The 1,070,219-nt window shown below is 46.5% G+C and overlaps 4 protein-coding genes, 1 long non-coding RNA gene and 1 pseudogene across 9 annotated transcripts; 2 read left to right on the top strand and 4 right to left on the bottom strand.

The window, feature by feature from the left end:
- Nucleotides 1-113,620: 113,620 nt before the first annotated feature.
- LOC147109109 (cation channel sperm-associated auxiliary subunit beta-like) lies at nucleotides 113,621-670,171 on the bottom strand. The gene is made up of 26 exons (XM_086002719.1): nucleotides 670,079-670,171; nucleotides 664,903-664,991; nucleotides 609,574-609,723; nucleotides 599,007-599,067; nucleotides 548,545-548,640; nucleotides 532,242-532,400; nucleotides 531,281-531,373; nucleotides 516,656-516,774; nucleotides 486,959-486,991; nucleotides 479,109-479,175; nucleotides 462,098-462,150; nucleotides 451,297-451,434; nucleotides 445,871-446,026; nucleotides 425,386-425,530; nucleotides 423,817-423,968; nucleotides 403,789-403,940; nucleotides 303,630-303,814; nucleotides 226,550-226,870; nucleotides 200,251-200,375; nucleotides 189,961-190,161; nucleotides 178,599-178,709; nucleotides 163,699-163,809; nucleotides 154,366-154,507; nucleotides 133,739-133,833; nucleotides 121,838-121,912; nucleotides 113,621-113,833 (listed from the first exon to the last, which is right to left on the bottom strand). The coding sequence occupies exons 1-26, from the start codon at nucleotides 670,155-670,157 to the stop codon at nucleotides 113,636-113,638; spliced, it is 3,306 nt and encodes a 1,101-aa protein (XP_085858845.1). The 5' UTR covers nucleotides 670,158-670,171; the 3' UTR covers nucleotides 113,621-113,635.
- On the bottom strand, nucleotides 325,964-326,561 carry LOC147109110 (large ribosomal subunit protein bL28m pseudogene; annotated as a pseudogene).
- A 22,871-nt stretch (nucleotides 670,172-693,042) lies between the features above and the next one.
- On the top strand, nucleotides 693,043-765,737 carry rps6kl1 (ribosomal protein S6 kinase-like 1). Of its 5 annotated transcripts, none has more exons than XM_086002721.1 (12): nucleotides 693,043-696,085; nucleotides 732,930-733,047; nucleotides 738,827-739,197; nucleotides 741,127-741,251; nucleotides 742,487-742,579; nucleotides 744,079-744,126; nucleotides 745,864-745,996; nucleotides 749,692-751,224; nucleotides 751,358-751,447; nucleotides 759,536-759,618; nucleotides 761,248-761,343; nucleotides 763,173-765,737. In XM_086002721.1, the coding sequence occupies exons 3-12, from the start codon at nucleotides 738,915-738,917 to the stop codon at nucleotides 763,287-763,289; spliced, it is 2,601 nt and encodes an 866-aa protein (XP_085858847.1). In that variant the 5' UTR covers nucleotides 693,043-696,085; nucleotides 732,930-733,047; nucleotides 738,827-738,914; the 3' UTR covers nucleotides 763,290-765,737. The 5 variants fall into 5 exon arrangements, with proteins under 5 accessions (XP_085858847.1, XP_085858850.1, XP_085858849.1 ...); XM_086002722.1 differs by lacking the exon at nucleotides 693,043-696,085 and adding an exon at nucleotides 724,525-725,345 and having other exon boundaries at nucleotides 738,856-739,197; XM_086002720.1 differs by lacking the exon at nucleotides 693,043-696,085 and adding an exon at nucleotides 724,525-725,345.
- A 39,681-nt stretch (nucleotides 765,738-805,418) lies between these two features.
- dlst (dihydrolipoamide S-succinyltransferase) lies at nucleotides 805,419-860,259 on the bottom strand. The gene is made up of 15 exons (XM_086002718.1): nucleotides 860,139-860,259; nucleotides 843,539-843,572; nucleotides 842,102-842,150; nucleotides 841,433-841,494; nucleotides 840,283-840,354; nucleotides 838,324-838,379; nucleotides 835,023-835,134; nucleotides 834,778-834,927; nucleotides 834,063-834,151; nucleotides 832,551-832,648; nucleotides 817,663-817,793; nucleotides 812,283-812,356; nucleotides 810,297-810,380; nucleotides 809,535-809,702; nucleotides 805,419-808,236 (listed from the first exon to the last, which is right to left on the bottom strand). The coding sequence occupies exons 1-15, from the start codon at nucleotides 860,211-860,213 to the stop codon at nucleotides 808,102-808,104; spliced, it is 1,389 nt and encodes a 462-aa protein (XP_085858844.1). The 5' UTR covers nucleotides 860,214-860,259; the 3' UTR covers nucleotides 805,419-808,101.
- A 522-nt stretch (nucleotides 860,260-860,781) lies between these two features.
- On the top strand, nucleotides 860,782-927,270 carry LOC147109106 (prospero homeobox protein 1-like). Its single transcript, XM_086004176.1, has 5 exons — nucleotides 860,782-860,887; nucleotides 874,686-876,524; nucleotides 884,238-884,352; nucleotides 916,808-917,002; nucleotides 925,706-927,270. The coding sequence occupies exons 2-5, from the start codon at nucleotides 874,747-874,749 to the stop codon at nucleotides 925,889-925,891; spliced, it is 2,274 nt and encodes a 757-aa protein (XP_085860302.1). The 5' UTR covers nucleotides 860,782-860,887; nucleotides 874,686-874,746; the 3' UTR covers nucleotides 925,892-927,270.
- Nucleotides 927,271-1,019,783: 92,513 nt separating this feature from the next.
- LOC147109105 (uncharacterized) lies at nucleotides 1,019,784-1,042,577 on the bottom strand. Its single transcript, XR_015080174.1, has 2 exons — nucleotides 1,041,093-1,042,577; nucleotides 1,019,784-1,020,891 (listed from the first exon to the last, which is right to left on the bottom strand). It is a non-coding gene; the product is annotated as an uncharacterized LOC147109105 (long non-coding RNA).
- Nucleotides 1,042,578-1,070,219: the final 27,642 nt, after the last annotated feature.

Genomic DNA, 1,070,219 nt, shown 5'->3' with positions numbered 1-1,070,219 from the left:
CAGTTCTGGGTTTTTATATTTCATAGTCCTACAATAGTCTGTGTCTATCTCTCCATAATTATTTAAAAAAGAAAGAAAGACTTGCATTTATATAGCGCCTTTCAAAACCACCAGACTTCTCAAAGCGCTTTACAGCCAATGAAGTACTTTTGAAGTGGAGTCACTGTTGTAATGTGGGAAACATGGCAGCCAATTTGAGCACAGCAAGGTCCCACAAACAGTAATGTGCTAATGACCAGATAATCTGATTTTGTTATGTTTGTTGAGGGATAAATAATGATCAGGACACTGAGGATAACTCCCCTGCACTTCTTCAAAATAGTGTTATGGGATCTTTTAAGTCCACCTGAGAGATCAGACGGGGCCTCAGTTTAACGTCTCATCCAAAAGACGGCATCTCCGACAGTGCAGCACTCCCTCAGTACTGCACTGGGAGTGTCAGCCTAGCTTTATGTGCTTGAGTCCCTGGAGTGGAACCTGAACCCACAACCTTCTGACTCAGTGGCGAGTGTGCTACCAACTAAGCCACTGCTGACACAACAATTATTATTTTCTTCACATCTAATCCTCCACATAATTGATGGTCTCAGTTCTGGAGTTGAGAAATATTTTAGGGACTCTGCCCTTTTATTAAGATCTTTCAGTAATGCACATGTCCTGCGGTGATTTCCTGCTAAGTGTATTTATAATTTTGCTATACCAGGCAGATGTGTCCCACATTCCTTTATATACACTGGATATTAAAAGTCTAGTGGTGCTTGTCCAACTGTCATTCTAATCCATAGGAACAGGAGTTGGCCATTCAGCCCCTCATGTTCCACCATTCGATTAGATCACGACTGATCAATGTAAAAAGTAGTGGAGGGCGTGGGGAGGCGATCTTCAGCTTCCTTGAATTGACTCATTCCCTTGATGAGCATAAGAATTCACCAAAAAATAGTAAAGCAACATTTCCTCTGATGGGGAAACACTATACTGCACCAAGCCCCAACTGTGATTGGAGGCAGGTTTCACTTCTCCTGGGGCTGCAGTCTTGCGTCATTTCTGGTACGTGTGCCGCTGAATTTGCAAAGAACTAATTAAACTTGGAATGACAAGAGTGTAGGCTCTGTGTAACCTGGGATCTCAGATTACACTCAGCTCTGGTGAGCGACCTTCTGGAATCCTCCTGCTTTACGCAACAGGGACCCATCCCTGTGCCGAGCTAAAAGGAATGAAACTCAATCCACAGCACTTTATTGCACAGTGCATTAAAACAGATCTAATTAAACTGTGTGATGAAATGTACTTGGCTTGCGAGTCAATCGGCTCTGCCAGATGTCCGCGATACACAGGTGTATCCCATGATTTCAAGAGCGTTGATGTTATGGGCCTGGAAATTTCCCAGTTAAGTCAAAAGTTTATTGAACTCTTAATCAAGATCCTGCACTTAAAATAAAACAGGATATGTTTAGGGTAAACATCACGATGCCAGGTTGCACACATTTGCCACGAAGGTAAAAATGAAAGTAAAATCATGTGTGGGGCGTGTGACAGTTACATTTTCTTTCTCTCAGTTTTCTTCCATTTTCCCTGAAAGTGCCAACGCGCTGTGATCTTGGTCTACAGGTACAAGTCCAATACCTCAGTCACATGGCCAATCTTCTAGTGTGAGTTTAGACAGTGAGGGGTGGGCTTTCCTCCTTGCTCCAATGGCAGGGCCACCCACTGCCCGGCCGAGACCTGTGTCCCTGACCCCGGCTGATTTCCTGTGGTCAGGGTAATTGTCATAATTTGGGTGGGCATCCGGCCAGGTTATGTCACCACCAGATTGCCCACCTCAAGGGAGGGAACTGATTATGGCTCCTTGATGCAGCATATTCGATAAAAACATTTTTTTAATTAAATTTTTTTAACTTCCAACCAATTTGACAAGGCAAAATGCCCTTTAAAGAAGAAAGACTTGCATTTATATCGCGCCTTTGACATAATGTCCCAAAGCGCTTCGCAACCAACTACTTTTGCAGTGTAGTCACAGTTGTAATGTAGGAAACACAGCAATTTGTCCACAATAAGGTCCACCACAAACAGCAATTAAATAAATGGCCAGATCATCTGTTTTAGTAATGTTAGCTGATGGATAAATATTGGCCAGGACATCTTCAAATAGTGTCAAGTGATCTCTTATATCTACCTGAGAGGGCAGACTGAATCTTGGTTTAACATCTTATCTGAAAGATAGTATCCTTGGCAGTACTGTACTGTACGGAAGTGTCAACCTGGATTATGTGATCAAGTCTTTGGAGTGGGGCTGTGAACCCACAATCTTCTGACTCAAAGGGAGAGCGCTACCAACTGAGCCACAGCTGACACCTTTAAAATGAAACCCCCTTATCTCCACCCTCCTCCATGTGGCCCATAATAACATTTGATGCCAGGAACACATTACTTGTTAAGGTGCAAATGATGGGAAATTTATTATCTCATTTTATATAATACGCTTGACCATTTTTGAGCAGAGGTATAAGACGTCCGACATCACTTCTACCTGAAAATTCTGCAAGTGGTATCGGGTGGCAGGGAACTGGTGGACCATTAGTAATGATGAATCATTGGGACTTTGGCATGTGCTTTGGTGATGACATTCCTCTGATCACAAACCACCTGCCCATTAGCACGACGCATTTCTTTTGGAGTCTTATGAGTGTGTTGGAAGGTTCAGTTGACTAAACCCAAGGCATCAGAGTGAGGATCAGTGGCAAGTAATACCACTTTTGTTCTTTTGTTCTCTGTTGTTGCTGCAGAGCCTTTGGAAAGGTCATAGAGTGAAGTGGCCCTCTTGAGCAAGGTTGCAGTAACTTGAGAAATTATATGGTTGATTGAGCGGTTGCTAAGATGTGAAAGGTGCCAGTGACATAATGAGGAATGCTGCAGACTCCCTTCACCAACAGCATTTAATTAGTCTGAGCCTCCTGAGACTCTTTACTGAATATATCAAAATGTCCAATACCTGTGCCTGTGAAGACAGTCAATAAATCTGTTAACAGTAACACCTGAGGGAAACGTTTCTTGTCACACTGTTCCCAGTGTCACTCATTGCATTCTGTCATTGTGGAGATGGCAAAGCCACTGATAAGGAGCTGCCACAGCACATGGCCCATTTCAGGGGGGGGAGTGAACAATGACTTTAACAACACCTGTCTGTGTAAAAACACTGATGCCATTTTCATAAGTAACTGGGAGTTCTCCTGAGACAACAAGGGGCTGGTTATAGGGGATCGTAACACAGTCTGGCCTAGAAATTCATTAAGGCGCTGCCAGCTTTGCGCCCAGTTAACGCCTAAAGAGTGATTTTGCGCTAAAAATGAGTTTGCGCAGATATTCAGCGCAGCGGTATTGGCGGCGGTAGCCGTTAGCGCTGCGCCGGCACCGATGATGTCATCGGTGTGCGCAGTGCCCCGGTACCGCCCCGAAACCAGCCTGATCCCCATATTTAGTTGCGGCCGCCTCCTCCGAAGCGGCCGCAAACAGTGACCAGAGAACGGGGCCGTGCTGAATCCTTAGTGGGGCGCTTTAAAGGGGCAGGTGCGGCCGGCCGCTTTTTCGGCGGCCGCCTGCCCGCACCTCCTTCCCCGGCCTCCTCCACCCCCCCCCCCCCCGCGGCATTGCCGGCTGGTTTGCGGGAGCCCGGCACTTCTCCGTTGTGCCGGGCTCTTTTGCCGGCACTCGCGATCGGGGCTCCGGCTGTTGCAGGCACCTCCCCCTTAAGAGAAGGAGGAGGCCTGCAGTACCGCAGCCTGCCGCTCCGCAGCGGCTGGCGCAGCGGCGCCAAGAGCGCTGATATTCAGTGTCAGCGCCCCAAGCGGAGGCGGGCACACCCTGGTATAGCGCCCGGTTCCGAATTGGGGCGCTAACAATGAATATCTGACGATCGCTATAGGCTTCCCGCCCAGCGCTAACTTCTGGGCGCTAGCCAGCTGGCGGGGCCATAGTGAATTTCTAGGCCTCTATCTCTCTCTCTCCTTTTAGATGCTCCTTAAAACTGTTTGACCAAGCTTTTGGTCACCCATCCGAATATCTCCTTATGTGGTTCAGTGTCAAATTTTGTTTGATAACGCTCATATGAAGCGCCTTAGGATGTTTTGCTATGTTAAAGGTGCTATATAAAAGCAAGTTGTTGTTGTAAGGCCATTGAGGCAGCTGTCCAGAATGATTTATGCTGAGTAGGGGAAGGGGGTAAATCTGATCCCAAAGAAGACGTTAGTCAACTGGCAGATGTAAGCACAGTAGGGTGTAATTTCCAGGGAAGGTGGAGCTGGTGGTCGGGGAGGTCCTGATCTCCCATCGTAACTTCGGCAGGAGATTGACAAACATCCCAGAGAAACGGTATGAACAGCCATTCCCACCGTTTCTTGAGGTTTCCGCTGATCTCCCGCCGGAGAGTGCAAGAAACACCCCCCACGGAGAGGAGTGCCGAGCGGCTGGGGTTGTCCGCTTTTGTGTTTATTGGTCCGCGATTTTCCCGTCCAGTAAAAATGAACGGACAGAAAATTATCCGCGGCAAAATCCTGTCCAATATAGTCAGATAGTTAAACAGGAGCCGGGTATCAACGCAGGCAAACAGCGAGGGCTAAAGAAGGAGGCAAAGTTACATAAACATGTGTGCACAGGAATATTAGCAGCATCAGAAATCAGATGCCTGAACTTGAGTAAGTTCAGAGTGACAACAGGGAGTCAAACTGTACTGGAATATCAAAAACATGGCTGACTGCAGAAGATGGTAACAAATTCTATTGTTGATACCAAACTAGGAAAAGGTAGCTGAATCAGAGAAGGCTGCTTTTTAACATTTGTTTTTGGAATGTGGGCAGGGCTGGCAAGGCTACATATGTTACCCATTCCAATTTGCCTTGAGTATGTGGTGCTGGGCCTTCCCCTTAAACCACTGCAATCCTTGCAGTGATAATGCTCCCACAACGGTGTTAGGTAGGGAATTCCAGGATATATATTTTTTTATTCGTTCCTGAGATGTGGGTGTCATTGGCAGGGCCAGCATTTATTGCCCACTCCTAATTGCCCTTGAGACGGTGGTGGTGAGACACCTTCTTGAGCCACTGCAGTCCTTGTGGTGGAGGTACTCGCATAGTGCTGTTATTGATATTGACCCCAACGACAATGAAGGAACGGCTGAATATATCTAAGTTAGGATGGTGTATGGCTTGGAGGGGAACTTGGAGCTCAGGAGCTATAAGTTGAGTTAGGCAAGAGACATAAGTGGGTAAAACAGCGGCTGTGTAAAGCATTGCACACAGGAAGAAAAATGGTTGCTATACATACACCAAGGATGGTGTTAAAATAGCTAAGACTGAAGTTGAAAGAGATCTAGAGGTTCTAGTAGACTTGGCACTTAATGGGCTCGATTTTCCAAGCCCCGAGGAGGTGGGCATGGAGGCGGGACAGCACGTAAAATCGGAGAAATTGGGGGCGGGTGGCAGTGACTTCTTCCCTAATTGGCTTGCTGAGCCCGCCGGGCGGGCTTAACAAACTCAATCAGGGGAAAATCCCTCTGAATGGTCAGGCGAGGATGGAGGCGGGACATTGACACGACAAGCAGCAGTCCCGCCTCCATTGACAAAATCCAGCCCAATATGTCCAATCATTTCAGAACATCAATCTGTAAAGCAGACAGAATGCTCAGCTGTAAAACACCGAGGTACAAGTTGAAGGAAGTCATGCTTAAACTAGTACGATAGCAAAATACTGCAGATGTTGGAAATCCGAAATAACAACAGAAAATGCTGGAAAAACTCAGCAAGTCAGGCAACATCCGTGGAGAGAAATTTGAGTTGACGTTTCGGGTTTGACCCTTCTTCAAAACTGGAGAGAAAAGGAACTAAATCGAAGGCAGGGCTGCGATCGGACAAAAGAATTAAAGAACCAAAAGAAGTAAAAGAGATTAGAAGCTAGACGAGATGGTAATAGGCTGTGATTAGGTGTAAAGTGTACTGGCAGGGCAAAAGATAGCTGCCAGGTGTGAGAGAGAAACAAAAGGAAAGGGGGGGGGGGGGAAAGGAAAGGAGTGGAAAAATATAAGTGAAAATGAAATAGGGGCCGAGGTTATGATCTGAAATTGTTGAACTCGATATTGAGACCGGAAGGCTGCAGACTGCCTAATTGGAAGATGAGGTGCTGTTCCTCGAGTTTACGTTGAGCTTCCGTGGAACAGTACAAGAGGCCAAGGACGGTGAGGTCCGATACAGTGCTCTGGTATTGGGGCGTAAATTCATTAGCGTCTGAAATCAGGCATGATTTGAGCAGTGTGCAGCCAAGGTGCGCTAGAACGAGAGGCCCGAGGGACCTTCCTAAATTTGTCTTCGGGCCTCATTATCATGATTGCGTCGTGCTACGATGACCTGACTCAACTCGCTGGTCCGGAAGAGGCCAAGGTAAGTACCTAAATTTATCGTTTTCTGCGGATTCCTCGTGGACCAAGAAGAGCAGGAGTGTACCTCTGAGCCCGGCAAGGAGCCCTTGGGCTTCCCCTGCCATGACCTTGCCTTTCCCTCACACTGGAAACTATTTGGAGACTTACCTCCCCCCTCCACTAGCATTAACCTTATGCAAGACACCGCCCCAGGGGTCCCTGGTGACGTCGGCTAATCTGCCCAATTTCCCGCTCCCGCTCGCTGCACTGTTCAATTGAGGCCCCGGTGTTAAAATGGCGTGGAGCTAAGCTAAAGTCTCCCGGGGGAGTTTCCCTCCTGCCCCGCACCCCACCCCCACCCCCTGATCGACCCTGATATTTTTGCAAACTGTATACTTTTCAGTATTTACTACGCTATAGGAGAGCTTTAGTTCGACATCCTTGTTATGCAATAGAATGATCAATTATGAAAAAAGTCCATGCTTATCTGTGTTTATATAGTAGAAATCATTAAACTCATGAAGATAAAGATTTGATTGTAAATTGTTATGGATGTAATAAAAGTTCACATTTGCAGGTGACACTTTATAATGTGCTATCACAAAGTCATTTAATATTGTTCATCTTCTCAATGCTGCTGAAGGAGCTGGAAGGAAACCAAAGCAAAGCCAGTAATGCTTAATAGGGAGTTAGAGAAGAAGGAATAGTAGGCAAGAATCTTGAAAGGCTGCATATCATTATGGTCATCCTTTGCTCCTAAGTAAGCAGCTCCTTCCCAAATTTTCCAATCTTAATGAATTCTGCAGGGTGGGAAGGATCCTTCAGAGTTACTGGAAGCGACACGGAGAGTAGCCGCGGGCTTGTTCAAGGGGGATTCAAGCCCAGGACGATGGCAGGAGTGTAGGAAGGCCGAGGAGCAGCGATGGGTTGGGGTATGGATTGAGGGGGCAAAGAACCTGAGATGGGAGAATCGAAAGGTGACAAGGAGGGCCCGAAGAGGGCCGAGAGGAAAAAAATAGAGCTGGAAGTATGGACTCAGGGCAGCAGCATGTGAATGGCCACAGAGGGAATTTGGGTCATATCGGTATGGCAGAGAGAAGGTGAGACACGTCGTGATTGTAAATAGAAGGCAGGGTGGCAACGATTTAAAACAGTCCAAAGTTAAAGTTGTTGTGTATGTAATATGTGTGCTACTTTGAACCTATGGACAGGACTGCACTACTTGTTGGGCGTAGTGATACGCAGTACCACTCCTGGCCATAGGGGTATAAATAGTACTGTGGGTACTGATTCCCCTCAGTTCCCGCCTGTGGGCATGAAGTAAAGACCTATGTGCAGTCCCTACCTCCAACCAGTAAAGGCCTGTTTGAGTTATACGTTTAAGTCTTTGTGTTAATTGTTCAATACAATACACATACTTAACACTGGCGACGAGTCAGGCTCTTACCCTGCGGCAGTTATTCCAGGCGGCTTCGTCCAAAGACAGGACGTTGAAGAGAGGTTTCAATCCTCAACACCCCACTCAAAACTGAAGGGCAGCAGAAATCCTGACAGCTTCCAGCTACTGGAAGTGACAGGCATTAGGACCCTGAAGCCTCCATCAGCTTGTGAACCGGAGTAAAGACAGGACTGGCGAAGAGAGAGAGGTAGGGCGATAGCGATCGGCAGATAAGGGCCGGGCCGCTTTGAAGTGAGGGGCGCAGCCGGGCCAGCGATCGGGACCAAAGATAAGAGCCGCACTCGGACTGAAAGGCGCGGCGGCTGCAGAAGCTCAAGGTGCGAGAGTCGCGGTGCACAGCGCGGGCTATCGATCGCGGCGAAGATAAGGGCCGCACTCGAGGGCTGAAGGGAGACGGCGTCGGGGGACGGGTGAAGACCGCCAAGCGCGGGAAAACCGCCATTTTGTGGGCGGAGGACGACGGCAAGAGCGGGAAGCCGCCATCTTTGATAACAAGATACACAAAAGCGACTGCTCGAGGAGAATGAGCTGACGCTTGAGAAGGCGGTCACTATGGCAGCAGCACACGAAGCCGCAGCGAGAGGCACGGCAGTAATGCAGCTACGGTCACCGGAGCTCAGTGCACACAAATTGGGTGTGAGTTCTGGCAAATGTTATCGTTGTGGAAAGACAACGCATGATCAGAACCAGTGTTGGTTTAAAAACCAAGAATGTAGAACTTGTGGTAGGCTTGGACATATAGCTAGAGTATGCAGGTCAGGGAAGAAGACCAGCAACAAGAAGTCACCGCAAGGAAAATACGCAAAGGTACACAAGGTGACCGAACAGGAGTCCGATTCAGACGCTAGCAGTAATGAACTGGCTAGCTTAAGCTGTAATGAACTGGCTAGCTTAAGAGTACTCAACGCTGGTAAGGGTGCAGACCTCCAGACAATTTGGGTCACTCTTCAGATAGAAGGAGTCCAAGTAAAACTGGAATTGGACACTGGATCGGCATTGACGGTCATAAATAAGAAAGATTACGGAAAGTTATTCCAACATATTCCCCTACAGGATACGGGGATTATATTGAAAACATACACGGGGCAAAGAGTGTACCCCATCGGGAAAATAGAGGTTGCAGTGGCCCACAAGGGCGAAGACAGTCAAATAATGGACTTATATGTGATATCTGAAGGAGGTCCTCCACTACTAGGACGGGAGTGGATTAGGAAAATGAATATGGACTGGCATTTCCTACAAACAATAACGAGTGAGAACTCGGTGAAGATAGTCGGCCCAGACTCTGGAACGGATGATGGTAAGCCCAACTCAGGTGCAAAAGACAAAGTTTCAGCACAGAATTCCACTGAGCAACAACAACACAGTTTAACTGTGGATTCTGAGTCTGGCAAGTCTACTGATGTGCCCATTTCTGAGGGACACCGGGCTCGAACTCAACTCCATTTCAAACTACAACAGCAATTAGAACAAATGCTTCGCCGTTTTGAGCAAGAGTTGAATGCAACGAAAGAGTTCTTTGATATAGAGTTGGAGAATCTGGAAAGACAACAGAAGCAGCTGATGGAGAAAATGGAGCAGGAGCACACAAAACGTCTGATGTCAGAGGAGTTAACGGTCAGCCAACTCCTGCATATGCTGAAGGACAGGACTCTGAAATGGGAAAAACTTGAACATGAACTTCAATATTCAAACGAAAGGGGTTCGGAGCTCTCAAAGGTTATTGGAAGAGCTGAGGTGGCAACACAGACTGAGATGACTGCAACAGAGCAGCCCTTGGATGCCAAAAGTACGCTGACTCACGTCAACGTAGAACAACAGACCGCTGAAACAGCTGCTCCGGTAGAGGGATTGCATAGTCCGATCAATCAATCTCCAAAGGAAGTTGAAGTATTAAAATCACAAATGAGGTCACTAGTAAACGACTTGCTGAAAGCCCAGAAAAAGCTGGATGCAGAGGTACACATGAAGAAGTCTCTTCAGGAAAGATGTCTGGATTTGGAACAAGAGCTGGCTAACGTCCAGCTAGGTATGGAGGAAATAGACGACCCTCTCACTGGTCTAGCTCAGGACGACACCGAATATTACGATGTCCTGTCCTGCCCAGCTTGTAACTTCGACTCCCAAAGTGCAGAAATCATGGAGGAGCACCAAAAGTCTACGGAACATCGGGAGAAGCTGGCTCTACGACGGAAACAGGAGGAAGAGAAGGAGGAACTGCGCATGCAGCTGGCAGCTGTGGCAGCTGACAATGGAGCCCAGAGAGTCTCCAAGAAGCAGAAAAGGAAAAGTAAAAACAGAAGATGACCCATCTGAACCATTATCACCTCTACCAGATCACACACGTGGTCCCTCCGAACGGAGCCAATTCAGTTCGGAAGTTCAAACTGTTAAATCCATGGAAGGACTATTGAATGAGTCACTCTAGCAACGTGAACCGACTACACCACAGAGATTGAATCTGTGAACTGTTTTCCGCAGAGACTGAATCTGTGATCTGTTTTTGACATGAAGTTATCTATGTATTTATGTTATTCTGTTATGTAAACCTGAAGTTATATATGTATATATGTTATTACGTTATGTTAAATGGGGAGATGACTGTAAAGCTAGGAAGGGAGGAATGTTGTGTATGTAATATGTGTGCTACTTTGAACCTATGGACAGGACTGCACTACTTGTTGGGCGTAGTGATACGCAGTACCACTCCTGGCCATAGGGGTATAAATAGTACTGTGGGTACTGATTCCCCTCAGTTCCCGCCTGTGGGCATGAAGTAAAGACCTATGTGCAGTCCCTACCTCCAACCAGTAAAGGCCTGTTTGAGTTATACGTTTAAGTCTTTGTGTTAATTGTTCAATACAATACACATACTTAACAAAAGTCAGTGGCCCTGGGGTTAAACCATTGAAATGTAGTGTGTTACAATATTACTTTAAAATGGATGAACTTTGTGCGTTTGGCCCATGCCATACAGCATTACTAAGATACATTAATCATTGAAAATGTTTCAAATTAGTTAAAATTGTAATTCAGGCATAATTGCTCTTTGGAGGGACCCTGGATAACATCAGGCACAAGTCTGTGTGCAAATCAATAATTGAGAGGAATGTGTTTAATATGTTTTTTTTCAGGTGTGTCTGTATCAGAGACTAAAGAGTTCATGCCTTTTCTTTCATGTTAATTCAACACGGCTGTAAAAGATGGGATGGACTAACTTCTTGGATGGTTTCTTTATTTAACAAATTAAATTCTCATTAACTGTTCAGGAGTTGATTCTGGAAGAGCAGGATTACCCTGTCACAGGAGGTGAACCTCGACCTTTGACCTCTTCAATCAAATCTTGTCTTGAGTTAGAACTGCAGCAGTTTTGTTGAAATTTGTTGTCCATGTCTATTGTCTTTCTCTGATGTCTTGCCTTTAGCTGGGAGGGAGAAAATAGTCTGAGCTCCATTTGGCCCACTCCAGGGACATGTTGCTCCGTCTTCACTGAAAGGAGGTGTGCTTTGTGAAGCGTCACGGATATTCCTATAGACCCCCCCCCCCCACCCCCCCAACCAGGAAGACGCTGATACCACATGATGCTCAATCTAATCAATTGATAAAAGAACAAGCAAAGATCATCCATAGTGAAACAGCTGAGTTTGGTATGCCAGTTATACCGCACATTTAACACTTGTAGCAGACAGCGGTGAACCCAGAATGGCTAACTCAAACTCACAGGAAATGCATGGAGAGTTCAGTATAGGTTGGGAAGCAAACTGGGACTATGTTGTCTGTGTGGCTCAGTGCTCCACTGTGCAGTGCCTTTATCCACAAGGCCATTGGAGGGAGCTTGAATTCCAATACTGGCTTTTTTTGTCATGAGAAATGTTACTGGCAATTGCAGTGCAGTGCACATCTCTGAGTTTGATGCACATGGCTCTGCCTCTCTCTTTTTTGATCAGCCATGATCTCATTGAATGGCGGAGCAGGCTCAAGGGGCCGAATGGCCTACTCCTGCCCCTATCTTCTATGTTTCTATGTTTCTCAACCGCTGGTCCCTAACCAAGCCATATTACAGCAATCCATTCACCACTTGCTGCAATATAAGTGTAGCGTGGATTTCAGCCAAGGCTGGGATTTGAACTGTAAAGCGCTACCATTAGGAACTGCTACCTATCCTCTCCATCTATTTGTCTACATTGCCATGAAAGATGCATGTTTTGTTTGGAGGTGAGTTAGGGCAGCGATTCTCAGACTGGTGTGCAGACCCCTGGGGGTCGGGGGTCCATGGAGATGTTCCGGGGTCCGTGAAACACTGACCAATTATTTGTTGGAGAAGATCTCTGAAAAATTGCAGACCGCAAAAATGAACCAGTGAGGATCGGGGAGGAGGTGTGTAGCACCAGCTTTCTGGCCATTTTTATGAATCATATTTTATATCCAAAACCCCAAGAAAGAACTGTACTGTTGGGCAAGCTTGTGGGAGTGGTTTAGGGAATAGGATTGCAAGCCAGGCCAACCTGACTAAGGTGCATTCATACGCAAACGGCCATCTCACACTGACAGGCTGGGTGACAGGGAACCCAGGCCGACTGACGTCATCACCATCTAACATGATTACTGGGAACAATACCCCGAGAGGTAACTCAGACACTATGCCCTCACATCAATAAAGCACAGTCCCAACCAAAACTGGTGGAAGGCAGGAGATGGCCAGGCCATTGTCTTCCAGGAGGTGAGCCAGTTAAGCAAGTTCGGTTTGAGATTGAAACCCATTACCTGCTAATGGGGGCCATCAACTCAGGAAACGACAGACATCCAGTAATCAGCACTCATTTTCTCTCCAGGTGCCAGACCTGGGAGCGGAGAAACGGAAAATAATTTTTCACAAAGATTTCACAGGTCATGAGCCACTCCAGGCCACGGGGGGGTCCAGACAGATCACCTGAGTCAATACATCGATCAGCATTGGCGGGAGGAAAAGAGGATGGGTTTTGGGTATATCGGGAGCCATTCGGGGGCTGCTTTCTCTCTCCTTCTCGGTATCAATCTACAGCGAGTCTCCCGAGTGAGGCTCGGCTCGGCTCGGCTCGACTCGACAGAACACCGCCAGAAGCTGAGCGCTGCTCTTCATCCCTCATCAACGGAAATCGACTCAAACTGGAACTTGGATACTGCATCGGCAGTACGGAACCAGGAGTGAGACGTACAGGAAGAAGCTGCAAGCAGGACAATGGGCAATCGGGGTGAGCATATTGCCTGCGCCTACACATCCACAAGACCACTTAGCTGTGTGAAGGGGTGATTGTAAGTCCCAACCAAACCTTAGAGGGGCTTAGTGCTGGGGTCCTGTGTTAGTTTATTTCACGGGGGAGGGTACTTTTATTAGACCGTGGTAATTTAGCACGGTATGGCTTGTTGGATAAGCCAGGGTTGTATTGTTTTGCACTGTTACAAGTGTTATTGTTAATTCTATTACACAGGACACAAATAACCTCTCAGACATGTCGGGGAACATAGCGTCTAATGAGAGGGAGGAACTGAATGAAATCAGTATTTGTAGGGAAATGGTGTTAGGGAAATTGACGGGATTGAAGGCCGATAAATCCCCAGGGCCTGATGATCTACATCCTAGGGTACTTAAGGAAGTGGCCCTAGAAATAGTAGATGCATTGGTTGGTCATCTTCCAAAATTCTATAGACTCTGGAACAGTTCCCATGGATTGGAGGGTAGCTAATGTAACCCCACTATTCAAAAAAGGTGGTAGAGAGAAAACAGGGAATTATAGACCGGTAAGTCTGACATCGGTAGTGGGGAAAATGTTAGAGTCCATTATAAAAGATGTAATAGCAGAGCACTTGGAGTGACACGATCGGACAAAGTCAACATGGATTTACTAAAGGTAAATCATGCTTGACTAATCTACTGGAATTTTTTGAGGATGTAACTGGTAGAATAGATAAGGGAGAACCAGTGGATGTGGTGTATTTGGACTTTCAGAAGGCTTTCAATGAGGTCCCGCATAAGAGATTGCGTGTAAAGTTAAGGCACATGGGATTGGGGGCAAGGTACTGATTTGGATAGAGAGCTGGTTGGCAGGCAGGAAGCAAAGAGTTGGAATAAACGGGTCTTTTTCCGAGTGGCAGGCAGTGACTAGTGGGGTACCGCAGGGATCTGTCCTAGGACCCCAGCTATTCACAATATATATTAATGATCTAGATGAGGGAACTAGATGTAATATTTCCAAGTTTGCAGACAACACAAAGCTGGGTGGGCGTGTGTGCTGTGAGGAGGATGCCGAGAAACTCCAATATGATTTGGACAGGTTGGGTGATTGGGCAGATGCATGGCAGATGCAGTATAATGTGGATAAATGCGAGGTTATCCACTTTGGTGGCAAAAACAGGAAGGCAGATTATTATCTGAATGGCAATAGATTGGGAGAAGGAGAAGTGCAACGAGACCCGGGTGTCCTTGTGCACCAGTCACTGAAGGTAAGCATGCAGGTGCAGCAGGCGGTTGAGAAGGCAAATGGTATGTTGGCCTTCATAGCAAGAGAGTTTGAGTACAGGAGCAAGGATGTCTTGCTGCAGTTGTACAGGGCCTTGGTGAAACCACACCTTGAGTATTGTGTGCAGTTTTGGTCGCCTTATCTGAGGAAGGATGTTCTTGCCATGGAGGGAGTACAGCGAAGATTCACCAGACTGATACCTGGGATGGCAGGAATGACGTATGAGGAGAGATTGGGTCGATTGGGCTTATACTCACTGGAGTTTAGAAGAATGAGAGGGGATCTCATTGAAACTTATAAAATTCTAACAGGACTAAACAGACTAGATGCAGGAAGGATGTTCCCGATGGCCGGGGAGTCCAGAACCAGGGGTCACAGTCTAAGGATAAGGGGTAAGCCATTTAGGACAGAGATGAGGAGGAATTTCTTCACCCAGAGAGTGGTGAACCTGTGGAATTCTCTACCACAGAAGGCAGCTGAGGCCAATTCATTAAATATATGCAAGAAGGAGTTGGATATATTTCATAAGGCTAAAGGTACCAAGGGATATGGGGAGAAAGCAGGGACAGGGTACTGAATTTGGATGATCAGCCATGATCTCATTAAATGGCAGAGCAGGCTCGAGGGGCCGAATGGCCTACTCCTGCTCCTATCTTCTATGTTTCTATGTTTAATATGGTTACGCTCAAACGGGTGTCCGAGTCTGATCTGTTCCATATAATCCCTATTGTCCAGAACTTGTAGTAATATGTGTGTTTTTGGTGCGCCCGAGAAAACCACTTACAGGCGAGACCAGAGTGTTCATGTTTGGGTTCCTTCCAAAGACCTCATTGGTGTCTGTGGGAGGAGAGCGGAGGTTGGCTGGCTGGTAACGCAGTGAAGGGCGACTGAAAGATAGAAACGTTTCGTCAGGAGTCAGTCAGCTTTAAAGTTCAACCAAGGGCGAGTCGCCATCGTTCACCACGAGTCTCCTGCTGGCTTCGTGCGGTTTGCTGGAAGGTTTTTATTTGTTGCGTGAACATTTCCAGAACCAGTTGCGTGGGATAATCATGGGCTGGTAATGCCGGCAAGTTGAAACCGCCGCTGGGCCGAATCGAGCCCATTACCGCAGCAGCACTGATTTATGTGCCGGGAAGTTTTGGAACAGTTGCGCGGTGGAGGGTGTAATGATCATGTCATTCTAGAATGGTACACTAGGTGGAGCTGTATATTTAGTGGTGGGCTACCCACAAGGCAGTAGTCAAGATGGATGCCTGTACACTAGTCCACATGGCTGAATAAATGACTAGCTCAAGCTAGCTGTTCATAATGAAAACGTCTCTTTATTTATGAACATGACATGGTACCAGGATTGGTAATATCTGCTGAATATTGTGAAACGCGACATGGAGAATTTAAAGCCACCGGAGGGTTTGAAACTCATGGGGAATGTCGACTGCAATTGGCGGACTTTCAAACAACAATTCGAACTCTACATTGCTGCCATCGGGTTCGATACGATGCCAGATGCAAGGAAAATAGCGTTACTGCTCACGGTTGCAGGCCCGCAGGCGATAGAGGTATTTAATACATTTGTATTTGATCAAGAGGAGGGCAGAGAAAAAATAGACGATGTGCTAAAGAAGTTTGATACACATTGTTCTCCCAAAAAGAACGAGACCTATGAGAGGTACGCGTTCCGTTCATGGACACAGCAGCAAAATGAGACTTTTGATAGCTTTGTGACCGATCTGTAGCTGAAAGCACAGACATGTAATTTCTCTGAACTGAAACCATCCATGATTCATGACCAGATTTTGTTTGGTATTCATGATAAAAAGGTCAGGGAACATTTGTTGAGAGAAACCGAACTAATATTGGAGGATGCTATGAAAATATGCCATGCCAGTGAGCTAGCTCAGAAGCATGCGAAGACTTTCAGTGAAATTATTAATAATACGACTGTAATGAGTGACTGTGTTGCTGTCGGTGCTGTGTCCAACAAGGGGAAGAAACGTGGGCAGAACAGAAATGCAAAGCAATCGGAGGATGGAACTTTTAATTGTAAACGCTGTGGTTACCAGCACCAGTCAAGACAATGCCCAGTGTTTGGAAAAATGTGCACAAAATGTAATGGAAAGAATCACTTTTTGCCAAACAATGCTTTTCAAAAGTAAAAACAAAGAAAGGGCAACAAGTCAATGTGATAGAGGACACTGATTTAAGTGAGACATTTTTTGTAGGAATGGTGTCATATGACATTACCGAAAAGGATACAGAAAATGTGCAGCCCTCAGGAATGGACAATGCTGAACATAAAGTTAATGCAGTAAAAGAGGACAAATGGATAATGTCACTGCAGGTAAATGGAGCATTAGCTACATTGAAACTAGACACTGGGGCAAAAGCAAACTTAATCAGTATGAGTGACATTAAAAATATGAAAGAAAAGCCCAAAATACAGAAAGTCAGTACCACTGAAGAACTATAATGGACAGAAAATAGATAGCTTAGGTGTATGCACACTTAAAGTGACAGTCAAAGACAAAGTGCATCATCTCATGTTTTCTGTTGTGGCTGAAGGTCTTGATTCACTACTAGGTGACAAAGCTTGTGTGGACTTAGAACTGGTCAAGAGAGTCTACCGTATAAACTGTGCCATAAGCAGACCAGATGACTCGGTGAATTCTGTAGTGAGTAATTTCCAGGATGTGTTCAAAGGATTTGGAGTTCTACCATTCACTTACAAGATCCAGCTAAAGGAGGATGCTCAGCCAATGGTACATGCTCCACGGAGAGTTTCAGCACCCCTGCATGACCGGCTCAAGAAAGAACTGGACAGAATGACCACACTAGGAGTCATCAGGAAAGTCGAAGAGCCAACAGACTGGGTTAACTCCATGGTATGTGTAAAGAAAAAGAACAATGATCTAAGAGTATGCATGGATCCAAAGGACTTAAATGCAAACATAAAACGTGAACGCTACCAGATTCCCAAGCGAGAAGAAATCACCAGTGAAATGTCAGGTGCCAGATACTTCACAAAGCTCGATGCCTCACAAGGATTTTGGCAACTAAAACTGGATGAAGAGAGCACCAAATACTGTACCTTCAACACACCATTTGGCAGGTATTGGTTTCCTCAGAATGCCTTTCGGGATAATATCTGCATCTGAAATCTTTCATAGAGTGATGGAACACATAATTGAAGGTCTGGAAGGAGTTCGGGTCTATGTTGATGACATCATCATCTGGGGCTTCACACTGAAAGAACACAATGAGAGACTGACTAAAGTGCTACAGAGCATACGTCAGTATGGACTGAAGCTCAACAAAGCCAAGTGTCAGTTTGGCATCCAGGAAGTCACTTTCCTAGGAGATAATCTATCTGGTAAAGGAATAGAGCCAGATATGGAAAAAGTAAACGCCATACTCAAAATGCCCCGACCCACTGACAAAAAAGGAGTGTTACGCATCATGGAGATGATAAACTTCATTGGAAAGTTCATTCCTAACTTGTCAGCCAAGACAGCCTGTCTGCGAGACCTGCTACATAAAACAAATGAGTTTGCATGGACAGAAAGACATGACCAAGAGTGGATGAACCTCAAAACAGTGCTGACAACCACACCTGTACTCACCTTCTTTGACCCAACAAAGAGAATCAAAGTGTCAACGGATGCATCAAAAGATAGCCTAGGCGCGGTCTTGCTACAAGCAGAGGGTGAAGATTGGGAGCCTGTTGCCTATGCCTCCAGGTCTATGACAGATTCTGAGTGTTGATACACCCAGATTGAAAAGGAATGTCTAGACTTGGTAGTTGGACTAGAAAAGTTCCATGGCTACATATATGGACTTCCCACTTTCACAGTTGAGACAGACCAATGCCAACTGGTTGCCATCATTAAAAAAAATCTGAATGAGATGCCTCCAAGGATTCAACGACTCATGATGAAGCTGCAAAGATATGACTTTGAACTGATCTACACACCAGGCAAACACAGTGTTAGCAGATGCACTATCCCGAGCACCCACAATGAGTCATGTGAGCTCTACTGAGGAAGACGTGGATGTTCATGTGAGTATGGTCACTGCTGCGCTGCCCGTGTCAGACACAAAATCAAAGCAAATAGCAGAAGAAACAGTAAAAGAGTGTTACAAACAGTAATAGAGAACATTCATCATGGTTGGCCAAAACTTTCCTGTCCAAAGTATAATCACATAAGGTCAGAGTTGCGTGTCGCAAGTGGACTATTACTAAAACAGAACAGAATAGTCATTCCACAGGCTTTACGTTGAGACATGCTCGAAAGGATTCATGAGGGACACCTCGGAATTGAAAAATGCAAAAGGAGAGCAAGAGACACTGTTTATTGGCCAGGCATAAATAAGGACATTGAGAACATGATAGGCATATGTGAGACATGTCAGAAACACCAAAACAAACAAGCAAAGGAACCAATGATAGTAGCTGACTTACCAACAGCATCATGGCAAAAGGTTGGTATGCACCTCTTTCATTTAAATGGTAAAGACTATCTAATAGTGATTGACTACTATTCTAACTATCCTGAGATGGCACTGCTCTCAAGCACATCAGCAAGCAGTGTCATAATGCATGTTAAATCCATCTTCGCCAGACATGGAATTCCCAGGATTGCCGTTAGCGACAATGGCCCGTGCTTCAACTGTAAGGAGTGGCAACAATTTGCAGCACATTATGACTTTCAACACATCACATCCAGTCCTCTGTATGCTCAGTCGAATAGTAAGGCAGAGAAAGGTGTTCAAGTTCTCAAACAGCTACTGAAGAAAGCAACTGAAAGCAAGTCTGATCCTTATCTCGCCCTGCTGAGCTACCGAGCCTCCCCTTTAGACCGTGGTTCTTCACCTGCTGAACTCCTAATGGGTCGCAAGTTGTGCACCACGCTACCCTGCTGTGCAAAGGAAAAGCAGAGTAAGGAACTGAGACAGAGACTTCAACTGTTAAAGCTGAAACAGAAATCACACTATGACAAGTCATCTAAAACTATGAAACCATTGACAAGGGATGATGTTGTCAGGATTGAGGATCCAAATGCATGGAACAGGAAAGCTACAGTTCTTGAGGAAGTAGGACCAAGGTCATACGCTGTTAGAACTGAGGAAGGACAGATTCTCAGGAGGAACCGCCGTTCCCTCCTGAAAACACAAGAAACTATCCAAGAGCAAATCGATGACAATGCCGCAACTGAATCTTGTCACTCACCACCAGAACAATCTAACACAAACACACATACAGGCTCTCATGCAAACACATCAGACTTACCTGTGCTGAGAAGATCCACACGTGAAGTAAAAAAGCTTGATAAACTTAATCTTTGAGTACAAAGAAAAAACTATAATAAAAGAATGAAAAGCTTAGAGTTCATAAAGTAAAGCTTTGAAAATGTGTTGACTGTTGTGAAGATGTTTATGTTGTTATGATTGATTGATATTGATTTTGTTTAACCTCTAAGGAAGGGGGATGTAATGATCAGTAATATGTCATTCTAGAATGGTACACTAGGTGGAGCTGTATGTTTAGTGGTGGGCTACCCACAAGGCAGTAGTCAAGATGGATGCCTGTACACTAGTCCGCATGGCTGAATAAATGACTAGCTCAAGCTAGCTGTTCATAATGAAAACGTCTATTTATTTATGAACATAACAGAGGGAGCAGGGGCTGTTGGAGACCCGAGCCCGTTAGTTTGCCCGGCCATTGTTTTTTTGGCGGGGAGGGGAGAGGAGAGTTCGGTTTGCGTGTCATTGGCTGGAGAATGCAGGGTGCGGACTGGCTGAGAGCTGGAAAGGTAAGGTATTGTTCCTGACTCACTGGGAACGCCCTGTCTGTGAAAAGAAGTTTGTTTGATGTGGATGTCGGAGGGCGGGGGTGAAGCAGACGATCCCAATCTCTCCAGTAGCTGTATGTTATGGGAGGGATTTTTTCTCTCGAGTTCTTTTTCATTTCACTTCTTTAGCTCTTTAGCTTTGAATTAAAATAGAGGCTCTTGCCAATTTCAAATTATATTTTTGAAAAAAGGTTTGTAATTAAAATTCGTAGATGAGCAGCAGTTTTTAGGACGGCGCTTAAATTAATGTAGCAAGTAGAAAAGTGAACAGCAGGCGCAGCTTTAAATAAATTGTCAAACATCACAACAAGGATAGACAGACTGCAGTGAGAAGCAGGCACACCCATCTCAGAGATCTGTAAGCAAATACCTGTTTTCCTAAAAGCATTATTAAAACACTCTTTACATGCAGTACTTTCATATTATGAGTATTATAGAGGTGGGGGTGGGTCTGTGATTACTAATCCATTGGTAAAGGGGTCCTTCAAACAAAAAGTTTGAGAGCCATTGAACTAGGTAGGCCATTTAGAAGTCCATCGGTAACTTTTCCCACACTGATTTCTCCGTGCCCAGACTTGGTCCAACATTTGTTGTCTAAGTTTAGAATACACTTCCTGAGAGAGAGGAAACAGAAGGGCACATTCAGCAGCCCTGTGCTCCTAGTGTGTAGCCTCGCAAGACAGGAGTACAGGTCAGAGATGGGACTACAACTCTGTCACGGTGATTTCCTAACATGCAGGTCCATTTTATGCGACTGGAATCACTGAATAAAAGAGATGAGATAACGCACTCATGGCCACCTGTGCCTTTCAGAAATGGTTTTGATTCTCTGTGTTTTGCACCAACAATGATTTTTCTATTCAGTGACTAAACGTTGGTGGACATAAAGACCATTATTACAATTTAAAATAGACATTCTTCCTAAAGCATGGTTTGAATGTGTTCACCAGTCTGACAGTCGAACTGGAGGATGTGTACAGCAGCGTGAGAATGATGTAAGCTGGAATATTTAATTTTAAAAGAAATATTAGCTGGGGAGGAATACATTTATAATACACTGGCATATTTTCATTTTCCACAACATATACTTTGACAGGAACTGGGTTTGACAAGTCTGTTAGCATCTCACTATAAGGCTGTGTGTGGCATAAAATCCCACATTTCATAACTCTCATTTAAAATGTACACTATCTTATTTTTTCCCACATTACAACAATGACTACACTCCACAAGTACTTCATTGGCTGTAAAGTGCTTTGAGATGCCTGGTGGTAGTGAAAGGCGCTATAGAAATGCGAGTTTTTCTTTCTTACTCCTCTAATCTCCTTACTGCCCCATTCCTGCTGTTTTACATACAGAGCTTGAATTACCGTAATCACCAAATACTTGTAAGGACGTAGAGCAGAAATACTAATTCCCATAGTATGTAATGCTCAATGGAAACCCAGAAACAGAACAGAAACCATGGACCTCAATAAACCCATAATGCAATCATATCCAAGATTGACAGAATGTTCTTCCAATCACACAGTAATGCAATGATTGACATCACCAGGGGAAAGTATTTTTAACCAGGGATTTTAATTCTGATTGGAATGCCAAGGTGACCTGGAGGAAGGTTCCTTCTGTTTGCTGTTTGTAGTATACTGCAGTCTTTCAGATGAGATGTTAAACCGAGGCCCTGTCAGCCCTCTCGGGTGGATGTAAGAGATCCCAGGGTACTATTGGAAGAAGAGCAGGGGAGTTCTCCCTGATGTCCTGGCCAACCAACATCATTCAAAAAAACACATGCTCTGGTCATTATCACATTGCTGTTTGTGGGACCTTGCTGTGCGCAAATTAGCTGCTGCATTTCCTACATTACAACAGCGACTACACTTCAAGGGTACTTCATTGGCTGTAAAGCAATTTGGGATGTCCGGAGGTAGTGAAAGGTGCTATATAAATGCAAGTCTTTCTTTTAAAAAATGTATAGTTGCTCTTTATAATCAGGATTATGATTTTGCTACAGATAAGGAGCAGAGGAAATCTCCCAACCCCCAACTATTTCATCCATGAGAAAGAATGTTTCACTCCAGAGATGCCTGGGTGTTATTGGTGGCAGCTGTCCGCCTGTTGAAAGTACCATCGGCAACTCTCATCATTTTACAATAAGGTCCAACGTGTTTCATGTGTACCAGCTGTTGAAAATTTCTATTGAACTCGTTCTTTTACTCTCTCTGTGAATTAATTCCACCCTGCTGTGGTTTCCAGGATGTCATCGACCAAAGCAAACAGCAGCTCAGGCCTTTTCTTCCACTTTATAATGAACAGGATCACGCATTGTTTAGTCCCGTCGAAGTTATGTGACTCTTTGCACTGTGCACTAGCTTTTTAAGTTGTAATTATCCTTCAAACCATTGTTTACCAAGAGATTCGAATGGAAACTTTGGAATCTTTGGAGCAGGTTCTGACCATTAAGGCTATAGCAGCTCATTAACAACAAAAAATAATAATTAAAAGTCAAAATCTCGCTGACCGTAAAACTGATCAAGTCAAAATTTATACTTTCCATGATGACTATTTACTGAAAGTACAGCTTTTACACAGTTAAAGAAAAGAAAGACTTGCATTTCTATAGCGCCTTTCACGACCTCGGGACGCTCCAATGCGCTTTACAAATAATAAAGTACTTTTTGAAGTGTAGTCACTGTTGTAATGTAGGAAACGCGGCAGCCAATTTGCGCACAGCAAGCTCCCACAAACAGCAATGTGATAATGACCAGATCATCTGTTTTAGTGATGTTGATTGAGGGATAAATATTGGCCAGGACACCGGGGATAACTCCCCTGCTCTTCTTCAAAATAGTGCCAAGGGATATTTTACGTCCACCTGAGAGAGCAGACGGGGCCTCGGTTTAACGTCTCATCCGAAAGACGGCACCTCCGACAGCGCAGCACTCCCTCAGCACTGCACTGGAGTGTCAGCCTAGATTTTTGTGCTCAAGTTTCCGGAGTGGGACTTGAGTTATAGGAATCACATTACTAAAACCAGGACGAGAAGCAGAGGATCCACCTACTAGTTTATCTCTGTTAAGGAAAAAACCATTAACTTTGTCCCTTTACCAATCCAGGACATGGTGAAGCTGAGAGGGAGTGGTCAGTGGTGATGGAGAGCAAATTAGGCGCAGATGCAAGTGGGTTTGAAGATGAGGTGGGGGGTCATTGAAATGGGCATGGATTGGCAGGGCGGAGTTAAGTGGACATGGAACAGCTGGGAGCGATGGGACTGAAAGAGAGGCAGGCTGGGATAATGTGGGGTGGGGAGGCCTTGGATCAAAGATGGAATTACTGGCAGGTAGGGGAGCAATAAAGGGGTGAGGGGCTCTCAGAGATAGGGTTGTGAAGGAGGAATCTCTGAGATGTGATGGTGTGGGGACACTGAGGAGAGATCTCTCAGCCAAAAGGTGAAATGGGGATCTTTGAAAACACCTTTATATTAATAGATAATCTCATCCAGTTTCAGGAAACCATCAACTGGGGAACGTTCAGCCTGAGGAACTACATTGCGCTCCACTTTATATGGAGTCCCACAAATAGTTTGACCTACCTGCCCATGTTCACATTACTAAAGCTGACTCCCTTGGTCCGACAGCAGAATTGTGGCCCACAGCTTCATGGATCTACGATGCCTTCATGTCACATTACTGGATTTTGTTTGACCAATTTTCCACAGAAAGGAGTTGGAAAAAGTTACTTTTACTGCTGTGTTTTCAAAAACCAGGGAATTCTAACAATGTTATTAGAGGCAGCTAAGCAAAAGGTGGTTAACATGTTAATCAGAAGTTGATTCTCCCAGACACTGAACAACAAGCTATTTGTTAGTTTGTCTGGGCATTTCTTTTGTCTGATTATGTGCCCATGAAGCGCCTTGGCACATTTTACTACATTATAGGTGCTGTATAAATGAGATGGTGAATGCTCTTCCTGAGTTGTGTGGCCTTAGTGTCCCTACCTTCAAACAGAGGCTATTAGAGCAGCAGCAAGGGAGCATGTTGTGAGGATTCTTGCCTCTGGGCACACTACACTGGGGAGTGACCATCATAGTGGAAGAGTGTCTGACAGCAGGATTTGCACTGCTATTATCTACAGGGGGTAGCTGGTTAGTACTTGTACCAGCGGCCGTTGGCCTAGAAATTCGTCTCGGGCGGTGGTGCAAAAAGCGGGCGGTATCGGATTGGCTGTCCACTAGGCGCGGTGTCTGATATTCAGTTCCATTGGAGTTACCATTGAATAATGGTATAACGGGCGGCCGGTCCGATACCGCCCCTGTTGGGCCACCGCCTGAGACGAATTTCCTGGCCGTTGTGTTTTATCATGTGCCCTTGGCGAGGCTGAACCTTCTCACGCACTGCTCCTTCACATTGCCCGGGTGGCTGTCTCTGTTGCGATAGACCTGCTGGCTGTGGGTCGTGCTCTTTGTGCCCGAGGTCTGCCCTCACCCTGTGACACACTGTAATGTGCCTGCTGATGGCCACTACACCCCTGCTCTGAGGCCAAAAATTCATCTATACCATTGAGTATTTTATTTTCCACTTTTGTGGTGACATGTGCAAATTGTCTGCCATTAACTTCACTAACTCCAGGTTTAACCTGGAATAAGATATTAATTTCTAAATGTTGACATTTTCAGCAGCTGTTGAATGCAGCATGAGTTCATTATCAATAAACATTTTTAAATAAGTCCTTAACAAACAAACGTTGGGAGCTTTTTTCACTTACGGCCAATTTTTTTGTTGTTGCTCCTATTTGGAGAGATTTCAGTCTTCAGAACAGCGCTGAGCTCAGTGAATAGTCCGTTAGAGACTTTTGCCTACAATACACCTCCTTTTATTCACACCAGGCTGATTATGCGATCGGGTACACTGGTGAGACAGAGATGCACGGCTGGAATTTTTAGCGTGGAGTTGGGTCGGGTGCATGCGGACCATGTAGCAGGTCGGGAACACGATGTTCTGCTCAGCGTGTTCTTCAGGGCGACTTTAAGTTAATGGCCCCACTTAAGGCAGTCATACACATTCCCCGGCCCAATTAAATGGAGCGGGTTTGATGACGTCATCGATGAATCGTTTCCAGTGCGGTATTTAAAGCAGCCTGGCACTCAGCTCATTTGAAGGTTGCTAGAGGAATGTAGAAGCTGAAATACAAAGGTCTGAGCACTGTTCTAAACTATCAATGATGGATACTCAAAGGAAGAGGGCTGCACCACGATTTTCTGATGCATCCCTGCATGTTCTGGTGGAGGCAGTGAGAGCACGCATGGAGATCCTGTTCCCTGCAGATAGACGCAAGAGACCTCCCAAAGACACTAAAAGGGCCTGGTTGGAGATAGCAGAGGAGGTCAGCAGCAGGGATGTGGTCAAGAGGACCTGAATCCAGTGCAGGAAACGATTCAATGATCTCGAGGTCAGGAAAGGTGAGTGCAAAGCCACACTCACCTTCATCCTGATGTGCCTGTCACCACATCCCCATCACTCTGCCTTCACAAGCCTGCTCCTTTGCATCACTGGACGCACGCACGCGCCAAGCAACACCACCCGCACGCCACCCCCCTACAGCAGCTCTGCAACTCCCAATATCTCCAGGGACCCCCTCCTTTGCTGGTGTTAGTTGGGTGAACACTGCCTCTCCTGTGTTTTCTCGGCTCTTTTCTCCTGCAAGGAGGGAAAGAAGAGAAGGTTGAGTGAGAGTGATGGAATGAGTGTAAGGAATGGATGGCTTACATCTGTAGAGGGTGACTAAGATAGAGTGAGGTGCCAATGCCAAATGGCCTCCTTCTGTGGTGTTAGTTCTTTGTTTAATCTTGGCGGGCTAGTTTAAACTAATGGCAGCAATAAATATTAACTGGTTTTGGATGGCCGGTAATTGCGTCTACCGGCCCGATAATTGACTTGCATTGTCCTAAAAGTTCCTTGCTGGGCCTTGTCCGGCCTCGATGGCTCGGTTAATCTGTTTCCGATAACGTATGCAGACTGTTTGATGGCCTTAACTATAGGCCTAAACTGAATTTGGGTTTTGTCTCCAATTCGGTCTAATGCATAATTCAGAGTCCTGTCTGGTTCCAAAATACAAAGTCTCTCTTCACAGCCTGCAGCCATAGTTTCGATTTCTCCCAAGCGGTCTGCGTTGCAGAATCCATTTTGGAATCCCACAGGCTTTCTGCCACGAGGCACGGATGCCATCTTGGGTACCCTTTTTAATTTAAAATATCCATGCAGGGTCCCGTTTATTAATAACAGCCTTCAGGGAAATGCAGAAATTTTGCGAGAGGGGGACATCCCAGCAACCTGGTGACAGAATCACATCTCATACAACCACGTGGCATACAAGTCAATCATATGGTGACTGATCTCAGCAGCCAATGAAATTCCATCATGTGCATAATGGTAACGTTACCCATTCTTATTATAATACTTCTAATTCATCTCTTTACTCTCCCATAGGTCCATCAAGTAGCCCCCCCCCCCGACTGTCCAGCCAGAGAAGGAAGATGACTCCTCAGAGGAACCTCCAGCCTCTGAGGGTACACCGTCATCAGATCCAAGCTCACCCAGCACCAGCGCAGAAACGCACACCTCGGTGGGTCCTGTGCGCCATAGTGTTGAGTTGTCATCTGGTGTCTCTCACTTCACAAGTGAGCAAGAGGAGATGTTGACAGTGACTTCCTAAAGAAAAGAGTGTTAAGAACCAGGACTGTGAACTTTGTTGACTGGCACCCACACTACTCTGTGACCAACCAAGAGGAGTGACACTTGTAGGCAGGCGAGAGGGCCATATTTTTCAAGAACCCCACCAAATTTCAGCTACTGAACTTTCGTTCACAAGCTTTCGTTCACAACTGCCACGTCATTTCAATCCAGCCAATGCCTGAATGTAATCTTTGATCTCTTTCATCAAAAGCCAAATACAGTCGTTGAAATTTGCAAGTAAAATAATGTGACCAAATGAAGAATCGCCTAGATAGTGGCTGTTTTCCAAAGCAACCGTTGCCACAGGAAGGTACACAAATGCAGGGAGGGAACCAAACAAGAACAAAAACAGCTCGTGGGTTAGCCTGGGTCTGAGTCGTAGAATTGGGGCAATTTGAAAATGAGGGGAAGAAAAGTAACATGTAGACCTCCCTGATCTATATGACTCAGTACTGCATTATTTGGTGTATTTAGCCAATGATCCATTGAGGAACCTTTTGAAATTTTCCAAAGTCTTCCCCATGTTAGGTAAACAGTTCAAACCCACTTTAGCTATCAATAAGATTACTTACATGAAGTCAGCAGTATATTAGCTCTTATAATCTAACTGATTAGTATTAATTATTTGCCTACATATATCTACTTGTCAATTGCCTAAAGTATTGCCATCGTGTTTGTCGCTAAATGATGCACAATTGCTACTTAATTCTGGAATTTAATGGCAACTAGATACCCAAAATTCTGGCTTTGTTAGCTTTAATGAAAAGTAAGTTGGAGCCGAATACGAAGCCTCATTGCCGGAGCATCAGGACAATGGGATATTGACTCTCTGAGGACAGAGCCCTCCAGCTCTTGGGCCGGAGACTATAGACAAACTGAGGATGGCTGAGGTTGGAGCTTTCCCACCGACTCGAGGCTAGTATCATCCCTTTTACTCATTATTCTTGCTCCCCTTTACTCACTCATTCCTTCGACTGACACACAGGCATGCACCGCATTACAACAGCATAACACACAGTATCTTACCGTGTAATCTCAGTTTCAAGAGGTGTCTTGCTACCAGCATTCCAACACACATTCATCTTCTGATTGTGCCTTGGCCACAGAATGGTGCTCTGTGCATCCAAGGCAAGAAACAGTCTGATATTACGGCCGGAATTCTCCCGATGCCAAGCGTACGGGTTTGGGGGCGGGTCGGCAGTAAAAATCCCAGAAATTGCGAGTGCGTCGGGAACCTGCCGTCATCCTGCCGCCTCGCGCATTTAACTCAGGCAGCTTTGAAGGCGTGTCATGGACCCGATCGGCAGAGGAGGGTGACCTCATTGAAGCCATTAATTGCTTGTTGAGAGACCCTTAAGAGGGTTTTTAACGCCAGCTTTTGATTTTTACTGCAGGAGCACGGGATTCACGCAGCTCGGTGTAAGGGGTGGTGTGTGGGTGTTGTTTGTCAGCTTCACCTCTGACTCCTTTGAGCGGTTCGAATCGCTCTCACTCCCTTTTGTTCTAGACTTTGGACTTATTTGGGGGTCGTAATAAACTTGCAACAGACACCTGGGTTAGTCAAAAAGAATTCAGATCTTTAATTTGAGACAGGAAAATATACAATACAATAAAACTTACACTTTAAAAGGGTGGGGAACACACGGAATAAGCGAGGGAGAATTACAATGTACAAAATCCCTTTCCCTCCCAACCCCACTACACTAGCTAGGCTGGAATCCAGAGGACCAGGAAATGCTCACCAAAACGACTTTCTTGACAGTTGTAGAGGTTTGCGATTTTGGGGTTCTCTTTAGTTGTGGCAGTTGGGGCCTGCCATACCTCGGACGTGGTAGAAGACTGCACCTGCGTTGGGTCTTCAGTTGGGTTTGGTCCGCTGATGCGGTTAGTCGCGCTGTTGGATCTATCGGGTAAGTACCAAATTTTCTTTGGTTAGGGCTAGTTTTAGAGTCTTTTGTGCCCAAATCTTACCCAGGGGTAAGTCAGACTAGCCTGTAGAGTGGAAACAAGTCTTTGGTTCGTGAGTTTTTCAGCGGTTGGTTCCTTGTTGGTCGCGGTGGCCCAATATTACCTGGTTGGTGGTAATATTGGCGGGTGTTGGCTTCTGTAGGCCTTTGGTTGCCACGATCTCTGTTTCTTCTTTCTTCCTTCGAGTCCCCGATGATGATGTTTCTCTTAAGCTGGTTGGCTGAACTTCAACTTGGACTGGCTGTCCGTTTGAACTGTCTCACTGTCTCCGCTGTCTGTACTGTGTTCTTGTCCATACTGTACTGAAAAGGCAGGACTCAATTATACTAATTTGGGGCTTGGCTTATCTGACCGCCAATCTCGGTTTCCTTTGTTAAATTTGGCGGGCTCGTTATTTTTAATGTCATTTAAAACTTTAACGAGCTTCGGGGATGGCCCATCCAAACTGAACAAATTTAGGGGATGGTTAATCTGGACTTAATCAGCCTTTAACTGGTTTCGGATTGCCTTGATACCAGTTTTAAAATGCAAAATGTTTGTCAATCTTTTTAATTGACTTTGGACTGTGGTTTGTTTATGGTGACCTGTAGGGCTAATGTTCTTTCTTTTGTATGGCTGGGGACATGTCCTGTTTACTCGATACCTGGCTCTGCGGCTTCTTGGTGGGAAAACAGGTTTAATTGTCCTTATGTAAAACTGGGGCGGCCCTGGACATTCCTTAGACAGTCCAATATCCAAACCTCGGGGGCCCACCCCGCCTCCCCATTGTTCCAGCTTTTTGCAAGCCTGAACATGTCTTTTAAACCAACCAAACTTCCTGGGAATTTTATTTTAAATCCCTTTTGCCCAATAACTCTTTAAAACAGTCCAAAAAGGTCTTCCTTAAATTAACTCTTTGAAATCTTCTGTTTGGCCCAATCACACTTTTACCCCTTTTCCAGATTCCTTCTGTGATGTTCCCAAAATCATTTAAAAATGACTTTCCTTGTGTTCTGGGGTTGTGCAGAAATTTTCGAACCTTACACGGATACCTCACCTGTGAAGGGGAGGCGGAAGCTCAGTGGCCACTGGCGAGTTCATTGATTGATAGCTGGGAAAAGCACATAAATACTGCAACATTACACCTCATTACTTCCTCATGGGAAGGCTCTAGCTCACTCCATTTTGTCCACAGATTTCAATGTCAGCAGTTTGCAGGTCATTTTTGAAACCTCGGAAGCCGCTCTCACCACATTGCTACTCACTGTCACAACATTGAGGGATTGGCCCTCTGATCTCCACTTTACCTGCCATCTACTACATCAGCATGGGTGCCGCTTATACTGTCTCACCTTGGTCCTCAGAATCAGAGCAAGATCAGCCCCACCACCAGCAGCAGCAGTAAACGCAACAGCAGCAACCACAACAGCAGCCTTCTCCTCAACGACCTGATGCTCCACAGGAGAAGGGGGGGGCACCACAGGGCTGCAGTGCGCCGGAGGTGATACCCCTAACACAGGGTATATAGGCAGAGGATGAGCTTCCTCAACATGACTGAGCAGCAGTGCTTCAGGAGGTTCAGGCTATTGTGTCAGGTCATCACAGATATTTGTAGATTGCTGGAGCAAGACCTGCTGCCCAGAGGTCCTGGTGGACACTCCTTACCAGTGGCTGTCAAAGTCACCACCGCCCTCAACTTCTTCACCTCAGGCTCCTTCCAGGGATCTGCAGCAGACATTTGCAGGATCTTGCAGTCGGCTGCCCACTGATGCATCACCAGGTGACCAATGCCATGTTTCACAAATCAGCCAATTATATCAACTTTGCCACTGATGAAGCCAGTGTTACTGAGCGGGCGCTCGGCTTTGCAGCTCGTGCTGACTTCTCATGGGTGCAGGGCGTTATTGACTGCGCACATGTGGCCATGAAGGCACCCCATCATAACCCAGGTGTGTTTGTGGACCGCAAAAGCTTCCACTCCCTCAATGTGCAGCTCGTCTGCAACCATAAAAAGATGATTATGCATGTGTGCGCCAGATTCCCTGGCAGCTGTCATGACTCTTTTGTGCTGTGCCAGTCCACCCTCCCTCAGCTCTTTGCACCCCATTATAATGAGAGCCACATGTCTACCAGATGTGTTATAGAGCAAGCAATAGGCCTGCTGAAGATGAGCTTCAAAAGCCTCGACAGAACTGGAGGAGGCCTTCAGTATGCACCAGTCAGGGTCTCCAGAATCGTTGTCATTTGCTGCGCCCTGCACAACATATCGCAGCAGCGAGGATTGGGGCTGCATGAGGAGCAAGGCACAGAGAGCACAGCCTCTTCAGAGGAGGAGGAGGGGGAGCAGATGGAAGGTGAGGAGGAGCAGGTGGAGGAACCTGAGGTGGAGATGGCTCCAGCAGCGGCACATATTGCTGCCCGGGAGGTCCCGGATGACCTCATCATGGTCAGATTTACTTAACTTGCTCCAATGCAGCCACATGGCTGCCACATGCTGTACTAAGTTCCCCCTGCCCAACAACACCCAGCATCCCTAGAATGACCAAGCCATTCCTCTCACCCAAACCCCCAGTGCTTGAGGTTAAGTAATGTCTCACCATTCACTTCAAGTGATAAAGCCACTTCCAAGGTAGCAGGTAAAAATGGGCAAGACCCAAAAGTGGTGCAAAGAAATACATTTATATTTTTTTATTTGTTTATGGGATGTGGACGTTGCTAGCAAGGCCAGCATTTATTGCCCATCCCTAGTTACCCTTGAGAAGGTGGTGGTGAGCTGCCTTCTTGAACCGCTGCAATCCATGTGGTGAAAGTACTCCCACAGTGCTGTTAGGGAGGGCGTTCCAGCATTTTGACCCAGCGACGATGAAGGATCGGTGATATACTTCTAAGTCAGGATGGTGTGTGACTTGGAGGGGAACTTGGAGGTGCTGGTGTTCGTGTTCCCATGCGCCTGCTGCCCTTGTCCTTCTAGGTGGAAGAGGCTGCGGCTTTGGGAGGTGCTGCCGATGAAGCCTTGGCGAGTTGCTGCAGTGCATCTTGTAGATGGTACACACTACATCCACAGTACGCTGGTGGTGGAGGGAGTGAATGTTTAAGGCGGTGGACAGGGTGCCAATCAAGCGGGCTACTTTATCCTGGATGGTGTCAAGCTTCTTGAGTGTTGTTGGAGCTGCACTCATCCAGGCAAGTGGAGAGTATTCCATCACACTCCTTACTTGTGCCTTGTAGATGGTGGAAAGACTTTGGGGAGTCAGGAGGTGAGACACTCGCCGCAGAATACCTAGCCTCTGACCTGCTCTAGTTGCCACAGTATTTATGTGGCTGGTCCAGTTAAGTTTCTGGTCAATGGTGACCCCCAGGATGTTGATGGTGGGGGATTCGGCAATGCTAATACCGTTGAATGTCATGGGGATGTTAGACTCTTGCTTGCTGGAGATAGTCATTGCCTGGCAGTTCTGTGGTGCAAATGTTACCTGCCACTTATCAGCCCAAGCCTGAATGTCCTCCAGGTCTTGTTGTATGCGGGCATGGACTGTTTCATTATCTGTGGAGTCGAATGGCGCTGAACACTGTGCAGTCATCAGTGAACATTCCATTTCTGACCTTATGTTGGAGGGAAGGTCATTGATGAAGCAGCTGAAGATGGTTGGGCCTAGGACACTGCCCTGAGGAACTCCTGCAGCGATGTGCTGGGGCTGTGATGATTGACCTTCAACCACCATAACCATCTTCCTTTGTGCTAGGTATGACTCCAGCTAGTGAAGCATTTTCCCCCCCGATTTCCATTGACTTCAGTTTTACTAGGGCTCCTTGATGCCACATTCGGTCAAATGCTGCCTTGATGTCAAGGGCAGTCACTCTCACCTCACCTCTGGAATTCAGCTCCTTTGTCCATGTTTGGACCAAGGCTGGAATGAGGTCAGGAGCTGAGTGGTCTTGGCGGAACCCAAACTGGGCATCAGTGAGCAGGTTATTGGTAAGTGCCGCTTGATAACACTGTTGATGACACCTTCCTTCACTTTGCTGATGATTGAGAATAGACTGATGGGGCAGTAATTGGCCCGGTTGGATTTGTTCTGCTTTTTGTGGACAGGACATACCTGGGCAGTTTTCCACATTGTCGGATAGATGCCAGTGTTGTAGCTGTACTGGAACAACTTGGCTAGAGGCGCAGCTAGTTCTGGAGCACAAGTCTTCAGCATGATAGCCGGGATGTTGTCGGGGCCCATAGACTTTGCTGTATCCAGTGCGCTCAGCTGCTTCTTGATAGCACATGGAATGAATCGAATTGGCTGAAGACTGGCTTCTGTGATGGTGGGGACCTCAGGATTATGGATCATCCACTCAGCACTTCTGGCTGAAGATGGTTGCAAATGCTTCAGTCTTATCCTTTGCACTCACGTGCTGGGCTCCACCATCATTGAGGATGGGGATATTGATGGAGCCTCCTCCTCCCGTTAGTTGTTTAATGGTCCACCACCATTCACGACTGGATGTAGCAGGGAGATTACCTGAGTTAGAAAGATTACCTGTAATCATCTGGCAGTGTTCTGTGACTATATATGCTGTGTCTATATGCATCTCTTCATTTCACCTGATGAAGGAGCAGCACTCCGAAAGCTTGTGATTTCAAATAAACCTGGTGTTGTGTGACTTCCTACATTTGTCCACCTCAGTCCAACACCGGCATCTCCACCTCATGCCTCTTTTCTTTAGGAAACTGATTAAGAACATAGGAAGAGGAGGAGGACATTCAGCCTGTTCCGCCAATCAATTAGATCATGGCTGATCTGTACCTTAACTCGATAAACCCACCTCGGTTCCATATCCCTTAATATCCTTGCCCAGCAAAAACCTATCAATCTCAATTTTTAAATTTTCAATTGATCTAGCATCAACAGCTTTTTGGGGAAAGAGAGTTCCATATTTCCACTACCGTTTGCGTGAAGAAGTGCTTCCTGACTTTACCCCTAACGGCCTAGCTGTAATTTTAAGCTAATGCCACCTTGTTCATGACTTCCCCACCAGAGGAAATAGTTTCTCTCTATCTACCCTATTATTTCCTTTAATCATCTTAAACACCGCAATTAGATCATCCCTTAATCATCTGTACTCAAGGGAATGCAAGCCTAGTCAATGCAACCTGTCCTCATAATTTAATCCTTTTAGCCACAGTATCGTTCTGGAGAATCTGCACCGCAGCCCCTCCAAGGCCAATATATCCTTCCTGACGAATGTTACCCAGAACTGAGCACAGTATTCCAGATGCAGTCCAACCAGAGATTTATATAACCTCCACCCCTTTGTATTCCAACCACCTTGAGATAAACACTAACATTTCACTAGCCTTTGTGATTATATTTTGTACATCTCTGCTACCTTTTAGTGATTTCTGTGCATGGACCCCTAAATCTCTCTGTTCCCCCACAGTTCCTAACTTCTCATCATTTAGAAAATACTCTGATCTACCTTTCTTAGGTACAAAGACCTCACAGTGAACTCCATCCCTCAGAGTTTTGCCCACTCATTTGATCTATCAATGTCCCTTTGCAGCTTTCTGCTCTCATCTACACTATTTACTGTGACACATAACTTAGTGTTGTCAGCAAACTTGGATATATGGCTCTCTATTCCTTCATCTACATCATTGATAAATATAGTGAAAAGCTATTACAGATCTATGGGGGACACCACTAGTCACATCCCATCAATTGTGTCCTACTCTCTGTGTCCTACCACCCATCCAATTCCTAACCCATGTGAATAGGTTGCCTCAAATTCCATGCACTTTCATTTTTGATAATAATTTCTTGTGTGGAACCTTATCGAATACCTTCTGGAAGTCCATATAAATAACATTCATAGACACTCCCTTATTTACCATAATAACAACAGAAAATGCTGGAAAAACTCAGCAGGCCAGGCAACATCCGTGGAGAGAAAATAGAGTCAACGTTTCGGGTCAAACCCTTTGTCAAGGCTGGAAAGGCACAGGAAATGAAATAGATTGAAAGGCCAGGCTGGGAGAGAACATAAGAGAAATGAAGAGACATTAAGAGGTATTCAAAACGAGACAAGATGGTGATAGGACAAGTGGGTACAAAAGACGGCTCTAGATTAGGTGTGAAATGTGATGGCAGAATGGGAGACAGCTGCCATGTGGGAGAGAAAAAAAAGGGGGGGGGGAGAGAAAGGGCCAAAACAAAGGTGTGGATAAAAAGTAAGTAAAAATGTTGTTAAGTCTGTGTGTTATAATGAGAATTATTACACAGACCACAAGAGTAACTTTTAACAGGTCTTTACTAGTCGAAGGTCAGGGCGGAACTGCCCAATAAATCATTACACAGCACTTATATACCGGTGTGGTCACCACCGGTATTACAGTATACAGCAGCCAAGATAAAGTAGTGCAACCCTTAAAATAGTTCTCTTAAAGGTGGAACGGTTACATACACTACAATCCTCCCTTTTTAGCTTAACCGTATACATTCCCCATTAAACATAACATCATAACATATATACACAACTTCATGTAAAAACAGTTCACAGATTCAGTCTCTCTGGAGGCTTCCTGACTCGGTCCGGATAACGCCTCGGTGGTGTAGTAGTTTTCGGTGGTGTAGTAGGTTCTTTTGGCAAGGTCGATTCGGCTTGAATGCCAGTGTCGAGTTCATCTGGTTCCAGTATCACCGGATCGGAGGTAGATACTATGGGTATCTCTGCTTCATCATTAGGCGTATAGAGTTGTGGTGTAGGTTGTCCCTTTTCGGATGACTCTCTGATCTGGTCAACATGGCGCCTTATTATGCTTTCACCAATGTCCACGGTATACATCAGCGGTCCTAGTCGTGTGCAAATAGTTCCAGGCTGCCATTTCTCGGTGCGGTAGTCCCGGGCCAAAACTTGTTGACCTATCTGGAAGGTTCTAGTTGGCCTTTCATTCATGCCTTGAAATTGCCGGTTCTCTACGTCCCTTCTGATGTTTGGCTTGATCAAATCCAGCCGGCATCTTAGTCTTCTATTGAAAAACATCATGGCGGGAGTTTGGTTTGTAACCGCATGTGTTGCATTCCTGTACGCCAACAAGAAGTTATCTACCTTATGTTGTAGATTTATGTCTTCATTACCCATGGCCTTTATGGCCTTCTTGAAGGTCTGGACAAACCTTTCAGCTAATCCATTGGTGGCGGGATGGTATGGGGCGGACGTGTAGTGCTTAACCCCATTGTTTATTAAGAACTTCCTGAATTCTTCGGACATGAATTGCGGTCCATTATCCGAACAGATCTGTTCCGGCAGCCCATTCCTGGCAAATATGGTCCTTAATACTGTGATGGTTTTTTCCGTGGTGTTGGAGGACATCTTTATTACCTCCGGCCACTTGGAGTGTGCATCCACCGCGATTAAGAACATTGAGTCCATAAATGGACCAGCAAAGTCGATATGTACCCTTTGCCATGGAGATGAGGGCCACTCCCATGGATGTAGAGGGGCTTGTGGTGGGGCGTTTTGGACCTTCTGGCATCCTAGACAGCTCTTGGTCATTTCTTCGATGTCTCCATCGATACCTGGCCACCACACAAACGCTCTGGCTAGGTTCTTCATTTTTACTCCACCCAGATGCCCCTCGTGAAGCTCCTTTAGCACTTTATGCTGGAGTTTGGGTGGAATCACCACTCTGGATCCACACATCAAGGTTCCTCGGCACACTGACAGCTGCTCTCTTCTTTGCGAGAATGCTGGCAACAGTGGTTCGCCATGTGCTGGCCATCCCTTCACCGTTAAATCGTAGACTCGTGAGAGAGTCGGGTCATTTCTCGTTTCCTTTTCAATGGTAGAATTTGTTACTGGTAGACATTCCACTATGGTTGAGTGGAACATCTCCACTGGGTCCACTGTAGGCGCCTCTTCTACCGTTGGCAACGGTAGGCGCGATAAACCGTCAGCATTCCCATGCTGTTTTGATCCTTTGTATTCTATGTCATATTGGTGTGCCCCTAGGAAAAGGGACCACCTCTGTAGCCTTTGCGCTGTCATAATGGAAACGCCCTTTTTAGGGTTGAATATGGATACCAACGGCTGGTGGTCTGTCAGCAGTGTAAACTTCTGGCCCTGCAGGTAATGATTAAACTTCTTTACTCCCCACACCAGGCTGAGAGCCTCCCTATCTATCTGAGCATAGTTGCGCTCAGCGGAGGTCAATGATCGGGATGCAAATGCGACTGGCCTTTCCGAGCCATTTGGCCACTTGTGTGAGAGTACTGCTCCAATACCATAAGGAAAAACATCACAAGCTAAACGAATAGGTAGTGTTGGGTTGAAGTGAGCCAACACTTCCTCTGAGGTGATCAATGCCTTGCTTTTGCGAAAGGCCTTCTTACAGTCCTCGCTCCACTTCCATGGTACTTCTTTCTGCAAAAGAGCATTCAGCGGGTGCAGCACTGTGGATAGATTTGGCAGAAACTTATGGCAATAGTTAATCAACCCTAGGAAGGACCTCAACTGGGATACATTTTCCGGAGCAGGAGCCTTCACAACAGCTTCGATCTTGTCAGGTGACTTGTGCAGTCCCTCCTGGTCAATGACATGACCACAGTACGAGATCCGTTTCTGAAAGAACTCACATTTCTGGCGATTAACTCGAAGGCCATATTCCTTCAACCTGGTGAGCACCAGTTTCAAATTTGCAAGGTGTTCCTCATCATCATCTCCTGTAATCAGGATATCGTCCAAGTAACATTGAGTGCTTGGAATTCCCTGTAATACCTGCTCCATGGCCCTCTGCCAAATTGCTGGAGCCGAAGCCACTCCAAAAACCAGTCTATTATATCGATACAAGCCTCTGTGCGTGTTGATTGTGAGATACTGGCGCGACTCTTCCTCAACTTCCATCTGTAAGTACGCTTGCGCCAGGTCTATCTTGGTGAAGCGTTTCCCGCCAGACAATGAAGCAAAGATAGCCTCAATCCGCGGAAGCGGATATTGCACCGTGTGAAGCACCGGATTAACCGTGATCTTGAAGTCTCCACAGATGCGGACCTTCCCCGGTTCCCCTGGTTTGTTACTCGATGAACGCTTCATGACGGGAACAATGGGCGTGGCCCACTCACTCCAGTCCACCTTAGACAGTACTCCTGAACGTTCTAGCCCTTCCAGCTCAGCTTCCACAGCAGGTCATATCGCATAAGGTACCGGTCTGGCTTTGAAAAATTTTGGGTTTGCATGTTCTGCAATCTTGATTTTTGCCTTAATTCCTCTGTGTTGCCAGTCCCTGTTGGAACACCTCTTTAGCCTCATCCAATATTCTGGACAATCGTTCAGGTTTGACATCTTTTTTCCCGGAATCTACCGTTATTGCGTTTAGGGAGTGCCAGTCCATATTTATTTTCCTGATCCACTCCCTTCCCAGAAGTGGTGGACCTCCCTCAGGTAGTAGATATAAGTCCATTCCTTGGTGTTCTTTGCCCTTGTGTACCACCTTGACTTTTATCTTTCCGATGGGGTATACTCTTTGCCCCGTGTATGTCTGCAATACTATCTTCGTATCCCGTAGGGGAATATGTTTGAATAACCTTTTGTAATCTTGCTTATTCATGACCGTCAACGCCGATCCGGTGTCCAATTCCATCTTCATTTGGACTCCTGCTATCTGCAGTGTGACCCAGATAGTTTGTCGGTCAGCTTCCTTACTCACATTGTGAATTCTCAGACTACCCAGTTCCTTGCTGTTGGAGTCTGAATCCGAATTCTGTTCATCCGAACTCTTCTCAGCCACCTTATGTACCTTTCTGCACTTTTCCTGCGGTGACTTTTTGTTGCTGGTCTTCTTTCCTGACCGGCATACTTTAGCTATGTGACCAAGCTTGCCACATTTTCTACATTCCTGGTTTTTAAACCAGCATTGGTTCTGATCGTGTGTTGTCTTCCCACAACGATAACATTTCGTTGTACCCGAAGCCATTTGATCTACGCTGAGTACCGCTGCCTTCAGCTGCATTTCCGCAGTGCCTCTCGCTGCGGCTTCGTGCGATGCTGCAATAGAGACAGCCTTATCAAATGTAAGATCATTCTCTTCAAGCAGCCGCTTTTGTGTTCCTTCTTTCGACAATCCACACACGAATTTGTCTCTCAGTGCCTCTGCCAGGCTTTCCCCAAACTGGCAGTATTTCGCTAGCTTACGCAGTTCAATTACATACTCCACGTTGCTTTCCTCTTTCAGTTGCGTTCTCGCATAAAATTTAAATCGTTCCGCTAACATCAGCGGTGTGAGGTTCAAATGATTTTTCAGGACAGCAACAATTTTAGCGAAAGTCTGATCCGTCGGTTTAGCTGGTGATAGAAGATGCTTCAATAGCCCGTATGTCTTCGCACCCATTGAGTTTAGTAAGGTTAGTGCTTTATCTTCATCTGATATTTTATTTGCCTTACAATATATCTCTATGCGTTCTACATACGTGGCCCAATCTTCAACATCGGGATCGAAATCGTTGATGTTAACACGCTTAGGCATCTTCGCAACCGTCTTGCGAAACAAAAAGAAATTTTTCTTTTATTTTTTTATTTTTTTTTCAAAATGGCGGTTTCCCGCGCTTGTCTTCTTCCCCCGCCTATGAAAATGGCGGCTTCCCGCGTTTGCCTTTCTCCCCCGCTGGCTGTAATGGCGATTGCCGTATTGCTGCGTTCGCCCTCCCCAGCGGTTTTCAAATCGTGCCTCCCAGCCCCTCTTGCAGTCCGGTCCTTTCCCCCGGCTGCGGCTGAGTTCCCCGCGTTTTTTTTTAAATTTTCTCCCGCGCCTTACGCTGACCCGGTCGCTGGGCCTCGCGGCCTCGGTAGCTGCCCGGCCTTTTTCCCCGGTCGCGGTCGAGCTCTCTCTCGACGCTGTTGCGTCTCCCAGCCCGCTTGCAGCCCGGTCTTTTACACCGGCTGCGTTTGCATTCACCGCGGCTCCCGTGCCTTACGCTGCCCCAGTCTCGGCGCCTCTGGCCCCGACTTCTGTCCGGCTCTCTTCCCCGGCCGTGGTCGAGTTCTCCGCCCTTATATCCTCCGTTTTTCCCTCCCCTACTTCATGCCAATGTGGCCGACTTGCTGTTCGTTGCTGATCGGCTTACCCACCACCGTGATAGAAGGGATGATCACTGCCTGTTGCTGCTGGAAGGCTTCGTGTCAGAATTTCTCCTTTGCTCTGCAGACCCGAGTCTTTTCTCAGCAGAATGATGAGGGCGGATGCCTCCTCTCAACGCCCGTTAAACTGCCTTGGATGTATCTCTGCCGCAGGGTAAGATCGTACTCGTCGCCACTGTTAAGTCTGTGTGTTATAATGAGAATTATTACACAGACCACAAGAGTAACTTTTAACAGGTCTTTACTAGTCGAAGGTCAGGGCGGAACTGCCCAATAAATCATTACACAGCACTTATATACCGGTGTGGTCACCACCGGTATTACAGTATACAGCAGCCAAGATAAAGTAGTGCAACCCTTAAAATAGTTCTCTTAAAGGTGGAACGGTTACATACACTACAAATGTAATGGGGGCCGAGGTTATGATCTGAAATTGTTGAACTCGATATTGAGTCCGGAAGGCTGTAAAGTACCTAATCGGAAGATGAGGTGCTGTTCCTCGAGTTTATGCTGAGCTGCCGTGGAACAATGCAAGAGCCCGAGTACAGTGAGGTCTGAGTGGGAATGGGGCGGTGAATTAAAATGACAGGCGACCGGAAGCTCGAGGTCATCCTTACGGACTGACGGAGGTGTTCCGCAAAGCGGTCACCCAATCTGCGTTTGGTCTCCCCAATGTAGAGGAAACCACATCGTGAGCAGCGAATACAGTATACCAGATTGCAAGAAGTCCAAGTAAATTGCTGTTTCACCTGGAAGGGGTGCTTGGGGCCCTGGACAGTGGGAAGGGGGGAGGTATAAGGGCAGGTGTTGCATCTCCTGTGCTTGCACGGGAAGGTGCCGGGTGAAGGGGAAGGGGTGCTGGGGGTGATAGAGGAGTGGACTAGGGTGTTTCTCTCCATGGATGTTGCCTGGCCTGCTGAGTTTTTCCAGCATTTTCTGTTGTTATTTCGGATTTCCAGCATCTGCAGTATTTTGCTATCCCCTTATCTACCACGTTAGTGATCTCCTAAAAGCAATTCAACTAGGTTAGTTAGACCTTTTTACAAATCCATGCTGGCTCTCCCTGATCAGTTCATGTTTGTCCAAGTGCTCAGTCACTCTGTCCCTAATAACAGATTCTGGTAACTCCCTCACAACAGACGTTAGACTAATAGGTTAGACAAGGGCAGCAGGCGCATGGGAACACCACAACCTCCAAGTTCCCCTCCAAGTCACACACCATCCTGACTTGGAAATATATCGCCGATCCTTCATCGTTGCTGGGTCAAAATCCTGGAACTCCCTACCTAACAGCACTGTGGGAGTACCTTCACCACACGGACTGCAGTAGTTCAAGAAGGCGGCTCACCACCACCTTCTCAAGGACAGCTAGGGATGGGCAATAAATGCTGGCCTTGTCAGCGATGCCCACATCCCATAAAACAAATAAAATAAAAGGTCAAAGATAAAATTTAGCAATGGAGGAACATGTACCTCTCTGATCGCTCTCCATCCAAAAGTTGTAAGAAGCACCTAACTGGTTCATGAGAATGGGTTTTAAAAATGTTTTAATATTGACTGGTGCACTTAAGGGCTTGTTTGTGATGTCCATGCTGGCATTGAAATCAACTGTCACTAGCAAACCCAGTTAACACCAGCAGGAAGAAGCTGTATTGCAGCAAAATACTTAGAAATGTAGTGATTGCTGAGTTTTACAAAACACTAATAGTTACTCATTGTATAGATTCGTTTCTGTCCTATGATTAGCGCTCATCTAAAGAGAGGTGGTATTTCAGACAAGCTAATTTATCAATATGATTTTCTAGGTCAATGAAATTTGAACAATATTACTTTAAAAGACAGCTAAGGGTGGTGGGGCAGAGTAATCATTGCAGTATTGGCCGCACAACCAGAAGGGGTTGCTTCCGACTCAGATTCGCCTGTCTTGGTTGTGATACATTCCCAGGTGGATCAGTAGGCTGAAGAGCATTGGATTCATGAAAACAGTGGCTGTCTTTCACCTCGAGGGTTAAACTCACAATAATGACAGGGTTCCTTTACTGACAGAGGAGCCCTGTGATAGTTTCCTCAAGGCACTGCTACCTTCTCAGTGCTCAAATATCCTTGACATTTGCTTAGCTGAGCTGTGATTTGCGAGTATAAATGTATCATTGTGTAAATATAAAATGACACATAATGCACTAACTATATAAAGATTGTTACACCCATGAATATCCCATCATGACCAGTAGTTGACTGCCTCTTATTTATAGCTATGCCAGTGATGAAATTCGAACTTTAGACTTTGCCTATTTTCTTACAACCAAAGTGCAAGGAGATATGTTGATTTTTTTGTGTGTGCTTGTCAAGATGAGGGATGTTACTGCTGGGACTGGATCGTTTTCCATTTTGGGTATCCATGTCGGTATGAAGCTTGCTCAGGTGAGGTGTGGCACAGTTAGATAATATTGGGCTGGAATTTCCTGCTTGGGGTAGAGCAGGATTTCCACAAGGGAACATTTGACCTGTTGCATACCCCTTAAATAGGGATGTTACCAAGGATGCATCAGTGGCGCCCGCCCGGTCCGGCTTTCTAAGGCGAGGCGGCACCTTGCCACTCTGCCTGCCATCCTGATGAGGCCTAGATGTCTTCGGCTCTTGCTGAAGCCACTCTGACTACAGAAGGTATTGATCCCTTCTGAGATTGATTACCTTACTCTAGTAAAGGTTTGGTGCCTTAAGAAGGCTCAAGGAAGTCTTACTGCAGTCAGTTCCACTGAGGCTTTTGAAGTGGGTAAAGGGAGGAATTTCCTAACATGCTGCCTTGAGATAGAGGTGGACAGAAGATACGCCTTTGCCCGCCCACCCCTCCCACACAACTGAAATTTAAAGGTCTAGTCTAAACAGGAAAGAATCCTGGCAGAGCTGAGTTCCAGCCTATGTTCCAGCCCCAGCCCCCAACCAAGCAGAAATGAGGCTTATAGCCTCTTTCAACCTAGGGATTTCAGGGCCTGAGGGTCAGCAGGCTATTTCATTGGTGGGAGGGGAGAGAAGGGAAGGTGGCATCACAGCTGAGCCAGCTTGCTTACATGTGAGCATTTTCTAGCGGGGGTCATTTGATAGTTAATAGAAATGGGAACTCTGACTTTTCTCTCCCTTGCCCGAGGACATAGAGCCCAATTGAAGTTTCCCCCCAGTTACTTCATCCTGGCTGAGATCAGCTGACATAGCACAGACTATGGGGCCTTCCAGGATATAGTTCAATTCAGTGCCATTTATATGTTGAGTCATTAGGGGGTGGGGGATGGGAGTTAGACATAAAAGGGAGAATTTTAACTAAGACCAGGATTCAGTGGGTGGGCCGAGGGGCAAGCGTAAGACCCCTGCGATTTTAACTCCCAGGCTTCATTTGCACGCTCAAAGTAGGCAGGAAGCGACAGCTGGCTGGTGGGCAGGGGCAGATGTTCGGATGGCTGGAGGCCAGTGGCCGGCACCAAAGGAAGGCTCCGAAGATGAGGGGGTTGACTTATGAGGAAAGGTTGAGTAGGTTGGGCCTCTACTCATTGGAATTCAGAAGAATGAGAGGCGATCTTATCGAAACATATAAGATTGTGAGGGGGCTTGATCGGGTGGATGTGGTGAGGATGTTTCCACTGATGGGTGAGACTAGAACTAGGGGGCATAATCTTAGAATAAGGGGCTGCCCTTTCAAAACTGAGATGAGGAGAAACTTCTTCACTCAGAGGGTAGTAAATCTATGTTATTTGCTACCTCAGAGAGTTGTGGAAGCTGCGACATTAAATAAATTTAAAACGGAGATAGACAGTTTCCTAGCTGATAAGGGAATAAGGGGTTACGGGGAGAGGGCAGGGAAGTGGACATGAGTCTAGGTTCGGATCAGCCATGATCCTATTGAATGGCGGAGCAGGCCCGAGGGGCCGTATGGCCTACTCCTACTCCTACTCCTTATGTTCTTATGTTCTTATGTTAAGGCTCGCTGGCACCAAGGTAAGTCGCGGGGAGACATTTCAGGAAGGTTTTGCAGGAGGGAAGGGGGAGGAGCCCAGGAAGGGAGAGGCCTAAACTTTCCTTGTGGGGCCTGAAGGAGTGCTCCAGCTCCCCATGACCCCACAAGGAAATTAATAAAACTAACCATAGATGGGCTGCTGTAGTTCCAGATCCTCCACCCGCTGCCTTCACCCGGTGGGAAAGCTGCAACAGCATTCCTGCTCAGGCCCGAGTTAAAATTGCAGTCGGTACCAGATGATGTAATAGGACCTCAGCAAGCATATTTAAAGAAGGACCACACTGATCAGGGGCGTGCCTTTGCCACCTGCCCATCAGTGTAAGTTAAAATTGAAGACAGGACGATCCAGGCAGGATATTGGCGGGTAAGTCAACCGAAGGATTTTAACTGACCACCCGTGGGTTCTGCAAGGCAAATCGGGTTAAAGTCACCTCTAAAATCTCTAAAGAGAAGTACTGGGTGAACTTCATATTACTGTTCATACCATTTGACATGAATCAGTCATTCATGAAAGAAAGACTTATGAAATAATACTGAGCAGCCTACGGGTGGCGCTGTCCAGGGAGAGTATAAATACTCGGGCACAGGCTCAGCTTGCGCAGGACATTCTTAACAGGAACTAATGAAGGACACAACTAGACCTCCATGTTGTAAAACAGTTGATTAAAGCTTTGTTTAACGCTTAGACCAAGTGCCTAGTAGTTTTCTTATGTCACCATTACTTTGATTTTTTTTGCCATTGAAATCAAACATGTGGCTCAGTGACCTGTGACCTGTGACATGTGACATGTTGTGCAACACTTAAATAAAGATGTTACCATGTGTGCGTTGGTTTGTTTTCACAGGGAGGGGACAGCACACAGCTTTGTATTGCAACGGTGAGATATGAAAGTTCACTTCTGACATCACCTGTCGTTCCTACTCAAGCCGGATCCACTGCAACTTTCAATGTCATTGAAAAGCAACTTTACACAAAGTTAGCACCTGTTTTACATCAGTAGCTTACTAGATATGTTTTTATTATGGTTACTTTGCTTTGTTGCATCAGCACCATTTTAAATTTTGTGCCAGCATTGTTTGCTGCCCGTGGCCTTGTGATGCCCTGGAATGTATCACTGCGAAAAAAAGATCAGCCGTCTTGTGATTGTCATCTGACACTGAAAAAAATGGGCAGTACGGTAAACACAGTGACGTGTAATAAACACACAAAATGCTGGAAACACTCAGCAGGTCAGGCAGCATCTGTGGAGAGAGAAACAGAGCTAGCGGGGGGAATTTTGCGGGAGGGTCAGCGGGCACGATTGGTGGTGGGTTGGGTGGGAAATTTTTTTTTTGACAGCTGGTCGGGACCCCGCTGTCAACCCGCCGCCATGCACCTTTCCCAAATGTCGGGTCTGCCAGCGCTAAGCAGACCCGACACGCTGTGGCGGAGGAGGCAATTGAAATCATTAGTGGCTTGTTTACAGCCACTTAACAATGTTTTTTTCCCCCAGCGTTTTGATTTTGACAGGCCACCCACCGGTTTCCCGCTGTGCCTAGACTGCATCTGTGAGTCTGAGGCGAAAGGTGACTTGCCATTCTTTCAGCTGCTGAGTTGATAGCTTCAAATGTCAAGGCAAAGCTTTCAGCTGAACCAGATATCTTCTCTTAGTCGCTAGCTTCTCTAAACTGCATTCCCACTACAGATTCAGAATGCTGCAAATCTTTACACAAGTCTCCATCCAGTCTGACCTCATTACCTCTCCCACCATTGACAGATCGCTTCTGTCATCTCTACTTCACCTGCCATCTATTCCATCAGCATGGGTGCCCTTGAAACTCTCTCACCTTAGTCCTCAGAATCCCACCATGATCAGCCCCAACACCAGCATCACCAGGCACACCAACAGCAATAACAACCACACCAACCTTCTCCGCAATCACCTGATGCTACAGAGGGCATTAGCACCCGACCACATTGCTGCCCGGGAGGCCAGGGATGGCCTCACCATGGTCAGATTTACTTCACTTGATGCTGTACACCCTGGTTGCCACATGATGCACTAGTTTGGCACCACCCCACACCAGCACCATAAAGCATCCCAACAATGCCCAAGCCATTCCTTTCACACTCACCAGCATTGCGAGGATTGGGTGGGGGTGGGGGGTACCATTATGTCTCACCATTCACTGCAACTCACTAAGCCACTTCCAAAGGTGCACACAAATCTGTTCAAGAATGCAAAGTGTTGAAAATAAAGGTTTCAATGTTTGACACCACATTAACAGAAACTTTACATGAACATTGCATAAAACACCCAAGGGCCTACCCTTGTGTGTTGTTAGTTGGTATGATTGCACTGGGATGAGGGTGAGTGTGATGGGTGGCTAGTGAAATGGGGAAGTGATAATGTAGATAGAGAGGGATGGGTGGAGGTGCAAGGTAAGTTGGTGTGAGTAAGAATGTGCAGGAGTAGGGGAGGGAAGGCAGAGAGATGGGGATGTGATGAGTGGCACAGCAGGATGAGGTTGAGTGTAGCTTTGCAGTAATGTTTCGTGATCTACTGAGATCATTGAAAGGTTTGTGCCACTGCAGCCTGGTCCTCCTGACGACATCCCTGCTTGTGTCCTCCCATGCAATGTGCAACCAGGCTGCGTTGGTCTCCTTGGGAGTTCTCTTCTGCCCATTGAGAGGGAAGAGAACCTCCCTGTGTGCTGTGACTCCCTCCATAAGCATATGAAAAAATGGGAGCAGAGGTTATGATCTGAAGTTGCTGAACACAATGTTGAGTTCGGAAGGCTGTAAAGTGCCTAATCGAAAGATGAGGTGCTGTTCCTCGAGCTTATGTTGAGCTTCATTGAAACAGTGTAGGAGGCCGAGGACGGCAATGTCAGAGTGGGAGTGGAGCATAGAATTAAAGTGACAGGCGACTGTAAGTTCGGGGTCACGCTTGCGGACGCAACAGAGGTGTTCGGAAAGCAGTCGTGTATATCACCCTCCTGCCCCCATGGCACAATGGGTAAATGTACTGTCATAGAGTCATAGAGTTTTACAGCACAGAAAGAGGCCCTTCGGCCCATCGTGTCTGCGCCGCCCATCCATCCCTGTCCAGTCTAATCCCATTTTCCAGCATTTGGTCCATAGCCTTGTATGCAATGGCATTTCAAGTGCTCATCCAAATGCTTCTTGAATGTTGTGAGGGTTCCTGCCTCCACCACCCTTTCAGGCATTGAGTTCCACATTCCAACCACCCTCTGGGTGAAAAATTCCTCCTCAAATCCCCTCTAAATCTCCTGCCCCTTACCCTGAATCTATGCCCCCTTGTTATTGACCCCCCCACTAAGGGGAAAAGTTCCTCTTTATCTACCCTATCTATGCCCCTCATTATTTTGTACACCTCAATCAGGTCCCCCCTCAGCCTTCTCTGCTCCAAGGAAAACAACTCCAGCCTGTCCAGCCTCTCTTCATAGCTGAGGCGCTCCATCCCAGGTAACATCCTGGTGAATCTTCTCTGCACCCTCTCCAAAGCAATCACATCCTTCCTATAGTGAGGCGACCAGAACTGCACACAGTACTCCAGCTGTGGCCTCACCAGCATTTTGTACAGCTCCATCATAACCTCCCTGCTCTTATATTCTATGCCTCGGCTAATGAAGGCAAGTATCCCATATGTCTTTTTAACCACCTTATCTACCTGCTCCGCTGCCTTCAGGGATCTATGTACATGTACACCAAGGTCCCTCTGACCCTCTGTACTTCCTAGGGTCCTACTACTCATTGTGTATTCCCTTGCCTTATTTGTCCATCCAAAATGCATCACCTCGCACTTTTCAGGGTTAAATTCCATTTGCCACTTCTCCGCCCATCTGACCAACCCGTTTATATCGTCCTGTAGCCGGAGGCTTTCCTCCTCGCAATTTACCACCCCACCAATTTTCGTGTCATCTGCGAACTTACTGATCATACCTTTTACATTTTCATCCAAATCATTTATGTAGATCACAAACAATAAGGGACCCAGCACCGATCCCTGAGGTACCCCACTGGACACAGGCTTCCAGTCACAAAAGCAACCTTCGACCATCACCCTCTACCTCCTGCCACTCAGCCAGTTTAGGATCCAACGCGCCAAGGCACCCTGGATCCCATGGGCTCTTACCTTCTTGACCAGTCTCCTATGCGGGACTTTGTCAAAAGCTTTACTGAAGTCCATGTAAACCACATCCACAGCATTTCCCTCATCCACCCCACTAGTCACCCCCTCGAAAAATTCGATCAGATTTGTTAGACATGATTTACCCTTGACAAAGCCATGCTGACTATCCCCGATTAATCCTTGCCTCTCCAAGTGGAGATTAATTTTGTCCCTCAGAATTTTTTCCAATAATTTCCCCACCACAGATGTTAGACTCACTGGCCTGTAATTCCCTGGTTTATCCCTGCTACCCTTCTTGAATAATGGTACTACGTTAGCTGTTCTCCAGTCCTCTGGTACATCCCCTGTGGCCAGAGAGGTTCTGAAAATTAGTGTCAGAGCCCCTGCAATCTCCTCCCTTGCCTCCCACAGCAGCCTGGGATACATCTCGTCCGGGCCTGGGGATTTATCCACTTTTTGGCCCGCTAAAACCGCTAGCACCTCCTCCCTCTCGATGCTAATATGTTCAAGTATGTCACAGTCCCCTTGCCCGATTTCTATGTCTGCATCGTCTTTCTCCATAGTGAACACAGATGCAAAAAATTCATTTAAAACCCTGCCTACATCCTCTGGCTCTACACACAGATTGCCACTTTGGTCCCTAATGGGCCCTACCCTTTCCCTGGTTATCCTCTTGCCCTTAATATACTTATAAAACATCTTAGGATTTTCCTTTATTTTGCTCGCCAGTGTTATTTCATGGCCCCTCCTCGCCCTCCTAATTTCTTTTTTAAGTATGCCCCTGCACTTTTTATACTCCTCTAGGGCTTCTTCTGTCTTTAGTCTTTTGTAACTGCCAAAAGCCCCCCTTTTATTTCTAATGCATTTTTGTATATCCCTTGTCATCCAAGGTTCCCTTTGCTTGTTGGTCCCACCCTTGACCTTTACAGGAACATGTTGGCGTTGTACTCTCTCTATTTCCCTTCTGAAAGTCTCCCACTGTTTTGATGTGGATTTTCCTATAAGCAGCTGCTCCCAGTCCACTTTGGCCAGATCCTGCCTTATCATATTAAAATCGGCCTTCCCCCAATTTAGAACCCTTATTTCCGGGCCGTCTTTGTCTTTTTCCATGACCACCTTAAATCTCACCGAATTATGGTCACTGTCGCCAAAATGCTCTCCTACTGACACTTCCACCACTTGCCCGGCTACATTCCCCAGAATTAGGTCCAGTACCGCCCCCTCTCTTGTAGGACTTTCTACATGTTGGCTCAAAAAGCTCTCCTGGATGCACTTTAAGAATTCTGCACCCTCTAAGCCTTTCACACTCTGACTGTCCCAATTTATATTGGGGAAGTTGAAATCCCCCACTATTATTACCCTATTATTTTCGCACTTTTCTGAGATTTGCCTACATATCTGTTCCTCTATCTCCCCCTGACTGTTTGGGGGCCTATAGTACACTCCCAGCAAAGTGCTTGCCCCCTTTTTGTTTTTAAGTTCTACCCATATGGCCTCATTAGAGGAACCCGCTAATATATCATCCCTCCTTACAGCAGTAATTGACTCCTTAATTAATATTGCAACACCCCCTCCCCTTTTACACCCCCCTCTGTCTCGCCTGAAGATTCTATACCCCGGAATATTGAGCTGCCAGTCCTGACCCTCCCTCAACCATGTCTCCGTGATAGCAACAACTGTCTATTGGTACTGAGCCCTACAGACAGCAAGGTGTCAGGTTTGACATCTGGTCTGCATCCAGTTATCTAATCTCGATTAGGGTAAGGGTTGTGGTAGTGGTGTTGTAGTTGGGGGTGTTACAGTTGGCATCAGTGATCTTGGGTTGGAGATGGGCAAAAGTCAACGAGAGTTCCTGTTCCTGATCACTAATAATTAAAAAGTTTATTTTCCTGAGGCAATGCACTGGTCAGCACCAGTACCTTGTTAACTCTGTTTCTCTCTCCATGGATGCTGCCTGGCCTGCTGAGTATTTCCAGCATTTTCTGTTGCAGTTTTTATGTTGGGTTTCTAGTTTAAAATTCACAGATTAATGACTACATTTAAATAGGCTGCAAAGAAAATTTATATGACTGCTGTTACCAATGCACTACCTGAGAAAAATAAATCCTTCAAAATGAAATATGCTGGGCCTTGCAAACAATATATGACAATAATGATAAGGATTCTGACTTGTAAATGACAAAGTTTGTTCTCTTCACTTTGACAGCTGCATTGAAATGATACATCTTGTGAGGGAGCTAACATAATATAATGGGATTATCAAAAATTCTCCTAGAAGTTTGAGTCTACAGTGTTCCTGTCCATGTTTTTGGTATGTTTGTAAAGTATTGAGTTTATATTACAACTTTAAAAAAAAATCATTCATGCGATGTGCCCATCCCTAGTTGCCCTTGAGAAGGTGGTGGTGAGCCACCTTTCTTGAACCCCTGCAGTCAGTGAGGTGAAGGTACTCCCACAGTGTCGCTGGGGAGGGAGTTCCAGGATTTTGACACAGCGTCGATGAAAGAACAGCGATACATTTCTAAGTCAGGATGTTGTGTGACTTGGAGGGGAACTTACAGGTGGTGGTGTTCCCATGCGCCTGCTGCTCTTGTCATTCTAGGTGGAAGACGTCGCAGGTTTGGGAAGTGCTGCCGAAGAAGCCTTGGCGAGTTGCTGCAGTGCATCTTGTAGATGGTACACACTGCAGCCATGGTGCGCCGATGGTGGAGGGAGTGAATGTTTAAGGTGGTGGATGGGGTGCCAATCAAGCGGGCTACTTTGCCCTGGATGGTGTCGAGCTTCTTGAGTATTGTTGGAGCTGCACTCATCCAGGCAAGTGGAGAGTATTCCATCACACTCCTTACTTGTGCCTTGTAGATGGTGGAAAGGCTTTGGGGAGTCAGGAGGTGAAACACTTACCGCAGAATACCCAGCCTTTAAACTGCTCTTGTTGCCACAGTATTTATGTGGCTTGTACAGTTAAGTTTCTAGTCAATGGCGACCCCCAGGATGTTGATGGTGGGGGATTCAGCGATGGTAATCCCATTGATGTCAAGGGGATGTGGCTTGACTCTCTCTTGTTGATGATGGTCATTGCCTGGCACTTGTGTGGCGCGAATGTTACTTGCCACTTATTTTCCCAAACTGAATGTCATTCAGGTCTTGCTTTATGCAAGCATGGACTACTTTATTATTTGAGGAGTTGTGAATGAAACTGAACACTCTGCAATCATCAGTGAACAACCCCATTTCTGACCTTATGATGGAGGGAAGGTCATTGATGAAACAGCTGAAGATGGTTGGGCCTAGGACAGTGCCCTGAGGAACTCCTGCAGTGAAGTCCTGGGGCTGAGATGATTGACCTTCAACAACCACGAACATTTTCCTTTGTGCTAGGTATGATTCCAGCCAGTGGAGAGTTTCCCCCCGATGCCCATTGACTTCAATTTTACTAGGGCTCCTTGATGTCACACTCGGCCAATGCTGCAGTGTGTACCATCTACAAAATGCACTGCATCAACTCGCCAAGTCTTCTTCAGCAGCATCTCCAAAACCCGTGACCTCTACCACCTAGAAGGACAAGGGCTGCAGGCGCATGGGAACACCATCACCTGCAAGTTTCCCTCCAAGTCACACACCATCCTGACTTGGAAATATATCGCCGATCCTTCATCGTCGCTGAGTCAAAATCCTGGAATTCCCTCCCAAACAGCACTGTGGGTGTACCTTCACCACACGGACTGCAGTGGTTCAAGTAGGTGGCTCACCACCATCTTCTCAAGGGTAATTAGGGATGGGCAATAAATCAGCAACACCCACATCCCATGAACTAATAAAACAATATATATAATGGCAGGGCCTGATTTGCTTTTGAACCCTCTGTTTCCCACGCACAGCTAGCCAGCTTCTCCATCGAGTAGGCCTGTGACACTAGGCTGCAGAGAGGAGGAAGGGAAGGATAGGGTGGGGGTCGGGGGTGGTTGGGGGCCGGAGGCAGAGAACATCAGCGGCTGGGGCGTGATCGGGGTGTGGGTGGGGGGGAGGGAGAGAACATCGGGTGCCTGGGGGGTGTTATGTTCATAAATAAATAGACGTTTTTATTATGAACAGCTAGCTTGTGCTAGTCATTTATTCAGCCATGTTGACTTGTATACAATAGCCATCTTGACTCCTCGACGAGTGCCTCATGTTAAACAAGACAACCCATATAGATGTAGCCCACTACTAAAACATACAGCTACCTCTAGTGTATCATTCTAGAATGACATGTTACTGCATATCATTACATCCCCCTTCCTTTGAGCTTAAACAAAATCAATATCAATCAACTTTCAAGAAAAACGATAAAGATGATATCAGTAACACTTTTGTTAGGGCTCTATAAACCTTCGAATGAATTTGTTTTTTTTTTAATCATCTTCACAACAGTCAACACATCTTCAAAGCTTTACTTTATGAACTCTAAGCTTTTCATTCTTTTATTATAGTTTTCTTTGTACTCAAAGATTAAGTCTATCAGGCTTTTTTACTTCACGTGTGGATCTTCCCAGCACAGGTAAGTCTGATGTGTTTGCATGAGAGCCTGTATGTGTGTTTGTGTTAGATTGTTCTGGTGGTGAGTGACAAGATTCAGTTGCAGCATTGTCATCGATTTGCTCTTGGATAGTTTCTTGTGTTTTCAGGAGGGAACGGTGGTTCCTCCTGAGAATCTGTCCTTCCTCAGTTCTAACAGTGTAGGAGCTTGGTCCTACTTCCTCAAGAACTGTAGCTTTCCTGTTCCATGCATTTGGATCCTCAATCCTGACAACATCATCCCTTGTCAATGGTTTCATAGTTTTAGATGACTTGTCATAGTGTGATTTCTGTTTCAGCTTTAACAGTTGAAGTCTCTGTCTCAGTTCCTTACTCTGCTTTTCTTTTGCACAGCAGGGTAGCGTGGTGCGCAACTTGCGACCCATTAGGAGTTCAGCAGGTGAAGAACCACAGTCTAAAGAGGAGGGTCGGTAGCTCAGCAGGGCGAGATAAGGATCAGACTTGCTTTCTGTTGCTTTCTTCAGTAGCTGTTTGAGAACTTGAACACCTTTCTCTGCTTTACCATTCGACTGAGCATACAGAGGACTGGATGTGATGTGCTGAAAGTCATAATGTGCTGCAAACTGTTGCCACTCCTTACAGTTGAAGCACAGACCATTGTCGCTAACGGCAATCCTGGGAATCCCATGTCTGGCGAAGATGGATTTAACATGCATTATGACACTGCTTGCTGATGTGCTTGAGAGCAGCGCCATCTCAGGATAGTTAGAATAGTAGTCAATCACTAAAAGATAGTCTTTACCATTCAAATGAAAAAGGTCCATACCAACCTTTTGCCATGGTGCTGTTGGTAAGTCAGCTACTATCATTGGTTCCTCTGCTTGTTTGTTTTGGTGTTTCTGACATGCTTCACATTTGCCTATCATGTTCTCAATGTCCTTATTTATGCCAGGCCAATAAACAGTGTCTCTTGCTCTCCTTTTGCATTTTTCAATTCCGAGGTGCCCCTCATGAATCCTTTTGAGCATGTCTTGACGTAGAGCCTGTGGAATGACTATTCTGTTCTGTCTTAGTAATAGTCCACTTGCGACACTCAACTCTGACCTGATGTGACAGTACTTTGGACAGGAACCTTTTGGCCAACCATGATGAATGTTCTCTATTACTGTTTGTAACACTGTGGCCTAGAAATTCAGTTGTGTTCGCCAGCCGTTAACGCCATAAGAGGGGTAGATTTCCAGCGCTAGGCACTTAGCGCCCGGGCGCAGGCCGATCTGCGCCTACGCCCAACTTCAGTTGACATTTAGCGCCGGCGCAAAGTGTTTGCGCCCGCTCAGCTGCGCGCGCAGCTTATGACGTCATTTCGTCGTGCAACGCTGTTTGTGCGCCCCAAACCGGAAATTCAGTGGCGCCCGCCCAATGTGGGCGTGGCGCTGTTAAGAACTGTGAACTGGAATGCAGCAGAGGCCCTGCGGGCCTCGGGCAGCGCTAATTAAAGGGCACTTACACTGAACTATAAAGGCCAGCCATTTTGCTGCAATGACTTCAGTGCTTTGGATTTCTGTACAGAGACCAAGGAACAGACCTTACTGATTTGGGACAACATAGGAGAGGCATTTTTGGCTTCTGGCCAGAGCTTGGAAATTTGACTCTTGTGATTTCACTGTTTGCAAGTTTATTATGGGGGCTGCATGGGGTTCCAACCCTCAGTTCCAGCATTATGTGCGAAGGGCTCGCAGACGCTGTGTGAGAGGGGCAGCCATGCCTAGACGCAGAGGGGCCATCAGGCGTCGGCAACGTAGGCCTTACCCACTCAGGACACCTGCTGCCGGTATTCCCTATCTCACCATGACTGCAGCGCATTGTGTTAAGAGGCTGCGCTTCAGAAGGGAGGTGGTTGCAGAGATCTGCCAGCTGCTTCACAGAGATCTGCGTCCACAGCTGATGTGCAGGACCTCTCTGTCGGTGGAAGTGAAGGTCACGGTGGCTCTGAACTTTTATGCAAGCGGCTCCTTCCAAGCCGCTGCTGGGGACATAGCGAACATCTCCCAGTTCGCCGTGCATCGCTGCATCCGGCAGGTCACCGATGCCCTTTTCGCAAGGAGACACCAATTCATCTCCTTCCCCATGACCCTAGAGAGGCAGGAGCAGCGTGCAGTCGGATTTGCCAGGATCGCCGACTTCCCCATGGTGCAGGGCGCCATTGACTGCACGCATGTGGCTATGCGGGCACCTATCGACAATGCCGAGGATTACCGCAACCGGAAGGGTTACCATTCCCTCAATGTACAGCTGGTGTGTGACCACAGGCAGCGCATCCTAGCTGTCAATGCCCGCTTTCCAGGAAGCAGCCACGATGCATTTATCCTGCGCCAGACTACTGTGGCTGACATGTTCGAGGCACAGCCTCCACCAAGGGGATGGCTTATTGGGGACAAGGGCTACCCTTTGTGTACATGGCTCATGACACCGCTCCGCGCGCCCAGGACCCCTGCGGAGGAGGCATACAACGAAAGCCATCAAGCCACAAGGAACATCATAGAGCAAACGATTGGCATCCTCAAGCAACGGTTCCGCTGCCTGGATCGTTCCGGCGGATCTCTACAGTATTCGCCGGATAGAGTCTCCCAGTTCGTCGTCGTTTGCTGCATGCTGCACAACCTGGCTATCCGCAGGACTCGGGGACTGCCACCTCACGTTGGACCACCACCTCAGGAGGACGAGCAGGAGGACCATGAGGAGGAGGAGGAGGAGGAGGAGTACCAGCCCAGGAGGGAGCCACAAGGTCCAAGGGCCGTCCGCCGGCGGCTTATTGAACGGCACTTCTAGGCCCCCTGTCAGGGAATGGCTTGTGGCAATGAACGCACCTGAATGCAGCCGCTCCGCAAGCTCTCAGCCGGTTAACGCAACAACCACTTGAAACATGACACCTGGACAAGCTGAATAAATAAAAAGCTTTATTTAACAAACTCAGGGCCCTTCCCACATGAAACAGACAAGACCCCCAAAAAACAGTCAAAAACATATCTCACTCCCACAACCTGGGGAGGAATAACAAAACTTGTCAATAACACTTGCCTTCATCCTCGGCCTTCCCAAAATAAGCCCCCCCCCCTCCAGAACACAACCACCCCCATATAAAAAAAACAGTTGGCAACACACTCTACTTGGTGTGCCGAGAGGGCGAGTCCTTGTGCAGGCTTCTTCGGCCCCTGCCCGACCTGTTGCTCCGCCTCAACCTGGGCCCTGTGGGTGTGGCAAGGCTGGGGGAAGGCTCCTGATGGGCACACTGCGTGACGGCAGATGCCCTTGGGGGTCGGCCTAGACGAGGTCCAGCCCTGGAGGGGCCGGCTGCTGACTGCTGCAGCTGTGGCTGGGCAGCATCAGTCTCTGCATCAGCTCGTCGCACCTTGGCTGGGGGAGTGGCAGTGGCGGCTGCAGCAATGGGGGCAAGCTGGCTGATGCCAGGCGCTCGCTGGTCGCCAGAGACACTGGCACTCGGCCGAGCTGGCACTGCAGCAAGCGCAGCAATCTGGTGGAGGCCAGACCGCTGTGCTGCAGCAGGGCGGCAGGTGCCCTGGCGATGTTTCCGTGACACCGCGAGTGTGGCAGAAGTGAGTGCCCGAACTGCCCTGGTCTGTGCCCGCATCAGATCAGCCAGTGTCTGCACGGCACCACTCATGAACTCGCGACTCGCGTCCTGTGCTGCCGCGAGTTGGTCGACACCCCTGGCCTGTGCTGCCGCGAGTTGGTCGACACCCCTGGCCTGTGAGTCCCCGAAAGCGGCCACACTATGAGCCAGGGACTCAATGGCCTGAGGCATCTGTCCCACAACCCCCATGAACTCGTTGTGGCGCCGCTCCGAGGCTGCGGACATTTCATCAAGGAGGCGCACCGCCTGGGCGAGGACCGTCTCCGGACTGGAGGGCGGACTCTCCCTCTGGGGAGAAGGCCGCCGAGCTGCCCGACCCTTCCCGCGTGCCTGGACGCCACTGGGCCCAGCAACTGCCCTCCCCTGCAACACTTCCCCCCTCTGGGGAGAAGGCAGCCGTGCTGCCCGACCCTTCCCACGTGCCTGGACGCCACTGGGCCCAGCAACTGCCCTCCCCTGCAACACTTCCCCCCTCTGGGGAGAAGGCAGCCGTGCTGCCCGACCCTTCCCGCGTGCCTGGACGCCACTGGGCCCAGAAGCTACACCCCCCTGCAACACTTCCCCCTGGCTCTCCTCCAGGCAAGACGTCTCCCCTCCATTGCCATCCCCTGGCACGGATGAGGGTTCCCCCGATGTGCCGCCTTCCTCTTGGTCCTCATCGTCCTCCTCTTCCGAGGGACTGGCACTCTCAGCTTCATGGACCTCCTCCTCACCAGCTGAAAGCAGGAAGGCACAAGAGTAGCTTTAGAGTGAGGACAGGGCGTCAGCGAGGGAGGCATGAGTGGTGGCATTATGCGCATTGGTCGGACAGTGGCAAAGGATGTAGATCTGAAGCGCAAGGGGAACGAGAGAGGTCCAAACGGTCATATCCTTACCATTGGGGCCCAGCACAGGGTCCGCATCACCAATAGCAACGGGGCCAACCACCCGGCCACGCATGAGTCGAGCCACGCGCTCCTCCAGCTCACTGAGCTCCTGGAACTGGGCACGGCCTCCCCCGGTGACATTCCGGCTCTTCATATTCTGGGCCAGCTTGGCCTGCAAGAGAAAGGACGGCCTCTAAGTACAGTGTGGTGCCCTGTTGTTGTGTGCACTGCCTCCCATGGTGGAATAGCTTGGCCAGTGTGGTGCCCTGTTGTTGTGTGCACTGCCTCCCATGGTCGAATAGCTTGGCCAGTGTGTAAAGTGCAGAAAGTGCTATTGATGATCATGCCAGTGCCATAGCTGCGGGAGGAGGGATGGCCATTAGGCCTTTGAGGTCCCTTTGCCCATAATGTGAGGTGCACATGCAAAGATGAGGAGGACACTGGAAAGGCTACTCATCTTGACCAACCGAGTGAGGTCGTTGTACTTCTTGCGGCATTGGTCACCAGTCCTGGGGACATCGCTGGTGGCTGACACCCTGTGGGCGATTTCCCTCCAGGCTCTCCTGAACTGCCTCCTGGGAGCCTTCTTGCCACTGTCCGGGCACAAGATCTCTCTTCTCTTTTCCAAACCCTTAAGCAGCACCCACAAAGCAGGCTCTGAGAAGCGCTGCGCTCATTCACGGGCCTTCTGCATGGCTTCAGCGCTATTTGGGTCCACCAGCAGTGTTGAGGCCTAGCTGCAGGGCTCCACTATCCAGGGCGTGGCAGCAGACAAAGTCGACCCTTCCCCCTTTAAGAGCTGGCCGGCGTCAGGGTGTCTGCTGTCAATCAAAACATGACCGCACCTGCGCTGCGCCCGGCCTCGGCGTTATCAGCCCGCACCGCCGGCTTAGCGCCTAAAGCTAGGAGTGCAACGCCAGTTTCAGCGCTCGCCCAAACTCCTTGGCCAAATCTACTGAATTTTGGCGAAGTGGCCTACACTTCCCGGCGGACGCTAACTTTAGCGACCGCCCGACTTTAGCGCCCCAAAAGTGGCGCGACTGAATTTCTAGGCCTGTATCTTTTACTGTTTCTTCTGCTATTTGCTTTGATTTTGTGTCTGACATGGGCAGCGCAGCAGTGACCATACTCACATGAACATCCACGTCTTCCTCAGTAGAGCTCACATGACTCATTGTGGGTGCTCGGGATAGTGCATCTGCTAACACTATGTGTCATATCTTTGCAGCTTCATTATGAGTCATTGAATCCTTGGAGACATCTCATTCAGGTTTTTTTTTATGATGGCAACCAGTGGGCAGTGGTCTGTCTCAAATGTGAAGGTGGGAAGTCCATATATGTAGCCATGGAACTTTTCTAGTCCAACTACCAAGCCTAGACATTCCTTTTCAATCTGGGCGTATCGACACTCAGAATCAGTCATAGACCTGGAGGCATAGGCAACAGGCTTCCAATCTTCACCCTCTGCTTGTAGCAAGACCGCGCCTAGGCCATCTTTTGATGCATCCGTTGACACTTTGATTCTCTTTGTTGGGTCAAAGAAGGTGAGTACAGGTGTGGTTGTCAGCACTGTTTTGAGGTTCATCCACTCTTGGTCATGTCTTTCTGTCCATGCGAACTCATTTGTTTTATGTAGCAGGTCTCGCGGACAGGCTGTCTTGGCTGACAGGTTAGGAATGAACTTTCCAATGAAGTTTATCATCCCCATGATGCGTAGCACTCCTTTTTTGTCAGTGGGTCAGGGCATGTTGAGTATGGCGTTTACTTTTTCCATATCTGGCTCTATTCCTTTACCAGATAGATTATCTCCTAGGAAAGTGACTTCCTGGACACCAAACTGACACTTGGCTTTGTTGAGCTTCAATCCATTCTGGCGTATGCTCTGTAGCACTTTAGTCAGTCTCTCATTGTGTTCTTTCAGTGTGGAGCCCCAGATGATGATGTCATCAACATAGACCCGAACTCCTTCCAGACCTTCAATTATGTGTTCCATCACTCTATGAAAGATTTCAGATGCAGATATTATCCCGAAAGGCATTCTGAGGAAACAATACCTGCCAAATGGTGTGTTGAAGGTACAGTATTTGGTGCTCTCTTCATCCAGTTTTAGTTGCCAAAATCCTTGTGAGGCATCGAGCTTTGTGAAGTATCTGGCACCTGACATTTCACTGGTGATTTCTTCTCGCTTGGGAATCTGGTAGTGTTCACGTTTTATGTTTGCATTTAAGTCCTTTGGATCCATGCATACTCTTAGATCATTGTTCTTTTTCTTTACACATACCATGGAGCTAACCCAGTCTGTTGGCTCTTCGACTTTCCTGATGACTCCTAGTGTGGTCATTCTGTCCAGTTCTTTCTTGAGCCGGTCACGCAGGGGTGCTGGAACTCTCCGTGGAGTATGTACCACTGGCTGAGCATCCTCCTTTAGCTGGATCTTGTAAGTGAATGGTAGAACTCCAAATCCTTTGGACACATCCTGGAAATTACTCACTACAGAATCCACTGAGTCATCTGGTCTGCTTATGGCACAGTTTATACGGTAGACTCTCTTGACCAGTTCTAAGTCCTCACAAGCTTTGTCACCTAGTAGTGAATCAAGTCCTTCAGCCACAACAGAAAACATGAGATGATGCACTTTGTCTTTGACTGTCACTTTAAGTCTGCATACAGCTAAGCTATCTATTTTCTGTCCACTATAGTTCTTTAGTAGTACTGACTTTTTCTGTATTTTGGGCTTTTCTTTCATATTTTTAATGTCACTCATACTGATTAAGTTTGCTTTTCCCCAGTGTCTAGTTTCAATGTAACTAATGCTCCATTTACCTGCAGTGGCATCATCCATTTTTCCTCTTTTACTGCATTAACTTTATGTTCAGCATTGTCCATTCCTGAGGGCTGCACATTTTCTGTATCCTTTTCTATATTGTCACATGACACCATTCCTACAAAAAATGTCTCACTTAAATCAGTGTCCTCTTTTACTGCATTAACTTTATGTTCTTTCTTTGTTTTTACTTTTGAAAAACATTGTTTGGCAAAGTGATTCTTTCCATTATATTTTGTGCACATTTTCCCAAACGCTGGGCATTGTCTTGACTGGTGCTGGTAACCACAGCGTTTACAATTGAAAGTTCCATCCTCCGATTGCTTTGCATTCCTGTTCTGCCCACGTTTCTTCCCCTTGCAGGACACAGCACCGACAGCTGCACTGTCACTCACTACAGTCGCACCATTATTAATTTCACTGAAAGTTTTTGCGTGCTGCTGAGCTAGCTCACTGGCATGGCATATTTTCACAGCATCCTCCAATGTTAGTTCGGTTTCTCTCAACAGACATTCCCTGACCTTTTTATCATGAATACCAAACACAATCTGGTCACGAATCATGGATGATTTCAGTTCAGAGAAATTGCATGTCTGTGCTTTCAGTTTCAGATCGGTCACAAAGCTATCAAAAGTCTCATTTTGCTGCTGTGTCTGTGAACGGAACACGTACCTCTCATAGGTCTCGTTCTTTTTGGGAGAACAATGTGTATCAAACTTCTTTAGCACGTCGTCCATTTTTTCTCTGTCCTCCACTTGATCAAATACAAATGTATTAAATACCTCTATCACCTGCGGGCCTGCAACCATGAGTAGCAATGCTATTTTCCTTGCATCTGGCTTCGTACCGAACCCGATGGCGGCAATGTAGAGTTCGAATTGTTGTTTGAAAGTCCACCAATTGCAGTCGACATTCCCCGTGAGTTTCAAACCCACCGGTGGCTTCAAATTCTCCATGTCGCATTTTGCAATATTCAGCAGATATTATCACTCCTGGTACCATGTTATGTTAATAAATAAATAGACTTTTTTTTATCATGAACAGCTAGCTTGTGCAAGTCATTTATTCAGCCATGTTGACTTGTATACAGTAGCCATCTTGACTCTCTCGACCAGTGCCTCGTGTTAAACCAGACAGCCCATATAGATGTAGCCCACTACTAAAACATACAGCTACCTCTAGTGTATCATTCTAGAGTGACATGTTACTGCATATCATTACAGGGGGTTGATCGGGCAGGGGAGGGAGGGTTGTCACTTCCATCCTGCTGCAGAAATCAAGTTTGCGCTAATGGGGCCTATTAAGCCCGCCCTGCGCGTTACCCGGCCCTATTAAATGATGCGGGTTTGATGACGTCATCGATGTTGTGTTTTCAGCTGGGATATTTAAAGGAGCCATGGCCACATTGCATTTGAAGGTTCATCTAGGAGTGTGCAGTCACAGCATTGGCGGGTTTGGTTTCTCCAAACACTTGGAGACATGAATGCACAGAGGCAGAGGGCTGCCCCCAGGTTCTCCGATGACTCCCTCAAAATGCTCATGGAGGGAGTCAGAGCACACAGGGAGTTCCTCTTCCCTTCGAATGGGCGGAAGCGACCTCCCCAGGAGACAAAAAGTGCCTGGCCCCAAATTGCAGAGGAAGTGAACAGGAGGACTTGGGTGCAGTGGCGGAAATGTTTCAATTATCTTATTAGATCAGGAAAGATGAGTACAAAGCCACACTCAACTTCATCCTGCTGTGATTCTCATCACATCTCCATCACTCTACCTTCCCAACCCTACTCCTGCACATCCTCACACCAACATACCTTGCCCGTTCACCCATCCCTCTCTATCTACACTATCTCACCCCCATCTGACTAACCACCCCTACATTCACCCTCATGCGATCATACCAACTAACAACCCGCAAGGAGGCCACATGGTATTGCCACCCCAATCCATCATAGTCTCCCTCTAAAGATGTAATTCCTTACACTCATTCCATCACTCTCACTCAACCATCTCTTCTTTCCCTCTTTGCAGGAAAAGAGAGCACACAATAAGAGGGAGAGGGAGAGAACTGGAGGTGGGCTTCCATCATTTGCTACCCTCACAACAGCAGAGGAGGCTGACTTAGAAGTATCAGGTGTGACCGAGCAGCTGGAGGTGGGAGACAGAGAGAGGGGACACCTCAGCAGCCTAGTGGCAGAATTACATATCATACTACATGGCATAAAGCCACTGAATGGTCATCCTGTGCATAATGGAATCTGCATAATTAGCAATCTTGTTGTACGAGGCCCCTTGGGTCGTAGCGATCATAATATGATCGAATTCTTCATTAAGATGGAGAATGAAGTAGTTGACTCAGAGACTAGGGTCCTCAATTTAAATAAAGGAAACTGCGATGGTCTGAGGCGCAAGTTGGGTAGGATTGATTGGGGAATGTCACTCAAAGGGTTGACGGTGGATAGGCAATGGCAAACATTCAAAGACCGCATGGATGAACTACAGAATTTGTTCATCCCAGTTTGGCATAAAAATAAAACAAAAAGGTGACTCAACCGTGGCTAACAAGGGAAATTAGGCATAGCATAAGATCCAAGGAGAGGACATATAAATTGGTCAGAAAAAGCAGTAAACCTGAGGATTGGGAGCAGTTTAGGATTCAACAAAGGAGGACAAAGGGATTAATTAAGAAGGGGAAAATAGAATATGAGAGTAAGCTTTCAGGGAACATAAAAACTGACTGTAAAAGCTTTTATAGATATGTGAAGAGAAAAAGATTGGTGAAGTCAAGCGTAGATCCCTTGCAGTCAGAATCAGGGGAATTTATAATGGGGAACAAAGAAATGGCAGACCAATTAAATACATATTTTGGTTCTGTCTTCAAAAAGGAGGACACAAATAACCTCCGAGAGATGTCGGGGAACATAGGGTCTGATGAAAGGGAGGAACTGAAAGAAATCAGTATTTGTAGGGAAATGGTGTTAGGGAAATTGATGGGATTGAAGGCCGATAAATCCCCAGGGCCTGATAATCAACATCCTAGGGTACTTAAAGAAGAAATAGTAGATGCATTGCTGATCATCTTCCAACATTCGATGGAATCTGGAACAGTACCCATGGATTGGAAGGTAGCTAATGTTACTCCACTATTCAAAAAAGGTGGTAGAGAGAAAACGGGGAATTACAGACCGGTAAGCCTGACATCGGTAGTGGGGAAAATGCTAGAGTCCATTACAAAAGATGTAACAGCAGCACACTTGGAAAACAGTGACAGGATCGGACAAAGTCAACATGGATTTACAAAAGGTAAATCGTGCTTGACTAATCTACTGGAATTTTTTGAGGATGTAACTGGTAAAATAGATAAGGGAGAACCAGTGTATGTGGTGTATTTGGACTTTCAGAAGGCTTTCGATAAGGTCCCGCATAAGAGATTAGCATGTAAAGTTAAGGCACATGGGATTAGGGGCAAGGTATTGACTTGGATAGAGAACTGGTTGGCAGACAGAAAGCAAAGAGTTGGAATAAATGGGTCTTTTTCCGAGTGGCAGGCATTGACTAGTGGGGTACCGCAGGGATCGGTCCTTGGACCCCAGCTATTCACAATATATATTAATGATCTAGACAAGGGAACTAGATGTAATATCTCCAAATTTGCAGACAACACAAAGCTGGGTGGGCGTGTGTGCTGTGAGGAGGATGCCGAGAAACTCCAGGATGATTTGGACAGGTTGGGTGATTAGGCAAAAACATGGCAGATGCAATATAACGTGGATAAATGTGAGGTTATCCACTTTGGTGGGAAAAACAGGAAGGCAGATTATTATCTGAATGGCAATAGATGGGGAGAAGGGGAAGTGCAACGAGACCTGGGTGTCCTCGTGTGCCAGTCACTGAAGGTAAGCATGCCAGTGCAGCAGGTGGTTAAGAAGGCAAACGGTATGTTGGCCTTCATAGTGAGAGGGTTTGAGTACAGGAACAAGGATGTCTTGCTGCAGTTGTACAGGGCCTTGGTGAGACCACATCTTGCGTATTGTGTGCCGTTTTGTTTGCCTTATCTGAGGAAGGATGTTCTTGCCATGGAAGGAGTTCAGCGAAGATTCACCAGGCTGATACCTGGGATGGCAGGAATGATGTATGAGGAGAGATTGGGTCGATTGTGCTTGTACTCGCTGGAGATTAGAAGAATGAAAGGGGATCTCATTGAAACTTATAAAATTCTGACAGGACTGGACAGACTAGATGCAGGAAAGATGTTCCCCATGGTCGGGGAGTCCAGAACCAGGGGTCACAGTCTAAGGATAAGGGGTAGGCCATTTAGGACAGAAATGAGGAGGAATTTCTTCACCCAGAGATTGGTGAATCTGTGGAATTCTCTACCACAGAAGGCAGTAGAGGCCAATACATTAAATATATTCAAGAAGGAGTTGGATATATTTCTTAAGTCTAAAGGGATCAAGGGGTATGGGGAGAAAGCAGGGACCGGGTACTGAATTTGGATGATCAGCCATGATCGCACTGAATGGCGGAGCAGGCTCGAGGGGCCGAATGGCCTACTCTTGCTCCTATCTTCTATGTTTCTATATTTCTATGTACACATTCTTCATATGGCATATCTAACTCATCTCTTTACTCTCCCACAGGTCCATCAAGAGCCCCTCCCCCCACTGTCGAGGAGGAAGAAGAAGACGACCCCTCAGAGTAGCCTCCAGCCTCTGAGGGCGCAGTGCCACCAGACATAAGCGCATCCAGCACCAGCGTGGAGACGCGAGATAGAGTAGTGTGGTCACCGGGTCTGTCACATGTCACAAGTGAGCAAGAGGAGATGGTAGAGACAGGGACAGCAGTGGAGACTCCTCGCCGGAGGGTGCAGGACGCTCCCAGCTCTGCTCAGCTGCATGCAGACGCGGAACCTTGGGGGCCATCCAGAAAGAGGGTGATCCTGGAGATGCAGCAAGAAATGCAAGTTTTGCGACCATGATGTCTGCAAATGTTCAGAGAATGCAGGAGTCCATCTCCAACATGAGCACCACTGTGTCGCAGGCGATGGCGACTGTAGGCTCTTCCATGGAAAGGATGGCCACCTGCATGGAGCAGCTAATGAGGCACTCACTGGAGCACATGGTCTGTATGGAGAATAGATGACTAGCTATGGAGCATAGATGGCAGAGGCTCATAGACCTCCTGTCCAGGAGGGATGTCAGCATAGACATGGGTCCTCATGGCCCCACTGATGTGCAGGAAGGCGCTCTCTAGCTCCTTCTTAACAGGGAAGTGCGGGTGGCTCATGAGAGGGATGATGGTGAGAGGGGACATAGATGTGTGGGTTCCTCTCAAATCGCTTACACTTCTCCCCCATTGCCACCCCCTCAGTCAGTGCCCCAGATGCCTCCTCGAACAGCGATGGCCAAGTCTGCCCGTGCACAGTCGCAGGAGGAACAGACTTTGGCAGGTCCTTCACTAGCTCCAAAACCCAGAGGACGTCCACCAAGATTGTCTAAGCAGTCGCAGCAGGGAAGTGAGCAGGCTGCCTCTACCTCTGCTGAAGCCACAGGGGTAGCACCTCGTAGAAGCACGCATAAGAGAAAGATGACACACAAGTAGATTCACAAGGGTAGCCACTTGGCTGTTTTATTCAATGTTAAAGTCAAGTTTTCGTTAATGTAATGTCAACCATAAAAATCTTTATTTTCACCAATTTACGGTCTTGGACAAATTTGTGTGCACCTTTGGAAATGTCTTAGTAAGTTGCAGTGAATGTTGAGACATAATGGTACATCCAGCAATGGTGGTCAGTGTGAACGGAATGGATTGGTCATTGTAGAGATCTTTTATGGTGTTGCTGTGTGGTGGTGCCAACCTGGCGCAGCATGTGGCAGCCACATGGGTGTACTGCGTAAAGTTAAGTAAATCTGGCCAAGATGAGGCCATCCCTGGCCTCCTGAGCAGCAAGGTGCTGGTGGGATCTGGGCCGCAGGTTCCTCCAGCTCCTGCTCCTGCTCATCCTCCAGCTGATGCGCCTCCTCCTTCTCCTTCTCCTCCTCCTCTGAAGAGGCTGTGTGCTCAGTGCCTTGCTCCTCATGCAACGCTAATCCTCGCTGCTGCGATATGTTGTGCAGGGTGCAGCAGACCACGACGATTTGGGAGACCCTGGCTGATGTGTACTGAAGGGCTCCTCCAAATCTGTCAAGGCATCTGAAGTGCATTTTCAGCATGCCTATTGTCTGCTCTATGACACATCTGGTGGAAATGTGGCATTCATTGTATCTGTCCTGGGCCTCAGTAATTGGTCTCCTCAAGGGTGTCATGAGCCACATCTTTAGTGGATAGCTCTTGTCTCCAAGCAGTCAGCCAGAAAGTCTGTTTGGAGGAGCGAAGAGCTGAGGGAGGGTGGACTGGCGAAGGACGAAAGAGTCACGGCAGCTGCCAGGGAATTTGGCAGACACATGCATGATGAACTCCCTATGGTTGCAGACTAGCTGCACATTGAGGGAGTGGAAGCCTTTGCGGTTGACAAATACTCATGGATTATGATGGGTTACCCTGATGGCCACATGTGTGCAGTCGATGACGCCCTGCACCCGTGGGAAGCCAGCCAGAGTGGAAAATCCGAGCGCCCACTCAGTAACACTGGCTTCATCAGTGGCAAAGTTGATATAATTGGCTGACTTGTCAAAGAGGGCATCGGTAACCTGTGTGATGCATCTGTGGGCAGCCGACTGCGAGATGCTGCAAATCTCTGCTGCAGATCCCTGGAAGGAGCCTGAGGCAAAGAAGTTGAGGGTGCTGATGACTTTGACAGCCACAGGTAAGGCCTGTCCACCCGCTCCTCTGGGCTGCAGGACTTGCTCCAGCAAGCTGCAAATGTCTGTGATGACCTGGCACGATAGCCTGAGCCTCCTTTGGCTCTGCTGCTCCATCATGTTGAGGAAGCTCATCCTCTGCCTGTATACCCTGTGTTGGGAGCATCGCCTCCAGCGAGGTGCAGTCCTGCGCTGATGCCCTCTGTCCTGTGCAGCATCAGGTGGTTGAGGAGAAGGTCGGCGCTGCTGTTGGTTTGCCTGGTGCTGTTGGTGTTGGGGCTCATTGTGGTCTGATTCTGAGGACCAAGGTGAGACAGTATAAATGGCACCCATGCTGATGGAAGAGATGGCAGGTCAAGTAGAGATGAGAGTAGCAATCTGTCAATGGAGTGATAGGTTGTACCAATGAGGTGAGACTGGATGGCGACTTTGCTGCCAACACTTGCAGCCTGTAGAAAGCTAAATGTGTGCTGGGAATGCAGTCAGCAACAGCTCCTGCCTGAGGAAAGTGATCAGCTGTGAGGTGGGAGCTTTTATAGTACATTTCACGCTGTCATCCAATCAGCTGGAGCAATGCCCACTCAACTCCCACCTCAGGCTGACAGACGTGGTTCCCGAGCTCTGTGGACCCTGTGGGCAGCCAGGGAAATTGAAAGGTAGGCTGAAAAAGGAGCTTAAGGGTCTGACAACAAAGTGGTAATGATTTGAATTAGGTCGCCCGCCTCTGCCAGTCGGGTTGCTGCCGCACCGGCAAACGTGTCTGAGGGAAAGGTGCGTGGGGGTGGGATGACGGCGGGTTCCCGACCCGCTGCACCTTATTTCAAATTTCCCACCCGACCCGCCTCCGATCGCGCCCGCTTGGACCTCAGAAAATTGCAGCCTATTTCTCCAATGCCCTCCTTATCAGTCTTCCATTGTCCACCCTTCATGAATTCCAATTTGTTCAAAATTCAGCTGCCCGTAATCTGGCCCAACTAAGTCATGTTAGCCCATCACTCACATTGGTTTCCTGTTTTACAATGGATTAAATTTAAATTCCTCATCCTCGTCTTCAAATTCCCCCATAGTCTTACCCCACAACCCCGCCTTCCGCGCCCCCACAAATCTCTGTAATTGCATGCGCCTGTACCCTTAAGATGCTCCGACACTGGCCTTTTAAGCATTTCTCCCTCCCCTCCCCACCACCATTCCTTTGTTTTAATAAAGTCAGAATTCTGTTCATAGGATGGTGTATTTTTCTGAATAGGTATGGCTCATTCCTTCACATCTCTACCCACATTAGCCTTCCCCCTCGCAACCCCACTTCTTTCGGTGTCCGCCCCTGGAAAAAACTCTCCCCCAAGTTCCTTACCACTGCACTTCCTAACTCCCAACTATCTAGTCTTTGGCCTACAATTCTTCATGACATTTCTGCAGCTACTGATTTGCTAAATCACACCCTCTCTACCACCTTTGATGCCCTTGCCCCCACTAAAACCATTACACACTGTCACCCTAGTTGCTACCCCTGGTATACCCTTCATCTCCACTCCCTTAAGTCCAAGGGATGCGGACTTGAACATCTTTGGTGGACAACTGGTCTAACCATCCATCACCCGATATAGCTCGACCATATAAAGCATTATCAGGTCCTGCTTTCCATCGCTAAAACTGCCCACTATTCTAAGATCATCCAGGAAGGCAAAGATAACACCAGGCTTCCATTCTCCACCACTAACCATCTTCTCAAACCATCCTCCCCTGCCTCCTCCTCCCTCACCTCCAACAATGAATGCGAGGAACTCATGGACATTTTTGTGAAAAAGATTGAGAACATCCGTTCAACTGCCTCTGCTACTTCTTCCCCTAGCCCACCGGGCCTTACTTCCTCTCCACTTCCCCCTTGCCCTAACTCTAAATTTTTCATATTTCTCTAGCTTCCCTCGTATCTCCCTTCTTGCCCTTTCAAAGACCTCCTGCTCTCTCGACCCTATTCCTACTAAATTGCTGACCACCCAACTTCTCTTCCTGGCTCCCCTGTTAGTGGATATTGTTAATAGTTCTCTCTCCTCAGGTACTGTCCCCCTCTCCTTTAAATCTACCGTCATCACCCCCTCCTCAAAAAACTAACCCTTGATCCCTCCATCCTTGCAAACTATTTCCCCATCTTCAACCTCCCTTTCCTCTCCAAAGGCCTTGAACGTGTTGTCGCTTCCCAAATCCGTGCCCATCTTTCCCAGAACTCCTTGTTTGAATCCTTCCAATCAGGTTTCCGCCCCTGCCACAGTACCGAAACGACTCTTACCAAGGTCACAAATTACATCCTAATTGACTGCGACAAAGGTAAATGTTCCCTTTAAGCTGCGGGGCCACGCAGCGCTCTGGAGCGTCCGCACAGCCGGCTCACCAGCTCTTAAATGGGAAAAACTGGGCATGTGTGCTATTTTCAATGGGCTGCCCCCCAAAAAATTAAAGGGAACATTGCTACTTGACTTGTCTGCAACTTTTGACATGGTTGACCACAAAACTGCTCCAACACCTCTCCACCATCGTCCAGCTGGATGGGGCTGCACTTGCCTGGTTCCATTCCTAGCTTACCAGCCATAGCAGGAGAATCACCGCTCTCGCACCGTCACCTCTGGTGTCCCCCAAGGATCTATCCTTGGCCTCCTCCTATTTCTCATCTACATGCCGCCCCTCGGTGACATTATCCGGCAACATAGTGTGAGTTTTCACATATGTACGCTGATGGTATCCAGCTCTACCTCTCCTCCACCTCTCTCGAAACCTCCACCGGTTCTGTACTGTCAGACTGCTTGTCCGGCATCCAGCACTGGATGAGTAAAAACTTCCTCCAGTTAAATATCGGGAAGACCGAAGCTGTTGTCTTTGGTTCATGTCACTAACTCCATTTCCTTGCCACCGATTTGATCCCTCTCCCTGGCAACTATCTGAGGCTGGCCAAGTCTGTTTGCAACCTTGGTGTCATATTTGATCACAAACTGACATTCCTACCTCATATCCATTCCATCACGAAGACTGCCCATTTCCACCTTCGCCCGTTTCTGCCCTTGCCTCAACTTAACTGCTGCCAGAACCCTCATCCATGTCTTTATTACCTCTAGATTTGACTATTCTAAAACACTCCTGGCCGACCTCCCTAGTTCTACCCTCTATAAACTTGAGGTCATCCAAAACTCTGCCGCCTGTGTCCAAACTTACACCAAGTCCCACTCACCCATCTCGCCTGTGCTCGCTGACCTACATTGGCTCCCAGTTAAGCAATGCCTCAATTTTAAAATGCTCATCCTTGTTTTCAAATCCCTCCATGACCGCGCTCCTCCTTATCACTGTAATCTTCTCCAGTCCTATAATCCCCTAGATCTCTGCCCTCCACTTATTCTAGCATTTTGAACATTCCTGATTTTAATTGCTCCACTATTGGTGGTTGTGTCTTCAGCTGCCTAGGTCCTAAGCTCTGGAGTTCCCTCCCTAAATCTCTCCACTTCAAGTTCCTCCTTTAAGACGCTCCTTAAAACCTACCTCTTTGACCAAGCTTTTGGTCATCTGGCCTAACATATCCTTATATGGCTTGGTGTCAAATAGTTTTGTTTGATAACACTCCTGTGAAGCACCTTGGGACGTTTTATTACGTTAAAGGCGCTATATAAATATATAAGTTGTTGTTGAAAAGAAATATCAGATTTTTACATGCTTGTGGTTTCTTACTGGATATTGCAATGATTGAGAGGATACAGAAGAGGGAAACCAGAATCAATGATGGAATGGAGGGATTGGATTATAAGAAGCGGTCATGTAGACTGGGTGCTCTCACTGGAGAAGAGAAGGTTTAGAGCTGATATGATTGCTGTTTTTAAAATTCTAAAGGGACTTGGTAGATCCTGACAAGCTGTTTCATCTTGCCCAAAACAGTTGAACAAGAGGACATGGCCCGTGGTTGAAGGGGGGTAAATTCAAAACTAATCTATGGAAACAATATTTCAGTGAGAGAGCTGTAAATCTATGGAGCAAGCTCCCTAGGGAGGTGGTGGAAGCAGATAGTATTGAGTCATTCAAATGCAAATTAGATTTCTTTCAGAAAATAATATTTTGGGATACAGTATATGAGTAATCTGAGAAACAAAACATGGTAAGTGTAGTATGTTTGAGAGAAACAGGTGACTTTCAACCTATAGTTCCCAAAGCTTTTCACCATTGGCAGGTTTTCCTCACCCCGTATCTGGGTCTGTTGTAGACCAAGTGATTGAGATTGACATGAGATTGACTGCCATGATTGGTCAAACTCCATTATTGCTGTAGCATGTGATTACCAGGATGGTAGATGACAAACTAAATGGAACTTGGCCTATTTTTGCCTAGCAATTCCTATGTTCCTATGCACTGTGTTAGCTTGGCTCAATGGTAGTCGTCATGCCTCTACATCTGAAGATTGAGTTCAAGCCCTACTCAAGGGATGAACGCATATCTAGGCCGACATTTCAGTGCAGTAGTGAGGGAGTGCTGCATTGCCAAAGGTGTCCGTTTTTGGATGGGATGTTAAACCATGGCACTGTCTGCCATTTCAGGTGGACGTAAAAGATCCCTATTTGAAGAATAGCAGTCTAGAGTCCTCCTCGTTTCCTGGCCAACATTTATCTCTTAATCAACACCCCCACAAATAGATTTACTGGTCATTGATCTCATTGATGTCTGAGAGAGCTTGCTGTGCACAAATTGTTTGCCGATTTACCTACAGAACAGTGACTACTCTGCAAAAGTAGTTCACTGGCAGCACATTGGGATATCTTGAGGAAGTGAAAGTCACTTCATAAATGCAAGTTTTCTTTATTTCAATTTAGAAATAAAGAAGTTGCATTTATACAGCGCCTTACAAATTCTCAGAATGTTCCAAAGCACTTCAAAACCAATTAATTACTGTAAGAGCCATAAAAGCTTAAGAAAATACTTTAAAATAGTGGCTAAATGGCATAATACAGTTAATTTACCTGAACGACTTATTGTATTAAGAAACCCCCTGTTTTCTTGCTCCAGTAGTATAGTCCGACACCCCCTTCATTCTTGCCACAATGGAACAGTCCCTAAGCCACACATGGGTGCAGCCATCTTACAGTTTTAAACTGCACGTGGTGAAAGAGGCAGAAGCTGAGAGGTTTGGAGCAGTACAGTTTTTGACCGTGTTCGTTTATACGTGTTTGCTTTGTAATTCCGTTTGTTAAGTGTTATAGTAAACAGTTTAAAAGACAAAGCTACGTTTGGGAACGTTTTATTTCGACACGCGTCTACTCGATGTTAAAAGCCCCACAGCCCAGTGGCCTGCCTGTTTGGAAACTAAGAAGCGCCACTACATTAGTCAAAAAATAGCTCCCTAAGAAGGAAGGGACGGAATCGTCGGCGAACGTATACATGAATGGTCACGGAGCCAGACGACAATTTAAGAAAGCGAAGGTACAGTGACTGTTACTTGCTTTGTTCATTCTGTTGAGAAGCTAAATAAGAGCTGCGGGTAAAATGGCCGAGGCCTTACGGAGCCAGGAGCTTCCCCCAGCCAGAAGGATTGCTGGCCAAAAGAGGGAAATAAAGCTCACCCCAAAGGCAAGGGAAGAGAAGTTACATAGAAGCATAGGTGCAAGGAAGGCTAAATTAGTTCAGATAACTGGAAAAATGAAGATAATTGATCGTCTCATGGAAGATAATGCTAATATTAAGAAAGCTGAAGACATGATGTATTACGATTTCTCCAAGCTGCATGAAGAATTTAATATACTCAATGAAGATGTATTAGCACTTCTGTCTGAAGAAGAGGGAAACACTGATCAGCACGACTGGTTTGATCCTAAATCAACCAGCATTAAGGACTATATCAAGGCCACGGAGCAGTGGATTTTAAAATTTCGTCAAGATGCTGATACAGCAGAGAAAGATAAGGTTGACGATGAAGTCGGACCAGACGATAGCATTTCAGAGACTTCCGCCAGACCGAGCAAAAATCGAAAAGAAGGTAGCTCTGTTTCTGGACGCAGGTCAGTCGCTTCTACCACAAGCTCGGCGCGACGCATGAGAGCGGAGGCTGAACGGGCGGCGTTGATGGCGCGCGCAGCATCTTTAGATGAGAAGCAAGCTCTTGAACGGGAAGAGGCCCAACTGCAGGTCCAAGAGGCCCAACTGCAGGCCCAACTGCAGGCCCAACTGCAGGCTCAACTGCAGGCCCAACAGGCCCAACGGGCCCAGGTGCAGGCAAAGAAAGAACGGCTGGAGATGAAAACAGCTATCGAGGTCTCAGATGCCAGGTTGAGTGCGTACGAAGATTATGAAGGCTCACGGGACGGCGGGAGCCACTGCCAGTCAACGTTGCCACATAGAGTTGGATCCAGGGCACCTTCAAGAGTTACAACAGAGCCCGAAAGCAATTCCCCGGCATTACAGCGTGGAAGAGTGGCCTCTCCACTAACAGGAGCACGTGATGCTACCCCAGACGTCAGACGGTCTAGACTAGACCCTGCTGATGACCACCAGAGGCCTGAAGACACAGGGAGAAGCCTATACCGAGTGATGCAACGTCAGAACGAAATTACAGAGATGCTTGTAAAACAACAGAATCTGTTTCGACTCCCTCAAAGAGACATACCAGTGTTCCAAGGCGACCCACTCAAGTATAAGCCCTTCATCAGATCCTTTGAACAAGCCATTGACTCCAAAACAGAGAGCAGCAGTGATAAGTTGTACTACCTGGGACAGTACACCAGTGGTAAACCACAAGACCTGGTCAGAAGCTGTGAACACATGAGACCGGACCGGGGATACATAGAAGCCAGGAAGTTGCTGCAGGAGCACTATGGTAACGAGCTGAAGATAGCCACTGCATATATCGAAAAGGCTACCAAGTGGCCACAGATCAGATCGGAAGACGGAGAGGCATTGAACGCATATGTTCTCTTCCTCATAGGATGTCGCAACACCATGGAGGATGTTGAATTCATGGAAGAGATGGACAATCCTACGACTATGAGAATCGTCATCTCTAAGCTTCCTTACAGGATGAGAGAACAATGGAGAAGAACAGCCTTTGAGATAATGGAGAGACGGAAAAGTAGAGCCAGGTTTGCAGACTTAGTGAATTTCATAGACAAACAGGCTAAAATTGCTAGGGACCCATTGTTTGGAAACATCCAGGATGTCAGCCCGACCACCGATGGAAGAGTGAAAGCCAAGCCTGCTGAATCAAAGACTCTCAGGAAAGGTGGTTCCAGGGGAAGCAGCTTTGCAACTATCGTCACTCAGGCCGAGGAAGAAAGGCCCCAGAACTCATCTCCCAAAAAGAGCAGCACAGTGACACCTGCTAATGCCTTTCAGAAGCCATGCTTATTCTGCCAGAAGAATCATACATTGGATTTCTGCAGCGACCTCAAAGCACAGCCACATAAGGACAGAATCGAATTCCTGAAGTACAACGGCCTATGTTTTGGATGTCTCTCTCAGGGGCACCTGAGTAGAAACTGTAAGCAAAGAACAACATGCAGAGAGTGCACTCGGAAACATCCCAGTCTGCTGCATATCCATAAAAAAGAACAAGTCTCTAAGAAGAGTGAAGAAAACAATACCGACGAGAAGGTTGTTTCAAGTGCTCTGGTGTCGCTAGAACCAGAGACTTGTGGACTCACTGGGGCCGGTGACAGTGACTGTATTCTTGCCATCGTACCAGTAAGGATCAAGTCTAAGAGGAGTGAGAAGGTTGTGGAGACTTACGCCTTCATGGATCCAGGTAGTTCAGCAACGTTCTGCACAGAATCACTCATGCGACAGCTGAACGTTAGAGGCAGAAGAACAGAAATCCTATTACGCACCATGGGTCATGAGAAGTCAATGCAAAGCTATATCCTGTCAGACCTAGAAGTGTGTGGACTTGAAGAGAAGGACTTCATAGACCTGCCTAATGTTTTCACACAGAGGGAGATTCCTGTTAGAATAGGGAACCTAGCCCTGCAGAAGGATGTGGATAGATGGCCCTACCTAGAAAAGGTGCGTCTCCCATACATTGAAGCAGAAATTGGCCTATTAATTGGAACCAATGCCTACAAAACTATGGAGCCATGGCAGGTGATAAACAGCAAGGATGACGGACCCTACGCCGTCAGGACAGCCCTTGGATGGGTAATCAATGGACCGGTAAGGAGAGATGATGGCCACAAGTCGAACAAGGAGGAACGACAAAACGTCACAGTTAATCGCATCTCTATCGCAAGCATTGAAGAGCTGTTGATACAGCAGTTCAACGCAGACTTCTCAGAACGCAGCTGTGAGGAAAAGACAGAGATGTCACAAGAAGACCATCAGTTCATGGGTTTGATGACAAGGTCTACACAGTTCATTGATGGCCACTATCACATTGGTTTGCCACTGAGAAGACAGACCGCGAAGATGCCGAACAATCGCTGCATAGCAGAGCAACGCGCCATCAGTCTAAAGAGAAAGCTGAACAAGAACCCCGACTTTCACGAAGACTACAAAGACTTCATGAGAAACATCATAGCGAAAGGCTATGCTGTAAAAGTGCCCGAAGAACAGTTGAACAGAGACGATGGAAGGGTCTGGTACATTCCTCATCACGGGGTGTATCACCCAAAGAAGAAAAAGATCCGTGTAGTGTTTGACTGCGCCGCCTCATTCAGAGGAACTTCATTGAATGACCAGCTGCTTCAAGGTCCTGATCTTACTAATACCCTCATTGGCGTCTTGACTAGGTTTAGACAAGAGCTCGTTGCCATGATGGCAGACATAGAATCAATGTTCTACCAAGTCAGAATCCCTGACGAAGATGCTGATCTTCTGCGTTTCCTTTGGTGGCCAGATGGCGACGTTAGTGAAGCGATGGTGGAATGTAGAATGGCCGTACACCTGTTTGGAGCCACATCATCTCCCAGCTGTGCAAGCTACGCTCTCAGAAAAACTGCAGAAGATGGCAAGGGCAAAGCACCATCCGAGGCTGTGGAGGCAATCTTCAGAAACTTTTATGTCGATGACTGTCTGAAGTCCGTGTCAACAGAAGACGATGCCATCGCACCGTCAAGAGACCTTAGAACTCTGTGTTCGAATGGAGGATTCCATCTGACTAAGTGGATAAGCAACAGCAGAGCAGTTCTAGCTTCTATCCCAGAAAAGGAAAGAGCCACTGAAGTCAAAGATCTGGACCTGAGCCACGATGTCCTTCCTATCGAGAGAGCTCTTGGTGTACAATGGTGCATCGAGTCAGACACGTTCAACTTCAGGATAATGGTGAACGAAAGACCATCCACAAGACGAGGGATTCTCTCCGTGGTCAGTTCCATCTACGACCCTCTCGGATTCCTGGCACCACTCATTCTGCCGGTGAAGCTGATGCTACGAGAGCTGTGTAGAGACAAGAGAGGATGGGATGAAGATATCCCAGAAGGTGAAGCTCAGAGATGGCACAGATGGCTGACAGATTTGCAACAACTTTCTAGCTTCAACGTCAGTAGATGCATCAAGCCCACGAGTTTTGGAGTTACAAAGACGGCTCAACTACATCATTTCTCGGACGCCAGTGAGGACGGCTATGGCACGGCTACCTACCTCTTGCTGACAAATCAACAGGGCCAGAAACATTGTGCCTTCCTCATGGGAAAATCCAGGGTGGCTCCGCTGAAGCAGGTCACCATCCCGAGACTGGAATTGACGGCAGCGGTTGTTGCAGTTAAAGTTGACCAGGTGATGCGTAAAGAGTTACAGCTCTCATTAGAAGAATCTGTCTTCTGGACGGATAGCACGACGGTGCTGAAGTATATAGAGAATGAGAAGATACGCTTCAAGACCTTCGTAGCAAACAAAATCTCATCCATTAGAGAAGCTACACAACCATCTCAATGGAGGTATGTAAACACCTCATTAAACCCAGCAGATCAAGCCTCACGGGGATTGAAGGCTGAAAACTTCATGAGGAGTGAAACTTGGATACAAGGCCCAAGTTATCTGCTGGAAACAGAGAGATCATGGCCAGAAAGACCAGATATGCCAAGTCAGATTACTGAAGACGACGTCGAAGTCAAGAGATCAGTCACAGTAAATTTCATAACTACGAAAGAGAACTTTGACACAGTGAACAAGCTTGTTAACCATTTCTCAGGATGGCACCAGTTGAGGAAAGCAGTTGCATGGTTTCTAAGGTTGAAAGAGTTGCTGCTACACCTGAGCGGTAAGAGAAAAGAGTACCGAGCCACTATCAGTCAGTCTGAAAGTAACCCTGATAAGCAGAGAATGCTTCTACAGCAGTATATGCATCAGCACAAGACCACATTGAGCAAGAATTCATTGACCGTGGAGGATTTGGCCAAGGCTGAGAAGGAGATAGTTTGCTTCAGTCAAAGACAAAGATACCCAAAAGAAACCGAAGCTCTACAGCAAAATACTCCAATCAAGAAAGGTAATCATATCTACAAGCTGGACCCTACACTGCAAGATGGAGCACTGAGGGTGGGAGGGAGACTAAACAAATCTGCTATGCCAGAGGAGGCCAAGCATCCTGCTATCCTTTCTAAGGACCTCCGGGTTGCTACTCTCATTCTTCAGCATATACACCAGAGTATTGGACACAGTGGGAGGAATCACGTGCTTGCGAAGCTAAGACAAAGATACTGGATTCCAGGAGCTAATTCCGTAATAAGAAAAATACTCTCTGAATGTATTGTTTGCAGACGGTTACACGCTAGAGCTGGGGAGCAGAAAATGGCAGACCTGCCTGAAGACCGTTTGTTACCAGACAAGCCCCCATTTACAAACGTAGGGGTGGACTATTTCGGGCCTTTCGAGGTAAAGCGAGGACGGAGCCTTGTCAAGAGATATGGTGTGCTTTTCACTTGTTTGACCATCAGAGCTGTTCATATTGAGGTGGCACACACGCTTGACACTGATTCCTGTATTAACGCCTTGCGGCGCTTTGTCTGTAGAAGAGGACAGGTGTCCATTATGCGTTCTGATAATGGCACTAATTTCGTCGGAGCGGAGAGAGAACTACGGGAAGCTATTGAAGGTTGGAATCAGCTTAAAATACAGGAAGCCATGATGCAAACAGGAATTAAGTGGATCTTCAATCCTCCGGCTGCATCCCACCACGGAGGTGTCTGGGAAAGACAGATACGCACCGTAAGAAAACTACTCAGTTCTGTACTGAAGCAGCAAGCGCTGGACGACGAGGGACTCCAAACCGTTCTGTGCGATGTCGAAGCCATCATTAATGACCGGCCGATAACTAAGACATCAGATGATCCCAATGACCTCGAAGCCCTGACTCCGAACCACCTGTTGTTGTTGAAAACACAGCCAGCCATGCCCCCGGGAGTCTTCAAAAAGGAAGATCTGTATGCCCGTCTGAAGTGGAGGCAAGTTCAGTATATGTCAGACCTCTTCTGGACCAGATGGACAAGAGAATACTTACCTCTGCTACAGGAGCGTCAAAAATGGTCCAAAATAAAGAGGAACTTCATCGTCGGAGACATTGTCTTAATTGTGGATGATTCAGCCCCTAGAAATTCTTGGTTGATGGGAAAAATAATTAAGACCATGCCAGACTCCAGAGGCGTCGTTCGTCGCGTCTGTTTGCAAACCAAGACCAGTACCCTGGAGAGACCGATCACAAAGCTCTGCCTGCTACAAGAAGCAGCGTGAAAAGCTCCTGAACGAAAGAAAAAAGTGGACACTTGTAATGTAAATATGTTGAACTCATTAGTTTATGACTCTTAATGTTTGAGTAATTGATATGCTTCATGTGCCTAGTCAATTAGGGGCCGGAATGTAAGAGCCATAAAAGCTTAAGAAAATACTTTAAAATAGTGGCTAAATGGCATAATACAGTTAATTTACCTGAACGACTTATTGTATTAAGAAACCCCCTGTTTTCTTGCTCCAGTAGTATAGTCCGACACCCCCTTCATTCTTGCCACAATGGAACAGTCCCTAAGCCACACATGGGTGCAGCCATCTTACAGTTTTAAACTGCACGTGGTGAAAGGGGCAGAAGCTGTGAGGTTTGGAGCAGTACAGTTTTTGACCGTGTTCGTTTATACGTGTTTGCTTTGTAATTCCGTTTGTTAAGTGTTATAGTAAACAGTTTAAAAGACAAAGCTACGTTTGGGAACGTTTTATTTCGACACGCGTCTACTCGATGTTAAAAGCCCCACAGCCCAGTGGCCTGCCTGTTTGGAAACTAAGAAGCGCCACTACAATTACTTTTATGCAGACACTGTTGTTTTATAGACCAACATGGCAGCCAACTTGCACAGCAAACCCTACAAACATTAAATGATAAATGACCAGTTGTCGTTTGTGCTGTTGGTTGAGCGTGGAATGTTGGTCAGGATGTGGGGAGACCGTCCTGCTGTTCTTTGGATACTACAGTACCATGAGACCTTTTAGGCCCACCTAAACAAGAAGACAGGACCTCGGTCTAACACCTCATCCAAAAGACAGCACCTCTGACAATACAGCATTCTCTCAGAACTAGCACTGAGCTGTACTGATACACAATTTATGTGAATGAAGTGTTGTCATAGTTCTCTATTTAAACAATGATACATCAATGTAAGCATGAGTGAGATTTATGATCCTTAGGAACAAGACTGATTCAAACACATTTGTAACAAGTGGAGCTATATTTATTTTTTAGAGTGAAATGTATCAAAATATGAAATTGCTAGAAAGACTTGCTAAACTTGTTGATACAGAATTATTCCGTTGCCAGCGCCTGTCTCTCAAATTCAAATGTGCAGATCGTGGCATCAATCGGCGTGCAACACCTGATTTGACGCATGACTTCGATTTTCAACATTGCCGCATGCCATAATGTCCTCTCCTAACCACACACAGAAGAACTTGCATGTATCAGTACTGCAGAGACGTTGGGCCCGATTTTGTGGCTTGTGTGGGAAATGGTCGGATTCCCCTGAATGTGGGGTTCTGACACACAAAAAAATGTGTCAGCCAGCTCCACGCAATTTTCCCTCAAGTGGCCAATTAATTCCCAGCATGTGGGCAGCCTTGCTAATTGTCCATTTCTAGTCAGAAAGCCCCACAGTATGATGTCATCATTCGTGGTGCTTTCAAGGTCCATAGCAAGCACTGCATCCTCTGAAGGCTTCCAAACGAACCATACAGGATGGCAGAGGAGCCTGCAGCAGCTGTGGCCAGTGCCAGACCCCGAGCTGCCTCCAAATTCGACGAGGCTTCACTGCAGGCATCATTGGATGGGGTTAGGGCCCACAGGGAGGTCTTCTTCCCTAGGTCAGGGAGGAAGAGGCCTCCCACTGAGACCAATGCTGCATGGATGCAGGTGTCAGCAGATGGCAACTCGCTGGGAGTCACCAGAAGAACCTTGGCATTACATCTCTAACTCCTTCCTTTACTCCCCCACAGTACCATCCAGAGCCCCCGTCCTCACTGTGGAGGAGGAAGAGGCTGTGCAGCCAGACTCCTCAGAGGAAGCTCCAACCTCTGAGGGCGCAGCATCAGCAGAAGTAAGCGCATCCAGCACCAGCGCAGACACTCACACCTCGGGGGGACCTTCGGGACATAGAGTAGTGTTGTCACCTGGTTTTTCCCAGCTCACAAGTGAGCCTCAGCAGATTCTGGAGACAGGGACAGAAGTGGAGAGTCCTCGTCGGAGGGCGCAGGACTCTGCCAGCTCAGCTCAGCTGCGCTGCATGTCAACCCTCTGCCTCTGGGTCCATCCGCAAGAGAAGAGGTGATGGATCTCCATGCACAGATGCAGGAGTCTCTGGCAGGTTTTGTCTCCAGGGTTGCTGCGAGTGTGGAGCGAATGGAGGACTCCATAGCGACCATGAGCAGAGCCTTTGTGGAGTCATTGGCGCATGAACGCATCACCATGGAAATGTTGGCAACCTCCATGGAGGAGATAACTCACCAGGGTACGGAAAACATGGTGAGTGCTCATAAGAGAATGACATCTCTTGAGGAGCGTTGGCCATCTATTGAACAGAGAAACCAGATCTTCATAGAAGTCCTTCTGAGTAGGACTGCCAGTGCAGAAACGGGTCCCCATGGCCCCCTAAAGTGCAGCAAGGTGCTCTCAAGCCACTTCCAAGTGCTGGCCCCTTCTGGCCTGTGCAGCTTCAGGTGAGTGAGCAGCAGTCCGGTGCTCCTGGTGCTCATCATGCTGTTCCTGGTTCTGCTGCTATCGCCTCTGCTGCTGGAGATCCTCTAATGGCAAGAAGGGAAGGAAAAAAAGGCGTCCCATGCTTCTCGTAGATGCCTCCGCTGAGGAAGCGCTGAGTGAGGGTGGCGAGAGGGGCTTCCCAGGAGATCACATTGGAGAAGTGTGTGAGGCTCCAACCTTCCACAGCTGTGCCTAAGCCTTGAAGAAGTAGCCCCAAGCCTGCAGCAACAAGGTCCTACAACATACAAGTGCTGTCCCTTTAAATCGCAGCTTCTCCGAATGACCTGCAGCTGACAGCAAGCAAGCCGGCAAGCTTCATGCCAGGTTTCATCAGCGGGGTTCCCCGCAGGCGTGTTTGATATGGGGAAAGCCCCAAAATCGCAACGGCCCCAGAAAAACAAAGTAATAATTGCTCATTAGTGTTTCGACGGCCAGTCTCGCCAGTGGCGGGCGGGACTGAAGCGGGTCGCGGAGAAACGGCAGTCCAAAGGTCGGACGGGGCGGGGAATCAGGCAGGCGGGGGTCGCGACCCGCTTTTTCGGTGATTTTCGGCCCCCGGCCGCCTGGAAAGCCGCCCGACGGCTGGCAGAAAATCGGGGCCGTTGTCAGTGTTTCTTAAAGGGACACACACATCTTTCAGGTAAGTTTCAAGATTTTAATGCAGTAGTGGCTTGGTGCAATACATTTTAAAAGCTCTTAAAGTGTGCAGGGAGTGCTGCTGGATGCTTGCAAGGTTTTGGATGGTAAAGGAAGGCCTCTGAGAAGACAGAAAATGCTGGAAATACTCAGCAAGTCAGGCAGCATCTGTGGAAAGAGAAGCAGAGTTCACGTTTCAGGTCGAGATGCTGCCTGACCTGCTGAGTATTTCCAGCATGTTCTGTTTTTATTTCAGATTTCCAGCATCCGCAGTATTTTGCCTCTGAGAAGACCACTTTCTCACAGTTCTGGGGGGCACATGGAAATGAAGCAGAGGCAGCAAAGGGGACAAGCTGCTCACAGAGGGAAGAGGACGATGCAGAAGAGGAGGAAGCGGATGGAAGGATGCAACCCAGACAGCCCCTTTCTGGCAGGGATATCCAGGATCGAATCATCTGCCTGCGGTACCAGTGACCACAACCCCAATTCCCCTTTCAACATTTTTCCCATGCCTTACCTTCCCTCTGTTATTGACCATCACACCGTCCTCTTGGCTACAATGCTGAAATAAAAGCCACCACAAAGCAAACTTTCCAATCCAATTTTATCCATAAAAAAGCCAATATGACATCAAGAAATCAACTAATCACCCTTGTGCAATCCCTTAGCGACTGTCTTGTGTGTGCCTTTGCCTATCCTACTGATGTCATGCAGTTCTACCCCAGTGGCTGCAGCATGGATGGTGGAAGGCTGCTGACTTTCAGTGGGACACTGGCCTTGCAGGATGACCTCGAGGAACTGGTGGTTGGGAGTTTCAAATTGAATGACGGTGTTTCTTCTTCTTCTTCACTCTCTTCTCCCTCTTCTTGGTCAACCACTGGCTAGGCAGGCTGCATTACTTGGGTATGTGAAATGAGGAAGGCACAAGGGTAGGGTTGTGGTGAGGGGAGGGCAGGAAAGCAAGAGCTGCAAGCTTACACCATGCGCAGCTTGTACATCAGAAGATATTGTGGGATATGGGGTATGTGGGATATGGGGTAAGTGGGATGTGAGAAAGAGGATAACATATGAGGATACCAGCATTTTGTATTCTTTCAGCCCGACGCCGGCTAAGGGCTCAGCCATGGCCCTGCCAAGAATTGCCAGCACCGTCTCCTCCAAGAGGGAGAGGTGAATCTAGGAATGTGACATGTGCCTCGTGTTTGGTAGAGATTGTTGGTAGGTGAGTGATAGGGGTGGGGGGGTGGTCGTGCATTGATCAGTGTGTGAAGCTAGTGGTGCAGTTGGTAGGAGATAGCTTTTGAAGATGCATTCACTGACCTTGACCACTGGTCTGAGGTCATGAAACATCTTTGAGCACTGGAGTCAGGCTCTGGGGGTGACAGTGCTGGGAGTGATGTCCTCGACGATCTGGTCCCACATCGTTCTTTCTGGAGGGCCTCCTGGTCCCTGTGGGTAGAGGACTTCTCTTCCACATTTGACCTCCTGCACAAAGCTGGAGTGCTGCGTGCGAAACCCTGGGTTCCCTTTCCCTGGCCTGTTGAGACCTTTGTGTTAGTGCTGAAGCACTTTTATCAATTTTTACGTGCAGAAGCCAGTTCAGCTTTAAGAGCTGAAGACTGTCTAGTTTGAAATGATTTTTAATTTTTATTTTCAGAAGGCAGTTGAGCACTAAGGGCTAGCGACTGCCTATTTTTGAATGCTTTTTATTTTATTTTTCAAAGATAGTTCCCCTTTAAGGGCTCAAGACTGCTTTTTAAAATGACAGCCTTGCTTTAAGAAAAGGCAGCCTCACTCCAGGGATGTTACGGACACTGTAGGACGTGCAGAATTACCCCTCGCCCCCAACCAACAGGTTATAGAGTTCGGACTTGAGACTTATGAGAAATTACACCAGACGCACGGGTTCTGCCTTTAAACTTTTATTGTTCCCAAAACAGATTCAAAACCCCAACCACTGTTCGAGCAGTACACCAATAAAGTTACAAGAAATCGTACATACAACCACCCGCAGATGATCAGTCCAGCGTTGATTGTATGTCCTGATAGGCGAGATGACTGGGATCTTTTTACGGGTGTGAGAAATACTCACCCCGCAGTGGCACCATCTATTTTCAGGCTTTATTGAATTTCTAGGCCTATGTTGTTACAGCTACTCGTAGTTTCAATGTTACAAAAGCTCTGACTGAAAATTCATACATTATCATCTTTCATCAAAGAATTACCTCAAAAACATTTGTGTTCCTTTTCCAATTTACCATAGATGCAATTATACCCGAGAGAATTGAGAATCGTTAAGAGTCATTGTAAAAACCATTTCCCCTATAATTAGGAGTTTTAACACAGAGTAACTAAAGGGAATATTAACTTTGAGACTTAAGAGGTCAGAAATTGTAGTTGAAGCAATTTAAGCCTGATTGCTATTGCTCCTTAGTGCCTTAAGACACTGATTTGACTGCTTTAAATTCATAAGGCTTTTACTGGCCATCTTTTTGTATGTAGTGTCAAGCTATGATGGTGGAAATGGCAGGTACAAAATGCAAAGACTATTCCCACCCTGGGGTGGATGATCAAGTACTCATTTTTAAAAAATCTGCAAGCTGCTAAACTATTTCTGGACACCTGCTATCCAGCCCAAGACTGCAGTTTTTAATTAGCAGCAGCCAAATTGCGAAAGAGAGCAGTGAGGGATGTGAACATCACAACTGCACATTCCTGAAACTGACCTCCAGTACAGAGAATAGATTCGAGAGCATGGAATAGGAAAAGCCAGTAAGCCTGTTCTTTCCATGGATTACGTACATTTCGTTAATATGATAGCACAAGGAAGAACGTTTAACTTACGATTTCTGGAAATGTATATATTGAAGAAAAAGAAAACTCAGGCACCATGTGTAAGGATATCAGCAAATAGTGATGATATTTGTCTGTGTTTGATTACTTATGCCTTACAGCATATTTGTCTGTGTTTTTGATTGCTCGTGCCTTAGCAGCAGAGGTCATGTGACCAGACAAGCAGGCTGGCAGTTTTACTTTCAATTTGATTCTAGCTGCATCACAGCATAGTGTGTTCTGTAAAAAGCTGTAGAAAGTCTTGAACAAGACTTTAGATTAAACAACATTCTCTTTCAGAAATGAGTCTTTATTGAACCCAAAAAGAAATCAAAACATGATGTCAGAAGTGGCTGAGAGAGAAAAAATCTGAAGTTAGCAACTTGATGGGACAGTGAAAGCAGTTGTGGCAAGTAAGCGAAATCAGCTCTCCACATATTAGCAAGCCAGAAGAGAACATCGTTGCTTACCATTAGAGAATAGCTAACGAAGTGAAAAAATGAAAGGTTTACTCCCACCGGCGACGCTTCAATTGACCGGTAATGTGGCTGAAAATTGGAGGAGATTCAAACAACGTGTAGGGTTGTATTTATCAGCAATCGGAGCTGACGATAAAAGTAATAAACAGAAATCGTCCGTGTTTTTACATGTAGTGGGTGATGCAGCGCTGGAGGTATATAATAATTTCATATTTGCCGTTGATGGAGACAAAATGAAGCTAGATAAAATAATGGAACAGTTTGAGGCCTACTGCATACCTAAACGCAACGTGACCTTTGAGAGGCACAAATTTTTCACGTGTACAGAAAATCGGCGAGACTATTGATCAGTATGTGACTGAACTGAGAAACCGGAGCAAATCGTGTGAATTTGGGGGACTCACAGACTCGCTGATAAAAGACAGACTGGTGTGTGGTATTCGAGATAATGGTCTAAGGGAAAGACTGCTAAGAGAGCAAGATCTAGACCTGGGAAAAGCCATAGCACTGTGTAGGGTTACAGAGACTATGAAGTTGCAGGCAAAGGAGCTGTTCAGTGACAGTAGCTGCAACGTGGATGCAGTGAGAAAGCACGGATACAAACCGTTTAACAAAGAGAGCGCCAATGTGAAAAAAGAGACGTGGCCAGCAAACGAAAATGAAAGGGACAATCGGAAGTCATGTAGTCGATGCGGTACACAGCATTCACCAAGAAAGTGTCCAGCATATGGTAAAACTTGCTATAGTTGCAACAAGAACAACCATTATGCCCGTTGCTGCAAGAACCAAGTGCAACAAAGCAAGGTCCATGCAGTAGATGCAAGCGACATAGAGGAATTCTATGTAGATGTGTCTGAAAACAAAAAAGAAAGAGACTGGATGTTGACACTAAAAGTGAATGACATACACATTCCATTTAAATTGGATACTGGAGCACAAGTTAATGTGATATCAGAGACCGATTTTAAGAGAATTAGACCCAGACCAAAGTTACATGGAATACAAGTGAAAGTGACCGGATACTCAGGTACTGATATACCAGTGAAAGGAAAATGCATTGTCAAAGTAACACACAAGGACAGAGAGCACACGCTAGCATTAATCGTGGTGCCAAAGGATGTGCAAGCCATACTAGGTTTAAAAGCCTGTGAGAGGCTGAACCTGGTAAAGAGAGTCCTCGTTGTGGAAAGTGAAAGAGAGACAGTCTATGATGAACTGAATGTTGCGTACACACCGGGTAAGCTGATGTATACAGCAGACACGTTGTCCAGAGCTGTTGACCCAGGAGAGCCCGCAAACACAGTGAAAAGACTGAAGTACAAGGCAAAAGACAGTGGAACTGACTTCGACCAGAGCATGCTTGTATACCGCACAACGCCGCTCGAGTGTGGTATGTCACCAGCCCAACTCCTGATGGGACGTCGGCTAAGGTCAAACCTACCCATCCCGGAGAAACTCCTGAAAACAAAAGAGGGGGAGAAAGTGAGGAAGTTCAAAGAACAACCAGATCACACAGCTGAGAACCAATCATCTGAGGCAACAACTCAGATTCAAGGACAATTAATCAGAAAATCCTCAAGACACGTGAAGCCTCCTGAGAGACTCATTGAGCAAATTTAAGGACTATTGTTAAAGAAGGAAGTAATGTTATATCATTCTTTCTTCAAGTTCTAGTGTATTGACATATTTCATGTGAACACACAAAGCAAGGGTAAAAAACCTTGATCATGATAATGATGATGTAAGTTCATTAAATGTTGTTAGTTAAAAGTAAAATACTTTTGTTTTAAGAAAGGGAGATGTAAGGATATCAGTAAATAGTGATGATATTTGTCTGTGTTTGATTACTTATGCCTTACAGCATATTTGTATGTGTTTTTGATTGCTTGTGCCTTAGCAGCAGAGGTCATGTGACCAGACAAGCAGGCTGGCAGTTTTACTTTCAGTTTGATTCTAGCTGCATCACAGCATAGTGTGTTCTGTAAAAAGCTGTAGAAAGTCTTGAACAAGACTTTAGATTAAACAACATTCTCTTTCAGAAATGAGTCTTTATTGAACCCAAAAAGAAATCAAAACACCATGGGACATAGCACTGTTTATGATATTAAAACAATACATTATACGGTTTGAGAAGAGTAAGTTACAGCTATACTAGAGCATTTGGCAGTGTATTCTATCATTTCTTCTTATGTTGTCACCTCCCAATTGATACCACCACTTGAAATTCTTTTAATTGGATCTCCCAATTTTTTTTATCTACTGTCACTTATGCTTGCTAGGTGTCGCACACTGGAGGCGAGGCTCCAAATGTATCTCACTTTGCTACCTAGTTAGGTTTGTGATTGATCTTTCATTAATGAATGTTACTAATAAATTTCCCAATTTCACTGGGGTGATATCACTTTTTAAGGTAATTTTCATGCAGATCTGTATATCATTGTCATCTCCTTATTAAACTGGAAGCGAGTGAAAACAGCACCCTCCATAGGGAATGCAATCAAAATCTCAGAAGCAGTCACTGCAAATCGCATTGGACTTATTTTAGTAGTTATTTAATGTCTCTGCGTTAAAAAGTAAGTCCGTTTAATTGTTTGTTTTTTGCACTGGCAAACAGAAGGTGGAAAAAACAAGAATTCACTAAATTGACGGCACACTAGTGCGCTACATGGCCTCTATAGGTTAAAGGGCCTAGATTTCCTTTGTACATAAGAACATAAGAAATAGGAGCAGGAGTAGGCCATACGACCCCTCGGGCCTGCTCCTCCATTCAATAGGATCATGGCTGATCCGAATCTAGACTCACGTCCACTTCCCTGCCCTCTCCCCGTAACCCCTAATTCCCTTATCTGCTAGGAAACTGTCTATCTCCATTTTAAATTTATTTAATGTTGCTGCTTCCACAGCTCTCTGGGGTAGCAAATTCCATGGATTTACTACCCTCTGAGTGAAGAAGTTTCTCCTCATCTCAGTTTTGAAAGGGCAGCCCCTTATTCTTAGATTATGCCCCCTAGTTCTAGTCTCACCCATCAGTGGAAACATCCTCACCGCATCCACCCGATCAAGCCCCCTCACAATCTTATATGTTTCGATAAGATCGCCTCTCATTCTTCTGAACTCCAATGAGTAGAGTCCCAACCTACTCAACCTTTCCTCATACGTCAACCCCCTCATCTCCGGAATCAACCGAGTGAACCTTCTCTGAACCGCCTCGAGAGCAAGTATATCTTTTCTTAAATATGGAAACCAAAACTGCACGCAGTATTCCAGGTGTGGCCTCACCAATACCCTGTATAACTGCAGCAAGACTTCCCTGTTTTTATACTCCATCTCCCTTGCAATAAAAGCCAAGATTCCATTGGCCTTCCTGATCACCTGCATACTAACTTTTTGTGTTTCATGCACAATAAGAAATTCCCACCACAGCAAGTATTCATGGTGGAATTAAGAAGATGATTTCTAGTTTGTTGAAAAACAATATGAACTCAATTTTTCAATAGTTATAGGCACCCACTGAGGAGCATAAAACGAGCACGGGTCCATGATATGTAGATATCCAGGCTGATAGGTGTTTAAGAAGCATCAAGGACAATAGGATGGGAATAAAGGCTATTGTGCAATGAAGAGGCTCCGATGAAATCATAGCTTGTGACAGCAAAGCACCATAGGTCTCTGAACATCAGTGCGACTCTGAAATTCGATAACAGTTTTTAACATAAAATAGATACAATATTTTACCTGCAATCTACTATAAGAAGAAAAACTAGTAATGGCTGCTCATCGTCCACTTTTATCCAGTAAAGCACTCCAAGATGTTCTTTTATATGGGCAGCTCTGTATCAATGTGATTTGTTGTAGTATATTTAAATAGAAACATTACAACGAGGCAGTATTTTCAACATGTGATTAATAGCTTGCATTTTGGAGATTTGAATCGAAGAATTTTAAAGTGGAGGCTGCACACCTTTTCTGTGCAAGGTTCCTATGGTTTTTGAATCTGCTTACGGTAATGAAAGTGAATCCACCAATCAGGATTAACCCTTGATTATTGCAGTTTTAACACCAGTTAACCCTGTAATTGCCACTTATGCCACTGTGCAGCGAGAAAAACTGAGAATGGCTGAGCAGAGTATGTGTAAAGTGGGCTTCAAGGTCCATTGCCCAGAGTGCTGCCTGATGGTGTACTGTTCTTTTTGGCAGAGGAAATCATCCTCTTAAGGGCAGGAAGGACCATTGTGATAGATGTGTTAATGCCAATATGTTCAAATTATGAAGAAAATATTTTAAGAATGAAATACTGGAATGTGCAGATGACCCAGTAGCACTACAATTCAGGATAGAATGAGTTACTTGACAGGGGCAGATCTACTTTGGTGTGCAGTTACATAGGTCATTGAGGGTGGCATTGCAAGTAGTTAAGGCCATAAGGCCCTAAGAAAGATAAACAGATCCTTGGTTTTGTATGTAGAGGCATAGAGTACAAGAGCAAGGAAGGAATGTTGAACTTGTACAAGACCTCAGTTAGCTGCACATGTAAGTAGAAAGCCTTTGGAATCCCATGCTTAGCCATCAACCTCCCACTGATACACCTTCAACAGTGGCAGTGGTTTTCAACATGGAGACCCAAAAAGCATTTCCAGAGTGACGCATATTGTTAAATCTGGATTTCTGTCATCTGGATTTAGGATTAAGAGAAGTAAACTGTAATTTTTGCAGTAGATTGATATACAGTATTATGTAAACATGTTTTGGTCTTGTCCCAAGTGATTGTAGACTCAAAAAGGAATAACAGTTAATTTTATGATTCCTTGCTGCTGGTGTGAACTCTTTCCCATCAGCAGCACATATCGGAAATTCGGATTGGAAAATTGTAAGCAGTGAGCACACAGGTGTCTGGTAGGTGAGGCTCACTGCTGGGAACGTATACTCGTAAATTTACCCCAGGATCTCAATTAGAAGAGAGATTCACCAAATTGAGCATACTTTCCTATCAATTTGGAAATATTGAGAGGCATGGATAATGTAGATATAAACATGATCGCAGAACATGATTACAAAATTATCAAGCTTCAAGCATGACTAGAGACTAGGAGAATTATTTCCTATAGCGTAGTAGATACTCAGATTTTCAGGAAAAGAAGTTAATACTTCTTATGTTCATTAGTAAATAGACATTCTTATTATGAACACAGCTAGCTTTTGCTAGACACTTTATTGAGCACATGTGGACTAGGTACAGTATCTGTCGAGGCATCCATCTTGACTGCTGTCTTGTGGGTAGCCTAGTGCCTCATGGGTAATGTAGTCTTAATATACATACAGCTGGGTAGTGTAGTCTTATATATACATACAGCTATATACAGCTCTACACAGCTCTACAGCTCCACCTAGTGTGCACTATAGAATGACATGTTATTGATCATTACATCCCCCTTTCTTTGAGGTTTAACAAAATCAATATCAATCCACTTTCAAGAAAACAATAAAGATAATATCAGTAACACTTTTGTTAGTGCTCTATAAACATAAACATTTTCAAAACAGTCAACACATTTTCAAAGCTTCACATTGTACTCAAAGATTAAGTCTATCAGGCTCTTGTACTTCACGTGTGGATCTTCTCAACACGGGTAAGTCTGATGTGTCTTCATGAGATTGTTCTGGCGGTGAATGACAAGATGCAGTTGCGGCATTGTCATCAATCTGCTGTTGAATAGTCTCTTGTGTTTTCAGGAGGGAACGGCGGTTCCTCCTGAGAATCTGTCCTTCCTCAGTTCTAACAGTGTATGACCTTGTTCCTACTTCCTCAAGAACTGTAGCTTTCCTGTTCCATGCATCTGGATCCTCAATCCTGACAACATCATCCCTTGTCAATGGTTTTAGAGTTTTGGATGACTTGTCATAGTATGATTTCTGTTTCAGCTTTAACAGTTGAAGTCTCTGTCTCAGTTCCTCACTTTGCTGTTCTTTTGCACAGTAGGGTAGAGTGGTGCGCAACTTGCGACCCATTAGTAGTTCAGCAGGTGAAGAACCACAGTCTAAAGGTGAGGCTCGGTAGCTCAGCAGGGCGAGATAAGGATCAGACTTGCTTTCTGTCGCTTTCTTCAGTAGCTGCTTGAGAACTTGAACGCCTTTCTCTGCCTTACCATTTGACTGAGCATACAAAGGACTGGATGTGATGTGCTGAAAGCCATAATGTGCTGCAAACTGTTGCCACTCCTTACAGTTGAAGCACGGACCATTGTCGCTAACGGCAATCCTGGGAATGCATGTCTGGCGAAGATGGATTTCACATGCATTATGACACTGCTTGCTGTGGTGCTTGAGAGCAGTGCCATCTCAGGATAGTTAGAATAGTAGTCAATCACTATTAGATAGTCTTTACCATTTAAATTAAAAAGGTCCATACCAACCTTTTGCCATGGTGCTGTTGGTATGTCAGCTACTATCATTGGTTCCTTTGCTTGTTTGTTTTGGTGTTTCTGACATGTCTCACATTTGCCTATCATGTTCTCAATGTCCTTATTTATGCCAGGCCAATAAACAGTGTCTCTTGCCCTCCTTTTGCATTTTGCAATTCCGAGGTGTCCCTCATGAATCCTTTTGAGCATGTCTTGATGTAGAGCCTGTGGAATGACTATTCTGTTCTGTTTTAGTAATAGTCCACTTGCGACACTCAATTCTGACCTTATGTGAAAATATTTTGGACAGGAACCTTTTGGCCAACCAAGATGAATGTTCTCTATTACTGTTTGTAATACTGTATCTTTTACTGTTTCTTCTGCTATTTGCTTTGATTTTGTGTCTGACACAGGCAGCGCAGCAGTGACCATACTCACATGAACATCCACGTCTTCTTCAGTAGAGCTCACATGACTCATTGTGGGTGCTCGGGATAGTGCATCTGCTAACACTATGTATTTGCCTGGTGTGTAGATCAGTTCAAAGTCATATCTTTGCAGCTTCATCGTGAGTCGTTGAATCCTTGGAGACATCTCATTCAGGTTTTTTTTTATGATGGCAACCAGAGGGCTGTGGTCTGTCTCAACTGTGAAGGTGGGAAGTCCATATATGTAGCCATGAAACTTTTCTAGTCCAACTACCAAGCCTAGACATTCCTTTTCAATCTGGGCGTATCGACACTCAGTATCAGTCATAGACCTGGAGGCATAGGCAACAGGCTTCCAATCTTCACCCTCTGCTTGTAGCAAGACCGCACCTAGGCCATCTGTTGATGCATCCGTTGACACTTTGATTCTTTTTGTTGGGTCAAAGAAGGTGAGTACAGGTGTGGTTGTCAGCACTGTTTTGAGGTTTATCCACTCTTGTTCATGTCTTTCTGTCCATGCGAACTCATTTGTTTTATGTAGCAGGTCTTGCAGACAGGCTGTCTTGGCTGACAAGTTAGGAATGAACTTTCCAATGAAGTTTATCATCCCCATGATGCGTAGCACTCCTTTTTTGTCAGTGGGTCGGGGCATTTTGAGTATGGCGTTTACTTTTTCCATATCTGGCTCTATTCCTTTACCAGATAGATTATCTCCTAGGAAAGTGACTTCCTGGAGGCCAAACTGACACTTGGCTTTGTTGAGCTTCAGTCCATTCCGGTGTATGCTCTGTAGCACTTTAGTCAGTCTCTCATTGTGTTCTTTCAGTGTGGAGCCCCAGATGATGATGTCATCAACATAGACCCGAACTCCTTCCAGACCTTCAATTATGTGTTCCATCGCTCTATGAAAGATTTCAGATGCAGATATTATCCCGAAAGGCATTCTGAGGAAACAATACCTGCCAAATGGTGTGTTGAAGGTACAGTATTTGGTGCTCTCTTCATCCAGTTTTAGTTGCCAAAATCCTTGTGAGGCATCGAGCTTTGTAAAGTATCTGGCACCTGACATTTCACTGGTGATTTCTTCTCGCTTGGGAATCTGGTAGTGTTCACGTTTTATGTTTGCATTTAAGTCCTTTGGATCCATGCATACTCTTAGATCATTGTTCTTTTTCTTTACACATACCATGGAGTTAACCCAGTCTGTTGGCTCTTTGACTTTCCTGATGACTCCCAGTGTGGTCATTCTGTCCAGTTCATTCTTGAGCTGGTCACGCAGAGGTGCTGGAACTCTTCGTGGAGCATGTACCACTGGCTCAGCATCCTCCTTTAGCTGGATCTTGTAAGTGAATGGTAGAACTCCAAATCCTTTGAACACATCCTGGAAATTATTCACTACAGAATCCACCGAGTCATCTGGTCTGCTTATGGCACAGTTTATACGGTAGACTCTCTTGACCAGTTCTAAGTCCTCACAAGCTTTGTCACCCAGTAGTGAATCAAATCTTTCAGCCACAACAGAAAACATGAGATGATGCATGATGTAAGAAAAAGGAGACTTACCATCAAGTAACTTTAAAGTAAGCTTTAAGTAACTTATAAACACACTATATACACAAGAGAGGTCTTTACCATGCCTCTGGTAGAAGCCTCTTACAATACTGAACAGACCAGTATTTATACCAGTCCAACAGGAAGTGACATATGACAGGAAGTGAGGTATGTACACAGTTCATAGTTCATAGTTCACAGGAAGTGATGACATAACTTCCCGGAAGTTATCATTTTTATCACATTCTTCCCTCCTGCAGGATTAGGAGGCTGTGGTCTACCTTTTGGTCCGCAGCCGCCGAACAAGGAAGAGTCGCACCCGTTTGGATTCCCGTCGTAGAGGGTCGCTGGTCCGCTTACATGCGGTTGGCCATTGGTCAGAGTCTGTGTGGCCTGGATTGCCCTGTGAAGGGTCGGGGAGGTCATGGCTTCGAGTACGAGCCCCAATAGGTTCAAAGTCGGACTGCCTCTGTTCAGAGGGAGGTGCAGAGCTGGTCTGTGGCGGATCAGTACTTTCATGCGCGGTACTGGGAGGGTCGCAACCTTGAGCACGGGGTTCTACCGGCACCAAGCGAGTTGGTGTCCGATCAGGATCCTGGAGAGGGGTACCCGATAGGTCCGAAGAGTTTCCTGGTGAAATGCCATCACCCGATGTCCCACTAGGTCCTGGTGGGCAGGGAGCCAGATCCCGTAATGATACGGTAGATTCTCGGCCGTCGGAATATCGTATGTTTGCATAGGTGGGGTTGGCATCGGTTAGTTCGACCTCGTCTACAAGAGGGTCATTTTTAGACGTCCGAACGTATCTTCGGAGTAATACAGGTCCAGGAGTAGTTAGCCATGACGGGAGTGATGTCCCATGAGATGAGCGACGCTGGAATCCAAAGAACCGCTCATGAGGTGTAGTATTTGTGGCTGTAGAAAGCAGGGACCGTATAGAGTGCAATGCATCCGGAAGCACTGTTTCCCATTGCTGGTCTGGTAGGCCCCGAGATCTTAAAGCGAGACGTACGGAATTCCAGATGATACCGTTATACCTCTCTACCTGCCCATTTCCGATGGGATGGTATGGTGTTGTTTTGCTTGTAGCAATTCCCCGTTCTGAGAGGTAGTCCTTGAGTTCCCTTGACATAAAGGATGGACCCCGATCTGAGTGAATATAAGCCGGCATGCCACAGAGAGAAAATACCTGCTCAAGGCAGCAGATTACTGTGGACGCCAGCATATTGGAGCAGGGGAAGGCAAACGGAAAACGTGAATATTCGTCGATCATGGTGAGCAAATATGTGTTCCGAGTTGAAGAGGGCACTGGGCCCTTAAAATCGATGCTAAGTCGTTGCATCGGTTGGGTTGCATGTATGAGTATACCATCTGAGGGGCGGAAGAACTGAGGTTTTAATTCCGCACAAAGCCGGCATTCTGAGCATATTTTCTTTACATCTCCAGTGGAAAAAGGGAGATTCCGTGATTGTACGAAATGTAGCATGCGCGTAACGCCAGGATGACACAAACCATTGTGGACATCCATGAGAGTGGAGGATGACATAGTGGAGCAGAATGCCCGTGTGAGGGTGTCCGGGGCCACATTCTCCTTGCCAGGCCGATAGAGAATGGTATAACCAAAAGAGGCCAGTTCCATCCTCCAAAGTTGTATTTTATTATTCTTAATTTTGGTTCGTTTTCGATTATCGAGCATGAAGGCAACTGATCGTTGGTCCGTGATCAATGTAAAGTGCTGGCGAGCTAGAAAATGGTTCCACTTCCGTACTGCCTCTATGATGGCTGTGGCTTCTTTCTCAACCGGAGGATAATGTAGCTCGGCACCTTGTAAGGTCCTGGACATAAATGCTACAGGACGACCTTCCTGATTCAGAGTAGCCGAGATCGCCACCTCCGAGGCACCACATTCAACCACGAAAGGGAGATTCTCATCAATGGAGTGAAGAGCCGCTTTCTCCAACTGTTTTTTGAGAAGGTTAAAGGCTGCAACAGCCGCTGTTCCCAGTGGAAATGATCTAGCATGCAGCAAGGGTTGGATTTTGTCCGAAAAATGAGGAATCCATTTAGCGTAGTATGCAAACAGACCGAGAGCCCGACGTAAAGAAGCCGGATTCTTAGGTGACGGGAGCTCTTGGAGCGGGCGAAGTCTTTCTGGGTCTGGCTTAATGATACCATTGCCTACGCAGTAGCCAAGGATGTTGATGGTCGGTTGCGACTCAACAGATTTGGATTCATTCAGGGTCAAATTACGGCGATGGAGGGCATCCCGAAATTTTTGGAGGTTGGAGTCGTGTTCCTGTTGATCGTGACCTGCAATGGTAATGTTATCAAGATAGGGAAAAGTGTCCCTTAGGTTTTCCTGCTTAACCAGGCCATCCATTGCCCGTTGAAAGACAGCCACTCCATTAGTAACCCCGAATGGGAGGCGACGAAATTGGTACAGCCGTCCATTAGCCTCAAAGGCTGTGTACTGCTTATCTGAGACCTTCAGGGGTAACTGATGATAGGCACTTTTTAAATCGTAAGTTGAGAACACTTTGTATTCGGCCAGTTTATTAACCATATCATCAATGCGTGGCAATGGGTAGGCGTCCAAGTCGGTATATTGATTGATGGTTTGCGAATAATCGATGCATAGTCGCTGTTTGTGAGGTTTTAGAGGGTTCTTGACAATGACGACTTGAGCCCGCCAGGGCGACGAACATGGTTCAATGATATCCTCTGCTAGAAGTCGAGAGATTTCAGCCGCAATAAAAGATTGGTCTTCCTGATTAAAGCGCCGCGATTTCGTTATTATCGGTTTGCATTGAGGCGGAATACTGGCAAATAATGAGGGTTCATCAAGTGAAGCTGCTGATAATGCACAAAATGGTAATTTAGACGGTATATTAGAAATAGTAAGTCCGGGTTTGGATCCGCCAAACTCAATGGTGAGTTTCTTATGCTGTTTTTGGAAGTCCAGCCCTAAGAGGAGATCACTACATAAGTCCTTGAGCACCGAAAGTCGGGTGGAGGGATACATACGACCATGAAGTGTCATATCAACAACACAAAAGCCGGAGATTCTGGTATTAAGTGATGACTGGGCCATCGCAATTGCCTGGTCCGATGGGAAGACATGTAGTTTCAATTTCGCAACAATCTGTTCCTTAATGAAACTATCAGTACTTCCTGAGTCAATTAAGGCATCTAAGGTATGCCCTTTAATTGAAATTTTTGTGGCTGCATGAGACAGGTTCTATGGGCAAGCAGCTGTAATTGGTGTCATTGCACAGAGAGTGGCTAAAACTCTCGGTGTGCTTCTTCGGGAGAGAGCTCGAGAGGAAGCTTGATAGGTCCTAGCTGGAGCATCTTGATAGGCCCTAATTGGGGCAGTTCGGTAGGCCTTAGCTGGATTGGCCCTCGTAGAGGCCCTTGATAGGCAAACTTTAGCAAAGTGTCCTTTTTTCCCGCAATAACTGCAGATTGCATTGCGAGCAGGGCAGGTTTTCCTAGGGTGAAAAGCATCTCCACAAAAGAAGCATTCCTTCCTAGATTGCCAAGAGGCTGCTAAAGTGGGGTCGTCCTCCTCTTCTTCATCAGAATTATCAGAATTAGATTCCCCCATGATAGGGTTCACCTGAGACCGCTTGAATTGTCTGGTTGCAGCTACAGCAGCAGATCGAGATCTGGGCAGCTGATAGAGGTCTGCATTTCTCTTTGCCAAATCCAGTGAACAAGCTAGGTCAAAAGCTTTTTGTAGCTCAAGTGTTTTACTTTCTAGTAGACGCTGGCGTATAAATGGAGAGGCAATCCCGCAGATGAAAGCATCACGAATCATTTCTTGGCGGTACAGCTCAGCTGAGGCTGCCTGAAAGTTACAATCTACGCTGAGCCTGCGAAGTTCTTGCAGGAATTCGTCAATTGATTCCCCTGGCCCTTGTCAGGCTGTGGCCAGTAGATGTCTAGCATAGACCTCATTTGGGGTCTTCGCATACAGTTTCTTAAGTGCCCGAATCACCTCTTCGTAATTATCCCAGTCATCAACATATTCGAACACTTTTGGGGTCACATAATTGACAAGTATCTTCAATTTAGCAGGAGCATCCGCTTTACATTCATCCAGAAAATTCTCAAAAGTACGATACCAATGCTTCCATACCCTGCCAGCTGCTGGTGTATTCGGGTCCAAGTCCAGACGAATAGGTCTAAGGATTTTCTCCATGATGGGTGGTTCCCTGGATCCTTAACTTCCGAGTTTGTCTGAAGGTCTAGTATTTGTCAGTGTAAATACTAAGTTACTTAAATTGATGTAAGAAAAAGGAGACTTACCATCAAGTAACTTTAAAGTAAGCTTTAAGTAACTTATAAACACACTATATACACAAGAGAGGTCTTTACCATGCCTCTGGTAGAAGCCTCTTACAATACTGAACAGACCAGTATTTATACCAGTCCAACAGGAAGTGACATATGACAGGAAGTGAGGTATGTACACAGTTCATAGTTCATAGTTCACAGGAAGTGATGACATAACTTCCCGGAAGTTATCATTTTTATCACAATGCACTTTGTCTTTGACTGTCACTTTAAGTCTGCATACACCTAAGCTATCTATTTTCTGTCCATTATAGTCCTTCAGTAGTACTGACTTTTTCTGTATTTTGGGCTTTTCTTTCATATTGTTAATGTCACTCATACTGATTAAGTTTGCCTTTGCCCCAGTGTCTAGTTTCAAGGTAACTAATGCTCCATTTACCTGCAGTGGGATCATCCATTTGTCCTCTTTTACTGCATTGACTTTATGTTCAGCATTGTCCATTTCTGAGGGCGGCACATTTTCTGTATCCTTTTTGATATTGTCACATGACACCATTCCTACAAAAAATGTCTCACTTAAATCAGTGTCCTCAATTACATTAACTCGTTGCCCTTTCTTAGTTTTTACTTTTGAAAAGCATTGTTTGGCAAAGTGATTCTTTCCATTACATTTTGTGCACATTTTTCCAAATGCTGGGCATTGTCTTAACTGGTGTTTGTGACCACAGCGTTTACAATTAAAAATTTCATCCTCCGATTGCTTTTCATTTCTGTTCTGCCCACGTTACAGCACTGACAGCAGCATTATCACTCATTACAATCGCATCATTATTGATTTCACTGAAAGCCTTTGCGTGCTTTTGAGCTAGCTTGCTGGCTTGGCATATTTTCACAGCATTTTCCAAATTTAGTTCGGTTTCTCTCAACAGACGTTCCCTGACTTTTTTATCATGAATACCAAACACAATCTGGTCACGAATCATGGATGCTTTGAGCTCAGAGAAATTACATGTCTGTGCTTTCAGTTTCAGATCAGTTATAAAGCTATCAAAAGTCTCATTTTGCTGCTGTGTCCGAGAACAGAAGATGTATCTTTCATAGGTCTCATTCTTTTTGGGAGAGCAATGTGCATCAAATTTTTTTACCACATCTTCTAATTTTTCTCTGTTCTCCTCTGGATTAAATACAAATGTATTAAATACCTCTATCGCCTGTGGGCCTGCAACCGTAAGCAGCAACGCTATCTTCCTTGCGTCTGGCTTCGTACCGAATCCGATGGCTGCAATGTAGAGTTCGAATTGTTGTTTAAGAGCCTGCCAATTGTAGTTGATATTTCCTGTGAGTTTCAAATGCTCTGGTGGCTTCAAATTCTCCATGTCGCTTTTCACAATTTTCAGCAGATCTTCACCATCCTGGTACCATCTTATGTTCATTAATAAATAGACATTCTTATTATGAACACAGCTAGCTTTTGCTAGACACTTTATTGAGCACATGTGGACTAGGTACAGTATCTGTAGAGGCATCCATCTTGACTGCTGCCTTGTGGGTAGCCTAGTGCCTCATGGGTAATGTAGTCTTAATATACATACAGCTGGGTAGTGTAGTCTTATATATACATACAGCTATATACAGCTCTACACAGCTCTACGGCGCCACCTAGTGTCCACTATAGAATGACATGTTATTGATCATTACAATACTGCGCCAATCAACTCCTTAAAAAAGAGATGGATATATATGTTTAAGAACAAGACTGAAGATTATAAGGATAAGTAAGTAGGCAAAGCAAGAGATAAAGAACTCTGTGCCAGTGGAAACTTTTCTCAGCTGGTTTTGAGATTGTGAGAGAGCTAAATATATTTGTCAATGTCATAAATTTAAAATTGTGCCAACAAATTAATTTAAAATGAAGTGACTGAATAGATGTCAGTCCAGGAAATCAGATTTGAATGTCCAATGTAATCACTCCAGTGGGTGCTGAGATTGTGCTAGTGCTTAGCAAACATAAAATCAAACCTATTATTAAACACACAAGCGTTCTAAATTGAGAGTGGATGGTTAATTAAGGCATAATGGGTTCCAAGGTCAAAACTGTGGTGTGAACCAGGTTGAAATTCTACAGAAAATATTTTCTCCAATTAGATTGTGATATAAAATAGTGAAGTTATGCTATTTATCAGGTTGTGTTATCATTATCGAGTGTTATTACATCCAGGACAAGAAAAGGCCCTCAGCCTCAAATGTGTCCCCCACCTCGCCTCCACAGCCCTCCCCACTATGATTCAGCTAATTTAATTCCCAAGGACCAACTGTCCCTTCCCCCACCTCCTCGAAGAAGCAAATAAACCAGAGACCTGTAGCCAATTTGGGAGTCCATTATCAAAAGTTCCTCATGGGCGATCAGGCAAGCTCTATGAGGCCTCAACACTTTAACTGGTTCAATATTAATCTGAGGTTCCTGTCATAGAATAAGTGAGGCAGGTCAAATATGATATCAAAACTGCAGGCAGCTTCAGATAATTGCAGGCTCCCTGGACCAGCTACTTAAACATAGAAGGTAGGAGCAGGAGTAGGTCATTCGGCCCCTCGAGCCCGCTCCAGCATTTAATGAGATCATGGCTGATCATCCAAACTCAGTACCCTGTCCCTGCTTTCTCTCCATATCCCTTGATCCCTTTACCCTCAAGAAATATATCCAACTCCTTCTTGAATATATTTAATGAATTGGCCTCAACTGCCCTGTGTGGCAGAGAATTCCACAGGTTCACCACTCTCTGGGTGAAGAAATTCCTCCTCATCTCAGTCCTAAATCACTTACCCCTTATCCTTAGACTGTGACCCCTGGTTCTGGACTCCCCTACCATCGGGAACATCCTTCCTGCATCTAGTCTGTCTAGTCCTGTTAGAATTTTATAAGTTTCAATGAGATCCCCTCATTCTTCTAAACTCTAGCGAATATAAGCCTAATCGACCCAATCTCTCTTCATACGTCATTCCTGCTAGCCCAGGTATCAGTCTGGTGAATCTTCGCTTCACTCTCTCCATGGCAAGAACATCCCTCCTCAGATAAGGCAACCAAAACTGCACACAATACTCAAGGTGTGGTCTCACCAAGGCCCTGCAGCAGGACATCCTTGCTCCTGCACTCAAATCCTCTCGCTATGAAGGCCAACATACCATTTGCCTTCTTAACCGCCTACTGCACCTGAATGCTTACCTTCAGCGACTTGTGCACAAGGACACCCAGGTCTCATTGCACTTCCCCATTTCCCAATCTATTGCCATTCAGATAATAATCTGTCTTCCTGTTTTTGCCGCCAAAGTGGATAACCTCGCATTTATCCACATTAAACTTAATTTGCCATGCATCTGCTCAATCAACCAACCTGTCCAAATCGTACTGGAGTTTCTCTGCATCCTCCTCACAGCACACAAGCCCACCCAGCTTTGTATCGTCTGCAAACTTGGAGATATTACATCTAGTTCCCTTGTCTAGATCATTTATATATATTGTGAATAGCTGGGATCCTAGCACGAATCCCTGCAGTACCCCACTAGTCACTAACTGCCACTCGGAAAAAGACCCATTTATCCCAACTCTTTGCTTCCTGTCTGCCAACCAGTTCTCTATCCAAGACAGTACCTTACCCCCAATCCCATGTGCTTTAACTTTACACGCTAATCTCTTATGCGGGACCTTAGCAAAAGCCTTCTGAAAGTCCAAATACACCACATCCACTGTTTCTCCCTTATCTATTCTATCAGTTACATCCTCAAAAAATTCCAGTAGATTAGTCAAGCATGATTTACCTTTTGTAAATCCATGTTGGCTTTGTCCGATCCTGTCACTGTTTTCCAAGTGCTCTGCTATTACATCTTTTATAATGGACTCTAGCATTTTCCCCACTACCGATGTCAGGCTTACCGGTCTATAATTCCCCGTTTTTTCTCTACCACCCTTTTTAAATAGTGGGGTTACATTAGCTATCCTCCAATCCATGGAAACTGTTCCAGAGTCTATAGAATTTTGGAAGATGACCAGCAATGCATCTACTATTTCTAGGGCCACTTTCTTAAGTACCCTAGGATGTAGATTATCAGGCCCTGGGGATTTATTGGCCTTCAATCCCGTCAATTTCCCGAACACCATTTCCCTACAAATACTGATTTCATTCAATTCCTCCCTCTGATTAGACCCTATGTTCCCCGACATCTCTGGGAGGTTACTTGTGTCCTCCTTTGTGAAGACAGAACCAAAGTATGTATTTAATTGGTCAGCCATTTCTTTGTTCCCCATTATAAATTCCCCTGATTCTGACTGCAAGCGACCTACGCTTGACTTCACCAATCTTTTTCTCATCACATATCTATAAAAGCTTTTACAGTCAGTTTTTATGTTCCCGGCAGGCTTACTCTCATAATCTATTTTCCTCCTCTTAATTAATCCCTTTGTCCTCCTTTGCTGAGTCATAAACTGCTCCCAATCCTCAGTTTGCTGCTTTTTCTGGCCAAATTATATGTCCTCTCCTTGGATATTATGCTATCCCTAATTTCCCTTGTTAGCCATGGTTGAGTCACCTTTTTTGTTTCATTTTTATGCCAAACAGGGATGAACAAATTCTGTAGTTCATCCATGCAATCTTTAAATGTTTGCCATTGCCTATCCACAGTCAACCCTTTAAGTAACGTTCCCTAATCCATCCTAGCCAACTCGCGCCTCATACCATCATAGTTTCCTTTATTTAAATTCAGGACCCTAATCTCTGAGTCAACTACTTCACTCTCCATTTTAATGAAGAATTCTATCATATTATGATCGCTCCTCCCCAAGGGGCCTCACACAACAAGATTGCTAATTAATCCTTTCTCATTACATAATACCCAGTCTAAGACGGCCTGATCTCTAGTTGGTTCCTTGGCATATTGGTCCAGGAAACCATTCCGTATACACTCTAGGAATTCCTCCTCCACAGTATTGTTAGTAATTTGGTTAGCCCAATCTATATTTAGATTAAAGTCACCCATGATAACTGCTGTGCCTTTATTGCACGCTTCTCTAATTTCCCATTTAATGCCATCCCCAACCTCAGCATTACTGTTTGGGGGCCTGTATACAACTTCCACTAACATTTTCTGCCCCTTGGTATTTCTCAGCTCTGCCCATACAGATTCCACATCCACATAAAGTTTTTGGTTTATTAAATCCCCTGCTGACTTAGTGGATAAATGCATTGCATGATGCGGTACTAAGCCATACATAGAAACAGAGAGAAACATAGAAAAATAGGAGCAGGAGTAGGCCATTCGGCCCTTCAAGCCTGCTCCGCCATTCAATATGATCATGGCTGATCCTCTATCTCAATACCATATTCCCGCTCTCTCCCCATACCCCTTGATGCCTTTTGTGTCTAGAAATCTATCTATCTCCTTCTTAAATATATTCAGTGGCTTGGTCTCCACAGCCTTCTGTGGTAGAGAATTCCACAGGTTCACCACCCTCTGAGTGAAGAAATTTCTCCTCATCTCAGTCCTAAATCACAGAATCACAGAAACCCCACAGTGCAGATAGAGGCCATTTTGGCCCATCGAGCCTGCACCGACACATATCCCACCCGATCCCCGTAACCCCTACACCAACACATATCCCACCCTATCCCCGTAACCCCATGTATTTAATCCCCCTAACACTAAGGGTCAATTTATCATAGCCAATCATCCTAACCCGCACATCTTTGGACTGTGGGAGGAAACCGGAGCACCCGGAGGAAACCCACGCAAACACGGGGAGAATGTGCAAACTCCACACAGACAGTCACCCGAGGCCGGATTCAAACCCGGGTCCCTGGCGCTGTGAGGCAACAGTGCTAACCACTATGCCACCGTCCTACCCCGTATCCTGAAACTGTGACCCCTCGTTCTAGACCCCCCAGCCAGGGGAAACATACTCCCTGCATCCAGTTGGTCTAGCCCTGTCACAGGCTTCAATGAGATCCCCTCTCATTCTTCTAAACTCCACTGAATACAGGCCTAGTCGACCCAATCTCTCCTCATACGACAGTCCTGCCATCCCAGGAATCAGTCTGGTGAACCTTTACTGCACTCCCTCTATGGCATATATATCCTTTCTTAGGTAAGGAGACCAAAACTGCACACAGTACTCCAGGTGTGGTCTCACCAAGTCCCTGTATAACTGTAGTAAGACATCCTTGCTCCTGTACTCAACACAGACCAGAAGGTTTCATATTTGATTCCCCGTCTATGCTGAGTTGGCTGATCTCAACTAGGGCAGAGCAGGGCATTCAGTGCCCCTGGGCTAGGAAGGGGAACAATCTCCAGGGTTCCTGACTCCAACTGTTATTGAGTCACCCCCAACTAGGAAGTGTACATGTGTGGATGTTAGGTAAGGATAGATTAGCCATGAAGCCCCCTCTCTCAAGTTCATTGTACTGTGAAGCTCGGCTTCCCAGCCCCTTGGTGCTGTTTTTGAGGCAATCTGGGGCAGACGGGGCTGACAAAGTGCTTGGGAACATGCCAACTTCCCTTTTTTGGACGGTGGCCTGGAGAGTCAAAAGCGCCTTCCCACATAAGTGGGCAAGAAAATGCAAATCAGACGAAATGAGTAAAACACACCCTCTGATATATTTTCTCCAGTTAAGCCGTGGCATCCAGCATACAAAGATCAGCAGAGGGGGCTTTAGAAGTTTTTTTGAAGAGGGGCCTGTGGAATTGCTCTCAGTGCATTCCATGTACAGGCCCCAGAAGCAGCAACAGAAATTTCCTGAAAACAGTTTTCAAATTTTTTAGGCAGCTTGGAGATGCCTTCTTCCTCCTGCTGTGGCAGACCTCCAAGGCTTATTACAGCAAGTTTCTGACCCCAGCATGTTGTGATTCCCTGGTAGAGACCAAGAAGCCCAGCTCCAGCATGCAAATTATCCCAGGGCCAGAAGATTGGCTGGAGTAAGGAGGGGCGACTCAGTAGTGGGTATAAGTTGCACTGTACCAATTAAGTCAATGGAAAGGAAAATTGGACGAGGGGTATAACGGGCGGCCGATCCTATATCACTTGCTTCACACAATCGCCTAAGTTAAAATTACCCCCAGTGCCTCCAAAGGAAGATGGGAGGAAATCATGGGGTTGTTTCACCTGCATTTATTGGTCCCTCACAAATTTGCCTTCCTTATTTCAATTATGCAATTCTTTTGGAATCAGCCCCCCGCCACCCCTCGAAAGCTATACCCATTTATAAGGTATGATGATGTCAAAGCCAACAAAAACCAAGAGTAATAAAGAAAAATATTGGTGGGAAAAAAAGCCAGCAAAGCCTATTAATACATAAAGCATAATACAGCCAGTATATAATATCGCAAAAAAAACACCTTTCCCTTTAAGAGGCCTACTCCAGTAGGTGAGCTCCACAAACAATCCAGTAAGCTCAGATTTTATGGGCAAGGCTTGCACTGTGTGTAGATCATCGTCATAATTTGTAAAATTTGGGCCACGTCATTTTATTTGTATCTATGGGGGAAAAATTGAGTCACACCCCTTTGGGGCACTAACTTCGCCAGGGCACTACTTTAAGCACCCCGAAAAAATTAGCGCCCCCGCGGCCGAAATTAAGTGGTAGCACCCCAAGAGGGAAGCGGGGCGTTACTTGAAGTGCCCCGCCTCCCTCTTCGGGCGCTGCGAAGGAATATTGCGGCATGTCGCACCGCAGTATTGCAGGCCTTCCTCCCCTTCTTAAAGGGGGGGGCCTTGCGCAGCATGACCCAGGGCCCAGCTGGGCCACCAGGATTGGAGTGCTGGCAAAAGAGAAGTGCCAGGCTCATGTAGTGCAGCCAGCACTCCGTGGGGTGGGGCGGTGCCTTTAAATAGTGCAAGTAGGCATCCTATGACCCCATCGGATATAGTGTCCGACGGTAAGTCAGGGGACGCTACCGAAGATTGCGGCCAGGGCGTGAACGGGGCGTTGCGCACGGCAATGATGTCATCACCGGCGGTGCAGCGCCGCGGGCTGCTAACGGTTACCGCCGCTGCTAACCTCCCGCTGAATTTCGCGGGAAGCGTTGGCGGCGCCACGCCCGGGCGCTAACGGAAGGCACAAAGCAACCGAATTTTTCCCCTATATGTTTTAATGAGGCCAACATGACAGAAGTGCAGCCTTATTTTTTGGCCTCAAATCCTTGGTTACAGAATTAGATGCCTTGTGAATCTGATATCTGATTTTGCAACCCGCAAATGCAGAGTGTGAGACACCACTGACGGCACACAACCTCACAAAATCGGTCCCAAGAAGTTTACCCAGGATTGAGATAAGAATAATTGGCTTATAATTTTCAAACATTCCTTTCTGAAAACAGAACAACAACAATAACAACTTGTATTTATATAGCACCTTTAACATAGTAAAACGTCTCAAAGCGCTTCACAGAAGTATTATAAGACAGAAAATTTGACACCGAGCTACATAAGGAGAAATTAGGTTAGATGACCAAAAGCTTGGTCAAAGAGGTAGGTTTTAAGAAGCATCTTAAAGGAGGAAAGAGAGGTAGAGAGGTTTAGCCTGGGAATTCCAGAGCTTAGGGCCGCGGCAACAGAAGGCACGGCCACCAATAGTTGAGCGACTATAATCAGGGATGCTCGAGGGCAGAATTAGAGCAGCACAGATATCTCGGGGGGTTGTGGGGCTAGGAAGAGATTACAGAGATAGGGAGGGGCGAGGCCATGGAGGGATTTGAAAACAAGGATGAGAATTTTGAAAACGAAGCGTTGTTTAACCGGGAGCCAATGTAGGTCAGCGAGCACAGGGGTGATGGGTGAACGAGACTTGGTGAGAGTTAGGACACAGGCAGCCGAGTTTTGTGTGACCTCAAGTTTACGTAGGGTAGAATGTGGGAGGCCAGTCAGGAGTGCATTGGAATAATCAGGTCCAGAGGTAACAAAGACATGGATGAGGGATTCAGCAGCGGATGAGCTGAGACAAGGGCGGAGATGGGTGATGTTACGGAGGTGGAAATAGGCGATCTTAGTTATGCTGTGGATATGTGGTCGAAAGCTCATTTCAGGGTCAAATATGACACTGTGGCGGATCGCCACCTAAACGGGCGCAATCCACTTTTCCGTCCGTGGACAATAAATCGGGCACCTTGCCTTTAAGAAGCATGCTGCCTTTAAGGCATGACAAAGGAGCGGGCGTCGCCCTCAGTGTGTACTCAAAAGCGTGGGTGTCGCCCTCAGTAGGTTTTTGGGTTTAGCAGAGAGAGAGGCTGGGGCAGCCATCTCTCAAGAGAATGTAATAAAAGCCATGTGTTCCTCAGATCGGTTCGGCCTCCATTCGTGTTCCGCGGCAGCCGCAACATTGGTGACCCCGACGCTCAGAACGTATTCCGAGCACTGCAATGGCGGACATGAATGCAGTTTCCGTGAAACTGCCGGAGTTTTGGGAAAACCAGCCCGAAGCCTGGTTCCTCCAAGCTGAGTCCCGATTCCGGCTGCGACACATCACCACAGATGGGACGAAGTATGACTACCTTGTCGCATCACTCGGTAGCTCCACAGTCACGAAGGTCTGGATAGCGCTGCAGAACTCACCAGAGGAGGGCAAGTATGCACATCTTAAGGCCGCGCTCCTTATAAAATTTACGACCTCGACATACCAGCGAAACTGCCGCCTCCTCGACCTTCCAGGCCTTGGTGACGCCTCACCGTCAGACCTCCTCTCCCACATGCTCTCACTCACCGACGAGAGCCCACCCGGGTCCCTCTTCCGCATGCTGTTCATCCGCCAGCTACCTCCCAGCATCCGCCCAGCGATCGTGGCGTCCGGCCTCACGGACCTAGAAGCCCTGGCCGACGAGGCCGACAAGCTGCTGTCCGCTCACTCCAGCCACGACGTCGCTCCGGGCCTGGCAGCCACAGCCTGGGCGCGCCCCTCACCGGCCACCACGCGGCCACAAGGCCCAGCCACGGGGCCCACGGGGCCTTCGCGCCCCACAAACCCGGGCTACTGTTACTACCACGCACGGTTCGGCGCCAGGGCACAACGGTGCACACCTCCCTGCTCCTTCAAGTCCGCCCCCGTACCAGCCCCCGCGATGGCCGTGGGCCACGCGGGCTCCCTGCTGTACGTCACGGATGACAAAACCGGCTGCCGGTTCCTGTGCGACACTGGAGCTCAGCACAGCATCGTCCCGGCCTCCGCCCTCGACAACCAAAAGGGCGAACGAGGACAGGCGCTGGCTGCCGCTAACGGCTCGGACATCCGGACGTACGGCACCCGCACAGTCACCCTCGACCTCGCTGGTCGCCGCTACCGATGGGAGTTCATCACTGCCAAGGTACTCTCCCCTCATCGGCGCAGACTTCCTGTGCGCCCACGGCCTACTGGTAGACATCCCTCAACACCGCCTCGTGGACATGAACACCATGTCCCCCATCCTGGGCGCCATGGCCCCCCGTCAACCCGCCGACATGGCGTCACAGTGCCACGCCCGGGCCACGGATGACTACTCGGCACTCCTGGCCGAATTCCCGGCCCTCACCAACCCGACCTTCTCCGCGGAGGTCGCCAAACACGGGGTGGAACACTTCATCCCCACCACAGGCCCCCCAGTGTACGCCCACGCCCGCAGGCTGGACCCGGCCAAACTGGAGATCGCGCGGACCGAGTTTGCCACTATGGAACAGCTCGGCATCATCCGCCGCTCCAACAGTCCCTGGGCCTCCCCACTCCACATCGCCTCCAAACCAGGCGGGGGTTGGCGCCCCTGCGGGGATTACCGCCGCCTCAACGATGCCACCACCCCTGATCGGTACCCCGTGCCGCACATTCAGGACTTCTCGGCTAGACTGGCCGGCCACTCAGTCTTTTCCAAAGTCGACCTGGTGCGCGGCTACCACCAAGTCCCCATCCACCCCGCGGACGTCCCCAAGACGCCCGTAATCACCCCCTTCGGGCTTTTCGAGTTCCTGCGGATGCCCTTCGGCCTCAAAAATGCGGCCCAGGCATTCCAACGGCTCATGGACTCGGTCCTTCGGGACCTCAAGTTCCTGTTCGTCTACCTGGACGACATCCTGGTAGCCAGTTCCTCCAAGCAGGAACACCTCGAACACCTTCGCATCCTGTTCGGGCGCCTCAGCGACCACGGGCTCATCCTCAGCCCAGCCAAGTGTCAGTTCGGCCTGGACAAGATTGACTTCCTCGGCCACCACATTACCCATGCTGGGGCCATTCCCCTGCCCACCAAGGTGCAGGCCGTCCAGCAATTTCCCCGCCCCACCACCATCAAAGGACTCCAGGAGTTCCTCGGGATGGTGAATTTCTACAACCGCTTCATCCCCAAAGCGGCGTCCCTCATGAGGCCCCTGTATGAAGCCCTCCGGGGCAGGAGCGGCAAGATGGCAGTCGAATGGACGGCAGACGTATCAGCCGCCTTCAACTCCACCAAGACCGCGCTCGCCGATGCCACCCTGCTCGCGCACCCACGGCCCAATGCCAGAGTAGCGCTCACCACGGACGCCTCTGACCACGCGGTCGGCGCCGTGTACGAGCAGTGGGTCGACGGCGCCTGGCAACCACTTGCCTTCTTCAGCCGCCAACTACGCCCCCCGGACGTCAAGTACAGCACCTTCGACCGCGAGCTCCTCGCGCTGTACCTGGCGGTCCACCATTTTCGGTTTTTGCTGGAGGGCCACCCCTTCACTGCGTTTGTCAACCACAAACCCCTGACATTCGCAATGGCAAAGACAACCGACCCCTGGTCCGCCAGGCAGCAGCGCCAGCTCGCGGCAGTGTCCGAGTTCACCACGGACATCCAACACGTCTCCGGCCGAGACAACGTGGTAGCCGACTGCCTCTCCCGCCCCGCCATCCATGCCGCACACCTGGCAGTCGACTACGCTCAACTCGCAGCAGACCAGCTCACGGACCCTGATCTGCTCTCCGCACCTACCAACCTACCAGGGCTACGCCTGGCCGACGTCATCTGCGGCCCGACCGCAGTCACGGTCAAGTGCGACATATCCCTATCTCAACCTCGGCCCGTCGTCCCAGCGTCCTGGCGCCGCCGGGTATTCGAGATTCTCCACAACCTCTCCCACCCCGGCACCCGCGCATCCCTCAAATTGGTAGCCAACCGCTTTGTCTGGCGCGGCCTTCGCAAGGATGTGCGTACTTGGGCCAACTCCTGCCTAGCCTGCCAACGGGCCAAGGTGCAGCAACACACGAAAGCACCCCTCGAGGAGTTCACCGTCCCTTCACGTAGATTCGACCACATCCACGTGGACATCGTCGGGCCCCTGCCGCCGTCGCAAGGCCACACGCACTTGCTGATGATCGTCGACCGCACAACGCGCTGGCCCGAGGCAATTCCACTGACCTCTACCACCACCGCCGACATCGCCAGAGCCTTCGTCAGCACCTGGGTCGCACGGTTCAGCGTCCCCTCCGACATGACGTCAGACAGAGGTCCGCAATTTACCTCTGAACTCTAGACCGCCATCGCACGCAATCTCGGGGTGACCGTTCACCGCACCACAGCGTACCACCCCCAAGCCAACGGACTGTGTGAGCGGTTCCACAGATCCTTGAAGGCATCTCTTCGAGCCAGCCTCCAGGACGGCGCCTGGACCGACCGACTCCCATGGGTCCTCCTCGGCCTGCGCTCCGCGGTTAAAGAAGACCTCCACGCATCGGCAGCAGAGCTCGTGTATGGCCAGCCGCTGCGCGTACCCGGCGAGTTCCTGCCCACCGCCACGACACCCTGGTCAGCCGACCAGCAACGCCACGACTTCGCCTCACCGGCGCTACAGTTCGCCCCGGTGCCCATTGCCCGGCACGGCGAATCCACCTCACACGTCCCGCTAAGCCTGCACCAGGCACGATTCGTTTTCATCCGGCACGATGCCCACCGCGGACCTCTTCAACCCCCGTATGACGGGCCCTACAAAGTGCTACAGGCTGGGGACAAATTTTTCGACCTACAAGTGGGCGACAGGACTGAAAAAGTGTCGGTTGACCGACTCAAGCCAGCACACTCGGAGCCCGGTGAGCAGGTCCCAGTAGCTCGTCCACCGCCATGCGGCCGACCTGCCCTCAAGCCAGTACACCCGGCTGCTCCACGCCCGGCCGTTCCACGTCCACCGGCGTCCTACAAGAGCCACTCCGGCCGGCCCATCAGACCGCCGCACCGTCTCGTCCACACCTCCTAAGCGGATTCTGGGGGGAGCTGTGTGGCGGATCGCCACCTAAATGGGCGCAATCCACTTTTCCGTCCGTGGACAATAAATCGGGCACCTTGCCTTTAAGAAGCATGCTGCATTTAAGGCATGACAAAGGAGCGGGCGTCGCCCTCAGTGTGTACTCAAAAGCGCGGGTGTCGCCCTCAGTAGGTTTTCAGGTTTAGCAGAGAGAGAGGCTGGGGCAGCCATCTCTCAAGAGAATGTAATAAAAGCCATGTGTTCCTCAGATCGGTTCGGCCTCCATTCGTGTTCCGCGGCAGCCGCAACAACACCAAGGTTGCGAACCGTGTGGTTCAGCCTCAGACAAATGTTATGGAGAGGGATGGAGTCAGTGGCTAGGGAAAGGAGTTTGTGGTGGGGACCGAAAACAATGGCTTCGGACTTCTCAATATTAAATTGGAGAAAATTTTTGCGCATCCAGAACTGGATGTCGGACAAGCAGTTTGACAATTTAGAGGCCATGGAGGGGTTGAGAGAAGTGGTAGTGAGGTAGAGCCCTGCAGCGGGTAGTCAAAACTGGCCAACTCATTACCGGCACCCGGCTACCGACCATAGAGCACATATACCAGAAACGCTGTCTACGGAGGTCACGGTCCATCATCAAAGACCCTACCCACCCCAGCAACAGTCTGTTCACCCTCCTGCCATCTGGGAGACGCTACAGATGCATTCGCACCGGTACGACCAGATTTAGGAACAGCTTCTTTCCCAGGGCTGTCATCCTACTGAACTCCACAAATAAACTCTAAAGCCTGCACATCTGCCAATGCACTTTATTATGGTTATGTTTATGTTAATATACTACAAGCCAAATGTATGTTGAATGTTTAAATGTCTTAATCCAAATGTACACTCTCGGGAGCCGCAAGCCTACATTTCGTTGTACTGCACTTGTGCACTAACAATGACAATAAAAGTTGATTTGATTTGATTTTGATTTGAGCTGGGTGTCGTCAGTGTACATGTGAAAACTGACACTGTGTTTTCAGATGATGTCGCCCAGGGGCAACATGTAGATGAGAAATAGGAGGGGGCCAAAGATAGATCCTTGGGGGACACCAGAGGTAATGATGCGGGAGCGGGAAGAGAAGCCATTGCAGGTGATTCTCTGGCTACGATTAGATAGATAAGAATGGAACCAGGCGCGTGCAGTCCCACCCAACTGGACGACAGCGGAGAGGTGTTGGAGGAGATGGAGTGGTCAACCATGTCAAAGGCTGCAGCCAAGTCAAGAAGGATGAGGAGGGATAGTTTACCTTTGTCACAGTCACAAAGGATGTCATTTGTGACTTTGATGAGAGCCGTTTCGATACTGAGGCAGTGGATTGGAGGGATTCAAACATGGAGTTGTGGAAAGATGGGCAATGGTTTGGGAGGTGACAACATGTTCAAGGAGTTTGGAGAGGAAAGGGAGGTTGGAGATGGGACGGTACTTTGCAAGGATGGCGGGGTCAAGTGTTGGTTTTTTGAGGAGAGGGGTGATGACGGCAGATTTGAGGGAGAGGGGGACAGTACCTGAGGAGAGAGAACCATTAACAATGTCAGCTAACATGGGAGCCAGAAAAGGAAATAAGATGGTCAGGGTTTGGTGGGAATACGGTCGAGGGAGAAGGAAGTGGGTCTCATAAGAAAGAAAGAAAGAAACATGAACAAGATGAACACGGAGAGGTCATGAGTGGAGATCAGAGAGAAACTGAAAAACGATGTGAGTTGAGGGCTAGGGCAGGGGGGAACCTTAGAGGAAGTTTGGCCCCGGTGGGCTAGGGGATGGAAGGGAAGTGGCAGAGGCAGCTGAACGGATGGTTTCAATCTTAGAGACAAAGAAGTCCATGAGCTCCTCACACTTGTTGTCGGAGGTGAGAGTGGAGGAGACAGGGGAGAGGGGTTTAAGAAGACGGTTAGCAGTGGAGAATAGAAGCCGGGTAACATTTGCTACCCTGCAATCCTTTGGCACAATTCCTGTTTCCAAAATTGTGGGTAGTGCCTCTGCTTTTTCCTCTGCAACCTCCTTAAGTATGCTGGATATATTCCCTTTATTTCTGGCCTTTAAAAAATATATAATGTTCTTTTGAATGTTTATTTCCAGTAGTGGCTTCTCCAGACTCACCTCAGGTACTCCTGTAGTCCCACTTTCATCTTCCTCTGTAAAAACTGATGTGGACTACTTATTAAGCATCTCTGCTATTCCCTCGCTCTCAAGTTGATGATGACTCCCTTTGTCTTTAAGTGGCACCATCCCTTCTTTGCCTATCCTTTTACTGCTTCTGTGTTTATAAAAGCCTGAAGATGACTGCCAGTCTTCTTTCATATTCTATCTCAGCCTTCTTAATCTCTCTTTCTGCTTCTTTTTGTATATATTTTCTATTTCTCATATAGCCCCTTTCTCTTGGTCATAATATATTTAACCTGTACTTTATCCATCTCCTATTTAAACATCTCCCATGGCTGGTCCATTGTTGATTTGCCATTGGTTTCAGGGCAACACATTTATCTTGGACTTGTCTTTTTCTTTATCTAAGACAATTTCCCAGATGTTTCATTATTGTAATTATTCTGAGTGATTCTGCATTGGGATCAATTTGTACCAAAGGATAGACACTGCTGAGCTGTGGATCCCTAACCGGAGGCTTTCTCTCTGGGCTTGACTTGAACCTGGTCTTGAAGATGAGGGTAGTGCTCGAACCCAGTGACACTGCTTGGATCTTCCAAATTTTCACATCAGCTAACTCAGTTAATTATGGATCAGTTAATACCAGAAAATAAAATGCAGAACCTCGCATAGTCTTTAATTTAGATTTATTTTCTTTTAAACGTCTCCCTCCCCGAAAATGGTTCTATTCTATTGAACTTCCAATGTGGGCTTCTGATAGTGAGTTTCTTACTGTAATGTTGCACAAAGAAATAAAACATACTGAGAGCCCCTAGAATGATGGCCGTTATCATACTGACTAAATAGTGGAATGGATATGCCATCGGCGGGTCATCAACATAAATCTGAAAGAAAAATGAGTAGTGAAAAATTAACACAGCATCATGTTAAATTACTATCAGTATTTAAGCAGGTTGCACTTAGTCAGGTTGAAATAACATCCACTTAAACTGTAAATACAAACAATCTAAACAGATAAAGGAGACAATTCATTTCTATTTTTTTAAAGTCAACAGATCTGATGAGTGTGCAATTTAATTCAACTGAGTCGCACTTCCAGTTGTGAAAATACATTCTGAAATGTTGACTGAAGTACGAGTGCATGATGCTAAACAAATCTGCCTCAAAATAATGATCTGTTTAAAGTTTAGTCGGTATTTTCTCGTGCATAAAGTGTTATTAATCTATATTATTTTTCCTTCATAGAACATATAAAAGTAAAATGGGTTTGGATAGAATTACTCACCTTTATATAAATATCAGCTGACAAATGTATATAAATACACCATAGAAAGCACTGCTGATTAATTTTACTGGAGGTTTTTTGATCTTGAAGTGCATCTATAATTGGAACTATCTGTTATATATTAAATTTGGTGGATGAGGTGCAAGTGTCATTGAAAACTCCTTGGACTGAATTTTAATGGGGAAGGCTGGTTGGGGGCAGGAGGTCCCCGAGGTGGTCAGTAAATCCGGGAGAATGGGTTACCAGCTGGCCCTACTGAATTTAAAGGCAGGGCCTGATTTGAATGGGAAGCCTCTGTTTCCCACCCGCAATCAGCCAGATTGAAAGGCTAGCTGGTTCTGGGCAGGTAGGCCTATGGCACTAGGCCGCACAGAGGAGGGAGGGAGGGATTGCGTGGGGGCCAGGGTTGGCTGGAGGAGTGGGGTGAGGGAGGGTTGGGTGGGTGTATTTGCGATCACGGGCCAGGACCAGCACGGGAGGGGGGGGCCAAAGAAGGATTGGGGGCCATGTGGTGGCTGAAGAAAGATTGAGGGGGGTTGCCCGAAGAAGGATCAGGGCCGGTGGATGACCGAAGAAGGATTGGGGGTGATGTGCCTCAATAATTCCGAGACTCGATGTTAGCGAAACAAAACAAGGCTTTTATTAACTTAGAAAGTAACACGTAAGAGAGAGAGGTATCTTCCTTCTGGAGACTGAGGCCAGACTGAGCTAGCTTACAAAAGGGGCCAGGTATGGGCGGAGCCCTACACACAGCACATTCCAGCACATTCCAATAAACAATACAATGAGGACTGGGGGAAGGGAAATGACACTGAAACCGACCACAGTCACAGGCAGTGATGAATGGAATATTTCATCACATTCACCCCTTCTATAGATTTAGTCTGTTCGGGGGTTTGATAGTCCTCTGCGACCGACGTGGTTGTTGTGGTGCCGGGGGTGTCGGCTGGGTATCCCCGGTAGTCTCCTGGGTCTCTGCCGGGGGTGCCGCCAGGGTTGTTGAAGGGGTAATTGGTGGGGGTGCCGTTGGTCGATGTTCTTCCGGGGGTGATAAAAGAGTAGTGGGTGGGTAAGAGTTGCTGTGATCGTTGTTGCTGCTATTGCCATGGTTGTTGTCGATGCCGGCTGGGGCGACGTCTTTTATGGACACGGTGTCCTCCCTTCCGTCGGCGTGCCGGACATATGCGTATTGGGGGTTGGCGTGGAGTAGGTGTACTGGCTCCACGAGAGGGTCCGTCTTGTGGCCCCTCACATGCCTTCGCACGAGTACCGGACCTGGGGTGGAGAGCCATGACGGCATGGATACGCCTGAGGTGGATTTCCAGGGAAAGACAAACATTCGTTCATGAGGCGTGGCATTAGTGGCCGTACACAATAGCGACCGTATCGAATGGAGCACATCCGAGAGGACTTCCTGCCAGCGGGAGATAGGGAGGCCCTTGGTCCTTAGAGCTAGAGTGACTGCTTTCCATACTGTCCCGTTCTCTCGCTCCACTTGGCCGTTACCCCGGGGGTTGTAGCTGGTGGTACGGCTCGTGGCGATCCCCTTGGACAGCATGTACTGGCGTAGCTCTTCACTCATGAAGGACGCCCCCCTATCCGTATGGATGTAGCTCGGCATACCGAACAGGCAGAACAGGCTGTTGAGGCATTTAATGACCGTGGCGCTGGTCATGTCTGGGCAGGGGAAGGCGAATGGGAACCGGGAGTATTCGTCCACAATGTTCAGGAAGTAAACATTGCGGTCGACGGACGGGAGGGGGCCCTTGAAATCTAAGCTGAGCCGCTCAAAGGGCCGTGTAGCTTTGATTAAGTGGGCTCTATCTGGGCGGTAGAACCGAGGCTTGCACTCAGCGCAAGTGCGGCAGTTCCTGGTCAGAGACCGAACTTCCTCAATCGAGTAGGGTAAGTTACGGGACTTTATGAAGTGGAACAGCCGCGTGACCCCTGGGTGGCAGAGGTCATTGTGGAGGGTCTGTAGCCGATCCCCGGTGGTGCTGGCACACATCCCTCGTGAGAGGGCGTCAGGGGATTCGTTAAGGGCCCCTGGCCGGTAAATGATGTCGTACTCGAAGGTGGAGAGCTCGATCCGCCACCTAAGAATCTTATCATTTTTAATCTTCCCCCTCTGTTTATTATTGAACATAAACTCTACCGACCGCTGGTCGGTAAGTAGGGTGAAGCGTTTGCCAGCTAGGTAGTGGCGCCAGTGGCGCACTGCCTCCACGATGGCTTGGGCCTCCTTTTCCACGGAGGAGTGTCTGATCTCGGGCCCTTGGAGGGTCCTCGAGAAGAAAGCTACGGGCCGCCCCACCTGGTTGAGGGTGGCCGCCAAGGCGAAGTCAGACGCATCACTTTCCACTTGAAATGGAGTGTTCTCGTCCACTGCCTGTAGCGTGGCCCGCTCAATATCCTGCTTAATGCTTTTGAAGGCGGCGTGGGCCTCAGCAGAGAGCGGAAAAGAGGATGCTTTCAAGAGGGGGCGGGCTTTGTCGGAGTAGTTGGGGACCCATTGGGAATAATAAGAAAATAATCCCAGGCACCTTTTCAGGGCTTTGGGAGTGTTGGGCAGGGGCAGCTCCCATAGGGGGCGCAATCGGTCGGGGTCTGGTCCGATTTCCCCATTCTCCACCACGCTGCCTAGTATGCAGAGGCGCGTGGTGTTGAAAACGCACTTGTACTCGTTGTAGGTGAGGTTGAGTTTTTGTGCGGTTTCCAGGAACCTCTCGAGGTTCGAGTCGTGATCCTGCTGATTGTGGCCGCAGATGGTGACGTTGTCGAGGTAGGGGAAGGTTGCCTGCAAGTGGTGGTCATCGACCATGCGGTCCATCTCCCTCTGAAAGACCGAGACCCCATTCGTCACCCCAAAGGGGACTCTGAGGAATTGGTAGAGGCGTCCGTTCACCTCGAAGGCGGTGTACGGGCGGTCCTCTGGTCTGATAGGGAGCTGGTGGTACGCTGACTTGAGGTCGATGGTGGAGAACACCCAGTATTGGGCGATTTGGTTCACCATTTCTGATATGCGGGGTAGCGGGTAGGCGTCTAGTTGGGTGTACCTGTTGATCGTTTGACTATAGTCGATCACCATCCGTTTCTTCTCGCTACCCCTTACCACTACCACTTGGGCGCGCCACGGGCTGTTGCTGCGTTCAATAATGCGCTCTTGCAGGAGCCTGTCTACCTCGGTCGCGATAAACCGCCTGTCCTCCCAGCTGTACCTCCTGCTTTTGGTCGCTATTGGCCGGCAGTTAGGGGTAAGGTTCGCGAATAGCGAAGGCGGCTTTACCTTCAGGGTAACCAGACCGCACACTGTGAGGGGCGGCTGGGACCCACCGTACTTGAGCGTGATGCTTTGGTGGTTGCACTGGAAATCCAGGCCCAAGATCACGCTCGCATATAGGTTCTTCATGATTAATACTTTAAAATTATCGTATACAGTTCCGTTAACGCCCAATTGTACCGTGCAGTAACCCAGAATGGTCGATGTCTGGGTTTTATCAGCCATAGAGATGGTACCCTGAGCAGGGACCACCTTTAGGGAGAGTTGTTGTGCCAGTTCAGGGTGGATAAAACTCTCCGTGCTTCCACTGTCAATTAAACATTTAACCCGGCACCCGTTTACCTCGATGTCCACCATTGATTTGGATAGCGGGTGCGGCCTGGTCTGGTCCACTGTGACCGATGCCACTGTAGGGCCCTGATCGATACAAGATGGCGTCCACGCTGTCTGCTCATAAGATGCCGGACCCCACGAGGTCGGGCAAGATGGCGTCCAAGATGGCCGCTCCCACGGCGCACACGCGGCGGTGGCGGGTTTTCCGGCGGTTGGTTTTCCGGCGGGGTTCCCTCTGCACACCTTCCCAAAGTGCCCCTTCTTACCGCACTTAAAGCAGGTGGTGCCTTTCGCCGGGCACAGGTTTCTGGTGTGTTTTGGCTGCCCGCAGAAGTAGCAGTTGGGTCCCTGACGCGTCGCGGCTGTCGTAGGGCTTCTGGGGGGAGAGCGGGGCCCCGCCGGTGTCGGGCTGCCGGGCGGGGAAGATGCCTTCCAAGATGGCGGCGCCCTCGGTGCACACATGGCGGCGTGGCCGGCGCGGGCTGAAGAGTAGGCATCCGAGTTTCTCTGGGCCACATCCAGGGATCGCGCGGTGTCCGCAGCCTGTTTCAGGTCCAACCCCGTTTTTTCCAGCAGTCTTTGCCGGATGTAAGTGGAGCTGAGGCCTGTGATAAAGGCATCGCGAACAAGCTCGTCAGTGTACACTGTGGCTTTTACATCTCGGCACTTGCAGTCTTTGCCAAGCATTTTCAGGGTGCTTAGGAACTCCTCCACCGATTCCCCAGGTCGCTGTGCGCGAGTAGCGAGCAGATGCCTAGCATACACCTCATTCGTAGGCTGCTGATAATGCGCCTTTAAGATGTCGCAGGCGGCCAGGTACGTATCGGCGTCTTGGATGAGGGGGTAAACCCGGTGGCTTACCCAATTCCGCAGAATTCCGAGTCTCATCCTCGCAGCGTCTGTAGCGTCTTTGACGGCTGCGGAATTGTCCAGGAAGAATTCCATACACTCAAACCAGTGTCCGAAGCGTGCTGATGCGTCCGGAGCATGTTGATCCAAATCCAAACGTTCGGGTTTCAGGAGTTGATCCATAGTGTTGAAAAATAAGTTAATAAAATTGATGTGCCTCAATAATTCCGAGACTCGATGTTAGCGAAACAAAACAAGGCTTTTATTAACTTAGAAAGTAACACGTAAGAGAGAGAGGTATCTTCCTTCTGGAGACTGAGGCCAGACTGAGCTAGCTTACAAAAGGGGCCAGGTATGGGCGGAGCCCTACACACAGCACATTCCAGCACATTCCAATAAACAATACAATGAGGACTGGGGGAAGGGAAATGACACTGAAACCGACCACAGTCACAGGCAGTGATGAATGGAATATTTCATCACAGGGGGCCGGGGGGGTGGCCGGAGGAGCACGGGGTGGGGTGGGGTGGGGAAGAGGGGGTGGGGGAGGTGGGGGCGTCCGAAGAGGATCGGAAGAGAATCGAAGAGAAGTAGGTGTTTAATCCTTTTTTGAATCCTTCTCATCCGGTGCACACTCCGGCTCTGATCACATCAGGTACACAACATGCCGAGTTTGGATCATGAGGTTTCAGTTTACCCAGTGTTAAAAAGCCTAGAACCGGTCGGAGTTGGGAACAGCACATTTCCCAGGAGACCGAGCGCTGACTGACAGGCCGGGAGTTGGAGAGTCAGGAACAGGACAGTCAGCTATGGGACTCCGCTCTGTTCAGCAACTCTTCTTTCCTCTCAATGAAACCAGTCAGAAGAGAAGCAGGGGGCAGCCGGAAATGGGTGGGGATCAGCAAGAGGATCGGGGCTGCGGGGCGGCTGGAGGAGCAGCACGGGCAGGGGTCTGAAGGGACCGGGGACCAGAGGAGCAGCACGGGGAGAGGGAGGTCTAGGGGTGGGGTCCAAGACCTGCGGTGGGGTGGGGAGGGGGGCATCAGAGGCCTGGGGGGCAATTAGTGGCCTGGAGAGGTTCGGAGGCCTCATGGGGGCATCTCCAATCGTGGGGGGTGGGCTAGGTAGGGACTCTGGTTCCAGGAGGTAAGCGCACTTACCTCCTGGATCCAGTAATCTTCACCTTGCATTAGCTGGCGGGTTTCACGAGGTGTGCAAAACCCGACCAGCTAAAGTTAAATACAAAATGCAGGTTAAAGAGACTTGCAGCCTCAATATAATATTTAAATAGATGACCCGCCTCCTGGCAGCAGATTCACTGCCCGCCCTCCCCGTCCAGCCTCCGTTAAAACTGGAAGTGGGCAGGTCGGAGGCAAGTTCAGGTCGGGATTCAGATTTTTAACACTTTAACTACCCCCACGACCACAACCCCCACCCCACTTTTTTTTAGGTTAAAATTAATTACTTGTTACTCGTTTAGGTTGTGCTTTTTGAGGTATTTTCAATGTTAAAGGTGACACACAATAGCTGCTATTTTAAAGTGAGAATATATTACCCGATGAGTGTGCAATTTAGTCATCAAATTCCCACAAATTAAACTAAATGCTTCCAAAAAAAACAATTTTCATGCCATTTTTCTCAGTGACTGACATTTCCAATAAGGGGCTATATAAAAAATTTTGAAATTGAAAATACATATTTCACAAGACTTATCCATTGAATTGTCATTTAATGCCTTCATTAAAGATTTTACACGAAGGCCTCAGCCTCTCCCAAAATCCTCGGTTTGGACTTGGTATTTTTGCCTAGAGCTGTCAATCTGTGAGCGTAATTTGACTTTTACAATCAAAGTATATGTATTGCCTAATTTCCCAAGATGCACTTGGGGCATCCAAGTCACCAGTCAGCTGTACTAATATAATATTTTTCAGTAGCTTCTAGTGCTTTCCACTTAATAGCTTTTTTTTCCAAATAATTTTGGGAAATGAGGGCAAATTACAAAAGGTTTGAGGTAAAATTTATGTTGTTTATTAAAAAGAAGCTGGGGGGTAATTTTGATTTGAGTGATCATGTAAAACGGGCGATATCGATTCAGCCGCCCATGATACATCTCTCCCGATGGAAATGAAAATCAGGAGAGATGTAGAACGGCCGGTTGAATTGACATAGTCATTTAACACTATCAACCAAAGTCAAAATGACCTTTAAGGGACTGCTACAGGCTGTAAACCTGAATGTGGAGCCAGGAAGAGCAGGCGTGCTTCTCCCGACCCCACATTAAAAGCACACGGCCCAATGCCGGCCATCGCTTCCCCCCCCCCCCCACCCCCCGAATGGTCACATATCCTAATATTGCCTTTGGCAGTCGGGCAAGAAATTAACTCGCCAGTGCGGTTTCCCACCAGAAACCATTTACAATCCAGGCCCAGCTCTTTTATGCTGCTAAAGCCAGATACCCCCCCTTCATGCTCCTAGCATATAGCCCAAGGTGGGACCCACATGCACCCTTTGGCAGGCCAGTTTGCCTTTTCTCACTGCATGCACCGGCCACCATTTTTGTTCCAATCTGTAATTATGCCAGGAACATGGAGGTTTCCAATGCTGGAAGTCCCCACTCCCAAACCCACTCCATCTGATCCATGTGGCCTTGTAAGGGATGGGTGGAGGCTCTGCCCCTTACAAGGATCCACGGGAACCCCCGTGCAAGGCCAAGGGCCTTGTATCAGGGTCCCGGTGTATATTCCAGCCTATCACCACATTCTGTAATTAGCTTTTTAAAAAACGAACTACACTGCTTATTAGGAATGGCTGACTTGTTCATGAACCGACAGCTGAGAAGTCAGTAATCTTGAAATGAAGTTGATGGCCATAAACAGGGAATAAGTATCAGTCATAGAATGTATACTGGTAAACACTCCCTATCAGTGATGCCACTGGAATGACTTAACAAGGAGAGAAACCCAACTGAAGGGCCTCCATACAGTAAAAAGTTACCATTCTTAAATTAACAACAGTCAAAATTCTCTTTAGTTTAATACTTCTATAATATAAATTCCACTTGGAATAGAAAGTCCTCCCCTCCCAATCTTCCTTTCCCTTTAACAAAGGATATTTAAAATATCTAAACAGAAGTTGTATTACCTGAAATTCCTCAATCAAGTTACAGAAGGAGACTCCAGGAATGACTGTAACTCTGAAATGGTACAGTTCAGAACCCTACATTGTAGAAAAAACAATTGTGTGGTAAAACATATTGGGCCTAATTTTGCGATAAGAATAACGGTGAGGCTATCAGCGCTCACTGTTATAATGGGGTAAATTGGACAGCAACTTCTGCCATCTGCACTTGCGCAGTTAAACGCAGAAATCCGGAAGTTGCTGTCAGAAATACTCCGCTTCTCCACAGGGTGTGCTGTGCATTAGGCACTGAAATTACTGCAATGGCGTGAACTTGAGGTACTTGCCCACTAGTTCCCCACTAAAGATGGTTGAAAAAGTTAGGGCTGGTGCATTCAAGAGTAAGTGAGTTTTTAATGGCGTGATAAATACTGCTGAGCAACCTCTCTGGCCCTGAAAAATAATTTTACAAGTGTGGAATCTCATTCCCTCAGGAGATAATTAGTGTTGTAGACGTAAAGAAAACTTAAAATTAAAATAATTTTTTAAAACATTTTTTATCTGTCTCTTTTATCTCTTTCCCTTAATCTCAACTGTTTTTCCCAATCATTATTTCGCTTTAAGAACATAAGAAATAAGAGCAGAAGTAGTCCATATAGCCCCTCGAGCCTGCTCCACCATGCAATTAGATCATGGCCGATCATCGACCTCAACTCCACAGGACAACGGAGGCCATCTGTGCATGATTCAAATCTAATTTGTATTTCATGCTTTATACTTACTGGTTTAGACTCTGCAGGAGTTAAATTGGATAACCCCCAATAACAGGCGCAGGGATCGCAATGTGTGATTAACCAACTTCGTGCTGCCTGCTCATTTCCATGATTTCTGCATGTAGCCAGTGCTCCCCGCGCTGTTCATTGGCTGCACGCATCAGCAGGGCGCCCAATATCGTGAGTGCCTAGTACTACTTAAAGCTAGCCTGCACCACTTGAAGGGGAGGTACATTGTGGTTGCTGGTGGTGCTGAGATCATTCTGAATATTGTGCTATGTAAGAATCAACATTTGTTGACCACGGGAGAGAGTGTGCATCAGGGTTTTTGGACACTGCACTGGAGGTTTTGGTGGAAGAGGTAGAAAGAAGGTGAGATGTCCTGTATCCTCATGGGGCCAGAGGCCCTCTAGACACATGCTCAGAAGACAGTGGCAAGAGAGAGTGGTGGTGATCAATGCCAGGAGTGTAGCCCAAGGACCTGGATGCAGTGCAGGGAGAAGTTTAATGATTTTTCAACGTCAGTAAGTGCATCTTCAAATGCCATATCCTACCAACTGCACCATTAGCCTCATCCACTGCTCATTTCACTACACTCCTATCACTCCCCTACCAACAATCTCTATCACTCAGGACTCATAGCTAACATTCATATACTTTACCTTACCCTCACACACTTAACGCTGTAGCAAGCCTTGCACCCACATCTCACAGCTTGCACACACTGGCAGCTATTCAACCATGACAGCCACATCACCCAAACATATTGCACAACACTCATTGACACATTTCCCTCTTTCTTGCAGGAGAAGGTGGAGCACAACAGGAGACAGCAGGAATTAACGGGAGGGGGAGAGGCCCGCCTGCATGTTCTAGCCCCCATGGAGGATACAGTGCTGGTCATTATGGGAAGGGCTATTGCTGAGGTCGTAGACACCAGCGAGGCTGAAGTGATTGTATACCTAATCCTCCTCTCATCCCATTTCTCCCTCACCCCTCAATCCCTTCTGACTTATAAGCTGCAGATGGTATAAGCATGCACTTCTTACTTTCTCCACTCCCCTCACCACAACCCAACCCTTGTCCCTTTTTCATTTCAGATACTCAAGAGCTGGAACCTGCCCAGGCAGTGGAGGAAGAGCAAGAAGAAAGCAAAGATGAAGGACACCATCACTCGATTTCACAGTTGCAGCCACCAGCTCGGATACTGACACTGCACGTAATTTACAGGAAAGGATAGAGGCGGGATAGGCACGTGATGAGACACCGGGCACAAGTGCGCTGCAGCCAGGGCTGAAGGAAAGGAAAGCGCAGGTGCGAGCTCGCCAGAGGGCAAGGTCACACACTAGTTCTGCTCCAAAGGACTCAGGTGAGGACTTCAATGGGCCAGGCTACAGAAGAAGGCTGATGGGTGTACACACCCAAATTCTTGGTGCACTGGGAAGCCTGCTGGAAAGCCTGTGTTCAATGTCAAGGAGCGTGGAAGAGTCCAGCACCAACTTGGCACAGGGATTTACGCAGAGCATGGAGCCCATCCTTTCCAACATGGAACGGATGGCCACTTCCATCAATACACCAGTGGAGCCAACCATGATGCAGTGTCTGACAGCTGATGTCTCAGCTTCCATTGCAGCACAAGCAGCATCTACTCAATGTCTGAGTGCTGCAGTGGAAGCTCAGACTGCTGTCATGCAATCTTGGCTTGCAGCCATGGAAGCTCAGATTGCTGCTGTCATGGCTCTGGACACCAGTGTGCAAAGGGGTTCCAGGGCATCACAGCACTCCAGCATTCTGTTCTCCAACAGAGTACTAGGATTGCTGAGGCGCCGCCCCGGGAAATTGGCAGTGGCTCCATGGAGTATGAACCTTCTGTCCTCTCTCAGGATGACAGCATTCCTGCTCCCACTCCTGTCACTCCGCCAATGTCCTTGCTGTTGGCTATCAGCCAGCCAGTCCAGACTGTTGCAGCCCAAGCCAAGATGGTGCAGTCTGCAGCCGGCCCTTCTAGATCCAGAGCTGCTCGAGGTCACCCTGCAAGGCCATCTACAGTCTTCACCACTAAAAGTCAGCAGGCTTCCACCTGTGGCCATTGGGGAAGCATCTCGTAGGAGCACTAGGACAGGTAAAGGCACACAGACGAGGCGCGAAGGGAAAGCACAAGGTTGATTCATTTATTTTTGTATGCACTAAAGCATGATTTCATTTATAAATTTGGATAGGAATGTAATTTTGTGTTGGCTTTTATTTTTACATTGTGGGGAAGAGAACAATGTGATGCTGAGTGAGGAAAGGTAAGGAGTATTGGACTGTTGGTGAATGGGGTTGAGGTTACTGGTATCGCTCATGAAATATTTGTTCATGTAGAGCCCAGGCAGAAAGGGGCTGTCTAGGTTGCAGCCTCTCTTCCTCTTCCTCCTCCTCTTCCTCTTCCTCCTCCTCTTCCACCTCCTCTTCCTCCGCCTCCTCCTCCTTCTGCTCCTGCTCCTCAGCTTCTCGCCTGATAGGTGTTGGCAAGAGTTGTTCCCTCGTGATGGAAAGGTTGTACAGCATGCAGCATGCTATGACAAATCTTGAGACCTGCTCAACTGAATACTGTAGGGCTCCTTCAGAGTGGTCCAGGCAGTGGAAGAATTGCTTGAGGACGCCAGTGGTCTGCTCTATAATATTACTTGTGGCATCATGGCTCTCATTGTAAGCCTGCTGTGCACGTATGCATGGGTTCCAGACCAGAATCATGAGCCATGTCATGAGTGGATAATCCTAGTTGCCCAGTAGCCACCCTTTGGTTTGCCGTGGTGGTTGAAATACAGCTGGCACAGACTACTGCCACACAATGAACGAATTGTGACTGCTGCCAGGACCTGCCTGATACACTGCCTGTGATCACATACCAGTTGCACCTTGAGGGTGTGGAATCCTTGTTGGTTCAGGTAAATGGCCAAGTTCATGAGGCGCACGCAAAGCAATGTGCGTGCAGTCAATGGCACCCTGAACCATGGGGAAGCCTGCAATCATTGCAAACTCTCTTGCTCGCTCCGCCTGCTTGTCTCTGGCAAGAGGGAATGAGATGCAGTTGTCTCTCTTTGCATGGCGAGCCTTAGTGACTTCCCTTATGCAGCAGTGCACTGCAAACTGAGAGATGTTGCTTATATCTCGAGCAGCAGCCTGGAAGGAACCAGATGTATAAAACTTCAGAGCCACGGTCACCTTCACAGTCACAGGCAATGCACTCCTTGCCCTGCTCTGAGATTGGAGTTGTGGCTGCAGCAGTTGGCAGATTTCAGTCACAACCTCTTTAATGAAGCACGGACATTGCAAGCATTGATTGTCATTGAAGTTCAAGTAAGATAATTGCTCCATAAACACCCTCTGCGGATATGGCCTCCTGCTGGGAGCCCTTCACCTCCTCATCCTCCTCCGTCTTCTAGCAGCTTACATAGGATTACATAGGATATACAGCACGGAAACAGGCCATTTGGCCCAACCAGTCCATGCCGGCATTTATGCTCTACTCGAGCCTCCCCCCGTCTTTCCTCATCTAACTCTATCAGCATAACCCTCTATTCCCTTCTCCCTCATATGCTTATCTAGCCTCCCCTTAAATGCATCTATACTATTCACTTCAACCACTCCCTTTGGTAGCGAGTTCCACATTCTCACCACTCTCTGGGTAAAGAAGTTCCTTCTGAATTCCCTTTTGGATTTCTTGGTGACTATCTTATATTGATGGCCTCTAGTTTTGCTCTTCCCCACAAGTGGAAACACTCTCTCTGTAGCCACACTATCAAAACCTTTCATAATTTTAAAGACCTCTATTAGGTCACCCCTCAGCCTTCTCTTTTCAAGAGAAAAGAGACCCAGCCTGTTCATCCTTTCCGGATAGGTTTACCCTCGCATTTCTGGTATCATCCTTGTAAATCTTTTTTGCACCCTCTCCAATGCCTCTATATCCTTTTTATAATATGTCCACCAGAATTGTACGAAGTACTCCAAGTGTGGTCTAACCAAGATTCGATACAGGTTTAGCATAACTTCACTACTTTTCAATTCAATCCCTCTAGAAATAAACCCTAGTGCTTGGTTTGCTTTTTTTAATGGCCTTGTTAACCTGTGTTGCTAATTTTAGTGATTTGTGTATTTTTACTCAGAGATCCCTTTGTTCTTCTATGCTACTTAGGTTCGTATTTTCCAAGTAATAAGTGACCTCCCTATTTTTCTTACCAAAATATAAAACCTCACATTTGTCTGTGTTGAATTTCATTTGCCAATTATATGCCCATTCTTCAAGTTCATTAATTATATTACATAGGATATACTGCATACAATGTTTTCTTATAATTTGTTGCAGTCCTCTTCAGTATTGAATATCCCCCCAATTTGGTGTCATCTGCAAATTTAGAAATTATGTTTTTGATTCCAAAGTCTAAATTGTTAATATGAATTGTGAACAACAGTGGTCCCAGCACTGATCCTTTTGGAACACCACTTCCCACCTTCGGCCACTCTGAATAGCTACCCTTTACCCCTACCCTCTGCTTTCTGTCTTGAAGCCAGCTAGTTATCCATTCTGCTACTTATCGATAGCAAAATACTGTGGATGTTGGAAATCCGAAATAACAACAGAAAATGCTGGAAAAACTCAGCAGGTCAGGCAACATCCGTGGACAGAAATTTGAGTTGACGTTTCGGGTCAAACCCTTCTTATCCCCTGACTCAGCATGCTCTGACCTTATTCACTAGTCTATTATGTGGTACCTTATCGCAGGCCTTTTGAAAATCTAGATAAATTGCATCTACTGCATTACCCTCATCTAATCGCTCTGTTACCTCTTCAAAAAATTCAATGAGGTTGGTCAAGCAAGACGTTCCCTTTTTAAATCCATGCTGACTATTCATTATTATATTTTTGGTTTCTAGATGTTCTTCTATGTTCTCTTTTAGTGGGGATTCCAATATTTTTCCTACCACCGATGTTAAGCTGACTGGTCTATAGTTTCCTGGACATATTCTATCTCCCTTCTTAAATATAAGTTTTATGTAAGCTATCCGCCAGTCTTCTGGCACTATACCTTGTTCTAGTGAATTATTAAATATGTGTAGTAATGCCTCTGCTATCTCTTCCCTAGATTCTTTTAAAATGCACGGTTGTAATCCATCCGGACCAGTAGTTTTATCCTCTTTGAGTTTGATTAGTTTATTTAATATTTCTCCTCTTTTTATTTTAAATGCAGTTATCTCATTTCTAATCTCATCATCCGATGTCATGTCCACTTGTTCTGTCTCCCTGATAAATACTGAAGCAAAGTAATTATTTAATATTTCTGCCATCTCTCTATTGCTGCCTGTAATATTAACCCCTCCATCCCTTCGTGGCCCTATTCCCGTCCCAACTTTCCTTTTTTATTTATGTACCTGTAAAATATTTTACTATTTTGTTTCATGTTCCTTCATAATTTAATTTCATAGTTCCTTTTTGCCTTTCTAATTTTTTTTTACTTCTCCCCAATCTCTTCATATTCACTCTTGTCATGCTCTCCTCTGCTATCCATGTACTTAGTGTATGCCTCTTTCCTTACCCTCAATTTGTCCCTTATGTCTTTATTCATCCATGATGTCTCATTAATGTTTAGCTTGTTCTTGTCCTGCTTTACATGGCCACTGCTTATTTTCCCAGTCATATTCCATGCCAAGAGGAAGCCCTACTAGGCCACCCATGTCCAGAAGTAACTGGTTTGTGTAAAAGTCTTTAAGTCACCAAAAAAGTACTTCGGCACCAGCCAGACCACTCCCTGTAGACTATTGAAACTTTTAACAAGTATGGAAAAACATCCAAGTCACGTAGAATTGCAACAACAGCCAGAAGAAATAATTCAGCAAATAACCTGTAAGTAGTTCATGATCCCTTTAAATAGCGCTGGTGGCGGGTCCTTCATGCCATTTAACATCGTGTTCAGCTGTGCAAGGTTAAGACAGGGCATAGGCTGGAAAGTGGAGCACCAAAATTGCAGCGCTGGCGTCAAATCAGCGTTACACGCTGATTGACATCATGATCCGCCTGGTCTGCTGACGGTCGTTGGGTGTATGCGCGCAAACCCCTTTACACATATGTTATCTGGCGCGCTTCCGGTTGGACGCCATTTTTGTAGTTTAAGAAGCCTTGTAGAGCCCAAAGAATTTCACCCCCTGCGTGTCTGTGAGGCTTCTTCAATCTGATTAGTTTAAGAGCCTCACTGTTTCTTGTCCTGCTCAGAGATGCCACTGATCACCTACAGAGGGTGCTGCGCTGGATCAGACACCCGATTAGAGCAAGTCTGCATTCTAAAGCCCGCAAAAACCTTGTGGGAAGCTGTTGACAAGGTGACCGGTGAGTGCTGTTCCTTCACTGGTGACTGCAAAATCCACGCCGATACAGACCAAATGTTGTATTATAAACACTACAATGAAAGGATAAGCATGTTCATAACATATTTCCAGTTTTCTACCACAGGACTAAAATCCTGAAGAACCTTGCTAGAATTCATCTCTGAATTTGAAAAGAAATACCCAATTAATCAGGGCTCCAGAACTCCTGAATACAAGGATAACTAATACCATCTCTCAAACTACACGCATGCAAAACAGCAGAAGTAACATGCTATAAACAGAATGAAGTGACCCCACAACCAACGGATCAGATCAAAGCTCTGCAGTCCTGCCACATCCAGTAGTGAATGGTGGTGGACAATTAAGCAACTAATGGGAGGAGGAGGAGCCATGAACATCCCCATCCTCGACGATGTACGTGAGTGCAAATGACAAGGCTGAAGCATTCGCAACCATCTTCAGCCAGAAGTGTTGAGTGGATGATCCATCTAAGCCACTTCCTGAGGTCACCACCATCACAGATGGCAATCTTCAGCAATTTGATTCATTCCACGTGATATCAAGAAACAGTTGAGCACACTGGATACAGCAAAGGCTATGGGCCCCGACAACATCCCGGCTGTAGTGCTGAAGACCTGTGCTCCAGAACCAGCTGCGCTTCTAGCCAAGCTGTTCCAGTACAGCTACAACATTGGCATCTATCCAACAAAGTGGAAAATTGCCCAGGTATGCCCTGGCCACAAAAAGCAGGACAAATCCAATCTGGCCAATTACTGGCCCATCAGTTTACTCTCAATCATCAATAAAGTGATGGAAGGTGTCGTCGACAGTGCAATCAAGTGGTACATATTCATCAATAGCCTGCTCACCGATGATCGCCAGGACCACTCGGTTTCAGACCTCATTAGAGCCTTGGTCCAAATATGGACAAAAGAACTGAATTCCAGAGGGGAGGTGAGAGTGACTGTCCTTGACATCAAGGCAGCATTTGACTGAGTATGGCAGCAAGAAACCCGAGTAAAATTGAGTCAATGGGGATCAGGGAAAAACATTCCCTCAGGTCATACCAAGTTACACAAGATTAGAGCCAATATATTAGCATGGATTGAGGATTAGTTAACGGACAGAAACAGAGAGTAGGAATAAATGGGTCATTTTCGGGTTGGTAGGGTGTAACTATTGAAGTGCAGCAAGGATCAGTGCTTCGGCTTCAGCTATTTACAATCTATATCAATGATTAGTTGAGGGGACTGAGTGTAATATATCCAAGTTTTCTGATGATACAAAGCTAGATGGGAAAGTAAGCTGTGAGGAGGACGCAAAGATGCTGCAAAGGGATATAGAGCAGTTAAGTGACTGGGCAAGAAGGTGGCAGATGGAGTATAATGTGGGGAAGTGTTAAATTATCCACTTTGGTAGGAAGAATGAAAAAACTTTTTAAAAGGTGAGAGACTAGTAAATGTTGGTATTCAGAGGGATTTAGGTGTCCTTGTACATGAATCACAGAAAGTTAACATGCAGGTACAGCAAACAATTAGGAAGGCAAATGGTATATTTGCCTTTATTGCAAGGGGGTCAGAGTGTAAGAGTAAAGAAGTCTTGCTGCAATTATATAGGGCTTTGGTGAGGCCACACCTGGAGCAATGTTCTCTTTAAGCTGCACAGCCACGCGGCGCTCTGAAGTTCCCGCGCAACTGGCTAACTGGCTTTTAAATAGGAATTACTGAATGGGCTACACAGCCCCTTAAAGGGGCCGCACACCTAAAAAAACAATTAAAGGGAAATTTGGTTGCTTTGCGCCTCCCGTTAGCGCCCCGAGCTAATGGGTGCAAAGCACCTAGCGCCCGGGTGCAGCATTGCTAATGCCTCCCATGAAATTCAGTGGGAGGGTAGCGGCAATGGTAGCTGGTAGCACCCCGCGGCAATGATAGCTGGTAGCGCCCCGTGGCGCTGCACCTCTGACAATTAAGTCATTGCCGTGCGCAGCACCCCGCTCGCGCCCCGGCCGCAAACGTGGCTCGCGCCCCCTGATCTACCGCCGGACGCTATGAAGGTGGCAGGGCAGGTTGAGAAAGTGCTTAAAAAAGCATATAGGATCCTGGGCTTCATAAATAGAGGCATAGAGTACAAAAGCATGAAGTTATGATGAACCTTTATAAAACACTGGTTCGGCTTCAACTGGGGTATTGTGTCCAATTCTGGGCTCTGCACTTTAGGAAGGATGTGAAGGCCTTAGAGAGGGTGCAGAAAAGACATACTAGACTGTTTCCAAGATTGAGGGATTTCAGTTACGTGGATAAACTGAAGAAGCTGGGGTTGTTCTTCTTAGAGCAGAGAAGGTTGAGAGGAGATTTGATAGAGTTGTTCAAAATCATGAGGGGTCTAGACAGAGTTATAGAGAGAAACTGTTCCCATTGGTGGAAGGGTCGAGAACCAGAGGGCAGAGATTTAAGGTGATTGACAGAAGAACCAAAGACGACATGAGGAAAAACTTTTTTACGCAGTGAGTCGTTATGATCTGAAATGCACTGCCTGAAAGGGTGGTGGAGGCAGATTCAATCATGGCTTTCAGAAGGGAATTGGATAAGTATCGGAAAGAAAACAAATTGCAGGGCGACGGGGAAAGGGCGGGGGAGTGGGACTAGCTGAAGTGCTCTTGCAGAGAGCCGGCATGGGCTCAACAGGCCGAATGGCCTCCTTCTGTGCTGTAACCATTCTATGATTCTATGATGCTATGATTTTAACATCCAGGCTTGGGCTGCCAAGTGGCAATTAACATTCGTGCCACACAAGTGCCAGGCAATTACCATCTCCAACCCCTCCTCTTGACATTCAATTACATTATCGTCGTTGATTCCCCCACCATCAACATCCTGGGGTTACCATTGACCAGAAACCTAATTGGACCAGCCACATAAATACTCTGGCTACAAGAGCAGGTCATGGGCTGGATATTCTGCGGTGAATGACTCACCTTCTGTTTCTCTAAAGCTTTTCCACCAACTACAAGGCACAAGTCAGGAGTGTGATGGAATACTCTCCACTTGCCTGAATGAATGCAGCTCCAACAACACTCAAGAAGCTCAACACCATCCAAGACAAAGCAACCCACTTGATTGGCACCCCATACACCACCTTAAACATTCACTCCCTCCACCACCGGTGCACCATGGCTGCAGTGTGTACCATCTACAAGACGCACTGGAGCAACTTGCCAAGGCTTCTTCGACAGCACCTCCCGAAACCAGCGACTTTTACCACCTAGAAGACAAGGGCAGCAGGCGTATGGGAACACCACCACCTCCAAGTTCCCCTCCAAGTCACACACCATCCTGACTTGGAAATATATCGCTGTTCCTTCATTGTAACTGGGTCAAAATCCTGGAACTCCCTCCCTAACAGCACTGTGGGAGCACCTTCACCACAGGTACTGTAGCGGTTCAAGAAGGCAGCTCACCACCGCCTTCTCGAGGGCAATTAGGGATGGCAATAAATGCTGCCCTTGCCAGCCACGCTGGTGATCACCATCTTGTAATAGTTTGTACCGTATAAAAAGATCAGGATGCCTGCTTGTCTTTTACATGAAATGCATGAACAGACATGTGTAGCTCTTTCCACCAAACACAGACATCTATCTGTAGGGGTAGGATCTCTATTTTATGGAAAATACTTACTAAATCATCAGGAATGTAGCAGAAACGTATTTTGCACCAAGGGTTGTGAGACTGGAATGCACGACTAGAGGTAGTGACTGAAGCAGAGACCATGTAAACATTATACATAGGTTAGACAGGTGGTTGAAGGAAAGGGTAATAAAGGGATATGGGAACAGTGGAAGCCCATGGTTAAGGCCACTGCTTGTGTGGAGGATAAAGAACAACACAATCTGGTTGGGCCGATCAGCCGTTGTAATTCCACATTGTAATTTCCATTTAATTTTATGTAGAATGTGAACGTGAATTGCATATTCTTTTATGTAGCATATCTAAATTATATAAAATGGAAATGCAAACAATTAATCATTGTCACTTTCTTAATGATCTGCTCAAACACACTTTTTTCAATGTGCAATAATACATTGAACATTGGCTTTGATACACATGCCAGCCTTTAGACGTTTGTCCTTTTGTTTTTTGCAATACTTACATTGAAAGAAGCATTTGAAGTGATACGAGGCTAGAAATTCTGGGCTAAAAACGGAAAATGCTAGAAATACTCAGCAGGCCAGGCAGCATCTGTGGAGAGAGAAACAGAGTTAACATTTCAGGTCGCTGACCCTTCGTCAGAACTAGGTTAGAAAAGGGTCATCAAACTAAACGTTAACTCTGTTTCTCTCTCCACAGATGCTGCCTGACCTGCTGAGTATTTCCAGAATTTTCTGTTTTTATTTCAGATTTCCAGCATCCGCAGTATTTTGCTTTTGTAGAAATTCTGGGCCCGAGGAAAGAATCATGTGGAATTGTGGTGGAAGGGGTCGGAATTTGAAGCAGAGCCTGGATCCGTCATGTTTCTATTCTTATTAACTTCTGACCTAGGGGCGTGGGTGCATCTTCTGCCTAACCCACTTACGACCCAGCAGTAGTTTGGGGGCATTCCTGGGATTGTCTGGAAATTCTACCCATTCTGGCACTTGCCATGCCAATTGAGAGCTAGCATGAGTTCCATTGTGGGCCAGAAATAGGTTTAAAGATAACAATTTCAGAGGTAATTGATCCAAGAGGATTTGAACTCTGAAATCCTTGTATGTAGGGTGTTTTGATAAAGGTTTACAAACAAAATGATTACTTACAAATAAGTTGATGGTTAGTCCATCTGGATTATGCATGGTTATTGAGTCTCCATAAAATTCTCTTAATTTGACAAAACTTGGATTAGTTTTAGTACCTAGGCAAAAAACAAATGTCATCACATAATCATCACAATCTGTTAGAGGTCACAATTTTTATCAGATGTAAAACAGATATTCAACTGCATATATTGTACTTTTTTAACTTAGCCATTTCAACCATTTTCTCAATTTTTATAAAACTGAAAAATAATCAATCAGGTTGCAGTAGCTCTCTTCAACTGCTTGTATTATTTTTCAGCTGCACAACTGTGCTAGTTCCTAGATTAGGCCCCTACAATTGGAACGGAACAGGCAATCTTATCCTCTCAATTTCACATTTGCCCTTTCTTGGGGCGGTGGCGGGGGGGCGGTGGTTGGGGGGTGGAGGGGAGCGTTGGGGGGGTGGAGGGGGTGGTGGCGGTAGGCGGTGGAGTTCATGGGGGGAAAAATTCGGTTGCTTAGTGCCTCCTGTTAGCGCCCTAAGAGGTCGCTAATGGGGCGCAACGCAACTAGGGCCGGGCAGGGCGATGTTTGCGCCACTCACAAGATTGACCAGAGTTTTTGCGGCGACGCTATACTCTACCGCCCCGATCTTCTGTGCCCGCAGATCATGACGTCAGTTGAGCGTGCAACGCCCCGGTGGCGCCCCGGACCAGATATTGAGTGGCGCCCCCCTCCTTTCCACCTGCCGCAAGCAATGACAGGGAGACTGGAACGTTTTCCAGTCAGTGAGGGGCTGGGGGGAGCTATTTAAAGGCGCCCTCTTCCTGCCTTTTTTTGTGGGAGACATTTTTGCACCACTCATTCTGACAGAGAGCAAGAGATTCTGTTGGAGAGTGAGAGACTTTTGCATAGAGTCAACGCTGTGTGAAGTAGTTTTGGCTACTGAGCATCACTTTGCAGGTTCTTTTGGATTTGACCTTCATTACTACAATTGTCAAGAGACGATGGGGGCTGCACTGATTTGGGGCGTTGTCCTGCGCCTGTAGAATCGGAGGCATCAGAGACGCAGAGAGAGAGTGGCAAACATGGCTAGAGGAAGGAGGGCCAACAGGCCTCTGCACACGAGACCCTACCCTCCCAGGGTATTCCGGGAACAATTCTCCTACATTCATTTGTCTGAGGAGCAGTGTTTGCACAGGCTGCGCTTCAGCAAGGAGGTGGTCACTGAGCTCTGCCACCTGCTGCAGCCAGATCTGCAGCCTCAACTGAGGACCAGGACATCTCTGTCGGTGGCAGTGAAGATCACAGTGACTCTGAATTTTTATGCCACCTGCTCTTTTCAAGCAGCTACTGGGGACATAGCCAATATCTCCCAGTTTGCGGTCCATTGCTGTATCCAGCAGGTCACAAATGCCCTCTCTAAAAGGAGATGCCAGTACATCTCTTTCCCGATGACCCGGGCCAAACAGTATGAACGCGCATTGGGCTTTGCGAGGATAGCGGGCTTCCCCATGGTGCAGGGTGCCATTGACTGCACGCATGTGGCATTGCGGGCACCGCAGGAGAATGCAGAGGTTTTCTGAAACCCACACCTTAAATGTCCAGTTGGTCTGTGACCACAGACAGCTGATACTCGCTGTCAGTGCCCGCTATCCTGGCAGCAGTCACGATGCTTTCATCCTGCGCTAGACTGGTGTGCCAGAGCTTTTCCAGGCAGCGCATCAGCCAAGTGGTTGGCTCCTCGGGGACAAGGGTTATCCACTCTGCACCTGGCTGATGACACCGCTGCATAACCCCAACACCCCTGCTGAGCTGCTGTACAATGAGAGCCATCTCACCACCAGGAACATCATTGAGCAGACGATCGGCGTGCTCAAGCAACGGTTCCGCTGTCTGGACCACTCAGGAGGAGCCCTGCAGTACTCGCCTGACTGAGTCTTCCTCTTCATAGTTGTTTGCTGCATTCTTCATAACCTTGCAATCCTCACGACCCAGCCAATGCCACCAGGGATTGGTGCACCACCGGAGGAGGAGGAGGAGGAGGAAGAGGAGGAGGATGATCAGTAGCAGCACCAAGAGGGGATGGAGGCCCACAATGTTGAAACTGCAAGGGCCATCCGTCAAAGACTGATAACAAGCCGCTTCTAGGCCCCTACTCAGGAAATGGCTTCTGGCATGGAGAACAACATGATGGAAAGCAACCCGCAACCCCGATAGCCGGCTAAGGCAGCAATGATTCCAAAGGCCAAACATGTACATTTTCAATACAACAACTTTTTTATTTTACAAACTCTGTGTGTCATTTATTCATGACAAACTGATAGAAACAAACACAAAAAATCAATAATTAACATAACTGGTTCTCACAACCTGGAGATAATGGCCAAAACACTAAACAAAAGTTATTACACGAACCTCAGCCTTTAATAAAAACATTCCCAACATTTCGTCATACGTCCTACGTTTTGCCCTTCGAGGGTGATCTCCTTCCCTTGCCCACTTGCCCCCTTCCAACCCAACTGGTCCTCCGTAACGGGGCTCCAGTGGCTGCAGCAAGGCTGGTGGAAGGCTGCTGAATGTCAGATCCTGAGACTACAGATGCCCTTGAAGGATGCCCTCGATCAGCTCTGGGCCTGGAGGGCCTGGCTGCAGACTGCAGCAACTCTGCATGGGCGGCAGCAGTCTGGGCTACAGGCAAGTGCAATGGGGAAATGACAGTGGTGGCAGCAGGAATGCTGTCATCTTGAGAGAGGACAGCACCTCCCTGCACGACCGACACACTAGCACTCCCACGGGGCAGCACCTCAGCATCCGGAACAATCTGCTGGAGCACAGATTGCTGGTCTGCTACGGCACCGTGAGAGCCCCGGGGCAATGTGTCCGAACCAGCGATGATGGCAGCACTCAGTGCTTGCGTGGCCTCAATCTGAGACTGCATGAGAGCAGTCTGAGATTGGATCACGGCAGACTGAATTGCAGTACTAAGCATTTGTGTGGCGTCCGCCTGTGCTGCAGCCTAGTGCTCCACACTCCTTGCCAGTGCATCAATGCTTTCGGGCACCCTTCCCACTACACCCATGAGCTGAGTGTACATGTCTGTAGTGTATGTACCTTTAAGGGGAGAACTACTTTTTACAGCTCCTGTATACTGTAGTACCGGCAGTGACCACACCTGTATATAACCCTGAGTAGGGATCTGTACTGTTAGTTTTAGAGTAACCCACATCCAGTAAACACCTGTTGATTGTTCCTCTGCAGTCTCTGTCTATTTATTGAAGGACACCATATATCAAGATTCACGGATTTAACAATGTCCACCGCCTGGGTGTTTATTTCAGCGATGAGCCACTCCTCCTCTGCGTCCAGTGCAGCAGAACTCTCTGGCCTACTCTCCCTTTGGGGAGAAGGCCTCTGAGCCCTACCCCCATCACGTTGCTGCAGCCCGCTAGGTCCCGGAGCTTCACCCTCATCAGACCCTTCCCCCCTGATCCCCTCCAGGGAAGACGTGGTCCCACTCGGGAGAGGGTGGCGCTGAGGCTCTGGCTTCCTCTTCCTCCTCGCCTGTGGCTTCGCTCCCATTGGCAGCTTGAGGGCCCGCCTCCTCAGCTGGTGAATCACCTTCTGAAAGCAGGGAGGTACAAGAGTGGCTTTAGCATGAGGACAGGGGAGCAATAAGGGAGGAAGGAGTAGAGCGATTTAGTAAGTTGGATTGAAAGTGTAAAAGGCTGGTGTTGTGAGGGACAAGTGGAATGAAGGAGGAGAGAAAGCTGATGACCTTACCGTTGCTGTCCCAAACGGGGTCGACCTCTCCAGGGGCGACGGGACCGATCACCTGGCTTGCCACAATCCTGTGGACGTGCGCCTCAAGTTCGCTGAGGGGTTACAGCTGAGGCGGCCCTCCACCCATCCGTTGCTGCTGTCTCCTGTTATGAGATAGCTTGGCCTAGAAATTCATCTTGGGCAGTGGCACAAAACAGGTGGCATCAGATCGACCACCCATTATATGCAGCACCTGATATTCACTTCTATTGACTGCATTATCAGGCATTGCGCTTAACGGGCGGGCAATCCGATACTGCCCATTTTGCGTCATTGCCTGAGACAAATTTCTAGGTCACTCACTTTTCCTGAACTAGTTAGGTCATTAAACCACTTCCTGCACTGCATCCAAGACTGGGGCACAATGCTCCTGCTGACAAACCTCCTCGGCCACCTCCAACCGTACCTTCTTGGAGACAGCTGCCCTTTTCTTCCTCCCATTGATGGGGAAAAGTATGTCCCTTCTGCTCCTGACTGAACCCAGCAATAAAGGGAAGCATTATTGAATCTGACGCTACCCTTGCTCTTTGTGAATCTATCCTAAACACCTCCTGGCTCCTCCAAATGCCATTTCTGCATTATCCCTTTAAATAATGGACTTCAGATCATGTCAAACGGGTGCGTATCACGGTCGCTGCGCAGCTTGGAGACATGAAACTTGGAAGGAAAAATTTAATGATTCAATCAAGTTGAAACCCAACCCGCTAACTTTACTTCTGGGTTTCGCGCACACAATCTCCCCAGCCACCCCCCACCTTTGGCTCAGAAACCGCCTTTACATTAATATCGGGGCCAGTGAGTATCCGCTTCCTATACTTTAAACCCTGTTCTCGTGAAGCGTAGGCTAGTGGAGGCTAGCGATCGGGGCTCTGTGAGGCTGAAGGTTTCCTTGAGAGGCCGGGCTGGCCCACAAGGATTGCTGAAAAAGGCACTTAGCTTGGGGAGCCGGCAGCTCCCACCTCCCTTTCACTGCCGAGTTTCCCGACCCCTGGGAAAGCTTTGCAGCAACAGTCAATTTTCAATTGGGCTCCCAATTGCATGGTGTGAGTCCGATTTAAATATGTTAATTAAGTGTTCTGCTTCTCCATGGCAGGACACTCAGACACCTCGATGTCCGCCGCTGTAAAAAATGTGCTGGGTGAGTGCATGCAGGGTTGGGGGCACGTTCCCCGTATCTAACTTTTTATCCCCCTTGACCCTCTTCCACCCATCGTGGGGGTGGGGGGGCGGGGGCTGGAATTAATATCGAGGCCACGATCTCTAATTCAGTCACTAACTCTGGTAGTGTATTCCACAGCCTCGTAACCCTCTGTGTAAACAAAGTTTCTCTGTCCTAAATCTCTTACATTTAATCCTATTGGGCCAGAAATTCCAGAACGGGGCTTGCAGCGCGTGCAAGCCCCGTATTTGCATTTACCCCGCTCTCCTGCCGATCAGCTCCAGGGACGCCTGCACTTCCAGAAACTGAAACAAGAATCCCGGGCAGCGTATGACGTCACGCCGCCCAGGAGTGCAGCCAGCGCGGACCCAGGAGCGTGCAGTGTAAGTGAGACACGCCCCTTGAGGTCTCAGTTTCACTGGACACGCCCCCAATGTTTCTGTCAAGCTGCTTTGCTTTTTTACATGCAAAGCAGCAGTTTAAATAGGTTTTTGGAAGTTTTTTCAACATTTTGGTAACTTTTATAAAAAATTTTAAATGTTTACATTATTTTGAGTAATCTGAAGTAGTTTTAAAGAGAATTAAAGCAATTTAAAGACTTTTAAAAGCCCTAAAAGAATTTTTTTAATTCCATTTATTTATTTAGCAATGTCGTCGTCATACGTGTCTTCACACTGTTCCCTTTGGGGAACTGTATGAAGTGGTGGAAGGATTTATGGCCGTGATTAACGCTCATTCCGTGACCGTAACCATCTTTGAACCAGCCATTAGGGCGGTTAGTCCTATGGCGGGAGGGTTTTACGGGCTCCCACAAGCTATACAAGGAGGGGGGGCCACCCACACCCACGGACGCAAATATCCCACTGGATGTCAACCCAGAATTTAGAGCTGGAGCTCCGACTCCACTTGCCGGGACTGTCTGGAGCGGGGTTCGAAACCCTACCCTGATCTGGCCCAGCGGCGGGGATCCTACCGCTATGACAAACGCCCAATCCGATTAGCAACGTGAAATGGCAGCATAGGGCTCCAGTCACGGGGAGGGAAAAGGCGCAGGAAACGTATGGGTGTCACCTTTTGTGCGGAGTGGGCCTTTTGCGTAGCAGTAAGCATCCCCTCCGCTGGGCCAGAAGGAGTAGGGTTTTGAACCCCACTCCAGACAGTCCCGGCAAGTGGAGTCGGAGCTCCAACTTTAAATTCTGGGTGGACATCCAGCGGGATACTTGCGTCCGTGGGTGTTGGTGGCCCCCCCCCCTCAGATGGGTTGTGGGAGCCCGTAAAACCCTCCCGCCACAGGACTAACCACCCTAATGGCTGGTTCAAAGATGGTTACGGTCACGGAATGAGCGTTAATCACGGCCATAAATCCTTCCACCACTTCATACAGTTCCCCAAAGGGAACAGTGTGAGGATACGTCCGATGATGACCTCTTGCGCAATGCACCTCCTTGGACCCTCAGTCGCAGATGCGAGGGGGCAAGTCGTGCAAGTGTTAAATTTTTTATTTTATTGACATGTAAAATGTTGGCCCAATAATTCCCTTCCAAATGCGCTAGTACGGTCGGGGTACTTACGCATCTGGCCGGATGAAATGCCGGTTTTCAGCATGCACAGTGCATGTGGGGAAAACCGGCATTTCCTGTCCTCTGAACGAAGGGGTTCAGAGGCAGAACGCGTGCGACTGCACATGCAGCGCGTGCGCAGTATAATTCGCCGCTTTCATTAATGCTTTCAGTGAGGTCCAGTCATTACAACTTACACATGAAAAAAGCATGGGTACAGTTGCTACAGAGGCTGCGGAGGAAGATATTTCTTATCGTGGAGCTTCTGAAAGTATGTATGTCTGTATATATTCCTTTGCGTGTTATGTATATATTCCTTTACTTATGTGTATGAATGTATTATTTAATTATGACTTTCAGAGAAAGTAACTTATTGGAAAATCATAATTAAAAACATACATTCATAGTAAAGGAATATAAAACATACATACATATACGTAAAGGAATATATGTGGACACACATACATAACTCATTCTCACATTCCATTCACACAGCCACAATTGCTCCTTCTACCTACCGTTCTGAAAACCCTTTAAAAAAAAAAAAAAAATTTTAACTTTAAAACTTACTTAAAATTTCTTAAAATAACTTCCCTCCCTTTCCCAAACAAAAATATTGCATTTCAAAAGCTCCACGATAAAATATATCTTCCTCCGCAGCCAATGAACCACTTTACACTTGCTTTTTTTCAGTGTAACTTCTAAGGACTTAACCTCACGGATTTCATGAATGAAATCCACGAAGTTCACTGCGCAAGCGCTGCCTGTGCAGTCGCACGCGCTCGAGGTCTGGAAATGCCGGCGTTCCCCGCATGCGCTGTTCATGCTGAACGCCGGCATTTCCAACGGCCAGAAGCGTGAGTAAGCCGACCGTACTCACGCTTCTGGCCTGGAATTTCTGGCCCATTATCTTTGTCCCCTAGTTCTAGAAACCCTCAATTTCTGGAAACAGACTGTTTCTATCTACTCTGTCCAATTCCTTCATAATTTTAAATACCTTTATCAAATCACCCATTAATTTCCGCAGTTCTAATGAAAACAGCCACAATTTTTCAAGTCTTCCTTCGTATTTGTATTTCCTCATACCAAGCAGCCTCCTAGTGAATATACAATGTATCCACTCTTACAAAAGCAAAATACTGCGGATGCTGGAAATCTGAAATAAAAACAGAAAATGCTGGAAATACTCAACAGGTCAGGCCTCATCTGTGGAGAGAGAAACAGAGTCATTGACCTGAAACGTTAACTCTGTTTCTCTCTCCAGCTGAGTATTTCCAGCATTTTCTGTTTTTATTATGTATCCACTCTTATTGCTTCAACATCCTACCTACAGAGTGGAACCCAAAACTACACATAGTGCTGCAACAGTGGTCTTACTAAAATTTTATGTAGCTTCACTATTATGTTATATCTTACCAATATCCCCTTGCAGCTTCCTTTGATCCTCAGAATTATTGAAAATGGACTAAAAATTTGGGTGTTTAACGATACTCACTACCGGCATAATATGGCGAACTAACAGTGGGCTTTTCTGAACTCTTCTGCCAGCTGGTGGTAGGTCCCGTGGCATTTGCCATTTTATAAGGGCCGGCAGCGCTGCCAGTAAAAGCGAACTTGGACCTTAGCGCTGAGTTCAGCACTGGGTCCTAAGCTCACCATGAAAACCCAGCGTTCAGCAGACTGACAGAGGCGCTGTCAGCACCTCTTAAAGGGACACACACATCTTTCAGGTAAGTTTGCATTTAAGCTTTTTGACATTTTTTTATTTTATTGAAGTAGTGGCTTGCTGCAATACATGTTAAAAGGTTTTTAAGTGTGCAGGGATTGCTGCTGGATGCTTGCAAGGCCTCGGATGTAAAGAAAGGCATCAGAGAAGACAGAAAATGCTACAAATACTCAGCAGATCAGGCAACATCCGTGGATAGCGAAACAGAGTTCACGGGCTCGATTTTAACTCAGGTGCGGGCTATTGTCGTGTTCTCCGAATTTCCCACACGAATCTAAATGGATGTGGGAGATGGATGCAATTTTAACTCAATTGGCCAATTGATTTCCAACGTGTGGGAAGCCTTTGCAAAGGGGTTTTTCATGACTGAAAGTCCCCTCCGATGACGTCATCATTGCTGCTACATTTAAGGTCCACAGCAAGCCTTGCTTCTTCTGCAGGCTTCCAAGCTTCCTCCATTTGGTGTCAGAGGGACCTGTAGGAAAGATGACAAGCGGGAGGGCAAGAGCAGCTCCTCGCTTTGACGAGGTGGCACTGCAGGCATTGGTGGATGGGGCTAGGGCCAACAGGGAGGTCTTGTTCCCTTCATCAGGGAGGAAGAGGCCTCCCACTCAGACCAAGGCTGTGTGGATGCAGGTGGCTGAGGAGGTCAACTCCTTGGGAGTTAACTGCAGAACCTGGATACAGTGCAGGAAAAGATTTCATGACCTTCAGCGCACTGGAAAAGTGAGTATGAATTTCCCATCACCCTCAAGCTGATCCCCATTGCCTTTCCTCACCAGCACTCAGCTTTAGCAATCTCTTCCTCCACATCCCACTTGACACTGACATCCATGCACCCTTACCCATTCCCTCTCTCTCTATGCTCACATTTACATAACTATTCCACCATGCAGTCCTCACACTCCCTATCACTCTGATGCTTTGAACACAACTGACAACATACAGGGAGGGCCCTTGGTCTTGCAACCTTTGTCTCCTTCTAAGTATCTATGCTATGCAATCTCTACACTCACTCCTTCATTCTCACTCAACCTCCACTTGTCTCCCTCATTGCAGGGAAAGAGAGCTCACAACAAGAGAGAGCGAGCCAGGACAGGAGGAGGACCACCCTCAATAGCCCACCTGACCCCCTGGGAGGAGGCCGTCCTGGAAATCATTGGCATTGAGGATGATTCACGCGTGGGGGACGGACAGACGGGTGCAACACAGCAAGCTGGTGACAGAAAAGTTTCCCATCTCTCTCTTTGACATTGCATGAGTCGCTGATAATGATTGTGAAGCTGTAACAGATGCACTTGTGAGCATCCGCAAAAAGCTATGTGCATGTAGCCTTTGCATCACATCTCTGACTCTTTCCTTTACTCCCCCACAGGACCATCACAAGCATCCGCACCTCCCTAAACCGGGAAGAAGAGGCTGAGCAGCCAGACTCCTCAGAGGAAGCTGCAACCTCTGAGGGCGCAGCGTCACCAGAATTCAGCGCACCCAGCACCAGCGCAGACACTCACACCTCGGTGGGACCTTCGGGACATAGAGTAGTGCTGTCACCTGGTGTATCACAGCTCACAAGTGAGTATCAGCAGATTGTGGAGACGGGGACAGCAGTGGAGAGTCCTAGTCGGAGGGCGCAGGACTCTGCCAGCTCGGCTCAGCAGCATGTCAACCCTTTGCCTCTGGGTCCATCCATAAGATCAGAGGTGATGGAACTCCAGGCACAGATGCAGAAGTCTCTGGCAGGTTTTGTCTCTAGGGTCGCTGCGAGTGTGGAGCGAATGGAGGAGTCCATAGCAAACATGAGCAGAGCCTTTGTGGAGTCATTGGCGCATGAACGCATCAACACGGAAAGGATGGCTACCTCCATGGAAACGATTGCTACCTCCATGGTAAGGCTGGCTACCATACAGGAGAGATGGCTACGGTAGAGGAGAGGAGAGCTACAGCCATGGAGGAGCTTAGTCGCCAGGGTATGGAAAACATGGTCATTGTTCAGAATAGAATGACATCTCTTGAGGAGCGATGGGCATCTATTGAACAGTGAAACCAGACCTTCATGGAAGTCCTTCTGAGTAGGACTGCCATTGCAGATACGGGTCCCCATGGCCCCCCTGATGTGCAGCAAGGTGCTCTCCAGCCACTTGCAGGCGTGGAGGGGGACCTGACCCATGAGAGGGAGGTTGGTGGCAGACCTCAAGGAAGTGGGGGTTCCTCTCCAAGTGCTCACACTTCCATGCCACTGCAGAGCCCTCGGTCAGAGCCCCACCGGAGTCCACACCCAAGTGAGATAGACGTCTCAACCCCTGCACAGTCGCAGGAGCAGCAGACTGTTGACGAGCCCTCACAGGCTCGCAACTCCAGAGGCCGCCCCCAAAGGTGTCAAGACAGGAGCAGCAGGAAAGTGAGCAAGGGGCCTCCACATCTGCTGCAGCCACAGGGGAACCACTACGTAGGAGCACGCGTAAGAGGAAGGTAAAGCACAAGTAGTCACAAGGGTAGTCACTTGGGTGAAATTTGATGTATTGTTAGAAAAAGCCATCAGATTAATAATGTTAATAAAAAATCTGATGGCTACTGCTGTAGTTGTGGCGTGTGTCATTTCGTGAATGGGACTTTCACATTGAGGGCTTAGGATTACTTACAATTGTCAGTATGCTGGTCAAATAGCTAGGAATCCGCAAGGTCTTGGCCATTGTTGATGCTCAGGTAAGAAGCTGCGAGGCAAAAGTGTTTGATTGACTAGGCTAAGCAAATCTGGCCAGGATGAGTGCGTTCCTTGCAACCCAGGCAGCAATGTTCTCGCGTAATGCTGCCGCTGGTTGATGGGCCTCTGCAGGATCTTCGTTTTCGCCCTCCTCCTCCTCCTCGTCCTCATCTGAGGAGGATATGGGAGGAACCACTTGGTCCTCAGGAATCTGCAAGCCACGACACTGTGCCATGTTGTGAAGTGCACAGCAAACCACGACGATTCTGGAGACCCTGGCTGCTGAGTACTGCAGAGCTCCACCTGATCTATCCAGGCATCTGAAGCGCATCTTCAGCAAACCGATGGTTTGTTCAATAATGGATCTGGTGGAAATGTGGCTGGAGTTGTAGCGCTCCTCAGCTTTGTTGGCTGGCCTCCTCAATGGCGTCATCAGCCATGTCCTCAGGGGATAGCCCTCGTCCCAAGTAGCCATCCGTTAAGTTGGTCTGGCGGACTGAATAGCGGAGGCACACTAGACTGGCGCAGTATGAAGGAGTCATGGCAACTGCCAGGGTACATGGCGCAAACATGCAAAATCTCCTTCTTGTGGTCACACACCAGCTGAACGTTGAGGGAGTGGAAGCCCTTGCGGTTGACAAAAATACTTGGATTGCGATGGGGTGCCCTAAGGCTTTCCAAGGGTGCAGGGTGTCGTTGACTGCACATGTGTGCAGTCAACGACACCCTGCACCCTTGGAAAGCCTGCCAGATGAGCTAATCCAACCGCTCGCGCCGTGACACTTGCTCGATCCTTGGTGAAATGGATGTGATTGTGTGCAAGGGCAAAGAGGGCATCGGTTACCTGTGTGATGCAAGTGTGTGCGGCCGCCTGGGAGATGCCGCTGATGTCTGCTGCTGATCCCTGGAATGAGCCTGAGGCAAAAAAGTTGAGTGCGGTGGTGACTTTGATGGCCACTGGTAATGCTTGTCCACCTGGTCCTCTGGGCAGCAGGTCTTGCTGTAGTATTGCGCAGATGCCAGTCACTACCTCTCGCGAAAGTCGGAGCCGCCTTTGGCACTGCTGCTCAGACATGTTGAGATAGGTGACCCTGCATCTGTAGACCCTGTTTGGGGGGTATCTCCTGCGCCGACGGGCTTCTAGACGCTGGCCTCTTCTGGCCTGTGCAGCCTCAGGTGGGTGAGCAGCAGCCTGGCGCTCCTGCTGCTGCTGCTGTTGCTGGTGCTGCTGTTGTTCCTGGTTCTGCTGTTGCCACGGCTGGTGCTCAAGCTCCTCTAATGCCCAGATGGGAAGGAAATAAATGGCTCCCATGCTTCTGGTATATGCCTGCATTGAGGAAGCGCTGAGTGAAGGTGGCGAGAAGGGTTTCCCAGTAGGCCACACTGGAGATGGGTGTGAGGCTCCAACCTTCCACAGGTGTGGTTAAGCCTTGTAAAAGTTGCCCCAGACCTGAGACCACTAAGTCCTGCCACCTGCAAATGATGGCTGATCAAATCTCCTCTTTAATGGTTGACCTGCAGTTGATAGTCAGCAATCCAATAGTGCTCCCGCCAGGTTTCACATTCGTGTTTCCCACCAGGCGTGTTTTACATGGGAAAAGGGTTAAAGTTGCAAGGGTCTGTTAAAATAGGATTATAGAGGCCATTTAGTGGTAATTAAGAGCCTTAAAGACCAGTCCCGCCTGTTGGATGCGGGACGGAGTTGGGACCATCAGACACGCCCGAGTTAAAATTGCTCGGAGTCGGGAACCAGGCCGGGGGTGGGGGGGGCGGGGTCCCGCCCACCGGTTTTTGTGATTTTAACCCCCGTACACCTCCAAGCCCGACTCCACAGCTCATGAAAATCGAGCCCCACGTCTCAGATCGAGATGCTGCCTGACCTGCTGAGTACTTGCTGCACTTTATGCTTTTATTTCAGATTTACAGCATCTGCTCACAGAGGGAAGAGGAAGCCACAGAAGAGGAAGATGCAGAAGAAGAGGAAGCCGAAGAGGAAGAAGCAGAAGGAAGGATGAAACCCAGACAGACCCTTTCTGGCTGGGATATCCGGGATCAACTGCCTGCAGTACTGGTGACCACAACCTCAATTCCCCTTTCAACATTTGTCCCACACCTTACCTTCCTTCCCTCTGTTACTGACCATCACAGCATCCTCTTGGCCACAATGCTGAAATAAAAGCCATCACAAAGCAAACTTTCCAATCCAACTTTATACATCTATCCATCCAATATAACATCAAGAAATCAACTCAACACCCATATACATTCCCTTAGTGATTGTCTTGTGAGTACCTTTGCCTATCCTACTGATGCTACCCCAGTGGCTGCAGCATGGTTGGTGGAAAGCTGTTGACTTTCAGTGGCGGACACTGCAAATGGCCTTGCTGGTCGATCTTGAGGAGCTGGAGGCTGGGAGTGTCAAATCACATGATGGTGTTTCTTTTTCTTCTTCTTCACTCTCCTCTCCCTCTTCTTGGTCACCCACTGGCTGGGCAGGCTGCATTTCTTGGGTGTATGAAATGAGAAAGGAACAAGGGTGGAGTTGTGGTGAGGGGAGGGCAGAAAAGCAAGAGGTGCATGCGGGAAGGAGGATAACAAATGAAGATACCAGCATCTTGTATCCTTTCAGCCCTGCCGCTGGCCAAGGGCTCAGCCATGCCTCTGCCAAGAATGACCAGCACCATCTCCTCCAAGAGGGTGAGGTGAAGCTACGAATGGGAGGTGTGCCTCGTGTTTGGTACAGATTGTTGGTAGGTGAGCGATTCAGGCAGGGAGTCATGCATTGAAAAGTGTGTGAGGCTTGTGGTGTAGTTGACAGGAGACGGCTTTTGATGATGCATTCACTGACCTTGAGCACTGGTCTGAGGTCATGAAGCTTCTTTGGGCACTAGAGCCAGGTGGTAGGGGCAACACTGCTGGCAGTGATGGCCTTGGTGATCTGGTCCCACATTGTTCTTTCTGAAGGGCCTCCTGGCCCCTCTCTTGCAGTGTTGGCCCCCTGCACACAGCTGCAGTGGTGCCTGTGAGACCCTGGGTGCCCTTGCCTGGCTTGCTGAGTCATTTGTTTTGGTGCTGAAGCACATTTCCCTTTTTTTTAGGTGCGGAAGGGAATTCAGCTTTAAGAGCTGAAGACTCCCATTTGGGAATTCTTTTTAATGTTATTTTTTTCAGAAGGCAGTTGAACTGTAAGGGCTGAAAACTGTCTATTTTTACATCATTTTTATTTTTATCATTTCAGGAAATGACAATGCATTGCCCTTTTAAGATCCCACAAAGCTTTGAGAAATCACAGCCTCACTTTCAGAGGCCGTTCAAAGCTGTAACATTGCTTGTTGATGCTGTTAAGTCTGTGTGTCCCAGTTATGCTTATTATAAATCACTGGACACAAACCACAAGAATAACTTTTAACAGGTCTTTACTATTCGGAGGTCAGGGCTGAACAGCCCAGCAAATCCCTACACAACACTTATATACCGGTGTGGTCACCACCGGCATTACAGTATACAGCAGCCAAGAGAAAGTAGTACATCTCTTAAGGTAGTTCTCTTAAGGTGGAACAGGTTACATACACCACAATCCTCCCTTTTTAGCTTGACAGTTATATCCCCATTTAACATAACATAATAACATATATATATACAACTTCATGCAAAACAGTTCAAAGATTCAGTCTCTGAGGAGGCCTCCTGATTCGAGTTGGATAACGCCTTTCAGGGGTCTCTGATTCTCGTTGCTGGGGTGACTCATCAAGTTGGTCTCTTATGGATTGGACATCATCATCAGGTACATTCACTTCTGAGGTAGATGCTTCAGGTTCACTAACTTCTTCCACGGTTGTCTCTGCCGTAACCATGGGTTCAACCCTTGTTCTTGATTCTACCAGTTGGTCAGCGTGACGCCGTATTACATTTTCACCAATATCTACCGTGTACATCAGGGGTCCTTGTCTGGCCCGAATTGTTCCAGATTGCCATTTCTCGTTTTTATAGTCCCGGGCTAACACTGGTTGTCCTATTTCGAAACTCCGAGTGGTCTTGTTATTTATATGCTGGAACTGTTTGTTTTCAACTTCCCTCCGCACATTTGGTTTTAACAAGTCCAACCTGGACCGCAACCTCCTGTTATAGAACATCATGGCAGGACTTTGGTTTGTCACTGCATGAGTGGCGTTTCGATATGCCAGTAGGAATTTGTCCACCTTGTGTTGTAGTGGAATCTGATCTTCGCTCATGGCCTTTATTGCTTTTTTGAACGTTTGTACAAATCTCTCGGCCAACCCGTTTGTAGCCGGATGATATGGGGCAGAGGTATAATGTTTCACCCCATTCTTCTTCATGAATTTCTGGAATTCTTCTGACACGAACTGCGGTCCGTTGTCTGAACATATTTGTTCTGGCAATCCATTTCTTGCAAATATCGTTCTTAGCACCGCGATCGTCTTTTCCGAGGTAGTGGTAGTCATCTTAATCACTTCTGGCCATTTAGAATGTGCGTCCACCGCAATTAAAAACATGGAGTCCATGAATGGACCCACAAAGTCAATATGTACACGTTGCCATGGGGTTGAAGGCCATTCCCATGGATGCAGCGGTGCAATCGGCAGTGCATTTTGCACTTTTTTGGCACCCTGAGCAGCTTTTCGTCAGATCCTCTATCTGTTGGTCGATACCCGGCCACCACACATAAGCCCTAGCAAGGCTTTTCATCTTGACTCCCCCCAGATGACCTTCATGCAGTTCCTTTAGAACTCTCTCTCTTAACTTAGGAGGAATAATCACCCTTGTTCCATACATCAATGTTCCTTGACAGACGGACAGCTGTTCTCGTCTTGCTGAGAATGCCGGTAACAGTGGATCACCATGTGCTGGCCATCCCTTCACTGTCACTTCGTAGACCCGGGACAGTGTCGGGTCGTTCCTGGTTTCTCTTTCAATACTTGCATTGGTGACTGGTAAACATTCGATGATGGTCGAGTGAAATAACTCAACAGGGTCAACCGTCGGTGCCTCCTCCTCTGTAGGTAGTGGCAGGCGCGACAGCCCATCAGCATTACCATGCTGCTTTGTACCTTTGAATTCGATCTGATATTGATGTGCCCCTAGGAAAAGGGACCATCTCTGGAGTCTCTGTGCTGTCATCACCGAAACACCCTTCTTAGGGTTAAAAATGGATACCAACGGCTGGTGGTCTGTCAGAAGCGTAAACTTTTGGCCCTGCAGGTAATGATTAAACTTCTTTACTCCCCACACAAGGCTGAGAGCCTCCCTATCTATCTGAGCATAGTTGCGCTCAGCGGAGGTCAATGATCTGGATGCGAACGCAACTGGCCTCTCCAGGCCATTTGGCAACTTGTGTGAGAGTACTGCCCCAATACCATATGGAGAAGCATCACAAGCCAAACGAATAGGCAGCGTTGGGTTGAAGTGAGCCAACACTTCCTCTGAGGTGATCAATGCCTTGCTTTTGCGAAAGGCCCTCTTACAGTCCTCGCTCCACTTCCATGGTACTCCCTTCTGCAAAAGAGCGTTCAGCGGGTGCAGCACCGTGGATAAATTTGGCAGAAACTTATGGTAATAGTTAATCAACCCTAGGAACGACCTCAACTGGGATACATTATCCGGAGCAGGAGCCTTCACAACAGCTTTGATCTTGTCAGGAGACTTATGAAGCCCCTCCTGGTCAATGACATGACCACAGTACGAGATCCGCTTCTGAAAGAACTCACATTTCTGGCGATTAACTCGAAGTCCATATTCTTTCAATCTGGTGAGCACCAGTTCCAAATTTGCAAGGTGTTCCTCGTCATCATCTCCTGTAATCAGAATATCGTCCAGGTAACATTGTGTGCCTGGAATTCCCTGTAATACCTGCTCCATGGCCCTCTGCCAAATTGCTGGAGCCGATGCCACTCCAAAAACCAGTCTATTATACCGGTACAAGCCTCTATGTGTGTTGATCGTGAGATACTGGCGTGACTTTTCCTCAACTTCCATCTGTAAGTACGCCTGTGCCAGGTCTATCTTGGTGAAGTGTTTCCCGCCAGACAACGAAGCGAAGATATCCTCAATCCGCGGAAGCGGACACTGCACCGTGTGAAGCACCAGATTAACAGTTGATCTTGAAATCTCCACAGATGCGAACCTTCCCCGGTTCCCCCGGCTTGTTGCTCGATGAACGCTTCATGACGGGAACAATGGTGGCATAGTGGTTAGCACTGTTGCCTCACAGCGCCAGGGACCCGGGTTCGAATCCGGCCTCGGGTGACTGTCTGTGTGGAGTTTGCACATTCTCCCCGTGTTTGCGTGGGTTTCCTCCGGGTGCTCCGGTTTCCTCCCACAGTCCAAAGATGTGCGGGTTAGGTTGATTGGCTATGATAAATTGACCCTTAGTGTTAGGGGGATTAAATACGTGGGGTTTCGGGGATAGGGTGGGATATGTGTTGGTGTAGGGGTTACGGGGATCGGGTGGGATATGTGTCGGTGCAGGCTCGATGGGCCGAAATGGCCTCTATCTGCACTGTGGGGTTTCTGTGATGATCTGTGAATGGGCGTGGCCCACTCACTCCAGTCTACCTTAGACAGTACTCCTGAACGTTCTAGCCCTTCCAGCTCAGCTTCCACAGCAGGTCGTATCGCATAAGGTACCGGTCTGGCTTTGAAAAATTTCGGGTTTGCATGTTCTTCAACCTTGATGTTTGCCGTAATTCCTCTCAGTGTTCCCAGTCCCTGTTGGAACACCTCTTTAGCATCGTCCAATATCCTGGACAATCGTTTAGGTTTGACATCTTTTTTACCAGAATCTACCGTTAGTGCTTTTAAGGAATGCCAGTCCATATTTATTTTCCTAATCCACTCCCGTCCCAGTAGTGGTGGACCTCCCTCAGGTAGCACATATTATTCCATTCCTCGGCTTTCTTTGCCCTTGTGGACCACCTTTACCTCTATCTTCCCGATGGGGGTATACTCTTTGCCCCGTGTATGTTTTCAATACAATCTCCGTATCCCGTAGGGGAATATGTGGGAATAACCTTTTGTAATCTTGCTTATTCATGACCGTCAATGCCGATCCAGTGTCCAATTCCATCTTCACTTGGACTCCTGCTGTCTGAAGTGTGACCCAGATTGTTTGGAGGTCTGCTTCATCACCAACATTGTGTACTCTTAGACTACCCAGTTCATTACTGCTGGAGTCTGAATTTGACTTCTGTTCGTTCGAACTGTTCTCTGTCACCTTGTGTACCTTTCTGTACTTTTCCTGCGGTGACTTTTTGTTGCTGGTCTTCTTTCCTGACCGGCATACTTTAGCTATGTGACCAAGCCTGCCACATTTTCTGCATTCCTGATTTTTGAACCAGCACTGGTTCTGATCGTGCGTTGTCTTTCCACAACGATAACATTTTACTGTACCCAAGACCATTTGATTGGTGCTGAGTTCCGGTGACCGTAGCTGCATTTCCGCAGTGCCTCTCGCTGCGGCTTCGTGCGATGCTGCAATAGTGACAGCTTTATCAAGCGTAAGATCATTCTCCTCAAGCAGTCGCTTTTGTGTTCCTTCTTTTAACAATCCACACACAAATTTATCTCTCAGCGCATCTGCTAGTCCTGTTCCAAACTGACAGTACTTTGATAGCTTACGCAGTTCAATTAAAAATTCAGCGTTGCTTTCGTCTTTCAGCTGCGTTCTTCTGTAAAATTTAAATCGTTCCGCTATCATCAGCGGCGTGGGGTTTAAATGATTTTTCAGGACAGTAACAATATTCGCGAAAGTCTGATCTGCCGGTTTATCTGGTGATAGAAGGTGCTTCAATAGCCCGTATGTCTTCGCACCCATTGAGCTTAATAAGGTTAGTGCTTTCTCATCATCTGGTACCTTATTTGCTTTACAATAAACTTCCATGCGTTCTACATACGTGGTCCAATCTTCGATATCGCTATCAAAGGTATTAATGTTCCCATGTTTAGGCATCCTTGCAAGTTTTTAAATTTTTCTTTTTCTCAAAATGGTGGCTTCCCGCGCTTGTCTTCTTCCCCCGCCTACTAAAATGGCAGCTTCCCGCGCTTGGCAGTCTTTCCCGCGCTCGTCTTCTTCCCCCGCCGACTACAATGGCGGATTCCCGCGTTTGCCTTCTTCCCCCGCTGGCTGCAATGGCGATTGCCGTGCTGCTGCCGTTCTCGCCTCCCCAGCGGTTCTCAATTCCCCGACGCTGCTTTTACTCCCCCGCGGTTCCCGTGGGCATTCACGCTTCCCCTGCTGTTGCGCCTCTCAGCCCCGCATGCAGCCCGGTCCTTTACACCGGCTGCATTTGAGTTCTCCGCGGCTCTCGTGCCTTAAGCTGCCCCAGTCGCTGCGCCTCTCGGCCTCGATTGCAGCCCGGCCCTTTTCACCGGCCGTGGTCGAGTTCTCCGTCCTTTTTCCTCCGTTTTCCCTCCCCCACTCCACAGTCAACGCGGCCGACTTTCTGCTCGTGTTGCTGATCGGCTTACCCACCACCGTGGTAGAAGGGATGATCACTGCCTGTCGCTGATGGAGGGCTTCGTGGTCAGAATTTTTCTTTTTAACCCGGGTTCTCGATGCCTCCCGTGCGATGGTGCTCAGCAGGATGATGAGGGTGGATGCCTCTTCTCGACGCCCGTTCTGAGGACGAAGCTGCCTTGGATGTAAAACTGCCGCAGGGTAAGATCGGACTTGTCGCCACTGTTAAGTCTGTGTGTCCCAGTTATGCTTATTATAAATCACTGGACACAGACCACAAGAATAACTTTAACAGGTCTTTACTATTCGGAGGTCAGGGCTGAACTGCCCAGCAAATCCCTACACAACACTTATATACCGGTGTGGTCACCACCGGTATTACAGTATACAGCAGCCAAGAGAAAGTAGTACATCTCTTAAGGTAGTTCTCGTAAGGTGGAACAGGTTACATACACCACAGATGCCACATTGGGGCCTGATGCCAGGACAAAAGTCACCAGGAGGGCACTACATGGTGAGTTTAGTGCTGGGCTAATAATCATTAGTCCCCAGTGCCAAATTTTCAGTCCTACTAGTGCCATGATTTTTGGCAGCCGTTATCCCACAGCCACGGTGGCACCGGCAGCTTTCGTATCACACTTGAGTTTTTAGCCCTATGTCTCATATTTTAGTATTGTTTGCAAATTTGGACACTACTCCCTCTGGCTCTATATCCAAACCGGTGATGCACACAGTGGGATCGATTTTAACTTGTCCCAACTGGTGCAAATAGGACAACAACACAGAAAAAAATGGTGGTGTAGTACTTACTGCCGTGTTTACACCTCCATTGCATTTTGACCTCAGTAAGGACCTGAACGGTCCAGGTGCCCAAGTGTATCACGGAGCAATAGTATTTAAATATTTACATAGAAGCAAATAGGTGATATTTAAAGGGACATTCACTAGAATTGTTTGCATTATTCAATGCAGCTGAAAGTAAGCATAAATTGTTCTAGAACCTGATTCTTTGAAGGAAAAAAGATTTTTGGTTGGATATCTTAGGGTTTTATGACTTAAACAGCAAGTGAGTCCTCTTCTGCAACCAGAGGCGTCATGAAGAAACATTTTTTACACAGCGAGTTGTTGAGATCTGAAATGCACAGCCTGAAATGAATTTTAGCAGAAATATATAAGAATTGCAGTTGATGTGCATGTATTTCACTTACTAGTCGCTCTCCAGTTAGTCCTGTTGTTAAGTTCAGAGATTATAACGAAGTAAGGAGAACTTAAAATCTCATCAACATGCTTTGGTTTCCTCAAGTAAAACGCGATGGCTAAATCATTGGCTGGATAGGAAACCCGGTAAACCTTTAGAAATAGATATGGTGACATCAGTTGCAATGGCAAATTAGCATTATTACAATTCATCACTGTATATGCTCTAGTGACAAACAATGTGGGTGCAATTGGGCAGAAAAATTAAAATTGAACCATACAAGATGACATAAGAACATAAGAAATAGGAGCAGGAGTAGGCCATATGGCCCCTCGAGCCTGCCCCGCCATTCAATAAGATCATGGCTGATCCTCGACCTCAACTCCACTTTCCAGCCTGATCTCCATATCCCTTGATTCCCTTCGAGTCCAAAAATCTATCAATCTCAGCCTTGAATATACTCAACGCCTGAGCATCCACAGCCCTCTGGGGTACAGAATTCCAAAGATTCACAACCCTCTGAGTGAAGAAATTTCTCCTCATCTCAGTCGTAAATGGCAGACCTCTTATCCTGAGACTATGATGTCCAGTTCTGGACTCTCCAGCCAGAGGAAACAGCCTCTCCGAATCTACCCTGTCCAGCCCTGTCAAAATCTTATGTTTCAATGAGATCACCTCTCATTCTTCTAAACTCCAGAGAGGGTATTCAGAAAAGAGGGAGGTGCAGTGGCAGTGCTGATTAAGGAAGACATTGTAGTGTTGGAAAGGGAGGATGTTCTTGAGGGGACAAGGACAGAATCCATTTGGTTAGAGTTGAGGAGAAAAAGGACATGATCATGCTATGGGGGTATTCTATAGGCCTCCAAATAGTGAGAGGGAGGTAGAGGAGCAAATCTGCAGGGAAATCGCAGAGATATGCAAGAGCTATAGTGTGGTGATATTGGGGGACTTTAATTATCCAAATATCGATTGTGATAATGCTAGCGTAAAAGGAAAGGACATAAGAACATAAGAACATAGGACGTAGGAGCAGGAGTCGGTCATTTATCCCCTCGAGCCTGCTCCGCCATTCAATAAGATCATGGCTGATCTGATCTTGGCCTCAACTCCACTTCCCTGCCCGCTCCCCATAACCCTTGACTCCCTTACCATTTGAAAATCTGTCTATCTCCACCTTAAATATATTCAATGACCCAGCCTTCACATCTCTCTGGGGAAGAGAATGCCAAAGATTCACGACCCTCTGAGAGAAGAAATTCCTCCTCATTTCCGTTTTAAATGGGTGCCCCCTTATTCTGAAATTATGTCCCCTAGTTCTAGATTCCCCCACGAGGGGAAACATCCTCTCTGCATCTATCCTGTCAAGCCCCTTCAGAATCTATATGTTTCAATAAGATTCCCTCTCATTCTTCTAAACTCCAATGAGTATAGGCCCAACCTGCTCAATCTTTCTTCATAAGACAACCCCTTCATCTCCGGAATCAACCTTGTGAACCTTCTCTGAACTGCCTCCAATGCAAGTATATCCTTCCTTAAATAAGAAGACCAAAACTGTACACAGTACTCCAGGTGTGGTCTCACCAATGCCCTGTACAGTTGTAACAGGACTTCCCTACTTTTATACTCCATTCCCTTTGCAATAAAGGCCAACATTCCATTTGCCTCCTAATTACTTGCTGTACCTGCATGCTAACTTTTTGTGATTCATGTACAAGGACCCCCAGATCCCTCTGTACCTCAGCATTTTGTAATCGCACCCCATTTAAATAATCATTTGTTTTTTTATTTTTCCTACCCAAGTGGATAACCTTGCATTTTCACACGTTATACTCCATCTGCCAGATTTTTGCCCACTCACTTAGCCTATCTATTTCCCTTTGGAGAGAGGGGGGGAAAGAATTTCTGAAATGTGTTCTGGAGAATTTCATCGACCAATATGTTCTTGGCCCAACTAGGAAGGAGGCATTGCTGAATCTGGTGCTGGGGAATGAGGTGGGCCAGGTCCACCAAGTGTCTGTGGGAGAACACTTGGGTACGAGTACGATTTAGATTAGCAATGGAGAGGAGCAAGGAACAATCTGGAGTGGAACTTCTAAACTGGAATAGGGCTAACTTCAATGGGATGCAAAAGGATCTAGCCAGGTTAAAATGGAACCAAAGACTGACAGGAAAAACTGTAATGGAACAATGGGTGATCTTGAAGGAGGAGATGTTCCAAGTACAGACTAGGTACATTCCAACAAGAAGTAAGGGTAAGGGAACCAAAGGTGATAGAGAAGATGATGAAACAAAAAAAGAGGGTGTATGATGCATGTCAGGTGAATTCTTCAAGGGAGAACCAGACCAAATACAATAAGTTGAGAGGGGATGTGAAGATGAAAGTAAGATTGGCAAAGAGAGAATATGAGAGTGGAATGGTGGTTAACATAAAAGGGAACCCAAAAATCTTCTACCAGCATGTAAACAGTAAGCGGGTAGTAAGAGGCGGGGTGGGCCTATTAGAGACAAAGAAGGTGATATATGCTTAGAGGCGCAGGGCAAGGCTAGAATACTCAATGAGTACTTTGTATTTGTGTTTACTAAGGAGGTGGATGCTGACAAAATATCAGTAGAAGTGGAAGGGGTGAAAATTAATAGACAGGATGTACTAGAAAGGCTGGATATGCTTAGACTGGACAAGTCGCCTGGTCCACATGACTTGCATCCCAGGTTGCTAAGGGAATTGGGGGAGGAGATAGCAGAAGGGTTTGCCATAATTTTCCAATCTTCCCTAGATGCTGGGGAGGTGCCTGAGGATTGGAAAGTGGCAAATGTGACACCGTTGTTCAAGAAAGGGTGTAAGGACAATCCTAGTAACTACAGGCCAGTCAGTGTAACATCAGTGGTGGGTAAAATTTTAGAAACAATAATCAAGGAAAAAATTAACAGGCACTTGGAAAGGTTTAAGCTAATTAAGGAGAGCCAACATGGATTTCTGAAAGGCAGATCGTGTTTGACTAATCTAATTGAATTTTTAAAAACATTCTTTCACTTGATGTGGGCGTCACCAGCAAGGCCAGCATTTAGTGCCCTTCCCTAACTGCCGTCGAGAAGGTGGTGATGAGCCGCCTTCTTGAATACAACTAAGTGGTTTGCTCGGCCAATTCAGAGGGGCAGCTAAGAGTCAACTACATTGCAGTGGAATTGGAGTCACATATAGGCCAGACCAGGTAAGGGCAGCAAATTTCCTTCCCTAAAGGACATTAGTGAACCAGATGGGTTTTTACAACAATCCAATAGTTTCATGGTCACCATTACTGATTCTAGCTTTTTATTTCAGATTTACTCCAGAATCTTTAGAGGAGTACAGAAAGTGCAGGGGTGCAATTATAAAGGATATTAGGAAAGCAAAGAGAGAGCATGAAAAATTCTTGTCAAGTAAAACCAAGGAAAACCCAAAGATGTTTTATAAATATATTAAGAGTAAGAGGATAACTAAAGAAAGAGTAGGGCCTATTAGAGATCATGAGGGTAATCTGTGTGTGGAGCTGGGAGACACTGGTAGGGTTCTTAATGAATACTTTGCATCTGTTTTCACAAAGGAGAGGGACGAAGCAGACATTGCTATCAGGGAGGAGGAGTGTGAAATATTAGATGAAATAAACATAGTGAGAGAGGAAGTATTAAGGGGTTTAGCAGCTTTAAAAGTGGATAAATCCCCAGGCCCGGATGAAATGTATCCCAGGCTGTTAAGCGAAGCAAAAAAGGAAATAGCAGAGGTCCTGACCATCATTTTTCAATCCTCTCTGGTGTGGTGCCGGAGGACCGAAGGACTGCTAATGTGGTACCATTGTTTAAAAAGGGAGAAAAGGATAGACTGAATAATTACAGGCCAGTCAGTGGTGGGAAAATTATTGGACAGAATTCTGAAGGACAGGATAAATCTTCATTTAGAAAGACATGGATTAATCAAGGATAGTCAGCACGGATTTGTTAAGGGAAGGTCATGTCTGACAAACTTGATTGAATTTTTTGAGGAGGTAACAAGAAGGGTAGATGAGGGTAGTGCATTTGATGTAGTGTATATGGACTTTAGCAAGGCTTTTGATAAGGTTCCACATGGCAGACTGGTCACAAAGTTAAAAGCCCATGGGATCCAGGGCAAAGTGTCAAGTTGGGTTCAAAAAATGGCTCGGAGACAGGAAGCAGAGGGTAATGGTTGATGGGTGTTTTTGTGACTGGAAGGCTGTTTCCAGTGGGGTTCCGCAGGGCTCAGTACTAGGTCCCTTGCTTTTTGTGGTATATATCAATGATCTAGACTTGAATATAGGGGGTATGATTAAGAAGTTTGCAGATGATACTAAAATCGGCTGTGTGGTTGATACTAAAGAAGGAAACTAGACTGCAGGAAGATATCAATAAATTGGTCAGGTGGGCAGAACAGTGACAAATGGAATTTAATCTGGAGAAGTGTGAGGTAATGCATTTGGGGAGGGCTAACAAGGAAAGGGAATACACATTAAATGGTAGGACACTGAGTAGTGTAGAGGAACAAAGGGACCTTGGAGTGCATGTCCACAGATCCCTGAAAATAGCAGGCCAGATAGATAAGGTGGGTAAGAAGGCATACGGAATGCTTGCCTTTATTAGCCGTGGCATAGAATACAAGAGCAGGGGGGTTATGCCTCAACTGTATAAAACACTAGTTAGGCCTCAGCTAGAGTACTGCGTGCAGTTCTGGTCACCACATTGCAGGAAAGATGTGATTGCACTAGAGAGGGTACAGAGGAGATTTACAAGGATGTTGCTGGGAGTAGAGAATCTTAGCTATGAGGAAAGGCTGGATAGGCTGGGTCTGTTTTCCTTGGAACAGAGGAGGCTGAGGGGAAACCTTATTGAGATGTATCAAATTATGAGGGTCATAGATAAAGTGGTTAGAAAGGATCTATTTCCCTTAGCAGAGGGGTCAAAATTCTGGGGGCACAGATTTAAAGTAATTGGTGGAAGGTTTAGAGAGGATATTTCTTCACCCAGAGGGTTGCAGGGGTCTGGAACTCTGCCTGAAAAGGTGGCAGAGGCAGGAACCCTAACCACATTTAAAAAAGTACTTGAGATGCTCTAACCTGCAGGATTACAGACCAAGAACTGGGATTAGGCTGGATAGTTCGTTGTTGGCCGGCGCAGATACGATGGGACAAAATGCCTCCTTCCGTGCTGTATGTACGATTTATAAATCTATGATTTATTTAATTGAATTTAAATTCCCCTGCTGCTATGGTGGGATTTGATTTCACATAGAGCATTAGTCCAGGTCCATCTGGATTACTAATGTAGTAACATAACCACTATGCTACCATTCCCATTTGGATGCAATAACAGAGAGGATTGATGAAGGGAATGCAATAGATGTTGTCTACATGGATTTTTGGGAGGTGTTTGACAAAGTACCACATAGAAGGCTGGTTAACAAAATTGATGCTTATGGAATAGGTGGGTCAGTGGCAGCTTGGATAAGGAAATGGCTTAAGGACAGAAAACAGCGAATTATAGTAAATGGCTGATTTTTAGACTGGAAGATTGTAGGCAGTGGTGTTCCCCAAGGGTCAGTGCAGGGGCCACTGCTTTTTTTGATATATATAAATGACCTGCTTATTGGAATACAGAGTAGAATTTCTAAATTGACACCAAACTTGGGGGTGTGGCAAACAGTGAGGATGATACCAATTGGCTGCAACAGGACATAGAAAAGCTAGCAGAATGGGCAGACAAGTGGCAGATGGAATTTAATACAGAGAAGTGTGAGGTGATGCATTTTGGCAGAAGGAACAGGGAGAGGCAATATACACTTAATAGCACAGTTTTAAAGAGTGTGCAGGGACAAAGGGACCTAGGAGTTAATGTGCATAGGTCCCTGAAGGTGGCAGGGACATATTGAGAGAGTGGTTAGCAAAGCATATGGGATCTTGGGCTTCATAAATAGAGGTATTGAGTACAAAAGTAGAGGAGTTATGCTGAACTTTTATAAACTGCTGGTTTGGCCACAACTGGAGTATTGTATCCAGTTATGGTCACCACACTTTAGGAAGGATTTGAAGGCGCTTGAGAGGGTGCAGAGGAGATTTACCAGAATGGTTCTGGGGATTGGGGGATCTTAGCTACAAGGAGAGGTTGGAGAAGTTGGATTTGTTTTCATTAGAGCAAAGGAGGTTGAGGGGTGATTTGATAGAGGTGTACAAGATTATGATGGGTTTGGATAGGGTAGACGGGGAATAGCTGTTCCCATTAGTTGATGGTACAAGGACTAGGGGACACAGATTTAAGGTTTTGGGAAAGTGATATGGGGGGATATGAGGAAAAACATTTTTACGCAGCAAGGGTAATGACCTGGAATTTGCTGTCGACGGAAGTGGTGGAAGCGGAGACACTCAATGTTTTCAAGGGGAGACTGGATAGGCACTTGAGGGAAATAAACTTGCAGGGCTACGGGGCTAGAGCGGGGGAATGGGACTGACTGGATTGCTGTACAGAGAACCGGTACAGACTCGATAAGCAGAATGGCCTCCTTTTGTGCCGTTATGACTCTATGACTCTATAGGCCCATTCTACTCAATCTCTTCTCATAGGACAACCCTCTCATCCCAGGAATCAGTCTAGTGAACCTTTGTTGCACCCCCTCTAAGGCAAGTATGGATGTAGACCAAAACTGTACACAGTACTCCAGGTGTGGTCTCATCCTAGCCCTGTACAATTGCAGCAAGACTTTGTCACTCTTGTACTTCAACCCCCTTGAAATGAGGCCAAAATACTATTTGTGTTCCTAATTGCTTGCTGTACCTGCATGTTAACTTTCTGTGTTTTGTGTACAAGGACACCTAAATCTCTCTGCACACCAACATTTAAATTTCTCACCATTTAAAAAATATTCTGTTTCGATTCTTTCTACCAAAGTGTATAATCTCACATTTCCCCACATTATACTCCATCTTCCACCTTCTTTCCCACTCACTTAACCTGTCTATGTTCCTTTGCAGACTCATTGGGGGAAAAATTGGGTGGTGCCCCTTTTGGGGCGCTAACCTTCCGGGACGCTAATTTTAGCAGCCCGAAAAAGTTAGTGCCCCTCCACCAGAAATTCAGTAGTAGTACTACAGGAAGCGCTCCACCTCCTTCTTGGGGTGCTACAACTGAATATCGTGGTGCTACGTGCAACAGCACCACGCGCGTCGACACGTAGCGCCACGTCATTGCAGGTCTCCTCCTGGGGGCGCTAACGAGAGGCGCAAATCAACCCAATTTTCCCCCTTTATGTCCTCCTCACAGCTTACTTTCCCACCTAGCTTTGCATCGTCAGCAAACGAGGATACATTACATTCAGTCCCTTCATTTAGATTATTAACGTAGATTGTAAATAGCTGATTCATGCGGTACTCCACTAGCAACAACCTGCCATCCCGAAAAATGACCCGTTTATTCCTACACTCTGTTTTCTGTCCTTTAACCTTCCTGTAGCCCCGCTAATATATTACCCCCAACCCCATGAGCCCTTATCTTTTGCAACAACCTTTCATGACTTTTGTATGCATGGGTCCCTAAAAGGAAAATAGGTTGTACAGTTTATGAAAGTGAGGGGATACTAAAAAAAATATTTTAAATATACCTTATTCAGAAAAAGTTTCCAAAATGGAAGTCATTTCTTCCAGATACAGCTTCTGGAATCTTTCAGTTTTGAGCATTTTTTTTAGGAATAATTGTGAGTGTAGTCCAATGCCTTTAATTGGAGGAACATTTTTCAAATTCAAAGAACTCTTTGCACTGAGTAGCAATCTCTTCCATCGTCATCATATACAAGGTGTCGTTTTGGGAACCCATATGGGCCCTGGCTATGCTTGCCTTTTCGTGGGCTACGTGGAACATTCTTTGTTCCAGTCCTACTCAGGTCCCCTCCCTCACCTCTTTTTCCGGTATATTGATGAGTGTATCATGCCGTTTTCTGCTCTCCCCCGAACTGGAAAATCTCATCAACTTTGCTTCAAATTTTCACCTCTCCATTGCCTTCACATGGTCCATCTCCGACTCTTCCCTTCCCTTCCTCGATTTCTCTATCTCCATTTCTGCGGATAGGCTGTCAACCTATATCTACTATATAAGCCCACTGACTCCCACAGCTACCTTGATTACACTTCCTCCCACCTCGCTTCCTGTAAGGACTCTATTCCACTCTCCCAGTTTCTCCGTTTCCATCACATCTGTTCTGACGATGCCACCTTCCACACCAGTGCTTCCGATACGTCTTCCTTTTTCCTCAAGTGAGAAATCCCCGCCACCATGGTTGACAGGGCCCTAGACCGTGTCTGTCCCATTTCCCGCACTTCTGCTCTCACCCCTTCTCCTCCAGGAACACCAGTTAGCCTGACATCAGTAGTAGTGAAATTGCTAGAATCTATTATTAGGGACATGGTAACAGGGCACTTAGAAAATCACGGATTTATGAAAGGGAAATCGTGTTTAAAAAATCTGTTAGAGTTTTTTGAGGTTGTAACTAGCAGGGTAGATAAGGGGGAACCAGAGGATGTAATGTATTTGGATATTCAAAAAGCATTTGATAAGATGCCACACATGAGATTATTATACAAAATTAGGGCTCATGGATTGGGGGTAATATATTAGCATGGATTCGCTGATTGCACAGTTTTCAGTTCCATTCGCAACTCCTCAGATAATGAAGTATTCCGTGCCCATGCGCAGCAAGACCTGGACAACATTCAGGCTTGGGCTGATAAGTGGCAAGTAACAGTCACGCCACAAAAGTGCCATGCAATGACAATCTTCAACAAGCGAGAGTCTAACCACCACCCCTTGACATTTAACGGCATTACCATCGTCGAATCCCCCACCATCAACATCCTGGGGGTCACCATTGACCAGAAACTTAACTGGACCAGCCACATAAATACTGTGGCTACAAGAGCGGGTCAGGGGCTAGGTATACTGCAGTGAGTGACTCACCTCCTGACTCTCCAAAGCCTTTCCACCGTCTACAAGGTACAATTCAGGAGCGTGATGGAATACTCTCCAATTGCCTGGATGAGTGCAGCTCCAACAACTCAAGAAGCTCAACCCCATCCAGGACAAAGCAGCCCACTTTATTGACACCTAATCCACCATCTTAAACATTCACTCCCTCCACCATCGGCACACCGTGGCTGCAGTGTGTACCATCTACAAGATGCACTGCAGCAACTCACCAAGGCTTCTTATTGATTTAGTGTGGATTATTCGAATCTAAACTGAAAGTGCTTTTGCTTTGTGCTATAGTGCAAAGCATAGTTGAAGTGATTCTGTTCTAGATGAGCAATTCTCTTACCTTCTCTTTGCAGTCTGAGTATTCAATGAATGAGGATAACTTCATTGCTGCAGTGCAGCCACATTCCTGCCTTGAACGTTTCCCAGCACATTGCTTGTACTGCCCAGTTCTCTGTAATTAAGATCAGGGCTAAATGTTACGTTTACTTTTAATTCAATCAGGATCATTAAAAAAGATACGTGCTCATTGCTGGGGAGTATAAATGATTAGCTACAGAAATATAAAGAACCCCAAATTAAACCAAAAACAGTGGCTGTTGTGATACTGGAAATGCATTTGTAATTTACAATTACAATATTTTATGAAATGTGGTAGATTTGCATATGCAATTCCAGTAAAAATTGATTTCCAAGGTCTGTGCTTAAAATGTGAACATTTATTTTTTCCTATCCAATTTTCTCCCCTTTTCGCTTGGAAAAAAAAGAATTAGGGGGGAAAACTTAGGTTGGTTTGCGCCTTTTGTTAGCGCCCGGGAGGGGGGGTGCAAATCCCCCAGCGCCCGGGCGTGGTGCCGCTAACGCCTCCCGCGGAATTCAGCGGGAGGTTAGCAGCAGCAGTAGCCGGTAGTGCCCTGTGGCGCTGCACAGCCAGCGATGACGTAATCGCAGTGCGCAGTGCCCCGCTTGCGCCTCAGATGCAAACTTCCCTTGCGCTCACTAACCTATCGCCGACATGTCCGACAGGATCAGGGGGCGTCTTTGCAGCGGTGGTGGTGCTACTTAAAGGGCAGGTGTTGGGCGGCCATTTAAATTTTGTCCTACTGTCAGCACCTGCCCCCTTTCATTTGTTCACGCGATCGCTCAGCCCGGTACTCCTTTTGAGTGCCGGGCTGTTTTCACGGCACCTCGCTCCCCTGTGGTCCAGCAGGGCCCCGGTGCGTGCTGTAAGAATAAGCCATTCGCTGTAAGAATTTGCTATAACTTGACCAAACTTAAAAAGTTGACCAAATTTAATATCCCAGCATGCTTCGGGAGGTTGAGGGGTTGGTTCCTGTGGGAACTTTGTATGAAAGCTGTTAATCAGATAAGGAAGCAACAGACCCAGGAACAAACGGTTGGGCATTACAAAGACAGGAACTTTTTCAGGCAAAAGGTGTAAACGGCTTTGGGGCCCACTGATAAGAAGAGGAAAACTGCCGACAATGGCAAAGACAATGGTTGAGTTAGTCACAAAGTATGAGCAGGCAATTTACCTCTCCGGGAGAGGTGGATACAGGTCATTATTGGTGGTGATGATCTGGTTTATGAGGCCGAACAATGGACACAAGGGTCCACATGTCGGCAGCGACTAATGAAAGCCATCTGGTTATTAGCCTATCAGAGGCAAGTTAAGAATGATGAGTGTACAACGATTAAGTTACGAAGGGAAATAGAGGATACGGCAGAAAAAGCCAGTGATAGAGAAGCAGTGGTGAACCGACTTCTGAAGGAATTAGAGGAAGACAGAGAAAGTAAGAAGAAGGAACTGGAGGAAGAAAGGGAAAGCAGAAAGAGGGAGGTAGAGGAATTAAGGGAGAGCAAGAGTAAGCTCGAGGAAAAATTTGAGAAGGAAAAGGAAAAGTGGGTTACTAAAGAACAATATCTAGCGAGCCAGTGTATCAATAATCAGAATCAATGTGACATGTTGTCAATGAGGGAAGCAGATCAGAGGCAGAGCGGAGCAGGCAGAAAGGGCCAAAGAGGACCTGAAATCCACATTTAGGATTGTTCAGAAACAGGCTTCTGAAGATGGGGTGCTCGAGGGCATCACACCAGGTGTAAAAGGAAGATTAAGGAGTTGGAGGATAAATTACGGGTCCAGAGGAGCCTTGTGTGTGCCATGATCCCTTCATCAGGAGAAGGGCTAGACGATGGAGAAAGGGATAGTGAAGGTGAGGAAGGTGAAGCAGAGTTAGAGCAGGGTTATGGCCCACCGGAGGGAGTTCGGACCCCACCTATGGTACCGATGTGCCAAAAACAGTACCAGTCGCCAGCCGAGGGCGCAGAGGCAGGAGCCCTGTGGTCGCTAGATCGGGAATTTGTGGTCCCATATAATAATGAGGAATTAAGGAAAATGTCCAGTGATATGAAAAAGTTGGAGCAGGGAGGGGACCCCCAAGGGCACTATTTAAACGTCTTACAGCACAGCGCTGGGCCCCTCCCCTTTAATAAAGGGGGGGAGGCCTGCAATGACACGGCGCTACTACATGTAACGCAGTGAAATTCAGTAGTAGCACCCCAAGTAGGAGGTGGATCGCTTTCCAGTAGCACCCCACCTCCTGCTTGGGGCGCTACTACTGAATTTACAGCGGAGAGGCGCTCACTTTTAGCGCCCCAGCGACGTTAGCACCCCAAAATGGGCGCTACCCAATTTTTCCACCTTGTATTTATATAGCGCCTTTCATGACTGCAGGATGTTCCAACGCGATTTACAGCCTACAATCTACTTTTTGAAGTGTAGTCACTGTTGTAACGTAGAAAACACAGCAGCAAAAATTGAGCACAGCCAAAATTGTCCGACAATTAATAATGTGATAATAATCGGACAATCCGTATTAATGATGTTGGTTGAGGGTTAAACATTGGCTAGGACAACAGGGCGAACTCCCCAGCTCGTCTTCAAATAGGGCCATGTGTAGGATTTCGCAAGAATATCAAAAATCTCTACAGCCCCGAAGATTATATTTTGATTAAAGATAACCTGGGTAGAATATACCTTTAAAAATCCAGGGCATCAAAATGGCCATCAGACCTCATGGCAGAAGACAAAAGACAGTCTCTCTTCAAAGCACGGGCTGACAAAAAGGACTTGAAAGGCAACCTGTGTGTCTGTGAAAAAGGAAAATCAAAGATGGCTGTCCAGCCTCGTGGCAAAAGACACAACACAGCCTGTGTGCATATGGAAAGGAAAATCAAAGATGGCTGACAAAGGATTTAGAAAAAAAAACAGCCTCTGAAGCAATGAGGTATTTAAACTGTCAATCAAAGGCAGTTTAGGGAGTTTTACCGCAGGACAATCGATGTTTGTTTACAGGAAGTCTACAATGCTGACACAAAGGCTTAACCACTTAAAGCTGTCAATCAATTGCGGTTGCACTGACCACAGGACAATGGATTTGTTTACACTAACATCCAAGGGCTGTTTACCCAGCAATTAAGGAAACAGTCATTTTTTTTCAAACTGAGACAGCTTTATTCAACCCAGTTTAAACGAATGGGTAATTCATCCAAACCCCATCACAGTCAATGGGGACAGTTTGGATCTCTTTTGTTTAGCCCAGATACATCCAGATTTGGGTGCGAAGATTTTGGCTCCAAATGGGGTATAAAGATAGCTTCTCAGGAAGCCATCTCTCTCTCTCTCTGCCGCCTCGCCTCCGTGCTCTGCCTGCAAGGAAGAACAACTCAACAGCCCGCCCAAAGGAGTGGAATACCAGCAGTTACTTTTAAACGCTGGGGTATCTCCATTTCAGGGTGGTGAAGAATCTAAGACCGCAAGGGCACGGAGCAGGCGTTCTCTTGCGAGCATAGATTTTCTGACCTATTACAAGGCAACTTAGATAGGTATTTAGGGGTGGGAATTAAGGGGAATTATTGTTAAATTGTGATTTTAGTCAATTTTCCCTTGTGTCCGTTCTCTCCTCCCCTATTAAGTAAGTGTTGTACTAAGCAAAAGTGCTGTAGTAAGCAAAGTGTACTGTATTAAAGGTGTGCTGCACTAGTTAAAAGTGCTGTATTTAAGTAAAAGAGTGTTGTACTAAGCCAAAGAATGCTGTAGTAGACTAAAGGTGCTGTATTTAAGTAAAAGTGTGCTGTACTAAGCCAAAGAATGCTGTAGTAGACTAAAGGTGCTGTATTTAAGTAAAAGTGTGCTGTACTAAGCCAAAGAGTGCTGTAGTAAGTAAAAAGTGTACTGTGTTAAGTATAAACGTTGAATTAAGCATAGGAGTGCTGTATTGATTATTTTCAATTTATTTCTTTTCATTTCAATAAATACTGGCCTGTTTTGCACCCAACCACGAGTCTCGTTTCTGTCTACATCACTGCTGAACAAGTCCGGCGGTCAGAACCAGGAAAGGGGAACGATTCGAAACTGCACTGGGCTCTGGAGCAGCTCAGAGACTTCTGACTGGCCAGAGGCAATAACCCCAAACCCCCCCTCAATTCCTACAAAATGGCGACTACGACAGGACCGTCGGCAACGGTATGCGATGTAGCAGACGGTGGTTTGGGTCTGGAGAGAGCAGCAGTTATTGGTTTTCTTTTTATCCCACTGATCTGTTTGTGGTTAGGTGCCCGCAGGCTTAGGGAATCTAGAGCAGAGAGTTGGGATAGGGAAAGGGAGGTTGAAGAATACCAGGCCAAGATGGAGTGCCTGGTGGTCCAGTTTAGTGAGGGCAAAAGCCACACAAGGCACGAGTCAGAGTACCTGAAGTGCCTAGTTACAGAGGCCAAGAGCAATGAGATGAGGGTGCAGGAGGAGAACGCTCGCCTCATACAAGAAATAAAAGAGCAGGAGGAAAAGGTTAGGGAGGTAAAGGCAGCATATAAGCTGGCCTGCGAGCAAGGGTTTGAGGAAGTAGATCATGGCCCCTGTAGGGAAGAGATAGAAAGCTTGAATATGGCTTTAAAGAGGGCAAAGGGGATGATATGTCTGATTAGCCCGAAATCAGGTCAGTCAGATTTTACCGGCAACCCAAATAAAACCGTCCCACAGGCAACACCCAGGAAAAGGCTGGTCAGGGAATCAGAGGTCCCACGACCACCACCCACGGCTCCGAGCTTTCAGGAGCTCTGGCAGCAAAGGGGGGTGGAGGATGAGGTGGTAGAGGAAGCACAGCAGGCCCCGCTAGATAGGCCGGGACCAGGACCAGTGTACCCCCTCCGACAATGGAGGTACGGTCCGCCCGTTGATGAAGATGACCCAGGGGCCATCCAGAATCAGTTTGTGGTGCCGTATGGCACCCACCAGCTCAGGGACATGGTTAGCCACGTCCCCAAGCTCACTAAAAAGGGAGATCCCTCTCTACACTTCAGGGAGATAGAGCAGGCAGCTTGTGTAAATGACTGCGATGACGCAGAGCAAGCAAAAATGCTGCTGTTTTCCCTGGCAGGTGATCTCCTCCAGGCCCTATCTGGCGAGTGCAAAAGGGGGCAGAGGGATTATGAGGGTCTGAAGAATGAGATATTGGAGGCCATGGGACTCAATGATGGTAGCCTGTTTGCCCGGGTAGAAAGAACAGTGCAGCTCCCAGGGGAGTCCCCGCAGGCATTCGCAGACAGGCTGTGGCCAGTCTACTGGAGCATGTGCCCGGGAGTGCCAGGGCGGGTAGCACTGGACCCAGTCCAATTGACTCACTGACTCCGTTGTCTCATGACAAACAGCCTACCCCAGATCCAAGCCCAGGTCGTGGCTTGGTTTGACCCCCAAAACCCCCAGACCACCGAAGAAGTGGTGATCCGCCGGCTCACAGTAGCCTTTAGAAACCTAAGGTGTATCAAGACGCCCCAGCCCAAGGGAAGGGTCCATGAGGTTAAACCTGGGAGCCAGAGTAAGAAAGAGTGGCACCAGGAGGGGAACCATCCCTCCCAGGCTAGGTTAAATTGCTATGGGGGCGGGAAAGATGGTCACTGGAGAAAAGACTGTAAGAATCCCTGGAAGGATAGCAAGGGAAAGGATCCCACAGCCCCAGCCCATAAGGCAGGGCCAGACATCCCTACCGCAGCGATTGAGTCACTTTTACAGTCCCTACGGTCTCTTCTGATTGGCCAGGGGAGAGTAGCAGCCACCACTGGTGCTTTGACCCCATCTGCCCCACCTCTCTCCCAGCAATGACTAGAGCCAGTGCAAACTGTTGACCTGTGTCCCCGCGAAAATGCTGAGGGGAGCAGGCCCTATGATAAGATGGGGGTGAAGATGGTGCAGGGGAGATATTCGGTGGACACTGGAGCCTCCAGCACAGTGGTCCACTCGGAAGACCTGACCAATTCCCCCCGGTCTAACCAGGTCCCATTTAACTTAATGGGACCCACAGGGAAACAGGCAGCTGGGAGTGAGCCTGAGGTTACAAATCCTCAGCCCACAGCGGGTACAAGCTCACAGGCTGCACAGGCAGGCGCTGCGGCTTGTGCTAGGGGAGGAGCCATTCATGACCAGTGTAAGTTGTTCAAGCAGGGGGACAGGGAAGGAAAGCTCTGGGACCCCTGTAGAGCAGGCCCGGTAGCTACAATCCAGGGCAAGGGAGGCACACAGGGGATAGCTTTGGCCCCGGACCAAAAGCAGGTCCAGGCCCAAGATTCCACATTTAAGGCCGCCCTGGTGAGAGAAAAGGATTTTGAACAGGATTACTGGCAAGCTGCCAGTTATATCAAACAATTCAGGTTGTTTGAGCCGGGGGCAGGGAAACAGGCAGCTGGGATTGTACCTGAGATTAGAAAGCCTCAGCCTGCAGTGCGTACACACACACAGACTGCACATGCAGGCGCAGTCGCGTGCGTGAGGGGAGAAGTTCCCCAGCACTTGGCCCGAGCGATTCCCCCTCTCTTGTGGGACTCCGGGGAGGAGCCTGAACCAGGTTTTAGACCTGAAGGGGAAGGCTCTCAGCCACCGGCAGCCGGTGGCAAGGGATTGCCTGTCCCCAGCCCAGGTTTGGGAAGGGAGGGGCCCGAAGGAGGGGGTCCCCAGCCAGCAAGGAGTGTGACCTGAGCTAAGGGTCTGCTCGCCGGGGTAGCCCCACCAGCGACACTCCCTAGGAGATCTCTTCGGGTACCCCAGCCCAAGAAAGTATGGACACCAGCTTTTCAATGGAATAGGGCAGTCTCCCGAGTCAGGGAAAGCCAAAAGGCAGAAGTCCCCAACCAGCAGCCATAAGCTGCAAGGGACTTGAAGTTGGAATCAGTCCAGCCACGCTGCAGAGAGCAGCCTGTGGCAGCCCAAACAGGGATTAGGCTGGCCACCCGGAGACGGGCAGCGCTTGTATATAGCTTTGTTCAAGTAATGTGTATAAAGCATTAAGGTAGAACGTGTTAAATTTTAAATTTTATATTGCAATTCGGTAGTGTTAATTATTAGAGCATAAGTTTTAAGTATGGTACCGTTCCAGAGTGTCTATGTGAGTCGAGGTCGCGGGACCTGATCACACTCCCCTGAGCCAGGGGACCTGGCTAGACGTTTTTTCTTTAAGTCTTTTTCAGAGTTCCAGAAGGTACAGAGAACCAGCATGTCTTTGGATGCTCAAGGAAGGAGCACTCCTAGCCCACGATGGGAGGGGTCTGCAGGAGGCAGATGCCCACAACATTTCAGCTGCTATTTGGAAATTCAATTAAGAATAAGAGTTTACAAAAACTTGTTAATTATTTTATATATCTTGTATTATGTACTGGTCTCAACTCCAAAGGAGATAATGTGTGAATTTAGTTCCTAACTGTAAGATTGTACTACTTGTTTGGAGTTAATTGGAACAAATTGCATATGCCTATGAATTGTGTTTGCAGATTGTGAAAATTTTAAATACATTTATGGCTGAAGAATAGGGCCATTTAATAAAGTGTCAGGCAATTGCATTTTAATTTAAAAAAAGGGGAAGCTCGTTTTCTTCCATTTATATTTTTAACAGACATGTTTTGGCTTGGTGGTAATCCCATTGAAGATGTCGTATCGTGTTAAAAAAAACTATGTCACAAGTGGTGCAGGGGCATTGGAACCCCTCCATGCTTGAATTATTGTGAATACAAGTGGTGCAGGGGCATTGGACCCCCTCCATGCTTGAATTATTGTGAATACAAGTGGTGCAGGGGCATTGGACCCCCTCTGTTTATTGATTATTTAACGAATCTTGTTTTCCTATTGATAGATGCCTACCGTGTACTGCGATTCTCTCTGGGTAGGGGAGATGGAGGTGTAGGGGGATCAAAGATAGATTTAGATAAGTATAAGGGAAGGTTGTTTGTGGGGGGTCAGAAATTATTGCTCACCTTTGGACAGGATACTACAAGCAAGTTTTAGTATCCGATGGGGGACTGTAGTTTTTCGCAAGAATTTCAAAAATCTCTACAGCCCCGAAGATTATATTTTGATTAAAGATAACCTGGGTAGAATATACCTTTAAAAATCCAGGGCATCAAAATGGCCATCAGACCTCGTGGCAGAAGACAAAAGACAGTCTCTCTTCAAAGCACGGGCTGACAAAAAGGACTTGAAAGGCAACCTGTGTGTCTGTGAAAAAGGAAAATCAAAGATGGCTGTCCGGCCTCGTGGCAAAAGACACAACACAGCCTGTGTGCATATGGAAAGGAAAATCAAAGATGGCTGACAAAGGATTTAGAAAAAAAAAACAGCCTCTGAAGCAATGAGGTATTTAAACTGTCAATCAAAGGCAGTTTAGGGAGTTTCACCGCAGGACAATCGATGTTTGTTTACAGGAAGTCTACAATATTGACACAAAGGCTTAACCACTTAAAGCTGTCAATCAATTGTGGTTGCACTGACCACAGGACAATGGCTTTGTTTACACTAACATCCAAGGGCTGTTTACCCAGCAATTAAGGAAACAGACATGTCTTTTTCAAACTGAGACAGCTTTATTCAACCCAGTTTAAACGAATGGGTAATTCATCCAAACCCCATCACAGTCAATGGGGACAGTTTGGATCCCTTTTGTTTAGCCCAGATACATCCGGATTTGGGCGCGAAGATTTCGGCTCCAAATGGGGTATAAAGATAGCTTCTCAGGAAGCCATCTCTCTCTCTGCCGCCTCGCCTCCGTGCTCTGCCTGAAAGGAAGAACAACTCGACAGCCCGCCCAAAGGAGTGGAATACCAGCAGTTACTTTTAAACACTGGGGTATCTCCATTTCAGGGTGGTGAAGAATCTAAGACCGCAAGGGCACGGAGCAGGCGTTCTCTGGTGAGCATAGATTTTCTGACCTATTACAAGGCAACTTAGATAGGTATTTAGGGGTGGGAATTAAGGGGAATTATTGTTAAATTGTGATTTTAGTCAATTTTCCCTCATTGTGTCCGTTCTCTCCTCCCCTATTAAGTAAGAATGTTGTACTAAGCAAAGGTGCTGTAGTAAGCAAAGTGTACTGTATTAAAGGTGTGCTGCACTCGTTAAAAGTGCTGTATTTATGTAAAAGAGTGTTGTACTAAGCCAAAGAGTGCTGTAGTAAGTAAAAAATGTACTGTGTTAAGTATAAGTGTTGTATTAAGCATAGGAGTGCTGTATTGATTATTTTCAATTTATTTCTTTTTATTTCAATAAATACTGGTCTGTTTTGCACCCAACCATGAGTCTCGTTTCTGTCTACATCGCTGCTGAGTAAGTCCGGCGGTCAGAACCAGGAAAGGGGAGCGATTCAAAACCGCACGGGGCTCTGGAGCAGCTCAGAGACTTCTGACTGGCCAGAGGCAATAACCCCAAACCCCCCCTCAATTCCTACAACATGGGATCTTTTATTTCCTCCTGAGAGGGCAGATGAGGCCTCGGTTTAACATCTTATCTGAAAGACAGCACCCTCTCAGTACTGCACTGTAGTGTCAGCCTAGATTTTGTGCTTAAGTCTCTGGAGTGGGACTTGAACCCACAACCTTCTGACTCAGAAGCAAGAGTGCTATCCACTGAGCCCCAGCTGACACCATGTTGAGGTACAGTTCTATGTGTACTGTTTCCCCTCCAGAATCTTGCCCAAATGATCATTCATGTATGAACCTAGACAGCAACATTTAGCTGGCTGTTCAACCATTGCCAAGCCCAATACTATCCTCGTGATGCCCAGGCACTTTCCAGTCATAGTCACTGAATAGCAATCAAATGTGAGTAAGGTTGCCAACTCTGGTTTGACGTATTCTTAGAGGTATGATCGTGTAATGCCTGATCATATGATGTCTGATCATGTCCATTCTCCAGTCTGCTGGCACCACCCCCGTATCCAAGGAGGATTGGAAGATTATGGCCAGTACCTTTGCAATTTCCACCTTTACTTCCCTCAGCATCCTAGGATGCACACCATCCAGTCCTGGTGACTTATCTACTTTAAGTACAGCCAGCCTTTCTAGTACCTCCTCTTTATCAATTTTTATCCCATCCAGTATCTCAACTACCTCCTCTTTCACTATGACTTTGGCAGCATCTTCTTCCTTGGTGAGGACAGATGCAAAGTACTCATTAGTACCTCAGCAATGCCCTCTGCCTCCATGCATAGGTCTCCATTTTGGTCCCTGATTGGCCCCGCCCCTCTTACAACACACTTACTATTTATATGCCTATAGAAGACTTTTGGATTTCCTTTTATGTTAACTGACAATCTATTCTCATACTCTGTCTTTGCCCCTCTTATTTCCTTTTTCACTTCCGCTCTGAACTTTCTATATTCAACCTGGTTCTCACTTGTATTCTCAACCTGACATGTATCACATGCCCCCTTTTCCTGCTTCGTCATCCAGGGAGTTCTGGCTTTGGTTGCCCTACTTTTCCCCCTCATGGGAATGTACCTCGACTGTACTCGAACCATCTCCTCTTTAAAGGCAGCCCATTGTTTGATTAGTTTTGCCTGCCAATCTTTGATTCCAATTTACCCAGGCCAGATCCATTGTCAACCCACTGAAATTGGCCTTCCTCCAATAAAGTATTTTTACTCTAGATTGCTCCCTGTCTTTTTCCATAGCTAATCTAAACCTTATGATACTGTGATCACTGTTCCCTAAATGTTCACCTACTGACACTTGACCCACCTCATTCTCCAGAACCAGATCCAGCAATGCCTCCTTCCTCATTGGGCCAGAAACGTACTGATCAAGAAAGTTCTCCTGAACACACTTCAGAAATTATTCCCCCTCTATGCCCTTTACACTATTACTATCCCAGTCTATATTAGGATAGTTGAAGGCCTCCATTATTACTACTGTATAGTTCTTCCACCTCTCTGCAATTTCCCTGCAAATTTGCTCCTCTACATCCTTCCCACTAGTTGGCAGCCTATAGAATACACCTAGTAGTGTAATGGCACCTCTATTGTTTTCTCAACTCTAACCAAATAGATTCTTGTCCTTGACCCCCTCCAGGACATCCTCTCTCTCCAGCACTGTAATATTCTCCTTAATCAATACTGCCACCACACCTCCTTTCTTTCCTTCCCTATCTTTCCTGAACATCTTATATTCAGGAATATTTAGTACCCAATCCTGCCCTTTTTCGAGCCAGATCTCTGTTATCGGCACAACATTATATTCCCATGTGTCTAGTTACGCCTGCAGCTCATCAACCTTATTTACCACACTTTGTGCATTCACACATGTGCACTGAAAACTATCTTAGACCTTCTTGTATTCTCACTTAGTCTGACCCCACCTAATACCGTACTATTTCTTACTCTAATGCTGTCTGTCTCTTCCAATCCTTTGTGCACCTTGTTTCTCCTTTCTAATGCTACATCCTGATGCTCATCCCCCTGCCAAATTAGTTTAAACCCTCCCCAACAGCACTAGAAACCCCCACCCGCAAGGACATTGGTCCCAGCTCTGTTGAGGTGCAACCTGTCCGGCTTGTACAGGTCCCACCTTCCCCAGAATTGGTCCCAATGTCCCAGGAATCTAAAGCCCTCCCTCCTGCACCATCTCTCCAGCCACGCATTCATCTGCTCTATCCTCCTATATCTACACTCACTAGCTCGTGGCACCGGGAGTAATCCGGAGATTACTGCCTTTGAGGGCCTGCTTTTTAATCTCTTTCCTAGCACCCTAAAATCTGCTTGCAGGACCTCATCCCTCTTTCTACCTATGTCGTTGATACTGATATGGACCACAACCTCTGGCTGTTCACCCTCCCTCCCCAGAAAGTTCTGCAGCCACTCAGTGACATCCTTGATCCTGGCACCAGGGAGGCAACATACCATCCTGGAATCACATCTGCTGCTGCAGAAACACCTGTCTGCTTCCCTAACTATCAAATCTCACATCACTATTGTTTTCCTGATCTTCCTCCTCCCCCCCCCCCCATACAGCTGAGCCACCCATGGTGCTGTGGATTTGGCTCTGGCTGTATTCCCCAGAGGAACCATCGCCCTCACCAGTACTGGTTAGAGAGTGAGATGCACTCAGGGGACTCCTGCACTACCTGCCTGGTCCTCCTTGTCTGTCTGACAGTCACCCATTCCCTCTCTGCCTGCACACTATTACGCTGCGGGGTGACCACCTTCTGAAACGTGCTATCCACATAACTCTCAGCATCACAGATGCACCACAGTGATGCCAGCTGCTGCTCAAGCTCCAAAACCTGGAGCTTGAGCTCCTCCAGCTGACGACACCTCCTACACATGTGGTCGTCCAGGACACAGGAAGCCTCCTGGAGTTCCTAAATGGCACAAGATGTGCATTCCACGGGACCGAGGTACCCTGCCATGCCCCTACTTAATAAACTATTAAGTAACTTAACAGAAATAAGCTTAAGACTTAAAAGAAAAACAATCATCAGCTACTCACCAATCAGCTCCTTCCCTTGTGCTGATGTTACTTCCCTCGCTCCCTGATGCTCGCGCTTCCTCCGGGTTCTGGGCTCTTGGGCCTACCTTTATCTGCCGTCGCTCCCTTTGCTTTCTCACAGGTCCGCTCTCGTGCCTATTAACTTGGAGACTTTGAGTTCTGTGGCTGCACTCCTCCTTTTCAGTTAGACGTCTCACCTGCCTTCCTCCTCTCCATCGAATTCCTGCGCTCACCAAATTCCTCCATTCTGCTTGCGACCCACTCCATTTGCGATGCACGCAGCTCTATCTCCAAGCTCTGTGCTCAAGCTCATCTTTCTTTCCCTCTCTTTAATTCTCTTTCTGTACCTGATTTGACATTGAATTCACCCATTCTAATGTATACTACCTTCTCAGTTCCTGCACTGTTAATTTCACAATGCTTCAATCTGATTGTTTAAGGAGATACGCAGTTGTTTGCCCTTGTTCACACAGACCCCAGATGCCCTGTAGAGGGTGCTGCACCATTTCCCTCTCACACTTCCAGCAACTGGCAGCGCAAAATATCGTCGACATTAAACAAGCAAGGGCAAATCTAACTAACAACGGATGCCATTCATTATAACAACAGAAAATGCTGGAAAAACTCAGCAGGTCAGGCAACATCCGTGGACAGAAATTTGAGTTGACGTTTCGGGTCGAACCCTTCTTCAAAACTGGAAAGAAAAGATAGATCGGAGGCAGGGCTGCGATCGGACAAAAGAATAAAAGAAACAAAAGAAGTAAAAAAGAGACAATAAAAGGTATTAGAAGCTAGATGAGATGGTAATAGGCTGAGATTAGGTGTAAAGTGTACTGGCAGGGCAAGAGATAGCTGCCAGGTGTGAGAGAGAAACAAAAGGAAAGGGGGGGGGGAAAGGAGTGGAAAAATTACAAGAAAAAATGAAATAGGGGCCGAGGTTATGATCTGAAATTGTTGTACTCGATATATTGAGTCCGGAAGGCTGCAGAGTGTCTAATCGGAAGATGAGGTGCTGTTCCTCGAGTTTACGTTGAGCTTCTGTGGAACAATACAAGAGGCCAAGGACGGTGAGGTCCGAGTGGGAATGGAGCGGTGAATTAAAATGACAGGCGACCGGAAGCTCGGGGCCACCCTTACGGACTGAACGGAGGTGTTCCGCAAAGCGGTCACCCAATCTGCGTTTGGTCTCCCCAATGTAGAGGAGACCACATCGTGAGCAGCGAATACAATATACTAGATTGCGAGAAGTACAAGTAAATCGCTGTTTCACCTGGAAGGGGTGTTTGGGGCCCTGGACAGTGGGAAGGGGGGAGGTATAGGGGCAGGTGTTACATCTCCTCCGCTTGCACGGGAAGGTGCCAGGCGAAGGGGAAGGGCTGTTTGGGGTGATAGAGGAGTGGACTAGGGTGTCTCGGAGGGAGCGGTCCCTGCGGAATGCTGAAAGGGGAGGGGAGGGGAAGATACGTTTGGTGGTGGGATCACTTTGGAGGTAGCGGAAATGCCGGAGGATGATCCGTTGAATGTGGAGGCTGGTGGGGTGAAAGGTGAGGACAAGGGGAACCCTATCGTGGTTCCGGGAGGGAGGGGCAGGGGTGAGGGCAGAAGTGCGGGAGATAGAACTGACACGGTCGAGGGCAGTGTCAATCACGGTAGAGGGGAATCCTCGGTTGCGGAAAAAGGAAGACATGTCTGAAGCACTGGTGTGCCTCGGTTGCCACAGGAAACTTTAGCCATCGTTTCTTCAGCATAGAAAGGGCGCCTTCTGCAGCTGTGCACTGGTTTCCTTTAAAATGGATCGAGCATATTCCAAAGCGCTGTACATTCTGGGTGTGCATATCCACCATTAAGCCCAAGAATTGCGGAATGGCTCCTATTAAAATCCGAGCCAAGTAGAATTGCATTTAGAGCAGGGAATCGTTAAATTGAATTAATTATTACTATGAGTTCCCTGGCTACAGTTACAGAGCCACGAAAAATGAAATGCACACGTGCAAACCACAAATGCAAAGTACTTCTCTCCTGGGGTAACAAATCAATCCTCCATTCCGAGAAACTCTCGGACAATCCAGGAGGTTGGCAACCCTAAGTATGAGACCCTTGGCTGATGTTTTACCCTCCATAGCCCAAGCAGTCTAAGGTCAACTGCAGTACTGCCACAATTGCTTCGCCTGAGGACAACCAACTCAGCACAGACCAAGCATCAAACCTGGGACCTTTGTGGAATATATTGGAGTAATTTTCAGTTCGGGCGTGGGCGGATAAAAATGGCAGTAGCTGAACGGCTGCTCACCCACCTGATTTTCCTTTCCATTGACTTCAATTGAATTCCATTGAATTCTACTACTGCCAGTGTTCTGCCTGCACCTAAACTGAAAATTACCGCTATGAATCAATACTACACTGTGATTTCTATTATAAAATAACATTTCTGAATAAAACACTTACTTTTGAGAGTTCATAAAAGTTTCGGAATTTTGGTTTACTTGGATCAGCATTATAGAAGTTATGTGTCACAGGAAGGTTTATTCCAAATTTGGATGGTGGTCTGTAATTCACCTATTGTAAACAATAAAAAGGATTTCTATTACTATATTGATAGTTCTATATTCTAGAAGTTGGAAATTAGTATATAGGATAAGTAAGGTATATCACAAGATTGCTTTGGATGAAGAAGGCCCTTTAGCACATATTCCTTCCAGAATATTTACCCTAACATCTTATTATAGCCTCCAGTTGTTTCTCAAATGTGTCGAATGAACTGGTCTCAACCACTCTCTCTGACAACCCAATCCAGCTGTTCATCACACTCTGTGTAAAGAAATAGTTCCCCACAGCTGTCCTAATTTTGTCTTCACAACCCTGAACCATACCGTCTAGTCCTGTTGCCTTGGCACATCTGAAAATATTGTTTCAGGTTTACTTTCTCTATCCTGTTCTCGGGACTACATTCGTTATGCCATAGCAAATGTCAGTGTTTCATTCCTAGTTAGACATTAAGCAAGAACAGAAGTGCACTGACACACTGATAGTCCCCTGAAGATCAAAGTCATCAATCAAAAGTTAACTTAGGTTGACTTAGGTCATGCACCAAGGCAATATTTACTAAAACCAAGATTACAACTGTTCCCACGTGCGTAATCTTCAATTATTTTTATTATCTCAATTACAGTGACAGGTGACTGGTGCCACATAAACATAGGTTTTTCATTTTTACTTTCCATTTAAAATATTGTAAATGACAGTCTGCTGGTGAGCCCCAGAAAAGGGGACTGTGTAAACAATTGTGAGTCGTCATTTGTCAGGACTTTACTGAATTTAGAGGGTAGTATAGAGGCGGGATCTGCATGTGGTGAGTCATCGGGCATGAGTGGGCTGCAGCCAGGCCAGGGGGAAAGGGTAGCTCGGGTGCCAGCTCCCCGGATGGCGAATTCAAGCACGGGTTTTGCTCCGCATGACTCAGATAACCTCGATGGTGCAACCTACAGAAGAAGGGTGATGGGCATGCACACAGAAATGCTTGTCAGAGAGCCTCTTGTCAGTGTCAAGGAACATAGAGCAGTCTAGCTCCAACATTGCACGGGGCTTTGCGCAGAGCTTGGAGCCCATGATTTCCAGGATGCAAATGATGGACAACTCCAGGAGAGACCTTGTGGACACACAGTTGATACTGAGTGTGATGGACGATCTTGCTGCTTCCATTGCAGCACAGGCAGAAGCGACCCAATGTCTCAGTGTTGCAGTGGAAGTGCAGAAAGCTCTCCTGCAGCCTCAGCTTGCTGCCATGTAAGATCAGACTGCTGTCACCATCGCTGGGTTTACGATTGTTGAAAGGGGCTTGCAGGGTGTCACAGCAGCACTGAAATCTGTCCTCCAACAGATTTCTAGGAATGCTGACGCACCACCCTGGGGGAGTGGCAGTGGGTCTGTGGAACAAGAACCTGCTGTACTCTCTCAGGATGACAGAATTCCTGCTCTCACCACTGCCACTCCGCTATTACCCTTGCTGCTGCCTATCAGCCAGCCAGCCTAGACTGCTGCTGCCCATGCTGAGGTGGTGCAGTCTACAGCTGGATCTTCTAGGTCCACAGCTGGTCAAGGTCATCCTGCAAGGCTATCTGTAGTCTCCCCCACTGAAAGCCAGCAGCACTGCATAGGAGCACTAGAGTAGGTCAAGGCACACGATAGACAGTCACTAAGGGGATGCACAAGGGTGAATAGTTGAGATTGTCAGTTTGATTGAATTTGGATAAATTTATGGATTTTGTTTGGAATGTGTGTTTTGTGCTGCCTCCCATTTCAGCTTCGTGCCCAGGAGGATGCTGTGACGTTCCGTAACAGAGGAATGGTATGATGGGGAAGGGTTACCTATGGGGATCTGAGGTTTCAGTCAGTCGAATTGGAGTCTGATGAGGCGTTCACGGACAGCCTGTCCGGAATGGGGATTTGCTGGCTGCCTTCTCCCTCCCTCCTCCTCCTCTTCCTGCTCCTCCTCCTGTTCCTAAGGTGTTCCCACAATCCCTGGTGGCAAGGGCTGCGCCTTCATGATGGTCAAGTTGTGGAGCAACAGACCACCATGAACTGGGACACCCACTGTGGCAAATACTGGAGGGCTCCTCCCACGCTGTCAAGGCAGCGGAACCATTGCCTGATCACCTCGATGGTCTGCTCAATGATGTTTCTGGTGGCAGCATGACTATTATTTATATGAGTGCTGGCCACGAGTGGTGGGATTGCAGAGGCGAGTCATCAGTCAGGTGCAGAGCGGATAGCCCTTGTCCCCGAGCAGCCAACCTTAGGTTTGACGTGATGGCTGGAAGATTGCTGGCACACCGGACTGGTGCAGGATGAAGGCATCATGACTGCTGCCAGAATAGCGGGCATTCACCATCATGATGCGCTGGGTGTGGTTGCACAATAACTGCACATTAAGTGAGTGATAGCTTTTAGCGGTTACGAACATCTCAGCATTGTTACACGGTGCCCACAAAGCCATATGTATGCAGTCGATGTCTAATATATAATTTACAACAAATATACATTCCTTTAAGGTACAAAAACCCCACAGGAATAGTGGTCCAACTGTGGCTAACAACAGAAGTTAAAGATAGTATTAGAGCAAAGGAAGAGGCTTATAATGCTGCCAAAAAGAATAGTAAGCCTGAGGATTGGGAGGATTTTAGAATTCAGCAAAGGAGGACCAAGAAATTGATAAAGAAAGGGAAAATAGAATATGAGAGTAAACTAACGAGAGACATAAAAACAGACTGTAAAAGCTTCTATGGTATGTAACATAAATCGTGCCATTTATGTAGAAAGGACTTATGAAATATACTGGGCGGCCTGCTGGTGGCGCTGTCCAGGGAGAGTATAAATACTCGGGCATGGGCCCAGCTTGCTCAGGGACATTTTGTAAACAGGAACTAGTGAAGGATAACTAGACTTCCATGTTGTGAAACAGTCGATTAAAGCCTTGTTTAATACTCTGACCAAGTGCCTAGTAGTTTTCTTATGTCAATTTAATTGACTGTTTGCTGCTCCATGCTCTGAGTGGTTTTGGGAACAGACGGCTACGACTCAAACAGTAGAAGGGAACCAGAGGTAGTAATCAATCCATCATGGAGAAACTACTCCGACCCGCCCGTCTTGACCTGGACCCGAATTCACCTACAACGGCTAAGGTATGGAAACACTGGTATCGTACCTTCAGCAACTTCCTCAGGGTGTGTGGTGAGAATGTTCCTGATAAGTTAGAGATACTTGCCAATTATGTATCCCCTCATGTGTTTGACTATATCGAAGACTGTGTAGACTATGGCTCTGCTATCCAAATACTACAGCAACAATATGTTAAGACCCCAAACAAAATTTTTGCTCGGCATCTACTGGCCACAACTCGACAACAACCCGGGGTATCACTTGACGAATTCCTTCAAAAGCTTCGCAGGCTCAGCAAGGATTGTAATCTCAAAGCTATCTCAGCTGAGCAGTACCAAGAGGAGTTAATTCGTGATTCCTTTATTAACGGAATTGCGTCTCCTTTCATATGCCAGTGTCTGTTGGAGAATAAAACCCTCAAGTTACAAGCTGCCTATGACCAGGCATGTTCTCTGGACTTAGCAAAAAGAAATGCAGGTGCCTATCTTTTACTGCGTGCACGGACTGCTGCTTTCACTTTTGGTGACTCCTCCAATGGGCCTCGGGCGGAAGCCCTCACTGATGACTACTCTATCCTAGCCAATGATGACCCTACCCTAGAAGCCCTCACTGATGACAACCCTGCCCTAGCGGCATCTTGGCAATCTGGAAGGAAGTGTTTCTTCTGTGGAGGTGCATTCCACTATAGGAAATTTTGTCCTGCTCGTAACGCAACCTGCAGTCATTGCAGTAAGAAAGGTCACTTTTCTAAGGTATGTCAGTCAAGAGCATCTGTTAGTAAGAAAGGTCACTTTTCGAAGGTATACCGGTCAAGAGCCCCTGTTAGTTTTGCAGCTGCTATCTATAAAACTGCTCCCCCCCCAAGAGCCACTACTAAGGTTACAACTGTCAAGGATAAAACTGCTCCTCCTCCCATCACAGCTGTTTCTCCCCAAAGCCTGTCCCATGCGGCCATGAAGGTTTCGGTAAATGGACACATTTTGAGTGCACTAATCGACTCATGCAGCTCTGACAGCTTCATCAGTGAGTAGGCTGTCAGTAAGTTAAAACTGCGTATTTACCCCTTGGACAGGGAAATTGCAATGGCTCTGACGACACTGACCACCAACTCTTCCGGCTTTTGTCTTGTCGACCTTATTCTCAATGGCTGCACTTATTCCTCCACCCGGCTCAGGGTGCTCAAAAACCTATGCAGTGATGTGCTCCTGGGACAGGATTTCCAGAAACAACACAAAAGACTCACTTTTGAGTTTGGAGGGTCAAAACCGGAGCTTACTACTGTATTTCCAAAGTACCATTTTGCGTGCTTTCAGCGGCTTCGCTCGACGAGCCCTCCTTGTTTGCCAATCTTTCCCCCCAATGTAAGCCCATAGTCACTAAATCACGACGTTTCAGCCAAAATGATCTATCCTTTATCGAGGCAGAGATCTCTCGCCTTCTAGCTGACTGTATCATTGAGCCATGTTCATCTTCCTGGCGGGCTCAAGTCGTCGTTGTTAAAAATCCTCTGAAGCAACACAAGAAACGTCTTTGCATCGATTACTTGCAAACTATTAATCAGTACACCGACCTGGATGCATACCCACTACCATGCATCGATGACATGGTCAATAACCTTGCCAACTACAAGGTATTTTCAACTTTTGACTTAAAGAGCGCATACCATCAAGTACCGTTAAAGAACTCTGACAAAAAGTATACGGTCTTTGATGCCAATGGTCGGCTTTACCAGTTTCGTTGCCTTCCATTTGGGGTCACCAATGGGGTGGCCATCTTCCAATGGGCAATGGATAGCTTAGTCAAACAGGAGAACTTAACAGACACTTTTCCATATCTGGATAATATCACCATTGCTGGTCATGACCAGAAGGAGCATGATGCCAACCTCCAAAAATTTCGTGACGTTCTCCGTCGTCGCAACTTAACCTTAAATGAGTCCAAATCTGTGAAATCAGTACCATCAGTCAACATCCTTGGCTACTGGGTGGGCAATGGTGACATCAAACCGGATCTGGAGCGACTTCATCCTCCTACGAATCTTGGCTCTCTTCGTCGGACCCTCGGCATGTTCGCCTATTATGCGAAGTGGATACCCCACTTTTCTGACGAGATCCAGCCCCTGCTCCACGCAAAGTCATTTCCGTTGAAGGCAACGGCTATTTCAGCTTTCGACCTCCTCAAGCAACAACTGGAAAAAGCCACGCTTCGTTCCATCGATGAAAATCTCCCTTTCGTGGTCGAGTGCGATGCATCGGATGTGGCAATCTCGGCTACCTTGAATCAAGGTGGTCGACCCGTTGCATTTCTGTCCAGAACTTTGCAGGGTAGCGAGCTCCATTATCCTCCTGTCAAGAAGGAGGCTACGACTATCATCAAAGCAGTACGTAAATGGAGTCATTTTCTCGCTCGTCGCTATTTCACGCTTATAACCGATCAGCGCTCCATGGCCTTTATGCTGGATAACCGGAAACGCACTAAGATCAAGAATGACAAAACACAGCTCTGCAGGATGGAATTAGCCCCCTTGGACTACACCATACATTATCGACCCGGCAAAGAGAATGTGGCCCCGGCTACCCTCACGCATGCATTCTGCTCTTCCATGTCAACTTCGACTCTTGCGGATCTTCATAGTGACTTATGCCATCCTGGCATTACCCATATGTTACACTTTGTGCGATCTAAAAATCTCCCATTTTCTACGGAAGACGTGAGAAAAACATGCTCCATGTCATAAATCGCAACTTCTACAAGAAGTAACTCAGGAAGTACTACTGAACGGCCAGCTGAGGGCGCTGTCCGAGGAGTATAAATACTCGGGCATGGGCCCAACTTGGCCAGAGACAATCTGGAAACAGGAAGCTAGTGACTACTAACTAGACCTCCATGTTTTGTTACAAGTCGATTAAAGCCTTGCTTTATGTACAACCAAGTGCGTAGTGAGTCTTTATTACGTCAATTTAATCAACTTGTTATCGTCTCCACCCCTTGGGTGATTCAGAACAACCAGCTGCAACTCGACCCGCAGAAAGGGACTTGTAGTGTATGTACCTTGAAGAAGGAACTATATTCTGCAGCCCCTGTATACTGCAGTACCAGTAGTGACCACCCCTGTATATAAGCCTGTGTAGTAACTTTGTATAGTAGTTCCAGTTTTGTCTCCATTCAGTAAACACCTGTTATAACCAACTTCTGCAGCCCGTGTCTCAATTACACACGGACATTACATTGGCAACGAACAGATCCGAACTTACCTACAGTTCTGCACCACCTCATGGGGATCCATCCCTGAAGCAAAGTTATTAGAGGTCGAAGCCAGAAGGAAGAAACCCAAAAAGAAAAAAAACCCCAAACAGAAGAAACGGGCGTCGACCGTGGGCAACCGCCCTCTGATTCATCGAATTCAAAGATTTGCAGGAGAGGCTGTCGAGAGCTGGGCTTGGTTATCCAGTCTATGGTGTTCCAGCTAATCGGGCTGGTGGCAGGTAGTACACTGATTCTTCCTGGGCCGCGGCGGGCTAGAGCTCGATCGGGTGGCTTTTCAACGGGGCCGAGCAGCGTTGTCGGGAAGAGGAGAGAGAGAGAGGGTGGAGCACACAGGGCGCGGCCGGTGCTATGAAGCCGGGCAGCGTACAGACCCGAGAAGAGGGAGGGAAGTGTCCCATAGGGTCTGCTCTGACGACGGGAACAGTAATTAAAATAAAAGAAAAAGCTCTGTGAAGCTGTCAAACACCAACATTCTCTGTAGTTTGATGAGTTCTTGTGTTCAGGACTCATCAAACCTTTCAACTTTGTCGATTTCAGATGGCTGTTGGATTGGAGCATCCAACAGCCAGTCTGTGAAATTGACAATGAGGATGCTGGGTCTCCCAATCCAGAGAGGATGAAGGCTGTAGGAAGAAAACAAGGTAAGTGAACATTTTTTTACACTTATCACTCACCTTACATACTTAGCACTCTACACTTGCACCCATCACTCACCTCTTCATCTTACTTCCAGGTGCCTCCGACCGTCGCAGACCTCCTTCACGTCACCTCCAACCCGGCGGGGTTCTCTGAGGTCGAGAAGCCTTCACCTGTGAAGGTAAAATGGCACTAATCCTTTTTTCTGCCTGTTAACTACCTGTTAACAGGCAGTTAAAAGTACTTAATGTCTTTCCTGCCTCCAGGAGACAGGACCCAAAGCAGCACTTCTTCCTGCCTCCTGGCAAAAGGGCACGGAGTCGGGATGGGAGTGGCTTTGCCATCCGGCCCCACTTTCTGCTAATTTCCCGGCAGTCCTGCCTCCATGCCCACCTCCTCGGGGCTTGGAAAATCCAGCCCCATGTGTCTGTCTTCATGGAAGAAGACGCAAAAAACTTCCCGTAAATAGTGGAGAACCAAAGGTCTAGCGAGAATGAGGAACTGAAAGAAATTAGTATTAGTGAAAAAGTAGTACTGGAGAAATTAATGGGACTGAAAGCCAACAAATCCCTCCAACATAAGGTCAGAAATGGGGATGTTTGCTGATTACTGCACAGTGTTCAGTGCCATGCACAACTCCTCAGATAATGAAGCAGTCCATGCCCACATGCAACAAGACCTGGATGACGTTCAGGCTTGGGCTGATAAGTGGCAGGTAACATTCGCGCCACAGAAGTGCCAGGCAATGACTATATCCAACAAGCGAGAGTCTAACCACCACCTCTTGACATTCAATGGCATTACCATTGCCGAATCCCCCACCATTAACATCCTGTGGGTCACCATTGACCAGAAAGTTAACTGGACCAGCCACATAAATACTGTAGCAACAAGAGCAGGTCAGAGGCTAGGTATTCTGTGGCGAGTGTCTCACCTCCTGACTCCCCAAAGCCTTTCTACCATCTACAAGGCACAAGTAAGGAGTGTGATGGAATATTCTCCACTTGCCTGGATGCGTGCAGCTCCAACAACACTCAAGAAGCTCGACATCATCCAGGACAAAGCAGCCCGCTTGATTGGCACCCCATCTACCACCTTAAACATTCACTCCCTCCACCACCGGCGTAACGTGGCTGCAGTGTGTACCATCTACAAGATGCACTGTAGCAACTCGCCAAGGCTTCTTCGGCAGCAACTCCCAAACCCGCGACCTCTCCCACCTAGAAGGACAAGGGCAGTCTGCGCATGGAAACACCACCACCTCCAAGTTCCCCTCCAAGTCACACACTATCCTGGCTTAGTATATCGCCGATCCTTCATCGTCGTTGGGTCAAAATCCTGGAACTCCCTCTCTAACAGCACTGTGGGAGTACCTTCACCACACGGACTGTAGTGGTTCAAGAAGGCGGCTCACCACCACCTTCTAAAGGGCAATTAGGGATGGGCAATAAATGCTGGCCTTGCCAGCAACGCCCACATCCCATAAATGAATAACAATAAAAATAAAAACCCTGGACCTGATGGCCTACATCCTAGGGTTTTGAAAGAGTTGGCTATAGAGATAGTGAATGCATTGGTTGTCATTTTCCAAAATTCCATAGATTCAAGGATGGTTCCTGTGGATTGGAAATTAGCAAATGTAACCCCACTATTTAAGAAAGGAGGGAAAGAGAAAACAGAGAACTACAGACCAGTTAGCCTGATATCAGTAGTAGGGAAAACGCTAGAATCTATTATTAAGGATGTGGTAACAGGGCACTTAGAAAATAATAATAGGATTGGGCAGATTCAACACAGATTTATGAAAGGGAAATCGTGTTTGACAAATCTGTTGGAGTTTTTTGAGGTTGTAACTAGCAGAATAGATAAGGGGGAATGAGTGGATGTGGTGTATTTGGATTTTCAGAAGGCATTCGATAAGGTGCTACACATGAGGTTATTAAACAAAATTAGGGCTCATGGTATTGGGGGTAATATACTAGCATGGATTGAGGATTGGTTAACGGACAGAAAACAGAGAGCAGGAATAAACGGTTCATTTTCAGGTTGGTAGATTGTAACTAGTGGGGTTGCGCAAGGATCAGTGCTTGGGCCTCAGCTACTCACAATCCACATCAATGATTTGGATGAGGGGACCAAATGTAATATATCCAAGTTTGCTGATGATACAAAGCTGGGTGAGAATGTAAGTTGTGACGAGGATGCAAGGACGCTTCAAGGGGATTTAGACAGGTTAAGTGAGTGGGCAAGAACATGGCAAACGGAATATAATGAGGAGAAATGTGAAGTTATCCACTTTGTTAGGAAAAATAGAAAAGCAGAGTATTTTTTAAATGGTGAGAGTTTGGGAAATGTTGGGGGTGGTCGGTGGGGAGGAAGGAGGAGGAGGATCCAACTCCAACTCCAACTCCAGCTCCAACTCAAGTTCCAGCTCCAGCTCCAGCTCCAGTTCCAGTTCCAGTGAACACAACCCCAATTTCCCATTCAAGAACTGTCCCACAACTTACCATCCCTCTGTTACTGACCATTACTGCATCCTCTTCACCACAATGCTAAAATAAAAGCCAGCACAAAAGAAACATTTCAATCCAACTTTATACATCAATCCATCCAATATTACATAACAAAGTCAACTAATCACCCTTGTGCATTCCCTTAGTGCCTGTCTTGCGTGTGCCTTTACTTGTCCAAGTGCTCCCCCAGTGGCTGCAGCATAGCTGGTGGAAGCTGCTGGCTTTCAGTGGGGGAGACTGCAGATGGACTTGCAAGATGACCTTGAGCAGCTCTGGGCCTAGAAGGTCCGGCTGTGGACTGCACCACCTTGGCATGGATGGCAGCAGTTTGGGCTGGCTGGCGGACCAGCAACAGCAAGGGCACTGGCGGAGTGGCAGTGGTGGGAGTACGAATGCTGTCATCCTGAGAGAGGACAGCAGATTATTGCTCCACGGAGCCACTGCCACTCTCCTGGGGTGGCGTCTCTGCATTCCTAGCCATTGGAGGACAGGTTGCTGGACTGCTGTGAAACCGTGCAAGCCCCTTTCCACACTCGTAAACCCAGCCATGGTGGCTGCAGTCTGATCTTGCATAGCAGCAAGCTGAGCCTGCATGTCAAAAAGTCTGAGCTTCCACTGCAACACTGAGACGTTGGGTCGCTTCCGCTTGTTCTGCAATGGAAGCTGCGACATTGCCCATCAGGGAAGTGTGTCAGTGAATGTGGTGCAGTGTGTTTGGGTAATGTGCCTGTCATGGTTGAATAGCTGGCATTGTGTGCAAAATGTGAGATGTGGGTCTGAGGCTTGCAGCAGTGGTAAGTGTCTGAGCTTGAGGTGAAGCTATGACTGTGAGGTTTGAGTTGTGGTTGCTGGAGATTGTTGGTAGGTGCTCATCAGCGTGTGAGGCTAGTGGTGCAGTTGGTGGGCTATGGCATTGGAAGATGCATTCACTCTCCTTGACCATTTGTATGAGATTATTAAACTTCTTCCGGCACTGGATCCATGTCCTGAGGGAAAGACAGGTGGCACTGACGGCTTCAGCGATCTTCTCCCACTGCCTTCGAACATTGTGCCTGGAAGACCACCTGCCCCCTCTATGAGTAGAGGACCTGTCTCCTCCTATAGACCCCCTGCACTAAGGCCTCCAGTGCAGCATCAGAGAACTGAGGTGCCCTTCCTCTACCCTGTTGAGACATTGCTAAGTTGCAGCTCGAGTCACACTGAGGTACTTCTCTCACAAAGCACCTCCCCTTTAAGAAGTGCAGACAGCCTTTCATCTGCAGCCCAACCTTTAAATAGAGAGCAGACTCCACAGGATATTGGGCCCCCTGTTGAGTGCTAAGCCAACTAACAGTGCGTTTAGTGCTGGGCTTAGTGCTGCAATCATGTTAATGAGCAGGCAGCATGAACTTTGTGTGTTGCCTGCACTACTTTCAACGGGTGCAGGCAGATCGCGCATCACGATCCCCGTGCCTGTTTTCGGGCCTTATCCAATTTAGCCCCCTACGCTACCGTCAGATACCTCCAGCATTAAGGGTAAAACCACATATTGGTTGTTCTAATGGGAAAAAAAGTCACTTGCAAGCAACTTGTCCTCATAGTACTTATTGTAAATAACAATGTATTTAGGATTCAGAGAACAATAGAGGTTCATATAACAGGAACTTTGACATGAAACATTTTTGTTGGACAATCCTGTTTTTCTATTGGAACATTTAATAGCTTAATACCTATCTAATTTTCTGCAGACTACTTACAGGCAAGTTCTTCAAAAGAACGGCTTCAGTCACTATATCTTTGGGATTGCCATGTAACCATTGTTCATCACTGATTTCTCTAGGCACTTTATAGAGGATCATTTTTCCAGCTGGACAGCTGCATTGCACAATAATGGCGATGCAAGTTATCGGACAAAGCAGTGATGCTTCAGGCATAGTCACCAACACTGTGGTGTATCCCTGAAATAGTGGGAAAAAATGTTAGCTTTCAGAAATTGCTGGACAAACCGACACCTGTAATTAGGCAGCTTTAGCTGAGTCTTCTGTGAGAGGTAATAAGCAAAGATCAGCCTTCTCGGAAGATGACTCAAATCAGGCTATTCTAAGACATCTGAGCCCGCCAGCTGCCTGATGGAAGTAATCAGAAGTCCGAACCATTTTTATGGTTGGATGTAAGTTGAATTCCATTAGTAAGCTGCTTATGCATTTGGCGCAGCTCTCCAATCAGGGAGGGCAGGAAATCCAGCAGCTCCTCCGCAGAGCCAAGCCGGGCCAGGTAAGTAAAAGAGAGGAGGGGATCTGGGAGCAGGGCTGCAGAAGGTCGGGAAATGGAGGGCTAGGGCGGTGAGTCCATTTTTGTGGGGCTAGAGGAAGTCCCACAAAAATTGTTTAAAGCCCTTCTTTAAAAAGGTTTTTTGGAGCAGCTTGCAACAGGCCCTTTAAGCATTGATGGTTAGGCCACTCTTCATCAAGCACCAATGGGTGGAGTGAGCCCAGTGCATGCTCTGCCCACAGGTACTTCAATATTGCATCAGGGTCCTATTGACATCATATAATCCTGATTTGCATGGGATAATGGGGCTTCCATTTGTTTCCAGCAGGTGCATGGGTTGCCTATATCAAGGCTACCACCAAAATTATGGTGGCTGGGACATCAGTAAGAATAGAGCAGTCAGTTGTGCTGCCCCATTTTTAACACACTATTGCCTTGTTCCTGCCCAAAAAGTAGGTATGATCCCTAGTAAATCTATTAATTTGTGGGAAGCCACCAGAAAAAATAGCTATGAAAGCTGCTGGAAGGTTGTGAAAACCCAATTGGTTCATCAATGTCCTTCAGGGTACTTGCCACGTTTACCTTGGTCTAACCTACATGTGACTCACGTCCCACACTACATGGTTGGTTCTTAATGCCCTTAGGGTAACTAGGGATGGGCAATAAATACTGTAGTTACTGTTCCACTCCCTAAGATTTTTCTGTACTGCCTACTTGATGGCTGAGTGCACTTGAGAGGGATAATGGTTTCCTGCAGTTTGGGTGGGAGCATTTGGTTGCTGCTGATGACTTTTGTCAGTTCTCTGGAGGTGTTGACCAGGAGGGAAAAGTTGGGTAGAGTACTCACTCCTGATCACTTTTCAGCAATCCCATGCACATGTGTGGGTGTCAGATACAAACAGAAACAGTGGTCTACTGCCGCCTCACCACCCCAACTGGGACCACTGTTGGCTGCTCCTTCCATTTGCCACATGCAAATGTTGGGATGGGGGTGGGGTGGGCCTGGGTTCCCGGTTCATTTTTCAGCTGTCCATCTCTATTCCTGTTGCTCCTTGGGACCACCAAGTAAACCATTGTGATAGGCTTGGGGTAGCGGCAGAAAAGGCCCCACATGTAGCAATTAAAAAAAAAAATTCTCAGGATGTGTGCATCATTGGCAAGGCCAGCATTTATTGCCCAGCCCTAGTTGCCCTGAGAAGGTGGTGGTGGGAATTCTTCTTGAACCGCTGCACTGTAGTAGGGTTTTTTGACACACTTCAGAGGGCAGCTAAGAGTCAGCCACAGGGTGTAGGACTGGAGTCATATATATGCCAGATTGGGTAAGGAAAGAAAGAAAAAAAAAGACTTGCATTTATATAGCACCTTTCACGACCTCAGAACGTCCCAAAACGCTTTACAGCCAATGAAGTACTTTTGAAGTGGAATCACTGTTGTAATGTAGGAAAGGTGGCAGCCAATTTGCGCACAGCAAGCTCCCACAAACAGCGATGTGATAATGACCAGATCATCTGTTTTAGTGATATTGATTGAGGGACAAATATTGGTCAGGACACTGGGGATAACTCCTCTGCTCTTCTTCCAAATAGTGCCATGGAATCTTTTACATCCACCTGAGAGAGCAGGCTTGGTTTAACGTCTCATCCGAAAGACTGCACCTCCAGCAGTGCAGCCGGACGGAAGCTTTTCTTCCCTAAAGGACATTAGTGAAGCAGTTGGGTAATTACGACAGTCCAACAGCTTGAACTTTACTGAAAGCAGTTTATTATTTCTACATTTTTTTTCAAACTGCCATGGTGGGATTTGAACTCACGTTGGTCTCTGCATTACTAATCCAATATAATAACCATTATACTACACTACCCCCTTGAAATGGAAGAAGAAGAAGGTCTACTAGAGGCCTCCTCTCCTTCCAATCACTTACCTATTGCAGGCCTTGGTGTCAGCCCAGGCCTTCAGTCACTGTGCTATTCCATTCTTAGGGGCCTTGTGGCCTTTTTAATGTCACTTCCACCTCTAGAGGTGCTGCAGCAGCAGTTCCGCTACAGCATCACCTGGATTTTCCATGGGACTGCATTTTTCCAGCGATCTTTAATTACTTTTGTTGACTGAAGCCCAAAGGGAAGAATTTTGTTGGAGTTCTTCTGCACTCTCACCATAACTTTGTCAGAAGATTGGTGGAAACCCTGGAAAAATGACGTAAACAGCCATTTAAGCTATTTCTCCAGGTTTTCTGCTGAAGTTGCGGTGACAGATTGAAAGCTCTCCTGTGGAAATTGATGTATGTCTTTAATTAGTTAATGTTGCCAACTTTCTCTCCGTTTATTTAATTAATCCAGTATGATTTGGACAGGTTGGGTGATTGGGCAGAAGCATGGCAGATGCAGTATAATGTGGATAAATGCGAGGTTATGCACTTTGGTGGCAAAAACAGGGAGGCAGATTCTTATCTGAACAGCAATAGATTGGGAGAAGGGGAAGTGCAACGAGACCTGGGTGTCCCTGTGCACCAGTCACTTGTAGGATTCGCAAAATTGGATTTCATATTAATAAGGGTTAAATGGCAGAAGAGGCCGTGATTTTAAAGACTGTTTTGAAAAGAAGCCCAGAAAAAGGGGCATACAAAATGGCCACCATACCATGTGATCAGCTCATTGGGACACTTTAAAATGGTTCCTGCGCAACCTCAGACAGCTATGTGGATTGAACCCTTAGTAAGTTCTGGAAGCTGTTTTATGAGAGAACGAAACCAGACCCACAGGCATGCATATGGATTAGATGCAGATCCACTCAAGATCGGCTAGGAGACAGGGGCCATCTAAATTGTAGTGATCAATAACATGTCATTCTGTGGTTGACACTAGGTGGAGCCGTAGAGCTGTATATAGCTGTATGTATATAATAAGACTACACTACCCAGCTGTATGTACATTGGGACTACATTGCCCATGAGGCACTAGGCTACCCACAAGGCAGCAGTCAAGATGGAAGCCTCTACAGATACTGTACCTATGTCCATGTGCTCAATAAAGTAACGAGCAAAAGCTAGCTGTGTTCATAATAAGAATGTCTATTTATTAATGAACATAAGATGGTACCAGGGTGGTGAAGATCTGTTGAAAATTGTGAAAGGCAACATGGAGAATTTGAAGCCACCAGAGCGTTTGAATCTCGAGGGAAATGTCGACTACAATTGGCGGATTTTTAAATAACAATTCGAACTCTACATTGTAGCCATCGGATTCGGTATGAAGCCAGACGCAAGGAAGATAGCGTTGCTGCTTACGGTTGCAGGCCCACAGGCGATAAAGGTATTTAATACATTTGTATTTAATCCAGAGGAGAAAAGAGAAAAATTAGAAGATGTGCTAAAAAAATTTGATGCACATTGCTCTCCCAAAAAGAATGAGACCTATGAAAGATACATCTTCTGTTCTCGGACACAGCAGCAAAATGAGACTTTTGATAGCTTTATAACAGATCTGAAACTGAAAGCACAGACATGTAATTTCTCTGAGCTCAAAGCATCCATGATTCGTGACCAGATTGTGTTTGGTATTCATGATAAAAAAAGTCAGGGAACGTCTGTTGAGAGAAACCGAACTAAATTTGGAAAATGTGGTGAAAATATGCCAAGCCAGCAAGCTAGCTCGAAAGCACGCGAAGACTTTCAGTGAAATCAATAATGATGCGATTGTAATGAGTGATAATGCCGCTGTCGGTGCTGTGTCCTACAAGGGGAAGAAACGTGGGCAGAACAGAAATGAAAAGCAATCGGAGGATGACATTTTTAATTGTAAACGCTGTGATTACAAACACTAGTTAAGACAATGCCCAGCGTTTGGAAAAATGTGCACAAAGTGTAATGGAAAGAATCACTTTGCCAAACGATGCTTTTCAAAAGTAAAAACTAAGAAAGGGCAACGAGTTAATGTAATTGAGGACACTGATTTAAGTGAGACATTTTTTGTACGAATGGTGTCATGTGACAATATCAAAAAGGATACAGAAAATGTGCAGCCCTCAGAAATGGACAATGCTGAACATAAAGTCAATGCAGTAAAAGAGGACAAATGGATGATCCCACTGCAGGTAAATGGAGCATTAGTTACCTTGAAACTAGACACTGGGGCAAAAGCAAACTTAATCAGTATGAGTGATATTAACAATATGAAAGAAAAGCCCAAAATACAGAAAAAGTCAGTACTACTGAAGGACTATAATGGACAGAAAATAGATAGCTTAGGTGTATGCAGACTTAAAGTGACAGTCAAAGACAAAGTGCATCATCTCATGTTTTCTGTTGTGGCTGAAAGACTTGATTTGATACTAGGTGACAAAGCTTGTGAAGACTTAGAACTGGTCAAGAGAGTCTACCATATAAACTGTGCCATAAGCAGACCAGATGACTCAGGTGATGAAGCAGAGAGCCCATCAAGGATGAAAAGGCCAAAAGGTATCCATCTCTTCAAAAAGCCTAGTTTCTCCAAGAAGAAAGAAAAAGACTTTAAGGTCAAAGAGAAGCCAAAGGAAGAAAAGCACAAAGAGGAAAAACACAAGGAGAAAAAGTCCAAAGATATAACTGCAGCAGATGTTGTTAAGCAGTGGAAAGAGAAAAAGAAAAAGAAGAAGCCTGCACCAGAGCAGGAAGCAGTTCCGGTGGATACTCCTTCTTCCCTCAGGCCAATCTTTGGTGTTCCATTAGCCGAGGCTGCTGAGAGGACTATGCTGTATGATGGGATCCAGCTGCCAGCAGTTTTTCGAGAGTGCATTGACTACATTGAGAGTTATGGCATGAAGAGTGAAGGAAACACAGAAACCCTCTCCAAGCAAAGATCGCAAGGAGACCTCGATCTATACAAGAGCAGATTGATGACAATGCCGCAACTGCATCTTGTCATTCACCACCAGAACAATCTCATGAAGACACATCAGACTTACCCGTGTTGAAAAGATCCACACGTGAAGTAAAAGAGCCTGATAGACTTAATCTTTGTGTACAATGTAAAGCTTTGAAAATGTGTTGACTGTTTTGAAAATGTTTATGTTTATAGAGCACTAACAAAAGTGTTACTGATATTATCTTTATTGTTTTCTTGAAAGTTGATTGATATTGATTTTGTTAAACCTCAAAGAAAGGAAGATGTAGTGATCAATAACATGTCATTCTGTGGTGGACACTAGGTGGAGCCGTAGAGCTGTATATAGCTGTATGTATATAATAAGACTACACTACCCAGCTGTATGTACATTGGGACTACATTGCCCATGAGGCACTAGGCTACCCACAAGGCAGCAGTCAAGATGGAAGCCTCTACAGATACTGTACCTAAGTCCACATGTGCTCAATAAAGTGTCTAGCAAAAGCTAGCTGTGTTCATAATAAGAATGTCTATTTATTAATGAACATAAGATAAATGTTGACCCAGACGAAAGAGGACAATATATGTTCATGAGGACAACACCAAGGGCTCGGTAACGAGAGCAGCAGGACATTCAAAATAATGAAAGCCATTTCCAACCAGAGATGGGCCTGTTACCAGCCGCTTCAAATGATTTTAAATATAACTGCCCCGCTGTGCTCAAAGCCCGCCAAAGTTAAAATAAAGACTAACCTGATTTTGGGCGGGAAGTGAGGCCTCTGGAAGAAAGGTATATCTGGAGAGACTTTTCGGCAGTTGATACGGCAGTGGGACACGACTTGACACGGCAGCGGGACAGGCAGGCCAGAGCGAGTTGGAAGGCAGACAGTTGCAAGCCTGCAGCTTGAACACAGACACGCCGGGTTGGAGAGCTGGAAACACGCAGCTTGAATCCGGACACCCAGAAGAAGGAGCAGTCAATCGCGGGCGTTCCGCCCCGGGGAAGCACACCGGGAGATCATCGACCATCCCCGGGCCGTTGCCAGAATGAGAGGCCATAGACCCAGCTTGGGAGAAGAAACAAAAAAATAAAGGTCCCAAGCGAAGAAACCTTCCAGCCACCACGGCTCGGTAGAAGAGAGGAAAGGAACCTGAAGAAGCGATGGGAGCCAGCCCAAGGCTGCTCTGACCAGGGCCGAGCCGACAATCCTCGACCTCGCCGACATCCAGGCCTGCCGGTGTCCAGCCGCCCCCGACCCCCACCTCAGGAGAGAGGTGTGGCGCAGCTCGCAGGGGCTCCACGATCCACGTGGGGACGAGACGCCTGAAAGGACCAAACACAGACTCGATTTCAAAACCTTGCACTTCCTAGTGGGATTGGTGAGCATGTTTCTGGCCTTTCACAATCAGGTCTAGATAGGTTTAATAAGGGGGTGGATTTAAGGGTACAATTAACATGAGTTGTTGTCCCTCGATGTTCCGTGTGTTTCCTTATTTCATGATGATCTTTGTAGAATATAAGATGCCTGTAGTTGCCTTAGTTAGTATAATGTCGTTATGATTTGTTTGTGTTTGTTTTTCCCTCCCATGTACCGTACTCTTATCTGTGTTGCATTTGATTTGATATATTTTTCCATTTGCAATAAAATTTAATTTTGTTTCATCAAACTTGGCCTACAAGAGTTTTCTCTACATTGTAGTTCCTGCGCCTAAGTCCAAAGTACAGAATCTAAGGGGCGAGTGGGTCGAACCACTCAAGGTTTACTGTGCAAGAGAGAGAGGCCTCTAGAGAGAGAAACCTCAGGGAAACCTCTCGAGGAGGAAAACCCCTTACACACTGAAGGTAAGCATGCAGGTGCAGCAGGCGGTTAAGAAGGCAAATGGTATGTTGGCCTTCGCAGCGAGAGGGTTCGAGTACAAGAACAAGGATGTCTTGCTGCAGTTGTACAGGGCCTTGTTGAGACCACACCTTGAGTATTGTGTGCAGTTTTGGTCGCCTTATCTGAGGAAGGATGTTCTTGCCATGGAGGGAGTGCAGTGAAGATTCACCAGACTGATACCTGGGATGGCTGGAATTACGTTTGAGGAGAGTTTGTGTCGATTGGGCTTATACTCACTGGAGTTTAGAAGAATGAGAGGGGATCTCATTGAAACTTATAAAATTCTAACAAGACTAGACAGACTAGATGCAGGAAGGATGTTCCCGATGGCCGGGGAGTCCAGAATCAGGGGTCACAGTCTAAGGATAAGGGGTAAGCCATTTAGGACAGAGATGAGGAGGAATTTCTTCACCCAGAGAGTGGTGAACCTATGGAATTCTCTACCACAGAAGGCAGTGGAGGCCAATTCATCAAATATATTCAAGAAGGAGTTAGATATATTTCTTAAGGCTAAAGGGATCAAGGGGTATGGGGAGAAAGCAGGGACAGGGTACTGAATTTGGATGATCAGCCATGATCTCATTGAATGGCGGAGCAGGCTTGAGGGGCCAAATGGCCTACTCCTGCTCCTATCTTCTATGTTTCTATGTTAATCAAAGACTGCATAAGTTGGAAAACTCAGTAACAGTGCTCTCCTGGTGCGTGGTGGAAGCACCCCCTCCCCCCACCCACCCCAACCAATAATTTTCTGTCCATTCATTTTAACAAGTAAAAGAATTACACTATAATGCTTGAAGGCAAAAATATAAAGAATTGACTGGTAACAGGGAAAGTCTTGGTTGGGGACCAGACACGTGGGAGCACATGAGGGCTGGGAGCTAATGGTTCGAAAGTGGCTAATGGCAAATAGGGTCCAATTCTCCTGGGTTCCCCCCACTCCCCAACAAGGGTGCTAGACCCTGCCCTCCCCAATACTGCTACATTCTAGCAAACCCCAATTCTCTAAAATTGCCTCCCGGACCCTGCTGAATCTCCCTTTTCAGGTTTCCTCCACCCTACTGCCTGCACCCGCCCCCCCCCATCCCCCAGACTCCTAGATCCCAGAATCTCCCTCTCACAAACCAATTAGACCATATTCTCAAAGCTCGCTGATGCTATAAATGCCAACAATGCACACAGATCTTGGGAACTCCCTCCCAAATCCCCCAAAGTGTCAGGTTTGCACGCTCAATGATCCTAGGGCCCGGGATCTGCCCCAGTGTGATGAAGGATAGAAAAAGACTAGTTGGTCATAATCGGTGTTTTAAAAAAAAAAGCCTGTCCCTACCCACCGATTTCCCTGCTCTGCCTTGCTAGGTCCTGGATAAGTATCCGCACTCAAAATGCACCCCACCTGTTCAGGCCTTGGAGCGCTCGAATTTGGAGGGCCAGGTTATTAACATGGCCAAGTTCTACCCCAGAGCACAGATGCAGCAAGGAAAAGCTAGATATAGGTTTGGCACACTTCTTTATGCTGGTCACTACCTCTGGCAGCCTCTTCTTCCAGAAAATTAGGGTGGAAACAGAAGCACAACAAACAGACCTGAGAGGAGAACAGAAGCCCACCAAGCCTGAAGAACTTGAAGAGTTCTTGAAGGACTGAAGAGGCTTCAAGAGAAAGGGCATACTTACCGCTGCAGCCTCCTTTGCCTTGCTGCCTGATTCCTTCAGACCCCATGCGCAAGCCCCAATATCAGCTGCTTTGGGTGCCCCTGCATCTGGGCACCTTTCTTGGGAAAGGACAGGAAGGTAAAGCAGAGGGTACCCCACTATATTATTTCCATGACAGCACTTGGCCTGCACCTAGGATAATCCCTGTGGGGAAGGCCCGGAAATCTGGGGAGCAAATAACGGGATGGAGACCCGACATCACAGAACTGAGCGCCTGTTAGGAAATCAGCCCTATTACTTAAGCCTTAACCTGAAGGGCATAGCCAGTGATCATTACCACCCTAAAAACTGGGTGGTAGCAAGATCAAAATAGTGTGATTCAGATTGTTGGGTGAATCTTGATCTAGACAGTTGGAGCTCCTGATAGAAACATGCGGGAGCCTCACAAATATATGTTAATATATGTTAAAGGCATGTTGGGCCGAATGACCTCCTTCTGTGCCCTATGAGCCTATGATTCTATGACTTCCACCCCTCCCTTTTAAGGTACTGCTCTTCAAAATCAGTCATTCTGCTGGATTTTCTGCCCACATATCAGCGAGCTGCCAATAGGGAGCACATTTTACACTGGCAGCTTGCCGAATTAATGTAACTGAAGTCGAGTCATTAAAATGGCACAGGCCCCATGCTGACCCCTTCAGGTGGGTGCAATGCATAACCCACCCACTGCCTGCGAGATATGCATTCAAACCAAAATCAGCCCTAGTGAGATTCTAGCATTCTATTGAAACTTGTGTCTGGACTAAGCAGTGATTAAAAATTTGGTTGTGGTTGAACTTCATTTACATAAGTTGAGAACAGATTGCCTGATTTCAACCTCTCACCACCCGCCAAGGGCCCCCACCCCGCCAAGAACGAAAGGACCACATAGGACAGTTTTATACACCAGTTATCATCCAGTTATAGCTCTGAAAGTAGCATTCCTGCCGAAAGCAATTGTTGCAAATCAGGATAAATAAATATGCTCTGACAACCACTTAGGTTGGTTTTCCATTTCAGCCCCAAATTTGCTAGTCTCTCAGCTCTGGCCCCTCCTGCTCTCCCAGCCCTGACTCGAATGAATGGTTGTACAGATAATGGGAAGGTGGATAATTGAGGCTGTACTGAAAATGATTTACAATTGCTATTTGTCAGTTTTGTCATCCCCAATTATCATGGTTTTAACATATTTAATTTACAGCAATACTGCATTATTGGAACAGCATCACCCAAACATACGCAAATTTCATCCAAATTGCAACATTTTTCTGTGTAAAGCTATTCAGTGAAGACAACATATTAAGACAAGCTCATATAAATGCAATTTCTTTCAAAAGAATATCCTTACCTTTTGGTTAAAATTGCTGGTAATAACTAGGTTTAAGAGATTGACGCCAGTATCATCCCAGCTATTTTCAGACTTTATATGTACCAGGACTGGATTTCCAATAGACACTTGAAAAATTTGTGAACCTGGTGCAGGAAACAAGATTCAAGAAGATCTGATATATTAATTTATCACCATCATGTTTTTGCTCAGATGGAGAAGAGGATGTCGGTGCTGGGAAATAGAACACTTCCCATTCAGGAACAAGCACTCCCAGGTCAAGATACAACACAACTCAATGGAGAGCTCCACTCTGCCTCCACAACGTGATACAACTCCAATCTCAGAACAGTGTGGCATTTTTTTCACTTCCTACATTAACCATCCTTAGGCAAGTCTGATCATTGGCATGATCGGCACTGCTACTTAGGAACTGGACTGTAGCTGCCAAAACTCATTCACATAAGACCCTTACAGACAAAAGGCAGAGTAAACTGTCATTTCATGTATCTGGCCTCAATTTGAATGCAGGTCCCATAGATGATAGACTAGTGTCCAACCAATTTTTTTTAACCAATTTCCATTTTATTAAAAATAAGCATTAGAAATTATTTTATTATTGGTAATTTCTGAGTTTTTTTATTTCTTGTCCTATAAGATGAATAAATCTAAAAGTCTGCTTGGTTTTGTGACTCATGAGGTCACAAAATCATATGATAGCACAGACATTTTCATTAACGATAATTGGGGTACATGATGAATAAATTCCAATTTACATGGGGCTATAAATTGGCTAGCCCCCGAAAACTGGCACGGGGATCGCTATGCGTGATTAAGCCGTGCGCATTGAGTGGAATTGTAGGTAGCACATCAACTTCATGCTGCCTGCTAATTATAATGATTTTTGCATGCAGCCAGCGCTCCCCGTGCTGTTCATTGGTTTCACACATCAACAGGGGTCCCAATATCGTTAGTAACTTGCATTTCTTAAAGCTAGTCTGCACTACTTAAAGCTAGCCTGCATCTCTTAAAGGGGAGGTGCATTGTGTCTACAGCAGGTGCTGCGAGTCATTCTCCAACTAAATCTGACCTTGGAAAGAGGGACAATGGCTGACCATGGGAGAGAGCAGGCCCCCTGATTTTCAGACACTGCACTGGAGGTCTTGGTGGAGGAGGTGGAAAGGAGGAGAGATGGCCTGTATCCTCGGGGGGGGGGGTAGAAGGCCCTCCAGACACATGCTGAGAAGGTAGTGGGAACAGATAGCTAGGAGTATAGCCCCAAGTACATGGATGCAGTGCTGGAAGAAGTTTAATGATCTCATACTAGTGGTCAAGGTCAGTGAATGCATCTTCAAATGAATATCCTACCAACTGCACGACTAGCTTCAGCCACTGCTCAATTCACCACACCCCCCATCACTCACCTACCAACAATCTCTATCAATCAGGACTCATACCTAATGTTCATATGCTTCACCTCACCCTCACACACTTAGCAATGTTGCAAGCCTCAAATTCACATTTCACAGCATGCACATACTGGCAGCTATTCAACCATGACAGCCACATCACCCAAACAGATTGTACGACAGTCACTGACACTCTTCCCTCTTTCTTGTAGGAGAAGGGGACGCACAACTGGAGGCAGCAGGAACTAACAGGAGGGGGAGAGGCGCGCCTACATGTTCTAACCCACATGGAGGAGATGGTGCTAGCTATTATGGGAAGGGCCATTGCTGAGGACATGGCCACCAGTGGGGCTGAAGCCATTGATGATGAGGGTATCCATATACCTAATCCTCATTCTCTCATTCCACTTCTCCCTCATCCCACTGCCTCTTCTGACTGAGGAGCTGGTGGAAGTGTAAGCATGCACTTCTTTCTTTCTCCTCTCCCCTCAACCGAAACCAACCCTACCCTTGTCCTTTTTTCCTTTCAGATACCCAAGAACTGCAACCTGCCCAGGCAGTGGAGGAAGAGCAAGAAGACAGTGAAGATGAAGATGCACCATCACTCGATTTCACAGTTGCAGCCACCAGCTCATGTATTGACACTGTGAGTAATTTAGAGGATAGGATAAAGGGGGGATCTGGATATATTTCTTAAGGCTAAAGGGATCAAGGGATATGGGGAGAAAGCAGGGACAGGGTACTGAATTTGGATGATCAGCCATGATCGCATTGAATGGCGGAGCAGGCTCGAGGGGCCGAATGGCCTACTCCTGCTCCTATCTTCTATGTTTCTATGTTTCTATGTGTTGAGACACCAGGCGCAAGTGTGCTGCAGAAAGGATAGTGCAAGTGCTGGCTCGCCAGAGAGAGGCCACACACTAGTTTTGCTGCAGATGACTCAGGTGACAACTTCGATGGGCCAGGCTACAGAAGAAGGCTGATGGGTGTACATAGCCAAATGCTTGGTGCACTGGGAAGCCTGTCAGAAAGCCTACATTCAATGTTGAGCATGGAGGAGTTCGGCACCAACTTGACACAGGGCTTTGCACAGAGCTTGGAACCCATCCTTTCCAACATGGAATAGGTGGCCACCTCCATCAGCGCACCTGTGGAGCCAACCATGATGCAGCGTCTGATGGCCGATGTCTCAGCTTCCATTGCAGCACAAGCAGTATCCACCCAACATCTGAGTACCACAGTCGAAGCTCAAACTGCTGTCATGGACGCTCAGGCTGCTGCCATCATGGCTCTGGATACCAGTGTGCAAAGGGGCTTCCAGGGCACAGCACTCCTGCTCCCTATGGCTACCTGCTGAGAGCCCTTCTCCCCTCCTCTTCCTCCCTCTTCTAGCAGCTTTTCCTACTCTGCGTGGCCTTTGCTTATTCTCCCAGTCATGCTCAATGCCATGAGGAAACCCTACTAGCAATGCTGTACGTAATTTGTTTTTGGGCCGCGCGGCCCCTTTAATGGACTACACAGCCTTTTCAATAGTCAACGCATGCGTGGTTTTATCCATTTAAAAGCTCGCTGGCTCACCGGCTGCATGGGACCCCTGGAGCGCTGCACAGCCACGCAATTTAAAGGAAACATTGCCTACTAGGCCACTGGTGGGGGGTCATGGAAGCAACTGGTTTGTGCACAAACCTTTGAGTCACCAAAAAAGCACTTCAGCACCAGCCACACCACTCCCTGTAGATTATGGTAAAGCACCCAAAACATGTAGAATTGCAGCAACAGCTGGAAGAAATAATCCAACAACTAACCTGTAAGTAGTTGATGATCCCTTTAAATAGCACTGGTGGGGGTTCATTCCTGCCGTTGTACACATGTTCAGCTGTGGGAGGTTAAGAGAGGGCACAGGCTGGAGCATGGAGCTCCAAAATGGCAGCGCTGGCATCAAATCAGCATTACACACTGTTTGATGTCATGATCTGCCTGTTCGGCATAGTTCCGGCGGATGTTAGGTGCGCGTGCTAACCCCTTTACCAATATGGGGTCCAGTGTGCCTTGCGTCAGAAGTGTGCGTGCGTGCCGCAGACACCATTTTGGAACCTTAAGGGGCCCCGTAGTGCCCAATAAACGGGTGCTACTGAGCCCAATTTCGATCCCATTGTGTCTCTCATTTAACATACACAGCACCATATATGCCAATCAATCTCCCATGGCATTGCAAATGGGGAGTCAAGAACAAGTGCAGCCTTCAGGTCAAGCAGGGTTAGAGGGCAGGAGATAAGTGGACCAGGAGTTAAGGAACAATCGTGACACTGGATGCCAGAAGAGACTAGACAGCAAACATACAACAGGGTGGGGGGTTGGCGGATAGAGTGGGGTTAGAAACCAGGGGGCAAGGGGGAAGGTACTGATGGTTACAAGTTGAAAGGGAAGTTAGAGCAAGGTTAGAGTCTGAGGTAGAGCATGAAGGTTATGCAGGATTAGAGGCTGAGGGAGAGGGAAAAGTTGCAGTTGGGTTAGAGGGGAGGGGGAAGGGTAAAGCATAGAAAGGAACCACAGGAGAGTTGGAGACCTGGGCAGGGGAGGAAATCGAAGGCTGCTAAAGGACACCAGAGGAAGTAACATCACTGCTTTATTTTGCTACTGCGTAGGTCTTTGACAGAAATCCACTTCTCCTGGGCAGAAGTTTATTTCTCCACTGCTTCTGGATCTTGTTGTGACCTCCTCATTGCCATCCTTTTCTACGGAGTCCATATTCTCTGCTGGGTCATCTCGATTCTCGTATCTGGTCTGCTGCTGTGCCATTAGTTTTCTGCTCCTCTGCTGGGATGTTGCTGAATTATCTTTGCTCTGCCGCTTTCTGCCTGTTTCCCATTGTTGCTGACTCCATTCAGCCCTCTACTAATATACTAGAACCGTTCATATGCACTACTAATCAGCGAGGCCATTACTCAGCTCCAATGGACCCTGGATCAATCTATGCTGACTCATGGTTGATTCTCCACACCTCCTTGGCTCTCCATTTTTCATGGGAATACTTGTAGCAATGTGCCACTGATACTCTGTCCATCAAACAGCTCCTGGATTCACTCGCCATCCACACCTGTCTCCGAATTTGGACATTAGTTCGTCTGTGCTCTAAGCTGACTCCACCCTATCTACAAGTCAACTTCATCCCACCACGGGACCTCTGGCTTTAACTCTGGACCTTCTCTTATTGTCTCCTCCCTTCTCCTCTGTTCAATCACACCCACACCTCCACCTTGTAAGCCTTGCTGTCCTATTCTCAGGCTTGTAGTTCATTTTGACCCGTGAATTACAAGGGAAATAATTAATGAATTACCCAAAAGCTCTTAAGTTAAATAAGGTTGTTTATTAAAGGAAAAGAAGAAGAGAGAAAAGAAAACAAAAAACGCTTATAGATTTAAATGACAATACAGTGCCCTTCTTAGTCTACCTGGCAATACAATATTAAGAGATATTCAAGGCAAAAGGAGATGGTAATGGGACAGGTGAACAAACAAAGGATGGCTCTAGATGAAGTGTTAATTGCGTTGAATATCTTTTAATGTCTCTTAACTTCTCCGGCCATCTATCCTATCACAGACCTTTCCTTTTGTTCTTTCATCCACTCCCCCATTTCCCAGCTCCTAAACTTGCTGAAAAATCTGTTCCATTTCCTGCTTTTTACCATTTCTGATGAAAGGTCATTGACCTGAAAAGTTAATTCTGTTTCTCTCTTCACAGATGCTGTCTGACCTGCTGAGTACCTCCAGCATTTTCTGTTTAAACTAAGAAGGAATTGTATTGCCAGGTAGACTAAGAAGGACATTGTATTGTCAGGTAGACTAAAAAGGACATTGTATTGCCAGGTAGACTAAAAAGGACATTGTATTGCCAGGTAGACTAAGAAGGACATTGTATTGCCAGGTAGACTAAGAAGGACATTGTATTGTCAGGTAGACTAAGAAGGACATTGTATTGTCAGGTAGACTAAGAAGGACATTGTATTGCCAGGTAGACTAAGGAGGACATTGTATTGCCAGGTAGACTAAGGAGGCCATTGTATTGCCAGGTAGACTAAGAAGGACATTGTATTGCCAGGTAGACTAAAAAGGACATTGTATTGCCAGGTAGACTGAGAAGGACATTGTATTGCCAGGTAGACTAAGAAGGACATTGTATTGTCAGGTAGACTAAGGAGGCCATTGTATTGTCAGGTAGACTAAGGAGGCCATTGTATATTGCCAGGTAGACTAAGAAGGACATTGTATTGTCAGGTAGACTAAGAAGGACATTGTATTGTCAGGTAGACTAAGAAGGACATTGTATTGTCAGGTAGACTAAGAAGGACATTGTACTGTCAGGTAGACTAAGGAGGACATTGTATTGTCAGGTAGACTAAGGAGGACATTGTATTGTCAGGTAGACTAAGGAGGCCATTGTATATTGCCAGGTAGACTAAGAAGGACATTGTATTGTCAGGTAGACTAAGAAGGACATTGTATTGTCAGGTAGACTAAGAAGGACATTGTATTGTCAGGTAGACTAAGAAGGACATTGTATTGTCAGGTAGACTAAGGAGGACATTGTATTGTCAGGTAGACTAAGAACGACATTGTATTGTCAGGTAGACTAAGGAGGACATTGTATTGTCAGGTAGACTAAGAAGGACATTGTATTGTCAGGTAGACTAAGGAGGCCATTGTATTGTCAGGTAGACTAAGGAGGCCATTGTATTGTCAGGTAGACTAAGGAGGCCATTGTATTGTCAGGTAGACTAAGGAGGCCATTGTATTGCCAGGTAGACTAAGGAGGCCATTGTATTGTCAGGTAGACTAAGGAGGCCATTGTATTGTCAGGTAGACTAAGAAGGACATTGTATTGTCAGGTAGACTAAGGAGGTCGTTGTATTGTCAGGTAGACTAAGAAGGACATTGTATTGTCAGGAAGACTAAGGAGGCCATTGTACTGTCAGGTAGACTAAGAAGGACATTGTATTGTCAGGTAGACTAAGGAGGCCATTGTATTGTCAGGTAGACTAAGAAGGACATTGTATTGTCAGGTAGGCTAAGGAGGACATTGTATTGTCAGGTAGACTAAGGAGGCCACTGTATTGCCAGGTAGACTAAGGAGGCCATTGTATTGTCAGGTAGACTAAGGAGGCCATTGTATTGTCAGGTAGACTAAGAAGGACATTGTATTGTCAGGTAGAGTAAGAAGGACATTGTATTGCCAGGTAGACTAAGAAGGACATTGTACTGTCAGGTAGACTAAGAAGGACATTGTATTGTCAGGTAGACTAAGGAGGCCATTGTATTGTCAGGTAGACTAAGGAGGCCATTGTATATTGCCAGGTAGACTAAGAAGGACATTGTATTGCCAGGTAGACTAAGAAGGACATTGTATTGTCAGGTAGACTAAGGAGGCCATTGTATTGTCAGGTTGACTAAGGAGGCCATTGTATTGTCAGGTAGACTAAGAAGGACATTGTATTGTCAGGTAGACTAAGGAGGACATTGTATTGTCAGGTAGACTAAGGAGGAGATTGTATTGCCACGTAGACTAAGGAGGCCATTGTATTGTCAGGTAGACTAAGGAGGACCTTGTATTGTCAGGTAGACTAAGAAGGACATTGTATTGTCAGGAAGACTAAGGAGGCCATTGTATATTGCCAGGTAGACTAAGAAGGACATTGTATTGCCAGGTAGACTAAGAAGGACATTGTATTGTCAGGTAGACTAAGGAGGCCATTGTATTGTCAGGTTGACTAAGGAGGCCATTGTATTGTCAGGTAGACTAAGAAGGACATTGTATTGTCAGGTAGACTAAGGAGGACATTGTATTGCCAGGTAGACTAAGAAGGACATTGTATTGTCAGGTAGACTAAGAAGGACATTGTATTGTCAGGTAGACTAAGGAGGCCATTGTATTGTCAGGTAGACTAAGGAGGACCTTGTATTGTCAGGTAGACTAAGAAGGACATTGTATTGTCAGGAAGACTAAGAAGGACATTGTATATTGCCAGGTAGACAAAGAAGGACATTGTATTGCCAGGTAGACTAAGAAGGACATTGTATTGTCAGGTAGACTAAGAAGGACATTGTATTGTCAGGTAGACTAAGAAGGACATTGTATTGTCAGGTGACTAAGAAGGACATTGTATTGTCAGGTAGATTAAGGAGGCCATTGTATTGTCAGGTAGACTAAGGAGGCCATTGTATATTGCCAGGTAGACTAAGAAGGACATTGTATTGCCAGGTAGACTAAGAAGGACATTGTATTGTCAGGTAGACTAAGAAGGACATTGTATTGTCAGGTAGACTAAGAAGGACATTGTATTGACTAAGAAGGACATTGTATTGTCAGGTAGACTAAGAAGGACATTGAATTGTCAGGTAGACTAAGAAGGACATTGTATTGTCAGGTAGACTAAGGAGGCCATTGTATTGCCAGGTAGACTAAGAAGGACATTGTATTGCCAGGTAGACTAAGGAGGCCATTGTATTGTCAGGTAGACTAAGAAGGACATTGTATTGTCAGGTAGACTAAGAAGGCCATTGTATTGCCAGGTAGACTAAGGAGGCCATTTCATTGCCAGGTAGACTAAGGAGGCCATTGTATTGTCAGGTAGACCAAGGAGGACATTGTATTGTCAGGTAGACTAAGAAGGACATTGTATTGTCAGGTAGACTAAGAAGGACATTGTATTGTCAGGTAGACTAAGAAGGACATTGTATTGTCAGGTAGACTAAGAAGGACATTGTATTGTCAGGTAGACTAAGGAGGCCATTGTATATTGCCAGGTAGACTAAGAAGGACATTGTATTGCCAGGTAGACTAAGGAGGCCATTGTATTGCCAGGTAGACTAAGGAGGCCATTGTATTGTCAGGTAGACTAAGGAGGCCATTGTATTGTCAGGTAGACTAAGAAGGACATTGTATTGTTAGGTAGACTAAGGAGGCCATTGTATATTGCCAGGTAGACTAAGAAGGACATTGTATTGTCAGGTAGACTAAGAAGGACATTGTATTGCCACGTAGACTAAGGAGGCCATTGTATTGCCAGGTAGACTAAGGAGGCCATTGTATTGCCAGGTAGACTAAGGAGGCCATTGTATTGTCAGGTAGACTAAGGAGGACATTGTATTGCCAGGTAGACTAAGAAGGACATTGTATTGTCAGGTAGACTAAGGAGGACATTGTATTTTCAGGTAGACTAAGGAGGCCATTGTATTGTCAGGTAGACTAAGGAGGCCATTGTATATTGCCAGGTAGACTAAGAAGGACATTGTATTGCCAGGTAGACTAAGGAGGCCATTGTATATTGCCAGGTAGACTAAGAAGGACATTGTATTGTCAGGTAGACTAAGAAGGACATTGAATTGCCAGGTAGACTAAGGAGGCCATTGTATTGTCAGGTAGACTAAGGAGGACATTGTATTGCCAGGTAGACTAAGGAGGCCATTGTATTGCCAGGTAGACTAAGGAGGACATTGTATTGTCAGGTAGACTAAGGAGGACATTGTATTGTCACGTAGACTAAGGAGGCCATTGTATTGTCAAGTAGACTAAGGAGGCCATTGTATATTGCCAGGCAGACTAAGAAGGACATTGTATTGTCAGGTAGACTAAGGAGGCCATTGTATTGTCAGGTAGAGTAAGGAGGCCATTGTATTGTCAGGTAGACTAAGGAGGCCATTGTATATTGCCAGGCAGACTAAGAAGGACATTGTATTGTCAGGTAGACTAAGAAGGACATTGTATTGTCAGGTAGACTAAGAAGGACATTGTATTGTCAGGTAGACTACGAAGGACATTGCATTGTCACGTAGACTAAGGAGGACATTGTATTGTCAGGTAGACTAAGAAGGACATTGTATTGCCAGGTAGACTAAGGAGGACATTGTATTGTCAGGTAGACTAAGAAGGACATTGTATTGTCAGGTAGACTAAGGAGGCCATTGTATATTGCCAGGTAGACTAAGAAGGACATTGTATTGTCAGGTAGACTAAGAAGGACATTGTATTGTCAGGTAGTCTAAGAAGGACATTGTATTGTCAGGTAGACTAAGAAGAACATTGTATTGTCAGGCAGACTAAGAAGGACATTGTATTGTCAGGTGGACTAAGAAGGACATTGTATTGTCAGGTAGACTAAGGAGGACCTTGTATTGTCAGGTAGACTAAGGAGGCCATTGTATATTGCCAGGTAGACTAAGAAGGACATTGTATTGTCAGGTAGACTAAGAAGGACATTGTATTGTCAGGTAGACTAAGAAGGACATTATATTGTCAGGTAGACTAAGAAGGACATTGTATTGTCAGGTAGACCAAGAAGGACATTGTACTGTCAGGTAGACTAAGAAGGACATTGTATTGTCAGGTAGACTAAGAAGGACATTGTATTGTCAGGTAGACTAAGAAGGACATTGTATTGTCAGGTAGACTAAGAAGGACATTGTATTGTCAGGTAGACTAAAAAGGACATTGTATTGTCAGGTAGACTAAGAAGGACATTGTATTGTCAGGTAGACTAAGGAGGCCATTGTATTGTCAGGTAGACTAAGGAGGACATTGTATTGTCAGGTAGACTAAGGAGGACATTGTATTGCCAGGTAGACTAAGAAGGACATTGTATTGTCAGGTAGACTAAGAAGGACATTGTATTGTCAGGTAGACTAAGGAGGCCATTGTATTGTCAGGTAGACTAAGGAGGACCTTGTATTGTCAGGTAGACTAAGAACGACATTGTATTGTCAGGTAGACTAAGGAGGACATTGTATTGTCAGGTAGACTAAGGAGGCCATTGTATATTGCCAGGTAGATTAAGAAGGACATTGTGTTGCCAGGTAGACTAAGAAGGACATTGTATTGTCAGGTAGACTAAGAAGGACATTGTATATTGCCAGGTAGACAAAGAAGGACATTGTATTGCCAGGTAGACTAAGAAGGACATTGTATTGTCAGGTAGACGAAGAAGGACATTGTATTGTCAGGTAGACTAAGAAGGACATTGTATTGTCAGGTGAATAAGAAGGACATTGTATTGTCAGGTGAATAAGAAGGACATTGTATTGTCAGGTAGACTAAGAAGGACATTGTATTGTCAGGTAGATTAAGGAGGCCATTGTATTGTCAGGTAGACTAAGGAGGCCATTGTATATTGCCAGGTAGACTAAGAAGGACATTGTATTGCCAGGTAGACTAAGGAGGCCATTGTATATTGCCAGGTAGACTAAGAAGGACATTGTATTGTCAGGTAGACTAAGAAGGACATTGTATTGCCACGGAGACTAAGGAGGACATTGTATTTTCAGGTAGACTAAGGAGGCCATTGTATTGTCAGGTAGACTAAGGAGGCCATTGTATATTGCCAGGTAGACTAAGAAGGACATTGTATTGCCAGGTAGACTAAGGAGGCCATTGTATATTGCCAGGTAGACGAAGAAGGACATTGTATTGTCAGGTAGATTAAGGAGGCCATTGTATTGTCAGGTAGACTAAGGAGGCCATTGTATATTGCCAGGTAGACTAAGAAGGACATTGTATTGTCAGGTAGACTAAGAAGGACATTGTATTGTCAGGTAGACTAAGAAGGACATTGTATTGTCAGGTAGACTAAGGAGGCCATTGTATATTGCCAGGTAGACTAAGAAGGACATTGTATTGCCAGGTAGACTAAGGAGGCCATTGTATTGCCAGGTAGACTAAGGAGGCCATTGTATTGTCAGGTAGATTAAGGAGGCCATTGTATTGTCAGGTAGACTAAGAAGGACATTGTATTGTCAGGTAGACTAAGGAGGCCATTGTATATTGCCAGGTAGACTAAGAAGGACATTGTATTGTCAGGTAGACTAAGAAGGACATTGTATTGCCACGTAGACTAAGGAGGCCATTGTATTGTCAGGTAGACTAAGGAGGACCTTGTATTGTCAGGTAGACTAAGAACGACATTGTATTGTCAGGTAGACTAAGGAGGACATTGTATTGTCAGGTAGACTAAGGAGGCCATTGTATATTGCCAGGTAGATTAACAAGGACATTGTGTTGCCAGGTAGACTAAGAAGGACATTGTATTGTCAGGTAGACTAAGAAGGACATTGTATATTGCCAGGTAGACAAAGAAGGACATTGTATTGCCAGGTAGACTAAGAAGGACATTGTATTGTCAGGTAGACGAAGAAGGACATTGTATTGTCAGGTAGACTAAGAAGGACATTGTATTGTCAGGTGAATAAGAAGGACATTGTATTGTCAGGTGAATAAGAAGGACATTGTATTGTCAGGTAGACTAAGAAGGACATTGTATTGTCAGGTAGATTAAGGAGGCCATTGTATTGTCAGGTAGACTAAGGAGGCCATTGTATATTGCCAGGTAGACTAAGAAGGACATTGTATTGCCAGGTAGACTAAGGAGGCCATTGTATATTGCCAGGTAGACTAAGAAGGACATTGTATTGTCAGGTAGACTAAGAAGGACATTGTATTGCCACGGAGACTAAGGAGGACATTGTATTTTCAGGTAGACTAAGGAGGCCATTGTATTGTCAGGTAGACTAAGGAGGCCATTGTATATTGCCAGGTAGACTAAGAAGGACATTGTATTGCCAGGTAGACTAAGGAGGCCATTGTATATTGCCAGGTAGACGAAGAAGGACATTGTATTGTCAGGTAGATTAAGGAGGCCATTGTATTGTCAGGTAGACTAAGGAGGCCATTGTATATTGCCAGGTAGACTAAGAAGGACATTGTATTGTCAGGTAGACTAAGAAGGACATTGTATTGTCAGGTAGACTAAGAAGGACATTGTATTGTCAGGTAGACTAAGGAGGCCATTGTATATTGCCAGGTAGACTAAGAAGGACATTGTATTGCCAGGTAGACTAAGGAGGCCATTGTATTGCCAGGTAGACTAAGGAGGCCATTGTATTGTCAGGTAGATTAAGGAGGCCATTGTATTGTCAGGTAGACTAAGAAGGACATTGTATTGTCAGGTAGACTAAGGAGGCCATTGTATATTGCCAGGTAGACTAAGAAGGACATTGTATTGTCAGGTAGACTAAGAAGGACATTGTATTGCCACGTAGACTAAGGAGGCCATTGTATTGCCAGGTAGACTAAAGAGGCCATTGTATTGCCAGGTAGACTAAGGAGGCCATTGTATTGTCAAGTAGACTAAGGAGGACATTGTATTGCCAGGTAGACTAAGAAGGACATTGTATTGTCAGGTAGACTAAGGAGGACATTGTATTTTCAGGTAGACTAAGGAGGCCATTGTATTGTCAGGTAGACTAAGGAGGCCATTGTATATTGCCAGGTAGACTAAGAAGGACATTGTATTGCCAGGTAGACTAAGGAGGCCATTGTATATTGCCAGGTAGACTAAGAAGGACATTGTATTGACAGGTAGACTAAGAAGGACATTGTATTGCCAGGTAGACTAAGGAGGCCATTGTATTGTCAGGTAGACTAAGGAGGACATTGTATTGCCAGGTAGACTAAGGAGGCCATTGTATTGCCAGGTAGACTAAGGAGGACATTGTATTGTCAGGTAGACTAATGAGGACATTGTATTGTCACGTAGACTAAGGATGCCATTGTATTGTCAGGTAGACTAAGGAGGCCATTGTATATTGCCAGGCAGACTAAGAAGGACATTGTATTGTCAGGTAGACTAAGGAGGCCATTGTATTGTCAGGTAGACTAAGGAGGCCATTGTATTGTCAGGTAGACTAAGGAGGCCATTGTATATTGCCAGGTAGACTAAGAAGGACATTGTATTGTCAGGTAGACTAAGAAGGACATTGTATTGTCAGGTAGACTAAGAAGGACATTGTATTGTCAGGTAGACTAAGAAGGACATTGTATTGTCAGGTAGACTAAGGAGGCCATTGTATATTGCCAGGTAGACTAAGAAGGACATTGTATTGTCAGGTAGACTAAGAAGGACATTGTATTGTCAGGTAGTCTAAGAAGGACATTGTATTGTCAGGTAGACTAAGAAGAACATTGTATTGTCAGGTAGACTAAGAAGGACATTGTATTGTCAGGGAGACTAAGAAGGACATTGTATTGTCAGGTAGACTAAGGAGGCCATTGTATATTGCCAGGTAGACTAAGAAAGACATTGTATTGTCAGGTAGACTAAGAAGGACATTGTATTGTCAGGTAGACTAAGAAGGACATTATATTGTCAGGTAGACTAAGAAGGACATTGTATTGTCAGGTAGACTAAGAAGGACATTGTACTGTCAGGTAGACTAAGAAGGACATTGTATTGTCAGGTAGACTAAGAAGGACATTGTATTGTCAGGTAGACTAAGAAGGACATTGTATTGTCAGGTAGACTAAGAAGGACATTGTATTGTCAGGTAGACTAAAAATGACATTGTATTGTCAGGTAGACTAAGAAGGACATTGTATTGTCAGGTAGACTAAGGAGGCCATTGTATTGTCAGGTAGACTAAGGAGGACATTGTATTGTCAGGAAGACTAAGGAGGACATTGTATTGCCAGGTAGACTAAGAAGGACATTGTATTGTCAGGTCGACTAAGAAGGACATTGTATTGTCAGGTAGACTAAGGAGGCCATTGTATTGTCAGGTAGACTAAGGAGGACCTTGTATTGTCAGGTAGACTAAGAACGACATTGTATTGTCAGGTAGACTAAGGAGGACATTGTATTGTCAGGTAGACTAAGGAGGCCATTGTATATTGCCAGGTAGACTAAGAAGGACATTGTGTTGCCAGGTAGACTAAGAAGGACATTGTATTGTCAGGTAGACTAAGAAGGACATTGTATATTGCCAGGTAGACAAAGAAGGACATTGTATTGCCAGGTAGACTAAGAAGGACATTGTATTGTTAGGTAGACTAAGAAGGACATTGTATTGTCAGGTAGACTAAGAAGGACATTGTATTGTCAGGTGACTAAGAAGGACATTGTATTGTCAGGTAGACTAAGAAGGACATTGTATTGTCAGATAGATTAAGGAGGCCATTGTATTGTCAGGTAGACTAAGGAGGCCATTGTATATTGCCAGGTAGACTAAGAAGGACATTGTATTGCCAGGTAGACTAAGAAGGACATTGTATTGTCAGGTAGACTAAGACGGACATTGTATTGTCAGGTAGACTAAGAAGGACATTGTATTGTCAGGTAGACTAAGAAGGACATTGTATTGTCAGGTAGACTAAGAAGGACATTGTATTGTCAGGTAGACTAAGAAGGACATTGTATTGTCAGGTAGACTAAGGAGGCCATTGTATTGCCAGGTAGACTAAGAAGGACATTGTATTGCCAGGTAGACTAAGGAGGCCATTGTATTGTCAGGTAGACTAAGAAGGACATTGTATTGTCAGGTAGACTAAGAAGGCCATTGTATTGCCAGGTAGACTAAGGAGGCCATTTTATTGCCAGGTAGACTAAGGAGGCCATTGTATTGCCTGGTAGACTAAGGAGGACATTGTATTGTCAGGTAGACTAAGGAGGACATTGTATTGTCAGGTAGACTAAGGAGGACATTGTATTGTCAGGTAGACTAAGAAGGTCATTGTATTGTCAGGTAGACTAAGAAGGACATTGTATTGTCAGGTAGACTAAGAAGGACATTGTATTGTCAGATAGACTAAGAAGGACATTGTATTGTCAGGTAGACTAAGGAGGCCATTGTATATTGCCAGGTAGACTAAGAAGGACATTGTATTGCCAGGTAGACTAAGGAGGCCATTGTATTGCCAGGTAGACTAAGGAGGCCATTGTATTGTCAGGTAGACTAAGGAGGCCATTGTATTGTCAGGTAGACTAAGAAGGACATTGTATTGTCAGGTAGACTAAGGAGGCCATTGTATATTGCCAGGTAGACTAAGAAGGACATTGTATTGCCAGGTAGACTAAGAAGGACATTGTATTGTCAGGTAGACTAAGAAGGACATTGTATTGCCACGTAGACTAAGGAGGCCATTGTATTGCCTGGTAGACTAAGGAGGCCATTGTATTGCCAGGTAGACTAAGGAGGCCATTGTATTGTCAGGTAGACTAAGGAGGACATTGTATTGCCAGGTAGACTAAGAAGGACATTGTATTGTCAGGTAGACTAAGGAGGACATTGTATTTTCAGGTAGACTAAGGAGGCCATTGTATTGTCAGGTAGACTAAGGAGGCCATTGTATATTGCCAGGTAGACTAAGAAGGACATTGTATTGCCAGGTAGACTAAGGAGGCCATTGTATATTGCCAGGTAGACTAAGAAGGACATTGTATTGTCAGGTAGACTAAGAAGGACATTGCATTGCCAGGTAGACTAAGGAGGCCATTGTATTGTCAGGTAGACTAAGGAGGACATTGTATTGCCAGGTAGACTAAGGAGGCCATTGTATTGCCAGGTAGACTAAGGAGGCCATTGTATTGTCAGGTAGACTAAGGAGGACATTGTATTGCCAGGTAGTCTAAGGAGGCCATTGTATTGCCAGGTAGACTAAGGAGGCCATTGTATTGTCAGGTAGACTAAGGAGGCCATTGTATATTGCCAGGCAGACTAAGAAGGACATTGTATTGTCAGGTAGACTAAGGAGGCCATTGTATTGTCAGGTAGACTAAGGAGGCCATTGTGTTGTCAGGTAGACTAAGGAGGCCATGGTATATTGCCAGGTAGACTAAGAAGGACATTGTATTGTCAGGTAGACTAAGAAGGACATTGTATTGTCAGGTAGACTAAGAAGGACATTGTATTGTCAGGTAGACTAAGAAGGACATTGTATTGTCAGGTAGACTAAGAAGGACATTGTATTGTCACGTAGACTAAGGAGGACATTGTATTGTCAGGTAGACTAAGAAGGACATTGTATTGCCAGGTAGACTAAGGAGGACATTGTATTGTCAGGTAGACTAAGAAGGACACTGTATTGTCAGGTAGACTAAGGAGGCCATTGTATATTGCCAGGTAGACTAAGAAGGACATTGTATTGTCAGGTAGACTAAGAAGGACATTGTATTGTCAGGTAGTCTAAGAAGGACATTGTATTGTCAGGTAGACTAAGAAGAACATTGTATTGTCAGGTAGACTAAGAAGGACATTGTATTGTCAGGTAGACTAAGAAGGGCATTGTATTGTCAGGTAGACTAAGGAGGACCTTGTATTGTCAGGTAGACTAAGGAGGCCATTGTATATTGCCAGGTAGACTAAGAAGGACATTGTATTGTCAGGTAGACTAAGAAGGACATTGTACTGTCAGGTCGACTAAGAAGGACATTATCTTGTCAGGTAAACTAAGAAGGACATTGTATTGTCAGGTAGACTAAGAAGGACATTGTACTGTCAGGTAGACTAAGAAGGACATTGTATTGTCAGGTAGACTAAGAAGGACATTGTATTGTCAGGTAGACTAAGAAGGACATTGTATTGTCAGGTAGACTAAGAAGGACATTGTATTGTCAGGTAGACTAAAAAGGACATTGTATTGTCAGGTAGACTAAGAAGGACATTGTATTGTCAGGTAGACTAAGGAGGCCATTGTATTGTCAGGTAGACTAAGGAGGAGATTGTATTGTCAGGTAGACTAAGGAGGACATTGTATTGTCAGGTGGACTAAGGAGGACATTGTATTGTCAGGTAGACTAAGGAGGCCATTGTATTGTCAGGTAGACTAAGGAGGCCATTGTATATTGCCAGGTAGACTAAGAAGGACATTGTATTGCCAGGTAGACTAAGGAGGCCATTGTATATTGCCAGGTAGACTAAGAAGGACATTGTATTGTCAGGTAGACTAAAAAGGACATTGTATTGTCAGGTAGACTAAGAAGGACATTGTATTGTCAGGTAGACTAAGGAGGCCATTGTATTGTCAGGTAGACTAAGAAGGACATTGTATTGCCAGGTCGACTAAGGAGGCCATTGTATATTGCCAGGTAGACGAAGAAGGACATTGTATTGTCAGGTAGACTAAAAAGGACATTGTATTGTCAGGTAGACTAAGAAGGACATTGTATTGTCAGGTAGACTAAGGAGGCCATTGTATTGTCAGGTAGACTAAGGAGGACATTGTATTGTCAGGTAGACTAAGGAGGCCATTGTATTGTCAGGTAGACTAAGGAGGCCATTGTATTGTCAGGTAGACTAAGAAGGACATTGTATTGTCAGGTAGACTAAGGAGGACATTGTATTGCCAGGTAGACTAAGAAGGACATTGTATTGTCAGGTAGACTAAGAAGGACATTGTATTGCCAGGTAGACTAAGGAGGCCATTGTATTGTCAGGTAGACTAAGAAGGACATTGTATTGTCAGGTAGACTAAGGAGGACATTGTATTGCCAGGTAGACTAAGGAGGCCATTGTATTGTCAGGTAGACTAAGAAGGACATTGTATTGTCAGGTAGACTAAGAAGGACATTGTATTGCCAGGTAGACTAAGGAGGCCATTGTATTGCCAGGTAAACTAAGGAGGCCATTGTATTGTCAGGTAGACTAAAAAGGACATTGTGTTGTCAGGTAGACTAAGAAGGACATTGTATTGTCTGGTAGACTAAGGAGGCCATTGTATTGTCAGGTAGACTAAGGAGGCCATTGTATTGTCAGGTAGACTAAGGAGGCCATTGTATTGCCAGGTAGACTAAGGAGGCCATTGTATTGTCAGGTAGACTAAGGAGGCCATTGTATTGTCAGGTAGACTAAGAAGGACATTGTATTGTCAGGTAGACTAAGGAGGCCATTGTATTGTCAGTTAGACTAAGGAGGACATTGTATTGTCAGGTAGACTAAGGAGGCCATTGTATTGTCAGGTAGACTAAGGAGGACATTGTATTGCCAGGTAGACTAAGAAGGACATTGTATTGCCAGGTAGACTAAGGAGGCCATTGCATTGTCAGGTAGACTAAGACGGGCATTGTATTGTCAGGTAGACTAAGAAGGACATTGTATTGCCACGTAGACTAAGAAGGACATTGTATTGTCAGGTAGACTAAGAAGGACATTGTATTGCCAGGTAGACTAAGGAGGCCATTGTATTGCCAGGTAGACTAAGGAGGCCATTGTATTGCCAGGTAAACTAAGGAGGCCATTGTATTGCCAGGTAGACTAAGAAGGACATTGTATTGTCAGGTAGACTAAGAAGGACATTGTATTGTCAGGTAGACTAAGAAGGACATTGTATTGTCAGGTAGACTAAGAAGGACATTGTATCGCCAGGTAGACTAAGAAGGGCATTATATTGTCATTTAAATCTATAAGCGTGTTTTGTTTCTTTTCTCTCTTTCCCTTTAATAAACGATCTTATTTAACTGAAGAGCTTTTGGGTGATTCATTAATTATTTCCCTTGTAATTCATGGGATTAAACAAACTACAAGCTTGAGAACAGGACAGCAAGTTTACAACCTTTGATGCCCTTATCCCTCGTAAAATCCGTACTCTCGTCCACTCTGATTGCTCCCTCGGTACAGCCCCTATCTTTGCTCCCAAAAGTCCAAGGGATGCAGACTGGAAGGTATATGGTGCACAACTGATTTAGCCATTCATCACCAGATCTGACTGACCACATGAAGCACTATACACCCTGCTCTCCCTCTGCCAAACTGCTCTTGGACTCTTGGATTATACTCCTGACTTGAGCCTTTCAGATGCTAGAGAGGCTTTGAGGGGTTACAGGGTGAGCCATTTACCCCCAGCCTCTGCCCTGCTCATGTAGCTGTGATGTTGATATGATGGTCCGGTTCAGCTTTTGGTCAATGATGGCACCAAGATACTGATGTGGGGACTCAGTGATGGTGGGGAGATAAATGGGTTTTCTCTTGTTTGAAATGGTCATTACCTGGCACTTATGTAATGCAAATGTTACCTGACACTCGACAGCCCAAGACTGGATGTTATCCAAATCTTGCTTTAGGCTGGCGTGGGTTGCTTCATTATCGGGGAAATTGTGACTGTAGTGGAACACTGTAGAATTGTCAATGAATAGCCCACTTCTGACTTATGGTACAGGAAAGGTAATTGATGAAACAGCTCAAGATGGTTGGGCTGAATATTCTTTCCTGAGAAACTCCTGCAGCGTTATCCTGTGGCTGTGATGATTGGCCTCTAACAACTACAACCATCTTCCTTTGTGTCAAGTACTACTCCAGCCAATGGAGGCTCCCATTGATCCCCACTGACCTGTGCTTTTCCAGTCGAATGCTGTGTTAATGTTAAGGGTGTTAAGTCTGTGAGTTGTTCAAGTAATTAATACTCAGACTTAATCAGTAACAATAAAACAGGTCTTTACTGGTTGGAGGTAGGGACTACACTGAATACAAGATTACTGCACAGTGCTTATATACCGGTGTGTTCACCCCCGGTATTACGTCTACAGCAGCCTGAGAAAGTAGTACATCTCTTAAGGTGGAACAGGCTTAAGCTCTCTTAAGGTGGAACAGGTTACATACACAACACTCCTCCCTTCTTAGCTTTATAGTCATCCCCCCCATTTAACATAACGTAATAACATATATACATATATAACTTCATGTTTAACGTAACATATCACAGATTCAGTCTCTGCGGAAAACAGTTCACAGATTCAATCTCTGTGGTGTAGTCGGTTCACGTTACTCATTCAATAGTCCTTTCATGGATTTAACAGCTTGAACTTCCGAACTGATTTGGCTCCGTTCGGAGGGACCACGTGTGTGATCTGGTAGAGGTGATAATGGTTCAGATGGGTCATCTTCTGTTTTTACTTTTCCTTTTCTGCTTCTTGGAGACTCTCTGGGCTCCATTGTCAGCTGCCACAGCTGCCAGCTGCATGCGCAATTCCTCCTTCTCTTCCTCCTTTTTTCGTAGTAGAGCCACCTTCTCCCGATGTTCCGTAGACTTTCGGTGCTCCTCCATGATTTCTGTATGGTGGGAGTCGAAGTTACAAGTTGGGCAGGACAGGACATAGTAATATTCGGAGTCGTCCGACAGGTCAGCGAGAGGGTCGTCTATTTCCTCCATACCCAGCTGGACGTTAGCCAGCTCTTGTTCCAAATCCAGACATCTTTCCTGAAGAGACTTCTTCATGTGTACCTCTGCATCCAGCTTTTTCTGGGCTTTCAGCAAGTCGTTTACTAGTGACCTCATTTGTGATTTTAATACTTCAACTTCCTTTGGAGATTGATTGATCGGACTATGCAATCCCTCTACCGGAGCAGCTGTTTCAGCGGTCTGTTGTTCTACATTGACGTGAGTCAGCGTACTTTTGGCATCCAATGGCTGCTCTGTTGCAGTCGTTTCAGTCTGTGTCGTCACATCAGCCATCTCAATGACTTTTGAGAGCTCCGAACCCTTTTCCTTTGAAGATCGCAGCTCGTGTTCAAGTTTTTCCCATTTCAGAGTCTTGTCCCTCAGCATATGAAGGAGTTGGCTGACCGTTAACTCTTCTGACACCAGATTATGGCACGCACCTTCAGAACCTGAATCAGCTTTGATTCGTTCGGCCTCCTCGCGCAGATGGTTGGTGTGCTCCTGCTCCATTTTCTCCATCAGTTGCTTCTGTTGCCTTTCCAGATTCTCCCACTCTGTAACAAAGAACTTTTTTATTTCATTCATCTCTTGCTCAAAACGGCGAATCATTTGTTCTAATTGCTGTTGTAGTTTGAAATGGAGTTGAGTTCGAGCCCAGTGTCCCTCAAAAATGTGCATATCAGTAGACTTGACAGACTCAGAATTCTCTGTTAAACTATGTTGTTGTTGCTCAGTGGAATTCTGTGCTGAAACTTTGTCTTTTGCACATGGGTTGGTCTTACCATCATCAGTTCTAGAGTCTGGGCTGATTATCTGCACCGAGTTCTCACTCTTTATGGCTTTTAGCGAATGCCAGTCCATATTTATGTTTCTAAACCACTCCCGGCCTAGTAGTGGTGGACCTCCCTCCGGTAGCACATATAAGTCCATTATTTGACTTCCTTCGCCCTTGTTGGCCACTGCAACCTTTATTGTCCCGATGGGGTACACTCTCTGCCCCGTGTAGGTTGTCAATATAATCTCCGTATCCTGTAGGGCAATATGTTGGAATAACCTTCTGTAATCTTTCTTATTCATGACCGACAATGCCGATCCAGTGTCCAATTCCATTTTTACTTGGACTCCTTCTATCTGAAGAGTAACCCAAATTGTCTGGAGGTCTGCACCCTTACCAACGTTGAGTACCCTTAAGCTAGCCAGTTCAATACTGCTTAAGCCAGCCAGTTCATTACTGCTAGCGTCTGAATCGGACTCCTGTTCGGCCACCTTGTGTACTTTTGCGTATTTTCCTTGCGGTGACTTCTTGTTGCTGGTCTTCTTCCCTGACCTGCATACTCTAGCTATATGTCCAAGCCTACCACAAGTTCTACATTCTTGGTTTTTAAACCAACACTGGTTCTGATCATGCGTTGTCTTTCCACAACGATAACATTTGCCAGAACTCACACCCAATTTGTGTGCACTGAGCTCCGGTGACCATAGCTGCATTACTGCCGTGCCTCTCGCTGCGGCTTCGTGTGCTGCTGCCATAGTGACCGCCTTCTCAAGCGTCAGCTCATTCTCCTCGAGCAGTCGCTTTTGTGTATCCTGTTTAAATAAACCACACACAAATTTGTCTCGTAGTGCATCTGTCAGTCCCGTTCCAAACTGGCAATATTTCGCTAATTTACGCAATTCCAGCAAATATTCAGCATTGCTTTCATGCTGTAGCTGCCTTCTGTCGTAAAATTTAAATCGTTCCGCTAGCATCAGCGGCGTGGGGTTTAGATGATCTTTCAGGACAGTAACAATCTCATCGAACGTCTTATCCGCCGGTTCATCTGGTGATAACAGGTGTTTCAATTGCCCGTATGTCTTCGCACCCATTAAATTTAATAATGTTAGTGCTTTATCAGCCTCACGAATTTTATTGGCCTTACAATAATTTTTAACTCGTTCAACATATATGGCCCAATCTTCGATGTCACTATCAAAGTTGCTAATATTCCCGTGTTTAGGCATTGTAGTACTTTATCAGATTTGCAATTTCTCAGATTTTTTTTTTACTGCTATCCAAGATGGCGGCTTCCCGCTCTTGCCGTCGTCCTCCACCCACAAAATGGCGGTTTTCCCGCGCTTGGCGGTCTTCACCCGTCCCCCGACGCCGTCTCCCTTCAGCCCCGAGTGCGGCCCTTATCTCCGCCGCGATCGATGGCCCGCGCTTTTCACCGCGGCTCTCGCGCCTTCAGTGTCTGCCGACGCTGCGCCTTTCAGCCCGAGTGCGGCCCTTATCAGGGATTGCGATCGATGGCCCTTCTACCTCCGACTTCCCCCAGCCCTGTCTTTGCAGCCAACGCTGCTCGGCTTACCCACCACCGAGGTTGAAAAAGAAGCTGCAGGATGTCTTCTGTCCTCCAGTTTTCAGTCGCTGATGGAGGCTTCAGGGTCCTAATGCCTGTCGCTTCCAGTGGGGTGGTGAGATTTGAAACCTCTCTTCAACGTCCTGTCTGTGGACGAAGCCGCCGTGGAATAACTGCCGCAGGGTAAGAACCTGACTCGTCGCCAGTGTTAAGTCTGTGAGTTGTTCAAGTAATTAATACTCAGACTTAATCAGTAACAATAAAACAGGTCTTTACTGGTTGGAGGTAGGGACTACACTGAATACAAGATTACTGCACAGTGCTTATATACCGGTGTGTTCACCCCCGGTATTACGTCTACAGCAGCCTGAGAAAGTAGTACATCTCTTAAGGTGGAACAGGCTTAAGCTCTCTTAAGGTGGAACAGGTTACATACACAACAAAGGGCAGCTACTCTTATCTCTTTTTTATAATAGTAATAGATCACTTTATATTAAGAAATAGAACACTTTATATTAATAATAGACAACTCTATATTAAGAAATTATATTAATAAAGAACACTTTAACCATAAAACCATTCTACCACACGGAAGGAGGCCATTCAGATCACTGGGGGGAGTTTTAACTCCTGGGCAGGAAGTCAGCCCAGCAAGTGTCCACCTCATTTGATTTTAATAGCCGGGAAACATTAACAAAGTGGTCAGGACGTCAGTGGGAATCAACTGCCCACTCCTGCTCCTCCTGGCTCCACAAAAGAAAGAAATAAACTTACCTGCAGGAGCCTCTTCTCCTGCTTATTCTCCTCCTGCTAGCTTCAGCCTGCTGGTAAGGCAACAGCCACTTCCCCACGCAAGCCAATGTTAAAATGGTTATTTTGTTAGCTGCTAACATCACTTGACATTTAACATTGAAAAAAATTATCACAGCGCCATCTACAGGCATAACAAATATTGATGGTAAAATGCGGACACTTTTATATTGGCCCAGAAATTCGGGTCTCCACGGGTGAGTACACACAGGGTACTCACCCGTAAGCCCAATGGAAGTGCCAGTTTCCTGCATGCACTGTGCATGCGCGGGAAACCGGCACTTCCGTTTCCCTGAAAGCAGGGGTTCAGAGGTCAAATGCGTGCGCGGGAGAGGCTGCGCGTGCGCATCGAACTTTATTTTTTTACAGGTTTTCCCGGGAGGGTAAGTCTCCAGAAGTTAGACAGGTAGCAGGGATAAACCAGGGAATTACAGGCCAGTGAGTCTAACATCTGTGGTGGGGAAATTATTGGAAAAAATTCTGAGGGACAAAATTAATCTCCACTTGGAGAGGCAAGGATTAATCGGGGATAGTCAGCATGGCTTTGTCAAGGGTAAATCATGTCTAACAAATCTGATCGAATTTTTCGAGGGGGTGACTAGTGGGGTGGATGAGGGAAATGCTGTGGATGTGGTGTACATGGACTTCAGTAAAGCTTTTGACAAAGTCCCGCATAGGAGACTGGTCAAGAAGGTAAGAGCCCATGGGATCCAGGGTGCCTTGGCGCGTTGGATCCTAAACTGGCTGACTGGCAGGAGGCAGAGGGTGATGGTCGAAGGTTGCTTTTGTGACTGGAAGCCTGTGTCCAGTGGGGTACCTCAGGGATCGGTGCTGGGTCCCTTATTGTTTGTGATCTACATAAATGATTTGGATGAAAATGTAAAAGGTATGATCAGTAAGTTCGCAGATGACACGAAAATTGGTGGGGTGGTAAATTGCGAGGAGGAAAGCCTCCGGCTACAGGACGATATAAACGGGTTGGTCAGATGGGCGGAAAAGTGGCAAATGGAATTTAACCCTGAAAAGTGCGAGGTGATGCATTTTGGACGGACAAATAAGGCAAGGGAATACACAATGAGTGGTAGGACCCTAGGAAGTACAGAGGGTCAGAGGGACCTTGGTGTACATGTACATAGATCCCTGAAGGCAGCGGAGCAGGTAGATAAGGTGGTTAAAAAGGCATATGGGATACTTGCCTTCATTAGCCGAGGCATAGAATATAAGAGCAGGGAGGTTATGATGGAGCTGTACAAAACGCTGGTGAGGCCACAGCTGGAGTACTGTGTGCAGTTCTGGTCGCCTCACTATAGGAAGGATGTGATTGCTTTGGAGAGGGTGCAGAGAAGATTCACCAGGATGTTACCTGGGATGGAGCGCCTCAGCTATGAAGAGAGGCTGGACAGGCTGGAGTTGTTTTCCTTGGAGCAGAGAAGGCTGAGGGGGGACCTGATTGAGGTGTACAAAATAATGAGGGGCATAGATAGGGTAGATAAAGAGGAACTTTTCCCCTTAGTAGGGGGGTCAATAACAAGGGGGCATAGATTCAGGGTAAGGGGCAGGAGATTTAGAGGGGATTTGAGGAGGAACTTTTTCACCCAGAGGGTGGTTGGAATGTGGAACTCAATGCCTGAAAGGGTGGTGGAGGCAGGAACCCTCACAACATTCAAGAAGCATTTGGATGAGCACTTGAAATGCCATTGCATACAAGGCTATGGACCAAATGCTGGAAAATGGGATTAGACTGGACAGGGATGGATGGGCGGCGCAGACACGATGGGCCGAAGGGCCTCTTTCTGTGCTGTAAAACTCTATGACTCTATGACTCTATGACTCTATGTAAAGAGCAGGCGTAAAACCTGCTTTTTACAAGGTAAGTGGTGAATTAATTAAAATTAAAACATTTTTTCCACAGGTTTATTATTTTTGAATACGTTAAAGAAAGGTAAATTTATTTTTAGCCTCGTTAGAAAATAAAATTATTTTTTTCAAAAATTTAAATTATTGTTTAAAATAGTTATTTCATGTAATTTATAGTTTATTTTAAAAATGTGATGGTTTTTTAAAAAATTTATTTGAAGATTTAGTGATGTTTTGGGGCCGTAGTATTTCTAAGTTTGACAGCACTTCCTGTCAGACTTATGAATGGAGCATTCCCTGCTCCGATTGGCTCCCCATGGCCCACGTGATCCCAGGGAACGTTTCGAACTAACTGTGCCCCTGGGATATGCAAGCACTGCGTGCCAGCAGCTGGTGCAGGCCCAGGATCGGAATCCCACGTTGGCCCACAGCTCAACGGCCGGCGCGCAAGGTAAGTGCAGGTCGGGGGCTTGCGCCCGCGGGAAGCCCCTGACCTGAATTTCTGGGCCATTAATGAATGTTCTTAGAGATAGGTTGCTATAGGAGTTTGCAAGGCAGTTTGAAATGGAATGCATACAGGAACCTATATACAGGTTTCAAACAAAAAATAGATAACTATTAATGAATCACAGAATATAGAATGCTATCAGCACAGAAGGAGGCCATTTGGCCCGTTGAGTCTGTGCCGGCTCTCTGCAAGAGCACTTCAGCTGGTCCCACTCCTCCGCCCTTTCCCCGTAGCCCTGCAAATTGTTTTCCTTCAGGTGCTTATTCAATTCCCTTTTGAAACCCATGCTTGAATCTGCCTCCACCACCCTTTTAGGCAGTGCATTCCAGATCATAACCACTTGCTGCATAAAATACAAAGCTGGGGTTCAGTCATTTTTCATTTCTAGTGCTTTAACAAATATGACAAATTCCATTAGAATTGCTGACCTGGTCTGAAGCTTGAGGCTTTGAAGGTAAAATTGACTGTATCATTAAGATCCAAAAGTATAAAAGGAGTCATATGCACATGGTTGGGATCCTCAGTCCAGGTGCTACAGAAAGCTTCACCAATATGCCACATGTCATTCTTGGAGCTAAAGTCATAAAGGAACCATTTCCCTTCTTCAATTATCGTATACTCATCAGCTAGCAATGGCATTGTAGCATGTGCTATGACAAGATTACTGCTATTTATTCTAATTATCAGAAAACTACCGTGTCCAGGAATAACCACCGTTTTCTCAAAATCATCAGCTTCAAAGCCATAATCTGTTGAAACAAATGGGTGGTTTGAATTATTAGTATATATCTCCCATACCATTACTCTCAGATCAATGCGTGAAGAGCTAAGAGCAAGCAGGAGTGTGGGGATGAAGGCAGGGCAGGAATGAGTAGCAGAATGAGAATTCCTGACATGCACTGCTACCACACAACACTCTGTGCCAGGAATGCTAATTCATAAAATCTATTCCAATGTTTATTTATATTATGTGCAGTAATATTAAATACTTATTCTTGGAATGAAGTCTTGCTCATGAGTGGGATAAAATACTTTATAGTATATGCAATGAAGTTCCAATTACTAATCTACAAATATTGGTTTATGTTTCATGTGCGCCGCTGCAAAACAAATGAAAATACAATGAGAGAGAGGAAGATTGTGTGCGTCAAGTTCAAAGGGATAGGGACAATTAAACAGAAGTATCATGATCTCAAAAGCAAAGTACTGCAGATGCTGGAAATTTGAATTAAAAACATAAGTGCTGGAAACACTCAGCAGGTCAGGCAGCATCTGTGGAGAGAGAAACAGAGTTAACATTTCAGGTTGATGATCTTTCATCAGAATTCTCAATTCATTTGCAGCCTTTGCCAAGGTTGAAGTGGCAGGGTATTAAGAAGTGACAAGCCAAGATAAAGGGAAAAAAACTCTTAGGTGCAGACATGACTGCAGACAAGTGAAAGTACAGCCCAGTACTTGGCCTCCTCTTTGATGTCTGCTAAGGTTGAATTAGTGCTGCAGAAGATGCTTGCAAGGATTGCCTTCTGTGCACTCCACAGCACCATTCCATGGGTTAGCACTGCAGCATGCCTGCAAGAGGGTGCAGCCAAATTTCAGGCCACAGTTAACCAATACTATCCCGGTAGCACAGCATCTACTCAAGCTGAGAAGGGAAACACATTTCCAGATATATTTGCCAAGGTCAGTAGAAATGGCTGGTGGCAACTTGCAGGTGAGGCCAAACAGGCAACATTAGCTCCTGATTATTTTGACATGCATTTTTTCAGGCAGTACCATGTAAAGCATGTTATTCGGAGGCTTCCCGCGGGTGCAAGCCCCCGACCTGCACTTACCCAGCGCGCCGGCTGTTGTGCTGTGGGACAACGTGGGATTCTGATCCTGGGCCTCCTCCAACTGCCGGCGCGCAGTGCTTGCGTATCCCAGGGGCGCAGTTAGTTTGAAGCGTTCCCTGGAATCACGTGGGCCATGGAGAGCCAATCGTAGCAGGGAATCTCTATTTATAGATTTGACAGGAAGACCTGTCAAATCTATGAAATAGAGATCGGCCCCAAAACTTCAAATACATTTTTAAAAAACATCACATTTTTTAAATAACTATAAATTACATAAAATAACTATTTTAAACAATAATTTAAATTTTTGAAAAAATTCATTACAGTTTTTAACGGGGCTAAAAAAAAACTTACCTTTCTTTAAAGTATTTAAAAATAATAAACCTGTGGAAAAAATGTTTTAATTTTACTTAATTCACCACTTACCTTGTTAAAAGCAGGCCTTGTGACTTACCCTCCCGGAGAAACCTGTAAAAAAAACGAAGTTCCAGGCGTACGCGCTGCCTCTCCTGTTCGACCTGTGAACCCCTTACTTCAAGGGAACGGAAGTTCCGGTTTCCATCGCATGCACAGTGCATGCACAAAACCGGCACTTTCGTTGGCCCTGCGCGTGAGTACACAGCACGTACTCACCCATGGGGACCCGAATTTCTGGCTCATTCTGTGATTGAGGTGCTTCTGAAAATCCTTCGGGCAAAATGTTTAGTCAGGCATTGATAATTTATAGTAATGTCACCGGGGATCTATTGGCAGAGTCTCCTTTAGCAAGAGGAGCCTCCACCAGCACAGACATCTGCCAAAATGATGCATGTTACTTTTCCAGGAACATAGGAACAGGAGTAAGCCATTCAGCTTGAGCCTGTTCCACCATTCAATTAGATCATAGCTGATCTGTTTCTTAACTCCATCTACCCGCATTGGGTCTGTGTCCCTTAATACCTTTGCCTAACATAAATTGATCAATCTCCATTTTGAAAATTTTAATTGGCCCCCAGCCTCAAAAGCTATTTGGAGTAGAGACTTCCAGATTTCCACTACTCTTTAAGTGAAGACGTGCTTCCTGACATCACGCCTGAAAGATTTAGCACTAATTTAAGGTTATGCCCCCTTATAAGAACATAATAACATAAGAAATAGGAGCAGGAATAGGCCATATGGCCCCTCATCCCAGGAATCAAACTAGTGAACCTTCGTTGCACTGCCTCCAAGGCAAGTATATCCTTCCTTAGATAAGGAGACCAAAATTATGCACAGTACTCCAGGTGTGGTCTTACCACGGCCATGTACAATTGTAGCAAGACTTCTTACTCTTATACTCCAACACCCTTGCAATAAAGGCCAACATGCCATTTGCCTTCTATAGAAACATAGAAGCTAGGAGCAGGAGTAGGCCATTTGGCCCATCGAGCCTGTTCCGCCATTTACTGAGATCATGGCTGATCATCCAAATTCAGTACCCTGTCCCTGCTTTCTCCCTATATCCCTTGATCCCTTTAGCCTTAAGAAATATATCTAACTCCTTCTTGAATATATTTAATGTTTTGGCCTCAACTGCCTTTTGTGGTAGAGAATTCCACAGGTTCACCACTCTCTGGGTGAAGAAATTCCTCCTCATCTCAGTCCTAAATGGCTTACCCCTTATCCTTAGACTGTGACCCCTGGTTCTGGACTCACCTGCCATCGGGAACATCCTTCCTGCATCTAGTCTGTCTAGTCCTGTTAGAATTTTATAAGTTTCAATGAGATCCCCTCTCATTCTTCTAAACTCTAACGAATATAAGCCTAATCGACCCAATCTCTCTTCATATGTCATCCCTGCCATCCCAGGCATCAGTCTGGTGAACCTTCGCTGCACTCCCTCCATGGCAAGAACATCCTTCCTCAGATAAGGCGACCAAAACTGCACACAATACTCAAGGTGTGGTCTCACCAAGGCCCTGTACAACTGCAGCAAGACATCCCTGCTCCTGTACTCAAATCCTCTCGCTATGAAGGCCAACATACCATTTGCCTTCTTAACCGCCTGCTGCACCTGCATGCTTACCTTCAGCGACTGGTGCACAAGGACACCCAGGTCTTGTTGCACCTCCCCTTTTCCCAATCTATTGGCGTTCAGATAATAATCTGTCTTCCTGTTTTTGCCACCAAAGTGGATAACCTCACATTTATCCGCATTTGAAAGTTTCTCGCCATTTAAAAAATATTCTGTTTTTCTATTCTTCCTACCAAGGTGATTAACTTCACATCTCCCTATATTATACTCCATCTGCCACCTTACTGCCCACTCACTTAGTCTATCTATAGCCCTTTGCAGACTCTTTGGGCTCGATTTTCCAAGCCCCGAGGAGGCGGGTTTGGAGGCGGGAGTGGTGGGAAAATTGCAGAATTGGGGGGCAGGAACCCATCCCGCCCCAACCCACCTCCGTGCCAATGTCCCAGGAGGTGGGTACCCAACCTGTGCTGGGAGCCGCCTCCCTGAGGCGGGAAGGGGATTAGTGCCAATTAACTGCCTGTTAACAGGTAGTTAACAGGCAGTTTTTTGCCTAATCCCTATTTTTAGCCCTGAAGTGTGGGCTTCCCGATGGCTCCGAAGCACGCCAAGTTAGCGAGGCGGGCCGTCGGTCTGCAGGGGTTGGAGGGGTCGAGATGTCCGTTGTGCAGGTGAGTTATGGGTGCATATGTGCAGAGGTAAGTGTGTGAGCTAAGTGTAAAGTGTTTTAATAAGTTTTACTTACCTTTACTTTTTCCTGCAGGCTTCCTTCCTTCAGTTCTCGGGAGTCCCTCAGCTCACTGGCACAGAAAGCAGAATGGCCGCTGAACTGTCAAAAGCTGCAGCCTCTGCTTTCTGGTCTGGAGAGCTCTCTAACTGAGTCTGAGTAGGACTCAAGTTAGAAGACAGATTGTCAGTGTTTGACAGCTTCACAGAGCTGTCAAACGTTGATTTTTCATCTGTCAAAAGCTCTTGACAGATGAAATGTCAATCGCTGATGTCACCAGTAACCAGGTGCTCCTTAACTGACCTGCTGAGCCCGCTGGGCGGGCTTAACAAGGTCAATCAAGGGAAAATAGCGTGGGTTGGCCACAAGTCGATGGAGGCAAGACTACAATCCAAAAAGTGGGAGTCCCGCCTCCAAAAGCTCCCCATTGACAAAATCGAGCCCTTTGTGTTCTCCTCACAGCTTACTGTCCCACCTAGCTTTGTATCATCAGCAAACTTGGATACATTACACTCGGTCCCTTCATCTAGGCCATTAAAATAGATTGTAAATAGCTGAGGTTCCAACACTGATCCTTGCGGCACCCCACTCATTACAGCCTGCCAACCTGAAAAAGGTCTATTTATCCCTACTCTCTGTTTTCTGTCCGTTAACCGATCCTCTATCTGTGCTACTATATTACCCCCAACCCCATGATCCCTAATCTTGTGTAATAACCTTTTATGTGGCACCTTATCGAATGCCTTTTAGAAATCCAAATATACTACATCCATTGGTTCCCCTTTATTTACCCTGCTAGTTACATCCTCAAAAAACTCTAATAAATTTTTGTCAAACACGATTTCCCTTTCATAAAACCATGTTGACTCTGCCTAATCATGTTATGATTTTCTAAGTGCCCTGTTACCACTTCCATAATAATGGATTCCAGCATTTTCACGACGACTGATGTCAGGCTAACTGACCTGTAGTTCCCTGTTTTCTCTCCCCCTCCTTTCTCGAATAGCGGTGTTACATTTGTGACCTTCCAATCCACTGGGACCGTTCTAGAATCTGTGGAATTTTGGAAGATCAAAACCAATGCATCCACTGTAAGAATTCGCAATAATTTACAGTTCTGAAGATTAAGAATCCCTGGGCATTGTGCTTTTAAATTTCCAGGGATAAAAATGTCTGTCACCACATGGCCGAAGACAAAGGACAATGCTTAGTTTACAAAGCAATTGAATGCTATTAGCATTTGTTTGTATATCGAGTGGATACATCTAAACTGCAGAAGAGACTTTTGTATCTTGAATGGGAACCGTTTAAGAACTGAATGGGTTTTAAATCACCTAGCATTCTGGACAATAGAGCAGTTGTATTTCCCTTTTGTTTCAGCCCAGGGAGCTCTGGAAGACACATTAACCCAGTCCAACCACTCTGAGTTAGCCAATCACAGCTTTCTCTTGTGTATTGGACCCTTTGGGCGGGAATTTTGCACACAGCCCTTGCAGGGCAGAATGGCAGGACCTCACCAGGTATATAAGATAGCTGCTGAGAAGCTATCACTCTCTTTTTACTTCGCTGGATCACAGGTGAGCAGGGTGTTCTGACTCCTCGGCAAGGCAACCTAGCAGGAGTTAGGAGGTAGTGATTTAAGGGAATTGCTAAGATTGTTTAAGTAACATTGTAGCCATTTTATCGCTCGTTTTCGCCATCTGCAACCCCCTGTTATATAGTTTTACTGTAATTACTGTGTTCGTGTGGTATAGTTTATTCTTTTGATTGTAGTTTATTTAGGTAATAAAACTTGATTTTTCTCTCATCCAAACCACTTGTCCGTTTTAATATCATTAATTATAAGTTCCTCCACTCAGAACTGAAGGAGGGGTAGCGATTCGAAACCGCTGTTTGTAAATTGGTTTAGAGTGCAGCAGCAAAAGGCTGCTGACCAGGTGAATTACCGTAAACCAGGTAAAAGGCTGGAATTGGTCAGAGCTCAGAGGCAAAGGCTGCTGGCCAGGTAAATTACCATAAACCAGTTAAAAGATGCCCCCCTTACAAATGGCGAGCTAGGTAGGAGTGGAGGCAGTTTTTGATTTAATAAGTGGTCTGGATCTGGAGAAAGCATCAGCTCTTGTTTCTCTCATTGTTTTCAGTATGTGAGTAGACCTGCGGATGTTAGCAGCAGCATGTAGGCTGACCTATCATGGTATAGGTGGCTGGGTTAAGAAGGGTGAGAAGAGGGTGCAGGAGGAGGTTGAAGAGGCCAAGAATCGGGAGTCCCAGCTTGAAAAATGCCAGGCGGAGGTAGAACGCCTCAGAGAGGTGTATGAGGCCAGAGCTAGTGGTATGAGGGTGCGGGAGAATGCACGCCTCACACTAGAGGTCACGAAATGCCAGGCATTTATAGAGCGCCTTGTGCAGGAAGTCACAGAGGCAAGGGACTGTGAGATGAGGCTACAGGAGGAAATCGCATACCTCACCCAAGAAGCTAGCGAGGGAAAAAGCCATGCACGGAACGAGATAGAATTCCTAAAGTACCAAATTATAGGAGTAAAGAGGAGCGAGATGAGACTGCGGGAAGAGAATGCCCGCCTCACCTCAGAAGTGACAGAGCAGGAGAAGAAGTTTAGGGAAGTAAAGGCAGCTTATAAGCTGGCCTGCACCCTAAGGTTTGAGGAAGCAGATCATGGCCCCTGTAGGGCAGAGATAGAAAGCCTTAACATGGCTTTAAATGCATCAAAGGGGATGATTTGTCTGATCAGCCCGAAGGCAGGTCAGCTGGACTTTACTGGCAGCCCAAGTAGAACCATCCCACAGGCAGCACCCAGAACGGTGCTGGATTGGGAATTAGAGACCCCAAGACCGCAGCCCACAGCTCCGAGTCTTGGGGAGCTCTGGCAGCGAGGAGGGGTGGACAATGGGGTGGTAGGAGAACACCAGCAGGTCCCGCTAGGCAGGCGGGGACCAGGACCAGTGTACCCCCTCCAACAACGGAGGTACGGTCCGCCCGTGAGGAGTGAGCCTGAGAATAGGAATCCTCAGCCCACAGCAAGTTCGAGTTCACAGGCGAGCACTGTGGCTTGTGTGGGGGGAGGAGCCATTCATGTTCAGAGTAAGCTGTTTAAGCCAGGGAACAGGGAAGGAAAGTTCTGGGACCCCTGTAGAGCAGGTCCAGAAGCAGAAATCCGGGACAAGGGAGGCACACAGGGGATAGTTTTGGCCCCAGAAGAAAGGCAGGTCCAAAATTCCCCATTTAAAGCCACCTGGGTGAGGGAACATGAGTTTGCTGTCCATGCAAGTTCAAGTTCACAGCCTACAAAGACAGGCAATGTGGCTTGCTTCCAGGGACAGGTTGTCCTGCCCACAAATTGGGACACTTCCCCACCCCAGTGGGACCTAAATTTTGGCAAAAGCTTAAATTCGAACCAAAGTTTAAATTTGAGCAAGTTAGGTGGCTCAGAAACAAAGAAACAACAGCCTGGGATTAGAAATCAGCAGGCTGCTGCCCATTCATTCACTGAAACTGCCCGCGCAGGTGCTGGTCTGGAGACAGGAATCCCCCAGTCTTCCGAACAGCAGATTCATGCAGGTGCAGTGGCCTGTTTAAAGGGACCAGCTTCTCAGCCAGCTTCTAGAGTGGTCCCCCCCATGATGTGGGACCCTGGGGGGGCAGGGATAGCAATCCCTCTTGCAGGAGACATAGGGAGGGAGTTGACACCAGGTTTTAAACATGGGGAGGAAAACTTCCAGCCACCAGCAGCGGGTGGTGAGAGTATACCTGCCCCCAGCACAGGAGTGGGCAGGGAAGAGCAGACAAACCCAGAGAGAGATTTGCACCAGCAGGCTGCCAGGTACATTATACAGTGCGGGATATTTGGACATGGGGGAGAAGGTTCCCAGCCAGCTGGGGCTGTGACCCAAGCTCAGGGTCCGCCAGCCAAAGTTTCCCCCATAGAGACACCCCTCAGAAGGTCTCAGTGGGTGCCCCAGCCTAAGAAAGCATGGTCACCCACTTCACAGTGGAGTAGGGCGGTCTCCCGAGCCAGGGAGAAGCCAGAGAACAGAGGACCCCACTCAACAGCCATAAGCTGCAAGGGACCAGAGACAGGAGGCAGTCCAGCTTGGCTGCAGCCAGCAGCAATCTGCGACAGTGCCAGAGATTAGCCTGGCCGTCCGGAGACAGGCGGCATTTGTATTATAGCTATGTGTGTGTATATAGCTTGCTTTAAGGTGTATTTTAAATTTTAGTTTCATATAACTAGTCTTAAGTTTAAGTTTATAGAGTTTAAGTTTACATGTGTGCCGAATGTTTGTATTTTGGTCCAAGGTCAAGGGACCCGACCATGTCTCCACCTAAGGCAGCAGGTCAGTGAGACCTGGCTGCATGTCCATTTAAGTTTTTGCAGGAGATTGGACAAAGAAGCTGCCCCATTCGCCCAGCCCGAGCTGGGCATCGAATGAAGATACAGATACAGAATGTTGGGGATCACCTCGCCACTGGACGAATCCAGGAGACCCCGCAGCGATCTTCGGGAAAAACCGGACAGGGTCCGGAGGAACTTGCCTACTCCTCCTACGGGGAGGAGATGGCCCCAGCTGGGTGGGGCACGGCCCCCAACCCAGCACCATCCTGACAGAAGTTCACTTGTGGGAGACCTCGCTGTTGAGGAGTCATGATGGGGAAGCGCAGGCGCCTTGTGATAGGGACGCGTTCCCCGGGGGTGGGTGGTGATGGCCCGGGAAGGATTGCATAGAGGAGGGGGAGACCCAAGAGTCACGTGAGTGTGTTCGGGGAAGGGAGGAACTCACCCGGGGCCCACGGTCTAGGTTAAAGGGTAAGTGTGGCTGGGGAGGATGAGTGGGTGGCCGGATCTGGGATCCAAATTTGTGTGGGGCCAGGGAGAGCCGCCACACAGGCACCCATCATTTTTCTGCAGCCAGTCGAGGGAAGACGGGAGGGGGAGGGACTGGGAGTCATGATCCCATACTCCCCGGTCTCGGTCTGTGCCAAAGTAATTTTATACATGAGGGGTACCCCGCCTCCACAAAAGGACAAGGGAACGGCTCGGGGCTGGCGGAGCAGGCTGGTCTGTAAATCCATTCTGCCTGTTTTAAAGTTTAAGACAATCAACAGGGGGGTGGAAGGTACTTTTACTGCCCGGGTGGGAGGAGCAATACCCACTCGAATTTCGCAACCCATCATCGGCACGTGATGGTCAGGGTTTTATTTAAGCATGTTGTTTCAAATGATTAATTTTTTTTGTATCTTGTGTTACAGCCCCAAATTGAGCAGAGGCGTAGGATCCTCTCCGTGCTTGGGATCATTTTGTGACAACTCCAAGTTGAGCAGAGGCGTAGGACCCTCTCCGTGCTTGGGATCATTTTGATTACGTTTTGTAATAAGTTATAATGTAAAAGGTGTTTGTAAATTTGGTTTACATTGTATAATTTTACAAGCGTGTAGGGGTATGAGACCCCTTATTGAAAACTGAAGTATCTGTAAGATGCCTACCGTACCATGGATTTTTTCTTGAATTTAAGGGGAATAGACGGGACGGGGATCAGTGGCAGATAGCTATTAGGTAAATACAGGGGATGGTTGTTTGTGAGGGGTCAGAAATTATTGCTCATTTCTTCATGAGGATACTACAAGCAAGCTGGAAGTATCCAAGGGCGGACTGTAATAATTCGCAATAATTTACAGTTCTGAAAATTAAGAATCCCTGGGCATTGTGCTTTTAAATTTCCAGGGATAAAAATGTCTGTCACCACATGACCGAAGACAAAGAACAATGCTTTGTTTACAAAGCAATTGAATGCTATTAGCATTTGTTTGTATATCAAGTGGATACATCTAAACTGCAGAAGAGACTTTTGTATCTTGAATGGGAACTGTTTAAGAACTGAATGGGTTTTAAATCACCTAGCATTCTGGACAATAGAGCAGTTGTATTTCCCTTTTGTTTCAGCCCAGGGAGCTCTGGAAGACACATTAACCCAGTCCAACCACTCTGAGTTAGCCAATCACAGCTTTCTCTTGTGTATTGGACCCTTTGGGCGGGAATTTTGCACACAGCCCTTGCAGGGCAGAATGGCAGGACCTCACCAGGTATATAAGATAGCTGCTGAGAAGCTATCACTCTCTTTTTACTTCGCTGGACCACAGGTGAGCAGGGTGTTCTGACTCCTCGGCAAGGCAACCTAGCAGGAGTTAGGAGGTGGTGATTTAAGGGAATTGCTAAGATTGTTTAAGTAACATTGTAGCCACTTTATCCCTCATTTTCGCCATCTGCAACCCCCTGTTATATAGTTTTACTGTAATTACTGTGTTCGTGTGGTATAGTTTATTCTTTTGATTGTAGTTTATTTAGGTAATAAAACTTGATTTTTCTCTCATCCAAACCACTTGTCCGTTTTAATATAATTAATTATAAGTTCCTCCACTCAGAACTGAAGGAGGGGTAGCGATTCGAAACCGCTGTTTGTAAATTGGTTTAGAGTGCAGCAGCAAAAGGCTGCTGACCAGGTGAATTACCGTAAACCAGGTAAAAGGTTGGAATTGGTCAGGGCTCAGAGGCAAAGGCTGCTGGCCAGTTAAATTACCATAAACCAGTTAAAAGATGCCCCCCTTACACACTATCTCTTCAGCCACCTCTTTTAAAACCCTAGGATGTAAACCGTCAGGTCCAGGGAATTTGTAGGATTTTAATCCCATTACTTTCTCTAGTACTTTTTCTGTACTTATATTAATTACGTTAAGTTCCTCACCCTCATTAGACCCTTGGTTCCCCACCATTTCTGGTATGCTTTTTGTATCTTCCACTGTGAAGACAGATACTAAATATTTGTTTAACGTTACTGCCATTTCCTTATTCCCCATAATAATTTCCCCTGTCTCAGCCTCTAAAGGACCAGCGTTTACTTTTGCTATTCTCTTCCTTTTTACATACTTGTAGAAGTTCTTACAATCTGCTTTTATATTTCTTGCTAGTTTTTTCTCATTCTATTTTTTCCCTTTTTATCAATTTTTGGTCATCCTTTGCTGGTTTCTGAAACTCCCCCAATCCTCAGGCTTACTACTATTCTTCACAACATTATAAGCTTCTTCTTTCAATCTAATGCTATCCTTAACTTATAGAGTCATGGGGCTGGATTTTGTGAATGGAGATGTGCAGGAGGCGGGACTGCTGCTTGACGGGTCTAAGTCCCGCCTCCATCGGGATTTTCCCCTGATTGACTTTGTTAAGCCTGCCCTGCAGGCTCAGCAGGCCAATTAGGGGGAAGTCACTGACAGAGCACGTCAACGTCTGACGTGCCATCTGTTAAGACTTCTTGAAAGAAGAAATGTCAGCGTTTGACAGCTCTGTGAAGCTGTCAAACACTGACATTCTGTATAGTTTGATGAGGCCTTGTGTTCCGTCATCAAACCTTTCAACTTTGTAGAAAGCAGATGACTGTTGGTTCGGAGGATCCAACAACCAGTCTGTGAAATCTACAACGAAGATGTCGGGACTCCGGCATCACCGTGGCTGAAGGCTGTAGGCAGAAACAAAGGTAAATGAACATTTTCTAACACTTAACACTCACGTCACATACTTACCACTCCACACTTGCACCCATCACTACTTCTACATCTCACTTTCAGGCCTCTCTGACCTCCACAGATCTCCTACTCGACTCCTCCAACCCGACGGGGTTCTCCGAGGTCGGGAAGCCTTCACCTGAAGAGGTAAAATGGGACTAATCCTTATTTCTGCCTGTTAACTACCTGTTAACAGGCAGGTAAAAGGATTTAATCCCTTTCCTGCCTCGAGGAGACGGGACCCGGGGCAGGACGGCTTCCCGCCTCCTGGCAAAGGGCATGGATGCGGGATGGGGGCGGGTTTGCCATCTGCCCCCACTTTCTGCAACTTTACCGGCAGTCCGGCCTCCATACCCACCTCCTTGGGGCTGACAATATCCTGCCCATAGTGTCATAACGGCACAGAAGGAGGCCATTTGGCCCATCAAGTCCGCGTCGGCTCACTGCAGGGCAATCCAGTCAGTCCCACTCCCCTGCTCTATTCCCGTAGCCTTGCAAGTTTACTTCCCTCAAGTGCCTATCCAGTCTTGCTGTACGAGGCCCCTTGGGTCGGAGCGATAATTATATGATCAAATTCTTCATTAAGATGGAGAATGAAGCAGTTGACTCAGAGTCTAGGGACTTCAATTTAAATAAAGGAAACTACGATGGTTTGAGGAGCGAGTTGGGTAGGACTGATTGGGGAATGGCACTCAAAGGGATGACGGTGGATAGGCAATGGCAAACATTCAAAGACCGAATGGATGAGCTACAGAATTTGTTCATCCCGTTTGGCATAAAAGTAAAACAAAAAAGGTGACTCAACCGTGGCTAACAAGGGAAATTAGGGATAGCATAAGATCCAAGGAGAGGACATAAAAATTGGCCAGAAAAAGCAATAATCCTGAGGATTGGGAGCAGTTTAGGATTCAACAAAGGAGGACAAAGGGATTCATTAAGAAAGGGAAAATCGAATATGAGAGTAAGCTAGCAGGGAACATAAAAACTGACCGTAAAAGCTTTTATAGATATGTGAAGAGAAAAAGAGTGGTGAAATCAAGCGTAGGCCCCTTGCAGTCAGAATCAGGGGAATTTATAATGGGAAACAAAGAAATGGCAGACCAACTAAATACATACTTTGGTTCTGTCTTCACAAAGGAGGACACAAATAGCCTCCCAGAGATGCCGGGGAACATAGGGTCTGATGAAAGGGTGGAACTGAAAGAAATCAGTATTTGTAGGGAAATGGTGTTAGGAAAATTGATGGGACTGAAGGCCGATAAATCCCCAGGGCCTGATAATCTACATCCCAGGGTACTTAAGGAAGTGGCCCTAGAAATAGTAGATGTATTGCTGGTCATCTTCCAGAACTCGATAGACTCTGGAACAGTACCCATGGATTGGAGGGTAGCTAATGTTACCCCACTATTCAAAAAAGGTAGTAGAGAAAAAGCGGGGAATTATAGACCGGTAAGCCTGACATCGGTAGTGGGGAAAATGCTAGAGTCTATTATAAAAGATGTAATAGCAGAGCACTTGGAAAGCAGTGACAGGATCGGACAAAGTCAACATGGATTTACAAAAGGTAAATCATGCTTAACTAATCTACTGGAATTTTTTGAGGATGTAACTGGTAAAATAGATAAGGGAGAACCGGTGGATGTGGTGTATTTGGACTTTCAGAAGGCTTTCGATAAGGTCCAACTTAAGAGATTAGCATGTAAAATTAAGGCACATGGGATTAGAAGCAGAATATAGGGAGTTAGGAGGTAAATTAAAAAATAGGACCTCAAAGGTAGTAATCTCAGGATTGCTACCAGTGCCATGTGCTAGTCAGAGTAGAAATAGGAGGATATTTCAAATGAATACGTGGCTAGAGGAATGGTGCAAGGAGGAGGGATTCAAATTCCTTGGACATTGGAACCGGTTCTGGGAGAGGTGGGACCAGTACAAACGGGACGGTTTGCACCTGGGCAGGGCCGGGACCGATGTCCTAGGGGGAGTGTTTGCTAGTGCTGTTCGGGGGGGTTTAAACTAAAATGGCAGGGGGTTGGGAACCTGAGCAGGGAGACAGAAGAAAGGAAAACAGGGATAAAACCAAAAGATAGGAAGGAGAAAAACAAAAGTGGCAGTCAGATAAATCAACGGTTTAAATCAAACGTAGCCACAGTAAATAATAATTCTAATAGGTCTAAGAGCGTTAAAAAAACAAGCCTGAAGGCTTTGGGCTAGATTTTCAGTATAGACAGTTTTGGGGCGCTAAGCTTAGCGCCCGCCCGAAGTTATCGCCCGCCCCAAAGTAGCGCCCCGTTGCCGGAAATTCAGTGGCTTCGCCCTAAGAGGTTGGTGGAGCGCTAAAAGAGGCGTTCCACTAGTATCTTTAGGCGCTAAGCCGGCGGTGGAGAGCGCAACACCCGAGCTCGGGCGCAGCGCACGGCAGACACTCTGGTGCCAGTGAGCTCTTAAAGGGGAAGGGTGCATGTATTTTTTTCAAATGCAAAGTCTGGGGGGAAACGGGAGGAGGAGGAGGAGGAGGAGGAGGAGGAGGAGGAGGAGGAGGAGGAGGAGGAGGAGGAGGTGGTGGTGGTGGTGGTGGTGGTGCCCGGAAACATAAACAGACCGTTCACAACAGCACACTGCTTACTTCCACACAACACATGCAGAGTGCCTTTTGTACGAGTGCCCTTTAATTTGCGCTCCCCAGGGTGTGTTGCGTTCCATTTTACAAACGCTCTGGACGCCAGCCACACAATGGGGCGGTCCGACTGAAGTTTGGATTCGGGGCGGCCAAAGGGCGTTGCACGAGGATGTGACGTCATTTTCTGCGCGCGCATCCGGGCGGCCGCTAAACTTTGCGCCGGCGCTAACGGGCAACTTAATTTGGGGCGGGGCGCAAACTGCGCTGCGCCCAGGCGCTACACGCATAGCGCCCGAAAATCACTTCTCTTAAGGCGCTAACTGCTGGCGCAAGCAACTCAAAATCTAGCCCTGTGTGTCTTAATGCGAGGAGCATTTGTAATAAGGTGGATGAATTGGCTGTGCAAATAGAGGTAAACGAATATGATTTGGTTGGGATTACGGAAACGTGGCTCAAGGCTGGCCAAGACTGCGAACTCAACATTCGATATTCAGGAAAGATAGGCAAAAAGGAAAGGGAGGTGGGGTAGCATTACTGGTTAAAGAAGGGATTAATACAATTGTAATGAAGGATATTAGCTCTGATGATGTGGAATCTGTATGGGTAGAATTGAGAAATACTAAGGGGAAAAAAACATTAGTGGGAGTGGTATATAGACCTCCAAACAGTAATGCTGAGGTTGGGGATGGCATTAAAAGGGAAATTAAAGAAGCGTGCAATAAGGGCACAGCAGTCATCATGGGTGACTTTAATCTACATACAGATTGGGCCAACCAAATTAGTAACAATACTGTGGAGGAGGAATTCCTGGAGTGTTTACGGGATGGTTTCCTGGACCAATATGTCGAGGAACCAACCAGAGATCAGGCCATCTTAGACTGGGTATTATGTAACGAGAAAGGATTAATTAGCAATCTTGTTGTATGAGGCCCCTTGAGTCGGAGCGAACATAATATGATTGAAGCCTTCATTAAGATGGAGAATGAAGTAGTTGACTCAGAGACAAGGGTGCTCAATTTAAATAAAGGAAACTACGATGGTCTGAGGAGCGAGTTGGGTATGATTGATTGGGGAATGGCACTCAAAGGGTTGACAGTGGATAGGCAATGGCAAACATTCAAAGACCGAATGGATGAGCTACAGAATTTGCTCATCCCGGTTTGGCATAAAAATAAAACAAAAAAGGTGACTCAACTGTGGCTAACAAGGGAAATTAGGGATAGCATAAGATCCAAGGAGAGGACATATAAATTGGCCAGAAAAAGCAATAATCCTGAGGATTGGGAGCAGTTTAGGATTCAACAAAGGAGGACAAAGGGATTAATTAAGAAAGGGAAAATCGAATATGAGAGTAAGCTAGCAGGGAACATAAAAACTGACTGTAAAAGCTTTTATAGATATGTGAAGAGAAAAAGATTGGCGAAGTCAAGCGTAGGCCCCTTGCAGTCAGAATCAGGGGAATTTATAATGGGAAACAAGGAAATGGCAGACCAACTAAATACATACTTTGTTTCTGTCTTCACAAAGGGGGACACAAATAACCTCCCAGAGATGCCGGGGAACATAGGGTCTGATGAAAGGGAGGAACTGAAAGAAATCAGTATTTGTAGGGAAATGGTGTTAGGAAAATTGATGGGACTGAAGGCCGATAAATCCTATGGGCCTGATGGTCTACATCCCAGGGTACTTAAGGAAGTGGCCCTAGAGATAGTAGATGCATTGCTGGTCATCTTCCAGAACTCGATAGACTCTGGAACGGTACCCATGGATTGGAGGGTAGCTAATGTTACCCCACTATTCAAAAAAGGTGGTAGAGAAAAAGCGGGGAATTATAGACCGGTAAGCCTGACATTGGTAGTGGGGAAAATGCTAGAGTCTATTATAAAAGATGTAATAGCAGAGCACTTGGAAAGCAGTGACAGGATCGGACAAAGTCAACATGGATTTACAAAAGGTAAATCGTGCTTGACTAACCTACTGGAATTTTTTGAGGATGTAACTGGTAAAATAGATAAGGGAGAACCAGTGAATGTGGTGTATTTGGACTTTCAGAAGGCTTTCAATAAGGTCCCACATAAGAGATTAGCGTGCAAAATTAAGGCACATGGGATTGGGGGCAAGGTACTGACTTGGATAGAGAACTGGTTGGCGGACAGAAAGCAAAGAGTTGGAATAAATGGGTCGTTTTCCGAGTGGCAGGCAGTGACTAGTGGGGTACCGCAAGGATCGGTCCTAGGACCCCAGCTGTTCACAATATATATTAATGATCTGGACGAGGGAATTGGATGTAATATCTCCAAATTTGCAGACGACACAAAGCTGGGTGGTAGGGTAAGCTATGAGGAGGATGTCGTGAAACTCCAGTACGATTTGGACAGGTTTGGTGATTGGGCAGAAACATGGCAAATGCACTATAATGTGGATTAATTGAGGTTATCCACTTTGGTGGCAAAAACAGGAAGGCAGATTATTATTTGAATGGCAATAGATTGGGAGAAGGGGAAGTGCAAAGAGACCTGGGTGTTATTGTGCACCAGTCACTGAAGGTAAGCATGTAGGTGCAGCAGGCGGTTAAGAAAGCAAATGGTATGTTGGCCTTCGTAGCAAGAGGGTTCGAGTACAGGAACAAGGATGTCTTGCTACAGTTGTACAGGGCCTTGGTGAGACCGCACCTTGAGTATTGTGTGCAGTTTTGGTCACCTTACCTGAGGAAGGACGTTCTTGCCATGGAGGGAGTGCAGCGAAGATTCACCAGGCTGATACCTGGGATGGCAGAATGACGTATGAGGAGAATTGTGTCGATTGAGCTTATACTCACTGGAGTTTAGAAGATTGAGAGGGGATCTCATCGAAACCTATAAAATTCTGTCAGGTCTGGACAGACTAGATGCAGGAAGGATGTTTCTGATGGCTGGGGAGTCCAGAGCCAGGGGTCATAGCCTAAGGATAAGGGGTAAGCCATTTAGGACTGAAATGAGGAGGAATTTCTTCACCCAGAGAGTGGTGAACCTGTGGAATTCTCTGCCACAGAGGGCGGTAGAGGCCAGTTCATTAAATATATTCAAGAAAGTGTTGGATATATTTCTTGAGGCTAAAGGGATCAAGGGATATGGGGAGAAGGCAGGGACAGGGTACTGAATTTGGATGATCAGCCATGATCTCATTGAATGGCGGAGCAGGCTCGAAGGGCCGAATGGCCTACTCCTGCTCCTATCTTCTATGTTTCTATGTTTCTCACCTTGAAAACATTGATTGTCTCCCCTTCCACCACTTCCGTCTGCAGCGAGTTCCAGGTCTTCAACACTCGCTGCATAAAAAAGCTATTCCTCACATCCCCCCTGTATCTCTTGCCCAAAACAGTAAATCTGTGTCCTTAGTCCTTGTACCATCAACTAGTGGGAACAGCTTTTCTCTGTCTAGCCTATCCAAACCCATCATAATTTTGTACACCTCTATCAAAACACCCCTCAACCTCCTTTGCTCTAATGAAAACAAATCCAGCTTCTCCAACCTGTCCTTGTAGCTAAGATCTCCCATCCCCAGAACCGTTCTGGTAAATCTCCTCTGCACTCTCTCAAGGGCCTTCACATCCTTCCTAAAGTGTGGTGACCAGAACTGGATGCAATACTCCAGTTGTGGCCTAACCAGTACTTTATAAAGGCTCAGCATAACTTCTCTGCTTTTGTACTTAATACCTCTATTTATGAAGCCCAAGATCCCATATGCTTTGCTAACCATTCTCTCAATATGTCCTGCCACCTTCCGGGACCCATGCACATTAACTCCCAGGTCCCTCTGTCCCTGCACACGCTTTAAAACTGTGCCATTAAGTGCATATTGCCTCTCTCTGTTCCTTCTGCCAAAATGCATCGCCTCATACTTCTCCGTATTAAATTCCAACTACCACTTGTCTGCCCATTCTGCTAGCCTGTCTATGTCCTGTTGCAGTCGATTCCTATCATCTTCACTGTTTGCCACACCCCCAAGTTTGGTGTCATCAGTAAATTTAGAATTTCTACTCTGTATTCCAAAATCCAAGTCATTTATATATATATCAAAAAAAGCAGTGGCCCCAGCACTGACCCTTGGGGAACACCACTGTTTATCATCCTCCAGTCTGATAAACAGCCATTTACCTGTTTCTTGTCCTGAAGCCAATTCCTATCCAAGCTGCCACTGACCCATCTATTCCATGAGCCTCAATTTTGTTAAGCAGCCTTCCATTTGGTACTTTGTCAAATGCCTTCCTAAAATCCATGTAGACAACATCCATTGCATTCCCTTCATCAATCCTCCCTGTTACTTCATCAAAAAATTCAATTAGATTAGTCAAACATGATCTGCCTTTTACAAATCCGTGTTGGCTCTCCTTAATTAGCTTAAACCTCTCCAAGTGCCCGTTGAAAGGATTCGCAAATTTCATGTCTCCCCCGAGGATTTACTTTTGGTTTATTAAAGCAACCCTGGTTGGACTGAGTTTAAAATCCAGGGCACAACAAGATGGCTGCGGTCAGCCTCATGGCCAAAGCCTGTAAGTTTCAGTTTGGACTGACAGCTTGTATTCTGATGACTGTGAGAAGGAACTTTCCAGAACTTGAATGCAGACAGACCTTCTGCATTTATGCATTAGAAGCAAACCCAGTGGCATTCGGGCCTCTGATTAAAAGACATCAAGGTTGTTTGCACAAACAATCAAGAGCAGACAGGGCCTATTGAATATGTAGTGGGACAAGCTCAGCTGCATTCAGGCCTTCGCTTAGAGAATGTCAACATTGTTTACCTAGGTACTTCGAAACGATCAACGGGGCATTCAGACTGGAATGGCCCCATCACGAAACCAGTTGGACAAAGGGGAACACTGATGAGACCAGTAAAACCGATTACCGGCCATCCAGGTCGATGGGCCCAGATGAATTTTGTCTGAGTTTCAATACGTCCAGATTAGACAAAAGAAATGAGCTGATCTGGTGAGAGATAAGGGCTACCGGGGAGGGTATAACTTGTCCCCTGGGAGGCCATTTCTCTCTCTCTCCCGCCCCGCCTCCGGTGCCCTGCTTTACCATCAACCCAGCAAGAGGATCATCGATGAAGAGCCTGTCCAGGGAAGTAGAATACGCGCAGTTACGTTTAAATTACTGGGGTATCTCTGCTTTGGGCGGTGAAAACCTAAGACATCGGCAGGCAACAGGGCACGGAGCAGGTGTTTCAACATCCTAGACTGGTGAGCATCAATTTTCTGGCCCATCACAAGATAATCTAGATAGGTGTAAAGGGTGGGACTTAAGGGGAATTGCTAAAGTGTCATTTTAGTCATTTTCCCTCGATGTGTCCGTTTCTCCTCCCCCGTTAAATGTAATTGTGCTGCATCCATAGTGATTTTCTCTGTATTGTAATTGTTCTCTATTTTAATAAACATTGGTTTTCTTTGCACCGAACCACTGGTCTCGTTTGTCTATATCGCTACTTGTAAATAAGTCCGGTGGTCAGAACCAAAGGGGAAGCGATTCGAACTGCATGGGTCTGGAGCAGCTCAGACACACGACTGACTGACCAGACACAAACCCCAAACCAAAACCCCCTACAGAAATGACCATCGACGACAGTATGCGATATGACAGACAGTGGTACGGAGGGAGAAACCGCAATGGAAGAGAGGTTGTCCACTTATGTGTGCGGAAAGGTCAATATCGCCAAGAAATGGTGGGCGCTATGTTAAAGGCTGAGTGTCCCATAGACCCCGTGCCCAGTGGACGGCGAGTAAACAGCATAAGAGGGCAATTGAAAAGGCAGTCTGGTTAATGTGTTACAAGAAACAAGTCCTAGTGCTGGACAGTGTTGTAACAGCACAGGCTACCAAGCTCAAGAAATTGGCCCTAGAAATGCAGGATAAGGTTTTAGCGGAAGAGAAAGTGCTAGTGGCGCTTCAGGCATTAAGCCAAGAAAGAGCACAGACGGCAAAGGAACACCAGGCAAAGGTAGAGCGCCTGGAAGTCCAGGCCGTCGAAGTGCAACGGGAACATCAGGCAAAGGTAGAGCGCCTGGAATACCAGACCGCTGAAATTAAAGCCAGCGCTAGGCGCAAGATGAAGCACTTGGAATACCAGGTCAGAGAGGCGAGGGGCAGCGAGATAAGGCTGCAGGACATGATTTGCGACCTCACCCAAGAATTAAAAGAGCAGGAGGAGAAAGTAAGGGAGGTAAAGGCAGCATACAAGCTAGCCTGCGACCGGGGGTTCGAGGAGGCAGATCACGGGCCCTGTAGGGAGGAGATAGAAAGCTTGGACATGGCCTTATCGAGGGTGAAGGGCATGGTATGCTTCATCAGCCCAAAGGCAGGCCAATCAGACTTTACCGGCAACCCAAACAGAACCGTCCCACAGGCAGCACCCAGAACAAAGTTGGCTAGGGAATCAGAGGTCCCACGGCCGCCACCCATAGCTCCGAGCTTTCAGGAGTTCTGGCAGCAAGGGGGGGTGGAGAATGAAGTGGTAGGGGAAGCACAGCAGGCCCCGCTAGATAGGCCGGGACCAGGACCGGTGTACCCCGTCCGACAACGGAGGTACGGCCCGCCCGTTGATGACGAGGACCCAGGGCCCATCCAAAATCAGTTTGTGGTGCCGCATGGCACCCAACAGCTCAGAGCCATGGTTAGTCACATCCCCAAGCTCACCGAAAAGGGAGTCCCCTCTCTGCACTTCAGGGAGATAGAACAGGCAGCGTGCGTTAATGACTGCGATGACGCAGAGCAAGCTAAGATGCTGCTGTTTTCTCTGGGGAGGGATCTCCTCCAGACCCTATCTGATGAATGTAAAAAGGGGCAGAAAGATTATGAGGATTTGAGGAACGAGATATTGAAGGCCATGGGACTCAATGACGGTAGTCCGTTCGCCCAGGCGGAAAAAACGGTACAGCTTCCAGGGGAGTCCCCGCAGGCGTTCGCAGACAGGCTGTGGCCAGTCTACTGGAGCGCATGCCCGGGAATGCCAGCGCGGACATTACTGAATTACAGTCCAATTGACCCACTGGCTCTGTTGTCTAATGACAAACTGTCTGCCCCAAATCCGAGCCCAGGCTGCGGCCTGGTTTGACCCCCGAAGCCCCCAGACCACCGAAGAAACGGTGATCCGCCAGCTCACGGTATCATTTAGAAATATGAGGTGTATCGAGATGCCCCAACGCAAGGGAAAAGTCCATGATGTTAAACCTGGGGGCCAGAATAAGAAAGAGTGGCACCAGGAGGGGAACCGTCCCTCCCAGACTAAGTTAAACTGTTACGGGTGCAGGAAGGACGGCCACTGGCGCAAGGATTGTAAAAATCCATGGAAAGACAATAAAGTAAAGAACTCCACAGCCCCAGCCCAGAAGGCAGAGACGGAAATTGCTCCCGCTGCGATCGAGTCATTTTTAGAGACCATGCGATCTCTTATGACCAGCCAGGGAAGAATAGCAGCCACCACCGGTGTGGTGGTTCCTTCAGCCACAATGACTGGAGCCCGTGCAGCCTGTCTACCTGTGTGCTCTCCAGTATGACGGATGGGAGAGACCGCTCATGCAGATGGAGGTAGAGAAGGTTAAAGGGACTTATCTGCTGGATACGGGAGCATCATGCACCATGATCCACGCAGCTAATCCCACCACCTCACCTCTGTCTAGCGGGGTTCCATACGTTCTATCGGGGTTCACCGGTAAGGAACAGGCGGGAGCATTCTCCAAGCCGCTCTCAGTCTGCCTGGGCATGCTCCGGACCAAGTGGACGTGCATTCTGGCGAGGTGGGAAGTGAAGGGAGGAAAGGGGATCCTAGGGGCCGACTTCATCGTGGGCCACGGGATCCTCGTGGATCTCCGCAACCATTGCCTTTGGGGAGCCAACACGGGTAAAGAGGGAGGTGTAGTAGTCATCCCGAGCAAGGAAGGGAAGGGGACCCTGTGTACAGTGAAGCCGAAAGAAGGTTACAACCTCGGGCTTATGGTCGACGGTGTCCCAGGGGAATTTCAGGCATTCGTGCAGGCTAACCTAGCTGCGTTTGCCACGCACAAACATGCCTGCAGGAGGGTCACTGGGTTTGAGGTCAGAGTGGACGGGGACCCCATGGCCCGGCCCCAGAAGCAGTATAACTTCCCCAGAGAAGCAGAGCCCGACATGGAGGCAGCCATGTCCTCTTTAGTACAGCAGGGAGTGTTGAGGCCCATAGCCACCCATGTTAACTCTCCGCTTTGGCAGGTCAAAAAAACCGGGCAATTCATGGAGAGCCACGGTGGACTATCGGGTGCTCAACAGCAATATCCCCGCGTGCGCCCCCACAGTGGCAGCAGTGGCCGACCTCATCGGGAGTATTCCAGCATCCGCGACTACGTTCACGGTGCTGGATATTTCAAATGGGTTTTGGTCCATCCCCTTGAGGAGGGAGGACCAGTATAAGTTCGCTTTTACTTTTAAAGGGCAACAGTATACTTGGAACTGCTTGCCACAAGGCTTTCATAACAGCCCCAGCATCTTCCACCAGTGTATGGCGGATAGCTTAAAGGAATTTAGTCAGCCCACCCAGTTGCTGCAGTATGTGGATGACCTGCTCTTGTTTACCGACTCAGTCGGGGAGCATGGCCCGCTACTGGCCGAACTGCTGGAGCTGCTACAGAGTAAGGGGTTCAAAGTCAACCCAAAAAAGTCGCCGATCGGCCAGCGGGAAGTTAAATTCCTGGGCCTAACCGTCCGCGCAGGAGAGAGAGCCATAGACAAGGCTAGGAGGGAAGCGGTCCAAGAGTTGCCGGTCCCCAACACAGTGAGAGGTCTGAGGTCGTTCCTAGGGTTAACGGGGTACTGCAGGGACTTCATTGAAGACTATGCAGCCACAGCAGCCCCTTTGCTCCGACTCCTACACAGAGGAGTGGAGTGGTCTTGGGATGAGGGTTGCCAGGCAGCATTTGTCAAGCTCAAGGGAGACTTGCAGACCGCACCAGCCCTAGGAGCCATAGATGGGGGGAAGGGTTCTTTCTGGAGGCAGCGGCTAGCGGGGATAGCCTGAGTGCTGTGCTGCTCCAAGAGCGGCATGGCAGGCTAAGGCCCGTGGTCTACTCCTCCAGAGTACTCACTGATGTGGAGAGGAGCTACTCAATTTGCGAACGGCATCTTTTGGCCACGTATTGGGCTGTGAAAAGATCCATGATCTTCACAGGCACCTCTCCCATCACCCTCCTCACACACCACACACCCACCCAGATGCTTCTGGACGGGAGGATTAAAGATGGGACAGCCAGCAGTGTACGCATTGCGCGCTGGACCCTCCTCCTCTCGCAGATGGACCTGAAGGTGAGGGGCCTTTGCGAGCCAAAGCTCGCGGCCAATATGGTATATCCTGGAACAGCCCATCGGTGTTCCATAGAAGGGGTATGGGAGGTGAACGTAGGTTTACGGGCCGGGATACATCCCTCAGGCCGCGAAGTCTATGTAGACGGTTCCAGCATGGTATCTGCTGGCGAACGATTCATGGGTTGTGGAGTTTATGACCCAACGGCAAACATTGCCCTGGCAATCAAGCTCCCCAGCACCATGAGCGCCCAACAGGCTGAACTGTCCGCGGTGGTGTAGGTGGTTACCCACCCCAAAATCTTCCCCACCACATACACGGTTTGCTCGGACAGCATGTTCACTTGCAACTCGTGTACGGAATACCTGGCCATCTGGTCCCGGCGTGGGTATACCTCCGCCAACGGGAGGCCCTTAACAGTAAAGCCCCCCTGGAGAAAATCCTTGCAGCCATGGGGGAGGAAGGCGAGATCTTCATCCACAAAATGAAGGCCCATTCCTCCACAGAACCCCGCAGCCAGGGTAACCAGCAAGCTGACACGCTGTCCAAGGAGGGTGCACGCGCAGGCACTTTCTGGGACCCATATGAGTCCGGGCCCGTGGCGGCAGTTAGAGGCAGGGATGGGACCCAAGGGAGCTTAGGAGTAGTGTTAGTCCCGGACCTTAAAACAGTCCAAGCCCAGGACCCTGTCCTGAAAACCGTCATTAGCGCAGTAGTGGAGGGCAGGAACGTAGAAGGCCCTTACGGCACAGCGGCCCTCTCCATAAGGGAAGGCATGCTGTTCAAAGAAGAACAGTGGGTAGTACCCCAGCAACACCAGAGGGAGTTCCTTCAACTGGCCCATGAGGGTCCGGGAGCGGGACAACCCGGGCCTGAGGCCACCTGGCAACGGGTGGAACAGGCGGGATGGTGGCCAGGTCTCTGGGAAGACGTCCGCGAGTTCTGTGCTAGCTGTCCTGTGTGCGCTGCAAACAACCCCGACCCCCACAGAAGGAAGGTGCCCATGGGACACGTTAGGAGGGTAGAGGGTCCATGGCAGTCGATCCAGATCGACTACATCGGGCCCCTGCCCACCACCCAGGGAGGCTACAAATACTGCCTCGTCCTGGTAGACGTGTTTTCCAAGTGGGTGGAAGCCTTCCCCTGCAAAACGGCCACAGCATTGGGGACTGCAAGGATCTTGGTGCGAGAGGTGTTCTCGCGGTGGGGACTACCCCAGTTTGTGGAGTCCGACCAAGGAAGCCACTTCACTGGCCAGGTCATGCAGAACACCCTTACGCTGCTCGGTATTCAGGGGACGTGGCACGTAGCCCACAATCCACAGTCCTCAGGGATTGTGGAGCGCATGAACCGCACCGTTAAAAAAAAGTTGAGGAAGGAGACAGTGGGCTCGCCCCAAAAATGGGCGGGGGTCCTGCCTCTAGTCCTCATGGGGATCCAGGCCAGCCAGTCCAAGAGTACAGGGTATTCCCCGCATGAACTCATGACCGGTAGGGTTATGAGGACCCCCACCCATGTCCTAGCCCCAGTTCTTACTGAAGGGCAGCTTCGGGAGGTAAATCGGGAAAATTCGCCCGAACACTCCTCGAGCGCCTGAAACAGATTTACGAACAGGCAGCAGGTAGCATGGGGAAGCAGCATCGGAATAACCGGTTGCTGCTCGAGCCTAGCAAGAGTCACCAGTGGGAGATAGGGGACCAAGTGATGGTTAGGAACTACGCCTGAGTGGGGAGTTTAGAGCCACTGTACATGGGACCCTATAGCATAGTCCATAAAGCCAGCCCCATGGTTTACGCAGTAAAAATGCCCCGGCGCACAAAATGGTTCCATGTGAATCAATGTAAGTTGTTTAAGCCGGAGGCAGGGAAACAGGCAGCTGGGATTCAACCCGAGGTTAGAAATCCTCAGCCCGCAGCAGGTACGCGCACGCAGGCTGCACACGCAGGTGCAGTCGCGTGCGTCAAGGGAGAAGTTCCCCAGCACTTTGTCCAGACCACTCCCCCTCTCTTATGGGATTCTGAGGAGGAGGAGCCCGAACCAGATGGCCCCGCCCCCGAACCAGGTTTTGAACCTGGAGGGGAAGACCCTCAGCCACCGGCAGCCGGTGGCGAGGGATTGCCGGTCCCCAGTTCAGGTTTGGGAGGGGAGGGACCCGAGGGAGAAGGCCCCCAGCCAGCGAGGACTGTGACCCGAGCCAAGGGTCCACTCGCCAGGGTAGCCCCACCAGTAGCACTCCCTAGGAGGTCTCCTCGGCCACCCCAGCCCAGAAAGGTATGGTCACCGGCTCTTCAGTTCAAAAGGGCGGCCTCCCGAGTCAGGGAGAAGCCGAAAGACAGAGGTCCCCAGCCAGCAGCCATAAGCTGTGAGGGACCAGAAGTGGAGATCAGTCCAGCTTCGCTGCAGGTAGTAGCCTGCAACAGTCCTAACAGAGATTAGGCTGGCCGCTTGGAGATGGGCGGCAGATGTACATAGTTTTGTTTTAAGTTTAGTAATGTGTATAAGGTTAAATTAGGGTGTTTTAATTTAATTCTATGTAAGGAACCGTAGTCTATAAGTTTTAAGTATGGAACCGTTCCAGAGTGCTGTCTACGTGAGCCGAGGTCACGGGACCCGATCACACTTCCCCCGAGCCAGAGGGCCTCCAGGGAACCTGGCTAGATGCTTTTATGTCTTTTTCAGAATTTCGGAATGTGTGGAGGCATAACCCTGCTCGCCCTGTTCGGGCTGAGCCTCGCGAGAAGGGGCGATGTCGAGGACCATCATATCTTCGGATGCTCGGGGAAGAGAGCGCCCCTAGCACACGATGGAAGTGGTCTACGGGAGGCGGATGAAATCACCTCGTATGTCCACGAGGGGAGCTGGCCAGGATGGCTGGGATCCAATTCGACCCAGTATTCTAATGAGACCGGCTTCACGTATGGGGAGGCCTCGTTCCAGTGCCCGAGGTTACGAATTGTCACCCCAAGGATTAGCGTCACCGTGGGCAAAAGAATATGTTTGACGTGTAAAGGGAACGTGGTGGCTCAGAAAGTTAAACAAAGACATGGGGAACCCCAGGGTAGAGTGGGAAAGGTTAGGGAATGACACTCACAGGACCATTAAAGAGACCCAGGGAGGGTTAAGTGTGTGCTGGGATAAATGGTGGGAACCGGATCAGGGGATTTACGTCTGTATGTGAGGATCAGAGAAAGTCTGCCCCACAGGCATTTCCACCATTTTCCGCAGCCAGTGGCAAAATAACAGGAGGGGGATGGACTGGGAGTCCCGCCTGGACGCATGCGCGATCCCGTACTCCCCAATCTCGGTTAATGCCACTGAACTAGTGACCCGCCCCCGACGGCCCCTGCCCACGACCCTGATGTCACGGACAGTAGCAGAGGGATGCCCCGCCACCACCAAAGGACCAGGGAACGGCCTGGTGCTAGTACCCACAGACCAGGTGCTGTATCAAGGGATGCATTACACGGTGGCCTCTGTGATTTTAAACCTCACTGAGGTACACTTACCCGCGTGGTGCCCCGCAGAGACTGCCAAATTGTATCAAGCCCTATTAACAGAGATGTTTCGAAAATTCCGTGAATTTTACTTTTCGGAGGTCGATAAGACCGAATTGTATACTCACCACGAGATTTGGGACAGGATTGGGAGGCAAGGAAGGGGTGTTTTTAATGATGTTTTAACTGGTTTTAACACGGGATCCTCGATCATCAACAGTTTAGATGACATCGAGCTGCAGACCCAGATTAATGGTCTAAAAACGCAATTAAAGTGTATTTTAACTGATGAGACCCACCTTCAGAAATATGTCGCCCACTTCGGTTACCCGATTCCCCCTCTCCCAGAGCACCTTACCAAATTATTAAAAGCCGTTCTAGTATCACAAAAGCACTTCTACACTTTGGAACAGAAGACTGTCCAGATAGGGGCTGACATTTTAGATATTACGACCCCGCCCGCGTGGGGCATTCTTGAAAGTATAGAGGTCCACTCCTGGATTCGTATGGCAACCCACATCTTAGTAGTCTGTCAGCTAGGGATCGTCCTCTACCTGGTTTGTGTCCAGTATAGGAGAAAGGGTCCCGGGGTAGAATTTAAAGTGAAAAGGTTGTGGAAGGACCGGTATGCCCGGGTGGAAGAAGAAACACCCGTGTGAGCTTTGTGTTGTCTCACTACCGAGTGATGGCGGATTCGTTTGTTATTTTTAATAAAGCTTGTTCCTTCCGCTCGTTATTTTTAATAAATATGGTTTTGGCCTGATGTTAATTTTATTAAAGATTATGGCCTAGAAATTCATTGTAGCCACTTTTGGGGCGGTAAAGTGGGGCGGCCGCTAAAGTTTGCGCCCGCCGCCAAATCGAGGCCACTTCTCCGATATTCATTAGCTTCGCCCTAAGAGTTCGCTCGAGCGCTAAAACTGGTGCTGGACGCCTCTCTTTGGGCGCTAAGCCGGAGGTGCTGATCGATAGCGCCGAGGCCGGGCGCAGCGCAGGTGCGGCCATCTCGTGATTGACAGCAGACACCCTGGCGCCGGCCAGCTCTTAAGGGGGAAGGGTCGACTGTGTCTGCTGCCACGCCCTGGATAGTGGAGCCCTCCAGCTAGGCCTGAACACTGCTGCTGGACCCAAATAGCGCCTGAAGCCATGCAGAAGGCCCGGGAACGTGCGCAGCGCTTCTCAGAGCATGATCTGAGTGTGCTGGTTGGTGCTGTGGAGAAGAGGCGCCATGTTTTGTACCCGGACAATGGCAAGAAGGCGCCATTCCGCGTCTACAGGAGAGCCTGGAGGCATGTCGCCAGCAAGCTGTCAGCCAACAGCGAGGTCCCCAGGAGCGGTGTCCAATGCCGCAAAGACTTTAATGACCTCACTCGCATTGTCAGGGTGAGTACCCTTTCCAGTGGCCTCCTCATCCTTGCATGTGCACCTCACATTATGGGCAAAGGGACCTGAAAGCCCTAATGGCCAGCCCTCATCCAGCAGCGATGGGACAGGCATGAACATCAATTGCACATTCTGCACTTAACACACTGGCCAAACTATTCCACCATGGGAGGCAGTGCACACAAGATCAGGGCGACACATTGGCCAGGCTATTCCACCATGGGAGGCAGTGCACACAAGATCAGGGCGACACACTGTACTTAGAGGCCGTCCTTTCTCTTGCAGGCCAAGCTGGCTAATAATCGGAAGAGCCGGACTGCGACCGGGGGAGGCCGACCCCAGATCCAGCCGCTCACCGAGCTTCAACATTGCATGGAGCGCATCATGGGTGCCCGGGTGATTGGCCCTGTTGCATGTGGAGATGCCGACCCTGTTCTGGGCACCAATGGTAAGGACATCCACATTTGGACCTCTCTCGTCCCACTTGCGCATCAGATCTACATCCTTTGCCACTGTCCGACCAATGCGCTGAATGCCACCACTCATGCATCCCTTGCTGACGCCCTCTCCTCACTCTAAAGCTACTCTTGTGCCTTCCTGCTTTCAGATGGTGAGGAGGAGGTCCCTGAACTTGCCAGTGACAGCCCCTCAGAAGAGGAGCAGGAGGAGGAGCAAGAGGAAGGCGGCCCATCAGGGGAGGGGAGCGTGGCGGAAGTGTCGAAGGGGAGGGGAGCTCATGGGACCTGCGGCCTGCAGAAACGCGGGAGGGGGGTGGAAGCTCGGCGGCCTTCTCCCCAGAGGGGGGATGCGTCGGAGGGGAGTCCAATTGCTGGACCCAGCGGTGTCCAGCAACGCAGGAAGGGTCGGCCAGCTCGGCGGCCTTCTCCCCAGAGGGAGAGTCCGGCCTCCAGTCCGGAGATGGTCTTCGCCGAGGAGATGGAACGCCTTGAGGACTTGTCCGCGGACTCGGAGTGCCGGAACACGGAGCTCATGCCGGTAGTGGCACGGTTGCCTGAGGCCATCGAGTCCCTCTCTCGGAGTGTGACCGAGTTCAGGCCCTCAGAGGCCACCAGTCGGGCGGAATTCCGGGCAGATCAGGCAGCGAGTCGGGCGGAATTCGGGGCAGCTCTGGCAGCGAGTCGGGCGGAATTCGGGGCAGGTCAGGCAGCGAGTCGGGCGGAATTCGGGGCAGCTCTGGCAGCGACTGGCCAGGTGATCAGTGGTGCCGTCCAGTCACTGGCTGCTCTGATGCAGTCAGTGAACAGGTCAACACGGGCACTCACTGCTGCCACACTCGTTGTGTCAGCCAGGCATCGCCAGGGCACCCGGCGCGCTGCAGCAGCACAGCGGTCTGTCCCTCGGCAGATTGGTGCGCATGCTGCAGTGCTGGCCCGGGCGAGTGCCAGTGTCTCAGGCGACCAGCGAGCGCCTGCCATCCGCCAGCTTGCCCCCATTCCTCCAGCCGCCACTGCCACTCCCCCAGTGGAGCTGGCAGGAGCTGCTGCAGCGACTGATGCTGGCCAGCCACAGCTGCAGCATTCAACAGCCGCCCGCTCGACGGCCAGACCTCGACTAGGCCGACCCCCAAGGGCATCTGCCATCACGACATGTGCCCCTCAGGAGCCTGCCTCCAGCCTTGCAGCAGCCAATGGCCTTACTTTGAGGAGGAGCAGCAGGGCGGGCAGGGGCCACACAAAGATGGCCAAGGCATCGCCCTAGCGGGCCAAATAGTCGAATGTGTGGCCAGTTGTGTTTGTTTTTTGAGGCCGAGAATTGGATGTTTGTTTTTTGAAGGCCGATGATGTGATGTTTGTTTTTTACGAAGGCCGAGAATGACGGCCATTTTAGTTGCACTATTTTGTTAATCCTCTCCAGGTTGTGGGAGCGAGTAATGTGTTTGAGTGTTTTTTGGGGGTTTCGTCTGTTTTTGGTTTTCATGTGGGAAGGGACCTGAGTTTGAACAATAAAGCATTTTATTTATTAACATTGTCCATGTTTGATCTTTGAAGTGTTTGTTGCCTTAACCGGCTGAGGGCTTGCGGAGCGGCTGCAATCATGTTCTTTGATTGGCACAAGCCATTCCCTGACAGGGGGCCTAGAAGTGACGTTCAATAAGCCGCCGACGGGCGGCCCTTGGACCTTGTGCCTCCCTCCTGGGCTGGTACTCCTCGTCCTCCTCCTCCTCATGCTCCTCCTGCTCCTCCTCCTGAGGTGATGGTCCAACGTGAGGTGGCAGTGCCTGAGTCCTGCGGATAGCCAGGTTGTGCAGCATGCAGAAAACGACGACGAATTGGGAGACTCGATCCTGCGAATACTGGAGGGCTCCCCCGGAGCGATCGAGACAGCGGAACCGTTGCTTGAGCACGCCGATTGTTTGTTCTATGAGGTTCCTAGTCGCTTGATGGCTCTCGTTGTATGCCTCTTCAGCAGGGGTCGTGGGCGCGCGGAGCGGGGTCATGAGCCAGGTACACAAAGGATAGCCTTTGTCCCCGATAAGCCATCCTCTTGGGGGAGGCTGTGCCTGGAACATGTCAGCCACAGTTGTCTGTCGCAGGATAAAGGCATCGTGGCTGCTGCCTGGAAAGCGGGCATTGACAGCTAGGATGCGCTGCCTGTGGTCACACACCAGTTGTACATTGAGGGAATGGTAGCCCTTCCGGTTGCGGTAATCCTCGGCATGCTCAAGAGGTGCCCGCAAAGCCACATGCGTGCAGTCAATGGCGCCCTGCACCATGGGGAAGCCTGCTATTCTTGCAAATCCCACTGCACGCTGCTGCTGCTTGTCCAGGGTCATGGGGAAGGAGATGAATTGATGTCTCCTTGTGAAAAGGGCTTCGGTCACCTGGCGGATGCAGCAATGCACGGCGAACTGGGAGATGTTAGCGATGTCCCCAGTAGCGGATTGGAAGGAGCCAGTGGCATAGAAGTTGAGAGCCACCGTCACCTTCACTGCCACCGACAGAGACGTCCTGCGCATCAGCTGTGGCTGCAGATCTCTGTGAAGCAGCCGGCAGATGTCTGCAACCACCTCCCTTCTGAATCGCAGCCTCCTAACACACATCGCGGCAGACATGGTCAGATAGGAGGTCTGCTGGCGGTATACCCTGGGTGGGTAAGGCCTCAGTTGGCGACGCCTGTTGCCCCCTCTGCGTCTAGCCAGGGCTGCCACTCTCTCACGGCGTCTGTAAGCCCTTCTGGCATAAGGCTGAAAGTCAGCGTTGCCACCCAATGCAGCCCCCATTATATGCTGGCAAACACTGAGCTCTCAATGAAGGCAAAGATAATTGCTAAGCTCTGGCCTGAGCCAAAAATACCTGTCCTAGTGTTGGTCCAAACCAGTAAGCTCTCCTCCTTGGTCTCTGTCCAAAAAATCGTTGCACAAGAGTGAATGCTGCAAAATGGCGGCCCTTTATAGTGCAGGGTAAGTGCCCTTTAATTAGCACTCCCCGCGGCCCGGCTTGGCTGTGTAACGTTCCACTTCACAGTCGTTCGGGCCGCCCGGCGCTCAATGGGCCGGTGCGAGTGAAGTTCCGGTTTGGGGCGCACAAAGGGCGTTGCACTAGTAAATGACGTCATGATCTGCGCGCGCAGCAGGGCGCGCGCTAAGACTTTGCGCCGGCGCTAAATGTGTACTGAAGTTGGGGCGAGGCGCAGATCGCGCTGCGCCCGGGCGCTAAGCACCTAACGCTTGAGATCTACTCCTCCTAAGGCGCTAACGGCTGGCGCGCCCAACTGAATTTCTAGGCCTATGTGTTGTAATAAAGTTTTATGATGTCCCAAGTAGTGCAGGGGTATTGGACCCCTCCATGCTTGCATTATTGTAACAGATCATATTTTCTATCGATAGATGCCTGCCATGCACTGCGGTTTTCTCTAAGTAAGGGGAATGTATGTGTCGGGGGATCGTGGATAGATAAATATAGGGGAAGGTTGTTTGTGGGGGATCAGAAATTTTGCTCACCTTGATTGGACACTTCAAGCAAGTTTCAATATCCTAGGGGGGACTGAAAGGATTCGCAAATTTCATGTCTCCCCCGAGGATTTACTTTTGGTTTATTAAAGAAACCCTGGTTGGACTGAGTTTAAAATCCAGGGCACAACAAGATGGCTGCGGTCTGCCTCATGGCCAAAGCCTGTAAGTTTCAGTTTGGACTGACAGCTTGTATTCTGATGACTGTGAGAAGGAACTTTCCAGAACTTGAATTCAGACAGACCTTCTGCATTTATGCATTAGAAGCAAACCCAGTGGCATTCGGGCCTCTGATTAAAAGCCATCAAGGTTGTTTGCACAAACAATCAAGAGCAGACAGGGCCTATTGAATATGTAGTGGGACAAGCTCAGCTGCATCAGGCCTTCGTTTAGAGAATGTCAACATTGTTTACCTAGGTACTTCAAAACAATCAACAGGGCATTCAGACTGGAATGGCCCCATCACAAAACCAGCTGGACAAAGGGGAACACTGATGAGACCAGTAAAACCGATTACCGGCCATCCAGGTCGATGGGCCCAGATCGGTACCTTTTGTATGAGTTTCAATACGTCCAGATTAGACAAAAGAAATTAGCTGATCTGGCGGGAGATAAGAGCTACCAGGAAGGGTATAACTAGTCCCTCGGGAGGCCATTTCTCTCTCTCTCTCCCACCCCGCCTCCGGTGCCCTGCCTTACCATCAACCTAACAAGAGGATCGTCGATGAAGAGCCCATCCAGGGAAGTAGAATACCCACAGTTACGTTTAAATTACTGGGGTTTCTCTGCTTTGGGCGGTGAGAACTTAAGACATCGGCAGGCAACAGGGCACGGAGCAGGTGTTTCAACATCCTAGACTGGTGAGCATCAATTTTCTGGCCCATCACAAGATAATCTAGATAGGTGTAAAGGGTGGGAGTTAAGGGGAATTGCTAAAGTGTCATTTTAGTCATTTTCCCTCGATGTGTCTGTTTCTCCTCCCCCGTTAAGTGTAATTGTGCTGCATCCATAGTGATTTTCTTTGTATAGTAATTGTTCTCTATTTTAATAAACATTGGTTTTCTTTGCACTGAACCACTGGTCTCGTTTGTCTATATCGTTACTTGTAAATAGGTCTGGTGGTCAGACTCAAAGGGGAAGCGATTCGAACCGCATGGGTCTGGAGCAGCTCAGACACACGACTGACTGACCAGACACAAACCCCAAACCAAAACCCCTTACACCATTAACTTTTTCCTTGATTATTGTTTCTAAAACATTACCACCACTGATGTTAAACTGACCAGCCTATAGTTACTAGGATTGTCCTTACACCCTTTTTGAACAATGGTGTCACATTTGCCACTTTCCAATACTCAAACACCTCCCCCGCATCTAGGGAAGATTGGAAAATTATGGCAAGCCTTTCCGCTATCTCCTCCCCCACTTCCCTTAGCAACCTGGGATGCAAGTCACCTGGACCAGGTGACTTATCCACTCTAAGCATATCCAGCCTTTCTAGTACATCCTGCTTATCATATTTCACCCCTTCCATTGCTTCTACCTTTACCGCTTCTACCGATATGTTGTCAGCATCCACCTCCTTAGTGAACACCAATATAAAGTACTCATTGAATATTCTAGCCTTGCCCTGCGCCTCTAAGCATATATCACTATCTCTGTCCCAAATAGACCCCACCCCGCCTCTTACTACCTGCTTAGTGTTTACATGCCGGTAGAAGATTTTTGGGTTCCCTTTTATGTTAACTGCCATTCTACTCTCATATTCTTTCCGAGTGGCAGGCAGTGACTAGTGGGGTACCGCAAGGATCGGTCCTAGGACCCCAGCTGTTCACAATACATATTAATGATCTGGACGAGGGAATTGGATGTAATATCACCAAATTTGCAGACGACACAAAGCTGGGTGGGAGGGTAAGCTGTGAAGAGGATGTCGTGAAACTCCAGTACGATCTGGACAGATTGGGTGATTGGGCAGAAACATGGCAAATGCACTATAATGTGGATAAATGTAAGGTTATCCACTTTGGTGGCAAAAACAGGAAGGCAGATTATTTTTTGAATGGCAATAGATTGGGAGAAGGGAAAGTGCAAAGAGACCTGGGTGTTCTTGTGCACCAGTCGCTAAAGGTAAGCATGCAGGTGCAGCAGGCGGTTAAGAAGGCAAACGGTATGTTGGCCTTCGTAGCAAGAGGGTTCGAGGACAGGAACAAGGATGTCTTGCTACAGTTGTACAGGGCCTTGGTGAGACCGCACCTTGAGTACTGTGTGCAGTTTTGGTCGCCTTACCTGAGGAAGGACGTTCTTGCCATGGAAGGAGTGCAGCGAAGATTCACCAGGCTGATACCTGGGATGGCAGGAATGACGTATGAGGAGAGATTGTGTCGATTGGGCTTATACTCACTGGAGTTTAGAAGATTGAGAGGGGATCTCATCGAAACCTATAAAATTCTGTCAGGCCTGGACAGACTAGATGCAGGAAGGCTGTTTATGATGGCCGGGGAGTCCAGAACCAGGAGTCATAGTCTAAGGATAAGGGGTAAGCCATTTAGGACTGAAATGAGGAGGAATTTCTTCACCCAGAGAGTGGTGAACCTGTGGAATTCTCTGCCACAGAGGGCGGTGGAGGCCAGTTCATTAAATATATTCAAAAAAGAGTTGGATATATTTCTTAAGGCTAAAGGGATCAAGGGATATGGGGAGAAGGCAGGGACAGATTGATGCGCTATCAATCACTCAAAAGACTGAGGTTAAGCGAGTAACTAACAGGCTTTTATTAACAAGAGAATGAAGGTGTGCCTCGAGTGGTCGACCAGTCCAGAATACAGAGGGACTGTGGAGCAGTCACCTTTATACCTGGACTCGTGGGAGGAGTCAGCCGAGGCATGTACAGACATGTACACAGTGGAATACAAACAGTGGTTTACCACACAGGGTACTGAATTTGGATGATCAGCCATGATCTCATTGAATGGCGGAGCAGGCTCGAAGGGCCGAATGGCCTACTCCTGCTCCTATCTTCTATGTTTCTATGTTTCTATGTTTCTCTTTGCCAATCTTATTTTCATCTTCACCTCCCCTCTCAACTTGTTGTATTTGGTATGGTTCTCGCTTGAAGAATTCACCTGACATGCATCATACACCTTATTTTTGTTTCATCATCTTCTCTATCTCCCTCATCAACCAAGGAACCCTTGCTTTGGTTCCCTCACCCTTCCCTCTTGTTGGAATGTACCTAGCCTGTACTTGGAACATCTCCTCCTGAAAAAGATCACCCATTGTTCCGTTACAGATTTTCCTGTCAATCTTTCGTTCCATTTTACCCTGGCTAGATCCTTTCGCATCCCATTGAAGTTAGCCCTATTCTAGCTTAGAAGTTCCACTCTAGATTGTTCCTTGCTCCTCTCCATTGCTAACCTAATTCTTATGATACGATGATATCAATAAATTGGTCAGGTGGGCAGAACAGTGGCAAATGGAATTCAATCTGGAGAAGTGTGAGGCAATGCATTTGGGGAGGGCTAATGAGGAAAGGGAATACACATTAAATGGTAGGACACTGAGTTGTGTAGAGGAACAAAGGGACCTTGGAGTACATGTCCACAGATCCCTGAAGGTAGCAGGCCAAGTAGATAAGGTGGTTAAGAAGGCATATGGAATGCTTGCCTTTATTAGCCGTGGCATAGAATACAAGAGCTGGGAGGTTATGCTTCAACTGTATAAAACACTAGTTAGGCCTCAGCTAGAGTACTGCATGCAGTTCTGGTCACCACATCACAGGAAAGATGTGATTGCACTAGAGAGGGTACAGAGGAGATTTACAAGGATGTTGCCGGGAGTAGACAATCTTAACTATGAGGAAAGACTGGATAGGCTGGGTCTGTTTTCCTTGGAACAGAGGAGGCTGAGGGGAGACCTTATTGAGGTGTATAAAATTATGAGGGGCATAGACAAAGTCGATAGAAAGGACCTATTTCCCTAAGCAGACGGGTCAAAAACCAGGGGACACAGTTTTAAAGTAATTGGGGGAAGGTTTAGAGGGGATTTGAGGGGAAATGTCTTCACCCAGGGGGTTGTGGGGGTCTGGAACTCACTGCCTGAAAGGGTGGTAGAGGCAGGAACCCTAACCACGTTTAAAAAGTACTTGGATGTGCACTTAGGATGCACTAACCTGCAGGGCTACGGACCAAGAGCTGGGAAGTGGGATTAGGCTGGATAGCTCTTTGTTGGCCGGTGTGGACACGATGGGCCGAAATGGCCTCCTTCCGTGCTGTAGCTTTCTATGATTCTATGATTCTATGATGATCACTCGTACCCAAGTGTTCTCCCACAGACATTTGGTGGACCTGGCCCACCTCATTCCCCAGCTCCAGATCCAGCAATGCCTCCTTTCTAGTTGGACCAAGAACATAATGGGCAAGGAAATTCCCCTGAACACATTTCAGAAATTCCTCACCCTCCTTTTCCTTTACCCTAGCATTATCCCAATCGATATTTGGGTAATTAATGTCCCCCAATATCACCACTCTATAGCTCTTGCATACCTGCGATTTCCCTGCAGATTTGCTCCTCTACCTCCCTCTCACTATTTGGAGGCCTATAGAATATCCCCAATAGCATGATCATACCCTTTTTGCTCCTCAACTCTAACCAAATAGATTCTATCCTTGCCCCCCTAAAGAACATCCTCCCTTTCCAACACTACAATGTCTTTCTTAATCAGCACTGCCACCCCACATCCCTTTTTACCTTCCCTATCCTTTCTGAATACCTTTTACCCTTGAATATTAAGTGCCCAGTCCTCACCGTTTTTAAGCCACGTTTCCATTATTGCCACTACATCATATTGCCACATGGCTAATTGTGCTTGTAGCTCACCAACCTTATTTACCACACTTTGTGCGTTTATGTACATGCATTCTGAACCCATTTTTGAATTTTTCGTTGTTTTTCTTAGTCTGCTCCTGTCTAATATGGTACTATTTCCACCTCCAGTACTACTTTCTTCTCTAGTACTATCCAACACTCTCACTCTTTTATGCACCTTATTCCTCTTTTCTACTCCTATATGCTGGTACCCATCCCCCTGCCAAACTAGTTTAAACCCTTCCCAACAGCCCCAGCAACCCCCCCCCCCCCCCCAGCGAGAATATTGGTCCCGGCTCTGTTGAGGTGTAACCTGTCCAGCTTGTGCAGGTCCCACCTTCCCTACAAACTGTCCCAATGCCTCAGGAATCTAAAGCCCTCCCTCCTGCACCATCTCTCCAGCCATACATTCATCTGTTCAATCCTTCTATTCCTGTACTCACTAGCACGTGGCACCGGGAGTAATCCCGAAATTACTACCTTTGAGATCCTGCTTTTTAATCTCTCACCTAGCTCCCTATAGTCTGCCTGCAGGACCTCATCCCTCTTTCTGCCTAACTTCTTTAGTTAGTCACGGTTGGATCACTTTTCCCGTGGAGCTTTTGTTTCAAAATGGGATGTATTTTTGTTGAGAATTATGAAATATTTCTTTAAATGCTAGCCACTGCTTATCTACTGCCATACCTTTTAATCTATTTTTCCAATCTACCTTAGCCAACTTGCCCCTCATACCTATGTAATTGGCTTTATTTAAGTTTCGTACTTAGGCAAGTCACTCTCAAACTTAATGTGAAATTCTATCATATTATGATCACTCTGCCACTGAGGATCCTTTACTGTGAGATTGCTAATTAACCCTGTCTCATTACACAATATAAGATCTAAAATAGCCTGTTCCCTGGTTGGTTTCATGACATATTGTTCTAGGAAACTGTCCTGAATGCATTCCATGAACTCGTCCTCCGGACTACCTTTGTCAATTTGATTTGTCCAGTCTATATGAAGATTAAAGTCCCCCACAATTATTGCATTACCTTTGTTACAAGCTCTTACTATTTCTTGATTAATATTCCGTCCAATGGTATAGCTATTGTTAGGGGGCCCATATACTACTCCCACCAGTGTTTTCTGTCCCTTGTTATTCCTTATCTCCACCCATACTGATTCTACTTCCTGATCTTCCGAGCCGAGATGCTTTCTCTCTACTGTCCTTATGTTCTGGATTTCCCTACCAGAGGAAATAGTTTCTCTCTATCTACCCTAGCAGCTGTCGAACTCCCAGACTGCAGCTGCAGAACTACTCCGAGAAGGGCTCCAGGCCTCAAGCTGCAAAAGCTGCACTCACCTCAGGCCTCCCTTACCTTGCTACCTAGCCCTCTGCAGATCCTATGATCTGAAGGGGCCCAAGCATGAGACATAACATCACCTTGGGTGGTTCTGTGTCTGAGTGCCTTTCTTCTTTTATTAATTCATTCTCAGGATGTAAGCATCGATGGCAAGGCTGTCATTTATTCCTCATTCTTAGTTGCCCTTGAGAAGGTGATGATGGGCCTTCTTGAGCCGCTACAGTCCATTTGGTGAAGGTCCTTCCACAATATTGTTAGGTAGGGAGTTTGAGGAATTTGACCCAGTGACAGTGGAGGAATGACAATATATGTGTAAGTCAGAATGGTGTGTGACTTGGAGGGGAACTTGGAACTGATGGTGTTCCCATGCAGCTGCTGCCCTTGTCCTTCTAGATGGTGGAGGTTGTGGGTTTGTGAGGTGCTGCTGAAGAAGCCTTGGCAACTTGCTGCAGTACATTCTGTAGGTAGTACACACTGCAACCACGGTACGCTGGTGGTGGAGGCAGTGAATGCTTAAGCGATGTAGATGGGGTTACAATGAAGCAGACTGCTTTGTCCTGGATGTTGTTGAGCTTCTTGAGTGTTATTGCAGCTGCACCTTTTCAGGCAAGTGGAAAGTATTCCATCACACTCTTGATTTGTGCCTTGTAGGTGGTGGAGAGGCTTTGGGGAGTCAGGAGGTGAGTCACTCACTACAGAATACCCAGCCTCTGACCTGTTCTAGTAGCTACGGCATTCAGTTGAGTTTCTGGTCAATGATGACCCTCGGGATGTTGACAATAATGCCATTAAACTGTTAGTCATATCAGTTTTGAGACAAGTTTAATGAATAAATCCCAGGGCCATTTGCAACTTTATTGCAAGAATAACTTTTATTCAGTGAACCCAGTTGGGGGCTTAGGTAAACAGACAATGCAATTGCCATAGCTCCCAAACCCAGGGATAAGGGTTTCCCATTCAAGATAAAACCAATCCTCGACCCAGGCAGCTGAGAGAGGGGTTAGAGGTCAGCTTTTGTCTTTCTCTCGCTTTTTCTGGAAAACGAAGACTTGAGTGGATTTTGAGTCTGTAACAGGCAGAGTGAGACACAGGTCTCATTTTCTAAAGTTAGTGCCAGTCAGTTCAAAGACTGATGACTTGTAAAGTGAGTTAGTCTGTATCAAAGGGCAAAATTGCATATTTTATTATTTTGATGATACAAGAGCAATAGGGAATTGATTGAAGTTCACTGTATTCTGTTCTTTTGTATAGTACACACAAAATAAACCAGCTTGTCACTTTACAATTGGCATCATCTTATTGAAGTGCTCAGTTTGTCTTATGAAAAGACTGGAGAATGCACTTGTTGGCACATGCAAGATTACAGTATTCAAAAACAAAATACTGCAGATGCTAGCAATCTGAAATAAAAACAGGTCAGGCAGCATCTGTGGAGAGAGAAACAAAGGGCTAAATTTTTACCTGTGAGTGGGTTTGGGTATGAGGTGGGGGTGGCGTGTAGCGGGTCACCATCACAAACCTTCCATCAGCAGGTTCTCCACTGTGTGTTTAAGTTAACTAGATCAATTGACTGAGTCATGCGGGTTTCCTGGTCAATTAAATGGAACAGGTCTGATGACATCACGGATAACTCGACTTCAGCTCGCCTATTTAAAGGAGCCTTGAACACATCAGAGTTGAAGGTTGAGCTGGTTGCGAGAGGTGCCTGCTGCTGTTACATCCAATACTTTGACTGTGAGGGTGCAAGCATTTAAAGCCAGGAGGCTGCGCCCAGGTTTTCAGATTGGTCCCTGGACATCCTGCTCTAGGGGGTGAGAGCAAGGAAGGAGGTTCTCTCCCCTGGTGACAGCAGAAAGAGGCCAGCCAGTGAAACAAAAATGACATGGCTGGAGATCGCACACAAAGTGAGCAGCAGGGGTATTGTCAGCCACTCCTGGATGCAGTGTAGGAAGGGATTTAATGACCTCATGAGGTCAGAAAAGGTGAGTACAATGCCACATTCAACTACATCCTGATGTGCATGGCACCCCAACCCCATTACTCTGCCTTCCCAAGCCTACTCCTGCACGTCACTCTTCACACCAACCTACCTTGCAGGTGCACCCCTCACTGTCTATGCACCTACTCACATACCCATCTGACTATCCACCACTGACACTCACCCTCAGCCTAATGCAATCATAGAAAGTAATGCCACTGGCAATGTCATGTCACTCCCTCATAGTCATCCTCTACAGATGTAGCCAATCCAACCCCTACATTAATTCCATCACTCTCTCTCAAAGTTCTCTTCTTTCCCTCCTTGCAGGAGAAGAGAGTGCAGAACAACAGGGAGAGACAGAGAACCGGAGGTGGCCCTCAAATTTACAGTGCATTGATGGCAGCAGAGGAGGAGGCGCTGGAATTAAACGGAGTGGCAGAGCTGCTGGCGGTGGGAGATGGAGAGAGGGGGACCTCCCAGCAACCTGGTAACAGAATTAAATATCATACAGCCACATGACATACAAGTCATTGATGTCAGCAGCCAGTGAAATATTATGATGTGCATAATAGTAACGTTAAACATTCTTATCATAAGTGTTCTAATTCATGTCTTTACTCTTCCACAGGTCCATCAAGTAGGCCCCCCACCACCATCCACTGTCCAGCCAGAGGAGGAAGAGGACTCCTCAGAGGAAGCTGCAGTCTCTAAGGGCACACAGTCACCAGACCCATGTGCATCCAGCGCCAGCACAGATACGCACACGTCGGTGGGTCCTGCAAGACATAGAGTAGTGTTATCACCTGGTGTCTTGCACATCACAAATGAGTAAGAGAAAATGGTGGAGACAGGGACAGCAGTGGAGAGTCCTCGCCAGAGGGTGCAGGACACTCCAAGCTCTGCTCAGCTCGATGCAGATGCTGAAACTCGGGGGCCGTCGACAAAGAGGTTGATCTTGAGGGAGCAGCAACAAATGTGCGAGGCTCTGGCCCCTTTTCCAGCTGTGACGTGCACGATTGTAGAGAGCATGGAGGAGTCCATCTCCAACATGAAAAGCACAATGTCGCAGGCGATGGTGATGATGTGCTCTTCCATGGAAAGGATGGCCACCTGCATGGAGCAGCTAATGCACCAGTCAAACGACAATAAGCTTGCTGTGAACAACAGCTTGCAGACTCTTATTGGACTTATCTCTAGGAGAGATACCAACGTAGACTTGGGTGTTCATTGCCCCACTGATGTGCAGCAAGGTGTTCTCCATCCCCCTGCTAGCAGGGAAATGCAGGTGGATGATGGTGAGAGGACACATGGAAGTGAGGGCCCTGCTCAAAGCGCTTCCACTTTTCCTCCGTTGCCTCCCCCTCAGTCAGAGCCCCATATGCTGCCTCGGATCCTGATGGCCAAGTCTGCCTTTGCACAATTGCAGGAGGAGCAGTCTTTGGCGCTACCCTCACAGGCTCCAAAACCCAGAGGACGTCTGCCAAAAGTGTCTAAGCAGTCAGAGCAGGGAAGTGAGCAGCCTGCCTCTACCTCTGCTGAAGCCACAGGGGGTGCACCTCATAGAACCACTTGGAAAAGAAAAATGACACAATCGTAGATGCACAAGGGCATGTGCATGAGTGTTTGCCAAAATGTTAGTGTTAAGTTTCAGTTCTATTTATCATGCACGTTAATTTATTTCTTTGCACCATTTTCCCGTCTTGTCCACTTTTGCCTGGGAAATGACCTTGCCAGTTGGAGTGAATGGTGAGACATTACTTAACCTCAAGCAATGGGTGTGTGTGACAGAAATGGTTTGATCATGTTAGAATTGTTTTGTGGTTTGGGGGGTTGGAGTTGGTACAGCATTTGTGAGCCAGATGGGTGCACTGGTGCAACTTAACTAAATCATGCCATTATGAGGCCATCCCGGACCTCCCAGGCAACAATGTGTGCCGCTGCTGGTGCCATGTCCACCTCAGGTTGCTCCTCCTCATGTTCTACCTGCTCCTCCTCCTCCTCCTCTTTCTTCTGCAAAGAGGCTGCGCGCTCTGCACCTTGCTCCTCCTGCAGCTTGAATCCTCGCTGCTGTGCTATGTTGTGCTGCGATGATCATTCTGGAGGCCTTGGCTGGTGCATACTGAAGGGCTCCTCCAGATCTGTCAAGGCATCTGAAGTGCATCTTCAGCATGCCAATTGCTTGCTCTATTACACATCTGGTCGTCATGTGACTTTCATTATATGGACTAACTGCTGCCAACGAATCGGAAGCTACCACAAGCTGCCGGAAGCTGCGCAGAAGCATTCTGCGCATAAATGTCAACTTTCATAACTTTCATTAATTCGATAGAAACACAATTTCAACAGAAGAAACACCAATTCAAATTTTAATTTTAACTTTCTCTCTCGGCTCAGTTCGGCAGCAGCGATCTCTTTTCTCTACTTCTCCCTATTATTGGTAATATTTAACATTAAACCATCATCAGCCATGTCTATTATTACTTAAATTTAAAGCTCATTGAATGCTGATTGTTGACAAACTCCGAGAGCTTTTGCTTCTCAAGTAGACCAGCTACACGTGAGGGACCTGGAGCCGAGCCGGACCCCACCATCAAATCACCACATCGGTGACCAGAAAAACGTTAGAAATGACTGGAAACTACGAGCATCTTTACTGCTAATAATTACAAAGATGATTTATTTCATGAACAAACTCCATTAATATATTAGAGTGACTGCTGCCTACGAAGTCTGGTAAGAACCACCAAGAAACCATTGGAACTACGCATGCACAACTACTTTATGTCGTTGGCAGCAGTTGTATCCTTCATTATAGCACTCCTTGGCCTCATTGCTTGGCCTCCTCAAGGGTGTCATCAGCCCCGTCTTCAGTAGATAGTCCTTGTCTCCAAGCAGCCAGCCAGTAAGTCTGTTCAGAGGTGCGATGAGCTGAGGAAGAGTGGGCTGGCGCAGGACAAAAGTGTCATGACAGCTCCCTGGGAATCTGGCACACACATGAATGGTGAACTTTTTGTGGTTGCAGACGCATTGCACATTGAGGGAGTGGAAGCCCTTCCAGCTCATGGGCACTCCTGGGTGATCTGGGGGAGCCTTGATGGCCACATGTATGCAGTTGCTGATGCCCTGCACCTGTGGGAAGCCAGCCAGAGCTGCAAAGCTGAGCGCTCGCTCAATCACACTGGCTTACATAAGAACATAAGAAACAGGAGCAGGAGTAGGCCAATCAGCCCCTCGAGCCTGCTTCGCCATTCAATAAGATCATGGCTGATCCAATCTTGGCTTCAACACCACTTTCCCGCTCTCTCCCCATACCCCTCGACTCCCTTGTAGTTCAAGTGACTGTCAATCTCCGCCTTGAATATATTCAATGACTCCGCCTCCACAACGTTCTGGGGTAGAGAATTCCAAAGATTCACGACCCTCGGAGAGAAGAAATTCCTCCTCATCTCCATCTTAAATGGGCGACCCCTTATTCTGAGACTATGCCCCATTGTTCTAGATTCCCGCACGAGGGGAAACATCCTCTCAGCATCTACCCTGTCCAACCCCCTCAGAATCTTATATGTTTCAATAAGATCACCTCTCATTCTTCTAAACTCCAAATGAGTATAGGCCCAACCTCCTCAACCTTTTGTCATACATCAACCCCTTCATCCCAGGAATCAACCTAGTGAACCTTCTCTGCACTGCCTCCAATGCAAGTATATCCTTCCTTAAATATGGAGACCAAAACTGTACGCAATACTCCAGGTGCAATCCCACCAGCGCCCTGTAAAGTTGCATCAAAACTTCCCTACTTTTATACACCATACCCCTTGCAATAAAGGCCAACATTCCATTAGCCTTCCTATTTACTTGCTGTACCTGCATGCTAACCTTTTGCGTTTCATGTACTAGGACCCCCAGATCCCTTTTTACTGCAGCATTGAGGTCCAAGGCAACCACATTTGCAGTAAGTGTTGCTTGCTCGAGGAACTTCGGCTCCGTGTTGATGAGCTGGAGTCCGAGCTTCAAACATTGCGACACACCAAGGAGGGGGTGAGTTACCTGGACGCTGAATTCCAGGAGGCAGTCACACCCCTTATATTAATTTATTCAAATTTGGTCCGTGGTCAGAGACAGGTGGGTGTGACTACAAACGCGGCCGGTATGGGAAACCAGGGGGTAGTGGTGGAGGAGCCTCAGTCCTTGCTCTTGTCCAATAGGTACAAGGTTATTACTCTCTGTGTGGACGAGAGCAGGGGCTGCAGGGAGGATGAGCAAACTGACCACAGCACCATGGTACAGGGAGCCATTCAAGAGAGGGGAGCAAAAAGAAATGTGGTAGTGGTAGAGGACAGCATAGCTAGGGGGATAGACACTGTTCTCTGCAGCCAAGAGCATGAGTCCCGAAGGCTGTGTTGCCTACCCAGTGCCAGGGTAAAGGACATCTCCTCTGGGCTGGAGAAGAACTTGGAGTGGGAGGGTGAGGATCCAGTTGTTGTGGTCCACATAGGTACCAATGACATAGGTAGGACAAAGAAAGAGGTTCTGCTGAGAGAGTTTGAGCAGCAAGGGACTAAATTAAAAAGCAGAACCACGGGCAAATTGGCATAGGGTCAATATGATCAGGGAGATGAATGCGTGGCTCAAAGATTGGTGTGGGAGAAGTGTGCTTCGATTCGTGGGGCACTGGCACCAGTACTGGGGAAAGAGAGAGCTGTTCCATTGGGATGGACTACACTTGAACCATGCTGGGACCAGAGTTCTAGCGAATCAAATAACTAGGGAGGTAGGTTGGGCTTTAAACTAAATAAGGGGGAGGGGGAGGGTCATGGTGGAGAGAAATTTAGAATGCTAAAAAGAAAAGACAAGGAAGCAGTGCAGGAAAGTGATTGGGATAAGGATAACCAGATTGTGTCAGGAAGGGACAGAGCATACAAACAAAGGAGTGCACTAACAAATAGGGTCTGGGTAATAAAAAATGGTAATAAAACAAATAGGGCCATAGTACAAAAAAATGTTAAGATGTCTAAAAATGTTAAAAAGACAAATCTAAAGGCACTGTATCTGAATGCACGAAGCATTCATAATAAGGTAGACAAATTAACAGCGCAAATAGATGTAAACAGATACAATATCATTGCAATTACGGAGACATGGCTGCAGGGTGACCAAGGCTGGGAGCTGAATATTCAAGGATATTCGATATTTAGTAAGGATAGGCAAAAAGAAAAAGGAGGTGGGGTGGCGTTGTTAGTAAAAGATGAAATCAGAGCAATAGTGAGAAAGGATATTGGCTCAGAACATCAAGATGTAGAATTAGTCTGGGTGGAGCTAAGAAGCACCAAGGGGCAGAAAACATTGGTGGGAGTTGTCTATAGGCCTCCAAACAGTAGTGGTAATGTAGGGGATGGCACTAAACAGGAAATTAGAGATGCATGTAACAAGGGTACTACAGTAATCATGGGAGACTTTAATCTACATATAGACTGGCCAAACCAAATTAGCAATAATACTGTGGAAGATGAATTCCTGGAGTGTGTACGAGATGTTTTTTTAGACCAGTACATTGAGGAGCCAACTAGGGAACAGGCTATCCTAGATTGGGTAATGTGCAATGAGAAGGGGTTAATGAATAATCTTGTGTGGGGTCCTTTGGGGAAGAGTGACCATAACATGATAGAATTCTTCATTAAGATGGAAAGTGAAGAAGTCAAATCTGAAACTAGGGTCCTAAATCTAAACAAAGGAAACTATGATGGTATGAGGAGTGAGTTGGCTATGATAGATTGGGGAGCTTCATTAAAAGGCATGGTGGTGGGTAGGCAATGCCTAACATTAAAGCAAAAATGCATGAATTGCAACAGTTATACATTCCTTTCTGGTGCATAAACACAAAAGGAAAAGCAGCCCAACCATGGCTAACAAAAGAAATTAAGGATAGTATTGGATCCAAAGAGGAGTCATCTAAATTTGCCAGAAAAAGTAGCAAGCCTGAGGATTGGGAGCAGCTTAGACTTCAGCAAAAAACACCCAAGAGATTGATTAAGAGGGGAAAAATAGAGTATGAGAGTAAACTTGCAAGGAACATAAACGTAGACTGTAAAAGCTTCTACAAGTATGTAAAAAGAAAAAGATTAGTGAAGACAAATGTAGGTCCCTTACAGTCAGAAACGGGAGAATTTTTAATGGGGAACAAGGAAATGGCAAGCAATTAAACAAATATTTTGGTTCTGTCTTCACGGAAGAGGACACAAATAACTTCCCAGAAATGCGAGGGAACCAAGGGTCTAGTGGTAAGCAGGAATTAAAGAAAATTAGTATTAGTAAAAAAATAGTGCTGGAGAAATTAATGGGACTGAAAGCTGATAAATCCCCAGGGCCTGATAATCTGCATCCCAGAGTAATAAAAGAGGTAGCCATGGAAATAGTGGATGCATTGGTTGTCATCTTCCAAAATTCTATAGATTATGGAACAGTTCCGGCAGATTGGAGGGTGGCAAATGTAACCCCACTATTTAAAAAAGGAGGGAGAGAGAAAACAGGGAACTACAAACCGGTTAGCCTAAACATCAGTAGTAGGGAAAATATGCTAGAGTCTATTGTAAAGGATGTGATAACAGGACACTTAGAAAATATCAATGGGATTAGACAAAGTCAACATAGATTTATGAAAGGGAAATCGAGTTTGACAAACCTACTGGTGTTTTTGAGGATGTAACTGGTAGAATAGATAAGGGAGAACCAGCGGATGTGGTGTATTTGGATTTTCAGAAGGCCTTTGATAAAGTCCCACATAAGAGGTTAGTGTGCAAAATTAAAGCACATGGGATTGGAGGTAATATACTGGCATGGAATGAAAATTGGTTAAGAGACAGGAAAGAGAGAGTAGGAATAAATGGGTCTTTTTCGGGATGGCAGGCGGTGACTAGTGGGGCCCCAGCTATTCACAATATATATCAATGATTTGGATGAGGGAACCAAATGTAATATTTCCAAGTTTGCTGACGACACAAAACTAGGTGGGATTGTGAGTTGTGAGGAGGATGCAATGAGACTTGAAGGTGATTTAGACAAGTTGAGTGAGTGGGCAAATACATGGCAGATGCAGTACAACGTGGATAAATGTGAAGTTATCCACTTCGGTAGGAAAAACAGAAAGGTAGAGTATTATTTAAATGGTGTTAGATTGGGAAATGCTGATGTACAAAGGGACCTGGGTGTCCTTGTACACCAGTCACTGAAAGCAAACATGCAGGTGCAGCAAGCAGTTAGGAAGACAAATGGTATGTTGGCCTTCATTGCATGAGGATTTGAGTACAGGAGCAAGGATGTCTTACTACAGTTGTACAGGGCCTTGGTGAGACCACACCTGGAGTACTGTGTGCAGTTTTGGTCTCCTTACCTAAGAAAGAATATAATTGACATGGACGGAGTGCAGCGAAGGTTCAACAGACTGATTCCTGAGATGGCAGACTGTCGTATGAGGAGAGATTGGGTCGACTAGGCCTGTATTCACTAGAGTTTAGAAGAATGAGAGGGGATCTTATTGAAATGTATAAAATTCTGACAGGGCTGGACAGACTGGATGAAGGGAGGATGCTTCCCCTGGCTGGGGCTCTAGAACGAGGGGTCACAGTCTCAGGATATGGGGTAGGACATTTAGGACTGAGATGAGGAGAAATTTCTTCACTCAGAGGGTGGTGAACCTGTGGAATTTTCCACCACAGAAGGCTGTAGAGGCCAAGTCACTGAATATATTTAAGAAGGAGATAGATAGATTTCTAGACACAAAAAGCATCAAGGGGTATGGGGAGAGAGCGGGAATATGGTATTGAGATAGAGGATCAGCCATGATCATATTGAATGGCGCAGCAGGCTCGAAGGGCCGAATGGCCTACTCCTGCTCCTATTTTTCTGTGTTTCTATGTTTCAATGAGGTCGCCGGCCGCTCCCAAGCGGATCCATTGTGCGCTGGGAAAAGCGCCCAAGTTAAATGTGGAAGTTGGCGGGATGAAGGTGGGTTCCTGATGCGCTGTCAATTTCGGCACTTTTATCTGCTGACCCACTTGTGAACCTGCACTCTCTGCAATGTAAAAATTCTGGCCAAAGTTTCAGATTGATGACCTTTCATCAGAACTGGAGAAGGTTAGAAATGTAACAGCAAGTACAGAGGCAGGGAATGGGGTGAGGGGAGGAAAGAACAAAAGAGAAGGTCTGTAATGGGGTGGAAGGCAGGAGAAATTAAATGATAAAAGTGATGATAGCACAAGGCAAATAGGGATGGGATAAGTAAAGAAACAAAAGATGGGTCTCGAAGAGGTGTGAATGGCAATAGCAGGATCATTACCAACAGCTGTTGTCTGAAAAAATGGAAGCAGTGGTTATGATCTAAAATTGTTGAACTCAATTAGCTATGGAAAAGGAGAAAGAGCAATCTAGAGTAAAAATATTTAATTGGAGGAGGGCCAATTTCAGTGGGTTGAGAACAGATCTGGCCCGGGTAAATTGGAATCAAAGATTGGCAGGCAAAACTGTAATTGAACAATGGGCTGCCTTTAAAGAGGAGATAGTTCGGGTACAGTCAAGGTACATTCCCACAAGGGGGAAAGTTAGGACAATCAAAGTCAGAGCTCACTGGATGATAAAATGGTAGGAAGTAAGATGAAGCAGTAAAAGCGGTTGTATAACAGATGTCAGGTTGAGAATACAAGTGGGAATCAGGCTAAATATAGAAAGTTCAGAGGGGAAGTGAAAAAGGAAATAAGAGGGGCAAAGAGAGAGTATGAGAATAGACTGGCAGCTAACATAAAAGGGAATCCAATAGTTTTCTATAGGCATGTAAATAATAAATGGGTAGTAAGAGGAGGGGTGGGGCTGATTAGAGACCAAAATGGAGACCTATACATGGAGGCAGAGGGCATGGCTGAGGTACTAAATGAGTACTTTACATTGGTATTTACCAAGGAAGAAGATGCTGCCAAAGTCAGAATCATAGAATGGTTACAGCACAGAAGGAGGCCATTCGGCCCATCAAGCCCGTATCAGCTCTCTGCAAAAGTACTTCAGCTAGTCTCACTCCAACGCTAAGTCATAGTGAAAGAGGAGCTAGTTGAGATACTGGATGGGATAATAATTGATAAAGAGGAGGTACTATAAAGGCTGGCTGTATTTAAAGTAGATAAGTCACCAGGACTGGATGGGATGCATCCTAGGATGCTGAGGGAGGTAAAGGTAGAAATTGCGAGGTACTGGCCATAATCTTCCAATCCTCCTTAGATACGGGGGTGGTGCCAGAGGACTGGAGAATTGCAAATATTACAGTCTTGTTAAAAAAAGGGTGCAAGGAGAAACCCAGCAACTACAGCCAAGTCATTTTAACCTCCGTAGTGGGGAAGCTTTTAGAAATGATAATCCAGGACAAAATTAACTTTCACTTGGACAAGTGTGGATTAGTTAAGGAAAACCAGTACAGATTTGTTAAAGGCAAATCGTGTTTAACTAACTTGATTGAGATATTTGATGAGGTAACAGAGAGGGTTAATGAGGGCAACGCGGTTGACGTGGTGTACATGGACTACCAAAAGGCATTTGATAACACGGCCATGGAAATAGTGGATGCATTGGTTGTCATCTTCCAAAATTCTATAGATTATGGAACAGCTCCTGCAGATTGGAGGGTGGCAAATGTAACCCCACTACTTAAAAAAGGAGGGAGAGAGAAAACAGGGAACTACAGACGGCATCATGTTAGCCTAACATCAGTAGTAGGGAAAATACTACAGCCTATTATAAAGGATGTGATAACAGGACACTTAGAAAATATCAACGGGATTAGACAAAGTCAACATGGATTTATGAAAGGGAAATCGTGTTTGACAAACCTACTGGAGTTTTTTGAGGATGTATCTGGTAGAATAGATAAAGGAGAACCAATGGATGTGGTGTATTTGGATTTTCAGAAGGCCTTTGATAAAGTCCCACATAAGAGGTTAGTGTGCAAAATTAAAGCACATGGGATTGGGGGTAATATACTGGCATGGATTGAAAATTGGTTAACAGACAGGAAACAGAGAATAGGAGTAAATGGGTCTTTTTCGGGGTGGCAGGCGGTAACTAGTGGGGTACCACAGGGATCAGTGCTTGGGCCCTAGCTATTCACAATATATATCAATGATTTGGATGAGGGAACCAAATGTAAAATTTCCAAGTTTGCTGATGACACAAAACTAGGTGTGATTAAAAGTTGTGAGTGTGGTGTATGTAACCTGTTCCACCTTAAGAGAACTACCTTAAGAGATGTACTACTTTCTCTTGGCTGCTGTATACTGTAATACTGTAATACCGGTGGTGACCACACCGGTATATAAGTGTTGTGCAAGGATTTGCTGGGCAGTTCAGCCCTGACCTTCGAATAGTAAAGACCTGTTAAAAGTTATTCTTGTTGTCTGTGTCCAGTGATTGATCCTAAACCTAACTGGAACATACAGACTCAACAGTGGCGACGAGTCCGATCTTACCCTGCGGCAAAATTACATCCAAGGCAGCTTCGTCCTCAAAACGGGCGTCGAGAAGAGGCATCCGCCCTCATCATCCTGCTGAGCACCATCGCACAGGAGGCATCCAGAACCCGGGTTAAAAAGAAAAAGAATTCTGACCACGAAGACCTCCATCAGCGACAGGCAGTGTTCATCCCTTCTACCACGGTGGTGGGTAAGCCGATCAGCGACACGAGCAGAAAGTCGGCCGCGTTGACTGTGGAGTAGGGGAGGGAAAACGGAGGAATAAGGGCGGAGAGCTCGACCACGGCCGGTAGAAAGGGCTGGGCTGCAATCGAGGCCGAGAGGCGCAGCGACTGAGGCAGCTTAAGGCTCGAGAACCGCAGAGAACTCAAGCGCAGCCGGTGTACAGGACCGGCCTGCGAGCAGGGCTGCGAGGCAAAACAGCGTCGGGGAGTTGAGAAGCTTAAGGCGCGAGAGCCGCGGAGAATTCAAACGCAGCCGGTGTAAAGGACCGGGCTGCAAGCGGGGCTGCAAGGCAAAGCAGCGTCGGGGAGTGAGAACCGCTGGGGAGGCGAGAACGGCAGCAGCAAGGCAATCGCCATTGCAGCCAACGGGGGAAGAAGGCAAATGCGGGAATCCGCCATTGTAGTCGGCGGGGGAAGAAGACGAGCGCGGGAAAGACCGTCAAGCGCGGGAAGCCACCATTTTAGTAGGCGGGGGAAGAAGACAAGCGCGGGAAGCCGCCATTTAAAAAAAAAAAAAAAATTTTTAAACTTGCAAGGATGCCTAAACATGGGAGCATTAATACCTTTGATAGTGATGTCGAAGATTGGACCACGTATGTAGAACGCATGGAAGTTTATTGTAAAGCAAATAAGGTACCAGATGATGAGAAAGCATTAACATTATTAAGCTCAATGGGGGCGAAGACATATGGGCTATTGAAGCACCTTCTATCACCAATTAAACTGGCGGATCAGACCTTCGCGAATATTGTTACTGTCCTGAAAAATCATTTAAACCCCACGCCGCCGATGATAACGGAACGATTTAAATTTTACAGAAGAACGCAGTTGAAAGACGAAAGCAACGCTGAATTTTTAATTGAACTACGTAAGCTATCGAAGTACTGTCAGTTTGGGACAGGGCTAGCAGATGCGCTGAGAGATAAATTTGTGTGTGGATTGTTAAAAGAAGGAACACAAAAGTGACTGCTTGAAGAGAATGATCTTACGCTTGATAAAGCTGTCACTATTGCAGCATCGCAAGAAGCCGCAGCAAGAGGCACTGCGGAAATGCAGCTACGGTCACCGGAACTCTGTACCAATCAAATGGTCTTGAGTACAGTAAAATGTTATCATTGTGGAAAGACAACACATGATCAGAACCAGTGCTGGTTCAAAAATCAGGAATGCAGAAAATGTGGCAGGCTTGGTCACATAGCTAAAGTATGCCGGTCAGGAAAGAAGACCAGCAACAAAAAGTCACCGCAGGAAAAGTACAAAAAGGTACACAAGGTGACAGAGAACAGTTCGAATGAACAGAAGTCAGATTCAGACACCAGCAGTAATGAACTGGGTAGTCTAAGAGTACACAATGTTGGTAAGGAAGCAGACCTCCAAACAATTTGGGTCACACTTCAGATAACAGGAGTCCAAGTGAAGATGGAATTGGACACTGGATCGGCATTGATGGTCATGAATAAGAAAGATTACAAAAGGTTATTCCCACATATTCCCCTACGGGATACGGAGATTGTATTGAAAACATACACGGGGCAAAGAGTATACCCCATCGGGAAGATAGAGGTAAAGGTGGTCCACAAGGGCAAAGAAAGCCGAGGAATGGACTTATATGTGCTACATGAGGGAGGTCCACCACTACTGGGACGGGAGTGGATTAGGAAAATAAATATGGACTGGCATTCCTTAAAAGCACTAACGGTAGATTCCGGTACAAAAGATGTCAAACCTAAATGATTGTCCAGAATATTGGACGATGCTAAAGAGGTGTTCCAACAAGGACTGGGAACACTGAGAGGAATTACGGCAAACATCAAGATTGAAGAACATGCAAACCCGAAATTTTTCAAAGCCAGACCGGTACCTTATGCAATACGACCTGCTGTGGAAGCTGAGCTGGAAGGGCTAGAATGTTCAGGAGTACTGTCTAAGGACTGGAGTGAGTGGGCTACGCCCATTGTCCCAGTCATGAAGCGTTCATTGAGCAACAAGCCGGGGGAACCGGGGAAGGTTCGCATCTGTGGTGATTTCAAGATCACTGTTAATCCGGTGCTTCACACGGTGCAGTATCCGCTTCCACGGATTGAGGATATCTTCGCTTCATTGTCTGGTGGGAAACACTTCACCAAGATAGACCTGGCACAGGTGTACTTACAGATGGAAGTTGAGGAAGAGTCACGCCAGTATCTCACGATCAACACGCATAGAGGCTTGTACCGGTATAATAGACTGGTTTTTGGAGTGGCATCGGCTCCAGCAATTTGGCAGAGGGCCATGGAGCAGGTATTACAGGGAATTCCAGGTACACAATGTTACCTGGACGATATTCTGATTACAGGAGATGATGACGAGGAACACCTTGCAAACTTGGAACTGGTGCTCACCAGATTGAAAGAATATGGTCTTCGAGTTAATCGCCAGAAATGTGAATTCTTTCAGAAGCGGATCTCGTACTGTGGTCATGTCATTGACCAGGAGGGGCTTCATAAGTCTCCTAACAAGATTGAAGCTGTTGTGAAGGCTCCCGCTCCGGATAATGTATCCCAATTGAGGTCGTTTCTAGGGTTGATTAACTATTACCATAAGTTTCTGCCAAATTTATCCACGGTGCTGCACCCGCTGAACGCTCTTTTGCAGAAGGGAGTACCATGGAAGTGGAGCGAGGACTGTAAGAGGGCCTTTCGCGAAAGCAAGGCATTGATCACCTCAGAGGAAGTGTTGGCTCACTTCAACCCAACGCTGCCTATTCATTTGGCTTGTGATGCTTCTCCATATGGTATTGGGGCAGTGCTCTCACACAAGTTGCCAAATGGCCAGGAGAGGCCAGTTGCATTCGCATCCAGATCATTGACCTCCGCTGAGCGCAATTATGCTCAGATAGATAGGAAGGCTCTCAGCCTTGTGTGGGGAGTAAAGAAGTTTAATCATTACCTGCAGGGCCAAAAGTTTATGCTTCTGACAGACCACCAGCCGTTGGTATCCATTTTTAACCCTAAGAAGGGTGTTTCGGTGATGACAGCACAGAGACTCCAGAGATGGTCCCTTTTCCTAGGGGCACATCAATATCAGATAGAATTCAAAGGTACAAAGCAGCATGGTAATGCTGATGGGCTGTCGCGCCTGCCACTACCTACAGAGGAGGAGGCACCGACGGTTGACCCTGTTGAGTTATTTCACTCGACCATCATCGAATGTTTACCAGTCACCAATGCAAGTATTGAAAGAGAAACCAGGAACGACCCGACACTGTCCAGGGTCTACGAAGTGACAGTGAAGGGATGGCCAGCACATGGTGATCCACTGTTACCGGCATTCTCAGCAAGACGAGAACAGCTGTCCGTCTGTCAAGGAACATTGATGTATGGAACAAGGGTGATTATTCCTCCTAAGTTAAGAGAGAGAGTTCTAAAGGAACTGCATGAAGGTCATCTGGGGGGAGTCAAGATGAAAAGCCTTGCTAGGGCTTATGTGTGGTGGCCGGGTATCGACCAACAGATAGAGGAGCTGACGAAAAGCTGCTCAGGGTGCCAAAAAGTGCAAAATGCACCTCCGATTGCACCGCTGCATCCATGGGAATGGCCTTCAACCCCATGGCAACATGTACATATTGACTTTGCTGGTCCTTTCATGGACTCCATGTTTTTAATTGCGGTGGACGCACATTCTAAATGGCCAGAAGTGATTAAGATGACTACCACTACCTCGGAAAAGACGATCGCGGTGTTAAGAACGATATTTGCGAGAAATGGATTGCCAGAACAAATATGTTCAGACAACGGACCGCAGTTCGTGTCAGAAGAATTCCAGGGATTCATGAAGAAGAATGGGGTGAAACATTATACCTCTGCCCCATATCATCCGGCTACAAATGGGTTGGCCGAGAGATTTGTACAAACGTTTAAAAAAGCAATAAAGGCCATGAGCGAAGATCAGATTCCACTACAACACAAGGTGGACAAATTCCTACTGGCATATCGAAACGCCACTCATGCAGTGACAAACCAAAGTCCTGCCATGATGTTCTACAACAGGAGGTTGCGGTCCAGGTTGGACTTGTTAAAACCAAATGTGCGGAGGGAAGTTGAAAACAAACAGTTCCAGCATATAAATAACAAGACCACTCGGAGTTTCGAAATAGGACAACCAGTGTTAGCCCGGGACTATAAAAACGAGAAATGGCAATCTGGAACAATTCGGGCCAGACAAGGACCCCTGATATACACGGTAGATATTGGTGAAAATGTAATATGGCGTCATGCTGACCAACTGGTAGAATCGAGAACAAGGGTCGAACCCATGGTTACGGCAGAGACAACCGTGAAAGAAGTTAGTGAACCTGAAGCATCTACCTCAGAAGTGAATGTACCTGATGATGATGTCCAATCCATAAGAGACCAACTAGATGAGTCACCCCAGCAACGAGAATCAGAGACCCCTGAAAGGCGTTATCCAACTCGAATCAGGAGGCCTCCTCAGAGACTGAATCTTTGAACTGTTTTGCATGAAGTTGTATATATATATGTTATTATGTTATGTTAAATGGGGATATAACTGTTAAGCTAAAAAGGGAGGATTGTGGTGTATGTAACCTGTTCCACCTTAAGAGAACTACCTTAAGAGATGTACTACTTTCTCTTGGCTGCTGTATACTGTAATACTTTAATACCGGTGGTGACCACACCGGTATATAAGTGTTGTGCAAGGATTTGCTGGGCAGTTCAGCCCTGACCTTCGAATAGTAAAGACCTGTTAAAAGTTATTCTTCTTGTCTGTGTCCAGTGATTGATCCTAAACCTAACTGGAACATACAGACTCAACGTGATTAAAAGTTGTGAGGAGGATGCAAAGAGGCTTCAAGGCAATTTAGACAAGTTGAGTGAGTGGGCAAATACATGGCAGATGCAGTATAACGTGGATAAATGTGAAGTTATCCACTTCGGTAGGAAAAACAGAAAGGTAGGCCTAGAAATTCAGTTGGCTGCGCCAGCCGTTAGCGCCTTAGGAGGAGTAGACCTCGAGCGCTAGGTGCTTAGCGCCCGGGCGCAGCGCGATCTGCGCCTCGCCCCAACTTCAGTAGACATTTAGCGCCGGCGCAAAGTCTTTGCGCGCGCTCATCTGCGCGCGCAGATCATGACGTCATTTCGTCGTGCAACGCCCTTTGTGCGCCCGGAACTGGAACTTCACTCGCGCCGCCCCATTGTGCGCCTGGCGGCCCTAGCGACTGTTGAGTCGAACGGTGCTCAGCCGATGCGGGCCGCGGGGAGCGCAAATTAAAGGGCACTCCTGCAGTAGAAAAGGCAGCCGTTTTGCAACACTCCTTCTTTGGGAGGAGGAGGAGGAGGAGGAGGAGGGGCAGGAGGACCGGTACCACATAACAAACTGATGGAGAGAAGCCCTCCCCAAAAACACAAATACACTAGTCTCGGCCTTTCAAAACACCAAATCCACCCTCCCCCTTTAAGAGCTCACCGGAGCCAGAGTGTCTGCCGGCAATCAGCAGCTCGCCGCACCTGCCCTGCGCCCAACTTCCGGTGTTAGCGCCCCGGGCTGCCGGCTTAGCGCCTAATGATAGTCGTGCATCGCCTGTTTTAGCGCAGCAGCAACCTCTTAGGGCGATGCAACTGAATATCGGCGAAGGGGGCTCGACTTTGCGCCGGGCGCAAACTTTAGCGGCCGCCCGACTTTACCGCCCCAAAAGTGGCTATACTGAATTTCTAGGCCGTAGAGTATTATTTAAATGGTGATAGATTGGGAAATGTTGATGTACAAAGGGACCTGGGTGTCACTGAAAGCAAACATGCAGGTGCAGCAAGCAGTTAGGAAGGCAAATGGTATGTTGGCCTTCACTGCAAGAGGATTTGAGTACAGGAACAAGGATGTCTTACTACAGTTGTACAGGGCCTTGGTGAGACCACACATGGAGTACTGTATGCAGTTTTGGTCTCCTTACCTAAGAAAGGATATACTTGCCATAGAGGGAGTGCAGCGAAGGTTCACCAGACTGATTCCTGGGATGGCAGGACTGTCGTATGAGGAGAGATTGGGTCGACTAGGCCTGTATTTACTAGAGTTTAGACGAATGAGAGGGGGTCTCATTGAAACGTATAAAATTCTGACAGGGCTAGACAGACTGGATGCAGGGAGGATGTTTCCCCTGGCTGGGGGCTCTAGAACGAGGGGTCACAGTCTCAGGATACAGGGTAAGACATTTAGAACTGAGATGAGGAGAAATTTCTTCACTCAGAGGGTGGTGCACCTGTGGAATTCTCTACCATAGAAGGCTGTGGAGGCCAAGTCACTGAATATATTTAAGAAGGAGATAGATAGATTCCAAGACACAAAAGGCATCAAGGGGTATGGGGAGAGAGCGGGAATATGGTATTGAGATAGAGGATCAGCCATGATCATATTGAATGGCGGAGCAGGCTCGAAGGGCCGAATGGCCTACTCCTGCTCCTATTTTTTTTCTATAAAGTGCCACATAATAAGCTTGCCAGCAAAGTTGAAGCCCATGGAATAAAAGGAACAGTGGCAGCATGGATACAAAATTGGCTAAGTGACAGGAAACAGAGTAGTGGTGAATGGTTGTTTTTCGGACTGGAAAAAGGTATACAATGGTGTTCCTCAGAAGTCTGTACTAGGACTATTGCTTTTCTTGATGAATGACTTGGTCTTGGGTGTACAGGGCACAATTTCAAATTTTGCAGATGACACAAATCTTGGATATATAGTGAACAGTGAGGAGGATAGTGATAGACTTCAAGTGGACATAGACAGGCTGGGGGAATGGGCGGACACGTGGCAGATGAAATTTAACGCAGAAAAGTGCGAAATGGTACATTTTCATAGGAAGAATGAGGAGAGGCAATATAAACTAAAGGGTACAATTATGAAGTGGGCGCATGGTCAGAGAGACCTGGGGGTATATGTGCACAAATCGTTGAAGGTGGCAGGGCAGGTTGAGAAAGCAGTTAATTAAGCATACGGGATCCTGGGCTTCATAAATAGAGGCATAAAGTACAAAAGCAAGGAAGTTATGATTAAGCTTTATAAAATACTAGTCTGGCCTCAACTGGTGTATTGTGTCCAATTCTGGGCACTGCACTTTAGGAAGGAAGTGAAGTGAAGTTTGAAAGGAGATTTGATAGAGGTGTTCAAAATTATGAGGGGTCTGGAAAAGTAGATAGAGAGAAACTGTTCCCAATGGCGGAAGGGTCGAGAACCAGAGAACACAGGTTTAAGGTGATTGGCAGAAGAACCAAAGGCGACATGAGGAAAATCTTTTTTATGCAGTGAGTGGTTAGGATCTGGAATGCACTGCCTGAAAGGGTGGTGGAGGCAGATTCAATCGTGGCTTTCAAAAATGAGTTGGATAAGTGCCTGAAGGAACAAAAATTGCAGGGCTACGGGGAAAGTGCAGGGGAGTGGGACTAGCTGAATTTGTCTTTCAGAGAGATGGCACGAGCCCGAATGGCCTCCTTCTGTGCTGTAACCATTCTATGATTCTACGGGCGAGAAATTCATTATAGCCCAGGAATGAGCGGTATCATTAGAAAAGTTGGAGAATTAGCACCAGGTGCTAATGCTTTAGACTGCATGCAAAATTCATTCTCACTGCTCAAAGAAATGATTGGAGCGCTAAGTCAAGTCTTTAAGCCCAAGCTCGTCGCGTTACACTCAAAGGGTGGACCAATATCAGGTGCAGTCTAATCGCAAGTCATGATTGCCACAGGTGTTTTCCAGTTCTTAAAGGGGAGGTTCATTGATGCTGCAGAACCTCATTCTCAGCAGTGTTGGCTGTGCAGCTGCCTCAGCAAGCAACAGCAGCAAGTCAAGGAGAAGGAGCCGGAGGACTGAGGCAGCTGTAATCATGGCAGATCCACGCCCTAGGGAGAGAGCCCACAGGTTCAGCGATCAAGCATTGGAGGCGTTAGTGTTCTCTGTGGGGAAACGGAGGGAGGTGCTCTACCCGGCAAGTGGCAGAAGGCCCTCGCCGCAAGTCTTCTGCACTATGTGGAGGGAGGTAGCACAGCATGTCTTGGGCAGCACTATGGTCCCCAGGACCCACACACAGTGCAGGAAGAAATTTAACAACCTCATTTGGGTGGTCAGGGTGAGTAAATGCTTCAACAAATGCTACATGCCACCATCTGGACCATAGGCTTCACACACTGCCCAAAGCACCACACCCCCAGCACTCATCCACCAACAATCTCTACCTACCAACACTCACACCCACATCTCACACCTTGAACACAATGAGAGCTATTCAACTATGGCAGGCACATCACCCAAACACATTGCCCCACACTCACTTACAGACTTTACTTTCTTTTGCAGGCCAAGGTGGCTCACAACAGGAGAGAGCAGGAGTGCACAGATGGGGAACAAGCTGACACCCAACCACTGTCTGCGCTGGAAAATAGATGGAGATTATTGGGTGCCAGGTGGTGGGTGCCATGGCCACCGGCAACATTGACCCTATTGGGGACAACAACGGTATGTTCATTCCTACTCCTTCTCAAATCCCACTTCCCCCTCACCCCACAAGCATTTCGCACTTTCCCGCTAATCATACTATATGCATGCATTTCTCCCTTCCTGCCCCCTCCCCTCACCTTAACCCGACTCTTATGCATTTATGCTTTCAGATAATGAGCAAGCACCTGAGCAGCCTGACCCTGAGGCACTGTAGAGAGCAAGGTGGGAGAAGAGGAGGAGGAAGAACACATCGCGTCACTGCATGTCTCACCCGCAGGGGCAAGCTCAGATGCTGGTACTACGTATTCTTTAGCGACTAATATAGTAGCAGGATCTGCACAGGGTGAGGCACCGGGGACGAGTGGGCTGCAGCAAGGCCAGGGCAAAAGGGTAGCTCGGGGGCCAATTCCCCGGAGGGCGAGTTTGCACACGTGTTCTGCCGCACAGGACTCAGATGAGGACCTCGATGGGGAGGCCTTTAGAAGAAGGGTGATGGGCATACACATGGAGATGATAGGTGTAATGGCAAGGGTGCCCGAGAGCCTCTTGGCAATGGCAAGGAGCATGGAAGAGTCTGCCTCCAACATTGCACAAGGCTCTGCGCACACCATGAAGCCCATCATTTCCAGTCTGCAAAGAATGGTAGACTCCCAGAGGGACCCTGGCAACCCAGACCTGGTGCTGTATGTGATGGGTGATCTGGCAGCTTCCATTGCAGCACAGGTGGAAGCGATGCAATGTCTTAGTGCTGTAATGCACTCTATGCTTGGTGGCATCCAGTCTCAGACTGCTCTCATGCAGCCTCAGCTTGATGCCATGCAAGCCCTCTCAGGATGACAGCATTCCTGCTCCCACCACTGCCACTCTGCCATTGCCCTTCTCGCCGCCTGTCATCCAACCAGCTTAGACTGCTGCTGCCCATGCTGAGGTGGTGCAGTCTATAGCTGGGCCTTCCAGGCCCAGAGCTGGTCGAGGGCATCCAGCAAGGCCATCTGAAGTGTCCCGCACGGACACTCAGCAGCCTTCCACGAGCTCGGCTGCAGCCACTAGTGGGCCAACACTTCATAGGAGCACTAGAGTAGGCAAAGGCGCAGTAACGAGAGGCACTAAGCGATTGCACAAGGGTGAATAGTTAATATTTTTGTTGTAAATATATGTTCACTTTGATAAATTTATTAATTCAGTTTGGTTCATTTGTGGTTTGTCCCATTTCAACTTTGCGCTGTGATATGGCCTGCGACAGGGATAGAAGATGGGGATGTGGCGAGCAATGGGGATCTGGGGTTTAATTAATTGGAACCGCAATCTGATGAGGCGGTCACGGACTGCTCTTCCGGAAGGCCGAATGAGTGGCTGCCTCCTCCCTCGCTCCTGTTCCTCCTCCTCCCCGTCCTCCTCATCTTCCTCTTCCTCCTCCTCCTCCTCTTCCTCCTCCTGAAGTCGTCCCGCAATCCCTGGTGGCAAGGGCTGGGCCCTCATGATGGAAAAGTTGTAGAGCATGCAGCGGATCACCACGAAATGGGACACTCACTCAGCCGAGTACTAGAGGGCTCCTCCCGAGCAGTCAAGGCAACGGAACCGTTGCTTCAGCAGGCCAATGGTCTGCTCAATGATGTTCCTGGTGGCAGCATGGGTCTCATTATATGAGTGCTGGGCAGGAGTGTTGGGGTTGTGGAGGGAAGTCGTGAGCCTGCTGGAGAACGGATAGCCCTTGTCTCCGACCAACCACCAACGAGCTTCACATGGTGGCTGGTAGATTGCTGACACACTGGTCTGGCGCAAGCAATTGTAGTAAGACTTCCTTAGTCTTGTACTCCAACCCCCTTGCAATAAAGGCTAACATTCTATTTGCCTTCCTAATTGCTTGCTGTACCTGCAGGCTAACTTTCTGTGTTTCCTGTACAAGGACACCTAAATCTCTCTGAACACCAACATTTAATAGTTTCTCACCATTAAAAAAATATTCTGTTTTCCTATTCTTCCTACCAAAGTGAATAACCTCACATTTCCTCATCTGCCACCTTATTGCCCACTCACTTAACCTATCTATATCCCTTTGCAGGCTCTTTATGTCCTCCTCACAGCTTACTTTCCCACCTAGCTTTGTATCGTCAGCAAACGTGGATGCATTGCACTCGGTCTCTTTATATAAGTCATTGTAATATAGATTGTAAATAGCTGAGGCCAAAGCACTGATCCTTGTGCCACCCCACTAGTTACAGCCTGCCAATCGGAAAATGACCCATTTATACCTACACTTTGTTTTCTGTCCGTTAACCAATCCTCTATCCATGCTGTTATATTACTCCAACCCTATGAGTCCTAATCTTGCATAACAACCTTTTCATAGAATCATAGAATCATAGAAAGTTACAGCACAGAAGGAGGCCATTTCAGCCGACCGTGTCCGCGTAGGCCAACAAAGAACTATCCAACCTAATCCCACTTCCCAGCTCTTGTTCCATAGCCCTGCAGGTTAGAGCATCCCAAGTGCACATCCAAGTACTTTTTAAGTGTGGTTAGGGTTCCTGCCTCTACCACCCTTTCAGGCAGTGAGTTCCAGATCCCCACAACCCTCTGGGTGAAGAAATTTCCCCTCAAATCCCCTCTAAACCTTCCCCCAATTACTTTAAATCTATGCCCCCTGGTTTTTGACCCCTCTGCTAAGGGAAATAGGTCCTTTCTATCCACTTTATCTATGCCCCTCATAATTTTATACACCTCAATAAGGTCTCCCCTCAGCCTCCTCTGTTCCAAGGAAAACAGACCCAGCCTATCCAGTCTTTCCTCATAGCTAAGATTCTCTACTCCCGGCAACATCCTTGTAAATCTTCTCTGTACCCTCTCTAGTGCAATCACATCTTTCCTGTAATGTGGTGACCAGAACTGCACGCAGTACTCTAGCTGAGGCCTAACTAGTGTTTTATACAGTTGAAGCATAACCCCCCTGCTCTTGTATTCTATGCCATGGCTAATAAAGGCAAGCATTCCATATGCCTTCTTAACCACTTTATCTACTTGGCCTGCTACCTTCAGGGATCTGTGGACATGCACTCCAAGGTCCCTTTGTTCCTCTACACTACTCAGTATCCTACCATTTAATGTGTATTCCCTCTCCTTGTTAGCCCTCCCCAAATGCATTACCTCACACTTCTCCAAATTGAATTCCATTTGCTACTGTTCTGCCCACCTGACCAATTTATTGATATCTTCCTGCAGTCTACAGCTTCCTTCTTCAGTATCAACCACACAGCCGATTTTAGTATCATCTGCAAACTTCTTAATCATACCCCCTATATTCAAGTCAAGATCATTGATATATACCACAAAATGCAAGGGACCTACCTAGTACGTACTGAGCCCTGCGGAACCCCACTGGAAACAGCCTTCCAGTCACAAAAACACCCATCAACCATCAATTTATCTACATTTAAAGCTGCTAAACCCCTTAATACTTCCTCTCTCACTATATTTATTTCATCTAATATTTCACACTCCTCCCCCCCGATAGCAATGTCTGCTTCGCCCCTCTCCTTTGTGAAAACAGACGCAAAGTATTCATTAAGAACCCTACCGACATCTCCCGCCGCCGCACACAGATTGCCCTCATGATCTCTAATAGGCCCTACCCTTTCTTTAGTTATCCCCTTACTCTTAATATATTTATAAAACATCTTTGGGTTTTCCTTGATTTTACTTGCCAAGAATTTTTCATGCTCTCTCTTTGCTTTCCTAATATCATTTTTAATTGCACCCCTGCACTTTTTGTACTCCTCTAAAGATTCTGGAGTATTTAGCCCTCGGTATCTGTCATACGCCTCCCTTTTTTTCTTTATACTACCCTGTATATCTCTAGACATCCAGGGGGCTCTAGATTTGTTAGTCCCATTTTTTTTTTTAAGGGCACATGTTTGGTCTGAACCCTCCGGATTTCCTCCTTGAATGCCTCCCACTGCTCTGACACTGATTTACCTTCAAGTAGCTGTTTCCAGTCCACTATGGCTAAATCCCCTCTGAGCTTAGCAAAATTTGCTTTTCCCCAATTTAGAATTTTTATTCCTGGTCTATCCTTGTCATTTTCCATAACTACCTTAAATCTAAAAGAATTCCTTTTCGAAATCCAAATATATTACATCCACAGGTTCCCCTTTATCCACACTGCTGATTACATCCTCAAAAAATGCTAATAAATTTGTCAACATGATTTCCCTTTCATAAAACCATGTTGACTCTGCCTAATCATATTGGCCCAGTTATTCCGATCCCTACGGGTGCGTACGCGCTGTGTACCCACCCATAGGGACATCGGAAATGCCGGTTTCAGTCATGCACAGCGCATGCGCTGAAAACTGGCATTTACGATCTGTCAAGAATGCTCTTGACAGATCCTCCGGCTGCCCTGGAAAATGGGCCTCTGCAGGTGAATAGTTCCGCTTTTTGGAGACCCTCCGCCCGCAGAAAACCCTTACAATCCGTATGTCTGGTAAAGGCTTAAGGCCTGCTTTTACCAGGATAAGAGTTGAAAAAAGTAAAAAAACAAATTTTCACTGATTTATCATTTAAAACTACTTTAAAAAAAGGTAAGTTTATTTTTAGCCCTGTAAAAAACTATCATTATTTTTTTCAAAAAGTTTAATTTTTGTTCAAAATGCTTAATTTATTGTAATTTCAAGTCAAGTCAGCGGCGGCGGCGGTGGACCTGGGTGGGGCGAGAGCCTGAGGATGCAAAGAGGCGGCGAGGAGCAGGTAGGCTTACCAATCTCCAAGCTCAGAGGGAGAGAGAGAAGTAAAAAGTAATCGAAGTGTGACGTCACCAGAAAGCAGGTAAGTGATTGGTTGGTGAGTATTTCTCTCTTTCTCCTTTTTTCCAAACTTAAATTTTGTGGTTTATAGGGTGTCTGTGGTGTAGCGGGGACTGCTGGTAAACCAGGGCCCTTAAGTATATCAATTAATTGTAGTGTAATTGGTGGGATTGATTTGATTTAATTTAATTTGAATTTATTAAAGGGTAAGTCATGGCAGGAGAGCTCAGCCCCGTGGCATGCTCCTCCTGCGCTATGTGGAAAATCAGGGACACTTCCTGTGTCCCTGATGACCATGTGTGCGGGAAGTGTATCCAGCTGCAGCTACTGACAGACCGCATTGCAGCGCTGGAGCTGCGAGTGGATACATACTGGAGCATGCACGATGCTGAGGACGTCGTGGATAACATGTTTAGGGAGTTGGTCACACCGCAGGTAAAGGCTGCACAGGCAGGAAGAGAATGGGTGACCACCAGGCAGAGTATTAGGCACAGGCAGGTAGTGCAGGGGTCCCCTGTGGCTATCCCCCTCTCAAACAGATATACCGCTTTGGATATTGGTGAGGGAGATGGCTTATCAGAGAAGGCAGCAGCAGCCAGCTTCCTGGTACGTGGGTGGTTCTGCTGCACAGGACGGGAGGAAAAAGAGTGGGAGAGCTATAGTAAGAGGGGATTCTATTGTAAGGGTGATGTGCCTTCAATAACCACAAAACTAGAAGTTATAGACTTTAACAAGTTGGCTTTTAATCACTAAGATCAGAGCTAACATCTCAACACACTGACTGGCTCACAGGAATGAGTCAGAGAAGTCAGGGAAGAGGAAGTGAAACTATACACCGTGTGGGGGAGGGTAATATACATGAGTGCAAAACGAATACAGGCAAGACAAGCAGATTTCATTACATTCACCCCTTCTTTAGATTTAGTCCATCGGGGTGATGTTTCTTAAAAGTTGGTATAAGTGAGTCTGTCAGGAGGTTTTGCGGTTCTCAGTGATCGGCGCAAAGCCGGTTGGGGTGCCTCTAGGGGAGTGGGTTCTGGTTCCTCCGCTGTCCGGGCCTCCGCAGTGTCTTCCAGGTTATCTGCAGTGTCCTCCAGGTTAAAGTTGGGTATTGATACCACTGGGCGTCCTGTCTCTTTTTGGTGTAGGTCTTCCTCGGGTAGTCTCTCATCGTTCTCTCCGCTCCCTGAGGGAGCGAGGTCTTTTATGGAAACAGTGTCCTCTCGCCCGTCAGAGTATTCGATATAGGCGTACTGAGGGTTTGCATGGAGGAGCTGTACCTTTTCCACAAGGGGGTCCGTTTTATGGCCTCTCACGTGCTTCCGCAATAGTACTGTCCCCGGAGACGTCAGCCACATGGGTAGAGATATGCCCGAGGTGGATTTCCGGGGGAAAACGAACATCTTTTTGTGAGGGGTAGCGTTACTGGCTGTACATAACAGAGACCTTATGGAGTGGAGCACGTCTGGGAGGACTTCCTGCCAGCGGGAGGTCGGAAGGCCTTTTGACTTTAAGGCTAACGTGACAGCCTTCCAAACAGTAGCATTCTCCCTTTCCACTTGCCCATTACCCCGGGGGTTGTAGCTAGTGGTTCTGCTAGTGGCTATCCCCTTCGAGAGCAAGAACTGGCGCAGTTCGTCACTCATAAATGACGTCCCCCTATCGCTGTGTATGTAGTTCGGCATGCCAAACATGCAGAATAGATTACAGAGACACTTGATGACCGTGGCACTGGTCATGTCTGGGCAGGGAATGGCGAAGGGGAAGCGGGAATATTCATCGATGATATTGAGGAAGTATACGTTACGGTCGGCAGAGGGAAGGGGTCCCTTGAAGTCCAGACTTAGGCGCTCGAATGGCCGTGTGGCTTTGATGAGGTGTGCACGGTCAGGCCTGTAGAAATGAGGCTTGCATTCCGCACAGGTGCGGCAGGCTCTGGTCATTGCCCTGACCTCCTCGATGGAGTGGGGCAGATTGCGGGACTTTATAAAATGGTATAGTCAGGTGACCCCTGGGTGACAGAGGTCGTTGTGGAGACCCTGTAATTTGTCTGTATGAATGCTGGCACACATTCCCCGCGATAGGGCGTCTGGGGTTCATTAAGGGCTCCCGGCCTGCACATAATATCATAGTCGAACGTGGATAGTTCGATCCTCCACCTGAGTATTTTGTCATTCTTGATTTTCCCCCTTTGTTTGTTATTAAACATGAAAGCCACCGACCGCTGGTCGGTGAGCAGGGCGAAACGTTTGCCAGCTAGGTAGTGTCTCCAGTGCCGCACTGCCTCCACTATAGCCTGTGCCTCCTTCTCGACAGAAGAGTGCCTGATTTCAGGTCCCTGAAGGGTTCGGGAGAAGAAGGCCACAGGTCTCCCAGCCTGATTGAGGGTCGCAGCTAAGGCAAAGTCTGACGCATCACTTTCGACTTGAAAGGGAATGCTTTCGTCCACTGCACACAGTGCAGCCCTTTCAATGTCCTGTTTGATACTGGTGAAAGCCTCCCGAGCTTCAGCTGATAGTGGGAAGGACGTCGATTTAATGAGGGGTCGGGCCTTATCAGAGTAATTGGGCACCCATTGGGCATAATACGAAAAAAATCCCAGGCACCTTTTTAAAGCTTTGGGATTGTGTGGCAGGGGCAGTTCCTTTAGGGGGCGTGATCGGTCAGGGTCCGGTCCAATTACTCCATCTTCCACCACACAGCCGAGGATACAGAGACGGGTTGTGTTGAAGACACATTTGTCTTCGTTGTAGGTTAGATTCAGCTTTAGGGCAGTTTTTAAAAATCTCGCAAGATTTAGATCGTGGTCTTGCTGGTTGTGCCCGCAGATAGTGACATTGTCCAGATAGGGGTAGGTAGCTTGTAGTTTATTCTCGTCAACCATGCGGTCCATCTCACGTTGGAAGACCGAGACCCCATTTGTTACCCCGAAGGGCACTCTGAGAAAATGGTAGAGGCATCTGTTCGCCTCAAAGGCGGTGTATGGGCGGTCCTCCGTTCTAATGGGGAGCTGGTGATACGTGGATTTGAGGTCGATAGTCGAGAAGACTCGGTATTGCGCAATCTGGTTGACCATTTCTGATATGCGGGGTAAAGGGTAGGCGTCCAGCTGGGTATAAATATTAACAGTCTGGCTGTAGTCAATTACCATCCGTTTCTTTTCGCTATTTTTAACTATGACTACTTGGACACGCCACGGACTGGTACTGCATTCAATAATGCCTTCCCGCAGGAGTCTGTCCACTTCCGCCTTGATAAAGTGTCTGTCTTCCAGACTGTACCGTCTACTTTTGGTCGCTATGGGCCTACAGTTCGGAGCGAGATTAGCGAATAAAGAGGGCGGGCTGATTTTTAAGGTTGATAGGCCACAGACTGTGAGTGGCGGCTGGGACCCGCCATATGCTAGCGTGGCACTTTCGTGGTGGCACTGGAAGTCCAGGCCCAAGATTACTTTAACACAGAGTTCTGGCATCACGAGGAGTTTAAAATCCTTGTAGTCCGTGCCTTTTACAGTCAGTGTTACCACACAGTAGCCCAAAATGTCCGAAGTGTGGGGCTTAGCAGCCATAGCAATTCTGCTCCGTGTAGGGGTTACCGTTAATGAGTGCCGCCGTACCAGGCTAGGGTGGATAAAACTCTCGGTACTCCCACAGTCAATTAAACATTTCGTTAAATTCCCGTTTACCTGTATGTCCATCATAGATTTTGTCAACGGGTGTGGCCTGGATTGATCCACCGTGATCGAAGCCACTGGGCGGCCGTTGAGTCGGGAAATGATGGCGGATCCCAAGATGGCGGCCCGCACGGCATGCACGAGGCGGTGACGGAGTTGGAAATCGGATCCCCCCTGCAGACTTTGCTAAAATGCCCCTTTTTCTTACATTTGAAGCATGTAGCGTCCTTCGCTGGGCATCGTTGTCTGGGGTGCTTGGCCTGGCCGCAGAAGTAGCATTTCAGGCCTCGAGACATTGCCGCTGTAGTAGGACTCCTGGGTGAACTTCTGTGTGGGGACTCCGGCGGTGTAGAGCTGGTCTGAGACCTGGATGGGGAAGATGGCTGATTCCAAGATGGCGGCCCGCTCGGCGCACACGAGGCGGTGAGGGCCGCATGGCCGGAAGAATAAGAGTCAGAGTTTTTCTGGGCCACGTCCAGCGATCGCGCAGTGGCCACTGCCTTTTTTAAGTCCAGGACCTCCTTCTCCAGCAGTCTCTGCCGGATATAATTCGATTTGAGGCCCGTGATGAAGGAATCGCGGACCAATTCGTCAGAGTACACGTTGGCCGTCACGGCCTTGCAGTTACAGTCCCGGACCAAGTCCTTTAGGCCCTGTAAGAAATCGTCCATTGATTCCTCAGGTCGCTGCCTGCGTGTAGCCAGCAGATGTCTGGCGTACACTTCGTTTACTGGCCTCTGGTATTGGGCCTTCAGGATAGTGATGGCCTCCGTGTAAGAGGTGGCGTCCCGGATGAACGAATAAATCCGATGATTAACGCGAGTAGTCAGTAGACTCCGTTTATCTACCTCGCTAGCGGATGAGGCCCTCGCGAAGAGTTCGAAGCATTTGAGCAAGTGTCCAAATTGATTTGATGCTTCAGCAGAATGTGGTTCCAAGTCCAGACGCTCTGGTTTTAGGAGTTGATCCATCCTAGTATTTGTTAGTGATTAAAATTGATGTGCCTTCAATAACCACAAAACTAGAAGTTATAGACTTTAACAAGTTGACTTTTAATCACTAAGATCAGAGCTAACATCTCAACACACTGACTGGCTCACAGGAATGAGTCAGAGAAGTCAGGGAAGAGGAAGTGAAACTATACACCATGTGGGGGAGGGTAATATACATGAGTGCAAAATGAATACAGGCAAGACAAGCAGATTTCATTACAAAGGGGAATAGATACACGTTTCTGCGGCCGCAAACAAGACTCCAGGATGGTATGTTGCCTCCCTGGTGCAAAGGTCAATGATGTCTCAGAACAGCTGCAGAACATTTTGGAAGGGGAGGGTAAACAGCCAGTTGTCATGGTGCATATAGGTACCAATGATACAGGTAAAAAATGGGATGAGGTCCTAAAAGCTGAATATAGGGAGTTAGGAGGTAAATTAAAAAATAGGACCTCAAAGGTAGTAATCTCAGGATTGCTACCAGTGCCACGTGCCAGTCAGAGTAGAAATAGAAGGATATTTCAGATGAATACGTGACTAGAGGAATGGTGCAAGGGGGAGGGATTCAAATTCCTGGGACATTGGAACCGGTTCTGGAGGAGGTGAGACCAGTACAAACCGGATGGTTTGCACCTGGGCAGGACCGGGACCAATGTCCTAGGGGTAGTGTTTGCTCGTGCTCTGGGGGAGGGTTTAAACTAAAATGGCAAGGGGTTGGGAACCTGAGCAGGGAGACAGAGGAAAGGGAAACAAGGATAGAAGCAAAAGAAAGGAAGGATAAAAACAAAGGTGGCAGTCAGAGAAATCAAGGGTTTAAATCAAACATGGCCACAGTAAATAATAATTCTAAAAGGTGTTAGACTTTTAAAAAAACAAGCCTGAAAGCCTTGTGTCTTAATGTGAGGAGCATTCGTAATAAGGTGGATGAATTAGCTGCGCAAATAGAGGTAAATGGATATGATATGATTGGGATTATGGAAACATGGCTCCAGGGTGACCAAGGCTTGGAACTCAACATCCACGGGTATTCAATATTCAGGACAGATAGGCAAAAAGGAAAAGGAGGTGGGGTAGCATTGCTGGTTAAAGAGGGGATTAACACAATTGAAAGGAAGGATATTAGCTCTGATGATGTGGAATCTGTATGGGTAGAACTGAGAAATACCAAGGGGCAGAAAACGTTAGTGGGAGTGGTATATAGACCTCCAAACAGTAATGCGGAGGTTGGGGATGGCATTAAATGGGAAATTAGAGACGCGTGCAATAAGGGCACAGCAGTTATCATGGGTGTCTTTAATCTACATATAGATTGGGCTAACCAAATTAGCAACAATACTGTAGAGGAGGAATTCCTGGAGTGTATACAGGATGGTTTCCTGGTCCAATATGTCGAGGAACCAACCAGAGATCAGGCCATCTTAGACTGGGTATTATGTAATGAGAAAGGATTAATTAGCAATCTTGTTGTGCGAGGCCCCTTGGGTCAGAGCGATCATAAATATGATAGAATTCTTCATTAAGATGGAGAGTGAAGTAGTTGACTCAGAGACTAGCGTCCTGAATTTAAATAAAGGAAACTACGATGGTATGAGGCGCGAGTTGGGTAGGATTGATTAGGGAATGTTACTCAAAGGGTTGATGGTGGTTAGGCAATGGCAAACATTCAAAGACTGCATGGATGAACTACAGAATTTGTTCATCACTGTTTGGCATAAAAATAAAACAAAAATGGTGACTCAACCATGGCTAACAAGGGAAATTAGGGATAGCATAAGATCCAAGGAGAAGACATATAAATTGGCCAGAAAAAGCCATAAACCTGAGGATTGGGAGCAGTTTAGGATTCAGCAAAGGAGGACAAAGAGATTAATTAAGAGGGGGGAAATACAGTATGAGAGTAAGCTTGCATGGAACATAAAAACTGATTGTAAAAACCTCTATAGATATGTGAAGAGAAAAAGATTGGCGAAGTCAAGCATAGGTACCTTGCAGTCAGAATCAGGGGAATTTATAATGCGGAACAAAGAAATGGAAGACCAATTAAATACATACTTTGGTTCTGTCTTCACAAAGGAGGAGACAAATAACCTCCCAGAGGTGTCGGGGAACATAGGGGCCTAGAAATTGAGTGGGCTTAGCGCCCATTTTGCGGCGCTAGAGGGCATTGCGCTGGACTTACAGCCGGTTTTGAAATTGACTAGAGCCCAACATCGGCGTTACACCGGTAGCGCTGCGCCGGCACCGATGACGTCATCGGTGTGCGCAGCGTCCCGGTTGCCGTGGTGACGGGCCCCAGCGCCGAAATTCAGTTGCGGCCGCCTCGCCCGTGGCAGCCGCAACTAAGACTCTGGCAACAGAGTCTTACACGACTTTGCGCCGGCGCATAAAGGTGGAGCGGCAGCCGGCCGCTTTCCCGCCGGCCGCCTGCCTGCACCTCCCTCCCCGGACTCCCCCACCGCCCCCCCCGCGGAACAGCTGCTTCTCGGCTGCGAGCCCGGCACTTCCCCGAGGTGCCGGGCTCATTTTTGTGGCGATTTAACCGGCCAGCGGGCGGGTGCAGGCAGCTCCTCCTTGACTGAAGGAGAAGGCCTGCACTTCCCGAGCCTGCCCCCCACTTGAATTCAGTTTACTCATTCACCCTGCAGACTTTGCCCTCATGCACACAGACAGCAAGAACCTCATACCTGTTGAGCAAGAGCAAAAGCTGCAGCTCCTCTAGCACTGCACCTGGGATCCCCTTACCTGCCTGAGTTGCAGTCATACCCTCCTGTCCCTGACCACTAACCAGACCTGTACCACTGCCTAACCTAAGGGGTGTGTAAGGGAGAAGGGAATAGAGGGTTATGCTGATAGAGTTAGATGATGAAAGATGGGAGAAGGCTCGAGTGGAGCATAAACGCCGGCATGGACTGGTTGGGCCGAATGGCCTGTTTCTGTGCTGTATATCCTATGTAATCCTATGTAAGGTGGCATCGTCAGAACAGATGTGATGGAGACCGAGAAACTGGGAAAATGGAATAGAGTATTTCAGGAAGCTGGGTGGGGGGAAATATAGTCAAGGTAACTGTGGGAGTTGGTGGGCTTATAGTAGATATTGGTCGACAGTCGAATCCTAGAAATGGAGATAGAGAAGTTGAGGAAGGGAAGGGAAGAGTTGGAAATGGACTTTGTGAAGGCAAGGGAAGGGTGGAAATTGGAAGCAAAGTTGATGACATTTTCCAGTTCCGGGAGAGAGCAGGAAATGACACCAACAGTCATCAATGTACTGGAAAAAGAGGTGAGGGAGGGGATCTGAATAGGATTGGAACAAGGAATGTTACACATGTTCCATGAAAAGTCATTGAGAGTAATTGTCATTTAATCTTTCCTGTCTTCCACCCTATCACAGACCTTCCCTTTTGTTCTTTCCTCGCCTTCCCCCCCTTTCCCAGCCTCTGTACTTGCTTAAAACATGTTACATCGCTAACCTGTTCCAGTTTTGATGCAAGGTCATCGACCTGAAACGTTAACTTTGTTTCTATCTCCACAGATATTGCCTGACCTGTTGAGTATTTCCAGAATTTTCTGTTTTCATTACAGTATCCAGTACGTACAAAAAGGGGACTTACTGTTATTGTCCATTTAATTACATGTTGGACAGTATAGTTATTCCACAGATTATAGGAAACAAAATGCCCATTTACAGGAGTCACAAATAATGCTGAGGCTGACAAAATAAAGGCCCAGAATTTGCTGGAGCGGTGCACCTTGCAGCGTGCACCCTTCAGCTCCAATTATTTTTGTGCCGTAAATTGCTGGAAATGCGAATTGATAACGGCGTGGTGAGGTCAACAGGGAATCTGATACCTTGGTGATCAACAGGACTAATAGTCCATCTCCTTAACCAATTAAATTTAAGGATAGAGAAAGAAACAGAGTGAACAATAAGAACATACATAAGACGTAGGAGCAGGAGTAGGTCATTTGGCCCCTCGAGCCTGCTCCGCCATTCAACACCACTTCCCTGCCCGCTCCCCATAACTCTTGACTCCCTTACCTTTCAAAATCTGTCTATCTCCATCTTAAATATATTCAATGACCCAGCCTCCACAGCTCTCTGGGGAAGAGAATTCCATAGAATCACGACCCTCTGAGAGAACTTCCTCCTCATTTCCAATGTAAAAGGGTGCCCCCTTATTCTGAAATTATGCCCCCTAGTTCTAGATTCCCCCATGAGGGGAAACATCCTCTCTGCATCTACCCTGTCAAGCCCCTTCAGAATCTTATATGTTTCAATAAGATCACCTCTCATTCTTCTAAACTCCAATGAGTATAGGCCCAACCTGCTCAACCTGTCTTCGTAAGACAACCCCTTCATCTCCAGAATCAACCTTGTGAAGCTTCTCTGCACTGTCTCCAATGCAAGTATATCCTTCCTTAAATAAGGAGACCAAAACTGTACGCAGTACTCCAGGTGTGGTCTTACAGTTGTAACAGGACTTCCCTACTTTTAAAAACCATTCCCTTTGCAATAAAGGCCAACACTCTATTTGCCTTCCTAATTACTTGCTGTAACTGTATGCTAACTTTTTGTGATTCGTGTACAAGGACCCCCAGATCCCTCTGTACCTCAGCATTTTGTAATCTCTCACCATTTAAATAATAATTTGCTTTTTTATTGTTCCTACCAAAGTGGATAACCTCGCATTTTCCCACATTAAACTCCATCTGCCAGATTTTTGCCCAATCACTTAGACTATCTATATCTTCCTTCATCCAAGTCATTAATATAGATTGTAAATAGTTGAGGCCCTAGCACTGAGCCCTGCGGCACTGCACTAGTTACAGTTTGCCAACCTGAAAATGACCCATTTATCCCGACTCTCTGTTTTCTGTTAGTTAGCCAATCCTCTATCCATGCTAATATATTACTCCCAACCCCGTGAGCCCTTATCTTGTGTAGTAACCTTTTATTTGGCACCTTATCAAATGCCTTCTGGAAATCCAAATACACGACAGCTACTGGTTCCCCTTTATCCATCCTGCTCGTTACATCCTCAAAGAACTCCAGCAAATTTGTCAAACATGATTTCCCTTTCATAAAACCATGCTGACTCTGCTTGAGTATATTATGATTTTCTAAATGTCCTGCTACCACTTCCTTAATAACAACAGAAAATGCTGGAAAAACTCAGCAGGTCAGGCAACATCCGTGGAGAGAAATTTGAGTTGACGTTTCGGGTTGGACCCTACATCTGCAGTATTTTGCTATCGTACCACTTCCTTAATGATGGACTCCAGCATTTTCCCAATGACAGATGTTAGGCTAACTGGTCGATAGTTGCCTGCTTTCGGTCTCCCTCCTTTCTTAAATAGGGGCATTACATTTGCGGTTCTCCCGTCTGCTGGGACCTCTCCAGAATCCAGGGAATTTTGGTAGATTACAACCAATGCATCCACTATTGCTGCAGCCACCTCTTTTAAGACTCTAGGATGCAGGCCATTGGGTCCAGGGGACATGTCCACCTTTAGTCCCATTAGTTTGCCTAGTACTTTCTCTCTAGTGATAGTGATTGTTTTAAGTCCCCCCCCCCCACCCCGCCACCCCAATAGCCCCTGGGTTATCCATTATTGGGATGCTTTTAGTGTCTTCTACCGTTAAGACCAAAACAAAATATTTGTTCAAAGTCTCCACCATTTCCCTGTTTCCCATTATTAATTCCCCAGACTCATCCTCTCGGGGACCAACGCTTACTTTAGTTACTCTCTTCCTTTTTATATACCTGTGGAAGCTCTTACTGTCTGTTGTTATATTTCTTGCTAGCTTACCCTCATAAGCTATCTTCTCTCTCTTTGTCATTTGTTTAGTCGTCCTTTGCTGGTTTTTAAAAATTTCCCAATCCTCTGGCCTTCCACTATTCTTCGCAACATTGTATGCTTTTGTTTTCAATTTGATACCATCCTTTACTTCCTTAGTTAGCCACGGATGGTTCATCCTTCTCTTAGAGTCTTTCTTTCTCACTGGAATATAACTTTGCTGAGAGTTATGAAATATCTCCTTAAATGACTGCTTTTCTACAGTGTGTAATATATTTTCCCAGTCCACTTTAACCAAGTCTGCCTTCATATCTTTGTAATTACCTTTGTTTAAGTTCAGGACACTAGTTTGAGACCTAGCTTTCTCACCCTCAAACTGAATTTGAAATTCTACCATGCTATGATCACTTTTCCCAAGAGGATCCTTCACTTCGAGATCATTAATTAATCCAGCCTCGTTACACATTACCAGATCTAAAATAGTCTGCTCCCTGGTTGGTTCCACAACATATTGTTCCAAGAAACCATCCCATATATACTCTAAGAACTCTTCCTCAAGTCTACCTTTGCCAATTTGTTTTGTCCAATCAATATGGAGATTAAAATCTCCCATATTATAGCGGTACCTTTCTTACAAGCCTCTGTTATTTCTTGATTATACTCTGCCCTACAGTGTGGCTACTGTTTGGGGGCCTGTAGACCACTCCCACCAGTGACTTCTTACCCTTATTATTTCTTACCTCCACCCAAACTGATTCTATGCCTTGATCTTCTAGGCCAATATCATTTCTCATTATTGCACTGATCTCATCCCTTATTAACGGAGCTACACCACCTCCTTTTCCTTTCTGCCTATCCTTACAAAATGGCAAATACCCCTGAATATTCAGTTCCCAGCCTTGGTCACCTTGCCATCATGTCTCTGTAATGGCTTTCAGATCATACCCATTTATTTCTACTTGTGCTGTCAACTCATATCTTGTTACGAATGCTGCATGCGTTCAGATATAGAGCTTTAATTTAGTCTTTTTACCATTTTTCCCTTCTCTGACCCCTCTTTCTGACGCACTGTTATGTGTATACGCTCTATCCCTTCCTATCACACTCTGGTTTTCATTACCCCTATCGCTACCCTACACTTTTGCCTTCTCATTTTTCTTTGACTTTTTAAACTTCCGCTCAGTATATATCCTTCCCCCCTCCACTGTGGGGAAGGAAATAGGGTGAATTAGAGTCAAAGTAGATACAGAAAGAGAGGAAAAGAGAGTGGATTAAGAGAGAATAAAAGAGACAGAAAGGAAAAATAAGAAAAAAATGTAAAATTTTAAATTTTAAAAACCTCTCAGAACAATTTACTACCTGTAGGAGTGATACTCCAGTTTCAATTGTTCTCTTTCTGGGTCTCCAAGATTGAATGGCATGTCAGGATAAATCCTGTCATTAACAAGGTCCTCACGACATGAAATAGCAGCCCTAACTTTCTGCGGCAAGTTTAATTCATATTTACACTGCAAATCTTCAATTTCACTTTCCAACTCATGGTGAGATTGACTGTTTTTGCGAAGCTACCAGCAGAGCAAGTCACCAGCAATTTGTGACGATTTGCAGCTTACGACATAGCTCTTCCTCGCCACAAGTTACTGTTTATTTACACACTAATAACGGCGGGCCAAGTGAATTCCCCGTTATTTTTCCAGCATATTCGGGACAATCATCTGCAGACCTGAAATTTGTAACAGTGATTAACTAATCACAGGCCAGATTATTCTGGCATATTTACACAGGAAGTTGATAGAGACCAAAGAGCTTGTTGTCTGCCTGGCCTCTCAGCTGAGGAATTGTTCACAGTATAAGAAAACCTTAAGTGGGAAGGAACAAATATTAAAAAAACTTAAAGGAAATAAAATTGCAAAGCAGAATTCAGTTAAACAATTTTTGTTACCTTACAGTTGCTTACCAGCATCCAACAGCTCAAGGTGGAATACTCGCTTTCTTTTAACAATAAGCAGTTTGTTCGAAAAGATCCTTCTTTGAAAAGGTTCTGCACTAAATGGAATTATAATGCTTGTAATGGCAGCAGCCAAAAATTGACTAGAGGTACTCGTGTGGTAAACTTCTGTTATCTCAGACACACCTCCTTCCCTAAAATCAGGAATGTGCATTTTGTTAATGAAAATTTTTAATTTTCCATCAGTGTTATTAAAACTGCTGTTTGAAAAGCATTTAAGAAGTAAACAATACTGTATCATTATGATGACCAGACAACTAATCTATTAATTTCACAACATATTCTGTATGTCTGGAAGATAACAACCTAGAAATTGGATTATGCTGTGCCCGTTTTACAGGCATAAAATGGGAGTCTATGGGTCCAATACGGTGGGTAGTGTGTGCACGCACATTCCATGAAGGAAGTGTGCCGCCCGTCATATTGGTTAGGGCTGCTCAGTAGGTATCCAGTGCGCACAACTGAAACTGGCATTAGGGTCACTGCATATGTATGTTGGGGCCTCATGGCTGTTTCAGGTTCCTTTCCAAAATTGGATTGCGAATGACTGCAACATCCACAGTGCGTTATTTTAAGGAGGCATTTGTTCCAGTACATTATAAAACACATGGGGTATATTTGTCAGATAAATATCTTTATCTGTTCATTTTTCTTGTCATCGTCCCAATAGGGCCACAGGGGGTAATTTTGACTTGAGCGGAAATGAAAATCAGGAGAGATGTATAAACTGGTGGCTGAATCGATATTGCCCATTTTACACGATCACCCAAAGTCAAAATTACCCCACTGTCTTTAGTGCATTTTTGAGGCTACGCATTGCATCTGTTACGTAGGGGTCGATATTAACACAGAGCTGGGGTCTGAGTGGGGGGGCGGGGGTGGCGATAGTGGGCATGAAATGCGGACGATCACGAGACGCATGGGAATGTCCAATTTCAACATGGATGCTTCATTATTAATTTAATTATAGAATCATAGAATCTTACAGCACAGACGGAGGCCAATTGGCTCATCTTGCCTCTGAAAAGAACTGTCCAATTTAGTCCACAACCCCTGCTTTTCCCCATAAGCCTGCAAATTAGTCCTCTTCAGGTACATGTCCAATTGCCATGTGAAGGTTCTTATGGAATCTGATTCCACCACCCTTTCAGGTAGTGCATTGCAGATCTTAATGAACCCTGTGTGAAAAAAAATTCTCCTCATTTTCACTCGAGTTCTTTTTGCCAATTATCTTAAATCTATGACCTTTGGTTACCGGCCGACTTGCCAGAGGAAACAGTTTCTCTATCAGTTTCTCAAATTACTCTATCAAAACCCCTCATAATTTTGAATACATTTATTAGGTCTCCCCTTAACCTTCTCTGCTCTAAGGAGAACAATCCCAGCTTCACCAATCTCTCCACATAACTGAAATCGCTCATCCCTGGTATCATCCTGGTAATCCTCCTTTGCACCGTCTCCAAGGCTAGACATCCTTCCTAAAGTGTGGTGCCAAGAATTGTACACAATATTCCAGTTGAGGCTTAACCAGTGGTTTGTAAAGGTTTACCATGACTTCCTTGTTTTTGTATTCAATGCCCCTATTTACAAAGCCAAATATTCCATACGCTTTCTTAACCACCTTATTAACTTGCCATGCCACCTTCAAAGATTTGTGAATATGCATCCCCAGCTCCCTCTGCTCTTGAATTCCCTTCTGTGTTTCGCGTCTCCAACGCATGTGAGCAGGCGTGATGCGGACCCGAATGATGTGATTTCACCTAGACTATTTAAAGGGCCAGAAGGAATATCTATTTTAAACATCCCTGACAACAAGAAGAACTTTAATACAAAAGAGAACTTTTAATACAAAAGCAAAATACTGCGGGTGCTGGAAATCGGAAATAAAACCAGTAAGTGCTGCAAATACTCAGCCGGTCAGGCAGCATCTGTGGAGAGAGAAACAGAGTTAACATTTCAGGTCGATGAACCTTCATCAGAACTGGAAAAGTTAGAGATATAACAAGGTTTTAAGCAAGTGCAGGGGCAGGGAAAGGGTGGGAGGGGATGAAAGAACAACAGGGAGTGCTTGTGACAGGGTGGAAGGCAGGAAAGATTAAATGATGAAAGATATGATTGTACAAGGCAAAAGGAGATGGTATTGAGACAAGTAAAGAAACAAAAGATTGGTCTAGAAGAGGTGTAAATGGGAATTGTAGAATCCAAAAAAATGGGGGCAGAGGTTATAGTCTGAAATTGTTGAACTCAATGTTGAATCCAGAAGGCTGTAAAGTGCCTAATCAAAAGATGATGTGCTGTTCCTCGAGCTTATGTTGAGCTTCATTGGAACAGTGTAGGAGGCTGAGAATAGAGAGGTCAGAGTGGGAGTGGAGTGGAGAATTAAAGTAACAGGCAACCAGAAGCTTTTAATGATGGCTAAACCACATTAAAATGCAAGTTGAGAACAGGAATAGAAGGAACATTTTTAATAAACATTACTCAGACAAAAAAGCAGTTGTAACCAAGGACAAATCTATGGTTGCTATGGAACCAGCGGAACCAACCAGCACTGTCTTGAGATAAAAGCCTCATTAAACTGCAACAAGTGACACGCAGGATGAAGTAAACTTTGAACCAATCATGAACAACAAGGGGAAAAGCCATGCTTGAATGAGCCAATCATTGAGGTGTACACATGAGAGCCACAAAAGAAGTTTTGAACACAAAAGATATAAGAATTGACATAATATCTAGTTTTTTACTACAGTCAGCCAGGAGAAATGTATCTTGGTCTAATGAAGAGAAGGTGTCTAAGGATTTCAACAGACTTCAAGTGATCATCGGCTTGGTTGAGTTTTTGTTTAATCCGTGAGTTAGTGGTTAAATATAGTATCTCTGGGATGTTGTGTATGTACCTTTAAGAGAGAACTGATTTTATACTATAGCACCGGCAGTGACCACACCTGTATATAAAGCCATAGCAGTCTTCTGTACTTTCAGTTTAAGCTTACCCTCTGTTCAGTAAATACCTGTTATTATTGTTCTCCTGCAGTCCGTGTATTATTGATACGCGGACACTACACTGGCGACGAGCAGGTTCGAACTCACCTGCAGTACTGCATCACCTCACGGGGATCTTTCCATGAAAAGAAGCTTCTTGGAGGTCGAAGTCAGAGCAATGGGCGTCGACCACGGGCAACCGCCCAGGGATCCATCGGAGTTCGGAGAATTGCAGGGGAGGCTGTGGAGAGCTGGGCTTGCTCCCCAGTCAAGGTGTTCCAGCAAATCGTGCTGGTAGCAGGTAGTGCGCTGACATTTCCGGACTGCGGCGGGCTCGAGCTCGATCGAGTGGCTCTGCAAAGGGGCCGTGCAGCGTCGTCAGAAGGAAAAGAGAGAGAGAGAGGGTGGAGCGCACAGGGCGCAGTCGGTGCTCAAGAACCGGGCAGCATAGAGAAAATAAAATGAGGGGAAGGAAAAGTGAGACGCGCCGAAGCCGCGGGTCACCGCCATTACCCTGTAGAACGCTAGGAGCAGCGTGGCAGCAAGGGGAAGAAGGAAAAGCACGGGAGGAGGCATTTTATTCCATTGGGGAAGAAGGAAAAGCGCGGGAGGCGCCATTTTAATCCATTGGGGAAGAAGAAAAAGCGCGGGAGGCGCCATTTTAAACCACCCAAGATGCCGAAGAGTGGCAGTATCACTGCTTTCGACAATGAGGTAGAAGACTGGACCACGTATGTGGAAAGAATTGAAGTGTACTGCAAGGCAAATGAGGTGGCCGATGGAAAGACGGCGTCGGTATTATTAAATTTGATGGGCGCTAGAACGTACAGCCTATTGCGGAATTTAATTACCCCAGCTAAACCAATGGAGAAAAGTTTTGAAGAGATTGTTAATATCTTACAGGAACACCTAAACCCTACACCGCTGCTGATAGCAGAAAGATTCAAGTTCCATAAAAGAAACCAGCACAAAGATGAGAGCAATGCTGACTATCTTACGGAACTACGCAAGTTATCGAAGCACTGCCAGTTCAGAGCAGGACTGGCAGACACCTTAAGGGATAAGTTTGTCTGCGGGCTCCAGAGTGAAGGAACCCAGAAATGACTACTTTCGGAAAAGGACCTGACGCTAGAACAGGCTTTCAGCATGGCAGTATCCTATGAAGCAGCAGCACGGGGAGCTGCAGAAATACAACAGAAACCACAAGAATACAACGCTAACGAAACGGCATATGGAGCAGAAAAGTGCTATCGCTGCAGCAGAACAACCCATGATCAGAAGGACTGCTGGTTTAAGGACAAAGTATGCAGGCAATGTGGGAAAATGGGACACATAGCAAGAGTCTGCAGGTCGGGAAAGAAAACCAACACTAAAAGAACTACTAAGGAAAAGTACAAGAAAGTAAAGAAAATGACAGACAGTAGTTCAGAAGATCAGGAGAGTGATAATGACTCCAGGAACAGGAGACTAAGTTGTCTAAAGTTACACAACGTGATCGCAAAGGAGGATCACCGAACCATTTGGGTCACCCTCATGATAGCAGGGTCCCAAGTAAAGATGGAATTGGACACAGGATCAGCCCTAACTGTCATGAATCGACGAGGCTATGAGTGGCTATTCTCACACATACCCTTGAAGGACACGTCCATTGTATTGAAGACATACACAGGGCAAAAAGTCTACCCCAGAGGAAAAATAAGGGTGCCAGTTAAATACAACGGCAAGGAAACACAGAAACTGTATCTATATATACTACAAGATGGAGGACCACCATTATTGGGACGTGAATGGATCCAAAAAATACAATTGGATTGGCATTCCATTCAGGCGCTAACTGTGACTGACAAAAAGGATGACGACGTCACACCTGGACGACTGTCAAAAATTCTAACTGACGCAAAAGAGGTGTTCCAACAAGGACTTGGGACTCTAAAAGGAGTAACGGCAACAATAAAAATCGAAGATAACGCAAACCCAAAATTTTTTAAGGCCAGACCGGTACCGTACGCAATCCGCCCAGCCGTTGAAGCAGAGCTGGAGAGTCTGGAGCATTCGGGTGTGCTGTCCAAGGTCGACTGGAGCGAGTGGGCCACACCCATCATTCCTGTAATGAAGAAATCATTGAGCAGCACGCCTGGGGAGCCGAAGAAGGTTCGCATCTGTGGGGACTTCAAGGTAACTGTGAACTCAGTCCTGCACACAGTACAATATCCACTTCCACGGATAGAAGATATTTTCGCCTCACTACCTGGAGGGAAACGGTTTATGAAGATTGATCTGGCCCAAGCGTATCTACAAATGGAGGTGGAAGAAGCATCTAGGAAATACCTCACGATAAACACTCACAAAGGTCTTTACCAGTACAACCGACTGGTATTCAGGGTAGCATCAGCCCCGGCTATTTGGCAGAGGGCGATGGAACAAGTCCTGCAAGGGATCCCGGGGACCCAGTGTTATTTGGACGACATCCTGGTTACGGGCGAAAATGACAGTGAACACCTTGCCAACCTGGAGCAGGTGCTCACTAGATTACAAGAATATGGGCTACGAGCCAATCGCCCCAAATGCGAGTTCTTCATGAGACAAATCTCGTATTGTGGCCACATGATTGATGAGGAAGGGTTGCATAAGTCCCCAGACAAGATTGAGGCAGTAGTCAAGGCTCCAGCACCGGAAAATGTGTCGCAACTGAGGTCGTTCCTCGGGTTGGTGAACTACTACCATAAGTTCTTGCCGAATTTATCTACAATTCTGCACCCACTGAACGCCCTGCTGCAAACTGGAGTAACATGGAAATGGAGTGATGAGTGTAAGCGTGCCTTTCAGAAATGTAAATGCCTAATCACTTCAAAAGAAGTATTGGACCACTACAATCCAACACCACCAATTCGGTTGGCATGTGATGCATCTCCCTACGGCATTGGAGCGGTGCTGTCACACAAATTCCTTGACGGTTCAGAGAGGCCAATAGCCTTTGCGTCGCGCTCGTTAACCTCAGCCGAGCGTAACTACGCCCAGATTGACAGGGAGGCCCTTAGCCTGGTGTGGGGGGTGAAGAAGTTCAATCACTATCTGCACGGGCAGAAATTCATCCTACTGACTGATCATCAGCCTCTGGTCTCCATTTTTAACCCAAAGAAGGGCGTTCCAGTGATGACGGCGCAACGGCTGCAAAGATGGTCACTTTTTCTAGGGGCACATCAGTATGACATAGAGTACAAGGGTACGAAACAGCATGGAAATGCTGATGGGCTGTCATGCCTACCGTTGCCTACGGTGGAGGAAGCACCTGCAGTGGACCCTGTTGAGATATTCCATTCGACCATAGTCGAATGTCTACCTGTTACAAACTCAAGTATAGAGATTGAAATCCAAAATGACCCGACACTCTCTCGGGTCTATGATTTGACGGTGAAGGGGTGGCCAGCACATGGCGACTCACTGTTGCCAGCATTCTCGCCAAGGAGAGAACAGCTGTCAGTGTGCCGGGGGACCTTGATGTGTGGATACTGAGTGGTAATTCCACCCAAGTTGAGAGATAGAGTGCTCAATGAGCTTCATGTGGGTCATCTGGGAGGGGTAAAAATGAAGAGCCTAGCCAGGGCGTTTGTGTGGTGGCCGGGAATCGATAAAGAAATCGAGGATATGACCAAGAGATGCACAGGATGCCAGAAGGTCCAAAACGCTCCACCACAGGCCCCGTTACACCCATGGGAGTGGCCCTCATCTCCATGGCAACGGGTACACATTGATTTTGCTGGTCCATTTATGGACTCAATGTTTTTAATCGCCGTGGATGCCCATTCGAAATGGCCAGAGGTCATCAAAATGTCCTCCACCACCACGGAGAAAACTATTGCAGTCCTACGGACCATCTTCGCCAGGAATGGCTTGCCAGAACAGATTTGCTCCGACAATGGACCACAGTTTGTGTCCGAGGATTTCCGGAGGTTTCGGAGGAATAATGGGGTGAAACATTACACATCTGCCCCATATCATCCAGCCACAAATGGATTGGCTGAGAGGTTTGTTCAGACCTTTAAAAAGGCAATAAAGGCGATGTATAACGACGACATACCACTACAACACAAGGTGGATAATTTCTTGTTTGCTTACCGGAATGCAACACTTGCAGTCACCAACCAAGCTCCAGCCATAATGTTCTTCAACTGAAGGCTAAGATGTCGCCTGGATTTGCTCAAACCAAACATAAGACGAGATGTTGAGGATAAGCAATTCCAGCACATCAATGAGAAGCCAACCAGGAGCTTAAGATAGGGCAACCAGTCTTGGCCCACGACTACCGAACAGAAAAATGGCAGCCAGGAACGATATGCACACAGCAGGGACCACTAATGTTCACAGTGGACGTTGGAGAGAGCATCGTGAGACGCCATGCTGATCAGATTCTAGAGTCACAGGAACACGCCAAACCCATACCACAAGCATGTGCACCTGGTATTGAACCCGAAGTACAGATTGCGTCTACCTCAGAATCAGTGGTATTGGAAGCTGACGAACCAACCAATGACAATGAGCCAGAATCGACTCCGCCGCAAGAACAGGATATTCGAGAAAGGAGCTATCCAGTCAGGATCAGGAAGCCTCCTCAAAGACTGAACTTATAAATGATTATTTCAGTTGATGTATATAGTACAGAGAAAATTGTAATTGTAATTAGTTATTATTTAATTGTTAAATGAATGTTATGTACTGTTTATCTAAAAGGGGAGGAATTGTTGTGTATGTACCTTTAAGAGATAACTGATTTTATACTGTAGTACCGGCAGTGACCACACCTGTATATAAAGCCATAGCAGTCTTCTGTACTTTCAGTTTAAGCTTACCCTCTGTTCAGTCAATACCTGTTATTATTGTTCTCCTGCAGTCCGTGTATTATTGATACGCGGACACTACATGGGAGATAATGGGCAGGATTTTCATTGGGCCGTGGAGTCAGAATTGGAGGCGTGTAGGGGGTTAAAATCCCAAAATCAGGGGTCCCGACCCCATCCCGCACCCAACCAGCCTGCATGCCAATTTCAAAGGAGGTGGGTACCCGCCCTGCGCTGGGACCCGCCTACCCGAGGCGGGAAGGGATTAGTGCCAATTAACTGCCTGTTAACAGGTAGTAACAGGCAGTTTCTAGCCTAATCCCTATTTTTAATGCTGAAGTGTGGGATTCCCAATGGCTCCAAACCACGGCAAGTTTGCGAGGCGGGCCGTCGGGTTGAAGGACTTGGAGGGGTCGAGATGTCGGTGTTCAAGTGAGTGATGTGTGCATGAGTGCAAAGGTAAGTGTGTTTGGTGTGTCTAAAGTGTTTAAAGAAGTTTAAATTACCTTTTCTTATCTTTTCAGCCTTCCTTTAGATCTTGGGAGTCCCTCATCTTACCGGCACAGAAAGCAGAATGGCTGCGAACTGTCAAAAGTGAAAGCCTTCAGCTTTCTGTGCAGGAGAGATTTCTAACTGAGTCTGTGGAGAAGGACTCAGGTTAGAAGTAAGACTGTCAGTATTTGACAGCTTCAAACAGCTGTGAAACACTGATATTTCATCTGTCAAAACCTCTTGACAGATGAAATTTCAGTCTGTGACGTCACCTGTTGCTGGGTGGCCCTTAATTGGCCTGCTGAGCCCATTGGGCGGGCTCAACAAGGTAAATCAAGTTAAAATCGCGTGGATTGGCCACATCTCGATGGAGGCAGGACTACAACCCCGAAAGTTGCAGTCCCGCCTCCTACCCGACTCCTGAATGAAAATCCAGCCCAATGTATCTGTGTGGTTTTCTGTTAAAGGTGGATTCAGGTCTATCAACCCCATTGTAACACCTAATGTGGGAGGTGTAAAAGTCATAAGCAATGTTCTCCTAATTCTTTTTTGTACTGAGTGGGCCACAAGCTCCTTTGAACACGATGTTTTTTCCATGGGCAAATTTTACAACAACAACAGCTTTTTACCAAATAAAAACAACTTTACAACAACAACTTTTACAACAACAACCACTTTTACAACAGCAAAAGCAACCACTTAAAAGTATATATACAGTAATGCCATATTGCTACCCCACCATCTCAAATCAAGAGACAATCAGACAAAGACTTAAAAATCCTGAAATCGGTTGCTCTTTGTTTGTTTATAAATCTCAGTAGTAGATTTAATTAATCTGTAACAGGTCACAGCTCTTACAAAAATTATATTACAGGTGTCTCGTGTTAGAATTTGCTCTGTGTCAGCCTGTCAGGTGTCCCATCAAAGTTAATCATAACATTTTGGGGTCATTGTCCGATTACGATATGCCAATATTGGTGATTAGTCGGGACAAAGGGTAAGTAGGAAGAAGCAGACGAATCAGCAACATCCCATGTGAGGCGTTAATACCAGATTGGTCAGAACAATAGAGGCACTGAAGCTAATACATTAGCAACTATTAGCAAAGGTCACATTAATTTTCTGGGATTATACAGGTTATCTCTTGTTCCTTTGTAAATTCAGAGTGGAAACATCAGGATAAATTGATAAGCAGTTAAACCATCAAGATGGCCATTATGTCAAGGTCTGGAGGTTTGGTGAGAAGGAACCTAGCGTCAATATGCATTCTGGGCATCATGTGATATGACTCACCTTAAAGTCCAACACCTATGGAAGCAAAATTTGATCACCTTGGGTTTATCTCTCTCTACTTATTTAAGAACCTCTTGATAACCAAGCCTTTGATCACCCAATCCTAACATCCCTTTCTCTGACTCTGTGTACATTTGCACCTGACCACGCCTCTGTGAAGTGCCTGGGGGTGTTTCTCCACATTAATGGTGCTACACAAATGAAAGTTATTTTGAATATACAGTAAGTCCAAAAAATTATACAGTAAATAGCCCTTACCCTGCTGAATAAACCATATAGAAACATAGAAAAATAGGAGTAGGAGTAGGCCATTCGGCCCTTCAAGCCTGCTCCACCATTCAATATGATCATGACTGATCCTCTATCTCAATACCATATTCCCATGCTCTCCCCATACCTTTGATGCCTTTTGTGTCTAGAAATCTATCTATCTCCTTCTTAAATATATTCAGTGACTTGGCCTCCACAGCCTTCTGTGGTAGAGAATTCCACAGGTTCACCACCCTCTGAGTGAAGAAATTTCTCCTCATCTCAGTCCTAAATGTCCTACCCTGTATCCTGAGACTGTGACCCCCTTGTTCTGGAGCCCCCAGCCAGGGGAAACATCCTCCCTGCATCCAGTCTGTCTAGCCCTGTCAGAATTTTATACGTTTCAATGAGATCCCCTCTCATTCTTCTAAACTCTAGTGAATAGAGGCCTAGTTGACCCAATCTCTCCTCATACGACAGTCCTGCCATCCCAGGAATCAGGCTGGTGAACCTTCGCTGCACTCCTTCTATGGCAAGTATACCCTTTCTTAGGTAAGAAGACCAAAACTATATACAGTACTCCAGGTGTGGTCTCACCAAGGCCCTGTACAACTGTATTGAGACATCCTTGCTCCTGTACTCAAATCCTCTTGCAATGAAGGCCAACATACCATTTGCCTTCCTAACTGCTTTCTTCACCTGCATGTTTGCTTTCAGTGACTGGCGTACAAGGACACCCAGGTCCCTTTGTACATCAGCATTTCCCAATCTATCACTATTTAAATAATACTCTACCTTTCTGTTTTTCCTACCGAAGTGGATAACTTCACATTTATCCACGTTATACTACATCTGCTATGTATTTGCCCACTCACTCAACTTGTCTAAATCGCCTTGAAGCCTCTTTGCATCCTCCTCGCAACTCACAATCCCACCTAGTTTCGTGTCGTCAGCAAACTTGGAAATATTACATTTGGTTCCCTCATCCAAATCATTGACATATATTGTTCATAGTTTATAAAGTTTAGAAGGTCTTAACTTTTTTTGTGGTTATACTTTCTAGTGCTAGTAACCAAGGTCCCTTGAGTATATCATTTAATTGGTGGTATTGATTTGATTTAAGTTAATTTAAATTAATTGAAGGGTAAATCATGGCAGGACAGCTTGGTGCCATGGTATGCTCCTCCTGCACTATGTGGGAAATCAGGGACACTTCCTGTGTCCCTGACGACCATAGGTGCGGGAAGTGTATCCAGCTGCAGCTACTGGCAGACCGCATTGCGGCACTGGAGCTGCGAATGGATACATACTGGAGCATTCGCGATGCTGAGGACGTCGTGGATATCACGTTTAATGAGTTGGTCACACTGCAGGTAAATGCTGCACAGGAAGGAAGGGAATGGGTGACCGCCAGGCAGAGTAGTAGGCGCAGGCAGATAGTGCAGGGGTCCCCTGAGGAGATCCCCCTCTCAAACAGATATACCGCTTTGGATATTGTTGGGGGGGATGGCTTATCGGGGGAAGACAGCAGCAGCCAACTTCCTGGCACGTGGGTGGTTCTGCTGCACAGGACGGGAGGAAAAAGAGTGGGAGAGCTATAGTAATAGGGGATTCTATTGTAAGGGGAATAGATAGGCATTTCTGCAGCCGCAAACGAGGCTCCAGGATGGTATGTTGCCTCCCTGGTGCAAGGGTCAACGATGTCTCAGAGCAGCTGCAGAGCATTCTGGAGGGGGAGGGTGAGCAGCCAGTTGTCGTGGTGCATATAGGTACCAACGATATAGGTAAAAACTGGGACGAGGTCCTAAAAGCTGAATATAGGGAGAAGGTAAATTAAAAAATAGGACCTCAAAGGTAGTAATCTCAGGATTGCTACCAGTGCCACATGCTAGTCAGAGTAGAAATAGAAGGATATTTCACATGAATACGTGGCTAGAGGCATGGTGCAAGGGGGAGGGATTCAAATTCCTGGGACATTGGAACCGGTTCTGGGGGAGGTGGGACAAGTACAAACTGGACGGTATGCACCTGGGCAGGACTGGGACTGATGTCCTAGGGGGAGTGTTTGCCAGTGCTGTTGGGGAGGGTTTAAACTAAAATGGCAGGGGGTTGGAAACCTGTGCAGGGAGACAGAGCAATGGGAAACAAGGATAGAAGCAAAAGACAGGAAGGAGAAAAGCAAAAGAGGCAGGCAGAGAGGTCAAGGGTTTAAATCAAATATGGCCACAGTAAGTAATAGTTCTAAAAGGTCCAAAAGTATTAAAAAAAACAAGCCTGAAGGCTTTGTGTCTTAATGCGAGGAGCATTCGTAATAAGGTGGATGAATTAGCTGCGCAAATGGATGTAAATGGATATGATTGGGATTACAGAAACATGGCTCCAGGGTGACCAAGGCTGGGAACTCAACATCCAGGGGTATTCAATATTCAGGAAAAACAGGCAAAAAGGAAAAGGAGGTGGGGTAGCATTGCTGGTTAAAGAGGAGATTAACACAATAGTAAGGAAGGATATTAGCTCTGATGATGTGGAATCTGTATGGGTAGAGCTGAGAAATACCATGGGGCAGAAAACATTAGTGGGAGTTGTATACAGACCCCCAAACAGTAATGCTGAGGTTGGGGATAGCATTAAACGTGAAATCAGAGATGCATGCAATAACGGCACAGCAGTTATCATGGGTGACTTTAATCTACATATAGATTGGGCTAACCAAATTAGTAACAATACTGTGGAGGAGGAATTCCTAGAGTGCATACGGGATGGTTTCCTGGACCAATATGTTGAGGAACCAACTGGAGATTAGGCCATCTTAGACTGGGTATTATGTAATGAGAAAGGATTAATTAGCAATCTTGTTGTGCGAGGCCCCTTGGGGTGGAGCGATCATAATATGATAGAATTCTTCATTAAGATGGAGAGAGAAGTAATTGACTCAGAGACTAGGGTCCTGAATATAAATAAAGGAAACTACGATGGTATGAGGCGCGAGTTCGGTAGGATGGATTGGGGAATGTTACTCAAAGGGTTGAGGGTGACTAGGCAATGGCAAACATTTAAAGATCGCATGGATGAACTACAGAATTTGTTCATCACTGTTTGGCATAAAAATAAAACAAAAAAGGTGGCTCAACCGTGGCTAACAAGGGAAATTAGGGAGAGCATAAGATCCGAGGAGAGGATATATAAATTGGCCAGAAAAAGCAGCAAACCTGAGGATTGGGAGCAGTTTAGGATTCAGCAAAGGAAGACAAAGGGATTAATTAAGAGGGGGGAAATATGGTATGAGAGTAAGCTTGCAGGGAACATAAAAACTGACTGTAAAAGCTTCTATAGATATGTGAAGAGAAAAAGATTGGTGAAGTCAAGCGTAGGTCCCTTGCAGTCAGAATCAGGGGAATTTATAATGGAGAACAAAGAAATGGCTGACCAATTAAATACATACTTTGGTTCTGTCTTCACAAAGCAGGACACAAATAACCTCCCAGAGATGTCGGGGAACATGGGGTCTAATGAGAAGGAGGAACTGAATGAAATCAGTATTTGTAGGGAAATGGTGTTCAGGAAATTGACGGGATTGACGGCCGATAAGTCCCCAGGGCCTGATAATTTACATCCTAGGGTACTTAAGGAAGTGGCCCTCAAAATAGTAGATGCATTGCTGGTCATCTTCCAAAAGTCTATAGATTCTGGAACAGTTCCCCTGGATTGGAGGGTAACTAATGTTACCCCACTATTCAAAAAAGGTGGTAGAGAGAAAACGGGGAATTATAGACTGGTAAGCCTGACATCGGTAGTGGGGAAAATGCTAGAGTCCATTATAAAAGATGTAAAAGCAGAGCACTTGGAAAACAGTGACAGGATCGGACAAAGTCAACATGGATTTACAAAAGGTAAATCGTACTTGACTAATCTACTGGAATTTTTTGAGGATGTAACTGGTAGAATAGATAAGGGAGAACCAGTGGATGTGGTGTATTTGGACTTTCAGAAGGCTTTTGCTAAGGTCCTGCATAAGAGATTAGCGTGTAAAGTTAAAGCACATGGGATTGGGGGCAAGGTACTGACTTGTGTAGTGTATGTACCTTTAAGGGGAGAACTACTTTTTACAGCTCCTGTATACTGTAGTACCAGCAGTGACCACACCTGTATATAACCCTGAGTAGGGATTTGTACTATTAGTTTTAGAGCAACCCTCATCCAGTAAACACCTGTTGATTGTTCCTCTGCAGTCTCTGTCTATCTATTGAAGGACACCATACATCAAGATTCACGGATTTAACATTGGCGATGAGGCGATTCGAACCTACCTGCAACTCTGCAGTAGAAGGCCGATTCCAGGGGCACGAAACAGCATGGAAACGCTGATGGGCTGTCACGCCTGCCACTGCCTACTGCGGAGGAAGCTCCAGCAGTGGACCCTGTCGAAATATTTTATTTGACTGTAATTGAACGTTTGCCAGTAACTAACGCGGATATAGAGAAGGAGACCCGAAATGACCCGACACTGTCTCGGGTACATGACTTGACGGTGAAGGGATGGCCAACACATGGTGACTCACTGTTGCCAGCATTCTCATCCAGAAGAGAACAGCTGTCAGTATGCCAGGGGACCTTGATGTGTGGATCCCGAGTGGTAATTCCACCCAAGTTAAGGGAGAGAGTGCTCAATGAGCTTCACAAAGGCCATCTGGGAGGGGTGAAAATGAAAAGCCTTGCTAGGGCTTATGTGTGGTGGCCGGGGATCGATCAACAAATTGAGGACCTGACAAAGAGCTGCTCAGGATGCCAGAAGGTCCAAAATGCACCACCACATGCCCCTCTACACTCATGGGAGTGGCCCTCCTCTCCATGGCAACGGGTGCATATTGATTTTGCTGGTCCATTCATGGACTCAATGTTTTTAATAGCCGTGGATGCGCACTCGAAATGGCCTGAGGTCATCAAAATGTCCTCCACCACCACGGAGAAAACGATTGCAGTCCTACGGACCATATTTGCCAGGAACGGCTTGCCAGAGCAGATTTGCTCTGATAACAGACCACAGTTTGTGTCCGAAGAGTTTCGGAAATTTATGAAAAGGAATGGGGTAAGGCATTACACATCCGCCCCGTATCATCCAGCCACAAATGGATTGGCTGAGAGGTTTGTACAAACCTTTAAAAAGGCAGTAAGGGCCATGTGCGATGACGACATTCCACTGCAGCATAAGGTGGACAATTTCCAGTTAGCCTACAGAAATGCGACACATGCAGTCACCAACCAGACCCCGGCCATGATGTTCTTTAACCGAAGGTTGAGATCTCGTCTGGATTTGCTCAGACCAAATGTACAAAGAGATGTTGAGAATAAGCAATTCCAGCACATCAATGAGAAGCCGACAAGGAGCTTCAATGTAGGGCAACCAGTCTTGGCCCGCGACTACCGAACAGAGAAATGGCAACCAGGAACGATATGCACATGGCAGGGGCCACTAATGTACACAGTGGATGTTGGGGAGAACATTGTGAGACGCCATGTCGACCAGATCCTAGAGTCACAGGAACGAGTCAACCCCATGTCTCGCGTACCTGGTGATGAACCCGACATGCAGGTAGCATCTACCCCAGAAACAGTAGCATCGGAAGCTGAAGAACCAACCGACGACAGGGGGCCAGAATCGCCTCCGCACCAAGAGCAAGACACTCAGGAAAGGCGCTATCCAGAAAGGATCAGGAAGTCGCCCCAAAGGCTGAATTTATAAATGGACTATTTTCAGTTAATGTTGCATGTTAAAAATATTAATTGTTAGATGAATGTTATGGTACTGTTAATCTAAAAGGGGAGGAATTGTAGTGTATGTACCTTTAAGGGGAGAACTACTTTTTACAGCTCCTGTATACTGTAGTACCGGCAGTGACCACACCTGTATATAACCCTGAGTAGGGATCTGTACTGTTAGTTTTAGAACAACCCTCATCCAGTAAACACCTGTTGATTGTTCCTCTGCAGTCTCTGTCTATCTATTGAAGGACACCATACATCAAGATTCACGGATTTAACAACTTGGATAGAGAACTGGTTGGCAGACAGGAAGCAAAGAGTTGGAATAAACGGCTCTTTTTCTGAGTGGCAGGCAGTGACTAGTGGGGTACTGCAGGGATCGGTGCTAGGACCCCAGCTATTCACAATATATATTAATGATCTAGACGAGGGAACTAGATGTAATATCTCCAAATTTGCTGACGACACAAAGCTGGGTGGGCGTGTGTGCTGTGAGGAGGATGCCGAGAAACTCCAGTGTGATTTGGACAGGTTGGGTGATTGGGCAGATGTAGTATAATGTGGATAAATGCGAGGTTATCCAATTTGGTGGCAAAAACAGGAAGGCAGATTATTATCTGAACGGCAATAGATTGGGAGAAGGGGAAGTGCAACAAAACCTGTGTGTCCTTGTGCACCAGTCGCTGAAGGTAAGCATGCAGGTGCAGCAGGCAGTTAAGAAGGTAAATGGTACGTTGGCCTTTGTAGCGAGAGCGTTCAAGTACAGGAACAAGGATGTCTTGCTGCAGTTGTACAGGGCCTTGGTGAGACCACACCTTGAGTATTGTGTGCAGTTTTGGTCGCCTTATCTGAGGAAGGATGTTCTTGCCATGGAGGGAGTGCAGTGAAGATTCATCAGACTGATACCTGGGATGGCTGGAATTACGTTTGAGGAGAGTTTGTGTCGATTGGGCTTATACTCGCTGGAGTTTAGAAGAATGAGAGGTGATCTCATTGAAACTTATAAAATTCTAACAGGACTAGACAGACTAGATGCAGGAAGGATGTTCCCGATGGCGGTGGAGTCCAGAACCAGGGGTCACAGACTAAAGATAAGGGGTAAGCCATTTAGGACACAGATGAGGAGGAATTTCTTCACCAAGAGAGTGGTGAAGCTGTGGAATTCTCTACCACAGAAGGCAGTTGGGTAGAAAGCAGGGACAGGGTACTGAGTTTGGATGATCAGCCATGATCTCATTGAATGGCGGAGCAGGCTTGAGGGGCCAAATGGCCTACTCATGCTCCTATCTTCTATGTTTCTATGTGAATAGCTGAGGCCCAAGCACTGATCCCTGCGCTACCCCACCAGTCACCACCTGCCACCCCGAAGAAGACCCATTTATTCCTACTCTCTGTTTCCTGTCTCTTAACCAATTTTCAATCCATGCCAGTAAGTTACCTCCAATCCCATGTGCTTTAAATTTGCACACTAACCTCTTATGTGGGACTGTATCAAAGGCCTTCAGAAAATCCAAATACACCACATCCACTGGTTCTCCCTTATCTATTCTACCAGTTACATCCTCAAAAAACTCCAGTAGGTTTGTCAAACATGATTTCCCTTTCATAAATCCATGTTGACTTTGTCTAATCCTGCTGATATTTTCTAAGTGTCCTGTTATCACATCCTTTAAAATAGACTCTAGCATTTTCCCTACTACTGATGCTAGGCTAACCAGTCTGGAGTTTCCGGTTTTCTCTCTCCCTCCTTTTTTAAATAGTGTGGATACATTTGCCACCCTCCAATCTGCTGGAACTGTTCTATAATCTATAGAATTTTGGAAGATGACAACCAATGCATCCATTATTTCCATGGCTACCTCTTTTAGTACTCTGGGATGTAGATTATCAGGCCCTGGGGATTTATCAGCTTTCAGTCCCATTAATTTCTCCAGCACTATTTTTTTACTAATACTAATTTCCTTTAATCCCTCCTTCTCACTAGACCCTTGCTTCCTTAGCATTTCTGGGAAGTTATTTGTGTCCTCTTCCGTGAAGACAGAACCAAAGTATTTGTTTAATTGGTCTGTCATTTCCTTGTTCCCCATTATAAATTCTCCCATTTCTGACTGTAAGGGACATACATTTGTCTTCACTAATCTTTTTCTTTTTACATACTTGTAGAAGCTTTTACAGTCCACTTTTATGTTCCTTGCAAGTTTACTCTCATAGTCTATTTTTCCCTCTTAATCAATCTCTTGGTCCTATATCTGCAAACCCCACCCCTCACTCTCACACACACACAGACACACACACACAGATACACAGTCACTCCCTCACACACACAAACACAGATACTCACAACAACAACTTGTATTTATATAGTGCCTTTAACGTAGTAAAACGTCCCAAGGCGCTTCACAGGAGCGTTAAAAATAAAATGTGATGCTGAGCCACATAAGGAGAAATTAGGGCAGATGACCAAAAGCTTGGCCAAAGAAGTAGGTTTTAAGGAACGTCTTAAAGAAGGAAAGAGGTAGCAAAGCAAAGAGGTTTAGGGAGGGAATTTCAGAGCTTAGGACCTAGGCTGCTGAAGGCACAGCCACCAATGGTTGAACGATTAAAATCAAGGATGCACAAGAGGCCAGAATTAGAGGAGCAGAGATATCTCGGAGGGTTGAGGGGCTGGAGGAGATTACAGAGCTTGGGAGTGGCGAGGCCATGGAGGGATTTGAAAACAAGGATGAGAGTTTTAAAATCGAGGCATTGCTTAACCGGGAGCCAATGTAGGTCAGCGAGCAAAGAGGTGATGGCTGAACAGGACTTGGTGCGAGTAAGGATACGAGTTTTGGATGACCGCCAGTTTACGTAGGGTAGAATGTGGGAAGCCAACCAGGAGTACATTGGAAAAATCAAGTCTAGAGGTAACAAAGGCATGGATGAGAGTTTCAGCAGCAGATGAGCTGACGCAGGGGCAGAGCCGGGCAATGTTATGGATGTGGAAATAGGCAGTCTCAGTTATGGCACGGATATGTGGTCGGAAGCTCATCAGGGTCAAATATGACACCAAGGTTGCGAACGGTCGGGTTCAACCTCAGACAGATGCTAAGGAGAGGGATGGAGTCATTGGCTAGGGAACAGAGTTTGTGGCGGGGACCAAAAACAATGGCTTTGGTCTTCCCAATATTTAATTGGAGAAGATTTCTGCTCATCCAGTACTGGATGTCAGACAAGCAGTCTGACAATTTAGAGACAATGGAGGGGTCGAGAGAAATGGTAGTGAGGTAGAGCTGGGTATTGTCAGTGTACTTGTGGAAAGTGACGCTGTGTTTTCGGATGATGTTTCTGAGGGGCAGCATGTAGATGAGAAATAAGAGGGGGCCAAGGATAGATCCTTGGGGGACACCAGAGTTAATGATGTGGGAGCGGGAAGAAAAGCCATTGCAGGTGATTCTCTGGCTACGATTAGATAGATAAGAATGGAACCAGGCGAGTGCAGTCCCACCCAGCTGGACAACGGTGGAGCGGCGTTGGAGGAGGATGGAGTAGTCAACCGTGTCAAAGGCTGCAGACAGGTCGAGAAGGATGAGGAGGGATACTCACCAGACAATTGCACCACACAGACACATACACACACAGATACACACTCACTCACAGACACACACTCGCTCACAGACACATAAACACACACACACACACACACACACATACACACATACACACAGTTCACTCCTCACCCTCTTGAGCTCTTGTGAACATATTGCCACTTTTATAAGGTCCATTGGAGAGGAAGAAAGGACTGGGCAGAGGAGCGTCTGAGAGAGGTAACATAGGTAACATAGAGATAGGAACAGGAGTAGGCCATTCGGCCCTTCGAGCCTGCTCCGCCATTCAATGAGATCATGGCTGATCTTCGTCTGAGATCATAGCTGATCTTACCAGTTCAGTACCCCGTCCCCGCCTTTTCTCCGTAACCCTTAATCCCCTTAGCCTTCAGAAATATATCCAATTCTCTCTTGAAAATATTTATTGAATTAGCCTTCACAGCCCTCTGTGGCAGGGAATTCCACAGGCTCACCACTCTTTGAGTGAAGAAATTCTTCCTCATCTCTGTTTTAAATGATTTGCCCGCTATTTTTAGACTGTGGCCCCTGGTTCTGTGCTCCCCGGCCATTGGAAACATTCTCTCTGAATTCAGCCTGTCCAGGCCTGCCATAATTTTATATGTTTCGATGAGATCCCCTCTCAATCTTCTAAACTCCAGTGAGTACAAGCCCAAACTATTTAATCTCTCTTCGTAGGTCATTCCCGCCATTCCAGGTATCAGCCTGGTGAATCGCCGTTGCACTCCCTCCATGGCAAGAACTTCCTTCCGCAGATGGGGCGACCAAAACTGTACACAATACTCCAGATGCGGTCTCACCAGCACCTTGTACAGCTGTAGTAAGGTATCCCTATTCCTATACTCGAACCCCCTTGATATGAAGGCCAACATACCATTTGCCTTCTTGATCACCTGTTGCACCTGCATGCTCTCCTTCAGTGACTGGTGCACAAGAACACCCAGGTCCCTCTGCACTTCCCCATCTCCCAATCTATTGCCATTTAGATAATAATCTACCCTCCTGTTTTTACCCCCAAAGTGGATAACCTCGCATTTATCCACATTATAGTGCATCTGCCACGTATCTGCCCATTCCCCCAACCTGTCCAAATCGCACTGTAGCCTCCTGACATCCTCATCAGAGCCCACCCCTCCTCCTAGTTTAGTGTCGTCAGCGAATTTGGAAATATTGCATCCAATTCCCTGATCCAGATCATTTATATATATTGTGAACAGCTGGGGTCCCAGGACAGATCCTTGCGGCACCCCGCTGGTCACTGCCTGCCACTCCGAAAACGAGCCGTTTATTCCAACTCTCTGTTTTCTATCCGCCAGCCAGTTCTCTATCCACGTTAATACTTTGCCCCCAATCCCATGAGCCTTAATTTTGCATGATAATCTTTTGTGTGGAACCTTATCGAAGGCTTTCTGGAAGTCAAGGTACACCACATCCACTGGCTCTCCCCCATCTATTTTACCAGTTACTTCCTCAAAAAATTCCAGCAGATTAGTCAAACACGATTTACCCTTTGTAAATCCATGTTGACTCTGTCCGATCCTTTCCCCATTTGTCAAGTGCTCCGCTATTTTATCCTTAATAATGGACTCTAGCATTTTGCCCACAACCGATGTAAGGCTTACTGGTCTATAATTCCCTGCTTTCTCTCTACCCCCCTTTTTAAATATTGGGGTAACATTAGCTACCCTCCAATCCACGGGTACTGTTCCCGAGTCAATGGAGTTCCGGAAGATGATCCTTAGAGCATCTGCTATCTCCAGGGCCACCTCCTTAAGTACCCTAGGATGTAGTTTATCAGGCCCCGGGGATTTGTCGGCCTTCAGTCCTCTCAACTTACCCAACACCATATCCCTGGAGATACTAATTTCTGTCAGCTCCTCCCTCTCATTAGTCCCTATGTTTGCCGATATTCCTGGGAGGTTATTTGTGTCCTCCTTTGTGAATACAGAACCAAAGTATGAGTTTAATTGGTCTGCCATTTCCTTATTCTCCATTATATATTCTCCCGAATCGGACTGCAAGGGACCGACTTGGGATTTTACCAGTCTTTTCCTCCTGATATACCGATAAAAGCTTTTGCAGTCTGTCTTTATGTTTGCTGCAAGTTTACTTTCGTATTCTATTTTCCCCTTCCTGATTAATCCCTTTGTCCTCTTTTGCTGTATCCTGTACTGCCCCCAATCTTCCGGTCTGGTGCTTTTTTTTGCCAGTTGATATGCCCTTTTTTTTTATTTTATGCTGTCCCTAATTTCCCTCGTTATCCACGGTTGAGTCACCTTTTTAGGTTTATTTTTATGCCAAACCGGTATAAACATGTTCTGGAATTCTTCCATTCTATCTTTGAATGCTTGCCATTGTCTCTCCACTGTCAATCCCCCCAGAAACACCACCCAATCAATCTTACCCAATTCCCGTCTCATACCCTCGTAATTCCCTTTATTTAAGTTCTGGACCTTAGTCTCTGATTCAATTTCCTCACTCTCCATCTCGACTGAGAGCTCGATCATATTATGATCGCTCTGACCCAAGGGGCCTCGTACAAGAAGATTGCTGATAAGTCCCTTCTCATTGCACAATACCCAGTCTAAAATGGCCTGATCTCGAGTCGGCTCCTCAACATATTGGTCCAGATAACCGTCCCGAAAACATTCCAGGAATTCCTCCTCCTCAGAATTTTTACTAATTTGGGTAGTCCAATCAATATGTAAATTAAAGTCACCCATGATGACAGCTGTGCTCTTATCGCACGCTTCTCTAATTTCCCTTTTTATGCCTTCCCTCACCTCCATATTACTATTTGGAGGCCTATATATCACACCCACTAACGTTTTCCTCCCCTTGCTAGTAACTTCCATTCCCAAGTACCCCCTTTAAACTTCGCCTTCCTCTTAAGTTTGGGTGAAAGGCTCTCAGAGGGCAGTCGTTTCTCATACAGAAAAAGTAAATCCCCACATCGCACTGCCTGGAAAGACCATAAAGCTCATTGACTCTCGGCAGGCACAATAAATGCTAGCCCCACCCGCAATACCTGCTGCCAACTCCGATCTGCAGATCTTAAAGTGCACATACTTGATTACGATTTATTTTCTACAATTACTGGCTCCGACAGTCTCTGCGTGCTCAGTTGCTGGGCTAGCTCCTCAGAGTAAACTTTAAACAGCGGCACGGGATTCTTCTTCTCAAACAGCTTCTGTTTCTCCACAGCTTCCTCAAGGCTCAGCTTGATCACTCTGCCTCCTCTTCAGGAATCATGAACGCCTTATATTTGTTATAGATGAGCTCCCATTTCTCTCCATCATCAGGGTAAAGCTCAGTGTCCTTGCGAGCGAGTCTCAGCAGCATTGCATGTTTCAGATCCATCCCCAGCTTCAAATTCAAGTCAACCTTTGGAGTCTTGACACTGTTGGCACATCTGAACCCTTGTACCTAGCCCTCTCCTCCCCACAACCCATGCTGCGAGTCTGGGGTGAAGTAGATGGGAATCGGTACACATTCTGATTGCCCGGTCTGCGGGTTCCGTTTGTATTTAACTCCGTGTGGTTTAAAATGAACGGCATGGGCTCCTGGGTCTTGTTGAGGGAGCGGAGATAATGGGCTGGTAAGCATCCATGGATCCCCTGCTTCAGCAATAGAGCCTCCCAGATCCTAGGTGGGTACTTGTGGAGCGACATGCTTGCAGGCATCAGGATGGGGCAGTCGCACCGTCTGTACCATCTAATGAATCTCCTCAGCCAGCAATACAACAGACACGTAACCACCAACCACCCCACCCCTCCGAGTCAGTAGTTTCCTATGGAGAGGATTCTGTAGGGTTTGTGTTGCCACCACAAAGAATGCCTCTCGCAACAGCTTGTATTGTTCCCAAGTGTGGTCGCCGCTCAGTCCCCGGGAACTACACGTCCCCACAGAAAAAGTACTGAGAGAATCCCGAGACAATGCTTAGCATGTTCCAGGGCTCCGTATCTTAGCAAACGCCGTTCCAATTTGGATCGGCTCTGTGAGGTCAAAAACGACTCTCTGTGAAGATTCCTGGGCATTGGGTATTGTTAAATCCGTGAATCTTTAGGTAGTGTGTCCTTCAAATAATCGACAGAGACTGCAGAGGAACAATCAACAGGTGTTTACTGGATGAGGGTTGCTCTAAAACTAAACAGTACAGATCCCTACTCAGGGTTATATACAGGTGTGGTCACTGCCGGTAAGACAGTATACAGGAGCTGTAAAAAGTAGTTCTCCCCTTAAAGGTACATACACTACAATTCCTCCCCTTTTAGATTAACAGTACCATAACATTCATTTAACAATTAACACCTTTAACATGCAACATTAATTGAAAATAGTCCATTTATAAATTCAGTCTTTGGGGCGGCTTCCTGATCCTTTCTGGATAGCGCCTTTCCTGAGTGTCTTGCTCTTGGTGCGGAGGTGATTCTGGCCCCCTGTCGTCGGTTGGTTCATCAGCTTCCGATGCTACTGTTTCTGGGGTAGATGCTACCTGTATGTCGGGTTCATTACCAGGTACACGAGACATGGGGTTGACTCGTTCCTGTGATGCTAGGATCTGGTCGACATGGCATCTCACAATGTTCTCCCCAACATCCACTGTGTACATTAGTGGCCCCTGCCGTGTGCATATTGTTCCTGGTTGCCATTTCTCTGTTCGGTAGTCGCGGGCCAAGACTGGTTGCCCTACATTGAAGCTCCTTGTCGGCTTCTCATTGATGTGCTGGAATTGCTTATTCTCAACATCTCTTCGTACATTTGGTCTGAGCAAATCCAGACGAGATCTCAACCTTCGGTTAAAGAACATCATGGCCGGGGTCTGGTTGGTGACTGCATGTGTCGCATTTCTGTAGGCTAACAGGAAATTGTCCACCTTATGCTGCAGTGGAATGTCGTCATCGCACATGGCCCTTACTGCCTTTTTAAAGGTTTGTACAAACCTCTCAGCCAATCCATTTGTGGCTGGATGATACGGGGCGGATGTGTAATGCCTTACCCCATTCCTTTTCATAAATTTCCGAAACTCTTCGGACACAAACTGTGGTCCGTTATCAGAGCAAATCTGCTCTGGCAAGCCGTTCCTGGCAAATATGGTCCGTAGGACTGCAATCATTCTCTCCGTGGTGGTGGAGGACATTTTGATCACCTCAGGCCAATTCGAGTGCGCATCCACGGCTATTAAAAACATTGGCCTAGAAATTCATTGACGCCACTTTTGGGGCGCGAAAGTGGGGCATCCGCTAAAGTTTGCAGCCGCCGCCAAATCGATGCCACTTCTCCGATATTCATTAGCTTCGCCCTAGGAGTTCGGGCGAGCGCTAAAACTGGTGCTGGACGCCTCTCTTTGGGCGCTAAGCCGGAGGTGGTGATCGATAGCGCCGAGGCCGGGCGCAGCGCAGTTGCGGCCATCTCGTGATTGACAGCAGACACCCTGGCGCCGACCAGCTCTTAAGGGGGAAGGGTCGACTGTGTCTGCTGCCACGCCCTGGATAGTGGAGCCCTCCAGCTAGGCCTGAACACTGCTGCTGGACCCAAATAGCGCCTGAAGACACGGAGAAGGCCCGTGAACGTGCGCAGCGCTTCTCAGAGCGTGATCTGAGTGTGCTGATTGCTGCTGTGGAGAAGAGGCGCCATGTTTTGTACCCGGACAATGGCAAGAAGGCGACGGTCCGCGTCTACAGGAGAGCCTGGAGGCATGTCGCCACCAAGCTGTCAGCCAACAGCGACGTCCCCAGGAGCGGTGCCCAATGCCGCAAAAAGTTAAAAGACCTCACACGCATTGTCAGGGTGAGTACCCTTTCCAGTGACCTCCTCATCCTGGCATGTGCACCTCACATTATGGGCAAAGGGACCTGAAAGCTCTAATGGCCAGCCTTCATCCAGCAGCTATGGGACAGGCATGAACATCAATTGCACATCCTGCACTTAACACACTGGCCAAGCTATTCCACCATGGGCGGCATTGCACACCAGATCATGGCGACACACTGGCCAGGCTATTCCACCATGGGAGGCAGTGCACACCAGATCATGGCGACACACTGGCCAGGCTATTCCACCATGGGAGGCAGTGCACACAAGATCACAGCGACACACTGTACTTAGAGGCTGTCCTTTCTCTTGCAGGACAAGCTGGTGAATAATTGCAATAGCCGGACTGCGACCGGGGGAGGCCGACCCCATATCCAGCCACTCACCGACCTGCAACATCGCGTGGAGCGCCTCATGGGTGGCCGGGTGATTGGGCCCGTTGCATGTGGAGATGCCGACCCTGTTCTGGGCAGCAATGGTAAGGACATCACCTTTTGCACCTCTCTCGTCCCACTTGCGCATCAGATCTACATCCTTTGCCACTGTCCGACCAATGCGCTGAATGCCACCACTCATGCATCCCGCACTGACGCCCTCTCCTCACTCTAAAGCTACTCTTGTGCCTTCCTGCTTTCAGATGGTGAAGAGGAGGTCCCTGAACTTGCCAGTGACAGACCCTCCGAAGAGGAGCAGGAGGAGGAGCAAGAGGAAGGCGGCCCATCAGGGGAACCCTCAGCCGCGGTCACCCAGGCCAATGTGGGGGACACGTCTTCCCTAGAGGGCAGCGTGGCGGAAGTGTCGAAGGGGAGGGGAGCTCCTGGGACCTGCGGGCTGCAGAAAGGCGGGAGGGGGGTGGAAGCTCGGCGGCCTTCTCCCCAGAGGAGGGAAGCATCGGAGGGGAGTCCAATTGCTGGGCCCAGCGGCCTCCAGCAACGCAGGAAGGGTCGGCCAGCTCGGCGGCCTTCTCCCCAGAGGGAGAGTCCAGCCTCCAGTCAGGAGATGCTCTTCGCCGAGGAGATGGAACGCCTCGAAGACTTGTCCGCGGACTCGGAGCGCCGGCACACGGAGCTCATGGCGGCAGTGGCACGGTTGCCTGAGTCCATCGATTCCCTCTCTCGGAGTGTGGCCGAGTTCGGGCCCTCAGAGGCCACCAGTAGGGCGGAATACCGGGCAGATCAGGCAGCGAGTCGGGCGGAATTCGGGGCAGCTCTGTCAGCGACTGGCGAGGTGATCAGTGGTGCCGTCCAGTCACTGGCTGCTCTGATGCGGTCAGTGAACAGGTCAACACGGGCACTCACTGCTGCCACACTCGCTGTGTCAGCCAGGCATCGCCAGGGCACCCGGCGCGCTGCAGCAGCACAGCGGTCTGTCCCTCGGCAGATTGGTGCGCATGCTGCAGTGCTGGCCCGGGCGAGTGCCAGTGTCTCAGGCGACCAGCGAGCGCCTGCCATCCGCCAGCTTGCCGCCATTCCTCCAGCCGCCACTGCCAGTCCCCCAGTGGAGCTGCCAGGAGCTGCTGCAGCGACTGATGCTGGCCAGCCACAGCTGCAGCAATCAACAGCCGCCCGCTCGACGGCCAGACCTCGACTAGGCCGACCCCCAAGGGCATCTGCCGTCACGACATGTGCCCCTCAGGAGCCTGCCCCCAGCCTTGCAGCAGCCAATGGCCTTACTTTGAGGCGGAGCAGCAGGGCGGGCAGGGGCCACCCAAAGATGGCCAAGGCATCGCCCTAGCGGGCAAAATAGTCAAATGTGTGGCCATTTGTGTTTGTTTCTTGAGGCCGAGAATTGGATGTTTGTTTTTTGAAGGCCGATGATGTGATGTTTGTTTTTGACGAAGGCCGAGAATGACGGCCATTTTAGTTGCCCTATTTTGTTAATCCTCTCCAGGTTGTGGGAGCGAGTAATATGTTTGAGTGTTTTTTGGGGGTTTCGTCTGTTTTTGGTTTTCATGTGGGAAGGGCCCAGAGTTTGTACAATAAACCATTTTATTTATTCACATTGTCCATGTTTGATCTTTGAAGTGTTTGTTGCCTTAACCGGCTGAGGGCTTGCGGAGCGGCTGCAATCATGTTCTTTCATTGGCACAAGCCATTCCCTGACAGGGGGCCTAGAAGTGACGTTCAATAAGCCGCCGACGGGCGGCCCTTGGACCTTGTGCCTCCCTCCTGGGCTGGTACTCCTCGTCCTTGTCGTCCTCATGCTCCTCCTGCTCCTCCTCCTGAGGTGGTGGTCCAACGTGAGGTGGCAGTGCCTGAGTCCTGCGGATAGCCAGGTTGTGCAGCATGCAGCAAACGACGACGAATTGGGAGACTCGATCCTGCGAATACTGGAGGGCTCCCCCGGAGCGATCGAGACAGCGGAACCGTTGCTTGAGCACGCCGATTGTTTGTTCTATGAGGTTCCTCGTCGCTTGATGGCTCTCGTTGTATGCCTCTTCAGCAGGGGTCGTGGGCGCGGAGTGGGGTCATGAGCCAGGTACACAAAGGATAGCCTTTGTCCCCGATAAGCCATCCTCTTGGGGGAGGCTGTGCCTGGAACATGTCAGCCACAGTTGTCTGTCGCAGGATAAAGGCATCGTGGCTGCTGCCTGGAAAGCGGGCATTGACAGCTAGGATGCGCTGCCTGTGGTCACACACCAGCTGTACATTGAGGGAATGGTAGCCCTTCCGGTTGCGGTAATCCTCGGCATGCTCAAGAGGTGCCCGCAAAGCCACATGCGTGCAGTCAATGGCGCCCTGCACCATGGGGAAGCCCGCTATTCTTGCAAATCCCACTGCACGCTGCTGCTGCTTGTCCAGGGTCATGGGGAAGGAGATGAATTGATGTCTCCTTCTGAAAAGGGCTTCGGTCACCTGGCGGATGCAGCAATGCACGGCGAACTGGGAGATGTTAGCGATGTCCCCAGTAGAGGATTGGAAGGAGCCGGTGGCATAGAAGTTGAGAGCCACCGTCACCTTCACTGCCACCGACAGAAACGTCCTGCGCATCAGCTGTGGCTGCAGATCTCTCTGAAGCAGCCGGCAGATGTCTGCAACCACCTCCCTTTGGAATCGCAGCCTCCTAACACACATCGCGGCAGACATGGTCAGATAGGAGGTCTGCTGGCGGTATACCCTGCATGGGTAAGGCCTCAGTTGGCGACGCCTGTTGCCCCCTCTGCGTCTAGCCAGGGCTGCCACTCTCTCACGGCGTCTGTAAGCCCTTCTGGCATAAGGCTGAAATTCAGCTTTGCCACCCAATGCAGCCCCCATTATATGCTGGCAAACACTGAGCTCTGAATGAAGGCAAAGATAATTGGTGAGCTCTGGCCTGAGCCAAAAATACCTGTCCAAGTGTTGGTCCAAACCAGTAAACTCTCCTCCTTGGTCTCTGTCCAAAAAACCGTTGCACAAGAGTGAATGCTGCAAAATGGCTGGCCTTTATACTGCTGGGTAAGTGCCCTTTAATTTGCGCTCCCCGCGGCCCGGCTGGGCTGTGTACCGTTCCACTTCACAGTCGCTCGGGCCGCCCGGCGCACAATGGGCCGGCGTGAGTGAAGTTCCGGTTCGGGGCGCACAAAAGGCGTTGCACTAGCAAATGACGTCATGATGTGCGCGCGCAGCAGGGCGCGCGCTAAGACTTTGCGCCGGTGCTAAATGTGTACTGAAGTTGGGGCGAGGCGCAGATCGCGCTGCGCCCGGCCGCTAAGCGCCTAGCGCTCGAAATCTACTCCTCCTAAGGTGCTAACGGCTGCCGCGCCCAACTGAATTTCTAGGCTATTGAGTCCATGAATGGACCAGCAAAATCAATATGCACCCATTGCCATGGAGAGGAGGGCCACTCCCATGGGTGTAGAGGGGCATGTGGTGGTGCATTTTGGACCTTCTGGCATCCTGAGCAGCTCTTTGTCAGGTCCTCAATTTGCTGATCGATCCCCGGCCACCACACATAAGCCCTAGCAAGGCTTTTCATTATCACCCCTCCCAGATGGCCTTCGTGAAGCTCATTGTGCAGTCTCTCCCTTAACTTGGGTGGCATTACCACTCGGGATCCACACATCAAGGTCCCCTGGCATACTGACAGCTGTTCTCTTCTGGATGAGAATGCTGGCAACAGTGAGTCACCATGTGTTGGCCATCCCTTCACCATCAAGTCATATACCCGAGACAGTGTCGGGTCATTTCGGGTCTCCTTCTCTATATCCGCGTTAGTTACTGGCAAGCGTTCAATTATAGTCGAATAAAATATTTCAACAGGGACCACTGCTGTTGCTTCCTCCGCAGTAGGCAGTGGCAGGCATGATAGCCCATCAGCGTTTCCATTCTGTTTCGTGCCCTTATACTCTATTTCATAATGGTTTGCCCCTAGAAAAAGGGACCATCTTTGTAGCCATTGCGCAGTCATCACTGGAACGCCCTTCTTTGGATTAAAGATGGAGACAAGTGGTTGGTGGTCCGTCAGCAAGGTGAACTTCTGCCCATGCAGATAGTGGTTGAACTTTTTCACTCCCCACACTAGGCTGAGGGCCTCCCTGTCAATCTGGGCATAGTTACGCTCGGCTGAGGTTAGTGACCGAGAGGCAAAGGCTACTGGCCTCTCCGAGCCGTCCGGGAATTAGTGCGACAGCACCGCTCCAATACCATAGGGTGATGCATCACACGCCAACCGAATTGGTAGTGCTGGGTTGAAATGAGCCAACACCTCTTTTGATGTGATCAATTCTTTGCACTTCTGGAAAGCTTGTTTACATTCGTCATTCCACTTCCATGGTACCCCCGTTTGCAGTAGGGTGTTCAGTGGGTGTAGTACTGTAGACAAATTCGGCAAGAACTTATGGTAGTATTTCACCAGCCCGAGGAACGACCTCAGTTGTGACACATTTTCCGGTGCTGGAGCCTTGACTACTGCCTCAATATTTTCAGGGGACTTATGTAACCCCTCTTCATCAATAACGTGGCCACAATACGAGATCTGCTTCTGGAAAAACTCGCATTTGTGGCGATTAGCTCGGAGCCCATGTTCCTTCAATCTAGTGAGCACCTGCTCCAGGTTGGCGAGGTGATCGCTGTCATTTTCGCCCGTGACCAGGATGTCGTCCAAATAACACTGGGTCCCTGGAATCCCTTGCAGGACTTGATCCATTGCCCTTTGCCAAATAGCCGGAGCTGATGCTACTCCGAACACCAGTCGGTTGTATTGGCAGAGACCTTTATGAGTGTTGATCGTGAGGTACTGTTTCGAGGCTTCTTCTCCCTCCATTTGCAGGTACGCCTGGGCCAGATCAATCTTAGTGAAGCGTTTTCCTCCAGATAGCGAGGCGAAAATATCTTCAATCTGCGGAAGCGGATATTGTACCGTGTGAAGGACTGGGTTCACTGTCACCTTAAAGTCCCCACAGATGCGAACCTTCTTTGGTTCCCCAGGCGTATTGCTCAACGACCTCTTCATTACAGGAACGATGGGTGTAGCCCACTCGCTCCAGTCCACTTTGGACAGTACTCCAGAACGTTCCAACCCTTCCAGCTCTGCTTCGACGGCTGGGCAGATCGCATAAGGCCTGGCCTTAAAAAACTTTGGGCTTGCATTTTCCTCTATTTTGACCATCGCTGTTATGCCTTTCAGTGTTCCGAGTCCCTCCTGGAACACTTCTTGTGCGTCAGTTAGCATTTTTGACAGTCGTCCAGGTGTGATGTCATCATCCTTTTTGGCATCTATCGTCAGTGCTTGTATGGCATGCCAATCTAACTGTATCTTCCGGATCCATTCACGTCCTAGTAGTGGTGGTCCTCCATCTGACAATACATGTAGGTCCATTTTTGGTGTTTCCTTGCCGTTGTATATCACGTTCACCCTTATTTTTCCTTTGGGGTAGACTTTTTGCCCCGTGTACGTCTTCAAGACATTGGCCCAGAAATTCCAGAACGGGGCTTGCAGCGCGTGCAAGCCCCGTATTTACACTTACCCCGCGCTACTGACGATCAGCTCCAGGGACGCCTGGACTTGCTGAATGAAAAAGAAGAATCCCGGGCAGCGTATGACGTCACGCCGCCCAGGAGTGCAGCCAGCGCGAAGCCAGGAGCGTGCAGTGTAAGTGAGACACGCCCCTTGAGGTCTCAGTTTCACTGGACACGCCCCCAATGTTTCTGTCAAGCTGCTAGGCATTTTTACATGCAAAGCAGCAGTTTAAATAGGTTTTTGGAAGTTTTTTGAAGATTTTGGTAACTTTTATAAACTTTTTAAAATGTTTACATTATTTTGAGTAATCTGAAGTAGTTTTAAAGAGAATTAAAGCAATTTAAAGACTTTTAAAAGCCCTAAAAGAATTTTTTTAATTCCATTTATTTATTTAGCAATGTCGTCGTCATACGTGTCTTCACACTGTTCCCTTTGGGGAACTGTATGAAGTGGTGGAAGGATTTATGGCCGTGATTAACGCTCATTCCGTGACCGTAACCATCTTTGAACCAGCCATTAGGGCGGTTAGTCCTATGGCGGGAGGGTTTTACGGGCTGCCACAAGCTATACAAGGAGGGGGGGCCACCCACACCCACGGACGCAAATATCCCACTGGATGTCAACCCAGAATTTAGAGCCGGAGCTCCGACTCCACTTGCCGGGACTGTCTGGAGCGGGGTTCGAAACCCTACCCTGATCTAGCCCAGCGGCGGGGATCCTACCGCTATGACAAAGGCCCGATCCGATTAGCAACGTGAAATGGCAGCATAGGGCTCCAGTCACGGGGAGGGAAAAGGCGCAGGAAACGTATGGGTGTCACCTTTTGTGCGGAGTGGGCCTTTTGCGTAGCAGTAAGCATCCCCGCCGCTGGGCCAGAAGGAGTAGGGTTTTGAACCCCACTCCAGACAGTCCCAGCAAGTGGAGTCGGAGCTCCAACTTTAAATTCTGGGTGGACATCCAGCGGGATACTTGCGTCCGTGGGTGTTGGTGGCCCCCCCCCCTCAGATGGGTTGTGGGAGCCCGTAAAACCCTCCCGCCATAGGACTAACCACCCTAATGGCTGGTTCAAAGATGGTTACGGTCACGGAATGAGCGTTAATCATGGCCATAAATCCTTCCACCACTTCATACAGTTCCCCAAAGGGAACAGTGTGAGGATACGTACGATGATGACCTCTTGCGCAATGCACCTCCTTGGACCCTCAGTCGCAGATGCGAGGGGGCAAGTCATGCAATTGTTAAATTTTTCATTTTATTGACATGTAAAATGTTGGCCCAGTAATTCCCTTCCAACTGCGCGAGTACGGTCGGGGTACTTACGCATCTGGCCGGATGAAATGCCGGTTTTCAGCATGCACAGTGCTTTTGGGGAAAACCGGCATTTCCTGTCCTCTGAACGAAGGGGTTCAGAGGCAGAACGCGTGCGACTGCACAGGCAGCGCGTGCGCAGTATAATTCGCCGCTTTCATTACTGCTTTCAGTGAGGTCAAGTCCTTACAACTTACACATGAAAAAAGCATGGGTACAGTTGCTCCAGAGGCTGCGGAGGAAGATATTTCTTATCGTGGAGCTTCTGAAAGTATGTATGTCTGTATATATTCCTTTGCGTGTTATGTATATATTCCTTTACTTATGTGTATGAATGTATTATTTAATTATGACTTTCAGAGAAAGTAACTTATTTGAAAATCATAATTAAAAACATACATTCATACAGATTAGTAAAGGAATATAAAACATACATACATATACGTAAAGGAATATATGTGGACATACATACATAACTCATTCTCACATTCCATTCACACAGCCACAATTGCTCCTTTTACCTACCGTTCTGAAAACCCTTGTTAAAAAAAAAAAATTTTAACTTTAAAACTTACTTAAAATTTCTTAAAATAACTTCCCTCCCTTTCCCAAACAAAAATATTGCATTTCAGAAGCTCCACGATAAAATGTTTCTTCCACCGCAGCCAATGAACCACTTTACACTTGCTTTTTTTAAGTGTAACTTCTGAGGACTTACCCTCACGGATTTCATGAATGAAATCTACGAAGTTCACTGCGCAAGCGCTGCCTGTGCAGTCGCACGCGCTCGAGGTCTGGAAATGCCGGCGTTCCCCGCATGTGCTGTTCATGCTGAACGCCGACATTTCCAACGGCCAGATGCGTGAGTACCCCGAGCGCACTCACGCCTTTGGCCGCGAATTTCTGGCCCAACCTCTGTATCTCTCAAGGGTATATGTGAGATTAGCCGCTTGTAGTCCCTTCGGTTTATGACTGTTAGGGCTGATCCTGTGTCCAATTCCATTTTCACTTGGACTCCATCTATCTTGAGCGTGACCCAGATAGTTTGGTGATCCTCCATTTTGATTACATTATGTAGTTTCAGACAACCCAGCTCCTTGCTTCCGGAGTCTGTATCACTTTTCTGTTCGTCTGAACTACTCTCCGTCACCTTATGTACCTTTTTGTACTTCTCCTGTGGAGATTTCTTGCTGCTGGTTTTCTTTCCCGACCTGCAGACTCTTGCTATGTGTCCTACTTCTCCACACTGTCTGCACACTTGGTCCTTGAACCAACAATCCTTATGGTCGTGTGTTGTTCTGCCGCAGCGATAACACTTCCCTGCTCCATATGACATTTCATTTGTGCCATATTCTTGCGGTCTCCGTTGTATCTCTGCAGCGCCCCGTGCAGCTGCTTCGTGTGATACTGCCATGCTGAAAGCCTTGTCCAGCATAAGATCCTTTTCTGATAGAAGCCGTTTCTGGGTTCCTTCACTTTGAAGCCCACACACAAACTTGTCCCTTAAAGTATCTGCTAGTCCCGTTCCAAACTGGCAGTGTTTCGATAACTTGCGCAGTTCCGTTAAATACTCAGCATTACTTTCGTCTTTATGCTGGTTCCTTTTGTGGAACTTAAATCTTTCTGTTATCAGCAGCGGTGTGGGGTTTAAATGTTCCTGTAGGATTGCCACTATGCCTTCAAAATCCTTTTCCACTGGCTTCTCTGGGGTTACTAGGTTTCGCAGTAAGCCATATGTTTTTGCACCCATGGAATTCAACAATACCAGTGCTTGCCTGGCATCTGGCACTTCATTCGCCTTGCAGTACATTTCTATGCATTCTACGTATGTCGCCCAATCTTCGACTTCATTGTCAAACGCTGTGACACTGCCACTCTTCGGCATCCCTGGGTGTGGTTAGACTGGCTAAAAATGGCGTCTCCCACGCTCTCCCTTCTTCTCCGCTGGCTCAAAATGGCGTCTCCCGTGCTTTCCTTTCTTCCCGCGCTTTCCTTTCTTCTCCACTGTGGCTCAAAATGGCGTCTCCCGCGCTCTCCCTTCTTCTCCGCTGTGGCTCAAAAATGGCACCTCCCGTGCTTTCCCTTCTTCTCCGCTGCGGCTCAAATGGCATCTCCCACGCTTCCTTTCGTCCCCCCCGCAGACACTGCTCAGCCCTTGAACGCCGGCCGCGCTCTGCGCGTTTTCCTGCGTGCCTCTCTCGTTGATGCCGCTTGGTCCAGAACCCCGGCTGTGCGCTTTACCCTCTCTCTTTGGCGCCGCTCGGTCTTCAACCCCAGCTGCGCCCTGTGCGCTTTACCCTCTCTCTTACCCATCGACGCTGCTCGGCCTTTTTCTGTGCCGTCGGTCGGCTCCCGCCGCCGCTGTCCGGGAAGGGTCTGTGCCGTACCTGCTGCCAGCCCGCTGCGCTGGATCGTCGCGGCTGGAGAACCAAGCCCAGCTCTCTACAGCCTCCTCTGCCTGCTCAAGTCCTCTCAGGATGGTCGACGCCCGCACTGATGGAATCGGCCTTCTTCTGCAGAGTTGCAGGTAGGTTCGAATCGCCTCGTCGCCAGTGTTAAATCCGTGAATCTTTAGGTAGTGTGTCCTTCAAATAATCGACAGAGACTGCAGAGGAACAATCAACAGGTGTTTACTGGATGAGGGTTGCTCTAAAACTAAACAGTACAGATCCCTACTCAGGGTTATATACAGGTGTGGTCACTGCCGGTACTACAGTATACAGGAGCTGTAAAAAGTAGTTCTCCCCTTAAAGGTACATACACTACAGGTATTGGGCCCCTCCCCCAGCTTCAGCTCTCCAGCTCACTGTGTGCGACCTTTTAATTTGAGTATACAGGACCTTACAGATCACTGCATGGCCGCGCATCCACGCACCTTAGAGGGAACAGTGGTCATAAATAATTCTTACAATATGGCGCCCGAATGTCAGGGATCTGAACGCTAAGACAGACCACCGGAATAGATTAGTAGAATGGGCTGTGTATACTAACTGCTACAAAAGACCAACAAAGTACCTGAAGAAGGCCTATTACCATCTCGTCTGGCTTTGAATACCTTTTATTGTCTCTTTTGTTCGATCGCAGCCTTGCCTTCGATCTATTTTCTTTTCTTTCCAGTTTTGAAGAAGGGTTTCGACTCGAAACTTCAACTCAAATTTCTCTCCACGGATGTTGCCTGACCTGCTGAGTTTTTCCAGCATTTTCTGTTGTTATACCTGAAGAAGGAGCTGTGTGCTCAATGTGAGGAGCTGTATGCTCAATGTAAAGAGCTGTGTGCTCAATGTGAGGAACTGTGTGCTCAATGTGAGGAACTGTGTGCTCAATGTGAAGAACTGTGTGTGAAGAGCTGTGTGCTCAAAGTGAAGAGCTGTGTGCTCAAAGTGAGGAGCTGTGTGCTCAAAGTGAGGAGCTGTGTGCTCAAATAGCAGTGAGAGAGAAGTCATGACAAGTGGTGTGCACTGTGTGTGAGAATGAACGTTCAAGCCAGAAGAACAAGGAGGCTTTCTGGTTATTAGCCTTCAAAGAGGAGTGGCAGAAAGCACAACAAATAGTGATGGGACAAAAGCAAAATACTGCAGATGCTGGAAATCTGAAATAAAAACAGAAAATGCTGGAAATACTCAGCAGTTCAGGCAGCATCTGTGGAGAGTGAAACAGAGTTAATGTTTCAGGTTGATGACCCTTCGTCAGAACTGGAAAAAGTTAGAGATGTAACAGATTTTTAAGCAAGTGCAGGAGCAGGGAAAGGGGGCAAGGGAGGAAAGAACAAAAGCAAAGGTCTATGATAGGATGGAAGGCAGGAGAGATTAGAAGACAAAAAACTTTGCGGAACACCTCCATTCAGTCCGTAAGGGTGATCCCAAGCTTCCGGTTGCCTGTCACTTTAATTCACTGCTCCAATCCCACTCTGACCTCTCCGTCCTCGGCCTCTTACATTTGTTCCAATGAAGCTCAACGTAAGCCTAGGGAACAGCACCTCATTTTTTGATTAGGCACTTTACAGCCTTCTGGACTCAACATCAAGATCAACAATTTCAGACCATAACCTCTGCCCCCATTTTTTTTTCACATGACAGCTGTTGACTCATCTTTTGTTTCTTAACTTGTCCCATTACCATCTCCTTTTGTCTTGCACCATCATCCCTTTTGTCTTTTAATCTCTCCTGCCTTCCATCCTATCACAGACCTTACCTTTTGTTCTTTCCTCCCCTCCCCCCTGTTGCATCGCTAACATTTTCCAGTTCCGACGAAGGGTCATCGACCTGAAACGTTAACTCTGTTTCTCTCTCTACAGATGCTGCCTGACCTGCTGAGTATTTCCAGCATTTTCTGTTTTTATTTAAGTAGTGAAGGGGTTAATTGTAAAGAGGAGTGAAGGGTCGAGACAGTATATCACAGAAAGTACAGAGGTTGTGCAGGAGGGTGTGGTGTTAAATCAACAGATTTACGATCAGGCCTTTCACAGCATACGGATACGATATAATTGTGATTACAGAGAAATGGCTGCAGGGTGACCAAGGCTGGGAGCTGAATATCCAAGGGTATTCGATATTTAGGAAGGACAGGCAAAAAGGAAAAGGGGGTGGGGTGGCGTTGTTAATAAAGGATGAAATCAGAGCAATAGTGAGAAAGGATATTGGCTCAGAAAATCAAGATGCAGAATCAGTCTGGGTGGAGCTAAGAAGCACCAAGGGGCAGAAAACATTGGTGGGAGTTGTCTATAGGCTTCCAAACAGTAGTGGTAATGTAGGGGATGGCATCAAACAGGAAATTAGAGATGCATGTAACAAGGGTACTACAGTAATCATGGGTGACTTTAATCTACATATAGACTGGCCAAACCAAATTAGCAATAATACTGTGGAGGATGAATTCCTGGAGTGTGTACGAGATGATTTTTTTTAGACCAGTACATTGAGGAGCCAACTAGGGAACAGGCTATCCTAGATTGGGTATTGTGCAATGAGAAGCGGTTAATTAATAATCTTGTTGTGTGGGGTCCTTTAGGGAAGAGTGACCATAACATGATAGAATTTTGCATTAAGATGGAAAGTGAAGTAGTCCAATCCGAAACTAGGGTCCTAAATCTAAACAAAGGAAACTGCGAAGGTATGAGGATAGAGTTGGCTATGACAGATTGGGGAGCTTCATTAAAAGGCATGATGGTGGATAGGCAATGGCTAACATTTAAGGAACAAATGCATGAATTGCAACAGTTATACATTCCTTTCTGGTGCATAAACACAAAAGGAAAAGCAGCCCAACCATGGCTAACAAAAGAAATTAAGGATAGTATTAGATCCAAAGAGGAGTCATCTAAAGTTGCCAGGAAAAGTAGCAAGCCTGAGGATTGGGAGCAGTTTAGAGTTCAGCAAAAAACGGCCAAGAGATTGATTAAGAGGGGAAAAATAGAGTATGAGAGTAAATTTTCAAGGAACATAAAAGTGGACTGTAAAAGCTTCTACAAGTATGTAAAAAGAAAAAGATTAGTGAAGACAAATGTAGGTCCCTTACAGTCAGAAACTGGAGAATTTATAATGGGGAACAAGGAAATGGCAAGAGCAATTAAACAAATACTTTGGTTCTGTCTTCACGGAAGAGGACACAAATAACTTCCCAGAAATGCTAAGGAAGCAAGGTTCTAGTGAGAAGCAGGAATTAAAGGAAATTAGAATTCGTAAAAAAAATAGTGCTGGAGAAATTAGTGGGACTGAAAGCTGATAAATCCCCAGGGCCTGATAATCTGCATCCCAGAGTACTAAAAGAGGTAACCATGGAAATAGTATTATAAAGGATGTGATAACAGGACACTTAGAAAATATCAATGGGATTAGACAAAGTCAACATGGATGTATGAAAGGGAAATCGTGTTTGACAAACCTACTGGAGTTTTTTGAGGATGTAACTGGTAGAATAGGTAAGGGAGAACCAGTGGATGTGGTGTACTTGGATTTTCAGAAGGCCTTTGATAAAGTCCCACATAAGAGGTTAGTGTGCAAAATAAAAACACATGGGATTGGGGGTAATATACTGGCATGGATTGAAAATTGGTTAACAGACAGGAAACAGAGAGTAGGAATAAATGAGTCTTTTTCGGGGTGACAGGCGGTAACTAGTGGGGTACTGCAGGGACCAGTGCTTGGGCCCCAGCTATTCACAATATATATCAATGATTTGGATGAGGGAACCAAATGTAATATTTCCAAGTTTGCTGATGACATGAAACTAGGTGGGATTGTGAGTTGTGAGGAGGATGCAAAGAGGCTTCAAGGCGATTTAGACAAGTTGAGTGAGTGGGCTAATACATGGCAGATGCAGTATAACGTGGATAAATGTGAAGTTATCCACTTCGGTAGGAAAAACAGAAAGGCAGAGTATTATTTAAATGGGGATAGATTGGGAAATGTTGATGTACAAAGGGACCTGGGTGTCCTTGTACACCAGTCATTGAAAGCAAACATGCAGGTGCATCAAGCAGTTAGGAAGGCAAATGGTATGATGGCCTTCATTGCAAGAGGATTTCAGTACAGGAGCAAGGATGTCTTACTACAGTTATACAGGGCCTTGGTGAGACCACACCTGGAGTACTGTGTGCAGTTTTGGTCTCCTTACCTAAGAAAGGATATACTTGCCATAGAGGGAGTGCAGCGAAGGTTCACCAGACTGATTCCTGGGATGGCAGGACTGTCGTATGGGGAGAGAGTGGGTCGACTAGGCCTCCATTCACTAGAGTTTAGAAGAATGAGAGGGGATCTCATTGAAACGTATAAAATTCTGACAGGGCTAGACAGACTGGAAGCAGGGAGGATGTTTCACCTGGCTGGGGGCTCTAGAACGAGGGGTCACAGTCTCAGGATACGGGGTAGGACATTTATGACTGAGATGAGGAGAAATTTCTTCACTCAGAGGGTGGTGAACTTGTGGAATTCTCTACCACAGAAGGCTGTGGCGGCCAAGTCACTGAATATATTTAAGGAGATAGATAGAATGCTAGACTCAAAAGGCGTCAAGGGGTATGGGGAGACAGCGGGAATATGGTATTGAGATATGTTTCTATGTTTCTATATAAATGTTGTTAAAGTGTTCCATTAAAAAGCCTGGGTTAGCTAATGTAGTTCCATTATTCAAGAAGGGGAGTAGGGAAAAACCGGGGAACTACAGGCCAGTGAGCCTAACATCAGTGGTGGGAAAATTATTGGAAAAAATTCTGAGGGACAAAATCAGTCTCCACTTGGAGAGGCAAGGATTAATCAGGGATAGTCAACATGGCTTTGTCAAGGGAAGATCATGTCTGACTAATTTGATTGAATTTTTTGAGGGGGTGACTAGGTGTGTGGATGAGGGTAACGCAGTGGATGTGGTATACATGGATTTCAGTAAGGCCTTCGATAAGGTCCCGCACAGGAGACTGGTCAAGAAGGTAAGAGCCCATGGAATCCAGGGTGCCTTGGCACGTTGGATACAAAACTGGCTTAGTGGCAGAAGGCAGAGGGTGATGGTCGAAGGTTGTTTTTGTGACTGGAAGCCTGTGGCCAGTGGGGTACCACAGGGATCGGTGCTGGGTCCCTTGCTGTTTGTGGTCTATATTAATGACTTGGATATGAATGTAAAAGGTATGATCAGTAAGTTCGCGGATGATACAAAAATTGGTAGGGTGGTAAATAGCGAGGAGGGTAGCCTCAGTCTGCAGGACGATATCGATGGGTTGGTCAGATGGGCGGAACAGTGGCAAATGGAATTTAACCCGGAAAAGTGCGAGGTGATGCACTTTGGGGGGACTAACAAGGCAAGGGAATACACAATGAATGGTAAGACCCTAGGCAAGACGGAGGGTCAGAGGGATCTGGGTGTGCAAGTACACAGATCCCTGAAGGCAGCGGAACAGGTGGATAAGGTGGTAAAAAAGGCATATGGGATACTTGCCTTCATTAGCCGAGGCATAGAATATAAGAGCAAGGAGGTTATGATGGAGCTGTATAAAACACTGGTTAGGCCACAGCTGGAATACTGTGTGCAGTTCTGGTCGCCACACTACAGGAAGGATGTGATAGCTTTGGAGAGGGTGCAGAGGAGATTCACCAGGATGCTACCAGGGCTGGAACGCTTCAGCTATGAAGAGAGACTGGGCAGATTGGGTTTGTTTTCCTTGGAGCAGAGGAGGCTGAGGGGGGACATGATTGAGGTGTTCAAAATTATGAGGGGCATAGATAGGATGGATACTAAGGAGCTTTTTCCCTTAGTAGAAGGGTCAATAACTAGGGGGCACAGATTCAAGGTAAAGGGCGGGAGGTTTAGAGGGGATTTGAGAAAGAACTTTTTCACCCAGAGGGTGGTTGGAGTCTGGAACTCACTGCCCGGAAGGGTTGTGGAGGCTGGAACCCTCACAACATTCAAGACGCATTTGGATGAGCACTTGAAATGCCATAGCATACAAGGCTACGGACCAAATGCTGGAATATGGGATTAGATTAGACAGGGCGTGATGGCCGGCGCGGACACGATGGGCCGAAGGGCCTCTATCCGTGCTGTATAACTCTATGACTCTATGACTCTATGGCTCTTGGGGGGAGGAGGAAATTCGTGTGGTTTGCGCCACATGTTAGTGCCACAAGATGGCGGTAAAATCCTGTTGACAGCAGTAACGACAGCTGATACCGGTTCCAGCACCACACACCATATCAGTGTTGCTGGTAGCGCTGCCGCTGAATGCGATCACCAGGGACCTCGCCATCATGGAGATCGTGCCATCAGTGAGTGTACAATGCTCCCTGGATGTCCTATTTCCCAACTGCGTTATAGCCACTTACCTTAACGGCAGCGCAGAACAACAACAGGGAGAGCTGGCATCTACCAGCAGGAAGCAGGCTGCAGCAGCGATATCCAAAGGTACCATCACCAATCAGCTCCAACTAACATGATTCTGCAGTTCCAGTGCCTGTTTGCTACTTCTTGCAACTGAAACAGCTTCCTTTAATTATTTCAAGTTTTTTTGGTGACAGGGAGTGTTGATTCAAATGCAGAAGTCACTCATTATTTGTTAAAGGCTTCTGCTCACAACACTTCCTCACAGTCATGGGGCTGCGGGATTGCGGGATTACCTCAGGAGGACGACGAGGCAGAGGAGGAGGAGGATGAGGAGGAGGAGGACAAGGAGGTGGAGGCAGCAAGACAATTGGCCTTCTGGATGGGCTGTCCATGACTGGCTCATCAAACTCAGATTTGCATGAATGAAACCCCAAATCCCCGTAGCTCACCACATCCCTATCATACAATCTCTGCCTCATGCCATATCACAGCGTCCTCCTGGGCACAAAGGTGAAATGAGAGCAACCACAAACTATTCCAAACACACTTAATAAATTTATCTATAAACATATCACACATATCACATGAATTCCAATAACTAATGACCCTTGTGCCTGCCACAGTTGAACAGCTGTCATTGTGACATGGTGTGAGATATGGGTGTTAGTGTTGTTAGGTAGCGATTGTTGGTGGGTGAGTGCTGGGGTTGTGGTGCGCCACCTCCTTCCACATAGTCTGGCAGACTTGTGGCAACGGCCTCCTGCCAGTTGGGGGGTACAGGACTGCCCGCCTTCACTCCACCGCTAAAACGAATGCCTCCAAAGTTTCCTCGGACAACCTCCGGGCTCTCTCCCGGGGGCAGAAATTTTCCATCTGGATTTGTAAATAAGTGCTCCTTCTCCTTGTCATTCTTCTTATGGTTGTTGAGGCAACTGCAAACCCAACAATGCTGAGAATGAGGTGCTGCAGCATCAATGAACTTCCCCTTTACATAGTGAAAAAAGCCTGTGGCAATCATTGCTTCCATTTCGACTGCCCCGATATTGGTCTATCTTTTGGATCAGTCTTCACGGTAGAAGACACTAAAAGCATCCCAATAATAATAGATAATCAAGGGGCTATAGGGAGGGAGGAACTTAAAACAATTTCTATCACTAGAGAAAAAGTACTAGGCAAACTAATGGGGCTAAAGGCCGACAAGTCCCCTGGACCTGATGGCCTGCATCCTAGGGTCTTAAAAGAAGTGGCTGCAGAGATAGTGGATGCGTTGGTTGTAATCTACCAAAGTTCCCTGGATTCTGGAGAGGTCCCAGCAGATTGCAAAACCGTAAATGTAACGCCACTATTCAAGAAAGGAGGGAGACAGAAAGCAGGAAGCTGTAGGCCAGTTAGCCTAACATCTGTCATTGGGAAAATGCTGGAATCCATTATTAAGGAAGTAGTAGCAGGACATTTAGAAAATCATAAGACAATCAAGCAGAGTCAACATGGTTTTATGAAAGAGAAATCGTGTTTGACAAATTTGCTAGAGTTCTTTTGAGGATGTAACAAATAGGGTGAATAAAGGGGAACCAGTGGATGTGGTGTGTTTGGAATTCCAGAAGGCATTCGATAAGGTGCCACGTAAAAGGTTACTGCACAAGATAAGAGCGCACGGTGTTGGTGGTAATATTTTGGCATGGATAGAGGTTTAGCTAACAGAAAACAGAGAGTCGGGATAAATGGGTCATTTTCCGATAGGCAATCAGTAACTAGTGGGGTCCCACAGGGATCAGTGCTGGGGCCTCAACTATTTACAATCTATATTAATGACTTGGATGAAGGGACCGAGTGTACTGTAGCCAAATTTGCTGATGATACAAAGATAGGTGGGTTAGCAAGTTGTGAAGAGGACTCAAAGGGGGAAAAATTCGGTTGGCTGTGCCACCCATTAGCGCCTAAAGAGGCCGAGAAGTGGGGCGCTAACCAACTCGCGCCCGGGCACAGTGAACCCTGCACCTCTTCCCATATTGCGTGGACATTTTGCGCTGGCGCTAAACCTTAGCGCCCGCTCACCGGCGCACGCAAATCATGACATCATTTCAGTGTGCAACGCCTTTGGGGTGCCCCGGACCGGAAATTCAGTGGCGCCCCCTGCGTTCAGCCTGGCGCTAACAAGGACAGGTTACCTGGAACATTTCTCAGTCGCTGTCGGGCTCGGGGGGTGCTATTTAAAGGGGACTGTTCTGGACTATTCTTGGTAGCCATTTTTGGACCACAACTTCTTGGAGAGAGAGAGAGAGTTGCTCAGAGACAAACGGAGAGCCATTTCTGCAGTGAGCCAACGCTGGCAGAGGAACTTTAGCCTTCTGAACATCACTTTGTAGTTGGTGAGTTTCTCAGCCGGAATAACTTTCAGTGCACTCTTACTATGGGGGCTGCATTGCATGCGAACGTCGTGCTTCTCAATCATTTGGACAGGGCACAGAGACGCAGGGATAGAGTGGCAGGCATGGCCAGACGGAGGAGGGCCTACAGACGTCGCCCCATGAGACCGTACGCTGCCAGGGTTTTCCGCCAGCAGTTTTCATCTATCAACATGTCGGAGGAGCAGGGTTTCCGAAGGCTGTGCTTCAGTAAGGAGGTGGTCACTGAGCTCTGCCACCTGCTTCAGCCAGATCTGCAGCCTCAACTAAGGTGCAGGACATCTCTGTCGGTGGCTGTGAAGATCGCTGTGGCTCTAAACTTCTATGCAAGCGGCTCCTTTCAGGCCGCTACTGGAGACATTGCCAACATCTCACAGTTCGCGGTGCATTGCTGCATCCGTCAAGTGACTAATGCCCTCTTTAGAAGGAGACGGCAGTACATCTCCTTCCCAATGACCCCGGACAAGCAGTGAGAGTGCGCAGAGGGCTTTGCAAGGATAGCGGGCTTCCCCATGGTGCAGGGCGCCATTGACTGCACGCATGTGGCTTTGCGGGCGCCTCTAGAGAATGCGGAGGATTTCCGCAACCGAAAGTGGTTCCATTCTTTGAATGTGCAGCTGGTCTGTGACCACCGACAGCTGATACTCGCTGTGAATGCCCAGTTTCCAGGCAGCAGCCACGACGCCTTCATCCTGTGCCAGACTTCTGTGGCAGACCTTTTCGAGGCTCCGGCTCACCCAGGAGGCTGGCTTCTCGGGGACAAGGGCTATCCTCTGTGCCCCTGGCTAATGACCCCGGTCCGTTCGCCCAGCACCCCTGCTGAAGAAGGATACAACGAGAGCCATCAAGCGACCAGGAACGTCGTGGAGCACACAATCGGCGTGCTGAAGCAACGATTCCGCTGTCTGGACCATTCTGGAGGAGCCCTTCAGTACTCACCTGAGCGAGTCTCCCACTTCATCATTGTGTGTTGCATGCTGCATAACCTGGCAATCCTCAGGACCCAGCCAATGCCACCAGACATTGAAGCGCCAGCAGAGGAGGAGGAGGAGGAGGAGGAGCAGCAGCACCAAGACGGGAGGGAGGAACAAACTGCAAGGGCCGTCCGTCAGAGGCTTATAGCAAGTCGCTTCTAGGCCCCTCTCAGGGAATGCTTGCTGCCATTCCAAGAACATGAATGGAACCATTCTGCTACCCCTAAGCCGGTCAAGGGCATAATTTGTCCAAAGAACAGACATGGCCATTGTGAATAAAGAAAGTTGTTTATTGTACAAAATGTGCTTCCTTCCCGCCTGACAAAGCAATGGCGACAGAAAGCAAAACATACAGACTGCCACATAAGTGACTCTCACACCCGGGAGACTGTCCAAAACATAAGTGGCTCTCACACCCGGGAGACTGTCCAAAACATAACTAACATTCAGACCAGCATTCTCTGCCTTGAATGAAACAAATAACAGGAATCAGCAGCACCTTCTACTTTTTCCCCCTCGATGGTGATCTGCTTCCCTTTCGGCATTGGCCCCTTCCCGCCCTGCAGCTCCTCCGTAATGGGACCCCAGTGGCTGCAACAAGGCTGGTGGAGGCCTGCTGACTGTCCAAAACCACAGATGCCCCTGAGGGACGGCCTGGACGAGCTCTGGGCATGGAGGGCCCGGCTCCTGACTGCTCCAACTCTGCATGGGCGGAAGCAGTCTGTCCTGCAGGTGGTGGCAGCTGCAGTGGAGAAGCGCCAGTGGTGGCATCAGGAATGCTGTCATCCTGAGAGCGGACAGCAGCTCCCTGGTCGGCCGACACACTGGCACTCTGACGGGCCAGCACCGCAGCATGCGCAGCAATCGGCTGGTGCACAGATTGCTGGCCTGCTGTGGTGCTGCAAGGGCCCCGGGGAATCCTGCCCGATCCAGTGAGGGTGGCAGCAGTCAGTGCTCGCGTGGCCTCAATCTGAGTCTGTATGAGACCAGCGAGTGACTGCGTGGCAGCACTCAGCACTTGCGTGGCAGGTGCCACTGCTGCGTTGAAGCCCTGGACAATCCTTGCCAGTGCTTCGCTGAAGTCCTGCACACTCCTTGCAAGTGCTGTACTGAAGTCCTGCACACTCGCTGCCTGTGCTCCACTAAAGTCTTGGACACTCCTTGCCAGTGTCTCAATGGATTCAGGCATCCTTCCCACTGCAGCCATGAGCTCAGTGTGCCTGAGCCCAGCCTGGGCGCTCATTTCAGCGAGGGCACGCACCTCCTCTGCGTTCTGTGCAGCAGGACTCGCGGCCCGACTCGCCCTCCGGAGAGACGGCCCCCGAGCTTCCCTACCCCCCTCGCGTTGCAGCAGGCCGCTGGTTCCTGGAGCTGGGTCCTCCTCAGAGCATTCCCCCCCCCGCTCCCTCCAGGGAAGGAGCCTCCCCAGTCTGGAGATGGGCTGGCTCGCCTGAGGGTTGAGCGGATGTTCCGACTTCCTCCTCCTCATCGCCTCCGGAGTCAGTCGCAGTGGCAGCTTGAGGGCCCGTCTCCTGAGCTGGTGATGCAGCATCTGAAAGCAGGGAGGTTCAAGAGTGGCTTTAGCGAAAGGACAGGGTGGCAGCAAGGGATGCATGAGTGCTGCAATGCTCTGAATTGGGTTGAAAGTGAAAAAGCATGCTGGTGTGGGGAACAACTGGAAGGAGAGAGGTCCAAAAGGTCATGGCCTTACCATCACTGTCCACAATGGGATCTGCATCTCCAGAGACGACGGGGCCAGTCATCCGGCTTGCGACGATCTGGTGGACTCGCTCCTCCAGGTCTGTAAGGGTCTGCAGGTAAGGCCGGCTTCCTCCGGTCCGAAGCTGCTGTCTGCGGTTACTCGCCAGCTTGGCCTGCAAGAGAAAGGATGGGGTGTGATGAAACATGCTGCCCTGATCTGTCATCACATGCCTCCCATGGTCAAATAGCCCTTACATTATGCTGCTCTGATCTGGCATCACATGCCTCCCATGGTCGAATAGCCCTTACATTATGCTCTGAGCTGAATGTGCGTGTGTGTTTCCAGAAAGGGCCATGGGTTCTGGATGACAGCTGGCCATTGGGGCTTTGCAGACCCTCTGGCCATAAAGTGAGGTGCAGATGGAGGGATGAAGATGATTCTGGAAAAGGCACTCACCCTGACAACCCGAGTGAGGTCGTTGAACTTCTTCCTGCATTGCACAGGAGTCTTTGGAACCATGCTGCTGGAGGTGACTCTTTGGGAAACCTCCCTCCAAGCTCTGCGGTATTCGGTTTGATGAGGCCTCCTGCCATTCTCCGGGTACAGCACAGCTCGCCGGTGCTCCACCGCGTCAACCAGAGCATTCAATGCCCCTTCGGTGAAGCGCTGCGCTCTCTCCCTGGCCCTCTCCATGTGGGTGAAACTTTGGCCACCACAGGTAAGTTACCGCCAATTTTGAGGCCTACAAGGCGCAGAGTGTGGCTGCAGAAGAGAATCGATCCGGCCCTTTAAGAGCTGGCTGGCGCCAGCGTGTCTGGCTGAATTCGATAATTGACAGCATCTGCGCTGCGCCCACCTGCGGAGAAATTGCATCGCGCCGCCGGGTTAGCGCCTTAAGAACACCGTGCAGCGCCTGATTTAGCGCCGCAATCACCTCCAGGGGCGATGCAACCCAATATTGCTCGAGGTGGCGAGAACTTGCACCTGGCGCTAATCTTTGCGCACTGCCAGAACTAGCGCCCCAAACGGGGCGATACCGAATTTCTCCCCCAAAGTGTCTACAAAGGGATATACAGGAAACTCTCAATTTACCGGCACCTAAATAACCAGTTTTACTTCATATTAGTGGCCGTTCCTGGACCTGTGGCCGAGGTTCCTGCACCTGTTGCTAAGCAACAGGGACGCTTGGATCTTGTGGCCCGGGTTCCTGCACCTGTTGCTAAGCAACAGGCATGCTTGGATCTTGTGGCCGTGGTTCCTGCACCTGTTGTTAAGCAACAGGGAAGCCTGGATTTGTTGCTGTGTACGGAGATCTTGTACCTTTTACTATACCTCTCTGTAATCCGGACTTTTTGATAAACTGGCACCACGCCGGTCCCGTTGGTGCTGGATAAAAAAGAGTTTCCTACAGATAGGTTAAGTGAGTGGGCAAAAATTTGGCAGATGGAGTACAATGTGGGAAAATGTGAGGTTATCCACTTTGGAAGGAAGAATGAAAAAGCAAATTATTATTTAAATGGAGTAAGACTACAAAATGCTGTGGTACAAAGCGATTTGGGGGTCCTAGTACATGAAACACAAAAACTTAGCATGCAGGTACAGCAAGTAATTAGGAAGGCTAATGGAATAAGAACATAAGAACATAAGAAATAGGAGCAGGAGTAGGCCATTCAGCCCTTCGAGCCTGCTCTGCCATTCAATGAGATCATGGCTGATCTTCTGCCTCAACTCTATTCACCGGTCTTATCGCCATATCCCTTGATGCCCTTACCAGTCAGAAATCTATCAACTTCTGTTTTGAATATACCCAATGACTGAGCCTCCACAGCCCTCTGGGGTAGAGAATTCCAAAGATTCACCACCCTCTGTGTGAAGAAATTTCTTCTCATCTCAGTCCTGAATGGCCTACCCTTTATCCTGAGGCTGTGGCCAAGGGAAACATTCTCCCAGCATCCACCCTATCAAGCCCTGTAATAATTTTGTATGCTTCAATGAGATCCCCTCTCATTCTTCTGAATTCAAGAGAATACAGGCCTAGTTTACTCAATCACTTCTCATACGACAGTCCCGCCATCCCAGGAATCAATCTCGTGAACCTTTGTTGCACTCCCTCTATGGCAAGTATATCCTTCCTTAGGTAAGGATACCAAAATTGTGCACAGTACTCCAGGTGTGGTCTCACCAAGGCTCTATATAATTGGAGTAAGACTTCTTTACTCCTGTACTCAAATCCTCTTGTAATGAAGGCCAGCGTACCATTTGCCTTCCTAATGGCTTGCTGCGCCTGCACATTCACTTTCAGTGGCTCATGTACAAGGACACCCAGGTCCCTTTGAGCATCTGCATTCCCCAATCTTTCACCGTTTAGGAAATACTCTGCCTTTCTGTTTTTTCTACCAAAGTGGATAACTTCACATTTATCCACATTATAATCCATCTGCCATGTTCTCGCCCACTCACTGAGCCTGTCGAGATCCCCTTGAAGCCTCTTCACATCCTCTTCACAACTGACACTGCCACCTACTACTAGTATGATAGCAAAATACTGCAGATGCTGGAAATCCGAAATAACAACAGAAAATGGTGGAAAAACTCAGCAGGCCAGGCAACATCCGTGGAGAGAAATTAGAGTCAACGTTTCGGGTCAAAACCCTTTATCAAGACTAAAGAGGCACAGGGAATAAAATAGATTAAGAGTCCGGGCTGGGAGAGAACAAAAGAGAAGAAGAGACATTAAGAGGTATTCCAAACGAGATGAGATGGTGATAGGACTAGTGGAGACAAAAGACAGCTCTAGATTAGGTGTGAAATGCGCTGGCAGAATGGGAGACAGCTGCCATGTGGGAGAGAGAAAAAAAAGAAAGGGGGGGGGAAACCAAAACAAAGGTGTGGATAAAAAATATAAGTAAAAATGTAATAGGGGCCGAGGTTGTGATCCGAAATTGTTGAACTCGATATTGAGTCCGGAAGGCTGTAAAGTGCCTAATCGGAAGATGAGGTGCTGTTCCTTGAGTTTACGTTGAGCTTCCATGGAACAATGCAAGAGGCCAAGGACGGTGAGGTCCGAGTGGGAATGGGGCGGTGAATTAAAATGACAGGCGGCTGGAAACTTGGGGTCACCCTTACAGACTGAACGGAGGTGTTCCGCATAGCGGTCACCCAATCTGCGTTTGGTCTCCCCAATGTAGAGGAGACCGCATCGTGAGTAGCGAATACAGTATACTAGATTGCCACCTAGCTTTGTGTCATCAGCAAATTTGGAATTGTTACATTTAGTCCCCTCATCCAAATCATTGATATAGATTGTGAATAGCTGGGGCCCAAGCACCGATCCTTGCGGTAACCCACTAGTCACAGCCTGCCATCCTGAAAAAGACCCGTTTATCCCTACTCTTTGTTTTCTGTCTGTTAACCAATTCTCAATCCATGCTAGTATATTACCCCCAATTCCATGTATCCTAATTTTGTTCACCAACCTCTTGTGTGGGACCTTATCGAAGGCCTTCTGAAAATCCAAATACACCACATCTACTGGTTCCCCTTTGTCTACTCCACTAGTTACGTCCTCAAAGAACTCCAATAGGTTTTTCAAACAGGACTTCCCTTTCATAAATCCATGTTGACTCTGCCCAATCTTACTATTAGTTTCTAAGTGCCCAGTTATTGCATCCTTTATAATAGATTCCAGCATTTACCTAACTACTGATGTGAGGCTAACAGGTCTGTAGTTCCCCGTTTTCTCTCTCCCTCCTTTCTTAAATAGCGGGGTTACATATATCCTCCAATCTGCAGGAATCGTTCCAGAATCTATAGAATTTTGGAAGATGACAACCAATGCGTCCACTATCCCAATGGCCACCTCTTTCAAACCCCTAGGATGTAGGTCATCTGGTCCTTGAGATTTATCAACTTTTAGTCCCATTATCGACTTTTAGTCCCATTAGGTAGATTCCTAGGAATGTTTGCCTTTATTGTAAGGGGCATGGAGTATAAAAGTAGGGAAGTTTTGATGCACCTTTACAGGATGCTGATGAGACTGCACCTGGAGTACTGCGTACAGTTGTGGTCTCCATATTTAAGGAAGGATATACTTGCATTGGAGGCAGTACAGAGAAGGTTCACTAGGTTGAGTCCTGGGATGAAGGGGTTGATGTATGATGAAAGGTTGAGCAGGTTGGGCCTATACTCATTGGAGTTTAGAAGAATGAGAGGTGATCTTATTGAAACATATAAGATTCTGAGGGGGATTGACAGGGTGGATGCTGAGAGGATGTTTCCCCTAGTGGGGGTGTCTAGAACTAGGGGGCATAGTTTCAGAATAAGGGGTCGCCCATTTAAGACGGAGATGAGAAGGAATTTCTTCTCTCAGAGGGTCGTGAATCTTTGGAATTCTCTACCCCGGAGAGCTGTGGAGGCTGGGTCATTGAATATATTCAAGGCGGAGATTGACAGACATTGGAACTACAAGGGAGTCAAGGGGTATGGGAAGAGAGCAGGAAAGTGGTGTTGAGGACAAGATTGGATCAGCCATGATCTTACTGAATGGTGGAGCAGGATCGAGGGGCCGATTGGCCTACTCCTGTTCCTGTTTCTTATGTTCTTATTCTTATGTTCATTAATAAATAGACATTCTTATTATGAACACAGCTAGCTTTTGCTAGCTACTTTTATTGAGCACATGTGGACTAGGTACAGTATCTGTAGAGGCTTCCATCTTGACTGCTGCCTTGTGGGTAGCCTAGTGCCTCATGGGTAATGTAGTCTTAATATACATACAGCTGGGTAGTGTAGTCTTATACATACAGCTACATACAGCTCTACACAGCTCTACGGCTCCACCTAGTGTCCACTATAGAATGACATGTTATTGATCATTACATCCCCCTTTCTTTGAGGTTTAACAAAATCAATATCAATCAACTTTCAAGAAAACAATAAAGATAATATCAGTAACACTTTTGCTAGTGCTCTATAAACATAAACATTTTCAAAACAGTCAACACATTTTCAAAGCTTTACATTGTACTCAAAGATTAAGTCTATCAGGCTTTTTACTTCACGTGTGGATCTTCTCAACACGGTTAAGTCTGATGTGTCTTCATGAGATTGTTCTGGCGGTGAATGACAAGATGCAGTTGCGGCATTGTCATCAATCTGCTCTTGTATAGATCGAGGTCTCCTTGCGATCTTTGCTTGGAGAGGGTTTCAGTGTTTCCTTCACTCTTCATGCCATAACTCTCAATGTAGTCAATGCACTCTCGAAAAACTGCTGGCAGCTGGATCCCATCATACAGCATAGTCCTCTCAGCAGCCTCGGCTAATGGCACACCAAAGATTGGCCTGAGGGAAGAAGGAGTATCCACCGGAACTGCTTCCTGCTCTGGTGCAAGCTTCTTCTTTTTCTTTTTCTCTTTCCACTGCTTAACAACATCTGCTGCAGTTATATCTTTGGACTTTTTCTCCTTGTGTTTTTCCTCTTTGTGCTTTTCTTCCTTTGGCTTCTCTTTGACCTTAAAGTCTTTTTCTTTCTTCTTGGAGAAACTAGGCTTTTTTAAGACATGGATACCCTTTGGCCTTTTCATCCTTGATGGGCTCTCTGCTTCATCACCTGAGTCATCTGGTTTGCTTATGGCACAGTTTATACGGTAGACTCTCTTGACCAGTTCTAAGTCTTCACAAGCTTTGTCACCTAGTATTGAATCAAGTCTTTCAGCCACAACAGAAAACATGAGATGATGCACTTTGTCTTTGACTGTCACTTTAAGTCTGCATACACCTAAGCTATCTATTTTCTGTCCATTATAGCTCTTCAGCAGTACTGACTTTTTCTGTATTTTGGGCTTTTCTTTCATATTTTTTATGTCACTCATACTGATTAAGTTTGCTTTTGCCCCAGTGTCCAGTTTCAATGTAACTAATGCTCCATTTATCTGCAGTGGGATCATCCATTTGTCCACTTTTACTGCATTGACTTTATGTTCAGCATTGTCAATTTCTGAGGGCTGCACATTTTCTGTATCTTTTTTGATATCGTCACATGACACCATTCCTACAAAAAATGTCTCACTTAAATCAGTGTCCTCAATCACATTAACTTGTTGCCCTTTCGTTGTTTTTACTTTTTGATGTACCTTAAATAACTACAGAGACTGGTAGTTATAACTCAAACAGTTGGCTTTTATTAGCTTAGAACTGGACAGAACAGAACACACATGTTAGCTCACAGACCAGCTTCTCATAACTGCCAGGAGGCGGAGCCAGGGGCGAAGTAACAGTATCAGGACAATCAATGGCACAGCAGAGTGGTATACAGTACATCAGCATTCCTGGCCAACCAAGAAAACAGCAGGGTTACAATAGATTACAATAGGAAACTATACACAGGTAGAATAAGGTATATACTTATAAGACTTATTTCACCACATTCACCCCTCCTATAAGTTAAGTCTGACCGGGGGTTTTAAGGTTCGTAGTGAGCGACGTAGCGTCGGCCGAGGAACCTCCTGGGGAACTTGCTCAGGTTCCTCCGCCGTCCTGGCGTCTGCAGGGTTTTCCAAAATGACGTTTTGTACGTCTTGTACCTCCGGGCATCCCACCCCCACAGGCGGCGCATCACGGTGCTCCACACCCGCATCTTTGCTAGCAGCATCGCTCTCTCTCTCTTCTCCTGCCGGAGCCAGGTCCTTTATTGAAACAGTATCCTCACGTCCATCAGGGTATTGGATATACGCGTACTGAGGATTGACGTGGAGGAGCTGTACTGCCTCCACTAGGGGATCAGTCTTATGACCTCTCATATGTTTTCGTAACAGTACAGTGCCCGGGGACATCAACCACCCGGGTAGTGAAATACCTGAGGAAGATTTCCTGGGGAAACCGAACATCCTCTCATGAGGAGTAGCATTTGTTGCGGTGCACAGCAGAGACCTTATGGAATGCAGTACATCGGGGAGAACTTCCTGCCAGCGAGAGGTCGGTAGGCCTTTCGATTTTAAAGACAGGACGACTGCCTTCCACACTGTCGCATTCTCCCTCTCAACCTGCCCATTGCCCCGGGGGTTGTAGCTAGTGGTTCTACTAGTAGCAATCCCTTTTGATAGTAAGAACCGGCGTAACTCATCACTCATAAACGACGTTCCTCTGTCGCTATGGATATAGTTGGGCATACCGAACAGACAGAATAAGTTGCAGAGGCTTTTGATTACCGTAGCACTGGTCATGTCCGGGCAGGGAATGGCAAAGGGGAAACGAGAGTATTTGTCTATAACGTTGAGGAAATAGACATTACGATCAACCGATGGGAGAGGACCTTTGAAATCAAGGCTTAGGAGCTCGAATGGCCGAGTTGCCTTGATGAGGTGAGCTTGTTCGGGCCTGTAGAAGCGGGGTTTGCATTCTGCACAAACGCGGTAGGCTCTGGTCATCGTTCGGACCTCCTCAATGGAGTAGGGTAAGTTGCGAGACTTGATGAAGTGATTCAATCGGGTGATTCCTGGGTGGCAGAGTGCGTCGTGGAGACTTTGGAGCTTGTCAGTACTAAGGCTGGCATATACCCCTGGAGATAGGGCTTTGGGTGGCTCGTTGAGTGCTCCTGGCCTGTACATAATATCATAGTCGTAAGTGGACAGTTCTATCCGCCATCTTAGGATCTTGTCATTGATGCGCTATCAATCACTCAAAAGACTGAGGTTAAGCGAGTAACTAACAGGCTTTTATTAACAAGAGAATGAAGGTGTGCCTCGAGTGGTCGACCAGTCCAGAATACAAAGGGACTCTGGAGCAGTCACCTTTATACCTGGACTCGTGGGAGGAGTCAGCCGAGGCATGTACAGACATGTACACAGTGGAATACAAACAGTGGTTTACCACATTCACCCCTTGTTTAAAAATGAGTCCGACGGGGTGAAGTGTATTAAAAGTTTGTGTATTGGAGTCTCTCCGGAGGTCTTGTCTGCCGCTGTGATCGACGTGGCGACGGCAGGGGTAGTGAAGCTTCCGGCGTCGAGTCCCGCGTAGGCTGGGGCACTGGTGTGTAGTCCTCGTGGGTGTCGAGCAGGTCGCGGGGCCCAGGCGTGCCGTCTGCTGGGGTTGGATATTGGATCGTGGGGGGGGGGTGGTAGTGGGTGGTGGGTTACTGGGGCCCCCGAGGGTGCGAGGTCTCGTATGGAGACTGTGTCCTCCCGCCCGTCCGGGTACGCAATGTAAGCATACTGGGGGTTGGCATGGAGGAGGTCGACCCTCTCGACCAAGGGGTCCATTTTATGGGTCCTCACGTGTCTTCTCAGTAGGACCGGCCCTGGGGACGTCAGCCATGGCGGTAGCGATGTCCCCGATGTGGACTTCCTTGGGAAGACAAACATTTTCTCATGAGGGGTGGTGTTAGTGGCAGTGCAGAGCAGTGACCGAATAGAGTGGAGCGCATCGGGGAGCACATCCTGCCAGCGGGAGGTCGGAAGGCCCCTAGACTTTAAGGCTAGCAGGGCGGCCTTCCAAACTGTCGCATTCTCTCTTTCCACCTGTCCGTTCCCCCGGGGGTTGTAACTGGTGGTCCTGCTTGTGGCAATACCCCTAGCAAGCAGGTACTGGTGGAGTTCGTCGCTCATAAACGATGAGCCCCGGTCGCTGTGGATATAGCTGGGGAAACCGAACAGGGTGAAGAGGTCGTTCAGACATTTAATGACCGTGGCACTGGTCATGTCCGGGCAGGGGATGGCGAACGGGAAACGGGAGTACTCATCAATAATGTTGAGGAAGTACACATTGCGGTCGGAGGAGGGGAGAGGCCCTTTAAAATCAATGCTCAGGCGCTCGAAGGGGCGAGTGGCTTTTATCAGGTGAGCCCTGTCTGGTCTATAAAAGTGCGGTTTGCACTCAGCGCAGACTTGGCAGTTCCTGGTCATGGTCCTGACCTCCTCAATGGAGTAAGGCAGGTTGCGGGCCTTGATGAAGTGGAAAAACCTGGTGAGCCCCGGGTGGCAGAGGTCATTGTGGAGGGCCCTCAGTCTATCGATCTGCGCGCTGGCGCAGGTGCCACGCGATAGAGCATCCGGGGGTTCATTGAGCTTCCCGGACCGGTACAATATCTCGTAATTGTAGGTGGAAAGTTCGATTCTCCACCTCAAGATCTTGTCATTTTTGATTTTGCCCCTCTGCTTGTTGTTAAACATAAAAGCAACTGAACGTTGGTCAGTGAGCAGGGTAAATCGTTTTCCGGCCAGGTAGCCTGGGCCTCCTTCTCAACAGCGGAGTGTCTGGTCTCCGGGCCCTGGAGGGTTCGTGAAAAGAAGGCCACGGGTCTCCCCGCCTGATTAAGGGTAGCGGCCAGGGCAAAGTCGGACGCGTCGCTTTCCACCTGGAAGGGGATGGATTCATCCACTGCGTGCATGGTGGCTTTGGCAATGTCTTCCTTGATACGGTGGAAGGCGAAGCGGGCCTCTGCCGTCAAGGGAAAAGAGGTGGACTTGATCAGCGGACGGGCCTTGTCCGCATAGTAGGGGACCCACTGGGCGTAATAGGAGAAAAACCCTAGGCACCTCTTCAGGGCCTTGAGGCAGTGGGGCAGTATGAGTTCCATAAGGGGACACATCCGGTCGGGGTCGGGATCGATGACTCCATGTTCCACAACACAGCCAAGGATGGCGAGGCGGGTTGTGCGGAATATGCACTTCTCCTTGTTATACGTCAGGTTCAGGAGTTGGGCGGTGCAGAGGAATTTTTCGAGGTTTGCGTCATGGTCCTGCAAGTCATGGCCGCAGATGGTCACATTGTCCAGATATGGGAAAGTGGCCTGCAACGCATTTTGATCGACCATCCGGTCCATCTCCCTTTGGAAGACGGAGACCCCGTTGGTGACACCAAAGGGAACCCTAAGGAAGTGATAGAGGCGGCCGTTTGCCTCAAAGGCAGTATACTGGCGGTCCTCAGGGCGGATAGGGAGCTGGTGGTACGCTGATTTCAGGTCAATGGTCGAGAAGACGCGGTACTGCGCGATCTGGTTGACCATATCAGCTATGCGGCGGAGTGGGTAAGCGTCCAGCAGGGTGTAGCAATTTATTGTCTGGCTGTAGTCGATGACCAGGCGCTGCTTCTCGCCGGTCTTAACGACCACAACCTGGGCTCGCCAGGGGCTGGTGCTGCCCTCAATAATCCCCTCCTTCAGGAGCCGCTCCACTTCGGTTTTAATGAAAACCCTGTCCCCAGCACTGTATCGCCTGCTCTTTGTGGCGATGGGCTTACAGTCGGGGGTGAGGTTAGCAAACAGTGGGGTGGGGGGGTGACTCTGAGTGTGGAGAGGTTGCACCTGGTGCGCGGTGGGCAATTTTGAAGCTGCTGGCTGCGGACTGTGAGTGGGGGGAGGTGTCCACCGTACGCCATCGTAACACTTTTAAGGTGGCACTGAAAATCTAACCCCAGTAGAACGGCAACGCAGAGGTGGGGCAGGACCAGAAGTTTAAAATTATCGTACACAGTCCCGCCTACTAAGAGTGTCACCACGCAGTAGCCGCCAATGTCCGCCGACTGGGACTCGGAGGCCATAGAAATCCGCTGGTGCGCAGGCAGGACTGGGAGAGAGCAACGCCGCACCATGTCGGGGTGGATGAAGCTCTCCGTGCTCCCAGAGTCAAAAAGGCAGATTGTTTCGTGACCATTTACCTTAATGTCCATTGTGGACCGGGCCAGTTGGTGCGGTCTCGCTTGGTCCAGCGTAACGGAGGCCAGCGTAGGGGTCGGTGTGTCACTGCGGGTATCAGATGAGGCGGTGTTGGGGGCCTGCTGCATCCCGGCTGTCGTCCAAGATGGCAGCGTCCATGATCCCCATGTGGCTGGAGGCGTCCAAAATGGCTGCTGTTCCGGTGGTTCGCACATGGCTGGGGAGGCCCAAGATGGCGGCCCGCACGGCCCACACGCGGCGCTGCTGGGGTTCGGGGTGGCTTTGGCTCTGCAGACGCTGGCGTAGTGTCCCTTCTTCCCGCAGCCCGAGCAGATCGCATTTTTCTCCGGGCAGCGCGCTCTGGGGTGTTTGGCCTGGCCACAGAAGTAGCATTTCTGGCCTTGGGACACTGCTGTCTGGCCTTGGGACACTGCTGCGGTAGTTGGGCCGTTGCTGGGATGTGGCTGGGGTGGCACGGCGCTGTGAGACGGTCCTACCGTGTCCCAGGCTGTCGTTCCCCGCGGCGTCCACGGTGCAGAGGAGTAGGTATCCATGCCCCGGTAGGCTGCGTCCAATGATAGTGCGAGTTCAGAGGCCTTGTTGAGGTCGAGGTCACTCTGCTCCAACAGTCGCTGTCGGGTGTAATTGGACCTGTGGCCCGCTACAAAAGCGTCCCGGATAAGTTCCTCTGTGTACACGGTGGCCTTTACATCCTTACAGCCACAGGCCCGGCCAAGCACAGACAGTGCCTGAAGGTATTCCTCGGTCGATTCCCCAGGTTGTTGTTTACGACTCCCCAGGAGGTGCCTGGCGTACACCTCGTTCACTGGGCGCGTGTACTGGTCCTTGAGGAGCTTGATAGCATCCGCGTACGAGGTCGCGTCCTGGATGACCGAGTACGCTCGGTGGTTCACTTTGGAGGTCAGGACATCCAGTTTGTCCTCGTCCGATTTGACCGTTGCAGCGGAGGCGATCAGGAATTTTTCAAAGCACCTAAGCCAGTGAGTAAACTTGGTGGATGCGTCCGCCTCCCGATGGTCTAAGTCTAGGCATGCTGGTATGAGGATCTTCTCCATTATAAAAAAATCTTGTTAATAAAATTGATGCGCTATCAATCACTCAAAAGACTGAGGTTAAGCGAGTAACTAACAGGCTTTTATTAACAAGAGAATGAAGGTGTGCCTCGAGTGGTCGACCAGTCCAGAATACAGAGGGACTGTGGAGCAGTCACCTTTATACCTGGACTCGTGGGAGGAGTCAGCCGAGGCATGTACAGACATGTACACAGTGGAATACAAACAGGGTTTACCACAGTCATTTTTTATCTTGCCTCTCTGCTTCGTGTTAAACATGAAGGCCACAGACCACTGGTCAGTGAGGAGTGTGAAACGTTTGCTGGCGAGATAATGTCTCCAATGTCTGACCGCCTCGATAATTGCTTGTGCTTCCTTCTCAATGGAAGAATGCCTGACTTCAGGACCCTGTAGTGTACGGGAAAAGAAGGCTACCGGTCTCCCGGCCTGGTTGAGGGTTGCAGCCAACGCGAAATCAGAAGCATCGCTCTGTACCTGGAAGGGTATCCTCTCATCTACAGCACATACCACAGCCTTTTCAATGTCCCGTTTGATGTTGGTGAATGCCTCCTGCGCTTCTACTGGTAGAGGGAAAGACGTCGACTTGATAAGGGCTCGGGCTTTGTCCGAGTAGTTGGCCACCCACTGAGCATAATAAGAGAAGAATCCCAGACACCTTCTTAAGGCCTTAGGGCTATGTGGCAGTGGTAGTTCTTTAAGCGGGCGTAATCATTCAGGGTCTGGCCCGATTACCTCATTCTCTACCACACAGCCGAGAATACACAGACGAGTAGTGTTGAAAGTACATTTGTGCTCGTTATAAGTCAGGTTTAGCTTTTGGGCAGTGAAATAAAGAATAGATTTGCCTTTCTAATCTAGGCTTTATTAACTTTAAAAATCCAGTAGCACATCTTTCAACACCAGTCTCCAACCATGACTGGAGAGAACTGAATTTAAGATGGCCACCACAAATCACCTGACATCCACTACCAATGAGTTTACAGCATATATCTCAAGGTAGAAACAAACAACCAATTACAATACTTCTTACTAACACAGAGAACAACAACCCCATTCACCAATCACAATACTTATTAAACATAGGAAATAATCACCACATTCACCCCTCCTTTTAAAACATGCTCCAACCTAAAATAACCTTTACAATTTATAATTTATTTATTTACAACTAAAATACAAATATAATATTTCAACAATTTTAAAACATTACTATCAATTTAAAAGTCCATTTTCAATCGGTCGACCGGATATCTTGTTTGTGTCGACCTTCTTAACCTTGGTGAAATTCCTTGCCCTCCCACACCCAGAGACACCGAAGTATCTTCTGCAGGAAGGCTATCCATATCCCGATTATCAACGGTTTCCGGATTGGAAATCCCATCAGGAAGTAAACTAGGACGGTCATGAACATCCATCAAAGGCTGACTAATAGAAGTATAATTATCTGCAATAGGATTGGAAATATTCGGAGTATCTATAACAACATCCACATTATCTGAATCATGACTATTATTAGTATCCTCGGAAGAGGGCTGGCCACCACAAGGAGCCAAGTCTTTAATTGAAACAGTACTTTCTTTCCCATCTTGGAATTGAATATGAGCATATTGGGAATTTGCCTCCAACAGCTCCACCTCCTCCACTAAAGGATCATATTTTGACAATCTAACATGGCGTCGAAGCAGCACAGTTCCCTGCATAGTAAGCCATGAAGGTACCGAATATCCCGTAGTAGATCTCCGCGGGTAATTAAAGAGCCTTTCATGGGGGGTCACATTTGTAGCCGTTGAAAGCAATGATCTAATGGAATGCAGGGCATCAGGCAGTACCATTTCCCACTGTGTATTCTTAAGGTTCCGGGATGTCAAAGCCAACATAACTGCCTTCCAGATCACCCCATTGTATCGTTCGCACTGTCCATTACCCTGGGGGTTATACGGGGTAGTTCTACTAGTAGAAATTCCCCGACTCTGAAGGTATTCCTTCAACTGGGAAGACATAAAAGAACTTCCCTGATCCGAATGGATATACGCAGGCATCCCAAAGATGACAAAAAGTTGAGTCAGACATTTGATAACTGTAGCAGCTGATACATCTGCGCAACGAAAAGCAAAAGGAAACCTTGAAAACTCATCCACAACAGTAAATATGTATCGATTTTGAGTCGTTGAAGGAAGAGGCCCCTTAAAATCAACGCTCAGACGTTCAAAAGGAGAAGTAGCCTTTATAAGATGAGCTTGTTGAGGCTTAAAGAAATTCGGTTTACACCGAGCACAGATAGAACATGATGAAGTCATCCGCTTGACGTCTTCAACTGAAAAGGGCAAATTCTTACTGCGTACGAAGTGTATCATCCTCGTAACCCCAGGATGACATAAGGCATTGTGAAGATTAATAAGCGTATCTCCGTGAATCACAGAACAATAAGCCCTCGACAGTGCATCAGCAGCAACATTATCCTTCCCCGGACGATAAACTATATCAAAATGGTAACATGCCAACTCAATCCTCCACCTCATTATTTTATCATTTTTGATCTTTCCAAAATGTTTAACATCAAACATAAAGGACACAGATTTTTGATCGGTTACCAACGTGAAATGTCGCCCCGATAAATAATGTCTCCATTTACGCAGTGCTTCTACTATTGCATATGCCTCTTTCTCTATTGAAGAATGTCTTTTTTCACTATTGTTCAAAGTACGTGAGAAAAAGGCCACAGGTCTTCCATTTTGGTTCAGAGTAGCCCCAATTGCAAAATCAGAAGCATCCGTCTCAATCACAAAGGGAACCTGCTCATCAATAGAATGCACAACTGCTCCTAGGATATCCTTTTTAAATTTATCAAAACATGTCCTGGCCTCCCATGATAGAGGATATGTCGTAACCCATATAAGGGGCCGGATCTTCTGTGAAAAGTTTGCAATCCAATTAGAATAGTAAGAAAACAGTCCAACAACTCGTTGCAAAGCCTTAGAATGAGTAGGATAAGGTAAATCGATCAATGGTCGCAGACATTCTGGATCTGGTTTAATCTTATTTCCCGAGATAATATACCCCAGTAGATTTACCTCAGTAGTCGAAAAGATACACTTCTCTTTATTAAAAGTTAAACCAAATTTTTCCGCAGCTTGAAGGAATCTTTCTAAATTAGAATCATGCTCCACCCTTGATTTACCACACACCGTGATATCATCTAAATATGAAAAGGTGTCAGAGAGAGAGTTATCACTTATAAAAGCATCCATTACCCGTTGAAAACAAGCAACACCATTAGTAACACCAAATGGTATTCGGCAAAACTGATACAGCTTTCCACCAGCCTCAAAGGCTGTATATGGTTGATCCCTCTTAACAATAGGAATCTGATGATAAGCACTCTTTAAATCAATAGTGCTAAAAAACTTATACTGAGATACTTTGTTGATAAGCTCATCAATCTTAGGCAAAGGGTACGCATCTAATTGAGTATACCTATTAATAGTTTGAGAGTAGTCTATCACCATTCGTTTCTTATGCCTCTCGTTAGTGGTGACAACTACCTGAGCCCGCCAAGGCGAACAACTAGGTTCAATGATTCCTTCCAATAAAAGACGTTGGACTTCAGAATTAATAAATTCTCTATCCTGACTGCTATACCTTCTTGACTTGGTAGCAATTGGCTTACAATCCGGCATCAAATTGGAAAAAAGTGATAATGGAGAAATGGATAAAGAAGTTAATCCACAAATGGATAAGGGTGGCTTAGTCCCTCCAAATGAAAGACTGAGAGACTCGTGTAATTTAAGCACATCATGACCAATCAAAATATCCGCACAAAGATTAGGCAAAATAGATAGGCGTATATCAGTATACGTATTACCTAGAAGAATCAATTTCACAAGGCAACAACCAGCTACTTGTGAAGTAAGGGTCGTCTGAGCCATACACACCTGATAAGTAACAGGCAAGATTTTCAAACACTTTTCCTTCGCAAACTGAAGACTTATAAAACTCTCGGTACTGCCCGTATCTATGAGAGCCTTCACTTCTAACCCATTAACTTGGGCCATAACTATAGCTTTGTTTAGGCCATGAGCAAATGCAGCAGAAATTGATGCAATAAACGCCCTCTCTACAGGTTGAATAGTCGCAGAAGAGGAGGTAATTGAACCTAATGATTTACAAACACGTGCATAATGACCTCTCTTGCCGCATTTACTACACACAGCCTCCCGGGCAGGACACTTCAAACGAGGATGCCGGACGTTCCCACAAAAATAACACTTCTGAATCCTAGAGGCAACAGCCGCCGAAGTAGAAACTGTTTCAGAATCTAGTAAACCACTCCCATTAAGTCCACCTAATTCCTTTTCGTCCGGAACTGCCGAAACCACAGTCGCAGGCCGATTAGAAAGAGCATAAGAATCCGAACTTCTCTGAGCCATATCCAATGTAGAAGCTTGCTCAAAAGCACTCTTGAGATCCAAAGTCTTATTTTCTAACAACCGTTGACGAATTGATCTAGACAGTAGTCCATTAATAAAAGCATCCCGTACCGATTCTTCCTTATATTCTTCGGCCGTCACGGCTTTATAATTACAGTTAGCGCTAAGGTGCCGAAGTGCTTGTAAATAAGTATCCAAAGATTCTCCCACCTGCTGCCTACGGGCAGATAGAAGATAACGTGCAAATACCTCATTCTTTGGTTTAACAAAAATCTTCTCCAATGTAGAAATAGCCAATTCGTAAGTTTTACAGTCCAAAATATACTTATACACATCCGGAGCAATGTAGTTGATCAGCATATTCAGCTTATTCAGAGACTCTTGTTCCAACACACCCAAAAAGTTTGTAAATGTACAATACCAATGTTTCCATTTATCATCCACTCCTGCAGAATTAGGGTCAGCATTGAATCGTTCCGGTTGAAGATATCGCTCCATTCTGATAAAAAGTTAATAAATTGAAATAAAGAATAGATTTGCCTTTCTAATCTAGGCTTTATTAACTTTAAAAATCCAGTAGCACATCTTTCAACACCAGTCTCCAACCATGACTGGAGAGAACTGAATTTAAGATGGCCACCACAAATCACCTGACATCCACTACCAATGGGTTTACAGCATATATCTCAAGGTAGAAACAAACAACCAATTACAATACTTCTTACTAACACAGAGAACAACCACCCCATTCACCAATCACAATACTTCTTATTAAACATAGGAAATAATCACCACAGGCAGTCTCTAGAAATTTAGCGAGATTCCGGCCATGCTCCTGTTGGTCGCGTCCACAGATAGTAACATTGTCCAGGTACGGAAATGTTGCCTCCAATGCATTCTCATCTACCATACGGTCCATTTCCCGTTGGAAAACGGAAACTCCATTCGTGACCCCGAAGGGTACCCTAAGGAATTGGTACAGGCACCCATTTGCTTCAAAAGCCGTATAAGGACGGTCATCTACTTTTATGGGGAGCTGGTGATAGGCAGACTTTAAGTCAATAGTGGAAAACACACGATACTGGGCAATCTGGTTCACCATCTCGGAGATGCGAGGCAAGGGATAAGCGTCTAGTTGCGTGTATATGTTGATGGTCTGGCTGTAGTCGACCACGAGCCGTTTCTTTTCGTTAGTTTTAACCACCACTACCTGAGCACGCCACGGGCTATTACTATTTTCGATGATACCCTCCCGCTGTAGCCTTCCTACTTCTTTTATAAATTTTTTATCTTCCAAACTGTACCGTCGACTTTTGGTCGCGATAGGTCTACAGTTTGGGGCGAGTTTCGCAAACAGAGATGGCGGGCTTATCTTTAAAGTGGAGAGGCCGCAAACTGTGAGCGGGGGCTGGGATCCGCCATATGCAAGTGTGACGCTCTCGTGGTGGCACTGGAAATCTAGGCCTAGAATTAGTTTCACGCAGAGCTGTGGCAACACAAGGAGTTTAAAATCTTTATACCCTGTGCCCTTAACAGTCAGTGTTACTTTACAGAAACCGCTTACCTCCGAAGTGAGGGACTTAGATGCCATCGCGAGGTAGGGTACACCTTTAGTGAGTACGGTTTGATGAGTCTAGGGTGAATAAAACTCTCAGTACTCCCGCAATCGATTAAACACTTCATCGGGTGTCCGTTTACCTTAACGTCCATCATAGACTTTGATAGTGGATGCGGTCTGGACTGGTCAACCGTGACTGAGGCTATCGTAGATCCGTAGACGGCCGCTGAGATGGTATCAAATTCTGGGACCACGTGTAGGGCCGCGGAGACTGTATCAGGTATGGGATTCCCCTTACATACCTTGCTGAAATGTCCCCGTTTCTTGCACTTGAAACATGTGGCGTCTTTCGCAGGACATCGGTGTCTGGGGTGCTTGAGCTGGCTGCAGAAGTAGCATCTTGGTCCGCGGGACATCGCTGCAGTGGTGGGGCTGGGTGGAGACTCCCGTGGTGTAGGGCTGGTCCGAGGCCCAGGCGGAGAGGATGGCGCCTCCTCGCTCGGCGCGCACGAGGCTGAGAGGGCCGCATGGCCTGAAGCATAGGTCTCGGAGTTCTTCTGCGCCACATCCAGCGATCGAGCTGTAGCCATGGCCGTCTTTAGATCCAGAGTGTCCCTTTCAAGTAACCTCTGCCTAATGTAATTCGATCGAAGGCCCGATATAAACGAATTGCGAACCGCTTCTTCCTGGTACAAAATGGTCGTTACCGCCTTGTAGTTGCAGTCCTTCGCCAGGGCCTTTAGATTCTGTAGAAAATCACCCAGCGATTCTTCCGGTAGTTGCCTGCGGGTAGCCAAGAGATGCCTGGCATACACCTTGTTAACAGGCTTCAGGTATTGGGCCTTGAGAGTCGCGATTGCATCCTCGTAAGTAGGAGCGTCCTCGATTAGCGAGTAGGTCCGATGACTTACTAGGTTAGTCAGTAGGCCCAGTTTGTTGGCCTCATCATCGAGCGATGCAATGAAATGTTCGAAACACCGGAGCCAATGTGCAAATTTCTTCGATGCGTCCGCCGAATGTGGATCACTGTCTAGACGCTCCAGCTTCAGGAGTCTGTCCATCCCTGGAAGTAGTAAGCTCATAAAATTGATGTACCTTAAATAACTACAGAGACTGGTAGTTATAACTCAAACAGTTGGCTTTTATTAGCTTGAACTGGACAGAACAGAACACACATGTTAGCTCACAGACCAGCTTCTCAGAACTGCCAGGAGGCGGAGCCAGGGGCGAAGTAACAGTATCAGGACAATCAATGGCACAGCAGAGTGGTATACAGTACATCAGCATTCCTGGCCAACCAAGAAAGCAGCAGGGTTACAATAGATTACAATAGGAAACTATACACAGGTAGAATAAGGTATATACTTATAAGACTTATTTCACCACACTTTTGAAAAGCATTGTTTGGCAAAGTGATTCTTTCCATTACACTTTGTGCACATTTTTCCAAACGCTGGGCATTGTCTTAACTGGTGTTTGTAACCACAGCGTTTACAATTAAAAATGTCATCCTCCGATTGCTTTTCATTTCTGTTCTGCCCATGTTTCTTCCCCTTATAGGACACAGCACCGACAGCAGCATTATCACTCATTACAATCGCATCATTATTGATTTCACTGAAAGTCTTCGCGTGCTTTCGAGCTAGCTCGCTGGCTTGGCATATTTTCACTGCATTTTCCAAATTTAGTTCGGGTTCTCTCAACAGACGTTCCCTGACTTTTTTATCATGAATACCAAACACAATCTGGTCACGAATCATGGATGATTTCAGCTCAGAGAAATTGCATGTCTGTGCTTTCAGTTTCAGATCAGTTATAAAGCTATCAAAAGGCTCATTTTGTTGCTGTGTCCGAGAACGGAAGATGTATCTTTCATACGTCTCATTCTTTTTGGGAGAGCAATGTGCATCAAATTTTTTTAGCACATCTTGTAATTTTTCTCTGTTCTCCTCTGGATTAAATACAAATGTATTAAATACCTCTATCGCCTGTGGGCCTGCAACCGTAAGCAGCAATGCTATCTTCCTTGCGTCTGGCTTCGTACTGAATCCGATGGCTGCAATGTAGAGTTTGAATTGTTGTTTAAGAGTCTGCCAATTGCAGTCGATGTTTTCTGTGAGTTTCAAACGCTCTGGTGGCTTCAAATTCTCCATTTCGCTTTTCACAATTTTCAGCAGATCTTCACCATCCTGGTACCATCTTATGTTCATTAATAAATAGACATTCTTATTATGAACACAGCTAGCTTTTGCTAGCTACTTTTATTGAGCACATGTGGACTAGGTACAGTATCTGTAGCGGCTTCCATCTTGACTGCTGCCTTGTGGGTAGCCTAGTGCCTCATGGGTAATGTAGTCTTAATATACATACAGCTGGGCAGTGTAGTCTTATACATACAGCTACATACAGCTCTACACAGCTCTACAGCTCCACCTAGTGTCCACTATAGAATGACATGTTATTGATCATTACACTTATGTTCTTATGTTCTTTTCAGTGTAACGCCAATGAGCTTGAACTTTTAGACTAGAATCATGACTGCAATCATTTTAATGAGGAGTGAGGACAATATTTGCGTGCAACCTAGATGATTTTCAACTGGTGCTACTGAACTATTTTTAGTCTAAACACTACCCATTTCATGGCTATAACAAATTTCTAGCCCTTGGTTAGGACAAAGAGAAAGAAGTTAAAAAGTCCACAGTTAAAGTTGCTCTCAGAAAGAAATAGGGTAAGTGTTTTCAGCATGTTCTGTTTTTATTTTAAAAGAGGAGAAAGCTTCCAAAAGAGTATGTGAATGCCTTTTTCTTTGGTTTAGCCAACTTCCTGGCACCAGGGGTGGCTCTGCTGCACAGGACGGGAGGAAAAAGAGGGGTAGAGCTATAGTAATAGGGGATTCTATTGTAAGGGGAATAGATAGGCGTTTCTGCGGCCGCAAACAAAACTCCGGTATGGTGTGTTGCCTCCCTGGTGCAAGGGTCAAGGATGTCTCAGAGCGGCTGCAGAACATTGTGGAAGGGGAGGGTGAACAGCCAGTTGTCGTGGTGCATATATGTACCAACGATATAGGTAAAAACCGGGATGAGGTCCTAAAAGCTGAATATAGGGAGTTAGGAGGTAAATTAAAAAATAGGACCTCAAAGGTAGTAATCTCAGGATTGCTACCAGTGCCATGTGCTAGTCAGAGTAAAAATAGAAGGATATTTCAGATGAATGCGTGGCTAGAGGAATGGTGCCAGGGGGAGGGATACAAGTTCCTGGGACATTGGAACCGGTTCTGGGGGAGGTGGGACCAGTTCAAACCAGACAGCTTGCACCTGGGCAGGGCTGGAACTGATGTCCTAGGGGGTGTGTTTGCTAGTGCTCTGGGGGAGGGCTTAAACGAAGATGGCAGGGGGTTGGTAACCTGAGCAGGGGGACAGAGGAAAGGGAAACAAGGATAAAGGAAAAAGAAAGGAAGGAGAAAAACAAAAGTGGCAGTTAGAGAAATCAACGGTTTAAATCAAACATGGCCACAGTAAATAATAATTCTAATAGGTCTAAGAGCGTTAAAAAAATAAGCCTGAAGGCTTTGTGTCTTAATGCGAGGAGCATTCGTAATAAGGTGGATGAAGTGGCTGCGCAAATAGAGGTAAACGAATATGATTTGGTTGGGATTACGGAAACGTGGCTCAAGGATGGCCAAGGCTGGGAACACAACATCCAGGGGTATTTGATATTCAGGAAAGATAGGCAAAAAGGAAAGGGAGGTGGGGTAGCATTACTGGTTAAAGAAGGGATTAACACAATTGTAAGGAAGGATATTGTTAGAACCGTGTATCTTAATGTTGTGTCCTTCAATAATCAGACAACAGACTGCAGGGAACGATTCAACAGGTGTTTACTGAATGAGGGTTACTCTAGAACTACTCAGGGTTTATATACAGGTTTGGTCACTGCCGGTACTACAGTATACTATAAAAAATAGTTCTCCCCTTAAAGGTACATACATTACAATTCCTCCCCTTTTAGATTAACAGTACCATAACACTCATTTAACAATTAAATATCAAACTAATTACAATTAACATTTTCAACATGCAACATTAGCTGAAAATAGTCTATTTATAAATTCAGTCTTTGGGGAGGCTTCCTGATCCTTTCTGGATAGCACCTTTCCCGAGTGTCTTGCTCTTGGTGCGGAGGCGATTCTGGCCCCCTGTCGTCGGTTGGTTCATCAGCTTCCGATGCTACTGTTTCTGGGGTAGATGCTACCTGTACGTCGGGTTCATCACCAGGTACGTATGGGCGAGGCATGGGGTTGACTTGTTCCTGTGACTCTAGGATCTGGTCAGCATGGCGTCTCACGATGCTCTCCCCAACGTCCACTGTGTACATTAGTGGGCCCTGCCGTGTGCATATCGTTCCTGGCTGCCATTTTTCTGTTCGGTAGTCGTGGGCCAAGACTGGTTGCCCTACATTGAAGCTCCTTCTTGGCTTCTCATGGATGTGCTGGAATTGCTTACTCTCAACATCTCTTCGTACGTTTGGTCTGAGCAAATCCAGGGGAGATCTTAACCTTCGGTTAAAGAACATCATGGCTGGGGCCTGGTTGGTGGCTGCATGTGTTGCATTCCGGAAGGCGAACAGGAAATTGTCCACCTTGTGCTGCAGCGGAATGTTGTCATTGTACATAGCCTTTATTGCCTTCTTAAAGGTTTGTACGAACCTCTCAGCCAATCCATTTGTGGCTGGATGATACGGGGCGGATGTGTAATGCCTTACCCCATTCCTTTTCATAAATCTTCGAAACTCTTCGGACACAAACTGTGGTCCGTTATCAGAGCAAATCTGCTCTGGCAAGCCATTCCTGGCAAAAATGGTCCGTAGGACTGCAATAGTTTTCTCCGTGGTGGTGGAGGACATTTTGATCACCTCAGGCCATTTCGAGTGCGCATCCACGGCTATTAAGAACATTGAGTCCATGAATGGACCAGCAAAATCAATATGCACCCATTGCCATGGAGATGAGGGCCACTCCCATGGGTGTAGAGGGGCATGTGGTGGTGCATTTTGGACCTTCTGGCATCCTGAGCAGCTCTTTGTCAGGTCCTCGATTTGCTGATCGATCCCCAGCCACCACACATAAGCCCTAGCAAGGCTTTTCATTTTCACCCCTCCCAGATGACCTTCGTGAAGCTCATTGAGCACTCTCTCCCTTAACTTGGGTGGAATTACCACTCGGGATCCACACATCAAGGTCCCCTGGCATACTGACAGCTGTTCTCTTCTGGATGAGAATGCTGGCAACAGTGAGTCGCCATGTGCTGGCCATCCCTTCACCGTCAAATCATATACCCGAGACAGTGTCGGGTCATTTCGGGTCTCCTTCTCTATACCAATGTTAGTTACTGGCAAGCATTCAATTATAGTCGAATGAAATATTTCGACAGGATCCACTGCTGGTGCTTCCTCCGCAGTAGGCAGTGGCAGGTGTGATAGCCCATCAGCGTTTCCATGCTGTTTCGTGCCCTTATACTCGATTTCATATTGGTGCGCCCCTAGAAAAAGGGACCATCTTTGTAGCCGTTGTGCAGTCATCACCGGAACGCCCTTCTTTGGATTAAAGATGGAGACAAGTGGTTGGTGGTCCGTCAGCAAGGTAAACTTCTGCCCGTGCAGATAGTGATTGAACTTTTTCACTCCCCACACTAGGCTGAGGGCCTCCCTGTCAATCTGGGCATAGTTACGCTCGGCTGAGGTTAGTGATCATGACGCAAAGGCTATTGGCCTCTCTGAGCCATCTGAGAATTTGTGCGACAGCACCGCTCCAATGCCGTAGGGTGACGCATCACATGCCAACCGAATTGGTAATGCCGGGTTGTAATGGGCCAATACCTCTTTCGATGTGATTAGTGTTTTGCTCTTCTGGAAAGCTCGTCTACATTCGTCACTCCACTTCCATGGCACCCCAGTTTGCAGTAGGGTGTTCAGTGGGTGTAGTATTGTAGACAAATTTGGCAAGAACTTATGGTAGTAGTTTACCAGCCCGAGGAACGACCTCAGTTGTGACACATTTTCCGGTGCTGGAGCCTTGACTACTGCCTCAATCTTCTCTGGGGACTTATGTAACCCCTCTTTATCGATAACGTGGCCACAATACGAGATCTGTTTTCTAAAAAACTCGCATTTGGGGCGGTTAGCTCGGAGCCCATATTCCTGCAATCTAGTGAGCACCTGCTCCAGGTTGGCAAGGTGATCACTGTCATTTTCGCCCGTGACCAGGATGTCATCCAAATAACACTGGGTCCCTGGGATCCCTTGCAGGACTTGTTCCATTGCCCTCTGCCAAATAGCCGGAGCTGATGCTACCCCGAATACCAGCCGGTTGTATTGGTAGAGACCTTTATGGGTGTTGATTGTGAGGTATTTTTTGATGCTTCTTCTACCTCCATTTGCAGATGCACCTGGGCCAGATCAATCTTAGTGAAGCGTTTCCCTCCAGATAGCGAGGCGAAAATATCTTCAATCCGCGGAAGTGGATATTGTACGGTGTGAAGGACCGGGTTCACTGTTACCTTAAAGTCCCCACAGATGCGAACCTTCCTTGGTTCCCCAGGCGTGCTGCTCAACGACTTTTTCATCACAGGGACGATGGGTGCAGCCCACTCGCTCCAGTCTACCTTGGACAGTACACCTGAAGGTTCCAGACTCTCCAGCTCTGCTTTGACGGCTGGGCGGATCGCATAAGGTACCAGTCTGGCCTTAAAAAATTTTGGCCTTGCGTTTTCTTCAATTTTAATCATCGCTGTCATGCCTTTTAGTGTTCCGAGTCCTTGCTGGAACACTTCTTTCGCGTCAGTTAGGATCTTTGACAGTCGCCCAGGTGTGACGTCATCATCCTTTTTGTCAGCCACAGTCAGTGCCTGTATGGAATGCCAATCTAGCTGTATCTTCCGGATCCATTCACGTCCTAGTAGTGGTGGTCCTCCATCTGGCAGTACATATAGGTCCATTTTTGGTGTTTCCTTGCCGTTATATATAACGTTCACCATTATTTTTCCTTTGGGGTAGACTTTTTGCCCCGTGTACGTCTTCAAGACAATCTTTGTATCTCTCAAGGGTATATGTGAGAATAGCCGCTTGTAGTCCCTTCGGTTTATGACTGTTAGGGCTGATCTTGTGTCCAATTCCATTTTCACTTGGACTCCGTCTATCTTGAGTGTGACCCAGATAGTTTGGTGATCCTCCATTTTGATCACATTATGTAGTTTCAGACAACCCAGCTTCTTGCTTCCGGAGTCTGTATCATTCTTCTGTTCGTCTGAACTACTCTCCGTCACCTTATGTACCTTCTTGTACTTCTCCTGTGGAGATTTCTTGCTGCTGGTTTTCTTTCCCGACCTGCAGACTCTTGCTATGTGTCCTACTTTTCCACACTGTCTGCACACTTTGTCCTTGAACCAGCAATCATTATGGTCGTGTGCTGTTCTGCCGCAGCGATAGCACTTCACTGTTCCGTATGACATTTCATTTGTGCCATATTCTTGCAGTCTCCATTGTATCTCTGCAGCGCCCCGTGCTGCTGCTTCATGTGACACTGCAATGCTGAAAGCCTTGTCCAGCGTAAGATCCTTTTCTGATAGAAGCCGTTTCTGGGTTCCTTCACTTTGAAGCCCACACACAAACTTGTCCCTTAAAGTATCTGCCAGTCCCGTTCCAAACTGGCAGTGTTTCGATAGCTTGCGCAGTTCCGTTAAATACTCAGCATTACTTTCATCTTTATGCTGGTTCCTTTTGTGAAACTTAAATCTTTCTGCTATCAGCAGCGGTGTGGGGTTTAAGTGGTCCTGTAGGATTGACACTATGTTTTCAAAATCCTTTTCTACTGGCTTCTCTGGGGTTACTAGGTTTCGTAGTAAGCCATACGTTTTTGCACCCATTGAATTCAACAATACCAGCGCTTTCTTGTCATCTGGTACTTCATTCGCCTTGCAGTATACTTCTATGCGTTCGACATATGTCGTCCAATCTTCGACTTCATTGTCGAACACTGTGATACTGCCACTCTTCGGCATTTTTGGGTGTGGTTAGACTGGCTTAAAATGGCGTCTCCCGCGCTTTCCTTTTTTCCCGCTGCGGCTTAAAATGGCGTCTCCCGCGCTTTCCTTTCTTCCCCGCTGCGGCTTAAAATGGCGTCTCCCGCGCTGCTGCCAACGCCGCTCTCGGCGGTCCTCGCGGCAAATGGCAGCGCCTCGCATTTTCCTGCGCGCCTCTCTCCCCCGTTGACGCTGCTCGGCCCTTGAACCCCGGCTGCGCTCTGCTCTCTCTCGTCTCTCTCCCCCGTTGACGCTGCTCGGCCCTTGAACACCGGCTGCACTCTGCTCTCTCTCGTCTCTCTCCCCCGTTGACGCTGCTCGGCCCTTGAACACCGGCTGCACTCTACTCTCTCTCGTCTCTCTCCCCCATTGACGCCGCTCGGTCCTGAGCACCGGCTGCGCCCTGTGCGCTCTGCCCTCTCTCTCTCCCCCGTCGACGCTGCTCGGCCTTTTTCTGTACCGCTCGGTCGGGCTCTAGCCCGTCGCTGTCCAGGAAGGGTCTGCGCAGTACCTGTTGCCAGCCCGTTTTGCTGGACCACCGTGACTGGAAAGCCAAGCCTGGCTCTCGACAGCCTCCCCTGCGATGCTCAAATCTCCGCTGGATGACTGGGCGGTTGCCCATGGTCGACGCCCATGCTTCTGGACTCGACCTTCTTCCACTGTTCTCCAGGAGCGAATCCCTGGGAGGTGATGCAGAGTTGCAGGTAGGTTCGAACTTGCTTGTCGCCACTGTTAGATCCGTGTACCTTAATGTTGTGTCTTTCAATAATCAGACAACAGACTGCAGGGAACGATTCAACAGGTGTTTACTGAATGAGGGTTACTCGAGAACTAACTGTACAGATCACTATTCAGGGTTTATATACAGGTTTGGTCACTGCTGGTACTACAGTATACAGGAGCTGTAAAAAGTAGTTCTCCCCTTAAAGGTACATTACAATTATTAGCTCTGATGATGTGGAATCTGTATGGGTAGAATTGAGAAATACCAAGGGGCAGAAAATGTTAGTGGGAGTGGTATGTAGACCTCCAAACAGTAAGGCGGAGGTTGGGGATGGCATTAAAAGGGAAAAGAAAGAAGCGTGCAATAAGGGCACAGCAGTCATCATGGGTGACTTTAATCTACATATAGATTGGGCCAACCAAATTAGTAATAATACTGTGGAGGAGGAATTCCTGGAGTGTTTACGGGATGGTTTCCTGGACCAATATGTCGAGGAACCAACCAGAGATCAGGCCATCTTAGACTGGGTATTATGTAACGAGAAAGGATTAATTAGCAATCTTGTTGTACGAGGCCCCTTGGGTCGGAGCGATCATAATATATTTTTTTCATTGATGGGATGTGGGCATCGCTGGCTGGCTAGGCCTGCATTTAGTGCCCATCCCTAATTGCCCTTGAGAAGATGGTGGTGAGCCGCCTTCTTGAACCGCTGCAGTCCATATGGTGTAGGTACACCCACAATGCTGTTAGGAAGGGAGTTCCAGGATTTTGGCCCAGCGACAGATAGAATTCTTCATTAAGATGGAGAATGAAGTAGTTGACTCAGTGACTAGGGTCCTAAATTTAAATAAAAGATCTACAATGGTCTGAGGCGCGAGTTGGGTAGGATTGATTGGGGAATGTCACTCAAAGGGTTGACGGTGGATAGGCAATGGCAAACATTCAAAGACCGCATGGAAAAACTACAGAATTTGTTCATCCCAGTTTGGCACAAAAATAAAACAAAAAAGGTGACTCAACCGTGGCTAACAAGGGAAATTAGGGATAGCGTAAGATCCAAGTAGAGGATATATAAATTGGCCAGAAAAAGCAATAATCCTGAGGGTTGGGAGCAATTTAGGATTCAACAAAGGAGGACAAAGGGATTAATTAAGAAAGGGAAAATAGAATATGAGAGTAAGCTAATAGGGAACATAAAAACTGACTGTAAAAGCTTTTATAGATATGTGAAGAGAAAAAGATTGGTGAAGTCAAGCGTAGGTCCCTTGCAGTCAGAATCAGGGGAATTTATAATGGGGAACAAAGAAATGGCAGACCAACTAAATACATATTTTGATTCTGTCTTCACAAAGGAGGACACAAATAACCTCCCAGAGATGCCGGGGAACATAGGGTCTGATGAAAGGGAGGAACTGAAAGAAATCAGTATTTGTAGGGAAATGGTGTTAGGGAAATTGATGGGATTGAAGGCCGATAAATCCCCAGGGCCTGATAATCTACATCCAAGGGTACTTAAGGAAGTGGCCCTAGAAATAGTAGATGCATTGCTAATCATCTTCCAACATTCGATGGAATCTGGAACAGTACCCATGGATTGGAGGGTAGCTAATGTTACCCCACTATTCAAAAAAGGTGGTAGAGAGAAAACGGGGCGTTACAGACCGGTAAGCCTGACATCGGTAGTGGGGAAAATGCTAGAGTCCATTATAAAAGATGTAATAGCAGAGCACTTGGAAAACAGTGACAGGATCGGACAAAGTCAACATGGATTCACAAAAGGTAAATCGTGCTTGACTAATCTACTGGAATTTTTTGAGAATGTAACTGGTAAAATAGATAAGGGAGAACCAGTGGATGTGGTGTATCTGGACTTTCAGAAGACCTTCGATAAGGTCCCGCATAAGAGATTAGCGTGGAATGTTAAGGCACATGGGATTGGGGGCAAGGTATTGACTTGGATAGAGAACTGGTTGGCAGACAGAAAGCAAAGAGTTGGAATAAACGGGTCCTTTTCCGAGTGGCAGGCAGTGACTAGTGGGGTACCGCAGGGATCAGTCCTTGGACCCCAGCTATTTACAATATATATTAATGATGATCTAGACAAGGGAACTAGACGTAATGTCTCCAAGTTTGCAGATGACACAAAGCTGGGTGGGCGTGTGTGCTGTGAGGAGGATGTTGAGAAACTCCAGGATGATTTGGACAGGTTGGGAGATTGGGCAGAAACATGGCAGATGCAATATAACGTGGATAAATGTGAGGTTGTCCACTTTGGTGGCAAAAACAGGAAGGCAGATTATTATCTAAATGGCAATAGATTGGGAGAAGGGGATGTGCAACGAGACCTGGGTGTCCTTGTGCACCAGTCACTGAAGGTAAGCATGCAGGTGCAGCAGGCGGTTAAGAAGGCAAATGGTATGTTGGCCTTCGTAGCGAGCGGGTTTGAGTACAGGAACAAGGATGTCTTGCTGCAGTTGTACAGGGCGTTGGTGAGACCACATCTCGAGTATTGTGTGCAGTTTTGGTCGCCTTATCTGAGGAAGGATGTTCTTGCTATGTAAGGAGTTCAGCAAAGATTCACCAGGCTGATACTTGGGATGGCAGGAATGACGTATGAGGAGAGATTGGGTCGATTGGGCTTGTACTCGCTGGAGTTTAGAAGAATGAGAGGTGATCTCATTGAAACTTATAAAATTCTGACAGGACTGGACAGACTAGATGCAGGTAGGATGTTCCCAATGGTCAGGGAGTCCAGAACCAGGGGACACAGTCTAAGGATAAAGGGTAGGCCATTTAGGACAGAAATGAGGAGGAATTTCTTCACCCAGAGTGGTGAACCTGTGGAACTCTATACCACAGAAGGCGGTGGAGGCCAGTTCATTAAATATATTCAAGAAGGAGTTGGATATATTTCTTAAGGCTAAAGGGATCAAGGGGTATGGGGGGAAAGCAGGGACCAGGTACTGAATTTGGATGATCAACCATGATCGCATTGAATGGCGGAGCAGGCTCGAGGGGCCGAATGGCCTACTCCTGCTCCTATCTTCTATGTTTCTATGGTTTGAAATTTCTCTTTAAAAAGTGTCTGTGCGATTTGATTGTTTTTTTGTCAGCTCCACGCACTGATCTGTTCACAAAGCTAAAAGCCGTTAAACCTTTGTAGTAATCAATATTGGCCCAGAAATTCGGGTCCCAACGCGTGAGTATGCACGGGGTACTCACGTGTAGGTCCAACGAAAGTGCCGGTTTCGTGCATGCACTGCGCATGCGCAGGAAACCAACACTTCATTTCCCCTGAAAGAAGGGGTTGAGAGGTGGAAAGCGTGTGCCGGAGAGGCAGCGCGTGCGCATTGAACTGCTTTTAACAAGGTAAGTGGTGAATTAATTAAAATTAAAACATTTTTTCCACAGGTTTATTATTTTTAAATACTTTAAAGAAAGGTAAGTTTATTTTTAGCCCCGTTACAAAATGTAATTAATTTTTTCAAAAATTTTAATTATTATTTAAAATAGTTATTTCATGTAATTTATAGTTATTAAAAATGTGATTGAAAAAAAAAATATTTGAAGTTTTAGTGATGTTTTGGGGCTTATAGTATTTATAGGTTTGACAGCTCTTCCTGTCAAATTTATGAATGAAGCATTCCCTGCTACGATTGGCTCTCCATGGCCCACGTTATCCCAGGGGACGCATCGAACTAACTGCGCGCCGGCAGTTGAAGGAGGCCCAGGATCGGAATCCCTCGCAGGGCCCACAGCTCAACGACCGGCGCGGTAGGTAAGTGCAGGTCGGGGGCTTGCACCCGCGGGAAGCCCCCGACCTGAATTTCTGGGCCATTAATATCTTTTCTACAAGCATGTGTGGTTTTAAGTTTGTTAATTGTCTGCTCTATGTATGCATACACATGTGCATTATTTTTGAGATACTTGAGTCATGTTTTTGGTTTTTGAACCAATTTAAACTATGAATATTCTTGGGCTTGGAAATATCACATAAAATCTGTCATTTTGAGTTCATAACGCATTACAGGGATCAATATTTCTAACTTGCATGAAAGTATGAAAGTGTGAGTGTGGTTTGAGTAAGTATGTTCATTCAATTTAAGATTGTGCACCCAGAACTGGGGAAAAAAACTTTGAATTACATTTTAAGTTAAAGACGAAGGTGTGGATTTATTTTGACGAAGATCTCTTGTACAACTGTGAAAAAAGCACCAGAGTTTTTGTTTTACAAAAGATAAGCTTCAGCCTTGAAGTTATGGTTGCCATGGTGTCTGGTAGAAAATGAATTTGAACTTTAGTAGATTTATTCTCACAACACATCAAAGTGCTACACTTTGTTACATTAATGGGGGCTGTACTGGCAGTCGACCTCGCCCACCAGGATCTACGGCGGAGGGAGTGCAGGCAGCGAGAAAGATTGCAACATGTGGCCAGAGGGAGGAGGAGGGCCATGAGGGTTCTTAACAGGAGGCCTTACCCTCTGAGGTTATTTCGACAGCACTTCTCCTACCTCCAATCAAGCAGAGTCAACATGGTTTTATGAAAGGGAAAGAGTTCTTTGAGGATGTAACGAGCAGGATGAATAAAGGGGAACCAGTGGATGTATTGTATTTGGATTTCCAGAAGGCATTTGATAAGGTGCCATATAAAAGGTAACTGCAGAAGATAAGAGCTCACAGGATTGGGGGTAATATATTAGCATGGATACAGGATTGGCTAACTAACAGAAAACAGAGAATCGGGATAAAAGGGTTATTTTCAGGTTGGCAAACTGTAACTAGTAGGCTGCCAGGGATCAGTGTTGGGACCTCAACTATTTACAATCTATATTAATGACTTGGATGAAGGGACTGAGTGTACTGTAGCCAAATTTGCTGATGATATAAAGATAGCTGGGAAAGCAAGTTGTGACGAGGACACAAAGGGCTGGATTTTCATTGAGGAGTCGGGTAGGAGGCGGGACTACAACCTTCGGGGTTGTAGTCCCGCCTCCATCAAGTTCTAGCCATCCCACGCGATTTTGACTTGATTGACCTCATTGAGCCCACCCAGCGGGCTCAGCAGGCCAATTAAGGGCCACCCGGTAACAGGTGACATCACAGATTGACATTTCATCTGTCAAAACCTTTTGACAGATGAAATATCAGCGTTTCACAGCTGTTTGAAGCTGTCAAACACTGACAATCTGTACACTAAGTTAATTCATTCCTCTCAGGCTGATTTAGAGATCTCTCTGGAACAGAAAGCTGAATGCTGCAATTTTTGACAGCTCGCAGCCATTCTGCTTTCTGTGCCAATGAGATGAGGAACTCCCAAAACCTGAAGGAAGGAAGGCTGTAAAGGTAAGTAAAGATTAGTAGAACTTCTTTAAACACTTTACACACATGAAACTCACTTACCTTTACACTCATGCACACATCACTCACCTGAACACCGGACATCTCAACCCCTCCAAGCCCTTCATCCCGACGGTCCGCCTCCTCTAACTTGGCGTGGTTTGGAGCCGTCGGGAATCCCACACTTAACAGGCAGTTAATTGGCACTAATCCCCTTCCCGCCTCGGGGAGGCGGGTCCCAGTGGGGGTCGGGTACCCGCCTCCTTTGAAACTGGCATGGAGGTGGGTTGGGTGCGGGATGGGTTCAGGACCCCAGATTTCGGGATTTTAACCCCCCACATGCCTCCAATCCCGCCTCCATGGCCCAATGAAAATCCTGCCCATAGAGCCTGCAAAGGGATATAGATAGGTTAAGTGACTGGGCAAAAATTTGGCAGATGAAGTATAATATGGGAAATTGTGAGGTTATCCACTTTGGTAGGAAGAATAAAAAAGCAAATTATTATTTAAATGGAGAGAGACTACAAAATGCTGCAGAACAGAGGGATCTGGGGGTGTATATACATGAAACACAAAAAGTTAGCATGCAGTTACAGCAAGTAATTAGGAAGGCAAATGGAATGTTGGCCTTTATTGTCAGGGAGATGGAATATAAAAGTAGGGAAGTCTTGTTACAACTGTACAGGCTGCTGGTGAGACCACATCTGGAGTACTGCATTCAGTTTTGGTCTCCTTATTTAAGGAGGGATATATTTGCATTGGAGGCAGTTCAGAGAAGGTTCACTAGGTTGATTCCTGAGATGAAGGGGTTCTCTTATGAAGAAAGGTTGAGCAGGTTGGGCCTATAGTCATTGGAGTTCAGAAGAATGAGAAGTGATCTTATTGGAACATATAAGATGCTGAGAGGGCTTGAAAGGGTAGATGCTGGGAGGATGTTTCCCCTCATGGGGAAATCTAGAACTAGGGGCATAGTTTCAGAATAAGCCGTTACCCATTTAAAATGGAGATGAGGAGGAATTTCTTCTCTCAGGGGGTCGTGAATCTTTGGAATTCTCTACCACAGAGAGCTGTGGGCAGGAAAGTGGAGTTGAGGCCAAGATCAGATCAGCCATGACCTTATTGAATTGCGGGGTAGGCTCGAGGGGCCAAATGGCCTACTCCTGCTCCTATTTCTTATGTTCTTATGTAGTGCCAGTATCTGAGCTGGTGCCTGCGGATGAGACATGCAGTAACGTGGGGTGTTCTTCCTCCTCCTCTTCTCCCGCCTCGCTCTCAACGATGCCCTCAGGGACATGCGGCTCAGGTGCTTGCTCATTATCTGAAAGCATGAAGGCACAAGGGTCGGGTTAAGGTGAGGGGAGGGTGCCAGGAACGGAGAAATGCATGCATACAGCATGATTAGCTGGAAAGTGCAAAAGGCTTGTGGGGTGAGGGGACAGTGGGATGTGAGAAGAAGGTGTAGGGATGAACATACCGTTGTTGTCCCCAAGGAGTCAATGTCGCCAGTGGCCACGACGCCCACCACCTGGCACCCAAAAATCTCCAGCACTCTATTTTCCAGCGCAGACAGTGGTTGGGTGTCGGCTTATCCCCCGCCTGTGCACTCCTGCTCCCTCCTGTTGTGAGCAACATTGGCCTGCAAAAGAAATGAAATTGTGTGAGTGAGTGTGGAGCAATGTGTTTGGGTGATGTGCCTGCCATTGGTGAATAGCTGTCATTGTGTTCAAGGTGTGAGATGTGGGTGTGACTGTTGGTAGGTAGAGTTTGTTGGTGGGTGAGTGCTGGGGGTGTGGTGGTTTGGCCAATGTGTGCAGACTGTGGTTCAGACGGTGGTATGTAGCATTTGTTGACCACATTAGTGAGGTTGCTAAATTTCTTCTTGCACTGTGTGTGGGTCCTGGGGAACCACAGTGCTGCCTGAGACATGCTGGGCAAGCTCCCTCCACACAGCATGGAAGGCTTGTGGTGAGGGCCTCCTGCCACTTGCTGGGTAGAGCACCGCCCTCCATCTCTGTACAGCGGACACCAATTCCACCAATGCTTGCTCCAAAAATTTGCGGGCTCTTTCCCTGGAGCATCAATCTACCATCATGACACAAGCTTGAGTTGTCCGGCTCCTTGGGCTTAGCCTGCTCCTGCTTGCTGACACAGGTTCACAGCCAGCAATGCTGGAAATGAGGTTCTGCAGCATCAATGAACCTCCCTTTAAGAACTGGAAAGAGCCTGTGGCAATGATGACTTGTGATTAGACCGCACCTGATATTGGTTAGCGCTTTGAGTGTAGCACCACTGAGCTAGGCCATTAGCGCTTGATTTACCGCTACAATCCTTTCTTTGTGCAATGAGACTGAATTTTGCGTGTCGCGTGATTCATTAGTGCCTGGCTATAATGAATTTCTCCCCCTTTGTTTTAATTGGATTACGGCAAAGAAAATTGCTACTGTTTTATGGTCTAAATTAAAAATGTGTGGTCTTGTTTTAAATCAATTTGAACATTTACTAAGCACTGTCTTCATAATTTGATTATTGCAAGGTTCGAGACACGCTATCATCATTGACTCCTTCCCACCCTCTAAAATTTTGACAAGGAAGGTGACCTTTGGCCTCTTTCTGACATTAATGCTGCAAAGAGGGCATTGCACTAGCAAATCACTGCCATGCTGATGATAATGAGCAGGCAGTACCAAAATGTTACCAGCAGATTTCCAGCGTTACCCAATTTCTAGGCCCAAATATCACAGCATGTTGAAGATTTGGACTAAAGGCTTTGCCTTTCAAGGGCTCGGACTTAACTTATTCAGGGTCATTTATTATCTTCTGAGACAGAGTGCTCAAGGGGGGGAGATATGGAAGTTACTTCTAAAGTAATTGTGAGCATTTCTTTCTCTAATGTAAAACCACCAAGTCTGGGCATCAATTGTTTCTGCAATTGGAGCTGATAAAAAAAATTAAATTGATATGAGTTGCTGTTTCAATCACTAGAGAAGGGAAAATTTACCTGAAGTTTAAGGGGATAATCAAATTTTCATTAAAAGAAAAGAGAGGGGTGCAGTCTCGGTGGTTCCAGGAAGAAAGGATTTGCGGAAATAAAATTGAACATGGACAAAACTTGTCAGTCCAACAATACTGCTAGTTGATTTTGGAATAATTTTGAACAGACAAGATGGACTCAGGCACAATATAGCACAATATTTTAGAAAATAAAAACTCCAAGAGAAGATTGGTTAAGTAAAATAAACAAACAAAATGCGTTAATGACTTGCACCAAGTGGGAATGTTTGATTTTTTTTGTTTAAAGATATTATGAGAATATTGTATTGGACAGTAAAGTTCCTCCCGGGCTTGTGAATGAGATAGAATGGTAATTAATGGGATGCCCTACTTAGGATGTAAGATAGAAACTGAAAAATTACACTACCAAATATGAATTTTTCTAAAATCATTTTTCCTAGGTAAATTGGAGTAAATCACCTGGGTGTAATTCACCAAAAGATAGCAATCTAGTATTAATGTATATTCTAGTGAAAGTCATAAAAGTGGAGTTAAGTATAGTAAATTGATAGTTTTCTCTTGGAGAGGTTTGTGTTCTTGCCAATGAATTTTTAAGAAAAGTAATTTGATAGCTGCATCCAGAAGCCTAGACTAATAATCCGGAGACGTGAATTTAAATTCCACCATGGAAGCTGTGGAATTTAAATTCAGTTAATTAAATAAATCTGGAATAAAAAGCTAGTCAGTAATGGTGACCATGAAACTGCCAGATTGTCGTAAAAACTCATCTGGTTCACTAATGTCCTTTAAGGAAGGAAATCTGCTGTCCTTACCTGGCCAGGTCCATATGTGACTCCAGGCCTACAGCAATGTGGTTGACTCTTAACTGCCCTCTGAAATGACCTAGCAAGCCACTCAGTTGTAACAAACCGCTACAAGAAACAATAGTAAGAATACAACCGGACGGACCACCCGGCATACACCTCTGCACCAGCTTCGGACATGACAACGGCACACCCAACTCAGTCGACCCTGCAAAGTCCTCCTCACTAACATCTGGGGACTTGTGCCAAAATTGGGAGAGCTGTCCCACAGACTAGTCAAGCAACAGCATGACATAGTCATACTCACAGAATCATACCTTTCAGCCAATGTTCCAGATTCCTCCATCACCATCCCTTTGTTCCACCGGCAGGACAGACCCACCAGAGGTAGTGGCACAGTGTACAGTTGGGAGGGAGTGGCCCTGTGAGGCCTCAACATTGACTCTAGACCCCATGGAGTCTCATGGCTTCAGGTCAAGCATGAGCAAGGAAACCTCCTGCTGAGTACCACCTAGCACGCTCCCTCAGCTGAAGAATCAGTATTCCTCCATGTTGAACACCACTTGAAAGAAGCACTGAGTGTTGGAAGGGCACAGAATGTAATTTGGGTGGGTAGCACCGCTACTGAATGAGCTGGCCAAATCCTGAAGGACTTAGCTGCCAGACTGGGCCTGTGGCAGGTGGTGAGAGAACCAACACAAGGGAAAAACCTACTTGAGCTCATCCTCACCAATCTACCTGTCGCAGATGCATCTGTCCATGACATCTTTGGTAGCAGTGACCACTGCACATTCCTTGGGGAGATGAAGTCCCGTCTTCACACTGAGGATACCCTCCATCGCGTTGTGTGGCACTACCACCGTGCTAAATGGGATAGATTCAGAACAGATCTAGAAGCTCAAAACTGGGCATCCACAAGGCGCTGTTGGCCATCAGCAGCAGCAGAATTGTATTCCACCACAATCTGTAACCACATGGCCCGGCATATCCCTCACTCTGCCATTACCATCAAGCCAGGGTACCAACCCTGATTCAATGAGGAGTGCAGAAGAGCATGGCAGGAGCAGCACCAGGTGTACCTAAAAATTAGGTGCCAACCTGGGGAAGCTGCAACACAAGACTACATGCATGCTAAACAGCGGAAGCAGCATGCTATAGACAGGGCTAAGTGGTCCCATAATCAACGGATCAGATCAAAGCTCTGCAGCACTGCCATATCTAGTCGTGAATGGTGGTGACAATTAAACAACTAACGGGAAGAGGAGGCTTCATGAATATCCCCATCCTCAATGAAGGCAGAGCCCAGCATATGAGTGGAAAAGACAAGGCTGAAGTGTTTGCAACTATCTTCAGCTAGAAATGCCGAGTGGATGATCCATTATCGGCCTCCTCCTGAGGTCCCCACCATCACAAGCCAGTTTTCAGCCAAATCGATTCACTCCACGTGATATCAAGAAATGGCTGACCGTACTGCATACAGCAAAGGCTATGGGCCCCAACAACATCCCGGCTGTTGTGCTGAAGACTTGTGCTCCAGAACTAGCCGCACCTCTAGCCAAGCTGTTCCAGTACAGCTACAACACTGGCATCTACCCGACAATGTGGAAAACTGCCCAGGTATGTCCTGTCCACAAAAAGCAGGACAAATCCAATCTGGCCAATTATCACCCCATCAGTCTACTCTCAATCATCAGCAAAGTGATGGAAGGTGTCATCGACAGTGCTATCAAGCAGCACTTACTCACCAATAACCTGCTCACCGGTGCTCATTTTGAGATCTGCCAGGACCACTCGGCTCCAGACCTCATTATAGCCTTGGTGCAAACATGGAGGTGAGGTGAGAGTGACTGCCCTTGACATCAAGGCAGCATTTGACCGAGTATGGCATCTGTAATGATCAATAACATGTCATTCTGGAGTGGTACACTAAATGGAGCCATAGAGCTGTATCGAGCTGTATATTTAGTTGTATGTGTTTAAGACTACACTACCCATGATGCACTAGGCTACCCAGAAGGCAGTAGTCAAGATGGAAGCCTGCACACAAAAGCACACATGCTGAATCTCTACAGATGCTGTACCTAGAGAACGTGTACTGAATAAATGACAAGCTAGAAGCTAGCTGTTCATAATAAGAATGTCTAGTTATTAATGAACATAACATGGTACCAGGATTGGTGAAGATCTGCTCAAAATTGTGAAACGCGACATGGAGAATTTGAAGCCACCGGAGTTTTTGAATCTCACGGGAAATGTCGACTACAATTGGCAGACTTTCAAACAACAATTCGAACTCTACATTGCTGCCATCAGGTTCGGTACGAAGCCAGACGCAAGGAAAATAGCATTGCTGCTCACGGTTGCAGGCCCACAGGCGATAGAGGTATTTAATACATTTGTATTTAATCCAGAGGAGAACAGAAACAAATTAGATGATGTGCTAAAGAAATTTGATACACATTGTTCTCCCAAAAAGAATGAAACCTATGAGAGGGATGTGTTCTGTTCAAGGACACAGCAGCAAAATGAGACTTTTGATAGCTTTGTGACTGATCTGAAACTGAAAGCACAGACATGTAATTTCTCTGAGCTGAAAGCATCCATGATTCGTGACCAAATTGTGTTTGGTATTCATGAAAAAAAGGTCAGGGAACGTCTGTTGAGAGAAACCGAACTGACATTGGAAAATGCTGTGAAAATATGCCAAGCCAGTGCGCTAGCTCGACAGCACGCGAAGACTTTCAGTGAAATCAATAATGATGCGATTGTAGTAAGTGCTGCTGCCGGTGCTGTGTCCTACAAGGGGAAGAAACATGGGCAGAACAGAAATGAAAAGCAATCGGAGGAAGGAAATTTTAATTGTAAACACTGTGGTTACAAACACCAGTTAAGACAATGTCCAGCGTTTGGAAAAATGTGCACAAAATGTCATGGAAAGAATCACTTTGCCAAACAATGCTTTTCAAAAGTAACAACAAAGAAAGGGCTACAAGTCCAAGTCAATGTGATTGAGGACACTGATTTAAGTGAGACATTTTTTGTACAAATGGTGTCATGTGACAGTGTCAAAAATGATACAGAAAATGTGCAGCCCTCAGATATGGACAATGCTGAACATAAAATTAATGCAGTAAAAGAGGACAAATGGATGATCCCACTGCAGGTAAATGGAGCATTAGTTACATTGAAACTAGACACTGGGGCAAAAGCAAACTTAATCAGTATGAGTGACATTAAAAATATGAAAGAAAAACCCAAAATACAGAAAAAGTCAGTACTACTGAAGGACTATAATGGACAGAAAATAGATAGCTTAGGTGTGTGCAGACTTAAAGTGACAGTCAAAGACAAAGTGCATCATCTCATGTTTTCTGTTGTGGCTGAAGGACTTGATTCACTACTGGGTGACAAAGCTTGTGAGGACTTAGAACTGGTCAAGAGAGTATACCGTATAAACTGTGCCATAAACAGACCAGATGACTCAGTGGATTCTGTAGTGAATAATTTCCAGGATGTGTTCAAAGGATTTGGACTTCTACCATTCACTTACAAGATCCAGCTAAAGGAGGATGCTCAGCCAGTGGTACATGCTCCATGAAGAGTTCCAGCACCCCTGCGTGACCGGCTCAAGAAAGAACTGGACAGAATGACCACAATGGAAAGTCGAAGAGCCAACAGACTGGGTTAACTCTATGGTATGTGTGAAGAAAAAGAACAACGATCCAAGAATATGCATGGATCCAAAGGACTTAAATGCAAACATAAAACGTGAACACTACCAGATTCCCAAGCGAGAAGAAATCACCAGTGAAATGTCAGGTGCCAGATACTTTACAAAGCTCGATGCCTCACAAGGATTTTGGCAACTAAAACTGGATGAAAAGAGCACCAAATACTGTACCTTCAACACACCATTTATCAGGTATTGTTTCCTCAGAATGCCTTTCAGGATAATATCTGCATCTGAAATCTTTCATAGAGCGATGGAACACATAATTGAAAGTCTGGAAGGAGTTTGGGTCTATGTTGATGACATCATCATCTGGGGCTCCACATTGAAAGAACACAATGAGAGACTGACTAAAGTGCTACAGAGCATACGCCGGAATGGGCTGAAGCTCAACAAAGCCAAGTGTCAGTTTGGCGTCCAGGAAGTCACTTTCCTGGGAGATAATCTATCTGGTAAAGGAATAGAGCCAGATATGGAAGAAGTAAACGCCATACTCAAAATGCCCCGACCCACTGACAAAAAAGGAGTGCTACGCATCATGGGGATGATAAACTTCATTGGAAAGTTCATTCCTAACTTGTCAGCTAAGACAGCCTGTCTGCGAGACCTGCTACATAAAACAAATGAGTTCGCATGGACAGAAAGACATGAGCAAGAGTGGATGAGCCTCAAAACAGTGCTGACAACCACACCTGTACTCACTTTCTTTGACCCAACAAAGAGAATCAAAGTGTCAACGGATGCATCAAAAGATGGCCTAGGCGCGGTCTTGCTACAAGCAGAGGGTGAAGATTGGAAGCCTGTTGCCTATGCCTCCAGGTCTATGACTGATTCTGAGTGTCGATATGCCCAGATTGAAAAGGAATGTCTAGGCTTGGTAGTTGGACTAGAAAAGTTTCATGGCTACATATATGGACTTCCCACCTTCACAGTTGAGACAGACCACAGCCCACTGGTTGCCATCATTAAAAAAAATCTGAATGAGATGCCTCCAAGGATTCAACGACTCATGATAAAGCTGCAAAGATATGACTTTGAACTGATCTACACACCAGGCAAATACATAGTGTTAGCAGATGCACTATCCCGAGCACCCACAATGAGTCATGTGAGCTCTACTGAAGAAGACGTGGATGTTCATGTGAGTATGGTCACTGCTGCGCTACCCGTGTCAGACACAAAATCAAAGCAAATAGCAGAAGAAACAGTAAAAGATACAGTGTTACAAACAGTAATAGAAAACATTCATCATGATTGGCCAAAAGGTTCCTGTCCAAAATACTTTCACATAAGGTCAGAATTGAGTGTCGCAAGTGGACTATTACTAAAACAGAACAGAATAGTCATTCCACAGGCTCTACATCAAGACATGCTCAAAGGGATTCATGAGGGACACCTCGGAATTGAAAAATGCAAAAGGAGAGCAAGAGACACTGTTTATTGGCCTGGCATAAATAAGGACATTGAGAACATGATAGGCAAATGTGAGACATGTCAGAAACACCAAAACAAACAAACAAAGGAACCAATGATAGTAGCTGACTTACCAGCAGCACCATGGCAAAAGGTTGGTATGGACCTCTTTCATTTAAATGGTAAAGAATATCTAATAGTGATTGACTACTATTCTAAATATCCTGAGATGGCGCTGCTCTCAAGCACATCAGCAAGCAGTGTCATAATGCATGTTAAATCCATCTTCGCCAGACATGGAATTCCCAGGATTGCCGTTAGCGACAATGGTCCATGCTTCAACTGTAAGGAGTGGCAACAGTTTGCAGCACAGTATGACTTTCAGCACATCACATCCAGTCCTTTGTATGCTCAGTCAAATGGTAAGGCAGAGAAAGGTGTTCAAGTTCTCAAGCAGCTACTGAAGAAAGCGACAGAAAGCAAGTCTGATCCTTATCTCGCCCTGCTGAGCTACCGAGCCTCACCTTTAGACTGTGGTTCTTCAGCTGCTGAACTACTAATGGGTCGCAAGTTGCGCACCACGCTACCCTGCTGTGCAAAAGAACAGCAAAGTAAGGAACTGAGACAGAGACTTCAACTGTTAAAGCTGAAACAGAAATCATACTATGACAAGTCATCCAAAACTCTAAAACCATTGACAAGGGATGATGTTGTCAGGATTGAGGATTCAGATGCATGGAACAGGAAAGCTACAGTTCTTGAGGAAGTACGACCAAGGTCATACACTGTTTGAACTGAGGAAGGACAGATTCTCAGGAGGAACCGCCGTTCCCTCCTGAAAACACAAGAAACTATCCAAGAGCAGATTGATGACAATGCCGCAACTGAATCTTGTCATTCACCACCAGAACAATCTCATGAAAACACATCAGACTTACCCGTGCTGAGAAGACCCACACGTGTAGTAAAAAAGCCTGATAGACTTAATCTTTGAGTACAAAAAAAACTATATTGAAAATGTATTGACTGTTGTGAAAATGTTTATGTTTATAGAGCACTAACAAAAGTGTTACTGATATCATCTTTATCGTTTCTCTTGAAAGTTGATTGATATTGATTTTGTTAACCTCAAAGAAAGGGGGATGTAATGATCAATAACATGTCATTCTGGAGTGGTACACTAAATGGAGCCGTAGAGCTGTATATTTAGTTGTATGTGTTTAAGACTACACTACCCACGATGCACTAGGCTACCCAGAAGCCAGTAGTCAAGATGGAAGCCTGCACACAGAAGCACACATGCTGAATCTCTACAGATGCTGTACCTAGGGAACGTGTACTGAATAAATGACTAGCTAGAAGCTAGCTGTTCATAATAAGAATGTCTAGTTATTAATGAACATAACAGCATCAAGGAGCCCTAGTAAAATTGAAGTCAATGGGAATCAGGGGGGGAACTCTCCACTGGCTGGAGTCATACCTAGCACAAAGGAAGATAGTTGTAATTGTTGGACGTCATGCATCTCAGCCCCAGGACATTGTTGCAGGAGTTCCTTGGGGCAGTGTCCTAGGCCCAACCATCATCAGCTGCTTCATCAATGATCTTCCCTCCATCATAAGGTCAGAAGTGGGGATGCTCGCTGATGATTGCACAGCGTTCAGTTCCATTCACAAATCCTCAGATAATGAAGCAGTCCATGTCCGCATGCAGCAAGACCTGGACGACATTCAGTCTTGGGCTAATAAGTGGCAAGAGACATGCATGTTACACAAGTGCCAGGCAATGACTATCTCCAACAAGCGAGAGTTTAACCACTGCCCCTTGACTTTCAACGGCATTACCATCGCTAAATCCCCCACCATCAACATCCTGGGGGTCACCATTGACCAAAAACTTAACTAGATCAGCGACATAAATACTTGGCAACAAGAGCGGGTCAGAGGCTGGGAATTCTGCAGCGAGTGTCTCACCTCCTGAATCCTCAACGCCTTTTCACCATCGACAAGGCACAAATCAGGAATGTGATGGAATACTCTCCACTTTCCTGGATGAGTGCAGCTCCAACAACACTCAAGAAGCTCGACATCATCCAGGACAAAGCAGCCCGCTTAATTGGCACTGCATCCACCACCTTAAACATTCACTCCCTCCACCACCGGCGTACAGTGGCTGCAGTGGCTGCAATGTGTACCATCTACAAGATGCACTGCAGCAACAAGCCAAGTCTTCTTCAGCAGCACCTCCCAAGCCTCTACCACCTAGAGGGACAAGGGCAGCAGGCACATGGGAACACCACTCCCTGCAAGTTCCCCTACGAGTTACACACACCATGGGTCAATATCTTGGAACTACTTTCCTAACAGCACTGTGGGAGTACCTTCACCACAATGACTGCAGCGGTTCAAGAAGGCAGCTCACCACCGCCTTCTCAAAGGGAATTAGGGATGGACAATATATGCTGGCCTTTCCAGCGACGCCCAGATCCCAGGAACGACTAAATGCTTTTATTTTTGTTCAAGCTTTTTTGACTATTGTTCTGATTATCACTTTGTGCTATTTGTGTTAATTTTTACAGAATGCAAGGACCCACTTACATCAAATTGAAATGATACAATTGCTGGAAAAGTATCAGTAAAGGAGCAAGTTTTCTTGACACGGGTTAAATAATAACATGCCATGAGTATAATCTGTATAATCTATATAATCTAGTGATGAGACCTGTGCTGGAGTTGGAAAGTGTATCTGGGAGGCAAGACCTATTGATACACTTGAGGAAGGTCTGGATGAAAATCTATTTTAAACATCCCTCACTACAAGAAGAACTTTAGTGCAAAAGAGAACTTTTAATGATGACTAATCCACATTAAAATGCAAGTTGAGAACAGGAATATGGAGGAACATTTTTAACAGACATTACTCAGACAAAAAAAAGCAACTGTAATCATGGACAAAGCTGGGGTTGCTGTGCAACCAACGGAATCGACAAGCACTGTCTTAAGATAAGAACCTCATTAAACTGCAACAAGTGACACACATGATGAAGTAACCCCACTAAACTTTGAACCAATCCTGAACAATAAGGGGAAAAGCCATGCTTGAATGAACCAATGATTGAGATATACACGTGACAGCCACGAGAGAAGTTTTGAACACAAAAATATAAGAACCAACACAATACTTAACTTTTTTACTACAGTCGGCCAGGATAAATGTATCCTGGCCTAATGAAGAGAAGATGTCTAAAGATTTCAACAGACTTCAAGTGATCGTTGGTGTGGCCACTGGGCACTTAAAGACTCCAGAACAAGTTAAGTTTGGTTCTTGTTTAATCCATGTGTTAGTGGTTAAATAATGATCTCTGGGAGATAATGGTCAGAATGTTTACATTGCAGTGAGTGTGGGTTCGTGAGCTGGTTGGCAGTTAAAAGCGCTGAATTTGACAGCATGTCGGGAACACACCTTCATCTCGCTGGCTTCCACATTTAACCGGGGCACGTTTCTCAGCATGCCACGGACCTGCTCGGGAGAGGCGGGTGACCTCATTGACGTAGTTAACAGCTCCTTGAGTGACCCTTAAGAGGTTTTCTAATCTGAGGTTTCAGCTTTTACTGCTTGTGCATGGGATTCACGGACTTCCTGAAGCTCGCCTGTGAAGGCAAGGCGAGAGCTCAGTGGCCATTGTGAGAGTTCATTAAGTGACAGCTGAAAAAAGCACATAAATACACACACCTTATGCCTGCTTCCTTGCCTAAGAGAAAGGCTCTTGCTGACACCATTTTGTGCAGAGATTTTGCTTTCAGGAGTTTGCAGGTGATTTCTTCAACCTCGGAAGCCACTGTCACCACAGTGCAAGTCACTCTCACTACATTGGAGGATTGTGCCTCTAATCTTCACTTTACCTGGCATCTATCAGATCAGCATGGGTGCCGCTTCTGCAGCTTCACCCAGGACCTCAGATTCGGACCAAGTTGAGCCCCAGCACCATCAGCACCAGCAACACCAGCAGCAGCAGCAGCAACATCACCAGCAGACTTCTTCTCACCGACCTGATGCTCCAAAGGAGTGAGCGGATCGGCACAGCGTGCACCTCACTGGAAACAATAACCCCAACACAGAGTATACAGGCACAGGATGAGCTTCCTGCACATGACTGAACAGCAGTGCTTCAGAAGGCTCAGGCTATCGCACCAGGTCATGGCAGACATTTGTAGCTTGCTGGAAGAAGACCTGCTGTCGAGAGAACCCGGTGGACATGCCTTACCAGTGGCTGTCAAAGTCACCACTGCCCTCAACCTCTTCACCTCAGGCCCCTTCCAGGGATCTGAAGCAGACATTTGCAGGATCTCGCAGTCAGCCACCCACAAATGCATCACCCAGGTGACCGATGCCTTGTTTCACAAGTCAGGCACTTATGGACACTTTGCCACTGATGAAGCCAGTGTGACTGAGTGGGCGCTTGGCTTTGCGGTTCTGGCTGGCTTCCCACAGGTGCAGAGTGTCATCGACTACACACACGTGGCCATCAAGGCACCCCCAGATCACCCAGGAGTGTTCATGAACCAGAAGGGCTGCCATTCCTTCAATGTGCAACCTGTCTGCAACCACAAAAAGATCATCATGCATGTGTGTGCCAGATTCCCAGAGAGCTGTCATGGCTCTTTCGTCCTATGTCAGCCCACCCTCCCTCAGCTCTTCGTACCTCCGAACAGACTTACTGGCTGGCTGCTTGGAGACAAGGGCTATCACTGAAGACGTGGCTGATGACACCCCTCAGGAGACCAAGCAATGAGGCCAAGGAGCGCTATAATGAAAGCCGCATGATGGCCAGATGTGTCATAGAGCAAGTAATCAGCATGCTGAAGATGCACTTCAGATGCCTTGACAGATCTGGAGGAGCCCTTCAGCCATACAGGGTCTCCAGAATGATCGTCACATACTGCACGCTGCACAACATTTTTCTTTTCTGAGCGTTTCTATGTGGTGCAACCCCTGTGGCTTCAGCAGAGGTTGAGGCATGCTTCCCTGATGTGACTGCTTAGACACTTTTGGCGGACGTCATCTGGGTTTTGGAGCCTGTGAGGGCCCCGTCAAAGACTGCATCTCCAGCAATTGTGCAAGGGCAGACTCGGGCATTGGGATCCGAAGCAGCATGTGGGGCTCTGACTGAGGGGGGAGGCAACGGTGGAGAAGTGGGAGTGCTTTGAGCAGAGCCCCCACTTTTATGTGCCCTCTCACCATCATCCCTCTCATGGGTCACCTGGACTTCCCTACTAGCAAGGAACTGAAGAGCACCTTGCTGCACATCAGTGGGGCGATAAACACCCAAGTCTACATTGGTATCCCTTCTAGAGATGAGTTCAATAAGAGTCTGCAAGCTGTTGTTCACAGCAAGCATGTTCTCGTTTGACTGGTGCATTAGCTGCTCCATGCAGGTGGCCATCCTTTCCATGGAAGAGCACATCATCGCCATCACCTGCGACATGGTGCTCTTCATGTTGGAGATGGACTCCTCCATGCTCTCTACATTTGTGCACGTCACGGCTGGAAAAGCTGCCAGAGCCTCGCGCATTTGTTGCTGCTCCTCCAAGATTTGTCGACGGCCCCCAAGGTTCAGCATCTGCAAAAAACTAAGCACAGCTTGGAGTGTCATGCGCCTTCCAGCGAGGACTCACCACTGCTGTCCCTGTCTCCACAATTTGCTCTTGCTCACTTGTAATGTGCAAGACACCAGGTGACAACACTACCCTATGTCGCACGGGACCAACAACGTGCGCATATCTGCGCCGGTGCTGGGTGCGCATGGGTCTGTTGGCGGTGCACCCTAAGAGACTGCAGCTTCCTCTGAGGAGTCGTTTTCCTCCTCCGGCTGGACAGTGGGCGGGGAGTGATGGTACTTGATGGGCCTGTGGGAGAGTGAAGACATGAATTAGAACTCTTATGATAAGTCTGTTTAATGTTACCATTATGCACATCATGATATTTCAGTGGCTGCTGACATCAATCACCATATTCGTGACTGTTGTATGCCATGTTGCTGTATGATATTTAATTCTGTCACCAGGTTGTTTGGAGGTCCCCCTCTCTCCATCTCACACCGCCAGCAGCTCTGCCACTCCATTTAATTCCAGCGCCTCCTCCTCTGCTGGCGTCAATGTGCTGTAAATTGGAGGGCCACCTCCAGTTCTCTGTCTCTCCTGTGTGTTCTGGGCTCTCCTCTCCTGCAAGGAGGGAAAGAAGAGAACTTTGAGTGAGCGTGATGGACTGAATGTAGGGGATGGATGGGCTACATCTGTAGAGGGTGACTATGAGGGAGTGGCATGACATTGACAAATGGCCTCCTTCTGTGGCATTACTTTCTATGATTGCATTAGGCTGAGGGTGAGTGTCAGTGGTGGATAGTCAGATGGGGATGTGAGTAGGTGAATACACAGTGAGGGATGGGTGCACCTGCAAGGTAGGTTGGCGTGAGGAGTCACGTGCAAGAGTCAGCTTGGCAAGGCAGAGTGGTAGGGTTGGGGTGACAAAAATGTCAGGATGTAGTTGAATGTGGCATTGTAACTCAGCTGTCCTGACCTCATGAGATCATCAAATCCCTTCCTACACTGCATCCAGGAGCAGCTGACAACCCCTGCTTCTTGGGCAATCTCCCGCTATGCCATCTTTGTTTTACTGGCTGGCCTCTTCTTGCCATCGCCAGGGAAGAGGACTTCCTTCCTTGCTCTCACTCCCTGGAGCAGGATTTCCAGGTTGGAATCTGAAAACCTGGGCACAGCCTTCTGCCACTGAGACAGCATTGTTGCCTCTAAATGATTGCACTCTCATAGTCAAAGTCAAAGTATTGGCTGTAACACTGGCAGGCACCACTTACAACCACCTCAGGCCCTCCTACAACAACCTTCAACTCTCATCTGTCCACTGCCCCTTTAAACAGGTGAGCTGAAGTCGAGTCATCCGTGACATCAACAGACCCTTAGAACATAACCAACACCTTGTTCCGTCAGAGAGACAAGTACAAGGCTTCATGGCAGCACCCTCGTTCTAAGCACTGGCATCTGCTGGACTACATCATCGTCCAAGTGAGGGACCGCAAGGACGTCCGCATCACCCGTGCCATGACAGGAGCTGATGACTGCTGGACAGACCACCGCCTAATCCGCTCTGTCATCTCCATCAATGTAGCCCCAAAACAGTGGCAGCAACAGAAACAATGCCGCAGGAAAATTAACGCTGGAGCACTCAAAGACCCCGCTAAGAAAGCCCTATTCAGCCTGCGCCTCACAAGCAACCTGACAACTCCCAGTGATGCAGAGACACGGAGTGCCCACAGCGCCTGGTCTGCACTCAAGGCCTCCATAATCAGCACCTGTGAAGAGACGCTTGGTCACTCAACCAGGAAACACCAAGACTGGTTCGACGAGAATGACCAGGAGATCCAGGAGCTAATAAGCCGCAAGCGCAAGGCATTTCTGATCTGGAAACAGCAACAGAACTCGAAAGCAAGAAAGCAGCTCTACAGAAGCCTGAAGGCCGAGGTCCAACAAAAAACTCGCGACCTAAAGAACAGATGGTGGGTGGAGAAAGCGCAGGAGATCCAGCAGCTAGCCGACAACCACGACGTGCGTGGATTCTTTAGCGCAGTCAAGACCATCTACGGCCCAAGCACCCAAGGCCCTTCCCCAATGCGGGCCAAGAACGGAGAGGTACTCATCAAGGACAGGGAAGCAGTCAGTGCCCGATGCAAGAAGCACTTCGAAGATCTCCTTAACCACGACTCTGTCTTCGACACGAGTGTCCTCAACTCCATCTCACAGCATGCTACCCGCCACCATCTCAGCACAACCCCAGCCCGGTATGAGGCTGAAAAGGCCATCCGACATCTGAAGAACAACAAGGCCTCAGGAGCAGATGGAATCCCCGCTGAGGCACTAAAGCATGGCGGAGAAGCACTACTGGTGTGAATTCATGAACTAATTTCTCTTATCTGGAAGGAGGAGAGCATGCCAGGGGATCTCAGAGACACCGTAATTGTGGCCATCTTCAAGAAAGGTGACAAGTCCGATTGTGGTAATTACAAAGGAGTTTCCCTGCTATCTGCCACAGGGAAAGTCATCGCAAGAATCCTCCTCAATCGCCTTCTCCCAGTGGCCTAAGAGCTCCTCCCAGAGCCGCAATGCAGATTCCACCCACTAAGAGGCACAATGGACATGATCTTCACCGCACGTCAATTACAAGTGAAATGTTGGGAACAGCACCAACCACTGTACATGGCCTTCTTTGATCTCACAAAGGCCTTCGACACTGTCAACCGTTTGTCACTATCCTCCGCCTGCTTCACGACGCCATGCAAGCCGTGATCCTGACCAACGGTTCCACCACAGACCCAATTCACGTACGAACCAGGGTCAAGCAAGGCTGCCACACAGTGCTGCCCCCCCGATTATCAAAATCCACGACAAGGCCTTGGACAACGTGGACCACTTTCCATACCTGTCAACAAGGGCAGACGTCAACGACGAAGTCCAACACCGCCTTCCGTGTGCCAGTGCAGCCTTCGGTCGCCTGAGGAAGAGAGTGTTTGAAGACCAGGACCTCAAACCCGGCACTAAGCTCATGGTCTACAGGGCAGCAGTGATACCTGCCCTGCTGTATGCCTCAGAGACATGGACCATGTACAGCAGGCACCTCAAAGCACTGGAGAGGTACCACCAAGGCTGCCTCCGCAAGATCTTGCAAATCCATTGGCAGGATAGGCGCACCAACGTCAGTGTTCTTGCTCAGGCCAACATCCCCAGCATCGAAGCTCTGACCACGCTCAATCAGCTCCGATGGACGGGTCACATTGTCCACATGCCCGATACGAGATTCCCAAAACAAGCGCTCTACTCGGAGCTCCGGCACGGCAAGAGAGCCCCAGGTGGGCAGAGGAAACGCTTCAAGGACACCCTCAAAGCCTCCTTGAAAAAGCGTAACATCCCCACCGACACCTGGGAATCCCTGGCCCAAGACCGCACAAAGTGGAGGAGAAGCATCCGGGAAGGCGCCGAACACCTCGAGTCTCTTTGCCGGGAGCAAGCGGAAGCCAAGCGCAGGCAGCGCAAGGAGCGCACGTCAACACAAGCACCCCACCCACCCGCCCCTTCAACCACCGTCTGTCCCGCCTGTGACAGAGACTGTAAGTCCCGCATTGGGCTAATCAGTCACCTGCGAGCTCATTTTTAATGTGGAAGCAAGTCATCCTCGGTTCCGAGGGACTGCCTAAGAAGAAGACTTACAACCACCTCAGGCCCTCCTACAACAACCTTCAACTCTCATCTGTCCACTGCCCCTTTAAACAGGTGAGCTGATGTCGAATCATCCGTGATGTCAACAGACCTGTTCCATTTAATTGGCCGGGAAACCCGCATGACTCAGTCAAGTGATCTAGTTATGTTAAACAAACAGTGGAGAGTGCGCTGATGGAACATTCGTGATGGCGACCCATTACATGACCCCCCCCCCCCCCGCCCCCCGCACCCAAATCCACTCACAGGTAAAAATTCAGCCCAATGTATCTGTGTGGTTTTCTGTTAAAGGTGGATTCAGGTCTATGAACCCCACTCTTAACACCTCATGTGGGAGGTGTGAAAGTCATAAATAATTCTTACAAGCCGATGCACAGATGGATTTTGGAGTAGTTTGGTGAATTGTATGAGATAATTAGAAGTAGAAATGGAATCAGGAAGTACAAAAGCTGTGCCCTGTTTTAATGAGGCATCCCTTGACGAACAGCTGGTTACAGTAAGGGTAAGAAAGGAGGTCCTATTCCCCAGTAATGGGAAAAAAAATCTGCAGCCATAACGAAGAAGGTGTGACTGGAGGTGGCTGAAGAGGTGAGCAGTAGGAATTTTGTGCTGAGAACATGGATCCAGTACAGGAAGTGTTTTAATTGACCTAACTAGGTCAGGAAAGGTGAATCCAGTTGCAGCTTCACCTACAAGCTGTAGTGCAACCCCACCCCCTCATTCTGTCAAATGTCCTCCATCATATTACTCTTCACACCTACTTAAGTTTCAGCAGCATCCCTCGTTCTGTTTAAATGCACTTCCTCACATCCCCCTTCCTCCATCCACCACTACCACTCACCTCAATCCTTATGAAATGTCATCCCACCTTAGCTCACCCAATTCTCAAAACACATCCTCAAATTCATGCCAATGCATCGCCATCAGGTCCAGCAGGCAGCAGGTCTTCTTCTAGGAGGCTGCAGATGTCTGCGACTGCCTGACGTGTCAATCTCAGCCTTCGGAAGTACTGCTCTACCGAGAGGTCAAGGATGTTGAGCCTCTGTCTGTAGAGCCTATTAGGTGGGTCGTGCTTCCTGCGACTTCGACCTCTGTTGCTCCCCTCTCTGTTGGCCACATGCAGCTTCCTCCACAGCACGCCCTTGCTGCTGATGATCCTTATTGTCTCCCTCGTCCGAAGTCCAATCAAAAGCAGCCATGGCGCCACCCATCCTGATATTCTCTTTGTGAGCACCACAAACTGTACAAATAAGTCTCTCAAAAGTACTCTCACCAAACAGTTCATTTGAGGGAACTGAGAAAGCAGCAGTGAGCACTGAGCCTTAATGGTTAAAAATTATTGGCCTAGAAATTGGGTTGGTAGCGCCGGCGCTGATCGCCTAAAGAGACCTAGAATTGGGGCGAAGCGCTATGTTGGGGCGGACGCTATGAAGATAGCGCCAACTCAGATATTGACTATACATTTAGTGCCTGCACTAAGTGTTTGCGCGCGCCCGCGAGCGCAAGCAGCTCATGACGTCATTTCAGTGTGCAACGCCTTTTAGGAGTGCCTGAGCGCATATTGGGTGGCGCCCGGAGCCTTAGCGCCCAGCGCTATTAGTGACAGTTCGAGGGAGGGCTAACAGGCCCTTCTCGGAGTATGGGGGCACTATTTAAAGGGGACAGCTCTACTGCAGAATCTTCTGCCACTTGGCCTGCTCATTGCGATCGCTGCTACAGAGAGTTGGCGAGCTAATGTAGAGCGGAGTTCTGGGATTTGAGCTTTACAGTACTTGGTACCTTCAACCCTGTCCGAAGCACTTGCACCACTACACCTAAAAGCCTTTTGACCAACTGGCATCGGAATGGGAGCTTGTTTGGAGGGCGACGGACCTCATCTGCACTCTGTGCAGCAGTCATGACGACCTGCCTTGCCCTGCGGGGAGACGGTGGCCGAACTTGCCTATCCCCCCTGCGTTCCTCCATGCCGCTTGGTCCGGCAACTGGTTCATCCTCAGAGCCACCCCCCCTCCCCTCCAGGGGACTACTATCCCCAGTCTGCAGATGTCTCCGCTCCCCGGATTCTGCAACGGCTGGTCCGGATTCCTCCTGGTCCTCGCCTCCGGTGGCACTGGCACTGGCAGCTTCAGCGCGTTGAGCCCGAGTTGGTGCTGCTTCATCTGAAAGTGGGAGGTGGAAGAGTGGCTTTAGCAAAAGGACAGGTTTGCTGAAAGGCATGCCAGATTGCGGCAAGGCTCTGACATGGCTGCACACTGAGGATGCATGCTGGCAGGGGGACCAAGTGGAAGGCAACAGGTGGAAAAGGTGAGAGTCTTACCCTCACTGTCGGTAATAGGGTCGGCAGATGCAGTGGTCACTGGACCAGACAGACGTCCTCCAAGTATCTGGTGCACTCTCTCTTCCAGATCCGTGAGAGTGACCACTTGTGCAGGTCCGCCACCGGTTCGACGCTGCTCCTTTCTAATCTGTGCCATCTTGGACTGCAGGGGAAAGAAGGGGAGGTTCTGTTACATGAGGCCTTGAGACCTCATCGCATGCCCCCCATGGTGCAAGAGCCCTTACATGAGGCCTTGAGACATCTGTCCATGTGTGTGGCCAGAAAGGGCCATGGGTGCATACTGACAGATGGCCATTGGCACATCATTGCAGCAGGGTGCCCGAAGTCAGCTGCAGATGGAGGGAAGCACAAGTTTGGTAAACCATCACTCACCCTAACGATCCGTGTGAGGTCATTGAATTTCTTCCTGCACTGAACAGGGGTCCTGGTCGCCATGCTGCTGGAATTCACCCTCACAGCAACCTCCCTCCAAGATCGTCGATAAGCCTTCTGATTTGGCCTCTTGCCATTATCCGGATACAGGACCTCTCGACGGTGTTCAACTGCAGCCACCAAGTGGTCCAGAGCCTCAGTGCTGAAGCGCTCTGCTCTCTGCCTAGCCTTCTCCATAATGCACAAGTTTCTAACGCCAGACAAGGGCGAGCGCCGAATCTGAGGCCTACAGGGCGTTGGGTGTTTAAGCTCAGTCTGGCTGACCCGCCCCTTTAAGAGACGGCCGGCGCCTGTAGGTCTCGTGCTTTCCCGTAATTGAGTTCACCTGCGCTGCGCCCGTCCGCGTCGATATTGAGTAGCGCCTGACCTTTTGCGCCTTAACAGCACCGTGCAACGGCTGGTTTAGCGCCTCAATCCCCTTTGGGGGCGATGCAACCCAATATCGCGCCAGGCGGCGATAAGTTTCGTCTGGCTATAAACTTTGCGCATCGCCAGTTCTAATGCCTCAAGCGGGGCTATACCCAATTTCTAGGCCATTGACTTTTAACCATTCCCATGAAGTGCCACTCAATCTCGCCTCCACTGCACTGATGAATTTCCCAAACCCCGGGAAACCTGTGCAGTTTCAAATTTCAAATCACTGCCAAAATCTCATGAAAGGTGCTGCATTTAAATATTATAATGACAGACCTGCCTCTCCAGAGCGGGTTACTCAAACGCCCCAAAACCCGCCACTGTAAAAATAGAAACATGGGCATGTGCAGCGGGTAAGGGTTGGGTTTCACGAATTTGATGATTTAACCCCACCCTTGACCCTTTCCCGCCTGTCGTTGGTGGTAGTGAGGGATGGGGTTGGTGGTGGTTAGTATCGATCCCGTAGTCTCTGTTCCCAGACATAAAACCCCAGTAGAATTATAATTGCAATGCAGGTTAGGTAGGAATGAGACAAAGGCACTAGCCACTCAAATTCAAAGTTTGTGCTTGCCCGATTCACCATAATATGTCTCTAGAAGGATCTTTATGGATATAATTACATGCTTTGTGTACTGTAGTATATAAACATTTTAATTACCTCATAAGTAACAGTTTTCCAACGTGAGAAGCAGACAACATAGGTTTAGAGCCCTGTTCATTTTCAATCCAGGAAATGTGTTCAAAAAATATTGCCTTTCCTCTGGTGAGAAACTGTAGTGCAAGAGGTCTAGCAAAGCCTGCATTGTCACGCTAGAAAGTAAAATAAAAGTAAATGACCAAATACTTGAGAATCAATTTCAAAAATGTGCATTTCCATGAAAATTTACTCTGTTTGAAAACAATCAGTTAGTTGGAAGATTGAGGGCATAAAGTGAAACTGACATTGTCTGACTCAATCATCTAAAATTGCACCTTTTGCTGTTTAATCATGAAACTATATTAATAGTTGGGGAGTCTAGGACTAGGGGGCATAGTCTAAAAATTAGTGCCAGACCTTTCAGGAGTGAGGTTAGGAATCACTTCTACATGCAAAGGATGATAGAAGTCTGGAATTCTATTCTGCAAACAGCAATTGATGCTAGGTCAATTGTTAATTTTAAGTAGGAGATTGATAGATTTTTGTTAACCAAAGGTACCAAGGGATATGGGGCAAAGGATATATAGACTTATGTCACAGAATAGCCATGATCTCATTGAATGGCAGAACAGGCTCAAGGGGCTAATTGGCCTACTTCTGTTCCTGTGTTCCAAATAGCCAATCATGGACTGGCCTATTGTCCACACTCGCTATCTGATTTTAGGCAGAGGCATTTTTCAAAACATTACAGCATAATAGTAACAATTCAAAGGTTTATAGGAGATCAAGTTGTACTGTCCCAACTATCATCGAGTCTAAACCCTTAAGGGGAAAAATTTGTCCCCTTAGCGCCACCCGTTAGCACCAGTAAATGGCGCTAATGTGGCATTGAGACCAGTACCGACAGGACAAGGCGAATCCAGCATTGCATGCCAAATCAGGACCCCCCCCCCCCCCCCCACATAGTGCTGCCAGTAACAGCTATTGCCGGGGACCTTAACGCCAGGGAGATTGTGACATCAGTGAGTGTGCAATTCTCACTGAATGCCCGATTTCCCAAATTGCTTTCAGCTACTTACCTCATCACCCGGAGTAAACACCGACAGGAAGAGCTGGCATGCAGCACCAGGAAGCCGGGATCATTAGTAATCACTTGCACCTGTCAGGTTAGTGCAGTTTCAGTGGCTTTTTGTTAGTTTCAGCTACTGCAAGTTTCATTGAGTAAGTTCAAGGTTCTTTTTTATCAGGAGTCTTGTGGCAAGTTCAAAGTAGTTACATTTATTCTTCAAAGATTCAAACTTGCTAAGATTAATGGGAGCTGTACTGGCATGCCACCTCGCCCTCCAGGATCTATGGCGGAAGGAGAGTAAGCAGCAAGAAAGACGGGGACATGTGCACAGAGGGAGGAGGATGAGGACAAGGAGGAAGCAGATGAGGAGGAAAAGATGAGGAGGAAGAAGACAAGGAACAGGAAGGAGAGAGGAGGCAGCCGGACAATCGGACAATTCATGATTGAAATGAGCCGGTGGCATAAAAGTTGAGAGCCACTGTTATCTTCACTGCCACCGACAGAGACGTCCTGCTCCTCAGTTGAGGCTGCAGATTTAGCTGAAGCAGGTGGCAGAGCTCAGTGACCACCTCCTTGCTGAAGCGCAGCCTTCGCAAACACTGCTCCTCAGACATATTAATGTAGGAGAACTGTTGGCAAAATACCCTGGGAGGGTAAGGTCTCCTGTACAGAGGCCTGTTGGCCCTCCTCCATCTGGCCATGATTGCCACTCTCTCTCTGCATCTCTGTGCCCTCTGAATGTGATGGAGAGGGACGACGCCCCCATCCATTGCAGCCCCCATAGTATCTAGGCAATCAAAGTTATGAAGGTCAAAAACCAAAGTACCTGCAAAGATATGGTCAGAAGCCAAAACTACCTCAGACAGCGTTGACTCAATGCAGAAGTCTCTCTTTCTCTCTTTGTCTCTCTCAAAATCGCTCTCTCTCTCTCTCAGAATGAGTTGTGCAAAAATGGCTACCACACAAAAGCCAGGAAGAGGCCCCCTTGATATAGCGCCCCCCCAGCCCCACAGCAACTGGGAAGCGTTCCAGTCTACCTGTCCTTGGTTGTGCCAGGCAGAAAGGAGGGGGGCGCCACTCAATTTCCGATAACAGTGGCTCTCAACTTTTATGCCACCGGCTCATTTCAATCAGCTACTGGGGACTTCATCAATATCTCCCAGTTCGCGGTGCATTGCTGCATCCGTCAGGTCACAAATGCCCTCTTTAAAAGAAGACGAGAGTACATCTCTTTCCCCATGACCCCGGACAAGCAGCAAGAATGCGCAATGGGCTTTGCGATGATAGCAGGCTTCCCCATGGTGCAGGGCGCCATTGACTGCATGCATGTGGCTTTGCGTGCGCCGCATGAGAATGCCAAGGATTTCCGCAACCGAAAGGGCTTCCATTCCTTAAACGTTCAGTTGGTCTGTGACCACAGACAGCTGATACTCGCTGTCAATGCCCACTTTCCTGGCAGTAGCCACGACGCCTTCATCCTGCGCCAGACTTCTGTGGCAGACCTTTTCCAGGCACCGCATCACCCAGGTGGTTGGCTTCTCGGGGACAAGGGATATCCTCTGTGCACCTGGCTGATGACACCACTCCGGAGCAGCAGAGAGCAGCGAGGAGGAGCCCGGCTTAAAAACCGGCGGCAGTTGCGAGGCCCGACCACTCGGAGCAGCAGAGAGCAGCGAGGAGGAGCCCGGCTTAAAAACCGGCGGCAGTTGCGAGGCCCGACCACTCGGAGCAGCAGAGAGCAGCGAGGAGGAGCCCGGCTTAAAAACCGGCGGCAGTTGCGAGGCCCGACCACTCGGAGCAGCAGGGAGCAGCGAGGAGGAGCCCGGCTTAAAAACCGGCGGCAGTTGCGAGGCGTACCAAATCAACAGCAGAGGAGAGGGGTAAATAGTAATCAGTGTGTGACGTCACCAGGGAGCAGCTGGTGCAGTCGGGAGAGCAGGAGGCCAGTAACTCTTATATAGGTGGAGCTGTTGCTAAACCCGAAACACTACAGTGTAGTGTCTCCCACCCTTCCACCTCCTCTAACCTTTTAGGGGTTAGGGGAAGTTGAAAAGGTAGGTTCAATTTATTTTATTTCAGGAGCCTAACCTAGGTGGAAAAGGTTCCAGGACAGGAGGCGGCAGTGAAAATACAACACCAGAAAACAGGTAGGTGACTGGTTGGTGAGTACTTTCACAAACTTATTCTAAGTAGAATTCAATAATTAAGCTAAATCGTAGTAAATAAAAGGGTATTGTAAGGGTTAAGTCATGGAAGGGCAGCTCGGACCCGTGTCATGCTCCTCCTGTGCCATGTGGGAAATCAGGGACACTGTCCCTGACAACTATGTGTGCAGGAAGTGTGTCCAGCTGCAGCTCCTAGCGGACCGCATGGCGGCGCTGGAGCTGCGAATGGACTCACTCTGGAGCATACGCGATGCTGAGGATGTTGTGGATAGCACATTCAGTGAGTTGGTCACACCGCAGGTAAAGGCTAGCTCAGACAGTAAATGGGTGACCAAAAGGCAGGGTAAAGGCAGGAAGGTAGTGCAGGAGTCACCTGCGGTCATCTCCCTCCAAAACAGGTTTACCGTTTTGGGTACTGTTGGGGGAGATGACTTATCAGGGGAAGGCACCAGCAGCCAGGTTCAGGGCACCATGACTGGCTCTGCTGCACAGAAGGGCGGGAAAAAGAGGGATAGGGCTATAGTGATAGGGGATTCAATTGTAAGGGGGATAGATAGGAGTTTCTGTGGCCGAGACCGAGACTCCAAGATGGTATGTTGCCTCCCTGGTGCAAGGGTCAAGGATGTCTCGGAGCGGGTGCAGAGCATTCTGAAGGGGGAGGGGGATCAGCCAGTTGTCGTGGTACATGTAGGTACCAACGATGTAGGTAAAAAGAGGGAGGAGGTCCTACAAGCTGAATTTAGGGAGTTAGGAGCTAAATTGAAAAGTAGGACCTCAAAGGTAGTAATCTCTGGATTGCTACCAGTGCCACGAGCTAATAAGTTTAGAGAGAGTAAGATAGATAAGCTAAATACGTGGCTTGAGCAGTGGTGCAAGGGAGAGGGATTTAAATTCTTGAGGCATTGGAACCAGTTCTTGGGGAGGAGTGACCTGTACCAAGGGGACGGTCTACACCTGAACTGTGAGGGAGCCGATGTCCTCGGGGTAATATTTTCTAGGGCGGTTCGGGAGGATTTAAACTAATTTGGCAGGGGGATGGGAACCTAGGTAGTGGAAAAGAGGGAAGTCATATGAAGTCAGAAATAGATGGTAGAAAGGTGAGAAGCAATAAGCAAAGGAGAGAAACACAAAGGGCCAAACTAATTCATAATGAGAGTGTGAAAAAAGCAAGCCTGAAGGCTTTGTATCTTAATGCTAGAAGCATTAGGAACAAGGTGGATGGATTAGTTGTGGAAATAGAGGTAAACAAGTATGATTTGATTGGGATTACAGAAACGTGGCTGCAGGGTGGGCAAGGCTGGGAACTTAACATCCAGGGATATACAATATTTAGGAAGGATCGGCAAAAAGGTAGGGGAGGTGGGGTAGCATTGCTGGTAAAGGAGGGGATTAATGCAATGGAAAGGAAGGATATTAACTCGGATGAAACGGAATCTGTATGGGTAGAAATGAGAAATAGCAAGGGGAGGAAAACGTTAGTGGGTGTGATATATAGGCCTCCAAATAGTAATATGGAGGTGAGGGAAGGCATAAAAAGGGAAATTAGAGAAGCGTGCGATAAGAGCACAGCTGTCATCATGGGTGACTTTAATTTACATATTGATTGGACTACCCAAATTAGTAAAAATTCTGAGGAGGAGGAATTCCTGGAATGTTTTCGGGACGGTTATCTGGACCAATATGTCGAGGAGCCGACTCGAGATCAGGCCATTTTAGACTGGGTATTGTGCAATGAGAAGGGACTTATCAGCAATCTTCTTGTACGAGGCCCCTTGGGTCAGAGCGATCATAATATGATCGAGCTCTCAGTCGAGATGGAGAGTGAGGAAATTGAATCAGAGACTAAGGTCCAGAACTTAAATAAAGGGAATTACGAGGGTATGAGACGGGAATTGGGTAAGATTGATTGGGTGGTGTTTCTGGGAGGATTGACAGTGGAGAGACAATGGCAAGCATTCAAAGATAGAATGGAAGAATTCCAGAACATGTTTATACCGGTTTGGCATAAAACTAAACCTAAAAAGGTGACTCAACCGTGGATAACGAGGGAAATTAGGGACAGCATAAAATCAAAAAAAAGGGCATATCAACTGGCAAAAAAAAGCACCAGACCGGAAGATTGGGGGCAGTACAGGGTACAGCAAAAGAGGACAAAGGGATTAATCAGGAAGGGGAAAATAGAATACGAAAGTAAACTTGCAGCAAACATAAAGACAGACTGCAAAAGCTTTTATCGGTATATCAGAAGGAAAAGACTGGTAAAATCCCAAGTCGGTCCCTTGCAGTCCGATTCGGGAGAATATATAATGGAGAATAAGGAAATGGCAGACCAATTAAACTCATACTTTGGTTCTGTATTCACAAAGGAGGACACAAATAACCTCCCAGGAATATCGGCAAACATAGGGACTAATGAGAGGGAGGAGCTGACAGAAATTAGTATCTCTAGGGATATGGTGTTGGGTAAGTTGAGGGGACTGAAGGCCGACAAATCCCCGGGGCCTGATAAACTACATCCTAGGGTACTTAAGGAGGTGGCCCTGGAGATAGCAGATGCTCTAAGGATCATCTTCCGGAACTCCATTGACTCGGGAACAGTACCCGTGGATTGGAGGGTAGCTAATGTTACCCCAATATTTAAAAAGGGGGGTAGAGAGAAAGCAGGGAATTATAGACCAGTAAGCCTTACATCGGTTGTGGGCAAAATGCTAGAGTCCATCATTAAGGATAAAATAGCGGAGCACTTGACAAATGGGGAAAGGATCGGACAGAGTCAACATGGATTTACAAAGGGTAAATCGTGTTTGACTAATCTGCTGGAATTTTTTGAGGAAGTAACTGGTAAAATAGATGGGGGAGAGCCAGTGGATGTGGTGTACCTTGACTTCCAGAAAGCCTTCGATAAGGTTCCACACAAAAGATTATCATGCAAAATTAAGGCTCATGGAATTGGGGGCAAAGTATTAACGTGGATAGAGAACTGGCTGGCGGATAGAAAACAGAGAGTTGGAATAAACGGCTCGTTTTCGGAGTGGCAGGCAGTGACCAGCGGGGTGCCGCAAGGATCTGTCCTGGGACCCCAGCTGTTCACAATATATATAAATGATCTGGATCAGGGAATTGGATGCAATATTTCCAAATTCGCGGACGACACTAAACTAGGAGGAGGGGTGGGCTCTGATGAGGATGTCAGGAGGCTACAGTGCGATTTGGACAGGTTGGGGGAATGGGCGGATACGTGGCAGATGCACTATAATGTGGATAAATGCGAGGTTATCCACTTTGGGGGTAAAAACAGGAGGGTAGATTATTATCTAAATGGCAATAGATTGGGAGATGGGGAAGTGCAGAGGGACCTGGGTGTTCTTGTGCACCAGTCACTGAAGGAGAGCATGCAGGTGCAACAGGCGATTAAGAAGGCAAATGGTATGTTGGCCTTCATATCAAGGGGGTTCGAGTATAGGAATAGGGATACCTTACTACAGCTGTACAAGGTGCTGGTGAGACCGCATCTGGAGTATTGTGTACAGTTTTGGTCGCCCCATCAGCGGAAGGATGTTCTTGCCATGGAAAGAGTGCAACGGCGATTCACCAGGCTGATACCTGGAATGGCGGGAATGACCTACGAAGAGAGATTAAATAGTTTGGGCTTGTACTCACTGGAGTTTAGAAGATTGAGAGGGGATCTCATCGAAACATATAAAATTATGGCAGGCCTGGACAGGCTGAATTCAGAGAGAATGTTTCCAATGGCCGGGGAGCACAGAACCAGGGGCCACAGTCTAAAAATAGCGGGCAAATCATTTAAAACAGAGATGAGGAAGAATTTCTTCACTCAAAGAGTGGTGAGCCTGTGGAATTCCCTGCCACAGAGGGCTGTGAAGGCTAATTCAATAAATATTTTCAAGAGAGAATTGGATATATTTCTGAAGGCTAAGGGGATTAAGGGTTACGGAGAAAAGGCGGGGACGGGGTACTGAACTGGTAAGATCAGCTATGATCTCAGACGAAGATCAGCCATGATCTCATTGAATGGCGGAGCAGGCTCGAAGGGCCGAATGGCCTACTCCTGTTCCTATCTCTATGTTTCTATGTACGCCCAACACCCCTGCTGAGCTGTGATACAACGAGAGCCATCAAGCTACCAGGAACATCGTTGAGCACACAATCGGCGTGCTCAAGCAACGGTTCCGCTGTCTGGACCATTCTGGAGGAGCCCTTCAGTACTCACCTGAGCGAGTCTCCCACTTCGTTGTTGTGTGCTGCATGCTGCATAACCTGGCAATCCCCAGGACCCAGCCAATTCCACCAGGAGCACCACCAGAGGAGGAGGAGGAAGAGGAGGAGGAAGATGAGGAGGATGATCATCAGCAGCACCAAGGTGGGAGGGAGGCACACAATGTACAAAGTGGAAGGGCCGTCCAGCAAAGGCTCATAGCAAGTCGCTTCTAGGCCCCTTCTGAGGAAATGGCTTCTGCCATTCAAACAACCTGAATGAAACCATCCCGCAACCCTTAAGCCGGTCAAGGCAACAATGATTGCAAAGACCAAACATGTACATTTTGAATACAGAAACTTATTTGTTTTACAAACTCTGTGTGTCTCATTTCCACATGACACACTAATAGAAAGAAACACAAAAAAAAACAGTCATTCACATAACTGGCTCTCACAACCTGGAGACAATGTCCAAAACAGTTATAAAAATTTGACCACGAACCTTGGCCTTTAATAAAACGATGAACAACATTTTGTCACACCTCCTACTTTTTGCCCTTCGAGGGTGATCTCCTACCCTTGCGAAATTCCCCCCTTCCCACCCTGCAGCTCCTCCGTAATGGGACCCCAGTGGCTGCAGCAAGGCTGGGGGAAGGTTGCTGATTGTCACAACCTGAGACTGCAGATGCCCTTGAAGGACGGCCTCGACCAACTCTGGGCCTGGAGGGCCTGGCTGCAGACTGCACCAACTCTGCATGGGCGGCAGCAGTCTGTCCTACAGGTGGTGGCAAGTGCAGTGGAGAAGTGACAGTGGTGGCAGCAGGAATGCTGTCATCTTGAGAGAGGACAGCAACTCACTGCTCGACCGACACACTGGCACTCGCACAGGGCAGCACTTCAGCATCTGGAGCAATCTGCTGGAGCACAGATTGCTGGCCTGCTGCGGCACGGTGAGAGCCCCGGGGAAATGTGTCCGAACCAGCGAGGATGGCAGCAGTCAGTGCTCGCGTGGCCTCAATCTGTGTCTGCATGAGACCAGCCAGTGACTGCATTGCAGCACTAAACATTTGCGTGGCAGCCGCCTGTGCTACAGTGAAGTGCTCCACACTCCTTGCCAGTGATTCAGTGGATTCGGGCACCCTTGCCACTGCAGCCATGAGCTCAGTGTGCCTGTGCTCCGCCTGGGCGCTCATTTCAGCGAGGACCCGCTCCTCCTCTGCATCCAGTGCAGTAGGACTCGATGGCATACTCTCCCTCCAGGGAGAAGGCTCCCGAGCTTCCCTACCCCCATCGCGTTGCTGCAGCCCGCTGGGTCCTGGAGCTTCACCCTCATCAGACCAATCCCCCCTGCTCCCCTCCAGGGAAGGCATGTTCCTAGTGTGGGCTTGGGCTTCCTCGGGAGAGGGTGGCGCTGATGCTCCAGCTTCCTCCTCCTCCTCGCCTTCAGCTTCACTCCCACTGGCAGCTTGAGGGCCCGTCTCCTCGCCTGGTGAATCACCACCTGAAAGCAGGGAGATACAAGAGTGGCTTTAGTGTGAGGACAGGGTGGCAGCAAGGGAGGAATGAGTGCAGCGATTTAGTAATTTGGATTGAAAGTGTCAAAGGCTGGTGTTGTGAGGAACAAGTGGAAGGAGAGAGGGCAAAAAGGTGATGACCTTACCATTGCTGTCCAGAACGGGGTCGGTGTCTCCAGTGGCGACAGGACCAATCACCCGGCTTGCCACAATCCTCTGGACGCGCACCTCAAGATCGCTGAGGGGTTGCAGCTGAGGCTGTCCTCCACCCGTCTGTTGCTGCTGTCTCCTATTATGAGATAGCTTTGCCTGCAAGAAAAAGGACGGCGTCTGAGTAAATATACAGCCATGGTCTTGCCTGAAATGCCTCCCATAGTTGAATAACCCTCACTGTATGCAGCCATGGTCTTGCCAGATGTGCCTCCCATAGTTGAATAGCCCTTACTGTATGCAAAGTGTGGAATGTGCATGTGTGTTTGATGAAAGGGCCATAGGTGTTGGATGAGTGTTGGGCATTGGGGCTATTAAGACCCTCTGGCCATAAAGTGAGGTTGAGATGGAGGGATGGAGAGGTGTTGAAAAAAAGGCACTCACCCTGACGACCTGAGTGAGGTCTTTGAACTTTTTTCTACATTAGATATGGCTCCTAGGCACCATGCCGCTTGAGGAGACTCTCTGAGCCACCTCTCTCCACACTCTTCTGTACTCGTGTGGCAAAGGCCTCCTGCCACTCTCTGGGTACAGTATAGATCTTCTGCGCTCCACTGCGCCAACCAGAGCCTCCAAGGCCCACTCGCTGAAGTGCTGTGCTCGCTCCCTGGCCCTCTCCATAGTCCTTGGCTGCAAGATTTAGCCACAGGTCTGCCCAGGCCGAGATTCAAGGCTCCAATGAGCAGGGTGTGGATGCAGAGCAAGATTGACCCTCCCCTTTAAGAACTGACCGGCGCCAGTGTGTCTGTGTTCAATCGCTAACTGACAGCACCTGCGCTGCACCCGCCATCTGAGGTAGCGCCTCGCTCCTCGGCCTTAGCGCCTTAAGAGAGGTGTGTAGCGCCTGATTTAGCGCTCCAATCACCTCCAGGGACAATAAAAGCCAAGTTTGCAGTCGAAGGTGATAATTAGCGCCAGGCGCTAAATTTTACACACGGCCGATAGCGGCGCCCCAAACAGGGCTATACCGAATTTCTCCCCCTATATGTTTCAATAAGATTCCCTCTCATTCTTCTAAACTCCAATGAGTATAGGCCCAACCTGCTCAACCTTTCTTCATAAGACAACTCCTTCATCTCCGGAATTAACCTAGTGAACCTTCTCTGAACTGCCTCCAATGCAAATATATCCTTCCTTAAATAAGGAGACCAAAACCGTACGCAGTACTCCAGGTGTGGTCTCACCAACGCTCTGTACAGTTGTAACAGGACTTCCCTACTTTTATACTCCATTCCCTTTGCAATAAAGGCCAACATTCCATTTGCCTTCCTAATTACTTGCTGTACCTGCATGCTAACATTTTGTGATTCATGTACAAGGAACCCCAGATCCATCTGTACCTCAGCATTTTGTAATCTCTCCCCATTTAAATAATAATTTGCTTTTTTATTTTTCCTACCAAAGTGGATAACCTTGCATTTTCCCACATTATACTCCATCTGCCAGATTTTTGACCACTCACTTAGCCAATCTATATCCCTTTGGAGATTCTTTGCGTCCTCCACACAACTTTCTTTCCCACCTATCTTTGTATCATCAGCAAATTTGGCTACATTACACTCGGTCCCTTCATCCAAGTCATTAATATAGATTGAAATAGTTGAGGCCCCAGCACTGATCCCTGCGGCACCCCACTAGTTACAGTTTGCCAACCTGAAAATGACCCATTTATCCCGACTCTCTGTTTTCTGTTAGTTAGCCAATCCTCTATCCATATTACCCCCAACCCTGTGAGCTCTTATCTTGTGCAGTAACCTTTTTTGTGGCACCTTATCGAATGCCTTCTGGAAATCCAAATACATGACATCTCCTGGTTCCCCTTTATCCACCCTGCTCGTTACATCCTCAAAGAACTCCAGTAAATTTGTCAAACATGATTTCTCTTTCATAAAACCATGCTAACTCTGCTTGACTATATTATGATTTTCTAAATGTCCTGCTACCACTTCCTTAATGATGGACTCCAGCATTTAGGCTAACTGGTCTATAGTTGCCTGCTTTCTGTCTCCCTTCTTTCTTAAATTGGGGTGTTACATTTGCGGATTTCCAGTCCGCTGGGCTCTCTCCAGAGTCCAGGGAATGTTGGTAGATTACAACCAATGCATCCACTATCGTTGCAGCCACCTCTTTTAAGATCCCAGGATGCAGGCCATTGGGTCCAGGGGACATGTCCACCTTTAGTCCCATTAGTTTGCCTAGTACTTTTTCTCTAGTGATAGTGATTGTTATAAGTTCCACCTTCCCTATAGCCCCTTGATTATCAATTATTATTGGGTGCTTTTAGTGTCTTCTACCATGAAGACCGATACAAAATATTTGTTCAAAGTCTCCGCCATTTCCCTGTTTCCCATTATTAATTCCCCAGACACATCCTCTAGGGGACCAATGTTTACTTTAGCTACTCTCTTCCTTTTTATATACCTGTAGAAGCTCTTACTGTCTGTTTTTATATTTCTAGCTAGCTTACTCTCATAAGCTATCTTCTCTCTCTATCATTTTTTTAGTCATCCTTTGCTGGTTTTTAAAAATTTCCCAATCCTCTGGCCTTCCACTATTCTTCGCAACATTGTATGCTTTTGTTTTCAATTTGATACCATCCTTTATCAATCAATCAATCAACTTTATTGTCATTGTTAGTGCACAAGTGCAGTACAACGAAATGTAGGCTTGCGGCTCCCGAGAGTGTACATTTAGATTAAGACATTTAAACATTCAACATTCATTTGGCTTGTAATACATTAACATAAACATAATAAAGTGCATTGGCAGATGTGCAGGCTTTAGAGTTTATTTGTGGAGTTCAGTAGGATGACAGCCCTGGGAAAGAAGCTGTTCCTAAATCTGGTCGTTCGGGTGCGAATGCATCTGTAGCGTCTCCCAGATGGCAGGGGGGCGAACAGACTGTGGCTGGGGTGGGTAGGGTCTTTGATGATGGTCAGTGACCTCCGTAAACAGCGTTTCTGGTATATATGCTCTATGGTCGGTAGCCGGGTGCCGGTAATGCGTTGGGCAGTTTTGACTACCCGCTGCAGGGCTTTCCGGTCATAGGAGCTACAGCTGCCATACCATACTGTGATACAGTTCGTCAGGATGCTCTCTATTGTACAGCGGTAAAAGTTAGAGAGGATCAGGGGTGACAGGTTACATCCCTTCAGCCTCCTTAGGAAATATAGGCACTGCTGGGCCTTCTTCACCAAAGAGGAGGTATTGAGGGACCAGGAGAGGTCTTCCGTGATGTGGACTCCATGGAACTTAAAGCTGCCCACCCATTCCACCACAGCCCCATGGATGTGGATGGGGGTGTGACTTCCGCCTTTAGACTTCCTGAAGTCCACAATGATTTCCTTGGTTTTCTTGATGTTAAGGGCCAGGTTGTTATCGGCTTTTACTTCCTTAGTTAGCACAGATGCTTCATCCTTCTCTTAGAGTCTTTCTTTCTCATTGGAATATATCTTTGCTGAGAGTTATGAAATATCTCTTTAAATGTTTGCCACTGCTTTTCTACAGTCTTACCCTGTAATATATTTTCCCAGTCTACCTTAACCAAGTCTGCCTTCATGCCTTTGTAATTCCTTTATTTAAGTTCAGGACATTAGTTTGAGACCTAGTTTTCTCACCCTCAAACTGAATTTGAAATTCTACCATGCTATGATCACTCTTCCCAAGAGGATCCTTCACTTCGAGATCATTAATTAATCCAGCCTCGTTACCAGATCTAAAATAGTCTGCTCCCTGGTTGGTTCCACAATGTATTGTTCCAAGAAACCATCCCATATATACTCTAAGAACTATTCCTCAAGTCTACCTTTGCCAATTTGCTTTGTCCAATCAATACGAAGATTAAAATCTCCCATGATTATACCCGCACCTTTCTTACAAGCCTCTATTATTTCTTGATTTATACTCTGTCCTAAAGTGTGGCTACAATGGCCTGTAGACCATTCCCACCAATGACTTCTTACCCTTATTATTTCTTATCTCCACCCAAACTGATTCTACGTCTTGATCTTCTAAGCCAATATAATTTCTCACTACTGCACTGATCTCATCCCTTATTAACAGAGCTACACCACCTCCTTTTCCTTTCTACCTATCCTTACGAAATGGCAAATACCCCTGAATATTCAGTTCCCAGCCTTGGTCACCTTGCAACCATGTCTCTGTAATGGCTTTCAGATCATACCCATTTATTTCTATTTGTGCTGTCAACTTACGAATGCTGCGTGCGTTCAGATATAGAGCTTTTAATTTTTCTTTTTACCATTTTTCCCTACTCTGACCCCTCTTTCTGATGGACTCTTATGTGTATACGCTCTGTCCCTTCCTGTCACACGTTGGTTATCATTACCCCTATCACTACCCTGCACTTTTGCCTTCTCATTTTTCTTTGACTTTTTAAATTTCTGCTCAGCGGATCCCTCCCACCCACTATTTAATTTAAAGCCCTATCTACAGCCCTAGTTATTCGATTCGCCAGGACACTGGTCCCAACCTGGTTCGAATGAAGCCTGTCCCGATGGAACAGCACCCTCTTACCCCAGTACTGGTGCCAGTGCCCCAAGTATCGAAACCCATTTCTCCCACACCAATCTTTGAGCCACTCATTCATCTCTCTGATCTTATTTACCCTATGCCAATTTGAACAGTCTGAGTTTGGATGTCACCAAGCAGAGACTGCATGAGAGCGGTCTGCACTTCCGCTGCAGCACTAAGATGTTGGGTCGCTTCCACCTGTGCAGCGATGGCAGCCACAACATCGCCCATCACACGCACCATCATGTCTGGGTCGACACAGTATCTTCGGGAGTCTTCCATCATTTCCAGCCTGGATATCCTGGGCTCCAAGCTCTCTGCAGAGCCCCGTGCAGTGTTGGAGGCGGACTCATCCAAGCTCCTTTACATTGCCATGAGGCTCTCTGGCAGGCTTGTCATTACACCTATCAATTCGGTATGCATGCCCATCACCCTTCTTCTGAAGGCCTCCCCATCGAGGTCCTCATCTGAGTCCTGTGCAGCAGAACTCTTGCGCGAACTCACCCTCCGGGAGCTGGTCCCCGAGCTACCCTTTCCCCCTGGCCTTGCTGCAGCCCACTTGTGCCCGGTGCCTCACCCTGTGCAGATTCCGCTACTACACTAACCTCTAAAGTATGCGTAGCGCCATTTTCTGAGCTGGTGTCTGCGAGTTACAGATGCAGTGTCTTCTTCTTCCTCTTCTTCTCCCCCCTCACTCTCATGCATCACCTCAGGGACAGGCTGCTCCGGTGATTGTTGTTGATTTTCTGAAACATGAAAGGCACAAAAGTCGGGTTATGGTGAGGGGAAGTGAAGTGGAGGAGCATATTTGCATGCATACAGCATCAATAGCTTGAAAGTGAGAAGAGATTGTGGGATGAGGGGGAAGTGGAATGTGAGAAGAAGGATTAGGAATGACCATACCGTTGTTGTCCCCAAGGGGTTCAATCTCGCCAATTGCCACGGCCTGCCCCCCACCTGTCTGCTGCTGCTCGCGGTGGTTGTGAGCCTCCTTGGCCTGCAAGAGAAAGAGAAGTGTGTCCGTGAGTGTAGTGCAATGTGTTTGGGTGATGTGCCTGTTATGGTTGAATAGCTGACATTGTGTGCTTGGTGTGAGATGTGAGTATGTGTTGCAGTAATGTTTGTGAAGGTGAAGTGAAGCTCTGATTGTGAGGTCTGAGTGGTGATAGGTAGAAATTGTCGGTAGCTGAGTGCTGGGGGTGTGGTGCATTGAGCAGTGTGTGAGGCTTGTGGTGGGATATGGCATTTGCTGTAGACTTCATTCACCTTGACCACTCATGCAAGGTCATTAAACTTCTTTCGACACTGGATGGCCGACCTTGGCACCTCAGTGCTGGTCGTCACATGGGTGGCTATCTCCTGCCACATCCTTCAGGAGGTGTGTGGCAAGGGCTTCCTTCCATTCTGTGGGAAAAGGACAGCCTGCTTCCTCTCCATAGCCACAACCAGTGCCTCCAGAGCTGTGTCAGAAAATCTACGGTTCTCTCCCTTTGAGGACGCTTTGCCATGGCTTTGCAGTTCCTTATTCTTCTTTCTTCTTCTTCTTCTTCTTCTTCTTCTGGCAGCTGCAGTTGGAACTGGCTTGACAATGAGGTGCTGTAGCATCAACGCACCTCCCCTTTAAGTACTGAATAAATCCTGTGCCACACATGACTGAGAATTAGACTGGTCCCAATATTGGTCCACCTGTTGAGCGTTAAGCCAATGAGCAACAGTTTTAGTGCTGAAATCATAACTATAATCATGTTAATGAGGAGTGAGCAAGAATTTTGCATGCTACCTAGACCATTTTGAGGTGGTGCAGCTTAACATCGTTAGGCCTTAACACTGCCCGTTAAGTAAATATATACATCAAATACCAATATTGTGCATAAGGCATTTTTTACTAAAAATTAGTGCATGTGGCTAAAACAGTGTTGCCGTAGCAATACATGTGGCTAGTCACCAATTTTTATTGGTCAACACTGGCCTGAAGGAAACAAAGCACCAGGGCCCAATGGGATACATCCTAGGATCCTGAGAGAGATGAAGAAGGAAATTACTGAGGCCCTGTGGTAGGAAAAATTTTAGAGCTTTTAATTAAGGATGAAATTACCACCCATCTAGATAAAGAGATAATTGTTAGCAGTAGCCAGCACGGATTTCAAAAGGGATGACTGAGCTTGGCAAACCTCATAGAATGCTTTGGGGAGGTAACAGATGGGGGGTGGGCAGAAATGCAGCGGATGTAGTGTACATGGACTTTAGGAAAGCCTTTGACAAGATAATACACGTGAGATTACTAGAAAAGATTAAGGGGTATGGAATTAAGGGAAGAATACAAATTGGATGAAAAATTGGTTAGAAGGAAGAAAACAGAGATTAGGGATTAAGGGCAGTTTTTCAGAGTGGATATAAATGGGTAGTGCTGTCCCACATGGTTCAGTACTGGGGCCACATCTGAATTCAGGACCAAAGGGAGCTGCAATGGGATATTGATAAGGGGTGGGGGGGGGAGGGGAGTTAAATGGGTTAAATAGTGGCAGATGGGATTTAATATCAGTAAGTGAAAGGTGATACATTTTGGTAAAAAAAAGTAAAAGCAATAATTAAACTTTAAATGGAAGTAGGTTCACTGCTGTGGAAGAACAGAGGAATTTGGAGGTACAGTTTGCTAATACATTAAAACAGTACGACCTGTCGATGTAAGACTTCCTACAGTAGGATCTCCAAATATTATTTCTAGAATACAGCAACTCTGCTCCCAACCATTTTTTGCAACTAGAAGAAGTGCACCACAAAGGGCTACTCGTTTCAAAAATCCAGCCCCCAAGAATTCACGATTCCCCTAAGGCACCATGGCCTAGAAATTGAGTAGCCTTAGCGTCGCATTTGAGGCGCTAGAGGGCCTAGCACCGGAGTTATGGCCAGTTGGGAAATTGAGTGGGGCCCTTCCGTCGGCGTTAAGCCGGTAGCGCTGCGCCGGCACCGATGACGTCATCGGTGTGCGCAGCGTCCCGGTTGCCATGCCGACGGGCCCCAGCGCCGAAATTCAGTTGCGGCCGCCTCGCCCGTGGCAGCCGCAACTAAGACTCTGGCAATCGAGTCTTCCCCGAGTTAGCGCCGGCGCATTAAGGTCGCGCGGCGGCCGGCCACTTTCCCGTCGGCTGCCTGCCCGCACCTCCCTCCCCGGACTCCTCCACCGCCCCCCCCGCGGAACAGATGCGTCTGGCCTGCAAGCCCGGCACTTGTCCGAGGTGCCGGGCTCATTTTTTCAATATTTGAACGGACAGCGGGCGGGTGCAGGCAGCTCCTCCTTAACTGAAGGAGGAGGCCTGCACTTCCCCAGCCTGCCGCACCGCATCGGGTGCCGCAGCGCCGGATTAGCGCCGCAATTCGGCACTCAGCGCCCATTGGGAGGCGCTCACGCCCGCCAGTAGCGCCGGCAGCCGTCTGGGCGCGGCGCTACTGAATTTTTGGCGCGCGCAAGGGAATTAGCGCCGGCGCTAAATTTCCGGCGCTAAAGCCCTGGCGCGGCGTCAACTCAATTTCTAGGCCCATGTGTAATGCATCAGGGGCAATGTCAAAATTTGGAAATGAGCTGATCTCGCATTACCAGGCGAGCCTCTTGGTCTACAAACGCAGCTAGCATCAGGAATGCATTACTGGTCTGTGATGAAATATGTCATTCATCAGACTCTGTAGTTAACTGTATATATTGTATTGCCTGCTCCGGTGTTTGTACCTTGTATTGTGTATAGGGCACCGCCCCCTTTGTGTGTCAGCGTACCACCAGCTCCCTATCAGACCAGAGGACCGTTCGTACACCGCCTTCGAGGCAAACGGATGCCTCTACCAGTTCCTCAGAGTCCCCTTTGGGGTGACGAATGGGGTCTCGGTCTTTCAGAGGGAGATGGACCACATGGTCGATGACCACCACTTGCAGGCAACCTTCCCCTATCTCGACAACGTCACCATCTGCGGCCACAACCAACAGGACCACGACTCAAACCTCGCGAGGTTTCTGAAAACCGCACAAAAACTCAACCTCACCTACTACGAGGACAAGTGCGTTTTCAACACCACGCGCCTTTGAATACTAGGCAGCGTGGTGGAGAATGGGGAAATCGGACCAGACCCCGACCGATTGCGCCCCCTACGGGAGCTGCCCCTGCCCAACACTCCCAAAGCCCTGAAAAGGTGCCTGGGTTTATTCTCGTATTATGCCCAATGGGTCCCTAACTACTCCAATAAAGCCCGCCCCCTCTTGAAAGCATCCTCTTTCCCGCTCTCTGCTGAGGCCCATGCTGCCTTCAAAAGCATTAAGCAGGATATTGAGCGGGCCACGCTACAGGCAGTGGACGAGAACACTCCCTTTCAAGTGGAAAGTGATGCGTCTGACTTTGCCTTGGCGGCCACCCTCAACCAGGCAGGGCGGCCCGTAGCTTTCTTCTCGAGGACCCTCCAGGGGCCCGAGATCAGACACTCCTCCGCGGAAAAGGAGGCCCAAGCCATCGTGGAGGCAGTGCGCCACTGGCGGCACTACCTAGCCGGTAAACGCTTCACCCTACTTACCGACCAGCGGTCGGTAGCGTTTATGTTCAATAATAAACAGAGGGGGAAGATTAAAAATGATAAGATTCTTAGGTGGCGGATCGAGCTCTCCACCTTCGAGTACGACATCATATACCGGCCGGGGGCCCTTAACGAATCCCCCGACGCCCTCTCACGAGGAATGTGTGCCAACGCCACCGGGGATCGGCTACAGACCCTCCACAACGACCTCTGCCACCCAGGGGTCACACGGCTGTTCCACTTCATAAAGTCCCGCAACTTACCCTACTCGATTGAGGAAGTTCGGTCTCTGACCAGGAACTGCCGCACCTGCGCTGAGTGCAAGCCTCGGTTCTACCGCCCTGATAGAGCCCACCTAATCAAAGCTACACGGCCCTTTGAGCGGCTTAGCTTAGATTTCAAGGGCCCCCTCCCGTCCGCCGACCGCAATGTTTACTTCCTGAACATTGTGGACGAATACTCCCGTTTCCCATTCGCCTTCCCCTGCCCAGACATGACCAGCGCCACGGTCATTAAATGCCTCAACAGCCTGTTCTGCCTGTTCGGTATGCCAAGCTATATCCACACGGATAGGGGGGCGGCCTTCATGAGTGAAGAGCTACGCCAGTACATGCTGTCCAAGGGGATTACCACAAGCCGTACCACCAGCTACAACCCCCGGGGTAACGGTCAGGTGGAGCGAGAGAACGGGACAGTATGGAGGGCAGTCACCCTAACTCTAAGGACCAAGGGCCTCCCTATCTCCCGCTGGCAGGAAGTCCTCCCAGATGTGCTCCACTCAATACGGTCACTATTGTGTACCGCCACTAATGCCACGCCTCATGAGCTAATGTTTGTGTTTCCCCGGAAATCCACCTCAGGCGTATCCATACCGTCATGGCTCTCCACCCCAGGTCCGGTACTTCTGCGGAAGCATGTGAGGGGCCACAAGACGGACCCCCTCGTGGAGCCAGTGCACCTGCTCCACGCCAACCCACAATATGCGTATGTCCAGCACGCCGACGGACGGGAGGACACTGTGTCCATAAAAGACCTCGCCCCAGCCGGTAACAACAGCAACAACGACAACAACTACAACAACAACAACAACAACCACAACAACTATTACCCACCCACTCCACCCACTAATTTTTCATCACCCCCGGAAGAACACCAGCCAACGGTACACCCACCACCTACTCCCCCACCACCTACTCCGTCAACAACCCCGGTGGCGCCCCCGGCAGAGACCCAGGAGACCACCCGGGACACCCAGCCGGCACCCGCGGCACCGCAACCGTTACGTCGGTCACAGAGGACTATCACACCCCCGGACAGACTAAATCTGTAGAAGGGGTGAATGTGATGAAATATGTCATTCATCAGACTCTGTAGTTAACTGTATATATTGTATTGCCTGCTCCGGCGTTTGTACCTTGTATTGTGTATAGGGCACCGCTCCCTTTGTGTGTCGGCTCCGCCCATACCTGGCCCTACTTAAGACAAGTCCAGGCTTGTCCTGCAGTAGAACAGCAGCACGCCAGGTGAAGCTAGGTGCAGCCACCGGCATCTTTTCTTTGCTAATAAAAGCCTTTGTTTTATTCTGCTAACTTCGAGTCTTGAAGTTAATGAGGCACGTCATGGTCCTCGAGTGTCTCAACTTTCCAATTCTAGAGAAGAAGTAGCAATGTTCATTTGAACCCTAGCTACTTGAAACTAAATAAAATTAAAGACAGAAAATCCTACTTTTTCAGAGACTTTTAAAATTATGATAGTGAAGATACTCATAATAGAATTGAAAACTCACTTTGATTAAATGTTCAAGGTCAACAATTTTCACTTTCAGACCAATCGAAGTAGTTTCATCAAAGATCATCTGCATTAATATCCCCAAATGATCACAGTACAAAGTCGACAGTCCTTCTTTGTAAATTGCAAGTGAAGCATATCTGGCCAAACCTTTGGTTCAAAACAGAAATACATCTGAACAATGTCAGTGTTGGGTGAGAGACAACTTGGCTATACCTTGGTGCTGACAAATGCCATTCTGCAGGAAAGTTACATGGAATGATACCCCTTTAAGATGTTTTGATAGTATGATGTCATGAAAGTGGAGTGCCACTCACATGGCCTTTTTCATTCCCATACCATATAAAAAGTGAGCAATATTCCCTGAAGCTTCAATCTCAGCCAACAGTGAAAGCAAGAACAAGTTAACATCAATCGCCCTTTCAAAGCCCACAAAGCTTGATGACCCAAATTTGTAACATCATTAGACAACTTCTGCAGGGCCTTTGACATCATGCTTCAGCTGAATTCCAAGGGCTGTTGTCTAATTATTTTGACCCTCAAACAGCACACAGTTAGCAATATACGTACAACCCCGCCAACAATCCTAATGTACCCATAACTCTTGTGCCATGTGACAAAATTACAATGAACTCAAAAAACATATATGTATGTTTTTCTAAATAAAAAAATTCATGGACATTGGCCCAGAATTTTCCTGTCCTGGGCCATTACTCGGTTTCACTGACAGTGCTGGTCCACCCCCTGGCAGGGTGTTCTGTTGGGATTGGATGGAGTGTGAGACCAGGAGCTCAGCTGCCTGCAATATGCTGCTGGCCGTCAGCATTAGAACTTTATGTCACTTCCAGCAGCAGCCAGAGAGTTCTAAGGCCCAAAGATCATTCTGGGGGGTGGAGTTAAAATTTGTAAATACAGGACTTGCTTATTCAAACTGCCACAGAACCCCACAGTTTTAACTCCAGGTTCCTTGAGATGTCTTTCCTGCCTCTTACAAAAGTACAGGGTGTTCTTTCAATTCCTTCCTCCCCTCCTAACCGCCCTCCCCCCCCCCCCCCCCCGTCTCTGCACCTGCTTAATATCTGTTACATCTCCAGCTTTTTCCAGTTCTGATGAAGGGTCCCAGACCTGAAACGTTAACTCTGTTTCTCTCTCCACAGATGCTGCCTGGCCTGCTGAGTATTTCCAGCATTTTCTGTTGTTATTTCAGATTTCCAGCATCCGCAGTATTTTGCTATTATATCCTTGAGATGTCCCTCTGCTTGGGCGCCCAATGGGTCGACAAGAAAGGGATGCAGAAGGTTGGGAACATCCCCACTGCCTTAGCATAGTAATATGCCGGGCCTGTGCCAACTCCAGGCTCAAGCCAGTGGTGTAACTTTAGGGAAACCGAGGAAATCCCAGGTCAGCAATGAGGCTAGAGATCCAATAAAATGAGCATTGATCTCCATTTCTTCTTCACTATCTGGAAACTGAGCATTCCCCAGACGCAACACTGAGGAAAATTTCCCCATATATATATATATTTTTGTTACTAGTAATAAAGTAGGACATTTAAATGTAACTTTACCTGGTCTAGTGTAATAGGCATTCTCTAACATAGTCATGAAGATCACAGCATGATTGCGAGGGCATGTAATTATCTTTTCAACATAATCGTCTTTCAATTTAAATAGCATTTTAAATGAATTGCCCCCATCGTTTGAATGCCACACCTGAAAAGAGGAAATTGCTCAATTACTGCTTATAAACAAGACAATAGGGTGAACCTAGCTTAAAAGAAATAAGACATATTTTGCAGCACAATATTGTATTACATTAAAACATCGCCACCTACTTCATAAGCAATGATTTACTTTGAAGTCAGCTCACTGTTAGGTATTATTAGCCATGCTTGTACCCTCTCCAAATGAAATCGGCAGTTTAGTGCCAATCGTGAGTAGTTTTGTTTTCTGTCCCATATACACCTGGAACTAACTGAAATGTTGCAAATTTAGGTCCTACCTACCTGCAGCGACAGGAGGCCTTCATTCAATTAGTGACGATGGAGAGTCATGGGAGGGCAGGAAGTATTTACCGATAACCATGAGAGTAGTGCTTTGTGGATCCATCCACTGGGCAATAGTTGGTGAATACAGCTCAATGACAAGGATCAATATATTTTTAGAGATGGCTCAGATGAAGTGTCTGATGGTTCTGATATACCAAGGAGAATAATAACATTTATTATTACTATAATATATGCTTTTGTACTGGAGACTGTTCATTTAGTTGATCTATGTCAAATAAATTGCGTGCTCATCGTCGTATCATATCTTCAAACTCTTCCCTGCTACAAAGCTACACATACCTTGGCATTATCATTGTATTTGGCAAAGTCAGTACAGCACTCAGGCAGATATTGGCAGCGGAGCAGATGGTCCATTGTTTGCAGTTCATCAGCACAATTGCACATCACTGAGTTACCGTCACTGTAACCCCATTCCTGCATCAATACATTTGAATGACCAGTGCCAGTGTGTAAGCAATTGAGGCATTGTCAGATTGGTCATTGATCAGAGGCTCGAGCTGGGAAATGCTCATTGATTTCGCTATCCAGATGATGTGGCTTATTCTGTACATGTATTCTCCAGGCATTAATTCTCCACTGTTTCACACTGGACTCGAAAGGATTGACAGAGTGCAGGAAACTGCGATTCGACTTCAGTCTACACTTAGCAGGCGACGATCATTAGATTGACTGTTTTTTTACTCTCCTGTGTGTTATTGTCCATCTCATACTTGTCCAGCACTGAGGGAGTGAAATTTGATTAAGATCAAAAACGGGCGTGGGGAGCACAAAGAGCGGGTTGCCCGTGCCCGTTCAAAGTGATGCAGGCAGCACGCAAAATTCGTGCTGCCTGCTCATTATAATGATTGGAGCGTTGGCCTCAGAGCCAAACCCACTGCTGATTGGCTTAGCGCTCAATATCGGGTGCAGGCTACTGGCCGATAAAATTTTGCCTAGGCTCTCTGCACTACTTAAAGGGGAGGTGCTTTGTTGCAGAAGCACCTCATTGTCACTCTGGATGAAGCCATAGCTCAACAGGGAAGAGAGAGGGCAAGGAGGTTCTCAGATGCAGCAGTGGAGGCCTTGGCCCTGTGGGTGCACAGAAGACGACAGGTTCTCAACTCGCAGGGGGGCAGGAGGCCTTCCAGGCAGAACGTCACAAGGCAATGGGAGGAGATAGCAGAAGCCATCAGTGTCACATGTGTTGCCCCCAGGACCTGGATCAAGTGAAACAAGAAGTTTAATGACCTCACATGAGTGGTCAAGGTGAGTGAATGCATCTTCAAATGCCATATCCCACCAACTGTACCATTAGCCTTACACACTGCTCAATGTGCCATACCCGCATCACTCACTTACCAACAATCTCCAGCAATCACAACTCATACCTCACAATCAAAGCTTCACCTCCCCCTCACACATTTACCACTGCTGCAAGACTCACACCCACATCTCACTCATTGCACACACTGCCAGCTATTCAACCATGGCCCAAACATCACCCAAACAAATTGCAACACACTGACACACTTCCTTTTCTCTTGCAGGCAAAGCTGGCACACAAACAGACGTGAGCAGCTGAAGACGAGCGGAGGAAAAGTACGTCTTCAGAACCTCACTGAGCTGGAGCAGACAATGCTGGAGATCATTGGAGGGTTGGTCATTGAGTCCGTGGTGAGCAGTGAGGTTGAAAGTATTGCTGATGACGGTATGGTCATCCTTCTTCTCACATCCCACTTTCCCCTCATCCCACAATCTCTTCTCACTTACAAGCTGCTAATGGTGTAAGCATGCACACCTTGCTTTCACCCCCTCCCCTCGCCACAATCTCACCCTTGTGCCTTTCTCCTTTCAGGTACATAAGAACTGGCACCAGCCCAGCCTGTCCCCGGCATTGTAGAGGAGGAGAGTGAAAGAGAAGTAGAGGCACAGTCACTCGATCTGACACTCCCAGGCACCAGCTCAGAAAATGGCATTGTGTGTGTTAAGTCTGTGTGTTCTAGTTATTGTTAATAAGAATCACTGCACACAGACCACAAGAGTAAATTCAACAGGTCTTTACTAGTCGGAGGTCAGGCTGAACTGACCAATAAATCATTACACAGCACTTATATACCGGTGGGGTCACCACCGGTATTACAATATACAGCAGCCAAGATAAAGTAGTGCATCTCTTAAAATAGTTCTCTTAAAGGTGGAACGGGTACATACACCACAATCCTCCCTTTTTAGCTTAACAGTATATATTCCCCATTAAACATAACATAATAACATATATACACAACTTCATGTAAAAACAGTTCACAGATTCAGTCTCTGAGGAGGCCTCCTGATCCGAGACGGATAACGTCTTTCAGGGGTCTCTGGTTCTCGTTGCTGGGGTGACTCATCTAGTTGATCCCCTATGGATAGGACATCATCATCAAGTATATTCACTTCTGAGGTAGCTGCTTCAGGTTCACTAACTTCCTCCACGGTTGTCTCTGTCGTAACCATGGGCTCGACCCTTGTTCTCGATCCCACCAGTTGGTCAGCATGACTTCGCATTACATTTTCACCAACATCTACCGTGTACATCAGGGGTCCTTGTCTCGCCCGAATTGTTCCAGATTGCCATTTCTCGTTTTTATAGTCCCTGGCTAACACCGGTTGTCCTATTTCAAAACTCCGAGTGGGCTTGTTATTGATATGCTGGAACTGTTTGTTTTCGACTTCCCTCCGCACATTTCGTTTTAACAAGTCCAACCTGGACCGCAACCTCCTGTTATAGAACATCATGGCAGGACTTTGGTTTGTTGTTGCATGGGTGGCGTTTCGATATGCCAGTAGGAAATTGTCCACCTTGTGTTGCAGTGGAATCTGATCTTCGCTCATGGCCTTTATTGCCTTTTTGAGCGTCTGTACAAACCTCTCGGCCAGCCCATTCATAGCTGGATGATATGGGGCAGAGGTATAATGTTTCACCCCATTCTTCTTCAGGAATTTCTGGAATTCCTCTGACACGAACTGTGGTCCGTTGTCTGAACATATTTGCTCAGGCAATCCATTTCTTGCAAATATCGTTCTTAGCACCGCGATCCTCTTCTCCGAGGTAGTGGTAGTCATTTTACTCACTTCTGGCCATTTAGAATGTGCGTCCACCGCAATTAAAAACATGGAATCCATGAATGGACCAGCAAAGTCAATATGTACACGTTGCCATGGGGTTGAAGGCCATTCCCATGGATGCAGCGGTGCAATTGGAGGTGCATTTTGGACTTTTTGGCACCCTGAGCAGCTTTTTGTCAGATCCTCTATCTGTTGGTCGATACCCGGCCACCACACATAAGCCCTAGCAAGGCTTTTCATCTTGACTCCCCCCAGATGACCTTCATGTAGTTCTTTTAGAACTCTCTCTCTTAACTTAGGAGGGATAATCACCCTTGTTCCATACATCAATGTTCCCTGACAGATGGACAGCTGTTCTCATCTTGCTGAGAATGCCGGTAACAGTGGATCACCATGGGCTGGCCATCCCTTTACTGTCAATTCGTAGACCCGGGACAGTGTCGGGTCATTCCTAGTCTCCCTTTCAATATTTGCATTGGTGACAGGTAAACATTCGATGATGGTCGAGTGAAATAACTCCACCGGGTCAACCGTCGGTGCCTCCTCCTCAGTAGGTAGTGGCAGGCGCGACAGCCCATCAGCATTACCATGCTGCTTTGTACCTTTGAATTCTATCTGATATTGATGTGCCCCTAGGAAAAGGGACCATCTCTGGAGCCTCTGTGCTGTCATCACCGAAACACCCTTCTTAGGGTTAAAAATGGATACCAACGGCTGGTGGTCTGTCAGCAGTGTAAACTTCTGGCCCTGCAGGTAATGATTAAACTTCTTTACTCCCCACACAAGGCTGAGAGCCTCCCTATCTATCTGAGCATAGTTGCGCTCAGCGGAGGTCAATGATCTGGATGCAAATGCGACTGGCCTGTCCAAGCCATTTGGCAACTTGTGTGAGAGTACTGCTCCAATACCATAAGGAGAAGCATCACAAGCTAAACGAATAGGTAGCGTTGGGTTGAAGTGAGCCAACACTTCCTCTGAGGTGATCAATGCCTTGCTTTTGCGAAAGGCCTTCTTACAGTCCTCGCTCCACTTCCATGGTACTTCTTTCTGCAAAAGAGCGTTCAGCGGGTGCAGCACCGTGGATAGATTTGGCAGAAACTTATGGTAATAGTTAATCAACCCTAGGAACGACCTCAACTGGGATACATTTTCCGGAGCGGGAGCCTTCACAACAGCTTCGATCTTGTCAGGTGACTTGTGCAGCCCCTCCTGGTCAATGACATGACCACAGTACGAGATCCGTTTCTGAAAGAACTCACATTTCTGGCGATTAACTCAAAGCCCATATTCCTTCAATCTGGTGAGCACCAGTTTCAAATTTGCAAGGTGTTCCTCATCGTCATCGCCTGTAATCAGGATATCGTCCAAGTAACATTGAGTGCTTGGAATTCCCTGTAATACCTGCTCCATGGCCCTCTGCCAAATTGCTGGAGCCGAAGCCACTCCAACAACCAGTCTATTATATCGATACAAGCCTCTGTGCGTGTTGATTGTGAGATACTGGCGCGACTCTTCCTCAACTTCCATCTGTAAGTATGCTTGCGCCAGGTCTATCTTGGTGAAGTGTTTCCCGCCAGACAATGAAGCAAAGATATCCTCAATCCGCGGAAGCGGATATTGCACCGTGTGAAGCACCGGATTAACCGTGATCTTGAAGTCTCCACAGATGCGGACCTTCCCCGGTTCCCCTGGCTTGTTACTCGATGAACGCTTCATGACGGGAACAATGGGCGTGGCCCACTCACTCCAGTCCACCTTAGACAGTACTCCTGAACGTTCTAGCCCTTCCAGCTCAGCTTCCACAGCAGGTCGTATCGCATGAGGTACCGGTCTGGCTTTGAAAAATTTTGGGTTTGCATGTTCTGCAATCTTGATTTTTGCCGTAATTCCTCTCAGTGTTCCCAGTCCCTGTTGGAACACCTCTTTAGCCTCATCCAATATTCTGGACAATCGTTCAGGTTAGACATCTTTTTTTCCGGAATCTACCGTTATTGCTTTTAGGGAGTGCCAGTCCATATTTATTTTCCTGATCCACTCCCGTCCCAGAAGTGGTGGACCTCCCTCAGGTAGTACATATAAGTCCATTCCTTGGTGTTCTTTGCCCTTGTGTACCACCTTGACTTTTATCTTTCCGATGGGGTATACTCTTTGCCCCGTGTATGTCTGCAATACTATCTCCGTATCCCGTAGGGGAATGTGTGTGAATAACCTTTTGTAATCTTGCTTATTCATGACCGTCAACGCCGATCCGGTGTCCAATTCCATCTTCACTTGGACTCCTGCTATCTGAAGTGTGACCCAGATAGTTTGTAGGTTAGCTTCCTTACTCACATTGTGAATTCTCAGACTACCCAGTTCCTTGCTGTTGGAGTCTGAATCCGAATTCTGTTCATCCGAACTCTTCTCAGCCACCTTATGTACCTTTCTGCACTTTTCCTGCGGTGACTTTTTGTTGCTGGTCTTCTTTCCTGACCGGCATACTTTAGCTATGTGACCAAGCTTGCCACATTTTCTACATTCCTGATTTTTAAACCAGCATTGGTTCTGATCGTGTGTTGTCTTTCCACAACGATAACATTTCACTGTACCCAAAGCCATTTGATCTACGCCGAGTACCGCTGCCTTCAGCTGCATTTCCGCAGTGCCTCTCGCTGCGGCTTCGTGCGATGCTGCAATAGTGACAGCCTTATCAAGTGTAAGATCATTCTCTTCAAGCAGCCGCTTTTGTGTTCCTTCTTTCAACAATCCACACACGAATTTGTCTCTCAGTGCCTCTGTCAGTCTTTCCCCAGACTGACAGTATTTCGCTAGCTTACGCTTTCCTCTTTCAGTTGCGTTCTCGCATAAAATTTAAACATCAGCGGTGTGGGGTTCAAATGATTTATCAGGACAGCAACAATATTAGCGAAAGCCTGATCCGCCAGTTTAGCTGGTGATAGAAGATGCTTCAATAGCCCGTATGTCTTCGCACCCATTGAGTTTAGTAAGGTTAGTGCTTTATCTTCATCTGATATTTTATTTGCCTTACAATAAATCTCTGTGCGTTCTGCATACGTGGCCCAATCTTCAACATCAGGATCGAAATAGTTGATGTTACCACGCTTAGGCATCCTCGCAATCTTCTTGAGAAACAAATAGAATGGCGGTTTCCCGCGCTTGTCTTCTTCCCCCGCCTATGAAAATGGCGGCTTCCCGCGTTTGCCTTTCTCCCCCGCTGGCTGTAATGGCGATTGCCGTATTGCTGCGTTCGCCCTCCCCAGCGGTTCTCAAATCGTGCCTCCCAGCCCCTCTTGCAGTCCGGTCCTTTCCCCCGGCTGCGGCTGAGTTCTCTGTGGTTTTTAAAATTTTTATCCCGCGCCTCGCGGCCTCGGTAGCTGCCCGGCCTTTTTCCCCGGTCGCGGTCGAGCTCTCTCTCGACGCTGTTGCATCTCCCAGCCCACTTGCAGCCCGGTCTTTTACACCGGCTGCGTTTTCATTCACCGCGGCTCCCGTGCCTTACGCTGCCCCAGTCTCAGCGCCTCTGGCCCCGACTTCTGTCCGGCTCTTTTCCCCGGCCGTGGTCGAGTTCTCCGCCCTTATATCCTCTGTTTTTCCCTCCCCTACTTCACAGCCAACGTGGCTGACTTGCTGCTCATCGCTGATCGGCTTACCCACCACCGTGATAGAAGGGATGATCACTGCCTGTTGCTGATGGAAGGCTTCGTGTCAGGATTCTTCCTTGCTCTTCAGACCCGAGTCTTTTCTCAGCAGGATGATGAGGGCGGATGCCTCTTCTCAACGCCCATTACACTGCCTTGGATATATCTCTGCCGCAGGGTAAGATCATCATCGTCGCCACTGTTAAGTCTGTGTGTTCTAGTTATTGTTAATAAGAATCACTGCACACAGACCACAAGAGTAAATTCAACAGGTCTTTACTAGTCGGAGGTCAGGCTGAACTGACCAATAAATCATTACACAGCACTTATATACCGGTGTGGTCACCACCGGTATTACAGTATACAGCAGCCAAGATAAAGTAGTGCATCTCTTAAAATAGTTCTCTTAAAGGTGGAACGGTTACATACACCACAGTGTGTACTTTAGAGGGTGGTATAGAGGTGCAATCTGCATGTGCTGAGTCACCGGGCACAAATGGGCTGCAGCCAGGCTTGAGGGAATGGGTAGCTCGGGTGCCAGCTCCCCAGAGGGCGAGTTCACGCACGAGTTCTGCTGCACAGGACTCAAAAATTGCCTTTGTTGGGGCTGCCTTCAGAAGAAGGGTGATGGGCATGCACACAGAATTGCTTGGTGCAATGGCAAGCCTGCCAGAGAGCATCTTGTCAGTGTTAAGGTGCATGGAGGAGTCCGGCTCCAACATTGCACGGGGTTTTGTGAGGAGCTTGGAGTGAATGATTTCGAGGATGGAAATGTTGGGCAGCTCAATTAGGAGACTTGTGAACAAAACCATGTTGCTGGGTGTAATGGGTGATGTCGCAGTTTCCATTGCAGCACAAGCAGAACCAACCCAATGTCTGAGTGCTGCAATGGAAGCTCAAACATCTCTCATGTAGGTTCAGTTTGCTGCCACACAAGCTCAGACTTCCCTCATACAGGTTGTTTGTTGCCGTGCAAGCTCAGACTGATGCCATCATGGCTGGGTTTACGATTGTGCAAAGGGGCTTGCATGGCTCACAACAGTCCAGCAATCTGTGCTCCAACAGATGGCTAAGAATGCTGAGGCACCACCCCGGGGGAGTGGCAGTGGCTTCATGGAGCCAGAACCCGCTGTCCTCTCCCAGGATGACAGCATTCCCACTCCCACCACTGCCACTCCACCAGTGCCCTTGCTCCTGCCTGTCAGCCAGCCAGCCCAGGCTGCTGCTGCCCATGCTGAGGTGGTGCATGTCTACAGCCGGGACTTCTAGGCCCAGAGCTGCTCGAGGTTGTCCTGCAATGCCATCTGCAGTCTCCCCCACGGAAAGTCAGCAGCCTTCCACGAGTCATGCTGCAGCCACTGGGGTAGCACTGTGTAGGAGTACTAGAGTAGGCAAAGGAACATGAAAAACAGACACTAAGGGAATGCACAAGGGTGATTACTTGACGTTGTTATGTATTTTGGCAATGATTCATTTATAAATTATGTTTCAAATATTTGTTTTGTGGGGGTGGTTCTCATTTCAGCTTTGTGCCCAAGAAGAGGCTATGATGTTCCGTGACAGAGGGATGGTAAAGTGGGGAAGTGGTGAGCAACAGGGATCTGAGGTTTCAATCAGGGAACCGGATTCTGATGAGGCGTTCATGGACAGCCTGTCTGGAACGAGGATCTGCTGCCTGCCTCCTCCCTTCCTCCTCCTCTTACTCCTCCTCGTACTCCTCCTCCTCCTCTTCCACCTCCTCCTCCTGAGGTGGTTGCAGAACCCTTAGTGGCAAGGGTTGCGCCCTCATGATGGCCAAGTTGTGGAGGATGCAGCAGACCACCACAAAATGGGACACCCGCTCCAGCATGTACTGAAGGGCTCCTCCTGAGTGGTCAAGGCAGCGGAACTGTTGCTTTACCACCCTGATGGTCTGCTCAATGAGGTTCCTCGTGGCAGCATGAGTCTCATTATATGAGTGCTGGCCATGAGTGGTGGGGTTTCGGAGGGGAGTCATCAGCCAGGTGTGGTCGTATACTAACTGTACATTAAGTGAGTGGTAGCCTTTGTGGTTGCAGTACATCTCAGGATTGCTATGTGGTGTCCACAAAGCTATATGTGTGCAGTCGATGGTGCCACACACCATGGGGAAGCCCGATATCCTGGAAAAGCCACATGCTTTTCTCTGCTCAGAGAGAAGAAAATGAAGGTCCTTCTCCTGGTGTAGAGAGCCTCTATGACCTCCCGAATGTAGCGTAGATGATAAACTGTGAGATGTTAGCTATGCCTCCTGCTCCACACTGGAATGATCTGGTGGTGAAAAATTTGAGGACCACAGTGACCTTGAGGGCCACTGGCAGTGCCGTCGTCACCCTGCTCTGTGACTGCAGGTCTAGTTGCAGGAGGGGCAGGGTTCTGTGACCACCTCCTTGGTCGCCTAGATTACACTGCTCCCGCCTCAGTCCAGTAATTTCATTCCCAGGCCCGCCGAGATTACACTACTCCCAATCCAGTCCAGGGTTTCCACTCCCAGTGCCGCCTAGATTACACTGCTCCCGCCTCAGTCCAGGAATATGCATGGATGTATAAAGTTGGATTGGAAAGTCTGATTTGTAGTGGCTTTTATTTCAGCATTGTGGCCAGGAGGATGCTGTGAAGGTCAGTAACAGAGGGAAAGTAAGGTGAGGGACAAATGTTGAAAGGGGAATTGTGTTGTGGTACTGCAGGCAGATGATTCCATCCCGGATATCCCAGCCAGAAAGGGGCTGTCTGGGTTGCATCCTTCCTTCTGCTTCTTCCTCTTCTGGTTCTTCCTCTTCTCCGTCTTCCTTTACTGCATCTTCCTCGTTTGCGTCTTCCTCTTCCCTCTGCGAGCGAATGCTGGAAATCTGAAATAAAAGTGGAAAATGCTGGAAATACTCAGCAGGTCAGGCAGCATCTCAACCTGAGGTGTGGAATGTTTCTCCCTCCACGGCGTTGCACAATGACTGACGTCACACTCTGCAGATTTGCATGTCTAGGGCCAGCGCTGCTAACGGCACGTTATGGCACTCACCAAAATAGCGGCCACCAAGTCCCGCGCCAGAGGCGGGCAGAAGTGAGGTGCTGCCATTTTATTCACGCAAGTGGCCTTACCGGGTGGCAGTAAGTACCCAAATTTCTAGCCCCCGTGTCTTGAAATGTCTAGAACTGCGTCTTAGATGACCATATTCTAGAGAGTACGATCCAGAAATCCCCTTTCTCTCTGATGCTGTGAAGTGTGGCAAATAATTTCTCCATCATAGAGATTGTCTGCTTCAGAGAAACTATTTTCTGACATTTAGAGCATAAGAACATCAGAACAGGAGTAGGTCATTCAGCCCCTCAAGCCTGTTCCACCATTCATGATCTGTATCTTAACTCCATCTACCCACCTTGGATCCATAACCCTTAATAAGAACATAAGAACATAAGAAGTAGGAGCAGGAGTAGGCTAACAAAAATCTATCAATCCCAGTTTTAAATTTTCAATTGACTTAGCCTCAACAGCATTTTGGGGGCGAGAGTTCCAAATTTGTTGCCCTGAATATACTGAGGATCAATAATGCCCCACATATCGCACTCCACACACAGCATGCTTCTCTCTATGTCTAATTTAAAAATGTAGATAATGTTAGCCTGAACTCACACGAACAACAATTTCTCATTAGAATCCACATCTGCTTACCTACTTCTCACAATTATTAATTATAGAAACAACTCCTGTCCATAGAAACAGAGAAGATAGGAGCAGGAGTAGGCCATTCGGCCCTTCGAGCCTGCTCCGCCATTCAATGGGATCATGGCTGATCATCCAAATTCAGTACACGGTCCCTGCTTTCTCCCCATACCCGTTGATCCCTTTAGCCTTAACAAATGTATCCAACTCCTTCTTGAATATATTTAATGAATTGGCCTCTACTGCCTTCTGTGGTAGAGAATTCCACAGGTTCACCACTCTCTGGGTGAAGAAATTCCTCCTCATTTCTGTCCTAAATGGCCTACCCCTTATCCTTAGACTGTGACCCCTGGTTCTGGACTCCCTGACCATCGGGAACATCCTTCCTGCATCTAGTCTGTCCAGTCCTGTCAGAATTTTATAAGTTTCAATGGGATCCCCTCTCATTCTTCTAAACTCCATCGAGTACAAGCCCAATCGACCCAATCTCTCCTCATACGTCATTCCTGCCATCCCAGGTATCAGCCTGGTGAATCTTCGCTGAACTCCTTCCACGGCAAGAACATCCTTCCTCAGGTAAGGCGACCAAAACTGCACACAATACTCAAGATGTGGTCTCACCAAGGCCCTGTATAACTGCAGCAGGACATCCTTGTTCCTGTATTCAAACCCTCTCACTACAAAGGCCAACATGCCATTTGCCTTCTCATAATCATAATCATAATCAACTTTATTGTCATTGTTAGTGCACAAGTGCAGTACAACGAAATGTAGGCTTGCGGCTCCCGAGAGTGTACATTTAGATTAAGACATTTAAACATTCAACATACATTTGGCTTGTAATACATTAACATAAACATAACCATAATAAAGTGCATTGGCAGATGTGCAGGCTTTAGAGTTTATTTGTGGAGTTCAGTAGGATGACAGCCCTGGGAAAGAAGCTGTTCCTAAATCTGGTCGTACGGGTGCGAATGCATCTGTAGCATCTCCCAGATGGCAGGAGGGTGAACAGACTGTGGCTGGGGTGGGTAGGGTCTTTGATGATGGTCCGTGACCTCCGTAAACAGCGTTTCTGGTATATGTGCTCTATGGTCGGTAGCCGGGTGCCGGTAATGCGTTGGGCAGTTTTGACTACCCGCTGCAGGGCTTTCCAGTCATAGTAGCTACAGCTGCCATACCATACTGTGATACAGTTCGACAGGATGCTCTCTATTGTGCAGCGGTAAAAGTTAGAGAGGATCAGGGATGACAGGTTGCTGCAACTGCATGCTTACCTTCAGTGACAAGGACACCCAGGTCTCGTTGCACTTCCCCTTCTCCCAATCTATTGCCATTCAGATAATGATCTGCCTTCCTGATTTTGCTACCAAAGTGGATAACCTCACATTTATCCACGTTATATTGCATCTGCCATGCTTTTGCCCAATCACCCAACCTGTCCAAATCATCCTGAAGTTTCTCGGCTACCTCCTCACAGCACACACGCCCACCCAGCTTTGTGTCGTCTGCAAATTTGGAGATATTACATCTAGTTCCCTTGTCTAGATCATTAATATATATAAGGTGAATAGCTGGGGTCCAAGGACCGATCCCTGCGGTACCCCACTAGTCACTGCCTGCCACTCGGAAAAAGATCCGTTTATTCCAACTCTTTGCTTTTTGTCTGCCAACCAGTTCTCTATCCAAGTCAATACCTTGCCCCCAATCCCATGTGCCTTAACTTTACATGCTAATCTCTTATGCGGGACCTTATCGAAAGCATAAGAACATAAGAAGTAGAAGCAGGAATAGGCCATACAGCCCCTCGGGCCTGCTCTGCCATTCAATAGGATCATGGCTGATCCGAATCTAGACTCACGTCCACTTCCCTGCCCTCTCCCCGTAACCCCTAATTCCCTTATCTGCTAGGAAACTGTCTATCTCCGTTTTAAATTTATTTAATGTTGCAGCTTCCACAGCTCTCTGGGGTAGCAAATTCCATAGATTTACTACCCTCTGAGTGAAGAAGTTTCTCCTCATCTCAGTTTTGAAAGGGCAGCCCCTTATTCTAAGATTATGCCCCCTAGTTCTAGTCTCACCCATCAGTGGAAACATCCTCACCGCATCCACCCGATCAAGCCCCCTCACAATCTTATATGTTTCGATAAGATCGCCTCTCATTCTTCTGAACTCCAATGAGTAGAGGCCCAACCTACTCAACCTTTCCTCATACGTCAACCCCCTCATCTCCGGAATCAACCGAGTGAACCTTCTCTGAACCGCCTCGAGAGCAAGTATATCTTTTCTTAAATATGGAAACCAAAACTGCACGCAGTATTCCAGGTGTGGCCTCACCAATACCCTGTATAACTGCAGCAAGACTTCCCTGTTTTTATACTCCATCTCCCTTGCAATAAAAGCTAAGATTCCTGATCACCTGCTGCACCTGCATACTAACTTTTTGTCTTTCATGCACCAGGACCCCCAGATCCCTTTGTACTGTAGCACTTTGCAGTTTCTCTCCATTTAGATAATAACTTGCTCTTTGATTTTTTCTGCCCAAGTGCATAACCTCACACTTTCCAATATTATATTCCATCTGCCAAATCACTGCCCACTCACTTAGCCTGTCTATGTCCTTTTGCAGGTTTTTTATGTCCTCCTCACTCACTGCTTTCCCTCCCATCTTTGTATCATCGGCAAACTTGGATATGTTGCACTCGGTCCCTTCCTCCAAATCGTTAATATAGATTGTAAAGAGTTGGGGTCCCAGCACTGACCCCTGCGGAACACCACTAGTTACTGATTGCCAGCCCAAGAATGAACCATTTATCCCAACTCTTTGTTTTCTGTTAGATAGCCAATCTTCCACCCATGCCAGTATATTACCCCCAATCCCGTGATTTCTTATCTTGATCAGGAATCTTTTGTGTGGAACCTTGTCAAATGCCTTCTGAAAGTCCAAATACACCACATCCACTGGTTCTCCCTTATCTACTTTACCAGTTACATCCTCAAAAAACTCCAGTAGGTTAGTCAAGCACGATTTACCTTTTGTAAATCCATGTTGACTTTGTCCGATCCTGTCACTGTTTTCCAAGTGCTCTGCTATTACATCTTTTATAATGGACACTAGCATTTTCCCCACTACCGATGTCAGGCTTAACGGTCTGTAATTCCCCTTTTTCTCTCTACCACCTTTTTTGAATAGTGGGGTAACATTAGCTACCCTCCAATCCATGGGTACTGTTCCAGATTCCATTGAATGCTGGAAGATGATCAGCAAAGCATCAACTATTTCTAGCGCCACTTGCTTAAGTACCCTAGGATGTAGATTATCAGGCCCTGGGGATTTATCGGCCTTCAATCCCATCAATTTCCCTAACACCATTTCCCTACAAATACTGATTTCTTTCAGTTCCTCACTTTCATCAGACCCTATGTTCCCCGACATCTCTGGGAGGTTATTTGTGTCCTCCTTTGTGAAGACAGAACCAAAATATGTATTTAATTGGTCTGCCATTTCTTTGTTCCCCATTATAAATTCCCCTGATTCTGACTGCTAGGGACCTATGCTTGACTTCACCAATCTTTTTCTCTTCACATATCTATAAAAGCTTTTACAGTCCATTTTTATGTTCCCTGAAAGCTTACTCTCATATTCTATTTTCCCTTTCTTAATTAATCCCTTTGTCCTCCTTTGTTGAATCCTAAACTGCTCCCAATCCTCAGGTTTACTGCTTTTTGTGGCCAATTTATATGTCATAAGAACATAAGAAATGTCCTCTCCTTGGATCTTATGCTATCCCTAATTTCCCTTGTTAGCCATGGTTGAGTCACCTTTTTTGTTTTATTTTTATGCCAAACTGGTATGAACAAATTCTGTAGTTCATCCATGCGGTTTCGAATGTTCACCTTTGCCTATCCACAGTCAACCCTTTGAGTGACATTCCCCAATCAATCCTACCCAACTCGCGCCTCAGACCATCATAGTTTCCTTTATTTAAATTTAGGACCCTAGTCTCTGAGTCGACTACTTCATTCTCCATTTGAATGAAGAATTCGATCATATTATGATCGCTCTGACCCAAGGGCCCTCGTACAACAAGATTGCTAATTAATCCTTTCTCGTTACATAATACCCAGTCTGAGACTGCCTGATCTCTGGTTGGTTCCTCGACATATTGGTCCAGGAAACCATCCTTTAAACACTCCAGGAATTCCTCCTCTACAGTATTGTTTCTAATTTGGTTAGCCCAATCTATATGTAGATTAAAGTCACCCATGATGACCGCTGTGCCCTTATTGCACGCTTCTCTAATTTCCCTTTTAATGCCATCCCCAATCTCCGCCTTACTGTTTGGAGGTCTATATACCACTCCCACTAACGTTTTCTGCCCCATGGTATTTCTCAGTTCTACCCATACAGATTCCACATCATCAGAGCTAATATCCTTCCTTACAATTGTGTTAATCCCTTTTTTAACCAGCATTGCTACCCCATCTCCCTTTCCTTTTTGCCTATCTTTCCTGAATATTGAATACCCCTGGACGTTGAGTTCCCAGCCTTGGCCAACCTGGAGCCATGTTTCTGTAATCCCAATCAAATCATATTCGTTTACCTCTATTTGCGCAGCTAATTCATCCACCTTATTACGAATGCTCCTCGCATTAAGACACAAAGGCCTAGAAATTCAGTGGGCTTTGCGCCCAGTTACCGCCCAAAGAGGGCTTCTGCGCCAGTCTGGAAACTTCGGGCTAAATTCAGTGACACGCTAATTGCGGCGGTAGCCGGTAGCGCTGCGCCACCACCGATGACGTCATCGTTGTGCGCAGTGCCCCGGTTCCGCCCCGACACCGGCCCGACCCCCATCTTCAGTAGCGGCTGCCTCTTCCGTGGCGGCCGCTAATAACATTCAGAGACCGGGTCCGTACTGCAGCCTTAGTGGGGTGCTTTAAGGTGGAGGTGCGGCCGGCCGCTTTTTCGGCGGCCGCCTGCCCGCACCTCCTTCCCCAGCCTCCTCCACCGCCCCCCCCCCCCCGCGGCATTGCCGGCTGGTTTCCGGGAGCCCGGCACTTCTCCGTTGTGCCGGGCTCTTTTGCCGGCACTCGCGATCGGGGCTCTGGCTGTTGCAGGCACCTCCCCCTTAAGAGAGGGAGGAAGGCCTGCAGTACCGCAGCCTGCCGCTCCGCTGCGGGTGGCGCTGCGGCAACTAGCGCGCCGATATTCAGTTTCAGCGCCCCAAGCGGGGGCGGCCACACCCTTGAACAGCGGCCGTCCTCGACTTGGGGCGCTGAAACTGAATATCCGATGGGCGCGAGTGGCTCCGCGCCCAGCGGTAAATTCTGGGCGCAAGCGAGCTGGCGGGGCTATACCTAATTTCTAGCCCATAGCCTTCAAGCTTGTTTTTTTAACGCTCTTAGACCTATTAGAATTATTATTTACTGTGGCCATGTTTGATTTATACCATTGATTTCTCTGACTGCCACTTTTGTTTTTCTCCTTCCTATCTTTTGCTTTTATCCTTGTTTCCCTTTCCTCTGTCCCCCTGCTCAGGTTCCCAACCCCCTGCCATTTTAGTTTAAACCCTCCCCCAGATGCACCTAAGGCTGAATTCCCACAGAGACTACACTTCACACTTTCCTGGCCTTTCACACTCTACTGGCTTCTCACAGCTCATGATTGGAGGGAAAGAGAGAAGGCAAGGGAGGAATGAAAGAGAGAGGAAAGAGGAGAGGGTAGGAAGCAGAGAGGAGAGGAGAGGAAGGGACAGGGACAATTTCCCTCTTCAGTGAGGGGTAGCATAGGCCTGGATTAATTCACTGCACTGCTCAGTGGGGAAAGGTAGGGATCAAAATGTTGCTCATGGGAGATAGAGAGGCCAAAAGGCCTCTAAGTGAGGGGAGCCAGGGCTCAAGTGTTGCTTAGTGATGGGTGGATGGGATTCAGTACCCAACTTGCAACTAGTGGAGAATTAAAATGATTCTCAGTTGGGAAGCAGGTGATAGAGAATGAAGGGGCTGCTTGGGGGGAGGGGGGAAGAGGAATGAGGGCAGAAGTGATATTCATTTGGAGGATGCTGAAATCTGGGGGAATACAAGGGTAAGGATACTGCTACAGAGCAGGGGCCAAGATGCTGTTCAGTGGGAGAGGGGACTACAGCTGTCCGAAATGCTACTCAGTGGGTGGGGGTTGAAGTGCTGCTTGGTGGGTGAAGGAACCATAATGCTGCTGATGGGGTGGGAGGCCTCACAAGGTGGTCATTGTCTGGGGTTACAAGGCCTGGAGTGGTACTCTGTGGGTTCTGGGGTTTGATGTCCTACATGGGGAGTAACAAATATTTACTTGGGATGGTAAGGAAATGGGACAAAAGTGGTGCTCAGTGGAGGTGGGCAGCCAGCCAAGAAGTTAGTCAGTGACGGAGTGGGGGAGGGCGGGGGAGGGATTGTTCAGTGACAAAAATGTTGCTTGCTGAGAGTAGGAAAAACATTGTTCACGGGAGAGAAAATCATTCAGTGAATGGGGGCTTCAGTAGCCTGGGTAAGGGAAGTGGGGACGGAGGGGATGAAAACATGGACCAAAGTGCTGAAGTAATGGGGAAAAGATGAAAAGTACAGCTTGGGGAGGGGGAAGGGTTCACTAGGGTCAGAGACCTCTTTCATGGGGGGGGGGTTACATGGCACTCACGATGGTGCTCGGTGGTGTAAGGTTCGCAAAATTTTGGAAAATTTCTGCAGCCCCCAAAGATTATTTTGATTAAAGAAAACCTGGTTGGAATGTACCTTAAAAACCCAGGGCATCAAAACTGGCTGTCAGACCTCATGGCAGAAGACAAAGGCAGCCTGTCTGAACATCTCCCATCACTGGCTGAAGTACTTGAGGTACTTAAACTGTCAATCAACTGCGGTTTAGGAAGTTCAATATGGAACAAAAGGATTGTTTGTTTACACGAGCTCTCTACAATGTTGACTCAAGGGCTGAAGCACTTGAAGCTGTCAAGCAGTTGCGGTTGGGCGGTGACCACAGGACAATGGATTGTTTACAAAGCACTTGAGTACTGTTGACTGAACACTTAAGGATTTGTTTGTCCATCACTTGAGAGATCAGTGGGACATTTTAAACTGAGCAAAAACCAGTTAAACGAATGGGAAACACATTCAAAACCCATTACAGTCAATGGGGACAGATCAGTCCCTTTTGTATAGCCCAGATACATCCAGATTTGGGCGCGAAGATAACGGCTCCCAATGGGGTATAAAGATAGCCCCTCAGGAAGCCACTCTCTCTCTGCCACCTTACCTCCGATGCCCTGTCTACAAGAAGAACAGCTCAGCAGCCCACCCAAAGAAGTGGAATACCAGCAGTTACTTTTGAATTACTGGGGTATCTCTACTTCGGGGCGGTGAAGAATCTAAGACAGACCGCAGGGGCACGGAGCAGGCGTTCACTGGTGAGCATAGATTTTCTGGCCCATTACAAGGCAACCTAGATAGGTATAAGGGGTGGGAATTAAGGGAAATTTTGTTAAATTGTTATTTTAGTCAATTTTCCCTCGATGTGTCCATTTCTCCTCCCCGTTAAGTAAAAGTGTGCTGTATTAAGCAAAGGTGTGCTGTATTAAGTAAAGGTGTGTTGTATTAAGCAAAGGTGTGCTGTATTAAGTAAAGGTGTGTTGTATTAAGCAAAGGTGTGCTGTATTAAGTAAAAGTGTGCTGTATTCATTATTTTCACTGCACAGCGATTTATTCTTTAATTTTCAATAAATACTGGTCTTCTTTGCACCCAACCACGAGTCTCGTTTTGTCTATATCGCTACTGAAATAAGTCCGGCGGTCAGAACCAGAAAAGGGAAGCGATTCGAAACCGCACGGGGCCTGGAGCAGCTCAGATACTTCTGACTGGCCAGACATAAACCCCAGGGACACACCAAAACCCACCCCCTCCCTTTTTCTACAGTGGGGAGGGGGTAATGGCAACAGTCCTGGTGAATGGGAGGGATAGCTGTGAAGATCACCTTTAGGATTAGGGAAATATGCTGTGATTGCAAAGCAAAGAGATAAGCGTGTTTCCAGAGGGCCTGGGAATGGGTATGTGTGTGTTGCGGGCAGCCCAAGGAAAAAGCTTGTGGTTATGGAATCTGGCAAGTAGCCAAGCAGGAGGGCTGGGTGAGCAGGGGGATCGAGCAGCTGAGTAGCCAAGCTGCAGGGGCCAGGTGAACAGTGCAGCAAGCAGCCAAGCAGGGAACCAGGTGAGTGGAAAAACAAAGCAACTGTTAAATAACGTTTGACTGCAGTCCTTGTTTTCGATCTGTTACATAACATTACATTTACAGCATGTAACTGTTTTTGGTACCGTTGAAATCTGGAGACCACTCACCATTTGTAATGCATAACTTAATATGTAATAGATATGTAATGTATATTGCGTATACATACTTTCTATCCAACTTCCTGTGTTATGATTTTGTAATACTTTTTGTCAATATTTATAATAGCAATTCCCTAGTAAATACCTACCTGGTCACACTGTAGTTGTATGCCTCCACAAGTGATGTACAGACTCCCATCCCATCCCTGGCATACTGAACCTATTCTGGCTGGCAGTCAAAATTTCTATGGCTGCCTGCTTACCTTCTCACCCAGTAAATTTTGTTTCTTTTAATTTCCGGCTGCCTGCATTTAGGCCTTGCATACTCACTTCCTTCCTGCCCCAGGCCTCATTTGCGCTCCTTCAAATATCTCAGCATTCCCACCTCACTGGTTTCTAGCCCTGACTCTTTAAAAACTTTTCTCCCCTCTGCCCCATCCATTCAGCCTGACTTCAGTCCCTTTCTTTAAAAATTCTCAGCCTCCTCACTCCACACACAGGTCTGTTCCAACTCCACTCTATACAATTTTTTGATCTGTCCCAACCTCAAACCTTGCTAATACTGGCCTTCTCCATCTTTTAAAATGTTTCAACTTCCCACCCCACTGATTCATCCCAGCCCCAGCCCACCCTGAATAAATTTTCAACCACTCCAGCAGGAGGTTCCCAGCCCCATACATGAGCACCCCCACCCCCCAGCTCCAAATAACACTTTGTAAAACTTCTAGCTCTCCTCCCACAGCTTCGCAGCCATGGCGCTGACTATTTAGATCTTTTCCTCCACCTTCCAACTTCAAAATTGCTGCCTGCCTGCGAAATCTTTCCAACCCACAGGTCTGATTGTTTAAAACTTTTTAGCCTAATTGTCCTGCAGGTTCTCATTACTAAACTTTAAAAGTTTCCCCTCCCCATACATTCTCAACCCCAGCTCAGTATCTTTCAAACTTTTACCTCATCGCAGCCTTCCATCAGTGACACAGCCTGATTTTTCTTCAGCCATGATTCCAGGCAATGCTGCCTTTAAATTTTAATTGCACTCATTCGCAGCCCCCTCTTCAAAATGTTTTCTTCAACAACCTATTTCCTAGTAGGCTTCTCCAACTTACCGTGCCATAGGAGATCCACTAGTATATATATAAAAATCCTTTCCTAATCTAATATAAACTATTAGTGCAAACAACTATACATCACTTTCACCACTACAGACAGCAACAAAATATGTATGTTCTTCACCTGTGATCCGTACACATACAGAAAATATGTGGTTGGGTACATAAACATTCCAAGTGGAATAAACGTTAAATCTGGGAAATAAAATTCCGGAAATGCTTTCACTTTACGGAGAGTAAAATCTTTATTCAAAGTCCACACAGTAACTGTAACCCAAAGCTGGGGATGAGAAAAAACAATTCATTTTAGTTTAAATAAATAAAATGTAATAATACATTTCATAAATCTTTAACTTAAATTTTTACACATAAATGATTAATTTAATTTAACTGAGCTAAAACAAACAAATAAGTTTTATAAGGTCAAACTTACAAGAAAGTATCAGTGTTCACCAAATCCTTTGTTGCTCAAGTGATTACTTAATTTTATAGAAAATGTTTCTTACTTTTATTCTACAACTAGTCAATTTTGATAGCACTGCACACGATGGGGGTGATATTTTAACTGCAGGCGGTTTTCGGGCTTGGGTGGGTGAAATTCTCCTTTTCGTTATGGAGTTCCATCAGAGCCGGATTTACATCAAATCAGCCATAACCCATTTCCCTGGATTGGAGCCTTGCCATAAAGACGGAACTCACCAGCACAAGGTGGAGAATCCCGGCAATGCTGCAATGTTGAAGCCCCTCGAGTCTGCTCCGCCATTCAATAAGATCATGGCTGATCATTGACCTCAACTCCACTTTCCCACCCCATCTCCGTATCCCTTGATTCCCCTAGAGTCCAAAAATCTATCTATCTCAACCTTGAATATACTCAAAGACTCAGCATTCACAGCCCTCTGGGGCAGAGAATTCCAAAGATTCACAACCTTCTGAGTAAAGAAATTCCTCCTCATCTCAGTCTTAAATGGCCTACCCCTTATCCTGAGACTATGCCCCCTAGTTCTAGACACTCCAGCCAGGGGAAACAACCTCTCAGCATCTATCCTGTGAATCCCCTTCAGAATCTTGTATGTTTCAATGAGATCACCTCTTATTCTTCTAAACTCCAGAGAGTATAGGCCCATTTTACACAATCTTTCATCATATGACAGCACTCTCATCCCAGGAATCAATCCAGTGAACCTTTGTTGCACCGCCTCCAAGGCAAGTATATCCTTCCTTAGATAAGGAGACCAAAACTGTACACAGTACTCCAGGTGTGGTCTCACCAAGGCCCTGTACAACTGTAGCAAGACTTCCTCACTCTTGTACTCCAACCCCCTTGCAATAAAGGCCAACATGCCATTTGCCTTCCTTATTGCTTGCTGTACCTGCATGCTAGCTTTCTGTGTTTCTTGCACGAGGACACTCAAATCTCTCTGAACACCAACATTTGAAAGTTTCTCACCATTTAAAAAATATTCTGTTTTTCTATTCTTCCTACCAGTGAATGACCTCACATTTCCCTACATTATACTCCATCTGCCACCTTACTGCCCACTCACTTAGTCTATCTATATCCCTTTGCAGACTCTTTGTGTTCTCCTCACAGTTTACTGTCCCACCTAGCTTTGTATCATCAGCAAACTTGGATACATTACACTCGGTCCCTTCATCCATGTCATTAATATAGATTGTAAATAGCTGAGGCCCCAACACTGATCTTTGCAGCACCCTACTAGTTACAGCCTGCCAACCTGAAAAAAATCCGTTTATCCCTACTCTTTGTTTTCTGTCCGTTAACCAAACCTCTATCCATGCTATTATATTACCCCCAACCCCATGAGCCCTAATCTTGTGTAATAACCTTTTATGTGGCACCTTATCGAATGCCTTTTGGAAATCCAAATATACTACATCCACTGGTTCCCCTTTATCTACCCTGCTAGATACATCCTCAAAAAATTCTAATAAATTTGTCAAACATGATTTCCCTTTCATAAAACCATGTTGACTCTGCCTAATCATGTTCTGATTTTCTAAGTGACTTGATACCACTTCCTTAACAATGGATTCCAGCATTTTCCCAATGATTGACGTCAGGCTAACTAACCTGCAGTTCCCTGTTTTTTCTCTCCCTCCTTTCTTGAATAGCAGTGTTACATTTACGACCTTCCAATCCACTAGGACTATTCCAGAATCTAGGGCATTTTGGAAGATCAAAACCAATGCATCCACTATCTCTTCAGCCACCTCTTTTAGAATGCTAGGATGTAAGCCATCAGGTCCAGGGGATTTGTCGGCTTTTAGTCCCATTAGTTTCTCTAGTGCTTTTTCTCGACTTATATTAATTACGTTAAGTTCCTCACCCCCATTAGACCCTTGGTTCCCCACCATTTCTGGTATGCTTTTTGTGTCTTCTACTGTGAAGACAGATACAAAATATTTGTTTAACATTTCTGCCATTTCCTTATTCCCCATAATAACTTCTCCTGTCTCAGCCTCTAAGGGACCAATGTTTACTTTTGCTACTCTTTTCCTTTTTACATACTTGTAGAAACTCTTACAATCTGCTTTTATATTTCTTGCTAGTTTTCTCTCATATTCTAATTTTTCCCTTTTTATCAATTTTTTGGTCAACCTTTGCTGGTTTCTGAAACTCTCCCAATCCTCGGGCTTATTATTATTCTTTGCAACATTATAAGCTTCTTCTTTCAATCTAATGCTATCCTTAACTTCTTTAGTTAGCCACGGTTGGATCACTTTTCCTGTGGAGTTTTTGTTTCTCAATGGAATGTATTTTTGTTGAGAATTATGAAATATTTCTTTAAATGCTAGCCACTGCTTATCTACAGTCATACCTTTTAATCTATTTTTCCAATCTACCTTAGCCAACTCACCCCTCATACCTATGTAATTGGCTTTATTTAAGTTTAAGGGCTAGATTTTCAGTTGCTTGCGCCAGCAGTTAGCGCCTTAAGAGAAGTGATTTTCGGGCGCTATTTGTGTAGCGCCCGGGCGCAGCGCAGTTTGCGCCCCGCCCCAAATTAAGTTGCCCGTTAGCGCCGGCGCAAAGTTTAGCGGCCGCCCGGATGCGCGCGCAGAAAATGACGTCACATCCTCGTGCAACGCCCTTTGGCCGCCCCGAATCCAAACTTCAGTCGGACCGCCCCATTCTGCGGCTGGCGTCCAGAGCGTTTGTAAAATGGAACGCAACACACCCTGGGGAGCGCAAATTAAAGGGCACTCCTCCTGCACTATAAACGGCAGTCTGCATGTGTTGTGTGGAAGGATCCAGTGTGTTGTTGTGAACGGCTCCTCCTCCTCCTCCTCCTCCTCCTCCTCCTCCTCCTCCTAAAAAAACACATGCACCCTTCCCCTTTAAGAGCTCACTGGCACCAGAGTGTCTGCCGTGCGCTGCGCCCGAGCTCGGGCGCTGCGCTCTGCACCGCCGGCTTAGCGCCTAAAGATAGTAGTGGAACGCCTCTTTTAGCGCTCCACCAACCTCTTAGGGCGAAGCCACTGAATTTCCGGCAACGGGGCGCTACTTTGGGGCGGGCGCTAACTTCGGGCGGGCGCTAAGGTTAGCGCCCCAAAACTGTCTATACTGAAAATCTAGCCCTAAGACTCTAGTTTCGGACTTAGGCAAGTCACTCTCAAAATTAACGTGATCTTCTATCATATTATGATCACTCTACCCCAGAGGGTCCTTTACTATGAGATTGTTAATTAACCCTGTCTCATTACACAATACAAGATCTAATATAGCCTGTTCCCTTGTTGGTTCCATGACTTTTTTTTCTAGGAAACTGTCCCGAATACATTCCATAAACTTGTCCACCAGACTGCCTTTGCCAATTTGATTTGTCCGGCCTATATGAAGATTAAAGTCCCCTAAGATTATTGCATTACCGTTGTTGCAAGCTCCTACTATTTCTTGATTAATATTCTGTCCAACGGTATAGCTACTGTTAGGGGGCCTATATACTACTCCTACCAGTGTTTTTGCCCCTTGTTATTCCTTATCTCCACCCATACTGATTCTACTTCCTGATCTTCCAAGCTGAGATCCTTTCTCGCTACTGTCCTTATGTCATCCTTTATTATCAGGGCTACTCCCCCTCCTTTTCCATTCTGCCTGTTTTTTCAAAATGTCAAGTACCCTAGAACATTTAGTTCCCAGCCTTGGCCACCTTGCAACCATGTCTCTGTAATGACTATTAGATCAAACCTATTTATCTCCATTTGTGCCACTAGTTCATCTATCTTGTTACGAATGCTTCGTGCATTCAGATAGCCTTTAATTTAAATGTTTTACCATTATTCCCTGCTTTGACCTTATTCTCTGCTGCACTGCTACCATTAAACTCTCTACCCCTTCCTGTCACACTGCTTATTTTTACCCAAATCGCTACACTGCTGTAATGCCTTGACCTTTCTCTTCAGATTTCTAAATTTCCCCTCACCTGACCCCTCCCCCCACTTTTTTAGTTAAAGCCCTATCTACAGCCCTAGTTATTTGATTTGCCAGGGCGCTGGTCCCAGCCCGGTTTAAGTGGAGCCTGTCCTGACAGAACAGCTCCCTCTTGGGACAGAACCACCCCAAAAATTAGAATAAACACTCCCAATGAAGGTCTTAAGTCTCTGGAGCCAAATAGAGGGAGAAGAAGCTGCAATATGCTTAACCCCTTCCATTGGAGGAATTCTGGGCTACTTCCATGGTTTATCCCCCACTGACAAGCAGCAGTAAATGGTACACCTCCCACCGTCATTTGCATGTGACAGGCAAGGAAAGAGCCAGTAGAAGAATGAGGAAAGGAAATCCTGGTCAAGGTGATGAGGAAGTGGTAGGCCTCACTGCCTGCATTTTCCAAAATTCTCTGACATGATTCCGCCTGGTCTTAGGCAGGATTGTGGAGAATAATCCACCCCCCACACCCTCCTCCCCCCGACCAAGGTATCAAACTGAGGTCCCACCTACCTGTTCAAGTGGATATTAATGAAAACCTGGTGCCCTGGCCAACATTCGGCCTTCAACCAACACCACCAAAACAGATTAACTGATCATTCATTTCATTGCTGTTTGTTGAATCATGCTGTGTGAAATCTGTCTGCCACATTTGCCTACTTAACAATAGTAACTGCACTTCAAAAGGTAATTAGTGTGAAGCACTTTGGAACATTTTGCAGAGATATCATATGCAACTAAAATGTAGAAGATTTTTTCTTTCCTTTGGTGTAGCAAACTGTAAACACATTTATAAAGAATGCCTTTATAATTTCACTAGACCCAGCGCACAGAGAAAAATCCTCCTTCCCCATAAAGTTTAATCTTAAAATTTGGGATTAGTCCCAAACTTTACTCTCCTGATGTAAGACCATAAGAAAAAAAATCAAGGATGAGAAAAGGGCATTCAGTCTACTAAGCTCATCCCTCTATTTCAACTCAAACTCATCTAAATTTATTTCCTTGTAACACGCTACAACTCACATGGCCTGTAGAGGCACTCAAAACTGTGACTAAAACAATACTGTGGCATAGAATTTATAATCACTGGTAGGTAATACCTTGTATGACAAAATAATAAGTGTGTTTCGCTGTTTGTCCCATACAGTAGCAATAGTGTTCAAAACATAATCAGTGCCTGAAGGCGAGCACAGGTCCCACGTTTCGAAAGGAGATACACCATAAAAACAACCTTTGACCTGAGAAACAAAAATTCGATTGTAAAATCTTAAGGAGTCACATGCAATAAATTAAAATATATTTCTGAAGTTTATTTCTCGTAACGCCATTACATAAATTTAACCTTTTACATATCACATCAAATCCATTAAAATAGTAGGGCCTAGGTGAGTTCTGAGGTGCCCATGATAAATTGTCCTCCAACCTCATTGTAATAGAGCCGATGTGACACAACAGCTCGCCAGTGAAGATTAGAGAAAAATCATGCCGCTGCTATGGTAGCAGCGGCCCTCAGGTAAGTGGGTCTCGGGGATGGGGGGCCGGACGGGGATCGGACCAGGTGTCGAGATCAGGGATAGTGAAAGGATGGAGGGGAGGATCAGTGGTCGCGAGCGGCGCTGATCGGGAGCAGGATTAAATGTGGGGTCGGGAGGAGCACTCCTGCTTACTTACCTTCTTTGTTGCAGTTGGAAGATGTGGGTATGGTTTTTAATGAATACTTTGCGTCTGTCTTCACAAAAGAGAGGGATGATGCAGCCATTATAGTTAAGAAGGAGGAGTATAAAATATTAGATGAGATAAACATAGTGAGAAAGGAAATATTAAGAGGTTTAGCATCTTTGAAAGTAGATAAATCATCAGGCCCGGATGAAATGTATCCCAGGCTGTTAAGAGAAGCAAGGGAGGAAATATTGAAGGCTCTGACCATCATTTTCCAATCCTCTCTGGCTACAGGCATGGTGCCGGAGGACTGGAGAACTGCTAACGTTCTACTGTTGTTTAAAAAGGGAGAAAGGGATAGACTGATAATTACAGGCCAGTCAGCCTAACCTCGGTGGTGGGCAAATTTTTGGAAAAATTCTGAGGGGCGATATTAATCATCATTTAGAAAGGCACAGATTAATCAAGGACAGTCAGCATGGACTTGTTAAGGGAAAGACGTCTCTGACTAACTTGATTGAAATTTTTTTAGAAGGTAACAAGTAGGGTTGATGAGGGTAGCTCGTTTGATGTAGTCTATGTGGATTTTAGCAAGGTTTTTGACAAGGTATAAATGGCAGACTGATCAGAAAAGTAAAGCCCATGGGATCCAAGGGAAAGTGGCAATTGGATCAAAAATTGGCTCAGTTGCAGGAAACAAAGAGTAATGATCAACAATAACAACAGAAAATGCTGGAAAAACTCAGCAGGTCAGGCAACATCCGTGGAGAGAAATTTGAGTTGACGTTTCGGGTCGAACCCTTCTTCAAAACTGGAAAGAAAAGAAACTAGATGGAAGGCAGGGCTGCGATCGGACAAAAGAATAAAAGAAACAAAAGAAGTAAAAGAGATTAGAAGCTAGACGAGATGGTAATAGGCTGAGATTAGGTGTAAAGTGTACTGGCAGGGCAAAAGATAGCTGCCAGGTATTCTTTTGTCCGATCGCAGCCCTGCCTTCGATCTAGTTTCTTTTCTTTCCAGTTTTGAAGAAGGGTTTGACCCGAAACGTCAACTCAAATTTCTCTCCATGGATGTTGCCTGACCTGCTGAGTTTTTCCAGCATTTTCTGTTGTTATTTTGGATTTCCAACATCTGCAGTATTTTGCTATCGTACTAGTAATGATCAACAGGTGTTTTTGTGACTGGAAGGCTGTTTCCAGTGGGGTTCCGTATGGCTCAGTGTTAGGTCCCTTTCTTTTTGTGGTATATATCAATGATTTAGACATCAATGTAGGGGACATGATTAAGAAGTTTGCAGATGATACAAAAATTGTCCATGTGGCTGATAGTGAGGAAGAAAGTTGTAGACTGCAGGAAGATATTTTTTTTTAGTCGTTCATGGGAACTGGGCATCGCTGGCAAGGCCAGAATTTATTGCCTATCCCTAATTCCCCTTGAGAAGGTGGTGGTGAGCCGCCTTCTTGAACCGCTGCAGTCCATACATGAAGGTACTCCCAAAGTGCTGTTAGGGAGGGAGTTCCAGGATTTTGACCCAGCGACGATGAAGCAACGGTGATATACTTTCAAGTCAGGATGGTGTGTGACTTGGAGGGGAACTTGGAGGTGGTGGTGTTCCCATGCGTCTGCTGCCCTTGTCCTTCTAGGTGGTAGAGGTGGCGGGTTTGGGAGGTGCTGCCGAAGGAGCCTTGGCGAATTGCTGCAGTGCATCTTGTAGATGGTACACACTGCAGCCATGGTGCGCTGGTGGTGGAGGGAGTGAATGCTTAAGGTGCTGGATGGGGTGCCAATCAAGCGGGTTATTTTGTCCTGGATGGTGTCGAGCTTCTTGAGTGTTGTTGGAGCTGCACTCATCTAGGCAAGTGGAGAGTATTCCATCACACTCCTTACTTGTGCCTTGTAGATGGTGGAAAGGCTTTGGGGGGTCAGGAGGTGAGACATTCGCCGCAGAATACCTCGCAACTGACCTGCTCTTCTTGCCACATTATTTATGTGGCTGGTCCCGTTAAGTTTCTGGTCAATGGTGACACCCAGGAGGTTGATGGTGAGGGATTCGGCGATGGTAATGTCGTTGAATGTCAAGGGGCGGTGGTTAGACTCTCACTTCATGGAGATACTCATTGCCTGGCACTTGTGTGGAGCAAATGTTACCTGCCACTTATCAGCCCAAGCCTGAATGTCGTGCAAGTCTTTTTGCATGCGGGCATGGACTGCTTCATTATCTGAGGAATTGCGAATGGCACTGAACACTGTGCAGTCATCAGCGAACATCCCTATTTTTGACCTTATGATGGAGGGAAGGTCATTGATGAAGCAGCTCAAAATGGTTGGGCCTAGGACACTGCCCTGAGGAACTCCTGCAGCGATGTCCTGGGGCTGTGATGATTGACCACCACAGCCATCTTCCTTTGTGCTAGGTATGACTCCAGCCAGCGGAGAGTTTTCCCCCCGATTTCCATTGACTTCAGTTTTACTAGGGCTCCTTGATGCCATACTCGGTCAAATGCTGTCTTGATGTCAAGGGCAGTCACTCTTACTTCACCTCTGGAATTGAGCTCCTTTGTCCATGTTTGGACCAAGGCTGTAATGAGGTCAGGAGCCAAGTGGTCCTGGCAGAACCCAAACTGGGCATCAGTGAGCAGGTTATTAGTGAGTAAGTGCTGCTTGATAGCACTGTCAATAACACCTTCCATCACTTTGCTGGTGATTGAGAGTAGATTGATGGGGTGGTAATTGGCTGGGTTGGATTTGTCCTGCTTTTTGTGGACAGGACATAACTGGGCAGTTTTCCACATTGTCGGATAGATGCCAGTGTTGTAGCTGTACTGGAACAGCTTGGCTAGAGGCGCGGCTAGTTCTGAAGCACAACAGCCAGGATGTTGTCGGGGCCCATAGCCTTTTCTGTATCCAGTGCGCTCAGTCCTTTCTTGATATCACATGGAGTGAATCGAATTGGCTGAAGACTGGCTTCTGTGATGGTGGGGACCTCAAGAGGAGGCCGATATGAATCATCCATTCTGCACTTCTGGCTGAAGATGGTTGCAAACGCTTCAGCCTTGTCTTTTGCACTCACATGCTGGGCTCCACCATCATTGAGGATGGGGATATTCATGGAGCCTCCTTATTGAACCAGGGTTGGTCACCTGGCTTGATGGTAATGGTAGAGTGAGGGATATGCCGAACCATGAGGTTACAGATTGTGGAGGAATGAAATTCTGCTGCTGCTGATGGTCCACAGTGCCTCATGGATGCCCAGTTTTGAGCTGCTGGATCTATTCTGAATCTATCCCATTTAGCACGGTGGTAGTGCCACACAACACAATGGAGGGTGTCCTCAATGTGAAGATGGGGCTTCGTCTCCACAATGACTGTGCGGTGGTCACTGCTACCAATGTTGTCATGGACAGATGCATCTGCGACAGGTGAGGACGAGGTCAAGTAGGTTTTTCCCTCGTGTTGGTTCTCTCACCACCTGTCGCAGGCCCAGACTGGCAGTTATGTCCTTCAGGACTCGGTCAGCTCAGTCAGTAGTGGTGCTACCGAGCCACTCTTGGTGATGGACACTGGATTAATAGCCCAGTAACATTACCACTGTGCTACCATTCCCAATACCGATATCAATGGACTGGTCAGGAGGGCAGAAAGTGGCAAATGGAATTCAATCCGGAGAAGTGTGAGATAATGCATTTGGGGAGGACTAACAAGGCAGGGGAATACACAATAAATGATAGGATACTGAGAAGTGTAGCGGAACAGTGGGACCTTGGACTGCATGTCCTCAAATCCCTGAAGGTAGCAGGACAGGTAGATAAGGCGGCTAAGAAGGCATACGATTTACTTTTCTTTATTAGCCGAGGCATTGAATATAAGAGCAGGGAGGTTATGCTAGACCTGTATAAAGCACTAAATAACAACAAAAAACGCTGGAAAAATTCAGCAGGCCAGGCAGCATCCGTGGAGAGAGAAACAGAGTTAACGTTTCAGGTCGAAGACCTTTCATCAGAACTTTCGTCTTCGACCTGAAACATTAACTCTGTTTCTCTCTTCACGGATGCTGCTTGGCCTGCTGAGTTTTTCCAGCGTTTTCTGTTGTTATTTCGGATTTCCAGCATCCGCAGTATTTTGCTATTGTATAAAATACTAGTTAGGCCACAGCTAGAGCAATGTGTACAGCTCTGGTCACCACATTACAGGAAAGATGTGATTGCACTAGAGAGGGTGCAGAAGAGATTTATGAGGATGTTACCAGAACTGGAGAATTTTAGCTATGAGGAAAGATTGGATATGCTGGGGTTGTTTTCTTTGGAACAGAGGAGGCTGAAGAGAGATTTAGTTTAGGTGTATAAAATGATGAAGGGCCTAGTTAGAGTAGATAGGAAGGACCTATTTCCCTTAGCTGAGAGGTCAATCACCAGGGGGGCATAGATTTAAAGTAATTGGTAGAAGGGAGTTGAGGAGAAATGTTTTCACCCTGAGTGTGGTGGGGGTCTGGAACTCACTGCCTGAAAGAGTGGTAGAGGCAGAAACCCTCATTGCATTAAAAAAAAATACTTGGATATGCACTTGAAGTGCCATAACCTACAAGGCTACAGACCAAGTGCCGGAAAGTGGGATTAGGATGCATAGTTCTTTTTCGGCCGGCACAGACACGATGGGCTGAATTTTTTTTAAATTCATTCCTGGGAAGTGGGCGTCACTGGCAAGGTCAGCATTTATTGCCCATCCCTAATTGCCTTTGAGAAGGTGGTGGTGAGCCGCCTTCTTGAACCACAGCAGTTCTTGTGGTGAAGGTTGTAGCGGTTGTGTACAACTGAGTGGCTTGCTAGGCCATTTCAGAGGGCGGTTAAGAATCATCTGTGGGTGTGGAGTCACATATAAACCAGACCAGGTAAGGACGGCAAATATCATTCCTAAAGGACATTAGTGAACCAGATGGGTTTTTACAACAATCTGATAGTTTCATGGTCACCGTTACTGATATTAGCTTTTTGTTCCAGATTTATTTAATTAATTGAATTTAAATTCCCCAGCTGCCATGGTGGGATTTGAATTCACGCCTCTGGATCATTAGTCCTGGCCCCTGGATTACTAGTCCCGTAAGCTACCCACTATGCTACCGTTACCATCAAATGGCGTCCTTCTGTGCTGTAAACTTCTATAATTCTAGGATCCCTAGGGCTGGTTTCTCTGAGTACAGCCCACGATGGCATTGGCTGCCTCAGGGCAAACCAATCTTGGAGAGAGAAAGTCAAGCAGGTGCTATGCCCCTTACTTGCATATGCAAAGGGTCTCAACACCTGCAGCAGGTGTGGGTAATGGACGGCACTTGTTTGTCCTGACCCAATATGGCGGATGGCGCACTTCTGGTCAGAAGCATGCGCGTGATTCGTACCCACCATTTTGGGGCACTGAGCCCCAAAAACAGAGGTAGTGTGATGCAATTTCTAGGCCTAGAAGCAACGTTCCCTCTAAGCTGCACGGCTGCGCAGCTCTCTGCCAGTCCCCCGCAGCCTAGGACCAGCTTTTCCAATGTTAAATTTCGCCCATGCGCAAAACTGTGAATGGGCCGCACAGCCCCTTAAAGGGACTGTACACCCAAAAACATTACCTAGGAGCCTTGCATCATAGCTCCCTTCCCAGCATGAGAAGCGAGAGCTACTGCAGCAGGGAGACAGCTATTCAACACTTAAGTAGACAGACCAGCTACTTATGACAACAATAAGGGCAGCAGAGGGAAAATAAAGGAAGTAATAAAAGGATATAATTAAATTTATCAATAATAAATATTATCTGGAATTGTTAAAAAAGGAAAACATGCATCTATTCGTCTCCTATATCTGCAAGACATAAATGACCGAAGAGAAACTATTCCATGAACAGTGCGAACAATCGAGCAAGAAGATGTAACAGCACTAGCAGGGTAATCTTTTTATCACAAAAATATATGGATCTGTGGAGTACTCCTCTATGACGTGCAACTAGGACATGAGTTACCTGCAATTATTCACACTCATTTTCTCTTTTCAACACACTTTGCAAGGAAGCACTTGGGCCTCGATATTTACGGGGAGGCGGGAAGGGAGCGGGGGCAAATTTTAGCGGCTGGGAAACCCGAAAATATGGGGAAAGCAAAGGTCCTGCTGAATTTAACGTCAGGCCTCACTTGAATTATTTTTTCCACCCCCCTGGTATTTTAAGCCCCCCCCCCCACCCCACCGCTCGTGTTGGGGGGTTAAAATTCCCCCATTGGTCTATAATCAGCAAGTCCCTTCTTTGTGGGGAACTGCAGGTCCAAACTGGCACTCTAACATGCCATTGGTGAAGGAATATTTGCCTAGAAATTTGTGACTGCCACAAAAGCTGCCGGTGCCACTGCGGGCGGGTGTTAATGGATGCCAAAAATGGTGGCGCTGGCAGGACCAAAAAATTGGCGCTGGGGTCTAATTAACATTAGCCCAGTGCCTAACTCAATGTGCAATGCCGTCCTGGTACCGTTGGTCCCGGCAGGAAACCCCATTGTAGCATGGCAGAAGTGTCGTTGCAGCTTAGAACAGCCTCTCTGAAAGCGAGGCTGTCATTTCAGAAAGCATTGTTGGTTTATTAAAGGGGCACTGCCTTCTGAAATGAAAAAAATAAAATTGATGTACAAATATACAGTTTTTAGCTCTTACAGCTGAACAGCCTTCTGAAAAAAATTAACATGAAAAAGAATTCCGAAATGGGAGCCCTTCAGCTCTTAAAGCTGAATTCCCCTCCACACCTAAGAAAATGGGAAAGGTGCTTCAGCACTAACAGAAATGCCTCAGCAAGCCAGGGAAGGGGCACCCAGGGTCTCACATGCCAGTCCAGCTTTGTGCAGGGGGTCAACACTGCAAGAGAGGTCCTCTACCCACAGGGGCCAGGAGGCTCTCCAGAAAGAAAGATGTGACAACTAAAGTGATAAGGGACAGCATAAAACTAAAAAAAAGGGCATATAAAAGTGCTAAAAATAGCACAGATCCTGGCGAATGGGAAAGATACAAAGAACAGCAAAGGGTCACAAACAGATAGTAAGAACTACAAAAAAGGAGTATGAAAAGAAACTTGCAAGGGATATCAAAATCAGTATGAAGAATTTTTACAGTTACATTAGGAAAATGAGGGTTGTCAAGAGAAATGTTGGCCCCTTAAAAACTGAAAGTGGTGATGTTGTTAATGACAATGGGGAAATGGCGGACATGTTGAATAATTACTTTGCGTCAGTATTTACAGTAGAAGAAGAGGATATAATGCCGGAAATCCCAAAGAAACCAATATTGAATCGGCGACAGGGACTCAATAAAATTAACATAGGTAAAATAACAGTAATAAAGAAAATAATGGCACTAGAGCGACAAATCCCCAGGGCCAGATGGTTTCTATCCCAGGGTTTTAAAAGAAGTAGGTGAGCACATTTAAGAATGGCGAGAGAGGGAAACCAGGAAATTATAGACCATCTGTTGTGGGGAAATTGCTAGAGTCTATAATTAAGGATCGGGTGACTGAACACCCAAAAATTTTCAGCTGATCAGAGAGAGCCGGCATGGATTTGTGAAAGGTGGGTCATGCCTGACGAACCTGATTGAATTTTTTAAAGAGGTGACTAAAGTAGTGGACAGGGGAATGTCTATGGATGTTATTTATATGGACTTCCAGAAGGCATTTGATAAAGTCCCACATAAGAGACTGCTATCACAGAGTTGAGGGCAAATTATTGACCTGGTTAGGAAATTGGCTGAGTGGCAGGAGACAGAGAATAGGGATAATGGGTAGGTACTCAAATTGGCAGAATGTGACTAGTGGTGTCCCACAGGGATCTGTGTTGGGGCCTCAACTATTCACAATACCTATTAATGACTTAGATGATGGGATAGAAAGTCATATATCCAAAATTGCCGATGACACAAAGATAGGTGGCATTGTGGGCAGTGTAGATGAAAGCATAAAATTACAAAAGAATATTGATAGCTTAAATGAATGGGCAAAGCTTTGGCAAATGAATTTCAATGTAAGCAAATGCGAGGTCATCCACTTTGGACCTAAAAAGGATAGAACAAGGTACTTTCTAAATAGTAAAAAGCTAAAAACAGTGGATGTCCAAAGAGACGTGGGGGTTCAGGTACATAGATCAATAAAATGTCATGAACAGGTACAGAAAATAATCAAAAAGGCTAATGGAATGCTGGCCTTTATATCTAGAGGACTAGAGTACAAGGGAGCAGAAGTTATGCTGCAGCCATACAAAACCCTGGTTAGACCACACCTGGTGTACTGTGAGCAGTTCTGGGCACCACATCTTAGGAAGGATATATTGGCCTTGGAGGGAGTGCAGCGTAGGTTTACCAGAATGATACCCGGACTTCAAGGGTTAAGTTACGAGGAGAGATTACACAAATTAGGGTTGTATCCCTAGAATTTAGAAGGTTAAGGGGTGATCTGATCAAAGTTTTCAGGATATGAAGGGGAACACATAGGGTAGATAGAAACTATTTCCACTGGTTGGGGATTCTAGGACTAAGGGGCATAGTCTAAATATTAGAGCCAGACTGTTCAGGAGTGAAATTAGGAAACACTTCTACACACAAAGGGTGGTAGAAGTTTGGCACTCTCTTCCACAAATGACAATTGATGCTAGATCAATTTTTAATTTTTAATTGGAGATTGATAGCTTTTTGTTAACCAAAGGTATTAAGGGATATGGGCCAAAGGCGGGTATATGGAGTTAGATCGCAGATCAGCCATGATGTCATTGAATGGCGGAACAGGCTCGAGGGACTGAATGGCCTACTCCTGTTCTTGTGTTCCTATGTTCCTATGTGGGACCAGATCACCAAGGCCGTCACTGCCAGCAGTGTTGCCCCATGTTCCTATGTGGGACCACATCACCAAGGCCGTCACTGCCAGCAGCGTTGCCCCCACCACCTGGCTCCAGTGCCCAAAGAAGCTTCATGACCTCAGATCACTGGTCAAGGTCAGTGAATGCATCTTCAAAAGCCATCTCCTACCAACTGCATCACTAGCCTCACACACTTCTCAATGCATGATTCTCCCATCACTCACCTACCAACAATCTGTAGCAAACACGAGGCACATCTTTCATTCCTAGCTTCACCTCACCCCCTTGAAGGAGACAATGCTGGCCATTCTTGGCAGGGACATGGCTGAGCCCTTGGCCAGTAGCAGGCTGAAAGTATACAAGATCCTCATATGCTATCCTCCATCTCGCATGCACCTCTTGCTTTCCCGCCCTCCCCTCACCAGAACTCCACACACCCAAGAAATGCAGCCTGCCCAGCCAGTGGTTGACCAAGAGGGGGAGGAGGGTGAAGAAGAAGAAGAAAAAGAAGAAGACACACCATCACTCTATTTCATACTCCCAGCAACCAGCTCCTCAAGGTCGACCAGCAAGGCCATTTGCAGTGTCCCCCACTGAAGGTCAGCAGCCTTCCACCAGCCATGCTACAGCCATTGGGTTAGCACTGCATGACGTCAGTAGGATAGGCAAAGGCACACATAAGACAGACACTAAGGGAATGCACACGGGTGATGATTTCTTGATGTTATATTGGATGGCTAGATGTATAAAGTTGGATTGGAAATTTTGCTTTGTGGTGGCTTTTATTTCAGCACTGTGGCTAAGAGGATGCTGTGATGGTCAGTAACAGAGGGAAGGCAAGGTGTGGGACAAATGTTGAAAGTGGAATTGGGGTTGTGGTCCTCTTCTGCTTCGTCCTCTTCTGCTTCTTCCTCTTCTGCTTCTTCCTCTTCTGTGTCTTCAGCTTCCCTCTGCGAGCGGATGCTGTAAATCTGAAATAAAAGCATATAAAATGCTGGAAATACTCAGCAGGTCAAGCAGCATCTTGACCTGAGACGTGAACTTTAAGAGGTGCTGGCAGCGTCTCTATCAGTCTGCTGAACGCTGAATTTTCATAGCGAGCTTAGGACCCAGCGTTGAACTCAGTGCTAAGGGTTAAAGTGCGCTGAGGTGATGATAAGTCGGCATGACGTCTCCCTCTCTTTATTTACATTTCCAGGGCCAGCACTGCTGTCGGCAGCACTAAAGCCCTCACCAAAATGGCGGCCGCTGAGTCCCACACCAGAGAAGGGTGCTAGAGTGGCGGCTGCTATTTTTCGCCAGGATCGCGGCTGTAACACTTGGTGGTAACCGGCCCAATTTCTAGGCCATTATTTTTAAACTGCTGCATTTTAAATATGAAGAAAACTTACTTCACTTCCTTCACTTGTAAAAGGTAACCTCACGGTCATACTCAAATAATCACCTGAAAAATGCAAATAAAGACATTTTAAAAGTAACTAATTACAGACAAAAGATAAGAGAGAGATTTACAGAAAAATTAATCGATTTAAGTACATAACAACATAAGAACTAGGAGCAGGAGGAGGCCTTCAGCCCCTCGAGCCTGCTCCGCCATTCAATAAGATCATGGCTGAACTTCTACATCAACTTCACTTTCCCACCCTATCCCCATATCCCTTGATTCCCTTAGTACCCAAGAAACTATCGATCTCAGTCTTGAATATACTCAACGACTCAGCCTCCACAGCCCTCTGGGGTAGAGAATTCCAAAGATTCACAATCCTTTGAGTGAAGAAGTTTCTCCTCATCTCAATCCTAAATGGCCGACCCCTTATCCTAAGACTATGACCCCTAGGTCTAGACTCTCTTATCCTGAGACAATGGCATCGAGTTCTAGACTCTCCAGTCAGGGAAACAGCCACCCAGGATCCACCCTGTCAAGCCCTCTAAGAATTTTATATGTTTCAATGAGATCACCTCTCGTTCTTCTAAACTCCAGAGAATGTAGGCCCATTCTACTCAATCTCTCCTCATCAGACAGCCCTCTCATCCCAGGAATCAATCTAGTGAACCTTCGTTGCACCCCCTCTAAGGCAAGTATATCCTTCCTTAGGTAAGGAGACCAAAACTGTGCACAGTATTCCAGATGTGGTCTCACCAAAGCCCTATATAATTGCAGCAAGACTTCCTGGATGCGATATTGGGCTCGGTACCGCTACGGGTGCCATTCAGGGACCAAAATGACGTCCGATGCACGTGCATGCCTCAGCCACAAATCGCTCCTGATACCATATTGCTGAGGGCGTTAGCGCACGCCCACCTAATGTCCGCCGGAAGTATGCAGAGCAGGCAGATCATGACGTCAACCAGCGCTAAGCAGCAGGAAGGACACCCCACCAGCACTATTTAAAGGGATCATTAACTATTTACAGGTTAGTTGCTGGATGATTTCTTCTGGCTGTTGGTACGATTGTACAGGGCCAGAATTATTTTCTGAGGAAACAGCGGGTGGGTTGGAGGCATGGGGGGGGGAAGTGAAAGTTGAAAAATGTGAACCCCGACCCCAACCCGCCTACTTTCACCTTTCACTCAGGCGGGACGGGGGTGGGAGGGGTGGACTGCCAACTCACTGCCAAGAAGCGGGTTGGCAATTTAAATATTATAATGAGGCCTGAAGCCTCTACTTTAACCTGCTGTGCAGGTTTTACTGCAGACACTGGGGATCCCGGGACTCGGAATTCCTGGTGGCTGCAATGAGGTGGCCTCAGCCTCGGGAAGCAATGGCTGTAGGCTGTGAGGAGCAGGAGTGCTTCCTCCCGGCCCCCCAAGCTCCCCCACCATCAGCCTGGCTCTCCCTGGGGTTGGGGGTCGGACCCCCCACCTCCAGGCCTGGAACACCCCCAGATTGCAACTCAGCCCCGAGGTCGGGAATCGGACTCCCCGTCGCAACTCCCCCCCACCCCAAGGACAGGGATTGGACCCCCCCGGGCCTGGAACACTCTCCCCCCCCCACCCAAGGGAGATCAGAATCCCCCCCGGGCACTTACCTGTTGCTGCGGCCTCCTTCTCCGAGTTCGCCACACGACTGGAAGCCAGCCTGTCAATCAGGCTGACTTCTGGGTGGGGAATCCGCCCCTGACATGGCACGCACGCTGTGGAGTTAAAACCCCACAGCGTGCCAGGAAACTCAACCTTCCGGGTTTCCCGCCGTCTCCTGGGTCCACCCGCACCGTGCTTTCCATAGTTGTTTCAAGTTGCAAAAGTCTACAGGGAGTGATGTGGCAGATGCTGAAGGACTTTTTCCTGACTTCAAGGCTTCTGCAAAACTAGGTGCTCCCAGATATGGGTGCAGTAGTCGGCATTCCCCTTGGAATACAGCATGACTGGGTGAATGAGCAGAGGCCACGCAGAGAAGGTCAAGCTGCTAGAAGAGGGAGGAGGAGGAGTGAGCGAAGGGCTCTCAGAAGGAGGCCATATTGCCCAGGGTGTTCAGGGAGCAATTCTCCTACCTGAACCTCAGCGAGGAACAATGAGTGAGACATCTATGCTTCAATAAGGACATCCTCACTGAAATCTGCCATCTGCTGCAGCCACAACTGCAGCCTCAGAGCATGGCAAGGACCTCATTGCCAGTGGCTGTGAAGGTGACCGTGGTGATAAACTTTTGTGCATCTGGATCATTACAGCCTAGAGCTGGAGATATTTGCAACATCTCCAGTTTGCCATCCACTGTAGCGTAAGGGAGGTCACTGGGCTCTCTATTCAAAGAGAGCTAACTACATTTCATTCTCTCTTGCCAGATACCAGCAGGTAAAGTGAGCACGTGGCATTGCTAGGATTGCAGGCTTCCCCATGGCGCAGAGTGCCAGTGACTGCAAGTGCATCGCTTTGCAGGCACCAGATGAGAACTCTGCCATATACCGCAACAGTCCCTCAATGTCCAGCGAATCATGCAGGTCAGTGCCCGGTATCCTGGCGGCAGTCATGATGCCTTCATTCTGTGGCAGTTCACTGTTCCATCTGCATTTGAACCACCATGACAAACCAAAGGGTAGCTAGTGGGCAACAAGAGATATCCGCTGACGACATGGCTCATGATTCTGGTGCGCAACCCCGCACATGTGCGCATCATGCATACAATGAAAGCCATGCTGCCACACAAAATGTGATAGAGCAGACCATTGGTCTGCTGAAATAACACTTTCGCTGTCTGGACCACTCTGGAGGAGCCCTGCAGTACTCAGCAGAGTTGTGGTGGTCTTCTGCATACTGCACACCCTCGCTGGCATGAGGGGACAGCCCTTGCCACCAGCTATATGGCAAGCAGCTGAGGAGCAGGGGCATGAGGAAGAGGAGGAAAAAGAGGAAGAGGAAGGGAGGATGCAACCTAGACAGCCCCTTTCTGCCTGGGCTGTCTGTGAAGAACTAATTTAAGTGTGATACCAATAACCGCAACCCCAATTCCCCATTCACCACAGTCCCACACCTTCCCTTCCCTCTGTCACTGACCATCACAGCGTCCGCTTGCCCACAATGCAAAAATAAAAGCCACCACAAAATAAACATTCCAAACCAAATTTATAAATGAAACCCTGCCATATTGCATGCAAACATAGACTAATCACCTTTGTGCATTCCCTTAGTGCCTGTCTTCCATGTGCCTTTGCCTGTTCTAGTGCTCCTATGCAGTGCCATCACATTGGCTGCATCATGGCTGTTGGAAGGCTGCTGACTTTCAGTGGAGAACACTGCAGATGGCCTTGGAGGATAACCTCAAGCAGCTCTGGGCCTAGAAGCCCCGGCTGCGGACTGCAAAATCTCGGAATGGTCAGCAGCAGTCTGGGCTGGCTGGTAGACATAAAGAGCACTGGCAGAGTGGCGGGGAGCGAGGACGAATACTGTCATCCTGAGAGAGGACAGCACATTTGTGCTCCATGGAGCCACTGCCACTCCCCTGGGGCGGCGTCTCAGCAATCCTAGTAATCTGTTGGAGGACAAATTGCTGGACTGCTGTGACACCCTGCAAGCCCCTTTCAACACGATAACCCACAGCCATGATGGCAGCAGTCTGAGCTTGCATAGCAGCAAGTTGACCTTGCATGACAGCAGTCTGAGCTTCCACTGCAGCACTCAGACATTGGATGGCTGCTGCATGTGCTGCAATGGAAGTTGCAACAACAGCCATCAGACGCTGCATCATGGTTGGGTGCACAAGTGTGCGAATGGAGTTGGCCACCACTTCCATGCTGGAAAGGATGAGCTGCAAGCTCTGCGCAAAGTCCTCCGCCATGCTCCTTGACATTGAACACAGGCTTTCTGGCAGGCTTCCCAATGCACCAAGCATCTTGTTGTGCATACCCATCAGTGTTCTTCTGTAGGTTGCCCCATCGAAGTACTGATCTGAGTCCACTGCTGCGGAACCCGTGTGCTGTCTCGCCCTCCGGCGAGCTGACTCCTGCAATATCCTTGCCCACTGTTCTAGCTGCAGCGCATTCGTGCCTTGTTTCTCACCACATACAGATCCCGCCTCTAATCTATCCTCTATGAGACGCGCAGTGTCAGTATCTGAGCTGGTGGCTGCAAGTATGAAATCAAGTTTCAGTGCTGTGTGTCTTCATCTTCACTGTCTTGTTGGTGTTCCTCCACTGCCTGGCCAGGTTGCACCTCTTGGGTATCTGAAAGGAAAAAGGCACAAGGGTAAGGTTGTGGTGAGGGAGGGGGATGTAAAGTCCGCGCCTCAATAATACACGGACTTCGGGAGAACAGTTTAACAGGTACTTTACTGAACAAGAGGCAGCTTGAAACTGAAACTACAGAAGCCTGCTAGGGCCTTTTATACATGGGTGGTCACTGCCGGTACTGCAGTCTAAGACCAGTTATTCCCTTAAAGGTACATACACAACAGGGGACGTAAAAGGTGCATGCTTACACCATCTGCAGCTTGTCAATCAGAAGAGATTGTGGGATGAGGGGGAAGTGGGAAGTGAGAAGAAGGATTAGGTATGGAGGATACCATCATCTTCGATGCTTTCAGCCCTGCCGCTGGCCACGGCCTCAGGAATGGCCATTCCAATAATGGCCAGCACCGTCTCCTCTACATGCAGGTGCACCTGTCCCCCTCCGGTTATCTCCTGCTGTCTCTGGTTGTGTGCCACCTTGTCCTGCAAGAGAGAGGGAAGTGTGTCAGTGAGTGTCATGTAATCTGTTTGGGTGATGTGGCTGTCATGGTTGTATAGCTGGCAGTGTGTGCAAGCTGTGAGATGTGGGTGTGAGGCTTACAGCAGTGTTAAGTGTATGAGGGTGAGGTGAAGCTATAAATGTTAGGAATGAGTAATGCTTGATAGAGATTGTTGGTAGGTGAGTGATGGAGTGTGGTGATTTGACCAGTGGCTGAGGCTAGTGGTACAGTGGGCAGGAGATGGCATTTGAAGAAGCATTCACTGACCTTGACCATTTGTGTGAGGTCATTGAACTTCTTGCGGCACTGCAGCCAAGTCCTCAGGGCTTGACTCCTGGCATTGACCTCCATGGTTATCTGCTCCTCATGCCTTTTGACGGTGTGTCTGGAGGGCCTCTAGCCCTCCTGCGGAAATAGGACATCTCTGCTCCTCCCCATCTCCTCCACCAATACCGCCAGTGCAGCATCTGAAAACCTTGGAGCCTGCTCTATCCAATGTTATGCCATTACTCACTGTTTCCCAGGACAGATTCACTTCCAGCACGACTCCCAGCACCTGCTGCAGCCAAAATCCACCTCCCCTTTAAGAGGTGCAGGCTAGCTTTAAGCAGTTCAGGCTAGCTCTAAGTGGTGCTGGGAAGTTAAGATTTTGGTGATGCATGCAGGCAGTCAATTGTGCAATTAGCACTGGCTGCATGCAGAAATCATTATAATGAGCAGGCAGCACAAAGTTTACGTGCTGTCTGCATTTCAATCAATGGGCGCGGCTTAATCGCGCATCGCGATCACCGCACCCATTTTTGGGGGCTATCCAATTTAGGCCCCCCCCCTTACATTGATACTCCAACCCCCTTGCAATTAAGGCTAACATACCATTTGCCTTCCTAATTGTTTGCTGTACCTGTATGTTAACTTTCTGTGATTCATGTACAAGGACCTGCAAATCCCTCTAAATACCAACATTTACTAGTCTCTCACCTTTTAAAAAATGTTCTGCTTTTTCATTCTTCCCACTGAAGTGGATAACTTCACAATTCCCCACATTATATTCCATCTGCCACCTTCTTGCCCAATCACTTAACCTGTCTATATCCCTTTGCAGCTTCTTTGCTTCCTCCTCACAGCTTACTTTCCCACTTAGCTTTGTATCGTCAGCAAACTTGGATATATTATGCTCAGTCCCCTCAACTAATCATTGATATAGATTGTAAATAGCTGAGGCCCAAGCACTGATGTTTGCCACATTCCACTAGTTACACACTGCCATCCCAAAAATTATTTATTTATTCCTACTCTCTGTTTTCTGTCCGTTAACCAATCCTCAATCCATGCTAATATATTATTCCTAATCCCATGAGCCCTAACCTTGTGTAATAGCCTCTTGTTTGGCACCTTATCGAATGCCTTCTGAAAATCCAAATATGCTCCATCCACTGGCTCCCCCTTATCTACCCTGCTATTTACACCCTCAAAAAACTCTTAATAAATTTGCCCCTTCCATAAAACTGTGTTGACTGTGCCGAATCACATTGTGATTTTCCAAGTGCCCTGATACCACGTCCTTAATAATAGATTCTAGCATTTTTCTTATTACTGATGTCAAGCTAACTGGCATATAGATCCCTGATTTCTCTCTCTACCTCCTTTCTTGAACATCAATGTTACATTTCCTACCTTCCAATTCACGGAGACCATTCTAGAATATAGGGAATTCTGGAAGATCTAAACCAATGCATCTACTATCTCTGCAGCAACCTCTTTTAAAACCCTAGGGTGTAGGCCATCAGGTCCAGGGGATTTGTCAGCTTTTAGTCCCATTAACTTTTCCTGTAACTTTTAATTACTAATATTAATTCCTCACTCTCATTAGATCCTTGAGGCTAGAAATTCGGTATCACCCCAGTTGGGGAGGCTAAATTTTAAAAAGTTGCAGAATTAGCGCCAGGCACTAATCCTTCTGACCCCCCGCTAAATTGATTGTTAGCGCTCCAAGAAAGAACTGGAGCACTAAATCAAACGCTAATCATCTAACTTAGAGCGCTACACACAGAGAGCGGGGTTCTACCCGTAGAGTGATAACCAATTTCAGGTGCACTCCAATCAGGACTCATCATTCACACTGGCTCCTTCCAGTTCTTAAAGGGGATGTTCAATCATTCTCAACATTGCTGGCTCTGAAGGCGACCTTCAAGCAACTTAATAACAACACCTCTTATCCTCATGGCTGATCCCAGTCCCAGGGAGAGAGCTCGCCATTTCAGCGACCGGGCATTGCAGGCATTGGTCGCGGCAGTCGAAAGAAGGAGGGCAGTGCTGTTCCTGGCCACTGGCAGGAGGCTATTGCCCCAGGTCCTTTCCCACTTCCCAGCTCATTATACTGTCTGCATTCCTTGCTCCCTTCCTGCTCCCCTGCCCTCATCTTAATGTGAGTCTTGTGCCTTTATGCTTTCAGGTAATCAGCAACCAGCTGACCAGCCTGTCCTTGAGCCTTCCAGTGAGAGTGAGGTGGGAGAAGAGGAAGAGGAAAAAAGCACCGCGTCACTGCATGTCTCACTCATGGGCACAACCTCAGATACTGGAACTACGCGATCTTTAGAGCCAAGTTTAGTGGAGGGGTCTGCACTGGGTGATGAAACGGGGACGAGCGGGCTACAGCAAGGCCGGGGGAAAGCGTAGCTCGGGAGCCAGTTCCCCGGGGGGCAAGTTCGCACATGAGTTCTGCTGCAAAGGACCTTGATGGGGAGGTATTCACAAGAAGAGTGATGGGCATGCACACCAAGATGACAGGTGCAATAGCAAGGGTGCCCGAGAGCCTGTCAGCAATGGAGTCCGCCTCCAACATTGCACAGAGCTCTGCGCACACCATGGAGCCCATCCTTGGCAGTCTGCAAAGGATGGTGGACTCCCTGAGAGACCGTGGGGACCCAGACCTCATGTCGCATGTCATGGGCGATGTGGCAGCATCCATTGCAGCACAGGCGGAAACCACGCAATGTCTTAGTGCTGTAATGCAGTCAATGGTTGATGCCATTGAGTCTCAGACTGCTCTCATGCAGTCTCAGCTTGATGCCACGCAAGCTCTGACTGCTGCCATCTTTGCTGGGTTCACCACAGTCCACCAGGGATCTCACGGTGTCACAGCAGGCCAACAATGGGATGCTGAGATGCTGCCCCGGGGGGGTGGCAGTGTGTCAGTGGAGCAGGAACCTGCTGTCCTCTCTCAGGATGACAGCATTTCTGCTCCCACCAATGCCACTCTGCCATTGCCCTTGTTGCTGCCTGTCATCCAGCCAGGCCAGACTGCCAATGCCCAGCCTGAGGTGGTGCAGTGTACAACTGGGCCTTCCAGGCTCAGAGCTGGTCGAGGGCATCCTGCAAGGCCATCTGTAGTCTCTGGCACCGACACTCAGCAGCCTTCCACCAACCACTATGTGGGAGCAGTAGATTAGGAAAAGGCACTGTAAAGAGGGGAAGTAAGTGTTTGGACAAGTGTGATTAGTTAATATTGTTGTTGTATATGTTTACTGAATGTTGATAAATTTATTAATTGAATTTTGTAGAATTTGTGCTGTCTCTCATTTCAGCTTTGCACTGTGATATGGCTTGCGAAATGGACGGAATGATGGGGATGTGGTGGGCAACATATATGTGGGGTAGAATTATTGGAACTGCAGTCGGATGAGGTGGTCACAGACCGCCCTTACAGAATGCCAATTGAGTAGCTGCCTCCCTCACTGCTGTTCCTCCTCCTGTTCCTCATCCTCCTCCTCTCCCTCTTCCTCCTCCTGAGGTGGTCCCGCTATGCCTGGTGGCAAGGGCTGGCCCCTCATGATGACCAAGTTGTGCAGCATGCAGCACACCACTATGAAAAGGGACACCCACTCAGCCGAGTACTGAAGGGCTCCTCCCGAGGGGTCAAGGCAGTGGAACCATTGCTTGAGCACTCCGATGGTCTGCTCGATGATGTTCCTGGGGGCAGCATGGCTCTCATCATATGAGTGCTGGGCAGGAGTGTTGGTGTTGTGGAGGGGAGTAATGAGCCAGGTGGAGAGTGGCTAGCCCTTGTCTACGATCAGCCAGCCGCGAGCTTGACGTGGAAGCTGGAAGAGTGCTGGCACAGGATGAAAGCATCGTGGCTGCTGCCAGGATAACGGGCATTCACATTGAGAAGTCGCTGTCTGTGGTTGCACACCAACTGCACATTAAGTGACTGGTAGCCTGTGCGGTTACAGGTGATCTCAGGATTGTTATGCGGTGCCCGCAAAGCGACGTGGGTGCAGTCAATGGCGCCCTGCACCATGGGGAAGCCCGTTATCTTGGCAAAGCCACATGCACACTCATCCTGCTTCTCTCTGGTGATGGGGAAGGAAATGTAGTCCCTTCTCCTTCTGTAGAGAGCCTCTCTGACCTCCCGGATGCAGCAATGGACAGCGAACTGCGAGATGTTAGCTATGTCTCCTGCTGCAGACTGGAAGGATCTGCTGGTGTAGAAATTGAGGGCGACGGTGACCTTGACGCCACTGAGAGAGCCGTGGTGGTCCTGATCTGAGGCTGGAGGTCTGGCTGCAGGAGATTGCAGAGCTCTGTGACCACCTCCTTGCTGAAGCGGAGCCTTCTAAGACACTGCTCCTCAGTTAAATTTATGTAGAAGTACTCCCAGAATACCCTGGGAGGGTAAGGCCTCCTGTTGAGAGCGCTGTTGGCCCTCCTCCCTCTGGCCACATATTCCAATCTTTGTCTCTGCCTCCACTGCCTCTGATGTTGATGCTGGAGGGCGAGGTCAAGTGCCAGTAACCAATGAAACCAAGTATAGAACTTTGAAATCTTAGCAGAATGAAAGTGACAAATTTTTAGCAAGCAGAACACTCCTGAAAGTAAGAAATGTTTAACTCACTGAAGCTGAGAAAGCAGCATTGATTGGCCACTAAAATGAAAGTGGATGTTGATCCCTTTAAATACCGCTCCTACAGCGGCCATCCGAATGCATAACACCTCCTCTTCCTGCTGTTGTTCAGGCCAGGCGCTAAAGCAGGGGGGGGCGACAGTTTATTTTGCACCTGGGCCGTTAATGGGGCATTCCAAATGCATTGACATTGTAGGGGTTTCGCAAAATTCCCCTATTTTTCCCTGAAGATTGAAAATATTGGTCCACATCGTGGACGAAGAATTGGGTGATGTGACTTGTCTACAATGTTTTAAAATGTGCCTAGAACCACAAAAGACTGCTCTGAGATGGAAAGAACGTGGACAACACCGGACTCGTGGAGCTCTGTGGAAAATATTCACACACCTTAAGACAGTACTTTTATTAATAAAATTGTTCCCTGGAGTTTGGGCAATCACAAAAGGTTTTTAAAATGGCCACAGAAAGCATTGGCCAAGAACAATGGGGCTTGAAAAAAAAGCAGTTCGAGTTGTCTGTGAAAAAGTGGGAGGATACAGTGGCAGTCAAAGACCTGCCAATCAAAGGGAGGTTCCCTTCCGAAGCACTTGAAGTTGCTTATTGACATAAGAGATTAGCCCACTTGAGACTAACCGCAGGACAATCGAGTGAAACTGCTTCTGTTTACACAGCCATTCAAAGCACTCACAGACAATGAGATACTGAAACCATGGGACGGATTTTTAATGCAACAGTTTAGGAATTGAATGGGTTTTTGAAGCACTCATCATTCTGGACAATAGGGCAGTTGCATTCCCTTTTGTTTTAGCCCAGGTGAGCTCCGGATGTGGGCGAGAACATTTCGGCCCCACAGTGCAGACACATTAACCCATTCCAACCACTTTGAATCAACCAATCATCAGCGTTTCTCTTGTGTATTGGAACTTTGGGCGCGAATTTTGCAGACAGACTTTTCCAGGTATAAAGATAGCTCCTGAGAAGCTATCTCTCTCTCTCTTAGCTCTTACTTCGCTGGGCCACAGGTGAGCAGGGTTTCTGACTCCTCAGCAAGGCAACCTAGTAAGGAGTTAGGGGTGGTAATTAAGGGGGTATTGCTAAGATTGTTAAATTAACATTGTAGCCACTTACCCCTCGTTTTGCCGTCTGCCTTCCTCCATTTAAGCAATTTTACTGTAATTACTGTGTTCGTGTGGTATAGTTTCTTTTCACAGAATCACAGAATCACAGAAACCCCACAGTGTAATAAAGTTTGATTTTTCTCTCATCCAGACCATTTGTCCATTTTAATATCATTAATTATAAGTCCTTCAGTCAGAACTGGAAGGTGGGGTAGCGATTCGAAACCGCTGTTTGAAAATTGGTTTATTGGAATTTGGTTTACAGTGTAGCAGCAGGCTGCCTGACCAGGTGAATTACCGTAAACCAGGTAAAAGATTGGAATTGGTCAGAGTGCAGGCAAAGGCTGCAAGACCAGGGAAATTACCTTAAATCAGTTAAAAGATGCCCCCTACAACATCACGATCTGCCAGGAACTAATGGCCTAGGCGCTAACTGTCAGTGCCAGCGCTAAATCCCAGGTGAATTTCACGTGTGGTGTTGGATTTGCCGTGCCCCACCGCAAACCCATTAGCGTCCCATTAGTGCCCCCAGCGTTAATGGGAGGCGCTAACATGCCAAATTTCTCCCCCTTAGTTCCCCACAATTTCCGGTTCTTTGTGTTCACTACTGTGAAGACAGAAACAAAATATTTGTTTAACATCTCTGCCATTTTCTTATTCCCCATTATAATTTCTGCTGTCTCTGTCTCTAAGGGACCCACATTTACTTTCACTAATCGCTTCCTTTTTATATAATTGTAAAAGCTCTTATAATATGTTTTTATATTTCTTGCTAGTTTACTCTCGTATTCTAATTTCTTCCTCTTTATCAGTTTCTTGGTCATCCTTTAGCCATGGCTGTACCACTTTTCCAGTGGAGTTTTTATTCCTCAAGGGACTGTGGGGGAGAAATTGGGTGAGTAGCGCCACCTGTTAGCGCCTAAAGAGGCAGTCAGTGGCTGTAGCGCCACTGGCTGCGTCTCCCGCGATATTCAGTAGGGGCGCTAATGGTGGCGTTAGGCTTTTGCGCTGCGCCACCACCGATGACGTCATCGGTGTGCGCAGCGCCCCATTCGTGCCCCGTTCGCGATATTTGGTAGCGAACGCCGCACTTGCGCCGCTCACTACCCGCGCCCAGTTCACGGGGCCTTACTGTGCCGGCAGCGGCGCAAGTTAAGGTGGAGGTGCGGGGCGGCCGCTTTTTCGGCGGCCGCCTGCCAGTACCTCCGTCCCCGGCCTCCTAACCCCACCCCCCCCCGCGGCATTGCCGGCTGTTTCCCGAGAGCCCGGCACTTCTCCTTGGTGCCGGGCTCATTTGCCGGCATTCACGATCGGGGATCGCGCTGTTGCAGGCACCTCCCCCTTAACAGTGGGAGGAAGGCCTGCAGTACCGCAGCATGCCGTGCCGCAGCGTGTGGCGCTGCGGCACGTTGCGCTGCGATAATCAGTTTCAGTGCCCTAAGAGGGACGCGGAGCACCTCGAGCCTCGCCCCGTGTCCCTCGAGCAGCACTGAAACTGAATTTCTGGCGATCGGAATTACTCCAATCGCTACGCTAAATCCTGCGCTCAGGCGACTTTTGCGCCACTTTGGCGCCCCAACCCAATTTCTAGGCCTGTATATTTGTTAAGAATTATACATTTTTTCCTTAAATGTTTGCCAATGCTTATCTACCATCATATCTTTTAATCTAATTTCCCAATCTACCTCAGAAAAATAACCCCTTATACCTCCATAATTGGCTTTGTTTAAATTTAAGACCCTAGTTTCGTACTTAACCACATCACTTTCAAACACAATATGAAATTTTATCATATTATGATCACTCTTCCCCAGAGGATCCTTCATTATAAGATTACTAATTAATCCTGTCTTATTACACAATGCTAGATCTAAAATAACCTGTTCTCTAGTTGGTTTCTCAACATATTGTTCTAGAAAACTGTCTCGAATGCATTTCATGAACTCGTTCACCAAGCTACTTTTGCCAATTTGGCTTGTCCAGTCTATATGAAGGTTAAAGTCCCCAGGATTATTGCATTACCCTTATTACATGCTTCTCTAATGTCTTGATTAATACACTGTCCAACCCTATGATTACTGTTAGGGGGTCTATAAATTACTCCCACCAGTGTTTTCTGCCCTTATTTCGTAGCTCCACCCAGACGGATTCTACATTCTGATTTTCTGGGCTAAGAATCTTACTCTCTACTGCCTTTATCTCATCCTTTATTATCAGGGCTAAACCACCTCATTTTCCAGATTGCCTATCTTTTCCAAAAGTCAAGTACCCTGAAATATTTAGTTCCCAACCTTGGTCACCCTGCAACCATGTCTTAGTAATGGCTACTCGATCGAACCCATTTATCTTTGTGCCATTAATTCATCTTCTTATTACGAATGCTTCGTGCATTCAGGTATAGCGCCTTTAATTTGAACTTTTTACTATTTTTCCCTGATGTGGCCTTAGTTGCTAATGCCCTATTAACATTGTTAACTCTCTGTCCATTCCTGACACAATAATCTGCTTGATTTTACCCAAGTCACTACTCTACTCTACAGACATGACATTTCTCTTTAGACTTATAAATTGACCCTTACCTCCCTTCCCCATAATAGTTTAAAGCCCTATTTATCATTGTAGTTATTCGATTCGCCAGGACGCTGGTCCCAGCACGGTTTAACTGGGGTCTGTCCCAACGGAACAGCTCCCTCTTTCCCCATTACTGGTGCCAGTGCCCCATGAATTGAAACCCTTGCCTCCCACACCACTCTTTCAGACGTGCATTTAAACCCTTTTTGTTTGTCCCTATGCCAATTACCCGTGGCTCAGGTAGTAACCCATAAATACCTTTGAGGTTCTGCTTTTTAATTTGGACCCTAACTCCTCAAACTCCCGCAGCAGAACTTCATTCCTAGTTCTACCTATGTCGTTGGTTCCTCCATGGACCGTAACAACTGGATCTTGCCCCTCTTCCTCCAAGTTCTTCTCCAGCCGCGAGGAGTTGTTCTTAACCCTGGCACGGGGCAGACAACATAGTCTTCAGGACTCCCAGTTGCAGCTGGAGAGAACAATATCTGTCCCCCTGACTATACTATCCCCTACGACTACCATGTTCCTTTTCGCTCCCCCCACTTGAATGGCCTCCTATACCACAAAGCCATGGTCAATTTGCCGATCCTCCCAGAGAAATGCGGGTGTCCTCATACAGGAAACACAGATAATTAGCATGCAGGCCTTTATTGCAAGGGGGTTGGCGTACAAGAGTAAGGAAGTCTTGCTACAATTATTCAAGGCTTTGGTGAGTCCACACCTGGAGCACTATGCACAGTTTTCGTCTCCTTATCTAAGGAAAGATAAACTTGCCTTAGAGGTGGTGCAACAAAAGTTCACTAGATTGATTCCTGGGATGAGAGGGCTGTCCTATGAGGAGAGATTGAGTAGATTGGGCCTATACTCTCTTGAGTTTAAAAGAATGAAAGGTGATCTCATTGAAACATAAGAGTTTCTGAGAGGGATTGACAGGGTAGATGCTGAGAGGTTGTTTCCCCTGGTTGGAGTGTCTAGAACTAGGGGACATAGTCTCAGGATAAGGGGTAGGCCATTTAAAACTGAGATGAGGAGGAATTTCTTCACTCAGAAGGTTGTGAATCTTTGGAATTCTCTACCCCAAAGGACTGTGGATGCTGAGTCATTAAGTATATACAAGAATCATTGGCCCGTATTTTCTGATGCCTACGGGTGTGTACAAGCTGTGTACATACCCGTAGGGACATCGGAAGTGCCGGTTTCAGGCATGCGAAGCGCATGCGCTGAAAACCGGCATTTCCAATCTGTCAAGAATCCTCTTGACAGATCGGACGTCTGCCCTGGAGAAGAGCCTCTGCGGATGGAGAGTTCCGCTTTCTGCAGAACCTCCGCCTGCTGAAAACCCTTAGAAATCTTACATCTGGTAAAAGCAGGCCTTACGCCATAAGAGTTTAAAAAAGTAAAAAAAAATGTTTTTCACTCATTTATAATTTTTAAATACTTTTAATAAAGGTAAGTTTATTTTTAGCCCCGTAAAAAACTTTAATTATTTTTTTCAAAAAATTAAATTTTTGTTTAAAATATTTAATTTAATGTAATTGTAACTCATTTTAAAAGTGTGATGGTGTTTTTAAAATTTATTTAATGTTTAACTGTGTTTTTAAATATGATTCCCATTCACATGCTGTGGCTCAGTTCGCCTCTAAGTCAGAAGGTTGCAGGTTCAAGTCCCACTCCAGGGACTTGCGCACATGAAGCTAGGCTGACACGCTAGTGACAGTGGTGAGGGTGTGTCTGCACTGTCAGAAGTGCTATCTTTCAAATGAGATGTTCAATTGAGGCCCCATCTGCTTTTTCAGGTGGATGTAAAAGATCCCATGGCACTATTTCAAAGAAGAGCAGGGGAGATATCCCTGGTGTCCTGGCCAATATTTCTCCCTCAACCAACATAGCAAAAACAGATTATCTGGTCATTTTCACATTGCTGTTTGTGGGAGCTTGCTGTGTGCAAATTGGCTACCACATTACAACAGTGACAACACTTTATTGGCTGTAAAGTGCTTTGAGACGTTCGGTGGTCGTGAAAGGCGCTATATAAATGCAAGTCTTTCATACTTTTGACAGATCTGTGCATAGAGACCTGTCAAAAGTGTGAAGGGGGATTCCCTTCTTTGATTGGTTCCCCATGGCCCACGTGATCCCAGGGGCGCTTGCGAACCACATGCACCCCGGGATACCTGGGACTCTGCGCATTTCATAGTGGAGAGGCCCAGGATCGGAAGTCTCGGGACCTATGGAGCCAGCAGGTAAGTGCATAGATTTTTTCCAATCAGAGGCATTTGAATGTAGGAAGCCTCTGATCGGAAATTCAGGGCCATGTTCAAGTCTCTGGAGTCAGACCTGAACGCAGAACCTTCTGACTGGGGCATTGAACTCTGCCAATATCTATTGCCAGTACACAAACTGAACTAACTATTTAACCAAGACAAATTGTATGTGCGTGTGTGTCTGCGTCTGTGTATTATATTTAAATTAAATCTCTTAAACCAGCACAAATTGATATCCTGGCATTCACGACTGAATGGAAATGATGGCCTAGAAATTACTTTTGGCATGAAGGCTTATGTGGGCAATTTTCAGCGTTGTTCAACTGAAATTCAAAACAGGGAATGCAACCTTGCTTTAAGAGGTGATTCCCCACTTTAAATAGGCCTCAGGTGGCCCGCTGGGAATTGCGTGCGTCATGTGGGCGGGCTGCCCAATTTCTGACACGATCAGGTGGAAAGCCTGTCAATCATGTTGAAATGACGTCCGGGAGTTACGAATCGCCTGGTCCTTACATTTGCGACATCATGTGGGCATCCCGTTCACCCCAACCCCTCGTCCGTCCGATTCATGCCCCGAGTTAGAATCGGGGCTATAGTGTATGGACCAGTTGCTGTGACATCTATGAGACACAGCAACCTGAGATTGACAAGTTTATCAGGAAGGCTATCTCTATATAAAGAATCCAGATAACAGCCTAGAAATAGGGTGCACCCATTTATGGGAACGTGGGGGGCACAGAGAACGTTCCTTGCCTCTGAATGGTGAGGCACAAGGCGTACCGATATTGGGCCTCTGGCCTCATTTCCATCAACGCCTCAATTTTAAAATTCTCCTCGGGTTTAAATCCCTCTATGGCCTTGCCCCTTCCTATCTCTGTAACCTCCTCCAGCTCTACAATCCCGAGAACTCTGCATTCCACCAAGTCTGACCTATTGTTCATCACCCACTTCCTTTGCCCCACCATTGGCAGGCTTACCTTAAGCTGTTGAGGCCCTATACTCTGGAATGCGTTCTTTAAACCTCTCTGCCTCTTCCCTCCTTTAAGGCGCTCCCTAAAACAAACCTATTTGACCAAACATTTAGACACATTATAATATTGGCTCAGTACCAATTTTTGTCTGATTACGCTCCTGTGAAGTGTCTTGGGTCATTTTACTATGTGAAAGGCACTATATAAATGCAAGTTGATGTTGTTGTTGCAATACTGCGTCAAAAGTAGAGTACAACAAAAAGGGAAGATAATTAAATGCCTGTTTCAACTGTCAATCATACATTTTGTGATATTATATGTCATTGAATTTCAAACTACATTTTCTGAAAACTATAACATTTTCTCGAATCATAATAATCCTCCTTTCTAAAATTAAAACAAAAAAAGAGATTACCTGGAGTATTTTTTTCCTGTGTGATGCAATGATCAGTATACCACAATCTTATTTGATCACTATCAGACTGTTAAAAATGAAAAGTATTTTACTTATTTTGATTTTATTATTGATAAGTGAAACCAGATCAGGGATGGTACTATAAACTTATTCCTATTCCACTGCCTTCATTTTGCTGTGTGAGGACAAAGGTATTCAAAAGCATGTTTTAAAAACAATGGGCATAAAGATTCAATTATATTAATGCTAAGATCATGATTCATCAAGCAAAGGACTTCCAATGATGTCTCCCATACAGCTCTATTTCTGAAGGGCTCTGTGATTATGTTTTAATTTAGTGCCATTTAAGTATTTTGAAGGCTTTTGTTTCGATCAATGTTTTTGTTGCTAACCGCCCCCGCACCCCCCCCACCCCTGACTCTGAGCCTGTTGTGCTTCTCGCCAATAATTTGTCAAAAATGTGATGTTCTTTTTCTCTTTATATTGGCCTCAGATGCCTGTTCATCTATGGCCCGCCTGCTTTTGAAGGCCCCACTGTGAGGAACTCTGAAGCCTCTGCTGGTCCTAGCACCTCAAAATGAGTGCAAAGTTTGTACATACAAGGGGAAAAATTGGGTTGATCTGCATCTCTCATTAGCGCCCCCAAGGGGAATAATGATGGGACATTGTAACGGGAGCTTTACTCTGTATCTAACCCGTGCTGTACCTGCCCTGGGAGTGCTTGATGGGACAGTGTAGAGGGAACTTTTCTCTGTATCGCTGCAGGAATTCCCCAGGGCAGTGTCCTAGGTCCAACCATCTTCAACTGCTTCACCAATGACATTCCCCTAGCAAATCCCCTAGCGCTCGGGCGCGGTGCCGCTAACGCCTCCCACGAAAATTCAGCCCTGCGGCACGCCGCCGGCGATGATGTAATCACCGTGTGCAGCGCCCCGCTCACATGACCTTGGGTTGCACCCCCTGACCTATCGCTGGATGATATGTCCGACAGGATCAGGGTGCCGTTTTTGCAGCCGTGGTGGCGCTACTTAAAGGGCAGGTGTTGGCTGGCCATTCTTTTTGGCTGACTACCAGCACCTGCCCCCTTCTCCTTTTTTCTTCGGGGTGCTGGCCGCAATCGCTACCACCCCGCTCCCCGGTGGTCCAGCAGGGCCCTGGTGCACGCAGCGCTAGGTCCCTCCCCTTTAATCAGGGGAGGGAGGCCTGCAATGATGCGGCGCTACGTGCCAATGTGCATGGCACTGTTGCGCGTAGCACCGCAAAATTCATTGGTAGCGCCCCAAGAAGGAGGGGAATGCTTCCAATAACGCCCCGCCTCCTGCTTGGGCCACTACTACTGAATTTACAGTGCAGGGGTGCTAAGCTTTTTGGGGCAATAAAATTAGCGCCCCAGCGATGTTAGCGCCCCAAAGGAGGCGCCACCAAATTTTTCCCCCACAGTATTTAAATATATATAAAAATAAATATATATATTATATATATAGTTTATTGACTGGTCAGGTTGTCAGCAATCAATAGATGAAGCTCTAACTGCTGTAAAAGCGTGTACTCTCTATCCTTCCCTCACGACAGTGAGATCTCTGTTCTAACCCCCACCAAAAAGCAGCACAATCACTGCAAAAAGAAAACAAAAGAACCTATAGGTACAGTCTTCAAAAGAAGGAAAAGGAAAGAGAAAAAAGGTAGGTGGTGATGTAAATGGCATGGGAATAAAAGCTGCAGCAGAGAGATAAGAAAAAATGACAGTGTGTGAAATTAAAAAATTCTCAATAGAAAAAGGGGGGAATTCAACTCACGGCAGCCGGTTTCATGCTGGTAAAATGGACGCTAGACCAAGAACTTTTGCATGGGGATATCTCACACCCAACATCCACAGGAAGTGCTCCCAACACCATTTTGAGCCAGGTGCGCTTAATGAAGGTCCCTTGGCCTAGAAACTGGATAAGGCCCAAAAATGGGCGTGGGCAGTGCGAAGTGCAATGTGCCCATTCAAAGTAGTGCAGTCAGCATGCAAAATTTGTGCTGCCTGCTCATTCTAAAGATTGCAGCGCTGATCTCAGCACTAACCATGCTGCTGATTGGCTTAGCGCTGAACAGGAGGGCCAATATCAGGTGCAGTCTACTGGCCAATAATGTTTGGCCTAGGGTCTCTGCACTACTTAAAGGGGAGTTGCTTTGTTGCTGAAGCACCTCATTTTCAGTGTGGAAAAGGCCATGGCCCAATAGCCAAGAGATAGGGCAAGGAGATTTTCCAATGCAGCACCGAAGGCCTTGGCCCTGGGGGTTCAAAGATGCCAGGAGGACCTCTACCCGCAGGGGGGCGGGGGCAGGAGGCTTTCAAAGCAGAACAGCAGAAAACTGTGGGAGGAGATAGCTCAAGCTGTCAGTGTGACAACTGTTGTCTCCAGGATCGGGATCCAGTGCCACAAGAAGTTTAACGACCTCATACGAGTGGTCAAGATGAGTGAATGCATCTTCAAATACCATATCCCACCATCTGCACCACTAGCCTCACACACTGCTCAATGCAACACACCCCCATCATTGTTCTTTGATGTAATGTTTTCCTGACTGACCTGTTTGGACACCATTCACACCTTTAATTGCTGTGATTATCTCTCTGCCGAGGTGTGATAAATGGCAGTTAGAAAGATTACCTGTAATCATCTGGCATTATTCTCTGACTATATAATCTGTGTCTGTAGGCTCCACTTCACCTGACGAAGGAGCAGCGCTCTGAAAGCTTGTGATTTCAAATAAAACTGTTGGACTATAACATGGTGTTGTGTGACTTCTTACATGGATTGGAAGGTAGCTAATGTAACCCCACTATTTAAAAAAGGTGGTAGAGAAAAAACGGGGACTTATAGACCGGTAAGCCTGACATCGGTAGTGGGGAAAATGCTAGAGTCCATTATAAAAGATGTAATAGCAGAGCTCTTGGAAAACAGTGCCAGGATCAGACAAAGTCAACATGGATTTACAAAAGGTAAATCATGCTTGACTAATCTACTGGAATTTTTTGAGGATGTAACTGGTAGAATAGATAAGGGAGAACCAGTGAATGTGGTGTATTTGGGCTTTCAGAAGGCTTTCGATAAGGTCCCACAGAAGAGACTAGTGTGCAAAGTTAAAGCACATGGGATTGGGGGTAAGGTACTGGCTTGGATAGAAAACTGGTTGGCAGGCAGGAAGCAAAGAGTTGGAATAAACGGGTCTTTTTCCGAGTGGCAGGCAGTGACTAGTGGGGTACCGCAGGGATCGGTGCTAGGACCCGTTATTCACAAGATATATTAATGATCTAGACGAGGGAACTAGATGTATTATCTCCAAGTTTGCAGACGACACAAAGCTGGGTGGGCGTGTGTGCTGTGAGGAGGATGCAGAGAAACTCCAGTACGATTTGGACAGGTTGGGCAATTGGGCAGGTGCATGGCAGATGCAGTATAATGTGGATAAATGCGAGGTTATCCACTTTGGTGGCAAAAACAGGAAGGCAGATTATTACCTGAATGGCAATAGATTGGGAAAAGGGGAAGTGCAACGAGACCTGGGTGTCCTTGTGCACCAGTCGCTGAAGGTAAGCATGCAGGTGCAGCAGCCGTTTAAGGAGGCAAATGGTATGTTGGCCTTCATAACGAGAGGATTCGGGTACAGCAGCAAGGATGTCTTGCTGCAGTTGTACAGCGCCTTGGTGAGACCACACCTTGAGTATTGTGTGCAGTTTTGGTCGCCTTATCTGAGGAAGGATGTTCTTGCCATGGAGGGAGTGCAGCAAAGATTCACCAGACTGATACCTGGGATGGCAGGAATGACGTATGAAGAGAGATTGGGTCGATTAGGCTTATATTCGCTAGAGTTTAGAAGAATGAGAGGGGATCTCATTGAAGCTTATAAAATTCTAACAAGACTAGACAGACTAGATGCAGGAAGGCTGTTCCCGATGGCGGGGGAGTCCAGAACCAGGGGTCACAGTCTAAGGATAAGGGGTAAGCCATTTAGGACTGAGATGAGGAGGAATTTCTTCACCCAGAGAGTGGTGAACCTGTGGAATTCTCAAAACAGAAGGCAGTTGAGGCCAATTCATTAAACATATTCAAGAAGGAGTTAGATATATTTCTTCAGGCTAATGGGGATCAAGGGATACGGGAAGAAGGCAGGGACAGGGTACTGAATTTGGATGATCAGCCATGATCTCATTAAATGGCGGAACAGGTTCGAGGGGCCGAATGGCCTAATCCTGCTCCTATCTTCTATGTTTCTACCTCTAATTCAACATCCAGGGGTATTCAATATTCAGGAAGGACAGGAAAAAAGGAAAAGGAGGTGGGGTAGCATTGCTGGTTAAAGAGGAGATTCACACAATAGTAAGGAAGAATATTAGCTCTGATGATGTAGAATCTGTATGGAGAGAGCTGAAAAATACCAAGGGGCAGAAAACGTTAGTGGGAATTATATACAGACCCCCAAACAGTAATACTGAGGTTGGGAATGGCATTAAACAGGAAATTAGAGACCCATGCCATAAGGACACAGCAGTTATCATGGGTGACTTTAATCTACATATAGATTGGGCTAACCAAATTAGTAACAATACTGTGGAGGAGGAATTCCTGGAGTGTATACGGGATGGTTTCCTGGACCAATATGTCAAGGAACCAACTAGAAATCAGGCCATTTAGACTGGGTATTATGTAATGAGAAAGGATTAATTAGCAATCTTGTTGTGCGAGGCCCCTTGGGGAGGAGCGATCATAATATGATAGAATTCTTCATTAAAATGGAGAGTGAAGTAGTTGACTCAGAGACTAGGGTTCTAAATTTAAATAAAGGAAACTACGATGGTATGAGGCACGAGTTCGCTAGGATGGATTCGGGAACATTACTTAAAGGGTTGACATAGAAACATAGAAAATAGAAGCAGGAGTAGGCCATTCGGCCCCTCGAGCCTGCTCCGCCATTCAATGGGATCATGGCTGATCATCCAAATGACGGTGGATAGGCAATGGCAAACATTTAAAGATCGCATGGATGAACTACAGAATTTGTTCACCCCTGTTTGGCATCAAAATAAAACAAAAAAGGTGACTTAACCATGGCTAACAATGGAAATTAGGGACAGCATAAGATCCAAGGAGAGGACATATAATTTGGCCAGAAAAAGCAGTAAACCTGAGTATTGGAAGCAGTTTAGGATTCAGCAAAGGAGGACAAAAGGATTAATTAAGAGGGGGAAAGTAGATTATGAGAGTAAGCTTTCAGGGAACATAAAAACTGACTGTTAAAGCTTCTATAGATATGTGAAGAGAAAAAGATTGGTGAAGTCAAGCATAGGTCCCTTGCAGTCAGGATCAGGGGAATTTATAATGGGGAACAAAGAAATGGCAGACCAATTAAATACATACGTTCGTTCTGTCTTCACAAAGGAGGACACAAATAACCTCCCAGAGATGTCGGGGAATACAGGGTCTAATGAGAGGGAGGAACTGAAAGAAATCAATATTTGTAGGGAAATGGTGTTAGGGAAATTGACGGGATTGAAGGCCGATAAATCCCCAGGGCCTGATAATCTACATCCTAGGGTACTTAAGGAAGTGGCCCGAGAAATAGTAGATGCATTGCTGGTCATCTTCCAAAATTCTATAGACTCTGGAACAGTTCCCATGGATTGGAGGGTAGCTAATGTTACCCCACTATTCAAAAAAGGTGGTAGAGAGAAAACGGGGAATTATAACAAAGTCAACATGGATTTACAAAAAGGTAAATCGTGCTTGACTAATCTACTGGAATTTTTTGAGGATGTAACTGGTAGAATAGATAAGGGAGAATCAGTGGACGTGGTGTATTTGGACTTTCAGAAGGCTTTCGATAAGGTCCCACATAAGAGATTAGCGTGTAAAGTTAAGGCACATGGGATTGGGGGTAAGGTACTGACTTGGATAGAGAACTGGTTGGCAGACAGGAAGCAAAGAGTTGGAATAAACAGGTCTTTTTCCGAGTGGCAGGCAGTGACTAGTGGGGTACCGCAAGGATTGGTCCTAGGACCCCAGCTATTCACAATATATATAAATGATCTAGACGAGGGAACTAGATGTAATATCTCCAAGTTTGCAGATGCACAAAGCTGGGTGGGCGTGTGTGCTGTGAGGAGGATGCCGAGAAACTCCAGTATGATTTGGACAGGTTGGGTGTTTGGGCAGAAGCATGGCAGATGCTGTATAATGTGGATAAATGCAAGGTTATCCACTTTGGTGACAAAAACAGGAAGGAAGATTATTATCTGAATGGCAATAGATTGGGAGAAGGGGAAGTGCAACGAGACCTGGGTGTCCTTGTGCACCAGTCGCTGAAGGTAAGCATGCAGGTGCAGCAAGCGGTTAAGAAGGCAAATGGTATGTTGGCCTTCGTAGCGAGAGGGTTCGAATACAGGAACAAGGATGTCTTGCTGCAGTTGTACAGGGCCTTGGTGAGACCACATCTTGAGTATTGTGTGCAGTTTTGGTTGCCTTATCTGAGCAAGAATGTTCTTGCCATGGAGGGAGTGCAGCGAAGATTCACCAGACTGATACCTGGGATGGCAGGAATGACGTATAAGGAGAGATTGGGTCGATTGGGCTTATACTCGCTGGAGTTTAGAAGAATGAGAGGGGATCTCATTGAAACTTATCAAATTCTAACAGGACTAGACAGACTAGATGCAGGAAGGATGTTCCCGATGGCCGGGGAGTCCAGAACCAGGGGTCGCAGTCTAAGGATAAGGGGTAAGCCATTTAGGACAGAGATGAGGAGGAATTTCTTCACCCAGAGTGGTGAACCTGTGGAATTCTCTACCACAGAAGGCAGTGGAGGCCAATTCATTCAATATATTCAAGAAGGAGTTAGATATATTTCTTAAAGCTAAAAGGATCAAGGCATATGGGGAGAAGGCAGGGACAGGGTACTGAATTTGGATGATCAGCCATGATCTCATTGAATGGCAGAGCAGGCTCGAGGGGCCGAATGGCCTACTCCTGCTCCTATCTTCTATGTTTCTATGTTTCTATGTTTCCATCCTATCACAGACCTTCCCTTTTGTTCTTTCCTCCCCTCCCCCCTTTCCCTGCCCCGCACTTGCTTAAAAACCTGTTCGATCTCCAGCTTTTTCCAGTTCTGACGAAGGGTCATCGACCTGAAACGTTAACTCTGTTTCTCTCTCCACAGATGCTGCCTGACCTGCTGAGTATTTCCAGCATTTTCTTTTTTTATTTTAATAATAAAGTTACATTTTAAATGTCTCAAGGGAACAGCTACAGGGGTGGAGAAGAAGCCGGACATCAGCAGTGGGAGAAGGGCCCGACAACAGGCCATGAACCAGCTGACAGTCGGGGACAGGGACAGAGACAAGTAACAGCAGCGATGAGAATATTACAAAATAACAGGCTATTGAAGAGCAGACAATAGTAACCTGCATAAAAGCCGCAGAACAGCTGTGGAGTGGACTGGGGGTGGAGCATTGCCAGGAACAAAAGGGCTAGGAAGCCACGGAAGCAGTTAATGGGCAGGGCGGACTCCTAGTCTTGGGAGCAGCAGCTGATAAAAATAAACAAGTGGCTGACTTAGCAAGCAGTTGAGGCCAGCAACAGGCCCACAGCAAACCAGCAGCAGGGAAATAAAAGAGGAGGCCTCAAAAGGGAGCAGGGCAGGCAGACAGGTATAGTGGTGTCCTGTGAAGGTTAGGACAGAGGGAACCCAATCATTCTTCAAAACGCTACAGGAAAAAAAAAACTCACTAAACACTAAACATATACATAAGCAAAAATATTAAATTTTAAATTCCAAGATCCACTTACCTGTGAGAAAAATCCACTTACCTTAGTTCTAAAATAATCAAGCTGGTGTCCAGGCTGAAAGAAACAGTTCAGAATTTTAGATCACATAGTGCCCAAATTGCACATATACAGTTAACATAGGCAGTTTCCATTATAAATGTGGACACAGGAATATATAATGGCAATTGTGTCAAAAATCACAAGAAGATTTTGTAGACAGGCAGTGTATGCAGACTCGAGCATTTTAACAAAACATAAATAGATACACAGAAATCATTAAAGATCAGGGGCTTGAATTTTCAAGGGGTTTCTCCCGATCTAGTGCTGTAACTTCGGCGTAAATTTGGCGGAACCCCAGAGAAACAGCATGAACAGACAAAAAAACAGCTATTTCTGCCATTTCTCCAAAGGTTCTGCCAATCTTCCGGTGAAGTTTTGGCAGTAGATTGGGAGAACACCTGTGGAAATTGCAGGTGCATCGCTTTTGGTAAATCTCTTGGCATTGCATATAAGCAGTCAAGACCAAGAGTCCTTTTCAGGTTAAACAGAGTTGAAGGGCAAGGAGAATGGAACCAATGTGGGGGAGGGATGAGAAGACTGATGGGAGAGGGGAGGAGAACTTAGCACAGAGTGAGGGGGAATGTGAAGAGGAGATAAGAGAGGGGAGGCGAGAGGAAGGAAGGGAAGGACAGAGGGAAAGAGAAGGGGAGGTATGCGGGAGGGGGGTACTGTGAATGGGGAGGCTGAGAAGGAAAGAGAGGGATGAAGATGGGGAGTGGAGGGGAGAGGAGAGGTGAGGAATGTGAAACCGAGAGGACGAGGAGGGGGAGAAAACAGACAGAGAAGCGAAGAAGATAAGGATGGGGGGAGGACTGAGGATGTGGCGAGGGGAAGAGGAGATGGGGGAGAAAAGGAGGAGTGGGGAAGGAGTGCTAAGAAATGAAAGGGGAAAGATGGTAGAGAGGGGAGGGGGAAAAGAGGACTGGGAGGGAGCAAGGGCAAAGGGAAGTTTGCCTCAGGGTGAAGGGCAGGGGGGTGTTATACTTACAAACATTGGCTTGGTTGTTGAGGGGGGGGAGAGGCATCAGAATCTTGTCTGTGGGAGTGAAGGTTGTTATCAGCCAATTGATGCCTCAGGTGGGGAGGGAGCTTAAGGGGTATTGTATTTTTTCCTGAAAGACTCATCAAGTTAGTTACAGTATGCATTGATGAGAACGGCACACAAAGGATGACTAAATCATTGCTAGCAGTACAGTGCAGAGTAACTAGCTCCAGTGTCAGAAATAATTGGGTGGGCCAAAGCAGGATATCAGTGTATCAACTCCTATTTATGCACTATACCAACTATTAGCATTATGTGGTTTTCCTTCTTACCCAATTACTTCTTTTTCTCCACCTTCCCATGGTTTCCCTTTACACTACATTATACATTTTCCAGTACCTTTCTTGCTCAGCATCATCTCTTTCAGACAGCTGTCCTAGAAAAGCCTGCCACCAACTACATCCATGATCAGCATCTGCAAGCTATACTTTTCTGTCTCTACAATACCTATGATGCATCTTCATGAAGGGGAATAGGGAGAGTCTATGCCACCAATTTCACATAATTAATGCATGCTTCTATAGGAGAAGGCAACACAGCAGGCAAATTGGAGGCAAGCGGTAGAAGACACTAAAAGCATCCCAGTAATAATAGATAATCAAGGGGCTATAGGGAGGGGGGAACTTAAAACAATCAGCATCACTAGAGAAAAAGTACTAGGCAAACTTATGCGACTAAAAGTGGGCAAGTCCCCTGGGCCTGATGGCCTGCATCCTAAGGCCTTAAAAAAAAGTGGCTGTAGAAATAGTGGATGCATTGGTTGTAATCTACCAAAATTCCCTGGATTCTGGAGAGGTCCCAGCAGATTGGAAATCCACAAATGTAACACCCCTATTCAAGAAAGAAGTGAGACAGAAAGCAGGAAACTAAAGAACAGTTAGCCTTACATGTGTCATTGGGAAAATGCTAGAGTCCATTATAAGAACATAAGAACATAAGAAGTAGGAGCAGGAGTAGGCCATACAGCCCCTCGGGCCTGCTCCGCCATTCAATAGGATCATGGCTGATCCGAACCTAGACTCATGTCCACTTCCCTGCCCGCTCCCCGTAACCCCTAATTCCCTTATCAGCTAGGAAACTGTCTATCTCCGTTATAAATTTATTTAATGTCGCAGCTTCGACAGCTCTCTGAGGAAGAAAATTCCATAGATTTACTACCCTCTGAGTGAAGAAGTTTCTCCTCATCTCAGTTTTGAAAGGGCAGCCCCTTATTCTAAGATTATGCCCCCTAGTTCTAGTCTCACCCATCAGTGGAAACATCCTCACCGCATCCACCCGATCAAGCCCCCTCACAATCTTATATGTTTCGATAAGATCGCCTCTCATTCTTCTGAATTCCAATGAGTAGAGGCCCAACCTACTCAACCTTTCCTCATAAGTCAACCCCCTCATCTCCGGAATCAACCGAGTGCACCTCCTCTGAACTGCCTCGAGAGCAAGTATATCCTTTCTTAAATATGGAAACCAAAACTGTACGCAGTATTCCAGGTGTGGCCTCACCAGTACCCTGTATAACTGCAGCAAGACTTCCCTGCTTTTATACTCCAACCCCCTTGCAATAAAAGCCAAGATTTCATTGGCCTTCCTGATCACCTGCTGTACCTGCATATTAACCTTCTGTGTTTCATGCACCAAGACCCCCAGATCCCTTTGTACTGCAGCACTTTGCAGTTTCTTTCCATTTAGATAATAACTTGCTCTTTGATTTTTTTCTGCCAAAGTGCATAAACTCACACTTTCCAACATTATATTCCATCTGCCAAATTTCTGCCCACTCACTTAGCCTGTCTATGTCCTTTTGCAGGTTTTTTATGTTCTCCTCACTCACTGCTTTCCCTCCCATCTTTGTATCGTCGGCAAACTTGGATACGTTGCACTCGGTCCCTTCCTCCAAATCGTTAATATAGATTGTAGAGTTGGGGTCCCAGCACTGACCCCTGCGGAACACCACTAGTCACTGATTGCCAACCCGAGAATGAACCATTTATCCCAACTCTCTGTTTTCTGTTAGATAGCCAATCTTCCACCCATGCCAGTATATTACCCCTTATCCCGTGATTTTTTATCTTGTGCAGTAATCTTTTGTGTGGCACCTTGTCAAATGCCTTTTGGAAGTCCAAATACACCACATCCACTGGTTCCCCTTTATCCACCCTGTTTGTTACGTCCTCAAAGAATTCGAGCAAATTTGTCAAACATAACTTCCCCTTCATAAAACCATGCTAACTCTGTCCGATTAAATTATGCTTATCCAAATGTCCTGTTACTGCTTCCTTAATAATGGACTCCAACATTTTACCAACCACAGATGTTAGGCTAACTGGTCTATAGTTTCCAGCCTTTTGTCTACTTCCCTTTTTAAATAAGGGCGTTACATTAGCAGTTTTCCAATCTGCTGGGACCTTTCCTGAATCCAGGGAGTTTTGGAAAATTACCACTAATGCATCCACAATCCCTACCGCTACTTCTCTCAAGACCCTAGGATGTAAGCCATCAGGTCCAGGGGATTTATCGCCTTTAGTCCCATTATCTTACCGAGTACCACCTCCTTAGTGATTTTAATCGTGTTTAACTCCTCCCCCCCTATAGCCCCGTTTGTCCAGCGTTGGGATATTTTTAGTGTCCTCTACTGTAAAGACTGATACAAAATATTTGTTCAGCGTTTTTGCCATCTCCATGTTCCCCACCACTAATTTCCCGGTCTCGTCCTCTAAGGGACCAACATTCACTTTAGCTACCCTTTTTCTTTTTATATAACTGCAGAAACTCTTGCTATCTGTTTTTATATTTTTTGCTAGTTTACTTTCATAATCTATCTTCCCTTTCTTAATTAATCTTTTAGTTATTCTTTGCTGGCTTTTAAATGCTTCCCAATCTTCTATCCTCCCACTAGATTTGGCTACTTTATATGCCTTGTTTTCAGTCGGATACTATCCTTTATTACTTTACTTAGCCACGGATGGCAGTCTTTTCTTTTACGCCCCTTTTTCCTCAGTGGAATATATTTTTCTTGAAAGTTGTGAAATATCTCCTTGAATGTACAACACTGCTCATGTACCGTCTTACACTTTAATCTATTTTCCCAGTCCACTTTAGTCAACTCTGCTCTCATACCTTCATAGTCTCCTTTATTTAAGCTTAGTACGCTGGTTTGAGATCCAACTCTCTCACCCTCCAACTGAATTTGGAATTCAACCATGTTATGGTCAATCATTCCAAGGGGATCCTTTACTAGGACATTTTTTATTAATCCTGTCTCATTACACGGGACCAGATCTAAGATTGCCTGCCCCCTGGTTGGTTCAGTAACATACTGCTCAAGGAACCCGTCCCTAATGCACTCTATGAGCTCTTCCTCAAGGCTGCCCTGCCCAATTTGATTTGTCCAGTCAATATGAAAGTTAAAATCCCCCATGATTATAGCTGTTCCCTTATTACAAGCCCCAACTATTTCCTGATTTATACTCCAACCAACAGAGTTGCAACTGTTAGGAGGCCTATAGACTACGCCCACTAGTGACTTTTTCCCCTTATTATTCCTTATCTCCACCCAAACTGTTTCACTATCCTGATCCTTTGATCCAATATCATTTCTCACTATTGCAGTGATTCCATCCTTTATTAACATAGCCACCCTACCTCCCTTTCCTTTCTGTCTGTCCTTCCTAATTGTCAAATACCCCTGGATGTTTAGTTCCCAGTCATGGTCACCTTGCAGCCATGTTTCTGTAATGGCCACCAGATCATACCCATGTGTAGTTATTTGTACCGTCAACTCGTCTATTTTGTTACGAATGCTACTTATTAAGAAAGTAGTAGCAGGACATTTAGAAAATCATAATACAGTCAAGCAGAGTCAGCATGGTTTTATGAAAGGGAAATCATGTTTGACAAATTTGCTGGAGTTCTTTGAGGATGTAACGAGCAGGGTGGATAAAGGGGAACCAGTAGATGTAGTGTATTTGGATTTCCAGAAGGCATTTGATAAGGTGCCACATAAAAGGTTACTGCACAAGATAAGAGCTCATGGGGTTGGGGGTAATATATTAGCATGGATAGAGGATTGGCTAACTAACAGGAAACAGAGTCGGGATAAATGGGTCATTTTCAGGTTGGCAAATTAACTAGTGGGGTGCCACAGGGATCAGTATTGGGGCCTCAGCTATTTACAATCTATATTAATGACTTGGATGAAGGGACCGAGTGTAATGTAGCCAAATTTGCTGATGATACAAAGATAGGTGGGAAAGCAAGTTGTGAAGAGGACACAAAGAATCTGCAAAGGGATATAGATAGGCTAAGTGAGTGGGCCAAAATTTGGCAGATGGAGTATAATGTGGGAAAATGTGAGGTTATCCACTTTGGTATAAAAAATAAAAAAGCAAATTATTATTTAAATGGAGGAAGACTACAAAATGCTACGGTACACAGGGATCTGGGAGTTCTTGTACATGGAAGAGAAAAAGTTAGCATGCAGGTACAGCAAGTAATTAGGAAGGCAAATGGAATGTTGGCCTTTATTGCAAGGGGGATGAAGTATAAAAGTAGGGAAGTCTTAGTACAACTGTACAGGGCGTTGGTGAGACCACACCTGGAGTACTGCGTACCGTTTTGGTCTCCTTATTTAAGGAGGGATATACTTGCATTGGAGGCAGTTCAGAGAAGGTTCACTAGGTTAATTTTTGAGAGGAAGGGGTTGTCTTATGAAGAAAGGTTGAGCAGGTTGGGCCTATATTCATTGGAGTTTAGAAGAATGAGAGGTAATCTTATTGAAACGTATAAGATTCTGATGGGATTGACAGAGTAGATGCAGAGAGGATGTGTCCCCTCATGGGGGAATCTAGAAATAGGGGGCATAGTTTCAGGATAAGGATTCACCCATTTAAAACGAAGATGAGGAGGAATTTCTGCTCTGAGGGTCGTGAATCTTTGGAATTCCCCATCCCAGAGAGCTGTGGGGGCTGAGTCATTGAATATATTTAAGGGGGAGATAGACAGATTTTTGAATGATAAGGGAGTCAAGGGTTATGGGGAGTGGGCAGGAAAGTGGAGTTGAGGCCAAGATCAGATCAGTCATCATCTTATCGAATGGTAGAGCAGGCTCGAGGGGCCAAGTGCCCTACTCCTGCTTCTATTTCTTATGTTCTTTTGACAGCAGCCTTGCATCCTCTGAACTCGTACAAGTAGTGGGCCCTGCAAATTCAGGATGGGACTGGGAACAAGAGATAGGAGCGGTTAGGAACATAAGTACAGGAGTAGGTCATTCAGATCCCTGAAGGTAGCAGGACAGGTAGATTTATTTTTTTATATTCGTTTGTGGGATGTGGGATGTGGGCATCGCTGACAAGGCCAGCATTTATTGCCCGTCCCAAATTGCCACCTTCTTGAACCGCTGCAGTTCGTGTGGTGAAGGTACTCCCACAGTGCTGTTAGGTAGGGAGTGCCAGGATTTTGACCCAGCGACGATGAAGGATCGGGGATATACTTCGAAGTCAGAATGGTGTGTGACTTGGAGGGAAACTTGGAGGTGGTGGTGTTCCCATGCGCCTGCTGCCCTTGTCCTTCTAGGTGGTAGAGGTCGTGGGTTTGGGAGGTGCTGCTGAAGAAGCCTTGGCGAGTTGCTGCAGTGCATCTTGTAGATGGTACACACTGCAGCCACGGTACACTGGTGGTGGAGGGAGTGAATGTTTAAGGTGGTCGATGGGGTGCCAATCAAGTGGGCTGCTTTGTCCTGTATGGTGTCGAGCTTCTTGAGTGTTGTTGGAGCTGCATTCATCCAGGCAAGTGGAGAGTATTCCACCACACTCCTTACTTGTGCCTTGTAGACAGTGGAAAGGCTTTGGGAGTCAGGAGGTGAGACACTCACCACAGAATACCTAGCCTCTGATCTGCTCTTGTTGCCACAGTATTTATGTGGCTGATCCAGTTAAGTGTCTGGTCAATGGTAACCCCCAGGATGTTGATGGTGGGGGATTCAGCGATGGTAATCCCATTGAATGTCAAGGGGCGGTGGTTAACCTCTCGCTTGTTGGAGATAGTCATTGCCTGGCACTTCTGTGGTGCGAATGTTACCTGCCACTTATCGGCCCAAGCCTGAACGTTGTCCAGGTCTTGTTGCATACAGGCATGGACTGCTTCATTATCTGAGGAGTTGCAAATGACACTGAATACTGTGCAGTCATCAGTGAACATCCCCATTTCTGACCTTATGTTGGAAGGAAAGTCATTGATGAAGCAGCTGAAGATGGTTGGGACTAGGACACTACCCTGAGGAACTCCTGCAACGATGTCCTGGGGCTGTGATGATTGACCTTCAATCACCACAACCATCTTCCTTTGCGCTAGGTATGACTCCTAGCCAGTGGAGAGTTCTTCCCCCCCCACTCGCCCCCGCCCCGATCCCCATTGACTTCAATTTTACTAGGGCTCCTTGATGCCAGACTCGGTCAAATGCTGCCTTGATGTCAAGGGCAGTCACTCGCACCTCACCTCTGGAATTCAGCTCCTTTGTCCATGTTTGGACTTAGGCTGTAATGAGGTCGGGAGCAGAGTGGTCTTGGCGGAACCAAACTGGGCATCAGTGAGCAGGTTATTGGTGAGTAAGTGCCGCTTGATAGCACTGTTGACGACATCTTCCATCACTCTGATGATGATTGAGAGTAGACTGATGGGGCGGTAATTGGCCGGACTGGATTTGTCCTGCTTTTTGTGGACAGGACATATCTGGGCAGTTTTCCACATTATCAGATAGATGCCAGTATTGTAGCTGTACTCGAACAGCTTGGCTAGAAGCGCGGTTAGTGTTAAGTCCGTGAATGATTGAGACACGGACTAGCAGGAGAGAAACAAAGAGATCTTTACTGGTGAAAGGCATAAACGAATCTAACCAACAGAGGCTCTCTAGCGCCTTTTATGCAGGGGTGGTCACTGCCGGTACTGCAGTCTGAGACCAGTTATTCTCTTAAAGGCACATACACAACAATTCCTCCCCTTTCAGATAAACACTACGTAACATTCATTTAACAACTAATGATAACGAATTAAAATCACAATTACTGTTGCTAGATACATTGGTTAAGTTTAAGCAATTATAAGTTCAGTCTTTGAGGAGGCTTCCTGATTCTGTCTGGATAACGCCTCTTTGGAGTATCAGGTTCTTCTGGCAATGTTGAGTCGGAATCAATGTCGTTGTTTGGTTCATCTGCTTCCAATATTACCGGTTCTGCGGTAGCTGCAATTGGAACGTCGATTTCATTACCAGGTGTATCAGATCGTGGTGTGGAGTTGACGTTTTCCAGTGACTCTAGAATCTGGTCAGCATGGCGTCTTACAATGCTCTCCCCAACGTCCACGGTATACATGAGAGGTCCTTGTCGTGTACAAATCGTTCCTGGCTGCCATTTCTCAGTGCGGTAGTCCCGGGCCAAAACTGGTTGACCTATCTTAAAACTCCTGGTCGGCCTTTCATTCATATTCTGAAACTGCCTGTTCTCCACATCTCTTTGGACGTTTGGCTTAACCAAATCCAAGCGGCATCGTAGTCTTCGATTGAAGAACATCATGGCTGGAGTTTGGTTGGTAACCGCATGTGTCGCATTCCGGTAGGCAAACAAGAAGTTGTCCACCTTGTGTTGTAGGGGTATATCTTCATTACACATTGCCTTGATAGCCTTCTTGAATGTTTGGACAAACCTCTCGGCCAATCCATTAGTGCCTGGATGATATGGGGCAGATGTCTAATGCTTAACACCATTGTTCTTTAAGAACCTCCGGAACTCTTCAGACACAAACTGTGGTCCATTGTCAGAGCAAATCTGTTCAGGCAGCCCATTCCTGGCGAATATGGTTCGTAAAACTGCGATAGTTTTTTCCGTGGTGGTTGAGGACATTTTTATTACCTCTGGCCACTTTGAATGTGCATCCACCGCAATTAAAAACATCGAGTCCATGAAGGGACCAGCAAAATCAATGTGCACCCTTTCCCATGGAGATGAGGGCCACTCCCATGGAAGCAGAGGAGCTTGTGGTGGGGCGTTTTGGACCTTCTGGCATCCTGCACAGCTCTTGGTCATCTCTTCGATTTCTCTATCGATTCCCGGCCACCACACAAATGCTCTGGCTAAGCTCTTCAATTTTACCCCACCCAGATGACCCTCATGAAGCTCATTGAGCACTCTATCCGTCAACTTAGGTGGAATTACTACTCTGGATCCACACATCAAGGTTCCTCTGCACACTGACAGCTGTTCTCTTCTCTGCGAGAATGCTGGCAGCAGTGGTTCGCCATGTGCTGGCCATCCCTTCACCGTTAAATCATAGACCCGTGATAGTGTCGGGTCATTCCGTGTTTCCTTTTCCATGTTTGCATTCGTCACAGGGAGACATTCGACTATGGTCGAGTGGAATAACTCCATTGGATCCACTGCAAGGTCTTCTTCTTCCACCGTCGGCAACGGTAGACGTGACAATCCATCAGCATTTCCATGCTGTTTAGTTCCCCTGTACTCGATGTCATATTGGTGTGCCCCTAGGAAAAGGGACCATCTCTGCAGCCGTTGTGCTGTCATTATCGGTACGCCCTTCTGAGGGTTGAAAATGGAGACAAGAGGTTGATGATCGGTTAGTAGAGTAAATTTTTGACCGTGCAGATAGTGATTGAACTTCTTCACCCCCCACACCAGGCTGAGGGCCTCTCTGTCAATCTGGGCGTAGTTACGCTCGGCAGAAGTTAACGAGCATGACGCAAAAGCTATCGGCCTCTCCAAACGATCAAGGAATTTATGTGACAGTACCGCCCCAATGCCGTAGGGAGACGCATCACACGCCAGCCTGATTGGCAGTGCTGGGTTGTAGTGAGCCAATACTTCCTTCGAAGTGATTAAGTCCTTACTCTTCTGAAAAGCACGTTTACAATCATCGCTCCATTTCCATGCTGCCCCCGTTCGTAGCAGGGCGTTCAGTGGATGCAGAATCATCGACAAATTCGGCAAAAACTTATGATAGTAATTCACCAACCCGAGGAATGACCTCAGTTGTGACACATTTTCAGGCGCTGGGGCCTTAACAACTACTTCAATTTTGTCAGGGGACTTATGTAACCCCTCTTCATCAATCACGTGGCCACAATACGATATCTGTTTCTTAAAAAATTCGCACTTGGGGCGGTTGGCTCGCAGCCCATGTTCCCGTAGTCTAGTGAGCACCTGTTCTAGGTTGTTAAGGTGTTCACTGTCATCTTCACCTGTTACAAGGGTGTCGTCCAAGTAACACGGAGTCCCCGGAATCCCTTGCAGGACTTGTTCCATCGCTCTTTGCCATATCGCCGGAGCCGATGCTACTCCGAATACCAATCGATGATACTGGTAAAGACCTTTGTGAGTGTTTATCGTGAGATACTTCCTAGAGGACTCTTCAACCTCCATCTGCAAATATGCTTGTGCTAGGTCAATTTTTGTAAAACGCTTCCCTCCAGACAGTGAGGCGAAGATGTCTTCTATCCTTGGAAGAGGATATTGTACTGTGTGAAGGACAGGGTTCACCGTCACCTTGAAATCCCCACAGATGCGAATCTTCCTTGGCTCTCCGGACTTATTGCTTAACGTTTTCTTCATGACAGGAACGATGGGTGTCGCCCACTCGCTCCAGTCGACCTTTAAGCGTGCCCAGTTCTTGTTGAAATACCTCTTTGGCGTTAGCTAAGATTGTTGACAATCGTCCAGGAGTGATGTCTTCATCTTTTTTACCGTCCACCATCATTGCATGAATGGAATGCCAATCTAAGTTTATCTTCCTGATCCATTCCCGTCCCAATAACGGTGGTCCACCATTTGGCAGTATGTAGAGATACAATTTCTGTATTTTCTTGCCATTGTATTCAACAGGCACCCTTATTTTTCCTCTGGGGTATACTTTTTGCCCCGTATACGTCGTCAAGACGATGGATGTCTCTCTCAAGGGTATGTGTGAAAATAGCCACTCATAGTCTCGTCGATTCATGATGGTTAGCGCTGATCCTGTATCCAATTCCATTTTAACTTGTGACCCTGCTATCGTGAGGGTGACCCAAATGGTTCGGTGATCCTCTTTTGCGATTACATTGTGAAGTTTGAGACAGCTTAATCTCCTGTTCTCGGATTCACTATCGCTCATCTGGTCTTCGGAACTACTGTCCGTCATCTTTTGTACTTTCTTGTACGGTTCCTTAGTAGCCTTTTTGTTGTCGCTGGTCTTCTTCCCAGACCTACAAACTTGTGCAATGTGTCCAATCTTCCCGCATTGTCTGCATATTTTGTCTTTGGACCAGCAGTCCTTCTGGTCATGGTTAGTTCTGCCGCAGCGATAACATTTTGCAAATCCCCGTGTCATTTCGTGGGTGCCGTATTCCTGTGGTTTTTGTTGAATTTCTGCAGCTCCCCTGGCTGCTGCTTCATACGATACTGCCACGCTGAAAGCCTTATCTAGCGTCAGCTCTTTTTCTGCGAGTAACTTCTTCCGTGTTCCTTCACTCAGGAGTCCACAGACAAATTTGTCCCGTAGGGTATCTGCCAGTCCTGCTCCGAACTGGCAGTGCTTTGATAGCTTGCGTAGTTCCGTAAGATACTCAGCATTGCTCTCATCTTTGTGCTGAGTTCTCCTGTGGAATTTAAATCTTTCTGCTATCAACAGCGGTGCAGGGTTTAAGTGCTCCTGTAGAACAGCAACAATTTTGTTAAAACTCTTCGCCTTCGGTTTGGCTGGAGTAATCAGATCCCGCAATAGGCCGTACGTTCTAGCGCCCATTACGTTTAGCAATATTGATGCCTTGTTCCCCTCCGCTATTTCATTTGCCTCGAAATATACCTCGACTCTTTCCACATACATGGTCCAGTCCTCTAATGTATTATCAAAAGCAGTGATACAGCCAGTCTTCGGCATCTTGCAAATCTAAAATGGCGCCTCCCGCGCTTTGCCTTCTTCTCCGATTTAACAAAATGGCGCCTCCCGCGCTTTTCCTTCTTCCCCACTGTTGTTAGCGCTGCTTTCCACGGTTTCCTGCGCGTTAAATATTCATTTGTTTTCTTTTATTATCTTCCCGTCGTGGAGCAGACCCTCTGGGACACTTCCCTCCCTCTTCTGAGGCCCAAACACTGCCCAGCTTCGAAACACCGGCCGCGCCCTGTATGCTCCACCCTCTCTCTCTCTCCTTGCTTCCCGACTCGCTGCCCGGCCCCGTTGCAGCCCAGGAAGGATCAGAGCACTACCTGCCACCAGCCCGATTAGCTGGGAAATCACGGACCGAGGAACCCAGCCTGGCTCTGGACAGTCTCTCCAGGAAGTTTTGAAATCGATGATTGACGGTCGACGCCCGTTTCTCGAGTTTCAATGGCCTATTTTTTTTTTTTTTTCCTTTCTTCTGGCTCCGACCTTCAACATGTCGTCGGAGCTGCTGCTGAGTTGCAGGTAAGTTCGTTTCTAACTCGTCGCCAGTGTTAAGTCCGTGAATGATTGAGACACGGACTAGCAGGAGAGAAACATAGAAACATAGAAACATAGAGATAGGAACAGGAGTAGGCCATTCGGCCCTTCGAGCCTGCTCCGCCATTCAATGAGATCATGGCTGATCTTCGTCTGAGATCATAGCTGATCTTACCAGTTCAGTACCCCGTCCCCGCCTTTTCTCCGTAACCCTTAATCCCCTTAGCCTTCAGAAATATATCCAATTCTCTCTTGAAAATATTTATTGAATTAGCCTTCACAGCCCTCTGTGGCAGGGAATTCCACAGGCTCACCACTCTTTGAGTGAAGAAATTCTTCCTCATCTCTGTTTTAAATGATTTGCCCGCTATTTTTAGACTGTGGCCCCTGGTTCTGTGCTCCCCGGCCATTGGAAACATTCTCTCTGAATTCAGCCTGTCCAGGCCTGCCATAATTTTATATATTTCGATGAGATCCCCTCTCAATCTTCTAAACTCCAGTGAGTACAAGCCCAAACTATTTAATCTCTCTTCGTAGGTCATTCCCGCCATTCCAGGTATCAGCCTGGTGAATCGCCGTTGCACTCTTTCCATGGCAAGAACATCCTTCCGCAGATGGGGCGACCAAAACTGTACACAATACTCCAGATGCGGTCTCACCAGCACCTTGTACAGCTGTAGTAAGGTATCCCTATTCCTATACTCGAACCCCCTTGATATGAAGGCCAACATACCATTTGCCTTCTTAATCGCCTGTTGCACCTGCATGCTCTCCTTCAGTGACTGGTGCACAAGAACACCCAGGTCCCTCTGCACTTCCCCATCTCCCAATCTATTGCCATTTAGATAATAATCTACCCTCCTGTTTTTACCCCCAAAGTGGATAACCTCGCATTTATCCACATTATAGTGCATCTGCCACGTATCCGCCCATTCCCCCAACCTGTCCAAATCGCACTGTAGCCTCCTGACATCCTCATCAGAGCCCACCCCTCCTCCTAGTTTAGTGTCGTCAGCGAATTTGGAAATATTGCATCCAATTCCCTGATCCAGATCATTTATATATATTGTGAACAGCTGGGGTCCCAGGACAGATCCTTGCGGCACCCCGCTGGTCACTGCCTGCCACTCCGAAAACGAGCCGTTTATTCCAACTCTCTGTTTTCTATCCGCCAGCCAGTTCTCTATCCACGTTAATACTTTGCCCCCAATTCCATGAGCCTTAATTTTGCATGATAATCTTTTGTGTGGAACCTTATCGAAGGCTTTCTGGAAGTCAAGGTACACCACATCCACTGGCTCTCCCCCATCTATTTTACCAGTTACTTCCTCAAAAAATTCCAGCAGATTAGTCAAACACGATTTACCCTTTGATATGCCTATCAATTAGTCCAATAAAAGGCGACGAGTTAAGAACGTAACTGAAGGTTTTTATTGGCTAAATAACAGAGCCCACCCTCGTGGGTGATCCGATCCAACAGGGAGGAATACTAGCCAGTCAGCTACCTTTATACCTGGGCAGGTAATGGGCGGAGTCGGAGGTGGTCAGCCCAGGTATAACAGTGCGACAAGAGGCGACCTCGTGTAGTGATGTGACAGTGAGAACAGTGAGAACAATATACAGTGATAACTATAACAGTGGTTTACCACATTCACCCCTTGTTTAGATTAGAGTCCGGCGGGGTGAAGTGTATTACCAGCTCTGGTATGTCAGTCTGTCCGGAGGCTTCGTTAGCCTCTCCGATCGTCGCAGCGGCGGTGTTACATTATCCGGTGTTAAAGCTGGTGTCTGCGTAGTCGGCAAAGGCTCGTGGGGTTCCGGCATGCCGTCTACCTCGGCTGGACTCGGGGGGTTGGGAGGGGGGGGTGAGGGTGCGAGGTCTCGTAAGGAGACAGTGTCCTCCCGTCCGTCTGGGTAAGCCACATAGGCGTACTGGGGGTTGGCGTGCAGGAGGTTCACCTTCTCGACCAGGGGGTCCGTTTTATGGGCCCTCACGTGCTTTCGCAGCAAGACGGGTCCCGGAGAGGTCAGCCAGGTTGGTAGGGTGGTTCCCGTAGTCGACTTCCTGGGGAAGACAAACATTCGAGCATGGGGGGTGGTGTTAATGGCAGTGCAAAGTAGTGACCGGATGGAGTGCAGCGCAATCGGGAGGACCTCTTGCCAGCGGGAGGTTGGGAGGCCCTTAGACTTTAAGGCTAAGAGGGTGGCCTTCCATACCGTCGCGTTCTCTCTTTCCACCTGGCCGTTCCCTCGGGGGTTGTAGCTGGTGGTCCTGCTTGCTGCAATACCCCTCTCCAATAGGAACTGACGGAGTTCCTCGCTCATGAAGGAGGCGCCCCGGTCACTATGTATATAGTTCGGGAACCCGAACAAGGCGAAGAGTTTGTTCAGGCATTTAATGACCGTGTTACTGGTCATGTCTGGGCAGGGGAAGGCAAAGGGGAAACGGGAGTACTCATCAACGATGTTGAGGAAGTACACATTACGGTCGGATGACGGTAGGGGCCCCTTGAAGTCGATGCTCAGACGCTCGAAGGGGCGGGTGGCCTTGATCAGGCTTGCTCTGTCCGGCTTATAGAAGTGCGGTTTGCACTCAGCACAGATCTGGCAGTTCCTGGTCATGGTCCTGACCTCCTCGATGGAGTATGGCAGGTTGCGGGCCTTAATGAAATGGTAGAGTCTGGTGACTCCGGGGTGGCAGAGGTCATTGTGGAGGGTCTGAAGTCTATCACTTTGCGCGCTGGCGCATGTAATGCGTGAAAGAGCATCAGGGGGGGTCGTTCAGTTTACCGGGCCGGTACAAGATCTCATAATCATAGGTGGAAAGCTCGATTCTCCACCTCAAGATTTTGTCGTTCTTGATCTTGCCCCTCAGCTTGTTATTAAACATGAAGGCAACCGAGCGTTGGTCGGTGAGGAGGGTAAATCGTTTGCCTGCCAAGTAGTGCCTCCAGCACCGTACTGCCTCCACAATTGCCTGGGCTTCCTTCTCGACCGACGAGTGTCGGGTCTCGGGGCCCTGTAGGGTCCTTGAGAAGAAGGCTACCGGCCTACCCTCCTGGTTAAGGGTAGCGGCTAGGGCGAAGTCGGATGCATCGCTCTCCACTTGGAAGGGGATTGACTCATCCACTGCGTGCATTGTGGCCTTGGCTATGTCTCCCTTAATGAGGGAGAAGGCCGCGCACGCCTCTTCCGTGAGGGGGAAGGATGTGGTTTTCAGGAGGGGTCTGGCTTTGTCCGCATAATTGGGTACCCATTGGGCATAGTAGGCGAAAAGCCCCAGGGTTCTCCTAAGTGCTTTTGGACAGTGGGGGAGGGGTAGCTCCATGAGGGGGCGCATTCTTTCGGGGTCGGGGCCGATGACTCCGTTCTCTACTACACAGCCAAGGATGGCAAGGCGCGCTGTGTTAAACACGCATTTCTCCTTATTGTAGGTGAGGTTCAGCCGTTGGGCCGTACGGAGGAATTTCTCCAGATTCACGTCATGGTCCTGCCGGTTGCGGCCGCAGATGGTGACGTTATCGAGATAGGGGAAAGTGGCCTGTAGTCCGTTCTGGTCAACCATCCGGTCCATCTCCCGTTGGAAAACCGAGACCCCGTTGGTGACACCAAAGGGGACCCTAAGGAATTGGTAGAGGCGGCCATTCGCCTCGAAGGCGGTGTACTGGCTGTCCTCCGGGCTGATGGGGAGTTGGTGGTAGGCCGACTTGAGGTCGATGGTCGAGAATACGCGGTATTGTGCAATCTCATTGACCATGTCCGATATGCGGGGGAGGGGGTATGCGTCCAGCTGGGTGTATCTGTTTATGGTCTGGCTGTAGTCGATAACCAGGCGATTTTTGTCGCCGGTCTTGACTACCACCACCTGGGCACGCCAGGGGCTGCTGCTCCCCTCAATAATGCCCTCTTTCAGGAGTCGCTGCACCTCAGAGCTAATGAAGGCTCTGTCCCCAGCGCTGTACCGCCTGCTCTTAGTAGCGACAGGTTTGCAGTCGGGGGTGAGGTTAGCGAACAGGGAAGGTGGCGGTACCTTGAGGGTGGATAGGCTGCAGGTGTTACGCGGTGGGCGGTTTAACTTTCGCTGGTTGTCGACTGTGAGTGGGGGGAGGGGTCCACCGTATGCTAGGGTTACACTTTGGAGGTGGGATTGGAAGTCCAGCCCTAGTATGACGGCAGCGCACAGCTGGGGGAGTACGAGGAGTTTAAAATTTTTATACTCTGTCCCTTTAACCGACAATGTCACGACACAGTAGCCGCTGATGTCTGTGGCGTGCGACCTCGATGCCATCGAGATGCGGCTGCGCGTTGGCAGGACGGGGAGGGAGTAGTGGCTCACCGTGTCTGGGTGGATGAAGCTCTCCGTGCTTCCGCTGTCGAACAGGCAGGTCGTGGCGTGGCCGTTGACTTTGATGTCCATCATTGAGCTGGCCAGGTGGTGCGGGCGGGCTTGATCCAGGGTCACGGAAGCTAGGGTGTAGATGAGCGCGTCGTTGTCATGACAAGATGGCGGCGAAGATGGCGGCCCCCGTAGTTCACATGAGGCTCTGTTTAAATCGTTTGCTCCGCACAAAGATGGCCGCCCCTGCTGTTCCCATGAGGCTCTGCAGGCTTCGGCTGCCCCGCACAAAGATGGCCGCCCCTGGTTTTCCCATGAGGCTCTGCAGGCTTCGGCTGCCCCGCACAAAGATGGCCGCCCCTGGTTTTCCCATGAGGCTCTGCAGGCTTCGGCTGCCCCGCACAAAGATGGCCGCCCCCAGGGTTCGCATGAGGCACTGCTGGCTTCTGAGGATTTGCTTCTGCAGGCCTTGGAGAAGTGGCCTTTCTTGAGGCAGGTTTTGCAGGTCGAGTTTTTGGCTGGGCAGCGCGACCTCGGATGCTTCTCCTGGCCGCAAAAGAAGCAGCCAGCGGCCCGATCGGGGTTGCCTGATGTCGGGGCCGGTACCGGGGCTAGCGGGCCCGGTCGGATCCGTGATGCAGACGCTGAGGTAGGTCCCGGGGGCAGCGCTGTGAAGGGTGGTGGGGTGGGGGTCGGGCCCGAGTCCCAGGGTCGCGAATAGTACCTGGCAAACGCTTCCTGGTCTTGCTGGGTGGCCTCTAGGGTGAGGGCGAGGGCTTCGGCCTTGTCCAGGTCTATGTCCTTAGCTTCAAGCAGTCTTTGCCGTGTGTAGTCGGAACGTAGGCCTCTCACCAAGGCGTCGCGGACATTGTCTTCCATGTTCGCAGTAGCCGTCACCGCTTTAAAGTCACAGTTCCTGCCGAGTTGTCTCAGCGCTCGTGAAAATTCAGCTATCGATTCTCCTGGCTGTTGCTGGCGAGATCTTAAGAGATGCCTAGTGTACATGTAGTTTACCGGGCTCCGGTACTGCTGTTTCAGTAGGTTGATGGCGTCGTCGTACGTAGTCATGTCCTGGATGAGTGTATATACTCTCGGGCTCGCTTGGGCTTTCAGGACTCTTAGTTTGGATCTCTGAGGGACGACGGCTTCCTCCAGGTACGATTCGAAGCAGTCCAGCCAGTGTTTGAAGTCGTTGGCTGAGTTTGGTGCCTGTGGGTTTAGATCCAGGTATGGTGGTTTCAAGGCTTGCAGCCAAGCCGGCTGGTGTGGCCCGTTGTCTGGAGGCTGCTGTTGCTGTGCTGCTGGGTGAGCTCCTTGCTGTTGCTGTTCATTATCAGACATCTTTAAAATTTAGTCAATAAAATTGATATGCCTATCAATTAGTCCAATAAAAGGCGACGAGTTAAGAACGTAACTGAAGGTTTTTATTGGCTAAATAACAGAGCCCACCCTCGTGGGTGATCCGATCCAACAGGGAGGAATACTAGCCAGTCAGCTACCTTTATACCTGGGCAGGTAATGGGCGGAGTCGGAGGTGGTCAGCCCAGGTATAACAGTGCGACAAGAGGCGACCTCGTGTAGTGATGTGACAGTGAGAACAGTGAGAACAATATACAGTGATAACTATAACAGTGGTTTACCACACCCTTTGTAAATCCATGTTGACTCTGTCCGATCCTTTCCCCATTTGTCAAGTGCTCCGCTATTTTATCCTTAATAATGGACTCTAGCATTTTGCCCACAACCGATGTAAGGCTTACTGGTCTATAATTCCCTGCTTTCTCTCTACCCCCCTTTTTAAATATTGGGGTAACATTAGCTACCCTCCAATCCACGGGTACTGTTCCCGAGTCAATGGAGTTCCGGAAGATGATCCTTAGAGCATCTGCTATCTCCAGGGCCACCTCCTTAAGTACCCTAGGATGTAGTTTATCAGGCCCCGGGGATTTGTCGGCCTTCAGTCCCCTCAACTTACCCAACACCATATCCCTAGAGATACTAATTTCTGTCAGCTCCTCCCTCTCATTAGTCCCTATGTTTGCCGATATTCCTGGGAGGTTATTTGTGTCCTCCTTTGTGAATACAGAACCAAAGTATGAGTTTAATTGGTCTGCCATTTCCTTATTCTCCATTATATATTCTCCCGAATCGGACTGCAAGGGACCGACTTGGGATTTTACCAGTCTTTTCCTCCTGATATACCGATAAAAGCTTTTGCAGTCTGTCTTTATGTTTGCTGCAAGTTTACTTTCGTATTCTATTTTCCCCTTCCTGATTAATCCCTTTGTCCTCTTTTGCTGTATCTTGTACTGCCCCCAATCTTCCGGTCTGGTGCTTTTTTTTGCCAGTTGATATGCCCTTTTTTTTTATTTTATGCTGTCCCTAATTTCCCTCGTTATCCATGGTTGAGTCACCTTTTTAGGTTTATTTTTATGCCAAACCGGTATAAACATGTTCTGGAATTCTTCCATTCTATCTTTGAATGCTTGCCATTGTCTATCCACTGTCAATCCCCCCAGAAACACCACCCAATCAATCTTACCCAATTCCCGTCTCATACCCTCGTAATTCCCTTTATTTAAGTTCTGGACCTTAGTCTCTGATTCAATTTCCTCACTCTCCATCTCGACTGAGAGCTCGATCATATTATGATCGCTCTGACCCAAGGGGCCTCGTACAAGAAGACTGCTGATAAGTCCCTTCTCATTGCACAATACCCAGTCTAAAATGGCCTGATCTCGAGTCGGCTCCTCGACATATTGGTCCAGATAACCGTCCCGAAAACATTCCAGGAATTCCTCCTCCTCAGAATTTTTACTAATTTGGGTAGTCCAATCAATATGTAAATTAAAGTCACCCATGATGACAGCTGTGCTCTTATCGCACGCTTCTCTAATTTCCCTTTTTATGCCTTCCCTCACCTCCATATTACTATTTGGAGGCCTATATATCACACCCACTAACGTTTTCCTCCCCTTGCTATTTCTCATTTCTACCCATACAGATTCCGTTTCATCCGAGTTAATATCCTTCCTTTCCATTGCATTAATCCCCTCCTTTACCAGCAATGCTACCCCACCTCCCCTACCTTTTTGCCGATCCTTCCTAAATATTGTATATCCCTGGATGTTAAGTTCCCAGCCTTGCCCACCCTGCAGCCACGTTTCTGTAATCCCAATCAAATCATACTTGTTTACCTCTATTTCCACAACTAATTCATCCACCTTGTTCCTAATGCTTCTAGCATTAAGATACAAAGCCTTCAGACTTGCTTTTTTCACACTCTCATTATGAATTAGTTTGGCCCTTTGTGTTTCTCTCCTTTGCTTATTGCTTCTCACCTTTCTACCATCTATTTCTGACTTCATATGACTTCCCTCTTTTCCACTACCTAGGTTCCCATCCCCCTGCCAAATTAGTTTAAATCCTCCCGAACCGCCCTAGAAAATATTACCCCGAGGACATCGGCTCCCTCACAGTTCAGGTGTAGACCGTCCCCTTGGTACAGGTCACTCCTCCCCAAGAACTGGTTCCAATGCCTCAAGAATTTAAATCCCTCTCCCTTGCACCACTGCTCAAGCCACGTATTTAGCTTATCTATCTTACTCTCTCTAAACTTATTAGCTCGTGGCACTGGTAGCAATCCAGAGATTACTACCTTTGAGGTCCTACTTTTCAATTTAGCTCCTAACTCCCTAAATTCAGCTTGTAGGACCTCCTCCCTCTTTTTACCTACATCGTTGGTACCTACATGTACCACGACAACTGGCTGATCCCCCTCCCCCTTCAGAATGCTCTGCACCCGCTCCGAGACATCCTTGACCCTTGCACCAGGGAGGCAACATACCATCTTGGAGTCTCGGTCTCGGCCACAGAAACTCCTATCTATCCCCCTTACAATTGAATCCCCTATCACTATAGCCCTATCCCTCTTTTTCCCGCCCTTCTGTGCAGCAGAGCCAGTCATGGTGCCCTGAACCTGGCTGCTGGTGCCTTCCCCTGATAAGTCATCTCCCCCAACAGTACCCAAAACGGTAAACCTGTTTTGGAGGGAGATGACCGCAGGTGACTCCTGCACTACCTTCCTGCCTTTACCCTGCCTTTTGGTCACCCATTTACTGTCTGAGCTAGCCTTTACCTGCGGTGTGACCAACTCACTGAATGTGCTATCCACAAGATCCTCAGCATCGCGTATGCTCCAGAGTGAGTCCATTCGCAGCTCCAGCGCCGCCATGCGGTCCGCTAGGAGCTGCAGCTGGACACACTTCCTGCACACATAGTTGTCAGGGACAGTGTCCCTGATTTCCCACATGGCACAGGAGGAGCATGACACGGGTCCGAGCTGCCCTTCCATGACTTAACCCTTACAATACCCTTTTATTTACTACGATTTAGCTTAATTATTGAATTCTACTTAGAATAAGTTTGTGAAAGTACTCACCAACCAGTCACCTACCTGTTTTCTGGTGTTGTATTTTCACTGCCGCCTCCTGTCCTGGAACCTTTTCCACCTAGGTTAGGCTCCTGAAATAAAATAAATTGAACCTACCTTTTCAACTTCCCCTAACCCCTAAAAGGTTAGAGGAGGTGGAAGGGTGGGAGACACTACAGTGTAGTGTTTCGGGTTTACTGGTGAAAGGCATAAACGAATCTAACCAACAGAGGCTCTCTAGCGCCTTTTATACAGGGGTGGTCACTGCCGGTACTGCAGTCTGAGACCAGTTATTCTCTTAAAGGTACATACACAACAGTTAGTTCTGGAGCACAAGTCTTCAGCACGATAGCCAGGATGTTGTCAGGGCCCATAGCCTTTGCTGTATCCAATGCGCTGAGCCATTTCTTGATATCACGTGGAGTGGATCGAATTGGCTGAAGACTGGCTTCTGTGATGGTGGTGACCGCAGGAGGAGGCCAATATGGGTCATCCACTCGGCCCTTCTGGCTGAAGTGCTGGGCTCCACCATCATTAAGGATGGGGATATTCATGGAGCCTCGTCCTCCCATTAGTTGTTTAATGGTTCACCACCATTCACGACTGGATGTGGCAGGACTGCAGAGCTTTGATCTGATCCTTTGATTGTGGGATCGCTTAGCCCTGTCTATAGCATGCTGCTTCCGCTTATTAGCATTCATGTAGTCCTGTGTTGCAGGTTCCCCAAGTTGGCACCTCATTTTTAGGTACGCCTGGTGCTGCTCCTGGCATGCTCTTCTACACTCCTTTTTGAACCAGGGTTGGTCCCCTGGCTTGATGGTAATGGTAGAGTGAGGGATATGCCGGGCCATGAAGTTACAGATTGTGGTGGAATACAATTCTGCTGCTGATGATGACCCACAGCGCCTCATGGCTGCCCAGTTTTGAGCTGCTAGACCTGTTCTGAATCTATCCCATTTAGCACGGTGGTAGAGCCGCACAACACGATGGAGGGTGGCCTCAGTGTGATGACGGGACTTCGTCTCCACAATGATTGTGCGGTGGTCACTGCTACCAATACTGTCATGGACAGATGCATCTGCGACAGATAGATTAGTGAGGACGAGGTCAAGTAGGTTTTTCCCTCATGTTGGTTCTCTCACCACCTGTCGCAGGCCCAGACTAGCAGTTATACCTTCAGGACTCGGCCAGCTCGGTTAGTAGTAGTGCTACCGAGCCACTTTTGGTGATGGACATTGAAGTCCCCCACCAAGAGTATATAAGGTGGTTAAGAAGGCATACGGGATACTTGCCTTTATTAGCCGAGGCATAGAATATGAGCGCAGTTGGTTATGCTTGAACTGTAATACAACGCTAGTTAGGCTGCAGCTAGAATACTGCATGCAGTTCTGGTCACCACATTACAGGAAGGATGTGATTGCACTAGAGTGGGTGCAGAGGAGATTTACGAGGATGTTGCCTGGGCTGGGGAATTTTACCTATGAGGAAAGATTGGATAGGCTGAGGTTGTTTTCTTTGGAATAGAGGAGGCTGAGTGGAGACCTAATTAAGGTGTATAAAATTATGAGGGGCCTAGATGGAGTGGATATGAAGGACCCATTTTCCCTTAGCAGAAGGGTCAATAACCAGGGGGCATAGATTTAAAGTAATTGGTCGGAAGTTTAGAGGGGATTTGAGGAGACATTTTTTCACATAGAGGGTGGTGGGGATCTGGAACTCACTGCCTGAAAGGGCGGTAGAGGCAGAAACCCTCATCACATTTAAAAAGTACTTGGATATGCACTTGAAGTGCCATAACCTACAAGGCCAAGGGCCAAGTGCTGGAAAGTGGGATTAGGGTGGACAGCGCGGACAAGATGGGCCAAATGTCCTTCTTCTGTGCTGTAAATTTCTATGATTCTATGATTCAGCCCCTCGAGCCTGTTCTGCCATTCACTGACATCATGGCTGATCTGTATCTTAACTCCATCCACCAAACTTGGCTCCATAACCTTTTATACCATTTTGTGGGAGAGAGTTCCACGCTTCTACCACCATTTGAATGAAGCAGTGTTTCCTAACTTCTCTCCTGAATGGCCTCGCTCTGATTTTAAGGTTATGCTCCCTTGTCCTAGACTCTCCACCAACGGAACAGATTTCTCTCTGTATACCCTATCAGTTCCTTTCAAAATAATTAAAGGGAAATCAAGAACAAGGAGGCATGGCTATAAATCAGGGTTTACATAGGATTTACGGCACAGAAACAGGCCATTCGGCCCAACCAGTTCATGTCGGCGTTTATGCTCCGCACGAGCCTCCTCCTGTCTTTCCTCATCTAAATCTATCAGCATAACCCTCTATTCCCTTCTCCCTCATATGCTTGTCTAGCCTCCCCTTAAATGCATCTGTACTATTCTGTGGTAACGAATTCCACATTCTCACCACTTTTTGGGTAAAAAAGTTTTTCTGAATTCCCTACTGAATTTCTTGGTGACTATCTTATATTGATGGCCTCTAGTAATGCTCTTCCCCACAAGTGGAAATATTCTCTCTGTATCCACTCTATCAAAACCTTTCATAATTTTAAAGACCTCTATTAGGTCACCCTTCAGCCTTCTTTTTTCAAGAGAAAAGAGACCCAGCCTGTTCATCCTTTCCTGATATGTATACCCTCACATTTCTGGTATCCTTGTAAATTTTCTCTGCATTCTCTCCAATGCCTCTATATCCTTTTTATAATATGGCGACCAGAACTGTATGCAGTATTCTAAGTGTGGTCTAACCAAGGTTCGATACAGGTTCAGCATAATTTCCCTACTTTCTATCCCTCTAGAAATAAACCCTAGTGCTTGGTTTGCTTTTTTTATGGCCTTGCTAACCTGCGTTGCAACTTTTAGTGATTTGTGTATTTGTACTCCTAGATCCCTTTGTTTCTCTACCCCACCTAGACTTGCATCCTCCAAGGGATAAGTGACCTCCCTATTCTTCCTACCAAAATGTAATACTTCACATTTATCTGTGTTGAACTTCATTTGCCAATGATATGCCTATTCTGCAAGTTTATTAATGTCTTCCTGTAACTTGTTGCTGTCCTCCTCAGTATTGACTATCCCCCCAATTTGGTGTCATCCGCAAATTTAGAAATTGTATTTTTGATTCCTAAGTCTAAATCATTAATGTAAATTGTGAACAGCAGTGGTCCCAGCACTGATCCTTGTGGAACACCACTACCCACTATCTGCCACTGTGAATAGCTACCCTTTGTACAGTACAACCTTCCTTTGACTCCATCTTATTCAGTCACATAATCACCAACATATAAGCTTACATAAACCAGCAGCTCTGTGCTTGCTGTTTGGTGAAAGCTTATCCTCATTAACTTGCTATGACAACATGGGGCCGTAATTTGCGGCCCCTACGGGTGATTATGAGCTGCGTATGCGCCCGTAGGGGGCCGCACAAGTTCCGGGTTTAGGCATGTGAAGCACATGCACTAAAACCCGGAACTTGTGATCTGTCAAGAATCTTCTTGAAAGATCGCACGCATCTCCAGGAGAAGGGCCTCCGCGGGTGGAGAGTTGCGCTATTTTCCCAGCGAATGCCCCTGAAATTCTTATGCCTGGTAAAAGCAGGCATAAAGCCTGTTTTTACCAGCGTAAGAGTTTTAAAAAACATAAACATAAAAATAAAATGTTTTCATTCATTTAAACATTAAAACACATGTACAATAAGGTAAGTTTATTTTTAGACCATTTAAAGTATGTAAAATTTATTTTTCAAAAAAAATTGTTTTAAATGTTTAATTATATTGTATTTTAATTAATTTTAAATGTAATTATTTAAAATTTATTTTGTTATGTTAAATCTATTTTTAATGTCATCCCCATTCATGCTAATGGAGATTCCGTACAAACAGAACCTCCATAAGTATGAATGGGGATCCCCCTTCTTTGATTGGTTGGGCAGGCCCACATGATCCCAGGGGTGCTTGCTAATCACCTGCACCCCTGGGATACGTGGGCCTCTACGCAGGCGTACACATAAAGGCCCAGGAGCACAAGTGTCCGAACCTCAGGAACCATCAGGTAAGCTCGTAGATTTTTTGCTGGTCGGAGGCATCCTGGGAAGCCTCCGACTGCAAATTCAACCCCATGATCTTAACACTGTTTCCTTTTTTATGTCTGTAGTTATGGCAGAAAAAGCTAGCTCAGGTATCTCATGCTTGGACTTTTCCAACATCTCAGCTGGCACCTAGGCATTCAATCTTCCTCAGCCCAGCACCAGCACAGATCCAGTTGATGTTGTGTATATGGACTTTCAAAAGGTGTTTGATAAAGTGCCACATAATAGACTTGTTTGCAAAATTGAAGCCCATGGGATTAAAGGGGCAGTGGCAGCATGGATACAAAATTGGCTAAGGAAACAGTAGAGGTGAACGGTTGTTTTACAGACTGGAGTGAAGTACACAGTGGTATCCCCCCAGGGGTCCAGGACCACTGCTCATTCTGATATATATGATCTGGTCTTGGGTAAAAGCCAAATTGGATTCCTGCCAAACTATAGAACATCCGATCATATCTTCACCCTACAGACCCTAATTGACAAACACGTTCACCATAATAAAAGCAAAATCTACGCATGCTTTGTAGATTTCCAGAAGGCTTTCGACTCCATCTGGCATGACGGTTTATTCCTGAAACTTATCGAAAGTGGGGTAGGAGGGAAAACATATGATGTAATTAAATCAATGTATACAAACAACAAATGTGCAGTTAAAATTGGAGACAAACAAACAAAATACTTCCCACAGGGGCGGGGGGTGACGCAGGGCTCGCCAATCTCACCGACACTCTTTAATATTTACATAAATGGATTGGCAAAACTACTTGAACAATCTACAGCACCCGGCCTCACCCTATATGAATCCAAGGTTAAATTCCTCCTCTATGCAGACGACCTGGTTCTGCTGTCACCTACTAAAGAGGGGCTACAGCAAAACCTGGACCTGCTGGAGTCGTACTGCCAGACTTGGGCCCTGACAATAAATCCCCAAAAAACCAAAGTCCTTGTGTTCCAGCAAAGATCCAAACATCAGGGACCCAAAATAAATTTCACAGTAGGAACAACCAAAATTGAACAAACCACTAACTACACATACTTGGGCTTAAAAATCAGTTCTACGGGAAACTTCAAACTGGCTGTGAATGAACTGAAAGAGAAAGCAAGAAGGGCTTTCTATGCCATCAAAAAATCAATCCAAATAGAAATCCCAATTAGCATTTGGCTCAAAATTTTCAAATCAGTAATTGAACCAATTGCACTCTATGGCAGTGAGGTATGGGGACCGCTAACTCAACAAGAATTTGCAAAATGGGACAAACACCCAATTGAGATCCTACATGCAGAATTCTGTAAAAGTATCCTCCGGACTCAAAGGAAAACAGTAAACAATGCATGCAGGGCGGAACTAGGCCAATATCCATTAATAATCACTATCCAAAAAAGAGCCACCAAATTTTGGAATCACCTACAAATGAGCAATCCCCAATGCTATCACTACGACGCCCTGAAATGCCAAGAGCTGACCATAAAGAAGAATACCCTCAGTCAACTAGTCCTGGGACTCAGTGAAGTAACTACTAACAATACTAACAATAACCAGCCCCAGGACAGTGACAGGGTAACACAAAGAATTCGACCCAACACAATCGTCGCTAAGCAAAAGGAAAAATATCTGACATATTGGGCAGAAACAACAAAAACCCAAAGCAAACTCAATTGCTACTTGGCCCTAAACAGACAATACAACATAGCTGATTACCTGACCATGGTAAAGGATAACAAACTGAGAAGAACCTTGACAAGGTACAGACTTAGCGAACATAGCCTAGCGATCGAAAAAGGCAGACACAGGCAGACCAGGCTGCCAAGAGAGGACAGGATATGCTCTCACTGCAGTCAGGGAGTGGTGGAGACAGAGATGCACTTCCTCACAGCTTGTGGAAAATATCAGGGCATCAGGGAGAATTTCTACCAAAAATTCTCACAAATATGCCCTGATTTCAGAAATCTGAATGACAACCAAAAACTCCCATTCCTACTGGGAGAGGAGAGAAGCTGTATAACACTGGCGGCACACTATGTTACAGCTTGCCATGAACAGAGGGACAACCAGTAAACTAAGAAAAGAATATATATAAACAATGCGAATGTATATTTATACACTCAGGGATATACCTGTTTATACACTGTATGAATAGAACTGCGTTTATGTGCTAAACCATAAATGTATTTTGATGCTTTGGCAACATAAGATGTAACTTATCATGCCAATAAAGCGATTTGAATTGTGAATTGTGAATTGTATGGGGGCACTTTCAAAGTTTGCAGATGACACAAAACTTGGAAATGTAGTAAACAGTGAGGGTAGTACCAGACATAGATAGACTGGTGAAATGGGACTAGATTTTTTGATTACATCAAATAATGCAGTGAAAATGAGCAAAGGAACATTAAACACTATTCCAGCTAGGAAAAAATAAACTGGCACCTTTATACTATGTTGAATGCACATTAAGAGAAGACAATCAATAACACCCAATAGTTCTAATAATGGCTTTAAAAGAGGTCAACCCTTTACGTGGTTTCTCCAGAAGGTGGTGCCAAATGAACGTAAAGGATATCTAATGAAGAATAAATATTTTAGCCCCTGAAATAGCTGGGAGGATATTCACCTGGGAGATAATTTAATTTTTGACGACAGTATAAAACTAGCGATATTGGATATATCTCTCCCAATTTTCCTTTCCAGTTCCTTCTGCAGCCTAACTGTCCTTAAAGGGACTGCTGGAGGCTGCCAAAATAAAGATGTTTTTTCTGTCTAACTTAACTTAATGTGGAGACAGGAGGTGCAAAAGTGCTTCTTCTGGCTCCACAGCATAACTGCAGGCCGCTGCCCAATTGCACTCGCTCCTCTCCCATTTACCTCCCCTTTCTCCCAGGACCTACCCAAGGCCACTGCCGGCGTCACAGGTCACAGTTGGCCCAAATTGGTCCAGAGAAAACCGACGAGCTGCCTCAGGCACCCAGAGCTCACCAGAATTATTCAGATGAGGTCAGAGGCCAAATTTTGAATGCGCCTTGAGCCTCAGGCGTCTGGTGAGTCAACCATTTTGGGCCCGAAAACAAGTTTCTCCCCCACTCACTTTCATCAGTGGCATGTGTAGTCACTTCGGTGCCCTATACCGTGCACACAATATGCACTAAACCAATGACTAAGAAGTGTTTTCATGGATTTTAGCTAATAATTAAAAATATCAAGAAAGGGCAGAGATTTTGGCCTGCAATTTGCAGTGGGTAATGACGACGAACTGTCACTGATCTAAACGTGGAAATCCTGAAGTTGCGGTCAGTCTCTCACTGTTCCGACAGAGGCTGCGCTGTGGACTTCCCCCCACCGTGTAATCAGTGAAATCAATGAAGCGGACGAAAACTTGGGCTTTTTCACACTAATATCGCTGTTAAATAACCCATTAAATGTTAAGCCTTGTTGGCATAGGTGTAACTGGGGTTTTAACAGTGTATTGACTGCTAAACAAACGTTCTGGCCCTGAAAAACAAATTTTTATATTTATGAAGTGTCAAATTTCTCCAATATGATAAAAATTACAATTTTTTTGAAACTTAAGTTTGTTCATGATATTTCAGCTTCTACCTTATCCCCATGTGAAAGTCTCAATCTTTATTTCACTCTCCGTAACATTTTTTAAAAGTCCGGTTAAAAGCAGCTTCACATTTCCTGGTTTGCTGTGAGAATTCTTCAATGTGATTGTCTACTTAGACAACTTGTTGATGTCACTGCAGCATTGCCATAGGAATCCCCTATTCACAGCACTGCAATCAATTACACGTCGAAAAAGGCAAACTTCTCACCACAGATATCGCGAGATCTCTGTGGGCAGCTTTCTTCGGGGCCAGCAGCAATTGCCTTTGCTTCATTGCTGACCGCCAATTAAAGGCCAACGTTTCACTTTTATCAATTATTTTCAACTTGTGTATTTAAATATACATTTACTAACACCCTATTTTTCAGTCTAAATGGTTGCAGCAAAAAAAAAGACAAAAATCCAGAAAATTTGCAATCGCCACTGACTTAATTTTGAATGGTTCCATCCAGCGAGGGTATTGATGGAGTGGCACGAAAGTCCCTGGAAATTAAGGCACGACGTAAATAGTGGCATAAATCATTTATGCCATAATTTCCTGGGACTTTGTGTAAAACGAGCCCAAAACCATGATTACACCATTCCAAAGGTACAAGTCTCTGGAAATTCTTGGCCATAATCCCCATGCTCTTCTAAGTTTACATAAATGGACAATTTTTGGAATTCTAGAGACTTACTTCCCACATAACCATCACTGAATAAATATACATACCCTTGCATTCTTTCCTGTTAGGAGCAGCATGTCTTGGCTTACAAAAAGGCCATGTGTTGTCAGTAGTATCAAATGCCGATTAGTCAGTATAATATCCATCAAACCAATACCACTACAATCTAAATACAAAATGTAGTGTATTACTTAACTAATTGAACAACTATATTTCCCTGAATCATTTTATGTCCCCAGATAAAGGAGGTGCAGCAACTCCTAATTCAGGCAGAAGTGAGGAGTTTGAGAGCTTTGAAAAGTCTCCAAACTTTACTTACTGGCTTCTGGAAAAGCTTTTTCATCCCAATTTTTTTTTTGCTTTACACTTACTGACATGTGCATTTCATTTTAATTGAGTGCTACTCTCTCATCCAACCCGAAGATTTTTGGACTTCCTGATCATAACAACACGCCACATTAAAAAAAATTCTCATCACCCCTTTTGTCCTTTTGCCAATTATCTTAAATCTATGTCCTCTCTGTTACCGAACTTCCTGCCAGTGGAAACAGTTTCTCCTTATTTACACTATCAAAATCCTTCATAATTTTGAACACCTCTATTAAATCTCCCCTTAACCTTCTCTGCTCGAAGGAGAACAATCCCAGTTTCTCTAGTCTCTCCACTTAATTAAAGTCCCACATCCCTGATATTCTAGTTAATCTCCTCTGTACCCTCTCAAAGGCCTTGACATCTTTCCTAAAGTGTGGTGCCCAGAATTGGACACAATACTCCAGTTAAGGCCTAACCAGTGATCTATAAATGTTTAGCATAACTTCCTTGCTTGTGGTATGCTATGTTGCTATTTATAAAGCCAAGGATGCTGTATGCTTTTTTAACATCCTTATCAACTTGTCCTGCCACCTTCATAGAAACATAGAAGATAGGAGCAGGAGTCGGCCATTCGGCCCTTCGAGCCTGCTCCGCCATTCAATGAGATCATGGCTGATCATCCAATTTCAGTACCCTGTCCCTGCCTTCTCCCCATATCCCTTGATCCCTTTAGCCTCAAGAAATATATCCAACTCTTTCTTGAATATACTTAATGAACTGGCCTCCACTGCCCTCTGTGGCAGAGAATTCCACAGGTTCACCACTCTCTGGGTGAAGAAATTCCTCCTCATTTCAGTCCTAAATGGCTTACCCCTTATCCTTAGACTATGACCCCTGGTTCTGGACTCCCCGGCCATCAGAAACATCCTTCCTGCATCTAGTCTGTCCAGACCTGACAGAATTTTATAGGTTTCGATGAGATCCCCTCTCAATCTTCTAAACTCCAGTGAGTATAAGCCCAATCGACACAATCTCTCCTCATGCGTCATTCCTGCCATCCCAGGTATTAGCCAGGTGAATCTTCGCTGCACTCCCTCCATGGCAAGAACGTCCTTCCTCAGGTAAGGTAAGACTTCAGAGTTGAAAACCATATAAACGGATGGCTACTGGGCAATAAGTTAGACCCTACTGCTGCCATAGCTGATGACCCCACTCCGACTACCCTGAACACAAGCAGAGGTGGTGCTGGCTCCAAAAGAGCCTGGGGCTGGAAATTCACCTCCGTAGCGCCCAGTTTTTCAGCGCCATGAGTGCCATTTTGCATCCAGCGCACGCACACTCTGGTGTGAGCCGTGCCGAACGCCATTTTGGTGAGGACATTCACGTCGATGCTGGGAGCATGCACGGTTAGTATGCAGAGTAGGCAGATTGTGACATCAATCAGCATGTAATGCTGATTTGACGCCAGCACTGCCATTTTCGACCTCAACGCTGGAGCTAACGCCCTCTCTTAACCTTGCATAGCTGAACATGCATTCATCAGCAGGAAGGACTCAAAACCAGTGCTATTTAAAGGGATCATCGCCTACTTACATGTTAGTTGCTGATTGGTTTCTTCTAGCTGTTGCTGAGTTTGAATAAGTGTTTGGTGCTTTCTAGACTTCTTTAAAGTTGCCTAAATTCTACAAGGAGTAGTGTGGCATGTGCTCATGGACTTGGTACTGACTTGCAAGGGGTCTGTTCAGACCAGTTGCTCCCAGACATGGGTGCAGTAGTTTGTATTCCCCTTGGCCTGCAGCATGATGGGGCAAATGAGCAGAGGTGACACAGAGCAGGACAAGCTGCTAGAAGAAGCAGGAGGAGTGGGAGAAGGGCTCTCAGCAGGAGGCCATATTCACCAAGGGTCTTTAGGAAGCAATTTTCCGACCTCAATGTCAACGAGGAATAGTGCGTGCGACGTCTATTTTACTAAGGAGGTGCTCGCAAAAATCTGCCAGCTGCTCCAGGCAGACCTGCAGCCTCAGTCCAGGGCAAGGATGGCATTTCCAGTGGCTGTAAAGGTGACCATGACCTTGTACTTACTCACGTCGGGCTCCTTCCAGGCTGGAACAGGCGACATCTGTAACATCTCCCAGTTCACCATCCATTCCTGTATAAGCGAGATGAGTGAGGCTCTGCATGCAAGGAGAACTGAATACATTTCATTCTCTCTTGCCAGAGAGAAGCAGGCGGAGCGAGTACGCGACATTACCAGGATAGCAGGCTTCCCCATGGTGCAGGGTGCCACTGACTGCACACACGTCGCTTTGCAGGCACCGCATCTCAATTCGGAGATGTTTAGCAACCGGAAGCGATTCCACTCCCTAAATGTCCAGCTGGTGTGTGACCATACTTAGTGTATCATGCAAGTCAATGCTCGTTATCCTGGCAGCAGCCGTGATGCCTTCAATCTGCGGCAGTCCACTGTACCATCAGCATTTTAGCCACCACGACAAACCAGAAGGTGACAAGGGCTATCCGCTGGCCATCTGGCTCATTACTCCGCTCCGCAACCCACGCACACGTGGGCAACATACATATAACTAAAGCCATGTTGCCACACGGAATCTGATAGAGCGACTATTAGGGTCCTTAAATAATGCTTCAGCTGCCTGGACCGCTCTGGAGGAGTCCTGCAGTATTCACTAGGGCGCGTCTCAAGACTCGTCGTGGTCTGCTGCATGCTCCACAACCTCGCCATCATGAGGGCACAGCCCTTGCCACTAGGTATACGGCGACCAGCTGAGGAGGAGCAGGAGAAAGCAGAAGGGAGGAGGCAACCCAAACAGCCACTTTCCGCCCGGGCTGTCCGTGATTGAATCATCTGACTGTGATACCAGTGAACGCAACCCCAATTCCCCATTCAAAATTAGTTCCACACCTTACCTTCCCTATGTTACTGACCATCACACCATCCTCTTGGCCACAATGGTACAATAAAAGTCACCACAGAACAAACATTCCTAGCCAATTTTATGAATCACACCATTACAATATTTCAAATACAAGTCAACTAATCCCCCTTGTGCATTCCCTTAGTGCCCGCCTCAATGTGCCTTTGCCTATCCTAGTGCTCCTAAGCAGTGCTACCTCAATGGCTGCAGCATGGCTGGTGGAAGGCTGCTGACTTTCAGTGGGGGAGGCTACAGATGGCCTTGCAGGACGACCTTGAGCACCTCTGGGTCTAGTACACCTGGCTGTGGACTGCACCACCTCGGCATGGGCAGCAGCAGTCTGGGCTGGCTGGCTGGCTGACGGGCAACAGCAAGGGCACTGGTGGAGTGGCGGTGATGAGAGGATGAATGCCATCATCCTGAGAGTGGACAGCAGGTTAGTCCTCTATGGAGCCACTGCCACTCCCCCGGGGCAGTGCCTCAGCAATCCTAGTAATCTGCTGTTACACCCTGCAAGCCCCTTTCAACACTGGCAAACCCAGCCATGATGGCAGCAGTCTGTGCTTGCATGGCAGCAAGCTGAGCTTGCATGACTTCAGTCTGAGCTTCCATTGCAGCACTCAGATGTTGGGTGGATACTGCTTATGCTGCAGTAGAAGTTGAGACATCAGTCATCAAATGCTGCGTGATGGTTGGGTCCACAAGTGTGCTAATGGATCTGCCCACGCCTTCCACACTGTAAAGGATGGGCTCCACGCTCTGTGTAAAGCCCTGTGCAAGGTCAGTACCGGACTCCTCCGTGCTCCTTGACATTGCATTCAGGCTTTCTGGCAAGGCGCCAATGCACCAAGCATTTCATTGTGCATACCCATCAGTGTTCTTCTGTAGGCCACCCCATCGAAGTCTTCATCTGAGTCCTCTGCAGCAGAACTCGTGTGCGACCTCGCCCTCTGGGGAGCTGGCACCTGCACTACCCTTTCCCCTGCCCTGGCTGCAGGCCACTCGTGCCCGGTGACTCATCACATGCAGATCCCGCCTCTAAGTTACCCTCTAAATCCGTGCAATGCCAGTATCTGAGCTTGTGGCTGCAAGTGTTAGATCGAGTGACAGTGTTTCTTCTTCTTCATTACTCTCCTCTTCCTCTTCCTCTTGCACCACTGGCTGGTCAGGTTGGATTTCTTGGGTCTCTGAAATGCGAAAGACACAAGGTTAGTGTTGTGGTGAGTGGAAGTGGGTGGGGGGAAGCAAGAGCTGCATGCTTACACCATCTGCAGCTTTTAAGTCAGAAGAGATTGTGGGTGGAAGGGGAAGTTGGATGTGAGAAGGAGGATTATGTATGAGCATACCATCATCTTTAATGCTTTCAGCGCCGCCACTGGCCACAGCTTCAGTCACGGCCACTCCAATTATGGCGAGCACCATCTCATGGAGTGGGGTCAGGATATGGAGGCGTGCCTGTCCCCCCCCAGTTAGCTGCAGCTGCCTATGATTTGCAGGACAAGGCGGCGCACAGAGAGAGGGAAGTGTGTCGGTGAGTGTGGTTCACTGTTGGGCTGATGTGGGCGTAATGTTTGAATAGCTGGCAGTGTGTGCAAGTTGTGAGGTGTGGGTGTGAGGCTTGCAGTAGAGGTAAGTGTGTGAGGGTGAGATGCATCATATGAATGTGAGGTGTGATTCGAGATTGATAGAGATGGTTGGTAGGTGAGTAATGGGGGTGTGGTGAATTGAGCAGTGTGTGAGACTAGTGGTGCACTTTGTGGGATGTAGCATTTGAAGATGAAATCACTGACCTTGACCACTCATGAGGTAATTAAACGTCTTGTGGCACTATAACCATGTCCTCGGGGCTACAGTGCTCACATTGACCGCGATGGCTATCTGGTCCCTGTATCTTCTCACAGGTCCCCTGTAGATAGAGGACCTCTCTTCTCCTATCCACCTCCCACACCAAGGTCTCAAGTGCTGGGTTGAAAATCTGGGAGCTCTCTCTGCCATGTCGCGCTATCACTCAGTTTTCTTGCTCCTCAGTCTGTTCCCAGCCACTTTCACTACATACTGAAGCCAGAGTTCACCTCCCCTTTAAGAGGTGCAGGCTGTCTTTAAGAAGCTAGCTTTAATTGGTGCTAGCCTCGCACGAACTTGGGCCCCCTGTTGCGGCGCTAAGCCATTGAACAGCGTGTTTAGTACTTCCTTACTGCTGCAATCATTTTAATTAGCAGGCAACACGAAGTTTGCGTGCTGCCCGCATCGGACTCAATGGGCACAGGCTAATCACGCATCGGGATACCCGTGCCCGTTTTCCGTTTCTAGGCCCCTGAATTTCAGTAAAACCATAATTTTGTTTGAAATCTTTATGTTCAGAGATCATTCCTGCAGTAGCTGATGTCCCTGCAATATTAGTTGATATGAATATCAATTCTGGTCTTCGGGCAGATCCTGTATAGTTTAGGGTGAACATGACCGATAATGTTGGGAGCACGGATTGTTCAGCTGAAGTTCTCTTCAATGAGCTGTTGCCGATTAACTCTGGCTGCAGGAAACTTTTGGACCCACCTCCTTCCCATCCTCCATGTCATCACTATCCTCGCTCTCATCAGGCTGAAGATCTTCCTCCAATGGTGGCTCCATGAGTTATCCCCTTTGCAGAACTAAGTTATGCAGCATGCAGCAAACCACAATCATACAGGACATTCTTTGTGGGCTGTATTGTAGAACTTCACCAGACCTGTCCTGGCATCTGAATCAATGCTTCAGGAGTTCAATGGCCTGCTCGATGAGGGCTCTAGTTGACCCATAGATCTGATTGTAGCAGTTTCACAGCCAAACATGGGTTCGTAAGAGGAGTCGCGAGCCAAGTGTGCAGGGGATAGCCCTTGTCTCCATGCAGCCAGCTTTTAACTTGATCTGTAGGGGCAAAAAGTGAGAGGCTAGAGGATTGCAGCAATATAAAAGCATCATAGTAGCTGCCAGAAAAGTGAGCACAGATCTGCATGGTGCACTACTGGTTATCACAGACAAGTTGCACATTAATAGAGTGGAAGCCCTTGCGATTTAGAAAGGCAGTCATGTTGTGTGAAGTAGCCCACAGAGCGATGATGGTGCAGTCATAGATGCCCTGGAATTAGGGGAACATTGCATGATGTGCAAACCCCAGAGCCCTATCAAGTTCAAAGCTGTAGTGACTTTAGCTGCAATAGCCAATGCTGTGCTAACTGAAGCAGTTGGCGGCAGATTTTCTTGCAGAATTCAATACAACTCTGTCACAGCCTCCCTAGAGAATAAAAAGTTTGTTATTCAGTACTCCTCAGAGAACTGCAGGTACGTTGTTCTAGGCCTATGTTAGGAGGGTAAGGATTCCTCAGTACAACTCCTTGTATTTTCACTCCCTCTAGCTGCAGCTCCATTTGCTCCTCCTCCCAGAATTGGATTTTGTTGTGTATGTACCTTTAAGGGAATAACTGGTCTCAGACTGCAGTACCGGCAGTGACCACCCCTGTATAAAAGGCCCTAGCAGGCTTCTGTAGTTTCAGTTTCCAGGTTGTCTCCATTCAGTAAAGACTTGTTATAATCAACTCCTGCAGTCCGTGTCTCAATTATACACGGACATAATACTGGCGACGAGTAAGAAACGAACTTACCTGCAACTCGGCAGCACCTCAGACGACGTTATTGAAGGTCGGAGCCAGAAGAAAGAAAAAAAAAAATAATCCAAAGAAACTCGAGAAACGGGCGTCGACCGTGGGCAACCGCCCTCCAAATCATCGAATTGAAAAATTGCAGGAGAGACTGTCGAGAGCCAGGCTTGGTTCTCCAGTCTGTGGTTTCCCAGCTAATCGGGCTGGTGGCAGGTAGTGCACTGATCCTTCCTGGGCTGCGGCGGGCTAGAGCTCGATCGGGTGGCTCTGCAATGGGGCCGGGCAGCGAGTCGGGAAGCAAAGAGAGAGAGAGAGGGTGGAGCACTCAGGGCGTGGCCGGTGCTTCGAAGCCGGGCAGCGTTCGGACCTAAGAAGAGGGAGGGAAGTGTCCCAGAGGGTCCGCTCCATGACAGGAACGGTTCTTCATTTAACGGAGCAAATATTGAAGCGCGATAGAAAAATAAAAATACCGCGGAGAGCGGCGTTGGCAGCAGCGATCGGGGAGGCGCGAAGACCACAGGGCATCGCCATTACAGGATAGTAAAATAAATATAATCGCCAGCAACAGCGTTGGCAGCAGCGGCAGCGGCGGGAAAGCGCGGGAGGCGCCATCTTAACTCGGCGGGGAAGAAGGAAAAGCGCGGGAGGTGCCATCTTAGATTTTCAAGATGCCAAAGACTGGCGATATCACTGCCTTCGATAATGCAATAGAAGACTGGACCACGTATGTGGAAAGAGTCGAGGTATATTGCGAGGCAAACAAAATAGCCGATGAGAAAAAGGCATCGGTATTGCTAAATTTAATGGGCGCAAGAACGTACGGCCTATTGCGGGACCTGATTACTCCAGCCAAACCGAAGGCGAAGAGTTTTAACGAAATTGTTGCTATCCTACAGGAACACCTAAATCCTACACCGCTGCTGATAGCAGAAAGATTTAAATTCCACAGGAGAAATCAGCATAAAAATGAGAGCAATGCTGATTACCTTACGGAACTACGCAAGCTATCAAAGCATAGATACATAGATACATAGAAGATAGGAGCAGGAGTAGGCCATTCGGCCCTTCGTGCCTGCTCCGCCATTCGATGAGATCATGGCTGATCCTTTAATTCAGTATCCCGTCCCCGCCTTCTCTCCGTAACCCTTAACCCCTTTTGCCCGTAGAAATATATCTAATTCCCTCTTAAATATATTTAATGAGCTGGCGTACACTGCCCTCTGTGGCAATGAGTTCCACAGGTTCACCACTCTCTGAGTGAAGAAATTCCCCCTCATCTCTGTCCTAAATGGTTTAGCCCTTATCCTTAAATTATGTCCTCTAGTTCTGTTCTCACCCGCCAAGGGAAACATTCCTTCTGCATCCAGTCTGTCTAGACCTGTCAGAATTTTATACACTTCTATGAGGTCCCCTCTCAATCTTCTAAACTCCAGTGTGTACATCCCTAAACTACATAGTCTCTCCTCATAGGTCATTCCCGCCATTCCTGGTATCAGCCTGGTGAATCGCCGCTGCACCCCCTCCATGGCAAGAACATCCTTCCTCAGATGAAGCGACCAAAACTGTACACAGTACTCGAGGTGTGGTCTCACCAGTGCCCTGTACAGCTGCAGCAAGGTATCCCTGTTCCTGTATTCTAACCCTTTTGCTATGAAGGCCAGCATACCGTTTGCCTTCTTGACCGCCTGTTGCACCTGCATGCTCGCCTTCAGTGACTGGTGTACAAGAACACCCAGGTCTCTCTGTACTTCCCCCTCTCCCAATCTATTGCCATTTAAATAATAATTTGCCCTCCCGTTCCTGCACCCAAGGTGGATAACTTCGCACTTGTCCACATTATAGTGCATCTGCCATTTATCCGCCCAATCGCCCAGTCTGTCCAAATCGCTCTGGAGCTTCCTGGTCTCTTCCTCTGAGCCCACCCCCCCTCCTAGTTTAGTGTCGTCTGCAAATTTGGAAATGCTGCATCCGACTCCCTGATCCAGGTCATTAATGTAAATTGTGAACAGCTGGGGGCCCAGGACAGATCCCTGTGGTACCCCACTTGTTACTGCCTGCCATTCAGAAAATGAGCCGTTTATTCCAACTCTCTGTTTTCTATCTGACAGCCAGTTCCCTATCCACGCCAAAACTTTCCCCTTTATCCCATGAGCCTCAATTTTCCATGCTAATCTTTTATGTGGGACCTTATCGAAGGCCTTCTGGAAGTCCAGGTACACCACATCTACTGGCTCTCCCCCATCTATTCTACCAGTTACTCCCTCAAAAAATTCCAATAGATTAGTCAAGCACGATTTACCCTTTGTAAATCCATGTTGACTCTGTCCTATCCTGTCCCCATTTGCTAAGTGCTCCGCTATTTCATCCTTAATGATGGACTCCAGCATTTTGCCCACAACTGATGTAAGGCTTACAGGTCTGTAATTACCTGCTTTTTCCCTACCCCCCTTTTTGAATAGTGGGGTAACGTTAGCTACCCTCCAATCCATCGGCACTGTTCCCGAGTCTAATGAATTCTGAAAAATCATCCTTAGTGCATCCGCTATCTCTAGGGCCACCTCCTTCAGTACCCTAGGATGCATGTTATCAGGCCCTGGGGATTTGTCCACCTTCAATCCCTTTAGCTTCCTTAACACCATATCCTTAGAGATATTGATTTGCGTCAGTTCCTCCTTTGCCAATGTCCCTATTTTTCCCGATATCCCAGGGAGGTTTTTTGTGTCTTCCTTCGTAAAGACTGACCCAAAGTATGCATTTAGTTGATCTGCCATTTCCTTATTTCCCATTATATATTCCCCCGTATCTGACTGCAATGGACCAACTTTGGTTTTCACCAGTCTTTTCCTTTTGATATATTTATAAAAGCACTGCCAGTTCGGAGCAGGACTGGCAGATACTTTACGGGACAAATTTGTCTGTGGACTCCTGAGTGAAAGAACCCAGAAGAGGTTACTCTCAGAGAAAGAGCTGACGCTAGATAAGGCTTTCAGCGTGGCAGTATCGTACGAAGCAGCAGCAAGGGGAGCTGCGGAAATACAACAAAAGCCACAGGAATACGGCACCCACGAAATGACACGGGGATTTGCAAAATGTTATCGCTGCGGCAGAACAAACCATGACCAGAAGGGCTGCTGGTCCAAGGACAAAATATGCAGGCAATGCGGAAAGATGGGACACATTGCACGAGTTTGCAGGTCTGGGAAGAAGACCAACGACAACAAAAAGGCGACTAAGGAACCGTACAGGAAAGTACAAAAGATGACGGACAGTAGTTCCGAAGACCAGATGAGCGATAGTGAATCCGGGAACAAGAGACTAAGCTGTCTTAAACTTCACAACGTAATCACAAAAGAGGATCACCGAACCATTTGGGTCACCCTCACGATAGCAGGGTCCCAAGTCAAAATGGAATTGGATACAGGATCAATTCTAACCGTCATGAATCGACGAGACTACGAGTGGCTATTCTCACACATACCCTTGAGAGAGACATCCATTGTCTTGAGGACGTATACGGGGCAAAAAGTATACCCCAGAGGAAAAATAAGGGTGCCTGTCGAATACAACGGCAAGAAAATACGGAAATTGTATCTCTACATTCTGCAAGATGGTGGACCACCGTTATTGGGACGTAAATGGATCAGAAAGATAAGTTTAGACTGGCACTCCATTCAGGCACTGACGGTGGCTGGTAAAAAGGATGACGACGTCACTCCTGGACGATTGTCAACAATCTTAGCTGACGCCAAAGAGGTATTTCAACAAGAACTGGGCACTCTTAAAGGCGTAACCGCCTCGATAAAAATAGAGGAGAATGCAATTCCCAAGTTTTTCAAAGCAAGACCGGTACCATATGTAATTCGCCCAGCCGTCGAGGCAGAGCTGGAGAATCTGGAGAATGCAGGCGTGTTATCTAAGGTAGACTGGAGCGAGTGGGCGACACCCATCGTTCCTGTCATGAAAAAAACGTTAAACAATAAGTCTGAGGAGCCAAGGAAGGTTCGCATCTGTGGGGTCTTCAAGGTGACGGTGAACCCAGTCCTTCACACAGTACAATATCCTCTTCCTAGGATAGAAGATATCTTCGCCTCACTATCTGGAGGGAAGCGTTTTACAAAAATTGACCTAGCACAAGCATATTTGCAGATGGAGGTTGAAGAATCCTCTAGGAAGTATCTCACGATAAACACTCACAAAGGTCTTTACCAGTATAATCGACTGGTATTCGGAGTAGCATCAGCTCCGGCGATATGGCAAAGAGCGATGGAACAAGTCCTGCAAGGGAATCCGGGGACTCAGTGTTACTTGGACGACATCCTAGTGACAGGTGAAGATGACAGTGAACACCTCGCCAACCTACAGCAGGTGCTCACTAGACTACGTGAACATGGGCTACGAGCCAATCGCCCCAAGTGCGAGTTTTTTAAGAAACAGATTTCGTATTGTGGCCACGTGATTGATGAAAAGGGGTTGCATAAGTCCCCTGACAAAATTGAAGCGGTAGTTAAGGCTCCAGCGCCTGAAAATGTGTCGCAACTGAGGTAATTCCTCGGATTGGTGAATTACTACCATAAGTTTTTGCCGAATTTGTCCACAATTCTGCATCCACTGAACGCCCTACTACGAACGGGAGTAGCATGGAAATGGAGCGATGAATGCAAGCGGGCCTTTCAGAAGAGTAAGGACCTAATCACTTCAAGAGAAGTATTGGCTCACTACAACCCATCACTACCGATAAGATTGGTGTGTGATGCGTCTCCCTACGGCATTGGGGCGGTACTGTCACATAAATTCCTTGATGGTTCAGAGAGGCCGATAGCTTTTGCGTCACGCTCGTTAACTTCAGCCGAGCGTAACTACGCCCAGATTGACAGAGAGGACCTCAGCCTGGTGTGGGGGGTGAAGAAGTTCAATCACTACCTGCACGGTCAGAAATTTACTCTACTAACTGATCATCAACCTCTCGTCTCCATTTTCAACCCTCAGAAGGGCGTACCGATAATGATGGCACAACGACTACAGAGGTGGTCCCTTTTCCTAGGGGCTCACCAATATGACATCGAGTACAAAGGAACTAAACAGCATGGGAATGCTGATGGATTGTCGCGCCTACCGTTGCCGATGGTGGAAGAAGAACTGGCAGTGGATCCAGTGGAGTTATTCCACTCGACTATAGTCGAATGTCTCCCTGTGACGAATGCAAACATGGAAAAGGAAACACGAAATGACCCGCCACTCTCCAGGGTCTATGATTTAACGGTGAAGGGATGGCCAGCACATGGCGAACCACTGCTGCCAGCATTCTCGCCGAGAAGAGAACAGCTGTCAGTGTGCAGAGGAACCTTGATGTGTGGATCCAGAGTAGTAATTCCACCCAAATTGAAAGATAGAGTGCTCAATGAGCTTCATGAGGGTCATCTGGGAGGGGTAAAAATGAAGAACTTAGCCAGAGCGTTTGTGTGGTGGCCGGGAATCGATAGAGAAATCGAAGAGATGACCAAGAGCTGTACAGGATGCCAGAAGGTCCAAAACGCCCCACCACAAGCCCCTCTACATCCATGGGAGTGGCCCTCATCTCCATGGCAAAGGGTGCACATTGATTTTGCTGGTCCCTTTATGGACTCGATGTTTTTAATTGCGGTGGATGCACATTCAAAGTGGCCAGAGGTAATAAAAATGTCCTCAACCACCACAGAAAAAACTATCACAGTCTTATGAACCATATTCGCCAGGAATGGGCTGCCTGAACAGATTTGCTCTGACAATGGACCACAGTTTGTGTCTGAAGAGTTCCGGATGTTCTTAAAGAACAATGGTGTTAAGCATTACACATCCGCCCCATATCATCCAGCCACTAATGGATTGGCCAAGAGGTTTGTTCAAACATTCAAGAAGGCTATCAAGGCAATGTGTAATGAAGATATACCCCTACAACACAATGTGGATAACTTCTTGTTTGCCTACCGGAATGCGACACATGCGCTTACCAACCAAACTCCAGCCATGATGTTCTTCAATCGAAGACTACGATGCCGCTTGGATTTGGTTAAGCCAAACATCAGAAGAGATGTGGAGAACAGGCAGTTTCAGAATATGAATGAAAGGCCGACCAGGAGTTTTAAGATAGGTCAACCAGTTTTGGCCCGGGACTACCGCACAGAGAAATGGCAGCCAGGAACGATCTGTACACGGCAAGGACCTCTAATGTATACCGTGGACGTTGGGGAGAGCATTGTAAGACGCCATGCTGACCAGATTCTAGAGTCACTGGAAAACGTCAACTCCACACCACGATCTGATACACCTGACGATGAAACCGAAGTACCAATTGCATCTACCACAGAATCGGTGATATTGGAAGCAGACGAACCAAACAACGACATTGATCCCGACTCAACCTTGCCAGAAGAACCTGATATCCCAAAGAGGTGTTATCCAGACAGAATCAGGAAGCCTCCTCAAAGACTGAACTTATAATTGCTTAACTTCAACCAATGTATCTAGCAACCGTAATTGTAAGTGTAATTAGTTATTATTTAGTTGTTAAATGAATGTTATGTACTGTTTATCTAAAAGGGGAGGAATTGTTGTGTATGTACCTTTAAGGGAATAACTGGTCTCAGACTGCAGTACCGGCAGTGACCACCCCTGTATAAAAGGCCCTAGCAGGCTTCTGTAGTTTCAGTTGCCAGGTTGTCTCCATTCAGTAAAGACTTGTTATAATCAACTCCTGCAGTCTGTGTCTCAATTATACACGGACATAATAGATTTCTAGAAGGACCTCCATCAAGAAACAACGGCAATGGCAGATGCCCCTTGACAGTTCAGCAGCTACAAGTAACTACAAAAGTGCTATACAGCTTTACCCAAGAGCAACTGAGGATCCTTTTAAATGGCTTTCAAAATGCCCACTTCAGTATTTGTACCACCCATTTGTTGGTGAGCAGAGCAAGAAGTGGCAATAGTGAGGGCTGAAAGTGGCATCAGCATTATTAAAATGTCACTTGCCCCCTGTTTGAATTTATCCATGATGCTTCCATCTGTCTCAGACAGGAGCTCTGACCACCAGTATTAATTTTCCCTGGAAAATATGACAAGGCATAAAATCAGCTGTAAATGGGTTGTTTTATGTTCCATCCACTTCCATATAATTTGCACTACCTCTTATCCATTACTCCCATCTCCAGTGACCTACGTTGGCTTCCATTCACCAAAACATTTAATTTAAAATTCTTATTATCAACTTGAAATCCATCTCCTCGCCTCACCATATCTCTGCAACTTCCTCCCACCTTATCTGTTGCACCCTTGCTTCAGACTTCAGATTCTGTCCTTTTATGTATCTTCCACCGCCACCACCCCCCCCCCCACTACCACCATCACCCCCACCCCCATGCTCTCCACTTCTATCTCCACCTTGAAAACCTTTTCAAAACCTATTTTTCGCCTAGTCTCTCCCTCCATGGCGCAACATCCATTGCCTTACCTATTTCTATTTATTTTTTCTTCTCCATCTAAAGTACCTTGGGACATTTTCTACGCTTAATTAATGCTTGTTGTTGTAGATGCTCCATTATTTCTTCCTTTAGGATGCCCTCTAAATGTTTTACATACTACAGATGTCAGGCTCACTGGCCTATAGTTCCCAGGATTACCAATTCTCAGGCACTACTCCTGTTTCCAATTAAACCCTAAAGAAACCCACCAGGTGATGACCGATTTAAACTCGCTGAACCATTGTGAGTTTCTATTTAAAAACATGCATTCAAGATAATAAATTAATAAAAATTACCTCCTTTAAGTAAAGCACAGATGACAGGTTTGATATCAAACCACTTGTCGTTTGATGACGTAAATGCACTCTTGGTTACCAACACATAAATACCTGCATAACAACATAAGGGAATGAAGGATTAGTCAAGAAATAGTACAAAAGGAAATAGAATTTTCTCTTGCTTAAAAGATGGAGTTTGCTATTGTTCCATTATCTGGAAGCATACATAAAGAGGAGAGAAGACAGAAAGAGTGAGGCTGATGAGGCAATGAGGAATGTTCATAGTGATGCACTGGGAAAAATGTGCAACAACTAGAGAGAGCGCACATGTGCTTAAAACAACAACAGAGAAAGCAGCACAACATGAATTAGACTGTGAGAAAGAAGCAAAGGCAATAAGTAGATGAAATTTCAGTGTGTGATTTACAATATTATATTTTGTTACATGATATAACAATCCTGTCATTATAAAAAGCATACCTCTGACTGAGTGCAATACCACAAGAGATTAACTGGTCTTTTCATTCTTTACTGTTTATGGGATATTACTGTGTGCAAAATGACTATTACATTTTCCTACATAACACAGTCACTTCAAATTAATTCACTGTGTGAAGACATTTCTTAGACACACGATAAAGCATTATATATTGCCTATACAGAACCATGCTTTTTGAATAAAACCTTTCTTTTACTGGAAAGCTGACTATTGCTGTCTGTTCTTGTAGCACTTGAACATAAGATTTTCATTACCTGGCACAGAACCACCAGAATTTTACAAATTATCCCATCCTTACACTATAAGGGATAGTGAACTAGCAGTCCTCGTCAACTACATATGCCTTGCCCAACCATATTCAAATACATACAATGTCCATTTCCTCTATATAAATACCTCTACAAGAATCAATCAATGCAACACATATGATTTGTAATACCATGATTTAAACTTGATTTAAAATAACTGCAATCTATGTACCTGCATTAGGCACTTTGTAACTGCTGAACAAAGGTGCAACAATCGCCACATCAGAAGCACAAAGCCGCCTAGCAATTATCAGGGAATGTGCAGCTTGTAGAACAGGAAATATATTGGCTGGTTCGACTTCTACACCAAGTTTCCACTGCAAAAGAGGTTCTATAAGAACACAATGATAAAAAGAAAATATACTCAAAACATTGTAAATCATTACTGTTTGTTTATTAGTATTTTGTCGGGGAAAAAACCTTATAGGTGTAATTTTACGAGGCACCTCTACTGACAGAGCCTCACTAGTCACGAGTGTGAGTTAGAAATGGGGCTGTAACACTATAGACCCAATTCTCTGACTCATACTCACCATTAGCAAGGCTCACATCAGCAGCGGAAACTCGCAAAATTCCCCTATATGTGCCTGTCACAATTATAGTGTTGTGATATAAACAAAATTAATTAAAACATGTTTCCTCCCATGTTATGTATCTCGTTGTTTTGCTGCTCTTGCTGTCTGCCATCTGCAAACACATCAAATGAACAAAGGAATGTTGCTTAATGTATTTATTTCCCATTATAAACCCACCATCATCACTTATCAACTCTAAACATACAAATTTGTAAATATTATAGCTATACAGTTGGGAATAATGCAGTAAAGCTGGTGGATGGAGTGAGGCAAAGGTGTTAGCAGAGAGTGAAAAACCTATTACAGCACCAGCAGAGTCAATATGGTTTTATGAAAGAAAAATCGTGTTTAAGAAATTTATTAGAGTTTTTTAAGGATGTAACTAGCAGGGTAGATCAAGGGGAACCAGTGGAGGTAGTATATTTGGATTTCCAAAAGACATTCGATAAGGTGCCACATAAAAGGTTGTTATGTAAGATCAGGCTCATGGGGTTGGGGTAATATATTAGCATGGATAGAGGTTTGATTAACGGACAGAAAACAGAGAGTAATTTATAGTTGCTAAGGTCTTTTCTGGTGTAGCAGGGACTGTTGGTAAACCATACAAGTGCCTTAGAGTTTATCTTTAATTGGTAATAGTGAATTAATTTAAATTAATTAAAGGGTAAGTCATGCCAGGAGAGCCCAGCCCCGTATTATGCTCCTCTTGCTCTATGTGGGAATTCAGGGACACTGCCGGTGTCCCTGATGACCACGTGTGCCAGAAATGCATCCAGCTGCGGCTACTAGCAGACCGCATTGCGGCGCTGGAGCTGCGGATGGATGGGCTTTGGATCATTCACGATGCTGAGAGGGTCGCGGATAACACGTTTAGTGAGTTGGTCACACCGCAGGTAAGGGCTGCACAGGCAGAAGGGAAATGGGTGACCATCAGGCAGAGCAGTAGAGGCAGGCAGGTAGTGCAGGGGACCCCTGTGGCCATCCCCCTCTCAAACAGGTATACCGATTTGGATACTGTTGAGGGGGATGACTTACCAGAGGAAGGCAGCAGCAGCCAACATCCCGGCACCAGGGGTGCTTCTGCTGCTCAGGAAGGGAGGAAAAAGAGCGGGAGAGCAATAGTGGTAGGGGATTCTATCGTAAGGGGTACAGATAGGCGTTTCTGTGGCCGTAGACTTGACTCCAGGATGGTTTGTTGCCTCCCTGGTGCCAGGGTCAAGGATGTCACTGAACAGCTGCAGGGCATTCTGAAGGGGGAGGGTGAACAGTCAGAGGTCGTGGTTCACATTGGGACCAATGACATGGGTAGGAAGAGGGATGAGGTCCTGCAGCAAGAATTTAGGGAGCTAGGTAGCAGATTAAAGAGCAGGACCTCAAAGGTTGTAATCTCTGGATTACTCCCGGTGCCACGTGCTAGTGAGTATAGGAATAGGAGGATAGAGCAGGTGAATGCGTGGCTAAAGAGTTGGTGCAGGAGGGAGGGCTTTAGTTTCCTGGATCACTGGGCCTGCTTCTGGAGAAGGTGGGACTTGTACAAGTCGGACGGGTTGCACCTGAACCACAGCGGGACAAATATCCTTGCGGGGAGGTTTGCTAGCATTGTTCGGGGGGGTTTAAACTAAAATGGCAGGGGGTTGGGAACCTGAGCAGGGAGACGGAGGAAAGGGAAACAGGGATAAAAGCAAAAGATAGGAAGGAGAAAAACAAAAGTGGCAGTCAGAGAAATCAATGGTTTAAATCAAACGTGGCCACAGTAAATAATAATTCTAATAGGTCTAAGAGCGTTAAAAAAACAAGCCTGAAGCCTTTGTGTCTTAATGCGAGGAGCATTTGTAATAAGGTGGACAAATTGGCTGCGCAAATAGAGGTAAACGAATATGATTTGGTTGGGATTACGGAAACGTGGCTCAAGGAAGGCCAAGACTGGGAACTCAACATCCAGGGGTATTCGATATTCAGGAAAGATAGGCAAAAAGGAAAGGGAGGTGGGGTAGCATTACTGGTTAAAGAAGGGATTAATACACTTGTAATGAAGGATATTAGCTCTGATGATGTGGAATCTGTATGGGTAGAATTGAGAAATACTAAGGGGAAAAAACATTAGTGGGAGTGGTAGATAGACCTCCCAACAGTAAGGCGGAGGTTGGGGATGGCATTAAAAGGGAAATTAAAGAAGCGTGCAATAAGGGCACAGCAGTCATCATGGGTGACTTTAATCTACATATAGATTGGGCCAACCAAATTAGTAACAATACTGTGGAGGAGGAATTCCTGGAGTGTTTACGGGATGGTTTCCTGGACCAATATGTCGAGGAGCCAACCAGAGATCAGGCCATCTTAGACTGGGTATTATGTAACGACAAAGGATTAATTAGCAATCTTGTTGTACGAGGCCCCTTGGGCCTGAGCGATCATAATATGATCGAATTCTTCATTAAGATGGAGAATGAAGTAGTTGACTCAGAGACTAGGGTCCTCAATTTAAATAAAGGAAACTACGATGGTCTGAGGAGTGAGTTGGGTAGGATTGATTGGGGAATGGCACTCAAAGGGTTGACGGTGAATAGGCAATGGCAAACATTCAAAGACCGAATGGATGAGCTACAGAATTTGTTCATCCCAGTTCGGCATAAAAATAAAACAAAAAAGGTGACTCAACCGTGGCTAACAAGGGAAATTAGGGATAGCATAAGATCCAAGGAGACGACATATAAATTGGCCAGAAAAAGCAATAATCCTGAGGATTGGGAGCAGTTTAGGATTCAACAAAGGAGGACAAAGGGATTAATTAAGAAAGGGAAAATAGAATATGAGAGTAAGCTTGCAGGGAACATAAAAACTGACTGTAAAAGCTTTTATAGATATGTGAAGAGAAAAAGATTGGTGAAGTCAAGCGTAGGTCCCTTACAGTCAGAATCAGGGGAATTTATAATGGGAAACAAAGAAATGGCAGCCCAACTAAATTCATACTTTGGTTCTGTCTTCACAAAGGAGGACACAAATAACCTCCCAGAGATGCCGGGGAACATAGGGCCTGATGAAAGGGTGGAACTGAAAGAAATCAGTATTTGTAGGGAAATGGTGTTAGGAAAATTGATGGGACTAAAGGCCGATAAATCCCCAGGGCCTGATAATCTACATCCCAGGGTACTTAAGAAAGTGGCCCTAGAAATAGTAGATGCATTGATGGTCATCTTCCAGAACTTGATAGACTCTGGAACAGCATCCATGGATTGGAGGGTAGCTAATGTTACCCCACTATTCAAAAAAGGTGGTCGAGAAAAAGCGGGGAATTATAGACCGGTAAGCCTGACATCGGTAGTGGGGAAAATGCTAGAATCTATTATAAAAGATGTAATAGCAGAGCACTTGGTAAGCAGTGACAGGATCGGACAAAGTCAACATGGATTTACAAAAGGTAAATCATGCTTGACAAATCTACTGGAATTTTTTGAGGATGTAACTGGTAAAATAGATAAGGGAGAACCAGTGGATGTGGTGTATTTGGACTTTCAGAAGGCTTTCGATAAGGTACCACATAAAAGATTAGCGTGCAAAATTAAGGCACATGGGATTGGGGGCAAGGTATTGACTTGGATAGAGAACTGGTTGGCGGACAGAAAGCAAAGAGTTGGAATAAACGGGTCGTTTTCCGAGTGGCAGGCAGTGACTAGTGGGGTACCGCAAGGATCGGTCCTAGGATCCCAGCTGTTCACAATATATATTAATGATCTGGACGAGGGAATTGGATGTAATATCTCCAAATTTGCAGACGACACAAAGCTGGGTGGGAGGGTAAGCTGTGAGGAGGATGTCGTGAAACTCCAGTACAATTTGGACAGATTGGGTGATTGGGCAGAAACATGGCAAATGCACTATAATGTGGATAAATGTGAGGTTATCCACTTTGGTGGCAAAAACAGGAAGGCAGATTATTATTTGAATGGCAATAGATTGGGAGAAGGGGAAGTGCAAAGAGACCTGGGTGTTCTTGTGCACCAGTCGCTGAAGGTAAGCATGCAGGTGCAGCAGGCGGTTAAGAAGGCAAATGGTATGTTGGCCTTCGTAGCAAGAGGGTTCGAATACAGGAACAAGGCTGTCTTGCTACAGTTGTACAGGGCCTTGGTAAGACCACACCTTGAGTATTGTGTGCAGTTTTGGTCGCCTTACCTGAGGAAGGACGTTCTTGCCATGGAAGGAGTGCAGCGAAGATTCACCAGGCTGATACCTGGGATGGCAGGAATGACGTATGAGGAGAGATTGTGTCGATTGGGCTTATACTCACTGGAGTTTAGAAGATTGAGAGGGGATCTCATCGAAACCTATAAAATTCTGTCAGGCCTGGACAGACTAGATGCAAGAAGGATGTTTATGATGGCCAGGGAGTCCCGAACCAGGGGTCATAGTCTAAGGATAAGGGGTAAGCCATTTAGGACTGAAATGAGGAGGAATTTCTTCACCCAGAGAGTGGTGAACCTGTGGGATTCTCTGCCACAGAGGGCGGTGGAGGCCAGTTCATTAAATATATTCAAAAAAGAGTTGGATGTATTTCTTAAGGCTAAAGGGATCAAGGGATATGGGGAGAAGGCAGGGACAGGGTACTGAATTTGGATGATCAGCCATGATCTCATTGAATGGCGGAGCAGGCTCGAAGGGCCGGATGGCCTACTCCTGCTCCTATCTTCTATGTTTCTATGATAAACGGGTCATTTTCAGATAGGCAGGCTGTAACTAGTGGAGTGCCACAAGGATCAGTGCTTGGGCCTCAGCAATTTACAAGCTATATTAATGAAGGGACCGAGTGTAATGTACAGCCCTCTGGAGTTGCGAATTTCAAAGAGTCACAACCCTTTGAGTGAAGAAATTTCTCCTCATCTCAGTCCTAAATGGCCGACTCCTTATTCTGAGACTTTGACCCCTAGTTCTAGACTCCCCAGCCAGGGGAAACATTGACAGAAAACAGGTCACCTGCCTGCCCTCTCAGCCAGAAAATGGTGCATAGCATAGGGAAAGAGGCAATGAAATAATTAAAACAAAATTGGGGGAGGACTTTTTTTTAAGTAGTTTACTGCAGAAATCTTTAAAATGTTATTAATCTACTGTTTTAATATATACCAGATATAATTGTGTAGAAACCATAATGATTTCCTAAATGAATACATCAGAAATCAACTGATGCTCATCCTATAATGAGATATTGCCATAATTCACATTCTGACTAGAGAGAACCTATTGTACTACAGTATATATCTAATTTTTGTTCCTGTATATTATTCAACAATGTTACATGGTCTTACAAGAACCGTATTTTAAATAGGATTAATCAGATGTTCTTGTCAAGCAAATTCCTTGTATCATCCTACACTGTCATAGCTCACCGATGGATACACACAAAACGCACATAAAGTCAGATATTTTTCCAAAGGGAGGGAGGGGAAAACATTCTAAGTCAATCTCATGAAATTTGTAGGGATTTGTTACATAACAACTGCCCCATAATCTTTGCTATGCAATTAAGTATGAAAACATAAAAGAATCATACATGCCAACTATCAACACTTCACACTGCTATCAGCATTTTGGTGGCCTGATCAGCATGTCTGCATTGCTGACAAAAATCAGTACAGACCTTTCTCCCGTTCGTACCATTCTTCCGAGTCCAGCTGATAATGCACCAGAACAGGACCCTCTCTCCTCTCAGCCCCTCTCCCAACGTTAACGGCAGGGATTATAGCCCCCGTATACAGTAAGTGGGAATTCTCGTAAGAACAGGGGCTCCCGTAAAACACCAAACAGAAGCTGCCATTAGCACTAACTACAATATTAAGAAGAGAGGGATGCATTACGGGGCATAAACAGCCAGACATAGATAGGAGTGGGACGGTGTGGAGGAAAAGAAAATGAATGCCAACATTAACTGAGAGGGAGTGGGAAGCGGGAATGCCAGCTTGGACTAGAAGATTGGAAGATTATTAGCTTAATTGGGTTGGGGAGAGGAAAGCACAGCAGGTTGAATTATAGTCAAGTGGGAGAAGAGTAAGAACTGAGAAGGTTGGAGAAGAGAGTGTTTCTGCAAAAGGATGAAGGGAAATACCCAAGTATGAGTTGCTGCCTTCGGGAGAAATGGGGGAATGGAGGGAAAATTCAAGGCCAAAATAATTTTCTGTTCAGTAAGGTGAAGAATATCTGTGCTGCAGAAATGGAATCTTATTAGGTGTAGTAGGGTAAAAATAAATTAAGACTCAATAAAGATGGCAGGGCAGGTGATGTGTTGCGACTGCAGTATGTGGGAGCTCCTGGACGCCAGTGTGATCTAGGACGAACACGTCTGCGGTAAGTGTCTGCAGCTTGAGGAGCTTCAGCTCAGAGTTGATGAGCTGGAGGCCGAGCTGCGGACACTGCGATGCATCAGGGAGGGGGAAAGTTACCTGGACACTTTATTCCAGGAGGCAGTCACACCCCTTAAGATAGGGTCTTCTGATTTGTTCAGTGGTCAGGGACAGGAGGATGTGACTGCGAGTGAGGCAGGTATGGGGACCCAGGAGGTGGAGGAGCCTCAGCCTTTGCAATTGTCCAACAGGTTTGAGGTTCTTGTGACCTGTATGGATGAAAGCGGTGGCTGCAGCGTGGATGAGCAAACTGACCATGGCACCGAGGTACAGGAAACCATTCAAGCGGTGGGAGTTAATAGGAATGTAGTGGTAATTGGGGACAGCATAGTCAGGGGGATAGATACAGTTCTCTGCGGCCAAGAGCAAGAGTCTAGACGGCTGTGTTGCCTGCCCGGTGCCAGGGTTCTGGACATCTGCTCTGGGCTGGAGAGGAACTTGCAGTGGGAGGGGGAGTAGTCAGTGGTCGTGGTCCATGTAGGTACCAATGACATAGGTAGAACTAGGAAAGAGGTTCTGCTGAGAGAGTATGAGCAGCTAGGGGCTAAATTAAAAAGCAGAACCTCAAGGGTAATAATGTCTGCATTATTACCTGAGCCACGAGCAAATTGGCATAGGGTAAATAAAATTAGAGAGATGAATGCGTGGCTCAAAGACTGGTGTGGGAGAAATGGGTTTCAATTCCTGGGGCACTGGCACCAGTACTGGGGAAAGTGGGACCTGTATCGTTGGGAAGGTCTTCACCTGAACTGTGCTGGGACCAGTGTTCTGGCGAGTCATATAACTAGGGCGGTAGAGAGGGCTTTAAACTAAATATTGGGGGCATGGGATCAAATTTGGGAAGATGTGGTAATTCAAAGATTAGAGACAAGGCAATAGAGAAAGGTATTAATATGGGAAATGATAAAAAGACCGTGACAGGAAGGGATAGAGAGTATAAATCTAAGAGTAAATCAACAGGTAAGGCTAGAGGTAACAAAAATAATAAAAGGACAAAACTAAAGGCATCTGAATGCACGCAGCATTTGAAACAAAACAGATGAACTGATAGCGCAAATAGAAATAAATAAATATGATCTGATAGCCATTGCAGAAACATGGCTGCAGGATGACATAGATTGGGACCTGAATATTGAAGGGTACATGACATTTAGGAAGGACAGGAAGGTGGGAAAAGGTGGAGGGGTGGCTCTGTTAATTAATGATGGTATTAGCACAATAGAGAGGGATGACCTAAGTTCAGGAAACCAGGATGTAGAAGCGGTTTGGGTAGAGATGAGAAATAATAAAGGCAAGAAGTCACTTGTGGGAGTGGTGTACAGGTCCCCTAACAGTAACCACATGGTAGGATGGAGTTGTGGTAAACCACTGTCATACCTGTCTGTGTCTGTATGTGTATTCCACTAGGTACAGGTCTGGACATGCCTCGGCTGACTCCTCCCACTATTCCAGGTATATAAGTGACTACCTCCCAGTCCCTTAGTATTCTGGACGGGTCGACCACTCGAGACAAGACCTTCATTCTTTAGTTAATAAAAGCCTGATTGTTACTCGCTCAACTTCAGTCTTTTGAGTAATTGATGGCGCATCAATTTTATTAACTAAATTTTTTATAATGGAGAAGATCCTCACACCAGCATGCCTGGACCTGGACAGTCGGGAAGCGGACGCTTCCACCAAGTTTGCTCACTGGCTCACGTGCTTCGAGACATTCCTGACTGCCTCCACTGCGGTCGAAACGGATGCGGACAAACTGTCTGTCCTGTTCTCCAAGGTGAACCACCGAGTGTACTCAGTCATCCGGGATGCGACCTCGTACACAGCCGCCCTCCAGCTCCTCAAGACCCAGTACACGCGCCCTGTGAACGAAGTATACGCTAGGCACCTTCTGGGGAGTCGCAAGCAACAACCTGGGGAATCGACTGAGGAATACCTCCAAGCACTGTCCGTGCTTGGCCGGGCCTGTGGGTGTAAGGCGGTAACGCCCACTAAGTACACGGAGGAACTGATCCGGGATGCCTTCGTAGCGGGCCACAGGTCCAACTACACCAGACAGCGACTGCTGGAGCAGAGTGACCTCACCCTCGACAAAGCCTCCGACATCGCACTAACGCTGGACGCAGCCTTCCGGGGCATGGATGCCTACTCCTCTGCACCGTGGACGCCGCGGGGAACGACAACCTGGGACACGGTAGGACAGCCCCATAGCACCGTGCCACCCCAGCCACAGCCCAACAACGGCCCAACTACCGCAGCAGTGTCCCAAAGCCAGACAGCAGTATCCCAAGGCCAGAAATGCTACTTCTGTGGCCAGGCCAAACACCCCAGAGCGCGCTGCCCGGCGAAGAATGCAACCTGCTCGGGCTGCGGGAAAAAGGGACACTACGCCAGCGTCTGCAAGGCCAAAGCCACCCCGAACGCCAGCAGCGCCGCGTGTGGGCCGTGCGAGCCGCCATCTTGGGCCTCCCCAGCCATGTGCGAACCACCGCAGCAGCAGCCATCTTGGACGACTCCAGCCACATGGGAATCATGGGCGCCGCCATCTTGGACACCAGCCGGGACGCAGCAGACCGCCAACCCCCCCCCATCTGATACTCGCAGCGACACACCGACCCCTACGCTGGCCTCTGTGACGCTGGACCAAACGAGACCGCACCAGCTAGCTCGGTCCAAAATGGACGTTAAGGTAAACGGCCATGCAATAAACTGCCTTTTTGACTCCGGGAGCACAGAGAGCTTCATCCACCCCGACACGGTGCGGCGTTGCTCTCTCCCAGTCCTGCCTGCGCACCAGCGGATTTCTATGGCCTCCGAGTCCCAGTCAGCGGACATTGGCGGCTACTGCATGGTGACACTAGTAGTAGACGGGACTGTGTTCAATAATTTTAAACTCCTGGTCCTGCCCGACCTCTGCGCTGCCGTTCTACTGGGGTTGGATTTCCAGTGCCACCTCAAAAGCGTTACGATGGCGTACAGTGGCCCCCTCCCCCCACTCACAGTCCGCAGCCAGCAGCCTCCAAATTGCCCGCCGCGCACTAGATGCAACCTCTCCACACTCAGAGTCCCACCCCCCCCACTGTTTGCTAACCTCACCCCCGACTGTAAGCCCATCGCCACAAAGAGCAGGCGATACAGTGCCGGGGACAGGGTTTTCATCAAAACCGAAGTGGAACGGCTCCTGAAGGAGGGGATTATTGAGGGCAGCTCCAGCCCCTGGCGAGCCCAGGTTGTGGTCGTTAAGACCGGCGAGAAACAACGCCTGGTCATCGACTACAGCCAAACAATAAACCGCTACACCCTGCTGGACGCCTACCCACTCCCCCGCATAGCTGACATGGTCAACCAGATCGCGCAGTACCGCGTCTTTTCGACCATTGACCTGAAATCAGCGTACCACCAGCTCCCCATCAGCCCTGAAGACCGCCAGTATACTGCTTTTGAGGCAAACGGCCGCCTCTATCACTTCCTTAGGGTTCCCTTCGGCGTTACCAACGGGGTCTCCGTCTTCCAAAGGGAGATGGACCGGATGGTCGATCAAAACGAGCTGCAGGCCACTTTCCCTTACCTAGATAATGTGACCATCTGCGGCCATGACTTGCAGGACCATGACGCAAACCTCGAGAAATTCCTCCGCACCGCCCAACTCCTGAACCTGACATATAACAAGGAGAAGTGCATATTCCGCACAGACCGCCTCGCCATCCTTGGCTGTGTTGTAGAACACGGGGTCATCGGTCCCGACCCGGACCGGATGCGTCCCCTTATGGAACTCCCACTGCCCCACTGCCTAAAAGCTCTGAAGAGGTGCCTAGGGTTTTTTTCCTACTACGCTCAGTGGGTCCCCTACTATGCAGACAAAGCCCGTCCGCTGATCAAGTCCACCTCTTTTCCCGTGACGGCAGAGGCCCGCTTAGCCTTCCACCGTATCAAGGAAGACATTGCCAAAGCCACCATGCACGCAGTGGACGAATCCATCCCCTTCCAGGTGGAAAGCGATGCGTCCGACTTCGCTCTGGCCGCCACCCTTAATCAGGCGGGGAGACCTGTGGCATTCTTCTCACGAACCCTCCAGGGCCCGGAGACCAGACACTCCGCGGTCGAGAAGGAGGCCCAGGCTATCGTGGAGGCTGTGCGTCATTGGAGGCACTACCTGGCCGGAAAACGATTTACCCTGCTCACTGACCAGCGTTCAGTTGCTTTTATGTTCAACAACAAGCAGAGGGGCAAAATCAAAAATGACAAGATCTTGAGGTGGAGAATCGAACTTTCCACCTACAATTACGAGATCTTGTACCGGCCTGGGAAGCTCAATGAACCCCCAGATGCCCTATCGCGTGGCACCTGCGCCAGCGCGCAGATCGATAGGCTGAGGGCCCTCCACAATGACCTCTGCCACCCGGGGGTCACCAGGTTCTTCCACTTCATCAAGGCCCGCAACCTGCCTTACTCCATTGAGGAGGTCAGGACCATGACCAAGAACTGCCAAGTCTGCGCTGAGTGCAAACCGCACTTTTATAGACCAGACAGAGCCCACCTGATAAAAGCCACTCGCCCTTTCGAACGCCTGAGCGTCGATTTTAAAGGGCCTCTCCCCTCCTCCGACCGCAATGTGTACTTCCTCAACATCATTGACGAGTACTCCCGGTTCCCGTTCGCTATCCCCTGCCCGGACATGACCAGTGCCACGGTCATTAAATGTCTGAACAGCCTCTTCACCCTGTTCGGTTTCCCCAGCTATATCCATAGCGACCGGGGCTCATCGTTTATGAGCGACGAACTCCGCCAGTACCTGCTCGCTAGGGGTATAGCCACAAGCAGGACCACCAGTTACAACCCCCGGGGGAACGGACAGGTGGAAAGAGAGAATGCAACTGTTTGGAAGGCTGCCCTACTAGCCTTAAAGTCTAGGGGCCTTCCGACCTCCCGCTGGCAGGAGGTGCTCCCCGATGCGCTCCACTCGATTCGGTCACTTCTCTGCACTGCCACCAATGCCACCCCTCACGAGAAAATGTTTGTCTTCCCAAGGAAGTCCACATCGGGGACATCGTTACCGCCATGGCTGACGTCCCCAGGGCCGGTACTACTGAGAAGACACGTGAGGGCCAATAAAACGGACCCCCTGGTCGAGAGGGTCGACCTCCTCCACGCCAACCCCCAGTACGCTTACATTGCGTACCCGGACGGGCGGGAGGACACAGTCTCCATACGAGACCTCGCACCCTCGGGGACCGCTGTAACCCACTACCCATTACCACCCCCCCCCACGACCCGATATCCAACCCCAGCAGCCGGCTCGCCTTGGACCGTCACCCATGAGGACTACACTCCAGGGCCCCAGCCTACACGGGACGCGACGCCGGAAGCTCCACCAACCCTGCCGTCGCCACGTCGATCACAGCGGCAGACAAGACCTCCGGAGAGACTCCAATACACGAACTTTTAAATACACTTCACCCCGCCGGACTCATTTTTAAACAAGGGGTGAATGTGGTAAACCACTGTCATACCTGTCTGTGTCTGTATGTGTATTCCACTAGGTACAGGTCTGGACATGCCTCGGCTGACTCCTCCCACTATTCCAGGTATATAAGTGACTACCTCCCAGTCCCTTAGTATTCTGGACGGGTCGACCACTCGAGACAAGACCTTCATTCTTTAGTTAATAAAAGCCTGATTGTTACTCGCTCAACTTCAGCCTTTTGAGTAATTGATGGCGCATCAGGAGTATAAAGGAAGAAATAATGGGAGCGTGTCAGAAGGGTACGGCAATAATCATGGGGGATTAATCATGCAGCAGCTGCAGTGCGGACCTGGGAGGAGCGGCAGCAGCGATAAAAGGCGAGCCCGAGGCGCAGGTAGGCCCCTGAGCAGCAGCAGCGGCAGTGCAGACCTGGGAGGAGCGGCGGAGGCGATAAAAGGCGAGTCCGAGGCGCAGGTAGGCCCCACAGCAGTAGCAGCGGCAGTGCAGACCTGGGAGGGGCGGCGGCGGTGATAAAAGGCAAGCCCAAGGCGCAGGTAGGCCCCACAGCAGCAGCAGCAGCAGTGCGGACCTGGGAGGAGCGGCAAGGCGGCGGCAGTGATAAAAGGAGAGCCCGATATGCAGATAGACTTACCAATCTCAGAGCTCCGAGAGAGGGAGAGAGAAGTAAAAAGTAATCAAAGTGTGACGTCACCAGAAAGCAGGTAAGTGATTGGTTGGTGAGTATTTCTCTCTTTCTCGTTTTTTCCAAACTTAAATTTTGTGGTTTATAGTTTCTAGGGTCTCTGTTGCGTAGCGGGGACTGCTATTAAACAAAGGCCATTGAGTATATCATTTAACTGTAGTGTAATTGGTGGGGATAGATTTGATTTAATTCATTTGAATTAATTAATGGTTAAGTCATGACAGGAGAGCTCGTCCCCGTGGTATGCTCCTCCTGCACTATGTGGGAAATCAGGGACACTTCCTGTGTCCCTGGCGACCATGTGTACGGGAAATGTATCCAGCTGCAGCTACTGGCAGACCACATTGCGGCGCTGGAGCTGCGATTGGATACATACTGGACAACTCGCGATGCTGAGGACGTCGTGGATATCACGTTTAAGCAGTTGGCCACACCGCAGGCAAAGGTTGCACAGGCAGAAAGGGAAAGGGTGACCAACAGGCAGAGTAGTAGGTGCAGGCAGGTAGTGCAGGAGTCCCCTGTGGCCATCCCCCTCTCAAACAGATACACCACATTGGATACTAATGGGGGGGGGTGGCTTACCAGGGGAAGGCAGCAGCAGCCAACTTCCTGGCACCAGGGCTGGTTCTGCTGCACAGGACGGGAGGAAAAAGAGCGGGAGAGCTATAGTGATAGGGGATTCTATTGTAAGGGGAATAGATAGGCATTTCTGCGGCTGCAAACGAGACTCCAGGATGGTGTGTTGCCTCCCTGGTGCAACGGTCAAGGATGTCTCAGAGCGGCTGCAGAACATTTTGGAAGGGGAGGGTGAACAGCCAGTTGTCGTGGTGTATATAGGTACCAACGATATAGGTAAAAACCGGGATGAGGTCCTAAAAGCTGAATACAGGGAGTTAGGAAGTAAATTAAAAAATAGGACCTCAAAGGTAGTAATCCCAGGATTGCTACCAGTGTCACATGCTAGTCAGAGTAGAAATAGAAGGATATTTCAGATGAATACGTGGCTAGAGGAATGGTGCAAGGGGGAGGGATTCAAATTCCTGGGATATTGGAACCGGTTCTGGGGGAGGTGGGACTAGTACAAAACAGTTTGCACCTGGGCAGGGCCGGGACCGATGTCCAAGGGGGAGTGTTTGCTAGTGCTCTGGGGGAGGGTTTAAACTAAAATGGCAGAGGTTTGGGAACCTGAGCGGGGAGACAGAGGAAAGGGAAACAAGGATAAAAGCAAAAGAGAGGAAGGGGAAAAGCAAAAGTGGCAGACGGAGAAATCAACAGTTTAAATCAAACATGGCCACAGTAAATAATAATTCTAAAAGATCTAAGAGCGTTAAAAAAACAAGCCTGAAGGCTTTGTGTCTTAATGCGAGGAGCATTCGGAATAAGGTGGATGAATTAGCTGCGCAAATAGAGGTAAACGAATATGATATGATTGGGATTACGGAAACATGGCTCCAGGGGGGCCAAGGCTGGGAACTCAACATCCAGGGGAATTCAATATTCAGGAAAGATAGGCAAAAAGGAAAAGGAGGTGGGGTAGCATTGCTGGTTAAAGAGGGGATTAACACAATTGTAAGGAAGGACATTAGCTCTGATGATGTGGAATCTGTATGGGTAGAACTGAGAAATACCATGGGGCAGAAAACGTTAGTGGGAGTGGTATATAGACCTCCAAACAGTAATGTGGAAGTCGGGGATGGCATTAAAAGGGAAATTAGAGAAGCGTGCAATAAGGGCACAGTAGTTATCATGGGTGACTTTAATCTACATATAGATTGGGCTAACCAAATTAGTAACAATACTGTGGAGGAGGAATTCCTGGAGTGTATACGGGATGGTTTCCTGGACCAATATGTCGAGGAACCAACCAGAGATCAGGCCATCTTAGACTCGGTATTATGTAATGAGAAAGGATTAATTAGCAATCTTGTTGTGCGAGGCCCCTTGGGTCGGAGTGATCATAATATGATAGAATTCTTCATTAAGATGCAGAGTGAAGTAGTTGACTCAGAGACTAGGGTCCTGAATTTAAATAAAGGAAACTACGATGGTATGAGGCGCGAGTTGGGTAGGATTGATTGGGGAATGTCACTCAAAGGGTTGATGGTGGATAGGCAATGGCAAACATTCAAAGATCGCATGGATGAACTACAGAATTTGTTCATCCCAGTTTGGCATAAAAATAAAACAAAAAAGGTGACTCAACCGTGGCTAACAAGGGAAATTAGGTACAGCAGAAGATCCAAGGAGAGGACATATAAAGTGGCCAGAAAAAGCAGTAAACCTGAGGATTGGGAGCCATTTAGGATTCAACAAAAGAGGACAAAGGGATTAATTAAGAAGGGGAAAATAGAGTATGAGAGTAAGCTTTCAGGGAACATAAAAACTGACTGTAAAAGCTTCTATAGATATGTGAAGAGAAAAAGATTGGTGAAGTCAAGCGAAGGACCCTTGCAGTCAGAATCAGGGGAATTTATAATGGGGAACAAAGAAATGGCCGACCAATTAAATACATATTTTGGTTCTGTCTTCACAAGGAGGACACAAATAACCTCCCAGAGATGTCGGGGAACATAGGGTCTGATGAAAGGGAGGAACTGAAAGAAATCAGTATTTGTAGGGAAATGGTGTTAGGGAAATTGACGGGATTGAAGGCCAATAAATCCCCGGAGCATGATAATCTACATCTTAGGGTACATAAGGAAGTGGCCCTAGAAATAGTAGATGCATTACTGATCATCTTCCAACATTCTATAGAATCTGGACCAGCACCCATCGATTGGAGGGTAGCTAATGTTACCCCACTATTCAAAAAAGGTGGTAGAGAGAAAACGGGGATTTACAGACCGGTAAGCCTAACATAGGTAGTGGGGAAAATGCTGGAGTCCATTGTAAAAGATGTAATAGCAGAGCACTTGGAAAACAGTGACAGGATCGGACAAAGTCAACATGGATTTACAAAAGGTAAATCGTGCTTGACTAATCTACTGGAATTTTTTGAGGACGTAACTGGTAAAATAGATAAGGGAGAACCAGTGGATGTGGTGTATTTGGACTTTCAGAAGGCTTTCGATAAGGTCCCGCATAAGAGATTAGCGTGTTTCCTTTATTTAAATTCAGTACCCAAGTCTCTGAATCAACTATTTCACTGTCCATCTTAATGAAGAATTCTATCATATTATGATCGCTCCTCCCCAAGGGGCCTAGCACAAGATTGCCCAGGAAACTGGTGCAAATGCGTCTTTACGCAAAGGAAAATTGGCCCATTTATGGTCTGCATCAATGAATGAGATTTAGACATTTGTAAACCAAATCTACTCAATGCCAAACTGGTTCAGTTTTCAACCTACCTCTCACAACATCCAGTAAGGTTCCATCTGTTGAGAACAAGCGTGACCCATAATGCAATTTTAATCTCACATACCATTCATCCGCAGGAAATATATCTATCAGATAAAACAATAAATGTCAATTTTATGCAGGTAAAACAATTCAAAAACATCCGACAATTAAAATAGGTTGAAGGTTAGGAGTTGGAAGTTTACTTATTTCTTCAATTAAGTAGATTTACTGTATGGAATCTTCCAGTGTTTCAACATTTACATACAAATACAAACGTTGCCTAAAAGGACAACAATCAGTTTATTTTAATTTATAATGATGGGATCACAAGGCTACATTTATTGCCCATCCCTACTTGCGCTGACAAGGTGGTGGTGGGAGTTCAGGAACCACTGCAGTCCTTGTGGTGATTGTACTAGGTACAAAATTCCACAATTTTAATTCATCAACAATGAAGCAAAATCAGGATGGTGATGGACTGAGGCAAATTTGAAAGTCATGGTTATTTCCTTTGACGTTGCTGTTCTTGTTCTTGGTGGTAACATTTGTGAGACTGGGAGGTGCTGTGAAAGTAAGCTTGCTGAATTGCTACAGTGTATCATCAACAACAACTTGCATTTATATAGCAACTTGTACTTCTCAAAGGTGGAAGGAAAAAATGGACACTGAACCAAAGAAGATATTAGGATGGTTGACCAAAATGATGAGGCTGGGGGGGATCCTCAGGCAAACTATTGCACTGGACCATTCTGAGTAAAGCCAAAGGGAAATGAGGTGACAGGCTGAAAACTTCACTTCCCAGCTCATTAAAATAATAGAGTTGGACTGCACATATTCAAGGTGCGGCCCCAGTTGCATCCTGAAGAAGCCCCAGGAAATGGCAGCAGGACACAATGGGGGTGGAGACTTGATGTAGAAGATTGCCGCACCTTTTTCCTCTGCTCTGCACCTGGGGAATGCACATTTCGCAAGCTCAGGACAGAGGGAAATCTCCCATCTAATTTAAAGCCATTTCTCTGCTCTTTCCCTTTATCCTTTTCAAATACTTCAATTAATTTAGATGATTTATTAGTCTCTACCTCAACTGTTTCCAGAAAGGGTTAATTAATAACCTTGTAGTAAGGGAAGAGTGACCATAATATGATAGAATTTTATATTGAGTTTGAAAGGTATGAGGGGCAAGTTAGCTAAGGTAGATTGGGAAACTACATTAAAAGGTATGACAGTGGACGAGCAATGGCTAGCATTTAAAGAATTAATATATAATTTACAACAAATATACATTCCTTTAAGGCACAAAAACCCCACAGGAAAAGTGGTCCAACCGTGGCTAACAAGAGAAGTTAAAGATAGTATTAGAACAAAGGAAGAGGCTTATAATGCTGCCAAAAAGAGCAGTAAACCTGAGGATTGGGAGGATTTTAGAATTCAGCAAAGGAGGACCAAGAAATTGATAAAGAAAGGGAAAATAGAATATGAGAGTAGAATATGAGAGTAAACTAGCGAGAGACATAAAAACAGACTTTAAAAGCTTCTATAGGTATGTTAAAAGGAAAAGATTAGCGAAAGTAAATGTGGGTCCCTTACAGCTAAGGCAGGAGAAATTATAATGGGGAATAGGAAATGGCAGAGAAATTAAACAAATATTTTGGCCGCGATTTTACTAATGGCGGCGGCTTGAGTGCCGGTCCACTGCTTGGAGGCTTTCTGACCTGCTCCCGGCAGCCGCCTCCCAGAACTTATAAATTTGCCTTGATTGGCCTCGTTCCCGCTGACGTGCGGGTCCCTCCAGGCAATTGCTTGGAGGCTGTCAGTTTCTCACGTTTGATGACGCGTGGTTTGAAAGAAAATTTAAAGGGGCCATGTCCCCTTTGGGAAAAATGTCAATGTGATGGTTTGGTGCTGTAATATATAGAAAGGGGAGTTGACAGCGTCTGTTCTGAACAAAATTTAATGAATGAAATTGCTGGTCATATTTTTCCAGAAAGATTTTTTGTATATATCAATTTATAATCTGACTATGAAATCAGTTCAAACAGCAGATGTGTGTCAGCTTGACCAGTCACAAGGCCAATAGATTTGCAAAATCTTATCCCAAACCTCCAACAACAAAGTTGTTGTATTTGAATGCCAACCATGTTGCAGGAATGCTTTTAAACTTCTGCACCAATAACGACGACAGATCATGTCCTCCACCAACTCATCTCCTTGCAGCAGGACTGTTTCTGACAAGACGGGAAACAGGAGCCAGAGGCAGGAAAATGGGAAACCTCTGTCAAATTTGGATTATCAAGGCAGTTAACAGGCTCTTAACTGCCTTAACTACCTGTCCCACCAGTTGGAGTCAGGTCAGTTCGGGAGCAGCTGAACAGACTCTCAGGAAAATCGCATGGGGGCGGGATGGAGGTGGGTTGGGTGTCTGAAGCCATTTTTTCTGATTTTACCAGCTGACACGCCTCCAAACCCGCCTCCTCAGGGCTGGTAAAGTCGAGTCCTTTGGGCTGGATTTTGTCATTGGGGGCGGGTTGGGGTCGGATCAGGTGGTCGGCAGGTCCTGCCCCCGCCTCCAATGTGATACAGGACAATTGAACAATTTTGCCCTAATTGGGCACTTGATTTCCAGCGTGTGGGAACCCCTGGCCCAATGATTCTTTTGGTCCTGAAACTCGCCTCTGATGACGTCATCTATGCAGCTGCATTTAAAGCCTGCAAGCAGCCTTGGTTCATTTTCTGCCTTACAACTTTTTGATTAGACTTCTGAGAGATTAGGGCTCCAACCATGGCAAGCTCCAGACCAAAGTGTGCACCCCGTTTTGATGAGGACTCCCTCCAAGCTCTGGTGGAGGGAGCAAGAGCTAATAAGGAAGTGCTGTTTCCTTCTTCTGGGAGGAAAAAAACACCCCAACAGACCAAAGCTGTGTGACTGCAAGTGGCACAGGAGGTGAGTGCCACCTCAAAGTGAAACAGGACCTGGCAGAAAGTGGTTTCATGACCTTCTCTGCACAGTAAAAGTGAGTATTCCATCACCATGACCCTCAATCTGATCCCCATCGCCTCTCATCACCAGCATTCTGCTTTGTCAACCTCCTCCTCCACATCCCACTTGACCCTTACATCCCTGCACCCTTAACCATTCCTTCTCTCTGTATGTTCACATTCACTTAACTATTCGACTATGCAGCCCTCATACTCCCTATCACTGTGATGCTATGACAACAACTTAAAACACACAGGGAGGGCCCTTGGTCTTGGGACCTCACTCCATCTTTGTGTCCTTCTAAGCATCTATGCTATGGATTCTCTACACTCACTCCTTCATTCTCACTCAAACTCCACTTGTGTCCTGCATTGCAGGAATAGAGAGCCAACAATAAGAGGGAAAGGGTGAGGACAGGAGGTAGGCCACCCTCCATATCCCAACTCACCAGTGCAGAGGAGCCGGCCCTGGAGATCGTGGGAGTAGAGGAGGATGCGCAAGTGGGGGACGGACAGTCGGGTGCATGAGAGCAAGCTGGTAACAGAATAGTTTTTCATCTCTCTCATTGACATTGCATGAGTGACTGATCTTGATTCTAATGCTCCAACAGATTGACTTATGATAATCTGCACACTTCAATGTGCATGCAACATTTATCTCACATGCCTAACTCTTTCCTTTACTCCCCCACAGGACCATCGACAGCCCCCCTTCCCACTGTCCAGGAGGAACAGTCTGAGCCCCCAGACTCCTCAGAGGAAGCTGCAACCTCTGAGGGCGCAGCCTCAGCAGAATTAAGCGCATCCAGCACCAGCACAGACACTCACACCTCGGTGGGACCTTCGGGAGATAGAGTAGTGTTGTCACCTGGTATATCACAGCTCACAAGTGAGCATCAGCAGATGATGGAGACAGGGACAGCAGTGGAGAGTCCTAGTTAGAGGGCGCAGGACTCTGCCAATGTGGCTCAGCAGCATGTCGACCCTCTGCCTCTGGGTCCATCCAGAAGGAGAGCGGTGCTGGAACTCCAGGAACAGGTGCAGGAGTCTCTGGCAGGTTTTGTCTCCAGGGTCACTGCGAGTGTGGAGCGAATGGAGGAGTCCATTGTTAACATGCGCAGAGCCTTTGTGGAGGCATTGGCGCGGAAAGGATGGCAACCTCCGTGGAAAGGATGGCTACCTCCGTGGTAAGGCTGGCTACCATAGAAGAGAGGATGGCTGCGGTAGAGGAGCTAAGTCGCCAGGGTCTTGAAAACATGGTCATTGTTCAGAATAGACTGACATCTCTTGAGGAGCGATAGTCAGCTATTGAGCAGAGAAACCAGACCTTCATGGAAGTTCTCTGGAGTAGGACTTCCAGTGCAGAAATGGGTCCACATGGCCCCCCTGAAGTGCAGCAAGGTACTGTCAAGCCACTTGCTAGCTCTGAAGTGCGGCTGACCCATGAGAGGGATTATGGTGGCAGAGAACAAGGAAGTGGGGGCTCCTCTCCAAGCGCTCACACGACCATGCCACTGCAGAGCCCTCGGTCAGAGCTCCACCAGAGTCCTCACCCAACTGAGATCCGCGTCTCAGCCCCTGCACAGCCGCAGGAGCAGCAGACTATTAGCGAGCTGTCACAGGCGTGCAACCCCAGAGGACCCCCGCCAAAAGTGTCGAGGCAGGAGCAGCAAGAAAGTGAGCAAGGGGCTTCCACATCTGCTGAAGCCACAGGAGAAGCAAAAGGTAGGAGCACGCGTAAGAGGTAGATAAAGCACAAGTAGTCACAAGGGTAGTCACTTGGGTGTTCTGTTGTGTTTATTTTTGAAAAGCCATCCGTGCATTTATGTGATAAAATAACTTGATGGCAAACTGTTGAATTTGTGGGCTGTGTCATTTCGCAAATGGGACTTCCACATTGAGGGCTCAGGGCGATTTGGAATTGTCATTATGGTGATCAGAGTGATAGGAAGCCGCAGATTATTGCCCATTGTCGATGGTGTGGCAAGAAGATGCAAGGCAAATGTGTTTGATTGGGCAGGCTAAGCAAATCTGGCCAAGATAAGTGCATCCTGGGCAGCAATGTGCTCGCGTCCTGCTGCCGCTGGTTGATGTGCCTCCGCAAGCTGTTTGTTGTCGCTCTCCTCCTCCTCTTCCTCATCCTCATCTGAGGAGGCTATGCGATGAGCCACTTGTACCTCAGGCAGCTGCAAGCCACGATGCTGTGCCATGTTGTGAAGTGCACAGCAGACCACGACGATTCTGGAGACCGTGGCTGCTGAGTACTGCAGGGCTCCACCTGATCTATCAAGGCATCTGAATCGCATCTTCAGCAAGCCGATGGCTTGCTCGATTATGGATCTGGTGGAAATGTGGCTGGTGTTGTAGCGCTCCTCAGCTTCGTTGGATGGCCTCCTCAATGGCATCAGTAGCCACGTCTTCAGGGGATAGCCCTTGTCTCCAAGTAGCCATCCGCAAAGTTGGTCCAGCGGACTGAAGAGCGGAGGAACACTAGACTGCCGCAGGATGAAGGAGTCATGGCAACTGCCAGGGTACTTGGCGCAAACATGCAAAATTTCCTTATTGTGGTTACACACCAGCTGCACGTTGAGGGAGTGGAAGCCCTTGCGGTTGACAAAAATACTTGGATTGTGATGGGGTGCCTTAAGGGCCACATGTGTGCAGTCAACGACGCCCTGCACCCTTGGAAAGCCTGCCAGATTAGCAAATCCAACCGCACGCGCCGTGACACTTGCTTGATCCTTGGAGAAGTTGATGTAATTGTGCGCATTGGCAAAGAGGGCATCGGTTACCTGCGTGATGCAAGTGTGTGCGGCCTGTAAGCATCAGCGCAAGCCCCAAGGATTTTTTGTATCGGACATTTTGTATGATTGTTACTGCTGATTGACCAGCAACCTGGTTGGAGAAGATGGGAGGGGCCCAGGTGTTCGTGATGGACAGGAGATTCCAGCCAGGCCGACAAACTGATTATGGGAGAATGTCTGAGCAGACAGAGTTCTCTGGGAAACAATGCGATAGCCCCGAAAGGCGGAAACCGGACAAAGGAGGGCCATTGGAAACTAATGGGAAACCACTTAACCCAGGATCAGGTAAGGAGTGCAGCCCATCATCTGCCATTAACACTAGCACCTAGATGGGATAACCCCATAAGGCGGGAAACTAGACAAAGAAGGGTGATTAAAAAAAGACATCACTGCAATACACAGACCTTATTGAATTTTTAGGGTATAAGAGAAGGCAGCTTTGGCCATTCTTGTTCTCTCTCGCTTGCTCTCATCTCTGAACCAAGAACCGAGCACTCCGTCTGAGATGGAGAGAAGAAACCACCACGAGCGACAAGAGCCTCGCCTTGCTCTTCAACTGTAGGCTAGAGGGGCAGCTTAGAGACATAAAGGCAGCCTATAGGGTAGCCAGGAGCAAGGGGTATGAGGATTTAAACCACGGGCCCTGCGAGGAAAGGATAAAAAGTCTGACCCAAGCCCTGTCCAAAGCCAGAGGGATGGTTTGCTTAACAACCCCAGGGGAAGCTCGGGTGGACTGGGAAGAGGAAAGACAGGGGTCTGAGGATTGGGTCTGGGATAGGGAAGCCCGACCAGCGCCGAAAGCGCCACCAGGACCGAGGTGTCCTCTGCAGCAGCAAAAGTATGGTCCGCCCGCGCAAGACGGTGCTCAGGGCCCGCTGCAGAGTGATTACGTGGTCCCGTTTACCACCCTACAACTGCAGGCTATGATAGCAAGCATCCCCAAATTAAGAAAAGGGAACCCCTCTGTTCACTTCATGGAAGTGGAGCAAATTGGGGGTATCAATGGGTGTAGTGAGGGCGAAACTCACAGGCTGTGCATGGTGATCCATTCAAGGGACCCGACCAACTCACCCTGGTCTAGCAGGATCCCGTTCAGTCTCGTGGGGTTCACAGGGAACGCGCAGGCAGGGGCAAAGTCCAAACCTTTGGCCAAGTGGAAATGCGTCCTAATAAAGTGGGAACAGCCAGGGCCAGGAGTCCTAGGGGCTGACTTTATGTTAGCCCATCATGTAATAGTGGATTTGAGGACTCACTGCCTTTGGGGAGCGGTGAGTTCCGATAAAGAGGGAGAAGTTATAGTAATCCCTAGGGACGGGGAAGGAAGGGGTAGTGTGTGCGTGATGAAGCCTATGGGGAGTTACGACCTGGAGCAATTGGTCAGTAATACCCCAGCCAAGTATCAGGTGAACGTGAGAGACAATCTCGCATCGTTCGCCACGCACAAGCATGACTGTGGCCGGGTGACGGGGGTAGAAGTCCGAGTACATGGGGACCCCAGGTCACGGCCACAAAAGCAGTGTAATTTCCCCACAGAGGCAGAAACTGACTTGGAACTGGCACTGGGGTCCCTGGTAGAACAGAAGGTGTTGAGGCCGATAGCCACCCACGTGAACTTACCACTCTGGCCGATTAGGAAACCTGACCAGTCGTGGAGGGCCACTGTGGACTATCGGGTGCTCAATAAAAACATCCCAGCCTGTGCGCCCACAGTCACGGCTGTTGCCGATCTGATAGGGAGCATTCCAGCGACTGCAACCACTTTCACGGTGCTGGAAATCTCCAATGGGTTTTGGTCGATTCTTCTAAAAAGGGAAGACCAATACAAGTTTGCCTTTACTTTTAAAGGGCAACAGTACACCTGGACATGCCTTCCCCAGGGTTTTCATAACAGCCCTTCCATATTCCACCAGTGTATGGAGGACGCCTTAAAGAGTTTTAGCCGACCTCAGCAGCTAGTATAGTATGCGGACGACTTGCTTTTGTTCTCCGCCGAGGGGGAGGAGCATGGGCCACTGCTGGCCATGCTGCTCGAGCTACTGAGGGATCCCGGATTTAAAGTAAACCCGAAGAAAGCCCAGATCGGCCGCGAGGAAGTCAAATTCCTTGGGCTGACGGTAAGGGCAGGGGAAAGGGCCATAGATGAGGGGAAAAGAAAGGCAGTACAGGAGTTACCAATCCCCAAGGACGTTACAGGGGTAAGATCCTTCCTGGGACTCACAGGGTACTGCAGGGATTTTATTGAGGGTTACGCAGCCAAGGCAGCCCCTCTGCTTCGGCTCCTCCGCAAGGGAGTTGGGTGGGAGTGGGACCAGAACTGCCAGGAAGCGTTCACACGCCTCAAGGAGGATTTGCAGACAGCTCCCGCACTGGGGGCCATCAATGGTGGGGAGGAATTCTTTTTAGAGGTAGCAGCCAGCGGGGATAGCTTGAGCGTGGTGTTGCTCCAGGAATGACACGGCAAGCTACGGCCCGTGGTCTACTCATCTAGGGTTCTCACCAAGGGATATTCCAACTGCGAGAGGCATCTCCTGGTCACGCATTGGGCTGTAAAGCGCTCACAGCGCTTTATGGGATCATCCCTGATATTTCTACTCACCCACCATACCCCCATTCAGATGTTGTTGGACGGGAGAATAAAGGACGGGACAGTGAGCAGTGCTCGCATTGCTCGCTGGACTTTATTGCTCTCACATATGAATCTGAAAGTGCAGGGATTAACCGAGCCCAAGTTGGCAGCGAATTTGATTTACCCAGGTACGGCCCACACATGTACGGTAGAAGGGGTATGGGACGTGGATGTCGGGTTCCGGGCCGGATTACAGCCGACGGGCCGGGACATTTATGTAGACGGTGTAATCATCAACAACATGTCATTCTATAGTGGACACTAGGTGGAGCCGTACAGCTGTGTAGAGCTGTATATAGCTGTATGTATAAGACTACACTACCCATGAGGCACTAGGCTACCCACAAGGCAGCAGTCAAGATGGAAGCCTCTACAGATACTGTACCTAGTCCACATGTGCTCAATAAAGTAACTAGCAAAAGCTAGCTGTGTTCATAATAAGAATGTCTATTTATTAATGAACATAAGATGGTACCAGGATGGTGAAGATCTGCTAAAAATTGTGAAAAGCGACATGGAGAATTTGAAGCCACCAGAGCGTTTGAAACTCACAGGAAAAATCGACTACAATTGGCAGGCTTATAAACAACAATTCGAACTCTGCATTGCAGCCATCGGATTCGGTACAAAGCCAGATGCAAGGAAGATAGCGTTGCTGCTTACGGTTGCAGGCCCACAGGCGATAGAGGTATTTAATACATTTGTATTTAATCCAGAGGAGAACAGAGAACAATTAGATGGGCTAAAAAAATGTGATGCACATTGCTCTCCCAAAAAGAATGAGACCTATGAAAGATACATCTTCTGTTCTCGGACACAGCACCAAAATGAGACTTTTGATAGCTTTATAACTGATCTGAAACTGAAAGCACAGACATGTAATTTCTCTGAGCTCAAAGCATCCATGATTCGTGACCAGATTGTGTTTGGTATTCATGATGAAAAAGTCAGGGAACGTCTGTTGAGAGAAACCGAACTAAATTTGGAAAATGTGGTGAAAATATGCCAAGCCAGCGAGCTAGCTCGAAAGCACGCGAAGACTTTCAGTGAAATCAATAATGATGCGATTGTAATGAGTGATAGTGCTGTGGTCGGTGCTGTGTCCTATAAGGGGAAGAAACATGGGCAGAACAGAAATGAAAAACAATCGGAGGATGAAATTTTTAATTGTAAACGCTGTGGTTACAAACACCAGTTAAGACAATGCCCAGCGTTTGAAAAAATGTGCACAAAGTGTAATGGAAAGAATCACTTTGCCAAACAATGCTTTTCAAAAGTGCAAACTAAGAAAGGGAAACGAGTTAATGTAATTGAGGACACTGATTTAAGTGAGACATTTTTTGTAGGAATGGTGTCATGTGACAATATCAAAAAGGATACAGAAAATGTGCAGCCCTCAGAAATGGACAATGCTGAACATAAAGTTAATGCAGTAAAAGAGGACAAATGGATGATCCCACTGCAGGTAAATGGAACATTAGTTACCTTGAAACTAGACACTGGGGCAAAAGCAAACTTAATCAGTATGAGTGACATTAACAATATGAAAGAAAAGCCCAAAATACAGAAAAAGTCAGTACTACTGAAGGACTATAATGGACAGAAAATAGATAGCTTAGGTGTATGCAGACTTAAAGTGACAGTCAAAGACAAAGTGCATCATCTCATGTTTTCTGTTGTGGCTGAAAGGCTTGATTCACTACTGGGTGACAAAGCTTGTGAGGACTTAGAACTGGTCAAAAGAGTCTACCGTATAAACTGTGCCATAAGCAGACCAGATGACTCGGTGGATTCTGTAGTGAATAATTTCCAGGATGTGTTCAAAGGATTTGGAGTTCTACCATTCACTTACAAGATCCAGCTAAAGCAGGATGCTCAGCCAGTGGTACATGCTCCACGAAGAGTTCCAGCACCCCTGCGTGACCGGCTCAAGAATGAACTGGACTGAATGACCACACTAGGAGTCATCAGGAAAGTCGAAGAGCCAACAGACTGGGTTAACTCCATGGTATGTGTAAAGAAAAAGAACAATGATCTAAGAGTACGCATGGATCCAAAGGACTTAAATGCAAACATAAAACGTGAACACTACCAGATTCCCAAGCGACAAGAAATCACCAGTGAAATGTCAGGTGCCAGATACTTTACAAAGCTCGATGCCTCACAAGGATTTTGGCAACTAAAACTGGATGAAGAGAGCACCAAATACTGTACCTTCAACACACCGTTTGGCAGGTATTGTTTCCTCAGAATGCCTTTCGGGATAATATCTGCATCTGAAATCTTTCATAGAGCGATGGAACACATAATTGAAGGTCTGGAAGGAGTTCGGGTCTATGTTGATGACATCATCATCTGGGGCTCCACACTGAAAGAACACAATGAGAGACTGACTAAAGTGCTACAGAGCATACGCCGGAATGGACTAAAGCTCAACAAAGCCAAGTGTCAGTTTGGCGTCCAGGAAGTCACTTTCCTAGGAGATAATCTATCTGGTAAAGGAATAGAGCCAGATATGGAAAAAGTAAACGCCATACTCAAAATGCCCCAACCCACTGACAAAAAAGGACTTCCCACCTTCACAGTTGAGACAGACCACAGCCCTCTGGTTGCCATCATAACAAAAAACCTGAATGAGATGTCTCCAAGGATTCAACGACTCATGATGAAGCTGCAAAGATATGACTTTGAACTGATCTACACACCAGGCAAATACATAGTGTTAGCAGATGCACTATCCCGAGCACCCACAATGAGTCATGTGAGCTCTACTGAAGAAGACGTGGATGTTCATGTGAGTATGGTCACTGCTGCGCTGCCCGTGTCAGGCACAAAATCAAAGCAAATAGCAGAAGAAACAGTAAAAGATACAGTATTACAAACAGTAATAGAGAACATTCATCATGGTTGGCCAAAAGGTTCCTGTCCAAAATATTTTCACATAAGGTCAGAATTGAGTGTCGCAAGTGGACTATTACTAAAACAGAACAGAATAGTCATTCCACAGGCTCTACGTCAAGACATGCTCAAAAGGATTCATGAGGGACACCTCGGAATTGAAAAATGCAAAAGGAGAGCAAGAGACACTGTTTATTGGCCTGGCATAAATAAGGACATTGAGAACATGATAGGCAAGTCAGAAACACCAAAACAAACAAGCAAAGGAACCAATGATAGTAGCTGACATACCAACAGCACCATGGCAAAAGGTTGGTATGGACCTTTTTCATTTAAATGGTAAAGACTATCTAATAGTGATTGACTACTATTCTAACTATCCTGAGATGGTGCTGCTCTCAAGCACCACAGCAAGCAGTGTCATAATGCATGTGAAATCCATCTTCGCCAGACATGGAATTCCCAGGATTGCCATTAGCGACAATGGTCTGTGCTTCAACTGTAAGGAGTGGCAACAGTTTGCAGCACATTATGACTTTCAGCACATCACATCCAGTCCTTTGTATGCTCAGTCAAATGGTAAGGCAGAGAAAGGTGTTCAAGTTCTCAAGCAGCTACTGAAGAAAGCGACAGAAAGCAAGTCTGGTCCTTATCTCGCCCTGCTGAGCTACCGAGCCTCACCTTTAGACGGTGGTTCTTCACCTGATGAACTACTAATGGGTCGCAAGTTGCACACCACGCTACCCTGCTGTGCAAAAGAACAGCAAAGTGAGGAACTGAGACAGAGACTTCAACTGTTAAAGCTGAAACAGAAATCATACTATGACAAGTCATCCAAAACTCTAAAACCATTGACAAGGGATGATGTTGTCAGGATTGAGGATCCAGATGCATGGAACAGGAAAGCTACAGTTCTTGAGGAAGTAGGACCAAGGCCATACACTGTTAGAACTGAGGAAGGACAGATTCTCAGGAGGAACCGCCGTTCCCTCCTAAAAACACAAGAGACTATTCAAGACCAGATTGATGACAATGCCGCAACTGCATCTTGTCATTCACCACCAGAACAATCTCATGAAGACACATCAGACTTACCCGTGTTGAGAAGATCCACACGTGAAGTAAAAGAGCCTGATAGACTTAATCTTTGAGTACAATGTAAAGCTTTGAAAATGTGTTGACTGTTTTGAAAATGTTTATGTTTAAAGAGCACTAACAAAAGTGTTACTGATATTATCTTTATTGTTTTCTTGAAAGTTGATAGATATTGATTTTGTTAAACCTCAAAGAAAGGGGGATGTAATGTGTTAAGTATGTGTATTGTATTGAACAATTAACACAAAGACTTAAACGTATAACTCAAACAGGTCTTTACTGGTTGGAGGTAGGGACTATACATAGGTCTTTACTTCATGCCCACAGGCGGGAACTAAGGGGGATCAGTACCCACAGTACTATTTATACCCCTATGGCCAGGAGTGGTACTGTGTATCACTACGCCCAACAAGTAGTGCAGTCCTGTCCATAGGTTCAAAGTAGCACACATATTACATACACAACATTCCTCCCTTCCTAGCTTTACAGTCATCTCCCCATTTAACATAACGTAATAACATATATACATATATAACTTCAGGTTTACATAACAGAATAACATAGATACATAGATAACTTCATGTCAAAACAGATCACAGATTCAGTCTCTGCGGAAAACAGTTCACAGATTCAATCTCTGTGGTGGAGTCGGTTCACGTTGCTGGAGTGACTCATTCAATAGTCCTTCCATGGATTTAACAGTTTGAACTTCCGAACTGAATTGGCTCCGTTCGGAGGGACCACGTGTGTGATCTGGTAGAGGTGATAATGGTTCAGATGGGTCATCTGTTTTTACTTTTCCTTTTCTGCCTCTTGGAGACTCTCTGGGCTCCATTGTCAGCTGCCACAGCTGCCAGCTGCATGCGCAGTTCCTCCTTCTCTTCCTCCTGTTTCCGTCGTAGAGCCAGCTTCTCCCGATGTTCCGTAGACTTTTGGTGCTCCTCCATGATTTCTGCACTTTGGGAGTCGAAGTTACAAGCTGGGCAGGACAGGACATTGTAATATTCGGTGTCGTCCTGAGCTAGACCAGTGAGAGGGTCGTCTATTTCCTCCATACCCAGCTGGACGTTAGCCAGCTCTTGTTCCAAATCCAGACATCTTTCCTGAAGAGACTTCTTCATGTGTACCTCTGCATCCAGCTTTTTCTGGGCTTTCAGCAAGTCGTTTACTAGTGACCTCATTTGTGATTTTAATACTTCAACTTCCTTTGGAGATTGATTGATCGGACTATGCAATCCCTCTACCGGAGCAGCTGTTTCAGCGGTCTGTTGTTCTACGTTGACGTGAGTCAGCGTACTTTTGGCATCCAAGGGCTGCTCTGTTGCAGTCATCTCAGTCTGTGTTGCCACCTCAGCTCTTCCAATAACCTTTGAGAGCTCCGAACCCCTTTCGTTTGAATATTGAAGTTCATGTTCAAGTTTTTCCCATTTCAGAGTCCTGTCCTTCAGCATATGCAGGAGTTGGCTGACCGTTAACTCCTCTGACACCAGACGTTTTGTGTGCTCCTGCTCCATTTTCTCCATCAGCTGCTTCTGTTGTCTTTCCAGATTCTCCAACTCTATATCAAAGAACTCTTTCGTTGCATTCAACTCTTGCTCAAAACAGCGAAGCATTTGTTCTAATTGCTGTTGTAGTTTGAAATGGAGTTGAGTTCGAGCCCGGTGTCCCTCAGAAATGGGCACATCAGTAGACTTGCCAGACTCAGAATCCACAGTTAAACTATGTTGTTGTTGCTCAGTGGAATTCTGTGCTGAAACTTTGTCTTTTGCACCTGAGTTGGGCTTACCATCATCCGTTCCAGAATCTGGGCCGACTATCTTCACCGAGTTCTCACTCGTTATTGTTTGTAGGAAATGCCAGTCCATATTCATTTTCCTAATCCACTCCCGTCCTAGTAGTGGAGGACCTCCTTCAGATATCACATATAAGTCCATTATTTGACTGTCTTCGCCCTTGTGGACCACTGCAACCTCTATTTTCCCGATGGGGTACACTCTTTGCCCCGTGTATGTTTTCAATATAATCCCCGTATCCTGTAGGGGAATATGTTGGAATAACTTTCCGTAATCTTTCTTATTTATGACCGTCAATGCCGATCCAGTGTCCAATTCCAGTTTTACTTGGACTCCTTCTATCTGAAGAGTGACCCAAATTGTCTGGAGGTCTGCACCCTTACCAGCGTTGAGTACTCTTAAGCTAGCCAGTTCATTACAGCTTAAGCTAGCCAGTTCATTACTGCTAGCGTCTGAATCGGACTCCTGTTCGGTCACCTTGTGTACCTTTGCGTATTTTCCTTGCGGTGACTTCTTGTTGCTGGTCTTCTTCCCTGACCTGCATACTCTAGCTATATGTCCAAGCCTACCACAAGTTCTACATTCTTGGTTTTTAAACCAACACTGGTTCTGATCATGCGTTGTCTTTCCACAACGATAACATTTGCCAGAACTCACACCCAATTTGTGTGCACTGAGCTCCGGTGACCGTAGCTGCATTACTGCCGTGCCTCTCGCTGCGGCTTCGTGTGCTGCTGCCATAGTGACTGCCTTCTCAAGTGTCAGCTCATTCTCCTCGAGCAGTCGCTTTTGTGTATCCTGTTTAAATAAACCACACACAAATTTGTCTCGAAGTGCCTCTGTCAGTCCCGTTCCAAACTGGCAATATTTCGCTAATTTACGCAATTCCAGCAAATAATCAGCATTGCTTTCATGCTGTAGCTGCCTTCTGTCATAAAATTTAAATCGTTCCGCTAGCATCAGCGGCGTGGGGTTTAGATGATCTTTCAGGACAGTAACAATCTCATCGAACGTCTTATCCGCCGGTTCATCTGGTGATAACAGGTGTTTCAATTGCCCGTATGTCTTCGCACCCATTAAATTTAATAATGTTAGTGCTTTATCAGCCTCACGAATTTTATTGGCCTTACAATAATTTTTAACTCGTTCAACATATATGGCCCAATCTTCGATGTCACTATCAAAGTTGCTAATATTCCCGTGTTTAGGCATTGTAGTACTTTATCAGATTTGCAATTTCTCAGATTTTTTTTTTACTGTTATCCAAGATGGCGGCTTCCCGCTCTTGCCGTCGTCCTCCGCCCACAAAATGGCGGTTTTCCCGCTTCTGCCTTCTTCCCCAGCGGTTTTCCCGCGAAAAATGGCGGCTTTCCCGCGCTTCTCGCTCTCCCCGCCCACTTCAATGGCGGTTTTCCCACGCTTCTCGTCGCTGACTTTCAGCCCGACTGCGGCTCTTATCTCCTGTGCGATCGCTGGTGTGCCGCCCGCCTGAAACGGTTCTCAGCCCTTATCACCGGTGCGATCGCTGGCCCGCTAAGCGCCTCCCGCTTGAAGCGGCTCCCGGCCTCTGGCTCACCCGCTCGGCGGCTCTTGCTCGCTCCCTCCCGGGCTCTGGCTTACCCGCTCGCGCCCTCAGTGTCTGCCGACGCTGCGCCTTCCAGCCCGAGTGCGGCCCTTATCAGGGATTTCGATCGATTGCCCTTCTACCTCCGACTTCCCCCAGCCCTGTCTTTGCAGCCAACGCTGCTTGGCTTACCCACCACCGAGGTTGAAAAAGCTGCAGGATGTCTTCTGTCCTCCCGTTTTCAGTCGTTGATGGAGGCTTCAGGGTCCTAATGCCTGTCGCTTCCAGTCGCTGGAAGCTGTCAGGATTTCTGCTGCCCTTCAGTTTTCAGTGGGGTGTTGAGGATTGGAACCTCTCTTCAACGTCCTGTCTTTGGACGAAGCCGCTGTGGAATAACTGCCGCAGGGTTCGAACCGACTCGTCGCCAGTGTTAAGTATGTGTATTGTATTGAACAATTAACACAAAGACTTAAACGTATAACTCAAACAGGTCTTTACTGGTTGGAGGTAGGGACTATACATAGGTCTTTACTTCATGCCCACAGGCGGGAACTAAGGGGGATCAGTACCCACAGTACTATTTATACCCCTATGGCCAGGAGTGGTACTGCGTATCACTACGCCCAACAAGTAGTGCAGTCCTGTCCATAGGTTCAAAGTAGCACACATATTACATACACAACATAATGATCAATAACATGTCATTCTATAGTGGACACTAGGTGGAGCCGTAGAGCTGTGTAGAGCTGTATATCGCTGTATGTATAAGACTACACTACCCATGAGGCACTAGGCTACCCACAAGGCAGCAGTCAAGATGGGAGCCTCTACAGATACTGTACCTAGTCCACATGTGCTCAATAAAGTAACTATCAAAAGCTAGCTGTGTTCATAATAAGAATGTCTATTTATTAATGAACATCAGAGACGGGTCCAGTTCGGTAACAAAGGGGGAGCACTTCACCGGGTGTGGGATTTATGACCTCACAGCTAAGATAGCTAAGGCCCTTAAACTCCCCAGCATCCTGAGCGCTCAGCACGCCAAACTAACGGCGGTGGTGTATGTGGTCACCCACCCCAACGAGTTCCCCACCCCCTACACCATCTGCTCGGATTCCATGTTTACATGTCATTCGTGCACCGAGTACCTGGCGTCTTGAGGGACGGGGTGCATGTGCGGTATCATGGGGCCCCACCGTTTGTTATAAAGTGGAAGCATGCCATGACCGGCACTGACCTCAGGGGGTGCCAGAGCAGGGGCGCACACGTGATATTGTGTCCGCAACACCTGAACGCGTTCGATCGACCAGTGTGTGGGTTTGAATCGGAAAGTGCAGAGCCCATTAATTGCACCATGGAGGGATGGCCCAGAGCCACGTTCCACCTCAGGTAGCATACGCGGGCAATGTGACATACTGCGTCACGACAAGCATGGACCAGTATCGGGTACACAACGACACTTGGTGCCCGGTCACCGATTCGACTTTCTGCTTCAAACCCCACACAGAAGTTCAGGTGACGCAAGAGCGCATCCTTCCCATTTCAGAGCCAGCCACAGTACACCTCATGGTAAACAGCACGGTACAGAATCTGCAGCAGTACGTTACACGGTTCGGGTACGAGATACAGCCTCTGCCCGAACACCTCACAAAATTAATAAAAGCCGTTGAGTTGTCACAAAAACATTTTTACACGCTCGAACAGCGAAACCGGGACACAGGGGAGGAAATTAAAGGGATGATTTCCCCGCCCTGGTGGGACATTGGGTTAAATGTTGTGATCCCTCTGTGGATCTGGATATGTTCGCACGCTCTTGTAATTATACAGAGTTTGGTGGTATTGTACTTGTTACGGCTCTCCTGTAAAATGCGAAGCAAGGCACTCCGAAGGGTGACCAGGAGTTTTGTTCTCTGTAAAAAGTTGTATAAATATGTATTTGTGATTAAAGAACAGAACCTGGGGATTTTAAAGGTAATGAACGGCTTGGTTGGGGCTCACAATGCTTCTACACAGTGGAAGAAGACAAGGATGCTTGATATTCCAGTGGGGACATTGAAATATCAAAGGGGGGTCTGTAAGCATCAGCGCAGGCCCCAAGGATTTTTGTATCGGACATTTTGTATGACTGTTACTGCTGATTGACCAGCCGCCTGTTCGGAGAAGATGGGAGGGGCCCATGTGTTCGTGATGGACAGGAGATTCCAACCAGGCCTACAAACTGATTACGGGAGAATGTCTGAACAAACAGAGTTTTCTGGGAAACAATGGGAAACCACTTAGCTCAGGATCGGGTGAGAAGTGCGGCCCATCATCTGCCATTAACACCAGTACCTAGATGAGAAAGGAGGGCCATTGGAAACTAATGGGAAACCACTTAACCTGGGATCGGGTAAGAAGTGCAGCCCATCACCTGCCATTAACACTAGCACCTAGATGGGATAGCCCCGAAAGGCAGGAAACCAAACAAAGAAGGGTGATTAAAAAGACATCACTGCAATACACAGACCTTAATGAACTTTTAGGGTTAAAGAGAAGGCAGCTTTGGCATTCTCGCTCTCTCTCGCTTGCTCTCGCCTTCGCGTGCCATCATCTCTGAACCAAGAACCAAGCACTCCATCCAAGACGGAGAGAAAAAACCACCACGAGCAACAAGAGACTTGCCTTGCTCTTCGACTGTAGGAACGAACCTCGAAACTGGGACTTGGATACTGCATCGGCGATACGGAACCAGGAGACACTCTCTACACAGGGAAGCAGCGAGCAAGAAAACGGACAATCGGGGTGAGCATTGTCCAAGCCCACGCATCCTTAAGACCACAGCTATTGTGTGAGGGGGTGTTGTGTGTCCCAACCAATCCAGAGAGGCTTAGTGGGGAGGTTCTGTGTGTATTATATGGTGTATGTTCCGGGGTTTGTGGGACAAGTCCATGTTATACTCGGTATAGCAACGCAGTGTGATTTTAGGCGTCTTAATACAAGACAGGGGTCTGTTCGACGGGCCAAGTTGTATTGTTGTACTGTTTCTTTTATGCCACCAGGCATTTTACATACTGGAGGCGGGTGTGTGTGTTAACCTTATTAAACACCATACGGTTGAGTCCGAAAAGCTTGTCTGTGTTCCAATCCTGTTCACCGTAATTCCTGTCATCTAGAACTAAGTAGGAGAGGTGATTCGAACCACCAAGGCAAACCACCTACAGGCCGCCTGGGAGATGCTGCTGATGTCTGTTGTTGATCCCTGGAATAATCCTGAAGCAACTAAGTTGAGTGCGGTGGTGACTTTGACGGCCACTGGTAAGTGGTGTCCACCCGCTCTTCTGGGCTTCAGGTCTTGCTGCAGCATTGCACACATGTCACCCACTACCTCTCGTGAAAGTCTGAGCCTACTTTGGCACTGCTGCTCAGTCATGTTGAGGTAGCTCATCCTCTGTCTGTAAACCCTGTTTTGGAGGTATCTCCTGTGGCGACGGGCTTCCATGCGCTGGTGCCTCCTGGCCTGTGCAGCTTCAGGTGGGTGAGCAGCAGCTTGGCGCCTGTATTGATTTCTTTGTGGGTTCAATGACGAGACATTTATGAAAGAGAATGTCTTTTAATCTAAAGTTTGTTTAACTCAGTTAACAGCATTACAGGAGACACCATCTTAGAGATCCATCTAAAACTAAACTAAAACTAAACTCTGCCTCTGTCACATGCCCTCTGCTGGTCAGGCATAAATAATCAAACAGGCAAATATGCTGGTAAGGCATCATAATCAAACAGGCAAATACCATCACTATTTGCTGATATCATTACATCTCCCTTTCTTAAAACAAAAGTATTTTACTTTTATCTAACAACATGTATTCTTTGTATTACTCTGCATTTTAACTGTAACACTTAATGAACTTACACTATCATTATCATGATCAAGGTTTTTTAACCTTGTTTTGTGTGTTCACATGAAATATGTAAATACACTAGAACTTGAAGAGAGAATAAGATAACATTACTTCCTTCTATAACAATAGTCCTTAAACTTGCTCAATGAGTCTCTCAGGAGGCTTCACATGTCTTGAGGATTTTCTGATTGATTGTCCTTGAATCTGAGTTGTTGCCTCAGATGATGGTTTCTCAGCTGTGTGATCAGGTTGTTCAACAGTATCAGTCTTTTGACCTGCTGTGTGATCAGGTTGTTCAACAGTATCAGTCTTTTGACCTGCTGTGGCTGGTCCCATGAGAAGATCCCGACGATTTCTTCACAGAACAGCACCCTCATCTGTCTGAATGGTGTATGATCTTGGTTGGACTTCACTCAGGACAGTTCCCTTCTGAGTCCATAAGTTTGTTTTGTCTTTGAACCTTACTTGGTCACCAGTGTGGAGTTCAGGTAGGTTTTGTGTTCCTCTGTCATAGTAGTACTTTTGCTTTTCTTTCTGTTGCTCTTTGAACTTCCTCACTTTCTCCCCCTCTTTTGTTTTCAGGAGGTTCTCCGGGATGGGTAGGTTTGACCTTAGCCGACGTCCCATAAGGAGTTGGGCTGGTGACATACCACACTTGAGCGGCGTTGTGCGGTATACAAGCATGCTCTGGTAGAAGTCAGTTCCACTGTCTTTTGCCTTGTACATCAGTCTTTTCACTGTCTGTACCGATTTTTCCACTAGTCCATTGCACTGTGGAAAGTGAGGACTTGACGTTGTGTGGACAAAGTCCCACTCTTTGGCAAAGTGTCGGAAACTTGCATTGTAAAACTGGGGTCCGTTGTCTGTGAAGACCTCGCTTGCCACGCCATGTCTGGAGAATATGGCTTTCATACATGTTATCACAGCATCTGCAGTGGTGGTGTACAGTCTACAAACCTCTGGATACAGGGAGTAATAGTCTGTGACTACAAGATAGTCCTTCCCTTGACATACGAATAGGTCAGCGCCTACCTTCTGGTAAGGTCTGTCTGGCGCTGGGTGTGGCTTTAGTGGTTCTACCGGATTGCTTGCTCGATATTTCAGGCATATTGTGCAGTTTGACACTTCATTTGTCACATCTTGGTTGATTCGTGGCCAGTACATCACCTCTCGTGCTCTTTTCTTACACTTTTCGATTCCCAGATGTCCTCCATGGATCCTTTTTACATAGAAACATAGAAGATAGGAGCAGGAGTAGGCCATTCGGCCCTTCGAGCCTGCTCCACCATTCAACGAGATCATGGCTGATCATCCAAACCCCAGCACCCGGTCCCTACACCGACAGCCATCCCACACAAGCCCTATCCCCATAACCCCATAACCCCACGTATTTAATCCCCCCTAACACTAAGGGCCAATTTTTATCATGGCCAATCAACCTACCCCGCACATCTTTGGACTGTGGGAGGAAACCGGAGCGCCCGGAGGAAACCCACGCAAACACGGGGAGAATGTGCAAACTCCACACAGACAGTCACCCGAGGCCGGATTTGAACGCGGGTCTCTGGCGCTGTGAGGCAACAGTGCTAACCACTATGCCACCGTGCTCTTTTCTCAGACTCTTTGGGATAACTATTTTACTTCCTTTGTAGATGATGTCTTCGACCAGTGATAGTTCCGCCCTGCAGTTCCAGTACTCTGCCATGTCAAGTGAGCAGTCTTGCTTCATGTTGGGCCATCCATCCAAGATGCTTTTCCTCAGTCGTCTCATTGTTTCATCTTTGTTTGTCTCTGTCTTTATGAGCTCCATTTTTGCATCTGCTATGGGCAGTGCACTTGTGATCATGTCCACGTAGGCGTTCACTTTTTCATCCATTTTGGTGTTTGCGGGCTCTCCTGGGTCTACAGCTCTGGACAACGTGTCTGCTGTATACATCAGCTTACCCGGAGTGTACGCAACATTCAGTGTATTGCGTTGCAGCCTGATCATCATTCTTTGTATTCTAAGCGGACATCAATTTAGTGGCTTTTGGAACAATGCAATCAAGGGCTTATGGTCAGTCTCTACACTGATTGCTTGTCCTGACACAAACTGGTGAAATCTTTCACAGGCGTATGTGATGCTGAGCAGCTCCTTTTCTATTTGTGCATATCGCGTCTCCGCATCTGTCATTGAGCGCGATGCATATGCAATAGGTTGCCAGTAGTCATATTTTTGCAGAAGAACGGCACCGAGCCCACTCTGTGATGCATCTGATGATATCTTGATGGGTCTCGCTGGGTCATAAAACCTCAGAACTGGTTCCTCTGTGAGCAGTTTCTTTAGATCGCCCCATGACTTCTCATGCTCATGATTCCATTCCCATTCTATGTTCTTTTCAGTTAGTCGTCTCAGTGGCGCCATCTTTTCTGAGAGGTTGGATATGAATTTACCCATGTAGTTGATCATTCCATTAAACCTCTGCACGTCCTTTTTGCATTGTGGCTTTGGCATATTCTCAATGGCGGACACCTTTCTGGGATCTGGTCTGATGCCCTCACTGCTAAGGATATTTCCCACGAATGTCAGTTCTGTCACCCCGAGCTGGCATTTCTCTCTATTCAGCTTCAGGTTTGTTTTCCTTGTTGCTTCCAGCACTTTTTTCAGTCTCTCGTCATGCTCAGTTCTCGTGGTTCCCCATACTATGATGTCATCCATTGAGGTATCAACTCCCTCCAGGTGCTCATAGATCATATGGATAGTTTTCTGATACACTTCAGGAGCTGAGGCAATGCCAAATGGTAACCTTAGGAATCTGTATCTGCCAAATGGACTGTTGAACGTGCACAGTCTTGAACTTGCCTCATCCAGTTTCATCTGCCAAAATCCTGATGATGCATCTAACTTGCTGAAATACTTTGCATTTGCAAACTGTGACATGATTTCCTCACGTGTAGGAAGCTTGAAGTGCTCTCTCTTTATTGCTCTGTTTAGATCTCTTGGATCCAGGCAAATTCTGAGCTTTCCATTCTTTTTGTCCACAACGACGAGGGAACTCACCCACTCAGTTGGCTCATCTATCTTCTGAATCACGTTCAGGCTTTCCATCCTGTCCAACTCTGCCTTCAATTGCTTTTGAAGAGCAAACGGAACTTTTCTGCATGGATGTATGACCGTTGGCATACTTTTATCTACTCTGATCGTGTGTTCTCCTGGAAGGCAGCCTAGACCCTGAAATAGGTCATTGTACTCTTTCATGAGTTCATCATAGACTGTCTCTCCTAAGCTTTCCACAACGAGGACTCTCTTTACCAGGTTCAGTCTCTCACAGGCTATTAAACCTAGTATGGCCTGCACATCCTTTGGCACCACGATTAATGCTAGTGTGTGCTCTCTGTCCTTGTGTGTCACTTTGACAATGCATCTTCCTTTCACTGGTATATCAGTACCTGAGTATCCTGTCACTTTCACTTTTATTCCATGTATCTTTGGTCTGGGTCTAATTTTCTTAAAATCAGTCTCTGATATCACATTAACTTGTGCTCCAGTATCCAATTTAAATGGAATGTGTATGTCATTCACCTTTAGTGTCAACATCCAGTCTCTTTTTTCTTTTTTGTTTTCAGACACAACATCCACATAGAACTCCTCTATCCCGCTTTCATCTACTGCTTGGACCTTGCTTTCTTGCACTTGGTTCTTACAGCAACGGGCATAATGGTTGTTTTTGTTGCAACTATTGCATGTTTTACCATATGCTGGACACTTTCTTGGTGGATGCTGTGTACTGCATCGACTACATGACTTTCGATTGCTCCTTTCATTTTTGTTCGCTGGCCACGCCTCTTTTTTCACATTGGCGCTCTTTTTGTTAAATGGTTTGTGTCCGTTCATTCTCACTGCATCCACGTTGCAGCTACTGTCACTGAACAGCTCCTTTGCCTGCGACTTCACAGTCTCTGTAGCCCTACACAGTGCTATGGCTTTTCCCAGGTCTAGATTTTGCTCTCTTAGCAGTCTTTCCCTTAGACCATTATCTGGAATACCACACACCAGTCTGTCTTTTATCAGCGAGTCTGTCAGTCCCCCAAATTCACACGTTTTGCTTCTGTTTCTCAGTTCAGTCACATACTGATCAATAGTCTCTCCCGTTTTCTGTACACATGTGAAAAATCTGTGCCTCTCAAACGTCACGTTACGTTTAGGTATGCAGTAGGCCTCAAACTGTTCCATTATTTTATCCAGCTTCATTTTGTCTCCATCAGCAGCGAATGTGAAGTTATTATACACCTCCAGCGCTTCATCACCCACGACATGTAAGAACACTGACGCTTTCCTTTTATCACTTTTCTCGTCAGCTCCGATTGCCGCTATATACAACTCCAAACGTTGTTTGAACCTCCTCCAATTTTCAGCCACATTACCTGTCAACTGAAGCTTCGCCGGTGGGTGTAAACCTTCCATTTTTCACTTCGTTAGCTATTCTCCAATGGTAAGTAACGATGTTCTCTTTTGGCTTGCTAATATGTGGAGAGCTGATTTAACTTCAGATGTTTCCTCTTCATCTCTTTCAATCACTTCTTCTGACACCATGTATTGATTTCTTTGTGGGTTCAATGACGAGACATTTATGAAAGAGAATGTCTTTTAATCTAAAGTTTGTTTAACTCAGTTAACAGCATTACAGGAGACACCATCTTAGCGATCCATCTAAAACGAAACTAAAACTAAACTCTGCCTCTGTCACATGCCCTCTGCTGGTCAGGCATAAATAATCAAACAGGCAAATATGCTGGTAAGGCATCATAATCAAACAGGCAAATATCATCACTATTTGCTGATATCATTACAGCGCCCCTGTTGTTGCTCCTGCTGCTGGTGCTGTTGTTGTTCCGGGTTCTGCTGCTGCCGCAGCTGGTCTTCTTCCGAATCTGATGTCCAGGAGGAAAGGAAATAAATGGTTCCCATGTTGCAGGTATATACCTCAGTTGAGGAAGTGCTCAGTCAAGGTGGGGAGAGGGGTTTCCCAGGAGGTCACACTGGAGATGGATCTCAGCTTCAAAACTTCCACCATGAGTAGGCCTGCTAAAAGTTCTCCCAGACCTGAGAAAACAAAGTTCTGCCACCTGCAAATGATCATTGTTGAAAACTCCTTTTTAATGGTGGAGCTGCAGCTGTTAGTAAACCATCCACTTGTGAGCCCACCAGGATTAACTGGCGTGTTCCAGAGGAGACATGCAGCATGGGGGAAATGTATTAAACTTAGAAAGGCCTCTCAAAATGGCATTATAGAGGCACTTAAGTGGTTGTTAAGGGCCTTAAGGGCCTATCCCGCCTCTTGGAGGTGGGATCGAAACGGGGTCTGAAACCCCGATTTTGGGAAAATTGCTCAGAGGCGGGCTGGAGACGGGATCGGAGCCACCCGCCATTTTTGCAACTTTCCCACCTCAAACGCCTCCAAACCTGCCTCCTCGGGTCTGGCAAAATCCAGCCCTTTGTGTCTGTCTTCGTGGAAGAAGGCACAAACAACTTCCCGGAAATAGTGGATAACCAAGGGTCTAGCGAGAATGAGGAACTGAAAGAAATTATTATTAGTGAAAAAGTAGTACTGGAGAAATTTATGGGACTGAAAGCCGATAAATCCCCTGTACCTGATGGCCTACATCCTAGGGTTTAGAAAGACTTGGCTATTGAGATAGTGGATGCATTGGTTGTCATTTTCCAAAATTCCAGATTCTGGAATGGTTCCTGCAGATTGGAATGTTGCAAATGTAACCCCACTATTTAAGAAAGGAGACAGAGGGGTCGATTTTCGTGGAGCCGTCAGGCAGGGTTTCAGGCGTGTGGGGGGGGGAACTCCCGAATTCGGGGGTCCCGACACCATCCCTCCCAAAACCCCGCTCCACGCAACTTTCAGAGGCGGCGGGTACCCCCCCCGCACTGGGACCCGCCAAAACCAGGCGGGTAGGGATTAGTGCCAATTAACTGCCTGTTAACAGGTAGTTAACAGGCAGTTTTTAGCCTAATCCCTAATTTGAGGGGTTTCGTGTGGGATTCCCGACGGCTCCAAACCACGCCAGGTTAGAGCAGGCGGGCCGTCTGGTTGAAGGAGTTGGAGGGGTCGCGATGTCGGTGTTCAGGTGAGTGATGGGTGCATGAGTGCAAAGGTAAGTGTGTTTGGTGTGTCTAAAGCGTGTAAAGAACTTTTGCTTACCTGTACTTACCTTAACAGCCTTTCTTCCTGTAGCCGTCAGGAGCCCATCACTCACCCGGCACTTAAAGCTGAACGGCTGCGATCTGTGAAAAGTGACAGCCTTCAGCTTTGAGTGCCGGTGTGAGTTCTAACTGAGTCTGTGCAGAATGACTCATGTTAGAACTTGGACTGTCAGTGTTTCACAGCTTCAAACAGCTGTGTAACACTGATATTTCATCTGCCAAGAACTCTTGACAGATGAAATTGCAGTCTGTGACGTCACCTGCTGCCGGGTGGCCCTTAACTGGCCTGTTGAGCCCGCTGGGCTGGGCGGGCTCAACAAGGTCAATCAAGCGAAAATCGCGCGGATTGGCCGGACGTCGAAGTAGGCGGGTCTAAAACCCGAAAGTTGTAGTCCCACCTTCTTCCCGACAGCTTCGGGAAAATCGACCCCAGAGAGAAAATGGGGAACTACAGACCAGTTAGCCTGACATCAGTAGTAGGGAAAATGCTAGAATCTATTATTAAGGACATAGTAACAGGGCACTTCAAAAATAATAATAGGATTGGCCAAAGTCAACATGGATTTATGAAAGGGAAATCGTGTTTGACAAATCTGTTAAGTTTTTTGGGGTTGTAACTAACAGAATAGATAAGGGGGAACCAGTGGATGTGGTGTATTTGGATTTTCAGAAGGCATTTGATAAGGTACCACACAAGAGGTTATTAAACAAAATTAGGGCTCATGGGATTGGGGATAATATACTAGCATGGATTGAGGATTAGTTAACGGACAGAAAACAGAGGATTAAACGGGTCATTTTCGGGTTGGCAGGCTGTAACTAGTGGGGTACCACAAGGATCAGTGCTTGGGCCTCAGCTAGTCACAATCTACATCAATGAGGGGAGCAAATGTAATATATCCAAGTTTGCTGATGATACAAAGCTGGGTGGGAAAGTAAGTTGTGAGGAGGATGCAAGGAGGCTTCAAGGGGATATAGACAGGCTAATTGAGTGGGCAAGAACATGGCAAATGGAATATAATGTGGAGAAATGTGAAGTTATCCACTTTGGTAGGAGAAAAAGAAAAGCAGAATATTTTTTAAATGGTGAGAGATTGGGAAATGTTGGTGTTCAGAGGGACCTAGGTATCCTTGTACACGAATCACTGAAAGTTAACATGCAGGTACAGCAAGCAATTAGGAAAGCAAATGGTATGTTGGCCTTTATTACAAGAGGATTTGAGTATAAAAGTAAAGACGTCTTACTGCAATTATATAGGGACCTGGTGAGACCACACCTGGAGTATTGCGTACAGTTTTGGTCTCCTTGCCTAAGGAAGAATATACTTGCCATAGAGGGAGTGCAACGGAGGTTCACCAGACTGGTTCGTGGGATGGGGGGATTGCCCTATGAGGACAGATTGGTAGATTAGGCCTATATTCTCTAGAGTTTAGAAGAATGAGAGGTGATCTCATTGAAGCATACAAAATTCTTATAGGGCTTGATGCAGGGAGGATGATTCCCCTGGCTGGGGAGTTTAGAACCAGGGGTCACAGTCTCAGAATAGGGGGTCAGCCATTTAGGACTGAGATGAGGAGAAATTTCTTCACTCAGAGGGTGGTAAATCTTTGGAATTCTCTACCCCAGAGGGCCGTGGAGGCTCAGTCGTTGAGTATATTCAAGACAGAGATCGATAGATTTTTGAATATTAAGGGAATCAAGGGATATGGGGATAGTGCAGGAAAGTTGAGATGAGGTAGAAGATCACCCATGATCTTACTGAATGGCAGAGCAGGAGTGAAGGGCCAAATGGCCTACTCCTGCTCCTATTTCTTATGTTCTAAGAACCCTGTGTGAAAACATTTCTTCTAGATACCGTCTCATTCTTCTAGTGACTTTATAAAACACTGGTTAGGCCTCAGCTGGAGTACTGTGTTAAATTCTGGGCTCCACATTTTAGAAATGATGTCAAGGCCTTGGAGAAGGTGCAGAGGAGATTTACTAGGTACCAGGGATGAAGGACTTCAATTATGTGGAGAGACTGAAGAAGCTGGGTTGTTCTCCTTCAGGCAGAGCAGGTTAAGAGGAGATTGATAGACTTTTTCAAAATCATGAATGGTTTTGATACAGTAACTAAGGAGAAACTGTTTCCAGTGGCAGAAGGGCCGGTAACCAGAGAACATAGATTTAAGGCAAAAGAATCAGAGGTGACATGAAGAAACATTTTTTTACACAGCATGTTGTTGTGCTCTGGAATGCACTGCCTGAAAGGATGGTGGAAGCAGATTCAATAGTAACATTCGAGAGAATTGGAATTGGACTTGAAGGGAAAACATTTACAGGGCTGTGGGGGGAAGAACGGGAGAGTGGGCACAGGCATGGTCGGCCGAATGGCCTCCTTCTGTGCTGTGTCATTCTATGATTCTGTGATCTTCAGTCTACAAATTTGACATCCAGTGGAAACAAGTTACCACTATTAACTCTCTCAAAAACATTTATGGCCGGAATTTTCCGGGGGGGGGGGGGGGTGCGGTCAGCGGGCGCGATCGGTGGCGGGTCGGGTGGGCAAGTTTTTTTTTGACAGCGGATCGGGACCCCGTTGTCAACCTGCCGCCACGTGCCTTTCCCAATGTCAGGTCTGTCAGCGCTTAGCAGACCCGACAGGTAGCGGCGGGCGACCCAGTTAATCTCATTATTGCCTTGTTGACAGATGATTAACAAGCTTTTTTAACTTACCTTTTCACTTTCACCACTTCATGGCCACGGGAACCACACTTTTCGGGGACCACGGTTGTCAACCTGAGGTGGGAGTTCAGTGGCCATTGCTCCAGCTGATTCCTTGACAGCTTCAAATGTACAGTAAAAGCTGCCACCTGACAGATCTTCACTTTCCTCAACCACAAGCTGTTTCTCAGTCCATTTCCAGCACAGATTCTGCAGGCTTTCCACTTTCCATTCTCCATCCAGTATCACCTCTTTGGAAGAACTCTCTCAGCATTGACAGAATGCTTCTGTCATCTGTACTTCACCTGCCATCTATTCTATCAACATGGGTGCCCTTTATACTGTCTCACCTTGGTCCTCAGAATCCGACCACGATCAGCCCCAACACCAGCAGCAACAACAACAACAACCTTCTCCGCAATCATCTGATGCTGCACAGGACAAAGGGCATCAGCACCCGAGCACATTGCTGCCTGGGAGGCCAGGGATGGCCTCATCATGGCCAGATTTGCTTCACTTGACACTGTACACCCTGGCTACCACATGATGCGCCAGGTTGGCACCACCCCACACCAACATCATAAAGCATCCCAACAATGTCAAAACCATTCCTTTCACACTCACCACCATTGCGGGGTGTACCGTTATGTTTCACCATTCACTGCAACTCACTAAGCCACTTCCAAAGGTGCACACAAATCTGTTCAAGAACGCAAAGTGTTGAAAATAAAGGTTTCAATGTTTGACACCACATTAACAGAAACTTGACATGAACATTGGATAAAACACCCATTGGATAAAACACCCAAGGGCCTACCCTTGTGTGTTGTTAGTTGGTATGATTGGACTAGGATGAGGGTGAGTGTGAGGGGTGGCTAGTGAAATGGTGAAGTGATAATGTAGACAGGGAGGGATGGGCGGAGGTGCAAGGTAAGTTGGTGTGAGTAAGGATGTGTAGGGGTAGGGTAGGGGAGGCAGAGTGATGGGGATGTGATGAGAGGCACAGCAGGATGAGGTTGAGTGTGGCTTTGTACTAATGTTTCATGATCTAATGAGATCATTGAAAGGTTTGTGCCACTGCACCCAGGTCCTCCTGACGACATCCCTGCTTGTGACCTCCTGTGCAATGTGCAACCAGGCTGTGTTGGTGTCCTGGGGAGGTCTCTTCCGCCCATGGGAAGGGAAGAGGACCTCCCTGCGTGCTCTGCCTCCCTCCATAAGCATATGGGAGGAGTCATGGGAGAACCTAGGTGCAGCCCTGCACCTCTGTGCAGTGATTGTCAGTGTTTGCAGCACCTCAATGCTGTAGAACACTGACAGCACAAATGTCAAAATTAATTTGGCCATGGTCCCTTTAAGGAAACTGGCTGGTGACACATCATGAAATGACGTCACCAGACACACTTCCTCTAATTGGGCCGGGAAATGCGCTGGACAGGCTAAACAAGCCCCATCAACAGAAAGTTATTTCATAGAGCGGGATGGAGCCAGTAACGGAATCGGGAACCGCCACTGACATCGCCCGCACCGGACACGTCGAGGTGAGCAAAATCCCGACCCTTAATTCTGAAAACCTCCCTTAATTTTTCTCTGTGCCAGTGGGAAAAATCCCAATATTTCAAGTCTTTCTTCATAATTATAATCTCTCATTCCTAATATGATTATTTAAATTTTCACTGTACCCGTTCCATGGTTCTATTGGGCTGTAATTTGTGGCCCCTACAGGTGCATATGAGGTGCGCATGCGCCCGTAGGGGCTGCGCAAGTTCCGGGTTTAGGCATGCGCTGCACATGCGCTAAAACCTAGAAATTGCGATCACACACATCCCCGGGAAAGGGGCATCCGCAGGCAGAGAGTTAGGCTATTTACCAACGTAAGAGTTTTAAAAAACAGAAAAATAAAATTTTAGCAATAATTTATACATTTAAAAACTTATAGGTAAGGTAAGTTTATTTTTAGCCCCTTCAAAAACATATTTATTTTTCAAAAATTTTTTTTTTTTAATATTTAATTAAATGCTATTTTAATGAATTTTAAATATGTGATTTTTTTTAAATGTATTTGATATCTAGGTGTATTTTTGGAGGTATTCCATATGTATAGAATCCCCATAAGTATGAATGGGGATTCCCTGCTGTCATTCATTGGTCCGGCCCACGTGATGCCAGGGGCGCTCGCAAACCGCCTGCGCCCCTGAGATACATGGGCCTCTACCCATGGGTACCCGGGGAGCCCCAGGACTACAAGTCTCTGTGGATCCCAAAGCCCCAGGTACGCGGGCATTTTATCTGCCTCCGACCACAAAATCAGGGCCAATATCTTTCTCCGAGGTGGGCATCCTGTTACAAATTTGAAATTTTATAAACGCAGAAAGGAATTGGCAATGTTGCAAAATGTGCTTCTATTTCTTCCCTACTTGATTTTACTATTTTGAATGTCATGGGCTTAGATCAGACAACTCTCAGTGTTGCTATTGATGGATGCCCTAATTCAGCCAGTAGCAGCATTGAGGGCAGCCTCTTTGCGAGCCTGAGAAATTCAAACAAATTAAATCAGTTGAAGAAATGGCTGTTGCTGGCTCTGCAGAAAAGCAGTTGTTAAAGCACCTGACACCATGGAAAATTGGGGGTCAAAGCATTGGGCATCGTGGGAGAGCATTGCAAAACATTGCAAAGCCTTCAATTGACAGAAAATTGAAACATTTGGCCACTTTCTAAGACCCAGGCACTCTACGGGCACCTATGATGACAGAACGGAAGAAGTGTATGCGCATTAATCCACCAGGCAAAAGAGGATGAGGCAGCGTGGTAGCAAAAGTCAAATTCAACCATTAACATCCTGGGGGGTCACCATTGACCAAAACTTCAACTGGACCAGCAACATAAATACTGTGGTCAGTATTTATGTTGCTGGTCAGACGCTGGATATACTGTGGCGAGTGGCTCATTGCCTGACTGACTCCCCAAAGCCTCTCCACCAACTACAAGGCACAAGTCAGGAGTGTGACGGAATACTCTCTACGTGCCTAGATGGCTGCAGCAATACTCAGAAAGTTCAACACCATCCAGGACAAAGCAGTCACTAGCCTAAACATCCACCCCCTCCACCACTGGCGTACCATAGCTGCAGTGTGTACTTTATGTCGGATGCACTGCAGTAAGTCACCAAGCCTCGGGAGATTTCAAAGGTGAGCGAGAGCGGCTGGAGAGCGCCAAACCTCGGGAGATTTCAAAGGTGAGCGAGAGCGGCTGGAGAGTGCCAAACCTCGGGAGATTTCACAGGTGAGCGAGAGTGGCTGGAGAGTGCCAAACCTCGGGAGATTTCAAAGGTGAGCGAGAGCGGCTGGAGAGCGCCAAACTTCGGGAGATTTCACAGGTGAGCGAGAGCGGCGGGAGAGCGCCAAACTTCAGGAGATTTCACAGGTGAGCGAGGGCGGCTGGAGAGCGCCAAACCTCGGGAGATTTCAAAGGTGAGCGAGAGCGGCTGGAGAGCACCAAACCTCGGGAGATTTCAAAGGTGAGCGAGAGCGGCTGGAGAGCGCCAAACCTCGGGAGATTTAAAGGTGGGCGAGAGTGGCTGGAGAGCGCCAAACCTCGGGAGATTTCACAGGTGAGCGAGAGCGGCTGGAGAGCGCCAAGCCTCGGGAGATTTCAAAGGTGAGCGAGAGCGGCTGGAGAGTGCCAAACCTCGGGAGATTTCAAAGGTGAGCGAGAGCGGCTGGAGAGTGCCAAACCTCGGGTGATTTCACAGGTGAGCGAGAGCGGCTGGAGAGCGCCAAACCTCGGGAGATTTCACAGGTGAGCGAGAGCGGCTGGAGAGCGCCAAGCCTCGGGAGATTTCAAAGGTGAGCGAGAGCGGCTGGAGAGCGCCAAACCTCGGGAGATTTCACAGGTGAGCGAGAGCGGCTGGAGAGCGCCAAGCCTCGGGAGATTTCAAAGGTGAGCGAGAGCGGCTGGAGAGCACCAAACCTCGGGAGATTTCACAGGTGAGCGAGAGCGCCTGGAGAGCGCCAAGCCTCGGGAGATTTCAAAGGTGAGCGAGAGCGGCTGGAGAGCGCCAAACCTCGGGAGATTTCAAAGGTGAGCGAGAGCGGCTGGAGGGTGCCAAAGCGCGGGAGATTTCAAAGGTGAGTGAGAGCGGCTGGAGAGCGCCAAACCTCGGGAGATTTCACAGGTGAGCGAGAGCGGCTGGAGAGTGCCAAACCTCGGGAAATTTCACAGGTGAGCGAGAGCGGCTGGAGAGCGCCAAACCTCGGGAGATTTCAAAGGTGAGCAAGAGCGGCTGGAGAGTGCCAAACCTCGGGAGATTTAAAGGTGAGCGAGAGCGGCTGGAGAGCGCCAAACCTCGGGAGATTTAAAGGTGAGCGAGAGTGGCTGGAGAGCACCAAACCTCGGGAGATTTCACAGGTGAGCAAGAGCGGCTGGAGAGCGCCAAACCTCGGGAGATTTCAAAGGTGACGAGAGCGGCTGGAGAGCGCCAAACCTCGGGAGATTTCAAAGGTGCGCGAGAGCGGCTGGAGAGTGCCAAACCTCGGGAGATTTCAAAGGTGAGCGAGAGCGGCTGGAGAGTGCCAAAGCTCGGGAGATTTCAAAGGTGAGTGAGAGCGGCTGGAGAGCGCCAAACCTCGGGAGATTTCACAGGTGAGCGGAAGCGGCTGGAGCGCGCCAAACCTCGCAAGATTTCACAGGTGAGTGAGAGCGGCTCGAGAGCGCCAAACCTCAGGAGATTTCACAGGTGAGCGAGAGCGGCTGGAGAGTGCCAAACCTCAGGAGATTTCACAGGTGAGCGACAGCGGCTGGAGAGCGCCAAACCTCAGGAGATTTCACAGGTGAGCGAGAGCGGCTGGAGAGTGCCAAACCTCAGGAGATTTCACAGGTGAGCGACAGCGGCTGGAGAGCGCCAAACCTCAGGAGATTTCACAGGTGAGCGAGAGCGGCTGGAGAGTGCCAAACCTCGGGAGTTTTCAAAGGTGAGCAAGAGCGGCTGGAGAGTGCCAAACCTCAAGAGATTTCACAGGTGAGCGACAGCGGCTGGAGAGCGCCAAACCTCGGGAGATTTCAAAGGTGAGCAAGAGCGGCTGGAGAGCGCCAAACCTCAGGAGATTTCACAGGTGAGCGAGAGCGGCTGGAGAGCGCCAAGCCTCAGGAGATTTCAAAGGTGAGCAAGAGCAGCTGGAGAGCGCCAAACCTCGGGAGATTTCAAAGGTGAGCAAGAGCGGCTGGAGAGCGCCAAACCTCGGGAGATTTCACAGGTGAGCGAGAGCGGCTGGAGAGTGCCAAACCTCAGGAGATTTCACAGGTGAGCGAGAGCGGCTGGAGAGCGCCAAACCTCGGGAGAATTCACAGGTGAGCGAGAGCGGCTGGAGAGCACCAAACCTTGGGAGATTTCACAGGTGAGCGAGAGCGGCTGGAGAGCGCCAAACCTCGGGAGATTTCAAAGGTGAGCGAGAGCGGCTGGAGAGCGCCAAACCTCGGGAGATTTCACAGGTGAGCGAGAGCGGCTGGAGAGCGCCAAACCTCGGGAGATTTCACAGGTGAGCGAGAGCGGCTGGAGAGCGCCAAACCTCGGGAGATTTCACAGGTGAGCGAGAGCGGCTGGAGAGCGCCAAACCTCGGGAGATTTCACAGGTGAGCGAGAGCGGCTGGAGAGCGCCAAACCTCAGGAGATTTCACAGGTGAGCGAGAGCGGCTGGAGAGCGCCAAACCTCGGGAGATTTCACAGGTGAGCGCGAGCGGCTGGAGAGCGCCAAACCTCAGGAGATTTCACAGGTGAGCGAGAGCGGCTGGAGAGCGCCAAACCGCGGGAGATTTCACAGGTGAGCGAGAGCGGCTGGAGAGCGCCAAACCTCGGGAGATTTCACAGGTGAGCCGGGGCTACAAATGGATCGGTGAGTGTAAAGAAGTAAAAAGTAATCGAAGTGTGACATCACCAGAAAGCAGGTAAGTGATTGGTTGGTGAGTATTTCTCTCTTTCTCACTTTTTTCCAAACTTAATTTTAGTGGTTTATAGTTTCTAAGGTCTCTGTTGTTTAGCGGGAGTGCTAGTAAACAAGGGCCCTTGAGTATATCATTTAATTGTAGTGTAATTAGTGGTATTGGTTTGATTTAATTTAATTTGAATTAATTAAAGGGTAAGTCATGGCAGGACAGCTCGGCCCCGTGGCATGTTCCTCCTGCACTATGTGGGAAATCAATGATACTTCCTGTGTCACTGACGACCATGTGTCCGGGAAGTGTATCCAGCTGCAGCTACTGGCAGACCGCATTGCGGCGCTGGAGCAGCGAATGGATTCATACCGGAGCATTCGCGATGCTGAGGACGTCATGGATAGCACGTTTAGGGAGTTGGTCACACCGCAGGTAAAGGCTGCACAGGCAGGAAGGGAATGGGTGACCACCAGGCAGAGGAGTAGGCGCAGGCAGGTAGTGCAGGGGTCCCCTGTGGCCATCCCCCTCTCAAACAGATATCCCGCTTTGGATATTGTTGGGGGCGATGGCTTATCGGGGGAAGGCAGCAGCAGCCAACTCCCTGGAACCATGGATGATTCTGCTGCACAGGACGGGAGGAAAAAGAGCGGGAGAGCTGTAGTGATAGAGGATTCTATTGTAAGGATAATAGATAGGCATTTCTGCGGCCACAAACAAGACTCCAGGATGGTATGTTGCCTCCCTGGTGCAAGGGTCAAGGGTGTCTCGGAGCGGCTGCAGGGCATTCTGGAGGGGGAGGGTGAAGAGCCAGTTGTCATGGTGCATTTAGGTACCAATGATATAGGTAGAAAACGGGATGAGGTCCTAAAAGCTGAATATAGGGAGTTAGGAGGTAAATTAAAAAATAGGACCTCAAAGGTAGTAATCTCAGGGTTGCTACCAGATCTCATACAGCCACATGGCATACAACAGTCACGCATAACAGTTTTATGCTGTTTGGCATAAAAATAAAACAAAAAAGGTGACTCAACCGTGGCTAACAAGGGAATTATGGATAGCATAAGATCCAAGGAGAGGACATATAAATTGGCCAGAAAAAGCAGCAAACCTGAGGATTGGGAGCAGTTTAGGATTCAGCAAAGGAGGACAAACGGATTAATTAAGAGGAGGGAAATATAATATGAGAGTAAGCTTGCAGGTAACATAAAAACTGACTGTAAAAGCTTCTATAGATATGTGAAAAAAAAAAGATTGGTGAAGTCAAGCGTAGGTCCCTTGCAGTCAGAATCAGGGGAATTTATAATGGGGAACAAAGAAATGGCTGACCAATTAAATACATACTTTGGTTCTGTCTTCACAAAGGAGGACACAAATAACCTCCCAGAGATGTCGGGGAACATAGGGTCTAATGAGAGGGAGGAACTGAATGAAATCAGTGTTTGTAGGGAAATGGTGTTAGGGAAATTGATGGGATTGAAGGCCGATAAATCCCCAGGGCATGATAAGCTACATCCTAGGGTACTTAAGGAAGTGGCCCTAGAAATAGTAGATGCATTGCTGGTCATCTTCCAAAATTCTATAGACTTGGGCACAGTTCCCATGGATTGGAGGGTAGCTAATTTAACCCCACTATTTTAAAAAGGTGGTAGAGAGAAAACAGGGAAGTAAGCCTGACATCAGTAGTGGGGAAAATGCTAGAGTCCATTATAAATGATGTAATAGCAGAACACTTGGAAAACAGTGACAGGATCGAACAAAGTCAACATGGATTTACAAAAGGTAAATCGTGCTTGACTAATCTACTGGAATTTTTTGAGGATGTAACTAGAATAGATAAGGGAGAACCAGTGGATGTGGTGTATTTGGACTTTCAGAAGGCTTGCGATACGGTCCTGCATAAGAGATTAGCGTGCAAAGTTAAAGCACATGGGATTGGGGGTAAGGTACTGACTTGGATAGAGAACTGGTTGGCAGACAGGAAGCAAAGAGTTGGAATAAACGGGTCTTTTTCCGAATGGCAGGCAGTGACTAGTGGGGTACTAGGTGCTAGGACCCCAGCTATTCACAATATATATTAATGATCTAGACGAGGGAACTAGATGTAATATCTGCAAGTTTGCAGATGACACAAAGCTGGGTGGGCGTGTGTGCTGTGAGGAGGATGCAGAGAAACTCCAGTATGATTTGGACAGGTTGGGTGATTGGGCAGATGCATGGCAGATGCAGTATAATGTGGATAAATGCGAGGTTATCCACTTTGGTGGAAAAAACAGGAAGGCAGATTATTAGCTGAACGGCAATAGATTGGGAGAAGGGGAAGTGCAACGAGACCTGAGTGTCCTTGTGCACCAGTCGCTGAAGGTAAGCATGCAGGTGCAGCAGGCGCTTAAGAAGGCAAATGGTATGTTGGACTTCGTAGCGAGAGGATTCGAGTACAGGAGCAAGGATGTCTTGCTGCAGTTGTACAGGGCCTAGGTGAGACCACGCCTTGAGTATTGTGTGCAGTTTTGGTCGCCTTATCTGAGGAAGGATGTTCTTGCCTTGGAGGGAGTGCAGCGAAGATTCACCAGACTGATACCTAGGATGGCAGGAATGACGTATGAGGAGAGATTGGGTCGATTGGGCTTATATTCGCTGGAGTTTAGAAGAATGAGAGGGGATCTCCTTGAAACTTATAAAATTCTAACAGGACTAGACAGACTAGATGCAGGAAGGATGTTCCCGATGGCGGGGGAGTCCAGAACCAAGGGTCACAGTCTAAAGATAAGGGGCAAGCCATTTAGGACAGAGATGAGGAGGAATTTCTTCACCCAGAGAGTGGTGAACCTGTGGAATTCTCTACCACAAAAGGCAGTTGAGGCCAATTCATTAAATATATTCAAGAGGAGTTAGAGATATTTCTTAAGGCTAATGGGATCAAGGGATATGGGGAGAAAACAGGGACAGGGTACTGAATTTGGATGATCAACCATGATCTCATTAAATGGCGGAGCAGGCTCGAGGGGCCGAATGGCCTACTCCTGCTCCTATCTTCTATGTTTCTATATATCACTGTTCCTTCTAGGAATCCTAGAACTCCTTGTCTAACAGCATTGTGGGAGCACGGACTCCAGTGGTTCAAGAAGCAAGCCCCCCACCATCAAGGGCAACAAGGGATGGGCAATAAATGTTGGCCTTGCTAATGATTCCCATATTACAAGAATTACTAATTTCTTTTAAATTATCCAGCTTAAAATGTTTATTGATCTGATAAATTCTTTGTAAGTACTGGCTTATCTTAAATACCATTTGCTTGGCTTTAAAAATACTTGCTATAAATTAAAAACCAATCCTTTTGCTGTCTCCTTCCTGATCAGACTTTTCCAGTTATACTTGCTTTAACTCACCTTGCCCACTCTAAAAAACTGTTTCTGCTCCTCTCCTGTACTTGTACAAACAACTGGTCTGGCCCTGCCTTAGCACTGTGTATAGCTCTGATTACTACTACAGCAGGGACATCCTGGCTTTGGAAAGAATACAACGAAGCTTAGCTAAATTAATGTCTTAGCTAAATTAATGTCTTGCCATTATGAAAGGAGGGTAGTGAGCCTGGGACATTTGGAGCTGGATTTGGGGCATGGCAGCAGTTAAAAAGAGTGGTAAACCAGAGCAGTTTAAAAGAGGACCAGCAGCAGCCCAGCCCAGCAGCTAAACAAACTCAGAGAAAAATCTCAAAAAGTGACATCATAGTGCAGAGGGAGGAGCAGCCTAACCCAAGGAAATTAAGCTAAGTGTTTAATTTTTTATGCACACTCTATTTTTAACTATAAACTATAAATAAATAGTTAACTAAGTAAATAAATATTCAGAATAATTAATTACTAATCAATTTAAAATCAAGCTAAAATCCATCTACTAAATATAATCGAGACCTCAAGTATTTCTATTAGTTCCAGTTATAAATTAATGGTAACTAATAAATAAAGGCAGAGTGTCGGGATTGCAGTGTGTATGAGTTTGTGGACAGCAAGATTGCCACATCTGCAGGGAATGTTTCTGCCTTGAGACACTCCAGCTCAGAGTCCTTGAGCTGGAGTGCGAGTTAGAGACACTCTGACACATAAGGGAGGGATAGTCATTTCTGGATAGTTTTCATCAGAGTACAGTCACACCTCAAAGGAAAGCACAGGTGCAGGAAAAGGAGAGTGTGACTGACAGTTCGCATAGTAGGGAGAATGTAGGGGAGATAGATAAGGAGGTCCCGCAGGTGCTGGTCCTATCTAACAGGTACAATGTACTTAATACCTGTGAGGATAAGAAGAAAGATTGTGGGGAGGACAGCCATAATGCTGACATAGGCACCAAAGACCAGGAGGCTGTCCTTAGGGGAGAGGAGAATAGAAACTTAGTAGTTATAGAAGATTAAATAAATAGGGGGATAGATAGCTTCCTCTGCAACCACAATCGAGAGTATCGAAGGGTGTGTTGCCTACTTGGTGCCAGGGTAAGGGATATCTTGATGCGACCAGAAAGGAATTTGGAAAAGGAGGGGGAAGATCCTGTTGTCGTGGTCCATGTCGGGACTAATGACAGGAAAGAAAAGGGAGGATGTCCTGCTGGAGTACCAGGAGCTAGGAACTAAATTAAAAGGCAGGACCTCAACGCTAAAAATCTCGAGATTATTACCCGAGTCATGTACAAATTGGCATAGGGATGAACAAATTAAGAAAGTTAACACGTAGCTAAAGGATTGGTGTGGGAAAGAGGTGTTCCATTTCATAGGTCACTGGCACCAGCTCTAGGACAGGAAGGAGCTGTACTGCTGGGACGGACTTCACCTGAACTGAGCTGGGACCAAGGTCCTAGCTGAAAGAATAAACAGGGCCATAGAAAGAATTTTAAATCAATAAATGGTGTGGGGAGGGCTCAGACAGAAACAAAAATAAAAATAGCCTAAGAATTAAAAAAAGGATGAGAGCCAAGTCCAGGTCATCAATGATATTAAAGGTAATATTGATACTTCAGGTTCAGAATAAAATATAGGAAATAATAACAAAATAACTGATCAAAATACAAAAGAAGTAATAAAAAGCAAGGAATGCGATAAGTTAAAACATGTGTTAAAAAACATCAGGGCATAAAGAGGGTTTATTGCCAAATTAAAAGTTCTATACACTAATGCACGTAGTGTAAGAAATAAAACAAGTGAATTAGAAGTGCAACTTCATGTTAAAGGGTATGACTTAGTGGCCATCACTGAGACCTGGCTACAAGCTGGCAATGACTGGGAGATAAATATTCCAGGTTATAAGTTCTTTAAAAAAGACAGGGAAATTGGAGAGAGAGAAGGAGTAACAATATTGATAAGGGTCACTATTACAGCATTAAAGAGGGAATATCAGTAAGGGTGAGCAGGCAGTAGAAATGCTGAGGAATAGAAAAGGGTGCAAGAGTTGTTTATAGATCTCCAGATAGCAGTGATAAAGTAGTAGGATGCATTAACACGGCGATCAGAGAAACTTGTTGCAAAAACAGAGTGGCCTAGAAATTCGGTATGGCCCCGCCAGGTCTTTTGCACCCGAAATTTTGCGCCCGCCAGGATTCCCGTAGTGCCCGCCTAAAATTCAGTTGCGACGGGCCAAGACGGCGGCGGGCGCTATTGCAGGGTTTGGCCGCCTCGCTAGGGACGATGAATGTCACTTTCAGGCGTCCAGCTCCCACTGCGGCACCCGATGCGGTGCGGCAGGCTGGGGTACTGCAGGCCTCCTCCTTCTCTTAAGGAGGAGCTGCCTGCAGCCGTCAGATCACCGGTGGATTCCCCCGGCAAATGAGCCCGGCACCACGGAGAAGTGCCGGGCTCGCGGGACTCAGACATCAATGCCGCGGGGGGGTGGTGCAGGAGTCCGGGGAGGGAGGTGCGGGCAGGCGGCCGCCGGGAAAGCGGCCGGCCGCCACTCCACCTTTATGCGCCGGTCTTTCGGAGCTGCAAGACCCCGTTTCACAAACGCTGTTTGCGGCTGCCACGGGCGAGGCGGCCGCAACTGAATTTGGCCATCGGGCCGGAATAGCATTGCAACCGGGGTGCTGCGCACACCGATGACGTCATCGGTGCCGGCGCGGCGCTACCGGCTAACGCCGATGTTAGGGTCCGTCTGAATTTCGGCCGATAAAAAACTTCAGGCGCAAACCACTTTATAGCCAATAAGTGGGCGCAAACGCGACTGAATTTCTAGGCCAGTGGTTATAATGGGAGAGTTTAATTTTCATATTGAGAGAAACAGATCAGCTAAAGACAGTGAATTTCTTGAGTGTATTCGGGACAGTTTTCTGGAACAATATGTTCTTGAATCAACAAGGAAACAAGCCACCTTAGATTTAATAATGAGTAATGAGCCTGAATTAGTCAATAATGTAATGGTAAGAGAACACTTAGCTAACAGTGACTATAATAGAATTCGATATTAAATTTAAGAGGGAGAAGGGTGAGTCACGAACCAAGGTTTTAAATTTAGGTAAGGCTGACTTTGAAGGAATGAGGCAGAAATTGATCACAATAGATTGGGCAGAACTACTAATGGATAAAACTAAGGATGAACAGTGGGAAGTGTTCAAAAAAGTATTTGATAGAATACAACACTTGTATATACCCCTAAAGGGCAAGAGCTCTACTTGTGTAATTAAACAACCTTGGTCAACAAGGGAAGTGAGAGATAGCATAAAACTAAAAGGGCTTATACAAAGGCAAAGAACAGTAGCAATCCCGCAGACTGGGAGAGATATAAATAACATCAAGCCGCAAAAAGGGCTTGCAAGGGTTATCAAGGACAACACTAAAAGTTTTTACTAATATAGTAAGAGAAAGAGGGTGGCTACGAGTAATGTAGGCCTATTAATGACAGACACTGGTGATATTGTAATTGGAAATCAGGAAATGGTAGACTTATTAAATAGTTACTTTATATCTGTCATCATAGTACAGGATGAGGATAAGAACATAAGAAACAGGAGCAGGAGTAGGCCATTCAGCCCCTCGAGCCTGCTCCGCCATTCAAGAAGATTATGGCTGATCTGATCTTGGCCTCAACTCCACTATTCTGCCTGTTCCCCATAACCCCTGTAGTTCAAAAATCTGTCTATCTCAGCCTTGAATATATTCTATGACTCAGCCATATTTGAAGCAGAGCTATGGGGAAGGGAATGGAGATGTGGGATTCGTTTTGACTGTCTCTAGCAAAGATTCAGCACAGATGTGACAGGCCAAATGGCCTCCTCCCGTGCGAGAGGAATATGAACAAAAAGATAGTTCTGAACTCATGTTGAGAACTGGTGTTAGTTGCTCAAAGAAAGTGTAAGATTTTGAACCATCAGCACAGTTATATAATAAAAACAGAGAATGCTGGAAATACTCAGCAGGTCAGGCAGCATCTGTAGAGAGAGAAACAGAGTAATCGTTTCAGGCTGATGACCCTTTGTCAGATAACATACCAGAGATACAAGAAAATCTAAAAATAAATCAAGGGAAGGAACTAACTAGGTTTAATATAAGTTAGAAAATGATGATGGAGAAACTAATGTTATTAAAGATGAAGAAATTTCCAGGACCCAATGGTTTCTACCTCAGGGTTTTAAAAGTAGGTGAGGAAATAGTTGATGCCTTCGTCATGATCTTCCAAAACTCTCTTGATTCAGGAATTGTCCCCTTGGATTGGAAAACTGCCAATGTCACTCCACTATTTAAGAAGGGTAAGAGAGATAAACTAGGAATTTATAGGCCTAGTAGTCTAAGGTCAATTGTGGGGAAGTTACTAGAATCTGTATTAGGGGCATAGTGCATTTGGACAAATATGAGCTGATCAGAGAGAGCCAGCATGGATTTGGAAAGGGTAAGTTACATCTAACGAACCTAGTTGAATTTTTTGAGGAGGTACTTAATGTGGTAGATAAAGGAGTGTCTATGGATGTTATTTACATGGGCTTCCAGATGGCATTACACAAGGTTCTACATAGGGGCTGTTAATAAAAATAAGAACACATGGAATTAGGGGCAACCTATTGGCTTAGATAGGGAATTGGTTAGGAGGTAGGAGACAGAGAGTAAGGGTAGTGGGTATGTAGTCAAATTGGCAAGATGTGACTAGTGGTGTCCCCCAGGGATCCGTACTGGGGCCACAGCTTTTCACTATAATTATAAATGACTTGGATGAAGGAATAGAGAGCCATATATCTAAGTTTGCTGATATAAACATAGAAGATAGGAGCAGGAGTAGGCCATTCGGCCCCTCGAGCCTGCTCCGCCATTCAATGAGATCATGGCTGATCATCCAAATTCAGTACCCTGTCCCTGCCTTCTCCCCATATCCCTTTATCCCTTTAGCCTTAGGAAATATATCCAACTCCTTCTTGAATATATTTAATGCACTGGCCTCCACCGCCCTCTGTGGCAGAGAATTCCACAGGTTCACCACTCTCTGGGTGAAGAAATTCCTCCTCATCTCAGTCCTAAATGGCTTACCCCTTATCCTTAGACTATGACCCCTGGTTCTGGACTCCCCGGCCATCGGAAACATCCTTCCTGCATCTAGTCTGTCCAGGCCTGAAAGAATTTTATAGGTTTCGATGAGATCCCATCTCAATCTTCTAAACTCCAGTGAGTATAAGCCCAATCGACACAATCTCTCCTCATACGTCATTCCTGCCATCCCAGATAATAGCCACACTCCTTCCATGGCAAGAACATCCTTCCGCAGATAAGGTGACCAAAACTGCACACAATACTCAAGGTGCGGTCTCACCAAGGCCCTGTACAACTGCAGCAAGACATTCTTGTTCCTGTACTCGAACCCTCTTGCTACGAAGGCCAACATACCATTTGCCTTCTTAACCGCCTGCTGCACCTGCATGCTTACCTTCAGCGACTGGTGCACAAGAACACCCAGGTCTCTTTGCACTTCCCCTTCTCCCAATCTATTGCCATTCAAATAATAATCTGCCTTCCTGTTTTTGCCACCAAAGTGGATAACTTCACATTTATCCACATTATAGTGCATTTGCCATGTTTCTGCCCAATCACCCAACCTGTCCAAATCGTACTGGAGTTTCACGACATCCTCCTCACAGCATACCCTCCCACCCAGCTTTGTGTCATCTGCAAATTTGGAGATATTACATCCAATTCCCTTGTCCAGATCATTAATATATATTGTGAACAGCTGGGGTCCTAGGACTGATCCTTGCGGTACCCCACTAGTCACTGCCTGCCACTCAGAAAACGACCCGTTTATTCCAACTCTTTGCTTTCTATCTGCCAACCAGTTCTCTATCCAAGTCAATACCTTGCCCCCAATCCCATGTGCCTTAATTTTGCACGCTAATCTCTTATGCGGGACCTTATCGAAAGCCTTCTGAAAGTCCAAATACACCACATCCACTGGTTCTCCCTTATCTATTTTACCAGTTACATCCTCAAAAAATTCCAGTAGATTAGTCAAGCACGATTTACCTTTTGTAAATCCATGTTGACTTTGTCCGATCCTGTCACTGCTTTCCAAGTGTTCTGCTATTACATCTTTTATAATGGACTCTAGCATTTTCCCCACTACCGATGTCAGGCTTACCGGTCTATAATTCCCCTCTTTTTCTCTACCACCTTTTTTGAATAGTGGGGTAACATTAGCTACCCTCTAATCCATGGGTACTGTTCCAGAGTCTATCGAGTTCTGGAAGATGACCAGCAATGCATCTACTATCTCCAGGGCCACTTCCTTAAGTACCCTAGCGTTGTGTATGTACCTTTAAGAGAATAACTGGTCTCAGACTGCAGTACCGGCAGTGACCACCCCTGTATAAAAGGCGCTAGTGAGCCTCTGTAGTTTCAGTTTCCCGATTGACTTCATTCAGTAAAGACTTGTTTTGTTCAACTCCTGCTGTCTGTGTCTCAATCATTCACAGACATAATACTGGCGACGAGCAGATACGAACTTACCTACAGTCTGCACCACCTCCTGGGATCCATTCCTGCAGCGAAGTGAGCAGAGGTCGAGGCCAGAAGGAAGAAAGAAGCAGTAGAAATGGGCGTCGACCGTGGGCATCCGCCCCTGTGTTAGCGGAGTTGAAGATTGCTGGAGAAGCTGTCGAAAGCGGGGCCTAGTTCCTGTCGACGGTGCTTCAGCTAATCGGGCTGGTGGCAGGTAGTACACTGATCCTTCCTGGGCTGCGGCGGTCGCGAACTCGAGCGGGTGGCTTGCAACAGGGCCCAGCAGCGTTGTCGGGAAGAGGAGAGAGAGAAGGTGGAGCACACAGGGCGCGGCCGGTGCTACGAAGCTGGGCTGCGTATAGACCTGAGAAGAGGGAGGCAAGAGTCCCACAGGGTTGTTCCACGACGGGAAAATAATAAAAAAAAGAAATATTAAACGCGCAGGAAACCGCGAGGAGCTGCAGGTTGCAACGGAAACCGCGGAAAGCAGCGCTAGCAACAGCGGGGAAGAAGGCAAAGCGCGGGAGGCGCCATCTTAATCAGTGGGGAAGAAGGCAAAGCGCGGCAGGCGCCATTTTGTTAAATCGGGGAAGAAGGCAAAGCGCGGGAGGTGCCATTTTAGACTTTCAAGATGCCGAAGACTGGCTGTATCACTGCCTTTGATACTACAATAGAGGACTGGACCACGTATGTGGAAAGAGTCGAGGTATATTGCAAGGCAAACGAAATAGCTGATGAGAAAAAGGCATCGGTATTGCTAAACTTAATGGGCGCTAGAACGTATGGCCTATTGCGGGACCTGATTACTCCAGCCAAACCGAAGGCGAAGAGTTTTAACGAAATTGTTGCTGTCCTACAGGAACATCTAAACCCTGCACCGCTGTTGATAGCAGAAAGATTTAAATTCCACAGGAGAACTCAGCATAAAGATGAGAGCAATGCTGAGTACCTTACGGAACTAGGCAAGCTATCAAAGCACTGCCAGTTCGGAGCAGGACTGGCAGATACCCTACGGGACAAATTTGTCTGTGGACTCCTGAGTGAAGGGACACAGAACAAGTTACTGTCAGAGAAAGAGCTGACGCTAGATAAGGCTTTCAGCGTGGCAGTATCGTACAAAGCAGCAGCCAGGGGAACTGTGGAAATTCAACAAAAGCCACAGGAATACGGCGCCCATGAAATAAGAACATAAGAACATAAGAAATAGGAGCAGGAGCCAAAGAGGTATTTCAACAAGAACTGGGCACTCTTAAAGGCGTAACCGCCTCGATAAAAATAGAAGAGAATGCAATTCCCAAGTTTTTCAAAGCAAGACCGGTACCATATGCAATTCGCCCAGCCGTCGAGGCAGAGCTGGAGAATCTGGAGAAGGCAGGCGTGTTGTCTAAGGTCGACTGGAGTGAGTGGGCGACACCCATCGTTCCTGTCATGAAGAAAACGTTAAGCAATAAGTCTGAGGAGCCAAGGAAGGTTCGCATCTGTGGGGATTTCAAGGTGACGGTGAACCCAGTCCTTCACACAGTACAATATCCTCTTCCAAGGATAGAAGACATCTTCGCCTCACTGTCTGGAGGGAAGCATTTTACAAAAATTGACCTAGCACAAGCATATTTGCAGATGGAGGTTGAAGAATCCTCTAGGAAGTATCTCACGATAAACACTCACAAAGGTCTTTACCAGTATCATCGATTGGTATTCGGAGTAGCATCGGCTCCGGCGATATGGCAAAGAGCGATGGAACAAGTCCTGCAAGGGATTCCGGGGACTCAGTGTTGCTTGGACGACATCCTTGTGACAGGTGAAGATGACAGTGAACACCTTAACAACCTAGAACAGGTGCTCACTAGACTACGGGAACATGGGTTACGAGCCAACCGCCCCAAGTGCGAGTTTTTTAAGAAACAGCTATCGTATTGTGGCCACGTGATTGATGAAGAGGGGTTACATAAGTTCCCTGACAAAATTGAAGCAGTTGTTAAGGCCCCAGCGCCTGAAAATGTGTCGCAACTGAGGTCATTCCTCGGATTGGTGAATTACTACCATAAGTTTTTGCCGAATTTGTCGACAATTCTGCACCCACTGAACGCCCTGCTACGAACGGGAGTAGCATGGAAATGGAGCAATGACTGTAAGCGGGCCTTTCAGAAGAGTAAGGACTTAATCACTTCAAGAGAAGTATTGGCTCACTACAACCCAGCACTGCCGATCAGACTGGCGTGTGATGCGTCTCCCTACGGCATTGGGGCGGTACTGTCACATAAATTCCTTGATGGTTTAGAGAGGCCGATAGCTTTTGCGTCACGCTCGTTAACTTCTGCCGAGCGTAACTATGCCCAGATTGACGGAGAGGCCCTCAGCCTAGTGTGGGGGGTGAAGAAGTTCAATCACTACCTGCACAGTCAAAAATTTACTCTACTAACCGATCATCAACGTCTCGTCTCCATTTTCAACCCTCAGAAGGGCGTACCGATAATGACGGCACAACGGCTGCAGAGATGGTCCCTTCTCCTAGGGGCACACCAATATGACATCGAGTACAAAGGAACTAAACAGCAAGGGAATGCTGATGGATTGTCACGCCTACCGTTGCCGACGGCGGAAGAAGAAGACCTTGCAGTGGATCCAATGGAGTTATTCCACTCGACCATAGTCGAATGTCTCCCTGTGACGAATGCAAACATAGAAAAGGAAACACGGAATGACCCGACACTATCACGGGTCTATGATTTAACGGCGAAGGGATGGCCAGCACATGGCGAACCACTGTTGCCAGCATTCTCGCCGAGAAGAGAACAGCTGTCAGTGCGCAGAGGAACCTTGATGTGTGGATCCAGAGTAGTAATTCCACCTAAGTTGACGGATAGAGTGCTCAATGAGCTTCATGAGGGTCATCTGGGTGGGGTAAAAACGAAGTACTTAGCCAGAGCGTTTGTGTGGTGGCCGGGAATCGATAGAGAAATCGAAGAGATGACCAAGAGCTGTGCAGGATGCCAGAAGGTCCAAAACGCCCCACCACAAGCTCCTCTACATCCATGGGAGTGGCCCTCATCTCCATGGCAAAGGGTGCACATTGATTTTGCTGGTCCCTTCATGGACTCGATGTTTTTAATTGCGGTGGATGCACATTCAAAGTGGCCAGAGGTAATAAAAATGTCCTCAACCACCACGGAAAAAACTATCGCAGTTTTACGAACCATATTCGCCAGGAATGGGCTGCCTGAACAGATTTGCTCTGACAATGGACCACAGTTTGTGTCTGAAGAGTTCCGGAGGTTCTTAAAGAACAATGGTGTTAAGCATTACACATCTGCCCCATATCATCCAGCCACTAATGGATTGGCCGAGAGGTTTGTTCAAACATTCAAGAAGGCTATCAAGGCAATGTGCAATGAAGAGATACCCCTACAACACAAGGTGGACAACTTCTTGTTTGCCTACCGGAATGCGACACATGCTGTTACCAACCAAACTCCAGCCATGATGTTCTTCAATCGAAGACTACGATGCCGCTTGGATTTGGTTAAGCCAAACATCCGAAGAGATGTGGAGAACAGGCAGTTTCAGAATATGAATGAAAGGCCGACCAGGAGTTTTAAGATAGGTCAACCAGTTTTGGCCCGGGACTACCGCACTGAGAAATGGCAGCCAGGAACGATTTGTACACGGCAAGGACCTCTCATGTATACTGTGGACGTTGGGGAGAGCATTGTAAGACGCCATGCTGACCAGATTCTAGTGTCACTGGAAAACGTCAACTCCACACCACGATCTGATACACCTGGCAATGAAATCGACGTACCAATTGCAGCTACAGCAGAATCGGTGATATTGGAAGCAGATGAACCAAACAACGACATTAATCCCGACTCAACCTTGCCAGAAGAACCTGATACCCCAAAGAGGCGTTATCCAGACAGAATCAGGAAGCCTCCTCAAAGACTGAACTTATAATTGCTTAAACTTAACCAATGTATCTAGCAACCGTAATTGTGATTGTAATTAGTTATCATTTAGTTGTTAAATGAATGTTATGTACTGTTTATCTAAAAGGGAAGGAATTGTTGTGTATGTACCTTTAAGAGAATAACTGGTCTCAGACTGCAGTACCGGCAGTGACCACCCCTGTATAAAAGGCGCTAGTGAGCCTCTGTAGTTTCAGTTTCCCGATTGACTTCATCAGTAAAGACTTGTTTTGTTCAACTCCTGCTGTCCGTGTCTCAATCATTCACGGACATAATACCTAGGATGTAGATTATCAGGCCCTGGGGATTTATCGGCCTTCAATCCCGTCAACTTCCCCAACACCATTTCCCTACAAATACTGATTTCTTTCAGTTCCTCCCTCTCATTAGTCCCTATGTTCCCCGACATCTCTGGGAGGTTATTTGTGTCCTCCTTTGTGAAGACAGAACCAAAATATGTATTTAATTGGTCTGCCATTTCTTTGTTCCCCATTATAAATTCCCCTGATTCTGACTGTAAGGGACCTACGCTTGACTTCACCAATCTTTTTCTCTTCACATATCTATAAAAGCTTTTACAGTCAGTTTTTATGTTCCCTGCAAGCTTACTTTCATAATCTATTTTCCCCCTCTTAATTAATCCCTTTGTCCTCCTTTGCTGAATCCTAAACTGCTCCCAATCCTCAGGTTTGCTGCTTTTTTTGGCCAATTTATATATCCTCTCTTTGGATCTTATGTTATTCCTAATCCCTTGTTAGCCACGGTTGAGTCACCTTTTTTGATTTATTTTTATGCCAAACTGGGATAAACAAATTCTGTAGTTCATCCATGCGATCTTTGAATGTTTGCCATTGCCTATCCACCGTCAACCCTTTGAGTGACATTACCCAATCAATCCTACCCAACTCGCGTCTCATACCATCATAGTTCCCTTTATTTAAATTCAGGACCTTCGGCTCTGAGTCAACTACTTCACTCTCCATCTTAATGAAGAATTCTATCATATTATGATCGCTCCGCCCCAAGGGGCCTCGCACAACAAGATTGCTAATTAATCCTTTCTCATTGCATAATACCCAGTCTAAGATGGCCTGATCCCTAGTTGGTTCCTCGACATATTGGTCCAGGAAACCATCCCGTATACACTCCAGGAATTCCTCCTCCACAGTATTGTTACTAATTTGGTTAGCCCAATCTATATGTAGATTAAAGTCACCCATGATGACTGCTGTGCCCTTATTGCACGCTTCTCTCATTTCCCTTTTAATGCCATCCCCAACCTCTGCAGCGCAGATTCACCAGAATGATACCGGAGCTAAAAGGGTTAAATTATGAAGACAGATTGCATAGACTAGGCTTGTATTCCCCTGCATATAGAAGATTAAGGGGTGATCTAATTGAAGTATATCAGATGATTAAAGGATTTGATCCAGTAGATAGAAACTATTTCCTCTGGTGGGAGAGTCCAGAACAAGGGGGCAAACCATTAAAATTAAGACTAGGCCGTTCAGGGGTGATGTCAGAAAGCACTTCTTCACACAAAGGATAGTGGAAATCTGGAACTCTCTCCCCCAAAAAGCTGTTGAGGCTAGATCAATTGAAAATTTCAAAACTGAGATTGATAGATGTTTGTTAGGCAAGGGTATTGAGGGTTACAGAACTAAAGCGGGTAGATGGAGTTAAGATATAGATCAGCCATGATCTAATGGTGGAACAGGCTCGATGGGCTGAATGGCCTATTGCTGTTCCTATGTCTGAAACATTCAGTGCTGACATTTGTAGGACGGGAAAAGGGATGAGCACACACTCCCAGGCCCACAATAACACATGCAGTGTCACAGTATGTGAAGTAAAAGCTTACAAAACCAATATGGGAGACAGTTGTTTCCCTGAAACTGTGGCCAGTACAAGGGTTAAGGGGCATTGTTTGGAAAGAGTAAAGGGAGATATTAACTTGCATTTAGTCTTGGTCCTGTATTAAATCTAGCCTAACAGTGCTTGATCCAGACACTGAATTTAACAAGTAGAAAAATTCCCCAAACTGAATTCTTTCACCTGAGCAAATACATCAGCCCATCATCCCCTAAAAATTACCTGTAGCAGCTATAATCTTTTCTCTAGGGACAGACAGACGCCATGCAGTCTTATCCTGTACCTAGGTGAAATAATAAATAAAATAAATACAAACTAATATTACAATTTTAGTAACAAATGCTGGTTAAATAGATTAAAATTTGTATGGCTAAAAGTTCTTTCATGCCTTATGTATACATACATATCTGTCCACTATAACTTTTACTGAGGATAAATGTAATGTGTAGAAAATGTCTAGCCACTAATCTAGGTTTTAGGAAATCAATGGATTTAAAAAAAAATTAAACAATAGGAAATAGCATATTGAGCAGCAATTTTGGAATATATGTTAAATGCAGATGTAATCAGTACATAATTGCAGATAAATGCAGATGTAATCAGTCACAGAGCAGATACAGTTCACAATTGTTGTTCTTGAATATCATAAAAACGAAATATCTGACTGACATTGGCAATCATGTAAGAAGTCACACAACACCAGGTTTCGGAGCGCTGCTCCTTCGTCAGGTGAAGTGGAGAGATGCCTATAGACACAGATTATATAGTCAGAGAATAATGCCAGATGATTACAGGTAATCTTTCTAACTGATTACCTGTAATCATCTGACATTATTCTCTGACTATATAAGCTGTGTCTTTATGCATCTCTCCACTTCACCTGACGAAGGAGCAGCGCTCCGAAAGCTTGTGATTTCAAATAAAACTGTTGGACTATAACCTGGTGTTGTGTGACTTCTTACATTTGTCCACCCCAGTCCAACACCGGCATCTCCACACCATTGGCAATCATGGTGTTGCTCATACTGTACTTATATTATTTTACATCAATAATATTGTTTTTATGGGAATAACTTTATTTTATATTTTAGCAACCAAAGATAGAGAAATGTATAAATAAAATGGAAATTCAAGATTTATGCATATTTTAATCAAATAATCTGTCATTGTGACAGCATCCAAACTAGAAAACAATTCTGTATTTATAGAGACTAGGTCAAACTGAACCATTTCTGTACTTTTCTTGAATGTGCTGTTGGTTTATCATGAGCGTGGACCTCAGTGTGAGCGGAGGCAGCAGCAGCAGCATAAAGGGAGAGACGGAGAAGGCCCAGGACAGAGTGCGGATCTGAGTGGGAGTGGCAGCAGCGGAGGCAGCATAAAAGTAGAGGTGGAGAAGGCCCAGGACAGAGCGGGACCTGAGCAGGAGTGGAAGCAGCATAAAGGGAGAGACGGAGAAGGCCCAGGACAGAGTGCGGACCCGAGCAGGAGCGGCGGCAGTGGAGGCAGCATAAAGGGAGAGGCGGAGAAGGCCCAGGACAGAGCACGGACCCGAGCAGGAGTGGCGGCAGTGGAGGCAGTATAGAGGGAGAGGCGGAGAAGGCCCAGGACAGAGCACGGACCCGAGCAGGAGTGGCGGCAGTGGAGGCAGCATAAAGGGAGAGGTGGAGAAGGCCCAGGGCAGAGCATGGACCTGAGCAGGAGCGGCGGCAGCGGAGGCAGTATAAAGGGAGAGGCGGAGAAGGCCCAGGACAGAGCACGGACCCGAGCAGGAGCGGCGGCAATGGAGGCAGCATAAAGGGAGAGGTGGAGAAGGCCCAGGGCAGAGCGGGACTTGAGCGGGAGTGGAAGCAGCATAAAGGGAGAGGCGGAGAAGGCCCAGGACAGAGCACGGACCCGAGCAGGAGCAGCGGCAGTGGAGGCAGCATAAAGGGAGAGGCGGAGAAGGCCCAGGGCAGAGCATGGACCTGAGCAGGAGCGGCGGCAGTGGAGGCAGCATAAAGGGAGAGGTGGAGAAGGCCCAGGGCAGAGCATGGACCTGAGCAGGAGCGGCGGCAGCGGAGGCAGTATAAAGGGAGAGGCGGAGAAGGCCCAGGACAGAGCACGGACCCGAGCAGGAGCGGCGGCAATGGAGGCAGCATAAAGGGAGAGGTGGAGAAGGCCCAGGGCAGAGCGGGACCTGAGCGGGAGTGGAAGCAGCATAAAGGGAGAGGCGGAGAAGGCCCAGGACAGAGCACGGACCCGAGCAGGAGCAGCGGCAGTGGAGGCAGCATAAAGGGAGAGGCGGAGAAGGCCCAGGGCAGAGCATGGACCCGAGCAGGAGCGGCGGCAGTGGAGGCAGCATAAAGGGAGAGGCGGAGAAGGCCCAGGAAGGGAGCGTGAGCAGGAGCCACGGCAGCGGCATAAAGGGAGCTGAGCGGCAATTCAAAAGAACACAAGGAGTGATGTCACAGGATAGCTGGTAACTGATTGGTTGGTAAAGGTCACGCCATATTTTTTCTCTTCATGTTAGGGTTAAATAGCTGGTTAGGGATAAAGCATGAGCTTGGAGATTAGTAAATGTTAATACTCTATTAAATTAGTAACTGTTAATACTATATTATATGAATAACTTGAATTAGATACATCTTAGTCTTAAGTTTCTGTAAAGTTAGTTAATAGTCGAATAAATAAAGGCATAGCAGGGCAGCTCGGTCCAGCGGAATGCACATCCTGTGTCATGTGGGAACTCCAGGACGCTTCCCGTGTCCTGGACAATCACGTGTGCAGGAGGTGTCGTCAGCTGGAGGAGCTCGAGCTCCGGGTTTCGGAGTGTGAATAGCAGCTAGCATCACTGCGGTGCATCCGCGAGGCTGAGAGCTACGTGGATAGCACGTTTCAGGAGGTCGTCACCCCGCAGCTAAGGAGTGTGCAGGCAGAGGGGGAATGGGTGGCCACCAGACATAGAAACATAGAAGATAGGAGCAGGTGTAGGCCATTCGGCTCCTCGAGCCTGTTCTGCCATTTAATGAGATCATGGCTGATCATCCAAATTCAGTACCCTGTCCCTGCTTTCTCCCCATATCCCTTGATCCCTTTAGCCTTAAGAAATATATCGAACTCCTTCTTGAATATATTTAATGAATTGGCCTCAACTGCCTTGTGTGGTAGAGAATTCCACAGGTTCACCACTCTCTGGGTGAAGAAATTCCTCCTCATCTCAGTCCTAAATTGCTTACCCCTTATACCTTAGACTTTGACCCCTGGTTCTGGACTCCCCCGCCATCGGGAACATCCTTCCTGCATCTAGTCTGTCTAGTCCTGTTAGAATTTTATAAGTTTCAATGAGATCCCCTCTCATTCTTCTAAACTCTAGCGAATACAAGCCTAATCGACCCAATCTCTCCTCATATGTCATTCCTACCATTCCAGGTATCAGTCTGGTGAATCTTCACTGCACTCCCTCCATGGCAAGAACATCCTTTCTCAGATAAGGTGACCGAAGAGGAGAACCAGACAGGTAGTGCAGGAGACCCCTGAGTGCATTTCGCTCTCCAACCAGTATTCTGTTCTGAGTACTGGTGAAGGCGATGGTTCCTCTGGGGTGTACAGCCAGAGCCAAGTCCAATGCACCACGGGTGGCTCAGCTGTACAGGGGCAGAGGAGGAAGATAGGGAAAGCAATAGTGGTAGGGGATTCGATAGTTAGGGGGGCAGACAGGCGTTTCTGCGGCCGCAGACATGACTCCAGGATGGTATGTTGCCTCCCTGGTGCCAGGGTTAAGGATGTCACTGAGTGGCTGCAGAACATTCTGAGGGGGTAGAGTGAACAGCCAGAGGTCGGGAGTAACCTCTGGATTACTCCCGGTGCCAAGCACGAATGAGTATAGAAATAGGAAGATAGAGCAGATGAATGCGTGGCTGGAGAGATGGTGCAGGAGGGAGGGCTTCAGATTCCTGGGGCATTGGAGTCAGTTCTGGGGGAGGTGGGACCTGTACAGGCCGGACTGGTTGCACCTCAACAGAGCCGGAACCAATATCCTCGCGGGGAGGTTTGCTAGTGCTGTTGGGGAGGGTTTAAACTAAGTTGGCAGGGGGATGGGCACCAGGATGTAGCATTAGAAAGGAAAAACAAAGGGCACAAAGGATTGGGAGAGATGGACAGCACTAAAGTAAGAAATAGTAAGGTATTAGGTGGGGTCAGACTAAGAGCGCGCACAGGATGGTCTAAGGTAGGTTTACAGTGTATGTATGTGAACGCATGAAGCATAGTAAGCAAGGTCGGTGAGCTAGTGGTGCAAATAGCCACATGGGAATATGATGTTGTGGCAATAACGGAGACCTGGCTCAAAAAAGGGCATGATTGGGTATTAAATATTCCTGGATATGAGGTGTTCAAGAAAGATAGGGAAGGGAAGATAGGAGGTGGTGTGGCAGTATTGGTTAAGGAGAATGTTACAGTGCTGGAGAGAGAGGATGTCCTGGAGGGGTCAAGGACATAATCTATATGGCTAGAGTTAAGAAATAATAGAGGTGCCATTACACTACTAGGTGTATTTTATAGGCCACTAACTAGTGGGAAAAATATGGAGGAGCAAATTTGCAGAGAAATTACAGAGAGATGCAAGATCTATAGAGTAGTGATAATGGGGGACTTCAACTATCCTAATATAGACTGGGATAGTAATAGTGTAAAGAGCAGAGAGGCAGAAGAATTTCTGAAGTGTGTTCAGAACTTTCTTGATCAGTACGTTTCCAGCCCAACGAGGAGGGAGGCATTGCTGGATCTGGTCCTGGGGAACGAAGTAGGTCAAGTGGAGCAAGTGTCAGTAGGTGAACATTTAGGGAACAGTGATCATAGTATCATAAGGTTTAGATTAGCTATGAAAAAGGACAGGGAGCAATCTAGAGTGAAAATACTTAATTGGAGGAAGGCCAATTTCAGTGGGATGAGAACAGATCTGGCCTGGGTAAATTGGAGTCAAAGATTGGCAGGCAAAACTGTAATGGAACAATGGACTGCCTTTAAAGAGGAAATAGTTTGGGTACAGTTGAGGTACATTCCCACCAGGGGGAAAAGTAGGGCAACTAAAGTCAGAGCTCCCTGGATGACGAAAGAGAGAGTAAGATGAAGCAGAAAAAGAGCATGTATGGCAGATGTCAGGTCAAGAATACATCTGAGAATCAGGCTAAATATAGAAAGTTCAGAGGATAAGTGAAAAGGAAAATAAGAGAGGCAAAGAGAGGGTATGAGAATAGAATGGTAGCTAACATCAAAGGTAATCCAAAAGTCTTCTATAGGCATATAAATAGTAAATGGGTAATAAGAGGAGTGGGGCCGATTAGGGACCAAAAAGGAGACCTACGCATGGAGGCAGAGGGTATGGCTGAGGTGCTAAATGAGTACTTTGCATCTGTCTTCACCAAGGAAGAAGATGCTGCCATAGACATAGTGAAGGATGAGGTAGAGAATATACTGGATGGGACAAAAATTGATAAAGAGGAGGTACTAGAAAGGCTGGCTGTACTTAAAGTAGATATACACCAGGACCAGATGTGATGCATCCTAGGATGCTGAGGGAAGTGAAGGAAGAAATCACGGAGGTACGAGCCATAATCTTCCAATCCTCCTTCGAAACGGGGTGGTGCCAGAGGACTGGAGAATTGCAAATGTTACACCCTTGTTCAAAAAAGGTGTAAAGAAAAACCCAGCAACTACAGGCCAGTCCGTTTAGTAGTAGGGAAGCTTTTAGAAACAGTGAGAATGAATTTTGCTTGCAGTCTGAAGCATTAGCACCTGATGCTAATCCTCCAACTTTTCTAATGATACCACCCATTCCTGGGCTATAATGAATTTCTAGCCCATAGAATCATAGAATGGTTACAGCACAGAAGGAGGCCATTCAGGCTGTCAAGCTCGTGCCCTCTCTCTGAAAGAGCATTTCAGCTAGTCCCACTCCCCGCCCTTTCCCCGTAGCCCCGCAATTTTTGATCCTTCAAGCACTTATCCAACTCCCTTTTGAAAGCCATGATTGAATCTGCCTCCACCACCCTTTCAGGCAGTGCATTCCAGATCATAACCACTCGCTGCATAAAAAAGTTTTTCCTCATGTCACCTTTGGGTCTTCTGCCAATCACCTTAAATCTGTGTTCTCTGGTTCTCGAACCTTCCACCATTGGGAACAGTTTTTCTCTATCTACTCTGTCTAGACCCCTCATGATTTTGAACACTTCTATCAAATCTCCTCTCAATCTTCTCTGCTCTAAGGAGAACAATCCCAGCTTCTCCAGTCTATCCACGTAACTGAAGTCCCTCATCCCTAGAACCATTCTTGTAAATCTTTTCTGCACCCTCTCTAAGGGCTTCACATGCTTCCTAAAGTGCAGTACCCAGAATTGGACACAATACTCCAGTTGAGGCCAAACCAGTGTTTTATAAAGGTTCATCATAACCTCCTTGCTTTTGTACTCTATGCCTCTATTTATAAAGCCCAGGATCCCATATGCATTTTTAATCGCTTTCGCAACCAACCCTGCCACCTTCAATGATTTGTGCACAGGTCTCTCTGTTCCTGCACCCCCTTTAGAATTGTACCCTTTAGTTTATATTGCCTCTCCTCGTTCTTCCTACTGTACCAAAATGTATCACTTCGCACTTTTCTGCGTTAAACTTCGTCTGCCCGTGTCCACCCATTCCACCAGTCTGTCTATGTCCTCTTGAAATCTATCACTATCCTCCTCACTGTTCTCTATACTTCCAAGTTTTGTGTCATCTGCAAATTTTGAAATTGTGCCCTGTACACCCAAGTCCAAGTCATTAATATATATCAAGAAGAGCAGTAGTCCTAGTACTGACCCCTGGGGAACACACCTTCCTCCAGTCCAAAAAACAGCTGTTCACCACTACTCTCTGTTTCCTGTCACTTAGCCAATTCCATATCCATGCTGCCACTGTCCCTTTTATTCCATGGACTTCAACTTTGCTAGCAATTATGGGTAAAGTTATTGAAATCCTTATTAAAGATAATAACATGGAGCATCTGGATAGAAATAATATTAAAAATTGAGTAGAATGGTCCTATATTCTCTGGAGTTTAGAAGAATGAAAGGTGATCTCATTGAAATGTACAAAATTCTTAGAGGGCTTGACAGGGTAGATGCTGGGAGGCTGTTTCCCCTGGCTGGAGAGTCTAGAATTAGGGGTCATAGTCTCAGGATAAGGGGTTGGCTATTTAGGATTGAGAAGAGGAGAAATTTCTTCACTCAGAGGGTTATGAATCTTTGGAATTCTCTATCGCAGAAGGCTGTGGATGCTCAGTCGATACATTTTTGGGCACTAAGGGAATCAAGGGATATGAGGATAGGGCAGGAAAGTGGAGTTGATGTAGAAGTGCAGCCATGATCTAATTAAATGGTGGAGCAGGCTCAATGGGCCTTATGGCCTACTCTTGCTCCTGTTTGCTATGTTCTTATAAATGATAGCCAATATGGGTTCATGAATGGCAGGTCTTGTCAATCTAATTCACTAATTTTCTTTGAGGGTGTGACAAAGGAAGTTATTAGGTGTATGTGGTGTATTTGCATTTCGGTAAGGTCTTTGATACAGTTCCTCTGGAAAGGCTGGTACTGATAATAAAGAAAGCAAGAATCAATGGTAATATTTTACAATAGATACATAATTGGTTGGCTGATAGAAACCAGAGGGTGGTGGTACAGGTATTATCATCAGCCTGAGAGCATGTTACCAGTGGGGTCCCACAGTGATATGTTTTAGGACCTATTTTGTTTAATATCTTTATCAATGATCAGGAGCTAGGAGTCACATGCACAGTGGTTCCATTTACAGATGATATCAAAGCTGAGATACAAAGCTAATGATATATTGCAAAGCTGAACAGGGTAAACTACAGGTGAATTTGAATTTACTTTGTAATTGGATAGACAGGTGGCAGATGAAATTCAATATAAAACAAAGGCCGGAATTTTCCCTTCTGAGTCAGGTCAGGTGCGTGCGGGCCACGTAGCTGGTTGGTACTGCGATGACTTGATTAGCCCGCTCTTCAGAGCAACTTTAGCGTAATGGCCCCTATTAAAGCAGGCATGCACATTTCCCAGCCCTATTAAAGGGTGCGGGTCTGATGACATCATTGATGACTCATTTCCAGCACCCATATTTAAAGCAGCCTTGCACACAACACATTTGAAGGTTGGTAAAGGAGTGTCAAAGGAGCATTGGAAAGGTTGGAGTTATTGTGGAAAGTGAGAACTATGAATACCCAAAGGCAGAGGGCTGCACCCCGCTTTACAGATGCCTTGCTGCATATTCTGGTCGAGGCAGTAAGAGCACGCAGGGAGATCCTCTTCCCAGCAGACGGAAGCAGGAGGCCTCCCTAAGAGACGAAAAGGGCCTGGCTGGAAATAGCAGAGGAGGTCAGCAGCAGGGAGGTCGTGAGGAGGGCCTGGATCCAGTGCAGGAAGAGATTCAATGATCTGATGAGGTCAGGAAAGGTGAGTACAATGCCACACTCACCTTCATCCTGAGGTGCTTGTCACCACATCCCCATCACTCTTCATTCCCAAGCACATCATTACTCACACCAACTTAACTTCCAGGTCCACCCATCCCTCTCTCTCTATGTACATACTCATATCCCCATCTGACGAACCACCCCTCACACTCACCCTCATCCTAATGCAATCATAGCAAGTAACACCACAGAAGCAAGCCATTTGGCATTGGCACCCCACTCCCTCATAATCACCCTTCACAGATGTAAGCCATCCATTCCTTACACTCATTCCACCACTCAGTCAAACTTCTCTTCTTTCCCTCCTTGCAGGAGAAAAGAGCCCACAACAGAGAGATGGGAGAGAACCGGAGGTGGCCCGCCAGTCTTCACACACCTAACAGCAGCAGAGGAGGGTGCGCTGAAGATTTCGGGACCTCGAGAGACGCTGGTGGCGGGAGATGGAGAGAGGGGGACATCCCAGCAACCTGGTGACAGAATCACATCTCATACAGCCACATGGCATACAACAGTCACGCATATGGTGACTGATGTCAGCAGCCAGTGAAATGTCATCATGTGCATAATGGTAACGTCCGATTCTGAGGACCAAAGTGAGACAGTATAAGCGGCACCCATGCTGATGTAGTAGATGGCAGGTAAAGTGGAGATCAGAGGGCCAATCTCTCAATGTTGTGATAGTGAATAGCAATGTGGTGAGAGTGGTTTCCGAGGTTTCAAAAATGACCTGCAAACTGCTGACACCTAAATCTGTGGACAAAATGGAGTGAGCTAGAGCCTTTCCATGAGGAAGTAATGAGGTGTAATGTTGCAGTATTTGTGCGCTTTTCCCAGCTATCAATGAATGAACTCGCTAATGGCCATTGAGCTTCTGCCTCCCCTTCACAGGCGAGGCATCCAACCTCCATGAATTCCATGCTCTGGCAGCAAAACTCAGAAGCTGGCATTAAAATCACTCTTAAGGGCCTGTAAACAAGCACTTAATGATTTCAATGAGCTCGCCCGCCTTTGCGGATCGGGTTTGTTTTGCACCTTCAAAGCCGTCCGAGTTAAATGCGCGAGGTGGCGGGATGACGGCGGGTTCCTGACTAGTTTGCAATTTCCGGGATTTTTACTGCCGATACACCCCCAAACCCGCAAACGCAGCAACGGGAAAATTCCGGCCAAAGTGTTTCATTTGAGGACAAAAAATCCAGGAAGGGACTATTACTTAAATGGAAAGAAAATGCGTATAGAAAATGAGAGATCTGGGGGTCCTGTTAAATTAAAGCCTCCTATTCGCTCAAGCTTATATCATTTCTGCTATTTAACCATCTCCTTTTCGCCACTGAAGTACTTCGTAGGTCATTCTATTTCTTTTCCTATATGTGTGTTGTGTTTTTCACCCTCCCCTTTTCATTCCTTTTTAAATGCTGTTCATCTGTCTACAGTTCTGATGAAGAGTTTGTACAATCGAAACATTAACTTGTTTGTTCTCTCCATAGAGACTGCCTGACCGGCTGAGTCAAGCATTTTCAATTAAAATTATTTGTACTGTCCTACATCATTACAATTACTCTGCTACTAGAATCCAGAAAAAACAAAGTGAGTGGTCTCGCTCCCCAAGGTGGGGCTATATCAAATTGGGTTGTATTCTAACGTTAGTAACACCAACTTTATTTTAACTTTATTTTAATATCTGTAACCCTTCCAGAATAAATAATTTTTGACTTCAAATGCTGAATCGCAGTATACTGCTGAAAATGTGTGGTGCATTTTCCCCATGCCCCCAGCCTCCCACTCCCTAATTAAGTGAGAATTCTGCTCCTGAAATTTGATTGGCGGGGGGGGGGGATATTCTAAATATTTTGGGCAGGAATCTGCACAGTTCAGGTAAAAATGGAATTTGAAGTTTGGGGTGGTGGGTGGGGGGGTTAGTGGAGAACGGAAGAAGGAAGGAAAAAAAATGTTGTTGCAACACCTTGCCACAATGTTAGTGACCTTTGAAAACTCTGGAAGGCACAGAAAAACAAGGGAATCCGATGGATTAAGTGTCCACCACATATAGTGGGCATAGCAGGAACACTCCTGCTATATGAAGTGGGGACTGTATGTGGATTAGAAGAAAATAGCAACATATATTAGGAGACATGGAATGCAATGAAAAATAAAACACTGAAACTGGTTATTTTTAGCATTTTTTTTAATATTATGGTTATTTCTTTAAAACTAAATTCTGTTAATAAGACTGTTCCCTCTAAAGAAGGTCATAAATGTATATTTATATATAAAATAGGGTCTTACCAAGGCTCTTTCAAAGTAGAAGATAGATATGGAAGTGGTGTTAAATATCTCTATACTTGGAGTCAACCCCATACTGGTATAGATAGGCACAAGTATGTTCAAAACAGTTTCATTATATCCATTTACAAAGTATAAATTGCAGCTGACTTTCTGAAAGATACAAGTTATTTTTTAAAGTTTATGTCATGCAAAACATTTATCGTTCAAAAATATTCTTAACAACAGAATTAACAAGAACTTTAATAACCAGGAAGAGACGGGGGGCGGCGAAATTGGGCTCTGTAGCACAAGGATTCTTAAACTACAAAAATGGAATCCGTGACATGCGCGCACACTTCCAACATGAAGTGTGCCAGTCGCCATATTTGTAAAGGGGTTTGCTCGCGTGCACCTAACAACCAGTGGAACCATGCAAACCAGGCAGATCATGATGCACCAGCACTGCCATTTTAGAGCTCCATGCTCCAGCCTATGCCCTTTCTTAGCCTCCTGAACACAACACTAAACAAGATAAAGGACCCCCCACCAGCACTATTTAAAGGGATTATGAACTACTTACAGGTTAGTTGCTGGATTATCTCCTCTGGCTGGTGCTACAACTCTACACGTTTTGGGTACTTTTCCATACTTGTTAAAAGTTTCAGTAGTCTACAGGGAGTGGTCTGGCTGGTGCTGAAGTACTTGTTTGGTGACTTAAAGGCTTGAGCACAAACCAATTGCTGCCACACACAGGTGGCCTAGTAGGGCTTCATCTTGGCATTGAACATGACTGGGAGAATGAGCCAAGGCCACGCGGAGCAGGGCAAATTGCTAGAAGAGGAGGAGGGGCGAAGGGCTCTCAGCAGGAGGCCATATCTGCAAAGGGTGTTCAGGGCGCAATTCTCGTACCTGAACTTCAGCAACAACCAATGCTTGAGATGTCTGCACTTCACTAAAGAGGTTGTGACTGAAATCTGCCAACTGCTGCAGCCAAAACTCCAACCTCAGAGCAGGGTAAGGATCGCATTGCCTGTGACCGTCATGGTGACCGTGGCTCTGAACTTTAATGCATCTGGCTCCTTCCAGGCTGCTGGTGGCGATATAAGCTAAATCTCTCAGTTTACAGTGCACTGCTTCATAAGGGAGACCACCAAGGCACTCTATGCAAAGAGAGACAACTTCATCTCATTCACTCTTGCCAGAAACAAGTAGATGGAGCAAGCACAAGGGTTTGCAAGGATTGCAGGCTTCCCCATGCTGTAGGGTGCCATTGACTGCACGCACATTGCTTTGCGTGTGCCTCATGTGAACACAACAACAACAACTTGTATTTATATAGCACCTTTAACATAGTAAAACGTCCCAAGGCGCTGCACAGGAGTATTATAAGACAAAAAATTTGACACCGAGACACATAAGGAGAAATTAGGGCAGGTGACCAGAAGCTTGGTCAAAGAGGTAGGTTTTAAGGAGCGTCTTAAAGGAGGAAAGAGAAGTAGCAAGGTGGAGAGATTTAGGCAGGGAATTCCAGAGCTTGGGGCCTTGGCAACAGAAGGCACGGCCACCAATGGTTGAGAAATTATAATCAGGGATGCTCAGGAGGGCAGAAATAGAGGAGCACATATATCTCGGGTGGTTGTGGGGCTAAAGGAGATGACAGAGATAGGGAGGGGCAAGGCCATAGAGGGATTTGGAAACAAGGAGGAGAATTTTGAAATCGAGGCGATGCTTAACGGGGAGCCAATGTAGGTCAGCAAACACAGGGGTGATGAGTGAATGGGACTTGGTGCGAGTTAGGACATGGGCAGCCGAGTTTTGGATGACCTCAAGTTTATGTAGGGTAGAATGTGGGAGGCCAGCCAGGAGTATGTTGGAATAGTCAAGTCTAGAGGTAACAAAGGCATGGATGAGGGTTTCAGCAGCGGATGAGCTGAGGCAAGGGTGGAGACAGGCAATGTTACAGAGGTGGAAATAGGCGTTCTTTGTTATGTTGCAGATATGTGGTCGGAAGCTCATTTCGGGGTCAAATATGGCACCAAGGTTGCAAACAGTGTGCTTCAGCCTCAGACAGATGTTAGGGAGAGGGATGGAGTCAGTGGCTAGGGAACGGAGTTTGTGGAGGGACTGAAAATAACTCCGCCATATATCTGAACCAAAAGGGACTCTTTTTTCATTGTTTATGGGATGTGGGTGCATTTATTGCCCACCCCTAGTTGCCCTCGAGAAGGTGGTGGTGAGCTACCTTCTTGAACCGCTGTAGTCCGTGTGGTGAAGGTACTCCCACAGTGCTGTTAGCGAGGGAGTTCCAGGATTTTGACCCAGCAATGATGAAGGATCGGCGATATACATCTAAGTCAGGATGGTGTGTGGCTTGGAGGTGGTGTGTTCCCATGCGTCTGCTGTCCTTGTCCTTCTAGGTGGAAGAGGTCGTAGGTTTGGGAGGTGCTGCCAAAGAAGCCTTGGCGAGTTGCTGCAGTGCATCTTGTAGATGGTACACACTGCAGCCATGGTACACCGGTGGTGGAGGGAGTGAATGTTTAAGGTGGTGGGTGAGGTGCCAATCAAGCAGGCTGCTTTGTCCTGGATGGTGTCGAGCTTCTTGAGTGTTGTTGGAGCTGCACTCATCCAGGCAAGTGGAGAGTATTCCATAACACTCCTTACTTGTGCCTTGTAGATGGTAGAAAGGCTTTGGGGAGTCAGGAGGTGAGATACTCACCGCAGAATACCTAGCCTCTGACCTGCTCTTGTTGCCACAGTATTTATGTGGCTGGTCCAGTTAAGTTTCTGGTCAATGGTGACCCCCAGGATGTTGATGGTGAGGGATTCGGCGATGGTAATGCCATTGAATATGTGGCGGTGGTTAGACTCTCGCTTGTTGGAGATAGTCTTTGCCTGGATCGTGTGACGCGAATGTTACCTGCCACTTATCAGCCTAAGCCTGAACGTTGTCCAAGTCTTGTTGCATGTGGGCATGGACGGCTTCATTATCTACTCCCTCAATGTGCAGCTGGTGTGTGACCAGAGGCAGCGCAACATGCAGGTCCATGCCCGGTATCCTGGCAGCAGTCACAATGCAGTCATTCTGTGGCAGTCCTCTGTGCCAGCTGCATTTCAACCACCACAGCAAACCAAAGCGTGGCTACAGAGCGACAAGGATTATCCTCTCATGACATGGCTCAAGACTCTGGTCAGGAAACCACGCACATGTGCACAGCAGGCATACAATGAGAGCTATGCTGTCACAAAGAATCTGATAGAGCAGACCATTGGCATCCTCAAGCAATGCTTCCGCTGCCTGGACTGCTCTGGAGGAGCCCTGCAGTACTCAGCTGAGCGGGTTGCAAGATTTGTCATGGTATGCCGCACAGCCTTGCCATTATGAGGGAACAGCCCTTGCCACCACCTAGCAGGCGAAAAGCTGAGGGGCAAAGCACAAGGAGGGGGAAGAGGAAGGGAGGCTGCAACCCAGACAACCCTTTCTGCCCGGGCTCTACGTGAAAAAATAATCCATGAGCGATACCAGTAAACTCAACCCCAATTCCCCACTCACCAAGTTTTACACTCTATAGCCGCGATTTTGCCAGCGCTCAGAGGGCGGGTTTGGAGGCGGGTCAGGAGTGAAAATCTAAATGATTGACAGAGGGTTACGAACCCGCCGTCATCCCACCTCCACGCAACTGTGCAAAGTGTCGGGTCTGCGAGTCCCGATCAGACCTGACACCAAGCGGCAGGAGAGGCACTTAAGGCAGTTAACAGCTTGTTAACTGCCTACATAATCCCATTTTACCAGGCTCTTCCCATTTTACGACATTTTCAGCATGTTCCACGTCGTGCGCCAAACACGCCAGCTGATTGTGCCGGGTTCAGCAACTACCTGAATTCTTGACAGCTGCACCTGCAGCATAAAAGCTGACCTGTAACATGGCTGACTTTCAGATGGCAGAACCTTCTGTTTTGAGGTTTTGGAACATATTTTGCAGGTTTATTGAGCTTGTAAATGTTTAAGGTGGGATCCATATGCACTGTGACCTCCTTGGAAAACCCTCTCCCCACATTGACTGAGCACTTATAACATCTATTCCTCAACTGAGATATATACCAGCGGAATGGGAACCATTTATACCCTCTCATCCTGGTCCTCAGAATTGGAGGAAGAGCAGCCACGGCAGCAGCAGAAGCAGGCACAACAGCAGCAGCAACAATAGGAGCGCCAACCTTCTCCTCAGTCACCTGATGCTGCACAGGGCAGAGGGCATCAGCAAAGGGCTGCACCGTGCCGCAGGAGATACCCCCCAACACAGGGTTTACAGGCCGAGGATAAGCTTCCTCAACATAATTGAGCAGCAGTGCCAAAGGAGGCTGAGACTTTCGTGAGAGGTAGTCGCTGACATCTGCACAATGCTGCACCGACACCTGGAGCCCAGAGGAGCGGGTGGACACTCCTTACCAGTGGCTGTTAAAGTCACCACCGCCTTCAACTTTTTTGCTTCAGGATCCTTCCAGGGATCATCAGCAGACATCAGCGGCATCTCCCAGTCGGCCGCACAAACTTGCATCACACGGGTTACTGATGCCCTCTTTGCAAAGTCGCACAATTACATCCACTCCTCCAAGTGTAACCGTACGTGCGGTTGGCTTTGCAAATATGGTAGGCTTTCCAAGGGTGCAGGGCGTCGTAGACTGCACACATGTGGCTATTAGGGCACCTCATCACAACCCAGCTGTATTTGTCAACTGCACGGGCTTCCACTCCCTTAACGTCCAGCTGGTGTGTAACCACAGGAAGAACATTATGCATGTTTGCGCCAAGTTGCCATGACTGCGGCAGTCTACTGTGCCTCAGCTGTTCAATCCGCCAACACAACTTTCCGGATGGCTACTTGGAGACAAGGGCTAATGACGTGGCTAATGACACAGATGAGGAGCCCATCAAACGAAGCTGAGAAGCGTTACAATGCGAGCCACATTTCCACCAGAAGCATCATTGAGCAAACCATCGGTTTGCTCAAAATGCGATTCACATGCCTCGACAGATCAGGTGGAGCCCTACAGTACTCACAAGCCAGGGTCTCCAGAATCATCGTGGTCTGCTGTGCACTGCACAACATCGCACAGCAGTGTGGCTTACTGCTGCCTGAGGAACAAGTGGCTCAGTGCACAGCCTCCTCAGAGGAGGAGGAGGAGGAAGACCTTGCAGAGGCGGATGTGCCAGTTCCACCAGCACGCGAGCATATTGCTGGCCGTGAGGCAAGGGATGCACTAATCCATGCCAGATTCGCTTAAGTTTACGAAGCAAGCACATGTGGCTGCCACATGGAAATGAGCATCTGGCCAACCTTCGTAACACACCATACACCATCTGTACAATAAACTGTGGGTTCCTATCGCTCTCACCACCATCATTACAGAGACGCCCTGACACTTCACTGTGGCACTTCCATTTCTGGGCACACATAGGCCAACTCTTTGAATCTTTGCCATCGCATTTCTTTATTACAATTGAAATAACGATGAAAATCTTCACTTTGTATTACATCAAAACACCCAAGTGACTACCCTTGTGATTATTTGTGTGTTAACTTTCTCTTATGCGTGCTTCTACGTGGTGCTTCCTCTGTGGCTTCAGCAGATGTTGAGGCACCTTGCTCACTTTCATGCTGCTCCTGCTTCGACACCTTTGGCGGGCATCCTCTGGGTTTGGGAGCCTGGGAGGACTCGCCAACAGTCTGCTCCTCCTGCGGCTGTGCAGGGGCTGAGATGGCCATCTCAGTTGGGTGAGGAATCTGGGGCTCTGACCAAGGGCTCCACAGTGGCATGGGAGTGTGAGCGCTTGGAGAGGAACCCACACTTGTTGTCGACCACCAACATCCCTCTCATGGGTCGCCCGCACTTCACTACTAGCAAGTAGCTGGAGAGCACCTTGCTGCACATCAGTGGGGCCATGAGGACCCGTCTCTGTATTGACAGTCCTCATAATGGGGACGTTCATGTACCTCTGGTTCCTCTCCTCAATAGATGCCCATTTTTCCTCCATAGCAGCCCATCTATTTAGAAGTCACCATGTTTATTTGCATCTGGCGATTTATGTCCTCCATGAAGGTTGCCATCCTTTCCATGGCGGCACCTACATTTGCCATTGTGTGCACCACGGCATTGCTCATGTTTGAGATGGTCTCCTCCATTCTCTGCACACTCGCAGTTACAGTGGTTGCAAACCCTGTCAGAGTCCTGCATTTGCAGCTGAGCAGAGCTAGGAGCACCCTGCGGCCTCCAACGAGGACTCTCCACTGCTGTCCCCATCTCCACCATCTGCTGATGCTCACTTGTGAGCTGTGATACACCAGGTGACAACACTAATCTATCTTGCGAATGACCCACCAAGGTGCGCGTCTCTGCGCTGGTGCTGGGTGCGCTCAATTCTGCTGACACTGCACCCTCAGAGGTTGCAGCTTCCCCTGAGGAGTCTTCCAGCTCTTCTTCCTGGACAGTGAGGAGGGGGGCTTTCGATGGTCCTGTGGGGGAGTAAAGGCATGAGTTAGACATGTGATATTAACGTAGCAGACACATCGAATTGTGCAGATGATCAGAACTCAATCTGTATGAACATCAGATGCCATATCAGTCACTTATGCAATATAAATGAGATGGTTGCAAATCTATTCTGTCACCAGCTTGCTCTACTGCGCACTTCTCTTCGTCGCCCACTTCCAGCTCCTCAGCACCTCCGACAATGTCGAGAGCAGCCTCCTCAGCGGTGGTCAAGTGCCCCATGGAAGGTGGCCCTCCTCCTGTCCTGCTCCTCTCCCTCTTATTGTGGGCTCTCTTTTTCTGCAATGAGGGACACAAGTGGAGTTTGAGTGAGAATGTTGGAGTGAGTGCAGAGAATCCATAGCATAGATGCTTAGAGGGAGACAAAGATGGAGTGAGGTGCCAATACCAAGGGCCCTCCCTGTGCATTGTTAGTTGTTGTCATTGCATAACAGTGATGGCGAGTGTGAGGGGTGCACAATAGAATGGTGAAGTGATTCTGTACATAGAGAGAGAGGGATGGTTAAGGGTGCAAGGGATGTAAGGGTAAATTGGTATGTGCAGGAGTAGGTTGACAATGCAGAATGCTGGTGATGAGAGGAGATGGGGAGCAGATTGAAGGTAAGTGTGATGTTATACTCATTTTTGCTGTGCGTAGCAGATCATTGAACCTTTTGCAGCACTGAACCCAGGTGCGTGCACACAAAGACCTGGCGCTAACCTCCTCAGCAATTTTCAGCCAGGCTGCCTTGGTTTGCTGAGGAAGCTTCCTCCGTCCATTGGAGGGTAACAGAACCTCTTGGCGCCCTTTCACTCCCTCCACAAGAGCATAGAGGGAGTCATCATCGAATCCTGGAGAGGCCTTTGCTCTTGAAGCAGTCATTTCACTATCTGCCACACTGAGAAGCATCAGAATATGAGTGAAAAAACCACAAGGCTGCATGGGCCCCTTAAATGCAGCTGAATGGAAGACGTCAGCAGAGGCGAGCAGCAGACCCGAACCCACTGATTGGGCCGGGTAGTGCGCACGACAGGCTTAATAAGCCTAGTTAAGGGAAAATAGTTCATTCAGAGCGGCTGAAATTGGTACCGGGACTGGATCCCGCCGACAAACCAACCCGACACCAACCTGCCGCCAATGGTAAAATCGCGGCCTTTAACTTTGTCTGTCACGGGTCATCATATTGTCCTCTTTCTCATGATGCAAAAATAAAAGCCAACACAAAATACACATTCCAATCAAAATTTATAAATTAACTTATGCCACAGTGGATACAAAAATAAACGAAGTACCCTTGTGCATTCCCTTAGTGCCTCTTCCGTGCGCCTTTGCCTGTCCTGGTGCTACTATGAGGTACTTCTGCAGTGGCTACAGCATGGCTGGTGGAAGGCTGCTGACTTTCAGTGGAGAAGACTGCAGAAGGCCTTGGGGCGACCTCAAACAGCTCTGGGCCTAGAAGGCCCGGCTGCAGCAGTCTGGACTGGCTAGCTGACAGGCAACAGTAAGGGCACTGGTGGAGTGGCAGGGGTGGGAGCAGGATACTGTCATCCTGAGAGAGGAAAGCAGCTTCGTACTCCAAGGAGACACTGCCACTCCCCCGGACGGTGCCTCGGCAATCCTGCATACAGCAATCTGAGCTTCTATGATATCAAGCTAACATTGCATGACAGCAGTCTCAGCTTCCATGGCAGCACTCAGACATTGGGTGGATGCTGCTTGTTTTTTTTAATTCGTTCCTGGGATGTGAGCATCGCTGGCAAGACCAGCATTTATTGCCCATCCCTAATTTCCCTTGAGAAGGTGGTGGTGAGCTGCCTTCTTGAACCACTGCAGTCCGTGCGGTGAAGGTACTCCCACAGTGCTGTTAGGGAGTTCCAGGATTTTGGCCCAGCGACAATGAAGGAATGGCGATATATTGCCAAGGATGGTGTGCGACTTGGGAGGGGAACTTGGAGGTGGTGTGTTCCCATGCGCCTGCTGACTTGCCCTTCTACGTGGTGGAGGTCGCAGGTTTGGGAAGTGCAATCAAAGAAGCCTTGCGAGTTGCTACAGTGCATCTTGTAGATGGTACACAATGCAGCCATGGTGCACCAGTGGTGGAGGGAGTGAATGTTTAAGGTGCTGGATGGGGTGCCAATCATGCGGGCTGCTTTGTCCTGGATGGTGTCGAGCTTCTTGAGTGTGGTTGGAGCTGCACTCATCCAGGCAAGTGGAGAGTATTCCATCACACTCCTGACTTGTGCCCTGTAGATGGTGGTAAGACTTTGGGGAGTCAGGAGACACTCACTGCCAAAAACCCAGCCTCTGACCTGCTCTTGACCATAGTATTTATGTGGCTGGTCCAGTTATGGTTCTGGTCAATGGTGACCCATCCCCCAGGATGTTGATGGTGGGGGATTTGGCGATGGTAATGCCGTTGAATGTCATGGGGCGGTGGTTAGATTCTCTCTTGTTGGATATAGTCATTGCCTGGCACTTGTGTGGCGCGAATAGTACTTGCCACTTATCAGCCCAAGCCTGAATGTTATCCAGGTCTTGCTTGTGCTGCAATGGAAGCCGAGAAATCAGCCATCAGAGGCTGCAGCATGGTTAGCTCTACAGGTATGTTGATGGAGGTGGCCACCCGTTCCATGTTGGAAAGGATGGGCTCCAAGCTCTGTGCAAAGCCCTGTGCCAAGTTGATGCTGGACTCCTCCATGCTCCTTGACATTAAACACAGTATTTCCGGCAGGGGTCCCAGAGCACCAAGCATTTGAATGTGTACACCAATCAGCTTTCTCTCTAGCCTGGCTCATCAAAGTCATCATCTGAGTCCTCTGCAGCAGAACTACAGTGCAACCTCGCCCTCCAGCGAGCTGGCACCTGCACTATCCTTTCCTCCAGCCCTGACTCCAGCGTACATGTTCCCGCTGTCTCATCATATGCACATCCCACCTCTATGCTAGCCTCTAAATTACGTGTAGTGCCAGTATCTGAGCTGGTTATTGCGACTGTGAAATTGAGTGACGGTGTCCCTTCATCTTCACTTTCCTCTTGCTCATTCTGCATTGCCTGGGCAGCTTCCAGTTTTTGGGTATCTGAAACGAAAAAAGAGAAAAGAGTTGTGTTGTGATGAGGGGAGAGGAGAAAGTAAGAAGTGCATGCTTTCGCCATCTGCAGCTTATAAGTCAGAAGTGATTGAGGAATGAGGGAGAAGTGGGATGAGAGAAGGAGGCTTAGATATGCAGATACCTTCATCTTCAATCACTTCAGCCTCATTGATGGCCATGGCCTCAGCAGTGCCCCTTCCCATAATGGCCAGCACTGTCTCCTCCATTAGGATTAAACATTCTGATGTGCCTCTCCTCCTCCCATTAATTTCTGCTGCCTCCTGTTGTGTGCAATCTATTCCTGCAAGAATGTGGGAAGTGTGTCAGTAAGTGTTGTGCAATATGTTTGGGTGATGTGGCTGTCATGGTTGAATAGCTGCCAGTGTGTGCCAGCTTTGAGATTTGGGTGTGAGGATTGCAACAGTGTTCAGTGTGTGGTGAAGTAAAACATGTAAATGTTAGGTATGAGTCCTGCTTGATAGAAATTGTTGGTAGGTGAGTGATGAGGGTGTCGTGAATTGAGCAGTGGATGAGGCTAGTGGTACAGTTGGTTGGATATGGCATTTGAAGATGCTTTCACTGACCTTGACAACTCGTGTCAGATCATTAGACTTCTTCCCGCATTGCATTCAGGTCCTTGGGGCTACATTCCTGGTATTGACCTCCACCACTATCTCTTGCCACTCCCTCTGAGCATGTGTCTGGAGGGCCTCCAGCCTCATGAGGGTGCAGGACATCGCTCCTTCTTTCCACCTCTTCCACCAAGACCTTCGGTGCAGTGTCCGAAAACCTTGATGCATGCTCTCTCCTATGGTCAGCCTTTGTTGATTTTCCACAGCACCATATTCAGAATGATCTCTGCACTACCAACTGCCACAATTAACCTCCCCTTTAAGTGGTGCACGTTTTACACAGTGCAAGGGAACGGTAGCATAGTGGTAATGTCACTGGTCTAGTAATCCAGAGGCCTGGACTAATGATCCAGAGACGTGAATTCAAATCCCAAATTCAGTTAATTAAGTAAATCTGGAATTTAAAAAAAGCTAGTATCAGTAATGGTAAGCATGAAACTATCGGATTGTCATAAAAACCCATTCTGGAGAACTGTCACACAGACTAGTCAAGCAACAGCCTGACATAGTCATACTCACAGAATCATACCTTGCAGCCAATGTCCCAAACTCCTCCATCACCATCCCTGGGTATGTCCTAACCCACCGGCAGGACAGACCCACCTGGGGTGGCAGCACAGTGGTATACAGTCGGGAAGGCGTGGCCCTGGGAGTCCACAACATTGACTCCGGACCCCATGAAGTCTCATGGCTTCAGCTCAAGCATGGGCAAGGAAATCTCCTGCTGATTACCACCTACTGCCCTCCCTCAGCTGATGAATCAGTACTCCTCCATATTGAACACCACTTGGAAGAAGAACTGAAGTACTCTGGGTGGGACTTCAATGTCCATCACCAACAGTGGCTCAGTAGCACCACTACTGACCGAGCTGGCCAAGTCCTGAAGGACATAGCTGCCAGTCTGGGCCTGTGACAGGTGGTGAGAGAACCAACATGAGGGGAAAAGCCTACTTGACCTCGTCCTCACCAACACACCTGTCGCAGATGCATCTGTCCATGACAGTATTGGTAGCAGTGACCACCATTGTGGATACGAAGATCTGTCTTCACACTGAGGACAGCCTCCATCATGTTGTGTGGCACTACCACCGTGCTAAATCGGCTAGATTCAGAACAGATCTAGCAGCTCAAAACTGGGCATCCATGAGGCGCTGCGGGCCATTAGCAGCAGCAGAATTGTATTCCACCACAATCTGTAACCTCATGGCCCGGCATTACGATCAAGCCAGGGGACCAACCCTGGCTCAATAAGAAGTGTAGAAGAGCATGCCAGGAGCAGCACCACCAGGCGTACCTAAAAAAGCGGTGCCAACCTGGGGAAGCTGCAACACAGGACTACATGCATGCTAAAAAGTGGAAGAAGCATTCTATAGACAGGGCTAAGCGATCCCACAATCAACGGATCAGATCAAAGCTCTGCAGTCCTGCCACATCCAGTCGTGAATGGTGGTGGACCATTAAACAACTAACGGGAGGAGCAGGCTCCATGAATAGCCCCATCCTCAATGATGGTAGAGCCCAGCACGTGAGTGCAAAAGACAAAGCTGAAGCGTTTGCAACCATCTTCAGTCAGAAGTGCTGAGTGAATGATCCATATCGGCCTCCTCCTAAGGTCCCCACCATCACAGAAGCCAGTCTTCAACCAATTCGATTCACTCCATGTGATGTCAAGAAACGGCTGAGCGCACTGGATACAGCAAAGGCTATGGGCCCCGACAACATCCCGGCTATCGTGCTGAAGACTTGTGCACTGGAACTAGCCACACCTCTAGCTAAACTGTTCCAGTACAGCTACATCACTGGCATCTATCCGACAATGTGGAAAACTGCCCAGGTATGTCCTGTCCACAAAAAGCAGGACAAATCTAATCCGGTCAATTACCGCCCCATCAGTCTACTCTCAATCATCAGTAAAGTCATGGAAGGTGTCATCGACAGTGCTTTCAAGCGACACTTACTCACCAATAACTTACTCACCAATAACCTGCTCACTGATACCCAGTTTGGGTTCCGCTAGGACCACTCGGCTCCCAACCTCATTACAGCCTTGGTCCAAACATGGACAAAGGAGCTGAATTCCAGAGGTGAGGTGAGAGTGACTGCCCTTGACATCAAGGCAGCATTTGACCGAGTGTTGTATGAAGGAGCCCTAGTAAAACTGAAGTCAATGGGAATCGGGGGGAACATTCTCCACTAGCTGGAGCCATACCTAGCACAAAGGAAGATGATTGTGGTGATTGAAGGTCAATCATCATAGCCCCAGGACATCACTGCAGGAGTTCTTCAGGGCAGCGTCCTAGACCCAACCATCTTCAGCTGCTTCATCAATGACCTTCCCTCTAACATAAGAAATGGGGATGTTCACTGATGACTGCATGCAACAAGACCTGGACGACATTCAGGTTTGGGCTGATAAGTGACAGGTAACATTCGCGCCACACAAGTGCCAGGCAATGACAATCTCCTTCAAACGAGAGTTTAACCACCGCCCCTTGATATTCAACGGCATTACTATCTCTGAATCCCCCACCATCAACATCCTGGGGGGTTACCATTGACCAGAAACTTAACTGGACCAGCCACAGAAATACTGTGGCAACAAGAGCAGATCAGAGGCTAGGTATTCTGCGGCGAGTGTCTCACCTCCTGACTCCCAAAGCCTTTCCACCATCTACAAGGCACAAGTAAGGAGTGTGATGGAATACTCTCCACTTGCCTGGATGAGTGCAGCTCCAACAACACTCAAGAAGCTCGACACAATCCAGGACAAAGCAGCCCACTTGATTGGCACCCCATCCACCACCTTAAACAGTCACTCCTTCCACCACCGGCATACCGTGTCTGCAGTGTGTACCATCTACAAGATGCACTGCAGCAGCTCGCAAAGGCTTCTTCGGCAGCACCTCCCAAACCCGCGACGTCTTCCACCTAGAAGGACAAGGGCAGCAGGCGCATGGGAACATGCAAATATAACCCAGCTATTTAAGAAAGGAGGTAGAGAGAAAACGGGAGACTACAGACCTGATAGCCTCACATCAGTAGTTGGGGAAATGCTGGAATCTATTATAAAGGATGCAATAACTGGGCACATAGAAATAAATAGTAAGATTGGGCAGAGTCAACATGGATTTATGAAAGGGAAATCCTGTTCAACAAACCTATTGGAGTTCTTTGAGGATGTAACTAGTGGAGTAGACAAAGGGGGGGGGGCCTTCAATAAGGTCCCACACAGGAGGTTGGTGAACAAAATTAGGGCACATGGAATTGGGGGTAATATACTAGCATGGATTGAGAATTGGTTAACAGACAGAAAACAAAGAGTAGGGATAACTGTTTCTCTCTTCCCAGATGCTGCCTGAACTGCTGAGTATCTCCAGCATTTTCTGTTTTTATTTCAATAATTTATTTTTGATAAAGATGGAACAGCTGAAGAGAGAGGGACAGTCAGTAGCATGGACGGTTAGATGGTCAGAGTGCAGTGGAGCGTGAGCCAGCGGGCAAGGAGGAAGGTACAAGGTCCTGCGGCCCAGAGTTGGTTGTTGTTCGTGTCACTGATTCTCTGCGAATGGGTGTGAAGTGTGCAGTGACCTCTGCTGGTAAAGGAGCAACATTTCAGTAGTACTGAGAGAGCTGGCTGAAAAGCCCAGGACTCACAAAGGCTAAAATGAGGAGTGAATTTGAGGTAAATCAAGAAGTCGTGGTTGGGTGATGTCAGGAGCTGCAAAAGTTGGAATCAAAGAAGACTGAGGGACGGAAAGGTCTGAGCTCCTGGGAAAGAATGAGTTACATTAGAAGAAGTGGTGTTAAGAGTCTTCAGAGTGATCAGACAGAGAGAGGGAAGAGCCCGTATGGTGCCACAGTTTCAGCTTAGGAGAAACAGGAGAGGAAAGGAGCATTGACCACAGCAGTATCTATCAAATAGTGACAAGAAAAGATAGAATGCAGTGACTGTGACACTGGAAGCCAGAGGTGAGAGAGGAATCGCCTAATAGAAGATCCGCTTTTACATAGAAACATAGAAGATAGGAGCAGGAGTAGGCCATTCGGCCCCTCGAGCCTGCTCCGCCATTCAATGAGATCATGGCTGATCATCCAAACTCAGTACCCTGTCCCTGCCTTCTCCCCATATCCCTTGATCCCTTTAGCCTTAACAAAAATATATCTAACTCCTTCTTGAATATATTTAATGAATAGGCCTCAACTGCCTCCTGTGGTAGAGAATTCCACAAGTTCACCACTCTCTGGGTGAAGAAATTCCTCCTCATCTCTGTCCTAAATGACTTACCCCTTGTCCGTGGACTGTGACCCCTGGTTCTGGAGTCCCCCGCCATCGGGAACATCCTTCCTGCAACTAGTCTGTCTAGTCCTGTTAGAATTTTATAAGTTTCAATGAGATCCCCTCTCATTCTTCTAAACTCCAGCAAGTATAAGCCCAATCGACCTAATCTCTCCTCATACGTCATTCCTGCCATCCCAGGTATCAGTCTGGTGAATCTTCGCTGCACTCCCTCCATGGCAAGAACATCCTTCCTCAGATAAGGCGACCAAAACTGCACACAATACTCAAGGTGCGGTCTCACCAAGGCCCTGTACAACTGCAGCAAGACATCCTTGTTCCTGTACTCGAACCCTCTCGCTACAAAGGCGAACATACCATTTGCCTTCTTAACCGCCTGCTGCACCTGCATGCTTAACTTCAGCGACTGGTGCACAAGGACACCCAGGTCTCGTTGCACTTCCCCTTCTCCCAATCTATTGCCGTTCAGATAATAATCTGCCTTCCTGTTTTTGCCACCAAAGTGGATAACCTCGCATTTATCCACATTATACAGCATCTGCCATACATCTGCCCAATCACCCAACCTGTCCAAATCATACTGGAGTTTCTCGGCATCCTCCTCACAGCACACACGCCCACCCAGCTCTGTGTCGTCTGCAAACTTGGAGATATTACATCTAGTTCCCTTGTCTAGATCATTAATATATATTGTGAATAGCTGGGGTCCAAGGACCGATCCCTGCGGTATCCCACTAGTCACTGCCTGCCACTCGGAAAAAGACCCGTTTATTCCAACTCTTTGCTTCCTGTCTGCCAACCAGTTCTCTATCCAAGTCAGTACCTTGCCCCCAATCCCATGTGCCTTAACTTTGCACGCTAATCTCTTATGCGGGACCTTATCGAAAGCCTTCTGAAAGTCCAAATACACCACATCCACTGGTTCTCCCTTATCTATTCTACTAGTTACATCCTCAAAAAATTCCAGTAGATTAGTCAAGCACGATTTACTTATTGTAAATCCTTGTTGACTTTGTCCGATCCTGTCACTGTTATCAAAGTGCTCTGCTATTACATCATTTATAATGGACTCTAGCATTTTCCCCACTACCGATGTCAAGCTTACCGGTCTATAATTCCCCGTTTTCTCTCTACCACCTTTTTTGAATAGTGCGGTAACATTAGCTACCCTCCAATCCATGGGTACTGTTCCAGAGTCTATAGAATTTTGGAAGATGACCAGCAATGCATCTACTATTTCTAGGGCCACTTCCTTAAGTACCCTAGGATGTAGATTATCAGGCCCTGGGGATTTATCGGCCTTTAATCTCATCAATTTCCCTAACACCATTTCCCTACAAATACTGATTTCATTCAGTTCCTCCCTCTCATTAGGCCCTATGTTCCCCGACATCTCTGGGAGGTTATTTGTGTCCTCCTTTGTGAAGACAGAACCAAAGTATGTATTTAATTGGTCTGCCATTTCTTTGTTCCCCATTATAAATTCCCCTGATTCTGACTGCAAGGGACCTACACTTGACTTCACCAATCTTTTTCTCTTCACATATCTATAGAAGCTTTTACAGTCAGTTTTTATGTTCCCTGAAAGCTTACTCTCATACTCTATTTTCCTCCTCTTAATTAATCTCTTTGTCCTCCTTTGCTGAATCCTAAACTGCTCCCAATCCTCAGGTTTACTGCTTTTTCTGGCCAATTTATATGTTCTCTCCTTGGATCTTATGCTATCCCTAATTTCCCTTGTTAGCCACGGTTGAGTCACCTTTTTTGTTTAATTTTATGCCAAACAGGGATGAACAAATTCTGTAGTTCATCCATGCGATCTTTAAATGTTTGCCATTGCCTATCCACCATCAACCCTTTGAGTAACGTTCCCCAATCAATCATACCCAACTCGCGCCTCATACCAGCGTAGTTCCTTTATTTAAATTCAGGACTCTAGTCTCTGAGTCAACTACTTCACTCTCCATCTTAATGAAGAATTCTATCATATTATGATCGCTCCACCCCAGGGGGCCTCGCACAACAAGATTGCTAATTATTCCGTTCTCGTTACATAATACCCAGTCTAAGATGGCCTGATCTCTAGTTGGTTCCTCGACATATTGGTCCAGGAAACCATCCCGTATACACTCCAGGAATTCCTCCTCCACAGTATTGTTACTAATTTGGTTAGCCCAATCTATATGTAGATTAAAGTCACCCATGATAACGGCTGTGCCCTTATTGCACGCGTCTCTAATTTCCCGTTTAATGCCATCCCCAACCTCCGCATTACTATTTGGGGGTCTGTATACAACTCCCACTAACGTTTTCTGCCCCTTGGTATTTCTCAGCTCTACCCATACAGATTTCAAATCATCAGAGCTAATATCCTTCCTTACAATTGTGTTAATCTCCTCTTTAACCAGCAATGCTACCCCAACTCCTTTTCCTTTTTGCCTGTCTTTCCTGAATATTGAATACCCCTGGATGTTGAGTTCCCAGCCTTGGTCACCCTGGAGCCATGTTTCCGTAATCCCAATCATATCATATCCGTTTACATCTATTTGCACAGCTAATTCATCCACCGGTAAGGGGTTTTAGATCGCCGAGGTTTCTCTCTCTAGAGGCCTCTCTCTCTTGCACAGTAAAACCGTGAGTGGTTCGACCCACTCGCCCCTTAGATTCTGTACTCTGGACTTTGGGGCAGGAACTACAATGTAGAGAAAACTCTTATAGACCAAGTTTGATGAAACGAAAAGGAATTTTATTGCATAATGTAAAACAAATCAAGATGCAAGCAAATAAGGAGGTACATGGGAGGGGAAAACACAAACAAATCATAACGACACAGTACTAACTAAGGCAAATACAGGCATATTATACTCTACAAAGATCATCATGAAATGGGGAAAACACACGGAACATCGAGGGACAACTCATGTTAATTATACCCTTAAATGTCCATCCCCTTAAACCTATCTAGATCTGATTATGAAGGGCCAGAAACATGCTCACCGATCCAACTAGGAAGTACAAGGTTTTGAAACAGGTCTGCGTTTGATCCTTTCAGGCGTCCCGTCTCCATGTGCTTGTTGGAGCCCCAGCGAACTGCGCCACACCTCTCTCCTGAGGTGGGGGTCGGGGACGGCTGGACACCAGCTGGTCTGGATGTCGGCGGGGTCGGGGATCGTTTGCTCGACCCCGGTCAGAGGAGCCTTGGGCTGGCCCCCATCATCTTTTCTGTAGTTTTTTCTTATCTCTTCTCCCGAGCCGGAGTGGGTCGATGGCCTCTCGTTTCCTCAACGGCCCGGGGTTGGTCGATGATCTCCCAATGTTTTACCCCGGGGCGGGACGCCTGCTCGAACCGTCTACTTCTTCTTCCTCTCCGATGATGGCCGCTCCGTTTATGGCTTCCTCCCATTTTCCACGATGCCTTCTTTCGATGACTTCTTTCTACCTCTGGGTTCCCAGATATACTTCTCATCAGAAGCCCCTATCTCGCGCCAAATCAGGTTAGTCTTTTGTTTTAATTTTGGCGGGCTGGGAGCACAACTGGGTAGTTATTATATTTTAAACTGTTCTTGGATGGCTGGTTTCATTGTTTTTAATGTCCTGGTGATGTCCTTAACGGGCCCTTGATGCTCTTCTCATGAATATGAAACTGTTCCCTTTTGTCTGGTTAAACATTTAGATGGCCTTTATCTACAGGCCGATTTTGACTGGATCTGCATCCAATCTATATGTATATGTGGGTGTCTGGTTTCGTTCTCTCAGAAACGGCTTCCAGAACTTACTGTGGCTGAATCCACAAAGCTGTCTGAGGACTGCAGGAACCATTTTAAAGTGTCCCAATAAGTTGGTCATGGGGTCTGGCGGCCATTTTGAATGCCCCTTTTTCCTAGGCTTCTTTTAAAACAGTCTTGAAAATCATGGCCTCTTCTACCATTCGACCCTTTATAATATAAAGTTCAATTTTGCGAATCCTACACACCTTATTACCAATACACCTCGCATTAAGACAAAAGGCCTTCAGGCTTGTTTTTTTCACACTCTTAGACCTTTTAGAATTATTATTTTTCTCATATCCTGTGCTGGAAGAGCAGACTTGGGCTTATTGGAAAAGTACAAGTTGTCCAGCGGGATGTAGGTTTTGATGCAATAGTGGAAACCAAGCTTCTTGGAGGCAGTTTTATTGATGGGGGAAATTGTGGTACTTAAATTTAAGATCAGAGGAAATAGTGAAGCAAAAATGTCAATAGATGAGGAAAGACGAGGAGTAAAGATGCACGGCGTGGGCACAAATTCAGAGCTGGATTCAAAGCCTGAACTTCAGTCCTGGTTTCCCAACTCTCCAAAGGTTTTGATAGACTGATACATATAAGGCTTTGATTCCAAATGTATACCGCACCCCCACTCACGACCCTATTCCCCAGTCAACATAAGAACATAAGAAGTAGGAGCAGGAGTAGGCCTCTGGCTCTTCGAGCCTGCTCCGCCATTCAATAAGATCATGGCTGAACTTTTACATCAACTCCACTTTCCTGCCATAGCCCCATATCCCTTGATCCATTAGAGTCCAAAAATCTATCGATCTTAGTCTTAAATATACTCAACGACTCAGCATCCACAGCCCTCTGGGGTAGAGAATTCCAAAGATTCACAGCCCTCTGAATGAAGAAAGTTCTCCTCAGCTCAGTCCTAAATGTCTGACCCCTTATTCTGAGACTGTGACCCCTAGTTCTAGACTCTCCAGCCAGGGGAAACAGCCTCAACCCTGTAAAGCCCTCTAAGAATGTTATACATTTCAATGAGATCACCTCTCATTCTTCTAAACGCCAGAGAATATAGGCTCATTTTACTTAAGAACCAGTCCTGCTCCCTCCTGAAGGCATACAGAGAGTCAGCACCCACCGCACCAGTCGGCAAAGTATTCCAGAGGCTCACGGCTCTCCGCGAAAAGGAGAACCCCCTAACATCCAGTCTATTCCTACTCTTGCACAGTTTAAACTCATGACACCATGTCCTCCCCAATCTGTTAAACTGGCATAATCTCTCACTGGGCATGCTATTCAGCCCTTTCATTATTTTACAGACCTCTGTCAGGTTGCCTCCGAATCTACTCTACTCTAAAGTAAAACAAAGAAAAAGCTTACAAAAATACAAAAAATAGCACAGATCCTGGCAACGGGGGAGATACAAAGAACAACTAAAGGTGACAAAACAAATAGTTAGAGTTACAAAAAGGGAGCATGAAAAGAAACTTGCAAGGGATATCAAGATCAACACAAAGTTTTTACAATTATAATCGGAAAAATAAGGTGGTCAGGAGCAATGTGGGCCCCTTGAAAACTGATAATGGTGATATTGTAAATGAAAATAAGGAAAGGGCAGACATGTTGAATACAATGTTCCCTTTAAGCTGTGCAGTCGTGCAGTGCTCCAGGGAACCCACGCAGACGGCTTTTCAATACAAAAGCCACTCATGCATGGTATTTTGAAGGGGCCGCACAGGGCCAAACAAAATTAGAGGGAACATTGGTGTAGTGATCAATAACATGTCATTCTGTGGTGGACACTAGGTGGAGCAGTAGAGCTGTATATAGCTGTATGTATAAGACTACATTATATTAAGACTACATTACCCATGAGGCTAGGCTACCCACAAGGCAGCAGTCAAGATGGAAGCCTCTACAAGATGCTGTACAAGTCCACATGTGCTCAATAAAAGTAGCTAGCAAAAGCTAGCTGTGTTCATAATAAGAATGTCTAGTTATTAATGAACATAACATGGTACCAGGGTGGTGAAGATCTGCTGAAAATTGTGAAAAGCGACATGGAGAATTTGAAGCCACCAGAAAAAATTGACTACAACTGGCAGACTTTTAAACAGCAATTCGAACTCTGCATTGCAGCCATCGGATTCGGTACGAAGCCAGATGCAAGGAAGATAGCGTTGCTGCTTACGGTTGCAGGCCCACAGGCGATAGAGGTATTTAATACATTTGTATTTAATCCAGCAGAGAACAGAGAAAAATTAGAAGATGTGCTAAAAAAATTTGATGCACATTGCTCTCCCAAAAAGAATGAGGCGTATGAAAGATACATCTTCTGTTCTCGGACACAGCAACAAAATGAGACTTTTGATAGCTTTATAACTGATCTGAAACTGAAAGCACAGACATGTAATTTCTCTGAGCTCAAAGAATCCATGATTCGTGACCAGATTGTGTTTGGTATTCATGATAAAAAAAGTCAGGGAACGTCTGTTGAGAGAAACCGAACTAAATTTGGAAAATGCGGTGAAAATATGCCAAGCCAACGAGCTAGCTCGAAATCACGTGAAGACTTTCAGTGAAATCAATAATGATGCGAATGTAATGAGTGATAATGCTGCTGTCGGTGCTCTGTCCTACAAGGGGAAGAAACGTGGGCAGAACAGAAATGAAAAGTAATCGGAGGATGAAATTTTTAATTGTAAACGCTGTGGTTACAAACACCAGTTAAGACAATGCCCAGCGTTTGGAAAAATGTGCACAAAGTGTAATGGAAAGAATCACTTTGCCAAACAATGCTTTTCAAAAGTAAAAACGACGAAAGGGCAACGAGTTAATGTGATTGAGGACACTGATGTAAGTGAGACATTTTTTGTAGGAATGGTGTCATGTGACGATATCAAAAAAGATACAGAAATTGTGCAGCCCTCAGAAATAGACAATGCTGAACATAAAGTTAATGCAGTAAAAGAGGACAAATGGATGATCCCACTGCAGATAAATGGAGCATTAGTTACATTGAAACTGGACACTGGGGCAAAAGCAAACTTGATCAGTATGAGTGACATTAACAATATGAAAGAAAAGTCCAAAATACAGAAAAAGTCAGTACTACTGAAGGACTATATTGGACAGAAAATAGATAGCTTAGGTGTATGCAGACTTAAAGTGACAGTCAAAGACAAAGTGCATCATCTCATGTTTTCTGTTGTGGCTGAAAGACTTGATTCGATACTAGGTGACAAAGCTTGTGAAGACTTAGAACTGGTCAAGAGAGTCTACCATATAAATTGTGCCATAAGCAGACCAGATGACTCAGGTGATGAAGCAGAGAGCCCATCAAGGATGAAAAGGCCAAAGGGTATCCATGTCTTCAAAAAGCCTAGTTTCTCCAAGAAGAAAGAAAAAGACTTTAAGGTCAAAGAGAAGCCAAAGGAAGAAAAGCACAAAGAGGAAAAACACAAGGAGAAAAAGTCCAAAGATATAACCGCAGCAGATGTTGTTAAGCAGTGGAAAGAGAAAAAGAAAAAGAAGCCTGCACCAGAGCAGGAAGCAGTTCCGGTGGATACTCCTTCTTCCCTCAGGCCAATCTTTGGTGTTCCATTAGCCGAGGCTGCTGAGAGGACTATGCTGTATGATGGGATCCAGCTGCCAGCAGTTTTTCGAGAGTGCATTGACTACATTGAGAGTTATGGCATGAAAAGTGAAGGAAACACTGAAACCCTCTCCAAGCAAAGATCGCAAGGAGACCTCGATCTATACAAGAGCAGATTGATGACAATGCCGCAACTGCATCTTGTCATTCACCGCCAGAACAATCTCATGAAGACACATCAGACTTACCCATGTTGAGAAGATCCACACGTGAAGTAAAAGAGCCTGATAGACTTAATCTTTGAGTACAATGTAAAGCTTTGAAAATGTGTTGACTGTTTTGAAAATGTTTATGTTTATAGAGCACTAACAAAAGTGTTACTGATATTATCTTTATTGTTTTCTTGAAAGTTGATTGATATTGATTTTGTTAAACCTCAAAGAAAGGAGGATGTAGTGGTCAATAACATGTCATTCTGTGGTGGACACTAGGTAGAGCAGTAGAGCTGTATATAGCTGTATGTATAAGACTACACTACCCAGCTATACATTATATTAAGACTACATTACCCATGAGGCTAGGCTACCCACAAGGCAGCAGTCAAGATGGAAGCCTCTACAAGATGCTGTACAAGTCCACATGTGCTCAATAAAAGTAGCTAGCAAAAGCTAGCTGTGTTCATAATAAGAATGTCTAGTTATTAATGAACATAACAATTGGTTGATTAATTACTTTGCATTAGTATCTACTGTAGACGAAGAGGATAGCATGCCAGACATCCCAAGGAAACTAATATTGAAACAGGGATTGGGGGTCTCACCCAAAGTAAAGCAAGCAAACAGTAATAAAGAAAATAATGGCATTAAAGAGTGACAAATCCACAGGACCAGATGGTTTCCATCCCAGGGTTTAAAGTAGGTGAGAACATTGCACATGCCCTAACTATAATCTTCCAAAGTTCTCTCGATTCAGCAATCCTTCCTTTAGATTGGAAAATTGCGCATGTCACTCCGCTATTTAAAAGAGGTGAGAGAGGGAAACCAGGGAATTATAGACCAGTTAGTCTAACATCTGTTGACGGGAAATTACTAGAGTGTATAATTAAGGATGGAGTGACTGAACACTTTGAAAATTTTCAGCTGATCAGAGAAAGCCAACATCGATTTGTAAAGGGTAGGTCATGCCTGATAAACCTGACTGAGTTTTTTGAAGAGGGGACTAAAGTAATGGACAGGGAATGTCTATGGATGTTATTTATGTGGACTTGCAAGAGGCATTCGATAAAGTCCCTCATAAGAGACTGTTAGCTAAAGTTGAAGCTTATGGAATTGAAGGCAAATTATTGACCTGGTTAGGAAATTGGCTGAGCGTCAGGGGACAGAGATTAGGGACAGTGGGCAGGTACTCAAATTGGCAGAATGTGACTCGTGGCGTCCCATAGAGATCTGTGTTGGGGCCTCAACTATTCACCGTATTTATTAACAACATAGATGATGGGATTAAGAACCACTATCCAAGTTTGTCGATGACAGAAAGATACATATTACATAGGATTACATACGATATATGGCACAGAAACAGGTCATTCGGCCCAACCAGTCCATGCTGGCGTTTATGCTCCACACGAGCCTCCTTCTGTCTTTCCTCATCTAAATCTACCAGCATAACCCTCTAGTCTCTTCTCCCTCATATGCTTGTCCAGCCTCCCCTTAAATGCATCCATACCATTCGCTTCAACCACTCCCTGTGGTAGCGAGTTCCACATTCTCACCACTCTTTGGGTAAAGAAGTTTCTTCTGAATTCCCTATTGGATTTCTTGGTTACTATCTTATTTTGATGGCCTCCAGTTATGCTCTTCCCCACAAGTGGAAACATTCCCTCTGTATCCACTCTTTCAAAAATTTTCATAATTTTAAAGACCTCTATTAGGTCACCCCTCAGCCGCCTTTTCTCAAGAGAAAAGAGACCCAGCCTGTTCATCCTTTCCTGATATGTATACCCTCACATTTCTGGTATCATCCTTGTAAATCTTCTCTGCTCCCTCTCCAGTGCCTCTATATCCTTTTTATAATATGGCGATAGGGCCAGTGAATGGAGTTGAGGCAGAAGATTAGCCATGATCTCATTGAATGGCGGAGCAGGCTCGAAGGGCCGAATGGCCTACTCCTGCTCCTATTTCTTATGTTAACACCACTACCTCCAAGTTATGCTCCAAGTCACACACCATCCTGACTTCAAAGTATATTGCCGATCCTTCATCGTCGCTGGGGCAAAATCCTGGAACTCCCTACCTAACAGCACTGTGGGAGTACCTTCACCACACGAGCTGCAGCGGTTCAAGAAGGCGGCTCACCACCACCTTCTCAAGGGAAATTAGGGATGGACAATAAATGCTGGTCTTGCCAGCGACATCCACATCCCATAAATGAATTTTTTTAAACGATATTGGCCCCCCCGCTGATGCCCGCAGCCAATGAACAGCACGGGGAGCGCTGGGTTGCACACAGAAATCATGGAAATGAGCAGGCAGCACGAATTTGGCATCTTGCCTGCAGTGCAATCAACAGGCGCAGGTTAATCCCTGCGCCCGTTTTCGGAGGTTCTCCAATTTATCCCCCTAGTGTTTTTACAATACAATTGGACTGGTGAAACTTTTCATGTTACACAATAGTTTGATACATCTAGACAGCATTTAGATTAGCAGCTGCATTTTCCTTCACTATCTCAACAAAATTAGGCAAGATAGCAGCTAATTCAGCAGCAAGGCCTACTGCTGCCTCACCACCCTAGCCTGAATTTCCCTCCGCCACCCTTGCTGGAACTACTGTTGGCTACTCCCTCCCTGCATGCAAATGCCGGCAGGAGCGGGGGAAGGTTGCACCTCATTTCCTGGCCCAAGTCCCTCCCATTTACTACTGTTCCCATTGCTTCACAACACTGCTAGGTAAAACCTGGCAACCTGAGGTAGCGGTTGAAAGCCCCAAAAGTCTGCTGATGACCTTCCTCAAATTATAACCTCTTGGGCATCCTCTACTTTCACCCCACCATTGCCAACCATACTTTCACTGTCTAGACCCTAAGCACTAGAATTCATTCCCAAAACCTCCTGCCCCCTCTCCTCCTTTAAGGCCCCACTTAAAACCTATCTCTCTGGCCAAGCTTTTAGTCACCCTTAATAACATCTCCTTCTTCAGCTCGGTGTTGATTTTTGTCTGATTATGCTTCTGCGAAGTGTCTTGGGACATTTTTCTACATTAAAGCCGCTATAAACCTGCACGTTGTTACTGTTGTGTTTGTTTAACCAACATTGAAAAAATTATCTGGTCATTTATTTAATTTCTTTTTGTTTGACCTTGATTTAAAATTATTAATTCAGCTAGCATCTACTGCTTTTTGTGGGAGAGTTTTCCACTTTATCACAGAATCACAGATTATCACAGAAACCTCACAGTGCAGATAGAGGCCATTTTGGCCCATCGAGCCTGCACCGACACATATCCCACCCGATCCCCATAACCCCTACACCAACACATATCCCACCCTATCCCCACGTATTTAATCCCCCTAACATCAAGGCAATCGAGTACCTATCACCAATGTCAGACATAACATAATGGGTGTTTGATTGAGGTTTTTAGGATTTTGACAGGAATTGATAGGTTAGATAGAAACTTTTTCCACTGCTGGGGGAGTCTAGGACAAGTGGACATAACCTTAACATCAGAGCCAGGCCATTCAGGAGAGAAGCAGAGAGCAGCGAGGAGGAGCCCGGCTTAAAAACCGGCGGCAGTTGCGAGGCCCGACCACTCGGAGCAGCAGAGAGCAGCGAGGAGGAGCCCGGCTTAAAAACCGGCGGCAGTTGCGAGGCCCGACCACTCGGAGCAGCAGAGAGCAGCGAGGAGGAGCCCGGCTTAAAAACCGGCGGCAGTTGCGAGGCCCGACCACTCGGAGCAGCAGAGAGCAGCGAGGAGGAGCCCGGCTTAAAAACCGGCGGCAGCTGCGAGGCCCGACCACTCGGAGCAGCAGAGAGCAGCGAGGAGGAGCCCGGCTTAAAAACCGGCGGCAGTTGCGAGGCCCGACCACTCGGAGCAGCAGAGAGCAGCGAGGAGGAGCCCGGCTTAAAAACCGGCGGCAGCTGCGAGGCGTACCAAATCAACAGCAGAGGAGAGGGGTAAATAGTAATCAGTGTGTGACGTCACCAGGGAGCAGCTGGTGCAGTCGGGAGAGCAGGAGGCCAGTAACTCTTATATAGGTGGAGCTGTTGCTAAACCCGAAACACTACAGTGTAGTGTCTCCCACCCTTCCACCTCCTCTAACCTTTTAGGGGTTAGGGGAAGTTGAAAAGGTAGGTTCAATTAATTTTATTTCAGGAGCCTAACCTAGGTGGAAAAGGTTCCAGGACAGGAGGCGGCAGTGAAAATACAACACCAGAAAACAGGTAGGTGACTGGTTGGTGAGTACTTTCACAAACTTATTCTAAGTAGAATTCAATAATTAAGCTAAATCGTAGTAAATAAAAAGGTATTGTAAGGGTTAAGTCATGGAAGGGCAGCTCGGACCCGTGTCATGCTCCTCCTGTGCCATGTGGGAAATCAGGGACACTGTCCCTGACAACTATGTGTGCAGGAAGTGTGTCCAGCTGCAGCTCCTAGCGGACCGCATGGCGGCGCTGGAGCTGCGAATGGACTCACTCTGGAGCATACGCGATGCTGAGGATGTTGTGGATAGCACATTCAGTGAGTTGGTCACACCGCAGGTAAAGGCTAGCTCAGACAGTAAATGGGTGACCAAAAGGCAGGGTAAAGGCAGGAAGGTAGTGCAGGAGTCACCTGCGGTCATCTCCCTCCAAAACAGGTTTACCGTTTTGGGTACTGTTGGGGGAGATGACTTATCAGGGGAAGGCACCAGCAGCCAGGTTCAGGGCACCATGACTGGCTCTGCTGCACAGAAGGGCGGGAAAAAGAGGGATAGGGCTATAGTGATAGGGGATTCAATTGTAAGGGGGATAGATAGGAGTTTCTGTGGCCGAGACCGAGACTCCAAGATGGTATGTTGCCTCCCTGGTGCAAGGGTCAAGGATGTCTCGGAGCGGGTGCAGAGCATTCTGAAGGGGGAGGGGGATCAGCCAGTTGTCGTGGTACATGTAGGTACCAACGATGTAGGTAAAAAGAGGGAGGAGGTCCTACAAGCTGAATTTAGGGAGTTAGGAGCTAAATTGAAAAGTAGGACCTCAAAGGTAGTAATCTCTGGATTGCTACCAGTGCCACGAGCAAATAAGTTTAGAGAGAGTAAGATAGATAAGCTAAATACGTGGCTTGAGCAGTGGTGCAAGGGAGAGGGATTTAAATTCTTGAGGCATTGGAACCAGTTCTTGGGGAGGAGTGACCTGTACCAAGGGGACGGTCTACACCTGAACTGTGAGGGAGCCGATGTCCTCGGGGTAATATTTTCTAGGGCGGTTCGGGAGGATTTAAACTAATTTGGCAGGGGGATGGGAACCTAGGTAGTGGAAAAGAGGGAAGTCATATGAAGTCAGAAATAGATGGTAGAAAGGTGAGAAGCAATAAGCAAAGGAGAGAAACACAAAGGGCCAAACTAATTCATAATGAGAGTGTGAAAAAAGCAAGCCTGAAGGCTTTGTATCTTAATGCTAGAAGCATTAGGAACAAGGTGGATGAATTAGTTGTGGAAATAGAGGTAAACAAGTATGATTTGATTGGGATTACAGAAACGTGGCTGCAGGGTGGGCAAGGCTGGGAACTTAACATCCAGGGATATACAATATTTAGGAAGGATCGGCAAAAAGGTAGGGGAGGTGGGGTAGCATTGCTGGTAAAGGAGGGGATTAATGCAATGGAAAGGAAGGATATTAACTCGGATGAAACGGAATCTGTATGGGTAGAAATGAGAAATAGCAAGGGGAGGAAAACGTTAGTGGGTGTGATATATAGGCCTCCAAATAGTAACATGGAGGTGAGGGAAGGCATAAAAAGGGAAATTAGAGAAGCGTGCGATAAGAGCACAGCTGTCATCATGGGTGACTTTAATTTACATATTGATTGGACTACCCAAATTAGTAAAAATTCTGAGGAGGAGGAATTCCTGGAATGTTTTCGGGACGGTTATCTGGACCAATATGTCGAGGAGCCGACTCGAGATCAGGCCATTTTAGACTGGGTATTGTGCAATGAGAAGGGACTTATCAGCAATCTTCTTGTACGAGGCCCCTTGGGTCAGAGCGATCATAATATGATCGAGCTCTCAGTCGAGATGGAGAGTGAGGAAATTGAATCAGAGACTAAGGTCCAGAACTTAAATAAAGGGAATTACGAGGGTATGAGACGGGAATTGGGTAAGATTGATTGGGTGGTGTTTCTGGGGGGATTGACAGTGGAGAGACAATGGCAAGCATTCAAAGATAGAATGGAAGAATTCCAGAACATGTTTATACCGGTTTGGCATAAAAATAAACCTAAAAAGGTGACTCAACCGTGGATAACGAGGGAAATTAGGGACAGCATAAAATCAAAAAAAAGGGCATATCAACTGGCAAAAAAAAGCACCAGACCGGAAGATTGGGGGCAGTACAGGATACAGCAAAAGAGGACAAAGGGATTAATCAGGAAGGGGAAAATAGAATACGAAAGTAAACTTGCAGCAAACATAAAGACAGACTGCAAAAGCTTTTATCGGTATATCAGGAGGAAAAGACTGGTAAAATCCCAAGTCGGTCCCTTGCAGTCCGATTCGGGAGAATATATAATGGAGAATAAGGAAATGGCAGACCAATTAAACTCATACTTTGGTTCTGTATTCACAAAGGAGGACACAAATAACCTCCCAGGAATATCGGCAAACATAGGGACTAATGAGAGGGAGGAGCTGACAGAAATTAGTATCTCTAGGGATATGGTGTTGGGTAAGTTGAGGGGACTGAAGGCCGACAAATCCCCGGGGCCTGATAAACTACATCCTAGGGTACTTAAGGAGGTGGCGCTGGAGATAGCAGATGCTCTAAGGATCATCTTCCGGAACTCCATTGACTCGGGAACAGTACCCGTGGATTGGAGGGTAGCTAATGTTAACCCAATATTTAAAAAGGGGGGTAGAGAGAAAGCAGGGAATTATAGACCAGTAAGCCTTACATCGGTTGTGGGCAAAATGCTAGAGTCCATTATTAAGGATAAAATAGCGGAGCACTTGACAAATGGGGAAAGGATCGGACAGAGTCAACATGGATTTACAAAGGGTAAATCGTGTTTGACTAATCTGCTGGAATTTTTTGAGGAAGTAACTGGTAAAATAGATGGGGGAGAGCCAGTGGATGTGGTGTACCTTGACTTCCAGAAAGCCTTCGATAAGGTTCCACACAAAAGATTATCATGCAAAATTAAGGCTCATGGAATTGGGGGCAAAGTATTAACGTGGATAGAGAACTGGCTGGCGGATAGAAAACAGAGAGTTGGAATAAACGGCTCGTTTTCGGAGTGGCAGGCAGTGACCAGCGGGGTGCCGCAAGGATCTGTCCTGGGACCCCAGCTGTTCACAATATATATAAATGATCTGGATCAGGGAATTGGATGCAATATTTCCAAATTCGCTGATGACACTAAACTAGGAGGAGGGGTGGGCTCTGATGAGGATGTCAGGAGGCTACAGTGCGATTTGGACAGGTTGGGGGAATGGGCGGATACGTGGCAGATGCACTATAATGTGGATAAATGCGAGGTTATCCACTTTGGGGGTAAAAACAGGAGGGTAGATTATTATCTAAATGGCAATAGATTGGGAGATGGGGAAGTGCAGAGGGACCTGGGTGTTCTTGTGCACCAGTCACTGAAGGAGAGCATGCAGGTGCAACAGGCGATTAAGAAGGCAAATGCTATGTTGGCCTTCATATCAAGGGGGTTCGAGTATAGGAATAGGGATACCTTACTACAGCTGTACAAGGTGCTGGTGAGACCGCATCTGGAGTATTGTGTACAGTTTTGGTCGCCCCATCAGCGGAAGGATGTTCTTGCCATGGAAAGAGTGCAACGGCGATTCACCAGGCTGATACCTGGAATGGCGGGAATGACCTACGAAGAGAGATTAAATAGTTTGGGCTTGTACTCACTGGAGTTTAGAAGATTGAGAGGGGATCTCATCGAAACATATAAAATTATGGCAGGCCTGGACAGGCTGAATTCAGAGAGAATGTTTCCAATGGCCGGGGAGCACAGAACCAGGGGCCACAGTCTAAAAATAGCGGGCAAATCATTTAAAACAGAGATGAGGAAGAATTTCTTCACTCAAAGAGTGGTGAGCCTGTGGAATTCCCTGCCACAGAGGGCTGTGAAGGCTAATTCAATAAATATTTTCAAGAGAGAATTGGATATATTTCTGAAGGCTAAGGGGATTAAGGGTTACGGAGAAAAGGCGGGGACGGGGTACTGAACTGGTAAGATCAGCTATGATCTCAGACGAAGATCAGCCATGATCTCATTGAATGGCGGAGCAGGCTCGAAGGGCCGAATGGCCTACTCCTGTTCCTATCTCTATGTTTCTATGTCCTAGACTCCCCCAGCAGTGGAAAAAGTTTCTATCTAACCTATCAATTCCTTTCAAAATCCTAAAAACCTCAATCAAACACCCATTATGTTATGTCTGACATTGGTGATAGGTACTCGATTGCCTTGGCCTGAGCACACGGAGTTTGATAGTGCTGTTATCGTTGTATTGTGTCTGACATTGGATATAGGTATTCGATTGCTTTTGCCTGTAGAGTGTGGTTGCATCAGCCATTAAAAGCAACATGAGTTGAGTTCTCACAAACGGCCTCTGGATTATCTTTGTAAACGCAACATTTGGCGACGAGGATGGCTGAAATCTCTCTTCCACCACCTCCTCCCTTCCTGGCACTACCCGGTGAGCCCCCGATCCCATGGGTTCGCTGGTTACAGTCCTTTGAAACCTACCTCATTGCTCTTGGACTAGAAAATGTGAGTACAGCACGGAAAAAGGCACTGTTATCCCATTGCTTGGGAGTCATAGAGTCATAGGCCTAGAAATTCATTATAGCCACTTTTGGGGCGGTAAAGTCGGGCGGCCGCTAAAGTTTGCGCCCGGCGCAAATTCGAGGCCACTTCTCCGATATTCATTAGCTTCGCCCTAAGAGTTTGCTCGAGCGCTAAAACTGGCGATGCACGCCTCTCTTTAGGCGCTAAGCCGGAGGTGCTGAGCGAGAGCGCCAAGGCCGGGCGCAGCGCAGGTGCGGCCATTTCTTGATTGACAGCAGACACCCTGGCGCCGGCCAGCTCTTAAGGGGGAAGGGTCGACTTGGTCTGCTGCCACGCCCTGGATAGTGGAGCCCTGCAGCTAGGCCTGAACACTGCTGCTGGACCCAAATAGCGCCTGAAACCATGGAGAAGGCCCGTGAACGAGCGCAGCGCTTCTCAGAGCTTGATCTGAGGGTGCTGGTTGGTGCTGTGGAGAAGAGACGCCATATTTTGTTTCCGGACAATGGCAGGAAGCCGCCGGCCCGCGTCTACCGGAGAGCCTGGAGGCATGTCGCCACCAAGGTGTCATCCAACAGCGAGGTCCCCAGGAGCGGTGTCCAATGCCGCAAAAAGCTGAATGACCTCGCCAGGATTGTCAGGGTGAGTACCCTTTCCAGTGTCCTCCTCATCCTTGCATGTGCCCCTCACATTATGGGCAAAGGGACCTGAAAGCCCTAATGGCCAACCCTCATGCAGCAGCTATGGGACACTCATGAACATCAATTGCACATTGTGCACTTAACACACTGGCCAGGCTATTCGACCATGGGAGGCAGTGCACACAAGATCAGGGCTACACACTGGCCAGGCTATTCGACCATGGGAGGCAGTGCACACAAGATCAGGGCTACACACTGTACTTAGAGGCCGTCCTTTCTCTTGCAGGCCAAGCTGGCCAATAATAAGAGGAGGCGGCATGCGACCGGAGGAGGCGGACCCCAGATCCAGCCGCTCACCGAGCTGCAACATCGCGTGGAGCGCATCATGGGTGCCCGGGTGATTCGCCCCGTTGCATCTGGAGATGCTGACCCTGTTCTGGGCACCAATGGTAAGGACATCACCTTTTGGACCTCTCTCGTCCCACTTGCGCATCAGATCTACATCCTTTGCCACTGTCCGACCAATGCGCTGAATGCCACCACTCATGCATCCCTCGCTGACGCCCTCTCCTCACTCTAAAGCTACTCTTGTGCCTTCCTGCTTTCAGATGGTGAGGAGGAGGTCCCTGAAGTTACCAGTGACAGCCCCTCAGAAGAGGAGGAGGAGGAGGAGCAAGAGGAAGGTGGCCCATCAGGGGAACCCTCAGCCGCGGCAACCCATGCCAATGTAGGGGACACGTCTTCCCTGGAGGGGAGCGTGGGGGAAGTGTCGGAGGGGAGGGTAGCTCCTGGGACCAGCGGCCTGCAGAAACGCGGGAGGGGGGTGGAAGCTCAGTGGCCTTCTCCCCAGAGGGGGGAAGGGTTGGAGGGGAGTCCAATTGCTGGGCCCAGCGGCGTCCAGCAACGCAGGAAGGGTCGGCCAGCTCGGCGGCCTTCTCCCAGAGGGAGAGTCCGGCCTCCAGTCCGGAGACGGCCAACGCCGAGGAGATGCGCCGCCTCGAGGACTTGTCCGCGGACTCGGAGCGCCGGCACACGGAGCTCATGGGGGTAGTGGCACGGTTGCCTGAGGCCATCGAGTCCCTGTCTCGGAGTGTGACCGAGTTCGGGGCCTCACAGGCCACCAGTCGGGCGGAATTCGGGGCAGCTCAGGCAGCGAGTGGCCAGGTGATCAGTGGTGCCGTGCAGTCACTGGGTGCTCTGATGCGGTCACTGAACAGGTCAACACGGGCACTCACTGCTGCCACACTCGCTGTGTCAGCCAGGCATCACCAGGGCACCCGGCGCGCTGCAGCAGCACAGCGGTCTGTCCCTCGGCAGATTGGTGCGCATGCTGCAGTGCTGGCCTGGCCGAGTGCCAGTGTCTCAGGCGACCAGCGAGCGCCTGCCATCCGCCAGCTTGCCCCCATTCCTCCAGCCGCCACTGCCACTCCCCCAGTGGAGCTGCCAGGAGCTGCTGCAGCGACTGATGCTGGCCAGCCACAGCTGCAGCATTCACCAGCCGGCCCCTCGACGGCCAGACCTCGTCTAGGCCGACCCCCAAGGGCATCTGCCGTCACGACATGTGCCCCTCAGGAGCCTGCCCCCAGCCTTGCAGCAGCCAATGGCCTCACTTTGAGGAGGAGCAGCAGGGCGTGCAGGGGCCGCCAAAGTTTCCAGAAGGCATCGCCCTCGCGGGCCACTAAGTAGAGGGTGTGTCCAAATGTTGTGTTTTCTGGAATGTGTGTTTTGTGAAGGCCGAGGATGAAGGCCATTTTTGTTTACATCTTTTGTTAATGCTCCCCAGGTTGTGGGAGTGAGTCATGTGTGTGAGTGTTTTTTGGGGGTTTCGTCTGTTTTTGGTTTTCATGTGGGAAGGGCCCTGAGTTTGTACAATAAAGCATTTTATTTATTCACATTGTCCATGTTTGATCTTTGAAGTGTTTGTTGCCTTAACCGGCTGACGGCTTGCGGAGCGGCTGCAATCATGTTGTTTCATTGGCACAAGCCATTCCCTGACAGGGGGCCTAGAAGTGACGGTCAATAAGCCGCCGACGGGCGGCCCTTGGACCTTCTGCCTCCCTCCTGGGCTGGTACTCCTCATCCTCCTCCTCCTCCTGCTCCTCCTCCTGAGGTGGTGGTCCAACGTGAGGTGGCAGTGCCTGAGTCCTGCAGATAGCCAGGTTGTGCAGCATGCAGCAAACGACGACGAATTGGGAGACTCGCTCCTGCGAATGCTGGAGGGCTCCCCCGGAGCGATCCAGACAGCGGAACCGTTGCTTGAGGACGCCGATTGTTTGTTCTATGATGCTCCTAGTCGCTTGATGGCTCTCGTTGTATGCCTCTTCAGCAGGGGTCGTGGGCACGCGGAGCGGGGTCATGAGCCAGGTACACAAAGGATAGCCTTTGTCCCCGATAAGCCATCCTCTTGGGTGAGGCTGTGCCTGGAACATGTCAGCCACAGTTGTCTGTCGCAGGATAAAGGCATCGTGGCTGCTGCCTGGAAAGCGGGCATTGACAGCTAGGATGCGCTGCCTGTGGTCACACACCAGCTGTACGTTGAGGGAATGGTAGCCCTTCTGGTTGCGGTAATCCTCGGCATGCTCCAGAGGTGCCCGCAAAGCCACATGCGTGCAGTCAATGGCGCCCTGCACCATGGGGAAGCCCGCTATTCTTGCAAATCCCACTGCACGCTGCTGCTGCTTGTCCAGGGTCATGGGGAAGGAGATGAATTGACGTCTCCTTCTGAAAAGGGCATTGGTCACCTGGCGGATGCAGCAATGCACGGCGAACTGGGAGATGTTAGCGATGTCCCCAGCAGCGGATTGGAAGGAGCCGGTGGCATAGAAGTTGAGAGCCACCGTCACCTTCACTGCCACGGACAGAGACGTCCTGCGCATCAGCTGTGGATGCAGATCTCTGTGCAGCAGCTGGCAGATGTCTGCAACCACCTCCCTTCTGAATCGCAGCCTCCTAACACACTGCGCGGCAGACATGGTCAGATAGGAGGACTGCTGGCGGTATACCCTGAGTGGGTAAGGCCTCACTTGGCGACGCCTGTTGCCCCCTCTGCGTCTAGCCAGGGCTGCCACTCTCTCACGGCGTCTGTAAGCCCTTCCGGCATAAGGCTGAAACTCAGCGTTGGCACCCAATGCAGCCCCCATTATATGCTGGCAAACACTGAGATCTCAATGAAGGCAAAGATAATTGCTAAGCTCTGGCCTGAGCCAAAAATACCTGTCCTAGTGTTGGGCCAAAGCAGTAAGCTCTCCTCCTTGGTCTCTCTCCAAAAAACCGTTGCACAAGAGTGAATGCTGCAAAATGGCTGGCCTTTATAGTGCAGGGTAAGTGCCCTTTAATTTGCGCTCCCCGCGGCCCGCCTCAGCTGTGTACCGTTCCACTTCACAGTCGTTAGGGCCGCCCGGCGCACAATGGGGCAGCGCGAGTGAAGTTCCGGTTCCGGGCGCACAAAGGGCGTTGCACAACGAAATGACGTCATGATCTGCGCGCGCAGCAGGGCGCGCGCTAAGACTTTGCGCCGGCGCTAAATGTCTACTGAAGTTGGGGCGAGGCGCAGATCGCGCTGCGCCCGGGTGCTAAGCGCCTAGCGCTCGAGATCTACTCCTCCTAAGGCGCTAACGGCTGGCACGCCCAACTGAATTTCTAGGCCATAGAGTTATACAGCACAGAAAGAGGCCCTTCGGCCCATCGCGTCCGCGCCGGCCATCAAGCCCTGTCTAATCTAATCCCATTTTCCAGCATTTGGTCCGTAGCCTTGTATGCTATGGCATTTCAAGTGCTCATCCAAATGCTTCTTGAATGTTGTGAGGGTTCCTGCCTCTACCACCCTTTCAGGCAGTGAATTCCAGATTCCAACCACCCTCTGGGTGAAAAAGTTTTTCCTCAAATCCCCTCTAAACCTCCTGCCCCTTACATTGAATCTATGCCCCCTTGTTATTGACCCCTCTACTAAGGGGAAAAGTTCCTTTCTATCCACCCTATCTATGCCCCTCATAATTTTGTACACCTCAATCAGGTCCCCCCTCAGCCTTCTCTGCTCCAAGGAAAACAACCCCAGCCTGTCCAGTCTTTCTTCATAGCTGAAGCGCTCCAGCCCAGGTAACATCCTGGTAAATCTCCTCTGCACCCTCTCCAAAGCAATCACATCCTTCCTATAGTGTGGCGACCAGAACTGCACACAGTACTCCAGCTGTGGCCTTCCCAGCGTTTTGTACAGCTCCATCATAACCTCCCTGCTCTTATATTCTATGCCTCGGCTAATGAAAGCAAGTATCCCATATGCCTTTTTAACCACCTTATCCACCTGTTCTGCTGCCTTCAGGGATCTATTTACATGCACACCAAGGTCCCTCTGATCCTCTGTCTTTCCTAGGGTCTTACCATTCATTGTGTATTTCCTTGCCTTGTTAGTCCCTCCAAAATGCATCACCTCACACTTTTCAGGGTTAAATTCCATTTGCCACTATTCCGCCCATCTGACCAACCCATCTATATCGTCCTGTAGCCTGAGGCTTCCCTCCTCGCTATTTACCACCCCACCAATTTTCGTGTCATCTGTGAACTTACTGATCATACCTTTTACATTCACATCCAAATCATTAATGTAGACCACAAACAGCAAGGGACCCAGCACCGGAGGGAGGGCCAGCGTGTTCTTGGGACATTATGCACAGCAGACTCAATTCAAACGTATGATGTGGCTGTGGCTCTGTTAAGCACACACTTCTCTGCCCCATAAAGTGCCCTCCTGCAGCGATTCATTTTTAGACAGCGTCATCAACTCCCCGGCGAGTCGGTGCATCAATTCATGGCTAATTTGAGGGGGTTAGCTATCTCGTGCAAGTTCGATGCACTACAAGACGAAATGTGCGTGATCAACTAATAGAGCACACCAATAACGTGAGAGTGCGTGAAAGACTGTTACTCGAGTCCGACGATCTGTCGTTGTCACAGGCAGTTAACACTGCCTTTCAAGTGGAGTCTGCAGCCGAATGTGCAGCGAAACTAGCACACACACCCCGTGACGGCGCCCTCGGCCCCGACAACCCTGACACTGTAATGCTCGCACGATGGCAGCAACGTGCGCTACCGCGGCAACAGTGTGGAAACTGCGGATCTCGTTCACATGCTACCAGAGCGCAGAATTGCCCCGCGCGCGGCCAAGCCTGTCGCAATTGTGGATAACAAAATCACTTTGCCAATGTCTGCTGCTCTGCCCCTGTTGCTACAAATGAACACTCTCAGTCCTCAAGCAGTTGGCCTATAAGTCACAACGTGAGCTCTGGGCCAGTAGTGGCTTTCAAGTCATGCACAATTAACCTGAATGATGTGTGCATCCCTCTGTTGTTAGATACCGGTGCCAGCGTCTCACTGCTGAATGTGGACACATTCAAATGCTTTTTCAGCTCCCTGCGCCCTCCACTGCCCTTTGCGGGTATGGTAATTCGAAAATTGGACTAGTGCGCTCAGTCAACCTCACTGTACGCTATGGAACAAAAGTTTTGCCAGATTTTTGTTTTCATGTGGCACGCCAAGGAGCTAACCTGATGGGACTGGATCTTTTCACTGACCTGGGTTTTTCTCTCTTGGACACTGGCGGGTCTGCGATTCTGCACGTCGCCTCACCGTGGCGCCAAACATGGCCAGCACTCTTCGAGGGTCTGGGCTGCCTGACTGCCTTCACCCACCAGCCCATGGTTGACTCCACCGTTACCCCTGTCATTCAGCCACTGCGCCGCATCCCGCTTGCTCTCCGTGACGGGGTCACAGCTGAACTAAAGCAGCTACTAGAAGCTGGCATCATCGAACCAGTTGATGCCTCCCCAAGGGTCTCCAACCTGGTGGTCGCAATGAAAAAGTCAGGTGGTCTACGCGTCTGTGTCGATCTTCGAGCAGTGAATAAGGCCGTAATCCCTGACAAATATCCACTGCCCACGTCAGAGGAACTCACAGCGCAGTTCTTTGGTTCCATCCTGTTCTTGAAACTGGACCTTCGACAGGGCTATCTACAGGTTCCCCTCCACCCCAGCAGTAGGGACCTCACTGCTTTTGTGACACATGCGGGCGTCTTTCGGTACACCAGGATGCCATTTGGACTTAGCTCTGCACCCAGCTGCTTCCAAAATGTGATGTCCTCTGTGCTCGCAGGCATTCCTGGGGTGGCCATCTACCTGGATGACATCATCATGCATGGGTCCTCGACCTCCACTCACGACGATCGCCTTCACAGAGTTTTCACGGCTCAAGCAAAACACAAGCTCACACTGAATGGCGAAAAGTGTGTCTTTGCTGTTTCAGAGATCGAATTTGTGGGGTTTCGGTTGTCGGCTGACGGTATATCCCCACTCCAGTCAAACATGGATGCCATTCACAGCATCCCAGAACCCAGCTCTGCAGCACAGGTTGCCTCCTTCCCTGGCATGACTGGGTACTACCTGAAGTTCTTGCCCCAGTACTCAGCCACCACAGCCCCACTGCGCCAGCTCCTGCGAAAGGATGAGCCCTGGGTGTGGTCACAAGCCTGTATGGAAGCTGTACGTCTCCTCAAATCGCAGCTCACGTCGCCTCCAGTGTTGGCTCACTTTGACGTCGCCAGCCCCACCCTCGTCACCTGCGACGCGTCCGCTGCAGCTGTGGGGGCAGTGTTATCACAGATACAGAATGGAGTGGAGAAACCAATCGCCTTTGCCTCCCGAGCCCTTAGCCCCACTGAACAGAAGTACTCAGTAGGCGAGCATGAGGCGCTGGCGTGCGTCTGGGCATGTGAGCGGTGGCACCTGTACACGTATGGCCGTGCCTTCACCCTGCGAACCGATCACCAGGCTCTCACTGCCCTGCTGTCGACATCCGGCACGGGCCACAGACCACTGCGTCTACACCGCTACTCTGACTGCCTCCGCCAATACAATTTCAGTCTCCAGTTCATACCAGGACGTGACAATGTTGTTGCAGATCTGCTCTCCCGCACTGTCTCTGCCCCAGCCCCATTCGTCGGGTCTGAACATGTGGAACAGGATATCGTCCAGATGCTGCACACACCCCTCCAAACCACAGTCTCTCTCCAGGAGCTCAAAGAGGCCTCTGAACAGGATCCGGCCCTCTCCCACCTGTGCACCTTCATCAGGGATGGCTGGCCTCGCAAGGTGCCTGAGGAACTGTCTGCCTACTCCAGAGTTAAAGAGGAGCTCTCCTGCTGGAATGACTCCTGTGTTGCACGTGGGCTCTGCACTGTGGTCCCAAGTGCCCTTCATGCGCGTGTTTTATCCATGGCGCACAAGGGCCACTTGGGCATAGTGAAGCTCAAACAACGATGCCGAGACCTAGTGTGGTGGCCGGGTATCGACAGGGAAATTGAGGCCCTGGTCAAGGACTGTGCAGCCTGCCTTGTAAGTGGCAAGACTGGCCACCAAGCTCCTCCACCCCTGCAACCCCTTGCCTGGCCCTCTCAGCCCTGGGAGCACCTGCAGCTGGACGTCTGCGGGGAGATCCATGGTGTCCCCCACCATCAATGCTTCCTAGTGGTAACCTATGACCTGCACTCAAAATGGCCAGAGGTCACTGCCGTGGGCTCCGTCACCTCTCGGGTCATCACTGAAATCCTTGAGTCATAGAAACATAGAAGATAGGAGCAGGAGTAGGCCATTCGGCCCTTCGAGCCTGCTCCGCCATTCAATGAGATCATGGCTGATCATCCAAATTCAGTACCCGGTCCCTGCCTTCTCCCCATATCCCTTGATCCCTTTCGCCTTAAGAAATATATCCAACTCTTTCTTGAATATACTTAATGAACTGGCCTCCACCGCCCTCTGTGGCAGAGAATTCCACAGGTTCACCACTCTCTGGGTGAAGAAATTCCTCCTCATTTCAGTCCTAAATGGCTTACCCCTTATCCTTAGACTATGACCCCTGGTTCTGGACTCCCCGGCCATCAGAAACATCCTTCCTGCATCTAGTCTGTCCAGGCCTGACAGAATTTTATAGGTTTCGATGAGATCCCCTCTCAATCTTCTAAACTCCAGTGAGTATAAGCCCAATCGACACAATCTCTCCTTATACGTCATTCCTGCCATCCCAGGTATCAGCCTGGTGAATCTTCGCTGCACTCCTTCCATGGCAAGAACGTCCTTCCTCAGGTAAGGCGACCAAAACTGCACACAATACTCAAGGTGTGGTCTCACCAAGGCCCTGTACAACTGCAGCAAGACATCCTTGTTCTTGTACTCAAACCCTCTTGCTACGAAGGCCAACATACCATTTGCCTTCTTAACCGCCTGCTGCACCTGCATGCTTACCTTCAGCGACTGGTGTACAAGAACACCCAGGTCTCTTTGCACTTCCCCTTCTCCCAATCTATTCCCATTCAAATAATAATCTGCCTTCCTGTTTTTGCCACCAAAGTGGATAACCTCACATTTATCCACATTATTGTGCATTTGCCATGTTTCTGCCCAATCACCCAACCTGTCCAAATCGTGCTGGAGTTTCACGACATCCTCCTCACAGCATACCCTCCCACCCAGCTTTGTGTCGTCTGCAAATTTGGAGATATTACATCCAATTCCCTCGTCCAGATCATTAATATATATTGTGAACAGCTGGGGTCCTAGGACCGATCCTTGCGGTACCCCACTAGTCACTGCCTGCCACTCGGAAAACGACCCATTTATTCCAGCTCTTTGCTTTCTGTCCGCCAACCAGTTCTCTATCCAAGTCAATACCTTGTCCCCAATCCCATGTGCCTTAATTTTGCACGCTAATCTCTTATGCGGGACCTTATCGAAAGCCTTCTGAAAGTCCAAATACACCACATCCACTGGTTCTCCCTTATCTATTTTACCAGTTACATCCTCAAAAAATTCCAGTAGATTAGTCAAGCATGATTTACCCTTTGTAAATCCATGTTGACTTTGTCCGATCCAGTCACTGCTTTCCAAGTGCTCTGCTATTACATCTTTTATAATGGACTCTAGCATTTTCCTCACTACCGATGTCAAGCTTACCGGTCTATAATTCCCCGCCTTTTCTCTACCACCTTTTTTGAATAGTGGGGTAACATTAGCTACCCGCCAATCCATGGGTACCGTTCCAGAGTCTATCGAGTTCTGGAAGATGACCAGCAATGCATCTACTATTTAGATTATCAGGCCCTGGGGATTTATCAGCCTTCAGTCCCATCAATTTTCCTAACACCATTTCCCTACAAATACTGATTTCTTTCAGTTCCACCCTTTCATCAGACCCTACGTTCCCCGGCATCTCTGGGAGGTTATTTGTGTCCTCCTTTGTGAAGACAGAACCAAAATATGTATTTAGTTGGTCTGCCATTTCTTTGTTCCCCATTATAAATTCCCCCGATTCTGACTGCAAGGGACCTACGCTTGACTTCACCAATCTTTTTCTCTTCACATATCTATAAAAGCTTTTACAGTCAGTTTTTATGTTCTCTGCAAGCTTACTCTCATATTCTATTTTCCCTTTCTTAATTAATCCCTTTGTCCTCCTTTGTTGAATCCTAAACTGCTCCCAATCCTCAGGATTATTGCTTTTTCTGGCCAATTTATATGCCCTCTCCTTGGACCTTATGCTATCCCTAATTTCCCTTGTTAGCCACGGTTGGGTCCCCTTTTTTGTTTTATTTTTATGCCAAACTGGGATGAACAAATTCTGTAGTTCATCCATTCGGTCTTTGAATGTTTGCCATTGCCTATCCACCGTCAACCCTTTGAGTGCCATTCCCCAATCAATCCTACCCAGCTCGCTCCTCAGACCATCGTAGTTTCCTTTATTTAAATTGAGGACCCTAGTCTCCGAGTCAACTACTTCATTTTCCATCTTAATGAAGAATTAGATCATATTATGATCGCTCCGACCCAAGGGGCCTCGTACAACAAGATTGCTAATTAATCCTTTCTCGTTACATAATACCCAGTCTAAGATGGCCTGATCTCTGGTTGGTTCCTCGACATATTGGTCCAGGAAACCATCCCGTAAACACTCCAGGAATTCCTCCTTCACAGTATTGTTACTCGGTGGCATAGTGGTTAGCACTGTTGCCGCATAGTGGTTAGCACTGTTGCCTCACAGCGCCAGGGACCCGGGTTTGAATCCGGCCTCGGGTGACTGTCTGTGTGGAGTTTGCACATTCTCCCCGTGTTTGCGTGGGTTTTCTCCGGGTGCTCCGGTTTCCTCCCACAGTCCAAAGATGTGCGGGTTAGGTTGATTGGCTATGATAAATTGACCCTTAGTGTTAGGGGGATTAAATACGTGGGATTACGGGGATAGGGTGGGATATGTGTTGGTGTAGGGGTTACAGGGATCGGGTGGGATATGTGTCGGTGCAGGCTCGATGGGCCGAAATGGCCTCTATCTGCACTGTGGGGTTTCTGTGATTCTGTGATTTGGTTGGCCCAATCTATATGTAGATTAAAGTCACCCATGATGACTGCTGTGCCCTTATTGCACGCTTCTTTAATTTCTCTTTTAATGCCATCCCCAACCTCCGCCTTACTGTTTGGAGGTCTATAAACCACTCCCACTAACGTTTTTTTCCCCTTAGTATTTCTCAATTCTACCCATATAGATTCCACCTCATCAGAGCAAATATCCTTCATTACAATTGTGCTAATCCCTTCTTTAACCAGTAATGCTACCCCACCTCCCTTTCCTTTTTGCCTATCTTTCCTGAATATCGAATACCCCTGGATGTTGAGTTCCCAGTCCTGGCCTTCCTTGAGCCACGTTTCCATAATCCCAACCAAATCGTATTTGTTTACTTCTATTTGCGCAGCCAATTCATCCACCTTATTACAAATGCTCCTCGCATTAAGACACAGCCTTCAGGCTTGTTTTTTTAACGCTCTTAGACCTATTAGAATTATTATTTACTGTGGCCATGTTTGATTTAAACCGTTGATTTCTCTGACTGCCATTATTGTTTTTCTCCTTCCTATCTTTTGCTTTTATCCTTGTTTCCCTTTCCTCTGTCTCCCTGCTCAGGTTCCCAACCCCCTGCCATTTTAGTTTAAACCCTCCCCCACAGCACTAGCAAACACTCCCCCTAGGACATTGGTTCCAGCCCTGCCCAGGTGCAAACCGTCCGGTTTGAACTGGTCCCACCTCCCCCAGAACTGGTTCCAATGTCCCAGGAACTTGAATCCCTCCCCCTGGCACCATTCCTCTAGCCACATATTCATCTGAAGTATCCTTCTATTTCTACTCTGACTAGCACGTGGCACGGGTAGCAACCCTGAGATTACTACCTTTGAGGTCCTGTTTTTTAATTTATCTCCTAACTCCCTATACTCCGCTTTTAGGACCTCATCCCGCTTTTTACCTATATCGTTGGTGCCTATATGCACCACGACAACTGGCTGTTCACCCTCCCCTTCCAAGATGGTCTGGAGCCGCTCGGAGACATCCTTGACCCTTGCACCAGGGAGGCAACACACCATCCTGGAGTCTCGTTTGCGGCCGCAGAAACGCCTATCTATTCCCCTTACAATTGAATCCCCTATTACTATAGCTCTACCCCTCTTTTTCCTCCCATTCTGTGCAGCAGAGCCACCCCTGGTGCCAGGAAGTTGGCTGCTGCTGCCTTCCTCTGATAAGCCATACCCCCCAACAGTACTCAAAGTGGTGTATCTATTGGAGAGGGGGATGGCCACAGGGGACCCCTGCACTACCTGCCTGTGCCTAGTACTCAGCCTGTTGGTCACCCGTTCCCTTTCTTCCTGTCCAACCTCTACCTGCGGTGTGTCCAACTCCGTAAATGTGCTATTCACGATGTCCTGAGCATCATGAACGCTCCAGTATGCATCCAATCGCAGCTCCAGCGCCGCAATGCGGTCTGTCAGTAGCTGCAGCTGGATGCACTTCCTGCACATGTAGTTGTCAGGGACACAGGAAGTGTCCCTGATTTCCCACATATCGCAGGAGGAGCAGATCATGGGGCCCGGCTGTCCTGCCATGACTTACCCTTTAATTAATTGAATTTAAATTAAATCAATCAATCCCACTAATTACACTACAGTTAATTGGTTTACCAACAGTCCCTGCTACACCAGAGAGACCTTAGAAACTATAAACCAGAGTTAAAGTTTTAAAAAAAAGAGAGAAATACTCACCAACCAATCACTTACCTGCTTCCTGGTGACGCCACACTTTGATTACTTTTTACCTCTCTCCCCTGCTGTTGAACTGGTCGGGCCTCGCTGCTCCTCACTCACTGCCGCCGGTTTTAATCTGCCGTCGATGCTCAGTGTTCCCACGCAGCCCCGCTCTGGTCGGGCTGCTCCTGCCTCACTGCCGCCGGTTTTAATCTGCCGCCGATGCTCAGTGTTCCCACGCAGGCCCGCTCTGGTCGGGCTGCTCCTGACTCACTGCCGCCGGTTTTAATCTGCCGCCGATGCTCAGTGTTCCCACGCAGGCCCGCTCTGGTCCCTCTTCTCCCGCTGGGGGCATCCAAAGGCCATCACCACAGACAATGGCCCACAAATGGTCTCTTCGGAACTCTCCTCTTACCTTGAGAGCAAGGGCATCCGTCACATACGCACACCACCCCGAGTCAAATGGGGGGGGGTGGAGCGTTTTAACCAGACACTGAAAAATGGCCTCAGAGCACACCTATCCCAGGGGTGTGCATTTGACAAGGCCCTCCTCCACACACTGCTGCACTACAGAGCCTCCCAGCATTCTGTTGAATCCGTGTGTTAATGGAGACACGGAATGCAGGAGTTGATTTAACAAGTGTTTACTGAACAAAGTCTGGAGGTGAACTAACTATACAAGACGCTATACAGGCTTATATACCCGAGTGGTCACTACCGGTACTACAGTACACAGGGGCTTCAAAAAACATAGTTCCTCTTAAAGGTACATACACTACAATTCCTCCCCTTTTAGATAAATAGTACATAACATTTTAAGTAATCATTAAATAACATTTTTACAAGAACAATAATCGACACATTTGCTGAAGTTAATCAATTACAAATTCAATCTCTCTGGAGGCTTCCTGACTCGGTCTGGATAACGCCTCGGTGGTGTAGTAGGTTTCGGTGGTGTAGTAGGTTCTTTTGGCAAGGTCGATTCGGCTTGAATGCCAGTGTCGGGTTCATCTGGTTCCAGTATCACCGGATCGGAGGTAGATACTATGGGTATCTTTGCTTCATCACTAGGCGTATAGAGTTGTGGTGTAGGTTGTCCCTTTTCGGATGACTCTATGATCTGGTCAGCATGGCGCCTTATTATGCTTTCTCCAATGTCCACGGTATACATCAGCGGTCCTAGTCGTGTGCAAATAGTTCCAGGCTGCCATTTCTCAGTACGGTAGTCCCGGGCCAAGACTTGTTGACCTATCTGGAAGGTTCTAGTTGGCCTTTCATTCATGCTTTGAAATTGCTGGTTCTCTACGTCCCTTCTGACGTTTGGCTTGATCAAATCCAGCTGGCATCTTAGTCTTCTATTGAAAAACACCATGGCGGGGGTTTGGTTTGTAACCACGTGTTGCATTCCTGTATGCAAACAAGAAGTTATCTACCTTATGTTGTAGATTTATGTCTTCATTACCCATGGCCTTTATGGCCTTCTTGAAGGTCTGGACAAACCTTTCAGCTAATCCATTGGTGGCGGGATGGTATGGGGCGGACGTGTAGTGCTTAACCCCATTGTTTTTTAAGAACTTCCTGAATTCTTCGGATACAAATTGCGGTCCATTATCAGAACAGATCTGTTCAAGCAGCCCATTCCTGGCGAATATGGTCCTTAATACTGTGATGGTTTTTTCCGTGGTGGTGGAGGACATCTTTATTACCTCCGGCCACTTGGAGTGTGCATCCACCGCGATTAAGAACATTGAGTCCATAAATGGACCCGCAAAGTCGATATGTACCCTTTGCCATGGAGATGAGGGCCACTCCCATGGATGTAGAGGGGCTTGTGGTGGGGCGTTTTGGACCATCTGGCATCCTAGACAGCTCTTGGTCATTTCTTCGATGTCTCCATCGATACCTGGCCACCACACAAACGCTCTGGCTAAGTTCTTCATTTTCACTCCACCCAAATGCCCCTCGTGAAGCTCCTTTAGCACTTTATCCTGGAGTTTGGGTGGAATCACCACTCTGGATCCACACATCAAGATTCCTCGGCACACTGACAGCTGTTCTCTTCTTTGCGAGAATGCTGGTAACAGTGGTTCGCCATGTGCTGGCCATCCCTTCACCGTTAAATCGTAGACTCGTGAGAGAGTCGGGTCATTTCTCGTTTCCTTTTCAATGGTAGAATTTGTCACTGGTAGACATTCCACTATGGTCGAGTGGAACATCTCCACTGGGTCCATTGTAGGCGCCTCTTCTACCGTTGGCAACGGTAGGCGCGATAACCCGTCAGCATTCCCATGCTGTTTTGTTCCTTTGTATTCTATGTCATATTGGTGTGCCCCTAGGAAAATCACAGAATCACAGAATCACAGAAACCCCACAGTGCAGATAGAGGCCATTTCGGCCCATCGAGCCTGCACCGACACATGTCCCACCCGATCCCCGTAACCCCTACACCAACACATATCCCACCCTATCCCCGTAACCCCACGTATTTAATCCCCCCTAACACTAACGGTCAATTTTTATCATAGCCAATCAACCTAACCCGCACATCTTTGGACTGTGGGAGGAAACCGGAGCACCCGGAGGAAACCCACGCAAACACGGGGAGAATGTGCAAACTCCACACAGACAGTCACCCGAGGCCGGATTTGAACCCGGGTCCCTGGCGCTGTGAGGCAACAGTGCTAACCACTATGCCACCGTGCTGCCCAAAGGGACCACCTCTGTAGCCTTTGCGCTGTCATAATGGGAACGCCCTTTTTAGGGTTGAATATGGAGACGAGGGGTTGATGGTCAGTCAACAAGGTAAATTTTTGTCCGTGTAGGTAATGGTTGAATTTCTTCACCCCCCACACCAGGCTGAGTGCCTCCCTGTCGATCTGGGCATAGTTACGCTCAGCTGAGTTCAATGAGCATGACGCAAAAGCTATCGGCCGCTCCGAGCCATCAGGGAATCTATGCGATAATACCGCTCCCACGCCGTAAGGGGATGCATCGCATGCCAGTCTGATTGGCAGTGATGGGTTGTAATGCGCCAACACTTCCTTGGACGTGATCAAGCCTTTGCATTTATGGAAGGCACGTTTACAGTCTTCGCTCCATTTCCAAATTACTCCCGTTTGTAGCAGTGCGTGAAGAGGGTGCAGAACCGTTGACAAGTTCGGTAAAAATTTATGATAGTAATTTATTAATCCCAGGAACAACCTTAATTGTGAGACATTTTCAGGCGTGGGGGCTTTTACGACCGCTTCAATTTTTTCAGGTGACTTATGCAACCCTTCTTCGTTAATGACATGGCCACAATATGATATTTGTTTCTGGAAAAATTCGCACTTGGGGCGATTTGCTCGTAGGCCCCGTTCTCTCAGCCTAGTGAGCACCTGCTCCAAATTGGCAAGGTGCTCGTTGTCGTTTTCTCCTGTTACAAGGATGTCGTCTAGGTAGCATTGAGTCCCCGGAATCCCTTGCAGGACTTGCTCCATAGCTCTTTGCCAGATAGCTGGAGCTGATGCTACTCCGAAAACCAGTCGATTGTACTGGTACAGGCCTTTGTGTGTGTTTATCATGAGATACCTTTTAGGGGCCTCCTCTACCTCCATCTGTAGATATGCCTGTGCCAAGTCAATTTTGGTGAAACGTTTCCCTCCGGATAGTGAGGCGAAAATATCTTCTATCCTCGGAAGAAGATACTGTACCATGTGAAGAACCGGGTTTACAGTCACCTTGAAGTCCCCACAGATGCGAATTTTTCTCTGTTCTTCAGATTTATCATTATTCAACGTTTTCTTCATGACCGGGACGATGGGTGTTGCCCACTCGCTCCAATCTACCTTGGATAACACGCCTGCTTTTTCCAAATTCTCCAGCTCTGCCTCGACTGCTGGACGAATTGTGTATGGCACCGGCCTTGCCTTAAAAAACTTGGGAATTGCCGCATCTTCCACTTTTATTGAGGCGGTGGCGCCTTTCAGGGTTCCTAGTTGCTGTTGAAACACTTCTTTGGCGTTAGCCAAGATTTCTTTTAATCGTCCAGGTATGACGTCATCATCATTTTTTTTCTTACTGGTCACCGTCAGTGCCTGAATGGAGTGCCAGTCTAAACGTATCTTTCTGATCCATTCACGTCCCAACAACGGTGGACCACCATCTTGCAGAACGTATAAATACAACTTCTGTATTTCCTTGCCGTTGTATACAACAGGCACCCTTATTTTCCCTCTGGGGTATACTTTCTGCCCCGTATATGTCTTCAAGATAATGGATGTGTCTTTCAAAGGTATATGCGGAAATAGCCACTCGTAATCCCGTCGACTTATGACGGTCAGAGCTGATCCTGTATCTAGCTCCATTTTAACTGGGGACCCCGCTATTGTGAGGGTAACCCAAATGGTCTGGTAATCTTCTTTGGCAATTACATTATGTAATTTGAGACAGCTTAGTCTCTTGTTTCCGGAGTCGCTATCGCTCTTCTGGTCTTCGGAGCTACTGTCCATCATCATTTGTACCTTTCTGTACTTTTCCTTTTTGACCTTTTTACTGTCAGCGGATTTTTTTCCAGATCTGCATACACATGCAATGTGTCCCATCTTTCCGCATTGCCTGCATGCTTTGTCCTTGAACCAGCAGTCCCTCTGGTCGTGGGTGGATCTGCCGCAGCGATAACATCTCTCGAAACCCCGTGTCATTTCATGGGTGCCAAAGTCCTGTGGCTTTTGCTGTATCTCTGCAGCTCCTCTTGCTGCTGCTTCGTATGATACAGCCACACTGAAAGCCTTGTCCAGTGTCAAATCTTTCTCAGAAAGTAGTCTTTTCTGTGTTCCTTCGCTTAGGAGACCGCAGACGAATTTGTCTCGTAGAGAATCTGCCAGTCCTGCCCCGAATTGGCAGTGCTTTGACAGCTTTCGTAATTCGGTGAGGTAATCAGCGTTACTTTCATTCTTGTGCTGATTCCTCCTGAAGAATTTGAATCGTTCCGCTATCAGCAGCGGTGTTGGGTTTAAGTGCTCCTGTAGGGTATCAACAATCTCCTTAAAATTCTTGTCCATCGGTTTGGCTGGAGTGATCAAGTTTCATAACAGCCCGTATGTCCTTGCGCCCATCAGATTTAGAAGTACCGATGCCTTTTTATCATCCGCTACTTCATTCACCTTGCAATATACCTCCACTCTTTCCACATATGTGGTCCAATCCTCTATATCACTATCGAAAGCAGTAATATTGCCAGTCTTCGGCATCCTGAAAATCAAAAATGGCGCCTCCGCGCTTTTCCTTCTTCCCTGCCGAGTCAAGATGGCGCCTCCCTCGCTTTCCTGCTGCTGCCGCTGCTGCCAATGCTGTTCTCCGTGGTTCCCGTTGCGACCTGCAGCTTTTCGCGGTATTTCTATTTTTTTATTTTTTTTTATTTACACATATATTTTAAACAGTTTCTCCGTCACTTGGAGGATCGTTCCCGTCGGACCCTCTGGGACTTTCCCCTCCCTCTGCTCGGTCCGAACGCCGACCTGCTTTGAAGCGCCGGCCATCTCGAGTGCTCCACCCTCTGTCTCTGTTTGCTTCTGCTTTCCGACTCGCTGCCCAGCCCCGCTGCAGAGCCACCCGATCGAGCCCCAGCCCGCCGCCCAGGAAGGATCAGTGCACTACCTGTGAAACCACAGTTTTTTGTTTTTTTTCTTCGACCTTCGTCTGAGGAATCGATCTCCTTGAGGTGCTGCCGAATTGCAGGTAAGTTCGTTTCTAACTCGTCGCCACTGTTGAATCCGTGTGTTAATGGAGACACGGAATGCAGGAGTTGATTTAACAAGTGTTTACTGAACAAAGTCTGGAGGTGAACTAACTATACAAGACGCTATACAGGCTTATATACCCGAGTGGTCACTACCAGTACTACAGTACACAGGGGCTTCAAAAAAACATAGTTCCTCTTAAAGGTACATACACTACACATTCCACTACAGGGGTCTCACCCGCATCCCTCATGCTAGGCCATGAGCTCATGCTGCCCCTTGGCAGGCTCCGCCCCTCGCTAGCTCAGAGCCCTGCTCCACGGGCTCAAGCCACAGTCGCTAGACAGCAGGAGAAGATGAAACTCCGCTTCGACCAGTCGAAGAGGGCCAAGGCGCCCAACATCTCAGTCTCCGATTGGGTCAGAGTCCACAGGCCTTACCACAACAATAAGATGGCCTCATTCTGGTCCTCCCCTCTCCAAATCAGCCGCCAACTTGGACCAGCCACTTTCTGCCTCACTGACGGCTCTCGGTGGCATGCCAGCCGCCTTCGGAAGGTGCCAGCACCCCCTGATGCGGGATTATACGGACCTAATCCCCAAGCCTTACCCCCAGAGTGGCGGGATGCACATGTGGCTCAGCCAGCCAACCCTCAAGCAGATATTGTGCCTCAGCCTGCTCCTCACCAGTCCCCACTTCGGCCTGCTCTTCACCAGTCCGCACCTCGGCCTGTCCATACACGTTCTCGCCCTGGCCACCTACAGGACTTTGTCACTAGATTTCATGTTTGAAATTCTGTGAGGGGGGAGGAAATGTTATGTCTGACATTGGTGATAGGTACTCGATTGCCTTGGCTTGAGCACACGGAGTTTAATAGTGCTGTTATCATTGTATTGTGTCTGGCATTGGATATAGGTATTCAATTGCTTTTGCCTGTAAAGTGTGGTTGCATCAGCCATTAAAAGCAACATGAGTTGAGTTCTCACAAACGGCCTCTGGATTATCTTTGTAAATGCAACACATTAACCTTCTATATTCCAGGGAATACAGGCTTAGTTTATGTAATCTCCCATCATAATCTAATCCTTGGGGCTAAAAATTTGGGAGCTTTACGCCAAAGTAGCAAAAAGAGGGAGGATGCCGCTGTTTCGCCAGCTGGTGGCAGGACCCACGGCATCCTCAATTTTCCCAGGCCCAGCAGCACTGCCGATAAGATCCATCGCCCTGCAAATTAAAATGAGGGAGAGGTGACGTACTTACGTCACCATGGGGAACTTGGACCTTTGTGCTGAGTTCAGTGCTGGGTCCTAAGCTCGCCATGTAAAGCTAGCATCCAGCAGACTGACAGAGGCACTGTCAGCACCTTTTAAAGGAACACACACATCTTTCAGGTAAGTTTGCATTTAAGCTTTTGGACTGTTTTTTTTAATTTTATTGAAGTAGTGGGTTGCTGCAATAGATGTTAAAAGTTTTTAAAGTATGTAGGGCGTGCTGCTGGACACTTGCAAGGCCTCGGATGGTAAAGGAAGACCTTTGAGAAGACAGAAGATTCTGCAAATACTCAGCAGGTCAGGCAACATCCGTGGAGAGCGAAATGAAGTTCACGTCTCAAGTCAAGATGTTGCGTGACCTGCTGAGTACTTGGAGCATTTTATGCAGTCATTTCAGATTTATAGCATCTGCTCACAGAGGGAAGAGGAAGACACAGAAGAGGAAGAAATAGAACAGGAGGAAGCCGAAGAGGAGGAAGCCGAAGAGGAGGAAACAGAATATTAGTTCCACACCTTCCCTTCCCTCTGTTATCGACCATGCAAGGAGTGCAGCGAAGATTCACCAGACTGATACCTGGGATGGCAGGAATGACGTATGAGGAGAGATTGGGTCGATTGGGCTTATACTCGCTGGAATTTAGAAGAATGAGAGGGGATCTCATTGAAACTTATAAAATTCTAACAGGACTAGACAGACTTATGCAGGAAGGATGTTCCCGATGGCGGGGGAGTCCAGAACCAGGGGTCACAGTCTAAAGATAAGGGGTAAGCCATTTAGTACAGAGATGAGGAGGAATTTCTTCACCCAGAGTGTGGTGAACCTGTGGAATTCTCTACCACAAAAGGCAGTTGAGGCCAATTCATTAAATATATTCAAGAAGGAGTTAGATATATTTCTTAAGGCTAAAGGGATCAAGGGGTATGGGGAGAAGGCAGGGACAGGGTACTGAGTTTGGATGATCAGCCATGATCACATTGAATGGTGGAGAAGGCTCAAGGGGCCGAATGGCCTACTCCTGCTCCTATCTTCTATGTTTCTATGAAATAGGAGAGGAGGAAGCAGAAGAGGAGGAAGCAGAAAGAAGGATGCCCCTTTCTGGCCGGGGTATCCAGGATGGAATCATCTGCCTGCAGTACCAGTGACCACAATCCCAATTCCCCTTTCAATATTAGTTCCACACCTTCCCTTCCCTCTGTTACTGACCATCATAGCATCCTCTTGGCCACGATGCTGAAATAAAAGCCACCACAAAGCAAACTTTCCAATCCAAATTTATACATCTATCCATTCAATAGGACATCAAGAAATCAACTCATCACCCTTATGCATTCTCTTAGTGACAGTCTTGTGTGTGACTTTGCCTATCCTACTAATGGCACGCAGTGCTACCCCAGTGGCTGCAACATGACTGGTGGAAGGCTGATTACTTTCAGTGGGGGACACTGCAAATGGCCATGCTGGTCAACCTTGAGAAGCTGGTGACTGGGAGTGTAAAATCGAGTGACAGTGTTTCTTCTTCACTCTCCTGTCTTCTTGGCCAACCACTAGCTGGGCAGGCTGCATTTCTTGGGTGTCTGAAATGAGGAAGGCACAAGGGTGGAGTTGTGGTGAGGGGAGGACAGGAAAGCAAGAGGTGCATGTGAGAAGGAGGATAACGTATGATGATACCAGCATCTTGTATCCTTTCTGCCCCACTGCTGGCCAAGGGCTCAGCCATGCCCCTGCCAAGAATGGCCAGCACCATCTCCTTCAAGGAGGTGAAGTGCGGCTAGGAATGGGAGATGTGCCTCGTGATTGGTACAGATTGTTGGTAGGTGAGTGATTGGTGGCGGGGGGGGGGGGTCATACATGAGCAGTGTGTGAGGCTAGTGGCGCAGTTGGTAGGAGACGGCATTTGAAGATGCATTCACTGACCTTGACCAGTGGTCTGAGGTCATGAAGATTCATTGGGCATGGAGGGTGACACTGCTGGCAGTGACGGCCTCAGTGCTGTGGTCCCACATCGTTCTTTCTGGAGGGCCTCCTGGCCCCTGTGGGCAGAGGACCTTTCTTGCAGTGTTGACCCCCTGTACAAAGCTGGGGTGCTGCGTGCGAGACCCTGGGTGCCCCTTCCCTGGCTTGCTGAGTCATTTGGGTGGCTGCTGAAGCATTTCCCCCATTTTTTGAGGTTCGGAAGGGAATTCAGCTTTAAGAGCTGAAGACTCCCATTTGGGACTTTTTAATGTTTTTTTTTAAAGGATGAAAACTGCATTTTTTCACTTCATTTTTATTAGTTCAGAAAGCATTGCCCTTTTAATTTCACACAGTGCCCAGCGAACTCTATTGCCTCACTTCCAGAGGCTATTGGAAGCTGGAACGCCCATTCTGGATGGGAACTTCGACTCCCATGCCTGCACTAATGCCAACAGGAGGGTGTTACATGGTAAGTTAGTGCTGGGCTAAAAATCATTAACCCCCAGCACAAATTTTTCTCTGATAGCACTTCGTCCATTTTCAGCGGCCGTTAACCCAAGGCCGCAGTGACACCGGCCACAAATTTTTAGCTCTTGGAGCCCTGGTAACTTTCTGGTGAATCTGCACTGCGCTCCTTCCAAGGCCAACATATCCTTTTCTGTGCGGTGCCCAGAAATGTACACAGTGTGGTCTTACCAGGGCTTTGTATAGCTGCAGCAAAACTTCCTCCCCTTTATATTCTAGCTCAAAAAGTTATAAAAGCTAACATTCCATTAGCCTTTTTGATTAATTTTTTGTACCTGACAACTATATTTTAGTAATCTGTGTATATGGACCCCTAAATCTCCTTGGACCTCCACTGCTTCTAGCTTTTCACCATATATACAATTCAGTCATATAGGTCTGTCTCGATATGAATAGTATGCACAGAGAAACAGAAATTTTACATGCTGATCATTGAGCAGCATTGAGTTGAAATCCTTTCTGTTGATCTATAGCCTATAGCCCAGGATTGGAAGCATTAACTCCAATGTACATGCAGTTGATAATGCCCTAGCCTTTGGGGAAATGGGCTAGGTGATAAAGGTCAAGCTGCATTTCCCTCTGATGATGAACCATTATGAACTGCACAAAGTGGTATGATTTCAAGTAGTGAGTTTCCATCACATCTTGAATACAGCACTTTATTGCATATTGGCTAATTCGAATCAAGTTTTTCATGGCGTTCTTAAAGATGACAGTTGCAAAAAAATGCATTGCTATTTTTGACCTATATCCTGCCTTCCACCAACAGCAAAGAATTTCTTGTTGATCTCAGCTGCAGAGCATCTCATACTAATTGGCACAAATCAGTGACTGCTTCTTTGCTGACGCAAGCCTAGTCAGATACCACTCTTTGGTCAGCTCTTGCTGCGCTTTGCATGATAGTGCCTTGGCCTGGAGAAATTGTAAGGCACTGTGCTGAGTCTCCAATGCCTTCAATGTTCTCTTACAACAGTCTCCTTCATGTGGCACTCTACATTGCTATAGCCGATGATTGGAATTGCACCCATTCTGCTGATACCATGTTTGCACAGGAAAACAAGAATGCAAGTATACTATCCACAAAATCTTCAGCTTGACTTGCTCAAACTTTCCTTCACAGAAAGGGCAATTATACATTCCTATGATTCAGAAGATCTGCACCAAGCAATATAGTGTGGCTTATAGGGCTTTGTGGCCCACCTGAAAAAAGGGCAATTTGGGTTTAAGGGCCTACTGAATCACACTCACACACTTCATTCATTTTTGGGTGTGCAATTTGAAAAGTTGGCCCTATATATTTAAATCACCCCTCCTCATTTGAGCAACAAAGCCATATTTGGTATAAGACAAATCTTGGTAATGCTCTGCAATTACATTGAAGGGGAAAACTCTCCCAAAATGGAAGAATGCTGAGTATATAGTTCAGAAGTGTACAGCAATATTACATGAACACTGGTTAAATTGCACCACAATGAGTAAATACCAATATTATGGAAGTAGGCAATGAGTCAGTTCCCCAACTGGGCAATTTACAGTATGCGGATTCCCTGCAAGCGTTTGCCACATAAATGCCTTACTGCACTGAAAAAATATCATACAGTATCACATTTACTTCATATTCAGGTACCGCTCAATCGACCCTGGCCAACTCTGGGTATGGGAGTCACATGTGGGAGAGATGCTATATGGGAGAGTTAGAAGTCAGTCTAAACTTATAATCCACAAAAACAAATATGCTGCTTCAAATAGTGTGATCTACTGAAACTTGGACAGTTTTACATCGGCTCAAAAAACAATGAAAATTAAAGTTATGAAAACAGAATTTAAGATATCATGAAACAACTTTAGGGCTTTAATCTTTTTCAGCAGATCTGATTTTGTAAGATTCACACAGGCAAGGAGCTACAACAACTACTTGCATTTAGATAGCGCCTTTAACGTAGTAAACATCCCAAGGCACTTCACAGGAGTGTAATCAGACAAAATTTGACACCGAGCCACTGAGATATTTAAGGAAGGAGAGAGAGGATAAGAAGCGGAGAGGTTTAGCGAGAGAATTCCAGAGAGTTTAGGGCCTAGGCAACTGAAGGCATGTCCGCCAATGGTGGAGCGAAGGAAATTGGGAATGTGCAAGAGGTGAGAACTGGAGGAGCACAGAAATCTTGGAGGGTCGTAGGGCTGGAGGAGGTTACAGAGATAATATTACAATAGCAAAAGCACGTCCTATATGTTTATATACATTACCAATTCTTCTAAGTGAAGATACAGTCTGACCCTGTCAGTAATACTGTTTACTTCTTCTGTTGTACATCTAAATCTTGCAATTTCCCAAGCTAAATGAAAAAAATAATATGGCTATAATCTCACATGGAGTACCTCCTGTTCAATTTCCTATTCACTCTATAGGATTACGTAAAATTTTATTTATACACTAGAATAAAGTTTACAAGCCCCCAACCCAGACATGAAGCCTAGCTGATTGGAAAATCAGTGCAGAGGCCAGCACACCCAATTCACAGCCTCTGCAGATTTTCTGGTCATTAAAATTAATCACCACTGAACTCAGCAGCCGTAGCTCCAATCTATACCCCCATCAAGTAATGTTCTTCATCCAGAAGCTTCGCCTCACAAAATGTAATCCTACTATGCCAAAGGTAAAAAGCGAGTCGAAGCTTTTTTTCATACTCATACTTACTGGAAAACAATCATACTACTGAAGCTCAATGGCAGGAATTTTCCCTTAGTTCACGGTTAATAGGTAAACATTCCAATCAATGTCCCATTATAGGCACCAGAGAGAAAAATATAGGCTGGTGCCCTTCACTTAAGCTTCGGCCAAATTACTTAAACTAATGCAGATTTCATGATTAAGGCTTGTAACAAATGTAGGCCGCGAAATTCGGCACCTTAGTGGCAGTAGTTAAGGCCAGTTTGGGAAAAAAAGGCGTCCGCCTCGCTTCCGCCACAGCCCACGCTGTTCGCCATCTTGGTGAGGGCGATAGTGCAGGCGGGACGTGCATGTGCCGGCAGTATGCAGAGTAGGCAGATCGTGTTGTCAGTCAGCATGGAAGGCTGATTTGACGCACGACCTGCCATTTTCGACGTCGCCGCTCCACTCAACACCCTCTCCTAAACATGCACAGCTGAATAAGGGACCACCTCCACCCCGCCAGCACTATTAATAGGGAAACATCCAACTTGCAGGCAAGTTGATTAATTCTCTTGTATTAGCTCTTGCAGAATTTGTATGAATACTGGGTTGCTGGAAGACATTTCAAAAGTTGTTGAAGTGTGCAGGGAGTGCTGCTGGACGTTGAGAATGCACTGGCTGCTACTGGAAGACCTCGGAGTGCACTACTTGCTCCTAGTCATGGGGGCTCTAGTTGCAGCATGACAGGGAGATGGAGCAGAAGCAGCAAAGAAGACAAGCTGCTCGCAGAGGGAGGGGGAGGAGGGCTCTCAGCAAGAGGCCTTACCCAGCTAGGGTCTTCAGGAAGCACTTCTGCTTCCTGGACCTAAGCCAGGAGCAGTGTGTTTGGCAACTCCGCTTCACCAAGGCGGTCACAGAACTCTGCCACCTCCTGGAACCAAACCTGCAGCCTCAGAGCAGGGTGATGATGGCTCTGCCAGTGGCCCTCAAGGTGACCGTGACTCTGACTTTTTCTGCCAGCGGATCCTTCCAGGCTGGAACAAGCGGCATAGCAAAACATATCGCAGTTCGCCGTCCTTCGCTGCATCCGGAACATCACAGAGGCTCTGTACTCTAGAAGGGACTTCATGGTCTTCTCTCTAAACAGAGAGAAGCAGGAGGAGCACGCACATGGCTTTGCCAGGATATTGGGCTTCCCCAGGGTGCAGGGCGCCATTGACTGCACACACGTGGCTTTGCGGGCACCGCATATCAATAATGAGATGTACCATGACCGCAAAGGTTACCACTCACTTAATGTGCAGTTGGTGTGCGACCATGCCCAGGACATCATGATGGTGAATGCATGGTATCCTGGCAGCAGTCATGATGCCTTCATCCTGTGCCAGTCCGGTGTGCCAGCAATCTTCCAGCCACCACATCAAACCCAAGGGTAGCTGCTAGACAACAAGGGCTATCCGCTCTATTACAAAAAGAAAATACTGCAGATGCTGGAAATCTGAAATAAAAACAGAAAATGCTGGAGAAACTCAGCAGGTCAGGCAGCATCTGTGGAGAGAGAAACAGAGTTAACGTTTCAGGTCGATGATCTTTCGTCAGAACTGGAAAAAAGCAGGAAATGGAACAGATTTTTAAGCAAGTGAAAAGGCTGGGAAAGGGAGGAGGGGATGAAAGAACAAAAGGGAAGGTCTGTGATAGGATGGAAGGCGGGAGAGATTAAGAGACATTGGCCCAGAAATTCGGGTCTCCACGGGTGAGTACGCATGGGGTACTCACCCGTAAGCCCAATGGAAGTGCCGGTTTTGTGCATGCACTGCGCATGCATGGGAAACCGGCACTTCCGTTCCCCTGAAAGAAGGGGTTAAGAGGTGGAACGCGTGCGCAGGAGAGGCAGCGCGTGCGGATTAAACTTACATTTTTTTTGCAGGTTTTCCAGGGAGGGTAAGTCTCCAGAAGTTAGACATGTAAAAAGCAGGCGCAAGGCCTGCTTTTTACAAGGTAAGTGGTGAATTAATTAAAATTAAAATATTTTTTCCACAGGTTTATTATTTTTAAATACTTTAAAGAAAGGTAAGTTTATTTTTAGCCCCATTAGAAAATAAAATTAATTTTTTCAAAAATTTAATTGTTTAAAAGTTATTTCATGTAATTTATAGTTTATTTTAAAAATGTGATTTCTTTAAAATTTATTTGAAGATTTAGTGATGTTTTGGGGCTTATAGTATTTATAGGTTTGACAGCCCTTCCTGTCAAACTTATGAATGAAGCATTCCCTGCTACCATTGGCTCTCCATGGCCCACGTGATCCCAGGGGACGCATCGAAATAACTGCGTCCCTGGGATACGCAAGCACTGCACGCCGGCAGTTGGAGGAGGCCCAGGATCGCAATTCCACGGGGGCCCACAGCTCAACGACCGGCGCGGTAGGTAAGTGCAGGTCGGGGGCTTGCACCCGCGGGAAGCCCCCGACCCGAATTTCTGGGCTATTAAGAGATATTCAAGGCAAAAGGAGATGGTAATGGAACAGGATAAGAAACAAAGGATGGCTCTAGATGAAGGGTAAATTGTGCTGGCAGAATGAAAGACAGTTGCCATGTGCAGGAGAAGAAAAAAAGACACAGACAAAAAGTGTGGATAAAAAATATATTATATATATATATATACACTGTATGATAGGGGCCGAGGTTATGATCTGAAATTGTTGAACTCTATGCTCACGATGTGCTCTCCTCTACATTGGGGAGACCAAACGCAGATTGGGTGACCGCTTTGCGGAACACATCCGTTCAGTCCGCAAGGGGGACCCCGAGCTTCTGGTCGCCTGTCATGTTAATTCACCGCTCCACTCCCACTCAGACCTCACCGACCTCGGGCTCTTACATTGTTCCACGGAAGCTCAGCGTAAGCTCAAGGAACAGCACCTCATCTTTCGATTAGGCACTTTACAGCCTTCCGGACTCAACATAGAGTTCAACATTTTCAGATCATAACCTCGGCCCCTATCATATATATATATATTTTTTTTTTTTTAATCCAGTCTATGTCTTTTTTTCTTCTCCCCCACATGGCAGCTGTCTTTCATTCTGCCAGCACAATTTACACTTCATCTAGAGCCATCCTTTGTTTCTTAACCTGTTCCATTACCATCTCCTTTTCCTAGAATATCTCTTAATGTCTCTTAATCTCTTCCACCTTCCATCCTATCACAGACCTTCCCTTTTGTTCTTTCATCCCCTCCCCCTTTCCCAGCCTCTACACTTGCTTAAAAATCTGTTCCATTTCCTGCTTTTTTCCAGTTCTGACGAAAGGTCATCGACCTGAAACGTTAACTCTGTTTCTCTCTCCACAGATGCTGCCTGACCTGCTGAGTTTCTCCAGCATTTTCTGTTTTTATTTCAGCTATCCGCTCTATGCCTGGCTGATGACTTCCCTCCACAAGCCCAGCATTCATAGCCCGCAATCATATAATGCCAGGCTGCCACGAGGAACCTCATCAAGCAGACCATCAGGGTGCTGAAGCAATGGTTCCGCTGCCTTGACTGCTCGGGAGCAGAACGCGCTACTGGTTGGCTCAGCACTCAGCAGGGGGCCCAATTTCGTGGGAAGTGTGATCTCTATTTAAAGGTAGTCTAGTGTGAAACGCTGTCTGCATTTCTTAAAGGTGAGGTGCTGGACACATTTTCATTTTTTATGGAAACAATGATTGTGGTAAACAGAAAAAATCTTACAAATGATTATTGGATTTCTGAAAACTGCCTGAGCCCTAACTTCTCAAGGGTTTGCAAGACTAGATGGGGCCAATAAAGGAATCCTGGTGCGACAGCAGCAGGCCATTGTGATAGTGTTCGTCACGCCTCCAGAGCTTCTAGCTAACCTCAGCCCATGAAGTTGTCAGTGTTGGCTCAGTGGTAGCACTCACCTCAGTCAGGTAGGTCGTGGGTACAAGCCCCATTCCAGGACTTGAGCACACTATCCAGGCTGACACTTCAGTGCAGTGCTAAGGGAGTGCTGCACTGTCAGAGGTGCCATCTTTCGGATGAGACGTTAATGATTGCCTCTCAGGTGGACATAAAAGATCCCATGGCACTATTCAAAGAAGAGCAGGGAGTTCTCCTGGTGTCCCGGTCAATAGTTGTCCCTTGCACACAGTGCATGCACAGTCTCTAAGCGCTGACAGCACTTGCGACCTGTAATATGGGCCACTGTGCTCATTGGGCAGTGAGACCCACTCAGTGACTGATAACACCACAACAACAACAACAATGTGCATTTATATAGCGCCTTTAATGTAGTAAAACATCCCAAGGCGCTGCACAAGAGTATTATAAGACAAAAAATTTGACACCGAGCCACATAAGGAAAAATTAGGGCAGGTGACCAAAAGCTTGGTCAAAGAGGTACACAAGAACATAAGAAATAAAAACAGGAGTAGGCCATACGGCCCATCGAGCCTGCTCCGCCATTCAATAAAATCATGGCTGATCATTGACCTCAACTCCACTTTTAGGAGTGTCTTAAAGGAGGAAAGAGAGATAGCGAGGCGGAGAGGTTTAGGCAGGGAATTCCAGAGCTTAGGGCCTGACACAAGATTCCTGATAAGCTGAAGCACTTTTATGGATTGTGTGATTGGCCCTGATATGTCATACTTTGTCTACCACAGCAAAATTTACTGAAAGTTTCTTTCTGCTTTTGAACTTTTAAGCACTGTACAAAGGCATAGATAAGCTGTGCAATGAGATGGGATAAAAAAGACCAATAATTATACTTTACCTTTAACATTCAATGTGTACTCTGATTTAGAAAGCAACAGTTTCACCGCTATGATGATTACAACATGCATCCATTCCATGCTGCTAAAAGTAGTTTCTGAAATTAACAAATGGTACAACGGTTACAGAACAGTATGTTACTGAATGGAACAGTTACTATTAAAATACTGTTATGAGTCTTCAAACAATAATTCTATGTGAATTGCTGACAGTGCATTATATCATGAAAAAAACATTAAGGACAGTTCTGGATTCAAAACATACCTTTACTTTTTGAAATGGATAACTTACCAGCATGGTGTATGACGTGAAGGTGAGTAGGGGGATAAACATCTTAAAAACAAAGGCCTAGAAATTTGATGCGTAATGCCCGTTGGTTGGGCGCTACGGGTGCAGTATTTTTCTGAACACGGCGCTGTAAGAATAGCTGACGTGTCCCTATGGGGAGTAAGCATTCCATTGTACTAGTTACATATGGCAAATAAAATTGAATTGAATTGAATTGAATTGGTTCAAAAATGACGTCTGAGCAGCTGCAAGGACCCCCTACCAGCGATATTTAAAGGGATCGTCAACCACTCTCAGGTCAGTTGCTGATTAATTTCTACAGGCTCTGTGTAAGTTTGTGGAAGTGTTTGCAGCTTTCTAGAGTTGTTTAAAGTTGGTCAGGTGACAGGGAGTGTTGCTGCAAGTGGCGAATGCCTTGCTTCTGACTTCGTGTTCTGGTCAGACCACTTGCTCCCAGTCATGGGTGCTCTAGTTGTCATCCCCCTTGTCCTGTGGCATGACAGGGAGATGGAGCAGAAGCAGCGAAGAAGAGGACAAGCTGCTCACAGAGGGAGGAGGAGGAGGGGGAGAAGGGCTCTCAGCAGGAGGCCTTACCTACCTAGGGTCTTCCGAGAGCAATTCTCTTACCTCAGCGTGAGCCAGGAGCAGTATGTGACATGTCTACACTTTACGAAGGAGGTGCTCACAGAACTCTGCCACCTCTTGCAACCAGACCTGCAGCCTCACACCAGGGCAAGGACAGCACTGCCGGTGGCTGTGAAGATGACTCTGGCCCTGAATTTCTTCACGTCGGGTTCCTTCCAGGCTGGAGCAGGTGACATCTGTAACATCTGCCGTCCACTGCTGCGTAAGAGAGGTGACAGAAGCTCTTTATGCCAAGAGGGGGGACTTCATTGTCTTCTCTCAGACCAGAGAGAAACAGGCGGAGCGTGCATGTGGTTTTGCTAGGATAGCTGCCTTCCCCATGGTGCAGGGTGCCATCGACTGCACACACGTGGCTTTACGAGAACAGCATCTCAATGGTGAGATGTACCGTGACAGCAAAAGGTACCACTCACTTAATGTGCAGTTGGTGTGTGACCATACACAGCACATCATGATGGTGAATGCCCACTATCCTGGCAGCCATCACGATGTGTTCATCCTGAGCCAGTCCGCTGTGCCAGCAATCTTCCAGCCATGACGTTGAACCCGAGGGTGGCTGCTCGGCGACAATGGCTATCCGCTCCACACCTGACTGATGACTCCCCTCTGCAAACCAACCACTCGTGGCCAGCACTCATAATGAGAGCCATGCTGCCACGAGGAACCTCATTGAGCAGACCATCGGAGTGCTGATGCAACAGTTTCTGCTGCCTTGACCGCTCAGGAGGAGCCCTCCAGTACTCGCTGTAGCAGGTGTCACAATGGTGGTCTGCTGCATCCTCCACAACCTGGCCATCATGAGGGCACAGCCCTTGCCACCACGCATTTCGCGACCACCTCAGGAGGAGGAGGGAGGAGGCAGCCTACACATCCACGTTCCGGATGGGCTGTCCGTGACCGCATCATTAGACTCCGGTTCCCCTGAATGAAACCCCAGATTCCCATTGCTCATCTTACTATCCCAGTCACGGAACATCACAGCATCCTCCTGCCCACAGTGTTAAAATGAAAGCCACCACAAAACAAACATTCCAAACATAATTTATAAATCAATCAATCCAATATTACATAACAAAGTCAACTAATCACCCTTGTGCATTCCTTTAGTGCCTGTCTTCCGTGTGCCTTTGCCTGTCTAAGTGCTCCTACGAAGTGCTACCCCAGTGGCTGCAGTATTTCCAGCATTTTCTGTTGACCCTGGCTAATAGTTAGGTCCACAAGTGCGCTAATGGAGTTGCCAATCACTTCCATCCTGGAAAGAATGGGCTCCAAACTCTGTGCAAAGTCCTGTGCCAAGACTCCTCCATGCTCCTTGACACTGAGCGCAGGCTTTCCAGAGCATCAAGTATTTGGCTGTGTACAACCATCAACCTTCTGCTGTAGCCTGGCCATTCAAAGTCCTCATCTAAGTCTTCTGCAGCAAAACTAGAGTGCGACGTCGCCCTCTGGCAAGCTGGCACTTGCGCTATCCTTTCTCCCCGCCCTGGCTCCTGTCTCACCACGTGCAGATCCCACCTCTATCTGAGTTGGTGGCTGCGACTGTGAGATCGCGTGACAGTGCTGTGTCTTCATCGTCACTTTCTTCTTCCTCTTCCTCCACTGCCTGGGCAGGTTGCAGTTCTTGAGTATCTGAAATGAAAAAGGGACAATGGTTGGGTTGTAGTGAGGGAAGAGGAAAAAGTAAGAAGTGTGAGCTTTCACCCTCTGCAGCTTCTCAGTCAGAAGACATTGAGGGACGAGGGAGAAGTAGGATGAGAGAAGGAGGATTAGGTATGTGGCAATCATTTCAGCCCTGCCGGTGGCCACAGCCTCAGCAATGCCCCTTCCCATGACGGCCAGCACTGTCTCCTCCATGGGGGTTAAAACCTGCAGGCCTACTTCTCCCCTCCAGTTAATTCCTGCTGCCTCCTGTTATGTACTACCTTCTCCTGCAAGAAAGAGGGAAGTGTGTCATAGAGTCATAACAGCACAGGAGGCCATCGGCCCATCGAGTCCACGACGGCTCTCTGTACAGCAATCCAGTCAGTCTCATTCCCCCGCTCTATCCTCATAGCCCTGCAAGTTTATTTCCCTCAAGTGCCTATCCAGTCTCCCCTTGAAAACATTGAGTGTCTCTGCTTCCACCACTTCCGTCGGCAGCAAATTCCAGGTCCTCACCACTCGCTGCGTAAAAAAGTTTTTCCTCACATCCCCCTTATATCTCTTGCCCAAAACCTTAAATCTGTGCCCCGTAGTCCTTGTGCCATCAACTAGAGGGAACAGCCTTTCCCCGTCTAGCCTATCCAAACCCGTCATAATCTAGTACACCTCTATCAAATCACCCCTCAACCTCCTTTGCTCTAATGAAAACAAATCCAGCTTCTCCAACCTGTCCTTGTAGCTAAGATTCCCCATCCCTGGAACCATTCTGGTAAATCTCCTCTGCACCCTCTCAAGGGCCTTATCATCCTTCCTAAAGTGTGGTGACCAGAACTGGACGCAATACTCCAGTTGTGACCTAACCAGCACTTTATAAAAGTTCAGCATAACTTCTCTATTTTTGTACTCAATACCTCTATTTATGAAATAACAACAGAAAATGCTGGAAAAACTCAGCAGGCCAGGCAACATCCGTGGAGAGAAAATAGAGTCAACGTTTCGGGTAAACCCTTTGTCAAGACTGAAGAAGCACAGGAAATGAAACAGATTAAAAGGCCTGGCCTGCTGAGTTTTTCCAGCATTTTCTGTTGTTATTTCGGATTTCCAGCATCTGCAGTATTTTGCTATCCCTCTATTTATGAAGCCCAAGATCCCATATGCTTTGCTAACCACTCTCTCAGTATGTCCTGCCACCTTCAGGGACCTATGCACATTAACTCCCAGGTCCCTGCACACTCTTTAAAACTGTGCCATTAAGTGTATATTGCCTCTCCCTGTTCCTTCTGCCAAAATGCATCACCTCACACTTCTCTGTATTAAATTCCATCTGCCACTTGTCTGCCCATTCTGCTAGCCTTTCTATGTCCTGTTGCAGTCGAATTGGTATCATCCTCACTGTTTGCCACACCCTTAAGTTTGGTGTCATCAGCAAATTTAGAAATTCTACTCTGTATTCCAATATCCAGGTCATTTATATATATCAAGAAAAGCAGTGGCCCCAGCACTGACCCTTGGGGAACAACACTGTCTACCATCCTCCAGTCTGAAAAACAGCCATTTACGAAAACTCACTGTTTTCTATCCTTAAGCCAATTACTTATCCAAACTGCCACTGACCCACCTATTCCATGAGCCTCAATTTTATTAACCAGCCTTCTATGTGGTACTTTGTCAAACGCCTTCCTAAAGTCCATGTAGACAACATCCATTGCATTCCCTTCATCAATCCTCACTGTTACTTCATCAAAAAATTCAATTAGATTAGTGAAACACGATCTGCCTTTTACAAATCCGTGTTGGCTCTCCTTAATTAGTTGAAACCTCTCCAAGTGCCTGTGAATTTTTTCCTTGATTATTGTTTCTAAAACTTTACCCAGCACTGATGTTAAACTGACCGGCCTGTAGTTACTAGGATTGTCCTTACACCCTTTCTTGAACAATGGTGTCACATTTGCCACTTTCCAATCCTCAGGCGCCTCCCCGCATCTAGGGAAGATTGGGAAATTATGGCAAGCCCTTCCGCTATCTCCACCCCCACTTCCCTTAGCAACCTGGGATGAAAGCTGTAGTGTCCGAGGATCAATAATACTCAGACTGCAGGAGAACAATAAAACAGGTATTTACTGAACAGAGAGTAATTCAAGACTGAAATACAGAAGCCTGCTATGGCTTTATATACAGGGGTGGTCACTGCCGGTACTGCAGTATAGAATCAGTTCTTCTCTTAAAGGCACATACACAACAATTCCTCCCCTTTTAGATAAACAGTACATAACATTCATTTAACAACTAAATAATAACTAATTACAATTACAATTTTCTCTGTACTATATACATCAACTGAAATAATCATTTATAAGTTCAGTCTTTGAGGAGGCTTCCTGATCCTGACTGGACAGCGCCTTTCTCGAGTATCCTGTTCTTGCGGCAGAGTTGATTCTGGCTCATTGTCATTGGTTGGTTCGTCAGCTTCCAATACCACTGCTTCTGAGGTAGACGCAACCTGTACTTCGGGTTGATTACCAGGTGCACCTGCTCGTGGTATGGGTTTGGCTTGTTCCTGTGACTCTAGAATCTGGTCAGCATGGCGTCTCACGGTGCTCTCTCCAACGTCCACTGTGTACATTAGTGGTCCCTGCTGTGTGCATATCGTTCCTGGCTGCCATTTTTCTGTTCGGTAGTCGCGGGCCAAGACTGGTTGCCCTATCTTGAAGCTCCTGGTTGGCTTCTCATTTATGTGCTGGAATTGCTTATCCTCAACATCTCGTCTTATGTTTGGTTTGAGCAAATCCAGGCGACATCTTAGCCTTCGGTTGAAGGACATTATGGCTGGAGCTTGGTTGGTGACTGCATGTGTCGCATTCCGGTAAGCAAACAAGAAATTATCCACCTTGTGTTGTAGTGGTATGTCGTCATTATGCATTGCCTTTATGGCCTTTTTAAAAGGTCTGAACAAACCTCTCAGCCAATCCATTTGTGGCTGGATGATATGGGGCAGATGTGTAATGCTTCACCCCATTATTCCTCAGAAACCTCCGGAAATCCTCTGACACAAACTGTGGCCCATTGTCGGAGCAAATCTGTTCTGGCAAGCCATTCCTGGCGAAGATAGTCCGTAGGACTGCAATAGTTTTCTCCGTGGTGGTGGAGGACATTTTGATGACCTCTGGCCATTTCAAATGGGCGTCCACAGCGATTAGGAACATTGAGTCCATAAATGGACCAGCAAAATCAATGTGTACCCGTTGCCAAGGAGATGAGGGCCACTCCCATGGATGTAGCGGGGCCTGTGGTGGAGCGTTTTGGACCTTCTGGCATCCTGTGCATCTCTTGGTCATATCCTCAATTTCTTTATCGATTCCCGGCCACCACACAAACGCCCTGGCTAGGCTCTTCATTTTTACCCCTCCCAGATGACCCTCATGAAGCTCATTGAGCACTCTATCTCTCAACTTGGGTGGAATTACCACTCGGGATCCACACATCAAGGTCCCCCGGCACACCGACAGCTGTTCTCTCCTTGGCGAGAATGCTGGCAACAGTGAGTCGCCATGTGCTGGCCATCCCTTCACCGTCAAATCATAGACCCGAGAGAGTGTCGGGTCATTTCGGGTTTCCTTCTCTATACTTGAGTTTGTAACAGGTAGACATTCGACTATGGTCGCATGGAATATCTCAACAGGGTCCACTGCAGGTGCTTCCTCTACCGTAGGCAACGGTAGGCGCGACAGCCCATCAGCGTTTTCATGCTGTTTCGTACCCTTGTACTCTATGTCGTACAGATGTGCCCCTAGAAAAAGTGACCATCTTTGCAGCCGTTGCGCCGTCATCACCGGAACGCCCTTCTTTGGGTTAAAAATGGAGACCAGGGGCTGATGATCAGTCAGTAGGGTGAATTTCTGCCCGTGCAGATAGTGATTGAACTTCTTCACCCCCACACCAGGCTGAGGGCCTCCCTGTCAATCTGGGCGTAGTTACGCTCGGCTGAGGTTAACGAGCGCGACGCAAAGGCTATTGGCCTCTCTGAACCGTCAGGGAATTTGTCTGACAGCACCGCTCCGATGCCGTAGGGAGACGCATCACATGCTAACCGAATCGGTAGTGTTGGATTGTAGTGGGCCAATACCTCTTTTGAAGTGATTCGGCATTTACATTTCTGAAAGGCACGCTTACACTCATCACTCCATTTCCATGTTACTCCAGTTTGCAGTAGAGCGTTCAGTGGGTGCAGAATTGTAGATAAATTCGGCAAGAACTTATGGTAGTAGTTCACCAACCCGAGGAACGACCTCAGTTGCGACACATTTTCCGGTGCTGGAGCCTTGACTACAGCCTCAATCTTGTCCGGCGACTTATGCAACCCTTCCTCATCAATCATGTGGCCACAATACGAGGTTTGTCTCCTGAAGAACTCGCATTTCGGGCGGTTGGCTCGTAGCCCATATTCCTGTAATCTCGTGAGCACCTGCTCCAGGTTGGCAAGGTGTTCACTGTCATTTTCGCCCGTAACCAGGATGTCGTCCAAATAACACTGGGTACCCGGGATCCCTTGCAGGACTTGTTCCATCACCCTCTGCCAAATAGCCGGGGCTGATGCTACCCCGAATACCAGTCGATTGTACTGGTAAAGGCCTTTGTGAGTGTTTATCGTGAGGTATTTCCTAGACGCTTCTTCCACCTCCATTTGTAGATACGCTTGGGCCAGATCAATCTTTGTAAAGCGTTTCCCTCCAGATAGTGAGGTGAAAATATCTTCTATCTGTGGAAGTGGATATTGTACTGTGTGCAGGACTGGGTTCACAGTTACCTTGAAGTCCCCACAGATGCGAACCTTCTTCAGTTCCCCAGGCGTGCTGCTCAATGATTTCTTCATTACAGGAATGATGGGTGTGGCCCACTCGCTCCAGTCCACCTTGGACAGCACACCCGAACGCTCCAGACTCTCCAGCTCTGCTTCAACGGCTGGGCGGATTGCATAAGGTCTGGCCTTAAAAAATTTTGGGTTTGCGTTATCTTCGATTTTTATCATTGCCGTTACTCCTTTTAGAGCCCCAAGTCCTTGTTGGAACACCTCTTTCGCGTCAGTTAGAATCTTTGACAGTCATCCAGGTGTGACGTCATCATCCTTTTTATCAGTCACAGTTAGTGCCTGAATGGAATGCCAATCCAATTGTATTTTTCGGATCCATTCACGTCCCAATAATGGTGGTCCTCCATCTGGTAGTATATATAGATACAGTTTCTGTTATTCCTTGCCGTTGTATTCAACTGGCACCCTTATTTTTCCTCTGGGGTAGACTTTTTGCCCTGTGTATGTCTTCAATACAATGGACGTGTCCTTCAAGGGTATGTGTGAGAATAGCCGCTCATAGTCTCGTCGATTCATGACAGTTAGAGCTGATCCTGTGTCCAATTCCATCTTTACTGGGGACCCTGCTATCATGAGGGTGACCCAAATGGTTCAGTGATCCTCCTTTGCGATCATGTTGTGTAACTTTAGACAACTTAGTCTCCTGCTCCCGGAGTCCTTATCACTCTCCTGATCTTCCAAACTACTGTCTGTCAATTTCTTTACTTTCTTGTACTTTTCCTTAGTAGTTCTTGTAGTGTTGGTTTTCTTTCCCGACCTGCAGACTCTTGCTATGTGTCCCATTTTCCCACATTGCCTGCATACTTTGTCCTTAACCCAGCAGTCCTTCTGATCGTGGGTTGTTCTGCCGCAGCGATAGCACTTTTCTGCTCCATACGCCATTTCGTTAGTGCTGTATTCCTGTGGTTTCTGTTGTATTTCCACAGCTCCCCGTGCTGCTGCTTCGTAGGATACTGCCACACTGAAAGCCTGTTCTAGTGTCAGGTCCTTTTCCGAAAGTAGTCGTTTCTGGGTTCCTTCACTCTGGAGCCCGCAGACAAACTTATCCCGCAAGGTGTCTGCCAGTCCTGCTCCGAACTGGCAGTGCTTCAATAACTTGCATAGTTCCATAAGATAGTCAGCATTGTTCTCATCTTTGTGCTGGTTTCTTTTATGGAACTTGAATCTTTCTGCTATCAGCAGCAGTGTAGGGTTTAGGTGTTCCTGTAAGATATTAACAATCTCTTCAAAACTTTTCTCCATTGGTTTAGCTGGGGTAATTAAATTCTGCAATAGGCCGTACGTTCTCGCGCCCATCAAATTTAATAATACCGACGCCTTCTTTCCATTGGCCACCTCATTGGCATTGTAGTACACTTCAATTCTTTCCACATACGTGGTCCAGTCTTCTACCTCGTTGTCGAAAGCAGTGATACTGCCACTCTTCGGCATCTTGGGTGATTTAAAATGGTGCCTCCCGCGCTTTTTCTTCTTCCCCAATGTAATAAAATGGCGCCTCCCGCGCTTTTCCTTCTTCCCCTTGCTGCCACGCTGCTCCTAGCGTTCTACAGGGTAATGGCGGCGACCCGCGGCTTCGGCGCATCTCACTTTTCCTTCCCCGCATTCTATCCTCTCCACGCTGCCCTGTTCTTGAGCACCGACCGCGCCCTGTGCGCTCCACACTCTCTCTCTCTCTTCCTCCCGACGACGCTGCACGGCCCCTTTGCAGAGCCGCTCGATCGAGCCCGAGCCCGCCGCAGTCCGGAAGGGTCAGCGCACTACCTGCTACCAGCACGACTTGCTGGAACACCTCGACTGGGGAGCCAGGCCCAGCTCTCCACAGCCTCCCCTGCAACTCTCCGATGGATCCCTGGGCGGTTGCCCGCGGTCGACACCCGCCGTTCTAACTTCGACCTCCAAGAAGCTTCTTTTCAGGGAAAAGATCCCCGTGAGGTGATGCAGTACTGCAGGTGAGTTCAAACCTGCCCGTCACCAGTGTAGTGTCCGGGTATCAATAATACTCGGACTGCAGGAGAACAATAAAACAGGTATTTACTGAACAGAGAGTAATTCAAGACTGAAATACAGAAGCCTGCTATGGCTTTATATACAGGGGTGGTCACTGCCGGTACTGCAGTATAGAATCAGTTCTTCTCTTAAAGGCACATACACAACAAAAGCCATCTGGACCAAGCATACCCAGCCTTTCTAGTACATCCTGTCTATGAATTTTCACCCCTTCCATTGCTTCTACCTTTTCCACTTCTACCGATATTTTGTCAGCATCCACCTCCTTAGTAAACACCGATAGAAAGAACTGATTGAGTACTCTAGCCTTGCCCTTTGCCTCTAAGCATATACAGGTAGACTATCCTTTATCCGCACTTCCGAAAACCTCAAGTTTTTTCGTGGAGCGTAAGTCGTGCGCACGACATGACCCGAGTGGCGCCAAACATGACAGGATGGTCCGGGAGCTCTGCCTTTCCCTGTGAGCAGGGCAGAGGGTCACAGAGTTCCCTCCTGGTTAGGAGATTGCAGGCCGAGCCGGGCAGTGTGAAGGAGGTACCGGGAGAGTGAACCCAACAATACAGCGTGCCATCCGATAGCTGCAGCGGCCCGTCTGATAGTCTTTTCTTCCCCCCCTCCAACCTGATTTGCGGGCCAGCTTAGTGTAGGAGTCAGCCGATATCCGGCTTTCCCACAACTGGCGGCGGCAGTCGAGCCCCAGATCCCCGCTAAGTCAAGGAATTCAGATACGTGTAATGATCAATAGCATGTCATTCTATAGTGGACACTAGGTGGAGCCGTAGAGCTGTATATAGCTGTATGTATAAGACTACACTACCCAGCTATATATTATATTAAGACTACATTACCCATGAGGCTAGGCTACCCACAAGGCAGCAGTCAAGATGGAAGCCTCTACAAGATGCTGTACAAGTCCACATATGCTCAATAAAATAACTAGCAAAAGCTAGCTGTGTTCATAATAAGAATGTCTATTTATTAATGAACATAACATGGTACCAGGGTGGTGAAGATCTGCTGAAAATTGTGAAAAGCGACATGGAGAATTTGAAGACACCAGAGCGTTTGAAACTCACAGAAAAAATCGACTACAATTGGCAGACTTTTAAACAGCAATTCGAACTCTACATTGCAGCCATCGGATTCGGTATGAAGCCAGACGCAAGGAAGATAGCGTTGCTGCTTACGGTTGCAGGCCCACAGGCGATAGAGGTATTTAATACATTTGTATTTAACCCAGCGGAGAACAGAGACAAATTAGACGATGTGCTACAGAAATTTGATGCACATTGTTCTCCCAAAAAGAATGAGACGTATGAAAGATACATCTTCCGTTCTCGGACACAGCAACAAAATGAGACTTTTGATAGCTTTATAACTGATCTGAAACTGAAAGCACAGACATGTAATTTCTCTGAGCTCAAAGCATCCATGATTCGTGACCAGATTGTGTTTGGTAGTCATGATAAAAAAGTCAGGGAACGTCTGTTGAGAGAAACCGAACTGAATTTGGAAAATGCGGTGAAAATATGCCAAGCCATCGAGCTAGCTCGAAATCACGCGAAGACTTTCAGTGAAATCAATAATGATGCGAATGTAATGAGTGATAATGCTGCTGTCGGTGCTGTGTCCTACAAGGGGAAGAAACGTGGGCAGAACAGAAATGAAAAGCAATTGGAGGATGAAATTTTTAATTGTAAACGCTGTGGTTACAAACACCAGTTAAGACAATGCCCAGCGTTTGGAAAAATGTGCACAAAGTGTAATGGAAAGAATCACTTTGCCAAACAATGCTTTTCAAAAGTAAAAACTAAGAAAGGGCAACGAGTTAATGTGATTGAGGACACTGATTTAAGTGAGACATTTTTTGTAGGAATGGTGTCATGTGACGATATCAAAAAAGATACAGAAAATGTGCAGCCCTCAGAAATAGACAATGCTGAACATAAAGTTAATGCAGTAAAAGAGGACAAATGGATGATCCCACTGCAGATAAATGGAGCATTAGTTACATTGAAACTGGACACTGGGGCAAAAGCAAACTTAATCAGTATGAGTGACATTAACAATATGAAAGAAAAGCCCAAAATACAGAAAAAGTCAGTACTACTGAAGGACTATAATGGACAGAAAATAGATAGCTTAGGTGTATGCAGACTTAAAGTGACAGTCAAAGACAAAGTGCATCATCTCATGTTTTCTGTTGTGGCTGAAAGGCTTGATTCACTACTGGGTGACAAAGCTTGTGAGGACTTAGAACTGGTCAAAAGAGTCTACCGTATAAACTGTGCCATAAGCAGACCAGATGACTTGGTGGATTCTGCAGTGAATAATTTCCAGGATGTGTTCAAAGGATTTGGAGTTCTACCATTCACTTACAAGATCCAGCTAAAGCAGGATGCTCAGCCAGTGGTACATGCTCCACGAAGAGTTCCAGCACCCCTGCGTGACCAGCTCAAGAATGAACTGGACTGAATGACCACACTAGGAGTCATCAGGAAAGTCGAAGAGTTAACTCCATGGTATGTGTAAAGAAAAAGAACAACGATCCAAGAATATGCATGGATCCAAAGGACTTAAATGCAAACATAAAACGTGAACACTACCAGATTCCCAAGCGAGAAGAAATCACCAGTGAAATGTCAGGTGCCAGATACTTTACAAAGCTCGATGCCTCACAAGGATTTTGGCAACTAAAACTGGATGAAGAGAGCACCAAATACTGTACCTTCAACACACCATTTGGCAGGTATTGTTTCCTCAGAATGCCTTTCGGGATAATATCTGCATCTGAAATCTTTCATAGAGCGATGGAACACATAATTGAAGGTCTGGAAGGAGTTCGGGTCTATGTTGATGACATCATCATCTGGGGCTCCACACTGAAAGAACACAATGAGAGACTGACTAAAGTGCTACAGAGCATACGCCGGAATGGACTGAAGCTCAACAAAGCCAAGTGTCAGTTTGGCGTCCAGGAAGTCACTTTCCTAGGAGATAATCTATCTGGTAAAGGAATAGAGCCAGATATGGAAGAAGTAAACGCCATACTCAAAATGCCCCGACCCACTGACAAAAAAGGAGTGCTACGCATCATGGGGATGATAAACTTCATTGGAAAGTTCATTCCTAACTTGTCAGCCAAGACAGCCTGTCTGCGAGACCTGCTACATAAAACAAATGAGTTTGCATGGACAGAAAGACATGAACAAGAGTGGATAAACCTCAAAACAGTGCTGACAACCACACCTGTACTCACCTTCTTTGACCCAACAAAAAGAATCAAAGTGTCAACGGATGCATCAAAAGATGGCCTAGGTGCGGTCTTGCTACAAGCAGAGGGTGAAGATTGGAAGCCTGTTGCCTATGCCTCCAGGTCTATGACTGATACTGAGTGTCGATACGCCCAGATTGAAAAGGAATGTCTAGGCTTGGTAGTTGGACTAGAAAAGTTTCATGGCTACATATATGGACTTCCCACCTTCACAGTTGAGACAGACCACAGCCCTCTGGTTGCCATCATTAAAAAAAACCTGAATGAGATGTCTCCGAGGATTCAACGACTCATGATGAAGCTGCAAAGATATGACTTTGAACTGATCTACACACCAGGCAAATACATAGTGTTAGCAGATGCACTATCCCGAGCACCCACAATGAGTCATGTGAGCTCTACTGAAGAAGACGTGGATGTTCATGTGAGTATGGTCACTGCTGCGCTGCCCGTGTCAGACACAAAATCAAAGCAAATAGCAGAACAGTAAAAGATACAGTATTACAAACAGTAATAGAGAACATTCATCATGGTTGGCCTAAAGGTTCCTGTCCAAAATATTTTCACATAAGGTCAGAATTGAGTGTCGCAAGTGGACTATTACTAAAACAGAACAGAATAGTCATTCCACAGGCTCTACGTCAAGACATGCTCAAAAGGATTCATGAGGGACACCTCGGAATTGAAAAATGCAAAAGGAGGGCAAGAGACACTGTTTATTGGCCTGGCATAAATAAGGACATTGAGAACATGATAGGCAAATGTGAGACATGTCAGAAACACCAAAACAAACAAGCAAAGGAACCAATGATAGTAGCTGACATACCAACAGCAGCATGGCAAAAGGTTGGTACAGGTAGACTATCCTTTATCCGAAAACCTCGGGACCAGCCGAGTTTCGGATAAAGGAGAATTTCGGATTTCGGAAGGTGGGTCGGCGGGGGTCCGCGGGGGGGTCGGCGGGGGGTCGTGCGCACGACTTACGCTGACGCTCAGCGTAAGTCAGTCGGGGTCGGCGGGGGTCGGGGCCGGCGGGGTACGCGGGGGGGGTCGGCGGTTGTCGGGGCTGGCGGGGTTCACGGGGGTTCGGCGGTTGTCAGGGCTGGCGGGGTCGGCGGTTGTCGGCGCCGGCGGGGGGGTCGGCGGTTGTCGGGGCTGGCGGGGTCGGCGGTTGTCGGGGCTGGCGGGGTCGGCGGTTGTCGGGGCTGGCGGGGTCGGCGGTTGTCGGGGCTGGCGGGGTCGGCGCTGGCGGGGTCGGCGGTTGTCGGGGCTGGCGGGGTCGGCGGGAGGTCGTGCGCACGACTTACCCTTTATCCGAACTTCCGCAACCGGAACCCTCTAAAAACCGAAGGTTTTTTCGTTCAGCGTAAGTCGTACGCACGACTTACGCTGAACGAAAAAACCTTCGGTTTTTAGAGGGTTTCGGTTTTCGGAAGTCCGGATAAAGCGTAGTCTACCTGTATGGACCTTTTTCATTTAAATGGTAAAGACTATCTAATAGTGATTGACTACTATTCTAACTATCCTGAGATGGCGCTGCTCTCAAGCACCACAGCAAGCAGTGTCATAATGCATGTGAAATCCATCTTCGCCAGACATGGAATTCCCAGGATTGCCGTTAGCGACAATGGTCCGTGCTTCAACTGTAAGGAGTGGCAACAGTTTGCAGCACATTATGACTTTCAGCACATCACATCCAGTCCTTTGTATGCTCAGTCAAATGGTAAGGCAGAGAAAGGTGTTCAAGTTCTCAAGCAGCTACTGAAGAAAGCGACAGAAAGTAAGTCTGATCCTTATCTCGCCCTGCTGAGCTACCGAGCCTCACCTTTAGACTGTGGTTCTTCACCTGCTGAACTACTAATGGGTCGCAAGTTGCGCACCACACTACCCTGCTGTGCAAAAGAACAGCAAAGTGAGGAACTGAGACAGAGACTTCAACTGTTAAAGCTGAAACAGAAATCATACTATGACAAGTCATCCAAAACTCTAAAACCATTGACAAAGGATGATATTGTCAGGATTGAGGATCCAGATGCATGGAACAGGAAAGCTACAGTTCTTGAGGAAGTAGGACCAAGGTCATACACTGTTAGAACTGAGGAAGGACAGATTCTCAGGAGGAAGCGCCGTTCCCTCCTAAAAGCACAAGAGACTATTCAAGACCAGATTGATGACAATGCCGCAACTGCATCTTGTCATTCACCGCCAGAACAATCTCATGAAGACACATCAGACTTACCCGTGTTGAGAAGATCCACACGTGAAGTAAAAGAGCCTGATAGACTTAATCTTTGAGTACAATGTAAAGCTTTGAAAATGTGTTGAGTTTTGAAAATGTTTATGTTTATAGAGCACTAACAAAAGTGTTACTGATATTATCTTTATTGTTTTCTTGAAAGTTGATTGATATTGATTTTGTTAAACCTCAAAGGGGGATGTAGTGATCAATAGCATGTCATTCTATAGTGGACACTAGGTGGAGCCGTAGAGCTGTATATAGCTGTATGTATAAGGCTACACTACCCAGCTATATATTATATTAAGACTACATTACCCATGAGGCTAGGCTACCCACAAGGCAGCAGTCAAGATGGAAGCCTCTACAAGATGCTGTACAAGTCCACATGTGCTCAATAAAATAACTAGCAAAAGCTAGCTGTGTTCATAATAAGAATGTCTATTTATTAATGAACATAACAATACGGAGCAGGGGGAGCCGGAAACCTCGATCTAACGGCAGAAATCAGCAGCTGTTTTGTTAGGTTTTTTTTCTTCCCCTAGCATTTTTTTTCTTCCCCTAGCATTTTTTTTAAACAGTCAGGCTGTGGAAAGAGTCTCTGTAGCTTAGCAACAGCTTCAGAGACGCTTCCAAGGCAGGGCCCGAGTGTTTACAAGCTGTTGCTAAGCAACAGTGTTTGTTGACAGATACGGAGATGAAAACCTTCTGAAATCCGAAAAATTCCGGAAACCGAAACACAGCTGGTCCCAAGGTTTTCGGATAAAGGATAGTCTACCTGTATCACCTTCTTTGTCTCGAATAGGCCCCACCCCGCCTCTTACTACCCGCTTACTGTTTACATGCCGGTAGAAGATTTTTGGGTTCCCATTTATGTTAACCGTCATTCTACTCTCATATTCTCTTTTTGCCAATCTTATTTTCAGCTTCACTTCCCCTCTCAACTTATTGTATTTTGGTCTGGTTCTCCCTTGAAGAATTCACCTGACATGCATCATACACCCTCTTTTTTTGTTTCATCATCTTCTCTATCTCCCTCGTCATTCAATGAGCCCTTGCTTTGGTTCCCTTACCCTACCCTCTTGTTGGAATGTACCTAGCCTGTACTTGGAACATCTCCTCCTTAAAGATCCATTGTTCCGTTACAGTTTTTCCTGTCAATCTTTGGTTCCATTTTACCCTCGCTAGATCCTTTCACATCCCATTGAAGTTAGCTCCATTCCAATTTAGAAGTTCCACTCTAGATTGTTCCTTGCTCCTCTCCATTGCTAATCTAAATCTTATGACACGATGATCACTCGTACCCAAGTGTTCTCCCACAGACACTTGATCGACCTGGTCCACCTCATACCCCAGCACCAGATCCAGCAATGCCTCCTTCCTAGTTGGGCCAAGAACATACTGGTCAAGGAAAATCCCCTGAACACATTTCAGAAATTCCTCCCCTTCCTTTCCCTTTACTCTAGCATTATCCCAATCGGTATTTGGATAATTAAAGTCCCCCCCAATATCACCACTCTATAGCTCTTGCATATCTCTGCGATTTCCCTGCAGATTTGCTGCTCTACCTCCCTCACTATTCGGAGGCCTATAGAATACCCCCAATAGCGTGATCATACCCTTTTTGAACCTCAACTCTAACCAAATGGATCGCCTCAAGAACATCCTCCCTTTCCAACACTACAATGTCTTCCTTAGTCAGCACTGCCACCCCACCTCCCTTTTTTCCTTCCCTATCTTTTCTGAACACCTTGTACCCTTGAATATTAAGTGCCCAGTCCCCACCGTTTTTAAGCCACGTTTCCATTATTGCCACATCATATTGCCACGCAGCTAATTGTGCTTGTAGCTCACCAACCTTATTCACCACACTTTGTGCGTTTACGTACATGCATTCTGAACCCATTTTTGAATTTTTCGTAGTCTTTCTTGGTCTGCTCCTATCTAATATGGTACTACTTCCGCCTCTAGTACTATCCAACACACTCACTCTTTTATGCACCTTATTCCTCTTTGCTACTCCTATATGTTGGTGCCCATCCCCCTGCCAAGTTAGTTTAAACCCTCCCCAACAGCACTAGCAAACCTCCCCCCGAGAATATTGGTCCCGGCTGTGTTGAGGTGTAACCCGTCCGGCTTGTACAGGTCCCACCTTCCCCAGAAACGGTCCCAATGCCTCAGAAATCTAAAGCCCTCCCTCCTGCACCATCTCTCCAGCCACACATTCATCTGTTCTATCCTCCTATTCCTGTACTCACTAGCATGTGGCACCAGGAGTAATCCGGAGATTACTACCTTTGCGGTCCTGCTATTTAATCTCTTTCCTAGCTCCCTATAGTCTGGCTGCAGGACCTCATCTCTCTTTCTGCCTATGTTGTTGGTACTGATATGGACAACGACCTCTGGCTGTTCACCCTCCCCCCTCAGAGTGTCCTGCAGCCGCTCAGTGACATCCTTGACCCTGGCACCAGGGAGGCAACATACCATCCTGGAGTCATGCCTGCATCCACAGAAACATCTATATGTTCCCCTAATTAATAAATCCCCTATCACTATTGCTCTTCCACTCTTCTTCCTCTGCAGCTGAGCCACCCATGGTGCCATAGCCTTGGCTCTGGCTGCTCTCCCCAGTGGACCCATCGCCCCCACCAGTTTCCAGAACTGTGAACTGGTTAGCGAGCGAGATGCACTCTGGGGATTCCTGCCCTACCTGTCTGGTCCTCATTCTCTGTCTGGTGGTCACCCATTCCCTCTCTGCCTGCACATTCTGAGGCTGCGGGGTGACCACTTCTAGAAACGTGCTTTCCAAGTATTTTTCAGCCTCACGGATGCACTGTAGTGACTCCAGCTGCCGCTCAAGCTCCGAAACCCGGAGCTCGAGTTGCTGCAGTTGGCGACACTTCCTGCACACGTCGTCGTCCAGGCCTCAAGAAGCGTCCAGGATTTCACACATGGCACAGGATGTGCTGCCCTGCCATGCCTCTATTTACCAGACTATAGAGGTAATTTAGCAGAAATAAACTTAAAACTTAACAAGAAACCCTCAACACCTACCCACCAATCAGCACTTCCCACTATTAGATAGGCTATGAACTACTAAGCAGAAATATACTCAAAACAGTACAAAAAACTTACCACAAATATTCACCCTATACTCACCCGATACTCACCTCTCAGCTCCCTTGTGCAAGCGACACCTTTGAATTCTGACGTCACTCCTTCGTTGTGTCGCTTGCTGACTGTCTCCCTCGCAGGTAGTCCGCTCACTCAGACTCCCAGGCCTCTGCTCCGCACTGCCTTTATCCCTGGTCTCCGACTCCATTCCTCCCGCAGGTCCACTCACTCAGACTGTGTCAGTGAGTGTCATGCAATATGTTTGGGTGATGTGGCTGTCATGGTTGAATAGTTGCTAGTGTGTGTGGGCTGTGAGGCTTATAACAGTGCTAAGAGTGTGAGGGTGAGGTAAAGCATATGAATGGTAGGGTTGAGTCCTGATTGAAAGAGATTGTTGGTAGATGGGTGATGGGGGTGCAGTGAGTTGAGCAGTGGATGAGGCTAGTGGTGCAGTTGGTAGGATATGGCATTTGAAGATAAACTCACTGACCTTGACAACTTGTGTCAGATCATTAAACTTCCTGCACTGCATCCAGGTTCTTGCACTGACCGCCACTATCTCTTTCCATGGCCTCCTGAGCATGTGCCTGGAGGTCCTCCTGCCCCCTGAGGATACAGGACATCTCTCCTCCGTTCTACCTCTTCCACCAAGACCTCCAGAGCAGTGTCTGAAAACCTTAGTGCACGCTCTCTACCATGGTCAGCCATTGATGAATTTTCCATAGCACACTTTTGAAAATACACCCAGCACCTATTCCTGCCACAATGCACCTCCCCTTTAAGAGGTGCAGGCTGGCTTTCAGTACCGCTAGGCACTCGCGATATTGGGCCGCATGCTGATGTGTGCAGCCAATGAACAGCACGGAGAGTGCTGGCAGCACCCAGCAACCATTTAAAACAGCAGGCAGCATGAATTTGACATCCTGCCTGCATCGCAGTGAACAGGCGCGGATTAATCATGCATGTCGATCCCTGCGCCTGTTTTCGGGGTTATCCAATTTAACCCCCAGGGCCTCCTCTGCACATGTTAAACAGAATTCTTGTAATTCAGTATTTATTACCCTACTCTCAGGTGAAAATAATAGTATCACCTCAACGCACTCTACAAAACTTTTCAATGCATTGTATTCTATTTAATTTCAAATTGCTGCTGAAAAATGCAAACCTCAAAAAATGACTATTTAGCTTTTAATTAAATAGAGTAGCATAGCTAATAAAAATGCAATTCCCTTACATCTAACATTATGATATAACATATTGTTTGTGGCTCCTTGTTTAAACAAACAATATAAATAGCTAAACTGCAAGGGTTTAATGTTAAAATGCTAGAAATCTTGCAAGCGTACAAAGCCATAGAATATAGGAATTGCAAGATGAAAAAAAAACAATGCCCATCTAGTTCACCTCTACCACACTATAAGAATATTGAGGCTTTAGAGAGGATACAACACAGATTCACTAGGATGTTACCTGGTATGATGTAATACAAATACAAAGAAAACTTGAAAAATTGGGGCTTTTTTCATTATAGCAACGCAGATTGTGGGGCAATATGATAAAAGTGTTTAAAATAATGAAAGGATTGGAAGGGTAGATTGCAGTAGAATGTTTCTAGTAGATGTGTAGTCTAGAATAAGTGGTCACAGTTACAAGATTAAATGTAAGAGATTTAGAACAGAGAGCGCGAGAAACGTCTTTATACAGAAAATTGTGGAATTCACTTCTAGGGTTAGTGGTTGAAACAGAAATTATGTTGACACTCAAGATTAGATTGGATAGGTGGATAAATGAAACGTGGATATGGGAACATGGTGGGTAAATGTCATTATGGACTGTTTGCTCGTGTGGAGGGTTAGTGCCAACACGGCTTGGTTGGGTTGATTGACCTGTTTCCATGTTGTAACTTCTATGTATTTTAATATATCTATGTACTTTGGCTACCAAGTATGACAGCAAGTACAGTATACTATTCTAAACCTGTGTTTTCTGAAACTAAAGGCTAAAAATTCATGGGTTTAGCGTCACCCGTTACCCCCAAATTCGGGGGGGGGAAATGGTGCCGCCGCACTTCCACCCTTTACCAGCGGGTACTGCGGCCGCCACGATTTACAGGTGGCCAGCAGCGCTGCCGATGTCGACACTCGCGAGAATTACATGGATGATGCAGATCGTGACATCAGTGGGTGTGCAACGCTCACTTGACACCTGATTAGCGAGTTTCAACTTCGCCACTCCACTTACCGGCATGCCTTAAGTGCGACCAGCTGAGCAAGAGTTGACAAACAGGAAGGAGGCTCCAGCAGCAGTATTTAAAAGGATCATCAGCAACAAGCTGCAGCTGACAGGTTTTTCCAGTTTGACTGGCTCTGTGCAACCTTTTGTAACTCCAGCAGCTTTATAAACTTCTTTCAATATTCTAAGGTAACAGGGAGTGTTGTTGCAAGTGGAGAACGCCTTCATTCTTATTTAAAGGCTTTTGCTCACAGTCATGGGAGTGCTACTGGCTTACCCCCTTGTGCTCAAGTATCTTAGGGAGAGGGAGCGGAGGCAGCGAAGAAGAGAAGATGCACACTGCGGGAGGAGGGGGTCCAGGAGGGCTCTCAACAGGAGGCCTTATCCACCTAGGGTCTTCAGAGGGCACTTCTCTTCTATCCACTTAAGCAAGGAGCAGTGTATTAGGAGACTATGCTTCACCAAGGAGGTGGTCACAGAACTCTGCCTCCTCCTGCGACCAGACCTGCAGCCTGAGAGCAGGGCGACCACGGCTCGCCCAGTGGCAGTCAAGGTCACCGTGGCCCTCAATTTCTTCGCCAGTGGATCTTTCCAATCTGCAGCATGAGGTATAGCTAACATCTCCTAGTTCACCGTTTATCACTGCATCCAGGAGGTTACTGAGGCTCTCTACACCAGAAGGGACTATGTTTTCTTCTCTCTGAGCAGGAACATAGAAACATAGAAGATAGGAGGAGTAGGCCATTCGGCCCCTCGAGCCTGCTCCGCCATTCAATGAGATCATGGCTGATCATCCAAATTCAGTACCCTGTCCCTGCACGGCCACCGTCTGCTTCCAGGTGTGGTTCGAACTGGTTGACAATGAGGTGCTGCCACATCAATGCACTTCCCCTTTAAGTACTGAATAAAGCTTGTGCCAAGCATGACTGGGAATTAGACTGGACCCGATATTGGCCCACCTGTTGAGCAGCAAGCCAATGAGCAGCGGTTTTAGCGCTGAAATCAGCACTAAATCATGTTAATGCGGACTGAGCATGGATTTTGTGTGCTACCTAGACCATTTTGACCTGGCGCTGCTTAAGATCGTTGGGCCATAACACTGCCCGTTTTCTGGCAGTATCCAATTTTTAGCTCTAAATACCCAAGAACTCCTTTTGGTTTCCATCCCTCAGCACATCAATTTCAAATCACTCCACAGCTTCACTAGAACTACCTTTGCAAGTTGCTTCAACCCTACATCCCAGTTTACACCCTCTGCTCTGCCAACTTCCTCTCCCCAGCCCATCAGTGGCAGAGCCTGCAGCCATCTTGCCCCCACACTCTAATTTCAAAACCCATCTTAAAATCTACCTCTTTGACCATGCCTTCCTCCACCTCCCCTTAATTTCCTTGTTATTCATGTTTCAGTTCTGACCCCAAGCTATAAAGTCCCTTGTTACATTAAATGATCTGTAAAAATATAACTTGAAGGTTGTTTTTATTAGTGAATGCACTGCCTGATTTGTCCGTAAGTTTTTGGTGCTTATTTCAGTATCTCCCAATGAACTGTTTAAAAGCCAATACATATTGTTCATGAAGTGTTATTTTGTTCAATATAAATATATTTTTTAATGCATCAGTTTTTCATGTGTACCTCACTCATACAGTAACACAAGTAAGCACAGCTGTTTCTGCCTGAAATCAAGACAGTCTTGACAAAGGGTTTCGACCTGAAACGTTGACTCTATTTTCTCTCCACAGATGTTGCCTGGCCTGCTGAGTTTTCCAGCATTTTCTGTTGTTATTGCGGATTTCCAGCATCTGCAGTATTTTGCTATGGTACTAAGTTTCTTGCCAGATGGTCACCAGTACCGATCTCACTCTTTGCACAGTGAATGAATTCTGGCACGCAGTCAAATCTGAATGAGCTTGTATGAACGGCGCATAAAACCTTTAAAGCACAAAGATATGTAGCGGGTGCCCAGATGGGGAGCGGGCTCATGTGGGAGTTGGGAGGAAAGCGGGGAGTTGGATACCACGACGGCCATTTTGTGGCCTGACTTTGGCTGCAGCAAATAGGGGACCCGAGCCTGGAGCGCTGACTAAAAGTAGCGCACTTTACCGTCTCTTTTTATATATATATATATATTCAACCCCCGCCCCTATCATGGGTGTTCCGGAGGGTTGCCCACTCCATCCACCGCGATGTGTCGCCGGCCATTCATTCCGCCTACCTCCTCCTCTCCGCCTTCACAGCTGTCAGTTGGTAACCCCTGGCAACCGTTTCAAGCGGCCGGCTCCGCCCGCCGCGCGCGCGCAGCTTCCGCTTCCCTGGCGCCCACAGCGGGCGGCGAAGGAGGAGGGAAATACCGACATGGCCGCCCTTCTACCGGCCGGCGCCGAATCGCCAGGTCCCCGCCACAGACACCCGACACCGGGTGAAATGGTCCCCGCCACAGACACCCGACACCGGGTGAAATGGTTCCCGCCCGTGAGGGCGGCGGCGGGGATGAGGAATTTGAGGGTGTTGGTGAATAACTCTAATAGACCAACACTATAGTGCCCAACAGTAGTAAGGGGAGTTAAATAGATCTTACAGCCAGAGAGTCGAGCACACATGAGATTAACATAGAAACATAGAAGATAGGAGCAGGAGTAGGCTATTCAGCCCCTCCAGCCCGCTCCACCATTCAATGAGATCATGGCTGATCACCCAAACTCAGTACCCTGTCCCTGCCTTCTCTCAGTATCCCTTGATCCCTTTAGCCTTAACAAATATATCTAACTCCCAGTCCATGTGCTTCCTTTATTAGGCCAGAGCGAACTGAGCATGCTCATACCTAACCATGTGATAATACATGACACTGAGTTCCTTATATGGAATGTGAGAGGTTGCAGCCCCTCTTCCACTATTTGAAGGGTCTGCTCCTTGATTTTTTTGGCTGCACTTCAGTCCCACGCTCCTGATCTTTGGTCACCCGGTGCGGTGGGAAGCGGGCAGATCGGAAGACCTCGTAGGACTGCTCCTGGGCCTGGCCAAAGTGGCCATTAACTGCTCCAGGCAGCAGGCGGTCGAGGGGGTCGTTCGGCCCGACTGCCTGCCTCTCTTCCGCAGCCATGTTCTAAGAACATAACAAATAGGAGCAGGAATAGGCCACTTGGCCCTTGAGCTTGCTCCGCCATTCAATAAGATCATGGCTGATCTTGGGCTCAAAGCCACTTCCCTGCCCGCTCCCCATAACCCTTCACACCCTTATCTTGCAAAAATCTGTCTATCACCACCTTAAATGTATTTAATGACCCAGCCTCCACGGCTCTCTGGGGCAGGGAATTCCACAGATTTATGACCCTCTGAGAGAAAAAATTCCTCATCTCAGTTCTAAAAGGGCGACCCGTTATTCTGAAATTGTGCCCCTGAGTTCTAGATTGCCCCACGAGGGGAAACATCCTCTGCATCTACCTTGTCGAGCCTCCTCAGTATCTTATATGTTTCAATAAGATCACCTCTCATTCTTCTAAATTCCAATGAGTATAGGCCCAACCTTTCTTCATAAGTCAACCCCCTCATCTCAGGAATCAACCGAGTGAATCGTCTCTGAACTGCCTCAAATGCAAGTATATCCTTCCTTAAATAAGGAGACTAAAACTGTACGCTGTACTCAAGGTGTGGTCGCACCAATACCCTGTACAGTTGCAGGACTTCCCTGCTTTTATACTGCAATAAAGGCCAACATTCCATTTGCCTTTTTGATTACTTGCTGTACCTGCATGCTAACATTTTGTGTTTCATGCACAAGGACCCCCAGGTCCCTCTGAACTGTAGCATTTTGTTATCTCTCTCCATTTAAATAATAATTTGCTTTTTTATTTTTCCTGCCAAAGTGGATAACCTTGCACTTTCCCACATTATACTCCATCTGCCAAATGTTTGTCCACTCACTTAGCCTGTCTATATCCCTTTGCAAATTCTTTAAGCCCTCTGCACAGCTTGCTTTCCCATCCATCTTTGTATCATCCACAAACTTGGCTACAGTACACTCGGTTCCTTCATCCAAGTCATTAATGTAGATTGTAAATAGTTGAGGCCCCAGCAATGATCCCTGTGGCACCCCACTAGTTACTGTTTGCCAACCGGAAATTGACCCATTTATCCCAATTCTCTGCTTTCTGTTAGTTAGCCAATTTTCTATCCATGCTAATATATTAACCCCAACTCCGTGAGCTCTTATCTTATGCAGTAACCTTTTATGTGGCACCTTATCGAATGCCTCCTGGAAATCCAAATATACCACATCCACTGGCTCACCCTTATCCACCCTGCTCGTTACATCTGGTCCAGGGGACTTGTCGTCTTTTAGTCCCATTATTTTACCAAGTACTTTTTCCCTTAGTGATAGTGATTGTCTTTAGTTCCCCCCTTCCTGTGGCCCCTTGATTATCCATTATTGGGATGTTGTTAGTGTCTTCTACCGTGAAGACAGATACAAAATATTTGTTCAGAGTCTCTGCCATTTCCCCATTCCCCATTATTAATTCCCCATTCTCATCCTCTAAGGGACCAACGATTACTTTAGCTACTCGCTTCCTTTTTATATACTTGTAGAAGTTCTTACTTTCTGTTTTAATATTTCTTGCCAGTTTACTCTCATAATTCATCTCTCTATTATTTTTTTAGTCATCCTTTGCTGGTTTTTAAAAATTTCCCAATCCTCTCGCCTCCCACCAATCTTGGCAACATTGTATGCCTTCATTTTGAATTTGATATCATCCTTTACTTCCTTAGTTAGCCACGGATAGTGCTCCCTTCTCTTAAAATCACCCGGGTGGCCCTGGAGACCAAAGCTCAAGGCCAAATTTTAATTTAATTTGTTAAGTTTTATTTAATGCTTTTATAAGTTACAGTTTATTTGTTTATGGTCCATACAAAAGAGTACACTGAGTTAATTCAGGGGACCTCCTGGTCGGAGTGCTCCTGGGCCTGGCCAAAGTGGCCATCAGCTGGTCCAGGCAGCGGGCGGTCGAGGGGGTCCTTCAGCCCGACTGCCTGCCTCTCTTCCGCAGCCAGGTTTTCGCCTGGGTGGCCCTGGAGTTGGAGCACGCAGTGTCCGCCGGCACACTCGAGGCCTTCCGCAACCAGTGGGCACCGCAGGGACTGGAGTGCATCATCACCCCCGGCAACCAAATTTTAATTTAATGTATTTTTGTTAAGTTACAGTTTATTTGTTTTTTTGTGCACTAAAAGAGTACACTGAGTTCATTTTTAAGAATAAGATACATGAATATTATTCATGATGCTTTTTTTAAATCAATAAAATGGTGTCTCTTCGAATGAAAAAGACAAAATATCATAGGATACAGCATTGGAGGCCATTCGGCCCATCATGCCCGTGCCAGCTCTTTGGTACAGCTGTCTGACACAGGCTTGACGAGCTGAATGGCCTTCTTCTGTGCTGTAACTATTCGATGATTCTATGATCCAATTAATCCCACTCCTCTGCTCATTACCCCATAGCCCTGTAAATTATTTCCCTTTGAGTATTTATCCAATTCTCTTTTGAATTGAGAGTGGCAGCAGCGGACCTGCGGGAGACGAGGCGGCTGAGCGGCGGCGAGGTATAAAACCGGCGGCGAGGACCAGGCAGTCCTCAGAGCGGCAGCAGTGGACCTGCGAGAGACGAGGCAGCTGAGCGGCGGCAGCGGTGTTAAAAGCAGCGGTGAGGACCAGGTAGGCTTACTAATCTACAATCTCCGAGCTCAGAGGGAGGGAGAGAAGTAAAAAGTAATCGAAGTGTGACGTCACCAGAAAGCAGGTAAGTGATTGGTTGGTGAGTATTTCTCTCTTTTTAAACTTTAACTCTGTGGTTTATAGTTTTTAAGGTCTCTGTGGTAAACCAGAGCCCTTAAATATACCATTTAACTGTAGTGTAATTGGTGGGATTGATTTGATTTCATTTAATTTGAATGAATTAAAGGGTAAGTCATGGCAGGACAGCCCGGCCCCGTGGTATGCTCCTCCTGCGCTATGTGGGAACTCGGGGACACTTCCTCTGTCCCTGACAACTATGTGTGCAGGAAGTGTGTCCAGCTGCAGCTACTGGCAGACCGCATTGCGGCACTGGAGCTGTGATTGGATACATACTGGACCATTCGCGATGCTGAGGACGTCGTGGATATCACGTTTAAGCAGTTGGTCACACCGAAGGCAAAGGTTGGACAGGCAGAAAGGGAAGGGGTGACCAACAGACAGAGTAGTAGTCGCAGGCAGGTAGTGCAGGGGTTCCCCTGTGGACATCCCCTTCTCAAACAGATATACCACTTTGAATACTGTTGGGGGGGATGGCTTATCAGAGGAAGGCAGCAGCAGCCAACTTCCTGGCACCAGCGGTGGCTCTGCTGCACAGGACGGGAGGAAAAAGGGGAGTAGAGCTATAGTAATAGGGGATTCTATTGTAAGGGGAATAGATAGGCGTTTCTGCAGCCGCAAATGAGACTCCAGGATGGTGTGTTGCCTCCTTGGTGCAAGGGATGTCTCAGAGCGGCTGCAGAACATTTTGAAAGGGGAGGGTGAACAGCCAGTTGTCGTGGTGCATATAGGTACCAACGATATAGGTAGAAAATGGGATGAGGTCCTAAAAGCTGAATATAGGGAGTTAGGAGGTAAATTAAAAAATAGGACCTCAAAGGTAGTAATCTCAGGATTGCTACCAGTGCCACGTGCTAGTCAGAGTAGAAATAGAAGGATATTTCAGATGAATACGTGGCTAGAGGAATGGTGCAAGGGGGAGGGATTCCAAATTCCTGGGACATTGGAACCGGTTCTGGGGGAGGTGGGACCAGTTCAAACCGGACAGTTTGCACCTGGGCAGGGCTGGGAGCGATGTCCTAGGGGGAGTGTTTGCTAGTGCTCTGGGGGAGGGTTTAAACTAAAATGGCAGGGGGTTGGGAACCTGAGCAGGAAGACAGAGGAACGGGAAACAAGGATAAAAGCAAAAGGTAGGAAGGAGAAAAACAAAAGTGGCAGTCAGAGAAATCAATGGTTTAAATCAAACATGGCCACAGTAAATAATAATTCTAATAGGTCTAAGAGCGTTAAAAAACAAGCCTGAAGACTTTGTGTCTTAATGCGAGGAGCATTCGTAATAAGGTGGATGAAATAGCTGCGCAAATAGAGGTAAACGAATATGATTTGATTGGGATTACGGAAAATGGCTCCAGGGTGGCCAAGCTGGGAACTCAACATCCAGGGGTATTCAATATTCAGGAAAGACAGGCAAAAAGGAAAGGGTGGTGGGGTAGCATTGCTGGTTAAAGAAGGGATTAACACAATTGTAAGGAAGGATATTGGCTCTGATGATGTGGAATCTGTATGGGTAGAACTGAGAAATACCATGGGGCAGAAAACATTAGTGGGAGTGATATATAGACCTCCAAACAGTAATGCAGAGGTTGGGGATGGCATTAAAAGGGAAATTAGAGAAGCGTGCAATAAGGGCACAGCAGTCATCATGGGTGACTTTAATCTACATATAGATTGGGCTAACCAAATTAGTAACAATACTGTGGAGGAGGAATTCCTGGAGTGTTTACGGGATGGTTTCCTGGACCAATATGTCGAGGAACCAACCAGAGATCAGGCCATCTTAGACTGGGTATTATGTAATGAGAAAGGATTAATTAGCAATCTTGTTGTACGAGGCCCGTTGGGTCAGAGCGATCATAACATGATAGAATTCTTCATTAAGATGGAGAATGAAGTCGTTGACTCAGAGACTAGGGCCCTGAATTTAAATTAACGATGGTCTGAGGCGCAAGTTGGGTCGGATTAATTGGGGAATGTCACTCGAAGGGTTGACGGTGGATAGGCAATGGCAAACATTCAAAGACCGCATGGATGAACTACAGAATTTGTTCATCCAAGTTTGGCATAAAAATAAAACAAAAAGGTGACTCAACCGTGGCTAACAAGGGAAATTAGGGATAGCATAAGATCCAAGGAGAGGGCATATAAATTGGCCAGAAAAAGCAGCAAACCTGAGGATTGGGAGCAGTTTAGGATTCAACAAAGGAGGACAAAGGGATTAATTAAGAAGGGGAAAATAGAATATGAGAGTAAGCTTTCAGGGAACATAAAAACTGACTAAAAGCTTTTATAGATATTTGAAGAGAAAAAGATTGGTGAAGTCAAGCGTAGGTCCCTTGCAGTCAGAATCAGGGGAATTTATAATGGGGAACAAAGAAATGGCAGACCAATTAAATACATATTTTGGTTCTGTCTTCACAAATAACCTCCCAGAGATGTCGGGGAACATAGGGTCTGATGAAAGGGAGGAACTGAAAGAAATCAGTATTTGTAGGGAAATGGTGTTAGGGAAATTGATGGGATTGAAGGCCGATAAATCCCCAGGGCCTGATAATCTACATCATAGGGTACTTAAGGAAGTGGCCCTAGAAATAGTAGATTCATTGCTGATCATCTTCCAACATTCGATGGAATCTGGAACAGTACCCATGGATTGGAGGGTAGCTAATGTTACCCCACTATTCAAAAAAGGTGGTAGAGAGAAAATGGGGAATTACAGACCAGTAAGCCTGACATCGGTAGTGGGGAAAATGCTAGAGTCCATTATAAAAGATGTAATAGCAGAGCACTTGGAAAACAGTGACAGGATCGGACAATGTCAACATGGATTTTTTTTATCTACTGGAATTTTTTGAGGATGTAACTGGTAAAATAGATAAGGGAGAACCAGTGGATGTGGTGTATTTGGACTTTCAGAAGGCTTTCGATAAGGTCCCGCATAAGAGATTAGCGTGTAAAGTTAAGGCACGTGGGATTGGGGGCAATGTATTGACTTGGATAGAGAACTGGTTGGCAGACAGAAAGCAAAGAGTTGGAATAAACAGGTCTTTTTCCGAGTGGCAGGCAGTGACTAGTGGGGTACCGCAGGGATCGGTGCTAGGACCCCAGCTATTCGCAATATATATTAATGATCTAGACAAGGGAACTAGATGTAATATCTCCAAATTTGCAGATGACACAAAGCTGAGTGGGCATGTGTGCTGTGAGGAGGATGCCGAGAAACTCCAGGATGATTTGGACAGGTTGGGTGATTGGGCAGAAGCATGGCAGATGCAATATAATGTGGATAAATGTGAGGTTATCCAATTTGGTGGCAAAAACAGGAAGGCAGATTATTATCTGAATGGCAATAGATTGGGAGAAGGGGAAGTGCATAAAAATAAACCTAAAAATAAACCTAAAAAGGTTTATTCTCTCTACCACCTTCAAAAAAGGTGGTAGAGAGAAAATGGGGAATTACAGACCAGTAAGCCTGACATCGGTAGTGGGGAAAATGCTAGAGTCAACCTAGGTGACTCAACCGTGGATAACGAGGGAAATTAGGGGCAGCATAAAATCAAAAAAAAGGGCATATCAACTGGCAAAAAAAAGCACCAGACCGGAAGATTGGGGGCAGTACAGGATACAGCAAAAGAGGACAAAGGGATTAATCAGGAAGGGGAAAATAGAATACGAAAGTAAACTTGCAGCAAACATAAAGACAGACTGCAAAAGCTTTTACCGGTATATCAGGAGGAAAAGACTGGTAAAATCCCAAGTCGGTCCCTTGCAGTCCGATTCGGGAGAATATATAATGGAGAATAAGGAAATGGCAGACCAATTAAACTCATACTTTGGTTCTGTATTCACAAAGGAGGACACAAATAACCTCCCAGGAATATCGGCAAACATAGGGACTAATGAGAGGGAGGAGCTGACAGAAATTAGTATCTCTAGGGATATGGTGTTGGGTAAGTTGAGGGGACTGAAGGCCGACAAATCCCCGGGGCCTGATAAACTACATCCTAGGGTACTTAAGGAGGTGGCCCTGGAGATAGCAGATGCTCTAAGGATCATCTTCCGGAACTCCATTGACTCGGGAACAGTACCCGTGGATTGGAGGGTAGCTAATGTTACCCCAATATTTAAAAAGGGGGGTAGAGAGAAAGCAGGGAATTATAGACCAGTAAGCCTTACATCGGTTGTGGGCAAAATGCTAGAGTCCATTATTAAGGATAAAATAGCGGAGCACTTGACAAATGGGGAAAGGATCGGACAGAGTCAACATGGATTTACAAAGGGTAAATCGTGTTTGACTAATCTGCTGGAATTTTTTGAGGAAGTAACTGGTAAAATAGATGGGGGAGAGCCAGTGGATGTGGTGTACCTTGACTTCCAGAAAGCCTTCGATAAGGTTCCACACAAAAGATTATCATGCAAAATTAAGGCTCATGGGATTGGGGGCAAAGTATTAACGTGGATAGAGAACTGGCTGGCGGATAGAAAACAGAGAGTTGGAATAAACGGCTCGTTTTCGGAGTGGCAGGCAGTGACCAGCGGGGTGCCGCAAGGATCTGTCCTGGGACCCCAGCTGTTCACAATATATATAAATGATCTGGATCAGGGAATTGGATGCAATATTTCCAAATTCGCTGACGACACTAAACTAGGAGGAGGGGTGGGCTCTGATGAGGATGTCAGGAGGCTACAGTGCGATTTGGACAGGTTGGGGGAATGGGCAGATACGTGGCAGATGCACTATAATGTGGATAAATGCGAGGTTATCCACTTTGGGGGTAAAAACAGGAGGGTAGATTATTATCTAAATGGCAATAGATTGGGAGATGGGGAAGTGCAGAGGGACCTGGGTGTTCTTGTGCACCAGTCACTGAAGGAGAGCATGCAGGTGCAACAGGCGATCAAGAAGGCAAATGGTATGTTGGCCTTCATATCAAGGGGGTTCGAGTATAGGAATAGGGATACCTTACTACAGCTGTACAAGGTGCTGGTGAGACCGCATCTGGAGTATTGTGTACAGTTTTGGTCGCCCCATCTGCGGAAGGATGTTCTTGCCATGGAAAGAGTGCAACGGCGATTCACCAGGCTGATACCTGGAATGGCGGGAATGACCTACGAAGAGAGATTAAATAGTTTGGGCTTGTACTCACTGGAGTTTAGAAGATTGAGAGGGGATCTCATCGAAACATATAAAATTATGGCAGGCCTGGACAGGCTGAATTCAGAGAGAATGTTTCCAATGGCCGGGGAGCACAGAACCAGGGGCCACAGTCTAAAAATAGCGGGCAAATCATTTAAAACAGAGATGAGGAAGAATTTCTTCACTCAAAGAGTGGTGAGCCTGTGGAATTCCCTGCCACAGAGGGCTGTGAAGGCTAATTCAATAAATATTTTCAAGAGAGAATTGGATATATTTCTGAAGGCTAAGGGGATTAAGGGTTACGGAGAAAAGGCGGGGACGGGGTACTGAACTGGTAAGATCAGCTATGATCTCAGACGAAGATCAGCCATGATCTCATTGAATGGCGGAGCAGGCTCGAAGGGCCGAATGGCCTACTCCTGTTCCTATCTCTATGTTTCTATGTGACCTGGGTGTCCTTGTGCACCAGTCGCTGAAGGTAAGCATGCAGATGCATCAGGCGGTTAAGAAGGCAAATGGTATGTTGGCCTTCGTAGCAAGAGGGTTTGAGTACAGGAACAAGGATGTCTTGCTGCAGTTGTACAGGGCCTTGGTGAGACCACATCTTAAGTATTGTGTGCAGTTTTGGTCGCCTTATCTGAGGAAGGATGTTCTTGCCATGGAAGGAGTGCAGCGAAGATTCACCAGGCTGATACCTGGGATGGCAGGAATGACGTATGAGGAGAGATTGGGTCGATTGGGCTTATACTCGCTGGAGTTTAGAAGAATGAGAGGGGATCTCATTGAAACTTATAAAACTCTGACAGGACTGGACAGACTAGATGCAGGAAGGATGTTCCCGATGGTCAGGGAGTCCAGAACCAGGGGTCACAGTCTAAGGATAAGGGGTAAGCCATTTAGGACAGAAATAAGGAGGAATTTCTTCACCCAGAGAGTGGTGAACCTGTGGAATTCTCTACCACAGAAGGCAGTAGAGGCCAATTCATTAAATATATTCAAGAAGGAGTTGGATAAATTCCTTAATGCTAAAGTGATCAAGGGGTATGGGGAGAAAGCAGGGACCAGGTACTGAATTTGGATGATCAGTCATGATCGCATTGAATGGTGGCGCAGGCTCGAGGGGCCGAATGGCCTACTCCTGCTCCTATCTTCAATGTTTTCTATGAATGTCACCATTGAATCTGCTTCCTCCACCCTTTCAGGCAGTGCATTCCAGATCACAACAACTCGCTGTGGAAAAAAAAAGATGTCCTCATGTCTGACTAACTTGATTGAATCTTTGATGAGGTAACAGAGAAGGTTGATCAAGGTAGTGCAGCAGATGTTGTATATGTGGACTTTCGGAAGGCGTTTGAAGTGCCACAAAGGAGGCTTATTAAGAAGATGGAGGTCCATGGAATTAAGGGGAAAGTGTGGTTAGGATACAAAATTGGCTCAATGACAGGAAGCAAAGTGTGGTGGTGAACGGATGTTTTTCAGACTGGGAGGTGGTTTGCAGTGGTGTTCCCCAAGGGTCAGCTTTGGGTCCATTACTCTTTGCAATTTTTGTAAATGACCTAGACTCGGGTGCAGGGAGCAGCATTATAAAGTTTGCAGATGATATGAAAATTGGCAAAGTAGTAGATCATGATGAGGATAGTTATGGGCTTCAGGCTGACACAGACAGGATGGTGAAATGGGCAGAAGCATGGCAGGTGGAGTTCAATTTAGAGAAGTGTGAAGTGATAACACTTTGGGAGGACTAATATGGAAAGACAGAATGGCACGATTTTGAAAAGTTTAGATGAGCAGAGAGACCTTGGTGTCCATAAATACAAATCCTTAAAGGTGACAGGGCAAGTTGCTAAGTTGGTTAAAAAAGCATCTGGGTTACTTGGGTTTATAAACAGAGGAATGGAATATAAAAGCAAAGAGATCATGCTAGAACTTTATAAATCACAGGTTAGGCCTCAGCTGGAGTATTGTAGGCAATTATGGGCACCACACTTCAGGAAAGATGTAACGGCCTTAGAAAGGGTACAGAGGAGGTTTACTAGGATGTTACATGGGATGGGGGACTTCAGTTATGAGGAGAGGTTGGAAAAGTTAGGATGTCTCCTCGGAAACAGAGAAGGTTAAGAGGTGACCTAATAAAGGTTTTCAAAATGATGAGAGGTTTTGATAGAGTAATTAGAGAAAAAGCATTCCCTCTGGTGAGTGGGTCAATAAGAGATCATAGATTCAAAATCACTGGAAAAAGATCAAGAGGGGAGATGAGAATTCTTTTCACTCAGAGTTGTCGGGATCTAGAACGCTCTACCTGAAAAGGTGGTAGAAGCTGATTCCATAAATAATTTTAAAAGGGAGTTGGACAGGTACTTGAGGATGAGGAACTTACAAAAAATGGGGATGTGGGACTAAGCATGACTGCTCTTTCAAAGAATCTACACAGACACGACGGGCCGAATGGCCTCCTTCTGTGCTGTAAGTTTCTATGATTCTATGTCACCTCTGGTGCTTTTGCCAATCACCATAAATCTGTCTCCTCTGGTTACTGACCCTTCTGCCACTGGAAACAGTTTCTCTTTATTTACTCTATCAAAACCATTCATGATCTCCTCTTAACCTTCTCTGCTCTAAGGAGAACAACCCCAGTTTCTTCACTCTCTCCACATAACTGAAGTCCCTCATCCCTGGTACCATTCTAGTAAATCTCCTCTGCACCCTCTCCAAGGCCTGGACATTCTTCCTAAAGTGCAGTGCCCAGAATTGAACACAATACTCCAGCTGAGACCTAACAAGTGTTTTATAAAGTTTTAGCATAACTTCCTTGCTTTTGTACTCTATTCCTCTATTAATAAAACCAAGGATCCTATATGCTTTTTTAACAGCGTTCTCAAATTATCCTGCCACCTTCTAAGATTTGTGTACATCCACCCCAGGTCTCTCTGCTCCTGCACCCACTTTAAAATTGTATCATTTAGTTCATCTTACCTCTTCTCATTCTTCCTACCAAAATGTATCACTGCACGGTTCTCTGTGTTAAATGTCATCTGCCATGTGTATGCCCATTTTCTCCTGAAATCTGTTATTATCCTCTTCATTGTTTACTACATTTCCAAGTTTTGTACCATCTGCAAACTTTGAAATGATGCCATGTATACCCAGGTCCAGGTCATTTATATCAAAAAGAGCAGTGGTCCTAATACCGACTCCTGGGGAACATCACTGTATACCTCCCTCCAGTCTGAAAAACTGCCGTTTACCACTACTCTCTGCTTACTGTCCCTTAGCCAAATTTGTATCCATTCTGCCACTGTCCCTTTAATCCCATGGGCTTTAATTTTGCTAACAACTCTATTATGTGGTAATTTGTCAAACACCTTTTATAAGCCCATATACACAACATCAACCGCACTAACCTCATCAACCCTTTCCATCAAAGAACTCGATCAAGTTAGTCAAACACAATTTACCTTTAACAAATCCATGCTGACTTTCATTTATTAGCCCATACTTTTCCAAATGCTAATTAATTTTGTCCCGCATTACTGTCTCAAAGTTTCCCCACCACTGACGTTAGGCTGACTGGCCTGTAGTTGCCAGGTTTATCCCTCTCCCCTTTTTTAAACAGGGATGGAACATTTGCAATCCTCCAAACCTCTGGCACCACTCCCATATCCAAGGAGGATTGGGAGATTGTGGCCAGAGCCTCCGCAGTTTCCACCCTTACTTCCCTCAGTAACCTAGGATGCATCCCATCTGAACCGGGTGACTTTTATACTTTGAGGACTGCCATCCTTTTACCTGCCTCCTCATTTATCTATTTTTATTATCCTATCCAATGTCGCTACTGCCTCCTCCTTTACTGCTACATTGGCAGCATCCTCTTCTCTAGTGAAGACAGATGCAAAGTATTCATTTAGTAGCTCAGCCATGCCCTCTGCCTCCAGAAGATGATCTCCTTTCTGGTCCCTATTCGGCCCCACCCTTCCTTTGACTACCCTTTTACTATTTGTGCATTTACTAATGACTTTTGGCTTCCCTTTTATGTTAGCTGCTAATCTATTCTCATACTGTCTCTTGTCCTTTTCATTCCCTTTGTTAGATCTCCTCTGTAATTTTGATATTCAGCTTGGTGCTTGTATTATGACCCTTATGAAATTGACTTGTCAAAACCTACTTATTGGGACGGGGACTCACTCATTTTTATTTTAAAATTTGAACTCTTTTTTTGTTTCTTAGTACTGGTGGCAATGGTTTACCATTATTGTGAGTTCTCATGCTTTTGTCTCATTGTTGTCAGGCTTTACAAGTTCAACAAGCTAAAAAATATATATATTTCTAATAGAAAAAATCCATCAACTTCTTTCCATGATAAATTCATGTTAAAAATTATAATGGAACCTGTCTATGTAAATTTGTCACACTATAATTACACCCTCCTGCCAGTGTGGTTTCTCCGTTTCTCATCTCCCAGCTCCTCAGCCTATGCCTTAGCGAAACTCCTAACCTACTCTACTTCTCTGCTCGCAATTTGTTATAAGTTTTGTCAAAAGTATTAAACAAAAATAAGGACAGAATATGTGATTTTAAAATAAAGACTGATCCAATTAATTCCCCTCCCATTAGCTTTATATACAGACTTTATTAGGTGTTCGTTTCCCATGTGCAACAGCATGGGAGATTGACTAATAATATAAACAAACACACCTCTATGTATTTAAATGGATTAATGATGGGTTTCATTCTTTTAGATATTCACTATCATTCCTAATTTTTTCTGATATTGAAATGAAATTTGATAGTTTGTTACTGGAACCTACAGTTTTTTTAACTTCAGTCTTTACTTGGAAATCACAATATAACAATACCAATAACTTGCATTTATATAGCGCCTTTAATGTAGAAAAACATTCCGAGGTACTTCACAGAAGCATAAGTTTAAAAAATGGATGCCAAGGCAAATGAGGTATTAAGAAGGAATGACCAAAAGCTTGGTCAAAGAGGTGGGTTTTAAGGAGCGTCTCTCAGTAGGAGATGGAGGTGAAGAGGCAGAAATGTTTAGGATGGGGATTCCAGAGCCTGGGACCAAGGCAGCTGAAGGCACGGTTGCCAATGATAGGCTGAAGGGAGGGAGGAATGCACAAGAGACAAGGTTTGAAGGAACAAATGGTTCTGGGGGATGTAGTGCTGGTGGAGGTTACGGAGATAGGGAGAGGCAAGAGCATAAAGTTTTATTTAAACACAAAGATCAGAATTTTAAATTGGAGGCATTGAGGGACCAGGAGCCAGTGTAGGTCAGCAAAAAAACAGAGGTGATGGGTGAGGAGAACTTAGTGCAGGTTGAATATGGGCAGCAGAGGTTTTGATGATCAGCCATGATCTTATTGAATGGCTCGAAGGGCCAAATGGCCTACTCCTGCTCTTATTTCTTATGTTCTTATGATGGGCAAAAGTTTACATAGTGTAGAACATGGGAGACTGGTCAGCAGAGCATTAAAATAATCAAGTCTGGAAGTGACATGGGCATGGAAAAAGGGAGGCTTTTGGCAGATACAAAGGACTAAAAACAATGGAAGCCCTAGAGGAGTATAGAAAGTGTAGGGGGTTACTTAAAAAAGAAATTAGGAGAGCGAAGAGGGGGCATGAAAAAACACTGGCGGGCAAAATAATGGAAAATCCCAAGGTGTTTTATACGTATATTAAGGGCAAGAGGATAACCAGGGAAAGAGTAGGGCCCACTAGGGACCAAAGTGGCAATCTGTGTGTAGAGCCAGAAGATGTAGGTGAGGTTTTAAATGAATATTTTGCATCTGTGTTCACTATGGAGAAGGACGATGTAGGCATAGAAATCAGGCAAGGGGATTGTGATATACTTGAACAAACTAGTATTGAGAGGGAGGAGGTACTAGCGGTTTTAGCGGGCTTTGAAGTGGATAAATCCTCAGGCCCAGCTGAGATGTATCCCAGGCTGCTGTGTGAGGCAAGGGAGGAGATTGCAGGGGCTCTGGCACAAATTTTCAGAACTTCCCTGGCCACAGGGGAGGTGCCAGAGGACTGGAGGACAGCTAACGTAGTACCATTATTCAAGAAGGGTAGTAGGGATATACCAGGGAATTACAGGCCAGTGAGCCTAACATCAGTGGTAGGGAAATTATTGGAAAAAATTCTGAGGGACAGAATTAGTCTCCACTTGGAGAGGCAAGGATTAATCAAGGATAGTCAGCATGGCTTTGTCAGGGGGAGATCATGTCTAATCAATTTGATTCAATTTTTCGAGGGGGTAACTAGATGTGTGGATGAGGGTAGTGTAGTTGATGTAGTCTACATGGACTTCAGTAAGGCTTTTGACAAAGTCCCACATGGGAAACTAGTCAAGAAGGTAAGAGCCCATGGGATCCAGGGCAATTTGGCACATTGGATCCAAAATTGACTTAGTGGCAGGAGGCAGAGGGTGATGGCCGAATGTTGTTTTTGTGACTGGAAGCCTGTGTCCAGTGGTGTACCGCAGGGATCGGTGCTGGGTCCTTTGCTGTTTGTAGTGTACATTAATTTGATTTATATATGAATGTAGGAGGTATAATCAGTAAGTTTGCAGATGACACGAAAATTGGTGGAGTAGTAAATAGCGAGAAGGGAAGCCTCAGGCTACAGGACGATATAGATGGGTTGGTCAGATGGGCAGAACAGTGGCAAATGGAATTTAACCCTGAAAAGTGTGAGGTGATGCATTTTGGGAGGACTAACAAAGCAAGGGAATACACAATGAATGGGAGGACCCTAGGAAGGTCAGAGGATCAGAGGGACCTTGGTGTGCATGAACATAGGTCCCTGAAGGCAGCAGGACAGATAGATGAGGTGGTTAAAAAGGCATATGGGATACTTGCCTTCATTAGCCGAGGCATAGAATATAAGAGCAGGGAGGTTACGATGGAGCTGTACAAGACGCTAGTTAGGCCACAGCTGGAATACTGTGTCTCATCTTAGGCAGTCCCTCAGAACCGTGGATGACTTGCTTCCACATTAAAAATGAGTTCACAGGTGACTGATGAGTCCAATGCGGGACCTACAGTCTCTGTCACAGGTGGGGCAGACGGTGGTTGAAGGGGCGGGCGGGTGGGTGGGGTGCTTGGGTTGATGTGCGCTCCTTGTGCTGCCTGCGCTTGGCTTCCGCTTGCTCCCGGCGAAGAGACTTGAGGTGTTCGGTGCCTTCCCGGATGCTTCTCCTCCACTTTGTACGGTCTTGGGCCAAGGATTCCCAGGTGTCGGTGGGGATGTTACACTTTTTCAAGGAGGCTTTGAGGGTGTCCTTGAAGCGTTTCCTCTGCCGACCTGGGGCTTTCTTGCCGTGCCGGAGCTCCGAGTAGAGCGCTTGTTTTCGGAGTCTCATATCGGGCCTGCGGACAATGTGACCCGTCCATCGGAGCTGATCGAGCGTGGTCAAAGCTTCGATGCTGGGGATGTTGGCCTCAGCGAGAACACTTGACGTTGGTGCACCTATCCTGCCAATGGATTTGCAGGGTCTTGCGGAGGCAGCGTTGGTGGTACCTCTCCAGTGCTTTGAGGTGCCTGCTGTACATGGTCCATGTCTCTCAGGTATACAGCAGGGCGGGTATCACTGCTGCTCTGTAGACCAGGAGGTTCGTGCCGGGTTTGAGGTCCTGGTCTTCAAACACTCTCTTCCTCAGGCGACCGAAGGCTGCAGTGGCACACTGAAGGTGGTCTTGGACTTCATCATCGATGTCTGCCCTTGTTGACAGTAGGCTCCCGAGGTATGGAAAGTGGTCCATGTTGTCCAAGGCCTTGTCGTGGATTTTGATAATCGGGGGGCAGTACTATGTGGTGGGGGCAGGTTGGTGGAGGACCTTTGTCTTACGGATGTTTAGTGTAAGGCCCATGCTCTCGTACGCTTCGGTGAAGGTGGTGACGATGGTTTGGAGTTCGACCTCCGAGTGAGCGTAGACGCAAGCGTCGTCTGCATACTGTAATTCGACGACAGAGGATGGGATGACCTTGGATCTGGACTGGAGGCGACGGAGGTTGAACAGTTTCCCGTTTGTTCTGGAATACTGTGTGCAGTTCTGGTCGCCACTCTATAGGAAGGATGTGATTGCATTGGAGAGGGTGCAGAGGAGATTCACCAGGATGTTACCTGGGCTGGAGCGCTTCAACTATGAAGAGAGACTGGACAGGCTGGGGTTGTTCTCCTTAGAGCAGAGAAGGCTGAGGGGGGACCTGATTGAGGTGTACAAAATTATGAGGGGCATAGATAGGGTAGATAGAAAGGAACTTTTCCCCTTAGTAGAGGAAGTTTAGAAGAGATTTGAGGAAAAACGTTTTCACCCAGAAGGTGGTTGGAATCTGGAACTCACTGCCTGAAAGGGTGGTAGAGGCAGGAACGCTCACAACATTCAAGAAGCATTTAGATGAGCACTTGACCATAGCATACAAGGCTACGGGCCAAGTGCTGGAAAATGGGATTAGAATAGACAGGGCTTGATGGCTGGCGCGGACACGATGGGCCGAAGGGCCTCTTTCTGTGCTGTATGACTCTATGATAAGGATATTAGCATCAGTTGAGTTGAGGCAGGGGCAGTGACGGGCGATGTTACAGAAGTGGAAATAGGCAGAGTTTGCGATAGAGAGGATATGCGGTCGGAAGCTCAGTTTGAGGTTGAATAAGATGCCAAAGTTGCAACTGGCTGGTATAGCCTGAGACAGAAGCCAGGGAGGGGTTGGAATTGAAGGCAACAGTACGGAGTTTGTGGCGGAAGCCGAAGAGAAAATGGCAGCACCCATGCAGGTTACACCTCAGACAGGTTCCTCAAGTGTAAAACTTGCATCCATCTCCTGTGCAAACGTGGTATGTCTCCTGTACCAATGTTGAACAGCTCCCAATTTATACGTCTTATCAATATCAATTTGTACAAGGAACCAATCTGAAGAGGCAAAAGCTGAATTATGGAGAAAAAAGAAAACAAAGTAACATTTAAAAACATTGGTGACTGCTTTAGAAAACATGATGGACAAATCATGTTGTTTTGAGTTAAAGAGGATAAAGTGTTTGTGCTATGGGCCTAGTCATATATAAGCATGTGATTAATGAAAAGAAGTAAAATGAAATCTTTCTTTGGAGGAGATGGAAAAAAAATCAGAGGATCTCCTTTCTGCACTTCACATGGCTGGATGGATAGAAGCCTGGGAGCAAATCACCCACTTTCTTGGTTAGAGTCAGTGCAGTGTGCACATCATGCAAAAAATCAGAAAACAACTTGAAAAGTAAGTATTCTGTACAAAAAAAAAGTAAAACTGCCAGTTCACTGCCACAAAGGGTTGTCACGCCAATGCATCGCAGGACAGAATGGTAGGATGCAGATTTGCATTCTGATCATTTTTTTTAATGAATTCCTGTAATGTGGGCATCGCTGGCAAGGCCAGCATTTATTGCCCTTCCTTAATTGCCCTTGAGAAGGTGGTGGTGAGCTGCCTCTTGAACCGCTGCAGTCCGTGTGCTGATGGTTCTCCCACAGTGCTGTTAGGGAGGGAGTTCCAGGATTTTGACCCAGTGACAATGAAGGAATGGCGATATATTTCTAAGTCAGGATGGTGTGTGACTTGGAGGGGAACTTGCAGATGATGGTGTTCCCATGAACCTGCTGCCCTTCTCTTTCTAGGTGATAGAGGTCGTGGGTTTGGGACATGCTGCCGAAGAAGCCTTGGCAAGTTGCTGCAGTGCATCTTGTAGATGGTACACACTGCAGCCATGGTACACCGGTGGTGGAGGGAGTGAATGTTTAAGGTGGTGGATGGGGTGCTAATCAAGAGGGCTGCTTTGTCCTGGATGGTGTCGAGCTTCTTGAATGTTGTTGGAGCTGCACTCATCCAGGCAAGTGGAGAGTGTTAAGTATGTGTATTGTATTGAACAATTAACACAAAGACTTAAACGTATAACTCAAACAGGTCTTTACTGGTTGGAGGTAGGGACTATACTGAATACAAGATTACTGCACAGTGCTTATATACCGGTGTGTTCACCCCCGGTATTACGTCTACAGCAGCCTGAGAAAGTAGTACATCTCTTAAGGTGGAACAGGCTTAAGCTCTCTTAAGGTGGAACAGGTTACATACACAACACTCCTCCCTTCTTAGCTTTATAGTCATCCCCCCCATTTAACATAACGTAATAACATATATACATATATAACTTCATGTTTAACATAACATATCACAGATTCAGTCTCTGCGGAAAACAGTTCACAGATTCAATCTCTACGAACAGTTGCAACATACTCTTAGTGGGAACAGTTTACAGGTTCAGTCTCTGTGGGAACAGTTCGTAAATTCAGTCTCTGATCTTAATTCGTTCCAGACAGCATCTTTTCGTAGTGTTCGGCCAGAGGTAGTAGAAGTAACAATATTTTAAACAATTATTATTTTCGGCCTCTTCTTTTTCTTTTCTGCCTTTTTACAACTCTTGTCGTTCCCATCTTCTCGGTGGACAGCTGTAATGCTACCAACTCTCTATGTTCTTTAGACCTTAAGTGCTTCCTCCGGATTTCAGCACTTTGGGAGTTTCCATCACAATTTGGGCATACCACATCCTCGTAGTATTCACTATCACTCAACAGGTCGAGAGGCCCTTCTACTTCTTCCTTACCCAACTGGACGCTATCCGACTGCTGTTCCTTCTCTATCTCTCTTACTTCCCGTAGTAGAGCCACCTTCTTCCGATGTTCCGTAGACTTTTGGTGCTCCTCCATGATTTCTGCACTTTGGGGGTCGAAGTTACAAGCTGGGCAGGACAGGACATCGTAATATTCGGAGTCGTCCGACAGGTCATGGTAATATTCGGTGTCGTCCTGAGCTAGGCCAGCGAGAGGGTCGTCTATTTCCTCCATACCCAGCTGGACGTTAGCCAGCTCTTGTTCCAAATCCAGACATCTTTCCTGAAGAGACTTCTTCATGTGTACCTCTGCATCCAGCTTTTTCTGGGCTTTCAGCAAGTCGTTTACTAGTGACCTCATTTGTGATTTTAATACTTCAACTTCCTTTGGAGATTGATTGCTCGGACTATGCAGTCCCTCTACCGGAGCAGCTGTTTCAGCGGTCTGTTGTTCTACATTGACGTGAGTCAGCGTACTTTTGGCATCCAATGGCTGCTCTGTTGCAGTCGTTTCAGTCTGTGTCGTCACATCAGCCATCTCAATGACTTTTGAGAGCTCCGAACCCTTTTCCTTTGAAGATCGCAGCTCGTGTTCAAGTTTTTCCCATTTCAGAGTCTTGTCCCTCAGCATATGAAGGAGTTGGCTGACCGTTAACTCTTCTGACACCAGATTATGGCACGCACCTTCAGAACCTGAATCAGCTTTGATTCGTTCGGCCTCCTCGCGCAGATGGTTGGTGTGCTCCTGCTCCATTTTCTCCATCAGTTGCTTCTGTTGCCTTTCCAGATTCTCCCACTCTGTAACAAAGAACTTTTTTATTTCATTCATCTCTTGCTCAAAACGGCGAATCATTTGTTCTAATTGCTGTTGTAGTTTGAAATGGAGTTGAGTTCGAGCCCAGTGTCCCTCAAAAATGTGCATATCAGTAGACTTGACAGACTCAGAATTCTCTGTTAAACTATGTTGTTGTTGCTCAGTGGAATTCTGTGCTGAAACTTTGTCTTTTGCACATGGGTTGGTCTTACCATCATCAGTTCTAGAGTCTGGGCTGATTATCTGCACCGAGTTCTCACTCTTTATGGCTTTTAGCGAATGCCAGTCCATAGTTATGTTTCTAAACCACTCCCGGCCTAGTAGTGGTGGACCTCCCTCCGGTAGCACATATAAGTCCATTATTTGACTTCCTTCGCCCTTGTTGGCCACTGCAACCTTTATTGTCCCGATGGGGTACACTCTCTGCCCCGTGTAGGTTGTCAATATAATCTCCGTATCCTGTAGGGGAATATGTTGGAATAACCTTCTGTAATCTTTCTTATTCATGACCGACAATGCCGATCCAGTGTCCAATTCCATTTTTACTTGGACTCCTTCTATCTGAAGAGTAACCCAAATTGTCTGGAGGTCTGCACCCTTACCAACGTTGAGTACCCTTAAGCTAGCCAGTTCAATACTGCTTGCGTCTGAATCGGACTCCTGTTGGGCCACCTTGTGTACCTTTGCGTATTTCCCTTGCGGTGACTTCTTGTTGCTGGTCTTCTTCCCTGACCTGCATACTCTAGCTATATGTCCAAGCCTACCACAAGTTCTACATTCTTGGTTTTTAAACCAACACTGGTTCTGATCATGCGTTGTCTTTCCACAACGATAACATTTGCCAGAACTCACACCCAATTTGTGTGCACTGAGCTCCGGTGACCGTAGCTGCATTACTGCCGTGCCTCTCGCTGCGGCTTCGTGTGCTGCTGCCATAGTGACCGCCTTCTCAAGCGTCAGCTCATTCTCCTCGAGCAGTCGCTTTTGTGTATCCTGTTTAAATAAACCACACACAAATTTGTCTCGTAGTGCATCTGTCAGTCCCGTTCGAAACTGGCAATATTTCGCTAATTTACGCAATTCCAGCAAATATTCAGCATTGCTTTCATGCTGTAGCTGCCTTCTGTCGTAAAATTTAAATCGTTCCGCTAGCATCAGCGGCGTGGGGTTTAGATGATCTTTCAGGACAGTAACAATCTCATCGAATGTCTTATCCGCCGGTTCATCTGGTGATAACAGGTGTTTCAATTGCCCGTATGTCTTCGCACCCATTAAATTTAATAATGTTAGTGCTTTATCAGCCTCACGAATTTTATTGGCCTTACAATAATTTTTAACTCGTTCAACATATATGGCCCAATCTTCGATGTCACTATCAAAGTTGCTAATATTCCCGTGTTTAGGCATTGTAGTACTTTATCAGATTTGCAATTTCTCAGATTTTTTTTTTACTGCTATCCAAGATGGCGGCTTCCCGCTCTTGCCGTCGTCCTCCGCCCACAAAATGGCGGTTTTCCCGCGCTTGGCGGTCTTCACCCGTCCCCCGACGCCGTCTCCCTTCAGCCCCCGAGTGCGGCCCTTATCTCCGCCACGATCGATGGCCCGCGCTTTTCACCGCGGCTCTCGCACCTTGAGCTTCTGCAGCCGCCGCGCCTTTCAGCCCGAGTGCGGCCTTTATCAGGGATTTCGATCGATGGCCCGGCTGCGCCTCGCACTTGAAAGCGGCCCGGCCCTTATCAGCGGATGCGATCGATGGCCCGGCTGCGCCCCTCACTTCAAAGCGGCCCGGCCCTTATCTGCCGATCGCTATTGCCCTGTACCTCTCTCTTCCCCAGTCCTGTCTTCTACTCCGGTTCACAAGCTGATGGAGGCTTCAGGGTCCTAATGCCTGTCGCTTCCAGTGGGGTGGTGAGTGGTGAGGTTTGAAACCTCTCTTCAACCGCCGTGGAATAACTGCCGCAGGGTAAGAACCTGACTCGTCGCCAGTGTTAAGTATGTGTATTGTATTGAACAATTAACACAAAGACTTAAACGTATAACTCAAACAGGTCTTTACTGGTTGGAGGTAGGGACTATACTGAATACAAGATTACTGCACAGTGCTTATATACCGGTGTGTTCACCCCCGGTATTACGTCTACAGCAGCCTGAGAAAGTAGTACATCTCTTAAGGTGGAACAGGCTTAAGCTCTCTTAAGGTGGAACAGGTTACATACACAACAGAGAGTATTCCATCACACCCCTGATTTGTGCCTTGTAGATGGTGAAAAGGCTTTGGGGAGTCAGGAGGTGAGACACTTGCTGCAGAACACCCAGCCTCTGACCTGCTTTCTCTTGACTGAGAAATCACTTCATAGTAAGTTCTCAATCACACCATGTGATGATATTCAGGTAAGTTGCAGAGTGGGAGCCCAGCACATTCCTACAGGCAGGGAAGGAAATTCAGACAGTGATTCCCACTCACCTCCACCACTTCTAGGGCACCTCTTTCACATACCTCCTACCAGCTGATTACAGTGGCACTAGCAGATTATGTTACCTGCCCACCCCTTTATCTTGATGGTCTTATACCGAGGTGCAATCTTAAAGAAAGGCGGTTAAAATAACTTGCAATTTTATAAAAATGTCCAGTATATCATATTTAATAGATGTTATATGTAGAATTTAACATTGATTGTTCAGTGTGTTAACGTTTATGTTATTATAATTCTGGCTTTTTCTTTATTTTTGGCATCTGAACGCTTGTAATTCAACACATGATGTGAAGTGTCAATGGGAACAGACAGTTTGTGTATAAAGTCTTCCTACCAGATACAACATACCTGGCTAATAATAATGAACACCTACCAAAACATTTCCCAGTAACTGTTACCTGAAATGGTTAAGTTAAATGAAAAGGTTTTGGGTTCACAAGACGTCACCTATTGACTAACTTCAAACTTATCTTTTGCTCTCTGACTGCAACTCCAAAGTCAAGAGAGGTGTTATTTTGATTACTCTAGGCTGTGGCAACATTAAAATCATATTACTTGAATGGTTCCATGGCAACCAAGCCCACACGTCTGTAGCCAAAGGTGGTTGGTCTTGTGGTACTCACTACACAACCTGTGGCTGTCACATGCCAGAAGATGTGTCAAAAGTGCTTTACAATAATGAGGGAGGAAAATAACAATGAACACCAAACAAGAGGGAAATTGAAGAGATTTAGGGTGTGGGTGGAAAACACAGTTGGAAAGACGGACTGTAAAAGCAAGGAGGGAGGTGGAAAGACTGTAAATGAGAAGTTAAATATTTCTAATTGTTTGTGTATGGTAGAGATATGTCATTTTCAGTCTCTCGACAGGCAGAGAGAATGATATAAAACCAGAAAGTGCTGGAAATATGTTGTGTATTTTGAATGTGTATTAGAATTGTCCCACATGGGATACCGTAGTGGTGATTTGCAATGCACTATGGGAAATGTAGTGCATTGAGTGAAGAAGCACATTGTAAATAAAATGGCTGTTAACTAAACTCTCCACCCCGGAGTCCTCCTTAATTGTTATATAGGTAAGGGTATAAAACCCCTTGAGACACAACAAAACTGGCGACGAGGATGACGGACTTGCGCATCACTTTGCACTGGAATCGGCGATGTTTAAAGTAAGAAGTTCCTGTCTTTTCTTAATGGCACGCCCGCAGTTTAGTGCTGATGCAATCGCCTCGTAAAGATAACTGTTCGTGTGTTACACAAATAAGAAGGGGGAGAGTAACGATACAGTGAAATGAAGTGGAGGAAAAGGACTGTAAAAATAAATTTAAAAAGTGGAGGAGAAGGACTGTAAAGAAAAAAAAAAGATAACAAAATGGCTATGCTAACCGGAGCGTTTGGGCCATTTGATGAAACGACGGAGCAATGGAGTGCTTATACAGAGCGCTTCGGATTTTTCGTGACTGCAAATGGCATTAAAGATGACGTGAAAGTGGCGACGTTCCTCAGTGTGGTCGGAGCAAAAACATTTGGCTTGTTATGGAGTTTGATGCACCCAGATAAGCCCGGCACTAAGACATATGATCAGATTGTGGAAGTTTTGGAAACACATTTCGCACCCAAGCCGCTGCTGATTGCCGAGAGGTTCAGGTTTCACAAACGAAACCAAGGGGAGGGTGAGTCCATAGCCGAATATGTTACAGTGCTAAAGAAGCTAACTGAGCATTGTGAGTTTGGTGAAACTCTAAATGACACTGTCCGTGATAGGTTTGTGTATGGATTAAGATGTGAAGCAACACAGAAGCGCTTGCTCACGACTGACAAACTGACGCTTAAATCAGCAGTGGAGCTCGCTGTGTCTATGGAGTTAGCAGCTAAAGATGCACAGCTGTTGGGGGCTGCAACAAGAGTGCACAGGGTAGCAGCTACACCGGATAAGCATGCAAGGGGCGCCAGAGAGTGTTACAGATGTGGAAGGTCAAGTCATCAGCCATCTGACTGCTGGTGTAAAGACCTGACCTGTCGGAAATGTGAAAAGAAAGGACACATTGAACGTGTGTGTAAAGGGCAAAGCAAACAATCCTACACAGAGAGACACAGAAACAAACAAGGAAACACATCCAACTGGCGTTCTAAAAAGAAAAACCTACACATGGGGAAACAAGAACAGGAAGACAGTGACACAGACTCTGATGGAGAGCTGAATCTCCATGTGTTAACGGTGAATGGAGGCTCATCAGGCTATGGAGTCACTCCACTACTAGAGGGAATACCGGTCAAAGTGGAGCTGGATACGGGGGCCGCTGTCTCCTTGATCTCAGAGAAGCTATTCAAAGAAAAACTGAACCACCTATCACTGATGCCAGCCAAGCTCATCTTAAAGACCTACACTGGGGAAACAGTCCCAATGCTGGGTAAGACGGAGGTCAAGGTGGAGCTTAATGGACAAACCGTGATGCTGCCAGTTTACGTGGTCAAGGGTGACTATCCATCCCTGATGGGCAGGCCATGGTTGGAGAAAATTCATCCAGATTGGAAAAAAGTGAATGCGGTGTCAGTCGAAGAGGCGGGGCTAGCGGCAGTGTTGACAAAGCATGCGGCTGTCTTTGACGGAGAATTGGGGAGTATGAAGGGGATTACGGTCAAACTCAAGGTGAAGCCTGACAGCCAGCCATGATTCCTGAAGGCCAGGAACATTCCCTACGCCCTCAGACCAAAGGTGGAGGCTGACCTGGAGCGTCTGGTCAAGATAGGGGTCCTGGTGCCGGTTTCGCACAGTGAGTGGGCCACACCCATGGTACCAGTGATGAAGAGTGACGGCGTGGTTCGCTTATGTGGAGATTGCAAAGTAACAGTGAATCCTGTGCTCTCAGCTGAACAGTACCCCCTCCCCATCATTGAAGATCTTTTCGCGGGTCTAGCAGGCGGTCAGAAGTTCAGCAAGATTGATCTATGCCAAGCCTACTTGCAGATGCATGTAGAAGAGGACTCACAGAAGTACCTCACCATCACCACCCACAAGGGCCTCTACAGGTACTGCCGCCTACCCTTTGGTATAACGTCAGCACCAGCATTGTTTCAGCGGGCTATGGACCAGATCTTAAGCGGCATTCCAGGGGTACAATGTTATCTCGACGATATCCTTGTCACAGGAAAGGACGACAACGAGCATCTGCAGAACCTGACGAAGACACTGGGAAGACTTGAAGAATATGGCTTACACGTTCGCAAGGACAAATGCGAATTTTTCAAGCCATCAGTGGAGTACCTAGGCCATGTCATCGACGCGGACGGCCTACACACAGCACCGTCGAAAGTGAAAGCCATTGCCGACGCTCCTGCACCTACAAATGTCAGCCAGCTGCGGTCATTCTTAGGTCTCCTGAACTATTACGGTAAGTTTATTCCACAGCTGGCATCACTGTTGAAGCCATTACATGAGTTGCTGTGTCAGGGCAAGGCCTGGGCGTGGACGAAGGAGTGCGAAGCTGCATTCAAGAAAGCCAAAGCAGCTTTGACTGACCCCAGAGTGTTGACGCACTTTGACCCGTCGTTGCAGATTCAGCTGGCCTGTGATGCGTCGCCTTATGGCGTCGGCGCGGTCGTGTCCCACATCTTTCCCTCAGGCGAAGAGAAGCCGATTGCATTCGCGTCAAGGTCCCTGAGCAAGGCAGAGGTGAAATACCCGCAGATCGAAAAAGAGGCTTTGGGCATCATCTTTGGAATCAAAAAGTTCCATCACTACTTGTTCAGAAGGAAATTCACCTTGCTGACGGATCATCGTCCTCTGACATCGATCTTTGGTCCACACACAGGAATACCCTCCCTGGCAGCGTGCAGGATGCAGCGCCGGGCGCTGATGTTAAGCGCTCACAATTACAACATCAAATACCGGAGGTCAGCAGCACATGGCAATACGGACGGATTGTCAAGACTTCCGCTGCCTGTGCCCTCTGAAGGCTGTGAGCAGAAGATTTTCTACTTTGACATGGTGAGCAATGCCCCTGTCATGGCCCGGCAGGTCAAGAAAGAGACCAGAATGGACCCTATGCTATCCAAGGTGCTGGATCGGGTGATGCGAGGAGATGGATCACGGGTGTCAGACGCACCACCTGAGCTCCTACCTTACCTGTCAAGAGGGAAGGAGTTGTCTGTCACGTCAGGATGCCTCCTTTGGGGCATGCGAGTGATCATACCACCAAAGCTGCGGAAACATGTCCTCAACGAGCTGCACTCAGGACATTGTGGTATTGTCCGGATGAAGGAGCTGGCACGAAGCTACTTCTGGTGGCCCGGTCTGGATCATGAAATTGAAGTTGAAGCGAAATCATGCCCATCATGCGAGACAACCAGGGATACGCCAGAGCAGCACCACTGCATCCATGGGAATGGCCGGCAACACCGTGGCAACGGATCCATCTGGACTTCGCGGGACCAGTGGAAGGAGCGATGTTCCTGGTCGCGGTGGACTCCCATTCCAAATGGCCGGAGGTTGCAGTAATGTCCACTACCACTACGGAGAAAACCACCTCGAGACTCTGAGAGAGACGTTCGGGCGATTTGGTCTGCCGGAGCAGATCGTAACCGACAATGGAACACAGTTCACATCCCAAGAGATGGAGGAGTTCCTCGAGCAATGGAATCTAGCACACGTTCTCCGCGCCTTATCATCCATCCACGAATGGATTGGCGGAGAAATTTGTCAGAACGCTGAAACGCGCGTTGAAAGCGACAAGAAGTGATGCTCTTCTAAAGCAGCGCCTGAATGCTTTCTTGCTGAAATACCGAAACACACCTCATGCTACGACTGGAGCATCTCCTGCTTACCTACTCATGGGAAGGCAGCTACGGACACGCCTTGACCCGCTGAGGCCAACGTCCACAGAAGCAGTGGTGCACGCCAATCAGCAGGATCAAGTCAGCAGACGAGCTCAGAGGTCCAAAGAACGACACTTTGTGGTGGGGGGCAAAGTCCTCACGCGTAACTACACCACCCCGGAGCGGTGGGTCCCGGCTACGGTCATTCAAAAGACGGGCCCCGTTTCATACTGAGTCTGCACCGGAGACGACCGAACATGGAGACGGCATGTAGACCAGTTACTGCCAAGACAGTCGCCACAAGTAACCCAAGAAACAGAGGATCAAGGACCTGCTGGGGGCTCCAGCAGGGACTGGTCGTCCGACCCTGAGACGGTGGCACCATCCATTCTTGTGCCATCGAGGGAGGAAGCCACGCCTGCAGGGTCACGGGAGAGCCAGCCAGAGCCTGCTCCTGAGACTAGGCGTTACCCCCAAAGAGAAAGGCAGCCTCCAGAGCACCTTAGTTACAGTTAGTGCTAACCGGTGTGCATGGGGCAGAATAATCCCCAGGGTTAGCAGAGTGTAGAGGCAGTCTACCCTCTCTTCCAAAGTTATAGTCATTTTCAGTTATTCTGTTTTGTGGACATTCTATTTTAAGGGGGAGGAAATATGTTGTGTATTTTGAATGTGTATTAGAATTGTCCCACATGGGATACCGTAGTGGTGATTTGCAATGCACTATGGGAAATGTAGTGCATTGAGTGAAGAAGCACATTGTAAATAAAATGGCCGTTAACTAAACTCTCCACCCCGGAGTCCTCCTTAATTGTTATATAGGTAAGGGTATAAAACAATCAACAGATCAGGCAGCATCTGTGGGGAGAGAAACGGTTAATGATTGAGGTTGATGACCTTTCATCGGAACTAGAAGATGAAATTGGATGGGAATAGATTGGATTGGATTGGATTTGAACTGAACTGGACTATTGGATTGGATTTGAACTGAACTGGACACCAGGGATTTGTAGTTTATGGTCATGGCGCAGAAGTAATTAACTGACCAAACTACTGACCACCCAACTTCCCTTCCTGGCCCCCATGTTAGCTGATAGTGTTAATGGTTCCCTCTCCCTTTCAAATCTTCTGTCATCACCCCTCTCCTCAACAACCCATCCTTGTGATCTCTGTCCTTGCAAACTACCACCCCATCTTCAACCTTCCTTTCTTCTCCTTGAAGTCCTTGAACATATTGTTGCCTCCCAAATCTCTGCTCATCTTTCCCGAAACTCCATGTTTGAATCCCTCCAATTAGGTTGCTGAGCATGCCACAATACTGAAACAGCCCTCATCAAAGTCACAACTGACATCCTATGTGACTGTGGCCATGGTAAATTATCCCATCTCATCCTTGCTGTGGCTCAGTTGGTAGCACACTCGCCTCTGAGTCAGAAGGTTGTGGGCTCAGGTCCCACTCCAGAGACTTGTGCTGGAGGCTGACACTCCAGTGCAGTGCTGAGGGGGTGCTGCACTGTCGGAGGTGCCATCTTTCGGATGAGATGTTAAACCGAGGCCCCGTCTGCTATCTCAGGTGTATATAAAAGATCCCAAAGCACTATTTCAAAGAAGAGCAGGGGAGTTATCCCCGGTGTCTGGGCCAATATTTATCCCTCAACCCACATAACAAAAACAGATTATCTGGTCATTATCACATTGCTGTTTGTGGGAGCTTGCTGTGCGTGAATTGGCTGCCGTGTTTCCCACATTACAACAGTGACTACATTCTAAAAGTACTTCATTGGCTGTAAAGCACTTTGAGACATCCGGTGGTCGTGAAAGGTGCTATATAAATGCAAGTCTGTCTTTCTTTCTCAACCTGTCCGCAGTCTTTGATATAGTTGACCACACCATCGTCATCCTGATGGGTGGAACTGACCTCAACTGGTTCCATTTTTATCAATCCAGCTGTAGGCAGAAAATCATCTGCAATGGCTTCTCTTCCCACACCATTACCTCTGGAGTCCCCCAAGGATCTATCCTTGACTCCTCCTACTTCTCATCTACATGCTGCCCTCGGTGACATCATCCAAAAACACAATGTCAGGTTCCACATGTACGTTGGCGACACCCAGCTCTAACTCAACACCACCTCTCTCGACCCCTCCACTGTCTCTGATGTGCCACACTGCTTGTCCAACATCCAGTACGGGATGAGCAGAAATTTCCTCTGACTACATATTGGGAAGACCGAAACCATTGTCTTCGGTCTCCACCACAAACTCCGTTCCCTAGCCACCGCATCCCCCTTCCTGACAACTGCTCAGACGAGGAGGAACGCGATGGACACCTGCAGATGCTGAAAGACGCCCTCGTAAGAACGGGATATGACGATCGACAGTTCCGACAGGCCACAGTGAAAAATCGCATAGACCTCCTCAGAAGACAAACACGGGACACAACCAACAGAGTACCCTTCGTCGCCCAGTACTTCCCCGGAGCAGAGAAACTACGCCATGTTCTCCGCAGCCTTCAACATGTCAACGATGATGAACACCTCGCTAAGGCCATCCCCACACCTCCACTACTCACCTTCAAACAGCCGCCTAACCTCAAACAGACCATCGTTCGCAGCAAATTACCCAGCTTTCAGGAGAACAGCGATCATGCCACCACACAACCCTGCCACGGCAACCTCTGCAAGACATGCCAGATCATCAACACAGATACCATCATCACACGTGAGGACACCACCCACCAGGTACATGGTACAAACTCATGTGACTCGGCCAACGTTGTCTACCTCATACGTTGCAGGAAAGGATGCCCCGGAGCGTGGTACATCGGCGAGACCATGCAGACACTGCGACAATAGATGAACGGACACCACGCAACAATCGCCAGGCAGGAGTGTTCCCTCCCAGTCGGGGAACACTTCAGCAGTCAAGGACATTCAGCCTCCGATCTTCGGGTAAGCATTCTCCAAGGCGGCCTTCGAGACACACGACAACGCAAAATCGTAGAGCAGAAACTGATAGCCAAGTTCCACACTCATGAGGACAGCCTCAACCGGGATCTTGGGTTCATGTCACGCTACATGTAACCTCACCTGACGTAGGGTCATCCAGACTCGAGTCGTCGTTGGCTTGTTCTCTCTACACAGATGCGGTCGGACCTGCTGTGATTTCCAGCAAAAAAAATGGGGTTTTTTCTGTTTCTTGTTTTTCATACAGACCCCAGCATCTGCAACATTTGACCTCTTGTGACCCCACCTCATTGTTCTTTGATGTAATGTTTTCCTGACTGACCTGTTTGGACACCATTCACACCTTTGATTGCTGTGATTATCTCTCTGCCGAGTTGTGATAAATGGCAGTTAGAAAGATTACCCGTAATCACCTGGCATTCTCTGACTATATAAGCTGTGTCTTTATGCATCTCTCCACTTCACCTGCTGAAGGAGCAGCGCTCCGAAAGCTTGTGATTTCAAATAAAACTGTTGGACTATAACCTGGTGTTGTGTGACTTCTTACATTTGTCCACCCCAGTCCAACACCGGCATCTCCGCACCTTTGTTACCTCTAGACTTGACTATTCCAACGCACTCCTGGCCGGCCTCCCATCTTCCACCCTCCATAAACTTGAGCTCATCCAAAACTCTGCTGCCTGTATCCTAATTTACACCAAGTCCCATTCGCCCATCACCTCTTTGCTCGCTGACCTACATTGGCTCCAGGTCTGGAATGCCTCAATTTTAAAATTCTCAACCTTGTTTTCAAATCCCTCCATGGCCTCGCCTCCTTATCTCTGTAATTTCTTCCAGCCCCACAATGCCCCCCCCCCCCTGAGATCTCTGCACTCCTCCAATTCTGGCCTCTTCCGTATCTCCAATTCTAATCGGTCTACCATTGGTGGCCGTGCCTTCTGTTGCCTAGGCCCTAAGCTCTGGAATTCTCTCCCTAAACCTCTCCGCCTCTCTCACTCTCTCTCCTCCTTAACAACTGTTTTCCTACATTACAACAGTGACTCCACGTCAAAAGTACTTCATTCGCTGTAAAGCGCTTTGAGACGTCCAGTGGTCGTGAAAGGCGCTATATAAATGCAAGTCTGTCTTTCCTTCTTTCTTTAAGTCCCTTAAAACCTACCTCTTTGACCAACTGTCCATAGTCATTCGGTGTCAAATTTTGTTTGATAACGCTCCTGTGAAGCGCTCTGGAATGTTTTACTGTTAAAGGTGCTATATAAATGCAAGTTGTTGTTGTTGTTACTTCGGATCATTGGAAAGATCCCGTCATTTATTCCACATTTTCTTTTAGAAGACAACAGATAGCATTTACTTAAAAAATTTAGGAAATTGCTGAAATAACCATATGGGCGACTTCGCTCTACCGATTAATGACCAACAGTTTTTAAACAAGTAGAGTTGGAGAAAAAAGGCGGGGTGTGTTGGGGTAGAGGAAAGATAGGGTGGAGTGTTTACATAACAATAGGGATGATGGTGCAAGGCAAATGGGGGTGATAATGGGAAAAGAAAGAAACAGAAGATGGGTTCAGATGAGGTGTAAATGGTTACAGCAAAATAGCAGAGGGGGAGGGAAGCATAGAAAATCTGGCAAAGAGGAGAACGTCATGTCTGCCTCCAGCAGCTCTTCAATTGCTGGGTGATAGTACAGGCGGCTCGGGGTATATATCAAAGGTTCAGGGCGAATCGGAACAGCGCTGCTTCATCGACTTAGTTACTGGGTCACTAATGTTCCAAATGCCTCTGCAGCAAGGGAGCTGTCTAGTTCATCCGTGAAATACCGTGTTCAACAATCCGTGACAGGAAAGGTGATCACCGGCGCTTTAAGAAACCTCCGAGTGCTGCCAGTCAAAGTGTCGGCTCCTCCCCTCCTTGAGTCGGTTTGCGACTTTCTTTGGGGGACCAGAACTTCTCGCTGTGTAATTTTTTTTACAACCTTGCCGTAAAGAGGCTATGAGTGGGAGGGGAAACTGTAGTGACATAGTGGGGAAAGCTGCAGAAGTACAGTATTGCCAGCTGGAGAGAGGGTAAATATAACGAGAGGGAGAGAAAAACACAAAAGAAAAGGAGGGGAGTCGGCGGGGAGCAGGCGACAGCGATACTGTTGCTGATTTGTGCTACATTGTACCAGGGCGGCGAGTGACTGGCGAGCCCGCAGTCCGGAGCAGCACAGCCTCGGGGGCCGGCGATGCCTGCACATCACCCGGGAGGGCAGCGAGAGACACAACGCCTGCATACCAACGGCAAGAACTCCATTTCTAATACATCTCATCCTGCACAGATAGTATTCAGTGTAAATTTGTAAAGGTTAATATTTCAAAATCTATATTGAAAGAAATATGGTGGGTGGTTGTTTTACTGACAGGCTGTCTCCAAATGACACAAAGATTCACTCTTTCTTCCCCTGCGATCTGCCATCTAACGTGTCTGCAGATGTTTAAACTCCATGCGCGGCTGTTAATTGATGAATAGTTCATAAAATTAGCATAGCAACGAATCCAGCCTGGATTCCCTCCCAATGGATCATCTCATTCGAAGTGAGACGAACTCGCACTGTCTGATATCATTACTGTTTTAAACGGGTGAAGTGTTGAGAGTAACAGCTGTGAGTAGGACGATTTAGCAAATTAACACCTCTAATATTGTGATAGTATCTTATGTGGCTGCATTAGCATAAGATTTTTTTTTTAAAAGGCACTCGCTGGCTTCAAGACAAGTGTTTGGCAAGCTGTTTTGTTTGGGAAGTAGAAGGCAGTTTAAAAGATTATTATCACTATTGTGCCAGGTACAGTGAATTTAAAGCTCGCTTTTGCAAACAAGTGAAGAAATATTTGCCAGTTTCTTTCATGAAGATGGTGCCTCTTTTGTGGTTGCTGCAATACAGTAGCTTCTCTATATATGTGTCAGTAAAATTAAACCTTGCTCTTTTCTCAAACCTGTTGTGTCCAATAATACTTGTCACCTGTAAGAAAAACCCAGAAGAGACAGTATCATGAGAAATCACCACATTTATGTGTGTTATGCAGAATAATACACAGTGGCGCATGCAACAAGGAAGTGATTCACGTCGGGACTGAAGTGACTTTAATAATTTTGTTCACTGTCACAGGTTCTGGCATTATCTGAACCCCCCCCCCCCCCCCCCAAAGATGCAAGATGTTCCTTCCTCATCTGCTGTGTTGTTGGGGGCTGTGGTACTGATTCTATAGACTGTCGTTTACAATGATGTTCACAAAGTGGTTATTTAATGAACATGGATCTTTCCTGTAACCTACTGTATAATATACAGAGGATAGCCAGATGGTTGTCGTCAGTATATCTGCTTGAGGGGTACAGGTCATACTGTGCCTTTAATGTGGAAAATGTCTCAACGTCCTCTACAGTGTGTGGGGAAGGGAGCAACTGGAGAAACTGGGGGGGGGGGCGGGGGGGTTGAACTGGAAGTAGTTAAAAATAACAACAGAAAATGCTGGAAAAACTCAGCAGGCCAGGCAACATCCTTGGAGAGAAAATAGACTTCCTCCCACTACACTTCCTCCCACCCCGCCTCCTGTAAGGACTCTATTCCATTCTCCCAGTTTCTCCGTCTCCGCCGCATCTGTTCTGATGATGCCACCTTCCATACCAGTGCTTCCGACATGTCTTCCTTTTTTCTCAACCGAGGATTCCCCTCTACTGTGGTTGACACGGCCCTTGACCGTTTCCGTTCTATCTCCCGCACTTCTGCCCTCACCCCTGCCCCTCCCTCCCGGAACCACGATAGGGTTCCCCTTGACCTCAACTTTCACCCCACCAGCCTCCACATTCAACGGATCATCCTCTGCCATTTCCGCCACCTCCAGCGTGATCCCACCACCAAACACATCTTCCCCTCATCTCCCCTTTCAGCATTCCGTAGGGACCGCTCCCCCGCTCCCTCCGAGACACCCTGGTCCACTCCTCTATCACCCCCAGCACTCCTTCCCCTTCGCCCGGAACCTTCCCGTGCAAGCGCAGGAGATGCAACACCTGCCCTTATACCTCCCCCCCCCACCCCCCCCCCCCCCCTCCCACTGTCCAGGGCCCCAAACACCCCTTCCAGGTGAAACAGCGATTTACTTGTACTTCTTGCAATCTAGTATACTGTATTCGCTGCTCACGATGCGGTCTCCTCTATATTGGGGAGACCAAACGCAGAGTGGGTGACCGCTTTGCGGAACACCTCCGTTCAGTCCGCAAGGATGACCCCGAGCTTCCGGTCGCCTGTCATTTTAATTCACCGCCCCATTCCCTCTCAGTCCTCGCTGTCCTCGGGCTCTTGCATTGTTCCACGGAAGCTCAACGTAAGCTCGAGGAGCAGCACCTCATCTTTCAATTAGGCACTTTACAGCCTTCTGGACTCGATATCGAGGTCAACAATTTCAGATCATAACCTCAGCCCCCGTTACATTTTTACTTTTTTTATCTACACCTTTGTTTTGGCCCTTTTTCCCCCCCCCCTTTTTTTTCTCTCCCACATGGCAGCTGTCTCCCATTCTGCCAGCACATTTCACACCTAATCTAGAGCCGTCTTTTGTCTCCACTGTGCTATCACCATCTCGTCTCATTTTGAATACCTCTTAATGTCTCTTCACTTCTCTTTTGTTCTCTCCCAGCCTGGCCTTTCAATCTATTTCATTTCCTGTGCTTTTCCAGTCTTGACAAAGGGTTTGACCTGAAACATTAACTCTGTTTCTCTCTCCACGGATGTTGCCTGGCCTGCTGAGTTTTTCCAGCATTTTCTGTTGTTACTTCGGATTTCCAGCATCTGCAGTATTTTGCTATCGTGGAAGTAGTTAAATCTGTGTTAAGAGCTGTCTAAATATCTGTTTCAGAAGATGTTTGAAGGCTGTAAGGATAAAGATGGATGTAGGTGATTGACTCTGTTACAGAGCATGACCATTAACGTTCTGATGGCCTTCTGGTGATTAGTGAACAAGAACTGGATGGGGTTGAGTGTAGAAGTTAGAGTAAACCCTTTTGTAAAAGTAGGTGTATTTTTTTTTTGAAAGCTGCAGAAGAGTCAGTTATGTTTTTGTGCTTGTCGTGATTTTAAATTGGCACAAGAATGGTTGTCATTAAGCTAGGTGTGGTACTATCAAGTGCTGTTTGTTCCATTCCCTTGTAGTGAGCTCAGTGGAAGAGCAAGAGAGCCGAACACAAAGCTCCCACAGGTGGGTGTCTGCCTGTGACAGTCACAAAAGGATGACGTCATCAGCAGCCAATCCACACTGAGCATTCTGTGTTCAAGGAGCATTCAGCTTGTGCTGTGCATGGGTGGGTGGGTTCGTTGTCTCCACCATGCAGATGTCATCAGTTATGCTGTTAACTCTTTCTGCGCTGAATGAGCTGCAGATGTAAGCGACCAATCTGATATGGATCAGACTTTGTCACTTTTCTATCGCAAAACCACTTCCGTTTGCAGCAATTCTGCAATCTACTGGGGCTCCCAGTTCTTCAGTCTACCCTATTTGTATTGAGATAAATAACTGAGCAGCAGAGAAAACAACCCTACATGATTTTGGTTTTTTTATCTCATTTTTCGGGCAAGGATCGTACAAGCTAGAAATGTGAAATAATTGTGGACTGAATGCTCTGCCACTTACTGCACTGGTGACAGTGTTTTCCGGCTGTAATTTAAAAGAGCATCTAATAACGCATAGTTTTGTATTGAGCTTGCACTGAGCCCTGTTTTATGCTCCACACCTCGGTGAATACAGCCGCAAAGTAATCTCCTTCCATCGCATGCATGCACGCCACCCAGCCAAGGCACAGTTCATTTGGTTATTGCCCCCTACTCATTGGAGGTGATTTTCCCTCAGTCCTCAGTGGGTGAATGCACTGTGTGATGTAGTACTGAACAGTACAGACCAGACAGGTTTGCAGTTCAGTTCTTGGTCTGTTCTTTCTCAGTGGTGGGTGTGCTAGTTAGTCACCATGTCCTTGAACGGGAATCGGCAAGGATCGACCTACGTTCCCACTTCACAATTCATGAAGTGCAGGAGTGTGGAGAGAATTGGCCTTGGCTATAACACCCCCATGGTCAAACAGACTGCCGAGAGTTGCTGTGCAGGCTTGCACATTAAGAATGACCATTTGGGTTCAATGCAGGGAGGCTGTTGGGAGTCCAAGGAACAGTAGACCACATAAATAAGTTTTTTTTTTTTAATTCGTTTATGGGATGTGGGCGTCACTGGCAAAGCCAGCATTTATTGCCCATTCCTAGTTGCCCTTAAGAAGGTAGTGGTGAGCCTCTGCCTTGAATCGCTGCAGTCCGTGTGGTGAAGGTACTCCCACAGTGCTGTTAGGTAGGGAGTTCCAGGATTTTGACCCAGCGACAATGAAGGGTTGGCGATATACTTCGCAGTCAGGATGGCGTGTGACTTGATGGGGAACTTGGAGGTGGTGGTGTTCCCATGCGTCTGCTGTCCTTGCCCTTCTAGGTGGAAGAGATCGTGGGTTTGGGAGATGCTGCTGGAGAAGACTTGGCGAGTTGCTGCAGTGCATCTTGTGGATGGTACACACTGCAGCCACAGTACGCCGGTGGTGGAGGGAGTGAATGTTTAAGGTAGCGGATGGGGTGCCAATCAAACGGGCTGCTTTGTCCTGGATGGTGTCGAGCTTCTTGAGTGTTGTTGCAGCTGCACTCATCCAGGCAAGTGGAGAGTATTCCATCACACTCCTGACTTGTGCCTTGTAGATGGTGGAAAGACTTTGGGGAGTCAGCAGGTGAGACACTCGCCGCAGAATACCTAGCCTCTGACCTCTTGTTGCCACAGTATTTATGTGGCTGGTCCAGTTAAGTTTCTGGTCAATGGTGACCCCCCAGGATGTTGATGGTGGGGGATTCGGCGATGGTAATGCCGTTGAATGTCATGGGAAGATGGTTAGACTCTCGCTCATTAGAGATGGTCATTGCCTGGCACTCCTGTGGCACGAATGTTACCTGCCACTTCTCAGCCCAGGCCTGAACGTTGTCCAGGTCTTGTTGCATGCGGGCATGGACTGCTTCATTATTGAATGTGAATGGCGCTGAACACTGCAGTCATCAGCGAACATCCCCATTTCTGACCTTATGTTGGAGGGAAGGTCGTTGATGAAGCAGCTGAAGATGGTTGGGCCGAGGACACTGCCCTGAGGAACTCCTGCAGCGATGTCCTGGGGCTGTGATGATTGACCTTCAATCACCATAACCATCTTCCTTTTGTGCTAGGTATGACTCCAGCCAGTGGAGCGTTTTCCCTCAATTCCCATTGACTTCAGTTTTACTAGGGCTCCTTGATGCCACACTCGGTCAAATACTTTCTTGATGTCAAGGCCAGTCACTCTCTCCTCTCCTCTGGAATTCAGCTCCTTTGTCCATGTTTGGACCAAGGCTGTAATAAGGTCAGTAATTTAGGGCAGCACGGTGGCATAGTGGTTAGCACTGTTGCCTCACAGCGCCAGGGACCCGAGTTCAAATCCGGCCTCGGGTGACTGTGTGGAGTTTGCACATTCTCCCTGTGTTTGCGTGGGTTTCCTCCGGGTGCTCCGGTTTCCTCCCACAGTCCAAAGATGTGCGGGTTAGGTTGATTGGCCATGATAAAAATTGACCCTTAGTGTTAGGGGGGATTAAATACGTGGGGTTACGGGGATAGGGCTTGGGTGGGATGGCTGTCGGTGTAGGGACCGGGTGCTAGGGTTTGGATGATCAGCCATGATCTCGTTGAATGGCGGAGCAGGCTCGAAGGGCCGAATGGCCTACTCCTGCTCCTATCTTCTATGTCTATGTCAGGAGCCGAGTGGTCTTGGCGGAACCCAAACTGGGCATCCGTGAGCAGGTTATTGGTGAGTAAGTGCCGCTTGATAGCTCTGTCGATGACCCCTTCCATCACTTTGCTGATGATTGAGAGTAGACTGATGGGGTGGTAATTGGCCAGGTTGGATTTGTCCTGCTTTTTGTGGGCAGGACATACCTGGGCAGTTTTCCACATTGTCGGATAGATGCCAGTGTTGTAGCTGTACAGGAACAGCTTGACTACAGATGCGGCTAGCTCTGGAGCACAAGTCTTCAGCACGACTGTCGGGGCCCATAGCCTTTGCTGTATCCAGTGCGCTCAGCTGTTTCTTGATATCACGTGGAGTGAATCGAATTGGCTGAAGACTGGCTTCTGTGATGGTGGCAACCTCGGGAGTAGGCCAATATGGATCATCCACTTGGCACTTCTGGCTGAAGATCGTTGCAAACGCTTCAGCCTTGTCTTTGGCACTCACCTGCTGGGCTCCACCATCATTGAGGATGGGGATATTCATGGAGCCTCCTCCTCCCGTTAGTTGTTTAATGGTCCACCACCATTCACGACTGGATGTGGCAGGACTGCAGAGCTTTGATCTGATCCGTTGATTGTGGGATCACTTAGCCCTGTCTATAGCATGCTGCTTCCACTTTTTAGCATGCATGTAGTCCTGTGTTGCAGCTTCCCCAGGTTGGCACCTCATTTTTAGGTACGCCTGGTGCTGCGTCCGGCATGCTCTCTTACAATCCTTATTGAACCGAGGTTGGTCCCCTGGCTTGGTGGTAATGGTAGAGTGAGGGATATGCCAGGCCATGAGGTTACAGATTGTGGTGGAATACAATTTTGCTGCTGCTGATGGCCCACAGCGCCTCATGGATGCCCAGTTTTGAGCTGGTAGATCTGTTCTGAATCTATCCCATTTAGCACGGTGGTAGTGCCACACAACACGATGGAGGGTGTCCTTGGTGTGAAGACAGGACTTCGTCTCCACGATGACTGTGCGGTGGTCACTGCTACCAATGCTGTCATGGACAGATGCATCTGCGACAGGTAGATTGATGAGGACGAGGTCAAGTAGGTTTTTCCCTCATTTTGGTTCTCTCACCACCTGCCGCAGGCCCAGACTGGCAGTTAAGTCCTTCAGAACTCGGCTAGCTTGGTCAGTAGTGGTGCTACTGAGCCACTCTTGGTGATGGACATTGAAGTCCCCCGCCCAGAGTACGTTCTGTGCCCTTGCTACTCTCAGTGCTTTCGGGAAAGGAGAAGTAAAAGGGGAGAAAGTTGCAATGAATATCTGACTTCCAACAAAATTCTTCAGTGAATTTAACAACTGGTTTCCATTCTCACCAGATAGACGTGATTCGTTCTCTGTTTTATGTTTACTAGTCCAAACAGCAGGTTTACAAACCAGTTTTTCAGAATTTACTGATAAATTGGTGCCAGTCTCGCTGAAGAAATAATGAATAAAGCACCACCTGCCACCACGTCACGTGATCCGTGACAATCATTACAGCTCCCGAGCTAGTCAGCAGAAACTTCATTGCTTAAATAATCACAAATTGTTAGTGTATTTTTTTCATGTAGATGCCAGCATTGGCTCAGTGGGTAGCACTCTCGCCTCTGAATGAGAAGGTTGTGGGTTCAAGCCCCACGCCAGAGACATAATCTAGGATGACACTTCAGAGCAATACTGAGGGAGTGCTACACTGTCAGAAGAGCTGTCTTTCAGTTGAGATGTTAAATGGAAGCCCCGTTTGCCCTCGGGTGGACGTAAAAGATCCCACGGCACTATTCGAAGAAGAGCAGGGGCGATTTCCTTCCGGTGTCCTGGCCGATATTTATCTCTCAACACCAAAAACAGATTATCTGGTCATTATCTCATTGCTGTTTGTAGAAGCTTGTAACTTGGCTGCCGCATTTCCTAAATTACACAGTGAATACCATTTAAAAGTACTTCATTTGCTGTAAAGTGCTTTGCGATGTCCTGAGATCATGAAAGACGCTATATAAATGTAAGTCTTTCTTTTCTTTCAGATGCAGAGCTGCTGTTCCTGAATTGTGATTTATTTGAGGCAATGACTATGTGGATGTACTTCCTGGTGACTGTACAAGACCTTGTGGTTAAGAAACGCTACCTCTGCTGCAGCCATCTGTAAGATATTTTGTGATCATTTCTGTTTGCCACTGTTTTAGTGGCTTGAATGTTGTCTTAGTTACAGTGACTTGTCAGCTGTTCCACAAGTGGGAGGGGACCTCTCTCATTACAAGAGCTGTTGGGACATTTGTTTATTGGCATATTTTAGAAAATTTGATGTTTCAGAATTCTTTATTTTCTGCCATCTGCATCAATCAGTGTTCTTTGTCAAAATAGATGTCTGTTTCTACTGGATTCTGTGCAAGTTTTGACACTGCTATTTTTCACTCTCCTGCAACGTTCTCCTTGAAACTTCTCCTTTAGCTCCCTCCTCCCTTTGTCGTTTCCTCCTCTTGCTTGACGGCGTCCTCGCTCCTTTGTAAAACACTCTTAAGAGTACATTCTACTCCAAAGGGCACTGTATAAGTGCAAGTTCATTTTGTTTAAAGAAGACGACTAATGTGTTGGTATATTAAGAACTTCAGTATGTCAAGCACAGCATGTTGGAATGCTTAACCCTCCCACAACATGGTGCCACAGCCAAGATCAGGAAAATTGTAGGTGCAATCCCTTGGCAACAACTATTTTTGTGTCAACATTTTCCATTATAAATTCCTATGTGCACAATTATAATGGAATCTGCCTATGTAAATTTGTCACATTGTAATTACACTCTCCTGCCACTATTGAGTAGAAATTTGGCAGGAACTAGCAGGCAGATGTAAGATTTATAATTTTTTTTATTATTCATTCCTGGGATGTGGGTGTCGCTAGTAGCGCCAGCATTTATTGCCCTTGAGAAGATGGTGTTGCGCCACTGCAGTCCGTCTGGCGAAGGAACTCCCACAGTGCTGTTAGGGAGGGAATTCCACAAGCCCCTTCCTATCTCTGTAATCTCTCCCCCCCCCCCCCCGAGATATCTGCGCTCCTCTAATTCTGGCCTCCTGAGCATCCCTGATTATAATTGCTCAACCATCGGTGGCCGTGCCTTCTGTTGCCTAGGCCCTACGCTCTGGAATTCCCTGCCTAAACCTCTCCACCTCACTACCCCTCTTTCCTCATTTTAAGACGTTCCTTAAAACCTACCTCTTTAACCAAGCTTTTGGTCACCAGCCCTAATTTCTCCTTATGTGGCTCGGTGTCAAATTTTTTGTCTTTTAATACTCCCGTAAAGCACCTTGGGATGTTTTACTACATTAAAGGTGCTATATAAATACAAGTTGTTGTGGCATGAATGTTACTCACCACTTAACAGCCCAAGCCTGGCTGTTGTCCAGGTCTTGCTACGTGTGTGCATGGACTGCTTCATTATCTGAGGAATTTCAAATGGAACTGAACACTGTGCAATTATCAGTGAACATTTCTGACCTTATGGTGGAGGGAAGGCCATTGAAGAAGTAGCTGAAGATAGGGCTACAAGAGCAGGCCAGAGGCTGGGAATTCTGCGGCGAGTATCTCACCTCCTGACTCCCCAAAACCTTTCCACCATCTACAAGGCACAAGTCAGGAGTGTGATGGAATACTCTCCACTTGCCTGGATGAGTGCAGCTCCAACAACACTCAAGAAGCTCGACACCATTCAGGACAAAGCAGCCTACTTGATTGGCACCCCATCCACCACCATAAACATTCACTCCCTCCACCACCGGCGCACCGTGGCTGCAGTGTGTACCATCTACAAGATGCACTGCAGCAACTCGCCAAGGCTTCTTCGGCAGCACCTCCCGAACCCACGATCTCTTCCGCCTAGAAAGACAAGGGGAGCAGATGCACGGGAACACCATCACCTCCCAAGCTCCCCTCCAGGTAACATACCATCCAGACTTGGGACATTTATTGGTGTTCCCTCATCATCTCTGGATGAAAATCCTGGCACTCTCTACCTAACAACATTGTGGGAGTGCCTTCACCACATGGTCTGCAGCGGTTTAAGAAGGCAGCCCACCACCACTGACTCGAGGGTAACTAGTGATGGGCAATAAAATGTCAGCCTTCCCAGCGATGCCCATGTCCCAAGTATTAAAAAAAAAGGGAAGAGAAGCACTGAACAGAGAAGAAGCCTTCCATAGGGAGGAAGGAATTGGCCTTGACTCGGTTGCTAGCACCCGAGACTATGGGTTCAAGCCCCAATCGAGGGACTTGAGCACAATCTGGGCTGGCACTTCAGTGCAGTAGTGAGTATTTTTGCATGAGATGTTAAACTGAGGCTCTGTTTGCCCTCTCGGGTGGATGGCACTGTACGAAGAAGAGCAGGGATGTTCTCCCGGTGCCCTGGCCAATATTTATCTCTCAAGCAATATCCGTTTTTTTTTTTTAAAAACAGATTGTCTGCTCATTTATCTCATTGCCGTGTATGGAACCTTGCTGCTACATTTGCATATATTACGAATGTGACTGAACTTTTTTTTTAAAACTTAATTGGCTGTGAAGCACTTTCAGATGTTCTCTGCTCGTGAAAGGTGCCATATAAATGCAAGTTTGTTCTTTTTTTACTTTTGCGCATCTGATTAAATAGGGATTCAGCGCAGGACTGCAGAAAGCCACTTGCTTGCCGTCCTTGTGAAGGGGAAGCTATATGTGATGCAAAAAGACCTGGTGATGTCAACAGGAATGTTTTCCAATTGTATGATTTAGGCTAGACAAAGTAAAAAAAAAGAAAGACAGGCTTGCATTTATATAGCGCCTTTCATGACCACCGGACGTCTCAAAGCACTTTATAGCCAATGAAGTACTTTTTGAAGTGGAGTCACTGTTGTAATGTGGGAAACGCAGCAGCCAATTTGCGCACAGCAAGGTCCCACAAACAGCAATGTGATAATGACCAGATAATCTGCTTTAGTGATGTTGGTTGAGGGATAAATATTGGCCAGGACACTGGGGATAACTCCCCCGCTCTTCTTCGAAATAGTGCCATAGGATCTTTTACTTCCACCTGAGAGAGCCGACGGGGCCTCGGTTTATCGTCTCATTCGAAAGACAGCACCTCCGAAAGTGAAGCACTCCCTCAGCACTGCACTGGGAGTGTCAGCCTAGCTTTATGTGCTCAAGTCCCTGGAGTGGGACTTGAACCCACAACCTTCATGACTCAGAGGCAAGTGTGCTACCCACTGAGCCACAGCTGAGCAGCTAGATGCATGGATGAACTACAGAATTTGTTCATCCCTGTTTAGCATAAAAATAAAACAAAAAAGGTGACTCAACCGTGGCTAACAAGGGAAATTAGGGATAGCATAAGATCCAAGGAGAGGACATATAATTTGGCCAGAAAAAGCAATAAACCTGAGGATTGAGAGCAGTTTAGAATTCAACAAAGGAGGACAAAGGGATTAATTAAGAGGGGGAAAATAGAGTATGAGAGTAAGCTTGCCGGGAACATAAAAACTGACTGTAAAAGCTTTTATAGATATGTGAAGAGAAAAAGATTGGTGAAGTCAAGTGTAGGTTCCTTGCAGTCAATCAGGGGAATTTATAATGGGGAACAAAGAAATGGCTGACCAATTAAATACATACTTTGGTTCTGTCTTCACAAAGGAGGACACAAATAAACTCCCAAAGATGTCGGGGAACATAGGGTCTTATGAGAGGGAGGAACTGAATGAAATCAGTATTTGTAGGGAAATGGTGTTTGGGAAATTGATGGGATTGAAGGCCAATAAATCCCCAGGGCCTGATAATCTACATCCTAGGGTACTTAAGGAAGTGGTCCTAGAAATAGTAGATGCATTGCTGGTCATCTTCCAAAATTCTATAGACTCTGGAACAGTTCCCATTGATTGGAGGGTAGCTAATGTAACCCCACTATTTAAAAAAGGTGGTAGAGAGAAAATGGGGAATTATAGACCGGTAGTGGGGAAATTGCTGGAGTCCATTATAAAAGATGTAATAACAGAGCACTTGGAAAACAGTGACAGGATCGGACAAAGTCAACATGGATTTACAAAAGGTAACTCGTGCTTGACTAATCCTACTGGAATATTTTGAGGATGTAACTGGTAGAATAGATAAGGGAGAACCAGTGGATGTGGTGTATTTGGACTTTCAGAAGGCTTTCGATAAGGTCATGCATAAGAGATTAGCATGCAAAGTTAAAGCACATGGGATTGGGGGGTAAGGTACGGACTTGGATAGAGAACTTGTTGGCAGACAGGAAGCAAAGAGTTGGAATAAACTGGTCTTTTTCCGAGTGGCAGGCAGTGATTAGTGGGGTACCGCAGGGATCGGTGCTAGGACTCCAGTTATTCACAATATATATTAATGATCTAGACAAGGGAACTAGATGTAATATCTCCAAGTTTGCAGACGACACAAAGCTGGGTGGGCGTGTGCTGTGAGGAGGATGCAGCGAAACTCCAGTATGATTTGGACAGGTTGGGTGATTGGGCAGATGCATGGCAGATGCAGTATAATATGGATAAATGCAAAGTTATCCACTTTGGTGGCAAAAACAGGAAGGCAGGTTATTATCTGAATGGCAATAGATTGGGAAAAGGGGAAGTGCAACAAGACCTGTGTGTCCTTGTGCACCAGTCGCTGAAGGTAAGCATGCAGGTGCAGCAGGCGGTTAAGAAGGCAAATGGTATGTTGGCCTTCATAGCGAGAGGATTCGAGTACAGGAGCAAGGATGTCTTGCTGCAGTTGTACAGGGCCTTGGTGAGACCACCCCTTGAGTATTGTGTGCAGTTTTGGTCGCCTTAACTGAGGAAGGATGTTCTTGCCATGGGGGGAGTGCAGCAAAGATTCACCAGACTGATACCTGGGACGGCAGGAATGACGTATGAGGAGAGATTGGGTCGATTGGGCTTGTAATCGCTCGAGTTTAGAAGAATGAGAGGGGATCTCATTGAAACGTATAAAATTCTGTCAGGACTAGACAGACTAGATGCAGGAAGGCTGTTCCCAATGGCGGGGGAGTCCAGAACCAGGGGTCACAGTCTAAGGATAAGGGGTAAGCCATTTAGGGCTGAGATGAGGAGGAATTTCTTCACCCAGAGAGTGGTGAACCTGTGGAATTCTCTACCACACAAGGCAGTTGAGGCCAGTTCATTAAATATATTCAAGAAGGAGTTAGATATATTTCCTAAGGCTAAAGGGATCAAGGGATATGGGGAGAAGGCAGGGACAGGGTACTGAATTTGGATGATCAGCCATGACCTCATTAAATGGCGGAACAGGCTCGAGAGGCCGAATGGCCTACTCCTGCTGCTATCTTCTATGTTTCTATGTAAACTTGCTCAGGTACACCTCACCACTCTGTGCTGCCACATTGTGAAGTTTTTAAAACATCAGCTTATTGGCCATTTTTGATGCGTGTCAAGAAATCTGTGGAGAATCTAGTAGCAGCTGACATTCACATTTGCCTTTTTATTCTCTTAAAAAAAAAGTTTAACAGATGGGTTCAAAGTCACTTTAACATCTGTATGGGTTCAAAATGAACATGAAGTAGTCTCAACCTACTGGTTGTGAGGTCGCAGTACAAAACTCATTTAGTACAGCTGAGCAATAAATTATCAAACTCACTCGGGAAGGACATGAGGATAGTAGATGTGCTAAATGGATAATTGGTGCAGTTGGAACTGCTCTGTGTAAGGATTTAGACACACTTGCCACAATAAATGGAGTTTTACTTTGCATCTAACCCTTAATATACCTTTCTGGGAATGCTTGTTGCTGACAAAATGAAAAATGTCCCATTCCCCACATCTTGGTGATCATATCTGAAATAAAAACGTTTAATAATGAAGGCTATAATGACAATTTCAAGCAGTAACTTTTCTGTCTTTCTGCTCTTGTCCTGTAGACTCAGCTGATTTATTTTTGTTCTGGCAGCAATGGCACTGAACTGGACTGAATGCTGAACAGCCTGACGTGTCCTGAAGACACCGACCATGCACAGCCTCGCTGGAGAGAGGCCACATGGGCAGGATGCTGAACCCTGCTCTCGGCCTCTGTCCCAGGCCCGTGTCTACTTGGAGCAGATCCGGAGCCGAGTGTCTCCCAGCATCCAGGAGGCCCAGCAGGCAACCAGAAGCACAGCCACCAAACGAGACTACCTGGTTGATGCGGCAAAACAGATCCGCTTAGCGCTGGACAGAGAGGTCAATGAGGATTATGAAGCTGCATTTAACTATTACAAGAATGGCGTGGACCTGCTCTTGAAGGGAGTGCAAGGTATACATTTTATTTAGAACTTCCAAATGTTTTAATCCACGGTAATTTAGGAAGAGACTAGATTATTGAAGCGTTGATGAGCAGCAAGATGTGCATACATTGGCGGTCATACTGCACCTGTTATTGTTTTGTCCTAAGGTGAAGCTGTCCTGCATAAAACCTCACAATGCAAACTCCTTGGAGTCCATTGTTACTGTTGGACCATTCAGCCTCTTTGTAATGTTTTGTTTGTCGCTATATTTAAAGCGAGACCCTCTTTATTCGCACATTTGGCAAATCTTTTATTTGTTGCATCTTCACTGATGACTCATTGGGTAAATGCACACCGCCTGTTCTGGTACTGAGTCATACCAATCAGGATGGTCCCAGTTCCATCACCAGTCTGCGCTGAGTTAGCTATCTGAGCTGGGATAGCAATGGAAACAGTCCATTTAACCTCGGTGCCTGGGGTTAGAGACCCTGCCATGAATCACTGCATTCAGGAGCAGTGGGGGAAAAGTTGAGTGTGGAGTATTTTTTTTAATTTAATATTTTAACCAAGGACTAATTTGCAGTGAATTGTCACAAAACATATTGTGCCATTTTTGCATGATATTATGGCAGCAAAAATTGAGTGTACTCTCCCTTTCCCCAGAAGCAGTCAGTGCCCCTTTTAATAATTAAGTAAGTAAGTATGTATGATTTCAAAGGTAGAAGTAAGAGCTGGGGCTCTCTTGATGGCTCAGCTAGGTTATCCAGTGAGTAGTGGACCCATACAGACCAGCAAGGCCCAGCTTTGTGGCCTAGTATGTGATGAGTTAACTGATCTCGAGGTGGGGCGGGCGTGAGGTGCTGTAATTGGCCACAGTGTGTCTGGGTTATGGAGGGGAAGATTATGCTGTTCTGCTTGTGGAGATTGGGTGAGACGCGATTGGGTTTGGTTGGGATGCCTTTCATGTCGAGCAGCCTGGTGACAGTCACTCTGAGCTCATGTGTGAATAATGGCTCCTTGGTTGAGATGCGAGAGGGTGCGCAGTACCCGTGGATCTGTAACCCACCAAGGAGTCGATACATTTAGGACAAGAGAGAAAATTGGTAAATAAATAAACCACATTACTTAAATATGAGAAGGTTACGCTAGTGGCAGGGACAAGAGGTGTAGAGAGAACAATGAAAATTCAGAGCCAGAATATTGAGTGAGTTGACAGCGGATATTGTTTCCATGGCAGACTAGAACTTAATCCAGCTAAACTATGTGTTTTGGTTGAAATCAGCAAATTTGTACACTGTTTTCGGTAATGGGAGTACTTTCAATGATGCTGGATTGGTGTACTCGTAGAAGTTGACACAGGAAATGGCAGTTTTGTTGGAGGTTCACCTTTCAGTGGAGAAAAATGTTGGCTTTCCAACCAGGCGATCATCTTGGTGCGAGTTGGAGGGCTGTCATGGCACTCTAATCTCTGAGTCATGCCTGGGATCGCGCTTGACTGTGTTTAGCTAGGTTGTCGGGTCCGGCACACCTTGGTTGCTCAGTCTTGCAACTTGGGAAGGCACCAGAAAGAGCGTTGACGTTATCCATTTCTCCTGCTCCGCCGGCAAGCAGAGTGCCAGTTGACTTTGATTCATGGAGACAGCATTGATGGTGGAGAAGAATCCTGAGGTCTGCACCGTTGTAACTTCCCTGCAGGTGAATGGCCTCATCAGGATTAATGAACCCTAAGCGCCCATGCCCGCAAGCCCCATCCATGTGATTGAGTTCCTAACTTTTGCCAAGATATTCTGGTGCAAAAGAATCATTCTTCCGCTTACACATTTCTCCCAGCATTGGTAGAGACCTGGAAGTTGGTCAACCATTGCCTCAGCTGTGGAGAATGTATGTGTCGTTCAACCTAATTCACTGACCATTCTGGCTTGACCAAGTTTGATTGTTCTGCTTTTTTTTAATTGCAGTTGATCCGAACAAAGAGCGGCGCGAAGCTGTGAAGCGAAAAACGACACAGTATTTGAAGCGAGCCGAGGAAATATTCAACTCTCACTTACAGGGAAGCTTAGGAAATGGTACCGACGATTCTGTGGTATGAAGAGCTGCGTAGAATCTGGAAACCGATGACATGTTTTAAGTCTTGCCGTACTAAATTCATACTGGATAGATGGCAGGCTGAGGTCCTGTGACAAATGTCGGTCCTTTTTCCTGAGATTTCTCATTTCTGTAGTCAGGACTGTCTCCGATCTCCTCTCATTGGGATCTTTGAATTGCTGTGACCACTCCCATGAATGCCAGTTACGTTATCACATTGAGGACTGGCATTGTCCATGTAAAGTATAATGTATCCTCTGTTTTCAGGGCTTGGGCCAGACTGGCTAATCCTGGAAAGCCTGCTATATCTGCAAGTTTAATGGGGCTGGGCTGCACAGGGCACTGGTTGTATATGCAACAAGACTGGACTGCTGATGTCCAGATATTCAGCACGGCTGAGCCAGCAATTTTAAAAAAAATAACGTGTCATTTTATCCCACATATATATCGTCTTCTCCCATCCCCAACATAGACACATGCATAATATTCATGCTCAATTCTTTGAACAATTTTGAATAATCTAAGAGAAGTTGGAGGGGGCGCGGGAAACAATCTTGGTGTAAGTGTTTTGCAGACCTTTTCAAGTCCTTGCATCATTTATTTGAGCAATTGTGTCAACGCACCATTGCACTACTTGCACATTGATGACAATTACATGTGATTCTTCTGGTTCTTATGACTCCCCAAAGAAACACAAAGTTCACTAAACACTTGTTCATGATGCCTGTTTCTCTTTTAAGAAAATATGTGATGTGTCTTCAGATTATGTTACTTGGATGGAAATGGAAAATTGCAGGACTATCATCGATACAGTGATGATGTTCATTCCTATTACTCAATCACTGCTTTCATTGCATATGCCTTTTTTTTTGCTTGGATTTACTGGGCTTATAGCACAGATGGCATGATGCCAACTTGCAGGTCACAACGGTACTAATGTATGCCCCTTTACCCCTCTTTATCAATGAAAAAACAGTCAGTAGTGGGAATGAAATGAGTTTTTGCACTCTGTCTCCCATTCTCAGCATCCAGCATGTCCAGGTCAGGCATAGGGTGGGTTTAGATAGAGTACCTTTTACACTGTCCTTTTAAGTACTCCCAGGATTGCTTTGTGCTGTGGAATTATGTCTGCTTGTAATGTATCAAGTGATTACTTTATTCCCCTCTATTGAAAGCTGGCACTGTTGGCCACAGACGATGTCAACTCCCTCGTTTTTCTTCCACCATTTGTAGGGTTTCAGCAGCCTGAGGTTTCGGCCAAATAGAATTCTCAGCTCCCCTGTAGAGGACCTGAAAATGTCCAAGGTCATAGCGATCATCGACAAGGTAATCATTCTCACCCTTTCCCTGCACCCCACCCCAGTTACAACATAACCTTACAGCATTAGTGTTTGCGAATGTGCAAGTGGTTTGTAGTAAAAGACTCTTGCAGTTAAACTGTGGATTTAATACAATTTTTCAACAATAATATTTAAAGTGGAACTGTTAGTATTGGTGCATTGTTCTTTGTAGCCCAAGTGCGATCCTCTGTGTCAGCTGTGGCTCAGTGGGTAGCACTCTCCCCTCTGAGTCAGCAGGCTGTGGGTTCAAGTCCCACTCCAGGGACTTGAGCACAAAAATCTAGGCTGACGCTCCAGTGCAGTGCTGAGGGAGTGCTGCACTGTCGGAGGTGCCATTTTTTGGATGTGATGTTAAACTGCCCTCTCAGGTGGACATAAAACATCCCATGGCACAGAAGAGCAGGGGAGCTTTCCTTGGTGTCCCGGCCAATATTTATCCCTCAGTCAACATCACAAAAACAGATTATCTGGTCATAATCACATGGCTGTTTGTGGAAACTTCGTGTTTCCTACCTTACAACAGTGACTACTTAATTGGCTGTAAAGCGCTTTGGGACGTCGTGAAAGGCACTATATAAATGCAAGTCTTTTTTCTCTATGATGGACTGTCCATTGTATTTATTCCAGCTAATGAACTGTTACTGATTTTAAGGAATTCCTTAGACATTTTCTGTGGTAATTTGATCGGGATAATTGTGTTGTAGATTGTATGTGCACTTGATTTGTAGTGATGTTCAGACTTCTTTATGTCAAAGATTTAAGGCAGAGTTCTGACGAAAGGTCATCGATCTGAAATGTTAGCTCTGTTTCTCTCTCCACAGATGCTGCCTGACCTGCTGAGTATTTCCAGCATTTTCTGTTTTAATTTCAGATTTCCAGCATCTGCAGTATTTTGCTTTTGTTTCAGATTTTTCTTTAGTTTCCCCTTTTTCCCCCCTTTACATAATGTGATTATAAAAACCAAGCTGCAGCTACATTCTACACTCCTTCCGGTTTCAGAAGAAATGAGTCAAAAATGTTGCCCTGGGTCTTTGTAGGTCGCTGTTGCCTGTTTTCCCCCCCCCCTTTTTTTTAAATCATAGCAGGATTTGAAGTTTTCCGTCTGTGATCTGCCCAAAATTTCTGCTTTCCTGGAGTACTTATAGGCACGCTGAGTTCCTGGAACATCCCGCTTTCAAAAACCCCGCTACTCCTCCCTCCCCGCTGCCAACTCTTGAGGGAAAGCTCGTCTGGCAGTGGATGTGGGTGAGGGAGGGGAAATTCAGAGCAATAGAGGCGAGAGTCAAAAAGGCCCCAGTCCTCCAGAATACTCCGCTTCTGGAGTTGAAAGGTGGTCACTTCTGGTGTACATTGGTTGTGTATCTGACAAACACTCATTTGTTGGAGGGGTCCACTTGGCACGGTCAGCTTTAACAGTATCAGCCTTTTCACTGACTAAATTAAGTAAAACAATGGGTTTAATGTTTCTTTCCCATTTCTGTTTAGGTGCTGTTGGTGCAGAATCCGTCCACGAACGAGCCTTTCATAGTCAAAGTAGGTGTCTGAATTATAAACTGGCAAGGAGTGCAGTCATTGCGATCATAAAAAGATCTGTTGTGTGGCTGATTGTGATTGACACTGAACTAGAGGACAGTGAGCTTTTGCAGTGTCCTTAGTGTTATAATATAAATCTATTGGTGGCCGTGCTTTCAGCTGCCTAGGCCCTAAACTCTGGAATTCCCTCCCTGTAACTCTCTGCCTCCCTACCTCTTTCTCCTGCTTTAGGGCACTCCTTAAAACCTACCACTTTGACCAAGTTTTTGGTCACCTGTCCAAATATCTCCTTTTATATGACTCGATGTCAAATTTTGTTTGATATTCGCTCCCGTGAAGCGCCTTGAGATGTTTTACTATGTTAAAGGCGCTATATAAATGCAAGTTGTTGTTGTGCGGCACTGATCCAGAATCCCAATAGTTGATTAAAATACAATGTGGTGACTGGGTACGTTGAAATCCTGTGCACAAGTACATCACAGTCTCAGTTGTGCATGCCTAGGGCTGTACCTTTTGCACGGTTTATAGGGAATCCATGAAACCAAATGTGAAATTAGGTTGTGGCTTTTAAGCAACTTCAGAGCGAGAACTGCTGGCGCAAGTGAGGCAGGACTCTGACTCTGCTGTTATACTCTTAATTTGAACAGGCTTTTTTTTATCTACAGCTGTTGTGATTCAGACTTGCTCCCAAAACTTCTTGTTTTCACCTAAAAGGCGGCTCCCATTGCCAAGCCATGCTACCTGTGGTGTGAAAGTTGGCCTTGAGTATTATGTATATGGGATATAGTGGGGGAAACCAAACCTCTGTCTCTATTTTAATGTACTGGATAATACTTAGGATTCCACTCCATCTCATGTCACTTTAGAATATGGATGGTATCGGCAGACAATTTTCATAACTGGCTAAACAATTAATCAGGTTTATTCTGACATAGAATTATTTAAAGAAAAGCGCAGTATAGGGGAGATATTGAACTATCCAAAACAGTTCAATTCTTCTTCTAGAATTTAAGATAAAGTACTTTTCAGAAAGTAATAAGGAATCTTATTCCTCAGTGAAACCGAATACAGGCTTTGTACATATTATGCAAGCACAAACCTGCAGAGCTTAATTCATCTCTGCTCCACAGAGAGACTAACCCAACTGCATCAAAGTTGGCAGTTCTCCGTTTAGCTCTAGGATTCTACTTTAGTCTAAAAGCAGATTCCTTTTTGGTAATTCTCAGCAGCCTGTCCCGATGACCTGTCCTGAAATGGGCTATGTATATATTTTTTAAAATACAACTAAGTAATGTGGTATAGTCTGGCATATTCAATTGGTGGGTGACTTGCGAATAGCTAACAGGAAATGTTCTCGTGGTTGATTATCTCTTTTCAATCAGGACAATAGCATATTTGCTGTTATCACTCGGGCATTGTGCCACATCACTGCTGCATAAAAGCAGCATAATGAGCTGAAATCCACTTTGAGAAGGCAGTATAATGTCGTGGAGTGGTGGGATTATAGTACTGTGTCAACAATGAATTCCTGATCTTAAATTTGCCATTATGGGAAGCACTGAGCAGAGGCCATAGGGAGAGAGACTTGGCAAGGCCTTTCTCATGCGTCTCTGGTGTGGTTACTTTTAGAAGCTTGGAAGCAGATTGCCTGTCCAGTGGTTTAGCCACGGGTTGTGTGTGGCACAAGGAGACCCAGTTCCAACAGGGGCACGACTAATTCTTTTTTCTCTTTTATAGAGCCTGTCCAAATGTAGCCTGGTGAACCGTGAGCGCCAGACTATAATCCCACAGGGTGTTCCATTTATGGTGCGACTCCTGCAGTATTACGTCAGTGATGATGCAGTCTTCCTTCACCTAGAGCATGTACCAGGTAATGAACCGCTGAAGGGGTTTGAGGAGGAGGAGGAGGAATGATGCAGAGGTGAAGTTTATGGGATTGTGTGATGGGAACCTAAATCCTGTTGAGGGGGAAACCAAAAGCATTTGGTGACCACAAAGCTCAGTGTTCAGAAATTGCTAACCTGGAGTGTGGCCCTGACTAACTGACTGGGCTCCTGGATGTAGTTAATATGGGGGTGGGGGGGTAGAATTATCTGCTGCTACTTCTACACATGGGTGAGCTTAGGCTACAGGGAAACACTTGAGAGTTTAAAAAAAATATATAATATACCTACCCGTGGAAATGGACGCAGATCTGTGATCATTTCATTTATGGTTCGACCTCCTGGGATGGAAAAGGACAGCTATTCCTGTAAATTGTGCTCTGTAGACATCATAACACACCTGTGTTTGACTCTATGTCCCCCTCTCCCACCCCTCCACCTTTTTCATACACAGTAAACTGACTTTTTTTCCATATGCAAGCTGTGCATTTCCTCCAATCTACTATCAGCCAATGCGTTTGCAAAGAAATGTAAGTTTGGATTTTGACCAAAGCAGTAGGTATGTGGAATAGAATCCCATCATAATGGTTACATTGAGCATATACTTTAAAAAGAAATTGGCCAAATATCTGGTTGAGGAGGGCTAGGGTTACATGGATAAATATGATCCTAGATGATCAAATACTCTACTGTACACTGGTTCCTCAGATGAGATGTTAAACCCAGGCCCTGTCTGCTCTCTCAGGTGGACGTAAAAGATCCCATGGCACTATTTCGAAGAAGAGCACGGGAGTTCTCTCTGGTGTCCTGGCCAATATTTATCCCTCAGCCAATATCACTGAAACAGATTATCTGGCCATTATCCCACTGCTTTTGTGGGAGCTTGCTGTGTGCAAATTGGCTGCTGCATTTCCTCTGTTATAACAGTGACTACACTTCAAAAGTACTTTGTGGCTGTAAAGCGCTTTGGGACGTCCTGAGGTCGTGAAAGGAGCTATATAAATGCAAGTTCTTTTCTTTTTGTTCTGACCCTGAGTCTCATCTGTGGAATGAAACTAGTCGGGGTTGATTAATGTTTTATCTATAGTAATCCCAGGAGAAGAGACTTTGAAGGAGAAATTCGGTATCGCCCCATTTAGGGGCGGTAATTTTTGAAAGCTGGGAAACTTAGCGCCAGCCCCTAATGATTCCCAGCTTTTTCTAAATTCGGTGTTTGCACTCCAGGAAGTGGAGCGCTAAATTAAGCGATCCACTTCCTTCCTGGAGTGCTAAAGGACGCAGGCGGTGCGGTAGAGGTGCAGCACTGCACAATGTCCCGTGCAGCGCTGCTGCGATCAGAGGCTCCTTCCCTCCCTTAAAGGGAAGGGCCATCGCTACAGGCTCTGCAGTTATCAGGTCCCCAATGGCAGCCGCGATCCGGCCCGATCATCCCCATACACTCCACCAGAGTGCCGGGCTGATCGATCATGGCCCAGGAGAGTTGAAAAAAAGGCATTTTAGAAATTTTCCTACTTGCCTCAGCATCCTCCCATTTAACATCTGCCTCCGAAGCGCCCGGCCTCCCGAACAACGCCTCCTGCAGCTGTCAGTGTTTTCGCCCGGCGATGCTGCGGGGGGCGGAACCGAAGTTTGGGACCGGGGCGATGCACGTGACAATGACATCACAATCTCCGGGCGCAGGAGATTGTGGCGCAAAGTGTTACCGCTGCCGCAAACCTCCAGGGTAAGTTAACGGGAGTCGTTCATCTCGCTGCGCCCGGGCAGTAAGTCGTTAGCGCCCTGGGGGTGGGGGGGGGGCAATAACAGGACGCTAACGGGAGGCGCTAACCCACCGAATTTCTCCCCCTATGATACTGAAAGTTGTACATGGGCTGTTGGAAGGAATGAACGCAATAGAACAAATGAGCATTTTAAAAAAATCATCATTTTCTATCTCTCTAAGAGTGGTTTCACTTGCACACAAAAATCTGAAAGAAAGACTTGCATTTATATAGCGCCTTTCCCAACCTCAGGACGCCCCAAATGATGTACAGCGAATTAAATACTTTTGAAGTGTAGTCACTGATGTAATTTCTGTGACTGGAAGGCTGTTTCCAGTGGGGTTCTGCAGGGCTCAGTACTAGGTCCCTTGCTTTTTGTGGTATACATATCAATGATCTAGACTTGAATATGGGGTATGATTAAGAAGTTTGCAGACGATACTAAAATCGGTTGTGTGGTTGATACTGAAGAAGGAAGCTGTAGACTGCAGGAAGATATCAATAAATTGGTCAGGTGGGCAGAACAGTGGCAAATGGAATTCAATCTGGAGAAGTGTGAGGTAATGCATTTGGGGAGGGCTAACAAGGAAAGGGAATACACATTAAATGGTAGGACACTGAGTAGTGTAGAGGAACAAAGGGACCTCGGAGTGCGTGTCCACAGATCCCTGAAGGTAGCAGGCCAGGTAGATAAGGTGGTTAAGAAGGCATACGGAATGCTTGCCTTTATTAGCCATGGCATAGGATACAAGAGCAGGGGGTTATGCTTCAACTGTATAAAACACTAGTTAGGCCTCAGCTAGAGTACTGCGTGCAGTTCTGGTCACCACATTACAGGAAAGATGTGATTGCACTAGAGAGGGTACAGAGGAGATTTACAAGGATGTTGCCGGGAGTAGAGAATCTTGGCTCTGAGGAAAGACTGGATAGGCTGGGTCTGTTTTCCTTGGAACAGAGGAGGCTGAAGGGAGACCTTATTGAGGTGTATAAAATTATGAGGGGCATAGATAAAGTGGATAGAAAGGACCTATTTCCCTTAGCAGAGGGGTCAAAAACCAGGGGGCACAGATTTAAAGTAATTGGTGGAAGGTTTAGAGGGGATTTGAGGGGAAATTTTTTACCCAGTGGGTTGTGGGGGTCTGGAACTCACTGCCTGAAAGGGTGGTAGAGGCAGGAACCCTAACCACATTTAAAAAGTACTTGGGTGTGCACTTGGGATCCTCTAACCTGCAGGGCTACGGACCAAGAGCTGGGAAGTGGGAATAGGCTGGATAGCTCTTTGTTGGCCGGTGCGGACACGATGGTCCGAAATGGCCTTCTTCCATGCTGTAACTATGATTCTATGATTACAACAGTGACTCCGCTTCAAAAATACTTCATTGAATGTAAAGCGCTTTGAGACTTCCGGTGGTCATGAAAGGCGCTATATAAATGCAAGTCTTTCTTTCTTTAATGTAGGAAACATGAGAGCCAATTTGCACATAGCAAGCTCCCACAAACAGCAATGTGAATCTGTTTCAGTGATGTTGGTTGAAGGATAAATATTGGCCTTGATATTGGGGAAAACACCCCTGCTCTTCTTCAAAATAGTGCCATGGGATCTTTTACACCCACCTGAGGAGAGAAGCGGCCTCAGTTTAACGTCAGACTGTGCAGCACTCCCTCAGCACTGCACTGGAGTGTCAGCTTAGATTTTGTGCTCAAGTCTCTGGAGTGGGACTTGAACCCACAACCTTCTGACTCAGAGGCAAGGGTGCTACCCACTGAGACATGGCAGGGACAGAGGTAACAACTTCAATCATTTTTAGCTTTGCATACTGCTTCCCACTAGTTGAGCTACTGTATAAATCTCTGGCATGTTTCCGTATGTCTAATGCAACATGTAACACTTGAGTCTCATTGTTTTCCTCCTTTGACTTCAGGGGGGAAGCTTTGGTCCCAGCTGCGCCACTTCCGTCCGTCCGTCACGGAAAAAGGTATGGAATTCCCAGAATGCTCCAGTCCACACCACAAGACCATTAAACTGAAGAACAGCTACACTGCACCCTCTCTCTCATTCATGTGTAATGACGAGTCCACACTTGCACCCAACAGCAAGAGGGACTGGCAAAGAGAGACCAAGAATGGGCCGATCAGGGAATGTGACAAAAAGTACGGGTACAGCACTGGTGGTATCAGTGACCCACAATCAAGGACACAACATGAACTTGTGAATGACCAGTCACCTTACCAAATAAATGGCACAGACCAACTAAATACACAGAATGAGTGTGCGAACAAGGCAAACACATGGCAGGGAAATAATGGAATTTCAAAAGGTTGCATTACATTGAATGGCTTGAGGGGAAGTGGTGAAGGGACAAGTTTGCAGTTGGCGCACCTGGCATACAGTGATGATGGAACCTTTGACATCACTGCGCTGTTTTCAGAAAAGGATGCTGAGTTAACTCGAAGCAGTAAAACTGTGAACCACACCATGACCGTAACTGTGGACAGTTTGATGCAAAAAGACCTTCAGCACAAAAAGCGTCAGCTTCTCTACGAGGGCCAGATTTTACGGTCCCATGATTGTTTTTCAGAGAACGAAGGTTCCAGTAAAACGTTGAGCCCGGCATCGTCAAAAACTCACCAAAGCCAAGCCGCTTCAGATATGTTGAAAGAAAAAGCCTCGTTGGTTAATGAGGAGTCTCGGCTCGGATCTAGCCCGATTAGAAGTCCTGTTAGAGCCACCAGCTTGAACTTGAAGGCGAGTTTAAGGCAAGGGCGAAGAGGTTCATACCAAATTACAGTCAATCCTTTGGATACAATTGAGAACAACAGCAAAGTTAACTGTGCTGTGGATAATTCTGAGCTGGTCCTTGTAGGGTCATCATCTGCCATGCCTGCAAGAAATACAACTGTCACTGTCTTGGGGAAGGGCCAATCAGAGCAGAAGACTTCAGTGAGTGTGCTCAGCCCTGTACAGCAACCTAATGTACATTTGATATCATCTTTAACTGTGATTGAGCCTCCAGTAAAGTCATTAAAATTGAAAGGTGTCTCAACTAAGGAAGTGGAAGTATTGAACTGTGAAGCTGAGAGTCCTGTGAGGATTGACCATCAGCTTCAACTTCCAAACCAGGTTCCAGTCCCCGAAACTTGCTGCAACCACGAGGACTACAACTCCAGAACTGTTTCAAGCAAGGACACGTTTTGCAGAGCCGAGAGTGGAAGGTCCTCTAACAGGATTTCCGGGTCTTCAGATCCCGACAAAGCAGAAGATGGGCAGTCTTCATCTCTCTCACCTCAGCATTCAAAAGCTGAACTGTCCATCCCAAGCCAGGCCTCCTTGGGTCTGTCAGAGGATCAAATTAGAATCTGGGTGGCTGAGTTGGTCCTCGCCTTAGAAAGCCTACATCAACAGGGAATTGTATGTCTGGATCTAAACCCAAGAAATATACTTGTGGATAGTGCAGGTGAGAGGGGAGAAAAGGGGAACAAGAATTTATACTGGTATTTCTCAAATATTGCTTCTTCTGTCATACTGGGATGGAAGTTGTTGTGCTGTATTAAGTCATTGACCAGAACTTTGATTTTCTATCTTGACAGGTCACATTTGCCTCACGTACTTTGGCCAGTGGAGTGAAGTTGAAGTTCAATGTAGCGCTAAAGCCATAGAGGATATGTATTGTGCACCAGGTAATGGGGATGGGGGAGTTGGGAGTACAAGACTGTATCTAGGTGGTGTACTGGATTTCCTGGTGAAGTGCCTTGGGACGGTTTACCGTGCAAGTTGTTGTTGATTAGCTCAGTTGGTAATTGCATCACATTTACTGAGGCATACAGATCATAAAGGTTCTAGATTCTCTACTTGTCCTGAGTTAGCTGATCTGAGCTGTGCGGCTTTGAGGACATTAAAATCATGGTTTTTTTGCTCCTGTTTATTATGCGACTGCTGCTTGAAATGCATATATACGGTTGCAGGATGAGACCCAGGCCAGGTTGCCTGTGATGGCCCTCATGCCTGAGCAGCCTGCCAACATTTTCACTACAAACTGGTTCATGTATTTAAAAAAAAAAAACGGATATTTCGGCAAGGGGGCAAGAAAATTGTACAATTTGGGAAGAGACCCCAAATTAGTTTACTGGTCAACTAATCTGGGGGGGGGGGAAGGGGAGGAATGTTTGTTACATAGAAGATAGGAGCAGGAGTAGGCCTTTCGGCCCCTCGAGCCTGTTCCGCCTTTTAATGAGATCATGGCTGATCATCCAAATTCAGTACCCTGTCCCTGCCTTCTCCCCATATCCCTTGACCCCTTTAGCCTTAAGAAATATATCCAACTCCTTCTTGAATATATTTAATGAGTTGGCCTCAACTGCCTTCTGTGGCAGAGAATTCCACAGGTTCACCACTCTCTGGGTGAAGAAATTCCTCCCCATCTCTGTCCTAAATGGCTTACCCCTTATCCTTAGACTGTGACCCCTGGTTCTGGACTCTCCGGCCATCGGGAACATCCTTCCTGCATCTAGTCTGTCTAGTCCTGTTAGAATTTTATAAGTTTCAATGAGATCCCCTCTCATTCTTCTAAACTCCAGCGAAGATGTAGATTGACCTCATTCTGACTGACTTCTATTTGCTTGAAGTTGGAAATAGTGCTGAGAGATCTGTTTTGGTGTTTGGTTAAATCGCTCTTAACTTTCAGATCTCCATGTCTTTTTTTCAGTGATTAAAACTGTATTCCAAAAGTGTTTTCTGTCATTGTAGTGTTCTTCAAGGTGAATTACCAATTCAGAATAATGGAAAATGGAGTTCAATGTAGCTAAGTCTGAAGTAGTACATAAAATCATAGAATAGTACAGGACAGAAAGAGGCCGTTCGGACCATCATCCCTGTGCTGGCTCTTTGAAAGAGCTCTCCAATTAGTCCCACTCACCTGTTCTTTCCCCATAGCCCTGAAAATTTGTGGAAAAGAACAGAGAATGGAAATGTAACCTAAATAGTAAAGTTGTCAATAGAAAGAGAGATCCACTGGTACAGATACGCTGGTCTTTAAAAACAAGATTGTAAGTAGAAAAAGCCACAAGGAGTCAGCTTCTGGCAGTGATGGCAGTCTCGCCTCTGTGTGAGAAGGTGATGAATTAAAGGTGTACTCCAGAACTGTAGCATGTAATCTAGGCTGACACTCCAGTGCAGTATGAGGGAATGCTGCCCTGTCTTTTGGATGAAACGTTAAACCGACGCCCTGTTCTACCCGTTCAGGTGGATCTTAACGATCCCTCGGCACCATTTGAAGAAAAGCAGAGGATTTCCCCCAGCATGCTGACCAATGTTCCCTTTAAGCTGCGCAGTCGCGCAGTTCTCTGGACCTCCCGCGCAGCTAGCTCGCTGGCTTTTCAATGCGAAAAACCGCGCATACGCGGTATTTTGAATAGGCTGCGCAGCCATTTAAAGGGGCCGCGCACCCCAAAAAAATTAACAGTAATATTGGACCTGACCGACATTTATCGCTCAATCCCTTGCAAAACAGATTAACTAGTCATTTTTTTTCGATGCTGCATGTGGGACCTTGCTTTGAAGTGCTTTGGGACACCCTTGAGGAAATGAAAGGCGCTATATAAATGCAAGCTTGTTCACTTTGTATTTTTTTTCTTTTGAAAGGAATAAATAAAACTCTGGGTTTTATATACAAGGTTATTAAAAATAAAAGCAAGGAGGTGATGAATCTGTGTAAGACATTGTTTAGCTGGGGTACCATGTGCAGCTTTGGGCATCTCCTTATAGAAAGGATAAGGGAGTTATTGAAAAGGTGCAACATCAGTTCATTAGGATTATTCCAGGGATGAAGGGATATAAAGATGAGAGACTTGGGGAAAATCAGGACTATATTTATTAGAACAGAGAAGATTAAGGGAGAGGTGCTCAAAGGTTGGAGAAGATAAATATTATTTCCATTAGTCAGTGAATTTGTAACTGGGGGCATAAATTTAGAATTAATACTAAAAGCATAGAACAAGGTTTCTCATGCAAAAGATTTATTACCAAAAGTGCCTATTGAAGCTGAGTTAATCAATGTTTGAGAGCAATTTAGCTAAATATTAGAAGAGGAACAAGAGTATGAGGGAAAGAACGTGAAAAGGGATTAAAGTTAATAGCTCTGATGTGTAGCTAGTACTGTCCGGGGTATGATGGGCTAACTCGCCTCCTTCTGTGCTGAAATTTCTATGGTAATGTGTCTTCCTCTTAGCAGAGTCCAGCAGCTAGTTGTAAGGTATAGCACAAGTTGGATTCCGAGCAAAGCTCCCTCTACTCTACTCCAATATGTCTGAGCTCCAAGTTCCAAAGAACACCAGCCTTGTTGTGGCACCTCTTCGGTGTGACTGCCAAGGGCCCTTTTGGGGGGGGGTGGGGGGGGGGGGGAAACCTTCCAGTTGTGTAGCACCTTTACCACATCCACACCCAAAGTGCTTCCTAGCCTAGTTTTGAAGTGCTGTCACTGTCATTTTACCGCCAAACCTGGCACACAGTAAGATCCACAAAACAAAAAATGAATCCCAAAAACAGAGATGGAAAAGGACAAAGATGGACTGGAAATAAAGGTTCTAAATTGGGGGAAGGCCGATTTTAATAGGATAAGGCAGGATCTGGCCAAAGTGGACTGGGATCAGCTACTTGTAGGAAAATCCACATCAGAGCAGTGGGAGTCTTTCAGAAAGGAAATAGAGAGTACAACGCCAACATGTTCCCGTAAAGGTCAAGGGTGGGACCAACAAGCCCAGGGAACCCTGGATGTCAAGGGATATACAAGAATGGATTAGGAAAAAAAGGGAGGCTTTTGGCAGATACAAAGGACTAAAAACAGTGGAAGCCCTAGAGGAGTATAGAAAGTGCAGGGGGGTACTTAAAAAAGAAATTAGGAGAGCGAAGAGGGGGCATGAAAAAACACTGGCGGGCAAAATAAAGGAAAATCCCAAGGTGTTTTATATAAGTATATTAAGGGTAAGAGGATAACCAGGGAAAGAGTAGGGCCCATTAGGGACCAAAGTGGCAATCTGTGTGTAGAGCTGGAAGATGTAGGTGAGGTTTTAAATTAATATTTTGCATCTGTGTTCACTATGGAGAAGGACGATGTAGGCATAGAAATCAGGCAGGGGGATTGTGATATACTTGAACAAATTAGTATTGAGAGGGAGGAGGTACTAGCGGTTTTAGCGGGCTTAAAAGTGGATAAATCCTCCGGCCCTGACGAGATGTATCCCAGGCTGCTGTGTGAGGCAAGGGAGGAGATTGCAGGGGCTCTGACACAAATTTTCAGAACCTCTCTGGCCACAGGGGAGGTGCCAGAGGACTGGAGGACAGGTAACATAGTACCATTATTCAAGAGGGGTAGTAGGGATAAATCAGGGAATTACAGGCCAGTGAGCCTAACATCAGTGGTAAGGAAATTATTGGAAAAAATTCTGAGGGACAGAATTAGTCTCCACTTGGAGCGGCAAGGATTAATCAAGGATAGTCAGCATGGCTTTGTCAGGGGGAGATCATGTCTAACCAATTTGATTGAATTTTTTGAGGGGGTGACTAGGTGTGTGGATGAGGGTAATGCAGTTGATGTAGTCTACATGGACTTCAGTAAGGCTTTTGACAAAGTCCCGCCTGGGAGACTGTTCAAGAAGGTAAGAGCCCATGGGATCCAGGGCAATTTGGCACATTGGATCCAAAATTGGCTTAGTGGCAGGAGGCAGAGGGTGATGGTCGAAGGCTGTTTTTGTGACTGGAAGCCTGTGTCCAGTGGTGTACCGCAGGGATCGGTGCTGGGTCCTTTGCCGTTGTAGTGTACGTTAATGATTTAGATATGAATGTAGGAGGTATGATCAGTAAGTTTGCAGATGATACGAAAATTGGTGGAGTGGTAAATAGCGAGGAGGAAAGCCTCAGGCTACAGGACGATATAGACTGGTTGGTTAGATGGGCAGAACAATGGCAAATGGAATTTAACCCTGAAAAGTGTGAGGTGATGCATTTTGGGAGGACTAACAAGGCAAGGGAATACACAATGAATGGTAGGACCCTAGGAAGGACAGAGGATCAGAGGGACCTTGGCGTGCATGTACATAGATCCCTGAAGGCAACAGGACAGGTAGATAAGGTGGTTCAAAAGGCATATGGGATACTTGCCTTCATTAGCTGAGGCATAGAATATAAGAGCAGGGAGGTTATGATGGAGCTGTACAAAATGCTAGTTCGGCCACAGCTGGAATACTGTGTGCAGTTCTGGTCGCCACACTATAGGACGGATGTGATTGCATTGGAGAGGGTGCAGAAGAGATTCACCAGGATGTTACCTGGGCTGGAGCGTTTCAGCTATGAGGAGAGACTGGACAGGCTGGGGTTGTTTTCCTTAGAGCAGAGAAGGCTGAGGGGGGACCTGATTGAGGTGTACAAAATTATGAGGGGCATAGATAGGGTAGATAGAAAGGAACTTTTCCCCTTAGTGGAGGGGTCAATAACCAGGGGGCATAGTTTCAAGGTAAGGGGCAGGAGGTTTAGTGGGGATTTGAGGAAAAACTTTTTCACCCAGAGGGTGGTTGGAATCTGGAACTCACTGCCTGAAAGGGTGGTAGAGGCAGGAACCCTCACAACATTCAAGAAGCATTTAGATGAGCACTTGAAACGCCATAGCATACAAGGCTACGGACCAAGTGCTGGAAAATGGGATTAGAATAGACGGGGCTTGATGGCCGGCGCGGACACGATGGGCCGAAGGGCCTCTTTCTGTGCTGTATGACTCTATGAAATAAATATGCATTTAATCCTTGGTTGAAGGAGGATTGTTAGTCTGGAGGCCAGAAAAATTCCCTGAATCTCTTCAATTAGTGCCATGAGATCTTTTAAATCCACTTGAACATATAGAGGAGGCCTCGGTTTAACATCATATCTGAAGGACAGCACCTCCAGTGCAGTATTTGAAGGGGTGCTGCATTGTCAGTGTGTCCGCCTAGATTATGTGTGCAAATCCTTGAATGGGGCTTGAACCTTCTGATTTGGTAATGTCCCACATAAAAAAGCTAGTAGTTAAGCTCAAAGCTGTGGAGGTTCAGGGTAAAACTGGGAATGTATAAGAAATTGGCCGATGAGCAGAAAATGAGTACTGGTCAAAGGATTAATGTTGGGATTGGCAGCAGGGAGATAGGGAGGTACTGAGTGGGGTACCCCAAGATACAATGTTGGGACCACTACTGTTTTCAATGTATATTGGATTCAGAAACTCTGCAAACTGGTCAAATTTGCAGACAATACCTATACGTTTTTTTTTTAAATGAGCCCGCTGAACAATGGCGGATTGAATTTAATTGGACAAATGTGAAGTAGGAAGAAAAAAATGGGCAACGCACATACTAAGAGCTGAGGATGAGGTTGAAAGAGACCTTGGAGTCTTGGGCATACTGAGCGCCGAGTTTACCAATGAAAGCAGAGGCTCATTCAGCAAAGCCATTAGAATGTTCAAACACATTAGCAAAACAGTAGAAAACATGTTGGAGGATGTTGTATTTAAACTGTGCAGTGCTCTGGTCAGGATGCACCGTGCCCGGTTCTAGCCGCTGAGAAACGGGGGAGGTGTTCAGTGCTAGAGGCAGTGCAGAGGTGAGCCATGAGGCAGGTCCCTGATGTTGGAGTTCTTGAGTTATGACGAAAGATTGAAAGAGACTTGAATTTTTCTGCCAGGAAGGGAGGCATTGTAGAGGTGCTCTTCTAACAGGTGTATGATAGTAAACTGTAGAGAAGAAGTTAATCTGGGACTAGGGCAAGGGGACACGGATTCAAGCTAGTAAAAGGTAATTTTAGGACTGATGTCAGGAAGCTCTTCGCACAGTGTGATCCAGACTTGGAATAGACTTCGTAGCAAGGTGGTGGAGGCAAAAACCCCTGGAATCATTTAACAAAACAATTCAATGTAACAATGGGGGAGTGTAGGGCTGTTCTGGATGGATGAACTAAGATGGGTCAAATAGCCTTCAAACATCTTTTACTCAGGCAAGAATGCTACCATCTGAAGAATAGCTAAAGGGAGAATCGCCCCCACACTGCTCTCGGCTCCCAAACGTACTGCAGCATTGACCGAGGCCTACAAGTAATGGGATAGCTAAGAACATAATAGGAGCACGAGTAGGCCATACGGCCCCTCGAGCCTGCTCCGCCATTCAATAAGATCATGGCTGATCATCGACCTCAACTCCACTTTCCTGCCTGATCTCCATATCCCTTGATTCCCCTAGAGTCCAAAAATCTATCTATCTCAGCCTTGAATATACTCAAAGACTCAGCCTCCACAGCCCTCTGGGGCAGAGAATTCCAAAGATTCACACCCATCTGAGTGAAGAAATTCCTCCTCATCTCGGTCTTAAATGGCCGACCCCTTATGAGATTATGCCCCCTAGTTCTAGACACTCCAGCCAGGGGAAACAACCTCTCGACATCTACCCTGTCAATCCCCTTCAGAATCTTAAATAACAACAGAAAATGCTGGAAATACTCAGCAGGCCAGGCAGCATCCGTGGAGAGAGAAACGGTTAACGTTTCAGGTGAGATCACCTCTCATTCTTCTAAACTCCAGAGAGTATAGGCCCATTCTACACAATCTCTCACCATAGGACAGCCCTCTCATCCTAGGAATCAATTTAGTGAACCTTCGTTGCACCGCCTCCAAGGCAAATATATCCTTCCTTAGATAAGGAGACCAAAACTGTGCACAGTACTCCAGGTGTGGTCTCACCAAGGCCCTGTACAATTGTAGCAAGACTTCCTTACTCTTATACTCCAACCCCCTTGCAATAAAGGCCAACATGCCATTTGCCTTCCTTATTGCTTGCTGTACCTGCATGCTAGCTTTCTGTGTTTCTTGCACAAGGACACCCAAATCTCTCTCAACACCAATATTTGAAAGTTACTCACCATTTAAAAAATATTCTGTTTTTCTATTCTTCCTACCAAAGTGAATAACCTCACATTTCCCTACATTATTCTCCATCTGCCACCTTACTGCCCACTCACTCAGTCTATCTATATCCCTTTGCAGACTCTTTGTGTTCTCCTCACAGCTTACTGTCCCACCTAGCTTTGTATCATCAGCAAACTTGGATACATTACACTCGGTCCCTTGATCTAGGTCATTAATATAGATTGTAAATAGCTGAGGCCCCAACACTGATCCCTGCGCACCCCACTAGTTACTGCCTGCCGACTTGAAAAAGATCTGTTTATCCCTACTCTTTTTTTTTGTCCATTAACCAATCCTCTATCCATGCTACTATATTACCCCCAACCCCATGAGCCCTAATCTTGTGTAATAACCTTTTATGTGGCACCTTATCGAATGCCTTTTGGAAATCCAAATATATTACATTCACTGTTTCCCCTTTATCTACCCTGCACGTTACATCCTCAAAAAACTCTAATAAATTTGTCAAACACGATTTCCCTTTCATAAAACCATGTTGACTCTGCCTAATCATGTTCTGATTTTCTAAGTGACTTGATACCACTTCCTTAACAATGGATTCCAGCATTTACCCGACGATTGAGCTGGGGAGATTCCAATGGGTGGGGGTGGGAGGGGCGGGAGAGTTGCAGAATGCCATTGATTGTGGGGGCAAAGGAGGAAAGTAAGTTAAGCTTACTTTATAATAAAAAAATTAAAAAAATATTAAGTATGGAGTATTGAAATCATAATGGTTGTTATCCATTTGAGGTCAACTTCCCTAATTTTGAAATGTTTGTTTTGATTTTGCCAGAGGTCGGTGGGGTTGGAGAAGTAACGGAGGCCTGTGATTGGTGGAGCCTTGGCACTTTGTTGTTCGAGCTTCTAACTGGGACGGTAACTGTTCTTGTTGATGCTTTTGTGACATCCTGACCTTTTGTATCATATCTGCTTTATTCAGATCTATACCAGCTGCATGTATGTGGGTAGGTCCATTGACGAGAACAAATTGCTATGATAGGTTGAAGCATTTGTTATTATCTACATTTAATGGGTAAGGAGTCTACCTCCTGAGGTGGAATAAAAATGAAGCCAAGTGCTCCATGAATTGTAATCTATACATACTGTCTGTTATTGCTCATTTTCCATTTTCTCTGGTGTCGCAGGGCCATGTAGTATCTCCAGCTGAGAGGGATAGTTTTTATATATACACATAAGAAAACCTCCCCAGCAATCTTGCTCTGGAGGTGTTGACTGCTCCTTATTAGGATACAGTTCCATAGGTATGAGCCCTGATGGCAAGTGTCATCAGGCTATCCAACCCTTGGGGATTTACAACCAAACCTGAACTGGTTACAAGGTAATTGTAGATGAGGAAGGCCATTTGATTGATCTTCATCCATTCAGAAAGGCCCTGAATTCTCCCCTCCCCCCACTCCATTGCTGCAAATAACTGTCCCTTAAATGATTCCAGGGTTTTCACTTCCACTACACTGAGTCCATTCCATTTGTTGATCATTTCCTTTATCTGAAGAACATCCTGATATCTGTCCCCAATTTGCCTTTTACTAGTTTGAATCTGTGTCCCCCTTCTACTCTCGCAATTTAATTTAATGTGATATTCTGGCTTTACCTTTTCCACTCCCTTAACTATTGTGTATGCCTCTATAAGGTCACCTCTCTGACCCCTCCTTTCTAGGCTCAATAGCCTAAGCTTCCCTAGTCTTTCTCCTAGCTCCTGACGCTCCTGCTCAGTATTGTGGCTCTTCGACTGTTCCAGCACCTGAATGTTTCCCTTGTATCTTGGCGACCAGAACTAGACGCATTACCCGAGGTGCAGTCTGACCTGAGTACTGTACAGTTTGGTCACAACTTCCTCGGACTTGTTTTGGTTATGTAGTTCAACGTCCTGTTGACTTTGTTGGTTGCTCTGCATTGGTTGGACTTGTTGAGTGTCAAGTCTACTAAGACACTCCTTAGTTTCTTTCAACTTCATCCTTAATCTATTCAATCACCATTTATGGAGTACGTGTTCCTATTTTTCCTTATGTGCAGTGCTTTATATTTTGTAAGCATTAAGTTTAATCTGCCATTGTTTGATCCAGTTGCACATTTTGTTTAACTCATTCTTCGGTGCCACTCATCTGCAAAGTTGACCAATTTGCAACGGGTCGAGTTATGCATCGAAGTCAGCTGCTCTGAATTAGAAACAGTAGTGGTCTCAACACCAAACCCTGGGATACCCCACTGAGTACTCCACCCCCTGACATGACGCCTCTAACAAATACCCATTTATTTTCTACCCCTCAGCCAATTCCTTATCCATTCCCAAGCCTGAATCTTTATCAAATGCCTTTAGAAGTCTAGGTACAAGTAATAGTCTTAACCATTTAACTTGATAAAAAAATTCAATATTATCAAAAGATTTGCCCCAATGAGGAAATAAAATCGAAAGTATTGTACACCCAGAATCGTGTGTTCCCCATTGTTGTATATTTATGTTCTGTATCTTTCTGTGTGTCCCAGACCCTGTCTCAGTGCTACCCCTCCAGAATCCATCCTCACACCCAGCTCCGACTCCCAGACCATCTCAGTCCTGCAGCGGTGTCACTTCTCCAGCAGGTGAGGATACCAATTAGCAGTTTGTGCTGTGTACGTCCCAACTTTCTCTGTGGAAATTGGATGTCCAAACGGGACGAGGCGATCAAGAGTAACGATGTTTCAGTTCCATCTGGCATAACTTGATCTGGAATAACAGTGCTTTCGACAACGCCCATTCATATAGCACCTTATCGGGATATTTGTGCTTCACATCCATTGAAGAACTAAGTGTAGTCAAGATTTTATAGGCAGATGCAGCAGGCAGTTTGTGCACATCACGGTCCCACAAGCAGCAAATCAGATGATCTGTTTTTGGTAGCATTGGTCGAGGGAAGAATGTTGGCTGGAACACCAAGAAAACTCCCTGCTATTCTTCAAATAGTGCTGTGAGATCTTTTGAGTCCACCCTAACCGAGCCTTAGTTTAACATCTCTCTTCCTAAAGGCAGCATCTGTGATAATGTAGCACTCTCCAATATTACACTGAAGTATCAGCCTGGATTATGTGCTCGAGCCCTGGAGTGGGCAGGGCTTGAACCAACAATCTACTGACTCCAAGCTGATCTAAACATGAGGGGAGTTTAGATACAGTACGTCACTGCTCTAGAACACGACGTGGTTTGTACATAGTCATTGTATTCTAAAACACTTTGCTCATGGGGGTGGTGGGGTCAGCCCAAGTGATGGGTCTTTTATTGGACATGGTTTATTATGGTGCTGGGCTGAGATGAGAGAAACTTTCCAGAATTGTGAATACCAGGGTAAGAGCTGGGCAAATATATTCCAACTGTAGTCACAGGATTCAAGTGATAACCTGGCCTGGGACTTGAACCAGGGTCTCACTGGAATCCTAGACTCTGACAGCACAGAAAGAGGCCATTCAGCCCGTCGTGCCTGTGCCGGCTCTTTGAAAGAGCTGTCCAATTTAGTCCCACACCCCAGCTTTTTCCCCATAAACCTGCAAATTAGTCCTCTTCAAATACATGTCTCGCTAGTCGCAGAGCCAGCATTGTGATCACTAGTACCACTGAACCACATTATTCAAATAGTAGTCAGCCTGTTAGAAGTACAAGGTTGTCACTCAGATGAAGCTATCTGAGTGACATGACATAAGAACATAAGAAATAGGTGCAGGAGTAGGCCATACAGCCCATTGAGCCTGCTCTGCCATTCAATAAGATCATGGCTGATCTAAAACATTAACTCTACCTTTCCGCCCCATATCCCTTGATTCCCTTAGTCCCCAGAATCTATCAATCTCAGTCTTGAATGTACTCAACGACTGAGCCCTCTGGGGTAGAGAATTCCAAAAATTCACCATCCTCTGAGTGAAGAAAGTCCTCCTCATCTCAGTCTTAAATGGCCAACCCCTTATTCTGAGACTGTGACCCCTGGACTCTCAGCCAGGGGAAACAGCCTCTCAGCATCTGAAAAGACTATTTTGATCTTCACATGGCCTACATAATTTTAATATAGATAGAGAAACCAGTATGAAAGGCTAAAGCTCATAGTGCACCATCAGTGGACATTAATAAAAGATAAATGGTCTTGGATTACTAAAGTAGTGGCCTCAATTAAACAGAGGGTCTGAAACAGATGGAACCCACGTTATAATTAATCGAGCAGTAATGTGAGGAAAGCTGGTATGACGTGCTTCCTTTCATGGGTTGGAGTTTAGTTTGGGAGAATATGGGCAACTAAGTAATGCTCCACCAGACCTAGGACTGTTTTGAGTTCGTCACTGAATACTACTAATAGTCCATTTCCCAGCACTGGTTCTTTCTGTACACCTGTTTCTGCACATACAAATGCCAAGACTAATCAGATTTCTTTCATCTCTCTCTCTCCCAGTTGTTGCAGTGGGATTATCGCTGTCGGCTCGGCTCAGGGGAGAATGGAACACAGGAGATAAAATCTCACTCCTTTTTCAGCTCTGTGCACTGGAACAAACTGACTGGTTATAGATGAGGCACATGCAGGAGATGCCCTGCCTGACCTAATGACTAGCGACAGCAGCTGGGATGGAAAGTCGAGTGGACCGAGCAGATCTGGGAACTTGTGCACCTACGTTGACCCACAAACAATTACAGCAACCATGAGCAAAGAGCACCAACAGAACTTAGCCAATTGCCACTAAGACTGGAAATCTACCGGAGCATGCTTAAGCCAGTTTAAGCAAAACTAGAGCTGATCATGGGTCCTGTCGGCTGAGACAATGTGCCTGTTGGCAAAGAGCCAACAAGACACTGTTCAGCAAAGTCTTTAACCTTGAACAAGTGACACTGATCATGCAGACATCTTTGTGATGAAATGTACTTGGTAATAATGTCTGTTGCTGATTAAATAACCCTTCACTAGCCAGGCAGTTCCTCCTCTTCCACAAGGGGATCACTTCCTCTTGCCCCCGACTCTCACTTTTCCAATTCCATCTCTTAGTCTTCCTCCCCCCCCGCCATCTTTTTTCAGTGTGGCAATGCCCAACTCCCTCCTCCTACCAGTCCCTAATGGCTGGGATTCCTGCTTCTTCTGAGCCCGTCCTTTCCCCAGTACTGTCAAAGCAGGCAGTCCCAAGCTCTTGTCCTTCCCGGAATGTGAAAAATGCATCTGGGGTATCTGGTGATAAAAGGGGAGGAAGATAAACCACACGCTACAGTGTGTCCATTGATTGTATCAGAAATGTTTGTAAATTGTTGTGGTTGTGATTCACTTGCAATCCAGACTCGCCCAATTCATTCAATCTGTCTTCTTGGGTTTCTGTATTTGTTTTCCTTGAAGTCGCAAAAGTCAGAAATTCATGGGAAGAGGAGATGGGAATTTCTGCATCAAAAGAAAATGCAATGGCACGTTTTGGGAACTTTAAAAAAAAAAAAAAAATTTTTTTTTAAACGCTTGAGGTTTGTCTACTCAGTATGAAACCTGGTGTCAGGGAGCCCCTTATGTTTTTCTCTCCTGCCAGGTAGGGAAGTGTCTGTCTGACTAGTGGCACACCTGAGATCAGGCACTCGGCATCTTCTGGGGTGGGTAAAGGCTCGTGGGCAGGTCCCCATGCCTCGCCACCCCATGATATCGCACATTGAGCCTCCAACAGTCTCTGCCGCCAGGTGGCTCTTGTTTTCTTTTTAAATACACACCAGAGCCTTTTTAACAAAAAGCATTCCGACAACTTGATTCAAATGTGAGCAAGTAGATGGGGAGCTGTACTGTGACTGCGATTAGTGGTACTGGCATTACACGAGTTAACCTGGTACACCTGTAACTGTGCGTGCTTGTGGCCACACCTCCTGCTCCTTTCAGGACTTGGATGGTTCTCCTTGGTCGACTATTTGAACCGATGAAGGGAATAGTTCTTAGCGGCACTTTAATACAAGTGTCTGCCCTTTACCACCCTTCCAGTTTCACATTGACTCTCCTTTTCAGCACAAGTGAAAACCGCTGTCATTCAAGTTTTTTTTTAAATACTGCCAGGACAGGATCCAGCAAAATGTTTTTAACCGATTTCTGCAATTTGTGTCTCAATACATTGCAGGTGAAGCCTGACCGTCCATCCTTGTCTGGTAACCTAGGGATCGTGAATCTCGTGTGTAAATCTGCTGTATGCTCTGGGTACAGGGGGACCATTTTATTTGTCCGGTACTGTACAGTTGGAGTCTTGGTGTCAGCTTCTGTAATGGGGAATGATTCACTTAACGCCTGGTACGGTGTGGTGCATGTCTCCATATCCTCTCCTAGCGTCTGCCTTGACGTGATGTCTGCTGCAATGGTTTCACATTTTATATCACAGTAAAGTATGCCTCACCTCTTGCTGCATATCAAAATTATTCCAAATGTTCACTGTATCTGTTGCTCTGGGAAGTGGGCACCCCCTACCGAAATTCATAGATGAGAAAGAGTTAACACTGTGCTAGATAAGTGGTTTAGTGGTTACACTCTGGTCAAGAGGCAGTCTACCTCCCTCCAGTTGAGAGCAGACATTAGTTGAGCTAACTACACCTCCTCTTGCACCACTTTTGTTTATATTTTAACCAAATGCCTGTGGTTTGCTCATACGTCGGAAGTTATGCTGCTTTATCGTGACGGGAGTGTTAACCATGTAACGCACAATGTATTATTCTGCTGCTAAGTCCGTTGTGTTAAAGCTGTCCATTAAGACCACCAAAAGCTAGTTACTGTTGCTGAGGGATGTTTGTAGATTGACGGCTGCTTGTTAATTGGCATAAAGAAACCAGCTGGCATTCTTATTTTATATACTTTTTTTTTAAAAGATGCTATTAGTCCTTATCCCATTGTAATTTGTTGCTATGTTATGAATTATATGCAGCCAATCAGGTGCAAGTGTGATGTACACTTTCAAGTTTGGCACTTTAACCGATGCATGCAAGACATGACATAAATATATAAAATGATATTTTTTTGGTCGCGGCAGTTTTCTCTCCTTTCTTGACGGTATTGACTCCTCATTGGGTAACGGTTCCCCAGGCACCGGTTGACAAGTGGCCATTATTGATTTGTGAGCCTTGACTGAGTAGCGATAGGGGATTTAACCATCGAAGCCATTGCACCCAAGTGGAAACTTGTACACACAAGCACTTTCAGTAAAGCTGTATGATCAGGCAAGGGAATCATGGCTGATTTTGCCCTTCCTAATCCAGGATCGTTGAGGTTAGATTTGTCAGACAAATCCATGCTGACTCTCTTTGGTCAACTGATACCTGCCAAGTGCTCAGTAACTTCCCCACAATTGATGTTAAACTGACAGGTCTGTAGTTACCTGGTTTCTACCTCCCTTCTTAAATATGGACGCCTTGTCACCGGGTGCTGAGCAGAAACTTACCCTGAGTACCCAACCTCTGAACGTACACCTGCTCCATGTGTGACTGAGCTTCCTTTATATAAAAAACCATCACTCCAGGACAGTACCATCGAGGGGGAGTGCCAGCAGACACAGCTGTCTGTCCCACAATCTAACTACATTCTGGCACAGTGAGGATTTGGCATTTGCCCTGCCCCGTGAACCTGAGTGGAGACCCAGGTGCCTTTCTCTGCAGGAAGGTAAAGGTGAGTCACTTCCCTCCACTGAGCTCTCCGTGCACCTCCTAATAACCAGTTACCCACCCAACATGGAGAGAGATGTGGAAGATGCTTGCCTGGATTTTCCATTGACCAGCTGAGGGTACTTGGAGCAGGGGAGAGGGGGAAAAAATATACCAAAAAAAAGTGATGGCATGTATTGAAACAAAGGACATTAATATGTCCGTGTGGAGGACCAGAGGTGTATTATAATGTCCTTGTGTTAACTAATTGATCAACGTTCTATGTACCTGAAATACTAAATATGAGATCTTCAATAAGCAAATTATTCAGGATTTATTCCCAGTCAGTCAGTTACAGTTGCCCTTTCACCTCTGGGACTTAAGAGGTTAGTCTGTGTGTGTCTCTCATAGAATCATAGAAAGTTACTGCACAGAAGGCCATTTGACCCATTGTGTCCATACTGGCCGATAAAGAGCTATTTAGCCTAATCCCACTTTCCAGCGCTTGGTCCGTAACCCTGTAGGTTATGGCAAGTGCATATCCAAGTACTTTTTAAATGCGATGAGCGTTTCTGCCTCTACTACCCTTTTCAGGCAGTGAATTCCACACCCTCACCACCCTCTGGGTGAAAAAAGTTCTCTAATCCTTCTACCAATGACTTTAAACCTATGCCTCCCTGGTTATTGACCTCTTTGCTAAGGGAAATAGGTCCTTCCTATCCACTCTACCTAACCCCTCATAATTTTATCCACTTCAATTAAGTCTCCCCTCAGCCTCCTCTGTTCCCAAGAAAACAACCCCAGCCTATCCAATCTTTCCTCATGACTAAAATTCTCCAGTCCTGGCAACATTCTCGTAAATCTCCTCTGTACCCTCTCGAGTGCAATCACATCTTTCCTGTAATATTCTCTCTCTCTCTCTCTCTCATGGTTGACTGGATAGCATAGTAATCACTTCTTTTTTACCTTTGGAACCAACCAGGCAGGCAAATGAAGATCATCAAAGTAGACCCCACTTCACTGGCAAAAGTCTGCTGCCTCCAGGATTGAAAAATCAAGGTTTCACTGATGGTGATCTTTGAATGAAACTTCAAATTGAAGCAGACAGGGTCGTGAGTTTCAACCATCTTCAGCCAGAAGTGCCGAGTGGTTGATCCATATCGGCCTACTCCTAAGGTCCCCGCCATCACAGAAGCCAGGCTTCAGCCAATTCGATTCACTCCACGTGACATCAAGAAACGGCTGAGTGCACTGGATACAGCAAAGGCTGTGGGCCCCGACAACATCCCGGCTATCGTGCTGAAGACTTGTTCTCCAGAACTAGCCGTGTCTCTAGCCAAGCTGTTCCAGTACAGCTACAACACTGGCATCTATCCGACAATGTGAAAAACGGCCCAGGTATGTCCTATCCACAAAAAGCAGGACAAATCCAACCCGGCCAATTACCGCCCCATCAGTCTACTCTCAATCATCAGCAAACTGATGGAAGCTGTCATCGACAGTGCTATCAAGCGGCACTTACCAATAACCTGCTCACTGATGCCCAGTTTGATTTCCGCCAAGACCACTCTGCTCCTGACCTCATTACAGCCTTGGTCCAAATATGGACAAAGGAGCTGAATTCCAGAGGTGAGGGGAGAGTGACTGCCCTTGACATCAAGGCAGCATTTGACCGAGTGTGGCATCATGGAGCCCTAGTTAAACTGAAGTCAATAGGAATTAGGGGGAAAAAGCTCCACTGGCTGGAGCCATACCTAGCACAAAGGAAGATGGTTGTGGTGATTGAAGGTCAATCATCACAGCCCCAGGACATCGCTGCAGGAGTTCCTCGGGGCACTGTCCTAGGCCCAACCATCTTCAGCTGCTTTATCAATGACCTTCCCTCCAACATAAGGCCAGAAATGGGGATGTTCGCTGATGACTGCACAGTGTTCAGTGCCATTCACAACTCCTCAGATAATGAAGCAGTCCATGCCCGCATGCAACAAGACCTGGACGATGTTCAGGCTTGGGCTGATAAGTGGCAGGTAACATTCCTGCCACACAAGTGCCAGGCAATGACTATCTCCAACAAGCGAGAGTCTAACCACCTCCCCTTGACATTCAATGGCATTACCATCGCCGAATCCCCCACTATCAACATCCTGGGGATCACCATTAACCAGAAACTTAACTATCAGGTCAGAGGCTAGATATACTGTGGCGAGTGTCTCATCTACTGACTCCCCAAAGCCTTTCCACCATCTGCAAGGCACAAGTAAGGAGTGTGATGGAATACTCTCCACTTGCCTGGATGAGTGCAGCTGCAACAACACTCGAGAAGCTCGACACCATCCAATACAAAGCAGCCCGTTTGATTGGCACCCAATTCACCACCTTAAACATTCACTCCCTCCACCACCAGCGCACCGTGGCTGCAGTGTGTACCATCTACAAGATGCACTGCAGCAACTCGCCAAGGCTTCTTCGGCAGCGCCTCCCAAACCCACGACCCCTTCCACCTAGAAGGACAAGGGCAGCAGGCGCATGGGAGCACCACCACCTCCAAGTTCCCCTCCAAGTCACACACCATCCTGGCTTAGAAGTATATCGCCAATCCTTCATCGTCGCTGGGTCAAAATCCTGGAACTCCCTCCCTAACAGCACTGCGGGAGTACCTTCACCACACGGACTGCAGCGGTTCAAGAAGGCGGCTCACCACCACCTTCTCAAGGGTAACTAGGGATGGGCAATAAATGCTGGTCTTGCCAGTGAAGCCCAGATCCCATAAACGAATAAAAAAAAAAGTTACGAGAAATCATCACGGCCAAGCCTCCACATTCGAAAATCTGGTGAACCCTTTGTACCCAGACTACCCCTCTCTGCATTAAAATCCTCCAGCATTAAAACAGGCAATGAATTACTTTGAAAAGCAGTACTATTATGTGTTTTCATTGGCCCAGAAATTCGGGTCCCAACGCGTGAGTACGGACAGAGTACTCACGCGTGGACTCGATGGAAGTGCCGGAATCTTGCATGCACTACGCATGCGGGAAACCGGCACTTCCGATCCTCTGAACCAAGGGGTTCAGAGGTCGAACGTGTGCGCGCGGGAGTCTGCGCGTGCGCGTTGAACTTCCTTTTTTTTTTCAGGTTTTAACGTGCGGGTAAGTCTGTACATTTTAGAAATGTAAAAAGCAGCCGTAAGGACTTCATTTTCAAAGGTAAGTGGTCAATTATTTAAAATTAAAACATTTTTTCCCACAGGTTTTTTACTTTTAAATACTTTAAAGCAAGGTAAGTTTATTTTTAGCCCCGTTTTTTTATAAAATTATTTTTTTCAAAAATTTAAATTTTTGTTTAAAATAGTTATTTAATGTCATTTATAGTTTATTTACAAAGTGTTATGTTTTTTTAAAATGTATTTGAAGGTAAAGTACAGTTTTACAGCCTCAGCATTTATACGTTTTGACAGGTCTATCTGTCAAGACTTAGGAATGGAGCATTCCCTGCTCCGATTGGCTGCCTGTTGCTCACGTGATCCCAGGGGATGCTTCGCACTAACTACGCCCCTGGGACATGCCAGCATAGCGCGCCGGCCTCTGGGACAGGCCTCGGAGAGGAATTCCACACAGGCCAAGAGGTCAACTGCCGGCGCGCTAGGTAAGTGTAGGTCGGGGGCTTGCACCCGCGGGAAGCCCCCGACCCGAATTTCTGGGCCAATAACTCAGTTAACTTGTCAACATGTTAAAACAGTAATCTAGTTAAACCATTTATTAATTGGTGGGTTGGGGATTAATGTCCCCTCTCCCCCTTCCTATTAGTTTATGCTGAGTTTTGAGGCTCTGAGATACAGAAAGGGTGAGAAAAAGGACACACGACCCTGTACATGTCTTGCTGTGTGTGGGATTGTGTAGTGTGCAGTGCCCCCTGCTGGTGATGGATGGTTTTGGGAGTATTCATCAAGCTGTTTCCAAATACAAGTTATTTTTACATGTAAACATAAGCTCATTCTAAGTGGCCTTGGAAAAGATACAGAGGAGAGCTACAAGAATGATTCCTAGTTTAAAGAACCTCAGTTACTTAGGTTAAGGACCTCATTACCTTGGACCTTGGTCTAGGAACATAGGAACAGGAGTAGGCTATTGAGCCCCTTGAGCCTATTCAATGAGATCATGGCTGATCTGTAACCTTACTCCATATACCTGCCTTTTCCCCATATCCCTTAATACCTTTGGGTAACAAAAATCTATCAATCTTAGATTTAAACTTATCAATTGACCTGGCATCAACTGTAATTTGCAGAAGAGAGTTCCAAACTTCTATCACCCTTTGTATGTAGAAGTGTTTCCTAACTTCACTCCTGAAAGGCCTGGCTCTAACTTTTAGGCTATGTCCCTTAGCCCTAGACTCCCCAATCAGTGGAAATAATTCCCCTTAATATCTTGAAAACTTCGATCAAATCACTCCTTAACCTTCTAAATTCCAGGGAATACAACCCTAATTTGTGTAATCTTGCCTTGTAATTTAACCCTTAGAGTCATTCTGGTAAACCTACGCTGCACTCCCTCCAAGGCTAATAGATCCTTCCTACGGTGTGGTGCCCAGAACTGCTCACAGTACTCCAGGTGTGGTCTAACCAGGGTTTTGTATAGTTGCAGCATAACTTCTGCCCCCTTGTATTCTAGTCCTCTAGATATAAAGGCCAGCATTTCATTAGCCTTTTTGATTATTTTCTGTACCTGTTCATGACATTTTAATGATCTATGTACATGGATCCCTACGTCTCTTTGGACCGCCACTGTTTCTAGCTTTTCACCATTTAGAAAGTACTCTGATCTATCCATTTTAGGTCCAAAAGTGGATGACCTCACACTTGCATATATTGAAATCCATTTGCCACACTTTTGCCCATTCGCTTAATCTATTAATATCTCTTATAATTTTATGCTTTCGTCTACACTGCTTACAATGCCACCTATCAGAGGAAAGCACAGGTTCAGGAAAGGGAGGGTGTGACTGTTAGGGAGACGAGTAGCGGGGATTTAGGAGAGGTTAAGAAGGAGGTCCCGCAGACACTGGTCCTGTCCAACAGGTACGATGTACTCACTACCTGTGAGGACAAGGAGAAAGACTGCGGGGAGGACAGCCACAATGCAGACCAAGGCACCGTGGCTCAGAAAGCTGTCCGAGGGGGGGGGGGGGGGGGGGAGAGCAGAATAGAAATGTGGTAGTGATAGGGGACTCTATAATTAGGGGGATAGATAGCGTTCTCTGCAGCCAAGAACAAGAATTCCAAAGGGTGTGTTGCCTACCTGGTGCCAGGGTAAGGGATGTCTCACAGCGGCTGGAGAGGAACTTGGAAAGGGAGGGTGGAAATCCAGTTGTCGTGGCCCATGTTGGAAGAAACGACATCAGTAGGAACAGGGAGGAGGTCCTGCTGAAAGAGTACCAGGAGTTAGACTCTAAATTAAAAAGCAGGACCTTGAGGGTAATAATCTCTAGATTATTGCCCAAGCCACGTGCAAATTGGCATAGAAGCAGACAGAGCAGGAGAATTAACACGTGGCTAAAGGGCTGGTGTGGGAAAGAGGGGTTCCTTTTCATGGGATTCTGGCACCAGTTCTGGGACAGGAAGGAGCTGTACCGATGGGACGGGCTCCACCTGAACCAGGATGGGACCCATGTCCTAGTGGAAAGGGTAAATAGGGAAGTGGCAAAGGCTTTAAACTAGTAAGATGGGGGGAGGTATCTACAATGATCAGCCATGATCTCATTGAATGGCGGAGCAGGCTCGAGGGGCCGAATGGCCTACTCCTGCTCCTATCTTCTATGTTTCTATGTTTACAAGAAACATAACCAGCCTAAATATAAACAAAACAGGAAAAGAGAGCACAGGAAAGAATAAAGTAAGGGAGGGCATTCATGGCAAGGGAATAAATAGAGTTATACAACAGAAGTCTAAAAAGATGGTTAAACATAGTGAGTGGAAAAAATAGTTAAACTGTACAGCAATGCACACAGTGTCCGTAATAAAACAGGGGAGCTGGAGGCAATCATACATTGCAAGGAACCAGACATAGTAGGGATTACTGAGACATGACTACAGAAAAATCAGGACTGGGAATTAAACATACAAAAGATAGCGAGGGAAAAAGGGGAGGTGGAGCAGCTATACTTATTAGGGATAACAATGGCAGTAGAAAAAGGTAACACAGATATCAGCAAGACAAAAATAGAATCCATATGGATAGAGATAAAAGATAATAAAGGATCAATCACACTAATAGGTGTAGTCTACAGACCACCTAATAGTGGAAGTGTGTGGGGCGTACGCACTGAGGTCATTTCTTCCAACATGCATCACGATAACTGGATTTCCACCCTCCCTTTCTGTTAAGTCCGTGAATGATTGAGACACGGACTAGCAGGAGAGAAACAAAGAGATCTTTACTGGTGAAAGGCATAAACGAAACTAACCAACAGAGGCTCTCTAGCGCCTTTTATACAGGGGTGGTCACTGCCGGTACTGCAGTCTGAGACCAGTTATTCTCTTAAAGGTACATACACAACAATTCCTCCCCTTTTAGATAAACACTACATAACATTCATTTAACAACTAATGATAACGAATTACAATCACAATTACTGTTGCTAGATACATTGGTTAAGTTTAAGCAATTATAAGTTCAGTCTTTGAGGAGGCTTCCTGATTCTGTCTGGATAACGCCTCTTTGGAGTATCAGGTTCTTCTGGCAATGTTGAGTCGGAATCAATGTCGTTGTTTGGTTCATCTGCTTCCAATATTACCGGGTCTGCGGTAGCTGCAATTGGAACGTCGATTTCATTACCAGGTGTATCAGATCGTGGTGTGGAGTTGATGTTTTCCAGTGACTCTAGAATCTCGTCAGCATGGCGTCTTACAATGCTCTCCCCAACGTCCACGGTATACATGAGAGGTCCTTGTCGTGTACAAATCGTTCCTGGCTGCCATTTCTCAGTGCGGTAGTCCCGGGCCAAACTGGTTGACCTATCTTAAAACTCCTGGTCGGCCTTTCATTCATATTCTGAAACTGCCTGTTCTCCACATCTCTTCGGACGTTTGGCTTAACCAAATCCAAGCGGCATCGTAGTCTTCGATTGAAGAACATCATGGCTGGAGTTTGGTTGGTAACCGCATGTGTCGCATTCCGGTAGGCAAACAAGAAGTTGTCCACCTTGTGTTGTAGGGGTATATCTTCATTACACATTGCCTTGATAGCCTTCTTGAATGTTTGGACAAACCTCTCGGCCAATCCATTAGTGGCTGGATGATATGGGGCAGATGTGTAATGCTTAACACCATTGTTCTTTAAGAACCTCCGGAACTCTTCAGACACAAACTGTGGTCCATTGTCAGAGCAAATCTGTTCAGGCAGCCCATTCCTGGCGAATATGGTTCGTAAAACTGCGATAGTTTTTTCCGTGGTGGTTGAGGACATTTTTATTACCTCTGGCCACTTTGAATGTGCATCCACCGCAATTAAAAACATCGAGTCCATGAAGGGACCAGCAAAATCAATGTGCACCCTTTGCCATGGAGATGAGGGCCACTCCCATGGATGCAGAGGAGCTTGTGGTGGGGCGTTTTGGACCTTCTGGCATCCTGCACAGCTCTTGGTCATCTCTTCGATTTCTCTATCGATTCCCGGCCACCACACAAACGCTCTGGCTAAGCTCTTCATTTTTACCCCACCCAGATGACCCTCATGAAGCTCATTGAGCGCTCTATCCGTCAACTTAGGTGGAATTACTACTCTGGATCCACACATCAAGGTTCCTCTGCACACTGACAGCTGTTCTCTTCTTGGCGCAAATGCTGGCAGCAGTGGTTCGCCATGTGCTGGCCATCCCTTCACCGTTAAATCATAGACCCGTGATAGTGTCGGGTCATTCCGTGTTTCCTTTTCTATGTTTGCATTCGTCACAGGGAGACATTCGACTATGGTCGAGTGGAATAACTCCATTGGATCCACTGCAAGGTCTTCTTCTTCCACCGTCGGCAACGGTAGACGTGACAACCCATCAGCATTTCCATGCTGTTTAGTTCCCCTGTATTCGATGTCATATTGGTGTGCCCCTAGGAAAAGGGACCATCTCTGCAGCCGTTGTGCTGTCATTATCGGTACGCCCTTCTGAGGGTTGAAAATGGAGACAAGAGGTTGATGATCGGTTAGTAGAGTAAATTTTTGACCGTGCAGATAGTGATTGAACTTCTTCACCCCCCACACTAGGCTGAGGGCCTCTCTGTCAATCTGGGCGTAGTTACGCTCGGCAGAAGTTAACGAGCGTGACGCAAAAGCTATTGGCCTCTCCAAACCATCAAGGAATTTATGTGACAGTACCACCCCAATGCCGTAGGGAGACGCATCACACGCCAGCCTGATTGGCAGTGCTGGGTTGTAGTGAGCCAATACTTCCTTCGAAGTGATTAAGTCCTTACTCTTCTGAAAAGCACGTTTACAATCATCGCTCCATTTCCATGCTACCCCCGTTCGTAGCAGGGCATTCAGTGGATGCAGAATTGTCGACAAATTCGGCAAAAACTTATGATAGTAATTCACCAACCCGAGGAATGACCTCAGTTGCGACACATTTTCAGGCGTTGGGGCCTTAACAACCGCTTCAATTTTGTCAGGGGACTTATGTAACCCCTCTTCATCAATCACGTGGCCACAATACGATATCTGTTTCTTTAAAAATTCGCACTTGGGGCGGTTGGCTCGCAGCCCATGTTCCCGTAGTCTAGTGAGCACCTGTTCTAGGTTGTTAAGGTGTTCACTGTCATCTTCACCTGTTACAAGGATGTCGTCCAAGTAACACTGAGTCCCCGGAATCCCTTGCAGGACTTGTTCCATCGCTCTTTGCCATATCGCCGGAGCCGATGCTACTCCGAATACCAAATCGATGATACTGGTAAAGACCTTTGTGAGTGTTTATCGTGAGATACTTCCTAGAGGACTCTTCAACCTCCATCTGCAAATATGCTTGTGCTAGGTCAATTTTTGTAAAACGCTTCCCTCCAGACAGTGAGGCGAAGATGTCTTCTATCCTTGGAAGAGGATATTGTACTGTGTGAAGGACAGGGTTCACCGTCACCTTGAAATCCCCACAGATGCGAATCTTCCTTGGCTCTCCGGACTTATTGCTTAACGTTTTCTTCATGACAGGAACGATGGGTGTCGCCCACTCGCTCCAGTCAACCTTAGACAACACGCCTGCCTTCTCCAGATTCTCCAGCTCTGCCTCGACGGCTGGACGAATTGCATATGGTACCGGTCTCGCTTTGAAAAACTTGGGAACTGCATTCTCTTCTATTTTTAACGAGGCGGATACGCCTTTAAGCGTGCCCAGTTCTTGTTGAAATACCTCTTTGGCGTTAGCTAAGATTGTTGACAATCGTCCAGGAGTGACGTCTTCATCTTTTTTACCGTCCACCATCATTGCATGAATGGAATGCCAATCTAAGTTTATCTTCCTGATCCATTCCCGTCCCAATAACGGTGGTCCACCATTTGGCAGTATGTAGAGATACAATTTCCGTATTTTCTTGCCATTGTATTCAACAGGCACCCTTATTTTTCCTCTGGGGTATACTTTTTGCCCCGTATACGTTGTCAAGACGATGGATGTCTCTCTCAAGGGTATGTGTGAAAATAGCCACTCGTAGTCTCGTCGATTCATGACGGTTAGCGCTGATCCTGTATCCAATTCCATTTTAACTTGGGACCCTGCTATCGTGAGGGTGACCCAAATGGTTCGGTGATCCTCTTTTGCGATTACATTGTGAAGTTTGAGACAGCTTAATCTCCTATTCTCGGATTCACTATCGCTCATCTGGTCTTCGGAACTACTGTCCGTCATCTTTTGTACTTTCCTGTACGGTTCCTTAGTAGCCTTTTTGTTGTCGCTGGTCTTCTTCCCAGACCTACAAACTCGTGCAATGTGTCCAATCTTCCCGCATTGTCTGCATATTTTGTCTTTGGACCAGCAGTCCTTCTGGTCATGGTTAGTTCTGCCACAGCGATAACATTTTGCAAATCCCCGTGTCATTTCGTGGGTGCCGTATTCCTGTGGTTTTTGTTGAATTTCTGCAGCTCCCCTGGCTGCTGCTTCATACGATACTGCCACGCTGAAAGCCTTATCTAGCGTCAGCTCTTTTTCTGCGAGTAACTTCTTCTGTGTTCCTTCACTCAGGAGTCCACAGACAAATTTGTCCCGTAGGGTATCTGCCAGTCCTGCTCCGAACTGGCAGTGCTTTGATAGCTTGCGTAGTTCCGTAAGATACTCAGCATTGCTCTCATCTTTGTGCTGAGTTCTCCTGTGGAATTTAAATCTTTCTGCTATCAACAGCAGTGCAGGGTTTAAGTGCTCCTGTAGAACAGCAACAATTTCGTTAAAACTCTTCGCCTTCGGTTTGGCTGGAGTAATCAGATCCCGCAATAGGCCGTACGTTCTAGCGCCCATTACGTTTAGCAATATTGATGCCTTTTTCCTCTCCGCTATTTCATTTGCCTCGAAATATACCTCGACTCTTTCCACATACGTGGTCCAGTCCTCTAATGTATTATCAAAAGCAGTGATACAGCCAGTCTTTGGCATCTTGCAAATCTAAAATGGCGCCTCCCGCGCTTTGCCTTCTTCTCCGATTTAACAAAATGGCGCCTCCCACGCTTTTCCTTCTTCCCCGCTGTTGTTAGCGCTGCTTTCCACGGTTTCCTGCGCGTTAAATATTAATTCGTTTTCTTTTATTATCTTCACGTCGTGGAGCGGACCCTCTGGGACACTTCCCTCCCTCTTCTGAGGTCCGAACGCTGCCCAGCTTCGAAACACCGGCCGCGCCCTGTATGCTCCACCCTCTCTCTCCTTGCTTCCCGACTCGCTGCCTGGCCCCGTTGCAGCCCAGGAAGGATCTGAGCACTACCTGCCACCAGCCCGATTAGCTGGGAAACCACGGACCGAGGAACCCAGCCTGGCTCTGGACAGTCTCTCCTGCAAGTTTTGAAATCGATGATTGACGGTCGACGCCCGTTTCTCGAGTTTCAATGGCCTATTTTTTTTAATTTTTTTTTCTTCTTTCTTCTGGCTCCGACCTTCAACACGTCGTCGGAGCTGCTGCTGAGTTGCAGGTAAGTTCGTTTCTAACTCGTCGCCAGTGTTAAGTCCGTGAATGATTGACACACGGACTAGCAGGAGAGAAACAAACAAGTCTTTACTGGTGAAAGGCATAAACGAAACTAACCAACAGAGGCTCTCTATCGCCTTTTATACAGGGGTGGTCACTGCTGGTACTGCAGTCTGAGACCAGTTATTCTCTTAAAGGTACATACACAACACTTTCCAAGTTCCTCTCGAGTGTGTGCTCGGCCGATGTAGCAGAGCCTGGTCTCCAATCGTCTTGGATCCCCTTGCCATTGGACCAAGACCCTGCTCTGTCAAGCCCATGTGGTAGCTGGTGTGCAACAGCCACCCCACGTTAAAAGAATTCACGCACAGGCATCTTCCACCCTTTAAAATGAAGTTCGGGACCTGGAACGTCAGGACCCTCATTGACAACCCCAACAGTGACAGACCGGAACGTCGTACTGCTATTGTTGCCCGGGAGCTCAGACGTTTCGACATAGACATCGCCGCCCTAAGTGAGACCCGGCAGGCAGAGGAAGGCCACCTCAAGGAGCAAGACGATGGTTACACCTTCTTCTGGAAAGGCAAACCTGAAGAAGAACGCCGCCTCCATGGGGTAGGCTTCGCCATAAAAAATGAGCTAGTTGAACGTCTCCGAGACTCCCCTTGTGGAATAAACGAACGCCTCATGACTCTACGGCTCACCCTAGCCCGGAACCAGTGCGCTACGGTCATCAGTGCGTACGCCCCAACACTGGAAGCAACAGACGAGACCAAAGAGGAATTCTACGCCAGCCTCGAACAATCCCTGTCCCGAGTCCCAGCGGGTGACAAGCTGATCCTCCTTGGCGACTTTAATGCCAGAGTTGGAAAGGACACAGACCTCTGGGGAGGTGTGATCGGCAGAGAGGGGTAGGGAAAGCCAACTCCAATGGTACCCTCCTCCTGACAAAATGCTTAGAACATGTCCTTGTCATAACCAACACCTTGTTCCGTCAGAGAGACAAGTACAAGGCTTCATGGCAACACCCTCATTCCAAGTACTAGCATCTGCTGGACTACATCATTGTCCGAGCGAGGGACTGCAAGGACGTCTGCATGACAGGAGCTGACGACTGCTGGACAGACCACCTCCTAATCCGCTCTGTCATCTCCATTAACGTAGCCCCAAAACAGCGGTGGCAACAGAAACAATGACTCAGGAAAATCAACGCTGGAGCACTCAAAGACCCTGCTAAGAAAGCCCTATTCAGCCTGCGCCTCACAACCAACCTGACGACTCCCAGTGATTCAGAGACAGAGTGTCCACAGCGCCTGGTCTGCATTCAAAGCCTCCATAATCAGCACCTGTGAAGAGACGCTCGGTCACTCGACCAGGAAACACCAAGGAGTCGATTTTCCTGAAGCTGTCGGGAAGAAGGCGGGACTACAACTTTCGGGTTTTTACACCCGCCTACTTCGACGTCTGGCCAATCCGCGCGATTTTCCCTTGATTGACCTTGTTGAGCCCGCCCTGTTTGAAGCTGTGAAACACTGACAATCTGAGTTCTAACATGAGCAGTTCTAACAGGGCAGCACGGTGGCATAGTGGTTAGCACTGTTGCCTCACAGTGCCAGAGACCCGGGTTCGAATTCGGCCTCGGGCGACTGTCTGTGTGGAGTTTGCACATTCTCCCCGTGTTTGCGTGGGTTTTCTCCGGTTGCTCCGGTTTCCTCCCACAGTCCAAAGATGTGCGAGTTAGGTTGATTGGCTATGATAAAAATTGACCCTTAGTGTTAGGGGGATTAAATACGTGGGGTTATGGGGATAGGGTGGGATGTGTGTTGGTGCAGGGGTTACGGGGATCGGGTGGGATATGTGTCGGTGCAGGCTCGATGGGCTGAAATGGCCTCTATCTGCACTGTGAGGTTTCTGTGATTTCTGTGATTCTATGAGTCCTTCTGCACAGACTCAGTTAGAACTTTCAGCAGCACTCAAAGCTGAAGGCTGTCACTTTTCACAGATCGCAGCCGTTCAGCTTCAAGTGCCAGCTGAGTAATGGGCTCCCGACGGCTACAGGAAGAAAGGCTGTTAAGGTAAGTACAGGTAAGTAAAAGTTCTTTACACACTTTAGACACACCAAACACACTTACCTTTGCACTCATGCACCCATCACTCACCTGAACACCGACATCGCGACCCCTCCAACTCCTCCAACCCGACGGCCCGCCTGCTCTAACCTGGCGTGGTTTGGAGCCGTCGGGAATCCCACACGACACCCCTCAAAATAGGGATTAGGCTAAAAACTGCCTGTTAACTACCTGTTAACAAGCAGTTAATTGGCACTAATCCCTTCCCGCCTGGTTTCGGCGGGTCCCAGTGCAGGGCGGGTACCCGCTGCCCCTGAAACTTGCGTGGGGTGGGGTTTTGGGCGGGATGGTGTCGGGACCCCCAAATTCGGGATTTTACCCCCCCCCCCCCCACACACCTGACGGCGCCAGGAAAATCGACCCCCCAAGACTGGTTCGACGAGATCCAGCAGCTACTAAGTCGCAAGCGCAAGGAATTTGTTGTGTCTGTGTGTTGATAGAGACACTGAAGACAGGAGTTGGTTTCATAGGTGTTTACTAAACAAAGTCTGGAGGGGAAACTAACTGATACAACACAATATACAGGCTTATATAGCCCGAGTGGCCATTACCGGCATTACAGTACACATGGGGCTCTTAAAGGCACATACACTACAATTCCTCCCCTTTTAGCCAACCAGTACATAATATTTTAAGTAATTATTAATTACATGTTACAAGAAAAATAATCTACACATTGCTGCAGTTAATTAATTATAAGTCAGTCTCTCTGGAGGCTTCCTGACTCGGTCCGGATAACGCCTCGGTGGTGTAGTAGTTTCTGGTGGTGTAGTAGGTTCTTTTGGCAAGGCTGATTCGGCTTGAATGCCAGTGTCGGGTTCATCGGGTTCCAGTATCACCGGATCGGAGGTAGATATGGGTATCTCTACTTCATCGTTAGGCGTATAGAGTTGTGGTGTAGGTTGTCCCTTTTCGGATGACTCTATGATTTGGCCAGCATGGCATCTTATTATGCTTTCTCCGATGTCCATGGTATACATCAGCAGTCCTAGTCGTGTGCAGATAGTTCCAGGCTGCCATTTCTCGGTACGGTAGTCCCGGGCCAAAACTTGTTGACCTATCTGGAAGGTTCTAGTTGGCCTTTCATTCATGCCTTGAAATTGCCGGTTCTCCACGTCCCTTCTGATGTTGGGCTTGATCAAATCCAGCCGGCATCTTAGGCTTCTATTGAAGAACATCATGGCGGGAGTTTGGTTTGTAACCATATGTGTTGCATTCCTGTATGCGAACAAGAAGTTATCCACCTTGTGCTGAAGTTTTATGTCTTCATTACCCATGGCCTTTATGGCCTTCTTGAAGGTCTGGCCAAACCTTTCAGCCAATCCATTGGTGGCGGATGGTATGGGGCGGACGTGTAGTGCTTAACCCCATTGTTTTTTAAGAACTTCCTGAATTCTTCGGACACAAATTGCGGTCCATTATCAGAACAGATATGTTCCGGCAGCCCATTCCTGGCAAATATGGTCCTTAATACTGTGATGGTTTTTTCCGTGGTGGTGGTGGACACCTTTATTACCTCCGGCCACTTGGAGTGTGCATCAACCGCGATTAAGAACATTGAGTCCATAAATGGACCAGCAAAGTCGATGTGTACCCTTTGCCAGGGAGATGAGGGCCACTCCCATGGATGTAGAGGGGGTTGGGGTGGTGTGTTTTGGACTTTCTGGCATCCTAGGCAGCTCTTGGTCATTTCTTCGATGTCTCCATCGATACCTGGCCACCATACAAACGCCCTGTCTAGGTTCTTCATTTTCACTCCACCCAGATGCCCCTCGTGAAGCTCCTTTAGAACTTTATCCTGGAGTTTGGGTGGAATCACCACTCTGGATCCACACATCAAGGTTCCTCGGCACACTGACGGCTGTTCTCTTTGCGAGAATGCTGGCAACAGTGGTTCACCATGTGCTGGCCATCCCTTCACTGTTAAATCGTAGACTCGTGAGAGAGTCGGGTCATTTCTAGTTTCCCTTTCAATGGCAGGATTTGTTACTGGTAGACATTCGACTATGGTAGAGTGGAAAATCTCCACTGGGTCTACGGTAGGTGCTTCTTCTACCGTTGGCAACGGTAGGCGCGATAACCCATCAGCATTCCCATGCTGTTTTGATCCTTTGTATTCTATGTTGTATTGCTGTGCCCCTAGAAAAAGGGACCACCTCTGTAGCCTTTGCGCTGTCATAATGGGAACACCCTTTTTAGGGTTGAATATGGAGATGAGGGGTTGATGGTCAGTCAACAAGGTAAATTTTTGTCCGTGTAGGTAATGGTTGAATTTCTTCACTCCCCATACCAGGCTGAGCGCTTCCCTGTCGATTTGGGCATAGTTACGCTCAGCTGAGTTCAATGAGCGTGACGCAAAAGCTATCGGCCGTTCCGAGCCATCAGGGAATTTATGCGATAATACTGCTCCTACGCCGTAAGGGGATGCATCGCACGCCAGTCTGATTGGCAGTGATGGGTTGTAATGAGCCAAAACTTCTTTGGACGTGATTAAGTCTTTGCATTTATGGAAGGCACGTTTACAGTCTTCGCTCCATTTCCAAATTACTCCTGTTTATAGCAGTTCATTAAGAGGGTGTAGAAGAGTTGATAAATTACTATCATAAATTTTTACCGAACTTATTAATCCCAGGAACGACCTTAATTGTGAAACATTTTCAGGTGCTGGGGCTTTTATGACCACTTCAATTTTTTCAGGTGACTTATGCAACCCTTCCTTATTAATTATGTGGCCACAATATGATATTTGATTCTGGAAAAATTCGCACTTGGGGCGATTTGCTCGTAGGCCCCGTTCTCTCAGCCTATTGAGCACCTGCTCCAAATTGGCAAGGTGCTCGTTGTCGTTTTCTCCTGTTACAAGGATGTCGTCTAGGTAGCATTGAGTCCCCGGAATCCCTTGGAGGACTTGCTCCATAGCTCTTTGCCAGATAGCTGGAGCGGATGCTACTCCGAAAGCCAGTCGATTGTACTGGTACAGACCTTTGTGTGTATTTATCGTGAGATATTTTTTAGAGGCCTCTTCAACCTCCATCTGTAGATATGCCTGTGCCAAGTCAATTTTGGTGAAACGTTTCCCTCCGGATAGTGAGGCGAAAATATCTTCTGTACCGTGTGAAGGACCGGGTTTACAGTCACCTTGAAGTCTCCACAGATGCGAATTTTTCTCTGTTCTTCAGATTTATCATTATTCAATGCTTTCTTCATGACTGGAACGATGGGTGTTGCCCACTCGCTCCAATCTATTTTGGATAATACGCCTGCCTTTTCCAAATTCTCCAGCTCTGCCTCGACTGCTGGACAAATTGCGTATGGCACCGGTCTTGCCTTAAAAAAACTTGGGAATTGCTGCATCTTCCACTTTTATTGAGGCGGTGATGCCTTTCAAGGTTCCTAGTTTCTCTTGAAACACTTCTTTGGCGTTGGCCAAGATGTCTTTTAATCGTTCAGGTATGATGTCATCATCGTTTTTTTTCTTACTGGTCACCGTCAGTGCCTGAATGGAGTGCCAGTCTAAACATATTTTCCTGATCCATTCACGTCCCAACAGCGGTGGACCACCATCTTGTAGAATGTATAAATACAACTTTTGTATTTCCTTGCCGTTGTATACAACAGGCACCCTTATTTTTCCTTTGGGGTATACTTTCTGCCCCGTATATGTTTTCAAGATAATGGATGTGTCTTTTAAAGGTATATGCGGAAATAGCCGCTTGTAATCCCGTCGATTTATGACGGTCAGAGCTGATCCTGTATCTAGCTCCATTTTAACTGGGGACCCTGCTATCGTGAGGGTAACCCAAATGGTCTGGTAATCATCTTTGGTAATTACATGATGTAATTTGAGACAGCTTAGTCTCTTGTTTTCGGAGTCGCTATCGCTTTTCTGGTCTTCGGAGCTACTGTCCCTCACCATTTGTACCTTTCTGTACTTTTCTTTATTGATTTTTTTTTCCTGTCTGTGGATTTTTTTTGTCCAGATCGGCATACCCGTGCAATGTGTCCAATCTTTCCGCATTGCCTGCATGCTTTGTCCTTGAACCAGCAGTCCCTCTGGTCATGGGTGGATCTGCCGCAGCGATAACATCTCTCGAAACCCTGTGTCATTTCATGGGTGCCGAAGTCCTGTGTCTTTTGTTGTATCTCTGCAGCTCCTCTTGCGGCTGCTTCGTATGATACAGCCATACTGAAAGCCTTGTCCAGTGTTAAATCTTTTTCAGAAAGCAGCCTTTTCTGTGTACCTTCACTTAAGAGACCGCAGACGAATTTGTCTCGAAGATAATCTGCTAGTCCTGCCCCGAATTGGCAGTGTTTTGATAGCTTTCTTAATTCGGTGAGGTAATCAGCGTTACTTTCATTCTTGTGTTGATTTCTCTTGAAGAATTTGAATCGTTCCGCTATCAGCAGCGGTGTTGGGTTTAAGTGCTCCTGTAGGGTATCAACAATTTCTTTAAAATTCCTGTCCTTTGGTTTGGCTGGAGTGATTAAATTTCGTAACAGCCCGTATGTCTTTGCGCCCATTAGATTTAGCAGTACTGAAGCTTTTTTTTCATCTTCTATTCCATTTGCGGTGCAATATACCTCCACTCTTTCCACATGTGGTCCAATCCTCTATCTCGTTATCAAAAGCATCAATATTGCCAGACTTAGGCATCCTAGAAATAAAATGGCACTTCCCGCGCTTTTCTTTCTTTTCTGCAGAAAAGATATGGCGCTTCCCCGCCGCTGCTGCCGATGACAACGCTGTTTCCCGCGGTTTCCGTTCTTTTTATTTATTTATTTACAGTTGGAGACTCGTTCCCGCCGGACTCTCTCTCTAGGTCTGAACGCCGACCTGCTTGCAGCGCCGGCCGTCTCCCGAGTGCTCCCTCCCTGTCTGTTACTGCTTGCCTCCGCTTTCGCTGCTTGACCTAGCTGTAGAGCCAGCCGCTGGAGCCCCAGCCCGACGCCCAGGAAGGATTATTGCAGTACCTGCCACCAGCTTGGCTAGCTGGTGAAACCACAGCTTTTTCTTTTTCTTGATTTTTCTTCAACTTTGGACGCCAGAGGAATCGATGTCCTTGAGGTGCTGCCGAATTGCAGGTAATTCCAATTCGTCGCCACTGTTGTGTCTGTGTGTTGATAGAGACGCTGAAGACAGGAGTTGGTTTCATAGGTGTTTACTAAACAAAGTCTGGAGGGGAAACTAACTGATACAACACAATATACAGGCTTATATAGCCCGAGTGGCCATTACCGGCATTACAGTACACATGGGGCTCTTAAAGGCACATACACTACAGAATTCCTGACCTGAAAACAGCAACAGAACTTGAGAGCAAGAAAGCAGCTTTACAGACGCCTGAAGGCCGAGGTCCAACAAAAAACTCGTGACCTAAAGAACAGATGGTGGGTGAAGAAAGCGCAGGAGATCCAGCAGCTAACCAACAACCACGACGTGTGTGAATTCTTTAGCACAGCCAAGACCACCTACGGCTCAAGCACCCATGGCCCTACCCCACTGCGGGCCAAGAACGGAGAGGTACTCATTAAGGACAGAGAGGCAGTCCGTGCCCACTGGAAGGAGCACTTCGAAGATCTCCTTAACCAAGACCTATCTTCGACGTGAGTGTCCTCAACTCTATCCCGCAGCATGCTACCCGCCACCATCTCGGCACAACCCCAGCCCGGCATGAGGTTGAAAAGGCCATCTGACAACTGAAGAACAATTAGGCCTCAGGAGCAGATGGAATGCCTGCCGAGGCGCTAAAACATGGCGGAGAAGCACTATTGGCGCGAATACATGAACTCATTTCTCTTATTTGGAAGGAGGGGAGCATGCCAGGGGATCTCAGAGACGCCGTAATCGTGACCATCTTCAAGAAAGGTGACAAGTCCAATTGCGGTAATTACAGAGGAGTTTCCCTGCTGTCTGCCACAGGGAAAGTCATCGCAAGAATCCGCCTCAATCGCCTTCTCCCAGTGGCTGAAGAGCTGCTCCCAGAGTCGCAATGCGGATTCCGCCCACTAAGGGGCACAATGGACATGATTTTCACCGTGCGTCAACTACAAGAGAAATGCAGGGAACAGCACCAACCGCTTTACATGGCCTTCTTTGACCTCATAAAGGCCTTCGACACCATCAACCATGAGGGATTATGGAATGTTCTCCTTAAATTTGGCTGCCCTCAAAAGTTTGTCACCATTCTTCGCCTGCTTCACGACGACATGCAAGCCATGAACCTGACCAACGGACCACAGACCCAATTCATGTACGGACCGGGGTCAAGCAAGGCTGTGTTATTGCACCAACGTTCTTTTTGATCTTCCTGGCTGCAATGCTTCATCTCACCCTCAGTAAGCTCACCGCTGGAGTGGAGCTAATCTACAGAACAAACGGGAAACTGTTCAACCTCCGTCGCCTCCAGTCCAGATCCAAGGTCGTCTCATCCTCTGTCATTGAATTACAGTATGCAGACGACGCTTGTGTCTGCGCACACTCTGAGGCCGAACTCCAAACCATCGTCAACACCTTCACCAAAGCATATGAGAGCATAGGCCTTACACTAAACATCCGTAAGACAAAGGTCCTCTACCAACCTGCCCCCACCACACAGTATTGCACCCTGATTATCAAAATCCACGACGAGGCCTTGGACAACGTAGACCAATTTCCATACTTCAGGAGCCTACTGTCAACAAGGGCAGACATCGATGACGAAGTCCAACTCCACCTTCAGTGTGCCAGTGCAGCCTTCGGTCGCCTGAGGAAGAGAGTGTTTGAAGACCAGGACCTCAAACCCAGCACCAAGCACATGGTCTACAGAGCAGTAGTGATACCCACCCTCCTGTATGCTTCAGAGACATGGACTATGTACAGCAGGCACCTCAAAGCACTGGAGAGGTACCACCAATGCTGTCTCCGCAAGATCCTGCAAATCCATTGGCAGGATAGGTGCACCAACTTCAGTGTTCTCGCTCAGGCCAACATCCCCAGCATCGAAGCTTTGACCACGCTCGATCAGCTCCGATGGACGGGCCACATCGTCTGCATGCCCAATACGAGACTCCCAAAACAAGCACTCTACTTGGAGCTCCGACACGGCAAGAAAGCCCCAGGTGGGCAGAGAAAACACTTCAAGGACACCCTCAAAGCCTCCTTGAAAAAGTGTAACATCCCCACCGACACCTGGGAATCCCTGGCCCAAGACCGCACAAAGTGGAGGAGAAGCATCCGGGAAGGCGCCCAACACCTCGAGTCTCTTCGCCAAGAGCAAGAGGAAGCCAAGCGCAAACAACGGAAGGAGCGCACGTCAACCCAAGCACCCCACCCACCCGCCCCTTCAACCACCGTCTGCCCCACCTGTGACAGAGACTGCAGGTCCCGCATTGGACTCATCAGTCACCTGAGAACTCATTCTTAATGTGGAAGCAAGTCACCCTCGGTTCCAAGGGACTACCTTAAGAGAGAGAATAGTGGAAGGGAGGTAGAGGAAGAAATGTGCAGACAAATTAGGGAAATGAGTAAAAAACATAGAATAATAATCATGGGGGATTTCAACTACCCTGATATTAATTGGACAGAAGAAGTAGGTAAAGGGGATAAGGGAATGGGGTTCCTACAATGTGTACAGGACTCCTTTCTAACCCAATATGTAAAAAGCCCAACAAGGTAGGATTCAATATTGGATCTAGTAATGGGGAATAAACTAGAGCAGATAAGAGAAGTAAAGGTAGGGGAACATAATATAATACACTTTAAGATGATAACTGAGAAGGACATAACTATGACGAAAACCAGGTTAATAGATTGGAGAAAAGCTGATTTTGAGGGGCTGAGAATAGAACTTGGGGAAAAAATGGGCAACAGTATTGGCAAACAACAATGTAGAACAGCAATGGGAAAGATTTAAAACAATGTTCAACAGAGTGCAGGAACAATATATTCTGCTAAAAGGAAAGAACAAACTAAACAATAATGAGACTCCATGGATGAATAAAGCCATAAGGGAATAATTGAGGGTAAGGAAAGAGGCATACAATATGTACATAGACAGCAGGGGAGTGCATGATAAGAGAGAATACGAAAACATTAGGAGAGAAGTCAAAAAAACAATTGAGACAAAGAGGAACTATGAAATTAAATTATAAAAGAACATAAAAAATAGTAAAATATTTTGTAGGCACATCAATAAAAGATGTAAGGTTGGGATGGGAATAGGGCCATTAAGGGATAGTTAGGATAATACCACAGGTAACGATAGAGGGATAGCAGAAATATTAAATAATTATTTTGCTTCAGTATTTACCAGGGTGATAGAACAGGTGGACATGACATTGGATGATGAGATTAGTAATGAGATATGTGCATTTAAAATAAAAAAAGGAGATTTCTTAAATAAATTAATCAAACTCAAAGAGGATAAACCCCCTGGTCCGGATGGATTGCACCCACGCATTTTAAAAGAATCTCGGGAAGAGATAGCAGAGGCATTACTTTGCATATTTAATAATTAGTTAGAAAAAGGTATAGTGCCAGAGGACTGGCGGATAGCTAACATAATACCAATATTTAAGAAGGGGGATAGAAGATGTCCAGGGAATTTTAGACCAGTCAGCTTAACATCGGTGGTAGGAAAAATAATGGGATCCCTACTAAAGGAGAAAATAGAAGAACATCTAGAAACCAAAAATATAATAATGAATAGTCAACATGGATTTCAAAAAGGAAAGTCACTTTTAGTTGTTCTTTGTATCTCCCCCGTTGCCAGGATCTGTGCTATTTTTTGTATTTTTGTCAGCTTTTTCTTTGTTTTACTTTAGAGTAGAGTAGATTCGGAGGCAACCTGACAGAGGTCTATAAAATAAATAGCATGCCCAGTGAGAGATTATGTCAGTTTAACAGATTGGGGAGGACATGGTGTCATGAGTTTAAACTGTGCAAGAGTAGGAATAGACTGGATGTTAGGGGGTTCTCCTTCTCGCGGAGAGCCGTGAGCCTCTGGAATACTTTGCCGACTGGTGCGGTGGGTGCTGACTCTCTGTATGCCTTCAGGAGGGAGCAGGACTGGTTCTTAAGTAAAATGAGCCTATACTCTCTGGCGTTTAGAAGAATGAGAGGTGATCTCATTGAAATGTATAAAATTCTTAGAGGGCTTTACAGGGTTGAGGCTGTTTCCCCTGGCTGGAGAGTCTAGAACTAGGGGTCACAGTCTCAGAATAAGGGGTCAGACATTTAGGACTGAGCTGAGGAGAACTTTCTTCATTCAGAGGGCTGTGAGTCTTTGGAATTCTCTACCCCAGAGGGCTGTGGATGCTGAGTCGTTGAGTATATTTAAGACTAAGATCGATAGATTTTTGGACTCTAATGGATCAAGGGATATGGGGCTATGGCAGGAAAGTGGAGTTGATGTAAAAGTTCAGCCATGATCTTATTGAATGGCGGAGCAGGCTCAAAGAGCCAGAGACCTACTCCTGCCCCTACTTCTTATGTTCTTATGTTGACTGGGGAATAGGGTCGTGAGTGGGGGTGCGGTATATATTTGGAATCAAAGCCTTATATGTATCAGTCTATCAAAACCTTTGGAGAGTTGGGAAACCAGGACTGAAGTTCAGGCTTTGAATCCAGCTCTGAATTTGTGCCCACGCCGTGCATCTTTACTCCTCGTCCTTCCTCATCTATTGACATTTTTGCTTCACTATTTCCTCTGATCTTAAATTTAAGTACCACAATTTCCCCCATCAATAAAACTGCCGCCAAGAAGCTTGGTTTCCACTATTGCATCAAAACCTACATCCCGCTGGACAACTTGTACTTTTCCAATAAGCCCAAGTCTGCTCTTCCAGCACAGGATACGAGAGAAAGCTAATCTTCTATTAGGCGATTCCTCTCTCGCCTCTGGCTTCCAGCGTCGCACTCGCTGCATTCTATCTTTTCTTGTCACTATTTGATAGATACTGCTGTGGTCATTGCTCCTTTCCTCTCCTGTTTCTCCTAAGCTGAAACTGTGGCACCATATGGGCTCTTCCCTCTCTCTGTCTGATCACTCTGAAGACTCTTAACACCACTTCTTCTAATGTAACTCATTCTTTCCTAGGAGCTCAGACCTTTGCGTCCCTCAGTCTTCTTTGATTCCAACAATTTGCAGCTCCTGACATCACCCAACCACGACTTCTTGATTTACCTCAAATTCACTCCTCATTTTAGCCTTTGAGAGTCCTGGGCTTTTCAGCCAGCTCTCTCCGTACTACTCGAGGAACAGCACCTCATCTTCCGATTAGGCACTTTACAGCCTTCCGGACTCAATATCGAGTTCAACAGCTTCAGATCATAACCTCGGCCCCTATTATATTTTTATATTTTTTATCCACACTTTTGGTTTGTGACTTTTCCTTTTCTCTCTCCCCCACATGGCAGCTGTCTTTCACTCTGCCAGCACATTTCACACATAATTTAGAGCCATTGTCTGTTTCTTTACCTGTCCTATTACTATCTCGTCTCACCTTGAATATCTCTTAATGTCTCTTCTTTCATCCCCTCCCCCATTTCCCAGCCCCCAAACTGCCTTTTGTTTCATTTCCTGCCTTTTCTCTCAGTTCTGTGGAAGGGTTTCGACCCGAAACGTTGACTCTATTTCTCTCTCCATGGATGTTGCCTGGCCTGCTGAGTTTTTCCAGCATTTTCTGTTGTATTTCGGATTTCCAGCATCCGCAGTATTTTGCTATCGTTCTGTTGTTACTGAAATGTTGCTCCTTTACCAGCAGAGGTCACTACACACTTCACATCCATTCGCCGAGAATCAGTGATACGAACAACCAACAGATCCCTGTCGTCAGACCTGACTCTGCGCCGCAGGACCTTGTACCTTCCTCCTTGCCCGCTGGCTCACGCTCCACTGCACTCTGACCATCTAACCGTCCATGCTACTGACTGTCCCTCTCTCTTCAGCTGTCCCATCTTTATCAAAAATAAATTATTGAACTTGCTTAACAGTTAAAATAGGGGCCCAGAGGGAGTGCAACGAACGTTCACGAGGTTGATTCCTCGTATGGTGGGACTGTCGTATGAGAAGAGATTGAGTAAACTAGGCCTGTATTTTCTTGAATTCAGAAGAATGAGAGGGGATCTCATTGAAGCATACAAAATTATTACAGGGCTTGATCGGGTGGATGCTGGGAGAATGTTTCCCTTGGCTGGGGAGTCTAGAACCAGGGACTGAGATGAGAAGAAATGTCTTTACACAGAGGGTGGTGAATCTTTGGAATTCTCTACCCCAGAGGGCTGTGGAGGCTCAGTCATTGGGTATATTCAAAACAGAAGTCGATAGATTTCTGACTAGTAAGGGCATCAAGGGATATGGCGATAGGGCCGGTGAATGGAGTTGAGGCAGAAGATCAGCCATGATCTCATTGAATGGCGGAGCAGACTTGAAGGGCCGAATGGCCGACTCCTGCTCCTATTTCTTATGTTCTTTATGAGACTCTCTTTCAAAATGGCCCTAACTCTGAGAATCTCTTTTTCAACTGATCTCCAGAGGTTGGTACTAAGACCGCTGCTTTTCTTGAAATATATGAATGACTTGGGCTTAGGTGTACAGAGCACTATTTCAAAATTTGCAGATGACACAAATTATGGAAACATAGTGAACAGTGAGGAGGATAGTGATAGACTTCAAGAGGACACAGGTGGACACATGAGAGATGAAATTTAATGCAAAAAAGCATGCTGATACATTTTGGTAGGAAGAACGAGGAGGCGCAATATAAACTAAAGGGTGCAATCCTAAAGGGGGTGCAGGAACAGAGAGACCTGGGGGTATATATGCACAAATCGTTGATGGTTGCAGGGCAGGTTGAGAAAGCGGTTAAAAAACACAGGATCCTGGGCTTCATAAATAGAGGCATAGAGTACAAAAGCAAGGAAGTTATGATGAACCTGTATAAAACACTGGTTCGGCCTCAACTGGTGTATTGTGTCCAATTCTGGGCACCGCACTTTAGGAAGGATGTGAGGGCCTTAGAGAGGGTGCAGAAAAGATTTACAAGAGTGGTTCCAGGGATGAGGGACTTATGTGGATAGACTGGAGAAGCTGGTTGTTCTCTTTGGAGCAGAGAAGGTTGAGAGATTTGATAGAGGTGTTCAAACTCATGGGTCTAGACAAAGTAGATAGAGAGAAACTGTTCCTATTGACGGAAGGGTCGAGAACCAGAGGACACAGATTTAAGGCGATTGGCAGAAGAACCAAACGCGACAGGAGGGGAAAAGATTTACGCAGCGAGTGGTTATGATCTGTAATGCATTGCCTGAAATGGTGGTGGAGGCAGATTCAATCGTGGCTTTCAAAAGGGAGTTGGATAAGTACCTGAAGGAAAAAAATTGCAGGGCTGTGGGAAAAGGGTGGAGGAGTGGGACTAGCTGAAGTGCTCTTGCAGAGAGCCGGCACCGGCTCGACAGGCCGAATGACCTTCTATGCTGTAACCATCCTATGATTCTTAAGGAGCAGATGGAAAGCTGCCTTTAAATGGAAGTTAAGGTACAAATGGGCGAGTCCCACTTTAGAAGCGGTCCTGATGGCAAGACAGTGCTGATGGTTTCTTTGACCCCCCTTCCCTTGCAGGAGTGTCACAGAACCCTTTGAGAGCACATGATGGTTGGGATATGGGCGTCGTTAAATCTAATGCCCGTCCCTAGTTGTCCTTGAGAAGGTGAGGAGGTGGATGGGGGTGTTACCAACTGAACCATGGCTGACACACAAAGGCGCCATATAAAGGCAAGTGTTGTTATTGATTTGGCTCAGATATATTATTGGAGCTTTACTCAGCAATCAGTATACCTGACCACGCTGCGGGTGCAGGGGGAGCTGATGCTGACACTGGATGCAAAAATATCCAGCATTGACACCTTGAAAAACACACCTGTTGACGTATGCAACACCTTGGAGATGTAAAATCTGTTACAATGCCAGGCAAAGCTAAAGCACAAGTGGTTTGATGCTGCTTGTCATCATTGATTGGGAAAGGCTAATATGTATTTTCCAAATGTCTGTCAGGGCTAAATCAGCTTCCCTGCTGGTCTCCTGTTATCCTTATTCCTGCCATTAGTTAAATTCCTTTACAGAAAATACATACACAATAGATGAACAGACACACAAATGTATGTCTACACAGACTCACTATACGCTATACCAACATCTGGGGACTTGTGCCAAAATTGGGAGAGCTGTCCCACAGACTAGTCAAGCAACAGCCTGACGTAATCATACTCACAGAATCATACCTTTCAGCCAATGTCCTAAACTCCTCCATCAACATCAGCATCAGGACAGGCCCACCAGGGATGGCGGCACAGTGGTATACAGTCGAGAAGGAGTGGCCCTAGCCCCTGGGAGTCCTCAACATTGACTCAGGTCCCCATGAAGTCTCATGGCTTCAGGTCAAGCATGGGCAAGAGAGCCTCCTGCTGATTACCACCTACCGCCCTCCCTCCCTCAGCTGATGAATCAGTACTCCTCCATTTGAACACCACTTGGAAGAAGCACTGAGAGTAGCAAGGGCACAGAATGTACTCTGGGTGGGGGACTTCAATGTCCATCACCAAGAGTGGCTCAATAGCACCACTACTGATCGAGCTGATCACATCCTGAAGGACATAACTGCCAGTCTGGGCCTGCGACAGGTGGTGAGAGAACCAACACGAGGGAAAAAACCTACTTGACCTCGTCCTCACCAATCTACCTGTCGCAGATGCATCTGTCCATGACAGAATTGGGGTAGCAGTGACCACCGCACAGTCATTGTGGAGACAAAGTCCCGTCTTCACACTGAGGACACCCTCCATCGTGTTGTGTGGCACTACCACCGTGCTTAATGGGATAGATTCAGAACAGAACCAACAGCTCAAAACTGGGCATCCATGAGGCGCAGTGGGCCATCAGCAGCAGCAGAATTGTATTCCACCACAATCTGTAACCTCATGGCCCAGCATATCCCTCAATCTACCATTACAATCAAGCCAGGGGACCAACCCTGGTTCAAGAACGAGTGTAGAAGAGCATGCCAGGAGCAGCACCATGCGTACTTAAAAATGAGGTGCCAACCTGGGGAAGCTGCAACACAAGACTACATGCATGCTAAAAAGCAGAAGCAGCATGCTATAGACAGGGCTAAGCGATCCCACAATCAATGGATCAGATCAAAGCTCTGCAGTCTTGCCACATCCAGTCATGAATGGTGGTGGACCATTAAACAACGAACAGGAGGAGGAGGCTCCATGAATATCCCCACTCTCAATGATGGTGGAGCCCAGCACGAGTGCAAAAGACAAGGCTGAAATGTTTGCAACCATCTTCAGCCAGAAGTGCCGAGTGGATGATCCATATCGGCCTCCTCCTGAGGTTCCCACCATCACAGAAGCCAATCTTCAGCCAATTCGATTCACTCCATGTGATATCAAGAAACGGCTCAGCGCACTGGATACAGCAAAGGCTATGGGCCCCGACAACATCCTGGCTATCGTGCTGAGGACTTGTGCTCCAGAACTAGCCACGCCTCTAGCCAAGCTGTTCCAGTACAGCTACAACACTGACATCTATCCGACAATGTGGAAAACTGCCCAGGTATGTCCTGTCCACAAAAAGCAGGACAAATCCAACCCGGCCAATTACCGCCCCATCAGTCTACTCTCAATCATCAGCAAAGTGATGGAAGGTGTCATCGACAGTGCTATCAAGTGGCACTTACTCACCAATAACCTGCTCACGAATGCCCAGTTTGGGTTCCATCAAGACCACTTGGCTCCCGATCTCATTACAGCCTTGGTCCAAACATGGGCAAAGGAGCTGAATTCCAGAAGTGAGGTGAGAGTGACTGCCCTTGACATCAAGGCAGCATTTGACCGAGTGTGGCATCAAGGAGCCCCAGTAAAACTGAAGTCAATAGGAATCGGGGGGGAAAATGCTTCACTGGCTGGAGTCATACCTAGCACAAAGGAAGATGGTTGTGGTGGTTGAAAGTCAATCATCATAGCCCCAGGACATCGCTGCAGGAGTTCCTCAGGACAGTGTCCTAGTCCCAACCATCTTCAGCTGCTTCATCAATGACCTTCCCTCCAACATAAGGTCAGAAATGGGGATGTTCGCTGATGACTGCAGTGTTCAGCACCATTCACAACTCCTCAGATAATGAAGCAGTCCATGCCTGCATGCAACAAGACCTGGACGACATTCAGGCTTGGGCTGATTAATGGCAGGTAACATTCGCGCCACAGAAATGCCAGGCAATGACTATCTCCAACAAGTGAGAGTCTAACCACCTCCCCTTGACACTTAACGGTATTACTATCGCCGAATCCCCCACCATCAACATCCTGGGGGGTCACCATTGACCAGAAACTTAACTGGACCAGCCACATAAATATTGTGGCAACAAAAGCAGGTCAGAGGCTGGGAATTCTGCAGCAGGCGTCTTACCTCCTGACTCCCCAAATCCTTTCCACCATCTACAATGCACAAGGACTGTGATGGAATACTCTCCACTTGCCTGGATGAGTGCAGCTCCAACAACTCAAGAAGCTCAACCCCATCCAGGACAAAGCAGCCCGCTTGATTGGCAACCCATCCACCACATTAAGCATTCACTCCCTCCACCACCGGTGTACCGTGGCTGCAGTGTGTACCATCTACAAGATGCACTGCAGCAACTCGCCACGGCTTCTTCGGCAGCACCTCCCAAACCCACGACCTCTTCCACCTAGAAGGACAAGGGCAGCAGGCACATGGGAACACCACCGCCTCCAAGTTCTCTTCCAAGTCACACACCATCCTGACTTAGAAGTATATCGCTGATCCTTCATCATCGCTGGGTCAAAACCCTGGAACTCCCTCCCTAACAGCACTGTGGGAATACCGTCACCACACAGACTGCAGAGGTTGAAGGCGGCGGCTCACCACCACCTTCTCGAGGGCAATTAGGGATGGGCAAGAAATGCTGGCCTTGCTAGCGGTGCCCACATCGCCATAAACAAATTAAAAAAAAAATATATGCACAGACTTCAACTATAGATGCATACTATACATACATGCACCTGCACACATACACAGGTCAATACTACAAATAGGGTACATGAGTGTTGTTCAGATTGGAAATTGTTTAGTCCAGGGGTCAGTGCTGGGTCCACTTTTGCTGTCGGTATATATACATAGGTGATTTGGACTTGGACATAGGTAGTAATGTCACAAAGGTGAGGAGTTTGCAAAGATTGAGGACTATATAAAGCTTCATGAAGACATGCACAGGCTAGTGGAATGGGCAGACAGGTGGCAGAAGCAATCCAATGTGGTTAAGTGTAAAGTAATACATTTTGGGAGGAAAAACAAGCAATGGGGGTATATACTCAATGAGGAAGTAACTGGTAAAATAGATGGGGGAGAGCCAGTGGATGTGGTGTACCTTGACTTCCAGAAAGCCTTCGATAAGGTTCCACACAAAAGATTATCATGCAAAATTAAGTCTCATGGGATTGGGGGCAAAGTATTAACGTGGATAGAGAACTGGCTGGCGGATAGAAAACAGAGTTGGAATAAACGGCTCGTTTTCGGAGTGGCAGGCAGTGACCAGCGGGGTGCCGCAAGGATCTGTCCTGGGACCCCAGCTGTTCACAATATATATAAATGATCTGGATCAGGGAATTGGATGCAATATTTCCAAATTCGCTGACGACACTAAACTAGGAGGAGGGGTGGGCTCTGTTGAGGATGTCAGGAGGCTACAGTGCGATTTGGACAGGTTGGGGGAATGGGCGGATACGTGGCAGATGCACTATAATGTGGATAAATGCGAGGTTATCCACTTTGGGGGTAAAAACAGGAGGGTAGATTATTATCTAAATGGCAATAGATTGGGAGATGGGGAAGTGCAGAGGGACCTGGGTGTTCTTGTGCACCAGTCACTGAAGGAGAGCATGCAGGTGCAACAGGCGATTAAGAAGGCAAATGGTATGTTGGCCTTCATATCAAGGGGGTTCGAGTATAGGAATAGGGATACCTTACTACAGCTGTACAAGGTGCTGGTGAGACCGCATCTGGAGTATTGTGTACAGTTTTGGTCGCCCCATCTGCGGAAGGATGTTCTTGCCATGGAAAGAGTGCAGCGGCGATTCACCAGGCTGATACCTGGAATGGCGGGAATGACCTACGAGGAGAGATTGAATAGTTTGGGCTTGTACTCACTGGAGTTTAGAAGATTGAGAGGGGATCTCATCGAAACATATAAAATTATGGCAGGCCTGGACAGGCTGAATTCAGAGAGAATGTTTCCAATGGCAGGGGAGCACAGAACCAGGGGCCACAGTCTAAAAATAGCGGGCAAATCATTTAAAACAGAGATGAGGAAGAATTTCTTCACTCAAAGAGTGGTGAGCCTGTGGAATTCCCTGCCACAGAGGGCTGTGAAGGCTAATTCAATAAATATTTTCAAGAGAGAATTGGATATATTTCTGAAGGCTAAGGGGATTAAGGGTTACGGAGAAAAGGCGGGGACGGGGTACTGAACTGGTAAGATCAGCTAAGATCTCAGACGAAGATCAGCCATGATCTCATTGAATGGCGGAGCAGGCTCGAAGGGCCGAATGGCCTACTCCTGTTCCTATCTCTATGTTTTCTATGTTTTCTATGAAAGACATTGAAGGATGGTGATGAACAGAGACCTGGGATTTCAAAAACAAAATTCCCTGAAAGTGCGAGTGTCAACAGATAAAGTTTTATAAAAGGGGTATATAGTACAAGAGTTAAAAAGTAATGATACATTTGTATATAACATTGGTTAGACAACAGTTAAGCGTGATGTGTGCCGTTTTGGGTACCCCATTATAGGCAGGATATTAAAGCTATAAGTGTACAGTGTAGATTCACCAGGATTATGCCAGGGATGGGAAACTATAGTTAAGAGGAGAGACTTGAGATACTGGGACTATTTCCATTGGAGAAGAGATTAAATAGAGGCTTTTAAAATCATGAAGAGTTTGGACGGGAAATACTATTTCCTCTGGTTGGGAGTCCATGATGATGGGCATCAATGTGAAATTGTCACCAAGAGTGAGGAGAGGTTAGAGAAATACCTTTATGTAGAGGGTTGTTGGGAGCGTGGAGTACTTTGTCACCAAGATGGGCTGAGACAGACACCATTGTATCTTTTAAGGGAAAATTGGACAAAATTTGCAGTGGAGGAATGTACAAGGCTATGGGGAGAAAGCAGGGCAGTGGGATTAATTTGGACGTGTTGAAAACCCTCCATAGTTTTATTGTAGATGCACACGTGCATGTAGTCACACAAGCAGATATGCACACATGTAGATGCACACACACAAATGTGCATATGCTTATATATCACACATACATACACAAATTATACAGGCATACTTGCCAAAAGATTATGGTGACGACCAATTTGCACAATGAATTGAATTTCTGGAATTTGACTGAACTAAGCTCATTCTCTCATGGGCACACCTGAGATGCTAAACTTTTGCTTTTTATTTTTCATTCTCCTCCATCCCCCACATCTTCCTGGTGCCAACTGTACACCTTGTGGGTACTTTTATGCTACCGACTCATATCTAGTAAGATTGGGAGAGTCCACACTTGACTTGAGTTCAATCAGCCGTCCGCTTTGGACTGAAGTGAACCATGATACCACCAGACTCTCCTCCCCCAATCAGAAAAAGGAGTGACAATCATTTTCTCCCTCTGCAATTAAATAATTTGAATCCAAGGCTCAAGAGATGAAAGGACAGTGCCCCCAAACCCCACAGTGCCAACTAATCAGAGAGCGGTCTTCATTCCATTTGCTTGGGATGGATTCTCTTCTTGATCTGAGAGATGAAGGATCAGCTTCCATCAAGCTCATTGTATCACTTCAGCAAAGCGAGACCTTTATCCCGTTTGCCTGGGATGGATTCACATCTGGATTATAAGAGATGAAAGGGCAGTGTTCACCTTGTTACAACAAAATTAAACTTTGCATAATGCCAGGCTTCAGCACAAACTGCAAACAATGTCACTGCCATTGTTTTACGTCTTCTATTTGGCAGGAACAAAACCAGATTCTTCTTACAGAAGTGCACATGAAAACAGAATTATTGGGTTGTTTCTTTTTAAAAAGAAATGGATTATGCAATATTCCACCTTGGTGCCAAATTTTGAAAGAACGCAGATGCGTAAACAAATAAATTAGTATCAAAAACACCTTAAGCAGCAACAACCACATTAATTACCACCCCATCGCTAATGGAACCTGAAGAGGGTGGAATAGAAAAAAGCTAAAAACATATTGTTCATACCACATGTCCATATTAGAGCTACTTCTATTCTCATGCAAATTGAGCATTCATCTCTATATTGGGCCTAATGAATGGCGACTCTTTCTTTATCTGCCAACTCATTGTGTGTGTGGAGCAGTGTGGACCCTAGCGACAAGACAAAAGGATTAATTTGAATACATTGTGTCAATTAAAAACAAAAGTAAGCAGAAGAATGGTTTGGTTCACCGTTGCAGCTGCGTACACTTGACATGTTTTGTGGGCGGGGGAGGGGGGGGGCTTAAGGAAGAAACCTTCTTTCTTGGAAAGATAGACATTGTGCCTCCCGCTCCATAGGGATGTATTTTAGAAGTGGTGTAATTGCGCAATGCATTGGAGGTGTGATAGGAGTGCTGGATTGTGAATTATGTCCATACCTTGTCCACCTCTCTTTGTGCCAGAGGTGGAAGAGGAGAAAGTTCATTCATCAGAACTGTGATTATAGCAAATTATAGCAGTAATTCAATTGGTTATAAACCGTTGAAAGTTTTTCCACAAGAGGATGCCCAAACTTCATCCTCTCCTTGCTATTGGCAAAGAATGAGAGTAGAATGACGGTTAACATAAAAGGGAACCCAAAAATCTTCTACCGGCATGTAAACAGTAGGCGGGTAGTAAGAGGCAGGGTGGGGCCTATTTGAGACAAAGAAGGTGATATATGCTTAGAGGCACAGGGCAAGGCTAGAATACTCAATCAATACTTTCTATCGGTGTTTACTAAGGAGGTGGATGCTGACAAAATATCAGTAGAAGTGGAAGAGGTAGAAGCAATGGAAGGGGTGAATATTGATAGACAGGATGTACCAGAAAGGCTGGGTATGCTTAGAGTGGATAAGTCACCTGGTCCAGGTGGCTTGCATCCCAGGTTGTTAAGCGAATGAGATAGCGGAAGAGCTTGCCATAATTTTCCAATCTTCCCTAGGTGCAGGGGAAGTGCCAAATGTGACACCATTGTTCAAGAAAGGGTGCAAGGACAATCCTAGTAACTACAGGCCAGTCAGTTTAACATCAGTGGTGGATAAAGTTTTAGAAACAATAATCAAGGAAAAAATTCACAGGCACTTGGAGAAGCTAATTGAGGAAAGCCAACACGAATTTGTAAAACGCAGATCATGTTTGACTAATCTAATTGAATTTTTTGATGAAGTAACAGTGAGGATTGTTGAAGGGATGTTGTCTACATGGATTTTAGGAAGCTGTTTGACAAAGTACCACATAGAAGGAAGGTTAACAAAATTCAGGCTCATGGAATAGGTGGGTCAGTGGCAGCTTGGATAAGGAATTGGCTTAAGGACAGAAAACGGCGAGTTGTGGTAAACGGCTGTTTTTCCAGACTGGAGGATGGTAGACAGTGGTGTTCCCCAAGGGTCAGTGCTGGGGCCACTGCTTTTTTTGATATAATATATATATAACCTGAATATTGGAATACAGAGTAAAATTTCTAAATTTGCTGATGACACCAAACTTTTTTTTGGGGGGGGGGGGGGGGAAGAGGGTGGCAAAATGAGGATGATACCAATCAACTGCAACAGGACATAGAAAGGCTAGCAAAATAAGCAGACAAGTAGCTGATGGAATTTAACAGAGAAGTGTGAGGTGATGCATTTTGGCAGAAGGAACAGAGAGAGGCAATGTACACTTAATGGCACAGTTTTAAAGAGTGTGCAGGGACAGAGGGACCTGGGAGTCAATGCGCAGAGGTCCCTGAAGGTGGCGGGACATATTGAGAGAGTGGTTAGCAAAGCATATGGGATCTTGGGCTTCATAAATAGAGTACAAAAGTAGAGAAGTTATGCTGAACCTTTATAAAACGCTGGTTAGGCCACAACTGGAGTATTGCGTCCCGTTCTGGTGACCACACTTTAGGAAGGATGTGAAGGCACTTGAGAGGGTGCAGGGGAGATTTACCAGAATAGTTCCGGGATGGGGTATCTTAGCTACAAGGTTGGAGAAGCTGGATTTGTTTTCATTAGAGCAAAGGAGGTTGAGGGGTGATTTGATAGAGGTGTACAAGATTATGACGGGTTTGGATAGGGTAACAGGGAAAGGCTGTTCCCACTAGTTGATGGTACAAGGACTAGGGGACACAGATTTAAGGTTTTGGGCAAGAGATACAGGGGGGACGTGACGAAAAACCTTTTACACAGTGAGTGGTGAGGACCTGGAATTCACTGCTGACAGAAATGGTGGAGGCGAAGACACTCATGTTTGCAAGGGGAGACTGGATAGGCACTTGAGGGAAATAAACTTGCAGGGCTACAGGGATAGAGCAGGGGAATGGAACTGACTGGATTGCTCTAGAGAGCCGGCACAGACTCGATGGGCCGAATGGCCTCCTTCTGTGCATTATGACTCCATTCCTTTTATTTTATGCAAGCTGCTTCCAAATTCATCACATCTTTGGCAAATATGGCACCATGAAATAAGTGCCACACCTGGAACATTTCAGTAGAGATCTAGACAGACAGATGAAAATCAAGATGGGTGTGGGGACCATCTACCACTCTGGATGTGAACATTGTTTATTTTTAGGCTATTGGAAAGTCCAATTGTAAATGGACACCACTGCTACTCCGCTGAGGTTTCAGATATTTCCTCTCCCAGGTCCTTTAACTTTGCTTGTCAAGCATGCGCTGTGACCAAACTGCCATTACTCCCAAGCCTCGCCTTATCCTGCTCTGAGCCAGTTACCCAGAGAAGGAAGAGGACAGCATTCTCTCACCCCACACCAATAGTTGAGATTTGGAACTTGATGGGTGGGGTTAGCGGCCAGTGTACCCCGAGGTCGCATTGTATTCATTCTCATGTTTTAAATATCTAATCTCCTCAGCACGTAACCTCTTTCACCCGTGAAAACAGCAGTGTGGAAGGAGACAAGTGCAGTATCTGCAAAGTGAAACTACAGCAGCCATAGTAATGATCCAAATAGGATAACCGGTTATTCTCTATACTCCTCTCCAATGAAATGATTTAAATCCCAGCTATCTACATGGATTACCCTGCGACAGTCCCAAAAATGTATTGCTGAACACTCAAACCTGTATCAATATAAGATAGTCACCAAGAAATCCAATAGGGAATCCAGAAGTAACTTCTTTACCCAGGGTGGTGAGAATGTGGAACTCGCTACCACAGGGAGTGGTTGAAGCGAATAGTATGGATGCATTTAAGGGGAGGCTAGACAAGCATATGAGGGAGAAGGGAAGCGGGGGTTATGCTGATAGATTTAGATGAGGAAAGACGGGAGGAGGCTCAAGTGGCGCATAAACGCCGGCATAGACTGGTTAGGAGGCTCAAGTGGCGCATAAACGCCGGCATAGACTGGTTGGGCCGAATGGCCTGTTTCTGTGCCGTATATCCTATGTATCAAGAGACCATCTGAAATTAGTCTTATTTATTAATCCTTTGAGGTAATTATAGCAAATTTTTCCATATCTGAATGTCATCTTGAGGGAAATGGTTTTATAGACGTGTATCGGCTTCAGACTGGTGCATTAAAGTACAGGATTTCTGGGTTAATACATCACAATTATATCAGTAACTCTCCACAAATCCCAGGAAAAAAAATTACAATTGCAGGAGATCCCAATGCGGGATAAATTTAGCATCTAATTCATCCCAAGAGTGAATTCTGTCAGCACCACATGGGTGATGGTGTTTCACAAACCCCCCAACCTCTGGGTTTGGATGAATGGGAGTTTGCCTTGGAGGACTATTAAACAGTACAGCAATGGCCCATGTCAGGCTAGGAGCAGAATAGCCCGTTCTAACCCAACTGAGTAAACATCACAATTCCAGTTTAACGTTAAATCCGACTGCTTGGATTTAACTCCCAATACAGAGATTTTGGCCATCTTTCGGGGGGGGGGGGGGGGGGGTAAATGAACTTTTAATCTTGATCATTAACACTTCCACTTACCCCCACCACCAAGATATAAAATGTAAAGTCAGCTAAACTGAATGGTTAAAAAGTGTGAAAAATGTGAATGCTGGAAATTTGAAACCCAGTAAATGATGCACCATGCAGGCAACTCAGACAGGTTCACATTTCAGGTGCGGCCCTTATTCAGATATGTTTTATAAACACGTTATATTTGGATGAATCAGGTTCAAGCACCATGCTATACAACACTGTCCCTTCTTAAAGACTTGTGTATAAATCCAGTGTCACAGATAGAAATGGAGCCTAGTTTTTTTTTTAAATTAGTTCCTGGGATGTGGGCATCACGGACAAGGCCAGCATTTTGATTGCTCATTCCTAATTGCCCTCGAGAAGGTGGTGGTGAGCCGCCTTCTTGAACTGCTAGTCAGTATGGTGATGGTGCTCCCACAGTGCTGTTAGGGAGGGAGTTCCAGGATTTTGACCCAGCAACGATAAAGGATCGGCAATATATTTCCAAGTCAGAATGGTGCGTGACTTGGAGGGGAACTTGCAGGTGGTGGTGTTCCCATACACCTGCTGCCCATCCGCCTTGGTGGTAGTGGTCACGGGTTTGGGAAGAATGGGGGGGGGGGGGGGGGGGGAAAGAAGTTATTTTTTTCCCTACTGCAAAAGCAATTTGTACAACCAGAGCTGAAAGAGAAAGAACGGGAACCACTTTTAGCTCAATTTTCTCCCCATCTTTCCCAATGACATTGGATATTGTTTACTGCTGGGTGTGGTTCTATGTCCTCCAACATTTCACCCAAGTGTCCACATCTTAGCTTACCAAGTGGCTGCAATCCAACCTAGCGTGAAGGGTGGCCACAGCCGAGCCCAATCCTGCTCTCTGCCGGGAGCAACATGCATTTTCCAAAATAGAACTCTGGATAGTGATCAAGGGGAACTTTAACTGACTCCCCCCCCCCCCCCCCCCACCTCCTCCCTAACCCAGGGCACTGAGGCTAAGTGTAGCATCCCAACAGCTAACTGGCTGAGATTAGTCCATTTAGAGCCAAGCCGGAAACACAATGTGAAGTTTCAGGTCTGTATGGTTTAGTGTTACACAAGCTAGTGTCTTTACACGCAAGGGCACTGGGAGGAATGTATGCTGGAAGACCCATATGAATGCTTTACATTTAAACATGCAGAAGAAAACTCTAGTCACCAAAATATCAGGTTTCACTATATATCTGAAGGCATTCTGAAGATAGTTTCCCTGAAAATCTGTGTGGCACCATGCCGGCATAACCACCAAGATTGCATGCCTCCCCCATGCCCTAGTCAGAGCTTGCAGGGTCAGCAGACACCCATGTCACTATGGGTGCATCAATGGTGCACGCCATGTGGGGTGGGGAGCCAGACCCGCCAGCACCCATCTCCCCGGCAGCCACTTTTGTCCCAAAAGATCTGTTCCTTTCAGCACCCACCTGGAGGGCAGTAAACATCTCAGTAAAACTTATCTCTTTGACCAAGCTTTTGGTCATTGCCCTAATTTCTCCTTATGTGGCTCAGTGTCAAATTATTTTGTCTTATAACACTCCTGTGAAGTGCCTTGGGATGATTTAAAACATACATAATTCTTACAGGGCTTGATAGGGTAGATGCAGGGAGGATGTTTCCCCTGGCTGGGGAGTCTAGAACTAGGGGTCAGTCTCAGAATAAGGGGTGGGCCATTTAGGACTGAGACGAGGAGAAATTTCTTCACTCAGGGTGGTGAATCTTTGGAATTCTCTACCCGAGAGAGCTGTGGAGACTCAGTCGTTGAGTATATTCAAGTCAGAGATCGATAGATTTTTGAATATTAAGGGAATCAAGGGATATGGGGATAGTTCAGGAAAGTGCAGATGAGGTAGATGATCAGCCATGATCGTATTGAATGGCGGAGCAGGCTCGAGGGGCCGAAAGGCTACTCCTGCTCCTATTTCTTATGTTATGATTTACTACGTTAAAGGCGCTATATAAATACAAGTTGTTGTCGCCATTCAATAATACATCAGGTCCCTAGAGCTGGGGAAGTAGGAGCTCCCAGCGAAAGGGGTCCCAGCTCTTACCAGAGTACTGCCCCTGATGTCATTGGTCTTACAAGGGGTAAAAGTACAAGTAGTTCTGCCCCTTACAAGGCTAACCCGGAAATCCTGCAATCTGCTGGAACCCAGTGCAAAAGGGTCGCAGCTGTTTTCCAGCAGGTTCTGGTGGACATCTATCGAAACTATGGCACATGGCAAACACCTGCCCCCACCCCCCGGAGAGGAAATTCGAATCATAGAATCCTTACAGCACAGTAGGCTATTCGGCCCATCGAGCCTGCGCTGGCTCTCTGCAAGAGCACTTCAGCTAGTCCCAATCCCCTGCCCTTTCTCCATAGCCCTTAAGGCCACTGTGTTGAATATAAAACAAGCACAGACTTCAAACCAGTGCAAACACGCACAGGACTTCTACGTAACGGAAGGAAGAACGAGAAGCATAAAGGGCAAGGGAACCTCACCCAACTCCCATTCAGAATGGCCCACTGCTCCCAAGCCCCTAAACCAAGAGAATTTGAATAGGCGCATACATTTATTTTTGTTTTCAATAAACCATTACATAGCAATTTCTCCTTTGCATCATTCCAACTTAATACCTCATTACCGGTTATAAATTTAAATCTCTTTGGAATTTTAATTTTGACTGAGTGGTACAAGGCAACACTGAACGTCCTAGGTATCATGAAAGCCACATCAGAAGCACCACCAACTGGGAGAGGATCAAACTGCACAATCAAGTATAAACCACCACATTACTGCACCCATAGAGCTTGAGGTTGCATGGCAGCACATCCTCAATAACCCACTTGGAGTTTGTTCTCTATACTTTGCTGGTTAACTGATTTATTTCTCTCAGGTTGGCTTCCTTCCTCCCATTAACCGGTAATTTAAAAAAAAATAAAAAGCATACATACATCCAACCATGCCCCACTGCCAGGACTGAAACAGATTAAGCTCGTGTCACAAGTAAAAACATGGTCCACACCAAGTATCAAATATTTAAAAGTTGTGCAGTTTGAGGGAAATAATATCGACACTCGATATCGCTGTTAGGTAGCTATGTGAATCTGCAGGAACAGCACTTCTGCGAGTGTGTACTTGCGCATATTTGTGCTCATCAAGGAAAGGGATGACAGCTGGGGATTGGGCTAATTTTTTAGTTAACACCCAGTGACAGTAAGGAGTACACTCAGGCATGGCTAGCTAAAATTTAATGTTAATTTTCTCCTTGCTCCCAGCACACTCCACTTCCCCATCACCCCCCAACCCCACCACCACCACCAAATATACCTCAAAAAAGTGTCAACCCCCTGCCATGCCAGCTTGTAATTTTCAATCTTTACACATACTGTATACTTACCCACAGTGCGAGACCAGCGAATTCCTGCTGACCTTCTCCACAGGAATAGAACATTGTTGCCCTTATTTTCATTTCAGAACTGACTTCCTACTACTTTATCCATTTGTACAATTATAATCCATTCATGCAAGAAGGACATCGCATGTCAGGAAGTAGCTTACAGCAAAAGATTATTTTTTTGAAAAAGCACCTCAGTTCGGTGAGGGCTGTAGGAATATTTCTACGACAAAAAAATCTAGAAAGATCCACATCTGTTTATTCAAACAATACGCGACTTGGTGAATAAGCTTCCCAACCCTAACAGCATACTAATCCGAATACTGTCTGTACACCCCCGACACTATACAAGATGAAAAAGCTGCGCATATTTATCCATCTGTAAAGACAGCTTAATTCTAAGGACAGGAAAGTAATTCCAATGTGGAGGAAGCAGTATTTGGTTTGGAAGGTAATGTTTAGTTTTCACCTGACTTGAGTTAGCAGCGAGCTGGTCCCATGGTGCGATTCTCGGAGAACAGGACTAATATCACGCTGCACTGCAGGGTGGCAGGGCAGGGGCTCGAGGTCTTGGCGCCAAGGTGCTTTTAAGTTCCTAATTCCAGCCGGGCAGTTTGGGAGGAGGGGTGAGCAAGGGAGAAGAGAATGGAAAAGCAGTGAACCTGGTACAAAGACATATTAATGGGGGGAAAAAAATCCCCTAAATGGACTTAATGTAAGTGCAAATACAACTTTTTCATATTGTAAATTCATACCCAAGTCTAGATGCATCAGTGATCTCCCAACACTAACTGCAACTATGCACCTCCAAGCTTTGAGCCTAATGGGAACAATTGTGGAATTCAGATTGCCTAATCTGGCGTTACTCTCCAAATTGTTTTTGGGATAGGAGGGTTTGCCCCTTAGTTTTAAAGATGTAGTACCTGATTATCTGTCTTCATTACCCACAAAATTTTCTGATCTAACCCTTATTTTCTGAGCATTTTTGACTAGGAAAAGATGCAAGTTTTTGACAGCAGAAATAAATTCCAGGAACACGTGCTAATGCTGTCAAGTTGTACACTTGAAGCCTGGTGTTATGGTCACGAGGAAACTGTGGACAGTTAAGAACAAGTACTCCCAAATCATGCCTTCTTTAAGTAATTCTGCTGCAAAATCTGCAACATCTTCAACAAAAAGTCTCAAAACAAGTTTAAAAAAAAAAAAAACCAGGATGGGTTGACCTTCTACCTGTACTTTGGGTGGATGGGAAATAATGTTGCGGCAGTATTCTCTTTTTGGCCAGTGCATTTTTGTGATCAAGATAAAGAATATTAATGGGGGGGGGGGGGGGGGCGGAGTGAAATATTTCAGTACTTCTCACAATTGTGGACACTCCCGAATCAAGACAGCGTCTGTCAGAAGCGCAGTAAAGCTTCTCTGCTTACCTCAGCAACATGCCTTAATACCAATCTCGGACCTAATCCTAATGCACCAATATGACATTTCCAGCTCCCATACCAATCAATCTTGATGATTTCTTTTAGTGTAACTGCCAGTTTAATAACAAATTATGAATGCGAACGTTCAAAGCTGCTTCCCCGCCCCCCAAAAAAGGGAGACCAGTGATGAGTTACCCATGTTATTATGTTCATTCACTCAAAATATAATTAGCTGCATAGTCTCTGACATGCCACACCCTTCCATCATAAACAATTCATACAGAATTACAATCTGTCCATAAAACATTCATTTATAATTGTTTTTTTAAACATCAAAAAAGGTTGAACAAACATTTAATATGATGAAAATGCATATGACATATGTTGACTATGTGCGTTTTTTTTAAAATAGCTATTATTGAGTTTAAATGTCAAGTAGCAGCACACGAGGGTCTTCAACTGCAGCTTTAATTTTTCGGAGGAAAAATACTGCTTCTCTGCCATCGATCAAGCGGTGGTCGTAGGTTAGGGCCACATACATCATGGGACGGATCACAACCTGCAATAAGAGGGAAACATGCATGACGTGCTGACAATTTGGATACGAGCTGCCCCTTTAAAATAGAAATTTCATGGCACCAGTTAATTCAATGCACTCGCCCGGCTATCATGAGCCCACCTCCGATATAAGCAACGCACTCGCCCAACTTTAAAAGGTGCATCATCAATACAGGGCAACGCCCTGACCCAGCCAGTACAAGGCAACATGCTAACTGGTCATCAAAGGCCCACCACAGTGCAAGGTAAAGCTTCTGCGGAGTTACTACTGGCACCAATATAGGACAACACCCTACCGTTTCCCCAAAACTTGTACCAGAATAAGGCAATGTTTCAGCTATCTAGCACAGGCCTGCCGCCAGCACCATTACAGGGCAATGTAACCCCTCCAAACTGCTACTGATAGACAAAATTTCCATCTTTAACTCAACCCAACCCTCTGCTTTACCTCACTGCAGCAAATCTGGGAACGATTAGAAAACAACAGAGTGAGGAGGGCGTTAGGAATGCCGCTCATTGACTTAATATCTAAACATACAATTTTAAGTATCAAGTCATATTCAACATAAATCCATTCTTGTGAAATTCTGAACATCAGCGTGGTTAACAGCTAGGCCACAACTCTGAAACCAATCAAATACAACACATTTCTCATGTAATTATTAGCGTGGCTTGAGTTATAGCTCCAAAAACCAAAATAAGCTCTTGTTCAGCTGAACTGTGAAAATCTGTACTTCAACATCTCCAGCTATGCCAAGGAGACTATTTTTCCCCCCTACACATTACAACCCTTTACCTCAAGTACAATGATGAAGGTGGAAAGAAAAAAGATCAGTTCCCTAAACCAAACTAGTGGAGCAGACAGATCAGGTAGATTTATACAGCCAGGTTCTGCAGGCACTGTACAAAACCTTATCTGTTCTGTATGTATTCTACTTGTATAATTCTTGTAAATAAATTAGTCAAGTAGGAATCTGAGCCCAGCTCGAATGTGGTTTGTTGATAATATCTACCAGGGTAGCTTGGAGAGAAATAAAAAGTGCAGATTCCAAGAGGTCGTCGCAGAGTTAGAAAATCACAACACTGCAGCTTCTAGTGCTTGAGGATGTGAAGTCCGCTTATGGGAAGTGAGACAAAACTATTGCAAGAAGCACTAAAATATCCTAAAAGTACATCACATCCCTGACAGCGAATTGCGATCTATTCTGTCACAGAGATAAGAAAAGGTGCAATACTTTAAAACCCTTTTAAAACACTAGGGATTAATAAACCTGAAAACAAAACGAGATTATCACTCACCTGGCCCTTGATTGCAACTGGTCTCTCAAAGATAGCGTGCATGCCTAGGATGGCAGACTGGGGTGGGTTGATAATCGGCGTCCCAAACATCGAGCCAAACACTCCTCCATTACTGATTGTGAAAGTACCTCCATCCATGTCTTCGATAGCCAGCTCGTTCTTACGGGCCTAGACCAACATAATGCAAAAAATGTATTAGATCCTTCCAAGTGTGCCAGCTTCTTTCCTCATGTTAAACAGCCTCACCTTATGCTTCTCTACCCTTACTCCCACCCCCCCCACCTCCTCTTAGGTTCTTGCAGTGGTGCAAAATCCAGTCCTGATTTTCTGTCGCTCCATACAAACCCGTCTACTATTTTTCATTTCGATTCCTTAAAAAGTACTATGCTCCCATAGATTTACAATCAATTCTAGCTGTAATAAGTAGACATTTTGCCTCGCTACAAGGGCTTCGATTTGCCTGTTCCAATCCACAAATATGGATATACCCTACCCAACATATCAACACAGCGCCATTTGCATTGAAGCAATTTGGGCACAAGTTGTAACAGTGCTTAAAGAAAAAAAAGCAGCAAGACAGAATAGTCAAGGCCCAAATCAACAAGTAACTAATAATACTAGGAACAACTTAAACTAACTAGTAACTGATACTAGGAACAACTTAAACCAATGAGTAACTAATACGAGGAACAACACCTTTAACTAATAACAGGAACAAACACCTTAAGCTAAGGAGTAACTAATAATTGTAGGATCAATCACCTTCTCTCCCAGCTCATTGATCACTCTCTCAATGTCAGCATAATTCATTGTTTCAACATTCCGGATTACGGGGACAACCAGACCCTGTGGATGAAAACAAATAAATCAACACCTTGCTTTTATATATTGCCTTTAATGTAGTAAATGTGCTAAGTTGCTTCACAGAGGAGAATTAGGGAAGGTGACAAAATGCATAATATATCAGGGAAAATACATGTTTTTTTTTTTACCTGACAAGAAAAGTCCACTCCTACTAATTGATAATCTTTTTTTTTTTTTTAAACTTGAAAAAGATGTGAATGATCCAGTAGTTCAGATTAAGATGTTTTAGTAAAAGGAGGCTTTTTATTGCATGATTTCAATTTAAATTAAGAGGAGCAACAAAAAAAGAACTTGTATTTATGTAGCAGCTTTCATGCCCTCATGATGTCCCAAAGCACTTCACAGCCAATGAATTATTTTTAAGGCTGGTCGCTGTTGTAATGTAGACAAATGCAGCAGCCAATTTGCACACAGCAAGGTCCAACAAATAGAAATGTGATAAATGAGCAGATAATTTGTTTTATTGATGTTTGTTGAGAGATAAACGTTGGCCAGGACTTCAGGAAAATCCTCCATTTATCTGAGAAAGCAGATGGGACCTCAGTTTAACATCTCTTCTGAAAGACAACACTTCTGACAATGCAGCACTTCCTCAATACTGCCGAGTGTTCCATCATTACTACACCAGAGTGTCAGCCTAGATTATGTGCTCAATTCTCTGGAGTAAGGCTTGAACCCACAACCATATGACTCAGAGGGGAGATTACGACACTGAGCTAAGGCTGACACTTAGAATGGACCATATTACAGGTCTTTTCAGACACTCCCATTAACTGATAATGGGAGCATGAGGGAAAAGGAAAAATGTTCCCTTACCTCATAAGCACCCTAACATACCCGCTGTTTCAAATAGGAGAATAAAGTAGAAACACATTTACATCCATGACCCCACCACCTGATAAGATAAACTTGAAGGCCATTATTTATAACAAGGGGAGGGGGAATACAGAGTAAAACATAGGAAGCATTATTAAAAACTATGGATCAAGGTAAGAATTTCTGCAAACTTGCATTCATTCCTCAATCATAAAACTACATCTCATGTAACAACCTTTCAATACCCTGGATTTATCTGACCTCTGTCAATTTATGTGGATTTGAGCAAAATGTCTTAAGGACAACTTAATGGAGTTACTTTCAACTGAATTATGTACTCCTAATAAAGGATATAAAGGCAGCTATATGTATACCTACTGGCACTTCAGTCATTCCTTGTTTTATTATGCTTTGAAATTACTAGCATTAATGGCTGCCTGTGAAGAAGTTTCTACATAGAATATCCCCTGCAGTGATGGCGAGTACTGTACACAGCCTCCATCCATCTCACTAGATCACAGGAGGGGTTTCATGACATCACAGAGGTGATTCTACACAAAATTTCTTGATTCCAAGCTGCCCTGGGATTAGAATAATCCCACAGACATTTGCAAAACATTAGTACAGCAACATTTTCTTTATTTTGGCATCCTAAATCTAATGCTGCCACTCCTGAAAATTGGATCTGGAACTCTGAATGGCCTCCAGCTTTCAAAATCCTTACCAAATTGTAATTCAACCACATGTCTATGACATTTAAATCATTGCTCATAATGCAACTGCATGCCTGGTCGTTATAACCAGAGGATTAGCATTACTCCTTAAAGCCTTACAGCTTAAATGTAAACTGAATATAATATATGGACGTATCTAAAAGCTCCTTGTGATGCTTATTTTGCATGGAAAAATAAAGTGTGCTCCCTGAACCACTTCAGCAAACAGAACTTGTAGACTAACAGAAGCAACTAACTCTTCCCTTCCCTCCCAGAAGAATCTTGCTCACTGCATCCAGAAAATGCGCTGGGATTATTCTGCAGTGACCACCAATGAATATTGTACAATGCTCACCTTTGGTGTTGCTACAGCTACGCTGATGTCAACATAATCTCTGTAGACTATTTCTTTAGTTGTATCATCGATAACTAGAAGAAAAACACAAATCAAACCAGTCATAAACTGGAGGAGTGACTGAATTGAGAGATAGTCATGATATTGCAGTGAAATCAAGTTTTGAAAACTGTGCTCATGCTATCTTATCACCAATTTAAGAAACAGAAGAATCTTGCAACTCGTAACTGAATTGCATAAATTCACACGGAGGCCACAGGACATAACTGTTCACAAACGAAATTGGGCAGCTCTTTCAAAAAGCCGGTACAGACACGATAGGCCGAATGGCCTCCTTCTGTGCCGTAAGATTCTATCTACGATTCTAAGTGCCGGGGACATGGTTTAACCACACTGATGGAGTGACTAGTAGAGGCCAATTCATTACATATATTCAAGAAGGAGGTGGATATATTTCTTAAGGCTAAAGGGATCAAGGGATATGGGGAGAAAGCAGGGACAGGGTACTGAATTTGGATGATCAGCCATGATCTCATTGAATGGCGGAGCAGGCTCGAGGGGCCGAATGGCCTACTCCTGCTCCTATCTTCTATGTTTCTATGACTGCCTACTGCGCAGTACAACCTAAATATTTAAACTCCAAGTTGCAGTGACTACCAACTTCCTTTCCCAAATGTATTTTCTTTTGCAATTAAAAAAAAGTTTCTCCTCTTTCCTAGCCTTCAAAAAAAAATTAAGTTTCCCTGTGCAACTTCCCAGCTGAGGGAAGCACAAAGTGCTTTTAAGCCTCAAACCAACACCACTCTGCAGCAACCCAGCACGTTTCTCACCCTCTGATTTCTAGGTTAAGCCAAGGCCTGGGACATGTTGTCTTCCCTCTCACCCATGAACAGTATTAGGCATGGAGAGGTTCAAGCAAGAAGGGGAGAGAATATTTTTTATATGAAAAGAAGCAACGTCACCCTCAAGTTTATTTATTTATTTTTTAAGAGAGAGTTTGTATTTTACTTTATATTAATAAATATGAAGGAAATTACAAAAATGCTCTGCTACAACATACCGGTTGAATCAGGTTATATTTACATTTTCTCCAATAAACTGAACATATTTATGGCTGTCTCTCCAAGGGTCAATCAATCAGAAATGAGAATAAATTGCCACTGTTCACATTCATTAAAGGTTTCTCATTGTGAAACAGTCAGCTTTTTTATTTATTCAAACAGGAAGAGCAAATTTTTTTCATATTTACAAGAATGTGAAATTTCTCAGACAAATTGCAACATTTTAGCTTGAAACACAACTGATAAAATGCAAAAAAAACACATTTGGAAAAAATCAAATCCAAGTAAATAACTGCTATCAACTGGGTAAATATAAAAACAAAAGTGGATTATCGACCAATTAAAAAAAAAATTCTACTCACCGAGGGTCAATGAACTGCCCCTCACTTAATTTACGGAGTGACTGCTGCCAACGGCCGGAAGCTGCGCAGAAGCATACTGCGCATTAATCTGGAACAGAAGCATGATGGTTCTGTTCTTTATCTCCTCCCCGGCACTTTTTCCAAGGAGCCCACTCCCTCCCCGGCATTTTTTCAAGGAGCCTGCTCCCTCCCTGGCAATTTTTACAGGAGCCCACTCCCCAGCACTTTTTCCTCAGAGCCTGCTTCCTCCCCAGCACTTTTCCCCAGGGGCCACTCCCTCCCCGGCATTTTAAAACATTTTATTAACACGCCCGCTCCCGTAATGAGTCGGAAGCGCGCAATGCTTCTACACAGCTTCTGGTTTGTTGGCAGCACTCGCGTCCTTCAATTTATTCTTGAAACCACAACCCCACCTGCCAAGTATGGAATAAATTGTGTTCCAGTTGACAAAGAAACATAGAAGATAGGAGTAGGCCATTCGGCCCCTCGAGCCTGCTCCGCCATTCAATGAGATCATGGCTGATCATCCACATTCATTACCCTGTCCCTACCTTCTCCCCATATCCCTTGATCCCTTTAGCCTTAAGAAATATGTCCAACTCCTTCTTGAAAATATTTAATGAACTGGCCTCCACCGCCCTCTGTGGCAGAGAATTCCACAGGTTCACCACTCTCTGGGTGAAGAAATTCCTCCTCATTTAAGTCCAAAATGGCTTACCCCTTATCCTTAGACTATGACCCCCGGTTCTGGACTCCCCGGCCATCGGAAACATCCTTCCTGCATCTAGTTTGTCCAGGCCTGACAGAATTTTATAGGTTTAGATGAGATCCCCTCTCAATCTTCTAAACTCCAGTGAGTATAAGCCCAATCGACACAATCTCTCCTCATAAGTCATTCCTGCCATCCCAGGTATCAGCCTGGTGAATCTTCGCTGCACTCCTTCCATGGCAAGAACATCCTTCTTCAGATAAAGCGACCAAAACTGCACATAATACTCAAGGTGCGGTCTCACCAAGGCCCTGTACAACTGCAGCAAGACATCCTTGTTCCTGTACTCGAACCCTCTTGCTACAAAGGCCAACATACCATTTGCCTTCTTAACCGCCTGCTGCACCTGCATGCTTACCTTCAGCGACTGGTGCACAAGAACACCCAAGTATCTTTGCACTTCCCCTTCTCCCAATCTATTGCCATTCAAATAATAATCTGCCTTCCTGTTTTTGCCACCAAAGTGGATAACCTCTCATTTATCTACATTATAGTGCATTTGCCATGTTTCTGCCCAATCACCCAACCTGTCCAAATCGTACTGGAGTTTCACGACATCCTCCTCATAGCATACCCTCCCACCCAGCTTTGTGTCGTCTACAAATTTGGAGATATTACATCCAATTCTGTTGTCCAGATCATTAATGTATATGGTGAACAGCTGGGGTCCTAGCACCGATCCTTGCGGTACCCCACTAGTCACTGCCTGCCACTCGGAAAACGACCCGTTTAATCCAACTCTCTGCTTTCTATCCGCCAACCAGTTCTCTATCCAAGTCAATACCTTGCCCCCAATCCCATGTGCCTTAATTTTGCACACTAATCTCTTATGCGGGACCTTATCGAAAGCCTTCTGAAAGTCCAAACACACCACATCCACTGGTTCTCCCTTATCTATTTTACCAGTTACATCCTCAAAAAATTCCAGTAGTCAAGCACGATTTACCTTTTGTAAATCCATGTTGACTTTGTCCGATCCTGTCGCTGCTTTCCAAGTGCTCTGCTATTACATCTTTTATAATGAACTCTAGCTTTTTCCCCCACTACTGATGTCAGGCTTACCGGTCTATAATTCCCCGCTTTTTCTCTACCGCCTTTTTTGAATAGTGGGGTAACATTAGCTACCCTCCAATCCATGGGTACTGTTCCAGAGTCTGGAAGAGTACTGTTCCAGAGTCTGGAAGATGACCAGCAATGCATCTACTATTTCTAGGGCCACTTCCTTAAGTACCCTGGGATGTAGATTATCAGGCCCTGGGGATTTATCGGCCTTCAGTCCCATCAATTTTCCAAACACCATTTCCCTACAAATACTGATTTCTTTCAGTTCCACCCTTTCATCAGACCCTATGTTCCCTGGCATCTCTGGGAGGTTATTTGTGTCCTCCTTTGTGAAGACAGAACCAAAATATGTGTTTAGTTGGTCTGCCATTTCTTTGTTCCCCATTATAAATTCCCCTGATTCTGACTGCAAGGGACCTACGCTTGACTTCACCAATCTTTTTCTCTTCACATATCTATAAAAGCTTTTAGAGTCAGTTTTTATGTTCCCTGCAAGCTTACTCTCATGTTCTATTTTCCCCTTCTTAATTAATCCCTTTGTCCTCCTTTGTTGAATCTTAAACTGCTCCCAATCCTCAGGATTATTGCTTTTTCTGGCCAATTTATATATCCTCTCCTTGGATCTTATGCTATCCCTAATTTCCCTTGTTAGCCACGGTTGAGTCACCTTTTCTGTTTTATTTTTATGCCAAACTGGGATGAACAAATTCTGTAGTTCATCCATTCGGTCTTTGAATGTTTGCCATTGCCTATCCATCGTCAACCCTTTGAGTGACAGTTTGTTCCAAGGTTAGGGAGGACCAGGGATCAAGTTGTATAAGGTTAGATATCAGGAGGTGGTTCTTTTCCCAGAGAATAGTGGACCTCGGGAACAGGCTGCCGTCTCGTGCGGTGGATGCTGATTTGTTGAATTCCTTCAAGCGAGAGCTGGACCAGTTTCTGGCTGGGGCGGAGATCACCTCTTGCAGAAGGTAGATAACTGCAGGGAATTCGGGGTCAGTGTGATCTCCTGGACTAGTTTCGATCACCTAAATGGGTCGGAGAGAAATTTTCCAGATTTTCACCCCCGAATTTGGCCTGGGTTGTTTTTAAATCTGGGGTTTTTTCGCTTCTCCCAGGAAATCACACGGTTTTGGGTGGGGTGGAGTGGATATATTGAGATACACAAGGTTTCACGATTGGTTGGGACAGACCCGATGGTTTTTACTGGTCAGTCAATGGCCCAGAAATTCGGCTCTCCCCGGGGGAGTACGCACGGGGTACTCACCCGTAGGCCAAATGGAAGTGTCGGTTTCCTGCATGCACTGCGCATGCACGGGAAACCGGCAGTTCCGATCCTCTGAACGAAGGGGTTCAGAGGTCGAACACGCGCGCAGGGGAGGCTGCGCATGCGCATCGAACTTACGTTTAAATTTTTTTTTTAATTTATTTATTTATTTACAGGTTTTCACGAGAGGTTAAGCCTGCAGGATTTACACATTTAAAAAGCAGGCGGAAGGCCTGCTTTTTGCAAGGTAAGTGGTCAATTAATTAAAATTAAAACTTTTTTCCCCACAGGTTTATTATTTTTAAATACTTTAAAGCAAGGTAAGTTTATTTTTAGCCCTGTTAGAATATTTTTAAAAAATTCAAAAATTTAAATTGTTTAAAATAGTTATTTAATGTAATTTATAGTTTATTTAAAAAGTGTGATTTAAAAAAAAAATTATTTGAAGGTTTACTGCTATTTTGGGCCCGTAGTATTTATAAGTTTTGACAGGTCTACCTGTCAATCTTATGAATGGGCTTTTCCCTCCTCCGATTGGCTGCCCATGGCTCACGTGATCCCAGGGGACGCATCGCACTAACTACGCCCCTGGGAAACGCAAGCACAGCGCGCCGGCAGCTGGGCCAGGCCCCAGAACGGAATTCCACGGGGCCCTACAGCTCAACTGCCAGCGCGCAAGGTAAGTGCAGGTCGGGGGCTTGCACCCGCGGGAAGCCCCCGACCCGAATTTCTGGGCCATAATTCAGATGTTTGTAAGTAGACCCTTGGTTTTAGCATAGTGTTCTCTTAAAATCCGAAATGGACTTGAAATACTGTTTTCTACTCCAGTAGCTATCTGCAGGACTTGGTCTTTACTCACCAGCGTTTACCACCGGTTGATTCTGCAGTGCAAAACTGGTTGCTTTGACAAACGCAGACATGAAACCTAGCTTCATGTTGTGCTTCTTGAGGAAGGTTTCTTTATGTAGAGTTCTCATTTCCTGGATGTTGCTGTAGGGAAAGGAAAAAGCAATTTGCCATCAACAGTCTTTGAAACTAAACAGCCCCACAGAGCACAACTGTTAAAAGGGATTTCCCAAGGAAGGTTGCACAGTGTCATAGGATGCCAGCGCCTCAATGGGCTGTGCTCCAAAATGGCAGAAGGCAGATTTGTATCGCCACAAGGTATACAAGATTCAATGGTCAATCACAAGTTCAAACTTAACTTTCTTTACTTCTGTTTTTCCTTAAATGAAAACCCAAGTACTGAGTGCTCCTAAATAGTCCACACAAATATGATAGCGGGTTTAATTAGAAGTGGAGGCAAGTACGTCTAAAAATTTGAAAGTTATGAAACCAAGTGATAAATGAGACTGATAACAGAAGAGTGACCAGGTTGATTTAAGCAGTCATGAGAACAGACCCTCAGAATTGAACAAAAAGCAAAAGGTTGCCGTTGATGGAAACAATCAGGTTGCAAACAACTTGCATTTACATTGCACCTTTACTGTAGAAAACAGGCAGTCAGCATCTGTGGAGAGAGCAGGTACATCAATGTTTCAGGTGTAGACACGGTCTGAACCCACTCTAAATCATCAGTGGCCTTTTGAAGGGAGTGTGTCCATTGCTGCGTATTCCAAATGTAGCCTCGCTAATGATTGCACAAAGTTAGAATAACTTGTTTTTGACATTTCAATCAAATGTCCTCGAGATATATCCCAGTACAGTGGCTAGCCTTGTGTGATTACCCTTGCTTCTTATTGAGTAATAAATATTCAGACCTAAATAATTTGGGACCTGAAACATTTACTTATCCGTTCCCTCTATAGATGCTTATACTGCCTGCTGAGTATTTCTAGCATTTACTGTTTTTCTCAGAATTGTACTTGTTTTCATTAAACAAAAGATAATGGCGGAAAATTATTGTATATTTAATAGGGAATGGGTAATATTGCAAACAGCTTATTTAGCTTAGCCTATGTGCACAAGTACAGAATTAGTAAGATTTGAGATTAGAAGGAATTTCCTCTCTTTCCCCAATCCCCATGGGAATTGCACATACACAGAACTGGCTCCCAACTGAAGTTCCATAGTGATTAACAGCATTAAAGAGCCAAACAAATGGCTGGTTAGGAACAGGATTGAGGGTTACATGGATATGTACATATAGAGATGACCAAATGAGTAGACGGGGCCTTGCCCTGAAGCTGTTGAAAAGTATCACGTAAAAGGAAGTCTTTTCTTTTTCAAGTTCTGCTTCCTACCTGAACCTCTCCAGTTCTTTCAATGGTGCCAATGTTTTTCTCCTGGTTTAAGTACTGCACAATTATTTTGTTACTTTTGTTCGTGCCCTTTGTTATAATATTAATCTGAAGTAGACAATGATCAATGGAACGCAAGCATTCATCTGCTTTCAAGTTACGGTGGGCTGCTCAATACGAAGCACAACAGCATCTGCCTTCATTCTCTACTTCACTTATGTTAACAGTTATTATTAGCTCTTATTTTTCATTAATGACTTTCAATTTCACTCAACCAACAGTTACTCAGAGCCAACTCAACCCTTACATTAACAAGACTACTTGCCTCATATCTCCCATCACTAAATATCATGTTAAGCTTTTGTGAAGAGGAAGTTGAATAACATTTTCTATGCAAAATACTTATTGCCCAGTACAAAGCTGTGCGTTTGATAGCATTGTGCAGTGTTGATTATCATCTGAATGGCTTCTATAATTGTTTGAACTATTTTACTTTTTAATGTCACAGTACTGAAATCATCTTAAGGCTTTCAATTCATACACAGTCACTCCAGCACCATCATTTCCATCCGTTTGACCCGAGCAGAATTGTTGCCTCTTACTGCACAGCTGTTTTCTGCCACATAATGAATTGCGCTGTACTTCGGCTTTTCCGGCTTCGAGACACAAATTTCCGTGACCTTGTCACCCACGTGCATTACTCTAGTGACAGCCGCTAACCACGAAGGATACGTCTTTACAGTTCCACTTATGATTTGCTTTGTTTCTCATCTCTCACCAAAGCTTTTCCTTCCGTGTGCCACTGGGATAGATTCTACAGGAAACTTTGATATCCGGCACTGACGGGACCGAGCTGGTGCCGTACCATCAAAAGTGCCGGACATACCAGCGTTAATGTTGAAACATACGGAACTGAGAAGCTCCGTGTGAATCAACAAACCCTGTTGCTTAGCAACAGCTTCAAAACAGTCAGCTGCAGCTGCAAGCGTCTCTAGCTGAAGCTGTTGCTATAGCTACAGACCATGCAGTGCCTGACTGGGGGGAAAAAAAAGCAACGAGAACTAAAAAAAAAACTTATAGAAAACGGCTCCTGATTTTTGCCGTTAGATCGAGTATTCCGGACATATAACCTCCGGATAAACCAAAGATTCCTGTATCACCAAATCATCCAGTGCTCTTATTAGTGCTACAGGCACAAGTGCAAAGCAGGAGGAAAAGGGGGGTGTCTCCACAAAAATTCTTCTCAGATAGCTAACCAAAATGTTTGAGCTGGTGACAGAACTTTGTATATAGGAATAATATGCAATATGATCTGAACTAAAGTACAGCTGTACTACAGTTTGACCTGTCACACACATTATATTTCATTGTGCTACAGGAAAATTAATCCTGTATGTAAAAGTTATGAAATCATTGGATTTCAGATCAGTGGATACAGGTACATCAACTGTAAAAGTCATAATTACCATCTAGACTTTCCTTTATAACTGTACTAGCTGAAGGAAACAGTGTTACGGTTGTTTATGGAAAGTAGACACTCAGGCCCACATTTAAACGGGAGGGCGGGAACAGTGCGAGCGAACCCCGAGGCGTATGACACACCTGGAGTGATGTTGAGGCTTGGTCGATTTTAACTGGCGGGCCTCATTTCGAGAAGATTGGCAGGCTGGCCAGCCCGTTGTGTGGGCTCTGCAGGCCACCCTCACACACGACACAATATCCAGTGGGAGTCCCGGCTCGCACCTGGCAAGTCACACAGCACAAGTGAGCAGGAGTGGCGGCAGGGACAGCCCAGGTGCCGACACGCTGGAGAGCTTCGGCCTCTCCTAGCTCAGCAGGGCAGAGATGTGGAACTCCGGCGCCCAGCTATGAAAAAGAAAATGCTTGAGGCAGACGTTTTGGCAGATGTGCCAAACACTTTTGACTATACTGGTGGGGAAGGATGGAGGAGTCCACTTCCAGCATGTGTGGGCTGCTGTCACAGGGCATTTTCACTCTTCAATCTACCCTGGACCATGGGACAGGGACAGCATCGCCAGGCCCTCATAGTAAGAGTTTATGTCACCAGCTTTTGCAGCTTTCATGCAAGCTCAGACAGCTGGCATGCATACTCTGGACTCCAGTATCCGTCCCACCTGGAAGAAACTGGGATATTGGAACGCCTTAAAATGAAAAAAAATCAAGGCAACTTACTACGTAGCAGGCACAGACTTGCATGAACCTCGTGATCACGTACAAGCTGCACATTTATTTAACAAAATCCTTGCCGGTTAATAAACACTCCTGGCTGGTCATGAGGTGCCCTGATGGCTACACGTGTACAGTCAAGCACCTCCTGCGCTCAGGGAAAGCAGCGAAGCCCAAGGCTCTCTCATTCTTACTGTTTTCATCTATCCCAAGAGATGTATGGGCTGGCCCTGACAAATAGTGCATCTGTGACCTGCATGATGCACTTGTGGGTGACTGAGATACCTTCGGGATGTCTCCCGTGGCAGCCTGGAAAAATCCAGAGGCATAAAAGTTGCGGGTGGTGGTTAATTGTACTGCCACTGGCATGGTCGCCCAGTCCAGCAGGCTTCCAGGAGACTGTAGGTGTCAGGAACTACCTGTATGGACAATCTCAGCCTCCTGAGGTACCACTCCTCGGACAGGTCCAGGAAGGTGACCCTTGACCTGTATACCGTGAGGTGGACAAGGCCTTTTGCGAGCAGACCCCCCTCACCTGCATACTTGAGGCCTGCCTGTAGCTCCTGCATTTTCTCACGTCCTCAGCTGTTGCTGCTGCTCTGCCTGAACAGTGCAATTAAAGCAGCACCCATGCTTAGTTCTTCTGGCTGCAGTTGGGTAGGGATGCAGAAAAAAAGTGCAGAAATACAACTAAATACACAACAAGCACACAGTCCAAAATGACCAGTTACAGCACCTGCAACTAATCAGAGCTGGTACATGTTGTGGCCCCTTTAAATCAGACAGATTGTTAAGTGGAGAACCAATCCCGCCGGGCTTCCGAGTTCTGCAATGACTGCAGTTTACTCAATTATTTCCGAGATTATCATAGAATCATACAGCGCAGGAGGCTGCCATTCGGCCCATTGTGCTTGTGTCGGCTCTTTGAAAGAGCCATCCAATTAGTCCCACTCCACTGCTCTTTCCCCATGGACCTGCAATTTTTTCCTATATCCAATTCCTTTTTGACAGTTACTATTGAATCTGCTTCCACCACCCTTTCAGGCAGTGCATTCCAGATTACAACACTGCGTAAAAAGAATTCTCATCTCCCCTCTGGTTCTGTTGTCAATTATCTTAAATCTGTGTCCACAGATTACCAACCCCCGCCAGTGGAAACAGTTCCTCCTTCGTTACTCTATCAAAACCCTTCATAATTTTGAACACCTCTATTAAATCTCCCCTTAACCTTCTCTGCTCTAAGGAAAACATAAGAACATAAGAAATAGGAGGAGTAGGCCATTCGGCCCTTCGAGCCTGCTCCGCCATTCAATGAGATCATGGCTGATCTTCTGCCTCAACTCCATTCACCGGCCCTATTGCCATATCCCTTGATGCCCTTACTAGTCAGAAATCTATTAACTTCTGTTTTGAATATACCCAACGACTGAGCCTCCACAGCCCTCTGGGGTAGAGAATTCCAAAGATTCACCACCCTCTGTGTGAAGAAATTTCTTCTCATCTCAGTCCTGAATGGCCTACCCTTTATCCTGAGGCTGTGGCCCCTGGTTCTAGACTCCCCAGCCAAGGGAAACATTCTCCCAGCATCCACCCTATCAAGCTCTGTAATAATTTTGTATGCTTCAATGAGATCCCCTCTCACTCTTCTGAACTCGAGTCCAAAGATGTGCGGGTTAGGTTGATTGGCTATGATAAATTGACCCTTAGTGTTAGGGGGATTACATACGTGGGGTTACAGGAATAGGGTGGGATATGTGTTGGTGTAGAGGTTACGGGGATCGGGTGGGATATGTGTCGGTGCAGGCTCGATGGGCCGAAATGGCCTCTATCTGCACTGTGGGGTTTCTGTGATTCTGTGAATACAGGCCTAAGTTTACTCAATCTCTTCTCATACGACAGTCCCGCCATCCCAGGAATCAATCTCGTGAACCTTCGTTGCACTCCCTCTATGGCAAGTATATCCTTCCTTAGGTAGACCAAAATTGTACACAGTACTCCAGGTGTGGTCTCACCAAGGCCTTATATAATTGAAGTAAGACTTCTTTACTCCTGTACTCAAATCCTCTTGTAATGAAGGCCAGCATACCATTTGCCTTCCTAATGGTTTGCTGCACCTGCACATTCACTTTCAGTGACTCATGTACAAGGACACCCAGGTCCCTTTGAGCATCTGCATTCCCCAATCTTTCACCATTTAGGAAATAGTGCCGTTCTGTTTTTTCTACCAAAGTGGATAACTTCACATTTATCCACATTATATTCCATCTGCCATGTTCTCGCCCACTCACTGAGCCTGTCGAGATTCCCTTGACACCTCTTCACAACGGACACTGCCACCTAGCTTTGTATTATCAGCAAATTTGAAAATGTTACATTTAGTCCCCTCATCCAAATCATTGATATAGATTGTGAATAGCTGGGGCCCAAGCATCAATTCCTTGCAGTACTCCACTAGTCACAGCCTGCCATCCTGAAAAAGACCCTTTTATCCCTACTCTGTTTTCTGTCTGTTAACCAATTCTCAATCCATGCTAGTATATTACCCCCAATTCCATGTGCCCTAGTTTTGTTCACCAACCTCTTGTGTGGGACTTATCGAAGGCCTTCTGAAAATCTAGATACACATCTACCGGTTCCCCTTTGTCTACTCCACTAGTTACATCCTCAAAGAACTCCAATAGGTTTGTCAAACAGGATTTCCCTTTCATAAAACCATGTTGACTCTGCCCAATCTTACTATTAGTTTCTAAGTGCCCAGTTATTGCATCCTTTATAATAGATTCCAGCATTTTCCCAACTACTGATGTGAGGCCAACAGGTCTGTAGTTCCCCGTTTTTTCTCTCCCTCCTTTCTTAAATAGCGGGGTTACATTTGCTATCCTCCAATCTGCAGGAACCGTTCCAGAATCTATAGAATTTTGGAAGATGACAAACAATGCGTCCACTATCCCAATGGCCACCTCTTTCAAAACCTTAGGATGTAGGTCATCCAGTCCGTGGGATTTATCAACTTTTAGTCCCATTAATTTTGCTAGTACTGTTTTTTGACTAATAATTTGTTTAAGTTCCTCATTCTCGCCACACCCTTGGTTTTCTCCTATTTCTGGGAGTCTTTTTGTGTCTTCTTCCGTGAAGACAGAAACAAAGTACAGTATTTATTTAATTTCTCTGCCATTTCCTCATTCCCCATTATAAATTCTCCCATCTCTGACTGTAAGGGACCGACATTTAACTTCGCCAGTCTTTTCCTTTCCACATACCGATAGAAGCTTTTACAATCCGTTTTTATATTTTTCGCTAGTTTGTGCTCATATTCCATTTTCCCTTTATCAATTTCTTGGTCCCCCTTTGCTGATTTCTAAAAAGATCCCAATCCCCAAGCTGACCGCTTTTTCTGGCAACTTTATAAGCTTCCTCCTTTGACTTAATACTAGCTTTAATTTCTTTTGGATCACTTTTCCTTTCAGGATTTTATGCCCTAGAGGAATATATGATTGCTGTAAATTACGCATTATTTCCTTGAATGTTAGCCATTCAAGGAAATAATGCAAAACAATCCCAGCTTCACTATTCTCTCCATATAACTGAAGTCCCTCATTCATGGTACCATTTGAGTAAATCACCTCTGCACCCCCTCCAAGGCCTTGACATCCTTCCTAAAGTGTGGTGCCCAGAATTGGATACAATTCTCCAGTTGAGATCTAACCAGTAATTTATGAAGGTTTAACATAACTTCCTTGCTTTTGTACTCTATGGCTCTATTTATAAAGCTAAGGATCCCATATGCTTTTTTAACAGACTTAAGAACATAAGAATTAGGAGGAGGAGGCCATACGGCCCTTCAAGCCTGCTCCGCCATTTAGTAAGATCATGGCTGATCTTCGACCGCAACTCTATTTTCCTGCCCGATCCCCATATCCCTTTGATTCCCCTGGAGTCCAAAAATCTATCTCTCTCAGCCTTGAATAGACTCAATGACTCAGCATTCACAGCCCTTTGGGGTAGAGAATTCCAAAGATTCACAACCCTCGGTGAAGAAATTCCTTCTCATCTCCGTCTTAAATGGCCAACCCCTTATCCTGAGACTATGCCCCCTAGTTCTAGACTCTCCAGCCAGGGGAAACAAAATCTCAGCATCTGCCCTGTCAATCCCCCTCAGAATCTTGTGTGTTTCAATGAGATTACCTCTCATTCTTCTAAACTCGAGTGTAAAGGCCCAATCTACTCAATCTCTCCTCATAGGCCAACCCTCATCCCAGGCATCAATCTTCTGAACCTTCAATGCACCGCCTCCAAGGCATGTATGTCCTTTCTCAGATAAGGAGACCAAAACTGTGCACAGTACTCCAGGTATGGTCTCACCAAAGCCCTGTACAATTGTAGTATGACTTCCTTACTTTTGTACTCCAACTCCCTTGCAATAAAGGCCAACATGCCATTTGCCTTTCTAATTGCTTGCTGTACCTGCATGCTAGCTTTGTGTTTCCTGTACGAGAACACCTCATCAACTTGTCCTGCCACCTTTAAAGATTTGTATACATGAACCCCCAGATCTCTCAATTCCCTTAAAATTGTACCATTTAGTTTATATTGCCTCTCCTCATTTTTCTTTCCAAACTGCATCACTTCACACTTCTCTGCATTAAATTTAATCTGTCATGTGTCTGCCCATTTCACCAGTCTGTCTATGTCCCTCTGACGTCTGTTACTATCCTCCTTACTGTTTACATTTCCAAATTTTGTGCCATCTGCAAACTTTGCAATTATGCCCCCTATACCCCCAAATCCAGGTGATTAATATACATCAAAAAGAGCAGTGGTCCCAATACCTTTCATCCCGTCTGAAAAACTACCGTTTATCACTACTCTCTGCATTCTGCTTCTTAACTAATTTCTTGCCCAGGCTGCCACTGCCCCTTTAATCCCACGGGCTTCGATTTTGTGAACAAGTCTATTATGTGGTAGATGGAGAGAGATTTCGCAGATGTTTGTCTTCTTGATAGTTTTAACTCTTCACCTCCCTCAGGAAATTAAATAGGTTGCAGAAAATCCACAATAGTTTAATCTGTACACAATCGGTTGAAAACAGCTGATTCGATCAAGGATTTTCCACAACCTATTTAATTTCTTGAGGGAAGTGAACAGGTGGTTTCTTGCTCCATACTGAGTCTTGTATTTTAAATGAATCAGTATTTATAAATCCCAGTAGAGCGATCACATACACAGAGGCAGAATTTAGTGCACACACTGAGGGGACAAAGGACATAGTTTAAATTTTCATGCATGAAATATGCATGGGTTTGGTTTAAAAGGGCGGAGAGCTGATCACTAACCAAATTCACATGGCAAGGTGATCACACTGAGCACAGCGTTACATATGGTAAAGCCAATTGCACTTGTCACACCTTCACACAGAATTAGACATTTTATAGCCTGCAAACAAGTGGCAAACTGGAAAATCCACACCATGACACACACAAAATGCTTCTTTGGAAGTTACCACACTAACCGAATGGCTCTACCAGCTGGTGATTTTAAGAGCCTTTTGATGAATTGATCTTGTGGCTAGGCTGGATGTCAGTGAAGTGTATTAGTAAATTTGGATGAGTGCAGCTCCAACAACACTCAAGAAGCTCGACACCATCCAGGACAAAGCAGCCCGTTTGATTGGCACCCCATCCACGACCTTACACATTCACACCATCCACCACTGGCACACCGTGGCTGCAGTGTGTACCATCTACAAGATGCACTGCAGCAACTCACCAAGGCTTCTTCAGCAGCACCTCCCAAACCCACAACCTCTTCCACCTAGAAGGACAAGGGCAGCAGACACATGGGAACACCAGCACCTCCAAGTCACACACCATTCTGACTTAGAAATATATCGCCGATCCTTCACCGCCGCTGGGTCAAAATCCTGGCACTCCCTACCTAACAGCACTGTGGGAGTACCTTCACCGCACAGACTGCAGCAGTTCAAGAAGGCGGCTCACCACCACCTTCTCAAGGGTAACTAGGGATGGGCAATAAATGCTGGCCTTGCCAGCGACGTCCAGATCCCATAAACGAATAAAAAAGATAGCACAAAAGGGAGTGACTGACCACGGGTGATGGACACTCCTGCCACCCCGCAACAACCATCTCACCCCCTACGAGGAGCTCCAGAGAAGCAGACATTGGAAGGAGTTGAGACAGGGAGTAGGGAGGGCAGGCGAGAGCTGCAAGTTCGTTATGTTAATCTGAATCTCTTCCTGCATCGAAAACTCTGCTGCCCGTATCCTAACTCGCACCAAGTCCTGTTCTCCCATCACCCCTGTGCTCGCTGACTTACACTGGCTTCCGGTCCTGCAACACCCTCGATTTTTAAAGTTTCATCCTGATTTTCAAATCCCTCCATGGCCTCGTAACCTCCTCCTATTTCTGTAACCTCCTCCAGTCCTACAACCCTCCGAGATCTCTGCTCTCCTCGAATTCTGGCCTCTTGCACATCCCCAATTTTCTTGGCTCCAACATTGGCGCCGTGCCTTCAGCTGCCTTGGCTCCAAGCTCTGGAATTTCCTTCCTCAACCTCTCCTCGCTCTCCTCCATCAAGATGCTCCTTAAAACCTACCTCACCTGTCCTATGTGGTTCAGTGTCAAATTTTGTTTAATAATCACTCCTGTGAAGCGCCTTGGGATGTTTTACTACGTTAAAGGCGCGATATAAATGCAAGTTGTTGTTGTATTGTACCACCCACAACCCGTCAGCAAACTAGATCATGAAAGCCACCACGTTATTACAGCCTCATTTACATACACCAGTCCGTTTCTGGGTGTGCGGCAGAAATGACATTGGAAAATCAGGCGGGCACAAGAATGCATGAAGCTCTGGCATATCATTCACCCCAGTACTGCCTGAAAATTGGGCGTTACAAAGAGGAAAATCCAGCCTTCAGAGTGGGGCAAGGAAGAGAGAGAGATAAGCATGTCAAAAATAAACTGGTGGGAGAACAAAACATGTCCTCTTCACTATCTTCACCACCACCCCATACATAACTTCTAATACCAACAGCAGAAGAGCATTGGTAAAGGGGAGAGGAGCATTTCAACTGAGTTATAGTACTCATTGTAGGGTAACTAGAAAACATGGAGATAGCTACTTTATGGGGAAAAGCACTGAATTGGCAGAAGAGTTTAACAACTAGCTCTGATGCAAAGTTGCTGAGGATCTCTTGCTAGGAACCAGAAAGATTTGTTGTCAGCCTTCCTTTACTGAAGATTCACTAAAGGGAATAGACGTGTTACAAGTATAGAAAGATATGATCCTATTTAATGCACAATGTTGAGCACAGCAGCTTCACGCTGCACCTAGCCCATAGCGTAACTGGCCTTGGAGCACCTGATGCTGATATTTGGCGTCAAAAGTTGAAGAGTGCTCCAATCCCCAGCACTGAACTGAAACATAAAAGATAGGAGCAGGAGTAGGCCATTCGGCCCCTCGAGCCTGCTCCACCATCCAAATTCAGTACCCTGTCCCTGCTTTCTCCCCATATCCCTTGATCCCTTTAGCCTTAAGAAATATAGCCAACTCCTTCTTGAATATATTTAATGAATTGGCCTCTACTGCCTTCTGTGGTAGAGAATTCCACAGGTTCACCACTCTCTGGGTGAAGAAATTCCTCCTCATCTCTGTCCTAAATGGCTTACCCCTTATCCTTAGACTGTGACCCCTGGTTCTGGACTCCCCGACCATCGGGAACATCCTTCCTGCATCTAGTCTGTCCAGTCCTGTCAGAATTTTATAAGTTTCAATGAGCTCCCCTCTCATTCTTCTAAACTCCAACGAGTATAAGCCCAATTGACCCAATCTCTCCTCATTCGTCATTCCTGCCATCCCAGGTATCAGCCTGGTGAATTTCCGCTGAACTCCTTCCATGGCAAGAACATCCCTCCTCAGATAAGGTGACCAAAACTGCACACAATACTCAAGGTGTGGTCTCACCAAGGCCCTGTACAACTGCAGCAAGACATCCTTGTTCCTATACTCAAACCCTCTCGCTACGAAGGCCAACATACCATTTGCCTTCTTAACCGCCTGCTGCACCTGCATGCTTACTGTAAGAGCCATGAAAGTTTAAGAAAATACTTAAAAATATTGGTTAAATAGTATAATAGTTAATTTACCTGACTGACTTATTGTATTGAGAAACCCCCTATTTTCTTGCTCCAGTAGTATAGTCCGAGATACCCCCTTCATTCTTGCCACAATGGTACAGTCCTTAAGATCGTCACATGGTATGCAGCCATTTTACAGTTTAAACTCCACGTGGCTGGAGGAGGCAGAAGCTTGTGAGGGCTGGAGCAATACAGTTTTTGACCGTGTTCGTTTATACGTGTTTGCTTTGTAATTCTGTTTGTAAGGTGTTATAGTAAACAGTTTAAAAGACAAAGCTACGTTTGGGAACGTTTTATTTCGACACGCGTCTACTCGTTGTTAAAAGCCCCAAAGCTCAGTGGCTGCCTGTTTGGAAATTAAGAAGCGCCACTACACTTACCTTCAGCAACTGGTGCACAAGGTCTCGTTGCACTTCCCCTTCTCCCAATCTATTGCCATTCAGATAATAAACTGCCTTCTTGTTTTTGACACCAAAGTGGATAACCTCGCATTTATCCATATTATACTGCATCTGCCATGCTTCTGCCCAATCACCCAACCTGTCCAAATCATACTGGAGTTTCTCGGCATCCTCCTCTCAGCACACACGCCCATCCAGCTTTGTGTCGTCTGCAAACTTGGAGATATTGCATCTAGTTCCCTCGTCTAGATCATTAATATATATTGTGAATAGCTGGGGTCCAAGAACCGATCCCTGCGGTACCCCACTAGTCACTGCCTGCCACTCGGAAAAAGACCCGTTTATTCCAACTCTTTGCTTTCTGTCTGCCAACCAGTTCTCTATCCAAGTCAATACCTTGCCCACAATCCCATGTGCCTTAACTTTACACGCTAATCTCTTATGCGGGACCTTATCGAAAGCCTTTTGAAAGTCCAAATACACCACATCCACTGGTTCTCCCTTATCTATTTTACCAGTTACATCCTCAAAAAATTCCAGTAGATTAGTCAAGCACGATTTACCTTTTGTAAATCTATGTTGACTTTGTCCGATCCTGTCACTGTTTTCCAAGTGCTCTGCTATTACATCTTTTATAATGGACTCTAGCTTTTTCCCCACTACCGATGTAATTCCCCGTTTTCTCTCTACAACCTTTTTTGAATAGTGGGGTAACATTAGCTACCCTCCAATCCATGGGTACTGTTCCAGATTCTATCGAATGTTGGAAGATGATCAGCAATGCATCTACTATTTCTAGGGCCACTTCCTTAAGTACCCTAGGATGTAGATTATCAGGCCCTGGGGATTTATCGGCCTTCAATCCCGTCAATTTCCCTAACACCATTTCCTTACAAATACTGATTTCTTTCAGTTCCTCCCTTTCATCAGACCCTATGTTCCCTGGCATCTCTGGGAGGTTATTTGTGTCCTCCTTTGTGAAGACAGAACCAAAATATGTATTTAATTGGTCTGCCATTTCTTTGTTCCCCATTATAAATTCCCCTGTTTCTGACTGCAAGGGACCTATGCTTGACTTCACCAATCTTTTTCTCTTCACATACCTATAAAAGCTTTTACAGTCAGTTTTTATGTTCCCTGCAAGCTTACTCTCATACTCGATTTTCCCCTTCTTAATTAATCCCTTTGTCCTCCTTTGTTGAATCCTAAACTGCTCCCAATCCTCAGGTTTACTGCTTTTTCTGGTCAATTTATATGTCCTCTCCTTGGATCTTATGCTATCCCTAAATCTTAAACTGTCCAGTGAAGACATAATTCCCTGGAGACACTGATAGAGAGTGTTAAAAGAGTGAGAATCTGTATTTCAAATGAAACCAGCAATGAAACAGTTAAAGGCCAGTGAAAGTGGATAGTGTGTTCACTGACCCGATAAAAGGTGTCTATGTCTGTGTTTTCCCCTTAACCCTGTTTGTTTTCCTGCACTTAAGCTCATTAACTCTAGGATTACTTCCCTAACACCATTATGTGTCCCCAAGATGCAAGAACACAAGAAAAGGAGCCAGGAATGATAAAATCTTCTAGTCTAACTGTATCAAAATGTCATTGCCTCATCATTAAACTGCTTTCATTTGAAGCCCTGGTCTCTCCCTCGGGGGTTTATCTCTCTCCCCCATCTCTTCCCTCCTTCTCTTCAGTCTCCAGGCAGATGTTAGTCTTGTAAAGTGCATTCTTCGCTAATCTGTTTAAATAGGTATTATTACAGCACACAACACTATCCTGAAGAGCTGTAAACCAAAACTGGCATATTAGCCCCTTAAAAGAAATGTTAAAAGCATCATTTCCAGCACAAGAGACAAATATTTTCCCTTAAATTAATATTGCGCAGTCTGTCCATCTTACAACAAAAGCACATTAGGAACAAATATTTACACGAGGTTATCTTTAAGTGGAGATGATGTTTCAGTTTGCCAAGGGGTTTAAAAGCAAACACTCTGCCCTGTAAACCTTCCCTTTGTTTAGCTTCGAAGGTTTTCACAAGAGCGCTGCAATTAATTCAATATAGAGAAAAGGTTTAGGGGGAGGGGGAAAGAGGAGGAAAAAGCAGTAAGATTGAGGACTAGAATAGAACGTGGGGAAGGGCCATGATGGTGAACCATGATTGTGCCATGAGTGGTGACCATGGGTTTGTGGCAGTGATTAACCATAAACTGAGTTGTCAATCTCAGTTGTACCACCATAGGGGAGGAATAACTGGAAGGTGGGCCTTCCCGCAGCTGGCCAGTTCCAGACATGCACTGGCAGAGGCTAAATGAATTTTGGCTATGAATAGTTGTGACATGGGGAGTCTAACCCAGGAAAGGGTTAAGGAGGAAAAAGTACCATAATTATGTCACTCACTGTCCCTCCCACTCTCCAACACAATGCAACAAGTTTTCTACATCTCCATCCAAGGCAAATAATGAACAAATTTAGGCAGTTCTGACTCATGCCTGAAGGTGAATCATGATGTACTGGCTCCCACTGCATCAATGTGAACAGGGTGGGGACATCGCATTACATCACTGCTCTTGCAGCAGAAGACTTTCTAAGCCAGTTACAGATTTCAGCTCCTAAACTCAAGCTACAACACGTTTAAAAGAATAGTTTTATATTCCGTCTTTCCCGATAACCAAACTGAGGCACACGAAACAATATGACAGTAATAGCGACAGCTCTGTGCATGGCTCTCGTTATGCTGACTGAAGCTGTCGAATCCATCTTACCTCATGTCAATTTCATTGAAGGTTGTCAGCATGGCACAAGTATTCTGAGCCTCCTTTAGCCGCTGTGCAATTCGCAGTCGCATTCTGTTAATTTTAACCTAAACATTTGGAAGTCAATTACAAAATTATTCTATTTTACACAAACTTAATCTTCAAGGCTGTTGTCTAATCAAAGCCTGCACATCTGCCAATGCACTTTATTATGGTTATGTTATGTTAATATACTACAAGCCAAATGTATGTTGAATGTTTAAATGTCTTAATCCAAATGTACACTCTCGGGAGCCGCAAGCCTACATTTCGTTGTACTGCACTTGTGCACTAACAATGACAATAAAAGTTGATTTGATTTGAGATTACATACAGAATAGCTGATACCTGGACGTGATTACAATCAATGCTTTGACACATCGTGTTATTATTCCTTATTCCTAATATACAAAGTATGATATCCTCGCAACATTACAAATGAAGAACCAAGCTATCTGAATGTTCACATACAATGTCACGCTTGTGTTTCTGGTGATAGTGCTAAAGAGTCAATACTCGATTATTCCAGTGTTGCATCATTATTAACTGTTTGGTCAGAGCAAGCATAGAAAGGAACGTGCCAACCCTCAAATATCTTGCATCGCTGTGTCCTATTGGAATATTAAAATGTGTGTGTAGAATAATAGATTTCTGAGTGTAACAGGATCAATGTTCCCTCTAATTCTGTTTGGCGCCATGCGGCCGTGCAGCTTACAGCAAACACCGAGCAGGATGCACTATAACTGGGGTTAAATGATGGTGAATATCAACCATAATTCCCCATATCCAAAGTGCAAATATTTTTGTACAACTGGGTAAAGATAACAAATTAGTCAATAATTACAAGATTCTGCATAGTGGTAAACTATAATGGCCATTTTCAACTTTCCAGATTTTAAATCTCCTACCCCTTCCCTAGAAAGCTAGAAATTCCCACAGCAAAACTGGTGCATCACTACCCAGATCTTTTTATATTTTCCCCCATAAATTCCCTTGTCCCTGCACCACTAACAGCCCAGAGAGTGATGAGATCAGGCCTCTACACCTGAAGGCATGAGGCGAGTCAACCTCGGATGGCATACCTGACCTTGTCTCTTCTTCTGTCTGGAGATGCTTTGCCTCCTTTTGACACCACTCCACAGCAACACACGAGACCAGAAGCACAGCAACGTGGAATCAAATCTGTGGCACACTACTACACTGAGACTCAGAAGAGCCAACCCTGCGCTATTCTTGTGCCACGTAGCAGCGAATTCAAGAGCAGCTTACCCACCTGCCCTCTCAGCCCAGGGCGAAGAACAGAACTTATCACATTTTTTTAATGAAAGATACATTAAATCTGATCTATGGCAGTTACATATCAGTCCACATATAAAGTTTTGGTAAATATAAAACATGGTCTACTAGTCATTACTAGTTAATTCAAATATATAGCAGGTTGTAACCAACATTATAGAGTTTGATTTACTGTTTCATGCCTACCCTATGCTCCGATCTGACACCTTTCAGTCCCACATCTGAAGCTGCGGCCAAGTGTCCAATAGGGGCGGCAGTAGGTTTCACTGCTGACACTGGAACAAAAACAGAACACGAGGCGATGTTAGGAACTTAACGTGTAAAAACCCACATTTATATCCTATTCATATCACCTATTCTGTAGATGCCTCTGGCAAAACCCTATTTAAACAAGATAAGAGGATTACCTGTCAACAATGTAACCGTCGCAGCCATTATGCACACACAATAGAGGAAGAGTACAAGTGCACTAGTTAGAAGTCACTGATCCATGACTGTAAAGAATATGTTAGAAACAATATCAAGTACAGCAAAAGGATTGCTGAACCATCCAAGATTAATGACAATCTATTGTTTCCACTGTTTTCTTTGTGTCAGCTTGGCTTACTCGATAGCACTCTTGCCTCAGAGTCAGAAAGTTGTGGGTTCAAGCCTCACACTGGGGCTTGAATGCATAATCTAGGCTGCCAGTCCGGTGCAGTATTGTTGGAGGTGCTGTCCTTCAGATATGGCAAGGCCCCATCTGCCTGCTGGATGTTAAAGATGTCACTATTTGAAGAGCAGGAGATCGCCTTGTGCCCTGTCTAATATTCCTCCCTCGATCAACACCACCAAAAACACGCATTTATTGTTGCTTGTGGGATCTTGCCTTTTTAAATGCAAATATTATGAATTTACTCACCAGGTTTACTATCCATGGCCTGCATATTTACCGGTGGCACGGGTGGCATTGTAGTAGGAATTGCCCCTGCTGTGGCTGCAGGTGGTGGTGGTGGTGGTGCTTCTGGTTTGGGGGCAGAAGGGGCTGCTGGCTCGGGCTTTGCAGCACCAGCTAGAAAAGCAAAAAATAAGAAAAAAGCACACATTGTTAACCAGGCTTAAGCTGCGATTTCTCCAAAACATTACACAATATACAGGAGAACCTACCTTCTGTCTTCCGGAGTTTGAAGAGAGGGGTTCCTCCTTCCACTTTACCCCCATCAGGGACCAGGAGCTCCTCGATGACACCAGCATGTGGAGCAGGAACCTGCACTGATGTCTGAAAGAAAGAAGAACTAATTTCAGAAACTATGACCTCGCAACATGCATTTCACAGTTGGCAAGGAACTCATCCGCTTCCTTTTCAATACTGGTTGCCAATTGGGAGGTAGCAGCAATTTTAATGTTCAGTACTCAATGTGAGAATCTGGGTGGCTCAGAAATTGGATTAGAGGTCAATGGAAAATTAACAACCCATGGGACTATGATGATACAGTACTGTGAGCAGATGCAGAAAATGGACCAAATAAGTTTTTCATGTGTCTTAACATTGCATTACAATCCACAAGTAAATGCCAATCACAAAGAAGTCCACCCAAAAATTGACTTTGGTGTAAATACGGAAATAGGGCAACGTGCTTTCTTGCACACTCCAATAATAATCATGTCCAAAGTGATAAAGAAGTTGAAGATAGCAATTGCAAGAGGCATTTAACAACATGAATCTTGTGATAGGAAGTGGAATGGTTAAACGTTCTGTTCGGATCACAGCATTGTAAAGATATGAAAATTGAACCTTGAATGCAAAAGTAATGCGGCGACTGGGGCAACTGAATTATCGCACTACGGATGTATGCTGAAAATTAGCTGGAGAGTTCTCAAATTAGTGCAAGAAAAGGGAAAACTGGTGAGGCCGATTAAAGAAATTATATATTCAAGGTAATTTTACAAAATCTCTCACCCAGTGGGAGCCTGGTGACCGTGCATCTGAAATCCTAGTACTTGCTCCCTACAAGGGAGAGCCTCTGCTGGGAGCATAATTTTGTAAATTTACCCGATAGTGAACATTTAATTTTGATTGGTGGGGGGGGTCTCAAGGGAAGTTGTTGTGAGGTTGTTACTGTCTGAAAGAATTGCTGGTAATAGTTTCAGGAGACACAAAGAAAAGTGGCTAGGTGATGTGAAAGAACAGACAGATGTAGCAAGAGGGGCTGATACCATCAGAAAGCTCAGAGTGCTGTAGAGACCAGAAAGAATACAATACTCTGGTTGCTAACAACCAGGGAAGACAAAGCAATCAAATGCAAATTCGGCGAGGCTGCGTGCCAAGAGCATCGCTCGACAGGAGAATGAGTCAAAGATAAGGCGACAAGATTAGATGGCCAATACTCGGATCCCTGCTTTCATCTGGCAAGCCTCTGCGATGAGAGGGCATCGTCGCCGAATTTGCCCTTTTATGTTTTTCCACTCTGGAGTTTGGCAACTAGGGCAGTCTATTCTGGCCACTTCTTAACAACAACCCGTCAGCATCTCTTTTAAAAATCAGTGATTAATGCAAAGGACTGGTACAGATGTCACGTCAGCCACCTCCACAGAGCTGCTCGGCTTAATCAGATGATCTGCTCGGCTTATTTTCAGCTTCTAAAATGTTGGTTCTCTACAGGGCTGTAACAATAATGCTGGAAGTGGGATTCCCTGTGGCAGACAGGAGAGCTTAGGAACAATTTGATAACAAAAAGGTGGGAGCCGGTGACGATGGAATTATTCCCCTTTAAAAAGGTGCATTTTATTACATAGAGAAAATCTAGTCCTGGAATCCCACTTTCTGAAATTTCAGAAAGTGAGGACTTTTTTTTTTTTAAGCACTTTCTGTAAAGCCTGCTACATAGACTGAACTTGTGTTTTACAGTTTTTCTTTAAAAAAAAAAAAAAAAAATTACCATTGCTTCACACAGACCAGTACGGTTGATCCCTGCGTAGCTGATTAGTTGCCAGGAGTTAGCTGATCACCACCATGTTGGTGGTGGAAGTGCTATAATTGGGCTCAGCTTTCCAGTGCTGCAATTAGAAAAAAGGTTCCAAGGAAATCAGCTAGGTTTCCTACACCTCATTGCTATTCAGTGACCCTGCTTATAAGTGAATGAGGAAGTGGGCAAGGACAGAATGTGGTCTGGCTGCGCTCGTTCCAATGATCAAATGGCATTCACTGTCCAGAGTAGTGGAACCATACTGCAGCATTGGTCAGCATGTTCAGAATGAGGAGAGAAAGATTTAGAATCTTTTTCCCTGCCCAAACAAATTGTATGTTTATTTCTCTATTATTTGTGGGAAGAAGTCAAATGGATTTACTGTTTACTTGCATCACCCAAACCTAACACCACTCAGAGTATTTCACCAGAAGGCCAACCATGCCAGGTTCTTTATTTTTACATTAGAGGCATCTCACAGCATTCTTGTACACAGAATTTAGAGTTTGTTGCTCAGGCCTCGCACTTTTCTCTTGTGAACGACCCTCTGTGTCGCACCGCATACAGATATTGCTGCTGTTTTGGGGAAATGAACACATTCTACATCACCACACTCCTGGGCCTGCCACTAATAAAGAGTGACAGGCCCCCGCTAGTATGTACCAAGCACTCCAGGCTGAGTTGTGGCCTCATGCCTCCATTCAACTACTAGCAGATAGCTGGACTACTGCAGTCACTATGGCACACCTACAGGCCTGACCCACTGCAGCAACCAGTCATACTGCTTTTCAACCGGGTCTCTCAAGTGTGTCCAGTGCTGGAACTCATTCACATTCTATTTACAAGATCCTTCCCATAGTTCCTATTTTTTAAATACAAGTAATTTTTGCTTTTTTTTCCCCCCCAACCAATCCTTAATATTCTTTTCCCTTCCTGCCAGCTTTTTTCCTTTTGTATATTATTTTTTCCTACTCTCCTGCTTACTGCACCACTTTGTTTTTTTAAAATTTGCTCTCTAATTGCCTCTCCCAGAGTCTCTTCTTTCCCTCCGCCGCCGCCGCCCTCCCCTCCCACCAGTCTTGGGCTTCCGGTCTCCCTGTCCAGCCTTGGGCTTCCGGTTTCCCTGTCCAGCCTGTTCCCAACGCCCTTGCTCCAGGCTCTTCTGACACCTTCCAATTTGGAGCAGTAAAATTCATAAGAAATTCCCGGTGAAGGGAACCCATAAATTATGAGGAACCTGGGAGCAGACTAAAACTCTCTCCAATGAGATAGCACGGATGCAGACGGATGGCTGTCGACATGGGAGGCACAAGGAGCTATAAGGAAGGAAGGCAAATATTATGGGGCTGGGATACCTTAGGGATCACTTATTGTCGAATTGCTAGCAGTTATACAGCAGCAAGGTCGACCTAACTGTCTTTACAGCCATGTTTGGTACAAAGATCGAGAAGGAAAACAGGAAGTAAGTGGCTTGCCAGAAACAAATCAAAAATGTTACTTACCTTATCAGTTTCAATTTCACACACCACCTCATCTTCACTTACTATATCACCAACAGCTGCAATGAAACACAGGGAATGAATGCGTGTATTTGATATGAGAACACAGAATGCAACTATGGATAGCTGGGATTGAGTATTATGTTAAAGATGCTATATAAATATACATTGTTGTTGTATATTCCCCAAAAAAAATCTCATCCAGGGACTTTGATAACATAAAAAAAAGCAAAGGTTATATAAATTCACAAGTCATCTGAACCCCAAAATTAGATTGCAGTCTTGTAATCACTTGAGTTGCTCGGGTTTTTTTAGTTGTATGATGGAGCTATAGGGCAGTTTTAACACCAAGTTGTCACATGACAACCCTAAAAGGATACACTGCCTTGCCAGTATTTTTAAAGCACTGATTGGATTTATTGCCTGATCACACTCAGTTAGGTATTTTAAATAAAGGATATCCCCTGGTACATCTTGCTCACCCAATTTATGCATCTGAAAGTATTGAATTACTCCCCGAAAGCATGTTTTCTCTGCACTTCTCCCCTCTAAATCTCCCTGTGCAATATAGCAATCCCTAAAGGGGTCAAATAATTTTGTTGGACAAGGGCATCAAGGAATATGGAACAAAGGCAGGTAAATGAAGTTCAGGTACATATCAGCCATGATCTAACTGAATGGCAGAACAGGCTCGAGGGGCTGAAAGGCCTGCTCCTGTTGCTATATCCTACCAGTCCACGCTACAGTGACAAACTGTCTAATGCTATTTTCCTGCCTCTAGTCCCATCCAAAGCTTTATTTTTGTTAATTTATACCTAAATTTATACCTAAATAGATGAAGAATTCTTATAAGCTTTGTCCAGGTTTTGACATTAGGTCTTCCCTATTCACACAGTTGCAAGCCACAGACCTTCAAAGCCTATATCTGCAACTGAACAAAGACAGTATCAAGTCACACGCTGGTATTTCACAACACCAAGGCACACAGTATAGATCAAAGTCAGATTGGAGTCTATCTCCACAGTGGCATTTGCTCAACACTGATACCAGTCTCCCAACAGCATGAAGCCCATCATTGTTGGAGAGTACAAAAAACACCTTTTCACCTCAGAGCACAGTCCATACCAGAATGATCTCAACTTCTGCTCTGGGCATAAACTGAGCATTAGCAAAAGAAAGTGGCGAGGACCGAAGACAATGGCTTCAGTCTTCCCAATATTTAGTTGGATGAAATTTCTGCTCATCAGCACTGGATGTTGGACAAGCAGTGTGACAGAGGCGGGGGGGGGGGTCAAGAGAGGTGGCAGTGAGGTAGAGTTGGGTGTTGTCAGCGTACATGTGGAACCTGACATGTTTTCCAATCTTGTCGCCGAGGGGCAGCATGTATGAGAAATAGGAGGGGGGTCAAGGATAGATGCTCAGGGTACTCCAGAGGTAATGGTGTGGGAGCGGAAAGAGAAGCCATTGCAGGTGATTCACTGGCTACGACTGGATAGACAAGAATGGAACTAGGCGAGGACAGTGCCACCCAGCTGGACGACTTGAGGAGAGGCGTTTGAGGGGGATGGTGTGGTCAACCATGTCAAAGGCTGCAGACAGGTCGAGAAGGATGAGGTGGGATAGTTTATCATGGTCACAGTCACGTAGGATACTAAGTTTTAAATATGGCTAGGTAACTTAAAACTTTGATAGGAATAAATTTCACTATTTCCATTTATTCATATACTATTTACTTAAAATAGCCTCCAGCACCCAGACACGCTAGGAATTTTCCATGAAAACGTATTTCCACTAATGTTAAGGAATATATTAACAGTTGCCAATGACAATGTGATTGGAGTGTGTGGTGAACATCAAGAATACCCTCTCAAATAATTAATCTAGTGGACCCCATCAATTTTCAACTGTCCAGCCCTCCTTACAACTAACCAAATGCTCATACTGCTCTAAAATGCACTGTACCTTTTTCCCACCTGACATCTCCCTCTGTGACAGACTCTGCAAATGCTGGTGTATTCACCGTAATCACTTCATCTGTGAAAGCAAGTCAGCAACAGGTAAAAACTAGTGTGAAAAAGGCATTCATTGCAAATTGGGCAGTTTAATATACTATCCATTCAGAGGTTTGGTTAAGCAAAGAAGCTTGAGAGACATAGCCCCAGAGTTGTATATTGGCATTCCATATTCATATTGAAGGTTACAGACTGCATCTGAACTTTTTAAATTGCAAGTCAAACCACACTGAAGCCATCATAATATGGCCTTGCTTATATTTAACCACAAGGGCGGCAATACAAAGACCTTTTAATTTTAACTAATTTTTCAGATCCAATTTTCAGTTCTGTCTGCATGTAACCTGTGATGGGGTTTGATTGTGATGCATTGAACAAAACAAATAGAAATAACAAAAAATAATCATCTGGGGTGAACTTTAGTGTTAATCAAAGTGAAGGTTATCGTTGCTGAACAACTTAACATCTTTCTACTGTTAATGCCCTGTATGTCAATGTATTGAGGGCTCACTATCACATACAGCACAGGTTGAAGCTCTCTTTACTATGCTCCAACAATGTGCCTCAATGTTAATGACAGCACTATTGGCAGAAGCAAGTTGCCCGACGAGGGTTCAAGAGAGTTGAAGGAAATATACTTAATACAAATTGGTTTAACAGTACTTATGTTATAAAATAACCGAGTGTCGTAGAAACACCCAAATTAGTGTTCTTCTCTCAATTAACTGTTTACCTTCTTACACAATAAGAAACTTAAATGTCCACTAGAACGGCACTCATTGTCAAGTACCCATTTGAAAAGGTTTTAAAACCAAGTTTTCAAGTTTGTTGAGGTTAAAGTACAATTGTGAAACAACTGATACATTTTGTGGTCTTAAATGTTATTTCTTTTCAAAATTTATGATACTATGTCTCTTGGTACAAGATATTCTCTGTAGTTTTGTTAAATGACCTGACCTAAACTCTAACTGTACCACAGCTGATGGGTACACTGAATATCTGATTAGAATTAAAAATGTGAATGGCTTAAAGAGCATGACAGATGGTCTCTTGCGTATTCAATCACAGTAGCACTTCACATAAAATGTTTCAATACTTACTAAAGACCGCTGACGTCCTAAAGTGTCGGATGTGGAAGATGCTGAATTTAGAGACATTTTCTCTACAAATAAATGATCATAATTAGAACCGTACATAATACAAATGGTACAGATCATTTTACAAACAACGCGAGCTTCACCCACAACTACAGCCTACTGAAACCCAAATTGCTTTATAATCCTCTGAAGTACTCCCAACTCTTATTTCTACCAGCAGACCTCCGTCAGTGCTGCTTGCAGGGTGTCGCAGATTATGTTGTTGGAGACGGTTCGCATGGCCAATGAAAGGATCAGGGAAGAGGTTTGAGAGAAATCTGCTCACAGATAACCGTGTTGGTTCTGATTCCAAGAAAACAGTGTTTTACTAACCAGCTGCAGGTATAAAAACACATTTGTTCTCCCTCACCTACCACTGTTACATAAATCTGTGCATGTACCTACATAAATAAACAACCCCTTGGATATAGTTACTTACATTGTTCTACCTCATAGTTCATGATTCACTTTGTTTTGATGTTTTTATAAACACATTTACAGTTCTAATAAAGGTTTTGTGACTCAGTGCTTTCATTCCTCAGGCTCTTTATATCTCTGGACATAGAATCATTGAGGAACTGGAATCTACTGCATATATTGTCAATTTATAATTTTATAGTTCTCAGTACTTACGGAAGTTGCCTGTTTTTATCATAGATAGATCGATGGCACACCAAAAGACCTAGAAGAGACATACGTGGTTACTACCAATCAGGTTTCACATGTAGTATGCAGTAAAACACAATGGAGGAGGTAGTTAAAATAATATTCAGCTGCTAATTTCATCAAGTTAAACATCCAGGCAGTATTTGTAAAGGGCTTACAAGTGTTGCTCCATTTTAGAAGAATGTGGAATGCCATGTACATTTTCCAACTTGATACCCAATATGTTTTACATAGAAACGTGAACACAATCTGCTAATCAGAACTCCTGATAATGCAAGGGATCGGAAAATAAATAAGGCTAACGCTGCTAAAATTTTACCACATTTTCATAGATTTTGCAGCACAGAAACAGGCCATTGGCCTCAAATGGTCTGCCAGTGTTTATGATCCACACGAGCCTCCTCCTACCCTACTTCAGCTAACCCTATCTGCAAACCCTTCTATTCTTTTCTACCTCGTGTACTTACCTAGCTTCCCCTTAAATGCATCTATGCTATTCGCCTCAGCTACTCCATGTGGTAGCGAGTTCCACATTCTAACCACTCTCTGGGTAAGGATGTTTCTCAAGTCCTTATTGGATTTATTAGTGACTACCTTATATTTATGGCCCCTAGTTTTAGACTCCCCCACAAGTGGAAAGATCTCTACAAAGTCACTGCACGAAAGCAAAACATCAATTTTGGAAGTTGCAGATCAAAATGGGTTACAGTGCAGTTTCCAAGATGCAGTAAAATCTTTACACACTAGCCAAGACCAGAACAATGAGCAAGCTTGATTTACTCGTAATGGAACTGGGAAAGTTTCAGAATCACCATGGATTCTATGCACCAGATGCCAATCTGGGCAAGTGAGCTGATCTCATGGCCTCGAGTCACTGCCACTCTGAAGCTAAACCCCAGGTAGTTTGAGCATGAAGCACAGGTGACTCTCCCTGTGGGTATGAGCCTGGCATCTTCTCAGTACCAAAGTTGGAGCTGCGGTGCATTACATTGCCCAATAGTCAGTACTGGGAATGAAAGTATGATCAGCTATTTTAAAGAAACATTGCAGGACATCTCATACATTTATACTATTATACAGCTACTCTGCATCTTCAGAACAGGCCGAGTACCTTAAATAAAAAGTAACTCCCTCTACTTTCTTCCCCCTTTAATTCACAGCTTTTCCAGAAGTACAAAAATATTTGTAATTTAAAAAAAATCTTTCTACCTTGAAGGTCTAACAGTTCATTACAATCAGTGGTGCAGGATACTAGAGCAAGCACAGCAGAAACCAGAGTGAAACCCAATTGGGCAAGAAGAAACAGGACCACAGACAGTAAAACTTTATAGTTGAAAAATCAGCACAAGTGATAGGGAATACCAACTAATTAAACTGCATTTCCACTCGGGAACAGAAACTCACCGGAGACACCTCTGGGTCCTTGTGAGCCATTGCCCTGTGGAGAGGGAGGAATGGAAAGAGTAAACGTTTTATTCTCAGAACAAAATCTTTTCATAACTGGCTATCCATAATCGCTAAACTAGCAATTAAATGCCAATGTATCATACTAATTACTCTAATTATATCTTGCGATATACAAGGCTGAAATTTTGCAATTAATTTTTATTAATCTTCTGTGCATCATGTTCATGAATCATTGGAATAAATTAATTGCGCATATAGAAAGTGCAAGTAAAACAGAGCCAGATTGATTATCTTCGCATAAAACAGCTAAGTTACTGCCAGACCAGAGATGTGTCAGTTAATTAGGTCTTGAAATTTCCAACTGGCTATAGATAAGTTACTTTCCAGTTTTGTAATAACAGAGCACTTGGTAAGCAGTGACAGGATCGGACAAAGTCAACATGGATTTACAAAAGGTAAATCATGCTTGACTAATCTACTGGAATTTTTTGAGGATGTAACTGGTAAAATAGATAAGGGAGAACCAGTGGATGTGGTGTATTTGGACTTTCAGAAGGCTTTCGATAAGGTCCCACATAAGAGATTAGCGTGCAAAATTAAGGCACATGGGATTGGGGGCAAGGTATTGACTTGGATAGAGAACTGGTTGGCGGACAGAAAGCAAAGAGTTGGAATAAACGGGTCATTTTCCGAGTGGCAGGCAGTGACTAGTGGGGTACCGCAAGGATCGGTCCTAGGACCCCAGCTGTTCACAATATATATTAATGATCTGGACGAGGGAATTGGATGTAATATCTCCAAATTTGCAGACGACACAAAGCTGGGTGGGAGGGTGTGAGGAGGATGTCGTGAAACTCCAGTACGATTTGGACAGATTGGGTGATTGGGCAGAAACATGGCAAATGCACTATAATGTGGATAAATGTGAGGTTATCCACTTTGGTGGCAAAAACAGGAAGGCAGGTTATTTGAATGGCAATAGATTGGGAGAAGGGGAAGTGCAAAGAGACCTGGGTGTTCTTGTGCACCAGTCGCTGAAGCTAAGCATGCAGGTGCAGCAGGCGGTTAAGAAGGCAAATGGTATGTTGGCCTTCGTAGCAAGAGGGTTCGAGTACAGGAACAAGGATGTCTTGCTACAGTTGTACAGGGCCTTGGTGAGATCGCACCTTGAGTATTGTGTGCAGTTTTGGTCGGCTTACCTGAGGAAGGACGTTCTTGCCATGGAGAGAGTGCAGCGAAGATTCACCAGGCTGATACCTGGGATGGCAGGAATGACGTATGAGGAGAGATTGTGTCGATTGGGCTTATACTCAATGGTGTTTAGAAGATTGAGAGGGGATCTCATCGAAACCTATAAAATTCTGTCAGGCCTGGACAGACTAGATGCAGGAAGGATGTTTCCGATGGCCGGGGAGTCCAGAACCAGGGGTCATAGTCTAAGGATAAGGGGTAAGCCATTTAGGACTGAAATGAGGAAGAATTTCTTCACCCAGAGAGTGGTGAACCTGTGGAATTCTCTGCCACAGAGGGCGGTGGAGGCCAGTTCATTAAATTTATTCAAAAAAGAGTTGGATATATTTCTTAAGGCTAAAGGGATCAAGGGATATGGGGAGAAGGCATGGACAGGGTACTGAATTTGGATGATCAGCCATGATCTCATTGAATGGCAGAGCAGGCTCGAAGGGCCGAATGGCCTACTCCTGCTCCTATCTTCTATGTTTCTATGTTTTGTAAAGACCGTATAATTTTTTACAAGTAATTGTATTTCTCCCTCCAGCTTGTCCTTATCCCAGTGACCTGTACCTCATTTGAAATGGGTGCAATTACAGAATCAAACAAATTTCAGTATAGAAAATGAGTCAGTTGCACTTATGCTAACTCCACATCAGAGTTACCTACTCTAATCTCATTTCCCAACTTTTTTTTATTCACTTATGGGATCAGGGTGTCGCTGGTAAGGCCAGCATTTATTGCCCATCCCTAGTTGCCCTTGAGAAGGTGGTGGTGAGCCGCCTTCTTGAACCACTGCACTCCGTGTGGTGATGGTACTCCCACAGTGCTGTTAGGTAGGGAGTTCCAGGATTTTGACCCAGTGACAATGAAGGATCGGCGATAGACTTCGAAGTCAGAATGGCGTGAGACTTGGAGGGGAACTTGGAGGTGGTGGTGTTCCCATGTGCCTGCTGCCCTTGTCCTTCTAGGTGGAAGAGGTCACGGGTTTGGGAGGTGCTGCCGAAGAAGCCTTGGCGAGTTGCTGCAGTGCATCTTGTAGATGATACACACTGCAGTCACGGTGCGCCGGTAGTGGAGGGAGTGAATGTTTAAGGTGGTGGATGGGGTGCCAATCAAGCGGGCTGCTTTGTCCTGGATGGGGTCGAGCTTCTTGAGTGTTGTTGGAGCTGCACTCATCCAGGCAAGTGGAGAGTATTCATTCACACTCCTTACTTGTGCCTTGTAGATGGTGGCAAGGCTTTGGGGAGTCAGGAGTTGAGGTACTCACTGCAGAATACCCAGCCTCTGACCTGCTCTTGTTGCCACAGTGTGTATGTGGCTGGTCCAGTTAAATTTCTGGTTAATGGTGACCCCCCAGGATGTTGAGTGAGGGATTCGGTACCCCTTAACATCTTTCTTCAAGTGTTTATCTATTTCATTCTTAAAGTCATGATTGATTCGGCTTCAATAGCCGTCCTGCACTAAAATAATTTCCTACATTACAACAGTGACTACACTTCAAAAGTACTTCATTGGCTGTAAAGAGCCATGAGACATCCTGAGGTCGTGAAAGATGCTATATAAATAAGTTTTTTTTCTAACCTCTTCCTTTATGATTGTACACTAATCTTGAACTTATGCCCTTGTTACCAATTCATTGGCCAGTGGAAATTAGCGTGTGCGTGATGACATCCTCCTTGGTATTCTCCAAGCGATGAAACCTCCTTTTCATGGCTCTAATATCCTCTCTATAATGAGATCTCCAAAACTGCACACAATACTCCAACTGTGCCCTTGCCAATACCATGTACAGTCATCATTTCCTTGCTTTTGTATTCAATATCCAGAACATTTATCCACATTGAACTGCATTTGCCACACAACTACCCACTGCCCTAAGCTATCAATGTCCTCTACAGACTCAGGAGTTCTTCCTCAGTTTGCCACACCCATTATTTTGATAGTCAGCAAATTGATAAATTACCTCGATCTTTAGACCCAAATCAATTATGTATACTAGTCATTGCACATGGTGAATCAGGGCCCAGTGTAATCTTGAGGTGAAGCCGGGTTAAAGGGCAGGTAATAATTTTGACTAGGTCGTGCAGACATAATTCAGTCTCCATCTTAAAGTCATACATTCTATTTTTAGTTTTATATAATACTTTGATTTTATATATTTTTTTAAACTATAAATAAGAAAACTTTTTGAAATTTGGGAATCTCTGGCCCGGAGTTGTTTGGATCATAGGAGTTTATCTGCAGTCGAGGATGAGGAGTTAGGAGACGCCAAACTGAGGCATCACTATGCTGCGCCTGGTGGGAAGGAGTAATTACAATGTAAGCAGGCGACAAATGCAGTCGCCATGAAAATGTGGACACAGGAATTGAGAGAGAAATTTGACAAAAACGTACAACAGGAAGTAAGTTCTGTAGACAGGACGTGCACACACATGCAAGATTTAAAAAAAATACTAATCATAAATATCTCAAATTTAAAACTGAGATACTAATCTCCTTTTGAGATTATCAGGTCATCGGATGCACTATAATCGCCTTCTGAAAAGTTTCTAACTAAAAGAACAATCTATATAAAAAAGGACACCGAGACTGCAGTGGTCAAAAATCACAAGTGACATCCTTTGAGACTGCGACCAGTGAATGATCCCTCCATGTTGTGCTTGACCTCTGAGCATTCAATATTGTCGACCATAACATCCACCTCCACCATCTCTCCTTCGTTGTCCTGTTACTTGTGACTGTGTCCCAACACAGCCAGCACATCTCTAGCAGTGACTTTTCTCTACACTTCCACAAAGCAGATAGATCTTTGGGGAATCCTCCAGAGTTCCTCAAAGACCTATCTTTGCCCCCTTCTCCTTCCTCACCTACAAAGCATCACCTGGCAACATCATTCACAGGCATAGTTCAGCTTCTTTATGCACGCTGATGACACCGGCTTTACCTCTTCCCTCAACCCCACAACCACTTCTACACTGAGTCTCTGTCTGATATTAAATTGTAGTTATATGAACATTTTCTCCAACTGAACCTTGGGAAGACGAATGTCATCATTTTCAGCCTATGCTCCATCTCTCCCTAGCTAATTACTCGGGCTGTGCTAAACCTCAATGTCCTGTTCAATCAGAATTCAACTTCAAACCCCATACTTCAATCTCTGCAACATCAACTGCCTCCACCTCTACTCACCCACACCACTGTTGAAACCCATATCTACACATCCCTCATTTCTAGACTCAATTTCACTACTGTCCTCTTTGCCCGTGTCCCTTCTTCCATAAATTAAAACTTATCCAAAGCTCTGCTGCCTGCATCCTGTGCTGCACTAAGTTACACTTTCCCCTCAGCCCCATCCTCACTGACCTACACTGTCCCCCAATATCATAAATTGTAAATCCTCTTCCTCATCTTCAAATCACTCCTTGCCCACACCCCACCCTATCTCTGCAAACACCTCCAGTCTTGTGTCCTCCTTCACATTCAATTCTAGCCTTCTGTGCATCCTCCTCACTCTGCTGCACCACTGGTGACAGAGCCTTCAACTTTCTCCATGAACAGCTCACTACTTCTCTCTCTCCGCCTTTAAAAGCCTTCTCAAAATTGATCTCTCCAACTACAAGAAACTCTCGTTTAAACGGCACCTAAATATCCGGAATTCTCTATTAACCGGCAAAATTCATACTCCGAAAACAACACCTCAATAACGGGAAATGTTGCCGAGTGTCCCGTGGTGGGCGAGTTAGTCAGTGGGGGTAGTTCTCCAAACTGCCACTACTTGGCTTCTTGGCGCTGTCGGAAGTCAGAACGCCTCAATAACAGGAATCTGCCGGTAGTCTCTTCCGACCCGCCATTTTTCTGTGTCTCTCCCGCGCTGCCGGTAGTCTCTTCCGACCTGCCATTTTTCTGTGTGTCTCTCCATCTTTATCCTGAATTATCTCCCCCATCTTGCATTATGGAATTCCCAAAAGTTGGACCAAGCAAAAGGAAAAGAGTGGTGTTAACTTTAAAACAGAAAATAGAGATATGCCAATGATTAGAAAGGGGAGAGAAGCATATCAACATTATGAATGAATTCAAAATCGGTTCGTCAACAATCTACGACATCAAATCGCAGAAGGATAAGCTGCTCAAGTTTTATTCAAGCTCTGAGACATCCAAGAGTGCAGAGAAACAGCGTATGCTTCGTAAGCCTAAGCTTGAAGAGCTGGATACCGTGCTTTATGAGTGGTTTTCTCTTAAGCGTTCAGAGGGTGTTCCACTTTCCAGACCCATGCTAAATCGAGAAAGCGAAGGATTTCTACATAAAGATGGAGCTCACTGACAAGTGTGCTTTCTCCGAGGGATGGCTAACGTGCTTCAAGTTACGGCACGGGATACGACGACTCGATATTTCCGGGGAGGAGAAATCAGCTGATCACGACGCCGCAGAAGAATACTGCGATTATTTCAATCGGATTGTGCAGCAACATGATTTGTTGCCAGCACAGATATACAATGCCGATGAAACTGGCTTATTTTGGAGGTTTTTGCTGGAATCAACGCTTGCAGGGGCTAGTGAGGCTAATGCTTCAGGTTACAAGAAAAATAAAGATCGTGTAACCGTGCTAACATGTGCGAACGCTGCTGGATCACACCGGGTTAAACTTCTTGTCATTGGGAAGTATAAAAATCCCCGTGCATTTAAAAATGTGAGGCACTTACCTGTTGAGTATAAAGCTCAAAGAAATGCTTGGATGGATAAGGAAATCTTTTCGTATTGGTTCCATCATATTTTTGTTCCATCTGTGAGGGAACATTCCCGTAAAATAGGGAAACCTGAAGATTGCAAATGCATTTTATTGCTTGATAATTGTAGAGTGCATCCGCATGAATCCGAGTTGGTTTCGGAAAATATTTTCACCATTTATTTACCACCAAATGTAACTTCTCTCACACAACCCATGGACCAGGGCGTTATCCAAAATCTCAAGTGTCATTACAAGAAAGACTTCCTATATAAACTGATAAAGCAAGATGACAATATTCACGCATTTCAGAAGGAATACAATCTTAAAGATACCATCTTTAATGTTGCATGTTCCTGGAACTTGGTGAAAGGTCACACTGAGACAAGCCTGGCTCAAATTGTGGCCCTCTGTAATGTTTGCTGAAGGTTCTTCTTCAGAGGAGGAATTTCATGGGTTCAATGTTCGTCCCAAGAGGAGTACAGTAATGGAAATGGCTGGCATGGTGAAAAATGTAGGCCCAGCAAACCCTCCACATCACCTCAGTGAAAGTGATATGGAGCAGTGGGTTGATGCAGATAGAGAAGTTGCTGTTGTGCATATGCTAAGTGATGATGAAATAATTGAGACCATTTTGAATCCAAAGAAAGAAAAGGAAAGTGAGATGGAAAGCGAAGAGGATGAGATTTCTGAAGAGAAGATTTCTTGGGCTAAAGCTGCAGAAGGATTTGCTTTAATCCTCCAATTTGCTGAAAGGCAGCCTTGCTACTCTGCCCAAGTTATGCACCTCCATATTCCTCATTCCACCTTCCTACAAAAAAGGCAAGTGTCCACTAAGCAAGCAGACATCCAGGACATGTTTAAGAAAGCTTCCAAGAGTTGAAGCCTGAAGAATCTGTTGAAGTGCATGATCCTGATGACCCAGCTGACATGGATATTCCTGATGAACCAGCTGACTTGGAATAAGTGTACAGTCAACTACAGCGCTGTATACAGTCGTTCACTGTATAAGTTTTATTTTACTGTTAAGTAATTAAAGAGTTATGGATTACCCTCAACTGGCAGTACTGTACTTAATCAAGCATCTTCCACCATCCATTTAACAACATTCTGTTGGTGAGTGCCCAATTACTGTATACTGCACATTTCTTGATTTTTTCCAACCGGCACCATCCCAGTCCCGTCAGTGCCGGATACCAAAGAGTTTCCTGTAAGTACTCGGTCATCTCTCCTAACTCTCCCACTACAGCTTAGCGTCCATTCCTTTCCCCCTCTATAAAGCACATACGGATTTTGTTTTAAACATTAACGATATTATATAAAAGCAAGTTGTTATTGCTGTTGGTTAACACAGAACACAAAGAGTCAAAATACCAGCAATCACACAATCCAGGACTTGGGGCTTCAGTCGTAATTCTAAACATAGTAAGTTCCTGTTCTCAGTTTCGGCATCTGGAGGCCAAACCAAGCAGAAAATTGGCACTTCCATATAGAGGGAAGAATCAAAGGGCTTATTTCCCCCCCCCCCCCCCCGAGTCACTCTCACACAACTCCTAGGCTCCAATTCACGACCAACACTGGAAGAGAACTTGGAGCAAGTCTTCAATCTGACCTGTCAGACAAAGAATGTTGTATGGCTTTCAGTTTTTGGAAGGGGTGGGAAGAGCAAAACATTAAGTTTATAATTCATTGGAAAAAAATCACCCTCTGAATTACTAATTCATTATTTTTGACGTTTATTTTATTGCCTTTAATTATTTTATATACTTGTCTGAGCCCAGAGGAAAGTAGCAGTAAAGAGTAGCATAGCAACTGGCTGCATTCTCAAACATTAAATGGCTGCATTAGTATAAAACAATTCATGGAAAAGGACTACAACATCATAGCAGAAACCAAGTAATGCCATATTTGGCTGATTTCCAAGTAGCATGCCTCAGCAATGGTCTGCTGAACTATGCTTCTCCCCTCCCCACAACCATAGGGGTCAGTCTCAATTCTACTGGGGAAATGGACAGAAATAGTAAAAATTCAATCTATGAGCATTTTTATACTGAATAAATATTCACTTTAATGTACTGGAAATCACCGGAGTCAGGAATGCAAAATTATTAAAAGGAGGGCAACATCTAAATACACAATACAGGTATTGTCCTGGCTCATCGACATCAAAACAGCCAACATGCTTTCAATGCCATGCTGTCACCTACTAAGAAAGGAAATAGTGTCTCCATTACAAGTTTAGGGTCTTGCCTTACATATTCTCTCGGGTACAGCAGTGGCAGTCACACCCATAAGCTGTCTGAGGGTCTTACGTTTGGGGTGTGACTGGACTTGCCGATACCTAAATATACTATAAGCTTAACTCGGGGTCGAACAATAGTATCTCATTGTGATCTCAACTGGATATTTGTCTCCTTTGACGTCTGATTGTTCAATCACTCCGAAGGTGGACTGAACAAACATTGGCCAGATATGAGTTGTTAAACTGCATTATTTCACGGCCCAAGAACACACAAGAGTTATGATCGGATACACTTAATCAGTGCAACTTGTCTGCACGTAATACAAAAATAATAAAAATGCTATGCTTCCCCACATCAGTGGGTCACCTTGCTTGACTTAACTTCTAACTATTCTCTTCTGCATTCTAACTTTCTCTCAGCCTATGCTGAGCCTGACTGCCTTGCAGCTGTTTCAAAAACTTGACTGCTTGCCTGTATCTCTGTGTTCTATCTTCCTCTGTTCACAGCAGAGAGACCAGCGATTATCCAGCATAATGGGTGGGAGGTGTTTTTCAACTGTGGAGACAGGCTAATAAATTGCTTATTATTTACTGTCTATGGGGAAAGAACAAAGCTAGTTCATTAGTATCTTAACTATCTGTAAAGTCTGTGGGTTGTGCAGTTAATTACGACACAGACTTCAGGAGTAACATACAACAGGACTTTACTATTCGAAGGTCAGGGCGAATCTGCCCTATAAATCATGCCACAGCACTTATATACCGGTGTGGTCACCGTCAGTATTACCGTATACAGAAGCCAAACAAGTAGTGCCACACCTAAAATAGTTCTCTTAAAGGTGAACGGTTACATACAATAGTCTCTTAAAGGTAGACGGTTACATACACTACACTATCTATTTTGTCAGAGCCTTTTAAAACTTGTATGAATATGGTATGCTTTAAATCACATTAATAAGATAACTTTTTCCCCCCCGTGGAAAAATTGTCAAAATATCCTAAACAGTCCCACAGAAGTAGGGACCATCATTCAGGCTAGTTGGGGGATGGAGGCAAGGTCAGGTATTGTGTTGGAATATTGCAGGGGATTTCCTTCACTGTGAACTGACTGCCATCTATTGTTTCCTCAGCAATCAATAGCTCCTCGGAAGGTATCGAACGAAGCATCATAATGACTACTACAGCTGCAGCCAAGTGCCTGAAATTTCTTTAATTTAACGTGGCTTTCATTGCGGACGGTTACAGGACTTCCCATCTTTGAATTTTTCTGTGTCCAACTCGCATTTCCAGATTCCAGACACAAAAACAACCAGATATTCAAAGACAAAACAGGCTTGTCTATTGTTCTCGGGTAAAAAAAAAAATCGATTAAAGAAAAAATTCTCAAGGTTTGGACAAAGCAGGCAAGTTGCCCCAAGAAGGCTGTACAACTGAGGGGTTTGGCTGGACAACCAAGTGGTGTGGGCCAGACCAGGTGCAGGTGGCAGGTTCCGTTCTTTAAAGGGTATTAGTGAAAGTTATGTTTTTAGGACAATGCAGCAGCTTTCTGGTCACAAATTACCAAATTTATTGAAAGCTTGCCCATGGTGGGATTTCAACTGAGTTGCTAGTCCAGTATCATAACTACACCACCAGTGTTTTTGATGGAAGCTGGTTGCAAGCAGGACTGCTACCATTTGCACAATAAGCATCATTACAAGAACAACCCAAAACCAGGATCCAATGCAAAAGCAGGTCCTGTGATCTGTTGCATCTGTATTGCTGAAAACTAGTTAAGTGCAGGACCTAAATTTTATTCATTGAAATAAAACCTAAATGTCACATTTTTCTACTGGTGTGCAATTGGTTGCAGCAAACATTTTTGGCTAACAAAATGTTGGAGCGTGTTTGACGAATGACCTACTCCTGCTCCGTCAGGTTACTGAGAGGTTTTGCTGTTTTCTGCTCCTGCCGAGCCACATTGACAACTGGTATTCAACTAGTAAAATTAAAATCTTCTGGCATTCTTTTTACTAGCCAGGAAGGCCTATAGAGTTGATCCCCAAGTGTGCAATTTAGAAATGTGTCACTGCATATTGTTCTATCTTTAGCACTGTTGGGTCCTACTCCCCTTCTCATAAAATACCACCCTTGACCCCCTCTGGCTCCAAACTCCCTTTCCTCTCCAAAGTCCTTGAACATGTTACCTCCCAAATCCGGGCCCACAGCTCCACATTTGAATCTCTCCAATCAAGCTTCCGTCCCTATCACAGCATTGAAACAGCCCTAATCAAAGTCACCAATTACATCCTATGTGACTGAGACCGTAGTGCATTATCCCTTTCTGTCCTTCACAAACTCTCCGCAGCCTTTGAAATGGTCAACCACCCCTCCTCCGTTGGCCAGCTCAGTAGGGCTCCCCCGCCTTGTTCCACTCTTACCTATCCAGTCATAGCCACAGAATTTCCTGCAATGGCTTCTCTTTCCACTCCCGCACCGTTACCTCTGGAGTCCCCCAAGGATTTTTCCTTGGCCCTCTACTATTTATCATCTACATGCTGCCCCTCGGCGACACCAAGCTCCACTTCATGGCCACCTCTCGACCCTTCCACTGCCTCTGTATTGTCACTCTGCTCGTCCAGTCCTGGAATAGCCACAAATCCCTCCAATTAAACACTGGAAAGACAAACTATTGTCTTCAGCCCCTGCCACAAACTCCATATCCACAGATTCCAACCCCCTCTCTGGCCTCGGGCTGAACCTTGACGTCCTATCTGAACATCTGACCCCACATCCACTCCATCACAAAGACCGCCCACATCCACCTCCGTAACATCACCCAACTCCGCCCCTGCCTCAGCCCATCTGCTGCTGAAACCCTCATCCATGCTTTTGCTACCCCCAGACTCGACTATTCCAATGCATTCCAGGCTGGCCTCCCATCTTTCACCCTTCATAAACTTGAGCTCAACCAAAACTCTACTCCCCGTATCCTTACCCACAGTAAGTCCCGCTTACCAATCACTCTTGTCCTGGCTGACCTATATTTGCGTCTAGCCGGCCAACGCCTTGAATTTATAATTCTCCTTCTGTTGAAATCTTTCCAGGGCCTCGCCATCTCGATAACCTCCAGCCCTACAACCCTCCGAGAACTCCATGTTCCTCCAACTCTGGCCTCTTGCGCATCTCACCTCACCGCCGCACCATTGGTGACCGTGCCTTCAGCCATCTAGTAGGCCAATAAGGAATATCAAGCAACAAATAGGAAAGCTTAAATATTTGCTCACAATATAAATACACCTCTTACTACCTTTGCAGCACCTTTCGTGCTTTGCATGATCAGTTAAATATTTCAACTAACCACTGCTACAAGCTCTGCTTATTACAACCTTGAAAGGATGTCATTTCAGCTAACCCAAACAGGTAACGTTGCAGTGCTCATACCCACTTAGAGAAATATATGGGGATCTTTAACCCTCTCCCATGCAGAATGCTGGATAAAGATGCAGTACTTTTTTTTTTCTTGGTTCCCTGAAATAATTTAGTACAGCATCACAGGGATTCCCTGACAATCAAGTCTGACCCTAAACTTGACCCCAAGTATCTTCTGAGTGCAGAAGGGAATTATTTTATTTTAAGAAAATAATTTAAGTCAAAAATTATACTCTGCTTAACCTGAATGGCACCTGCACATTGAAGTGGAAGTGGTACCAACCGACACATGCCAATGCACGCTCACTGCATTCTGCTCACACAGGTTTCACATGCAGACTTTGTACTAAATGCCTCCAGGAAATATCTGGGGACCTGACATTCACTTCATGCTCCAGTACAACTCAACATTAGGAAGACCAATGTCACTGTCTACAACCACCACCATAAACTATGCTCATTTGTCATTGATTCCATCCCCTTTCCCTGGCCACATGCAGGCTGAACAAGGCCATTCGCATTCTTCGGTTTGACCTTCACAACACTGCCTGTTTCTGCCCCTTACACATACCTTGGTTACCCCCAGACTCTACTACTCTTAACTCTGTCCTTGCTGCTCTCCATCCTCCACCCTTCATAAACTCCAACTTATCCAAAACCCCGCTACACGTACCCTGTTCACCCCAAGCCTTCAGTGCATCCTTCTTCTACCCACCCCCCCAACCCTCACCTCACCACTGGTAACAGAGCTTTCAGTCGCCTCAGTCCTCTTTATTGGAGCTCCCTCTCCACCTTTAAAAACCTTCTCAAGACCCATCTCTGACCAAGCTTTCGGTACCATCCTAATCTCTCCCTTTCTAGCTTGGTGTCCGTTTTCCTTGTACCTATTTGTGAAGCGCCTTCTGACCTTCCTTTATGTTAAAGGTGCTATATAAATGCAAGTTACTGTTCCACAATCCATAGACACCAGTCAAGTTTCAGTATCACACCCAAGTGGCCAATATTCATTCGAGAGCCTTAATGTGAGTGTATACGGGCTAGTTGATCAGGGGCGGGTCGAGGGGCGCACCATAGCCCAGCCAGATTTGGTCCTGTTCACATCAACAATTCATAAACCTGCTGGAACCCTGACTGATTTACCCACTCCTCAGCCACGGAGCACTGAGCTCAATTGTAGTATCCCCTACGGCTTCCCTGGATGGAGACAGCTTACTCAGCGCAGATCAGAGATTAAACCTGGCACCTTCCTGTCTGCATAGCTCAACTACTTACTGAATCAACTCACTGAGCCAGTGAGGGATCCTAAAACCACCTTCTTTAGCAGAATTTCAGTCAAGTAACAAACAGCAAAAATTACTGTTTATGAACAGTTGCTTGTTGTGATTCAGATCACACAGTACTATGTTTTCAGCTGTGGCTCAGTGGTAGCACTCTCGCCTCTAAGTCAGAAGGTTGTGGGTTCAAGTCCCACTCCAGAGACTTTAGTACAAAATCGAGGCCGATACTCCAGTGCAATGCTGAGGGAGTGCTGCGCTGTCACAGGTGTCGTCTTTCAGATGAGACGTTAAACCGAGGCCCCGTCTGCTCTCTCAGGCACGTAGAAGATCCCATGGCGCTATTTCGAAGAGGAGCACGGGAGTTCTCCCTGGTGTCCTGGCCAATATCTATCCCTTAACCAACATCACTAAAACAAATTATCCAATCAAAAGAACACTTCCAAAAGTATTTCATTAGCTGTAAAGCACTTTGGGACGTCCGGTCATTATAAAAGCACTATTTACATGCAAGTTCTATCCTTCCTTCTTTCTGGTGAAGACTAGACTGCAGAGAACGCGATCAAGGCACAGCATCAGTGGAAATCTTTTTGGTGGGGTGAATATTTGATCAAGGTGATGGATGTTACCTCTTTAGCTTTTTATGTCCAGTCACCCACAGCAGAGTTAAAGCCTTGTATATTTCACACTTCTACAGTCACATTGTGGCAAGCAACGTTTGTGTACTGTTCCTCCATGCTGCTAAAATGAGCTTCCTTATTCCCACATCAGAATCAATTATACAGGACTACAATTCAGCTGTTGGTAAAAGATAGACCATAACTATAGAAGTGCTAACAGTAAAAGTATCGCTAGATGTGGAGAAAAGCTCCCTTTAGTCAATCCCTTTTGGATGAGACATTAAACTGAGGCCCCGTCATCCCTCAGGTGGACGTAAACGATCCCATGGCACTTCTTGAAGAGCAGGGGAGTTCTCCCAGTGTTCTGGCCAACATTTATCCCTCAACCAACATCACAAAAAAAATCTGGTCATTTATCTCATTGCTGTTTGTGGGACGTTGCATTGCGCAAATTGGATGCCACATTTCCCTACATTACAACAGCGACGAACACTTCCAAAAAGTACTTAATTGGCTGTGAAGCACTTTGGAGCATCCTACAGTCATGAAATACACGATATAAATCCAAGTCTTTCTTTTTACTTTCTATTGAGCCTAACTGGTAGTGATTATTTTTGATTTCTTGCTCGATTTAGGTGAAGATGCGTTCCCTCAAAAATGTGGCTCTTTTACAAATTACTTCCAAACAAACTTGGCACAACTCTGAACTAAGAAACTGCTTGTATTTTCCCCTCTCCTACCACCATTCATGTCAAGATTACCTTCAGAGACCACTTCTTCACCCCAACCCTATCCCAATTTCAGACAATGTAACTTTTAAACCAGATAGCACAAGACCTTTCCATTTCTAAACTTCTGTTGCTTTCTATAAAACCTGCATGTCCAAATAAACGCCAACCAACTAGAGCACGTTATATTAAACTACCTGAACACACAGATCTAACAAAGCTGATTTTCATTCACTGTTTACAATTAACCCTTTACATTGTGAATAAACACACAAGACATACAACAGAAGGGTATTCTTTATTCGTCAGTTCATCACTCAGTGGAACTCAGTGAAAGGAGAAGTGCGAGTACTTGGGCAGTTTTGCTCACTCTTAGGCAGTCCCTCGGAACTGAGGATTACTCACTACCTAAACAACAGAAAATATATACCAAGCAGTTTTTTTTAACATCATCCAGTCCCACTGATGACTATCACAACCCTTAGATTGTCAACCATTACAATGTCAAAAAAAGCACCCCTCCATATTGTCAGCTGCTGAAGGAACTAGTGGCCCATAAATAGTATTGTTGCACAGGTAAATTAATAAACTAACAAAGTGCATGGACAATAGCTATGCCACCTAGTATCAGAAAAGCACCGGCTTACTCCATACTTGCTCTGTGCCCTATCAAGCCAAGAGAGTAAAAGAGAGAGAATGGTATAACCAACTCAGCTTATGGACCTTGAGCTATCACCCATGTATTACCACTATATATATTGGAGCCAATAAGTTCTTGCTGCATCTCAGCTGTCCTGCCAGAGGAGTTACCAGAGGGTAAACTGTTCCAACAGGCAGAGAATGAAAGTCAGTAACAAGACTAATTCTTAAACATATCCCAGTGGACAATTTCAGAGTGACATTGACAGAAGCCTCAGAACACATCATGTCATTCTCAACCTGGATATTGTGCAGCACAAAGAAAAAGACAGTAATAAAAAAAATTACAAAAATAAAAGCAGATTCACATCAATAGCTAGGCGACCATTAACACTTTCTAGCTAACTCAGTTTTCCTTTAAACTGAATTGGCACTATATTCTGATCCTTATTTTGGAAACTGAATTTTGAGATTATATCTATCCCCAATATATTACAATCACACACGATGATGTATTTAATTATTTTTCCAAATAAATGATTTTGCTATGCAAGGAGGCAGCATCTATCATAATTAACACATCTGCCTCACATACGTGGTAACCGATGTCTTTTAACCATTTCTCCTCTTACTTCTCAACGATTACTTCAATAACAAAAGGCTAGATCAAAGGCCAACCACTTAAAAATCCTCAGTGTTCCCTCAAGTACTTTATTTCAGCAAATGAGCCGTTCTGAAAATGAAAACTTAACCAACAAAAAAAAAAATCAGTGACAGTTTCAGTTTACGATCTTATTAGAAATATAACACGATTGCACAGAGACAGTGCTGGTTATTTGCAAGAGCAATCCACAAATAAATCCCACAGCCTCTGTATCTGACTCTGCTTCAAGTATGTAGCCACAGAACTACAAGCGCATGCTCACAATCGCAGATACAACTTCATCTTTATGTGAATTCAGGGAGGAGTGAGGCGGTTGGGAAGATGACCGCCATGGGAAGTGTGGGGGGAGCTGGGCCTGACAGCAATTTATAACCAGAGAGAAAGGTCATCGAGGTGAAACGTTAAATCCGTTTTTCTCTCTCCCCGCAGGTAGAATCATAGAATGGTTACAGCCCAGCAAGAGCACTTCAGCTAGTCCCACTCCCCCCGTTCCCCGTAGCCCTGCAAATGGTTTTCTTTCAAGTACTTATCGAACTCCCTTTTGAAAGTCATGATTGAGTCTGCCTCCACCACTCTTTCAGGCAGTGCATTCCAGATCCTAACCACTCAAGCGGCGTATCTTTTTTTCATATCACGTTTGTTTCTTCTGCCTGAGTATTTCCAGCATTTCCTGTTTTAATAACTAGTCACAGAGTCAGCTAGGAGTTGTTCCCCGGATTGTTGGGCGATTAAACTGCGGTTTTGTTTTTGTTGGCTTAACGCATAAACTCGAGTAACCAAAGGGAGCCAAAAAAAAAATGAGCCAAGTGATGAATTATGAGGAGCCGCCGCCGCCGCCTCCGGCACTGCTGCAGATTGCGAAAGTGGGGCGTGACCCCGGGGACAGGGGTGGTGACTCTCTCTCTGCTGTTGCTCGGGGTGACAAGTTTTGTCCTTGTCCTTGGCCAAGGCCTCGGGCCTGCTCTTCCCCCCCCCTCCACCCCAGCTCCTTCCGGAGTGAGCACCATCTCTCACCAGCGCGCACGCACACACACACAGACAGAGCTGGGCGGGCTGCCTTACCTGCAGGGCCCCGGGGTGGCGGGTGGCGGTGAAGCGGCGGAGACCGTGGGACAGGCAGCGCGAGCAGCCCAACATGGCGACGCTGCAGGCAGCGCGAGCCCCGCACCGGAAACCGGAATCCGGCCCGCCCACACCACTCTACACCTGGGGGGGGTGGGAGAGGAACACAGCACCACACCAAGGGGGGGGCGTCAGAACAACAAAAATAAGCTGGCCTCACACCTAAACCGCAAGAACCACATCTCACTGCGTAAAACACATCGTAATCAACGAATGCGTGTTTGATCAAACATTGATGCGGCACCTATTTTTTGGAAGAATGGTTTGCCCCATTCTTCCACTGGACTGTAGGAATGTTCGCACTCAGAGGGGGGGACTTAAATTCAATCACAATATCTGCACCCACTCTATAGTAGATAAGTGGGGACAAAAACGCTTTTAAATTGTAAACCAATGTTAAACATACATATGTGTTTACTAACAACAGTGCTGCTGCATCTTTCAGATTTTTTGCCTTTTTGGAAATTCATTCCTCCCTCTCACGTTAATGGTTCGCACCCGTCTTACTTAATTTGCATATCTGTCAATCAGCGCGGGCTTGCTCGAATTGGATTGGCTGCAGGCGTCGCCGCCCCCTTTTGTCCTTTTAAGGTATGAGGACGGGTGACGACAGGTGCAGGCAGTGCGGGCAGGTGGTCGGATAGGGTTAGTGCTGAATGGCAGTGTCCATCCAAGAGGAGAGCTGCAACGTGAGTGCGGGTTATTACCATCATTACCAATATATAATGTTCATTATTATTGTTATTGTCTAAATACTTCTTATTCCGGTTAACTGAAAGTGCAGTTGTAGTTTTTCCAAAACAAAACCTTTGTCTTCCATGTGTCTCTTAATCAGGATGATGACAGTGGATTTGGCAAGTTTGTGTGCGTAAGGCAGGATGACTGCAAGATATCCGCCTTATTTTTAATACGATGTTAACAAAAACCTTTCAGTGGCCTTTACTTACTGTATTTCCATGTTAATGATTATGAAGATATCATGATGCTCTGCTTTTTAATAATTGTACATAGACATTGTCCTGCGTCCGTTTTCCTCTTGGCAAAGGGATACGTTCAGCTGGTGCAACATCTCGTTTGGAATAGTTTCCACAAGTCAGATTATTCTTGGGAACAAACAGCTTTATTCTCACTTTGAACTTTCCAATATTTTTAAATTACCGTTGCGAGTAAAAGTTTTTCTTTGCTGCATATACCATACCAGACCTGTGTGTATGTGTCGCTAGCAAATAAATAATTCAACGAACTTTGCTTCAAAGGTTGTTTCAGATATACAGTAATGAAATGACTCGACGTCTTGTGTGCGATGGTATTTAATTCAATATTGATTATTTTTTTGAAACTTCAGATGCTTAAAATTTGGTCGGTTGGCATCGGGAAAAAGACATCCCTGGCCAGATTCGATCTCTTTTTTTTGTTGGGGGGGTTGCAAATCTTTGTGGGAGCAGATTGCTTCAATACCATCCTTTTAAGGTGTTCCTCGCTTTGCCTTTGATGGGCTGGACACGCTGTTGGGCTGCAGGATTTAGTTAATGCACCTACCTATACCACCTTAGAATTATTAAAATTGTTTCAACTCTATTTATTTGTGAGGCTATAGCTGCGCGTTTCAAATAATGAATCTCCGGAGCCTGATATCGAACGAAGTCGTTTTTATTGCCATCCAGTTGATATTTTTAAGGCAGGAATAATTCAGTCTATTATGGGATCAATATAACTGTAACGGTTAGTGCAGGAAGGCGCTGGTGAAATGGGCTATTTAAACTAGTTTGAAATCTCTTTTGGCTGCTGCAGTTTTTTAGGACGAGCCATAGACTGTTGCTTGCGTTCATGTCTGGAAGAACTCGAGCTGCCTCTTGCACTTTATAAACGGGTTCGGAGTAGTTTCGATAATGATGGAGGCAGAGTTTTTTAATAACACTCTGCTGTAATCTCCCAAGTCCGGTACAATGACGGCGTATTCAGACACGAAGAATGTCGAGTGAGTGTCAGAAATAAAACTAAATACCTAATGTAAAGATAGTACACATTTAGACAATCGTAAATGTGCCATTCCCTTATAAAGAGCACGTAATTAAATATTATAGTTTGTATTTTAAAGTATTTCTCTCTAATAATCTAATCAACATACGTGTGTAAGTATGAATTATCATGCTGTGCGCTGTATTGTTACATCTAGTTAGAAATGAACAATACGATACTGATCAAGATGCAGCAACTTACAGTCCCTTTCAACCTGCACTGCAGAATCTGGCTCTAAATGTGGGATAAACTATAAGTACTGTGTTCAATTAAGAAATAAGTTTTTTTCCTTTATTCAAATTTTAATTTTTTTCTTTCTTCAAGTTTTATTTCGTTATTTTTAAATATTCCTTTATCAAATAACCTCTTCAAGGCTGGGCTCGCCCTGTGCGAGATACAATACAGAAGAGCCTGTGGATTATGTGTTATTCTCCACCAACCTCCTCCCTCCGCTTCCCTCTTCTCCTATCGTCGAGTCCCTGCTGCAGTATGGGTTCAAGGGCTCTGGTCATCCTCGGTTATTCAAGTGTGAGTCTTTGACAGTGAGTGTTATTTGAGGATTATTTGAGCCTGGGTGATGGCGGGAGTACACATTGGCTAAACCTGGTCTTGTCTTCTTCACCCGATCTGGACATGTGCGCACTTCCCACAGACGCCATTAGACAGTGGTCAGACGTGCAGAGGCTAGTTGTCATGTTCCTCGCCCAGATCAGCCAACTCAGCACAAACCCAGAATCAAACCTGGAACCTTCCCGTTTTTATTCTCTCAACAACTGACAGGATAAACTCATTCAGCCCATAGGGTGCTCTCTTGCATTGGCTTTTGAGGCGAATCACGTTCTACAGTAGGGAAGGGAAATGGCTTCAAAAGCTTTCTGATTATTTTACTAGTATTTTCTGTGATGTTTTATTGGCACAAATTGCAGATTTGCAAACCATCATTAAGCATAATTTTATATTGGGTTTTGAAGTGAAGGTAATTAATATATAAATTTTAAAGCCTAGTTTCTCCGTCTCATTATCTTGGTCTCACCGGGACACCCATGAGCTTTGGCCAAGAGATCTCAGTATCTATTTCACCACATAACTGACGACCTCTTCGCTGTCTCTTTTGGAAGAAAAGTTGCAACAGAAAGAAAGAGGTTGGAGTTTAGAAGTGAGAGAGAGCCCACCTATCCGATTACTCCAGGAGCGACCGTGAGGTGTTGGGAAAAACCTCCTAGGTTATGGGAGCAGGATTCAAATTATGCTCAAAGATGAGCCAGCTGGATGTTGAAAGAAATTGATGAATATAGAGTGGGATCATCAGCAAAGAAAGACTTGCATTTATATAGCATCATTCATGACCACCGGACGTCTCAAAGCACTTTACAGCTGATGAAGTACTTTTTGAAGTGGAGTCACTGTTGTAATGTGGGAAACGCGGCAGCCAATTTGCGCACGGCAAGCTCCCACAAACAGCAATGTGCTAATGACCAGATGATCTGCTTTAGTGATGTTGGTTGAGGGATAAATATTGGCCAGGACACCGGGGATAACTCCCCTGCTCTTCTTTGAAATAGTGCCATGGGATCTTTTACGTCCGTCTGAGAGCAGACAGGGCCTCTGTTCAACGTCTCATCTGAAAGATAGCACCTCCGACAGTGCAGCACTGCCTCAGCACTGCACTGGCGTGTCAGCCTAGCTTTATGTGCTCGAGTCCCTGGAGTGGGACTTAAACCCTCAACCTTCTGACTCAGAGGCAAGAGTGCTACCCACTGAGCCACAGCTGACACTTAAAGAGTGAATAGGGCTAGATGATGAACTGAGGAGGTCATTAATATGAAGAATGAACAGAATGAAAAAGGTCAGGTCCCAGGTTAACCACTGAGTTAATGGGGGGGGGGGAAAGAGTCTGAGGATGAGCCATCAATTGTGGAGTGATTTGAGAGGAAATGAGACAGACACAAACATAGTTTTGGTGGGAGTCCATATGTTAAGTGCATGGTGCCAGATTCTGTCAAAGGCTTTGGAGAAGTCAGGTGCTGAATATATCACAGGGGAATCATATAATCTGTGTAATTTACAAGAGAATAATGTGTCATGGAGCAATAATATAAAAAGGGGTTATTTAACATTTGCTCCTTTGTCACAATAATAAAGCCAATGTGCTTGTCTGTCCAGTCTTACTCGAATGCTCATACGAAGTGGAAAAAAATTAAACGTGCAGAATTATCCCTAAATTCCTTGCCATGAAATTTTGCTCTGTAAAATATAAGAGATTAACAGACTTGTATGTAAGAGAAAATTCATTTAAAATTCTCTTTTTTTGTGTTCAAATCCCTCCATGGCCTTGCCTCTCCCTATCTCTGTAACAGTCCTACAACTGTCAGAGATCTCTGCACTCCCCCAATTCTGACCTCTTGCACAGCCCTGATTTTCATCGCTCACTATTGCTGGCTGTGCCTTCAGTTACCAAGGGCCTAAACTCTGCATTTTGCTCCCTAAACCTCTCTACTTCTCTCTTCCTTTATGCAATTCCGTAAAACCTACCTCTTTGACCAAACTTTTGGTCACCTGTCCTAACATCTCTTTATGTGGCTCAGTGTCAAATTTTGACTGACTAATGCTCCTGTGAAGCTCCTTGGGATGTTGTTACCATGTTAAAGGCGCTCTGTAAATGCAAGTTGTTGTATTAACCTACATTATTTAGTAGGTGTGGGCATAAAGAAAGTGCTTTGCACTTACTTAGGAGCAACTATCAAACTTTGTTTTTATGATACGTCATTGTCATATGGCAACGCATTCAGTTGCAAATTATATTTAAAAGATACTAAGGCCAGCAGCATCCAAAAATGATGTCATGTTTTCTTGAGAATAATTGAAGCCCTGCCATAAAACGCTTCAACTGATTTTAAAAAATGGAAACACTTCAAACAGGGTGGCAGTGCTGTTGATGTATCAGAAGGTCTGCTTTAGAAGATACTGTATCCAACTCACCATAGGACCCACTAGTGAGAAGTCCCCACATGTTGACAAATGCCTGGGTTAGTTCTGCCCACCCGCTCGGTGTATGAGTTGTGCATGGTCCTGGGGGGAGGGAGTTACAGAGCATGGAGAGGTCAACCGAGAAATGAAGGGAAAGTTATAGATTGTACAAAAAATGGCAAAATGTGCCGTGGAAGGCAAGGGTAGGCAGTTTCACGTCTCCCCTCCAGAGAAGTGAAACAATGCTGTAAAAATAGAGAAGAAATAATGATTCATAGGACGAGTCTGGGCTTTTTTTCATTAACTGCTTGTCACTGTCCTTATTATTATATAAATGAACATTCAAATGGAGTGTGAAGTATCGGGCTATTTTCAGAAACATCTTGTTTGTTAAACTTACAGACGGTACTAAAACAGAGAGCAATAAGGACAAAGAATCTGGTTAAAGGTTTTCAGAAAGATTTCGATCAGCTATGCAGCTGGGCAGACAAATATAAAGTATTGCACAATGGGTGAAAAAAACATATGGAACAAAAATATAGAATGAATAGAGCAGAATTCACACAGAGAGACTCCAAGGGAGCTGGGCATAATGGGAGTAACCATTAGCTCAGCACTTCCAATATCTAGATAATGCGAGAAGCAATTAAAAAAAAAAAAAGAGCAAATAGAACTCTGGGATGTATAATCAGACCAATAAAGTAAAAATCTACAGAGGGTTATCCTAAGGATTTACCATAACTTGAAGTAATGTGTTCAAATCTGGTCTCCATGACACAAAGAGGGACAGCCATGTGTTGGGAGGGCGCAGAGAACAATGGTCAGAATGATCCCAAGTGTAAAATGAATGAACTACGAGGAAAAATTCAAGAAGCTCACGCTCTACTGTCTAAAAGAGAAAGTGGTGGAGGAAGGAATGTGACAGATTTCTGATATTTTTTCAGTTTACTGGAGCCTCCATTTCTTTTATATATTTCTTTGTGAAAGCTTGTGCCTGTGATCACTTTATTTTGGTTACCATGCTAATTTAAGCATAGGCTGGCCAGTTGAAAGATACACATCTGTGTCTTGTATCTATGCAAATACTAGGGGGAATTTTTCAACTTTGTGCTGCCTGAGGGAGCCTCGTCCACAAAGAGTGTGTATTAGAAATGTGGATGCTCCGCGCACGACTTTCCAACCATCAGGAAACTGCATGCAGAGCAAGCCCCGAGTTTCTGATATGTGCTCCTGACTCTGAGGCTCCAAGGCAGGAGTGTAAATTGGGAAAATTACTCCTAGGGTTTCTGAGTTCCATTTCTTCTCTAAAGAAATATAAAATAAAAACAGAAAATGCTGGAAACATTCAGCAGGTCGGGTAGCATCTGTGGAGAGAGAAACAGAGTTAACGTTTCAGGTTGATGACCCTTCGTCGGAACTGGAAAAATGCTGGAGATGGAACAGGTTTTTAAGCAAGTGTAGGGGCGGGGAAAGGGGGGAGGGGATGAAAGAACAAAAGGGAAGGTCTGTGATAGGATGGCAGGCAGGAAAGATTAAGAGAAAAAAGGGATGGCGGTGCAAGGCAAAAGGAGATGGTTAATGGGACAAGTTAAGAAACAAAAGGTGACTCTAGATAAAGTGTAAATGGCAATGGCAGAATGATCGACGGCTGTCATGTGAAAGAAAAAAAAAGTAAAAAAATGAACTATAAACTGGGGACAGTTAGATTGGGAATTTTTTTTATCGCCCTATTGTTCAGCAAGTGAGACAGCAGTTAAAGTTCACACAGTTGATGTAAGTAATTTGGATCACGGGGAATTCTGATCCTCTCCAGATATACAATCTCTTTCATGTGTTATTGTGTCAGGTCTTTGAAGGGTCACTGGCTGAGATGGCTCTCTTAATGGGGACTCTGTATGTCAGATCCAGAGACCTGATTTGTCCTGGAGGTTGACGAAGGGCTTGAGACAGTTTTCTGCAGGAAAGGACACATACTATTGAAGACTAGTGCTGGGTGTAGCTATGGCATGTTCACTAGTTCACCTTTTTGCTGTACTACTGCTGAGGTAGAGGCACACAGAGGACCGTGTGAGCTTGTCTTTCTCGTACCAAAGTGTTTCATCAAGGAAACATGCTGTTTAAAGAACGGCAGAGGTCTGTTAAAGTGTTTGAAAAGAGACACTGGGGGATTATGAGGTATTGTAATGGAGTGAAATCTGCCATTTTAGTTCATGCGTCTGATTAATATTTGTAATAAACCTGATTTGTAGTTTGCAAGCTGAGATATATTTGTCCATTGAAAAGAATCAAAGAGTACAAGGCAACACATATTATATTCAGTGAATTTATCGGCAATTAACAAGCTTTATTGCTCAGCTTGCGCATGCTATCTCCCACATTATTTTGTGGATAAAGCCTCATTTTGGTTGGTAGGAAATGTGGGTTTGTCTGTAAGGCCTACATGGGAAACATATTTATTGAGACCAAATCATAATAAAGGAAGGACCTCATTGAGGTCTATAACACATTAAACAGTATAGATTAGGTAAACCCAGAATATTGCTTGAAAGTAAGTTAGACTAGTTGGACCAAAGGATGTAAATTTAAATTAGTGCAAAATACATTTTTAATGGATATGTATTAGGAAGAATTTCTTTACTCAAAATGTGATAAGTGATTGGAATAATCTGCCTGTCAAAGTAATAGAAATAAGAGCATTTGAGTGTTCAAAATGCATTTGGAGCCAGGCCGAGAGAGACAGAGCACCAGGGCAGCGAGTGCCAATGGGACAAACGTGCATTTTCCCATCATTAACATTTTTTAATGTTATCAGCAGCAAGATTAGTGCAATAGATGGCCTTATGTGGAAGACAAAAGCCAACATCGATGTGTAACAGAAAGTCATAGTTGTAAAATGTATTGAAAATGATGCCATTCATGAGGCGTGGCAGCACGGGCACTCTCGAGAGAAATTAAACACCTTGTTGTCTGTACTGATGGCTGTAACAATGAGCTCCGGGGAATGGCATGATACTGGTTAGTCCCAACACATTTGGTTCCAGATCACAGCCACACTGCTGCCAGGAGGCGCTGAGTAGAGCCTTCTCTACAAAAAGAAGGGAGAATATCAGAGGGGGTGTTACCCACTAACCAAGTCAGCTCTCTCTGCTGCTAGTGATGGGGAACAACTGGGGGTTGATAGAACAGTTCTGGAAGAGATTAACTGTACTCTCAGTCAGGGAATGCATGCAGCTAAGGGAAGCTGTGTTCTCCAATGAAGTAAGAAACAGATGCCGATTAATATGGCAACTAGTCCCTCCCCCATCCCGCTACCCCATTCCGTTCCCTTCTTTCTTTCTGTCTTTGACATTTCCTGTCTGCACAACGCCACTTCCTGTATCTTGTTTTGTCACACTTTCTAAGCGTTCCCATTACAAAATTCTTATGCCCACATTTACAACGGGCTTTGCCTATGTAAACTCATGATTGCGATTGCACAAATTAGCCACTGGGTTCCAACAAATGCCATTTTTTTCTCAATAACTAAAATTTCTAGGCCTAGAAATTCGATATCGGTAAAAACCTGCTGATGCCACCGCGGGCCTGTGTTAAAGGCCACTGTAAATGATGGCACTGGCAGGACTGGTACATTGTTGCTGGTAGCTAATTAACATTAGCCCAGCACTAAACTTACTGTGCAGCGCCATTCTGGTGGCATTAGTCCTGGCAGAAGGCCCTAATGTAGCGTGGCCATAGCGTCATTGCAGCAAGAACAGCCTTCTCTTAAAGCAAGGCTGTTACTTCAGAAAGCAGTTTGGTCCCTTAAAGGGGAACTGCCTTCTAAAATGAAAAAAATAAAAATCATGTAAAAATAAGCAGTTTTTAGCCCTTACAGCTCAACTGTCTTCTGGAAAGAAAAAATAACATTAAAGAATTCCAAAATGGGAGTCTTCAGCTCTTAAAGATTAATTGCCTTCCGCACCTCAAAAAATGCTAAAAGTGCTTCAGCACTAACACAAATGGCTCAGCAAGCCAGGGAAGGGGCACCCAGGGTCTCGCATGCAGCACTCCAGCTTTGTGCAGGGGGTGAACACTGCAAGAGAGGTCCTCTACCAACAGGGGCCAGGAGACCCTCCAGAAAGAAAGATGTGAGACCAGATCACCAAGGCAGTCACTGCCAGTAGTGTTGCCCCCATGACCTGGCTCCAGCACCCAAAGAAGCTTCATGACCTCAGCCCACTGGTCAAGGTCAGTGCATCTTCAAAAGCCATCTCCTACTAACTGCACCACTAACTTCTCACACTTCTCAATGCATGAATTACCCCCCCCCCCCCCCCCAGTCACTCACCTACCAACAATCTGTACCATACACGAGGCACACCTCCCATTCTTAGCTTCCCCTCACCCCCTTGCAGGAGATGGTGCTGGCTATTCTTGGCAGGGCATGGCTGAGCCCTTGGCCAGCAGTGGGGCAGAAAGGATACAAGATGCTGATATTCTCTTATGTTATCCTCCTTCTTGCATTCACCTCTTGCTTTCCTGCTCTCCGCTCACCACAACTCCACCCTTGTGCTTTACTCATTTCGCACACCTAAGATATTCAGCCTTCCCAGCCAATGGTTGGCCAAGAAGGCTCCCAGCTCCTCAAGGTCAACCAGCAAGGCCATTTGCTGTGTCCCCCGCTGAAAGTCAGCAGCCTTCCACCAGTCATGCTGCAGTCACTGGGGTAGCACTGCGTGACATCAGTAGGATAGGCAAAGGCACACCCAAGACAGTCACTAAGGGAATGCATAAGGGCGATGAGTTGATTTCTTGATGTCAAATTGGATGGATAGATGTATAAAGTTGGATTGCAAAGTTTGCTTTGTGGTGGTTTTTATTTCAGCATTGTGGCCAAGCAGATGCTGTGATGGTCAGTAACAGAGGGAAGGCAAGGTGTGGAACTAATGTTGAAAGTGGAATTGGGGTTGTGGTCAACTGGTACCGCAGGCGGATGATTCCATCCCAGATATCCTAGCAAGATAGGGGCTGTCTGGGTTGCATCCTTCCTTCTGCTTCCACTTCTTCTGCTTTCTCCTCTTCTGCATCTTCTTCTTTCCTCTGTGAGCGGATGCTGTAAGTCTGGGGAAAAAAAAGCATAAAATGCTGGAAATACTCAGCAGGTCGGCAGCATTTCAACCTGAGACGTGAACTGTTTCTCCATGAATGTTGCCTGGCTTGTTGAGTATTTCTAGCATTTTCTGTCTTCTCGGAGGCCTTCCTTTACCATCCAAGGCCTTGCAAGCATCCAGCAGCAGTCCCGGCACTCTCTGCACACTTAAAGAACTTATAACATGTATTGCACCAAGCCACGACTTCAATAAAAAATGTTTTAAAAATCCAGTCCAAAAGCAAACTTACCTGAAAGGTGTGTGTGTCCCTTTAAGAAGTGCTGACAGCTTCTCTGTCAGTCGGCTGCACATTCTCTTTTCAAAGCGAGCTTAGGACCCAGCGCTAAACTCAGCGCTAAGGTCGAAGCGCTAAACTCAGCGCTAAGGTCGAAGTTCACAGAGCGTGACGTCACGCTCTCCCCATTTGCATCTCCAGAGCCAGTGCTGCTATCGGCAGCGATAAGGCCCTCACCAAAATGGTGCCCTCAGAGTCCCGTGCCAGTGAAGGGCGTTAGAGTGGCGGCTGCCATTTTTCACCAGGATTCCAGCGCTAATGGGTGGCGGTAAGTAGCCCAATTTCTGGGCTCTAATGTCCAAAATAGGGGTTTCAACAAAACTTATCAACGGAATTGTCTTTTTATTTGAAAGTTCCAGCCCCTACCAAAGCCTGGGCTTGAACTTAATATTTTTGCCCAGAGCTGTGACTCTGAGCTGAATTTGGATTATTCAGTCTGAACATCTGCAGTGAATCTAATTTCTGGGAATGTATCAATACCAGTCAGTCGGTTATATTGATGGAATATTCTTCCAGAACCTTCTGCTCAGTTGCTTTTTATCAAGGATGTCTTGCTGCAGTTGTACAGGGCCTTGGTGAGACCACACCTTGAGTATTGTGTGCAGTTTTGGTCGCCTTATCTGAGGAAGGATGTTCTTTCCATGGAGGGAGTGCAGCGAAGATTCACCAGACTGATACCTGGGATGGCAGGAATGATGTATGAGGAGAGATTGGGTCGATTGGGCTTATACTCGCTGGAGTTTAGAAGAATGCGAGGGGATCTCATTGAAACTTATAAAATTCTAACAGGACTAGACAGACTAGATGCAGGAAGGATGTTCCCGATGGCGGGGGAGTCCAGAACCAGGGGTCACAGTCTAAGGATAAGGGGTAAGCCATTTAGGACAGAGATGAGGAGGAATTTCTTCACCCAGAGAGTGGTGAACCTGTGGAATTCTCTACCACAGAAGTCAGTGGAGGCCAATTCATTAAATATATTCAAGAAGGAGTTAGATGTATTTCTTAAGGCTAAAGGGATCAAGGGATATGGGGAGAAGGCAGGAACAGGGCACTGAATTTGGATGATCAGCCATGATCTCATTGAATGGCGGAGCAGGATCAAGGGGCCGAATGGCCTATCTTCTATATTTCTATGTTAACTAATTTTGTAAAGCAAGAAGATGCATTTCAAAAGGTTTATTGGGGTAAAATAACATTGAGAATTTTTTTTTAAATAGAGAGGCACGTGTGTGTGTGTCTGTGTAGATGGAAACAATGGCAGTGCTTTTATTATACATCTGTTGTAGCTTTTATATGTTCTATAAACTTCAGAAAGTATATTAAGCTTGAAGGAGAGAATGACTAGGACTGAAGAGATAGAGGGGGTGAGAGAGAAGGGGAGTGTGTGTGTCTTTCTTCATTTAATGTTACTTCAATTTTCAAATAAAAATACCAGTTGGATATTTAGAGTAAGATGGTGTGCAAGTTGTGCGAATTGCGGGTAGATGTTATTTCGCAGCGCTGGGGAGGGTTAATGGAGTTTAGTTGCACTTGGGGGCTGCTAGAAAAGGGGATAATCCTGGGCTTTGGTAGCACTGGTGAATAGTCATGAGGTTTGGCAGAAATGGGGGTGACATCCTGGAGTTTGACAGTACTGCAACGGGGCTGCTAGAGTTGGCGGAATGGGCAGGGGAGGGATCCTTTGATCTATCATCACTGCAGAGGAGAACCTGACGTTTGAATGTGAGGTTTGGCTCCCTCGTGGGTTCCTGTTGCCTGTTAGTGGAGCAGGGCATCAACCAAACAGCACTTGGCGGTGGTGGGGGGGGGGGGGCGCGGTTGAGGAATCCCATATTTGGCAGCACTGGTTGGTGACTTTCTAAGGGATCTCTGTGAACTCTGAATTTGGTGTTTTGCGATTGGTTTCTGGATGTGTATCTCTCTCTGTTTGTCTCTCCTCAGAACACCAACCCTTGACCCCTCCATTCTTGCAAACTACCGCCCTATCTCCAACCCAAATCCATGCCCATTTTTCCCGAAGTCCATGTTTGAATCCCTCCAATCCGGTTTCCACCCCGCCACAGTACCAAAACAGCTCTTATCAAAATCACAAATGACATCCTATGTGTCTGTGAAAAAGGTAAATTAGCCCCCTTGTCCTTATCGACTGTCTGCAGCCTTTGACACAGTTGACCACACTATCCTCCTCCAACGCCTCTCCACTATTGTCCAGTTGGGTGGGACTGCACTTGACTGGTTCCATTCTTATCTATCTAATTGTAGCCAGAGAATCACCTGCAATGACATCTCTTCCTGCTCCCACATCGTTACCTCTGCTGTCCCCCAAGGATCTATCCTTGGCCCCCTCCTATTTCTCACCTACATACTGCCCCCTCGGCGACATCATCCGAAAACATGTCAGGTTCCACATGTACGCTGACGACACTCAACTCTACTTCACCACCACCTCCCTCGATCCCTCCACAGTCCCTAAATGATCTGACTGCTTATCTGACATCCAGTACTGGATGAGCAGAAATTTCCTCCAACTAAATATTGGGAAGACCGAAGCCATTGTCTTCAATCCCCATCACAAACTCTGTTCCCTAGCCACCGACTCCATCCCTCTCCCTAGCAACTGTCCGAGACTGAACCAGACTGTTTGCAACCTTGGTGCCATATCTGACCCTGAGATGAGCTTCCGACCACGTATCCGAGCCATCATTAAGACCGCCTACTTCCACCTCCAGAACATCGCCCGACTCCAACCCTGCCTCAGCTCATCTGCTGCCGAAACCCTCGTCCATGCCTTTGTTCCCTCTAGACTTGACAATTCCAACACACCCCTGGCTGGCCTCCCACGTTCTACCCTCCGTAAACTTCAGGTCATCCAAACAAAATTTGACACCGTGCCTTCAGCTGCCTAGGCCCTAAGCTCTGGAATTCCCTCCCTAAACCTCTCTTTCTCCATCTCTTTCCTTTAAGATGCTCTTTAAAACCTACCTCTTTGACCACGCTTTTGGTCATCTGCCCCAATATCATCATACATGGCTCGGTGTCAAATTTTGTTTGATAACGCTCCTGTGAAATGCCTCGGGACGTTTTACTATGTTAAAGGCGCTATATAAATACAAGTTGTTGTTGTTATCATTGTTGTACATTCAGATCTCTCTATGTTGAGCCACCAGGTAACTAATGAGGAAAAAAGTCTAGCTTTACGAATATAAGACATTGCAGAATTGGCATGTAATTGGCAAATAAATTTCAATATAGATAAGTGTGAGGTATTACATTTTGGTAGGAAGAATACGGAGGCCATATTGTGCTTGGATATTAAGATTCTTAATGGGGTAGAAGAGCAAAAGGATCTAGTGGTGCAGATACACAAATCCCTAAAAGTTGCGATGCAGGTTAATAAGGCCATAAAAAAAGCAAACAAGACACTGAGGTTCACTTCTAGATGAACAGAATTGAAAAGCAGAGAAGTTATGTTAAACTTGTATCATAACTTGGTTAAACCAGTACTGTGCACAGTACTGGTCTCCATATTATGAAAAGGATATAGAGGTATTGGAGAAGGTGCAAAAATACTCATAAGGATGATATTAGAACTGAGAGGTTATACCTATCATGAAAGACTGAACAGGCTGGGGCTCTTTTCTCTAGAAAAGAGAAGGCCGACTGGTGACCTGATAGAGGTCTTTAAGATAATGAAAGGGTTTGATAAGGTAGATGTAGAGAAAACATTTCCACTTGTGGGGAATCCAAAACTAATTAAATATAAGATAGTCACTCATAAATCCAATAAGGAATTCAGGAGAAACCTCTTTACTCAGAGTGTTAAGAATATGGAACGTGCTACCGCAAGGAGCAGTTGAGACAAATAGCATAGATGCATTTAAGGGGAAGCATATAAGGGAGAAAGGAATAGAAGGATATGCTGATAGGATGGGAGGAGGCTCTTGTGGAGCACAAACTGTGGCATAGACCAGTTGGGCCGAATGGCCTGTTTCTGTGCTGTACACTCCGTGTAACTTGATGTAAATGCAAAATTAATTCTCTGAAAAAGTAACATCGCTCTCCTCTTTTACTACCCAGGTCTCCAGTCTTCTTCCTCTTGCTGCTTTTGAAAAGGATGTGTCAATAGTGTTTTGAGTCCATGGGAATGCCTGAGTACCGTAGTTCATCTCTTCTTTCCTTGAAATCTGAACAAAGAAGCTTTGACTCGAAAATCAGAAGCCACTTTGATGACTGTGTCTCTAAGCAAGGTACTGAACCCTCGGCCTATGCAATGAACCTCAACATGTCTGAACAGGATATGGGCAGTTCCAATAGCTGCTACATAGAAGGAGACAAAATAAACCAGCTTCACATGCGCCTGAAAAGAAATTTTTTTGAGGACTCGGTGTCGTCTTATTCCAGCAGGGCCATTATTTCACAATTTCTGGAGAAAGCTACCAAGAAAAATAATTCAACAGATCAAGAGCTTTACTTCTCAGCAAGGAATCTGCCCCGTTCCACCGTAGAATCATTTCAGGTGGACAGAAGCAGCAACTGCTCCAAAGACAGTGTGCAGGACCTCGGCTCACCTTTCAGTCAGCACCACGCTATGAACAACAGTGAAGGGGATCGATTGTTTGATGAACACTTGCAAGCTAAGAGGGCAAGAGTAGAGAACATCATCCGAGGGATGAGCAGTTCTCCGAACACCATCCTCCCCAGCAGCGAGCTTGAGCAGGACAGTAGCCAACGGCATGGAAGTTTGAGAGACCAATACAAAGAGAATAAACGGAAGCAGAGGCTTCCGCAACAGCAGCAACAGCAGGAGGAGACTCCCAGGAAACTTCCCAAACTAGCTTCATCCCTGAAGAAGCACAGGAGAGAGGAGTGCCATAGACTGAAGCAGCAGCTGCAGGACATGCAGGGGAAACTCCTTGAACTTCAGGAAAAGTTTTTCCAGGTTTATGATGCCAGTGAATCTGAACAAGAAGACCCAGAGGACACGTCGGATTCCAGCTTCCACTCGGCTGGCACTGATGGCAATGCAGAGGATGGAGAAAATACTCCCGAAAGATATGACGGTGATCTTTCAGACATGAACCAAGGTCTCTACATTGACTACGTTCAATCATTTAGCCAAGAGGAAGAACTGACGACAGGGAAGGACGCAGACAAACATCAAGATGTGGACAGAAAATTCAACAATCATAATCATTTTTCTTTCTCTCTTGTTGAGGGTGGCTATCTCGCAGAGTCCCTTAAATATGAATTAACCAACGCAGTAGCTCACATTGTAGACTCCGCGGTACAGTTGTTCTCCGTTAAACCTTCTAGCACCTCTTCTCGGTCATTTCAAAGCTTGCCAGCCTCTCGGCCCAAGAGTGTTACACATAACGAGAACGCAAACTTAAGGACGACCAGTCATGAGTTTCGGTGCCCTCAAGATCCAATGATGACGCACAGATATTTTGACAACTCTCAAAACCCTCGTACCTTCGACATTCAGGATCAGACAGAGGCAATACCACTGGTGGTGAGAAAATCATCCCAAAGTCAATCTAGCCTTGTTAGCCCAATTATTAAACAAGCCTGTCAAATGCCTCACACCAAGACACCCTTAACATTAGCTCTGGGCTCCCAGATGCCTCTGACTGAATTGCCTGAACCTCTATTGAGGTACGGCATGCACAGTGATATAGGACATAGCCTCTCGGCTACTGCGAAGGACACTGCTTCTTCTGAATCATGGGACACAGTCAAACTGAGGTCAAAGGTTACCTCGCATCATATGGCGCATCAGCCGCACCCACGCTTTCGTCAAACTCCAGCAGAGAATCTCTGCCTTTCTCACATCAAGTCTGAATGTGGAGAGCTGCATTCCATGGCAGATGTCACTCCATACACATCAGTTAACATATCCTTTCTAAGCGTTACTTTGTAAACTTGCAGAATACGTCAGAATCATTTCAGTTCCAAAGTCAGATGCAACACGTGTTAGACACAGAGTAAAGCTCCCTCTCGGTGCCCCTGGCAAATGCAAGAATTTGAGCTCCTCGGCCTGTGAGTCTCCATCCATTAAAATGAATGGACAGAAAATCATGGGCTTGAGGTTCGCAATTTGACCTTGATGGAAAATGACGAGCTTGTGCCAGTCTGAGCTCTCAACAGCTTCCCTTTCCTTTGATATACCAACAAGACGGTGCCTTTTTCCTAAATGGGGCTGTTCTGAGGGAACCTTTTGGAAAGCAAATCTTTGCTTATAAATGCAAATTTAATAATGTGGATCATATCAAAACACCTGGCCACATTACTGGTGCATGGGATCATGACAAAAAAGATGCACTGCTCATTTGGCTTTTCTGCTACCCTAAAGTGGAAAAAATGGTTTGCGAAACTCTCCTTCATGCAATGACTCTTTTTTTAAATATACACAGTCAATTTCAAGAGGGGTGAAAATGATAAAAAATAATTTAAGAGGGCTCAGAAACAGCTGTTCTTTAATAGTTAGAGCTAAGCGTGCAGCCAGGTTTACAAATGTACGGTCCAGTCACATTTTAACCCTATACTCATGTGACATTCAATACCAGAGCTGGTTAAATCAGGTGAGACACAACGGCCCAGAAATTGGATGGCGCCAGAATCTGAGCGCCATACCAGTGCCCAATGAGGCCGGTGGCTGGATCGCGGCAAATTTGTCCGCCGGTCTCTTTTTAGGATAGTTACGGCAAGCTGCGGGTGCCAGACACAGCCCAAGAGGTAGCTTGCCGATCGGGAAGGGGAGAGGGCTGGGGAAGTAGCGACACAAAATGTAAAGTCTGTTCGATAAGCTGTAGAAGAGATTATAACAGAATAAAGCAATGCCAATTTAGCAGGTTGTATCTTTTCGATATATAATTGCAATTTATCAAGCATGACGGTAGCGGCTTTCTTTACTTGGGATGACGGGCGATTCTATTTGCGTTGCCGCAAGGCAGAAGAGCTACGTCTGGAGGACAGGAAATAGTCAAGAGTGATGCACTGCTCATTTGGTTTTTCTACTACCCTAAAGTGGAAAAAATGGTTTGCGAAACACTTTTTCACGCAAGTGATTTGGCCGGGGAAGTGATTTGGCCGGGCAGGCACGGGTGAAACAAATTCCCACAGCAATCTCGCGCTTTCCCGTTACCTCAACTAATTGGGGGAGTTTACGATACACACATACAGTAATTAAATGAAAAACTGTAACAACTTGACAGTGTTGCCAGGAGAGCACAACTATTGAGAGCGAGCAAACTTTTCACTCAACAAGAGTTTAACGCAGTGTCCTTTTTATAGATACTTTCCGTCCACCTCGATCTCCACCTCCACCAACATTGCTGCCCCCACACCCCTCCCCGCCCCAAGCCCTCGGAACAGCAAACAAAAGCAATGTAACATTGAGATGGGAAAGGAGAGCAACTTAAAATAGAAACCCATTAAGTGAATTATATTCTCAAGTGAAATTGGACGGTCCTTTTGTTTTCTTGTTTGCTTAATATGTAAAGAGGCCTCTTTTACCGTTCCCTAATCCATCTTAATTAAATGAATGGAGTGTATTGCTGTAAAAAAAAAAGGTTTCGTGATACTCATAAGGAGAGCTGAGTAGCTCTGAGCCTTTCATTACCGCTCACTGCTCCAGGCCCACTATTGTTCCAGAGAGTTTCTGATGTTAATGCAGGCAATATCCACTACTTCCCAGCTGCCAACATCCTCTTACATGCTTGATCACAGAAAAGTGAGGTAAAAACACATTTCTGTGCATTTCTCTTCATTTAAAGGGCAAGTATGCCTTTCAAATTATAATTTAATTTCAATCGTGGTCTGCAGTGTCGCAATAAGGGTCACCAACCAATTTTAGGTAGGTTGCAATCTGACTTGTGCCCGTCTTCCATTATCCAAATACACTGCTGAGGTGAGAGCAGCCAGTCAACTGTGGTTTCTTCGAAAGCTGCGTGTTCAGCGAGCAAAGCGCATGGGGGAGTGTGACTGCAATTGTCACATGTGCACCCAGTAAAAATGACCTGAAAAGCCCAGAGATTAGTTCAAAAATTCCTATATGTAGTCAGGGACCCAGCCATCAAAGTGAAATAGAAAGGTAGAGTGAGAGGTAGCTGGAGAAACAGATACAGAGAAAGAGAGAGACTTGATGGAGACAAACACAACAGACAAAAAAAAATGCACTAATCATAACTTTTTAGAATATTGTGAGAAGTCAGCAGCGTTCTTGGGCGGGATAGCAATCTAGCGCATGGCCCCAACACCATTGAGCTCTGTGCGAATCCAGCCCAGCGTGAGGGAATGGAAGAGTCCTCTCCCTGCGGGCAGTGAGTGCAAACGTGCCGACTATCACCATTTGGGGTGAGGGTCACTTGTTTTCTTTTTAAGATGTGACCCTAATTTGATGCCAAAACTCGGCTGCCCGTGTCCTAACTCGCACCAAGTCCTGTTCACCCATCACCCCTGTGCTTGCTGACCTACATTGGCTCCCGGTTAAGCAACGCCTCGATTTTAAAATTCTCATCCCTGCTTTCAAATCGCTCCATGGCCTCGCCCCTCCTTATCTCTGTAATCTCCTCCAGCCCCACAACCCCATTCCGAGATATCTGCGCTCCTCTAATTCTGGCCTCTTGAGAATCCGTGATTTAAAACACTGCTGTAGTGCTGAGCTTCGCCTACCGGATCCATTGCAAGGAAGGTCCTGTGATTTTCTGTCGTTTCATTTTAAAGGAAAACTGTAGGAAATGCACCTGCAATTTTTCTGGCCTGCTTTCCCGGCATGACAAGGCTCACACAGGGAGCGAACATTCAGAAAATCGGCCCTCATTTTAAATGGGTTTGCAGCCTGTCTCACCCATTACTGTAATATATGTGGGTAGAACAAATGAAGGACAGAGACACCAGTTGCTTGTTCATGTGCTTGCTTTTCTAGGCCAGAGCAAACTGAGCATGCTCATACTAAACCATGTGACAAACCATGTGCTAATACATTACACTGCTTTCCCCTTTAAAAAAAATGCACCTATTCCCCTCTCAAATACAACAAAACTATGGCCCCACCTTTCGCAGTATTACATGTAGTTCTGCTGGGGTATATCCAGTTGTAGTGTGCGGAGTAGTTCTGTACTTCAGCAAGAAATTTGCCAAACGTTGCTTCATGCTGAGTCCCAAACAACCCTGCAACACTTGCTTTTTGAGAGCTTCTTTTACTGTTCTGACTGACCTTTCGGCTGCTCTGTTTGAAGCTGGATGATATGGTGGAACGAGAGTGTGCTTGATACCATTCCATTTCATGAACTCTTGGAATAGAGCAGAACGGAACTGCGGACAATGACGTGCAAAGATAGACCTCAACTCATCTATGGTATTTTCAGTTGTAGTATTTGAACCCATGTGTTTCACTTCAATCCACTTTGAGTGACTATCTACAAGTACCAGGAAATAATCATTTGCTTTCTCACAGAAGTCTACATGTACTCTCTGAAAAGGTCTACTTGGCCATGACTAGTGGAGTTTTGGGTGGTTTGTTTCTGCAATTTTGGAAAACGCTGCATTTGCTGACAAATGATTCATGATCACTGTCCAATCCAGGCCAGTAAACAAAACTCCTTGCAATTGATTTCATACTGACGATCCCTGGGTGTTCAGTATGAAGTTCGGCCAGAATTCTATCTCTCAAAGAAGTAGGTACCACGACTCTGTTTCCCCACTTGATACAACCTTGCTCACAAGACAATTCAGTACGACGGTTATGGAATAGTTTGAATTCTGTGTCCAGACACTGATCAGTCCATCCATTCAAGGTGTTTTCATACACTCTTTGAGTCCTTTTGAGTCTCACTTGCAATCTCAGTTGCATTCACAGGAAAGTCTTTGTCAACCGCACCTAGCGTGAAAATCTCACCTTCACTCCCAATATGAGTCTTCATGTGGCAACCTGGACAAAGCCTCTGCGATTGCGTTTTGCTTTGAAGTGCGATATTCAATCGTGTAGTCATATTGTGACAACAACATTGCCCAACATTGTATTCTTGATGCGGCCATTGCAGGGATGGCAAATTTGGGCCCCAATATTGCTAGGAGTGGTTTGTGATCGGTTATCAAAGTAAAGTTTCTGCTGATCAGGAACTGTTGGAATTTCTTGATTCCAAACACTATGGCGAGTGCTTCCTTTTCAATTTGCGTGTAGTTTCTTTCGCTCTTTACTGAGAGTTCGCGATGTGAACGCGATTGTTTTTTCTTAGCAGCCATCCATTATGTGGCTTATGACAGCTCCCACACCATAGCTAGAAGCATCACACACTAACTTAATCTCACACTCTGTGTCATAGTGCACAAGTAGAGCATCGCTAGAGAGGTTACAAGCGTCATAAGCTTCCTGTTACTCTTTTGTCCACTTCCACTGGACATCCTTCTTGAGGAGCTTGTGCAATGGAGCTAACATGGTGGCTATAATTCCGGTAAGAAACGTGCGTAGTACTGGACCATTCCAAGGAAAGGTCTTAACTTGGACACGTTCTGTGGTTTTGGAGCATTGATGACAGCATCAACCTTTTCTTTAACTGGTTGCAAGCCATTTGCATCCACTTTCAGACCAAGGTACATAATCTCGGACTGCACAAAAGCACATTTGCTCCTTTTCAATTTGACATTGTGGGAATTCAACCTTTGAAGCACTAAATCTAACACTTTTAGATTTTCTTCTTTGCTGCTTGTTGCGAACAGCACATCGTCTTGATTGCATAAGCAATTTGTAACTCCTTGCAAAATCTTATCCATTGTAGCCTGGAAGATTTTGGGGGAGGACTTTACACCATACAGCAGCTTGGTGTACGAGTACAGTCCCTTGTGTGTGTTGATGGTGAGATACTGTTGACTCTCTTTGTCAACATTCAGCTAAACATAAGCGTGCGACAGGTCAAGCTTGGAGAAAACTTTTGACCCAGAGGGTGTTGCATACAAATCTTGCAATGTAGATAATGGGTACTGTTCATCGTCAACTGCTTGGTTGATAGTAACTTTGTAGTCGCCGCACAAGTGTACAGATTTGTCTGCTTTGGGCACTACCACAATCGGGGTAGCCCATTCACTTGTCAGTTTTTACTAGCACTTTTTACTAGCACTCCGTTCTCTCTGTTTCTCTAGCTCTTCCTCCACCTGACTTTTCAATGCATAGGGGACCGGCCTTGCCTTACAATAGACAGGCTTCGCATTGGACTTGATGCGGATATGCGCGTCATACCCAGTGATGCCCTCATAACTGTCTGAGAACATTAGACTTGTTCAGCATTGTGTAGAGTCGCTTCTGTGAAGCATCTACACTGAAGATGTTTTTCCAGTCTAGTTTCAACTTTCCCAACCAGTCTTTGCCCATGAGGGTTGGCCCGTTGTTGTAGCTCGCTACAACTGAATGGTTCGCGAGCTCGGTCATACATGCCGAGGCTTCCGATGAATCTAGTAGGCGCGGCCATGACTCAGCACGCTACCTGTGTGCCTGTGAGAATCAACGCCACTGTTGCTGTGTATACCTACACACAAAGGCGAAGCACAGACAATTCTGCATCAGCATTAACAGTAAAACATCGCAAAAAAATTCAGTTTAGGTGTCACAAATTCACCTTAAACTTTTCCACTCGAACACTGTGTCCTTCCATGATCCCTAAAAATGGCTTTGGGATCCCATCCTCATCGCCAAAATGTAATATATGTGGGTAGAACAAATGAAGGACAGAGACACCAGTTGCTAGTTCATGAGCTTGCTTTACTAGGCCAGAGCGGACTGAGCATGCTTACACTAATACAAAAGCAAAATACTGCGGATGCTGGAAATCTGAAATAAAAACAGAAAATGTTGGAAATACTCAGCAGGTCAGGCAGCATCTGTGGAGAGAGAAACAGAGTTAACGTTTCAGGTCGATGACCCTTCGTCACAAACCATGTGATAATACATTACACTGCGATTACGATTATAAATCTCACTCCTAGAATTTCCCTGATGTTGATGGCTCTGTGCAAGGGTTCTAAGTGAAATAAATCTCCAATCCACAGCACAAGGCAGCCCATAATTCTGCACCAGACTTGCAGTTATGTCACTCACACTCAGAGAGTCTAAAGAGAAGAACATAAGAAGTAGGAGCAGGAATAGGCCACTTGGCCCCTCAAGCCTGCTCCGCCATTCAATAAAATCATGGCTGATCTTGGGCTCAAAGCCACTTCCCAGCCCGCTCCCCATAACCCTTCACTCCCTTATCTTGCAAAAATGTGTCTATCTCCACTTTAAATGTATTTAATGACCCAGCCTCCACAGCTCTCTGGGGCAGAGAATTCCACAGATTTACGACCCTCTGAGAGAAGAAGTTCCTCCTCATCTCGGTTCAAAAAGGGCGACCCTTTATTCTGAGACTGTGCCCCCGAGTTCTAGATTTCCCCACGAGGGGAAACATCCTCTCTGCATCTACCCTGTCGAGCCCCCTCAGTATCTTTTATATGTTTCGATAAGGTCACCTCTCATTCTTCTAAATTCCAATGAGTATAGGCTCAGCCTGCTCAACATTTCCTACGTCAAACCCCTCATCTCTGGAATTAACCTAGTGAATCGTCTCTGAACTGCCTCCAATGCAAGTATATCCTTCCTTAAATAAGGAGACCAAAACTGTACACAGTACTCAAGATGGAGGGAGGGAGAAAACAAAACCTGGGTGAACTACAAGATCAAGGTCCCCAGACAAACCACCCGTTAAGTTAAACTGTGGGGCACTGTGACAAAACTCCTCTGCTGTTCCACAAACCTGCTTGGACTGAAATAGCTTTTTATCTGTGCCAAGGATAATTACTAGTTCAGTGCTAGCAGGCAAGAGGGAAGCGTAGAAGGAAACGTGGGTGACAGCATCAGGCAAAATCACATCTAGTGCAGGAAATTCTGCTTTTTCAGTTGTCCACTTGCTATATAGCAGGAGGTTCCAGTTTCTTCCTGTCTTTGCGACATACTTGGGTGCACACCATGGAGCCTCAAGGAGCCACACATAGAAAGTTTAAATTGATGTTCCCATCAAAATGCATATCTCAAGTTGTCGATACTAAAATCTAACCAACGAGGCAAGAATAACCCCTTCCGAACTTTCAGACCCATGACATTTAAACAGGACAAACCCACCAGTAAGAAATATAACTTCAAACTGAACTGAGTTTCCTGGTCCGGAATGCCAGGTTTGAAGGACCTACAGTTTGCAATCTGGACACCCCTGGTACATTGAGTATGCATACAATTTTTTAATATCACATCGCCAAGGCGATAAGTGTGATATAAGTTGTATCCCATGGGCCTTTAATATATTGTCTTGACATTATATGTTAAAAATTCATCTGATATGTGATTTACTTAAGAGATAAAATTGTTCACTACTAAATGTTCCTCTCTGGTTTGGTTCTCGTGAATCAGAATAACACAAAGGGAGAGTTTCCATTTTGGCGCCAAGAGTATTGACAATCTCCCCTTAGGTGTTTTATTGTCAGGAGCTGGTAGAATGAGATCTTTTGTAGCAGAGAATAGGAGATATATAACAACTTACAATAGGTAGAGGTCATTTAATGTTTTGTAGCAGAGATGACCATCCTGGTGTATTTTTCCTTAACCAGTCTTCACATTCAGGATGGACTAACACCCAATCACCTGAAGAAAGCCAAGCTGATGTTCTTCTATACTCGTTACCCCAGCTCAATCACGCTGAAAACATATTTCCCAGATGTTAAGGTAAGAAAATCAAATTTACAACTAAGTCTCTAGTTAACACCAACTGAAGAGCATACACAGCAGGTTGCAGAGAAGATGCTGTGTGTCAGAGACTTTAGTGACTGTTCGAGACAAGGGGTGTATATTTTAGAGAAAAGATGTGTGTCGCGGAGAGGAGATTGTGTCGATTACCTCTTTAAAATAGTAGGCGTAGCCACGAGTTGTTATAAAGGGCAACGATGTTTTATTTACATATATAAAATAACAAGTTAACTCCGTAGTTTCAGGAGCTACAAGTGTTTGCTGCTTACCAGATCTCACACAGGAGAGAGAGGGAGTACAAAGGACTCGCCTGACGAGTCACCTGAAGAGTCATATGACGAATCCCATGATGATGATTCGGATGCCGCTCACCTACAGCCAATGTGCACCCCGCGTCACATCTTTCCCCTCAAAAAGAAAAGATACACACTAACTATTTCAGAGTTCAAAAAACACACATCGAGAAACTTAACTGAAACAGAACACACGATCACAAGCAGGCACCATAAAAACAAATAGTCCTTCAATGGAGATTGACGCTGTCCTCCAGATCTATGGCCGGTGATTGGTGTTTGACTCCCAGGTGCTTCGGGTGTTGCAGTTGTGGTTTCTTTCTTTGGAGACTGTGGACAGTTCAGAGGGCCGCTGGGAACCCACGTTTCAGAAAAGTCCTCAATCTCAGGAGTTTTGCTTACAGGTGGCTCATCAGCATAAGTCAACTGACGCCGATTCCTGCGGTATGATGAGTCTCCGACTTGCACATCGTAACTTCTAGGACCCACCACACATGTACATATTTCAGCTCTCCAAGTACTCTGGCCAAGGAGTTTCATCTGCACTGCATCACCAGGGTGTATTTCTTTAAGTAGCTTAGCATTCCTGTCATAGTAATGCCGCTGATGTTGTTTCATGTCAACAGGCGCACGGGTGTCTTCCTCAGTCGAATATCGAGGCTGTAGGAGTGTTCCCGCTATAGGAAGTAGTGTCTTGCACCTACGACCCATAAGTCTCCATGCAGGACTTGTTCCTACACCTTCACTTGGTGTGTTGTGCCAATCTAATAGAGCTAGAAACTCTGATTGACCGGACTCCTTGCACTTTGTGAAGAGTCGTTTGATGGCATTCTCAGCTTTGCCATTGGACTGCGGGTAGTGAGGTGATGACATCATGTGTCTCAATCCCCATCTTTTGGCAAACACTGCAAATTCTGCGGATGCAAATTGTGGACCGTTATCTGTTACTAGGATGTCTGGTATCCCAAATCTTGCAAACATCTCTTGGAGTTCTCTCAGAACTCCAAGGGAGTGTGGTAACAGACGCAAGGCTGGTTACTTTGATAAAGTTAATGTAGTAATCACGCACGACGAGCAGTGTACGACCATGTAACTCACAAAGGTCTGCCATTGTTCGACCAAGGCCCAGCCACAATCTTGTGCTGTAATAATGGTTCCTTTCTTGGAGAACTCCGATGAGCCAAACCGATATCACACTTTGCAATGTGTTGTTTAAGCTCAGTTGACATCATGGGCAATAGAGGCTGTTACGGACTCTACGGGTACAACCTTCTATGTTAATATGTGTTGAATGAGCTACTGACATTAATTCCTTACACAATACAGCTGGTACCACAAGTTGCTGTCCTTTGAATATCAAATCCTCCTGGACAGATAGTTCATCTCGAAAGTCAAAGTAGGGGTGGAGGCATTCAGGTAACTGTGACTTGATCCCAGGCCAGTCTTGCTGAATAACAGCACACAGTTGCTTCTGAAATGGGCCATCCACTGCAGCATGAGAGAGTGGTCAGCACAGAGTGTCTTAAATTGAGTGCGCATAAACAGAGTGTTGAAACTTGGGAATTTGGAGAGAGTGGGAATTCGGAGCAGAGGGGGAAGGAGGTTATAGTCATAGAGTCATAATGGCACAGAAGGAGGCCATTCGGCCTATTGAGTCCATGCCGGCTCTTTGTAGAGCAATCCAGTTAGTCCTATTCCCCCGCTCTATCCCCATAGCTCTGCAAGTTTATTTCCCTCAAGTGCCTATCCAGTCTCCCCTTGAAAACATTGAGTGTCTCCGCTTCCACCACTTCTGTCGGCAGCGAGTTCCAGGTCCTCACCACTCGCTGCGTAAAAAAGTTTTTCATCACATCGCCCCCTGTATCTCTTGCCCAAAACCTTAAATTTGTGTCCCCTAGTCCTTGTACCATCAACTAGGTGTTGCTTTTTGCCTCCAATACTTGGGAGTGCTTTGTGTTACAGGTAAATATTTAATTTCATCTACCTAGAACTTAAACTAGATCTGGTAATTAGTTAAAAACGAAACTGCAAGCTAAGTTAATTAAATACATAAACTTTAATTAACAAAATAATTAAAACAAGGTTATAAAGGGATGGCAGTGCAGGTGGTGGGCCGCAACTGCAGCACGTGGGAGTTTGTGGAGAGCATTGCGATCCCGGACAACCACGTCTGCAGTAAGTGTCTGCAACTCGGAGAACTTCAGCTCAGAGTTGTTGAGCTGGAGTCCGAGGAGCAGACATTGCGGGGCATCAGGGAGGGGGAGAGTTATCTGGACACTTTGATCCAGGAGGCAGTCATACCCCTTAGGTCAGGTAGTGGTCAGGGCAGGGAGAATAGGGTGTGACTGCAACTCAGGCAGGTAAGGGGACCCCAGGTGCAGTGCTAGAGGAGCCTCAGCCTTTGCCCTTATCCCAATAGGTATGAAGTTCTTGCTGCCTGTGTGGATGAAGTTCTTGCTGCCTGTGTGGATGAGGGCAAAGTCTGCAGGGTGGATGAGCAAACTGACCACGGCACCGTGGTACAGGAGGCCATTCAAGTGGGGGGAGTAAAAAGGAATGTTGTGTTGTAGTGGTAGGGGATAGTATAGTCAGGGGGATAGATACTGTTCTCTGCAACCATGATCGGGAGTTCCAAAGGCTGTGTTGCCTGCCAGGGTTAAGGATATCTCCTTGCAGCTGAAGAAGAATTTGGAGTGGGAGGGGGGGGGGGGATCCAGTTGTCATGGTACACGTAGGAACCAGTGACATAGGTAGAACTAGGAATGAGGTTCTGCTGAGAGAGTTTGAGGAGCTAGGGTCCAAATTAAAAAGCAGAACCTCAAAGATAATAATCTCTGGATTTTTACCTGAGCCACTCGCAAATTGACACAGGGGCAAGCAGATCAGAGAGTTAAATGCATGGCTGAGTGGTGTGGGAGAAAGGGGTTTGGATTCATGGGGCACTGGCACCAGTACTAGGGAAAGAGGGAGCTGTTCCACTGGGATGGTCTCCACTTAAACCGGGCTGGGACCAGTGTCCTGGTGAATCGAATAACTAGGGCTGTAGATTGGGCTTTAAACTAAAAAGGGGGGGGGCGGAGGGGTCAAGTGAGGGGATATTTAGAAATGTCAAGAGAAAAGTCAAGGCAATGGAGCAGTGTAGTGATTTGGGTAAAGATAAGCAGTGTGAAACAGGAAGGGACAGAGAGTTTAAAGGTAATCATGCATCAGCGAATAAGATGAAAGCAGGGAATAATGATAAAAGGTGAAAACTAAAGGCTCTTTACCTGAATGCACGAAGAATTCATAACAAGGTAGATGAATTAGTGGCACAAATAGTGATAAATGGGTATGATCTAATAGCCATTACAGAGACATGGTTGCAGGGTGACCAGGATTGGGAATTAAATATTCCAGGGTACTTGACTTATCAAAAAGACAGGCAGACTGGAGCAGGGGGGTGGTGGGGTGGGGTGGAGTAGACCTGATAATTAAGGAATACATAAGGACAGTAGTGAGAAAGGATCTTGGCTCAGAAGATCAGGAAGTAGAATCAGTATGGGTGGAGATAAGAAATAACAAGGAGCAGAAAACCATGGTAGGAGTAGTTTATAGGCCCCCTAACAGTAGCTATAACATTGGACAGAGTATTAATCAAGAAATAATAGGAGCTTGTAACAAAAGTAATACAATAATCATGGGGGACTTTAATCTGCATATAGATTGGGCAAATCAAATTGGCAAGAGTAGTGTGGAGGACAAGTTCATAGAATGTATTCAAGACAGTTTCCTAGAACAATATGTTATGGAACCAACCAGGGAACAGGTTATTTTAGATCTTCTTTTGTGTAATGAGACAGGGTTAATTAGTAAACTTATAGTAAAGGATCCTCTAGGAAAGAGTGATCATAATATGATAGAATTTCACATTGAGTTTGAAAGTGACATTCTTAAGTCTGGCACTAGAGTCTTAAACTTAAACAAAGCCAATTACATAGATATAAGGGGTGAGTTGGCTAAGAATGATTGGGAAATTAGATTAAAAGGTATGACCATAGATAAGCAGTGGCAATCATTTAAAGAAATATTCAAAATTCTCAACGAATATACATTCCATTGAGAAATAAAAACTCCACGAGAAAAGTGATCCATCCGTGGCTAACTAAAGAAGTTAAGGATAGTATTAGATTAAAAGAGGAAGCTTATAATGTTGCAAAGATCAGTAGTAAGCCTGAGGATTGGGAGAGCTTTAGAAACAAGCAAAGGATGACCAAAAAATTGGTAAAAAGGGAGAAAATAGAATATGAGAATAAATTAGCAAGAAATATGGAAACAGATTGTAAGAGCTTCTACATATGGTAGCATAGTGGTTATGTTACTAGACTAGTAATCCAGAGGCCTGGAGTAATAATCTGGAGACATGAGTTCAAATCCCACCACGGCAGTTGGGGAATTTAAATTCAATTAATTTTAAAAAAAAATCAGGAATTAAAAAGCTAGTATCAATAATAGTGACCATGAAACTACCGGATTGTCATAAAAACCCATCTAGTTTACTAATGTCCTTTTTATGGAAGGAAATCTGCTGTCCTTACCCGGCCTGGCCTAACTGTGACTCCAGACCCACAGCAATGTGGTTGACTCTTAACTGCCCTCTGAAATGGCTGAGCAAGCCACTCAGTTGTACCAAACCGCTGCGACAAAGTCAGCACTGTGGGAGTACCTTCACCACAGGACTGCAGTGGTTCAAGAAGGTGGCTCACCATTACCCTCTCCAGGGCAATTAGGGATGGGCAATAAATGCCAGCCTTGCCAGCAATGCCCACATCCTGTAAATGAATAAATTTTAAAAAGTATGTAAAAAGGAACAGAGTAGCAAAAATAAGCGTTGGTCCCTTAGAGGCTGAAACAGGAGAAATTACATTGGGGAACAAGGAAATGGCAGAGGCTTTAAACAAATATTTTGTATCTGTCTTCACAGTAGAAGACACAAAAAGCATACCAAAAATAGTGGGGAACCAAGGGGCTAATCAGAGCGAGGAACTTAAGGTAATTAATATCAGTAGAGGAAAAAGTACTTGAGAAACTGATGGGGCTAAAAGCCAACAAATCCCCTGGACCTGATGGCCTACATCCTAGGGTTCTAAAAGAGGTGGCTGCAGAGATAGTGGGTACATTGGTTAGAATCTTCCAAATTCCCTAGATTCAGGAAAGGCTCCAGCGGATTGGAAGGTAGCAAATGTAACCCCGCTATTGAAAAAAGGAGGGAGAGAGAAAACCGGGAACTACAGGCCAGTTACCCTGACCTCAGTCATCAGGAAAATGCTGGAGTCTATTATTAAGGAAGTGGTAACAGGACACTTGGAAAATCATAATATGATTAGGCGGAGCCAACATGGTTTTATGAAAGGTACATCATGTTTGCCAAATTTATTAGAGCTTTTTGAGGATGTAACTAGCAGGGTAGATAGAGGAACCAGTGGATGTAGTATATTTGAATTTCCCAAAGGAATTTGATCAGGTGCCACATAAAAGGTTGTTAAGCAAGATAAGGGCACAGGGGTTTGGGGGTAAGCATGGATAAAGGTTTGGTTAGCGAACAGAAAACAGAGAGTAGGGATAATTGGACCATTTTCAGTTTGGCAGGCTGTAACTAGTGGGGTGCCGCAAGGATCGGTGCTGGGGCCTCAGTTATGTACAATCCATATTAATGACTTAGATGAAGGGACCGAGTGCAATGTATCCAAGTTTGCTGACGATGCAAAGTATGGTGGGACAGTAAGATGTGAGGAGGACGCAAAGAGTCAGGTTATAGACAAGGGATATAGATTGGTTAAGTGAGTGGGCAATAAGGTGGGGAAATGTGAGCTTATTCACTTTGGTAGGAAGAATAGAAAAACAGAATATTTTTTTAAATGGTGAGAAACGATTAAATGTTGGTGTGCAGAGAGATTTGGGTGCCCTAGCACAAGAAACACAGAGAGTTAGTATGCAGATACAACAAGCAATTAGGAAGGCAAATGGCATGTTGGCTTTATTGCTTGAGGGGTGGAGTACAAGAGTAAAGAAGTCTTGCTACAATTGTACAGGGCTCTGGTGAGACCACACCTGGAGTACTGTGCACAGTTTTGGTCTACTTATTTAAGGAAGGATATACTTGCCTTAGAGGCAGTGCAACAAAGGTTCACTAGATTGGTCCCTGGGATGAGAGGGTTGTTCTATGAAGAGAGATTGATTAGATTGGGCTTATACTCTCTGGAGTTTAGAAGTAATCTCATTGAAACACACAAGATTCTGAAGGGGATTGACAGGATTGATGCTGAGAGATTGTGTCCTCCGGCTGGAGAGTCTAGAACTAGGGGGGCATAGTCTCAGGATAAGGGGTCGGCCATTTAAGATTGAGATGGGGAGGAATTTCTTCACTCGGAGGGTTGTGAATCTTTGGAATTCTCTGCCCCAAAGTGCTGTGGATACTGAGTCTTTGAGCAATTTCAAGACTGAGATAGAGATATTTTTGAACTCCAGAGCAATTAAGGGATATGGGGATCAGGCAGGAAAGTGGAGTTGAGGTCGAAGATCAGCCATGATCTTATTGAATGGCGGAGCAGGCTCGAGGGGCCATATGGCCTACTCCTGCTCCTAATTCTTATGTTCTGATGCTCTTATGATTAAGTTGTTTCCAGCGTGAGTCTCCAACTGGAAGTGATTCGCGATGATCAATTTCTTCCAGCTCACATGTGAGATCACAGGCGTTAACATCTGGCTGGTATGCTCTGCTCAGTGTATCTGTTAGGACCATCTTCTCCCCTTTCTTATAAGATACTTGCAGACAGAATTTTTGGAGTCTTAACAGCATTCTTTGAAGTCTCTAAGGCACGCTGTTGAGTGGCTTTAGATCTGTTGATTCTAACAGACGGTGATCTGTTTCAGTATTCACCACGTTCCGGCCATAGATGTATACTTCAAATTTATCACAGACGAACACAATTGTTCGAAGTTCTTTCTGGATTTCTGCATATCTCATCTCTGCTGCTGTTAATGCTCTTGATGCATATGTGACTGGTTGTCCATTCTGCATCATTGCTGCTCCAAGTCCAGATTCAGATGCATTGCATTGTAGAGTGACTTCTTCCTTTAGATTATAATACCCAAGATGTAGTGCACTGGTGGCTGCTAATTTGAGTCGTTGCAGTGCCAATTCTTGCGACCACTCTACATCTTTCTGCGTTAAATCCCTGAACAGCTTCATTATGTCTGACAGATGCGGGAGAAACTGACTCCGATATCGAGCAAGTCCAAGCAGTCGCTGGATCCCTGCTACATCAGTCGGTGTCGGCATCTCCACAACCACTTTAACTTTGGCTGGATCTACACAAATTCCCTTTCCCGTAGCAATGTGTCCACTTAAAGGAACTTCTTGCCTATGAAGTTTCATTTTGCCAATGTTTAACACCACTCCACGATCGTTGCATCGACATGGGAATGCTTCAGGGTCTCGAATCACGATTTCAAGCGTTTCTCCGAAACCAACCGTCACAGAATAATCTGCAATGACTTCTACCCCTTGCAGTCCTTCCACTAGCCCATGCATCTTTAGTTGGAAAACTTCTGGTGCTGAGCTGATCCCAAGTAGCATATGCTTCTAACGGTATCATCCAAAAGGTGTGTGGAGTGTTGAGATATGACGACTGTTCATCGAGACTCGGACGCCAAAACCCATTTCGGACATTGAGAATTGTGAAGACTCATTGAAATTTACGGCACAGAAGGAGGCCATTTCGGCCCATCGTGTCTGTACCGGCCGAAAAAGAGTTATCCATCCTAATCCCACTTTCCAACTCTTGGTCCGCAGCCTTGTAGGTTACGGCACTTCAACTGCATATCCAAGTACTTTTTAAATATGATGAGGGTTTCTGCCTCTACCGCCCTTTCAGGTAGTTAGTTCCAGACCCCACCACCCTCTGGGTAAAAAAAGTTCTCTTCAACTCCCCTCTAATCTTTCTACCAATTACTTTAAGTCTGACCCCTGGTTATTGACCTCTCTGCTAAGGGAAATAGGTCCTTCCTAGCCACTATCTAGGCCCCTCATAATTTTATACACCTCAATTAAGTCTCCCCTCAGCCTCCACTGTTCCAAAGAAAACAACCCCAGCCTATCCAATCTTTCCTCATAGCTAAAATTCTCCAGTCCTGGCAACGTCCTCGTAAATCTCCTCTGTACCCTCTCTAGTGCAATCACATCTTTCCTGTAATGCGGTGACCAGAACTGTACGCAGTATTCTAGCTGTGGTTCTAGCATAACCTCTCTGCTCTTATATTCTGTGCCTCGTCTAATAAAGGCAAGTATCCCGTATTCCTTCTTAACCACCTTATCTATTTGTCCTGCTACCTTCAGGGATCTGTGAACATGCACTCCAAGGTCCCAATGTTCCTCTACATTTCTCAGTATCCTAACATTTATGGGCTCAGAAATTCGGGTCAGAGGCTTCCCGCGGGTGCAAGCCCCCGACCTGCACTTACCTAGCGCGCCGGCCTTTGAGCTGTGGGCCTACGTGGGATTCCAATCCTGGGCCTGCTCCAACTGCCGGCACGCAGTGCTTGCGTATCCCAGGGGCGCAGTTAGTTCGATGCGTCCCCTGGGATCACGTGGGCCATGGAGAGCCAATGGTCGCAGGGAATGCCCATTCATAAAATTGACAGGAAGAGCTGTCAAAACTATAAATACTATAAGCCCCAAAACATCACTAAAACGTCAAATCATTTTTTTTTAAATCACATTTTTAAAATAACTATGAATTATATAAAATAACTATTTTAAACAATAATTTAAATTTTTGAAAAAATTAATTACATTTTCTAACGGGGCTAAAAATAAACTTACCTTTCTTTAAAGTATTTAAAAATATTAAACCTGTGGAAAAAGTGTTTTAATTTTAATTAATTCACCACTTACCTTGTTAAAAGCAGGCCTTGCGCCTGCTTTTAACATGTGTAACTCCTGGAGACTTACCCTCCTGGGAAAAACCTGGAAAAATAACTTAAGTTCCAGGCGCACACGCTGCCTCTCCGGCGCATGCATTCCACCTCTGAACCCCTGCTTTCAGGGGAACGGAAGTTCCGGTTTCCCACGCATGCGCAGTGCATGCACGAAACCGGCACTTCCATTGGGCTTACGGGTGAGTACCCCGTGCGTACTCACCCGTGGAGACCCGAATTTCTGGGCCATTGTGTATTCCCTTTCCTTGTTAGGCCTCCCCAACACACTTCTCTGGATTGAATTCCATTTGCCACTTTTCTGCCCACCTGACCAGTCCATTGATATCTTCCTGCAGTCTACAGCTATCTTCCTCACTATCAACCACTGGCCAATTTTTGTATCATCTGCAAATGTTTTGTATCATCTGTAAATTTCATCATTATCATTGTACTTAATGATGTTCATACCCAGCAGAGGTCATATAGTCGTGCTGTCGACTAACTTACAGTCCAGCTTACACTTCTAGTCACCACGTTGGACCAGAATTCGTACTTGTCCTCTAATGGGGAGACTTGTACTGCCATAAGCTACAATTGCTAACTTCAGCAGTTCCACCTTTGCAAGCTTCAAATCTCTTGTTGCTTATTTGTACATTGTTACATTGTGCACCCGTGTCTACTTGAAATCTTAGGTAGTTGCCAGACTCCAGCTTAAGTGTAACACACTGAGTCATACAAACCAACAGGACTGACCTCATCGATGACACAGACTTCTTTGGTCCTGGATTCTTCATTTATTGCTCGAGCTGCCTGTCTGTCTGTGTGCAGGCGATTCTTTTCCATGGCATTTTGCTGCAGAATGGTTGCTCTTTCCGCACTTTTTGCACGTTTTCCCAAAGGCTGGGCACAGCTCTCTCTTGTGGATCACTCGTGTTTCTTCCCGCAGTTCCAGCACTCACGAGTCTTTGGGGATTCTTCAGCGTTGCCCTGAAGCTTGCCTCTGTCGCGCCTTGGGGTCTCCCTGGTTTTGAGTACCGCACTCACATTCTGTCCCTTCAACTCCCCGATTACTTTGAGTTGCTCCACCATGCTTTCAGCCACGTGACAAATCTCATCCGTCTTCGCCAAGGTTAGATTAGCCTCTCGAAGCTGTCCCTCTCGCAACCTCGATCCCCGCAATTCCAAACATGAGTCGGTCTCCGAGTATCACTTCTGGCGTTATAGAGTCAAACCCGCACCCTTCGGCGTGTTTTCGCAGTTCTGTACAATATTGGTCATAGGTTTCACCAGCATCCTGCATCCTCCTGCTGAATTTATCTCTCTCAAAAGGCACATTCCTGCGCAGTTGGTGCTACTGAGCAAATTTCATCAGCACCGGCTCTATCTTGTCTCTGTCTCCATCCACTGCCCACATGGAGCAGATGTAACACACTTCTTCTCCTATTGCTGTGTGAGAAGTGTCGACACCTGCACTCCTCTCGTCTCCTGGTCAAGCTTTGTCGCAAGGGGGTAGTGTTTCCGGGCCTGCTTGAATCTTTTCCGCAAGATTCACTTCATGGACTTTGAGAGACTGAGACATAGAAACATAGAAGATAGGAGCAGGAGTAGGCCATTTGGCCCCTCGAGCCTGCTCCGCCATTCAAAGAGATCATGGCTGATCATCCAAATTCAGTACCCGGTACCTGCTTTCTCCCCATACCCCTTGATCTCTTTAGCCTTAAGAAATATATCCAACTCCTTCTTGACTATATTTAATGAATTGGCCTCTACTGCCTTCCGTGGTAGTGAATTCCACAGGTTCACCACTCTCTGGGTGAAGAAATTCCTCCTCATTTCTGTCCTAAATGGCCTACCCCTTATCCTTAGACAGTGACCCCTGGTTCTGGACTCCCCAACCATCGGGAACATCCTTCCTGCATCTAGTCTGTCCAGCCCTGTCAGAATTTTATAAGTTTCAATGAGATCCCCTCTCATTCTTCTAAACTCCAGTGAGTACAAGCCCAATCGACCCAATCTCTCCTCATACGTCATTCCTGCCATCCCAGGTATCAGCCTGGTGAATCTTCGCTGAACTCCTTCCATGGCAAGAACATCCTTCCTCAGATAAGGCGACCAAAACTGCTCACAAAACTCAAGATGTGGTCTCACCAAGGCCCTGTACAACTGCAGCAAGACATCCTAGTTCCTGTACTCAAACCCTCTCGCTACCATACCATTTGCCTTCTTAACCGCCTGCTGCACCTGCATGCTTACCTTCAGCGACTGGTGCACAAGGACGCCCAGGTCTCGTTGCACTTCCCCTTCTCCCAATCTATTGCCATTCAGATAATAATCTGCCTTCCTGTTTTTGCCACCAAAGTCGATAACCTCACATTTATCCACATTATATTGCATCTGCCATGCTTCTGCCCAATCACCCAGCCTGTCCAAATCATCCTGGAGTTTCTCAGCATCCTCCTCACAGAACACACGCCCACCCAGCTTTGTGTCATCTGCAAATTTGGAGATATTACATCTAGTTCCCTTGTCTAGATCATTAATATATATTGTGAATAGCTGGGGTCCAAGGACCGATCCCTGCGGTACCCCACTAGTCACTGCCTGCCACTTGGAAAAAGACCCGTTCATTCCAACTCTTTGCTTTCTGTCTGCCAACCAGTTCTCTATCCAAGTCAATGCCTTGCCCCCAATTCCATGTGCCTTAACTTTACACGCTAATCTCTTATGTGGGACCTTATCGAAAGCCTTCTGAAAGTCCAAATACACCACATCCACTGGTTCTCCCGTATCTATTTTACTAGTTACATCCTCAAAAAATTCCAGTAAATTAGTCAAGCACGATTTACCTTTTGTAAATCCATGTTGACTTTGTCTGATCTGGTCACTTTTTTCCAAGTGCTCTGCTATTACATCTTTTATAATGGACTCTAGCATTTTCCCCACTACCGATGTCAGGCTTACCGGTCTGTAATTCCCCGTTTTCTCTCTACCACCTTTTTTGAATAGTGGGGTAACATTAGCTACCCTCCAATCCATGGGTACTGTTCCAGATTCCATCGAATGTTGGAAGATGATCAGCAATGCATCTACTATTTCTAGGGCCACTTCCTTAAGTACCCTAGGATGGAGATTATCAGGCCCTGGGGATTTATCGGCCTTCAATCCCATCAATTTCCCTAACACCATTTACCTACAAATACTGATTTCTTTCAGGTCCTCCCTTTCATCAGACCCTATGTTCCCCGACATCTCTGGGAGGTTATTTGTATCCTCCTTTGTGAAGACAGAACCAAAATATGTATTCAATAGGTCTGCCATTTCTTTGTTCCCCATTATAAATTCCCCTGATTCTGACTGCAAGGGACCTACGCTTGACTTCACCAATCTTTTTCTCTTCACGTATCTATAAAAGCTTTTACAGTCAGTTTTTATGTTACCTGCAAGCTTACTCTCATATTCTATTTTCCCCTCTTAATTAATCCCTTTGTCCTCCTTTGTTGAAACCTAAACTGCTCCCAATCCTCAGGTTTACTGCTTTTTCTGGCCAATTTATATGTCCTCTCCTTGGATCTTATGCTATCCCTAATTTCCCTTGTTAGCCACGGTTGAGTCACCTTTTTTGTTTTATTTTTATGCCAAACTGGGATGAACAAATTCTGTAGTTCATCCATGCGGTCTTTGAATGTTTGCCATTGCCTATCCACCGTCAACCCTTTGAGTGACTTTCCCCAATCAACCCTACCCAACTCGTGCCTCAGACCATCATAGTTTCCTTTATTTAAATTTAGGACCCTAGTCTCTGAGTCAACAACTTCATTCTCCATTTTAATGAAGAATTCGATCATATTATGATCGCTCTGACCCAAGGGGCCTCGTACAACAAGATTGCTAATTAATCCTTTCTCATTACATAATACCCAGTCTAAGATGGCCTGATCTGTGGTTGGTTCCTCGACATATTGGTCCAGGAAACCATCCCATAAACACTCCAGGAATTCCTCCTCCACAGTATTGTTACTAATTTGGTTAGCCCAATCTATATGTAGATTAAAGTCACCCTGCTGTGCCCTTATTGCACACTTCTCTAATTTCCCTTTTAATGCCATCCCCAACCTCCGCATTACTGTTTGGAGGTCTATATAGCATTCCCACTAACGTTTTCTGCCCTTTGGTATTTCTCAGTTCTACCCATACAGATTCCACATCATCAGAGCTAATATCCTTCGTTACAATTATGTTAATCCCTTCTTTAACCAGCAATGCTACCCTACCTCTCTTTCCTTTTTGCCTATCTTTCCTGAATATTGAATACCCCTGGATGTTGAGTTCCCAGCCTTGGCCACCCTGGAGCCATGTTTCCGTAATCCCAATCAAATCATATTCGTTTACCTCTATTTGCGCAGCTAATTCATCCACCTTATTACGAATGCTCCTCGCATTAAGACACAAAGCCTTCAGGCTTGTTTTTCTAACGCTCTCAGACCTATTAGAATTATTATTTACTGTGGCCATGCTTGATTTAAACCGTTGATTTCTCTGACTGCCACTTTTGTTTTTCTCCTTCCTATCTTTTGCTTTTATCCTTGTTTCCCTTTCCTCTGTCCCCCTGCTCAGGTTCCCAACCCGCTGCCATTTTAGTTTAAACCCTCCTCCAGAGCACTAGCAAACACTCCCCCTAGGACATCAGTCCCAGTCCTGCCCAGGTGCAAACCGTCCGGTTTGAACTGGTCCCACCTCCCCCAGAACCGGTTCCAATGTCCCAGGAATTTGAATCCCTCCCCCTCGCATCATTCCTCTAGCCACGTATTCATCTGAAATATCCTTCTATTTCTACTCTGACTAGCACGTGGCACTGGTAGCAATCCTGAGATTACTACCTTTGAGGTCCTATTTTTTAATTTACCTCCTAACTCCCTATATTCAGCTTTTAGGACCTCATCCCGTTTTTTACCTATATCGTTGGTACCTATATGCACCACGACAACTGGCTGTTCACCCTCCCCTTCTAAAATGTTCTGCAGCCGCTCTGAGACATCCTTGACCCTTGCACCAGGGAGGCAACACACCATCCTGGAGTCTCGTTTGCAGCCGCAGAAACGCCTATCTATTCCCCTTACAATAGAATCCCCTATTACTATAGCTCTACCCCTCTTTTTCCTCCCATCCTGTGCAGCAGAGCCACCCCTGGTGCCAGGAAGTTGGCTGCTGCTGCCTTCCTCTGATAAGCCATCCCCCCCAACAGTACTCAGTGGTGTATCTGTTTGAGAGGGGGATGGCCACAGGGGACCCCTGCACTACCTGCCTGCGTCTAGTACTCTGTCTGTTGGTCACCCCTTCCCTTTCTGCCTGTCCAACCTTTACCTGCGGTGTGACCAACTGATTAAACGTGCTATTCACGACGTCCTCAGCATTGCGAATGGTCCAGTGTGCATCCAATCGCAGCTCCAGCGCCGCAAAGCGGTCTGCCAGTAGCTGCAGCTGGATACACTTCCTGCACACGTGGTTGTCAGGGACACAGGAAGTGTACCTGAGTTCCCACATATTTCAGGAGGAGCATACCACATGGCTGGGCTGTCCTGCCATGACTTACGCTTTAATTAATTGAAATTAAATTTATCCCACCAATTACACTACAGTTAAATGGTATATTTAAGGGCCCTGGATTACCAACAGTCCCCGCTACACCACAGAGACCTTAGAAACTAAGAACCACAGAGTTAAAGTTTAAAAAGTGAGAAATACTCACCAACCAATCACTTACCTGCTTTTTGGTGCCGTCACACTTCAATTACTTTTTACTTCTCTCCCTCCCTCTGAGTTCGGAGATTAGTGAGGTGGTGGTAGAGCACCTCACGACACCATCGCGTACACGCCTTAGATTTTGCGTAGCTTTACAAACCGTGCCAGCCACCGAGATGTCCACCAAAATAATGAAAGTCACTTTAACCAATCATGACCACCGCTGCCACCATGTACAAGACTTCATGGCAGCACCCTCATTCCAAGCATGGCATCTGCTGGACTACATCATCATCCGAGCGAGGGACCGCAAGGATGTCCGCATCACCCGCGCCATGACAGGAGCCGACGACTGCTGGACAGACCACCGCCTAATCCGCTCTGTCATCTCCATCAATGTAGCCCCAAAACAGCGGCGGCAACAGTAACAATGCTGCAGGAAAATTAACGCTGGAGCACTCAAAGACCCCGCTAAGAAAGCCCTATTCAGCCTGCGCCTCACAAAGAACCTGACGACTCCCAGTGATGCAGAGACACAGAGTGCCCACAGCGCCTGGTCTGCACTCAAGGCCTCCATAATCAGCACCTCTGAAGAGACGCTCGGTCACTCAACCAGGAAACACCAAGACTGGTTCGACGAGAATGACCAGGAGATCCAGGAGCTAATAAGCCGCAAGCGCAAGGCATTTCTGATCCAGCAGCTAGCTGACAACCATGACTTGCGTGGATTCTTTAGCGCAGTCAAGACCATCTACGGCCCAAGCACCCAAGGCCCTTCCCCACTGCAAGCCAAGAACGGAGAGGTACTCATCAAGGACAGGGAAGCAGTCAGTGCCTGCTGGAAGGAGCACTTTGAAGATCTCCTTAACCACGACTCTGTCTTCGACACGAGTGTCCTCAACTCCATCCCACAGCATGCTACCCGCCACCATCTCAGTACAACCCCAGCCCGGCATGAGGTTGAAAAGGCCATCCGACAACTGAAGAACAACAAGGCCTCAGGAGCAGATGGAATCCCTGCCGAGGCACTAAAGCATAGCGGTGAAGCACTACTGGCGTGAATTCATGAACTCATTTCTCTTATCTGGAAGGAGGAGAGCATGCCAGGGGATCTCAGAGACGCCGTAATTGCGACCATCTTCAAGAAAGGTGACAAGTCCGATTGCGGTAATTACAGAGGAGTTTCCCTGCTATCTGCCACAGGGAAAGTCATCGCAAGAATCCTCCTCAATCGCCTTCTCCCAGTGGCCGAAGAGCTCCTCCCAGAGTCGCAATGCGGATTCCGCCCACTAAGGGGCACAATGGACATGATCTTCACCACACGTCAATTACAAGAGAAATGCAGGGAAGAGCACCAACCACTGTACATGGCCTTCTTTGATCTCACAAAGGCCTTCGACACTGTCAACCGTGAGGGATTATGGATTGTCCTCCTCAAATTCGGCTGCCCTCAAAAGTTTGTCAATATCCTCCGCCTGCTTCATGACGACATGCAAGCCGTGATCCTGACCAATGGTTCCACCACAGACCTAATTCACGTACGAACCGGGGTCAAGCAAGGCTGTGTCATCGCACCAACGCTCTTCTCAATCTTCCTTGCTGCAATGCTCCATCTCACCCTCAGTAAGCTCCCCGCTGGAGTGGAGCTAATTTACAGAACAAACGGGAAACTGTTCAACCTCCGTTGCCTCCAGTCCCGATCCAAGGTCATCCCATCCTCTGTCGTTGAATTACAGTATGCAGACGATGCTTGCGTCTGCGCTCACTCGGAGGTCGAACTCCAAACCATCGTAAACACCTTCACCGAAGCATACGAGAGCATGGGCCTTACACTAAACATCCGTAAGACCAAGGTCCTCTATCGACCTGCCCCCGCCACACAGTGCTGCCCCCCCGATTATCAAAATCCACGACAAGACCTTGGACAACGTGGACCACTTTCTATACCTTGGGAGCCTACTGTCAACAAGGGCAGACGTCGACGACGAAGTCCAACACCGCCTTCAGTGTGCCAGTGCAGCCTTCGGTCGCCTGAGGAAGAGAGTGTTTGAAGACCAAGACCTCAAACCCAGCACTAAGCTCATGGTCTACAGGGCAGCAGTGATACCTGCCCTGCTGTATGCCTCAGACATGGACCATGTACAGCAGGCACCTCATAGCACTGGAGAGGTACCACCAACGCTGCATCCGCAAGATCCTGCAAATCCATTGGCAGAATAGGCGCACCAACGTCAGTGTTCTTGCTCAGGCCAACATCCCCAGCATCGAAGCTCTGACCACGCTCAATCAGCTCCGATGGACGGGTCACATTGTTCGCATGCCCGATACGAGACTCCCAAAACAAGCACTCTACTCTGAGCTCCGGCACGGCAAGAGAGCCCCAGGTGGGCAGAGGAAACGCTTCAAGGACACCCTCAAAGCCTCCTTGAAAAAGTGTAACATCCCCACCGACACCTGGGAATCCCTGGCCCAAGACCGCACAAAGTGGAGGAGAAGCACCCGGGAAGGCGCCGAACGCCTCGAGTCTCTTCGGGAGCAAGCGGAAGCCAAGCACAAGGAGCGCACGTCAACCCAAGCACCCCACCCACCCGCCCCTTCAACCACCATCTGCCCCACCTGTGACAGAGACTGTAGGTCCCGCATTGGACTCATCAGTCACCTGAGAACTCATTTTTAACGTGGAAGCAAGTCATCCTCGGTTCCGAGGGACTGCCTAAGAGAAGTGTCGATACCTCTTTAAAATAGTAGGCATAGCATGAACAGCATCGATGATTTATTTACGTTTTATATAAAAATAACAAGTTAACTCAGTAGTTTCAGGAGGTGCAAGAGTTTGCTGCTTACCAGATCACACACGGAGGCGAAAGAGAGATGCTGAGAGGTTGTTTTCCCCTGGCTGGAGAGACTAGAACTAGGGGGCACAGTCTCGGGATAAGACTGAGATGAGGAGGAATTTCTTCACTCAGAGGGTTGTGAATCTTTGGAATTCTCTGCCCCAGAGGGATGTGAATGCTGAGTCTTTGAGTAGATTCAAGGCTGAGATAAATTTTTGGACTCTAGGGGAATCAAGGGATATGGAGATCGGGCGGGAAAGTGGAGTTGAAGTCAATGATCAGCCATGATCTCATTGAATGGCCGAGCAGGCTCGAGGGGCCGTATGGCCTACTCCTGCTCCTGTTTCTTATGGTCTTAGAACAAAGGAATCACCTGACTCACCACTTGAATCACATGACAAATCCCATGATGATGATTCAGACGCTACGTATTTACAGCCAGCCTGCGCCTCACGTCACAGGGATGTGTGGGTGTATGTGTATTAGAGAGATAGCCCGCGTAGTGGCGCAGCGCACTGGAGCACCAATGTAGGAGTCTATGGTGGCCTGTGACACAGGTTGAAGGCCAGACCGCTCTCTGCCGGATGAGGGTGGGAAGTTGAATGGTAAGTCTCCGTTGCAGCGCTCTCACACTGGCAAAAAGCAACAGTGATGGGCAATGTTCCCCCTCTTTTTTTTGTGGGTGCGCGGTCCCATTTATCCGGCTGTGCGGCCCATTCAAAGTTTTGCGTATACGCGAAATTTCACATTTGCAAAGCCGGTCCCGGGCTGCGCGGGACTGGCAGGCAGCCGCGCAGCTTAGAGGGAACGTTGGTGATGGGTACAAGCTTCGTGAGAGCCGGTTTCCCCAAGCTGTTGGATAAAGGAGATGTATATCCTTAGCGAGAAGGGTGTACGAGAGACACCGGGAATGTGCTATGCTGTGGATCATTTAGAACGACCGTGAAATTCTTCGCTAAATATTAGAAATGTTAAAAACAAAATGAGCTCTGCATCAACTGTTTGATCTTAGTCTCTTCCTTTTTGACCTCCTGACTGTGAGTGTGATCCCTGTTTTCCTGCATCACTGACCCCCCCCGAGGTCAATGACAGGTCATGTACTGAGCTCGCTTCCCTTCCTCGTTCCTGCAATTCAGCGTGAGAGAATCTTCGAGAACAATGGGAAGCTAATCCCGGGTGTCTGACTCAATTCCGTCATGGCTGTTTTACCTCTCTGTTTCTTTATATCATGAGGAGAATTCAGTGGCTGTATTTCCAAATTAAAACACTTTACTTAGAAGAGTTTTTGCAGTCTCCAGCGCGACTCTCCAGTTCGCACAATAATTAGTGCTATATTTACACATATAAAGGTACAAGTAATTGCTCAGCCTGGACACCAGATGGTGCTGTTCTAGGAATCTATATCTAAGCTGCTTTAGCGTAGTGGCTCAGAGCTTTCACCACAGCAACAGGAGTTGGCCATTCAGCCCCTCGAGCCATTTAAATTGATCATGGCTGATCTGTATCCTAACACCATTGACCTGCCTGGATTTCATGTCCCATAGCCGTTTTAGGTTTTTGTAAAGTTAGTGACAGGACGATGAATTACATAGAATTATATAGAGTGTACAGCACAGAAACAGGCCATTTGGCCCAACTGGTCCATGCCAGTGTTTATGCTCCACACGCGCCTCCTCCCGCCCTACTTCATCTAACCCCATCAGCATAGCGTTCTAGCAAACACGATAGCTGAAATTTTCCTTTGGGAATTGCGCTGAATGGTAAAAGTTGGAAGTTTTTAAACAGCTTAGTCTCCAGCTGAGAGGACGACAGGAGCTGACAGCTCAACAGACAATCAAATCAGAGGGTGATCAGTGACCCGAGCACAGATTCATCCCTTAATCTCCTGAGCGTATCTCCCAGGAAAGACACAGACCTGTTCACTCACCCACGAATATGATGTTTTCTCTGAAGTGCAAGGCAGCATTAGCGCTCCTCAACGATTATTTAATCACGTGCGAGAGATCAGCCAGCCAACCACTTCACATCCTGATGGTACCTTTTAAAATGGCCCAGAGAAGGTGCACAAGATCAGAGCCCAGAAACTCTCCCTCTGATGTTTCATTTTCTCCTCATTTATTCTGGTGCCGAATGGTCCTGACTCTCTGGATGGTGCATTCCCACAACAGCACAGGAACCCGCTGTGTGGCGAGTAGCAGTCAAAGACGGTCAGGATATCTTGGTTGAAATTTTGTACTGATCAAGGTGTGCGATGTCAATGGGGAAGGGAATATTAGGGCACATACGGAGCGCCAGCGCTGTAAACCTCCCCTATTGGTCCATATTTTCCCCAAAGTCAGGTTCAATTACTGCCAGTCAAGTACAGCTTAGAGCACTTTTAGTAGATCAGTACAGTTGCAGTGCCGGAAGAGTGATGATGCAAGGGCTTCCCTTACACACTGTCGAGTTTTACTTTTTACTCCTGCCTCTGAGTCAGAAGGTTGTGGGTTCAACTCCCACTCCAGACACTTGGAGCACAAAATCTACGCTGACGCTCCAGTGCAGTACTGAGGGAGTGCGGCACTATCGGGGGTGCCATCTTTCAGAGGAGACATTAAACCGAGGCCCCGTGAGCCCTCTAAGGTAGCCCCTGGCACTATTTTGAAGAAGAGCAAGGGAGTTCGCCCCTGGGCCAATATTTATCCCTCAACCAACATCACTAAAGCAGATTATCTGGTCATTTATCTCATTGCTGTTTGTGGGACCTTGCAGTGTGCAAATTAGCTGCCACATTTCCTACATTACAACAGTGACTGTCTTCAAAAAGGCACTATATAAATGCAAGTCTTTCCTTTACCACCAGTCTCCTGTAGACTCAATACAGCCCAGTTATCGGTACAGAAACCAGTGCTTTGACAATATCCCATTCACGCAGGCGCAGTGTCTGAATTCACTGAAAATCGACCTGTTATATTTTCCAAACTAAACTTGAATTGTCAGTAAGGATAATTGTGTGAGAGTTTTTCTGTTGTTGGTTTAATTGTTTTACTTACAATTTGACGGTGAGTCAGCCCCATGTGTCAGCAGAGTTGTGCTTATGAAGGTATTTGGCTTCACAACGCAAGCTTGCTGACTCGCTGAACTGGATTAGTAGGCCACAAAGGAGGTAGTTGCTCTGACGGCAGAATGCAAGACACCCGAGAATTGTAGGTCCGCACTGCCAGCAGGTTTACAGGGTTCTGCTTGTTTACTTTGATGAATGCTTGTTGATAGTGGAAGAACTGCGTGTCAGCAGTCAATGCAACTCGCTTAATGCGCAGGCCCTTTAGCTCCAGAGTAAAGCTTCCTTTTATAGCGTCCCATCAAACACTCAGGTACAGCACTCTTTAGACGCAGAGTAAGCCTGCCTGTACCAATCCTTCAGCTGAGATGTTAAACTAGGGGCATGGCTGCTAATTCCAGTAATTCGGGTGGACGTTAAAGACCAAAGAGGAGAGAATTCTCTCACTCTTCCCTTAACTATCACCACCAAAACAGATAGAGAGACTTGAATTTATATAGGGCCTTTCACGACCACTGGACGTCCCAAAGCGCTTTACAGCCAATGGAGTACTTTTTTTTTTGAAGTGTAGTCACGGTGGTAATGTAGGACACGCAGCAGCCAATTTGCACACAGCAAGCTCCCACAAACAGCAATGTGATAATGACCAGATAATCTGTTTTCAGTGATGTTGATTAAGGGATAAATATTGGCCAGGACACCAGGGATAACTCCCCTGTTCTTCTTCAAAATAGTGCTATATAGGATCTTTTCATAGAATCATAGAATGGTTACAGCACAGAACAAGGCCATTCGGCCCATCGAGCCCGTGCCGGCTCTCTGCAAGAGCACTTCAGCTAGTTCCACTCCCCCGCCCTTTCCCCGTAGCCCTGCAAATGTTTTTCTTTCAGGTACTTATCCAACTCCCTTTTGAAAGCTGTGATTGAGTCTGCCTCCACCACACTTTCAGGCATTGCTTTCCAGATCCTAACCACTCGCTGAATAAAAAAGGTTTTCTTATGTCACCTTTGGTTCTTTTGCCAGCCACCTTAAATCTGTGTCCTCTGGTTCTCGACCCTTCCGCCAATGGGAACAGTTTCTCTCTATCTACTCTGTCTAGACCCCTCGTGATTTTGAACACCTCTGTCAAATCTTCTCTGCTCTAAGGAGAACAACCCCAGCTTCTCCAGTCTATCTACATAACTGAAGTCCCTCAACCCTGAAATCATTCTCGTAAATCTTTTCTGCATCCTCTCTAAGGCCTTCACATCCTTCCTAAGGTGCGGTGCCCAGAATTGGACACTACTCCAGTTGAGGCCGAACCAGTGTTTTATACAGGTTCATCATAACTTCCTTGCTTTTGTACTCTATGCCTCTATTTATGAAGCCCAGGATCCCGTATGCTTTTTTAACCGCTTTCTCAACCTGCCCTGCCACCTTCAACGATTTGTGCACATAGACGCCCAGGTCTCTCTGTTCATGCACCCCCTTTAGAATGGTACCCTTTAGTTTATATTTCCTCTCCTTGTTCTTCCTACCAAAATGTATCACTTCGCACTTTTCTGCGTTAAATTTCATCTGCCACATATCTGCCCATTCCACCAGCCTGTCTATGTCCTCTTGAAGTCTATCACTATCCTCCTCACTGTTCACTATACTTCCAAGTTTTGTGTCATGAGGGAGAGGCCGGGTTATCTCAATGACTGGCTTCTTTTGTCTTTTTTCCACTTCAAAAGTACTTCATTGGCTGTAAAGTGCTTTGGGAAGGTCCTGAGGTCATGAAAGATGCTATATAAATAGAAGTCTTTTTTATGCACTACCTGCTGTGGCAGCGAGCACCACAGATCAGGGTCTTCATAGATTCACTGCCTGGTGCTGTGTTAGCCGAAGGAGCATTAGAATGAAAGAAAGACTTGCATTTCTATAGCGCCTTTCACAACCTCAGGACATCCCAAAGTGCCTTGCAGCCAATGAAGTACTTTTGAAGTGTAGTCATTGTTGTAATGTAGGAAATGCGGCAGCCAATTTGCACACAGCAAGGTCCCGCAAACAGCAAAGAGATAATGACCAGATCACCTGTTTTAATGATGTTGTTCTTCTTAGAATGTACAGCACAAAAACAGGCCATCCGGCCTAACTGGTCCATGGCGGTGTTTATGCTCCACCCAAGCGAGCTTCATCCCACCCTACCTGCCCCATCTGTATATCCTTCTTTTCCTTTCTCCATCATGTACTTATCTATTTTATGTCCACCTGAGAGGGCAGGCAGGGCCTTGGTTTAGTGTAAGTAACAACAGAATATGCTGGAAACACTCAGCAGGTCAGGCAGCATCGTGGACAGAGAAACAGAGTCAGCGTTTCAGGTCGATGACCTTTCGCCCAGTTCTGAAACGTTTACTCTGTTTCTCTCTCCACGATGCTGCCTGACCTGCTGAGTGTTTCCAGCATTTTCTGTTGTTATCTCTGATTTCCAGCACCCGCAGTATTTTGCTATTCCTTGGTTTAATGTCTCATCTGAAAGACGACCTCCTCTAACAGTGCAGCACTCCCTCAGTACTGCACTGTTGTGCTCAAGTCTCTGGAGTGGGACTTGAACCTATGAACTTCTGACGCGGAGGTGAGAGTGCCACCCACTGAGCCACAGCTGAAATCATTAGTGACGTTACAACTGGCCTGGGTGCCACTGTGTTAAGCGGTGGGTGGGGGGCAGTGGGGGGAAGCCAGGGTTCCAACAACTGGTTGTTCTTGAGTAAGGAAAGGATTGGGCTTGCCTGTGGTGCCCTCCACAGTTCAGCAGCCAGCCCACAATCCGTGAGTCGCATCAGGTGAGGAGCCTTTACCCCAGCGTGAGTCAGTGCCTCCAGGGGAGAAGAGGGGAGGAAATTGTGTTTTTTAAAAAAATTTTTGCATTCAGAAAACATCTGTCAAAATTAATTTCTGGGGGCCACTATTAGAAAATTAATTGGAGGGGAAAGCACACTAAAACAAAGAATGGTTTAGAATTCATCCCAACCCGGAAATTAACTAAAAACAAAATGTTGCTGTGCTTTTTGATTCTGAAGTCTTCAGACCACCACAGCCCACTGTCAATTTATTTTGGGCAGCTGCACAAATACCCTGTGCCTATGGAGCCCACAACCCACAGCACACTCACTTCTGCAGTCTGTGGGCTCCGTAGACACAAGATATTTGCGCTGCCATCTGAAATGAGTAGCCAGTGCTGGTGAAGTGGGTGCAATACCCACAACTTGTGTTCCTAACGAGAAGCAGTTCAGAGTTACAGTGAGTCACTTTGCGCCCGCGGGGGATGTGTGTTTTATTTTTAATCTTGCAAAGAGCCTGAAGTTATAAGTTGTTCCTGCTGCATCAACAGTGAACAATAACTTGCACTTGTATTAAGTTGATGCTCTTTAAGGTAAATTCAGTTTACAATCAATTAAATCCACACAACGCACTCTGTTTATGGGGGGATGTCAGTTAGGTCCAGACAATGCAGCTGGAGCAATGGTATTTTTCTCATATCACATCAGTTTGAGACAATGAGGTTCTCTGAGGCATTCCAATAGCATTCACAGTAACATAACAGTGTTGGAATGGCTTCATCCGTATGAGCCCTGTGGTGATGGGGCAGGTGGGGGGGGGGGGGGGGAAGAAGTGGGTAGTTGCCCGGGCAGCCACATCTTGGAGCATGGTAGCCAACTCAACTGGCCAATCCCCAGATACCAAAAGCTGTGGGAGGGTCATAGGTCAAGTCTTTAGCCTCCTGTCCAGAAAAGAGGAAGTAGTTAAAGCTGTATCCATATCCTATCCACAGAATTTTTGCTAGGCCACTGCAGAGGCCAGTTAAGAACATGAGAACATAAGAAATAGGAGTAGGAGTAGGTCATTTGGCCCTTCGAGCCTGTTCTGCCATTCAATAAGACCATGGCTGATCTTTTACCTCATCTCCACTTTCCTGCACTATCCTCATAGCCCTTTGTTAAGTCCGTGAATGATTGAGACATGGACTAGCAGGAGAGAAACAAACAGAACTTTACTGGTGAAAGGCATAAACGAATCTAACAAAACAGAGGCTCTCTAGCGCCTTTTATACAGGGGTGGTCACTGCCGGTACTGCAGTCTGAGACCAGTTATTCTCTTAAAGGTACATACACAACAATTCCTCCCCTTTTAGATAAACAGTACATAACATTAATTTAACAACTAATGATAACGAATTACAATCACAATTACTGTTGCTAGATACATTGGTTAAGTTTAAGCAATTATAAGTTCAGTCTTTGAGGAGACTTCCTGATTCTGTCTGGATAACGCCTCTTTGGGGTATCAGGTTCTGCTGGCAATGTTGAGTCGGAATCAATGTCATTGTTTGGTTCATCTGCTTCCAATATTACCGGGTCTGCGGTAGCTGCAATTGGAACGTCGATTTCATTACCAGGTGTATCAGATCGTGGTGTGGAGTTGACGTTTTCCAGTGACTCTAGAATCTGGTCAGCATGTCGTCTTACAATGCTCTCCCCAACGTCCACGGTATACATGAGAGGTCCTTGTCGTGTACAAATCGTTCCTGGCTGCCATTTCTCAGTGCGGTAGTCCCGGGCCAAAACTGGTTGACCTATCTTAAAACTCCTGGTCGGCCTTTCATTCATATTCTGAAACTGCCTGTTCTCCACATCTCTTCGGACGTTTGGCTTAACCAAATCCAAGCGGCATCGTAGTCTTCGATTGAAGAACATCATGGCTGGAGTTTGGTTGGTAACCGCATGTGTCGCATTCCGGTAGGCAAACAAGTTGTCCACCTTGTGTTGTAGGGGTATATCTTCATTACACATTGCCTTGATAGCCTTCTTGAATGTTTGGACAAACCTCTCGGCCAATCCATTAGTGGCTGGATGATATGGGGCAGATGTGTAATGCTTAACACCATTGTTCTTTAAGAACCTCCGGAACTCTTCAGACACAAACTGTGGTCCATTGTCAGAGCAATCTGTTCAGGCAGCCCATTCCTGGTGAATATGGTTCGTAAAACTGCGATAGTTTTTTCCGTGGTGGTTGAGGACATTTTTATTACCTCTGGCCACTTTGAATGTGCATCCACCGCAATTAAAAACATCGAGTCCATGAAGGGACCAGCAAAATCAATGTGCACCCTTTGCCATGGAGATGAGGGCCACTCCCATGGATGCAGAGGAGCTTGTGGTGGGGCGTTTTGGACCTTCTGGCATCCTGCACAGCTCTTGGTCATCTCTTCGATTTCTCTATCGATTCCCGGCCACCACACAAACGCTCTGGCTAAGCTCTTCATTTTTACCCCACCCAGATGACCCTCATGAAGCTCATTGAGCACTCTATCCGTCAACTTAGGTGGAATTACTACTCTGGATCCACACATCAAGGTTCCTCTGCACACTGACAGCTGTTCTCTTCTCTGCGAGAATGCTGGCAGCAGTGGTTCGCCATGTGCTGGCCATCCCTTCACCGTTAAATCATAGACCCGTGATAGTGTCGGGTCATTCCGTGTTTCCTTTTCTATGTTTGCATTCGTCACAGGGAGACATTCGACTATGGTCGAGTGGAATAACTCCATTGGATCCACTGCAAGGTCTTCTTCTTCCACCGTCGGCAACGGTAGACGTGACAATCCATCAGCATTTCCATGCTGTTTAGTTCCTTTGTACTCGATGTCATATTGGTGTGCCCCTAGGAAAAGGGACCATCTCTGCAGCCGTTGTGCTGTCATTATCGGTACGCCCTTCTGAGGGTTGAAAATGGAGACAAGAGGTTGATGAGCGGTTAGTAGAGTAAATTTTTGACCGTGCAGATAGTGATTGAACTTCTTCACCCCCCACACTAGGCTGAGGGCCTCTCTGTCAATCTGGGCGTAGTTACGCTCGGCAGAAGTTAACGAGCGTGACGCAAAAGCTATCGGCCTCTCCGAACCATCAAGGAATTTATGTGACAGTACCGCCCCAATGCCGTAGGGAGACGCATCACACGCCAGCCTGATTGGCAGTGCTGGGTTGTAGTGAGCCAATACTTCCTTTGAAGTGATTAAGTCCTTACTCTTCTGAAAAGCACGCTTACAATCATCGCTCCATTTCCATGCTACCCCCGTTCGTAGCAGGGCGTTCAGTGGGTGCAGAATTGTCGACAAATTCGGCAAAAACTTATGATAGTAATTCACCAACCCGAGGAATGACCTCAGCTGCGACACATTTTCAGGCGCTGGGGCCTTAACAACCGCTTCAATTTTGTCAGGGGACTTATGTAACCCCTCTTCATCAATCACGTGGCCACAATACGATATCTGTTTCTTAAAAAATTCGCACTTGGGGCGGTTGGCTCGCAGCCCATGTTCCCGTAGTCTAGTGAGCACCTGTTCTAGGTTGTTAAGGTGTTCACTGTCATCTTCACCTGTTACAAGGATGTCGTCCAAGTAGCAGAGTCCCCGGAATCCCTTGCAGGACTTGTTCCATCGCTCTTTGCCATATCGCCGGAGCCGATGCTACTCCGAATACCAATCGATGATACTGGTAAAGACCTTTGTGAGTGTTTATCGTGAGATACTTCCTAGAGGACTCTTCAACCTCCATCTGCAAATATGCTTGTGCTAGGTCAATTTTTGTAAAACGCTTCCCTCCAGACAGCGAGGCGAAGATGTCTTCTATCCTTGGAAGAGGATATTGTACTGTGCGAAGGACAGGGTTCACCGTCACCTTGAAATCCCCACAGATGCGAATCTTCCTTGCCTCTCCGGACTTATTGGTTAACGTTTTCTTCATGACAGGAACGATGGGTGTCGCCCACTTGCTCCAGTCGACCTTAGACAACACGCCCGCCTTCTCCAGCTCTGCCTCGACGGCTGGGCGAATTGCATATGGTACCGGTCTCGCTTTGAAAAACTTGGGAACTGCATTCTCTTCTATTTTTATCGAGGCGGTTACGCCTTTAAGCGTGCCCAGTTCTTGTTGAAATACCTCTTTGGCGTTAGCTAAGATTGTTGACAATCGTCCAGGAGTGACGTCTTCATCTTTTTTACCATCCACTGTCATTGCATGAATGGAATGCCAATCTAAGTTTATCTTCCTGATCCATTCCCGTCCCAATAACGGTGGTCCACCATTTGGCAGTATGTAGAGATACAATTTCCGTATTTTCTTGCCATTGTATTCGACAGGCACCCTTATTTTTCCTCTGGGGTATACTTTTTGCCCCGTATACGTCATCACGACGATGGATGTCTCTCTCAAGGGTATGTGTGAAAATAGCCGCTCGTAGTCTCGTCGATTCATGACGGTTAGCGCTGATCCTGTATCCAATTCCATTTTAACTTGGGACCCTGCTATCATGAGAGTGACCCAAATGGTTCGGTGATCCTCTTTTGCGATTACATTGTGAAGTTTGAGACCGCTTAGTCTTCTGTTTCCGGATTCACTATCACTCATCTGGTCTTCGGAACTACTGTCCGTCATCTTTTGTACTTTCTTGTACGGTTCCTTAGTAGCCTTTTTGTTGTCGCTGGTCTTCTTCCCAGACCTACAAACTCGTGCAATGTGTCCAATCTTTCCGCATTGTCTGCATATTTTGTCTTTGGACCAGCAGTCCTTCTGGTCATGGTTAGTTCTGCCGCCGCGATAACATTTTGCAAATCCCCGTGTCATTTCGTGGGTGCCGTATTCCTGTGGTTTTTGTTGAATTTCTGCAGCTCCCCTGGCTGCTGCTTCATACGATATTGCCACGCTGAAAGCCTTATCTAGCGTCAGCTCTTTTTCTGCGAGTAACTTCTTCTGTGTTCCTTCACTCAGGAGTCCACAGACAAATTTGTCCCGTAGGGTATCTGCCAGTCCTGCTCCGAACTGGCAGTGCTTTGATAGCTTGCGTAGTTCCGTAAGATACTCAGCATTGCTCTCATCTTTGTGCTGAGTTCTCCTGTGGAATTTAAATCTTTCTGCTATCAACAGCGGTGCAGGGTTTAAGTGCTCCTGTAGAACAGCAACAATTTCGTTAAAACTCTTCGCCTTCGGTTTGGCTGGAGTAATCAGGTCCCGCAATAGGCCGTACGTTCTAGCGCCCATTAAGTTTAACAATACCGATTCCTTTTTCCCCTCCGCTATTTCATTTGCCTCGAAATATACCTCGACTCTTTCCACATACGTGGTCCAGTCCTCTAATGTATTATCAAAAGCAGTGATACAGCCAGTCTTCGGCATCTTGCAAATCTAAAATGGCGCCTCCCGCGCTTTGCCTTCTTCTCTGATTTAACAAAATGGCGCCTCCCGCGCTTTTCCTTCTTCCCCGCTGTTGTTGGCGCTGCTTTCCACGGTTTCTTGCGCGTATTCTTTTTCTTTTATTATTTTCCCGTCGTGGAGCGGACCCTCTGGAACACTTCCCTCCCTCTTCTGAGGTCCGAACGCTGCCCAGCTTCGAAACACCGGCCGCGCCCTGTATGCTCCACCCTCTCTCGCTCTCCTTGCTTCCCGACTCGCTGCCCGGCCCCGTTGCAGCCCAGGAAGGATCAGAGCACTACCTGCCACCAGCCCGATTAGCTGGGAAACCACGGACCGAGGAACCCAGCCTGGCTCTGGAACGTCGCTCCTGCAAAGCCTTGAACCCGCCGATTGACGGTCGACGCCCGTTCCTCGAGTTTCAATGGACTCTATTTTTTTTTTTCTTCTGACCTTCAACGTCTTCGGAGCTGCTGCTGAGTTGCAGGTAAGTTCTTTCTAACTCATCGCCAGTGTTAAGTCCGTGAATGATTGAGACACGGACTAGCAGGAGAGAAACAAACAGAACTTTACTGGTGAAAGGCATAAACGAATCTAACAAAACAGAGGCTCTCTAGCGCCTTTTATACAGGGGTGGTGACTGCCGGTACTGCAGTCTGAGACCAGTTATTCTCTTAAAGGTACATACACAACACCCTTGATTCCCTTAATATTCCAAAATCTATCGATCTCTGTCTTGAATATACTCAACGATAAGTTAATAGTCAGCCACTTGGTGTGGGATTAGTTACATATAGGCCAGGCCAGGTAAAGACACCAAATTTCTTTCCCTATAGGACACTAATGAACTAGTTGGCTAATCCAACAGCTTCATGGTCACTTTTTTTTTACTGATACCAGTTTTATATTTCAAGATTTCTTTTTTCTTAAACTGAATTCAAATTCTCAAACGGCCATGGTAGGATCTGAACTCCGGTACTGAATTATTAGTCCATGCCTCTGGATTACTAATCTATTAACATATAAACACTACATTACCGCACCCTTTAGGGAAGGAAACTTGGCATCCTTACCTGATCTGGCCTATGTGTGGTTGGCTCTTAACTTCCCTCTGAGGTGGCCTAGCAAGCAGCTCGATTGTACCAAACTGCTTCACCCACACGGACTGCAGCTGTTCAAGAAGGCAGCTCACCACCACCTTGTCAGGGCAACTAGGGATGGACAATAAATGCCAGCCATGCCCATATCCTGAGAATGAAGATAAAATGAAGCCCATTAAAAGAGGGATAGTGTGGCATGCTTTGTTATTTTCCATGTTACAAAGAGCGTTATAACATAACTGTAACTTTGATTCTGTGGTGTTCATAAATCAGCTTGTTGGTTTACAATTCACCTCATCATCAATCCATCTTCCCGAAAATAGTGGAGACACACGTGATGGCACTTGTGAGATTACAGTACCCAGTATACACAAGGAGAGGTTTCATTCTTACGACCCCCGTATAATTAGATATCAGGCAGTAAAGGTGAAGTCCTGATCGTAGTCTGCGACCAGGAGAGGCTGAACCCAAGAAAATCCCATCAACCATTGGTTTACCAAAAGTACACACACTTTCGTGAGCGCAGAGATAGATGAGGCTGTAACTGCAGTCTGCGGCAATTTGTAATCTCAAATTGGCGCAATGAAAAGGGATTTCATACTCTGGTGCCCAGAAAGTGGCACTGATGCAGAGCGCTGCAACCTCAGAGCACTGCTTCCCCCCCCCCCCCCTTGATCCTTTACCCGTGGGCCACTGGCCCCTGTTAGGTCCACAAGAGGGGCCGATAGGAAACAGACCTGGTGCTTTCCATGCCTCCAGTGCCTGCTTTTGGGACCCAGGAGAAATTTGGTGCTGGACACTTTGGAGGCATGGCCGTTTCCTCCTTTATATTACAGTGTGCCCGTAGAGGCCAGTGTGGGTGCCTGGTACTGATGGCACAATATCAATATAAAAGTGCCCAAGTCTCTTCTCTCTGTTGGTTCTAAAGGTCCTTCGCAAAATGAATTTGTGGTGATCTTAACCCAGTGGAGTTTAGACTGCCCACCAAAGCTGCTCATCTAACTCCGCTCAGAGACAGGGCTGGTGTATTGGCTCGATTCCCCGCCACACAGTACATTTACCCACAGAACCATTATGGAAACCCGGTAACATATGGATGGAGGATGGTAAAACAGGGACTACATGTAACATCTACATAGAAAAGCAGAATATTTTTTAAAAGGTGAGAGACTAGTAAATGTTGGTTTTCAGAAAGATTTGGGGGTTCTTGTACACGAATCACAGAAAGTTAACATGCAGGTACAGCAAGCAATCAGGAAGGCAAATGGTATGTTCGCCTTTATTGCAAGGGGGTTGGAGTATAAGAGCAAGGAAGCCCTGCTGCAATTATAGAGGGTTTTGGTGAGACCACACCTGGAGTACTGTGTACAGCTTTGATCTCCTTGCCTAAGGAAGGATACAGTTGCCTTAGAGAGGGTGCTACGAATGTTCACTAGACTGGTTCCTGGGATGAGAGGGCTGTCCTATGAAGAGAGATCGAGTAGAATGGACCTATATTCTCTGGAGTTTAGAAGAATGAGAGGTGATCTCATTGAGACGTCTAAAATTCTTAGAGGGCTTGACAGGGTAGATGCTGAGAGGCTGCTTCCCCTGGCTGGAGAGTCTAAACTTGGGGTCATAGTCTCAAGATAAGGGGTCAGCCATTTAGGACTGAGATGAGGAGAAATGTATTCACTCAGAGGGTTGTGAATCTTTGGAATTCTCTACCCTAGAGGGCTGTGGATATTCAGCCGTGACTGTGATCAATAGATTTTTGGACTCTAGGGGAATCAAGGGCTATGGGGATCGGGCAGGAAAGTGGAGTTGAGGTCGATGATCAGCCATGATCTGATTGAATGGTGGAGCAGGCTCGAGGGGCTGTATGGCCTACTCCTGCTCCTATTTCTTATGTTCTTGTATATTACAATACATTAAAAAACACATATTACTAGTAAATCTCATGTGACGTTGGTGAGTCAGAGGATACTGTTTTATAACAATAGGGTGTTATCAACAAAGTGTTACAGGAAGTAAGTGTAACATAGGAAGCGCATTATATATATATATCAGGGCTTTAAATATATCACAGAGGGATAATATATTATTGATTGTGCATGAGATAATTGCCTATTTGTACAATTCAGGAAAGTTTATTAGATATTTAATCTTCATTTGTATACTTTTAATAACTTCAATAACACACATTAAAAAAAAAAAAGGATGTATTGTGTAACAGAGGTAGACCCAAGTCGAATAACCAGCTCCCTTTTTTTATCTGTTTTACCACCAGTTTAACAGATGTATCACATCTCAGCTTATCAAATGGTTCAGCAACTTCCGGGAGTTTTACTACATCCAGATGGAGAAGTTTGCCCGACAGGCTGTAAATGATGGAATGACCAACGCCAATGACCTAAAAGTCACCAGAGACTCCGACCTTTACCGTGCCCTCAATGTGCACTACAACAAAGCCAATGATTTTCAGGTCCGTCTTTTACATCCTCTTTCAAGACTTCTGTGCATATTTATATTTACTAGAAAATTGCCCCCCACCCAACTGACTCAATTTCTCCAACACAGTGTGTTTACCCACAGAACCGTCATGGAAATCCAGTAACCTATGGACGAAGGATGGTAACACAGGGTCAACATGTAACATTATGCATGGGCAGTTTTTCCTATGTAAAAGCTGGTGAGCCGGCTGCGCTGTTTAAAGGGAACATTGCCTATCACTATTTACCTTATCGTAACCTTTCATAATCTTAGAATCATAGAATGGTTACAGCACGGAAGAAGGCCATTCGGCCCTTCGAGCCCATGCCGGCTCTCTGCAAGAGCACTTCAGCTAGTCCTTGCCCTTTCCCCGTAGCCCTGCAAATTTCTTTTCCTTCAGGTACTTATCCAATTCCCTTTTGAAAGCTACGACTGACTCTGCCTCTTTCAGGCAGTGCATTCCAAATCCTAACCACTCGCTGCATAAAAAGGCTTTTTCTTATTTCGCCTTTGGTTCTTTTGCCAATCACCTTAAATCTGCGTCCTCTGGTTCTTGACCCTTCCGCCAATGGGAACAGTTTCTCTCTATCTACTCGGTCTAGACCCCTCATGATATTGAACACCTCGATCAAATCTCCTCTCACTCTTCTCTGCTCCAAGGAGAACAACCCCAGTTTCTCCAGTCTATCCACGTAACTGAAGTCCCTCATCCCTGGAATCATTCTCGTAAATCTTTTCTCGCCCTCATCTGCAAGATTTTCTGCATCTTGAAAATCTTTATTAGATCACCTCTTAATCTTCTCAGCCCTAACCTCTCAAGACTCTCCATCACCGTAGCACCTCATCCCTGGTAACATCCTAGTGAATCTGTGCTGCACCTTTGCTATTGCATAGCGGGTGCCCAAAAATGTACACGATACTCCCCACTGCAACCTTACTAAGATTTTGTACAACTTGTCTCGAGATACAAAACCATGGATTCCATTTCCCTTTTGTCTGGCCTTATTTACTTGTGCTTCCACCTTCATTGACTTGTGTATTTGCACACCAAATTCCCTCCGCTCCACTACTCCATTTAAGGTATATTTCCAGAAAATGCTGGAAATACTCAGCAGGTCAGGTAGCATCTGTGGAGAGAGAAACAGAGTTAACGTTTCAGGTCGACGACCTTTCATCTTTTACCTTGTTCACCTTCATTGCTTTCTGTTTCCCTTCTCTTATTTCATCAGGTAGCTACTGCCAGTTCTGATGAAAGGTCAACGAACTCCACAGATGCTGCCTGACCTACTGAGTGTTTCCAGCATTTTCTGTTTTTATTTCAGATTTCCAGCATCTGCAATATTTTGCTTTTGTGTAAGGTATATTTCCTTTCCCTGTTCTTACTTCCAAAGTTTATCAATTCAGATTTCTCCAACATTGAACTGCATCTGCCTCCTATCTGCCCATCCTGCTTATTTATCTATGTCCCCCTTGATTTATAACGTCGTTACATGTAGGAATTCTTCTTTCCTTACTAATTTTATCACAAACAATTTAAAATATACATCTCTAGGTCTCACCTGGAGGTATTGCCTCATACTATGATATGGTTCCACAAGAGCTGGCAGATCTTGGTACCTCTGAGTGGTCAGTTTCTCATGTGTGAGCCTCGATAGTGACTGTTCACAGCCACACCCTATCCTATTATCACCCGATGCACAGATATAACGTACCTACTTTCTAGCAGGCAAGCTCACCAATTCTCCTGCATCTACTGAGAGATGTGCAATTCATGATCTCCCATCTGTTTTCACTGTCACGCTAACTCCCTGCGTCACTCTCAGTTTCTCTCACAGGAGAGTCAGAGCTTCCTTATTATCATTTCAATTGATCCGAAATTGAGTTGGGGAGGCCAAGTATTTTAATCAAACAACGGGTTAAAAATTGGGTGGCGCCCCCTGTTAGTGCCCCGAAAAAGTTAGCGCCCCCCGCGGCCGATTTTCCCAGGTAACGCCCCGAGAGGCAGGAGGGGCGCTACTGGAAGTGCCCCGCGTCCCTTTTGGGGCGCTGCAAGCCAATATTGCGGTGCTAAAGGGGAGGGGCCTGGCACAGCGTGTCCCGGCACCCAGCTGGGCCACCAGGGATTGGGAGTGCCAGCAAACGAGCCCGGCACTCAAGAGGAGTGCCGGGCTCACGGAGAGCAGCCAGCACCCCGTGGAAGGGGGGGGGGGGCTTCACTGGCAGGCGGCCAGCAACAAAAATGGCCACCCGCCACCTCCCCTTTAACTAACGCCGCCCCGGCCGCAGGTAGGCCCCCCTGACCCCGGTGGACATAGTGTCCGGCGGGTTAGGTCGGGGGGGCGCCACCCAATATTACAACCGGGGTGCGAGTGGGGTGCTGCACACGGCGATGACGTCATCGCAGGCGGCGCAGCGCTAACGGTTAGCGCCGCCGCTAACCTCCCGCTGAATTTTGCGGGAGGCGTTAGCGGCGCAAATCAACCAGATTTAGCCCCTACAAGTTTTAAATAAAAATGTACCATCATGAGCAATAATTAATCGCTCTGTTTAATAATATATTCCATTCCCTTTCTCAGTGTGACAGTCCTCTGTTTTTCCCTCTTCTGCCCTACAATTGCTGCCAATCCAAGCACCTCCAGCATTGTAAGGGCAGGCCACCTGCTCTGGGGTGAGTGCTTATTGGTGCTCCTTAGTTGGCCCCTAGCAGGAGTACAGCAGCAGTCTGGCAGTGACTCTCCCTATGACTCCCCCACCCCCCCCCCCCTCCCCCCCCACCCTCCTATCTTCCCTCCTCCTCACAATGGGGAGGTGTGAACAAGCGAGTCCATTCAGAACAATGCAGTTTGAATCAGGATCTGTGGCACGTAGATTAAACCCACGCCGCTCACCTTTATAGCACTACACATTATTACTCAAACATGCTCCCTCTGCTTGCCACTCCTTTAGCCAGGGAACTTTGAGATGGTTTCCAGCAAGTGTGGAGAGCATTTAGTGCCGGTCAAACACCAGAGTTCTCCCATCCACCCCTCACATCGTCCACCCCTCACATCGTCCACCCCTCACATCGTCCACCCCTCACATCGTCCACCCCTCACATCGTCCACCCCTCACATCGTCCACCCCTCACATCAGCCCTCCAATATCGAGGTAACTCCCCTCCCCCTACTCTCAGACTGTCCTCCTTATCGTCAATCACAAGAGCCACGTTTAATGTCCTTCTCGCTGATGTCAGGCTTGTTCCAGGTAACTCGCTATGAAACATTCATCAAGCAAAGTGTGGGAATCGGAAGCCACACGGTCGCACTAAAACAACCCGGGATTAACTGATTCACACGCCTGAGTGGGGCTGAAATCAGGATTGGCGCGGGATGCTGAGAAATGATTCTTTGCATTCTTACAGTGGGAAGTTTGCAGGCAGAGATTAGGATTGTTTGCTTTACCTCAGCGCTAAGACATTCCATTCCCAGGCACAGCTTTGTAAAAGCAGAGAGAGAATATCTCTTGCAGCAAGCGTCCCACTGCATGTGTTGGAACTTATCTCGTATCACACGTATCTCCAGCGTGTGTGTAATCAACAGACAAAACCTGAACCGAAATGAATAAAAAGGGAAACTGCTGGAAATGTGAAGGAGATTGCGCAAGGCCTCAAAGAGGTTAACGTTCTGGATGGAACCCTTAATCGTCAGAAAAGTTGGGATCAAGGACCGTGCCAGACACGTTAGCCTGTCCTCCTCTTTCAGAGGCTGACTGGCCTGTTGTGCATTTCCAGTATTTACTCATTTTTGTTTCAGATTTCTAGCATTTTGCAGTATTGCATTTTATCTGATGCATTCTGTGCAGGAGGGCTCATTGGCAGAGAGCACTGGAACCATGGTGTGGTGTTGGGTTACCAGTTTATGCTGCACGCAAACGAACCTGTTACCACCCACTCACATGCACCTCCCTGCGGGGAGAGAGAGAGAGAAAAGGCTCATCCTAGAGGCTGTTATGGTATACCTCCTGTCCAGTGGCTGGATATAGAGGGCTACTGGGAGCAAATATCTCACCCATTGCACTTACTCTCAGCAGGGACAGACTGAGAGATGGGAAGGGGAGTGAATTATGAAAACATCTTATCAAATTCTACTTTTAAACAAACACATTTCAACATCATGTCTAGCAATTATCATATTCATAATTTTTAAGTGTTGTGATTTAACACCTATGCCAATTAGTTTATCAACACTCTGTATCCCAGACATAGACTTTCTATCTGTTTGAACATAAGAACATAAGAAGTAGGAGCAGGAGTAGGCCATACGGCCCCTCGGGCCTGCTCCGCCATTCAATAGGATCATGGCTGATCTGAATCTAGACTCACGTCCACTTCCCTGCCCTCTCCCTGTAACCCCTAATTCCCTTATCTGCTAGGAAAATGTCTATCTCCATTTTAAATTAATTTAATGTTGCAGCTTCCACAGCTCTCTGGGGTAGCAAATTCCATAGATTTACTACCCTCTGAGTGAAGAAGTTTCTCCTCATCTCAGTTTTGAAAGGGCAGCCCCTTATTCTAAGATTATGCCCCCTAGTTCTAATCTCACCCATCAGTGGAAACATCCTCACCGCATCCACCCGATCAAGCCCCCTCACAATCTTATATGTTTCGATAAGATCGCCTCTCATTCTTCTGAACGCCAATGAGTAGAGTCCCAACCTACTCAACCTTTCCTCATACGTCAACCCCCTCATCTCCGGAATCAACCGTGTGAACCTTCTCTGAACCGCCTCGAGAGCAAGTATATCTATTCTTAAATATGGAAACCAAAACTGTATGCAGTATTCCAGGTGTGGCCTCACCAATACCCTGTATAACTGCAGCAAGACTTCCCTGTTTTTATACTCCATCCCCCTTGCAATAAAAGCCAAGATTCCATTGGCCTTCCTGATCACCTGCTGCACCTGCATACTAACTTTTTGTGTTTCATGCACCAGGACCCCCAGATCCCTTTGTACGGCAGCACTTTGCAGTTTCTCTCCATTTAGATAATAACTTGCTCTTTGATTTTTTCTGCCAAAGTGCATAACCTCACACTTTCCAACATTATATTGCATCTGCCAAATCTCTGCCCACTCACTTAGCCTGTCTATGTCCTTCTGCAGGTTTTTTTGTCCTCCTCACTCACTGCTTTCCCTCCCATCTTTGTATCGTCGGCAAACTTGGATATGTTGCACTCGGTCCCTTCCTCCAAATCGTTAATATAGATTGTAAAGAGTTGGGGTCCCAGCACTGACCCCTGCGGAACACCACTAATTACTGATTGCCAGCCCGAGAACGAACCATTTATCCCAACTCTTTGTTTTCTGTTAGATAGCCAATCTTCCACCCATGCCAGTATATTACCTCCAATCCCGTGATTTTTTTATCTTGATCAGTAATCTTTTGTGTGGAACGTTGTCAAATGCCTTTTGGAAGTCCAAATACACTACATCCACTGGTTCCCCTTTATCCACCCTGTATGTTACATCCTCAAAGAATTCGAGCAAATTTGTCAAACATGACTTCCCCTTCGTAAAACCATGCTGACTCTGTCCTATTAAATTATGTTTATCCAAATGCTCTGTTACTGTATCCTTAATAATGGACTCCAACATTTTGCCAACCACAGATATTAGGCTAACTGGTCTATAGTTTCCAGCTTTTTGTCTACTTCCCTTCTTAAATAAGGGTGTTACATTAACAGTTTTCCAATCTGCCGGGACCTTTCCTGAGTCCAGGGAGTTCTGGAAAATGATCACCAATGCATCCACAATCCCTACCACCACTTCTCTCAAGACCCTAGGATGTAGGCCATCAGGTCCGGGGGATTTATCTGCCTTAAGTCCCATTATTTTACTTAGTACCATCTCCTTAGTGATTTTAATTGTGTTTAGCTCCTCCCCCCCCCCCCCCATTGCCCCCTGTTTGTCCAGTGTTGGGATATTTTTAGCGTCCTCTACTGTAAAGACTGATACAAAATATTTGTTCAGTGTCTTTGCCATCTCCTTGTTCCTCACCACTAGTTTCCCAGTCCCATCCTCTAAGGGACCAACGTTCACTTTAGCCACCCTGTTTCTTTTTATATAGCTGTAGAAACTCTTGCTATCTGTTTTTATATTTTTTGCTAGTTTACTTTCATAATCTATCTTCCCTTTCTTAATTAATCTTTTAGTTATTGTTTGCTGGCTTTGAAATGCTTCCCAATCTTCTATCCTCCCACTAGAATTGGCTACTTTATATGCCCTTGTTTTCAGTCGAATACTATCCTTTATTACTTTACTAAGCCACGGATGGCTGTCTTTTCTTTTACTCCCCTTTTTCCTCAGTGGAATATATTTATCTTGAAAGATGTGAAATATCTCCTTGAATGTAGACCACTGCTCTTGTACCGTCTTACACTTTAATCTGTTTTCCCAGTCCACTTTAGTCAATTCTGCTCTCATACCTTCATAGTCTCCTTTATTTAAGCTCAGTACGCTGGTTTGAGATCCAACTCTCTCACCCTCAAACTGAATTTGGAATTCAACCATATTATGGTCACTCACTCCAAGGGGATCCTTTACTAGGACATTTTTTATTAATCCTGTCTCATTACACAGGACCAGATCTAAGATTGCCTGCCCCCTGGTTGGTTCAGTTACATACTGCTCAAGGAACCCGTCCCTAATACACTCTATGAACTCTTCCTCAATGCTGCCATGCCCAATTTGATTAGTCCAGTCAATATGAAAGTTAAAATCCCCCATGATTATAGCTGTTCCCTTATTACAAGCCCCAACTATTTCCTGATTTATACTCCGACTAACAGAGTTGCAACTGTTAGGAGGCCTATAGACTACGCCCACTAGTGACTTTTTCCCCTTATTATTCCTTATCTCCACCCAAACTGTTTCACTATCCTGATCCTTTGACCCAATATCATTTCTGACTATTGCAGTGATTCCATCCTTGACTAACATAGCAACCCCACCTCCCTTTCCTTCCTGTCTGTCCTTCCTAATTGTCAAATACCCTTGTATGTTTCGTTCCCAGTCATGATCATCTTGCAGCCATGTTTCCGTAATGGCCACCAGATCATACCCATGTGTAGTTATTTGCACCGTCAACTCGTCCATTTTGTTACGAATGCGGCATGCATTCAGATAAAGAACTTACAAATATGTTTTCTGACAATTTATTCCTGCTTTTACCCCTTTTACTACTTTACCTTTATCATTATATACATTCTGTCCCTTCCTGACACGCTCTGGTTTTTAATTCCCCCACTGCTACCTTGCTCTATTGCCTTCTCCGCTGTCATTTTTATTTTTCGCTCTCTTAAACCCCCCCCCCCCCCCCCACTAATCAGTTTAAAGCCCTCTCTACAGCCCTAGTTATTCAATTCGCCAGGATTCTAGTCCCAGCACTGGCCAAGTGAAGTCCGTCCCAACGGAACAGCTCTCGCCTGTCCCAGTACTGATGCGCACCACATAGGGCACTGTACCTTAAAGTGCATGTACTAACCTGGTGCTGTTCTCATATTGGCACTGTCCTGTCAATGGGTCACCTATCTGTGTTTGTCCTCTCAGCTACCACAGTGGGACAGGGGAATCTAAAGAGTAGAGGAAATAGTTTTTCGCTTCCCATTTCTCCCATTCCCTGTTCTCCTGAAAGTGCTGAGTCCTTGCTGAGGTACGGTTCCTCGGGTGACACTTGCACTCCCATAGCTTACCCAAGTAGCCATTATTAATGCAAAAGCCTTGACGGTGAGCTCCGGCCGGCTATCCGACCACAAAAGCCATCGCCGCCAATTCCAATCCTGCCCTCCGCAATATCGAAACAGACTTCCAGCAGCAGTCACTGGATAGTGATCTGGAGCAGAAACACTGGATGATTTTCCCCCCTCCTCCTCAGCTCAGTGAACGAACAACAGCTTGAATTTATATAGCGCCTGTAATGTCCTAAGTTGCTTCACATGAGCGTTATCAAACAGATTTCGACACTGAGCTGCATCAGGAGATATTAGTGCAGGAGACCAAAAACTTGGTAGGTTTTAAGGAGCATCTGAAAGGAGGAGAGAGGCAGAGAGGTTTAGGGAGGGAATTCCAGAGTTTAGGGCCTTGGCAGCTGAAGACCCCGCCGCCAATGGTGGTACGATTAAATCGGGGATGTGCAAGAGGGGCGCAGAGATCTCGGAGGATTGGGGGAGGTTACAGACATAGGGAGGGGTGAGGCCATGGGAACAATTTTAAAACAAGGATGATAAATTTTAAATCTAGGCATTGATGGATCGGGAGCCAATGTAGGTCAGCGAGCACAGGGATGATGGGTGAACGGGACTTGGAGCGAGTTAGGGAACGGGCAGCCGAGTTTTGGATGAGCTCAAGTTTATGAAGGGTGGAAGATGGGAAGACCTATTGTAGCACCTCACCGATTGTAGATGCCTCTCCATCTATCTCAGCGTAAACTGGGGATCAAACCTGGGACCTCCCTGGTCCGTGTGGTTTGGGTCCTCGCCGGGTAAACACGCTGAGCCATTGAGAGGGCCTACAGGGAGATAAGGAAATGATCTAATAAATGAAAGGGAGCTGAAGAAACATTTTAAAACTACATTTCACTGGCTGGAAAGTGGCTGTTGTTTTGTAGGGTTTGCTGCAACCTACTGAATCATCGCATTTGCTATTTTTTTTCTTTCCTCAGATTCCCAAGAAGTTTTTGGAAGTTGCGGAAGTGACACTTCGAGAGTTTTTTAACGCAGTCTATTCTGGGAAAGACTCTGACCCTTCCTGGAAAAAAAGCATTTACAAGGTGATCTGTAAACTGGACAGCGAGGTCCCTGAGGTGTTTAGTTCTATGGGGAACCTGCAGGACATCCTGTATGATTAGTACTGTGGTCTGCACCAGCCTCTGGTAGTGAGGGAGGGGGAGGGGCAACAACCTGCAGTGCCGCACATCCTGTTACTAGGGGACAATTGGAGCTTTCAAGACTGAGATCGATGGGTTTTTGTTGGGTAAGGGTATCAAGGAATATGGAGTTACGGCAGGTAATGGAGTTAAGGTGCCGATCAGCCATCACCTAATTGAATGGCGGCGCAGGCTCGAGGGGCTGAATGGCCTACTCCTGCTCCTGAGTTCAAAGTGAGCTTCATTGCCTCTTCACCCCCTGCTTCACCTTCCCCTTTACATGTAGCAGATCACATCAATAGGAATTTCTCTGTTATACGGAATGAGAATTCCTGTTTGTAAAAAGAATGATTCAATGGACTCATTGAGGACAGTCATTATAAATATGAGCCTGCCACAGTCTTCACTGTGATAAAAATTAACGTTGGCAAGTTCCTTTTTAAAGAAAAGGACATCCTCCCAGTGGGTGGTGCTGTGTATTCAAGCACTGACACATGGGTACCGCAGACTGGGAGGGCATTGATTCAATCCCCATCCCACTGGGTTTCTAATTGGAGCACCGTTCAGCAAGGGTGGAGGAGTCTGAGGGGGAGAGAAAGTCCGATGGGGATGTCATCACCAGCCAAAGGGGGAGCTCCAGACGTCTGGAGGCAGGCTGCCAGCCCTCCAAGCTCTACGGCCCAAGGCACTGGAGGCCAAGCAGGACTTCCAAATACAGCAGGATGTAAACCAAGGCTGCATGCCCTTTATCAGAGGGTAGGTGAACACCCTCAGCAAATATTAATATTTTTTTTTAAAGAGGTGATCTCGTGTAAAAAGATAGGAGCAGGAGGCCAAAGCCGTCTCGATAGGGAGGGAAGGATCAGAGGTCGGGTTCTAAAACAAATCCCCGGCTCCCACTGAGACACTCCCGTGCGTGGTCCGATGGCTGGTTATAGAGTTGGTCGGGCAGAAGAAGTGAGCGCGTTCTCAGCCGGGCTTCTTGACTGGAGAAGATGGGGTAAATCTGCTGAGACCCTGCGCCATCGATGGATGGAAAATAGTGGGCAGCGCGCACGGGATTTTCCGAGCAAGCGAGGCTCTGTCGGCAGCACCGGATCTCAGAGAATCGTATCCAATGTGTGCAACAGGAAGAACAAGTGGGGTGGGGGAAAAGGGCACTAAATAAAATTAAAATTGTGCCCTCGCACATACAAAAAAAAATTATATTCTCCCACTTTTGCTGCCTCACCAGCCTCCTTGAAGGAACAATGCACCTTGAAGGGCTAGTTTGACATTTCATTTTGGATTTCTGTTATTATTGATAGGCAGTAAGAATTAATTAGTTTAGTTGGTGGCCAACCAGATGGTTTATTTTCAGGCAGGTTGTGGCACATAGATGATTGCTTCTGGCTGTCGCTCGAGTGATGCCATCGCATGAGAGATCAAAGGGCAGGGGTGGCATCACTCTGCATGCTTATTTTGCCCTTATAAAAATGTTTCTTCTGCACTTTATTTATGTTGTGAAGGTTTCCTCTGTGCATTTTGTGTGGCAAAATTGTAAACTCGTTCTTTATTACATAGAATTTTATAGCACAGAAACAGGCCATTCGGCCCAACTGGTCTATGCCAGTGTTCATGCTCCACACGAGCCTCCTCCCACCTTACTTCATCACAGCCTATTAACCTATGCTTCTATTCCTCTCTCCCTCATGTGTTTACCTAGCTTCCCCTAGTCGTCTCACCCACTCCCTGTGGTAGCGAATCCCACATTCTCACCACTCTCCTAAGGTAAAGAAGTTTCTCCTGAATTTCTCATTGGATTTATTACTTACTTTATAAGCACGTACAATTTTGCATGCACAGAAAGCAAAGGAACTCTCTTCTGCCCCACCCCCCAAGTTTACTTGGAGTATTTCTAAACTTTGCAATGAATTCTAAAATGGAAATGGAGTGAGTTATAAAAATGCAGGATTTATTAGGAGGATCTGGGCTTGTTCTCACCAGAGAGGATAAGGTAATCACACCCGGTTGCTCTGCCGCAGTTGGGAGTGGCACTGACAGAAGCATCCATACACCAAATATATACACGCACAAGCTGTGCAGTACCAGTCTTGAATGAATTGTTGCCTTTTACCTGGTGTGGATACAGGAGCTGTCATTAAGGTGCAAGGATGGTACAGTACTATACAGGGTGGAGGGAACAGTAGACATTAGCACTGAGATAACTTTGAGCTGTTCAAAGTACCCTAAATGACAGGAATGAATTGTTCCTGAGTACTGCACCATTACCCTACCTGACTGACTTTGCTGTACGTTTTATGCCTATGGGTCAACACTGATTATTTGCCAAAGCAGCTCTAAATCCCAATGAGGGGTGACATAAATCAGTCATTCATGAAAGAAAGACTTATGAAATAATACTGAGCAGCCTGCGGGTGGCGCTGTCCAGGGAGAGTATAAATACTCGGGCACGGGCCCAGCTTGCGCAGGACATTCTTAACAGGAACTAGTGAAGGACACAACTAGACCTCCATGTTGTAAAACAGTCGATTAAAGCTTTGTTTAACCCTTAGACCAAGTGCCTAGTAGTTTTCTTATGTCAAGGGGTAATTAAGATTTTCCCAAACTTGGGCAAATTGGACAATTTCAGATGGGTTGAAACTTCCAGTTCAATCCCAGACCCAATCTTTTACCTGTCAGCATCTATCAGTGATTTTTTATTTAAATTCCCCCTACACACACACATTTTTCTGTCACTTTAGGCCTCCCTGTAGAACACACCATTCCCCACAGAGAGAAAAGCTTCCTAAACGCACTAACTCTGGAGCACGTTTGTGTCTCCCCACCATCCTTAATTGTGATTGAAGTTTAATCTGCTCGTCGCTAAAATTTCTGCCCGTCCTTTTCCACTTCCAGCAGTCAACATCAGCGAAGCTGCCTTTGTGATTGCACTGCCTAATATGGGAAAGTATTGTAAAATTCACATGGCTGTGAAAAGCCCACATGGTATTCCGAAAGCAAGCAAGTCTCTTGACTGCAACCGCCTCTCCTGCACAATGCATTCGCCTGGAAGCTTTATGATTTAGATTGAGGGCAAAACTAGAGAACACGAGCAGAAAGCTAACAAGCCTGAAGTGATATTAGAGGTCGGAAGTTCTGTGGAATCTTGATTACCCGTCATAATGGAGGACAATCGAAATTAGCACAAATCAAGCGTCTTCACATTTTACCGCACACGTGTAGGACAGCACAGGAATGAAGACACTGTTGTGAACTGTCACAGCCAATCCCCTATCTATATCTTCACAACTGAATTTTACATGGCTTCTTTATTTACAGTGTGTCAAGCGCACTTTATGATGATCACTTAAACAATCAAAAGCTATACAATTATCTGCATTTAGTTTACCTAAAAGGGTAATTTTCCTTCCATACACAAAATGACACCAGTTGCAAACACTAAACCTTGAGATCCTGAAGAAATCACGATTATATCTGATTATTCATTCATATGTTTTTTTTTACAGCATTGTACCTTTTCAATGCAAAGCAATCAGCCCTAACTCCTGCCAGGCTGCCAACCCCATACCCCAACTCCCACTGATCTGGCAAGACCATCTGACCATTTCCCTAACTCTTGCTGACCTTCTGACCAAAAGCCCTAATTCCAAGGCCTGATTCCTATTGGTCCCCAGACTCAAAGCAAATAATTTGAAGGGGAAACGTTTTCAGAGCGACGGAGAGCGGGACAAATTGGATAGCTCTTTCAAAGAGCTGGCACAGGCACCATGGGCCAGATGCTCTCCTTCTGTTCTATATCATTCCAGAACTCCCATGAAAATTCTCTTGGATAACTGAGAGCGTGGATACTGGGAGTTTCCGCTGCAGCACCCCCACCCCCCCACTGCCCACCCACCCTTCCTCACCATAGTGGTACAGACTTCTCCTCAGCAAACACAGTTAATGCTGTGCAAATAACCTACTCCATAAAAAAACAGCTGGATAACTGGTTAGAAATGAAGTTCATACTCCTCCAATAGCCCATTGATAATACAGGCCAGGTATCCACAGTAGATAGTGTGTTAGCAGATCTTAGCCAGGGGCTGCAATAAGGGCACCTTAATCCACCTCAGCGCCCTTGGGTTAGGTTGGAGGAAACTGGCCGGGGGACCACTCCACTCCTGATTGTGTCCAATTCTGGGCACCGCACTTTAAGAAGGATGTGAAGGCCTTAGAGAGGGTGCAGAAAAGATTTACGAGAATGGTTCCAGGGATGAGGGACTTCAGTTATGTGGATAGACTGGAGAAGCTGGGGTTGTTCTCCTTAGTGCAGAGAAGGTTGAGAGGAGATTTGATAGAGGTGTTCAAAATCATGATGGGTCTAGATAGAGTAGATAGAGAGAAACTGTTCCCATTGGCGGAAGGGTCGAGAACCAGAGGACGCAGATTTAAGGTGATTGGCAGGAGAACCAAAGGCGACATGAGGAAAAACATTTTTACGCAGCTTGAGTGGTTAGGATCTGGAATGCACTGCCTGAAAGGGTGGTGGAGGCAAACTCAATCGTGGCTTTCAAAGGGAATTGGATAAGTACCTGAAGGAAAAAAATTTGCAGGGCTATGGGGAAAATGCGGGGTAGCGGGACTAGCTGAAGTGCTCTCGCAAAGAGCTGGCATAGGCTGTAGCCATTCTATGATTCTATGATTGCTATTCAGAGACCTCTGCTGGAAGCGTATGTTGGGTGAGGTGAGGATCAAGCTCTGCTACTGTGCTACTTACAGCCAAACAGCCTCCGAGTACTCACTGCTTCATTTGTCTCCCTCTCAGATGTAATTGCACCCAATTCATATTATACATAGTCTGTATGGAACAGACTTCATGGCAGTGCAGCTTATACACGGTCGAAATGGAGCAGGTTCAATGGGCTGCAAGGCTTTTCTCCCCATTCCATACATTTTTATCGATCACCAAACTTCTACCCTGGGCTGAAAATAATCTGCAGGCCTGCTGCAATCATTTCATATAAGCATCGTTTTTTAGCAGTGGTACATTGGAGCACTAGTGAACAATACCAAAAAGTGGGGAGATGCAGATTCATTTCCTCATTCTGTTGAATTCCTGAGCTTAGCCCTGCTGCTGGTAAGAGCTCAAACTGGATGGGGACACCCCACTATAGTGTATCTACTAGCAGTTGGTGAAGAGCAAGAATTGTTAGTGGCCTGAAGATCTGGGCCCTTGCTGGAGCACAGTTCCATGATACGGTCCTTCAGTATCTCCCCTAATTGGTCATTATTCACGTGTGAGCCCAGACGGTGAATATTAGCTGGTCAATCTCAACAGCTGACCCCGATCCTGCCCTCAACTAAAAACATAAGAACAAAAGAAATAGGAGCAGGAGTCGACCATTCAGCCCTTTGAGCCTGCTTTGCCATTCAATATGATCATGGCTGATCTTCTACCTCAACTCCACCTACCCGCACTATCCCAATATCCCTTGATTCCCTTAGTATCCAAAAATCTATTGATCTCTATCTTGAATATAGTCAATGACTGAGCATCCACAGCCCTCTGGGGTAGAGAATTCCAAGGATTCACCACCCTTCGAGTGAAGAAATTTCTCCTCATCTCAGTCTTAAATGGCTGACCCCTTATTCTGAGACTGTGACCCCTAGTTCTAGACTCCCCAGCCAGGGGAAACATCCTCCCTGCATCTATCCTGTGAAGCCCCTGAAGAATTTTATACGTTCAACGCGATCACCCCGCATTCTTCTAAACTCTAGGGAACATAGGCCCCGTCCACTCAATCTCTTGTCATAGGCCATACCCCCCACCTCCCAGGCAACTGATACTCAGTTTTCCCCATCTTAATCCAGACAGGGTGGAGGCAAATTTGGCATCAACTATCGTTGCCCTGGCTGAAACCTAGAACCTTCTCCGTCTGTATGGCTCAACTACTTAACGGATAAATGCGTGGAGCCATTGCCGGAGCCTTTAATTGCTTTACCAGTTTTGAAGACAGTGAAAGCTGCACCAAAAATCAAACCAAGATGAAAAACGTCTTCTGTTGAATATATAACAACTTGTAAAATGGATGGGCCTGTAAACTTACTGACCTTACTAACTGGGCAGATTACCCTAGAATAGTACAACACAGAAGGAGGCCATTTGGCCCATCAAGTCTGCGCTGGCACTTTCCAAGAGCAACCCAGTTAGTCCCACTCACCCCCTCTTTCCTCAAATCATCTCCAATTCTTTTCTCCTTCAAGTATTTATCCAATTCCCTTTCGAAGGCTGCTATTGAAGCTGCATCCACCACACCCCCTGCAAGGTCAATTTTTTTTAAGTAAACTGGGTGCCTGAAAATCTGTCAGTGCAGGTTGGACACAATTCCTTACAAATTAATTGGACACATTTGTTTTCTACTCTGCAAACTGCCGTTGCTTCACTCTCAGGAGCTGACGGTTGCGGGACGATTGCATCTGAAAATTGAGAGAGTTCATGATTGACATCCCAGCAATGTCACGCCAGGAACAATGGACAAATTCCTTAAATGAAAGTCATGGGCAGTCAGAGTGATGGGATTATAACATTGTAGGAAGTCATAAATATCTGACTTTGTTTATTTGTACCTGGCTGGTTACTGATGTTTATTTTTTAGCTTTTATATATGCATACAATGCCAATTTAACCACTCCCCCTCCAAAATGGTTGTGTTTTTTCATGGTTGTTTAGTATTTTTAAACTTGCCTCGAGTGAATTTACCTTCTTGCAGTTAGTAAGTCAATGTACGGATGCATTTGTAGTACCAAGCAAAATTAAAGTCAATTTAATCAAACTCGCCGTCTTGCTGTCCTTGCTTACTGTTGGGGATATTATTTTTGCCGATTTCCTGAATGGGGAAAGGTGAGCCAATTGCTTTGATTTTACCTGAAGGGGATGTACATACTTAGCTCACTGTGTGAGATGTCAGTGGTGAAGAATGGAACAGTTTTTCAGGTACGGCAGAAGTTAGATGCAGAGTGAAACTCCCTCTTCATTGCTCCAATAATGTACCAACCCATCACTTCTATAAAGGAACCTTACCACACCAATGGGACATTTCCAATTTCCACACTAGCTATCCTTGTGTCTCCGTGACTGGTAATTTAGTGCTGAATTGTGTGCAGTTGTGGGGTTGCTGCATCCTATGGAACTGTCCCAATCCTATTTTACAGCTGTCAGAAAGAAAAGGCTTTAATCCCATCAGTCTGGGCTGGTTGTTGAACCCCAGGGTTCCAGGAGTGAAAGAACAGCGTGCCGAGTTACAAGTGTTAGCTTGGCTCAGTTGGCAGCACCCTTCCTTTTGAGTCAGGTGGTTCTGAGTTCAAGCCTCACCACAGACCTGAGCATATAATCTAGGTTGACACTTCAGTGCAGTACTGAGGGAGTACTGCATTGTCAGCCGTGTGCCGTCTGTCAGATGAGATGTTAAACCATGCCCTGTCTGCCTGTTCACAATTTAACGTAAAAGATCCCATGGCATTATTTGAAGAAAAGCAGGATGTTGAACTGGTCGATATTCTTATTTCAATCGAACCACCAAAAAAAACCCAGATTAATTGGTAATTTTTCTGATTCGCTGCTTGCGCCACCTTGCTGTGTGCAAACTGGCTGCCTGCACAACAACAATGGCTGAACCGCAAAAATAATTAATTGGCTATGAAGTGCTTTGGGCTGCCTGAGGATGTAATAAGTGCTATATAAATGGAAGTTCATTCTTTGATCATCCAGTCTCAATAACTGAAGTCCTCTGATGTGCGGCACACAATCAATATTTTGGTATTCAGCTGCATTTACAATGGGGTCAGGGGTTAACATTACACGTAGCTTGATCCTGCTCTCAGCCAACATCAATATACGTGCGCTTCCAGCGGAGGCCACTCATAGTGACCAGGAACAGGGACTCAAGCTGATTTTTCTCCTTTTTAGCTGAGATCGACTGCAACAATTCTCCCTGCCCCCTCAATAAGATTGGCCAACTCACCAGAAACCAATAGGATTGGCCAACTCCCCAGAAACCAATAGGATTGGCCAACTCACCAGAAACCAATAGGATTTGGAAACTCACCAGAGACTAATACGCTGGGCCAACTCACCAGAAACCAGGAATCAAAGCTGGGATCTTCCTCGTTTGTGATGCAACATCATGCTGGGTGGTGCATTTACTCACTGAGCCACCGTGAGTGTGTTATTTAAACGTAAAGATTACAGACGATAACTTGCAATATTCAGCAAAATCACCTTGACCTGAAGGGATAATTACTAGTCCTAGCCCCTTTTAGGGCTACCTTGGATCAGGTGTATTTCTCAGATGTTCACTTTCAACTAAAGTTTGAGGTAGCCGAATCCTAAAGATGCTTAATTGGGTCTAAAAGTCCAGACTATCCCCAAAGGAAAGGAACAACCCGAGAATGTTACCGTCCTCCAGATAGCGCTTTTAATAAGTTTAACTAGACTGTAACGTTCCGGATTTTATGAGGGTCCAGAAAACTCCCTCAGAATTCTGCAACTCCTCACCAAAGAGTGTACAGAGATTGAGTTTGTGAGTTTTTGATACAGAAGTCTTATGTGAGACAATTCTAAAAATATATAGATTTATTAAAGAACTGACATGCAATTTACAGTGGGTGAATCAGTCAATCGCAACATTAACCGTTCTAAAAAGAGAAAAAATGCTATATTATTAACAGAGAATCTTACTTTTAAATCTTAACTTCACCACAGTATTACAGTTCTTAAAGCTCTTATACAGGATATCCACCAATATCAAATACCTTTGATCCCCAAGGTACAAAGAGCGGTAGACGACAGAGCCGCCTCTGTAGCCGAGAATCGCCTTGCCCGATTAAAGCAAGTCTGCTATCCCATTTGAGAGTTCAATATTTATACCCTTTTCCAGTGGTATTTCCTTTAAGGTTTTCTGCTGATGCAAGCTAATTATCTCTAGTCATTTTTCTGCAATTCTTGCTGCCACCTCAGCCAGAATCCTGTCTCATCTCTAGGTGTTCTAAGTTTACCATATAAAAACGGTGTGACGGCAGGTGTTCCTTATTTTATGTCACCTTTACGAGGGCAGATGTTCCTTATCTTATGTGCTTCTTTATGAAGTGTAAATTAGAACAACTGAACCATTGTTTTTTTCCCAAAAGGTCAGCCTGTCGGAGCCCTTCACCATCTGTTTCAATAAGGTTATTTATTCAGGGTCAACAACTGTCTTATCTCAATAGCCAGAATGCTTTCATAGCTATTTCATAGTTAGGTTTCTAAATTTCCAAATTTCCAAGCGGCAGCATGGGAGCGGCAGATCTGCGAGACAGCAGCGGCTGTGGGAGAAAATAAAGGTCGGTGATTTTCAGGCCCAGTTGAGCAGTGGCAGCAATGGGAGCAGCGGCAGAATTCGAGAGTGACGTCTCAGTACAGAAAGTGACACCAAAGCAGGGGAAGAAGCTAATTGGTGAGCAGTGGGTGAGTGCTTTTTTTTTCTTCAATTTTAAGTTTATTTCTTTTAAGGTAGTTCATAGTTAAGGTAGTTTGGGAGAGTGAGAATCCGAGAGTTTAAATTTGAGGTAAGAGTTTTAAAATTAAAAATATGGCAGGGGACGTCAGTCCCGTGCGTTGCACAGCCTGCAGCATGTGGGAATTCCTAGACACTTCTTGCAGTCAGGACGTCCACATGTACAGTAAGTGCCAACGGTTTCGCCAACCTGAGATCCGGTTTTCGGAGCTCGAGCGTCAGCTGGAGGCACTGCGGTGTATCCACGAGGCTGAGAGTTACGTGGATAGCACGTTTTTAGACGTGGTCACCCCGCAGCTTAAGAAAGTGCATTCAGAGAGGGAATGGGTGACCACCAGTCAGAAGAAGGGGGGCAGGCAGGTAGTCAGGAAAGCCCCAGAGTGCATCTCACTCAACAACCGTTTTTCTGTGTTGGAAAACGGTGAAAGTGACGGTTCCTCTGGGGAGTGCAGCCAGAGCCAAGTTCACGGCACTGTGGGTGGCTCAGCTGCACAAGGGGGAAGGAGTAACAGTGGAAGGGCAATAGTGGTAGGAGACTCAATAGTGAGGGGTGTAGACAGGCGTTTCTGCGGCCGCAGGCGTGACTTCAGGATGGTATGTTGCCTCCCTGGTGCCAGGGTCAAGGATGTCACTGAACGGCTGCAGGGCATTCTGAAGGGGGAGGGCGAACAGTCAGAGGTCGTGGTTCACATTGGCACCAATGACATAGGTAGAAAGAGGGATGAGGTCCTGCAACAAGAATTTAGGGAGCTAGGTAGCAGATTAAAAAGCAGGACCTCAAAGGTTGTAATCTCTGGATTACTCCCGGTGCCACGTGCTAGTGAGTATAGGAATAGGAGGATAGAGCAGATGAATGCGTGGCTAAAGAGTTGGTGCAGGAGGGAGGGCTTTAGTTTCCTGGATCACTGGGTCTGTTTTTGGGGAAGGTGGGACCTGTACAAGTCGGGCGGGTTGCACCTGAACCGGAACGGGACCAACATCCTTGCGGGGAGGTTTGCTAGTGCTGTTTGGGGGCGTTTAAACTAACTTGGCAGGGGGATGGGATACAGAGTGGAGCTATAGTAGGGGGTGATGCACAGCCAAATATAGAGGAAAAAATAAGTCAGTCTGGAAGGCAGAGCAAATATGTAACAGCACTATTATGTCCGTGTATAATTGAGACAGGAGTTGATTATAACAAGTCTTTACTGAATGGAGACAACCTGGAAACTGAAACTACAGAAGCCTGCTAGGGCCTTTTATACAGGGGTGGTCACTGCCGGTACTGCAGTCTGAGACCCGTTATGCCCTTAAAGGTACATACACAACAATTCCTCCCCTTTTAGATAAACAGTACATAACATTCATTTAACAACTAAATAATAACTAATTACAATTACAATTACGGTTGCTAGATACATTGGTTGAAGTTAAGCAATTATAAGTTCAGTCTTTGAGGAGGCTTCCTGATTCTGTCTGGATAACGCCTCTTTGGGATATCAGGTTCTTCTGGCAAGGTTGATTCGGGATCAATGTCGTTGTTTGGTTCGTCTGCTTCCAATATCACCGATTCTGCGGTAGATGCAATTGGTACTTCGGTTTCATCGTCAGGTGTATCAGATCGTGGTGTGGAGTTGACGTTTTCCAGTGACTCTAGAATCTGGTCAGCATGGCGTCTTACAATGCTCTCCCCAACGTCCACGGTATACATTAGAGGTCCTTGCCGTGTACAGATCGTTCCTGGCTGCCATTTCTCTGTGCGGTAGTCCCGGGCCAAAACTGGTTGACCTATCTTAAAACTCCTGGTCGGCCTTTCATTCATATTCTGAAACTGCCTGTTCTCCACATCTCTTCTGACGTTTGGCTTAACCAAATCCAAGCGGCATCGTAGCCTTCGATTGAAGAACATCATGGCTGGAGTTTGGTTGGTAACCGCATGTGTCGCATTCCGGTAGGCAAACAAGAAGTTATCCACCTTGTGTTGTAGGGGTATATCTTCATTACACATTGCCTTGATAGCCTTCTTGAATGTTTGAACAAACCTCTCGGCCAATCCATTAGTGGCTGGATGATATGGGGCGGATGTGTAATGCTTAACACCATTGTTCTTTAAGAACCTCCGGAACTCTTCAGACACAAACTGTGGTCCATTGTCAGAGCAAATCTGTTCAGGCAGCCCATTCCTGGCGAATATGGTTCGTAAGACTGTGATAGTTTTTTCTGTGGTGGTTGAGGACATTTTTATTACCTCTGGCCACTTTGAATGTGCATCCACCGCAATTAAAAACATCGAGTCCATAAAGGGACCAGCAAAATCAATGTGCACCCTTTGCCATGGAGATGAGGGCCACTCCCATGGATGTAGAGGGGCTTGTGGTGGGGCGTTTTGGAACTTCTGGCATCCTGTACAGCTCTTGGTCATCTCTTCCATTTCTCTATTGATTCCCGGCCACCACACAAACGCTCTGGCTAAGTTCTTCATTTTTACCCCTCCCAGATGACCCTCATGAAGCTCATTGAGCACTCTATCCTTCAATTTGGGTGGAATTACTACTCTGGATCCACACATCAAGGTTCCTCTGCACACTGACAGCTGTTCTCTTCTCGGCGAGAATGCTGGCAGCAGTAGTTCGCCATGTGCTGGCCATCCCTTCACCATTAAATCATAGACCCAGGAGAGTGTCGGGTCATTTCGTGTTTCCTTTTCTATGTTTGCATTCGTCACAGGGAGACATTCAACTATAGTCGAATGGAATAACTCCACTGGATCCACTGCCAGTTCTTCTTCCACCGTCGGCAACGGTAGGCGCGACAATCCATCAGCATTCCCATGCTGTTTAGTTCCTTTGTACTCGATGTCATATTGGTGTGCCCCTAGGAAAAGGGACCACCTCTGTAGCCGTTGTGCCGTCATTATCGGTACGCCCTTCTGAGGGTTGAAAATGGAGACGAGAGGTTGATGATCAGTTAGTAGAGTAAATTTCTGACCGTGCAGGTAGTGATTGAACTTCTTCACCCCCCACACCAGGCTGAGGGCCTCTCTGTCAATCTGGGCGTAGTTACGCTTGGCTGAAGTTAACGAGCGTGACGCAAAAGCTATCGGCCTCTCTGAACCATCAAGGAATTTATGTGACAGTACTGCCCCAATGCCGTAGGGAGACGCATCACACGCCAGTCTTATCGGTAGTGATGGGTTGTAGTGAGCCAATACTTCTCTTGAAGTGATTAGGTCCTTACTCTTCTGAAAGGCCCGCTTGCATTCATCGCTCCATTTCCATGCTACTCCCGTTCATAGTAGGGCGTTGAGTGGATGCAGAATTGTGGACAAATTCGGCAAAAACTTATGGTAGTAATTCACCAATCCGAGGAATGACCTCAGTTGCAACACATTTTCAGGCGCTGGAGCCTTAACTACCGCTTCAATTATGTCAGGGGACTTATGCAACCCCTCTTCATCAATCAATTGCCCACAATACGATATCTGTTTCTTAAAAAACTCGCACTTGGGGCGATTGGCTCGTAGCCCATGTTCACGTAGTCTAGTGAGCACCTGCTTTAGGTTGGCAAGGTGTTCACTGTCATCTTCACCTGTCACTAGGATGTCGTCCAAGTAACACTGAGTCCCCGGAATCCCTTGCAGGACTTGTTCCATCGCTCTTTGCCATATCGCCGGAGCTGATGCTACTCCGAATACCAGTCGATTATACCGGTAAAGACCTTTGTGAGTGTTTATCGTGAGATACTTCCTGGAGGATTCTTCAACCTCCATCTGCAAATATGCTTGTGCTAGGTCAATTTTTGTAAAACGCTTCCCTCCAGATAGTGAGGCGAAGATATCTTCTATCCTTGGAAGAGGATATTGTACTGTGTGAAGGACTGGGTTCACCGTCACCTTGAAGTCCCCACAGATGCGAACCTTCCTTGGCTCCTCAGACTTATTGTTTAACGTTTTTTTCATGACAGGAACGATGGGTGTCGCCCACTCGCTCCAGTCTACCTTAGATAACACGCCTGCATTCTCCAGATTCTCCAGCTCTGCCTCGACGGCTGGGCGAATTGCATATGGTACCGGTCTTGCTTTGAAAAACTTGGGAATTGCATTCTCCTCTATTTTTATCGAGGCGGTTACGCCTTTAAGAGTGCCCAGTTCTTGTTGAAATACCTCTTTGGCGTCAGCTAAGATTGTTGACAATCATCCAGGAGAGACGTCGTCATCCTTTTTACCAGCCACCGTCAGTGCCTGAATGGAGTGCCAGTCTAAACTTATCTTTCTGATCCATTCACGTCCCAATAACGGTGGTCCACCATCTTGCAGAATGTAGAGATACAATTTCCGTATTTTCTTGCCGTTGTATTCGACAGGCACCCTTATTTTTCCTCTGGGGTATACTTTTTGCCCCGTATACGTCCTCAAGACAATGGATGTCTCTCTCAAGGGTATGTGTGAGAATAGCCGCTTGTAGTCTCGTCGATTCATGACGGTTAGAGCCGATCTTGTATCCAATTCCATTTTGACTTGGGACCCTGCTATCGTGAGGGTGACCCAAATGGTACGGTGATCCTCTTTTGCGATTACGTTGTGAAGTTTGAGACAGCTTAGCCTCTTGTTCCCGGATTCACTATCGCTCATCTGGTCTTCGGAACTACTGTCCGTCATCTTTTGTACTTTCCTGTACGGTTCCTTAGTAGCCTTTTTGTTGTCGTTGGTCTTCTTCCCAGACCTGCAAACTCGTGCAATGTGTCCCATCTTTCCGCATTGCCTGCATATTTTGTCCTTGGACCAGCAGTCCTTCTGGTCATGGTTTGTTCTGCCGCAGCATTAACATTTTGCAAATCCCCGTGTCATTTCGTGGGTGCCGTATTCCTGTGGCTTTTGTTGTATTTCCGCAGCTCCCCTTTGTAGAAGTGCATCAGCATAGAAATATGTATCCACACATATTAGTATAAAATAAGCACACATACTCTCTTATATTAAAATGGAGTCTGGAACTGTTTCAACGGGCCAAAATGGCTTCACACAGTATAACATAAGGGGAAACGGGCAGGCCCATATTAGGAAGCGGTTTAAGGAAGAGGATGTGACTCCTTTGTAGCTTGCAGGCTAAGCAGTTCCAGTAAACAAGATAAGCCTAGTAGAACAAAAGCATGATAACCGAAGGACATTTACTGTAAACATTCTATGACTGTCCAGACCCAAGATGAGAGACAAACTGTCTCTCATTGTATATGATAAGTTCTCTTTATCTAAAGGTATTCCTAAAGCATGACTTTTGGGTATCTGTTGGCTGACCTTATCTTAAGACACTGAGGCTCCGCTGACCCTTTAGTCATCTTCTTGTTGACCTTAAGCATTCCTTACTCATTCCTTTCTTAATGTTTTACTTTATTATTAATTGTCTCAATACCATGTCATATGATAAAGTGTTTTGATCTTTGTGTATAAAAAGAGGTGCTGTTGTCCATGTATTCGGAGAAGTCACGATAGCCATTGCCTACGTAAAGCTCCCCTTGCTAGCAAGCAGTTAAATAAAGTCTGCCTTTGATGATCACTTTGTTTCACAGAGTCTTATTGAACAGTCGAAACTTCGACAGTTTCTTGGAGGTTCCACCGAGATCACTTGCTGCCTTTCGGTAAGTCACGGACGAGGACACCATACTTTGCTAACGACAAATCCTGAATGGCCATAAGTGAGGTTTTCTCACAGAAAAGGATTTCTCTTTAGATACATAGTTGGTGTAGTCTGTTACTTCCGACGGGAGCACTGCGATCTGTTAAGACTCATGTGTGTTTGTAACTTGAGTTAACTTGTTGTAACCTTTGGCTTCTTTTTGACATTAAAAGGAGGATACTGCCGGTTCGGGTTTCAAAACTATCGGACAAAGGGAGACAACAGAAAGGTCGCGACCAGGTTGAGTTCCGGAATATATGTGAGTGTACTGTGAAGGGATTAGCCTGAAGGATAGACACAGAAAGGGTACCAGAAGACCTGTGAAGAGACTAGCTCGAAGGATAGGCAGAGAGTGCACAGTGACGTAAATCTGTGAAGGGACTACCTAGTAATCCCGAAGGATAGATTGGTAGTTAGAATAAGGATAAGCATAGCATAAGGATTCAGAAATAGAACACAACTGTTTTGTAAGATAACGCTTATATTTTATATGCATATGTAAAAGTGTAAAGATTAAAAAAAAAACTGTTGGTGACTGAGTTGATCGACTAGGACAAGGAAGTGCCTGTCTCAAACGCGCAGCCTTAGACCGGTTGTTAAGAGGGGAAATCCCCCACGCGAAGGTCAGGACCCTAAAGTGGGCGGAGAGGCATAAAGGCACTTAGGATCGTGATACTCAGTCATTAGTCGTTAAAAGCTTGTAAAATAAGGCCTCGATCTGTAGAGCGTACCACGCAGATCGAGAAAACTGTCGGATTGTAATTTAGCTTTTGTAGAAAGCCTGCATAACTGTACTTACGTTATTTAATGTCTGAGTTCTTTTGTGTACCTGTTTGGACTTTCAAGTTATTCCTTAGTATTTTCTTGATTGTTATTATTGTATGTTATTGTTCATCGCTCTCAGCAATTTGGTCAGCCTGTAGGGGTCGTAAGAGGGTTGAGGGTAAAACTTGCGACCCAGAACAAGTGCAGCTAGTGGAAATTGAAAACTAACTAGGATGGGAGCTGCACAAAGCAAGGTCCCCGAAAGGGAAACCCCAGCTTTCCATATTTTTCAAAATTGTGGCCGATCATCCACAAATGATTTACCTAAATGGTCTAATTGGACCAAGAATGACAAATACCCATTCCCTATAGACGGAACCTTTAATTTAGACAGAATAACATGTCTAGAGAATTGCCTCGTAACTAGAGACCCGCAGAGAAAAGGAAAAAAAAAAGAAGTAAATTGGTCAGCCTTCTCAGATTGGAAAAAGGAAGCAGAGAGGCGACGCGAACGAAGTATAGAAGTTAGTAAACATAATAAAAAGAGGGATGAGATTAATCAGGAACAGAATAAACAACAAAAAGTTAAACAAATCAGGGTTGGCAGGGTCCACAAAATTTATCCGGAAACAGAAATACCCAAGCCCAGGTTCACACTCGTCCACAGACTAATTGGACAACTAGCAATCCCTGGGGAAATCAAAGTGGCCCAAACGAAGAGTTTGGACAAAATCCAAATTGTTCAGCATGACGTTACTTAGAGCCCACCCCAGACATTGCCCAGGAACAACAGGCTGTGGTACAATTGCCTGCAGTATCATTAAATTCTAAAGAAGAGCCATTTATAAATTTAAATATGAATGGAACACAAGTTCCATTTTTTGGTAGACACTGGAGCAACTAATTCGGTCTTGACTAAACAATATGCAGTAGGAGCACCTTGTACCAATCAGAGTGTCAAGTGTGTAGGACTTTCAGGAACAACCCAGACTATGGTATGGCCCACTCCATTGGATGTACAGATGAAAGACTTTCATGAACAGCATGCATTCTTATTATCTGAAGACGTTCCCATCAACTTATTAGGAAGAGATTTGTTGTGTAAAATGAAAGCAGTGATATCATGTATGGAAAAAGGACTGAAGGTATATGTTCCAACTGACAGATGTGGGATGTACCCATTGCAGGTCCACAATTCTCCTATTTTGTATTGTTGAACTAATCATGATGACAACCTCAGTAAACAATTACTGATGGCTGTGGGAGCATTGCAGTATGCCACAAGATCAGTATCAGAATACCAGAAGCAGTTTAATTTGGGACATTGGCATGATAAATTGCATTGTATAGCCTATTATGACAAAACGGGAGAAGATCTAGAAGTGGCAATTAATTACAAGCCCTTTCTGCATCAGAAATATTCACTTAAAATCCGAAGAATTTTAATTGGGCAAGAAGGAATAGCGTCACCAATCTTGTTGACCCAAACAGCATGGGAATTATTCAGGGTAAAAGACTCTAAGCCACACTGTACACTAGCAGTGGCGCATGAATTCAAATCTTCTGATCTAGGACAGATGGTCCTACGCCTATCAAAAGCTGCAGTTCAACAGGAGTGGAGAATAAGTCAGGGTTGGTTCAAGACCTAAGAGCAGTTAACGAGTCTGTTCTCCCTGCCTACCCGGTGGTCCCAAACCCAGCCACCATCCTGACCAGTATACCTCCTAATTCAAGGTATTATATGGTCATTGATCTCTGCTCAGCCTTCTTCAGCATTCCTATTCACCAAGATTCCCAGTTCCTGTTTGCCTTCACGTTCAAAGGAACCCAATACACATGGACCAGGCTGCCACAAGGCTATACAGAAAGCTCAACTCTCTTTTCGCAGTGCCTCAAACATGATTTACAGAACATTGTCTTAACCGATGGGTTAACCCTCATACAGTAAGTAGACGACCTGCTAATTGCATCACCTACCCAAGAAGCATTGTGAATCAGTGACTCAGCTTATCACTAAGCCTCGTATAGACATTGTAGAAACTCCTCTGGACAATAGCGATTTTATATTTTATGTGGATGGATCAGCCCTCAGAGACGAAAAGGGCTCGCCAAAAAGTGCATATGCCATTTCCGATGATCATTCAATTATCCAAGTATGCTGACTACCATCTTTCTTTTCAGCACAACAAGCAGAACTGTTTGCCGTTACAAGAGCATGTATTTTAGCTACAGGAAAATCAGTGAATATTTATATTGACTCTCGGTATGCATTTGGAGTCACTCATAATTATGGTCAAATTTGGAAACTTAGAGGATTCCTGACTTCATCAGGATCTACAGTTAAAAATGCTGAACAAATTGATAACCTTTTAAAGGCTCTCCAGTGTCCTACAAAAATTGCTGTTATTAAATGCAAAGCATATACAGGCAATCAAGACCAGGCTTCTTTGGGCAATGATAGGGCGGATCGAGCAGCTAAGGCTGCTGCTCTTTCTGATACAGGGTCACAAGTGTCTGCATATGTTCTTAGAAATCAAGATCCAGACAATCCCCCACCCACAATTGATGACGTTTTGGCCTATCAATTACAGGCCAGTCCGGACGAAGTGTTAGCTTGGGTGAATGATTCTTGTTTTAAAACACCTGAAGGAGTATGGGTCTACCATGACGGCCGCATGGTGGCTTCCAAGTCAATACTCCCATGGATTGCCTGATGTGTCCACATGTTCACATGCAGGCAAAGGGGGGATGGCAGACTATATCACACAAACTTGGTATTCACCAGGCAGTGACAATTACAAAACAAATTAGTGAACAATGCATTACCTGCCAAACAATGAACCCAGGTAAAACGGAAAAGGTACAGGCTGCCTCCCACCCAAATCCAACAGGACCCTTTGTACATTTACAGATGGATTTTATTGAATTGGGATTTAGGATTTAAGTATGTATTAGTTATTGTAGATGTGTTTTCACGATGGATTGAAGCCTTTCCATGTAAAAAAAAAAATGATGCAGTTACTGTTGCAAAATGTTTGTTAAAAGAAATTGTACCACGATTTGGTATACCTGCACAACTTTCAAGTGACAATGGACTTCTACTGCAGCTGTCATCCACAGTCAGCGGGACTGGTAGAAAAATATAATGGTATGCTGAAGAATAAACTTTCTAAACTTTGCAATGAAACTGGACTTAAATGGGTTGAACTATTACCCCTAGCATTGATGATAATGCGAGCAGCAACTAACAGGACAACCGGACTATCGCCACATGAGATTGTTATGGGACGACCCCTAAGACTGCCATTTTCAGCGTCACTTACGGTTAAGCAAATGGACATCCATAAAATGGATGAGAACATGTTAAACTATTGTATTGCATTAACTAGATGTATTTCCAGCTTTCACCAGCAGGTAAAAGAGGCACAAACGGAACCAGCGGAAGGAAGGTGCCATAACTTGGAACCAGGAGATAACGTATACGTAAAGGTCTTCAAAAGAAAGAACGGACTACAACCACGCTTTGAAGGGCCATACCAAGTACTCCTGACAACGAACACAGCTGTTAAAAACAAGGAAAGACCGACCTGGATACACGCATCCCATTGCAAGAAAGCACCAGACGGGGACATTTAAAAAAAAAAAGACTTGAGACGATGAAATTATTGTTTACGCTGTATGTGCTCATTGAGATGGTATACGTAAACTGTCAGATATATTGAAGAACCCCGAAAGAAACGAGAATTACATGTTAACACTTTTCTGTATATGGCTTACGAGCATGCTAAGGATAGTGGTAGATCTAGTTGCTGGGTCTGTGCCCATATACCCATTCACACCACAGGAGGAATCCCACTAAGATCTATTCCCTTTAATATTTCCGAAACAGCAGAATGGATCATAAGGCGAAATAGTTCAGGCAACCCAGACAGAACCATGGATATGATTCAGTGGAGATCAGCAGGTTATAATCTGACCACCTTCCAGGGATGGTATCAACCCAATTATAACCATACTTGAGCGCCCCCTTCCTCTCCTTAACTAACACCTCAGGAGTTGGCAGACCGCAAGGGTCGTTATGCCTTAAAAAGGAGGTCAAGGTAGGGAGGAAGGTTGGACAGAGAATAGGAGAGAGTTCCTGCAATCAAACAGTCACGTGGCAACCACCTATTCCTGGTCTGACCAAGCAGGGAACGTTTTTACTAGAACGGACCAAGGTGTTTAATAAAACCAGTAAGTCGCTATGGGCTGGCGATGCTTTCCGCTTATGGAGGGAGATCAGGACAATCCCTTTCGTGAAGAGATGATACGGTTGGACAAAATACGATTTTAACAATTAGGATAGACAAGAGAGGAGAGACGATCTTAGATAAGGTCAGCCATCAATACAGGTATTATCCCGGGGATGGTCAAAACGGAAATGAAGTCGGTATCCTTAGGCCAAAATTTAAATTTGGCACGAGGACCGACAAAAGGGACTGAAAGAATTAATGTGGGCTATATTGTCCTAGGTAGGACAAAATGGGGGAGTGTAGAAGTGCATCAGCATAGAAATATATATCCACACATATTAGTATAAAATAAGCACACATACTCTCTTATATTAAAATGGAGTCTGGAACTGTTTCAACAGGCCAAAATGGCTTCACACAGTATAACATAAGGGGAAACGGGCAGGCCCATATTAGGAAGCGGTTTAAGGAAGAGGATGTGACTCCTTTGTAGCTTGCAGGCTAAGCAGTTCCAGTAAACAAGATAAGCCTAGTAGAACAAAAGCATGATAACCGAAGGACATTTACTGTAAACATTCTATGACTGTCCAGACCCAAGATGAGAGACAAACTGTCTCTCATTGTATATGATAAGTTCTCTTTATCTAAAGGTATTCCTAAAGCATGACTTTTGGGTATCTGTTGGCTGACCTTATCTTAAGACACTGAGGCTCCGCTGACCCTTTAGTCATCTTCTTGTTGACCTTAAGCATTCCTTACTCATTCCTTTCTTAATGTTTTACTTTATTATTAATTGTCTCAATACCATGTCATATGATAAAGTGTTTTGATCTTTGTGTATAAAAAGAGGTGCTGTTGTCCATGTATTCGGAGAAGTCACGATAGCCATTGCCTACGTGAAGCTCCCCTTGCTAGCAAGCAGTTAAATAAAGTCTGCCTTTGACGATCACTTTGTTTCACAGAGTCTTATTGAACAGTCGAAACTTCGACACCTTGCTGCTGCTTCGTACGATACTGCCACGCTGAAAGCCTTATCTAGCGTCAGCTCTTTCTCTGAGAGTAACCTCTTCTGGGTTCCTTCACTCAGGAGTCCACAGACAAATTTGTCCCGTAAGGTATCTGCCAGTCCTGCTCCGAACTGGCAGTGCTTTGATAGCTTGCGTAGTTCCGTAAGGTAATCAGCATTGCTCTCATTTTTATGCTGATTTCTCCTGTGGAATTTAAATCTTTCTGCTATCAGCAGCGGTGTAGGATTTAGGTGTTCCTATAGGATAGCAACAATTTCGTTAAAACTCTTCGCCTTCGGTTTGGCTGGAGTAATCAGGTCCCGCAATAGGCCGTACGTTCTTGCGCCCATTAAATTTAGCAATACCGATGCCTTTTTCTCATCGGCTATTTTGTTTGCCTCGCAATATACCTCGACTCTTTCCACATACGTGGTCCAGTCTTCTATTGCATTATCGAAGGCAGTGATATCGCCAGTCTTTGGCATCTTGAAAATCTAAGATGGCGCCTCCCGCGCTTTTCCTTCCCCGCCGAGTTAAGATGGCGCCTCCCGCGCTTTCCCGCCGCTGCCGCTGCTGCCAACGCTGTTGCTGGCGATTATATTTATTTTACTATCCTGTAATGGCGACGCCCTATGGTCTTCGCGCCTCCCCGATCGCTGCTGCCAACGCCGCTCTCCGCGGTATTTTTATTTTTCTATCGCGCTTCAATATTTGCTCTGTTAATTGAAGAACCGTTCCCGTCGTGGAGCGGACCCTCTGGGACACTTCCCTCCCTCTTCTTAGGTCCGAACGCTGCCCGGCTTCGAAGCACCGGCCGCGCCCTGAGTGCTCCACCCTCTCTCTCTCTCTTTGCTTCCCGACTCGCTGCCCGGCCCCGTTGCAGAGCCACCCGATCGAGCTCTAGCCCGCCGCAGCCCAGGAAGGATCAGTGCACTACCTGCCACCAGCCCGATTATCTGGGAAACCACAGACTGGAGAACCAAGCTTGGCTCTCGGCAGTCTCTCCTGCAATTTTTCAATTCGATGATTTGGAGGGCGGTTGCCCATGGTCGACGCCCGTTTCTCGAGTTTCTTTGGATTATTTTTTTTTTCTTTCTTCTGGCTCCAACCTTCAATAACATCGTCTGAGGTGCTGCCGAGTTGCAGGTAAGTTCGTTTCTTACTCGTCGCCAGTATTATGTCCGTGTATAATTGAGACATGGACTGCAGGAGTTGATTATAACAAGTCTTTACTGAATGGAGACAACCTGGAAACTGAAACTACAGAAGCCTGCTAGGGCCTTTTATACAGGGGTGGTCACTGCCGGTACTGTAGTCTGAGAGCAGTTATTCCCTTAAAGGTACATACACAACAAACACAAGGGAGTATGGCAAGGCCTGATGGCATTTATTTTAATGCAAGGAGTCTTGCGAGTAAGGCAAATGAATTGAAGGTGTTGATGAACACATGGGAGTATGATATTGTTGCTATCACAGAGACATCATTGAGGGAGGGACAGGACTGGCAGCTCAATATTCCGGGGTATAGAATCTTCAGGCGAGACAGAGGGGGGTGTAAAAGAGGGGGTGTCACAATATTAATCAAGGAGTCAATTGCTGCAGTAAGGAGGGATGATATAAGAACATAAGAACATAAGAAATAGGAGCAGGAGTAGGCCAATCGGCCCCTCGAGCCTGCTCCGCCATTCAATAAGATCATGGCTGATCTGATCCTACCCGCCAATCTACTATCACAGAACCATCTCCTGAATCTAACAGAATTAGACACACGAAATAAGAGCAGGATCAGGCTACACGGCCCCTGGGCCCGCTCCGCTACCCACAGGGCCATGTCCGATCCGAACCTAGACTCATGTCCAAATTCCTGCCCGCTCCCCGTAACCCTTAATTCCCTTTATTTCTAGGAAACTGTCTATTTCTGTTTTAAATTTATGTAATGATGTAGCTTCTACAGCTTTTTGGGGCAGCATATTCCATGGACCTACCACCCTCTGAGTGAAGTAGTTCCTCCTCATCTCAGTTTTGAAAGAGCAGCCCCTTATTCTAAGACTATGCCCCCTAGTTCTAGTTTCACCCATCATCGGGAACATCCTCCCCGCATCCACCCAATCCAACCCCTTCACAATCTTATATGTTTCAATAAGATCGCCTCTCATTCTTCTGAACTCCAATGAGTAGAGTCCCAATCTACTCAACCTCTCCTCATATGTCCATCCCCTCATCCCCGGGATTAACCGAGTGAACCTTCTTTGTACTGACTCGAGAGCAAGTATGTCTTTTCTTAAGTATGGACACCAAAACTGTGTGCAGTATTCCAGGTGCGGTCTCACCAATACCTTGTACAACTGAAGCAATACCTCCCTATTTTTATATTCTATCCCCCTAGCAATGAAAGCCAACATTCCATTGGCCTCCTTAATCACTTGCTGCACCTGCATACTAACCTTTTGAGTTTTGTGCACCAGGACCCCCAGATCCCTTTGTACTTCAGTACTTTCCAGTTTCTTGCCATTAAGATAATAACTTGCTCTACGATTTTTCCTGCCAAAGTGCATAACCTCACACTTTCCAGTATTGTATTCCATCTGCCAAATCTCTGCCCACTTACTTAGCCTGTCTATGTCCCCTTGCAGGTTTTTTATGTCCTCCTCACTCACTACTTTCCCTCCCATCTTAGTATCATCTGCAAACTTTGATATGTTACACTCGGTCCCCTCCTCCAAATCGGTAATATAGATTGTAAAGAGTTGGGGACCCAGCACTGACCCCTGCGGAACACCACTAGTTACTGATTGCCAGTCTGAGAATGAACCATTTATCCCAACTCTCTGCCTTCTGTTAGATAGCCAATCCTCTATCCATGCCAGAATATTACCCCCAATCCCGTGATTTTTTATCTTAAGCAATAATCTTTTGTGTGGCACCTTGTCAAATGCCTTTTGGAAGTCTAAATACACTACGTCCACTGGTTCCCCTTTATCCACCCTATATGTTACTTCCTCAAAGAACTCCAGCAAATTTGTCAAACATGACTTCCCCTTCATAAAACCATGCTGACTTTGTCCTATTAAATTATGATTATCCAAATGTCCTGCTACTGTCTCCTTAATAATGGACTCCAAAATTTTACCTACCACAGATGTTAGGCTAACCGGTCTATAGTTTCCAGCCTTCTGTCTACTGCCCTTTTTAAATAAGGGTGTTACATTAGCAGTTTTCCAGTCTGCTGGGACCTTTGCTGAGTCCAGGGAGTTTTGGAAAATTATTACTAATGCATCCACAATCCCTACTGCCACTTCCCTCAAGGCCCTAGGATGTAAGCCATCAGGTCCAGGTGATTTATCCGCCTTGAGTCCCATTATTTTACCGAGTACCACTTCCTTAGTGATTTTGATTGTGTTTAGCTCCTCCCCCCTTTAGCCCCCTGTTTGTCCAGTGTTGGGATATTCTTAGTGTCCTCTACTGTAAAGACTGATACAAAATATTCATTCCGTGTTTTTGCCATCTCCATATTTCCCACCATTAATTTCCTGGTCTCATCCTCTAAGGGACCAACATTTACTTTAGCCACCCTTTTTCTTTTTATTTAACTATAAAAACTCTTACTATCTGTTTTTATATTTTTTGCTAATTTACTTTCATAATCTATCTTCCCTTTCTTAATCAATCTTTTTGTTATTTTTTGCTGTCTTTTAAAGTTTTCCCAATCCTCTATCCTCCCACTAGATTTGGCTACCTTATATGCCCTTGTTTTTAGTTGAATACTATCCTTAATTTCTTTACTTAGCCACAGATGGCTGTCTTTTCTTTTACACCCTTTTCTTCTCAGTGGAATATATATTTTTTGGAAGTTGTAAAATAACTCCTTAAATGTACACCACTGATCATGTATCGTCTTACCCTTTAATCTATTTTCCCAATCCACTCTACTCAATTCCGCTCTCATACCTTCATAGTCTCCTTTATTCAAGCTTAGCACGCTTGTTTGAGATCCAACCTTCTCACCCTCTAATTGAATATGGAATTCAACCATGTTATGGTCACTCATTCCAAGGGGATCCTTTACTAGGACATCTTTAATCCTGTCTCGTTCCACAGGACCAGATCTAAGGTTGCTTGCCCCCTGGTCGGTTCAGTTACATATTGCTCAAGAAATCCATCCCTAATACACTCAATGAACTCATCCTCAAGGCAGCCCTGCCCAATTTGATTTGTCCAATTAATATGATAGTTAAAATCCCCCATAATTATAGATGTTCCCTTATTACAAGCCTCAACTATTTCCTGATTGATACTCCGTCCAACAGAGTTACAACTGTTCGGAGGCCTATAGACTATGCCCGCTAGTGTTTTTTTCCCCTTATTATTCCTTATCTCCACCCAAACTGTTTCATTATCCTGATCTTTTGACCCAATATCATTTCTCTGTATTACAGTGATTCCTTCCTTTATTAACATAGCCACCCCACCTCCCCTTCCTTCTTGCCTGTCCTTCCTGATCGTTAAATAACCTGGTATGTTTAATTCCCAGGCATTGTCACCCTGCAGCCATGTTTCTGTAATGGCCACAAGATCATACCCATATGTAGTTTTTTGTGCCATTAACTCGTCTATTTTGTTACGAATGCTACATGCATTCAGATAGAGAACTTTCAAATATGTTTTGTGACACTTAGTTCCTGCTTTTGCCCTTTTTATTACTTTACCTTTTACTCCATACCTTCTGCCCCTTCCTGACACGCTCTGGTTTTTAATTTCCCCACTGCTACCTAAGTCTATGACCTTCTCTGTTGTCATTTTTATTATTTGCTCTCTAGGCACCTCCCCCCCACTAGTTAGTTTAAAGCCCTCTCTACAGCCCTAGTTATATGATCCGCCAGGACTCTAGTCCCAGCACTGGCCAAGTGAAGCCCGTCCCAACGGAACAGCTCCCTCCTGCCCCAATACTGGTGCCAGTGTCCCAGGAAGCAAAACCCATTTCTTCCACACCAGTTTTTGAGCCACGCATTTAACTCTCTAATTTTATTTGTCCTAGCCAAATTCGCTCGTGGCTCAGGTAATAAATTACCCTTGAGGTACTGTCTTTTAATTTGACCCCTAGCTGCTCATACTCCTTTAACAGAACCGGCTTCCTAGTCCTATCTACATCATTTGTACCAACATGGACCACGACAACTGGATCCACCCCCTCCCACTGCAAGTTTCTTTCCAGCCCAGAGGAGATGTCCTTAACCCTGGCTCCGGGTAGGCAACACAGCCTTCGGGACTCTCGCTCTCGGCTGCAGAGAACTCTATCTATCCCCCTAATAATACTATCCCCTACCACTACAACATTTCTATTTACTCCCCCCTCTTGAATGGCCCCCCATTCCACGGTGCTGTGGCCAGGTTGCTCATCCTCCCTGCAGTCCCTGCTCCTGTCCCCACAGGGAGTAAGAATCTCGAACCTGTTGGACAAGTGCAAGGGCTGCGGCTCCTCCAACACTACCTCCTGGATCCCCGTACCTGCCTCACTCGTAGTCACACCGTCCTGTCCCTGACCATGGGCTACATCTGAATTAATTAACTTCATAGGTGTGACCACCTCCTGAAACACAGAGTCCAGGTACTTCTCCCCCTCCCTGATGTGTCGCAGTGTCTGAAGCTCAGACTCCAGCTCATCAACACGGAGCTGGAGTTCCTGTAGCAGCAGACACTTGTCACAGACGTAATCACCGTGAGCCTCAATGGGGTCCACCAGCTCCCACATCTCACAACAGTAACACATCAGCTGCTCCATTCTATGTAATTAATTAAATTTTTTATTGTTAGTTAGGGACACCCTCTGCCCGATTTTAGATGCTAGTATCCCCTTTAATTAATTGGATTTAAATTAAATCAATCCCTCTAATTACACCAGTTAAATGGTTTACCAACAGTCACTCTGCACCAGAAAGGCCTTATTAACTACAACCCACAGAGTTAAAGTTTGAAAAGAGCACCCAACACCCCACTTACCCTAACTCACACTTACCCAAACTCACAGCACTCTCTGCTGACTCGCACTCAGTGCTTGCTCGCACTAGCACTGGTCTTTTTATACTGTTTGTTTGTTTACAGCCAAATGAGTCACCCCTGCTGATTGGTTAGAAAACTGGTTTCCACTGCCTGCTGTGCCAATTTACTCCTACTGCATTGTAACCTTGTTTTACTCCTCTTAAACCAACAGAATCCCAAATATTTAACTTTTCCCCTTTACTTAAACTGCTTAAGTAATCTTTATCAAGGATGATTTAAAGAGAAATAACAATTAAAGAACTCTCACACTTACCCAAACTCACAGCACTCTCTGCTGACTCGCACTCACTTATCTTAGCAGGTTCCTCTAATGAGGCCATATGGGTAGAACATGAAAACAAAAAGGGGGCAAGCACTTTGCTGAGAGTGTACTATAGGCCCCCAAACAGTCAGGGGGAGATAGAGGAACAGGTATGTAAGCAAATCTCAGAGAAGTGTAGCAATAATAGGGTAATAATAGTAGGGGATTTCAACTTCCCCAATATTAACTGCGATAGTCAGAGTATGAAAGGCTTAGAGGGTGCGGAATTCTTAAAGTGCATCCAGGAGAGCTTTTTGAGCCAGCATGTAGAAAGTCCTACAAGAGAGGGGGCGGTACTGGACCTAATTCTAGGGAATGTAGCCGGGCAAGTGGTAGAAGTGTCATTAGGAGAGCATTTTGATGACAGTGACCATAATTCGGTGAGATTTAAGGTAGTCATGGAAAAGGACAAAGATGGACCGGAAATAAAGGTTCTAAATTGGGGGAAGGCCGATTTTAATATGATAAGGCAGAATCTGGCCAAAGTGGACTGGGATCAGCTACTTGTAGGAAAATCCACATCAGAGCAGTGGGAGTCTTTCAGAAAGGAAAGAGTGTACAGCGCCAACATGTTCCCATAAAGGTTAAGGGAGGGACCAACAAGTCCAGGAAACCCTGGATGTCAAGGGATATACAAGAATGGATTAGGAAAAAAAGGGAGGCTTTTGGCAGATACAAAGGACTAAAAACAGTAGAAGCCCTAGAGGAGTATAGAAAGTGCAGGGGGGTACTTAAAAAAGAAATTAGGAGAGCGAAGAGGGGGCATGAAAAAACACTGGCGGGCAATATAAAGGAAAATCCCAAGGTGTTTTATAAGTATATTAAGGGCAAGAGGATAACTAGGGAAAGAGTAGGGCTCATTAGGGACCAAAGTGGCAATCTGTGTGTAGAGCTGGAAGATGTAGGTGAGGTTTTAAATTAATATTTTGCACCTGTGTTCACTATGGAGAAGGACGATGTAGGCATAGAAATCAGGCAGAATGATTGTGATATACTTGAACAAATTAGCATTGAGAGGGAGGAGGTACTAGCGGTTTTAGCGGGCTTAAAAGTGGATAAATCCCCAGGCCCAGACGAGATGTATCCCAGGCTGCTGTGTGAGGCAAGGGAGGAGATTGCAGGGGCTCTGACACAAATTTTCAGAACCTCTCTGGCCACAGGGAAGGTGCCAGAGGACTGGAGAACAGCTAACGTAGTACCATTATTCAAGAAGGGTAGTAGGGATAAACCAGGGGATTACAGGCCAGTGAGCCTAACATCAGTGATAGGGAAATTATTGGAAAAAATTCTGAGGGACAGAATTAATCTCCACTTGGAGAGGCAAGGTTTAATCAACGATAGTCAGCATGGCTTTGTCGGGGGGAGATCATGTCTAACCAATTTCACAGAATCACAGAAACCCCTCAGTGCAGATAGAGGCCATTACGGCCCATCGAGCCTGCACCGACACATATCCCACCCGATCCCCGTAACCCCTACACCAACACATATCCCACCCTATCCCCGTAACCCCACGTATTTAATCCCCCTAACACTAAGGGTCAATTTATCATAGCCAATCAACCTAACCCGCACATCTTTGGACTGTGGGAGGAAACCGGAGCACCCGGCGGAAACCCACGCAAACACGGGGAGAATGTGCAAACTCCACACAGACAATCACCCGAGGCCGGATTTGAACCCGGGTCCCTGGCGCTGTGAGGCAACAGTGCTAACCACTATGCCACCGTGCTGTTTGCTTGCATTTTTTGAGGGGGTGACTAGGTGTGTGGATGAGGGTAGTGCAGTTGATGTAGTCTACATGGACTTCAGTAAGGCTTTTGACAAAGTCCCGCATGGGAGACTGGTCAATAAGGTAAGAGCCCATGGGATCCAGGGCAATTTGGCATATTGGATCCAAAATTGGCTAGTGGCAGGAGGCAGAGGGTGATGGTCAAACGTTGTTTTTGTGACTGGAAGCCTGTGTCCAGTGGTGTACCACAGGGATCGGTGCTGGGTCCCTTGCTGTTTGTGGTCTACATTAATGATTTGGATGTGAATGTAAAAGGTATGATCAGTAAGTTCACAGATGACATGAAAATTGGTGGAGTGGTAAATAGCGAGGAGGGATGCCTCAGGCTACAGGATGATATAGACGGGATGGTTAGATGGGCAGAACAGCGGCAAACGGAATTTAACCCTGAAAAGTGTGAGGTGATGCATTTTGGGAGGACTAACAAGGCAAGGGAATACACAATGAATGGTAGGACCCTAGGAACGACACTAGGATCAGAGGGACCTTGGTGTGCATGTACATAGATCCCTGAAGGCAGCAGGACAGGTAGATAAGGTGGTTAAGAAGGCATATGGGATACTTGCCTTCATTAGCCGAGGCATAGAGTATAAGAGCAGAGAAGTTATGATGGAGCTGTACAAAACACTAGTTAGGCCACAGCTGGAATACTGTGTGCAGTTCTGGTCGCCACACTATAGGAAGGATGTGGTTGCATTGGAGAGGGTGCAGAGGAGATTCACCAGGATGTTACCTGGGATGGAGCGTTTCAGCTATGAGGAGAGGCTGGACAGGCTGGGGTTGTTTTTCTTAGAGCAGAGAAGGCTGAGGGGGGACCTTATTGAGGTGTACAAAATTGAGCAGCATAGATAGGGTAGATAGAAAGGAACTTTTCCCTTTAGTAGAGGGGCCAATAACCAGAGGGCATAGTTTCAAGGTAAGGGGCAGGAGGTTTAGAGGGGATTTGAGGAAAAACTTTTTCACCCAGAGGGTGGTTGGAATCTGGAACTCACTGCCTGAAAGGGTGGTAGAGGCAGGAACCCTCACAACATTCAAGAAGCATTTAGATGAGCACTTGAAACGCCATAGCATACAAGGCTAGGGACCAAGTGCTGGAAAATGGGATTAGAATAGACAGGGCTTGATGGCCGGCGCAGACATGATGGGCCGAAGGGCCTCTTTCTGTGCTGTATAACATATGACAAACCCAGTCTGTCATGTTTCAATAAGGCCAAAATTCTTTCATAAGATAGTGTATTTTTCTGAATAGGTTATATGGCTTATTCCTTCACAGACCAACATTCCCTTTTTAATAAGCAATAACTGCACGAATGTGTGTGTTTATCTAGATTTCACAGGGCTCATTTTAGCTCTCAGCACGGCCTGCATTAAAGAAAGCACAATAGGCGCATACTTCTCTAGTACTAAGTATGGTATAGGCAAATCCTAGTGAAATATCCATGTTCTCATTCCCCTATCAACACTTACAGGTTGCTGTGGTTGTGTAATCTTTTTATCTTTAATTTCTGAGCTCATCGAGATGTTCGTGCCAGAGAAATACAACTTTTGCTCTGTACTTTTTTCTTTGCATCCAACCATCAATCATTCCCAGATCCAGCATAGCATGGGACAGTCAGGTATTCCCAAATCAGTTGCAACAGGTTGTATAAAAGCCCCCTATACTCTACCCCAACACTGTGCCTTAACCCCAACCTTAGACCAACACTTCTATTGTACCTATGTAAATTTTCAGTCCATGCACTATTCATACGTGTAGTCTCACTCGTGATTTTGACAGTTTGTGCTAAACTTTAGATCCTGTGCCCTATACTCACGCACACCAGAAAGTGAGTTGGGAACTGGGTAAATGGAACGAGTTCCTCAAGGGTCCAACGTGTATCTTTCAGGAACTATGGGCTAAAAATTCGCGGCCGCCACGAGAATTGCCGGTGTCACCGCGGCCTTGGGTTAACGGCTGCTGAAAATGGACAAAGCGCTACCAGAGAAAAATTTGCGTTGGGGGCTAATGATTTTTTTCCCAGCATTAACATTCTTCACCCAGAGAGTGGTGAACCTGTGGAATTCTCTACCACAGAAGGCAGTTGAGGCCAATTCATTAAATATATTCAAGAAGGAGTTAGATATATTTCTTAAGGCTAAAGGGATCAAGGGATATGGGGGGAAAGCAGGGACAGGGTACTGAATGTGGATGATCAGCCATGATCTCATTAAATGGCAGAACAGGCTCGAGGGGCCGAATGGCCTACTCCTGCTCCCATCTTCTATGACTAGTAAGGGCATCAAGGGATATGGCGATTAGGCCGGTGAATGGAGTTGAGGTAGAAGAGCAGCCATGATCTCATTGAATGGCGGAGCAGGCTCGAAGGGCCGAATGGCCTACTCCTGCTCCTATTTCTGATGTTCTTATGTTATGTTGTTATGTACCATGTAACGCCCTCCTGTTGGCATTAGTGCAGGCATGGGAGTCGAAGTTCCCGTCCAGAAGGGGCGTTCCAGCTTCCAACAGCCTCTGGAAGCGAGGCAATAGAGTTCGCTGGGCATTGTGGGCAATTAAAAGGGCAATCATTAAAAGGGCAATGCCTTCTGAACTAACAAAGATTAAAATAAAGTGAAAAAATGCAGTTTTCAGCCCGTAATAAGATATACGGCACAGAAACAGGCCATTTGGCCCAACCAGTCCATGCCGGCGCTTATGCTCCACTCGCGCCTTACTGCCTTTTAAAACATTAAAACGAAGTCTTCAATCTGAATTCCCTTCCGAACCTCAAAAAATGGGAAATGTGCTCCAGTAATAACAAAATGGCTCATCAAGCCAGGGAAGGAGCACCCAGGGTCTCGCACGCAGCACTCCTGCTTTGTGCAGGGTGTCAACACTGCAAGAGAGGTCCTCTACCCACAGGGGCAGGAGACCCTCCAGAAAGAACGATGTGGGACCACATCACCGAGGCCGTCACTGCCAGTGGTGTCGCCCCCACCACCTGGCACCAGTGCCCAAAGAAGCTTCATGACCTCAGACAAGTTCAAGGTCAGTAAATGCATCTTCAAAAGCCGTCTCCTACCAACTGCACCACTAGCCTCACACACTGCTGAATGCACGACTGCCCCATCCCCCCAATCACTCACCTACCAACAATCTGTACCAATCACGAGGCACATCTCCCATTCCTTGCCTCACCTCACCCCCTTGGAGGACATGGTGCTGGCCATTCTTGACAGGGACATGGCTGAGCCCTTGGCTAGTGGCAGGGCTGAAAGGATACGAGATGTTAGTATCCTCATACGTTATCCTCCTTCTGGCATGCACCTCTTGCTTTCCCGCCCTCCCCTCACCACAACTCCACCCTTGTGTCTTCCTCATTTCAAACACCCAAGAAATGCAGCCTGCCCAGCCAGTGGTTGGCCAAGAAGAGGGAGAGGAGAGTGAAGAAGAAGAAGAAACACTGTCACGTGATTTGACACTCCCAGCCACCAGCTCCTCAGGGTCGACCAGCAAGGCCATTTGGAGTGTCCCCCACTGAAAGTCAGCAGCCTTCCACCAGCCATGCTGCAGCCACTGGGGTAGCACTGCGTGACATCAGTAGGATAGACAACGACATACACAAGACAGTCACTAAGGGAATGCATAAGGGTGATGATCTATTGCAGCAATAAAATCAAAAAACCCAGTCCAAAAGCTTAAATGCAAACTTACCTGAAAGATGTGTGTGTCCCTTTAAGAGGTGCTGACAGCGCCTCTCTCAGTCTGCTGAACGCTGGGTTTACCTGGCGGGCTTAGGACCCAGCGCTGAACTCAGCGCAAAGCTTCACATTCGCCAAGGTGACGTTACATCACCTCTCCCTCATTTTAATTTGCAGGGCTGCTGGGCCTGGGAAAATGGTGGATGCCACGGGACCCGCCACCAGCTGGCGAAAGAGCGGCGGCCGCCCTCTTTTCGCTATTTTTTGCTGGCAACGGGTGGCGTAAAGCCCCCGAATTTTTAGCCCTTAAACCTTTGTCAACAGTTACTGTCATGGTTTCGTTTGCATATTATTACACAATTTGGGGAATGAGTGGTTCAGTGTATTAAGAAAGGACTTGCATTTATATAATGCCTTTCACATCCTCAGGACAACACCAAGGGGGAGAAATTCGGTATCGCAAAGTTTAGCGCCTGGTGCAAATTATCGCCTTCGACTGCAAACTTGGCTTCTATCGCCCCTGGAGGTGATTTGAGCGCTAAATCAGGCACTACACACCTCTCTTAAGGCGCTAACGCCAAGGAGCGAGGCGCTACCTCAGAGCGCTGGCGAAGCTCAGGTGATGTCAGTTAGCAATGGAACACAGACACACTGGCGCTGCCCAGTTCTTAAAGGGGAGGGTCAATCTTGCTCTCCAGCCACACCCTGCTCATTGCAGCCTTGAATCTCGGCCTGGTCAGACCTCAACTTCAAATCTGCTGCAAAGAACAATGGAGAGGCCCAGGGAACGAGCTCAGCACTTCGGTGACCAGGCCTTGTTGGCTCTGGTTGGCGCAGTGGAGTGCCAAAGAGCTATACTCTACCCACAGAGTGGCAGGAGTCCATTGCCCCACGGCTATAGAAGAGTGTGGAGGGAGGTGGCTCAGCACGTCTCCTCCAGGAGCATGGTGCCCAGGACCCACAAACAATGTCGGAAAAAGTTCAATGACCTCACTCGGGTGGTCAGGGTGAGTGGCTGCTTTTCAATACCTCTCCATCCCTCCATTTCAATCTCACTCTGTGGCCAGAGAATGTAAAAACCCCAATGCCCAACACTCATCCAAGACCTATGGCCATCTGATAAAACACACACGCACATTCCACACCTTGCATACATTAAGGGCTATTCAACTATGGGAGGAAGACCAGGCAAGCACATGGCTGCACATTTACTCAGACGCCGTCCTTTTTCTTGCAGGCCAAGCTATTTCATAACAGGCGCCAGCAGCAACAGACGGGTGGAGGGCTGGCTGAGCTGCAGACCCTCAGCGATCTTGAGGTACGCGTCCACAGGATCGTTGCCAGCCAGGTGATAGGTCCCGTGGCCGCTGGAGAGGTCAACCCCCTTGGGGACAGCAATGGTATGTTTATCAGCTTTCTCTCCTCTCTCATTCCACTTGTCCCTCACAACACCAGCCTTTTACACTTTCAATCCAACTTACTAACTGTCTCCAGTCCTTGCTCCCTTACTGCCCCACTGTCCTGACGCTAAAGCCACTCTTGTACCTCCCTGCTTTCAAATGGTGATTCACCAGCTGACCAGCCTGTCCCTCAACCAACCAGTGGGAGTGACGCCCCAGGCGAGGAGGAAGAGGAAGCCGGAGCCTACCGCCTGCTTTTCCCGAGGGAGCCCATTCTGACACTGGGACCACGCCTTCCCTGGAGGGGAGCAGGGTGGAAGGGTCTGATGAGGGCAAAGCTCCGGGACCCAGCGGGCTGCAGCAATGCCATGGGGGTAGGGAAGCTCGGGGGCCTTCTCCCCGGAGGGCGAGTAAATCAGCGAGCCCTGCTGCACTAGACACAGAGTGGCTCACCGCGGAAATGAACACCCAGGCGGTGGACATGCACACTCAGCTCATGGGTGCAATGGGAAGGGTGCCCGAAAGCATTGATGGACTGGCAAGGAGTGTGGAGCACTCCACTGCAGCACAGGCGGACGCAACGCAACGGCTTAGTGCTGCAATTCAGTCACTGGCTGCAGCGATCCAATCTCAGACTGCTCTCATGCAGTCTCAGATTGAGGCAACGCAAGCACTGACTGCTGCCATCGTTGCTGGTTCAGCCACATTGCCCCGGGGCTCTCACGGCGCCGCAGCAGGCCAGCAATCTGTGCTCGAGCAGATTGCTCCGGGTGCTGAGGTGCTGCGCCGTGGGAGTGCCAGTGTGTCAGTCGAGCAGGGAGGTGCTGTCCTCTCTCAGGATGACAGCATTCCTGCTGCCACCACTGTCACTTCCCCATTGCACTTGCCACCTCCTGTAGGACAGACTGCTGCCGCCCATGCAGAGTTGGAGCAGTCAGCAGCCGGGCCCTCCAGGTCCAGAGCTGGTCGAGGGCGTCCTTCAAGGGCATCTGTAGTGTCTGCATCTGACATTCAGCAGCCTTCCACCAACCTTGCTGCAGCCACTGGGGGCCCATTACGGAGGAGCAATAGGGTGGGAAGGGGGGGAAGTGCGCAAGGAATGGAGATCATCCTCGAAGGGCAAACAGTAGGAGGTCTCAAGAAATGTTGGGAATGTTTTTATTAATGGTCGAGGTTCGTCTGATAACTTTTGTTTAGTGTTTTGGCCATTATCTCCAGCTTGTGAGAACCAGTTATGTTAATTAATGATTTGTTGTGTTTGTTTCTATTAGTTTGTCATGAATAAATGACACACACAGAGTTTGTTAAATTAAAAAGTGTTGCATTCAAAATGTACATATTTGGCCTTTGGAATCATTGCAGCTTTGGCCGGCTATAGGGGTTGTGGGTTGCTTTCCATGATGTTGTTCTCCATGCCAGAAGCCATCTTCTGAGTAGCGGCTTCTTATCAGCCGTTGATGGACGGCCCTTGCAGTGTCAACATTGTGGGCTTCCCTCCCGCCTTGGTGCTGCTGCTGATCATCCTCCTCATCCTCCTCCTCCTCCTCCTCCTCCTCCTCCAGTGGTGCACCAATCCCTGGTGGCATTGGCTGGGTCCTCAGGATTGCCAGGTTGTGAAGCCTGCAGCACACAACTATGAAGAGGGAGACTCGCTCAGGAGAGTACTGCAGGGCTCCTCCTGAGTGGTCCGGACAGCGGAACCGTTGCTTGAGCACGCTGATCGTCTGCTCAATTATGTTCCTGGTGGCGATATGGCTCTCATTATACCGCAGCTCGGCAGGGGTGTTGGGGTTACGGAGCGGTGTCATCAGCCAGGTGCAGAGTGGATAAGGAGCCATCCACTTGGCTGATGCGCTGCCTGGAAAAGGTCTGGCACACCAGTCTGGCGCAGGATGAAAGCATCCTGGCTACTGCCAGGATAGCGGGCATTGATGGCGAGTATCAGCTGTCTGGTCACAGACCAACTGGACATTTAAGGAGTGGTAGCCCTTGCGGTTTCGGAAAACCTCTGCATTTTCATGCAGTGCCCGCAATGCCACATGCATGCAGTCAATGGCGCCCTGCACCATGGGGAAGCCCACTATCCTAGCAAACCCACATGCACATTCATGCTTTTTGGCCCGGGTCATGGGGAAAGAGATGTACTGGCGTCTCCTTTTATAGAGGGCATTTGTCACTTCCCGGATACAGCAATCGACAGCAAACTGGGAGGTATTGGCGATGTCCGCAGTAGCTTCTTGAAAGGAGTTGCTGGCATAAAAATTCAAAGCCACTGTCACCTTCACTGCCACCGACAGAGATGTCCTGGTCCTCAGTTGAGGCTGCAGATCTGGCTGCAGTAGGTGGCAGAGCTCAATAACCGCCTCCTTGCTGAAGCGCAGCCTGCGCAAACACTGCTCCTCAGACAAATGAATGTAGAAGAATTGTTCCCGGAATACCCTGGGAGGGTAAGGTCTCCTGTACAGAGGCCTGTTGGCCCTCCTTCCTCTGGCCATGTTTGCCACTCAATACAATACAATACAAATCGCTTTATTGGCATGATAAGGTACATCTTATGTTGCCAAAGCATCAAAATACATTTATGGTTGAACACATAAACGCGGTTCCATTCATACAGTGTATAAACAGGTATATCCCTGAGTTTATAAATATACATTCGCCTTGTTTATATATATTCTTGTCTTAGTTTACTGGTTGTCCCTCTGTTCATGGCAAGCTGTAACATAGTGTGCCGCCAGTGTTACACAGCTTCTCTCCTCCCCCAGTAGGAATGGGAGTTTTTGGTTGTCAGTCAGATTTCTGAATTCAGGGCATATTTGTGAGAATTTTTGGTAGAAATTCTCTCTGATGCCCTGATATTTTCCACAGGCTGTGAGGAAGTGCATCTCTGTCTCAACTACTCCCTGACTGCAGTGAGAGCATATCCTGTCTTCTCTTGGCAGCCTGGTCTGCCTGTGTCTGCCTTTTTCGATCGCTAGGCTATGTTCGCTAAGTCTGTACCTTGTCAAGGTTCTTCTCAGTTTGTTATCCACTCTCTCTCTGCGTCTCTGATGCCTCCAATTCTGCAAGCGCAGGACGACGCCCCGAATCAGTGCAGTCCCTATAGTCTCTTGACAATCGAAGTAATGAAGGTCAAATCCAAAAGAACCTGTAAAGTGCTGCTCAGTAGCCAAAACTACTTCACACAGCGTTGACTCTCTCCAGAAGTCTCTCTCTCTCCAGGACTCTCTCTCTTTTTCAGAATCTCTCTCTCTCTCTCTCAGAATCTCTCTCACTCTCTCCAGAACTCTCTCTCTCTCTCTCAGAATCTCTCTCTCTCTCTCAGAATGAGTGGTGCAAAAATGTCTCTGACAAAAAAAGGCAGGAAGAGGTCGCCTTTAAATAGCGCCCCCCCAGCCCCTCACCGACTGGAAAACGTTCCCCTCTCCCTGTTGTTGCTAGTGGCAGGCGGAAAGGAAGGGGATCCACTCAATATCCGGTCCGGGGCACTACCGGGGCGTTGCACACTCGACTGACGTCACGGTCTGCGGGCGCAGGAGATTGTGGCGGTAGAGTTTAGCGCCACCGCAAAAACTCTGGTCAATTTCGCGAGCGGCGCAAACATCGCCGTGCCCGGGCGCTAGTTGCTTTGCGCCCCATTAGCGCCCTCTTAGGGCGCAAACGGGAGGTGCTAATCAACCGAATTTTTCCCCCCCAAGTGTTTTACAGCCAATGCATTACTTCTCATAGTGTGGTCACTGTTCTAATTCAAGGAAACGCAGCAACCAATTTACACACAGCAAGGTCCCACAAACAGCAATGAGATAACTGTTTGATTGGTGTTGATTAAGGGATAAATCTTGACCAGGACATGAGGGAGAATGTACTTTTCTTCAAATAGTGCCACACGTCCATCTCAGAGGGCAAACAGGACCTCAGTTTAATGCCTCATCCAAAAGACAGTGCAGCAGTGGGAGTGTCAGCCAAGATTATGTGCTCAAGTAGCATTTGAACTCACAGCCATCTGACTCTGAGGCGAGACTGCTACCACTGACACCTTGGCATAAGACAAATTTGTAATCATTTTTCGAAGAGCGTCTCACTCCTCCGTGTATTCTTTTGCTTTTAAATGTTTGGAACGGTAGCAAGGTGGATTGAATATCTTTATCAAAAATGTAATGGGAATGGATTGGTGCAGGTCCGTGCCCTGTAATGGGGCTTACACATGGGCGAGGTGGGAGGATTCATCTTCATTTCCAGTGGATGCCCTGAAGGCTCATCTTGTGATCCATCTCAAGTAACAGAAAGTAGAATCGAATTTCTAACAGATCCTGAAAAACTGGATTGCATTTTGAGAGACTGACTGGATATTTGAATTGCAAATATGGGAAACAATGAGAGAGAGACACAGCACACGATATGCCATACCTGCTCTGAGCATCAGATCATTCTACCCCACCTGCAAGTAATTTTTGTATTGTGCAATGAACGAGCTTGATGCATTGTGATTTTAAACTATGATTATCGACAAAAGGTTTTGCAGTCCTGTCACTGCACAATCAGCTCAAGGAAATCAGACAGGGGCATTTGGGCATCTTCCATCCATCAGCTGTGTAGCTGGCGTGGCCACAGTCAGACTTCACTGCTGTGTGAGGGCGTGATGGTCAGGAAACACTCGGGTGAATATTAGGGTCACGCACCACCGTTTTAATCTATTCATTGATAGCATTTCTGGTCCCCTGACCCGTGATTTAACTGACAAATGAGCAGACACATGGAATTATATTGAAAATTAGTACGCCCTGATTCAGCAAATTTTCTCACTTTTTAAAAAAAAAACATTGCGCTGATCGAGCTGAAGAAAGCAAGAGCTGAGAAATGGAACACATTTTGGGCAACTTTCTTTTATTATTCATTCTCAGGACGTTGGCAAGGCCGGCATTTATTGCCCAATCCTAGCTGTTGCCCTGAGAAGGCTGTGGTGGGCCTTCTTCTCTTTGGTACAACTGAGGGCAGCTAAGAGTCAACCAGCGTTGACTGGAGTCACGTATAGGCCAGAGCAGCAGGTCTAACTTGCTAACTTCATGGTCACCAGTTTACTGGTACCAGGTTTTTATTTCAAATTTCTTTCTTTCATACCGAACTCAAATTCTTAAAAGTGCCATGGTGGGATTTGAACTTGGGTTCAATCATGGATTATTAGTCCGGGCCTCTGAGTTACTAGTCCAGTAACATAACCACTACACTGCCACACGTCCATCAGTGTCAAGGACCTAGGTTGTAGAGATGAAAGGAACGTGTACTACGCACACTGCTCGATGCATGCGGTTGTTGCACAGGTGTTATAAGGAGCAGCCTGCTATTTGCACCACAGCTTCACACTAACAGTACAGGAGAAACTGGAAGATGACTCATTGTCAGGCTGCTGTCACATGCCTCCTACTGACCGACTCAACAATGGCGCAGGGCAGATGACTGTCTGAGATAGGGAGGGGCGATGCCATGCGGAGATTTAAAACACAATGGGGGAGAAATTCAGTAGGTTGCACCACCCGTTAGCGCCTTAAGAGGGCGCTAAGTGGGTCGCAAGCCAACTGGCGCCCGGGCGCGGCCCTGTCCACGCCTCCCGCTAAATTCCGTGGGACGTTAGTGGTGGCGCTAACCGTTAGCGCTGCGCCGCTACCGATGACGTCATCGGTGTGCGCAGCGCCCCGCTGATGCCCCGGCCGCGATATTTGGCAGTGCCCCCTGATTTACCACCGGACGCTATGTCCGACCGGTTCAGGGGGGCCTACCTGCGGCCAGGGAGGCGCAAATTAAAGGCGAGGTGCGGGGCGGCCATTTTTGTTGTTGGCCGCCTGCCAGCACCTGCCTGCGCTCCCGTCCCCGGCCTCCTGAACCCCTCCCCCCCGCGGAGTGCCGGCTGCGTTCCAGGAGCCCGGCACTTCTCTTCGGTGTCGGGCTCTTTTGCCTGCACTCCCAATACTCGGGGGCCCAGCTGGGCCCCAGATCGCGCTGCACAAGGCCCCTCCCCTTTAAGAAGGGGAGGGAGGCCTGCAATACCGCAGCGCAACGTGCTGCAGCGTGTGGTGCTGTGGCACGTAGCGCCACGATATTCACTCGCAGCGCCCCAAGAGGGATGCGGGGCGCCTCCAGTAGTATCGTGCTTCCCTTTGGGGCGCTACCACTCAATTTCCAGCGGGCGGCCGCGAATGCTTCCGGGGCGCTACTTTTAGCGCCCTGGCGAGGCTGGCGCTCCAAACGGGGCTATACTCAATTTCTCCCCCAATAATTTTTACATTTGAGGTGTTCGAGGACCGGGAGGCAATGTAGGTCAGCAAGGACAGGAGTGATGAGTGAATGGGGATTACAACAACAACTTGTATTTATATAGCGCCTTTAAACATAGAAACATAGGAGCAGGAGTAGGCCATTTGGCCCCTTGAGCCTGTTCCGCCATTTAATGAGATCATGGCTGATCATCCAAATTTAGTACCCTGTCCCTGTTTTCTCCCCATATCCCTTGATCCCTTTAGCCTTAAGAAATATATCTAACTCCTTCTTGAATATATTTAATAAGTTGGCCTCAACTGCCTTTTGTGGTAGGGAATTCCACAGGTTCACCACTCTCTGGGTGAAGAAATTCCTCCTCATCTCAGTCCTAAATGGCTTACCCCTTATCCTTAGACTGTGACCCCTGGTTCTGGACTCCCCGGCCATCGGGAACATCCCTTCCTGCATCTAGTCTGTCTAGTCCTGTTAGAATTTTATAAGTTTCAATGAGATCCCCTCTCATTCTTCTAAACTCTAGCGAATATAAGCCTAATCGACCCAATCTCTCCTCATACGTCATTCCTGCCATCCCAGGTATCAGTCTGGTGAATCTTCGCTGCACTCCCTCCATGGCAAGAACATCCTTCCTCAGATAAGGCGACCAAAACACAGTAAAATGTCCCAAGGTGCTTCACAGGAGTATTATAAGTCAAAAAAATTGACACCGAGCCACATAAGGAGAAATTAGGGCAGGTGGGACCAAAAGCTTGGTCAAAGAGGTAGGTTTTAAGGAGCGTCTTAAAGGAGGAAAGAGAGGTAACGAGGCGGAGAGGTTTAGGCAGGGAATTCCAGAGCTTAGGGCCTAGGCAACAGAAGGCACGGCCACCAAAGGTTGAGCGATTATAATCAGGGACACTCAAGAGGGCAGAATTAGAGGAGTGCAGATATCTCGGGGGGGGTTGTGGGGCTGAAGGAGATTACAGAGACAGGGAGGGGCGAGGCCACGGAGGGATTTGAACACAAGGATGAGAGTTTTGAAATTGAGGCGTTGCTTAACCGGGAGCCAATGTAGGTCAGCGAGCACAGGGGTAATGGGCGAACGGCTTGGTGGGAGTTAGGACACGGGCAGCCGAGTTTTGGATGAGCTCAGGTTTACGTAGGGTAGAATGTGGGAGGCCAACCAGGAGTTTGTTGCAATATTCAAATCTAGAGGTAACAAAGGCATGGATGAGGGTTTCAGCAGCGGATGAACTGAGGCAAGGGTGGAGACGGGTGATGTTACAGAGGTGGAAATAGATGGTCTTAGTTATGCTGCGGATATGTGGTCGGAAGCTCATTTCAGAGTCAAATATGACACCAAGGTTGTGAACAGTGTGGTTCAGCCTTAGACAGATGTTAGGGAAAGGGATGGAGTCAGTGGCTAGGGAACGGAGTTTGTGGCGGGGACCGAAAACAATGGGGCTAGGGCAGGGGGGAGCCTTAGGGGAAGTTTGGCCCTGTGGGCATGGGAAAGGAAGGGAAGTGGCAGAGGCAACTGAACGGATGGTTTCAATCTTAGAGACAAAGAAGTCCATGAGCTTCTCACACTTGATGTCAGAGGTGAGGGTGGAGGAGCCAGGGGAGAGGGGTTTAAGAAGATGGTTAGCAGTGGAGAATAGAAGCCGGGGTTTATCTTTGCATTCCAGAATGATTCTGGAATAGTGAGCAGTTTTGGCAGACGAGAGCAGGACCCGATAATACTTTATGTGGTCCAGCCAGATCTGGAAGTGAATGGCTAAACCAGTTGTCCGCCATATCCATTCAAGTCTGTGTCCCTTGGACTTAAGGGAGTGAAGACGAGAGCCGTACCAGGGGAACGGCCATGGTGAGAGAGAGTAATTGTTTTAATAGGGACTGGGGCATCAAAAGTGGTGGTGAGGGTGTGCAGATCGGTAGCTGCAGAAATGTAGTGATGAACGGATAGGAGACGGGCAGCAGAGTTTTGGATGAGCTGATATTTACAGAGCATGGAGGACAGGAGGCCACCAGGAGAGCATTGGAATAGTCAAGTCTGGAAGTGACAAAGCATGGATGAGGGTTTCAGCAGTAGCTGGGCTAAGGTAGGGGCAGAGGCGGGTGATGTTACAGAGGTGAAAGTAGGCGGTCGTTTGTGATGGAGAGGGTATGGTATTGGAAGCTCAGCTTGGCATGGAACAGGACTCTGAGGTTGCGAACAGTCTGGTTCAGCCTGGGACAGTAGCTGGGTGGGGTATAGAATCAGTGGCTAGGGTACATAGGTTGTGATGGGGGCTGGGGACGATGGCTTCGGTCTTCCCAATGTTTAGCTGCAGGAAATGTGGCTGGTCCAAGATTGGATGTCGGACATGCAGTCTAACAACACAGAGGCAGAGGAGGGATCAAGAGCAGTGGTGGATAGAGCTGGTTGTTGTCAGTGTGCAAGTGGAAGCTGACCCTATGTCTGCAGATGATTTTGCCGAGGGGCAGCATGTTGGTGAGAAATAGGAGGGGGCCAAGGATAGATCCTTGGGGGCCTCTAGAGGTAACATTGCAAGGGCGGGAAGAGAAGTCATTTCTGGATTTGCTCTGGCAATGCCTGGATAGTTAAGAGTGGAACCAGCAAGGGATGACCTCTTCCACCTAGAAGGACAAGGGCAGCAGGCGCATGGGAAGACCACCACCTCCAAGTTACCCTCCAACTCGCACACCATCCTGACTTGGAAGTATATTGACGATCCTTCATCGTCACTGGGTCAAAATCCTGGAACTCCCTCCCTAACAGCACTGTGGGAGTACCTACACCACACATACTGCAGCGGTTCAAGAAGGCAGCTCACCACCACCTTCTCAAGGGCAATTAGGGATGGGCAATAAATGCTGGCCTTGCCAGCGACGCCCACATCCCAGAAATGAATAAAAATAAATGTTTTTAATGTCTCACTGAGCTGGACAATGAGGACAGACATTGGAGGAGGATGGTGTGCTCGACCATATCAACTTTGCTTAAGGCCATTTTGGTCCTGTAGCAGAACTGAAACCTGATTGGAGAGTTTCAAACATGGAGTTAGAATCCTAGAATAGTACAGCACAGAAGGAGGCCATTCGGCCCATCGAGTCTGCGCGGCTCTTTCAAAGAGTATTCGAGTTAGTCCCACTCTCCTGCTCTTTCCTCATATCCCTGCAATTTTTTCCCCTTCAAGTTTTTATTCAATTCCCTTTTGAAGGCTACTATTGAATCTGTATCCACCACCCTATCAGGCAGTGCATTCCAAATCCTAACCATTCGTTGCAGGAAAGATGGGCACAGATTTGGGAGGCGACAACACATTAAAGGACTTTAGACAGGAAAGGGAGGTTGGAGATGGGGCGGTAGTTTGTAAGGACAATGGGGTCAAGGGTGGGTTTTTTGAGGAGGGGGTGATGACAGCAGCTTTGAAAGGAAGGGAGACACCACTACTTGAGGAGAAGGAAACTTTTATAATGTTCAGCCTGAAAAGCAGCTGTCTGGGAGGTGGTCTTACAGTATCTTGTGAGATACCTAAGAGAATGAAAAAGGTAAATCTGGAAAATTACTTTAATAGAGAGAGTAGGATAAGAAGATACAAGTTCACACGAGTAAAAAGTAAATTTGTGGTTGATATTAGGAAGCTCATTTTCACACAAGAACCCTAGAACCATTTAAGAAACAATTAGGCCTAGAAATTCAGTTGGGCGCCGTTTGGGGCGCCAAGCTCGCCTGGGCGCCGGAATTACCGCTGCGAGCGGAGCCACTTGCGCCATCCCGATATTCAGTTTCTGTGCCCCAAACGGAAGCGGGCCGCTACTCGAGGCTCCCCGCGCCCCGCTTGGGGCGTTCACCCTGAATATCGCCGCGCTAAGGGCCACAGCGCCACACGCTGCGGCACGGCACGCTGCGGTACTGCAGGCCTTCCTCCCACTGTTAAGGGGGAGGTGCCTGCAACAGCGCGATCCCCGCTCGCGAGTGCCGGCAAATGAGCCCGGCACCAAGGAGAAGTGCCGGGCTCTCGGGAAACAGCCGGCAATGCCGCGGGGGGGGGGGGGGGGGGGTTTAGGAGGCCGGGGACAGAGATGCTGGCAGGCGGCTGCCGAAAAAGCAGCCGCCCCACACCTCCACCTTAACTTGCGCCACTACCGCCACAGGTAGGCCCTGTGAACCGGTCGCGATTTGCGACCGGCGTTAAAGAGGCGGGCGCGACCAAATATGGTGATCGGGACGGGAGTGGGGCGCTGCGCACACCGATGATGTCATCGGTGGCGGCACAGCGCTACAGGCTAACGCCGCCATTAGCGCCCCGCTAAATATCGCGGGAGGTGTGGCCAGTGGCGCTAAAGCCACTGAGTGCCCTCTTTGGGCGCTAACTGGTGGCGCAGCCCACTGAATTTCTAGGCCTTAGAGTCAGCAATGAGGGGACTGTAGGAGCTCTTTCTAATTAATTGATGGGATGTGGGCGTCGCTGGCAAGGCCAACATTTATTGCCCATCCCTAGTTGCCCTTGAGAAGGTGGCGGTGAGCTGCCTTCTTGAACCGCTGCAGTCCGTGGGTGAAGATACTCCCATAGTGCTGTTAGGGAGGGAGTTCCAGGATTTTGACCCAGCGACGATGAAGGAACGGTGAGATATTTCCAAGTCAGGATGGTGTGTGATTTTTTAGGGGAACTTGGAGGTGGTGGTGTTCCCATGCACCTGCTGCCCTTGTCCTTCTAGGTGGAAGAGGTCGCGGGTTTGGGAATGCTGTTGAAGAAGCCTTGGCGAGTTGCTGCCGTGCATCTTGTAGATGGTACACACTGCAGCCACAGTGCACTGGTGGTGGAGGGAGTAAATATTTAAGGTGGTAGGGTATTTCTAGAAGGATGAACTATGATGGGCTGAATGGCCTTCCTCTAACATCCTTGTGATGGAACACACAGATCATTCATACGGGAAGGCGCACACCACAAACCTTGCAACCCCAGACTTTAGACTATAATTAGACAAAAAACAAACGCTCACTTTGCAGTTCTGTCGCTGCACCATCAACTCAAGAAAGGGAGACGGGTGCCATTGCATATCCTTAATTCATCAACTATGTAGGTGGTGTGGTTACAGCCACACTTACTGCTGTATGAGGGTATGATGTGCAGGAAACACTTAGGTGAGTATTGGTAAGCTGGTTGAGCAGCTTTGTGTTAACCGCTGCTAAGATTCTGTGGTTTTAGCTCTATTGTGACCATTAGTCATGCACCCTCTCATCTGACTTGAACTTTAAGACAAATTTATTTTGTCATGGAAGATAATATGTGTAAAAGTTCAAACATTACGAGAACAAAAAATAGTACTGAAATGCAGCTCCTAATAAAAATGGGAGGAGGGAAACCAGCTAATATCCGAATCTGCCCTTCTAATCTTATTCGAAGTTCCTCTTCTCAATTTACTTTCAATGTACTTGAATATAAACACTTATGCAGGAAAAACCCATGTCCTGCTATTCCCACTGGAGATGGAAATGTGGGAGAGGACAACTTAAAAGGAAATTATATAAATAAACAGTATGACTGGAATATACACATTTCCAGATAAGTAAAGACACACAGTCAAGGCCAATTAAGCATTCTTTCTTCCTAATTTCCTCCTCATCTGTCCCTCTATCTCCTGAAGGCACAGATTTATGCTCCTATAACAACTACAACTAGTATTTATATAGCGCCTTTAACGTAGTAAAATGGCCCAAGGCGCTTCACATGAGCGTTATCAAACAAAATTTGACAGTGAGCCACATAAGGAGATATTGAGGCAGATCAAAGAGGAAGGTTTTAAAGAACGTCTTAAAGGAGGAAAGAGAGGTCGAGAGGCGGAGAGGTTTAAGCAGGGAATTCCAGAGCTTAGGGCCTCGGCAGCTGAAGATACGGCCACCAATGGTGGAGCGATTAAAATTGGGGATGTGCAAGAGGCCAGAATTGGAGGAGATAAGAGATCTCGGGGTGGGGGTTGTAGGGCTGGAGGAGGTGACAGAGATAGGGAGGGGCGAGGCCATGGAGGGATTTGAAAACAAGGATGAGAATTTTAAAATCGAGGTGCTGCTTAACCGGGGGCCAATGTAGGTCAGCAAGCACAGGGGTGATGGGTGAACGGGACTTGGTGCGAGTTAGGACACGGGCAGCCGGGTTTTGGATGAACTCAAGTTTACGTAGGGTGGAATGTGGGAGGCCAGCCAGGAGTGCATTGGAATAGTCAAGTCTAGCGGTAACAGAGGCCTGGATGAGGGTTTCAGCAGCAGATGAGCTGAGGCAGGGGCAGAGTCGGGCAATGTTACAGAGGTGGAAATAGGCGGTCTTAGTGATGGTGCGGATATGTGGTCAGAAACTCATCTCGGGGTCCAATACAACACCAAGGTTGCGAACAGTCTGCTTCAGCCTCAGACAGTTGCCAGGGAGAGGGATGAAGTTGGTGGCTGGGGAACAGAGTTTGTGGTGGGGACCGAAGACAATGGCTTTGGTCTTCCCAATATTCAGTTGGAGGAAATTTCTGCTCATCCAGAACTGGATGTCAGACAAGCAGTCAGACAACTTAGAGACAGTGGAGGGGTCGAGAGAGGCATAAAGCTTCATTGGCGCCAGCAACTCTCTGGTGCCTCACTTAAATGGCCATTCTTCCTGTGCAAGCATCGACTGAGTGTTGGCAGGTTAACCTCAAGTACTGTGTCACTCCCTTTCAAAACCACCATTATCAAAGTCTCCTCAAAAAATCCACTATCGACCCCTTGTCCTTGCAAACTACCATCTCATCTCCAACTTCCCTTTCTTCTCCATAATTCTTGAATGTGTGTGTTGTCACCTCCTCAATCAATGCCGATCATTCTTGCAACTCCATGTTTTTTTCATTCATTCATGGGATGTGGGTGTCGCTGGCAAGGTCAGAATATATTGCCCATCCCTAGTTGCCCTTGAGAAGGTGGTGGTGAGCCGCCTTCTTGATCCGCTGCAGTCCGTGGAGTGAAAGTACTCCCACAGTGCTGTTAGGTAGGAAGGTCCAAGATTTTGGCCCAGCAACGTTGAAGGAACGGCAATATACTTCTAAGTCAGGATGGTGTGTGACTTGGAGGGGAATTTGTAGGTGGTGGTGTTCCCATGCGTCTGCTGCCCTTGTCCTTCTAGGTGGAAGAGGTTGCGTGTTTGGGAGGTGTGTCGAAGAAGCCTTGGCGAGTTACTGCAGTGCATCTTGTAGATGGTACACACTGCAGCCACGGTACGCCGGTGGTGGAGGGAGTAAATGTTTAAGGTGGTGGAAAGTGTGCCAATCAAGTGGGCTGCTTTGTCCTGGATGGTGTCGAGCTTCTTGACTGTTGTTGGAGCTGTACTCATCCAGGCAAGTGGAGCGTATTCCATCACACTCCTTAATTGTGCTTTGTAAATGGTGGAGTCAGGAGGTGAGACGCTCTTGTAGCCACAGTATTTATGTGGCTGGTCCAGTTACGAAACCCCCTATTTTCTTGCTCCAGTAGTATAGTCCGACACCCCCTTCATTCTTGCCACAATGGAACAGTCCCTAAGCCACACATGGGTGCAGCCATCTTACAGTTTTAAACTGCACGTGGTGAAAGAGGCAGAAGCTGTGAGGTTTGGAGCAGTACAGTTTTTGACCGTGTTCGTTTATACGTGTTTGCTTTGTAATTCCGTTTGTTAAGTGTTATAGTAAACAGTTTAAAAGACAAAGCTACGTTTGGGAACGTTTTATTTCGACACGCGTCTACTCGTTGTTAAAGGCCCCACAGCTCAGTGGCCTGCCTGTTTGGAAACTAAGAAGCGCCACTACAGTGACCCCAGGATGTTGATGGTGGGGGATTCAGCGATGGTAATGTCGTTGAATGTCAAGCAGAGGTGTTTAGACTATTTCTTGTTGGAGATAGTCATTGCCTGGCACTTGTGTGGCACAAATGTTACTTGCCACTTATCAGCCCAAGCCTGAATATTGTCCAGGTCTTGCTGCATGCGGGCACAGACTGCTTCATTATCTAGGGAGTTGCGAATGGAACTGAACACTGTGCAATCATCAGCGAGCATCCCCACTTCTGACTTTATGATGGAGGGAAGGTCATTGATGAAGCAGCTGAAGATGGTTGGGCCTAGGACACTGCCCTGAGGAACTCCTGGGGCTGTGATGATTGACCTCCAACAACCACAACCATCTTCCTTTGTGGTCAGTGTGACTCCGGTCAGTATGACTCCTGTCAGTGGAGCATTTTCCCCGATTCCCATTGATTTCAATTTTACTAGGGCTCCTTGATGCCACACTCGGTCAAATGCTGCCTTGAAGTCATGGGCAGTCACTCTCACCTCACCTCTGGAATTCAGCTCCTTTCTTTGAATCTCTCCAATCAGGTTTCCATCATGCCACAGCACTGAAACAGCCATAACCAAAGTCGCAAATCGCATCCTCTGTGACTGTGATCATGGAGCTTTATTCCTGCTTGCCTTTTCAGCAGCCTTTGATATTGTTGACGACACGCTCCTCCTCAAATTCTTTTCCTCCATTATCGAGCTCCAGGATTGCCCTCGCTTGGTTCCAGTCTTACCTATCCGATCATAGCCGGAGCATCCCTAGCAATCTCTTGTTGTTCTCGCACCATTACTTCCAGAGTCCTCCAAGGATCTATCCTTGGCCCCCTCCTCTTCCTCATCTACTCACTGGCCTTGGCAACATCATCCGAAAACATGAAGTCAGCTTCCATATGTACACTCGACCTCTCCACCGTCTCTCTCAAGGGTGTCAGCCTTGATTCAGTGGGTAGCGCTCTTACCTCTAAATCAGAAGGTTGTGGGTTCAGGTCCCGCTCCAGAGACTAGAGCATATAATCTAGGCTGACACTCCAGTGCAGTAGTGAGGAGGTGCTGTGCTGTCAGAGGTGCCGTCTTTCAGATGAGACATTAAACCAAGGCCTCATCTGCTCACTCAGGTGGACAGAAAAGATCTCATGGCATTATTCGAAGGAGAGCAGGGGAGTTCTCTCTGGTGTCCTAGCCAATATTTATCCCTCAACCAACATCACACTAAAAACAGATTATCTGGTCATTATTTCATTGCTGTTTGTGGAACCTTGCTCTGTGCATATTCGCTGCCACGTTTCATACATTACAACAGTGACTACACTTCAAAGTACCTAATTTCTTTTCACCCAGAGGGTGCTGAGGATCTGGAACTCACTGCCTGAGAGGGTGGTAGAGGCAGGACCCTCATCGCATTTAAAAAGTACTTGGATGTGCACTTGAAGTGCCGTAACCTACAAGACTACGGACCAAGAGCTGGAAAGTGGGATTAGGCTGGATAGCTCTTTGTCGGCCGGCACGGACACGATGGGCCAAGTGGCCTCCTTCTGTGCCGTTACTTCTATGATTCTATTCTCTGATTAGCTGTAAAGTGCTTTGAGATGTCCTGAGGTTATGAAAGGCGCTTATATAAATGCAAATTCTTTCTTTTTCTCGGCCCCTCCACTGCCTTTGTGTTGTTAGACTGCTTATTCAAAAAACAGTTCTGGATCAGCCACAATTTCCTGTTGTTCAACATTGGTAAGACTCCCGCCAAAACATCGATTCATCCCCCTCCCTGGCCACCATCTCAGGCTGAACCAGACTGTTCGCATCCTCAGCATCTAATTCGACCCCGAGCTGAGCTTCTGACCACATATCCTCTCCATCACAAAGACTGCCTCTGTATCATTACCACCCTCCGCCAGGCCTCAGCCCATCTGCCGTTGAAAACCTCATCCATGCCTCCTTTTTCACCTCCAGACTCAGTTATTCCAACGCTCTCCTGGCTGCCCCGCACCCCCCATCTACCCCCCTACATAAACTTCACCTCATCCAAAACCCTCTGCCTGTATCCTAACCCATACAAGGTCCTGTTCACTTCTGGCTTTGCTGATCTACCTCGCCTGCCTCCAATATCTCCAATTTAAAGTTCTCATCTTTGCGTTTAAATCTCTTCATGGCCTCGCCCCTTCCCATCTCTGTAGCTTCCTCCAGCCCTACAACCCCTGCCTGCACTTTCTATTCCTCTGACTGTGGCCAAATGTTTACCAGTGTGAGTTACTGGTCAGCTCAGGAGCGGGAACCCTGGCTGATTTTTCCCTTCCTAAATCACGAGTGCTGAGGCCAACTACAGTGCTCCAACTGCTTCTCTGCCTGATACTAATTAACTCAGCATAGAGGAGGAATTGACGTGAGGACTCTCTGTCTGTCTGTGTTATATCAAGTGTTACTTTTAGCCACGAGCCACTGGGGGGCCCGAACCTTTATGCTAGTGACTTTGTATAAATCGATACTGTCCTCCACCAGGAATGGGGAAAGTGAAAATAATTAACACTTACAAGCAATGCCCATGAAAGGTTTTTTTTTTGTTGGTTAGGCCAATTGGCTCAATTTGTTTCAAGAGTTAAGTAAATTCAAAAGATAAATGCTATTGTAGTTCCCTGATGACTCAGTAAGTTTATTCAGTGAGTAACTGACCAGGAAGGTACCAGGAGGACATAGACGGGTTAATAAAACGGACAGATAGATGTCAGATATGAGTCATCAATAGTGTCATGTAGGGGGTGGCGGGTGTGGCGCGTGCGCCCAGTCAGTTATGCCCCTGACTGTTTGTGAGCGGTTCGAATCGCTCCCACTCCCCTGGGTTCTAGATACCGGACTTAGGCACAGGCAGCGATACAGAAAACTCGAGTAGACAGGTGGTTTGGATGCAAGCAAAAACCAAGATTTTATTGAACAGGAAAAATTAATACAGTCTTAAAAGTTACCACTATAACATTATAGGCAAATGCACTTACACAGGGAATGGGGAACACACGGCACATCGAGGGAAAACAACTATCTTAACAATCCCCTTATCCTTATCCCACCCCCTATACCTAACTAGATTAAGCTATGAGGGGTCAGAATCTATGCTCAATCAAAAACGGGGTTTGCTCAATTCAAAACAGCGGTGGGGTTCGGGGTTCACTCTTGGTGCTCTCTGGAGCCTGCCGTCGTCACGTGGTCTCCGGGTGCTGCAAAGGCGTTGTCCAGGTTCGAGTACCCCAAAGTCAAAGTCCCTGTTTGGGTACTTTACCTTGCAGGGATGATTCTTCGTCGACAGCTGCCAGTTTGAGTGAGTGTGCAGGTATTCGAAGGTCGGCCGAGGCTGAAGGCCCGATGATTCGCAGCCTCCCCTCGTTTGGTCTCCTCCAGCCGGTCTGCCCCTCGGTGGTTTTCCCTTCTCCCCTCGTCGCGTCCCGCCTGGCCTGAATCTGTCCGTGTCCGCCCGACCCGGTGCCGGGGCAGTTCCAGATGGAGTGGGAAAAGGGCACGGGCAAAGGCCAGGAGGTAAGCGCGGGACGGGGCAAGAGCGTCAGCCACGAGGGCGAGGGGCCCGAGGAGCAGCACCAGCACACCAACCAACGAACTCTACGGACCTCCTCCGAACGAACAAACTAGCTGACCTAACTCAATGCTACCCAGGGCCTTCAATTATACCTTCGTCGAAAACCCTTATCTTCGTGCCAAATCAGGTTAGTTCTTTGTTTTAATTTTGGCGGGCTAGTTTAAAATAATGGTAGCAATTCATACTAACGGTTTTTAGATGGCCGGTAATCGCATCTACCGGCCCGATAATTGACTTGTATTGTCCTGAAAGTTCCTTGATGGGCTTGTCCAGCCTCGATGGCTGTGTTAATCTGTTTCCGATAATGTATGCAGACTGTTTGATGACCTTAACTATAGGCCTAAACTGCAATTAGATCCGTCTCCAATTCAGTCTAATGCATAATTCAGAGTCCTGTCTCGTTCCAAAACACAAAGTTTCTCTTCACAGAAAACCTGCAGCCTTAGTTTCGATTTCTCCCAAGCTGTCTGCGCTGCAGAATCCATTTTGGAATCCCACAGGCTTTCTGCCACGAGGCACGGACGCCATCTTGGGTACCCTTTTCAATTTTAAAATGCCTAAGCAGGGTCCCTTTTGTTGATAATAACCTTCGGGGAGATGCAGAAATTTTGCAAATCTTACAGTCATCAAGGAACGTTTACTCAGCAATAACTGATGCTCAGTTCAGGATCCACCAGAATCACTTGGCTCCAAATCTTGTTCCAGCCTTGATCCAGCAATGGATGCAAGAGCTGAATGTCAGAGCAGAGGTGAGAGGAGCTGCCGTCGATATTAAGAAACCCTAGCAAAACTGGTCAGTGAGGGAAGAAAGGGAAACCCCTTCAGTGGTTGGAGTCATACTTGATGCAAAGGAAGATGGCAGTGGTTGTCGGAGGCCAGTCATTACAGTCCAAGACATCATTGCAGGAGTTCCTCAGGGTGGAGTCCTCAGTCCAACCATCTACAGCTGCTGTGACCTTCCCTCCATTTTAAAGTTAGGAGTGGGGCAATTCACTGATGAGTCCAGTGCTCAACTCCATTTACAACTCCTCTGATAATAAAGCAGCACATGCCAGCCTACAGTAGGACCTGCATAACATTCAAGCTTGGGCTGACAATTGGCAGGTAACATTTGCGCCACCTAAGTGCCAGGTAGTGACCACCTCAAACACAGAAAAGTCCCATCATCTCCTCTTGACCCTCAACACGATCATCACCGAGTGTCCCATCATCAACATCTTGGGGGCCACCATTGACCAAAAGCTTAACAAAGTGGCTACAAGAGCAGGGCAGAAACTAGGTACTCTGTAACGAGTGACTCATCTGCTGACCCATTAAAGCCTCTCCACCATCTACAAGGCACAAGTCAGGAGTGTGATGGAATACTCACCACTCACCTGGATGGGTGCAGCCATAACAACATGCAAGAAGCTCAACAGAGTCCAGAACAGAGAGAGCATAGAGTCATAGTCCTAGAGTTATACAGCACAGAAAGAGGCCCTTCGGCCCATCGTGGCTGCGCCGGCCATCAAGCTCTGTCTATTCTAATCCCATTTTCCAGCGCTTGGTCCATAGCCTTGTATGCTATGGCGTTTCAAGTGCTCATCTAAATGCTTCTTGAATGTTGTGAGGGTTCCTGCCTCTACCACCCTTTCAGGCAGTGAGTTCCAGATTCCAACCATCCTCTGGGTGAAAAAGTTTTTCCTCAAATCCCCTCTAAACCTCCTACCCCTTACCTTGAAACTATGCCCCCTGGTTATTGACCCCTCTACTAAGGGGAAAAGTTCCTTTCTATCTATCCTATCTATGCCCCTCATAATTTTGTACACCTCAAGCAGTTCGCTTGATCGGTTCTCCTGCCACAGGATTCAATGTCCACTCCCTCTGTTACTGGTGCACTGTGGCTGCGGTATGTACAATCTACAGGATGCACTGTAGCAACTCACCAAAGTTACTTTGACAGCACCTGCAACCTCTGCCACCGAGAAGGACAAGAGAAGAAATGTTGTGGGAACAACTTCAGCTCCAAATTTTCCTAAAAGTCACATATCATTCTGACTGGAACATTTATCGCTGTTCCTTTCTTGTTGCTGGGTCAATACTCTGGAACTCCCCACCTTAAAACTGCTGTGGGAGCACGATCCCCGCAAGTACTGCCATGGGTCAAGGAGAAGGTCCATCACAACCTTCTCATGCGGCAACTAGGGATGTGCATGTGCGGCCTTGCAAATATCGCCCACATCCCAAGAACAAATTTAAAGAAAAATTTAATGCAAAAAATATGATGTGTTGCATTTTGGGAGGAAGGGTGACAGGAAATATACACTAAATGTGAAATGATTAGAAGAGGAGAGTGACAGGGTTTAAGATACACAAATCTTTAAAGAGTGGGAGAACAAAAAAATCCATATGGGGTTTGAGAAAAAATAAATAGGGGCATTTAGCACAAAAGCAAAGAGGTAACGCTGAACCGATACAAATCATTGGTTAGGCCAGAGTCAGAATACTATGTACAGTTTTGGGTACCCTACTTTAGGAAGGATATTGAAGCCATGGAGAGGGTGCAGCAGGGTAAGGCACTGGGGATGGGATTACGAGGAGAGATTAGGGAAACTGGGGCTCTTTTCATTAGAACAGAGAAGGTTAAAAGAAGAGGCGTTCCAAATTATGCAGGGTTTTGATAAGGCAAATACAGGAGAACTATTTCCACTGCTCAGTAAGTTGGTATCTAAAAGAAAAAAGAAAGACTTGCATTTATATAGCGCCATTCATGACAACTGGACATGTAGGAAACACGGCAGCCAATTTGCGCACAGCAAGGTCCCACAAGCAGCAATGTGATAATGACCAGATTATCTCTTTTTAATGATGTTGATTGAGGGATAATTATTAGCCAGGACACCGGGGATAACTCCCCTGCTCTTCTTCAAAATGGTGCCACAGGATCTTTTACGTCCACCTGAGAGACGGGCATAAATTTAAAATCATCACCAGAGAGCAAAGGGAAAAGTTAGTCACATTTTTTTCCCACACAGAGTATTGTTAGGACATAGAATTCCTTACCAAAAAATAGTGATGGAAGTAGAATTCATAATAGCTTTAAAGGCTAACAAGGGAAATTAGGGATAGCATAAGATCCAAGGAGAGGACATATAAACTAGCCAGAAAAAGCAGTAAACCTGAGGATTGGGAGCAGTTTAGGATTCAGCAAAGGAGGGCAAAGGGATTAATTAAGAAGGGGAAAATAGAATATGAGAGTAAGCTTGCAGGGAACATAAAAACTGACTGTAAAAGCTTTTATAGATATGTGAAGAGAAAAAGATTGGTGAAGTCAAGCGTAGGTCCCTTGCAGTCAGAATCAGGGGAAGTTATAATGGGGAACAAAGAAATGGCAGACAAATTAAATACATACTTTGGTTCTGTCTTCACAAAGGAGGACACAAATAACCTCCCAGAGATGTCGGGGAACATAGGGTCTGATGAAAGGGAGGAACTGAAACAAATCAGTATTTGTAGGGAAATGGTGTTAGGGAAATTGATGGGATTGAAGGCCGATAAATCCCCAGGGCCTGATAATCTACATCCTAGGGTACTTAAGGAAGTGGCCCTAGAAATAGTAGATGCACTGCTGATCATCTTCCAACATTCGATGGAATCTGGAACAGTACCCATGGATTGGAGGGTAGCTAATGTTACCCCACTATTCAAAAAAGGTGGTAGAGAGCAAACAGGGAATTACAGACCGGTAAGCCTGACATCGGTAGTGGGGAAAATGCTAGAGTCCATTATAAAAGATGTAATAGCAGAGCACTTGGAAAACAGTGACAGGATCAGACAAAGTCAACATGGAATTAGAAAAGGTAAATCGTGCTTGACTAACCTACTGGAATTTTTTGAGGATGTAACTGGTAAAATAGATAAGGGAGAACCAGTGGATGTGGTGTATTTGGACTTTCAGAAGGCTTTCGATAAGGTCCCGCATAAGAGATTAGTGTGTAAAGTTAGGCACATGGGATTGGGGGCAAGGTATTGACTTGGATAGAGAACTGGTTGGCAGACAGGAAGCAGAGAGTTGGAATAAACGGGTCTTTTTCCGAATGGCAGGCAGTGACTAGTGTGTTACCGCAGGGATCGGTCCTTAATGATCTAGACAAGGGAACTAGATGTAATATCTCCAAGTTTGCAGACGACACAAAGCTGGGTGGGTGTGTGTGCTGTGAGGAGGATGCTGAGAAACTCCAGGATGATTTGGACAGGTTGGGTAATTGGGCAGAAGCATGGCAGATGCAATATAACGTGAGGTAATCTACTTTGGTGACAAAAACAGGAAGGCAGATTATTATCTGAACGGCAATAGATTGGGAGAAGGGGAAGTGCAACGAGACCTGGGTGTCCTTGTGCACCAGTCGCTGAAGGAAAGCATGCAGGTGCAGCAGGCGGTTAAGAAGGCAAATGGTATGTTGGCCTTCATAGCGAGAGGATTCGAGTACAGGAGCAAGGATGTCTTGCTGCAGTTGTACTGGGCCTCAGTGAGACCACACCTTGAGTATTGTGTGCAGTTTTGGTCGCCTTATCTGAGGAAGGATGTTCTTGCCATGGAGGAAGTGCAGCGAAGATTCACCAGACCGATACCTGGGATGGCAAGAATGACGTATGAGGAGCGATTGGGTCGATTGGGCTTATATTCGCTGGAGTTTAGAAGAATGAGAGGGGATCTCATTGAAACTTATAAAATTCTAACAGGACTAGACAGACTAGATGCAGGAAGGGTGTTCCCAATGGCGGGGGAGTCCAGAACCAGTCTAAAGATAAGGGGTAAGCCATTTAGGACAGAGATGAGGAGGAATTTCTTCACCCAGAGAGTGGTAAACCTGTGGAATTCTCTACCACAAAAGGCAGTTGAGGCCAATTCATTAAATATATTCAAGAAGAAGTTAGCTGTATTTCTTAAGGCTAATGGGATCAAGGGATATGGGGTGAAAGCAGGGACAGGGTACTGAATTTGAATGATCAGCCATGATCTCATTAAATGGTGGAGCAGGCTCGAGGGGCCGAATGGCCTACTCCTGCTCCTATCTTCTATGTTTCTATGTACATGGGCACCAGGTGCCTACTGGCACCTTCTAAGTGGCCAACCCCATAGCAAGACCTTTAACTGTTTCTTTCCACCCCCCCCCCCCCCCGCCCCTGTCTATTTCAAGGGTGCTTAAGCTCATTGTCGTCTTCCTACTGTCATCCCAGCTGAGGTTAGTCAACTCATCCCTGATTGGGGATTGAATCTAGAATCATAGGGGGAAAAATTCGCTCCTTGGCCTTTGCGCCTTAAGACAGGTGTGAAGCGCCTGATTTAGCGCTCCAATCACCTCCAGGGGCAATAAAAGCCAAGTTTGCTGTCGGAGGCGATAATTAGCGCCAGGCGCTAAACTTTGCGCACGGCCGATAATGGCGCCCCAAATGGGGCGATACTGACTTTTTCCCCCTATGATTCTAGATTCAATCCCCAATCAGGGATGAGTTGACTAACCTCAGCTGGAATGACAGTAGGAAGACGACAATTAGCTTAAGCACCCTTGAAATAGACGGGGGTGGGGGGGGTGGTGGTGGTGGAAAGAAACAGTTAATGGTCTTGCTATGGGGTTGGCCACTTAGAAGGTGCCAGTAGGCACCTGGTGCCCATGTACATAGAAACATAGAAGATAGGAGCAGGAGTAGGCCATTCGGCCCCTCGAGCCTGCTTCGCCGTTTGATGAAGTCATGGCTGATCATTCAATTTCAGTACCCTGTCCCTGCTTTCGCCCCATATCCCTTGATCCCATTAGCCTTAAGAAATATATCTAACTCCTTCTTGAATATATTTAATGAATTGGCCTCAACTGCCTTTTGTAGTAGAGAATTCCACAGGTTTACCACTCTCTGGGTGAAGAAATTCCTCCTCATCTCTGTCCTAAATGGCTTACCCCTTATCTTTAGACTGGTTCTGGACTCCCTAGCCATCGGGAACACCCTTCCTGCATCTAGTCTGTCTAGTCCTGTCAGAATTTTATAAGTTTCAATGAGATCCCCTCTCATTCTTCTAAACTCCAGCGAATATAAGCCCAATTGACCCAATCTCTCCTCATACGTCATTCTTGCCATCCCAGGTATCGGTCTGGTGAATCTTCGCTGCACTCCTTCCATGGCAAGAATATCCTTCCTCAGATAAGGCGACCAAAACAGCACACAATACTCAAGGTGTGGTCTCACTGAGGCCCAGTACAACTGCAGCAAGACATCCTTGCTCCTGTACTCGAATCCTCTCGCTATGAAGGCCAACATACCATTTGCCTTCTTAACCGCCTGCTGCACCTGCATGCGTACCTTCAGCGACTGGTGCACAAGGACACGCAGGTCTCGTTGCACTTCCCCTTCTCCCAATCTATTGCCATTAAGATAATAATCTGCCTTCCTGTTTTTGCCACCAAAGTGGATAACCTCACATTTATCCACGTTATACTGCATCTGCCCAATCACCCAACCTGTCCAAATCATACTGGAGTTTCTCGGCATCCTCCTCACAGCACACACGCCCACCCAGCTTTGTGTTGTCTGCAAACTTGGAGATATTACATCTAGTTCCCTCATCTAGATCATTAATATATATTGTGAATAGCTGGGGTCCTAGGACCGATCCCTGCGGTACCCCACTAGTCACTGCCTGCCACTCGGAAAAAGACCTGTTAATTCCAACTCTTTGCTTCCTGTCTGCCAACCAGTTCTCTATCCAAGTCAGTACCTTACCCCCAATCCCATGTGCTTTAACTTTACACGCTAATCCCTTATGCGGGACCTTATCGAAAGCGTTCTGAAAGTCCAAATACACCAAATCCACTGGTTCTCTCTTATCTATTCTACCAGTTACATCCTCAAAAAATTCCAGTAGATTAGTCAAGCACGATTTACCTTTTGTAAATCCATGTTGACTTTGTCCGATCCTGTCACTGTTTTCCAAGTGCTCTGCTATTACATCTTTTATAATGGACTCTAGCATTTTCCCCCCTACCAATGTCAGGCTTACTGGTCTATAATTCCGTTTTCTCTCTACCACCTTTTTTGAATAGTGGGGTAACATTAGCTACCCTCCAATCCATGGGAACTGTGCCAGAGTCTATAGAATTTTGGAAGATGACCAGCAATGCATCTACTATTTCTAAGGCCACTTCCTTAAGTGCTCTAGGATGTAGAGTATCAGGCCCTGGGGATTTATCGGCCTTCAATCCCGTCAATTTCCCTACAAATACTGATTTCATTCAGTTCCTCCCTCTCATTAGACTCTATGTTCCCCGACATCTCTGGGAGGTTATTTGTGTCCTCCTTTGTGAAGACAGAACCAAAGTATGTATTTAATTGTTCTGCCATTTCTTTGTTCCCCATTATAAATTCCCCTGATTCTGACTGCAAGGGACCTACGCTTGACTTCACCAATCTTTTTCTCTTCACATATCTATAGAAGCTTTTACAGTCAGTTTTTATGTTCCCTGAAAGCTTACTCTCATACTCTATTTTCCCCCTCTTAATTAATCCTTTTGTCCTCCTTTGCTGAATCCTAAACTGCTCCCAATCCTCGGGTTTGTTGCTTTTTCTGGCCAATTTATATGTCCTCTCCTTGGATCTTATGCTATCCCTAATTTCCCTTGTTAGCCACGGTTGCGCCACCTTTTTTGTTTTATTTTTATGCGAGGCAGGCATGAACAAATTCTGTAGTTCATCCATGCGATCTTTAAATTATTGCCATTGCCTATCCACCGTCAACCCTTTAAGTAACGTTCCCTAATCCATCCTAGCCAACTCACGCCTCATACCATCATAGTTTTCTTTATTTAAATTCAGGACCCTAGTCTCTGAGTCAACTACTTCACTCTGCATCTTAATGAAGAATTCTATCATATTATGATCGCTCCTCCCCAAGGGGCCTCGCACAAGATTGCTAATCAATCCTTTTTCATTACATAATACCTAGTCTAAGATGGCCTGATCTCTAGTTGGTTCCTCAACATATTGGTCCAGGAAACCATCCCGTATACACTCTAGGAATTCCTCCTCCACAGTATTGTTACTAATTTGGTTAGCCCAATCTATATGTAGATTAAAGTCACCCATGTTAACGACTGTGCTCTTATTGCACGCGTCTCTAATTTCCTGTTTAATCCCATCCCCAACCTCAGCATTACTGTTTAGGGGTCTGTATACAACTCCCACTAACGTTTTCTGCCCCTTGGTATTTCTCAGCTCTACCCATACAGGTTCCACATCATCAGAGCTAATATCCTTCCTTACTATTGTGTTAATCTCCTCTTTAACCAGCAATGCTACCCCACCTCCTTTTCCTTTTTGCCTGTCCTTCCTGAATATTGAATACCCCTGGATGTTGAATTCCCAGCCTTGGTCACCCTGGAGCCATGTCTCCGTAATCACAATTATATCATATCCGTTTACATCTATTTGCGCAGCTAATTCATCCACCTTATTACAAATGCTACTTGCATTAAGACACAAAGCCTTCAGGCTTGATTTTTTAACACTCTTAATCCTTTTAGAATTATTATTTACTGTGGCCCTGTTTGATTTACACACTTGATTTCTCTGCCTTCCACTTTTGCTTTTCTCATTCCTGTCTTTTGCTTCTATCCTTGCTTCCCTTTCCTCTGTCTCCCTGCACAGGTTCCCAACCCCCTGCCATTTTAGTTTAAACCCTCCCCAACAGCACTAGCAAACGCTCCCCCTTGGACATCGGTCCCGGTCCTGCCCAGGTGCAAACTGTCCAGTTTGTACTGGTCCCACCTCCCCCAGAACTGGTTCCAATGTCCCAGGAATTTGAATCCCTCCCTCTTGCACCATTCCTCTAGCCACATATTCATTTGAAATATCCTTCTATTTCTACTCTGACTAGCATGTGGCACTGGTAGCAATCCTGAGATTACTACCTTTGATGTCCTATTTGTTAATTTACCTCCTAACTCCCTATATTCAGCTTTTAGGACCTCATCCCGTTTTTTACCTATATCGGTGATACCTATATGCACCACGACAGCCAGCTGTCCACCCTCCCCCTCCAGAATGCCCTGCAGCTGCTCCAAGACATCCTTGACTCTTGCACTAGGGAGGCAACATACCATCCTGGAGTCTCGTTTGTGGGCGCAGAAAACGACTATCTATTCCCCTTACAATAGAGTCCCCTCTCACTATAGCTCTCCTGCTCTTTTTCCTCCCATCCTGTGCAGCAAAACCACCCATGGTGCCAGGAAGTTGGCTACTGCTGCCTTCCCCTGATAAGCCATATCCCCGAACAATATCCAAAGCGGTATATATGTTTGAGAGAGGGATGGCCACAGGGGACCCCTGCACTACCTGCCTGCGCCTACTACTCTGCCTGGAGGTCACCCATTCCCTTCCTGCCTGTGCAGCCTTTACCTGCGGTGTGACCAACTCCCTAAACGTGCTATCCATGATGTTCTCAGCATCGCGAATGCTCCAGTATGTATCTATTCGCAGCTCCAGCGCCACAATGCGGACTGCCAGTAGCTGCAGCTGGATACACTTCCCGCACACATGGTCATCAGGGACACAGGAAGTGTCCCTGATTTCCCACATAGTGCAGGAAGAGAATGCCATGGGGCCCAGCTGTGCTGCCATGACTTACCATTTCATTAATTCAAATTAAATTAAATCAAATCAATACCACTAATTACACTACAATTAAATGATATACTCAAGGGCCCTTGTTTACTAGCACTCCCCGCTACACAACAGAGACCCTAGAAACTATAAACCACAGAAATTAAGTTTGGAAAAAAGCGAGAAAGAGAGAAATATTCACCATCCAACCACTTTCCTGCTTTCTGGCGACGTCACACTTCGATTACTTTTTACTTCTCTCTCTCCCCGCTCCTTAAATCCTTGGTCTCTGCGCTCAGTCTCCACCCAGGGCCGCTCTTGCTGCTGCCGCCGGTGAGTCTGGGCTGCTCTCTCTCTCCCCGCTCATTAAATCCTCGGTCTCTGCGCTCAGTCTCCACCCAGGGCCGCTCTCGCTGCTGCCGCCGGATTACAAATGATTACATAGGATATACGGCAAAATATTTTACTATTTTGTTTTATGCTCCATGATAATTTAATTTCATAGTTCCTCTTTGCCTTCCTAATTGTTTTTTTGACTTCTCTCCTAATCCCTTCGTATTCTCTCTTGTAACTATTCCAGCAACAGCCAGTGCCTTCAGGGGAGGAAGGGATGAGTGCAGCTCCAACAACACTCAAGAAGCTCGACACCATTCAGGATAAAGCAGCCCGCTTGATTGGCACTCCATCCACCACCTTCAACATTCACTCCCTCCACCACCGGCGCACTGTGGCTGCAGTGTGTACCATCTACAAGATGCACTGCAGCAACTCGCCAAAGCTCCTTCAACAGCACCTTCCAAACCCGCAACCTCTACCACTTAGAAGGACAAGGGCAGCAGACTCATGGGAACATCACCACCTACAAGTTCCCCTCCAAGCCACACACCATCCTGACTTGGACCTGTATCGCCGTTCCTTCACTGTCGCTGGGCCAAACTCCTGGAACTCCCTTCCGAACAGCATTGTGGGTGTACCTACACCATATGGACTGCAGCGGTTCAAGAAGGCAGCTCACCACCATCTTCTCAAGGGCAATTAGGGGTGGGCACTAAATGCAGGCCTAGCCTGCGATGCCCACATCCCATCAATGAATTTTTTTAAAAGGGGGAGAAAATTGGGATATTTAAAAAAATTAAATCTTTCAAAAAGGTGTTGGACAAATATCTGGGTGAGAAGAGGATTGAAGGTTATATTGATAAGTAGAGGTATGGGAAAGGGAACATTCTTTGGATCAAATCCTATTGGGACTGCCATAGGGTAAGGCAGTCAGGTTGAACAGTGCAGAACGTATTGTGAGGTAACCTTTTGGGGGAAGGGAAACGTTAATTCTTGGGAGTTTAATTTGAAACTATTCATCACCCGCAGTGGATAAATACATGCAAATTTGGAGCTTTGTCCGATACAAAAAGCGACAAACAAAAATCATATCGGGTCTTCATAGTCAGCAGAGAGAGGAGAGTTTCATCCTATCAGACTGGGCTGGATTTGAATGCAGGCGCCAGGAGTGAAGAGCCACTATCTATCCCAATAACACTCCTCCCCACCCCCCCCCCAATATTCCTTAAATATGCAGCTTTAATTTTTATATATACATTTCCCCCTTGTTCCCCCCACCCTGGCCAAAAGAACTGCTGAGCTTTTGATGGAGGAAGCACAGTACGGGTCAGTGGTGGTAAAACCACTACAGGGAGGAAATGGAGCGCACAAACGGCCATTTCCTTGGCTGGTGCTGACACTGTCTTTGTCGCTGCCACAATACATGCTGGCAGGAAAGCAACGTCAGAAGTCTAGCCTCTTTAGGAAACCAGCAGCAAAGCCTGGACCCCTTTACATTGGTTGTTTTAAGTTGCTGCCCTAGAGTGGGAAAGGGCAGCCCAAATTCCACATTCATTCAGCTACCTTTTGCCACTGAAAATGGGGTATAAATAATCTGGAGAATGAGAACCCAGAAATTGGACTATTTTCATTGTAATTAGCCCCATATTCCCATTGTTTGCGAATGTATATGTATGTAGATTTAAGACTTATTAACCACAAAACCTAAATTTAATCTGTTCTTGCCAGATGGAAGGTTTTTGCTTTTACATAGGATATACGGCACAGAAACAGGCCATTCGGCCCAACCAGTCCATGCCGGCATTTATGCTCCACTCGAGCCTCCTCCTGTCTTTCCTCATCTAACTCTATCAGCATAACCCTCTATTCGCTTCTCCCTCATATGCTTGTCTAGCCGCTCCTTAAATGCATCTATACTATTTGCTTCAACCACTCCCTGTGGTAGCGAGTTCCACATTCTCACCACTCTTTGGGTAAAGAAGTTTCTTCTGAACTCCCTGTTGGATTTCTTGGTGACTATCTTATATTGATGGCCTCTAGTTATGCTCTTCCCCACAAGTGGAAACATTCTCTCTGTATCCACTCTATCAAAATTTTTCATAATTTTATAGACCTCTATTAGGTCACCCCTCAGCCTTCTTTTTTCGAGAGAAAAGTAACCCAGTCTGTTCATCCTTTCCTGATGTCATCTGGTACCATCCTTGTAAATCTTCTCTGCACCCTCTCCAGTGCCTCTATAGCCTTTTTATAATATGGCGACCAGAACTGTACGCAGTACGAAGTGTGGTCTAACTAAGGTTTGATACAGGTTTAGCATAACTTCCCTACTTTTCAATTCTATCCCTCTAGAAATAAACCCTAGTGCTTGGTTTGCTTTTTTTATGGCCTTGCTAACCTGTGGCACAACTTTTAGTGATTTGTATATTTGTACTCCAAGATCCCTTTGTTCCTCTACCCCACCTAGACTTGCACCCTCCAAGTGATAAGTGACCTCCCTATTCTTCCTACCAAAACGTAATACCTCACATTTATCTGTGTTGAACTTCATTTGCCAATTATATGCCCATTCTGTAAGTATATTAATGTCCTCCTGTAATTTGTTGCAGTCCTCCTCAGTATTGACTATCCCCCCAATTTGGTGTCATCCGCAAATTTAGAAATTGTGTTTTTGATTCCAAAGTCTAAATCGTTAATGTAAATTGTGAATAGCAGTGGTCCCAGCACTGATCCTTGTGGAACACCACTAACCACCTTCTGCCACTCTGAATAACTACCCTTTACTGCTACTCTCTGCTTTCTGTCCTGAAGCCAGCCAGCAATCCATTCTGCTACTTGTCCCGACTCCGCATTCTCTGACCTTATTCATTAGTCTATTATGGGGTACCTTATCGAAGGTCTTTTGAAAATCCAGATAAATTACATCTACTGCATTACCATTGTCTACTCTCTCTGTTACCGCTTCAAAAAAATCATTAAGGTTGGTCAAGCAAGACTTTCCCTTTTGAAATCCATGCTATTCATTAATTTATTTTTGATTTCTAGATGTTCTTCTATTTTCTCCTTTAGTAGGGATTCCATTATTTTTCCTACCACCGATGTTAAGCTGTCTGGTCTATAATTCCCTGGACATGTTCTATCCCCCTTCTTAAATATCGGTGTTACGTTAGCTATCCGCCAGTCCTCTGGTACTATACCTTTTTCTAACAAATTATTAAATATGCATAGTAATGCCTCTGCTATCTCTTCCTGAGATTCTTTTAAAATGCATAGATGCAATCCATCTGGACCAGGGGTTTTATCTTCTTTGGAGTTTGATTAGTTTATTTAATATATCCCTTTTATTTTAAATGCACTTATCTCATTATTAATCTCATCATCCAACGTCATGTCCACCTGTTCTATCTCCCTGGTAAATACTGAAGCAAAATAATTATTTAATATTTCTGCCATCTCTCTATCGTTACCTGTGGTATTATCCTGTCCTTGATGGTCCTATTCCCATCCCAACCTTCCTTTTTTTTATTGATGTGCCTGTAAAATATTTTACTATTTTGTTTTATGTTCCTTGATCATTTAATTTCATAATTCATCTTTGCCTCCCTAATTGTTTTTGTTTACTTCTCTCCTAATCTTTTCGTATTCTCCCTTATCATGCACTCCCCTACTGTCTATGTACTTAGTGTATGACTCTTTCCTTACCCTAAATTGTTCCCTTATGGCTTTATTCATCCATGGAGTTTCATTATTGTTAAGTTTGTTCTTTCCTTTCAGTAGAATATATTTTTCCTGCACTCTGTTGAACATCATTTTAAATGTTTCCCATTGCTGTTCTACATCGTTGTTTGCCAATATTGTTGCCCAATTTTTTCCCCCAAGTTCTATTCTGAGCCCCTCAAAATCAGCTTTTTTCCAATCTATTAACCTGATTTTCGTCATACTTATGTCCTTCTCAATTATCATCTTAAAGCATATTATATTATGGTCACTATTGCCTAGATGTTCCCCTACTTTTACTTCTCTTCTCTGGTTCATTCCCCATTACTCGATCCAATATCGAATCCTCCCTTGTTGGGCTTTTTACATATTGGGTTAGAAAGGAGTCCTGTACATATTATAGGAACTCCAATTTGTCTGCATATTTCTTCCTCCACTTCCCTTCCACTATTAGGTGGTCTGTTTGGGGGTAGTGGGGTTGTCAGATGTATCATGGCTGAGCATTACAAGTTTAGGGTCTGCTTTATATATTCCTTTGGTTACAGTGGCGCTGCTCACTCCCGTAAGTGGGTTGGCATTTGTTTGGGAGGTAGGAGGCAGAGAAGTAGGGATAAAGGGAATGTTCTGCAATTTGCAGGATATGACAAGTAGTATTCCCCAGGGATCTGGACTGGGGTCTCAGCTTTTCACCATAGATAATCAGTGACTAGGATTAGGAATAGAGAATTGGATCCACATTTGCAGATGACACTAAATTAGGAGGCACAGTAAGTTGTACAGATGAGCACAGAAAGTTACAAAGGGACATAGACAGACTAACAGAGTGGGCCAAACTATGAGCTCAATGTGTGGAAGTGTGAGGTCATCCACTTCGGAACTAAGAGAGACAAGTTGAAGTATTTTCTTAATGGGGAGAGACTAGCAGCTGTGGAGAAGCAAATTAAGTTAGGTGTCTATGTGGAATGTTGGCCTTTATCTCAAAGGGGCTAGAATTCAAAAGTGAGGAAGTGATGCTTCAGTTGTACAGGTCCTTGGTCAGACTCCATTTAGAGTACAGTGTTCAGTTTTGGGCACCAAACCTCAGGAAAGATATATTGGCCTTGGAAGGGGCATTGTACAGATTCACCAGAATGATACCAGGGATTAAAGGTTTAAATTATGAGATAGACTCCCTTGAGTTTTGACGGTTGAATGGTGAGCTAATTGAGGTCTTTAAAATGATTAAGGGATTCGATAGGGTAGATACAGCGAACTATTTTGTCTTGTGGGGAATCCAGAACAAGGGGGCACAATCTTTAAATAATAGCTAGGCCCTTTAGGAGTGAAATCGGGAAACACTTTTACACGCAAAGGGTAGTGAAAATCTGGAAATCACTCTCTCCCAAAAGGCTGTGGCCTGAGAGTGATAGATTGTTGTTAGGAATATCAAGTGGTATGAAGAAAAGGTGGGTAAATGAAGTTAAGATGCAGATCAGCTATGATTTAATTGAATGGCAGAACATTCTTGAGGGGCTGAATGGACGACTCCTGTTCCTAAGTGGTCTGACCATCCCAAGTTTCGGGGTGTGCCTCTACTGTCCAATATCGAATCATACAAATAATCAAAAATCCCCAAAATGTGACACTGACAAATGGCAGAAAAAACCCACTGAATTCTAATGAGACCTTAAACTGAGGCCCCATCTGTCCTCTCAGGAGGGCATGAAAGATTCCATGGCACTACTCAAAGAAGAGCAGGAGCCAGAAAGTTCTTCTGGCATTCTTTAATCCCTCAACCAACATCACCAATGACAGATTACCTGGTCATCTCTATCATTGCTGTTTGTGGGATCTTGCTGTGCACAAACACATTACAACAGTGACTACACTTCAAAAGTACTTCATTGGCTGTGAAGCGCTTTGAGATATCCTTGTGAAAGGCGTTGTGCAAATGCAAATTCTCTTCCTTTCATTTGGTTAAATTTGTAACGTAATGAATAGAATGTAATCTGAAATGCCCTATTCGTTAATTACATTTTACTATTTAATACAGTGCAACAGAGCAGATCTCCTGAGGGAGGGGCATCATTGGTAGATAGCCATTTTTTCCTAACAAACCTGGTAGGTTGATCAGCTGATCAGGGAGATGCGCCTTGAAGTCTTTCATTTTTATTCGTTCATGGGATGTGGGCACCGCTGGCAAGGCCGGCATTTATTGCCCATCCCTAATTGCCCTTGAGAAGGTGGTGGTGAGCCGCCTTCTTGAAACGCTGCAGTCCGTGTGGTGAAGGCACTCCCGCGGTGCTTAGGGAGGGAGTTGCAGGATTTTTACCCAGCGACGATGAAGGAGCGGCGATATACTTCCAAGTCAGGATGGTGTGTGACTTGGCGGGGAACTTGGAGGTGGTGGTGTTCCCATGCGCCTGCTGCCCTTGCCCTTCTAGGTGGTAGAGGTCGCGGGTTTGGGAGGTGCTGTCGAAGAAGCCTTGGCGAGTTGCTGCAGTGCATGTTGTAGATGACTGTGTAAAGGTGAGTATATGTATTTCCTATCGATATAGTAGCACGGGGAATACATTTCGGGATCCTATGTAGTTTGTGGAGGATTGGACATCGGCAGCATCATACTTTTTGACTCAACCAATCCTGTGCCGATCTATTCTACCAAATTTGCAGGAACAGCCAATATGGGAAATTGAAATGTCACAGTGCTGCGGTGAGGGAAGGTGCTCTTCTGAATTTGGGGCCAAGGCACCTCACAGGTGCAGACAAGGGGGGTTAAATTGGATAACCCCCCCTGAAAACAGGTGTGGGGAATGCGGTGCTTGATTAGTCCGCGCCCGTTCATTGCGTTGCAGGCAGCCCGTTATATTGGTGCTGCCCGGTGCTTTACACGATTGCTGTGTACGGCCAGCGCTCCCCGTGCTGTTCATTGGCTGCATGCATCAGCAGGGGGCCCGGTATGGCGGGTGGCTAGCGCTACTTAAAGACAGCCTGCACCTGCTAAAGGGGAGGCGCATTGTGGCTGCAAGAAGTGCTGGGAGTCCTTTGTGAACTAAATCTATGCTGCAATATATTGGAGAATGGCTGAAGATACGAGAGATGAAAGTACAGGAAACCTCGAAAAACGTGTACAATTGCAACTAACCTGCAAGTACTTCATGATCCCTTTAAATAGCACTGGTGGGGGGGTTTCTTTGTTTAATGTTGTGTTCAGGTATGCGAGGTTAAGACTGGAGTGTGGAGTTGCAAATTAGTGTTGCACACTGATTTGCGTCATGATTTTGCTGCTATGCATTGCGCTGGTGGTCATTGGGGGGGAGGGGGCACGCAAACGCCTTTACCAAGATGGCTTCCTGCGCACTTCCTGTTGGAAGTGTGCGTGCAACAACAACAACTTGTATTTATATAGCGCCTTTAACGTAGTAAAACATCCCAAGGTGCTGCACAGGAGTATTTTAAGACAAAAAATTTGACACCGATCCACATAAGGATAAATTAGGGCAGGTGAACAAAAGCTTGGTCAAAGAGGTAAGTTTTTTGAGGAGCGTCTTAAAGGAGGAAAGAGAGGTAGCGAAGTGGACAGGTTTAGACAGGGAATTCCATAGCTTAGGGCCTAGGCAACAGAAGGCACAGCCACCAAAGGTGGAGCGATTATAATCAGGGATCCTCAAGAGGGCAGAATTAGAGGAGCGCAGATATCTCGGGGGGGGGGGGGAGGGGGTTGTGGGGCTGAAGGAGATTACAGAGATAGGGAGGGGCAAGGCCATGGAGGAATTTGAAAACAAGGATGAGAATTCTGAAATCGAGGCGCTGCTTAACCGGGAGCCAATGTAGGTCAGCGAGCACAGGGGTGATGGGCGAACAGGACTTGGTGCGAGTTAGGACATGGGCAGCCAAGTTTTGGATGACCTCAAGTTTACGTCGGGTAGAACGTGGGAGGCCAGCCAGGAGTGCGTTGGAATAGTCAAGTCTAGAGGTAACAAAGGCATTGATGAGGGTTTCAGCAGCGGGTGAGCTGAGGCAAGGGCAGAGACGCGCGATGTTACAGAGGTGGAAGTAGGCGGTCTTAGTTATGCTGCGGATATGTGGTCGGAAGCTCATTCCAGGGTCAAATATGACACCAAGGTTGCGAACAGTCTGATTCAGCCTCTGACAGATGTTAGGGAGAGGGATGGAGTCAGTGGCTAGGGAACGGAGTTTGTGGCGGGGACCGAAAACAATGGCTTCGGTTTTCCCAATATTTAATTGAAGAAAATTTTTGCTGATCCAGAACTAGATGTCAAACAAGCAGTCTGACAGTTTAGACACTGTGGAGGGGTCGGGAGAAGAGGTAGTGAGCTTGAGCTGGGTGGCATTAGCGTACATGTGGAAATCGGCGCTGTGCTTTCGGATGATGTCGCCAAGGGGCAACATGTAGATGAGAATAGGAGGGGGCCAAGGATAGATCCTTGGGGGACACCAGAGGTAACGGTGCGGGAGCGGGAAGAGAAGCCATTGCAGGTGATTCTCTGGCTACGATTAGATAGATAAGAATGGAACCAGGCGAGTACAGTCCCACCCAACTGGATGGCGGTGGAGAGGCGTTGGAGAAGGATGGGGTGGTCAACCATGTCAAAGGCTGCAGACAAGTCAAGAAGGACGAGGAGGGAGATAGTTTTTACCTTTGTCACAGTCACAAAGGATGTAATTTGTGACTTTGATGAGAGCCGTTTCAGTACTGTGGCAAAGGCGGAAACCTGATTGGAGGGATTCAAACATGGAATTGCGGGAAAGATGGGCACAGATTTGGGAGGCAACAACACGTTCAAGGACTTGAGAGGAAAGGGAGGTTGGAGATGGGGTGGTAGTTTGCAAGGACGGAGGGGTCAAGGTTTGATTTTTTGAGGAGGAGTGATGATGGTAGATTTGAGGGAGAGGGGGACAGTACCTGAGGAGAGAGAACTGTTGACAATATCAGCTAACATGGGAGCCAGAAAAGGAAGTTGGGTGGTCAGGAGTTTGGTGGGAATAGGGTCGAGGGAGCAGGAGGTGGCTCTCATAGACAAGATGAGTGCAGAGAGGTCATGAGGGGAGATCGGAGAGAAACTGGAGAAAGATGTGAGTTCAGGGCTAGGGCAGGGGTGATCCTTAGAGGAAGTTTGGCCCGGTGGGCTAGAGGAAGGAAGGGAAGTGGCAGAGGCAGCTGAATGGATGGTTTCAATCTTAGAGACAAAGAAGTCCTTGAGCTCCTCACATTTGTTATCGGAGGTGAGGGTGGAGGAGACAGGGGAGAGGGGTTTAAGAAGACAGTTAGCAGTAGAGAATAGGAGCCGGGGTTTATCTTTGCATTCTGGAATGATTCTGGAATAGTGAGCAATTTTGGCGGATGAGAGCAGGACCCGATAGTGCTTTATGTGGTCCAGCCAGATCTGGCGGTGAATGGCTAAACCAGTTGTCCGCCATATCCGTTCGAGTCTGTGTCCCTTAGACTTAAGGGAGCGAAGGTGAGGGCCGGACCAGGGGTACGGCCAGGGTGAGAGAGGGTAATTGTTTTAGTAGGGACTAGGGCATCAAAGGTGGTGGTGAGGGTCTGGTTGAGCAGATCGGTAGCTGCAGAAATGTCATGGTGAATGGAGGGCCAGAGGCTGGACAGTTGGGATTTCATAAGTACAGTTGTAAGAGAGTTGGGGGAGAGTTTTTTCCAGGGGCGGACACAGAAGGAAGTAGGGTTGGGGGATGTGGGGGTGGGTGGAAGGGGGATGTGGGTGGAGAGCGATATGAGGAAATGGTCAGAGATGGCCTTATCTGTAATTGACACGTTGGGAGTAGCGAGGCCATGAGAGATGGCAAGGTCATGCACATGTCAGACCTCATTTGAGAGTCTTAGTTGGCCGCATAGCACCTAAAAAAACAGGCGCTGCACAGCCCAATTAAGCCCCCAAGAGCTTTATCTTGATTCTAAGCCATACTATAGCTTACTTTGGATTGTTCAATAAAGGGAAATTTAGGTCTCCAGTACACAACACCACCGCCCCCCCCCCCCACCCCACACCCCACCCCACCCCACCCCCCCCCAAACGGATCATTTTTATTTTCAAACTTCAGAATTGCAAGGAAGAAACTAGGAGCCACTGAGCTGGAGTAAATTTTACTGAGTTTGCATAAGTCTCATTAAATTGCAGAAGTTAAGCAAATGCTCTCAGTGGCTCCCAGCACAACAGCTTTCATCAGAGTCAACGTTGTTTTCTTTACTTCTCAGAAGCGCCTTAACCCTTTCCCTGATGCAGGAGCGTCTGCATCCTGCAGACTCGAAAGGCAATTTCTCTTTTACTGCTTGGTCAGGCTATTTGCAGGCTCTATCCTGCCACACGACCACAGTATTTTACTGTTATATCTCATTTGCTGCGAAAGAAGTCAGCCCTGAAGTTCCTGGGTGGCAGTGGTATGAAAACACCATTATCTAGGCACAGGGTGAGGAATCGACAAAACTGGATACAACTGCCATTGGAGGTGGGGCAAGGGGCGATCTCTCGTCGCCCCCCCCTTCCATGTGCAGGAGATGACGGGTGATACCACCATTGTGCAATTCCGTCACTTCTGTCTCTATTGCCCTGGTCTCAATGTATGCCTGGGTGTGGTTGGCAGGTTCAGCTGATAAAGACGGATGTGCCTTTTCAAGCGTCAAGCACATTACAGGAAGGATGTGATTGCACTGGAGGGGGTGCAGAGGAGATTTACGAGGATGTTGCCGGGACTGGAGAATTTTAGTTATGAGGAAAGATTGGATAGGCTGGGCTTGTTTTCTTTGGAACAGAGGAGGCTGAGGGGAGACCTAAATGAGGTGTGTAAAATTATGAGGGGCCTAGATAGAGTGGATAGGAAGGACTTATTTCCCTTAGCAGAGGTCAACAACCAGGGGGCACAGATTTAAAGTAATTGGCAGAAGGATTAGAGGGGATTTGAGGAGAACATTTTTCACCCAGAGGGTGGTGGGGGGTCTGGAACTCACTGCCTGAAAGGGTGGTGGAGGCAGAAACCCTCATCACATTAAAAAAGTACTTGGATATGCACTTAAAGTGCCGCAACCTACAGGGCTACAGACCAAGAGCTGGAAAGTGGGATTAGGCTGGATAGCTCTTTTTCGGCTGGCATGGACACAATGGGCTGAATGGCCTCCTTCTGTGCTGTAAATTTCTATGATTCTGTAAGCATTGGATTCAAACTTTTGCTTCTTACTGCTTCACTTCAGGCCCCGATTTGGGATTTCTTTTGCGGGGGGGGGGGGGGGGGGGGGGTGCGGAGCTGGAAAGTGACTGACTGGGCCATCACCCAACCTCTTTCCTCAAGTCTCTGGGGACCCAAATAGATTTACAGGCAAATCCACTAGAAAGGCAGCGTTCCCTACGGGAGACCCTCTGTTTATTGTCTACCTAGAGGAAGAACAGGTGGAGTGCAGCGAGATGAGGCTCGGCCGACACTGCAGAGCCTCCTGCCATAATACAGCAGCCAGAGTATACAGACCCACCTCACCTCACCTCACCTCATTGCAAAATGGCCCCCAGCAGCAGAATGACTTTGGCCATAGACTTTGGTGTGGCTGGTTTCCTTGGGGTGCCAGTGTGTGTACTTAGCGATCCAGGCCTGCTGTTTTCCAACCATTAAATGATCGAAACAAAAAACAAAGTTCCTATTCACTGATCATGCAGCTGGTTTGTGACCAACAGTAGCGCACACTGCCCGTGAGTGCTGGGTTTGCTGGCTGCTCTTAAGGCAGTCCATAGGCTCTGCCCTCTTTCGTCCAGCTGGGTGCATACTGGGTGACAACGGTTACTTTGGCTTATGACACCTGCTTGGATGTCTGCCACACTTAAAGAAAGACTTGCATTTCTATAGCGCCTTTCACAACCTCAGGCCGTCCCAAAGCGCTTTACAGCCAATGAAATACTTTTTGAAGCGCAGTTGTAATGTAGGAAACGCAGCAGCCAATATGGCTACAGCAAGGTCCCAAAAACAGGATGGATGAGATAATCTGTTTTAGGTGTTGGTTGAGGGATAAATATTGGCCGGGAGAACTCCCCTGCTCTTCTTTAAATAGTGCCATGGGATCTTTTATGTCCACCCGAGGGGGCAGAAGAGGCCTCAGTTTGACGTCTCATTCCAAAGACGGCACCTCCAACAGTGCAGCGCTCCCTCAGTACTGCACTGGGAGTGTCAGCCTAGATTTTTGTGCACATGTCTCTGGAGTGCGACTGCAACCCACAACCTACTGACTCAGAGGCAATTGACAAACAGCAACCCGCTCCCCTAATGTGCCCACGTCAGCCTGCTGTCTCCTGCATCTGTCCTCAGTTTGCCATGCCCACTAGTTTGCTGCAATCAGTAGATTCTTATTATGTATAATATACACCCAAGCCTAAATCAAGAGAGAACATGAGGTCCTATCACAGATCCCTGGGAATGCCACAAACTATATCGTGCCTATCTGAGAAACATCCATTTATATCCTACTCTTTCTTTCAGTTATCCCTCTATCCATCCAGCCACTTTACCTTTAATATCATCTTTGCACTGAAGTGTCTTATGTGACACTTTATCAAATATGTTTTAGAACCGAGAATAAAACATGCTGTGATCCAACTGATTTACAGGTAGTTTCCGTAATGCCATTCAAGAGGCAGAAACAATAAGGACAGAGGTTTCAGGAAAAGGAAATGCCATACTGGTTCAGTAGGGGGTACGTGTCTGAGCTTAGAGTTAAAGCAGTTTTTGGAGCATCTAAAACTATGTTACACATAAACTGTGATCTACCAAAATGCTGAGATTGCTTAATGCTGACATTGGGATAGAAAGAGACTTGTCAAACACACATGTACACGTGCCCTACAATAACAAGAGTAGATCATCTTTCAACTCACACTATTACAAATTAGATTTCCCTGTTCATGTAAAGGAGTCAATGTGATTCTACTGTGAAGGCTGCTTGCTGAGGTCTCCAAGACAAGCTCATATGTGCCTTTGTTAAGTTGTAACTTAAGAAGCTTTGATTACAGTGTCTCTGATGACGGACATCACTGTGTAGGTTTGACAGAAGACTCTAGACAACTTTTCACATCAAATACTTTCATTTGTAGATATTGGGGAAAAGTGAGTTAGCATGTCACAAATTGCTGCAAATTTGCAGCTGGTTGCAGGCGATATTTTTCTTTCAGTCAAGGTCAGTCTCCGCCAGTTTCTCCCCTCGCCAGCACTTAAACTTTAATCACCAGTGTGTTTTGAAGTTCTGAAGAAAGGTGCACCCTCCAAAACGCAAACCTGTCTTTTCAATTTACAGACATTGATGGACCTGCTTTTTGCAATTCCTGTTTGTGGGTCTCTCAAAGTGTTCGGCCTCTCCGCCCGTCAAACACTGAAGAAAGTTTCCAAGCTGGTCACTAATCGTTGCTCTGGGCAAGCACTTCGCTCTGTTCACTGGCACGGTTTATAACTGGAATTGAAATGCAATGAGCACACTGGTGAGCAGCGAGGGTGGTGTTAAGTCTGTAAGACCAGCTGGAAGTCTTACAGTCAGCAAGTATGCAGCTCCATTCACCGGCACTTGCAGTTCGGCTCTAACTTTATAAAATGGGGGCTCGCAGAGCTAAGAATTGACATCTGGAAGAACAACAGTTACAGTAACCAGCTGGAAACTTCCTTCAATGTTTGATAAGTGCAGACAGACAGAATACTGCACTCAAAACAAGCCTATGAATAAAGTATCGGTAGGGGGTAAGAAACTGACTGGGAAAACTTCAATGTCAGGTAACATTCATGGGATGCCCTGCCCCAGCAAACCACTTGTCCTATTAATTATCACAGCAGGAAAGTGAGCTATTCTCTCTGGCTTTTGTCACCACTAATGGAGGGGAACACTCCTGCAGTTTCACATATGTTTGCGTTTAATGGGGATATAAAATCCAGTAAAAGAGAGGCTTTTTGTAATTTATATTGGTGGGTTCATATTTGCTTTCATCAAATTGAAGAATGCCAGTTCTGGAGAATGCAAGTCTTCTAAATTTTGCACTCAGTTTCAGCATCTGGCATTACCAGGTCAGGTCGATCTTGGGCAAGATGCAGAGTAAAGCCCCACACCCCCTTTCTGGGTAGAAATAGAATAAAAAGCTATTCAAATACTGTTCACACATCCAGTTCCTCCAAATTTGGTTAGCGTTAAGAAATAATAGAGGTGCCATTACACTACTAGCTCTATTCTATAGGCCACCAACGAGTGGGAAAGATATAGAGGAGCAAATTTGCACAGAAATTAAAGAGAGGTGTAAGAACTATAGAGTACTAATAATGGGGGACTTCAATTGTCCTAATATAGACTGGGATTGTAATAGTGTAAAGGGCAGAGTGGGGAAGAATTTCTGAAGTGTGTTCAGGAGAACTTTCTTGATCAGTACGTTTCCAGCCCAACGAGGAAGGAGGCATTGCTGGATCTGGTTCTGGGGAATGAGGTGGGTCAAGTAGAGCAAGTGTCAGTAGGGGAACATTTAGGGAACAGTGATCATAGTATCATAAGGAAAAGGACAGGGAGCAATCTAGAGTAAAAATACTTAATTGGAGGAAGGCAAATTTCAGTGGGTTGAGAATGGATCTGGCCCGGGTAAATTGGAATCAAAGATTGGCAGGCAAAACTGTAATCGAATAATGGGCTACCTTTAAAGAGGAGATGGTTCGGGAACAGTCGAGGTACATTCTCATGAGGGGGAAAGGTAGGGCAACTAAAGCCAGAGCTCCTTGGATGACGAAAGAGATAGAGAGTAAGATGAAGGCGGCGTATGACAGATGTCAGGTTGAGAATACAAGTGAGAATCAGGCTGAATATAGAATGTTCAGAGGGGAAGTGAAAAAGAAAATGAGAGAGGCAAAGAGAGAGTATGAGAATAGATTGGCAGCTAACATAAAAGGGAATTCAAAAGTCTTCTATCGGCATATAAATAATGAACAGGTAGTAAGAGATGTGGGGCCGATTAGAGACCAAAAAGGAGACCTACGCATGGAGGCAGAGGGCATGGCTGAGGTATTAAATGAGTTCTTTGCATCTGTCTTCACCAAGGAAGAAGATGCTGCCAAAGTCAGTGAAAGAGGAGGTAGTGGAGATACTGGATGAGGTAAAAATTGAGAAAGAGGAGGTACTAGAAAGGCTGTCTGAACTTAAAGTTAATAAATTACCAGGACCGGATGGGATGCATCCCAGGATGCTGAGGGAGGTTAAGGAGGAATTCACGGAGGTACCGGCCATAATCTTCCAATCCTCCTTAGGGGTGGTGCCAGAGGACTGGAGAATTGCAAATGTTACACCCTTGTTCAAAAAAGGGTGCAAAGATAAACCCAGCAACTACAGGCCAGTCTGTTTAACCTCGGTAGTGGGGAAGCTTTTGGAGACGATAATCAGGGACAAAGTTAACAGTCACTTGGACAAGTGTGGTGTTGAGATTAAGCCAATTTGTTGATATTAGCTCATCTCTGGACTTTCAAATAATCAGGATCATCTGCAAACCAATATGGTGAGAATACTGTGTTTAATCAAAAGTTTAAAAAGGAATATAACACACTAGTTTTTTCAAAGTAAACATTTCGGACCTCTAGGACACTCAGCTAAGAGCATCAAGGGAATGCCGAGAGGCTGGGGCTGGGGCAGGCGGTAGCTCATCGCACGGCGGACTGCCAGGTCAATCCCAAGATCCAAATAGCAGTATTGTTGGACTGACAGGTTGTGTAAATGTTCAATTTCTTATTTCCCCCAAAACGTTTTCTCTTAATACACAGCAATCGGCAGGACCACCTAGACTGCTCTCAACCAGTTTATTTTAATGAAAATGTAATTATCCCCTTTAACTTCAGGTAGATTTCCCCTTCTTTGCAAGGGCTCTTCCTAAACTAAGGTGCCCAATGGCACGTCGAGTTCTTTGTCTCAACTCTCGGATGAAGGCCCTCCCCTCTAAGGGGTCATAGAAACATAGAAGATAGGAACAGGAGTAGGCCATTCGGCCCTTCGAGCCTGCTCCGCCATTCAATGAGATCATGGCTGATCATCCAAATTCAGTACCCTGTCCCTGCCTTCTCCCCATATCCCTTGATCCCTTTAGCCTTAAGAAATATATCCAACTCTTTCTTGAATATATTTAATGAACTGGCCTCCACCGCCCTCTGTGGCAGAGAATTCCACAGGTTCACCACTCTCTGGGTGAAGAAATTCCTCCTCATTTCAGTCCTAAATGGCTTAGCCCTTATCCTTAGACTATGGTCCCTGGTTCTGGACTCCCCGGCCATCAGAAACATCCTTCCTGCATCTAGTCTGTCCAGGCCTGACAGAATTTTATAGCTTTCGATGAGATCCCCTCTCAATCTTCTAAACTCCAGTGAGTATAAGCCCAATCGACACACTCTCTCCTCATACGTTATTCCTGCCATCCCAGGTATCAGCCTGGTGAATCTTCGCTGCACTCTCTCCATGGCAAGAACGTCCTTCCTCAGGTAAGGCGACCAAAACTGCACACAATACTCAAGGTGCGGTCTCACCAAGGCCCTGTACAACTGTAGCAAGACATCCTTGTTCCTGTACTCGAACCCTCTTGCTACGAAGGCCAACATACCATTTGCCTTCTTAACCGCCTGCTGCACCTGCATGCTTACCTTCAGCGACTTGTGCACAAGAACACCCATGTCTCTTTGCACTTCCCCTTCTCCCAATCTATTGCCATTCAAAAAATAATCTGCCTTCCTGTTTTTGCCACCAAAGTGGATAACCTCACATTTATCCACATTATAGTGCATTTGCCATATTTCTGCCCAATCACCCAACCTGTCCAAATCGTACTGGAGTTTCACGACATCCTCGTCACAGCATACCCTCCCACCCAGCTTTGTGTCGTCTGCAAATTTGGAGATATTACATCCAATTCCCATGTCCAGATCATTAATATATATTGTGAACAGCTGGGGTCCTAGGACCGATCCTTGCGGTACCCCACTAGTCACTGCCTGCCACTCGGAAAACGACCCGTTTATTCCAACTCTTTGCTTTCTGTCCGCCAACCAGTTCTCTATCCAAGTCAATACCTTGCTCCCAATCCCATGTGCCTTAATTTTGCACGCTAATCTCTTATATGGGACCTTATCGAAAGCCTTCTGAAAGTCCAAATACACCACATCCACTGGTTCTCCGTTATCTATTTTACCAGTTACATCCTCAAAAAATTCCAGTAGATTAGTCAAGCATGATTTACCTTTTGTAAATCCATGTTGACTTTGTCTGATCCTGTCACTGCTTTCCAAGTGCTCTGCTATTACATCTTTTATAATGGACTCTAGCATTTTCCCCACTACCGATGTCAGGATTACCGGTCTATAATTCCCCGCTTTTTCTCTACCACCTTTTTTGAATAGTGGGGTAACATTTGCTACCCTCCAATCCATGGGTACTGTTCCAGAGTCTATCGAGTTCTGGAAGATGACCAGCAATGCATCTACTAACTCTAGGGCCACTTCCTTAAGTACCCTGGGATGTAGACCATCAGGCCCTGGGGATTTATCGGCCTTCAGTCCCATCAATTTTCCTAACACCATTTCCCTACAAATACTGATTTCTTTCAGTTCCACCCTTTCATCAGACCCTATGTTCCCCGGCATCTCTGGGAGGTTATTTGTGTCCCCCTTTGTGAAGACCGAACCAAAATATGTATTTAGTTGGTCTGCCATTTCTTTGTTCCCCATTATAAATTCCCCTGATTCTGACTGCAAGGGACCTACGCTTGACTTCACCAATCTTTTTCTCTTCACATATCTATAAAAGCTTTTAGAGTCAGTTTTTATGTTCCCTGCAAGCTTACTCTCATATTCTATTTTCCATTTCTTAATTAATCCCTTTGTCCTCCTTTGTTGAATCCTAAACTGCTCCCAATCCTCAGGTTTACTGCTTTTTCTGGCCAATTTATATGTCCTCTCCTTGGATCTTATGCTATCCCTAATTTCCCTTGTTAGCCACGGTTGAGTCACCTTTTTTGTTTTATTTTTATGCCAAACTGGGATGAACAAATTCTGTAGCTCATCCATTCGGTCTTTGAATGTTTGCCATTGCCAATCCACCGTCAACCTTTTGAGTGCCATTCCCCAATCAATCCTACCCAACTCGCTCCTCAGACCATCGTAGTTTCCTTTATTTAAATTGAGGACCCTAGTCTCTGAGTCAACTGCTTCATTCTCCATCTTAATGAAGAATTCGATTATATTATGATCGCTCCGACCCAAGGGGCCTCGTACAACAAGATTGCTAATTAATCCTTTCTCGTTACATAATACCCAGTCTAAGATGGCCTGATCTCTGGTTGGTTCCTCGACATATTGGTCCAGGAAACCATCCCGTAAACACTCCAGGAATTCCTCCTCCACAGTATTGTTACTAATTTGGTTGGCCCAATCTATATGTAGATTAAAGTCACCCATGATGACTGCTGTGCCCTTATTGCACGCTTCTTTAATTTCCCTTTTAATGCCATCCCCAACCTCCGCCTTACTGTTTGGAGGTCTATATACCACTCCCACTAACGTTTTTTTCTCCTTAGTATTTCTCAATTCTACCCATACAGATTCCACATCATCAGAGCTAATATCCTTCGTTACAATTGTGTTAATCCCTTCTTTAACCAGTAATGCTACCCCACCTCCCTTTCCTTTTTGCCTATCTTTCCTGAATATCGAATACCCCTGGATGTTGAGTTCCCAGTCTTGGCCATCCTTGAGCCACGTTTCCGTAATCCCAACCAAATCGTATTCGTTTACCTCTATTTGCACAGTCAATTCATCCACCTTATTACAAATGCTCCTCGCTTTAAGACAGAAAGCCTTCAGGCTTGTTTTTTTAATGCTCTTAGACCTATTAGAATTATTATTTACTGCGGCCACGTTTGATTTAAACCGTTGATTTCTCTGACTGTCACTTTTGTTTTTCTCCTTCCTATCCTTTGCTTTCATCCTTGTTTCCCTTTCCTCTGTCTCCCTGCTCAGGTTCCCAACCCCCTGCCATTTTAGTTTAAACCCACCTCCCCCAGAACCGGTTCCAATGTCCCAGGAACTTGAATCCCTCCCCCTGGCACCATTCCTCTAGCCACGTATTCATCTGAAGAATCCTTCTATTTCTACTCTGACTAGCACGTGGTACTGGTAGCAATCCTGAGATTACTACCTTTGAGGTCCTGTTTTTTAATTTATCTCCTAACTCCCTATATTCCGCTTTTAGGACCTCATCCCGCTTTTTACCTATATCGTTGGTGCCTATATGCACCACGACAACTGGCTGTTCACCCTCCCCTTCCAAGATGTTCTGCAGCCGCTCGGAGACATCCTTGACCCTTGCACCAGGGGGGCAACACACCATCCTGGAGTCTCGTTTGCAGCCGCAGAAACGCCTATCTATTCCCCTTACAATAGAATCCCCTATTACTATAGCTCTACCCCTCTTTTTCCTCCCATTCTGTGCAGCAGAGCCACCCCTGGTGCCAGGAAGTTGGCTGCTGCTGCTTTCCTCTGATAAGCCATCCCCCCCAACAGTACTCAAAGTGGTATATCTGTTGGAGAGGGGGATGGCCACAGGGGACCCCTGCACTACCTGCCTGCGCCTAGTACTCTGCCTGTTGGTCACCCGTTCCCTTTCTTCCTGTCCAACCTCGACCTGCGGTGTGTCCAACTCCGTAAATGTGCTATTCACGATGTCCTGAGCATCATGAACGCTCCAGTATGCATCCAATCGCAGCTCCAGTGCCGCAATGCGGTCTGTCAGTAGCTGCAGCTGGATGCACTTCCTGCACATGTAGTTGTCAGGGACACAGGAAGTGTCCCTGAATTCCCACATATCGCAGGAGGAGCATACCACGTGGCCCAGCTGTCCTGCCATGACTTACCCTTTAATTAATTGAATTTAAATTAAATCAATCAATCCCACTAATTACACTACAGTTAACTGGTTTACCAACAGTCTCCGCTACACCAGAGAGACCGTAGAAACTATAAACCACCGAGTTAAAGTTTGAAAAAAGAGCAAAATACTCATGCTCTTCCCTCACATGCCTTTCCTGTTTATACATTCTGAAGACCCATCCATCGTAATTTGTCTCATCTCTCGTGTCCTGATCCTCCCTGGTACAACCAGTACAAGACCTGGCCTTGTACCCTCTTAATCAGGGGCCCATGTTAGAGCGGTCTGCTCAGCCAGTTGCCATCTGAACTATTTCCCCTTAACCTAACAGACTATTCTACCCTGGGGTGATACATTAGCCCCCATACATTCCTTCTATTCTATATCCTTGCACTTAATTAACTTCTACACATCTTCGCAAGCAGTTCTATTAAGCAAACTCCAGTTCCTACCTTAGCATTATACCATGGTTATCAGTAATAATAGAAGCAACGTAGGCGTTGAGCCTCAGTTGGTCAAATTAGAGATACATAAACAAAGCTGAAGTCCTAACTTACAAACAGCGGATAGCTAGCCTGGAAACAAGGTCATATAAAACCGTCACACTGCAGAATGTTACAACATCCGCAGGGAACCAAGAACATAAGCAAATTCTAAGCATCTATCCAGTTATTCGAACACCAGTCTGAAGAGACTTTTTGGACTCAAATTCGAACACAGTCATGTTAACACAGTCTTATTCACGTCACAATTTCATTCGCAAAACCCCATTTATTTTGGATACCCTAATTTCTAAGTGGATTAATTAAGGAAAGCCAGCACGGATTTGTTAAAGGCAAATTCTGTTTAACCAACTTGATCGAGTTTTATGATGAGATAACAGAAAGGGTTGATGGGGCCAATGCGGTTGACGTGGTGTACATGGATTTCCAAAAGGTGTTCGATAAAGTGCCACATAATTGGCTTGCCAGCAAAGTTGAAGCCCATGGAATAAAAGGGGCAGTGGCTGCATGGATACGAAATTGGCTAAGTGACAGGAAACAGAGAGTAGTGGTGAACGGTTGTTTTTTGGACTGGAGGACGGTATACAGTGGCGTTCCCCAGCGGTCGGTTCTAGGACCACTGATTTTCTTGATATATATTAATGACTTGGACTTGGGAGTACAGGGCACAATTTCAAAATTTGCAGATGACACAAAACATGGAAATATAGTGAACAGTGAGGAGGATAGTGATAGACTTCAAGAAGACATAGACAGGCTGGTGAAGTGGGCAGATGAAATTTAACGCAGAAAAGTGCGAAGTGATACATTTTGGTAGGAAGAACGAGGAGAGGCAATATTAACTAAAGGGTATAATCCTAAAGAGGGTGCATGAACAGAGAGACCTGGGGGTATATGTGCACAAATCATTGAAGGTGGCAGGGCAGGTTGAGAAAGCGGTTAAAAAGCATACGGGATCCTGGGCTTCATAAATGGAGGCATAGAGTACAAAAGCAAAGAAGTTATGATGAACATTTATAAAACACTGTTTCGGCCTCAACTGGAGTATTGTATCCAATTCTGGGAACTGCACTTTAGGAAGGATGTGAAGGCCTTAGAGAGGTTGCAGAAAAGATTTACGAGAATGATTCCAGGGAGGGGGGACTTCAGTTACGTAGATAGACTAGAGAGGCTGGGGTTGTTCTCCTTAGAGCAGAGACGGTTGAGAGGAGATTTGATAGAGGTCTTCAAAATCACGAGGGGTCTAGACAGAGTAGATAGGTGTTCCCATTGGTGGAAGGGTCAAGAACCAGAGGACACAGATTCAAGGTGATTGGCAAAAGAATCAAAGGCGATGTGAGGGAAAACTTTTTTTACTCAGCGAGTGGTTAGGATCTGGAATGCACTGCCTGAAAGGGTGTGGAGGCAGACTCAATCGTGGCTTTCAAAAGGGAGTTGGATAAGTACCTGAAGGAAAAAAATTTGCAGGCCTCATGGAAAAGGCGGGGGAGTGGGACTAGTTGAAGTGCTCTTGCAGAGAGCTGGCATGGGCTCGACGGGCCGAATGGCCTTGTTCTGTGCTGTAACCATTCTGATTCTATAAATGTGGGGCTGGTATCTAACAAAGAGAAATAAATGATGACCAATTTAGTGGTTCACTCTGCCATCTGGTGGTGGTTACAGCTTTGCACAGGTTTCTGTACTGAAGTTAGAAAAATGTATTTTTTTAATTACATGATATTTATCTGATCTTGATGTACTTTGATTACAGGCCACCAGTACATTTTTGTTAATTAAACATTTATCTCAAGATTCCAATTCTACTGTGTGATTGGATTTAAATTGAAATATATGTTTTTACAACATCGAATCATAGAAATTTACACATTCGGCCCATCATGTCTGTGCCGGCCGACAAAGAGCTATCCAGCCTGATCCCACTTTCCAGCTCTTGGTCAGTAGCCTTGTAGGTTACGGCACTTCAAGTGCATATCCAAGTACTTTTTAAATGTGATGAGGGTTTCTGCCTCTACCACCCTTTCAGGCAGTGAGTTCCAGACCCCCACCGCCCTCTGGGTGAAAAAGGTCTCCTCAAATCCCCTCTAATCCTTCTGCCAATTACTTTAAATCTTCGCCCCCCTGTTTATTGACCCCTCTGCTAAGGGAAATGGGTCCTTCCTATCCACTCTATCTAGGCCCCTCATAATTTTACACACCTCAATTAGGTCTCCCCTCAGCCTCCTCTGTTCCAAAGAAAACAACCCCAGCCTATCCAGTCTTTCCTCATAGCTAAAATTCCCCAGTCCTGGCAACATCCTCGCAAATCTCCTCTGTACCCTCTCTAGTGCAATCACATCTTTCCTGTAATGTGGTGACCAGAACTGCATGCCGTACTCTAGTGTTTTATACAGTTATAGCATAAAAACATACATAATATATGTGGGAGGTTAAGTTAAAAGATGAAGTGGCTTGTGCAGCCAGGGAGGAAACCTATATTCTTTTAACTAGAAAGACAGGCTAACTCAAACTATACAGGAGAAAATACATCATCCCTCGATTCCATATGGAAAATAAAGTCAGGATTATACCTAGGAGATGTAATTTCTGTAAAATATTGCTCACTCATGAATATTTACAGATGGATTACTGGATTTTAAAATTTCAACGGTAGAAATTCGTTCCTGGGATGTGGATGTCGCTGGCAAGGCCAGCATTTATTGCCCATCCCTAATTGCCCTTGAGAAGGTGGTGGTGAGCCGCCTTTTTGAACCGCTGCAGTCCGTGTGGCAAAGGTACTCCCATGGTGCTGTTAGGTAGGGAGTTCCAGGATTTTGACCCAGTGACTATGAAGGATCGGCGATATATTTCTAAGTCAGAATGGTGTGCAACTTGGAGGGGAACTTGGAGGTGGTGGTGTTCCCATGTGCCTGCTGCCCTTGTCCTTCTAGGTGGTAGAGGTCGTGGGTTTGGGAGATGCTGTCGAAGAAGCCTTGGCGAGTTGCTGCAGTGCACCTTGTAGATGGTACACACTGCAGCCACGGTACGCTGGTGGTGGAGGGAGAGGATGTTTAAGGTGGTGGATAGGGTGCCAATCAAGCGGGCTGCTTTGTCCTGGATGGTGTCGAGCTGCTTGAGTGTTTTTGGAGCTGCACTCATCCAGGCAAGTGGAGAGTATTCCATCACACTCCTGACTTGTGCCTTGTAGATGGTGGAAAGGCTTTGGGGAGTCAGGAGGTGAGACACTCTCCGCAGAATACCCAGACTCTAACCTGCTCTTGTTGCCACAGTATTTATGCGGCTGATTCAGTTAAGTTTCTGGTCAATGGTAACCCCCAAGATGTTGATGGGGGGGGGATTCGGCGATGGTAATGCCGTTGAATGTCAAGAGGCGGTGGTTAGACTCTCGCTTGTTGGCGTTAGTCATTGCCTGGCACTTGTGTGGCTCGAATGTTACCTGCCACTTATCAGCCCAAGCCTGAACGTCGTCCAGGTCTTGTTGCATGCGGGCATGGACTGCTTCATTATCTGAGGAGTTGTGAATGGCGCTGAACACTGCAGTCATCAACGAACATCCCCATTTCTGACCTTATGATGAAGGAAAGTGTGGTGTATGTAACCTGTTCCACCTTAAGAGAACTTAAGCCTGTTCCACCTTAAGAGATGTACTACTTTCTCTGGCTGCTGTATACGTAATACCGGTGGTGACCACACCGATATATAAATTGGCCATTGGGTCTTTATCTGGTTTTTCGCCTCTCCCGGGAGATCACATGGGTTCGGGTGGATGCAGAGTGATAGAAGATTTGAGGTTAGGATCAGATCAGCCATGATCTTATTGAATGGTGGAGCAGGCTCGAGGGGCCGATTGGCCTACTCCTGCTCCTATTTCTTATGTTCTTATAAGCACTGTGTAGTAATATTGTATTCAGTATAGTCCCTACCTCCAACCAGTAAAGACCTGTTGAATTTACTCTTGTAGTCTGTGTAGTAATTATCACTATAACACACAGACTTAACAGTGGCGACGAGTCCGATTCTTACCCTGCGGCAGTTATTTCCACGGCGGCTTCGTCCACAGACAGGACGTCGAAGAGAGGTTTCCACCCTCATCACCCTACTGGAAGACACGTCGAGCGGCAGGCATCGAGAAACCGGAGTGCAGAAGACATCCTGACCTCGAAGCCTCCATCAGCGACTGTCAGCTTCTTCTTTCTACCTCGGTGGTGGGTAAGCCGGGCAGCGACGCGACAGAAAGTCAACCGCGTTGGCTGTACAGACGGGGCTGGGAAGACGGAGGAATAAGGGCGGTGAGATCGATCGCGACCGGAGATAAGGGCCGGGCCGCTTTCGAGCGAGAGGCGCAGCGCGGGGACATCGATCGCGACCGGAGATAAGGGCCGCATTCGGGCTAAAAGGCGCAGCGTCTGGGGAAACTGAAGGCGCGAGAGCCGCGGTGAAGCGGAGACAGCGTCGGGGGACGGTTGAAGACCGCCAAGCGCGGGAAAACCGCCATTTTATGGGCAGAGGACGACGACAAGAGCGGGAAGCCGCCATCTTGGATAACATAAAAATACAATAAATTGCAACGATGCCTAAACATGGGAACATTAATACCTTTGATAGTGACATCGAAGATTGGGCCATGTATGTAGAACGCATACAAAATTATTGTAAGGCAAATAAAATTCCTGATGCAGATAAAGCACTAACATTATTAAATTTAATGGGTGCGAAGACATATGGGCAATTGAAACACCTTGTATCGCCAGATGAACCGGCGGATAAGACGTTCGAGGAGATTGTTACTGTCCTGAAAAATCATCTAAACCCCACGCCGCTGATGCTAGCGGAACGATTTAAATTTTACGACAGAAGGCAGCTGCAGAATGAAAGCAATGCTGAATATTTGATGGAATTACGTAAGCTAGCAAAATATTGTCAGTTTGGAACGGGACTGACAGAGGCACTACGAGATAAATTTGTGTGTGGTTTATTTAAACAGGATACACAAAAGCGACGGCTCGAGGAGAATGAGCTGACGCTTGAGAAGGCGGTCACTATGGCAGCAGCACACGAAGCCGCAGCGAGAGGCACGGCAGTAATGCAGCTACGGTCACCGGAACTCGGTACAAACAAATTGGGTTTGAGTTCTGTCAAATGTTATCGTTGTGGAAAGACAACGCACGATCAGAACCAGTGTTGGTTTAAAAACCAAGAATGCAGAACGTGTGGCAGGCTTGGCCACATAGCTAAAGTATGCCGGTCAGGAAAGAAGACCAGCAACAAAAAGTCACCGCAAGGAAAATACGCAAAGGTACACAAGGTGACAAAGAACAGTTTGACCGAACAGAAGTCAGATTCAGACGCTAGCAGTAATGAACTGGATAGCTTAAGAGTACACAACGTTGGTAAGGATGCAGATCTCCAGACAATTTGGGTCACTCTTCAGATAGCAGGAGTCCAAGTAAAAATGGAATTGGACACTGGATCGGCATTGACGGTCATGAATAAGAAAGATTACAGAAGGTTATTCCAACATATTCCCCTACAGGATACGGAGATTATATTGAAAACATACACGGGGCAAAGAGTGTACCCCATCGGAAAAATAGAGGTAGAAGTGGTCCACAAGGGCGAAGAAAGCCAAGTAATGGACTTATATGTGCTACCTGAAGGAGGTCCACCACTACTAGGACGGGAGTGGATTAGGAAAATGAATATGGACTGGCACTCCTTGAAGGCACTAACGGTAGATTCCGGGGAAACAGATGTCAAACCTAAACGATTGTCCAGAATATTGGATGATGCTAAAGAGGTGTTCCAGCAGGGACTGGGAACACTGAGAGGAATTACGGCAAACATCAAGATTGATGAACATGCACAACCAAAATGTTTTAAAGCCAGACCGGTACCCTATGCAATACGACCTACTGTTGAAGCGGAACTGGAAGCACTAGAACGTTCAGGTGTACTGTCTAAGGTATATTGGAGTGAGTGGGCTACGCCCATTGTTCCCGTTATGAAACGTCCTGCGAGCAACAAGCCAGGAGATCCAGGGAAGGTTCGCATCTGTGGAGATTTCAAAATCACCGTTAATCCGGTGCTTCACACGGTGCAGTATCTGCTTCCACGGATTGAGGATATTTTCGCTTCATTGTCTGGCGGGAAACACTTCACCAAGATAGACCTGGCGCAGGCGTACTTGCAGATGGAGGTTGAGGAAGAGTCACGCCAATACCTCACGATCAACACGCATCGAGGGTTGTACCGGTACAATAGGCTGGTTTTTGGAGTGGCATCGGCTCCAGCAATTTGGCAGAGGGCCATGGAGCAGGTATTACAGGGAATTCCAGGCACACAATGTTACCTGGACGATATTCTGATCACAGGTGATGGTGATGAACAACATCTCGCAAACTTGGAACTGGTGCTCAACAGACTGAAAGAGTATGGACTTAGAGTAAATCGGCAGAAATGCGAGTTCTTCCAGAAGCGGATCTCGTACTGTGGCCATGTCATTGACCGGGAGGGGCTTCATAAGTCTCCTGACAAGATTGAGGCAGTTGTAAAGGCTCCCGCTCCGGAGAATGTCTCTCAGTTGAGGTCGTTTCTAGGATTAATTAACTATTACCATAAATTTCTGCCAAATCTATCCACGGTACTGCACCCGTTAAACGCTCTTTTACAGAAAGGGGTACCATGGGAATGGGGCGAAAACTGTAAGAAGGCATTTCGCAAAAGCAAAGAATTGATCACCTCAGAGGAAGTGTTGGCTCACTTCAACCCGACACTGCCTATTCGGTTGGCTTGTGATGCTTCTCCATATGGTATTGGGGCAGTACTCTCACACAAGTTGCCAAATGGCACAGAAAGGCCAGTCGCGTTTGCATCCAGATCATTGACCTCCGCTGAGCGCAACTATGCGCAGATCGATAGGGAGGCTCTTAGCCTTGTATGGGGAGTGAAGAAGTTTAATCATTACCTGCAGGGCCAAAAATTCACACTTCTGACAGACCATCAACCGTTGGTATCCATTTTTAACCCTAAGAAGGGTGTTTCGGTGATGACAGCGCAGCGTCTCCAGAGATGGTCTCTTTTCCTAGGGGCACATCAATATCAAATAGAATTCAAAGGTACGAAACAGCATGGCAATGCTGATGGGCTGTCGCACCTGCCACTACCTGAAGAAGACACGACGAAAGTTGACCCTGTTGAGTTATTTCATTCGACCATCAGAGTGTTTACCAGTCACCAATGCAAGTATTGAAAGAAAAACCAGGAACGACCCGACACTGTCCAGAGTCTACGAGGTGACAGTGAAAGGATGGCCAACACGGGGTGATCCTCTGTTACAGGCATTTTCGGCAAGGCGAGGCCAGCTGTCCGTCTGCCATGGTACCTTGATGTACGGGACAAGAGTGATTATTCCTCCCAAGTTAAGGGAAAGAGTTTTAAACGAACTGCATGAAGGTCATCTGGGGGGAGTTAAAATGAAAAGTCTTGCTAGGGCTTATGTATGGTGGCCGGGTATTGACCAACAGATTGAGGAGTTAACGAAAAGCTGCGCTGGGTGCCAAAAAGTGCAAATTGCACCTCCGATAGCACCACTACACCCATGGGAATGGCCTTCAGCCCCATGGCAACGCGTACACATTGACTTTGCTGGTCCATTCATGGACTCCATGTTCCTAATCGCGGTGGACGCACATTCCAAATGGCCAGAAGTCATCAAGATGAATACCACTACTTCAGAAAAGACAATTGCAGTGTTAAGAACAATATTCGCAAGGAACGGATTGCCAGAACAGATCTGTTCGGACAACGGACCACAGTTTGTATCGGAAGAATTCCGACAATTCTTAAAGAAGAATGGAGTAAAACATTATACCTCTGCCCCATATCATCCGGCGACAAACGAGTTGGCTGAAAGATTTGTCCAGACATTCAAAAAGGCAATTAAGGCCATGAACGATGATCAGATTCCACTGCAACACAAGGTCGACAAGTTCCTGATGTCATATCGAAACGCCGATCATGCAGTGACTAACCAAAGTCCTGCCATGATGTTTTATAACAGGAGGTTGCGGTCCAAGTTGGACTTGTTAAAACCAAATGTGCGGAGGGAAGTGGAAAACAAACAGTTTCGGCATATTAACAACAAGACCACTCGAACTTTCGACGTAGGACAACCAGTGTTGGCAAGGGGCTATGGAAACGAAAAATGGCAGTCCGGAACAATTCGGGCCAGACAAGGACCTTTGATGTACACAGTAGATATTGGTCATAATGTGATAAGGCGTCATGCGGATCAACTGGTAGAGTCGAGAGCAAGGGTCGAACCCATGGTTGTGACAGAGACAACTGTGGAAGACGTTAATGAACCTGAAGCATCTACCTCGGCAGGGAATGTACTTGATGATGATGACACCCAATACATTGGAAACCAAATAGAGGAGGCACCTCAACAACAAGAATCAGAGACTACTGAGAGGCGTTATCCAAGCCGCATCAGAAAGCCTCCTGAGAGACTGAACCTTTGAACTGTTATACCTGAAGTTATATATGTATATATGTTATTATGTTATGTTAAATGGGGATATGACTGTTAAGCTAAAAAGGGAGGATTGTGGTGTATGTAACCTGTTCCACCTTAAGAGAACTTAAGCCTGTTCCACCTTAAGAGATGTACTACTTTCTCTGGCTGCTGTATACGTAATACCGGTGGTGACCACACCGGTATATAAGCACTGTGTAGTAATATTGTATTCAGTATAGTCCCTACCTCCAACCAGTAAAGACCTGTTGAATTTACTCTTGTAGTCTGTGTAGTAATTATCACTATAACACACAGACTTAACAGAAAGGTCATTGATGAAGCAGCTGAAGATGGTTGGGCCGAAGACACTGACCCGAGGAACCCCTGCAGCGATGTCCTGAAGCTGTGATGATTGACCTTCAACCACTACAACCATCTTCCTTTGTGCTAGGTATGACTCCAGCCAGTGGAGAGTTTCCCCAAAGGTTCTAAATCCACATCCCATAAGGAATGGTCCAATCGTCAATCACACAATTTCCAGCTGCACTCCAAACCTGTGGCTTGGTGTGGGACTGGAGTCACTTTTGGCTAGGCTGGGTAAGGCGGCAGGTTTCCTTACATTAGCGAACCAGTTGGGTTTTTACTACAATCCGACAGCTTCATGGTCACTTTTACTGATGCCCACTTTTTATTTCCAGATCATTTTTTTTTTTTTTTTATAAACTGAATTCAAATTCTCAAACTTGCTCTGGTAGGATTTGAACCCACGTTCTCTGGATTACTGGTCCAGTAACATAATCACTGCGCCACTGTACCCTATCCTGTGGGTCTCTGTCATGCCTCCATATTTTTTAGTCCTTATTTGGATGTGGGGCAATTTTCTTGTTCCTCTTTAGATCCCTGCAGGCCATGAGCTATTTTTTGCGAACTTGGAGGTCATCCAAAACTCGGTTGCCTGTGTCCTAACTCGCACCAAATCCCGTTCACCCATCACCCGTGCTCGCTGACCTACATTGGCTCCCGATTAAACAACTCATCGGTTTTAAAATTCTCATCCATATTTTCAAATCCCTCCATGGCCTCACCCTTTCCTATCGCTGTAACCTCCTTCAGCCCCACAACCACCACTGCCCCCCCCTCCCCCCGAGAGATATCTGCGCTCCTCTAATTCTGCCCTCTTGAGCATCCCTGATTATAATCGCTCAACCGTTGGTGGCCGTGCCTTCTGTTGCCTAGGCCCTAAGCTCTGTAATTCCCTCCCTCTCCGCCTCGCTACCTCTCTTTCCTCCTTTAAGACACTCATTAAAACCTACCTTTTTGATCAAGCTTTTGGTCACCTGCCCTAATTTCTCCTTATGTGGCTCAGTGTCAAATTATTGTCTTATAATACTCCTGTGACGCACCTTGGGGCATTTTACTACGTTAAAGGCGCTATATAAATACTTGTTGTTGAAGGTGGGAAGGCCACCTGTTCCCTGCAAATGCCACTCTTGGTCAAGAGGCTTCACTCAGCAGCTCTGCTCAAGGGCGAATTCTACCCAAGAGTTTCTTTTTGAAAATAATCAGTGTAAAATCCACGTTAAGCATGTGCAGTGGCATCATGCAATTAAAAAAGCATAGCTTTGCACTTTGCCTACCACACCATACCAGAACCAAGTGACCAAACTCCACAGCCACTATTATAGAAAGTGTAAAAGTGGAAACCGACTCACTTTCCAGTTTTTATTTTAAAACGGCTGCTGTATTGGGGAAACGTTTGGCCACTCCTTGCCACGTCCTCCAGATGGCAATGTACTGCCGTAGGAATTTCAAGAAAATTTACACCTGTCACCAACGTTTAGAGGTCTGCCGCAAGTATTATTTCTTCACAGATGAATCGTGTGGCACTTGAAAATATATGTCGTTTTGCAGGGCTACCTGAATGTCTAACATGGGGCCCAATGTGGAACTGCAACTGGCCTCCAACCACTGGTATTGGTCAGTCTGAATGATATTAATTCTTCAAGGTCCCTGAGGCACCACGGAACTCAACGTTTGAAGATAAGGAGACAACAGGTTAGGCTTTTGCTAGAAATTTTTATTTCACATTGCAAAATACAGAATTAGATTCCAGTTACACTGAGTTTTTCTTTTTAAATCTAGACCTTTTAAGCACATTGCAATTAAAATTGGAATGTTGACACCCCAGGTGCAATCTCAGAATCAATAGATGAATGGCAGAATAATGTCAAACATTTGGTACACGTTACAGAGAGTAATGGATATCCAGGAATGGAACACAGGAACAGGAGTAGACCATTCAGCCCCTTGAGCCTGTTCCGCCGCTCAGTTAGATCATGGCTGATCTGTATATTAACTCCATCGACCCGCCTTGGTTCCATAACCTTCCTTGCCTAACAAAAATCTATCACTCTCAGTTTTGAGCGTTAATCCTGGTGCTGTGTGCCAGCTGTAGCTCTCTGTCGATGGGGACAGTGTGCCTTCTATTGTTGGCTCATGACGACATTCAGGGGGGGGGGGGGGGGGGGGAGCGGTAGATTTACAACTGCACATATTACTGTGTGACTTTAATAAAGAAACTATTTGCATTTAATTAGCCTTATAAAAAACATTTACAATCTGCACATGTGCATGTTTCTATCCTCTGGAGTGCAGTATCCATAACAAGGACTGTAACGTAGATCCTGTTAAACTGGATGAATGTTGCACGTTCGCTCTTGATTAAGAAGTTGGCTCTTGTTGAGGACCAATAGCTACGCACAACAGCACATTAACCAACTAATCCCCTTTGGCATAGTATCACTGAGATGTCTCTATTGCTGCATGTCTGTGACGCTGTGTGCCATTTCATACACAGCAGTACAAGGGCTATTAACTACCACCTTGCAATAAATTTTAATACTTTGAACAAGAAAACCCTTTACAAACTCCATGTTATACACTGTTGTGACCAAAAGATTGGGAAGCAATCTGCTCGCATCCTCTGCCAATCCTGCTCTGGCCTTTTGTGCGGTGCGAGAGAGCAGCTCAGGCAATTCTCGGACTCTTGCTGTGGAAAAGCTCCTGGCTTCCACTTGGCACTTTTCCATAGAATCATAGAATGACACAGCACAGAAGGTGGCCATTGGGCCCATTGTGCCTGTGTCGGCTCTTTGGTAGAGCTATCCAATTAATCCCACTCGTCTGCCCTTTCCCCCATAGTCCTGTAACTTTTTTTTCCCTTCAAGTATTTATTCAATTCTCTTCTGAATGTTACTAATGAATCTGCTTCCACCACCCTTTCAGGCAGTGCATTCCAGATCACAACAACTCGCTGCGTATAAAAAAAAGTCCTCATATCATCTTTTACCAATCACCTCAAATCTGTATCCTCTGGTTATCCACCCTTCTGTCGTTGGAAACAGTTTCTCCCTATTTACTTGATCAAAACATAATTTTAAACGCATCTTTATTACATCATTGCACCCAAGACCAAGAACTCAGTGGTGGTGGATGGGGGGATGGGTATTTTCCCACATGCCATCATTCTCTGCCACTGGACATTGGTGTTTTAACACATTTCACCACTACGTTGATGATACCTTATACTGCAAAGAAGAGCATGCACTCTCTTTACCCCGCTTCGATTCCTGGCAGGCGGCCACCCCCCTCATGTTGTATCGCTGCAATCAAGAGAGCAGAACAGACAAGACTGTTCGCGAACCCCTTATGCTTCTAGCTGGACGATGAGGCACACAGCAGCAGCTTGGTGGGGACAGCTTATCTGCTTTTTCCTGTGCAGCGAGGTTGGGAATTCAGGAGAGGGCTAGGGTTTGACCCAGTGTGTCTCTGCTGTTTGTAGCCCAACGTTGGTTTGTACCAGGACAACGAAACTGAAATGGCCCCCACAAAAACCATTCACTTTTTAAAATGAGAGGCAAGTGTAAAAATGGAGGAATTTAGTTTGGCATCAACTCATTAACACAAACATGTGAGATGTTTAGTGGAATGCGTGTGCCAATTTGGTTCAAAGTGCGGGTTGGAGTATTTCCACTAAACAGGCTCTACAGTTGACTAAGTGTTTTCTTTCAAATGGGGCAACTTTACATGGCGACAGTGGACTCTAACATCACTATAAATTTCACTCCTGATTCGAAGGGGTAGGGGAGAGTAAAGCCACGTAATAATTTTCGTTCGCTTCCCACAGCCTGGGTCGCACTTTCCTGCCGATGGATCTGGCTACACCACCTACCTCCTTTTCATCTTCCAGCCCCTTCTTGCTTCCTTCCATGATGCCTGCCCTCTGACTCCACAGCAGCTAAAACGACAGATTTTTAAATGTTATGAGATTTTACATAATTTTGTTGTCACTGTTCACTACTTCTAGAAGCCAAAATCCAGCGTGATTTAAAAAGAAATAATTTTAAGCTATTATCTCCCCTTTTCCTGCATTCCCTGGGCCATGCAACATATCGCAACAATGCCCAAAAAGAGCACGCTCAATGTCCCTCTGACTATTCAATAAGTTAAGTTTATAGAGCTGGCCCTGTTTCTGGCTGGGACGAGAGATCACTGGTACAGGACGTAGACACGGTATAACATTAATCAGTCTCCTGGACTAGTTTTGATCACCTAAGGGGGTCGGAGAGGAATTTTCCAATTTTTTCCCCCCTAATTGGCCTGGGATTTTATCTGTTTTTTCACCTATCCCAGGAGATCACACGGCTTCCAGGTGGGGAGTGTCTGTACTGTGATACATAAGATATCACAATTATATGGGACAGGCTGGGTGGAGCAGTAGGTCTCTTCCTGTCTGTCATGTTTAGTATGTTCGTACAATGTTGCAGGGCAGTTATCCTTCTCTCCTTGCAGGGTACTACACTGGGCACCTCACCATAACACGGGTTAAAAAACAGAAACTTTTGGATAAAACTCACACAATTTTACAGCACAGAGGGACATTCCTTTGCCCTTTAAAATTTTTCCTTTTTAAGTATTTATCCACTCTCTTTTAAAAGCCATCATTGATTCTGGCTCCACGGTTGCTTCTGGTTGGACATTCCATGCACTAACAACCCTCTGTGTAATAAATTTTCTCCTAATATCTCATTCGCTCTTTGCCGATGATCTTAAATTTAGCTCTCTAGCTACTGACCAGTAGAATTAGTTTTTCCCCAATTTACCAAATCACAAACCTTCTTAATTCTGAACAGCTCTTTACATTCTAGTGAAAAGTAGCACCACTAGCTTCTTCTAACCTCTCGTGCCTGTTATCATCTTAGTAAATCTTTTCTGTACCCTCCCACTTTTAAAGATTTGTACATCTGAACCGTTAAAGTTTCTCTGCTCTTCTACTCCTTGAAGTTTTACCATTTCGTGTACATTTTGGTCCCTATTCTGCCTCCCAAAAAGTATCGCCTTATATTTCTGAGCAATTTATTTTCTCCAACATTTATCAGCTCAATCAACTAGCCCACGTCCTCTTCACAGTTAATCGCATTGCCTGATTTTATGTCATCTGCAAAATTTGATATTGTGCCCGAGTCTAGATCAGTAATATGTTGAGGAGAGATCCGATACTGACGCTTGATGACGCCACTTTTTACATCCCTCCAGTCTGAAAAACATCTACTAACCGCTACTCTGTTGTCTGTCCTTTAGCCAACTTCCTGACAATGCTGCCACATACCCTCCAATACCGTGCACCTTAATTATTAATCAACAAGCCTCTTTTGTGGTGCCTTATCGAACACCCTTTCAAACCCACATGCACAACATCCACTGCATTTCTTTCACCAATACACTCCAATATTCCCTCAAACTGAAAAGTTGTCAGACAACGGCTTTATCTTTTACAAGTCTTTCCAAGTGAGTATAAATTTTATCCCATATTATAACCAACTTGGGGCGACTGGTTTATAGATATCCAGCTTACTCCCTTTTCCCATCTTCAATACAGTTGCTACATTGATAGTCCTCTGGTAGAACTCCCGTATCAAAGGATGTTTGACAGATTGTGGTCAGAGCCTCTGCCATTTCCTCGGTGGCCTCCCTCAACATTCATCAGGGCCCCATGCCCCGTCCACTGACAATGTCACTTCCACCAACTTCTGGTTTTTAAAATATATATATATTTTTAAAAACTGTTCACCTTACAGCTTAAAAATCTTTAAGGAATATTTAGTTCCCCTCTAGCAACTTCCACCTTCACAAAATAAAAAAAAAAACTCTACAGTTTCCAGCGGAGATGATCAATTTGTGAAGTGAACACTGAGCAACTTCGATTTCTGATGAAATCATCTTGTAATTCACAGGTTTTTCCAAGTGACTTTCACAGCACTGTCATTACTCGCCAGTCCCGTGATTTGCAGACGCTCTTTTAATGCATGTGCTCGACAGGGGAAATTCAAATGTAGAAAGCTACGTTTAGTTGCCCATGCGAATTGCAAGCATCGAGAAACTTCTGCAAATCGGGTGGCTCCCGAGTGTTGGCGCTGCGGTGAGTTTTTACATAATTTTCTGTTTAAAATTTAAAACTTCAAAATTCACTTTTTTGACTGCTCAACTTTTGCATCCACATTGAAGATTGCCAGGGTGAGGTACACCAATATAGTTTGCACAGGTTATTTGGAAATTAACACAGCTGGTCAAATTACTTTGAACAAGAAGCAAAGAAAAAGCTGCAAATGCTGGAAATCTGAAAGAAAAACAGAAAATCCCAGGCACACTCGGCAGGTCAGTCAGCACCTGTGGAGAGAACAGACAAGTTACTTTCAGGTGTAGACCCATCATCAGAATTGGAGAACATTAGATGAACAGTACTTCAAAAGGAACAGAAAAAGGCGAGGAGGAAGAAAAAACACTACACACACGCACGAGAGAGGACGCAGAATTATCTGTAAAGTTCATAAATAGAAAACAGGATTTGGTTGAATGGCTGAAATGATACTAACAGGAGATGATAGGAAAAAGAATGATAAAATGAATGATAAAATAAATGGACATACATTTAAGAGACATGGAGAAATTGTAAATAGCTGAGGCGGCAGAGGATAAGGCAAGTCTGAAATGGAAATGGGAAAAGATGGCAAAGTGGAACAGAATCCAGCACCTTACAAAAAGAAAATAGTAGGCCGACACCACGGGTGTAGAGTGTCCCACCAGCGTGATGTTCTAACACAAGGTCCTCATCCCAAACACCAAAAGTACTTCTGCTTTTATTACCCATTTACACTGGATTAATATTATTGCCTTCTGCCAACTGACTCCTCTAAAAAGGAAGTTACACATAGGCCTGGTGAAGAGTAGATGTAAAGGTTATCAAGATACAAACTGATGCAGAACGATGAACTGTATGGAACAATATGGTTCCAGTCACGTTGGCTCCATGTGAATCTTCCCACTGAATGAAGACGACAAATTTTAATGTTACATTGATAATCAAAGTGAGGCTTTCCCACTGCTGCATCAATGTGTAAACTTGACACTGTCGAGGCAAAAAAACAGAACAGCAATTCAGACCGACCAGATGATGGTCTGCTTCCTCTGATGGCGATATCAATCTGAAGTGAAATAGGTTTGGACCATGTCAACGCAGTTCTTAGTGGACACTGGCCCAGAGCATCCACTGTCGCCAATTTGGCTGGTGTGAGAAATGGTAAAAACAGTACCCTGGTCCAGCAGGAGGTTCTTCAGAGCTTGGGACGAAGGCACTTTGCATCTTAGCCTTGCCATACCAGATCATAGAAACATAGAAGATAGGAGCAGGAGTAGGCCATTCGGCCCCTCGAGCCTGCTCCGCCATTCAATGAGATCATGGCTGATCATCCAAATTCAGTACCCTGTCCCTGCCTTCTCCCCATATCCCTTGATCCCTTTAGCCTTAAGAAATATATCTAACGCCTTCTTGAATATATTTAATGAATTGGCCTCAACTGCGCTGTGCGGCAGAGAATTCCACAGGTTCACCACTCTCTGGGTGAAGAAATTCCTCCTCATCTCTGTCCTAAATGGCTTACCCTTTATCCTTAGACTGTGACTCCTGGTTCTGGACTCCCCCGCCATCGGGAACATCCTTCCTGCATCTAGTCTGTCTAGTCCTGTTAGAATTTTATAAGTTTCAATGAGATCCCTCTCATTCTTCTAAACTCTAGCGACTATAAGCCTAATCGACCCAATCTCTCCTCATACGTCATTCCTGCCATCCAAGGTATCAGTCTGGTGAATCTTCGCTGCACTCTCTCCATGGCAAGAACATCCTTCCTCTGATAAGGCGACCAAAACTGCACAGAATACTCAAGGTGTGGTCTCACCAAGGCCCTGTACAACTGCAGCAAGACATTCTTGTTCCTGTACTCAAACCCTCTCGCTACGAAGGCCAACATACCATTTGCCTTCTTAACCGCCTGCTGCACCTGCATGCTTACCTTCAGTGATTGGTGCACAAGGACACCCAGGTCTCGTTGTACTTCCCCTTTTCCCAATCTATTGCTGTTCAGATAATAATCTGCCTTCCTGTTTTTGCCACCGAAATGGATAACCTCGCATTTATCCACATTATACTGCATTTGCCATGCATCTGCCCAATCACCCAACCTGTATAAATTACACACAAACAAAACAAAAAAATCAAAAGGGATATCAAAACTGTTGGCAATTCTTTGTTGCTTTTTGTAAAAAAAAAAAAGGGGCTTTGATTAGCGAGATCTTCGAGTGCCTAATGCTGACACAAGTTGCTCAATATGGTTAGTGCTCTGTTCCCCAACACCAACATCCCTCAACGCAAGCACTATAAATTACACACAAACAAAACAAAAAAATCAAAAGGGACATCAAAACTGTTGGCAAATCTTGTTGCTTTTTTTTTTAAAAAGGGGCTTTGATTAGCGAGATCCCCTCAACTCGTTTGATCTCCGATTTGTTTTAATATTTTTTTTTACATTGGTAAAATTTAGTGCCACTGTATTTCAAAAACATGTAATAAATTCAGCCTATGACAATGTTTTTGAAGATAGTTCTTTGACAAGAATAAACATCAAAAATCTCTCGGCACTTAATTCTCAGTCCAATGACCTGATTTTACTGAACTTTGTACGAGTCAAACATAAAAGGTATATGCTAACAAATGTACATGCTCTTATAGATGGGTGTGCGTCAAAGGTAGATTCCCGATGCAAGTAATATTAAGAAAATACGAAAGTAGCCAAAGGGGCTGCGGCTGATGTAATCAAATGAAGAACCAGAGATGTCAGTGCTCAGATCTGCCTGAAAATGAAGCACTGACCTACTGCAGTGCAACGGCGGTGAGATACAGCTTTGTTCTTCAATCTTGAGAGTTCCAATTTCAGTCAGGCTAAGGTAGAAAGGCATCAAATGCTATCCCAAAGGAAGGGAAGGCCATTTCCAGACTGGACTCTGACAACTCTTACCGACTGATGAACGAAGGACCAAGAGAGGGGAAGAATAGAGTATGAGAATAAACTTGCAAGGAACATAAAAGTGGACTATAAAAGTTTCTACAAGTATGTAAAAAGAAAAAGATTAGTGAAGACAAATGTAGGCCCATTAGTCAGAAACGGGAGAATTTATAAAGGGGAACAAGGAAATGGCAGAACAATTAAACAAATACTTTGGTTCTGTCTTCACAGAAGAGGACACAAATAACTTCCCAAAAATGTGAAGGAACCAAGGGTCTAGTGAGAAGGAGGAATTAAAGGAAATTAGTATTCGTAAAAAAAGTGCTGGAGAAATTAATGGGACTGAAAGCTGATAAATCCCCAGGGCCTGATAATCTGCATCCCAGAGTACTAAAAGAGGTAGCCATGGAAATAGTGGATGCATTGGTTGTAAAAGGCTATAAAAGGCTCCAGAGACCAGGTAAGGCCTCAGAGTGTCGGCGGGAAACTCGAGCGGCAGAGCGGGGCTATAAAAGGCTCCAGAGACCAGGTAAGGCTTACTAATCTCCGAACTCGGAACTCAAAGGGAAGGAGAGGTGTAAAAAATAATCGAAGTGTGACGTCACCAGAAAGCAGGTAAGTGATTGGTTGGCGAGTATTTCTCTCTTTTTAAACTTAAACTCTGTGGTTTATAGTTTCTAAGGTGTGAGATTCATCATCTAAAATCGGGGCAGAGGGTATTTAATAATAATATTAATAAATTTAATTAATTACATAGAATGGGAGAGCAGGTGATGTGTTGCTGCTGCAATATGTGGGAGCTGGTGGACACCATTGATGCTCACGGTGATCACATTTGCAGTAAGTGCTGGCTGCTCGAGGAATTCCGGCTCCGTGTTGATGAGCTGGAATCCGAGCTTCAAACACTGAGACACATCAGGGAGGGGGAGAGTTACGGGGACTCTGTGTTTCAGGAGGTAGTCACACCAATTAGAGTAATTAATTCAGATGTAGTCCATGGCCAGGGACAGGATGGTGTGACTAGAAGTGAGGCAGGTACGGGGATCCAGGAGGTCATGTTGGAGGAGCCACAGCCCTTGCACTTGTCCAACAGGTTTGAGGTTCTTACTCCCTGTGAGGATGGGAACGGGGACTGCGGGGAGGATGAGCAACCTGGCCACAGCACCGTGGAGCAGGGGGCCATTCAAGTGGGGGGAGTTGTAGTGGTAGGGGATAGTATCGTTAGGGGGATAGATAGGGTTCTTTGCAGCCGAGAGCGAGAGTCCCAAAGGCTGTGTTGCCTGCCCGGTGCCAGGGTTAAGGACATCTCCTCTGGGCTGGAGAGAAACTTGGAGTGGGAGGGGGGGGATCCAGTTGTCGTGGTCCATGTTGGTACCAATGACATAGATAGGACAAGGAAAGAGGTTCTGCTGAGGGAGTTTGAGCAGCTAGGGGCCAAATTAAAAAGCAGAACCACAAGGGTAATAATCTCTGGATTACTACCTGAGCCACGTGCAAATTTAGCTAGGGTAAATAAAATTGGAGAGTTAAATGCGTGGCTCAAAGACTGGTGTGGGAGAAATGGGTTTTGCTTCTTGGGACACTGGCATCAGTACTGGGACAGGAGGGAGCTGTTCCGTTGGGACGGACTTCACTTGGCCAGTGCTGGGACTAGAATCCTGGCAAATTGAGTAACTAGGGCTGTAGAGAGGGCTTTAAACTAATTCGTGGGGGGGAGGTTTTAAGAGAGCGAAAAATAAAAATGACAGCGGAGAAGGCAATAGAGCAAGGTAGCAGTGGGGGAATTAAAAACCAGAGCGTGTCAGGAAGGGACAGAATGTATAATGATAAAGGTAAAGTAGTAAAAGGGGTAAAAGCAGGAATAAATTGTCAGAAAACATATTTGAAAGTTCTTTATCTGAATGCACGCAGCATTCGTAACAAACTAGACGAGTTGACGGTACAAATAACTACACATGGGTATGATCTGGTGGCCATTACGGAAACATGGCTGCAAGATGATCATGACTGGGAACGAAACATACAAGGGTATTTGACAAGTAGGAAGGACAGACAGGAAGGAAAGGGAGGTGGGGTTGCTATGTTAGTCAAGGATGGAATCACTGCAATAGTCAGAAATGATATTGGGTCAAAGGATCAGGATAGTGAAACAGTTTGGGTGGAGATAAGGAATAATAAGGGGAAAAAGTCACTAGTGGGCGTAGTCTATAGGCCTCCTAACAGTTGCAACTCTGTTAGTCGGAGTATAAATCAGGAAATAGTTGGGGCTTGTAATAAGGGAACAGCTATAATCATGGGGGATTTTAACTTTCATATTGACTGGACTAATCAAATTGGGCATGGCAGCATTGAGGAAGAGTTCATAGAGTGTATTAGGGACGGGTTCCTTGAGCAGTATGTAACTGAACCAACCAGGGGGCAGGCAATCTTAGATCTGGTCCTGTGTAATGAGACAGGATTAATAAAAAATGTCCTAGTAAAGGATCCCCTTGGAGTGAGTGACCATAATATGGTTGAATTCCAAATTCAGTTTGAGGGTGAGAGAGTTGGATCTCAAACCAGCGTACTGAGCTTAAATAAAGGAGACTATGAAGGTATGAGAGTAGAATTGACTAAAGTGGACTGGGAAAACAGATTAAAGTGTAAGACGGTACAAGAGCAGTGGTCTACATTCAAGGAGATATTTCACATCTTTCAAGATAAATATATTCCACTGAGGAAAAAGGGGAGTAAAAGAAAAGACAGCCATCCGTGGTTTAGTAAAGTAATAAAGGATAGTATCTGACTGAAAACAAGGGCATATAAAGTAGCCAAATCTAGTGGGAGGATAGAAGATTGGGAAGCATTTAAAAGCCAGCAAACAATAACTAAAAGATTAATTAAGAAAGGGAAGACAGATTATGAAAGTAAACTAGCAAAAAATATAAAAACAGATAGCAAGAGTTTCTACAGCTATATAAAAAGAAAAAGGGTGGCGAAAGTGAACGTTGGTCACTTGGAGGATGAGACCGGGAAACTAGTGGTGGGGAACATGGAGATGGCAAAGACGCTGAACAAATATTTTGTCAGTCTTTACAGTAGAGGACACTAAAAATATCCCAACACTGGACAAACAGGGGGCAATGGTGGGGGGGGGGGGGGGAGGAGCTAAACACGATTAAAATCACTAAGGAGACGGTACTCGGTAAAATAATGGGACTTAAGGCGGATAAATCCCCCAGACCTGATGGCCTACATCCTAGGGTCTTGAGAGAAGTGGCGGTAGGGATTGTGGATGCATTGGTGATTATTTTCCAAAACTCCCTGGACTCAGGAAAGGTCCCGGCAGATTGGAAAACTGCTAATGTAACACCCTTATTTAAGAAGGGAAGTAGACAAAAAGCTGGAAACTATAGACCAGTTAGCCTAATATCTGTGGTTGGCAAAATGTTGGAGTCCATTATTAAGGAAACAGTAACAGAGCATTTGGATAAACATAATTTAATAGGACAGTCAGCATGGTTTTACGAAGGGGAAGTCATGTTTGACAAATTTGCTCGAATTCTTTGAGGATGTAACATACAGGGTGGATAAAGGGGAACCAGTGGATGTAGTGTATTTGGACTTCCAAAAGGCATTTGACAAGGTTCCACACAAAAGATTACTGATCAAGATAAAAAATCACAGGATTGGGGGTAATATACTGGCATGGGTGGAATCACAGAATCACAGAATCTACAGTGCAGATAGAGGCCATTTCGGCCCATCGAGCCTGCACCGACACATATCCCACCCTATCCCCGTAACCCCACGTATTTAATCCCCTAATACTAAGGGTCAATTTATCATAGCCAAATCAACCTAACCTGCACATCTTTGGACTGTGGGAGGAAACCGGAGCACCCGGAGGAAACCCACGCAGACACAGGGAGAATGTGCAAACTCCACACAGATTGGCTATCTAACAGAAAACAAAGAGTTGGGATAAATGGTTCATTCTTAGGATGGCAATCAGTAACTAGTGGTGTTCCGCAGGGGTCAGTGCTGGGACCCCAACTCTTTACGATCCATATTAACGATTTGGAGGAAGGGACCGAGTGCAATGTATCCAAGTTTGCCGATGATACTAAGATGGGAGGGAAAGCAGTGAGTGAGGAGGACATAAAAAACCTGCAAAAGGACATAGACAGGCTAAGTGAGTGGGCAGAGATTTGGCAGATGGAATATAATATTGGTAAGCGTGAGGTTATGCACTTTGGCAGAAAAAATCAAAGAGCAAGTTATTATCTAAATGGATAATCTAAACTGCAAAGTGCTACATTACAAAGGGATCTGGGGGTCCTGGTGCATGAAACATAAAAAGTTAGTATGCAGGTGCAGCAGGTGATCAGGAAGGCCAATGGAATCTTGGCTTTTATTGCAAGGGGGATGGAGTATAATAACAGGGAGGTCTTGCTGCAGTTATACAGGGTATTGGTGAGGCCACACCTGGAATACTGCGTGCAGTTTTGGTTTCCATATTTAAGGAAAGATATACTTGCTCTCGAGGCGGTTCAGAGAAGGTTCACACGGTTGATTCTGGAGATGAGGGGGTTGACGTATGAGGAAAGGTTGAGTAGGTTGGGCCTCTACTCATTGGAGTTCAGAAGAATGAGAGGCGATCTTATCGAAACATATAAGATTGTGAGGGGTCTTGATCGGGTGGATGCGGTGAGGATGTTTCCACTGATGGGTGAGACTAGAACTAGGGGGCATAATCTTAGAATAAGGGGCTGCCCTTTCAAAACTGAGATGAGGAGAAACTTCTTCACTCAGAGGGTAGTAAATCTATGGAATTTGCTACCCCAGAGAGCTGTGGAAGCTGCAACATTAAATAAATTTAAAACAGAGATAGACAGTTTCCTAGCAGACAAGGGAATTAGGGGTTACAGGGAGAGGGCAGGGAAGTGGACATTAGTCTAGATTCGGATCAGCCATGATCCTATTGAATGGCGGAGCAGGCCCGAGGGGCCGTATGACCTACTCCTGCTTCTACTTCTTATGTAAAATTCTATAGATTATGGAACAGTTCCTGCAGGTTGGAGGGTGGCAAATGTAACCCCACTATTTAAAAAAGGAGAGAGAAAACAGGGAACTACAGACTGGTTAGCCTAACATCAGTAGTAGGGAAAATGCTAGAGTCTATTACAAAGGATGTCATAACAGGACACTTGGAAAAGTCAACATGGATTTATGAAAGGGAAATCGTGTTTGACAAACCTACTGGAGTTTTTTGAGGATGTAACTGGTACAATAGATAAGAGAGAACCAGTGGATGTGGTGTATTTGGATTTTCAGAAGGCCTTTGATAAAGTCCCACATAAGAGGTTAGTGTGCAAAATTAAAGCACATGGGATTGGGGGTAATATACTGCATGGATTGAAAATTGGTAACAGACAGGAAACAGAGAGTAGGAATAAATGGGTCTTTTTCAGGGTGGCAGGCGGTGAGTAGTGGGGTACCGCAGGGATCAGTGCTTGGGCCCCAGCTATTCACAATATATATCAATGATTTGGATGAGGGAGCCAAATGTAATAGTTCCAAGTTTGCTGATGACACAAAACTAGGTGGGATTGCGAGTTGTGAGGAGGATGCAAAGAGGCTTCAAGGCGATTTAGACAAGTTGAGTGAGTGGGCAAATACATGGCAGATGCAGTATAACGTGGATAAATGTGAAGTTATCCACTTCGGTAGGAAAAACAGAAAGGCAGAGTGTTATAAATCTCATCATGAAGAAACGACTCATGAAATAACACTGGACGGCCAGCTGGTGGCGCCGTCCAAGGAGTATAAATACTCGGGTGTGGGCCCAGCTTGCCCAGGGACATTCTGTAAGACAGGAACTAGCGAAGTACAACTAGACCTCCATGTTCTGAAACAAGTTGATTAAAGCCTTGCTTTATACTCAAACCAAGTGCGTAGTGAGTTTTATTACGTCTATTTAATCAACTTGATATCGACTCCACGCTTTGGGTGATTTCGGGAACAGCCAGCTACGACTCGAACCGTAGAAGGGAACTCAGACAAGTAATCGATCCATCATGGAGAAACTACTCAGACCCGCCCGTCTCGACCTGGACCCGAATTCACTTACAGCTGCTAAGGTATGGAAACACTGGTATCGTACTTTCAGCAACTTCCTTGAGGAGTGTGGTGAGAATGTTCCTAATAAGTTACAAATGCTTGCTAATTATGTATCCCCTCATGTGTTTGATTATATCGAAGACTGTGTAGACTATGACGCCTCTATCCAAATACTACAGCAGCTATATGTCAAGTCCTCAAACAAAATTTTTGCTCGGCATCTACTGGCCACAACTCGACAACAACCCAGGGAATCACCTGACTAATTCCTTCAGAAACTTCGCAGGCTCAGCAAGGATTGTAATCTTAAAGCTGTTACAGCTGAGCAGTACCAGGAGTTAATTCGTGATTCCTTTATTAATGGGATTGCGTCTCCCTTCATACGTCAGCGTCTGTTGGAGAATAAAACCCTCAAGTTACAGGCTGCCTATGACCAGGCATGTTCTCTGGACTTAGCAAAGAGGAATGCAGATACCTATCTTTCACCACATGCACGAGCTGCTACTATCACTTTTAGTGACTCCTTCGATAGGCCTCAGGCGGAAGCCCTCACGGATGATGACTCCAACCTGGCTGATGGCAACCCTACCCTAGAAATCTTCACTGATGACAACCCTGCCCTAGCGGCATCTTGGCAATCTGGAAGGAAGTGTTTCTTCTGTGGAGGTGCGTTCCATTATAGGAAATTTTGTCCTGCTCGTAACGCAACCTGCAATCATTGCAGCAAGAAAGGTCACTTTTCTCAGGTATGCCAGTCAAGAGCCTCTGTTAGTAAGAAAGGCCACTTTTCTAAGGTATACCGGTCGGAGGTATATCCTCCGCCTGCTTCACGACGACATGCAAGCCGTGATCCTGACCAACGGTTCCACCACAGACCCAATTCACGTACAAACCGGGGTCAAGCAAGGCTGTGTCATCGCACCAACGCTCTTCTCAATCTTCCTTGCTGCAATGCTCCATCTCACGCTCAGTAAGCTCCCCACTGGAGTGGAGTTAATTTACAGAACGGGAAACTGTTCAACCTCCGTCGCCTCCAGTCCAGATCCAAGGTCGTCCCATCCTCTGTCGTCGAATTACAGTATGCAGACGATGCTTGCGTCTGCGCTCACTCGGAGGTCGAACTCCAAACCATCGTAAACACCTTCACCGACGCAAACGAGAGCATGGGCCTTACACTAAACATCCGTAAGACAAAGGTCCTCTACCAACCTGCCCCCGCCACACAGTGCTGCCCCCCGATTATCAAAATCCATGACAAGGCCTTGGACAACGTGGACCACTTTCCATACCTCGGGAGCCTACTGTCAACAAGGGCAGACATCGACGACGAAGTCCAACACTGCCTTCAGTGTGCTAGTGCAGCCTTCGGTCACCTGAGGAAGAGAGTGTTTGAAGACCAGGACCTCAAACCCGACACTAAGCTCATGGTCTACAGGGCAGCAGTGATACCTGCCCTGCTGTATGCCTCAGAGACATGGACCATGTACAGCAAGCACCTCAAAGCACTGGAGAGGTACCACCAACGCTGCCTCCGCGAGATCCTGCAAATCCATTGGCAGGATAGGCACACCAACGTCAGTGTTCTTGCTCAGGCCAACATCCCCAGCATCGAAGCTCTGACCACGCTCAATCAGCTCCGATGGACGGGTCACATTGTCCACATGCCAGATACGAGACTCCCAAAACAAGCGCTCTACTCGGAGCTCCGGCACGGCAAGAGAGCCCCAGGTGGGCAGAGGAAATGCTTCAAGGACACCCTCAAAGCCTCCTTGAAAAAGTGTAACATCCCCACCGACACCTGGGAATCCCTGGCCCAAGACCGCACAAAGTGGAGGAGAAGCATCCGGGAAGGCGCCGAACACCTCGAGTCTCTTCGCCGGGAGCAAGCGGAAGCCAAGCGCAGGCAGCGCAAGGAGCGCACGTCAACCCAAGCACCCCACCCACCCGCCCCTTCTACCAACGTCTGCCCCACCTGTGACAGAGACTGTAGGTCCCGCATTGGACTAATCAGTCACCTGCGAGCTCATTTTTAATGTGGAAGCAAGTCATCCTCGGTTCCGAGGGACTGCCTAAGAAGGAGAAGACCAGTCGAGAGCTCCTGTTAGTTTTGCAGCTACTATCTATAAAACTGCTCCTCCCCCAAGAGCCACGACTAAGGTTACAGCTGCTATCTATGAAACTGCTCCTCCCCCAAGAACCACTACTAAGGTTACAGCTGTCAAGGGTAAAACTGCCCCTCCTCCCATCACAGCTGTTTTTCCCCAAAGTCTGTCCCATGCAGCCATGAAAGTTTCGGTAAATGGACACATTTTGAGTGCACTAATCGACTCATGCAGCTCCGACAGCTTCATTAGTGAGCGGGCTGTCAGTAAGTTAAAACTGCGTATTTACCCCTCGGACAGGGAAATTGCAATGGCTCTGACGACACTGACCACCAATTCTTCCGGCTTTTGTCTTGTCGACCTTATTCTCAATGGTCGCACTTATTTCTCCACCTGGCTCGGGGTGCTCAAAAACCTATGCAGTGATGTGCTCCTGGGACAGGATTTCCAGAAACAACACAAAAGACTCACTTTCGAGTTTGGAGGGTCAAAGCCGGAGCTTACTATTTCCAAAGTACTGTTTTGTGCGCTTTCGGCGGCTTTGCTCGACGATGTAGGGGGTGGCGTGTGTCCAGTCAGCTTCACCTCTGACTGTCTGAGCGGTTCGAATCGCTCCCACACCGCTGGGTTCTAGACACCGGACTTAGGTACAGGCGGCGACACAGAAAATCAAGTAGACTAGTGGTTTGGTACATGAAAACCAAAATTCTATTAAAGGCAGAATAAAACACAATCTTACTCAGAGTTACTGATATAGTTACAGGCATATAAAATTACACTTATATGGGAATGGGGAACACACGGCACATCGAGGGAAACAAGTACATTAAAAATCCCCTGATCCTTATCCCACCCCCAATACCTAACTAGATTAAGCTGCGAGGGGCCAGGAATTCATGCTCACCAATTTGAAACCTGTTGCTTTAACTGGTTGTGGGTTTGGAGGTTCACTCTTTTTATCCTTTGGGGTTCGTCGTCGTCATGTGGTCACAAGGCGCAGCGATGAAGTTGTTTGTGCGAAGCACCCTCCTTTTCCTCCGGTAACGTCTTCGTTGGGTACTTTGTCGCGATGGGTCTTCTTCGGGTGGTCGCCGACGGTATTACTGCGGTTGGGGTTCGGTTGGCGGTTTTTACCGTTAAGATTTTCCTACCACCAGCTTATTCTTAATTGGGCTTTACTGTCCAAGTATCAAATGCCAGCTTATAACTAGGCCGTTTGTCTTGATTTTACTGTCCATGCTCCCAACGCCAACTTATTCTTAAATTGGGCTTTACTGTCCATGCATCAAACGCCAGCTTATAACTAGGCCGTTTGTCCCCCAACGCGTCTTCCCACTGCCCTTCTCTGCCTTGACCGGTATTACCGCTCTTCTCGTCTCGTCTGTTTGTGGCCCAGTGTGTCCTGTGCGTTTTCGAATTCGGTTCTCGTTCTCCTCCCCGTTTGGCCCCGGTGTTGTAATGGGCATCCTCGATGTCAGGGCGAGCGGCAAGCGGCAGGAGCAAGAGATAAGAGACCGATCACTACCGGTGGGCCTACAATTATACCTGGTTCTTCACCCCTTATCTGCGCACCAAATCAGGTCAGTCCTTTGTCTAACTTTTGGCAGGCTCGTTTAAAAGGATTACAGCCATTTACTTTAATGACTTCTGGGGCGGTTGTCTCCTGGTATAATGGCTTCGATATCCTGGCTGTTTGTCATTTATGAAACTTAATCGGGTTTCCTGGCTTGGCAGCTACCCGATTATTTATGCGAAGAGTTGATGGCTTTCAGATTAGAGCCATCCTGGCTTGATCTGTTCCAAGGTGAAGAATGCATATTCTGTGTTTACCTAGCTGTCTGGCTTTACAAAGTCTTATCACAGATTCATGCATGTTAGGTTTCGTTTCAGGGCCTGCCTTTTTGCAGGGCCTTGCTTTTAAAAATCCTCTTGGTTTTGGTCACGAGGTCTCGGAAGCCATTTTGGGTACCCCTTTTAATATCTTGTCCATACAGGGTCCCTTTATCCATAACTTTGGGGAATGTGGGAATTTTGAGAACCCTACAACGAGCCCTCCTTGTTTGCCAATCTTTCCCCCCGATGTAAGCCCATAGTCACTAAATCACGACGTTTCAGCCAGGATGATCGATCCTTTATCGAGGCAGAAATCTCTTGCCTTCTAGCTGACGGTATCATTGAGCCATGTTCATCTTCCTGGCGAGCTCAAGTCGTCGTTGTTAAAAATCCTCTGAAGCAACACAAGAAACGTCTTTTCATCGATTACTCGCAAACTATTAACCAGTATACCGACCTGGATACCTACCCACTACCACGCATCGATGACATGGTCAATAACCTTGCCAACTACAAGGTATTTTCAACTTTTGATTTAAAGAGTGCATATCATCAAGTACCGTTAAAGGACTCTGACAAAAAGTATACGGCCTTTGAGGCCAATGGTCGGCTTTACCAGTTTTGTCGCCTTCCATTTGGGGTCACCAATGGGGTGGCCGTCTTTCAACGGGCAATGGATAGCCTAGTCAAACAGGAGAACTGGTCATGACCAGAAGGAGCATGGTGCCAATCTCCAGAAATTTTTTGACGTTCTCCGTCGTCGCAACTTAACCTTAAATAAGTCCAAATCTGTGAAATCAGTACCATCAGTCAACATCCTTGGCTACTGGGTGGGCAATGGTGTCATCAAACAGGATCCGGAGCGACTTCGTCCGCTTCAGGAGCTCCCTCCCCCTATGAATCTCGGCTCTCTTCGTCGGGCACTCGGCATGTTCGCCTATTATGCGAAATGGATACCCCACTTCTCCGACAAGATCCAGCCCCTGCTTCACGCAAAGTCATTTCCATTGGAGGCAACGGCTATTTCAGCTTTCAACCTCCTCAAGCGACAACTGGAAAAAGCCACGCTTCGTTCCATTGATGAAAATCTTCCTTTCATGGTCGAGTGCAATGCATCGGAGGTGGCGATCTCTGCTATCTTGAATCAAGGTGGTCGACCCGTTGCATTTCTGTCCAGAACTTTGCAGGGTAGCGAGCTCCATTATCCTCCTGTCGAGAAGGAGGCTACGGCCATCATCGAAGCTGTACGTAAATGGAGTCATTTTCTCGCTCGTCGCCATTTCACACTTATAACCGATCAGCGCTCCGTGGCCTTTATGCTGGATAACCGGAAACGCACTAAGATCAAGAATAACAAAATACAATTCTGGAGGATGGAATTGGTCGCCTTTGGATACACCATACATTATTGACCCGGCAAAGAGAATGTGGCCCCGGATACCCTCATGCGGGCATTCTGCTCTTCTATGTCAACTTCGAATCTTGCAGATCTTCATACTGACTTATGCCATCCTGGCGTTACCCATATGTTGCAGATTGTGTGATCTAAAAATCTCCCATTTTCTACGGAAGATGTGAAAAGAACATGCTCCTCCTGTAGAATTTGTGCGGAATTAAAACCGCAATTCTTGCGTCCATCGGATGGCTCGCTCATACACGCTATGCAGTGACTCAGCATTGACTTTAAAGGGCCATTGCCTTCCTCAACGCGAAACACCTACTTGCTTACTATGGTGGACGAATATTCACGCTTTCCCTTTGCTTTCCCCTGTCCCAATATGCTTACTTCCACAGTGATCAAATGCCTTGATCAAGTCTTTTCCCTTTGCGGTACGGCCAATTTCATCCACTCTGATCGGGGTCCTTCCTTCATGTCAAGTGAACTCAAAAGTTATCTTTCCCAACGGGGAATCGCCACAAGTAAAACGACACCGTACCATCCCATCGGTAACGGACAGGTTGAGAGATACAACGCTATCATTTGGAACGCTGTTCGTCTTGCACTAAGGTCACACAACCTACCAGACCAGCAGTGGGAAACTATGCTCCCTGACGTGTTGCATTCCATCAGGTCTCTTCTTTCTACATCCACCAATGTCACACCTCACGAGCGATTCTTCAGGTTCCAGCGTCGCTCCACTCATGGGACGTCCCTACCGTCATGGATGGCAGCTCCCGGCCCCGTGCTGCTCCAAAGATTCGTCCGATCTTCTAACACCGATCCTCTCGTCGACGAGGTAGAACTCACGGACGTTAATCCCACGTACGCGCATGTGCGGTACCCTGATGGCCAGGAGTCCACCATTTCGCTCCGGGACCTGGCTCCCTGTCCAGCCGGTCCCACGGACCCAACTGATAGAGGGACCCACGGTGAGGATGCAGACACTCGGCGCTCCCTCGAAGATGACGCCCTACCTGGGACATAGAGAGATCTGTCGGCTGCCCCACCAGATCCACTCGGGGAGCCGAGCGCTCCCCGTGGGATGGCCACCTGAGGTCAGGACGCCGGTTAATCCCCGGCTATCAAACAGGATGAAGCCAGCTCTGTGCTTGTGGGGACCCGCACCCGGAGTCACGATCTCCCCAGCCTCCCTCGGGTCAATCAGGGCAACACGGGCCCTGTCGATCCACCGGTACGGATCAAGCGGCCCAGGAACCAAGACACGGTCCGGGGAGACATGCCTTCCAGCCATAAACAAAGATCTAAAAGACTGCGGCTATTTGTGGTCCGTCTAATCCGTTAGGAGGAAGTCGTCGGACTTCCAAATCTTTTAGGCAGGAAGAATGTTCTAAATCTCATCATCATAAAGAAACTACTCATGAAATAACGCTGGACAGCCAGCTGGTGGCACCGTCCAAGGAGTATAAATACTCGGGCGTGGGCCCAGCTTGCTCAGGGACATTCTGTAAGACAGGAACTAGTGAAGTACAACTAGACCTCCATGTTCTGAAACAAGTTGATTAAAGCCTTGCTTTATACTCAAACCAAGTGCGTAGTGAGTTTTATTATGTCACAGAGTATTATTTAAATGGTGATAGATTGGGAAAAGTTGATGTACAAAGGGACCTGGGTGTCCTTGTACACCTGTCACTGAAAGCAAACATGCAGGTGCAGCAAGCAGTTAGGAAGGCAAATGGTATGTTGGCCTTCATTGCAAGAGGATTTGAGTACAGGAGCAAGGATGTCTTACGGCAGTTACACAGGGCCTTGGTGAGACCACACCTGGAGTACTGTGTGCAGTTTTGGTCTCCTTACCTAAAAAGGGATATACTTACCATAGAGGGAGTGCAGCGAAGGTTCACCAGACTGATTCCTGGGATGGCAGGATTGTCCTATGAGGAGAGATTGGGTCGACTTGGCCTGTATTCACTAGAGTTTAGAAGAACGAGAATGGACCTCATTGCAACGTGTAAAATTCTGACAGGGCTAGACAGACTGGATGCAGGGAGGATGTTTCCCCTGGCTGGGGGGTCTAGAACGAGGCGTCACAGTCTCAGGATCTGGGGTAGGACATTTAGGACTGAGATGAGGAGACATTTCTTCACTCAGAGGGTGGTGAACATGTGGAATTCTCTACCACAGGAGGCTGTGGAGGTCAAGTCACTGAATATATTTAAGGAGATAGATAGATTTCTAGACACAAAAATCATCAAGGAGTATGGGGAGAGAGCGGGAATATGGTATTGAGATAAAGGATCAGCCATGATCTCATTGAATGGCGGAGCAGGCTCGAAGGGCTGAATGGCCTACTCCTGCTCCTATTTTTCTATGTTTTTTTCTAAGACTTCACAGCAGCATTGGTAGAGACTGGCGTGTAGATCAGTTGTCCACCCTTTCTGCTAAAGTTGGTGTATTGTCGATGGAGGGAAAAAATCTTCCTATTTCTCCCTTCTGGATCCTCCAAGTCTGTGTACCTTGGACTGTGGGGAAAGAGGGCAAATGGGGACATTCCACAACCTGATGCCACTCTGTGATTTGCACCCCCACCCCCACCCCCCCATCATCATCCTGATCTGGGGAGGTATGGGTGTGAATGCCAGAATGGCAAGGGGCTTATTGGGGGAAATGGATACCATATCCTCTGACACATTAACACATGGCACCACAGTAAAACTCCTTTAGCTAATTTGTGATGCAGAGCATTATAAGATGATTGTCAAGTCACTTTCACGGATCATCTTTAACTAGATGCAGCTCTACCATTGGTTAAAGGACACTGAACTGAGGACCATGTACATAATTACAAAGGGTTATAGAAAGAGAGCTGCGCCACAACACAGCACTGTGTTGAAAGCAACTGCTTCCAATAGACAAACATAGAAACATAAAAGATAGGAGCAGGAGTAGGCCATTCGGCCCCTCGAGCCTGCTCCGCCATTCAATGAGATCATGGCTAATCATCCAAACTCAGTACCCTGTCCCTGCCTTCTCCCCATATCCCTTGATCCCTTTAGCCTTAAGAAATATATCTAACTCCTTCTTGAATATATTTAATGAATTGGCCTCAACTGCCTTCTGTGGTAGAGAATTCCACAGGTTCACCACTCTCTGGGTGAAGAAATTCCTCCTCATCTCTGTCCTATATGGCTTACCCCTTATCCTTAGACTGTGACCCCTGGTTCTGGACTCCCCCGCCATCGGGAACATCCTTCCTGCATCTAGTCTGTCTAGTCCTGTTAGAATTTTATATAAGTTTCAATGAGATCCCCTCTCATTCTTCTAAACTCTAGCGAATATAAACCTAATCGACACAATCTCTCCTCATACGTCATTCCTGCCATCCCAGGTATCAGTCTGGTGAATCTTCGCTGCACTTCCTCCATGGCAAGAACATCCTTCCTCAGATAAGGCGACAAAACTGCACACAATACTCAAGGTGTGGTCTCACCAAGGCCCTGCACAACTGCAGCAAGACATCTTTGACAAGGGTCTGTAATCGAACAAACCATTCTATTTTGCTGTAACTAAGGTTTTGAATTTTGACAGTCCAAGCACTGAAATAAAAAAAAACCCAAACACAGCTTTGGGATTCCCAAAGCAAGCAAGTTAAAGTGTACTTACTTACCAGAAGTTTAATTGAAGCAGAAACCATAGGCAACACTTTAATTTTCTTCCTGTAATTATTATGTCATTAAAAAGCTTCCTCCATTTTTACCTAGGATAGCAAACAGTCATATGGAATGAGATTAATAATTTAGTTACTGGAATATTAAAATTTCACATTAAATACCAAGGCAGTTAACCTAGCAGATAACATCAGTGTGCAATACAATGAATGGCTTAAGTCATTATGATTAACTAAACAAATACTTGGGTGGTTTCTGCATTAAGAATCAGGCATTTTATGAATTTAAACTTATACATGATACACGAATATTGACCTACTTCTGACACAGAGCCCCATTGACAAAAGAAAGTCACACTCAAAGCTTATTTTCTAACAATTAAATCAAAGTAGTTTTAACTGGATTGTTGATGCGCTATCAATTACTCATAAAAGACTGAGAGTTAGAAGAGTAACTAAAGGCTTTTATTAACAACAGAATGGAGGTCTGCCTCGAGTGGTCGACCGGTCCAGGATACAAAGGCTGGGGAGCAGTCACCTTTATACTAGGACCTGTGGGAGGAGTCAGCCGAGGCATGTCCAGGCATGTACACAGTGGAATACAAACAGGACAAACAGGAATACAAACAGTGGTTTACCACATTCACCCCTTGTTTAAAATTGAGTCCGGCGGGGTGAAGTGTATTAAAAGTTAGTGTATTGGAGTCTCTCCGGAGGTCTTGTCTGCCGCTGTGATCGGCGTGGCGACGGCAGGGGTAGTGAAGCTTCCGGCGTCGAGTCCAGCGTAGGCTGTGGCACAGGCGTGTCGTCCTCGTAGATGTCGAGCGAGTCGCGGGGCCCAGGCCTGCCGTCTGCTGGGGCTGGATATCGGATCGTGGGGGGGGGGGTGGTAGTGGGTAGTGGGTTACTGTGGTCCCCGAGGGTGCAAGGTCTCTTATGGAGACTGTGTCCTCCCGCCCGTCCGGGTATGCGATGTAAGCATACTGGGGGTTGGCGTGGAGGAGGTCGACCCTCTCGACCAGGGGGTCCGTTTTATGGGTCCTCACGTGTCTTCTCAGTAGGACCGGCCCTGGGGACGTCAGCCATGGCGGTAGCGATGTCCCTGATGTGGACTTCCTTGGGAAGACAAACATTTTCTCATGAGGGGTGGCGTTAGTGGCAGTGCAGTGCAGTGACCGAATAGAGTGGAGCGCATCGGGGAGCACATCCTGCCAGCGGGAGGTTGGAAGGCCCCTAGACTTTAAGGCTAGCAGGACGGCCTTCCAAACTGTCGCATTTTCTCTTTCCACCTGTCCGTTCCCCCGGGGGTTGTAACTGGTGGTCCTGCTTGTGGCAATACCCCTAGTTAGCAGGTACTGACGGAGTTCGTCGCTCATAAACGATGAGCCCCGGTCGCTATGGATATAGCTGGGGAAGCCGAACAGGGTGAAGAGGTTGTTCAGACATTTAATGACCGTGGCACTGGTCATGTCCGGGCAGGGGAAGGCGAACGGGAAACGGGAGTACTCATCAATAATATTGAGGAAGTACACATTGCGGTCGGAGGAGGGGAGAGGCCCTTTAAAATCAACGCTCAGGCGCTCGAAGGGGCGAGTGGCTTTTATCAGGTGGGCCCTGTCTGGTCTATAAAAGTGTGGTTTGCACTCAGCGCAGACTTGGCAGTTCCTGGTCATGGTCCTGACCTCCTCAATAGAGTAAGGCAGGTTGCGGGCCTTGATGAGGTGGAAGAACCTGGTGACCCCCGGGTGGCAGAGGTCATTGTGGAGGACCCGTAGTCTATCGATCTGCGCGCTGGCGCAGGTGCCACGCGATAGCGCATCCGGGGGTTCATTTAGCTTCCCGGGCCGGTACAAGATCTCGTAGTTGTAGGTGGAAAGTTCGATTCTCCACCTCAAGATCTTGTCATTTTTGATTTTGCCCCTCTGCTTGTTGTTAAACATAAAAGCAACTGAACGCTGGTCAGTGAGCAGGGTAAATCGTTTTCCGGCCAGGTAGTGCCTCCAATGACGCACAGCCTCCACAATCGCCTGGGCCTCCTTCTCAACAGCGGAGTGTCTGGTCTCCGGGCCTTGGAGGGTTCGTGAAAAGAAGGCCACGGGTCTCCCCGCCTGATTGAGGGTAGCGGCCAAGGCAAAGTCGGACGCGTCGCTTTCCACCTGGAAGGGGATGGATTCGTCCACTGCGTGCATGGTGGCTTTGGCAATGTCCTCCTTGATACGGTGGAAGGCTAAGCGGGCCTCTGCCGTCAAGGGAAAAGAGGTGGACTTGATCAGCGGACGGGCCTTGTCCGCATAGTAGGGGACCCACTGGGCGTAATAGGAGAAAAACCCTAGGCACCTCTTCAGGGCCTTGAGGCAGTGGAAGTTCCATAAGGGGACGCATCCGGTCGGGGTCGGGGCCGATGACTCCGTGTTCCACAACACAGCCAAGGATGGCGAGGCGGTTTGTGCGGAATATGCACTTCTCCTTGTTATATGTCAGGTTTAGGAGTTGGGCGGTGCGGAGGAATTTTTCGAGGTTTGCGTCATGGTCCTGCAAGTCACGGCCGCAGATGGTCACATTGTCCAGATATGGGAAAGTGGCCTGCAACGCATTTTGATCTACCATCCGGTCCATCTCCCTTTGGAAGATGGAGACCCCGTTGGTGACGCCAAAGGGAACCCTAAGGAAGTGATAGAGGCGGCCGTTTGCCTCAAAGGCAGTGTACTGGCGGTCCTCAGGGCGGATGGGGAGCTGGTGGTACGCTGATTTCAGGTCAATGGTCGAGAAGACGCGGTACTGCGCGATCTGGTTGACCATATCAGCTATACGGGGGAGTGGGTAGGCGTCCAGCAGGGTGTAGCGATTTATTGTCTGGCTGTAGTCGATGACCAGGCGCTGCTTCTCGCCGGTCTTAACGACCACAACCTGGGCTCGCCAGGGGCTGGTGCTGCCCTCAATAATCCCTTCTTTCAGGAGCCGCTCCACTTCGGTTTTAATGAAAACCCTGTCCCCGGCACTGTATCGCCTGCTCTTTGTGGCGATGGGCTTACAGTCGGGGGTGAGGTTAGCAAACAGTGGTGGGGGGGGGGGGTGACTCTGAGTGTGGAGAGGTTGCACCTGGTGCGCGGCGGGCAATTTGGAAGCTGCTGGCTGCGGACTGTGAGTGGGGGTAGGGGTCCACCGTACGCCATCGTAACACTTTTAAGGTGGCACTGAAAATCTAACCCCAGCAGGACGGCAGCGCAGAGGTCAGGCAGGACCAGAAATTTAAAATGATCGTACACGGTCCCGTCTACTACGAGTGTCACCACGCAGTAGCCGCCGATGTCCGCCGACTGGGACTCGGAGGCCATAGAAATCCGCTGTTGCGCAGGCAGGACTGGGAGAGAGCAACGCCGCACCGTGTCGGGGTGGATGAAGCTCTCCGTGCTCCCAGAGTCAAAAAGGCAGATTGTATCGTGACCATTTACCTTAATGTCCATTGTGGAACTGGCCAGTTGGTGCGGTCTCGCTTGGTCCAGTGTAACGGATGCCAGCGTAGGGGTCGGTGTGTCGCTGCGGGTATCAGATGAGGCGGTGTCGGGGGCCTGCTGCGTCCCGGCTGTCGTCCAAGATGGCGGCGTCCATGATCCCCATGTGGCTGGAGGCGTCCAAAATGGCTGCTGTACCGGTGATTCGCACACGGCCGGGGAGGTCCAAAATGGCGGCCCGCATGGCCCACACGCGGCGCTGCTGGGGTTCGGGGTGGCTTTGGCCCTGCAGACGCTAGCGTAGTGTCCCTTCTTCCCGCAGCCCGAGCAGATCGCGTTTTTCGCCGGGCAGCGCGCTCTGGGGTGTTTTGCCTGGCCACAGAAGTAGCATTTCTGGCCTTGGGGCACTGCTGTCTGGCCTTGGGACACTGCTGCGGTAGTTGGGCCGTTGTTGGGGTGTGGCTGGGGTGGCACGGCGCTATGAGGCGGTCCTACCGTGTCCCAGGCTGTCATTCCCCGCGGCGTCCACGGTGCAGAGGAGTAGGCATCCATGCCCTGGTAGGCTGCATCCAACGATAGTGCGAGTTCAGAGGTCTTGTTGAGGTCGAGGTTACTCTGCTCCAACAGTCGCTGTCGTGTGTAATTGGATCTGTGGCCCGCTACAAAAGCGTCCCGGATAAGTTCCTCTGTGTACACGGCGGCCTTTACATCCTTACAACCACAGGCCCGGCCAAGCACAGACAGTGCCTGAAGGTATTCCACGGTCGATTCCCCAGGTTGTTGTTTACGACTCCCCAGGAGGTGCCTGGCGTACACTTCGTTCACTGGGCGCGTGTACTGGTCCTTGAGGAGCTTGATAGCATCCGCGTACGAGGTCGCGTCTTGGATGACCGAGTACACTCGGTGGTTCACTTTGGAGGTCAGGACATCCAGTTTGTCCTCGTCCGATTTGATTGCTTCGGAGGCGGTCAGGAATTTTTCGAAACACTTAAGCCAGTGAGTAAACTTGGTGGATGAGTCCGCCTCCCGATGATCTAAGTCCAGGCATGCTGGTGTGAGGATCTTCTCCATTATAAAAATGTTGTTAATAAAATTGATGCGCTATCAATTACTCATAAAAGACTGAGAGTTAGAAGAGTAACTAAAGGCTTTTATTAACAACAGAATGGAGGTCTGCCTCGAGTGGTCGACCGGTCCAGGATACAAAGGCTGGGGAGCAGTCACCTTTATACTAGGACCTGTGGGAGGAGTCAGCCGAGGCATGTCCAGGCATGTACACAGTGGAATACAAACAGGACAAACAGGAATACAAACAGTGGTTTACCACAATTGTAAAGCTTAGTTTTATTACACTGGGTAAAACTTTTAATTGTAGTAATTTTTATCCAGGTGTATTGGACTGTCTGTTACTCTTCCGCCTGCTCTTTACTTTTCCACACCCCGCTCTCACAAATCACGATACTTTTTGTCCTATAATATTGGAACAAATGGATAATGTACATCCCAGCAGGTCATTTAACTTGGATAGTGAGTGTAGGGCTGAAGGATATACAAGCATCCAGTTAACAAGCCTCAAACAAGGTTTGTGGATTAGAAGCAACTGCATGGAATAGATTTCTGGTTTATGTTGTGCCACTTAATGCCAAGAATGGGAACTGGTCAAGTGCAAATAAGGTAGGATGCAAGGTCGGAGAGATAGTCCGGTGGTTTCACTGGATTTATCCTTCGGAGGCTTTTCCTCAGGATGTCAACTGGATTGATTACAAGCAGTAACAAAGTGAGTAGGCCACAATTGTGGTGTCGAATAAGGACAGACGATAAATTAGGCAGAGGGGAGGAAGGAAAAGTGAGGAGCATTGATAGTTTGTAACATAGAACTGGCTACTTTTCATAATTTTGCAACGAGTACCTGCAAGACTTTGTTTCGGACCGCAAAGGACATCTTCAGAATGCACACAAAAGCACTCACATCGGCTTACAGTAACAACATTGGATGAGAAAAATAAAAGGGTCCCAATTATTTTTTTTTCAAAGTAATTTTCTTAAGTGCTAGAAACAGTGGAAAATTGTCATTGAAACCACTGAAAAGTACATTCCAGGCACTTGTTGTGCCTGATCAGAGGGCGGATAATAATGCCGATTGGTTTGGCCTGCTGAGATTATTTGTAACCCACGTAGAAACTTACAGCACAGAAGGAGGTCATTCAGCCCATCGCATCACGGAGAAGTTTATAAATTTATGGTGTACTGTGGGTCATGTTGAGGAGGTGTATGCGTTATTCTTACTTGTGCAGCAATTTATAACAGAGTGCTTCTAAAAATGGTGGAAGAGAGACAAAGCCATCTTCAGCGGCATGTTGCCAATCTTGCTCTACCCACACATTTGAAACTCAAACGTATGACTGAGAACCTCTGTATTGTACGTCTTTTATGTATGCCGAAAACAGAGATAATATTGACACATTCAACGGTCTCAATTGGATTGTAAAGCTTAGCTGTTTCAAAAGGAGAATTATTTAGACAGGCAGTCCTTGCACAGAAACTGTAAATGACAGCAATAACCAACAATTAGCAAGTCAAACAGAAAGCAAATCTGAAATAAAACAGAAAATGCTGGAAGCGCGCAGCAGGTCAGACTACATAGAAACATAGAAGATAGGAGCAGGAGTAGGCCATTCGGCCCCTCGAGCCTGTTCCGCCATTCAATGAGATCATGGCCGATCATCCAAATTCAGTACCCTGTCCCTGCTTTCTCCCCATATCCCTTGATCCCTTTAGCCTCAAGAAATATATCTAACTCCTTCTTGAATATATTTAATGAATTGGCCTCAACTGTCTTCTGTGGTAGAGAATTCCACAGGTTCACCACTCTCTGGGTGAAGAAATTCCTCCTTATCTCAGTCCTAAATGGCTTACCCCTTATCCTTAGACTGTGACCCCTGGTTCTGGACTCCCCCGCCATAGGGAACATCCTTCCTGCATCTAGTCTGTCTAGTCCTGTTAGAATTTTTTAAGTTTCAATGAGATCCCCTCTCATTCTTCTAAACTCCAGCGAGTATAAGTCCAATCGACCCAATCTCTCTTCATACGTCATTCCTGCCATCCCAGGTATCAGTCTGGTGAATATTCACTGTACTCCCTCCATGGCAAAAACATCCTTCCTCAGATAAGGCGACCAAAACTGCACACAATACTCAAGGTGTGGTCGCACCATCTTGCATCTTTTCCCACAGATGCTCCGATGTAACATCTTCCAGTTCTGACACAGGGTCAGACCAGAGATGTTAACTTCACCGTTTTCCTCTCTCCACGTGATTCTTAGCAGGTGATGTATTGATCAGTTGGGTGTTAATAGTCAGCACAGATTTATCACCAAGGCAACTCTTCTTCTAAATCTTGAATCACATTACAGTACACTTCTGCTTTGATGCGCTGGGAAGAAAGTTGGCATACAAGGTCTACCCGTTTTATATTCGATGAGCCTCACATTAAAAGGAACACATTAATAAAAATGAACAATTTCAACATTACAATAAAAAAAATCTTTGTTTCAAAATTAGCTACAGGTAATGCAAACAATTGATGTGCATTATTTTTGTGAGGCTTGATCGGCACCCCATCCACCACCTTAAACACTCACTCCCTCCACCACCGGCGCACCGTGGCTGCATTGTGCACCATCTACAAGGTGCGCTGCAGCAACTCGCCAAGGCTTCTTCAGCAGCACCTCCCAAACCCGTGACCTCTACCACCTAGAAGGACAAGGGCAGCAGGCGCATGGGAACACCATCACCTCCAAGTCACACACACCATCCTGACTTGGAAATATATCGGCCGTTCCTTAATTGGTCGCTGGGTCAAAATCCTGAAGCTCCCTCCCTAACAGCACTGCGGGAGTACCTTCACCGCACGGACTGCAGCGGTTCAAGGCGGCGGCTCACCACCACCTTCTCATGGGCAACTAGGGATGGGCAATAAATGCTGGCTTCGCCAGCGACGCCCACATCCCATGAATGAATAAAGAAAAAAAATATTAAATAATTGATGAGCTTGGGTTTGAACCCTTGCTGTGCAAACACAAGATATTAGGGCCTAGAAATTGGGTATAGCCCCGCTTGGGGCGGTAGAATTGGCGCTGCGCAAATTTTATAGCCAGACGCAACTTATCGCCACCTTGCGCGATATTGGGTTGCAGTGCCCCTAGGTGATTGCAGCGCAAAATCAGGCGTTACACGGGACTCCTAAGGCGCTAGCCTGGCGGCGCTACTCAATATCGGCGCGGGCAGGCACAGCGCAGGTGCTGTCAATAATCGATGACCACGAGACTTTCAGGCGCCGGCCAGCTCTTAAAGGGGTGGGTCAGTAAGGATCAGCAGCCACATTCTGCGCCTTGTAGGCCTCAAAATCGGCGCTGGGCATTCTGTGGCGTTACAAACTTTGAGAAGATGGAGAGGGTGAGGCAGAGAGCGGAGCGCTTTACCAATGGGGCATTGGATGCTTTGGTAGGCGCAGTGGAGCGCCGGCGAGCTGTGCTGTACCCCGACAATGGCAGGAGGCCTAATCAGAAGGAATACCGCAGAGCTTGGAGGGAAGTTTCTCAAAAGGTCAACTCCAACAGCATGGTGACCAGGAGCCCTGTGCAATGCAGGAAGAAATTCAACGACCTCACTCGGGTCGTTAGGGTGAGTGGTGTTTCGGCAATCTTCTTCATCCCTCCATCTGCACCTGACTTTATGGCCAGAGGGTGCGCGATGCCCCATTGGCCATCTGTCAGCAAGCACCCATGGCCCTTTCTGGGAACACACATGCACATTAAACTCAGGGCATCATGTAAGGGCTATTCCACCATGGGGGCATGAGATGACAACTCAGGGCATGATGCAAGGGCTATTCCACCATGGGGGGCATGAGATGACAGCTCAGGGCATCATGTTTCATCACTTCCCGTCCTTTCTCCTGCAGGCCAAGCTGGCCAGGAACCGCAAAGAGCAGCTTCGGACCAGAGGAGGACGTCCTCGCCTCCAGACCCTCACGGACCTCGAGGAGAGAGTTCACCAGATTGTTGGAGGTCGGACGACTGGACCTGTCACCACTGGAGCTGCCAACCCCATTGTGCACAGCGATGGTAAGGTCATCACCTTTTTGATCTGTCTCCTTCCACTTGTTCCCCCCACCAGCATGCTTTTCACTCTGGACCCATGTCATAGCATTGCAGCAATCTTGCATCCCTTGCTGCCACCCTGTCCTTTCGCTAAAGCCACTCTTCAACCTCCCTGCTTTCAGATGCTGCATCACCAACTCGGGAGACGGGCCCTCAAGCTGCCAGTGCCACTGACTCTGGAGGCGACCAGCAGGAGGAAGCCGGAACATCCGTGCCAGCCTCAGGCGAGCCAGCCCATCTGGAGACTGGGGATAGTACTTCCCTGGAGGGGAGCGGGGGGGTGGCTCTGATGAGGAACCAGTTCCAGGAACCAGCGGGCTGCAGCAACGCAAGGGGGGTAGGGAAGCTCGGGGGCCGTCTCCCCGGAGGGCGAGTCAGGCCACGATGACTGCTGCACAGAGCGCGGAAGAGGTGCAGTCCCTCGCTGAAATGAGCGCCCAGGATCGGCTCAGGCACACTGAGCTGATGGCTGCAGTGGCAAGGATGCCTGAATCCATCGAGACACTGGCAAGGAGTGTCCAAGACTTCGGGGCAGCACAGGCAAGGAGTGCGCAGGACTTTGGGGCAGCACTGGAAAGGACTGTCCACGGCTTCGGGGCAGCGCTGGAAAGGACTGTCCAGGGCTTCACCGAAGCAGTGGAAAGGACTGTCCCGGCCTTCAGCGAAGCAATGGAAAGGACTGTCCAGGGCTTCACCAAAGCACTGGCACCTGCCATGCAAGTGCTGAGTGCTGCCACGCAGTCACTCGCTGACCTCATGCAGACGCAGATTGAGGCCATGCGAGCACTGACTGCTGCCACCCTCGATGGATCAGGCAGGATTACCCGGGGCCCTTGCAGCAGCACAGCAGGCCGTCAATCTGTGGACCAGCCAATTGGGGCGCATGCTGCGGTGCTGCCCCGTCAGAGTGCCAGTGTGTCGACTGACCATGGAGCAGGTGTCCGCTCTCAGGATGTCAGCATTCCTGATGCCACCACTGGGACGTCTCCACTGCAGCTGCCACCACCTGCAGGACAGACTGCTTCCACCCATGCACAGTTGGAGCAGTCAGCATCCGGGCCCTCCAAGCCCAGAGGTCGTCCACGCCGTCCCTCGGGGCTTCTGTGCTTTCGGACACTCCGCAGGCGTCCCCCAGCCTTGATGCAGCCACTGGGGTCCAATTACAGAGGAGCTGCAGAGAGGGAAGGGGCCGATCTCGTAAGAGAAGTAGATCACCATCAAGAGTAGAGGGAGCTGCTGAGACATCTTATTTGTAGAATTCAAGGCCGTATACACCTGCTGTGAATGTTAGTAATGTTTTGGGTAGTCTGGCGGGTTTGCGAGACAGTTATGTGTTATTTCATTAGTTATGCTTTCGGTTGCCATTGCTTTGTCATGTTGGAAGGAAGCACATTTTTGAAAATAAAGAAAAAGGTTTTATTTACAATGGCCATCTACACTATTTGCAATCATTCTGGCCTTCATCGGCTTTGGGTGACCCGGACGGTTCTCTCCCAATGACACCAAGCATTCCGTCAGAGGGGCCTAGAACCGACCCCTTATGAGCCTCTGACGGACGGCCCTTCCAGTTTCTGGAACCCTCCCATCTTCCTCCTCCTCCTCCTCTGCTGGTCCTTCAAGGTCGGCTGGCATTGGCTGGGTGCGTTGGATGGCGAGGTTGTGGAGCATGCAGCAGACAATGACGACGTGGGCGACTTGCTCCGGCGAGTACTGCAGGGCGCCCCCCGAATGGTTGAGACAGCGGAACCGCTGCTCGAGCACACCGATTGTGTGCTCCACAATGTTCCGCGTTGCCTGATGGCTGGCGTTGTACTGCTCCTCTGCCAGGGTGCTGGGTGAGCGGAGCGGGGTCATAAGCCAGGGGCACAGAGGGTAGCCCTTGTCTCCGAGAAGCCAGCCTCATGGGTGAGCCAGGGCCTCGAAAAGGTCTGCCACTGAGGTCTGTCGCAGGATGAAAGCGTCGTGGCTGCTGCCAGGGTATTGTGCGTTGACCGCGAGGATCAGCTGCCGGTGGTCACAGACCAGCTGTACATTGAGGGAGTGGAACCCCTTGCGGTTGCGGAACTCCTCGGGATTATGTACAGGTGCGCGCAAAACCACGTGCGTACAGTAAATGCCGCCCTGCACCATGGGGAAGTCAGCTATTGCCGCGAAGCCCTGTGCGCGCTCCCGCTGCTTCTCCGGTGTCAAAGGGAACGAGATGAATTGCCGCCTCCTCTTATATAGGGCATCTGTAACTTGGCGGATGCAGCAATGCACTGCAAACTGGGAAATGTTAGCAATGTCCCCAGTTGCTGCCTGAAACGAGCCGCTGGCAAAGAAATTCAGGGCTACAGTAACCTTTACGGCCACCGACAGAGAGGTCCTGCACCGTATCTTCGGCTGCAAATCGTCCAGAAGCAGGTGACATGTTGTGGTAGGAGAACTGCTGCCTGAAAACCCTCACCACGTAAGGTCTGCTGTGGCGACGTCTGTTGGCCCTCCCCCATCTGGCCACTCCTGGCCCTCTCTCCCTCCGTCTCTGTGCCCTCTCAGCATGGTCGACCAGCAGGATGTTCCCCTCCAGAGCAGCCCCCATAATAAGAGCGAACAAGGTAAAGGTTGTAATGTCTCACCAGCAGCAAGGTAATGTTCACAGGGCTGACGGTCCTCTGGCACCGCTGGCTGAATGGCAATAAGGCTCTCCCACTGCAGCTCTGCAACTCTCTGAAACCAACCAACAAGTTGCGCTCTCAAAATGGCTGACGCTTTGATAACAGTGCAGTCCCCTTTAAAGAGTGCCCCCCTAGCCCGAGAGTGCCTAGGGAACGTTCCAGTGAGCTGTCACTATTAGCGCCAGGTGGAACGGAGGCGGGCGCCACTCAATTTCTGGTCCGGGGCGCCAAAAAGGCGTTGCACACTGAAATGATGTCATGATCAGCCTGCGCCTGCAAGCGGGCACTAAGTTTTTGCGCCGGCGCTAAGAGCCCACTCAATATGGGATGAGGCACTCGCCTCGCGGCGCCCGGCCGCTAGCTGCTTAGCCCCCCGCTCCTCGGCCTCTTTAGGCACTAAGCCCTGGCGCTACCAACCGAATTTCTCCCCCTAGGAATTTCTAATAAGCAGTAAGAGAAAATCACAACATATGCCAACATCCTGCTGAACACAAACTGGTCCTACCAGTCTGAGGTGTTAAACCTCAGCAGCAACTGTATGACCCTCCGCAACACAATTATGCAAGTGCCTATCCCCCGATATGTGAATATGTGTTCTCATACTCAGGTAACACCAGCCAGCAGCTGCTGTTTAAAGCCAGAGGTTTCTCATCATTTATACTGGTAGACAAACTAGACTGAGGACATCTCATCATGTGCCAGCCACGTTGATGTTCTCGATCGCCAAGTCCCACACCACGTCCTAGCTGCTTAATTTCATGTGAAAGGCTTCAGCAGAAACATGCCTGCTGCTAGCATTCTGGGCAAGCCTATCTGCCAGGTTGGTGTAAGTACATCCACCCAGCAATAGCTTGGTCCTGGATCTTGCCGATGGACCAGAAGTGCTTTTGTTGCACGCCTAAGGATTATGAGCCATGAGGGACAACTGTTTGGGCACTTTTTACATGGCACAAGCTTAACCTGCAAATTGAATACGCCGCCATTGAAGAACAGAGAGGAGGACCAAAGCAACATTTGCCTCTTCTCACAGGCCCCCAAGTACTGTGTCCAAGCTAAAATTGGTATCCAGCAGACTCCCAAGGCACCAATGTAAGTTGACCCTATGATAGGCACTCCTCCTGTCTTCCAACTGAGACCTCCTCTCCAGAGGTGCAAAGCCATATGATAATTCGGGGCACTCAAATAGAGCACATCAGGTGCCCAGGTGACTGCTACCAACAATGGGTGATCATCTGTGCAAAGGAGCGTTGCAATTCTTTCAGAAATGCCTGGAACATACACTCCATTACAACGCCATCCAATACACTATTGATGATGTTCCGAGTGGACAACACTGCCTCTCTTCTTGAGAAAAATAGGCTCAGCAAATGTCCTGTCTACCTTTACATGGATTTTTCAGTAGCTTCTTTATGAGGCATGGGAGAGAGATTAGGCCAAAACCATACAAAAATGGATAAAAGCAATAAGTCTCATGCTGTTCTATAATCTTGCATAAAGCCACAATGTGCTCTATATATTCCTCATGAGATCAAACCACTGTGTTCATAAAGAGGTTGATGGCATATTTGGTTTGCAGGCTGTCGATCACCCCTATGCCCTTGGTTTAAATCCAACTTTAGACTGAAAATCTCCTCTGGCTATCACTGTGTACTACACAGAATCAGTATAAGGCAGTCTCCATGCAGCTATCAATGCTGGCAGCTTAGCAAATATATCTACCCATAATAACTGAAACAAATTCACTTGAAGAGGCCACATTCATGGCTGGTGTGCACAATTGAAATGTTGTACAAGTAAAGCAAAAGATGGCATTTAAAGGTTCAGGGTTAAGCAGATTATTCAGGGGTAATTAATCTTTCCGTGGTAACCGTGGAACGCTTGACACTGACACGGGAGCAGAAAGGTGTTCTCCATTCCCTGGCAGATATTATTCATAATCAGCTCGATTTTTTTTAAATATAAACAAAATGTATAGAATTTTGCTAATCTGAAACTAAATTTACAACGTGGATGCTCTTGTCTTTAATGCACCAGATTTTAGATTATGCGGATAACATGTTCATTTTGTGTCTAATTTTTGAAATATATTTGAACGGCCTAAGACACAATATAGGGTTAACATTTCAATCAGCGGCCTAAGACACAATATAGGGTTAACATTTCAATCAGACATTCCACACTGGAATAAACACACCCAAACTGACAACTGGCTCAAAATAAACGATAATACTTGCATTTATATACCTTATATCAAAACATCTCAAAGCGCTTCACACAATGAATCACTTTTACGTATACAAATGCGGGAGCTATCTTCTTCTTCGGCAGTCCCTCGGAACCGAGGATGACTCGCTTCCACATTAAAAATGAGTTCTCAGGTGACTGATGAGTCCAATGTGGGACCTACAGTCTCTGTCACAGGTGGGGCAGACGGTGGTTGAAGGGGTGGGTGGGTGGGGTGCTTGGGTTGACGTGCGCTCCTTGCGCTTGGCTTCCGCTTGCTCCCGGCAAAGAGACTCGAGGCATTCGGTGCCTTCCTGGATGCTTCTCCTCCACTTTGTGCGGTCTTGGGCCAGGGATTCCCAGGTGTCGGTGGGGATGTTGCAATTTTCCAAGGAGGCTTTGAGGGTGTCCTTGAAGCGTTTCCTCTGCCCACCTGAGACTCTCTTGCTGTGTCAGAGCTCAGAGTAGAGCGCTTGTTTTGGGAGTCTCGTATAGGGCATGCGGACGATGTGGCCCGTCCATCAGAGCTGATCGTGGTCAAAGCTTCGATGCTGGGGATGTTGGCTTGAGCGAAAACACTGACGTTGGCGCGCCTATCCTGCCAATGGATTTGCAGGATCTTGCGGAGGCAGCGTTGGTGGTACCTCTCCAGTGCTTTGAGATGCCTGCTGTACATGGTCCATGTCTCTGAGGCATACAGGAGAGTTATACAACACCAGCCATGCCCAACAAATAATGAAATGAATGACCAATTATTGAGAGTAACATTTTTTTTTTTTAGGTGGTGGTGGTGGATGAGAGAGACATTTTGGTGAGAACACAATTCTCTGCCTTTGAATGCTGCCATGGGATTGTTAGCATCCAAGTGAATCACTGTACCGGGCAGATACGACCTCAAGTTAGCTTCTTACCTGAAGGAAGGCACCTCCAACAATACAGCATCCCCTCAGTACTGCAGTGCAGTGCTGGGCTTAATTTTACCTTCAATTTCTGGTATGGGACTCAACCTCACACCTTCGGACCCAGAGGCTTAGAGCCAGTAATTAAACTCATATTTATCAGTGGCAGTTCATGTTGCTACAAGTTCAAGTTTTTTATTTATTTATTCATTCACAGGATGTAGGCGTTGCTGGCAAAGCCAGCATTTATTGCCCATCCCTAACTGCCCTCGAGGTGATGGTGAGCCACCTTCTTCAACCACTGCAGTCCGTGTGATGAAGGTACACCCACAGTGCTGTTAGGGAGGGAGTTCCAGGATTTTCACCCAGCGACGATGAAGGAACGGCAAGATATTTCCAAGTCAGGATGGTGCATAACTTGGAGGGAAACTTGCAGGTGATGGTGTTCCCATACACCTGCTGCCCATGTCCTTCGAGGTGGTAAAGGTCGCGGGTTTGGGAGGTGCTATTGAAGAAGCCTTGGCGAGTTGCTGCAGTGCATCTTGTAGATGGTACACACTTCAGCTACGGTGTGCTGGTGGTGGAGGGAGTGAATGTTTAAGGTGATGGATAGAGTGCCAATCAAGGGGGCTGCTTTGTCCTGGATGGTGTCAAGCTTCTTGAGTGTTGTTGCAGCTGCTCTCATCCAGGCAAGTGGGGAGTATTCCATCACACTCCTGACTTGTGCCTTGTAGATGGTGGAAAGGCTTTGGGGAGTCAGGAGGTGAGTCACCCGTCGCAGAATACCCAGCCTCTGACCTGCTCTTGTAGCCACAGTATTTATGTGGCTGGTCCAGTTAGGTTTCTGGTCAATGGTGACCCCCAGGATGTTGATGGTGGGGGATTCGACGATGGTAATGCCGTTGAATGTCAAGGAGCGGTGGTTAGACTCTCGCTTGTTGGAGATGATCATTGCCTGGCACTTGTGTGGCTCGAATGTTACCTGCCACTTATCAACCCACACCTGAATGCTGTCCAGGTCTTGCTGCACGCGGGCACGGACTGCTTCATTATCGGAGTTGTTGCAAATGGAACTTAAAAGCTGTGCAATCAGCAACATCCCCACTTCATTGAAGAAGCAGCTGAAGATGGTTGGGTCTCGGACACTGCCCTGATGAACTCCTGCAGCAATATCCTGGGGCTGCGATGATTGACCTCCAACAACCACCTTTCTTTGTGCTAGGTATGGCTCTAGCCAGTGGAGAGTCTTCCACCTGATTCCCATCGACTTCAATTTTACTAGGGCTCCTTGATGTCACACTTGGTCAAAGGCTGCCTTGATGTCAAGGGCAGTCACTCTCACCTCATGTTTGGACCAAGGATGTAATGAAGTCTGGAGCCAAGTGGTCCTGGCGGAACCCAAACTAAGCATCAGTGAGCAGGTTGCTGGTAAGCGCCTTTTGATAGAAGGGGTCATTGAGAGTGCTATCACTTTGCTGATGATTGAAAGCAGGCTGATGGGCGGTAATGGGCTGGATTGGATTTGTCCTGCTTTTGTGGACAGGGCATACCATGGCAACTTTCCACTTTGTCAGGTAGATGACAGTGTTGAAGCTGTGCTTGGCTAGAGGCGCGGCTAGTTCTGGAGCACAAGTCTTCAGCACTAGAGTCGAGATGTTGACGGGGCCCATAGCCTTTGCTGTATCCAGTGCGCTCAGCCGTTTCTTGATATCACGTGGAGTGAATCAAATTGGCTGAAGACTGGCTTCTGTGACGGTGGGGACCTCAGGAGGAGGCCGAGATGGATCATCCACTCAGCACTTCCAACTGTAGATGGTTGCAAACGTTTCAGCCTTGTCTTTTGCACTCAAGTGCTAGGCTCTGCCATCATTGAGATGGGGATATTCATGGAGCCTCCTCCTTCGTTAGTTAATTGTCCACTACCATTCACGACTGGATGTGGCAGGACTGCAGAGCTTTGATCTGATCCATTGGTTGTGGGATCACTTAGCTCGGTCTATAGCATGCTGCTTCCACTGTTTAGCATGCATGTAGTCCTGTATTGCGGCTTCCCCAGGTTGGCCCCTCATTTTTAAGTACGACTGCTGCTGATCTTGGAATGCTCTTCTACACTCCTCATTGAACCAGAGTTGGTCCCCTGGCTTCATGGTAATGGCAGAGAGGGAGATATGCCGGGCCATGAGGTTACAGATTATGGTGAAATATAATTCTGCTGCTGATGGCCCGCAGTGTCTCATGGTTGCCCAGTTTTGAGCTGCTAGATCTGTCCTGAATCTATCCCACTTAGTACGGTGATAGTGCCACACCATACGATGGAGGGTGTCCTCAGTGTGAAAACAGGACTTTGTCTCCACAAGGACTGTGCGGTGGTCATTTCTACCAATACTGTCATGGACAGATGCATCAGCGACAGGTCAATTGGTGAGGACGAGGTCAAGTAGGGTTTTTCCCCTCGTGTTGGTTCTCCCACCACCTGCTGCAAGTCCAGTCTGGCAGCTGTGATCAGTAGTGGTGCTACCGAGCTACTCTTGGTGATGGACTAAGAGTGAGAGGTAGTGTGAGGGTGCAGTAACACAGTGCAAAATGCTACTGTATGCTCTGGTGTTGTCAGAAAACAGACTAGGATAGTTTCTACAGGCTGTACGTGGGCCCGGGGGTAAACATGACCAGAGGTGGAAGTCATGTCATTCCAGATCATTCCCAGATAACCACCAACTAGTTCAAAAACTGAACTGGTAGAGGTCTGGCCACTAATCACCTGCACAAAAAACTTATCTAAATGAGTGGAGAAGTTTTAAGTACACGTATTTTAAAAGGAAAGCAAGCTAGAACGGGTTTGGCAAATTAAGTAGGGAGGCTACTTCCTGATCAGTGTTCAATGACTCCTGCCGGAAAATACATGCATAGACGTCAGATGAGGAAAGGGTCAGACACCCACAATGAAATAGTTTGCTGATGCTCTCTGTCTAACCTCACATGAAAAATGGCTACTTGGGCAAGTTATTTCAGGACTGGCAGCACCCATAGAACCACACTCCAGCACGAGTCACTGACTGTAGGGGTGAAAATTGGGGGGGGCAGGGGGGAAGTCTAACTGCATTCAGAGACAATCAGCATTGTTAATGATGGATTTACTGAATGGAATTCATAGTACATACTATGTATGGTTTCCAAATTATCACACTGCACTGGAAGGAGTGTTAAATCTTTTTCATGTCATCATTTTTCTTTAATCATACATTCTTCTAGCAGATAAGGCCATTTGGCCCATCATGCCTGTACAGGTTTTTCAAGGAGCTATCCAATTAGTCCCATGCCCCTGCTCTTTCCCCATAGCCCTGCAATTTTTTTCTTTTCAAGTATATATCCAGCCATATAAATACTGTGGCTACAAGAGCAGGTCAGAGGCTGGGTATTCTGCAGCAAGTGTCCACCTCCTGACTCCCCAAAGCCTTTCCACCATCTACAAGGCACAAGGCAGGAGTGTGATGGAATACTCTCCACTTGCCTGGATGAGTGCCGCTCCAACAATACTCAAGAAGCTCGACACCACCCAGGACAAAGCAACCCACTTGACTGGCACCCCATCCACCACCTTAAACATTCACTCCCTCCACCATTGGCGCACCATGGCTGCAGTGTGTACCATTTACAAGATGCATTGCAGCAACTCGCTTCGTCAAAAGCACCACCCAAACCCACGACCTCTACCACGTAGAAGGACAAGGGCAGCAGGCACATGGGAACACCATCACCTGCAAGTTCCCCTCCAAGTTACACACCATCCTGACTTGGAAATATATCACCGTTCCTTCATCGTCGCTGGGTCAAAATCCTGGAACTCCCTCCCTCACAGCACTGTGGGAGTACATTCACCACGTGGACTACAGCGGTTCAAGACGGCTCGCCACCACTTTCTCAAGGGCAATTTGGGATGGGCAATAAATGCTGGCCTTGCCAGCGACACCCACATCCCAGGAACGAGTAAAAAAATTAGCTTTAGAAAGTTACTTGTGAAACTGCTTCCCTTTCAGGCAGTACATTCAGAGCTGCTACATAAAAAAAATTCTCATCTCCCCCTTGGTTCTTTCGCCAATTATCTTAAATCTGTGCCCTCTGATTATTGACCCTCCTGCCAATGGAAACAGTTCCTACTCTGTCAATACCCTTCAGAATTTTGAACACTTCTATTACATCTCCCCTTAACCTTCTCTGCTCTGAGAACAATCCGAGCTTCCTCGGTACCATTCTAGTAAATCTATACATGGTAGTATAGCTATCATGCCCAGAACATAAACATTTTGTCAGTTCAATTGCATAAGATAAATACTGCATAACATAAATAATCATTTAAAGAACTCAGATTTTGTTCTAAAGAGAAAGGGGGAAGACATTTAATAACTTTTTCGTGTGAATCTCATGCACCAAACAATTGAACACAAAATAGTAAAATTATTTTAAAATAAAAACACAGTAACTTAAAATACACCAAAGCTTGGGTGGTGTATCAATTGTTTTTATTTTTTTCTAAAGAATATCTACAACAGTCTCTTAAAATATAACACTCTAGCACACTTTACACAAAACATATTACACCTGAATGAGTCAAGTTCATTGTAGAAATGCAATAATAATCCAAGATTTTAGAAAGGTTGTCATCTGAATGAAGATACAAGCCTGTCGTAAGCATCTAATCTGTGCCCATCACTGGGTTTTATCCTTTTGAGCTGTTTGCCCCTTAGATGCTTCCACTCCAGAGGTAGGCATCCAACACCAGCTGCAAATTCTTCCTTTGCTAGAAGAGTTAGTTATGGGGCTGGTTAGAACTGTTGACTCAAATCAAGCTGTATATTGTCCATTAGTCCACTCAAAGTTTTTTCTGTATATGCCAGCAGTAACGACGTGCATTCATATAACCTTTTTAAACATAGAAAAACGTCTCAAGCCTCTTCACAGAGGCGTCAGGAGGAAACGGATGCTAAGCCAAATGGGTGCCGACCATAAATTTGGTCTACGAAGTGGGTTTTAAGAAAGCTCTGAAGGAGGAGAGGGAGGTGGAAAAGTCTAAGGAGGGAATTCTATAAAATGGGGCCGAGGCAGCTCAAGGTCCAGTTGCCCCTTAAGATGAAAGGGAGGATACACAAGCAGCTGGAGTCAGAGGTAGGGAGAGTTTGGGGATGAAGCGATTGGTGCAATGGCGGAGGATACAAAGATAGGACGGGGTGAGGCCATGGAGGGAGTTAAATAGGAATGAGAATTTTAAATTTGAGGCATTGGGGGGAACTAGGAGTCAATGTAAGTCAGTGAAGATGGGCGCAAAATATTGGTTAAGTGGAAGTTCCTGGAGGTTGGAAGGCTAGCCAGGAGAGCACTGGAGTAATCAACTTTGAAGGTGGTGACAAAGGCATACACATAATTTAGGCTGACACTGCAGTGCTAGTACTGAGGGAGTGCTACACTGTTGGAGGTGCCGTCTTTCAGATAAGACACTAAACCGAGGCCACGTCCTAAAAAAAACAGACTTGCATTTATATAGCGCCTTTCATGACCACCAGACATCTCAAAGCGCTTTATAGCCAATGGAGTACTTTTTGAAGTGTAATCGCTGTTGTAATGTGGGAAACGCAGCAGCCAATTTGCGCACAGCAAACTCCCACAAACAGCATTGAGATAACGACCACATAATCTGTTTGTTTTTGTTATGTTGGTTGAGGAATAAATATTGGCCAGGACACTGGGGAGAACTCCCCTGCTCTAATTCAAAATAGTGCCATGGGATCTTTTATGTCCACCTGAGAGCAGACGGGGCCTCGGTTTAACGTTTCATCCAAAAGACGGCACTGCCGACAGTGCAGCGCTCCCTCAGCACTGCACTGGAGTGTCAGCCTAGCTTTATGTGCTCAAGTCCCTGGAGTGGGACTTGAACCCACAACCTTCTGATTCAGAGGCGAGTGTGCTACCCACTGAGCCACAGCTGACACTTAGTGGGTGTAAAAAATCTCAAGTCGCTATTTCAAAGAACAGGTGAGTTCTGCCTGGTGCCCTGGCCAATATTTATCCCTAAACAAACTCCTTAAAACAGATTATCTTGTCATTTATCACACTGCTGTTTGTGGGACCTTGCAGTGCGCAAATTTGCTGCCGCGTTTCCTACAGTGAATTAGAGCAATGTCGAAACTTCAAAAAAAAAGCACTTCATCGGCTGTAAAGCACTTTGGGGCGTCCAGAGGTCATGAAAAGCACTATATAAATGTCTCTCTTTCAGTAGCACGAGATGAGGCGGAGGCAAGTGATGTTACAGAGGTCGAAGTAGGCAGTCTTTCCAATGGAGAGGATTTGAGGTAGAAAGTTCAGCTTGTGGTTGAACAAAGCACCGGGGCTGCAAACAATCTGGTTTAGCCCGACATGGAAAGTTTGTGGTAGGGGCAATGTGATCAACAGAGAAGTGGGGTCGAAGGAGGATAGCTTGATCAACTGTGTTGAACGCAGTAGAGGTAAAGGAAGGATAATGCACTAATACACTCACAAAGAATATAGTTTGTGACTTTAGTTAGGGCCTTTACGATGCTGGGGAAGGCGACTGAAGGGATTGTAGGAATGGTAGTATGGATCTACGAAACTACAACATCTTCAAAGAACACGGAGAAGAAAGGGAGATGGGGTGCCAAGGGCGTTTTTTTTTTTTTTTTTTTTTTTTGAGGACTGGTAATAATTAGCAATCCCGTAGCTAATACAGGAGTTGACGAACTGCAGCATAGTTCATCTACCTTCTCTTGTCCTGGCTCATCCACGCAAAGATGCAACTTCTGGGATTTTAGAAGGTGGATTGATTTCCTCTTTCATCAGGCAGCGCTACTGTAGTACAGATATGCTTCATAAAGAGCATAATCTTGTTATTTTCAAAACCGGAGCAATTTCACAATTATATAATTGGAAAAATAAGTCACTGCACCTAACAGTAATTTGCTTCATATGTATTTTCAATCCACTGAACATAAATAAATTCTCGATTAGAGCAAACTCATAGCAGATTTTATTTTTTGTTTTCCACTTCAGTTCCAACAGATGGCGATGAGAAGTTAGGATCACCCAGGACAAAAGTCTTAAATGATAATTATGTAACAGATGTTATCTGTAGCTTTCACCAGCTATTATACTGCATCTTGCTTGGATTTTTCAGGTAAAAGCATATTGCAAGAAACAATTTACAGGCTACGTCCTTAAGAACCAATGAAACCAAAAATGTAATTTGGCACATTAAACCTATTCCTTTTACAGAGCATATATACACATATGGAAGATTGTAAAATAACACTAGAATGGTGAAACTCTTATGCAATGCATCACGCTAGTATACTATTGATCCAATGGTTGAAGGGTACTCTTCAGTACTGTAGGATTCTAAGTGGAGGAGGGACACAAGTTCCCATGAAGAAAAGGACCTAAAATAAGCAGGAGAATCTTGTTGGGCCACTCTTGTGGACCTCAGGGGTTGCATACAGAGCACGATCACCCTGGGAGTTGCACCTAGTGTGCCCTCTCAGAAAGGAAAATTCTTAGTTAATATTCATTCTTAGTCAACAACACAGCACAGGAATATTTGGTGCCAGCAAATACAAATTTTAGCAAATTGTTGACAAACCATAGAATCAAAAAGCCAAAAAATGTGATGCAAGCACTGTTTGACTTCCCAACTCTTCAGGTTCAAGTTGGTCATGGTATAGGAAGCTAGGAACTAAAAAGGGCATCTAGCAAGATTTTCCAATTACTTGCAGCAGGCCAATGCCATGAGAATTCATGTCACACAGACAAAGATGTACTGTACATCTATAAAGAGAACAAGTTTAGGCTTCTCTAACTGCCTCGGTAGCAGGCAGCTGTCACAAGATTTAAACAGGCCCCTAACACTGTCTAAATCTGAACAAATTCCTCCCCAACATAAAATGAACTTGAATGTGTTTTGTTAAAACTAATTTTGGATACTAAGGAACCAAGGGAAGGTGCAGTTGAGGTTGAAATCAGCCATGATCTTATTGAATGACAGAGCAGGCTCAAGGGCTGAAAGGCCTACTCCTGCTCCTATTTCTTATGTTCTTAAGACGTGCCCCTTTAAGAAGCAAATGGAAAGCTAGTTTGACCTTTCCACCAATTAACATTTTTAGGTACTAGCAAATATCCTAGTAACCAGTGATATAATTATACTTTTTCTTTAACAGAAGCCTACACCTCCCACACTACCAACCGCCAGACTCTCCCACTAGTTGATGGTACAAGGACTAGGGAACACAGATTTAAGATTTTGGGCAAGAGATACAGAGGGGATGTGAGGAAAAGCTTTTTTACGCAGTGAGTGGTGAGGACCTGGAACTCGCTGCCGACGGAAGTGGTGACACTCAATGTTTTCAAGGGGAGACTGGTTAGGCACTTGAGGGAAATAAACTTGCAGGGCTACAGGAATAGAGCGGGGGTAATGGGGCTGACTGGATTGCTCTGCAGAGAGCCGGCGCAGACTCGATGGGCCAAATGGTCTCCTTCTGTGCCATTATGAGTTTATGACTCTCTCCTGGCGATGTACTGCGCACTTATGGCTGCCACTATCCTTGTCAGGTTGCGTTTCACTTTTCTTCATTCTTGATGCCACGATTTCTTTTTCGAGGCTGCCATTACCATTAATGCTTTGACCCCTGAAAGTTCACGACTTCCCTGGGCCAGACATTATTTTTTTTAAGTGTTCAGCTCCGACAGCATGACGTAGGAAAGCTTTGAACATTAAAATGCCATTTGGGCCATCAAACCCACTTTCTCCACACTCCATGTCAGGCCACCTTATTCGTAGTCTGTCCCCTCCCACTCAAGATCTGTGTTTTCTCATGCTAAATCCCATGTAAATCAAGTACATCTGTTAACGTCTCGACTCAGAGCCGAGCTTCCGACCCCATATCCTCTCCATCACAACACTGCCTACTTCCATCTCTGTAACATTGCCCGGCTCGATCCCTACCTCAGCCCATCTGCTATTGAAACTAGCATCTATGCCTTTGTCACCTCTAGACTGGACTATTCCAATGCTCCCTTAGCAGGCCTCACATCCTCCGCCCTACATGAACGCCAGCTCCGATCACTAGCGTACGCCCCAAACTCAGAACACAAATGACGGAGTGCTTGTCTACCTTATTGCTTGTGGAATCAACCTATTTAAAAGTGAGGCAACGGCAGCTTATGAAGGGGGAACGTGTACCTACACCAATACAGGAAGTTCATTCTAGACTTCACAGACAAGTATTAACTGACAATATAAGACGTAGCAGTTCTTTCACAAAACAGTGTCTAATGACAAGAGGTTGTACCTCCATGGGAGCTCCAACTTCAGAAAGATCATCAGGTGAGAGCGCTGAATTAACTGATTTTGGAAGCTCCAAAAAGCAGGCAATATGGATTATCATTTCCATACACCCAACACTTGAGAGGTTTGCACAATCAACATAAGAACATAAGAAATAGGAGCAGGAGTAGGCCATAGGGCCCCTCGGGCCTGCTCCGCCATTCAATAGGATCATGGTTGATCTGAATCTAGACTCACGTCCACTTCCCTGCCCTCTCCCTGTAACCCCTAATTCCCTTATCTGCTAGGAAAATGTCTATCTCCATTTTAAATTTATTTAATGTTGCAGCTTCCACAGCTCTCTGGGGTAGCAAATTCCATAGATTTACTACCCTCTGAGTGAAGAAGTTTCTCATCTCAGTTTTGAAAGGGCAGCCCCTTATTCTAAGATTATGCCCCCTAGTTCTAGTCTCACCCATCAGTGGAAACATCCTCACCGCATCCACCCGATCAAGCCCCCTCACAATCTTATATGTTTCGATAAGATCGCCTCTCATTCTTCTGAACTCCAATGAGTAGAGTCCCAACCTACTCAACCTTTCCTCATATGTCAACCCCCTCATCTCTGGAATCAACCGTGTGAACCTTCTCTGAACTGCCTCGAGAGCAAGTATATCTTCTTAAATATGGAAACCAAAACTGCACGCAGTATTCCAGGTGTGGCCTCAGCAATACCCTGTATAACTGCAGCAAGACTTCCCTGTTTTTATGCTCCATCCCCCTTGCAATAAAAGCCAAGATTCCATTGGCCTTCCTGATCACCTGCTGCACCTGCATACTAACTTTTTGTGTTTCATGCACCAGGACCCCCAGATCCCTTTGTACGGCAGCACTTTGCAATTTCTCTCCATTTAGATAATAACTTGCTCTTTGGTTTTTTCTGCCAAAGTGCATAACCTCACACTTTCCAACATTATATTGCATCTGCCAAATCTCTGCCCACTCACTTAGCCTGTCTATGTCCTTTTGCAGGTTTTTTATGTCCTCCTCACTCACTGCTTTCCCTCCCATCTTTGTATTGTCGGCAAACTTGGATATGTTGCACTCGGTCCCTTCCTCCAAATCGTTAATATAGATTGTAAAGAGTTGGGGTCCCAGCACTGACCCCTGCGGAACACCACTAGTTACTGATTGCCAGCCCGAGAACGAACCAATTACCCCAACTCTTTGTTTTCTGTTAGATAGCCAATCTTCCACCCGTGCCAGTATATTACCCCCAATCCCATGATTTTTTATCTTGATCAGTAATCTTTTGTGTGGAACCTTGTCAAATGCCTTTTGGAAGTCCAAATACACTACATCCACTGGTTCCCCTTTATCCACCCTGTATGTTACATCCTCAAAGAATTCGAGCAAATTTGTCAAACATGACTTCCCCTTCGTAAAACCATGCTGACTCTGTCCTATTAAATTATGTTTATCCAAATGCTCTGTTACTGTTTCCTTAATAATGGACTCCAACATTTTGCCAACCACAGATATTAGGCTAACTGGTCTATAGTTTCCAGCTTTTTGTCTACTTCCCTTCTTAAATAAGGGTGTTACATTAGCAGTTTTCCAATCTGCCGGGACCTTTCCTGAGTCCAGGGAGTTCTGGAAAATGATCACCAATGCATCCACAATCCCTACCGCCACTTCTCTCAAGACCCTAGGATGTAGGCCATCAGGTCCGGGAGATTTATCCGCCTTAAGTCCCATTATTTTACTGAGTACCATCTCCTTAGTGATTTTAATCATGTTTAGCTCCTCCCCCCATTGCCCCCTGTTTGTCCAGTGTTGGGATATTTTTAGTGTCCTCTACTGTAAAGACTGATACAAAATATTTGTTCAGCATCTTTGCCATCTCCATGTTCCCCACCACTAGTTTCCCGGTCCCATCCTCTAAGGGACCAACGTTCACTTTGGCCACCCTTTTTCTTTTTATATAGCTGTAGAAACTCTTGCTATCCGTTTTTATATTTTTTGCTAGTTTATTTTCGTAATCTATCTTCCCTTTCTTAATTAATCTTTTAGTTATTGTTTGCTGGCTTTTAAATGCTTCCCAATCTTCTATCCTCCCACTAGATTTGGCTACTTTATATGCCCTTGTTTTCAGTCGAATACTATCCTTTATTACTTTACTAAGCCACGGATGGCTGTCTTTTCTTTTACTCCCCTTTTTCCTCAGTGGAATATATTTATCTTGAAAGATGTGAAATATCTCCTTGAATGTAGACCACTGCTCTTGTACCGTCTTACACTTTAATCTGTTTTCCCAGTCCACTTTAGTCAATTCTACTCTCATACCTTCATAGTCTCCTTTATTTAAGCTTAGTACGCTGGTTTGAGATCCAACTCTCTCACCCTCAAACTGAATTTGGAATTCAACCATATTATGGTCACTCATTCCAAGGGGATCCTTTACTAGGACATTTTTTATTAATCCTGTCTCATTACACAGGACCAGATCTAAGATTGCCTACCCCCTGGTTGGTTTAGTTACATACTGCTCAAGGAACCCGTCCCTAATACACTCTATGAACTCTTCCTCAATGCTGCCATGCCCAATTTGATTAGTCCAGTCAATATGAAAGTTAAAATCCCCCATGATTATAGCTGTTCCCTTATTACAAGCCCCAACTATTTCCTGATTTATACTCCGACCAACAGAGTTGCAACTGTTAGGAGGCCTATAGACTACGCCCACTAGTGACTTTTTCTCCTTATTATTCCTTATCTCCACCCAAACTGTTTCACTATCCTGATCCTTTGACCCAATATCATTTCTGACTATTGCAGTGATTCCATCCTTGATTAACATAGCAACCCCACCTCCCTTTCCTTCCTATCTGTCCTTCCTAATTGTCAAATACCCTTGTATGTTTAGTTCCCAGTCATGATTATCTTGCAGCCATGTTTCCGTAATGGCCGCCAGATCATACCCATGTGTAGTTATTTGCACCGTCAACTCGTCAATTTTGTTACGAATGCTGCGTGCATTCAGATAAAGAACTTTCAAATATGTTTTCTGGCAATTTATTCCTGCTTTTACCCCTTTTACTACTTTACTTTTATCATTATACATTCTGTCCCTTCCTGACACGCTCTGGTTTTTAATTCCCCCACTACCTTGCTCTGTTGTCTTCTCCGCTGTCATTTTTATTTTTCGCTCTCTTAAAACCTCCCCCCCACTAATTAGTTTAAAGCCCTCTCTACAGCCCTAGTTATTCGATTCGCCAGGATTCTAGTCCCAGCACTGGCCAAGTGAAGTCCGTCCCAACGGAACAGCTCTCTCCCGTCCCAGTACTGATGCCAGTGTCCCAGGAAGCAAAACAAATTCACTTCACTGGAAAGAAAGCATTAAAAATGGTTTAGATGATTTTAAAAGTCAACATCTTAAGTTACAGTAACAGAAATTGATGATGGTTTTCTTTAGAAAAAAAAGCCTCTAAGTGAAAGGCCAAAGTGCACTAAGATTGACATGAGGAGAGAATTTTAAATCCATGAAATCTCGAGAAGGCAAAAACACTGGAGAGAAGAAATATCTTGGTTACTGCTTCAGGAATCACAACTCTTAGGCTGGTTGCTGTATTTTTTAAGTTTAATTACATTCCCTCCCCCCCCCCCCCCCCCAACCAACTCCAAAATATACATAAGAATCAGTGAACGAAAAATGACTACAAGTATATGTTAAGAAGTGACAAATTGGTCAAGTGGGAATCACTATTCATTTACCAATTACACTATTCATTAAATTCAAAACATGTAATTCACCACTTAAATGTTTTTGTCTGTAATGGGTAGAGCAACAGCAATTGGGACTGGTCCAGCAGAGCCTTCCAGGAGTTGAGCATGCATGGGAATGGTAGCATAGTGGTGATGTTAATGGACTAGTAACCCAGAGGCCTGGACTCATGATCCAGAGACGTGAGTTCAAATCTCACCACGGCAGCCGGGGGAATTTAAATTCAGTTAATAAAAAGCTAGCTTCAGTAATGGTGACCATGAAACTATCGGATTGTCGTAAAAGCCCATCTGGTTCACTAATGGGAAAGAAATCTGCCGTCCTTACCTGGTGGCTCCAGACCCACAGCAATGTGGTTGCCTCTTAACTGCCCTCCGAAATGGCTTAGCAAGCCACTCAGTTGAAACAAGCCGCTGCAGAAAACAATAAAACAGGACAATCTACCGCGGCACCCACGTCGGACACGACAACGGCACATCCAGCCCAGTCAACCCTGCAAAGTCCTCCTCGCTAACATCTGGGGACTTGTTCAAAATTGGGAGAGCTGTCACACAGACTAGTCAAGCAACAGCCTGACATAGTCATACTCACAAAATCATACCTTTCAGCCAACGTCCCAGACTCCTCCATCCCCATCCCCAGGTCTGTCCTGTCCCACCGGCAGTACAGAACCACCAGAGCTGGCGGTAGAGTGATATACAGTCAGAAGCGACCCTGGGAGTCTTCAACATTGACTCTGGACCCATGAAGTCTCATGGCTTCAGGTCAAGCATGGGCAAGGAAACCTCCTGTTGATTACCATCTACCACCCTCCCTCAGCTGATGAATCCTCCATGTTCAACACCACTTGGAAGAAGCACTGAGAATAGCAATGGCACAGAATGTACTCTGGATGGGGGACTTCAATGTCCATCACCAAGAGTGGTTCGGTAGCAGCACGACTGACCGAGCTGGCCACAGAAGGTCAGGTGGTGGTGAGAGAACCAACACGAGAAAACCCTGCTTGACCTCGTCCTCAACAATCTAACTGTCGCAGATGCATCTGTCCATGACATCGGTAGCAGTGACCACAGCACAGTCCTTGTGGAGACAAAGACCCGTCTTCACCTTGAGGACACCCTCCATCGTGTTGTGTGGCACTACCACCGTGGTAAATGGGATAGATTCAGAACAGATCTAGCAGCTCAAAACTGGGCATCCATGTGGCACTGCGGGCCGCTAGCAGCAGAAGCAGAATTGTATTCCACCACGATCTGTAACCTCATGGCCCAACATATCCTTTGCTCTACCATTACCATCAAGCCAGGGGACCAACCCTGGTTCAATGAGTGCAGAAGAGCATGCCAAGAGCAGCACCAGGCGTACCTAAAAATGAGGTGCCAACCTGGGGAAGCTGCAACACAGGACTACATGCATGCTAAACAGTGAAAGCAGCATGCTATAGACAGAGCTAAGCAATCCCACAATCAACGGATCAGATCAAAGCTCTGCAGTCCTACCACATCCAGTCGTGAATTGTGGTGGACAATTAAACAACTAACAGGAGGAGGAAGCTCCGTGAATATTCCCATCCTCAATGACGGCAGAGCCCAGCATGCGAGTGCAAAAGACAAGGCTGAAGCATTTGCAACC

This window comes from Somniosus microcephalus, chromosome 12, assembly GCF_052327205.1.
Source record: "Somniosus microcephalus isolate GS21.2 chromosome 12, FLI_Smic_1.0, whole genome shotgun sequence".
NCBI classification, from domain to species: domain Eukaryota; kingdom Metazoa; phylum Chordata; class Chondrichthyes; order Squaliformes; family Somniosidae; genus Somniosus; species Somniosus microcephalus.
This window is presented reverse-complemented; position numbering and strand designations above follow the sequence as displayed.

Excerpts from the sequence above, each read along its gene's own strand:
- LOC147109109 (XM_086002719.1), bottom strand. The coding sequence starts at position 670,157 with ATGGAATGGATGCATGTTGTAATCATCATAGCGGTGAAACTGTTGCTT. Across the intron at positions 479,176-486,958 it reads TTGATTATTTTAGAACTAAG|TCTGATAGTGATCAAATAAG; the intron begins GTAAGTGGATTT and ends CATTTTTAACAG. Across the intron at positions 121,913-133,738 it reads GACTAACCATCAACTTATTT|GGTTCTGAACTGTACCATTT; the intron begins GTAAGTAATCAT and ends TCTACAATGTAG.
- rps6kl1 (XM_086002721.1), top strand. The coding sequence starts at position 738,915 with ATGCACAGCCTCGCTGGAGAGAGGCCACATGGGCAGGATGCTGAACCC. Across the intron at positions 742,580-744,078 it reads TCATAGCGATCATCGACAAG|GTGCTGTTGGTGCAGAATCC; the intron begins GTAATCATTCTC and ends ATTTCTGTTTAG. Across the intron at positions 761,344-763,172 it reads CGGTGTCACTTCTCCAGCAG|TTGTTGCAGTGGGATTATCG; the intron begins GTGAGGATACCA and ends TCTCTCTCCCAG.
- dlst (XM_086002718.1), bottom strand. The coding sequence starts at position 860,213 with ATGTTGGGCTGCTCGCGCTGCCTGTCCCACGGTCTCCGCCGCTTCACC. Across the intron at positions 842,151-843,538 it reads AGGACCCAGAGGTGTCTCCG|GTCTTTTGGTGTGCCATCGA; the intron begins GTGAGTTTCTGT and ends TGTCTCTTCTAG. Across the intron at positions 817,794-832,550 it reads TTCAATGAAATTGACATGAG|CAACATCCAGGAAATGAGAA; the intron begins GTAAGATGGATT and ends CTTTCCCTACAG.
- LOC147109106 (XM_086004176.1), top strand. The coding sequence starts at position 874,747 with ATGGGAATGCCTGAGTACCGTAGTTCATCTCTTCTTTCCTTGAAATCT. Across the intron at positions 876,525-884,237 it reads TCCTTTCTAAGCGTTACTTT|TCTTCACATTCAGGATGGAC; the intron begins GTAAACTTGCAG and ends TTCCTTAACCAG. Across the intron at positions 917,003-925,705 it reads ACAAAGCCAATGATTTTCAG|ATTCCCAAGAAGTTTTTGGA; the intron begins GTCCGTCTTTTA and ends TTCTTTCCTCAG.